This window comes from Balaenoptera ricei, chromosome 7 (assembly GCF_028023285.1).
Source record: "Balaenoptera ricei isolate mBalRic1 chromosome 7, mBalRic1.hap2, whole genome shotgun sequence".
In the NCBI taxonomy this organism is placed as follows: domain Eukaryota; kingdom Metazoa; phylum Chordata; class Mammalia; order Artiodactyla; family Balaenopteridae; genus Balaenoptera; species Balaenoptera ricei.
Window position 1 is genome coordinate 47,445,396 of NC_082645.1, and position 1,153,433 is coordinate 48,598,828.

At 40.1% G+C, this 1,153,433-nt stretch overlaps 7 protein-coding genes and 3 non-coding genes across 33 annotated transcripts in view; 4 read left to right on the plus strand and 6 right to left on the minus strand.

Annotated features, from left to right (window-relative positions):
• Window positions 1–1,465: 1,465 nt before the first annotated feature.
• On the minus strand, window positions 1,466–126,752 carry ACVR1 (activin A receptor type 1). 2 transcript variants are annotated; one of them, XM_059927917.1, is made up of 11 exons: window positions 126,169–126,751; window positions 75,721–75,903; window positions 57,844–57,917; window positions 38,418–38,681; window positions 35,818–36,029; window positions 32,175–32,274; window positions 28,471–28,617; window positions 18,929–19,204; window positions 14,497–14,694; window positions 3,893–4,023; window positions 1,466–3,136 (listed from the first exon to the last, which is right to left on the minus strand). In XM_059927917.1, exons 3-11 carry the CDS (start codon window positions 57,908–57,910, stop codon window positions 3,002–3,004), a joined length of 1,530 nt encoding a protein of 509 aa, XP_059783900.1. In that variant the 5' UTR covers window positions 57,911–57,917; window positions 75,721–75,903; window positions 126,169–126,751; the 3' UTR covers window positions 1,466–3,001. The 2 variants fall into 2 exon arrangements, with proteins under 2 accessions (XP_059783900.1, XP_059783901.1); XM_059927918.1 differs by lacking the exon at window positions 75,721–75,903 and having other exon boundaries at window positions 126,169–126,752.
• Window positions 126,753–157,286: 30,534 nt separating this feature from the next.
• On the minus strand, window positions 157,287–639,532 carry CCDC148 (coiled-coil domain containing 148). 18 transcript variants are annotated; one of them, XR_009504110.1, is made up of 21 exons: window positions 639,219–639,438; window positions 558,496–558,558; window positions 557,454–557,575; window positions 548,657–548,760; window positions 542,887–542,969; window positions 542,528–542,679; window positions 540,261–540,356; window positions 540,004–540,185; window positions 513,363–513,501; window positions 510,597–510,803; window positions 446,713–446,853; window positions 426,536–426,654; window positions 383,215–383,332; window positions 380,964–381,104; window positions 345,252–345,361; window positions 240,946–241,034; window positions 240,229–240,311; window positions 228,379–228,442; window positions 206,521–206,576; window positions 160,689–160,725; window positions 157,287–157,483 (listed from the first exon to the last, which is right to left on the minus strand). XR_009504110.1 is itself a non-coding variant. In XM_059927154.1 (17 exons), the coding sequence occupies exons 1-16, from the start codon at window positions 639,512–639,514 to the stop codon at window positions 241,320–241,322; spliced, it is 1,884 nt and encodes a 627-aa protein (XP_059783137.1). In that variant the 5' UTR covers window positions 639,515–639,526; the 3' UTR covers window positions 240,955–241,034; window positions 241,285–241,319. The 18 variants fall into 18 exon arrangements, 9 of the variants coding, with proteins under 9 accessions (XP_059783137.1, XP_059783136.1, XP_059783141.1 ...); XR_009504104.1 differs by having other exon boundaries at window positions 240,159–240,311; XR_009504105.1 differs by lacking the exons at window positions 157,287–157,483; window positions 160,689–160,725 and adding an exon at window positions 194,782–194,828 and having other exon boundaries at window positions 240,159–240,311.
• Window positions 199,174–199,276, minus strand: LOC132369446 (U6 spliceosomal RNA). The gene has a single exon (XR_009504419.1). It is a non-coding gene; the product is annotated as a U6 spliceosomal RNA (small nuclear RNA).
• Window positions 294,623–338,045, plus strand: UPP2 (uridine phosphorylase 2). The gene is made up of 7 exons (XM_059927919.1): window positions 294,623–294,690; window positions 300,077–300,194; window positions 313,726–313,884; window positions 320,835–320,949; window positions 324,141–324,350; window positions 326,490–326,636; window positions 337,894–338,045. Exons 1-7 carry the CDS (start codon window positions 294,629–294,631, stop codon window positions 338,043–338,045), a joined length of 963 nt encoding a protein of 320 aa, XP_059783902.1. The 5' UTR covers window positions 294,623–294,628.
• Window positions 509,703–509,851, minus strand: LOC132369415 (U12 minor spliceosomal RNA). Its single transcript, XR_009504391.1, has one exon. It is a non-coding gene; the product is annotated as a U12 minor spliceosomal RNA (small nuclear RNA).
• Window positions 639,533–639,880: 348 nt separating the features above from the next.
• PKP4 (plakophilin 4) lies at window positions 639,881–886,423 on the plus strand. The gene is made up of 22 exons (XM_059927920.1): window positions 639,881–640,019; window positions 717,125–717,261; window positions 771,030–771,142; window positions 800,210–800,244; window positions 821,269–821,394; window positions 821,511–821,701; window positions 830,922–831,474; window positions 836,373–836,561; window positions 838,700–838,923; window positions 846,371–846,499; window positions 847,616–847,829; window positions 862,907–863,090; window positions 867,498–867,615; window positions 869,124–869,315; window positions 869,520–869,693; window positions 872,768–872,918; window positions 876,536–876,731; window positions 878,780–878,864; window positions 878,988–879,105; window positions 881,660–881,788; window positions 883,531–883,604; window positions 885,411–886,423. The coding sequence occupies exons 2-22, from the start codon at window positions 717,130–717,132 to the stop codon at window positions 885,657–885,659; spliced, it is 3,576 nt and encodes a 1,191-aa protein (XP_059783903.1). The 5' UTR covers window positions 639,881–640,019; window positions 717,125–717,129; the 3' UTR covers window positions 885,660–886,423.
• A 108,234-nt stretch (window positions 886,424–994,657) lies between these two features.
• Window positions 994,658–1,014,829, plus strand: DAPL1 (death associated protein like 1). The gene is made up of 4 exons (XM_059927162.1): window positions 994,658–994,715; window positions 1,002,849–1,002,936; window positions 1,006,899–1,006,959; window positions 1,014,713–1,014,829. The coding sequence occupies exons 1-4, from the start codon at window positions 994,658–994,660 to the stop codon at window positions 1,014,827–1,014,829; spliced, it is 324 nt and encodes a 107-aa protein (XP_059783145.1).
• A 64,741-nt stretch (window positions 1,014,830–1,079,570) lies between these two features.
• On the minus strand, window positions 1,079,571–1,079,756 carry LOC132369413 (U2 spliceosomal RNA). Its single transcript, XR_009504390.1, has one exon. It is a non-coding gene; the product is annotated as a U2 spliceosomal RNA (small nuclear RNA).
• Window positions 1,079,757–1,107,041: 27,285 nt separating this feature from the next.
• TANC1 (tetratricopeptide repeat, ankyrin repeat and coiled-coil containing 1) overlaps window positions 1,107,042–1,153,433 on the plus strand; it is a 242,525-nt gene continuing 196,133 nt past the window's right edge. For all 6 annotated transcript variants that reach the window (XM_059927927.1, XM_059927922.1, XM_059927925.1 and 3 more), the window contains exon 1: window positions 1,107,042–1,107,172. The gene's annotated coding sequence lies outside the window, so the exon portion shown is untranslated. The remainder of the gene's footprint in view (window positions 1,107,173–1,153,433) is intronic.
• LOC132368506 (heterogeneous nuclear ribonucleoprotein R-like) lies at window positions 1,141,705–1,143,966 on the minus strand. The gene is given in 2 exon segments (XM_059927164.1): window positions 1,141,705–1,143,380; window positions 1,143,382–1,143,966. Coding segments are annotated over 2 exon segments (1,599 nt in total). The 5' UTR covers window positions 1,143,733–1,143,966; the 3' UTR covers window positions 1,141,705–1,142,132.

Here is a 1,153,433-nt window from a genome sequence, read left to right on the forward strand (position 1 = left end):
CTCCCATCAGGTTGGCTGGACCTCCACAAATTCTCCATCTCCCATGAGCGTCCACTCAGTTTTGTACTCTCCAGGTTCCCCTTTTCCTGATCATGGCAAGTGGGGGTGGGGCAGGCTCACTGACTCTCTTGTATCCACAGCCCCCTCTGAGGTCCTCTCCACCTACTTTCAGATGCAGAGGAGCATAGTAATCACCTGCTGTCCTGGTATAATGTGCAGAGGCACTTTTGTTCAGTTATGGATGTGTAATTAGTTATACACCAAAGAGCAGAGAAAAAAGGAACAACTCATGCTACCATGGTCCTGACATCATTCCAGAGAAGTCAGTGTTCTGCTTCTTGATCTAGGTGCTGCTTCCATGGGTACAACCAATGTATAAAAATTTATAAGGGACTTCCCTGGTGGTGCAGTGGTTAAGAATCTGCCTGCCAATGCAGGGGACATGGGTTCGAGCCCTGGTCCAGGAAGATCCCACATGCTGCGGAGCAACTAAGCCCGTGTGCCACAACTACTGAGCCTGCGTGCCACAACAACTACTGAAGCCTGCACGCCTAGAGCCCATGCTCTGCAACAAGAGAAGCCACCGCAATGAGAAGCCCTTGCACCGCAAGGAAGAGTAGCCCCTGCTACCCGCAACTAGAGAAAGCCCATGTGCAGCAACGAAGACCCAATGTAGCCAAAAGTAAATAAATAAATAAATTTATAAAAAAAAATTTTTATAAAAATGTATCAAGCTGTACAATTTTATATATGTATATAATACTTCAACAAACTTTAAATGCGACTCTACTCCACTTTTGGTGGGTATATAGCCAAAATAATTGAAAGGAAGGACACAGAGATATCTATACACCCAAGTTCATGGCAGCATTACTCACAATAGCCAAAAGGGGGAAGCAACCAATGTGTCCATCAACAGATGAATGGATAAACAGAATGTTGTATATACATACAGTGGAATATTATCAACTATAAAAAGGAAGTAAATTCTGATATACGCTATAACAAAGATGAACCTTGAGGACATTATGCTAAGTGAAATAAGACAGTCTCACAAAAGGACAAATATGAGTGATTCCACTCCTCTGAGGTACTTAGAGTAGACAAACTAAAATAAGGACTAGAATGATGGTTGCCAGGGATTGAAAATAGTGAGAAATGAAGAGCTATTGTTTGATAGAGTTTCAGTTTTGCAAGATGAAAAGAGTTCTGTGGATGGATGGTGGCGATGGCAGCATAACAATGTGAATGTACTTAATACCACTGAACTGTATACCTAAAAATGGTTAAGATGGTAAAATTTATGTGTATTTTACCACAATTTTTTAAAAGTTAAATGTGACTTTAATATATACCCTAATATATATTAGTGAATATATACTAATGAAGTTATTAACTTACCTCTGGTGAAAATTCCAGAAAATTCCAGAATAAGAGTAGAACCTCTACTCTTATTGAGCTACTCGAAACTCTACATTTTCAATCCCGCTGAACACCAAGAAGTGAAAAAAGCCAACAGTGGACTCTCCCAAAGCAGCAAGGTAAGATGCATAAGACCGCTTTCCTCTCACATAGGACCTTATACTAAACAAAATGCTTTAACCTCCTTCCCTCCACTTATACTCACAAATCCCTGTGAAGGAGGCAGCTCAGACAAGTCTGTTACCCTCACTTCAAGGCTGGGGAAACTGAACAAGAAAAAAAAATCACAGCCCCCCTCCCCAAAAAAAAACCCAACATCTAAATTTTCTGATACCAAATTCAAACTGGAAGGCATCCCCCTAGAACCCTCAGGCTCATTAATAGACTTTAAAAAGCAAATTCGACTTACAAGTTAATTTTGTGCTTCTATTGTTCCCACAAGAAAATGCCTTATAATATGTAGATCTTTTTTACATGTTGAAAAAATTCACTTTGACTTGAAAACATTTTATTTAATTTATACAAATAACTACTAAATACAAAAAGTAGATTAAAACAAAATAGTTATTTTTTTCTGGCAGAGTTTAAATGCACATAATGGATAATTCTGAAGAAAATGCATTTTCCCCACAGCGTTCAGGACTAAAATTCTACTGAAATCTTTGCTTCTAAATCAGTAATATATTCGGTGGTGTCACATGGGTAATGGCTAAATACGTTCTGCATATGAACTGAAAAAAAAAGTTACAGTCTACACACATAAATGTGAAGCACTTAAAATGTGAATTTAACGGATAATAAAAGAAAATGTCCATTTCAGAGTATAGTGTTAAAAACATTTCGGTAATAAAATCATAAGACCACATAAAAATAAGCTTTAACATATGCATGAAGCAGTTTTGTAAAAACTGCTACTGCACAAGTAATAAATAATTTGCAAAGTTGTGTATAAACAATTCCTAATGTTCAGCGTCATTGTAAACATCAGCACATGTGTAAAATGCAGCAAAGTCTGACATTATATTTTGTTTTGCCAAATTGAATTCCTATTATCCAAAGACAGACCAGTGGAGTACGGAGCCAATGTTTCGGCAAGTTGGGTCTTTAAAATTAAGAGTAACAGTGCAAGTAAGGAATGCAAAGAATTCCTAGTGCAATAAAGAAGAGAAGCACAGGCAATATTGCTGATTAAAAATTCACCACCTCCTTGAGTTTCCCGTGGGGAGTGTCTAGGAGACCTGTGAAGATATGCAAAGCCACTGTCTTAATGCCCAGATCTCTTTTAGGATTTCTCTGTGTTCCTCCAGTTCCCTACCTTTGCAACAGTGTCTGTCCAACATGAGTCTCTGCAGTGTGAACAGTTTGTGAAATGCCCAGTTCACAGTCATTGAGCGAGGTTAGGGTGGTTTTGGTGTCTCCCCAGCACACGGCCGGGTAAGATGTCTGTCTGCCTTGTCAAAGCAGTCATTTGGGGAGGGAGACAGATGGATTCTGTTCTGACAACCAGTCAGGCCAGCATTAGGTCCCAGCTGGACAACGACGACAATGTCAGACCTTCCTTCTTGACACCATGAAAATGTCAACAGTCAGTTTTCAATTTGTCTAGGGAATTATCAATTTTGGTCAAAGTCTTTTTGATACGCAGGGCTGTGAGTCTGGCAGATGGATTTTGATACCAGCATTCTTTCATCAGCTTGGCCAGGGAGGTTAACGTCTGAGGAGAGAAAGAACCAACACCACAGTGAAAAAGTAGCTGGGCAGATGTTATATCAACTGTTTTGCCGGGCTCTGCAGGTCTTGTGAAGTTCAAGTGATGTTATTACCATTTTCCTTACACAAATAATCAAGGCCATAGCCACTGATGAAGAAACCACTCTTGAGTTTCTTAAACTCTGCCCTTTGGACTCCTAATGCTACCAACTGACTTTATCAAGTTAGTTACACAGACCAGTGTGGACCCCTTGATGGTTTTATGGTGCTAAAAGCTATAACACTAACCCAGAGTTAAAACTGAAATATGCAAATAGGGTCATTTCTCAATGCCTTAGATTTGCTACTTACTACTTAACAGCAGCAATAAGGATTGTCAGCATTAAACAGCCTATGTTTGGAGGAGATGCAGAGATAGAAAAGAGGTTAAAAAGCATCACTCAGGTCTCTTGGTTTACATGTGAAACTGCAGTCCTAGGGCCAGTGGCATAGTAATGCGTCTCCCAATTCCTGGAGCTAATCAAGGGTAGAAAATCTTGTGAATGTTGTCATTCATTAGCAAGATCTATCAGAAATGGCTCTTTCAAGAATGAGACCATTTTGTGAACCTGCTCAACTAGGTCTAAAGCTCTTCTACATAAAATAGGGAGAGAAAGAAACAGGGCAGATCACTCAAGAACTCTACCAGCTGAAAAATCAAGAGAATGCAAATAGCAAACAGCTAAGTATAGCTCTAAAACTAAGAAAGCATTGCTCTTACCGGGTCTGAGAACCATCTGTTGGGTATGTTGGGCCTCTGTTGATCTACACAGACCACCTTCCTCATATCTTCAAAACTTGGGTCATTGGGAACCACATCATAGAACGGTGGCTTGTAATCCTCCACAATACCTACACACATGGACAAGAATTGTGTTGGGTTAGCAAAAGAGTAGAGACTCCCAGGGTTGTATTGATGGTTGTCGCAGGTTACAACGTGACAGAAAAAGTACTGATCACCTTCCTCAAACTTCAGGGTGATTCTGAACGCTACAGGTAGGTCTTAAAATAAGTGGAAAACAAAGCAATAAATAGAAGCCCTGCAGAGAACTGGAGGAACAATAATTGTTAGAAGAAAACATGACTACCTCTCATGTAATTATAACAAAACGCTCCAAGAGTGCATACAAACAGCTCTGCAGTGCCCAACAGGGCACAGGAGACAGAACAAGAGTCCCTTCAGTGATTAAAAAGGACAAAATAGGGCTTCCCTGGTGGCGCAGTGGTTGAGAGTCTGCCTGCTGGTGCAGGGGACACGGGTTCGAGCCCTGGTCTGGGAAGATCCCACATGCCGCGGAGCAACTAGGCCCGTGAGCCACAGCTACTGAGCCTGCGCGTCTGAAGCCTGTGCTCCGCAACAAGAGAGGCCGCGATGGTGAGAGGCCCGCGCACCGCGGTGAAGAGTGGCCCCCGCTTGCCGCAACTAGAGAGGGCCCGCACGCAGCAGCGAAGACCCAACACAGCCAAAAATAAATAAATAAATAAATAAAATTTTTTTTTAAAGGACAAAATACCTAAAGAAGGTACATGAATCTAGTGTTTTCGAACCATAAACTGAAATAAAAAGTTGGCCACAACTAGAGCTGGAGGCAAACAAACAATCCAAGACCATCATCAAAATACCCCTTATTTTATGATTAGGGGAAAAGGCATTGCTATAAAATAATCCCTCCAATTGGGAGGATGCAAGTAATGTAATATGAAATACTATTTCCTCACTCATTCATTCTGTATGTTCTGAGTACCCTCTGTCATTCACAGCTGTCTGTTTGATGGCTCTATTAATTCCTCTCAGATCAAAGGCACAAAATAAAATGCAGAGGACAGTTTTTTGGAAAGGCAGAAGAATGGCTGAAAAGAATGAACTTTTCCCTTACTCCCAAGCAAATGTGAAAGTGGCTAATTTCAGCTTCTGCCCCTGCATGGTTTCCAATGCCTTAGAAACCTTTTTTCCCAGCAAAATTACATCAGTTCCTTACTTTTCACAAAGAAAGTAGTTCCACAAACAGAAAAATTCAAAGCAATAATTTAGAATTAGAAAGTTGATTCTTTCCTTTATAGAAATGAGACCCAGAAAATCCCTTATTTTTTTCTCTCATCATCAAAGGCCTCAACAATGAGGACAGTGGATTCGTTTACTGCCCTCTTTCCTTCCTCCGTGTAACTTTCTTCTGTTCCTAAATACCTACCAGAGTGATTGTTGGCGCAGGTGGGACGAGGCTGTTTTAATCATTTTTAAGTTTTTCTAGCGCCTATAAGCTACCTGAAAAGCTTCAATCGCCTTTTCATTTATCAAAGAAATTAACAGTGAGAAGTTGTTCTCACAAATTCCATATAAAGACAAACCATTTATGAAAAAGATTAGTCATGATAAGGAACACCTGTTAAATACTACAGTTTTGTTAAACTACGCAGATTCAAGAGTTTATTTTAAAAATGGAATGTAGTCTAAATTTAAAAATTCTAGTTGATATTAAGACTAACTTACCCACATTGCTTGACTGTGTTTGTAATGTGAATTAGTCAATGGATTAAAACCTTTCCTGACAAATCATAAACAGTTCAGACTGGGCATAAACCACTGCTTTCAGAAGTCTTGAGATACCTCATCTCAGAGACCTTACCTACTTCTCTTGTAAGGACCCCAGGAAGCATTCAACAATATTTTAATTCTTTTCAGTACATATATTACTAGGAGACATCACATAAAATACAGCTGGACACAGACCTGCAAGATAATTTATACCTTTATAAGGGCCACATGAACTTATAAGAAACAGTAGGATTGTGCCCATCACCACCTCTCAACTTTTCTGAAGGAGAATATATTTAATAGCCTGGTTTCAGTCTTTAAAAATCTAGCATAACAGCCAGCTATTTGAAGTAATTTGCCTGGCTAGCTTGGGAATGGTTATGGGAACATCAATTTTTCTATAAATGCAAAAGAAAAAAAGCATGGCTGGATTTTAAAAACATAGGATCTGGGGATACTCAACAATAAAATTCACTATACAAAGATGAAGTTTTCCCTTGGGTTTATATTTTCCATATTTTAATCTTATTAAATACTGCCATGTTTTAACAAAAGGAATCAAGTTTAAAAAGACCATTTAATTGATCATGCCTGGAACTTAGTCATGCCTCTTTTGTCAACCATTGGTCAAACTGTTGACTGTTTCCATCTGATGTTGGTCATGCTTTCCCAGCATAAAATAAACCTGGTATTAAAGTCCAGCAGTCAGGGGCTTCCCTGGTGGCGCAGTGGTTGAGAATCCGCCTGCCAATGCAGGGGACACGGGTTCGAGCCCTGGTCTGGGAAGATCCCACATGTCGTGGAGCAACTAGGCCCGTGAGCCACAACTACTGAGCCTGCACGTCTGGAGCCCATGGTCCGCAACAAGAGAGGCCGCGATAGTGAGAGGCCCGCGCACTGCGATGAAGAGTGGCCCCCGCTTGCTGCAACAAGGGAAAAGCCCTCGCACAGAAACAAAGACCCAACATAGCCAAAAATAAATAAATTAATTAATTAATTAATAAACTCCAGCAGTCATATGGAACACCCTCTGGTCAAGGAAAGCAATTATTTCAATCAATATAAAGTATATTACATACCGACCATGTGTGGAAAACCATTCTAAATGTTGAGGATGATAAAAGTATAAGACATACTCTCAGTTTTCAAGGAACTCAAAGTCTACTGGAAGATGAGGACAAGTCCCTCTCTTTTCTCCTTAGATAATGGAAATCTTGTTTAAAAAAAAAACAAAAAACCTCAAAAATGTTTTTCACCCCTTTGTATACTTTATATCTTGAAAGGCATAGATAGATTGGAAATTCTCACTAAGTTTTACTTGCGAGTTCCTAAATTGGCTCTAAAACCATTTTGGTCCCTTAAACTGTGTGAGCCAGAGGTTGTCCTTGGCACTAGGGATATAAAAATAAAGATGTGATGTTGGTGATGAGAATAATGGGAAAGGAAGACATGAAAAAAAACTACAAAGTAGGACCAGGGAGAAGAGGTGAGGGGGGGGGGGCATGGTGCTCAGTGGGTCTCAGAGAACTAAACACCTATGTGGTTTAAGTACCCGATATAAAGCAGGTGCCATGGAAGCACAAGTAAGCTTTCTGGGAGCTAGGGCCTGGCTGAACATAGAAAGATGAGTTTTCAAGAAAGAGGAGAGGATGGGACAAGAATATGCCAAGGAGAGGGGGCAATCCAGGTTGGGGGCGGGTGATATGGGACAAAGACAAGGGGTTACAAATGATCCTCCCGTGTTGGAGAGGAGGAGGGAAATTCCCTGTAGCTGAAATCAGTGCACATGGTGGTGGGGAGGGTGAGCGGTCAAGGTCAGACTGTGAAATTACCTGTGTTGTCAAGGTAGGAAGTTACTTCCTCACTCTGCCAGAGACAAAGTGGACTCTCAGTCCTTTTACAACAGCACCCAACGAGCAACTGCCAAATCGTGAGCCAGCGAAGAGAACAGCGTGAATTCAGGAAAAGCAACTAAAAATACAGAGTACTTCGAGTGCCAAAGGAGTGGTACAAGCAACAGAGGACCCAGGAATGCAGTGCAAGAGGAGCTCTTAAACAGTGGTCAAGGAAGGCCGCACCGTGCCAGGCCTCGCTTTTCCATGGTAGGGGGTGCGACTCGAAGGGCAACAGAGAGAATCAGAGAAACTATTCATAACCTCCTCCCCACAACTTTGGGCATGTGTATCTGATTTATACAATTTTTTTTTTTCCTGGACATGTGTCTAACGGAAAGTTTTCTCTTCTCTGGGGCAAATATATATTTACCAACAATATCCCTATCATTAATTTGCTGCATGGTTCTGAGTAAACCCCTTAATTGCCAGGTCTTAGTTCCAACACCCTTAAAGTACACATCACAAAGCAAATGTGCAGATTAATAAGAACAACCTGGAAACAACCTTCAAACCCCATGAAACGCCAGAGGGGTCTTTCTAAAAATGCAAGTCTCTGGAAACAAGGCCTTCCTCATGACCCTCCCCCTCCCCAAACCAAAAGCTTTTGGCTCTCAAAGCTTTGGGGATTTCCCAGTTGCAGATAAGGGACTGTGGACTTGGCTATCATTTGAATAATCTGAAGGTGAGGCAAAGACAGATCCAGGGGATGTCAGAATCATGCAGATCACAGCCTTCCTTTCCTTCAGAAAAAGAAGCTGAGGACCACCCAGGGAAAACGTACTTGTCCAAGTTCACAGCTAACTAATGACAAACATTAACCAGAATCCAATTCTCTGTTTGTATTCTAGAATTCTTCCCAACAAGCCCCAAATGGGATAATGCATTAATCTCGTCACAACGGCCTGCTCACTTCATGTTCCGCGGTCTCTCTTCACCGCACCGCAACTTGGGTGGACACCCAGGTAACAGGCAAGGGGAGCAAGACCCCAGCATCTGCATCCCTACAGAGAGCTGCCGTTAACAATGAACTCCTCCAGGAATTATGAAGCCCTTCAGAGATTAGAACATTACGACTAAAGCCATTTTACAGAGAAGGAGAGTGGTTCATGTTTGGCTTCTGATAGGACTCTAAGTTAATACAGTTTTTCCTTCAGGGGTGGCCTGTGAGAAAATTAGATATGGTTCATGGACAAAACTTTTTTGTCTTATTAAACACCTGCATATGTATTATTAACGTTACCTTCCCTTTAATGCCATGGGATAACTGGTTTTCCCACTTCCAGTTGTGACGTTAATTTCCTTTTAAAAAGAAATGTTTGAAAAAGTTAGCTGATTTAAATGATTAAGAAAATAATGGTACAAGGGGCATTTGGATATGAAAAGAAATCATAAAGGTAGTATGTGTATGAGAGAATCTCGGGAAACACTGTTTCCAGAGAGGCATTTTTTTCCTGGTAGGAACAGGATTCAAAAAGGTGTATCAACTATTTGTGTCACTTTCCTTAACATTCCTCACAGAAGGATTTCAAACACAGTTTTCAAGCCATGGCCCACATCAAAAATGACTAATATATAAACGGATGGAGCTGCTCACAGCAGAGGGGACGACAGCCCAGGGGCTTCTGGTCGCCCTGGTGCTGCCTTGCCGCTGGAGGTTTCAGAGAACCAGTACCTCAGGCGCTCCTGGAACCAACAAGGCGCACTAGCTGGGAAGCCCTGCCTCTCCCCGGGGCAGGTACTCCTTTCAGAAACAGGAACAGAGCTGGCAGGACAGCTCTGTTCCCTGCTAGGCAAAGTGTCTGTGTGGCAGTGATGACCCCATCCTGCTATCCCCACTGCAATTCATGGGCATATGGAAGCATGCACATTATTCAAATCAAGACTAAATGCATTATCTGAAATCTGTTACAAGTAATTTCTGTTCCTGGGATTCTCAGCAATGTGGCAAAGCCAAAATAAATGGTTCACAGATTGCTTCACAGTCAGGCCCTACTAAAAATATTTATTAATGTTACAGTTGTCAGAAGAAAGGTCAAAGGGCCTAGGTCAAAGGACCTAGGAGAGATGCACAGCCATGCTCTGAGTCAAGCTTTGACAAGATGCCTTACATCTCACACACCCTCAGACCTAGAGGGAGAAGCTCCAGAAGACTTCCAAGCGTTTGCTAGCTGCAGACGTCTCATGAGAAGAAGAATGTATCATTCACTGGATGCTGGGGCTGTTTATAAGGTTGACACCACAGCTACTTGTCTTGGTGGAGACACCTGCTGTTAAAGATGTGTCAAGGAAAAGAGACCAGTAAGCAGTGAACAATACCCAGTAAAGTTGTGCTGGCCTCTGGTTATTTTGTCGTGAGGTCAGTTGACTGCCCTCCTTTGGTCTAGATCTTTAAATCAGGGACACAAAATTCCAGGAATCAGTGAGAGAAAAATCCCACCTCCATATTCCTGCCCCCAACCACTCACCTAAAGGCTCAAACGAAATAAAACAAACCTGAAAGAAATTGCTTGAATGGATATTAAAAATTTTCCCTAATATGAGTCTTCCCTTTGTTCAAACCTTAATATACACTAAGGTAGTGAACTAAGATCGTGAAACACATTGGATATTAAGTTGCTGAAGAAAATCAGAGTTGTCATGGTTTCCATATACAAGCCCATTGTGCTCAGGAACTTGAGGCACACGCCATTCCTTAACAAGCCCAAGGGCTCATTAGAAGAGGTTTTCCGAAGTATGTATGCCAAACATAAGCTTATTCTAACAAGTATTTCCTAGTCCCCACCCCATTAAGAGATGCAGCTCGGCCAGCAGGGTTTTTTCAATGAGGTACAAATGCTTTTTGACACATTTCAACACTGGGTTCCATCACAAAATGGAATAACCAAAGCCAGTCACAGTGAAACAAAAGTAGGTCCACATAGCCCTCCTGTGGGCAGCGAAGAGGAAACACGTGAAAGGTATAACAGAGGCTCATGCTGTCTGGATGATGCCACAGTCAAAGATGTGCTACAGGAGGGACAGTGAAGATCATTTTAGTTAGCTTTTAAATCCGTAAGAAGATGACCACAGTGTTAGAGCAAAACAACTCTGGCGTTTCTGCACACAGGGATCCAAACAAGGTGTGACACTGAAGGCTGAGGTTCCAGAGAGAGGACTTCTAATCTCAAGAGGGAACTGCTGCAGGATGCTTGGATGGGGCTACTAGAAGTTTTTGATCAGACCAAAGCTAAATGGCACACGTGAAGAGCTGTGATGCAACCATTTATCTGTGCAATCCACGTGTCAGTTTCTGTCCTCACACCACACTGAACCCAGGTAACCAGAAACCAGTGTGTCTGCAGAACTATACAAGGAAGAAAGGAAGAACACTGCCAGAGAAGTAGCAAAAATCTAGAAAGAAAGGCCAAGGCCTAGCTACAAGACTCAAAGGAGAAAGGGACCCCTCTTCAGCTTGGAAGAGAGAGCAAGCTTCACCTGAAGCATAAGAACACAAATCAGGAAATCCTGCTCAGATGGGCTGTGTCAGCATCCCAGGGATAGTCTTCATTTCCTGGCCTGGGTGAGACTGATATATTCCATTTTAACCTGAGATCCCAAGAGTACGGTCGCTGACCTAGCAGCACAGCATCAGCTGGGGCCCTGCTAGAAAGGGAGATCCTGGGTCCAACCCTAGACCTACTAAATCAGAAACACTTGGGGACGGTTCAGTACTCTGTGTTTCTAGGTGAGTCTGCTGCACGCTCTCTAGCTTAAGAATTAGTGATTCAAGCAAACCCCTGCCTTAGATTCATATAGAAAATTCACCCGGAAATGGTGAGAAAATGGCTTTCCTTCCGACTAATTCCAAATTCAGTGTCAAACTAAACACAAACAGTAAATTCCAAAAGACACTACTGAGAAATTTTCAGATGCGAAAATGGACTTAACTCTCATTTCCTGTACAGACACAGCAGGAAGTGTATTATTATTAGCAAAGAAATGTAAAATTCCCATGAAAATATAAAATGCGACATATTTTTATACTCGTGGTTCACTTGAGGACTGTATTACTCCAAGAGAACTATCTGGTCATCAGTTTTTATAATGGACTCAGAAACTCAAAGATGCATAATTATAATGACCTCCCTAAGATATTCATATATTTAAATGAGGTACATTTAATATGCAATAATTTCAAAAATATATATCCTTTAATGTCAGTTCTTAAAGCTAGTAAGAAAGTGAAATACGTACATCACACCCTGGGGTGAGCGGGATATTGTAAATTAGAACAACTCTTATGGAAAGCAATTTGGCAGTATGTGTGAAGCCATAAAAACATCCAAATTCTCTGACCTAATAGGTCTACTTTTTTTCAGATTAATTCCCCAAATGAAAAAGTTGTATGAACAAAGATGTCTACATGGAGGAAAGAGGATGTCTGACAACATGGAAATGGTCAAATTAATGAAATATCATGGGACCATCTAAAATAAAAACAGACTAACAGCATTTAAAAAACACAAATGAAAAAGATGATACAGAATTATATTTACACTATGATTACAACTAAGTAAAAAAATATATACATGGTTGCATAGAGAAGAAGTGGAAAGAAACATGAATATTGGAAGGTAAAGGCAAATTTCTCTTGTTTTTCCTTCTACTCATTTTTCTGTTTGGGGGTAGTAATAACAAAAATATTCACAGGTATGCAAGCAGCACTGAACACTTTCAAGTTTGAGTTTGGATAAACTGATTTCTGTGTGTGTGTGTTTGTGTGCATGTGAATATTCATGGGAGAAGGAGGACTAGAGAAAGAGAAGGGGAAATATCAAATTAGTCATTGCCAAGGGACAGTAGCTGATTTAAAATGAGACATGACATACCCTTACCTCCCCCTAAAAATCAAACCACACCACAGAAGCTCAACCCACAAAATTTTAGGAACTAGAGAACAATCTAAACCATGATGTAAGGGGGAGATCAGTAAATCAGAAAGCAACCAAAATAGTCTCTCTTCCTCTACCCTGCACGATATTTTGTCCAAAAATAATGTTAAACACAGGATAGATCAAGAAAACTATGGCTCTATTCTCCAACCGACTCCTATTAATCACAGCCGATCTTTGAAAGCCATTTGGGTTTAAGCCTGCGACACAGGGAACAAATTTGCAACATGAGTTCTTACAAAGCCCAAATCCCAAGTTTCTGCCAAGTTTGCCTTTCATCACGCAGGCTTGCCTGGCATGGCTCCAGCACCCATAGCTGGACTGGACTATCCTGGCCTTGGAATATTAACTTCCTCTTCGTCTGGGGCAAGTTCCCCACCACACAGTTTATAATGACACCAGTCCTTCTCTAAAGTGTTTAAAATAAACTAATTAGAATTTGATTTTCAACTCTAAGGCACTCAAGAATTATTAGGGAGGGGGATGGGGAAATGAAGTCGCTGTGCAATTTCAGGCAAAGTTCAGAACTTTATAAATCAGCAAAACAATCGCTCTGTTGCAAACAATTCTCAAGGCACTTGAATGGCACAAAATGCAAGTCAGTAGCTCTCAACAATTGAGAAACAGTTACCAAGAAAGTGTTCATGACTCCAACCAAAAAAAAAAAAAAAAAACAAAACCAAAACCAAACTTTAAAAGAACTGTCTGGTTACAATGCATGTATGTTTATGTTTAATTTAAAACATTGTCTGTGATACCCTTAAGAGTGTTAAAAGCAAACACACTCTGCTGTTAGGGAGGAAAAAAAGCTACCACAAAGGCTTGACAACTTAAATTATTGCACACTAAAACTATGTTACGTTACCCCAATTTCACTTCGCTCACAGAACCAGAACTTCCTACTCTCTGGCTATTATTCTTGAAAATTGTAGTTGCCCCCAAAATTTCAATCCTTACAAGAAAATATGAGTGGAAGGTGGGATGGAGCACATAGGTCAGTGACTTCATGCATTATTTCTTTAATACTTCAAATCTAGGATTCCAGTGGGTCCCAGGAGGGTAAAATATCTCCTGAAAATGAATATTAATTTAAATATATAGCATTTTCTTCTGCTTTCCTGGAACAATTTCAGACACATTCTTTGTGAAATAGGACTTCCAGTTGTGAAGGTATGAAGAGGTCGATTCGAGAGATTCTGCTATAATAACCACTTTGTGGGTAGATGGGGCATGTGCTATTTGAATGAGGACATGTAGTGCTTTCAGAATACAGTGAACTTAAAGTTCAACAATGTATCTGTGGCTGATCTGAAAGATGGAGGTGAAAGTTCACTGTAGGGAACATGGGTAAAAAATTATCGATAAGACATATGCTTCCCTAGCTGCTAAGGCAACACCATTTCATAAAGCTTATTTATAAGAGGACCAGCACGAGCCTCCTATTCAGGGCTTCCTGAATGTAAACGTCACTTACTTTGCAGGTACAGCCTGTTTCTTACAAACGAGTGAATTCTGAGTGTGCAATCTGAATCTTTTCTCAATAATCCAAACTTAAGAAGTAAAAATATCTATAATAGCAGAATTCACCCTTAGATTTCCTTGAGCCTTCTCATGATAAAACTCACTTGGGAAAAGAGCAAAGAAGGAGGAAGGGTGGGGAAAAAAGGCAGAATAAGGACGGAGGAAGGAAAAATAAAATATGGACTGATGAAAAAAAAAACAAACCAAGGAATAAGTAGTCTCTTGCAGAAATACTTTTTCCACCACGGTTTCCCCTCCTGCAGTTAAAACAGACTGCCACTACGCGCCTTCCACCTACCAGCCATAAAGCAAATATAAATGCCAACAGCTTCACAAGCATGATTCATGGAACAATGGGTACTTCAATATTCCCTTTGCCCTTTCAAAGGCAGCAGAATCAAGAGGACTCGGACAAGGACAATATTATCTGAGATCAGATACCTACCATTGCTCACCATCCGCCTGGCCACTTCCCACAAGACAAGTCCAAAGGCCCAAATATCGACTCTCTTATAAGAATCGAAACAATCCACCTGGATGGTTTCATCTAGAACTTCGGGGGCCATGTAGCGTTTGGTGCCCACACGGGGGTTGTTCCCCACGTCGAGCTGATTGGTGCTCTGGGAATGCATGACTGCCAGGCCTGAAAGGAAGAAGACAACATTGTCAATCCGCTCCCTTCCTTTCTCACAGACGGCTGCTGAAGGATTTTAAACCAAACCCAACGAACAGCGCCCTCTTGTGGCGTCCATGGTGACTGCCGCATTACACCCAGCGTCATCTCTGGAGTGCCCTTGCGGTGACGTCTGTTGAGAGCAGGAAATAGGGCTGATGCCAGAAACATTCTGAGGCTCTTAGGTTAATATATGAACCTCAGAGACAAAAAGTTTGGGGTAAATAATAAACTAATACACCAAACCAATATGAGGCCAGTGTTCGAAATCCACAGGAAAACAGACTCACTTGTTAAATGGGAGCCTCAAAGTGGCTTAACAAAGAGCAAATTAAGCTCTCAGGCTCCAGCACAGCTCCCACTAGTCTGCAAACACAAACCTCAAACCATGTGAGGCAGGGACTTTGAGGTAATGTATCATTACATAAAGGGCCGACTGCTCCGGGCCCTGCTCCGTCCCTAAAAAAGGGCCGCTCATCTGAACAGTAACGTGGACCAAACCCACAGGGCTTTCTTTCTCTGCAGCCACATGTACAGAGAACATTAAGCTGGCCCTCAATTCAAAGCACAACTATCACGTTAAATGGTTTTGAAGCACTACTTAAACCATGACTCATTTCCGAATTCCTCAGCCAATTAGAGAGACCCAGCATTCCTCACAGACCAAGGGGAATAGACAGATACATGCATGGTTTATTTGAGAATGGAATTACTTTTTGATGCATATGCAGACCAACTGAAAGTGATTCCTGTAACACTCAAAATAACGAAAATTGCCAAACTGGAGCAAGCAGACCATGTAAACCTTTGTAACCCAACGGGGATCCCTCAAGTCATCTATGGAGAATGCTTCTCTGCTTCTCCTCCCACTCCATGGCTGATGACTCCATACAAAGCAAGGGAGATAGCACGCGTGTTATCTCAGCCTTAATCATTACCAAGGATATTGGCAACGCACTTGACTAGATCAGACTGCTTCCTCTTTTCCTTACTTTTATAATCAACCCTAAGATTCTATGGCCATTATGACCATTTCACAAATCATACATGCCCCTCCACCATTTCCAGAACCAAAGAGTGAAGATAACAGAATACAAAAAAGGTGCAGTTTAAATAGAGAATAGAAATACTAGCTGTGGTGGTTTAAAAATACATCCACAAGTGTTTTGAAACTTCTCCCTTCATGAGGGGAAACTCAATTCCCCGTGCCTTGAGCGTGGGCTGGACTACCAAACAGAGTATGGCAGAAGAGTATGTGTATCTTCAAGATTAGGGCATAGCAGGCATATGGCTTCCTGTTTGCTCTCTCTGGGCTCATTCATAGTGTTATGAGGACGCTCAAGCAGCCCGTTGGACAGGACCACATGACAAGGAACTGAGGCTTCCCATCAACAGCCATGTGAGTGAGCCATCCTCGAAGTTCCTCCAGGCCCGACCAAGCCTTCAGATGCCTGCAGCCCTGACTGACGGTATGACTGTTACCCCTGTAAGATCCTGAGCCAGAACCATGGACCTGAGTTGTTCCAAGACTGCTGACCGACTGTGTGAGATAATAAATTTGTGTTATTTTAAGCTGCTAAGTTTTAGAGGTAATTTGTTTCCCAGTAATCCATAATTATTACACTAACTAAAGAGACAAACCAAGCAAATGCAATGTGCCTCAATTCTTGTTTGAAAAAACTGGAAAAATTTGAAAATGGCTATTAAATGATATTAAAGCATAATCAATAACTTTTAGGTGTGATAAACTGTGATTATGCAAGATAAGTATTTTTAGGGGATGCACTTTGAAGTATTTAGTAGTAAAGAGTTGTGATTTTGCAACTTATTTTCAAATGAATTTGCAAATATATACACTCAGACACATAAAGCAAATTTGGCAACATTTTAATAACTGTTGAATCTAGGTGTTGTGGATATGAATGACCATTGTACTACTTTTTCAATCTTTCTTTATGCTTGAATTTTTCTATGATCAAAAGTTAGGAAAATACAATACTGGTATTTTTGCTAAAATACTGGTAGTTTTGCAGTATTAATAATAGAACATAATTTCTAACCAGTGATCCTTAATAATTTCTAGGTATAAAGTAAAAAATTAATATAAATTGCGGTCTTACAGGAGCTGTCTCCTGTACTACCAATCTACTTCCCTGAATAATGACCCCTTAACACAGATTTCTGTGTGAATCCAGCTGGAAAGCTATAGGTCAAAATAAATGTAATTAAATAATTAATTAGTTGGATTTGCTAATTCCTCCCAAGTCCCATAAACCAAAACCAACAGCTGCCTCAATTTGTCCATCTTCCCTTGGCCTCAGGACTATAACAGCAGCTACCATTTGGATGACTATTTGCCAAGCATTTATAAAATTTCTGAATCTTACAAGAATTGTGTGAGGTGGGCATAATTGACTTTTTGTGACATGAATAATACATAAACACACTATTATAAAAGTTTCAAACGATAGAGACGTTCAAGGCACAGTGTCAAACACTGAAGTCCCCCTTGCTAAGCCCCCCACCCTTGCCCTGAGTGTAAGCAGGTCAGCACTTAGGGCAGGTAAATAGATAGATAGATGAAAAACCCTGTACAAAAATACTGGATCAGGGACTTCCCTGGTGGCGCAGTGGTTAAGAATCTGCCTGCCAATGCAGGGGACATGGGTTCGAGCCCTGGTCTGGGAAGATCCCACATGCCGTGGAGCAACTAAGCCCATGCGCCACAACTACTGAGCCTGCGCTCTAGAGCCCGCGAGCCACAACTACTGAGCCCGCATGCCACAGCTACTGAAGCCCGCACGCCTAGAGCCCGTGCTCTGCAACAAGAGAAGCCACCACAATGAGAAGCCCGCACACCGCAACAAAGAGTAGCCCCCACTCGCCACAACTAGAGAAAGCCCGCGTGCAGCAACGAAGACCCAATGCAGCCAAACATAAATAAGTTTATTAAAAAAAAAAAATACTGGGTCAATAATTGCGAAACTCAAATCACCTTAGCTCCATAAGCCATGGCACAGCCATAAAAGTCTTCTACACCACAACAAAAACGTTAGGGTCATGCCTCCTTATACTTGGAAAACACTGTAAAATAATTTCTCAACATGAACACAAGGACTTTAAAGGGATAGAGAAAGAAATTTTATTTGAAAGAAATAAATTTTCCTATGTCAAATCCCTTGTGTTTAAAAACAATTTTATCATTTATGTAATTAGAGCTAACACTGCTTAAACCTTTATCAGTGTAACAATAACTATAATGATATGAAAATAAGAGCAACCATTTTTTATTCAAGGAGAGTGAGTATCCCCAGTAGTCAACCGAAATGAATAACCAAAATTACAATTCAGTTCTCATTAGCATAATTATTCAGCCAATATTCTAGGGGTCTAGGATGAATAGGCTTTATAGAGAATGCCACTATAAATGAAAATAATCTTATTTATAATGCAATTAAAGCTACATTAAAGCATCACCCTAACACCATAAGAATGAGATATGCCAGCAGGGCAAATGGTAAATTAGTTTGGGGATTTTTTTTTTTCCCTCTTTCTTTGATTGATAATTTTGCCTTGGTTACAGAAGAACAACTTTATAAACCATTTTTAAGACAAATTCATTCCATAGGTTATTTCATTGTGTACCTACTTTGTGTAAAGCTTGTGAAATCAGAATGCAACAGTACTGGTTGCCTCTCAGGGTGGGCTGGGGTAGGAACGGACTGAACCAGCACGAGGTGACTTTCTAGAGTAATGGGAAGGTCTGTATCTTGACAGCGATTTGGATTTTACAGCATTTGTCAAAAATCTGAGAGTGTATACTTAAGATCTGTGCATTTCATGTGAAATGTAAATTCTACCTGAAAAGAAAAAAAAAGTAAACAAAGAACTCCAGTGAATGATATATTGGTGTGTATGCTGAAGCCATTGGAGGGAAGGGCTCTTTTGTCTGCAATTTACTTTGAAATGTATCAAAGATTAAGATGTATTGATAAATGGAGGCTGGATATGTGACAACAGTAAAATGTTCATGGGAGAATCTAGGTGGTAAATATACAGGTGTTCACCGTGAAGCCCTTTCAATTTGCATGCTTGAAATTTTTCATAACAAAGTGTTTGGAGGGAAAAAGATGCAACCTGGCTAAACAAGGGAAGACAACAAAAAAGTTAAAACAGTAATTAAAAAATATTTTAAAAAATTTACCCAAATCTGCTATGCAACACTGTCCATTCTTCTTAACCAGGATGTTTTTGCTTTTTAAATCTCGGTGAGCAATGGCTGGTTTCCCTTGGGTCCCAAAGATCTCTATGTGTAAATGTGCGAGACCACTAGCTATGGACAGCACTATTCGCAGGCAGCTCACTGTATCCAGAGTAGTAAGCTGAAGGTAGTCATACAGCGATCCCATTTCATGATAATGTGTGATTAACCACAACTGTGTACTGGAGTGTCTTGATGTCATGTCTGAAGCAATGAAACCTGGAGAGAGCAAGAACAAAATTAACAGACATGTGAGAATTTCACATTACAGCTTAATTTACTCTACAGAAATAGTGACCCATACAGTAGAGATCACCTATAACAAAAAATAAACTTACCAACTGCCATGAAAGGAGGTTTACAGAGGCATCAACAGAGAAAAATAATGTATTTATACCTTAAGAAGACACTGCTAATGAATAGGAAATTTTCATATTCATTTCCACTGTAAATAATCCTTTGAAATTTTTTTTACATTGCATTAAGATTCAGATAGAAATAAAATCTTTGTGTTTACCCATAATGAGAGTGTTAAACCCTTTATCATGTTGACATTCCAAGCACAGATCATTCATCAACCACCCAGAAAGAACACAAAGCCTAGAACCTAGGCACCTGTGTTCTAGTCTTGATCTGCCTGTGATCTGCTTGATAACATTGGGCAACTCATTTGGGCTCTTTGGATTGTCTCTGCTATAAAATCAAGGGGTGAGTTTATATTAAATGTGACTGATTCATCGATTTAAAAAAGGAACCTATCAAATATAACAGGCACCTAGGATGCTCTTTGTCAGTCACACAGGAAAACCAAGATGATGGTGTTTGTTGGCTAGAAAAGAAGACAGAGTTAAAATGGAAAAGTTATGATATAATGTGAAAAGTCCTGTAATATATATGTGCAAAGGATAACAGGAGCCCAGAGCAGGGAATCATAATAATTCAGACTAGATGTTACAGTAGGCTTCCATCAAGAAGTGACAACTGAAGTTGTCTTGAAAAGAAGTGAGATACTGATCCTGTGATAAACTGTAAACATGAAAAAGAATATATATGTATAACCAAGTCACTTTGCTGTACAGCAGAAATTAACACAACATAGTAAATCAACTATACTTCAATAAAATTTTTTTAAAAAGTGAGATATTGAAAGATGTAGATAAAGAGGAAGAAAGAAATTTTTCTAGACATTCTGAGGGGACTTTTCAGCACACTGAAAGAACTTGCAGTCGGAGGCACTTCCTAACCTATGAAATAAATGGTGATGTGTGTGCCTGTCTTTCCTGCTACAGAGGTGCTGTCCTAGCATTACAGATCTATACCTTATAGACACCCATATGGACAGTGAAATTTGGGACTTAGAAATACAAGGGGATTTTTTTTTTTTTTTAAAGACAGATATGGCTTGAAGAATTAAATGACTTGTGAAAGTGGAAAGGAAAAGGAGAATACATAAACATGCCATACTTTATAAAGTACTTTATATAAAATTTGTATCACTTGCACACATATTTTCTCATGGAATTTTTCTCAGTAGACCAGAAAGATAAATATTATACTCATTTTACACATGATGAAGTTGCTGCTGGGAGGTGCCAAGGATCACACAGCTATTGATCACACAGCTATTAAGTTGCTACCAACTCCAAATTTGATGCCAGCTGCTGATACACCATACCTTGCATAGGAAAGTTCTGGGAACAAAGAAACGTTTCCCTATTTGATCATCATCATCATCGACAACAGAAGCAGCTAATAATCAGTGAGAATCAGCAATGTGCCAGGCACAGTTCTAAACATCCCACATGCAATCCTCCAACAACCACATGAAGGGGGTAGATTACATCACTGACATTAAGGTCAGTAACCGTCCCCAGCAATCTGGCTCCAGAACCCATACTCTTCTTACCCACCATATCATCCTGCCCTCAAACAAGCTGGCTTCTACTCGAGAAAGACAATCTGACATTTGTACCTGTGGGACATCTGTAAAGTGAACCGAGTAACACTTCCGCACCTTGATCCCCATCTCTTTCTCCCTCTTCCCCTAAGCTGGTCCCCACAGCCAGACTTAGTCTCTCACTCTTCCCTGTTATCCCACCTGCCTTTGTCTCCCCATAGCTGATTCTCGTAGAACCCTTAGCTGGCCATAATATCAAACAAAATGTGCACTTAGACATTTATTTATTCTTTCTAAAGAAAATGTTTCTGCTACAACAAGGTCCTACTGTATAGCACGGGGAATTACATTCAATATACTGAGATAAACCATAATGGAAAAGAATATAAAAAAGAAGGTCTATATGTGTATAACTGAGTCACTTTGCTGTACAGCAGAGATGGGCACAACACTGTCAATCAACTGTACTTCAGTTAAAAAAAAGTTTCCGCTTTATCACCTAAAACCACATGATATTCATCTTTTTTTTTATTTTAATTTTTTTAACATCTTTATTGGAGTATAATTGCTTCACAATGTTGTGTTAGTTTCTCCTGTATAACAAAGTGAATCAGCTGTATGTATACATATATCCCCATAGCTCCTCCCTCCCACCCTCCCTATCCCACCCCTCTAGGTGGACACAAAGCACTGAGCTGATCTCCCTGTGCTATGCGGCTGCTTCCCACTAGCTATCTGTTTTACATTTGGTAGTGTATATAAGTCCATGCCACTCTCTCACTTCGTCCCAGCTTACCCTTCCCCCTCCCTGTGTCCTCAAGTCCATTCTCTATGTCTATGTAGGTCTTTATTCCTGTCCTGCCCCTAGGTTCATCAGAACCATTTGTTTTTTAGATTCCATATATATGTTTTAGCATACGGTATTTGTTTTTCTCTTTCTGACTTACTTCACTCTGTATGAGACTCTAGGTCCATCCACCTCACTACAAATAACTCAATTTTGTTTCTTTTTATGGCTGAGTAATATTCCATTGTATATGTGCCACATCTTCTTTATCCATTCATCTGTCGATGGACACTTAGGTTGCTTCCATGTCCTGGCTATTGTAAATAGTGCTACAATGAACATTGTGGTACTAGACTCTTTTGGAATTATGGTTTTTGCAGGGTATATGCCCAGTAGTGGGATTGCTGGGTCATATGGTAGTTCTATTTTTAGTTTTTTAAGGAACCTCCATACTGTTCTCCATAGTGGCTGTATCAATTTACATTCCCACCAACAGTGCAAGAGGGTCCCCTTTTCTCCACACCCTCTCCAGCATTTATTGTTTGCAGGTTTTTTGATGCCCATTCTAACTGGTGTGAGGTGATACCTCATTGTAGTTTTGATTTGCATTTCTCTAACGATTAGTGATGTTGAGCATCCTTTCATGTGTTTGCTGGCAATCTGTATATCTTCTTGGGAGAAATGTCTATTTAGGTCTTCTGCCCATTTTTGGATTGGGTTGTTTTTTTGATATTGAGCTGCATGAGCTGCTTGTATATTTTGGAGATTAATCCTTTGTCAGTTGCTTCATTTGCAAATATTTTCTCCCATTCTGAGGGTTGTCTTTTCGTCTTGTTTATGGTTTTCTTTGCTGTGCAAAAGCTTGTTTCATTAGGTCTCATTTGTTTATTTTTGTTTTTATTTCCATTCCTCTAGGAGATGGGTCAAAAAGGATCTTGCTGTGGTTTCTGTCATAGAGTGTTCTGCCTATGTTTTCCTCTAAGAGTTTTATAGTGTCTGGCCGTACATTTAGGTCTTTAATCCATTTTGAGTTTATTTTTGTGTATGGTGTTAGGGAGTGTTCTAATTTCATTCTTTGACATGTAGCTGTCCAGTGTTCCCAGCACCACTTATCGAAGAGGCTCTCTTTTCTCCATTGTATATTCTTGCCTCCTTTATCAAAAATAAGGTGACCATATATGCGTGGGTTTATCTCTGGGCTTTCTATCCTGTTCCATTAATCTGTATTTCTGTTTTTGTGTCAGTACCACACTGTCTTGATTACTGTACCTTTGTAGTAGAGTCTGAAGTCAGGGAGCCTGATTCTTCCAGCTCCATTTTTCTTTCTCAAGATGCTTTGGCTATTCGGGGTCTTTTGTGTCTCCATACAAATTGTGAAGTTTTTTTGTTCTAGTTCTGTGAAAAATGCCAGTGGTAGTTTGATAGGGATTGCACTGAATCTGTAGATTGCTTTGGGTAGTATAGTCATTTTCACGATGTTGATTCTTCCAATCCAAGAACATGGTATATCTCTCCATCTGTTTGTACCATCTTTAATTTCTTTCATCAGTGTCTTATAGTTTTCTGCATACAGGTCTTTTGTGTCCTTAGGTAGGTTTATTCCTAGGTATTTTACTCTTTTTGTTGCAGTGGTAAATGGGAGTGTTTCCTTAATTTCTCTTTCAGATTTTTCATCATTAGTGTATGGGAATGCAAGAGATTTCTGTGCATTAATTTTGTATCCTGCTACTTCACCAAATTCATTGATTAGCTCTAGTAGTTTTCTCGTAGCATCTTTAGGATTCTCTATGTATAGTATCATGTTATCTGCAAACAGTGACAGTTTTACTTCTTCTTTTCCGATTTGGATTCCTTTTACTTCTTTTTCTTCTCTGATGGCTGTGGCTAAAACTTCCAAAACTATGTTGAATAATAGTGGTGAGAGTGGCCAACCTTGTCTTGTTCCCGATCTTAGAGGAAATGGCTTCTGTTTTTCACCATTGAGAACGATGTTGGCCATGGGTTTGTCATATATGGCCTTTACTATGTTGAGGTAGGTTCCCTTTGTGCCTACTTTCTTGAGAGTTTTTATCACAAATTGGTGTTGAATTTTATCGAAAGCTTTTTCTGCATATGTTGCGATGATCATATGTAAACCACATGATATTCATCTTTAATAACTTCCTCCAAAATGAATATCCCAAACTATAGAAGCACCACTCAAAAGAAATTAAATTACTGCTATGTATTTGCGTAGCCTTTACTGATTCCTCTGGCCAAGGGAGAGCAGCATTTGACTGAGTGATTGATTAAATAAATAAATAAATACAATTTATTCTCTCACCTTCTCTAAGTCCCCAAGTTCTTAGAGAAGGATTTTGTCTGTCCCGTCAGTTAGGCTCTAGACCTTCAAGAAAACTGACTTTTAAATAAGTAAGATTTTTTAAAAACTATTTACCACTCAAGTGTGAATTGTACAACTACATTTGCTTCAACATGCTACAGCATTTTTATGGGACTTTTGTATTTTGAGTCAAAGCACTCTACTGTTAGTGGAGACTGAACAGGTGTCCATACATTGGAAGCCTGGCCCAGCCACTGGACGTGTTCATAACACCAAGAGAACGTGATTAGGGCAAAATCCTCTTACATAACAGCCAAAGTCATCCTCCCAGGCACCTCGAAAACTAAAATAAAACCCCAAATCTTAAGTGAGGTCAGTAGTGCCCTTGTAAGCCTCTCACTGGCAGCTCTCGTGGGAACCAGGCGCTGGGCAGCTCTGATACCTGAGGAGCGAGGCCACCATGCTGGGGAGCACAGGGCCTGAGAGTGTTGGGCCCCAGAGCCAGACTACTGGGCGTCTACACGGCTCCCCATCCTGAGCTGGGTGATCCCACATGCGTCACATGAAATCGCCACCTGGGTTTCCTCGTTTATAAGATATGGATAGCACCGTCCTGTATCTCAAAGGGTTACTGTGAAAATAAAGAGTTACTGTCGGTAAAATGCTTCATATGATGCCTACCACACAGTAAGTGTTCAAGAGTAGCTGGTTACTATTAGAGTTCAAAACAGTTCTGGGTTCAATTACAGCCCCGAAGTTTGTAATTTAATATCTTTTTCAGGTAGTTTCCTTCACTTCACTTCCAATTGGTCTCACGGAGTTCTGACTGATTAAATGGTTAAGCAGTACCTTTTAAGAGTATGTGGCAGTTCTGGAGATGGAGGGTGGTGACGGTTGCACAATATGACTGTACTTAAATCTCGCTTATATGATTAAAATGGTCAACCTAATGGATATTGTACCATTTTTTTAGTGCTATAATCGCTCTTAAAAATTTATTTTATTGAAGTATAGTTGATTTACAATGAGTTAATTTCTGCTGTACAGCACAGTGATTCAGTTATACATACATATATATATATATATATATGTATATATTCTTTTTCATATTCTTTTCCATTACGGTTTATCACAGGATATTGAATATCCCTGTGCAATACAGTAGGACCTTGTTGTTTATCCATCCTCTATATATTAGTTTGCCACTGCTAATTCTGAACTCCCCATCCTTCCCTCCCCTACTCCCCTCTCCCTTGGCAACCACAAGTCTGTTCTCTATGTCTGTGAGTCTGTTTTTGTTTCATAGATAAGTTCATTTGTGTCATATTTTAGATGTAAGTGAGATCATATGTACCATAATTTTTTTTTAAAAGAGTGTAAGATGAGACTTTGGAGTGAAATTGTCATATTAACTGAAACTCCCTGGTTTCAGTCATGAGGAAAAGGATACTCAGAAACATACAACTTTGGCCCAAAGTCACAGAGTGGGCCTCTAATGATGCTGAGAGTAGAAACTGGCTTCCCAAACTCCCAGACACTGTTCCAACCACCAAACAGAGCCTCCCGTCATTCACTTATCTGCTGACTTCTACACCAGACACAGCAGAAGGAAGAGCTGAAATCCAAACTAGTCATTGGAAAGATATCATTTTGGGGGGGATAAACAATGAGGGCCCAGAATTTTATACGTGTGTGTGTGTGTAATTTAATTATGTATTTCGAGGGGGCTAGAGTTAGCAATACTCAAGGGTGGGGGAAATCATGATCTGATATTCAAAACAATCTTTTGATAGAAAAGAAAATGTCACAGAAAACAAAGTCTCTACATCCAAAAAACTGCTAAGGCAGGGAAAGAAGTTTAACCAAAAAAGGTGGTACATGTGCTCATCACTGCATATAAAAAAAACTGGGATGTATCAATGTAACTTAATTTTTAATTTTCATACTGGCATTGTAGACACTTGAGAAAGCTGTATCTTGCAGGCTTGACTTAACTTTTTTTCCTTAAAAATCTGGAATATAATCTTATAGCATTTACTGGAATAAACAGTACAAAGCATTTGAAAAAAAAAAAAAAGGTGGTACATTTCTACAAGCTGTCTCAACTAAGAGGACCGACTACACAGTAAAATTAATCCATATAGCTGTAATTATGATGAGGGTAACAAGATCTCATGAATTCACAATCTCCATGGATCATTATGTAGTAAGAAGTGGACAATGTTTTGCCTTCTGTGATCACACTAAGGGAACCTAACTTCTCTCACATGAATCATATTGCAAAGGTGACATTCAAATTTCCTGTGTGATTAAATCCAATTTAATCAATATTTACTAAGCACCTACCATGTGCAGGGAACTGTCCTCAGGACTGGGTGTGAAAGCAAAAACAACGGACATAATTCTTGTCCTGGGTGTACAGTGGAGTGGTATCACAGGTCATTTAACTCAAGAGCATGGATAAAGTGACTACTTGCATAGCACGGCAACATCTAGAGCGTTTTGCTCAATTAGCCCATAAGCCCATGAGCCCACGAGAAGAGAGGGGCTGCCTGAACATGCCCTTCCTTCAGTGAGTCTCAGACCCCACGTGCTTCTCAGAGTACGTGCACCTGCCCGTTAAGAGTACTTCTACTGTTTAAAGATAAGTACTTCTTGTACATCATGACTTTTTAACACGGCCAGTGGTTTATCTGTTACCCAACCTCAGTCTGTTCCAGTGTCAGAGGAAAAATTGGGACATTTAAAGGTAATTTTGACTGTAGATGAATTTTCACCTCACACTATGACTCTAGAATCTAAGAAGCAATTCCATGAGCTAACTACCATGTGGTTAAGAGTCAGACCATCTGGTGTGATTCTCAGCTCCATTATTTAACCTGCTGGGTGATGTTAACCTCTCTGTACCTCCGTTACCTTATCAGTTACAACCAGGAAAATAAGAATATCTGCCCTCTTACGGTCATGGTGAAGATCAAATGAGAAAATGTGCATGACACAAAGCAGTGCTTACTGCATAGTAACTTGTCATTGTTGCTGTTAACACACATGCATCTAACTACAATACAAGGCGGTGCACGATAAGAGATATACAGGAGGTAAAAAGTGCAGGAGTGCAGAAGAGCCCAAGTAAATCCCTTGGGAGGGTCTGGAGGGGAACTAAGAAGTTTTGATGAAGGAAGGAGTGGGTGGAGGGTGGAATGGGGATAGTGGGTGACCAAGAGCAACATGAATGGAGACACAGACAGCTGACTGTTCAAGGGCAATCCCAAGGAGTGACAAATATTGGAACTGGCTGCATGTGGGCATATTTGTACAGGAAGTAGCCGAGTCCTCTTGGGACCCCAAAATAGGGAGTCTGGAATGCCAGGCCCAGAAGTCACGAATGTTGCGAGCGATGTGGGAGTCATCAAAGACACTCTGAGCAGAAGTGTCTCAGCTCCCCAGTGGAAGATAACTCAGTGTGGCGAGATGGACTGGAAAGGGGAGACCCATAGCAACGATACAAGTGAGGAGGCTAGGTGATGGCGAGGGCCCCAGGGGGAAGGGAAGGGGAGAAAATGACAACAGCAACTGAGACAAGTCTGAGATGGAACATACCACCAAACTGTTGAAGCAAAGCTTTGGACAACTGTCAAACCGTGATTTGTAGACAACCTGACTCAGGCTTAATACTAAACTGGCAATACTGGAATAGAAATAAATTCTGGCAATGGCCTTCCTATAAGCCAAACCTGATCCCGTAGCCATGAAGTGGCCAACACTATCCTATAAAGAGTCCAATTCTATAGAAACTTTATAGCCACTATTCATGAAGCACTCCAGGCAGCATTCATCATATATGTATTAGTATAAATACATGTAGAAAAACTTTTCAAAAACAAAGACGTCAACGGGCTAAAGGAATGTTCTAACCCTTTATACTTCCATAGCAGTATTTCAATGGGCTCTTCACATATTTCACAAATGTTTCCAAGCTTTAGTTTCCAAATTAAAATGTATGCTAAATCCTTCTCTAAATCTGGGCTTTAAAAACGATGCCTTGCTTGAAGGAATGTGCATTTAATTACTATATCCCTGGGAGCTATGAATCTCTAGGAAATCGTCCAAAGATCTTTCTTAGTTTGATTCAAGTAATAAATATTCAAAAAGGGTAGGGTAAGCAGAACTACAGAGGAAGCCTTGAAGTGAACAATATGGGGCAAATTTTTGTTATTTAAATAACAACCTGCAGAGGAAGACTTAGCAATAACAATTTCCTTTTCATCATCCAGAGAATCTTCAAACTTAGCTTCTTTGCAGACTTACACAAGAAATTCATGTGAAAAGAAAATTAAACAGTGTACAAATGCTGATGGTCCCTATGTCACCATTTAGGAGAGACTTGCGAATTCAGACACACCAAATCTGAGAGGGCAAAGGCAGGCAATTATTTCTTCCGAGAAAAAAATTCATGAGGGGATTATTTCTGTACTTACCTAAAATATTCTCATGCCTCAGCATCACAGTGTTGTACAATTCTGTTTCCCTGAACCACGACTTCTCATCCCGGGAGGAGAAGATCTTCACAGCGACATTCTCCCCTTGCCAGCTGCCCCTCCACACCTCACCATACCTGCCTTTCCCTGTGGAAAGCAACACAGAGGTGACATTGGACAGTAGGACAGGACAGGTAGCCAGCGAACTTCACGCTAGCAACTCTTAATCCCTCCCATGGAAAAACACAACTCAGGGGTATAAATACCACTACTTTTTGCCTGTAAAGACATCCAAAAATAAGGTGGAAACTGCCCCTCCCGGCCACCCTACTGTGCTATCAAATGAAACACTCTCAGAGTCTGCATCTGTACAATGAGCTGGTAATTACAAAGTTTACATTTACATTCCTCTGTGAAAAGGTATGAAATGCATATGGTTTGTAAAAGCACATGAAAGTTAGTAAAACTTAGACAATGGTACAGATTATTAGATTTCAATGTTGATGAAAGCCAAAAAGCGTGTATGGGGCTTAACTGAGTAACTTACTTGATTCCTTCCCTTAATAAAGGATCAACATAGGCATTTTCTAAGAGTCCAAATTTGTGAATTTACATATGCATTTATATTTTTCACAAAGGAGATCATTAAGTTTGAGATATGCGTTCTGAAGGATTAACACACACACGCACACACACACACAGAACAATGCTGTGTAGGAGATCGACAGGCGGCCACTGCCATCCTTAAAGGATTTCTTGGCAGAGGATATATTTCAAAAGAGGATTTGCGAAGTCTTAAACACATAATCCCAGAACAGTCCTGATTTCTGACACTGGTCATGGGTGTTCGCTTGCAAGACAGTCCCTGTGATGCCACAAGTGGGTGACACTGAAAAGGCCACTTGGAGAAGACATTTTCAGAAAACGGTGACGAGCTGTGATCTGATCTGAGGAGTTCGTGCCCCCTCCTGCAGCCCCAGCACATCGGTCAGCTTGTCAACTACATGCTCCTGCTCCCGTTTTTCTCCTTAATGACAGGCAGGTGATCAGGGAGGTTGGGAGGACGAGGGAATTACCACGAGACTGTGGGGATCAACACGGGGTATGATCAAGGTGAAGACAGACGCGGCAGCTAGAAAACGATGCAGCAGGAGATACGAGTTGCAGGGCAGCGGGGCTTTCCACCAAGGCAAGTGGCTGCTGGGAATCCCAGCTGGTAATAAGCTGCTGCGGCACCACCTGTATATACAGGAATGCAGCTCTCTGCTGGAAAACTAAGTCGCTGAGAACCCAGACATGGAGAGAGAAAGCATGTCTGTCCAGGAGATTATGTCTGGACATAATCAAAACTGCTCAATCTAGATTCCCTTACGATAAGCAATGTCCCTACTAAATACCAGTGACTAATCCAAAAGAGCGTTAAATGAAGCCAGTAAGTGGTCTTTCATGGGCCACTGTCAAGTCACAAAAATAGTATCTAGTGCAGGATTAATTTGAATAAAGTCATAGCAATTGCCCAGCATTTGTAGTTTAAGATGAAGGCTAGTGCTAAGATCTACAAAATCGACTGCTACAAAAGGGAACGCTCATCTTTTCCTGCCTTTGGTTCCATTCTGTATCTTTATTTGCCCTTTGTCCTCATATTCTCATTAGGAAGGAGAGAAAAATATCCCAGAGCATTGTGGACATTACTATACAGTTGCCTTAAATCCTATTTTTTTTAGAGGAAACAGAGATAGATGTCAGCGTTAAGTAGACAGAATTGAAACAGAAACCTACTTAAATGGCTTTCAAAGGCTGTTAAGTTGTCAAATGCTTTTTGCAAATGCAACCTTATGCGGAAGTCCCTGAAAACAGAAGCAGAGCTGCCCAGAAGTCCTGGCCATGGAGACCCTAAAGGGGGGGTCCCTAAAGCACCTAAAATTTGGAAATTCATTGATCACCATCTGTAACAACTGATCTAGTTAGTCCAACTTCTCGTGTTTTTCAACCAAAAATGGTAACATATTATCCAAACAGTTCATTACATATATTTTTATTCAAGCCTGTACTACATGAACACTAACTAGATGCTACTGAAAGGCATGGCTCTTTAGCACTGAACCAATAAAATGCTATAATTGAACATAAACTATTTCAAAAAATGCTGAAGAATATCTATACAACCGGAAACAGTATGCATTTTTAAAGGTGCAGTATTATTTTGCCCTTTGGACTCTGGGGTCCATCTCTGAGGACCGGTCATGAGGGCTGCTGCTCTGTGAATGGTGAGTGGCCATGGGACAGGAGGATGGGGGGTAATGTCCCCCTTCACTTCTTACCCCTACCCAGGCACCCTTGTTCATAAGCAAACAGGACGTTAGCTGGTACAAGAGGACAACTCTGGCTGTAAGCAGTGAGCACGCCGGGGGCTTTTCCATTTTTAGTTTCTCTACACACAGTCCGCCGTGGAGGAGAAGCATGAAGTTGGAGTTCAGAAACAGCTGTAGTAGCTACAGACATAGAGAAAAGGCCACAGGCTCCTCCTGCTGGCCACCTGTGTGCCTGAAGGTGGCAGTCACTTTTCCTACCTCTGCCCACCACCCCCTTCCACTGCTGCATTTGGGGGTGTCCTGGTTTCCATGAAAACAGGAAGAAAAGTCAGAGGATAGCAGCCAAGTGGTGAAGGCAGCCTATGTTGGCTCGTCACCTCCCAAAAGCAAAAGATGATATGGCAAGAGCTGCAAAGCCAGCCCCCCAAAACTGGGAGAACCAGGAGAGTATGGAGATGTTTCTAATCCGTTATTGCTACTGTGGCCATCCCTGCATGCCATCTAAAGGAGAAATGAATGAAAACTGTCATGTGACTTGCAAATGCCCACCTCATAAAAGTAAAACTAATAAAAATCAGGACTTTAAAAAAGAAAAGCATTTGCACCACCTTCCTAGAGGGCAATCCGGCAATATATAAGACAAGCCATAAAAAGTCACAAATTTTGACCCAGGAACCCCAATTCCTAGAAATTTATTCTGCGTACTCAAAAGAAGCAACGTGTGCAAAACATTTGTCAAACAGTATTGTTAAAGTTATCACGCAATAGACAATTACATAATCTTTAAAATACCTGTGATGTGTACAAATACATGAATATGTGTGTGAGCTTAAAACTGAAAACAGGGACAAATTATATACACACTATGATTATATCTCTATACAAATACGTTCCAATATGGGAAAAAATGTGAGAGACCACAGAGAAATGTACACAGCTCTTGTTTAAATAAAGCAGTTATGAAGGGTAGCTTTGGTACATTTATTTCATTTTTTTTTAAGGCAGGGGAAGAGTGAGGAAGTATAAAATTGCAATAATCAAGTTGACTGTCCAAAAGCCGACTTACCTCAGATTCCCCAATGCCTATGGTCAGGAGCAGCCATGTTAGTTCATTTTCAAGCATTCCCATCATCCTGAAGGGTCTACTTAAAACTGAAATCTTTTGGCTGGGCACTCTGTATCCTGCCTAGTGGATACTAGTTCTTTGACAAGAACTTCACCAAGTTCAAGTGCTCCAACACAAGTCACAGATTAGAGGCAAACTACCCCATGGTTACCTCACATCTCCTGACGTTTAACAAGCAAGAGGCAACACGAAGCAGATTTTCCAAGGCCCATCCTACTTCTAGAACCACAGCACATAACCCGCAAAGAAAGGGAAAAAAGAATTACCAACACACTCCAGCAGTGTGATCTGACGGGCTACCGTTCTTTGTACCAGAAAAGGAAGACCAGAGCCGCTTCCCGACGTACACGAATGATCCAATAAATCCTGTGGTTCAAAACAAGGAGAAAGAGAAAGTATTGAGGAACTGCTCCCAGGTTAGAGTATGAGCGTGCACGTGGGTGTAACTTGCACGGAGGCAGCGGTCCTGGACACATGGCCTGTTCGTGTGCATGGAAAGCCCCACTGGAGGAAGAACTGGTTTTATTTCTTAGGAAAACCAGAAGCTAGCCCTTTCCCTAATATGGGATAGGTTTTCCTGAGGGATGAGTAGTCCTTTCTTGTATCCAGAGTTGTAGAAGAAAATATATAAAGAAAGAAGCTGAGTGGACAAAGTCAAAGATGTAAATTAATAAGTCCAAGATGCAGGGCTGAGCCCAAGGGGAAACAGTAGCTAGAACAGCAAGTGGAGCAAAAATCAAAGGCCTTCAAGTCCAAGAGCTGAGCAACATTGACCATATTCGGCCCTGCTCAGAATACCTATCAAAGGATGCACTTTAGTTGCCATGCCAAGGAACTCTAATAAGGAACAAACAAATTAGGAATAAGGACCAAATGACTCTAATGTTGTTTGTCTTGTAAAGACTCCAATGGCCATCTGAGTCCTCAGACTGGTACACCCAAGCAGAGAGGGCTACCTGGATGGAGGTTGCTAGGTAGGTGGGGAACAAGAGTCACAAAATTAACACCACTATGACATTTCTCTTTTTTTTGTTAACAGTTGTCTACTTTTTTAAAAAAAAAAAATTATTTTTATTGAAAGACTCTTTAAATTCTATAGTGCTTTACCATTTTCAAAAGTTTCTCACACATGATTTCATATACTGTATGTCATTCTCGATGTCAGTTACCCACAAAGCAGAGAGAAAAAATATGACTTTCATTGAAACATAAAACCATGCCCCAAATCTACTTCTAAAAATGAACACACTGCAAAAAAGATTCCCAATTAGTTCATTCATAAATTTTCCCTTCTTACTCTCAGTGCAAGCCAAGAAGCAGAAGCCTTTTTGAATCAGGAATGGATTATCTATAATAAACAATATTGTGCCCATGGTGATCGTGGGAAGGTTGCAGTAATGTTGATCTAACACTCCCCAAAGCTGTCCTTTCCCAAACATTTTAGCTGGCCTGTTACATTAATACATTGCCTTGTTTGAGTTTCATTGTCTCTTACTTACTCTGAGCACCACTGTGAAGTACTGTTGATCAGCAAAATTACCAAAATCTGAACATCTAAAGGAAGAAATTTAGAATCCTTAAAAGCCGCAAAATGGATATTCAACAAGAAACTGAATGTAGATGAAGTAGAGTTTCACACCTCACTCTTTTGCTGTTCGTTTTTCTCTTTATTCATTCAATTTTTTTGAGAGAATAATTCTGAAATTACTATAAAACTAATGTGTTGTTTTTTCATAATGTACAATCCTGGTTCTAAACCTAGTTCATAGACTTCAGGGAGGGTGGAATCGACCAACTTCAGGGAGGGTGGAATCGACCAAAGACTAACAAACATCTACTTCAACTCTTGGATCCCAAGACTTATTTTTCAGTGTAGGAGAGCTGTTTAGTAAGGTATGCATTGCTGAGTCATATAAATGAGAATATCACTTAAATAAGCAAGTATGTAGACCAATAATGACAACTTGTTTTAAACAGTGTTGTTTACTGTGTCATTATATCGTGATATACTGTCATCTAAAACGGTTGAGTTGAGAAGACTATTTTAGCATATTTGAAAGCATTCTGCTTTCAAAATTATGGAAGCCATTTAAATAATAATTTACACTAGAGATTACTATCAGTGCCCAATGTGGTTAGTTATGTTAGCAGTTCTGAGGAACAAAGTTCTGACTACTGCTAAAGTTTTGTCAAGATTCAGCCTTGTATCGTCCTTGCTCCTAACTCAATGAACTCATTTAATTTGCCTTAAAACTTGAAACAAACTTCTAAGTACACTTCTAAAGAAAAACTATATTTTTCTACTTTTTGAATGAAATGTCCTTATCTCCTCTTTTCCCAGTTTCACTGTGGCACAATTAAATAGGTAGGTAAAAGGAAGCTAAACAAGGTTCCTTCCCCTTTTTTTTCATACAAAAAAGTACACTTGACTGTGGCCCAGTGACAGGGAAGGCAGTAGGATGGGATATTCCCCAGCCTGTATCAGCCACCATCACATGTTTTAATAACTCGCCAAGGGTAGTAGTCCCGGTGTAGCACCTGAGCTACAAAGACTGGTGAGGGCAAGTCTTCTCCAGCAAAAAGCCTTAACTGCAGAACTCCCAGACACTTTTAAGTTTGTCGCCTAGCACAACAAGACTTAATACAGATGATCTTATGTGATGGCATTAAATAACACTGAATCACATTAAAAGCTACCACCTTGACCATCTTTCAATTCATCAGTCAACGACAAGGAGAGTCTCGATTTAGTACTGGCATGACTTTAACATCTTTCTAACACAAATCTTCACCTTTTTTAAGGGGGGCATCCGACTCAGCACAGTACCCCTATAGAAAGTTATTACTTTTCCTTTCGGCACTTGATGGTAACCTATTCAGTAGCATGCAATCCCTTTTCTCACTTAAAAGTTTAAAGGTGCTTTAAAATTAACACTTGACAAACAATTTTAAAAAGTGAAAAAAGGAAGACAGTCGCTTTTTAATGTGATTTCATCATTTTAAAATGTGCAAAAGAGTAACTTTAAAATATACAAATACAATGGTTCCAAACCCTCTGCTAGGGTAGCTGCTAGCCATACGTTGACACTGAGACAGTGAAATGTGGCTGATCTGAACCGATATGTGCTGTACGTATAAAATATACAGATTTTGAAAATTTAGTTTAAAAAAAAAAAGATGCAAAATATCTCATTAATAATTCTTTAATTATATGTTGAAATGATAATAATTATATATGTTAGGTTAAGTATATTCTTAAAATTAATATCACCTGTGAGGTTTTTTTAACGTTTTTTAAGATGGCTACTAGAACATTTTAAATTACAGATGTGCCGCACGTGCATCTATTGCTATTGGACAGCACTGGTTTAACCAAATGAGTGCAGTCCACAAGGGGGCGGCACAGGAGCACGAAAGATTTAATAGCTGCTTTTTTGGATGTCAGGTTTTAAAAGTCTTAAATTACAGGGTGCTGAAATAATCTAGAAGGGAAAGTGATTTTTAATATTAAGCAAAAGGTGCTTTTTTTTGAAAGCGCTTTTACTGCTTAAAAATAGAGTAACTGAGTACCATAAATTCCAAGCCCTCCCCCACCATCAAAATTATAGGCAACCGTTGTCTGTCCCTGTCCCTTTACTCCCAAAAGAAAAATAACTACCAAGAATCGACTAAAATAAATCCACTCTCTCATTTAATGTAAATGTCTGTCTAAAATAAATGTTCTCATGTAGGGGAGACTAAACTCACACAGGGGTGCCGGCATATACTTGCTTAAGACGTAAGTGACCAGCAGCATGTGTGCACTCACTGTCCCATCACCAGTTACCGGTTAGCATTTCGTGCTTGAAATAAGAAAGCATCTTCAGCCATCTTTGTTATGCTTGGGGTCCCCTGGGGCCACAAACTCACTGCTAACGTGCTGTCTCCGACATTGGTGGTGATGAGCCCTTCGATGGTGCCATACTCCACATCTCTGGGGTTGAGGCGTTCTTGGTTACGCCTTTTAAATTTTCGGAGAGCAACTCCCAGCAGGCAAGCTAGAAGGCAGACTGCAAACACTACAGACAGAATGATGAGGCCAACCTCCAAGTGGAAATTCTGTGTTCCAGGAAAGGACTTCCCTGGAGATGGGAGAGAGAAGGGTAATTGGCTGTAAGGATCATTGTTCACTTATTATTTAGCATAACCAATGCCTAACAAGTAGCTCGCTCCTGATCCTGACCACATAGTCTCATAAGTCACAAAGTGTTGAAACTAAAAGACTTCCTAATACCTGGCCAACAGCCCAGTCATTTAACCATTATTCATTTAGACACAATAGGAGTTTGAAAAAATTCCACTGAGAACCAATTTATTAATGCATCGATGTGAAAAGTGTTTTTAAAATATAAAGTACTATACAAATCTCTGATACTATCCTTATTAACCTGGATTTGATCTGTAAGGATGTTTTACCATCAAACCCTTACAGACAGACACTATGCTGTAATATTCCTATGAGAAAGTGCTATCTGAGTTAAGACCAAATTATCCAATCTGTGGTCTCTCTCTTCAATGTATCTTCGATGTCTACTGCTGAATTCTCATTGCTATTTTTACATCATGATTTCTGCCTAGGAACGTATTCATTCACCTGTTCTCTAACTCGCTTATTCAACATTCATTCACTCACTCAAAACGTTCTATCATTGATTCACTCACTCACCTAATCACTCATTCACTCTCTGGCTCAGACATTATTACATACCCTTTCAAACATTTGTGCATTCACTCGAATACTCACATGTCACTCGAGCAAATATTCACTTTGCCTGGTGAGTTAAATCAAAGTTTCTCAGTTGCATAGTGAAGGTCCATAATTAAAAGATCCCAAGGCAATAATCACCTCTGAATTTCAGACCCTTTTCTGACATCACGTCACCAAGCCCTGTTCTTCCCCACGTATGCCTTACTCTTTCCACGTCCCTGGCCTCTTCAGCCATCCAATCTCAAGCCGAACTTCCTTTATAAATTTCTTTTAACTTTCCAAATCCAAATTAATCAACAACTTGGCACATGTCACTTGTATGATAAAGTGTAAAGCTAATTATGTACAGCATTAAATTATGAATATTGTGCCTCCTTAATTAAATCAGAAATTCCTTAAGAAAATAAACTCTGTGTTACAACTCTAATCTGGCAGAGTGTTCTGCAGATTAGAAACTTTTCATACTGCAGATATAATTTTTATGTGAATGCAGACATTTCTTCATGGTCCATCCACTCTGTTAATAGCAATTTAACTCACAAGGTTTAAGAATTTATCCCATCAAGTACCCTTTTAGGTTTAACCATTAAATACTTGATCTCGCTTATAAAAACATCTCTTTTTATTAAAAAATCTCTTTTATTATTGAACCCTATTTGCTTATCAGACTTTAACCTTTTCTATATACCTTAAGGTCCTCACCATAACTTCAAAAATTATGAATTATGTAACATGATCTTGTATCAATTTTTTACATTTTTCTGTCTCCCCCCTTTCTGGCTGACATTTCTGGCCGTGGATGCTCTTAGTAGCCTCTCCTACCGTTTATTTCTTCTTTTGTGCGTGCAAAATTGATTAAGTATGTCTATTAAAAATGTAGCCTGCGCGACTGGAGCCTGTGCTCCACAACAAGAGAGGCCGCGATAGTGAGAGGCCCGCGCACCGCGATGAAGAGTGGCCCCCTCTTGCCACAACTAGAGAAAGCCCTCGCACAGAAACAAAGACCCAATACAGCCAAAAAATAAATAAATAAATAAAAGCTTTCATCATTAAAAAAAAATTATGATTTAAAAAAAAAACCTGAACTATATATTAGGAGAGTAAATTTGGCTTGGACTGAGTCTACAAAGACCAAGGTACATTCATGTTTGTAGGGACTCTGAGATAGCAATTTAGGGCTCATTTTATGAGGAAACAGTTTCAGAGGAGGACTGAAATCCATATTGACTATAATACGGAGAAGATTCCACATAAACTACAAGGTTGGTGTGAAATCTCACCCAGCTTCGAGTTTCGGTGACAGATTGCTGGGCATCAGATACAGGTTGTCTCCTTCCTCGTAAAGAAGGAAAGGTATTCCACTCAGACATCAGAGTCTTATGTTCCACTTTCCTCCCTACACGCTCAACATAGAGATGAGCATTTACGGAGCAGAACTGTTTCAGAAACTATGACATCACAGCTCCTTTCAGAAAAGGATGTCAGGAGCTGTTCACCTGCTCATGACCACCAAGAGAGATCTGGTCAGCCAAGCCATCCCCAAGGTAGACATCACCTTGCTCACTTTCCCGAAAACATCCATCCTCCTTGTAGATTCCAAAAGGCCACACCTTTCTCCTCCTCACCAGAGGGACTTCCCTTGTCACCCACTGTTGGAAGAGCAGGAGGAAAGCCTTGTGGCTACTTACATCTTTAACCCACACAGAATCAGGACAATACTAGCAAAAACCCTTGATCTAGAAATAGGAAAGTCCACGGGAACCTTTAGTGGGCAGCTGGGCCGTGATGTTCCTGTTACACCAGTCCCCTTGGCAGCACTCCACAGCTTGGCCAGGTGACGGCGGGGTCTTACAGGTCATCTTCCCCTGCTCATAGACCTGGAAGCAGCCTTTCTGGTAGACGTGGAAGCCATCGTTTATGCTCAGCGAGGAAAAGCACTGCTGGCCTTCACAGTGGTCCTCATTTCCACAGGAGAGGCCTTCACACACACACATGTAAAGTCTGGGGTTAACCTTGGGCTTCTCATCTGCAAAGGGAAGAGAGGAAGGAAAACAAAAAAATCACCGCATGGGTTTTAACCCCATTGGGGGAACGAAACAGTCTCTCCAAGACCATTACAAACACGTTAACCGAAGTCAGGTGAAGTATCACCACTGGCCATGATTTCCATATTTCTGTTATCTTGTAACTCTCAGCTGACCAACCACCAAATAATAATCGCTTCTCAAGATATGAATGTGTTTATATAAGCTGGGTACTCTTAAGAATGGTTATCATCTGTCCACAGGTTTCTGAAAATGAACTTCTCCCACTGTGGTTTTCATGGTATCTCTGGTCTGATGGGCTCTCACATCCCGATTCTTGAACCAAAATAAAATGTTTTACCAGAACATAATGCTCATCACCTTTATTTTGTGTTTTAAAAAAAGGCTCCTAAATATATGGCAGCTGTTAATACCAGCTCCCGTGAGCTCCACACGAACCTCCATCAACTACTAATACAGGATTGCTGACGTTGCTGCCGTCACCTGTCTGCTTCAGAAATACATCAGTATAGTAAGAGTTCACAAGGATGCACAGTCTATACTTACATATCCATATTATCAATATTTTCAGCTAAACGTCTAGATTAATTTTTCAGTAGTAGAACACTGAAGTTTTTACATTAATTACGAGATTAAACACTGCTCAAACATTTTCAACTGGCAGAAACAAGTTGGCACCAATTATTGAGGGTGAGGGCACAAAAAGACAAAGGGAATAAAACAATGTTTGAACAGTAAGGTAACAGGTGGGACCAAAGGAATAGCCCACACAGGTGGCGGGTCCAAGGTGCTAGATGCATCATCAGTGAATCACACCTAACCAGACCTCCTAATTGCCTCTTTCTGAAAACACTCATTTGCAGTTTCATCTTTCAAATCACTCTTTCTTTCCCCCTCCTTTGTTAGAATAATTAGTTCAGACTTGCTGGTCCCAACAGTTTCCACCAGTGGGGAAGGAAAGTGAAGACAGAATGTAAACAGCCAAGTCCTAGAGGCCACTGATGAGCTTGATGAGACCACTTTCACCAAAGCACTGTTCATATAAAGAGAGTCAGCTTTCAAAACTCCCTCCGAAGGTCTACAGCACAGACAGGCTGCCTTCTAATCCCCGAACCCTCTGTAGCAGGTCTGTGAGAGAACTGCTTCTTTCTTAAAATAACAGGTTAGATGGCTGTGCTTTCAAGAGGAGACCTTAAGGTAAGGTCTTTGAAAATGTCAAGTTCATTTACACAGATTTGTGTGGGTGTGTGTAGAGGTGTGGGTTATCTCAAAAAGAGAAAAAGCATTCTTCATCTTTCTTCTTCCCTCTTCAAAGGAGTGAAAAATAGTTCACTGCCCACTGTAATGTGGGTGCCTTGTCCCACAGAGTAAGGGCATGCAGACACACAGACACAAGCCTTCTATTTATAATTGACTTGCTAGGTCTTTTGAAAACCAAAAGGGGCTCATCCAAGAGCAAAGACATGCCCGAAAGCAGAAAATCCAAAATAGCCGCTGACAGTGTATGTATGTCACCAGACTCACCCCCGAGGATCAAGAGCCCGCAGACATTTTTAATGAGCAATAACTTTAATGAGCCAAGGGACAGTCTTTATTCCTCCCTGCCTAGAGAAATCCAAGAGAAATTGCAGCACCAATCTATTTCTATGAGGATGAGAAACATATATATCTGTTGACATAACCCAGCAAAAAGTTTACACCTGCCAAAATCAAGTTGAAAGATAATATTTCTAGGGAGTCTAGACATGCTTGCCACTCTCAAATGGCACAAAGCTGGGCTGAGAGTTGCCAACTATGCTGCCCAACAGGTGATGATCCTTTGGAGGGAAACGGATGGGTGGGGTGAGGGGCAGAGTTAGTGGTGTCATATTGGTTTGTGATCACAGCAGCGAATTAAAAAGACTATATTCAAAAACTGCGGGGGCTTCCCTGGTGGCGCAGTGGTTGAGAATCTGCCTGCCAATGCAGGGGACACGGGTTCGAGCCCTGGTCTGGGAAGATCCCACATGCCGCGGGGCAACTAGGCCCGTGAGCCACAACTACCGAGCCTGCGCGTCTGGAGCCTGTGCTCCGCAACAAGAGAGGCCGCGACGGTGAGAGGCCCGCGCACCGCGATGAAGAGTGGCCCCCACTTGCCGCAACTAGAGAAAGCCCTCGCACAGAAACGAAGACCCAACACAGCCATAAATTAATTAATTAATTAATTAATTAATTAATTAATTTTTTAAAAAACTGGGCAATAAGGCAATTTATGTAAATTTGAAACACAAACATGTATTTCAAAACCCTAAATAATTTTTAAAGGTCATTGATATCCAAAAATACATACTTAACACATTAAGGAGGTTGTACCTATTGATGCTGGGTTGGGGAGGTGGGGTTAGTGTTAGGATGAAGGGGTAAAGTGAGAATAATATAGGAGAGGAGCTGATCACAGGCTGATAATGAATTGAGGAGTACGAATCACGCCCTCGCTGCACCTACGGTCCCCCAGGAACAACAGCAAACAGTAACTGTAGACCATACAGGGTTCACTCATCACTGATCCTATGGGAATGGATGGTCCAGGGTACCAAAGAATTAATGACACTCTGTGGTTCAAATAAAAAACTGTCAATTAAAAAAAATAAAATAACAACAATAATAATTTCCCTGGTGTGCCCTCAGAGTGAACTCTGCTCTTAAAGCTCCAGCCCAAACTGAACTCTAGGTGCACAGGTGCAAGAGGCCTACTGCCTTTCCAAGGTCTCTAGCTTTTGAAAGGATGTGGGGACTGTCTGACAGATGTTTAAACTGCAGCCTAGAGGATTTTGCCAGAACTGAGCAGCCTCAAGTAAATACCATCTTTAGTAAGATTCAGCCCACTACAGGCAACTGTGCAGTGCACCCAGGCGTAATGAGGTATAGGTCTTAATCAGATCTCATCCTGTGGGTCCTAAACGAAGTCGAAAACCAAGGTTTTCGTATCTTCCCCACCACAATCAGGAAAAAGGGAAAAAGAGGAAGAAAGACAGCTCAGTAATATGTAATAATTAACTCAATCCCTGCTATGGAGGGACCATAAGCCCAGTTCAGCAGTTAGCAAACGGGAAAGTACAAAACCTTCAACAACTTCGCTTCCTATTTTGCTTTTCACCAACATTTAATCTTCTTGAATTTGTATATTCCCATATAACTGATTAGCAGAGCCCTTCGTGAATCAATTCTTTTATATACAGCCAGATATAAATGAAGACCCTAAATTCACGAGAATGACCCCATACACCCATGCACATGTCTGCACGTACGCACACACTTCAGTTAAACGCCACTTTGGCAATTTCATCCGACAGAGTGGATTAGTCGAAGAGATGCCAAAAGGATTTTCTCAGCTAGGATTACTAATTCAACAAAGCAGGTTAAAAGCAAGGTAGTAACATTTTCAGATCTTAATATCCACAAGTCTAAGGAACACGGCAGGCCCCCCAAATGCCTATGACTCACTGTTTTGGTCTTGTTAAAATTTAGGAATAACCATAGCATGTGTGGGCCTGTGATATCTTATTTGGGGTAGCCTGGTGGGTCGGGGAGGTGTGAGAATTATCACAAAGCTTTTTTAGGGCCCCAAGCAAGGGTCTGTGGACCTCTAATCTCTCAGACCAGGATATAAATACTCTACACATCAGGGAACGCCGAGGAAGGATAATCACCTTCTGTGACTGATTTTCAACAGTCCAGCCAGGAAGCACCGCATCTGATATAAAGCATTTTACACTTGCCTGTGCTAATAACTAGGAAGTGCCCTGGCAGAAGGCAGCCAGTCTACTCTACCTAATTGACACTCATTTAAATAATGCAGTAACTGAAACATCAAGCCAGAGGTGTATTCCCTGTGTGCGGAGCTCACCCACGCTGTCTGTTCTAAAGGCCCCTCCCGGCAGTACTCAGTGGCCTGGCTGGCACCCTGTGCCCTCTGCAACCCCAGAACCAGGCCCGTGTGAACACACTCGCAGCCCACCTCTGGCTGGGAGCAGCAGGGAGTCCTCGGCACCACCGGGAAGGAGCCAGGGCTGGCGCCGCAGCCAGAGGTACAGGCTCGGAATCCCAGGGGTTCACCGCAGCCAAAACTTTTAAAAGATTTTTCTTGTTCTGGGCGATACTCACGCGCTCACCATCTGGACACCCCTACTCTCACAGCCTAATCCTAAACTGGCAGAGGAAGAGGCAGAGCAAAGAGCATCGAGGACTTTTTAAGACTGTCCACAGTTTGGGATAATCTCGTGCCTCGTAGTAAACGTACCCGCATTGAAGTCTTACCCGCATTGAAGTCTTAAGTGGGACTGGAGCAATCTGGGCGCAAGCTACACACGGCTCTCCATGCTCTCCCGCCCACCTGCCCAGTCGTGCACTCCAGAATACTCTAAGGCATCTAAACTGATTATCATTCTAAATGGTGAACAAAACCCCATGTTTCCCACTAAAGTCCTTGACAGAAAAGACAAATGAGAAAATGGTCCAAGTCAACCAGCCTGTAGCCGTGATCCCAGGAGTCAGCAAAAGAAACAGGCTGAATCTCTTGTAGGCTCAACTCAAAGCAGCACAAATAATAGGCAGTTATTAGACTACTGCTATAAAAGTCCAATAGCTCAGAACTTTACAGGCTAAAAAAGGAACCCCAAACATCCCTGGACTCTTTCCAACGGCATAAACGATTCATTCATTTGAAATGACAGCTTATATTAGGCTCATAGATATGGGAGTCCTTCCATCAGCTCCTAATCCGAGAGTGCAGTGTGGCACCTCTCCAGAATCTGAAAGCATTTGAGATCTCTGGCATTAAACAAAGGCTTACGGAAGGATTTTGCAATGCCAGGTATCACTGCCAGCAAGCCTGCTCCTAAGACGGAAACACAAAGGTCTGTCCGGAATGCCTAGTGAAGGGCATTTGATGGCCTGGCAAGAAGGCAGGCTATACGCCCAGAAATAAAAGACACCCAAGTACCTAAATGCTCTCATTATAATAAAACATCCACTTAGAGGAACCAAAAATTTTTTTTTTTTTCCTGATCAGAGAAATTGATGCTTGGTAAAGCTGTAAAAGCCAAGAAGCAAATATGTTCCAGGAGTTAAGAGAGAGAATAGAGGCATTTGAATAGGATCACATACAAATTAGAATAATGACAACAAAAAATGACGGTAGGGTTTCCACGATTTTGAACTCATGACGCCTCCACTCCAGATGTGTTCTTCCTCCAGTGTTCCCCCACTGAGCTGACCAGACTCACCCCCACTCAGATGAACAAGCTTGATTCCATGACCCTAAAAAAGGAGATACAGAGAATTCCCTGACAGTCCAGTGGTTAGGACTCGATGCTCTCACTGCCGTGGCCCAGGTTCAATCCCTGGTCAGGGGAGTAAGATCCCTCAAGCTGCCAAAAAAAAAAAAAAAAAAAAGGGACACACAGTGGTCACCCCGGCCTACAAAAGCCCTGGTTGACCTGCTTTCTGCCTCTTCAGCTTCCCCTCAGATCCCCTCAGTTCTGGGAAGGGCTCCTCCTGCTTCAGGAGCTCAGGTCTGTTAGGTGTGGCATTCCCTCCACGTGGGATGCCGGCTCCCTCCCTGCCGACGCCCCCATCCACCCAGTGAGTGCCCATCTTCCCCTCAGATCTCACCTCACCCGTTACCTCCTCAGGGAAGCGTTTGTTCACGCACCCAAACGTAAAGCAGGAGCCGCCTGTCTGCGCTCACATACGTGTGTCTGCACGGCTGCTGACCGCCCGAGTCTTCCCTGCAGACTGTGAGCCCCGTGAGGGGAGGAACTGAGCCTGCTTTGCTCACGGAGCCTGTTATGCTCCCCACCGCCGCCTCAGCACTTGGCAGGAGGACAAGCCTGATGAGCGTTTGTTTCAGAATGAATTTTCTCTTCACAGACAGGATTTAGAGGTGGGAAGAGACATGATGCTGGTTTTCAGAGAAGACTGAGCCTATAAAGTCTTTAAATGTCAGCAGAGATCTTCAGGCAAGGCTTAGTCACCGAGCCAGCGTGTCTGTGCAAACCCCTTCTCCCTACAGGAGCTCGCCACAGCGTCACACCTGCTCACCTCCTCGGGCTTACAAGTGTGGAAAATTAGTACTTTCTGTGGTGTGGTAGGTTTTGTGTTTGCTTGTTTGTGCGTTGGAAGAAAGAGGTAAAATGCAAGAGTTCCAAAAACAAGGCATAATTTAATACAGCAATAGAACAGCAAGGCTTTTATGGGAGGTCCTTCCTTGGATGGCTGATTTGAGGACTTTGGGCTACTAGGATGTTACGGTGATGAGGACGACCAAAACACAACGAGCGCCTTGGCTTCAGCCAGTTTAGGGAGGTCCTGCAGGACTTGCCTGCTCAGCAGGGAAAAAGAGGCCCCTGGTCTCTGCCGCCCTTTTTCTCCTATCAGTGAAAACAATGGCATTTTCAGCAGGGAGTGAGGAAGAATGAATTACATCATTTTCCCCTTCTTGCTTTGCTGAAGGTGATAAGGATTCCTAAGTCACCCTGCATTTGAACTGCTGAAGCTGAGAGGGGGGGGGGGGGGGAAAAAAAAAAAAGAATTCCATCTGTTTATTTTGTGGCTGGGCTGACTCCTGGTCTCTGAAATAATCCCTGTAAGTTAAGCCGATTGCAGCAGCCTCACCTTCTATTTCAAAGCCAAAAACTCAGTCTGTGTTTAAATGACTAACAAGTTAAAGAGCACTGTGGGGTATGACGTAAGACGAGGCTGCTTTGTCTCTTCCATGCTTTTTATGACTAGACTCCCTGAACATAGCAAAGACGTGGCTTTAACACATGTGCCATGTCTGTGAAGCGACTCCTTCATCAGGGGGGACATAAGGACCCCTTTCTTCATTTTGTCTTCAAACTTCTCGAATCGTCGCTTCAGAGAAACAGATGATTACGAGGCCTAATGAAAAGCACCCCACCGCAGCCCACCCCACATAGTACTGACAATTCTTGCATCTGAGTGAAGCTCTACTTGTTGGGAGAGTAACAGAGAGGACCACAGACTGAAGAAGGGGAAGAAAGCTGAGGAAGTATAAACATTTCAGAGAAGTCATTCCTTGTTCAGATTCAGGAGAGCCAGTGATGTGGTACCATCTACAGCATGTCTTAGGCTAGAAGCTCCGATCACAGTGTGGGAAAAGGTGTTCCTGACTCTTTCTGGTTGTCTCCGCCTCCTCCCGGGGTATCTGGGGAGTGCACAGCTGCTCCAGCAAGGGTTTCCTACCCAGGCTCTGCACTGAAAATTCTGGCTTCACAGGACACCCTAAACGAGGGCTCTACACAGGAACGCACAGCAGAGAAGGCCCAGCTCGCACTTCTGTTTCTCCTCCACTGCCCTGCGCGACCTTTTTCTCTGGGAATCAGGGACCTCCAAGGCTGCCAACCTTTGCTCTGCTTACCCTCCGCCAGCCGCCACCACATCCCCACACCCTTTCCGGAAGCTTTCAAATCACAGAGATAAACCCTTCAAAAGATGGGCACGGCTCCAATTTGTTAACAACAGCCTTAGAATGCCAGCCTCTAGGCATCGTGGCACCCAGAGCTCAAGGCGAAAACGTCTAGAATTAGTTAAATTCAGCTAAATTCTTCCTCTCTAGCTCCCTACCCTACCCCATCCCAGAGAAGAGCGCAGAGGGAACAAGGTAATTTCTAGACTATTTTCTTTCCAGCCCAAATGAAGCCAAAGAGATCAAGATATCCAAGGGTGAAAAACTAGGGCAGAGCCCAAGCCTCTGATATTGCTGCTTCCCTATCTCCCAATTTCCCAGTCATGTCCCAAGGCCCTACCGGGTCCAGATCTCCATGAAAGGTCAAAGAAAGAAGGAATCCCATGTCTTCAGTCCCATGAATACACGCCTTGTGCATCTGTATTCCAGCCTTTATAACTTGATCTTTGTCTTGCCTATCTTCTTTACCCCATCAGTCTAATTAATATGGTTCACAAGAATTCATTAATTCCCAAATTCAACACGCTTAAGATTGGCTTCCTCATCCGAGACTAAAGATCCTACAGTCACCATAAGACAGTTGAGTGTAGGTCATTTTGAGCTTATTCTTTGTCACCCCAGAGCCCACAGAAAGGCTCCGGGTGCCTACACTCAAGGTAGAAGCAGAAAGACTTTCTTCAGAATGCTGTGAACCAGAACTGGCTTTTTAAACACACATGCCCTCCCCCCACGCCCCAGTCTCTGTGGCACAGCACACCATTCCCAGCTTCCACAATAATCTTGGACCTTGGCAGAAGAAAGGCAGCTAAATCTGAGACGTGTCACGAGGCCACTGGCTGAGGGGCAAGAAATCTAAACACAAAGCAAGGCGAGAGCAACAGGCCAGAGCTTCCACAGACTCCCTTTTGGCTCCTGTGGCTGTAGAGCACTGACGGCCTAAAGATAACCCAAGACTCTAAGAAGGGTCACTTTTAAATAGTAGCTTGAGTACCACCAGTCACTTCAGAAGTATTTCCTTCCAGAGCCTGCTTCCATCCACATCGGCGTGCCAAGCCCGCCCAACGATGGCAAGCCCGCAGCAGAGATGAAAGCCCGGAGGGACGTGGAAAGAGTCCCAAAGGGAAACAGACAGCTCCTAACATGTTGATTCTGTTCTGTGCCCACATTTGGACTGCTGAGAAAGAATGATCTAGCAAAGAGGCACCTTGTAGAGGTGATCTACTGACAGTCACTGGGGATTAGAGGGCAGGTAGAAAATCAAACAAAATAGTTTTAACTCAACGCCTCCCCTCTCCAAAACTGAGGCAGGGCACACCACGATGGCTACCGTCTAGGAGTGTTTGAGGAAAGCCTTTCCCTCCAAGAGAAAACGTATACCTCTCAGTCTGTTTGTCGGACCCCAGTTTGGCTGAGCACAGAGAACGGTATGGCGTCTTCAGCACATACTGCGCATATGCAAGCACGGTGGCCGCCGGCTAACCACAGAAGTGCCCAGTGGAACTGCTCAGAGGAGCCTGCTGCTTTTTCGTTTCCTTTTACGCCAGGGCCGAAGTTCCCAGGATCTTCCTAAGAACCCCTGAGATCCGCTCAGCCCCTCACCTATCCACCCTGGGAGCCCACACTGTCCCAAATGGCCGTCGGCCAGGGGCTGGTGTACAAGGGACAGGTGTGCAGTGGGCTATTTTCAGTTGCTATCTGCTCAGACGCGAGCTGCACATGCTCAGGAGGCAGGCAAGTTCTGGTTGCCTTTCAAACTCCGGGCAGCCAGGAGACATGCACCTTTCACAGCTGCCCGGGCAACCAGCTGCCCAGTCCTCTTCCCAGGACGGGGGCAATGAAAACAGCGCAGCCTGGCCTGCCACCATGCCAGCGAGCAAGCTGCACCTCTCATGTCACTGCCCGGGTTATTCTGAGCTGGGCTTATTGACACTCCATGGCAACACAGGAACAAAGGACCAGCTAGAGGGATCTAAATGTCTTGCAAAAGTTGCTAGGAAAGTCAGCAGCTCAGCCTTCTGTTTTCATAACGGAAATCAGTATTGGATTATTGTCGTTCGCTGCTGCTGTTTTTATTTGTGAGCTACCTGCAACAAAGGTCTTCTCTTGGAACTAAGGGTTTTGTTTTTGTTTTGTTGGCCACCATCAAGTTGCTATAGTTGGGATGCCTTTGAAAAGGCAGCATGTGGGCCTGTCTGCCCCGACCCTGCAGGAGGACTAGTTTTTCCCGTCCCTTCACCTCTAATCTTGCTGTAGCCTGCGATCCACTTCTACCACAAAATTCTTTCAAGGCACACAAAGTGCATCTAATTAATCTTTCAATAGCTCTCACTGCCCTCAGGATCGAAGACAAACGCCTCATGCACAAGGCCCTGCCAGGCTAGTAGGGCCTCAAATCTCAACCCGAATGCCTTCTGGAGGCTGCTCTGGCCATGCTGGACCACCTGGGTGGTGACCTGTATCCCCCCACTTCTCTGGGCTTGGCCCTTCCCCTGCCTAAAAAGTCCTTCTCAGTCCTTCCTTTGCTGGTCGAATGCCTGTTCATCCTCCCAAACCCTGCCTGTCCCCAGTCCCAGCCTGGTGTGCCATGAAGGCCCTTCCGGCCAACACCCCTAGTGCTGTGCTGTAACCTTTGTCTCCTCCAACTAGACTGTGACTCTTTGACAGCAAAAACCCCTTCTAGGTATGCTGACATCACCAGTGCCTACCCCGTGCGCTCATGGTAATTTATCAACTGCAAGAATGTAAGATTGTCTTATCACTGATCCTCTTTTCCCAAACTTGGAATAAATTCTTTGAAAGGATGGTGTGCTTTCTTACCCTGTCCTCAGCCCAGATCAGTTCCTGGGTCTCTTATTACCTTTTCTGTATTATGATAATTATTTATTCATTCATTTGTCAAATATTCACTGAGCACCAAATACATGCCAGGCACTGTCTTAGACACTAGAGAGAAAATACCACCACCAGGTCCTGGCCTCTCTCACCCTAGGTCTCACTTTGCATGGTTGACTGCTCACCACCACCCTGTTACTGCTAAGCATGGCTCTGCGGTAGCGGCTCTTGAGAGCTGAGGGAACCCACATACAGAAACACGGTAAAAAGGAAGAAGGCAGCTCACGATGGTGTCTGACTCTGTCTCTCTCCTGAGAAAGGCTTGATTCCTATGCATGGCCAAGAGCCTTCCTTTCAGAAGACACTCTGATTAGCAACACCATTGAATTATCAAAAGTTACCCTAACCCTTTGCAAAACTGACAGCGTGAAGCATATGAACTAGGACATAATGTTAAAGATAAACACTGTGTAACTCTGCACGGTATCCTGCAGCATTACATACATCACAGGAGCCAAAGTTTAAACTGGACTGTTGGGTTTTTTTTCCTTTCTCTGTCTATTCCTTATAGCTTTACCGAATGGGTGTGATTTTTTTTTTTTCATTTATATTGGCTTAGTGTAAATACCAGAATTCAGAAGGTAAACAAATGCAGCAAATAATAAATAAAAGAGGCTACTCCCTGCTCCAAATCACCGTTTGAATAAAAAATATAAGCAGATGGGGGCTTCCCTGGTGGCGCAGTGGTTGAGAATCTGCCTGCTAATGCAGGGGACGCGGGTTCGAGCCCTGGTCTGGGAAGATCCCACGTGCCGCGGAGCAACTAGGCCCGTGAGCCACAACTACTGAGCCTGCGTGTCTGGAGCCTGTGCTCCTCAACAAGAGAGGCCACGATAGTGAGAGGCCCGTGCACCGCGATGAAGAGTGGCCCCCGCTCGCCACAACTAGAGAAAGCCCTCGCACAGAAACGAAGACCCAACACAGCCAAAAATAAATAAATTAATTAATTAATTTAAAAATATATATATATAAGCAGAGGTTTTTGTTCTTGCTTTAAGGTGAATTTCACCACCCCCTTCCAAGAGGAATTTCTCATTCTGCCTCCTATTCCTTCTCTCCTTCCCACATGCCCCAAATATACATATCCTCAGAAAGTCCATGTTCCCCTCTAACCCATAACAAAGAATTAGATGCAGCATTACTGTGGATCTAGGAAACACCCAGCTCTGCAGAGCTCAGATTCAGCTGATTAGAATCAGGCAGCAGCTGTTCCAGTGTTATGACCATGGCTGAGAAGGCACATATGTAAACTTCCCTCTTCCTGTCAAATCACTGGCTTGCAGAGAGAGGATGGTCAGGCTACATGAAGTCGCAAAAATAAATATATAAATAAATAAATAAATTTTTAAAAGGTCTGGGCCAGCTTTGCTGGAGACTATCTGGGTTAGCTGTCAGAGCTTTCACCTGAGGGCAGCCAGGACTTCCCAGCAGCGAGCTCTTGGGAGCAGACTGGAGGTGTCTTTCTTAAACTGTGGGTTATGACCCATTTGTGGGGAGCGAAATTGATTTACTGGTTCAAGACAAGGTTTCTTTCTTTCTTTCTAAATGAAATAAAACTGAATAGAATAAAAAAGAGAAGAAGCAGGAGTACATTAGCATAGTAAGAGTAATCACTCTTTCATGAAATTTTCTTTTCAGATGCATGCGGGTCATACTCCAAAATGTTTCTAAATGTAGATGCACTGGGTCTAACTCTAAAATGTTTCTTACTGTGAGTCACAGTGAAAATTTTGAAGGCTGCCCTGCCCTGTGTCTTACACTATCTTGGAATCGACATGAGTTCTGAGTAATTATGACTATTTCATATAACCATTATCTATGGAAGCTTGCCTGAGGTCATGCTGGGCTACAGAGGGAAGTTCTGGAGGACAGTTGGTAATGTTTGGGAATTACAAATTAATTTTTAAAATTTTTTATTGAAGTATAGTTGATTTACAATGTTGTGTTAGTTTCTGGTATCCAGCAAAGTGATTCAGTTATACATACATTATATTCTTTTTCATATTCTTTTTCCATTATGGTTTATTATAGGATATTGAATATATTTCCCTGTGCTATACAGTAGGACCTTGTTGTTTATCTATTTTATATACAGTAGTTTGTATCTGCTAATCCCACACTCCTAATTTATCCCTCCCTCACCCCCTTTCCCCTTTGGTAACCGTAAGTTTGTTTTCTACGTCTTGAGTCTACAAATTAATTTTTAAATGTTTTGTTTTCCTTGGTGTTTACTTTTCAAGAGCAAAAGTAGCACACATGCCATCCCTACAAATCTCCTGCTTCACCAGTTTTTCCATAAAGAGGAGATGGCGTCCACCCTCTCCCCCTTGAGACCGATCTTTATAAAACAGAAGCTTAGAAGCTATTGCACTGCCCACTCACTGTTGACCACAAGGAAACCATTTAATGAGCTAGGGCCTTGGATTTGTTTTCCCATCCGTTCAATATTTGACTCTGATTGAATTTTTAGAGTCCTCTCCACACCCTACCACTAACTCCTCTCATATAAATGCATTGAATATGAACATTTTATAATGTTCACTGGGAAAAAAGAAATTGGATGTGGCTTTAGTTTAACTACCCACAGCTGAAACAAACATTCCCCAGAAAGGAAAAGCTGAAAGGAAGCTTTGTCACAGCTCACCTTGCATCAATAATATACTCATTCTGTTAGGTGAGAAAATGTGACAATAAAGAAGCAGTATCTTAAAAGTGTACAGCTTCACCTGATATTTACATTTTAGGTCCTCATAGTGGCCAAGAGCTCAGTACATCTCATCTCTCTCCCCAACAAATCTCTCACATGATGATGTGTCAATGAAAAAGATTTGATTCTGAACAAAAGGGATAAATTATAGTAATGAGAAATGAGAGCAACAAATTTAATACTGAGACATTTCTCTTACATTCATTCACCCCTTCACGAACTTCCTGAATTCTCAATAATGAGAAATTCAAAGAAAGGCTTATTCTATTCTTCACCCCCAGTGGCAAAGAGGGGCACCTTTGTGGACCCTAACAAAAAGTCTATTGAAGTGATCTCCTTCCTTCTCTCATTGGGTAATTGGGCTGGAAAGTCTGAGTAGTGATGGCTTTGGAAATACTAAAATCAAGTCAACCCACAAAATAATTTAGTACTTAGCAATCTTCTCTCTTCTCTAAGACAGGCCAAAATCTCTTGCAACGAAACTCTGCAAAAGTCCAGCCTTCCTTGCTGCAATAAAATCTAACTATGGCTTGCAAATTTAATAAAATGTGGGTCATCTTAGCTTTGAAATATTTTTGAAGAAGCAGTATTCCACTTTAAGTTATTTGTGTCATGGCCGTCCCTGCAAATGCTCACAGGGACAAAGGTAAAACCAAACAAGCAGGTTCTGGAACAAAAATGGACTTCTCCCGGGTGGCATAATAGCAGTATTAGAGCATGATTAGTCTTATTAATGGGAAGGAAAAGGAAGGATATACGGGTAATTAGGGCTCAAGTGCTCTTCTCTGTGAGAGCAAATAAAAATCTTCCTGCAGCTGGAGTTGTATATATAATGAACATGAAAAATGAATATTGGTATGAGAGAGAAATAAAAAACACAAACCCAGGTAAAAGGGATTCATCATTTGCTACTGGAAGCTCTCACCTCAGCCTCTCAAACGGACTGGATTGAGCTGGATTCTAGATGTACCAGATGTAATATGAATGTGGATGTAGCTAATTTAGGGTACCAAAAAATACAAAATTCTGAAGAAGACCGATAATGACTGAAACTCTTGAATACCAATCCTCAAAGTATAACACACCTTTTGTTGGCTGTATAATCTTAAGCAAGAGTTTAAACCAGTTCAAAAGCACATCCCCACTAACCTATCTCATTAGGGTAATGATGAGGATTATGGGAAATAACGAACATAAAACAGCCCAACATTGGGCACATATTAACCACTCAATAAATATTACCTATAAATCATCAAAGAGATAGTTCTAGTAAGCAGTATTTTCCAAACTTACTGGGTCTTTTTGGCCCCAGAGCATTTAGAATTCCACAGCAATTGAGAAATGTTCTAAAGTACACTCATACTAGTCAAACTCTGCCAAAAGTACTCTTTGGGACTTCTTATTTGACATGTTAACACTGTATCTAATCAATATTTAAAAGACATCTGGGAGTAATTGGGGAGACAAAGGGAAAGAAGCTTTCTGGGTTTTTGTTTGTTTTTAATAGACTAAGAGGAGTACAATACCCAACAAAATACATTAGAACAAAATCTCTATGACTTTATTTATGCACCAAGAATGCCATTAGCGCCATTGAAGCCCAATTAATAAGGTGCCATAGCTGCTCTGCAAACATGAAACCTGGGTCTGTTTCCTTTTAATCTTGGTAGTCTAGGGCTTCCCTGGTGGCGCAGTGGTTAAGAACCCATCGGCCAATGCAGGGGACACAGGTTCGAGCCCTGGTCCAGGAAGATCCCACATGCCGCGGAGCAACTAAGCCCGTGCGCCACAACTACTGAGCCTGAGCTCTAGAGCCCACGTGCCACAACTACTGAAGCCCGTGCACCTAGAGCCCGTGCTCTGCAACAAGAGAAGCCACCACAATGAGAAGCCCGCGCACCGCAAGGAAGAGTAGCCCCTGCTCGCCGCAACTAGAGAAAGCCCATGAAGACCCAACGCAGCCAAAATAATAAATAAATAAATTAAAACAAAAAAACAAACAAAAAACTTGGTAGTCTAAAGCCCTGCACTAGACAATCTATGAGGCTAATATAAAGTTTTTACTTATTTTCCCTATTATTTACCTCTTTTGGTTAAGTATTTTGTACTCGACATTTGCTTTATGACTAATGTTGAGTATATTACAATTAGTTCTCAGTGGTTTTTTAAAAAAAATTTTTTCTAGTAAATATGCAAAAACAAAGAGTCTTTTCACAGAATATGCTATTGATAGTTAACTAGGAGTTGAGTCATTGAGGGAAGACAAGACTAAGGCCACCGCTATTAAGATCAGAGTACTCTAGGTTGTAGCACTCACTGGATATTGTTTAAAAAAAAAAAAAAAAAAGCTATCACAACGAAAGGATGATGTGTTCTTTTCCATATCTGTAAACATCCTAGTGCTGGTGTTATATTCAATAGCAAAACCTTAGTGGCATCCATTTCCATTTCAGCCAGACTAACTTGTTTCATTACAGATCTTCACTCTGGCATTAAGAGGTCATTTGCTGGATCCTTTGGGCAGCTTAAGAGCTTAAAGCAGGAAAAAACAACCAATGGCTGGGTTGCTAACATTGTTCCATAAATGCCCTTTTCACCTCCTCTTTCCCCATTCTTTCTCCACTTCTTCTCTATTCATATTACATTTCCACCTCAATTTCTCTTCCACTCTTTTTTTTTTCTACCGTGCCCACACCAAGAGTCCACCAGGACAGCACAGGAAACCTGAAGGATTGTCTAACCACACAGAACTGCTACCGTACCTAGGGAAGCACACAGAATTTGGAGGGACTTCATTTCACAACATTCTTTATTTATTTATTTTTTTACTGATCATATTATGTAGCAACTAAAAAGAGGAAAAATCCTAGCAACTTGCCTATTACGTCTCCAGACATTGTCAAGTGTCCCTTGGGGGATAAAATTAACCCCTCAGATGAGAACTACTATTAACCCACCAAATATTCCCAGCCCATTTCTTCTTAGTAATTCTTTCAACCTAGGACCCAACCTCTCTTCTGGTTAAACACCTCCTACTCCTTTAAACTTGCCACGCAGGATCCTTATTTCATATCTTTTTGGCACTAATTAAAATGATTGCAATATTATTGGACTGTATCAAACAACACTGCTTAGAGAAGAATATAGACTATGGATACCTAAAGTGGTTGACGATAGCGTTTTTTAATAGAAACTTAACGTAAGCTGCTTTATATAATTGTAAATTTTCATAGTAGTAAAAAAGAACAGATAAAATTCATATTTTTTATTGTCTTCAAAGCCCAGTGTGTACTTTACACTTAAAGCATATCTCGGCTTGTATCAGCTGCACTTTGAGTGCTCAATATGTGGCTAGTGGCTCCCTGACTATAATACATGTCAATGACCATGGGAAGGAGGGAGGAACAGATCAAAAATTATACACCTAATATATAACAAAATAGATTTCTAGTATATCAAGCACTGATTTTTCCACAGTGGTGGCTACATTAACTTATATTATATGCCTCCTTGGAAACTTATCAAGTGTATAAAACTGATCACTGTACCCCCAAGAGCCTGTAAGAGGGGGATTAGTCTTACTGGCCCATCTGATCACAACAAGGCTGAGATTCACACCGTAAGCACCACTCCTCATGGAGCAACCCTTATAAAATAAAGTGCAAATTGCTCAATGCACAGTAAAATAAGAGTTTGTTTACACATCTAGAAAGATTTACACCAACATGCTAAAAGCAATTACGTGTAAGTGCAGGGAATTATAGGCAATTTTTATTTTCTTTTTCTCTTGATTATCTCTTGTGGACTCCACAGAGGCAGTGCCATCCCTAAGTAGCTTTTCGCAAATGGGGAGAAGGGAGGATAGTGAGAATGAGTTAGGCCCTAAAATGCCTGTGTGATCCCACACAACTAAGAGTTACCCTGTGCCCCTTCAGGTTCTCACTGGCCCACCCACTAAGCATTCATTTACACGAAAACCTCTGTATAATTAATTGAACCTAATACCTAACTCTTTTATACATAAAAATACAAAGTATGTCTTATACTGTCTTAATGTATACGGAATTTTCTCAAAATACAACCACTGTGTAAATCAAGGGACAAACAGTTCTCTGTTTTGTTGGGATTCTACCAAAATTTTTTTACCAAGTCAGAAAATTCAAGCACTGCAGGCAAGATCACTTGTGATAATTAAGTCACCGATACAATACACTAGTACCAATATGTTTTGTTTTCTAAGACATCAAAGATTATTATATGTATGTGTGTGTGTGTGTGTGTGTGTGTGTGTGTGTGTGTAGAGGTATATATTTTTATACAAACATTTGTTACTTCATTACATCTTCTAGTGTACTTATGCCCAACTACACTAGATTATATTACATTTGTCTATACATACTATTTTAATTATATGACATATTTAATTACATATTATTTTCAGAGAATTTTCTCTTCATTTCAGATAGCGAATTATATTGAATTTTTAAAATTCATGTTTATAAGAAAGGTATGGTGTGTATAAGTTGCACTCTAAGAAAATCAAGGGACATTATCAAATATGTATAAAAAGGGGATGTTCACATGCAAAAAAAAAGAAATCTAGACACAGACCTTATACCCTTCATAAAAATTATTCAATTAACAGATCACAGACCTAAATGTACAACACAACACTATAAAACTCCTATTAGATAACATAGGAGAAAACCTAGATTACCTCACTGAGTATGGCAATAACTTTTTAGAGGCATGATCCATGAAAAAAATAATTAATAAGTTGGACTCCATTAAAATTAAAACTTCTGCTCTGTGAAAGATAATGTCAAAAAAATGACAAGACAAACCACAGACTGGGAGAAAATATATGCAAAAGACATATCTGATAAAGGACTGTTACCCAAAATATACCAAGAACTCTGAAAACTCAACAATAAGAAAACAAACAGCCCAAATAAAAAATGGGCCAAAGACCTTAAAGACACCTCAATAAAGATATAAAGATGGCAAATAAGCACATGAAAAGATGCTCCACGTCATACATCATCAGGGAAATGCAAATTAAAACAATGAGACACCACTACATACCTATAAGGACGGCCAAAATCCAGAACACTGATAACACCACATGCTGGTGAAGATGTGGAACGCTAGGAACTCTCATGCATTGCTAGTGGGAATGCAAAACGGAACAGCCGCTTTGGAAGACAGCTTAGCAGTTTCTAACAAAACTAAACATACTCTACCATACAATCCAGCAATCACAATCCTTGGTGTTTACCCAAAGGAGTTGAAAACTTTTATCTACACAAAAACCTGCACATGGATGTTTATAGCAGCTTTATTCATAATTACCAAAACTTGGAAGCAATCAAGATGGCCTTCAGTAGGTGAATGGATAAATAAACTGTGGTACATCCAGACAATGAAACATTACTCAGCACTAAAAAGAAATGAACTATTAAGCCATGAAGAGACACGAAGGAACCTTAAATGCAAAATACTAAGTGAAAGAAGCCAATACGTAAAGGCTATATACTGTATGAATCCAACTACATGACATTCTGGAAAAGGTAAAACTATGGAGGTGGTAAAAGAATCAGTGGTCGGCAGGGGTTGCAGAGGTGGAGGGAGTGGAATAGGTGGAGCTCAGAGGACTTTTAGGGCAGTGAAATACTCTGTATGACACTATAATGATGGATACATGTCATTATACATTTGTCCAAACCCACAGGATGCACACCACCAAGAGTGAACCCTAATGTAAATTACGGACTGGGGTGATTATGATGTGTCAATGTAGGTTCATCAGTTATAACAAATGTACCACTTTGGTGGGGGGGATGTTGATAATGGGGGAGGCTATACATGTGTCGGGGCAGGGGGTATATGAGAAATCTCTGTATCTTCCTCTCAATTTTGCTGTGAACCTAAAAAACAGCTTTAAAAAAATAAAGTCTTAAAAATGGGGGGAGGGGAGGATTGCTAAGTCTGATAGGATTAAGAACAAACTAGTTTACAGTAAGCCAAACAATACACAGTATACTCATCCTACCCCAAACAGTTGTGAGCCACTTACCTTCCATACTAGGGGAAGGGAAAGCAATCATCATTAGCACAGGAAGAATCATCACTCCATCTACCATTGTACAACTGTGGAGGGAAAAAAAGAGATATCAGTAAAACAAAAAAATTTAACTGTAGGATGACAAATTAAATTAAGCATACCATCTTCAAACTGCCGTTCAAGGCCTTTCTTACAAATCCCCCTCACATATGTTGCCTTATTTCTTAGTACATTTAAACATATACCCTTTACATGGATCTAAATAAATCATCTTAAAGAGTTAATCAGATTTACCTCCTACCGGTGGCCACTCTGAGGCAACTTTCTCTGAGTCTACCCACTTACAAAGAACTCAAAAGGGACATGAAAAATTCTCAGCTATAAGGCCAGGCATTCCTAAAGGACTTTCGGTTTGAATTTTATTTTATGCCACTGAATGCAAAATTGGCACCGAGTTAAAAACTCTAAGAAGCACGAATAGACTGTTCTAACACGATGTTAAAGATTAAGTGACTGAATAATCCAAACCAAATTACTACGTTTGAGCCTTCCTTTAAAAGGATTAGAGGTGAAGCAACCTACATCATCATACAGCCCCAAAAAAGAAAAAAAATAAAACAAAACACAAAACTGTAACTTATCCCTTATCTATGGCTAAGCAATGTATTCTTACATTAACCTCAAATTTAACAAAGCATAGACACAATCAAGATATGAAGAAATCATATAAAATCTTAATATATGAAACTATAACAGAGAGAAAATAAGATACTTGATATAAATTTTAAGTTGATATTGCCCTAAAACTACACTGGTAGAAGCTCAATGTTCTGAGTCAAGGGGTTACAACAAAGAACTTTTCCATCTGAATAATTCCTATAAAATTTTGGAAATATGATGACAGTTTGGCTATAATAATTCTTTATTACAAAGAATAATTTTAAAAAATTAAACCTTGAACTAGTTGCAATTTTCTGGATGGTAAAACAAACAGAAAACGGGTAAAGTTCTTTAGTGAATAGGTTCATGTGCTATCTTACTCTTAGAGCTTCAAAGAAAAGAGCAAAAGCCCACTGCTATCTAAGCTGTTTGGAATGGACACCTTCTGACTCATCTTCTTAAAATCAGTTTTTTGGTTAGTAGTCTGAGTGTTCATTACCTGCACCTCTATTCTATCTTACCATCCCTCACTTCAATTTGTCCACAACTATATTTCAGACTAACCCTTCTCTAACAGCAAGGTGAGGGAAGGGGGTAAAGGAGAGTTTAATGGACCTTCCTTTTACATTTTTAAAAGCACATGGAACTTGAGTGACTCCCTTTCTCCTGTTGCTGTTGTTATTATTACTATTATTTCCATGTTCACATACATCTTTTCTAGAGCAAGCCCTTGTTTGATATAAATGCAAATGCCTCACTTCACCCTGGAACCCTCATAAGCAGATACTGACCCCTGCATCACCATCTCATCTCTGTGCCTTTGAACAGAAATGCACTGTTGGTTCCCTCCACCCCAGATGCCTTGAGCCTCCCCCTCCACCTCTCTCCTACCCAACTCCCTCTTCCTGTCATTCACGATCTAGCTCAAAAGGCAGATGCTTGGTGCAACACCTCTCCATCAGCAGTGATTTCAACCCCCCAGCACTGGTCTAACACCACTCCGAATCAATCATCTGTCTATGTCAATCTCCAGCACTAGCCTACTTGCCCCTAAAAGGGGTGCATGCATCCAAGGGCCACACAAGACAATGCATTAAATTATGGGATGAAAATACTAAAACTTGTATCTTATAAAAACTGATTTAATCTAACAGAGTGATAAATAACTTGATCCTTTATTTGGTCTCTGTCTCAGCCCCTTATGACAGTCTACTACAAGAGGTATCTTGCAGAAAAAGTGGGAGTTACACAATGTGAAAGAGTGGACATTGTTTGCTTATAGAATACAGCCATGTGCTATACTCTTGAGGGTTTACTGAAGTGGAATTACAGGTTGTAATGGCTAGATATAATGAAATGAGCCCTCCCCAAATTGCAAGTGTTCTAAATCCATTAAAGAAACTACAGATTGAATATGTTATTAATGAAAGTACCAGAGAAGAGTAAGAAAATGGTGAAACTGATAATGGCTACTCCTAGTGGTTCTTTGTTAATCAGTTTAAAGAAAAGCAATTAACATTCAGTTCACTGTGACATGAAGCAGGCTCACCAAATTCAGAATTTAAAAATACATTAAAAACTGATTTGCAACCAGTATCATAAACAATAAACATTATCCTGAGTAGCTTGAGATTTTCGTCAATACAATGTCATTACCGTTAGCCATACCTCAAATATTTCATCTTAAATCTTTTTAAAATTTCTATTTTATGTATGTCTGATAACACATAGTTTAACTTTATATAAAACTTATAAGCAACATACATATTGAGGGTACACACTCAAAAAACTTTTTAACTGATGGGATATATCATTAAAAGCCTTTGAAAAGTATTGAACTATATCTCAGTCTTATCTTTGAATTTCCAGTCCGTCCGTCCTTCCTTCCTTCCTTCCTTCCTTCCTTCCCTCCCTCCTTCCTTCCTTCCTTTCCTTCCTTCCTTCCTCCCTCCCTCCCTCCCTTCCCTCAACAACTATTGAGAGCCTGCTATGTACTAGAAATTAGAAACTTAGAATGATAAAGATATACAAACATGGTCCTTACTATTACAGAACTTACACAATCTATCTATGGTGGTAGTCAAATAATCATCCAAAAGACTGCACAATTAAAAACTGAATTAAGTGTTATGAAGAAACATGGTTAAATAAGACTGCTAACAAAACACTTTAAGATTTTTTGGAGGGTGGAGGAGCTTCCCTGGGTAGATTATATATAAACAGGAACCAGAAAGGTGAGTAGGAGGTACTACAAAAAGGATAAGAGTATGTGAGCTCTTGTGTGTGTGTGTGTGTGTGTGTGTGTGTGTGTGTGTGCGTGTGTGTGTGCGCATTTGTGTTGGGGTGGGGAGCACTCTGTGGTGGACACAGGAGGGCATTTAAGGAAAAAGGCACAGCTTCTCGGCTTCTACAGGGGTCCTGTGGCCAGGGGAAGCTTGGTGTTTCCTGAGGACTTAAGGCATATTTCACATGTGAAAAAAACACCAGGCTAGGACATAGAGAGCCTAGAGAGAGGAGTTATAAGGAGAGAAAACCCAAGAAGGCTGGAGAGGTAGCCCCTGGCCAGAACCTGGGTAAAACATGGTAAGCCCTAGTAAGCCCCCTACTCACCTCCCTACGTTCGCTGTTGTCAAGGCCCCTCTCCACCCCGTTCTCCCAGGCACACCAACTAGCCAGCTCCCTGCCTATCTCTGGACCTCTGTATATATGAAGTTCCCAGTGATTGAGCCCTTCTTTCAGGACCCAACCTGGCAAATTCCTATTCAACCTTCAAGCCTCAACTTAAATGTCACTTCCTTCTAGAAGCTTGCCTAAACCCTCATATGCCCTCATTACACTCTCATATACCACTTTGTTAATTTTTATTTATAGCACTTATCATAATTAATAATTACATATTCATGTTTGAGTGTGTGCTTTTGAACATATGTCTCCCTCACTAGACTGTAAACTTAATGGTAGTAAAATCTATAGTCTATTTTGTTCATCGCTACTAGAGCCAAGTAGGTGCACATTTAATACTCGTTGAATTCAAATTCTCCCTGAACTAATCGGCTCAATTTAACTTTAATTTCCAAAGAATTAGAAGTTACCCACCCCCCTACCGCCCATAACACAAAAGCACATACACACCTGCAAAGGAATAGCAGGATTAAGACATTTATCATCTCTGTTAACTTTAATCTCTAGAATCTAGTTCAGGTAATAATAAAAATCAGCAGTTAACAAGTTTCAAGCTCCGAAATCAAGAATCCTTTCACTATTTTAAAAAATAATTCTAAAAGACAATCACCATTGACAATTTTTCCTGTCACAAAGCCAACAAAAGCCCATGCCCCTGAACACCTTTTAATTGATTATTATCGTGCAAGCAAAATTAAAACAATAATTTAGGCTCCTAAATGGAAAACAGGGGGGAAAAAAGGAGTTATAAATTCAGGCTTCCAAACTAATCTGCTGTTTATAGATAGATAGCTCAAAATCTGCCAAACATCTTTGGGGAAAAAATGTCAGCAGCATTTACTGGTTGCCATTCTGTTCAGTGTCTGGAGTGTCTCTGCTGACCAGTTAATTCAGCTATTAAAAATGGTACTTTCAAAACTAAAGGGAAAAGAAATGTAGAGAGGAGAATGTTCTGGAATAAATTTCCTGATCATATTTTACATATAAAGAACATCAATATGCTGAAGTCCCAACTTGAAGCCCCAAGGATCTATTTCGAATTTTTAAATATACTAAAAAGGAAACATTGTCTTTAGAAGTAGTTTTCAACTCCCTTGCGCTCAAGTATTTTTGGCTAAGGAGTTTCAGATGTGGGCTGGCCAAAAAGATGAACGGGTAGTGGGAAAAGAGAGTGGCAATAATTCAATAGTTCAGGGATGCTTTACTCCAGTAGTTTTCAAAATTTTTGGTCTCAGAATCTCTTTATACTCTTGAAAATTATTGAGGACTCTAAGGAACTTGTCTATGTAAGTTATTTCTACCAATATTTACTCTATTAGAAATTAAAATGGAGAATGTTTTAAATACTGTATTTGTTTTGAAATAACAATAAACATATTACCCTATTTTTTCTAAATTAAAAAAAGAACTGTATTTTCCCCCACAAAAAGGTGTAATGAGGAAAGTGGCATCACTTTGCATTTTTGCAAATCTCTATAATGTTTGGCTTAGTAGAAGGCAACTGGATTCTCATATATGATTCTGCATTCAATCTGGAACGACATGTTGTATCAGCTGAAGAAAGGAGAATCCAACTTCGTACATGAAGACATATATGTGACTGGAAGAAGGACCTTGTGGAACCCCTGAGAAAGTCCTGGAAACTCCAGAGGATCTCAGACCATGCTTGGAGAAGCACTGCCTTACTCTTAAATGATCAGTCCTTCTACCATACCAGGTAACCAGATGGTACCAGATATTTCAGGCTGAGCATTGGCTCGATACCTGACAAAAATGTTACAGCTCCACAGGTTTAGAAATCTCTTTAAACTCTCTAACATCAAGGAAGTCAACAATAAGTCTAGTGGTCAAGGGAGAAGGCATTAGATATCTATTTCATGTAGGAATAATACTTTATGTGCACAACGAAATATTTTTTAAATGAGACATAAAACTGTGATCAGAAGGTACTCCAGCGTCCATCTCCTTTAGGTCCAACCAAATCCTTTTGCAATATTCTAAGGCCAAAATCCCTGACTGCAAAAACTCATAAGCTACTGCGGGTTACAGAATATTATCTGAACAGTTTGGAGTACAAATTTTTGCCCCAGTATATACCACCTCCTTTCTGTTCTTGGATAAGGCCCTCTAGCCCTGGTAACTGATCTTAATATTTCAGACACAAGGTAAAGAGCTATGCAGAAAAAGGTTAGGGACCTAGGGTCTTAACTAAGGTACCCTCTTTAAATCAGTGCCATCTTTTACAGTGTCTCAGGACTACTCACTTGGGAGATAGAACAGTCCCATGATATTGTACTCCAAACAGGCATACCACCAGGGCAAAACAGAGCTGCTTTCCAAATCCTATGGTACTTTTCAAACTCCATTTATAGATCAGACTGACATCCAGTTAGGGAGCTGGCGTTTAGCTCAATTTTTAACACATGTGGGCTTGAGACCAAGTTTGGCACTTCTTTCACTCATCACAGTTTTACAGCTGGATAAAGCCACAGATATACTGCAACACATCCCCCCAAAAATCACAAAGCATTTTGATGTCAGTCACAGAATAACCAGGAGTATAATGCACTTCTATATTCAACCTTTAGAACTCATATTAAGCAATCTAGTTGATAATGTACTATAAGAATAAAAGATATTTCTAAAACCTAAACTTATGAACAGCAAACAACTTGTTATCCGTAGGCTGAGGATGAAAGCAAAGCTGTAAGATGAACCCTGAGATTCTTTCCCATCAGAAAACTCTACAAAATGTTCATTTGTCTGGCCTGGTGGCCTAGACTCATTTGGTTTGTCCATTTGTTCAACACATAATCTACTGAGCACCTACTCGTTCAATAGGGACTTTCTTGATACTCTGCTCAATTCAACTTCTAACACTCTCCAAGTTAGAAAGAATCTTGAAAGATGGATTGTATATTCACCCATCCCTATTTTGAATGACTTTTTCACCATCCACGTGAAGTCGCTCACTCACCGTTGGTGAGGACTATCACAAGTGTTCCATGACAGTTTTTTTCTTTATGTCTCTTTTACATGGCCTATGCTATGCCTTCCATAAGAAAAAAAAATCTTTCTCTTTAATATAAAAGGTAGAGGCAAAGCAGAAAAGAAGTAGAGTGATTCTGCTTTCCCTTAGTTATCTGTCAACAGCACATCATTATTACAGTAACAGTAGTGCCACTTACTTAAGCAGCCAGGCACTGTGCTTAGGGATCCTATATATTATCTCTTTCAACCTCTCCCCAAAACACTCTGAAATAAATACTCATATTAATCCCAGTTTACAGATAAGAAAATGGGTAGGTAGAAGTACCTTGCTCAAGCACACAAAGTCAAACCCAAAGCCATGTGACCAGAGTTCAGGTCCTAATTACCAAACGCTCACAACCTTCATTAAACCAGCCAGCCATAGTTTAGCTTCCTAAACTATGGAACTAACCAGTCTTCCTTAACATTTTATCCAAGCTTCAACACGTGCGCTTTACCCATCTTGATTTTCCTCTCAGAAAACAATCTTTACTCATGGTTATTTGGGCCACCTTTCAATCATTCCCTCTTTCCATTTCTCTAAGCTCAAAATTAATTTCATACACCCTGTAACCTCAGATTATCTCCCCTGCCCCTGGGGGGAAAAAAAAAAATCTTGATGTGAAAGGAAAGACAAGCCACGTTGCTAGTACACAAGTGGTTGCTACCTCCTCCCTCCCATCCCCATTCTTCGGTTCTCTTGTGACGCATCATAAAATAAAAACAGAAATTAGCGTTAAGTCGGGCACATTTGGGGGGCAAATTAGATCCAGCAAGACAGACTCTAAACATACAATCTTGAGGGAAGGTATACTTACAACCACCACCTCCAAGGGGGACAAAAATCAGCCATTATGTGACAATAGTTATGTCTCTTCTATGCTCAACAAGCAGAGAGAGAACCCAAGGACAGCTTGCTCCAAACTACCTGGGCCTTTGGAAAGGGTGGAGAGAGACATGGGCTGTCAGTTATAGCTGCAAAGAAAGGCTAAACCAAAGCATCATACCATATAAGTTAAGTCAGGGTCTTTTCTCCAGTTCACAAATGACCTGTGAAATATTTTTAACACCCCACTCTGTCTCAACTGGCAATGTGCAAGTTGCCAGGGCTTGGTTTTATATAGACTTCACTGCTGCGGGAGGGTTTCTGGTGGGGTGTTACTTTCAGAATATTAGCATGTAATTTGATCTCTCAAGATAGATGAATACAAATAGCTTCTTGGACAAGTCCTATAGAACTGAAATCCAGCCCCTGGATCAGTTCATCCTGTAGTTAGAGGAAATAATTACAGATTATTTCAGGAAAGAAAGGGTTTTGACTGAAAGAGTTACACTACAAACATTCCAGCTGTGACAGATGGACCCAAGATTTGGTTTGGAAAGGCCAGGAAAAGAATAATATAATCTGGTTTAAAAAAAAAAAAAAAAAAAAAAAAAGGCAAGGGTAGGTACATGAGGCTTAAGTGAATGAAAATAAGTAAAAGGATAAGCTACCATGTAAGAACCAAAGAAACCCCAGTAGACTTATTTTAATTGTATACAGGACGAAACTGACTTTGCTACACCCCTACCAAATATAAAGATAATAACTTAGCTAAGCTTCTGAGATTCCAATGTTTTGATCACCCACGGCATGCCTTACTGGTATCTCAAGTCTCGGTTTTATTTTGATGCGCTTGACTACACGGAAACTGTCCCTCGTTTTCCACCTCATTCCCTCTGTATCAAATAGCCACGGCTCTCCGCTTTGTTTCAACTGATAGGACCCATCATCTCCCAGCTGTTTTGTTCTATTCTCTTAGGCAGCTCAGGGCTCCTCTCCCTCCAGTTTACAAACTGGGACTTTCTTTTTTTTTTTTTTTTAACCTACTGGTAGAAAGGAGCCTGTTATTCCCCCTACCCTCACCCCCAACTCCACTCCACCAGTGAAACTCTTAGATGAGTAACTGTGAAGTCCACCTAAAATCCCACCTCCTCCCAAAGCCCTCAGTTAGATGCCTTCTCGGCCCTCTGCTGCATTTCTCACTGCCTGCAGTTTCCCCTTTAGCCTAAGAGTGCAGACCCTACCTATCCCTCCTGTTACCAGACAAATGGTGTCTCAGGCACTGCCATCTGACACAACTGTCCCAATTCTAAGGCTAATGTGACTAACGCGTTAATAATTTGAAGGGTGGGGGGGAAATTAAATAAAAAAGACGTCAGCACCAAGGAGGTATATTTCCCTCTCTCTCTTTTTAAAAGGGGAGGCACTAGAGCAGATTTCTGTGGAGGTGAGAAAAACCACCCTTTATACGCCAGCCTGACCACAGCCCTTCTCATCCGTACCCCACACACACTCAAGCCCCTTCCTGCCTCAGACCTCCCCACGCTCACCCCATAGTGCCCTGCCATCTTCTTCACAGCACTTAACGCTGCGTGACACCTGTCACAGAGAGTGAGGTTTAAGGAATTTTTTACAGGCTGGCAAGGAAATGACTGGGGGAGAGGGCTGGTCCTCATCCTCAATGTAATACAGCTGCAACCAGGTATTGGAGATAAATTAAAAGATATCATTTGTAACCTGGATTTCAGTTTTCAAGGGTGTCATCCAAGAGAAGCAGCCAAACAAAAAGACGGCTGGCAGACTCTGGGTATACCAGACAACTCCCTGGTGGACAATATCCCATTTGGATAGGACTGCTTGGATCTCTAGTTGCAGACACCAGCTGATCTGCCCAGAGCCATCCCCAGTGACCTCTGAGACAGCTTCTGTAGCTGGAAAATACATCTCCTAGGAGTCAGGAATTGACATATTATCTCCCCCCACTCTGCCCCCCACTAGTCTCCTAACAGTTATTGACGCTATTTGGAAAGCCATGCTTCCATGCCTATTAATAACCTTCAGAAAGAACCCTGAGGAAGTGTCAAGAGAAAAATAGATCTGGCTGATGGAAGCCAAAGACTCAATCAGAGGTTACAATTAGCAATTAATAGATTTGAAGAAAAAGAAAGTTGTAACATTTTCTGTATCATACATTATCTGTTCAGGAAGCTTAAAACAAAATATTTAGCCAATGAATTCAAGGAATGCTGAGTCAAGAACACCAGTCTTCACAGAAAGAAACTCTTTTAAAGACCGCTTATCTATTTAAATAAACCAGCTACTAAGTTTATCCCCACATCAACAATTCCAGAGAATTTAGCCCGGCTGATATCATTAAACCCTTATAGTTATTTACATCGTTATAAAGTTTCTTCAGGTGACACCTTAAATAGCAACCAAATCAATCTATTCTAAAATAACTGAACAACTAATTAACATTCATCTTTAAAAAGACTTTTCTTAGTGGTCTTTCTCCTCTCCCCTCCCTCAGTTAGAATGTGATTAACGGAATTCTCTCACAACTTCACTTGAAATACGCTTTTGCCCCTGGAGCAGCTAAAGCAGAATCAGATAATTGTGGTATGACTCAACAAATGCACAGCTGTTCATTTAAATATATCCGTCAAAAGTATAAATATGATCATGAGAAAGAAAATGAGCCGTGTACACAGGGTCAGTGTACAAGTGGAACAAGTTAGCATAGAAGTAACCACAACAGAAAACAAGGAGGAGGGGAAATAAGACAGGGAGAGGCTCTGATACCACACAGAAAGAGACCAGAAAACTTTCATAACCAAAAAACCACCCACCCAAACCAAAACGCTCGGACTTCCCTGGTGGCGCGGTAGTTAAGAATCCGCCTGCCAATGCAAGGGACACGGGTTCAAGTCCTGGTCCCGGAAGATCTCACATGCCGCGGAGCAGCTAAGCCCGTGCGCCACAACTACTGAGCCCGCGTGCCACAACTACTGAAGCCTGCGTGCTTAGAGCCCGTGCTCCACAACAAGAGAAGCCACTGCAGTGAGAAGCCCGTGCACCGCCACGAAGAGTAGCCCCCGCTCGCCACAAGTAGAGAAAGCCCTCGTGCAGCAACAAAGACCAAACACAGCCAAAAACAATAAATAAATAAGATAAATTTATTTTTTAAAAAAATCAAAACGCTCAATTGACCTAAATTAGAAATTAATGGCATGTTAAAAGTAAAAATAAATGCACTCTACTAAGTGGGGAGAAAGAAACGAAATCCAGGAGACAGAAGATGCTCCCGAGTACACAGAAGTAGAAAGCCTACAGGGTAGAAATGATGAACCCAACCTGTTATGAAGAACAAAGACATGGAGGCAGAGAAAAACAGGAGGAACAGGGCACTCACCTCAGTGCTCTCCCCACAACCTTCGAAGTCAGACATTAGGAAATGCAGAAAATGCAGGGATCCCTCCAACAGTCAGTCCCAAAGCAAATAACTGGAAAGCACCACCCTGTACCAGGCAACCCCTCTTGGAGGTTCTACACGTCTAAGAGTGTCACCTGAACACAAAGAAAAGGAAACCAAAAAAGAGAAAACAGAATGTGAAGAGGAGCAGGAAGAGCGCTGAATAAGAAAAAAGGGCCAATGTCAGCCATGAAAACCCCACTCCTTCCTTCTTCCTCAGGGATGGGCCCAAAGGCCCAGTCAGAACTTGAGAAGCAGAGGTACCTCTGCAAAGACTTGAGTACCTCTCTTCCTTTAATGTGTAATTCAAAATATTAACAAATAGAAAGAACATCTAATTCATGATGACCATTTTCAAGCTTTCCCCAAACCATCAAAACTCAAGTGCTTGGCAAAAAAATAACCTACCTGGTACTGGGGTGGGGGGGGCCCTAACCTCATGCTTGGCCTGACCACTCAGCCATCATCCTGCATAAGGAACCATTCACATCCTCCACATTTACAGGCAAACCTCTCTTACATTATTATAAGCAACCACTATTTCAGCAACCACCACCTCCCTCGGCCCCAAGTCCTCCCATATCAACCCTCTTCATACCCTCGCAGAAAACTTTCTAGAAAGAGCACTCTACAAAGCTCCTTCCACATCTCCCCTCTCCATCCGGTCCATCACCAAAATGCCTCTGGCTAAGGTTCTAACTCTTTGTAACCTGACCTTATCCGTCAGATTCACAGGGGAGCTTCCTCAGAAGTCAGACTCTGAAGCCTCACCCACCAAGATTTGTATTTGATTGACCTGAGATGAGGCCTAGGAATCCCCCAGTCCCCCGGCAATTTGGGTGGTGCTGAGAATGCTGAGGGTGGCATCAACTGGTCCATTCCCTAGGGTCTTCCCTAGCTGGGATTCAGAGGCTCCATCTCTCTGCTATCTTTACTTTTATGGGTTGGATCTGCTTAGCTTCCTTGGGCGGGAGTTTCCTCTTCTGCCACTCATATCTTAAACGCTGGTTTCCCTTGAGGCCTCACATCTCAGCCCTCCCTTCTTCCCATTCAAGATGCTACCCAGCTTCAAGGCCACTGAGCCAAATGGAACCACCCGGTTAGGATTCTTTACTCATTTTCCCCTTCCCTGACTATTCCTTCCTTATCACCTTCTTTCCCTATCGTATGTCCTCATGTTTTCACTGTTTATAAAATTAATTTAAAAAAATTTTGCATAACAGGCATTTCAAGTTATGTTGAGAAAAAGGATAATAAACCCTATTTTTGACCTCCCAGTTTCAAAAATAAGCCACATCCTACCACTCAGTTCCAAAAATAAGAAATCTTATTTCCTCTATTCTGCCCATTTTCTTCCTGATGTATTTTAATGAGAATCCCACAACTCACATCATTTCACCCACAAATTCTTTAACAGATAAGGACTTTTTCTAAACATCACTATAAAGCCAACATCTCATCTAACAAAATTAAAAGTATTCCTCCTCCAAATATCATCGAAAAGCTAATCAGTGTTTAAATTTGCCCAGTTTTCAACAACATCCCCCACTCCTTCCCCTGAAAACCGTGAGGAGAATGGGGAGAGCACACAAAGAGAGAATTGTTTTTCTCGCCTTTCAGTTACCATCACTAGTGGTGCGGTGTTGGGATTGTGGCGGTGTGGAGAATACTGTGTGTAACGTGTGGAAGACAGCAAATGCCTAACTATGGCCTATTCAAATACTATTGTTCCCTACTGTTCTGGGGAAACTAAATTTTCTGCGTGGAATAAGGGAGTTAGAGATGTAATTCGGAAAAGGTTAAGTAAGAACCACATAAACTGAATTTGAATTGGAAGCAACAGTATGAACTCACTGAGTATTTTATACATACATATTTCCTCTGTCCACTAAAAAGGCCTAGAAACAATGACCTACCGAGTAGCAGTGAGCATTCCGGATACCCAGATTGTGGGGTTAAACTACTATTTCCCACTAAAAGAAAGAGAACAAGTTGAATTGAACCATGAGTATGCAATCACCAAATCCAGCCAGTTGGAAATTAGAGGTTGAATGGCTGGGTTCTTCAACAGGTAAACTGTAAGAAGAGGAAAGGGCTGGAGGGGGAACCTGAGGTTTAAGAGACTTCAAAGACGGAAAAAGATGTGCAAGACTAAACTACAGTGGCTAGATATGCACAGGCAGGTGATAAGACCATACAGAAAGGCAACGAAGCAATTACTATGGAAGTCAGGAAAGTGGTTACCTCTGGAGAGAGAGAGGGACCATGACAGGCACGGAACATGCCAAGGGGCTCTAGGGAGGCCGCTAATATTCTCTTGACCTGTGTGGTGGTCACAAAAAATATTTACCTTATAAAAATTAACTAAGCTATGTATATTTTGTGTGATATGTGTATCTGTGTTTTACTTTATAATAAAAAGGTAAAAAGGAGAAGACTAAAGAGGAATGTGTGTTGTTCAAAAAAAGGTGCAGACTAACACAAACAAACACACACACACACACACACACACACACACACACACACACTCGGAGGAAGTAACAGTATTGCATATCATACATATATGCACAAAATTTGCCCAGGTTTGTGTTACAAATAAGTTTATATAATAACCTTCTGAAATGTCAACTATTTTTTACCTTCAGACAGGAAAACTGTTTTTTCAAGTTACAAGTTTATTAATTTTTAATAGAGAAATAGGCTTCACTTACCTAGTCATTATCAGAAATCAAGTATTAAACTAAAAAAGTAACACAGCATCTTATGATAAGTTGGTCCTTCCTCTCTCCTACTTCAATTACATAAGTTCCATGGGTCAAGGATATCGAAAGATTGGAGAGTCCAGATCAATGTTTCCCAAACACTGTGCAACATTATCACCAAATGAGAAAAATTAACACCATAAAGATGTGAAACCTCCCTCCCAAAACTTATGTAGACATTTAACACAATCCTAATAATCATACTAACAGGTTTGCTTCTTAGCGGGGAGGGAGTGGTGGCTACATATGAAAATTTTGAAGTCCATATATTTTCTTACAAACCCCACACACACACAAATACATATGAAAATTCTGTAAAATGAAACTTTAAAGTTCTGTAAAAGGGAACTTAAAATAAATATGAAAATTCAGTAAAATGGAACTACTCCTACAAAAGAGAAAAAAAAGTATTAAGCTCCAAGAGTTTAAGAAAAAGAGTGTGATCCTACTACACACACAGGCAAAGAGATCAATTAAACTAAATGGATATCCCAGAAATAGACCACAATGTACATGGGAATTTATAATACAAAGGAAATCAAAAGAGAAAATTTGGGACTATTCAGTAAAATTGGAATGACTAGCCAATGGGACAGAGACTGCTTATTTTCCACTAAAATTCCTTCTTCACTTCTTCTTGGGCACATGCTGACCAGCACGGACTGCATTCTTCACACTCCCTCACAGCCAGATGTGCCCACAAGACTACGTTCTCACCAATGGAAGCAGGAAGTGACACGTGATCGCTTGCCCTGAACTTTCTCCTTCGTCCTTCACATGGAGGGAACCCAGCTATGGTAGCAACCCAGCTATGACCATGCAGATAACTACAGTGACAATTCCTAGAGCCACAGGACAGAAGGAACCTGACTCTCAATGACCAGTGGATACGGGCAGTTCTGCTGACTTGCTTTGCTCACATTGGAACTGTTAAGTGAAGAAAAAGATCAACTCCTCTGTTCTTTGAACCATAGCATATTTCGGTCCCTTGGTTACAGCAACTCAGCCTTACCCTAATTAATAGAGCACCTAGAGAAAAATTAAGTTGGATTCATACCTAACATTCCAGATGGATCAAAGATTTAAGCCTAAAAAAAGAACCACATGACACTACAAGGAAAGATAAGTTTTTAACTCTAAGAATGGAAAAGGTCTTTTAACTGTCATACAAAGTCCTGAAGCCACAAAAAGGTTGATTATATATTTATCTCTATAAATATTTTGGGGAGGCGGTGGGAGCTGGGGTTGGGGGGGGGGGGGTGCCGCGTGGCTTCTGGGATCTCAGTTCCCCGACCAGGGATTGAACCCGGGCCCCGGCAGTGAAAGCGCCGAATCCTAACCACTGGGAATTCCCTCTATAACTAATATTTTTAAACGTCTTTTATCTACTGTCTCTTCCACTAGGATGTAAGTTCCATGGAGCAAGAACTGGGATCTATTTTCTTCACTATTGTATAACCTACTGCCTAGAATAAGTGCTTAATGAATAAGAGGCATTCAATAAATATTTGTTGAATGAATTGGTAAATTTAAGTATACAAAATTTTAAATAATCTACACTGCAAAATAATTATTTTTACACAAATGACCAAGTAAAATATCACACATCACAAGGAGAGAAGGGGGGGGTGCTAATTTGTTAATGCACAGGAGCTCCTGTGAACTGATAATAAAAAGATCAATAACCCAACAGGAAAATAGACAAAGGACACTAACATAGAGGGAACAGAACCGGAAATACAAATGGCCTTTAAACTTATGAAAAGATGCTCAATGTCAATCAAAATAAGAAAAAATGCAAATTAAAGCTCCATTAAACTGTCATTTTTCACCTATAGGTTTGGCAGAGAAGAAATTATCAGTTTGGCAATTATACTGTGATTGGCAAGGGTATGAGGAAGCAGCGTTTTCATCCATTGCTGGTGAAATCTAAAACTTTGCAAGCTCTATGAACAGAGCAATTTGGCAATATTTCTACCATAATTAAAATGTGCATATCCTTTGACCCAGCAATTCCACTATTAGAAATGGATCCTATAGATACGTTCACAAACGTGTTTAAAATGATATATGTACAAGGTTATTCCCTACAGCCTTGTTCATGATAATAAAACTGGAAATGATCTATATGGTCATCAATATAGTACTGGTTAAATAAATTCCAGCCCATCTCTAAGTGGAATGCTTTTTCATTTGGGTAAAAAAAAAAAAGAGAAATTGCAATAATCATTAGATTATTGCTGGTATATGCCTGAAATCTCTGAAAGAATATATAAGAGATTGGTAACAATTGTTGTCTCCAGGAAGGGTAACTGGGAGACAGAGGGAGAAGGGAGACTTATTCTTCACTCTTTTTGTACCTTTTAAACCTTATAAACATTGATTATATTATTACCTTCCTAGAAACAAATATTTTATAAAATAATAACAATACAAATATTCATATCGGCCCCAAATATCTAAAAACTTGTCTGGTGATTCTCGCTGTCAACCACACTAGGAAGCTATTGAGCTGAACAATTTTAACCCTGTTTCATAATTAAGAATCACAGGGTTAACAATTAACTAACACCATCATCTCTTCCTCCTCCCTCAAATAAATATACGTGCAAAATAAAGTCAGTCTCTTAATTCCATCCCTGTTATTCATTACTTTCTCTTAGAACTCATTCAACCTCATGCCACCTTAAATGGGCATGAAAATATCTCATAGTGCTCCAAGGATGGTAGCCAGAACTAACAACTATGCTAATATATTAACACAGCCTAGTGCCAAAGATGTTCCTTCCAGGCATCCAGAAGATGAAAACTTGACATAACTGACACCTTGGCAACAGCCCAAAGCTGTGCATTATCTGCCTTGGAAAATAAAAACTCACATCCTCAACGACTAAGAGTCCAAAGTCAACAGTCATGGCTTTTGTCTTTTCCCTAATGTGAAAGGTCTCCCCCCCACCATATCCCCCTTTAAATTTTAGGCTAACCCCATCACTTGAGGACTGATTGTTATCATGTTACAGCCATATAAGGAACACTAAGAAGTCATTACTTATATTGAGATTCTGCTTAAAAGGGAAAATTCTGCTTAAAAGGGAAAATATCCAAAGCATATTAAGTGAAAGGAAAAAGCAAGTTGTAAAACCAAATGTGTAGCCACGTTCCATCAATTTTTAAACATAATTAATACACATAATTTGTGTCTATGAAAAGTTTGTATGTGAAAAATTGCGTGTTCCAAATTATTAGCTGTGGGTAAAAGAGAAAAGGAAGGGAGAAAATTTTATGTTTAGACTGCTTTGTACTACTTGAAATTAAACAATCAAAAATAAACTTTTACATAAAAGAATAAAATTTTTGAAAATAATAAATTAGACTTTCCTTAAAAAAGAGAGCACTTGACAGCTACTAGAGACCTTCCCCCAAAGCTCTGAACTCTAAAGAGGCTACAGAGACCTCATGCTTCTGTCTCTATGTACAAGTTTCAAACCATATACAGGCAATCCCGACTTTTAACTCAGAGACACTCCCACAGACATTTAGCACTTCAGGCCTCCCCTCATAGAAACATCTTACACACTCTATTCTGAAGTTGGTATTTGTGTTACCCCCATAGCTTAACACAACCTTAATAGCATTTCATCCTGAGAGCGAGACTTCTTTACAGAGATTTCAAAGTACTCCAAGGAAGCATATTATGAAAATGTAGTTCTGGGAAAGGTAAAAGTATGGAGACAATAAAAAGATCAGTGGTTGCCAAGGAGTGGGTAGGGGGCAGGGATTAATAGTCGGAGCACAGGATTTTTAGGGCAGTAAAACTTTTCTGTAGGGTACTCTAATGGGGGATCCATATTACTATACATTTGTCCAAACCCACAGAATGCACAACAAGAGCAGATTTTAATGTAAACTATGGGCTCTGGGTGATAATGATGTGTTAGTGCGGATCAACTACTATAATAAATGGACCACTCTGCTGGGGAGACAGAGTCTGGGAGAGGCCGGGTGTGTGGGGGACAGGGGCGCCTATGAGAACTCTCTGTATTTTCTGCTCAGGTTTGCTGTGAACCTAAAACTGCTCTAAAACATAGCCTATTTAGAAGGAAAGAAAAAAAAAAATAAAGTGGTCCTATAAGGTGAAAAGAATGGCAGAAGCATTTTATACGTAGGGAAATGGTGGTGGTATTTGAACAACTTGGCCAGAGTTAAAAGATAATTGAGCAACTCCACCAAAAAAAGCCTACATTCAAGGTAATGCAAAAATAAAGAACCGCTGGGTTTGGTCCTATCTCTCTTATGTTGGATTTATACAAAGCAACAAAATGATCATCGTGGCTAAGAAGTGACCGTGTCAATTTGATCTCTGCCAAGGAGCATTAAAAGAGGTGATTTGTTGAAATGTCTCTACTGCTGGCCCTGGCAAGGCCACCGAGAGCTCCTAGGTAAAAAGCTGGCTTGGCTACCTTAGAGCTGGCCCCGGGGCATCTCCTCCCGCAGTCCTTCCAGCAGTGGCTCTTCCCCAGAGCTCCGCTCACTTGCTCCTGGAGCCCTGGAGGTGGGAGAGGCGCTCCCAGAGTCTCCTGGAATAATGAGAATTCTCCAGTAGCTCTTGCGCTGGCAATGTGATGTTCACAAGCGGCTCGGGGCTGTGGAGGGGAAGAAGAAAGAAAACCAGCTAAGCAGAAGAAAAGTCTGTAGTTGTGCATGTGCAGGCTAAAGGAAGTGCACACTTGACAAGCCTTTCAATTGAGACCACAAAACCAAGGCCGATTTACAACTGCAGCAAGGATGGAAAGGGCTGGAAAACAGACACGCAGTAAGTTGGGGTCATAGGTCTGTACCGATCTTAAATATTTTTCTAAGTGACACAAAACCCAGTGGAATCTGCAGTTGGTAAACTTCAAAATCAAGCTCCTTTAAAGTCCATATACCACGTACTCTAGCCATTACAAAAACAAACAAAAAAAACAAAGGCTTTGCATATATCAACTATGATATGTACCTGGGAAAAACAAAGTTCAAGCCGTCCACAAGTATAGAATGAAAGTCTCTCTCCAGACCCCCGGCTGCTCCTAGAGACACCCCATGTACCACAGTAACCAGTTTCTCGTGTATCCACCCAAAAATAACCTGGTTTGGGTCCATTTTCAACCACCACTCTCAGCTGTAGACAGATCTAGTTCAAAGACTCATAAAACAATGGTGGGGTTAGGATCACACAGCGGAAGGAAAGGGGGCTCTAGATAACTATCAAAAAAAACAAAAAGCCACCCAAGCTCCCTTTTCCTTTAGGAAGAATTTTAAAACATCAATATTTGTCAAAGGAAGAGGAAATTTTTATTAGAACCAAACTTTCCCATTCAAATAGCTGAGCAACACAAAACACTGAAAAACGTACTCCTTTTGGAAAATAGCACCTTTTTATTTTTTAACCTCAAGGGACACTTTGCCAAGAAAACTTTCATGTAAGTAAATCAAAGCAGAAAACAAATCCAAAATACAGCATTCCTCAATAATTATTTGGAAGTAAAATCACATAATTAAAAAAAAAATCACATCAACCTTGAAATTCAAGGGAAATGCTTTACAAATAATATCAAAACTTGCCTCGCTTCAGTTTAAATTGAGCCTCAGAATCAATTTGAAAAGAGAATCGAGAATGTAAAAATAAGACACTAAAATAAGACAGACAAAAATATCCCCCCGTAGAAAGGTCAACCAGAAGCTTGACATTTTCAGCAATCATTTAGTGAAGTTAAAGAGTAAAAAGCCATTTCTAGAGTGGACATCCTTAAAAACAAACTCTTCAGCTAAGCAGCATGCACAACCCTTGAGTTTCAGAGCAAACTGTGGAAATCCTGGTGTTTTCCTAGACAGGGGAATGTGGCAGATTCATGCGGAAGTTGCTTCCCCGTCTGCTGAAGACTAACTGCATTTTAGAAGGGGCGAGTGCAAAGGGGCCTTGGCGGCCACCCTGCTTAGGACCAGCCGTGTCTTCAAGTTATAGGTACTACCGGGGGAGGAGCTTTAGATAAGCAAGAAAAGAAGGAAATACTGGTGCATATTTTTCTGATTCTTTTTAAAAATCAGAGATTTTTTTTTTTAATTACAGAAGTACTTCTAATTTCCCTTCCAACTTCCCAGCTCTATCACCTTCCTGCAGAGAATTCCTTCAAGAATGTGCTCAGGTTCTCCTGCCTCGCTCAGCCTTCCCTAATGATTTTCACATTTTCCAGATCTTTCCATTCTAATTCCTCTTGTATTAATATTCTATAGGACTTAATTCTATATGACCTGGCACTTAATCCTCTTCCTTGAACTGGGCTTGTCTCAAAAAAAAAAAAAAAAAAGGCGAGGATCACATATTCTTCTTCTGCAACTCGCATACAGTTGGTGCTCAAGAGTTACTGGATAAAAATCAAGTCTTCAAATTAAGCATAGTTTAATATTTGTCTTCAAATTATCAGGCTGTCAAATAACCCATGGATTGAAGTCAAAACTGTGGTGTACTACAAGGAAGAACAAGTCAGTAAAATGACAGCAAAGGTGGAAAGCAAACTCCAAATACTTAACTCTTAAAATGTTCTGCTCAGGACCCATCTCTGCACAAATACACTCCATGCCAATAGGCAAGCGTGACAGATCCTGAAAGGTAGTTGAAAGTAGTTTTGTTCAAAACCCCAAGAGAGATTTAAAAAATAAAAACAAATAAAAAGAGGCATATGCACCAATTAAAATCAGTAAGATAAAATAAATATCTATACAGATATCCTTCAACTTACAATGCGGTTACCTCCCAATAAACCCATCGTAAGTTGAAAATGTCCTAAGTTGAAAATGCATTCACTATTTCTTACCTACCAATCATCATAGTTGAGCCCAGCCTAATTTAAACTTAACACTTACATCAGCCTACGGTTGGGCAAATTCACCTAACACAAAGCCTATTTTATAATAAAGTGTTGAATACCTCATGTACTTTACTGAATACCGTACAGAACGTGAAGAACAGAATGCCTCTAAGTGTATCGGTTGTTTACCCTCGTGCTCACGTGGCTGACTAGGAGCTGCCGCTGCCCTGCCTCACAAGAGAGGGTCGTACTGCATGTCGCGTGTCGTTGGCCCGGGAAAAGATCAAAATTCACAATTCAAAGTACACTTTCTACTGAATGCGTATCACTTTCGCACCATCTTAACACTGAAAAATTGTTAAGTCGAACCATCGTAAGTCAGAGACCACGTGCATACAGCAAACTGCAGCAACTTGTCACAAAACTTTCATTGAGCTGAGTTCTTCCAAAACCTTGGCCAATTTATTTGTTTAGCTATGGAGGTTTAATTATTGGCAACTAATCATGCCATGTGAAAATCTGACCCATAAAGGTTAGAGGCACATTCCTGTGAAGTGGTGGAGGGTGGGTGTGAGGAAGGGGGAAAGGAGAAATACAAAAAAACATTCTAACTCCAATTGCAGGCTTAACATAGTAGTACATTTTTCTTTCATCCAATTTAAGAGAACATGCATAGTTTCTTAAAAGTCGTGGTGATATGATGGGACTGATAACAGGCAAGCATAAAAGGTACTTAAAATCTAACATGTTCTTGGCAGTCAAGCGACAGGGAAATCGGGGCAAGTTTTCTCAACTTTTTAATTATAACTATATCCTTGGCTTCTAGAAACTGTGGCTTTCAAATATACAAATCCTTGCTCTTTCAAGACATCATCCCTTGTATGCTGATATATGTTAATTAGACTTATTGTGGTGATCATTTTGCAATATACACAAGTATCGAATCACTGCAATGTATACCTGAAACTAACATAATGTTATATGTCAATTATACCTCAATTAAAAAAAAAAAAAAGAGACAAAAGACATCACCTTGTACCTTCCCCGTCTATCCACCCAGCCTCATAACCCAAATAAACCATGGTGTGTGTGTCTTTGCTACAGAATTACTGTTAACTGAAATTACTTTAAGCAGCGTATGGTAGCAAGAACATGGACTTAGGAAAGAGCCAAACCCAGTTTTCCAACCTAATAAATGTGATCTTACAGAATTTAACCCGTTTGTTTCAGTTTCCTCTGCCACAAAACAAGGTTAATATCTCCCATCTTTAAGAGTTAGTAATAATGCCAATTATTATTCAGCTCTAGAACTGTGCTAAACACACAATTGCATTATCTGATTTAATCCTAACACCACAAAAATGCAGAGGAAGGTATCAGTATTCCTACTTGAAAGATAAGAAAACAGTGTTAGAGAGGTTAAGTGAAACTGTCCCAAGATCACACTTTTGAAATATGTGGTAAAACAAATCAACTCAGCTTATGCTGAGTCCAAAATCTGTGTTCTTAATTGCCTGTAAGTTAAACTGTATCTTGACTATTTGTAAGAATTGAAGTGATTTTTGTAGTAAATATCCTTAGGTCCCTTTACTGTTTTCTACCTCTTAAAATAATAGAAGTGCTAAAGCAGCATGGTAGAAAAGCATAAAGTATACCAATCCCAAACAATAACACAAATCATCCACATGATACTACAAATGTCCTCTTGTTCTGGCTCTAAAATAACAACGCTACAACCAAGCATATAAACGTCAAGAATCCTTGAAGAATAATCTACTCCAGATACTTGAATACGTGGGCAAGATAATACTGGGTATTATCTATCAGTAATTCTGAAGAAAGGCAACAAAGATATCAACCAGTTCCCAAGATTCCCAATCTCCCAGTGGGGAAAAAAAATAGGTCACACACCCTAGACAAGCTTGGGGGACACCACAGAGCTCAAAGAACAAGGAGAGCCACATAAGTTGCGGAAAGATAAATGCTGATTGAATCAGGAAGCAGAGAGGGGCACAAGGATACAGCAAATCTCCTTCTCCAGAAATTTTCAAATTCTCTGTAGACATTACGCTTTGGGATTTGGGAATGAGAAATGGGAATGTCCAGGAAGTTCCCCAGAATTCCCCAAGTTATAAGTTATTCAAAAAACACTCCCAAACACCCTTTACTCATTATTATGGATATCTAAAGGAAAGGTTAAATAAATAAGAAATAAACTTGATAGTATTTACAAAGAATTGTAGTCTATAACAAATGTTCAAATGCTAGAGAATGTCAGTGAGCATTATTGGGGAGCATTCCAATAGCAAGCCAAATCCAGCCCTCAGTCTGTTTTGGTAAATAAAAGTTTTATTGGAACACAGCCCCACTTGTTCATTTCACGTATAGTCTGTGGCTGCTTTCACACGAAACAGCAGAGTTGATAGTTGTGACAGAGTCCATATGGCTTGCAAAGCCTAAAATATTTATGATCTGGCCCTTTAGAGAAAAGGTTTGTTGATCCCTGAAATAACCTTCCTCGTAGATCCAAATGCAGGTTAACAGCACTACACAGAATCACATGTTGAAACTGCCATCTTAAAGGCTTATTTTGCTTTGGAAACGTATTTCTGGGAATACCACTCACAGGATTTGTATACAACACGCTATGCATATAAATTTATATTTATTTTATTTGCAAGGATGACTCACCAGTAGCAGCAGACAGGGCCATGAATACACATTTATAACATAGCAACAGCTACAAGCAATCATGACCAATTCTCTCCTCTGCGCTCCTATCCCGACCTGGCCCTGGGAAATGTCAATCTTATCCTTCAATTCTGTAGGCTAGCTTTCAACTTGACACCAGTGGATTCCTTTCATGTACTTATGTCTCTGTGTTGATTGTTTTAATTCTCACAGGAGAATTTCAACACTTTTTCCCATTTACCTTTTTTCTTAACTGATTTTTCTGGGGATTTGGAAAAATATAAATTTCCCAGGAAATCCTGGGAAGGAATTCTACCATGAAAGCACTGTTCTCTTCAGGTGTATATTTAGATAGATGCTGAGTAGGAATCCAACTCACCAGAAAAAGACTTGGGGAGAGGAGGCAAGCATGAGGATGAACCAAGTCTCCAGGATGTTTTAAGGAAAAGATTAAGGTCTGTCTCAGAGCCTAGAAAGAAGACCAACCAAAGTGGAGACAGGAAGAAAGCAAGATTTCCTAATGCTTTGGCCCCTGGGATGGATTTAAGGTCCAAATTTCAGAGCACCTTTCTCCTCCAGAATTTAAATTATAATTTGGCTAAGATGAGAGGCGTCTACTGTGGACCATGACAGGAGTAAGTGCAATTAAGTTCCAGACTATATTTCTGAAGATAACATGCTTACAACTTCAAACACCCTCATCCGAAGTGGTCTGGAACCCTATCAAGATCCCATTTCTCCGTCCAGCCTTTTAAAGGCTCATTTATTTGTGCCAGCAATATAAAGCATGAGGATCATAATAAAACTCAAGGGAACAAAGGCAGTGGGATAGAGTAGCAGCAAGAGGGTTCCAAACTTGAATCAGAGAGTCCTGGGCTGAATCCCAGCCCTGTCAGTCACTACACAGGTAGTCTTGGGCCAACTGAGCTGCCGTCTCTCCCAGGCAACATGGGCATCAGGACGCCCTTGCAGAGTGGCCATATGTGAAGTACACGGCATGTGGTGGGTGGCAATAGATGATAGCTATTAATAAAAATTTAATAGTAAGGAGCAGGTGTAAAGAAGAGGAAACAGTGAGGAAGACTGAGAATCACAAGGGTTGAATTAATAGGTTGAATCATATGAAACTGCCAAAATTTGACCACTTTGACTCATAAAACTAGTAATTTAAAAATAAATATTATAAAAGAAGCCTGAAAGGAGAGAACATGGAAGACTAATACCCCATACTCATTCCCCCACTGGTGGCACCTTAGAAGAAATCCAGACACCAGATGGGAAGGCTACAGACTAAAATAGAAAACACCTTCGCCAACTCCTCACCAGATAGGAGGTGTGACTTCAGGGAAGAGAAGATTCAACAGAGACAGACAGAAAGACAGAAACACACACACACACCCTCGCTCACACGTAGCCCATGTAATTCACTCGTTCTCTCTCTTCCTTCTGCATTCCTGCTCTCTCCTTTTCTTTCCTTATTTCTTTCCCCACACAAGGCCCAAAGGTGACTTTTGTTAACCATTTTGGGAAGGAAACACAGCATTTCTGGTCAGCTGATGTTACCAGCTGCACGGCAAGCCTTTCTGCAGGCCTTGTACAGCAGCTGGTAGCTCGATAAAGAAATCCAATGGATCCATCACTTTTTCCCCCTTATTTTTCTATCTTCTCTTCACACCATAGTTATTAGTTTTGTTAGTCTTGTTAACAAAGACTAAATCTTGTTAGTCTTCACCCAATTAATGGGTCTGTGGTTATTTCACAGAGTCATGTCAATTCCTGGATGAGATCTGAGTTTCAAGACACCCAACTAGCCCAATCCTAAGTAGCTCTAGTGCAGCTATATCTAAGACTCAGAATGGTTCTGAGTGAGGAATCAGAGCACCTTGAGTAGACAGGGATTAAGAACTGGCAGAGGTAAGAAAGAAGTAACTTGTCATTTCTTCCGCGCCCCCAATGCACTACTCTCTAAAGAGAATCGGACTTCACTGGTAATCAGATCGCCTTTCTCTGTTGGGTCCCAATTTCAGGTATGTAAATCCCATTCTTGCAGAACTTCCGCACTCCCCATTTCCATGAGGCATGCATGTTTTATCTGCTGTCTGGCAGTGATGTGGTAATCCTTGATGATTACCCTCAGATGTAATACCATGCAGGCTTTCATCAGTGGATGATCTCAAAGCACTGTTTACAAGAGTTTGCAGGATGCCACCCACGTGGGCCGGAACCAGATTTTCTAGTTTTCTAGTGGGGTGTTTGTTTCTCCAAAGCTCCACTCTGGGGTTCCTGGGTCTATTATACACCTTTACTAGACAGACATTAGCAAAGCTTCAACAGGGAGCTTCTTGAAAATAGGCATTCTGTATATCCAACGTCCTGCTGTATCTCCAATGCCTGGTTCAGCATCACATCAGACTTATTTAAGTATTTGTGGAATGAACGAAGCTTAAAATTACAGAAAAGCAATAAGTATTAACAGTTTCAAGCTCATAAACTTGGTAAAGAAAATGTGTAAATCACTAAATGGCTAAGTTTCTACCCTAGACTTAAATTCAAAGCAGCGCAAAATGTACCAAACTCTTATTTGACAGGAACAAGTTAATATAAGAAACATAAAAAAAAAATACAGAGAATTATAGAAAAGTTACTATTTCATAAAAGCAGTCTTCATTTTAGAATGGCAATAAGTTTTCCTAGTACATGTATTCACCAAACAACTACTACACATTAAGGTTAAGTTTTTCAGAACCATATCTACAGAAATTTCCAGAAACATTGAAGGGGGTTATTACAAAAGAGGGGCACCAAAATAAATGAAGAGAACTAATGCTTTTAAAAACCATTCTTCCAATACCCTCTTGCAAATATTTATGTCAATTACCAACCTAAATAAAATTTTCACCAGATCATTCTCCCTAATTAAGATTCAGCGAGAATTAAAAAAAAAAAAAAGGCAATCAACATTCTTTTTCTAATTGTTTGGTTTAATTTTTATTTACCCATAGGCACTTCCAAGGCTAGGCAGGAAACTGGAAACTGCTTGCCCCCTGTGTGGACAGAACAAGGTAACAAACAGAAAAAGATCCAGTAAAGTTTAAAAAAATTAAGTGAACAATATCTTGTATGGCTGTGTTTTCTTGTTGTGTGCTACGTGTGTGTACTACATATCCATAATTATGTCAGACAAGCTATGCATTTTACAAGCAGTTGCCAGACCTGCAGTGAGTTATCTGAAAAACTAACATGCAAGCTTCTTGGAGAGGAAAATAGCTTCTTATTTACTGTTTAGCTTTATAATAATTGGGTACCATCCCTTCCATACTAGACAATCAACAAATACTTGCTGACTGATGAACAATGAGATTAATTTAAAATAAGATTAAAGTCAGGAATCCAGGGGACTCTGGGTCTATCACTGACCGAGCAGCCTTGAACGTTAGGTTTCTTCAAAGCCTGCTCTATCATCTCGATAGGATTATTGCAGGGGGTCATCAGGCACAGTGGAGAAAACATTACATTAATGAGCTAGACACACCCCTGCACCATAGCTATGTGACACTGGTAAGTCACCTGTGTTCTCTGGCATCCATTTTTCCTACCTAGAAATTGAGAGTGGTGGCCCAAGTTGCTAAGTTTCCTCCTACCTAAAAGATTCTCTGTTTAGATATTTCTTTTACAATTGCTAGCAGGATTCCTCAAGAATTATGCTAACAGGAAAGGCTACCTCTTTAATTAAAGATGGTTTTCCAATCTACTCCTGTACTGAAATGCGAACCAACCCGCTCATTAAAAAATAATAACATTTTTCATTTAATTTAGCAATTTAGTTCTTAACTCACCGAGGTTTGCTTTTAATTTAATTTGCCTACCAATAATTTGTTTGCCAACTGAAGAATAACTGAGTAAGAAAATGCACAAAAGGGTGCAGAATAACCGTGGCGGGGGATGGGGATGGGGTCGGTGTCTATCACGGCCAGTCTCTCAAGGGGTATGGGAATGTGTCCAGTTCCCAAGACAAGGAATCTGGATTAACAAAACTCAAGTCAGCGTGTCTACATCACCCACCACCCAAAGCTGCTAACCTTCCTTTATGTCCTATCTCATGCAGTGGCACCACCCAGCCCTTCCCGTCTCACACCAGCAGCACTCCAACTCTTTCTCAGGGATTTCCTCTAAGTACCTGCCAACAGTGCCGACAATGGCTCTCCTGAGCGTGTGCAAATTCCTGATTTCTAGGACCTGGCCTGAGACTTCTCCCACCTCATCCAGTTACCACCCCCCAGGCACTCTGACCCTAACTGCACCTTACAGCTCCCTGAGGACGCCTCCGTCCTGTTCGCCTTCTGCCTTTGTACTTGTCCGCCTGCGATGTTTTTTCCATCTGTCAATTCCTATACTTCAGGATCAGCTCGAGAATCACCTCCCTATGGAAATCTTCTCTGAAGCCCCCAGGACCACACCCTGTCTAAGATACATGCACCCTCCTCTGTTGTTATCACAGCACCTAAAAAGTGCACTTCAATTTTTTTTTTTTTTTTTAATTTCACTGCCTAGTGAGCCTGTGAATTCCTCAAAGATAAGGAGTACTTTTTCATTTCTGAAAACATCAGGGATAGTCGTATAAACAACAGGTCCTTAATAAATGCTGATGAATGAATGGGTGAACCCTGATAATGGACTCAAAGCAGAAGAGGAATACTCTAAGGGAAATATGAACAGTAAAAATTGAGAAATAATTATGCTACTGGAAAAAGGAGGTAGGCCTACCAGAATACACGTTTAGGGTTGTCATGGCTTTTCATTCAAAGCAAAAAAACTCCCCCAGATCCTAGGTTAAAGAGACTAAGAGAGAACTAAAGTGTTTATTTCATACAAAAAGACAGTATGTAAACTAAACGTATACACTAAACCATAGCTTCCTACTGACTTACATATGAAAACAAGGAAGTATTCCCTACTCCAACAGTTTAGACCATAATCTTTTTCTAAATTACATATATACAGAAAAAGAGCTTGAGAGCTACACTCAAATACCATGCTAACACTGTAACATTACTGGAAATTAAGATGTCAATAAAATGTAAGAAGAGAAATGCTTCATCTTATAAGAATAATGTTAATTTTTTTCCGAGAAAATTATTCCCAAGGTGGTCATGTGGAGCCACATGACCTCCACACAATTCCCAAAGCTAGGCTCTCACTCACTGGCCTCCCTCCAGATGTCTTCAGTCAAGGTGCTGGGGGCCAGAGTGGGAAAAAGATGAGTTCTTCTTACCATGACAATGCTACCTTCTTAATGGTTCTCCCCACCCAACCCATTTCCCCAACCTCAACCTTTTTATACCACGTAGTGGGAAGAAAAGAATAAATACATAAATTGCTATATAATGCAGCTGAACTTAGTAAGCATAAAGAAGGTAAGAGAAAGGAGCCCATGGCCAAAGTTGAATGCTAAGGAAAAGAGAAGGAAGATACCAAGAACAGGCTTGCCTGTTATTAGCACTGGTTGCCTGGGATCACTTGAAGTTTACACATAAAATTGCTTAAGGCATGAGTCATTTCAAATCATGACTGTATTGATTCATTTAATGTGTTCAAGCAAACCTGCGATGAAGGTGACCTAGAAGTCTTGAGATTCAGATGATTATCCAATCAAAATAAGGGGGGTGGCAGACATATTTTGAAAATCAAAACCATAAATAAATGTTCAGAAAATTTTTACATAAAAAAGAATGAAATAATGCCATTGGCAGCAACATGGATGCAACTAGAGATTATCATACTAAGTGAAGTCAGAAAGACAAATACCATATGATATCACTTATATGTGGAACCTAAAATATGGCACAAATGAACCTATCTACAAAACAGAAACAGACTCACAGACATAGAGAACAGACTTGTGGTTGCCAAGAGGGAAGGGGGAGGGGGAGGGGGAGGGAGAGGGATGGATTGGGAATTTGGGGCTGGTAGATGCAAACTATTACATTTAGAATGGATAAACAACAAGGTATAGCACGCGGAACTATATTCAATGTCCTGTGATAAACCATAATGGAAAAGAATATAAAAAAGAACGTCTATATGTGTGTAACTGAGTCACTTTGCTATACAGCAGAGATTGGCACTACACTGTAAATCAACTACAGGTCAATAAAAAAAACTGAATTAAAAAAAAAAGAAAAATTTTTAAAATCCTGTTGCTTTCTCATTACAAACGGGCAGAAGAATGTGAGATTTCTTAGTTTATCAAAATTGAGCATAGATTTAAAAAACAGAAGATTGAGAATTTACTGTTCTAGAGGATTCTGTCAACAAAAACTGGTGTCAACCAGGGGGTTGGTCCAGGAACTTGGCTTCTACTCTCACTTAGTTCACAGGATGATTGGGAGCCCAAACTTCAACTTCTACTTCAATGATCTTAGCTTCAAAATCAGTCTTACATGCTGATGGTTTCTTTTGGGGAAAATGAATATGTTCTAATATTAGATAGTGTTGACAGTTGCACAACTCTGAATACTAAAAGCCACTGAATTGTACATCACAAAAGAGTGAATGTTTTGGTATATGAACTAAGTCAATAAAAATGTTATTTTAAAAAATGAGTCTTAAAGCTCTTACACCTTTTTCTATGTAACTTAGACCTTGAGTGTACGCTGTGCAGTGCCTGCTCACTGCATGGGCATACGTTGTCTCCCGAGTCATTTTGTGGAAAGAGCCAAAACACTGGAATCACACAGTTTGGGAACTGAACCTAGCTCTGTCACTTCCCAGGCTCTGGGATCTTAAGCACATTACTGTCTGAGCCCCAGTCCCCAGCTCTAAAACAAGCAGACACTACTTACCTATCAGATGAGGAGACTGTGAATCTGCAAATCACCACCAAGCTCAGACTGATGGCAACTGGCATAAAATAAAATGGGATGGGCTCTAAGAAAAGATGTATGGGGCGGGGGGTGGGGGGGGGTGGTGGCGGTGAGACAAAAGGGGAGATGCAAAAGCCGGAAGGATGTGGCAAATGCAGAGTCAGGACCAAAGCCAGCCTGCCTAGAATTAGGCCAAAGCCTTCTGGAATCTTCCTTTTGGTTCCAATGATGCTATGGGGTGGTGGTGATGTGAAGTGGAAGGGTGGGGATAGGGCTGTTTCCAGAGGAAGCGCTATTATCAAGACCACCTTATCTACGGATACTTAAATCTCAGGATTCTTACTCAAGTAATTTTATATAAGTAACCACAAAGCAGAGACATTTTCTATACTTTTCATCTCCTCACGTGTCATTAAGCATTCCGTCCACTAATGGAATTATAGCCTCTTGATTTGGGTTGCTATTAATTAGAACACATAGTTTTCCACCAGGATTCATTTTTTATGGATTAATTCTATACAATAAAACATGCCTGAAGTTGATTGTATTAGCAGTCTTTTCTTCGCAAGCCTCAAGATTCCACACCTGTGATTAACTTACATCAGCACAAGTTGAAACTTCAGCTTTTCCATCATTTGTGATATTGCAACTCTTAAGAAGCAACTTACCTGACAATTAATACAAACAATCTATATTTACCATCAATAACACAAATTCCCAACTGGGCCAGAATTTCTAATGTGAAAGTCTTTATAGTGCTTTTAATAACATCATTCTCATTTAAAATGAGCACTATTTGCCAAGCAGCAATTAAAAGAAAAAAATTATATGTATACATATATATATAGTGTGTGTATGTGTCCATGTGTATGTACACACATACACATATATATATTTTAAAAACATATATACTTTATGCCACACGTTTCTACCATTGAAAGCAATTCCAGAAGAGGTAAAAAGCTGAGCAAGTTGTCCTGTCCTCCCCGCAAGTAGAGGCTACACCACAGCCAACTAAATTCTCTCACTCCAAGTTGCTGGAGAGACCAACGGGTTAACAAAACTAGTCTTCCTCAGCCGCACTTTAAGGCGCCAGGAGATTAGTATGAAAAAAAAAAAAAAAAAAAAAAAAACATTAGCAATTGTCTCTGTTTACCATCCACACTGTCAACAATTCTGAGAAACATTCCACTGAGTTTTTTCAGGTCACTAAACCCTTGTCCATTTCATAAATATTTGTCTCCTGATTTTGCTTTTTTACTTTTTAAATCCCAGAGGGAAATGATAGTGTTCTATAAGTGTCAGAATGGCTTCGTTTCTAAAATTGGAAGGAAGAAAAGGCTAGCTTCTGTTAGTTCTAATTTTGAAAGCATTAAGTATTAGGGGAGGGACCTCTCAGATAATAACCTTTTTTTTTTTTTTTTTTACATTTTAGTTGTCTCAGGTGCATTTCTGTTGCTTCTACTAGCATTGCTGTGCGGTCAGGTTTATCTTAAGACAACACATTCTAGCATACATTCAACTGAGTCTCCTAGATTTATAGCCAAATTTAGACTGGCTTAACACAACCGGAAGGTGTCCTTCCACAGTTTTTCACATTGGACATATGAAAAGTGGGTCAGATACGTGTCTAGAAGCTATTTTATTTCAAACATAATTTTGTATGGTGAACTTTCCTACACACACACACACACACACACACACACACGCCATGCTTTAACTGCTACTTCAGAGTTGCAGTCGGACTCCTCATGCCATTAGCAAAGACAAGATCCAATATGTAAGATAATTTAGGGGAAAAAAAGGCAAATAAATATAAATATTCCATAGAAATAGGGGCCTGTCAGGTTGGGAAAAGCTTCCACAGCTTCTATATGTGAATGTATTCTCTCTCTAAAGAGAGGTAAGTGGTTCCCAACTCTTGAGGTTTATTGTACATCAAACATCAAGAATGTTAAGGAAACTTAGTATCTTATACACATCTACTATCATTTCTCAAATAACTATGACTTCATGGATATGTATATATATCCACATTTAATACATATTATATGAATATATAATAAAAATGCAACTACAACCTTTAGTGAAGCCTCTAATATTTTTTTTAAGGAAATTACCAGCCCTCCATGCCCTACCCCATTCCCAGGTGTCCTCCATCATTATCTTTTTTTCTCTCCTACACTGTGGTTAAAACCCCGAGCGGAGGCCGCACTGCCTGAGCTAGATTTCAGGCCCTGCCATTTGCTACGTTTAGCACCTTAGGCACATAACTCATTTCCTTCATCTGTAAAATTAAGATAAAAAGAATTGGACCTGCTTCACAGAGTAATAATCATAAGGGCTAAATGAATGAATATATGCAGAGCACTCAGAGCAGAACCTGATATAGGAGCACCATGAAAGGGTAAGCCATTACTATTATTGATGCTGTTCTTATTATTAGAACCAGAATCTTGACTTTTGTGGTATTCACTTCCTTGTTTTTCTCAATAGTTCTTACCTTTTAAGGACTAAAAAATAGTGTTACTCTGACTTGGCTTGTCAAGACTTTGACTTGTCTTTGAATTCCCTTCTTCTCTCACTCTGCAAGACGTTATAGAATGCATGGGAGAGGGTGGTACTGAAATGGCTCTAACGGACATCAGAACTTCTTGACCTCAAGAACAATAAGAAATGACCTGCAATACTCACAATGAACTGCAGTGTAGCTCTGCTGCAAGGCAGGACTGAAAACGAATGGTAAGTCCAAGGATCCCTCAAACTCTAAAAAGAGAGTTTATTGGTAGACTAAAGGGAAACCTTCACACTGATGATGAGTTTGCAGATTCCATCCCCCAAGGGTTATCTAGTGAGGAGAACACTAAGAGCAAGTCACCACCAACCAACCAGCCAACTGACATCTTTAATTTTAGTACACGTACTACTCAATAGGGGTGCATAGGCGAACATCTATCAAGAACACTATGGAGCCATTTATACTCAAAAATCTAAAAATGAAAACAAAAGTGTCACATCTGGAACTCACCCAAGTCCTTCAAACATATAAAATTAACACAGTGACGCCCCGACATTTAGAAAAAGACAAGTTGGCACAGTAGTGCAAGCATGACATGTTAAATAAAGGCCATTCAATATCTAGTATTAATCACTGAGGAATCATATTTCCTCAAAATGGTCTCTCTAGTTTGCCAGCTAAATAAAAACTCTACTAGGAAAGACCACACACTTTTTAAAAAAAAATGCCTATCATGAAGGCTTACCTAAAAGAACATAGTCTGCCCGTGGATCTTACTTTGCAGTCTTTAGTCACAGGAGAAGAAACCATACTTGAGATAATATGGCCACTGCCACTCGGTGTGGTCTGGAAGTGGCCTGGGAGGGAGAGGTCTACAGCCAGGAACCTTGAGACCACTCACAATCCACATGGAGTTTCCAAAAGGGGAACACAGGTGGCACCTAAAGCCATGACTTAACTGCTCTTCCCTTTACATTTTACCGAACATCTTCACTCTGCGGTCAAAGCCCTCCATTTCAGGAGGGTAACCTGGGCAAGCTTCACTCCCAGCCAAGCCACCACCAGGTATTTTTGTCAAGATTCACTTCCCCCAGGGTGCCTGGACACACGTGCCCTGCCCTGGCTTTGCCCACCAGGAAGCAACAGCCACCCTCTGCCAGCAGGACTTTGTCTTCTTCAGCTCTGAGTCCCCAGGCCCTGGCATGGTGCCTGGCACAGGCCATGCACTCAAGGAAGTGTGCTAAAAAATAACTGACTGTCTCTCCTCCTCCACGGAGCGTTCCTGGATTTAAAAGCAGTGTATACGCCTACCCTCCCCCATTCTGACAGGTCGAGATAAAGAACACCCCAGCTCCTCTTCTGGATGCCCACTGCAATACACAATAAATACCAAATCACTGGTTCTTTATAATTTGTTTCATTCCAGCTGCACCAAAGAACAGGAGCAGCCTTAAGGAAGTTAATTCCCCAAGCTTTATGTTTCTTTCACCTGTAAAATGAGGCTACAGATACCAACTTCCTAAGATATGTAAAGTCTGTGGCATAAGACTTGGCACAAAAGTAAACACCCAAATATCTGTTCCCTCACCGTCATACACCATACATTAAAAAGTCAGAGTAACTTAGATTTCAAACTCACAGGAAACAGAGACAGGACTAGGGCATCGGAACCTTTGTTGTGAATTTTCAGAGCTGCTCTCTACACCACTCACATAGCACTTCTTTCCTTCGCTTCTCTGGAGGCCCCAGGGCTTACATGGCTGTGGGATAGTAAGTGCCCAAAGTCAGGTCTCCTGCTCGCAGCCTTGCCCGGCCCAGGGTCCAAGCAGAGGGCGTGACTCAGAGAATGGGCTCAGAAAGTACACAGAGAATGAGTGTAACTAAACCAAGCCTTTGCCACTCTCCAAAATGAGATTTTTTTTTTTTTTTTTTACTTTATTTTTTTGCTAAGTTTGAGCATGGAAATACAAAGATACTTGTGGGGAAACTAGAGCATTACATCTGTGACCAAGGACTTCTCCTGGTTCTTAAGTAGAACTCTCAAACTTTAAGGATCATAACACTTAGATGCATTTTATATAAATTAACAAGTTTCTATTGTCACAAACCCAAACTAGCCCAGACAAATAGGCCTGGAAACTACCAGCCAACTTCATTCTGTGAGTAACCATTAAGTTTTAATCAGATTGCGGTTCAATTTCTGCAACAGCGAGCATTAAGGAGGGCTCCTCAAGGAAAGTGGGCAAAAGTGGGAAGAAAAGGAGGAGGGGGTGGGAGGAGGAGGAGGAGGAGGGGGGGGGGAGGGGAAGGGGGAGGAGGGGGATGAACAGAACAAAAGAACCGCCCCCAAGCCAGCCCTGTAACACAGACTCCTGACTGAACACTTCTGCCCCTCTCTGCAGCTGTTGTCTCCCGCAGTTGGCATGAAGCGCTGCCAGTCTGGGACCAGCTTCCAGTGAGGACAGCATTGTTTTATTGGCTACTTAGGCAGTGCACACACCATTAATGGAGTTTTTATCTCTCCATTTTCCTGTCAGTACAGTACCAGCCAGTCTGACTCTGTTATTATCATTAAGAAAGCTTTTTTTTTTTTCCTTCCCCACACACACTCTTTAATCCAAACAACATCTGGGAACTAACTCCAGCCTCTATCACACAAAAGGGAAACAGATTTAGAGGGAAAGGGTGGGGGGCAGTACAGTTCCAGCCACACTGAACAACAACCAAATTCCAACAGCCAAGCTTATCTGGAGACACCTATTATCACTGAAACACTGTTCACTTCAAAAGGCAAGGTGCTTTCCACCACATTGCGTTAAACCTCCTCTTGACCTGCACTATATGGAAAAAATCCCATTTTGACATGTAGCTTTTTAAATTAAAAAATATTTTTTTTTGCCTGCACCTCGAGGCTTGCAGGATCTCAGCTCCCCGACCGGGGATTGAACCCGGACCAAGGCAGTGAAAGTGTCGAGTCCTAACCACTGGACCACCAGGGAATTCCCAACATGTAGCTTTGAAAAAAAAAAAAAAAAAAGGAAAAAGAACATTTTATTGCTGCTTTCCTAGATGGGAAGTTCACTTGTGAAATAAAAGAATCACATTTAGAAGATAATTTTTTAAAGAATGAACTTTTTTTCACAAAGGAAAAAAAAATAAAGACCCTTTATGAGACATTACTAGTGAGTACATCTCTAGTGTACAAACTAATAGGAAAAAACTGGAGCCATTAAACCCAGAAAATATGTCCTCCTGTAACAGACAGCTGTCTCCTCTGTCCTTTCAGTGTGCTTTTTGCTTAGATCATGCTCCGTGAGTCGTGGAATCAATACAGGAAAATGCACAGCGCCAGCCGCACTGCAGATTCACACAACAGAGCAGGTTAAGCCCCCGCAGCTCCTCTGTCCCTTTCCTGTCCCTGGCACATGCATCCGGGGAAAATGCACACCCGCTTTCTACGTCACGCTCGAACATGCCTCATGGGGTCTCCAGTGGTGGTCCTTCCAGCATTGCTTCTACATAACCAGAACCTAAAAGTTACAGACCTAAATAGGCAGATGTCTAGCAACCCGTCATGCACCTCACCCCTACTCCTTTCTGAGTTTTCTAGAATGCACCAAGAACAGCTCTACTTAGGTTAGAAGGGATTTACTTCCCCAGACATGCTTATCGCCAAGGAGAAGACACAATCAGAACAGAACATTTAAGGGAAACCAAAATTTGAGTGTCAGCAAAGGTTAATAGTTTATTTTTAATTTATCTTTTCGTTCCATTCAGCAAAAAGAGGAGGAAATCACTAACTGTCTGAGCCGCAGGCTCCCGCTCCCTGGAAGCTTTGCCTTAGAGCCCCTGGAAGTCTGCTGTTAATGACAGTCTCAGTTACCTGATCCTCTCACAGTGGGAGACTTGAGTAAGCACTGGCCTCTCTCTGGTCTCGCCTTTCCATTGTCCCACCCTGCAGGGCCAGCTGTTTCTGACAGCCAAATTGCTGCGTGCTAAGCAGTGAATGCTGTCAGAGAAGGAATTTTCATTTCTATAATGCATAGGCCTCTGTGGACAAATTATCCAGCTTATGGTGCTGGCTGCAGGACGCTGCTCCGGGCTTGAAGCACTGCCAAAATGCAGCCTCTCCTCCCTTCTCCCCAGCTCTGAGCTGACAAGACCGTCACCCAAAATGAATGTGAATGGCCAGAGAGAAACAGGACACGTGCTTTCAGGGACAAACAAAACATATGTCAAGACGGGCTGTCCAGCTACAATCTTTGATGTAATGGCATACAGGGAAAGCTAATCGTGCTAATGTCGCACCATAGAGCTACCAAGTGTGGCATCCATTAAGACCTACTGTAATTTGATACCCTGCCGTGAGCATCCGTGGGGCATCAGCAAAATCACTGGCCCTGTGCTTCCAGGGGATGTCAGAGACTTACCTAGAAAACACACCCAGAACTTAGAAGGCGGTTAACCATCAAGTAACCATCCAGGAGATGGAAAAACAATACTCTTCCATGAGGCCCCCAATATGTGATTTATAGAAGCATTTTGTAGGAACCGTTTGCCTCCCCAGTTTCTGTCCACACCACCTCCCGCCTTCCGGCAACAACCCCTGGCTTTGGGCTGGGGATATAGCTCCTCCTATTTTGAGAGGATGGTAGGGTAGGGCGGCTAGACCGATCAGCACACTGCATTCTACTGAGGTGTGGGATGTGGCTTATGCTGGTCCAATCAGAGTGACTCTTGGGATTTTACGGGAACTGCTAGGAAAGAAAGTTTGATTTTCCCCTTACACTTGAACCTCGGAGAATATGCCATAGTCATTTTGCTACCAGGAAGGGAGAGTCTGCCTGAGAATGGAACTGACAAAGGAAGAAGAATTAGGGGGGGAAATAACAGCGTCCCAGGGACACTGCTGGAGTCCTGGGTCAACCCAGATCTAAAACCTGCCCTACCCTAGACTCCCCAGGATGGCCACCATTAGATTCTCATCTTACTAAGGCTAACCTTGGTTGTTTTCTGCCCCTTGCCAATGCAAACTAACAGATGAACCACAATGCCATCCTAAGAACACCCACGAGTGAACACAAAAGCTTATGCTATACCTTACCACATAAACAGGAAAAAATTTTGCATTTTTGGTCATTTCCTATGAGAACTTACTCTTTCACTTTTCCCTTCTAGTCCTTACACCCTAATGTGAGCTAACACATGCAAAGCATCACCTGATTTTGGACTCCTCTGCAAGGCAGGTCTAAATATCTGACCTGAATTCAAGGAGAGATGAGGAAGCTAAAATCATGATCCGCAATTTCTTTTGGTGTCATAGATCTTCACACGACCCGGCCCGTGTGGCACAGAGAAAGTGGACTCTAGTTAGTGAATGGTCGCACCAGCGCCACGTCAATGAAGCCAACTCAGGGAAAGGCCAGGAACCCCTCGTAGCCCTGACCAGAAGGGGGAGGGGAACACCAGCCAGCTCTGCCGCTAAGGGTTCAGGCCGGTCAGAGCAGCAGCACCTGCAGGCGGTAAGCCGCCCAGGTCATCCTGCGTGCCACGTCCTGCAGCCATCCGTTTTATCATTAACCACTGTCTGGCCAACAAGGGCAGGGTTCAGTTCAAGAACACCGGGAACTTTAAGGCAGGAGGCGTATCCAGAACCATGGTGGGTCCACAGCCACTCACCGTGACTATAAATATCCTCCTGGCTGCCCGCCCGACAGCAACCACAATGCCCGCTCCCTGTTGGTAAAAGAACTGCAGGCCTTTTCCCCCAAGAAATTCAGCACAAACAACCAGGTATGGCAAAAACGATGAAACGTGCATACGAGCTTACTCAATGCCCTGGCAAGCCTTGTTTCCCACCCGGCTCTTACCCATACTGGGCTTCTGATCCCCAGAGATCAAATAAAGGAGACTTTAATGCTGAAAATCATGTAAGATCTCAGCCTGGTGCTTAGAAAAAACTGTAGAACACACAGGCTCAAAGTTGTGATAGAGGGAGGGAGGGCGGGCATAAGAAGACCAACTCACTCTCAACCCCTTTTCATCGTAAGCTCATTAAGGAATTCCAGACCCTTACATTCATTCTTTTATCTGAGGATCTAAGGGGGCAGGATAGGGGTGAGGGATGAACTTGCTGTGACTCCTCACCTGGGGCAGGCAGGGGACGGGGGGAGCAGAAAGAAGCACAGAAGGCCACTAAGACGGGGAAATCATGTAAATAAATAAATGACCACATTTACCCAGCTGCTTCTCAGGGACAATAAAAAGGACCAAAATTCTCAGGACTGACTTACGCTCAATGGTTAAAGAGCCATCCAATCTCCTGAACCCAGACGTCACCCCCGTGCTTTAGGAGCAGTCATTCTAGGGAAATATTTCTTGTTACCTCCACTGCTGAAAAACAGAAACCATAACTATGATCCAGGTACTGAAGAAGATCCGGATAAGGTTTTCTGAACCATTTCCTCCCCAGCTCTGGCACACCGTTGGTGTCCCAACATGTAACTGCCCCCAGCATGGAGGGATTTCTCTTCCAAACAACTTCTTGACCCCTAGGAAAGGCCAATTTAGAAATAAACTGCATAGAGTAAAAAGGGCATTCTGAACCCTACCAAGTTCACTGCCTTTCCTCCCCGTAGCCATTCGTCTACTTGACCAACAGGTACTGAGCACCTACAAGGAGCCAGGCACGGTTTTAGGCACTGTAGGTATGACAGCAAATGTGACCAAGTTCCTACCCTCGTGCAGTTTACATTCAGGCAGAAAACTCCACGTGGAAGTTCTTTCATGCATCTAACCATGTGTCTCCTACTATAAGGCCCTAAATCCAAGAAGATTCCCTCCATTATAAGAACACATGCCCCTACATAAGGAGTACTTTAACTCATGAGCCAAATAACTCCGGCAAAAGTCTTTGACCTCTAGTCACAAAACCAATATTCAATGTCAGCTGATGGCCCAATTTACTCAATTTCTAGCACTCTGTGCCCTATCTTCCCCCCCAGCCCCAAAATTATCTGATACACTGAAGGGCTTAGAGGAAGGAATTTTAATCCAAAATATTGCCTCTGGGCAGGAAACTGTTCTAAGGCTCATCTACTATGATTTCTTTTCTTCAGTCTGGAAACCAGCAAGGCAGCAGATGAATTCAAGGTTTCCTAGTACAAAGAACAATGTATTGTAATCTCTATGATAAAGTGATACGGAATAAACTTCTCAGACCTTAACAGTCACAAAATTATTGCTAAAAATACAAATTTAATACTAATTAAACCATAGTCTAAACTCTATCTTCCCATTGAGTTTGGAGGTAGGAGCCTTAAACTAATGAGAGGTGTAGCTTTACAGAGCAAACACGATAAAAGTGTCAGCTCAGGAATACAGTCACTAAGTGTGTTTTTATTCCTGTCATTTTTCTTTCCACAAACCAGCCAAATCAATACCATACAGATTGCAATGACTGACGTATTCAATATTACACTACCCCCCCACATGCTGGACTGTTTACTAAACCCTGCGAGTTAGAATCTCACTGAGGGTAACATGGAAACATTCCTCAATACCACTAGTGTCCTGATTTTCCTTGCAAAGTAAATAATAACAGCAGCCACAATTTTCTTGGGTACCAGAGAACACTTCTCGGGTACCAGATACTGCTATGCTAGAGATCTGCATGCATATTACCACACTTAATCCTCCCAGCATGCATAACCATACAATAGGAATTATTGTCTCCATTTTGCAGATGATAAAACTGAAGCTCAGAGAGGTTAAGTAACTTCCCTAATGTCACAAAGCTGGAAAAGTGGCAGAATGAAACTGAAACCCACACTCGCCTGACACCACCAGCCATTCTTAACCATTACCTTAAAGTCTCTGCATTCCTTTCCAGCCAGGATATCATGGGAGAAGATTAACATGCACCTTATGGAGCAATCCTGCTATATAACGTCATCACTATAAGCAATGGCTACATTTCACAGACTCAAGCAGTTATATTAGGATTCATGGATATAATAAAACTCCAAATGAAGGTATCACCAGCTTGAAAATACCAAAAAGGCTGAAAATCAGTCACCTTCAAATGTTTAGTACAAAAAACATCAGAGCGCCACTTAAACTTTAATAGGGTTAGACTGCCAGCATCCATTCAAAGTAAGACTGAGACTACAGAGAAAGAAAAAAGAAGATTATTATCAGATAACCTTGAAATTAAGCCAAATGAAGAAAACCGTTGGGAAAACAGCCTAAGACCTGTGCTCACTGCTAAGCTTTAAAAAGCAGCTATGCTTACAGGGCAAGGCCAAGGAGAAATGAGCCTGTAGGGCAGATGACCCTGTTTAGGCATCTCCCTCAGGGAAAGCAAGGTTGGGGGCTGCCCTTGGCATGGCCCTCTGTTGTGTTGAGGAAGATCAAGTTCAGGTGCCTACAAGAACTGTCTTCTAGGTTTATAAAATCCACTGGAAAGGATTCCGGTGGAGATCAACACTTCCAAGAGACCAGGCAGACCCAACCAACAGAGACATATCTGCCACAATCAGCCTCAAAGCTTTCCCTGGCCGACCTCCAAACCCACTGTCCCCCACTAGGTTTGCCCTTGCATTTCTCTGTTCTGTTTCAGCTCTGCAATTCCACTATCAGCTCTGCTCTCTCCCAGCTACTCACTTAAGGTTCCTGAGGAATAAAAAGCTCCCCCAAAAAGAGTACCAGAAATTAAGAAAAAACTTGAGGTGAGAAAGAACACTTTCAAAACAGCATCCTGATAATCACTATGCCAAAATTTTTACATGCCACTGTTTATTTAAAAAAAAAAAAATCTTTATATCAGTTTCTTAAGCACCCTGCCAGCACCTAAGGGTTGCATAGCAAAAGAGCCTTCTTGCCCTCAAGCGCTTAGAGTCTGGCCATGCAAAATAAGAGAACAGAGATGAGGGGTTCCAAATTATGTAATTATGACAGTGATGTCAAGAGGGCAAAGAAAGAAACCATGACTGATGACTGAGGTGCTGGAGTGGGTTGAATGGCGCTCCCTCCCCACCCACAAGAGATACTTCCACATCCTACCTCCTAGAACCTGTGAATGTGACTTTATTTGGAAAAAGGATCTTTGCAGATATAACTAAATTAAGGATCTCGAGATGACGCTGTCCTAGATTATCCCGGTGGCCCCTAAATACAATGACAAGTGTCCCTATAGGAGACACACAAAGGAATCACAGAAAGAAGAGGGAAAGACCATGGGAAGACGGAGGCAGAGACTCGAGTAATACAGGCACAAGCCAGGAAATGCCTGCAGCCAGCAGACTCTGGAAGAGGTGAGGCAGGGCCCTCCCCCAGAGCGCTCCGAGAGGGCCTGGCCATGGCCAGGCCCGACATCTTGACTTCAGACTCTGGACCTCACAACCATGAAAGAATACATTTCTGTTGGTTTAAGCCACCATGTTTGTGGCGATCTGTTATGGAAGCCCTAGGAACATAACACAGATGGTGAGAGGAATGCTGCTGGGAAGGCCTTAAAGGGCAGGGGCAAGGGACTCCAGACAGGCAGGCAGGAGGGAGAGACCGTACAAGGAAAGAGAGACAAGCTGGGGGGTGGAGGAACAATGTGAGAGAGAGAGAGAGGGGGGAGCCTGAAATGTACTTGGATGAAATAGCAACTTGAATGCCTATCTAGGTCATATTAATTTTATTAGCTCATAGCGGAGTCACCAAAGACGTCTGAGCAAGGGAATAAAATGTACAATGTGGTGTTTTAGGAAAATTAATCTAATATTAAAAAGCAGGCTGAACTAGAAACAAATATCCAGCAGACTTTCCTTTTGCGAAGAAAGATTCCTGAAGAACAGAAACCAAGTATCCATGTTCTAATCCTCAGAATCTGAGTGCTGCCTTATATGACAAAGGAACTTCCGCAGATGTGATTAAATTAAAGCTCTTGAGATGGGGAGATTATCCCGGATTATCGGGGGGGGGGGGCGGGGGGGGCGGGGGGGGGCCGGCGGGGGTAGGATGTAATCACAAGGGTCCTTTTAAGAAGAAGGCAAAGGGAGGTTTACTGCAGAAAGAAGACAATGTGAGACAAGGGAAACAGACTGAAGGCATGTGCTTTGAATTTGCAGGAAGGAGCTACAAGCCAAAGGAAACAGATTCTCCTCTCAGTGCCTCCAGAACTATGAGGATAAATTTACGTTGTTTCAAGATATTAAAAGTGTATCATGCCTTGTCACAGTGGCAATAGCAAACAAAGCTTTATGTTCCCTCCTATGAAATTCAGATAAACCTTTCTTCCCCTGAACTCTTCCCCTTTCTTGCTTCTCTCCCCGGCTCACCTAAGCTGGTCCCATTTTATTCTTCCAAAGTTCACGTTCAGCATCCTCTGTTTTAACACTTCCTGAGTTTCTTTAGACTTCTGTGTACTTCAAAGCTCAACATTATTACCAGTATATGCCCTACAAGGGAGGTGGAGAGAACCTAGTAATTTACTTACCCATCCATCTTGTTCCAGAAGGAATTTAAGAATAAGCTGGTTCCTTCTGGGGCAATGAAAATGCTTTCTATCTTCATCCGTGTGATGCTAATATGGATGAATACAGATGAAAAAATGCATTGAGTTGTAGGTTTAGATTTGTGTATTTTACTGTATGTGTGCTATACCTCAATAAAAACATAAAAGAGAAAAAAAAAAAAAAAGCTGATTCCACCTCTTCTCCTCTTGAGGGCAGGAGAGTAAGCTTAAAGTCTCCAAATAAGAAGAGGGAAAGCAACATTTTTCACACAGAGCCACTGAGGTTTATTTTAAAAAGAGGCTGGATGGGTGAAGAAAAAGTTGAGCATAAAAGAAAGTGTATATATGGTCCCCAGAAGGGACCTACAGATTAGCCCTTAGAAAGGACATCAAAAGGAATAAGCTAAAAATATAGAAACAAAAGAAATGAACTAGAAATACCAAGCATTTAGAAAGAATTTACATAGGAGTGCCTTCCAAAAAATTTTGACCCCCAACTGTAGTAAAAAAAATGTTGCATTTCAACTCACTGCATGCATACATATATAAAACTGAAATAAAAATTTCATGAAGTACTTCTTACCATTGCAACACATGAGTTTTTATTTAAAACTTTTATTTCTAACGCTGAGTCTGACTCATTAAATTGATCCAGTAATAGACGGCAACCCAGTTTGCAAAATCAATAAGGCCCAGGTAGCAGGGGTTCAACTGTACAGGAAGATGACAACTTCAAAAGGCAACTCTCCTCTAATTTTATGGCTACAGGGGAGAAAAGTTCAAAAGTTTTACTTTACAACAGAGAGCCAATTAAAAAAAAAAAAGCTTTGAAACAATTTGTATTAAAATGAAACAACCTGGGAGTTCCCTGGTGGTCCAGTGGTTAGGATTCAGCACTTCCACTGCCGTGGCCCAGGTTCAATCCCTAGTCGAGGAACTGAGATCCCACAAGCTGCGTGGTGTGGCCAAATATAAATAAATAAATAGGGTTGATCCAGGTAAAGAAAAGGGAGGTCAGCTTTAAAAAAAAAAAAAAAAAAAAGGAAACAATCTGTATTAAAAGGAAAGTTTTTAATATCCTCATTAAAATTTTCTTCTTAACCACTGCCAAGTCCCAGCCATCAGCATACCAATTTTGAGACAATTCAATATTGAATCTTCAATTCAAGGAACCTATATGTTATGAGATATGGAAAGGTAAACAAGATATAATCCTTACCTTCAAAGAGTTTATAATCTACCAATAAAGAAAAAAAAGTGAAAAATACAGAACAATTACAAACAGTAATGTTGTGGGAACACTGAGGAAGGAGAAACTGCTTTTAGCCAGAAGATGAAATATGACAAAGGCTGTACGGAGAAAGAAATGGCATTTGAACTGGGGAGGGGGTAGAGAGTAGAGGGGGAAAGCAGTTGACATACAGAGGCATTTAGACACAAAAATGTACAGAGGAAGCTGGCAAATAAATAGTTGGCTGTGGCAGATTCAAAACACGGCCCCCAAATTCTTTGGCTCTCTTGCCATCAAGAGGTGGAATCTATGCTAGTCATTAGAGAAATGCAAATCAAAACTACAATGAGGTATCACCTCACACTGGTCAGAATGGCCATCATCAAAAAGTCTACAAATAATAAATGCCGGAGAGGGTGTGGAGAAAAGGGAACCCTCCTACACTTTTGGTGGGAATGCAAACTGGTGCAGCCACTGTGGAGTTCAGTGTGGAGGTTCCTTAAAAAACTAAAAATAGAACTACCATATGATCCAGCAATCCTACTCCTGGGCATATATCCAGAAAAGATGAAAACTCTAATTCGGTAAGATACATACACCCCAATGTTCACAGCAGCATTATTTACAATAGCCAAGACATGGAAGAAACTTAAGTGTCCACTGCCAGATGAATGAATGGATAAAGAAGATGTGGCACACACACACACACACATGCATGCACGCACAATGGAATATTACTCAGCCCTAAAAAAGAATGAAATAATGCCATTTGCAGCAACATGGATGGACCCAGAGATTATCATACGAAGTGAAGTAAGAGAAAGACAAATATCATATCACTTAAATGTGGAATCTAAAAAAATGATACAAATCAACTTACTTACAAAACAGAAACAGACTCACAGACATAGAAAACAAACTTATGGCTACCAAAGGGGAAAGTAGGGGAATGATAAATGAGAAGTTTGGGATTGACAGATACATACTACTATATATAAAATAGAGAAACAACAAGGACCTACTGTATAGCACAGGGAACTATATTCAATATCTAGTAATAACCTATAATGGAAAAGAATCTGAAAAAGAATACACACACACACACACACGCACATATATATACTGAATCACTCTGCTGTACATCTGAAACTGACACAACATTGTAAATCAACTGTACTTCCGTTTAAAAAGAAAAGAGGTGGGATCTGTGTGCCCCTCACCCCCACCCTTGAATCTGGGCTCTGTGACCGCTTGACCAACAGACTGCAGTAGAAGTGGCACCGTACCCATCTCCAGGACCAAGCCTTAAGAAACTAACAGCTTCCATTTCCTGTCTCTTGCAACACTTGCTCTTGGAACTCAGCCGCCATGCTCTAAGGAAGCTCAGAATAGCCCATGTAGAGAGACCACATGTAGGTGTTTTAGCTGACAGCCAGCATCACAAGCCAGACATGTGACTGAATGAAGCCTCCAGACGATTCCAGCCCCCAACCTTCAAGCATTCCCAGCTGAGGCCCCAGACATTGTGGAACAGAGACAAGCTGTCCTTGCTGTGCACTTTCCAAATCCCTGCTTTGCTAAACTGTGAGTAGAGTAAAATGGGTTTTGTTTTATGCCACTACATTTGAGGCGGTCTACCGTGCAGCAATAGATTGACTGGAACAGTACAGTCAAGGGTATAAGAGGACGTGGTCGAAGATAACCATGGAAAAGAGTCTGAAGGAAGATGCCACATATCTTAAAGTCAATCTAAACAGTTTAAAATTTCTTCTATATGCCTTGGTGAGCAGCTGATGGGCTGAAGGTCAAGGGAATTATATGACTGGATTAGGAAGTTATATTAGCAGCAGTTTCTCCAGCAAGCTCAGAGAAATGCTTGACATAGATATAATCTTAAGTGTAGATCTCCTAATTGTCCCCATTTTACAAATGAAGTACTTGAGAAGTGAAGATCATCTAGAATAATCTGACATCTAATTCAGTAGCAAAACCCATGGGCTCTGTCTTCAAAATATATCCTGATTCCAACCAACTTCTTCTCATAACTCCAAGCCTGGTCCAAGCCATCACTGTCTCTCACCTAGACCAGTGATTATCCAACTAAATTTCCCACCCATAATCAAAGAATAATTCTGTAAAACACCCTGTCCAGTGAGTTGGGTCCACTGATCACATGTTAAATCATGGCAATGTCAAAGTGCCCTAACAGTTTCTGAACACATAAACCCAATTTCTGTACCTATCATATAATAGATCAGATACAAATACCTCCTGGGATAAGCACTATGGACTATCGTTTCCAAATTCCCTGCAGATATCAATCTTTGGGATGTGGGAACAAGAAAATAAAATTCCTGAGAATTCTTGAAATCACAAATCATTTTAAAAATATTACCAACATTCTTCACTCTTTACTATCGTGAGTATCTTTTTAAAATTGTTTAACTAAGAATGCTTAGTAGTATTTACAAAAACTGAAGCATACAGAAAACATTCAGACACTGGATAATGACAGCAAACATTATTGTATAGTATTTGAATAACCTAGCAAGGTTAACAGCACTATGCAGAATCATATGTCAAAATAGCCAATTTAAGGACTTATTTTGCTTCCAAAACTTATTATCTCTTGGCACACTACACATAGGATTTTATTTTAAAAATACTCTACACATAAATTTATTAATGTTTATTCGCAAAATGACTCATTGTTTGCAGTTGTCGGGCCACGAACACACTATACAAGTGTAACCTGGCAATAGCAACACACAAGTCCGACTGGTTAAATCGTGACCTCTTCTCTCCGTTCTGCTCTTCCCTGGATTCCCAGAATAGTCAACCTTAACCTTCTACTCCATGTGTCAGCGTTTCCTGTTCTGGCTTTCAACTTGAAGTCAGTAGTTTCCTTAGAGCCAATAAAATCTCTATGTAGATTGTGGCTAGTGGCTGCCTCCCGGGCAATGCAAGTATCAAGAACCTTAGAGGATGGAAATTGAAAAAGAGAGAAACAAGCTATCTCAGAAAATTCCAAAACTGGGAGGAAAAGGAAAGGAAGTCAGCAAAAACCAAGTCAGAAAGGATTAAGTGATCAACAGATGCTTTGGAAAAATAAAAATGAGGGGAAAATGTCAAGGTCTACAGACATAGACCAAAGTCCCAGGCAAATTTGAGAATGGATTTCAAACACTTAGCAAGAGATAATTCCTGGGGATCTCAATACTAAGAGCAAGTCATGCAAGATGAACCTAACTTCCTTTTTCAATAAGATTCCCAAACTAGAAGTGCAAGGAAACACAGATATTAGCAAGGCAGCTGACAAAGTATCTTATGAAATATCTGTGGTCAAGATGGTCAAAAAGATAAGCAGATGTATCCATGAGTTACTGCATTCAAAGGAGGCAGAAGGGGAACTCATCTCTTCCCAACGTGATAGAAATGGAATCCAACATATTCAACAGGCTAGTGCTATGGGCGACACCTGACAAACTAGAAATTAATCAAGGTAAATTTAAGGTCCTACATATAGTAAAGGAAATAAAAGACAAGGACACAAGTAGACAAGGAGAGTGTGAGGAAAACAGCAGCATCTATGATATGAGATAGATATGATATGAGAAACTTTGAGATTTCTGTGGGTAGTCAACTCAGTAAGTAGGACAATGTGGTTCTCTGAAATACAGCAGTTTCCATGCGTACAAGCGTGGAAGTCAAAAAAAAAATTAGAGGAGAGAAAAAGCACTCAAGAATACTGCAATCAGTTCTAAATACCGATTTTTAAAGGCTTTCGACCAAACAGAAGCATGAGCAAAAGGTGGGCAGGATGGCGGTGACCACCGGAAAGCTCTGGAGAGATTTTGCTCAGATAAAAGAATATCAGGATGAACATGATAGGTCTAATCATGTAAATATAGTATTGTACTCTCTTCCTTATAGCTGAAAAAAGAAGAACTATGACCAAAGGATAAACAGACGCTGCACTTATTATAGACCAAAAAACCCAACCTTCTGATAGTCAGCGTTGTCCAAAGGTAGAATGAGTTCGTAGTACAAACTGCATCCCTCAACTTGGCAGAATTTCTGCGAAGCCTGGGGGTTCACTCAGAGGGTACGATGCAGAGCACTGCAGACCCTGGATGGTTGCATTAAATAACTCCTCCCAACCTTGTGACTCTACCACTAAGAAGAGGCAACTGAGGAAAGGGATTAACACTCTTGAGACACTCACATCTCTTCAGAAACATTTAATGAATGGGAGCAACTTGAGAAGAATACAGGGAGAGAAAGGACATTATATTTCGGAGAAGACAGCCAGGGGCTGAAGAGGGAGCAGCAGCAATGAATGTAGACTCGTTTTCTAAAATGCTTCCTCAGGAAACGGCTTATGAAAGTCATAGGGTTCAAAACATTTTGTTTAATGACAGGAAAGACGTAAGCCTATTTCTAAGCTCAAGGGGAAAAGCCAACAAAGAGGATAAATTGAAGGAGCTTGGGGGAAAAGGGCAGAGAAAAAATAAAGAGCAAGACCTTGGGAAAGGAGACTAGACCCAACCTGAAAATATCTGGCACAGAGTTAAGTGCTGGGTAACATGTTTAAGACACATCCTCACACGTACAAACAAAAGTATTTAAAATTATTCTCTTTTAAATAGTTATGCAAACACACCCAAGATTGGTACCAGTTTTACAACAAATATCAGAGTCTGCCATAGTTCCATGATCTTCTAAATGATAGAAGATCATGGAATCTTGCATGGAATTCCTAAAACCATACAAACATCAAGATTCCTTTAAAATAGTCTAAATGTCACAGTATCAAAATTAGATGAAGCGGGGGAGGACTGTCCAACAGACTTAACCCTGAGGCATTAGGTACTGATAATTGGGCTGTACCAATATGCAAAATAAAAGACAATTAAAAAAAAAAAATTCGAGGCATGAGTGGATTACTTTAATAAAAGGTAGTATGTTGAGATGTTTAAGAAAATTCTCCCATAAGACTTATCACAGAAGTGATGTTCTAACAATAATATCTCAAAACTAGATTTTTTAAGTTTAACATGAATAGTTCCACAGTCAAATATTTTTCAAAACAGACTAAGCCAAATGACTGTTACTTACTTGAATTATTGTAATATCCTTTCTGTTCCTAGTTTCACAATTACCCAAATACATAAAATAGATTGTATTAGTCTGCTCAGAATGTCATAACAAAATACCATATGCTGGCTGGTTTAGACAACAGAAATATCTTTTCTCACAATTCTGGAGGCTGGGAAGTCCAAGATCAAGGTGCTGGCCAATTCAGTTCCTGAGGAGGACTCTATTTCTGACTTGCAGATGGTTGCCTTCTTGCTGTGTCCTCATGTGGCAAAGAGACAGCAAGCTCTCTGGTATGCCTTCTTATAAGGGCACTAATCCCGTCAGGAAGGCCCCACCCTCATAATCTTATCTAACCCTACTTATCTCCCAAAGACCCCATCTTCAAATACTATCACATTGGGAGTTAGAGCTTCAACATATGAATTTGGGGGAAACACAGGCAATTCAGTCCAGAGCATAGATAGATAACATTTTTCAAGATCATCCTCAAAAACTGCTATCAGTGATTGCTCCAAAATCCAAATCTAACCAGATCCTTTCCTACCTAAAATTCCCTAATACTTAGCATAGTTTGGGAGAAGGATCTGAATTGTTCAGCACAGAATAAGGAGTCCTCACGATGTAGCCTTCACCCACTCCTCCAGCTTTATGTCATATCAATTCCCACATGTACCCTAAGCTATGGTTAAACTAAACTACCTGCCACTCCCAGCATGCACCACACTCTCCTTTTGCCTTCTACCTTTAGACTGAATGTTCCCTACACTAGAATATTCTGCCTCTACATTGCCGGGCTTAGTTGCACTTATTCTTAAAGTGTGCACTTAATAACCTCCTTGAGTCAGAACCTTCCCTACACCCTTCCCCCCAAAGCGGGTTAGGTGTTCCTCCTCTGGACTCACTGCTGGATCTTCTGCCCACCTCTGTGATAGACAGCACTTGCCAAGCTGTACTTGAACCGCTGATTCATGTGTCTCCCTTACTAAGCTGTGAATTCTCCTGAGGCCAGGAATAGCACCTTTGGTCCCTGTGTCATCAGCACAAGGCCTAACACACAGTCGGTATTCCAAAAAAAAAAAAAAATGAACAGATAAAAACATGAATCAAATAGACCATAAAAGAGTTTGAAAAAAGAAAATGAAAGAAGATGGAAGCAGTTTTTATTCCCAACACTTCACATTCGTCTCCCATAGACATATTTCTAGTTAGTTAGAAATTTGCACAAAGTTTTGGTGATTATCTCAGTCACCAGCAAAATGGAACACAACATAGAAATCACTACAGAGTCAAGGGCAAAGAGAGAGGAAGAGAATGAATAGAATAGGCAAACACAGAACACACAGCAGAGTGTTTATCTGTAAAACAAACTTTACACTCTCCCAATGTCACGGGTTAGTTTACTACCTTTTAACGTTTTTCATAAATGCCAATGAACAACTGGTGGACCCCTCACCAAATAAAACATCTCATTCAGACTTGCAGATGGCACTTTTAGGTATAAATTGATTAAAGCACCTTCCCTAGAAAAACAACTCACTTGAGCGTCCCTCATCAGAAATGCCAACTTTATATACAGGAGTCAGAGCAAAACTGTGCTTTATAAACTGTAAAGTCCACTACAAATGCCAGCGGCTGTTACTGTCTGAATTACCCTTGCAGGGTGATGGTCCTTCGGCAGGAGGGTGGCTTAATTAAGGGGAGGGAAATGACTTGATGCTCCATCTGACTCACGTTTTGCCTTTTTCTCCTCTCAAGAGAAACAAGCTGTAATGATACATTTTCCGATGACCAAACATTAACTCATCCGCTGAAATCTCCTCAATGACTAAAAAGTTCCTTGCTTCATAATAAACCAGTAGCTTGAAATTGTAGTGTAAATACAAGAAAGGGAGTCAAATTTTTATGCTTCTTCCTCAACCCACAACACCCTAAAAAATAATAAACTTTAATGTAATCCGAAGAGCAGATTTTTAGACATGACGCTACAAAAGAGATTATCCACTACTAGCCCTTAGTAGAGGTAGAAAAAAAAGTGCTCTAATATGCTTTTGTCCTGTGGCTACAATTAAGGTTGAAAAGGCCTTCGGTTTTCCCCTCTAGGACATCATCAGATTCGAATGACTCCTGTCTCGTCCTCATCTCCCCTCGGTGTGCTCTTTCAAAAGAGCCTCCACATTCGTCCAGTTGCCCCTGAGCGACTCCTTCCTGCTTTCAACTTTCACCACTCACTCAAAGCCTCTCCTCTCTTGTCCTAAAATTTGCTGATTCTATTTCTTTACTCTCTTTCATCATTCCCCTTCCCCAAATCCTAACACCGGATCTTTAATGACTCATGGAAAAGATCATTTAAAAAAAAAAAAAATTGACAGTGGTCCATTGTGATACAATAGAGAATGCGTAACACAAAATAACAGCTCCCTTAATTCAAAATAACAAGTATTTATTGAGGGCCCACTGTGTGCCCTGTAAGGGCTACCAAACAAGATCAGCTTTCAACAAAGCTGAGAGCTTTGTGAGAGGAGTTGATTCATCCCCACATCCCTCCACTCAGCTCATCAGAGTATCTCATACATAAAGGAGGGCCCCTCTGAAGTCCAGAGAGGTTTGGGCCTCTTCCACTGTGATGACTTCTGGTATTATATAAAGAAATGTCAAAACAGAGTGACAAAAACTGTGTATGTTTTAAATATTTACAAAACATGCCAGGCAATATTACTGGGCTGGTCTCAAGATAATTACACGGTCCAGTAATGAGACACAAGTCCAAAGTTGTATGATCCAGGATGCCTCCTTTCAATCCTGTTGGTATATTTCTGGGGCTCTATCATTCAAAAGTAATGTCAAGACCAATGTGAAGGCCCTTGAGAGTGGACGCTTGGACCAAGGGGCGCTCATGTCCACCACCACCTCCCAAGGTGCCTACATAGCAGTGAGTGGAAGAGCCAGTAAACAACTCAACAGTGAACATAAGGTCTCTGTCCTCAAGGAATTTACAAACTAATTGGAAAAAAAAAAAGACACACTCTCCACTCCCATCCCTCTCCAAATATAATGGAAGAAATATTGCACCAGGAGACCAGGATCCCATACTGCCTCCATCACTGACTGATCCATCACAAAGTCTTTAATCTTGGGCAAGTCCTCTTCAATACATTTAAACTTCAGGGTTTTCTTTTTCTTTTCCTGTAAAATGGAAGAATACTAATCTTGGCCCTGCCTTCTGTGCAAAGGTTATTTAGAGGCTCACATAAGATGTGGTGGTGTTTTGGTAAACTGCAAAGCCCTCCACAAATGTGAGCTACATAGGAACAAAGGTTGAATACTTAATCATGTGCTGCCTTATCATCACCATAAAAAAAACTTAATAATATTTATAAACATATAAGTTCAGAACTTGATATTGTTGTGTCCAGGGAATAATAAGAGAAGGAGGGGAGAAAAGGTTTATGGCTATGACTTGAAAGTAAAGCAGTTTCATGGGGCTCCAGAGAGTTCTGGCAATTTTTCTGTGAATATCTGAATATTCCTTGTAATCGTTACTCCTTGTTGAAATAACGTCCATGAGTAACCACAAAGATGACTACTCCCCAAACAAACCCAGACTTATTCCCTAAGGCCCCATACTATGCCAGGCTTTTTCTGCAGTTAGAACTTCTAGAGTCATTTGCTCTAGCAAGTCTCCTCCCTCTCAACCCACTCTAATCTCATTTCCTCCCTCATGCTAAACTTACACAAACAGGACTAATGCCACCCTAAATTACCAAAACAAACTGCCCTGGAGAACCCTTATCTGTTTGGGTCACAAGACTACCTGGGAGAGCCTCCCCTTCCTCCAGGTGGATGAAGAAGACACTCCCCTTGACGTCCCTCCCGCTCCCCCAATTCCCAGACTCGGCCCTTCTCCCTGCACGCACCCCGTGGACCCTGGGGCAGATCACCCTCTCAGCCCTTCTCCCCAGGCAGGTTGATCCCCACCTTGAACTTCATGCCCGGACCTGGAGAAGCTCTCAATGGTCTCCAGCCCAGCCCTTTCTCCTGAGCTATTACCACTTTTCTTCTGACAGCTCCCCCTGGACGTCCCAGAGCCGCTCAAGCAGGACTTGTCCAATTGAGCCTGTCCCCTTATAGCATTCCCTGCGCCTCCCTATTCAGTTCTGTGATGGCCGCCCACCCCCGCTGCAACCTGAGATTCTCCTCCTTCTACCTCACCACAAAGAGCAGATCAGTCAGCTCAACTCCCTCAACAGCCCTGAAATCTCTACTGTCCTCTCCAGCCACTTTTGTCACTGTTTCTTGACCAGACTGCTGTTCCCCTGTCTCCACATGAGTGTCCCCGAAGTGTGGGACATGTTCTACTGGTGGTCCCCCAACATGATGCTCCATGGTTCTTAATTTTTTTTTCTTTCCAATGGTTAATGTTTCTCCTATTACATATTAAAATAAATTCTTAAGGTGCACATCGAGACCACATTTCCACAAGTATAGTTGCTTTGAACAGACTTTCATGCACATTGGAATAACCTGGGGACCTTTAAAAATACATCCCAGACCAATTAAATCACAGCCCTGGGCAGGGGGATGGGCATCAGGTTTGGAAATTCCCACATGCTTCCAATGTGCAGACGAATTTGGGAATGACTCTATTAGAATGAGCCTGAAACAGGTATTTACGGAAAAAGGCTGTGCCCATTTAAAGAAAAATGAAGTAATTAGTCAAAGGTATGGTGAACAAATAGGAAGGGTGCCCAAGGGCACCCTTGTTTGCCCAGGGTTCTAGCACTGAAAATCCTGGGATAGCTCTCTGTCCCAGGCAAACTAGGATAGTTGGTCACGCTACTCAGATGAAGCAGCGCCTGAAGTTTGGGAATGAGTGCTAGCATTTCCCAAAACATGTTCAGCAAAATACCATCCACTCTCCCTGGGGTGTGAACAGCTGTGTGGCTATAAAGGGTTCCACTGTGGAATAAACTTGAAAGACCCCAGGGATATCCCAGGATAGATGATTCAATTAATGGTTTTCCTCAACGCCAGCTTCTCGGAACTTCCACTGAACTCTGGTCATTTACAGTGTCTGAGAAAAGGACATAGCCTGCATTTCTCAAGCTCATATGAGGACCTTTTTTGTGGAGCACTATATGATTGAGGTTTCAAGAGACTTTCTGTTAAATGTTGCCTCACTTTTACTTCCAGGCAATTCTGGGAAAAAGCGAATCTGATAATGTCACTTCCTCATTATCAAGCTCATGCTTTTTAAAAAAATAAAAAATAAAAAGGTCAAACTCTTTGGCAGTGGTCTACTTTCCCAGCTCTCCCATCTTTTCCCTTCCTGTGTTCTAATGTTTTTCAAATTTTTAGAAGCATTCAAATCACCTGGAGATAGTGCTGCAATGCTGATTCTGATTCAGTAGTACTAGGGTGGGCCTGAGACTCTGCATTTCTAGTGATGCTAACTCCCAAATGATGCCATTACTGCTGATCCAAGGACCACATTTAAGTAGCATGGCTCTGGTCACACTCAGTTCTAAAGGATGCTATCTTTCCTACAAGCCTCTGTGCCTCGAAGGCCCTTTTCCCACCTGACGCCTTCCTACTCATCCCTCAAGATGCTTGAGAACATCATTACGCTGAGAAGATGACCTTGCTGCCCTCTCAAACAGAACTGCACATTCCAACTTTATGTTTACAGCTCCATTCTGGTGCTTCACTCTGGTGTAGCTTGACTATTTTTCTGTCTCTCCCAAACTGAGCTCTCTTGACAGCCTTTCTGTCTTTATATTCCCAGTGCCTGGTACACGGTAGCTAGTCAACAAATCTATACAGAAGGAAGGAGTGGCTACACAAAAGAAATGCATGAACTTGGTCTAGGGAAGACTTTTAGAAACTGAGGTTATTATACAGAATCCAATTTTCAGCTTGGAGTTTTGTGGTTGAGGATATTCAGCAAGAGAAACAAGCAGAATTTATGCTATCATTGCACAGAGTCAAACCACAAAGGACTATCATCGCCTATTTTTTATAGGATACAAAACAATAAAATTCCCAATTTTCTCAAAGTGAAAACGAAACCCAGATAATCTTCTGATTAACATTTAACAGACTAAAATCACCAGGCACAGTGGAAAATGAAACACCATTGACCTCTAAATCTGTGTTCATCTACTTTACAGAGAATCCTTCTGACAATTCTAAGTTTAAACAAACCTTTGTGAAAAGAGTACTCAAGCAGGTTTAATGTAGTCACAGCTGTCAAAATCACGGGCAATGTATCACACTTAAGAGAGCATTTGAAAATGTGTCAATAATTATAATTAGACACTTGTACCAGATCTAATATACTTTCACTGCCCTTTAACTTCAACTGATGTGAAATTAAAACCAGTTTCTTAAAAGTCCAACTCTCAGAACATAATTTAATTCTAAAGTAGATATAAAACCTGTCACACTACTGAGATAGAGTACATTTTACTCAAGAGGAGAAAAGGCCACAGTATTGTAATACATCATTTTAGGTAAGGTGACCACCTTTAATGCTGAAAGGGTAAAATATATTATCAAGGTGACAAAAATCTTCCAATATTTACTTCACCTCTTTGTATTTAAAGATTTTCTCTTCAAAATTATGCATGACCCGCACAGCCCAGAAATAATAACTATTAACATTCCAGTTTATTTCCTACTGGTCTTTTTTTCTCTATATCCATATAGTATGTAACTACAAACGTGAATTGTACTATGGTTTATGTTTATGGAATTGTACATAATTTATGTATATGGAATTATACTGTTTTAGTGTCCTGCTTTTTCTACTTAATGTTGTTTTATATAACCTCCATGGTCATTCTATTCATTCCAAAATTTTCTTTGTGCCTACAATGGATAAGGCAGTAAACTAGGGACAGGATACACACACAGGGAGTAATAGACAGACATAGTCCCTATTCTCAATATTTACCCCACAGATATACTAACAGTATACATACATACATACACACACACACACAGAAACACAGTCTTTGTGTATACATACCTAACCTTTACAGGTTATTGTAGAACATTTAAGTCATTTCCATTTTTTTCTTTTTCGCTACTCTACAGAGACTTGAATAAATTTGTATACTTAAAGAGCTTTAGGGATTTTTTTGTTTGTTTTTTGATGAGTAACCAAGGGCTCAAAATCTTTTCCAGAAAAATTACATTTATATTAGCAGCCCAAAATTTCCAAGTCTTTCAAATGAAAAAATCCAAGCATGTTGCTTAATTTTAGAGGAACCAATTCTAAAGAAAAAATGCAGTACAGGGAATAAACATGAATTTTATATTACATTTTATTTACTTGGTTTTGAATTTTTAAATACATCTAATTTGGTAACCACCAGGAAATCCAATCATCTTATTAATCTATACCAGTTAAATACCTCAAAATATTAAATAATCCCCTATTTTCCCTTCTTCATATTATAAAATACTTTGAAAGAGCTAAAGTAGTCTGCTCTGGTCTGTTCCAAAGTCATAAATAAAATTTCACTGTTTCTTAAAGACTGTCTATCATAGGCCTATTGCTTTTTTAAAAAAGCTATTACAAAAATAAAATATTTTTCCCTACGTCTAAAAATCCATTGCCTCTATTCTTGTTCAATAATAGAAAGCTGACTATATGGGTTTCTTGGTCACTAATGCCTACTTACCACTCACCGTATTTTAAAAAAAGAAAAAAAAAAAAAAGAGAGAGAGAGAGACAACCAACCATATAAGCTCTGCTTTTAACATAAAGCACAAACCAGACCCAGTGCTTTAAAACAATCAAAGTAAAGCTGTGGTTAGCAAGGCTCCCAAAGCCTAGGGTTCTTCATAGGACTCAAACTTACACAGGGAAAAAAAAAATCATCAAGCTCCATTTACTGGAAGGACCAAAACGGAGGAAGACTGAGAAAATCAACAAATTATCAAACTTTAGAAATAGCTGAGTCTATGCCCTTCTTCACAGATGAGGAAAGAAAAGTACTACAAAGAAGAAGGTTGATAAAGTGACTTTCTTGGGCCACAAAATTGGTTTACACCAGAGGACAGACTAGTGCTTGAGTCTTATGGGTTACTTTCTCATTTCCACCATGCCATTTTGCTTCACTGACACAACCCAATATCCAATTCATGATACAACCTATACCGTAATTTCAAATGTAAATACCCTTTAATTCAGCAATTCCAATCCTAGATATTTACCCCCAGATATACAGGAGATAGACAGAAAGACAGACGGATCTACATATACATCTATATCTAAATCAATATGTAGATATAGTAGTAAATGTAAAGATAGTCACTGCAACATTGTAACACATAATGTTACCTAAAATAACAAGTGAAAGACTGGCTGAATACATTATGATACATCCACACAATGAAATACCTTTCAAAAGAATGAGGAAACTCCGTGGTAGTGATAGCAAAACATTTCCAAAATAAATTAAGTTTAAAAAGTCAGGTGTAGAATTGAAATGTGCACATTATGATACAATGTATAGGAAAAACACATTAGTATGTGTTTGTAAATGTAAAAGCTATCACTGTAAGGATACACAATTAGTTTTAATCACTGTTTTTCTCCAGGAAGGTAAAGTAGAAGGCTGGAGGACAAAAGTTACCTTTCACTGTATACCCTTCCTATACTTCAAGTCTTGCCTTGAGCACATGTAACATAACATAAATTTCGTTTCTAGAACAGAAAATATTTTAATGAATGATTTTTGATTTTGATCTTAAAAATATATGATTTTTAAGAAAAAACTTATAAGAACCCATATTAACATATATATGTAATGAAATAAAGCTATGTGTGTATTAGAAATAAAAACACCAATTTGAAAAAAAAATTTTTTAAGAGTAGGATGGCCCAAAAAGGAGACTGAAATGTCCAAGACAAAAGTCTTTATGAGAACAAAAGAAATGCCCTCCTGGAAGATTTCCATGTTCAATACCCACATCTGAAAAAGATTCACTCCACCTGTGCTTAGACTGTCCTAAAACAATAAGACCCTTAGGGATTAAAAGGGAACCAGGGGAGAAGGAGAGTAGCTGAGGTGGACCTAAACTGATTAAGTAACAATGAGTTGGAGGGAATCCTAAACAAATAAGCCAAGAGAAGGAAAAAAAAAAAAAAAAGAAAAAAAAACCTCATCTGAATTTGAAAAGGACATTCCATTCTAAACTGAACCATTCTCTGACATTTTCCCCCCATCTCAGGACTACAGCAACATTTTCTATCACCTGTGTACCAAAAAAGAAAAAAGAAAAAAAGTCATTGCTTGAATCCTTTTCACCTAAGTAAGGCTTAGCAAAATAGGCATAAACATAAGTTACAGGTGTCACTCATCAAAAAGCATATATGCCTTTGATTCTATGAGCAGATGTTCATCAGCTCCCATGTTTAAAAGCTGAAGATTGTTATTGTACTTCTTTGTTAGGATAAACATTTGGTTTATTTGCAAGACAGGGCACTTGACCCAAAAAAGTCAATAAGAGACTTTGAACTGTTTGTAGCTGGTTCATTTTATCATTCAGACCTTAGCCCACTTCTTCCCATTTCCAAAAGGCATTTCCATCCTCTTCCACAGCTCCAAGCCCTTATCTCCAGGGTTCCAGGATCATATTTGACAGGGTTCCAGTCAACTCCTCACTAGACTCAAGTAGGCCCTCTTCTAGGTCTGTGTCCCACCAGAACCTCAAGGCTAGTACCATGCCCTATCTCAAACCAGCTCCTCTTACCAACCTTCTGCTTTCTTTTAAGATCAACACCATTCTCCTACTCATCCAGGTTCCAAAAGTCAGATACGTTTGTCCACCACCCATCCCTCCCTCTCTTCACAAAAAATGATGTATTCACTCTACAGCTTCTCCAGCCCAAAACCCTAATTCTACCTACTTTCATTTCCTCTTAGGTGCTGGCCATCTACCTTCACCACTAAACTAACCATCAATCGCCAACGAAGGCTATATAACAGGGGTTTCACACTCATATGCCTATAGCGACAATGCAGTTAGCACACAGTAGTGAGGCAGGCTAGGGGTCCAAAGAAATAAAGAATAAATAGCAACTGATGCTGGGCCTCAGTATCCGGGGGAAAACAGGATGAGCCAGGACTGTGATAAACACAGCACACACGTCCCCGCAGACAGACACAATCACAATCACAGGTTTCCTGCAGGAATATGGGCCGGCTGCTGCCAGAGCTTTCAATTTTACAGGAGTAGGTGGAAATTTGGACTTTTTGTGGGAAATTTCCCCATATTTAAATGTTGGCAACGATTTAAAAAAATGTTCTGAATGCAGTATCAAACAGGACACAACTCTGAGGTGCATTCAGCCCAGGGGCCATCAGTTTTCAACCTCTGCTATAAAGCATGGTGACTTGGGGATGTATAGCCTGGGTTAAAGCTCAGACGTGGGACCTTAGACATCCTCCATCACCCCTCTGAGTCTCAGTCTCTCCTTCTGTAGAATGGGGATAATAAGATGAAGTATCTCACAGAGCTGTATGAGCCTTAAATGAGAGAATGCAAGAAGGGGCCTGATCAGGTCCTCCTTCACAGGTATTATTATCTTATTGCTGCTCTTTAAAAATCAAGTCTAAAATCTCTAGTCTGGCATTCAAAGTAAACCATAATTTGGCTCTGAATCTCCCTTTCTAAGTTTTCTTCTAAAGTGCTCTTACCTTAAGGTACTCCAATCACATCACAAAGAGCTTTTAACTTTTTTAACTTCCAGGAATTACCATATATGCTTGGCAAAAAAAAAAAAAAAAAAAAATTATAGAAAAGTGGGAGAGGGTATGCAATATAACCATTTAAACAGCACTGGCCATTCTACTCAGGACACTTTGGCCTGGAAATTAGTACAAACCCAGAGACATGAGTCTGCTGTTCCTTTGAGATGTCTCAGGTCTTAATGCCTCTCCAAGAAGCTACACCTCAAGGCACTGAGTCTGACTCTAGTGATTAAAAATATATACAACTCTGGGACTTCCCTGCTGGCACAGTGGTTAGGAGTCCGCCTGCTAATGCAGGGGACACAGGTTCAAACCTCAGTCCGGGAAGATCCCACATACCGCAGAGCAACTAAGCCCGTGTGCCACAACTACTGAGCCTGTGCTCTAAAGCAGGAGCCACAACTACTGAGCCTGCGTGCCACAACTCCTGAAGCCCGCGCACCTAGAGCCCGTGCTCCGCAACAAGAGAAGACACCGCAATGAGAAGCCCACGCACCGCAACGAAGAGTAGCCCCCCACTCACCGCAACTAGAGAAAGCCTGTGCTCAACAACGCAGCCAAAAATAAAATAAATAAATAAATAAATTTATTTTTAAAAATATATGTACAACTCTATTTTTTACAACTTGACTCAAACAAAAGCCAACTACCTTGTATTTACTTGCCCCATTCCCTGGTTTTGGAATGTTGCCTATTCCACAGCCTACACACATATAGATACCTCTCCAAATGATAACATCAAAATGGAACCTCTTTCCAAGGCCAGCCAAACAGCTACTTCCTCAAAGGTGTTGGTTGATCCTTATCCCTCTGTATCTTGTGACCAAGATACTCAGAGTTCTGCCCTTCATAGTTACATGTGTGATTCTTCAAACCCTTACTCAAGTGCACCTTAAGATCAACTTGGTTTTACTGAACTTGACAAATGCTTAATAAATGAACGACAAAGAGGGGAAAAAGAGGAAGCAGAAGCAGCAGCAAGGCAGGGAAATGTTAATGATAAAGACGATGACAACAATGATGGTCGCCGCCATGGGACTGTGCTCTTACTTACATCTCTGAATGCAAAGAGCTGTACCCTACGAACCACGTGTTGCGTTTCTGAACAATAAATGTACAGGGGTATCTTCCCCACCTCTCTCTCGTCCTTTTGGGGCACGTGACCTGCATAGGCACTCCTGCTGTCCCCATACTATGAAAAATTACCCTCCCATTCAAATACAATCTAAATAAACAGGGAGCTAAGTGGCTCCTGCCACCAGTTTAAATTAATTAGTCCCACCTTCGATGCTGACTGGGATCAAGATAATGATGCACTCTTGAAGCTGGTCCAAAACACATATTAGTCACTTTAATCTGATTTGGAGAAACAAGCAAAGACCCCTACACAGAGAGAAGAACACCAGGATTGGGGGGAGGATGGGGGAGCAGAGGGGTCTGCAGAGTGACTGAGACTCACACAAGAAGAAAAACAGAATTCTCACCCAGATTAGAAAATATTCAGTAAACAAATTAAGGCTGATTTTCACAATACCTAGAATAGCTTTTTCTAAACGGCTGCTTAGAACCCATTAGCAAGTTGTGAAATCAATTTAGTAGATAGAGACCAGAAGTTTTTGTAACAAAAACTGAATAGAAATTAGAAAGCACTGCAATAGTGTTTTGTAAAATGTGTAATTCAGCTTTATCTTTAATATGCGTGCGTATGTGTGTATGTGCGCTCAGTCATGATGTAAAATCAACTGCTGAGAGTCAAAAATGTTTTTAAAACACTGAAATAGAACGTTTGTGTTTATATAATCTCTGGGGACTAAGATTTTCCATTTTTTACTAGGCCACACTCATAAAATAGGAGAATGTTTGTTCTTGCCACCTGTTGTGCACAATAGTTCAGTTCTTCAAGTTCAAAAAAGCCTATAAAAAATATCATTGGGCACACTTTTCCCTTACCATTTTCCTATTCCCATAAGGGAAGGTAAGAGTCACTCTAGAAAACCACCTACACTTTTTCTTCCTACTGGTTGTCCCTCCATATATTTCTATCTCTTGTCAGTCCCTGACATCAAGTTACAAGTCCAAAAGCTTTGGCTCTCTCGGTGGTTATTTGCTTATAAGCACTGAACTATCACTTAAGGAGAGTGAACAAGCACATTGGATTTTCACCCAGAGTGTAACACCGCTTATCAATCACGGCAAAAGTGAAGATTCAGAACTTGGTTTAAAATAGCTCCTCAACCTATCCCCTCTCGACCAGAAATGCTTTTTCTCAAGTTCTTTTTATGGCTCATTTTTCTCAGTACCTGCTCTCCAAACTCCAAGTATCATCCCACATCTAATATCTAGCTTTGTCCGAGATCACCCCTACCTTCCTTTATCCCCTCTGCACATTTCTCTTCAAACTCAAGGTTATTTTTTAGTTCAGTCAATAATTCTTCCAAAAATGCCTAAAAAAGAAAAAGAAACAAAAACTAGAGCAATCTTATTTTCAATGGCATCCATGCTGCATGGTGGCCACAAAGGCCCATCCGGCTTTCATAGATGAGCAAGGCACCCAGCTGTCACGCATTCGAGTGGAAAAGGTCTACGTGGGACACCCACTCAAATCAGCCCTTAAAAACCTACCGAAAGAGGAGTTTACTTTGGATTCTGTCCATTTTCCCAAGAGGTCATCCACCTTCCACCTCTCACATGAGCACTGTCTACCACACTATTTTCACAGTCAACTGTTTGAGAACATATGCAACAGGAGAAAGTTAGTGTCAAGGAGTCAATTCACCAGTGTTTCAGTCCCAGCCACACACATGGTACTGCAGCAGTCCTGGCTCTGCAGGCTAGGAAAAATTAGTTGAGATATTTTTCCCCCAAAAAAGAGGTGTCAGCCCGAACTCCAAAAACAATCAAAAAAAGTAAACATATACGAAGAGAATACAATAGATGTTTATTGAGTTCACTAAGTTAAAATACCAAGCATAATAAAGGAATATCAAAAACAGTTCCTTCAACCTAGAGTGCCTTTTGTCCCTGGTTCCCAAACACATTTAAGGACTTGTGTCTGGCATCATCTTGTCTTGCGACCGCCTGACTGTCTAGAGTACTGGCTTCCTTTGCTCCTTTCACGTGCAACCATCCAATCATTCTCTCAGCAATTAAGAAACAATTTACTGATTGTGTGGTCCGGGCCAGGTATTATATTAGGTGCAAGAGATACACAAAAGATGAATACGACACAGTCCTTGCCCTCAAGGAGCCCAGCGAGAGAATTTGAAAAGTTTTAAATTGGTGAAGGGAAATGAATTGTGTAGAACTTTAAAAATGGAGGAATGAATAACTTAAAGTCCTTGCCCTCAAAGAGATCAATCAAGTCCCAGAATGAGTAGTGAAGATGACCAAACACTAAAAGAATGTCAAAAGGCAAAATCCAGGAAGCATTCTTGCTTGCAATGACCAACCATTCTGAGCCCTGAAGGATTTGACCGTCCTCAAAAGTGGGGGAAAGAGGGATAGGGCAGCCAAGGTTTAGCCTTATGATGAGAGAGCTGAACTCCTGCAAACCCATCAGGACACCTGTGCTAAATCAGACCCTCTGACCTAGCCCATCCTCCAAAAACAAACTTCACCTGCTGCATGAACCTCCACAAAATTTGGAAAGGCTAAAATGTAAAGTCACTTTCCCAGTCACAGAAATAAAGGTCAAATACCCAGAGCAAACAATGAAGCAACTCGAATGGGCAAAGTGGAATGTTGGTCAAAGACTGAAACCCAAAAATCAAACAACTGAGTAGCGGTGGCTCTGGAAAACAAAGCTCTCCTGGATCACAGAAGAGTCTTTTAGACATATAAACAAGCTCAGATTTCCAGAAACACATATAAGAGCACAAGAATATTATTCGACTGTGCAGCCGGTTTGAATATTGGGGGTGGGGGAAATATTTGTTTCAACTTCAAAAAGGAAGCTGCTGGGTCTCCTATTAGTTAATTTTGAGAGCATAAGTTCAAGTAAAACTACCTTCTATCTGAACCAACGGCAGTGACGTGCCAACCACACCAACTTGACGAAGCTCTTTCACAAGGGGTCTTTAATTTGAAGGCCCTTCCCAATAGACAAATCCTGGTTTGGAACTTCTGATTCTTAAACTAGCATGGCAAGCAAGAGCAGTCTATGGCCAAGTATTAAAAAAGAAGAGGTAAGTATTCCATTTGGTTCTTTTAAGAGCTGGAGTTGGCCACAGAAAGAAACACAAAGCTTTCACTCCAAGAGATCAAAGAAAGCATTTTGTACCAGGAAACCCAATTCAAATCCTCATTTCCAGGAATAAAGCCACAGTGCCCAATATTTGCTTGGGAAAACAAAACAGGAGACTATGTGGACTCCAATTAAAATCTCTGATGGCTTTATTTCAGAGCCTCGCCAGTTTAATGCTGTGAACATTTTAGCCAGGCACTGCTTTAACTTAAATAGCGGCTTCCCAGTCTGAATGGTCACACTTACACTGGGAAAAACCGAAAGCGTTTTAACACTTCATGACAGCATTCTTTGCCCCATCCTGAGCACTAGATATATAAGACAAGGTGATGCTGAGAAGTGCCAGCTTCAGCCCAGCCCATGTCTCCCATAACCGCCGTCAGGAGAAACCACACAACAGTCCGTGCTGTTATTCTAGTCACAGTATTGGAAATGAGAGTGGAAGCAGGAGAAAATAGGCAGGGGGCAGGGGGGACATACCTCAATCTTACTCAGGTACGACAACAATCAGCTTGCTTTAAAATTATCACCTGGGGTCTTGTCAATCAGCCAACAGTTCTTGCGTGCCTACTTCACACAGGCACCAAGCTAAGTCTACACAGTGCAGTGAAATACTCCCCAAGTAATCATTATGTTAATGGTTATGTGTTTAATTTCCTTTATCTTTTTATAAAAAAGTATGCATCGTGTATGTAGGTTATAAAGTCTAAAAATAAAATCAGCACCCATGAACACATCACTTAATCCAAAAACCAGAATATCACCCAATAGTGTATCATCTAACTACCTCCTCCACCCCACCCAGACCCCCAGGTCCCCGCAACACACACACACACACACACACACACACACACACGGAATTCATTATCCTGAACTTGGGTTTCAATCTAAGTATGAATGCATCGGGCTTCCCTGGTGGCGCAGTGGTTAAGAATCCGCCTGCCAATGCTAGGGGACACGGGTTCGAGCCCTGGTCTGGGAAGATCCCACATGCCACAGAGCAACTAAGCCCGTGCGCCACAACTACGGAGCCTGCGCTCTAGAGCCCGTGAGCCACAACTACTGAGCCCGTGAGCCACAAGTAATGAAGCCCATGCGCCTAGAGCCCGTGCTCTGCAACAAGAGAAGCCACCACAATGAGAGGCCTGCGCACCACAAGGAAGAGTAGCCCCCGCTCGCTGCAACTAGAGAAAGCCCGCGTGCAGCAACGAAGACCCAACGCAACCAAAAATTAATTAATTAATTTTTTTTTAAAAGTATGAATGCATCTTTAGGATTATTTCCTAATCATAACCAGTGAGTTAGCTTTCCAGATACAGCAGTGTTATATTGTTTCTTCTTAAAAGATGATGTCTTTAAGGGTTTTTTTTAAAGGTGAATCGTTGCTTTAAAGACAAATACTAACTAATTAATAGACTGAGACAGACTTAGCTATGGTAAACTCATGAAGACAGTGTACAAATGAATGACCTTTGGCAAACCCTGGCAAGAATGGCCGAGAACATGGGTTCCACAGTCCCACAAACTCCTGGTTCAAATCCCCCACTCCACCACTGACTAGCTCTACAGCTTAGGGCAACTTAATTTTGCCAAGCCTCAATCTCTTATTGTAAAGGAATGAAATGATAATAAAACATATGGTTGTTGTGAAAATATAATGAAAAAGTGTGTGTAAGGAGCCGAGCACAGTGCCTGGCATGTTGTATCCACTCCACCTCCTCCCCAAATCAACATGTCTGTCATTAAATTCACTCAAAACACATCAGAGGATTTTGCCACCGTCAGTAGTTTACTTCTCCCTGATTTCTAACATGTAAAAATAAATCAAGAGTCAGGGATCCAACAGCAGAGCAAGCACAGAGGAGAGTTTCCAGTCCCAGCTCCTGTTTGCCTAAAGTACACTATTTACGCATTGATTCCATCTTCACCTCATGACCTTGAATAGCAGGATCATTTTTCAAATCCATTCCTACCCCATCCCTCCCTCCCACAGAAAGCTGGACTTCTCAATCCCACCTTACCTAGAAGCCTATCACGATCATCACGGGACTAGTTCTGTGCAATCTAGGGTAAGATAGAGGCATAGTCTCTACTTACTGATTCAATCAGTTATCCGTTCTGTCGACAAATGCACAAAATTTGGTAAATCACTACTTTGAAAAAAGAACATTACAATACTAATAATGGAATTAAGTTCCTCACTTCTGAAATTAATTCGCCACATTCCTGAATATGGCATACTCCTCCATCTTTACTCTGCATCCTTAGTATCCTTTTAAATTACTTAAAGGTAACAAGAAACTTATTCGGATTCAAATGATCACTCTCTTCCAAGGTACGAAAGTTGTAAAACTACTACCTATATCAAGTTTTATTTAAAACCACCCTCTCCATTTCAAGTAAAACTTACCCATACTTCTAGAAAAGGAGAGAATGAACCCATCCTGGCCCTTGATTTTTTTTGCCATCTATCCAGAATTTACTGCAACATCATTCACCATCTTTGAGTATTTTCAGAAGGGGTGACGGTAGAAATGCGATTATCCAACACACAATGCCATCAGTCTAAGGCCTACCCATCTCAGCCTCAAAAGACTTCTGTTTTTTTTAATCCCAGGACAGAAAACAAAAACAACTGAATCACAAGAAGGGAGACTTGGTCTTAGAAGCCAGGTGATCCAAGTCCTGACCAGGCCTAAGACAACCTCCCAACCCCTGTGTCCCCATCAGTGAAATGGTGAAGATCCGTATTTCATACTCAAGCATACTGTAAAACTGGGTGGTGAGGCCAGTGTCTGAGGTCAGCACAAGTCTAGTGTCTGCTGGCTGCCCGAGCCCGGGCCCCCTGCCAGCCACCCACCTCCAGAGACAAGTGCCAGGACATACTATAGTGTTTCCATTTAAGGATCGCCACTTGGATCAGCCCAGCTCTTGAAATTTCTTACCACCACCTTTCCAGGAAGAATTTTTGGGGGGGAAAAGGGAGGTGGTGTCTATTTTTTGCCACCGCCTTTCCTTGGGCTGTCAGAGCAGTCAGCATCTGTGGGACAGGATTCTTTAAAACCACTGGGTTAGCCATGTCTAAATGCGAGGGCCTCTTTTCAAAAATATACAAAGTACGTATGAGATCAGTCCCTTTTCTCATCATCATCGAACTCCCACCTCACAAACTTCGAAAAAGAAAGAAAGCCCAATAAAATTAACAAATCCATTGTATTACTTTGCTACCTCTCTCCCAAAGCCACGTTAAGCACAACTTTTTAACCAAGACATTTCTTTTGCTACTAAGTGGAATGTTTTCTTCCCTAAGTAGCTTCTTGAAGAGTTTCTCTCCCATGCAAGGAGCGTTCAAAACTCCCGGGGAAAAGAAGGGGAGTCTGGGGAGAGTGGGAGACCTATCTGGCACAAACTGGACAGAGCTGAGGCAGTCCAGAACCCGACGGAAGTTACGGAGTCCGGCAGCCCCAGAGGCCCACATCTCTCCCCAGCGCACCCAAGGGTCTAGCCTCGTTGTTTTGGTGACCGTGTTGAAGGAAGGATTTTAAACTTGGCAAAGTACCGTGCAACATCTGTAACCACATTTGCCTTCTGGGGATCGGAAGATGAATCCCACATTCCTGGCTTTCAAGCTTTTTTGAAACTGCAGCTAGGAAGAACTGAGGGAGGGAGGGCGTTGAGCAGAGTTTATTGGCTGTCTTTCCAGCAGAAAATTCCTCTTGGAAGAGACGGATATTTTGAGGGTGGGGGTGATTCGCCCATCCCTTTACTCTCTACCAAGCTCAGCTAGGAAGGTGAGCCCCGTGGCCAGGCGGTCAGATCGATTTACAAGTCAGAGGCACGCACCCTGAAGGAGTTCACTACATGCACACACGCGCACACACACTGCAAAGCAGAGACCACCGCACTCCGCGCCTCTGCCCTCTGCCACATCCCACCGGCAGTTCAGGCCCACAGCAAGACAATTTTGTTCCGCGGCGGCTTCCCCCACCGAGAGTGAATCGGCTTGGGGGAGAAAGGAATGAAAGCGAGGGGGAGGCACCTCAGACGCCCACCCTCCCACCCCCAATTCCTGCCCCTTCTCCCGCTAGGCTCCCTCCTCCCTCGGTCCTCCCGGCTCCGGCAGGCGCGGCCGGCGACCTGCACTAACCTCTGGTCCCGCGGCGGCGGGGGGCCGAGCCGGGGGAGGCGGAGTGCGAGCCAGCCGGGCGCTGCAGGTCGGCGCGGCACGGCGCGGGGCGGGGCGGTGCAGCCGGCGAGGGAGCCCAGAACTCCGCGGGGCCGAAGGCCGGCGGCCGGCCCAGAGCGGCAGCGGCGGCGGCTGCGGCGGACGGGTGCTGCGAGCCGGTGCGGGGCGCCGGGGGCTTTCCGGCCCTGGGGCCGGCGCGGCTGGCCGAGGAGCAGCCTGGCAGCGGCGGCGGCAGCGGCAGCCACCCCGGGGAAAGAGCCGGAGGAGGGAGGGGAGGCGGGGTGAAGAGGAGGCGGAGAAGGAAGGGGAGGAGGGCGGGCGGAATAAACTTCCCGAGGCGCTGCGGCACGGGCTGGAAAGACGGCCGCGGGCGGGCCGGGTAGGGGCTGGCCCGGGGGGCGGCGGGGGTGGGGGGGTAGGACGGTCACTGAGAGTAGAAAAGTTCCCCCAGCGCCGAGGGGGAGGCTGCGGCTGCGGCGGCGGCTGCAAAGAGCAGGAGCCGGAGCGGGAGGAGCGGGAGGAGGAGGAGAAGGAAGTGGCTGCGGAGCGCTCGGCCAATGAGTGTCTGGAGCTGTGATTAACCAGGCAGCAACACATCATTTCCTCCCGGCGCGGATCCAGGGAGCCGGGAGGGAGAGGGAAGGCGGCGGGGCGGGGCCGTCCCCGCGCCCCCTGCAGGCCCCTAGCCGTGGGCGAGCCCGCCGAGCCCCGCCGAGCCTGGCCGAGCCGCCCCCGGCGCGCCCGGCGCTGTCTGGCCGGCAAGGAGGAGGCTGCGAGCGCGCCGCCCGCGGGGCTCCTCGGAGGCGGGGAGGCGGCGGGGCAGGCCCGAGCCGGGCTCCCACGGCCGGGGTGGGAGGTGGCGAGGCTGCGCAGCGGGGTGAGTGCCCAGGTAGGCGCGGGCGGGGCCGTCTGGACAGCTCCCGGGGGCGGGCGGGCCGGCGGGCCGGCGGGCCGGCGGGTGGGCGGGCTGCCTCCCGGGCTCGGGACTTCGGGCGGCGTGCGGCTGGAGTCCAGCTTGGCAGACTTAGGCTGGATTCTCGGAGAGAAGCCTCGGCATTCTCATCCAGGCCATTTCTGACCTGTCTTCGATCCCCTTCCACTTCGCTTATTTCCTCGCAAGGTCTGGGGTTATGCAAGAGCTTGCCATTTTTGCAGTCCGCCTCCTTAGTAATAAAAATATGCATTTGGGGCGTGGGGAGGGGGTTCTGCGGTAATCTAGCCCTGTCCTAGGCGCCATGAGAGCTTACAGTGGATAGGAAGGGACATTCCTCGCCACAGAGAGGCTGACAACCTCGGTCCTTAGATACACAAAACACACCAGTGTGCTAATATTATCCAGAGCATCAAAAAGGCATGTGAGGATCAAATTTTGCATGGTGCCTGCTGAGTGTAAGGAAAGCACCAAGCCATTTTCTCTGCCCTCTAGAAGTTTAGAATGCACAGTTCTATCACAAAGCCAAATAAAAGCGTGAAGCTAATAAATGGGAATACCATAAAGTATTTTTATCTCTACAGGTTCATTCATGCAGCAGGCATTTACTGGGTGACTGTCTGCAGTACTGCAAAAGGCTGCAAAGAAAATGGAAGATCTGGTCCCTGCAGGTCAGGAGTTCACAATCTAATTAGAAACACAAGGCAAATAAACATGAAATCCCTAGAAAAGAATCCCCAGGTACTATACAAGCAAGAAGATGTAGAAGGCTGGGGGCATTTTTCCATAAGGGGAAGGGCTTTGTACCTGTATGACTGGTGGGAATCAGGAGAGGAAATTACAGGTCAGTCAAGCAAGAGTGCCTGTATGTATTCTGGCTCTGTAGAACAATGTGGCAGGGACCTCAGTGTCACTTGGCTGAAGCGTCAGCCCTGCCACTTACAAACTGTGTGACCTTGGGCACATTTTTACCCTCTTTAAGAGGGAATATAGCCTGTCTCATGAGGTTTGTTGTGCGGTTCAAATGAGATTACACACATGTGGGAGCTTCTCAAACTGCTGTGTAAATATTCCTCGGTCGGGTCCATTTACAGCGTCCTCATGTTACTGACCTCTTCTTGGTAAGCTGTCTTGTAGTATCCTCTAGGCTGTAAGCTCCAAGAGGGCAGAAACCAAGTTTGGTTGTGTCCACCATGTATCATCATGCCTAGCAGAGTAGCACATGTGAGTACTCAATGAAGGTTTGCTGAGTAAGTCAATAAATGAACTAATGAATCCTGTTAAGCTTTTGACTGTTCCTTTTATCTCTAACTTCACAGTGGTGTTATTGTGTGGCTGGCTCAATGCAGAATCCTCTAACTCAACCCTCATGTAAACTAAGTTGTATTCCAGGAGACTCTCTGGGAGGATTCTGGGTACTTCTTGCAGCCTTGTAACATAGATAAATTGATAAGAGTGTGTGTGTGTGTGTGTATAAAACAGGAGGATACACAAGGATACAGCCTTTAACACAAGGCCCACCAATGCAAGGATACAGCCCAAATACAGTCCTTTGGCTTGGATACCTTAACCCAGGGTTTCTCAACCTTGGTGCTATAGACATCTTTGGTTGGATAATTTGTTGTGGGGTGCTGTCGTGTGCAGTGTAAGAGGTTTTGCAGCATCCTTGACCTCTATCCATTACATGTAAATAGGACTCCCTCCACAGTCATGACAACCAAAAACGTCTCCAGACATTGCCAAATGTCCAGGGAGGTGGGAGGAAGCAAAATCACTGCCCATTGAGAACCACGGCTCACCCCAACATCTAACCCACTGATTTAACTCTGGTGGAAAATCACACTAGTAAAGTAACTTGGAGGAAATACATCTTCTGTTTTTCTCAGATTCCCAGATCTCTTCCATCCTATGTTTCAGGGAGCAGGACTCTTGTTAATTAATTGCCTGCTGCATTGTGAATTGGCAACTCTTCTGTTTTCTGCATATCCTCCTCCTTTACGCCCAGATCAACATGTTCATTTCTAAAAGTCAACAGCTTTCAAAAACTATTAGGAAACAGAATCCTGAGCAACCTAAGAGTCCTGTACAATATTTTCCTATAAAATTGGGGAAATTTATTCCATAAAATTTTGCAGATTGTAAGTGATACAGAATATAAATTATAATTTTTAGAAATGATTTCATTTAAAATATCTAAGTAACTACAGTGAGTGATTTTCTCTCATCTTAAAGCCATTTCTTTTTGGCTCCCAGAGTGTTTTCCTTTCATAATGGTATAAAGGAACATGGCTTATTAAAACCTATAAAGCAAAATTCAGCTTAGTTATGTATATCAACTTTTACAAGCAAATTCTTTAGAAGAATATTGGTGAGATGTTTGAGAGTTGGTGTTGATGAGAATCATGATGGATTGATGTGCTGCAGTTAAATTTCTAGAGGTTTCTGGAAGAAAAATAAAGATTAATGGTTGAAGGAATGAACAAACAAATTCTGATAAGTCTGTTCATTTGATTTGGGCATGTAGAACCAAAAAAATATCCCTGCTCCCAGCAGGCAATAGTACCATGTTTACAATGCGAGCAGACATTTTTGTTCAGCAAGACAATATCATCTGTCTTATTAAATAAAGATATTTGAAGCATTGGTTTTATAGTTTTGTTCATATTTAGTTTTGGTTGTACAGTTGTGTAATGGTTACAAGCATATGGAGATTAGTTTATATCTAGCTGAGTGGTCGTTCACATTTAAGTTGAGCGTTGAAGGCTGGGTAGGCATCCAAACTGCTTAGAAAAAGCGCACAGTTTGAGGGCTGGATGTGGTTTATGGTAAAGCAATTCTCCCATTTCTGTTTTGTTAGACTGGAACTAGGACACATACTCTTAGGGGATCTCCAAGTTCTCTATGAAGTTTGTTCTTTTGCTTCAGTTACAATATTTTTAAAAGAAATTAATATCATATTAAAGTAATTAATATGATGCATATTCTGGATCATATAAACGTCTACCATACAACCATGAGTCCACTACCCTTTTTTGCTATGTACCTATAAAGAACATGAAGTTCATTTAAATGAAATTTTATAAAAATTATTTAAGGCGGGGCTTCCCTGGTGGCGCAGTGCTTGAGAGTCTGCCTGCTAATGCGGGGGACACGGGTTCGAGCCCTGGTCTGGGAAGATCCCACATGCCGCGGAGCAACTAGGCCCGTGAGCCACAATTGCTGAGCCTGCGCGTCTGGAGCCTGTGCTCCGCAACAAGAGAGGCCGCGATAGTGAGAGGCCCGCGCACCGCGATGAAGAGTGGCCCCCACTTGCCGCAACTGGAGAAAGCCCTCGCACAGAAACGAAGACCCAACACAGCCAAAAATAAATAAATAAATAAATAAATAAATCTTTAAAAAAAAACAAATTATTTAAGGCATCACTGAAGGTCCATGGAATTTTTTTTCCTTTTGAAGGTGTCCATACATTACTCAAGTGTGGGAAATACTGACCAAGCTGCATCGTAACTATTCCTGGCAAATGATGAATTAAAAGACCCTGAGATCTAGAATTTAGTCCTAATACTGAGGCCCATAAGAAACCAGTATTATGTTCCAAAGATTGAAATGACTGGCTCAGAACAGTAAGAGGTAGAAGGGAAATCATAACCTGAAAGGGTCACTAAAAATCCTATCAGGACTGGCACCCTTTTCCTCAAAAGGTAAACATTTAACCAGTTAGGACAGACACTTGTTTATCTTCCAGTTAAACTTTCCCAGGTGTATGAATGACTCGTTAATTGTTCATTTCATACAAGACTTTATTGGCCATCCACCATATTCAAAGAACTGTGGAAGCTACAGCCACTTCCCACTTGGGAAAGTTCATCCAGTGATTCCTGGCACAGCGGGTTACATGCAAACCAGTGCGCGGCTATGAGCCAACCATGTGATAAAAGAGGCATTACAAAACGATTGCAGAAAGGAAAGATTATTCATTAAACAATGTTGAGGCACTTGGACAAAATCCTATTATTGCATCTTCTCACACCATTCCTGAAAAGATTTCCAGAAGAAATAAAGAGTTAAACATATTTTTTAGATTATAAATTAACTCAAAGCAAATATAGGTAGATACCTTTGGATGAGGAAAGGACTTTTTTTGTCTGTACCACAGGGCTTGCAGGATCCCAGACCAGGAATCGAACCCAGGCCCACAGCAGTGAAAATGCCAATTCTTAACCACTGGACCGCCAGGGAATTCCCAGAAAGGACTTTCTAAATAAAAGCTATGGAAGAAATAAAAAAGATTGGTTGGCTTGACTATGTAAATTTTTTTCCTTAAAATGTCTTAGGGAACAAGCAAACAAATAAAAGGGGGTGGGGGGAGCCAAGTAGTGAAGCTACTTACAACATATACTCAAAAGGGTTAAAATCTTTAATATATTAAAAAAACTTACAAATCAACAAAATGTACCTTTTAATAGAAAGTTGGGTAGATGTCATAACAGACAAGGAAAAATAAATTTTACATATGAACATTAGGAAAAAGTTTACTCTAAAAATTGAAAGGGTAGTGCAAACAAAACTGAGATAAAATGTTTTACACAATTTGTCAGCAATTGAGCATCTTATCTGTGGGTAAGATTGACTTTTAAAGGACATTCAGTTGCTGTGGAGACTGTAAACTGGAAAGCAGTTTCTTGAAGATAATTAAATGATATGTATCAAATACCTTAAAAATATTTATACCCTGATACTTTAATCCCATTTCAGGAATTTATTCTATGAAAATAATCATCAATCACACAAAGATTTATGTAAAAGAATGACCATCATCTAATAATTTTGGAAATGCCAGCAATAAAGCATAAGTTGAAAAAATAGGATACAAAGATAATATTCCAATTCCATGACCCTTATAAACACACAAATCCCTCACACTCACATATACACAAAGATGAAAGACTAGAAGGAAATTATTTCAGATGTGTGGTAATTATCGTTGAATCATGGATAGGGTTGACTTATTTTCTTCTTTACACATGTCTGTATGTTGTAAGTTTTCTATATTACTTTCATAAGCAGAAATAATCATTATAAAAATAGAAATGCATATATTTTTAAAGGGTCTGACGATCATGGAACAAACCTAACTGGTGAGGAATGTATATGGACTTATATGTGTGAAGCGGGAGTTAGGAATTAGAGAATAGAATTCAAATTAGGCCTTTTTGTGCTCTGCTGGTAGGTCCATATCTTTCAGAAGAAAATTTCCCAGAGGCCTCAGAGCCTTGTCTCATTCTTTGCCTGCATCTCAGTCTCTTTGTGACTCATTTCCTTGCAACCTTGAGGGCTAGATGCCCATCAGCCCTGTGCTCGGTCTTGCACACATTCTGAAGCTGCCTGAGTTTCTAATTCGCTTAACTATGGTTAATTTTGCTACATTGTAGAGATGTGGATTTTTAAAAGCTACTCCCGTGGATGAATGCCCTCAGGACAACCAAATTAATTCCTTCCTCAAATTAAACAAATATATTTTGAATATAACTGTGTAGTTCTTGGTAGAATCCAGCATTACAGTGGCTTTTTGTTTTTAAGGAACATTCCTTTGCCTGACTGGTCCCTCCGAACACTGGCATCATGAAGACATTTTCATGGATAAGAAATCAAATTAATTTTCCAAGTCCTAGTGTAGCCCTACTCCACCAATATCTAAAATCCAAAGGCTTCCTTTTTGTTAACCTACTTTTGTTTAATGAAACTCCAGAGATCAGCTGCTAAGTAAGGTTAATTACATACAGCGGAGGACTAGCTATGTGACCTTAGGCAGGTAACTTCAGATTGCAGAGCCTAGCTTCTCCTTAGGTGGAAACTGAGGGGTGAATTGCGTTTCAGAGGTCTCTCAGTTTCAAAATTCCACGACTCAAGTTAGAATTACTAAGAAGCTTATTATCTGAAATTGTTGATGCTGTGTTTGACATTTTGGGGGACGAAAAGCTTAAGATTCTCTAGGAACTAACAGAAGGCCAGTGGCACTGGAGTGAAAGGAGCATATGGTGAAGTGACCAGAGAAGACTGAGGTGGCCCAGCCCATTCATGCAGGTCTCACAAGAACAGAGCCAGGGAAGTGATTAAAGGGGTTTAAGCAAAGGAGTGAGTGACAAGTTTGCTTGAAGTCATTTATCATTACACCCAAGACATCTGTACTCCTTTGTTAACAAGATTTTTCCCCTAATAATTATTTTGTTTAAAAAAAAAGATACAAAGTATGCAAATACAAAAGGATATATTGTATAACAAAAAGTAAATTCCAGAATCACCATTTTCCCAGCCACCCATCCTCTTAATGCCGGCTTCTATGTGTCCTTACAGAAACATTGTAGACATTTTAAACTATACATTGTGCACTCTTCTGTCCTTAGCTTCCTTTATTTATCACCATACCAATAATACTAGGCCCTATTGTAAATAGTCTTTGCTATTACAACGAAGTAATTACAAGTTTTACTATTATTGTTCCCCCCTTCAAGTAAACATAGATTCACAGAAGTAAGACTGGAAGGGACCAAAATCTCATCTAGTCCCAGCTCTACCTTTTACAAGGAAAAAGTTTATTGCTGAAAAGTCATGTGATTCCTCAAGGTCTCACAACTCCTTAAGGTAAGGCTGGATTCGGAACCCGGCTGTCCTAATCACCTTTAGGTCCCTTTATACTTTCTGATTAGAAAGTTATACATGCTGTAATTAAAAATGCTTTTTAAATGATATGCATTGTATGATCTGATTTTTAATTTTTAAACAGATATGTATGATGCACAGAAATGAGTTTGGAAGATATGCAATAAGATGCTGTCAGTGGTAATCTTGGCAGTGTGGGTGATCTTTATACTTTTTTGGTTTTTATAGCAAGTTTATTGAGGTTAAAGTCACATACCATACAATTAACCCATTTAACCCATTTGAGTGTACAATTCAATGGTTTTTAGTATATTCACGGAGTTTTACAGCCATCACTACAATCAATTTTAAAACATTTTCATTACCTCCAAAAGATACCCTGTACACATTAGCTCACCATATTTACACTTTTTATTCTTATTTGTATTTACTAAAAATTTTAAAGTAATTGGTACTGTTATAATAAAAATAAACAAATCTATTAGAAAGAAAATTAAAATAATGCAATATTCACTATGAAAATATAGAGGAAAAGTATTTCAAAGGAGATAAAATCACTTAATTTTACTACTTCTGATATAAATAGATATAAATTTTGGATAATTTTCTCTTGGTCTTTTCTGTGCATATTTATATATTACAAGGAAATAAGCATAGCTTTCTCCTACTTGTCTTAGTTATATTATTAGCATTTTCCCAAGTCATTAGATATTCTCTGAGAGTATGATTTTTTTGACTGATTTAAGCCTATGGATAGACCACAACCTTTTACAGCATCTCATTATTTCCTTAGGATAGGTTCCTCAAAGTAGGAATCTAGATCATATTTCCAATTGCTAAGTAATCTGAACTGCTTCCAGTAGCTTGTCCATCTCACCATACCCTTTGCTGTCTTTGTCACCACACCCTCTATTATCCTTGCCAATTTGGAAATTTAAAAACATCTATGTTTTAATTTGCATCCTCTTGATTGCTAATGAGGTTGTACCTTGCTCATAAATATATCAACTGTTTGTATTTTTCTAATTTTCTTTTCAGTTAATGCCCTTTCCCTATTATTCCATTGGAATGTTAGTGTTATTTTTATTGACAAGAGTATAAAGAGCTTTCTATTTTCCTTTCCTGCTGAGCATTGACCAGGTAGAAATTCCAATCTATAAACAACTTTTAAAGATTGACTTGGTTTCCACTTATTATTTCTCACATTTTTGCAATGGGACTGGCTGCCTTTCTTTACGGGGACTCTTTCCTATTTTACTTAAGAAATTGCTAACTTCTTTGAAGTTCCTTGCAGTTTGATAAAACAGTTCAACAATTTCATTCTAAAGCTCCCAAAATAATACTGTATTTACTACCAATAATATAAAAACTGTTTTAATAAGCTTTGATTTTCCTAAGTTGCCAGGTAACTTGTGTTCAGCCAAGTTCACCCACCCCTGTAAAAGGTAACATCAACACTGGGCCAAATATACTAGGATATATAAAATGCACTCAAGTCTCACTCCATCTTTCTTTTTGACAAACATGAGTTTTTAAGCCAATGAACAGTCTGAATTTTTGTGTGTGTGATATTAACTTTCTTTTACTGTAGTATAGTTGATTCACAATGTTGTGTTAATTAACAGTCTGAAGATTAACTATGACTCAGTTCCTCCCAGTGCTTCACCACAGAATACAAAAGGTTACCAAATAATCCTCCAGTTTCTAACACAGAGATCCAATGTGGAATGAAGAAAGCAAACGTATCATTCTTTAGCAGCTAAAGATGTTATACTGATCACAGCTAAGAAACTGAAGTTTCAACATGTGGGATGTGAAAACATTTGAATCTCTTCAGGACCTTGGAAGGGAAAAGAAATACACAAACAGCAAGGAAAAAGTATTGATGACAGCGATTATTCCTGGATAGAAAATGGCCACGTAACCCGTTTGGTGAAGAGAGAGGAAAAAGGCAATTTATTGATCTGAGTGAACACACAGCAAAGGCCATTCCATACAACCTCTCAAAGAGCTGAGATGAGCTTTCAATTTAGAAAAGCTTACTCTATTGCTGCTAAAGGTCGGGGTTCCCTGTTGACAAATCAAGCAAAGATTTGTTGACAAATCAAACGTTCATCAGAAGTTCTTCTCCTGTGAATTGTCTGCTTCTACTTGATTTTCAGTTAGTTATGTATTAGGTACCAGTAAAATGTAATAGTCAGAACACAGCCTTAATTAGATACTATTTGATTTTGAAAATCAAAACAAAAATTGCTTTATATTTTTACAGTGATCATTGTTCAGACTTTGAAATAGAATGATGGGGTTTTCTATTTTGAAAAGAATTTAGAAAAATTTAGTACAACTCCACTTTCCTTGTTCTTCTTCCTTTTTTTTTGAGGATTTCATGATGTTATGGTTACTTTTTAATGAAAACTTTCAAACATAAACATAAAAGAAAAAAAATAGAATAATGAACCCCGTATACCTATCACCAGGTCGAACAATGATCAAGATTAGGCCAGACTTGATTCATCTATTTCCCATGCCCCTTTTCACACCCCCTTTTTTTTTGGTGGGGCGAGGGGGTCTTATTTAGAAGTAAACTTCAGCCGTCATATCATTCCATTCCTACAGATTTCAGCAAGCATCTCTAAAACATATGGACATTTTCTTACCCAACCGTAATGCCACTAACATACCTAACAAAATTAATGATTACTTGGTACATCCCCAGTTCAGATTGTAAAATTAATGATTACTTGGTACATCCCCAGTTCAGATTCTAATTGCCTAGATTTTCTCAGAAAGGTCTTTCATCAAATCAGGACCCAGACAATACCTGCTTGTATCACTTAGTTGTTTGGCCTTTTATTAAGTCTCTTTTAATTTTGAGAACATTTAGTCCTCCCTCCCTACCCCAACCCCACCCATTTTTGTTCTTGGTGGTGGTGGTGGTGGTGATGTCGATGCCATTGATCTGTTGGGGAGACCAGGTCAATGGGCTCCACCTCCAGTTTACTTTTTAACTGTAGAAGAAATAGAGGCTTAAAGAACTTGAGTGAATTCCCCCAAAAGAGGTAGTTAATCAATATACAGTAGAATTCAGAGCTCCTAACCCCATGCTATCATGCCCTTTCCCATATATCATGTTGTCATGCTGTTTTACAATATCTATGATTTCAATGCTCTAGTGGTCCAGAAAATATTAGAAACATTTTAAACTTTATTTCTTCTATGTTTATTCACATTTAAAATTCCTACTATTTTCTAAAAGTTAGTCAGGATTTAGAATTTGCAGCTCGCATTTCCCCAATGCCTGGCCCACTGAAGTTGCTCTATAAATGTTACTTTCTGAAAATATACCAAAACTAATTGAAAGACTTAAGTTATCAAAAATCAAAATAAAATAAAAACTCATAGCAGATTAATAAAAAGTACTAGTGCTTGGAATTTGAAGCAAAACTATTCAAACAAAAATGCACCAAAAATTAAGATCAGGCATTAAAAACTTAGAAAACCTCAAAAACAAATTGATTTACAAAAACCCATTTTAGTTAAGCAGGGCTTGTAATTTTCTACTGGTGATACAATTAGTACATGAGATAAAATGTGATCATTGGTGGTTCATATGTTCCCAGGAAGCATGAAGGTAGAGAAAACACAAGGGAAATGAGGGCCAAAAACATATCTTCCCTCATCCCTTTCTTACAGTCTCCAGAGAAGACGGAGAGAAGAAACAAAAACTTAAATCCAATTTTAATGGCTCCAGCTTTGTCCTTTTTAATAAGTCAACCAACAAATCATTTTTTTAAAACTAGTTTTAGCTAATAAAGACTTTTATTTGCATACGCTGTATGCAATCTTCCTGAGTTCAAGAACTCTGATTAGGAATTGTTACTTTCAAACACCACAACTTCCTCACATAAAAATGAAAAATTCTTGGCCACATTTTCCCCTCAGTCCTTATAAGGCTGTTAAACCAGGGGTCACCTACCACTCTCTGGAGTTTGTTTATTTCAGTCCTTAAATATATCTGAAGCAATTTAAAAATATGTGTTACAGTGGAATAGATTCTGCATGGCTGCTGCTGAATCTGTTTTTCTTTCTTTCATTTTTTTTTTTTTTTGAGAAGGAAGGAGAAAAAACACATTGTTTTTAAAAACATGTTTTTAAAATAATTTTATACATTGCAGATTTTGTAAATGATCATGTTAATTGTTGGGAAGGGGTTCCCAACCTTGTTAATGTCCCCTTCGCATTAGGCTTTTGTTCCCCAGCTTTGAATATGTCATTTTCTCCCACAGACTGCATTTCGAGGGGTATAATTGCTGTCTCCATGTAAAAGACAACTCATGTGCATAAATTTCCACTCACTGAAACAAGACTGCCTCCCCTAATTTTAATGCAGATGTGATCCAGGGGGTAGAGTTACACTTACTTCCCCAAGCAAAATGAAACAGATTACACATTAAATATTGTCTTTGGAACCAGGTGCATAGAAACAACCAATTACCTAGACAGCTCAAGTCCTGATATGTTTACCACGTTTTTTTTTTGTTTTCTCTTTAAACAGTTGGCAGATTATTCTGAGGCTTTCATTTCTTTATAATGAAGAGAATATGCTTATTAATAAAGGCCCCTTTTGTGTGATTCACTAACAGTTGACTCACAAGAGCCTTTAAAACCACGTTTGAAAGTTTCTGAACTGAACTTGAGTTCCTGTGAAGACAAAGCCTTATTACTAAGAAGAGGAGCAGTTCTGGCTCTTCTGCTTCTGGTTCTTCTTCTTTGCTACATAATTGATATCTAAAAATAATTTAAAGGACGAAAAGCGTGTGAATTTGTGAAGAAGAGAGATGGAGGAAGGTGCTTCTGTTTGTCCTTTAGATTTTTTTTTTTTTATTGTTCATACTTAAAGGTTACAGTATCCATATTAATTTACCAGGTTTTGGTCACTGCTCATTCTACCATCTTGAATTTTTATGCATATCATTACTTCTCTAAGGTTTTTAATTAATTGAAAATGCTGATGAATTCAAGAGCTCTTTCAAGGCTGGTTTCTATTATTCCAAGAGACTTTACCACTTCCTGAAGAGGGGCTGTTTTAGATTTCCACAAAGCCATTAACCTCCCAAAGAAATGTGAAGAAGAAATAGAGCGGCATGGTAGCAAAGATGGAATTGGTCCACTAGGAAGGCTGGAGTCAGGGGGCTTTGTGGTGGGCATGCCTGACAGCGGACTGAGGGGAGGGATGGTTGGGGATAGGGAGGAAGAAGATGTTACTGGAAACTCCCGGAAAGGCTTAGTGGTAAGTGGCCTGGAGATCAACCATCTGCTGGCTGGGTGGTCCACCAGGACTAACTTGCTGAGAGTCACTCCTTAAACCGTGTATCCTCTGAGCTTCCTTTGGAAGTTAGGGGGAGCTCTAAGCACAGTAGGTGAAAACGTGCAACAGGAAAAATTCTGTATATGTGTGTATGTGACCAGGCAGCAGAAACTAAGTGTAAGCCTTATGTTTTTCTTTTTACTGAAATAATTTGAGACATTTTACAGAAGATGAAACTTACATAATGTGGGAGTAGAAAAAGAACGTGAAATTATCAAGAATACTATTAGTTACCCTCATGCATTATGGTCAAATTGGAAGTTGGTACAAGGTCTGTGAAGGGCAATTTGACATTACATTGCAAAATTACAAATGCCCACACCCTTTGACCCTGCAATTCCATTCTAGGACTATTTCCCGCACATATCCTCACCCAACTGTGAAGTGATGTATGTGCAAGGTTTTCGTTGCAGTGCTATACGTAAAAATGCAAGGTTGAAAACAACCTAAATATCTATCAATAGGATAGTGAGTCCCTAAATTATGATACATACTTATAATAAGCCACTACAAAGCTTTAAAAATAATAAGGAAGTTCTTAATGTATTGCTATGAACTGAGCTCCTCAATATAGTGGTAACTGGCGGTGGGGAGGGAGTAAAGTTCAGGAAATTGGATCATATGCTACCATTTGAGTTTAAAAAGGAGAGATATACATCTATATTGGCTAGTGTAATTGGACAAAAATTCTTGGAGATGGCAGGATGGGGGAGGATGGAAACAATAGAAAGACAGGGACAGGATAAGATGTTTCACTACTTTGAAAAGGATAAAGTTCAGAGTTCAGAAGAAAAAACTGCTAGGTCTGGAGTGAGGCAGTCCTGGTTCTGATTACTGGTTCTAGCACTTTCTGACTCTATAACCTCAGTTTCCTCATCTGTGAAATGGAGAAGATAATACCACCTGCCTCACGAGGGAGCTGAGGATATTAAATGAGGGATACATATAACCCGCAGTGCAGGAGGTACAGCGCCTGGGATATGTTCATTAAGTGCAGGTGGTCACCATTACTCTTCTCAGTAATACTACCACCGGCTTTCTCACACATAGCTGGGTATTTGGAGAAGAGGGTGGAAAATGGGTTACGGAAGTAATTTACTAAAACAGAGCATTTTCAGCTCCGAAGGAGTTTGCTGAAGGGATCAATATCATCAAAAGCATTTACAGATCACCTCTCTGATACCTGGCACGCTTCTCTGCAGAATTAACAAATAAGGACCCTTTCCTGAGTTTCATATCATGCACCTCTCTTTCCAAGTTCTGATGGAAAATGGAAAGACACTGATTGGTCTGGCTTGGGGCAAACAACAACATGTCTCAACTATGGAACTTTCTGTATTATTTCTGATTTTTTTAAAAGTGGGGTGAGAGGGAAGAGAGAGGCTATTTTCTGTACTATCTACACGACTGTAGGCAGCAGGCTGGCTGGCTTTGCCCTGGGCAGGCAGTGAAGGAAGATGGTGTTCCTTGCAGAAACATAGAAGGTGTGGCTTAAAGGCTCAACTGACCTGTGAACTTAAGAAAGCAGAGAATGAGGTTGTCAAGCAAGTGGACACAACCTTGAATTTATGTGCCCCCAATCTCCAAGAGTCCAAAGATGGACTCCAAGTGGTCTTGAAAACCGAGAAATTATATGCAGAAGTGTGTTTGTATATGGTAATACGCATTTTCAGGGGAAATCCATAACTTTACTCACATTCTCAAAGAGGGCTGATCTCAAAAGGATTAGAAGCCCCTGCTAGACTGATGATGATAGTGCGATTCATCCAACATTGGGAACCTGAGGCCCACACAATAAAGATTTTCCTAAAATAAACATAAAGGATAAAAGAACGACTGCTCTTCTATAGTTGCTTCCTAAGCCGCTAAGCTTGTACTTTTGTTTTTGTTTTACCATATTCACTTTTATTATTATTTGCTGAATATTCTTCTTTAAATTTGTTCACTTTTAAAACTTAAATGCCTAGTTTAGCCTCATCCTATGCAAAAATATCTGTGAAATCATGGGTATATTGTGCCATGTGCAGTTCTTTTCCTAGTGTATGTTAGAAGAAATTTATTACTTTTAAAATTTAATGATGTTTGTATCATTTCCAAAATCATTTATTGCATGCACAGAGGTGGGCTTACAGCACTTTAGAAAACCCTGTCTCTAAGTATTCTAAAATTCACATCACGCATTCAATTTTATAGGGGAGGAACCTGAGGCATGAGGCAATTAACCCAACTTATTAGAGATTCTAAGCAAATGGGGGAAAACTTTAAGTCAGGTGCTGGGCAATGCTGTATCTGCTAATGACTCGGCCATGCTGTCTATCTCATTGCTATGCAGACAATTTAAAGAGATTTTTAAATGCTCTCTCATTTCCCCACTACCACATAAAGAGAATCGACTAGAGGAGAACCTTGATCAATTTAATACTCTGGTAATGATCCCAGTAACTGAGGAGGGGGAGGGAGGAGCCAGTGAGTTTCTTTCTACTCAAATTCCATCTCATTTTTATTTTCTCTTAATGTTTTTTGAATCCCAAGTTCCAAAACCTGTCCCCTATTATGCAGTGCAAACGAGAACAGATGGGGAAAAGTTATGTTGGAAAGGGCTTTGGAGGGCCACAGAGAAGAGAAATATGACTACTCAATGTGTCACACACCAACTTGCAGCTGCCACCAGCCCTTCGACAAGACATGCTGCGTATGGAACCAGCCCGTGGTACTCGGAGGAGCAGGCTGACTATGGGAAGGGAGCGCAGTGAAAGAACAGTCGCTTTACTTGTGTTTCCTTGAAAATATGAATAAAGAGCATAGCAGCAGCACAGCCAACAAAGGAGAAATAAATCCAGAGGCCAGCCTGGAAAACAGCGAGCTGTACCCCCAAGTTTCCCAAATGTTGACTGAGAATCGGCTTTATCCTGCCTTTTTATATCAAAGCGATGCCTCAGCATTTTTCAAAGTCACCATTCAAGTTTTTACTCTTGTCTAGGAATTCTTCTTGCAGCAGATCATGCTAGCTCACATGCATGATGTGGCCTTTCAACAAGTATTTTTCAGTGCTCACACGGTGCTTTTGAGTTCATTAAATATCTCAAGGGCGAGGCAGCTGATCTGGTATCAATTGGCAGGTCTGCCAGGTACTAGCTGCAACACCTCAGGCAAGTCACCTTCTCTGAGCCTGGGGTCCATCATCTATAGAACAGCTAACACAACTTACTTCTGAGGGTGTTGGTATTCGAGGTAATGGAGATAAATGCCCGGCACGAGAGCACTGCTCAATAAACGGCAACTGTTATTATAGTGATTATCAGAAAACATGGAACATGTTCTCTCTCTTCTTTGAATTCAGTATAAAGATAATGAGAATATATATATATATACATATGTATATGTATATACACATATATGGCTAAGAATATCTGAGAATCTATGTTGAAAGTAATTATAAGGTTAACATGGTTTAAATTATTTGATCCAAATGGTGATTCAGGTCAAACAGACGTTACCTGTGAACAAATCTTCATGTTGTAAATACCTGTGTTATTAAGTCCTGCAGGGAATTCCTCTGCCACCGTGCCCATCTTTGTAGAGTTAGTATGCAGAGACTTTATATCACAGAACACTGTTTTCCTTCCCAGGGTAATTCATAAATTACCTAGATCAAAATCCCTATGGGGGCAGGGGGGATGTTACAGTGCAGTTTCCTGGGCCCACCTCAGACTACAGTTTCAACATCTCTAAGTTATGGAGTTCAGGGATCCCAATTTTAAATAAGAATGATGGTGATTCTTAAGTACACAGAAGTTGTAGAACCTCTTCCTAAAGCAACAGGGACAACGATCGTTCTAATTTTGAGTCATTTCCAGCTACCTTCCCTCTCCCACCACACACAGCCAGGCCCAGAATTGCAGCAAGTGCTCGTGAGACAGAGCTTTGGGTCTGGTTGTTCTAGCTTCTCTTCCCCATACCTCTGTTCTCTTGCTTTGCATAGGGTTTAGTTAAGGCTGGACCATCATCAATACTCTCTTTGTCCACAGGAGACACTCGCTCAGTTATAGTTTGTGGTAAGAGGGTGGCCATTCATTCCAGTTTGCCTGTGGCAGCCCCAGAGTGCCCAGCATAGTTATTAAAGCACTTCTTTTCATCTTTAAAAGTGCCCCAGTTTGATTGATTAATTATATTATTACCTTAGGTCTAGAGGAATTTTGACTAGCACCTGTAGGACATGAAAGAGGCCTGGCAAAATATCTTAGACATGTTATTCTCCCGTAAGAAGGATAACCCTAAATACCATCAGCAACAATGAGGAGGTGCTTTGGGCTGAACTGACATAGGAATGATCAAAGAAAATTGTTTTCTTTCAAGTTATTCTATAAATTAGCATCAAGAAAAGAAAGGCTTGGAAAAGCTAGAACTCTAGACTGGTTAATATCTCCCCTCTCAATGAAGCAGCTGAGCAAAAAATCACAGATCTTGGCACCATATAGAGTTAGATATTATCTACCTTTCTGCTTACTGGCTGTGACCCTGGGCAAGTTATTCAATCTCTCTGAACCTCACTTTAATCATGTGTGTGAAAGATAATAAGGCTACTTCAATTGTGAGGATTTCATGAAATAAGTGTATAAAGTACCTGGCACCATGATCAGGTGCTCAATAGTGGTAGTTCTGCCATTATTCTTTCCCTCATGGCCACTCCGCACTGTAATTCCACCAAAGAGACATGACTTTTAAAGTAACGAGTCCTTGCAAGAGGAGTCATGGGGTGCTGTGGAAATGGGAATAGATTCTAGGATATGAAAACTTTCTTTCTTCCTCCTTCCATCTTTCTTTCTTTCTTCCTTCCTTCCTTTCCTGACAAACTCAAAGTCACAAACTTTTTTTTTGGATGGAAAGAAAGTAAAGGGATAAAGGGATGAGTAGTGACAGAAGACTGATCAAGAAAGGCATATTTATAATCCTGGGTGAGGTGAAAACAAAGGAAGAAAGAAGGAAAGGAAGAAAGGAAGGGAGGGAGGGAGGGAAGAAAGAGGGAGGAGAGAAAGAAAGAGAAAAGACGGTGATGAGATGCAATCACTAGTCAGCCAAAACCTGACTAGAATTGGGCCTGAGAACTTCTGTAAGGGGTGCTGCTAGATTTTTGGGGGGGCGTGGGTGGGGTGGGACATAGTCCATCCTATGGAAACGATGCTACTGTTCATCTAACTGTTGCCTCTCAGCTATCCAGACTGCTGTTGGGGTGGGCGGGTGGAGAAATACTATTCTGTTAAAACTAAGAGCTTTGAAGTGGAGACAAACACAGTCTGGTAGTATTACAGAGGCATTATTCACCCTGATGACTCACTCTCTTTGGCTCCTGCACAGCAGAGAGAAGAAGTAAAATCAGTGACCTTGAAGATGTTGGCCAAGTATAGATCCAGCCTTAAGGCCTGATTTTTCAAATGATCACGTGTGTGTGTGTGTGTGTGTGTGTGTGTGTTTGTGTGTGGGGAGAGAGAGAGAGAGAGAGAGAGAGAGAGAGAAAGGGAGTGAGAGTAGGGAATACATGTTAAAGAGTAAGAATGTATCGTGAGCAATTCTAAAAAGCCAATATAAAAACTTAATATTTAAACAGCTAACACAAATAAATAACAAGTACTTACAAGGAAATAACCATTGTGTGAGTAGGTCTCAGCTCAAAGCATTGAAATGGTAGTTCAGTGTGAGAACATTTAAAATAATCTTTCTTAGCTAGGAGTTGAATATTGAATCCAGTCCCAGTCCTGGATTCAAATCTCTCTCATTTCCATTCATCATGACTCCATGAATCCAGTTTGCTGAAGGTAATGTTTTCTGTTTTCCAAGCCACACACTGCTCAATGCTCAGAGCCCTACAGACAAAATTCAAACAGATTCAGTCCCCAGGCCTTTGACAACATGCAATGGAAAGCAGAAAATAATAAAAGGATGCATCAGAACATACAGATGTGCAGGCAGCTGCACAAATGGCAAACAGAGTCATGGCATTAGACCAGATGGTCCCTGTGGGCTAGTGAAAAATTATTGACATGGAACCCAGCAATAATTTCAGGTTGATAGAGGTACGTAGTCTTGGAACTGTACATTGAATCCTCAAAGAAAAATAAAAGGAAAACCATGAAGTTATTTGAAGCTAATCCAAAAAGGGAGAACTGCAGGAGTTAAGTACTGAACAGCTAGAATAGAAAGGGTTTCAGTTACAGAGTGTGATACATGGGAAAACCAGGGCATGTAGTGGATCACAGCATTGTAAATAAACCTTGAAGAATCTCAGACTGGTCACCATGTCTGTGTAGACAAAGACAGAGCATTGGAATGAGAGGGTTATAAAAGATGGCTTAAAGGTAGACTTGAGACTACTAGCCTCATATAGCTCATTCTTGGTGTAAGTTTACCAAAGTTTACAGTTATGTTTTGGGTTATATTTGTCATTCAGTGTTTCTACTTTATATAACATTTTTACTTCTCTTGGGTGCATATAAGTTGTAGGAAGTAAGGTGCTGTTTGCTCAGAATTCATAACTGTACTTAAACAAAACACTCTTAGGGTTTCTTCTCTGCAATTAGCAGGAACCCAACTCAAAACAGCCCAATGAAAAGGGAGACTTTTTTTTTTTTTTTTTTTTCCTGCGGTGGGAGGAGGGGGGAGGACAAGGGAGACTTTATTAAGAGAAAATTCATGTTTTTCCCAGATCCCAAGAACTGAAATGTAGGTGGGTCTCAGAAACAACTGGAACTACACAAATACCATGAGTGTTCTCCATCTTCTGTCTTTGTTTTTCCATCAATCTGCTTCACTCCATCCTCTTGCTGACTGCTGACCTGCTGATGGCGCTCACCATTGAGTTGTCTCAGGAAATACAATTGCCAACACCTTTCTTTCATTTCAAAAAGCAGCAAGACTGAGCTTGAATCTCTCAGTCTAATTCCAAACTCCTGGGGAAGGACTATGATTGGCTCATTTTGGGTTAAGTACCCCCCCACCCCAAATGAAGTAACTGTGCCCAGGGAGTCACATTATATTAACTTAGCTATCATCATTACAATCTTTGTTTAGGTATAGGGATAGTCATACCTAGAAAAGAATGTTATTGTCTAGACAAATGGTATCTGTATATCAAGATGCTTTCAGCTAGAAGTAAGAGGATATTTATTATCTTACATAACAAAACAATTTGCCTGAAATTTGGTTAAGTCTGAGATTCAAGTCAATTCAATTCAACCAATATTTATTGATCATCTTTTATGTGCCAGTATTTCTTTATGTGCTGGAGATGTTTGAGTGAATACAGCAGACAAAAATCCCTGTGGTTGGTTAATTCAGGGACTCAACAACATTAACAAGTTAGCAGGGTTTTTGTTTTTTGGGTTTTTTAACTCTGCCACACCCAGCATGTCAGCTATAACAATCTCTGACAAGAGAAGTAGAACTGAGACACACAAGTTTTAGTCATTTACCTAGAGTCACACAATTACTAATGGAGGAATCATGAGCCTAAATTCTTAGCTGGTGTGTAGTGCCGCTTCTTGCCCTAGGGCTGGAGGGGTCCAACCTCCCTGATGCATACGGTTGCCTGAGACCCAAACAAAATCAGGGGTCTATGAGCCAGAAGTAGGCAGGGGATGCTTCTAGAGAGGGAACTACCATGACTTCTACAGCCTGTTGCATTGAGATTTCTTGGGACAAATGTATCTCTGGGTCTTAAAATTGACACTCCAATTATTATCCAATTATTTATTGGTTAGACGCTCTCCTAGAGGTCATGGTTAGGAGATCAGGAGAGAACCTGGGATAGCACACACAGAATCAAGGCGTCTGTAATCAAGGTTTCTATTTGCAAAGGCACTGACCAACACGGAAGGGGTGATGGCCAAGTCAACAGGCAGTTTTCCTAAAAAACAGAAGTTTGAAATGGCAGAAAGTGTGCAAAGGCTGGAATTTAGAGGCTCTGGGTACAAGTCCCCACGATGGAACAGTCAGAAAGTTCTTAAGGTATGCTGGGGCATCATTTTGGCAGAGATTGAGGAAAACTGTCTTCATTTGTCTTTAACCAAGAAAGGTGCTTCTGAGTCTCAAGTTTCCAACCTTGATTTAGGTGACTATTATTCAGGGGTGGAACCTAGGAACTTCTGGGAAAAACATAAATTTAAACAGAATTTAGATAAACTTTAATAATGTTGGAGGAAGAGAAATCATAGATAATTACTTCTATGAAATACAAACTGGAGGCATAGCATCCTATATAAAGAACAATACTAACCTTTGTATTAAGAGACAAGGAAGTCATCACAAAAGCTGATAAATACACAGGGAAGACTCAATCATATTTGCAATGTTTTATTTAATATACTGAGTAATGGGCACATGAGTGTGTGTTGTATTATTCTCTATGCCTTCTTTTATCATTTTCTGAAATATTTCATTAACAAAAATAAGTTTGGTATCATTCTGCTTGTTTGGAATCTGCTGTTTGTAATTTGTTGAGATATCATTAGTGAGGAGAGAGGTGGAGAAGAGGATTTGAGGTCTGATGCCTCCCTTCTGCAAGAAGAAAGGACAAGATCTTGGGTCCCTGATCTTAGATCATCATCGATATTCCTCATATCTTTGCAGTCATGGTGCTGCCTTCCTCTCCCCTGTCCCCTGCTCCCTTGCAATTTTTTTCCCTTTATATTTGGGAATTCAGTTGCATCCTACAATTTGCCACTGCCCCAACTGCACCAAGGAGTGGGTGTAGCAGAAATTCAATATCCACTGGTATGTGTCATTGTTCCTGAGTCAACTTTGCTTTTCAAAAACACAATATGTTATTAAACAAAATCTTTCTTCTGTTCTGAACAACAGACTAGTGGTTGGGTTTTTTTAATAGACTTAAGAAAATAGTATACATGCCTAGTCCACTCAAAGGCTAATCACCTGCCAGAGTATATTGAGAGTTGCTAGGGTGGGTTCCCCCCTACTTCCAATACCAGTTTTTGAGTCATATAATGGCAACGTTTTGCTATAAAAATGCTAACTTCTCTTCTGTTGTGCTTCTGCTGTTATTCAAAAACAGCCAAATGGATGTTATTGAAATCCGGTCCCAAAAAAGGTTGAAATTGCTCCCCAGCTGGGCCTGAGACCCCGTGTGCCAAATTTCAGCCTAAAGAGAATTCTTATATTTGAGTCACTGTGAGCAGCTGAAAATATGAGGTTTGGGGTGGAAATGCTAACGGATTCTTAACTATCATTTTGCAAACCATGTGATTATAACACAATGCAAGCCTCCTCTGGAGCAACTCTCTGGCAAAAGCAACAGAAACAAGACGTCTGGGCCCCAAAGTTCTGCCTTTCCAAGCTTCTGCCAGGCTAGCAGCAGGCGGGGAAGGCCTGACGATGACATTGCCAACATTTCCGTTCTTGCTGAGGTTAAAAGATGGGCCCCCTGGTGAATTTCTGTTAAATAACAGAAGTGTGTGCAGCTCATTCCTTTACAGTGCTCCTTGGAACACAGGTTTATGGTCACCCTTGCTTGTTCTGGAAGTGTTATCGCCAACACCACGGTGCTTGGTTCCAACCAGACACGAATTGTTTGCCACCTCTAGTCCCATTGGCTTAGTCACGCTTGCTCCCATTCCAACTTGGCAAAAATGCCTGCATGGCTTGGCCACTGGCTTCTATCATCTGGCATTTAAACGTGGGCTGAATCTCTCCCTAGTAATGTCCGGGGCCACAAAGATGCTTTAGCTCCAGGCTTCAAACACATGTTCCAGGCGATGAATGCCCAAATGTAGGTAGAGTCTCCAAAGGCTGATCCATTCATGGACGCGTCACATGATGGAGAGGCGATCAAAGCTTCTCAAGGGCAGCCCCCCAGAGTGCTATTTCCAGAAGAGTCCCTCATCACATGTCCCATAACACTCAGCTCTCTCTAGGGAATGTGAGAGAAAACTTTGCTCCCAAAGCCCAGTTAGAAGGTGGCTAATCTGCTTCTGCCCCTTACCAGCCAGTCTACTTTGGGCAAGACATTTAACCACACTGAGCCCCAGTTTCTTCACTATAGAATGGGAATAGCACCTGCCTTCTATCCAGTTGTAAGGATCAAAGAATGTGAGAGTATTTCCTAAATTGCAATGCACTGTACACATTTTTGGTAGTGTTATTATCTCCAGAATCTCATTATAATGTCAAAGTTCTAATCTGAGTTAAAACTATGTTTGAAGTCAATAGGACTGGATTGAAAAGATCTGCTCCCATTAGAAATAGCAGGCCACAGGTTCTAAGAATCAGTATTTATCAGATGCGTCATATAAGCTCAGTTCTCTGTTAGGGGCTACAGAGGATACACAGAAAGTGAAGACATAATCACTCACTTTAAGAAGAATATAATTTAGCAGGAAACATAAGATACTTGGTAAGTAGAGACAGATACTCTCGATATAGTATCAGTTCAGAAGTGGAGACGAGTGAGGAGGGCTAGAGAAGTAGGGGTGGCTTCACAGGAGATTCTATTTGTATTTATCAAGATCCCTTCTTTAGTGGATTTGATCTTCTACCCTCCACGTGGTTTTAGCAGGTTTGCCAGTCACAATACCACTGTGGGATTATAACACAATGCAAACTTCAACTGGAGCAACTCTCTGGCTACAGATGAGGGCTTAGGCCCCAGGCTTGGCTACCACAGTAGCCCGCCCTTCTAGCTGGAATGACTGAACGTGGGAATGGCACGTGATCCAAATCAGGCCAATGAAAAATCTTTCCCAAGATATTATAGTCTATAGTGGAAGATGGTATTTAAGGTGAGGGCTTCAGCCATTTTGGTGAGTTACTCAGTTTTCCTGGGTCTCTCCCACGTATACGTGTTATTAACCTTCTGTTCGATTTCTCCTGTTTCAAAAAATCAGGTGACTGAAGGACACATAGAGCAGGATAACAAGTCAGTGGGGTGCTGGAACTGGCTCACATTTAGTGGGCTCATCTCTTCCCACCTCCTCATGCACTGACATCATGCAGTAGCTTGAAGTTGGCCAGTGTGGTAATGTTTACACCACGGAAATTGGCAGATGCTTTAAATCAGGTCTTTTTTTTTTTTTTTCCTCCTTGGAGAACCTCCCTAGTAAATGCTATTAAATATTTACCAGGATACCACTGGATAACATTTTTATAAATATTAAAATATTTAAAACACAATATACCATAGTAACCATATAAAGACAAGTATTTGGTGTGATAAACACATTCAGGATAATGAATACTTCTTGAGAGGTAGGAAAGGAATGTGATTAGGGAGGGATACACAAAGGCTTCAATTGATCTTAAAATGTTTATTTCTGGAGCAGGTATGTGAGTGTTAGTTACTTTATACTCTATGCTTTGTGTGTTTTTCTGAAATATTTAGTAAATCAATGAGACATGGAAGCCAGTATTCCCATATGATACAGTTACATGGGTAAGGCGGGGGAGGCACTACACTTAGTCTCTATCCTTGCGCCATCCTACTAGCTTGGCAGCGATGGGGGGATCTGTGGCTCTCAGGTTTTGTGACTGGGTGGACCAAATGAATCTGCAGTATCTCTGGGGCTGCATGCAGGTGCCACATTTGATTTTGAGGTTTCGAAAGAAAGAAGGAGTAAATAACACAACAAAGAGGTGGGATGATCTGAGGGGAGTCTTTCAGGTGGTTAGCATGATCATTTCTGGATGACCCTTTAGCTCTTTCTAACTGACCGCTACAGGCCACGCAGCAGGCTGAGGGGTATATTTGGTTACAGGCAGCAAACAGAGTTTATATTGTTTAGGTGCCTGTTTCTAGTCAACTTGGGTCATAAAAGAACTCAGGTTCTTCTAGCAAGAGGCACGTGTAGAGAATGTTAAGCGCAGATTTACAGCAAACATAAGTCAGGAGAAGCCAGGAGGGGATGACTGTCACTGGGGGAAGATGTCTTATTGGATTTCTACTTGGATTTCTGGCATGTTTTCATTCCTAGGTGAGGTGGACTAAAGTGCCTATTTTAGTTCCATTCCCTTTGCTCTTGAAAGCAAGTTAATAACGCATTTATAGGCTGATCTGGATTCTGTACTTCACCCTGACCTCCCTCCTCTCCTTCCCATTTAGTGACACTTACAGTTTGCTAAACACACCATGCTGTTTCAGCACACACTGTTCTGCCTGGAATCCACTACCCCACCCACAGTCCTTCTCTTTCTTTAAGCTCCTCCTGTGTGAAAACTTTCCTCCCACCCCTCCACATGAGTAGAGTTTGTCTCCGCTGGCCCTGCTCTTCCTAAGATGTGCCTTCATCATTTTTTCTTTTCACACAGCATGGTAGTTACTGTTCATAGGTCCAGATCCCCTACTGTAGTATTGAGCTCCTTTGTGACAAGGATCCTGTGTTATTTAACTTTCTATCCCCAGGGCCTAGCATCATCTCTTTTACTCTATCTTTTCTCTTTAAAATGTCTGCTAACACCCATGCAGAATTCAGTTGTAGGCAAAGAAGCAAGTCAAGGGGGGTGGAATACGCCAAAGACAAGGAAATGGACGCTTGTCAGCACAAAATCCTAATTCCATCCATTTGTGGAACTTCACTTGACCTAGTGCAGTTTGTGGAAAATAAACCACCCAAGACACAAAGGCCTGAGGCACAAAGAAGGCAGGGGTGCAGGGATTATAACAAAGCTCCTAGTACCTCTCTTTCCCCATCCTCTGTGAACTTCTTCTGCTTCTTTTCTATGTCTCCTGACCTGGTCTGGAATCTCCTGAATTGTTGTCAATAGCTAACTATTTCATGTGTGTTATGCCCTGAATTCTGTTCTTAACACAACACTAGTAGGTTCCACTAATTAATTAAATTGTACTTCACAGACTTGGAGTCAGGTCGCTTGAATACAAGATGCAAATTTATGCAACATATGCAAATCACTCATGTTCTCAAATTCCATGAACAAAATCTGGTAGCCTTGAGATAAAAAAGCCCCTGCCAAGCATCATCTCTTCTAATTATTGCTTAATTCCACCCCCCACCCCACCCCCCTTTAACATTGAACTAACACTTTCAGGCTTGGCAGAAACTGGTAGACATACAATGAGAGCCAGTTATAAACACGACGTTCCTTAAGGGCAAAGACCCTGTCATCTATTTATTTTATGTTCTCCAGTGGCTCCTAATATACTATCGAGCACACATAGTCTTGCACGTTACCACCAGTCCTGACTACTAAATTAGGGATGATGCAGATAAATAAAAGCCAGGAGCCCTGTCAGCTCTGCAAGGCATGGCAGTTAAGTCTAGGAATAAGGAGATGGTGACCTGCCCTGTTGAATACATGTGGCTATAGAAATTCAAGTTAGTTAAACTTAAATAAAATGTTCAAGTTCAGTTCTCAGAATAGCCACATTTCAAGGGTCTAGTAGCTACGTGTGGCCAGTGACTTTCTTATTGGGCAGCACAGATATAGATCATTGCCATCATCACAGAAAGTTCTGTTAGACAATACTGATCAAGATCCTTGCTCCTCAAAGTGTGGTCCTCTGACCAGCAGTATGGTATTGCCTGGAAGCTTATTGGAAATGCAGAGTCTCAGGCCCTACCCCAGGTTCACTGCATCAGAATCTGCATTTAAACAAAATCCCCAATTCATTCACATGCATATTTGAGTGCAAGGCATTGGTCTACATCTAGAATAGAAATCAGGGGTTCTCACATTTTAGTGTGCATCAGAATCATCTGGAGGGCTGATTAAACACAGATTGCTGGACATCAATATGAGAGTTTCTGAATCAGTTGGTGTATTAGTTTCCTAGGGAGGCCATGATAAATTACTATAAATCAGATGGTTTAAAACAAGAGAAATGTATTCTCTTAGTTCTGGAGGCTAGAAGCCTGAAATTAGTGTTGGCAGGGCTATGCTCCCTCTGAAACCTTCCTTGGGTAGGAAAGAATCCTTCCTTGCCTCTTCCTAGCTTCCAGCGGTTTGCTGGCCATCTTTGATGATTCTCGGCTTGAAGCTGCATAGCTCCAATCCCCACCTTCATCATCACATGGCATTCTCCTCTCATGTGTCTGTGCCTCTGTGTCTGTCTCTTCTTTTAAGGACACCAGTCATATTGCATTAAGGGCCCATCCTACTCCATTATGACCTCATCTTAACTTAGCTAATTACATCTGCAATGACCCTATTTTACATTCTGATGTACTAGGGGGTTAAGACTTCAGCATATCTTTTCTGGAGGACATAATTCAAGCCATAACAGGGGGTCTAGGGTGAAACCTGATCGTGTGCATTTCTAACAACTTCCCAGGTGACGCTGATGCTGCTCCAGGGACCACACTTTGAAAACCACAGGTCTGAAATATCTACAAAGCAGAACGACACAGAACTAAAAGTTGGATTCTATTATAGAAACAACTGTGTTCAACTTCCCAAATGTGCAGAATTCCATTTTAAAGCACACTTGAAAGATTGCCATCCAGCCTGTGTGTGAATACTTCCAATGACAGGGTTCTCATTACTAGCAGAACAGCCTTCTCCACAGCTATGCCTGTGAAAATTCACACCCTTTGAACTTTCTGAATATCCGATATATCTAGATATATCTAGATATCTGATGGCAGCTGAATGTCTCAATATTGAACTCTACATTTCCTCAGTGTGACAGAGTTCTCAGAATCCTCTAGATTCTGGCTTGCTCCTGAGGGCACACTTGTTGAAGTTTTTAGGGGTGATAATCATACCTCCTACTGGTTATGAATTAATGAGAAATAGACACAGGAATCCAACAGATGAAGACCAAATGGTCAGCTTTATTTCCAGTAAATACACAGTGAGAGTAGAACCTGGACCTTGACCATAATCAGCCTTCCTACTAAGCCCCACCTAACTGAATTAATCTGACACAGTCAGATACAGAGAAGCAGGACAACAGAATCTACACTACTGGGCAGGGCTTTAAGGGTAAGAGTTACAGCTATTACCACATAAAGAAAGGTATCATCGTTAGGAGAGGACAGGTTTTCCTGAAAGCGAAGAAAGGAAAGCTACGTAGCTTCTCTTCCCCCAAACCCACCCATCCAATAAGACTTTCCTTCTCCTCTGACCAGATTTAGCATCTGTTTAGCATTCATCTCCACTATTTTCCTCCTTTCAAAGAGAACCCCAATGTTACTTACATAAGCCCTTCTCTTTCATGTTGCCTAAATGTCTCAGGAAGCTGATCCTATTCTCAACTCAAGCCAGTAAGAGTAACTCTAATCCCCTTGGCAAGTGATTGGTTCCAGAATGTAAGCTTAAGCCAATCAGTTCATGGCATTATCCTAGAGCCTGCTGTTGGACCAGGGATGGGTGCATGATACAAACTAGCTTAATTAGACTGAAGGTGAGAACTTTTATTCACTGGTTGGAAGAGAGATTTTCTAATGAGGAAGCATTCTGTCCCAGGACTGATGGTAGCCATCTTCTAAGCACAAGAGGAGACGGTCTGAAGAAAAAGCCTCTACCCAGAGGCCGGAAGAGTTCAAAGTAGAGCAGAGATATAGATCTCTGGCTGTGATTATAACATGTTTGCACTACCTTTGAATTTATTATTATTATTATGAAAGACACTAATTTCCTTATTGTTTAAGCTAGTTATGTCAGTGTTTCTGTCATCTCCAGGTAAAATATTTCTTAACAATAAAATACTCAAATGTTATTCCCACGGGTTAGAAGTTGCCTCATGGAAACCTAAAGAAATAGAATTAAGTCTCCACCTACCAATGCTCCACTTTAATTCATTAATGCTGCTCTTAAAGTTATGTGCCCTTCACTGGACAGATGACTCCAGACACTGTGCTACATCAGCTCCTAGGACCCAGCATGGTACCTGCCACAGAATACACTCTAAGCAATCATTTATTGAACATATGCAGCTGGAGACTGCATTAACATTTTTAGCAGACACATAATAGTTGTCATATTAAGTTCAGATGAAATAAAACCCCAGAACATTTTTTATATAAATTTATGTCAAAGCTGTCTGTCTCTACCCTGTATCTGCGCAGCTGCATTGTGTATGGAGTTTTTTTCGAAAAATTTTTAACCTAAATAAAAGCCTTGATATTTATTGCTATTCAAATGTTTCTAAGAGAGTCCAGTCTGGGTCACACTCAGTTGAGATGATTTTTAATTGGGGCTCCATCATTTATCATGTCAGCTACTCTTCCTATTTTGGTAACAACTTCAAAAGAAATATGCATTCCTTCTGCATCTTCATATGAATCAAATAGCAAAATGTGGACTGAAACAGCAGCAAGAAGAGAGGATGGACTCGAGGTTCCTCATTGTTTGCCAGAAGTCACCACTCTGTTTCTCTCCTTGCATTCCTAACTTAGCTGGTAAAAGAAGAATTTCTGCCCTCCCGGAAATGTCAGGACCATAATGTCTACCACTTCTAGTCCATTCCATCTACCTCCAACCACGCTTGCTGAATTTTGGAGAAGGCAATGAAAATGCCTGCCCAAGGCCTCTCTGAGTTCTTTGCAGTCTCTCTCAGTCCCTCCGCTCAGGACACATAAAATCTCTTCCTCCACCAAGCTCTGAGCTGCCCCCTAGGGGGAAGCCCGCAGTGGTCCAGCTAAGCCTATGACTGGGCAGGGATCTTTAACTGTGTGGGCGTTGGAATATTAGGAATGATTAGGGGATAGTTTGTGGGCACATAACCAGCCGTATTCTCCCATCAGTTTTACCGAAAACATAGCTGAGGGTTTTTTCTCTATCAGGTTGACATCTGCATTTATTTATCTGTTGCTTCAGAATTTATACAGGTAAGAAGAGCTTATTATTAATAAACTGTTTCCAAAGCTCAATCTTAAACAACGCTCTACGTTTGATTGTTCAACGGATTCAAATCCATCAAAATATATAGCTATTGAGGTCTTCAACCTAATCAAGATTAAAGCAGGTCTATGATATTCCCCTAATCTGACAATAGTCCACCTCAAAAGGGAAAAGACATGACTTTGGTATGACTTATTTTGAGTAAACTCATCATAATTTGAAATGATTACTTTCTTAGTTCGGGCTGCTATAACAAATTACCATAGGCTGGCTGGCTTAAACAACAGAAATTTATTCCTCGTAGTTCTAGAGGCTGGGAAGTCTAAGATTACAGTGCCAGCACGGTCAGGTTCTGGTGACAGCTCTCCTCCTGGTTTGCTATCTTCTCCTTATGACTTCATGTGGTGGGGGGAATGGGGAGGGAAGAGAGAGAGAGGAAGCTCTCTGATGTCTCTTCTTACAAGGGCATTAATCCCATCATGATGGCTGCACTGTCATGACCTAATTACCACCCAAAGGCCCCATCTCCAAATACTATCTCATTGGAGATTAGGGTTTCAACACATGAATTTGGGGGGGGGGGGCAGGGACACATTCAGTGTACAGCAATTATGATGTTCTTTTAAAAAGTTATGAATCATCTGTTGATTAGTAAAATCTAAATGAGTATTAAAACAAATCAGCCTCCAAGTTACACATTCGTAGTTGCCATGATTCCCACTTTTCCCCCTTTCTGAAAAATCAGACTCCTTCTCCCATACCTTGTCTTTTAAAGCCACTCCCATGAAGCACAATTCCTCTGAGATTTCTGTGGCTGTGGAATAGCACTTGAATTTCCTTTAGTCCCATGGAATGGAATTCTCAAGGAGACACAGACTTGGACTCATAAAACCACCAGATGAACTCCTACCAAGTCTTGTCTCTTAGGAAAATTAAAACAAACTATGGCAGTTATCACTCCGCATTTTCAACTCTCTATGAGAGACTCAGAGATCCATGGTCAGGAACGTGGTCAGGAACTTGCTACTCTGCTGAGGCACTTGGCTCTGGCTCACTCTCATAATGGTAAGTGGCGTCGGCGTGCCTAGCTAGCGACAGCCTCACCAACTGCTGCATATCCCCATCTCGTTTGTGTGTTTTGTGTTCTTACTCTTTATCCCATCACGGTGATTATAACTTCTCCATCTTATGAAAATGATGCTGAACAAAAAGCTATCACCTATTGTTGTGATGGAAGTAAAAAAGGAAAAAAAAAAAAAAGATGACATTCTTGAACTTGAAGGTCTTGAGTCAGATGCCTCATGAATGCCAGGGGCTCATGCGCTTTGTGGCATGATGATTTATGGAAATACAGATTTGTGTTGTGCTCTCTGTATTTTTCTCCTCCCTTCATTCCACAAAGGTGGTTCGGTTACTGGGTCTTTCGTTGGCTGAACCTAAAGCTGTTTCAGGATAATTTTGCTTCTTATCTTCTGTGAAAGGCTGAGCATGTTGAAGAGGTGGTACTAGGAGTTCTACAGGAAGATCAGAGAGAAGGAGAAATAGATTTCCTTAGAGAGAGAAGGGTTAGAATTTGATGGGTTCACGATGCCCCTTACCAGGAGAAGTGGCAAGACCACGAAGGGTATGGCTTCCAGCCTCATTAAATCCCAGTGCTGCGACTTTATTGAAATAGAAATATTATAAAATACATGTTTGTTGTAAAGATAATTCAAACAATCCACAAACATAGAAGTAAATATGAAAAAACCCCAGGGGGTCCCTGGCGGTCCAGTGGTTAGGACTCCACGTTTCCACTGCAGGGGGCGAGGGTTTGATCCCTGGTTGGGGAACTAAGATCCCGCATGATGCATGGCCAAAAAAAGAAAATTTCTTGAACTGAATAAAAATGAAAATACAACATATCAACTTTAAAAAATTATATGGGAAAAGTAGCAAAAAAACAAAAAATCCCACTGCAACAGAGAGTACCAGCTTTCTTTGGACCAAGTGGGGGTAAACAGAGAGAATAACAGAAAGAACCATGTGGCCTAAAAATTAGATATTTTGGTTGAGATTGCTAAGTTTCATCAGAATCTATTTTGCCTCTCCTTCCCAGGCACACGGGTCAACTCTATTTCTCTGCCAGCCCCCTCGCATCTAATAGGAGCCAAGTAACTAAGTCTGGCTAATGGAATGGGGACTGAAGTAACGTACACCGCTTTTAGGCCTGGCCCTTAAAGATGTCCTTATGATCTCTCCATTGCCACCTCCAACGCCTTTCTGGTCTGAGTGGCAGAAAGCAAAGGATTGTGAAGCCTAGACAATGACTGGAAGAGCCCATGATGGAACGGAGCCCAGATCCCTGAGTTACCGCCTAAGGAGAGCTAAATTCCTTATGCTTTTTTATCTCCACCTAAGGAGAGCTGCTCAGGATGGCTTCCTGACCAAGAAATATCCACGTTAGACTGGGTAAGAAATAAACTTCTTATGGTAAGATAGTGTGATTTGAAGTCTTTTGCCTAATGACTAGCTTTAATTACACAGCCTGATTCAGATGTCTTACCCCTCTTTCTCATGCAACACATATGCCTCCCAGATGCTTATAACTGAAGTTACAAATAATAGCTGAGATTGAATTTCTCACCGGCTCAATGGGATCCTGAAAGCTGCATTTCATTTGACTTAAAGAAAATACATTACTTAGAAACAAGACTTGACATTGTAGACTAAGAGTTTTACCTCATTTCTCCATTTGAACTCCTTTTTCTTTCTGGAAATGACATAATTGAGGAATCTGGCCTTTCTGGCCAACAAGATTCCCCATCACACACCTAACAGTAATTCTTCCCACCAAGGTAGGCATCAGCTTCCTGAACTCCCATTCCCATCCTTTTATTTTCAGCCCTTCTCAGTCCTTCCAGGGTATGGACACGAGCCTTAGAGGCTTGGGTAGCAAAGAGTTAAACCTTTCCTTCAGGTCTTTTGCTTCTTCAGTCAATTAATTAGATTGAAATTTCAACTTCAGGCTGCTCGGCTGGTCTCTAGCTAGTGCTGTCACCTAAAATACTGCCCACCACACACGGGCTTTTGACAGCAAGAGCTGCTCAAAAGCCTCTCTACGCCTCTATTCCAGGAATAATCCAAGGAAAGGGTTGATACCTGTGAAAGCTGAGTGCTGAGGTCCTCTCTGTCCACCACTTCAAAAGAATAACTACCCTCAGCCTGCCTTTATTTTGTGCTACAGCTCTTCTTTTTCAATGAAAAGTCCCTGCTCTCTATTCATTATAAAGAATAAAGAGCTTTTCAAGTGTGAGTTGCTAAACCCAGAAGGGAACAGCTATTTTTAAGAGGGTTTCAACTCTGAGCTGTTACACCAGGCCAGCCTGCCAGCACGGAGGTCTTCCAGGGAGGCCGAAGGCAATCACAGCCTCTCTTCAGGAGGGGATAATCAGGAAGGAAGCTCCTGGGGCAGAAACATTCTAGCTCTCTGGCCCACAGACAGCCTGGTGCCTTCATACCTGGCTCCTCCAGGCAAAACCTCGCAAGGGGGTCAGGGGAGTATTTTTTATTCTCACTCGTCTGAGGTTTGCCTGCTGCCTTAGGTTTCTCACATCCACTTCCTCCAAATAGGAAACAATCTGCTCGATTCTCATCCGGGAGCACAGGGAGGAGGGGGGCCGCCTTTATGTCCTCTCCTATCTTCGTCAAGCCATATGCAACTGGCAGCCACCACGCTTCTCTCTGTGGGAAGAGGATAATCAGAGCTGGATTCCGAATAAAAGGAGGAACACGCAGAGTCGCCTGCCTCCCGTCCAACAGTAGTGGAATCCTTGTGGTCTGGGCCAGGCCAGAGCTCTTCTGAAGTCAGTGTGCTTCAGGGGCGGCGCTGGGCTCTCAGATTCAGAGTTCGAGGACCTGGGTTCAAGTCTCACCTCTGGGAGCCTCCACTCCCTTAGGGTAAAATGAGGACAATACTACCATCCTCTCAGAGCTGCTGCAGAGAGGATTATCCATCCTCTTGTGGGTATGGAAAGGTTTGTCAACCCTGCCGTGGCATACGCATGTTAATCACTGCTCTGAAGGCTGGTGAGATATGCATTCTAATCTCTTTCAAGAGCAGAAAATGGTGCTGCTGGATGACAGAGGAGATATTGTGAATTTGATAGAAGCTACTAATGATTCAGTAGGATTGAGATTATGTTTTCTATCTTCCCATTCCATTAAGCCTCTCCACCAGCGAAAAGGGGCAGGGAATTGAAACTATTCCATTATTCTGGTAGCTTTTGGGAGTAAAAGACTTGAATGTATATTAAATGGCAAGAGGGAACAAAAGTGATCAACTGATTTCATACAAAGACTGCCTAAAGGAAATAGAGAAACTTATTTGATTATGATACACCTTGTACTGTAGAGGTACAGAGGTTACAGAGATATATACTTCAGTTAAAAAAAATCTTTTTAAGGAAAAATAACAGTCAGGAAAAATACAGGCAAAATAGGATGATTAGACCAAAGGGAAAAGAGTGCATATACATGGAGGTGATAAGTTTATACTGTTACAAAGATGGGACAACCAATAAGGCTCTGAGCTTCCAGGAGGCCACAGCAAAAAGGGAAATATGATGTTACCAAATTTATATCCTATATGAGGAACCCCCTACTGCTACCAATTCCTTATCCTTTTTTATCATAAGACTCATAAGCATGGATATTTATCTTCAGGAAGAGAATACTTACGGAGTTTCATTATGGTCTTCTTCGTGTATTTGATGGGCTGCCAAGTACAAAAAGGAAAGATTGCGTTGGGTAATTCCAGACCACAAAACTAGAATCAATGAGTGTAAGTTAAGGAGAACAGATTTTGGTTAAAAATAAAGAACTTTCTAACAATTAGAGTTGTCCATAAATGGAATGAGCTGTCTGGCAAAGAAGTGAGCTCCCTGTTACTGGAAGTGATCAAACAGAGGCTGGCTAACCATCTGTTAAGGATAAAAAGGATTTGTGCATAATGAGAGAATTATGCAACAACATAATACAAGATTCTTCATGACAGTTTTATTTATAATAGTAGGAAAGAAAATAGGATCAACCTACATGTCCAACAACAGGGGATTAGTTAGATTATTTATGGTACTCTCTCATGATTTATTTTTTACAGATTTTACAGATCAATAAAATAATGATGTTAGAAATGCTTATAATCTATTACTAAGTGAAAAAAACAGGCTACTAAAATAGCATATATATTGTGTTACCATTTTGTAAAGAAAATTTATGTACAGAAAAATAACTCTAAAGAGTGCATACAAGAAAACATTAATAGTGATTACCATGAGTGTTTGAATTATGGGTAATTTCCTCTGCTGGGCTTCTCAGGGTTTTCCAAGTTTTCTACTTCAAACATGTACTACTTATGTTATTAGGGAAAAAAAGTAAAAAGAAAAAAAAAAACTCCCAAAGAATCTCTTATTAGCTAGTAGTTTGAAACAGATGATCCCTATAGTTTTTCAAACCTAATATTTTATAATTTTAATTTTAAACTTAGGTTGATTTTTTTTCTTATAAAATAACTTGTCTTTTAAAAAGATTTTAATCAAATATAAACACCTCCCTACCAAAAAATATCGGCTTAAATTATGAGGTTTTGGTATAAAATCTAATGTATTTCTGATTGCTATGGCCATTTTCATCTGAACTCTCTTTTGGAAATATGTGGGATATAAATTTAAAAGTCTGCACATTAGAGTAGAAAGAGGTTAAGAATTGGAGTCAGACACTCCAGGGCCTCAGATTTTGACTCTGCTGCATACCAACTCAGTTTCTTCAATTTTAGTTTGGGATAATAACAGCTAAGATTTGTAGAAGCTTCTCTATGTGTCAGGCACTATTTAAGTGCTTTATGTGCAATGGAATCCTCAAAACAATCCTCTGAGGTGAATTCTATTCTTCTTATTTTTCAGAGGATAAAACTAAAGCACAGAAAATTTCAGTATCTTACCAAGTCAGAAAGCTAGAAAATGATGGAGTGAAAATGCAACATCAGGCAGTTCAACCTTAGAATCCATGGTGTTAACCACTACCCTTTACTGCCTTACAGAGTTGTGAAAGGATTGATTAAATTAATATACGTAAAGTACCTAGCAGAAAAGTGGGCGGTCAGTATGCTAAGTTTCTCCCTAAACTTCTCCACAGCTCTTTGGCCCCAGAAAGACTTAGTTATCTTCCCCAAGACTGCATTCAATCAACACATTGGGGGAAGTGTGGCTCTGCGGTAGGTAGTCTTACGAGTTCGCCATCAGTGGCACTCATGTCAAACTCAGGGATATTAGAAACCATACCCCACAGGACCCTATTCTGGGACTGATTCTTTAATATTTCATCAATGATTTACATGGATAGAACAGAAAATAAGCTCCTAGAGCTGACAGATGATACATGCTGTTAGCAGATGACACCCATCGTCAGTTAGGAAGGCGGGCATCCAGGACAGGATTAGAATTCCAAATGGTCTGGCAAGATGGAGAAGAGGTGGAGTCAGAGCGAATGAACGTCATTAGCAACTAGCACAGAGTAATATGTTTATTAAGAGGGAAAACATTATATACCAGCATAACAAGGGCAGTGGCTAACAATGAATGATTGTTGCTGGAAAGAGTTAATGGTTAAAGTTACTCATAAGCTGCTGGAAATGAGACAGAAAATCGAGTATGATTCTGGAAATATATGAAAAAATAAGACTAGGTTGGGGTAAATCATTTTTCCCATTATATGCCATATTTAAAAAAACTCTTTTTTCAAGTGCTCTTTTCTTTTTTCTTCAATATTGTTCTGGACATTTTAGAAAAGGTACATGAAAAGCAAAATAAAATTTTACGATTGCAAAATACAACCTGAGGGGGATAGTGAAGGAATGGAGACCTTTTCAAAGAAGAAGACAAGAATTGCTGACAATTCATGTAAGAATTCTTGACGGAGCAGCATCTATGTGTCAGTCTTTGTGCTGGGTGCTGGGAGACAAAGAAAATCAGACCTGGTTTCTGCCCTTAAGAAGCTCAGAGACAAGAGGATAATCACTTTTAAGTTTATGAAGACTGTTAATTTGCACTCTGATATTTGTGTCATTCCTGGCTAACTCCTACACCTCTCTTTCCTGTATCTCCTCTTCCTTCCCTTCTTTTCTCATTTCCTCTTCTTTTCTCTTTTCCTTCCCTTCCCTAGACTTTAGGTCTGTGATTGGAGCCCACCAGCATGCCAGGGTAGCTGGGTGTATTCAATGGAGCCCCATTTGAGACTCTGCCAGAATACCAAGCCCCTCTCTTCTTACACTTCAAGGTATTTCTATGAATTTATCTTTCACTCTCTGTGAGCTCCAATAAAACTGCAAGCAATAAAGCAAGGCTGGGAGAGAGAAAAATAGGTTCCCAGATGGTAAATAGATCGGTTTGGCTGGAGAGAATGCTAGAGTAGATATATTATGAATTTTATAATATTAAGGAATTTGAACTTTCTCTTGTTGATGACAGAAAGTCAATCAAAAGTTGTGAGAAAGGGAGTGAAAAGATCAGTTTAGGGTTTTTGGAAGAGTAACCTTATTGTGGTAGACAGAATGGGTTGTTAGTAAACATTCTGGAGGCAAGGGTCTCATCAAAAGGTGGTTATTATGCTATAAAAAATAAGGACCAGGCAATTAGGCAATTTAAAGAGTTAGAAGAGGTAGAAGACATGTGGACATGAGAGACACTGTAAAGGAAAAATCAGTACAATTTGGTGCCTAAATAAATATGAGCATCAAAGGAGAGAGGAATTGAAAACAACCCACAGGTAGTAGACAAGGGAGTCTAGGAAATGAAAACATCATTAACCAACATGGGGCACTGGGAAGGTGAAAGTGGCTTGAATGAATCATGATGGGTTCAGCACTAGACAGGTTGTCTCTGTGTTGATGGAACATATAAATAAAAGCCATATATGCAACAGGGAGCCAGGAATAGATTTCCCAGGCAATCATCCTCACAGAGGTAATAGGGTGTTTCGGACACCTCCACCTGTATATCTCACCAACACATCACACTCTACATGGCTAAAACTGAGCTTGACTGTCATTCACGAGCACAAAGCTTAATTTGCATTTCTCCTCAAGGCAAGGCATGCTTCTCAACACCCAAGCTACTAAACTCAGCCATCTCTGGCACCTTCATCTCCCACCCTTTCTGCTCCCACGAGCAACTAGTCACTCAAACAATTGATTCTAAGAGTTCAACATGTTGTGTGTCAATTCCTATTGCCATAATCAATGCTTGCATGATTTGTTCCCTTAACTATCACACAGTTTTATAACAGGTTTTCTTGCCACATAAGTCTGTATTTTTCCACTACTTACAGATTGAAATTCAGTCTTCCAGGAATGAACATACGTGACCAGCCTGATCCCTGAGAATATCTATACATACCCATCCTGAAAGCCCCACCATCTTCCTTGCCTTTCTTTAATGATGCCAGGCATTTCTATGCCTGGGGTGCCCCTATTGATGCTGTTCCATTATTCTGGAATAACTTTTTCCACTTAAGGGGAATACCTTTCAAGTTCTGAGTCACGTGCTAGTCCCATTGTGAGGGCTTCCTGACCTCCCGTTGCTTGTCTCTCTTTACTCACGTTGCTTTTTGTGAAAGCAAGAGCCTGAACCAGGAGCTGGGAGTAGACATGGGAAAAAGCAAAGGATGTCATAAAAATCTAAGCAAAGCATTGTGGGGAAGAGGGGCACAGAGAAGGGAGAAGTTAAAGATAAATGACAATCTTGGCCAGCCCTGGTTTACTGGGGAGAATTATGGTGTGGGAAAAAAAAAAAAAAAAGATTAATTTGGCTTTCAGTTTGTTTGGGTTGAGATACGAGCAATGAACCCAAATTGACCTGATAATTTTAAAAGCCTTATAGAAACAAAAAAGGGTGGTTAGGCTAGAGAAAAATATTTGGAATTTATACGCAAAGAGATAGTACTAGATACATGGGGAAGTGAGGAATGCAGGAGATCTCTAGAGAAAAGTCTGTTAGAGAGTAGGTTGGTCTGAAGACAGAGCTATAAACATGTTACCAGTTTCTAAAATGAGAGGAAGAAGTTTGACTAGCAAAAGAGCCAGACAAAGACTGGCCACTGAGGTGAAATTACATATTTCAGTTTTCCTAAAACGTAAATTTTGTCTTTAACCTTTTATGGGAAACTTTTTTTTTTTTGACCCTGCTGCACTGCTTGCGAGGATCTTAGTTCCCGGACCAGGGACTGAACCCAGGCCACACCAGTGAAAGCACCAAATCCCAACCACTAGACCACCAGGGAACTCTATGGGAAACTTTTAATTTCTGAGATGTTGTGCTTCCGATTTGAGGAAATTGCTGATTCTCTGCTCTAACTGGATCCCTTTTGATTATAAATGTTGATATTCAGTGGTATGAAAATTAGTATTCCAATCTTACACGAGGGTATCTAACTAAATATCTATAGATACTTAGATATCTATCTAATAAAACCAACAACAACCAAATATTAGGCTGTAGAATTTAAAGAGAAGTGGGTGAGTAGGGGCTGGTTTTCACATGGTCTGATAACATACTGGGGGTGGGGTAGGGGTCTAGAATAAGATGTGTTAAAATGGATTCAATTTGTCCAGATCATAGCTTTTGAAAGAACTTCTGTTTAGCACAGGGGTTCTTTGTTGCTTTTGAGGAATTTATTGAAATAAAAGTATTATAAAAATACATGTTTGTTGTAAAAATCATTCAAACAATCCACAAACATAGAAGTAAATATGAACCCCCCCCCCCGCCCCGGGGAATTCCCTGGCAGTCCAGGGGTTAGGATTCTGCACTCTCACTGCCGAGGGCCCGGGTTCGATTCCTAGTGGGGAAACTAAGATCCCACAAGTTGCATGGCCAAAAGAAAAAAAAAAAAGAAAACCCCATCACAATAAACAGTTTGACATTTGCCCTTCTAGGCTTTTCAGAATACACATACAATCATATATGCATGTACCTTTTCTATATGTAACTTGTCCAACTTCCACCATCTCATTTCCCCTAAAAATAACAAGCTATAGCAATGAACAGTTACATTAAAAAAGGTTACATCTGTATCACACACCCACACACATTATATTTCACATGCGTGATCTCCTGGATCCTCACTCTGATGTTCAGAAGTAGGCAGGGTGGGATTATTGGTGTCATTTTATAGACAATGTCATTTGTCTAAAGTCTCAAAGCTATTGTGCTGAAGAATTTGCAGGTGGACTTGGGTCCTCCATCCCAAACAACATGTTTATTTCTTACATCATGTGTTTCCCACAGGGGGATTTCCACATCCAGGTCTCCCCAGCCTCAGCCAAAGTGCCCTACAGAGTTTATCAGCTTAAAACTTGGATTAGGATATACTTTTGTACATCACCACAAAGTTGCCTAGTAGTTTTCTTGAGATGGGAAAAATGTGGCCTTGCCAGCTTGATCTGCCATGTATCTGGATCACATCTTGAAGGTGAAAACAATGGAGGGTACAATGAGAACTCTACAGGACCCCACACTGATGTCCCTATATGTAACACTGATGTCTCTGTATGCAATCCAGCTAATAAATAATGCCGGAAATGGGCGCATATACTATTGAACAATGTGCTATTTAAAAAAAGAACAAGACAAATGGCCCCAAATGGAGTCACTTAGGCTAAGCCCCACGTCACCAAACTGAGACTTAACTGAATTACAGTTTCTGCTCTAGCAGAAATGGAATTTTAAACCAATCAGGAATCTCTGATCATCACTAGTTAGGTAATCTGCTTGATAGATCCCTGCCATCCCCTAAAGAAAGTAACCTTGCGATAACCAACCCACTTTTTGCCTAATAAAAAAGGCCTGCTCCTTTCTGCCTATAAAAGTCTTTTTCATTTGGTACAGCTCCTTGGAGCTCCTTTCTATCTGCTAGATTGGATGCTGCCAGATCCAAATCAATTTTTGCTCAAATAAACTCTTAAAAATTTTAATATATCTCAGCTTACCTTTTAACAGTTTTAATGGAGAGAAATGTGGGGGAGAGATGCAAGATGTAGTGGTGGAAAGAACACTACTATATTTCATTTCTGAGAAACATATTTTTCCCCACATTTTAATACTTGGAAATAGGCATTCATCTTACAAACCCATGGGTCTTTGATTTGGTAAAGAGCAGTAAATGGAGACTTGTTAAAACTAGATTCTTGTCTAAACTGCATTTCCCCATCTTGGGCAGGTCATTTAACCTCCCAGTGTTGTGAACATGAGGTGATGTATATAATGCACAATATAGGCTATACAGGACGTGCTCTTAATGATAACTACCATTTATTGAGGGTTTACCCTATTCTAATTACTATTCTTTGCACATTGAGAGGATTTTCTCATTTAATCCTCATAGTGAACCTCTAAGGAAAGTCCTATAAATATCCCAGTTTTATAGATGAGCAAAGTGAGATTTTAAAAGTTCAAATGAATACAGCTATAGGTTAAAAACTGGTAAGTGGCAAGGCTGGGGGTTGAACAAGGTAGTACAAGGCCAGGGACTCCCCAACTAACCCCAGTACTATTGACCTACTTGTGACCTATGATTTCACATCATTGTCCTTTTATTTTCCTTCTTCCTTTTCCATTTCTCTGAAGATTTACTAGCTGATTCTGACTTATGATAAACTCAGATGTCTTCAGGATTATAAACATGGAGCTGGTGAGGGATGGCAGACGTTAGGGATGGTAAACAATATGATTCACAGCCTGTACACACACACACACACACACATACACACACACACACGCACACATACCACACCACATACCACACACCAGACTGACCTTTGGATTACCTTTTGCACAGTGGCAAAAAAATTAAACAACACATCAAATTAAACAAGCCCCAAAAGACAACAATAGCGACAACTACCTTGGACTGGCTCTTTAAAAAGTAAAATAAATTAAACTTGTTAGAAATCCTTGCGATCTCCAAAAAAATGTATTGACTTCAGCTACCAGTTTGGGAACTTCTGCTAAGTCTCAAACTAATAATATATATTCTAGGTGGATTACAATAATACCTGAAAAAACTTCAATAAAGCTAAAGGAGACAAGGAAGAGGAGAAGCTAGCCCAGAACAGATCCATAACTTCCCAGAGAGGAGGTCTCCAAAATGGCATTTTAATTAAGTACCTCCTATCAAACACTAGGTATACTTTCTTTTCTCTCATGTGTCTTTCCCGCCCATCAGTTCTATACATAGAGGGTCCCATTTTACAGATTACCCAATTAAGGCTCTAGGGAGGGAATAACTTGTCCAAGGGCTTGCAAGCCTCAGCTTTTCTAGTATACTTTGCTAGGGGGCAGAAGCGGAGGTCCTGTAAGCAGAAAGAGTAGAGGGTCCCTGGAGAAAGAGAACCAGGCAGTTTTCTTGACATAAGAGAAGTCATTTTTGGCCTAAGCCATTTTGTTTTCCAAGCCTGACCACAACGCTTGCCTTTGAACAGGTCTCAGCAATTAATGATGGGAAGGGAAGTGAGGGAACACAGGAACAAAGGAAAAGCAGTCAGGAAACAATAGTTCAGCAATAAAAGAGTCCTAGTTACTCCTCAAGGGATATACATCACAATCCGATACATATTTTTGAGTTCTGCAGGAACTAAGGCTCCCACCCAGGTGGAGGATGGTAACTACACGCTGAGACCCCAGGCTGGTCAGAACCTAAGATATGATGACGCTGACCTTTCCTGACCCTTGTGACTTCAATCAACTAAAGCCTGGATTCTGCCGACCTTTGCCCTAATTCTAAGCTGAATTCTCCTTTGTTCAAGCCCTTTATGAATATACCTAACCCTCCCCAACCCTCTTCGTGGATGTGCACGTACCCTTAGCTTAAAACTTGCCCAATTTTGCAGTTCAGGGAGACATTGCTTTGGGAAAGGTCTCCAGTGTTCTCCTTACTTGCTGCAAGAAATAAGTCCTTCCTTCTCCTGATCTTTGGCTTTGCTGTGTCTTTTGGCTCGACACCCAACAAGAGGCGAACCCTGTTTTTGGGTAACGGTATCATGAAGCCAATGATGACCCTCAGTTGTTCTTTTCAAAGCCTCAAATCTGACTGTATTCATAGTTTTGTGTTCTCTTTCTTGAAGAGAGCCCTCCAAGTTGTATAACCACTGTGCTCCCCCAAGCCCCAGATCCACACCTGTATGGGAGTTAAAAGGCTGTGATAGCAGCCAACTTGAGGAAGCCAACCTCTGATTCCAGCTCTCTCTGGAAGAGAATGCCACGGACGCCGGGATCTCTAGCCAGATCCAGGACAGTGGGGCTGTATACATCCTGCATTTCTCCTGGAGGCCTTCCCTGTCAGTTTAGTGATTAACTCTCCTATGCCGCTCACCACACAGAGATGCTTGGAGGGCAATGTTGACTATTACAGCTTTGGTTTTTCTATTAATTGTGAAGTTGTCCCTAGCCTGGAGGAAATAAGATGCCAAAAGGAAGGGGAGTGGATCCCTTCCAGACCTCTACAAGGCTCAGATTATACTAAACCAGGAGCAAAAACCCTTTTTAGCATTTGAAAGGGAAGGCAATTGTATTACTAAGCCTCACTCAACCGCCTCCAGACTTTTCTTAGCCAGAGAACAAAGGGAAAAAAGCAAACACCACTTCACACCCTTATTCACTGGAGGTTACAAGAGACCTCCCACTATACAAAAGTCCTTCCAAAGGTCAGCTTGGGAGTGTATTGAGGAGGAGGGTACTGGCCAGGGAACAAACTGTTTACCATCACTCTGAGGCGAGCTGCTTCTGTTTTCTTTTCAGCACGTGCACAGGGTACATCTGTCAGAATTGGACATTTTCATCCTGATTTGCTTGCTGGTGGCCAAATTATACTCCCTTGGCCCTCCTCAGTCTTTTTCAGATTCTTGATTCCTGTTGAACTAAGAAAGCAAGGCCACCCTGAGCCAGGACAGCTCCCTGGGGATGATTATTCATTCATATTCATCAAGTCAACAGCTACTCATTGATGTGTAACATGTATCAAGCACTGTGCTAGGCGCTGGAAGGATGTAACAATGCAAGAGCTGAGGCAGTCCCTGAGCCTTCAATTCAATGGAGGCAGACTGCTGTTACACAGTGAAACACACACACTCCATTATTTCAGTACAACTATGATAAACTTTTGAAGGAGCACAGTGTGCAAAGAGAGCTTAGCATGAGAGCGGCTGACCTCACATGGGTTGTAAGAGAGGGGGCTTCTCTGAGGAGGTGAAGGAGTAGGAGTTAGCTATGCACCACGGGAAGCTGAGATCAAGCAGGTATAGGGGAGCAGCAGGTAAAAAGTCCCTGAGGGGAAAAACAAGGCCTGGCACAGGAATTGGAAGAATACAAATGTGGCTGAAGCCCAGAGGGCAAACCAGAACTAGGCAGGAGGGGAACTTTGGTAGGGCTTTGTATTCTATAAGCTTTTGTCTTCTATCTGCAAAGCAATGGGGAGCTAGTTACGGAATTCAATGAGGGAAGTGACTTATGCAGTTCGCAGTACAGAGAGAGAATTTTAGGGGGCAAGAGATTGATGCAGGGAGACCAGATATTGTCTTGTCAAAAGTCAAGATGAGAAGTTCTCAAATTTGAATGAATTCCCTGGGGACCTTGATAAAAAGCAGATTCTGATTCAGGAGGTCTAGGGTAGGGCTTGAGATCTGCATTTACAAGGCAGGTGCCCATGCTTCTGGTCCGTACCACAAACACTGTAGCAACAGAGTTTCAGATCAAGGTGTTTGCAGTGGAGATGAAGAAAAGCAGACAAATTTGAGAGCTCTCGTGTGGGAAGTCTCAAAGAGCTCTGACTTGAGCAACCTGGTGGAAGGGGGTGGTATTCACTTAGATAGGATGCACCAGAAGAAAGAGCAAGTCTGGGTGGGAGATGAAAAGCTCAGTTTTGGACATGCTGAGTTTGATGAGTCTTAGGAATATCTAAGTAGGCTATGGTACATATGGTACATATGTAGCTCATGAATGAGGAGGAAGATACAAATTTAGGAGTTATCAATATGTAACTGGTAACTGAAGCTATGAAAAGGGATGCTCTCAGCATAGGGAGAAAGTATACAGTAGGGGTCACAAACTCAAATTTGGCCTGCTGGCCATCTGTTGGTCTTCTTGTAAGTATGTTGGGAAGAGAAAAGGTCCAAGACAAAGCAAGGATTTAACATCTGAGTGATCAGGAGAAGCCAGCAAAAAAATCTGAAGGAAAAAAAAAGGCCAGAGAGATGGAAGAAAAACCAAGTTGCTATCTAACAGTCACTGCCTTTATTTCTTGCTGACAGAACAGATTTTAGACATGGAGATGATCTGAAATCCAGGAAGGTAAACGCTCCCTGTAGCCTCAGTGGCTGAGTCATGGTTGAGCTAAACTAGACGTAATAATCTCATTCCATTTTGCCTGAAGGTTGGTCCAATAGTAGGCTCTGATCAATGAGACAAAAAAGGAAGTAGATTGGGGTGAGTGGGGATTCAAGGAAGGCGTTTTTCTTTCCTAGAAAAAGGATAAGAACAAGAACAGAGCTTCATAGTGCCATTGTTTCCCTCTTTCCTGCTCGGAACTCAGCAGTGATGTCAGCAATGTCAGCCATCCTAGGGCTGAGACGAGATAGAATAAGGGTGAAAATTCAACAGCTAAGGATGGTGAAATTAAAAAGTGTTCATCTTGCTGATGATACAGCTGAGCTGCTCTGGAACCACCTCCCTCTAATATCTTTGTTAAGTGAGATGATAAATGCCCGTATTACTTAAGCCACTGTTAGGGGGTTCTGTCACTTGCATTTCCAACTGTTATTTAGTATATATTGTATAGTGTAGTTCTGGAACTAGACAGACATAGTTCAGATAGATACAGTGCTTAACTTTGGACATTTTGTATGTTTCCTCATCTGCAAAATGGAGATAATAGTATCTATTCCAAGAACTTTCATATACTGTTGGTGGGAGTGTAAATTAGTAAAGCTATTTTGTAAAGTAATTTGGCAGGATTTACTAAAACTGAAAATACATGAAGCTTAAAGTGCAGCAATTCCACTTCTAGGTAAATCCTAGAGAGACTCTTGCACAATGCATTGAGAGATGTGTACAAGCTTATTCATTGAGGCACTTTGTACAATAGGAATTAGCAACAGTCTAGATATCCATCAGGAAAAAATTCATAGGTAAGGTATAGTATATCATTATGATAGTATACAATGGAGCAGTTTAAATAGATGAACTAGCTCTATCTATATATATCAACATGGATGGATCTCAGAAACTTAATGCTGTATAAAAAAAGCAAATTGCAGAGTGAGACGTGCCGTATGATCCATTTATATACATTTTAAAAGCAGACACTACGCTACATATTTTTGTGGATCTTTAAGTCTATGGAAAATAGATTGGAAGGACACACATTAGATACACTCAGGGATGAGGGATAAAAGAGATAAGAAAAAAGAGGGGTCATGTCTAGACAGATGATTATATCACGTCAGTAACGGAAAAGCGACTGATTGAATCAATTCAATTCTGGGCATCTGCAGCTCAACCTTAGAAACAAAACAAAACAAAACAGTATCAGTCTTCTAGGATTAAATGACATAAAACCCAGTGTCTAGCACATAGTAAGGACTTAACAAATGGTGGCCATCATCATAATTATGATGTTCACCTGTTGTGCTCTGCCTTTTTGCTTTCCATAGGCTCTTTCTAGTAATCTTAGAAAGATGGGGAGTTTGGTTGGGTACTTCTCTCTGTACCTACATTTCTGTTCTCATTTATTGGTTTGAGGGCTATAAAAGCAAAATGCTTGGTTTGGGCCAGGGCTTGCTGTGCACAGAGCCTACTCTAATGGCTTAAAAAAAAGTGCTATCAGGCATACCCAGTGGCAGCCCCAGCCCTCCAATCCCCCAAATAACGACAAAGAACATCTTACTAGTGTAACTCTTTGCATCTCGAATAAGTAGTTTATAGTAATCAGAACTAGATTGAGCAAAAGGAAAATTTATTGGTGCATGTGACAACTGGGAATTTCAAGAAAAAGAACTGGCTCAACCTTCTCAACTGAATCGGGGAATTCCTACTGCCTTGCACCTACCTACTTCTGCTATTTCCACAGCTAAAAGCCTGTTCTTGCTGTGTCCACTTCCCGGTACCAATTTTTGAGCCACTTACGCAAGCAACTGAAAGAAGGTCTGACTCACCAAGTGGAAAATAGAATTTGTTGGAAGCAGACTTTATAGTTCACCTAATTAAAGGAAATGCTGAGAGCCAGGGCTTGGGAAGAAAGGAAAGCAGGGAGCAACATGATCTTAGTAAGGAGTACATGCTGTTTCTTCAGGTCGCGCCGCGGGAACAACCCAACCCACCAATCTAGATTTCCACTGTCATTCTCCCTGAAGAAAGAGTCTGATTGGCTTAGTTTGGGTCATAGAGGGGACCCTGTGATTGACAGTCCTAGTAAGACTCCACAGAATTGAGAAGTTGTAGTCCCCCCAAAAGACAAGCTTCTTCCAAAACAAGGGTAGGGATGCTGGCCTAGCAAAAACAAGAGACTTCTACTACACAGCTAAAAGTAGTTTGCATCTTACTAGAGGGTTCCAAAGGTCACAGACAGAAAGATATGATATTATAACTTCACTATCAGCTCACCTAGGACATGGGAGTTTACCTTCACAATTCTATCTCTTCCCTCTCCCATACCTGTAAAATGAGGTTCATGACACATTCCATTCTTGTATCACCAGATGTAAGTCTCCATAAATTAATAATAACTCAGAGCTGGAAAGGGTCTCAGATCTCTTAAGGGAGTAATTCTCAACCTTGCCTTGGCTGAACAGTAAAATCACCTGGGACACTATCTAAAAATGCACACACCCAGAGATCCTGATTTAATTGGCCTGGGAAGGAGAGCTTGGGCATCAGTATTGTTTTTAAAGTTCCCCAGGTGATTCTAATGTGCAGCCGTGGTTGAGAAGCCCTGGGATAGGCTTTTAGGGATCGTTTGCCCTCATGCACTGTCCTCCTGCAGAAAGTTCCTCTCTATCTCTGAGAGGTGACTGTCAGCTTGTTTTAATGATTCCAGTGAGGGGAGTATCTTAGTTTGCTTCAGCTGCAATAATAAAATACCATAGGCCGAGTGGCTTAAACAACAGCAATTTATTTTCTCATATCTGTGGAAGCTGGAAAGTCCAAGATCAAGGTTCCGGCAGGAATCAGTTCCTGGTGACAGCTCTCTTTGCTGCATCCTCACATGGTGGAGAGAGAACAAGTTTTCTGGTATCTGTTCTTTTAAGGTCACTAATCCTATTGGATCAGGGTTCCACCTTTAAAACCTCATTTCACCTTAATTACCTCCGTGAGGGCCATATCTCCAAATACAGTCACATTGGGGGTCGGGGTTCCAACATATGAACCCTTTCTCGTATTGAACCCCAATCTGTCTCTTTCCAAATTCTTTCCACCTCTTAGTCTTAGTTCTGCAGAGAGGGTTAAGAGAAACAGGAGGCAACTAACACAATAAACAACCATTTTGCTGGGTATTTTGCATACATTTTCTCTCTCAAGCCTCGGGAGGATACTGTGAGGAAAGTATTATGCTCAATTTACAGATCAGAAGACTGATATCAGAGAGGATGAGTAATCTGCCTAAATTCATAAGGCTGATCAGTGGTAAAATGAGAATTCACACCCAGGCCTCCTTTCTGCCTCCTAAGCCCATGCTCTTTCCATGCTCATGCTGCAGAGTCATCACTTCTACACAAAACCCTCAGAGACCTGAGGGTAAAGTAGCCCGTAGGCTTGAAAGCTACGTCTGACTCCTGAGAACGTGCCGTGTCCATCCAAATGCTGCTTCTACTACTGTGGATGTCTTTGCTTTTCTTCCTCTCCCTTTCTCCCTTTTATTTCATACTTTTATTTTTTGTGTTTCATCCTAGTTTTGATTTACTTCTCTCCCACATGATCTTATTTTTCCCCAGTGTCCCTTCTGGAACTTTCATTTTGCAGACTCCAGTATAGACCAGCCATTAGTGTAAGAATCATATAGAAGTAATTCCGATTGATGAGGTGAGGTAGGGACGAAGGATCTGCATTTCAAACAAGCTCTCAGGTGATGGTGTTGCCACTGGCTGGTAGATTCCACTTTGAATGCACTGGTATAGATTTGTTTTTCAGCCTTTTTAACTAGCTGATCTGCAGAAAGGGTTTCATATACTTTTTTTACTTTCCCCTGCAGAGGGAAGATCAGCTTGTACTTCCAGTGCCTACGATTATGACGGGCATAGACAGAAAAGGCTTTGAGAAGGTAGAATTTCTAGGTCACGAGAGCAGGGAATCATGGTTTGTACACAATGTGATATTTTTTCTGCCTGCCATCCCTTCCCCCCCTTTTCTAGAAAGACACCTTTCTTTTATTTGGGAGGAGTGCTTTTATCCTACTCTGCGTGATCCTGGTGAGTCTGTCAATCATGTGGTCCCACAAATTCCACCGTGGAAATGGACACAGGAGTCAGAAGAGCAGGTCAGAATGTGTCCACCATTTACCTGGTCAGAGTGATTGGAATCTAAGTTGTTGTTCAGCACATGATCCACGAGGGGCCAGTCAGATTTTTTTTCAGAACTGCCATAAATGCTGGGAGAAAAGAGGTTTTTTTCCCTTGCTTTTGCTGGCTGTTGGGATGGTGCAGACCTGGTGATGCTGGTGGCTATCTTTGCCTTCACATGGAGAGGGAGAGAGACGCCCCGATGGCACTGCATCTAGCTTTGCTGAAGCCTGTTTCTCCCTTAGATTGCCCATTCCCGAGTCAATAAATAATTAATTTTGTTTGAGTTGAGTTTTTGCTTTCTGCATCCAGACTTAAGCTATGAAATGTGCCCACCTTGTTCAACACTGCATTCCCAATGCTTAGCCATCAATATGTGCTCACAAAATACTCACCAAATGAATGAACAGAGAGAGATCTCACTGTACAAATACTTTCCTGGGTCTCAACATTCACAAAAGTACCACAAATCTTCCAGGTAACGTCACATGGAAACTGCCTCAGAATCTGTTTTGATTCCTGGGCTGTGGCAGATTTAGGGATGAGAATAGTGGTTAAGAAACGAGACTCCGGATTGGGCAGAATTGGGTTCAGATTACGGCTTTACAACTTGCTACTAAATTTAAAGTCTCTGAGGCATGGTTTTTCCCCATCTGTAAAATGAAGGTAACATTATTTATGAAGCAATTATCACTTTGGTCTGTTCCATTCTTCCTCTTAACTCTTCTTTCATAACTGAACCAGCTCTTCTGGTAAGGTGGGCTTTGTCCCAGACAGGGGCCAATGACAGTGCCTTTGTCCCAGCAAGGTCAGATTAACTCTGCTTGGAATTCAAATTGCAAGTGAAAACGCACAGAAGTGGAAGGCAGTTTAGATAGTTATCTGAAGACAGCAGCATAGACTGAGGAAAGCACTACGGGCTGGGACTGAGTTCCTCAGAGCTGTTGTCACTTCTGTCTTTCCGAACCCTACTTGTGCAGCTCTTCTGGTTGTGAGCCAGTCCAGAGGCCTTCCGATAAATCTTTTTTCTTGGTTTACCTAGGATACAACCCAGGAGCCTTAGCAAAATCAATCTACCTCCCAAGTCAGCTTTGAGAATTAAACAAGATACACGTGAGGTAATTTGCTCAGTACTAGGGATATAATAAATGCTTAATAAATGTTAGCTACATTTTTTACTTCAACTTGACTTCTTATTTGGTGGATCCTACATGGTAAACAAATTAATCTCTGTAATTATCCAGAAGTCAGCTATATGGAGTTGCCCATGTGAGACACAGTTTGACTGTGAACTGGAGCCTATACACTAGTGTCTACTGTTATGTCTTTTTTTTTTTTTTTTTTTAAAGAAATTCACGTTCTTTTATTTATTTATTTATGACTGTGTCGAGTCTTCGTTTCTGTGTGAGGGCTTTCTCTAGTTGCGGCAAGTGGGGACCACTCTTCATCGCGGTGCGCGGGTCTCTCACCATCGCGGCCTCTCTTGTTGCGGAGCACAGGCTCCAGACGCGCAGGCTCAGTAATTGTGGCTCACGGGCCCAGTTGCTCCGTGGCATGTGGGATCTTCCCAGACCAGGGCTCGAACCCGTGTCCCCTGCATTGGCAGGCAGATTCTCAACCACTGCGCCACCAGGGAAGCCCTACTGTTATGTCTTTAGTGAGGGTGAGAATCAGATGGAGAGATTCTGATTCAATACGTCAGGGGTGGGGAGGGGGTGTTTAGAGCTCAAGTTTGAAACCACTGATTACTTTCTCTATCCGTGATGTCTTAACCCCTTCTGACTGGCAGATACATGAAACTCACATTTTCTCAGTCTGAGGCTCTAGAAGCAGATTGCTCTTCAAAAAGCTAGAGTCCCCAAAGTTGATTTCACATGTATTATGTATTTTAAATCAGTCTGTCTGTAGTAGGCTGAATAATGACCCCCATAGATGCTAGGTCCTAATCCTTGACACCTGTAAATGTTAACTTGTAAGGAAACCAGGGTTTTGCAGATGTGATTAAGTGAAGGATCTTGAGATGAGATTATCCTGGGTGGGCCCTAATTATTATCATCTGGGTGGGCCCCAAATGCCTCACGTGTCCTCATAAGAGAAAGGCAGAGAGAGATTACACCCACACACAGAGGAGAAGGCAATGTAAAGACAGAGGGGGATCAGCGTGATGCAGCCACAAGCCGAGAAATATTGACAGCCACCTGAAACCGGAAGAGTCAAGGAAAGGATTCTCCCCTAGAGCCTCCAGAGGGAGCTTGGCCCTACCAATGCCTTGATTTCTGCTTAGTGAAACTAACTTTTGATGTCTGGCCTGCAGAACTGTGAGAGAATAAATTTCTGTTGTGAGAAGCCACCAAGTTTGTGATAATTTGTTACAGCAGCTGCAGGAAACTAATACACCACCCTAAATACATTTGTCAAATGTATTGAAAATCTGTCTAACCAAAAGTTATAAGAAACAGAAACTTCATTCTATTTATATAGATTTTTTTGGCCCTTTTCTATCCTGCTAACTTGCCAAAAAGCTGAGAAGAGTTGTTAATGCACAGATTCAACCGCTCCTGTGGTATCACTCACAGACCACCCCCAGCTGAATCACCCTTCTGTAACAGGCACCCAGGTTGATCTACTTCTGATGCAGTTTCTGTGCCCCTGGATCTGAGTTGCCACTTGAAAGCCCTTAGGCCCCTTCTGAAGGAGGAATGAGAGTGTGGCTGATCACAGATAATAACCTTCTCCAGGAGCAGGAGACCGGTTCACTGCACAGTGGCCTTTACCCATACCTTCCCTCCCCTTGGGATGGGGTCAAGTGAAGTCAAATCTCTGGGGGGGAATTCAGGAACATTGCTAAAGTCTTCTTTCAGTTCTCTCCCCCAAAGGCAATGATCACTTAAATTTTTCTCATACAAATGCCTGTAAAAAATTCAGACAACACGAAAGAATATATAGTAAATAGTTCAAGTTCCTCTCTCCACATCTTCCCATTTTACTCCCTTCCATATGTTTAACCACTATTAAAAGTTTGATATTTTCCTCCAGAAATTTCTTTTTTTTTTTTTTTTTTTTTAATTAATTTATTTATTTAGTTTTGGCTTGTTGGGTCTTTGTTTCTGTGCAAGGGCTTTCTCCAGTTGTGGCAAGCGGGGGCCACTCTTCATCGCGGTGCGCGGGCCTCTCACCATCGCGGCCTCTCTTGTTGCGGAGCACAGGCTCCAGACGCGCAGGCTCAGTAGTTGTGGCTCATGGGCCCAGTTGCTCTGCGGCATGTGGGATCTTCCCAGACCAGGGCTCGAACCCGTGTTCCCTGCATTGGCAGGCAGATTCTCAACCGCTGCGCCACCAGGGAAGCCCCCAGAAATTTCTTTAAATGCTCGCAAAGTCCATTGGCATGTACATGCCTGTGTGTCCACTTGTACATGTATAGACACAGAGGCTTTTTGTTTTAAATTGATAACAATTATGGGAAAAGGTTAAATGCTCAATCAAAGCAACTCTGTTATGCTAAGATCAGGGCCATGATTAGGAAAAAAAGAAAACTACACTCGAGCTGGGGACGTGTGGGTAAATGTTATTTAAGATTTTGAACCCCAGACCTCTCTGAATCCTCCTGGCCTACAGAAGTGACCACCCCTCTCCATTAAGAGCTAGCACTCATTCTTTGTTTGAAAACCAGGAAGGAAGGCATGATAGACCTTCCTTATGATCTGCCCCCATTTCCCTTCCTGGCCACTAGGCCTATAAGTAGGATTAAGTTCCAACATAACATAGCTGGAGACATGCTGAGACTGATAAGGAAGGAAAGGGACTCTACCCAAAGGAGTTGCAAGACCTACCTAGAATGTATCTGTAGGAGCTGGGACTGGATTCCGAGGCTGCTCCACCAAGCAGCTGGAACAATACATTGGATAGGGGAGAGTTTATTGATTTGTGGGCACTCTCTCTAAATATAAGATTTAGCACCCTGTCAAGGACCTGAGGAGATGGTGTGAACTCACCATTAATACGGGTCTTAGAAGCATGGAAAAAATGATGGCTCACGCTAAATGAAGCTGAAATGCCATAATTACTATAGTAGACAGTGGAGAAAGGGATTAAAAGGTTAAGGGAAATGGGCATGTGAAGTAGGTATCTCCGTAAGGCTGGAAGAGACACCGGATGATATGTACCATGGGAAGGACTATCGTATTCATCATTGCCAAGGCCATAGGTAATGCACTGGTGAGAGGAGTACCAGCCTCATTCAGAAGTTTATAAGACAGGGTTAACAGTAGAAGAGGCCATTACAGAATTAGGCTCAATGATAGCAATGGGGACATTAGGACTCCAAAACAATAGAGAGTAGGTAGTGGCACTTAACTGCCAAAAGCAACGTGGATATAATTTTCTTAATAAGTGGCAGAGTCACAGGGTAGCCAATGGGGGCTGACATGCAGAGGGTAATGCAGATGGTTAAGAGAAGACAGTATTCCTTGGGGCAAAATAGATGGGCACCCAACAAGGGTACAATGCAGCTGGTACTGTCAGAATAAATAAAAGAAGGATGCCCACTAGACTGAGGACAATTAAATGTTATGATCGCTTGCTCAGCTCCTGGACCTGAGTTACTTTTTAGGTACAAAACCCATTGACTGAGTAGTCACTTATAGTTAGGCATCCCAATCATTCTGGAGACTGTGGGAAACAAAGGACTAAACTGATATTGATATTCAGAGGCCCAAGTATCATCACGGTCTCCCTGTTAGAATGGAGGCTTATGGAGACTTGACCAAGGTCCTGCTTACAGTGACCCTACAGGATCTGCTGATCCACCCAGCAGTCATTTTCATGATCCCCAAATGAGTATTTGGGATTGACCTATGTAGTAGTTGGTAGAGCTCCAACTTTGGGTTCTTTGCCTTTTGGGGGTAAGAACTCTCAGAGTAGGGAAGTCCAAGTAGAAGCCTCTGAAAATACTCAATCATCCCCCCACTCCCATCCAAGGACCCAAACCAACATCACAACCCCAGGGTAGGGGGATAGCAAAAATTAGTGCTATCTTTAAGGATATAAAAAAAAATGCAGGGATGGTGGACTCTATCATATATCCATTGAACTTGCCAATCTGGCTCCCAGAAGAAACCAGATGCATCTTGGAAAATGATAGTTAACTATAACTTTAAACAAATTATTCCCCTAATTGCAGTCACAGTACTAAATATGATTAATATCTTTACTAGAGCAGATTAACATGGTTTCAGGTATATATTACGTGGCCACTGGCTTGGCAAATGCATTCTTTTACATTTTGATCAAAAAATAGCATCAGGAATAGTCTGCATTTACATAGAGTGGATAATAATACAGATTTACACTTTATTCCCAAAGCTATGTTAATTCTCTGCTTTCTATAAGAATATAGTCCAAAGAGATCTGGACCAACTGGACATCCTATAGAACTTCACGTTGATCCATTACATCAATGATGTTATGCTAAGTGGGGCTAAAGAATAAGACATGGTCAGCACACTGGAGGACTTAGTAAGACATACATGCTCCATGTGAGATAAACCCTGTAAAGAATCGTATCCCTGATGCATGAGTAAAATTTTGTAGTCTTGTAGTCACGGGTGTGCCAGGGAATACCTTCCAAAGTTAAAGACAAATCATTACATATTGTACCTCCCATACAAAGAAGGAACTCCTATGCCTGATAGGTTGATCTCAGTTCTAGGGAGAGCATATTCCACACCAGAGAATAATTCTCCAGCCCACATACCAGGTGACAAGAAACGCTGCCAGCTTTGAGTAGGTCCTAGTCAAAAAGGAGCTCTGCGAGGGCTTCCCTGGTGGCGCAGTGGTTGAGAATCTGCCTGCCAATGCAGGGGACGCGGGTTCGAGCCCTGGTCTGGGAAGATCCCACATGCCGCGGAGCAACTAGGCCCGTGAGCCACAACTACTGAGCCTGCGCGTCTGGAGCCTGTGCTCCGCAACAAGAGAGGCCACGATAGTGAAGAGGCCCGCACACCGCAATGAAGAGTGGCCCCCGCTTGCCGCATCTAGAGAAAGCCCTCGCACAGAAAAGAAGACCCAACACAGCCATAAATAAATAAATAAAAAAGATTACTATAGAAAATTAGAATAATTAATGTTAATTAGGTTGATTAACAGGAAAAAAAAAAAAAGAGTTCTGCAGCAAATCCAAGCACCAGGGCAAGCAGCCCTTCTGCTTGGGCCACAAAACCCTGCAGGTCCTGTAGTATTAGCTATATCAATGGCAGGAAAAGATGCAATGTGGCAGCAGGGCTTATGGCAAGCCCCAGTGGGAAAATAACAGTGCAGACTCCTGAGATTCTGGCACGAGGAGAATTATATACTTTAAAAAAAATCCCAGCTTCTGCATGCTATTGGGCATTGATGCAGATGGAATGCCCGATCATGAGACACCAAATGGCTATGCCTCCAGAACTGCCCATTAAGAGCTGGGTTGACCTAGAGCCCTCAAGTCATAGCCAGGTTCGCTTAAGGGTCCATAAGTCAAACCACTTGAGCCCTGTAGCAGTTTGTTGGAAGATGAGCGTGAGTCCCAAGCATGAGAAGGACTAGAGAGCAAAAACAAGCTGCATAAGCATGTAGCCCAGACTCCCATGGCCTTCACCACTGTGCACCAGCACCTCTCCCTCACCTCACTCTGATCATATCGGGAATCCCTTATCACCTGCTGATGGGAGAGCAAAAACTCCAAGCTTGGTTTACAAATAGAACAGCTTAGTATGTGGGTGCTTAAAAATGGGAGCAGCTGCACTGCAGCCTCATTCTGAAGTGGCTTTGAAAGACAGTAGTGAGGGAAAATTCTGCTAATGGGCAGAGTTTTGGGTAATGCACCTGTTTATCCACTTTATGTGAAAGAGGTGGCCTGAGATTACACTATATTCAGACTCATGGGCAGGTGCCCATGAAAGACTAAGATTGAAAGAATGGAACAAAGAGGCGGATGAACATATGAGAGTGGGAACAACGTGTGAAAATCTTTGTATTGTATGTTAAAGCCCACGAGAGAGCATCAGAGAGAGCATCAACTATGGAGGAGGGTCTAAATAGCTGAATAGACAAGATTATTCCACCAGGCCTGTTACCAGCTACTTCAGTGCTAGCTCAGTGGATACATGAATATCGTGGCCATGATAAGGAGAGAGGAACGCTGTGAATGGGTCCAACAGCATGGGCTCCCACTTAGCAAGGCTGGTTTAATTGCAGCTGCCGTCAAATGCACAACGTGCCAGCAGCAGACACCAAGGCTGAGTACCTGATATAAAGCTCTTCCTCAAGACGGCCACTGGTGTCAAGATAACTACATTGAGTCTCTTCTATCCTGGAAAGGCCAGAGGCTTCTTCAAACAAGAATAAACACATATTCTGGGAATGGGTTTGCTTTTCCTGCCTACAAGTCTTCAGCCACCATAACCATCCAAGAACTTTTAGGATATTTTTTCTCTGGGGAAAAATCCTGTATAACATTGTGTCAGAGAGGGGACCCCACTTGACTGCAAAGGAGGTATGGGAGTGGGTCTATGACTACTGGATCCACTGGTCATATCACACACCATACCGCTCAGAAGCTACCTGCCTGATGGAGCACTGAAAGGACCTGCTGAGGACACAGTTAAAATGCTAGCTTAGAGGCAACCCTTCACAGGAAAAGCCATCCATCTTCCAGAAGATTGAATCAAAAAATTTATATAACACTGTATCCCTAAGTAAGATTAATACATAGGTCTAGGAATCAAGGGATGGAAGCAGGAATGATTCCAATTATCATCTCACCCAAGGACCCACTGAGGACTTTGTCCTTTCTGTCCCCACAATTCTAGACTCTGTAGGGTTAGAGTTTCTGGTTTCCAAAGGAGGCACACTTTTCCTGGGGGATCCAGCAAGTGTCCCATTGAAATATAGACTACCACCACCACCTAGGCACTTCAGGGTCCTTGTGTCCAGGGACTGGCAGACAAGGAGAGGAGTTACCATCTTGGCAGGGACCCTGCCAGGACCCTGGACCCTGATTATCAGGAGGCAGCAGAGCTGCTCTTACACTACGGGGGCAGTGATAAGTATGTATGACATCCAGATAATATTCTTGAGTGCTTCATTCTATCCCTTTGCGCAACTGTAATGATAAAGGGACACGTCAGCAACCCTGGCCTCAGGAAAGCATCGTGTCCAGGGCTCATACCCCTCAGATATGAGGTTCTGGGTAACTCCATCAGATAAGTCACCACAACCAGCAGAAGTTGTGCTGAGGTAGAAGTAATCTAGAATGGATATTAGAGGAGAAAGATGATAAGTATCAGTTATGGTCCTAAGACCAGCTCTAGTGGTAGGGGCTGTAATTTGTCCCACTGACTTTTCCCTTCTAAGTTTCTTTTGGGAAGAGAGGTACATCAGAATCCTGGAAGAACAGCTCTCCAAATCTATATGTATATACCTGAAGAAATGTACCTGAGTGGCACATAGCGTGGACTGTAATGGATATGGACATGAGCTACAAGGATCCCTCAGCTCCTTCAGAGTTAATCCCAGCTGCAGACAATTGCCTTGCTCAGGAACACATCCTGTTCAGGGTAGCCTACATCCAATGATTTGTCACGTGGTGGTACAAAAGCCTAGCCATTTGGGGTTACTGTGGGACAACTGTGATTGTCTATATTCCAGAGCACCCAGTGAGGCTATTAAGATTTTGCCAGAATTACATTGTAGTTCAACTTCTTCCTCTGCCAATCCTACTTCCTTCCCCTTCTTTCCAAGAGTGTTGATTTCTAATAGCTGATTCACATTAAACTCTATCTCAAGGTGCGCTTCTAGAGAACTCAACCTATAATATCTATAATACCACCCTTAACCCCCTGCTCTGAAAATGTGAGGAGGGTATCCATCCAGTGTGGAATGGAGAATAAGAGCTAATCAGGGTGAGGAAACCGTATATGTGGAAGAAAGAATGACAGCAGAGTTGGGAGATTTACTATACAGGAAAATTAATCAAGCAAGTAAATATTTCAAAGGTAGTGGAAGCCAGTTTTTCCCTTCCTGGAGAAGGGAAGTATAAACACAGAAAAAGACAAAATTAGAATAAACTCTTGATCTTGGGTTATTGGAGGCGTTGGTGTGAACTCTTGGTTTTTAATAGATTTAGACAGAGATAGAAATAAAAAATAGATGCATCTCTGTGTGTCCACTGAAAGGGACTGGGAACAGTGGCATACAAATAGCAAGGAGCACATTTAGCACTCACATGTGGCTTTTTTTTTTTTTAACTTTTGGGTTTATTTTATTTATTTATTTATTTATTTATGGCTGTGTTGGGTCTTTGTTTCTGTGCGAGGGCTTTCTCTAGTTGTGGCAAGTGGGGGCCACTCTTCACCGCGGTGCGTGGGCCTCTCACCATCGCGGCCTCTCCTGTTGCGGAGCACAGGCTCCAGACGCGCAGGCTCAGTAATTGTGGCTCACGGGCCTAGTTGCTCTGTGGCATGTGGGATCTTCCCAGACCAGGGCTCGAACCCATGTCCCCTGCATTGGCAGGCGGATTCTCAACCACTGCGCCACCAGGGAAGCCCCCAACATGTGGCTTTTAAATACCATTTTCCACTCAAAAAGAACTAGGATTCATTGAAGCAGTGGCTGATTCCAGGGCTGGGGCAGGAAAAGTACAGGATGATCATAAAACATCTTGTTCTAGAAAGCATGTGTTTGTTAAGAACTGTGAAGGGTCAGAGAGTTGACCCTACTTGCAAACTAACAAGTTAGCCTGCCATGGTTTCATCAATGCTCACAGAAAGTTCTTTATACCTAACAGCAAGCAGCATGAACTTCATACTTGTGCCAGTGCTCCTGACCTCCCAACCCCTGTAGGGCCTGACACAGGAGGGAGTGAGTCTGTGTCACAGCTGAGGAACCCTGAGTTTAGGGAACCTGAACTTTTATAACAGGCAGTATGCAACCTGACTGACCTTTGTGCTGGAAGGAGACGTTATTTTGATAACACTAGATGGTAAGCAAGCTGACCTCTGCTCTGGAGGAAGTTACTCTATCTACCTTCCAAGGTCTTTGCTATATAAACATCCTTGAAAAGATGATCCACAACAAAACCACAGTTAGAGTTTCTGCTCACAAGATGTACAGAAATATGAAAGACCCATGGAAGATTATCTTCCAACTATGCTCAAAGAATGATAAAGACATATCAAAAGGAGGTTTCTCAATAAGCTAAAAATAGAACTACCATATGACCCAGCAATTCCACTCCTGGGTATATATCCACAAAAAAACAAAAACACTAATTTGAAAAGATACATGCACCCCAATGTTCATAGCAGTGCTATTTACAAGAGTCAAGACATGGAAGAAACCTAAGTGTCCTTATACAGTTAAATGGATATAAAATAAATAAGTAAATAAATCTTTTTTTTTTTTTTTTTTTTTAAACTTTTTTTTTTTTTTTTTTTTTTAATTTATTTATTTTTGGCTGTGTTCGGTCTTCGTTTCTGTGCGAGGGCTTTCTCTAGTTGCGGCAAGCGGGGGCCACTCTTCATCGCGGTGCGCGGGCCTCTCACTATCGCGGCCTCTCTTGTTGCGGAGCACAGGCTCCAGACGCGCAGGCTCAGTAGTTGTGGCTCACGGGCTTAGTTGCTCCGCGGCATGTGGGATCTTCCCAGACCAGGGCTCGAACCCGCGTCCCCTGCATTGGCAGGCAGATTCTCAACCACTGCGCCACCAGGGAAGCCCATAAATCTTTTTTATATATAAAAAAGAATGAAATTTTGCCATTGGCAGCATCATGGATGGACTTGGAGGGCATTATACTAAGTGAAATAAGTCAGACAGAAAAAGACAAATACTGTACGGTATCACTTATATGTGGAATCTAAAAAATACAACAGACTAGTGAATATAACAAAAAAGAAGCAGACTCACAGATATAGAAAACAAACCAGTGCTTACCAGTGGAGAAGGGTGGGAGGGGCAAGATGGGGGTGGGGGAGTGGGAGGTACAAACTATTGGCTGTAAGATAGGCTCAAGGATGTCCTTTTTTTTTTTTTTTAAATTTATTTTTTATTTTTATTTTTGGCTGCGTTGGGTCTACGTTGCTGTGCGCGGGCTTTCTCTGGTTGCGGCGAGCGTGGGCTACTCTTTGTTGTGGTGTGCGGGCTTCTCATTGTGGTGGCTTCTCTTGTTGCGGAGCATGGGCTCTAGGGCACGCAGGCTTCAGTAGTTGTGGCACGCAGGCTCAGTAGTTGTGGCTCACGGGCTCTAGAGCGCGCGGGCTTAGTTGAGTTGTGGCTCAATAGTTGTGGTGCATGGGCTTAGTTGCTCCGTGGCATGTGGGATCTTCCCAGGCCAGGGCTCGAACCCATGTCCCATGCATTGGCAGGTGGATTCTTAACCACTGTGCCACCAGGGAAGCCCCTCAAGGATGTGTTGTACAACATGGGGAATGTAATCAATATTCTGTAGTAACTGTAAATGGAAAGTAACCTTTCAAAACTGTATAAAAAAATAAAAAATAAAGAGCAGACCAAAAAAAAAAAAAAAAAACAGGGACACAGAAACCAGCTTGAAGGGATGTTCACTGGCTAAATTAGGAAAAAATCTGAGCATGAGAATAATTTATGCACATAAAGGACTCTAATCCATTGAATAAAATAGAAAACTATGACTCCACATATGTGTAAGTAAATAGCCTCTCTTTCTCTCCCTCTTTTTCTTTACTTGCCCCTCCCTCATTCTTGTTCTGTGGGATTGAACTCCTTAATAATATAGTAGCACATAAACCTTCGCCTCAGACTCTATTTTGGGGGAAACCCATGCTATAATGATATCCATTGTCCCATTTTCCCCTGAGCTTGCTGTATTTTCATTTTGATTTGTAGTTGATCTTTATCTACTAGATATACTAGATATTAATTTCTTATAATCTTTAGACTTCCTACTTGGTCATCTATGTACTAACTTGTCCAAGGTATTCTTTGTTCAATAGAAAGCCTCAAATTAAATATAATCAAAATCATTTCCTTTTTTTGCTTTATGATTTGTGCTTCTGAAGTTTTGTATAAGCAATCCGTCCTCATACCTAAGCCACAAAGATGCTCTCTTATGTTTTACTCTATTAATTTATAGTTATACCTTTCATATTTATTCTTAAATCTATCTGGACTCCATCCTTTTTGTTGTGTCATGTAAAGATCCAGTTTTATTTGTGTGCCTATTGCCAGTTGTTCTTTAGTGTCTACTGAGTTCCCACATCAATATGTCCCTGGCACTCACTTCTGCTCCTTTTTGTCTCTGTTTGTTCTTGAACGAAACCACCATTACTGTGGCGGTGGCTCTGTACTGTGTCACATTAGCTACGCCTGAAGTACATTTCCTATAATTCTTTTTTCTGTATGGTTCTGACTTAGTGTTGGCCACGAGAGACATTTTGTGTGATATTTGAAAAGTAAAAAATGAAAGGGCAGCTTTTCTTTTTTTTTCTTTCTTTTTAATGCTCTGAAGGTCAATGGTACAGTGACATCTTGCACATGCTGTCACTCATCTGCTAGCTCACCTTGTTAAATCAACCCAGACATCAGCTCCTCCAGCTCCTGTCACATCTTCTCCAAGTTCTGCCCCAAGTGCATGGTCAACTCCATGGTGAAATGTGCTACCTTCTTCTGCTGATCACTCACAGCATTGAGATTGAAGGTGATGAGAGACAGATGTTGGTTCTCCTTTGTCCTGTGGGTCTCAGTGTGTCCTCACCGGTTCCAGTTTGTCTGCTCTCATCCACATCTAGCTTTCCTTTTCAAATACTGGTTGATCTGACCGGTAAAGACTTCAGGCTCAACACCAGATGCAGACGCAACAGCTGTATAGAGTCTTCTACCAGCTCCCATAATTGCATGGAGTCTAACACTATGATAAATCATTATTCTATACCACTAGCAGAGTTTCTGCATTTCTTTTCCATTCCTCACTCATGTAAATATCATCCTGTTCTTTATTATTATTGTTTTAAAATTATAAAGTTTTATTCTATTTTTACAAAGGCAATATAGGTATCTGAGGACATTACTTTTCCATATAAGCTTAAGAGTATAAATTTTCTCACAAAATCTAACTGGAGTTTTGATGAACTGCATTAAATTTGTTGGTTAATTGGGGGAGACACTGCATCTTTAAAATATAAAGTTTGAGAGCATGAAGTCTTTTCATGTATTAAAGTCATATCTATGCCCTTTATTAAGATTTTAAAATTTCTTCAATGGATGTCTTGTGTATTCTTGGTCAACTGGTTAATTTTAACAAAATATCTTGATTTCTTTTAAGATAATTTCTTTTTGTTGCAAAAAGGAATGGAATTATTTTTAAAATATTTTTAATTTAGTTACTGAGAGTAAAGGGAATCGATTTTTAGTACAGTCATGTTTCTGTCAACCTTGTTAAAATTCCTTATTAGTTCTGATAGTTTGCTGGTTCTGTGTTGTGAGTATGTGCGTGTGTATGTGTGTTTTAAGTAGATGATCACATCATCTACAAAAATGACAGATTTTTTTTTTTCTTCTTGGAAATCCTTTATCTCTTATCTTTTTGTTATTGTTGTTCTTTTTAGAGCTAGCTAGTACCTGCAGTACAATGTGAAAGAATAATGGTGATAGCCTGCCTTATATTATGTACCTTTGGGAACTGTTTTGTAAGACAGGTATTACTAGAGTTTCAGTGAAGTTGGCATGACTAGGGTCCAACCTGCAAGGCAGGCTCTCACCACTACTGTTTAACATAACTGTATGCTATGCTCTTTCAAGTCTCACATCTTTGAACACATTGTGTTTTCTGTCTAGAATTCCTGTTCACTTTTCTTGATTTGACAGATATGGACTCACCTTCAAGACTCAGCTGAGATGCAAATTCCCAGTTTGGACTAAATGCACATAATATCATGTACCTCTATCTTAGTACTTAGTTATTTAGGGATATGTCTTCCCTCCTAGACTGCAGCTATTTAATGTCAGGGATTTATATTACTAATCTTTGTACTCCTCATGTTAAGTCCAGTACCTGGAACAGAGTAGTTACTCATTTAATGTATTTTGAATACATATGAATTGAACTGAATCAAATAAAAGAATCAGAGTTGGTATGAAACATCTTTAAATTACCCAGCTTATCCTGGAATCAGGACCAGGGGAGGGAGGTTTAAAAAGGAAATGGTAACACAAATGTCCACCATTTAGAGAATAACTACATAAGTAATGGCACATTCATACTATGGAATACTCTGCAATAGTTTTAAAAAGAGATGACTCTATATGTACTAAGATAGAAACAAAAATCTATGAAGTATATTAAGATTTTTTAAAAAGAACATTGAGATTGAGGCTAATATATAAAATAAGTATTAGTATACCTTTATTGTAAGTCTGTGCACGTGTACACTTGTATGTGTATATGTATGCACGTGTGTGTGTTTAATTATGTGACAGACTCTGATGTTTGCCTACCCATTGGCTCTTCTACCTTCTCTTTTGCAGTAATATGTCTAATCCCAGGACAAGAATTATGATTGGTTTATCTAGAGATTTAAAGCAATCCCTATCAAATTACCCATGACATTTTTCACAGAACTAGAACAAATAATCCCCAAATTTATATGAAACCATAAAAGACCCAGAATTGCCAAAGCGATCCTGAGGAAAAAGAACAAAGCTGGAGGCAGAACCCTCTCAGACTTCAGACAATACTACAAAGCTACAGTAATCAAAACAGTGTGGTACTGGCACAAAAACAGATATATGGATCAAAGGAACAGAATAGAGAACCCAGAAATAAACCCACACACCTATGGTCAATTAATCTTTGACAAAGGAAGCAAGAATATACAAAGGAGAAAAGACAGTCTCTTCAGCAAGTGGTGTTGGTAAACTTGGACAGCTGCATGTAAATCAGTGAAGTTAGAACACTCCCTCACACCTGACACAAAATAAACCTAAAATGGCTTAAGGACTTAAATATGAGACATGACACCATAAAACTCCTAGAAGAGAACATAGGCAAAACATTCTCTGACGTAAATCATAGCAACATTTTCTTAGATTAGTCTCCCAAGGCAATAGAAATAAAAGCAAAAATAAACAAATGGGACCTAATCAAACTTATAAGCTTTTGCACAGCAAAAGAAACCATAAACGAAAGGAAAAGACAACCTACATACTGGGAGAAAATATTTGCAAATGATGCAACTGACAAGGGCTTAATTTCTGAAACATACAGACAGCTTATACAACTCAATAACAAAAAAACCAAATAACCCAATCAAAAAATGGGCAGAAGACCTAAATAGACATTTCTCCAAAGAAGACATACAGATGGCCAACAGGCACATGACAAGATGCTCAACGTTGTTAATTAATAGAGAAATGCAAATCAAAACTACAATGATGTATCATCACCCAGAGGTCAGAATGGCCACCATTAAAAAGTCTACAGGTAATAAATGCTGGAGAGGGTGTGGAGAAATAGGAAACCTCCTACATTGTTAGTGGGAATGTAAATCAGTGCAGCTACTATGGACAATGGTATGGAGGTTCCTTAAAAAACTAAAAATAGAGCTACCATATGATCCAGCAATCCCACTCCTGGGCACATATCCTGAGAAAATTCTAATTCAGAAAGACACATTCACCCCCACGTTCATAGCAGCACTGTTCACAATAGCTAAGACATGGAAACAACCTAAATGTCCATCAGCAGACGAATAGATAAAGAAGATGTGGTGTATATATACAATGGGATATTACTCAACCATAAAAAAGAATGAAATAATGCCATTTGTAGCAACATGGATGGACCTAGAGATTATCATACTAAATGAAGTCTGAAAGAGGAAGACAAATATCATATGATACCACTTATACATGGAATCTAAACTATGATACAAATGAACTTATTTACAAAACAGAAACAGACTCACAGACATAGAAAACAAACTTATGGTTACCAAAGGGGCAGGGTGGGGGGAGGGATAAATTAGGAGTTTGGGATTAACAGATACAAACTATTATATATAAAATAGATAAACAAGGTCCTACTGTATAGCACAGGGAACTATATTCAATATCCTATAATAAACCATAATGGAAAAGAATATGAAAAAGAAAAAAATATATATATATATCTGAATCACTTTGCTGTACACCAGCAACTAACACAACATTGTAAATTAACTATACTTCAATTTAAAAAAAAAGAATTATGATTGGTTTAAGCCATTATGGCAATCCCATTTCTCTCTCTCTCATTGGTCTAAGGGCATGTCACTAAGTTCTGCTCTGTTGAGAACTTTAGGAAAAGACTATCCTCTCAGATAAGAGAAAGGCATGAAAAGAAAGTCTCCTTTTGCTCACTCCTATTTCCTTCCTGTTTAGGTACTGGTCAAACCTGTTATATGAGATTTTGTGCTTGGTGTTCCAGCAGTCTCTATATGACCACAATGGGGGACTTTGTCAACATGCTGAGGATGGCCCAGAAGAAAGATTGGGAAAGCCTGGACCCCTGACTACAGCATGAGCTTTCAGAACAACTGGGGATCACCTACCTCCAGATTGCTGTCAATTGAGGAGGAATAGTCCTAATGGTTAAGTCACCATTGGTTGAGTTTTCTGTCATTTACAGCCAAAATGATCCCATTTGCTAAAGTGTCAGTATAGTTTCATAGCAATACTATTTGAGCACTCCCCTTTACATTCTTAATTACAAAATGTAAAAAATATATATTCTTTTTTTTTTTGGCTACACCATGCCCAGCATGCAGGATCTTAGTACCCTGACCAGGGATCGAACTGGTGCCCCTTGCAGTGGAAACTTGGAGTCTTAACCACGGGACCACCAGGGAGGTCCAATATATATATTCTTCTTCTTTTCCATTCTATACTTTTCTGCCTTGTATTTCACCCCTATACCCTTCACGAGTTTTTGTACTTTAGTTCTGGACTATTTTCAGAGGCAAAAGAGGAAAGAGTCCACAATGCCAAAACCCTGTTAGATTCCCAGTAGAACCAGATCCATCTCATTTCCCTTTATCCTTCACCTAAAATAGCTTTATGGGCTCCACTAATACCTGGGATATTATAATCTTCTAGTGGGTATTTATAAAGCACAAATAAGCACAGATATGAAACTATGATGAACTGGAGTCTGGGGAGTTTTAGACACTTGCCCAAGACTTAGGCTAGTCCAAGTGTCACACTGTGTTTGAAATTTCTCATCTGATTTTGCTAATTCTCTTAAACAAAATGTGTCTGGTAGAGCCAAGTGGAAAGATTCCAGTAAAAGAGGGAAGAAACCTTCATGTACCCAGTAAGAGAGATGAGGGTGAACTAGTGGGGGCTGGTGATGAAGGAACGGGGGACTGGGTGTAATTGGTTAATGACAGCATTTTAAAGCCGTGATAAGAGGTGAATATCAACTCCCCTTACTGTATTACAGAAGTCTGCCTAGAATGTCAGGGAGCTTGATCCCCACCTTGTCAATTAATATTTCTGTGACCTAGAGATTTTCCTTTTTTTTCACTCTCCTCACTTACTTAGAAAAAGAAAAGGGTCAACAGGAGGTGTTCATATGGAAGGGAGAGCCACCTTTTTAAAGTTATTAAGCTCAAAGAGGAGAGAGCTCTTCCTGAACATACATAGATATTCTTATCTTCTTCTCTATCCACCCCCCAACATTTTTTTCCCAACATATGAAACATATACTAGTGGATTAAAATTTATTTAGCCTCAGGAGTGTGAAAATTTGGATTTGCATCCTAGCTCTTAACACTCACTACTTTCTACATGACCTTAGCCAAGTCACACTTCTCCTATCATTCTGTCTCTAAGTCAGTAGGTCGTCCTTGTGTTCCCCCTTCAAAGGAAAGATGCCCCACTTCAAGAGAAGTAAAGCCAAATTCTTGGAAAGATGATTTCACACCATCTCCAGCAGGTACCAGGAATGGGGGCAGTTGGTAGAGGGGCAGGAACTTCTGTGATCTGAGTCAAACAGCCATAGGGTATAAACTCACATACTTAAAATCTACAAGCAGGAAATCCTTGCTGAGCGTCAAGTTTTCCAAACAACCAGGAGTTTTGTCTTTAGACATTTTCTTGTCATCTTACTAAGAAATACTAAATGCTACTTAACAATTTCTTAAAGATATGGAATTACCATTAAAATGAGTAATTCTTAACTCTCTCAAAGCCCAACTCCCCTTTTGATGATAGATATATTATAAGACCTGCTTATAATTCTGAGATTAAATTACTAGATTAAATTAATAATTAAATTAATATAACTTACATATAAACATAATTTCAAAAAAGAAACACAATGCCTAATTGTAATATAAAGGAGTAATAAATGCAAAGTTGTTTATAATAAAATAATATGTATTTCAATCTGAAAATGTCTAGGTGTGACTGGTAGACATAATAACACAGTCAGATGCTTGTACCTATATGTGGAATCAGTATAAATGAGAACGCTATAAATGCAGACTGATACAGGTGTGTTATAATGGAAACTCAAAAACCATATGCAGCATTGCTACTCGTAAGGTTGAATAACTTGTGGTAAATTTCTAACAAAATATTCCTAGAAAGTTTGGATCTATTAAGCATGTGCAGAAAATATTTGGTATTTGTTTGTAAAATGGAGTTAGGTTCTAAGTTCAGATAATTAAAAACTCCATTTTTACCTAAATGTATGTCTTTGTGGGTGTCGAAAAGTACGCAGGATATGGGACAATTCTCACTGCATGAGCCTGTCCCATGTATTTTAAGAAATATTGTATTCCAAGTATCAACCCATTAAATGGTAGTAGCCCCCAGTTATTGTAACACTATAGAAACCTTCCCACAAATGTTTAAAATGCTCTCAAATAATAATATAATATGTATTGACAAATTCTGCTATATGCAGTGCCTGGCACTCAGTATGTGTTTAATACATGCTTATTGATTGGATGGATGAATGAATGTATAAGTATTGTATCTCTAAAAATGACTAACTTTTGATGGCAAGTAACAGAAAACCCAACTAACTAATTGTAGTTTAGACAAATTAGGGTTTATAACATTTTTTTAACTAAGACATTTAGAGTAATACATCCAGGGTTGGTGCCACAGCTCATGATGTTGTTATTGTTTATGGTTCCTATTTTCCTTCCATTTTGCCATTCTTCGCAAATTTGTTATTTTATCACTTCATGAATTAAAAATCACGGCAGCATCTCTGGGTCTTACATCTGTATTCAAAGCAGAAAGAAGAAGGAAGGATCATTGTCAGCAGACTTCCTCTTCTATCTTATTGGCCAGAACTTACTGGCTGCAAGGGAAACTGTGATCCTCCCACTGAAAGCAATAATACTGCCATAGAACACGTAAAAAACAAATGAAGAAACAAACAAACAAAAACGTTCAAACACATCACTGAGCTGCCAAGAAAGCAAAGATTCTAAGACAAAAATTGAAGTGAACATTGAACTCCTAGGAGGTGAGGAAACACCAGGGATGGCTTCTGCCATAGGCACATGTTTCAAATTCTGGTGATATTGATATTTCATTTTTAATGGTTTCACAGGAAGTAGGGATTGGGGACAGATGATAAAGCTTAAGGCCTGCCCAATGTATGGAGTCTAATAGTAGAGCCCGATGTATGGAGTCTAATAGTAGAGCCCGATGTATGGAGTCTAATAAAATCTTGTATGTCTATACAATGAAATATTATTCAGCCATAAAAAAGAAATGTGCTGATACATGCCACAACATGGATGGACGTTGAAAACACTATGCTACATGAAAGAGGTCAGACACAAAACTCACATAATGTATGATATTATTTATATGGTATATGTCCAGAATAGGCAAATCCATACAAACAGAAATTATGAGTTGTTGTCAGGGGTTGGGTGAGGGGGAAGTGGGGAGTGACTGCCAATGGGTATAAGGTTTCTTTTTGGAGTAATGAAAATGTTCTGGAATTGGACAGAGGTGATGACTGCATAAGTACACTAAAAACCATTGAACTGTACACTTACATAGGTAGAATATGTGGTATGTGAGTTACATCTCAATCATGTTGTTATAAAAACAGAACCAAAAACAGACAAACAAAACATATGTAAAGATCACTACCATTGCCACCGTCCCAACATTACCACTGCCAGCCTCTTGGTGTACAGACTTCCAAACTCATTTCTGTGCATCATATGTACTTATTTAAAGAATAAAAACTGAGGGCTTCCCTGGTGGCACAGTGGTTGAGAATCTGCCTGCCAATGCAGGGGACACGGGATCGAGCCCTGGTCTGGGAAGATCCCACATGCCACGGAGCAACTGGGCCCGTGAGCCACAACTACTGAGCCTGCGCATCTGGAGCCTGTGCTCCGCAACAAGAGAGGCCGCGATAGTGAGAGGCCCATGCACCGCGATGAAGAGTGGCCCCCGCTTGCCGCAACTGGAGAAAGCCCTCACACAGAAACGAAGACCCAACACAGCCAAAAATAAATAAATAAATAAATAAATAAAAGAAAAAAAGAATAAAAACTGGATCATACCATTCAAAAAGTACTTTTAACTATCACACATATAACTTTAAAATTATAAAGTAATATCAGATTGGAGTGTGCTTGTCTTGTACCTGATTTTAGGGGGGAAACTTCTCATCTTTCATCATTAAGTATTATGTTAGCTGTGGGGTTTTGTTGAGTGGTTGTTGGTTGGTTGGTTTGTTAGTTTGTTTTTTATCATGAAAGGCTGTTGGATTTTGTCAAATGCTTTTTCTGCATCTATTGACATGATCATGTGGGTTTTTTCCCTTTATCCTATTAATTTGGTATATTAAGCTGATTTTCATATGTTGCACCAAGTATAAATCCCACTTGGCAATGTTATAAAATTCTTTTATATGTTTTGCTGGATTTAGTTTGTATGTATTTGGTTGAGGAGTTCTGTTTCTATATTTATAAGGATATTGGTCTGTAGTTTTCTTTTCTTGTGATGTCTTTGTCTTGCTTTGATACCAGGACACACTGTCCTCAAAAAATGAATTAGAAACTGTTCCCTCTTATTATTTGTAAAAGTTTATGAAGAATTGGTGTTAATTCTTCTTTAAATGTTTGGTAGAATTCACCAGTGAGGCCATACAGTCCTGGGCTTTTCTTTGCTGGAACTTTTTTGATTACTAACTTAAGCTATTTATTTGTTATATATCTTTTCAGATTTTTCTATTTCTTCGTTAATCAACTTTGGTAGTTTCTGTTTCTAGGAATTTATCCATTTCATCTAGATTATCTTCTTTGTTGTCTTAGTCATCTCAGGCTGCCATAAAAAATAACATAGACTGGGTAGCTTAAACAGTAGAAATATATTTTTCACAGTTCTGGAGGTTGGGAAGTCCAAGACCAAGGTGCCAGCCAATTTGATCTGGTTCCTGGTGAAAGCTCTCTTCCAAGTTGACAGACAACCACATTTTCACTATGTCCTCACATGGCCTTTCCTTGCATGCACCAGGGGTGGGAGTGGGGGAGGAGTAGAAGGGAGGGAAGGAGGGAGGGAGGGAGGGAGAGAGAGCTTTCTCTTCTTCTAAAGCCACTAGTCTCATCATGAGAGCCCCACCCTCATGACTTAGTCTATCCCTAATTACTTCCCAAAGGCCCTATCTCCAAACACCATCACACTGGGTGTTAGGACTTCAATATATGAATTTTGAGGAATACAAACATTCAGTCCATAACACCTTATAATCTTTCTGTGTATGTGAGGTTGGTAGTAATATCCCTTCTTTTATTGCTGATTTTAGTAATTTTAGTCTTTTCTTAGTCTCTTTTTTTGCTTAATTAGGCCAGCTAAAGATTTGTCAATTTTGTGATCATTTCAATGAACCAAATTCTGGTTTTGTTGACTTTATTGTTTTTCTATTCTTTACCTCACTTATTTTCACTGCAACCTATATTATTTTCTTCTTCCTGCTTGCTTTAGATTTAGTTTGCTCTTGTTTTTCACATTCCTTAAGGTGGAGTGTTAGGTTATTGATTTGCAGTCTTTCTTCTTTTAAAATATAGGCAAATACAGCTATAAATTTCCCTCTAGGCACTATTTTCATTGCATCCCATAATATTTGGTATGTTGTGTTTTCATTTTCATTCATCTCAAAGTATTTTCTAGTTTCCTTTGTTATTTCCTTTTTGACCCTCTGATTATTTATGATTGGGTTTAATTTCCATGTATTTGTGAATGTGCCAAACTTCCTTGTTATTAATTCTTAATTTCATTCCACTGTGGTTGGAGAGCACATACTTCATATGATTTCAATCTTTTTTTTTTTTTTAATTTTTTATTTATTATTTATTTATTATGTTTATTTTTGGCTGTGTCGGGTCTTCGTTTCTGTGTGAGGGCTTTCTCCAGTTGCGGCGAGTGGGGGCCACTCTTCATCGCGGTGCGCGGGCCTCTCACTATCGCGGCCTCTCTTGTTGCGGAGCAGAGGCTCCAGACGCTCAGGCTCAATAGTTGTGGCTCACGGGCCCAGCTGCTCCGCGGCATGTGGGATCTTCCCAGACCAGGGCTCGAACCCGTGTCCCCTGCATTGGCAGGCAGATCCTCAACCACTGCGCCACCAGGGAAGCCCTGATTTCAATCTTTTAAAATTTATTTATACTTGTTTTATGGCCTAACATATAGTCTATCCTGGTAAATGTTCCACGTGTGTACTTGAGAAGAATGTGTATTCTGTAGCTGTTGAATGAAGTGTTCTATAGGTCTCTGTTAATATAATTATAATGCTGTTCAAGTCTTCTATCTGCTTGATGATTTTCTGTCTAGGTGTTCTACCCATTATTGAAAGTGAGATGTAGAAATCTCCAGCTGTTATTACTGAATTGCCCATTTTCCCCTTCAATTCTGTTAGTTTTTGATTCCTGAGTTTGGGGTTGTCAGGTGTAAATATGTTTATAATTGTTTTATCTTCTTGATGGATTAACTCTGTTATTATCAAATGTTCTTTTTAGTCTGTAGTAATAATTTCTGTCCTAAAGTCTACTTTGTCTGATATTTGTATAGCCATTCTAGGTCTTTCAGTTATTGTTCACCTAGTATGTCATTTCCCGTACTTCAACTTCTTTGTGTCTCTGAATCTAAAGTGTGCCTCTTATAGGCAGCATATAGTTGGATTTTGTATTTTTAATCCATTCTGCTAATCTCTGCATTTCAATTCAATCCCTTCTCATTTAATGAAATTACTGATAAAGTCATGTTATATTTGCTATTTTCTACTTGTTTTCCATATGCCTTACGTGTTTTGGGGGGCTTCCATCCTCTATTGCTGACTACTTTTGTGTTAAAAGGATATTTTCTATTTTATTCCCCTTATTGATTCTCTTACTATATTTTTTGAGTTATTTCCTTAGAAGTTGCTATAAGGATTACAATAACTTAATTTATAAGAATCTAGTTCAGATTAATACCAATTTAATTACAATTGTATACAAAAACTTTGCTCTTACATGGCTTTATCTTCTCTCTCCCTTCATTTGTGCTGTCATTGTCATGCAAATTACACCTTTATAGATTGTGTGCCCAACAACAAAGAAAAAAAATAAAGAATGCTTTAGAAATCTGTCATTCTTGCACAGGGGCCATGCTAGTCTTCTCTGTATTGTTCCAATTTCAGTATATATGCTGTCAAATTGAGCACAACACGATGGAATATTGCCATTAAAAACTACTCTGGCCTCAGTGTAGAAAATGAATTAAAGAGGAGGCCAGGGGCTTCCCTGGTGGCGCAGTGGTTGAGAATCTGCCTGCCAATGCAGGGGACACGGGTTCGAGCCCTGGTCTGGGAAGATCCCACATGCCACGGAGCGGCTAGGCCTGTGAGCCACACCTACTGAGCCTGCGCGTCTGGAGGCTGTGCTCTGCAACAAGAGAGGCCGCGATAGTGAGAGGCCCGCGCACCGCGATGAGGAGTGGCCCCCACTTGCCGCAACTAGAGAGAAAAGCCCTCGCACAGAAACGAAGACCCAACACAGCCATAAATAAATAAATAAATTAAATTTAAAAAAAAAAAAAAAAAAAGAGGAGGCCAATCTGACGTGAGAAGCCTAGATAAAAGATGCTGAAATATATCAGGTAAAAGATGATAGTGGTCTGAACTAGAGTTCAGTACTACAGTACTGGAGAAGAGATGCAGGCAACTTAACAAATTTGAAAGATATTAAAGAGATAATATTAACTACCTTTCGTGACTTGATATAGGGTTGAGCAAAAGAAAGGAGTCAAAATGATTAATTCTCTGCATTATGTAACTGAGGGAATTATGGTGCTATTCACAGAGAGAGATTACACTGAAATTGAAGCTTTGGGAGAAAATATGATGAGCTCAATTTTGGACATTTTGAATTTGTGATTATTATAAGATACTTAAATGGAAATAGGAAATGTTCAGTGAAGATGGGATATCTAGGTTGGAACTTAAGTGAGCAACAGGGGCTATGAGTAAAGACTCGAGAATAATTAATCTGTGTATAGTAATGGAAGTCTTGAGAGTTTATTAGAATGTCCAATAAGATAAATAGAAAAATATAAAGTGATAACAGAAGAGGACCAAGGATGGAATCCTAAGGAATAATATTTTGATTGTGAGGAAAAGAAGAGGATTCTTCACAAGAAGGTGAGAGTGGCTCCAGAGGTACCAAGAAAACCAGGAGAGTGGGCTGTCATGGAAGTTGAAAGAACGAAATATTGCAATAATTGAGATGCCACATAAAATAAAAACCATATTATTTTCACTGTAATTAGCAATAAGGAAGACCATTAATAACAGTTGTATATTAAAGTTGGCTGCAAATTCTTTCCTATTCCTCCCACAAGAGGTGAAGTCTATTTCCCTCCCCTTGACTCTGGACTGAATTGTGTTTGCATTGACCAATAAAATGTGGCAGAAGTGAGATTTTTAACTTCTGAGACTGGGCAGCTTCTACTTTCACAGGCTTGAAACACCCCCCCTAAAAACCCAGCGTTCATGCTGTGGGAACCCCACATATGGAGGTGCCATGAGGAGAAGGACTCATGCTCCCAGCCAAGTGCCAACACCTCCCACCAGCCCTGTGAATGAGCCATAGTAGAGGCTCTAGTCCAGTCAAGCCTCCAGATGACCACAGCTCCAGACAACACACTGCAGGACAGAATTATCCACTTGTGCTTAGTCAATCTGCAGAGTCATGAAAGACGATAAATGGTGGCTGCTGGTTTTTTTTTTTTTTGAACAAATAGAAAATTTTCATTTTCAGTCACAAAGCCACAACAGACATAAAAATGATACAGACAACAAGTGCTACGGTCATTCAAAGAAGGCATAGAATAGATACAACAAGGATCTCCTCTATGGCACCGGGAACTATACTCAATATTTTGTAATAACTTATAAGGGAAAAGAATGTGAAAAAGGAATCACTGTGCTGTACACCTGAAAGTAACACGACATTTTAAATCAACTATACTTCAATTAAAAAACAAACAAACAGACAACAGCAACAACAAAAAACCAAAGAGGTCATAGAAGTTCTTATGAGAGTCCATAAGAGAAGCCAAATGAGGACGGGAGAGATGGCTTTTGAATCAATTCAGAGGAGAAGTCACAGAGAAACTAGTCTTTGACCTGAACTTGAGTTTCCATTAAGATTGCAGCGCAGGGATATTACAGATGAAGGTAATCACATAAACTTATTATACTCGAACTTGCAGAGGTTATGAATGTTGTTCAAGATCCCAAAGCAAGTGCACTGTGGAATCAGAATTTTAAGTGATGCCTAATGAACTAAAAACAAACAAACAATAAAACAAGCCCTTGGGCTTCCCTGGTGGTGCGGTGGTTGAGAATCTGCCTGCCAATGCAGGGGACATGGGTTCTAGCCCTGGTCTGGGAAGATCCCACATGCTGCGGAGCAACTAGGCTCGTGAGCCACAACTACTGAGCCTGTGCGTCTGGAGCTTGTGCTCCGCTACAAGAGAGGCCACGACAGTGAGAGGCCCGCGCACCGCAATAAAGAGTGGCCCCCGCTCGCCGCAACTAGAGAAAGCCCTCGCACAGAAACGAAGACCCAACACAGACAAAAATAAATAAATAAATAAATAAAAATTAAAACAAACAAAAAAAAGCCCTTCCTGTGATACCACGTTGCCTTTGAAGTCGTTTTTTTGGTGGGTTGGTAGAAACTGGTTCCAGTGTTTCTTGTAGGAATGACTACTTCTGTCCCCCCCGCGGCCTCCCACCCCCGAGTTGATCCTCAAAGTTTCCATTAGAATGGACTTGCTAAAATGCAGACATACAAGTATTCATGACGCCTGTGTCCAATCATTTCTCCTGCCATTGCCTACTTCACTTCTGGATTATATGAACAATTCACTGTCTTCAATTATGATTTTCCCTCCTCCAAGAATTCCTTTCTCCCTATGGGGCACCTGGGAAACCCACTTCATTTTTCAAAACTCAATTTACATATTATGCCTTTTGTGCAGTCTTCTTTTTAGTTTTGTGATCCTTTTTGCTACCCTTGCCCTTCTGCATGCCTGACAGTTGCACTTGCTATACTGTATTGTAATTGTATTTTTTACATATCTCTGTCTTCTCCTGCGCAACATTCCTTGGGGCCAGGGACTACTTTTTTTCATCTACTGATGTTGCCTTAGCATGTTACTTGTTGTGAAGTAGTTAGTTATAAAAATGAGATTTGAGTAAATTAAAAATTGTTATGTACATATTACTTATTATCACTTTACAGATACAACAGGAAAAAATATTAATATTGGTGCTGAAAGTTCACTTCTAGTAAATGGTGGTGGTACTTGACTCCACTTATAATATTTTTCCCACTATTTTATATCTTTCTACCTGATATCTCTTCTTTATTTCCATCTATGTTTCTTTATTACTAAACCAAGAAAAACAGGTATGAGGGTAGGGCTAGGCCATACTTGGCTGGAATAGTAAAGGAATTGTGTGGGTTTTTGGTGGGAAAATCCGGAAGCATACAGGTCTGCATCTTCCTTTGGAGGCATGTGGAGGGGTCTGCTTCTAAAGAGTTTTTTGTTTGTTTGTTTTTGTTTACCATTTTTTTAAGTTTTATTTTAGTACTCTCCATTTTTCATCTTTCCTTCTCTCCTTTTCTTCTCATCCCATCCCTCTCTGCCTGCCTCCCTCCATTCCTTCTTTCCATTCACCATCCATCTGCTGAGCATCTACTGAGTGCTTGGAACTATTACCCATACTGGGAATGCAGTGATGAACAGGACAAATAATATCTGTGCTCTTAAGGAGTTGATATTCCAGTGTGGGGCTGGTAGTCATAGACAATAAAAGAAAAATAAAGAAGAATGTATCAGGTGGCTAGCAAGTGCTGTGATCAGAGTGATAGGCTGTGACTTTGTAGTAGAATTCTTATGGCCACCATGTAAGTTGGTATTCTCATTTTATATTTGAATAAACAAAAGCATAGAGAATTTAAGAAACCCATTCATTGTTACTTAAGGAATCTAGGATTACCAGTTCAGGTCTGTTGGACTTTATAACTCATTTTTGCTCTTAACTACTGTGCTATACTATCTGTCATATGTTTACAGTGCAATCTTTTCTTAAATTTTAAAAAGTAGACCTCGGGTGGCTGCTGTTTTAAATGACTAAGTTTTTGGTCTGTCTGTTACTCAGTTGATAACCTATTTTATGACCATCCTGTAACGTCTTTAAGAGATGATGTCCTGTTGGAGCACTGCAGGTGTAAACTGCCGTGGGCTGAAGAGTGACTTGAAGGGTAGGAATTGGAGACAACTAAGTTGATTGTGAAAGAAAGAAGCTAGTTAGAGTGTTATATGTAAGACAGTCAATATCTGATAGAGGTGTTATGTTAGTTTTTTTACTATGAACAATTTAAATGGTATTTAAGAAGGTGCTAGTATAAGCAGAAAACATTGACGATACAGAAGAGAGATGAGTTCATTGATGGAGGGAAGTTCCTGAAGAGGTGGGAGAAAATGCTATTCAGGCTCCCCCAGAAAGAGTCTGATTGGTCTCATTAGGTGTGATCCAGCAGAGAGGTCCTGATGGGGGGACTCTCATATCCTGAGTCCTTGGCAGTTATCCTATGGATAGCTGCTTTTGGCTCAGGCACTAATCATCTTTCTAAATAATTATGGCTAGGGTCTTAGGTTGTATTAGTTAGGATTTGGGAGGCTGGTGCTACAGGTAACAGAAGATATGTTTCTAAGAGGCTGAAACATAAATCTGAAGTTTGAGGGGTGGTTAATTCAGAGCTCCACAGCATCATCAAGATCCCAGGTCCTTTCCATCATTCTACTCTGTCATCCTCAGACTTCTGTCTTACTCTCTTAGGGTGGCTCCTGTAATTGTCTCAAGATCAATGCTGCAGTCCAAGGGGTCATATTCAAAAGGTCATATCAAGGGACAGAAATGGGAGGTTTCTCCTTGCATGTCCCTTTCCCAGAAGTCCCACAGCAGACTTCTCTAATGGTTAGAATCTCATCATAAGCTCAGTCAATAGCAAGGGTGATTTTAGGTAGGTTGTTTAACCTTTCTGAGCTTCAGTCTTCTCATCTGTAAAATGGGTAGCATAGTACCTACCTCAAGATTATAATAAGGAATAAAAGAGAATATTCTATTAAGTGCATACACAGCGCTTGACTCACAGAGCCTCTTTTCATCTACTCTACCCTCCACACTGTGTTTAGAGTTCATTTTCTAAGAAGCAAACTTGAGGTTCTTCTCCCATTTTTAAATGGGAGACCACAATCGGCCTAAAATAAACTTGATTCATCTTCTGGTGCTGGGGACTACTTTCCTGAAAGCACTCAGAAGAGAGAAAAAAATATTTAGATGTCTGTTATAAAGGAAAAAGCATGCATGGGAAACTAACAGTATCTACTACATAGGACCACCCATGTGTAAGAAACTGATCTGGTTGCTTTGACTCTGGGGATGTGAGGATTCCTGTGTGCCGGGCAGGAACCAAGGTGTCAGAGTGTTCTGTCTCAGGTAAAGGGGAATCCAGTGCCCAGGGTGGGAATCCAGGCATAGACAGAGTACAGGTGCTGATGTATGTGTTTGGGTGGTAAAGTGGGTGAACATTCAGAGTGATTTACTCTTATCCCAACTATATCCCTCATAGAATGGCCCTGGGCTCCACCACAGCCCTGAGTCTGAGCCAGAATAATAAATCATAAAGTTCCTTGAGCTCCAAAAGAGAGTGCTAACATGAACACTGAATAGTATTTGCGTTATAATGTTACTCAGTAAAAAAATATATACCATGCATTATTTTCAAATGCAGTATGCTTTCTCCAGAAACAATTATATTTCCTTTCTAGACTCTCTTTTTGCTTATCGCAATAGACACAGTGCCATCTACCGAAAATAAAGCACCAATAACCAGGGTACCCCCAGGGATTCCCAGGAGAGCCTCCCTCTCTGTGGGCTCCCTGCCTCACCCACCTCCCAGATGGACCGGAGGGAGTAGGCGGGATCCACAGGCTGTTCTCCTGTCACAAACTGTAACGCATCTGCTCCCTGGTGCTCTCCGCGAGCAGCAAGAGTAAGACGGCCCTGCAGTGACCTAAGGAGCTTGGCCAGAGATTTAAAATGGCTGTGAAAGCTCTTTTAGGCTGTCCTTTTGCCTTCAACGGGGTGTACACTTCAACTGTCCTACATAGGCAAGGCACGTTTTTATATTAAAACGTAAAAGGATTATTGACGTGTCTTCCTTTAAGTAATTATGATGTTTCTTTCCATGTAATCGTGTAGCGATGTATTAAATTTCTTTTATCTTTCTGTGAGATTTTTAGTAGGTAGAAGAGCTAAGAGGTTAATACCAGAATCCTGGAACATTATCAAGACTGCTATGTCTCTGGGACTTGTGGATAACCTAGGTTGCTCATGAAGTTCATGTATGCCAAATTCCACAGTCTAGTTAAGTGTGTCCTCTCCAGGTCACAGTGTCTCTTGGTCTCATAAATGGAGAAACAAGAGGAAGATTGTTGCTAACATTTAGTCACCACAGTCAGCAATAAAACAGAAAACTGAAGCTCTTTAAAATATGCAGCCTCCTGCAGGATGTACTCAACTCCTGCCCTCTCCACCTCTCATTTTACCATTCTTCCTCCTGAGGAATCTTGGCTCCGTCTGGCGGGTAGCCCTTCAGGGACCATTTATAATTTAAAGCTCTGGTTTGAATTGATTCTGATCTGGCTTTTGGTAGTCAGGCCTGGCTTCCCTTCCATTTGCCTCTCCAAATCTGGCCCCATTTTCTCTAACGCATTTGCTGCTCATTCTTTCTGCTTTCTTTTTATTAGATTTTCCAAAGCAAAATTTCCCACAGTTAAGTTTGTGGTCTGGTAATTTATCATGAATATTCTTGAAATTGCCTCATTAAAAGGGGCATTTGAAGCTGAAACCTAGGCATCTGTTACCACGGTAACCAACAACAACTATTTAGAACCGCCTGCTTAAACCAAAGAGGTAAGGGTCGCTGTTGGCAGGAGAATATTGAAGGCAGGCAACAAGAGACTATTGGGGGGAGTAAAAGGCCCATAGAGCCTGATGTGGAATTCTCAACCTTGAGTCGGACAGCCTTCTATGTTGGTGCCATGCTCCTGAATTCTCTACATGTTCTTGAGCCAGTCATTCACCTGTCTGTGCCTCAAGTTATCAATTTAAAAAATGGGCAAAACATTCCCTATGTCACCAGGGTATATGAATGTCAGTGAGGCGATAAAAGTGAAACGTTTTTGTACACAGGGTGCTGCACTCATGCAGACTAAAATCCGTGCTCTGAGTCTACAGCTGTTCTCTAGAACCCCTTCTGGTTGCCATCAGTCAACCTTCTCTCTCAAAGAAAAGACAATTCCTTCAATAGAGAGTAGTGTCAAACTAACCTTATTGATTGCCTTTCCAAGCCAGGATTCTCTGGGAGTTCCATTATCCACTGGGCCTGTAAAAGTGAACACTGGCAGTTAGGCATGTCTTGAAGTGCTACAAAGATGGTTATTAAAAAAAACCGTATTTGATAAATAATGAAGGTTACAAGAAGTGCAAATTACCTTCCTTCACCTTCTTTTCTTTGTCTTTCCAGCTGCAATTTTGGATAGAATGTTAAAGAGATAATCATGAGTGGCAAGCTTTTTATTAAAAAAAAAAAGAAATGTCAAGTCCGGCAATGTACATGGGAATGGCAGGAAAGATGTATACACACAAAAGTGTGCATATACGTGGCAGTACTTTGTATGTGTCAAACTACATATTTTGTTAGTATTGCTTCCCTGGTAGAAATATAATGCATTGAATCAATAGGCTTAAACAAACATGACGAGAGAAAAACACATCTTGGTGAGCAAAGCATGAAGGGATATAGACGTGATAAAGAGGAAAATACTGCATAGCACTGACATTCTTAAGACCACAAGAGAGAGGGGTGAACTGGGGTGGAGTCTTGGTAGGAATTCTTATGGAACACAATAATCAGGATCATATGGAGGAGGGGTTGAGTTACGGATATAAGTGGATGCATTAACTCTGCCAGGTCTACAAATTCTTGGGCACTGCACCCTTTTGTCATTTCTCTTATTAGCACAACTGCCATCAGCATAAATAACTGAAGTGTTAGTGAATTTTTGATGACTCATTCATGTACCTGCATGAAGGGACTAGGTAGGCAGAGCTTATTCCTCAGGAGGTCATAAGTAGGCAGTCTGCTACCTCAAATGTTCTAAATTCCTTTCTTTTCACCAAGTGGGTAGGGAATCAAACCTTCCCAGAGATAGGCAGGGTGTGGAGGAGTTCCCAGAATGTTGAAAATAGTCGGATGTTGGAATCAGAATGGGTTCACCATCAAAGAAATGTCTTGCGTGTGTTTTGAGAAAGGATAGACAACATAATTCCTCACAAAATTGCTAGTTTTGTAGTTGCTAATGAGAAATCTCCAAAAAAATACCTTTTACTGTTTACCTTTCAGACCCTGTAAATAACGAAATGTAGTTTCAGTTCGTAGTGTCTAAGACCTATAGAGTAACATGGTTATTGCTGTTAGCTGTAAATACAGTTCTTTGTTATGGTTGCAGCTTGCTCTTCCTAAAATAAAATTCAGCATTTGCTGAATTTAAGTTTAGCTTGGCTTACTTTTCTGCCAAATAGAATATAAGTATACTGGATATAATACTGTGTTAGCTTTCTTTTCAACCCAAAATTTGAATGTTCTTATCGTTTATTATGAAACTTACACGCAAAAACAAAATGGAAAATTTTAAGAGCATAATCTTCGGCATTAGATAGACCTAGTTCAGATCTTGACTACGCCACTTACTTGATCGGTATTCCTCACTTATCTGTAAAAAACTGGATGAGAAAAATGCTTATCTCATATGGTAGTTATGAGACTGAAAGGAGCTCATAGATGTAGATTGTATTGGGGTATTTGCATAGCTTTTATAAATACCCATTCTCCTCACCCAAGTCCTGAACCAATTAAGAAATAGGCAAAGAGTAAGGCAAACAGGAGACAATATCATCAATAACGCTGACACTGGAGAGTACAGGCTTCCTGACCTGGAACACCAGAAATAGATTTACCACCTGGTCACAGTCCTAGGCAATAGGTCTCCCACTGGGCAAAGGTTTTTGCTACTAAGCTTACAGTTTCCCTGAGATCAATTGGGAGCATATGCTCCCTGTGGGGGGATTTGCTACAGAGAAAGGAAGAGGCTGGATTATAAATACCCAGTTTCTTCCAAGCTCACCAATGAGACAAATCACTCTTCCCAGGGAGGGTGAGGAGGTGGACGTATCCAGGAGGGTTACAGCTCATGGAGCTCCCTCTCATGGGAGAAAACATCAGGAGTGGACAATGAGACTTCCTTCCAACAGAATGTTTAGCACAGTGCCTGGCACAAAGAAACATTTATTATATGTGTCAGAAGATAAATTGAGATATATTAAAAATTTTAAGAGTTTATTCAAGCAAAACTCGGTTTGAATTGGGCAGCATCCAATCTAGCAGACAGAAAGGAGCTCCAAGGAGCTGTACCAAATGAAAGATTTTTATAGGCAGAAGGGAGCAGGCTTTTTTTACTAGGCAAAAAAGGAGGCTGGTTATTGCAAAGGTATTTTCCTTTAGGGGATGACAGGAGTCTATCGGGCAGATTACCTAACTAGTGATGATCAGGAGATTCCTGACTGACTGGTTTAAGGTTCCATTTCTGGGAGAGTGGAAACTGTAATTAACTCTCGGTTTGGTGACCTGGGACTTAGCATAAGTGACTCCATTTTTGGGCTTGTTGTCTTGTTAACATATGTCACCTATGTTTATTATAATTACTGACCCTTAAGGAAAAGTGAAAATGCTCACAAATTATATTTTGGACCTTGATACACGTGTGAGAGTGGTAGGTGGCAAGTCTAGAAAAGTGGATGAAACCCGAACAGCGAAGGTCTTCATTGTCTGTAATATGCATTTCCATTTTGTTTCGTAGACAATGGGTAACTAAAAATAGTTTTAAGTCGGGGAGAGACCCTCAAGGTTACATTTTAGAACTCTAACTGTAGCATGTAGGACAAAAAAAGACAGAGTGTCCACAAGCCAGGCACTATGCTATACACTTAGTATAATGTTCTCTCTTAATCGCCACAATACTCTTGAGAATGATACATAATCATTATTCCTATTTTACAGAGGAGAAAACTGAAGCTTTAAAAGTTTAAATAACTTACTCAAGACACTCAGCTTGTAAATGAAAAACCTAGAATTTGATGTCATGTCTACCTGACTCTAAGCCTCAGGACTGGCTTCATGGGCATGTGACCTGTGCATTCATACCAGGCTCTGTGCTTGGTATAGTGCTCTGCTGTCACCATCTTAAAATTCTTAGTAATTTTAGAACAAGAGGTCCCACATTTTTATTTTACATTGGGTTTCATAAATTAGGTAACCAGTCCTGCCAAGACTTCTTTCCATTACCACAGTCACCACTTTCACCAAATCTGGAGGATTCTGCACAAATAAAACTCTCCTTTTAATCAAAGAACTATGGGAAATTAACTACTGTAGGTGAAATATAAATATGTGGACAATTATATATGGATGTTTTTGCATTTCTACATACAAATATCCACAATTCAGAGCCAAATCTCCATCACCAGACAATCCTTGCTCAGATTTTCTTTGGTTCCTGGGACCTCCCCAGTGCTGTAAGTGGGAGCCAAGCCAAGAAGTGGTGAGGAAATGGTATGAGGTTTAGTGGGGGGTAAATACATTCATGTCTAAACACATGTGTCTGGTTGTATTCCAAGTCCAAGAACAAATTAATTTAGGATTATCTTTTTGATGCTTTCCATATTTCAGCTCCCATCAGTTGGCACAAATAATTAAGGGATGATGGAACACACATTGGCACAATTTCACAACATTTTTGAGGCTACAGGCCACTGAAAGGCAGGCAGCTATTATAGAAGATGGGGGAGGGTATTTTGGAAGAACATGCTATTTGAGCAGTACTGCACTGGTGCCTTGTTTTTAATCAGCTTCTTTAATCATGAATTCATAATACTCTTTGAGGTAGGTGGCTACTCTGATTCTTTTAAAAAAAAATTTTTTTTTTCATTACAGAAAAATTTTTAAATACAAAAACTCTAGAAAAATTATTCTAAGAACTTCCTGAGCATTAATAATTTTAAAAACCTTTAACAGTTTTCTTGGGCATTTCCTTTCTTTCTTTCTTTCGTCCTTACTTCCTTCCTTCCTCCCTCCCTCCCTTTCTTTCTTTCCTATGAAGACCACTGTAAAAAAACTTATTTTCTTAGGCTAAAGTGAAATATCCTATTCAAAGGACATGCATACTTTTAAGGTCCTTGATATATTGCTAAACTGCCCTACAGATTGGTTTTACCAATATATAGTCCCAGTTCAGTGTGAGAATGCCTGTTTGCATGAAGCTTTGTTTAAAGTTTGTATCTAAATCTATTTAGTACATTGAGGCTAAAAATCTATTTAAAAATCTATCTAAAAATCTATTTAGTATATTTATATCATGTGCAACTTACATATCCATCCCCACACTTCTGTTCCACTAGATGGCCCAAAATTCATTCCTTTCATTAAGCCTCTGAGTGATAAATTAGTGATATTAAGAATATCTGCATCTTTAAACTGAACTAAAGGACCAAGAGAATAATATCAACTTGACCTTTAACTTTTAACCTCAGCAGTGTGTCCTCACACCACTGTAGTAGCAGAGTGCTGCAGGCTAAAGAAGGGCCACATGCAGAGATCCTTCCCTATTGTTTTCTCATAACATTTCTTTGGAAAAGTGCCCTAAACACTAAGGGTAATTTGTCTGCCTATAACATCAGGAGGACTGCTTCTCTGTTTGATTAGTAGATCAAATAGGAGGATGAACTGGAGAACTTACTAGGGAATTAATAAAACATATTCGGGATACCACGTAATATTTTGTTTCTGGCTCTCCTATTTTTTGTTTTGCTTCCAGGTACTCGACTGCTCATTTTGGGCATCTTTGCTCATTTCTCTTATTATAAGGTAATCACTTTACAATATACAACATTGAACATGTATAAAGATCCCTCACATTTTTAGGTAGCTAAAGTTGGAGTTCAATGTTTTTTAGAACACTGTTTCTTAGTAGTAATGGAGAGAAGGCTATTAGCTATTTTAAAAATATTAGCAGGTCTTCCCTGGTGGCGCAGTGGTTGAGAATCTGCCTGCCAATGCAGGGGATACGGGTTCGAGCCCTGGTCTGGGAAGATCCCACATGCCGTGGAGCAACTGGGCCCGTGAGCCACAACTACTGAGCCTGCACGTCTGGAGCCTGTGCTCCGCAACAAAAGAGGTCGCGACAATGAGAGGCCCGCGCACCACGATGAAGAGTGGCCCCCGCTCGCCGCAACTGGAGAAAGCCCTCGCACAGAAACGAAGACCCAACACAGCCATAAATAAATAAATAAATAAAACCCAAAAGTTAAAAAAAAAAAAACAACACCCCAATTTAAAAAAATAGAAAATAAAAAATAAATTAAATAAATAAAAATATTAGCAAATTCTGGTTTCTCTAGAGATAAATTTTTGAATTCCCTTTTCAGGATCGATTGTTCCTTTACTCCTGCTTCTTAATTTTCAGATCTATGTATATTGGCTATGGGGGAGATGCCATCATGTAATGGTCTCCGATTCAAAGCATATACAGAACTCCACCTTTTCAGGCTGTTGTCTCTCAACTGCCACCATACATGAGTCTTTGGTAAGCCATTCTAGCTTTCAATAGCCTAGCCTTTTCTAAGAAATGGGTCTGCGGTAAGGCCATGTATTTCCATGAGCTTTTAGTCCATTGTTATACTTCTTTTGCTGGGGAAACCCTGTGATAATTTTCTCTGGGGCAAATGCCTTGAAAGGGGATGTCCATTCTCTGCAAAATTTACCAAAACCCTCCCCTCTTACCACTGAACCTGTGGACTGGGTCAAATCCAGCATGTTCCAGGGAATGGGTACGCATTATGATCTAGGAGAAAATAACTTACACCCCCAAGGACTTTCAAGGTCTTACTAATTATATGTATCAACAGAAACGTGGGGAACATTTGTAGTGGTGCATTTTAAGGGCATTTGTCCAAAGAAGATATAACAGTAGATTGGGTTGAACTCATTGATATAAGAGCACTTCCCTAGAGATTTTAATGTGTTAGCCTGTGCAGCTGAAGGTGACTCTAACATCTTCCTTGGTTGACTGACTAAAACTTGGACTTGGTGGTGGCCTACATTTAATGAGATGATAGGCCAGAGCTTCCTTGGCATGATGTGGAGGAGGGAACCCACAGGCTTAGGGAGATAAGACTACTAGACTGAATTTATCATGTGCAACTTACATATCCATCCCCACACTTCTGTTCCACTAGATGGCCCAAAATTCATTCCTTTCATTAAGCCTCTGATAAATTAGTGATATTAAGAATATTTGCATCTTTAAAACACTCTGTGGTTGCCCTCATTGGAAGGCCAGGTATGACTGTCAGGAATGCTGCCATTGAGACAGGCTCCCTGATTTGATTGTGATGTGCTTTGGTATGGGTTCTTCATGCTTCTTTCAGTTAGGGTTTACTGAGTTTCTTAGATCTGGATGTTTACATTTTTCAACAAATTTGGAAAAATTTCAGCCATTATTTCTTCAAATTTTTTTTTGTCCCCTATTCTCTCTCCTTTCCTTTGGGGACTATAATTACATGTATAGGAGGCTGCTTGGGCTGGTCCCACAACTCACTGATGCTCTACTGATTTTTTTTTTAGTTATTTTTCTCTCTGGGTTTTATTCTGAATAGTCTCTATTGACATGTCTTTGAATTCACTAGTGCTTTATCCTTCAGTGTCTGATCTGCACTTAATTCCATTCAGTATATTTTTCATTTTAGACTTGTATTTTTCAACTCTAGAAGTTTGATTTGGGTCATTTTCATGCCATCATCTGTTTTTTTTCCCTAACACATTTATGGCTTCCTCTACTTTTTTGAACACGTGGTTACCACGCCCTTGACTACTTAGTTCTATTATCTGTGTCATTCTGGGTTAGTTTTAATTGGTTTTTCTCCATCATATGCATTATATTTTCCTACTTCTTTGCATGCCTGGTAATTTTTGATTGGATACCAGCAAGTGTGACCTTTACATTTTTAGATGCTGCATATTCTTGTATTTCTATATGCATTCTCACGCTTTGTTCTAGGATATAGTTAATTTACTTAGAAACAGTTTGATCCTTTTAACGCTTGCGTTTAAGGTTTGTAATGCAGGACTAACAAAGTTGAGGACTGATGTTCTTCCCTACTAACCATGTAATACATTCTGAGTACTCTACGTGGTGTCCCATGTATCAGAAAGTTTTTTCATTCTGGCTTGTGGGATCACCAACTATTTCTGAATCTATGTGGGCTCTGAGGATGGTTCCACCTGCTCCATTTGAGTGTCTTTCCCCAACCTTGGGTGGTTTCCTCACACACATGTCTTGATCACTGCTCAGCTGAAGAATCTCTAAGTAAACCTCAATATATTTATAGGATATTTTTGATGATAAATAACAGAAACTCAGCTGACATTAAGTAAAAAAATATATATTTTTTGGCTCATAAGAAAAACCTAGGGATAGAAGCTACTTGACGACAGTGGATGCAGGAGGAAATGAGGTCATCTCTCCTGGGCTTGCTCTTGGCTTTCTCCATCTATCTCTTCTCGCTGGTTCTCTTTGCATAATACTGTATGATTTCTTACTGGAGATGGCTTCCTCCAAGCCTAGGGAAAGGTGGCCACAAGAAGTGGCAGCTAACATCATTATCCTTCTAGCTCTTTCCCTAAGTTCATATATCAAAACTCAAGGAAGGGGACTTCCCTGGTGGCACAGTGGTTAAGAATCCACCTGCCAATGCTGGGGACACAGGTTCGAACCCTGGTCCGGGAAGATCCCACATGCCGCGAAGCAACTAAGCCCGTGTGCCACAGCTACTGAGCCTGCTCTCTAGAGCCCGCAAGCCACAACTACTGAAGCCCATGCGCCTAGAGCCCGTGCTCCGCAACAAGAGAGGCCACCATAATGAGAAGCCCATGTGCCGCAACGAAGAGTAGCCCCCGCTCTCCACAACTAGAGAAAGCCCACGCGCAGCAACGAAGACACAACGCAGCCAAAAATAAATAAATAAATTTGTTAAAAAAAAAAAAAAAAAAAACAACTCAAGGAAGATTTACTGGTCTGTCTGGGTTACATGTTCATCACTGAACCAAATATTGCACATGGGAGGTGCACTCTGGCAAGGCCAAAGTTAGCCCTACCTAAAACATGTAAAATGAGTTCCTTGCAGAAAACAGTTTTGTTACTGGAAGATGTTGAGGGAGGGATGCTGGGTAGACAAAACAGCAATGATCAATGCACCCAGTTTTCTCACCCAGTAAAGTGGGTGAAATAATCTAAAATGTAATAATGTATTAAGAGCATAGCACAATGTCTGGCCTATGATAAAAGCACAGTAAATCTTATGTTATTATCAATAATCTGAGCTTGGTACCTCCAGGTGTCAGTAAATTTATTCACTTCTCTGCATCACTAATTTTCAATAAAGAAGTTTCTCCTTTGTCCCTCTGTGTCAAGAGTAACTTAAATTCCTACCTGTGGGGCCTCAATTTCCAGGTAGCTGGGTCCTGATCATCTCCCATTACAATTTTCCAAAATACCTGTTTCTGCCTTGCCTAAGCAGAGATCTTGTGTAAGCATCAAATTAGTAGCAGGAAACAGATGGTCCACTTGAGTTGGGTAATTTGATGAGAGTTTAATAAAGGGATTATTAACAAAGGTGTTGGCAGGTTATAGGGAAATCTCAAGGGGTAGTGCAGTAACCTGGGCTAATAGAAGGGTACTATTATTCTCCAAGGCCTGAAATGACAAAGGACAGAATGGTGACTGAAACCAGAGAAAGAAGACACCTGACAGGAGCTGGACTATTCAGCCAGTCTGTGACCCCATGGAGAGGGAGCCAGTGAATAAATACCCTGAGCTCTACCTCTTCCTGATCTCCTGTGTTTCCCACTGGGTGAATCTAACAGGAAGCCAAAGGGCACAGGAGCCTGTCATTCCAGTCCAAGGCCAGCCTGATGCCTGGGACATGGAGAAGAGTGGCAAAGAGTAGACTAGAGGAACAAATGGAAAATGTCCAGCATGCCCTAGGTCGTCTTAGTTTGGATGGTTCTCTCTGGGTGTTATGTATCACACCTATTTGACCCTATTGGTTGATTTCCCAGTCCCTTTGGACTCATCATTTTGTCTCTATTCTAAGAATAATCTATTCCTGGTCATGATCACAAAACCTATGTCTTTTCAGGATTTCCCTGGTCCTAAGGTAGGGAACACTGAACTTCTATAACCTGGAACGGGGTAAAAGACTGCTAGATACAGTCCGTATTTATGACAATGAAAGGTCGGTCACAAGTGCCTGGAAATTTGCAGTCTCATAACAGGAGGTTTTGTTTGTTAGTTGTGAACCTTGAGTACATCCTCAATCAAGCCATTTCTTGAAAGGGGCAGCTTTACTGGTGGACCGGAAAGAATTCGCATCAAGAAAGGAGAGATGTCACCTTATGTGGACTCAAGTGGGAGAGAAAACTGGGGATAGGTTTAAAGAGCTGCCTCTCAGCATCTTCCAGAGACACAAAATTTACCTCGTTTTCCAAAGTCCTTAGAGAGGAAGCCAGGGATGTGGGCAGAGGTAATAAAAAATAATGATACTAATAAAAGAGAGGGAGATGAGGTAAAAACACATTGTTGGAAAAATATATGGATAAAAATGAAGTCAAGGGAATGAGCAAAGTAACAACAAAACGGGAAGGGAGTAGTACTAAAGATAAACTTTCAACTCAGGAACCACAGGCAATCCTGCAACTACAGAGAAAGAGCAGGACTTAGCCCGGCTTTGGCTGTGGCAGATGAACCAGAGGCCAAGCAGCTGCCGATTAATGCAGTTAGAGGAAAAGGCAGGCCTGGCCCGGGTGTCTGCTCTTTATTTTGAATCTGGCATGTTGCTCTCTGAAACACCTTGGAAGCAACTCAGCCAAAGCAAGTGAGGAAAAGAGGAAGCCCAGCTGTCTGGCTGACCAAAAGCTTTGCTGAGCCATTTGAGATTGGTGGGTGATCTCAGACTGGTACCTCAAGAGATGGTCCCGGGTTGGTTTGAATATTTTGGATATATTACCTAATATTTCAAAAGAAAATTCATAACCTAAGTGCCCCCTGGCTCAAGTGCATGTTTATTTTCACAGCCTTTGTCTTTCAGAGATCAGCACTCTGTTGCTGTGTTGCTATTGTAAGGATGGAAAAAATAGAACCATTTTAATGTTGTGCTGTTTGCATTTCCCGACAGTTAAGAAGCAGCCCATTATTAGCTGGCAACACTGTTGTGACATCAGTGGTGACTTGGCTGCCTGGGATTCAGCTCATGAAATATTTTCCTCCCTGATACAATTTTTTTTTCCTTTCCTTTTTTCTTCTTCTTCTTTCACCTTTCATGCTTCATCCTCATGCAAATGACTGGCTAAATGGCCATCCATGCTTCTGGTTTTTTCAAGAATGGGCTATCAAGATGCGAACACATGTTAAGCTTGACCCAGTTTCAAAACTTTGGATCCCCAGGAGCCACTTTCTTATGGCCACCCTTGAATGGGCAAAAGGGAGCTGTCCCTGTTGTGCTGGGTTGGCTGGGTGCGTGGAGTGTCACATTCTAAGTGGAGCAGGGAGAGCCGGGCACAGAGGAAGGAGGGTCTCAGAGCTTTGTGCTGGTGGGGGTGGTGGAGCCTGGGTGGGAGGGGAAGGGGGTACAGGAGGGGCTGCTGTGGGCTGTGGGAGACTGGTGAAAGAGAAAGACATCCTTGCCAGGGATGGGGACAGTAGAAGTGACAGGCGGTTGGTTATATGCAGGGGATCAATTTAATAAGAAGTATATTGAGGGGTTTCCCAGGTGGTGCAGTGGTTAAGAATCCACCTGCCAATGCAGGGGACACGGGTTCAAGCCCTGGTCCGGGAGGATCCCACATGCCGCGGAGCAACTAAGCGCGGTCTGTGGCGATCCCACATGCCACGCCACAACTACTGAGCCTGTGCTCTAGAGCACGCATGCCACCACTACTGAAGCCCGTGCGCCTAGAGCCTGTGCTCTGCAACAGGAGAAGCCACCACAATGAGAAGCCTGCGCACCACAATGAAGAGTAGCCCCAGCTCGCTGCAACTAGAGAAAGCCCGTGTGCAGCAACAAAGACCCAACACAGTCAAAAATAAATTAAAAAAAATTTTTTTAAGTTAAGAGCTAGTAATAACCAATTAGAAAAAAAAGAAGTACACTGAGGACAATTGAAGTTAGGATTCTTATTATTTGAAAAGAGAAGTAAATATATAAAAAGAGAGAAAACTAAAACTTGATATAAGAATTGAATTATAGGTACTTCCCTGGTGGCGCAGTGGTTAAGAATCCGCCTGCCAATGCAGGGGACACGGGTTTGAGCCCTGGTCCGGGAAGATCCCACATGCCACAGAGCAACTAAGCCCATGCGCCACAACTACTGAGCCTGTGCTCTAGCGCCCACGAGCCACAGCTACTGAAGCCCACGCACCTAGAGCCCATGCTCCGCAACGAGAGAAGCCACCACAATGAGAAGCCCGCGCACCACAATGAAGAGTAGCCCCTGCTCACCACAACTAGAGAAAGCCCGCGCACAGCAACAAAGACCCAACGTAGCCAAAAATAGAAAAATAAATAATAAAAATAAAATTCATTATAAAAAAAAGAATTGAATTATAGATATTCATATGATCTCATGGTTTTTAATATATGTAGATACAGGGTAAATATATGTAAAATGTACCTGTATGAGTTTGTGTGTACTTTGCATGTTGCAACCTTTTTCTAAGTTTGGGCTTGTTTCAAAATAAAAACTAAAAAAAAGAAAAGTACCCTTTAAAATGGAGGTATTGTACTAACAACATGATATTGTTAAACAAATTAAATGAGAGGGTATAATATAGTGCCTGGCACATAGTCAGCTCTCAGTAACTATTCTTATTATTATCCCCTGGGATAAAAGCATACCATGAACATTATTCTGTATCTTGTTTTTTTTTTTCCCACTAAAATATATCTTGGAAATCTTTTCATAACAGTTCATACCTTGTTTTGTAAAGTTAATAAATCTAGCTTGTGTTCTTTATTATGTTATTCTTATAATTAGGAAAACAAAAAACAATAATTGTTGGGGGGTTAATCTGCCTTAGTATGTCATCTGCTGATGACTCATAATTTAATTAATTCTCATTGCTAATGGAAACCTCTGGTTGAACAGGCATAGTTATATTTTAATAGCAGCTCTTGAGTGGAGAGTATAAGAAAAAATATCCAAAACCACATCTGTGGACACAAAGATATTCACACTAATTTTTCCTATTTTTGTAAAGCTCGGAATCAAGTGCACTGGGTAATTAGAGCAGCTGTCAAAATTCATTCTTTCAATCATTTCTTCAGTCCGTGGACAAATCCCTATTTAAGGACTGCTGTGATCAGTCACTGTTGGATGTGCTAGGAAGGCAGCCGTGAAGTAAACAGTGCCCCTGCCCTCACGGGGCTCTCTCATTCTAGTGAGAGACCGATAAGAAACAAACACCCAGTCTTATATGATACATTAGTTGGTGATAAGTTAAACACGAGATCAGTCCCTTCCCTTCATGAAGAAAGGTAATTTGGTAATTTTTTAAAGTGTGTGCCTTATCAATCATTTAACTTTTAGTAAACTTTTGAGCCTGGGTTTCCACATATGAAGGTCCAAGAGGGAGGGGTCACATGTATACATATAGCTGATTCACTTCACTGTACAGCAGAAACTAACACAACACTGTAAAGCAATTACACTCCAATAAAAAAAATGTTTTTAATGGAGATAACAATAATTATCTTGTAAGTTTGCTGTAATCAAATACATTAAGTGCCCAGCATAAAGACAGCCCCTTAGCAGGTACTTGATAAACAGAAGCCATTATTAGGTATAAGTTGTACAATTTTGGGATCTCGAATTTGAGACTAAGAGAAAGGAGGTGGGTTTGATTTACAGGGAAGCTGTTTCCTACCCCAGGTTGGGTGTATCACCAATATGTCCCCAGACCTCAATAACCTGTTCCGACGACATCAGTCACATTTTCTTTACTGTCTTATCATACCTCCCACCCACAGGAATGGGGAGTCCATTCTTCTACTGGGTCGCCTTCCAGAAGGAATCCCAAGAAGTCTGTCATGGTCTCTTGTCACCTACCCAGCAGCCCACACTTTGAACAGTCACCTTGCACTGCCCTGTAATTGGGTCCCAGGTGACTCTTCTCAGAGGTCACAGCTCGCACTAACCTCTCCAAAGCATGCCAAGTCCAGACCTAGCCTTGCAGAATATGCTGAATCTTTGGGTCTTTATCCTGAAAGCACTGAGGAAACTGAAAAGTTTTAAGAAGGGAATGACTTGGCCTCAGTTATACTGTGAAAAGAATCCTCAGGTTGCTGTGTAGAGAATGGGGATGAAGAGTCAAGAGAAGAAGCAGGGAGAGTGGTGATGTTGCTGCTGTAACCCGGGTGGGAAATAGTGGCTGCGGGGTCCGGAGGGCCGAGAGGAAAGGGAAGCAGCACAGGTTTGAGATTTGGCTGTTTTGGAGGCAGAACTGATAGTACTGCTGATAGATTTGATGTTGGAGTGGGAAGGAGTAGGGAAGTTGCCAGCTTGAACATGTGGGTGAATTTATATGGCTGTGCCATTTATTAAAAATGGGAAAAAACCATGATGTTTAATAAAAACTTGACTAAGTGCTACAGGAATCTCAAGTTGAGTGCTTGACATTGCAGGGACCAATGGGTACTTTTGGGGCTTACAGCTGGCCTAAAACAAACCTCAGGGTCCCAGGCTAGCCCCTGGAGACTTCTGCGTGGCCAGAACCAGCTCAAACTCACCTGCAAAATGTCCTCAGTTCCATCCCTAAGCCATTAGTCCCCTTGAAGCAAAGCAGTTTCTCTCTTCTATTCTGAGGCATGTTCATTTCCATCTCAGGATGGTGAAGGATGGGAAAAATCATCCCCCACAGAGGATGGCCTCAGCTACACTGCCCAGCTAAGAGAACCAGCAAAACATCCCAGAGTACATTTTACAAAGTCTGGGCTCTCCATTTTGAAACTACAGCAAGTGGAGGACAGTCCAGGTTACAAACATTTTATGGCCAGAAAAAGTGCTCTGGAGCACAGTCCAGTTAAAAATGCCCATAATTCCCATTACAAAGCAGAACATTTCACATCTCACAAACTGTGGCATCTGTTTTCAGATGTGTGGAAACCTCACCACCTTCTCTAAGAGAGAGGTACTTGCTTCACATTTTTGCAAATAAAGGGGCCACTTACACAAATAAAAAATAAAAGTAACTTCCAAGTATCAGTTGTTTGGATAAACAAGCTAACAGTCTCCAGTCAATGCCCTACCATGTGTACCTAAGGAAGCCTTTCTATGGGATTAACTTTTCACTCTCGTTCTTATTTAATAAATGCACTTGTCAGATAGCTGGGTCTTAATCAGAACTTTTGCTTTCCAGAGCAGCTGCTACCAATGACTGTGTTCAGAAGGTATCTCTAAGAGAGGGTGGGGATGGGTGGACATCCCTAGAGGAAAGATTTAAGTGTCCAAATAAGCGTCAGCACAACTCAAGTCCTCACCATCCTGGCTCCCTTTGCCTTGCTTCCTTCTCCTCTCTGACTTCAAGGTACCCGTTTATTTCCTTCTCTGAGGCAGGCACTCAGCTCCACGTTGCCAGCTTCTCTGGCCTCAGTAGCAGTAAATAATAATAATAGCTCACAATATCTGTTAAGCCCCTTCCGTACACTGGTAGGCAACGTGGTAAGCACTTTACAGGCATCGCCTTATAACCTTGTATCAATTCCGGGAAACAGTAGTATAGATCACCGTACTCATTTTATACACAGAAAGCACCAACCATGAAATGAAGCCCTTTGCCTGACGTGACACACTTCGTGTCAGAAGTCAGGTCTTTGTGACTTCAAGGCCCAAGCTCTTTCCTCTTTGCATTCAGCCGTTTCGTGTTGCTTCTCCTTGTTTCTCCTGGCCAGTGCTTCCGGTTACCAGCCTCTCCATTCAGCTAATTTCCTCACAACAGATTGATCTTGCCCCGTTCCCCAGTGCCCTGAGGGTTCCCTGGCAACCACCAGGCCTTGAGGTTCTCAGCTAACCCGTGCTTTGCAAGTGCTCTCTGCCGCCCTCACCTGGGAAGTCTTAACACGGATTAGCTCCTTGGTCAACACACATTTGCTAAGAGTAGCGTGACTTTTCCATATACTTCTGTTTCTATGAATCAGATGCTTATGTATTACCGTTTAAATTAAAATAATAATGATAAATTGTCAAGACCAGGATCTAAGAATATACTTAAGGCCTCGAAAATGGATTAAAGAGAATGTAAATTTAACTTGTAATTGGATACATGGATCCTCAAGAAAAAGTTAATGGGAAGTAAGAATATTTCAAATTCAAAATCCTTTGAAGCTTTTCCTAGAGATGAGAAATTATAATTTTTAAAAGGACCGTATCTCTTTAACCTGCTTATACAGTAGTCCCCCCCTTATTTCCAGGGAAAACGTTTCAAGCCCCCCAGTGGATGCCTGAAACCCTGTATTTTTTCATATACATGCATACCTATGATAAAGTTTAATTTGTAAATTACACACAGTGAGAGATTAGCAACAACAACTAATAATAAAATAGAACAATTATAATAATATACTGTAATAAAAGTTAAGTGAACGTGGTCTCTCTCTCAAAATATCTTGTACAAACTTAATGCCTTTCCCAACTTAACTAAGCACTTACCATGAACTGTGGCGATATCTTTTGCAGTTTGAGGTGCAGCAGCAAAACCAGCACGAGTTTCTTTTTCCTTCTTCACAATTTCACAGAGAAGATTCCGTCTTACCACAGGTCTTAGCTACCTCAGCATACGGTATTTTCCCTTTCCTCATTAAGTTGAGGACTTTCACCTTTTCACTTAAAGGAAGCACTTTACAGCTTCCCTTTCGCATAACTTAATTGCCAGCATCACTACTCTTGCGTTTTGGGGTCATTATTAAGTAAAATAAGGGTTACTTGAACCCAAGCACTGCAATACCCTGACAGTTAATCTGATAACCGAGAGGTTGACCCAATTACCAACAGGTGATACGCAGGCAAAGGAAGAGTCAAGTCCCGGGCAGGACATCGCGAGATTTAACCACTACTCAGAACATCGCGAGATTTCATTATGCTAGTCAGGATGGCCTGCGATTTAAAACTTACTAATTGTTCACTTACGGAATTTTCCTCTTACTATTTTCAGACCACGGTTGACTTTGAGTAACTGAACGCATAGGAAGCAAAACCGCGAATAAGAGAGGACAATTGTACATACGTCTGTTTATGAAACTTTGCCAAAGTGTTTCAGGAAAGCCAGTCTAAAGTGTAAATTTACTATTTTGAGAAGATCATTACTTCTTAAGCTTATTAGAAATAAGCCAGTGCGAGATTAGTAATTATCTTTAAGAATGCTAAATTACTTGTTTGATTCTGTTGCGTGCCAGGCATACAGTAGGTGTTCAGTCAGTGTTTGATGAATTATAAAGAGTACCTAAATAGCTTTTACAAATTCCGGAGAAGTGGAAAGGAATGTTGTTTGACTTCGGTTAACACTGGAAGTTTTCCTAAACACACAGTTGTTTGAAAGCTTTACTCAAGAAAATACTGTACTAGTACAATGAAGTAGTGGGTATCCTGTTTCCCCAAAGCTAATGACTTTCTCAAGCATTTGGCCTTCTTACCATATGATTAGCACCATTATTTCTAGGCCAATCAATAGACACAGTTCCAAGATTAAGAGCAATTTGGATCATTATTCTACTTTCATCACATATTCATTATTTTCCGTTTGAATAAGACCTGTAATCAGTGTTACTTACCAATCTTTACGGTGAAACTTTAAACCACTGATTATTCCTGGCTTTGCAGGTATTAAATGCCATTTCAAATATCCTTTCAATAATTTTTTAGTAGCTAATGAAGTCCATTTTTCCAGATTTTTCAGTCCACTGAAGGCACATTGAACCCCCAAGAGTCTTTAAAAAGTATGTGTTGTTTAATTGGTGGCAGCTGTTCCTTAGAAAGTTACCTAAGTATATAAAAGTGTTTTCTTCCCTCTGTTTAACAGCTCTTTAAAAAAATCAGTTTAAGTTATCCTTGACATATATATGGAGTACATATAAAGGTCCCCTGAAGTTCTTTGATATTGAAAATTTCAAGTATTATAACTCAAACATATGCAAGAAATTATAGGACAGTATCCTGTAATTTTGGATTTAATTACTAAAAATTTAAAAATATATATTCTTTTGGTACTCTGGATAGAGTTCTTAAAGAGAAGTTATTAATTTATTGTAGTTACTTCTAAAGCATGTACATTCTGTATTACTTGAATGCAACATTTTCCTGCTCTGTCCTTGAATTCTTTCCAAAAATCATTAAGTACTGGATACATACAGTAATAGCAGACACGCTTAAATGTCACTATTAATCCAGTTTATAACCTCTAACATTTTATGGGAGAAATTTCAAAATGAAACCCTTACACAGACATCTAACGTCCAAAATAACCAGAGCCAAATATAATGATTTTACAGTTGAAGGATAGCCAAGATGCACATTTTCTGAGTGTAGTTTCACTGCGAGTCTGCACGCAGATGAAATATGGCTTTTAAGAACATAATCTTCATGGAAAAGGTCTTTCTTGTCATAGCACTGGGCTGACTTTCAAGCCAAGGTCAAAGTCCTTTCTGCAGATCTATTTTTAGGTTTCCCATTTCTCACCAGGACATTCCGGGTTTTGAGTTAGTGCGACACAGACTGAATCGTGCTGTAGAAAGAGGAGGGAAGCCTCCTCTCTGCGGTTTTCCTGCTTCTGTCCGTAGACTCCCTGCTTCGTGCATCCCAGGGGTGGGTTGGCACCATCCAGCTGGCCGCCCCCTGTGGTCACCTTGCCCCATTAAGGAGGGTGGTCTCTGAGATGGCAAAGGCATACTCGGGGCTTTCCCTCCTTTTGTCTATTTTGGATTTTCTGAGACAGTGGCAACCTTATGTTACCATTATTAATCAAGAATTGTCTAGATCTTCAAACTGTAAACCTGAAGGAAAAAGTAGTAAGGTCAAAGTGATTTAAATTAGGTCGAGATGGAAGAGACCCGGAAACGAGAGCATGCTGATAGAAAATGTCGAATGTCATTCATTCATTCATTCATTCATTTATTTATTTATTTTTATAAATTTATTAATTTAATTTATTTATTTTTTTTTATTTTTGGCTGTGTTGGGTCTTTGTTGCTGCACGCGGGCTTTCTCTAGTTGCGGCGAGCAGGGGCTACTCTTCGTTGTGGTGCACGGGCTTCTCATTGCGGTGGCTTCTCTTGTTGTGGAGCACAGGCTCTAGGTGCATGGGCTTCAGTAGTTGTGGCACGTGGGCTCAGTAATTGTGGCACACGGGCTTAGTTGCTCCGCGGCATGTGGGATCTTCCCAGACCAGGGCTCGAACCCGTGTCCCCTGCATTGGCAGGCGGATTCTTAACCACTGAGCCACCGGGAAGCCCCATTCATTTATTTTTGAAACTGAATACAGAGCACATAGAAATCTGTAGCAAAAAAATAAATCAATGCATTTCCGTTTCATATTATGGTCTTTCACTGATAGAGACAGAGGAATGAAGATGAAACCAGGAAGAAAGCCAAGCAAGCAACCTTGATGTGGGCAGAGTCTCCTAGGGGAAAATATCTAATGTAATAAGCATGTATTTTTTTTTCTAAAAAGGAATCACTTGGTTTTTAAAAGGAGTATTTTCTAAATTTGTTATAAGCAGTGCTTTGATTTTATAAAAAGTTTAGAAGCATATGCATCCATAAAATATTTTTTCCTTAGTTTTTAGTGAGGAAAGATTTAAATATTCGGTTCTGGAAGTTGGAGGATATTGCATCGTCTCCTCGCACCCCATAAAATTTTACTTTCATTGTGTAGCAGCCCCATCTGGTGGTTATTTGTAAACTTTCCACTAAAGATACGTTGCATTTTCACAGTTATGGGCATAAGTGGGATCCTCTCTTTTAATTTTCGCTGTAGGCTGGATGAAGTTAAGCAGGAAAGAAGAAAGAGCATGCATCAATTCAGTTTAAAAGGTCACAGGCTGGAGAGGGGAATGCATGGAAGGGATTCACTAAATGCGGGTTGAATTAATGATGGGTGAAGGGAGAGTTGTGTTAAAAGCTGAGAGGGAGTGCGATAAGGTCCCTCATTAACCTGCAAAAGCATTTGCCCTTGTGCCTGTCTGCTTCACTAGACTGGGGAGGCTTTCTTATCCATCTCTGTATCCTTACCTCTTAACACAGAGCTTTGCAATGCCAAGCCCCTGCCCTGGGGAGAACTCTCATTTCATGTGGCTGAAACACAACTGGAACTAGCATCCTAAGAACAGGAAGGTAACCAAACAGCCGGAGGGACAGAAGAAGTGGTCAACTCAGGGGGAGCTGAAGCAAGGATTTGAATGCCAGCAGAACTCGTTTTCCATCCGGTGTGTCTGAGTATTCTTGCTTGTTGCCTCATTTTCTCCTCTGCTTCTTAACTGGCTCTTTGCTGCTTCCAGGCTCACATCGTCACAGCTCTCTAACTGCTGGCAACAGGCACTCAATAATACTCGTTTTTTTTCCTGAGAAGGAGACGGGTGCTTACCTGTTGGTCTCCTAGGCACCTTTGTATTTGGACAAAAAAAGCTTTAAGCAGCAGCCAAGGGAGCTGTGAAGGACAAGCAGCAAAGGAGCACACGCTCGGGAAGGAAAGTTTTGTACCGCTTGTTTGTATGGAAGGCAAGCCCAGGGTTTTTCTGGTTTTTTGTTAATAAATTTATTTTATTTATTTACTTTTGGCTGCGTTGGGTCTTCGTTGCTGCACATGGGCTTTCTCTAGTTGTGGCGAGCGGGGCTACTCTCCGTTGCGGTGTGTGGGCTTCTCATTGCGGGGGCTTCTCTTGTTGCAGAGCACGGGCTCTAGAGCGCAGGCTCAGTAGTTGTGGCGCACGAGCTTAGTTGCTACGCGGCACGTGGGATCTTCCCGGACTAGGGCTCAAACCCGTGTCCCCTGCATTGGCAGGCGGATTCTTAACCACTGCGCCACCAGGGAAGCCCAAGCCCAGGGGTTTTATTTTATGTTGTTTACGTAGGAAAGTCACAGACGGGGGCTTCCCTAGAGACTGTCTTCTGTAACCACTGTGTGTTCCCAACAGTTCCCAGAGCTGTCTCTTACTCCCACAGCTGGCAGAAGTGTGCTTCTGCAGGGTCCCTGATGCAGAAGAACTGAGCTATTTCGGAATGCACAGCCCACCTACTGTTAAGTAATGTTCTGTCTCTGATGCAGGCTTTCCACAGCAGAAAATGTGCTGTGCACTTGGTTGCAGCCTCTACTACGCATCTGCTCGTCAAGGCTGAACCGCAGCTCTGAGATCCAGCTCTGAACCAGCAAGTGGTCTCAGAAGACTGCCAGCATTAAGAGGCAGACTACGGCTGGAGACGGGTTGGGGTGACAGCTAGTCTACTAGGAGGGTCTGGTGGAATCAATTAGGAAAGTTAAGCAGGGGAGCCCATCAGCGGACGACTGTCTCTCCTAGAACCCCATCTAGCAATCTTCCCCAGAGTTATTCAAGCAGTGGTGGGCCCTGGAGCAGGAGCTTTGCTGCAGTATTAAGCTGGAAGGTAGTAAAGTTTAGTTATAGGCTTCCCAGAATCCAAGCTAAAGCCACAGTTTCCTGAACAGTTTTCCAACAGCACTCCATCTCCTATTAAAAGTACAGTTAGGGCTTCCCTGGTGGCGCAGTGGTTGAGAGTCTGCCTGCCAATGCAGGGGACACGGGTTCGAGCCCTGGTCTGGGAAGATCCCACATGCCGCGGAGCAACTAGGCCCGTGAGCCACAATTACTGAGCCTGCGCATCTGGAGCCTGTGCTCCGCAACAAGAGAGGCCGCGATAGTGAGAGGCCTGCGCACCGCGATGAAGAGTGGCCCCCGCTTGCCACAACTGGAGAAAGCCCTCGCACAGAAACGAAGACCCAACACAGCCATAAAAAAAAAAAAAAAAAAAAAAGTACAGTTAATCTGGACCTTTTTTTCCCTTTAATGTCAGAAAAGAAATGTGTTTCTGATAATAAATACTCCCTTTGCTGCACAGCTAAATTTCATCAGGACTGTGGTTGGCAAATTGCTGCCGCATAGTATAAAACTAAGCAATGAAACATAAGACATGTGCCTTGTATAATTTGCTACAGGTGGATACAGCTATTCTCTATTATCAAAGCACAGAAGCAACCCCCCAAGCAGGACCAGATCAAATTCTATCTCACCTTCCACCTCGACACAACAAAACAACCAAACCATTGAGTTTCCTAGGGAAATTTGGTTTCCAGGTAACTGCTGGGTCACAAATTCTTTTGAAAATTATGCTTATATTCCAAAAGAATCCTTGGGTCATGTGGTGATAGAGTATCTTGGAATGCTTAGCCAAGTTGATTTGTAGGAGGCAGAAAACCTGGTCTAGCAACAGTATGGATAATAAAATTACCCACATTGCTATCCCGTAGGGAATCTTTGGAGCATCGTTTAATTTATCTTGATTATGGTCATTAAAAAAAACTAACAATTTTTTTTCAAATGAGAGATCCCTTTTTAAAAATGTCAATTGAGAAAAGATTTTATCAGTCCTTTCCATTAAAACCCTCTCTTAGTGTCCCTGCAATTTACTGAGTACCTTGTAGGGATCTCTTAAGGCTCCAGCTGTGCAGAAGTTGATGGGAGATCTATGTAAGCAAAAAATATTCTTGTGAACTAGATAGTGCTGTGGAGTTCTACACTGTTTGTGTATTTCTGTCACTTCGTTTTTTAAAACTGAGTTCGATAAACAAATGCTACAGGCCTAGGTCTCGATTACCCAGCCTATCCCCTCTTCCTGTGGAATTTGAACTTGAGATTAGCTCAGGCAACGTTGATGATTGCTAACCTTCATCTCTAACCCTGGAGCGAGAGCAAGGATTTCTCAATAATTAAGTGTTGAGATGGTCCCCTTCCCTCCTCACCTCACAAGCTCAATCAGGTGGTCGATGTCTCAGGCGTAAGTCCAATCCTCTTCAATTTTTCACTCTGCACAGAAAAGGAGAGCCAAGGAGGAGTGACTAGACTTTGTAACTGCTCATTACGGGGACATTCATTACACTTTTTCATATGCAATATGTTAATAGGCTGAAATATCATGGCAGAGGGTCCATAACTAACCTACCATAATAAATAAGAGTGACGGCAATGGTACCAGTATACTCTACGACATAATGTGCTGCTGGCAAAGTGTGACATTTTGAATAAACTTTATTCTTGAGGTATTTAAAAAACATAAAGGCAGTAATGAAATATGGAGCACAACATCAGTTGACACAGCAATTCCTGCCTCCCAAGACCCTGCTAAATAACCAGAGTTTAAATCTTCATCTCGAAATATACAGCTCTTCTATGATTTTAAGTGAGTTGTAAAACTTTTATGGAGTATGCCCTAACTTTATTTTAAAAATATTCTCCACTTTTATAGTAAAGGTGACCCAGAAGTACCTTGTGAATTATAGAATAACATATTTAAGCTATTAAATTCACCTCTCTAGACAATACATAAGCCTTCTTGGTACTCACATCTCTCCTGGATGGAAGGAGGAACACAGAAGAATCTAGAATGGACCATTTACCCAAAACATACTGATTTTAACTCCAGAAGTGACTGAATTGTACTTCAAATGGGCAAACTTAAATTTTCTGCCACCAAGTTGAAACAAGGATTCAAAAGCTAACACCACTTATTATAGAAACTTCGAGAAAGTCAAATATTTGTATACCTAAGTGTTGAAACTATGAAAAGTTCATACCCCCAACACCTGGTTTAGAGTTGTTGTTTTTGGACATACAAAAGCTGATTTAGGCCTGTGGGATGAGTTTGTTCCCACATAAGGAGAACTAATTTTAAGTCCAAAAACTAATTAAGATACTTAAGTGAGGACTTCCCTGGTGGCGCAGTGGTTAAGAATCCGCCTGCCAATGCAGTGGAAACGGGTTCGATCCCTGGTCCGGGAAGATCCCACATGCTGCGGAGCAACTAAGCCCGTGTGCCACAACTACTGAGCCTGCACTCTAGAGCCCGCGAGCCACAACTACTGAGCCCGTGTGCCTAGAGCCCGTGCTCCGCAACAAGAGAAGCCACCACAATGAGAAGCCCACGCACCGCAATGGAGAGTAGCTCCCGCTCGCCGCAACTAGAGAAAGCCCGTGCGCAGCAACAAAGGCCCAAAGCAGCCAAAAATGATTAATTAGTTAATTAATTTTAAAAAAAGGGATACTCAAATGCTTTTTATTTATTGCCAGTCTCATCACTGAGTTGTGGTTCTCCAATTATATCAAGCTCCTGTACATTTCTTAGTGAAGCACAATTTATTTTCTACCTTTGTTTCTTCTTTTTAAGCTTACATTCTTTGAAAATAGTTGTAGTCTACTAAATATACCTATATTTATATAAAGTACATACACATACAGTATGGCCTTCAGCTTAACACAATATGTGTAATCTTGTTTGGATATAATGGCGATAGTGTTTTAAAAATGAGAAAGTGATTCATCTATTTATTTCTTCTCTTTCCCACTGAAGTCACCTACGATAACTATACTGTGTCATAACCAATGCAAGGTATTTAGTAAACAGTTTCGTTTATGTGGTGCTATATGAAGCATTATCCAAAGGACACTAGTCTAAGTCACTGACTGAAAGTTCTGTGAACTCTCATGAAAAATCTACTCCCAAAAACATTTAGTAAGAACGCAACTGTTTACTGAATTCAGGGGTCTTGTTAAGACTTATACCCTCTGGGGACTTCCCTGGTGGTCCACTGACTAAGACTCCGCGCTCCCAATTCAGGGGGCCCAGGTTCAATCCCGGGTCAGGGGACTAGATCCCGCATGCCGCAACTAAAAGATCCCATGTGCCACAACTAAGACCTGGCACAGCCAAATAAAATAAATAAACAAATATTGAAAAAAAGACTAATACCCTCTGTTTCAGTATTTATAGAGGGCAAGGCACGTGGCACTGTCTTTTTTTCTCAGTAGGACTCTGTGAGCATTAGCTTCCTTTCTATCTGTACTCAGTTGCTCCTCCCTTCTCTTTTCTCTCTTAACTCCCAGCCTCAGTTTCTTGTTAAGGGAAGAAGTCAAGGGGGGATGCAGCCAGATGAGTTTAGTGGCTGGAAGGCTGGAAGGTTTGGGTCTGGTTATTTTCCGTGTGGCTTCGGGGGAAGTGCATTGCTTAGTCTCTCTGGCTGAAAAGCAGGTGGGCAGTGCAGACAGTTGCCCTTTATTTCAGGTAATGTTAGGTGAACAGGAAGTCTGTATTAGGTACAGTTTTAGTGGGAGGAAAAAAGGAAATCCTTTCCATTTTGTCAATAGACTCTTCCATTCCCATCATACTCACCAGAGGAGTAGGGGATAGAAGAAAATCAGAGAAGAGTGGCAAAGAGAAGGAAGAGGCAAGCAGGTGGGATTTACAAGGTGGCGGGGGAGGGCGAAAGAGGAAGAGAGGAGCAAGTGGAGAGGCGCCAGGATCCGGCGCTGGGAGGGAGCTGGGGGCTGGCAGCCCCGCAGGTGGGGCAGGAGGTAAGCCGCCGTTTGAGGGGACTGTAGGGGGGGATGCTCACAGGCCTCCCTCCGTGGCCACTTTAGGCCTCACCCCATCGTTCACAGGACTGCTCTAAGGTCTTCTGCCACAATTTGAAAATAGTCAAACCATCATTTTCCTTTAAAAAATTATTGAAAAAACTCTTCGACGATGGCCTGTGCCAGATATTTCTCAACAATTTTAAATCCTCCCAAGTGGAAGGAAATCAAATCCTTTAAGACACATACACACAGAAATTCTGTCTTACAAACAAAATTCATACTTTATTTTACAAATATCCCTGTAGTGTAATTATTTTAAAAAACATTTCGAAGGGCTAGCATTAAGGAGCTTTTTGGAGTGATGACTCTGTATCCTGAAGGTGGTTACACAAATCTATACATACATTAAAATTCATAGAGCTATATACCCAAAAAACTCAATTTCACTGTATTATAATTTTTTAAAATAAAATAAAATACATTTTACTGCAATAAGAAAAAAAAAGCCTAACTCCCTTGTAAGATCCAAGGTGTCTCTCCCCTCCTCCCCCGTAATTAGCATAAAGGCTAAGGTGGCTGTTTGGAAGAAAATAGATTTACTTGAAAGGTCCAGACTCTATTAAAACATTCATGCTCTCAGTTAAACAATACTTGTTAAACACTTGCTGTGGAATTCCCCAAAAGTCACTTTCCTTGAGGAACTGGTGTTTTGTTTTTCCTTCAGGGTGTTCAGACAGACTCAAATCCAGGAGGTCTGTGCTCTTCTTCTGACACTGCATCTCACTCTCCTTGAACTTCAGTGGTCCTCCTTTGCAAAGTGGGGGTCATTCCTTTTCTTTCCTCAGATGGGTTGGTATGAGGATCCCCTCAGGTGAGGTCCGGGGAGAGAGCTGTGTAAACCACCCCTGTGGATGACAAGTGTGGATATTATTGGGACCAGCTCTGTGTTCCCTCAAGTCCAAAGACTGGACGGCAGGCTCGAGGTGGCATCTCTGCTCCTTTGATGAAAAGGAGAAGCAGAAACGGAGTTGGTCTTCTCTGAGTTCCCCAGGAGACTGTAAGTGTTGACACTCCCAAGCAAGCTCTAAACAGCCCCACTGCTGACACCCTGATATCCCAGGAAGAAGGGAGGACGCAGCAGGGAGTGACGTCCAGAGAGCTAGGGAAGCCCAGTGCACCAGGGATGAGAAGGACTCCTGGCACAGGGCTGAAGTTTGGACGGCACGCGCCAGAACTGTCTGTTTGCAATTGGCAACCTGGTGCCCCACCAAAGTTCCATGGTGTTGAGTGTAACCCTTGTGGGCAGAGATCATTGGGGCAGCATAAGTAAGTGGGACAGCCTAGTATAAGAATTCCAAGATCCTCTTGGTTCATTTCTCTTCTTCCAACATTTGAAAAAGACATGATTACAGGGAGATATTTCACGACTCTTGAAAAAGCCTCAGTGCAGTGGAAAATGGAAACATATGCGCAGCCTCAGAGCAAGTAAAGAATGACATGAACAGTGGCCACTGATATAGGTAAAGGGGGCAGATGCTATTTGGTTATAGACTTGGGGTTCTTAACATTTATTGGGCCCCGTTGGAAGCCAGGTGAAGCCTCTGGATCCCATCTCAGGATGATGTTTTTTAATGAAATAAAATATGTAAGATTACAAAGGAAATTAATTATATCAAAATACAGGAATCCCATAGATCTAGGTTAAGAACTATTGTCCCTGTGCAGCAATAAGGGCCTCGTAGTGCCAAATATTTTGATTTTCTTAAAGAAGCCAAGTTCCAAATTTGTAAATGAAGCTTTCTGATTTTTGTGTCAACATTTTTTTTTTTTTTTAAGCACTGAGCCAGTCTACCTAAGCACATGTCTGCTGGTCACCACTTTGAAACCTTCTTATAATATTAGAGATTGTAGGAGACTTTTTGTAAACAAGAAAGGGTGAAGATCCCATATGATTCAACAGATAAGACTGGGGACAGTGTCTTGACCAAACCAGGGACAGGCTAACAAATGGCCATTTGTCCAATGGAAGAGGATAAAACATGGTGGAGAGGATGTATGTATCCTATGTGCTTGGATTCAAGTTCATAGCAAGGTCAGTAATTATTTTCTTTCTTTTGTGACTTTAATTTTAGCATCTCAACTTTCCACTGTGATCTCCCACTGAGATATTTAGATAGATTTTTTTTTAAAAGTTTGGCTTTGGGATTTAAGGTTTTTAATTTGCTTTTATCATTTCTTTCTACTAACTCTTAGTAGAAATGGATTTTTCACCCCAATGGAAAAGAGGGGAGAGCTGGTGTCATGCTATCAGCATAGAAAGGTAATACATGGGTAGAAACCAAAGGAAAAACAAGGGTAAGGTCTCTTTCAGTAAAAATGTCTTACAATAATAATCTCTAGAAAGGATTTTTACCTGTTCTGAACATAATTGAAATAAGGTAAGATCAGATCATTATCATTTCTTATAATTAGAAAATATATTGATCTCCAAAGAGTCATGGGATCCTTATACACTTACTTACAAAAAGATTCCCATATTCCAATAAATGGAAGCCACACCATAAGCCAGGAAGTTATTTTTTTCACATGGAGTCAGTGAAGTATAAAGGAATGACCTTTCCTAGATCAGTGGCTTCTAAATTTTTTTGACCATCACGTGAATAGAAGTATATTTTGCATCATGATATATATAGGATATATATATTTATATATGGTATTATATATATATATATATATATATATATATTCACATATTTATAAAGACAAAAGTTCCATGAAGCAGTACTTGCTCATAAAGACAAAAGTTCCATGAAAACAGTTTGCTCTTACTAAGAGATGTGTTTTCTAACTTTATTCTACTCTATTTCATTTTAAAATTTTGGTCTAAATCCACTAAACTTATGTCACAACCCTCTAATGGCCTGTGACTTGCACTTTGACAAACAGTGTTATGATGTCACCATGTTTCTTCAACCCTAGGCACAGTCCCCGACTCTCAGCTTCTCGCCAGAAACTGCAGGGCCCATCAAGTCTGGACCAGGTCCTTCTTTCTTCAACCAGGCTTGTTTGAAGAATAGGTGTGGAGGTTCCGTACTATAACCAGCCTCTATCCCCTTAATTCTTTAATTTCTCTTCTCACTCATTTTTTCATTCCTAGTTTCACTTATTCAATGAAATATTTATCAATATTCACTGTGTGGCAGACACAGGTCTTACATCCAGGGCTATGGGCATATAAACAGATGATGTCATGTGTTAAGAACTGAGCCAGGTATGCCCAGGTAGCAATGGAGTCACAGAGGAGTGGCACCTGGTGGCAGTGAGCTTGAAAGACTAAGAAGGTTGGGCCGGATGAAGCCTCTGACTAGACAGTCTCTTGCAGGGATCTGGTTGCCCTGCAAAATAGGCTCTTGGGTAGGAGGTGGGTCCACGGATCAGAGGCCTAGGGCTGGGGTGGGCATGTGAAGGGAGTCTGTGATGACAGGGTGAGCTGAAGTCTTTGGACAGTAGTGGCGGGGAGGGGAGAGGAAGTGATGAAGTCATGGGGTTGTGGGGCAATCTGAAGGGCTCTGGGCCCAGTGCTCAGTTTTTCTCCCACAGAGAGGTGACATTGCAAACGTGTGCTGTTTTCATGTTGACAGAAGATCTTGTCTTTGGTTGTGACACTTCCTAAGAATTAATTCCTTCAAACAGCAAAGACTTAATCCTGAGCTTGGAATGAATATAGGGCTCCTAAGACCACTCCTCAGGAAGAGTCTTCCACTGAAAGCTCAAAATTACGAGATCACAGACTGCTAGAGCTGGGAAGAAAATCAGTAATGGTCATGCACGTGCTCTCATTTTACAGAACAGGACAACCTGCCCAAGTCCACACGAGTGGTCAGTGGGAGTCGTCAGTGGGAGAGTCGTCCCGGAAGCTGGTGTCCTGCCTCCGGCACCGACCAGGGTGCAGCCCGGTGATTGCAGGACAAGGAGCTTCTGGAGGGGTGGGGAGCCTCTCCTTGGTCTTGCTGAGGTTTGCTGCTTCCTACGCTGGCCAGAGGGTGGCGCCCTCCACAAGTGGGCCACCCTTTCCGTAGGTGATGGCTTCTCAGAGGGTTCAGCTGAAGTCAGCGGGCCACTGCAGTCTCTAGGGGACTCTCCTTTGTTCAAGCGGGAGACATTCGGGTTGGCAGGAGCTTCTGAAACTCACCGCATTGGTCCCTTGAGCTCTCTCCTGCTCCGGGTCCCCTCCCTCCCAGTGTCTGGGGAGACTCCTTAGGGCCAAACCCATGTAGTTTTTCAGTCCTCTAATTTCTTCCTTTGGTAGACTAAAATTCAGAGTTGTTAGAAATTTAATGTGCAGAAAAATCACCTAAGGAGTTTTTAAAAAATGCAAGTCCCAGAACCCATCCCTAGACGTTGCAATTCTCAGGTCTTAGGATAGGGGAGCCCTGAAACCTGGCTTTTTAATATCATCCTCAAAGATGCTGATACATGTATCCAGAGCACATAGGGTTTGAGTAAAATAAAGACCTCGGCTCCCAGGAAGTTGTTTCCTCTCTTGACCAAAACAAGGTTTAGGGACTCAAAAGGCTTCCTTCAGCTAACCCACTGAAGCCACTTAGAATAGTCTCCTTTCCCCGAACTGCCAGGAAATCTCCACAAATTGACCTGCGAAGGAGCAGGATTGGGATGTGAATTGTATGGGAAAAGATCATATTAGGAGTCCTTTAATTTAATTAGCAGTAGAAAAACCAGTAGAAGTCTAAGTGGCAGATTCCACGGTGGCCACAAGGTGGCGATCTTCTGCATCTATTTGAAATGGTCCGCCCGTTATCATCCTGTTTTAGCTTATTTTCAATATTAAATACATCATTAATTTTAAAAGTGTGTATTACTTTAAAAGGATGCAAGGAAAAATGGTTTAACAGGCGAGCCTTCAAACTCGCATTTCAGTCAAATACTGACATACTCTAGATGGAGGAATTTAGTGAGATTTCCACATCAGACCCCAGAAAAAAGATAAAAATCTGCTTGAGAAAAGGCTGTGGTCTTTGCAAAATGAAAAATGTCACTCAGAGAAAGTGTCTTGAAAGCTTTCCGAGAAGTTGGTGTTTTGGAGAACTAGCAGATGCAATTTGGTCATTAAAAAATAAAAAAACATCATCTGGTAAAAATTTCCTTTTTATTGGTTTGTAGTCAGGATCAGAAAATGAAAGAGAGGGAGAGGGAGAGAGAGAGAGGATGGAAGGAAGGAAGGGAGGGAGGGAGGAAGGAAGGGAGGGAGAAAGAAAGAAGAAAAAGGCTCTGGATAAACATAATACCAGGGCTGTCCTGAACCGAAAATAAGAGCCAAGCTGTAGCGTGGCTAGTGTGCACCTGAGCCTTTCTCCCAGCCATTCCACTCAGCTCCCCAGGAGAGGCAGTGGCATGTGAGGAAGCCAGTGGGCTGAGAGCAGAGAGAAGAGGCCTTGAGGGTCACCACAGCACAACTTCAAGCTGAGCAGCACAGCCTTGGACCACTGGAAGGCCAAGCCATTGTCAAGGTCACTGGGGTCCTGGGACCTCAGGGACAGAGAGGCCAGTGGTTGGGCATACAGTGAGGTCAAGGCACCATTCCACAGGGACAGGCTGCAAAAGACAGCAAAGAACTCAGGCCAGCAGAGCGTGCAGGGAACAGTGTCGCTGGTTACTTAGTGGTCTTTGGGCCGTATAGGTACACATCTGTATACAGTGCAGGGAGCAGCCGCTGGCCAGAGCCTGACACTGAGAATGTCCCTGACACATTTCAATGTAGGAACAATGTGTCTAAGGAGGTTACTGGGGGGAGGGGGGTGTAGAGGGGAAAAAAAATCACATCCTTACTTTCTAAGCGCACAGGGGAAAGTTGGCTTCACATCCTACCCTCACTTTTCCTTGTTTCTCCCATTGTGCCCTTGGTCAGGAAGTGGTAGGAGGAAGAAAACTCTTTCAAAGAGAAAGAGGTGAGGAGGCCATTGTCTTAGACGTTTGGAGAGTGCAGGAGAGAAAAGAAATCTTTCTCTTTTCTCTTATCCTCACAGCCTGGGGCCAGGGCAAAGCCTCAAGGTCCTGGTTGTTTTGAGGGACAGCTGTCCTTTGGTTCGGGGGAAATCAGACAAGAGCTCTGGCAGAGAGGATAGAGGTTCTCTACACAGAGCAAGTGTGTCCCCAGGATTGAAGCCCATGAGAACTTTTTCTGTGCTGCTAGGCAGCGGGAGGAGACGCTTACATGGCTGAGGAGAGGGGATACCTAAGAGACACCCCTCTGGCAAGACCCTCTTCCATTACATTATCCATGGATCCAGGGAGATGGGCTGCTCAAAGCTAGGCACAGAGAAAGAGCTCAGATCTTGCCAGCTTTCGTGAGACTGCTGGGCCACGTTTAAAGTAAAATACAGTAGGTGATATAAAGACAAGCGGTTTATTTAGTGGCCCCTTAAATTAAAACTATCCCACACCCAGTATGATAAATGCCTTATCTTTGGGGTACATGTCTCACTGACCTGGACTGATTTATTACACTCAGGCAGTCAACTCAGAGGCAGGAATGGAGAAACAGAGGAGGTTAGTTAGGTTTTTGTTTTTTGTTTTTAACATTAATTTATTTATTTATTTTTATTTTGGCTGCGGTGGGTCTTCGTTGCTGTGCGCGGGCTTTCTCTAGTTGCAGCGAGCAGGGGCTACTCTTCTTTGCGGTGCACGGGCTTCTCATTGCAGTGGCTTCTCTTGTTGCGGAGCACGGGCTCTAGGCACGTGGCTTCAGTAGTTGCAGTACGCAGGCTCAGCAGTTGCAGAACGCAGGTTCTAGGGCGTGCAAGCTTCATCAGTTGTGGCGTGCAGGCTCAGTAGCTGTGGCACGCGGGCTTAGTTGCTCCGCGGCGTGTGAGATCTTCCCGGACCGGGGATCGAACCCGTGTCCCCTGCATTGGCAGGCGGATTCTTAACCACTGCGTCACCAGGGAAGTCACGAGGAGGTTAGTTTTAAGTAGCAAATTTTGGGTCTTTGTTGGTTTTTACCTTGCATGGTAGACTTCATGTTTGAAGATGGAGTTTCTGATCCATAAGGTAGCGGGGGTGGGGGGGCGGGTGCGGTGCTCACAGTGATTTTCTGATGAGTGGGAGTGGATTTGCACTGATTTGTCCACATTCTCCCCTTTAGTCTCTGCATACCGTCAGCATTGTACAGGCAGTAGCCCAACCGAAAGAAATCGAGGAAAGCTCGCAGGCTTGCACAGGGGCTGGAATTCTGATGTGAGCCTCACGGGCCCAGAGCTCTCAGCAGCTGCCCTGCCTTCTTCTACACCCCTCATTACACACGACACACTCACACGCAAGATAGTGAGTTAGAAATGAAAGTTTCCTTAAATGAGACATCTTTGTAAGTATGAATGGTCAAACCATAAAATAAGAAATAAAGACAATTTCCCTCCAGCTACTTAGAAATGTTAAACTAAATATTTAGTTTAATAATAAACGAAACGCACTATTCTCAGATCGAAGCAGCCCTTCTTAATTAATTGTAGTCAGATTTTTTAAAAAAGAATTATTCAAAAAAAATAATGTTTCCTTTGGAAGCAGACGCTGTGTTGACTGTCAAATTACCAGAATCTTAGACATTTTAATATCACTTTAGATAATTAGCTGCACTGCTTCAATTTCCAGCTGCCGTGCCTTCGGTTCCGTCTGGCAGCCATGCAGCTATTAGTCTCACAGGAAGCTTGCTGAACGGCCAGTATGCTGGATGCCTTGGCAAGGCCACAGAATTACAATGTAGAGCAATATACGCTCCTTGTTATAAGTAGAGTAACTGTATCATTTATTGTCCAAGCTGGGACACTTTTGAGACTAAAAGGAGGCACTAGTAATAATTACTCCAGGAAAACATATAAATTGGATCCTCCTTACTTTTAGGCAAGGTTTCCTCTTCAAAGCTATTTCACAGAAAGGAGGGAGATGCAGATATAAATATAGATATTATTCAAATTCTCATGAAGTTTTTCATATTCCAGGTCAAGATCCTTTTTATTTTAATGATAAAATATAATTAAAAAAAAATCCTGAAACAATTCAATCACTGCTAGTTTTGCATTTTTATAGAGGTCAGCTAATGGAAAGGAACTCCTTTTAAAAGGAGGCATAGCTATTTGACGCAGATTTAGTAATTATTCCTGGGGGTAGTCCTCAAAGTTTTAGTTGTTGAATTTTGCAAGCATTTAAAAAAGCAGAAAGGTAAGTGGTTGTGCTGTCAACCTATAGGATGAATGGAAGCTCCTATTGTTATGAAAGCTTATGGTTTGAAAGACATTTTTCAGCAACATCATCAGACGTGATTTTTCAAAGTGTTGTCTGTCAAACAATGAAGCATGAAGACATGTACTCTGGAAAACTTAGTAAAAGATAAAAAGAAAAAAATTGGCCATTGTGTTGAAGGAGATAATGAAGATGGAACATATAGGTGGAGATTGAATATGAGCAAATGACTTATATTCCAATGACTGAATATGAAAAAATTCTAAATTAAGCATTATTTTATCTAATGCATGATTTTTAATATCAATATATAATTTAATTAACAAATTAAATATTATGAGTAGACACTTGGATATTTCATCCATATCCCTAAAAGTTGATACATTTAAATTGGCCAAAAACTTTCCTTTGGCTTTTTTTTTATAAGGAATCATTCTGTATTTCGGGTCAGCTAATATCCAGGCATATGTTGTAATCACCATATGGGTTTCTGTTCTGTGTAGTTTTGGAGTGACAGGCTCCTGGGATTAAGCCTGGGAGAATGAGGGGTCCCCATGGCTTCCTGTCTGGGCAGAAAACGTTATCAGGACTCCAGGTGAAAGAGCAGGCCATTAGCCTGTGAGCTATGTCTTCTTTATCCTAAGCCCAGCTGCTGTCTTTCAAAATACCACCATGCATGGGGTAAGAGATGATGAAGATGAGCAGATTCTAAAGATCAGTAGGTGACTACCAGGGTCTCTGCACCCAAAAGTCTCTCAGGGCTACACTGAACGCCCAGGAGCACTTCCTTTCCATCACACATCTCTAAGCAGCCTCAGTCACAGATCCAAGCTCTAACCCAGTTTGGGGTTAAGGTGGCCTGGGGTACTTTTATCCAAAGCCAGCCACTGGGTGGATCTGGAGAGAAGAATGTACCGACCTGGTCTATTCCAGCCTCTTGGGAGCTTAACGTCTAGTTGCAGGAGGAGAAGGCATGCTCCTGTACTAACCAGCTCTGCAGCTTTAGGCAAGTCCCTTAAACTTGCTGAGGGAGTTAGAAGAGTCTCCTTCCAGAGCTGATTATTCCTTTTCTCTATGAAAATAAAAGTAAAAAGACAGTGAAAATGTAACATAAATGATACAGAAAATAAACACCTCAGAAGTAAAAAGAAACAAAGGTCAGTGTGGCTGAAATGATTAGGAAAATCGTCTGATTTCTTAGACTTTCCTGAAAAAAGGAAATTAGGCTTCCCTCCTCCATTAGCTGTAGACTTTTGGTTTTATAGATTTTGGAGTAGGAAGTAAACCAAAGGTCAGAGGAGGAAAATCCATTTACTTAAGGCCATAGAGATACACAAAAGGCCCTTAAGAACCAAAGAAAATCATCCGGTCTCCCAAGCCCTAAAGTAAGATATCACTTAGTATGTTGAGCATCTTGTGGAAAAGGAAATCATGTGTTCCTGGCGGCCATGCTCTTAAATTTGATGACTGTTCTCCCAAATTGGCTCCTTAAAGGAACCAGGGAGACTGTGACGTGCCAGAAGCAGGCCTAGGGATGGGTGAAGAGTGCAGGAACGGGGACCCGGGGATGTGGGAGCACCTCCACGACCACTGAGGCTACTTGGCTGACGCAGCTGTTTTCTAACAAGGATCTGAAGAGTCAGCCAGTGCCGGGTTGGGAGGTTTATAGCTTTGACGCCCTTCATTCTCCAACTTGCTCTACTTACCTTTTGAGTTGGCCCATTTATAGCTGGAGAACCAGTTACATAATCTTCTTTGTAGAACTCACACGAACCACAATGATGCCATCAGAAAGCTATGAGATAAAATTGAGAAAATGGATTCCACGTCTGCCGCAATCCAGGTGGTTCTAATTCCTACACTTTTGGTTTTCTTTAAAACTGGAATCCCTTGGTTGGGTAGAATATTTGCTTTCTTTCTTTAAAAAGCATCTCCCTCTTGTTTTAAGCAAAGATCATTGGAATCCAGTCATGATCATTATCATCACGATAATCATCAAAACACCTCCCTTGTGTGCCTCCCCCTCTGTACTTTGTGCTCATTACCCAGAATGCATAGCGTCAACAGCTGGATATTGCCGTCAGTTCTGGGCAGCACATTTCATGAGGGATATTGGAAACCAGGAAGTTCCCAGGAGAGAGCTGCCAGGACGATGCAGGATCTGGAAACTACAATAAATGAAGAACAGGCAAAATTACTGCAGCTCTCTGGTCTGGAGAAGAGAATCCAAATTTAAATATTGAGAGCTCGCAACTGCCCATAACGCAGAATTGGGACCAGATATGGCCCATTTTGGCTTTGTGTAAAGAAGAACCTAATAAAACTTAGAGCTATTGGGTATTGGAATGGCCTGGGACGAAGTCGCGAGCATCCTGCCACCAGATATGTTCATGGAGAGACAGGTGAGCATCTTTCAGGGATGCTGTATCAGGGAATTCTCCCAGGGTAACTTGCAGTGAAAGGCTCTGTGTTTGAAGTACCGATACAGAAAGACATACAACAGAAAACCCACTGTCTTCCACAAGAAAGGACACCTAAGTAAATACATAAGTAACAATGTACATGAAACAGACGAGGGTGTGGGTGGGGAGCGAAAGAATAGATGCAGAAGGCTTCATTAGGACATGGGATGTGGGGTGCGTGCTGAAACGTGACCCGGACTCAGGTAAGCGATGAGGGAGATTCCAGGGGTGCAGCTGGGGCTACAGGAACGAGACCGAGAACCAACGATTGTGCCAGCACAATGAGTCCGCCTAGGATAGAGAGGAGGGTTTGTGAGGAGAGGACTCCTTGAGGATATTAGAGACCACTATGAAGACCAGATCCTGGGAACTCTTGAGCTACAGGTCGTTGGAATAAATCCTCTGCCGGTCCTTGGATTGCTAAATAGCAATGCCTTTCACATCTGACAGGCAGTGCTGGCCTCTTTGTGCTGTACCTCAGGGAGGCCAAATGCTAGGGTAGACAGCAAGTAATATCATGGCATTTTTCTGACCTCTTTCATCACTGGAGGATCTAGCCCTGACAGGCTTTTAAGGGAAATAGTACATTCCTTTGGCATTTGCCAGTACGAGCCTACCCACCCCTAAACCCTCAAAGCCCACTGTATAATTACCCCCAGGAGGCCAGAGGTCACTTAGAACAACAAGTGTAGGCAACACCCAGCTATTAGAAGTCAAATTTCAGAGCTCTCCCTAAATTCTGGCCTGAAGAATTTTGGAGATGGGACGGGGCCCCTTTGAGGTTGGTATTTCCTGCGTGTGGTTTGTGAGGTTGGCCTGGGCAGGCTGTGTGCCTGGCAGGAGGGTGTAGCTCCCCTCTCAGGGAGGCCCCCCCTCCTCAGCACTGGCTGCAGGCCTGCTCCAGGCCTCCCTGCCTCCTCGGGGGCACCTACTCAGCTGTTCTCTCTCTTTCTGCACTGAGCTGGCATCTTGGGAGGGAAGCCCAGATGAGACTCAGGGGTAGATGAGACTACCCCAGATGGGAGGGGTGGTTCAGACAGGGAGTGCTGAAAGGCAGCTTTTCCAGAAGGGACCTTCCAGTGACCCTGTGAGCGGCCAGCAGCCAGCTAGCACTTCTCCCATATCCTGAGAGAAGGGGAAGAAGCTGGGAAGTGGGCAGTCCAATAGATGGTCTCCTTTTGGGGTGATTCCTTGGCCGAGATGGCAGTAATAACTGCTCTGCTCGGTACAGGAGCTGCCTGCAGACAGCTGCCCAACTTGGGCTCATCTGAGGGGTCCCAGAAGCCCCGCGTTAGCCTACACTGAGGTTTAAAATGCTACCATTAGGACGGAGGTACTGGCTTTCAGCATAAATCTCACCCTGAGGTTCTCTTTAAAAATGCAATTTCACCAAGATGGAATAAATTAGTCTACTGGCTCATTCCTCCCTGACAGGAGGAGTGCACTGCCCTGAAAGCATCAGGGGTTGCAGCAGGCGGCCAGAGACAACGAAATGCTTTGAACTGAGAGAGCAGATAGTACCGAGGGCCACATTTACTTCCTTCAGCATTTGTCCTGGCCCAACACAGACCCAGTCAACCAGCATCACCTGGCTCTGGAAACCCAGAGCCCAGGATAAGGCTCTATGCCCTGAAACTGATGCTTCTGAACCCAGCTTTATGTTCGGTCTCTCCAGGAGGAATAAACACGGGAATCCAGAGTTTGACCATGATCACCAATTCCAGCCCTCCAAACTTGCCCAACTCTGCCTTGCATTCGTTTTCACCATCCCAGCCTTTGTCTCTGAAGTTGGCTGGAGAGTCTCAAGTCTGTTCTCTGTGGGGAGGGGCCCCGTTTTCACTGAGCAGACACAGCAGTCCGCAGGGCGTGGCAAGTTCTCCATTCCTATCCCAGTCCAGAAACCAGTGTCCTGGGACCATCACACATAGAGCACAGGCTTCGGCTCAGATGTTTTCCAGAGAGAGGGAAACTGTCCAGCAGATGTCAGTAAGTTCTAAGATGTTGCAGGGAGCCTGGTTTGACAGTCAAGTGCTCTCTTTTCCAAACCAGCTTATCACTCAGAGACCTCAGAGGGGATGTGGCTAACAGAGGGCCTTTAGTAGGGCAGCTCCCGAAGACGAGAGCAAGGACGGGAAATAGCAGTCCACGTCCTCGCAGAGAAGAACCGAGATTTGTCGTGTGTCTGAGGATTCCAGGAAGCCTGTGATATAGAGCCCAGGCTGAGAAATGCCTGGTGATTGACGAGGTGGATATTGGGAGGCTCCAGACAGCAGTTCATTCTGCCTGTTTCACTGCCATAGGGTAAAGTCCAGTTCTGGCCTCACCTAGGGGCAACCTGTTCAAACTAGCCCTAGGTTTCTCATTCAATTTGAATGAGGCCTTAACTGAGCTAACTGCGAAGAGCCCAGGCACGGTCGGTCCAGCCTAGCGGACTCCATTCTACACTAAAGTGACCCTCCACCCCCATAAAGTTGTGCAAATTGGAAGCCCTAGAGCCACTATAGCTTGGATTGGGGCCCAGTTTCTGGCTTGACATCAGACCAGGCTCTAGAAGGGGTGAGGCAGAGGTGTGAAAAAGAGCTCTATACCTCACTGCGTCCTCTTTGTTGTATCAGCATTTATTGAAAGACTGCTATTTTCAAGTGCAGTGCTAGAAACTATGGAGGATACACAGAGCTATAATATGGGGTGCCTGAGTTTAAGGGGCTCAGGATCTTGCAGTGGGCTCTGGTATTCACAGTTGTTGATCAGAATGCTCTCCCGTCCCTGGTGCGCCGGTTCCAATCAGAGGAACTCTTCCCCCATTTTATAGGATCTTAATAGGGTTATCAATCAAGCTCCACACCCTACTACCACAGAGGTGGGATTGTGACCTAGGCTGGCTAATCAGACTACACTGGTATCCCTACATTCTCTGTTTCTTACAGCCAAAGGAGTGAAACCAATCCATAGACAGATGATATCTGATCTGCCAAACTATAAAAACCCGGCATGAAATTCCCCAGGGAGGAGACTGATTCAGAGGTGTTCTTATTTTATATGGGATGCACTTGTTTAAATACACAAGCGTTGAAACTCATTTTCCTCTGATTAGCACCTATTATCCTTACAAGCTACTTGGATAGGGAATGTCTAGAAAGTTGATTTTCACAATAAACCTAGATTAATGTGTTCTGAAGAACAAAGATTGTGTCCAATAGTTGGCCGAGAGTTTCCAAGCACTTGGAGTTGCTGCTGCTGACATGGGAGTTGCTTAGGCAGTAGAAGGATACACTGTCATTAGAGAAGGGCTGGGGAAAGTGCTTGCTGAGCTTCTTAAGACATTCTCCAAGATTCATAGTGTTACACATTCTGTTATTAAAGTTATATTTTGTGTTTTGCAGTTTTCTTTTCCAGAGTCGAACCTAAAGTGTTTTCACTTGAGTCTGAAGAGCAGGGGGAGGAAATACTCAGCCCATTCACTGCTGCTGTACCCCCATGTGCTAAGCAGAGACATCACATGTTCCTGCTGGGTCCAGGGGTGGTCTTATAATTGACTTCAGTACAAAGCTCTCGGCCTTGGCATTCATTACTAATACATCAGTGTTGGCCTACTGTATGCCATGTGAGATGAAAGCTATTTTCCAGCATAAACTATAACCAGTGGTGCAGGTTTATGTAAAGACCCTGAGCAGGAATTTTGCTAGCTCTTGTCTGTTCGTATGTTCTTATCTGTTCGCAAGGCTTAGAGAAGCACACAACTCCAAAATCAATCAACTATGGATTGTGACACTGATGCTGTGAATATAAATGTTTATGGAAATGCAAATGAGGGTAAGACCAGTTACTTCTAAGTACTCCACAGGTCAGTTTCCTGTCCCTGCGGGCAGAAGATAAGTATTCATGGAATGAATGAAAGAGTGGTGATCCGTTGAAAGGGGTGCAGTGAAAATTTCACACTTCCAAATGTGTTTTGCTTCACACTGACAGCTCCCAGACAGACAGTCAAGGAGACTCAAGGTCATCTCTACATTCTTTAAAAAAAAGTGACCCATCACCAGCAAAACACTGGCTCAGTCCAAAGCCTGCATTGGACTGGGAAAGTTTTCTATCTTCAAGCTCCCTGGAATCTCAGATTCATTCTCATCGCAGAGGGCCAACCCTCTGATGACTTGACATAGAGGATGGAAATGTAACAATCCCTATAAAAGGGATATATTCATTTCTTAGAACAATTATAATAAAGTATCACAAACCGAGTAGCTTAAAACAACAGAAATTTATTCTCTCACAGAATGAAGAGAAGGCTAGAGGTCCAAAATCAAGGTGTCAGCAGGGTTGGTTCCTTCTGAGGGCCCTGGGAGAGAATCTGTTCACTACCTCTCCCCTAGCTTCTAGTGACTTTCAGGGATTGACAGCTGGCAATCTCTCCAACCTCTGCTTCCATCTTCACATGTTCTGTCTGTGTCTGTCTTCATACTGCCGTCTTTTTATAAGGATACCAGTAATGTTGGATTAGGGGCCCACCCTACTCCAGTGTGACCTTATCTTAATTAATTACATCTGCAATTATCCTATTTCCAAATAAGGTCACATTCGCTGGTACTGGGGTTAGGACTTTGACATATTTTTTTCTGGGGGTGTGGGAACACAATCCAATCCATAATAGGGGATGAGAAATGATCAGACTCTATCAAATAATTAATGTTGCCAAAGCATGTAAGGTTGTGTATTTAGGATAAGTGGATACTAAAATAGTCGATTTCAAAGAACTAGATTGATTGCCCCATTTTGGTTGCACTAATAATGAGAACAGGGCTTCCCTGGTGGCACAGTGGTTAAGAATCTGCCTGCCAATGCAGGGGACACAGGTTTGAGCCCTGGTCCGGAAGATCCCAAATGCCGCGGAGCAACTAAGCCTGGGTGCCATGACTACTGAGCCCACGTGCCACAACTACTGAAGCCTGTGTGCCTAGAGCCTGTGCTCCGCAACAAGAGAAGCCACCGCAATGAGAAGCCCACACACCGTTCGCCGCAACTAGAGAAAACCCGCACACAGCAACGAAGACCCAACGCAGCCATAAATAAATAAATAAATAAATAAATAAATAAATGAATGAATTTATAAAAAAAAAATAATGAGGACAACCAAAGTGATGATACTTTTTGTCATGCACTTGCTAGTGTGTTTGTAATTTTTCACTGGGCAGATGCTGGAATGATATATTTTGTATTATGTAGCAACTCTAGACAGACAGCTAATATTTTTTCCAGTTCAGTTATTCATAGCTCAGCACTGTAGAAAGAAGTCATTTCATTCCTTTTACTGCAGAGAAAGGAAGGAGTTTGTGTTACTCTTTGCCGTTGAGCTGGAACAGCCTGTGGCTAATGCCTATTTGCAAAACCACATTGGGAGAGAATTTTTACTCTCTCTGCTTTCTGACCTCCCCACAGACATCGCTGTCAAGTGTGGGCATTAAAAACTCTTCTTGAGGCTTTCTATATAGATGCTAAGGGAAGAAGAGCGGGCTGCAGGTGCCCAACACTTGGAGTAGATTTAACTTTATCCCTGTGGACCAGGTCACCAAGACTAATGTTATGCAGAGTTTATACCATAGGTTCTACTGGGGCATCCATAATTTTCCCCAGGGAGGAAATGCCTTTTCTTGAGAGCTGCAGGGTTCTGCATACTGCACTGAGAAGATCTAATCCATTTTGGCTGGTTGCACTGAGATACTCTGTGTTCTCAATTAAGTCAATTATCTGAGTAATCTTCATAATTAACGGTAGAAGACTTGAGCTGTCAGGACCGGCTAGAGCAAAAATATTTGGGTGTGTGTGGGTTAAGCCACAGTTGTTCTGTGGGTGTCTGAGGCTGGGGCAGGGAAGGGGGCTGATTGCATGCTGTGGCCAACTTTCTCAATTAGCAATGGGCTCTAACTAGATGGCAGAGAGCGTTTTCGCCTAGAGGTCAGGAGACAGTGTTCCCGCTCAATCCCTGGCACTAGCAAGCTGCGTCACATTGAGCAAGATTCTTCACCTCAGAAAGACTTATCTTTACTTCCGCAAAATGAAGGAGTAAAGCCAGATGGCTTTTGTTAGTATATTTACAAAGCAAACACTGAATATCAGGCACTGATATTACTTACTAATGTAGTAAACATTATTTCATTTAATCCCCATAACCAAACTTTTATGAAAAACGAGGCACAGAGGGGATAAGTAACTTACCCAAGGTCACACAGCTAGTACTTTTCAAAGACCCGTTAGTTCTAAGCTACCTCCTGACTGTGATTCTAATGGCCATTGCTGAGAGTCAAGTGGAAATCTCTGTGTCCCAATTAAGGCTTAAGTTAATTTAGATTCTCGCTAGGCAAAGTCCATGGATTAACAGCATGGGTATCACCTGCAATCTTTTTGGAAATTTGCAATCTCAGATCCCACTTCAAATTTATTAATCAGGACCGGCATTTTTAACTAGATGCGTATTAAATATTGAGAGGCACTGATCTCAGGCTGACCGTAGGTCAGTCAAATTGGAAGCACTGCAAGGAATTTCTGTTTTCTGTCACCTCTGGTAAGGTCTGAAAGCCCTAGACTGAGGTGCCAGCAGAGGGGTGCCTTCTTTCCTGAAGTTAGTTCTAAGCCATTTGTCCAGTGCAAGAATTTGTGTTTCATCTTTTAATTTCTTACCCCAGTCATTTGCTCCTGACTCTGCTCCATTTCCAAAAGGAAGCGTCCAGTAGCCAGAAGAGATCTTTGTGGGTTGACCACAGAGGGGAGGCCATTATGAACGGATTAATGTATGTGCAGGATGAAATTCTCCAATGTCCTTATGCAGGCAGGAGAAATTGCTGTTCTAATGCTCCCGCTGGCTCCCCTCATTTATATAACAATGTCTCTACACAAAAGCTTTCTATGGAAAGATAATTGGATTTCTAACTCTATTTGTTCAAAACTCACTTAACATTATAATGGCCCTAGTTATATTGTTTGTATCAACTCATCAATAGTACAGTACCAATTTCTGAATAAATATCTAGATTTTTGTACCTACATCTAGTGTTACCAAAGCAGGAAGGGAAAAAGAAGCCAGAAATAGAAATCCATTGATAAAAACAGATACCACATATACCTTGCTGCACTAGGCTTAAATGTGTTGGGTAAATTTAGTTTTTCAACATCTCAGTGCTATTTTTAATCTTACCTAGGTATGTATTTGCTTAGTGTTTAATCACTGTAGTACTTCTGGTAAATGGGTCACTGAAGAAAAATATAGTCTGGTGTATTCATGACTGAAATGCCCATTTAACTCAATCTAAAATGAATTAAACATATACTTTAATCTAACAGTGATTATCCCTCCCTAGCAATGGAGATTGCCACAGGTCCTTGTTTCCTGAATACTCTAGAGGTTTCTGTTTGACATTTTTAGGGCAAAATTAGAGAGAAAGAGAGAGAGAGAATTTCTAAGGCTTTTTGTGCTTCCATTATGTATGGTGGAGATTTCTTTTTCACCTTTTCCACTTTTACAGATATATAACAATGTTTTTTCCCATGTTTTTCCTTCTCTGCTCTTTCCCCTGGACAAGGAAGAAGCTACCACTTAATATCTGAAACAAAGAGCCGGATGTATTATTCACTAAGTAAGGGAGGGCTCTGCTTGTAAGACACAAACTCTGAAGAAAGCAGATGACTGCTCTTAAATAGGGTTTGGGGACGCACCAAGCTCAGAGATTGGTGGTCTTTCAGAAGTGGGCGTGGTCAGGGATCGGCTGACCTGCTGCCATGGAAAGAGCAGCCACTGAAGTGGGACTGCTGCTGACTGGCTGACTATCAGAAGCATGGTTACCAATTCAAGGTTGTTAATGGATTGGCAAGGGTTTAAACCTGAATTTGGTCGTTACTTGTTATTATGATCAAAGGGCAGTCAGTCTTTCTTTCTTGAATTTAGAGTATTGGCACTTCTTATGTTCACCTCCCCCTGGCCACCCCTGCCATCTCAGGCAGCCTCTGCACTCATCGTGCGTGGTGTGAAATATTAGGGAATATAATCTTCATGAGTCCCTTGAATCTTAAAGTGCCTATACCTTGGCACTCTACCCCAGGGTAAAATAGGAAATATTGATACATGGCCCCTGTGTGGGCGAATCCCCCTTCCAGAGGCAGCTTTGTTCAAAGCTCATGCCATTCTTTGCCCAGGAACCCAGATTTGGCCTCAGGCTGCATTCTAGCAGTGATAACCATCAGCAATAAACTCATCAGTAGTAAAGTACCAATATCTGACTTGGAAGAAGCTTATTTGCCATCTCTGCTCTCAAAGCATTCCAGTCAAATTTCATTATCCTGTGCCCCATTCTTTCAGGCTTCTCCTTGCTGATAAACCAGGCGAAGAAAGAGCGTTCCCGGCAATATAATGTATTGACTATTTCACAATGCAAGGTTGTCCCATAACTGTTAAGGGAAAAGACCCTGATCTTTTCCCTTCCACAGTGTACTCTGTGGAATAGACCTATTCCTGAAAGGAGAAGCAGTAGTGTGTCAGTTAACAACACAAACACAGGGATTCTAATTCTAGCTGGTGTGATTTACCAGCTGTATGACGTTGGGCAGTTTACTTAAACTCCCTGAGTCTCGACTGCCCCATTTGTAAAATGATAAAGGCATAAAGCACAGTACTTGTCTCACAGGATTACTGTAAGGATTAAATGAGAGGAACATATAAGACATTTAGGATGGTACCTGGTAGATACGAAGTGTTCAAAATGTTGGTTATATCATGATTTGCTATTTTTTTTCTGTAAAAAAATCTGATGATACAGTAGGATAAGGCCTGATCTAGGAGTCAGAAGGCCTGGGTTCAAATATGACTAATATTCCTAGCCATGTGGCCCAGGGTTAAACTTCTTAGAGACGTAATTTCCTCATTTACATAATAAGAATACTTGCATTGACTACATAATTGAATCTAATATTTACTAACTTTGTGTTGCTATTTAAATCACCTTCCCAGGGCTTCAATTTTCTTACCTGTAAAATGGTGCTAATAGCTGCTCAGTCTAAGAGATAGGGTGGCTGTGAGTATTAAATAAAATAATATAGATGAAATTATAAAGAACCACAGGTGTCCTCATTACTTAAGGGTAATTGATATTTAATAATTGGTATTTTAAAAATTAAAGGAGAAATCACTTAAAACAAGATCCAGAATTTCACCATACATGGCATTTTTTAATGTATTGATTGAATTTTGTTGTTAGACATGAAACAAAACAAGTTAGTATCTATCTTATATTTACCAGAATCTTGTATTATAATTGTAATTATTTGCTAATTTTTAGAATCAGAAAATGAATCAAGTGTTGATTTTTTGGCTTAACGTGGCTGACAAATTTTTTTAATTAAAAATAAAATTTTCTTCCAGTTTTATTGAGATATAATCAAACATACAGCACCGTATAAGCTTAAGGTGTACAGAATAATGATTTGACTTATATAAATCATGAAATGATTACCACAATAAGTTTAGTGAATATCCATCATCTTATTTAGATACAAAATAAAAGAAAAAGAAAAAAAAATTTTTTCCTTGTGATGAAAGCTCTTAGGATTTACTCTCTTAACTTTCAATATACAACATACAGCAGTGTTAATTATATTTATCCTGTTGTACATTACATCCCTAGTACTTATTTATGTTATAACTAAAGTTTGTACCGTTTTGCTACCTTCATCTAATTCCCCTTCCCCTTACCCCGCACCTCTGGGAATCACAAAACTGCTCTCTTTGTCTGTGAGTATTTTGATTTTTGAAGCATAATTGACCTACAACACTATGTTAGTTCCTGGTGCACAACATAGTGACTCACTATTTCTATACATTACAAAACGATCACTACAATAGGTCTAGTTACCATCTGTCCACCATGGAAAGTTATTACAATATTATTGACTATATTCTCCATGCTGTACATTTCATCCTGTGACTTATTTATTTTGTGACTGGAAGCTTGTACCTCTTAATTTCCCTCACCCATTTCTTTCATTCCCCCACTTCCTTTCTCTCTGGCAATCACCTGTTTGTTCTCTGCATCTATGACTCTGTTTCTGTTTTGTTATGTTTGTTCATTTGTTTTGCTTTTTTAGATTCCATACATAAGTGAAAATATATGATATTTGTCTTTCTCTGACTTATTTCACTTAGCATAATACCCTCTACGTCCATCTATGTTGTTGCAAATGACAAGACTTCATTCTTTTTTATGGCTGAGTAGTATTCCATTGTCTATATATACCACATCTTCTTTATCCATTCATCTATTGATGGTCACTTAGGTTGCTGCCATATCTTGGCTATAATGCTGCAATGAACATGTGGGTGCATATACCTTTTTGAATTAGTGTTTTTGTTTTGTTTTCTTAGAAAAAATACTCAGAAGTGGAATTGCTGGATAATATGGTAGTTTTATTTTTAATTTTTTGAGGAACCTCTATACTATTTTCCATAGTGGCTGCATTAATTTACATTCCCAGCAAAGTGCATGAGGATTCCCTTTTCTCCATATCCTCACCAACACTTACTTTTTTCTTTTTGATGACAGCCATTCTGACAGGTGTGAGGTGATATCTCATTGTTGTTTCAATTAGTGTTTCACTAATGATTAGTGATGTTGAGCATCTTTTCATGTGCCCATTGCCATCTGTATGTCTTCAAAAAAATGTCTGTTCAGGTTCTCTGCCCATTTTTAAATCAGGTTGTTTGTTTTTCTGATATTGAATTGTATGAGTTCTTTGTATATTTTGGATATTAACCCCTTATCAGATACATTGTTTGCAAATATTTTCTCCCATTCAGTAGGTTGCCTTTTCGGTTTGTTGATAGTTTCCTTCGCTGTATAAAAAGCTTTTTAGTTTGATGTAGTCCCATTTGCTTATTTTTGCTTTTGTTTCCCTTGCCTGAGGAGACAGATTCAAAAAACATTGCTAAGACCGATGTCAAAGAGTGTACTGCATACATTTTCCTATAGAAGTTTTACAGTTTCAGGTCTTACATTTAAGTTGTTAATACATTTTGAGTTTATTTTTGTATATGGTGTGAGAAAGTTTGACAAAATTTTAAGGGCCACTTCACTTCACATTTGACTTTTGCTACACAGTTACTGAACAGGTCTTTTTTTTTTTTTTTTTTTGCAAAAATATTAAAGGACTTCACTTATTCTCCCAAGGGTCTTTTAATTCTCTGATATTTAAATCACTCTTTTATGAAGCTCAAACTGTGTCCTCAACCAAGTCAGATGAAAGCCTGCATCTTTTGCAGAATATGCAATTTCACTTTGTTGCAGTCAATTTGCATTTGATTTGCATTGTACTATTGACCACATGGGAGTGTCCAACAAAGATCTTGCTGCCTTGTTTGAGGGTCGACACCAACATAATAGGAGGTTATTAAGTGGGAACTAATTACAAAAGTGGTCAGTTGATTAGTGAATCTTTTTCTGTCCTGAGAATTTTTGCTTCCCCACCTAATCTTGGGACAGCATAGATGTAGGTAATGAGCTCCCCTACTCCCATTAAAACTGTATATGATCCAATTCCCAAGAATTTGATTGGGATCAAATTTTTAAGAACCAGATTGTGTTTCAAATGCCCTTGGATGGGAGACACTATTTTGATGTTTCTCAAGTAAAATGAAAAACCTACCTAATCGCTGACTTAATCTTACTTTCATATATCTGGATTTCCAGGAATCAGATTTTCTTAGAGCAGGGTACATCCACTTTTCTTCGGTGAGTTGGGGCCAGTGATGTCGTCTCACTTTTCTCTCTGCAGGCAAGGGACCAGGTCCAAGACCATTTTGCAATAGGCACAGGGAGAGCAGGCATAGAAATAAGTCCCCTACTTGCAGGGAGAGAGTGAATTCTTACGGGAAACACCTCTCCCTTTCCGTGCTGCCTTGACGAATATGGGCCTGTGGAGTTCTTTCTTTCCCATCCTCTGCAGGCCAGAAGAGCTGATGATTAAAGACATAAGCAGGCCAGGAAAGAACAACCTCCTCTTTCCCTGAGCACCTCCCACAACCTGTAACAGCCCCTGACATGTCTGGAAGGGGAAGTGTCTGATGTTTGTCATGATCACAAAAGCCACTCTTCCCCCACCTTGAACCAAACTCCACTTTCCTATCCTGTGGGATTAGCAGTGAATACGGCTGAGATCAAACAGGATTTCATGGTGCTTTTGTTAGATTTCCTAAACAGGCAGCTGTGGGCAGAAATTTAAACAAACAACAGGCCTTTTAAGGGGATCCTGAAATACTCTTGTCATCCTTGACCTTGTCGCTCGTTCCCACAGCCCGACCTTAGTATCACAAGAAGCTTGTGCTCTGAGGTACTGGGGAGACCCTTCTGAGTGTGCTTTGTTCTCCTCTTCCTCCCAAGGAGGACAGCAGGTGGGAAGGGGAAGGAGAGAGAGGCCAGGGCCTCTGAAGAGACTGCTGTGCTGGATGGAGAGGAAGGGAGACGCCATACTGTTGGGAGGAGGCCTTCTGAGGAAATGAGCGCTTTCCTCCCCTGCCCCACCCCAAGTCCTCTCACGACAACGTGGCCGCTGCAGAACCTCCTGCCCGGTCTAGGCTTGCAGAAGCGCCCACACCCCGTCCACAAGGACCCAAACCAAATGCTGACTTTCTCAGAGCCTCACTTCGCTGCGTCTTAAGGCAGTCCCAAATGCTTGTAGCTTCTTATTTAGGAGAGGGAAGAGAAACCCTCTGGGGAAAATCCCCTTTGAAACACTAAGCTCTAATGTTTAAAATCTGTTAGCAAACCACACACTTCTCCACTCTCGCTGGGGCAGCTGTTTTCTCTCCAAATAAATCCCATGGCTGCTGAGTATTTTAATGAGAGATCTTTGGGGTCGCCTTTAAACTCTGCTCTAAAAGCCCAGCCCCAGGGGGACTGGCCTGAGACCACCTCCTGCAGGCTACAATCCTGTTTATAAAATCCTTTGGGACTGGTGTGTCTGGAAGGTGGATTTAGGAACATTGGGTCACGCTGGCACTGCAAAAGGGCGTCAGGTGGTGGCCAGCGTCCTGGGATGTCAGAAGTCATGCCTGGCAGATGGGCAGAGAGAATTGGAGTCTCCATGGGGGCATCAGATGCCGCCTACCTTTGGTGGTTGCCACCTTAGCCATGCAGGGGGTCCCAGAGCATTCATGGAAACAAAGGGGAGAGATGCAGTGCATAAATACAGCAGAGTCTGAGGACACCTTGAATGGAAAGGTTGTGTTGCTCTATGTCTGAAAAATGATGATTCTATGGGAGAGGCCAGTAATGGGGAGATAAGAAGTATAATTCAAGGGTCTACTACGTGCTTGCTTAGGAAGACCCAGAGAGCACAGAAGTCGTGATCCTGCCCATAGAGGTGCTAGTAGTCTAGTTGGGGAGATACGATGAAGACACTTGAAGTTAGAAGGAGTAATTCTTTGGGAGTAAAATGCCATATTAACTGAAAGTTTAGCCTCTGGCATTTGATTTCTTTGCACGAATTGTGTCTCCAACAATTTACCAGCTCTATAAGCTTGGGAAAGCTTCTGAATTGCCGGGAGGCCCAGTTTCCTCACCTTCAAACGTGCGTATCATTGTACCCACCTCATAGGGTTGGTGTGGAGATTAAATGAGCTATGCCTGTGAAGCACTTAGCCCGTAAAAGGTACTCAATAAATATTAGCTATTGATATTATGTGTTATTCAAAGGGGGAATGTAATAAAGCTCTAAAGTAGTGTGGCATGGCCCAGAGTAACTAACAATTCCGAGAAATGGAAAATAAGTTGCATTTGGCATAGGCTTGGAAAAACAGGTTGGAATTAAATTATCAGTGGAGAGGGGCAAAAATCATTTCAAAGTGTGCAAAAATAAAAAAAGTGAGAGAAGGCACAGACAGCAATGTTTCTATTCCTGAGCCAGTTTGCACATCGGCCTGCCTAGAGCAGGGGAATGGTGAGCATGGAGGGGATGTGGATTAGTTTACAAGAGCGGAGCCTGAAAACTGGACTGAGGCAAATCCAAGTCGACGTGATAGGGAGGAGGGAGAATTCGAACGTGTAAGTTTCTGAACAGGAGAGGATGTGGTGAAGGTGGAGATTCAGGTAGACTATAGGGGCAAGAATTTCAGGATAAGGGAGTAGAGAAACTGTAGTCAGGCCAGCCAGCTAGGGCGACATGGTGGTGATCTGGGAATGTGACAACTGGGATCTAGGGTAAGGTGGAGGGATGGACTAGAAAGATTTTACCAGGAAACGTGAAATAAGACTTGGTGACCCTCACGTGCACAATGTATACATTGTGGAATATGAAAGCCTTAACCGAAAGCTTTTGTTCTTTCAGATATTTTCGTTCTAAGGAACAGAAATGCACTCAAGTTAAATCAAGTAATTAAAGATTTGTACAGAAGCAAGGGGACTCAGGAAAAGCTCAACAAACAAACGAACAAAAGGAGTCCTCAAGGAGACAGTAACTGGAGAGAGTCTTCTATAACCCAAATGGCTCTAGTAAGATGACTGTGGGTTTCATTTTACTGCTCTACCAATAACAGACTTAATTTTTCTCTATGTGTTGCATCTCAGTTTTCTCCCTTCTGACCAACTCCCTCACCCTTTATAAATATATTTCCTATTCTCTATAGTGCAATAGGGACACTATTGCAAAATATTAAACTAATATGTTTTACCTTCCCCCTTAAGTCATATTCTTTTTTTTTTGGCTGTGTTGGGTCTTCATTGCTGCGCGTGGGCTTTCTCTAGTTGTGGCGAGCAGTGCGCAGGCTTCTCATTGCAGTGGCTTCTCGTGTTGCGGAGCACGGGCTCTAGGCGCTTGGGCTTCAGTAGTTGTGGCTCGCTGGCTCCACAGCGCAGGCTCAGTAGTTGTGGCGCACGGGCTTAGTTGCTCCACGGTATGTGGGATCTTCCCGGACCAGGGCTCGAACCCATATCCCCAGAATTGGCAGGCAAATTCTTAACCACTGTGCCACCAGGGAAGTCCCAAGTCATATTCTTTGTACCTTTCCACCTCTGACACTTGCTCAGCCATAAAATCCCTTGTCCTGTGAGAAAGTAACAGGTTTGAAAACCAGTCTTCGATGAAAGAGAGGACTTTCTAAATCCCTTTAGAATTTTGGGAACTAACCTGGATGGATGAGATCATAGAATTCCTCCCAGTGAATGGAGATGACACCTTTTTCCATCTAACCTAGCTAAGTCCCAAGGCTTGACTAGTAATGGTGGGAGGATAGTATGATGCAGGTGAAGTGATGGAAAACTCCACCCTTTTTAGCCTGAAGGATGGTGGGAGAAAGAAGGAGGCAGAGCTGGAGGAAAGGAGACATCAGACACCTATTTTTCTCTTCTTCTTATCTCCTCCTGCCACCTCAAGGTTGAAGGTCAAGGGCAGTGGGTAGCATTAGGAACATCTAGATAACCTTGGGTACTTAAATAACATGAAGATTCTGCTGCACTTCACACCTGGAACTCCGGAAGGCAATGATTCCCATGTTGCCCTCTGCAGCTCTCTGTGACAGCCTCATCAAAGTAAACCTAGAGGTGCTGTGTGGTAGAAAAGATGAACTGATGTTCATCATCAGTTTCTGATGTTTTACTCTTTTTGGCTTGCCTTGGTGCTCCAGTGATGTGGATTCAACGTGGAGGAAACTGAGTGTTTGGGGAGCTCTGTTTCTTAGCAAGAGTGTTTTGATGCAGCAGCAGATGAATAGGAGAGAGTCATAGCCCTTTAGCTTCAACAAGAGCAGAGTGAGGCCACAAGAGCCAACAAGGGCCACCAGCCACGGTCCACATTGCAAGAGACAAGATCACAAGTGATGCCACCTGCCAATGGCTGTTGTGAGTGCCAGCAGGGCCAGTTGTGACCAGGTGTTCAAGGGTGATGGCTGTGGAGACTAGAGGAGACAGAGGATATTGAATGGCTTTAGGCTTCTTTCCATTCAGAATCACAAGGTCACTTAAGCCCCACTCGCCACATAGACCCAGGCACCATATTGAAATAGAGAAGGAAAGCAATAAAATTCTAAAAAATTGAGTAATACAAAAGAAATAACAAAATTATTACCTCAAGCTGAGAACTAAAGTATTTTGTTTTATTTTGCTTTGTTCCTTTTGTTACCCAGTGTATGGGGGTTCATGAAGAAGATTAAAGGAATCAGAAATCAAATGAAGAAGCTATATTTTCTCTGCACAGTGGGATTGTAGTGTAAATGAATTTATAAACCTACCATGAGAGCAAATGCTTGCTCATAGTTGGCACTCCCTCAAAACACCTCACTTGAAAATGGTCCATCGTGACTTCCCAGCCAACTCCTCAATCGCTCTCTAAATCATTACCTACAATTTCATTTCCCACTGCTATGTGTCTGATTTGCACACAGTGTGTTAGTTCAGGGACTCTGCAGTCAGTGAATCTGCTGGGCCTAGATCGTCTTTTTGAGCCAGGTTGTGAGGATTGGGATCTGACCTCTGGGTTAGGAAATAGGAGACAGAGCCATACACAGGGGAAGTTCCAGGAAAGTGTCTGAGGTAGATAAATTAATAGAACAGCCAGTTCTTTACTCTTCCACCTATGATTAAAGTCATGACCAAAGTAAAACTGGGAAAAGTGCCCTGTAAAGGTATAAAAATGTTGAATCTTGACAACATGTTCTTTCCTCTGAGTCTCTCCAGTAGACTTACATAACTGTGACTGAGTTTCTCCACTACCATAAATAAGCTTGAGGAGTTCTGTAAATTTCACCTCCTTTTCAGGGATCCATCAATTCTTTCTTATGCAGCATTTCATTTACATATTCTAGTTACTCTGACATTACAGTTAATAAAATGTTGGCATTATATGTTATAGTGGAATATGATTTTTCATAGAATCCAAATATATTGAGACAGAAACTAAAATCACAGTACACACTATCCTCATTTTAAGATTCAAAAGAGAGTTCCGCATTTTGCAGTCTCTCTGGGTTGTAATTATGAAAATCAGTTATCATTTTCTTTATGTGTGCATCTGAGAGAGTTATGGTTAATAGTCTAAGTCAGTTTATAATTCTATCTCACGTTGCATTTATTCCAAGTTCCATTCCATCCAAAAGCAACTTCGAGGTGTCCTGTGGTGTATCTCCTACCTCATAAACATCTTTGTCAGGAACTCTACATGTTCACCCAGCATGGGTGTTGAGGTTCATTTAAGGGAAACCAATCATAAAGCCCATGCCAGGTGATCCACACTGTTAACATGAGTGTGGGACTGCTGAGTCAATGCGAAAGCCACATGATGACCTGAGGGGTGTTTGGAAATGTAGGTGGCTGCTGGTTTACTCATTCGTCGAACAACAGCATAAGTTGAAACCTGCCCTTTTTTCAAATTTGTATGTCAGTGGCAAGAAGAACATGCTGATATGAGGATTTGGTAGCTGACATCAGCTTTAAACCTGGGTGTTAGTGTCTACTCAGAGAGATCACATGGGTTTGCCCAAGGCCAAACCAAGAGGCCAACAGAAATGGGAAAGCACAGAAAAGTTTCTTTTTTTCTAATTCAGTGCCACTCCTTAGTGTCACATGTGAAAACAACATTCACTTCAATATCAGCTGTAATTGTTGAAAAATAAATTGAGAGAGGCACATTATACATGAGTGTACCTTCGATTATATTTGCAGGCAGGGGACAGGTCATCATCCTTATCCCATCCCCCCATGGCTCATCCGTCAGTACATTTTTATTCAACCAGTATTTCGTGAACATTTACTATATGCCAGACTCTTTGAAATTGCTGGGGCACAAATCTGCTCAGCTAGCTTTTCTCCCAACTCAGCCCTGATGTATGAGGATATTTGCTTGTTTTGCTGGATTTTTACTCTTAGCACAGCTCAAAATCTGAAGAGAGAAGAGGTATGTAGGGTGAAGAGTCTTGAGCAGCGTTCAGTGGTGGGTGGGTGAAAGGGTAGGGGCCTTTGAGAATCCACAGCTGGCTGTTCCACCAGAGATGGATGAAATGGTGGGATTGCTGGGCCTCTCCCCCCAAGCACCTAATCGAGTACACTAACCATTACTGGATGTGAAACGAGAAAGAACACAGGTTTTTGCAAGAACTCTTCTCATATTTTGTGCTGTGTGTGGTTGAAAGGGATACTTGGACAAGACAAGTGGGCTGGGGCAGTGGGAGACTGCCCACTCGGGGGGCTTTCATAACAAGGAACGTTAAAGCGTATTTTTGTTTTGCTGCTCCTCCGTGTGGTCGTAGCCAGGGCTGAACTGAACTGCTCAGGAAAGCAAATGAAACGGAAGGCTCCCCACATACCCTCCCTCTCAGTTTCTCCTGATGTGGCACATAGTCTCTCCTCTAAGTCAAACAAATATTTAAAGAAGATTGGTTTAAAAATTGCAAATTATTAGCTATCCAAGATTCCCGCTTCCATGTCTAACCATATTCTTCTTGTTTCTCTTGGACCTAGCATTTGAGTAGCTTGAAAAGGAGGAAATCAGAAAGCCATATGAGGACCTGAGGGGTGTCTGGAAATAGAGGTGAAGACCCACCCAATTTCTACCTGTGCCCCTCTTGCTGCTAAACAGAGCAGGCTCTTGAAAGATGTGATGGGGGTGATTGTGTCCTTGGCCATCTCTCCTTTTCCACTGCAACATCTCCCCTCCTCCAGGGCTGAGCCCTGACAATTTAGGTCTCCCCAGTGTGGTTCCAGACATTCTGCTTGCCCAGCCCCATCACAATTTAATTATTATGTGTCTGACCCCCTTAGGGTCCCACTAGGTGACTTTTACCAAAGTACCATATTCTAAAATAATGGTTGGCTATGGACCCATGTCTAACTTCTTCCCCATAGAAAGACAGAGATTAAAAGCAAAGGATGAGAAATAGATAGTTATTCTGAAGGCATGCAGCTGTCACAGTAGGCTCTGGGACAGATGGAGAGTGATTTGGGGGCTTGTGCATCTGACAGTGGCACCCTCAAAATCACAGCACGTGGTGGTGGGGGGATAAAAGCCTCCCCTTTCATGCCACAATACTTCTCTCTTCTTTTAGCCTCATCAGTTAAGTTCCAAGTTGTTTTCAGGTGCAGTGCAAACCAGAGGACGTCAGGTCTTGTTAAGTGTTCTTTCCCGCATTTTCCTTTTTAAATTTCCTCATCTGTTTGTGGCCCAGCATTTCATAGCAGAGAATATTTTTTCAGCCTCTTTCATTTGAGGGGGTGATACATTAGTGAGTCTTTTTCCTACTGTGAAAGATAGGTGCATGGAAATCGTAGTCCGGGAGAACAGGCTGTAGCCATCAGACTTTCACATACTCTGTGGGAAGCAGGAGCCTTGGCACTTTTAACTGCCTCCTGAACTTGGGCTCTAAGACAGTTTCAAAGGTCTAAATCTGCAGTAGAATAATTGTCAGCTTTCATCTGAAATTCTAAAATGAACTGGGGAATATTACCTGCAGAGAAGAAGTTTTTAAATGTTTTCCCTTTGTTTCTTATGATCATACATTAGAATTTGAACATATTTGTTTAAGGCTTACACCCTGTTGACAGTTTTACCTTGGAAGAGACTTGAGCAGAATGGCTCTTAGGTGATATTCTTTATTTGGACCAACAAGCCCCATCACAACTTGAAATAAAAATCTCTTTGGCTCCAGGGTTCTTCTTTCACAGTGGTGATTTGTTTTTTATTTCTAATAGTCAATCTCCTTGATTTCCTCAATTTTGTTTTTCTTTTGTTTTTTCCTGAGTGGAGAAGTGCAAATATTAAGAATAATAGGCAACAATGGAGAGTGGAGGGGTTTATGTTTTGTTCCTGACACAGAAATTTAGCAGAGGAGAGTTTGGCTAAAGAGATTCATAAGAAATAAATAAGCACCTTAATGGGCTAAGGCTTTCCATGAGTGTATTCCAGAACAGACCATCTCCTGGAGACAGGTAACATATTATTTTCTTTATTTTGCATTTTTAAGAACCTGTGAGAGCCGTTAGCAACTATCTGCTAAAAGCATACAGGCAGAGACTCTAAGTGAAGACTGAGAAGTAAACAGTTTGGCTCCAACTTGTTCACATGGATTACTTGGCTTAGTTTCTTTTCTGTTTTTCTTTTCATGCACTACTTTATCCTGTCCTTGTTCCCTGATAAGGTAAGAGATGAAAAACTGCATTAACTCCAAGTGTAAAATTCCAGCCTCTAAAAGAGACCTTAGAATAAGAAGGATCTGGCATTTACTGAGTGAACAAAGGGAACAAAAATTCTATGATTCAAGGAATTTTTGAAAATGAGTTTTTATTTTCTGCAATCAAATGTGAATATGGAATTTGAAACAGGATGACACTCAGAAGCAGATGATATAGCTGGTTGTGAGCTGTTCAAATTCACCGAGGGACACTCTAAGGAATATATGTATGGAACTTCCTTCATTTCATAATAACTGAATTTGTTTATTTTAATTTTTTCCTATGAAGTTTATAAACCAGGGGAAGATTTTGTATACTTCATGATTAAATCAACTTTAATGATCATTTAAATTCCTCAGTCAGATGCTGAGAAAGGAAGGGGTTCGGGGGGACAAAATCCTACAGCACTGTGCTGAGGGCATATGGAGGAATATCTGTTTTCCAGAATCCAGACATCAGAAGGGATAATTAAAAAGAATTAACAAATTTTACTTGGATAGAAGACAACAGTTACTAGCTTGTACCAAGCACTGTGCTATTCACATACATCATTCCGCTGAGTCTTCACAAAACCCAGCTAGTAGGATACTACTATTCCCATTTCATGGGGGTGAAATATAGGTATTTTGAAATGTAGGTAATTTTCCTAGCTGTCCTGGCACACACATCTTCTAACAGCAAATCATGTGCTCTTTTTTCCTAACCCAAAAGGCCTTCCAAGTAAATGCTCTCCACTCCATGATGGATAATTCATCTTCCAGCTGTAAAAACACAGGGGGCTTGTTAACCCCCTTAACCTGGGGTTAAGGTTGCCAGATTTAGCAAATAAAAATGTAGAACACCCTGTATATGTCCCAAATATTGTATGGGACACACTCATACTAAGAGATTATTCATTGTTTATCTGAAATTCAAATTTAACTGCTGTCCTGTATTTTATCTGGCAATCCTAGGTAGGGGACTATGGGCACCTGCTGAAAAGGAGGAACCTGAAGGAAAAAGCAGGTAAGAAATTGGAACTCAACAATGAGTCTAGGGTCCAATAAACAGTGAGGGATCTTCCTAAGGAAAAAAAAGCTGCACCTTACTAACTTAATTTTCACATGAAGCTGCAGGAGAAAGTGTAATGGTAGAGATACCAGGATGTGTGTGATGGCAGAGATACCAGGATGTGTGTAAACTGGGAAGAAGTACACTTGTGGTAAATGTTCAATAAACAGTGACCACATTGAGTTACTATCATCTGGAAAGGACTCGTGTACTGTTAGATCCCTAATGGCTAACGCCCTGGACACCAAGAGTAGCCACTCATAATTCAGGTCCTGAGTGACTGAATTCAAAGCACACACTTTGGAGTGATATTGACTACCAGGTATTAACTCTGTCACTTTGATCAGGTTACATATTGTCTTTGAGCTTCAATGCCTATATTTGCATAATAGAGTTTATATTACTCTGAGAACTATTTTACTCAATTAATGGCAGAAGTGGCTTATGTTCTTCCTTCTCCTTCTCCTCCTACTCCTCCTCATCATAATCTAGAGTAGGAATTGGTAAACATTTTTTGTAAAGTCCCAAATAGCAAATATTTTAGGTTTGATGGGCCATAATGGCTCTGTCACAGCTACTCAATTCTGCCATTCTAGTGAGAAAGTAGCCACAAACAACATACAGAAATGGCTGTGTTCAATAACACTTCATTTACAAAAAGAGGTATTGGATTGGATTTGGCCTGAGGGCTGTAGTATGCCGATCCCTGATTTAAAGCAGGGCTCCCCAATCTCTTCCCAAATCTCATCATCACGGGGAAAGGATGGGGAAAGAAGGAAAGGGGTACTGCTGGACCTGGTGAATTAGCAGGAATTTATCTCTGACAGGGTACCAGTTGTATGTGGTGAATAGCAAACCGCTTCTTTTTTAATAGCCTTTCTATTTTTAGAGCAATTTAAGTTCACAGCAAAATTGAGAGGAAGGTGCAGAGATCTCTCGTATCCCCCCCGCCCTCACGCATGCACAGCCTCCCCATCACCAGCATTCCCAACCAGGGTGGTACGTTTGTTACAACTGATGAATCTATATTGACACATCCTCATCACCCAAAGTCCATAGTTTACCTTATGATTCACTCTTGTTGTACATTCTATGAGTTTGGATATATATGTATATGTCATGGTATAATGACATGTATCCACCATTACAGTATCACAGAGTATTTTCACTGCCCGAAAAATCCTCTGTGCTCCAGTTATTTATCTTGCTCCCCTCCAACCCTTGGCAACCACTGATCTTTTTATTGTCTGCATAGTTTTTCCTTTTCCAGAATGTCACATCGTTGGAATCATACAGTATGTTGCCTTTTCAGATTGGCTGCTTTCTCTTAGTAATATGCTTTTAAGGTTCCTCCGTGTCTTTTCACGGCTTGACAGCTCATTTCTTTTTAGCACTGAATAATATTCCATTGTCTGAATGTACCAGTTTACTTATCCATTCACCCACTGAAGGACATCCTTGTTGCTTCTAAGTTTTGGCAATTGTGAATAAAGCTGCTATAAACATCTCTGTGCAGGTTTTTTTTTTTTAATTTATTTTTAATTTATTTATTTTTGGCTGCGTTGGGTCTTCATTGCTGCACGCAGGCTTTCTCTAGTTGCGGTGAGCGGGGGCTACTCCTTGTTGTGGTGCGTGGGCTTCTCACTGCGGTGGCTTCTCTTGTTGCGGAGCACGGGCTTTAGGGTGCAGGCGCTTCAGTAGTTATGGCACGCGGGCTCAGTAGTTGTGGATCGCGGGCTCTAGAGTGCAGGCTCAGTAGTTGTAGCGCAGGGGCTTAGTTGCTCCGTGGCTTGTGGGATCTTCCCGGCCCAGGGCTCGAACCCGTGTCCCCTGCATTGGCAGGTGGATTCTTAACCACTGCGCCACCAGGGAAGTCCCTGTGTGCGGGTTTTTGAATGGACAGAAGTTTTCAACTTCTTTGGGTAAATACCAAGTAGCATGATTGCTGGATTGTATGGTAAGAACATGTTTTATAAGAAACTGCCAAACTGTCTTACAAAGTGCTTGTGCCATTTTGCATTCCCACCAACAATGAAGGAGAGTTCCTGTTGTTCCACATCCTTGCCGGAATTTGGCGGTGTCTGTATTCTGCATTTTGGCCATTCTAATAGGAGTGAACTGGTATCTCATTGTTTTAATTTCCATTTCCCTGATGACATATGATGCGGAACATCTTTTCATATGCTTATTTGCCATCTGTATATGTTCTTTGGTAAGGTGCCTGTTAAGGTCTTTGGTCCATTTCTTAATCAGTTGCTTAATTTCTTAATGTTGAGTTTTAAGGGTTCTTTGTATATTTTGGATAACAGCCCTTTATCAGATGTGTCTTTTGCAAATATTTTCTCTCAGTGCACCTGCCTTTTGAGAAGCCCTGATCAGAATGAGTAAGAAAGATATAGACTCTCTATCAAAATCCCAAGGGCAAGAGTTGACTTTTATGCACTTTTATAATAAAATCTAACATATACTGGGTGCTTATTGTGTGTTGACCACTGTGATAAGCATTTTATATACATTATCTCATTCAGTGCAGTCCAGACTCTCAAAGAACAGGTACTATTACTATCCTCACTTTGCACATGGGGAAACTGGGGTTTGGGAAGACTCACATGATCACACAGATATCCAGAATTTAAATTCAAGCAGTCTGACCCCAGCGTCTGGACGCTTGACTCCTATACCTATACCGTATTGCAGTGCCAGTGCTATTAAATACAAGACAGTTCCCTCAAAACAAAGGAAGAGAGAAGCCAGGTTTTCATGTGCTGAGGACAGAATGTTGGAAGGCACTGAGGCATGAAATAACATGGTGCCTTTCAGAAGTGGTGAGGAGTTTGGCATAGCTGGTCTTATTCTAGGCTTCTCAGTTCTCTGTCTCAATGAGTGACATCCATCCAGTTGGTCAACCCAGCAATCTAGAAGTCATCCTCAACTTTTTTCTTTTCCTTAGCTTCATGACCAAATTATCAAATCCCATTAATTTCACCTTCTATATCTTTCAAGTCTATCTATGCCTCCCCATCTCCTCTACCTCTACCACCACCCTGGTCTGTGCTGCCATCAGCCTCCACCTGGGTCTCTGCAGTAGCTGTCTAACTAGGATACTAGATCCACCCCATCCCTGCCAATCCATTCTCCTCACTGCAGCCAGAGTGATCTTTCAAAAATACAAATCTGATGATGATGTCATGTCTTCCTCCCCACAAACTCTTAATATCTCTAATAGTTTACCATCACTATCAGGGAAAGACAAAACCCTTGACTTGGTTTCAAGGTCCTGTGGGGTCTGGCCCCCCTGTTTCTCTTTCTAGCACCTTCCCACAATACTCATCCTCCCTCACTCGGCTCCAGAAACACTGGTAATTGTTCAGTCCCTCGTACTTCACACGTTCCCTCCTACCACCCTCTACGGGGGATCTCTACCCCCTCATTATTATATATATTTTTAAATTTTATTTATTTTTGGCTGTGTTGGGTCTTTGTTGCTGTACGTGGGCTTTCTCTAGTTGTGGTGAGCGGGAGCTACTCTTCGTTGTCGTGAGTGTGCTTCTCATTGCGGTGGCTTCTCTTGTTGTGGCACACGGGCCCTAGAGCAAGCGGGCTTTGGTAGTTGCGGTGTGTGGGCTCAGTAGTTGTGGCACATGGGCTTAGTTGCTCCACGGCATGTGGGATCTTCCCGGACCAGGGATCGAACCCGTGTCCCCTGCATTGGCAGGTGGACTCTTAACCGCTGCACCATCAGGGAAGTCCCTACCCCCTCGTTCTTTGCCTAGTTAATACACATTCTTCAAATCTCAGCTCAGATTTTACACCCTCAAAGCTGTCTTCCTTGACTTCCATGACTAAGTGATATCCCTCTAAAAATGCTCTCATAAACTATGAATTTCTATTTTACAGAACCTACAGAAGCTGTGATTTTAAGTTAAAATGGGTATTTAATGACTATATATCTATTAAGTCAAAGGAGAGCAGTGAGTTCAGGCATAACCAACTCCAGAGGCTCTAATAATGTCCCAGGACCTCTCCTCTGCTGTCCCCTATGTTGGCTTCTTTCTCTGGCAAGCTCTCTGCCCATGTCAAAGTTTACATTGTCCTCACAATTAATGATCCCAGTTTAAAAGCTCACAGGGCAATGTGACATTTATTTGTGTGATTATGTTTGTGGTATCTGTCTTCTTCCCTGGATGGCAAGGGCACCCCATGTTCCTGGCACATGTCCTGGCACAGAATGAAGGGGTGGATGGATAACTAGGCCTCAAATGGGGATGGGGAGAGAAGAAGAAGGAGATAAGACTAATGCAGGAGCATGATGCCTTTAAGATAGCTTTCTGTGGGGCCATCTCTGATTCTTTAAAATTAGAAAGCAGTTGATACAAACAACATAGAAGCAGATGATTTCAAAACCAAAGTTTGGAGGAATTAAGAGGACTTATTTCAACAATTGCTGAAATATGAAAAGGATTTTTTAAAGTTATACTTTATTTTTAGAGTTTTACACTGCCATTATATGACATTATTCAACATTTTCCATTGTTGAATAATTGAGAAGATAGTACAGAGAACCTATATATCCATACTCAGTTTCTCCTTCTTATAATAGTATGGTATATTGGTTAGAATTAATGAACCAATATCAATACATTAACTAATAATTAACAGTTTATTCAGACTTAGTTTTTACCTACTGTCTTTTTTTTTTCTGTTGCAGGATACTGTATTAGTTCCACAAGGCTGCCATGAGAAAATTCCACAAACTGGGTGGCTTGAAATAGCAGAAATTTATTGTCTCACAGTTCTGGAGGCTAGAAGTCTGAAATCAAGGTGTCAGCAGGGCCATGCTCCCTCTAAAACCTGAAGAGGGATTCTTCCCTGTCCCTTCCTGACTTCTAGTGGTTTTCTGGCAATTTTGATGTTCCTTGACTTGCAACTGCATACTCCAACCCTTGCCTTTGTCATCAAGTGGCCTTCTCCTGTGTCTCTCTCTTCATATGGCCATCTTCTTATATGGATGCCAGTAGTATTGGATTAGGGACATACCCTACTCCAGTATGTGCTTATCTTAACTAATTACATTGCAATGACCCTATTTCCAAATATGGTCACATTCTAAGATACTGGGGATTAGGACTTCAACATATCTTTTTTTGGGGGGACACAATTCAATCCATAACAGATTTCATCCAAGATACCACATTATGTTTAGTCGTTGAGTCTCCTTAGGCTCCTCTTGGCCGTGACAGTTTCTTCAACTTTCCTTGGTTTCAATGACCTTGAGAGTTTTGATGAATACTGGTCAGGTATTTTGTAAGATGCCTCACTGTTGAAATGTGTCTGATGTTTTGCTCAAGATAAGACCAGAATAATGTGTTACTCATAGTAGAAAATCCACAGAGGTAAAGAGATATTGTCATCACATAATCTCCAGGGTGCATACTATCAACACGATTTATCACTGTTGATGTTCACCTTGATCACCTGGCTGAGGTCGTGTTTAGCAGGTTTCTCCCCTGGAAAGTTGCTCTTTTTTCCCCTTTCCATACTGTACATTTTGGAAGGAAGGCACTAAGCACAGCCCCTAAGGAGTGGGGAGTTATGCTCCTGCTCCTTTAGTGTGGAGTATAGACATAAATTATTTGAAATTTATCTGCATGGGAGATTTGTCTCTTCTTGCCATTTATTAATTTATTCAATCATTTATTTATATCAGTATGAACTCATGGATATTTATTTTCTAATTTGTATCATAATTCAATACTACTTTATTTTGTTTCTCAAATTGCTTCAGCTTTGCCATTGGGAACTCTTTTAGTTGACTCCTGTGTCCCTTTGACATAATCCGATCGAAAATTTTTAAGCACTTCCTTATTTTCTGTCACTACAAGATAAGATGTGCCAGGCTCATTTTGTATATTTCTGCCCCAGTATCAGTCAATTCTCCAAGGAGCCCTGGTTCCTTTTATCAGAGAATGGTATTAGAAACCAATATTTGGGCAACAAAAAGGGTTTTGGATAAGGGAAATGAATGAAAGCTGAGAGGGAGAAGAGAGTTGTAGGCACAAAACCCATGAAAAAGGGAGGAAGGTAATTGCCCAGGCTAAGCAAAGAGTTCCTGATTAGAGTTCAGAGAGGTTAAGGAGGAGAGAGATGAGTAGAGGGACATAAGTGAAGAGGACAAGGACAGAGGGTCCTAAAGTCAACCAAGAGGCATCGAAGCAAATGACCTTGTTATTAGCTGAGCTGCTGATTATCAGTCATTGAGGAGATCTTCCATAATAGATTAAAGATAGCAATGTTCCATTCCTGTCCCACCCCAAAAAACAACTACCCACTTGGTTGTAACTTCAGGGTCTTGTAGACCCCTTCAAAAAGCCAAACAAGATGGGAAAATGCATAGTAAGGAATCTCTGCACTTACAGACTTTGTTTCCTACCTCTAGCCATTTAGTGAACTTGACCATCAGCAAACCCAGCTGGTACTCTCAGCCACCTTCATATTGGACATGAATGCCTACCAGCCTTTCGCTTATGAGGCTATTTGAAATGATGGTTAGGATAACTGGCTACTTATCCATTGTCATTGAACTGGACCATTGAACTTTTTGAGCCTCTCCTGAGTGTTGTCCCATGTGAAGTCACATTTTAACATAAGCCATATATTGCATCTGGATGGCAAGGCAAGACCAACCTTCAACACTTTGCTGGCACAAAGATAGGTTTTAGTGGCTGATGTTGGCTATGTTGGGCCAAAGGGCAAAAGTAAATGAACCGTGTCCTAGGAAGGCTGTACACAGAGAACAGATTTTTTTAGTTCAAAGGTTGTCTATTTACCAGGTATGTAACTTTAGGTGTGTTTTTAATATCCCCAGGATTCAATAGCTACAAAATGGAAGTAGTAAAATCTACTTCCAAAGATTATTGTGGGGATAAATTAGAGAATATATTTGTAATGTCCTGAGAACAGTGTCTGGCACACAGAGCTCTGGAGAGTGAGCACCCAGCTTTCTATACTCTCCTCCTCATTATGGTCTCCTTTTTCTCTCTCACCCTTTTCCTCTCTTCAAGCACTAAAGCCTTTGTCTCATACCCTAGTAGTTCATGGCTCCTAAATTCGGCCTTCTTTCCAGGCCTCTCATCCCTCAATTGCCCCAAGCCATAATAGCTTCTTTCTCTTCACCACTCATCAAAACTCCCATTTCCTGAAAATCTGATCTTAGCCAGATGTTAAGAAAAAGCATTTTGCTGAGTTGATTAAAGTCCATCATAAAGTATAAATAGCTTATAGGCATTACAATGTTAATTAATACATTATTAATACATTAATACATGTTACTTTGTTCAAGCACATCTGTGGGGTGTATGAGTGTGTGTGTGTGTGTGTGTGTGTGTGTGTGTGTGTGTATGTGGACTCTCCCCATAATCTGTGTCCAGCCTGAGGCTGTAGAGCATGGTGATTAGGAGGACAGGCTCTGGAACTCGTCTGTGGAGTTTCATATCCAGACTCAGTCTCATATTAGCTATGGGACCTTATGTAAGTTCCTTAGGCTTTCCACATATTAGTGTCTTTATCTCTACGTAGGTCTAATAAGGTTGCTGTAGGGTGAAATGAGATGGTTCATATAATACACTTTGAAGAGTGCCTCGTGGAAATAAACTACCCAGTAAATATTAGCTATCATGATAGCTGATAACCAAGGCAGTCATTTCCACATCCTACCTCTGCTTTGAACCTCAGAAAAGGTGAGACTCAATTTGATACTTCTTCCTCAAAAGTTTCCTACTGATGAGAAGAGCATCTCCTTTGGTTTTGTACATAACCAGAGAGCAAAATTCCAAGAACTCAGCATCCAAGCATAAAGTAATTTCAAGGTTTGTGCTATGGACTGAATTGAGTCCCTCTGCCAAGTTCATATGTTGAAGCTATAATCTCCAGTGTGATGGTGTTTGGACATGGAGCCTTTGGGGGTAATTAGGTTTAGATGAGGTTATAAGCATGGGACCTCATGATGTAAGTGCCCTTATAAGAGGAGACACCAGAGAGCTCTCTTTCTCTCTGTGTATTTCTCTCTGCCATGTGAGGACACAGCAAGAATGTGGCCATCTGCAACCAGGAAGAGGGTCCTCATCAGGAACTGACCATGCTGGTACCCTGATCTCAGACTTCTAGCCTCCAGAACTGTGAGGAAATAAATGTCTGTTGTTTAAGCCACCTGGCGTTTGGTATTTTGTTATGGCCACCCAAGCAGACTAATACAGTATGAATGATAAGATGATCCCACAACCAACCAAATATAAAATGTCAGAACTTTTCAGTGAACTGATAGAAACTTACTAATAAAGCTAAGACTTTACTCATTAACATGTGATCTGGTTCACCATGTTAATTATAATCACAGGCTACAACCCCAGCCAAATGTCTTTTAGATGAATCATAAATTGTTATCTGAGCTGGATAAGAACTTAGGAATCATTTGATTCACATTCTCGTGTGGCAGATGAGGTCACTGAGGCCTAGAATGGTTAAGAGGTTCAGCAGAAGCTGCACAGCTGGAGCCCAGGTTCTCTCCCTCTGAGGCCCGTGTTCTCTTCACACAATGCCTCAGTGCAGATCATCAGTCACAAGGAGGCCCTGGAGGGGCTGTAGAGATGAATTAGCTCAAACCAGAGCTCCTAGAAAGAGTGCAAAGATTTTCTTTCCTAAGTTTCATGTGCATGTGGGAAAATATTGTGTAGCAGTATTAACCTTTTATTTACTCTGACTCAGAGATGCAAAGAAATTATGGCTTATCTGTTTTCTAGAATTGATCTAAAGTTCCTCCTGAGTTTCACCCTATCCCCTCAGTGTAGACTGAGGTGGTGGGTTTGGGACAGTTGGTGATGACATTTACATTTGCCAACAAACAGCATCACTGTCTGTTCCACTTAGACAGTCTCTTTTACATCATTTGGCTTATTTGAGGTTGGTCTTGTGGGTTTCTTCCCTCTCTCCCTGCTCCTTCTCAAGATGGCCTTGACTCTGTTTGTGCAAGTGTGTGTGCTGTTCTTCAATGCTAAGTCTGGCCCTTGGTAGGATGGGTCTGCTAAATTGCACCTGGACCTGCATTGTTTTGGGTGCAAAATCAGGTAATTTAGTCCTATCCTGGGACTCCACTAGTCCAATTCTTTCAGTGGCTGCTGTCCCTACACTGAAGCATGTGGGAACTTCCAGATCTTCTAGGCCAGAAGATCCAGCCCTTAGGCAAAAGTCTGTTTTTTGAAAATAAAGTTTTATTGGAACATGGCCATGCCTGCTTATTTACACATGGACTATGGCTGCTTTCATGCTACAAATACAGTACTGAGTAGTTGTGAAGGGAACTGGTCCTCAACTCCAAAAATATTTACTATCTGGCTCTTTAGAGAAAAAGTTTGTTGCTCACTGCTCCAGACCACTGCTGTCCAATAGAACTTTCTGCTATGATGGAAGTGTTTCTTATTTGCCTTTCAATACAGTAGCCATCAGTCACATACTGTTATTGAGCACTGGAAATGTGGCTAATGTGACTAAGGAACCAAATTTAAAATTTCATTTAATGTCAATAACTTTAGAATTTATTACACATTTATAACAACAACATCATACTCAACAGTAAAAAGCTGAAAGCATTCCCTCTAAGATCAGGAAAAAGACAAGGATGTCCACTCTCACCACTTTTATTCAGCATAGTTTTGGAAGTCCTAGCGATAGCAGTCAGAGAAGAAAAACAAAAGCAATCCAAATTGGAAAGGAAGAAGTAAAACTCTCATTGTTTGTAGATGACATGATACTCTACATAGAAAATCCCAAAGACACCACCAGAAAACTATTAGAGCTCATCAATGAATTTGGTAAAGTTGTAGGATAAAAAATTAATATGGAGAAATGTGTTGCATTACTGTACACTAACAATGAAATATCAGAAAGAGAAATTAAGGAAACAATCTCATTTACCATCGCATCAAAAAGAAAAAAATACCTAGGAATAAACCTACTTAAGGAGGCAAAAGTCCTGTACTCCAAAAACTATAAGATGCTGATGAAACTAATTGAAGACGACACAAACAGATGGAAAGATATACCGTGTTCTTGGATTGGAAGAATCAATATTGTTAAAATGGCCATACTACCCAGGGCAATCTATAGATTCAATGCAATCTCTTTCAAATTACCAATAGCATTTTTCACAGGATGGGAAAAAATGTTTTTAAATGTGTATGGAAACACAAAAACCCCAAATAGCCAAAACAATCTTGAGAATGAAGAACAGAGCTGGAGAAATCATTCTCCCTGACTTCAGACTATACTACAGAGCTACAGTAATCAAAACAGTATAGTACCCGCACAAAAAACAGACACATAGACCAATGGAACAGGATAGAAAGCCCAGAAATAAACCCACATACTTATGGTCAATTAATCTGTGACAAAGGAGGAAAGAATATACAATGGAGAAAAGCAATCTCTTCAATAAGTGGTGCTGGGAAAACTAGACAGCAACATGTAAAAGAATGAAATTAGAACATTCTCTAACACGATGCACAAAAATAAACTCCAAATGGATTAAAGGCCTAAATGTAAGACCAGATACTGTAAAACTAGAGGAAAACTTAGGCAGAACACTCTTTGACATAAATCGCAGGAAATTTTTTTTGGATCTGTCTCCCAGAGTAATGGAAACATAAGCAAAATTAAACAAGTTGTACCTAATTAAACTTAAAAGCCTTTGCACAGCAAGGGAAACCATAAACAAAATGAAAAGACAACCTACAGACTGGAGAAAATATTTGCAAACTATGAGACAGACAAGGAATTAATTTCCAAAACATACGAACAGCTTATATAGCTCAATATCAAAAAAAAAAAACAAAAAACCAAACGACCCAATCAAAAAATGGGCAGACTTCCCTGGTGGCACAGTGGTTAAGAATCCGCCTGCCAATGCAGGGGACATGGGTTCTAGCCCTGGTCCGGGAAGATCCCACATGCTGTGGAGCAACTAAGCCCGTGTGCCACAACTACTGAGCCTGCACTCTAGACCCTGCAAGCCACAACTACTGAAGCCCATGCACTCTAGGGCCCATGCTCCACAACAAGAGAAGCCACCGCAATGAGAAGCCCGCGCACCGCAACGAAGAGTAGCCTCCGCTCGCCGCAACTAGAGAAAGCCCGCATGCAGCAACGAAGACCCAACACAGCCAAAAATAAATAAATAAATAAATTTATTTTAAAAAAATGGGCAGAAGATCTAAATAGACACTTCTCCAATGAAGACATAGACGGCCAAAAAGCACATGAAAAGATGCTCAACATCGCTAATTATTAGAGAAATTCAAGTCAAAACTACAATGAGGTATCACCTCACACCAGTCAGAATGGCCATCATCAAAATGTCTACAAATAATAAATGCTGGAGTGGGTGTGGAGAAAAAGGAACCCTCCTGCACTGTTGGTGGGAATGTAAACTGGTGCAGCCACTATGGAGAAAATTATAGAGATTCCTTGAAAAACTAAAAATAGAGCTACCATATGATCCAGCAATCCCATTCCTGGGTACATATCCAGAAACAATTAAAACTCTAATTTGAAAAGATACATGCACCCTAGTTTCATAGCAGCATTATTTACAATAGCCAAGACATGGAAACAATCCAAGTGCCTATCAACAAACAATTTGCTTAAAAAGATGTGGTATATATATATATGTATATATATATACACACACACACACACACACACACACACACACAATGGAACATTACTCAGCTGTAAAAAAGAATGAAATAATGCCATTTTTAGGTACATGGATGGACCTAGAAATTATCCTACTGAGTGAAGTAAGTCAGACAGAGAAAGACAAATATCATATGATATGGCTTATATGTGGAATCCAAAAAATGATACAAATGAACTTATTTACAAAACAGTAGTAGACTCAGATGTAGAAAACAAATTTATGGTTACCAAGGGGGAAGGAGGGGAAAGGATAAATTGGAAGTTTGGGATTAACAGATATACACTCATATACATAAAATAGATAAAAACAAGGACCTACTGTGTAGCACAGGGAACTATATTCAATATCTTATAATAACCTATAATGAAAAAGAATCTGAAAAAATATATATATATATAAAACTGAATCACTTTGCTACACACCTGAAACATTGTAAATCAACTATACTTCAATTTAAAAAAAGATAAATAAGTTAGGAAAAAAATTTAATTAAGTAGCCTTATACGTCTAGTGGCTACCACATTGGACAGTGCAGCTGTAGACACCCTGAACAGGTCTCTGGGAGCCAACAATTCTGCCTCAGGATCTTCTCTCGCCCCTTCCCTCGGCTTCCACAGTCTCACTCTGGGGACATGGGTTCACATTCAAGGTTTTCAACTAGGGGTATGGAACTTTCCTCAGGAGGGAAGAGGAATGTGCTATTAGTCCCTAACGTTCCAGACTCTTCCATATCTATCAGATGTTTACTATCCAGCACCACCCACCAGTGTCCCAGGTTTTGACCCAGGGATAGGCTGTGAAGAGTAAACTCTGGAATATTTTTCTTCCGTAGTCCACTGGGTCGGGAAGGGCGGTGTTCCCTCTTTTCATGTGCGGCTGGGATTCCCTTACGAGATGCTATATCCTCCTCCTCCCTGAGATCACATCCATTCTTTTTCCTTTCCAGGACTATCAGATGGATGAGGTACAGAGACAGAAAACAGCTTAACCATAAGAGAGGGTCATCATGCTGGCATTCCAAAACATGTCCTTCATAGGACTGCTGCATTAACTTGATTTATGTAAGATTAGAAGTTTGACTATGCTCAGATTCAACACGCATTTGTTGAGTACCTGAAGTTTCAAGCCCTCAACCCACTGCTAGAAAGGACCCACTCTGCTTCTCTCCCTTTTCTTTCCCTCTCCCCAAGCTGATAAATACAGTTCCCAATCGTCCCTTTGAATCTGCTTCAGTAGCTTTAGAGGAAATACTTGCAATATAAGCATGGTCTTTTCTTGAATAATTGACATTTTTCTCATCCATTACCTTTATATAGCACTTATACCTGATACAGCAGTTACCGCCTGTCAAACTTCATGCTTATCTGATTAACTAATTTCCTGTCTCTGCCTTCAGAATATAGGCTACATGAGAGCAGAAATTCTCTGGTTCACTGCTGTATTCTTAGTATACAGAATTGCTCCTGACAGAAGGTAGGTACTCAAATATTTTTGAATGAATAAAAACATGTAGATTATACCTCATAGGATGATCTTGATGTTTAAAAACAAAATACCTTTCACACCAGGGGCGAAGATGGAGCAGGCCAAAGGAGAGGAAGGTTATAGAGAATCCCTCTTCACTGCCTTGGTGGGGATAGTGAGGGGCAAAAGTTGTAAAAGAATGTGGAATCCCACTTGCATCATGCATTAAAAACCCACAACTTTGAGAAGTTAAATGATGACCCATTGCTGGCAGAGAAGATATTCACATGCCTTGTTTCCCAAATTCCAAGTGTCCACCCATTCTTTACTTGATTATAACTACTATAACCGAGATTAATTTCTGAAACTCATTTATTTACCTAAAATTTCGATAGTTGGCAACTTCTGGAGGTGTCCTTATTTTTTTAATAAAACAATTAGATTATGGAGATTAAGTTTTTGTTTGAAATTAACTGGAATCTTTTCTTAATTATGTTTTGCCTTAACATCTTTATGCTGCAATGTATTTTAAATTAGCCTTCTTCATTAGAAAATAAAAGGCTACTGGCAAATAAAATTTCTGAAGATTTATTTCAAATGAAATAATGTATAGACATATATATCATAAACCATGAAGTATTCTGCATTAGTAAGCCTTTGCTACTATCATCTTTATCAGCAATCCTGAAAAAAAAATTGCAATAAAGTTTTCTTTCTCACTTTGCTAAGAGTGTGAAATTATGTAAGATTTGGAAATCACATAACATTTAGTTACTTAATGAAAATAGCATAGATTTCCCATTCTGGTGAAGTGACACGAATCTCTACAACCTCATCAGAGGAAAAGCCATGGCTGTGGAAATGCAGGAAGGGTTAAAGGGGGAAATTAATGAAATTGTTTTTGTAATAGTGATTACAGATTGTGAAGTGCTGATTTGGTTTTAAGAGATTTTGAGTGGTTTTCTACATGAGGGCAAACTTAATATCAGTGTAGTTAACCCAAGGAGAAACAAGTCTTTATAAGCTCGCCAAAGAGCATTACCTGAACACACTTCTTCCAACAATCTCCTGATTTTATGTAAATGAACAAAGTCTGCACAACACAAACAGCCCAAATCCAGTACAAATGTTTGAGACAAATCCACATTTAAGTTAGGTTTATTTCTTGCCCTTGACAAACATCTCCCCATTCCCTCTTCCCCCCAGTCCCTGGCAATCACCGTTCTACTCTCTGCTTCTATGAGTTTGACTATTTTAGATTCCACATATATGTGAGATGGTGTAGTATTCGTCTTCTGTGCATGGCTTATTTTACTTAATGTCTTAAAGGTTCATCCATGTGGACACAAATGGCAGGATTTCTTTCTTTTTGAAGACTGAATAATATTCCATTGTATGTGTATACCACATTTTCTTCATCTGTTACTGGGCATTTAGATTGTTTCCATATCTTGACTATTGTGAATAATGTTACAAAGAGCATGAGAGTGCAGATAGATATCCCTTCCATATCTCTTCCAGATCCTGGTTTTATTTCCTTTGGATATATACCCAGAATTCCACCAATATTACAAGAAAAAGAAGAAAAGCCTTTTCCAATATTTTCATGCTTACCTGCCATTTTTTCTGCTCTCCAATGATGAGCGTGCCTCTAGCAGAGAAAGACTGAATGAGTAGAAATGAGTCAGTCATTGCGAGAGGGGTGCACTTCATGCTGCCTGGTTCATTGTTCCTTCGCAGAATCATCGTGGATAAATGGAAAGTTAACTGCATCCAGAGAAATGTATCACAGGAATCACTTACTTGTCTGTCAGGCACGGAGGCATCCAGGACGATCACAATCTGTGCTTGATGTCTGACTCTCTGGGGCAGAGCCTTGCTAAGATATAACACAGCCACATAAACATGCCTGGCCTTAGCTCTCCTGGAGTCCTTCTTTCTGAGTCTTCTTATTTGACTAAGAGATTTGGGTTCCATGAACCACACATCATTTTACATTTCCTTATTTGTATGTTCCATAATTTTTTAAAAAAGAGTGTGTTAAGATAATAAGATAATAAATGGTATAAAGATAATAATTGCCATTCTTTATTATGTGTTAATGAACCAGGTATTTAATATATATTTTCTCATTTTATCTTCCCATTTTATCTTAGTTGCCCCGTGGCATGTGGGATCTTAGTTCCCTGACCAGGGATTGAACCCGCGTCCCCTGCATTGGGAGGCGGATTCTTTACCACTGGACCACCAGAGAAGTCCCCAGTAATTACTATTATTTCACTTTACAGGAAACAAAAAAATCAAACTAAAGTTTGGAGAGATTGTGAGCTTGCCCAACAGTACATGGGTCCATTTGGCTTAAAAGGAATGATCTTTTCAGTATACCATATTGCCTCTGTAGGTGCAATTTTTTAGTCTACCATTTTGAAACAAAACAGCATCCATATACTGTCATAGAATTGTGCTTACTGTTTCCTTCTGCTTCCAGAGCCAAGAGTATGGCTTTTCTCTGAATACAGTGACTTTCCATTTATCCACACACTGATTATACTCAAGGACAATGCATCATTTGGTATATTGTTGGTCTATTTTTATAAATCTTGATGCTCTCTTTTCTTCAAGCTTATTAAAGCCATAGTTCTCTTTCCTAGCTAGCTCAACTCAAGTCAAAACTTGCCAAACTTTGCAAATGTTTTTTTCTACTTTGAAACAGAACTGTGACACTTTTACCAAAATCCCAGCCTCCGCATTTTGTTCACTATGACCTCATTGGTGTGGGAATGAAGAAGTGATTAAGGCAAAGAAATAGAGGATTAGAATCAGGAGGAACATCCCTGGTACTTGTCCCCCAGTCCCTTCCTTCACCCTAAGAAAGGAGAAAGATCAGGCTCTGCCTAGAAGAGAGGGGAGATGCCCAGTAACCCAGGTTATTTGTTAGAAAACCACACATTGTGGCATTTAAAAAGTATTCATTTAAACGCATTTTTTAAAAAAATTTTCAAATAAAATTTACTATTAAAAATGTGGTGTGCCATGCCTGTGTCCTATTGTAAAGATTGATTTGCTGTGTTGTTACAACTCAAATGAGTTAGAGAATAGGAATCAAGTGTTACCAGGAAAATAAAGGAATAGACATATTCTCATAAAGTAAATCACAGAATATAACAGAGTTACGAGAGATGCTGATACTGGAAAAACATTACCATAAGTCCAAAACCTGCTTATGTCAATTCTTTATTACTTAAAAGAGACAGAGGCTATTTTGAGTGCTTAACAAAAATCAAGGCTATTAAAAAAAAAAACCCAAAAAACAAAAACCAACTTTTGTCCTGAGCCATATTCTTTGATTTGTTTTTGAATATTTGAATTTTATTTTTCTATACAGCAGGTTCTTATTAGTTACCTATTTCATACAAATTAGTGTATATATGTCAATCCCAATCTCCCAATTCATCCCACCACCACCCCTCCCCCCCGCCACTTTCCCCCCTCGGTATCCATACGTTTGTTCTCTACATCTGTGTCTCTATTTCTGCCCTGCAAACCAGTTCATCTGTACCATTTTTCTAGGTTCCACATATATGCGTTAATATACGATATTTGTTTTTCTCTTTCTGACTTACTTCACTCTGTATGACAGTCTCTAGATCCATCCACGTCTCTACAAATGACCCAATTTCATTCCTTTTTATGGCTGAGTAATATTCCATTGTATATATGTACCACATCTTCTTTATCTATTCATCTGTCGATGGGCATTTAGGTTGCTTCCATGATCTGGCTATTGTAAATAGTGCTGCAATGAACTTTGGGGTGCATGTGTCTTTTTGAATTATGGTTTTCTCTGGGTATATGCCCAGTAGTGGGGTTGCTGGGTCATATGGTAATTCTATTTTTAGTTTTTTAAGGAACCTCCAAATTGTTCTCCATAGTGGCTGTATCAATTTACATTCCCACAACCAGCATTTGTTGTTTGTAGATTTTCTGATGATGCCCATTCTAACTGGTGTGAGGTGATACCTCATTGTAGTTTTGATTTGCATTTCTCTAATAATTAGTGATGTTGAGCAGCTTTTCATGTGCTTCTTGGCCACCTGTATGTCTTCTTTGGAGAAATGTCTCTTTAGGTCTTCTGCCTGTTTTTGGATTGGGTGTTTGTTTTTTTAATATTGAGCTGCATGAGTGGTTTATATATTTTGGAGATTAATCCTTTGTCCGTTGATTCATTTGCAAATATTTTCTCCCATTCTGAGGGTTGTCTTTTCATCTTGTTTGTAGTTTCCTTCGCTTTGCAAAAGCTTTTAAGTTTCATTAGGTCCCATTTGTTTATTTTTGTTTTTATTTCCACTACTCTAGGAGGTGGATCAAAACAGATCTTGCTGTGATTTATGTCAAACAGTGTTCTTCTTATGTTTTCCTCTAAGAGTTTTAGAGTGTCCAGTCTTACATTTAGGTCTTTAATCCATTTGGAGTTTATTTTTGTGTATGGTGTTAGGGAGTGTTCTAATTTCATTCTTTTACATGTAGCTGTCCAGTTTTCCCAGCACCACTTATTGAAGAGACTGTCTTTTCTCCATTGTATATCCTTGCCTCCTTTGTCATAGATTAGTTGACCATAGGTGCGTAGGTTTATCTCTGGGCTTTCTATCCTGTTCCATTGCTCTATATTTCTGTTTTTGTGCCAGTACCATATTGTCTTGATTATTGTAGCTTTGTAGTATAGTCTGAAGTCAGGGAGTCTGACTCCTCCAGCTCCATTTTTTTCCCTCAGGATTGCCTTGGCTATTCGGGGTCTTTTGTGTCTCCATACAAATTTTAAGATTTTTTGTTCTAGTTCTGTAAAAAATGCCACTGGTAATTTGATAGGGATTGCATTGAATCTGTAGACTGCTTTGGGTAGTACAGCCATTTTCACAATATTGATTCTTCCGATCCAAGAACATGGTATATCTCTCCATCTGTTTGTATCGTCTTTAATTTCTTTCATCAGGGTCTTATAGTTTTCTTCATACAGGTCTTTTGTTTCCCTAGGTAGGTTTATTCCTAGGTATTCTATTCTTTTTGCTGCCATGGTAAATGGAGTGTTTCCTTAATTTCTCTTTCAGATTTTTCATCATTAGTATATAGGAATGCAAGAGGTTTCTGTGCATTAATTTTGTATCCTGCAACTTTACCAAATTCATTGATTAGCTCTAGTAGTTTTCTGGTGGCATCTTTAGCACTCTCTATGTATAGTATCATGTCATCTGCAAAGAGTGACAGTTTTACTTCTTCTTTTCCAATTTGTATTCCTTTTAATTCTTTTTCTTCTCTGATTGCCGTGGCTAGGACTTCCAAACCTATGTTGAATAATAGTGGTGAGAGTGGACATCCTTGTCTTGTTCCTGATCTTAGAGAAAATGCTTTCAGTTTTTCACCATTGAGAATGATGTTTGCTGTGGGTTTGTCATATACGGCCTTTATTATGTTGAGGTAGGTTCCCTCTATGCCCACTTTCTGGAGAGGTTTTATCATAAATGGGTGTTGAATTTTGTCAAAAGTTTTTTCTGCATCTATTGAGATGATCATATGGTTTTTATTCTTCAGTTTGTTAACTGAGCCATATTCTTTGTAATGAACCATGTTTTTCTTTTGCCTGAGTGCTGGGTCAGTTCAAAAAAATTCTTTAATTTTTACAGTCAATTGTCTGTGCTCACTAAACAAAGCATGTGCAAGCAACATGGAGAACTGAGCGACATGGACATTTCTCCTAAAGTAAATAAAAAGGAATACTGTGTAAAAGTCAACATTGGGTGAACTTTAAGGAACAAAGCTAATCCTGAATTTCAGAAATGAAGAGTGTCAGCTCACGAGCTGATGTCATCGTGGCCCAGTGAGGATCTGCCTTGGAGTAGACCCTCATGCCAAGGTGCTGGGGTTTTACGGGACACACACACATATGGTCCTGACCCATAGGAGGCGGAACTTGGACCTGAAACTCTTGCATTAGGCTGGGACCTTGGCAATTCTGTACCTCCAGTGAAAGAGGATTAAAGGTTCAGATGACCAGTCTTGAAACGCAAAGGAAGTTTGTCTCTGTCAGCAGATGTGAATAGAAAAAGTTTCTAGTGAGAAACTGAAACAAAGTATGATGTGTGGTCATAGAATAACAATTTATGCTAGGCACCTGGTGCTGAAATCCTCAGGACATGAAATTAATGTAAATCTGGTCCTGGACTGGGGATACACTTGGAGCTCCCAGCAGAAGCAAATACAAGACCACTGCCTTGGAACACTTTCCTCAATCAATCTATACTGAACACACATAGAAAAAACAAATATGGGCTCAAAAGTTAAAATTATAGATAAAATGAGGAAACAATCCCTTATGAGAGAAATCAGTGGACACAACAAACAGAAAGATAAGCACCCCAAGAACTTGAGATAATTTAACAGTCTGAAAGAAGTTATGAAATGGTTATGTTTAAAATGATTAAGTAGACAAAAGACAGAATAGAAACATATAGAAGCAATAGGAATTACAAAGAATAGACAAATTTGAAAAAGTAACAATTAGAATATCTACAAGTGAAAAACATTCATTGAAAAGAACCCCAGTGGGTGGTGTGTCAGTTATCTATTGCCAGACTAATGCTATTGCCCTGGACTTGAGAGGTGTGCAACAACAGGCATTTGTTCCTTACATTCCTGGGGTCAGCCGGGGCTAGGTGACTCTGCTGCCCTTGGCTGGGCTTGCTCACTTATGCGGGGGGGTGGTCAGCTGGCTACTGGCTGATCTAAGCTGGCTTCAGTTGGGGTGACAGGGGTGACCGGGCTCCGTTTTACATGCTTCTCATCCTCCAGCAGACTAGTGAGCATGTTCTTATGACAATGATAGGACGAGGGCACAAACAACTGACACGCTGTCACTTCTGCCTCGTTTTCTTGATCAAAACAGTGAAACGATTAAGCCCAGAGTCAAGAGTGGGGACAGGCACCCCCATTCATGGTGAGAGGGCATTACATTGCATAGGTATGTGGAATAGGGTATGGATACAGGGAGGTGTGAAGAATTTAAGATGTTACTGCAATAGATTGCAGATGAATGAAAGAGCAGGTTAAACACACCTAAAAAGAGAATGAGTGAAGAAGAAAAACTTGAGAAAATTTCTCAGTATGTAGCAGAGAAGCAAAGAAATAGAATAATATGAAAAAGTTAAGACATTAGGAGGACAGACTGACGTGGCCTGGCATATATCTAACAGGAGTGCCAGAGAAGACAATATATCCGAGGAAGAAATAGTGGGAATTTTCCTGAGTTTATAACAGACCTATTTTCTCATAATTTGGAAGCACGACGAGCCCTGAGAAGAACTTTATTTTTTTAAAACTCATGCCTAAATGCAAACTTGAGAATATGAAGAGAAAATTTCAAAGCCGCAAGGAAGAATAGACAGATTACTTACTCTAATAAATCAGTAAATGAAAGCAAACTCTTCATCAGCAACAACGGGTACCATAAGACAATGAACTAATATCCTGTGGGGACTGAGGGAAAATAACCATCAATCTGGAATTCTATACCATACTAAAAAATCACTACAAAATGACGGCAAAATAAAGGCATTTTTCAGACAAAAGCCCATGCTGAAGAACTATTACATAATGTGCTTTAGAAAGAAAGAAATTAAACACAGAAGGAAGGAGTAAGATCTGAGAAGCAACAGTGATCAAAGACATTGGCAGACGTGGATAATGGAAATTATTATTAACTGAAAATACCACAATAGCATAATAAAGACTAATGGGGGTGGGGGTACCTGAAAACAGGGTAGATTAAGTTGCTTCACATGGAAAACGTGAAGTAATAGCTAGAGTTAAAGAATTCCAAGTTTCTTGTGTTATTCGGGAGAAGAGTCGAGGCATTAATTAACCATAAATTTTGTTAATTCAAGCATGTTTGTTAAAATGTAAGGGTAACTATTAGAAGAACAGAAATAGTATATATAACCTCAAAATCAACAGAGGGAAATGGAGTCTACAGAGAACCTAATCATTCTATAGAAGGCAGGAAAGAAGTGAAAAGAAGTGCTCTCTATCTCTATCTCTCTATATAATTAGAAACACAAAATAAAATAGAAGAAATGAATAAAAATACATCAGTAATCAAAATATTTGTAAATGTATTTAACTCAAAAAATGCTTAACCTTCCTAATAATCAGGGAAATGTAAAATAAAGCAAAGAGATACCATTTTATGACCATCACACTGTCAAAAGAATTAAACAGCTAATAACACCAGATTTATTGCCAAGGATATGGGAAAATAAGGCATGTTATACACTGTTGGCACACGTATAACTTGGTACCTTGTAAGGCAGTGTAATAATATCTAGTAAAATTGAATACGTGCAAATATATGTCCAGACGTTAGAGAAACTCTCATTGCATACACAAGGAGATATATATATATATATATAAGGATGCTCACTGGGAAAAACTGGAAGCAACCTAAAAATGTACGGTATAAGGCAACCTATAAAAAGGAAACTGCAAAGAATATATATGGTATTCTCCTGTCTCTCTCTCTCTCGCCATATATATATATATATATATACCTTAAAGTATGTATTTATAAGTACATTATAACTACATGAGCAGGTTATATGTATATACCTTAAATCTGCCCATGCCATACGTGTATAGTATATATATATATACATATATACACTTATAAGTAGAAGTATTAAATGTGCCCTAGGAAGATATCCATCAACCTCAGGGTAGTGGTTACCTCTGGGAAGAAAGCAAAAGTAATCCAAGGAGAAAGAAGGTGGAGAGGGTTTTAATGGATTCTTTAAAAAAAAAAATTTTGTATTAAATATGGCAAAATGTTAGCAATTGTAAAATGTGTGTGGCAACTTCACAGTCATCTGTTACAACTGCACATTTCTATATGTTTGAAATATTTCATAATTTAAAATGTAAAGAATACTAACATAAAATATTCAGAGAAGCACCAACAATCATCACAGCAGAGAATGAAATACAAAGCCAAGGTGAAGTGTTCAAAGGAATCACACTTTTGGAAAGTCATGACATTCCTAAGGTGAGGCATTAACAGAAATGTAACTGTAATCATGATTATGTACTCAAGACTTCCTACTTCTTTAGCAAAAGAATTAATGTTTAACTCAATGTATTGCACCTAGTAGTGTTAGCAGAGCACCAGAAAACACGCCGTTCTCTGTGCCTCAGCTAAACCCAAATTAGAATCAGGCAGCTTTGACATTTCATGACTTTCTGGGCCTAGAATTCACCACCTCCATGAAGTATTAGCATTATTTTCCCATCTGAGCCCTTTTGGGCTGCAGCAGTAATAACCTTGGTTTTTTGTGAGAGGTTAGAACTGAACCTTCCTTGTGTTCCAAGGAAAATAGCTCCCCTCTCATGTTGTGAGGTTTGTCAGACTCACAGAGCTTCCTTCCAAGTGCGAGTCTGATTTAAAATATTCTTCACGTTCCACTTGGGGCACTTTCATCTGGTGCTGAGAAACAAACATGGGCTTTAATCTCCAAGGTCCAAAGTCATTAGAATGATTAGGAATCTCTCAGCTCTGTGCCTTTTAATTCCCTTTTCAGGGACAGCTCAGGAGCAGACAGAACTTGCTGCAGGCAGGGTGTTGAACTGGACTCAGCTTTGGGGGTAAAACCGTGGGAAGTAGTAAGCCTGAGATGAGCTAAACTGTAAATTAAAGTGTGTTTGAGGCACATTTTAAAGGTCAACTTAAATTTTGGCCGTGAGATGAGTTTTAAAATCTGCATTAGGACTGGGCTACCATTTTACTGGGGCTATTTCACTTCAGCGCTTTCCACAGAGTACACACCAGCTATGGCTTAGCTATGCCCTCCTTTCTCGGAAATGCATGAAATCAACAACCCTTCTGACCAGCAGGGTAAGGTATTGCAGAGATGCTCTTCACATCCCAGTCCTACATCACCTTTAAGATGCATATCAAATTCCCTTCTCTTGTTGATGCCATTCTCCTTGGACTCTTGTCTTCTTTAAAGGACACCAAAATTTTAAAACAGTGGTGAAATAGAAAGAGTTCTCACAACTCTGTAGTTGGGCAGACCTAGGTGTGAATTCCAGTCTCAGGTTACTTATTGTAGGATCTTAGGCACCTCATTTAACCTCTTTGGGCTTCAACTGCCTCATCTGAAAATTGGGAAAATAATAAGACCCATTTCAGAGGCTTGTTGTGAGGACTGAATGAGATAGTCCAGAGTCTGGCCTGGCATAATGCTGAATTAATCACTATTGTTACAGACATTCTGCTTCTTATTCTTTGCATTATTTTTCCTTGTCCTTCAGATTTCCATTCTGAGTCAAGAGTGATTATTTTGAACTTAGAGAAAGCATTTTAATTTTATTCCTGTCTGCTATTGATTCAAAATATCATGCTTCATTTCCAATAAAAGAGCTTTTCTTGAATTTTGTTTGGTATTCTGTCTCACGTTTCCTTTTCTCTAACACCATTAAGAACAGAAACATTCTAAAAATTGAAGTCAAGTATATTCAGAAGTCAAGTGGTTTCAGTCTTAAGTGCCTCTGTTGATCAAGCACTTGGGGTTCTGCTCACCTTTGCTGGCTTCTCAGAGTGGCTATTAAATCACTGAGGCACTGGTGTTGGTTTTAAGATCAGCCATTGGGGAACAGGAAATGTAAGCTTTCATCACACTGTGGGAGTTGTATTCCCAGTAAGAAAGGCCACTGAAGCAGGCAGGGCAGTTGTAAGTTAAGTCCTTTCCATTTGAAGGACTTGCCAGAAGAATGAGCCTGAGAACAAGGACCATTCTTTTATGTCTTTTATGCAATTTCAGGCATGAACAAACATAGTAGGTACTTGATAGTCACTTGCTGAGTGATAAGTATAATGCCGCCCATGGGGAGTCACCTCAAGACAGACTGTCATGGACTAATTGTATCTCCCCACATTCATATGTTGAAATACTAAACTCCAAGGTGATATTAGGAGGTAACTAGGTCACAAGGGTGGAGCCCTCGTGAATGGGCTTAGTGCCTTTATAAAAGAGACCCCAGAGAGCTCCCTGCCCCTCTTCCACCATGCAAGGACACAGAGAGAAGACTATGGCCTATGAACCAGGAAGCAGTCTGCAGGTGCCTTGACCTTGGACTTCCCAGCATGTAGAACCGTGAGAAATAAATGTTAGTTTTTATTAGCCTGCCAGTCTGTGGCATTTTGTTGTAGCACCCCAAACAGACTAAGAAACAGACACTATCTAGGATGGTTGACAACAGTCAAGTCCTCCCCATCCCCCAGAAAGCCCTAAAAATAAATGTCCATGCAACGTGAACTATGTTCTTCTATTTATTATTTTCAGTCATTGCCTAAAGAAAAATTCCTGGCTATATATACTTTAAATATTAGAAAATATAATTCTGGAAGGAAAAATAGATCAATGAAATTTTGTAAATCAAGAGATGTTATTTTCCTAGAGATAATTCCAACTTTATAAAGATTCCAGATGTCAGTGCTCTGTGGGTCCTGGAAAATACATCACTGTTTTGTATTTGTAGTCTCATGCACAATTACTGAACTTTGAAAACATAACCACAGTAACTCTAGCATCCCCTGGGACTGAAAACAGGAAGCTGCAGTCCTGTGTGGGGGCTGGGGGAACAGTCTCCGCATGGTTCAGCCTCCACCAAGCAGCCTTCCAGCAGCCCTGCTCATGGCAAAGGCTTCATCTGCTGCCCCTCTGTGTGGCCCTGCCTGGAAGAGTCTCAGATAGACCGAGTACAGCGTTTTAACAGAATTGTGGAGGGACAAGCACTCCAAAAAAGAACAACACAAACATCGGTGTTCCTGGTATTTGCGCTAGGAAGTCAATTCTTATTGCTTAAAATCGTAATGGAGATAGTACTTTTGAAACATATTATTAAGCTCTTTTTTCCTTTTGTGTACATGGCCATTTTCATAGTCCATTTTCCTACCTATCTGCCAGGGGATGGGAGTTGGAGTAGGGAATTCTGTTTTGTTTTGTTTTGTTTCATTTTTTAAATTGAAGTATAGTAGATTTACAATGTGTTAGTTTCTAGCATACAGCAAAGTGATTCAGTTATATACACATATATATGAATATATATTATTTTTCAGATTCTTTTCCATTATAGTTTATTACAAATATTGAATATAGTTCCCTGTGCTATACAGTAGGACCTTGTTGTTTATCTATGGAGTAGGGAATTCTGATGCTTTGAATAGGAATTTTGAGTCCCTAGTCAGGCAATGTGAAAAAAAATAAGGATTTGAAAAATGTTTATGTTTCTATTAACATACTGAAAACTAGGTCTGCTAATCTTGAACACGGAGATTGCTAGAAGTCAGGGGCAATTCAGTATACAAGGGTATTTCACATCAGACAGGGAGAAAAGGTCCGAAGAAGACCTTACCTTCTAGTTATGAGAATGAGCGGATAGGAGAAGTGGGGCAAGAAGGTCAGACAAGGGTCCTTGGTCACCATCCACCTTGGGGATGAAATTCAAGGGAGAGAGTACTATATAAATATCCAACTAAGCACAGGTCAGCCTGAGAACATCGGAGCCAGAGGCCTGCATCCTTTGATGTTGCCTAGGGGAGGTTGCAAGTCTCTAGGAGAAGTTCCACATTCAGCCTGGGCCCACATCCACCACGGGGTGAGGGAATTAGTGCAGCCATGGTGGAGAGAGAAGAATCGGGAGAGACAGCCAGAGACAACACCAGTGGCTCCCCAAGCCTAGGTCTGGCAGGCAGGGGCCTGAAAGTTCTTGAGTGCTCTCTCGAGGGATGTAGAGATTCTTGGATGCTAGTGGGCTGTCAGAGGCCAGGGGCCTGAACAGAGAGGCCACAAGGGAAGGGGGCTTTGGGGTTGGACACAAATAGTAGGCCACAGACATCAGAGATGACTGCATGATATTCCATTAGCACGAGACGGGATTGGCTGCATCTCAGTGGCCTCATTCAGGGACTCAGAGACCAACCCAAGTAGCCACAGATTCCTCACAAGGACACAGTGGAGAGTGCCTGACCTGCCAAAGGACAAGGAACTGAGCTCATGGCTCTGGGAGCCCTTCTCTTCCTCACTGCCAAGAAATCAAGTAAGTCCCTCCCACCCACTCCATTCAGTAGGCGTCATTTCACATAGGAGCAGTGGACAGGGGCAGGAAATTGAAAAGACAGAGCATGCCTCTCAAACAGAACAGGTCATATAAATGAGACGATTTAACCAAAGATGTGAAGACGCTGTTGACTGGCAAGTTTAAAATCACTACCTTCTCCCCCAACTTCTAGGACAGTGGGCACCGTGAGAAAGACTGGATGGCTAATAGAAAATAAGGTACATTTTCTTTGCATATATGTGTGAAAATATCAAGCGGCAACACATCTACACTATAAAGGAAACAGTTGTGTAGTTTTTTTTTTTTTTTTAATTATTTATTTATTTATTTATTCATTTATTTATTTTTGGCTGTGTTTCTGTGCGAGGGCTTTCTCTAGTTGCGGCGAGCGGGGGCCACTCTTCATTGCGGTGCACGGGCCTCTCACCATCGCGACATCTCTTGTTGCAGAGCACAGGCTCCAGACGCGCAGGCTCAGCAGTTGTGGCTCACGGGCCCAGCCGCTCCGCGGCATGTGGGATCCTCCCAGACCAGGGCTCGAACCCGTGTCCCCTGCACCGGCAGGCAGACTCTCAACCACTGCGCCACCAGGGAAGCCCAGTTGTGTAGTTTTTAATACCTCCTTTCTTCCAAAAAGATTTGAGGCAATTACAATCTACGTATTAGAAAGTAAACACTTAAGGAAAGAGCCAAAGATTCAATAAGTTTTAGTTATTAGGCATAAAGAATAGACTGAGCCAGATACACTTAATACATGTGTTACAACCTATAGAAAGGTAGTATGAGACAGGTGATAACTTGCATCTTCTCCATTCATGGAATGTCAATCTGTTTGTGGAAGAAATCACAGAAGCCAGAACTATCCTAGTCACACCGGTATCTCCAGCACTTCCTAGACTTCTTGGAGCATAGTGTATACTTAGTAAATATTCGCTGAATGAATAAAAGAAAAACAAAAGTGCTTAGCATCTGAATGGATAACAAGTCATTTTTGAGCTCTTTCAAGCCACCGATGGTGCTATATGGGCCAAATGGTGGAGTTGGGGGTCTGCTGTGGCAGAGGTAGGGACTCTTTGTTACCCCATCCCCACCCTGACAGACCTGCACAGAAAGAGCGAAAAAAGAAGGGAGTGGATGTGGGGACTTTGCTGTGCATTCTCACCCCTATCTCCACCAGGCTGTGAGGTTGGTGCTGGGGGGTGTGTGTGTGTGTGTGTGTGTGTGTGTGTGTGTGTGTGATTGTTTCTTGGGCGAGGGTGCTTGCTGCAGCCTCAGGTGGATGGATGTAATCTTCAGGGGGTACCTCATGGAGAGGCTCCCTAAGAGCAGAGATTCTGGGCCACAGCAGAAGGGACTGTCTGGGAGGAAGGAACAGGGCACCACAGCATGGCCTCTGGGAGGCAGGCCCAGCCTGGTGGGTCCAGGGGTCCTTTGGTCTAAAATTAGACTTTATATACATATACCCATAATTCACTGATTACACTGAAAGAAAGGGAAGAACATAAGGTACTTTTAAACTGTGTTCCATTAAACTTATAGTGTGTGATGTGATGAATTAAGAAATGTTTTAATAGCCCTGCAATATCTTGTGAATAGCACAATTTGACTGTTATTTATTAAAAGAGTTAAGATGTGAGTTCATTCAATGTCAACATTTAAAATATATTACAATTACTGTAAGTCTGTTTTGGCCTTTCTCTATTTTTCAAAATACCAGAATCTCAAAAACTGAAAGGCACCAAAGGCCCTGTCTGAGATGTTCTGGTGCAAATACACAGAAGTAAAGCCACACAGTGTTACTAATAGTTCTCTCAATGTGATGCTTTTTCTGTCACTTCTGTGCATTTTGCACACTGTTCCATGGGTAGGGAGCACAGGCTTCTCATCTTCACCCCACCTCCACCTTCAGCAATATTTTTGGGGACCTCATCTTTCTTCAAGACTCAGCCTAGGCATCACATCCTCCTAGAAACACGCCCCTCACCCCCCTTCCTGAAGCCTGGATTCAGGGCCTCTCCTCTGAGTTCTCAAAGCACTCGTCATATTTACCACCCATCTCTCTTCCCCACTAGAGTGTAAATTCCTTTAGGGAAGACACCATCCATTTCATCCTCTTTGTATTCTCAGAATTTGGCTCAGTGGGGACTTCCCTGGTGGCACAGTGGTTAAGAATCTGCCTGCCAATGTAGGGGACACGGGTTAGAGCTCTGGTCTGGGAAGATCCCACATGCCACAGAGCAACTAAGCCCATGCACCACAACTACTGAGCCCGTGCTCTAGAGCCCGCGAGCCACAACTACTGAAGCCCGCGCACCTAGAGCCCGTGTTCCGCAACAAGAAGCCACCGCAATGAGAAGCCCACACACCGCAACAAAAAGTAGCCCCCGCTCGCCGCAACAAAGACCTGACACAGCCAAAAATAAATAAATAAATAAATAAACAAACAAATTTATTAAAAAAAAAAAAAAGAATTTGGCTCAGTGTCTGATACTCAGTAGATACCCAGGCTTTACAGCAAGGTTCTAAGAGCCCCAAATTCCTAGTTATGTCCCTCCCCAGTGTGATAGGAGCACTGTTTTAGGGGGAGGGTATGGTCCTAAGTCTACATGAGTAAATAGCACAGATTCAGCAGAAAATGTGTCAACTGGGGAGAGATCCAAATGCTACCCAGTTGCACGCCAGGACTCTGATTTCTTTTCTCCAACATTAGAGGTTCAGGGGCAAAATTAAAGCAGAGAGAAAATTTTCATGAGAGCGAGAATAAGAAATTGCTGGCACTATGGAGGACGACAGTGGGAAGTGAAATGTTTTGTCCCAGGCCAGACACTGTGGAGCATGGATCTGGTGGAACTGATGCAGCCTCTGCTAATCTCAAAGCTGTGCTGAGTCATGGGCTCTTCCTGGCACGTGGCCTTTGTTCACAAAACGCCCAGTGATGGCGTGAGTTTGCCTTGTGCATGCTTTCTAAAAATGAAAACTTTTCCCATTCTGTTCAGTGACTAGCCTTTTGCAATATGGATAATTAAAAAAAATTATCGAGGAACAATCTATCATAAGAGTAGGACTGAGTCTTAAAAAGACTGAAAACTAGGGAAAAGAAGACTACTCAGAAAACATGAATTAATACTCTGCTTTCATAGATTGTACAAGACTATTCTGCATTTCACCCAGATGATGACCACTTACATAATGTCCCGGGGAGCTGTTATATGGGGTCCATAAATCCTTGCTGGCATTACCTGGCACTGTCAGTGATGAAGATCATTGGCTGACAGACACAGAAAACAAACTTACGGTTATCCCAGCAGAGAGGGGGTGGGAAAGGATAAATTAGGAGTTTGGGATTAGCGGATACAAACTACTGTATATGAAATAGACAACAAAGTCCTACTGTATAGCACAAGGAACCTTGTAATAAACCATAACCCAAGAGAATATGAGAAAGAATATAAATATATACATATATATGTGTAACTGAATCGCTTTACTGTACATCAGAAACTAACACAACATTGTATATCAACTATACTTCAATTAAGAAAAAAAAGATCATTGGCTGACAGAATTTGTATTGGAAACCAACACGTTAATTAGTCTAATTAATTTGCTGGAGTAATTAATTATCTAGCACTTATCTAATTAGCTAACATTTTCACCTGTCAGAGCCAGAGGTAAATGCCAGACTGGAATTGGGCAGGGGTCGTCCTCGTTATACCCAACAATAAATTGAGAGATAGAGCATGGAATACCAAATACAAGTGGGAAGGCGCCCGCAGTGGTAAGTGGGCATGCGGAGTCTGAAAACTCTCAGTGGGCGTTGGGAAAGAGCAGCAGGTACACCGCTCTGAGGTGGGTCATGAGGTCAGAGAAAATATGTATTATTATAAACTACAAACAGGAACTACCATCCCAAGTTACAAGCAACACACATGTGCAGGCTTATTTTGCCTCAAAGTTGTCATTACCTTCACCAAGATCAGTTTCCTTGGAGATTTTTGGATGCCTAGGGCAAAGTGACAAATGTCCATTTGGGGGTGGCAGTGGCAAGATTTAGGCTGCTACACTGGTTCCCTACTTACTCTCTTTCCTTTTCAATCTGTAAACTTTGCTAGCTGACCAAGATGGACCAAAGGAGGCCAGCATGGAATTCGAGGGGTTTGTCTACAACGACTATCACCAGGAAGAGGAGTATTTCTTAAGATGGAGATCCCTAGTAAGATGTGGGCATTTGATTCTTCACTGTTACACACATTCTGACAGAGAAATCCATGCACATTATGAAATGCCTTGTATCTGCTGCTGTTTGGGCATTTATGGACATTTTAAGCTCTGATGTGCTTGAAAGTCATGAGACTAATATTCCTAATGCTCTCACCAGCATAGAACTTCAGCTGATTGCCATCGGAGCTGAGCCAAAAGGGAAACAGGATAAAGTTCCTCTAAAGTCTTTTAGATTTTCTGTCCCCAGAAGTATAAAGTGAGAAGCAGCAGCAAACATAGTAAATTCATGGATTTCTTAACAGAGATACCCTGTTTTCTGAAAATACTAGTCTGTATTTTGTTATTCTACCTGGGTTGACTTCGGACAGCTGCTTCATTGGATTTTACAGGCAGCCTCGGGTTTAGCTAAATAAAGAGGTCCTGGGAAACAGGCTTTGTTTAATTATCAGAACTTCTGTGTGAATTTGAATGGGCAAAGTTCAGATGAAGGGGTGTTCTGAGGTCCTGACTTTGTGTGTTTTTCTCACTTGTGATCACAAAGAATGAAAACAAGTTGATGAGAGGTAGGATGAGGTGAGAAAATGAAATATTTGGGAACTGAAAGTTCTCACGTGTACTGGACACATTCTGAGACAACTTGGTGGATTTGTTATGGAAATCAATGGAGGACTTGCAACCATATACAGTTGTCTAAAAGTAAATAAGTCTGTGTGCTACCCCAGACCCATGCTGGACCAAGGTCAGATGTAAGGGAAAGGTGTTCTGGTCAACAGTTAACAAGCCAACCAACCTATCCTATTAAAGAGGTAGGATGCCACACCTTCAAAGGGAACCTATCTTCTTGGGGAAGTGTTGCTCCAAGAGCTGGGCTGTAGTTTAAAAGGCCATGTCAGGGAGAATATTTTTGAATTAATGAGGGAGTTTAGAATGCTAAGGGAAAAGTTCCATTAGCAATTTCAGAAGAAAACAAGTTTTAAGGGAGAGTGGCATTCTAAATTGTCATTCTACCATAATTTGATCCATAATTTAATAGTAAATCACAATATTTTTCTTTCCTGATATCAACTTAAGAGTGACTATCCTCATAATACAAAGTATGACTTCGAGTTTTCCTGCTTCCAATACATCCATGAGATCTGAGAGGAATACATATGTTGGGTGAGTAATTTTGATCTTTTATTGGTTTTGATGAGATGGGAGGTTCTTTGGATTTTATATTAAATATTCAGAAGGTGGATTTCTACAGTTATGTAAGTTTCTTAAGTTTAGAGATCATATAGTTGGAACACAGTTCAGAATACAAAACGAAATAAAAACAATGCCAATTTTCTTCTCAATGGCATTTTCATTTCTCAGTTCTTGGAAGGGGTTAGCTCATCTAAGAAAGTGGGGCAATATGTCAATCACATCTCAATTAAAGAAAAAAGAAAGTGGGGCAAAACAAGTCACAAAAAACATGCAAATGTTGAACCAACATGCATGAATGAACGAATTCACAGTTCAGCCTGGAATTCAGCCTGGAGTTCAGTCTTTAATCCCAGGACTGTGGGCTGTATCTGAGAAATAATTAAAGGGGCCTCCCAGTGTCTAAGGGAGATTTAACCGTGTTGCAGCTTATTATGAAGTGATTTCACGTGCTTTGTGATGGACTTTACATAGAATGCACTTCTAAAATACCGTGTAGGTTATTCATCTCAGGGGTAGACATAAATCTGCCAAAGCTGTCTGCAAATTTAGCTCCAATTCCTGCCCCAGGTTCACAGAACATAATAGTGCATTAATCTTCATGAGGCTTAAGGAAGTTTTGCAAGTTCCCTCTAAATGTCTGGCTTAAAGGCTCCATCAGGACAGCATTTCAGAAAATGCTCCACTTACCCATCCCAAACAGAGGTAGCCTCCCACTGTGTTCATTTCTTCAGGGAAGCCAAGGAGAGGGAAAAGGAAACATTATGAAGATGAAGGTAATGGTAAAATGGAAAGACTTCTCACCCAGCACTTTACTTTGGTTACCAATATTTAATACTGACCATGCTATGTACCATGTCATAGTTTGCTAAAAGACTTTATTCCCAACTGCATCTTTGGCTTATGTTTTTGGGAAAAAATGTAAAACAAGATAGAGGAGAAAACAGTAAATGCAAGTCTATTTAATAAAAATTATTTATCTTGGAAAGATTGAAGTATTGCAATTGTCTGATTCATACTGGGTTAAATTTGGCATGATACCCCAAATTGGTCCTTCCTTTGGTCACTGATAGAGTGATCATCTTAGAAGTGCTTCTTTTTTTTTTTCTTAACAAATTGGGGGGGGGGTTTGTTTTTTTTTAAACTTTTGCGTTTTATTTATTTATTTATTTATCTATGGCTGTGTTGGGTCTTCGTTTCTGTGCGAGGGCTTCCTCCAGTTGCGGCAAGCGGGGGCCACTCTTCATCGCAGTGCGCGGGCCTTTCATTATCGCGGCCTCTCCCGCTGCGGAGCACAGGCTCCAGACGCACAGGCTCAGTAGTTGTGGCTCACGGGCCCAGTTGCTCCGCGGCATGTGGGACCCTCCCAGACCAGGGCTCGAACCCGTGTTCCCTGCATTGGCAGGCAGATTCTCAACCACTGCGCCACCAGGGAAGCCCTAGAAGTGCTTCTTGATGAGCCTAATGGAATAAAAATCTTCTACAGACATCTCCCTGCCCCAATTTTTGGACCAAGAGATCATTAGACATTGGGACAGACATCAAAGAAAACTAAAGAATGAATTAAGAGTATTATAATTAACACAAGAGAATATAATTAATGGTTATCCCAGTCTGAGAATTTCTTCTTGAAGATAGGAGAGGTGGAGTGGATCAGTGATTTAAAAAATACAAAGTCCCAGATCTCCTTGACCAACTGAATCAGAACTTCTAGGAGTTGGGCCCAGGTATCCGTACTTTTTAAAGCACCACGGGTGACTCTGATATGTAGAGTTTGACTCACTGGAGTAGATGAATGACACTCTTTCATAGAGTGATGATTCACAGATTCAGCTGGGAATCCAAAGGAAAGATCTCCAGATAGTGAAAGCAGTTTTGGCAGAGTAAAACAGAAAGCATAACAGAAACTGGAAGATAAAGTGTACGGCAGTGTTTCTCAGACTTTAATGTGCATGGGAATCACGTAACAGTCAAAATTCAGATTGTAATTGAGTATGTCTAGGGTAGGGACTGAGATTTTGCATTTCTAACAAGCTGTCCAGGCGATGCTGCTGACGCTCCTGGTTCATTGACCACACTTTGTCTAGCAAGGGACAGTGGGTAAATATCTTCTTGCCCCTCAGCAAGAGAAGAAAGAAGGTGTCCTTCTGCTCTGAGGCTTTGAGGCTTTTTCTGATGTAGGAAAGTGCACTAACATCATGGAATGCTTTCTTTTTGAAACCAGCTATGATCCACTAACTAATTAAGAATCTGTTATCCTAAATGTTTTTGAACTTAATAGTATTCCTGTTCTACTTCCTGAACAGTTAATTCAACACATAAAATTTTTTAAGATTTAGGAATGAAAAAAGATACATGAGACAGCTTGCATGAGGGAATTCAAAATCTTTCTGGGAAGGCAGAAAATTAACATATGAAATGCCAAATAAATGCTTTAGGAGCACAGTGGGGGGAATTCATACTGACCAGAGAGGAAAGATACTTGGAAAAGCCTTCACAGAGGGGGTGATATTTGAATTTGACCTTGAAGAATGAGTAGGATACTAATAGGTGAAAAACTGAGGGCAAGGAGAAGGATGTTTCAGGAACAAAGGCCTAAAGCAGGGGTTCTTAACTTCGGCTGCACATCAGATCATCCAGGAAGATTTAAAAAATAATTTCAGAGTCTAAATTAATTGGGGCCTGAGCAACAGTGTTTTCTTCAAAACCCCCTGGTGATCTTAATGCACAATCAGGTTGAGGACCACTGGAGATACAGAAACATACAAGGTTTTTGTTAAGATGTTTTAAGGTATTTGGAGGGAAATGGGAGGACCGCAGAGCAGAGAAGTTCCAGATGGTTCTTGGTAAAGATGGCTGGATCCACTGTGGTGCGAGGCAGTGTTCATGCAGGAGGGGAAAGGGCAGGAGGGCTGGCAGCCACGGCATCACCAGAATGGATGATATGGCCAGGGTGTGTTGGGACGTCACACCCAAGATGAGTGGGAGCGAACAGGTAACCACTGAACTGCGCTGGGTAATGGAGTGATGGGCTGACATCAAGAATGGCTTTAAGACAAATACCATATGATACCACTTATATGTGGAATCTAAAATATGACACAAATGAACGTATCTATGAAACAGAAACAGACTCACAGACATAAAGAACAGATTTGTGGTTGCCAATGGGGAGAGGGGATGGGGGAGGGATGGATTATGAGTTTGGGATTAGCAGATGCAAACTAGTATGTATAGAATGGATAAACAACAAGGTCCTACTGTACAGCACAGGGAACTATATTCAGGATCCTGGGATAAACCATAATGGAAAAGAATATGAAAAAGAATATATGTATATGTATAACTGAATCACCTTGCTGTACAGCAGAAATTAACACAACACTGTAAATCAACTATACTACAACAAAATGAATTTTTAAAAAAAGCATGGCTTTAAGGCCTCCTAGTTGTAGTCCTTTCTTTCTGGTAAGCTTGTCTTTCCATTGGCTTCTTAGTAATATCTCCACATTCTCTTCTGGGCATCTGGTGGAAGAAGGCTGCTGGAAAATAGAGTTTCTACATTGAAGTGTCCTCTTTCTTACCTTACCTTCTGTTTTTAAGTCTTACTTTCCTTATTACAATAATTTTGTACTCTTATGGTTTCACATGATTACTAAAATTAGGTCTTTCACTTTATCACTTCCCCTTTCTCCAAGCTCTTTAGTCTCACTTCTTTTCCTTCACGCTTTTTCTTGAGCATTTCTTTTTTATAAGCTCTAAATCCTGTTTCTCTAGAACTCTGTGCCTGTTTATTCTTCCTTTTCCCCTATTATACCTACATTCAGTCTCTCCAGGATCCTACTCAGCTTTCTGTTTTGACCCCATCATCCTGCTTCACTTACTTCTCATTTAGATCTTCTAATGAAAAAAGATCATTTCATAGTATGTTAACAAAGAACCTCTTATTGGTCAGCAGGCTAATGTTGTTTAAAATGTCAGTGGCTTCTTGCTCAATCCAAAACAGGCTGATCGGGGCTTCCCTGGTGGCGCAGTGGTTGAGAGTCTGCCTGCCAATGCAGGGGACACGGGTTCGAGCTCTGGTCTGGGAAGATCCCACATGCCGCGGAGCAACTGGGCCCGTGAGCCACAACTACTGAGCCTGCGCGTCTGGAGCCTGTGCTCCGCAACAAGAGAGGCCGCGATGGTGAGAGGCCCGCGCACCGCAATGAAGAGTGGTCCCTGCTTGCCACAACTAGAGAAAGCCCTCGCACAGAAACGAAGACCCAACACGGCCAAAAATAAATAAATTAAAAAATAATAATAATAAATGTGCAGTGAAAAAAAACAACAACAACAAAAAAACAGGCTGATGGAGTAAAGGACTGGTGTCTACTCTGCACATCCATTGAGAGAGAGAGGAAGAGAAACAAATTTGAGGGAGACACTGGTTTTTTTAGGAGCCAGGCCTAGAAGTAGACACATCACTCCCACCCACATTCCAATGGCCAGAACTCAGTCATATGACCTCACTTTACTGCAAGAGAAGCTGGGAATGTGGTCTAGCAATGTGCCCAGGAAGAAAAAGAATTGGGGTTTGATGAACACATTGCATTCTTTGCCACACCCTATTTTTTCATGTCAGTCTCTCTAAAGCTAGTACCTGTCAGGTCCTCCATGTTGGGAGGTGTAAGAATAAGAGTTAGTTATTCTATGTTCACTGTACATCAGCTGTGTTACAAACATTATCTCCTTCAGGCCTTAGGCAATCTTGCAAAGCAGTTATTATTTTCACTATACCAATCTTACAGATGAGGAAGCCAAAGAACAAAGATAAAATAATATACCCAAGGTTGCACAATTAGTATATATATGGTTGAACTGGCAGGGGAATCTAGGCAGTCTGATTCCAGAGCCCAGTAGCTTATGTTACACGGCCTCTCTTTCGAAGAAAGAAAATAGCCACCAGGGCTGGACAGAATTGGGTAGAAATGACTGTTCTGTAATCTACTGGTTGTATAATCTTACACAAGTTTATCAACTTCTGTAAGCCTTGGCTTCTTATGAATTATTAGTATTACTTACCTAATAGAATGGTCATGGGATTAAATGAGGTAATGTATTTATTATATGCAGTTTTCATGACATTGTAGAATTTTCATGCTTAATGCTATGCCTGGTACATAGTAAGTGCAAAACAAATATTAGCTATTTTTATTCATTATTATACCACACTGCTTCCTTACAAATCAATTAATCCTAAATGAAGGTTTTTGTCCGATATTTGGGCTAGTGGTCATCATAGGTGTAGACTGATATTTCCCTTTTGTGTCGTATCCCTCCAAATTCCTTTACATCTTCTTTGTATTATTTTTTTCAGAAAAGGTTTTGTTCATGTTAAAAATCCTTACCTGGACTCTATGGATGAAGATGTTCTCTATCACTTGGATTTAGGAACAAAAACACACAACCTACCAGAAATGTTTGGGGATGTAAAGGTAAAAGTATTTCTAACTTTAGGAAAAACAATTGAGTTTCCTCTGGTGATATTTCTCCTTATTTTCCTAACATAAACTTTACACCTTTGGCTAGAGAAATGTCAGAGGTTCCAATAGGAACAAAAGCTGTGCTCGTTCTCTGAAACAATTTAGAATGTGTCCATCATGAACAGTCATTTCCACCTTAACAAGATATAAAGGTTCCCAAACTATATCTAATGCAAACATGGTTATTTGACTCTTCTGGTCCCTAGAGATAAATACAATTTTATTGACAATACTGCTGGGTGTTCAGAATTCATTATGATTCAGTTCACTGTTTAACATCTTCATTTATAGATGAACCTCACTAATTCTTATTTTATCAAATCATAAAATAACTCAACAAAACTAACAATACTATCTTATACCACTTCTTGAAAACAACCATTATTCAATATTTCATATTATTAAGATTTTTGTTATTTCAAAATAAAATATTATGAAATAATTGTTTCTGGAACGCTACTAGGAAAATTTTATGTCAGTATTATTTATCTTAATATATATTTAATTATAAAAATGGCTCATGTTCATTATTTAAATTTGGAAAAATATAAATAAGAACAAAGATTTTAATTTTTTAAATTAAATTTATTTTAATACAGCAAGTTCTTATTAGTTACGTATTTTATATATATTAGTGTATATATGTCAATCTCAATCTCCCAATTCATCCCACCACCACCATTCCCCCTCCACCCCGACCCCAGCTGTCCCCCCTTAGTGTCCATACGTTTGTTCTCTACATCTGTGTCTCTATTTCTGCCTTGCAAACTGGTTCATCTGTACCATTTTTCTAGATTCTACATATATGCGTTAATACACGGTATTTGTTTTTCTCTTTCTGACTTACTTCACTCTGTATGACAGTCTCTAGATCCATCCACATCTCTACAAATGACCCAATTTCGTTCCTTTTTATGGCTGAGTAATATTCCATTGTACATATGTACCACATCTTCTTTATCCATTCGTCTGTCAATGGGCATTTAGGTTGCTTCCATGACCTGACTATTGTAAATAGTGCTGCAATGAACATTGGGGTGCATGTGTCTTTTTGAATTATGGTTTTCTCTGGGTATATGCCCAGTAGTGGGATTGCTGGGTCATATGGTAATTCTAGTTTTTAGTTTTTTAAGGAACCTCCATACTGTTCCCCATAGTGGCTGTATCAATTTACATTCCCACCAACAGTGCAAGAGGGTTCCCTTTTCTCCACACCCTCTCCAGCATTTGTTGTTTGTAGATTTTCTGATGATGCCCATTCTAACTGGTGTAAGGTATACCTCATTGCAGTTTTGATTTGCATTTCTCTAATAATTAGTGATGTTGAGCAGATTTTCATGTGCCTCTTGGCCATCTGCATGTCTTCTTTGGAGAAATGTCTCTTTAGGTCTTCTGCCCATTTGTGGATTGGGTTGTTTGTTTTTTTTAATATTGAGCTGCATGAGCTGTTTATATATTTTGGAGATTAATCCTTTGTTGATTTGTCAGCAAATATTTTCTCCCATTCTGAGGATTGTCTTTTCATCTTGTTTATGGTTTCCTTTGCTGTGCAAAAGCTTTTAAGTTTCATTAGGTCCCATTTGTTTATTTTTGTTTTTATTTCCATTACTCTAGGAGGTGGATCAAAACAGATCCTGCTGTGATTTATGTCAAAGAATGTTCTTCCTATGTTTTCCTCTAAGAGTTTTACAGTGTCCAGTCTTACATTTAGGTCTTTCATCCATTTTGAGTTTGTTTATTTATTTATTTATTTATTTATTTTAACATCTTTAAGTATAATTGCTTTACAATGGTGTGTTAGTTTCTGCTTTAAAACAAAGTGAATCAGTTATACATATACATATGTTCCCATATCTCTTCCCTCTTGCATCTCCCTCCCTCCCACCCTCCCTATGCCACCCCTCTAGGTGGTCACAAAGCACCGAGCTGATCTCCCTGTGCTATGCGGCTGCTTCCCACTAGCTATCTATTTTACATTTGGTAGTGTATATATGTCCATGACACTCTCTCACCCTGTCACATCTCACCCCTCCCCCTCCCCATATCCTCAAGTCCATTCTTTAGTAGGTCTGTGTCTTTATTCCCATCTTGCCACTAGGTTCTTCATGGCCTTTTTTTTTTTTCCCCTTAGATTCCATATATATGTGTTAGCATACTGTATTTGTTTTTCTCTTTCTGACTTACTTCACTCTGTATGACAGACTCTAACTCCATCCACCTCATTACAAATACCTCCATTTCATTTCTTTTTATGGCTGAGTAATATTCCATTATATATATGTGCAACATCTTCTTTATCCATTCATCCGATGATGGACACTTTGGTTGCTTCCATGTCCTGGCTATTGTAAATAGAGCTGCAATGAACATTTTGGTACATGACTCTTTTTGAATTATGGTTTTCTCAGGGTATATGCCCAATAGTGGGATTGCTGGGTCGTATGGTAGTTCTATTTTTAGTTTTTTAAGGAACCTCCATACAGTTCTCCATAGTGGCTGTATCAATTTACATTCCCACCAACAGGGCAAGAAGGTTCCCTTTTCTCCATAACCTCTCCAGCATTTATTGTTTGTAGATTTTTTGATGATGGCCATTCTGACCGGTGTGAGATGATACCTCATTGTAGTTTTGATTTGCATTTCTCTAATGATTAAGGATGTTGAGCATTCTTTCATGTGTCTGTTGGCCATCTGTATATCTTCTTTGGAGAAATGCCTGTTTAGGTCTTCTGCCCATTTTTGGATTGGGTTGTTTGTTTTTTTGTTATTGAGCTGCATGAGCTGCTTGTAAATCTTGGAGATTAATCCTTTGTCAGTTGCTTCATTTGCAAATATTTTCTCCCATTCTGAGGGTTGTCTTTTGGTCTTGTTTATGGTTTCCTTTGCTGTGCAAAAGCTTTTAAGTTTCATTAGGTCCCATTTGTTTATTTTTGTTTTTATTTCCATTTCTCTAGGAGCTGGGTCAAAAAGGATCTTACTGCGATTTATGTCATAGAGTGTTCTGCCTATGTTTTCCTCTAAGAGTTTTACAGTGTCCAGTCTTACATTTAGGTCTTTCATCCATTTTGAGTTTATTTTTGTGTACGGTGTTAGAGAGTGTTCTAATTTCATTCTTTTACATGTACTTGTCCAATTTTCCCAGCACCACTTATTGAAGAGACTGTCTTTTCTCCACTGTATATCCTTGCCTCCTTTGTCATAGATTAGTTGACCATAGGTGCATGGGTTTATCTCTGGGCTTTCTATCCTGTTCCATTGATCTATATTTCTGTTTTTGTGCCAGCACCATATTGTCTTGATTATTGAAGGTTTGTAGTATAGTCTGAAGTCAGGGAGTCTGATTCCTCCAGCTCCGTTTTTTTACCTCAAGATTACTTTGGCTATTTGGGGTCTTTTGTGTCTCCATACAGACTTTAAGATTTTTGGTCCTAGTTCTGTAAAAAATGCCACTGGTAATTTGATAGGGATTCCACTGAATCTGTAGATTGCTTTGGGTAGTAGAGTCATTTTCACAATATTGATTCTTCCAATCCAAGAACATGGTATATCTCTCTGTTTGTATCATCTTTAATTTCTTTCATCAGTGTCTTATAGTTTCCTGCATACAGGTCTTTTGTTTCCCTAGGTAGGTTTATTCCTAGGTATTTTATTCTTTTTGTTGCAATGGTGAATGGGATTGTTTCCTTAATTTCTCTGTCTGATCTTTCGTTGTCAGTGTACAGGAATGCAAGAGATTTCTGTGCATTAATTTTTATTTATTTATTTATTTGGCTGCTATGGGGTCTTCGTTGCTTTGCACGAGGTTTCTCTAGCTGCGGCGAGCGGGGGCTACTCTTTGCTGCGGTGCATGGTCTTATTGTGGTGGCTTCTCTTGTTGAAGAGCACGGGCTCAAGGCGCGTGGGCTTCACTAGTTGTGGCATGCGGGCTCAGTAGTTGTGGCTTGCAGGCTCTAGAGCGCATGCTCAGTATTTGTGGCACACGGGCTTAATTGCTCTGCGGCATGTGGGATCTCCCTGGACCAGGGCTCGAACTCATGTCCCCTGCATTGGCAGGCAGATTCTTAACCACTGCGCCACCAGGGAAGTCCCTCTGTGCATTAATTTTGTATCCTGCAACTTTACCAAATTCATTGATTAGCTCTAGTAGTTTTCTGGCGGCATCCTTAGGATTATCTATGTACAGTATCATGTCATCTGTAAACAGTGACAGTTTTACTTCTTTTCCAATTTGTATTCCTTTTATTTCTTTTTCTTCTCTGATTGCCAAGGCTAAGACTTCCAAACCTATGCTGAATAACAGTGGCGAGAGTGGACATCCTTGTCTTGTTCCTGATCTTAGAGGAAATGCTTTCAGTTTTTCACCATTGAGAATGATGTTTGCTGTGGGTTTGTCATATATGGCCTTTATTGTGTTGAGGTAGGTTCCCTCTATGCTCACTTTCTGGAGAGTTTTTATCAATAAATTGGTGTTGAATGTTGTCAAAAGCTTTTTCTGCATCTACTGAGATGATCATATGGTTTTTATTCTCCAATTTGTTAATATGGTGTATCACAGTGATTGATTTTTTTGTATATTGAAGAATCCTTGCAACCCTAGGATAAATCCCACTTGATCATGGTGTATGATCCTTTTAATGTGTTGTTGGATTCTGTTTGCTAGTATTTTGTTGAGGATTTTTGCATCTATATTCATCAGTGATATTGGTCTGTAACTTTCTTTTTTTGTAGTATATTTGTCTGGTTTTGGAATCAGGGTGATGGTGGCCTCCTAGAATGAGTTTGGGAGTGTTCCTTCCTCTGCAATTTTTTGGAAGAGCTTGAGAAGGATGGGTGTTAGCTCTTCTCTAAATGCTTGATAGAATTCACCTGTGAAGTCATCTGGTCCTGGACTTTTGTTTGTTGGAAGATTTTTCATCACAGTTTCAATTTCATTACTTGTGATTGGTTTGTTCATATTTTCTGTTTCTTCCTGGTTCAGTCTTGAAAGGTTATACCTTTCTAAGAATTTGTCCATTTCTTCCAGGTTATCCATTTTATTGGCATAGAGTTGCTTGTAGTAGTCTCTTATGATGCTTTGTATTTCTGTGGTGTCCGTTGTAACTTCTCCTTTTTCATTGCTAACTTTATTGATTTAAGTCATCTCCCTATTTTTCTTGATGAGTCTAGCTAAAGGTTTATCAATTTTGTTTATCTTCTCAAAGAACCAGCTTTTAGTTTTATTGATCTTTGCTATTGTTTTCTTTGTTTCTATTTCATTTAATTCTGCTCTGACCTTTATGATTTCTTTCCATCTACTAACTTTGGGTTTTGTTTGTTCTTCTTTCTCTAGTTCCTTTAGGTGTAAGGTTAGATTATTTATTTGCGATTTTTCTTGTTTCTTGAGGTAGGATTGTATTGCTATAAACTTCCCTCTTAGGACTGCTTTTGCTGCACCCCATAGGTTTTGGGTCACCATGTTTTCATTGTCACTTGTCTCTAGGTATTTTTTGATTTCCTCTTTGATTTCTTCAGTGATCTCTTGGTTATTTAGTAACATATTGTTTAGCTTCCATGTGCTTGTGTTTTTTACGTTTCTTTCCCTGTAATTTATTTCTAATCTCATAGTGTTGTGGTCAGAAAAGATGCTTGATATGATTTCAGTTTTCTTAAATTTCCTGAGGCTTGATTTGTGACCCAAGATGTGATCTGTCCTCGAGAATGTTCCGTGTGCACTTGAGAAGAAAGTGTAATCTGCTGTTTTTGGATGGAATGTCCAATAATCATCAATTAAATCAATCTGGTCTTTTGTGTCTTTTAAAGCTTCTGTTTCCTTATTAATTTTCTTTCTTTTTAACATCTTTATTGTAGTATAATTGCTTCACAATGTTGTGTTAGTTTCTGCTGTATAACAAAGTGAATCAGCTATACGTACACATATATCCCCATATCCCCTCCTTCTTGTGTCTCCCTCCCACCCTCCTTATCCCACCCTTCTAGGTGGTCACAAAGCATTGAGCTGATCTCCCTGTGCTATGTGGCTGCTTCCCACTAGCTATCTATTTTACATTTGGTAGTGTATATATGTCAATGCCACTCTCTCACTTCGTCCCCGCATACCCTTCCCCCTCCCCGTGTCCTCAAGTCCATGCTTATTAATTTTCTGTCTGCATAATATGTCCACTGGTGTAAGTGAGGTGTTAAAGTGCCCCACTATTATTGTGTTACTGTTGATTTCCTCTTTTATAGCTGCTAGCATTTGCCTTATGTATTGAGGTGCTCCTATGTTGGGTGCATATATATTTATAATTGTTATATCTTCTTCTTGGATTGATCCCTTGATCATTATGTAGTGTCCTTCCTTGGCTCTTGTGACATTCTTTATTTTAAAGTCTACTTTATCTGATATGAGTATTGCTACTCCAGCTTTCTTTTGATTTCCATTTGCATGGAGTATCTTTTTCCATCCCCTCACTTTCAGTCTGTATGTGTCCTTAGGTCTCAAGTGGTCGTCTGTAGACAGCATATATATGGGTCTTGTTTTTGTATCCATTCAGCGAGCCTGTGTCTTTTGGTTGGAGCATTTAATCCATTCACATTTAAGGTAATTATCGATACGTATGTTCCTATTACCATTTTCTTAATTGTTTTGTGTTTGTTTTTGTAGGTACTTTTCTTGTCTTGTGTTTCCCACTTAGAGAAGTTCCTTTAGCATTTGTTGCACAGCTGGTTCAGTGGTGCTGAATTCTCTTAGCTTTTGTTTGTCTGTAAAGCTTTTGATTTCTCTGTCGAATCTGAATGAGATCCTTGCTGGGTAGAGTAATCTTGGTTGTAGGCTCTCTCCTTTCATCACTTTAAATATATCGTGCCACTCCCTTCTGGCTTGTAGAATTTATTCTGAGAAATCAGCTGTTAATCTTATGGGAGTTCCTTTATATGTTATTTGTCATTTTTCCCTTGTTGCTTTTAATAATTTTTCTTTGTCTTTAATTTTTGTCAATTTGATTACTATATGTCTTGGCATGTTTCTCCTTGGATTTATCCTGCCTGGGACTCTCTGTACTTCCTGGACTTGCGTGGCTATTTCCTTTCCCATGTTAGGGAAGTTTTCGACTATAATCTCTTCAAACATTTTCTTGGGTCCTTTCTCTCTCTCTTCTCCTTCTGCGACCCCTATAATGTGAATGTTGGTGTGTTTAATGTTGTCCCATTGGTCTCTTAGGCTGTCTTCATTTCTTTTCATTCTTTTTTCTTTATTCTGTTCTGCAGCAGTGAATTCCACCACTCTGTCTTCCAGGTCACTTCTCAGTTATTCTGCTCTTGATTCCTTCTAGTGTATTTTTCATTTCAGTTATTGTATTGTTCATCTGTGTTTGTTTGTTCTTTAATTCTTCTAGGTCTTTGTTAAACATTTCTTGCATCTTCTCGATCTTTGCCTCCATTCTTTTTCCAAGGTCCTGGATCATCTTCACTATCATTATTCTGAATTCTTTTTCTGGAAGGTTGCCTATCTTCACTTAATTTAATTGTTTTTCTGGGGTTTTATCATTTTCCTTCATCTGACACATAGTCCTCTGCCTTTTCATTTTGTCTATCATTCTGTGAATGTGGTTTTCGTTCCACAGGCTGCAGGATTGTAGTTCTTCTTGCTTCTGCTGTCTGTCCTCTGGTGGATGAGGCTATCTAAGAGGCCTGTGCAAGCTTCCTGATGGGAGGCACTGGTGGTGGGCAGAGCTGGGTGTTGCTCTGGTGGGCAGTGTTCAGTACAACTTTAATCTGCTTGTCTGCTGATGGGTGGGGCTGAGTTCCCTCCCTGTTGGTTGTTTGGCCTGAAGCAGCCCAGCACTGGAGGCTATAGGATGTTTGGTGGGGCTAATGGTGGACTCCGGGAGGGCTTAGGCCAAGGAGTACTTCCCAGAACTTCTGCTGCCAGTGTCCTTGTCCCCACGGTGAGCCACAGCCACCCCCCACCTCTGCAGGAGACCCTCCAACACTAGCAGGTAGGTCTGGTTCAGTCTCCTATGGGGTCACTGTTCCTTCCCTCTGGGTCTTGATGTGCACACTACTTTGTGTGTGCCCTCTAAGAGTGGAGTCTCTATTTCACCCAGTCCTGTCAAAGTCCTACAGTCAAATCCCACTAGCCTTCAAAGTCTGATTTTCTGGGAATTCCTCCTTCCGTTGCTGGACCCCCAGGTTGGGAAGCCTGACGTGGGGCTCAGAACCTTCACTCCAGTGGGTGGACTTCTGTGGTATAATTGTTCTCTAGTTTGTGAGTCACCCACCTAGTGGTTATGAGATTTGATTTTATTGTGATTGCACCCCTCCTGCCATCTCACTGAGGCTTCTCCTTTGTCTTTGGATGTGGGGTATCTCTTTTGGTGAGTTCCAGTGTCTCCCTGTCGAAGATTGTTCAGCAGTTAGTTGTGATTCCAGTGCTCTTGCAAGAGGGAGTGAGCACATGTCCTTCTACTCTGCCATCTTGAACCAATCTAGAACAATGATTTTTAAAAACACATCTTAAAAAACCCCTACCAGCTAAACAAAGATGCCATCAACCTATTTTCTTTTCTTTCAGTTCTTTTTAACAAATAGATTTTTAAATAGTTGGAATTACATAACTTTACAGTCTGTGTTTTTCACTTAACTTTATGTCATTAACATTTCCCCATATTATAATGTTCTCTTTGAAACACATGGTTTATGGATGCCAAGTGCCTGTGCCATACATTACATAGTCTACTACTGACTTTAATGTTGAAGTATTTTCTATCATAAACAGCACTCAAATGGATATTTTTGTACCTATAATTTTTTCACATTTAAGTCTATTAAGATGATTTACAGAAATGGTCAAATGGAATGAACTTTAAAATGTTTTTTTGTTTTCTAAAAGGCCTACACCTAATCACAGTCCCACCACTAGAGAATTGTGCAGTTTTCATCTGACTTTTATTCACTCCTTTAGCAATTACAAGAACAAAAATAAAAGCTCTCAGATCCACTATCTCAAATCTTCACATTCCCTCTTTTAGGTGGGTGTAGCAGATATTCATTTCCTCCATAAAACAAGGAAATTGAATTCAGAGTGGTCAAAGGTGGTTAACAAATTACACTATATAGTGGCAGAGCTAGGACTTGGACCAAATTCTTCTAAGTCCAATTTCCAGGGTTCTTGCCCACTGCACTAGCTGGGCTTTTTGAGTCATTGTAACTGAGAATAGTCCGTTAATTGACAGGGGGCATTGAAGAAAGGGGAGGAAGAGGAGGAGGAGGTTAGCTAGACAAAGAAGGAGGAGGAGGAGAAGGAAGGAAGGGTGGCGGGGCAGGGGAGGAGAAGAAATAAATCTATGATATTCATTAACAGTAGGGGCTACATTGCTCCCTCCCCCTCCCATCTCTCCTAGGGCACAGGTGTGATGGTGCGGGCTGATTGGATGTGACCCGCCCATTTCCCTACTCCTCTGCAGTCAGCGGCTCTTTGCTCTTTCATGGCCTCCCTCAATCTTTTGCTTCATCTTTTCAGTGGAACCTCTTTTCCTACTGCTGTTTCTGATGTTTATGCTCCAAGAGTAAATTGATCAAGGCTGTCTTTGATACTCATTAATTGGACTTTATCTGAATTCAAATGTTAGGTTTGAGGTTCATGCCTCACAATGACTTTTCCAGGACCCTTACATAAGGATAATTCTGATTAATTAAATGATCTATCATAATTAATAAACTAACATGAACATCTAATTAATAACTAAAAAGACTGATGTTTTTGAGATAGAAAGTGATCTATTATTTACATATCTAGGTATCTGTCTCTCTACCTGACTAGATTTTTATCAGCACTTATTCTCATACTTTGTCATAACCACTATCCAACCTTATAAGCTCATAATCCACCTGGCTGTGGACCATTTCAATAGATTCTCTTTTGGATAAAAAGACATGCTCTGGTTTAGAACCCATTTTTTTCTACCAGAGAACCACTCTATTGATTGGGCCATTTTGATGCACAGGAGGCAAAAGTGTGTGTGTGTGGTGGTGGGGGTGTAGATTGGTGAGCAGGTAACGTAGTTCCAAATGATCAGAACTGGCTGTTTAACCTATTCTTTAGAGGCAACAGGTAAAGTCTGACATATTTATAGATGCTCTTCTCAGAAACTTGTCTCCTTCCAGTTACATTCTTATCTTTGAATAAGAACATGCTAGGTTCAATTTCTCGACTCCCTTAAATACCAGGGCAGCAATTCTAGCTAACAAGAGAGGACATAATCCATCAGTACCTGAAAACTCAGCCTTGTCTTCACAGAGATGATAATCATTATTAATAGCACTATCTTCAAAGAAAAGGAGAACTCTGGGTGTGCAAAATTTTAAATCTTAAAGATTCTGACAACCATTCCTATTTTATTCATTTTCTTACTTACTATACTTAAAAGGTTTTGTTAGTTGCTACTTCAAAATATCAATGGCTTAACACAATGTAAGTTTGTTTCTCACTCACACTGAGTACCAAGTGGGTGTTCCTGGTCAATCAGTGGCTTTCCTCCAATTGGTGATTAGGGACCCAAGCTCCTTCTATCTTGTTGCTCTGTCACCTTCAAGGAGTGCCTTGCAAAGTTTCCCTGGGTGTCAGCACCCATTCAGCAGACAAACAGAAGACAATCTATAGGATCACCAATGGGAGATTTCTATGGGCTAGAACTGGAAGTGACACTCATCATTTCTGTTCACATTCTAGCAGCTGGAACTCAGGCATATGGCCTCATCTAACTGAAGAGAAAGCTGGGAAGTTGAGTTTAGTAGTGTGCCCAGAAAGAAGGGGGAACAGTTTTGGTAAACAGCTAATGTCTTTTGTCATATAGACTTGAATCAATCAATCAGTTGAAAAATATAGTGGACTATCTTTAGAAGTTATCTACTCAAATTCAACCTCCAAATATATCTTTTATAAAATCAGTAACTGGTACCCTCCAATCTCTCCCTAGAAATTTCAAGTAACATGGAAAAGCATTATCTTATAACACTATGTAATATGTATTTTAAGTCTCTATACTCCTTTATTAACAGACAAAATACATATACTGCAGTAGGACCAGATAAATACAACATGGCAAAGCTAAGTCTTTCAAGACACTAGGCATATTTGAAAGTGAGTTCATTCTGGCAGTCTTTAGGCAAAGTCCTTAACATAGTTTTGTAATGCTTCAGACTCCTTCCCAAGACATTTCTATCTTCTTTGACAAAACCAGGACAAATGATCATTTTTTGGGGGGGACATAAATCACAGAAAGTGTCACTTAAAGTCATTGTTGGTTGGTGGTCTTCAGCCATATTTTCCTCCTCGTCAAAGCAGCCAGACTGAAAATTGTGTCCAGAGGTGATATTTAGTAAGTCTGATTTAGAAGTAAGTCTTCAAGAACAAAAACGCTTTTGTCTACACTTATCATCTTTATGTCTCCAGAAACATTCAGAAATTCCTGCTGATTACAGCAATATCTACAGTTCAAAGAAGAATTCAAACCACAAGCTCTTCCAACATCTGTTTTGGTTTTATGGTCAATCTGAATAGTTGTAATTTACATTTACTGGCACCACACACTGAGGTTATTTTCAAACTACTGTATTTTGTAGAAAGGAAACAACAACAACAAAAATGACCTCCTTGTACTTGGATCTTGAGCCAAGTCTTAACTATCCATATGAACAGAGGGGAAAATTTCACGAATAATCAATACTAATTTAAAAACTTACCTTAGACCATGGTCTTATCCTCTTTGCTACTCAGCCTTGATGGCTAACTTTCATTGCAGTTCATTACCAACTTTAGGCCCCAACAGAGAAACTCATAAGAAAGACACAGAAAAGATAATAATGAGGGTAGAAGAGAGGCAGAGGGCCTGGATAAAAGGATAATTACATCCCACAATCGAGAATGAGGGTGGCACAGGAATTTTTGCTAAATGGAAATAAAATGCATCATGTAATGAGACCACCCAATACTCACAGTAAATTGTGAATCGGGCACCTAATTCTACAACCTCAGTTAGTTATTTCCTTAGGCAGATACTCTTTATCCCTGTGAGGGGCCTCACTGGCAATCCTTCTGAAGCTCTGCCTAACGCTGCCCACATCAGTCAGGCACTACCAGCTGCCTTTTCCTTACTGGATTTGAACTAGCTTCATTTGCACTAAATTCCACAAATACAGAAACAAATAAGCAAGCTCAAAAGCAGGGCCAGGAAATTGCTCTATGATATGAAAAATGGAAGTTGCCATTTGTTGACCACTCAGAAAGTGCCTGGCTTTGTCCCCCATCATGTTCAATCCCATCTTATCCTCACAAAAACCCTCTGAAGGATACTACTTTTTTTTTTGTTGTTGTTGTTGTTGTTTGTCTGTTTCTATTTTGGAGATGATAATCTGAGGCATGTAGAGATTACATGTATAACACTGAACAAACTACTTAATCAGAGACACGGTTGGGGTGTAAAGCCAGGTTTCTCTAACCTCAAAGGTTAGTCCTTTAACCACTGTGTTGCCTTATCTCTCTGACTCGGAGCCTCTTCAGACTCTGTGCACCTCACTGCTCAGCTCAGATTCCAGAATGACTTTGCACCTGGCACCTTTCTGTAGGCTGTGCTTCCTCGGGTCTCTGACATCTGCTGCCACTCCTCCTCCTCACTGCTGAGCCCTGGTCCCCACCAGTGTGGCTGCTCATCCACGCTGCTCTTAGGCCATGCCCATCCTCTCTCTGACATCCACCTCTCCCATCCCTGGGACTGATGTACCCCTAAGAGGCTATTGCACAAGCAACCACCAGACAATTTTATTACCATATTTTATTAGATTTGACACTCTTGACCGCAATCCATATTGTAATTTCAGAGATGTTAAAATGTGAATAAGACAAAAATAAAACCAAATTGTTGGAAATGAAGAAATACCGTAGTGAGATTTCTAGTCTACAATGATAAGGCTTGTTCCATGAAAATGTCTTCTGAATGAGAAGTTGGAAAGTCTTGATGTGCTTTCTTTAAAGCTTTAAATTAACGTAGTATATTTTATAATAAAAACGTATGATTGGGAATGTGGAATCAGAAAACACATCTAAACTTGTAGTTCTCATGTTACTTATTTCCATGTCCTCAGAATTGACACATTAAGCCTATAGCCCACTAATGCCCAACAATAAGCTGCCTATATCTGCTTAAGATGCTTCTTGATGTTCACCATGACAAAAACACCAGGAAACACCCACCTGAACAAAATCAACACTTACTTTGATTTTGTGATTATCTTTTTCATTACTAATTATGTGCATAAACTATGTTTCTGGTTGCCTTATTTACCGGTTAATGATGCCAATTAGTTAACTCATGAACATAACCCATAACATCTACATATACCCTTAAGAATATAATTGAAAAATAAAATAAAAACATTAAAGTTGAAAGCTGACCCTTGCTTTTTATCTCAGTTACTAAGGCAGGTGATTGTTTATTTTTATTAACAGTTTGTCTGCGTTGGTGGAAGCCCTAACAGAATGAAAGCATTTGCACTCTTTATGCACAAGGAGCTCAGATTGGAAGACAGTGAAGAGGACGTCAAGGACATCTGCGCCGGGACTGACAGATATTGTATGTACAAAATTGGTCCCGTGCTCTCTATCAGTGTAAGTACTCAATGGCTGCACGTCACGTAGTCATCACAAGCTAGCAAAAGAAAGTGGGAACTTCCAAATACAGGAGTTCTTTTTCCCCTCCTGCTTTGTATTTTCACACAATAAATTAAGTGTCCAGGTGTGACATTCATAGTTGGAAAAAGTCCTAGGGGCAGAAAATAACATTCAGTGCTACTTTGGTTTGCTTTATTAGTTACCACTTAGCTATGCAAGTTAGGGGAAAAAAACCCTCAAAGCACACTTCCTCTCTTTAGTTTGTAACTGATTAATAAGCCACCAGAAATTTTTTCTCCTCTATCCTTTATCCAGCTTTGGGAATGTTGGGCTTTTAGTACACAGGGGCCAATTTTCAGGATTACCCAAGTGGTGCCATTTAACACTGTAATATGCTCACTGAAAAGCTGCTAATACATTTCCATGGAGCTCTTGCAAACTGCTCTCCTGTATTTAGAATATGTTAACAGCTCTGGACACACAGTGTCCTGAGACAATATGAAAGTGGAATGACTTGCAATTTTAGGGAACACAGAGACCCTTTCCCTCTTGGACTCAGGACAGCATACCCTTAGCAGAGTGTATATGCATGTGCACCCAGCTTGCCTTCCAAGTGGGTCTCTCTGCCACAGGGCTGTATTCTGAAACGATAGCTCTGAGTCTGTACATATCTGGACACTGCAGCTCTCATAAGGGGCACAGCTAAGCATGCCAGGTGACAAGGGAAGAATCCACTACAGAGATGTGATAATTCTAAGGAGCTGGATTATATGTGACTCCCGCACTGGGGAATAACTACTATCTATCAATTGCTCTATGGTACGTGGAGATGGAAGGATGGATGATCATGGCTGGAAGCCTAGACTGAAGAAGGGAAAATTAAGAAACACCAGTGGGACAGCCAAGTTGGTCTCCCCTCTGGGACAAAATACATGAAACCTGCTTTGGGCTCACATGGGAGAATCCATTCGTTCATTCATTCATTCAACAATTACAGAAAAGCTACATTAGAAAGAAACTGAGTAACCCCTGATCTTGGCACATTTTGTCCTGCTAACTTTTGTTTGACTTTTAGACTACAACTCTTTGTCCTTTTTTTGCACAATGGGTAGGGACAGAAAAGTAAAATTTATAAAAATGTGAAACTATCATAAACAAGTAGTAAAACTTCAGAGTAAGATATAAAAACAGCAGTAGACTGATCCTGCTGTCCATCAGGGAAAAAGAACTGAAATATGCATCATGTCCAGAGGGGTCAGACAATTAGAAATGAACCTCACTAGGCAGAAAGAGGATTTCCAGTTGAGACCGCTTCTTTGAAAATTCTTCCTTTCCAGCAGCTGCTGAGGTGTGTGTGTGTGTGTGTGTGTGTGTGTGTGTGTGTGTGTGTGTGTGAGAGAGAGAGAGAGAGAAAGAAAGATAGAGAGTCTAGCAGAAACATACAAGCCCATTTGTCATTTTATCACCATGCCACATATTAAGTGATAATCATAAACCTATCAAATATCTGATTTAGGAGGAACCTAATAGATTAAATAATGGTTCATTTTCTTAATATACAATTGAGGAAATGAGATTTAGAGAGTTTACTCATTAGTGGTAGAGTCCAGTCTTGTTAATCTTGGACATACATTTTTTTTTTTTGATTAAGTAATGTTTTTAATTTTGATCAACTTAAAAAATACAGAAAAATGCAAATAAGGAACTGTAGCCATATTCAGAATTAGTGATATACATGTTTCCAACTTTTGTGTATGTATCTACCCATCTATCTGATTTCTTTCTTTCTTTCTCTCTTTCTTTCTCTCTTCCTTTCTTCCTTCCTTTCTTCCTTTCTTTCCTTTCTTTTTTTCTTCTTTTCTTTCTTTCTTTCTTTCTTTTTATTTCTTTCTTTTTTCTTTCTTTCCTCTTTTTCTTTCCATCTATCATCGATACGTGTATGCATGTATGTGTGTATGTATGTATCTCTCTAAAGTTTCCTTCAAATTTCCTCTATTCTTCAAATAGTCTGCTATAACAGCTGTTTTGTGTGTATTTCATGTATCAATTCAGATTTTTTTTCTAATGTTTTGGTATTATTTTGTCAATGGGTGATAGAATATACATTTTATTTGTTTCTTTTTGTTGATATTGTAGTTGCTTTTATTTAACTGATTAATTGCTGTCTTTATTGGGGGGGGTTATCATTTTTACTTATTTTTTTTTCCTTCAGCATTGTTCTTTTTTTTTGAATTTTATTATTTTTTTTAAACAGCAGGTTCTTATTAATTACCTATTTTATGCATATTAGTGTATATTTGTCAATCCCAATCTCCCAATTCATCCCACCACCACCCCCACCCTCGGCCGCTTTCCCCCCTTGGTGTCCATACGTTTGTTCTCTACATCTGTGTCTCTATTTCTGCCTTGCAAACCGGTTCATCTGTACCATTTTTCTAGATTCCAAATAAATGCATTAATATACAATAGTTGATTTTCTCTTTCTGACTTACTTCACTTTGTATGACAGTCTCTAGATCCATCCACGTCTCTACAAATGACCCAATTTCATTCCTTTTTATGGCTGAGTAATATCCCATTGTATATACGTACCACATCTTCTTTATCCATTTGTCTGTCGATGGGCATTTAGGTTGCTTCTATGACCTGGCTATTGTAAATAGTGCTGCAATGAACATTGGGGTGCATGTGTCTTTTTGAATTATGGTTTTCTCTGGGTATATGCCCAGTAGTGGGATTGCTGGGTCATATGGTAATTCTAGTTTTAGTTTTTTAAGGAACCTCCATCCTGTTCTCCATAGTGGCTGCATCAATTTACATTCCCATCAACAGTGCAAGAGGGTTCCCTTTTCTCCACACCCTCTCCAGCATTTGTTGTTTGTAGATTTTCTGATGATGCCCATTCTAACTGGTGTAAGGTATACCTCATTGCAGTTTTGATTTGCATTTCTCTAATAATTAGTGATGTTGAGCAGATTTTCATGTGCCTCTTGGCCATCTGCATGTCTTCTTTGGAGAAATGTCTCTTTAGATCTTCTGCCCATTTTTGGATTCGGTTGTTTGTTTTTTTAATATTGAGTTGCATGAGCTGTTTATATATTTTGGAGATTAATCCTTTGTCTGTTGATTCGTTTGCAAATATTTTCTCCCATTCTGAGGGTTGTCTTTTCGTCTTGTTTATAGTTTCCTTTGCTTTGCAAAAGCTTTTAAGTTTCATTAGGGCTCATTTGTTTTTGTTTTTATTTCCATTACTCTAGGAGGTGGGTCAAAAAAGATCTTGCTGTGGTTTATGTCCAAGAGTGTTCTTCCTATGTTTTCCACTAAGAGGTTTACGGTGTCTGGTCTTACATTTAGGTCTTTAATCCATTTGGAGTTTATTTTTGTGTATGGTGTTAGGGAGTGTTCTAATTTCATTCTTTTACATGTAGCTGTCCAGTTTTCCCAGCACCACTTATTGAAGAGACTGTCTTTTCTCCATTGTATATCCTTGCCTCCTTTGTCATTGATTAGTTGACCATAGGTGTGTGGGTTTATCTCTGTGCTTTCTATCCTGTTCCATTGATCTATATTTCTGTTTTTGTGCCAGTACCATACTGTCTTGATTACTGAAGCTTTGTAGTATAGTCTGAAGTCAGGGAGTCTGATTCCTCCAGCTCCGTTTTTTTACCTCAAGATTGCTTTGGCTATTAGGGGTCTTTTGTGTCTCCATATAAATTTTAAGATTTTTTGTTCTAGTTCTGTAAAAAGTGCCATTGGTAATTTGATAGGGATTGCATTGAATCTGTAGATTGCTTTGGGTAGTAGAGTCATTTTTACAATATTGATTCTTCCAATCCAGGAACACGGTATATCTCTTCATCTGTTTGTGTCATCTTTGGTTTCTTTCATCAGTGTCTTACAGTTTTCTGAGTACAGGTCTTTTACCTCCTTAGGTAGGTTTATTTCTAGGTATTTTATTCTTTTTGTTGCAATGGTGAATGGGATTGTTACCTTAATTTCTCTGTCTGATCTTTTGTTTTTATTGTATAGGAATGCAAGAGATTTCTTGCATTAATTTTGTATCCTGCAACTTTACCAAATTCATTGATTAGCTCTAGTAGTTTTCTGGTGGCATCCTTAGGATTATCTATGTACAGTATCATGTCATCTGCAAACAGTGACAGTTTTACTTCTTCTTTTCCAATTGGTATTCCTTTTATTTCTTTTTCTTCTCTGATTGCCATGGCTAGAACTTCCAAAACTACGTTGAATAATAGTGGCAAGAGTGGACAGCCTTGTCTTGTTCCTGATTTTAGAGGAAATGGTTTCCATTTTTCACCATTGAGAATGATGTTTGCTGTGGGTTTGTCATATATGGCCTTTATTGTGTTGAGGTAGGTTCCCTCTATGCTCACTTTCTGGAGAGTTTTTATCAATAAATTGGTGTTGAATGTTGTCAAAAGCTTTTTCTGCATCTACTGAGATGATCATATGGTTTTTATTCTCCAATTTGTTAATATGGTGTATCACATTGATTGATTTTTTGTATATTGAAGAATCCTTGCAACCCTGGGATAAATCCCACTTGATCATGGTGTATGATCCTTTTAATGTGTTGTTGGATTCTGTTTGCTAGTATTTTGTTGAGGATTTTTGCATCTATATTCATCAGTGATATTGGTCTGTAACTTTCTTTTTTTGTAGTATCTTTGTCTGGTTTTGGAATCAGGGTGATGGTGGCCTCGTAGAATGAGTTTGGGAGTGTTCCTTCCTCTGCAATTTTTTGGAAGAGTTTGAGAAGGATGGGTGTTAGCTCTTCTCTAAATGTTTGATAGAATTCACCTGTGAAGTCATCTGGTCCTGGACTTTTGTTTGTTGGAAGATTTTTCATCACAGTTTCAATTTCATTACTTGTGATTGGTTTGTTCATATTTTCTGTTTCTTCCTGGTTCAGTCTTGGAAGGTTATACCTTTCTAAGTATTTGTCCATTTCTTCCAGGTTGTCCATTTTATTGGCATAGAGTTGCTTGTAGTAGTCTCTTACGATGCTTTGTATTTCTATGGTGTCCGTTGTAACTTCTCCTTTTTCATTGCTAACTTTATTGATTTAAGTCATCTCCCTATTTTTCTTGATGAGTCTAGCTAAAGGTTTATCAATTTTGTTTATCTTCTCAAAGAACCAGCTTTTAGTTTTATTGATCTTTGCTATTGTTTTCTTTGTTTCTATTTCATTTCTTTCTGCTCTGACATTTATGATTTCTTTCCATCTACTAACTTTGGGTTTTGTTTGTTCTTCTTTCTCTAGTTCCTTTAGGTGTAAGGTTAGATTATTTATTTGCGATTTTTCTTGGTTCTTGAGTAGGACTGTAATGCTATAAACTTCCCTCTTAGGACTGCCTTTGCTGCACCCCATAGGTTTTGGGTTATCGTGTTTTCATTGTCACTTGTCTCTAGGTATTTTTTGATTCCCTCTTTGATTTCTTCAGTGATCTCTTGGTTATTTAGTAACGTATTGTTTAGCTTCCATGTGCTTGTGTTTTTTACATTTCTTTCCCTGTAATTTATTTCTAATCTCATAGTGTTGTGGTCGGAAAAGATGCTTGATGTGATTTCAGTTTTCTTAAATTTCCCGAGGCTTGATTTGTGACCCAAGATGTGATCTATCCTGGAGAATGTTACCTGTGCACTTGAGAAGGAAGTGTAATCTGCTGTTTTCAGATGGAATGTCCTATAAATATCAATTAAATCTATCTGGTCTATTGTGTCATTTAAATCTGTGTTGCCTTATTAATTTTCTGTCTGGATGATATGTCGATTGGTGTAAGTGAGGTGTTAAAGTCTCCCAGTATTATTGTGTTACTGAATCTTGGACATACAACTAATACAGGTTTGACTGATAGCCTCTAGGAGACTTACAATACATTTGGAAGTCAGAACATGTTCCATGGCAACCAAAAATGGGAAACCCAGAGGTTCAAAGTTTCCATAGTTTAATATTTTTGATGGTGAGAAGGGAACTCAGGTGAAAATATTGTGGTCATGGCTGTAATGGTTTTCTAGATTTGTTAATGAAGAATTAGTGTAAGCCATCACCTAACTGCCAAGATGCCCCTGGTGCTTTTCTGCACACAAAGTCTTTGTGCCCAAGAGTAGAATACTGAAGACCACATTTGACTCTCTCGTGTTATATTAGGAAGGAAATATACACCAATTCTAAACTTAGCTCCAGCTACTACAAATTCCATCATGGAGGATCTTTCTGGAGCATTATTAGAACATACTGTAACCACGAGGAGCGGCCAAATCCTCTAACCTGTGTTGACCCTTATTCTGTGACATTGATTCTACTCTTCCAAATGCCGAGGAAGACCAGAGTTGCAGTCATGATCTATATACTGAATGTGTATCCATTAAATACTCCAAATTGTTAGGTGTAGATGTAACCCACATCTCTACCCTTGTGCCTTTCAGAGCTCATACAGAATTATCAACAAATGAACAAGGACACATGCGAGCAATGAAATGGATTTACTCTTTCATTTAGTATAGTAGAAAAGGACTAAATACATGGTAGCCAAATCTATATTTCCTCAAAATCAAGTCAATCTTGCAAAGAGCTCTGTTTCAAAACTCACTGTGAAGAGCCCAGTGGGGAGCTGAGAAATGGCACTGCCCTGACACACCAGTACACCACGCCATCCCCACCTTCTGCTCTTGACAATGAGGGCTGAACTCAGTTTAACTGACAGGGAGATGCCTCTCTTTGATCATCACAGATGGACCCATCTATCAGCATGTCATGTGGGCGTCAGTTAGAGCTGCCTTACGTTTTCCTCAGCTATGGCAAAGTCATAATGATTACGTAAATTTACCTGAGGGCTGTTAACTTGTAATGAAGGAAGTAAATATGTCCTGTGTGTGTTATCAGTCTGCAAGATGTATAATGACTTTCCCTTTTCTCTCCACAGCATGGCATGGGCATCCCCTCCATTTCTATTATGCTTCATGAACTCATTAAATTACTGTACCATGCCCGGTGCTGTGACGTGACCATTATCAGAATTGGTACATCAGGGGGAATAGGTGAGATGGATTGATTTATATAGTATTACATCCAAGTGGTTGTTCCATACAGGGTAAGCTGTTGGTGTGGTAACACACCAACGTACTCAGAGACCAGAAGAAACCCAGATGGGCTAAAAAGTGTCAGGAGGCTGGGCTTGAGGCAATTGAGAAATTTAAATTTAAAGAAAATTAAAAGAATTTAAAGAAATACATGTGTATATAATCTTTCTCTTTTTCCCTGCATGGAAACCTGGCGTGAGACATTCCGCTGCCCACTGCCCAGATGGACTTAGGTGTTCTTAAGGGGAAGAGTGGAAGATTGCTAGGAAATATGTTTTGAGGATAAGAGTAAGTTTTGAGGGTTCGAATAGATTTTGAAGCTTAGGAATTTTATAAGTGACAGAAATAAGTGCTTTCAAGTAAAAAAAATAAATCACTAAGACTTGCCTTGTTTATCAGCTAAGTAAGCAGACATCAATAGCTCTTAGGAAAACATTGCTTTTAGCTCATGTCAGTGACTACCCTTTTCTTGGCTGGGTCTTTTCCTCATCAACACAGCAGAAGAGATCAGGCCAGGCTTTTAGGGCAGAGTTGGGTGATGCTTCCTAAGGTTTTCTCAGAGCCTCCTCTCCTCCCTTCTTCCTTGGCTGGTCAGGCAGCTAGTCAGGAGCCTTGTTTATACATCCACCCTGGGCTGAGGTAAAGTTCTGTGGAGACCTTCTTCTTTTTCAACCTCTTCTTCAGGAGCAGGTCTTGCAAGGGGATGATTCTACTATGTCACCAAATGCAAATACAGACAGGGCATTGTAACTGGAAAGGTTTGGTTGACAGAGTGACAGGACTGAATGGGAATTATAAAAAAAAAAAAGGCTGAGACTTTGGTCTTAGAATTACACAGATGGCTGAGTCATGCTTCACTAGAAACAAACATGTTCAAAAATATCATTCCCTTTCCACAGCTGTGGTACAGGAATAAAGTCCAGCCAAGGCCCTCATAGATGGATTAAAGAAGGACATCTATGGATGTCCACCCAGAAAGAGAAGGAGAATGTTAGCAATCATTATTAGATCAGGCATCATTCTGGACTGTTGTTTATCCAATGTTATCCCAAATAAACAATAGTAGGGAATGATGCATTTGGGGATGAAATGGCTAACACTGTTATTAAGATTGCACATAATTCTTGAGTTGTGGGATACAAGGATCTATCTGCATAGCCCATGCCCATGCAATGTACCATCCTGACTGCTGTGGTTGCCCCTTGATATTAACAAGTGTCCAGTGTGGGCAAACCAACCTGCTGACCATCCAGCTCATGGTCATGGATTCTAGGTCTTTTGTTTGATGGTAACATGATACATACAGCCCATGTAGCACAATGAAGGTCTATGAATTGTGGGAAATTAAAGCAATGTGCTGTTGTGGATTATCTATCATTTTGAAGTTCTGTTCTCATTAAGAACTCTTAGCTTATCAATAAGATGTGTTTGTTTCGTCTTAAAAACATTGATTTGGAGATGAAGGATGTGTAGTTTGTTGGTTTTTTTTTTTTTTTTTTTTTTTTTTTTTTTTTTTGCTGATGTTACCACTCTTTAGATGAGCCAACAAAACTTCATGATGATGAGGTACTCGAATAAATAGTGTCTTGGCCTTTAAGAGACTTTAACTGGGATATAAATGCTCTAATGCATCTAAATATTAGGATGTCATGTGAATAACTTCATTTTTGATTTCCACATTTTCAACTTCCTTCTCAGTCACTTTCCTGTTTTTAGGACACTGTGAGTAATTCAAGAAGATACTTGTTTGATTTCTTTAAAAAGTATCTGACTCACCGAGGCTCTATCATCAGAGCCTACCTTGGGTCTCTAGCTGGATCTTCTAAATTAACCCCATGTTGATCCACATTGGAATTTATTAAGAACCCAGAAGGATATGGCTATGTGCTATGGTAGGGGTTGGTAAATTTTTTCTATACAAGGTCAGACAGTAAATATTTTAGGCTTTGCAGGCCATATGGTTTCTGTTGCAACTTCTCAAATCTGCCATTAGAGTGTGGAAGCAATCATAGAAAATATGCAAATGAGTGAATGTGGCTGTGTTCCAATAAAGCTCTATTTACAAAGATGGGCTGGACCTGGCCCATGGATTGTAGTTTGCAGATCTCTGTCTATGGCATCTCTATGGAAACATTCACTCATTCAACAAATTTTTATTGAATACCTATAATGTGATAGGCATAATGCTACTGGGGAGACAACAGTGGACAGACACTGCTCTTGCCTTCATAGAGCCTATGTTTTATCAGGGCAATAGACAAATAAATGAGTAATTACAAAAAATGTGATGAATGTTAGGACAGAGAGAGTCTAGAGCCCTATCAAAATATATCCCCTCAACCAGGCTCTAAACAGGAATCAGAACAGGTCAAAAACTAGGTCAAAAGCTGGGCCTGGGAAAATTGAATGTAATGTATCTGTGTTGCCTTTTAATTTTTCTCCCTCTGTGGATTCAGATCTTTTGAAGGAAGTGACTTAAGCTGACACCGGAAGAATGAGTTGAAGTTGGTCTGATGAAAGTGTGTGGGGGAGGATGAGGGAACACACCAGGCCAGGGGAATAACAGTTGGCAGAAAATGGTTTCTCAAGTCCCTGAGACTTGAGTTCCTGAGTCCCAGGAGCAAACCAGACTTTGTAGCAACGGAAGGTCAGCCAAGAGGCCTAATTTACATGGGATGGGAGAGGGGAGGAGGGAATGGATGTGATGAGAATCAAAAGGAAGAGAGGACAGAAACGCAAAGAAATTATAGTAATCAAGGAGTTGCAGAGAAGATTAAATATCAAGTAGTCACATCACTTTATGAAAACTACTTTCTGGCAGGCTCACTGAGTTTATTCCTGACCTACTTTATTCAAATTTGAACCTGAAGGCCAGTACTAATTTGCATGTCCAAGAGTCATGTCTGTCTTGAAATTTAAACCCCATCACATTGTAAATGTGAATCTGGAAAGAAAGCAAATGTAAATGCCTGTTCGGAATGTTATTATTTAATTGCATTTGGAAAAGAAAATAATTTAAAAGATGAAAATGGGGAGAATCATTAGCAATTAGCATTAATTAATGTTGGCAGAAGAGATTACATACTATGTGTCAAAAGTAAACCTAAGTGACATTCTTCTGTAACCACCTATTTATTCCCACACTGCAGGGATTGCACCGGGGTCTGTTGTAATAACAGATAGAGCCGTAGACTCCTTTTTTAAGCCCCGGTTTGAACAGGTAATCTTGGATAATGTTGTCACCAGAAGTACTGAACTTGACAAAGAACTGGCTGAGGAACTATTCAACTGTAGCAAAGAAATTCCCGACTTCCCAACCCTCATTGGACATACGATGTGTACCTATGATTTTTATGAAGGTGAGAAGAATTTATAAACTGTGAAAGCAGCAGAAAATTGCCAGCAATACTCTGTTATTCAAACCCACAATTTATATTAAAAACTCCAGTTTAGAAATTCATAGTTGGGGATTAAAAAAGGAACTGAAACAGCCTTTTCAACTTACTAAAGCATAGGAATGTAAGGACATAATAAGCGGTGGAGACACACACATAATGAATTTATTTTGAGAGTGGGTTTAATCCTCCTAGAACAAATTGGATACTCAAATGCAATTTGTGATGTTAGCAAAATCTTATCTCTGTTGATGCCTTCTATTTAAATTGGAAAAGGGGGATATGCTTCTATGTTTCTTCCATTTTGAGGTACAGTCACCTGTACCTTGGAAGGGATCTGGTACCCAGGAAAGAGTGGGAACCATGAAATGGGAAGAGATATTTGGGGGAGGAAATCCCAAAGGGATGGGGTAGTCTCAGAGCAGTTCTTTTATCTCTTGGCCATGAGTAACATGTCCCCAAATCAAGTTTAGGAACAAAATTGATGGTGACTCCCAAGTAGCAGCTCTTGCCACAAGCGGGGAGGGGCCAGGGGAAAATGCCCTACAGGACAGACCTTGCTCATTCCACAAGAAAGAATCTAACCAGGGTTGGTACCATTCCTTGGAGGGCATTCTCGAAATCTTGCAGTGTAGCTGTTTGAGTATGTTCATCAAACTACATATTACCTCATTTTTAATTATTTTTCTTTTCTTTTCCCTTTGGATCAAACTTAAACTATTATATTGAATTCTAAACAGTTATATATGGAGATATATTATCTATAAACATTACTTCAGGTTAGTAAAGGTGTTGTCACCACATGTGTGTTATAAAATAGGGGCCACTTTGGGTCTGATAGGGTTGAGACTTTGTCTCAGGCCACTGGCCCCTTCATGGGGAGGGTCACCAACAGGTTTAAGCCAGAACTTGCAAATGGTACCCACTGGAGTCAATGTTTTCTTTGGGCTGCATGGTATTTTTTAGAATATGAATTATTTTGCCAACATTTATAATTTCTGGAGATTTCATATGAAAATCCAGATTTTTGGCTTCTTGAAATAACATAAAATTAAAAATATAAAATAATTTATTCATGGCAGCCCTGGCAAGCCTCGGCCCACATCTGGGGCTACATTCACTGAAGGTGAGGTGAGGCTGCTCCCTTCCAACAGGCAGACCTCGTTGACATTACCTGCTTAACTTGTGGGACATCTGAGTTTGAATCGGCTAAAATAGCACTGCATTAGAGCTGTTGGCAGGCAGCCCTAAGAAGGAAGGCACAAGGAGAAGCAGACAGCAAGGATGGAAATAGCATGAAAGATAGAGGAAAGGGAAAAAAGAGGATTTTGCAATATGGATGGTGACAGAGTCTACTGGCCTCCCTACTTCCAGAGGATGCCCTTGGGGGTGGGGCGCGGTGAAGCCTGTTCCCAGCGCAGCCACGGTGGAGGAGGAGTAACAGCATCAGGCTTTTCTCCACCTCCTTCTGGCCCCACTGGTTGGTACAGATGGAATTCAAGTGCTAAGTAAACACCGAGAGCAGCCTAGAAGGGAAAATGTGATCGCAAAAGAATGGCGTGCAGCCTGAGGTGTGTGGCAGGGGAAAGGTGGACAAATCGACCATCTGTGTATGGCTACCATGGTCATGATGCACAGATGGAGCTGCAATGTCCAAACCACCACCCTGATCCTCAAGTAGCTTAGGATCATCACTGGGGCTTGGAGCCTTTTCTTCTTCCCCAGCACCTGTGCCTGGGCCAGCCGCCAGTCGCAGGTGCAACCTGAGATTTTCCTCAAAGGGCAGATCTTCCGGAGACCCTCCAGGTCCTGCTGTCTCTCGGCAGAGTGCTGGCTGCTGCGGCCATTCAATGGTCACTTGCCCCAGAGCTGGGGGAGTTCAGTGCCATGGAGATTCCTCTCTGTGTGAGACTCTTGAGCTGGGCACAGCCTTGCCCCAGGTCCTTTGATAGGATGGTTCAGATGGCCAGATTTATCCTACCTGGGGTGCAGGCCCATGAGTTAGAGTCAGACACAGAGCACTTGGGCTGACAGCAAGCCTCTTAGTGATGCCACAGCCACTGTGGGACATCAAGTCGCTAAACATTCTCCATTCTCTTTCAGGCCAGGGTCGACTAGATGGAGCGCTGTGCTCCTTTTCCAGAGAAAAAGGGTTAGATTACTTGAAAAGAGCATATAATGCCGGCATCAGGAATATCGAAATGGAATCTACGGTGTTTGCGGCCATGTGTAGACTTTGTGGTCTAAAAGGTAAGACTTTCATGAATGCCTGAGGGTCAAATTCTCCTCTTTCATGAAGTTATTTTCACTCTTCAGGAGAAGAAAAAGGAATCCAGCTATATATTACTTTGGGTTGAATGCACGGTTATCTCATAATATCTTGTGAGTGGGCAGGACATTATTTCTGTTATGCAAATGAGGAAACCAAGCCTCAAGGGTCAAAAGTAAGTTGCCCAAGGTCACCAGCGAGTGGGTTACATAGCCAAGACTTGATAGATTGTTCTGCTTTCTTTGTCCTGGAAGCGGATGCTGTTTTCTACTACAATTGAATTTACTGAGACATGACACAAATAAAATATTCCTAAAATAGTCCATCAAAGGACAAAACATCAGTGGAGTAGTGTGTTTTTAAAGTTAATTTACATGCATTTTTGCTTTTCCCAACTTTTTTATTTTGAAAAAAATTCAATAATACAGAAAAATTGAAAGAATAGTGTGTATGTGTATGTATATATGTGTGTGTGTGTATATATATATATATATATATATATATATATACACACACACACACACATATAGACAAACACACCTATTTGCTTTTTTCTCCTGAATCATTGTATATAAATTATAAATATTATGCGACTTAACTCTTGTAACTTAGCATCATTTCCTAAGAATAAGGATGTCCTCCTAATGACCACAATACAATTATCAAACCAAAAAAAAAAAAAATTTTAAGTCAAAATCATTTCATAACATAATTTAACATCCATTCCATATTTAAATTTTCTGATTTTCCTAAAAATATCTTTAAAGATTATTTTAATCTAATATTGAATTAACTTCTTACACTGTATTGCTTAGTCATTGTATCTCTATACTTTTACATCTAGAATAGTTTCCCTACTTTTATTTTTTCCCCAGTACAGTGGAATTTTTGAAAAGTTCAGGCAGTTATCTTGTAGAACATCCATGTTCTAGATTTGTCTGTACTCGTCATCGTGGGATTTCACTTTATTTCCTGTAAAGCAGAAGTAAAGTCTAGTGGCTTGATTAGATTCAGCTATGTGGCAAGAACACTTCATAGTAATGTAAACTTTCCATTGCACCACATCAGGGAAAGGTAATGTGAAGATATTCCACTGTTAGTAATTTCGAGTTGGATCACTTGGCTCAAGGGGTAACTGCCCATCTCCCTCCACTGAAAAATTAATGTTTTCTCTCTGTAAGTAGCAAGTAACTTCTGGGATGATAATCTGGCACTGTGTGAATGAATATCCTGTAACCCAATCGTCTTTTTCCAGTGATTTTAGCATGGAATACAAATGATGATTTTCTAATTCCATCATTCCTCCTACGTTTGTTAGCATTCTTTTAAGAAGAGCCTTTCTTTCTCATGCTCTTCTCTCTCTTTTTTCTTTTTGGTGGCAGGGAGTCGTTATTGTTTGGTGGATTTTGTTCAAAGCAGTGTGTTACAAGTAGTTTCTGTCATTATTCTTTTTGATACTCAAATTATCCCAAATGTGGCCAGGAAGAGCCCCTTCTAGTACACTCTTTTGTCCTTTTGACATAATTCTCTTAACTCTTGAGAATTTTCTTGCTTTCAGGCACAACGGGATTCTTAGGTACCACTTACACGTTCCTTGCCTCAGGTCTGGGATCAGCCATTTCTCCAAGAATCTCTGCTTCCTTTGGGTGGAGAGTGGCATTAAGAAACCAAATATGGGTGTGGCGTGCATTTTTATTTTTGGTGAAATTATTCCAATAGAACCATTAATCTCTGACCAACACCAAGAAAACCTATTGAAGTAAAACATAATTTTCACAAGGACTAATCAATATAACTATTCTTTGTGATTTTAAATTATTTTCATAGTCATTCTCTAGATTAAAAAAATTCAAGTTTTACTGATGGAAGAGGTAAACCTGCAAAGTTAATTAAATATTCTTTATTAAATTGGCTATGAAAGCCTCAGACCTAAAGCAAAATAGCACCATCTAAAATATTATTTTTGAGTGGGAAGCAGTCCCCAAATATGAACAATGATGTCTAAGAAAATGTTGGAGCAACTTTTTTTAGAATTCATAGTTTTGTTTTTCATACAGCAATTATCTTTTTTTTTTTTTTTTCAGAAAAGAGCCCATAAAATATGTCATCTATCAAACGTGTTTTATAGTGTACCTACTGAGTGCATAGCAAAATACAAGAAGCTTGTTTTTTAAATCAGATCTTTGGCTGATAAGATTTGTCTCAATCATTATCTTCCTAAAGAAAGAAGGACTTCTGTGCATCAGCCAGTGGCCTGAGCACCCAAGCAGTAGGGACACAGCAGAGGATGACGCAGACAGAATCTCTGCCCTTGCGAAGTCTAGGGGGTAGACAAACAACAACAGAGAGCAATCTATAATAATATGGTAATATGTTAGATGCCGAGGAGCATGATGGTGAGAAATAAGGCAGGGAAAGGGCACAGGGACAACCAAGGTAAGGAGGAAAGCCATATATTAAAATAGGGAAGGGTGCACAGAGAAGGTGCCATTTAGGAAAATGCCACGTGGGTGTCTGGGCAAAAGCAGTCCAGGAAATGCAAATCTAAGGCTACCAGGCAGGAGCATTCAGAGTGTGCCGGAGAAACAGGGAGACCAGTGTGCCTGGAGGGGAGTGACAGCAGTGGAGAGGGTAGGAGATGGAGGGAGTATGGACTGTGTGGTCCCTATGAGAACTGTGACTTTTACTCTGAGAGATATGAGAAGTCATTGCTTTGAATAGAGAGGTGACGGGATCTGGCTTGCATTTGAACAGGAGCACACTGGCTGCTGATCTGGGAAGAGCCTACTGGGGTTGAGGGCAGAAGCAGGGAGAGAAGTAAGAGGGCTGATACAGTAGTCTAGGGAGAGATGATAGACCAGTACAACAACAGTGGAGGAGGTGAGAAGTAGTCATATGCTAGATACGTCTTGAAGGCAAATCCAACAAGATTTGTTGACAATTTGATGTGAATTTGGAGAGAAACGCGAGTGAAAAACGACTTCCAGGTTTTTGGCCTGAACAGCTGGAAGGATGGAGTTATCACAATTGGGATAGAAAAAATTGGGTGAGGATTTGGCGGTACCGTAGTAGACATCAAATGAGGCTAAGTGAGCAGGTGGATTTATGAATCTGGAGTTTAGGTGAGAAATTTGGACTGGGGAAGTAAAATTGGAAGTTGACAGCATATAGATGGCATTTAAAGCCATGTAACAAATGAGATGACAAAGTGCCTGAGTGTAGAAATGGATGAAAAAGTCAGGGGAGGTGAGGGAGATCCAGCAGAAACTAAGGAAGCGTCGTCAGTGCAATTGGCAGTATACCTGGAGAGTCTAGTGTCCCAGCCCCAAAGAAGAAATCCTCAAAGAAGTAAAGAATTACAGCCTGATAATGCCTTATTGGATCACAAGTGGAACTTTAATTCTAATACTTGTCCTTATTGTCAATCAATTTTAATATACAAAACTACAAACAAAATGTATGCGGTAACATTTCTAAAAGCACATTTTAGAAAGGAGTTATAGGTCACAGGAAGAGATTAATTGTAGAACCACTACTCTCATCTCAGAATGAATGTACACACAAATCCCTGTAACATATGAGTAAAGGATGCAAGTGCATCCTTGTCCTCTTTAGAAGGCCATCGTTAATACCTCCTTTCAGGGAAACAATAGCATCTGCTTTTCTCTCCACAAGTTAGTGGGAGTGGGAGCCCCAGCGGCGGGCAGCTTGCCCTTTCCTGAGCAGCAGCCTAACCAGCACATGACCTGCAGGAACACCTGGATTCAAATATTTCTGCTCCAGGAAATGTTTCCTTACAATTCTTTCTTATGGAAACAGCAAGCGGTCACTTGAGTCATGGCTCCACCTGACATGCAGATGGAGGAAAATTTGGTAACCAGTTTAGTCAAACATAAAATGCTACGTCACGAACTGCTGCCCTGATGTAAGTTTAGTGATGACCATCAGTTCTTTCTTAAGAGGCAGCCAGAGAGAGTTCTAGGCTTGTGAACCCCGGACCCGAGTCTTTCTCTCTTTGAGGGTGTTGCCAAAACCTCAGCGATGTTATTCTGTTATGAGGGATTTTTTTGTCCTTGCCACGAACCCTTGTGACCTTGCCTTCTCCGCCAGCTGCAGGTACCTTCCTGGACTCTGTCCGCTCTAGCTTGCTGTAGTTCCTGCCCCATGCTGCGTTTTCCTTTTTCTGCTGCTATTGGAGCTGTTGGTAGCTGATTTCAACCTGCCAATAGCTCTCTTCCAGGACACTGCTGCAGCCTTTCCATTGAGCAGACCCCTTCTAGGCTGCCAACATTCACACTAAAGGTTGTATCTGTAACTCTGTAATTCTGTAGTTCTTGGGAGTATTTCTGTCCAAATTTCTTCATGGTGACAGGGACTCTTTATCTACCTCAGACACAACCGTTTCCAAAGGTGCACTCCTGGTACAGGAAGATCAACACCTGGAAGATCAACCACCAAGGACACAGACCAAAACCCCATGCATATGATGCTACCATGTTCCTATCTTTCATCCCCACTTCATTATATCCTTCCGCAAAAGCAGTGAAGCTTGGAAAAGCTCTGTATGAGGTAGAAAAGCTTGCTTTGGGGAAGGGCTGAGAGAAACTTCACAAGCAGCTGTTTTAACATACTTTTTAGGGAGGTTATATACCAATGGTAAGCGACACTGGAAAATGTGTTTCATCTGGCACCGAAAGCTCAGGGCTCCCAGGCCTAGTACCCCTCCCCCTCAATCCCTCTCCCACTGTCAGCAATGGCCCTTTCCACCCAGTCTCTCCAGACAGCCTTCTCTAATGGTCTTTTTATGTCCCTTTAATACTACCAGATGACTAGATAACCAATCTGACTTCATACTAAGGCAATGATGGCTAATAAATAACAACTTTTTATTTAAACAAGAGTCTTCTAGAGGCTCATTGTCCTAACTCAGAGGAGTCAGTCATTGACTTTGGACCAGTGCAAAAACAGATCTTTCTGCATTCACCTGGGACCACATGGATTACCACTTCTTATCTTTATGATTAATATAAGATCTCACCATAAGTCTCACTTCATCAGAGAAGTTTTGCATGACTACCTAAACTAAACTCACTCACATTCATTCTACTTACTCACTCATTCACTCATTCCACTTCATTTCTCTGCGTCACATTTACCACTATACCAGACAACATTTCTGTTTTCTTTATATATTAACTTACATATTATTTTACATGTATTAATGCATGGAGGTATGTATTTAGCATCTTTCTCCATTACAGTATAAGTAGCATGAGAACAGGGACCTTGTTTGTCATTTTTTTTTGCTATATCTCTAGCACTTAGAATAATATCTGCCGTATGGGCATTCAATAAATATTTACTAAATGAATGAACAAATGAGTGAACAGAATGACCACTCAACCCCTACTGACCGTGGAAGATGGCTATAACAAATTCAACTGGTTCCTTCATTACCCAGCTACATTTATGGCTTGGAATTTTCTAAAGGACTTCGGAGTGCCACATAATTGTCCAACTAGGAAGAGGCAAAGCCTTAAAGTTAAGCCTCCCTTTGCTGTAAGTTTCATACAATACTTCTGCTATAGCTGTAGCCCTTGGATCTCCTGGTATTTGATAGGTGGACAAACTGCTTGAAATGGGGCCACGGACACCCCTAAGTCACTACTGTTATCCTGATCTCATTATCCTGAAAAATAATAGTGGGAATCCGTTGTTACTTTAACAAAGATTTGGGTGAGGGAAACAGTGGCCATCACAAAATTATTCTACCTTGAAAGGCTGAACCTTCAGAACAAGGTAAACCCACTGTACAATGCTGTATGAATGCATTCATCTATGGTTTTATAATATGCATACATCTGTCCCTCTCGTAAAGCAAAATCTACTTTAATTAAACCCCTAACATTCTGATTAAAGATGTTAATCCTTTTGCACTGTGAACTTGTGATAAGTACGTTCAATTTTTATCCATCTTTAAAAGACAGTGCCCGCTGCCTTTTGACACATGCTTGCTTGCATGGCAATATATGAAACATAATATTTATCCAAGATTAGTTTCACTTAAAGCTTTGTCTTTAGTTGTTGGCAGCACTCACAGTGGGTTTTCTTTAGGGTAATGGAAGAATTCAGTGTTATTTCTTTTGACAGATACTGGGAACTTTGGGAATGTATTCAGTCTTTATAATATTACAGCTCAGTGAAAGGGAGCAGAATCTGGCTTTAATTCCATTTTATATTCTTCTGTTGGTCCTAGAAATGAAGGCTATTGGGCTCTGGGAACTGCAGGATGATCACTGATAAAGTCAAAAAGATATTACAACAAGGATTAAAGATTATAGTCAGTCTGGAGCTGGACCGTTTCTTAACTCAAAAATCAGGAAAATTGGGGTTTTGAAATATTATTACACAAAGGCAAAAGGCAACCCATTGCAGCTCTTCACCCTCACAGTACCTCCTGAGAGATACTGTGGCTCAGAGAGGTTACATAACTTTCCCAGGTTCTCGCAGTAAATAAGAAGTAGCTGGACTGGAACTGGAACCGAGCTCTGTCTGACTTGAGGTCCCTTTGCACCATGCCCTGCTGAGTCTTCCCAGCAGCCTCCCGTGGATGCACAAGGTTCAGATCTCTATTCAGAGGAACCAACCAACCAACCAACCAAACAAACAAACAAACCTGCAGGTTTTTCTATTTTAAAAGTTAGCTGTGCTACTTTAGAAAGAAAGCAAACCCCCTAAGGACTAACCACATACCAAGATGGTTAGTGTTGGAATCAAATAAAGCATTACATTGATACTTATTCAGTAGTATGCACAGTTATTATTTTACCAAGAAAATAAGTCAGTGTGTCTGGGAAATCAGGCATAAATGGTAAGTAATTTATTTATTATGCTTATAAAGACAGGATTTAAAAAAATTGTTTCTTCTTGCTTTGCTGGCTTTTACATATTTTAAATCAAGGTCAGTGTCTAGAGTTTTGTTTGATTCATTTTAATTCTACTCTCCTGTCCTCTATCCTACTTCTGCCTTCCTGTACCAACACACTCACATGTTAGAGAATGATCTGGGGCCACAGATTCAACTTTTTGTGTGTTGGCACTACCTGTGACCCGCCTCTTCCCACCTGTGACCCCAGTGGGGCTCCCTGGATTCTCCCTGTTGGAGCCTCCGCCCCTAGCACAGCAGGCACATCCTCTGCCCATCCTGACACATCTCTGGTTGGAGGTCCAGTATCCAGCAGAAGAGCAAGTCCCCAAGTTTGCAGCTGGACCTCCTGGAGATGACAGCATGGTCCTCATACCAAGATAATGTGAGGCACAGAAGCTGAGCAAGACCTTTGAGGTCCAACTTGCTCTTTTCTCAGAGAATGAAATAAGACCCAGAGAGTAAAAAGTGACCTAAGGAAAGACAGCTAGATCAAAACGAAGATGGACTAGCCCTATTATCTCCTGCCTCCTCACCCCCATTCCCGGCACTATTCCATAGGTATAAAAGAGTATCATATTTATCTAATGACAGATTACTTATACTTTCTCCTTTTTCTAAAAGGCATTAGCAGCAGCTTTCAATAAAAGATGAATGTATAAATAATTTAAGCAAAGGTAAAGAGAATAAGAGGCATGTATTTAAGGGAGTGGATGGGGAGTTCTCAATATCAAAGAGCTACCTGGTAGGGCAATACTAAATCTAAATACTTAGATTTAGTTCTGAGTTTCCTAGAGGCCAAGTTGAAAATGGAAACACTTTGAGTTACACAGCTCTCATTATCTTATAAAGAAAGCATTTAACGTTTGTCATAAAAACGTTATCCAAATGTTAAACTTAAGTGAAATTATCAGCTATATTACATCGACAGTGTCTTTAGTAACACTTTTATAAAAGATATGGGACAATTTTTGATAGAGTTAATGCTAAATCTTGGTTCTTTGGGAACCTAAAGTACTAGGGTGCAGGTATGAACATTTGCTTTAATTTGATTTAATTCAGGATAGAGTTTAAAGTCCTTAAAGCAATAGCTGTCAAATATCAATGTGCAAATAATTTAACTGAGTTTTTTAAAAAAAAATACAGATTAACTGCCCTTTCTTATTCCTCACTCCTTTTTCTGTATGTCTGTGATAAAGCCTAAAAATCTGCATTATTAACAAGCTCTGGTTCTGATGCAAGTGGCCAGTGGAGCACATTTTCAGAAATGCCAGTCTAGATGAACAACTTGTTCCTATGCTCCTTAGCTTTGATCAGATCCTTTGAATATAAATTTTCTCCACTTGGTTTTTGATTAGCAGTCAACAACCTGAGATAGACGTCTCAGAGGAGACAGAGGAAGTGCAAACGTTCTGGGTTGTTGAGGTTTCTGTGTTTTATATACCAGGCACCTGGGGAATAAAGATGGGTCTGCCTAAAAAGCTCAAACCTTGAGAAGTGAAGGGCTCCCTGTAAAGGGCCAGGAAGAGGTGGGAGAGGAGCAGTCCTAAGGGCCAGGCTGGAAACTCCAAAGCCAACCTTTGCTGCTTTGCCATTTTCTGAGACCCAGCCCTGTTTGGTTCTGCTGTGCACAGGGAGTTTCTGCCCCACATTGCTGCCTTTGCCTACAATTCATGGGAAAACCTTCCTGGAACTCCATTCTGAATCACAGAGGTGGGGCTAAAGCAGGGATCCATGGGGGACCATAGATTTCTAATAATTCAGGGTGGGCTTCAGGAGCCCTGAAACCCTTGAAATTATATACAATATTTTGTGTGTATGTGCATATGTGTATTTTCGTGAAAAGAGGTTGCAGTTAACAACTTTCATCAGATTTGCAAAGGGACTAAAAACAATCAAAGAGTTAGAATCACTGGGAGTTCCTGGTGTGGCCGAGGGTACATTGAGCTTCACGTTAACACTGGTGTGTTCCCATCCCATTGCAGCCTGAGGTCAGTTAGCTGACAACCTCCTTGGTGACAGCTAGGTCACTGAATGCCTCTCTGCAGGAGCCATCCTCTCTGCCCAACCTGAGGATTATGGTAGCAAAGCTGTCAGGCTTAACTTTGACAAATTGTTTTGGGTAAATTAGTCCCTTTTAATTGCTTGTGGAAATAGTAATTTTAGACGACAAGATTATTACAGGCTGCTTGTTAATGGGTCCTCCAGCATCAAGAAAACACCACTGAGATCGCGATGACCTGTTCTTGTCCCTCTTTGGCCTTACCCTTGAAATAGCCGGAGAAGACGTTAAGTAAAGTCAGCTCTCCCTCCTTGACAAGTACAGAGCACGTGTTTCCTTTTATCCTTCTGCCAAGTGAAGGATTAGAGAAGGACTTTCATCTTTTCCCTGCTACCACCAGCTCATGTCAGCCGTCACAGACTTGCTGATCATTAACTTGAAAAGCCGAGGAAGTTTCTAGCTCTTCCATTTTCTTGTTTACCTGTTGGGCCAACTTGCTTTACAACTGAATGAGTTTTGAATAAACAGGGTCCTAGGTGATGAAATACTTGACTCAGCTCAAGTTGGATATTTTCAATTGCTTTTCAGTTCACTGAACAGGAGGGTCAGTTTGACTGATCGGTCAGGGCAGGTCTGCCTTATGGTTCGCCATGTGCAGAGGAGGAGGGATGGGAGGTAGAGGAGTCTTCTCAGCAGTTTATGAAGCTGGGAATTGATTGGCTATTTACTAGCTGTGTCTTACTGGGCCATCTGACCTCCTTAAGCCCTCATTTCATCATTTGTCCAAAGGGGATAAAAATAATAGCTAGCTCACGGCACAGCTATGAGGTCTAAATGGTATCATAAATACCCAGCATGTAGCAAGAGCTAAACCAAACAAAAAAGATAGCACCTATTATAATTACAGTCTATTTCTCCTTCTCAAATCCGGAAGTCTGAGATAGTGCAGAAGTCAAAGAAATAAATATCACACTCACACCCAACTTTATCTTCATGACCTCAAAGCTTGTGACTGTAGCTACATCTAATCCCAGATCCACTGAAATCCTTTTTAAAATGATGCAGATGAAGATAGAGATTGTGACACTGCTATCAATTCAAAGTGGTTGTCACTGATTTTAATGTGTATAACCACATTCCTTGAAATCAAAGATTTCATGTGAAACTGATAATAAAGAATTTGTAGGGGACCCAATGTCTCTCTCTTGTTCTTGCTGGAACAAACCAAAGACGTCGCTTTTATGGTGTGTTTTCAAAAATGAGAATTTCATTTTTTTTAAAAGAAAGATGTTTGCTCTTTCCCCCTAGTTTTGTAACTATCACAAGATTTTGTCCTCATTCTTTAGAAACTAAATGCTAATAAATGTGCTCCTTCATGGAGCTGATTCTTAAGCATATCATTTATGCATATGATTTCATTTTTTTCCTCAGATTTCAAAAGAGTCAGTACTTGCCTTTATTGCTATTTCTCGAGGTTAGTGGTCATACCTCTTCTCTATTTACTTCCCTCTCCAGTAGGCAAACTCAAACACTGCACCAAGGAGTAAAATGTCATCTCAGGAAACAAATGGCTAGCTCTCTAGTTATATCCTGAAGTAAGAAAAGCCTGTTTGACGTAGAGAATGGACTTGAGGACACGGGGAGTGGGAAGGGTAAGCTGGGACGAAGTGAGAGAGTGGCATTGACATATATACACTACCAAATGTAATATAGATAGCTATTGGGAAGCAGCCACATAGCACAGGGAGATCAGCTCGGTGCTTTGTGACCACCTAGAGGGGTGGGATAGGGAGGGTAGGAGGGAGACGCAGAGGGAGGAGATATGGGGATATATGTATATGTATAGCTGATTCACTTTGTTATAAAGCAGAAACTAACACACCATTGTAAAGCAGTTATACTCCAATAAAGATGTTTTAAAAAAAAAAAAGAAAAGAAAAGCCTGCTCTAAGAATTGGAAATGGGATAGAAAGCTGGAGGTTTGTGTATCTTGGATGGCAAAGATCCCTCCTTGTTCTTATCTTGAACACAAACCTTTTCTAAGCCTTAATGTAGCCAATTATAGGGGAAAGGAGAAGGGAGAGTGCTGAAAATTATTTCAATTAACTTATTTAGGTGGAGTGTTTGGTGGGAGTCCACAGAAATATGAATTATAATTCATATGGAAGTCTGGAAGGTTCAGTGGATTGCATTTATGTAACAGGGAAAACAACACAAAGTACATGTGCTAGGGACACGGGGGTGTCTGGTTAATGTTTCTACGCAAAAGATAAACCCATTTGTTTGGTAATGGTCTTATTTGCTCTTCTAGCTGCTGTGGTCTGTGTGACACTTCTCAACAGACTTGAATGTGACCAGATCAGCTCTCCCCATGATGTTCTGGTGGAGTACCAAAAACGGCCTCAGCTCCTAATCTCCAGATTCATCAAACGGCGGCTTGGACTTCGTGACCTGACATCATAGCTGGGAAGCCCAATCCTTCCCTGAAAGTTTGTAGTTCCAGTCATAATGTTGAAGTCATATATTATTTGTGGCATTTTTATATAGTTCTCATCCACATGCTAAAATCATAATTGAATGATTTTATACAATCCTTTCTCTTAGAAAAAGAATTTATTGTAGAAGAGTTTAATAACTTACATTAAATTAAATTCAAATTTCATTTTAGAATGAGTTAGCTAAGTCAGTCTAATAATTAAAACTGTAAAACTCCTGTACTGTGACATTTGGAGTTTCATATGCAGCATTAATTAGGTTCACATCAAAATAGATCAAACACTTGTGATAGAAAGCCCAGAGATAAACCCATGCACCTATGGTCAACTGATCTATGACAAAGGAGGCAAGGATATACAATGGAGAAAAGACAGTCTCTTCAATAAGTGGTGCTGGGAAAACTGGACAGCTACATGTAAAAGAATGAAATTAGAATACTCCCTAACACCATACACAAAAATAAACTCAAAATGGATTAGAGACCTAAATGTAAGACCGGACACTATAAAACTCTTAGAGGAAAACATAGGAAGAACACTCTTTGACATAAATCACAGCAAGATCTTTTTTGATCCACCTCCTAGAGAAATGGAAATAAAAACAAAAATAAGCAAATGGGACCTAATGAAACTGCAAAGCTTTTGCACAGCAAAGGAAACCATAAACAAGACGAAAAGACAACCCTCAGAATGGGAGAAAATATTTGCAAAGGAATCAACGGACAAAGGATTAATCTCCAAAATATATAAATAGCTCATTCAGCTCAATATTAAAGAAACAAACAACCCAATCCAAAAATGGGCAGAAGACCTAAACAGACATTTCTCCAAAGAAGACATACAGACGGCCACGAAGCACATGAAAAGATGCTCAACATCACTAATTATTAAAGAAATGCAAATCAAAACTCAATGAGGTATCACCTCACACCAGTTAGAATGGGCATCATCAGAAAATCTACAAACAACAAATGCTGGAGAGGGTGTGGAGAAAAGGGAACCCTCTTGCACTGTTGGTGGGAATGTAAATTGATACAGCCACTATGGAGAACAATTTGGAGGTTCCTTAAAAAACTAAAAATAGAATTACCATATGACCCAGCAATCCCACTACTGGGCATATACCCAGAGAAAACCATAATTCAAAAAGACACATGCACCCCAATGTTCATTGCAGCACTATTTACAATAGCCAGGTCATGGAAGCATCCTAAATGCCCATCGACAGACGAATGGATAAAGAAGATGTGGTACATATATACAATGGAATATTACTCAGCCATAAAAAGGAAAGAAATTGAGTCATTTGTAGAGACGTGGATGGATCTAGAGACTGTCATACAGAGTGAAGTAAGTCAGAAAGAGAAAAACAAATATCGTATATTAACGCATGTATGTGGAACCTAGAAAAATGGTACAAATGAACCGGGTTGCAGGACAGAAGTTGAGACACAGATGTAGAGAACAAACGTATGGACACCAAGGGGGGAAAACTGCAGTGGGGTGGGGATGGTTGTGTGCTGAATTGGGCGATTGGGATAGACATGTATACAGTGATGTGTATAAAACTGATGACTGATTAATATAAAATAAATAAATAAATAAAAGTTAAAAAAAAAAAAAGATCCCACAAGCTGGGCTTCCCTGGTGGTGCAGTGGTTAAGAATCCGCCTGCCAATGCAGGGGACAATAAAAAAAAAAAAAAAAAAAAAAGAATTTATTGTAGAAGAGTTTAATAACTTACATTAAATTAAATTCAAATTTCATTTTAGAATGAGTTAGCTAAGTCAGTCTAATAATTAAAACTGTAAAACTCCTGTACTGTGACATTTGGAGTTTCATATGCAGCATTAATTAGGTTCACATCAAAATAGATCAACCACTTGTGGATACAGTTACCCGTCACTCTGTTTCTGAAACTAATCCAGAAATTCATGTTAGAACATTGTCAGGCACTTCTAGATGTTGGACAAGTGACAGAAATTGATCATGCATATTCAAAATATTTACAGAAAAAAAGTGTAATGTAGGTCTATATGAAAAAGCTACACTTAGGGAAATGTGACCATACTTCTTTTTTTTCCCCTGCAGGATTTCAGTGCACCATGTAATAGGGTCAGAGGCTTAGTTTTGCCCATGTTTGTGATTTTATCACAAAAAGTAACAACTCTAGATCACACATTGATTTTCAAATGAAAACCCTTGGAAATGCAAAGAAAGATCTTAATTTTTCTTCAGAAATCACAAATGATTAAATCACCTTCTAGCAATTTTTTTTCTTTTAAGGAAATGCATTTTGAAGAGGCTGTATTTTTTAAATTTCATTTCAATATTAACCTCACAGGCTGAGGAATTAACAACAAGTGAATTTAGACCTGAGTTCAAGATGTTAAAGTCATCCTTTTGTGTGACTTTGAAGCAGGTCTTGCCTGCACCCAACCTGTACCCCTATTCAGTTTGACCCTCTGGCAGGCATGGTGTCACTTAGGGGATACACCTTGCTCTGTATGAGTTGATGCCTCCTGGGGGGGGTTCTTCTAAGGCTGATACACTTAAGAGTTGGGAAGCATGGATGGCGGAAGGGTGGAGGAGAGCTTACAATCTTGAATAGCATGTAACGTTGTGTACATATATTTATATTGTTGTGGCTCAAATAAAATTTAATTCCAACCATGAGAGAGATTTCTTTTGTCTCTTTGTAATCAATGACAATAAACAATCTCCCGAGAGGAGCATCAGTTCGGGAACTTTTTTGGCAATAGATATGCTTGGAGTGCAATTTTTAAAGTATCCCAGTAATTCACCATCAAATACCAGCATCAGAACTAAAAGTTAGGTAGAATAACACTGCGGTCATTAGTGCGGTTTTCACTGTGTTTCATATATATTTTTAGACCAAGTGGAAACTACTTCAGACTGTTCTCCGTAAGCCTTCAATATGAACTTTTATTTACCTGTTCCTGGAAAACCTTATTTTCCTTTTTATTGAGAGAAGAGGAGGTTATGTGAGAGAGAGAGAGAAGAAAGAAATAATCGCAGTCAGTCCTCCCCTCAGCTCCTGCAGAAGGGTGTGTGTATGCGCACGCACCTGCCAGCAACCTGGGACACCTCTTTGACGAATCTGCCTTCCTCATTCCCACATCCAAACAACTGCCAAGTCCTATGAGTTGATTCTCCTAGATAGCTCTCCAACCTGTCCACCAGGGGACAGCCCTCCTGCTCCTCAAGCCAGCTTCCTCCCAGCCCCACCCACAGCCTCCCACAACGCCCTCTGCAGCCTCCTTAAATTACTCATCACCGCTTGCAATTATGTCATGATTTGTGTCTCTACAGAATTAATGTGCCTAGGCTATAAGGCTCATGAGGACAAAGACTGCATTTGCTTTATTTACTGCTGTACCCCAAGCACCCAAACAGCGCCTGTCTCATTCTAGGTGCTCAGTAAATGTTTGTTAAGTGAAGAATGAATCCGCTTCATACATTTCCTTCATAAACTCTCACTAAAATGCCTCTAGTCTTTGCGAGACTTATCCTTTCCTTATTCAGTCCGTTGTCATCTCAGCTCTCCTTGGCTGTCCCTCCCATGACATCTCACTTTACGGGGTGGAAAGTCCTCTGTACCATCAGTGTAGAGTTGTGGTGATGTCTAGAACTTCTTGCTTTCTCCTATAGCACATGGCTTTCCCCTCTGTCAAAACCAAACCCTAGATTCACCTCCTTCAGGAAGGTCTCCAAGTTTAATTCCCCTCAGTTCATCACATCTAGTTCCCTTAGAACTAGGGTTGCACTAGGAAGATATCAATGTGTCCTCGTTTGTAGGCTATGCTGAGAACACTTGTCCTTTTTCATGAACTTGGATAATGGCTGCCCAGCTTGTCTTCATTTGGGAGGCTCATGTCTCCCTTCAACTGCCCTCTTTCTACCTTTTGACTGCCATGGAGTGTTGTCCGATGCAGGCATTCAGCCACTACTCACCTATGCCTGCGCTAAGTCTGGGAACCAGCTCTTCACCTCACCTCTAACCCCACCTTCTCCACTCATTCAGTCTCGCCCTCCTAGAAATCTATTCAAGAAACAGATAGGCTTGCAAAAACTCTTCTGGTGATTTCTATGTATGGGTGTTGCATGTATTTTTGGTATGTTTTTTCTTTGTTCATTCATTCATTATAAATCCATATCTCTCCCTCTTCCCCAAAAGAATCAGAGACAGTTTACAAGGATAAATAAAAGCACATCAAGATAGTACAAATTAGACCTAAGTGGGAAAGAAAAAGGAAAAGGGAAGGGAAGGGGCATCATTGGCACAAAGCCTGAAGCTAATACCAAGATGCGTCGCATACAGTTCATGCACTGGCAGACAGGAGGCGCTGAATTGGCTCTGGGCTGCCTAGCAGCTGCTTCATAAAGAGAAAAATTTTACAGCATCTCTAAGACAAAATGTGAACTAATCATCAGGAGAAGAACAACTAGTTGTGATTCCAAGAGGCCAGAGTGTAGTGTAGTGTAGTGGTGAGTGTGGGGCGTGGGGTGGGGGAGGGGTGTGTGTGTCAGTGCATTTACTACAGGTGGCTCTCAACACTGCTGCACGTTAGGGTCAGCAGGGAAGCCTTCAAAAAACCACCATTTGGGGCCCCACCACAGACCAGCTAAATGAGAATCTCTGGAAGTGGGACTGGGAATCCCTATTTAAAAAATTTCCCCTGGTGATGTGCAGCCTGGGTCAAAAGGCACTGATTTAAAAGAATGAATAGTCTGGGAATCTGGCAGGCACTCCTCCAGCTGAACTTCTAGAATTCTTTCAATGGTGCCTCCACTGGACTAGTTATATAAAGGTCAAGCTCTTTTACTTGACTCTTACTCCTCAACAAGAACAGTATCTTTTTTCTCTGAGGTATAGTTGACAGCTAAAATGTATATATTTTCAAGTGTACAATATGATGACTTGATAATATATACACATTGTGAAATGATTACCACAATCAAGTTAATTAACACATCCATCACCTCACATAGTTACCTTTTATGCAATAGCCAAGCTATGGAAACAACATAAGTGTCTGTTGATTGATGAATGGATAAAGAAAATGTGTTATATATATGTGTGCGTTATATATGTGTATGTATGTGTATATATATATATATATATACATACACACAATGCATTGTATCTATCTATATATAGATAGATACATACATACAATGGAATATTATTTATCCATAAAAAAGAAGGAAATCCTGCCATTTGTGACAACATGGATGAAACTGGAGGGCATTATAACAAGTAAAATAAACCAAACAAAGACAAATACTGTATGGTATTACTTATATGTGGAATCCAAAAAAAAAGTCAGATTCATAGAAACAGAGAGTAGAATGGTGGTTACCAAGGCCTGGGGGCAGGGAATGGGGAGATGTTGGTCTAAGTGGTCAAACGGTACAAATTTCTAGTTATAAGATGATAAGTTTTGAGGATCTGATATACAGTACGGTGACTATAGTTTAACTCTGTGCTGTTCACTTGAAATTTGCTAAAAGTAGATTTTTAGCATTCTCACCAAAAAGAGGAACAATATCTTAACCATTTTATATCCCCAGCAATGTGCACAGTGCCTGACACAGAGTAAAAGTGAATTAATTATACATATTAATATATTTATATATATTGTTATGGATTAAATTTTTGTGTTCCCCTCACCAAGTTCATATGTTGAAGCTCTAACCCTCAGTGTGGCTATATTTGGAGATGGGGTCTATAAGGAATTAGGTTAAATGAGGTCACAGGATGGGGCCCTGATCTGATAGAATTAGTGTCCTTATCAGAAGGGAAACCGGAGAGCTCACTCTCTTTCTCTCTCTGTACACATGTACTGAGAAAAGTCCATGTGAGGATGCAGTGAGAAGGTTGTCATCTGCAAACCAGGAAGAGAGCTCTCAACCGTTATGGAATCAGCTGGAATCTTGGTCTGGGGCTTGTAGCTTCCAGAACTGTGAGAAAATAAATTTCTGTTGTTTAAGCCACTCAGTCATTGGTATTTTGTTATGGTACCCACAGCTAAGACATATATCATATATATGAATTACACACGTGTGTGTGTGTGTGTGTGTACATATATAAACAAAACCCAAAAAACAAACAAAACCACAATCAATCAACCAATTAAAGCAAATACATAGCTGACTACCTGTCAAGTTAACTTTGCCCAAATGTGATCCCTTGACCAACCTTTCCGAGTAACATGTGTATATCATTCAGTGTAATTTGCTACGTGAGATCATTAACAGCCAGACCAGTTCCTCTGCTCCATGTTTCACTCCCAAACACACTAGACAATTGACACACAACACAATCTTAGTAAAACACAATCTTTGGTCCAAAATACACGCAATAACTTCTCCTGGTTTATTTTTATCCAGTTATAGAATGTTATTTAGTGCTTTGCACCCTGTAAGTACTTAACAAGGATTACAAACTATCAACTTCAGAAATACAACAAAGTGAGTTTAAATTTTATATCCTTCTTTTAAAAACATAGTTCTTAACATTTGGGATTCATTTTGGAGACCGTTGATAAAAATCTATGGACTTGCTCAGCAGAAAAATGCACATTCACACGTATACCCCTGAGTTTGCATATAATTTCATGGGTTTGCACACTTTCCTTGGGCTGAGTCATGGCAGGATACCTGTGTCCCCTACCACAGGCCACAGTCCCTCTGGGTGGCCCTAGTCATACTGCTGTCCTCTAGGTTCTGGTTATTGCTCCCTTCAAGCCCCCTCACATCAGGGCTGGTAACAGCTGTTCCAGCTACACCACCCTTTGTTGTTCCCTAAATCCTGCCCACCCCTTTGTGGATAGTCCTTTCAGGAAATTCTCTCAGTTCCCCAGTTTAATTGTGCCATCTGGTTCCTGCTGGGATCCATTAATACAGCCTCCAAAATACATCTGGGGACCCAAAACCATTCGGAAAAATGTAAGAAGCTAAAGTCATTCTATATGCAGATCTTTCAATTATAATTCTTTTACTGCAAAACAGAAGTTAGTATTTTTCTTCTTAACTGCTAGAGCACTTTAAAAAAAGATATAACCCTCTATTCAAGAATGTATGCTTGTATTTAAAATTCTCCTGGAACTCTCCAGGACTTGCAGCTTGAAAAACATGGTGTTCAACTTACACTTTCTTGGCTGGCTGATGGGCATCCCATGTATGATAGAATTGAAAGCTTGAGTAAAAGACAGATAAATGGTCTCCATTGCTTGCCTCCAAGCTACATGTTCCATCACCCTGTCATGGAAGGAAATTAAAATTGTCTGACATACTGAGTTTCATAAAGCCACACCATTCCTCTCCAGGATCCTGTGTGCCTCTAGATGTCTATACCATAAGTAGATTTTTTGAGGATTTGATCTACAACCTTCATCTCAGGATTAGAGCTTAAGTAAATGCAATCCTTAGTTATTAGGGTCTCTCTTTGTCCTTTTTAAAAAATAAAGAAACTCTATAAACATTTCTTTCCTCAGTCCTCCTGGACTTTCTCTATCTCTTAAGAATTCTAAAATACTGGCCAGTGGGGGTCTACCATCCAATGTCTCCTAAGATGAAGAACTAAAAATACTGATAATTTGCAACCTGCTTCATTATTTACTCCTCAAGGGTTTTCCTCATTTCTTATTTGCTTTTTCACTCCTCCTAAATAGGTGTTGCTCAGTCTGGAATCAACTTAACATTTATTTTTCTAAAAACTGAGCATAGCAATTTTAACTTGAGAATAAAAGCCCACCATTAAATCACCTTTTCCCCTGAAACCTTAAATATGATTTGAACATTATTTTTATAAGTATAACATAGTTTAAAAAATCATCAGGCAAACAATCTAGAAACCAGTATCATCTAGTTTGTACAGGATTAGTCAAAAATTACCCTCCAAAAGGTAGTAATTTAAGATTGTGTCTATTTATTTTCTAAATTTCTTAGAAAATCTGTTATTCTCTATAGTAACTTAATCATTAACATTGTGAAGCACTGGGGACATTTCAGAATTACAGAAATCATCTGAGTAGTCTGATTTTGCTCTCTCCTCTGTTAAAAAAGGAAGTACAAATCCTTAAAAAACTGGATTCTTCTTTTCACTTCCATATCACTTTATTTCTTCATCTGAGTTTAAGGTCCTTTGCATTTGCATTTCCTCCCAACATTGTAACCAACAGAAACCAATGATGGGGCAAACAAAATGTTACCCATGTCCCACTTACTCTGGGTAAATAATCAGCAGTGGACACCAATCTACTAGCCAGATCTGCCTCCTACACTGCCTGGTCCTACCTTCTCCTTCCTTCCCCTTGGTCTCCAGAGGTCACACCTATTCTAGAACTGGTTCCATTATTGATTCAAGGTTGCAGTGCCATGGACATGCTCTAAGTTAACATGTAAATGATAGAACAAATATATTGATAAAGGACCTACTTTGCACAAGTCACAGTGCTAGGTGTTGTGGGAAAGCAAGACACAGTCACCTCCTTTAGACAATTCACAGCCTACTAAGTTTAAGGCACTAAGGCAAATGTGTGGATAACTACAATTCAAGGATAATCTGATAGACCTGAAAAGAGAGGTGGAAATAAAAGTGTTCTAAGGACTTACCAGGGGAAATGATTGTATGGAGATGGAAAAATTTGAAAGGGTTCCTTGGACAAGGTGGATATTTGAGATGAATTTTATTTAAGGGCCATAATTTTGAAAGAAACTCTAAAGCGGGTGTTGCCATCAAAGGAAAAAGCATGAAATAAGACAAAGGAGGACAATGCAGGACATATGTAAGAATAGTAAAGACTCCTGTTTTGCTGGATCTGGAAAGGTGGTTTGGGGTTCTATTGTGTGAGGCCCTAAAAGTCAGAGTAAGGAGTTTGGACCTTATTCCCAGGCAAAGGGAAGTGGCTGAAACACATAGAGCAGGACTGACTGGCAGTCTGAAGGGGTAAGAGGAAGGAGGAGGAGTAAGGCTGAGATAATTACTGGTAACAAAAAACTGTACCTGGTGTAGGTGACCAGGACGTGGCTAGCTCCCTCTCACAGTATTCGAACATTGGGGGAAGGGCAGAGATGGAGTAAAGATAAGCTGGGGCTGTCAAAGACATTGCTTTCTTGTTAGACTAGGCAGCTCCCCTACTGTGAAGGTCAGCGCCTTCAAATTTTCACCTAATAAGTTAAACGCTTACATATTTCAGAATAAAAATTCCCTTCTCATGTGAAGATAATGTGCTTCCAAAGTCTTTCTTTTGTTAAAAGGCTAAGGAAAGTTCAAACATGACAGAGCCAGAGCAGTAGCTGTGGGAGAGAGTGGCATTTAAAGGGCTGATGAGTGAGAGATGTCAGCAGTGATCTCAGTATCTATTTAGATAAAACTCCTTATGGCTTTGTGGCTAATAAAGAATCTTCTTTCCCCCAGAGGATATATGTAAAGGCTCGACTCACAGATGTAGAGAATAAACTGGTGGTTGGGGGGGAGGTGCAATATAAGGGTGGGGCAATGGGAGGTACAAACTGTTAAGTATAAAATAGGCTCAAGGATGTATTGTACAACACAGGAAATATAGCCAGTGTTTTTTAATAACTGTAAATGGAAAGTAACCTTTAAAAATTATATAAAAATTAAAAAAAAATTTTAGAGTAAACCAAACAAAAATAAATAAATAAAACTTAAAAATAAAAATAAAGGCTCAATGAAATCCTGTCACATGCTACAACATGAATGAAACTTGCAGACATTATGCTAAGTAAAATAAGGCAGACACAAAAGGACAATTGTTGTATCTAGATAGTCAAATTCAAAGAGAAAGAAGTGGTTATGAGGGGCTGAGGGAAAGAGGAAGGGAGAGTTATTGTTTAATGGGTACAGAGTTTCAGTTTGGGATGGATAGTGGTGATGGTTACAAAATCATGTGAATGTATCTAATGCCACTGATTTGTACACTCAAAAGAAGGTTAAAATGGTAAATGTTATGATAGCTATATTTTACTACAATAAAAAGTAAAAGCTCAATGAAGTCTGTATTGTGGTTTTTATAATACCAAATTCTAATTTACTAATTTTTGGAAAGAAAGTTCATGCGATATGGCCTGATGGAATCACGCCTGCTGGTTGGCAATCTACACGGGCTTCTGGGACTCTCTAGGATTGAAATATACTACCAGGGAAGGAAAGAAACTGGTATGAAGTGGCGGAAGATAATAAGATGAAAAATGAAATGTTGAGAAGGAAGGGGACTAGTAAGGAAGGAAGACAGTTGTGAAATAATGTTGTGAGAAGAAAGAAGTCTACTGGGGGTTCTGCAAGATGGAGAGCTAACATATCCCAAAGCACTGGAAACATCTGCAAATGCTGCGTAAAACATTTCTGGAAGAGAATCAAAAGATGCTAACAGGAAGGAAGAAACTTAAAGCCAGAGTAGTGACCTGATAGCCTGGAGCCTTGGAATTAAAGTTTATGTAGACACATTTTGGGTGAGGTGTTGGGACTAAGATTCAAGAGAAAAAAATCTGCCCACCTGCAGAGGAGACCCTAGTAAATCTTGTCTGCCTCTGTCTAGGCAACCTGTGGGGGGAAACATGTAATTCCCTGAGAGATACAAAATCCATGCTTGATCCTTATTCAGTGTTGGAGTTTAAATTTACATTGCATTCCAGGAAACCCCATTTCAAAATATAAACAGAAAATTAGGTTATGAATAGAGATGTCCCTGGCACTCCTGGCATAAGTAAAAGCAAAACCACATGGTACAACAGACACAGACAGGTGGCAGGGGATTTCCACAAAATATTCAGCCTCAGTGAATATGAGGCTCATGATAAAAAGTCACAGAATAAGTATGTGACAATTTTTGTGTGAGGCACAGTAAATGGTCATAAAATACAGGAAGATTATATTCAAGAATTTGAGTTATTAGATGGGATATAGAAAGTGACTACCAAAGAGAATATCTTTAAAATTATTAAAACTGTAACAGAAGTAATTGAAACACAGAAATGAGAAATGGAAAAAGTCAAGACTGCTTTGAATGATGTTGATGATGATAATAATAATAGCACAGCACTGACCACTTTTCTAGATGCTTTGCAAGGGAATTTCCTGACAGACCAGTGGTTAGGACTCCTGGCTTTCACTGCCAAGGACGCAGGTTTGATCCCTGGTCGGGGAACTAAAATCCCGCAGGCCGCGGGGCACGGTCAAAAATATAAACAAATTTTAAAAATAAATAAATAAAATAAATTCCAATTTTAATTTTAAAATGTTTTGCAAATACTAATTCATTTAATCCTCAAACAACACTGTTATATTGTGTTATGAGGTATTATTATTTTACCAGTTTATAGATGAGAAAACTGGAGCACAGAGAGATTAAGTAACTTGCTCCAGGTCACAAGTCTAATAAGAAACAGAGCTGAAGTTTGCACAAAAACATTCTCTATCCAAATGTCTTAGTCCATTTGGGCTGCTATAACAAAAACTGAGTGGTTTATAAACAACAGAAATTTATTTCTCTCAGTCTGGAGGCTGGAAAGACCAAATTCAGTGCCAGCAGATTCAGTGTCTGGTGAGAAGCCATTTCCTGGTTCATAAATGGCCATCTTCTCGTTGTAACCTCACATGGCAAAAGGGACAAGGGAACTATCTGGGGTCTCTTTTACAAGGGCATTAACCTCATTCATTTGGGCTATACCTTCATGACCTAATCACCTCCCAGAAGCCCCATCTCCCAATACCATCACATTGGGGGTTAGGATTTCAACATATGAATTTGGGGAATACAACTTTCAGTCTATAGCACCAGAGTATATGGTCTGAACCACTACACTAAACCAAGAACCAAATTTTACTTCCAAATAAAATGTAAAATTTCAAAACATTTCAAAATTGGAAATTACAAAATTGAAAAAATTGGTAATTTTTAGGAAAGTTCAGTGGATGAGTTAAATAGCAGATTAGGCACAGCTGAAAAAAGAATTAGTGAACTTTAAAATAGAACTGAAAAAAAACTGAGAACACAGCACAGAAATAGAGATGGAAAATATAAAAGTAAGAGTAAGAAGCATAAAATAAGAGAATAAAATGAGAAGATCTAATAAATTTCTAAAAGAAGTTCTAGAAAGAAAGAGTAGACAGAACAATAAAGAGACAATATTCAAAAACATAATGATTAAGAAATCTCCAGAATCGGTAAAAGACATAAATATTCGAGAAGCACAACATAAATAAAGGCAAATCACACATGGGAGTATTGTAGTAAAGTTATCTAAGAAAACTGAGAGAAAATGTTAAAAGTAAACAAAAAAAGGAAAGGGAGGGGTTCTCTACAAATGAACAATTTGTTTGATAACACATATCTCAATAGCAGCCATAGAATCTGAAAGATCCTAGATTATCTAGGAGATTATATCTTTAGAGTCATGAAGAAAAATATTGTCAACTCAGAATTTTACACCCAGGTAGAATATTATTCAGGCATGAACAATGAAATAAAAACTTTTTAAAAAACAAAGGTGGAGAGTATTCCCTACGCTTAGGTACTTGCTGAAAGAACAACTAATTGAATGGTGAGCAATGAAATTGGTAAAAACTGACTGAAAAATCAATTTGGGAGATTAAAACCCAGAACTAGATAAAATTAAAATGGAAAACTGAAGTGTGATCAGTGGAGGGTCCTACAGGCCCACCATCACTGGGAGGAGAGTAGAGGTTGGAATGACACTAGACTTTATTAAGTTACTTGTGCATATTTAAAATATAAGGGCTACTGTCCACAGAACAGTAGTTAAATGTTGAATTTCCAAACAACTGAAGGGGAAACGATAGAATAAAGGAAAACTTGATTAATGTTGTAGAAGGAAGAAAGAGGAAGAACAAGAAAGATTAGAAATAGCATGATAAATAGAAAATAGAATATAGAGTGACTAAAATAAATTTAAAGGTACCAGTAATCATAGTGAATGTAAACTAATTTAACTCATCAGTTAAAAGGCAGAGACTATCAGATTGAAAAGTAAAACAAAATCCAGCTATATCCTATTTATGGGAGACCTTCTAAAACATAATACCGAAGACTGACATTAAAGCGATAGAAAAAGACATACCAGACTTCTGTTTCCAACAGGATGGAGAACTAGGTTTTACAAAACTCCCTCTACCACCCTGAAACACCCAGATCTGGATAAATCACACAAAGACACTTTAAAACATCTTATTAAGCTCACAAGAAATAAGGGGAAATCCTTAAGAGAGAAAACACAAAGAGTAAGACCATATCCCAGAAGCAGATGAACACACAATACAGAAAGTGGTGCTTCTCTGGGTCAGGGGTCAGTCTGGGAGCCAAAATCGCCTCTCCCGTTTTTGTCAAGTCTTATTGGAACCCAGCCAGGCCCAGTGTTTACATACCGTCTCTGGCTCCTTTTGCACTACAACAGCAGAACTGAGCAGTTTCGATAGACATCATATGACTGGCAACGGTGAAAATACTTACTATCTAGCCCTTTAAAGAAAAGTTTGCTGACCTCTGTTCCAGGGGCCCAGAGTGAGGAGGCATGGAGTCAGGTGCAGAAACCAAAGCCCAGGCCTTTAGTCTGTGCACAGTGAAGGAGGTGAAATGGAGACTCCCCACAAATAGGACACTTGAAACCACTTCACTCTCTGTAAAAGAACGGGTTGAGAGAAAATCTGACTCTTTGCAAAGGGCACGGATGAGGAGATCTGGCAGCCTGCGGCCCTGCTGTAGCTGGGGTTACTCTGAGTTTGGCGCCCATGGCCTGAACTCACGCTGCCTCCCAGGCCCACCACAAAAGCAGACTGCCAGCTCAGAGGTCCACTTCCAAGGGCATTTCTCAGCACCTACCACCTGTGCTCTAAATGAGGTGTTAGCAGCATTTCCTCTCTGCTGTTTCTGGGTTGTTTTTTTTTTTTTTTTTAATTTTTATTTATTATTTATTTATTATGTTTATTTTTGGCTGTGTTGGGTCTTCGTTTCTGTGTGAGGGCTTTCTCCAGTTGCGGCGAGTGGAGGCCACTCCTCATCGCGGTGGGCGGGCCTGTCACTATCGCGGCCTCTCTTGTTGCGGAGCAGAGGCTCCAGACGCTCAGGCTCAGTAGTTGTGGCTCACGGGCCCAGTTGCTCCGCGGCATGTGGGATCCTCCCAGACCAGGGCTCGAACCCGTGTCCCCTGCACTGGCAGGCAGACCCTCAACCACTGCGCCACCAGGGAAGCCCTCTGGGGGTTTTTTCATTCACTGTGGTAGTCTCCTGGGTGGTCCCAGTTAATTCCCCAGGTAACATTTATTGTTGATGGTAGTGTTCTGGTTACAAAGTTGCATGGGTTTGGAGTGGTTTGTCCCTAACCCCAGCTTGCTTGCTTGCTTTCTGCTACTTTTAATGCACAATATTACAGCATGCAGGTTTTTTTTTTTTTTAATATACATACATCACTGTTCTTTTCTGAAGACTTAAATACAGTAGAAACAACTAAATGTAGATGCTTAAAATTGAAATATTAAGTTTCATTTTGTAATGTGTTTGGATTTATTTTTTAGCAGAATGATAACACTAAGAACTATTTCTTTTTTCTTCTAAATCTACATTTAGACTACCCTATGCCTGAACATTGTCCTTGTTCCTGAGTGCTCTGTGTGTTCTTGCCTAGGTATTTGCTTATAGGAGATTTGGGGCAGTGACTGAACCATGACCAGAAGGTATGGGGTTGGACCAGTGTTCACAGCATGCTGGAGAAGAGATTGGAAAGTAATAGGTCGGGTTTGGTGCAGTGAATTCTTGGTGTACCCAACACAGTGTTGTTCAATAATGAATACTTCATTGAAGAAGGCACTGAGTGCTAGCTTCTGATGGGTACTTTGTGAGCACTTGGGGCAAGTCAACCCCATTGGGAAGGGATGGATTTTTCATTTTTCTCTGCATCACCTCCCCACAGCCCTCTTTCCTTACCCCCATCAGTAGTCCTGGAAAGACTCTAAAGGGGTGGAATAGTTTCATCCCTTGGGGACTGAGATTGTTGGAGGCTGGCCTCTAGGTGGAGGAGGCACATGGGTTCCCTCCTGGATGTAGGCTGGCTGGTCACTATCACATCATGGCACACAATGCCAAGGAGAATGGTGGCTGGTGGGAGACCTGTGGAAGAGTTGGTCTCTGATCACAACTAGTATATTCATTCCTTATTTCTCTGATCATAATCCCCTTTTAGCCTCCAAGCCTTCAATAAGTCTTGTGAATTGCTACAGGCTATTAGTGTGTGGAATTAAGGAAATTCTCTGTTTCCATGCTTGGAGCAAAGCTTGAAGGAAGAACAGCAACTGCCTAAGTGAAGCCAGATATGAGATGGCAAAAGATGATCTGCTGAGCAGTGGACCTGTGGATGTAGCCACAGGGCTGTCTACAATGACGAGCTTCAACCAGGACGCATTTGTGTAACATGCAGGCATTTCCGAAAACGTGTAGAAGAGAAACAGGTAAAAATACTGGATGGTGGTTATGGCAAAACCATTTATATATAAAAAAGAAGTGAGGCCTTATTTTTAGACTCACTAGCTGGGACTACAGTATTTGGTGCATGAATAGATCTTGGGAAAGAAAGTTCTATGGAATAGACCTTGGAAACGATGGCTTAAGGGAATAGCCCTCCTGGAGGATTCACATTTTCATAAGTGCTTCAACTACTGGAAGGAACTTAGCATCTATTCCAGATAATGGGGGCTCCTAGGGGACTTTTTCGGCACTTCTTAAATCACACCATTATGATACATTTGAGTTCATACCCAGGTAAAAATCCAAAGAAGAGTCCCCATGCCTGACTTGTGACTATGTCCCATCATTTCCTATAGATTCTCAGCATAGTTCTAGATATTTGTGACATCAGAGGATGGATGGCCAGACTGGCAAATCCTGAGACTAGGAGGCAGTAGAGTTCAGGGCTCAGAAGCCAGGTTACCTGGTTTTAAATCTAGGTTCTTATGAGCTGTGTAATATTGGGCAAGGTAAGTCACCTTCCTATGCCTTAGTTTCCCAATTACACAACACAGCTAAAAATAGTGCATATCTCACAGAGTTGTTGTTGCAGATCGAATTATTTCATACATGCAAAGCACCTATAACATACCCCTGGTATGCAGTTAGTGCTCAATAATTCTTGACTGATATATGGAAGTCAAGATGGCAGTGTGGGAAGATGCAGAGTTAGTCTTTCCCCACAACTAGGGCACGTGCCGGCCACTGGTGAGGGACTCTGACACCCAAGGAGATGGGAGGAACCCCAAAGTGAACCAGTAGGATGCAGGGGGACTAAGGGGGGGAAGAGAAGTGGAGGCCAGACAGGATCGGTGCCCCTGAGGCCAGGGAGATCAGGAGAGGCAGGCGGGAGGGACCCTCCGGGAAGAGCAGGAGAGGAGCGGAGGGCGATCGCCTGGCCCACTCGGGCCAGGGAGCCAGCTGAGCTCCCAGGCTGGTAACCCCCTCCAAAGCCCCATCCAGGCTGTGTGGGTTCTTGAGGGCATAGGAGGGAGGCTGGGGAGGATCAGGAGAGGCAGGTGGGAGGGGCCCTCCCAGACCGGAGGAGCAGGAGAGGAGAGGAGGGCATTTGCCCTGCCTACTTGAGCCCAGGAAGCCTGCTGGGCTCCCAGGTGAGGTCCCCTGCCCTCTGAGACCAGGGGTGGGGGGCATGCCTGGGCCCCTTCTGTTCCTTGAGCCTAAGTCCCACCCCCACAGCCCCCAGGGCCTTTTCCAGCCCTGTGGGTCCTGAGCATTGTCCCCACCCACCACCCAAACCTCGCCCTTGCTTAGGGCCCACTCTCCACAACCAAGGTCTTTCCTCCCTCCTTTTTTTTTCCTTTTCCCTCCTCCTCTTTTTTACTACTGTGGTACTGACATACCTTCCAGTTGTTGATTCATCTATATTTTTATTTTTATATTCTTCCTAACAAATCTGTTAGTTTCCTAGTCAAATTTTATTTTTTCCTTTATTTATTTATTTTTTTGCCACCTCAGGCAGCTTGCGGGATCTTGGATCATGAGCCCGGGGGCAGGCCGAAGCTCCTGCAGTGGGAGCTCCGAGTCCGAACCTCTGGACTAACAAAGAACCTCAGATCCCAGGGAATATTCATCAGAGTGAGGTCTCACGGAGTTCCTCATCTCAGCACCAAGACCCAGCTCTACTCAATAGCTACAAACCCCAGTGCTGGAAGCCTCAGGCCAAAGAACCAGTAAGACAGGAACACAATCCCACTCATTAAAAAAAAAAAAAAAAAAAAAATGAGATGGCAAAAAAATATGTCACAGATGAAGGAGCAAGGTAAAAACCTACAAGACTAAATAAATGAAGAGGAAATAGGCAATCTACCTGAAAAAGAATTCAGAGTAATTATAGTAAAGATAGTAATGATAGTAAAATGATAGTAAAGATAGTAAAGATCCAGAATCTCGGAAATAGGATGGAGGCAGTGATTGAGAAAATACAAGAAATGTTTAACAAAGATCTAGAAGAACTAAAGAACAAACAAACAGAGATGAACAATAAAATAACTGAAATGAAAAATACACTAGAAGGAATCAGTAACAGGATAACTGCGGCAGAAGAAGGAATAAGTGAGCTGGAAGACAAAATGGTGGAAATAACTGCCGAGGAGCAGAATAAAGAGAAAAGAATGAAAAGAATTGAAGACAATCTCAGAAACCTCTGGGAAAACACTAAACGCACCAACATTCGAATTATAGGGGTCCCAGAAGAAGAAGAGAAAAAGAAAGGGTCTGAGAAAATATTTGAAGAGATTATAGTTGAAAACTTCCCTAACATGGGAAAAGAAATAGTCACCCAAGTCCAGGAAGCACAGAGTCCCATACAGGATAAATCCTAGGAAAAACACACCAAGACACATATTAATCAAACTAACAAAAATTAAATTCAAAGAAAAAATATTAAAAGCAGCAAGGGAAAAACAAAAAATAACATACAACGGAATCCGCATAAGGTCATCAGCTGATTTTTCAGTGGAAACTCTGCAGGCAAGAAGGGAGTGGCGGGACTTCCCTGGTGGCGCAATGGTTGAGAATCCGCCTGCCAATGCAGGGGACATGGGTTTGAGCCGTGGTACAGGAAGATCCCACGTGCCGTGGAGCAGCTAGGCCCGTGCGCCACAACTGCTGAGCCTGCACTCTAGAGCCCGCGAGCCACAAATACTGAAGTCCACGCACCTAGAGTCCATGCTCTGCATTAAGAGAAGCCACCACAATGAGAAGCCCGCGCACTGGAATGAAGAGGAGACCCCGCTCGTGGCAACTAGAGAAAGCCCGCGTGCAGCAATGAAGACCCAACACAGCCAAAAATAATAAATTAAAAAAAATAATAAATTAAAAAGAAGAAGGGAGTGGCAGGATATACTTAAACTGATGAAAGAGAAAAACCTACAACCAAGATTACTCTACCCAGTAAGGATCTCATTCAGATACGATGAAGTCAAAAGCTTTTCAGACAAGCAGAAGCTAAGAGAATTCAGCACCACCAAACCAGCTTTACTATAAATGCTAAAGAAAGTTCTTTAAGCAGGAAACACAAGAGAAGAAAAATACCCACAAAAACAAACCCAAAACAATTAAGAAAATGGTAATAGGAACATACATATCGATAATTACCTTAAATGTAAATGGATTAAATGCCCCAACCAAAAGAAACAGACTGGCTGAATAGATACAAAAACAAGACCGATATATACGCTGTCCACAAGAGACCCACTTCAGACCTAGGGACACATACAGACTGAAAGTGAAGGGATGGAAAAAGATATTCAATGCAAATGGAAATCAAAAGAAAGCTGGAGTAGCAATACTTGTATCAGATAAAATAGACTTTAAAATAAAGACTGTTACAGGAGATAAGGAGGGACACTACATAATGATCAAAGGATCAATCCAAGAAGAAGATATAACAATTATAGATGTTTATGCACCTAACATAGGAGCAACTCAATACATAAGGCAAATGCTAACAACCATGAAAGGAGAAATTGACAGTAACACAATACTAGTAGGGGACTTTAACAACCTACTTACACCAGTGGACAGATCATCCCAACAGAAAATAAATAAGGAAACACAAGCTTTAAATGACACAACAGACCAGAAAGATCTCACTGATATTTATAGAACATTCCACCCAAAAGTAGCAGAACACACTTTCTTCTCAAGTGCACATGGAACATTCTCCAGGATAGATCACAAATCAAGCCTCGGAAAATTTAAGAAAACTAAAATCACATCAAGCATCTTTTCTGACCACAACGCTATGAGATTGGAAATCAGTTACAGGAAAAAAACTGTAAAAAACACAAATACATGAAGGCTAAACAGTGCACTACTAAATAACCAAGAGATCACTGAAGAAATCAAAGAAGAAATTAAAAAAATACATAGAAACAAATGACAATGAAAACATGACAACCCAAAACCTATGGGACACAGCAAAGGCAGTTCTAAGAGGGAAGTTTATAGCAATACAGTCAAACCTCAAGAAACAAGAAAAATTGCAACTAAACAATCTAACCCTACACTTAAACAACTAGAGAAAGAAGAACAAAGAAAACCCAAGGTCAGTAGAAGGAAAGAAATCATAAAGATGAGAGCAGAAATAAATGAAATAGAAATGAAGAAAACAATAGCAAAGATCAATAAAATTAAAAGCTAGTTCTTTGAGGAGATAAAGAAAATTGATAAATCCTTAGCCAGACTCATCAAGAAAAAAAGGGAGAGGATGCAAATCAATAAAATTAGAAATGGAAAAGGAGAAATCACAACTGACATTGCAGAAATACAATGGATTATGAGAGACTACTACAAACAGCTGTATGCCAATAAAATGGACAACCACGAAGAAATGGAAAAATTACTGGAAAGGTACAACTTTCCAAGACTGAACCAGGAAGAATTAGAAAATATAAACAGATCTATCACAAGTAATGAAATGGAAACCGTAATTTAAAATCTTCCATCAAACAAAAGTCCAGGACCAGATGGCTTCACAGGCGAATTCCATCAAACATTTAGAGAAGAGCTAACACCGAAAATTCTCAAACTCTTCCAAAAAATTGCAGAGGGAGAAACACTCCCAAACTCATTCTATGAAGCTGCCATCACCTTGGTACCAAAACCAGAAAAAGATATCACCAAAAAAGAAAATTATAGACCAATATCACTGATGAACATAGATGCAAAAATCCTGAACAAACTATTAGCAAACAGAATCCAACAGCACATTAAAAGGATCATACACCATGATTAAGTGGGATTTATCACAGGGATGCAAGGATTCTTCAATACATGCAAATCAATCAATGTGATACACCACATTAACAAATTAAGGAATAAAAACCATATGATCATCTCAATAGATGCAGAGAAAGCTTTTGACAAAATTCAACACCCATTTATGATAAAAACTCTCCAGAAAATGGGCACAGAGGGAACCTACCTCAACATAATAAAGGCCATATATGACAAACTCACAGCAAGCATCATACTCAATGGTGAAAAACTGAAAGCATTTCCACTAAGATCAGGAACAAGACAAGGATGTCCCCTCTCATCACTCTTATTCAACATAGTTTTGGAAGTCCTAGCCACAGCACTCAGAGAAGAAAAAGAAATAAAAGGAATACACATTGGAGAAGAAGAAATAAAACTGTCACTATTTGCCAATGACATGATACCATACATAGAAAATCCTAAAGATGTCAGCAGAAAACTACTAGAACTAATCAATGAATGTGGTAAGTTTGCAGGATACAAAATTAATGCACAGAAATCTCTGGCATTCCTATACCAACAATGAAAAATCAGAAAGAGAAATTAAGGAAACACTCCCATTTACCATTGCAACAAATAGAATAAAATACCTAGGAATAAACCTGCCTAAGGAGACGAAAGACTTGTACTCAGAAAACTACAAAACACTGATGAAAGAAACCAAAGATGACATAAACAGATGGAGAAATATACCATGTTCTTGGATTGAAAGAATCAGTATTGTGAAAATGACTCTACTACCAGAGAAATCTACAGATTCAATTCAATCCCTATCAAACTACCAATGGCATTCTTCACAGAATTAGAACAAAAAATTTTACAATTCGTATGGAAACACAAAAGACCCCAAATAGCCAAAGCAATCTTGAGAAAGAAAAATGGAGTTGGAGGAATCAGGGTCCCTGTCTTCAAACTATACCACAAAGCTACAGTAATCAAGACAGTATGGTACTGGCACAAAAACAGAAATATAGATCAATGGAACAGGATAGAAAGCACAGAGACAAACCCACACACATATGGTCACCTTATCTTTGATAAAGGACACAAGAATATACAATGGAGAAAAGACAGCCTCTTGAATAAGTGGTGCTGGGAAAACTGGACAGCTACATGTAAAAGAATGAAATTAGAACACTTCCTAACTCCACACACAAAAATAAACTCAAAATGGATTAAAGACCTAAATGTAAGGCCAGACACTATCAAATGCTTAGAGGAAAACATAGGAAAATCACTCTATGACATAAATCACAGCAAGATCCTTTTTGACCCACCTCCTAGAGAAATGGAAATAAAAACAAAAATAAACAAATGGGACTTAATGAAACGTAAAAGCTTTTACACAGCAAAGGAAAACATAAACAAGACAAAAAGACAACCCTCAGAATGGGAGAAAATATTTGCAAATGAAGCAACTGACAAAGGATTAATCTCCAAAATTTACAAGCAGCTCATACGGCTCAATATCAAAAAAACAAACAAACCAATCCAAAAATGGGCAGAAGACCTAAATAGACATTTCTCCAAAGAAGATATACAGATTGCCAACAAACACATGAAAGAACGCTCAACATCATTAATCATTAGAGAAATGCAAATCAAAACTACAATGAGATATTATCTCACACCAGTCAGAATGGCCATTAACAAAAAATCTACAAACAATAGGTGCTGGAGAGAGGGTGTGGAGAAAATGGAACCCTCTTGTACTGTTGGTGGGAATGTAAATTGATACAGCCACTATGGAGAACAGTATGGAGGTTTCTTAAAAAACTAAAAATAGAACTACCATATGACCCAGCAATCCCACTACTGGGCATATACCCTGAGAAAACCATAATTCAAAAAGGGTCATGTACCACAATGTTCATTGCAGCACTATTTACAATAGCCAGGACATGGAAGCAACCTAAGTGTCCATCGACAGATGAATGGATAAAGAAGATGTGGCACATATATACAATGGAATATTACTCAGCCATAAAAAGGAACGAAATTGGGTCATTTGTAGAGACGTGGCTGGATCTAGAGACTGTCATACAGAGTGAAGTAAGTCAGAAAGAGAAAAACAAATACTGTATGCTAACACATATATATGGAATCTTAAAAAAAAAAAAAGGTCATGAAGATCCTAGGGGCAGGACGGGAATAAAGACGCAGACCTACTAGAGAATGAACTTGAGGACACCGGGAGGGGGAAGGGTAAGCTGGGACTAAGTAAAAGAGTGGCAGGGACATATATATACTACCAAAGGTAAAACCAGTAGCTAGTGGGAAGCAGCCGCATAGCACAGGGAGATCAGCTTGGTGCTTTGTGACCACCTAGAGGGGTGGGATGGGGAGAGTGGGAGGGAGGGAGACGCAAGAGGGAAGAGATATGGGGATATATGTATATGTGTATAACTGATTCACTTTGTTATAAAGCAGAAACTAACACACCACTGTAAAGCAATTATACTCCAATAAAGATGTTAAAAAAAAAAAAAAGACAGTATGGTACTGGCACAATAACAGAAATATAGATCAACAGTACAAGATAGAATGCCCAGAGGTAAACCCACGCACATATGGGCACCTAATTTCCGACAAAGGAGGCAAGAACATACAATGGAGAAAAGACAGCCTCTTCAATAAGTGATGCTGGGGAAACTAGACAATGTAAAATAGTTGGCTGGTGGGAAGCAACAGCTAGCACAGGGAAATCAGCTCAGTGCTTTGCGATGACCTAGAAGGGTGGGATAGGGAAGATGGGAGGGAGGTTCAAGAGGGAGGGGATATGGGGACGTGTGTACGCATATGGCTGATTCGCTTTGTTGTGCAACAGAGACTAGCACAGTATTGTGAAGTAATTATACTCCAATAAAGATCTATTAAAAAAATTAGTATCTATAATCTTCCTATATTGTAATTTCTTCATATGTAAATATCTCAGCAGTGCAGCTAAACTGTGAATTCCATGAAAGCAGAGATGATATCCTGTGTTCCACTGCATATTCCAACACGGAAGCTCTCAGTTTGGGTTAAAGATGATACTGAGCTATACAGATGATAATGTTCCCAAGTTTAAGCCTGTCTCTTCCATGAACAATGAGCTTATTTGGAAAAGAAATATCATCAGTTGCCAGAGGTTTACTGTGAAGACGTTTGTGTGCTGTCAGGAGGCATGGTCAGTGGATGTAGATCAGCTGTAGAGCACAGACCGTGTCTTGTGTTCCTCCTTTTCCCTTCCCTCTGGCTCCAGCCAAGTGGGCAGAAAGGTGAAAAGGAAAACTTGGATTCAGCTGTGAGAGTCACAGGTGTGTTCTGTGGGTGACTTGTGTGAACCACCCACTCTCAGCATGTTTAACCCTGAGCAGAAAAGAAGACCAGGGATCCCCAGCTCACGTGGGATTGTGGTCAACATGACACCTGGAAATACCACCCACTGAATGACAATAAGGGTTGTGTGCAACCATCATATCCCCTTATTATGCTTTCTTCCTGAGCTAACCCACCCATCTAATGCCAAGTTCTAGAACCAATCCTTTTACAGCAACCTGAACTTTGAAAATTTTTCTAGTCCACCACACTCTGTACACTTAGGCAAGTTTTGCTTAAATTACTCCCAATTGTGACATAATTTAAAATTCCATACCTTCATTATATAGATTCCCTCACTAAAGAAAACTTGGGCCAGTTAGACAAATAGATGAAGGAAAAAAAAAGTCACCCAGAGTTCTACTACCCCAAAACAACAATTGTTAATATCTAGCCTATTTCTCATTTATTTGCCGGTACGTGTATATATATAACTAGGATTGAGATGTATAGTTACAGGGGTTTTTTTTTTAGGATTTTTTTGTTGCTGTTGAAGTACAGTTGTTGTACAGTGTTGTGTTGATATCTGCTGTACAGTAAGGTGACAGTTATACATTAAAAAAAAATTGTTGACTACTATTGGGTTGGTCAAAAAGTTTGTTCAGGTTTTTCTGTAAGATGTTACAAAAACCTAAACGAACTTTTTGGCCAACCCAACTACTATTAGAAGTTCAGGCAAAGGACTGGATATAGTCAAGGATCTCTTGTTTGAAGGTTTTGATTCAGATATCTGCTTCTACACAACAAACTTACTGTCTTTCTCATAATTCTGGGGGTTAACTGGCCTTAGATGGGTGGTTTTCTGCTGGTCTCACCGGGGGTCTCTCATATGGTTGTAGTCATATGGCAGCTGGGGCTGGAGTCATTTGGAGGCTTGACTGTAGTGGAATGTTCCAAATAACTTCTTCCCTCCTGCATCTGGTGCTTTAGTGTTCCACCACATAGCACGTCTCTTTACAGAGCTCCTCATCCTCCAGGGCTCTCCATGTGGCCTATCTTTCATCAGGGTAGCCAGACTTCTCACAAGGCAACTGGTTTCTGAGAACACAGAAGCAGAAGATGCCAAGCCTTTTCTAATGGTTAGGCCAGAACTGGCACAGCCATCACTTCTGTCCGTTATAGTATAGAAGTCACAATGCCACCCAGATTCAATGTGGAGGGAAGGAACTACAGAAGGGCCTGACAACTGGGAAGCCTGGCTCACTGGGTGTGGTCTTTGGTGCCAGCTAGCATAGTTGGCATGTGGAAATGAGTATGGAGAGTATGGCACATTCAAAATGAAGGACAGATAAGGTGGAAGAACCAATAACTGAAGTGAACAGAGAGTAAGAGAGATTCAAGCTGGGATGGGACAGGGCATAACTCCAGGCAGCTGGTTAGTAACAGGAGATGTGTGAAGGCAGGGATCACAGCAGCGGCAGGTTTTGGTCAGAGAACACCACCTCTAGGTCCTAGAGTACTACAGGCAGAAAAACCATCACCAAGGAAGCACAGGGAAGTAGCCACAGACAAGATGACAGGTGCAACAGACCAGGCCCTGGGTGCTGGAGCGACACGCGGGCCACAGAAGCAGCCTCAAGGGCTTGATGCGGAGTGAGGGGGGCTTCCTTGTCACCTGTGCTTGGGATCAGGATTGATCACAGATTCTGCAAGAGCAGTAAGTGTACTGTTTGAGATTCAGAAATACCTGGTTTGGACAAGAGGAAAAGAAAATCTAGAGCCAGCCCAGTTATCACACCTTGGCGCTCAGGAGTGTTATGCATATTTTAATTTGCATATCTACTTGCTCAAGGCTTCCTCTGTTCCCCTACCCATCTAAAGGAACTTTGCAAGAGGGAAAGGAATTAATGAATTCAGAGCTGAGTTTTTCTCCTGAAGTGACAAGAATCACAGACTCCACTGATGCCCACTTTCACATCATCTCACACCTGATTTATTCTAACTAATCATAAAGAGTTCCCCCAATCTTAGTCTTCTTTCTGCTTCCATCCAGCGTGTACCCTGCTCTCATATTAACCTTCCAAAAGCACTGTCTTTGTTTCTGTATCCAATAAAGCACGAACTATTTATACTGTCAACATGGTAAAGTTCAAACACCTTAGGCTGTTATTCAAGGGCCCATAAGCCTGTGTCAGAGAAGGATGGGCTTAGGTTGGAGGATGACAGAAGTGAAACTCGCAGATACCAATAGTTACCAATTTCTAGCTTTATCAAGCCTCAGTGGGTACACAAACAGCACAAAGGAAATATCCGAATGGTGCATCATTTCCTTTGTCATGGGGACAGACCAAGGAGGGGACGATGGTCAGCAGCCTGCAGGAGTGAAAGTTCTGCCAGGTCTGAACAAAAGGACTCACAGAAATTTATTTTCTTCCCTACTGGAAGGGTCCCAATATCAACTTCTGCTACCTTGTAAAGCCACTCAACAAACCATGACACTTTGAATAATTATCCATGCCTAATGTTTGAGTTCTGGGTCTCAATATTCTGGTTGCATAATATTCTACAATCGTTTGTTCTGTGCCTGCACCACAGGTTATACAGTTTCCTTTATCTACATGTGTGTAGAGGACTAGGAGATTTTCCATTTCCCCTCAGAGGTTTTCTGAGGGTGGTCTTGGTCATGGTCTCCACAGAAGTCCTCTGCAATGGCGTCCCAATCTCATGTTTTAACTTATATGCTAGGCCATAAGTCTACTGTAAAACTCTTTCTCCTCCTTGACACAGTCCTTTGGACCCATCCAACCCCGTCTACCTTTTCTGTTCCTTTCACTTCTTAGCTCTTTCTTATCTCTGTGCATAAGGTGGAAAAGGAGAGTAGAGAACGAATGGAGAAGACATAAGTTGTTACAATGTCCCAAGAAGCTGAGGAGTTGGACCACAGACATTAGGGAAGCAAGTGGGATAAGACGTGTCTTGCTCTGTAGTTCTCTCATATCTACTGCCTTTTACTTGTATTTTTTCCTAAATATGTGAGATGTTTTATCTCCCCAGTCAAATTCTGAGCATGCTTTAGGAAGACAAGGGGTTTTGAACTTTGTCTTTCTACCATGTATATTTATCCTATCTAGAGAAGCTATAGATAACTATTTCTTGGTTGAGTATCCCATATAAAGGCAAAATCATATAGTTCAATCCATCCAGTCACTGAGTCAACAAGCATTTATTGACTGACCCCTATTCACCTTGAAGCCCCGCTAGATGTTGCCCATCACAGTGAATGGTTTATGCAGGTTCTAGAACTCCTACATTCCCCAGCATCTGATACACAGCACCCTATAAAATAATCCAGCTTTGAAAACCATTATTATAAAAGTAATACAGGCTCATGGTAAACATTAAAACAGTGTAAAAGCGTATAAAGAAAAAAGTAAAACTTTCCTGGTCACCACTCCATCAAAATTTTCTATTCCAATTACTCAAAAGCAACAGTTGCTGATAGTTTCTTATATATCCTTAGAGAAATGTGCATTATTCTTTTTACATTAATGAGATCATTCTATATGTATTTTTCTGTTGTTGCTCCCCATGCCTCACCTATATATCTTGGTTCTCTTTTCATATTAGTCCATGTAACTCTCCTTGCTTTTTTTTTGTAACAGCTTTACTGAGATATAATCCACACACCATATAATCCACCCATTTAAGGTGTATAATTCAATGGTTTTTAGAATATTCATAGATTTGTGTAACCATCACCACAATCCTCATTCTTTTTAATGGTTGCAGAGACTCTGTTTTCTCTTAAGCCATAATTTCAGTAAATATTTGTTGAATTGAATTAAGCCATAGATTTGGACAGCGAAAGTAGGGTAAAAAAGCAGATTGTCTAGAAACATAAAAATAAAGAAGCTCTGAGGCTTCTGCTGGTCGTTTAAGTCAATTTTAAGTAACAATGTTATATTGATATGAAACATGGATGAGAAAATATTTTCTTCACATTATCTGGATCTTTTCTTTCCAGATAATAGAGTCACAATCTACATGGACATAACTTCAGGTTGCATTGTGCTGGATTTTCTTTAGCAAGTGAATTATTTTTACTTCCAAGTAAAGTTTTATTTCATTTTAGTAAGTTTAAAAATAAATATTACCTTTAATAATCTTCCCAAACTAAGCTTATAATATGTCAAGAGTAACAGGACAATTTTTTTTGCAGCATTTCTTTTAAATATATGTGAAGGTAATTATTTCAGATTAATACAATATTTATAAAATGTAAGGAAATGCAAGCAAATTGTTTTTGAGATTGTTTATAAATATTAGGAGTTTTAAGCATATGTGGTGCTAAGTAATATTGACATGTCCGGGAAAACGTGCAAAGTAGAAGGAAAATAATGCAACTACTCTTTCCCCACAATTACATTCCCACATATAAAATAAAAAGTTCTCTAAGGGACAAAAAAGAATTAAAAAAAAGGTATTTGGTAATATTAGTAAGGCCTACCTTGACATTAGAAACATGTATTTAAATAATTTAAATAAACAAACCTGAGTCAGGTTAAGCAGTAGAAAAATAGACTCAAATACTATGGAAGGTAGCAAAGAACAAGAACACAGTCACTTGTTAGAATAAAAAAAGAATTACTGTAGGGGTTGGAAAACATCTTCCTAGAGATTTTTAAAATATGAACAGGACAGATTTGATGCCACACTCCTCCCTAATGATTGAGACTTGATTCCATAAGGGGTCATGGAGTTTGTGAATTCTATTATTATAATCCAGTCCCACACTGAGTCTCAAAGTGAAATACTCAGTGTTTCAAAATGTTCAATGTTTAAGTTCCTGAAAAGTTTCCCACTCAGGACCTCTCCAGCACTCGTCAGTAATCTATCAAGTGTTCATCCTCAAATGTATCAGCCAACATACAACCATTTTTCCAAAACAACTCGATCAGATGTCAGAAACAGTAGAATTCTCAGACCTTTTTTTTCTCCTTAGATCAAACTTCATCATTTCTGGGATTTGACAGATCTTTAAAAGTCTGTATCTTAGATTTTCCTCATAACTTCTCTAGGTAAAGTCTTGGTCTTAAAAGGTCTCCAATTTTCCCAGGTTTCCTTAAAAATGTCTTTTACCTTCAGAATGACAATATTTTACCTCTGTGTCCTACACTTAAAATCTAGCATAGCTAAGGAGATGATGAAGCTGTGTTAATGGGGGCAAAATAAAACCCAAGAAAATGCAGTCCCCATAAAGAATAACTAAATATATGCCAGATGTAGGAAGCCTCACCCTCTTCATGATTTTTAAAAATAAAAATACTACATAGGACTTTGGGTATGGGAAAATGGGCTAAACTTTTTAAGAAGAAAGTAATTTTCAGTAGGCCCTTTCATAGAGTAGAAAACAATGCTGTGGAAAACAGCAGTCAGCAACTAATGTGACATTCAAAAAAAAAAAAACTAAAAACACCATGTAAATGTTCTTTTTATCCTACTTTTTGCAGAAAGAGAAAATGATAATTGGGAGGACAGACTACTGAGACGGAGGGATTATCTACAAAGGGCATGAGACTGAAAAAAGAGGAAAATTTGTGGTTGGTACATTAGAGGAACTGAAAAAAGAACAGTGTATCAGTGCATCCATAGTAGCAAACAGCAAAACCCACTTAAGCTAGTTGAAATAGGAAAGCAATTTATTAAAGGGTGTTAGGTAGTTCCTAGAATTTCTGGGAGGGCCAGAGAAGATGCTCAACCCTCACTAGGAGACTGCTTCCCTGAAGACCCACTGCAGCTCTGCTAGTCCCATGCACCTTTGCTTGCATCACCTATCCTGAGAGCGAGATAATAAAAGTATGGTAATAGATGTTGACTAGACTTATTGTGGTGATCATTTCATAACATATACAAATATTAAAACACGTTGTACACCTGAAATTAATTTAATGTTATATGTCAATTATACCTCAATTTTAAAAAGAAGGAGGAGGGAGAAGAAGAGGAGGAGGAGATGATGATGATGACGATGACACGCTGGCAGAGCTAGCTGGAAAAAATATGACATGCAGGCATACCTCGGAGATATTGTGGGCTTGGTTCCAGACCACCACAATAAAGCACCTATTGTAATAAAGCAAGTCACACGAAATTTTTGGTTTCCCAGTGTATATAAAAGTTATACTATACTGTAGTAGTCTATTATGCGTGCAAGAGCATTATGTTCAAAACATGTTTGTACCTTAATTAGAAAATATTTCATTGCTAAAACATGTTAACCATCATCTGAGCCTTCAGCGAGTTGTAATATTTTTGCGGTGGAGGGTCTTGCTTCGATGTTGATGGCTGATGACTGAGCAGGGTGGTGGCTGCTTGAAGGTTGGGGTGACTGTGGCAATTTCTTAAAATAGGACAACAATGACGTTTGCTGTATCACTGAACTCTTCCTTTCACAAAGGATTTCTCTGTAGCCTGCAATGATGTTTGATAGCATTTTACTCACAGTACAACTTCTTTCAAAGTGGTAGTCAATCTGCTCAAACCCTGCTGCTGCTTCATTAACTAAGTTTATGTAATATTCTAAATCCTTTGTCGTCATTTCAACAATCTTCATAGCATCTTTACCAGTAGTAGATTCAATCTCAAGAAACCACTTTCTGTGCTCATCCATAACAAGCAACTCTCCATCTGTTAGTTTTATCAGCGATTCAGATACATCTTCAGGCACCACTTCTAATTCTAGTCTTCTTGCAATTTCCACCACATCTGCAGTTACTTACTCCACTGAAGTCTTAAACCCCTAAAAGTCATCAATGTAGGTTGGAATCAACTTCTTCCAAACTCCTACTCCTACTCCTTCCCATGAATCACAAATGTTCTTCATGGCATCTAGAATGGTGAATCCTTTCCAGAAGATTTTCAATTTACTTTGTCCAGATCCATCAGAGGAATCACTATCTATGGCAGCTATAGCCTTACAAAATCCATGAGTTGCAAAATGGATGTTGTGTTAGCAGGCATGAAAACAACATGAATCTCATCGTACATCTGCATCAGAGCTCTTAAGTGCCCAGGGACATTGTCAATGAGCAGAAATATTTTGAAAGGAATCATTTTTTTTCTGAGAAGTCTCAGTAGTGGGCTTAAATATTCAGTAAACCATGTTGTAAACAGGTGTGCTGTTGTCCAGGCTTTGTTGCTCCATTTATAGAGTACAGACAGAGTAGACTGAGCATAACCCAAGGGTCCTAGAATTTTCAAAATGGTAAATGAGCACTGGCTTCAACTTAAAGTCACCAGCAGCATTAGCCCCTAACGAGAGTCAGCCAGGTATTGACTTGTCCTCTCTAGCTATGAAAGTCTTAGAAGGCATATTCTTCTAATAGAAGGCTGTTTCACCTACACTGAAAATCTCTTATTTAGTGTAGCCACTGAAACTGTGTCCCATAGAATTAACAGAAGCTGATAACTATAGAAATTCTTGAACTTGTCTTACAGAAGAACAGATAAGGTATCACCTTGTTAAAACCCCTTTGCTTTTAAACTGTCTTCATTGATTGAGTTCACTTTAGTATTTTTTTCTTTCTTTCTCTTTTCCTCGCTTAAGCTGCATACCTTCCTAACTTCATACAGCCCAGTTGTTTTATAGGAACTTGAAGTCAGCTCCTGCCCAGTGTGAGCTGGCTGGGGACTGGATGGAACTATGACCCTAAAACTGGGCCTGCTCAGATGTCCAGTGAATACTCTTTTGATGTCAGAGGGCTGGAAAATGCCACCCTCAGATCATGCTGTGTCTCCATCTTGAATATGCAGAATCATGTAGCCCAGATGCACCTGCACAGAACACTGATTACCTCTACCATTTTCCCTACCTCTAATCACCTTTCCCTATGCCTGAGACCACCCTGCTTATCCCATAAATATACCAACCCCCTCAGGGGGATCTGAGACTTGTTCTCCTATCTCCTCACTTGGCTGCCTTGTGAATAAACTCTTTCTCGTCTGTAAACCTCAGTGTCTCAGCGTTTGTCTTGCCGCACGTCTGGCAAATGGACCCAGTTTGGTAACACCACCTTTATTAATTATCTTAGCTAGATCTCCTGGAAAACTTGCTGTGGTTTTTACATCAGCACTTGCTTCACCTTGTACTTTTATGTTACAGAGAGGGCTTCTTTCCTTAAACCTCATGAACCAAACTCTGCTAGCTTCAAACTTTTCTTCTGCAGCTTCTCACCTCTCTCAGCCTTCACAGAGTCAATGGATGTTTTGGATTAGGCTTTGGCTTAAGGGAATGTTGTGGCTGGTTTGATCTTCTATCCAGACCACTCAAACTTTCTCCATAACAGCAATAAGCTGTTTCACTTTCTTATCATTCATGTGTTCACTGGAGTAGCACTTTGAATTTCCTTCAAGAACCTTTCCTTTGTGTTCACAACTTGGCTAACTGTTTGGCACAAGGCGCCTAGGTTTCAGCCTACCTTGGCTTTTCAACATGCCTTCCTCACTAAGCTTGATCACTTCTAGTTTTTAATTTAAAGTGAGAGATATGTGACTCTTCTTTCACTTGAACATTTAGAGGCTAAGGGTTATTAACTGGCCTAATTTCAATATTGTTGTGTCACCTGGAATAGGGATGCCCAAGGAGAGGAAGACAGATGGGGAAACAGCAAGTCGGTGGAGCAGTCAGAACACACACAATGTTTATCAATTAAGTTTGCCATGTTATATGAGCATGGTGCCAACACAATTACAACAGTAATATCAAAGATCACTGATCACAGATCACCGTAACAAATATAATAATAAAAAAATTTTGAAATATTATGAGGATTACCAAGATGTGAAACAGAGACACGAAGTAAGCAAATGTTGTAAAAATCACGCCCGATGCAGGGTTGCCACAAACCTGCAACTTGTAAAAAACACAGTATCTGTGAAGCACTATAAAGCAAAGCACAATAAAATGAGGTATGCCTGTAGTTAAAATAAATAAATAAAAGCTATGCAACTATTACACCCCAAGCTGAAAGCTTCCATTACCACCAGAAATTGGATTCTTGCTTTCTTACATAGCTCTCTTAGCAATGAAGTTCCAAATGGGTGCATTTCATTGCCAAATAATATAACATGAGAGGCTGGGGAAACTGAGTATCTAGCTTCTACTCTGGAAGATGAATGCATAATGTGGGGTATTCCCCAACTGTGAGAATGGTGTGGCAAGGAAGCCAAAAATCATGGCAAATATCCAACATGGGCACTATGGTTCCAGTGTTGGAACTAGAAAGGCAATAAGTCTTGACAGATTAGGTATTACAAGTGAGAGGGGGCGCATAGCATCATGAATGACAACCAGATTTCAGGTTTGCATAATGTGGTGGATGGTGGTACCATTACTTTGATGGGGTGGGCTAGAGGGAGGAACATGTTTAGTGCAAGAAAGGATCAAGAGTTCAGTTTGAAGGGATTCTGGGAAGATACCAGCAGAGGTGGCACAGTTTTTGAATCTCTTCAAATTATCCTATAAAAAGAAACAAAAATAAATAGGACAACAATGCCAAAAACCATGGGGATAATCTTCAATAGTAGGTGACAAGGTATTGCCATACACTGCAAAATATGAATGGGTAAGGAGTAAACCACTGAGAGTTATAAGACTTGAATGTACCATCTTTGCAGGACAGAAGAAATCAAGGGTATCAGATGGACCTGAGAAACCTAAAAGAGCCAAGAAGTATTTACTGGAAACTTCAGTTGAAACTGAGAGTTTTGCACTCCCTAATAATAAATGAGTACAGGAGTTTGCAGTAAAGTCTGAAGGAGCCAGAGAAATCTGGGTCCCATGAATTCCCAGACTAACAAGTCAAAACTTACTTCTAGGACAAAGCCTCAGAATAATGAGAAAACTTCTGCAAAGAGAATCCAAATTGAGCAGCACAGGAACAACAGAGTCAAAGGAAATAGCAGGTCCAGATAAAAGTAAGGGAAGATGTATCTCCAGAAAATAAGCTGCCAATTTTTTTGAACATTGCAGAAATACAACAAAAGAAAAAATTCTAGAACTGTGAAGTTAGAACTATCTTAGTCACAACCACTTCTGAAAGTTAAGAAAAACCTGATTTCAAGTATAAATGAGCGAAGAAAAAGTTCAGATCTGAACATTAACAGGAAGAAACAGATTAAGAAGCAGAATAACATCCCTACAGATAAGGAATGAACACCAGAAAAACATCAGAAGTAGATTAAAATTACAATCTAAAAATTAACAAAATATAAAAATAATACAAGATATGAAAGAACATTAATCAGAATTAGGAAAACTCAGAAATTAGGTGATATATTCTCAGGAGAAAATTATAAACAAAAGAAAAACATTTCAGAAATGAGGTTAACTAGAAGGAACAACAACAACAAAAAAGGCCAAAAGATTTGAATGGACATTTCTCCAAACAAGACACACAAATGGCCAATAAGCACATAAAAAAAAAATGCTCAACATCACTATCATTAAGTAAATGTGAATCTAAACCACAATGAGATACCAATTCATATCCATTAGGATGGCTGTTAAAAACAAATCAAAAACGAAATAACAAGTGCTAGAGAGCTGTAGAGGATGTGGAGGTATTGGAATCCTTGTGCATCACTGTTGGGAATGTAAAGAGAAACAGCTGCTGTGGAAACAATTTGACCACTCCTCAAGAAATTAAACATAGAATTACCATATCATCCGTGGTTCTACTTCTGGATATACACTCAAAAGAACTGTTGGCAGGGGTGTGAACAAATATTTGTGCACCAATGTTCATAGAAGCCTTATTCATGATAGTCAAAAGATGGAAACACACCAAATGTTCACTGAGACACGAACAAAACCTGGTTTAAACAAAGTGGTATATAGGGTCTTCCCTGGTGGCATAGTGGTTAAGAGTCTGCCTGCCAATGCAGGGGACACAGGTTCGAGCCCTGGTCCAGGAGGATCCCACATGCCGCAGAGCAGCTAGGCCCATGCACCACAACTACTGAGCCTGTGCTCTAGAGCCTGCAAGCCACAACTACTGAGCCCACAAGCCACAACTACTGAAGCCCACGTGCCTAGAGCCCGTGCTCTGCAACAAGAAGCCACCGCAATGAGAAGCAAATGCACCGCAATGAAGAGTAGCCCCCGCTCACCACAACTAGAGAAAGCCCGGGCACAGCAATGAAGGCCCAATGCAGTCAAAAATAAAATAAATAAATGATTTTAAAAATTAAATTAAATTTAAAAATTTAAAAAGTGGTATGTAAATACAGTGGAATATTATTCAGCCTTAAAAAGGAACGAAATTCTATATAAAAAGATTTTCAAAATCTGGGAAAAATAAAGAGATCAAAGGGATTCAAGAGAAAGTGACAAATAAAGACTACAAGCAAAGAAGATCCAACATAGCAAAATACTATAACAGAGGTCCTTGGGGAAAAAATTAAAAGGGAGCATAATACTAATAATTATAATTTAAAAAATATCCTGAAATGAAATTAAATTTATATTGTGAAAGGGAATACCATGACTGGGTATACTGACCCAGAATGGCCAACATCAAGATCAAGTCCATAAAACTACTATATGATTAGAAAAAAAAAAATATCCTTGGTACAATCAGGCAAAAGATCAAGTGATCATCAGGGAAATTAAAATCGGATTATATACCAGCCTTTTGACATTTTATGCTAAGAAAAGTAAATGTAAATAAAGTATCTGATACTCAGGCAAAACGGACTTTCAACTATAAAGACCTCTGACAAACTGTTATCAACATTCAAGAATTCAGAAAATATTGTCTCCATGAGTAATTTCTGAAGATTTTTCTAGAAAACAGACAACCAAAATGAGAAGAAAGACACTGATATAAAGATTGGTGGCAATCAGTAAATACATATTTACTTATAGAACTAAGATTAAATTAGAGCTAAAAGAGAGAGACTATAATATTTACATAATCTTTGACAATATAAAGTACAACTATAACAAAAGGAAAAAGAATAGAAAGTGCATAGAATTTTTTATTGTTCTTGTTTTTATCATACTGGTACTTTATTCTAAGACTGTTTGTTGTGCGTAAAATGTGAGATAATGTAAATGAGTAATATACTCTAATTCTAACATTTTCACTGAGGAATGTGAGCAGCCTCTAGGAGCTGGAAAAGGCAAAGAAACAGATTTTCCACTAGAGTCTCCAGATGGGAATGCAGCCCTATTGACATCTTGATTTTAGCCCAGTGAGACCCAAATAAGACTTCCAACCTTCAGAACATTAATAAATTTGTATTGTTCAAACCACTAAGTTTGTGGTAATTTGTTACAACAGTGATATAAAGTTAATACAAATTCCAAGCAAGAACCATACAGCAAAGCCCAGTCAACCCACGAAACCATGAAAGATAGTAAAAAAAAAAAAAAAAAAAGTAGTTTTGAACCACTAAGTTTTGTTAAAAAGCAATAGATAACTGGAATAGCAAGGAAGTTATCAAGTCTATTAAGTTGTCTTTAAAGAACCCATGAGCCAAACTGAAAAGACTTCCTTTGGGCAAGGAGGAGATAATTTGAGCAGCAATAAGGATAATACTTCAACAGATTGAAACATCAAATTCCTTTAAATCTATGACTTCATAAAGATACAACAAAACTGATCACCTTTGGATGATATTAGAAAGCCAACTCATTATTTTCAAACCTCATAAGTTAATGGGGAAAAAAAAGGCTCAAACACTTAGCTTACATTTCTTATCTTCTCTACCAAATAGAGAAGAGGGAAATTTTTCTTTATATAAGGTTTCCACTAATAAAGGAAGAAGGAGTGATTGAATTACAGAATTTCTAGCATGTAATCTATAATTAATTAATGGCTCTAGGCATTAAGAATTAGTAATAGCTAAAATTTCAAAAAAAAATGCTCAGATGACAGAACACAACAGGAAAATTAAGTGGTCTTGGAAAAAAAAAAAAAAAAAAGAACCTGAATCTAATATAGCTTCTAAGTTCAACTGCCAATTTATAGCACACACAAAGAACAGAGGACAGAGGAACATATTAAACTACACCAGGAGGACACCATCAAAAAATCCAACATAGGAAATTCTACATGTAAATATATTTGTTTTTTCAAAACAAATACATTTCAAGGGAAAAAACAAGGATGGAGGGGGAGGTCTATAGATTAAAAGACACTCAGACATAATTTTATAACTAAAACTAAAATATAGTGTTTAAGGATCTTCCCTTGGGCGATTCAACAGTAAAGAAAGAGACAGCTAGAAGATCTAATCCCAGAACTCTCCATCACTTAGAGATCAATGGAGATGGAGGAGACGTCTGCCAGGAAGATTGAGGAGTGACTAAAGAAGCAGGAGTAAAGCAGAAGAACATGTTCCAAGATGGGGTGGTTGTCAACAGAGTTAAAGGCTGCCATGAAGTCAGTAAGATGAAGACTGAAAATGGTCATCAAATTTGTCAGTATGGAGTTCACTGGTGCCCTTGCTAAGAGCAGTGTCAGTGGAGGGTGAGGGCAAAGCTAGCTCAGAACGAGTGACCGTAACTAGAAAGTGAGAAGACACCAAATATCTAGAGGCAACATTTTCAAGACGTTCACTTAAGAAGAGCAGAGAAATAGCCTGGTAGCTAGTGGAAAATGTGGGGTTAATGGAAATCGATTTTTTAAGTGAAATTTATTCGAGCGTATATGTATGCTGAAGGAGAACTTGAAGATATAGGCGAGAAACAGGGTAACCAAACAAGAGAAATTCTTGTGGAACTGAGAGGGGATGAAACCCAAATCACACATGGATTTCAGATTTATTTTATTTTGTGTCATTTAAAAAATCCTGGTCAGGACTCACTAGATTGATTGAATGACCCACAGTTGGACAAACAACTGATCTAGGGCATATTATTTTACCTTCCTGAATCTATTTCCTTATCTGTAAAATGCAGATGACAATCTCATAAGGTTATTATGAAGGTCAAGTAAGACATTATATGTAAAGTACATATATGGTACTGAGCACACAGTTTGTGCTCAATGAATGGTAACTATTATTAATACTATTTTTAAAAACAAAGAAAATTAATAAGGTCTGAGTCTGGGCATAGCCAGCATCTAGGCTGCTGCCCAAACCTCAACTAATATTTTCATCATAACCACAAGTATCAACTCCATGGTTCTCAAAATAGTGACATTACCTCCTGCTGTGTATCACCAGCTACTTGTATTTGTGTGATTGTTTAGAAATAGTAAAAAATTATGCTTGAGTTTTATTTGAAACACTTCCTTTCTATAAAATCATCTAGATATTTAATAGACAACATGGAAATTTTGATAGCATTCTGAATTTTAAAACGTTCCTTCCAAACAACCATACAAGTACATTTTTCCAAACCAAAACAGATACCCTTATGCTTGAAATGCTATTTCTAATTTCTAATTTATTCTTACAGGCTAATTTGCAAAATGAAGTTGTTTGGATGATTGGTTTGCAGTAAACATGGTATACCAAATTGGCTTCTAAATTTAGAGAAAGGTTGAGTCTCCTCTTATAATAATCGAGAAATAATAGAAGTATTAATGATAATGAAACTTCCATAATTGAAAAACTCAAATTCTGAAATAACAAGCAGAAATGAACATTAGTAGGTAGTAGCAACATAAACTGTAATTCTTGCAAATGGTTATTTTGAGCTCTTTTTATGGCATAATGCAACCTCCAAAATTCAATTTACTAAATGATAATACATGTTCCATATGTGTCATAATTAAGTTCCATAGTCTTTGGAGAATTTAGTACTATTAAACATAACAAAGATATTGGAAATAGTGCATAAAAGTCTAAGAATCATAAAAGAAAAAGTTGTTTTTAACAGGTGCTATGATTTCTATGTCTGATATTTGAAAAAATTTTAGGAAGTAGTATTAATTGTTATCCATATAAATGTATTCAAAGAAAAATATTATTTATGTATAACAGGATTTGAGGATGAACTCTAGATTTTGAATACAGTAGACTCTGTATCCTTTCTTGGAGGTTTCTGAGGACCGATTTTTGGTAATATCTCCTTGGCATAAAATGTTTTATGAAGTCCAGCTTCTCGAAGTGCTAACTCAAAACGAAGTCTAGGGTCAGAAATGATCTGTAGAAATAAAATGATTTAAATAAATAGCATTTCATTGAAGTAAATTTTATCATTTAGTTCTGTATTTCCCCAAGCCGTGTAATTTGTTTTTGCTGGATAGATGACTAGATGACAGTAAATTCTGTGTATACAGTGACTATATTCTGGTTATTCTTACTGAAAATATCCAAACCTTTTTGACATTATCACTTTCCAGTATATCAGTGGTTTCCAACATAAGATGTACAGAATATTGTATACTAGATTAGTCAAAATAAAACATTAAAATTATTAAAAGATGGGATAAAAGAAGCTTACTTTCAGTATGATCATTGATTTGTTATTTATTGTTAGCTGGAATTATAAAATATAAACAACCATTGATTAAAATAAACCACAATCTTGTACATCTGTCTTTAAACAGACATTTTAATTTCTCTATCATTTGGAAATATGTAAATTAAGTTCAAACACATGGCCACTACTTGAAAAACAAAATCAATAGAACTTTTCTTCCAAGGCCGGATTTTATTTCAAGCAGAACTAGAAAATGCTTCCATCAATCTGACTCTAAGGGGTATAGACATATGAGTAGTTCAATTTCCCTTTTCATTTATAGCTGATTGGACATTATTCCTCCTTCTGTGAATATTAATGTCAACAGACACTGTTTGCAATGATAAGAAGGTGGCCACGTATGGATTTCAGCTAATGAAACATTTTACATGAACTTGAAGTCCCCCTAGAGGATGGGATAATAAGCCGTTGAAAGCAACCCCTCCTTCAAGGAGCTCTTACACTAACAGAGGTAAAAAAATGTACACAGATAACTACAGTCCGTGGCAACATGTGACAGATGCTCCAAGAGTAGTAGAATACGGAGAGACATCTCCTGGTGCCAATGAGACTAGGATGGTCTCAGGTAAGGAGGACCACTTGAGCTAATTTTAAAGTTCAACTTACTCTTCTATAAAGCTGGGGATGGGGCTGGGGGAGGAAGAGAGATCAAGAAAGAAAGGCACAATCAAACTCAGAGACGAAATAGGTTAAGTTGGGATCGGGGTAATTTGGGTAGAGTACTTGGTACCACTGGGGAACACTGAAAAAGGACATTTCTAAGACTGGGACTTGAATTTTAAAGGCTTGAAGGCTATGCCAAGGAGTCTGGGGAGCTACTGAGGTTGTGTTTCTGTTTTCAGCATGGAACTAATATAATCATTGCTGTTGCATAAGAAGATGCATCTGATTACAAGTTCAGGATAAATTAAGGTGGCAGAGAAAGAAGAGATGGAGGCAGGGAGAGTGCTTAAGAGTCTACTACAATTGTCTAGACATGAAATAATAAATGTCTAAAATTGGCTGGTAGCAAGGAAGAGAGAACTGTCCAAAACACTATGAAGGGAAGAATCAATAGAACTTGGCAACTGATCAATACAGGGACTAGGGGCAACAGTGCATATAAGTCAGGAATAACACTGAGATTTGTGTCTGAAAAGCAACGTATTTGAGGCTTAAACCTAGGTTTCTCCTCTTTTGCTCCACAAGAGTCTCCCTGGTCACTCTCATCCACTTTGAAGGATTCATGCTCACCTGTGTGCTGTTGACGTCCTCATTATCTCCAGGATTCACCTTTTTTCCCCCTAGCTCCAGAACTGTGAGTTTTAAAATGTTTTCATAATTCTGTTTTTTTCAATATGTATCAAGTGAAATGAAGATCTCCCTCACATACTGACCTCCATTTCCCCAATTCTCCTACCCAGAGAAAGCCCATCAGTTTCTTGTAAGTGTGTATTAGACATCTTCAACCTAAACCTGATATGAACAAAACAAATGCTCTCTCCCTAAGTCTGCTTTTCCTTCTGAATTCTTATATGGTTAATGGCAGCACCACCTAATGATTATAATTTACTGAATTACTACTAGGTGCCAGACAATATTCTAGGCAGTTGACATTTATTATACTAATCCTCACAAGAACCTTACAAATTATTGTTTTACAGATGAAGTAAACAAGACATAAAGATGTTAATAGCTTACACAAGTTCACACAGCCAGTAAATAGTGGATGTGGACTTCAATCCAAAATGCAGGCTCTTCTCAATATCACTCACTGCCTAGTTTAGAATCACCCTCACTTTCATTATCCTCCTCCTCTTCTCAGCCAGAGCCATCCATGCCCCTGCCAGGCCACCCTCCCCCCACTCCACGCCACTTCTATGAGGGCTCCACCATCTTAAAAGGACCTGACTCCACCTCCACCAATTTTCCATTCAGGACACACTGCTATAACATAAAACTGATTATATAATTCACCTGCTTCAAAGTCTCACCTCTGCTCACAGGATAAAGGTCAAAAGTCTTAGCAAGTAAGATCGACTATACTTTTCACAGTCTGACCAGAATTTATGTTTCCAGTCTCATCCCCCAGCACCCACCCTTACCACGTACCTTACACTGAACACATACCGGTAAGGGCCTCTTTTTACCCTATTCTGCTTGGTGAAGCACTTATTTCCTCAGCCCAAGTACCTGAAAGCTTTTCAGCTTCTGACTTCAATTCTTTGTAAGCCCAGCTGCCCTCCCCGCTTTGGCTTCTGGAGATACCCGTGCATTTTCTAATTAATCCCTCTCCCTACACCCACCCCTCCCCCCAGTCCAGTTTTGCTGCTGTTTGTTTTTAACTTAAATTATCTGGAGTGAATTCTGTTACTGCTGCCAAAATTCCTCAACTAAGATGGAGCTTAGTTTCCCCTTTTCCATTTCTCTGACTTCCCATTCAGGGTTGCCCGTTCATTCCCTTCCTCTTGCCGCTGCAGCCCTTAGCCGGAGGTGATATCACCCTAGTGGAGTTATTCCCATGCATGCTACTTTCCTTCCCAACCCAACTCCCCTGCTCACTTCCTCCACACAGGACAAGTTTATCTTGCTCAGGATGCAGCCCTGGCACCAGGCTCAGTGCCAGATACAGTATATGTTCCATAAATATTTGCCCAATTAATATGTGAATTGTTCATCTTTTTATTCCCTAGCAAAGTATGCAGCGCATAAAAGAGGCACACTCGATTTATTTGTCAGTGAGTGAATGGATGAAGTTTCCTGTTTTTTAAATAATTAAATAATAAGCATTTAGCTTTTCTTAGATTTGTAAAGTTAACAACTACTTTCTCCCTTAACTTCAGTGATATCCATTCATTCATATGTCCTGGCTCCTTCTCTTCCATCCATCCATCTAAAAAAAACTTTTAAAAATCCTTTCTCAGTTATAGAAACAGATTAAAATGATTCAGAAGTTCCTAGAAACAGTTAAATAACCTCTTAATACCTTTTCCCACAGCAAATGTTTCATCATTAGCTCTGATACATTATCTTCTGTTCATTTTAATTTCAGAAAGCTTCCCTCTGCTTTGTCTTATCAGTATCATTAGTTGTTTCTTTAATAGGATTTATGTTATGCATATAAAAAATTCTGAATATGATAAATATTTAAACAAAATACAGTATTAACACAACTTTAAAATTCTATAAAATTACTTTTTAGATTAAAATAATTTTCAATGACAGATAACATTTTCACATAAAGTGTTTTGTTCTATGGTCACCTATCAACTATTTTATGTTAAGAATTGTTGGGCTTCCCTGGTAGCGCAGTGGTTGAGAATCTGCCTGCTAATGCAGGGGACACGGGTTCGGGCCCTGGTCTGGAAGATCCCACATGCCGCGGAGCAGCTAGGCCCGTGAGCCACAACTACTGAGCCTGTGCGTCTGGAGCCTGTGCTCCGCAACGGGAGAGGCCGCGACAGTGAGAGGCCCGCGCACTGCGATGAAGAGTGGCCCCCGCTTGCCACAACTAGAGAAAGCCCTTGCACAGAAACGAAGACCCAACATAGCAATCAATCAATCAATCAATCAATAAATCTTTAAAAAAAAAAAAAAGAATTGTTCAGTAATTATGTGCTCTCATTTAGAAATAAAAATTATGCTAATATGGATGGTATTTAAATGTAAATATTGAAAATAATTTGCAACCCAAAACACACACTTCTACAATTCTTATCATCATCATGGCTTTTGCATCAGTCGTGCTAATTTCCATAATTACCTGCTGTTCATTGTATGTATTCAATGTGAAGAGTGGCTTTTGAAGAATAAATTCTTCTTCGATTCCAATACCCATCCTCGCTTTTGATGCCATTGTGTCTGACATCATTCTAACAGGATCAAACTGAGTGACAATAGCAACCTAAAAGAAGAAAAAGCATGGCTACTTGGAACAAGATACAAGCACAATGCTTCTGGGCAACATTATTAATGTTAATGTCCATTAAAGTTAAGAAATTTTATTAAAGATTACATAATTACAGTTATGATTAAATTTAGATAAAAATTTCTTTTTGATCCAAAGTCAAGGGAAATTTTATATAGAAAACCCACATATTCAACGACCTTGAAAGTAACCAAAAGTAGAAAACATTAATTTTTAACCACTAGCAATCTACGGCCATGGTAACAACCCCATGAAGCTTTCTAGAAAGTTTAATCTGATTAAGCTGAATGTAGAGCATGTCATATATGGGTAAAGTCATGTGTGTTGTTGGCATTACTGAGCAAGACGGGTGAGTTTTCATTGTACCAGGCAACTAGATTTCCAGGGACTGTTAAAAACCATTGTTTCCCCTTCCACTGAAAAACTGCAGAGTCATTTCAACCCGAATGCCCTTGTCCTTTATGATAATCGAAATTGTTCAAACCTGTATCCTAATGAAAAGAAGCCACTAATTTTGTAAATTATATGCACCATTAATAACACCTGCCTGTTAATTCCTAAAATCAAGAATTAGCATTAAGAAAATGGCATTTTTAATGCCATTTAGAAATTGTAATGACATAACTGGGGGTTGAACATACTTTAATTATTATAGGTTTCCTAGCCAAAATGTCTTTTACTGTAGTTCTAAACACTGATTACAGATAACGGGCACAGATATTTCCTCTTTCAAAGGGCTCACAGATGGAAAGAATCCTAATCATATGGACTCTGTAGTTATCAAAATTATATTTTGAACAAGAATGTGTTTAGTAAGAGTGACATTAAGTTTTGTCTCCCAAAGGCCATGGTATATCATTATTTGCTAATGACTGAATAATTTAAATTTTGTTGAATCTAAGATGACCAGGACTTAAATTCAAAGTATAGGAATATATTTCTATAATCTATTTTATAAAAGATGATATAACAGTTGTATGCATTTACACTTCCTCTATACTAAATATTTCATTTAATTAGACTTCCTTGGTTTGAATCCAGTTTGACATTTACTAGCTATGTGACTTTGGGGAACCTCTGGGCCTCCTCAGTTTTCTATGAAGTCGGAATAATAATAATTCCTACATCATAGGGTTGTGGTAGAGATTAAATGAGGTAAAACCTAAAAGCATTTAGAAGAGGGCTTTATACTTACTAAATATTCAAAAAATGTGAATGCACATTACTACAAACTTATGAAGTAGGTACTAGTATTATGATTCCCATTTTTCAGAGGAAGAAATGAAGCTCAGGGAGGTTAAAAGACCTAAGTTTCCTCTGCCAGTAAGTAGTGAACCAGGCTGTACCAGTTTTGAAGGACACCAGAGGCCAAGTTCTTCCCCAAGATTCTATACTGCCTTCACTGACAGAGAAGGGAAACCTGACAGTCATTTACTATCAGCTGGGAAATGGTGTCAATGAAGACTTTAGAGCTTGTGAGTTGAGCGAATCACTTTCAGGTTAAAAACTTTGAAAAATTACCAAGTAAAACTATTTTATCACATTTCCCAAGGTCTTAAATTCTTGCTCTTGCTGACTACTACCTTCAGAACTTTTGCCTACTTTTACGAGCCAAAGCAATGGGAGACTTTTATTTCTCCACAAAAACAGTATTTTTTAAAAGTGGTTTTTAACCTGTTTGTTGACTGTGGGATGTTTCCAAACAGAGGTTCCTACCCTAGGGAGGATTATCTTGCTCAATCTCCACCACGTTTTTTTGAGGAGAATAAAATCCTTCGGCTAGATGCAGAGTTTCACTGCTGTACATGGATACTATTCAGCTTATAAACTAGAGGTAATATGGATGCATTTAAATCTTGGGAGAGCTATTTTAAAGGTGCTGATAAAATTCTTTTAATATACTAAGAAACTGGAAATGGTTCAACATAAATCTAATTGCTCCCAGCAATGAACACCAGTGTCCCAATTTGGGGAAGTTACATTTTATATAGCAGATGTCATGAACTAAGCCCTAGTAATAATGTCATTAAGAGCACTTAGAAACATTTTTTTAAACCACCCATGAAATTTTCCAAATTAAAAACACCTGTTTCCTTAGGGCTTCTATTCGCTTCTCTCTCTCTGCTTCTTCAAGTGCTTCTTGAAGGGTCACTTCTTTTTTCTCCATCAAACGCTTTTCCAATAATTCTTGTCTGTATTTAACCCTTTAAAAATAATGCACAGGAAAGTTAGGAAAACATCATGATAATGGAGATTACGTGGATAGGCGCATAGGGACAGAAGGCATCTCAGAAGTGACATCACTGTCATACTGTTTTTACTTGCTTTTGGTTGATTTCTCATATCAAAACAATAAAGGATGCTTGTATAAAATACAATTTACAATAATTCTAATAACAATCATAGAACTGCAGGTCATGGGGCAGGAAAACATGGGGTAAAATCCAATCTATCTCTTCATTAAAATCTTTGTATGAACTGTCAGCTGCCACAGCTGCATCTAATCCAACCCAACAGATGACAGCTTCACTCTCATTTCAGCCATCTTCTGGTAAGTTCTAACACAATTTGAGATGTTAAAAAGGCTATATTACTGATTAAATATACATAATTTTAGAAACACTGGTAAATAAAATACTAGAATAATATGCCCAAAGTATCTCAATTACTAGACTTTAAACCAAACTCTATATTGTTATTCATAACTATGTGTGTGTGTGTGTGTGTGTGTGTGTGTGTGTGTGTGTTAAGAAACTTTGAAAATTGCACTTTGACTGTAGATGGCAGCAAAAACATGACTTTCCCTTAGCATTCTGTTTCCATCCCCCTTAACAGCAGATATTAAAACAGGGCATATTTAAATACCTGTTTTAATACTCCCAGGTTCATTTGGGTCTCCTCAGCTGCCTTTTCAGGCAGCCTCCCTAACCATCTTCTTGCTCAAGCTATTCTTCTACTGAATTGTAGAGATAAGATTTGTCTTTTCAAAAACAGTAGGCATCTGGGTTCTCGAGGGTGTAGGTGGCCGTTGCCTCTGTCTTCCATCATTAACGGTTTAGATTTAACTTCCTCTATGGCATCAGTCACAAATGTGCTTTACCCTTAGCGTGCACACCTGCATTTTCCATGGATATCCCTTCGCTAGACCCTTTTTTATTCTGAATCCCGACATTTACTGAGGTGTTCACTAGGCACCAAGTCTTGTGCTAAGGGCTTTACCTCTTTTAGCTCAATTAGACTTCACATGTTGGGGTACCACTATTGATCCCATGTTAGGGTATCACTATTGATCCCATTTTAAAGATAAAGAAATGGAGGCAGAGACAAGTGACGTAAATTGTCCAAGCTCTCACACCCAGTAAATGGCAGAGCCTGAGGTCAAACCCAGGCAGACTGGCCCCAGGGCCCATGCGTACTCCTCACCCTCTCACCCCCATGCAACTAACCACTACGCTCTTCTCTCTTCTCCTCCCGACAGCTCCACTCACCTCACTGACTTATGAACACCTACTGTGTGCCAAACCCTGTGCTAGATATTGAAAGCACACTGAGAAAACGACTGTTCTTAAACAGTTTGTGGTTTAACAGAGACAAAGACAAGCCCAAGAACTAAACAAGGTATACAGTGTCTTCAGAGAGGTATAAATAAGGTCCACTGAGAATTCAGAGGAAGGTGCGATGACTACTTGCTGGGCTGTGAGAGAGACTGGTGAGCTTCAGCAAGAGCTCTTTAGAGGAGGCAGCGTCTGAGCTGGGTCTGGAGGACTAGAATTTGCAGAGGTCAGGAGACACGGCGGCCGAGGTGGGGCAGAACAGGAGCCGGGATGGGGGTGAGTCCAGGGAGGCACTCGCACTCAGGGTCCTGCACGTGCGGCGCTGGCATCCAAGAGTGGGCGACTTCTTCAGTTTTGCACCCCCGGGGGCCTCACATGCCCCACCTCGTCACAGCCCTGAGCAGGAAAGGGTTCACGGTGGCTAGAACAGAACAAGTGGATGAGCAATGACAGAGAGGCCCAGAAAAGCACCAGGGGCTGAACCTGGTAGTTACATGGTCCCCTCAATGATTTGCTCCTGGGGAGGAAAACTCTTTAAAATCAGGTTGCTCCTGAGGCTGGCACTGAAGAAGGTGCTCTGAGAAAGGAGAGAAGGGAAGCAGGCAGCAGATGCTTTTCGAGGACAAAACCCAGAATGGGGTTTGGAAGGAAGATCCTAGGCTCCCTTGATGGCTGTGGCTGTTCTCCACCATCATCTCCCATTTCAGGAGTCAGTACAGTCAGCTACATGGATTAAAGGATCTGCAGACCAGATTGCTCCCCTTCTTTGCCGCCTCTCTGTCATGGAAAGCTCTATTTCTCTTTCCCTCCATTTTCACTAAGGCATGACACAACCTCCCTAATGAGGTTCTACTCAGTTTAAGCACTGAGTACAAGCTAAGTGAACTACTGTGAAGGTTCAATTAAAAGACACCCTGGGATTTGACAATTACCATATGTTAATTCTCAGAACTTTTGAAAAGTTTCTCTTCCTCGGGATGTATAGGTTGCTTTGTCTGCAGCAAAGTTTTGGCTGCTTTGTGGGAAAGTAACAGTTGTTTTATTTAGAGGAGCTTGACTAGTGAGGAAGAGGTTGCAGAGTGAGGCATTTGAGGCTGTGTGGTAAAGAAAGCTGGCTCATGCTTTACTTTGAGGCTCACTCATTTCTTCAACAAAAATTTGAGCACCTCTCTGCATCAATCACTGTGCTAAGCACTGGTGATACGATTTCAACACAGGAGACACACTCCTGTCCTCATAGAAGTGACCATATAATGCCGATACAAAGACCCAGGCAATTATGACACAGGGGGACTGTTGCTCTGATGGGACAATGGGGCAGAGGTCATGGGAGAGGTACCTTTGCCAGACTTGGGGCATTCAGGGAAGCAACCAACAGGAAGTGGTCTGAATTTCAGATCTAAAAAGGGAGCAGGAATTCTCCAGATGGGGAGAGAATAGAAAGAATGTTCTAGGTAGAAAAAAAGAAATGGCAATATGAAGGCCCAGAAGGTGGGAGAGCACGGTACTTTTAAAGAACTGAAAAATATTTGGAATGACCAAAAATGAAAAAGGTAAGGTGAGGAGTGCCAAGAGCTGAGGCTGGGGAGGCAAGAGAGGCCAGACTGCGGGGGCTCTGCAAGCGTGAGGGCTTTGATCAGGGCAATGGGATCAGAAAACTCTCTCCTATAATATGGAGGATGGACTGCAAGGAAGCAAGACCAGAGAGAATTATCCAGATGCAAGTTGATGGTTTCCTGAATTAGGGCAGGGGGAGGGGTGCTGGGAGGAGTTAGGGAGAAGACATGGATTTAAAATTTATGTAGAAAATAGAATAAGTAGGACTCGTTAGTGTTTTTTATGGGAAGAGGGGAGAGGAGGTTAAGGTTTCTATCTTGCATGATGAACAATGGCATCCCTCACTAAAACTGGGGACTTAGAGAAACCGGGAAGGGAAGGAATTAGGTTCAGTTTAGACACAGATCTGCCGTCATAAGATCTGGACAGGGATCGTTATCAATGGCATGGGATTGAGTCCGAGGGACAGATGGCACCAGTCAGGAAGAGACTGTAGAGTAAGAAGAGAGGGAGGCCTTGCATTGGTTCCCAAGGAAACAACTTTTTTTCCTTCTTTTCTATATATATTTTCAGTATTTATAAATTTATATCATTCATTCATTCGTTGGCTGGGTGCCCACTCTGTGCCAAGCACTGTTCTAGGGTGGGTGATCCATGCTGATTAAAACAAAAAAACCTGCTCTCACAGAGTTTCAATTCTAGACATATATATTTATTCATCTATTTAGAAGTTTAATTTCTTTTCAAAAGGCAGGGGATATTATCAGTTTAATTTCCCCACTCTGCTACAACCCAAGGAAGCAACTTTTAAGAAAGGGGCAGAAGAGGAGGAAACTAGGAGAATGAGGAGAAATGGTGGCAAAGAAGCGAAGGAAGATGGGAACAGCAATGTCACATGCTACAAATCAGTTATAATCTAAGATAATCATTGGATTAAATAACAGGGAGCCATTGGCGACCTCGGCATTAGAGAGGTGGCCGAAGAATTAGCGGGAGATAAGGAAGTAAGAGGGAGCAGAGACAACCCCTTCAGTAAGACTGATGCCAACGGGGAGGAGAGAGGCAGGGCAGTGCTGGTGGAAGCTGATCACAGTTGCATTGGCTCCAAAGTGATGATCAAGATGACTCAGACTACCATGAAGATTAGCCAAGGGAAGATTTCAGGAAACAGACACACTCAAATTCTTCATTCTTAGAGATGTTATCGTTTAAACTCAAATAATAATTCACTGTAAAGGGGGAAGCTCTTGGTATATCTTTCTTTTCCCAGTCTGGATAGAAAAATGTCTTTGCCTAAAGAGAAGTGATGCAGAAAAACTCCTGGGAGAAAGCCAAATACTCACATATTCACGGGGAAAGAAAATAGCAACACAGTAAAGTCAATCATTTGGAAAATTTTCCACATAAATACCTTCAGCCATTTGAGGTAGCAGCTTTTCTCCAAATTAAACTGTTCTATGAAAGTCAATGTCAGGAAGTGGCAAAACTCAATAGTCTTTAAGCTCTGCACTGAATTCCCTAACAGGAATCCTAGGTTCTTCTCTCAGTCTGCTTTATGCTCCTTGAGTTGACGAAGGTTGAGAGTGCGGCAGAGGAGGCCTTTTCCACTCCTCTTGGGGGAGGAGAAGCATCATATTGTTCAAAAGCAACAGCTGCTGCAGAATCAGGCACAGCATTAACAATAATCTGAAAAGGATTTTGTTTAAGCCTCTGGACCTGAGTGTAGTTGAAGGGACAAGAAGCTTTCATGTAGAAATGGAGAATTTATGTATAATTTTGGATAATTTTTATGTGTGTATTGCACTCTAAGAGATGAGTATACAAATGCAAATGGTTTGGAAACACCACGAATTTCAGTAACAGCCTCCCTTTGCTTTAGTGAAACTTCAGTAAGAACTGGGCAAAATATTAAGTACAAAATCTTGACCTCCCTCCTATCTGGAGACACAGGTAACTTCAGTCTAAAAGGAAGCTACAGCAAACAAGAGGGGAAAAAAGACTTCAGAATAATTGCTGATAGTGGGAGGTTCTACAGTTTTTGTTTTTTTTAAAACTTAAGCAGTAAATAAAACAGCATTAACAACACATCTTAATTCGATTACTCTAACCAGTATGGAACTCCCATCAAAAATGTTTCAGGGAAGTAATTTGCCCTACTGAATTAGAGGCAGTTTCTAAACAAATCTGCTACTTCATTTTTAGGTGATGTGGCTTACTCAACATTGAACAAGAAATCTTTAACAGGCACATGCTGGAGGTGCTATTGCCACAGGGGTTTGAGCAGCAGCAGGGTGGTGAACCTGCTTCTGCCTGCTGGGAAATCCAGTTTCGGCTTAAACCCCACTCAGAAAGTTGTTTTGCCCACCAAGCAAAGAGAACCCCTCCGTGAGCTCTAGGGAACTCCAACAGGGAAGAGTGCGCAGATCAAAACATAGGCAGGCCAGGTGGCAGCACCTGTCCAAAGGTGGAGGCCTGGGGGAAAGGAGGTGGAGAAGCCAGCCCAGAGAAAAGAAGGGAGATAACATAACCAGTGCCGGTATCGCGCCTCTAACGATCCGGGTGATGAGACTCGACTCAGTGGGTGTTCTGGCTAAGGGCATAAGCAGAGACCAGTTCCTGCAAATGTAATGTGAACCCTGATACAAAGCAGTGACATCCTGGTACAGATCAGCATGGGACAAGAACAAAGAGGATTCACAGAGAACCCGCAGAACCACAAGGAGATGAACTCACGCCAACCCCAGAAAAAGATACTATTCTTCTAGCTCAGAGTGCTTACTGGTTCCTTTGTGCGGTGTAAAGGCAAGTTCCTATTGGAACTCCAGTCTTTAATTGATTAATTCAATTAGTCAACAGAGTTACTTGAGCACTTACTATGTGCCAAGCACTGCCCCAGGTGCTCAGGATAACAATAGTGAAAAATAAAAACCAGACAAGATCCCCCCTCTTAAATCTTACATTATTTGTGGTTTATTCTATATAAGCATGCTTAAATTAACATGCTAGTAAAATACATAAAATTGTTTTAATAAATTATTTTTGAATTTATCACAAAGTCCTAAATTAAAGAGCTCCTTCTTATATTGCTCTAAAGCGACAGTTCTCAACTGTGACTATCATTGGAATTATCGGAACTTAGAAAAAGTTCTGATGCCAGGGCCCCACACCACTCTAATTACATCACAATCTGGTTCGGGGGCTCCAGCATTGGTATTTTGTTAAAAGTTCCCCAGGTGATTCTAATGAGCAGTCTGGTCTGAGTGCAGCACCACCTGGCCCCTTGGGTCCCTAATTTGCACTAATGTCAGGATCACCTGGAGGGCTTGTTGAAGCGCAGATTGCTTGACTGCCTCCAGAGTTTCTGATCCAGAAGTAGTGAGGCGGGGTCTGAAAATCTGCATTTCTAAGAAGTTTCCAGGTGATGCTGGTTCTGCTGGTCTGGGGACCACACTTTGAGAACTACAGCAAAGATAAATATTTTGATTAGAGGGACTCTACCTGCCTACTGTTATCAAGACAAAACCAGATACAAATTACTACCCAGATAGGGCTTCTTATTTATGGTTGCATGTGCTAAACAGTTATATGCCTCAGGATTGACCCACACTAGAAGTTCCTGCTTTCATGCTACTGACGTTCAAGAGCAGAATCTTTAATTTGTGTCATATTTTAGATTCCACATATAAGTGATATCATATTCCACTGTCTATATATACCACATGTTCTTTATCTATGAAACAGAAACAGACTCACAGACATAGAGAACAGGCTTGTGGTTTCCAAGCAGGCGTGAGGATGGCAGAGGGTTGGATTGGGAGTTTGGGATTAGCAGATGCAAACTATTATATAGAGAATGAATAAAAAACAAGGTCCTAGTGTATAGCACAGGGAACTATATTCAATGTCCTGTGATAAACCGTAATGGAAAAGATATGAAAAAGAATGTTTATGTATATGTATGACTGAATCACTTTGGTGTACACCAGAAACTAACACAACGTTGTAAATTAAGGGTACTTCAATTTAAAGAGAAAAAAAAAGAGCAGAATCTTTCAACCCCATCCCACCCCCATGACTCTAACACACATGGATGACAGGTTCCCTCAGTGGCAGTGGTCTGCCCCGGCTTGGGTCAGTGTCAGTGATGGGTAGTTGCAACAATGGCTGTTACTGAACCTCTTTCTTTCCCTCCAATGGACAAAACACTGGTGTATCCTGATGACAGTTGAAAATCTCAGACTCCTGGTGATATTTAAAGGGTCTGTTCAGTAAAATCAAAGAAGGAAGAAACAACTTGAAAGCACTTCAGCTATGAGCCACTTCCCTTTGGAATAGTTCTTGCAACTCCAGGGGGGTAAATATTTTTCATGCTGGAAGTGAAAACCCATAAATAAGAGTCATGTACATTTTCCTGTTGGTTGTAATCAGTTCCAACCTAGCCACCTGAGTTCACTTGAGTTAGAAATGCAGAGATATAAACAGTTGTGAAACAAGGACTTAAACCTGGGAATCCAGACTATAGGACAAGATGTGCGGAGAGGGTTACTGAAAGAATGTTGCAAATATATTAGCCCTTGCCTCAAGTTAGTGCAGAAAGACATCTCTGCCACGTTTATCCTCCTCTTTTCGAACTACTCCTAACCCTTTCCATCTAGTTTTCAGTAATCCTTTTATATCCTCACATAGCCTCAAAAATTTCCTAGAATACTCCTTTCCAACAGCATTTCAAGTAGGGTACAAGAAATAAAAGATGCATTGTCTATCGGGAATTAAAAGCAATAATAAAAGCCTGTCTTCTTTTTTTTTAATCACCATGCATCAGCAACTCTAAACAAAGTTAGTGATAAAAACTCCCTCCACTGGAGCATGCAGCCCCATCTCACTGACTCTCGGCTGCTCCTTTCAAATGTTTCCCTTAACTGAAAACCAGTGCTTCCCAGGTGATCCTACTTCCATTGTTACCCTTTTACAATGAATGGTAAGGGAAGAAGGCTAGCATTTTCCTGGCTCTCCAACAATTCCAGAAAAGTTTTATCCATTGACTTGGGTTAGACCATCCTCTCTCTAATAGGGTTCTTGGGATCAACTACTGGCTTCCCAGGTCACTGCCCGACATTTCCTGAGGGTTATTCAAAACTCCACTCTTACAGTTCCTTGATTCCCCAGCAGCATTTGCTTCTCCCCTGCTTCAACAGCCCACTCCTTAGACCAAACTTGGAGCTTGGCATCACCTATTGAAACTGTGGGTAATCATTATCAAATCCATTTCACCTGCCTTCACTAATCAAGGTCATTTTAAGACTTGCATGTTCTCCAAGCTGCACGGAGCCTATACAATAAGATGTTTACCTGAGTTGTTTTCCGGGAACTAGGAGTCAGGTGTGTCTAGCTCGAGTTGAGCTGGTTAAGACTGGATAGGACCACCAACCCTCCAACTGAGCATGCACGAGTGTCCGCTAGGTGACCTTTTGATGTCAGAGAGCTGAAAACTCCACCCTCAGATCGTGCTAAGCATCTCCATTTTTGAACATGCAAAGGCCTGTAGCTTAGTTACACGTGAGCAGAACGATGATTGCTGCACCTTTTTCCAACCAACTTTCCCCATGCTCCCTACACCTCAGACCATCCTGCTGCTTATTCTTTATCCCACAAATACCTGGAGCCCCTTGCCTCTGGGGAGGGGGCTCTGAGACTTGTTCTCCTGTCTCCTTACTTGGCTGCTTAGCTAATAAACGCTCTCTTTGCTGCACACCTCTGGCTTCTCAGCGTTTTGCCTTGCTGCCTGTCAGGCAAAACGAACCTGGTCTGAGAACACCATTTCCCCGCCAAAATTTTACACTGAGGGATTCTGTTCTGACTCCAATCTCTAGGGTCACCACATATACTGATGAAGGCTGCATGCTGCATAACTCTAGGAATGGACTGCCTTCCAACCTCCCATCCTTTTTATGTTCACTCATTTAACCTTACTCAACCTGCTACTACTTTAGCCTATCAGGCTCTCCATTTCTCAACAATATTTATGAACTATGAACTTTGTGCCAGGAACTGGGCTAGGTCTTTCCCTCATGTAGTTTACTGTCATTCTACCTCTTCCTTTTCTCCCAGGCTATGAGGCACAATCAGATTTTACTTAATTCTCTCTCCAGCTTTGGATCGATGGGCCTATCTCTTCAAAGGTATTATCATTAATATTCTTTTATTGTCTTCTTTTCTTTCCACATCTGCTCTGACAATTTCCAACCCTCATTCTTCATTGAATTTATTATATATTTGTGAGGTTTGAACCTTACCTAGACATTTAACACTCCTCCAGAATGATTTTATTTACCCCAGCTGCTTGATAGTCTCCCTCTTAGCAGAGAACCTCACCTCCTACTTTACTGAAAAGAAAAGGCCATAAGCATTCACTTTCCCTACCATGCTTTGTTCACTTCCAATCTTGTCAGGACTCATCTTTATTCATCCTTTCCTCCTTAAACCTGGGCTCTTAACCCCATAAACCTAGTCGTCTCTAGGTCCTTGCTCCAGAAGTGAATCTTTTCCTTTCCTATTTCTTCAGTCTTTCTCCCCTCCATGGTTCCTTTTCTTCTGCATACAAACTTCTTCAAATGGGGAAAATACATATCTTTCAACTCTCTCTTTTCAGCTACCATCCTCTTTTTCCCTTCCCGGCAAAATTTCTTAAATGGAGTAGCCATACTTTGTCTCTAATTCTTTGCGTCTGATTTAGTCCAAAACCCCCTGCAGTCTGGCCTCTGACCTTTCCACTCTGTGGAAACTGCTCTCCCCAATGTCTCCAAATTGTGAACTCAGAGCCTTCTTTTAAAGCTCCTCTGACTTGACTTAACAATGCCTGGTACTGATGACCACCTCCTTCATGAATGCACATCCTATTTCTGACTGCTTTTCCTCATGTTTTACTGGCTCCTCCTCATCTGTCCACCCAAGTTTCCAACACAAATCCTCTTTTTAAATCCACAATTTAAAAACATTGTCTGGGAAATATGACTTCAGCTACAATCAAGGCATGAATAGCTGCAGCCTCCAACTCCTTCAAAGCCCCAAATCCTTTGATCTTTTATTTTTTCTCGATGTAATTTCAGGATTGACTTCAGTTAAGTCCCTCAAATTTAACTATATTACAGTGATAGTTAAATGCAGAGCTTCTGCCTTAATGGGCATTTGAGCTTGGTATAGTGTTGACATCCTTTTGTGAAAACTTAGGAACAAACCTAATGACACACGGCTAAGTAGAAGTCTGGAATTTCTCCCCAGATCCTCTTAGAAATGAACCACCGTGGCACCATGGGTACCATGGACAGGGCCAAGATTCTGCCTAGCCAATTATTTTGGGTTCGCTCTAATCCAAAGGCTGAGACTTATGTTTCCAATGTTTAATACCTTATAACATGGCTGCAACAATTTTAGCCTGAAATATTTATAGTACAGTTAGTCACTTCAGCTACTTAAAAATCATAGAATGTATAACTTTGAGCAATACAACTTCTTGGAACCAAGAAATTTTTTATGTGCTTAAACAACTGACTGGGCACACAACATTTGGGATTACTAGCTATAAACCATTTTATAAATAGGAGATATCTTCCAAAAATAATGACTTTAATATTAGAAGAGTTGATTTTTTTAATCCCTGCTTTCTGATAGTAATTGTATAGGGCTACTGCCTATTATGGCCAAATTAGATTTTAATAATTAGACCACACTGTGGTAAACACCTGTTGTTTTTTTAGCCTCTAGCATCAACCTAGTAACACCAATCCCCTTCAAACTGACTCACCTCATTCCACGTAGGTCTGTTGAAGCCTGTAATCAAGAATCCCCCCACCTTTCCTCGTATTAGGGGTTTACATGTGACCAGATATGGTTATAGTAGTATATTACAAATAGGACCACAGTGATTGGCCCTCAGTGAGCACGTGAATTCAGCTGAGCCAATTGGAATCTTTCCCTGGGGATTTATATATGGATATTGAAGAAGAAAAGTTTTCTCTTCTCTCTGAAGTTACTAACCTTGAATCATGTGATTAACCCTGGAGCTGCCTGTAGCCATGCCTCCCTCTCCTTCTGCCCCCCCAAGCCCAGACACATGAGGAAGTCCGTTTCAATGCGCAAACAGGTACAAAGTAAATAAGTAGAGAGTGAGAGGAACCTGAAGATGCCATCTGAGTCCCTGAGGCAAGACCCACTTCTGGATTTCCATTCACGTGAATCAATCCATTCTCTTTTCTGCCTAAGCTAGTTTGAGTTAGGTTTCTCTCAGTTGCTTCTGAGGAATCCTGACTAATAAACATATCTTCTATTTATAAGGGAACACTTACCTTTTTTACCCTCTCTAACAGGGGAGCACATACAGAGCTGTTCCAAGTAGTAATCAGTTCATTTCCCAAAACTTACCTTTTTTACCCTCTCTAACAGGGGAGCACATACAGAGCTGTTCCAAGTAGTAATCAGTTCATTTCCCAAACTGATGGCCCATGGAATGTTAAGATCCCACAGGATGTTAACATGTGTGCCATCAAAAATGTGTTGGATGTTCCAGTAAGTTTGAGGAAAACTAAGATAAAGTGAAATAAGTTTCTTTATAGTAGGATCTCTAAAAATATTTATTATGATACAGCGGTATGCATCTCCAAAAGGAGGACTTAGTGTGCTAATTTCCCCAAATTATCTCATAATAGAAACTTTTTCCATAGAACCCGGTTTGGGAAATGTTACTTGCCTTTCCATGAACAAGCAGAGATATTCAAGTAAATGAACCAATGGGCATAAACACAAATACACTTATTGGTTTGTATTATAGTTATTTGTTTTCATGTTGCTCCTGTTAGACTGCATTTCCTGAGTATACTGGCTATGTCTTAACTGCCTTTGTATCCCCGAGAACTAGAATAGGGCCTAAAACAAAAGGTATGCACCAATACATGAAAGACAGAATGAATGATGAATGAATTTCTAAAGCTATGGAAAGCACCCAATTGAACTTCCTAAGTAGAAGGTAAATGACAGGATATGGGAGTTGATAAAATAAAAAGTTAAGAATAAATTGAATACACACTTCTCCATTAAGCCTGTCAAATTAGTCAGTGGGTATTCCTTTGTAAGGTATTTAATCATTTAAGGAGTGAAGAGAAGTTGAATTACTGGAAAACAAATCAGGTGTCCAGTTTCTTTGGACAATCAGGAACCATTGATGCTAAAAGGCAAACTCAAATGACATCCATGGAGCAGACTTGCTGGTACTGTGATTTCGGAGGGGCAGCACAGGGACGAATCATCACATGTTGGCTTGCAGGAATTATTTATTATGAACTGAAATTTAAAAGGCTACCCAGGCAAATCTGCATTTATTTGCCTAATTGCTTCCTTACATTCATTTATTCAATGTATTCATATTAAATGCCACATACATGAATGTATAAAAATCATATTCTGCAAAACATAGGAAAAGCCCAGAGCAGCTGGAAACACCTATCAAGTAGACAAGAGCAGAGCCTATATCTGGATTTTTGAGCCTGTATCTGGAGCTTGCCATTTGCCATCATATGAGTTCACTAAGAAAAGACATCTGTCATTCAACACTAATTGGGTAGTTTGCACAGTGACTCTTGAACTCACAAATGGTTTACAATAGATAAAAAATGGTTTATGGTAGTTTAACATCACAATTTATATGTATTGCATTTTAAAAATCTTTAAGATGCTACATAATCATTTTATCCGCTGTATAAAAAGGGAACTTATGTTGGTTTATCTCACAATATTAGAAGCTATCTTTAAATTCTTCCCACTTAGGTTTGTAAAGAAAAAGAAATGATTTAAAGGTAAGAAAAAGATAAGCATGGGTGATTAGCTTTATTGGAGATTTTTTTATTCCCTCTGAAGGATTCTTAGAAGATACATACAATTTCTGACAACCCTAATTTCAATTAAGAGTGTTTTCAGAATCACAAATACTGAAAGAGGCATTGCATTAGTGTGGAACTTTGAAAAGTCACACTAATAAAATATACCACTGTGTTATCGAATCATAATATTTCAGTCTGGTTTTATCTCTTTTTAACTTCTGATTTTAATTGGTCCTCGTTCTTCCAGGGATAGACACCTGTATCGTTATGATGGAACTGGTTTTTCTTCTTCAGAAGTCGTGATGGGATGGCATTGAGACAACGAAAGAAACCAGTCCTCTCCCTCAAACAAATGATTTAATTAAATAAGATTAATAAAACTTGCCTTCTCTAATACTGGTTGAAAATTCCCCATACATTCTCTTTCTTCCTTCCCAGGTCTCTCAGAACTTCTGTAGACAGCAAACATCAAAAAGACCAAAGATTTTTATAGTGATTCAGCCACCCACGGCAATGAAGTAAACCCTGATTTTCTTTCAGCCTAGGAAAAGATCAGCAAAGAGGCTTCACAAATAGCCTCTTCAACATTTGAGGTTAAAAAAAAAAAAAAAATCAGTGTAGCAGAAAGGTTACTTTCAAAAATATCTTTGGGTGGGTTTGTTTCCTTTCTTTTTGCCTTTTTTTTTTTTTTAATCCACACCACTCTTCTAATCCACACCCACCCCCCATACAAACATTATAAAATATTTTCTTTACCAAAATTTTTTGGTTACGCATTTAAAGTATATTTTTTAAAAAACAAATGATAAAATATATTTCGTTTTGGATGTGACATTTCTAGCGCCTCTTTTCCTTTGCTCAGTCCCTCAAATGGTGATTTATTCCTGCTGCAGCTGGAGTTTCCCCCTTCAAGTTTCAACTAGCTTCTCAGGTGACTTCCTGCCAAGGCTCGCCTCTCTTAGCAGTCTCCTTTCTCTCAGAGTTCAGCCTCCCTATGTGAGCTCTGGAATCTTTGTTCCTTATTCCTTTAGAGACAGACACCTCCACAAAGCAGCGCCCCCTACAGTCCTGCCAAGTGAACACTGGCATTTGGATCTGGGAGCACAGGGCCGGTCCCTAGGGCACCTTCAAGAGCTTTGTTCCCTACACTGAAGTTTTTCAGGTGAGAGGTCAAAGCTTATGTTCTAGAAAGGCTATTACTTGAGGCCAAGAGAGAGAGATGTGTGGTTTTCTCCAGAGCCCAAGCAGATAAACAAAGTTGAAAATAGCATTATTGACTAAACTGATAGGGAACCAACTTTATTGGAAAAGATAAAATAATAAACTGGACAGAGATTTACAAATAATACCTAGGTTCCTGACTCTTAGGACCTCTTTTAAAGGAGACCTATAATTTCAACAGCATTATTTAGGTACGGGCAGAAATAAATCTCCAGAAGCCCTGTATTTTCCTTTCCTACATTAAATTAAAGATGTCCACACCCGTATTCCATGGGACTTCTCTTTGGAAGCCTTTCAAAGGAAATGGAGAAATTCCTAGAGGAGGGTCATGGGCCAAAGAAGTACAATAAAGCAGGCTTACAAAAAACGCACAATTCGTACAATTTAACAGTATATCAGAATTGCAATTGAATCCCAAACTTGGCGAGCAGCTGGGAAAAGGGTGGAGAGGCTGAAGAGAAGTAGGGCAGTTTCCTAAGTAAGTTGGTGGTGTAAACACAATAGATAATTAACTTTTATGAAACTGTATTTTAATAAACGTTGCAATGGCCCAGTGTTGGCCCATCTAGACACAGCTAACAAGGACACCGAGAGGTGGTTGTGTCTCGTGCGTTCAAATTTTGCACAGAGAACAAAGCAACAGCGTGAGAGGTTCCTTAGGAAGAAGAGTTCCCTCCCATCACAAGAACTTCACAGTAATTGAGCTCAGAAAACTGGCTGACCTGGTCTTCCCAAGGGGACTAATCATAACCCCCAAACAGTGAACCCGCAGGAAAATCCACTTAGTCCATGTTAAAATGACAAAAGGCGTGTGCATCTTGCTCCTCAAAGGTAGATTATTTACTCTAACCCAAGCTACTGGGCAATCCAATGGCCTGGATAGCAAAAAGAAGGCTATTTTATTTCCTCTAAAAGCTATAAGCTGAGTGTCTACACAATTCTAATGTCTTAGAGATACAGCCAACCTTGTCACATATATGAAAGGCAACTCACATTTTTCTCTCCAAGTGACTCTAAATTTTAATCTTTATTGTTCTCTCCCAGATGTCACAACTCCTCTCTGCCAGATTCCCCATTATTTCAAAAGACAAGAATATTCCCTGAGGCCTCCTTTTGAATATATATCTTTCTGAGGCCATGTCTCTGGTTTCCCTGAAGGCTGTCACATCAATAAATCTATCTTCTGCCTGGATCCTTGGTTTTGAAAATAATTTTACCACCTTGGCCAGGCACAGCCAACATTTCTCTCTTACACGTATTCTTCGGTTCAAGTAGAAAGACTTGCTTGGGCTGTTCTATTTCTATGCATAAAAATGTTCACATGCAGAATTTGGCATAATTACAGATGGAGACAAGCCTTTCTGCAAAGAGGCCAATTGCTACATATGGACCACAGGAAGACCCAACCTGAGCCTGGTCCAACATAAAATCATTCATGTCCATTGCACGGACGCCTGGGAAGGTGTGGTTTGTGGGACAATACTCTGACAGATCATAAGGATTAACTTGCACCAAAAGCTCCCAGTATTGAAAAAAAAAAAAAAAGCATCAAAAAGCTTTGCTCTTTTGGAAACATTTAAAGGTTTCAAGCCCACACACACTCAGATAGTACTGATAATCCTCTCTGTTTGTGGGATTTGGTAGAGCTACAAAGAATGAAGAGCCACAATATTTTGACAAAGTGATATATTCTTCTCTTTAGGTGTATTTGATGGAAACTTTTAGACTTTCCTCCTTCGGTTAATACAATGTAATAAATACAACAACGTTTGAGTATATGAAGACTTTATAGGAACACAATAGATAAATATACACACTTCTCTGGTATATATAAAGTGCCGATATTTTTAAAAATCACCGTTTGTATAAAACTTTACACTTTTCAAGTTTCTCTCACATACATTATCAGGACAGATTCTGTATAAAAAATAACTTATTATTCAACTAATATCTAAAGAGCATTACTCCACTTCTCCTGATTATATGAGAGAGGGTGTCAGCATTTTTTAATTTAATTAGGATTTATACCCTACCTGTTTCCAAACAAGATTTGAAATGATATATAATATTAAACCCATGGAAAAACAGCCACATTACAACTCAAAGATATTTTACAGAACCAAGTAAAAGGAGTAGATGTTTCTAAGCAACTGCAACAAATTGTCACAGCTGGGCCATGAACTTGCTTCTCACAGTAGTCAGCATTTGCTCACCAGGTGGGAATGCTGAAACTCTGGGCCTGCGTAACAGTATGTTACCAGACCTGTCTCACCAGCAGGGTCCCTGGATTAATTATACTACTGCACTTCTCAGAAAGTGGTTGGTAAACCAACTGCACTGGACTCTTTAACAGTGCTTATTTTTAAAATGTTGCTTTCCTGGACCTGACCTAGGATCGCTGGTTGTAGGATTCCGGGATCTATATTTTCACATACCCATCAGGTGATGTTTTTGCTCTTGAAAGTTTGGAAACCCTGCTTTGCTGGGATCGGTGCTTGCTGCACAGGAACTATAGAAAACCCAGCATCAAGAAGGTAGAAAATTGTTCGAGTGATCAGTCCCTTGCATACTGCTTTATGCCTTCCTGTTTCTGCCTGTGCTTATCCTACTTTCAAATGTTTTGCCCATTGCCCACTTGATGTTTTACTTTGAATGGCCCCGTGTGCTTGGCCTCTTCTGACTGTAATGTTATTCTCCTTCCAGCATCCCATCCCCTTCCTGCTCATCAGCTTTTTTAAAAATTCCTGCCACAGATTCCTGATATTTGTGTATGTTCCAACACCTGCTGGTTACTCCTAAACTCACTTTGATAGTTCCGCACAGGCTACTACACTCTCTGTTTGTCTCACTTGGGATCAGATTACTCCATTGCCCTTCATGGGAACCTGGGAGACACCCCCTCTCCAGCTTCTGGCCATCGATGCCCAGATATAGCCCTAAGTAGGAGAAATGATCTGATCTCTGCTCTTTAATGTTATTTCCAGTTCATAGGCTTTATTTGATTATTCTCTATATTTGAGGCACATATATTATGCTTTTCCCACTCTCCAAATGCTCTTAGACACAGTCTACCGCCCCTGTCATTTTCTGCTTTCCTCAATACAATCATTGGCTTATACTATTGTCTTCTACACTTGATGTGCCTCCTACGTCTGACAATTTCATATGAAGGCACACCCAACGTCTTGACTTCAAAGTTTATGGTCCTAATTTCTACACTATAATTATCAGTCCTCCAGTCATACACCTGGGAATCAATTCATCAACCTGTAACACTCACTTATCCCCAAGATTTTTCTCTCATCCTCTTGTGATTTTTTGCCTTTTCTCTTAAAATTTAGGATAATACTCTGCACCGCTCCCTCCCCTGTTTTAGGACTGTAAAACTCTTGTCAAAAATACTTTCTCCATCTTTGAGAACTATCCTTTGTCCCTAGCTCAGAGCCTCTTTTTCTGGTCATAGACCACCCAGGAAACCATTTTTAAAAGATCATATACAGTATATCCTGAGAATTTTTTTCTGTTTAACTTTGCTTCCAAAGCTGCCAGTATTAATAGGAAGATCAGGTGGAAACACTACCTCCACACCCAGCTTCTTCGGTCTTCTACTTAAGACACCCAAGTTTCTGGACACCTTCCACTTTTCTTCAAACTCACCATCCAAGCCAGAACAAGTGCAGAGTGCCTGGTGGGTGCATGAGATTAGAACCTCGCTTCTGAATTGCGGGAGAGTTTACAGGGGAGGCAGCTCAGCTGATAGGGCCCGGCAGGTCTGTTCACAGGCAATTCCATATCAGTCGGTAGGGAGTCACAGTGATCGCTTCATGGGACTTAGTCATATGATTTCTTTCCTCTGCGGGGGTGCCTAAGAACCTTAGTCAAGTGCTAGAGCTGCCTCACACCAGCTGGAGAGCCGACCGCTAAACTTTCAGGACCTTTGCAAGCTAGTTGTTAAACACAGCCATTAATAAGCATTAAATTACATAAAGTTAAAATGAAATAGACTGTATTTAAAAACTAAGGTAAAAATACTCAAAACTCATCATTGTCTAATTACTATTATCTAGGCTCTTGGGGTTATTTACAGCTATTGTATCTATATGGTAGAAATATAATGGTGTGTAATGGCATATTTCTTCCCAACTCTGTTCAGTGACATCACGTTGGTCATTTGAAATAAGCCATGGGGGAGGATCTATACCCCAGAAATCCTCAAACACTACAAATCAGGGCTTACCCCCATCTTCTCCTCCCACCCCCAGCCAGTTGTTAAATATTTACCAGTACATTATTGCTGTGAACCCACTTAGTATTAAGATGAAAAAACACAAAAGTACGGTACGGTCATGTGAAATTCCCTATTTGACAATTCCCTCCAATCTGCTTTCCTTTCAACATGGTCTAACACCTCCCAAATCAAGGCCTTTGGAATAAGAATCTATACCAAATAACTCACCTGAATAATGTTCAGTCTGAGTTGTTACTTTATTTATTGGCTTTCCTCTCTAAGATGAAGTCAGTAATTCCTTTAAAGAGATTTTATATCTAAAGTTTCTGTACTCAAAATCCCCTTTTACTCACATTGTCTCTTAGACCCTACCCTGATGTGTGTTTGCATCAGTGTTTGTGTTCTGTGTTTGTGTTTGTGTGTGCATATCTGTGTGTACTATATAACAGCTGTATGGTTATTTCTGATTGGCTAACTTTAACTTAAAATAACTACAATTTAAGCCCAGCTCTGTATCTACTAAAACAGTAGAAAGGGAGATCATTAAATGTCTTAGAATCAATACTTGAATTCTTAGGAGGGAATTCAGGAGGAGGTCAGCAAACGTTATTAAAGGATCAGGAAACTGACTCAGGAAAATCTAAAGAAAGTAAGACTCCTTATATGGCAATGATAAGGCTAATGGGAAACTGAAAGTGATCCTGGAGACTGATTGGGAATTTTATACAGAGGTGTCATTGTTCTCTGTTTCCACTCAGGATAAGTCAAGAGGGATTCAACTTACAGCACTTTATAGAGAGAACTTTACAAGAATTCAGTAAGAGAAAATTATCTTAAGGTTTTTTTTCTCCTAAAGTTGTTTTTAATCAGCCATTTTAATCAATGATCCCACAGAAGCTTAAATTAAAGGTAGAGAGTCTTATTACTAAAAAGTTACCCCAAAAGGCACTCAATGGAAGGTGGGATGTCTGGATTTTCCCCACAAGTAGATATGGACTTTAGCTTTCTAAATATTCTTCAAAGTTCTAAGCTCAATTGAAGGTCATATTTACTAAGGCTAACCCAAATAGATAGGCATGTATAATTAAGGGATAAGGATATAAATACCTAAGACATGTAATACCGAATCAGACCAAAGAAACATTATATCTGAATCTCGGTTTCTGATCATGTCAATGAGGTCCTTTTGTGGGAAGGCATGTGAGGGGCTCAAATAAACAACTTCCCTTAATAATCCACTAGGTCCATTTGTATGTCTAATTCCATTTTGAACTCACTCATGTATTTATATGTGCAACCTCCTAGGGTAATTACTTCCTTAGTTTTTACTACCACTCTCATGGTAGATATAGTTTCTATGTAAGGTTCTTCTAGTATCCTGGAATTTGTTGAATCTCTATGCATGCATTAAAATCCTTTTGGAAATAGAAAGTATATAAACCACTAAATGTATTCACTAATTGTTTAATGCAATTCATTATAATTAATCAAGTAATTAAAACAGAGTTTACCCTACTTAAATCCCACAAGATTTAAGACTTCCAAGGATTCCCATAATTTGGCCTCTACTTATCCCATATCTTCTCTCACCACAAACTTTCCCCAACCCACCGCAAATTGTATGCTTCAACTATTCTAAATTATTTTTAGTTCCTTAAACTGCCATAGAAATTTGGCAGTTGACATTTCCCATTTCTGGAAGATGTTTTCTTTCCACCATGAAGACTTCCTGACTTCCCTCTGCTACCCTCTACCTGGTGGTTTAGGTGCTGCTCCCAAATGTTTCCATAGTACAGCTGCTTGCCCTCATGAAGAATGTTTGAATTCCCCATTAGACTGTCAGGTCCTTGAAAACAGAGACTGTGTCTTCTTTGTTCACTACTCTATGCCAAGACAGTAGGCATTCAATAATAATTATTAAATTTATAAAGTAGCTCAGTGGGTTTCAAATAACATCACCACTGTGTTTGTACCACTGTGTTTGCATCCTGGCTCAGTCCATCAACTCTGGCCCTCTATAATCACGGCCCAACTTCATGGCCCTTATATTTGTCATTTTCTGAATCACACTAGGAATCATGCAGTCCCCCAAATGCAAATTTACAACAATCTTATACATGTGCCAGTTCATGCTTTTGCATTCTTTCCCAGTGGTACCTTGGATTTCACTGGACTTTTTGGCTGATATCTTCAAGCAAATACATGTAGTGGCCTCAAGATCTCTTTTATAGGTTGTAAAGAATCATTTAGAACTATCATCCTATAAGCATGGTTTGTAGGATAGAAGCAGCAGAAATGGTGAACTGAGTTTCAGTTTATCTTGCATGATTTTGTATGTTACTGGCAGCACAAACTTTCGCCCTTTGTTAAGCAGAACTGAAAAGCCACTGTAAAGTTCAAGAACATCTCCTCCTCCAAGGAACAAAAGCAGGAGGAACTTTCATCGTGATGAGGGAAATCAAACAAAACTTGATTTTCAAACAGCTTTGTCCTCACAAAGGTGACTTCTTAAGGGAGGAAACCAAAACTAGAGTGGAAAAATAGAGGCAGGGACAATCAGACTGGTAAAGATTAGTCCAACATAAAGAAGTCTGCTGCAAAGTTGTGTGTAGGCTTTATGAGAATAGAAGAGGGTCATGGCAGCGAGGTACGAATTTTTTAAAAAATATCTTGGTCTGTAAGAGGTCTTACTTGACTTCATTAGCTTGCTCGAAGGTATATGATACTTTAAGCTTGGAAAATAACTTTCTTGTAAATGGTTTCAATAAAGAGATATGTTGATATTAAGACCAGTTTTCAGTTTATATGTTATTTTAAATTAGTTTCTATAACAGATCCTAGGTGCTTCTAGATGACATTTTCTGAAATAAATCAAGATTTTTAACTCCAAGTTCTTTCTGTCTTATAGGAAAATTGCAGGTGAATAAGGATGATCATTTTATTACAATTATTAGTAAAAGTATAGTTATTCACTTAAATTATTATTCAGAACAAATTTTTTCATTTGGGAATAAAAGGGTCAAATGATATAAACCTCCAGCTTGTGACTGATGACAATTAAAGACTGGTGATTAAAGCATAGACATTTTCTTCTCTGCCTTTCCCTCTCTTTATAAACTTGCTTTCTTAATGATTTTAATCAAAAGTTCAGAGAAAAATAGTTTTGATTTTATGTCATGAGGCTTTGAAAAGCAGCCCAAGAGAGTTGAGAACTCTCAAACTAATCATTCTGGTAGTGATTGCAAATCATTCTGATGGAGGGAGAAGGATAATTGAAAGATTCTGCACATTGGTCCAAACAATTATTTGCACAAGACGGGGATGGGGAGACAGGGTTTAGTGGCACCATGTATAAAGAAGATGGACTTTATCTAGGTTCACACACTGAGACTGATTTTTATGTCTCACTAGTTTATTTTAGTCTGAACAATCCCATCACTTTTTTCTCCCAGGACACTGACTTTTTCGAAGCATTTAAAGAAGCTGTTTTGTAGAATGTCCCTCGTTTTCGGATTTGTCTGATTATTTCCTCTTGGTATCTAATAATCTCCTTTTATTCCTCTTCCCCTTGAATTTCCTGTAAGTTAGGTCTCAAACAGGGGTCAACAAACCACAACTCAGAGGCTAAATCCAATCCCTTGCTTATTTTTGTAAATAAAGTTTTATTGGCACACAGCCACACCCATTTTTTTACATAGTGTCTATGGCTCCTTTCCGCTATAAGTACAGGGTCGAGTAGTTGTGACAGAGACCATGTGGCCCACAAAAACTAAAATAATTACAATCTGTCTCCTTCTAAAAAATGTCAATTCTTAGACTAGAAAATTGGTTGGATTGAAGTAAAATACCTTTGGCACAAAGGTGATGTATTTCCTATTCATCAATGCCAGGCTACTCAACTATCAGTGATGCTAAATTAATACCCTTGATGAAGCTGGTGATAGCCAGATCTCCTCATTGTATGTAAAGGTACATATTTTCCCTCTTTTCATTTAGTAAGTAATTCATGGAGTGATATTTTGGCTCTGTGTAAATATCCTATTACTCAAAAAACTTCCATCCAAAGGCTTTCCTATTCATTGATGATCTCTGCCTGAAATAATTATTATATTAGGGATTGAAAAAGGTCATTTTCCAAATCTATCATTTCTTCAACATTTATCGGGTGGCACAATAAAACTGCCTAAGTGCACCTTATAAAGTCGAATCAGCTATTTTTTTCTCCAATTAGCCCTGGTTCCTTTAGGTGAACATGGTATTTAGAAATCGATATCTAAATTGATTTAGATACTAGACTGTATGATTTAGTACGTAGAGTGTATGACCTATAGGCCTGAAATCGTTTTATTATCTGGCCCTTGACAGAAGAAGTTTACTGATCCCATCTAGTGGGATGACAGAAGGGAAGGGCACCACATATTTAAATGGTAGTAGGTATGCTCACTGCTACTGAAGTGTCATTGTTTCTAATGATGCGTTCAGTGACGCTCTCCAGAGGAAGAAACGTTTATTTTGAAAAGAAAAAAATCACATGTCCTCACTGATATTTTAATTTTATATTTAATATTATAGTCTCTCAAACACGTATTTAATATAGGTATCTTTTCTTGTACACCGAGTCTTAGTCCGGTTAACATTAAAATATTCACTTGTATGTTTTATCCTACCACAAATATAAAATATTTCAAGCTCACAGTACCAATGTTACCACTAATATTAAACCCACTGAATGAAGTTTAGGACTTCTTTCTAGCACTTTTTCACTTAGAATACATCCAAATAAGGATGTACAGAGCACTATTTTCAAAAGTCACTTGAAATAATTTTTTCTTCATGTGGTTATATTATTTTAGTTGGGGAGGCTATAAAAATTCTTATGACAGGGAAATTTGAATATGGACTGGATGCTAGATGATATTATGGAATTATTGTTCATTTTCTTAGATATCATAATTGTCCTTTTTCTTAGCAATTTCATGCCAAAGTACTTAATGGTGAGGTGTCATGATGTCTGCAACTTTCTTTTAAATAGTATGGCAAAACACAGCATGTGTGTGTGTGTGTATGTGTGTGTGTGTGTGTGTGTGTTGAGAGAGCAAGATTACAAATGATAGAGCAAATAGGGCACAGTACTAAAAATCCACAAATCTAGGTAGAATTTTTTTGTACTGTTCTTGCAACTCTTCTTTAAGCTTAAAATTTTATTGAAGTTAAAAGTTAAAGAAATAGGTGGAGAAAAAAGAGAAGGATGATTAGTCCAATATGGATTTTAAAAAGTGATTCATATACACATGCATAAATACTTTGCCACCTTGGGCAAAATTAACTGATGTGTTTATCTTGGGGAAGAAGCTTTTAATTCTGCTCTGCTTTGGCAGGAGGATCAGACCATACCTAGAGCTCCAAGTGCTTTACTGTCAAAGGGAACAGACAAAAAAGGAATGCAATGAGAGGAGAGAATGGTGCATTAGGTTGGATAAATGTCAAGATTTCTTAGCTTTCCTTCATTCCAGTTAGGTCATTCTGGAGGCTATTTAAGGCTAGAACTCAAGTGTATAAAAAATTTTTGCTTTTTTAAGCAACAGCATTAATGCCTCTCACTTTCACCATCCCGTTAGACCTGGGGTTAGCAAACTTCTTCTGTAAAGATCCAGATAAATGCTTTAGGCCTGTGGGCCATACAGTCATTGTATGTATCACATTGTCATTGTCACACTGGGCCATAGAGTTTCTGTGTGTGTTCTGTATGTGTTACACCATAGGTGTCACTATGGCGTACGAAAGCAGTCATAGACAAATGAATGGACATGGTTGTGTTCCAATAAAACTTTGCTTATGGACACAGAAATTTAAATTTCATATAGTTTCCAGACAACATGATTTCTTCTTTTTTTTTTCAACCACTTAAAAATGTAAAAAAAAAAAAAACTTCTTAGCTTGTAAGCAATGTGAAAAATAGACAGACGGCTAGGTATGGCTAAACCCAGAGAAGAAAGGGAAAACTTACAATTGTACCTTTGTGTTGGTTGCCTTTTAGCTGCCCCACTTGGCTTTGATGAAGGAAAGGGGCTCCTTTAGATGGTATGACAGGTCAAAGCAGTTCTGTGCTCTCTCTTTTTTTTTTTTTTGTCTGTGCTGTGAGGCTTGCAAGATCTTAGTTCCCCGACTGAGGATTGAGCCCAGGCCCTCTGCATTGGAAGCACAGAGTCCTAACCACTGGACCACCAGGGAATTCCCAGCTCTGTGCTCTTACGTCATTGAGCAGACCACAGGAGTCTCTTCCCAGAGCTTCAAGATTAAAGAAGGCCATGAACTGCTCTAAGTAGGAAGACTCATTTCAAGTTTGTAATCAGTGTAGTTGGGAAGAGTCATAATGTAGGTAATCATAACTAGAATCGTGATCTATCAGCCCAGGTTCCACCTGGAACTAGAGAGAAGTGTCTCCCTCGCTTCCTCTGCAAGGGAAGCCACCCCTACTGTCTTTGCACTCTAGGGCCTTTGCCTTGACAGATCCATGTCATGTTAATACTTCTGTGCAATCAAATTAGTTTGCTTCTAGATATGAATGTGTCTTATTTAAACAAATGTATATTAGATACTGATACAGGCAACTTCCTAAGTAATAACCTTTATTTACAATAATTTATATCCTTTGATAATACTTCCGTAGTGACCCTGAACTATGATATGTGTTGAATCATGATGGTGCGCTCCTTTGGCCAGCGAGGGTTTTCCCCTAAGCCTTCCTCCACTATAAATGACAAATGAGTTGAAAGCACACCCCTTCCAAAAACAGCTTATAAAAGAAAGGACTTACAGGGATGAGAATGGATATGTGGGAAGAGAAATACATAACCATCCTTAATGTTTAAATGGTTGTCAAGGAAAAGAAGGTTCAGACTTGTTCCATATGGTCTCAAGCAATAGCAGGAGGATTAATGTATGGAAGCCAGTGAGACAGATCCGGGATTACTACCAAAAATAAATAAATAAAAAGAGGAAAAGAAAAAAATAATCCAATATCTGTCCGAAGATGAAATGGACTGCCCTGGAAGATAGGAAGTTTAGTATCAAGAAGTACGTACACACATGCCTAGGATATATGACCACTTAGTGGAGAGGTAGTAGAAGAGATCTAAAAATTAAAATCATTGAACTATATTACTTTTAAGATACATGACCTTTAAAACTTAGGCTTGACAATTTTGAGATGGCATTCTTTTCTTTGTTAAGGAAAAAAAGACAAATATAAGCAATGAAAAGAGTGAAGCCATTCCTTATTTCTCTAGTTTAACCACAACAAAGGTAAGTGTGGCTCATTCATCTACAATGAAACCAGGCCCAACCATTTGCCTAGTAGTGTATAGTTTACTCTAGTTATATTCATTCTTACACTTAATGAATATTTATTGAAATTGAGTTCCCCCCAATGTGCCAAATATGAGGGTATGGTGGTGAAGACAGACACAGATTTCACTCTCATAAGACTAACAATTTGCTAGAAAAAATTAAAAATTTAACAAATAATTACAATTAAAACATGGGTGTTGAGATTTTACAGATATAGGCCACAGTGATGGTCTTTAAACATGATCACAAATTCATTTATACTCTTCCTTTTGACAGTTTGGGTCCCCAAATTCCCTAAATTCCCTTGATGGGCCCATGTGATTTCCAAGGCTAGGTCATGAAAGGTCATGAGGCTTCTGCCTTGTTTGATGTAAGATGAGCTTCTGGAGCCCTGAGGTACCATGCAGGAAGTTCAGCTCCCCTAAGCCCACTGTGCTTTGAAGAAGTTAAGCCTCATGGAGAAACCATGCAGAGCTCCAGTTGACAATTCCCAGCTATTCCTAACTTTCTAGTTATCCCAGTCCAAATGAAAGAAGTCACCAGATTATTCCAGCCCCACTCATTCAAGTCACTCCCATCCATTCACACCTTCCCAGCTGAGACTCCAGACATCATGAAGCAGAGACAAGCCATCCTCTCTGGGCCCTGTCCAAATTCCTGAGCCAATGGATCCATATGTATAATAATAATAATAATAATAATAATAATAATAATAATAATAATAATATTGTTGTTGTTTTATGCCAATAAGTTATGGGGTGGTTTGTAAGGCAGCAATAGTTTATTTTTTTTTTAATTTATCTATTTATTTATTTATTTAATTTTATTTTTGGCTGCGTTGGGTCTTTGTTGCTGCACGCGGGCTTTCTCTAGTTGCAGCGAGCAGGGGCTACTCTTCATTGTGGCGCATGGGCTTCTCATTGCAGTGGCTTCTCTTGTTGCAGAGCATGGGCTCTAGGTGCACGGGCTTCCGTAGTTGTGGCTCGCGGGCTCTAGGGCACAGGCTCAATAGTTGTGGCACACGGGCTTAGTTGCTCCACGGCATGTGGGATCTTCCCGGAGCAGGGCTCGAACCCGTGTCCCCTGCACTGGCAGGTGGATTCTTAACCACTGCGCCACCAGGGAAGCCCAGCAATAGTTTATTGCAACAGGCACCATGAGAATATATATCAAGACCTACCCTGTCTAAGGACCAGAAAAGACCTCTCTGAGGAAGTCACATTTGAGCATGAAGAGACATGAGGCAGAAGTAGGAGTTAGCCACAAGAATGTTCTCAGTAGAAGAAACAGTCTGTCTGAAGAGCCAGTGGAGGCAAGAAAAACCCTGAGGCCCTGCAGGAACTTACAGAGTGTGGTAGTCTGGAGAGAAGTGGGTTGGGCAAGAGTCCAGTGGGAGATAAGAGATGAAACAGAGTCTGACCATGGCTCATTTCGTAAGCAACATTAAGGATTCTGAACTTTATCCGAAGTGTGAAGACAAACCCCTGAAGGGTTTTCAGTATCAGAATGTTGTGACTGGATGTGTCTGCATAGCAGGCAAGGCTGATGTAGGGAGAAGCTGTAGTCCTAATTCAAGTGAGAGATGATAGTAGGCTGATCAGGATGGCAAAGAGGCTCAATATTGAACAGGTGAATTCATGGGATTTACCAAGCCCTTGGCTGGGAGAGGTGGCGGCGGGGAGTGAGAGAAGGAGGAGTCCCCTGGGCTTCTGACTGGGCAGTAGGGTGAGCGGGGTGAGTCATTTACGAAAAGGAAACACTGGAAGAAGAACAGGTGGAAGGGGTGATGAGTAGCTCCATCTGGAGCATGGAGAATTTGAAGCACCAGTGAGACATCCATGTGGCAAAGCCAGGAGACAGCTGGCTAAACATGACAGATAAGGAGGAGGGTATGGAGAGGAACTAACATTACCGAGTGTATTTTGATATGAGTGCTTTATAGATGTCATTCCTTTAATTCTGCTAACAACCGTGTGGGAGTGTTCAGAGAGGTAAGTAACTTTCCAAAGGTCACAGATACAGGAAGTGGTAATGTAGGGATTTCAGTATAGACCCTCTTACTCCATGTTCAAAGTGAAAGACACATGGTACTCTTTCCCACTTAAAAAAAAAATCACAATGTTGGGCAATACTCTTTGGATTTTGAAGGCAGCCAAGTCAGCATTTGGGAATGCCTCACCATTCAGTTTAGTGGGTGACCTGAAAAGCTAGCAGTTTTGAACAGTGGCCAGAGCAAGATAAAACTGTCCAGCTGGTCTAAGCCACAGTGCAGACAGCAATGCCACTTGGCCCTATGACACTGTGGATTCACTGGTGTACTGGTGTATTCTGGATGACCAGAATGTTCTGCAGAGCCTGCCAAAAACTTTTATAGGTTTTTGTATCAAAGAAACCCTCAGGATTCAGTGGCACGCTCATGATTTCTTTGCAAGTTATGCTTTTTCTTTTGAGAAATAGCTCTTGGCTTACTATTGGACCCTGGTAATTATTATGATAACTATTGTCGGTCAAGCAGGTACAATCTAATAGGCACTGTAGTAAGTGCTTCTATGTTTTAACTTATTTATTCCTCTCAACAACCAGGTATTATTTTTTATCTCTGTTTTATAGGTATCAATTGCACTTTTGACTTTAAGACACCAGATGACAATGAGACTAGCTACTCATAATAACCTGGGTATTATCTGAGCCCCCTGGCCATAAAGCTGGGAGTGGTTTGCAGCACAGACTAATGAAACAAAAGTGCATTAGGCTTGAGCATGACCTGAAGACACAAGTAATTTGCCCAAACAGGCGGCTTTCTCTCCTTCCAACTGACATCCTTCCCTCAACCCACAACTATGGCCTGTGGGACATTCTCAATGACGAACTGACTGGGGGAGAAAAAAAAAGGAACCAGACACAAGTAGACCGCTTTGGTGGATAGCCCTGCTCTGAGGTGTCCTGCGAGGTGGTAAAGAAGGGAAATTTTCATTTGAGTATAATTTTAAGAGGAACATCTCAATGTCCACTTTACCTGAGCTAAAGGATTAGTGACTGCCACATATTAGAGACTCAATAGATACTTTTTGAGTCAATGAATAAATGATGAATTAATAACATTTTGTGAAAAAAAAATAACATTTTGTGGAAAATAGTTCATGGTTGGGCCAGCTGGTTAGGGACATGGAAGGAATATGATTGGAGGATTTGTGACAGGAAGACTCAGACAGATTATATGGGTGGATCTGATGGAGTTGGGTAGAAATAACTTATGGAGGTGATTTAAAAGAATTAGGTGGAAGAGATGATGTGCTATGTGTGTGTGTATCGATCTTCTTCTCCAGAAGCCTGGTACTTGCTCAATGGGCTCATGATAAAATGCCCCCAGTGGTGCAAACAGAAACTACATGTTGCTCAACTACATGGATTTGCCCTTATGAAGACTGATCTGGCTACTGCCACTCTGAGCCCTTGACAGGGTATATAACACACCCGGGGAATTAGCTGGTGTTAGCTGGTACATTATATCACACCTGTTCTATCATGGGAAAGGCAGAAAAACAATTTGGATTTTCTCTCCTTATACAACATGTTTGCACCATCTGTGCACTCAGTATCCCACAGGATGTTGCTTCATCCTAAGGAACTCCCTTCACTCTGTAAGATGTAAGACAACAGGCTGCAGCCCATATGCTGCCATCCTTATAAAACAGAGGAATGGCCTATTGATGACTCAGATACATCATGAGCTGGGGACTAATATTTTGTGAGTTTGGGTGCTATTTTATAGGAGGTGGTTTTGCTCTGAAGTAGTGACCAATATATGGTGCTATTTCTCAGCATGGCCAGTATATGAACATAGGTGGACCAAAAAGTACAAGTGGGAATGGTGCTTTTCACTACAAACCCTAAAGACCCATTTGCAAAATTTCTGATTCCCACTCCTGAGATTCTAGGCTCTGTTCATTTTAGCTTCTAATACTTCCACCAGGATGACAACAACAGTAACATTGAATTAGGAGCTGATGTAAGTATTTGCTTTAGGGGGTTTATAATAACAGTAAGTAAACAGGTAGAAAAGGAGGTTACAGTGCTTGCTGGAAAAAGTGACCTATCAAAGAGAAGTAGGACTGATATTATTTAATAGAGGCAGGGAGAAGTAGAGGGAATCCAAGGAATTCCCAGGATACTTTCTGGTATCACGTGGCCAGTGGTAAAAGTCACCCTATACAAGCCAGAATAGGTTGACCCACTAGGTAAAGAATCTCACACAACCAAGATGCTGGCTAAAAGGAAAGGACACATGTAATGCATAATAGAGAAGAAAAATTATAAATTTGAATTGTGATCTTAACCATTTACCAAAGGAAGGCGTTCATCCTTGATCTGCCATATACACACACACACATACATATCTATATACATACAATGTGTATAAATATATGTGTGTATATATATATTTATTTAAACTAATTTTCTGTCTGCTTCCTTCACCTCTCTTTTCCTTACAATTTTACATGAGATATGTTTATTGGTAGTAAACTTTAAAATTTAGTTCACAGGTCATGGAATATCAAGATGGATCATTACAGACTAGAGAATGATAGGGCAAAAAGATATCACCTGTAGATATTAAATTTAGGGCTGGATGTTATAATAAATGAGACTTTGAGTTGATTCCCTTTAGGAATGAGGTAAGCATGTTTTGGGTTGTAAAAGGTAAAATTACACAATGTTAGGTAGAAGGGAACTTTTGGGTAGTTTAAGTATAGAAAGAAGGGTAGGTGATTTTGTTGATTTTGTTGATGTTGATTTTGCCAGTTAAAGTTATGACTGTAAGAGACATTTTTTTTTTCTCAGCTTCTGCGCCCCCTTCCTCTTTTGACGAAATCCCCACTGTAAGCTGATGCCAGATACTTGCTTTCCCAGCCTCCTCTGCAGCTAGAGCATGAGCATCTGACCTGAGCTCAGCCCATCACAAGCTTCACTTAGAAGCCAGTGATGCAAAGAAGCAAGGCCCGTGGAGATTCTGTTAAGGCCATGGTTAGTGGCAGTCTGGCAGGAATCTGAACAGAGGCACGTTGCTAACAGTGACGTCCACAGTCCAGAGACAGCAGAGGAGGAGGTGCAAGCAGGGCATCTAATGGTCAGTGGTTGGACTCACTGGGATGATTCTGTAGAGGGAGTTGGGTTACTGTCTTGACTCTTTCTAATCTTCCCAGCCTCTGTTATTCCCAGCCATTTTCTGAGCTGGTTCTGTAGGTAATTCTGTAAGCTACCCAAATATCTTTCAACAAAATCTTTCTACTGCAAAGTTCAACTAGAAATGATTTCTGCTGTTTGCAAACTAGAACCCTGGTTAATACAAGAGGGCTGGACTAGATGCTTTCCAAGATTCCTCCCAACTCTAAAATTATATGACTCTATAGAACTCATATTAAAATATATAAAGTAAGAAAACAACCCTGATTGTAAACATGCTCCTTTCACTAACTAAATAATTAGTTTAATATCACCTGATAGCTCTGTGTGTGTGTACACATATATAATTTTTTGCAGGAGTAGTTCCAAACAAAGATAAACATCAAGTGCTTAAATCTATATTGTATCTGCCACAATGGTGGCATTTCGTGTAAGTTGCCATTACATTCCTCCCACTCCATGGCTTTATACTTCCATCATAGCTGCTAAATTTCTGCCTACCTAGCCCTGCAGCTTTATAAAATCTTCCTAAAGTTTATGCCTAAAAGTTATTTAATTACCTGAAAGTGCTTAGTAAAACTCCCTAGCTAAGGGGATGGTGATAAAGACATCAATAACATACAAAGTGGTTGCCCCACTTTACTCAGTATTTACTCCAAATACTGTGTGGGGCGTTGGAGGACACAGCATCCCTTTGCTGCAGAAGAGGAACAGCAAATCATCTACCACTACGTATTAGTATAAATGCTGAATGGGAGAAAGGTAATGCAGTTTCAAAACATCCCAATGCCCAAAGAGAAACTTTCAAATATCTGTGGACCAAGATAAAAGTGTGTGTTCCTGGGGAAGAGAATATGAGATAACTTAATCTTGAAAATACCATAGAACATAGCTCTTCTATTTGGACTTATAGCATCTGTGATCATTTCATTGACATATACATATGAAAAAAAATAATGGTGGGCACTAAAGGGATGCAGTAATGCTCATTTTGTATTAAAAATGTATTATAAAGGGTTTCTGAATATTGCTTGCCCTCTACCAAACACATACCTGCTGACATTTCATTTTATGTCCTAAACAAGTAACTGCAACAGACAGATCAACTTGGCATATAATAGAAATCCAGTAGCTTTTTTTTTTAATGAGCAAAGAGTTCTAAAATCAAAAATCAAGGTTGTAAACATTAAAGTAAAAGCAGTCCAAACTACTATACAAAAGGCACTCTCCAATTGCCTGTGGTTTGGAAAGGGCCACAGACCTGAAGCTGGACTTGTGTAACTCAGGAGATAAATCGCTGTCCGAGACCTTTAGAATGACAACCGGCTGAGCCATCCCTGCCCAGCTGGTGCTCCGTCTGCCCATGGCACAAGTTTGTTTATTCATTTTCACATTAAAATGACACTACATATTATGCTTTGTCCATAAATTTCTTAGCCTCCCTCTGTTGATCATGCTGCTCAGCTAAGATCCATTCAAGGAGTACTATGATTATGTCCAAATGATCTGTGTATCAATGCCCCAGTATGTGAAAACATAGACACACATATACACACATGCCATAGTCAGTTATATTACGCTGATGAGCAGCTTCTACATGTTATTATTGTTTTTCTTTAGACAAAATTACCTCTGTGGGTTATAAGACAGCATGTTGGCTAACAGTGGGGTCTCTTGCAGCCTTTTAAACGAATGTTAATTTGTGAAACTTTTATGATATCATTTAAAGAACAGAACAGCAGTCTTTCTAGGAACTATGTTTGCTTAGTGCCTCACAGTGACCCTTGGTCGACATCATTCAGCACAACCACTTGGAATGGGGATTTGGTTGGCAGAGATTTAATGAACAAGAACGTTCCCACTAATTCGGGGGAATCTCATGCTGAGAAGCAAAAACATAACAAATGTTTGTAAAGTTTCTGTTGAAGTCACTTTACTGAACATGTTCTTTCAAAATCTCAAAGATTAGACTGTGGACCCACTTTAAATGTACTAATGTCTTCTAATATAACATGCTGAATTTTGCATATTGTTAAGAAAAGATGAAAATACAGAGAAACATCTGGTTTTACTACTTAGAAAATGCAATAACTGACAATTCTCTGCTGTTGGCAAGCACCCAAAAACACACACTAGATTAAGAAAGCCAATTTAGTGTTAGGAAGGCAGCTGGCTCTAGTTTCTTCCTTCCAAACGGTCACCTCCATCTTCAACATCAAATCTTTGTTTTACAAGATAGGAAAACGCCTTTCGGAAACAATAACTAAAAACTAGTGTTTGTTACTGCTAAACAGGTTTGTGGCCTTTCGGCTGGAACTACCATTTTCCAGTAATTCGCCAAAATGACTAACACAAAGGGAAAGAGGAGGGGCACTCGCTACGCGTTCTCTAGGCCTTTTAGAAAACATGGAGTTGTTCCTTTGGTCACATACGCGAGAATCTGTACCCTTTTCAGGTAACAGAAATAGCAGTCTTCAAAATAGACATAAGAGCATACACTTTTGCTTGGCTTTTTACCACAATGTTTATACCTGGTATTATCTAATTTCGCTGATTCTTCACTCAGAGCCCTTTTCTGGTCTTCCTGCTTCCTTGTCATTTGATCTCCTGATGGCTTTCCCCAGAGCCTTCTTTTCCCACCCACTGATGGAAGCTAAACTTTCTCTCTTCTTTTACATACAGTATTTCTTTCTTTCTTTCTTTCCAGCAGGACTCTGAATGCACAGCCTTCCTCCTGGGGCCTGTTGGGGCCAATGGCACAGCCCTAGTAACTGCGGCGCGTAGTTCTGTAAGCTGTGATGGTTCTGTGATGTTTATGTTTCTTTTGTTTTTGAGTAATTTTACACATACTTGTATTGTCTCCCAAAACTTTCTTTACCAAGTATTCTTTATGTTAGATACACACAGGGAGGAGTAGAAAGTAAGGACATATAATGGTCATATCTCATTTTTTGTCTTTCCTTAACATCATTGTTTCCCATTACTATTGAAATTTGCAGAGTAAACGAGCAGAAATTAGATCACCCTTCCATGCATGGGCTCCCCTAGTCATTAGGACATTTTGTAAATCCTTGTTCAAATGTTCAGTCTCTAACTTTTCTGCAGTTCAGCTCTCTTGCAGCTAACATATACCTTCCTTTTTCTGTATTTGCCAATTATTGTTTCTATAAGGATGGATATAAGTGTGGCCTTCCATAAATAGCCTGCCTTTTCCATTTACCTCCTTTGTAATAATTTTAGCGTATTAAAAATGTTTTAAACTATATGCTCTAGAAGGTAATTTTAAAGATTTCTAAAAGCAAATTAACTTGGCTAAGGAGTTCTTCTGGATATCATTTTATAACCAGAAAACTGAAGCTGGGCACAGCCAACAAATAGAAGGTACAGGCTCTAAGCACTTCATTGGTCAATGCTAATGTAACACAAGAACAGGATTTCCATTCTTTGCTACAGTAGAATCACCTGGGAAGCATTCGAAAGTCCTGATGGTCCAGGTCAGGCCCCAGACCAATTAAATCAGAATCCCTGGCAATGGGATTTCTGCCGCAACAGTTTTTGAAAATCCTCAGGAGATTCTGAAGTGCTGCAACATTTGAGAACCAGTGTACCAGAGTTCTTTCCATACTTTCTGAAGTATGGGCCTCAAATCATCTATTGGATTCTTGAGAAGATTCCACTTCTTGTAGAAGTGCTCCTAATTTCTCTTTGCCCAATGCTATACCCTCGCTGAAATTGTTCAGGGAAGTCATGTAGGTGAAACTTTATATTCATGGGGGAGTTTATCAATTCTAAGAATCCTCTGTAAGGAAAAAGCTTGCATTTCTCTCCAAGCAGGGGTGTGTGTGTGTGTGTATGTGTGTGTGGTGTGTGGTGTGCATGTGTGCGTGTGTGTGTGTGTGTGTGTGTGTGTGTGTGTGTGTGTTTGAATGCAAATGTGTTTGCTTTTTTTTTTCTTTACAGTCCAGGTTTTTTATTTTCTTTACACCCATCATGCCATGAATTCCTCGGGAATGGGCTCCAACAGTTCAGGCTCCTTTCCATTGGTTCTCACGAAGTGTGCTTCTCTGGGTGGAGGCAGGCTGGCACTTCAGTTAAACCCAAGTACCTTTCTCTTTGGCTTCCTTCTTTTTCTGATCATTTTCCTTCACATGTTTCAGGAAGTTATCTTGGCTCTTAGAGTGCTTAATATGCTCAATAGGCACATTAATTCTCTTGGCAAGAATCTTGCCCTTGTTTGTTTACAATGATATCAACAGCATGCTGGGCAACATTGTAGATTCTTCCAGGTTTGCCATGGTAACATTTGTGGGGCATTCCTTTTTAAACAGTGCCCATTCCCTTGATATCTACAATATCACTGTTCTTGTAGAGCAATCTCTACAAATCTCTTGTATTTGGATTCATATATTCACTTCTATACATTTCCCATTACTTCCTACTTTTCCCACCAATTTGAAGCCCACAGCCAAACAATCAATGAAAATAGAAAAGTATGTTTTATTTATTATTTTTTAAACTACTGTGGGTTTTTTCTTACTACCAGAAATTTATGCTCATTGTGGAAATTTTGGAAAATGCAGGAATATAAAGAAGAAAATCAAAACTGTCCTTCATTTCGTTACCTGGAAACAAAAATCTGTTATCGTAGGTTTATGTTTCTTTCTAGACTTTTTCTTGATATAGATATTAAAGCGACAACATTTTGAAAATATTAACCTCATCTATTTTATTTCTCCTGGATATCATGTTTCCCTTTGGCCATTCCACTAGTGTGGAAGGAGAAGTAGGTGAAGTTCTCAGATACCAGCTTCATCACTTTCTACCCCTTAGTGAATCAACTGTAACTATTAGACTGTAACTGTAACCCTAACTGTAACTATTAGGGGTTTATTAGAAACACTGAGATAGCTATGGGAGAGTCCAAGAACATGGGGCTAGTTTCCCACTTTCCTGGTAAAAAATGTCCCCCAGGGAAGCCCTGCGTTTAGCATGGCATCCTGTCCAGCATGACGTAGGAAGGGGAGGTGTTTAGAGATTACATGAGAGAACATTTGTTTCCCATGGTTTGTGCAAGGTCTTGCTGGAAGTATAAGCCATGTGCTGGGAAAACCAGGGCTGGCAAGACCTGAGGAGGGGACCTCAGGACCAGAGGCAATGGTAGGGTGTGTAGTCAGCAGCAGCATATATATTAACCAGCATCCTAAGGCTCAGTGGATCCAGTTATGTTACCAGCAGATTACCTGAGGACCAAGGCCTATTCCCAAAGACAAGCAATACCAAGGACAAACTGGTAAGGGCAGTGAAGACCTTGAAAGATACAAGATGATGAGAAAAGCAGGGTTCAAAATTTATATAAAATATGATATCAATTCTATAAGGGAGTCAGAATCTGCAGGTAGATCAGTCACTCAACCCCCCATCGCTAGGAGGCCACTAAGCTTTATTGTGCACCTCCACTGGCCAATACGGATCCACTAACCACATGAGGTTATTCTGCACTTGAGGTGTAACTAGTTCAAACTGAAATGTGCTGAAAGTGTAAAATGTACAGTAAATTTCAAAGATTTAGTATGAAAATAAGAATGTAAAATGTGTCATTAATAATTTTTATGTTGACAGCATACTGAAATAATAATGTTTCTGGATAGATCAGGTCAAATAAAATGTATCATTAAAATCAATTACACATGCTACTTTTTACATCTTTAAATGTAGATACCAGAAAATTTTAAATTACATATGTGATTCACATAATATTTTTATTGGATAGCACTGCCTTGTACCCTGGGGAGGTGGAGGGATGAGGTGAAATTGTGGAGGGTAATGAGGACCCTGAGGGGCATCAGAACTTGCAGGCTGACTAGCCATCCCACCCTTCTACTGGGGGAGGTTGTCTGACCTCCAGCAGAGTTTCTACCTTACCCCCCAAAGAGACAGAGATAATCTGAAATGAGACCATTTAGAAATGAAAGAGCCTGAGATACTTTTAATTTTAAAAGTTTCCATTTTTCTTCACTACCCTACAGGAAGGGGACTCATAAAAAAGTTGAAATCAGTTACTATTCTTCATATATTTGGGATAATGTGAGTGAATATTTATTTGACCTTTGTACAAATTAAAGTCTTTTATAAAATCATACTTTACATAAATTTTAAAACTTCCTTTTTTTAACCATTCTGCATATATTAATATTAATCTTTTACCAACAAGAAAGGAAACTATATTGCCTTGGCAAAACAGACTTAAAAAGTAATGCTGAAGTGGAATATTATTCATCAGTAAAAAGGAAAAAAACGAACGATACATGCTAGCATATGGATGAACCTCAAAAACATTATGCTAAGGGAAAGAACTCAGATGCATTACATTTATATAAAATGTCTAGAAAAGGCAAATCTACTGAGTAAGAAATAGATCAGTGGTCATTTGGGGCTGGGAGTGGGATTGGGACTTAATGCAAATAGGTATGAAAATCTTTTGGGGGTGAGGTAAATGATTTAAAACTGGACTATTGTGATGGTCGTACAATTATATAAATGTACTTTATATAAGTGTAAATCACTTAATTGTACATTTAAAAGAGGGGAATTTGTGATATATGAGTTATTCTTCAATAAAGAGTTTTTTAATACATTAAAAGTAGCAGTGTTGGTAGCTTCCCATAAATCACGCCGAATTTTTGCATATTTTTATGAAAAGACAGAAAATAGAAAAGTAGAAGAAACTGAAATCTACCATCAACCTTGTCTTTGGCAAGCACCCCAATATCTACCAATTTATTGTTAGGACATCAAAAATGAAACGTAAACTATTTAGAAATTAAATAATAAAAACATATTTCAAGCCTTGTAGAAAGTGGCCAAAGATATACAGATAATAAAAACCTATAGCCAATTGAATTTATTAGAAAATAAAAGAGATCGAAAACAAAATAACTAAAAGCTTTCAACCCAAGAGGACAGAAAAAGCTCAATAATATTCAGAATCATGTTTCTTCCTCTGTCTTCCCTCAAACACCATCCCTAGTGAAATGAATCACCATATTTTACCTAATCTAAATACTTTATAAGCATCTGTCACCTCTGCATTCCCACTGCCACTTCTTAGTTCAGACACTTTTCTCACATAGCGACTAAAGAAAATTTATAATCGGCTTCTTGGTCACTCATTTCTACTTATTCCAAAATAATTTCCAGGCCTTCACCAGAGGGGTGGGGGGGGGGGAACTATGAAATCTTCTAAAGAACCTAAGAGAAGACTTGAACTGGAGAGCTACTCTGGAAGGATGATCCTAGATTAGAGATTAAATTTGGCATATATGTCAGCTCTCCTTAACAAAATTTCAAAATCTGTTGATTTTTTGCATTGAAATTTGATATAATAACTAATATATTTTTGAAAAGAACAATGAGTGAACCCTTGTACTATCAGATAGCAAAACAGAATAATTAAAACGGCATGGTACTGATGTAGAAATATAAATATAGATCAGTTTTTATTTAATCTAATCAAGAGCCCATATTAATATAAAAGCACAGTTAGAAGTATAATATATAATAAAGGGTGGCATTTCAAATCAGTGCAGAAGGATGAATCATTAAATACTTGGTGTCGTGATACCTGTCTATCAGTTTAGACCAAAATATGAAAGTCAGACATTTTGCTCCAATCTTTCATGAAAAGAAATCCCAGATGGCTTAACTTTAGAAGAAACATGGATAATATATAATATTTTTAAAGAATTAGGTAGGTCTATTTGCAGGGATACCCATTCTGAAGTTTGTGCTTTGCAGATGTGATACTCAACCAGGAGTAAAAAGGGGGTATGATGTCCAGCTTTGCCTCTGCTTGTCAAGCTGTGTGCCATGGTTCAGAAGGGGCGTCTTGTCTTTTCCTAATTTGTCTACTTCCTGTAGGGGATCTATGTACTTTGCCCCTGGAAAGGGGCACCTTTTCTAATTGGCACAAAAGCCTTATATGCTAGCAGCAAACAATAAATAGTAGTTAATAATGAACAGGTAATTTGTACATACATAAGTCGGTTTTTTGTTTGTTTGTTTTTACACAAATGGTTGCTATAAACTGATGGTGTTCCTCCAAAATTCATATGTTGAAGTCCTAAACCCTGATGTAATGGTATTTGGAGATGAGTCCTTTGGGAAATAATTAGGTTTAGATGAGGTAATGAGGGTGGGGCCCTCATGATGGTATTAGTGCTCTATAAGAAGAGACACCAGAGAGCTTGCTGTCTCTCTTCCCACCTTCTAGGTATAAAGTAAGAAGGCAGCTGTCTACAAGCTAGGAAGAGAGTTCTTACCAGAAACAGACCATACTGGTACCTTGATCTTGGGGCTTCTAGCCTACAGAACTGTGAGAAAATAAATCTCTGTTGTTTAAACCACCAGTCTATGGTATTTTGTTATGGCAACTGGAGCGAATACAATAGTATTATATTGTAAAATGTATTGGGTCTTTGTTGTTGTTCTTAAACACATTTTTTATGTAGGTGTATATAGATAGTTTGTATGTATATGTATTAAACAACTGATAACAGAGAGAACTTCTAGAGGAGAGATTGCATGAGGCTAGTGATCAAGGGGCACTGTTTCCTTAACCTTAACATTTTATTTTTATTTAGTTGGCTATGCCACATGGCTTGAGAGATCTTAGTTCCCTGACCAGGGATTGAACCTGGGCCACAGCAGTGAAAGCGCTGAGTCCTAGCCCCTTGGCCACCAGGGAATTCCCAACATTTTATTTTTTATGAGTGTCCTTATTCTTACATGTTTTATTTAAAATATTTTAAATACTTAAATATTTTGAAAACAAATTATGTTAGACGGTGTCTCATGTTTTAAAAAGTCAGTTGATACTAATCATTATATTTAATGAATATTCACTATGTTCCTGCTGTCAGTGTTTTCTATTTAACGTCTCACTTACTCCTTGTAACAATCCTATGACGTAGATACTATTTATGTCTTCATTTTACAGATGAAGAAACTGAAGCACAGAAAAGTGAAATAACTTACCCAAAGGTCACACAGCTATAAAGGATAGAGCCAGGATTCTAATGTTCACAACCTGATTCTAGAGTCTTCTGTCTCAACCTCTTTGGCATATTGAGAAAGGAAAATAGGGCATTAGGAGGCTCGTGGAAATTTTGGCAAAAACAATTTTTAAAAAGTGATGAGGGTTGGGACTTCCCTGGTGGCGCAGTGGTTAAGAATCTGCCTCCCAATGCAGGGGACATGGGTTCGAGCCCTGGTCCAGGAAGATCCCACATGCCGCGGAGCAACTAAGCCCGTGCACCACAACTACTGAGCCTGCGGTCTAGGGCTCATAAGCCACAACTACTGAGCCCACGTGCCACAGCTACTGAAGCCTGTGCGCCTAGAGCCCGTGCTCCACAACAAGAGAAGCCACCGCAATGAGAAGCCCACACACCGCAATGAAGAGTAGCCCCCGCTCGCCACAACTAAAGAAAGCCTGCAACGAAGACCCAACACAGCCAAAAATTAATTAATTAATTAATTAACCTTCTAAAAAAAGTGATGAGGGCAAAAGACAGCTTGTAATGGATTGAGATGGGAAATCTAATTAATAAATAAAAGGAATTGCTATATCTCTTTATTATGTTGAACTTCATAAGACTGCCAATACTTAACCATTTGTTGACCCACAAAAATAGAATTTCCTTATGATTCAACCTGATGTATGTGCTAAGTTACGAGTATTGTTTTCAAGACACTTAATCTTAGAATTAGAAAATAGAAAAAGGAGATAACAGAACTTTTCAAACCCTCAAGGCTATGTGTATGTGTGTTTTTAACAGATCTGGAAATTGCTTCAAGCCTTCTTATTCTGACATGAGAAAAATGTGCCTACAGCTAAAATATCAAACATGAGATTTGTGAATTGTATTTCAGTAGTAGAAAAAAACGTTTTAACCAATCAACCACATTTCTTAGCAATGGTTACAAATAAACACAACTTCTGGTTCTTGTCAGAAGCAAAAGCTATCAGCATTTTTGCATGTTAAATTACCATCTCTCTAAATCACAAAATGAGGACTGTCCTTTTATCTACAATATCATCCAAAATTTTCTGAGAATTATTTTCTGATATATTATCTGGATATTTTAATGGTCTTCCTCACTGATTTCCCACTGGCATGCAAGCGTTGAATTCATAATTATCTGAATCTACATTTCATATGAGTTGAATACACAGATCATAAACCCTTAAAAGTTGATAGCTCACTTAGCCCTCAAAAGTTATCCACTTCAATTTTACAAAGGACAAAACAGAGCCTCGTAGAGGCTGAGTCAGCTTGATAACTACTGGGACAAGAAACACACAAATGAAATGACTCTGTAATCAAAGAAACTTCCTGGCTATGAGGGCAGATTTTACTAGAAGCATGTCTCCTAGATGCTGGGACTTCACATCTGTTCCTTTTTACCTACCCCTTTAATTCCTGTGTCTCTCTTTTGTTTCCCCAGCGTAGTTTCAGACTATCCAACCAGCCTTTTGACCCCCACATTTGCCTTGCCTTTAGTATTTAGCTGCTTGTTTCTGTCTGACCCATGGCCTGGCCTGCCTTCTGGTATCCTCCTATATCTTGGTTTGTGCTTGTTTAACTGATTTCTCACTGGTTGTTTCATCTCTTAGCCTTGAGCCCTAGCTTTGCTATATTCTTGGCTTTCTTCATAATAGATTAAACTCAATTATAAATCCTGAGATACCTGGAAAATCATGTGAATTTTATCCAGAAAGTTGTTGGGAACTGCATGGCATCTTTGTGGAACCACAGATTCACTCTGCAAGCTTGGTCACTGGAGTTTGACATAATTCCCATGGGTCACAAAGGAAGCTTCCTAGATATAAGTGAATCTTGTTGTGTAAAATAGTTATGTCATCCTAAGTTACGATAAGTCTAAATGCAATTTTCATTAGTTTAGTAGACTTCATTTTTTAGAGCAGTTTTAGGTTCACAGCAAAATTGAGCAGAAAGTATAAAGAGTTCCGTGCAATTTTTTTTACACTGACGAACCGTAAAGAAAACTTGTTGTGATTTATGTTATGAAATGTAAGATCTATTTTTAATTTATCTTTTGTGAAAATCTACTCAGGAGCTAGCTGAACTAGATAACTATGCCAGTTACCACTTTATTGTCTCTCAGCTCCAAATCTCCCTTCATTGTCTGCTCTATGAAAATAGAGATGGACCCTGTAACTATTTCTTCTCTGCAGCTGGTACAATGCTTAGCCATGTCAGAAAAGGGTACAGGAGGGATGCTGAAGAAGGAAGGGGCTTCCCTTCCTAGTTCCAGTGTTTACTCCTTCTTGTTCCTGCTTCGTGGCTACCAGCAGTATGTGTGGGGGACACCCAGTGGTGTTTGTGGAGTTCAGTTGCACCCCGTGGCCAGTTTCCCATCAAATTTCAGAGGTACTCCCATGGTCAGGTTCCCACTGAGTCTTGCAGGCATAAGCATCGCAACACTTGACTGCCAGGTTCGGTCTCCTGCACGCAGGTAGGGTGTTGCCTGCTTGCCCCGTGACTAGGAACAGGTTCTGGATGAGCCCATCCAAGAACCTCTCCACCATGCAGTGGGCCACAACCACACTTTCTACAATGAGGTCTGAATCCCAACCACGGAGAGGGGGGGCCCCACCTCCAAATTTGTTCCTTCCATGAGAACCCTCCTTCAGCCCTGGGGCATTCTTTAAAGTTCTTTATCCCTTTATATAACAGAGATTTTTTTTGTTAGAATTAATAATTCTTTATCTTAAACTTTCCCTATCCTAATTACCATGTTGTCTCTGTCTCCTCACTGACCCTGATTGATGTAGTAACCTTGAGAAAAACAATTTTAATTTTTCAGTGCACTCATTCATAAAATGAGGAAACTGGATTAGTTGATCTCAAATGTCCTTTCCAGCTCTAAAATTGCGTTATTCTAGAGAATTCAGGTTTTTCCTATACCGTTGGGTACATCTTAAGTATACCAGAATGAATACCACAGAGCACAGAATAATTGCGTACTGTCTTCCTCAGCCTCAGTTGTAGTAAATGACTTTTTATCTGAATAATGGTTTCCTCCTTCTGGGTCAAAATATTAAGTCACAGCAGCAGCCAGTATTATTTCACACACACAGTGGGCAATCAAATACTATGAAATCCTCTGTGAGGATTTTAACTAGGAAGCTCTCTAAGGAACAAAATGGAAAACTAGAGATTCATGTATGAATATGAGAGTTTAAAATACATTATAAGTATCATTTTATTCATTTATGAACATAAATATTGTAAGGACACATTAAGTATAGAAAAATGCTCCCTCTGATGTTATTTATCCTAACACATTACGGAAAACTCTATTCACCTAACACATTACAGAAGAATTCCATTACCACGCAATTTAAATTTTTTCTTTTACCTTTCTCTGTCTTTTACTGACTGTTCAGCCATTAATTTCTTCAGTTCATCCAGACGATGAAGATCTCTCATTTCCATTTCTTGCCATTTCTGCTCTTTTTTAGCCCAGTATTTTCTTATCTATTGCATAAATATCACATAAAATTTAAATTAACAACAGGTATGTTAAAAACAAGGAACAAAGTTATAACAACATTATCCATTGTTTCATATAGCAAATATTGAATTTAAATGACCCTTCATCTTTTTTATCTCTTAGATCTGCCTACAGTGTATTGGCAACAGAAAAAATAAGTTAAAACACAAAAATACATGTCCGGAGAAACTGCATGTTTTAACAGTTTCTGAAGTGGAAATGTAACTTGTGCTGAGACCTAAGGTTTTAATCTATGGCTAAAATAATCGGCTTTCAGGGAACCACAATAAAAGCATGTTATTGTCTCTAAAGTATATGATCTACCTGTTACTCAAGAATATTTTTATCCTCTTATGGTAATGTAGTCTTTAACAAATATAGCATTATACCTATTTTTACTTTAAAAGCATGAGTTTATTTATGCTAATGGACAGCAGGATGTTGAAAGCTTTATGCTTCTGGGGAAGTGGCAGGAGATAGGTGGGAGGAAGGAGGAAAAGAAAAAATTAGCAGGGTTGTGATAAATAGTAGTTCTGACTCATGTGGTAACATGAAGGACAGATTTATCAGGCTCAAAAAGGTGAAAGCATTGTTCTCACTAGGCATGTTTTACTTCCTTTTTCTGGGAACGGAGGCAGAATGAGAAAACCTGAAGCACACATAAGCTATTTTTAGAGGGCTAAAACAATTATTCCCCTAGTGATGGGGCAGTTGAAGTTTATGTTTAATTGACAGAGGACCATTCAACCGCTCTGGGCTGCCACGTTGTGTCTGGGTCAAGAGACTGGATTCTTGCTGGTAAAAAACAGTACCTTAATGGTGAATGGCAGTGAGTGACTACCAGCAGAGGGGCTTTGGTAGAGTATGGGTTAGCCTCATCCCCAAGCTGGCATTTTCTCTTTTGAGAAATGAATATGAAAAGCCAAGTGGTTTCCAGACTTGCCCAGCAACATGGGCTCTGACACCTGGGAGAACCAAAAGAGGCATCCCAGTACCATGGCCACAGCCATAGCAACTCTGCGGCAGGGCTTGCAACACAAGCAGTCACACCAGTGGCATCCATTCAATGCTTAATGAGTTACTGATGGCTCCAAGGTAAAGTGATTCTACTCCACAGATGATGGAGATCGGAATCTAGGGAGAACAGAGATGAAGCTAGAAAGGTAGCACACCAAGATGGAAAGTGAAAGAAAGGGTAGGAAAGGGAGAAAAAGGAAACACTGACTGATATTTCAGAGTCCTAACTGATAAATGCCAAGGCATTCTATTAGTGCCAGATATGGAAATGTTAACAACCATTATATTATCTCCCTCTGGGTTTGTAAGTGATCTTTATTTTACTCTTTGTATGTTTCTGTGTTACCTTATTTTGGGCAATGAATATATATTTCTTGCATAATCAGAGGGAAAAAGAAGATACTTCACAAGAACAGATATTGGATTAAAGGGCATTTTTCTCTGGGTTCTGACAGACCAACAATGTTGCTTACTCCCGGCACTGACCTTGGAGGGAAGTCAGTGGTCCTTCTGCTGACAGTCCCTTGACAACAAGCATACCAACCCCAGGTTGCCGGTGTCCTCAGATCACTGACACCATCTGGTGCAGTGTCCTGTGCAGGCCCTAGAAGTATATTACACCTGAGGCTTCTTGGCATCTCAGGACCAATTATTTCCATCCTTGACTCTGGTATCCTCAGCCATTGCTGTAGCAAGAGAATCAATCTCTCTCTCTCCCTCTCTTTCCCTCTCTTTATGGTTTTGACTGAAATTCTCCTGAGTGAAGGATGCTTTTCTTCTGATGTCCCATGTACCAGGAGGCTGCGGAATGATTCGGGCATTTTCTTCCTTGTTAATGGCTACTTTGAGACCCTGATGCTGTCCCTCTCATGTACAATGCCTTCTTCCTTTGATGTTTACAACATCTGGCTATATCACCCTCTACGTGTCCTTATCACTGGCATGTGTGGATTTCCAGATCATTCTCAAACATTCATTGAGAATTCAGATACGTGAGTCACAGCCACACAGGACTTGCTGTCCAGAACAACTCCTTCTACCTTCCTATGCAACTCCAGTCTGAAGCCCCTCTGACCTGCCAACTCAGAGTCCCATGACTTCCTCTATTCCAGTGAGCTACCTCCTCCTCCGGGATTCTGCCATTATGGAGAACAGCTCCAATTCCAAAAGCTTCAATTATAGCCATCGAACTTATGACCAGAACCTACAAGCCCTTCCCCATCATCTTTTGTGTTCCAGTCGTATAATTTTATTCCTCTAGTACAGCCCTCACTACAGGCTTTGCTAATTAGTATCCTTGCTCCTCTCTCCCACTAGACTGTAGAAACTGTGATTGATTATCCTGGGATTTCCAACAGCAACTGTACCAAATTGATGGTTTCAGCTGAATCTTTATTGACAATCAGCATTCCTTCTATGAATTCCTGGCCAGTGCCTCTCGATTGCTCACGGTGGTATTTCAAAACCCATTCACTAAATTAAACTCCATACCTGCCTCTATTTCTTCGGTTTTATCAGAGGAAACGCAGACCCTAAAAGATTCCTTCCTTCATGTCCTGCTCCTCAGAGGAAGTGCTGTCCTTTCTTCTTTCCAAGGCAACCCTCACCTGGGCTCCAGAACCTATACCCCAATTCCATCTCCATAACCTTACTCCATCACCTACCCTTCTTTCCCCTGTAACTTCAACCTCTTGGTCTTTGCTGCTCCCTTCTCCTCACATGAAAATCTACACAAATCTCACCCATTAACAAAAATTTTAAAGGACTTTCTTTAGACCCCCAAGACTGTAGCACCACACCCTGCATTGTTCCCTTTCAGTCAATGATATCTATTCTTCTCCAATTTCACATCTCTTATTTTAGTCCTCACCCATGACATTCCTACCTCTGCCTCCACCCCAATTCACTACTCTTGCCAGTGACTTCCCAACGATCAAAGCAAATTCAATCCTTATTTTATGTAATGTCTCTGTATTTGATTCTACAAACCCTTATTTACAGTCTTAAGAAACTACTGACTTTGGCATTCATTCGTTCAAAAAATACTTATTGAGCATCTGCTTTAAGCCAGATACTGTGCTATGTACTTGGGATATGGTGCTTAAAGAAAAATTAGGCCTTTGCCTCATGGAGCTGGGAGTTTCAGAAAGAGAGAAAATAAACAAGTAAATGAATGAAAAGAATATTACATGTTCAATTCTAAGAAGGAAATAAGTATGGTGATGATTTAGAAAAATCTGTGTAGAACCATTAGAAGGCGTATTTTTAAATGACATTTGGATTAAAATTTGAAAGATGAGAGTGAGACAACCATGGAAAGAGATGAGGGAGATCACTGCCCGAAATGCGAGCTTTAGGTGCAACAGTATTGAGTGGGAATGACCTTGCATATGTTCAGAACTGGGAAGAAAACAGCACAGGTGGAGCAGGTAGTGTGAGTTAAGACTGGAGGTAAGTTTGGCAAGCTGGATGGGGGCTAGGTGATTAGGCAAAGATTTAGTTCTAGAAACAAAACAAAAAAAGATATTGAAGAGTTTAAAGCAAAGAGTGATATAATGTGACTTAGATTTTTAAAATATAGCTTGGGTTATATTGAGTGAAGAATGGATAGTAGAGGAGCAAAGGAGAAACAGAGACCAAAGAGAATATGGCAAAAATGATCACTGGGATCCAGGAAATTAATTATTCAGATCTGAGATGTGCTTTTGAGTGGAGTCAGAGTGCTCATTTAAGGATTAGACACGGCGGTTGAAGCTAAAAGGAATCAAGGATAATTCCTAGGTTTTTGCTAGAGCAACTGGTTGGATGATGGTACCAATAACTGAGATGGGAAATTGGAAGAATAATAGGTTTGGAAAAGAAAGTCAGGAGGCTCAGTATTAAACATTAAACAAGTGATGTGACTGTAAGACACTTAAGTAGAGATTCCAAATAAACATCTGGAGGTACAGATGGGCGGCTCAATGGAGAATTCAGGACTGGACTAAATTAAGGAGATATCTACTTAAAATGCTACAAATGCTATTTGATGCTACAAGACTGGAAAAGATCTATAGAGTGTGAACATAAATAGAAAAGGTGATCATGCACTTTCATGTTTATCTGCCTTTTGCAGTTTTCTCAACCAGCATAACTTCATTTTCCTCCTCCACCTGTTAATTTTACTCTACCATTAAGACCAGAACAAATGCCACCTCCTTGAATCTTCCTCTGAACCCTCTAGGGAAAATGTTAGTAGGACTTCCCTGGTGGTCCAGTGGTTATGAATCCACCTTCCAGAGAGAGAGTGGTATGGACATATATACGCTACCAAATGTAAAATAGATAGCTAGTGGGAAGCAGCCACATAGCACAGGGAGATCAGCTTGGTGCTTTGTGTCCACCTAGACAGGTGGGATGGGGGGGTGGGAGGGAGAAGCAAGAGGGAGGGGATATGGGGATATATGTATATATGTATATGTATAGCTGATTCACTTTGTTATACAGTAGAAACTAACACACCATTGTAAAACAATTATACTCCAATAAAGATGTTAAAAAAAACCTAATATTAAAAAATAATAAATAAATAAATAAATAAATAAAATCCGCCTTCCAATGCAGGGGATGCGGGTTCGATCCCTGGTCGGGGAACTAAGATCCCACATGCTGCAGGGCAACTAAGCCCTTGCGCCAGAACTAGAGAGCCCACATGCCACAGTGAAGAGCCCGCGCCCCACATCGAAAGATCCTGCATGCCACAACAAAAGATCCTACGTGCCGCAACTAAGACCTGACACAGCCAAATAAATAAATAAATAGTAAAAAAAAAAAAAAGAGAGAGAGAGAGCTCCTAGCTCCAATTCCATCTTTTCATTACAAATAAAAATAATAATAATAATAGCAAAAATATTTTGAAAAAAAAAAAAGAAAATGTTCACTCAATCCTTGGCACACCAGTGATCCTTAATTAAGATTTATTACCCTCCCTTCTTTGTTCTGTCTTGTATTCCTTGATTCTTTTTCAGAAGGGTCTAACACTGGATTGTTACTGATATATTTGGGCATTTACTACATGCCTGGCATGCTCTTCCCTGCCTTGTTACCTGCTAAATCCCTCCTGTCCATCATTTAAGACTCAATTGTAGCATTGCTTTCTCAGCCTTCCTCCTTTCCCCTCTCCTCCAGACATAATTAGGTGTACCTTCTAAGGCACTATTTATGTATCCTTAGCATAACACTTTCCATATTGATCTGCATTATTCATCTTTGTATCCCTAGTATGTTGTATTGTAAATAACACATAGTAGGGCTTAAGTGATCATCATTAGGTGAGTGGGAGCACTTTCTGGTCTCTGGTCTGAGAATAACAAAGTTATGGATGGGAACCAGGCCAGCAGTTTTATTTGCAGGATGGTAAAGTCTGAACAAAACATTTCCCTAAGGACAGTTCCATTCACCTTCCATCAATTAATAAGAGCAGGAAGTGTGTGTCATGAAACATTGGCTTTGCAAGGTTCAAACTAAAGTTAAGGTTAAGAGTATTTAACTAGGCTTTTGGAACATTTGTTGAGACACAGATTTTAAACACACTGCTGTTTAGATTTTTTGAGTGATCCTTATAACTTTCCAACGATAGAGGAACCAGAAAGTTAGGGCACAGGGTAAGAGGTGAATTTAAAGCTTGTCTCTTCTAGACTTGCAGATAAGGTTTCTAGAAAAAGCTTACTTTTCTGAAAACCAAAATGGGCCCTCATTATCCCCCATCTCCTCTTGTTATCTCTGATTTGTACTGGATAGTCCTCTTTCGTAGTCCCACATTTTGTTCATTTTGGTAGAGTTAAGCCAATAAAAGTATAAACAAACTGAAGAAACTATTCTCTGTATAGATTTATGAGCCAAAGTAATGCTGTGCTATCTTTTCAGAGGGTTTAAGATCATTTTTATATCCCACCTTACTTTTGTAATCTTCCAAACAATTTGTCTCCAGTTAAAAACTCCACTAGTAAACATGACATTTATGGTATTAAGAGTATATCAGAGTTTAATTTTAAAAAACTTGGACTAATATTACATAACCATTCAATTATTTTCATTCCTTCAGTCCAAAAATTATAATTGCATGGAAGAAGAATTTCTTGTTTACACATAGAAACCAGAAAGTTAGGACTAAAGCATTAGAGTAGGAAGACAGTTTGGTCTCTGATTTCAAGCAGTCTTCTGTACCTTGCTCCTAGGTCATTATTCCAAAGGCTCTAATGACTTATTCAGGAGGATGTCATAATTCTTAACCAGATATGCAAAATACATGAAATATGAAGTACAGAATATCCAGTTGCCTTCCTCATAAACCACTGAGGTGGAGCGATTTTTATCCCATTCTCTAGATTCTCATTTACTTAGCTAATTCCTCGCATCTCACACCTTTTCTACTTTTGGCCCGGAATATGCACCCACAGAAAAAGTGTTGTTGCTCCTCATGAAAACACAGCAGGCCTCTTCATTAAAAAGAGTCATTCTTTTACTTTAAATTTTCCCCACGTGTTTCATGTAGATGAGCTTGTATCACATAAAGTCACCACCAACCACCAACCGAAGTCTGACTCTTATTTCTATGCGATCTATTTGACAATCACCTGTATTTTGCCAAGTAAATTTTCACACACTTGTGTGAACTTCTGAAAGGTAAGGAACATGCCTTATACTGTAATATTTATTTGTATCCAGTATATTGCACCTTGCAGATGAGAGGTTCAAGATAAACTACTCCAGTGGAAAAGAATATGGAAAGGCAACACTGCACACAGTACTTTTCTTATATCAATTCATATAAATCCAAAACTATTAATAAAGTATCCAGATAGAAAATAATGACAGACCACAGACATCAGTGAACCAATTCATTTAGTCATGTGGGGTGCAGAGGTACATTTAATCCCAAAAGAGCACAAGGGTGTGGTACTTCTCTAAGTCAAATTGTCCATGGAAGCCAGATTCAAGGTTTTTTGGGCTAAAGGTGGACACTTGGTCACTTCCATCCTCAGAACCTTTCAGCCAACATTATGTCTTCTATACTTCGTGGTATAGAGATCTCTGTGGGCTTCAATCCAGGATACGCTGAAGCTTCTGAGCAAAAAATTTGGCTCCAAAATAATTATTTTGCAGGGCATTCTTTATGCAAAGATGGGAAAACTCTCTACATGGGTAAGAAATCAAAGCTAGTTCTTTGGTTTTTAAAAATAGGAAGTCAGTTTTTACACCATCCTGTCTGGTTATTTGAATTTAATGGATCTCCTTTCAGACCATTTGTATTTCAGCTACTTACTTTCATTGTCCTAAACTTGAACTTTTTTGCCACCAATCTCTAATCTGATAAACGAGCACATCTACCTACAGTAAGAGGGTAAATTGTTATACTCTTTCTGAAGAATAAATAGGGAAATAACTAGCAAAAGCCTTCGGAATTAAGAAATAAAGTTTAAGAATTAATATGCAGGGCTTCCCTGGTGGCGCAGTGGTTGAGAATCTGTCTGCCAATGCAGGGGACACGGGTTCGAGTCCTGGTCTGGGAAGATCCCACATGCCGCGGAGCAACTAGGCCCGTGAGCCACAACTACTGAGCCTGCGCGTCTGGAGCCTGTGCTCCGCAACAAGAGAGGCCGCGATAGTGAGAGGCCCGTGCACTGCGATGAAGAGTGGCCCCCGCTTGCCACAACTAGAGAAAGCCCTCACACAGAAACGAAGACCCAACACAGCCAAAAATAAATAAATAAATTTAAAAAAATAAAAAAGAACCACCTTAACAACTAATGCTTCCATAAAAAAAATACACAATTGGAGAGATTTAAAAAAAAAAAAAAAGAATTAATATGCAAAGATTTATATATAGGTATGTTCATTACAGCCTTAAAAGGGTAAAAAAATTGGAAATAATATAACACCACCAAATAAGAAATTGGTTAAATGCAATTATTCACATAATGAAACACTATGCAAACACCAAAAATTAAGTGGTAGGAATACAGAGGAAAATATGCAAGATATATTGATAGATGAAAAAAATCAGGTTAAAAATAATATATGCAGTATTATCTAGTTAAATTAAAATCTTTGTGTATATAGAAGAAAGAATATATGAACATTGTTATTAATCTTTTGCTAGTGGTTTAGGATTTTGGGTGATATTTATTGTATTTTGTGTGCTTGACTGTATTTTCCAAACTATTTACAATGGACAGAAAAGACTTTATAATTACAAAAGGATGTTTTAAAAGTCTGGCCAAAAGAATCAAAATTTAGAAGGAATATCTAAGGGACATGACTGTTATTCATTCTGGAAGTTTTAAAACTCTATTCCCATATCAAATTAAATGACAAAAATACTGTATATCCTTGTATATAACATTTTCACTTTTTATCACCTTGCATGCAGCATTACTTTCACTTTCTATAGAAAAGTTTCACAGAACTATGATTTAATTTTATGCCATAGGCCTTATAAAGGTTAACACAATATCATATAAGGGTTGATTTAGACTCAGTAAAACTTCTATTGAAAATGCTTTCTTCTGGGTGGTTTGCCTCCCTCCCCCTGCCAGCTCCTGATGTGCTAGATGTTGTCTATTATTAGCAAATAAGAGCTGAATGCTTCCTTTTAACTTTAACCATGTTCAATTACAGCACCCCTTTTTAGTCTTGGTTTGCTGACATAACTATATTCCCATCCTCTTAGTTTTCTGTCTCTTATTCTCTTACTAATTTTCTATTTTAATGATTCCTAATAGGAAACAGATGGCACACTCAAAATTAGGTTAAATCCAGAAGAATGTAATAAGGGGACAATGACAAAGAAGGTTAGAATGCAGGGCAATCACAAGGGATCATGTAGTAGCCATGCTGCTTTACCCAGAGCCAGAGAAGGCTGCGTGGGGAGGGCCACCTGACAGGGGCTGAGACCTTTGGTGGAGGACACAGCTAGTCAACACAACTCTGCAGGGCCAGGAGCTGGCGGAGCAGCTCTCCCAACCTCACTCTCCTCCCTCATCCTCATCTGTAGTGTTCCACTTTGACTGAACCCAAACAGAAGCCAGAGGGCAAGGGAGCCTTCTATAGGACAACTCCCTGGGACACAAAGCAGGATGGAGAGTAGATATGCCCCAACGGGTAGATATCTACCACAATAACGTTACTGCCTTTATTATAAATTGTTTGGAAGTAGGTGATGTCTATATATGTAAGTAAATAACATGAATCTTTTAGGTGATTTCACTTTGGTCACTTATGTGAGCATTTTTTTCCATAGCAGAGCTGCCTACTCGAATTGGCAATAGCTATTTTCTGCCGTGATGTAGTCTTATGTCCTTAGAGCATGATGAGCCAAGAAAGTATTCTGGGGTAAACACATTAGTTACCTCCCTCTTAATTGAAATGCCAGGTGGATTTAAAAATAACTGTTATGTCTTCTTTAGGAGTAAGGTCTATTTTCAGTCTGGGCATTGAAGTATTACATAATGATCGTGTCATATGTTGATATTGCTAAAATGAATTTGTCTGTAATCTTGTTTAATTTCTCTCTTTTCACTATTCATTAAAAAGGGAGTATATATACTGAGGATGTTGTATTTCAAAGCCTGAAGTGTCAGGGAGAGTGAAAAGTGAAAAGTAATCAAACCTCAGACTCAGTCAATCATGACTTCTTAGAGCTGAGGTGATTTTAGCAATCATTTAATTCAAACACCTCATTTTACAATTGGGGAGGGAAAATCCTGCAGAGCCTACACAGCTTGCCCAAGGTCATCCACCTTGTTAGGGCCTCCTAGTTTGGCATATTTTCCTCTATATCTCAACATCAAAGTACAGTTGTATTCTGCTCATTCATTAAATTCACTCACTCAAACAATATTTATTGAGTGCCTTGTGTCAGGCACTGGAGATAAAACAATGAAGAAAATGGACAAATCCCCCCTTTTTACAGGGCTTACATTCTAGAAGAGAAAGAGAAGACGGTCAATAAATAAATAAAGAGATGTCAGAGGAATGATAAATGCCAAGAAAAAAATAAAGTAGGGTAAATGGACAGAGTGACAAGGAAGGAGGATGCTATTTTAAGTGTGGTAGTCAAGGACAGACATTCTCTTTGATGACATTTGAGCGGGACCCTGAATGGAGTGAGAGAGTGAGTTATACAGACATCTGGGGGAGGACTCTTCCAGGCAGAAGGAACAGCCAGTGCAAAAGGCTAAGGGGACATGTGCTAGGGTGTTCGAGGAGGAAGAAGTAGGCTGTGATGGCTGGAGCAGGAGGAGTGATGGGGGAAGTGGCAGGATATGAGTCCAAGAGATATTGAGCGTAATGCGGGGAATGACATAATCTGACATGCCTTTTAAAAGCATCACTCTGCCTGTTGTGTGGGAAATCGATGGAGGGGGAGGGAGGGAAGGGAAAGGGAGGAGGCAGAGAAATGAATTAGAAGAGTAAGAGGTTTATAATAGTTCTGATTTGGAAGGCAGAGCCTTCTATTCATGACAATAGGTAAGGGTGTGAGTATAGGGTGTGAGGGGGGAAAACAGAGTCAAAATATCAAGGCTTTTGGCCTGAGCACTGGGAGAATAGGATTCCATTTGTTGAGAAAAGGAATATCGGGGAAAGAGTGGGTTTGGAGAGAAAAACGAGATTACATTTGGGTCAAATTAGATTTGAGGCAGTGGGATGTGTGAGTTTGCAGTTCAAGAAAGAAATCTAGACCAAAGATATTAATTGGTAATTTGAGTCAGCATATAAATGGCATATGAAGTATATTGGATTGGTTGAGATCTCCTAGAAAGTACACATACTTAGAGCACCGAGGCCCCAGGGAACTCCAAGACTTAGAATGATGAGGAGGATCCATCCAAGTTTATGGAGAAAGAGAACCCAGTGAGATAAAAGAACAGAAGATGGCTTCCTAGAAGCTAAATATCAAGTTTTCCAAAGAGGAGGCAGTGATCACTTCCATCTTAACAGTTCAAGTAAAGTGAGGACTAAGAACAGACCCCTGGAATTAGCAATATGGAGATCACTGATGACCTTGACAAGTACAGCTTTGCTGGAGTCGAGGGACAAAATGGCTCAAGAGACAATGGGTGGGATGAAGCGAGGACAGTGTGTAGAGGCTACAGGATGGTGAGATTTTCTTAACGGGGGAGGCATGAGGTCAAGGGAGAGTGTGTTTCTAAATACAAGTGAGAATGGTATATTTATAGGTTAATAGGAAAGATCTAGAATAAAAGGGGGAAGTGGTGGTGGGAGAGAGATTTGGATGACCTTGAGTAGGAGAGAGGGAATAGGATTCTGTGCATAAGTGAAGGGGCTGGCCACAGACAGGAGTACAGATACTTAATGCATTGTGAAAGGAGGGAAGGTGGGGAGTGGGTACAGATTCTGATAGGTTGGTAGATGCAATGTTGGAAGCCTGTGGAAATTTTCTTCTTGTGAAATAAGATATTGAGAGGCAAAAAAAAAAAAAAAAAAAAAAATCACAATCAAAATCGTTACTATTTTCTTCAGTCAACTTAACAAAAGAGCAACACCAAGGAGGCAATGAAGCTGTTTTGTTTTTTTTTTAACCTGCTTATACTTGACACTTCAGCTGTGATCAAACCATAATGGTCTGGCTTCTTGTAAAGTGTTTGGCTATAGTGGTTCATTAACCCAAGGAGAGAAATCCTGAGAGAATATTAATAAGACAGACTGCGTGTACCTGTAAAACATGAAAGAAATACTCCTAGTAAGCAGACTATTAAAGAGATTTTCAATTATCAATTACCTATCAATTTAACAGTTCTGAGTACACTAGGACAGGATCAAAGCCATGAAAATTACCCTAAAGCAAATAGTTTGAAACCAAGTTTTCTCAAAATTGATTAATCACAAAATTAATAGCAAACAGCAATCACAGTGATGGGCAGCACAGCACAGTGTTTAAAATCATGAACGATGGAGTTAGACCTCCTGGGTTCAAATCCTAATTGCACTGCTTAATGGCTATGTGACTTTGGGGAAATTATATTCCCTCTATGTGTCTCTGTTTCCTCATTTATAAAATGAAGATCATATTAGTACCCACCCCTTAGGGTTATTAAGAAGATTAAATGAACATAGAACAGTGCCTTGCACATAGCAAGCATTGTATAGGTGTCTGTTAATTAAATCATATCACTGTGAATAATCAAGACCTAGCCAGAAAATGCAGCCAAAAATTGACACCTGGAGTTAATTTTTAAGACTTTTAAAACTGCCTACTGGGAAATCTTTTACAGAAAAACAAATACATCTGTCTCTTTATTATCTAGGGTATTTTTTTCCCTCCATCTGACTTTTTCTTAAAATTGTGTCCTGACAAAGAGTAGGAAGATTCCATAATTTCCACTTTTAAAAAAGAAGTTCTAATGGAAATCTTCACTTTTAAAAGACATGGAAACCAGAAAAGTGAGCCTCTTGGATTACCATCCTACTTTTCTGTCACCTATTGACTCATATACTGAGAGCTGACCCTACATTTAGACTCATATTAGAAGGTCATAATCAGTTAATAAGCTATGTTAATGTTCATTTCTAAATTTTAATGACAAAATAAGGAACATTATGAATATCTTTAAATTATATGATCCTTGATTTATTTTCTTTTCTCCCATACCGCATTCATTTCTTTACTCATACAATATCATTCAGAGGACTGGTTAAATATTCAGAAGATAAAGTCTGAACCCCCAGTTTATTTTGGAGTCATTTCTACATAAAATACACGTTAACTATCTTTTCTTTTTGACCATTGTACTATCCTGATAGTTAATTTACCTACTAGGTTTTATGGCGCCAATATTTTGGGTATTTCATCAGATTTTCAAATAAAAGGACCAAAAATTAAAAGAAAAACACACGCTCAAACTTTGACTGCAAGATCACATTTCTAGGAGTTAGTAATTGAGAGCACCACAAAACAGAGGGTGGGAAGTAGTTCAACAGATTGGTCCTCAGCCAGATGGGGCTACTTCAGCTCTAGTTGCAGGTGGTCTCTTTGCAGAGATGTTTGCAGTGAGAGATCCGGGTGGGTGGATTTTAGAGCAGAGGTCAAACTGGCGTTCAGAGAGGTTCAAAGACATGTTTTTAGGGTCGAAAGAGTCTATGAGAGTTTTTATATTCCATATTCTCCATTTTATAAAAATGTAAAAAAGTGTTGTAAACCAATTTGAGATCATCTGAATGTCACTGCATGACTGAGTGCTGCCACAGTGTTTTCTGTTTGTGTTCACAATTCAGTTGGTCCCCAGTGGTATATTACATAAACTGACAGTATATCTTAAGTCATTTTAGTCTAAGTGGGATCCAGTTAGACCAATCAGTCTTTCTCTCTCCCTCTCCCTCCCTCCGCTCCCCAGAACATTTGGTTCCCCAAGAACCAAATGGGCCTTTGTGGATTTTATGGGATTCACCTTGTTAGAAAAAAGCCAATAAACACAGGTCTTTTTGAGATGAACCCTTCTCTCTCTTGGCCTCCTGCTGATGTGGCTGAGAGAAATTGCCCTTAAACTTCTCTGAGGCTCTCTAGTTTGAGAATATCTATGAGAAACACCCCTTATCTCTTGGAAGGGTTGCTTATATGAATGGATACACTGACCTTTTAATCTTTTCGAGGCTATAACAAAGGGTTGTACATTCACACTTTCAGTCTCTTCCCTATGCCATGCTGTTGGAAATAAACTCTTAACTCTAGAGTCTTTTGCCATTAGGATAGATGGTGAGTTTCCCAAAGCATCAAGTCCTGGTTCCTTTTAGTTTAACAGTTCTTCCCTCAATTTATCTCTCTCTTTTTCACTATAAGTAGCAAAAAAAAAAAAAAAAAAAAAAAAAAACCCCAAAAAACAAAACCAGGTGGCATCTTCAACACCTTGGAAATCTTCTTAGCTCATTACATATGAAGTTCATTATTTAGGAAGGTTTTCCATCTAACTGCAGGACAGAATTCCCTAGGCTTTATGCCACTGCATAACAGTGATCCTCCTTTCTCCTGTTTCCAATAATATGTTCATCGCTTCCTTCTGAACCCTTATCAGCCACATCTTAGACATCCATATTTCTACTAACAGTCTGTTCAAGGAATTCTAGTCTTTTTTCTATCATGCTCCTCAAAATTCTTCCAACTTCTCTCCACTTCCCAACTCCAAAAACACTTTCACATTTTTATGTATTTGTTACAGTGGCATTTCACGTCCAGATACCAAAATCTGTATTGATTTTTTAAATTGCTGTGTAACAAACTACCACAAATTTAGCAACTTAAAGCAATACTCACTTATTAGCTCAGAATCCTATAAGTCAGAGGTTCAGCAAGGCATGGCTGGGCTCTCAGCTCATGACATCACAAGACTAAAATCAAGGTGTTGCCAAAACTGATTTCTCATCTGGAAGCTTTAGAGAAAAATTTGCTTCCAAGCTCATTCTTTTTTTCTTTTTCTTTTTTTGTCAAAATTCAGTTTGTTACAATTATAGGACTATAGGTTACAGGGTCCTATTTCCTTTCTGGCTGTCAGCTAGGGCCACTCTTATCTCCTAGGGGCCACCCACATTCCTTGCCATGTGATCTCCTCCATCTCCAAGCCAACACTGGTGGGTCAAGTCCCTTTTATACTTTAAATCTCTGGCTACCCATCCTGTGACCAGCCAGAGAAACCTCTCTGCTTTTAAAGGGCTCATGTGACTACGTCAAGTCCACCCAAATAATCTCCCTTTCTCAACGTTGTCTGTGCCATATAATATAACCTAATTAGGTATTTACAGTCCTGGCAATTATACAGGTATGTATCCCAGGACGGCAGAAAGTCTCGGGGCCCATCTTAGAAGCCTGTCTGTCATGGGGCTATTCATTGGCCCCCTTTAAGTCCCAACAATCCTGAAGAAGCAGAGTTTAAAACCTGGGAATTTTTTTTTATCATTCTCTGTGTCCACCTTTTTTTCTACTCTTGGCTCTTTAGATCAGTATATTATTAGACTGATAAACACTGGAGAAGAGATTTCATAATATCATGATGAATTACTCTCATAAGAACCGATAAATCCCCACATCGAGAGAATGGCTTTGATGTGAATGTACTCTGGATTCCCTCCTAAGCACAGAGTTTCTTGAATCTTCTGAGAAGTAGTACTGTTCCACCCCTTCCGCCTGCATTCTGATTAAGATAGCCTACCTTCTTTTGTTTTAGATTCTTTCCTCTCTTCCCTGGTTATCTGTCAGATGAATATAATTCTGAGTGTCTGCCAGGTCACCTGAGGACAAGGGGAAGCACCCAAGTGCCAAGGTTCTACTGAAGACTGGGTCTATTGGTATTTACCGGTGCAATGTCACTTGAGGCTCCCCAGAAACATCTCTGAGGTAAGGATGAAGGTCACATGGCTGGTGGAGTTATTATGACTTTTCTGACTATGTTCCCCACCCCTCAGTTGTGCAATATGAGTGGTTTCAATGCTGGATTCAGAGTTGGTGACAATTGGGAGGGAACTGTGACACGATAAATCAAGGAAGGGATATGTCTCCTTTTTCTGTGAGCCTTGCTTAAAATCTCCATTTTGGGAGCAAGGCTGAAAATATCCTCGCCTTGGATCCCATAGAATGCCAAGCATCATGCAGCAACAAAACCTCCTAAAATGCTGTGATGCAGAGCAATTTTTTTGTTATTCAAGCCATCCAAAGAGCCACATATAGTAAAAGGGTGGTTCTGGGACCAATGTTACATATCAGGCATTTTGAGGTTCATCTAGCATGGTAATCTTGTTTCTTACAATAGCTCCTAGGGATAGTTTATGGAAAGGCATCATCTCTTGCTTTTACCATGACAATTGCAAAAGTGGAGAGATGCTTCTGAAATATTACCATTGTCACCTAACAGCTTATGAATCAAAACTTTCCTTGAGTCTTGAGATAAAACTATGAAAACTGTGAATATTATGTTCAACTAGAGTTTTAAAGCACAAAAGAAAAAAGTGATCTAATAAATGTGCATTTGCAAGGAGCTGGGCACCTACTAGGATAAACTTTGCCATTGGATACAAATTATGTTATTCCCGCAAAAAGAAAATATTATTTCCTAAAAGACAAATTACTGGGAAGAAGAATTAGGATAAAGCTGATCTCTTGTTCAGAAATCCTAATGTGGGGTTTTACACATGGCATAGTTTCTCTACCTCTGTTGCTGCTCTCTTACGAGAAGAGACAGGCAAGTGAAACAGTAGATGGGGAGAGACAGAACACCAGGTAATAAAGCAACCAGTCTCAAGTCAGGGGGAGGCTGCCTGTAGGGGGTTTTCTGCCAAGCTTCTATTAAGCACTGAAGAACTAAAATTTGTCTCCAACACGTAAAACAGTTAAAACAAAGGGAATCTAGATTTGCAGTTAGTATATATAAAGGTAGTCAGAACTTTGGTCAGTATGTCTGAGTTGACATAGAAATCTTTTTTCCCACTTTAGACACAGAAATTCTGGACAAACTATACCACAACTACACACACACACCCAGTGCCCCAGTGCTGAAAATAAAGATGGAACTCAAAGTCAGAGTAGTGAGAAGGAGCCAAAGCCAAGTGACTCTTGGGGAGAACTGGACCTGAGATACGTCTGAGGAGCTGGTGGCCAGGCCTTCAGTGTTAGTTGTGGGACCTGTGCACATGGGTGCAGGAACCAAGCTACCTACGAAGAGCAAGAAGTCATGTAGGACTTGTTCATACACACAAGGGAAACTAGCTACACCGTGACCACTCCCCAGGAGAGTGACAAAGGAGCTAACTTTCTGCTTGGGACCAGAGGAAGAAAAGGGTCAAGTGCAGAACCCAAGTGCTGTGCATGAGTGCTAGCTAAGTCAACACCCACTCCCAGCTCACAGCATGGGTCCCAAGTCTCAAAGTTAATATACAAACTGGTCCTGGGCCAGTAAAATGCATAGGGCCCTTAGGAGAGGCAAACATAAAAGCTCTCTGTAGAGATGTTCTCACTACCAGGTCATAGTTCATAAAGGAAAGCACAATTCACAAAGAAAAAGTTTAAGAACTTTGATTATTTGATCATTTGAAATTTCTGTGGAACTACAGACACTGAGGCAAATTTAAAGGTAAATGACCAATGAAAGAAAATATTTGCAACTCAGGTAACTGATAAAAAGAAATAATATTCAGAATTTATAAAGAACATCTATAGATTAAATAAAGAAAAAATAGACAATGGACAAGAAGCATGAATAAGCAATTCAGAGAGGAAGAAAACTGCCCAATAAACATGAGATTTCCAATCTCACACGTGACCAGGAGAATCCAATTTAAAACACTGAGATACTGTTCCCATTTAGCATATTGGCAAAAGTCAAAAAGAATAGTTTTAATGTCTTATAAAGTCAAAAAAAAAAGTCTTATAAAGTTGAAAACATACAAATCCTGCAACATAGTGATTCCCACCCCAGGTACACCCTAGAGAAAGCTGTGCATACATGCCCTGGTCTATATGTATGAAGCGGCTGCTGCAGCACACTTTCAAGAACAGAACTTAAGAAACTTAAATGTCATCCACTAAAAGAAGGGATAAATGGTATCCTAGTTCTACAGTGGAACACTATATAGCCATTAAAAGAATAAACTAGCTCTCTGTGTATTAACATGGCTATATCTCAAAATGTAAGGGTAAATGAAGAAGTACATGTTGCAGAATAATAGTGTGATAATATTCATGAGAGAAGTAAGAGAAATGAAATACATATTAAAATATGTTAAAAGCAGTAGATAGCCTGAAAGATAGCAATAAAATTCATGATGGAGATTGCCTTTGGTGTGGTAAGAAGGCAAATGGTACTGAGTTAAGTCCTCAAAAGAAGACTTCAACTTTATCTATAAAATAAAATAAAATAAACCTGAAACAGAATGAAAAATGTCAACAGTTTCAATGCTAGGTGATGAGTACTAATGTATTTATTACATCAATCTCTGTATTTTAAACTTTTTTTCTAAATGTAAGAAATAATTTTTAAAAGAAAATAAATAAAATAAAATATATGCCTGGGGCCCATACACTTTCAAGAGATTGACCATGAATTTGGCTTAGAGCTTAATTATTCCTTCCATCACTGTTTGTTTTGTTGTTGTTGTTTTGGTGTCAGGCCAAATTTCAAGCCAAATGTCAATAGCTTATCTGCGAGCCAATGAAGGCCTCTCTCTCATCTTTCAAAACACCTTTCTCTCATTTCCAGAAATCTAAGAGACTGAGGAGAAAACAGCAAGCAGTCTGTCTATCCATTCCTGTGTAACCATGCCAATTCCCCAACTCAAATTTAATTTAACAATGAAATGCACTTACTTCAATTCTCAATACTTGAGTTACTAATTTGTGTATTCTTTCACTGTCTTTGTAAGTTCCCAGAAAGCGGAACTGTATCTAAATCTCTTTATATGGCACTTAAAATGACACTACATGCAAAGAAATGCTTAAAAATATGTTAGACTTTTCATGATTATACTAATTCATAGAGAGGAAGGGCTATGAAAGGGGCCCAGGTAGATGACAAATCTCTAAGGATATGTAGTTTCATAACAGTTAATAATTGTTAAGTTTTCCCACAGAGATGTGTATAGTTCACCTATGTTATTTGAAATATGATTGATATTTATGAGTTTCTCTCTTGATGGGGACTTGATGAAACCACCCAACTTCCTTAGAAATTAGACTGTAAATTACGTCTTCTTTGCAGCTTACTTTGTCAAAAATCATATAACTTCTCTACGTGTTGTTTTTTACACATGCTGACTCTACACCAATTTGCTGATACACAAAACAAGCAATAATAATGGCAACTGAAGTATAAAATGCAGAAATCTGACTTTTAGCTAAAAAACCATAGTGCCTTTTTTTCCCCTTATGTTTAATTTTAAAGGAAAAACTTCTAGACAAGAGCTTCATAAACCTGGTTGACCATGTAAAGTATCAATTGTGTTCACAAAAAGCAAAAATTTACTCATCAAGGACCATGAATTAGTCATTCTTAGCACTTTAAGCAACTCCAAAAGAAAACATTTTACATATCATGCAGATCAAGCCAATACAGGTGTACAAGTTAATGGAAGTTCCTTTCATTATGTTATGGAGTTGATCATAAATTGCCTTTTGTGAATCATTTCCACAGAAGTCATAAAATCTTAAAGAAAAATATTTTTTACTGTAAATTCTATCACTTTTGTGGTGTGGAAAAACAAAATATCTAAACAAATATCCCATATATTTTTAAAAAATCTCCTCTGAATATGTTTTACTTTCCACAGGTTGTCAGAAATCATTTTAAAGCTGTTAATATGTGTTTTGGGGAATTCCCTGGCGGTCCACTGGTTAGGACTCCGGGCTTCCACTGCAGAGGGCATGGGTTCAACCCCTGGTTGGGGAACTAAGATCCCGCAAGCTGCATGGCACAGCCAAAAAAAAAAAATTAAAAATTAAAAAAAATAAGTGTTTTGATTAATATTTTGAAGATTGGGAAACAAATGTTCGTTCAAAAGTAGGATGATGAATTTGTATCAATATGAAAAACCAAACAATCTAACACATAATAAACCAAGAAGTAAATTCTTTAAAGGGCCTTTTGGTATTCTATGAATTGTACTGACCCCAGTATAATGTATTTTCCCAATAAGGACATCTTCTGATAGTCATTTGCTGTACTGCAGTCAACCAAAATGGTATCCCAGTACCTCTGGTTTTGCCATGTTCCTACTTAGTACACGATTTAACAACAATCACAAACCCTATCTTTTCTGTATCTGCAGCATCTCTTCTAATCACATGTACCTGTGCTTGTGAAGGTCAATAAAGTGGGTTCTCCTCCATGTCCTTGAAGCTCAAATATATTTAAGCAAGACTCCACTAGAACCTTATGAATCTTTCTAAGAACTGCTTATGAGGATTCCATGCCAAACACCAAGGTCAATCAAATCTCAATCAGGCAATTAAACATTCATTCACACATTCACAGCAACAGTATAAATACTTTTTTTTTCTTCTCTTTTCTTTGTAACAATTCCTTCTTCTTCCACAGTTTCTCTTTCTCCTCTTCCTTTTCTCTTCTTCTGGCAGAAATTTCCATTTCCACTCTTGCTACCTCTTCCTGGTGGGCTCGCCACTGAAGAACCTGAAATAGAAATTCATTCCAATAACTATACACACTCAAGTGATTTCACCGATCACAAGGAGACTAGGTTCTGAATCAAGCAGATGTCAAAGATTTTCCAAGTACACATTAAAATTCTGTGTGCACATGAGTGTGTGATGTATGCGTAAGATGTGTGTGTGTGTTAGTATGAAAAGGAGAAAGCAACTTTCAAATCACCTCATTCAGAGATTCTTCACTTGGATTCATGGAATGAAATCCTAAAGAGTCTGTGAACTGACTTCAAAGGATCTGTGAATTCTCATAAGTATTATGTAAAAGTTTTGTGTTTTTGCACAGCTGTGATTTTCTGGAACAATAGTTCCAGTTTCTGGTCAACAGTTTTCAAATGGTCCTAATATCCTAAAACTTTTAAGAATTACTGATATATTTCATCCTGATTTTTGTAAGTGAATAAAATGAGCCTGAATGAAGATGAAAAAAATGTTAAGACATTTAAAAGAACTTTCTGGGTACTGACAGGTGTTATTGGTAGAAGTATAATTGGCACAGCACTTCTAGAGGACACCGGGCAATATGTAAATACATATCACAATAGAAAACATGCATAATCTTTGACCCACAACCCCACTTTGGGGAAGTTATTCAAAGAAGACAATCAACTGGACAAGTGCACAAAAATGTACCCATGAGGAATATTCACTGCAGTTCTGCTTAAACAGAAAAACTGGAAAGAGTCTAAGTGTCTGGCAACAAGAGATAGCTTAAATTAATTATGGTATCGTCATACAATGACTGCCATTGAAAAAGGATCTATATTTCCATATTCATCAACATAGAAAATATCCACAACATATTATTAGATGCAAAAAAGCAGGTGCAAAACCACAGTTATAGTATGATCTCATTAATATAAATTATCATCTATGTATCTACACATAGAAAGAGATTTGGAAGGAGGTTTACCAAAACAATAATATTGGTTATCTCTGAATAGTAGCATTTCATGGAATTTAAAAAATTTATTCTTAAGCCTTTCTATGCCAAGTGACATTTTTACAATAAACATGTATTATCTTTGTAAGCAGTAAACCAATGAAACTAACAAAATAAAAACAAACACATGTTCCATGTACACACGTAGCTAACGAAGCAGAGAGGAGGGAGATGGAGAGGTATGCAGAAATTTTTTTTGGAAAAGGAAGAAACTAGCATTCTCAGTTTAATACCTCTTTGCCTTACATATTTGATATAAGCATGACTCATTATGGTAATATATAAAGTGAAAAGTGAATAAATAAAATATCATAGAAATATGATGAGCTAAAATGACTAAATAGTTAAGCTCTTTTTGCACTTTCATTATTCAAAGTTTATTTTCTAAAAATATATTTTGCTCTATTTATCAAAATAACCAAGGAAATTCAGACCCTTGATTTTCAAGCACACTTAGGTTTCCCCATCTACTGCTTATCTTGGCCGTATTTATCTTCTTGTTTTGAACCCTGTTCCTACAATAAGATCATCTATGCCTTCTGTCCTGACCTCCTACTTCCCAACTATTCCTTTCTGTACCCACCTTCCATCTGCAACATGCTATATCAAAATGAAGTGTCCTGTCAAGTGTTGCCAGGGATCACTCTCCTGAATACCTAAAGGATAGTTTTCGGTCCCTCTTTCCTTAACCTCACGGTTGGTACTTAACCCTGTCAACCATCTCTTCATGTTTAAAACTCTTTCCTTCGTCGGCTATAACACTGTTCTCCCCTCCACCAATGAATACTACCTTCTTGTCTTCTTCCTGCTTCCTGTGTCTACCCTATACCCCCAACTGTATTGCTATCCTTTCTCAACCTCAGCCTCTCTCTGTTCGTTATCTGATGTGCTCATCCTCTCCTATGAGTTAACCTATCACTTCTGTTGGTCTGACTCTAAAATGTACAATATCAACTCTGTATTTCTGTCTGCAATCCCATCCTAACAAATGCTTAAAGACTTTGCTGTATGTATGTGCACCCAAAACACAACATTTCCAAAATTAAACTCAACTTCTTTAACTTTGCCATAACTTCACACCAAGCCCTGTGCATCTGCCTCTTCTTTCAAACAATCTTGTTTGTTCTGTGAAACCACAAGTATCTCTGTAGTTTCCATTTTTATTACTATGTACATCTATCAACATGACTAATTCTTTACATTTTACCTCTTACTTGAACAATCTTATATTTCTTAAGCTCAGATGAGCTTTTATTTATAACAAATCAACTTCTAGACTATTGAATTTCCCTAAGCCACTTTGTTGTAATTTCCTAGTCCACCCAAAGTCTATGTGCCAAATGTATTTAGAACAATACCAGAAAGCTCATGGGGTGATGTCAATTTCTTCAAATATGACCTAAATAATTTAGCTTTCTCACTTCCAACCAATGCCCTACTTTAACCTAGCTAATGTGTAATCTCTAGGTAGGATTTTTCCTGTGCCTTTCCTTATACCACCATTCTTGTTCTTAGCCTCATGGCGTGACCCAAACTATTCCCCCACCTGAAATGCCCTCTGTTCCCCCCTATTTCATAAAGCGCTTCTTGGTCCAGCACGTATCTCACATTTTCCATGAAACATTCTCCAACCCACACTCATCTCTCTTTTATTTCACTTACCATATAACTGTTCTCTAATCATTTTGAGCATAATGTTTCTATTTTCATTTAGAGCAGAGTCCGTGATATATATGTATTTTGTTTTCCCCTTATACTGTCTAGCAGAGTGCTAGCACATCATAGGTGCTCAATTAGTACCTATTTAATTTACCAAAATAACATTTTAAAATGGAACCAAATAAATAAAAAAGAAATGATAGCATGAGAATATACCATATTGCAACACATAATGAAATAATGGATCCTCGTTCATGATCATCAATTGCTACTAAAAACTTCATTTTGACAGCTGATAGGAAACGTTATAATGGATGGATCAGGCTGACAACTGTTGAAAACGCTGAATAATCTTAACATCACAGAGAAACAAGCAGTCATTTTGGCATCCTGGTATAAGTATACAACATTCTCCTGAACCATTCTTGCCAAAATATGAAAATGAATATGATCAAATCTCTAGACCTATCTATCAGTTTACAGAAAATTCAGTCAATGGAAAAACACATTAAAGAACACTATGGGAATACAATCGGCAAAACTGAAATTTGAAAAACTTTCAAGGATTTAACAAATTACAAGGAAAAAAGAAGGAAGGGAAAATATGAGTTAAAAGAGATTTAAGAAACATTATCAGCCAAATGCAATATGTGGACAATATTTGGTTTCTGATTTGAATAAACCAAATGTAAAAAAAATTTTGAAACAATTAGAGATATTTCAATATTGACTAGTTAGTTGATACTACTATGGAAATTGTTAAAGTTTTTAGGTATGATCATAGTACGGTTATTTTTTTTTTTTTTTTTTTTTTTCTGTTTTCTTTTTTATTGTGGTAAAATATACATAACATAAAAATTTACCATTTTAACAGTCAACTGTACAATTTCAGTGACGTTAAGTATATTCATATTTTTGTGCAACCATCACCACTATCCATTTCCAGAATTTGTTCATCATTTGAAATAGAAACTCTGTACCCATTAAACAATAACTCCCCATTCATTTCAACCCGAAGGCCTCTCGTAACCTTTCTTGTAGCACAGGTCTAGTACTAACAAACTCTCTCAGCTTTCATTTGACTGAGAATGTCTTAATTACTCCCTCATTTTTGAAGGACAGTTTTGCAGATATGGAATTCTTGTTTGACAGTTTTCTTCTTTCAACACTTTAAATAGATCAATTTTGCTGCCTTCTGGTCTGAAAGGTTTCTGCTGAGAAATCCAGAGATAGTCGTACTGAGGATCCCTTGTGGGTGATGAGTCACACCACCATCAATTATTTCCCTAATCCCAAGTTCCTTTCTTCTACTCTCCATATTCAAACCAAGTCTTCTAGATTTATCTCTTTCATATTTCTTTTTTTTTTTTTTTTTTTTTTTTTTCACACACACACACACTGTATTTTATTTTTACAAGAGATAAATCGACTGACACCAAGCATTGTACATGGATGACCACAACAAAAGCAACAATGATTGCAATTACCAAACATGAAACACACTCATACTATGTCATAGTATTGACATTCAGTCCAGTAATCCTCCACTGTAACAGCTCCTTTACTTTGCAGTGAAAATTGATTTGTATATTCTTTGCCTCTGAGTCCTTGTGGAATTTTTTTTTTTTTTTTTTTAAATTCAGACAGAAAGTCACAAAAATTATACTCATCCTCATCAGTTCACTCAGTCCCATGTAATTAATTTTTTTTTTTCATCTTGATCTTTTGTTAGCACTTTTATGAGTTCATCAGTTTTTCATTAGAGTTCTGAAAATGCTTATTCATTCAGTTCAGCAGTACAGTCCGTTACCAGAAACCTGTACTTGTCAGAGTCTTTTCCATGTATTTCTTGAAGATGAAAAATTTTGAAACAATTAGAGATATTTCAATATTGACTAGTTAGTTGATACTACTATGGAAATTGTTAAAGTTTTTAGGTATGATCATAGTACGGTTATTTTTTTTAAAGAGTCTTTAATTTTAGAGATATATACTGAAATACACATGAAATGATATGATATTTGGGGATTTGCTAACTATTATCCAGTGGGCATGGGAGAGTATGTAAGGGTATTTGATTGATAAGCTGATAATTGCTGAAGTTGAGTGATGATAGATTTTGTATGTTTTTACATTTTTCCATATTAAAATTTTTGTAAAAAAACAAAATAAACCATAAAATATAATGTATTTCCAAAGAGATTTGTATAATAAAACACTGTAGTCTCAAGGTTCTCAGACAATGAGACCAGAGATGCAGTGAACTAATGTAAAGAAAAATAGCATACATTCATCCTTTCCGAGTACTGAGACTACTTCTATAAATTTCAGTAGAAAGAGGTTTGTGTTTTGGAACTAGTCTTGTCACCTTTTGACTTAAGACTAATTTATGGGAATTATCATTGAATGACCTTTGCACATGTGATGTCATATGATTTATGAAGCCAAATATAAGCAAATACTTATAACTGGTCAAGATTTCTGTTTCCAAAGGTAAGTATAGCAAGAAAATAACCAGACCAATAAAACTCAGGTAACCCAGTTTATCCACCAATTTACCCAATTGCCCTCCTTGTCATTTGCAAGTCTAAATGATGTTTCTCCTGTTCTCCAGAAAAGATAAGATTATGGTAGTTTTTTAAATGGGCCACACACCATAAATCATGAAACAAATGCAAGTTTAGCAGCCACGAAAGAACATTACCACAGTGGCAGTCAGGAGCGCATTATAAGGAAAGCATTATTTAGATTACTAACTACAGGACATTTTCCCAGTTCTTTAGTTAATACAGTCTTTGAATGAAACCTTAACCTAACAGAGAACAAATGAAGTTTAAAATATGTTCATCTGTTGCAAATAATAAATTAAAATATGTTCATCTGTTGCAAATAATAAATTAAGGATTTAAAATGAAAATGGTTAGTAGTATTATATGTATCCCTTGCTCTTAATGTAAAAGTTAAATGGTTCAAGGGAAATTAATTAACGTACATATTTTCAGGGTGAATAAAGTACTAGAAAAACACAAAATGAAGCCCATGAAAACTTCAAAGGCAATAGTGGAAATTAACATCAAGGCAACAATATTGACACAATTTTACATCAAAATTGAAAGCTTTGAAAATAACTCTAAGTGGTGATGCAGTATAAAGGAAATGAGTATTGAACTGCTGGTCAGAATACCAGCTTTTTTGTCTTCTCTCTGCCACTAACCGACAACAGTGTTACTTGGAGCAAATGGCTAACCTAGTTTTCTCGCATGTTAAAGGGGAGGACTGGATCAGGTGAGTGCCATACTTCCTTTATGTCCTAATATTCTGATTCTATTTTATATTTTCCTTATATAGAGAGACCACAATATGGCATGCTCCGCAATTGTCTTCTTCAAGCAAAATGAATTGCAATGAGGAATGTCAGTGTTTTATAAGGCTGTTAAATAATAACAGACAATTAAACATTAATTGTGAATTCTACCTGTCATTATTTATGGACGATTGTATCATGTGTGTTGTTTTATATGGGAAAAGTACCATTGACCAGTGCCTGTAACTGATGATTATAAAATATTAAAAACTGCCATATATGAGGGCTTATTGTGTGCCGGGTCTATGCTTTATAAAGGCATTAAGCACATGGCGTGAAGTAATCCTTGAAACAAGCAAGCTATCTTCTTCATGCTTCATCTGGCTAACTTCTCCTTATCCTACTCAACCCTAAGCTTAGTCATCATTTGCTCCAGGAAGCCTTCCCTAACTTACCATGTCCAGGTTAGCTGCCTCTTCCCTACTTTCCTACTTCCCTACTTCCCTAGCAACTTGCCCCTCTCCGGTATTACAGCACACATCAGCATGGAACCATTTGGATTTGCCTATATCTCACACCTGGCTACAAACTTCTTAAGGACAGGGACCAGATTTGTTTTATTCATGGGCTCTCTCCGGAGCCTTGCATGGCATCTGGTACTTAGTAAGGGTTCAAGAAATACTTGTTGGTAAATGCATGGAAAAGGCTCTGAGACTATGCCTGTGAGTTAGATTGACAGTATTTCCCTTTCTCCCCACTGGATTGGTCTTTGGAAAGAAAGGTACCCTCCCCAGACATGCTACCATTTTCTGACTCTTCCACCCTGTGATGACGGATCCTTGCTTTCCTGGTCATAGCTGTTTCCAGGATTCCCAAGCTCTACCTCTGATTGCCTCAGGGAAAATATCCAGAAAACCTTGTCAGGATTTTCAACAATGAATTCCTATTTCTAGCAATGTTAGAGGACGTGTCCAAAAAAGTGTCAAGCAAGTCCTTTTCTGTCTTCTCCTTAAATGTTTCTATAAGCTTCTAAATTCAGTTCAGCTGAATAAACTTCAAATTTTCATTTTATTAAATCTTCAAAAGTGTGATAGTTCCATTAAATTTTCCACATGTCCCACCATTTTTCAATATTACTTAACTAAGCTTTTTTATCTTATGTGTTCCATTTATGTTTAAACTCCACTCATGAAATACAGTACCTGTGATTTTGCATATATTATTAAAGCTTTCTATACTCTTCTTAGCATTTTTGCTTAGCAGAAAGATTTGGCTTTTCCTCTTGGTTTCACAATTGTCCTTTGGTTTCTTGGGTGACTTCATACGTGCATTTTTTATCACCTCTCTTTGATAACTACTTTCCATTTTCTGTGACTTTTTATCAGTCGTTTACAGAATCTCAATGATTATGCACTATTATCTTGACTGTTTCATGTCCTTTTCTTTTCAAATAAAATCTTGCAAAGTTTCATTTAATTGGGTCCCAGACGGTCTTAACCTTAGTGTAAAACAAGACTTGCAGAGGAAGAAACAAACTAAATGTTAATAAGTGGAAAACTATCAACATATATTTTTTCCTAAGGGACAAAAGTTACAAACCTATCAGTCTATTTTATTTACGAAGCTGACAAAGCCAGATTGTATAATGGAGACAGAAAATGGGGCTAACAGTCAGGAAATCACTTGCCTGCTGGCTATGAGATCTAGGGAAACCATTTCCCATTTCTGGGCCTCAAATCCTCTTTGAAAAAGGAAAACTAAATCGGTTTTTCAAACAAAGGGTTACAACACATTAGTGGATAATGAAATAAATTTTATGGATGGGAACTAGCATTTCTTTATGGAAGAAAATATCAAAGAGCATCTCATGTCATTACAGTAATGCTGTTTCAAGAAATTTTAATTTCCATTATGTGTATGTATCTGTGTGTGTGTTGTGTATTCATTTGTGATGTAAAATACATTTCTCACTGTAGGTCACAGTGAAAGAAGCTTGAAAAACACAGCAGGATGTTCTCTATAATCGCTTCCAATGCTGAGATTCTATGGCTCTCTGATATAAAGACCAAAGCTACTGTGTTGCCATCATTAAGCCACAGTCCTTATTCCTTCTATAATACAATCAACCCAGAAGCATGATGAGAGAACCCAGGTTTTGAAGTCAGAAACCTTGAGTCCTATTACCCCTGTGACTTATTAATGGTATTCCCTTGGGTACATTGTTTAACCACCTGTAACTTCTGAATAATGTAAAATGGGATAACAATGACACACACCTTACAGGATTGCTGTGCAAATACCATCAATTTGCACAAGCCAGAAACTCAGGAATCATCCTGACACTGTCTGTCCCTGACACTCCACATATAATCCATTACCAAGTCCTGTAGACTGTGCATCCGACTATCACTTGGACCCACATTCGATTCTATCTTCAGGGCTCCCATCCTAGTGCTACCCGGATATATCCTGCATCCACTCTGGTTTCATTCCCTGCCCACACCCCTATCTCACTTACTACACTTTCAATGGTTTTTAGCACTCTTGGGGTGAAGTCTGAACTCCAAACTATGGACAACAAGACCTCTAGGGTTTGGCCCTGCCTATGTCTGCAGCCCCAACTCCTAACCTCACACCAATCACAGACTCACCCTCTTGCTCCAGGAGCCCTGGCCATCATCCAGCCCCTAAACAAGCCACATTTCCTCCAGCTACGTGGATGTTGAACATGCCATTTCCTTTGCTTGGAATGCTCCTCCCCTCCTCTTTGCCTCATCCACACATTTTCCTAATCAATACTTAGTCCCAGATTTCAGCTCCATTGTCTGTCAGGGAAGCCTTACCCACCCACCCTATAGGAGATAAAGCCCTCTAGCTGCATGCTCCCATAACATTGTTTACTTTTTCTTCAATGTACTTATCACAGTTTGAAATCAGACATTCAGTCCTGTGATTACATTACCAGTGTCTGTTACCCCACTAGACTCTGATCTCCATGAAGAAGGGACCATATCTGATTGGCTCACCATGGTATCTCCAGTGCCTTACACACCACCTGACACCTAATAGATGCTCAACAAATATGTCTGAATGGGTGAATAAATGAGATAAAAAAGCATAAATGCTACACAAATGTTTACTATATTCCTGGATTGCTGCAATTGCTTTCTAGCTGACTTTCCTGACTTCAGTGTCATTTTGATTCAACCCATTCAGTAGATATTTGTCTATTGGATTTTCACATATTTTTGCTCCCTTACACATGATTCTAATAGCAGTGGCTTTGCATTTGCCACCATTTCAAGTGGCTCCTATGGCCATTTATTTATTTGGACATCACCTTATTCAAAGGAGGACTCAATCTTTTAAGGCATATGTGAACTTGACCTCACGCATATGTCTTTATTTCCTATTATTCCCCAGAGCAAATAGGCCAGACCTTCCTCTTCCTCCTCTGTCTCTTCCTCTCTTCCCTACTGCTACACACCCATGTTTATCTCTGTCACTGGCCTTTACCCAAGAAGCCCTCACTCCTGCTCATCTGTCCTTCAAGGTCATTCAGGGCCCCTTCCTAATGACTTCTCCACCATTTGTCAATCCAATCTCTGATATGCATCCTTGATAGTGTCTAAAAACAGATGACATCCAAGCACTCTTTAACTACTTTGCTTTATCTTCATTCCACTTATCACTATATAAAATTATATTATTACCCTAAGATTTCTCAACAAAAGGATAATTTTTTTCTTTCTCTTGTATCCATATGAGATGCTGGACAGCTAAACCTATTGTGGTCATCATTTCCAATAAATGTAAATCAAACCATCGTGCTGCACACCTTAAACTTATACAGTGAGGTATGTCAATTATTTCTCAATAAAACTGGAAAATATTATATTATTGATCAGTTGATTTATTTTCTTATCATTGTTTCTCACTATACTTTAAACTCCATGACAGCAGAGACTTGGCCTTTTTTACTTTCTAACCCCACTCCTGGAACAGTGCCTCACCCAAAGTAGGTGCTTAATGAATATTTCTTGGTTGAATGAGTAAGAATGGCTCTCATCAAAAAGATAAGAATTAATGAGTGTTGGAGAGGACGTGGAGAAAAGGGAACCCTTGTACACTGTTGGCGGGAATGTAAATTGGTGCAGCCACTACGGAAAACAGTATGGAGGTTCCCAAAAGATTAAAAATAGAACTTTCATACAATCCAGCAATTCCACTTCTGGGTATTTACCCAAAGGAAATGAAATCACTATCTTGAAAAGATATCTATACCCCCAACTTTATTGCAGCATTATTTAAAATAGCTGAGACATGGAAACAACCCAAGTGTCCATTGACAGATGAATGGATAAAGAAAATGTGGTACACAAATACAATGGAATATTATTCAGCCATAAAAAAGAAGGAAACCCTGCCATTTCCAACAACACAGATAGACCTTGAGGGCATTATGCTAAGTGAAATAAGTCAGACAGAGAAAGACAAATACTGTATGATCTCACTTACATGTGGAATCTAAAACAAAAAACAAACCAAAAAATAAACTTTTAGATACAGAGAACAGATTGGTGGTTGCCAGAGACAGTGGCAGGGGGTGGGGAGTGTCAAAATGGGTGAAGGGGGTCAAAAGGTACAAAATTCCAGTTATAAGATAAGTCCTAGGGATATAATGTACAGCATAGTGACTATAGTTAACAATACTGTATTGTATATTTGAAAACTGCTGAGAGGGTAAATCTTAAGAGTTCTCATCACAAGAGAAAAAAATAGTAATTACATGTGGTGGTGAATGTTACCTAAACTTATTGTGATAATCATTTCATGCAATATATACATATTTCAAATCACTATACTGTATGCCTAAAATTAACACAAAATTATATCAATTATATCTCAGATTTTAAAAAAGAAAAAAAAAGGTTTTGTTAATTAGCCATTTCACATACATATCCCAGTTCCCAACTAGATTATATGCTTCTTATATTCTGAGGTCAAAGTTTAGACAATTTTTGTAATCTACAAAATCACCTACAATGCTAAATTCATAGAAGGTACTCTGTAAAGGTCAGTATTAAAGATATCTGTGATCTAACAAACATCTTGCAAGAAAGTTGAGACAACTTTCTGCTGAGCCCTAAATTTAATTTCAGTATCAGGGATTTTCCACAAAGCCACCAACCCCAGATATGACTACACTTTTGATTCTGCAATTTGAGCTTTCTTATCTTGGGCTATGGTTAAAAATAAAATACAAATAAAATATTTAGCACATTTGCCTAACAAGGCATTTGCCTAATTAATGCAAGTGAAATAGATTACAGAAAGGAGGATGACTTATCTAGAATCCTTTCCTATAATTAGGATGGTATGCTGTCTATAGGGAGAAAGAGGGAGATATGTATTATATAATGTAAATAAGTATTAGTAAACTATTTTTAAATTCACAGGTTTATACTAGCATAACCATACACCTCAAAGCTCTGATATTTTTCCCTTAGAGTTATTATTTTAATGAATAAAAACCTCAAGAGAAATGCTCATAGATCAGTAACCACTGGAATAGACTTTTTTTTATGAGAATAAGATAATTTTGGAGCTATGAAGTGGAGACCACTGCTGAGAACAAAAATTAAGGAAAGTGATTATAGAGTGTGATAAAAAGTGATTACAGTTTATGGATTTCCTAACTCATAGGACCCAAATAGGAAGCCATCAATGAGAATACTTTTCTTACTTATCAACACAGTTCTTTCTAGATACAGCACAGAATCAACAACAGATAATTTAAAGAACTTGGCAATACTTTTAATCTCTTCACACAAACTCATTACATCTTACTTATAAAGGGGGGCCAAGAAGAGAAGTGGAGATCACAAGAAGATTAACTGGGAATAATCATAAAGTGACTTCCATTATCATCAGCAAACCCCCCCTTCACTTAGTGTGTTATTCAGCAATAAATATTTCAAACTAGATATAGTGCATATTGATTTATGCGTATTGCCTGAATGCCTTCCTGCAGAAAGAACAGTCAGAACATATCAGAAAAAATAAGCAATATCTTCTTAGGGGAAAAATAAAAGCAATAGGAAAAAAGGGAGGAGGGGAAGATAAAAGGTAAGATAAAAAATTAAGGAACCATTATATGCATGCAAAGGGGGCTCACCCAGATGATCCCCCAAAATGTCAACGGAAGTTACAGACATCAATTCCCTGAGCATGCACAAGATGATAAATCCTGTCACCTTGAACTTTTTCCAAATAGATACTAAGAAAGAGGCAGGATGCTATACTGATATTACAATATGTTCGTGGAGATGGGAAATCTTATTCTTTTCCATAAAGTCTTGGTAAACCTCTGAAATGAATGTTCTGAGCAGATAAAAAACTAGAACAATCTGCATTATTTTGAATTCATTTGTTTTATGTTCAAGATTGAACCAGTTTTGCTTCTAAATGACAACTCCACTGCAGCTCATTTATACGTTCCTCCAATTTCCCCAACCTTCTAATTACTTATTCTGTATACATTTCTTGAAGGAATAGCTATGACCCCTTATAAAAAATTATATACTATTCAGCCAAGGAGACAACTCTGTCCTAATCCATAAAAACATATTAAACAGAAGATATAAAGCATGATGGTGTGAATCTAACTGCTACTTATGCCAGGAGATTTAGAAATTTGGTCTTTTAAGTCTATGTTCTATTGCAAGTTTCCTGCGTATAGATATTTACTCCCAGCTAGAAAAAAGATCCTATCTGTCATTACAGAGCTAATGTAACTGACCAATAATTCTATACATCATTATGTGCAAACGTCTTGGGGATTATTTAGATTTAAAACTGTTTTGCCAGGGCTTCCGTGGTGGCGCAGTGGTTGAGAATCTGCCTGCCAATGCAGGGGACACGGGTTCGAGCCCTGGTCTGGGAAGATCCCACATGCCGCAGAGCAACTAGGCCCGTGAGCCACAACTACTGAGCCTGCGCGTCTGGAGCCTGTGCTCCGCAACAAGAGAGGCCGTGACAGTGAGAGGCCCGCGCACTGCGATGAAGAGTGGCCCCCACTCGCCGCAACTAGAGAAAGCCCTCGCACAGAAACGAAGACCCTACACAGCCAAAAATAAATAAATAAATAAATAAATTAAAAAAAAAAACAAAACTGTTTTGCCTTTTCATGGGAGTCAGATGAGTTATGGCATTCCAGGTTTCTCATGTGTGATTCCTTTGTCATGCACATTCCATGGATCACATAGGGAGAGGCTCTAATCCTTGAATAATATTGCCATTAGCACTTAAATTGAGACATATTCTTTGAAATTAATAAGAAAAGGTCTCTATAATTGAATAAAAGAATATTTAAGAGTTAATAAGATGTCAGAATTAATAACACTGATTATACATCTTCATGTGCTAGCTGGACCCACCTCTGGTGTTCCCAGGCTTTCCTTTTTGGTTCTTTCCTTTTCACTCAGCCCATTGGGCCTCCAGTACCATGAATGTGGTCACAACTCCCAATTCCATGGCTCTAGATCCACATTTCCAACTGCCTACTGGGTAACCCACAGCCCTCTAAAAGCAACACATTCAAAGACAAAATCACTATCCTTCCTTCAGAACCTGTATTCCCTATCCAGGTTGATGGCATCATAGATCATCACCCCGTTGCCCAAGCCAAGAGCCACTCTAGACTCCTTTCTCTCCAATACCCTTCCCATTCTGTCACTAAATCCTCCTTAATACGTCTAGACTCCTTTATGACACCTCCAGCCCCAAAGCTACTAAGTTCAGTTAAACTTTCATCATCCTTTCCTAGACTTAGAGAATTAGTCCTAACTGGACTCCCCACTTTCAGATTTATCCCATGTCAATCCATCTTCCACATCATGCCTGAAAAATCCTTTTATAATGAAAAATCTGATATTACTTCACTGCCTCAAGCCTTTCAATGGCTCCCCATTGTCTCCAGCAGAGGCATAAGTTCAAATATCTGTTGGGGCCAGGCAAATATCAAAAGCAAGGAAAGGGGGCTGGGTGTAAGACACCCAAGTGGTAGTAGGAACTGGACCCAGATGGACAGGCACATGCTCCACCTAAATGCACCTAAGGAAGGCAGTTGCTTTTGACTCTCACCAGTTGTTGCCACATAGAAATGCAGGGCCCAGGTAACCAGATATTCCAATTTTTCAGGAGAATCTGGAAGTCTGGATTTGTATGCACATTTTCTAATATTTTAATGTTGAAAATATATCCACATTTTTAAAAACAAATATATGAAGCCCCAATTTCATATTTAGGCTATCAGTTTTCAACTTCTCATCTACCAGATAGAATTCAAACTCTTAGCATGACATATCATCTCCCCCATTATCTATCAAAGAATATTCTTTCTTCACCCTCCCTGTACCCAAACCATACTACTTGCACCTATAACAAACTACAAGCAATTCTTCAAACATGCCATGCTGTTTTAGTTCCCCATGCCTTTGAATAGTCTTTCCTACTTCTGAAATACCCTGATCCCCGACCCAACTCTTGTTTTAGTAGGAAATTGTTATTCACTTTTCCAGTCTTAGCTCAAGCATCTCTTTCTCTGTAAAGCCTTCCTGGATCCAGTCACGATAAGACAATTATCTTTGGTGTCACCACCACCTCTAGGACATAACGATATGACTCACCAGTCCTACTGGTATGCATCCAAGTGAATTAATAGAATTATTATAAAATTAATCTCACTAAATTGAAATCATTTATTTTAAAGTTACCTCCTCTATCAGCCAAGGGACCTCTTTTAGGGCAAAGACTTATTTCAGCTTTTTACATCTATTCTCAACCCACAGCTTATTTAGTAAATACATAATAGTATTAGAACTAAATAGGAGATAAGAGACTTGTGCCATTTTCCCCAGTTGATAACAAAGTATTAATAATAGGAAAACAAGATCTTCACTGATGTCTGAAAGAACTAAATTTTGCTTTCAAATAAGTAGAACAGCTTCAGCTTTAACTGAAAAATACTTTAACCTGCCTCTTCTCCTAGGCTGGTCAGTCCTTCACTCGTTATGCAGTGGCTTCAGGCCTGTTTACTGTCTCTTGACCCTGTAAGTTTTGCCTTTTCCAGTTTTATATAAAAGGGATTATACAGCAGTAGTCTTTGGGCTTGGCTTCTTTCACTTAGCATAACGCACCTGAGATTCACCCATGTTGTTGCACGTATATAAGTTGATTCCTTTGGGTCGTTGGGAAATATTCTGTTGCGTGGATGCACCACAGATTGTTTATCCACCCACTAGTTTTAGGACATTTGGGTTGTTTCCAGTTTTTGGCGATTACAATTAAGCTGTTCATAAACATTTGCTGAAGGTTTTTGTATAAACGTAAGTTTTCATTTCATTCGGATACATACCCAGTAGGATTGCTGAGTCATATGGTTAAGCGTAAGTTTAACTTTATAAGAAATTGTCAAACTATTTTTCCAAAGTGGCTGTACCATCCTGCAGTTCCATCAGTAATGTATGAGAGTTCCAGTTGCTTCACATTCTCACTGGAACTTGATATTGTCAGATTTCTGGATAGTCAGTTTTTAGGGGGGAGTAGGAGTGGTTGAAGCCATTCTAACAGAAGTGTAGCAGTTTATCATTGTGGTTTCAGTTTGCCTGACCTCTTCTAAATCATTTTTTCTTCACTCTTCTTTATTAGTTGCTATATCAGACATCTCTCTGTCCCACCTCATACCCTCTTGGCCAACCTTTTGACTGCAGCTGTTGTTGTGGCAACCAGCTGTTCACAGGTGGGACCTGAAAGCAACTCAACCTCACCTCACTTCCACGATGTATCTCACACTTTCTGCCCCATGGCTTCTCTGTCCCCACCCCACATGTGAAATATGTGTAAAAACCTTCTCGTTCTGATGCATGTGTAAACCTAGAAATGCGAGAAAGTTTACACTCTAATGGACAACTCTTGACGAATGGTGAATTGAAGCTGGTGAATACATACTCCTCCCCTTGGAAGGATAGTTCCATTCCTTGGAAGAATAGTTCTAAGACATTTTCTCTATGGTGCCTCACAGGATTCCTCAGTAGAAATGAACACAGACTAACATTATGTTGCCCACAGTGGTGATCAGCAAAATAATATATCCTAGACATGGCTTTCCCTCCTTTCTTGTTTGACTCTTTCAAAGCCCCTACTTTTCTTCCTTGAGGTCACTTTCCAAAATAAATTACCTGCACACAAGCCCTTATCTTGGTTCCTGCCTTAGGTGGTATACAGGCTAAGTCACCTTTGGAAAGTATCTCAGCTCAAAGGGGAAGTCAATAACAGAACAAAGCAGAACTTATGCTGCTACTCTCCATAAGGGACACAACACATTTTTTTTTCCTCTTTGGTGAGTACTATATTTAGGCATGTCTTCTAGCATGAGATATAAGACTGCAAAGTTATATGACTAAACTGTTGGATTTTTTTTCTTTTAGATTTTTTTTTTAATTTATTTATTTAATTTATTTATTTTTGGCTGTGTTGGATCTTCGTTTCTGTGCAAGGGCTTTCTCCAGTTGCGGCAAGCGGGGGCCACTCTTCATTGCGGTGTGCGGGTCTCTCACTATCGCGGCCTCTCTTGTTGCCGAGCACAGGCTCCAGACGCGCAGGCTCAGTAGTTGTGGCTCACGGGACCAGCTGCTCCGCGGCATGTGGGATCTTCCCAGACCAGGGCTCAAACCCGTGTCCCCTGCATTGGCAGGCGCATTCTCAACCACTGCACCACCAGGGAAGCCCTGTTGGATTTTTAATACTTAAATGTCTCTTCAATTAGAACCTTAAGATAGTATTTTAAATTTATTGAAAACAATAAAATATTAATGTCAACTTGTTAAACATTAATACTTATTTTCATTTTTTAAATATTTTTTCTATTTTTAAAAATTAATTAATTTATTTTTGGCTGCGTTGGGTCTTCGTTGCTGCACGCAGGCTTTCTCTAGTTGCAGCAAGCAGGGGCTGCTCTTCGTTGCTGTGCGCGGGTTTCTCATTGCAGTGGCTTCTCTTGTTGCAGAGCACGGGCTCTAGGTGCACGGGCTTGAGTAGTTGTGGCACGCGGGCTTCAGTAGTTGTGGCACACGGGCTCAGTAGTTGTGGCTCCAAGCTCTAGAGCGCAGGCTCAGTAGTTGTGGCGCATGGGCTTAGTTACTCTGTGGCATGTGGGATCTTCCCATGCCAGGGCTCGAACCCATGTCCCCTACAATGGCAGGCGGATTCTTAACCACTGTGCCACCAGGGAAGTCCCTAAACATTAATATTTAACTTTTATTCTTCACTAAAGTAATTTGTAAATTTGCATTGTCTTATTTTACTTGCACATTTTGTGACAGAGCCTCATTGGAGTGATATGGAAAACTACTGAGGTGGCTTGCCTAGGTGTAGTCTCTTACTCGAGGGAGATTTACTGTGTACAAGGGTTCACACCAGGTCTGGAGAGAGGACATGAGTGACAGTGACTCTTGTGTCATTTAGAACAGAAGCAAATAACAAAGGAAAGGATTACTTTATTTTATATGAGGAACAGAGTCCTTGATCCTGAAAACTCTAGGCTACTAAAGCTATACTCAAGTGTCTCCAATAAAGCTTACCTCTAAGAAATGTCCATAGAGGGAACTATTAATAGGTAAACTTGGGATCTTGTAAAGGTTTGTATTATTATTATCGTGTTTGACAACAGATATCACTTTTCTGGTTGTGCATACAACAGTAGCTTTTGTTAGCAAGCAGAAAAAATCTAGTCTATTCAGAAGGATAGATTTCTCAATTTTCTTGACGACAATACAAGTATAACTCAACTCTCTGGCACAAGTTATTCTGGCACATATACATTACATATATGTGTTGATTACATATATGGGCACTCTTTGTGTGGGGTTCTTTTTTCTATTGTGGAAGCACCCTTAGTATTTTCATAAAAGGTAAAAGCTGACATGTTGGTAGACAGAAGCCACATGTGTGTACTCTTAGAGGATAATCCTGGATTTCATTCACAGTTTATATGGTTCATAGATGAACGGTAGAGAAAAAGTTCCTGGGAAAAATGAGCAATTCAGGTTGGACGTGATTTCAGATTAAAATGTTTAAGAGAAAATTATACAAATAACTGCTTAGTGTTTACAATAATCAAGCATTGTAAACATTTACAACATCCTGCCTTTGTGAAACAGATCTATCCTGTTTCAGCATAATCATCATCACCTTCACTTTCACCAACTAACAGAATTAATGATGCAGATTTTTAAAGTTAATAAGCTATTCTGAGGGTTTTATGTGTACTCTTCTAAATCTTTTAGATAATAATTCACCAGTATACGAGTAGCTTGCAATACATCTATTTTCTTATACTGAAATCAGATAAAATGTTGTCTGCTGACTATTTTCATTTAGGGGTATAACTATCATTTAAACAACATGCCTTAAAACCAAACATAGTGATTTTGTCACAGAAGTAAATTGTTCGTCTTGCCTTCTGAGATGGCCCGCACTCTGTCTGTGGAGTGTGTTTCTCCCGTGGCCCCTCTCACTTTCCAAGACGTCCCCATGCCCTGGGGCCGCTCTCGCCTTTTGAGACAGACCTTATTCTGTCTATGGAATGTATATCTCTCTAAATAAACCCACTTCTTACCTAAAAAAAAAAAAGTAAATTGTTCTTTTCGTTTCTCTATTCCCCTAAACACTCCAGGTTAGAAAGCTCAGGCATCTTACATCCTCTTTGACTCCCTATAGTAAATTAACTTCCATTAATTCATCCTTTGTTTTATTTGATTCTTCTTCTCCATTCCCTCTCCTCCTATCCAGATTCAAAAGGCTAGGCTGATGCTCAGCTTGTTACTAGCAGGGTCAATTATCAGTGAGTTCTGAGGAGACATGAACATTACCTGACAATCTTAAATATAGCATTCCGAAAGGTTTTCATAAGATTTATAGGGGAAATTTCTGGGGAAAGTACAAAGAGCTATAGCTCCACTTGAGACTTACGAATGATCTTGGAACAATCACAGGGACAAGCAGAGCATGTGCTAGAGATGGAGACAAATATATGGGTCCTAAATGCAAGTTGGTCTCCTTGATGGAGGAGAAGGCTTTGGTAATTCGTTTCTACACCTCTGGTTTATAGAAGGTGAAGTATAGTTTTTGGATGAATGGAATAAACTATCCTTAAACGAAATTCAAAAAGAAAAAGAGTACAACTACTGCCCATTCTTTGGCAATTCTTATCTTTGACATAGATAAGAAAAAAGAGAAACTCTGTAATGCCTCAACTATACATCAGGCATGAAACTCCCCAGGCAAGGCGGACTCACACCTTCTGATGAAGCTGCAGAAGCCCTGCCCCAGAGAGTACAACACGTAGTGCTTGTGCCAGGATGGATGTGCCGTACTTACTGCAGAGGATGGGGCAGCTGAGTGCAAGTTCCATTTGGGAAATTAACCTTCCTGGAGTATCCAGTCAAGGTTCAAGGAGAGCTTGCCTAGAATCGTGCACACCACCCCCTCACCGCCCCCCCCCCCCACACACACACTTTTTCTCTTTCACTGGGAAAGAATGAAACAATAAAATCCAAAATGTATCTCTTGGACCTTAAAAACTTGTAATCAGAAATTGAAGCCTTGGAGACACAAAAGGTAGATTCATTTTTTCTTCTAATTAAAGGTCATGACTTTGGAAGAGGCTGGAGAACATGAGAAGTAAATAGCTGGCTCCGAAAAAAGTATTAAGAAGATTTGCTTTCTGCACTGTAAGTTATGACTCTAGATTGGCAAACTCCTAGACGAGCATTTTATAAAGATCAGGAAGAAAATTTTGGCCAGAGTCATACAGATCTGACATAGAAGATGCCAACCTAAAAGCAAATGAAGATGGGTAAAAAAAGCGTACATGATGGTGACAACAGGCATGGTATATAGAGACCAACAATGAAGGAGGTATTTGATGATTATCAGTAATAATTAACAATATAGCCCCAATGTCCCCATACCTCTTCAACCTGTGACTACAAATGAAGTCACATTAGCATTTGTGCCTGACTCCTCAGCCCACTGTAAAGTGTCCCCAAGTGTTTCTGGGGATTAACAGAGCATGTATCAACAACTACATGTCTGATGGGCATTTGCTTCTCTCTTAGACCTCGGGGGAGGATCTGCCATCTCTACTTTGCATCCACTAAGTCTTCAGCTCTTACAGAGGCTCTTCTTAACTGTCACCACTGGTGCTGGCAAAGCTACCAAACTCTAGAGGTGCTAACCAGTCCTGCATTGCCTCTAGTCTTTAGTGCCACAGTGATTCTGGGTTCCTTACAGGAATGAGTCATGCTCATCACTACCTATTTCAAAGGACTCAGATGCAGTACCATCCCTCCATCATTACCTCTCATGCGTTTGTCTCAGGCATCTGAATACGTGAATAGATACATGGCATAAAATTAGAGGATCTATTTAGGCTCATCAGGATCTACCTTGCTCCACTACCTCCTGAAAAATATTACAAGTCCCTTGGAGAGGATTCCAACCTCAGTCACTGGCTCTTTCTCAGAGAAGGAAATAGTGTTTTCTCTGCAGTTCCCTGGACCTTGCTCTGGGCTCAGACCCCAAGGTTGCAGCCTTCCATGGCTAAGTTCCAGGAGAGCAGTTAGTCCAATATACAGATGACCCCATGCTAGGATTTATGAAGTCTTACACGGGACGTCTTATCCCTGGATGTCACTAGCCTCTGGATACAAATGAAGTCTAGGCTCTGACTATTCCACTTGTGATCCATGGACCAGCAGCATAGGCATCACCTGGGAGCTCATTAGAAAAGCACAGGCTCAGACTCTACCCCAGAGTGAGCAGCTTCAGGAGATCTCCAGGTGATTCATGTTTATATTAAAGTAAGAAAAGATAATATTATAAACTATATCACCAAATTTTGCCATTTTAGAAAATTACATCACTGACAGCAATACTGTTAAAGGATTTGAGTTGTGAATACACACATCCATATGCATCTGCATCTGCAGCCCTCACAGTCACTGTGATTCTACTCACGGGTGTAAGCATCTGATCACTGTGTCTTCTGGTGGTGTTACACCCAAACATGTACACATTGAAATACATATTATTTTATACAAAATTATTTTATTTCACTTCCCTTTTACATTATTGTTAGGATACTATATTGATTTTATTTTCAAGGTGTGTGTGCATGTTGATTGTATTTTATATGGATTTCATTTTGGGAGAGTAAATGAGATATTACAGAATATTTGTTGCAAATAGGAGGCACTGGGACTAAGGACAATGACAACCACTGCCAAGGGTCACAGGAAGCCTTTCATGGATTTTAAGCAGAGGAGTAACATGGTCAGATGTTTTGTTTCAGCTAGATTAATCTGGAGGCTGTTTGGAAAACAGATTTAGGGTCATATGGCTGGTGTTAGAGGAATCAATGCGGGACACCGTGACTACAGTCCAGGTGAGTGTCAGGAGTGGCCACAGACTAGAAGAAAAACTGGACAGAAAGGATTCTCAGAAGCAAGGATGAGAGGATTTCAGGAAGAAAGGGGCAAGTCAACAGATTCAAATGTACTTATCGGAATTATGTAAATTAGTAGCTAGGTGGCCATAAAAAATGCATGCACAGCTGGGAACAAACAAAGCCAATTAACTTTGCCTTGGTATAAGTGTTGGAAGGAAATGAACATGGAAAAGAAGAAAGAGCAAGAAATGTTTTATTGGTTTTCTCTGGGCAGCATTTCCCCTTTTATTCCTATGTGCCTGCAAATGATCCTGTAGTTTTAGGAAATGGCTTTGCTAAGAAACTGCAGAATGAATTCTAGTCCTAAATCAAATGCCAAATACGTCACTTCTGGCAGGCCAATTTTCTGTGACTCAATGTTCTTATCCGTGGCTTAGGGATAATAATTTGTCCTCTCTCAGAAGACAGCTTTGGTGACAGAAAAATATATGTCAAAATACTTTGAAAATTAAGGAAGATAACTAAATTATGATTGTTTTATTGTTAGATTTAGACAATATAATAGGTTTCCATTCAGAGCATCTGTATGCACAAGTGGGAGCCACACCATTCACTTCTAGGTAGTAATTAGGTTTTTCCTTCTCAAAAAAGAAAGAAAGAACTTTCTGATATTAACACTTCTCTATGGCTTCATACTAGGGAATTTATGTGAACAAAGGGGCCTAATAATTCTTTGACTTTTGAAGTCTCTTTTTTTCTCAAATCCCTGTCAATCTAGTTTTATAATCAAAGTATATTCTTTGGAGCCCTCTGACGACAGCTGGAAGTCAGAGTTACTGTTCGTTATATTTACTCAAAGTATTTTGTAAAAGATTCTTGGTGAGGAAATTTTAAACTGAAAAAAATCTCTGGAGAAATGATTATTACTCTAGGAAAGTGTAAGTAGTCATGATGACTCTGAGCATAGTATGGTGAGCATTTTGCTGGCAACGGAAGTTCCAGACAGAATCACCCACCTACACCATCAGCAGTACTTGTCAGTACCGAAAAAAGTTTAGAGCCTGAGCATCTATTCACTTCAGAATTAAAGAACTGCCATTATACATATAGATTCTTTGACAGGCTCTCTTTTTATAGAAATAAATGTCTAATTTCTCTTTTTCAAAAAGTAAATTGACTTAGTTAAATAAAAGGATGAACATGTTAAATTGCGATATTTAGTTATAAATTATTTATCTGACTTTCAGCTCTCCAAAAGTCTTATCAGGCCAGGATGAGGCACTAGAAATTTACTGAGTTTGTGTTCAAAACAGCCACATTCTGCCATTGAGCCAACATTAAGACTGAACACAAAGTTTTATATTAGGTGAGCTGAAACCCCATTCAGACACACAAAACGGCATTTCCATTATCACTCAAGAAGACTTCTCTCAGCTGTATGAAATACTGTGAGAGATTGGTTCAAGATGGCAGAGTAGAAAGATGTGAGCTCACTCCCTCTTGCGAGAGCACCGGAATCACAACTAACTGCTGAACAAAAGTCGACAGGACGACGCTGGAACTCACCAAAAAAGATACCCCACATCCAAAGACAAAGGAGAAGCCACAATGAGACGGCAGGAGGGGCGCAATCACAATAAAATCAAATCTCATAACTGCTGGGTGGGTAACTCACAAACTGGAGAACAATTATACCACAGAAGCCCAGCCACTGCAGTGAAGGTTCTAAGCCCCACATCAGGCTTCACAACCTGGGGGTCCAGACACATGAGGAAGAATTCCCAGAGAATCAGACTTTGAAGGCTAGTGGGATTTGATTGTAGGCCTTCGACAGGACTGGGGGAAACAGAGACTTCACTCTTGGAGGGCACACACAAAGTAGTGTGTGCATCAGCACCCAGGGGGAAGGAGCAATGACCCCATAGCAGACTGAACCAGACCCACCTGCTGGTGTTGGAGGGTCTCCTGCAGAGGCAGGGGGTGGCTGTGGCTCACAGCAGGGATGGAAATGCTGGCAGCGGAAGTTCTGGGAAGTGCTCCTTGGCATGAGCCTTCCCAGAGTCCACCATTAGCCCCACCAAAGAGCCTGTAGCCTTCAGTGCTGGGTCACTTCAGGCCAAACACCCAACAGGGAAGGAACTCAGCCCCACCCAACAACAGACAAGTGGATTAAAGTTTTCCTGAGCTCTGCCCACCAGAGCAACACCCAGCTCTACCCACCACCAGTCCCTCTGATCAAGAAGCTTGCACAAGCCTCTTAGATAGCCACATCCACCAGAGGTCAGACAGCAGAAGCAAGATAAACTACAATCCTGCAGCCTGTGGAATGAAAACCACATTCACAGATAGACAAAATGAAAAGGCAGAGGACTATGTACCAGATGAAAGAACAAGATAAAACCCCAGAAAAACAACTAAATGAAGTGGAGATAGGCAACCTTCCAGAAAAAGAATTCAGAATAATGATAGTGAAGATGATCCAGGACCTCAGAAAAAGAATGGAAGCAAAGATCAAGAAGATGCAAGAAATGTTTAACAAAGACCTAGAAGACTTAAAGAACAAACACCTACAAGAATGAAAGAACAAACAAGCAGAGATGAATAATACAATAACTGAAATGAAAAATACACTAGAAGGAATCAATAGCAGAATAACTGACGCAGAAGAATGGAGAAGTTACCCAGAAGACAGAATGGTGGAATTCACGGCCATGGAAAGAATAAAGAAAAAAGAATGAAAAGAAATGAAGACAGCCTAAGAGACCTCTGGGACAACATTAAACGCACCAACATTTGCATTATAGGGGTCCCAGAAGGAGAAGAGAGAGAGAAAGGACCCAAGAAAATATTTGAACAGATTATAGTCGAAAACTTCCTTAACATGGGAAACGAAATAGACACCCAAGTCCAGGAAGCCCAGAGAGTCCCAGGCAGGATAAACCAAAGAAGAAACACACTGAGACACATAGTAATCAAACTGACAAAAATTAAACATGAAGAAAAATTATTAAAAGCAACAAGGGAAAAAAGACAACATAAAAGGGAACTATCATAAGATTAACACCTGATTTCTCAGCAGAAACTCTACAAGCCTGAAGGGAGTAGCACAATATATTTAAAGTAATGAAAGGAAAGGACCTACAACCAAGATTACTCTACCCGGCAAGGATCTCATTCAGATTCAACAGAGAAATCAAAAGCTTTACAGACAAGCAAAAGCTAAGAGAATTCAGCACCACCAAACCAGCTCTACAACAAATGCTAAAGGAACTTCTCTAAGTGGGAAACACAAGAGAAGAAAAGGACCTACAAAAACAAACCCAACACAATTAAGAAAACGGTAATAGGAACATACATATCGATAATTACCTTGAATGTAAATGGATTAAATGCCCCACCAAAAGAAACAGACTGGCTGAATGGATACAAAAACAAGACCCATATATATGCTGTCTACAAGAGACCCACTTCAGACCTAGGGACACATACAGACTGAAAGTGAGGGGATGGAAAAAGATATTCCATGCAAATAGAAGTCAAAAGAAAGCTGGAGTAGCAATAGTCATATCTGAAAAAATAGACTTTAAAATAAAGAATGTTACAAGAGGCAAAGAAAGACACTACATAATGATCAAGGGATCAATCCAAAAAGAAGATATAACAATTATATATGCACACAACATAGAAGCACCCCAATACATAAGGCAAATGTTTACAGCTATAAAAGAGGAAATAGACAGTAACACAATAATAGTGGGGGATTTTAACACCTCACATACACCAATGGACAGATCATCCAGACAGAAAATTCATAAGGAAACACAAGCTTTAAATGACACAATAGACCAGATAAATGTAATTGATATTTATAGGACATTCCATCCAAAAACAGCAGATTACACTTTCTTCTCAAGTGCACATGGAACATTCTCCAGGACAGATCACATCTTGGGTCACAAATCAAGCCTCGGAAAATGTAAGAAAATTGAAATCATATGAAGCATGTTTTCTGACCACAACACTATGAGAGTAGAAATGAATTACAGAAAAAACCCCATAAAAACCCACAAACACAGGGAGGCTAAACAATACGTTATTAAATAACCAAGAGATCACTGAAGAAATCAAAGAAGAAATGAAATACTACCTAGAGACAAATGACAATGAAAACACGACGATCCAAAACCTATGGGATACAGCAAGGCAGTTCTAAGAGGGAAGTTTATAGCAATACAATCCTACCTCAAGAAACAAGAAAAATCGCAAATATACAATCTAAATTTACACTTGAAGCAACAAGAGAAAGAAGAACAAACGAAACCCAGAATTAGAACAAATGAATCCCAGAAGGAAAGAAATCATAAAGATCAGAGCAGAAATAAATGAAATAGAAACAAAGAAAACAACAGCAAAGATCAATAAAACTAAAAGCTGGTTCTTTGAGAAGATAAACAAAACTGATAAACCTTTAGCCGGACTCATCAAGAAAAAGAGGGAGGACTTCCCTGGTGGTGCAGTGGTTAAGAATCCACCTGCCAATGCAGGGGACATGGATTTGAGCCCTGGTCCGGGAAGATCCCACATGACGCGCAGCAATGAAGCCCATGTGCCACAACTACTGAGCCAGCACTCTAGAGCTCACAAGCCACAACTACTGAGCACGTGTTCCACACCTACTGAAGCCCGCATGCCTAGAGCCTGTACTTCTCAACAAGAGAAGCCACCGCAATGAGAAGCCCGCGCACCGCAATGAAGAGTAGCCCCCACTCGCTGCAACTAGAGAGAGCCCATGCTCAGCAACAAAGATCAAATGCAGCGAAAAATAAATAAATGAATAAATAAATTTATAAAAAGAAAAAGAGGGAGAGGACTCAAATTAATAAAATTAGAAATGAAAAAGGAGAAGTTTCGATGGACACCACAGAAATACAAAGCATCCAAAGAGACTACTACAAGCAACTCTATGCCAATAAAATGGACAACCTGGAAGAAATGGACAAACTCTTAGAAAGGTGTAACATTCCAACACTGAACTAGGAAGAAATAGAAAATATGAACAGACCAATCACAAGTAATGAAATTGAAACTGTGATAAAAAATCTTCCAACAAAGAGAACTCCAGGGAAAGATGGCTTCACAGGTGAATTCTATCAAACATTTAGAGAAGAGTTAACACCCATCCTTCTCAAACTCTACCAAAACATTGCAGAGGAAGGAACACTCCCAAACTCATTCTATGAGGCCACCATCACCCTGATTCCAAAACCAGACAAAGCTACTACAAAAAAAGAAAATTACAGACCAATATCACTGATGAATATAGATGAAAAAACCTCAACAAAATACTAGCAAACAGAATCCAACAATACATTAAAAGGATCATACACCATGATCAAGTGGGATTTATCCCAGGGATGCAAGGATTCTTGAATATATGCAAATCAATCAATGTGATACACCATATTAACAAATTGAAGAATAAAAACCATATGATCATCTCAATAGATGCAGAAAAAGCTTCTGACAACATTCAGCACCGATTAATGATAAAAACTCTCCAGAAAGTGGGCATAAAGGGAACCTATCTCAACATAATAAAGGCCATACGTGACAAACCCACAGCAAGCATCATTCTCAATGGTGAAAAACTGAAAGTATTTCCTGTAAGATCAGGAACAAGACAAGGATGTCCCCTCTTGCCAGTATTATTCAACATAGTTTTGGAAGTCTTAGCCACGGCAATGAGAGAAGAAAAAGAAATAAAAGGAATACAAATTGGAAAGGAAGAAGTAAAATTGTCACTGCAGGTGACATGATACCATACATAGATAATCTTAAAGATGCCACCAGAAAACTACTAGAGCTAATCAATGAATTTAGTAAAGCTGCAGGATACAAAATTAATGCACAGAAATCTCTGGCATTCATATACACTAACAACAAAATATCAGAAAGAGAAATTAAGGAAACACTCCCATTCACCACTGCAACAAAAAGAATAAAATCCCTAGGAATAAACCTACCTAAGGAGGTAAAAGACGTGTACTCAGAAAACTATAAGACACTGATGAAAGAAATCAAAGATGACACAAACGGATGGAGAGATATACCATGTTCTTGGATTGTAAGAATCAATATTGTGAAAATGACTATACTACCCAGAGCCATATACAGATTCAGTTCAATCCCTATCAAACTACCAATGGCATTTTTCATAGAACTAGAACAAAAAATTTCACACTTTTTACGGAAACACAAAAGACCCCGAATAGCCAAAGCAATCCTGAGGGAAAAAAACGGAGCTGAAGGAATCAAGACTCCCTGACTTCAGACTATACTACAAAGCTTCAGTAATCAAGACAATATGGCACAAAAACAGAAATATAGATCAATGGAACAGGATAGAAAGCACAGAGATAAACCCATGCACCTACGGGCAACTAATCAATGACAAAGGAGGCAAGGATATACAATGGAGAAAAGACAGTCTCTTCAATAAGTGGTGCTGGGAAAACTGGACAGCTACATGTAAAAGAATGAAATTAGAACACTCCCTAACACCATACAAAAAAATAAACTCCAAATGGATTAAAGACCTAAATGTAAGACTGGATACTATAAAACTCTTAGAGGAAAACATAGGAAGAACACTCTTTGACATAAATCACAGCAAGATCTCTTTTGATCCACCTCCTAGAGTAATGGAAATAAAAACAAAAATAAACAAATGGAACCTAATGAAACTTAAAAGCTTTTGCACAGCAAAGGAAACCATAAACAAGACGAAAAGACATGAATCACGGACAAAGGATTAATCTCCAAAATATATAAATAGGTCATGCAGCTCAATATTTAAAAAACAAACAACCCAATCCAAAAATGGGCAGAAGACCTAAATAGACATTTCTCTAAAGAAGACATGCAGATGGCCAAGAGGCACATGAAAAGCTGCTCAACATCACTAATTATTAGAGAAATGCAAATCAAAACTACAATGAGGTATCACCTCACACCAGTCAAAATGGCTATCAACAGAAAATCTACAAACAACAAATGCTGGAGAGGGTGTGGAGAAAAGGGAACCCTCTTGCACTGTTGGTGGGAATGTAAATGGATCCAGCCACTATGGAGAACAGTATGGAGGTTCCTTAAAAAACTAAAAATAGAATTACCATATAATCCAGCAATCCCACTACTGGGCATACACCCAGAGAAAACCATAATGCAAAAAGACACATGCACCCCAATGTTCACTGCAGCACTATTTACAATAGCCAGGTCATATAAGCAATGTAAATGCCCATCGACAGATAAATGGATAAAGAAGATGTGGTACATGTATACCATGGAATATTACTCAGCTATAAAAAGGAATGAAACTGGGTCATTTGTAGAGATGTGGATGGACTTAGAGACTGTCATACAGAGTGAAGTAAGTCAGAAAGAGAAAAACAAACATCGTATATTAACGCATATATGTGGAATCTAGAAAAATGGTACAGATGAACCGGTTTGCAAGGCAGATATAGAGACACAGCTGTAGAGAACAAACGTATGGACACCAAGGTGATTGACATGTATGCACTAATATTTATAAAATAGATAATAAGAACCTGCTGTATAAAAAATAAATAAAATAAAATTTAAAATAAATAAAATAAAATAAAAAGTAATTTCAAATAAAATCAATGTATTTGAAAAAATAAATAAAATTGAAGAAAAAAAAAAAAGAAATATTGTGAATATGTGTAGGCATCCAAAATGGTCATTTATACACAGATAATCATGGTGCTGGAGCAGACTTTGAAAAAGCCTCTTAGGTCAGACTAAGCCCTATTATTTTAAATGTCGCACATTTTTCCTAGAATATGTATGCTTTGTTAATATGACAAATGGAAAAAGTATGATGCTTCATGCTAATTATCAGCCTATAAATACCAATTTCAAACTGAACAGCTAACACTAGAAATTCACTAAAGATGGAAATTAACTGCAGAGATACTAGAATTGCATTTTACACGTGAATATTAGAATTTTAGAGCTGGAGGTAATTTAGTCCAACTCTTGTTTTTAACAGACAGAGAAATAGAGGCCTGGGGATATTAAGTGATTTGTCCACGTCCACACAGATAGTGCCAGGACAGAAACTAGAATTCAAGAAATTCTCTTAAAAAATAAAAATTGGAGTAATTACAACAGATTATGGTTTGAAAGTTAATATTGCAAATGTGTTAAGAATATATCATTATTGAAGGATATGCCCAGGGCTACTGCATGTAATTGTGCAGGGTGAATGCAGAACACATCTCAAGGGGGTGGTGCCATTTCAGAGATTAAAGGTGGGTAGTACACAACCTAAACGACTATTCACAGCAGGGTTGACTATTTCATTCAAAAAGTACTTTTGAGAATTTGGGGAGCTACTCTAAGGCAACCTACATTTCTTTGAGGTAATGATGATTCTTCTTGATACCTCAGAGTTCACACCTACTAAGAAATATTCCAAATTAGGCTAACAATGTTTTATAATCAAGGAAACTAATGATTGACCTAAATATATCATTACCATTCCTCTCTCTGACTGACAAATAAGGAAAATGATAACTAACATTTATGAAACATTATTAAATGCCAGGGACTATGCCATGTGATTTACACACGTGGCCTCATTGAATACTCACTACAGCACAGCAAGTTAGGTCTTTTATTTCTCTATTTTATAAATAAGGAAACAGAGGCTTGGAGGGGTTAAGTTAACGTCTTCAAGGTTAACGAGCTCATAAGCAATCTAGATAAGACATAAACCAAGACAATTTGAGTAAGTCCCTCTAGTGTCATCCACTACATCAGTGTTTGACAAACTTCAGTCACTAGTGTCCCCTCATAACTGGATCTGCAGATAATCTGTGGATATTAATACTTTTCTTTAAATTGACTCACTTTTAAAAATATTAAATTTATTTGAAAATAAAACAAAAAAATGATAGATTACGTATTTCAGATTAAACTTTCTACTGAACTTAAAGAAAACTAGCCAAAAATTTTAAAAATAATAAGAACTTCTATTTTTTAATACATTTATTTATTTATTTTTGGCTGCACTGGGTTCTTTTTTTTTTTTTTTTAAACATCTTTATTGAAGTATAATTGCTTCACAACGGTGCGTTGGTTTCTGCTTTATAACAAAGTGAATCAGCTACACATATACACACTGCATTGGGTTCTTGTTGCTGCACGTGGGCTTTTTCTAGTTGCAGCGAGCGGGGGCTACTCTTTGTTGCAGTGTGCGGGCTTCTCTTGTTGAGGAGCACGGGCTCTAGGCATCCAGGCTTCAGTAGTTGTGTCACACGGGCTCAGTAGTTGTGGCTTGTGGGCTCTAGAGCACAGGCTCAGTAGTTGTGATGCACGGGCTTAGTTGCTCCACAGCATGTGGGATCTTCCTGGACCAGGGCTCGAACCCGTGTCCCCTGCATTGGCAGAAGATTCTTAACCACTGCGCCAACCAGGGAAGTCCTGATAATAACTACTTAAAGTGCTGAGAAATGATAATAACTTTTTAAAAAATAAATCTTACTGCAGTATAATTGCTTCACAATACTGTTAGTTTCTGTTGCACAACAAAGCAAATCAACCATATGCATACACATGTCCCCATATCCCGTCCCTCTTGAGCCTCCCTCCCATCCTCTCTATCCCACCCTTCTAGGTTATCACGAAGCACCGAGCCAATCTCCCTGTGCTATGATGCTGCTTCCCACCAGCCAACTATTTTACATTCCACAGTGTATATATGTCGATTCTACTCTCACTTTGCCCCAGCTTCCCCCTCCCACCCCATCATGTCCCCAGGTTCATTTTCTATGTGTACCTCTTTAATCCTGCCCTGCAGCTAGGTTCATCAGTGTCATTTTCTTTTTTTTTTTTTTTTAGATTCCATATATACACATTAGCATACGGTATTTGTTTTTCTCTTTCTGACTTACTTCATTCTGTATGACAGACTCTAGGTCCATCCACCTCACTACAAAGAACTCAATTTTTTTTTCTTGAATTTTTGAATTTTACTTTATTTATTTTTTTATATGGCAGGTTCTTATTAGTTATCCATTGTATACATATTAGTGTATATATGTCAATCCCAATCTCCCAAATCATCACACCACCAACCCCTCCCCCCCCACCATTTTCCCCCCTTGGTGTCCATACATTTGTTCTCTATATCTGTGTCTCAATTTCTGCCCTACAAACCGGTTCATCTGTACCATTATTCTAGGTTCCACATATATGCATTAACATACGATATTTGTTTTTCCCTTTCTGACTTACTTCACTCTGTTTGACCGCCTCTAGACTCATCCACGTCTCTACAAATGACCCAATTTCATTCCTTTTTATGGCGGAGTAATATTCCATTGTATATATGTACCACATCTCCTTTATGCATTTGTCTGTCAGTGGGCATTTAGGTTGGTTCCATGTCCTGGCTACTGTAAATAGTGCTGCAGTGAACAATGTGGTACATGTATCTTTTCAAATTATGGTTTTCTCAGGGTATATGCCCAGTAGTGGGATTGCTGGGTCATATGGTAGTTCTATTTTTAGTTTTTTAAGGAACCTCCATACTGTTTTCCTTAGTGGTTGTATCAATTTACATTCCCACCAACAGTGCAGGAGGGTTCCCTTTTCACCACTCCCTTTCTAGCATTTATTGTTTCTAGATTTTTTGATAATGGCCATTCTCACAGCTGTGAGGTGATATCTCATTGTAGTTTTGATTTGCATTTCTCTAATGATTAGTGATGTTGAGCAGCTTTTCATGTGCCTCTTGGCCATCTCTATGTCTTCCTTGGTGTAATGTCTATTTAGGTCTTCCACGCATTTTTTTTACTGGATTGTTTTTTTGATATTGAGCTCCATGTGCTGTTTGTATATTTGGGAGATTAATCCTATGTCTGTTCTTTCATTTGCAAATATTTTCTCCCATTCTGAGGGTTGTTTGTCTTGTTTATGGTTTCCTTTGCTTTGCAAAAGCTTTTAAGTTTAAGTAAGTCCCATTTGTTTATTTTTGTTTTTATTTCCATTACTCTAGAAGGTGGGTCAAAAAAAATCTTGCTGTGGTTTATGTCACAGAGTGTTTTTCCTATGTTTTCCTCTAAGAGTTTTATAGTGTCTGGTCTTACATTTAAGTCTTTAATCCACCTGGAGTTTATTTTTGTGTATGGTGTTAGGGAGTGTTCTAATTTCATTCTTTTACATGTAGCTGTCCAGTTTTCCCAGCACCACTTACTGAAGAGGCTGTCTTTTCTCCACTGTATGTTCTTGCCCCCATTGCCGTAAATTAGGTGCCCATATGTGCATGGGTTTACCTCTGGGCACTCTATCCTGTACCATTGATCTATATTTCTGTTTTTGTGCCAGTACCGTACTGTCTTGATTACTGTAGCTTTGTGGTATAGTTTGAAGTCAGGGAGCTTGATTCCTTCATGTCCGTTTTTCTTTCTCAAGATTGCTTTGGCTATTCGGGGTCTTCTGTGTTTCCATATGAATTGTAAAATCTTTTTGTTCTAATTCTGTGAAGAATGCCATTGGTAGTTTGATAGGGATTGCATTGAATCTGTTGATTGCTTTGGGTAGTATAGTCATTTTCACATTGTTGATTCTTTCAATCCAAGAAAATGGTATATCTCTCCATCTGTTTTGGTCTATCTTTGATTTCTTTCATCAGTGTCTTATAGTTTTCTGAGTACAAGTCTTTCGACACCTTAGGCAGGTTTATTCCTAGGTATTTTATTCTTTTTTCTTGCAATGGTAAATTGCAGTGTTTCCTTAATTTCTGTTTCTGACTTTTTGTTGTTGGTGTATAGTGTATATGAATGCCAGAGATTTCTGTGCATTAATTTTGTATCCTGCAACCTTACCACATTCATTGATTAGTTCTAGCAGTTTTCTGGCAGTATCTTTAGGATTTTCTATGTATAATATCATGTCATCACCAAACAGTGACAAGTTTACTTCTTCTTTTCCAATTTGTACTCCTTTTATTTCTTTTTCTTCTCTGAGTGCTGTGGCTAGGACTTCCAAAACTATGTTGAATAAGAGTGGCGAGAGGGGACATCCTTGTCTTCTTCCTGATCTTAGTGGAAATGCTTTCAGTTTTTCACCATTAAGAATGATGCTTGCTGTGGATTTGTCATATATGGCCTTTATTATGTTGACGTAGGTTCCCTCTATGCCCACTTTCTGGAGAGTTTTTAATCATAAATGGGTGTTGAGTGTTGTCAAAAGCTTTTTCTGCATGTATTGAGATGATCATATGGTTTTTATTCCTTAATTTGTTAATGTGGCATATCACGTTGATTGACTTGCATATACTGAAGAATCCTTGCATTCCTGGGATAAATCCCACTTGATCATGGTGTATGATCCTCTTAATGTGTTGTTGGATTCTGTTTGCTAGTATTTTGTTCAGAATTTTTGCATCTATGTTCAACAGTGATATTGGTCTATAATTTTCTTTTTGTGTGATATCTTTTTCTTGTTTTGGTATCATGGTGATGGTGGCTTTTAGAATGAATTTGGAAGCATTTCTCCCTCTGCAATTTTTTGGGAGAGTTTGAGAAGGATGGGGGTGTTTGCTCTTCTCTGTTTGATAGAATTCACCTGTGAGGCCATCTGGTCCTGGACTTTTGGTTGTTGGAAGATTTTTAATTATGGTTTCAATTTCATTACTTGTGATAGGTCTGTTTATATTTTCTAATTCTTCCTGGTTCAGTCTTGGAAAATTGTACCTTTCCAAGAATTTCTGCATTTCTTTGTGGTTATCCATTTTATTGGCATATAGTTGTTTGTGGTAGTCTCTTATAAACCTTTGTATTTCTGCATTGTCAGTCGTGATTCTCCTTTTTCATTTCTAATTTTATTGATTTGCATCCTCTCCCTTTTTTTCTTGATGAGTCTGGCTACGGGTTTATCAATTTTATCTTCTCAAAGAACCAGCTTTTAGTTTTATTGATTTTTGCTATTGTTTTCTTTGTTTCTATTTCATTTATTTCTGCTCTGATGTTTATGTTTCTTTCTTTCTACTGACTTTTGGTTTTCTTTGTTCTTCTTTCTCTAGTTGCTTTAAGTGTAGAGTGAGATTGTTTGAGATTGTTCTTGTTTCTTGAGATGAGATTGTATTGCTATAAACTTCCCTCTTAGAACTGCTTTTGCTGTATCCCATTGGTTTTGGGTCGTCGTGTTTCCATTGTCATTTGTTTCTATGTATTTTTTAATTTCTTCTTTGATTTCTTCAGTGATCTCTTGGTTATTTAGAAGTACACTGTTTAGTCTCCATGTATTTATGTTTTTTTAAGTTTTTTTCCTGTAACTGATTTCCAATCTCATACCGTTGTGGTCAGAAAAGGTGCTTGATACAATTTCAATTTTCTTAAATTATCTGAGGCTTTATTTGTGACCCAAGATGTGATCTATCCTGGAGAATGTTCCATGTGCACTTGAGAAGAAAGTGTATTCTGCCACTTTTGGGTGGAATGTTCTATAAATATCAGTTAGATATATCTGGTCTATTGTGTCATTTAAAGCTTGTGTTTCCTTATTTATTTTCTGTTTGGATGATCTGTCTCTTGGTGTAAGTGGGGTGTTAAATTCCCCTACTATTATTGTGTTACTGTCGATTTCTCCTTTCATGGTTGTTAGCAGTTGCCTTATGTATTGAGGTGCTCCTATGTTGGGTGCATATATATTTATAATTGTTATATCTTCTTCTTGGATTGATCCTTTGATCATTATGTAGTGTCCTTCCTTGTTTCTTCTAACATTCTTTATTTTAAAGTCTATTTTATCTGATATGAGTATTGCTACTCCAGCTTTCTTTTGATTTCCAGTTGCATGGAATATCTTTTTCCATCCCCCTCACTTTCAGTCTGTATGTGTCCCTAGGTCTGAAGTGGGTTTCTTGTAGACAGCATATATATGGGTCTTGTTTTTGTATTCATTCAGCCAGTCTGTTTCTTTTGGTGGGGCTTTTAATGTTTTACATTCAAGGTTATTATCAATATGTATGTTCCTATTACCATTTTCTTAATTGTTTTGGGTTTGTTTTTGTGGGTCTTTTTCTTCTCTTGTGTTTCCTGCTTAAAGAAGTTTCTTTAGCATTTGTTGTAATGCTAGTGTGGTGGTGCTGAATTCTCTTAGCTTTTGCTTGTCTGAAAAGCTTTTGACTCCTCCATCAAATCTGAATGAGATCCTTGCTGGGTAGAGTAATTTTTGTTGTAGGTTTTTCTCTTTACTCACTTAAATATATCCCGCCACTCCCTCCTGGCCTGCAGAGTTTCTGCTGAAAAATCAGCTGATAATCTTATGGGGATTCCTTTATATGTTATTTTTTGTTTTTCCCTTGCTGCTTTTAATATTTTTTCTTTGAATTTAATTTTGATAGTTTGATTAATATGTGTCTTGGTGTATTTTTCCTAGGGTTTATCCTGTATAGGACTCTCTGTGCTTCCTGGACTTGGGTGACTATTTCCTTTCCTATGTTAGGGAAGTTTTCAACTATAATCTCTTCACATATTTTCTCAGACCCTTTCTTTTTCTCTTCTTCTTCTGGGACCCCTATAATTCGAATGTTGGTGCAGTTAGTGTTGTCCCAGAGGTCTCTGAGATTGTCTTCAATTTTTTTCATTCTTTTTTCTCTATTCTGCTCCTCAGCAGTTATTTCCCCCATTTTGTCTTCCAGCTCACTTATTCCTTCTTCTGCCTCAATTATTCTGTTATTCATTCCTTCTAGTGTATTTTTCATTTCAGTTACTGTGTTGTTCATCTCTGTTTGTTTGTTCTTTAGTTCTTCTAGATCTTTGTTAAACATTTCTTGTATTTTTTTCAGTCCGTGCGTCCATTCTGTTTCCAAGATTCTGGATCATCTTTACTATCATTACTCTGAATTCTTTTTCAGGTAGATTGTCTATTTCCTCTTCATTTATTTGGTCTTGTAGGTTTTTACCTTGTTCCTCCATCTGCGACATATTTTTTTGCCATCTCATTTTTTTTTTTTCTTTTATGAGTGGGATAGTGTTCCTGTCTTACTGGCTGTTTGGCCTGAGGCTTCCAACACTGGGGTTTGTACGCTATTGTGTAGAGCTGGGTCTTGGTGCTGAGATGAGGAACTCCGTGAGACCTCACTCTAATGGATATTCCCTGGGGTCTGGGTTTCTCTGTTAGTCCAGCGGTTCAGACTTGGAGCTCCCACCACAGAAGCTTCCACCTGACCCTGGACTCGTGAACTAAGATCCTGCAAGCCACCGGTTCACTTTGGGGTTCCTCCTGTCTCCTTGGGCATCAGAGTCCCCCACCAGTGGCTGGCAGGCACCCTAGTTGTCAATAATAACTTCTTAAAGAGCTAAGAAAACTTTTTAAAGATCAAAAGAAATTAGTGGATGAAGTGAGGATTTCCTTTGGGGAATTTGGAAAGCTACTCAAAATCAATTCATTTTTGAAAAACTGAGAGGTAAGCATTTTGGGGGCATTCACCAACCGGGGGAGGGGGGAAGAGCAAAACTTTGAAAAGATAATGGAGGAAACATGGATTTTGAAGGGCTGTACCAGTGGAAGCCTGCTTTGGTCCTGCAGGCACTTGACTAGAAGCAGCTATAGATTCTTAGGGCTGGAGGAACAGAGAATGGAGCCTAGCATTCACCAAGAGTGGAGATCTGAGTGAAACATCCTCTGTTAAGGGCTGGGATCCTGGATAATTTGAGTGACTCAAAAATCTTCAAGCCTCAGTCCTGGGCTTTGAATGCTTTCAGGTATATGGTAGAAGGATGCAGCAAGTTTTCTAGAAGTGAATAATATCACTTAGGCATCAAATTATTTCTATCAGCATTTTAAATTCAATATCTAGTAAATATCCAGCTGAGGGAGGAAGAGCAGTGCTTTGGAAAGATCATAGAGTAAACATGGGTTTTGAAGGGCTACAGCAGTGGGACACTGCTTGAGCAAGGACTGGCAAAATCAAAAGGCATTTGAAATTCTGCAAAAATCATCAGAAGCAGACTGTGAGTTACTATGTTTATAAGGATAAAAGCTGAGCTTAAAATTTTAAGCCCTTTGAATTTATCTATGAACATCTATGAGCTATTAACATCGACATTTCAGATTTCGAAAAAGGAGCAAATAGAAATCCTAGAACTGAAAACCAGAATAACCCAACAAGAATTCAGTGGTGGATGTAATTGCAGATTTGTAATAGCCAAAAAAAACTGATAACCCAGAAGATAGGTCAGAAGAAACTATCCAGAATAAAAACAGAATATAAAATAGAAGGGATATATAGGCAAGAAGGCAACAATAGAAACAGAAAAAGCATTTAATAATAATAATATATTTATATGTACCTATATGTGCATATACATACACATACATACATACTACATTTCTAGCGAACTAGGAATAGTGGAGAACTTCCTTAATCTGAAAGCTTTCTCTATGAGATCAGGAACAAGACAAAGGATGGCCCTTATCAACACTTCTATTCAACAGTGTATTAGAGATCCTAGCCAGTGCAGTAAGGCAAGAAAAATAAACACAAGGTATAAGCAATGAAAAAGAAGCAGCAGAATTGTCATCTGTAAATAATACTATTTTATACATAGACAACCTAACATAGCATAAAGATAATTTATTGGAATTAATAACACTTAATATATTAATATTAGAATACTATTGTTATTTATAGTTAATATAAATTATACTGTTATGTTCTAGCAATAAATATTAGATATAATATTTTTAAAGATACCATTTTCAATAGCATCAAAAACACCAAGTACCTAGAAATAAATCTAGTAAAATATATATAGGATCTCTGCAAAGAAACTATACAACTTTATAAAAGAAATTAAAATTAAAGAAGACCTAAGTAATTTAAAACATACACCATGTTCCTTATTTTGTAAAGATCTCCATTAATGCCAAATTTATCTATATATTCATTCCAATCTTAAACAACCCTCAACAGGATATTTTTTCGACTATGGCAAACTTTTAAAATGTATATGGCAGTGCAAAGGTCCAAGAATTACTAAGACATTTATGAAGAAGAAGAACAAGGTAGGAAGGATTACTCTATCATGAATCAACACTTATTTATAAAGCAATAGTAACTAAGGCAGCATATTATTGGCCCATGCATTTCACACAGACAGATGAAACAGAATAGAGTGTACAGCAACAGATCCATACATTTACAGACACTTGGCTTATGACACAGATGGAACTGAAAACAGTGGAAAAGAACAGACCTTATAATAAAAGGTGTTGGAATAACTGAATATCCTTATGGTAAAAAATAAAATTGAGCCTTTAATTCATGCTATTAAAAAAAATCCAGGTGGATCATAGACCTAAGTATCAGAGGTAAAATAATAAAAGCTTTAGAAGGTTAAAAGGAAAATATATTGTATTTATGACTTTAGTAGGAAAGGATTTCTTACACAAAATACAAACACACTAACCATAAAAGGAAAGACTGATAAATTCATTATTTAAAAACTTAAAACTTTTATAAATAATGAAAAGGTACTTCTAAGAGAGTAAAAATGATACCTACAGAGTGGGAAAACATACCTGAAACTCATCTAACCCACAGTGAACTTATATCCAATATATTTAATGAACAAGTACAAATTGATAAGAAAAAGAAAGACAACCCAATAGAAAAAAAAAAAAAAAGGACAAATAATCTGAACAGGCAATTTCACAAAGAAGAAATTCAATAGCCAATAAACGTGTTAAAAGGCCCTCAGCCTCATTAGAAATCAAAGAACTGCAAATGAAAACTACCACAAAATACCACTTCACATCCACCAGATTGGCTAAAATAAAAACATATGAGAATACAAGCATTAGCAAGGATGTGGAACAATGGGAACTTGTATACACAGTTGGTGTAACTAACATAGTTGGTGTAACACAACCCCTTTGGGGAAAAGTACGGTTATATCTTGCCAAGTTGTAAATACACATACTCTATGACCCAGCAATCCACTCTTAGTTGTAGATCCTACAGAATTGTGGTACCAGGGAACATTTGTGAAAATGTTCATAACAACATTGTTCCTAAAAACTCTAGTATGCGGATAACCCAAATGTTCATCAATAGCAAAATAAATAAATAAATTGTGATATACTACAGTCACACACAATACAATAATATACTATTTGATTCCATTCACAAAAGTTCAAACACAGGCAAAACTAACTTGTATTGCTCTGGGATGCATATCGAATAATAAAACCATGGAAATGATTATGGTAAAAATTTGGTTATATAATTCTGAAGATGAGGGGTTGTGGCTACAGCAAGTAGAGCCTGAGGGGGAAACTGTGGGAAGAGACTGAAAGAAAGGAGCTGAGGAAAGAACATGGGTGGGGACTGGGGTGAGGTTGAAGTCTCGGGGAGGAGGGGGCAAAGAAGGATTACATGCCAGGGGGTGGACCTGAGGGGACGTGTGAGATGCAGGTATGGAGGTTGAGGTGAGTCACTGGAGAAAGGGAGCCGAGGCCTGGCAGCAGCTGAGGAGGGGATGAGCTGGTGGCACCTAAACAAGCTGGGGAAGAAAGGAGGCTGGCAGCTGGGAAGAACTGGGCACAGGGCATGCTCTGCCAGGCAGTACAGGCTGTCATTATATATTAGCATTCAGTACATTATCTCTAGCCTGGCCAACAGCAAAAGCCTCCAAATGGGTCTGCCAGCTTCTTCCCTTGCCCCTTTAATCTATTCTCAAAACAATAGTCAGAGGGATTCTGTTCAACTGTTTAAGTCAGATCATGTCATTCCTTGCTCACTCCAACCACACTATTCTAATTTCTGTTCTCAAATGCAATAGGCAGGACCTTTGCACTTGCTGTTCCTTTGCCTAAATTTACCTGTTACCTTTCCTCTAGATACATAGCTTGCTCTCTCATCTTGAAATAGGGAAGAACCTTTGAATTCTATTACAAGTTAATCACTAAAGGGATGTTGCCTATTAGCTTAAATTGTACATAATGGCCCATCTCTGGGAACCCTGCCTCCCAGCTAACAAGCATTAAGCTAAAATACCTTTGCTTAGCTCACACAAAACATCCTGACCAGACCCACCGGTGAACGACTGCAGGGAGGAAGAAATTAACACATCCCCTCCGGAGGCTGATGGGAACGAGGAAGTGTTTGACTTTACTCCCTCCCCTTTTAGTATAAAAGGAGCCTGAATTCTATCTCAGGCAAGATGGTTCTTTGGGACACTAGTGCACTATCTCCTTGGTCTGCTGGCTTTCTGAATAAAGTCACTATTCCTTGCCCCAACAAATGGTCTCTCGATTTACTGGTCTGTTGTGCGGATTGGTAAAAACCTCTTGGACTCGTTAAAAATCTCTTTCAAGTTTTTACTCAATTGTCACCTTCTCCTTAAGGCTTCCAGAGATAGTCTATCTAAATTTTTAACTACTTCTCATCCTGCCTTTTTATCCTTTTCTTTCCTGAGTATTTTTCTCACTAGTACCTATCACTCTCTTGCACTATATATTTCACTTATTTATCTTGTTAGTCATCCTAACTTCCATTAGAATAAAAGCACCATAAGGGGTGGGATTTAGGGGTCTTTTTCATGTTTGACTCCCAAGTACTTAGAAAAATGTCAGTATATACTCAGCACTCACTAAATATTTATTGAATGAATGAATGAACATAATGAATGAATGAACCCATCCATCCAATAATGAAAGCTAGAAACCTGGGTACCTTTGGCTCTTTCTTCTCCCTCACCCAGTTCTGTCTCTTTAACTTTCTAAATATCCCTCTACCCCTTCCTCTCCATCTCTATCACTATCAGTCCAGTTCAGACCACTGTTATCTTTCACCCAGACTATGGCAATAGATGTCTAACTTCTCTCCCTTCCTCTAGCCCTGTCCCCATAAAATCCATCTTCCCCTGCGATCAGACTGATCTTCTTAAAATATGTCGGTTTACTACTAAAACCCTTCGATGGCTCTTCATCACACACACTGACTAAAACTCCAGCTCCTTGATGTGGCATGCAAGGTCCTGCAAGGTCTAGCTCACACCTTCCCCTCTCGCCTCCCCTCATTACTCCCTGACCCACAATGTATGAAGAGGAAACATCAAACTGCTTTTGTTCCCTGACACGTTGTTTCTGATCTGTGGGAGACTGGCTCATACATCCCACGTCTGGAATGTTTTCCCACTTCTCATTTGACCAAGCTGACAAATACCATCCTTTAGGATTTAATTCAAATCGTTGCCTCTCCCAGTGCTCACTACTGCTGCTGCCTCTATGTACCCTCCTCTGTGTTCCCATAGTTTTCACACACATCTCTCCTGTGGCACTTACCATACTCCATAATAACTATATGTCTCTTCTACTAGAATCTGAGATCCTTGAGGGCATCTTATTCATCTCTGTATGCCTAGTGCCTATCGCAGTGCCTGGCACGAGACAGGTGCTCAAAAAATCTTTGGTGACTGAGTAAAAGAATGAGTTATGCTATATATAAAGAAAAATAATTTTTATAATAATCACTAAATAAATTAGAAACATGCAACTTGTGTCACTTTCAAATACTCAGGCATTGAACATACGTCTTTTACAAATTCCATCTTTTGTGACAGCAAAAAAAACAGGCACAGAGCCCAGAAGAATCACATTTAACATGTCTCTTATGGTTCTTTCATGCCCTGAAATTTGATTCTCTTTATTATAAATGCCTCAGGCACCAAGAGATCATTTTTCTCATTTTTTGTTCAACTTTATCCCTTCACTAGTCTGCCTCTCTCACCCACAATAAAGAACTTCCAGCAAGCAACCATAATCAAATGTAATATTCATTATAATGAGACAGTATAAGAGAAATTCAATACACCTTATTTTAGACATTTATAAAATGGGGATTTTCTCAGGTAGTCTACAGTGAAAATACTCTAATGGGAATTCACTGGGTTAGAATCGGCCTGGTAACAAGTGTTAAGTGGTCATTGTATTCAGAGCAGTAATGCTTCACTAGGTAGAAATGTACATAAATACCACATATATCAATAATTAATATATTTAATTTCTCTATTATCACCCAGAGAGTTCTGTGAAAATACATGGCACATCAAAAAGATGACCTCATCTGTCCATTTCTAACCTGTCAATCCTAAACTTGAAATTCTTTGATAAAAGATTTCCTGGGTTATCTGGAGCTAAGAGCAAGGAATCAGGACTAGAGTTTTTCTACCCAATTATCCTCTCATTCACTGCCTAAGTTTTCCCCAGTCAAACAAAGCCAAGGTGAAAGGGCAAACTACAAAAAGCAAATCTGCCCTCTGAGTTTCTAGTTGGAGAAAAGTATATATAGAAACCAGAATGAGCTCTGGTGTGATGAAAACTATGGGGATGGCCTCAAACAGACTTAGATGAGTTAACACCATGAATTTATTTTAAAATGCAAACTTTCTTAAACCATGAGGAACATCAAAGCCATATGTGAACAATTTGAAATACAAGTAGATTATTAGAGAACATAAATGAGTACACAAGATTCTTCCTATAGCACTTTTTAAAAAAAGAAATAAATTTCATACAAATACAACTTATTCAATGGTATATGAAGACAATACTGGTGTTTACTGAGTATCTATTATGGATTATAACTGGTGTTAGGCATTATGATACAAAGATGAATAAAAACAGACCCTTCTCTTCATATGTTTAGAGTCTGGCAATAGACATATAAACAAACACTTACCTCAGATGTAATAAATGTAATATGGGAGGTAAGCACCGTGAGAACAATGTGGGGAGGGGCAAAAGAGCACATTTACCTATTGCGTTATATGTAAAAATCAGATCTCTAGAGAAAGTCACACTGTGAATATGTTATATATAACGTAAAAGGAGCCAATACACCTTATACTTCTCTACAGACCAGGTTATGCCATATGAAAGTGCTGATATTTAGCCATTTCTGATACACAGAAACAGTAATTTGACATGTTTTAACCTATGAGTTTCAAAGAAAAGTTTCACTTATTTATTCAACATATATTTGGTCATCATGCAGCAAGTGCAGGTAGAAGAGGAACGGAGAGGAGGAAGAGTAGCCGCACCAACGGGGACTAAGGGAAGCTAAGGACTATGGCTACCATTTAACCAAATCGTTTTGGCCCTGAAATTTCCCCTAAAGAGTGCCATAGACTCAGCCCTCCAAGAGAGCTGTGCAGCTCAAAGGTCCTTGTTTGTTCTTATAGAAAACAGGCCATAGAGACCCTCTGTAAGAATGCCTGAAGCAGAGGTAGAGTCTTAGGGAGGCAGGGACCCCCAAATCCCATGCTGGTAACTCACAGCCATAGTCTGCTAATTGTCCCTCTTATTTATTCTCCACTTCTTTCATAGTAATGACCTCTTAATTTTGGCTGGATATCAACCACCTAAAATAGACTACACTGTTCAGCATGCTGCCAGGTATGGCAGGTATGAGAAAGTGCTAGTTCATGGGAGGCTAAGTGGACCAGACTGTGCAATTTCTGGAAAATAAACTTGAAGGGCAGTCATGAAGCCTTCTCATTCCCTTCTTCTGGCTGACTGGGGAAGTCCCTCCTTTCCCAGTTCCTATAGTTTTGTCTTTGCAAGAAGACCCTACGAATGAAATCATATAGTATGTAGCCTTTTGTGTCTAGTATTTTTCACTTAGGATAATACCTTTGAGATTTGTCCGTGTTGTTGTACGTGCCAGTAATTTGTTACTTTTTTTGCTAAGTAATAATCCATTGTATGGAAGTATCATAGTTTGCTCATTCTTTCCCCGGTTGAGGGCATTTGGGTTTCTTCCAGTTTTAGCAATTACAAATAAAGTTGCTATACATGTTCACTTACAGGTTTTTGTGTGAACATAAGTTTTCATTTTAATGAGCAAACATCTAGAATTGGATTGTTGCTTCATGTGGTATGTGTGTGTTTATTAATATAAGAAATTGCAGTTCTTGATGGGAGGAACCAAGATGGCGGAGTAGAAGGATGTGCTCTCACTCCCTCTTGTGAGAACACCAGAATCACAACTAGCTGCTGGACAATCATCGACAGGAAGACACTGGAACTCACCAAAGAAGATACCCCACATCCAAAGACAAGGGAGAAGCCACAATGAGATGGTAGGAGGGGCGCAATCACAATAAAATCAAATCCCATAACTGGTGGGTGGGTGACTCACAGACTGGAGAACACTTATACCACAGAAGTCCACCCAATGGAGTGAAGGTTCTGAGCCCCAAATCAGGCTTCCCAACCTGGGGGTCCAGCAACGGGAGGAGGAATTCCTAGAGAATCAGACTTTGAAGCCTAGTGGGAATTGACTGCAGGACTTCGACAGGACTGTAGGAAAAAGAGACTCCACTCTTGGAGGGCACACACAAAGTAATGTGCGCATCGGGACCCAGGGGAAGGAGCAGTGACCCCAAGGGACACTGAACCAGACCTACCTGCCGGTGTTGGAGGATCTCCTGCAGAGGTGGGGGGGGGGGCTGTGGCTCACCATGGGGACAAGGACACTGGCAGCAGAAGTTCTGGGAAGTACTCCTTGGCGTGAGCCCTCCCAGAGTCTGTCATTAGCCCCATCAAAGAGTGCAGGTAGGCTCCAGTGTTGGGTTGCCTCAGGCCAAACAACCAAGAGGGAGGAAACCCAGCCCCACCCATCAACAGTCAAGTGGACTAAAGTTTTACTGAGCTCTGCCCACCAGAGCAACAGTCAGCTCTACCAACCACCAGTTCCTCCCATCAAGCCTCTTAGATAGCCTCATCCACCAGAGGGCAGACAGCAGAAGCAAGAAGAACTACAGTCCTGCAGCCTGTGGAACAAAAACCACATTCACAGAAAGATAGACAAGATGAAAAGGCAGAGGGCTATGTACCAGATGAAGGAACAAGATAAAACCCCAGAAAAACAACTAAATGAAGTGGAGATAGGCAACCTTCCAGAAAAAGAATTCAGAATAATGAGAGTGAAGATGATCCAGGATCTCGAAAAAGAATGGAGGCAAAGATCAAGAAGATGCAAGAAATGTTTAACAAAGACCTAGAAGACTTAAAGAACAAACAAACAAGAGATGAACAATACAATAACTGAAATGAAAAATACACTAGAAGGAATCAATAGCAGAATAACTGAGGCAGAAGAACGGATAAGTGACCTGGAAGACAGAATGGTGGAATTCACTGCTGTGGAACAGAATAAAGAAAAAAGAATGAAAAGAAATGAAGACAGCCTAAGAGACCTCTGGGACAACATTAAATGCAACAACATTCTCATTATAGGGGTCCCAGAAGGAGAAGAGAGAGAGAAAGGACCCGAGAAAATATTTGTAGAGATTATAGTCGAAAACTTCCCTAACATGGGAAAGGAAATAGCCACCCAAGTCCAGGAAGCACAGCGAGTCCCATACAGGATAAACCCAAGGAGAAACACGCCGAGACACATAGCAATCAAATTGGAAAAATTAAAGACAAAGAAAAATTATTGAAAGCAGCAAGGGAAAAATGAAAAACAACATACAAGGGACCTCCCATAAGGTTAACAGCTGATTTCTCAGCAGAAACTCTACAAGCCAGAAGGGGTGGCATGATATACTTAAAGTGATGAAAGGGAAGAAACTACAACAAAGATTACTCTACCCAGCAAGGATCTCATTCAGATTCGATGGAGACATCAAAAGCTTTACAGACAAGCAAAAGCTAAGAGAATTTGGCACCACCAAACCAGCTCTACAACAAATGCTAAAGGAACTTCTCTAAGTGGGAAACACAAGAGAAGAAAAGGACCTACAAAAACAAACCCAAAACAATTAAGAAAATGGTCATAGGGGCTTCCCTGGTGGCGCAGTGGTTGGGAATCTGCCTGCCAATGCAGGGGACACGGGTTCGAGCCCTGGTCTGGGAGGATCCCACATGCCGCGGAGCGGCTGGGCCCGTGAGCCACAACTACTGAGCCTGCGCGTCTGGAGCCTGTGCTCTGCAACAAGAGAGGCCGCGACGGTGAGAGGCCCGCGCACCGCGATGAAGAGTGGCCCCCGCTTGCCACAACTAGGGAAAGCCCTTGCACAGAAACGAAGACCCAACACAGCCATAAATAAATAAATAAATACTTTAAAAAAAAAAAAAGAAAAAAAAAAGAAAATGGTCATAGGAACATACATATTGATAATTACCTTAAATGTGAATGGATTAAATGCTCCAACCAAAAGACACAGGCTTGCTGAATGGATACGAAAACAAGACCCATATATATGCTGTCTACAAGAGACCCACTTCAGACCTAGGGACACATACAGACTAAAAGTGAGGGGATGGAAAAAGATATTCCATGCAAATGGAAATCAAAAGAAAGCTGGAGTAGCTATACCCATATCAGATAAAATAGACTTTAAAATAAAGAATGTTGCAAGAGACAAGGAAGGAAACTACATAATGATCAAGGGATCAATCCAAGAAGAAGATATAACAATTATAAATATACATGCACCCAATATAGGAGCACCTCAATACATAAGGCATATGCTAACAGCTATAAAAGACGAAATCGACAGTAACACAATAATAGTGGGGGACTTTAACACCTCACTTACACCAATGGACAGATCATCCAAAATGAAAATAAATAAGGAAACAGAAGCTTTAAATGACACAATAGACCAGATAGATTTAATTGATATTTATAGGACATTCCATCCAAAAACAGCAGATTACACTTTCTTCACAAGTGCGCACAGAACATTCTCCAGGATAGATCACATCTTGGGCCACAAATCAAGCCTCAGTAAATTTAAGAAAATTGAAATCATATCAAGCACCTTTTCTGACCACAACGCTATGAGATTAGAAATGAATTACAGGGAAAAAAACGTAAAAATCACAAACACATGGAGACTAAACAATACGTTACTGAATAACCAAGAGATCGCTGAAGAAATCAAAGAGGAAATCAAAAAATACCTACAGACAAATGACAATGAAAACACGGTGATCCAAAACCTATGGGATGCAGCAAAAGCAGTTCTAGGAGGGAAGTTTATAGCTATACAAGCCTACCTCAAGAAACAAGAACAATCTCAAGTAAACAATCTAACCTTACACCTAAAGGAACTAGAGATGAAGAGCAAACAAAACCCAAAGTTAGTAGAAGGAAAGAAATCATAAAGATCAGAGCAGAAATAAATGAAATAGAAACAAGGAAAACAATAGCAAAGATCAGTAAAACTAAAAGCTGGTTCTTTGAGAAGATAAACAAAATTGATAAACCATTAACCAGACACATCAAGAAAAATAGGGAGAGGACTCAAATCAATAAAATTAGAAACGAAAAAGGAGTTAAAACAGACACTGCAGAAATACAAAGCATCCTAAGAGACTAATACAAGCAATGCTATGCCAATAAAATGGACAACCTGGAAGAAATGGACAAATTCTTAGAACGGTATAACCTTCCAAGACTGAACCAGGAAGAAACAGAAAATATGAACAGGCCAATCACAATTAATGAAATTGAAACTGTGATTAAAAATCTTCCAACAAACAAAAGTTCAGGACCAGATAGGTTCACAGGTGAATTCTATCAAACATTTAGAGAAGAGCTAACACCCATCCTTCTCAAACTCTTCCAAAAAATCGCAGAGGAAGGAACACTCCCAAACTCATTCTATAAGGCCACCATCACCCTGATACCAAAACCAGACAAAGATACTACAAAAAAAGAAAATTACACACCAATATCACTGATGAATATAAATGCAAAAATCCTCAACAAAATACTAGCAAACAGAATCCAACAACACATTAAAAGGATCATACACCACGATCAAGTGGGATTTATCCCACGGATGCAAGGATTCTTCAATATATGCAAATCAATCAATGTGATAAACCATATTAACAAATTGAAGAATAAAAACCATATGATCATCTCAATAGATGCAGAAAAGCTTTTGACAAAATTCAACATCCATTTATGATAAAAACTCTCCAGAAAGTGGGCATAGAGGGAACCTACCTCAACACAATAAAGGCCATATACGACAAACCCACAGCAAACATCATTCTCAATGGTGAAAAACTGAAAGCATTTCCTCTAAGATCAGGAACGAGACAAGGATGTCCACTCTCATCACTATTATTCAACATAGTTTTGGAAGTCCTAGCCACGGCAATCAGAGAAGAAAAAGAAATAAAAGGAATACAAAGTGGAGAAGAAGAAGTAAAACTGCCACTGTTTGCTGATGACATGATACTATACATAGAGAATCCTAAAAATGCCACCAGAAAACTACTAGAGCTAATCAATGAATTTGTTAAAGTTGCAGGATACAAAATTAATGCACAGAAATCTCTTGCATTCCTATACACTAATGATGAAAAATCTGAAAGAGAAATTAGGGAAACACTCTTATTTACCATTGCAACAAAAAGAATAAAATACTTAGGAATAAACCTACCTAGGGAGACAAAAGACCTGTATGCAGAAAACTATAAGACACTGATGAAAGAAATTAAAGATGATACCAACAGATGGAGAGATATACCATGTTCTTGGATTGGAAGAATCAATATTGTGAAAATGACTATACTACCCAAAGCAATCTGCAGATTCAATGCAATCCCTATCAAATTACCAGTGGCATTTTTTACGGAACTAGAACAAATCATCTTAAAATTTGTATGGAGACACAAAAGACCCTGAATAGCCAAAGCAGTCTTGAGGGAAAAAAACGGAGCTGGAGGAATCAGACTCCCTGACTTCAGACTATACTACAAAGCTTCAGTAATCAAGACAATATGGTACTGGCACAAAAACAGAAATATAGATCAATGGAACAAGATAGAAAGCCCAGAGATAAACCCACGCACCTATGGTCAAGTAATCTATGACAAAGGAGGCAAAGATATACAATGGAGAAAAGACAGCCTCTTCAATAAGTGGTGCTGGGAAAACTGGACAGCTACACGTAAAAGAATGAAATTAGAACACTCCCTAACACCATAGACAAAAATTAACTCAAAATGGATTCGAGACCTAAATGTAAGACTGGACACTATAAAACTCTTAGAGGAAAACATAGGAAGAACACTCTTTGACATAAATCACAGCAAGATCTTTTTTGATCCACCTCCTAGAGTAATGGAAATAAAAACAAAAATAAACAAATGGGACCTAATGAAACTTAAAAACTTTTGCACAGCAATGGAAACCATAAACAATACGAAAAGACAACCCTCAGAATGGGAGAAAATATTTGCAAAGGAATCAACGGACAAAGGATTAATCTCCAAAATATATAAACAGCTCATGCAGCTCAATATTAAAAAAACAAACAACCCAATCCAAAAATGGGCAGAAGACCTAAATAGACATTTCTCCAAAGAAGACATACAGATGGCCAAGAAGCACATGAAAAGATGCTCAACATCACTAATTATTAGAGAAATGCAAATCAAAACTACAATGAGGTATCACCTCACACCAGTTAGAATGGGCATCATCAGAAAATCTACAAACAACAAATGCTGGAGAGAGTGTGGAGAAAAGGGAACCCTCTTGCACTGTTGGTGGGAATGTAAATTGATACAGCCACTGTGGAGAACAATTTGGAGGTTCCTTAAAAAACTAAAAATAGAATTACCATATGACCCAGCAATCCCACTACTGGGTATATACCCAGAGAAAACCATAATTCAAAAAGATACATGCACCCCAATGTTCATTGCAGCACTATTTACAATAGCCAGGTCATGGAAGCAGCCTAAATGCCCATCGACAGATGAATGGATAAAGAAGATGTGGTACATATATACAATGGGATATTACTCAGCCATAAAAAGTAACTAAATTGAGTCATTTGTTGAGATGTGGATGGATCTAGAGACTGTCATACAGAGTGAAGTAAGTCATAAAGAGAAAAACAAATATTGTATATCAATGCATGTATGTGGAACCTAGAAAAATTGTACAGATGAACCGGTTTGCAGGGCAGAAGTTGAGACAGAGATGTACAGAACAAACGTATGGACACCAAGGGGGGAAAACCGCGGTGGGGTGGGGATGGTGGTGTGCTGAACTGGGCGATTGGGATTGACATGTATACACTGATGTGTATAAAATTGATGACTAATAAGAACCTGCTGTATAAACAAACAAACAAAAAACAACTAATACTAAAATTTCTTTGGGTTATTTGTATGGAAATATGTTAATATAAATGTTTCAGACATTACATGAAATTTCTAAAAATCTTATATGTTCTGGTATAATGTTATAAGTCATAATTCTAGTTATTACTTTAAAATGTATATCTCAGAAATAACGAAATTTCCTTGTCAATTGCATTATTATGAACTTTCATCAAATCTTTAACCATGGTCATTTTAAGTCTTTTGTCATTTACAGACAGTTCTGGGTGTACTCTGATGCTTTTGCAAAAATGTTCCTATAAAAGGGTTTCATCTTCAAGCAATCATGGAAAACACTCTGACAAGTACAGGTTTCTGGTAACTGACTATACTGCTGAACTGAATGAATAAGCATTTTCAGAACTCTAATGGAAAGCTGATGAATTCATAAAAGTGCTCAAGTGATCAAGATAAAAAAAATTAATTACATGGGACTGAGTGAAGTGATGAGGATGATTATAATTTTTATGACTTTCTGTTTGAATAAAAAAAAAAAAAGAACAACAACAACAAAAAAAGAGTAGGAAATCTTGCCTCTCTGTAATATATATCGTGAAAGGTCTGGATCAATACTTATAAAAAATTCTGTATTTAGAAACCTATTCAAAATAGGTCTTCTTGGGCTTCTTAGAAGTGTCAATAAACTCATTTGATGCACTTCCAAAAAAAAGAAATTGCAACAATGTTTTGCAAAGTGACTATCAGTTTGCAGTCCCACCAGGAATGTATGAGAATTCAAGTTGTTCCACATTTTTGGCAATATTTGGTATGGTCAGATTTTTTATTTTAGACTGTCTAATAGGTATATACTTATATCCCATGATGGTTTTAATTTGCTTTTCTCTAATGACTAATAATATTGAGCATATTTTCATGTCTTATTTGCCATATAACTTGTTTTGTGATTGTTCAAATATCTTACTCCTTTTTAATTGAGTTGTTTGTTTACTTATCATTAAGTAAACAAAACACTTTGTAAATCCTGATAATTCTTTATAAATTTAAATACAAGTCCTTCATCAGATATGTGATTTGCAAATATCTTCTCCTACTGGGAGGCCTGCCTTTTCATTGTCTTCACAGTATCTTTCTATGAGCAGGAATTCTTAATTTTGAGAAAGTCCAAATGGTCGTTTTTTTTTTTCTTTTAGGGGTAGCGTTTTCGGTGTCGTGTTTAAGAAATCTTTACCCAACCCAAGGTCGTAAATATTTTCTCCTATGTTGTCTTTCCCCGTGTTTTGTAGTTTTCAGTTTTACACTTAGGTCAGTGATCCATTTTGAGTTAATTTTTGTATAGGTCACAAGGTATGTATAAAGATTCATTTATTTTTGCATCTGAATATTCAATGGTTCCCACACCATTTGTACATAAAACTACCTTTTCTCCACAAAATTGACTTTGTATCTTTGTTTTAAATCAATTGACCAGGGCTTCCCTGGTGGCGCAGTGGTTGAGAATCTGCCTGCCAATGCAGGGGACATGGGTTCGAGCCCTGGTCTGGGAAGATCCCACATGCCATGGAGCAGCTGGGCCCGTGAGCCACAATTACTGAGCCTGCGCGTCTGGAGCCTGTGCTCTGCAACAAGAGAGGCCGCGATAGTGAAAGGCCTGCGCACCGCGATGAAGAGTGGCCCCCGCTTGCCACAACTAGAGAAAGCCCTCGCACAGAAACGAAGACCCAACACAGCCATAAATAAATAAATAAATAAATAGATAGATAGATAGATAGATAGAAAAAGGTGCCAAATGTCCCTTCATAGAAAAAGAAAAAAAAAAAAATCAATTGACCATGGATGTGTGGGCCTATTTCTGGATTCTCTATTCTGTTAATTGAGGCACACATTTTTTTTAGTAGATATGTATTCATTTTTAATAAAAATTTTTTAAATTACTGGCTTTCCAACTCCAAGTTGTGGCTTCCTCTCTTAAACTACCCAGTCCTTGAAATTATGATTTCCTGAAGTTATACTGAACAAAGTCACTGTAAAATACAAATATCCCATACAATATATGTCACATGAAGTATCCTCATTTGCAAGACATCTTGTGAATTGTTATGACTTGCCACTGAAATATAAGGCTCTTGTTGCAAAGAACATTAAAAAGTACAGTCTCTTTTAGACTTTATAAATAGACCCCAATGCTGACAAATATGTTTTTTAAAACTAAGACATTTTAAGAGTAGGGCTACTTTGAATATATTACTTGGAACAAATAGATTCAAGTCCCTAAGCCCTGTGCAATTTCAATTAGCTACCTGCCAAGAGCCACAGATAGCATAATATAGCTGTATAGAGAAAATGCCATCTGCCTCTGTGAGCAAAAATCACTCTAGTATCAATGCATATGATTCCTCAAAGCTCTCTTGATTCCGCTGATACTATATCTAAGGTTAACCACAGAGAACTTCTCTGTGAATGTCTCCAACTGCAGAGACTACAGGGCCCCTGGGCCCATCCAGCACTGCATGAGATTCATCGATAACACTGATTGTGCGGATGGTGCATGGCACAGTTAACCACACCAAGATATTCATGAACAAATGCTCTAAATTGGCAGAAACCACTGAATCCTTGCCAGTTCCTGTGGTAAACTAAATATCCAAGTTTTTCTAATTGCATTTTTTTTCTTTTTTGATCCAGGAAGCATATAATGTGAGGATCATTAATTCCCAAGAAGAAACTTGCATTACCTCTCATCTCAAACACCCCTGAGATGATGCTAGAAATAGAAATAGAAGTAAATAACACTACGGACATTGAAAGATTGTTATAATGTGGTAAAAGCAACCTTTCCCCTGCATCTAGTCCTTCAGGCCATGTGACTGATGGGTAAGTTTTTTGTGGTTACCTCTCCCTTTGAGGTGATCCTATATAGGGTCCCGTGTGCCTAGAGCATCAATTCCAGCTTGACCAGGTGAGTGATGGGCCATTATTGGTTCCAACTCCTGCTCATCTTAACCTGCAGTCAGCACACAGGCAAGTTAGAATAGCACAGCAAGACCCAGACATCATCTGTGTCAATTTATTAGTTGTGCAAAAGAGAATCCAGCCTAGTTAGTTTAAGAAGGAAAGAATTAAAGGCTTTAGAAAATTCACAGTCTTTGGAAGGGTCTGAGAAGCAAGCTCTAGACTAAGCTTCCAGGAATAACATCTAGAACCACACATCACAGAGCTGGTCTGGCAAAGGTCATACTGGCTCTGGCACAATCAGGAAGTTGCTGCCATCACCACTGACCCCAGAACATGCTGTATTTGCTTGGGATCACACCAGCAAGATGGCTCTCCATGCCATATCTGTCTCTTCATATAACTGTGTTTCTCTTTACCTTTCATTTCAGTAGTTTCATTATTATGTACTTCGGAATACTTTTCTTTGTATTTATCCATCTTAGGAGTTTGCTGAGTTTCTTGAAAATATAGATTAATGTCATTCATCAAATTTGGTAAGACTTGTATGTTATTTCTTCAATACTGTCTCTATCTCATTCTCTCTCTCCGCTTTCTGGGACTTCAATTATCTGTATATTAAACCTTTTTACTATGTTCCATATCTCTCTTATGTTCTCTATTCTGCATTTCATTTTATTATTTTTCTCTTTATGTACTTCATTTTGAAGATCTTCTATTGATCTACAAGTTCATTAATTCTGCCTTCTCATAATGTCTAGTCTGCTCTTAAGGCTCATCCAATGAGCTCTTAAATTCAGGTATATTTTACATTTCTAGAATGTCCATTTGATTCATTTTTATATATTCTAATTCTCTACTGAAACACTCCATATTTTCATCCATTTTTTCATCTTTTCTTCCATTTTCTTTAACACATTAGTCATAATTATTTTGTAGTTCTTACCTTTCAACTGCAATACCTAGTTCATTTCTGAGACTGTTTTATTCCTTTATAATCAGTCACTTTTTCCTGTCTCTTTGAATGTTTGGTCATTTTTATCTGGGGCTGAACATTGTGAAGGATATATCCTAGAGGCTCTAAGTTATATTATTTTTCTCTAAACAGTGTTGAGTCTTTAGTCTGGAAGGTAGTTAAATTGCCACAAAATCTCCTGGATTGCGTTGATGATTTATTTTTACTTTTTTTATGGTAGGTCTGTTTCAGTTTTGTCTGTAATCCTCGAGTGTAGCCCATACCCTTAAGGCATGACCTTCCTGGAGTTTCACCTGAACATCTAGAGTGTTCACCAGGATTTCTCCACATGAGCTGGGCTAGGACTCAAATATCTACACCTCCCCAAAACTGTGTGACCTCTGAAATTTCTATTCAGTTCTCAGCCTTCTGGTAGTTTTTCTCTCTTGGCCTTTTGGCATCTCATTCTCTGCATTCAGAGCTTATAATTTGGCAAAGGACCCATGAGATATTTTTGTAGGCATTTTGGAGGCTCTTTATCTTCTGTACCTTCATCTCTGGTACCCTATCCTCCAAATCTCAGGTGCCTTTGTAGCCCAAACTCCAATATCTGCTTCCTTCACCTATCAAGATTGTAATTTTCTGCTTGGGTTATTTCTCTCTCCACCTTACATTAAAACATGATGTCAGGGGAATTTCCTGGCATTCCAGTGGTTAGGACTCCACGCTTTCACTGCCGAGGGCCCAGGTTCAATCCCTGATTGGGGAACTAAGATCCTGAAAGCCGTGTAGCATGGGCAAAAAAAAGAAAAAAGAAAAAACACAGGATGTCAGGAAGAAATCCAGAGCAAATATAGGGCTCACCTTCAAAGTTTTATTTCAAGGATCTTATCCAGGCACTGGCTGTCCAATGCCTGCAAACATTTTTTAAAATAATATTTCGTTCATGTTTTATAGTTGTTTATCGGTTATTCATTATCACTGGAATTGGAACTCAAAAACTATATTTTAAATTAAAGTACCATACACCATCCGATTTGTAAAACCTAAGTCTAGGTCTGTTCTCCAGCAGCAAAGGAGGCTGAAATCTGTGGAGAAGGGAAATTATGGGAGGAGTTGATGCCATGAGAAATGATCAAAGTGTGGAAATGGTGTTCAAATGCTATTTATTCAAAAAGGTATCTTCTACCCCATCATTATCTGACTTCCCTAACTACTATGGCTTCTTGGTTAGGTCATTCATGAGCTAGAGATGGGGGAAAAGGGTACAAAAACAAGATGAGGTCGAGAAGAAAACTAAGTGCCTGGTAACATGATTCATGCCCAAAATATACCTCAGTTTTATAGATTATCAGGTTTTCTTTTTAAAGCCACATGTGACTCTGCAGCATATTCAGTGTTGACAATTAAGACTTGTACTTCATTTCTTAATGACTTTGCATATCCATATACTTGTTTCTACAGCAAGATTCCTTCATAAATAAGGTAGAAAGAAGGTAGTGAAAATAGTACTATCTCAAGGGGTTATTAAGAAGAAGAGAAAGAAATGCCTAAGCCTTATTACATACTTCAACAAAAGTTACTCAGCACCAAGTGTGTTCCAATCACTGAAAAATCTGATGCGGGGGAGGTGTTGGAGGGGTAGAGGAGTTGGAGGGGGTGTATGTTATACCAAGATGAATAAGATGGGGTTCCTGCTTGCAGTTGTATAGGGGACATAGATTTTTCAGTGTGAGAGGTCCACTAGGATCAGGAAGGAAGAGCATTGACTGGATTAGGTAATATGGAGGTCACTGGTCACTTTGGAGAGAGGAGAGGATTTTGGTGGAGTGGAGAGATCACAAGCCCTGGAGAAAAATATAATCTAGATTATTCTTTCAAAAGGTTGATTTCAAATGAAAGTGTAGAGAATAGGGACTGCCCAGGACCTAGAGGATGACTGAGAGGAATACCCCACAGAGTAAAAATAAAGAAAAAATAAGGAAAGGGGATAATCAGTAGAACCCAATTTCTAAACTGGTTAGATGGGTCAGAGTCCCAAACATCAGAGGGAAGGACTGGATGTGATTGTGTAGAAGACATCACATTCTGCATCGGGAGGAAAGCAGGGGACTAGCAGGAGACAGACACAGGGCGGGCGAGGCAGGAATTAAGGGTTGATTTCATACCTCCATGACTTCATTTTATTGATAAAGTAGGAAGTGGGTTGTCTCCTGGGAGTCTGGTGGGGAGGGTGTATGGTGTTAGGTAAGAGTCTTGTAAGGACCAGTGATCCTTTGAAACAGTGATAAGGGGAATAGGAAGAACTGGTGAAAAAAGGACAAGACTAAGGATTCCCATGTGGACATTTCATTGAGAGTCCGGATAAGATGACTTTTCCTTAGTAGTACTTGGCTACCCAGTATGGACACAGAGAAAGTCAACTGTGAGACAGATCTGGCAATGAGGCTCCCCAGCCATTCCGTAGACAGATGAGGATGTTAAGGAATCAAGTGCACAGCTAACAGAGTGGTCTAGGCTAGTGCCAGGACGGTCTGGGGCTGGTAGTCTAGGAAAATTTAGGGTTTAGAGCAGGTTTTGTGGGAGCAGGAGAATAAGAGCTCTACTTTCCCACTTTCATCTCAGCCCTCTTGTGAGAGGCCTAAAAGCCTCTACTTGCTTCAGCAGCAGTTACTGATGGAAAACCAAAATAAAACAGAGACAGAGAACTCATTATTTCAAAATTCCTTTAACTCTTTTCTTAAAGACACAAATCGTCTAAATCATCCCCCACAAGCCCTTTTAAATTCCAAGACTAAGAACAAAATTATGGTTAAATGTTTAACTAATGTTTATTATAGCTAGCATGTTCATTTTAGAAAGGTCAAATTTATGATACAATGAAGTAATATTTTTCTGTGAGTCTATTTTATAGCACATTGGGGCCCACAGTATAATAAATGTCTTCTATTATTTTGTAAGATTCTTGTATGCAAAGCTGTGTAGGGCAGTGATAATACGGAATTTCAAATCAAATGAGCTGGCGTGAACCTTAAGGCGGGTCACTTTATCTTTCAGGACTTCACCTTTCAGACTTGTAAAATGAAGACTAGGGATAAATCTCCAAGTTTCTTCCCAGGTTAAAAAAAAAAAAAGCATAATTTAATATTTTTAATTACTACCAAATTGATAGAGTTACCCCTTTTCTTTTATGATATATTTTTGGTCCGGGCTATAATTTACTGAGCCTCAGTCCTTGATCAGGAACACAAACTCCAACGATAACACTGTCTCTATGGAAAATAGAATCCATTTTACCACAATTCACTTTATGTTCCAATTTCTCCACTCTCTGCCCACATTTACTCTTTGGAGGCTGCAACTCCAAAAGTTCAGAGATAGTTGTTCACCATATTGTGACCATGTGTCTCTGAGGAGACTCCATATTATGTTGCCTCCACTGACCCCAGCCCCTGATTTCATGGGTGAGTGCTCTACAGCACCCCTTGCACATCATAACTTGGATTTGTCATTGAGGGTAATATCAGAAAATGCCTATAAAGCATCTATTCGAATGCCTGAGATGTTGGGGGCTCTCCACAGAATACGCCTGATACATTGAGCAGCATGATGTATGGGAAATAATCAAAACACTGCCTTATTTCTGTCCCCCATTCAGATGTTTCTCCTGTCACTAGATGAAAACTAAACAGAACCCATGGCTCACTCTTGGGTTACAGAGGGTCCCACAGTCACTTTAAGTCACAAAATACAGTCTTGATTCAAAACTAAATTGTCTAGTTCTAAGAGATTAAGCAACTCTTCCCTCTTTATTCAGAAGGTAACATTTCCTTTCATTCCCTACATGCTTAGACCATCAGAGTCCAGGAGTGGAAGGGAAAAGGGGAGGAGAGGTAAAGGGGAGAAGCAGAGTTCTCATTGGACTGGTGACTGACGCTATCCCCAGTAAACCCGGCAGGTGCTTAATGCTGACTCTTGCCCTCCTATCAGTTTTCTTGTCTGGACTGTTCCTGGAAAATTCCCCATACACATTTTCCTTTAGCTAATTCTCTTCCACCTTCAGGTTCCCATTTATTGCTATTCCACCTCACTGTTTTGGGTGGATCCCAAACCTCTGGCAGGAGCTTTGTTGGGCAGAAAAATCTCAGACCTTTGAAAATGACCCCACGCCACTAGCCAATGATTTCTTAAATAGAGCACATAAAAGACTGATAAATAGTATTTCATTAGGACCTTCCAGAAAGCAGGAAAATGTTGCTCCGACTTTAACCACAAGGAAAAGCTGAATAGCCTACAACATCAAAACTTTTCTTGAACCCATCGGAGAAGAGGTCATGGGGCAATAAACTAGCCTGAGATTTAAAGAAAGGTAGATGTCTTCAGGAAGAGAGGCAATGTGAGAACTGGCTTACTTGAGGCAGAGCCCCTGGGAAAGACAAGGCCATTCTAGAAGGGATAAGAAGATTGCACGTAAAACTCTGTGATGATCCCATAGTTACACTTTAACAATTTGCTGCTGTGGCAGAGTGTTAGCTTCTGTATAGAACCCATGGAAGCTACAGACGTAAGGGGAATTTACACCCCTTCACAGGCTTTTCTCTACAAACCTCACAGAATGCTCCTAAGAAAGATGGAGGTCAGGGTAGGCAAGCAGAGGAAGTCCCTTATGGGTGTGCAAATCAACGAGAGAGGAACAAAACCCAACTGAACAAAAGGCGCTGTGGGTGGGGAGGTATGCAGAGCAGCAAACCCACCAGGGCACAAGCGTAGACGCTTTACAGCTGGGGAAAGGGAACAACGAAATCCTCCTCTCCTGGGGAAGAAGCAGCAAGCTCTCTCCCTCACAGGAACAAGAAAGACCCGAGGCGAGTTTGGAGTTCTTCTGCCCTGGGGAGGAGGGCACAGCTACTGAGTAGGTCCTGGCCCCAAGACCCAGGGACATAGGTCCTGCCTGAGACTGAGGCTGAACCAAGAAAGCAGAATGCCTCTTCGCCAGCCGGGCTAGCAAGTGGCTAGTAAGAACCTACTGCAGCGGAAGGTGCAAGAGGAGCAAGTCTCTCTCTTGGGCTCAGGTTCACAGGGAAAGCCTGAAGCCTACTCCCACCATAAGCAAAGTACCACTAATTGCCAAAAACTGAAGACAACTGGTGAATGGATAAACTGTGATAAACCCATATCATGGAATACTACACAGCAATAAAAACGACCAAACTATTGACATACACAATAAAGCGGCTGGATTTCAAAGGCATTGTGCTAAGCGAAAAAAGCCAGACTCAAAAGAGCGCATACTATAATGGTTACATTTATATGACATCCTAGAATAGGCAAACTATAGGGACAGAGATCAGTAGTTGCCAAAGGCTGAAGGTGGGTGAGGTGCTGACTACAAAGAGGCATGAAGGATGGCTGACAGTGATGGAACAGTTCTACATCCTGACTGCCGGGGAGGTTACGTGTCAGGCATTTGTCAAAACTCAGAACTGTACACTAAAAAGGGTGATTTGTACAGTATATAACTTATACCCCAAAGACATTTAAAATTTAAAAAGACAGAATTTCATTAAAATTAAGAAGGTTTGTTCATCAAAAAACAATGTTAAGAGTGTGAAGAGACAAGTTACAGATAGGGAGAAAAAAACAGAACCTGCATACAGAATATATAAAGAACATACAAATGAGTAAGAAAAAAAGGCAGACGATGGAATAGAAAAATGGGCAAAGGACCTAAGTGGTCATTTCACAAAAGAGAATATTCAAATGGCCAATATGCATAAGAAAAGCTGCTCAATATCTTTATTCTAAATGCAAATGAAAATTATGAGGTGCCACTACACATTCATCAGATTAGCTGAAATGAAAGATTGGCAACATCAATGTTGGTGAGGATGTGGAGCAACTGAAAGTGGCTGCAAATTTATATAACCACTTTGGAAAACTATTTGGCAGTATTTACTAAAGTGAAACACACATGAGCCTTATGATGCAGCGATTCCACTCCTAGGTACTTATCCAAGAGATATAAGGGCCTATGTCCACCATAAGACATGTTCAAGAATGTTCATAGCACCATTATTATAACAGCAAAAACCTGAAAGCAACTCAAATTCCCATCAATAGGAGAACATACAAATAAATTGTGGTACATGTATATATATATATATATATATATATATATATATATATATATATATATATATATATATATATATATATATATATGTAGGAAGTACTACCGAGCTATAAAGAAGAACAAATAATTGCAACATGCAACAAGGACGAAACTCACAGATATGATGAGTAAAAGAAGTATAAAAGAGTATATACTGTATGATTCGATTCATATGAAATTCACCAATAAGCAAAACTAACCTATGGTGATAAATTCAGAATAGTGGTCATGGATGGGGCCAGTATATACCAAGAAAAGGCATGAGAGAGCCTTCTGAGCATTTCTATACCTTGACCCTGATGGTATTTCTATGGGCAGCATATATTTGTAAAACTTTATTCAATAGCACACTTAGGTTCTGTGTGCTCTACTGCATGTATGTTTACCTCAAGGTAATACAATGAAAAGAAAATATCACCTACAGCATAGTTTAAGGACTAATGATAATGTGTGAAAAATGAGTATAAACAGACTAGGAGTATATAAGGACTTGTCGTGGCCCCTGACCACCCCCCCTTTTTTTTTTTAGAGTCACTGAGTGTTCCTAATAAGTCACAGATGGAGAAGAAACACACATTAGCTCTGTAGCCCATGGTAGATAGGGCTTGATGCAGCTTCTATTACTTTTAGGTCCTAAGCTTATGCAATGTCAAAAGAAATATATTTTTGTTTAAAAAAATGCAGGCTTTGTAATATAGTCTGAAGTCAGGGAGCCTGATTCCTCCAGCTCCATTTTTCGTTCTCAAGATTGCTTTGGCTATTCGGGGTCTTTTGTGTCTCCATACAAATTGTGAAATTTTTTGTTCTAGTTCTGTGAAAAATGCCAGTGGTAGTTTGATAGGGATTGCACTGAATCTGTAGATTGCTTTGGGTAGTACAGTCATTTTCACAATGCTGATTCTTCCAATCCAGTGGCACATATATACAATGAAATATTACTCAGCCATAAAAAGAAATGAAATGGAGGTATTTGTAATGAGGTGGATGGAGTTAGAGTCTGTCATACAGAGTGAAGTAAGTCAGAAAGAGAAAAACAAATACAGTATGCTAACACATATATACGGAATCTAAGGAAAAAAAAAAAAAGTCATGAAGAACCTAGTGGCAAGACGGGAATAAAGACACAGACCTACTAGAGAATGGACTTGAGGATATGGGGAGGGGGAGGGGTGAGATGTGACAGGGTGAGAGAGTGTCATGGACATATATACACTACCAAATGTAAAATAGATAGCTAGTGGGAAGCAGCCGCATAGCACAGGGAGATCAGCTTGGTGCTTTGTGACCACCTAGAGGGGTGGTATAGGGAGGGTGGGAGGGAGGGAGATGCAAGAGGGAAGAGATATGGGAACATATGTATATGTATAACTGATTCACTTTGTTATAAAGCAGAAACTAACACACCATTGTAAAGCAATTATACTCCAATAAAGATGTTTAAAAAAAAAACAAACAAGCAAACAAAAATGCAGGCACTTTCCTGGTGGTGCCGTGGTTAAGACTCTGTGCTCCCAATGCAGGGGGCCCGGGTTCAATCCCTGGTCAGGGAACTAGATCCCACACGCATGCCGCAACTAAGGAGCCCGCCTGCCGCAACTAAGGCCTGGCAAACCAAATAAATAAATATTAAAAAAAAAAAAAGAATGCAGAGCAGGCATTTTTCCTCTAATGTTTTAAAATAGAGACATTTGTTTCTATATGCTATTAACTGCTATAATATAACATCTACCAGCTTATTTTTTCTATCAAGAGAATATAATTTCTTGTTGCACCATCATCATCCTACCATGTCATTTATCAGTAAATTAAGATTTGGGCACTGTATGTATGCTGTACCTCAATACAACTGTGTGTGTGCGTGTGCCGCATGCATCTTTATTTCTCAACCACAAACAAGCAGTTGGCATTATACTGCAGTTACAGAACTACTAAGTTTCAGAGAGCTGGCTAAAGTTACCAACTCCAGGTTCAACAGTTTCATGGGTAATAATATTGTTGGCAATTTTGTGAGGTCCGACCAGTCCCCTGCTCGGGGAATTAGTTAGCTCCCGGGTCCTGTCTCAGCTTCTCCAGTTTGTATGGTTCAGACCATTCTACTCTTTAAGTATAAGGGGGATTGCCAAATCACAACTCCCAGGCATCCTGCAAAGTAAGCAGGTCACCTTAGGGGCAACCTTTACCCACTCAAAAATTCACCTCACATTAGCAGTAAGGATTTGGCACCACCCCGAATCATTATTTTCCTTACTCATAAGTTTAAGGCAGGATACAATTCATGTTTGGTGGCCCTTCCAACGCTCCTAGAGAGGCCATATCTACATGGGGCCTCCAGGACTCATGCACCCGTGACCAGACACAGCAGCCACTCTTGTTTTCAGTTCTGCCGCTAACGTAATTCCTCTATATTTCCCTGCGAGCGTCAGACACCAGTGCTCAAGCCTCCAACTACAGGGGTTACCCACTCAACTCTCCAAGCCATGCTGGAGGCCCCTTGCTGGGTCTGAGCAGGAGGAAAACCCTGTCTGCTCCCCCTCTCACTCTGCTGAGTGCTCACACACAGCCCATCAAGCTCTCCTCAATGTATCTCTTCACAAATCCTCCCTCCTCTTCATAACTTGACCCTTTTTTTAAAAAACATCTTTAATGTGAATGAGAGGTCCATGAGTCTGAAGCAGCGTCAGACATTTACTTTATAATTACATTCTGCATTTTCATCCAGCACCTCACTCTGACGTACAGCATTTGTGGTTGGTATCGGAAATCGTCAAACAAAACTTCAATACTCACCTCCTGTTATAGTAACTTCCGGTTGAACCGTATGAAATTGTTGATTGTTCACAATTTTTGATCTAAAAGAATTTCAATTTCATATGGTTCGAACTAACAATTGTATTCAAAATAGGCTTTTTAGAGAAACGGGACTTTAGGTTGGAATTGAACAAAAGGGAAAAGTGAATTCTTAAGCGAATACCCAGGCAAATACTGAAGCACCTTCTGCAAAGCGTCTCACCTTGGCTTGCAGATCAGCACACACCTCCTGTTGCTTTTTCCTGTCCTTAACCAATATGTTTTCCATTTCATGAGTTGCACAGGCCTCGGCCACTGTCAGCACAGCCTTCTGTATAAAGTCTCTCCTATTCTTACTCCAACTTGATATCAGGATCCTTCGCTGCTCCTTAGCAAAGCGATATTGGTCACAATATTTTTCATGTTCAACCTGAAAAGATAACAGGTAGTAAACGCTTATTATGAAACTGAGCCTACGCTTTATGTCATTGTTACAAAAGTGAATAAAATGAATTATAACCAATGATTTTGAAAAATGAGGGACAAACATCTTAATAGTAAATACAACAACCAGGACCAAGTACCAGTCCCAGAGTTCTGAGCCCATGGCTAACTGGTGACTGAGGACCAGTCATTAAATGTTTTTAAGTTTTATACAGGATGGAGTCAGGCCAGACAGCCCTAAAACAACTTCTACCCCTATATAGCAATGAATCTATGAGCAGAAAATATGATTTCCCCTACATATAATTTCAAAAATACTCCATCTTTAAATCAGCTTTGCCGTATTAACAATGACTCCAGGTGCTTCAGTTAGACATATGCTAATAAACATTAAAAATTGCCACAATAATCCTGAAAACTCAGTTTGCCCTTGATTACTGAAACAATCAGATGTTCGGACATCTAAACTGGAAGTATTTATAGCAATGACAGTAGCCCTTCCCATCCCACGCTCCTGAGGGACATGATATTCTTACATAGGTACCAATAGTTCCTGCTGCCAGTGAATCCCAACCCTGGGAGATTTGAGTCTTGAGGGAAAGAACAGGACGGGAGATAGCCTGAGTAGTTCGAAAAATCTCTGTAGGTGATTCTGAAATACTCCTTATATAAAGGTGTGTCTCCTGCAATTGAGAGTCAGTGATCTAAATAATTCTTTATTTTGCCAGTATAGACCACATCTCTGAATTTGATACATTACTTAACCCCTAAGTGATGTGAGAAAAGAAGCTAGCGAGCAGGATAAGGTTGGTCCTACCTAAAAAAAATAATTTAGGTATGGTTAATTAAGTACATAATGAAACGGGCTATGGCTTCACTTAAACCAAATATCAGCTCCTAAAATCTGTTTGGTAAACTTCTTAGCTTTATTCCCCTAAGCCAAGAATATGCTTAAAACTTGGCAAACATTAAGAAAGGAAGTATACACCATGCAGAAATGCATACTAATTATCCCGATGTAAGAAGTAAATGCAAAAATCTTTATCATATTAATAGTAGGCAAATATAAAAATCTACACAGTTAAAAATGACAGCTGGTCACAGAAGCAAACAGAATCTATAGGGAATAAAAAGAAAGATCTAATTTAGTAAATTAAGAGTTTTGTAAAATCCAGAATGAATTATTATATAACATGTTTTTTACACAACAAGAATTTGCTATAAAATAAAGGTCAGAATTAAAACAAATAATTGGGTGGGAGTTGGTGGGTGGGAAAGGATAAGAGAGGTTGGTCATACTAGTTGTGTGGCCTTTGCTTCAGTTTCTTCACCTGAAAAGTAAGGATAACTACAGTACTTCTCTCACCCACTGTTATGTGCATCACAGGAGTTTACACATGACTGACATAGGATAAATTCTATACACATGTTAGTATTGTTACTTGCTTGATTTAAAACAATTACAAAAACGCAGAGTATGTGATAATATTTTATAGCATGGCCTATTTAAAAGGTAACAGTCAGACTTCCCTGGTGGTGCAGTGGTTGGGAATCTGCCTGCCAATGCAGGCGACATGGGTTCAAGCCCTGGTCCGGGAAGATTCCACATGCCGTGGAGCAGCTGAGCCCGTGTGCCACAACTGCTGAGCCTGCACTCTGGAGCCCACGAGCCACAACTAGTGAGCCCACGTGCCATAACTATTGAAGCCTGCGTGCCTAGAGCCTGTGCTCCGCAACAAGAGAGGCCACTGCAATGAGAAGCCCGTGCGCCACAACGAAGAGTAGCCCCAGCTCGACGCAACTGGAGGAAAGCCTGTGTGCAGCAATGAAGACCCAATGTAGTCAAAAATAAATAAATAAATAAATTTATTAAAAAAAAGGTAAGAGTCTATGCATGTTTGTTTACATATATGTTTTAAAGTGAGTTACTATGAAATTCACTGGTGACATGGTAACTTCTGTTTCCTTGTCTATGTGATCTTGTCCACTAAAGAATGTAACCATAACTTCCCAGGGAAATTTCAGCCAGGACTCTGAGTTATGAATTTGGGGCATTTGTGTTTAGACCCGTCTAGAGGGATCAAGTGGAGTTGTGGTGGGGATGGTGTAGGTAGGCACCAGCTCCCAAGGCAAGTGTTGGCTTCCCCACGACTAGAAGGACTGAGGTGTGGTAGGCTGTGTGAATGTAGGAGCATGCACCCCACTTTCAGGCAAGACTCAGAGATGGCAGAACCTCTGAGATGGGCAGGTGAATGTACAGACACCTGGAGGTCAACACTAGCAGAGCAACCCAGGGGACCATGGTGAAGCTCTCTGTGGCAGGTAAGCCACAGAAGAGTGAATGTGGCCAGAGGGATCTCCCATCTTTTTATGTACCACACTGACCTGAAAAATGGTAGACTTTCAAACTATAACCCTATTATTTTCTAGAGTGTAGAAAAAAAAATCATTTTAGAGCACCATTTAAAGTATATATATATTTTGCTCAATAGTTATCAACCACTAAAACAATTTAACTTGCCAGCATATAGGGTCCAGCACTCACCAAATCATGCCTCGATTTGTGAGGAAAATGTCTTTGTAACATGTCCAGATACAGAGTCCTTCTGCCACTGAGATCCCCAGGATACTGATCCACAAGAGCCTGGTAAAACCAGTGGTCTTCATCACTTAATTGGAAGTTTCTGGAAGAAATAAAAATGTCACAACACTTTAAGCAATCATGGAGTTTGAGGGACCTCAAACTGTTTAAGCTGTTAGTGAATGATAATGATTACATTAAATAAAGACTTTAAAAAAAATACATTAGCCAAATTAAATGTCTCCTATAGAAAAAGTTCTAAATTATAACACAATGGGTTCTTTCAATCCTTTATTTGGTCTTGTCATGAGTTCCACGCATAATTTGAAGAAGTTTAACAATGAGACATAATATTTTAAAAATATTTATTCTATCTTGCCTATAACAATATTTTAAAAATTATGACCAATGAATGAAATAATAAATTATTAACTCTACAGATTAAAAAGGAATTTTGCTAATTCAACAAATTTCCTGTTTCTAGACTGGAGGAAAACACAAATGTAGAGAGTCAAATAAACAATACACAAAGGAAACTAAGGCCTGAGGAAGGCACATATTAAGGTTGACTTTAAAAGTAAGTCTAGGGACTTCCCTTGTGGCACAGTGGTTAAGAGTCCGCCTGCCAATGCAGGGGACACGGGTTCGAGCCCTGGTCCAGGAAGATCCCACATGCCGCGGAGCAACTAAGCCCACGCACCACCACTACTGAGCCTGCGCTCTAGAGCCCGTGAGCCACAACTACTGAGCCCGTGCACCACAACTACTGAAGCCGTGCACCTAGAGCCTGTGCTCCGCGACAAGAGAAGCCACCACAATGAGAAGCCTGTGCACCACAAGGAAGAGTAGCCCCCGCCTCACCACAACTAGAGAAAAGCCCACTAGCAGCAACAAAGACAACGCAGTCAAAAAAAAAAAAGTAAGTCTAAAATTATCTTTTATTTTACCCTCTCAGCTTCTTGCTTTGTGGAGGTAAGACTAGATATTGGTAGTAAAAAGATAACCAGTGGCATTAAATTTCAGATCACTAAAGAAATCATTTGTAACAGGATCCCTTCAAGTCACCTTCCCAATAGCATATCCACCATGCTCCAAAATACCTTTTTTAGTTCAGAACTTCCCTAGGTACTGGCCTGGTTTGTGCTCCATAGAAAGTATTAGCAAAGCCCTATGCAAAGTAAAAAGGTTACAATATCAGCTTGAACTCTAGACTGAATTAATGTTTCTTTATTATTCTGAGTTTATTTGCATATCATCATTCCTGTTTAGTAAGTTGGAATAATCAAATACAGATGTAATCAGAGGGAATATTATTAGCAACAAATATTTCTTTGATCCAAAATGGAGACTTGCTATTGTTTATTTCTATCATTGGCCTTCTACTTTAAAGTTAATTGTGCAATTTAAAGAATTTTTACAGTATGTCCTCTATGCCCTTGAAAAATATTTGACAATTTAAAACAATAAAAACCTCTTTAAATCAGTGATACTAATGGGAATTCTACCATCCTCATCCAACTTACCCAGTTTCTGTAAAGTATTTCATGATACTGATAAGTAGCAAGAAAGAAACAAAATTATTTTTCAAAGAAGATAACCTTCTCTAGCAGCTCTATAATAGGAAGAAAAAGTGGGTTGGAAGTGTTCCATTAGGAAGAAGCAAACTCTACATTTCTTCTGTATGACATAATAATATATTGCAGAGAAAGAATTTGAGATTTCATTCATTGAACACATTGAGTGTTTGGGTTCTCTCTGAATCAGTTAAGCCAAAGGCTTCTGCAAATAAAGCATCTCAAATAGGAGTATTAAGCCTGGAGAAAGGCTTGCCTGAGTGGTTTTGGCATTTAAAACACCCTCAAGTCTTCAGGGACAGTATCCCAGGTCCTCTCTCAAGGAACTCATTTCATTCATGATAACATAAATGCATTTTAATAGCAGAGTTAGCCACATTTCTACACGGCAAGCAATCAGAAAAAGGAATAGACCCAGAGTCCATGTCCTCATTAATGCTTTTAAACTGTTTCTGTAATAAAAGGGACTTGAATACAGTGTGAATTTCCATCTTTATTTGATTACAAGGATAGACGTGTAGGGGTGTATGTGCTGGGGAGGAGGAAGTGACAGAATCTAGGTCCAATAAGCTCTCTGTTCTTTTAAAGTGTCATTTATCTATATAAAGGATGCTGTTGGTGCCAGGCTAGATCACCTTGATGAGCTAGAATTCCTATCTTCAAAATGCTGGTAATTCACAGATGTACCTTCCTCCTCTGAAGAACTGTCCTGGGCCAAATGGGAAGTGCCTCACCCAGGAGGCTATTCTCCCACCACCTTTGAGAGCCAACCCCAAGCAACGACTGGCTGACATGGGGGTACAGAAGGCCAGCCCACTTGCCTCAAGATGAGACCAACTCTGTGATGCCATTCGTGCTCCAGAGTTTCACTGTGGGAGCAAACTGTAACCTGTTTCCACTGAGATCTTCTGCCACAGACATCTTCCCCTCCTCCATCCTGCTTCCCTTACCATCCTTCTCCTGAGAGCACTGCCCAACAAATCACATGTTCTTACAATCCCTGTCTCAGATTTGCTTTTACAGAACTGACCTAAGATAATCTATGAGCAACCTTACCCATAACTGTCAAAAATTATTTAAATCCTTTGGCAAATGGAGAGGTACTTCTAAGCTAATTGTTTTGATGATCTCTCATACTGAATTGTGGTGTAAGATTGTGGCTATCCTCAAAGAGAAAGTGCAAATAGCAAACATTTACAAAAATGGTTTTTAAATAAAAGCACACATTAAGCAGTGTGCATTGCTATAAATAAATATAGCAGCAGAATTTGTGGCACTCAGTACATTTTTATACATTGCATGAATGTATTAATTAGGTGCCATTTTAGTGACAACATTAAAACCACTTAAACATATGAAGATAATATAACATTAAAACTAGATATTTCAAACCAAGTATGCTATGAACAATGATCACATCCGTTTTGCTCCTATTGATTTTGGAAACCTCACATCTCAACAGCTTTTTCCAATTACCACAATTACACAAATTGTAAGTCATTTTTCTAGTAGATGTAGGATAAAAATGAAAAACATGTTTATAAGAAATGATAGGGGGCTTCCCTGGTGGCGCAGTGGTTGGGAGTCTGCCTGCCGGTGCGGGGGGCACGGGTTAGAGCCCTGGTCTGGGAGGATCCCACGTGCCGCGGAGCGGCTGGGCCCGTGAGCCACAGTTGCTGAGCCTGCGCGTCTGGAGCCTGTGCCCCGCGGCGCGAGAGGCCGCGGCGATGAGCGGCCCGCGCGCCGCGATGAGGAGTGGCCCCCGCTTGCCGCGGCTGGAGAGGGCCCTCGCGCGGAGGCGAGGACCCAACACAGCCAGAAATAGATAAATAAATAAATTAATTAATTTAAAAAAAAAAGTTAATTAGTTAACTTAGGTCATGGTGAAAAGGGGGAACATTTAAAAAAAAAAAAAAAACAGAAATGATAGCGCTTCTATGGTGGCACAGTGGTTGAGAATCTGCCTGCCAATGCAGGGGACACAGGTTCAAGCCCTGGTCCGGGAAGATCCCACATGCCAAGGAGCAACTAAGCCCATGCGCCACAACTACTGAGCCTGCGCTCTAGAGCCCACGAGCCACAACTACTGAGCCCACGTGCCACAACTACCGAGGCCTGTGCGCCTAGAAGGCAGTGCTCCTCAACAAGAGAAGCCACTGCAATGAGAAGCCCGCGCACCACAACAAAGAGTAGCCACTGCTCACCATAACTAGAGAGAAGCCTGTGCACAACAATGAAGACCCAATGCAGTCAAAAATAAAAATAAATAAAATTATATTTTAAAAAACTTAAAAAAAAGAAATGATAATATAAATACTCACAATATTATTATTTTAGAGTACTTATAGCAATTTCCAGAGCTGCTGGCTTAAATTTTGAAGCAAATACTCATATCACCAACACTATTGGCAGAGTCATGCATCTCCATTAGGATGCTGTCTGTGAGGGAGAAAACTCCCACCACTATATATATATACTGAGTCTTCTGGGTAGTAAAAATCTAAGATGAATATTCAAACATGATAGCCTCTTTACAATAACAAAGTAGCCATTTCTTACTTAGCATTTAAAATAAAATCAAATTTAACATCTGAATTTCTAAATTCAAATCTGGACATTTATCTTTTCTAACCTTAATCTTTTCATTGTAGAAAAAAAATCTATATAAAATAGCAAATTATCCTAAAATTTTGTACATTAAAAAAATATCTTCAGACAAAAGATCTTTGGTAGGTCTCTGCAATTTCCATTTTTCTGTCCAACCAAATTTTCTAATTTAAAATGTTTCAGGAAATTTCAGCCTGCAGGAGGGTGAGGTATTTATTGCTCAGTCCTTACCCTCCATCCCCCACTGCCAATTGAGGTCCACCAATATCATTTCATCGTGATTTCCCAGGATATGAGACAAAACAGGTAACTCAGAAAAGGAGGACAACAGGGTTGTGAGAATTCAACGAGACCAAGGCCAACTGTCTCCCTAATTCTACCTGTTTGAATTGTTACAAAAATCCTAGCCTGACTCACAATCAACTTAACTACCAGTTTTCTTCATAATTGTGTTAAACCACTTTCCCAGGGTTCTGGTTCCGTGACATCAAAAGACATTTAGCGGCGTGGGGGCAGCCAGCGATGGCAAACAGGCCACGTAGGGCAACAGGTACCTTAACAGCAGGGACAAGTCTATGAGACTAAACACTGTGTATTCAAACTGGCTGAAGTTGTCTTATATTTTCTCAGAGTGAAGGGGGCTTTCCAGCAAAATGGTAATTAGGGCCTCCTGACGCTAGCCGATGCAGTTACCAGCATCTGATGACTGCCTTGACTGGCAAATGGCCATAGTGAATTTGGACTGAAGAAAAGCTCTTGTCTCTTCAAGTGTAATGCTGTCAGGGGAGTGAGCCACTGGTGGAATAACGTGGATAATAGATGGCTCTGACACAATCTGCTTGTTTGGCAGCATTGGGTCTGACCCTCTAGAAAATACAACTTGACACCACTTTTCAAAGTTGTCTTTCCAAATCAGACCCATGCAAACACTGAATCTAATCAGCCTGGTTCCTGAAACTGTCTCCCCAGCTACTCACCACCCCACCCCAGGCCTATTGTCCAAACACAAATCTTTGATTTTCAGCCTGGTTAACAGAGGGCCCTCTGGCCGCAGACTCATTTCTGACCAACAGAATCGGCTCCTTAGATGTTGTTTGGGTATGTACATTGTCTTCCAGGAGATCCATTCCCATTTAGCAGTCCTCACTCTCCTGGCTCCCCAGGCTCTGCCCAGTTTACCTACTCAGGTGGGAGTTGACAGCCAGAATAAAGTGGGCTCTTAGGAGTATGCTCAAAATCCACTGAATTGAAGAATCAACAACAACAAAAGTGGTCCAGAAGGTAAAGCCAGAACTTGCACCAGCATCCAAAGCCGCCTTCTTCTGAGGGGTGACAGGAAAGTGAAAATATGACCCTCCAGAATTTCTTATAGGAGAGTTTAGGAATGAGAATCTGGTCAGAAGAAGAGGCTAAGTGATTTATTTGGAAGCTGCAATTGTTATTTTCATAACAAGCACTCTGTATCTGTTTTTTGTATCTGTTTTTACTTAGATACTGTTTAAAAGTAGTTTGCATGGAAAGCTGAATTTTTTACTTAGAATGTGTATTTTTTGGAGGTGGAGTAGCTGGGATGGTGGCAATACACCTAAACAATCTTTTGTGCCTACATCCATCCACCACTAGTTTTAAGAGGCAGTATAATTCCTAGTGGAAGTTTAGAAATAATATGATCAAGATAAAACAGCTTGTTAAAAGTAAAATGTAATGGCTCAGCCATCCCATATGCTAGGTTTTAAATAATTATATTCATCACAAGAACTGTAAGGAAAAGGTAATTGTAGCAGACTTTGCCTCTACTCTTGCTCCTGCTCACCATAATCCTGATTTTATTCAAGATTTACCTTCCTGCATAGGCCCCCCCCCACTTCAGGGAAAGTGAGCCCCATTCCAGCCCCCAGAGGGCATCTTGACTTATCTTAAGCCATTCACAAACATCTGTTCTCAAGCTTTCCATTCCTCTTCCCAGTGTTTGATATAATCATGGACAAAAGGCCCAAAAGGCCATCGAAATGGGAGAAGTCTTCTGGGGGCAAAGGTTTCCTAGCTCTTAAAACAAGTCACAAGGAAGAAAAGGTCCCTTTCTGCTTCTGAGTATGGCAGTGTGGAACTGCTCTAGTTGTCTGGCAGAAAGTCATCTATCTACCTGCAGGAAGGCAGGGCAAGAGAATGCAGAAAACTAGGCCTTGCTGTGCTTGGACTTCTCTACCTCTGTGCTTCGAATGAAACAAGAAATCGCTTTATTATTTATGTTACTTTGACTCGGGTTGGGTATTCTCTTACTTTCAGCTAAAGATATCCTATTTGACAGTTGAATGGAAGAAAAATGACTTTTTAAAATGTAGCATCCTAATATTGCTTTGGAAGGAAAGTACTATGAAGGATGTAGAGATTCAAGAGATGCAGATCCAATGTGGCCAGCGACCAACATCTACAGTGACACTCCTGAGCTGACTGGGAACAGAGAAGTGTTTAACACCAAAGGCCATTTTTAAGACAAAAAAAACCCAAACAAAACCAGCTCAAACTCAAACGAACAGGATCGGTAAAGACAAGATCATCCACAAACACATTATTTGCTCTAATTTTTTTAAAAAATCCTATTGAGCCAAATCTGCTTCCATGTACCATTTTATTCTTCACTTTTGGGGAGCAAGAATATTTTTAGGTGCAATAAAGTTGAAGTGAATAAAGTTACTTTATATGAATATTATTACTCAATTTTCCAGGTTCAAAAGCAAGAATAATAGAACTGGCTTACTTCTTTGGGATGCGATGAGGAAAAATTTAATTAACGATTATGAGGGCTTCTGAAATTTTAATTGCCACATAAAAACACTTATAATATCACCTCAAACCAACTACCAGTAATCATTAAGAAACTGTAAGACTGGAATAGAAGAATGATGGTTCTTTTTCTCAGTTTGTTATTTCTTAGACATTAACAATGTTCAACTTTATGTTTTTTTATAGGCACTAGTGTTGGAAATAAACACATGCCTGTGAGTGTGGTGATTATAATTTCCTACATTACTGGTTCTCCATAGTCTCAGTTTTAATGATACAGTTTCCTCAAAGGATTATATTTACCAACAGTTGGACTTCAAGGTATAAGGAGTAGGAAAAACTTTTTATTAATTATTTATTTGATATATAAAGTAGGCATTATAATTTCTCTCATGTAAAAATTTGACAATCCTGTCTATAGAAATTTTAATCTTGTTTTTGCTTATAGTTATACAGATTTTATTATTTAAATAACAAATTCTATTTGTATCATCCAGGTTTAAAAATAACATATATCAATTGTGCTGGACACAAATCTGTCAAGCTGCTATGTTTCCATTTTCTCCAATCTGATTTACTCAAGATTAATTTGATTTCATACCCAGCAAAAAACAAAAACCTCTCATAAATAACTCTCACTCCATCCTGTAAAACCCTGATTTTTCAGTCTCCTGAAGTATTAAAAATGTATACTTATGCAACATTACACTGTATAGTTTCTATTTGAGGCAATTATATCAAGAAGGCAGTTGTGGGCTGCAGTGATACTAACAATAAAGCCTGCTGAACTAGAAATTTATGGCCACTATTCTTAGATATACTTTTCACAAAGACATTTAAACAAACATAACATATCAGTAAATACACAGACTGAGTTATTAATTAAGCAAAAGCAAAAATCTAAGACTAGTTTTTGGGATATCCTGCAGAAATTGGACCCATTTTTTTTTCCTTGATAAAATGTATTCCACCGTAGTCAAGAGAATTTAAAATATACTTCATTCCCACAACAAACCCAGAGTAGGTTGAACAATCACCAAATGTGGCTTTTAGTTCATGATCATAAAGTAATTAAGTATTTTCAATGATGTATTTATTTTAAGAGAAAGATATGAAATACACATGACAAAAAAATAAAATCACAGTCTGCAATTATATATTCTTCTATACAAAGAAGAAATACAAATTCCCAGGTAAGGTTGGACAATCCATGTTGGAATATGCCAAGAGAAAATGGGAGTTGCAGTGACCAAGGACATTGCTTGAGGGAGTCATGTAACCAGTGTGACTAAGTGAACACATTAGTGTTCAAATAATTATGCTCCTGTTTCTGAGCACTTCTCCCCTTATTAACCACCCTTGACATACAATCAGCCCAGACCAGAAATGTAGAACCTCAGACTGGACATGACCAGGCCCTGAATCTTTCCAAAAGTTCTGAGAATACATTCTCAGAGAAAAATGCCACCTGCTAATTAAAGTGTTTTAACTTCCTGTAACTTCATCAAGTAAGCAAATGTCAATGGTTTATTATGCTCCTTTCCCTCTCCTTCTTCTATCTTGTATTCACCAAGCAAAAGTCATATATGTAAGCATATGTTTAGTCAAATATTTTTTAAAGAAAATCATGTGAGACATAGAAAACAAACTTATGGTTACCAAAGGGGAAGGTGGGGAGAGGGATAAATTAGGACTATGGGATTAACAGATACACACTACTATATATAAAATAGACAATCAACAAGGATTTACTATACAGCACAGGGAACTATATTTGATATCTTGTGATAACTTAAAATGGAAAAGAATCAAAAAAGAATATAGATATATGCATATATATGGATAACTGAATCACTTTGCTATATACCTGAAACTAACACAGTATTGTACATCAACTATACTTCAATTTAAAAAAAAAGAAAAGAAAGAAAATCATGTGAAGCCACTCACTGTCTCCTGAATGCTGGCTTCTGATGCTGGTTTTTATCTATTTCATCTTTTACCTTTTAGCCAATTCTGTTGGCAAAACTGACATAAGTACAGTGTTAGAGCTATGCTATATAAATACTGAAAAAGAGAGAGAAAGAGAATATGAACAAGGCACTAGTGATATTCACACATGATAGCCATAGCCAATACCTTGACCAACAACTCCAAAAGATGAACCAAATGATAGCCTGTTGGTGAAAGTATAAATTGTTTCTACTTTCCTGGAAGGCAATATGGCAATACTCTCAAAAGCCTTAGAATTTTTCATGCCTTTTGGCCAGCAACTCCATTTCTAGGAATTCATCTAAAAGGATTAACCATGGGATTACTCAAAGTATGGTGACAAGGTTTTTTATTCCAAGGTTTTAAAACAAATATCAAAATATATAATACATACATATTTGTCCAAAACCAGGAAATGGGTTAAATTTGTGTGGATGAATTATAACAATGTATCATAATACCATGCATATAATAACAAATATGCTGTAAAGAATATTTAACACAGTGACTTAAAACATAGAAAAAGGTTAGTAAACATTTATAGAAAAAATGAATAATATTGGAGCCGGTTCACAAACTGGAAAAACAATGGATAGTGTAGAGTATTTTTTCATTTTTATGAACAATATACATAAACCTGAAATGTACAAAATGTTACCAGAGGATATCTCTGGTGTTAGAAACTTAGATAAACTTTTAGTTTCTTCTCTTTGCTTGCCTCAACTTTTAAAAAATTTTCTCTAATAAATGTAATTTATTTTCTCTAATAAATGTATTTATTAATTTATTAATAACAAACTTTTTCTCTTTTTCTCTCTCTATTAAGAGAAAATACAATAAGGAAAAGTCCATAAGCTACTGACTAGTTATTTTGAAAGTTACTAATAATTAGGTAAATTGAAAGAATTTAGTTGAAAAAATATAAAAGTTTTGGGTGTTAGCAATGCATACACAGAGGGAAAAAATTGTTAAAAATCATTGGGGATTTTAGAGAGGGCAGACAGCAGAAGCAAGAAGAACTACAGTCCTGCAGCCTGTGGAACAAAAACCACATTCACAGAAAGATACACAAGATGAAAGGCAGAGGGCAATGTACCAGATGAAGGAACAAGATAAAACCCCCAAAAACAACTAAATGAAGAGGAGATAGGGAACGTTCCAGAAAAAGAATTCAGAATAATGATAGTGAAGATGATCCAGGACCTCAGAAAAAGTATGGAGACAAAGATCGAGAAGATGCAAGAAATGTTTAACAAAGACCTAGAAGAATTAAAGAACAAAGAAAAAGAGATGAAAAATACGATAACTAAAATGAAAAATAGACTAGAAGGAATCAATAGCAGAATAACTGAGGCAGAACGGATAAGTGACCCGGAAGACAGAATGGTGGAATTCACTGCTGCAGAACAGAATAAAGACAAAAGAATGAAAAGAAATGAAGACAGCCTAAGAGACCTCTGGGACAACATTAAATGGAACAATATTTGCATTATAGGGGTCCCAGAAGGAGAAGAGAGAGAGAAAGGGCCCAAGAAAATATCTGAAGAGATTATAGTCGAAAACGTCCCTAACACGGGAAAGGAAATAGCCACCCAAGTCCAGGAAGCACAGAGAGTCCCATACAGGATAAACCCAAGAAGAAACACGTTGAGACACATAGTAATAAAACTGGCAAAAATTAAATACAAAGAAAAATTATTGAAAGCAGCAAGGGAAAAACGACAAATAACATAAAAGGGAACTCCCATAACGTTAAAGCTGATTTCTCAGCAGAAACTCTACAAGCCTGAAGGGAGTGGCATGACATATTTAAAGTGATGAAAGGGAAGAAACTACAACCAGGATTACTCTAACCAGCAAGGATCTCATTCAGATTCGATGGAGACATCAAAAGCTTTACAGACAAGCAAAAGCTAAGAGAATTCAGCACCACCAAACCAGCTCTACAACAAACGTTAAAGGAACTTCTCTAAGTAGGAAACACAAGAGAAGAAAAGGACCTACAAAAACAAACCCAAAACAATTAAGAGAATGGTAATAGGAACATATATATCGATAATTACCTTAAACGTGAATGGATTAAATGCTCCAACCAAAAGACACAGGCTTGCTGAATGGATACAAAAACAAGACCCATCTATATGCTGTCTACAAGAGACCCACTTCAGACCTAGGGACACATACAGACTGAAAGTGAGGGGATGGAAAAAGATATTCCATGCAAGTGGAAATCAAAAGAAAGCTGGAGTAGCAATACTCATATCAGAAAAAATAGACTTTAAAGAATGTTACGAGAAACAAGGACAGACACTACATAATGATCAAGGGATCAATCCAAGCAGAAGATATAACAATTATAAATATATATGCACCCAACATAGGAGCACCTCAATACATAAGGCAAATGCTAACAGCTATAAAAGAGGAAATCGACAGTAACACAATAATAGCGGGGGAATTTTAACATCTCACTTACACCAATGGACAGATCATCCAAACAGAAAATTAATAAGGAAACATAAGCTTTAAATGACACAAAAGACCAGAGAGATTTAATTGATATTTATAGGAAATTCCATCCCCAAACAGCAGATTACACTTTCTTCTCAAGTGTGCACGGAACATTCTCCAGGATAGATCACATCTTGGGTCACAAATCAAGCCTCAGTAAACTTAAGAAATTGAAATCATATGAAGCATTTTTTCTGACCACAACACTATGAGATTAGAAATAAATTACAGGGAAAAAAACGTAAAAAACACAAACACATAGAGGTTAAACAATACGTTACTAAATAACCAAGAGAACACTGAAGAAATCAAAGAGGAAATCAAAAAATACCTAGAGACAAATGACAATGAAAACATGATGATCCAAAACCTATGGGATGCAGCAAAAGCAGTTCTAAGAGGGAAGTTTATAGCAATACAAGCCTACCTCAAGAAACAAGAAAAATCTCAAATAAATAATCTAACCTTACACCTAAAGGAACTACAGAAAGAAAAACAAACAAAACGCAAAGTTAATAGAAGGAAAGAAATCATAAAGATCAGAGCAGAAATAAATGAAATAGAAACAAAGAAAACAACAGCAAAGATCAATACAACTAAAAGCTGGTTCTTTGAGAAGATAAACAAAATTGATAAACCACTAGCCAGACTCATCAAGAAAAAGAGGGAGAGGACTCAAATCAATAAAATTAGACATGAAAAAGGAGAAGTTAAAACAGACACCACAGAAATACAAAGCATTCTAAGAGACTACTATAAGCAACATTATGCCAATAAAATGGACAACTTGGAAGAAATGGACAAATTCTTAGAAAGGTGTAACCTTCCAAAACTGCACCAGGAAGAAATAGAAAATATGAACAGACCAATCATAAGTAATGAAATTGAAACTGTGATTAAAAATCTTCCAACAAACTAAAGTTCAGGACCAGATAGGTTCACAGGTGAATTCTATCAAACATTTAGAGAAGAGCTAACACCCATCCTCATCAAACTTTTCCAAAACATTGCAGAGGAAGGAACACTCCCAAACTCATTCTATGAGGCCACCATCACCCTGATACCACAACCAGACAAAGACACTACAAAAAAAGAAAATTACAGACCAATATCACTGATGAATATAGATGCAAAAATCCTCAACAAAATACTAGCAAACAGAATCCAACAACACATTAAAAGGATCATACACCATGATCAAGTGGAATTTATGCCAGTGATACAAGCATTCTTCAATATACGCAAATCAATCAATGTGTTACACCATATTAACAAATTGAAGAAGAAAAACCATATGATCAACTCAATAGATGCAGAAAAAGCTTTTGACAAAATTCAACACCCATTTATGATAAAAATTCTCCAGAAAGTGGGCATAGAGGGAACCTACATCAACGTAATAAAGGCCATATACGACAAACCCACAGCAAACATCATTCTCAATGGTGAAAAATTGAAAGCATTTCCTCTAAGATCAGGAACAAAACAAGGATGTCCACTCCCGCCACTATTATTCAACATAGTTTTGGAAGTCCTAGCCATGGCAATCAGAGAAGAAAAAGAAATAAAAGGAATACAAATTGGAAAAGAAGAAGTAAAACTTTCACTGTTTGCAGATGACATGATACTATACATAGAGTATCCTAAAGGTGCCACCAGAAAACTACTAGAGCTAATGAATGAATTTGGTAAAGTTGCAGGGTACAAAATTAATGCACAGAAAGTTCTTGCATTCTTATGCACTAATGATGAAAAATCTGAAAAAGAAATTAAGGAAACACTCCCATTTACCACTGCAACAAAAAACCTAGGAATAAACCTACCTAGAGAGAAAAAAGACCTGTATGCAGAAAACTATAAGACACTGATGAAATAAATTAAAGATGATACCAACAGATGGAGAGATATACCATGTTCCTGGATTGGAAGAATCAATATTGTGAAAATGACTATACTACTGAAAGCAATCTACAGATTCAATGCAATCCCTATCAAATTAGCAATGGCATTTTTTACAGAACTAGAACAAAAAATCTTAAAATTTGTATGGAGACACAAAAGACCCCGAATAGCCAAAGCAGTCTTGAGGGAAAATAACGGAGCTGGAGGAATCAGACTCCCTGACTTCAGACTATACTACAAAGCTACAGTAATCAAGACAATATGGTACTGGCAAAAAAACAGAAATATAGATCAATGGAACAGGTTAGAAAGCCCAGAGGTAAACCCACGCACCTATGGTCAACTAATCTATGACAAAGGAGGCAAGGATATACAATGGAGAAAAGACAGTCTCTTCAATAAGTGGTGCTGGGAAAACTGGACAGCTACATGTAAAAGAATGAAATTAGAACACTCCCTAATACCATACACAAAAATAAACTCAAAATGGATTCGAGACCTAAATGTTAGACTGGACACTATAAAACTCTTAGAGGAAAACATAGGAAGAACACTCTTTGACATAAATCACAGCAAGATCTTTTTTGATCCACCTCCTAGAGTAATGGAAATAAAAACAAAAATAAACAAATGGGACCTAATGAAACTTCAAAGCTTTTGCACAGCAAAGGAAACTACAAACAAGACAAAAAGACAACCCTCAGAATGGGAGAAAATATTTGCAAATGAATCAACGGACAAAGGATTAATCTCTAAAATATATAAACAGCTCATGCAGCTCAATATTAAAAAAACAAAACAACCCAATCAAAAAAGGGGCAGAAGACCTAAATAGGTATTTCTCCAAAGAAGACATACAGATGGCCAAGAAGCACATGAAAAGATGCTCAACATCACTAATTATTAGAGAAATGCAAATCAAAACTACAATGAGGTATCACCTCACACCAGTCAAAATGGCCATCATCAGAAAATCTACAAACAACAAATGCTGGAGAGGGTGTGGAGAAAAGGGAACCCTCTTGCACTGTTGGTGGGAATGTAAATTGATCCAGCCACTATGGAGAACAGTATGGAGGTTCCTTAAAAAACTAAAAATAGAATTACCATATGACCCAGCAATCCCACTACTGGGCATATACCCAGAGAAAACCGTAATTCAAAAAGACACATGCACCCGAATGTTCACTGCAGCACTATTTACAATAGCCAGGTCATGGAAGAAACCTAAATGCCCATCAACAGACGAATGGATAAAGAAGTTGTGGTACATATATACAATGGGATATTACTCAGCCATAAAAAGGAACGAAATTAAAAAAAAAAAAAAAAAAAAAAAAAGGGAACGAAATTGAGTCATTTGGTGAGACGTGGAGGGATCTAGAGACTGTCATACAGAGTGAAGTAAGTCAGAAAGAGAAAAACAAATATCGTATATTAACGCATGTATGTGGAATCTAGAAAAATGGTACAGATGAGCCGGTTTGCAGGGCAGAAGTTGAGACACAGATGTGGAGGACAGACATATGGACACCAAGGGGGGAAAACTGCGGTGGGGTGGGGATGGTGGTGTGCTGAACTGGGCAATTGGGATTGACATGTATACACTGATGTGTATAAAATTGATGACTAATAAGAACCTGCAGTATAAAAAAACAAACAAAACAACTAATACTAAACTTTCATTGGGTTATTTGTATGGAAATATGTTAATATAAATGTTTCAGACATTACATGAAATTTCTAAAAATCTTATATGTTCTGGTATAATGTTGTAAGTCATAATCCTAGTTATTACTTTAAAATGTATATCTCAGAAATAACTAATTTTCTTGTCAACTGCATTATTATGAACTTTCATCAAATCTTTAACCGTGGTCATTTTTAAGTCTTTTGTCATTTACAGACAGTTCTGGGTGTACTATGATGCTTTTGCAAATATGTTCCTATAAAAGGGTTTCATCTTCAAGAAATTCATGGAAAAGACTCTGACAAGTACAGGTTTCTGGTAACTGACTGTACTGCTAAACTGAATGAATAAGCATTTTCAGAACTCTAATGAAAAACTGATGAACTCATCAAAGTGCTAACAAAAGATCAAGATGAAAAAAAAATTAATTACATGGGACTGAGTGAACTGATGAGGATGAGTATAATTTTTGTGACTTTGTTTGAATTAAAAAAAAAAATCCCACAAGGACTCAGAGGCAAAGAATATACAAATCAATTTTCACTGCAAAGTAAAGGAGCTGTTACAGTGGAGGATTACTGGACTGAATGTCAATATTATGACATAGTATGAGTGTGTTTCATGTTTGGTAATTGCAATCATTGTTGCTTTTGTTGTGGTCAGCCATGTACAATGCTTGGTGTCAGTCTATTTATCTCTTGTAAAAATAAAATACAGTGTGTGTGTGTGAAAAAAAAAAAAAAAAAGGGGGCAGAAGACCTAAATAGATATTTCTCCAAAGAAGACATACAGATGGCCAAGAAGCACATGAAAAGCTGCTCAACATCACTAATTATTAGAGAAATGCAAATCAAAACTACAATGAGGTATCACCTCACACCAGTTAGAATGGGCATCATCAGAAAATCTACAAACAACAAATGCTGGAGAGGGTGTGGAGAAAAGGAAACCCTCTTGCACTGCTGGTGGGAATGTAAACTGATACAGCCACTATGGAGAACAGTATGGAGGTTCCTTAAAAAACTAAAAACTAGAATTACCATATGACCCAGCAATCCCACTACTGGGCATATACCCAGAGAAAACCATAATTCAAAAAGAGACATGCACCCTAATGTTCATTGCAGCACTATTTACAATAGCCAGGTCATGGAAGCAACCTAAATGCCCATCGACAGACGAATGGATAAAGAAGTCGTGGTACATATATACAATGGAATATTACTCACCCATGAAAAGGAATGAAATTGAATCATTTGTAGAGACGCAGATGAATCTAGAGATGGTCATACAGAGTGAAGTAAGTCAGAAAGGGAAAAACAAACATTGTATATTAACACATATATGTGGAACCTAGAAAAATGGTACAGATGAACTGGTTTGTAGGGCAGAAACTGAGACACAGATTTAGAGAACAAATGTATGGACACCAAGTGGGGAAAGTGGCAGCGGGGGGGTGGTGGTGTGATGAATTGGGAGATTGGGATTGACATATATACACTAATATGTATACAATGGATAACTAATAAGAACCTGCTGTATAAAAAAATAAAATAAAATTCAAAAAAAAATCATTGTGGATTTTAAATAGCATTCAAGATTTAGATCTCATAATTATTATTAGAATAATTATATAATTATAATTAGAATAATGATTATGAATCAACATTATAAAATTTAATAACCTATCAAACAATAAAGTAGAAATTACTTGTTATCATTCTATAGCTTTTGCCACATATTGGCTTCAGATCTGACATAGCTGAATGGAGCATCAGTTATGTCTCATTCATATGATTAATTCATCCAAATGTTAGAAAATTAAAGCCACAATCTCATCTGAGTCTAAAACAAGCAATTAAACTGTCTTCATGTTACTAATGAAATACAGCCCAAATAGAATCTAAATAGCTTCACAAACATACTGAATAAATAAACAGGTTCAATTGCAGCCAATTCTTAAAAAAATGTTTTAGTAAAAGACAATATCCTTTAAAGCTCTGTTGTCCAAGATAGAAGCCACTAGACACAAGTGGCTATTCGGCACTTAAAATGTGGCCAGTCCCAATTCAGGTGTGCTGTGGTGTGAAGTGCAAACCAGATTTCAAAGACTTTGTATGAGAAAAGAATGTAATATATCTCATTAATAATTAAATACTGATTTACATTGAAATTATATGTTGGCACTATTAAGTTAAAATATACTACCATAATACATTTTATCTTTTAAAATATTTTAATATGGTTACATAAAAATTTTAAATTATGAATGTGGCTCACATTCTACTTCTATTAAATAGCACTGCTCTAGTAGTCAACCCAATTTACCAACATCCTGGTGCATATACATGCTTGAAGTAGTGTGGTGTGAGGGACAAGCTTTCTATTCAGATGAGCAGAAGAAACTCATTCCTGCTCAGCTATCTACTAGTTCAGAAACTTTGGGAAAATTGCTCATCTACAGCTACAGCTGTAAAACAAATCTGTAAAATAGAGCTTTTGAAATGGGGTGTATTGAGGATTAAAATTACATGTACTTGTCATGTCATGTAATAGGCACTCAATAAATATCAATGGTTCTGTCTTCCCTCTTTATCTTAGATTTTTAAAAATCTGTATTTTTGCTTTATAAAATAGAAACAGTATGTATGCCAAAATTATTTATAATGTTACTACCTGGGGACAGCTATTGTTGTTGTTTATTTGGGTGGATAACCTCTCAGTCTTTTTCTTCTGTGGCTAAATGGATGTAACACTTTCAGAGGCAAAGGGAAAAAATAAAAAAGAACCCATGTTATGCAAGCTATTTTGTGGCCTGATTTTTAATTGCACAGCAAATTATTGCAACTACCTGTGTCATTAAAATTCTTTAATATAATTATTAATGACTGTGGCTTTCCATTGTGTGGATATATCATAATTGATGAAGCTATTTGTTGGCTATTTAGTCATTTTGAAGATTTTGCTATCACTTAAGAAAGAAAAACAATATTGAACACCCTTGAAGCCAACTATTTTTTCACTTCTATGATTATTTCCTTTAAGATTATTTCTAAAGAGACAAAGAGAATTTACACTTATAAAGATATTTGATGACATATTGCCAGATTGTCTTCCAAAAGTGTTTATTCACTAGTAATGTATAAAAATGCCCATTTCTTCCATATTTTTAAACTTGGATAAATTTCTTTTGTGTTTTGGCCTTCCCTGGTGGCGCAGTGGTTAAGAATCTGCCTGCCAATGCAAGGGACACGGGTTCGAGCCCTGGCCCGGGAAGATCCCACATGCCGCGGAGCAACTAAGCCCGTGCGCCACAACTACTGAGCCTGCACTCTAGAGCCCGCAAGCCACAACTACTGAGCCCATGTGCCACAACTACTGAAGCCTGCGTGCCTAGAGCCCATGCTCCACAACAGGAGAAGCCATGACAATGACAAGCCCACGCACCGCAACAAAGAGTAGCCCCCGCTCACCGCAAGTAGAGAAAGCCCATGCACAGCAATTAAGACCCAACACAGCCAAAAGTAAATAAATAAATAAATAAGAGAGATTCTTAAAAACTTCTTTTGTGTTTTACCATTTTATAGGTAAAAATCTGAGTATTTTAAAATTTTTCATTGCTTTGATGAGTAGAGAGGTTTTCATAAATTTCTCTGTCATTTGTATTTAGAATTACCATCCAGAGTTTCATGGACTGCCACGAGGTTATCAATTCACCTCCCAGCATCTGACCATAGAATCTTGCATCCCCACCCGTTACTGTAGTAGATGAACCATTCGTGCTTATTCCTCCACTTGTGCACTAAATCTTGTTACTGGATTATTCTCATCAGCATCAAACATACTAATATTTGTCCCATTTTAGGCAAAACAAAAGACAAAACAACAACAACATAAAAGTCTGGCCTTACTTTCTTGCTCTCCTTTGCAAAATAACTTCACAAAAGAGTTATCTATGCCCATTGCCTTCAACTGTTTCCTCTCATTCACTTGAATCCAACCCAGTTGGGCATTTGTTCCCACTTCTTCAACGAAAATGGTCACCAAAGACCTCCATGTGGAGCCAGCAGTCAACCATCAGTCCTATTTTATCTGACCTAGCAACATTTACTCAGTGGATCGCCCCTCCTCTTCACAGTGCTGCCCACTCCCTCTTCCCTTGCCTTCTGGGACAGCACACTTTTGGTTTTCTTTGTATCTCACAGACCTTCCCTCAGTGTCCTTTGTTGGTTACCCTTCTTCTTGCTGACAATGTAATGCCAGAAGACCCAAGTGAAACAGGAGGAAAGGGGGCAGGGCACAACCTTTAAAAGAATGACATAGCCTTTGAGGATATGACATATACTGGTTAGAACCAACTAGGTCCAAGATGTTGGAAGATTCGACTCCCGGTAGACCTTGAGCCTCATTATACACACATTGTAATGGATTACCATATGCTAAATGACACACCCACAGGAACGATGACAGTTCTGAGGCTGACCATAAAAGGCCAAAAAGTGGGTGGTGGCCCAATTCCTGGAAATCCCTGCCCCTTCCCCAAAATAGTTGTAATAATCCTCCCACTTATTAGCCTATGAAATTACCCAGCCTGTAAAAACTAACCACCCCATATTCTGGGGCTGCTCTCAGCTTCTGAGACTGACAGCATTCTGTCTATGGAATGTGTAGCTCTCTAAATAAATTCACTTCTTACCTATCACTTTGCCTCTCCCTGAATTCCTCCTGCACTGAGACATAAAGAACCTGAGCTTCATTAAGTCCTGAGACCAGGTGTGCAATCTCGATTGAAAGACCATGGGTTTGAGTCCCAGCCCTTGGATTCATGTCCCAATCCGAGTTTTGGCTGAGTGAAAGTCTCAGCCCGAGTGTTCAAGTCCCAGTCAGAGTTCTGGCTGTGTGCAAATCCGATCTGAGTTGTACAGTTTCACAGGGAACTAGTCTTTGATCCTCTCCTTTGTCCCTTCACACTCTTTTGGTGATCACATCCAATTTCACGCTGGTGACTCACAAACATGTATCTCTAGCTCAGATTTCTCTCCTGAACTCCAAACTCATATAACTGACTGCCTTCATAAAGTCTGTACTTGGACATCTGACAGCATCAAACTCAACATGTCCAAACCTGAATGCCTGATTTCCCCCTCTGCTTTGCTTACAATCTTCCCCAACTCAGTTGATGGTAACTTCATTCTTCCAGTTGCTCAACCATAAAATTTTGGACTATTCTGTTGCTTTCTTCTCACATACCTTATTTTAAGTCTGTCAGCAGATGCTGTTGGCTCTACCTTTAAAATGTGTCCAGAAGCTGACTATTTCACACCATCTCCACTTCCTGATGCAGGCCACCCTTATATCTCACCTGGGTTTAACAACTTTCTAAGGGTTCAGTCTTTTCTTGGCCCTCCTTTCCTCCATCTTAAACACAACAACTGCCAAAGTGATTCTGCTAAAACATAAGTTAGGTCTAGTTAGCACACTTCCTCACACTTCTGCTTCCAGTAGCTTCCCATATCACTCAGAGTAAAATCAGAAGGCTCTACATGTCCCACCCTCACCCTAACTTCTTTTTTTTTTTTAATTTTTTTTTATTTATTTATTTTTGGCTGTGTTAGGTCTTTGTTTCTGTGCGAGGGCTTTCTCTAGTTGCGGTGAGCGGGGGCCACTCTTCATCGCGGTGCGCGGGCCTCTCACTGTCGCGGCCTCTCCCGTTGCGGAGCACAGGCTCCAGACGCGCAGGCTCAGTAGTTGTGGCTCACGGGCTTAGTTGCTCCGCGGCATGTGGGATCTTCCCAGACCAGGGCTCGAACGCGTGTCCCCTGCATTGGCAGGCAGATTCTTAACCACTGTGCCACCAGGGAAGCCCACCCTTACTTCTTTGACCATACCTTCTACTCCTCTCCCCATCCACCACTCTATTCCTGCCACACAAGCCTCTTGCCAGAAACACGCCCACCTCAGTAAACACTGGCTAGAACACTCATACCGCAAATTTCTGCATGGCTAGCCCTCTCACCCCCTTCATGACTTTCCTTCAATGTCGCTTCCTCAACCAGGACTATCCCCAAACTTCTATTCAAATTTGCAAACTGTTGGGACTTCCCTGGCAGTCCAGTGGTTAAGACTTCACCTTCCAATGCGGGGAGTGCAGGTTCCATCCCTGGTCGGGGAGCTAAGATCCCACAGGCCTGGCGGCCAAAACACCAAAACATAAAACAGAAGCGGTATTGTAACAAATTCAGTAGGGACTTTAAAAATGGTCCACGTGCAAAAAGAATCAAAAAAACACTGCAGTCTGTCCCCTCCCCCACAATCCCAGCAACTTGTCTTTTCCTCTAATCTCTATTGTTCCATAGCACTTATCACCTTCTAATATACTACCATGGATAATTTACTTACGTATGGTGTTTATAGTTTGTTGTGTGTCTCCAACCTGCCTCATGAGTACAGGGGTTTTTGTCTATTTTATGCCAGTAATTGCTCAACAAATATTTGTGGAAAATATGAACGATAAGTCACTTTTTCCTCTCTTTTGTCCCTTTTCTCTTCTGGCTGTTCAAGAATCAATTAATTTTGCAAAGTGTTTTTATATGTTAGAGATTTTAATTTTTTGTGCCTGATATTTGGCAACGTTTCCTATTTGTCATTTGTTTTTTACCCTTATTATTTTTTTCCTTAAAAATTCCTTGTTTTTAGAATAGACAGTATATTCACAGGCTTCAAAATTCAAAAGGTATAATAAAGGCGGGGGGTTACAATAAAAATTCTCCCTCACATTCCCCCCCACCCAGGCATCTAGCTCCCATTCCCAAAGGCAACAAATGTTATCAATTTTTGCATATTTTTTCAAACACATAAAAGCAAATATATATCTGTATGTGTGTATGTGTTTTACTTTTTCCTGTTTCACACAATGTGTACTGTACATTGTATATAAGGCTTGCTTATTAACCTTATACCACACCTTAACCCTGACCCTTGGAAAGTGTTCCATATCAGTGAATGCTAAGTATTTACTTTTTTTTTTTTTTTTTGGCCACACTGTGTGGCTTGCACGACCTTAGTTTCCTGACCAGGGATTGAACCCAGGCCCCCGGCAGTGAAAGTGTGGAGCCCTAACCACTGCACTGCCAGGGAATTCCCTACGTTTTTTTTTTTTAAATCTGGAAAATAATACACTGTATGGTAGTACAATAATCTACAAAACTAGTTCCTATTGACATTAAGATCGTTTCCTCAGTCTTTAGCTACTACAATGAATAACAAAAAATAAATGACTGTATATTCAAGTATACAGTTGACCTTTTGACAACATGGAAGAAGGGTAGGGAGGGGAGGGTTAGGGGCACTGACCCTCAGCACAGTCGAAAATCTGGGGACTATTAACTTTACCAATCCTTCTCAGTTTTCCCTCCCTTTGGTGGGACAGGATGGCTGGAGTTGGGTATTTCCGTCCCCCACTTGGAAGGCTGGCGCTGCTGGACTTGTGTATTTTCCGCCCCCAGGTAGGTTAGGTTCTGATAAAACTTTGGCAGTTTAGGCTCCAATAAAATAGTTTCTCCTGAGGGCAGCCTTTGTTAAGAAGAACAGAATGCTCTGGAGTATTTCCAAACGGTTCATTTTCCCCTCCCCCGTCAGAGGCATGAGGGGATTTTTCTCAAGATATTCACTGTGGGTACCTGGTAGAACTTCTTAAGGTAAAACTCACAAAAGTGTGCTGACACCCCCCTTAACTAAGGCCCCCTAGAGTTTTTAACTCTCAAAGTTGTCCACAACTCAGCTTCAAGCAATTCATCAATTACAGTCCAGGTGTTCCTACCCCAACATTGGTTCCTGTGAAGGTTTCTGCTAAACAAGTTTCTTCTCAGGTAATTTCTGATTCTCTGTATCACCTGTGTCTCCAACTCTGAGGGCAGTGGTTTGCCCTGTGACCTAACTTCTCTGAGGTAGTTAAGAAGGGTTGTCGATTTTCCAGTTTGTTCAACTTTCTACCCTCATTAGAGCAGAGTGGCAAATTCTAAGCTCCTTACTTGCTGGACAGAAAACTGGAAGTCCCTTTGATTCTTTAAAGATTTAATACTTGCCTGAGGAAACATCCTGTTATATTTTATTAAATGTTTATGTCATTGCATTTATTTAATTTTTTTCTTTATGATTTTCACTGCAGGTAACATGTTTTTAAAAGGCCTTCCCCACTCCAAGATTATTTAATAACTTCTTTTTATTTTTATCTAATTCTTTTATGATTATTTTCTTCTTCACATTTTAATGCACCTGAAGTTTATCGAGTCATATGGAATAAGAGATCTAACCTAATTTTCTAATTCCCTGTTATTTAGTGCTGTCATATAAATAATCCCTCACAGTATAAAAATTTTACCTTTACAATAAATTAAATTATTACAGATATTTTCTGTTTTCTGTATTTCTATTTTGTTCCATTGATCTGCTACAGACATATGAACTTCCTAATTTATTTTGATATTAAAATATATATTTATATTTGGCTGTGCAAGTTTTACCACTCCCCCACCCTAGTTATTCTTCATTTTGAAGAAGTTATTCTTCACTTTGGGTGATTTCACAAGCTTAATCTTCCTAATAAATTTTGCAATAATGTTGAACAATTCTTCAATTGCAATTGTACTAAATTGACAGATTAATTTCATGAGTCATGGATATTTTGAAATCAAATCAACTATTATATAAAATTAGGAATTTTATACTCAAACTGGTTTAAGACATTAATATGGACTAATTGCCCTTGAAAGTTCAGCAGTGAGGTTGGCTTCCCATGCAGATCAAACAGGGTACCAGACCAGTTTCCCCATGATTGTCTGGGCCCTCTCCTCTCCTTGTGTGCTGTTGTCCTTCATTCACAAGATGGCTGCCATCAGCAACCACAGCCGTGTACTTTCCTGGTAGATCCACAGGGAAGAAAATGCACTACTCCTCACAAGTATCTAAGAAAAGTTCTGAGCTTTACCTAGATTTGGATCACCCTGAGCTAATTGTTGTGACCGGGGGGAATGAAGTTATGGACTGGTGCACACTCCCAATCAGGGTCTACCTTTGGATCTGGGGTTGGAGTCATTCCAACCCAAACTGGCAAGCTGCTACAAAATAGGAGGAATTAAAATAAATATTGGGGATTAACCATGATGTCCACTGCCTTTAGCCCAATGAAAATTTCTCATAATTTAAAAATGGCCCCTAGATCTTTCAGCCTTCTTATGTTGTAGCAGTAGGCATCTGTTTAAAATATGCACACACTCACTTGTGCAGGTGTACACATATATGTATACAATCTATGTGAATTCTCACAAGGCCTAATAACTAGAACCAAAAGGGGAAATGGCCTTATCAAAATAATGGCAGAGGGCTTCCCTGGTGGCGCAGTGGTTAAGAATCTGCCTGCCAACGCAGGGGACACGGGTTCGAGCCCTGGTCTGGGAAGATCCCACATGCCGTGGAGCAACTAAGCCCATGTGCCACAACTACTGAGCCTGCGCGTCTGGAGCCTGTGCTCCGCAACGGGAGAGGCCGCGACAGTGAGAGGCCCGCGCACCGCGATGAAGAGTGGAGCCCGCTCGCCGCAACTGGAGAAAGCCCTCGCACAGAAACAAAGACCCAACACAGCCAAAAATAAATAAATAAATAAATAAATAAATTTATTTAAAAAAAAATGGCAGATACTGGCAAATGAGAGTCCAGTAAATATTACAATTGAATATATAATTCACTGCGCTAGTTAGAACAGTGCATTTACATGCCTTACTCCCCACCAGCCACAGATTTCTGATGCCCACCACCTCTGTATTTATTCAAAACAGCCCATTTAGGGACTTCACTGGTGGCGCAGTGGTTAAGAATCCGCCTGCCAATGCAGGGCACACAGGTTCAATCCCTGGTCCGGGAAGATCCCACATGTTGTGGAGCAACTAAGCCTGTGCACCACAACTACTGAGCCTGTGCTCTACAGCCGGTGAGCCACAACTACTGAGCCTGTGCTCTAGAGCCCGCGAGTCACAACTACTGAGCCCACATGCCGCAATTGCTGAAGCCCATGCACCTAGAGCCCATGCTCCGCAACAAGAGAAGCCACCACAATGAGAAGCCCACGCACCGCAACGAAGAGTAGCCACCACTCGCCACAACTACAGAAAGCCCACATGCAGCAACGAAGACCCAATGCAGTCAAAAAATAAATTAATTGTTAAAAAAAAGAAATATAAGAAATACTAATACTTGTCACATTCATCTTCTTTCATTTCAAAGGAAGAGCCTTTTACTTCTATTGCTAATTTACTATACATGTGTCCCTTCAATAGTTTTCCTTTCTTTTCAGGTATATATTCTTTGGGGATATTTTTGAGGTCAATATAATAAAAAGCATATTTTCCTACAAAATGTTTCCCAGAAACTTCATATACAGAACACTACATGAAGTAGGCTATTGATCTGACCCAGGGTGGCATTTCTGGGTTTGTTCATTAAATGAATTTTAATATAGAATTTACACTAGAGAAGATGGCCCTGCCGACACTGAATTTTAAGTCACTTAACATTATAATTGTCATTCAGAAGAGGATTGTCATTCTCAGGATACAATCGAAAGTGCATTTTCTTATTGCTATTTGCAGCAACAAGGATGGGACCTAGAGAATACCATACTAAGTGAATTAAGTCAGACAGAGAAAGACAAATATTATATACTATCACTTATATGTGTAATCTAAAAAATAATGCAAATGAATCTATATACAAAAAAGAAACAGACTCACAGACATAGAAAACAAAGTTATGGTTACCAAAGGGGAAAGGGAGGGACAGGGAGGGAAAAATTAGGAGTTTGGGATTAACTCATATAAACTACTACACATAAAAATAGATAAGCAACAAGGATTTACAGTACAGCACAGAGAACTATATTCAATATCTTGTAACAACCTATTATGGAAAATAATCTGAAAAAAAATATATATATATAACTGAGTTACTTTGCTGTACACCTGAAAATAACACAATATTGTAAATCAACTTCTTTTTAACTTCAATTAAAAAAAAGTGCATTTTCTAAAAAAAATTTATAAAACATACTTTGTGTTCACTATAGGGCAAAATCACAGTAGATTACAAGTAACATAATTCCATGGGTATATTTTCCATTGTAACCAATTTTTAGTACTGATTTGTAAATTTCCATTGAAGAGCTTCACATCTTGAAATAAAAATTCATAGTTATCAAAAATTCATGTTTGAAAACTATTTCTTACCTGTGTAGTAAAGAGATAAATAAGAGGGATATTTTCATCAAGTTTCAACCTCATAAAAATCTTTAAAACCATTATTTCAAGGAAATTACTTTGGAGAAAGAAAAAAAAAAAAACCTCTCTATTCAACAAATAGTAAATCTAAACATTTATTGATAGCCTGTATTCCAATTACAAAGTATCTATGAAAACAGTAAATAGGAAGTATAGTGACCCCTAAAAATTTAAAAATTTGGTGGCAAAAATCTAGATAATTCAAGTAGTTTTATTACCTGTATATATCTTTTAACTGCATATCAAAATCTTGAAGTTTCTTTTGATATTTCTCTGTAAAGTTACAGAATTCATTAAGGATTGAAGACTTCAGGTCAGGGTATGGACATTCCAAAGTTTCTAATTCCACGGGCATTTCACTAAGCAGGTTACTTCTTTCTTCTGAAGAATGATCAAGTGTCTGAAAAAAAATTGTATGATTATTTTATTTAATGTAAATGACAAATTGATAAATTACTACCTATATCGCACTTACTTTCAAACTCCAGTCTGAAAGATAATTTTCTATTTTCTGTTGCTCTAGCCTAAGTCTTTCATAGACGGCCTTCAATTGTTTCTTCACGAAGTCAACCTACAGGACATTTAGAACAAGTGGAATGCAAATTATTGATTTATCCAATATTTATATTTAAAGTCACAGGAATTTTTCTCAAAAGCCATTAAATGATGACAAATTAGATAAGGGAAAGTCCCTTTGAGGACCCATGGAAGAGGGTTCAAGAGATGCCATAGCCAAGCAGTGCCCATCAGACAAAGGAGCCTTAAAGGAGCTTCTAGACACATAATCCAAAAATGGGCTCAGTCATAGCCACTCTGCACTCACATTTGGATTTTGTCTGTGATAAAGCAGAAAGCTTTCCAGATCGCCTCTGCTTTAATCACCCCCTCCTTTCCTTGCATCCTTGCCTCTAATCCCCAGTTGGGCATGGATTTTTAATGTTTATTTTTAATTATTCTTTATGAAAGCAATATGACAATACTACAGAATAACTGAAAAATAAAGTAAGAAAAATCACCTAAAAGCCTACATCTAGGGCAACTATGAGAATGGAACTTATGCTCTAGTCAGGGAAGATAGTCTTAAACTCATAAAAAGTAAGTAAGAAAATATCAGGAGGAGGTAAGTGAGGTAAAAACTGGCTGAGGTAATAGGCAGTGACTGCATTTTCTCTCATGCAGGTGGTCAGGACAGGCCTCTCAGAGGAGAGGACCTTTAAGCTAAGACCTAAAAGACAAAAAGCGCCATGAGTAGGACAGAAGAAACAGCCAGTGCAAAGGCCTCGAGACAGGAAGGAGTCTGGCTTATGTGAGGAATAGGAAGAAGGCCAGCGTCGGTGGGACAAGGTCTAGTAGGAAAAAGAGGGTGTCACGTAGGAGGTGAGACTAAAGGAAGCGGACAGGGAGACGTACAGGGAGTGTTACCGTGTGCTCGACGTACAGCGAGGCCAAACAATACCAAAATGTCAGAGTTTGGCGCAAAGAAAGGTTTACCGCAGGGCCATGCCAGGAGACGGGTGGCTCGTGCCTTAAAAAAACCCAAACTCCCTGAAAGCTTTCAGCAAAGCCCTGTTACAGGAAAGGAGAGAGAGGGGCGTGGTTAGTTGTTGCAAACTTCTCGGTGTCGGATCCTTTGTTCTTGAGGTCAGGTCTCGGTCAGGTCATGATGTTCCTGTAAACCTCCACCGAAACAAAATGTTATTCTCTGTTCTACAAGAAAGGGCAAGGTCCCAAGGCTAAACTTTCGCCCTCCGAGGTCCAGGCCCAGGCTCAGAGGAGAGGGTCCCTGCGCGGCCAGTTACCAGACCCAGGAACGTTGGTCCACCGTCCAGTCTGGGTCCTCCAGCCAGTGCCCAGGCCCGGCTGAGGAGGCAGATGTCAGCGGGCAGTGCCCTCAAGGCCGGGTCCCCAGACCCTGCCCAACCGACATCACTGAGGGAACAAGACGCCCAGGACCCAGCTGGCCCTCAGGTCGCCCCAACAGGGCCGGGACCCACACACTGCGACCACGGAGACCGCTGCCGCCATTAGGTCTCAGAGGTGGGAATGCAGGAGAGGTTTGCGGCTGCTTCGAGGCCTGGGCCCGGCCAGTGGGCAGCCGTGGCAGGGGCTCTGGAGCTCCGCAGGCGACAGCTGTCCCAGGGCCCCACCCCCCGCCCAGCTCACCGCTGGCTCAAGGCCAATGGGCCTGGAGGGTCCGGGGGAGAAGGCTGCGATCCGCCTCCCACCACATTCTCTGCCGTGAGGACCACCGTAAAGCTGACTGGTGTCGGAGCGGGACCTCCAACCGCAGCGCTAAGGGTCACTCGCTCGTGGTCACGTGCTAACGGTTTTGCGCTAACGATCTCTCGATAACAGTCAGTGCTAACGGCTACGCACCCGCCCCGCCCCTATCGCAGGGGGAATTGTGGGCCGGTAGGAGCCCTGAAGGGATTTACGGGGGGTGGGTGTGTGGGGGGGACGACGGACGACTTGATCCCCTCCCCTATGATAGGATTTCAGAATACACTGGAAGGAGGGGCAAGAATGAAAGCGGGTAGGCCAGTTACGAGGTCATCGAAACATTCTAGGTGAGAAATTAGCGTGTTTGGACAGATTCAGGGATATGTTTAAGATACCGAGTAGATAGAATTTGCTATACCTTCTATTTATATACATAAGACGTACATGTTTCTTATCTCCAACTCTTCCAATTGGGATAAAAATAAAATATTACATTATCAAAAGTAAAGGAAATATACTGACCTCTTCCAGTACTTTCACAGAGTTAGATTCACTGTGCGAGTGTGAATGCTGTGAAATGTGATGCTGTCTGTATTTTAGATCTGCTCTCAATTGCTGAATAGGATTTATTACATTTTTAAGGTATGTGCACCATTGTTCTGATAACTCTTGTTCTATGGTGAAACAAAATTAAATCAAAGCAACACATTATTATTTTAAGTTTCTTCAAGAACAGGTCATTAGATGCAGATTATTTTTGGATTCCTTTAGAAAAAAGCAAACAGCAATATTAAAAGAACATGAAGTGTGTGGCCCACTTTCATCTTCAAAACAAAGCTCCCCTTTAAATGTGGAACCAAAAAAAAAAAAAAAAAACCTACCGAAATTCATAAGGTCAGAAAGACATTCTTTTCCAATGTTCTCTTCATTGAGTAAGGATTTTATTTCAGATTCCATTTTACATCTGAAATAGACATTATCTCAATCAATTATTTTACAATCATAAACATATATATAGGTTTAAAAAATAACTAACAGTAGAAACACTCAATCTAATGTGGTTTTATTCACCTGTTCACTAATTCAGACCACATACTAAATTCCTAACATGGATTAGGTACTTGCCAGGACACTGAGATAGACAGAAGCGTAGGTGAATACTCCAGGAGAAGTAACAGCGTGAGCAAGGCAAGGACGGGGTACATTCTGACACTATTTCGGGTGGAGAGAGCTCCGGGCATTGGGAAGCTGCTGAGGGATATTAAGCTGACCATGCCAGCTCAGATCTGTGAAGGAGGGTGAACAATAAAAGTGGAAGATGAAGAGGAGGGGATCAGGCAAACCTGGATCAACAAGGAGGTTATTTAAAAAGTTCAGAGATGAGGAGGTCCTGACCTAGGGAAATGGGAGTAAAAGTATATATTTTTATACACCAAAAACATAATAAATCTCAATAATCTTTTACTATATTATTTAAATATAGTCATTTTAGAGTAAAACTATAACCAGCTCTAAATGCACATCTAAAAATATTGCAGTCTATCCCTTATTTATGGCAGGTTTAATAAAATCATAAAAAGAGTTTTGATTTATTATGACTGTTAAGATACAATATTTTAAATAGTATAAAATAAGAAAATAGCAACAATTACAACACTTTAATACGATGATTATTTTTATTTTTGCATATAAGTTTCTAACCCTTGTCTACATGCATGAATATTTTAACTAGTTGTAATTATGGCATATTTACCATTTTATATTCGGGTTTTTTTTTTTTTTTTTACTTACTTTAAGATATTTCTAAATAATTTTCATAATTATCATCTATTTTAGTGGCTGCATAGTATTTTATATTATATATATGCCATCATCTTCTAAGCCAATTCACAAATGTGGGACAGGGTTTTGTTTATATATATAAAGGAGGGGTCCTATTGTAGATGACACTTACTGTCTATTTTTCTAGCATGTGGTCTTAGGCAAAGGTATTTTTTTAAATTTTATATATTTTATTTTTGGCTGCGTTGGGTCTTCATTGCTGTGCGCAGGCTTTCTCTAGTTGTGGCGAGCGGGGGCTACTCTTCGTTGTGGTGCGCAGACTTCTCGTTGTGGTGGCTTCTCTTGTTGCAGAGAAGGGGCTCTAGGCGCACGGGCTTCAGTAGTTGTGGCACATAGGCTCAGTAGTTGTAGCTCTCGGGCTGTAGAGCGCAGGCTCCGTAGTTGTGGCGCATGGGCTTAGTTGCTCCGTGGCATGTGGGATCTTCCCAGACCAGGGCTCAAACCCGTGTCCCCTGCATTGGCAGGCAGATTCTCAACCACTGCACCACCAGGGAAGTCCCAGTCAAAGGTATTTTTAAGATTACACTTGAAAGTGTTATATGGAGAATAAGTGCATAATAGTGGAGTAAACCCACAAGTTATTTCATAATGGATTTTTTTAAACAAAAATATAGCACTTTAAACCATTTAGCTCAGCCCTCTTATATTTTCAGCATCTAGAATGCCTTAGCAGAACATAAAAACCAACAGGAGAAGTGGCTTTGTTCATACAGGAGATCAACCTGCTACTGTGCATATAATAATTCTAGTAAGCTCCATCCTGGCGTTGTAGATTAACAACCCTGAACCATCAGACAAGACCAGACTATTTCTCTAATTGTCCTAATTGCCTAACAAAATCCAGGAGCAAGTACTACAAGACTCTGGGACTAGCTTGTGATGCAGGCTAACGTTCCCAAATTGTGTCCTATAAAACAGAAACATCAATAAGATGCTAGGAAAAACTGGGAAATGGTGAACTAAACAAATCAGACAAGTTTCCATAGTGCAGGATTTCTCAGAAACTTGATTATGCTAAAGTGCATAGAGGTTCTCCAAAAAGGGGATGAAATATGAAGTATTTTCCTAATTTTTAGGATGATGAAATTCATTATTCTCCATGGAGTATCTTGAAGAATATTTCTGTTTTGTAGAACATGATTTAGGAAATATAGATTAAAAACTGCGATGCACTCAAGAGCATTAAAATGGTAACTCCGGGGAGGAAAACCCTGCCTGTTCACCACTGACATGTAGACTCAGTCCCAGGTGTTCACCAAGTCGGAACTCTGCAGCACAGACAACTGTCTCCACATCTGAATAGGGGACAAATGTAAGGCAACGTTCCATATCCAGATCTGCAAACTTAAGTACCTCCTACTGTTAATTGGCCTGTCCTCTGGTACCACTGAATCTGATGATACTACAAAAATTCTCCTGAGATTTTGTGTGACTGTTTGCCTAGAGGATATATTAATCTACTTCCTAGATATGCCCAGTTGCAATGCAACCACCTGCCTGGTGAGGACATTTTTGAACTCTCATGACTCTATTTTCGTACAGGTCCTTGTCCTCCCAGGATGCTGCCAAAGTTCTAGGTGTAGTACAATCAGTCTCCTCAGAACATCAAAAATTACCCAGAGCTTCCTGGGATTTCTAGGGTACACTTAGTTACCAATTCCGGCAGAACAAGGAAAACATGGGGCACTGGAGACTGGTAGAATCAAAAGCCATTTATGCAAACAATAAGCAAAGGGGCATGGATTGTGAAAGGCAGAGTAAGAGAGGATGTTAAAGTTCCTTAGTGGAACTAACAGCCAGGAGATCAGCAGAAAATTAGGGCACCAGAGCAGGCTGAAGGCCAGAGCTCTATCCCTCCAATAAGGAAGGAACTCAGCAGTTCAGACAGCTTGGTACCTCAGATAGCTATTTGATCTGCTTCTCTCTCTTTTTTAAGAGTCCGTCCCAATCTATGTACCACAGAGGGCAGAGAGGGAAATCTCACAACTGTTGGCTAAGGAATGAACTCAGAGAGAATTCTCAGATGGCCTGAGTCACACAGTTATGAATACTGGCCTCAATTTCATCTTTAAAGACACTTTTCCAGACAATATTTAATTGTTGTTGGTAAAGCTCCATGATATATCCTGTATAAAGGTGATACTTTTAAAGTAATGCTTTAAAACTAAAATTGTAAGAGACCACATATATTTCTAACAGAAACTACAGTAAAAGTAGTAAGGCTTACAAATAAATCCCTCAAACTTTATTAGTCAAAAGTTCTTATTAAAATAATAATTGCAATTCTTTACCACATGGCCAATATAAATAACTTCCTCTTTAATTTCTAAACCAGTCACTCTGAAACAAGGAAGAAAGTGTTCCTGGCAAAGTGTATCAAGGTCTTCAAGGGGTATAGTTTGGAAAGCATAGTAAATAGTAAATATAATTTTATAAATTTAACTATTAAATTCTATAAATTTAAATATAAAATGTAATTTTATATTTTGAAATTTTAATTGTCTAGTTTTCTTACGACAGATTTTAAAGAATTAAGGTTTGGCAAATCTTTTTTTTTTTTTCTAGTAAGCCTAGACCATTTAGATCTCAGGTGATGTGAATGGAACCCTATGGAAAAAAGAAAAAGCTGCTCAGCTCCAAGGTCAGCGAGCACAGGAGTTAAAGGCAAGTGATTCAATACCACCTCCACAAAAACTAGCTGGTTTACCTAATGCAAATAATTTTAATCCTCTGAACCTCAAGGTTCTCATCTGTAAAATGAGGATAACAATGATACCTACTCCGTAGGGTCACTGTAAGGATTAAATGAAACAAAGCATGTAAAGTACTTAACATACGATGGCATACACTAAGTTACCCAGCCAAAGTCAGATGTCATTGGAGGCCCTTACCTGCTGGGGACCTGAGATTCGCAGATGGGAGTCTCTTATGGTGATGCATAAGAATATTTTACTTTCCATCTTTTATTAAAAGGGAATGTAGATTTTAAAGATTGAGAGACACTGATAGAATTTAAACTCCTGATTTTCTGGTGGTCCCTAAATTCTCGAACTTTCTAGCCATTTTTTGAACTTTCCTCCTATCACTAATAGTTTTTAATTTCACTGAATACACATTGTAATTAGCCTACATTCTAGAATAACACAGAAAGTTATCTTGGAATTCTTCTTTTTTGTCCAATTTTCAGCCCTTACAAGTTTCAAGACATAACGTTACTACTTGAATATTCCTCATTTCCATCGCCTTTGTGTCATTCCAGGTCAGCCAAAAGAATTACTTTCCATAATGAAATCTATGTGCCTCCTTTATCTTGCTCAAGAACAAGGTATATACACAGTAAGAAGGGTGTGGAACAGCCAAGATAAAAAACTTTCTCCAGCATCCTTACATTTGAGCCTGCATCAGTGAGCACAATAATTAAAACTTCCTAATGGCTTTTGTTTTTATCATATTTCAATTATGCAAATCTAAAAAAAAAATTTCCAATGGGCTCAAAAGTTCTCTCTGTAAAAGGTGACATTTTGAGGTATAAAATGGGCCTGATTTGTTTCTATAGTGGAAGTATGAATGACAAAGTCTATATAATTTTGTTTTTCTCTGTTTTAAGTTATGTAATGATGTAAAACTATTTCCAATCATGAGTCTTTTATGTCACATTTAGGAATTACTTGCCAGAATAGGAAACTCCTATCAATATGAAAAGCACCCATGTCAAAAGTGCAGTTAGGGCTTCCCTGGTGGTGCAGTGGTTAAGAATCTGCCTGCCAATGCAGGGGACACGGGTTCGAACCCTGGTCTGGGAAGATCCCACATGCCGCAGAGCAACTGGGCCCGTGAGCCACAACTACTGAGCCGCGCGTCTGGAGCCTGTGCTCCGCAACAAGAGAGGCCACGATAGTGAGAGGCCCGTGCACTGCGATGAAGAGTGGCCCCCGCTTGCCACAACTAGAGAAAGCCCTCGCCAGAAACGAAGACCCAACACAGCCATAAATAAATAAAATTAAAAAAAAAAAGTGAAGTTAATGGTATTTGGAAATGTAGCTTAGAATGAGACCACAAAATTATCTATTTTTATATAAAATATATGCTTACAAGCATATATTTTAAAAAGCATACTTTATAAGTACCATCATCATTAAATTAATATATATGCCTTAAAAGGAGGGGAAACACATCTGCCTTCACTTTCTGGTTGACCTTTGAAAAACAATTTATTTCTCAAAGATTACATTTAAGATCAAGTATAAAATCATTATCTTGTTTTAATTCATCTTGAAGTGACTGTTGGAAATAATAGTAAAAGTCGAAAATCCAAATTGAACAAGTTAGTCATGATGCCGTTACATTTAGAAATCACTCAACTTGAATCCCTTAGTTCATTCATTTATTTAATCTGTCTCTTTCTATGTATCCTACGTAAAGATGAATATGATGGGATGCTTGTCCTTGAGAAGTTTATCACTTCATAAGAAGACAAATATGTAAACAAAACATTATAGTCCGAAGTACTAAGTATAATATAAATAAATACATGTATGAATAGGAGTGCAGAAGAGTAAGTGATTAGCAGACATAAAAGATTATCTTTCTTTTTTTCCTAAGGAAAGGAAAAGCCATATTAATATATTCATTGGATTCCAAATTAAACTGAGGAAATGAAAGGATTTTAATTTAACTCACATTCAACTGTAACTTTAAATTTTGATTATAATAGTTTAATTAATATGGAAATTTACAAAACATCTACCTAGGTAAGTGCAACTCAGTAATTCCTGCGTGTTCTTAATTGAGATTTCCCTCAGTTCTTACCTGACTTCATTTAGCCTTTGGTGTTCTTGCCACCACACTTGCTTATGTTGCTTTATTAGTGTCTGCTCTTTAGATATCTTTGAAGTCTGCACTGCTTTTCTGATCTAGATTTAAAGGAACAAAAGAGGAGCAATTTCCATGTCTTTTAAGTGTTTTTCACAATAAAAATGTTTAATCTGTAATTTCTAAGTTAAATACTTATTCTTTTTCAATCCTATTCGTGCATTTTCTAACATTAGCACCTTTCTAAAGAAAGGTGAAGTAATTCTATTTTCCATACAGACAATAAATAACACCTTAATTCATCTAGCCCCAGAAAATCTGCAGACTATTCCATATATTTTCTTGCCTTTTTACACATCTTCCCCGCCAGGCATCACAGGCATCATTATTCCCATGTTACAGTTGAGGACAGTGAAGTTCAGAGAGGTTAAAAGACTTGGTCAAGACCATCAAACTCATAAACATCAGAATCACATAGAACCTCAGCGTTCAGATTGGTTTTATGTGATCCTTCAGCACTGGATGGGAAAAGGTCATTGGATAAGTTATTAGGAGGCCTGGCTTTAGTCTCAGCTTCAGTATCTACTAGAAATGTGACCTTGAACTGTATATACAATTTTAATCTTTCAACTCCATGACTTTGTAAATAAAATTTTAAATTAAAACTTAAATTTTAAATTTCAGGCAAATCTTTATTTGAAGGTACCAAACAAGGAAACAGTGAAAAATCAGGTAGCACTGAAACCCAAATTTTCAACTAAATTTAAATTCTTCCCGAATTTTATGACTTTTAAAAAATGCTTTTGGGTTTGTGTTGATAAAATATGTCAGGCCTGGGTCTGTTTGCCTTAAGATCCATTCTTGGCCATCTTCCTCGTCTGCTCCACATCAGAGAGCAGCCTGCGTTTCTCAGACACCCCTAGCAACTGCCTTCCAGCTGGGTTCAGCCAAAGGGAGACATTGGTAGTGGGAGATTGGAGGGAGGGAGGGAGGAAGGGAGAAGCCAAAGCATTACTCACTTCTCCTGCCTTCTTTCTCCCAGAGGGGTCTCCACAAGCATCTGCATCTTCTCCATTGCTCCAACATTTCTTGACATTTCTACTATGGTTCTAACTATCTCTGGGTAACCTCAGCCTATGGGATGTACTACAACCTTGCTTTTTCTAAATGTCCCTCCAACCCAGGCAAAGCAATGACTCACTTCTGTTCTAATCCCTGTGTCGGTTCACAGTCCTCTGGCTTCTCAGCTCTATCACCTGTGTAACCGTTTCCTGCATTAAAGACCCCTCTATTCTAAATCCTTAAGTGGTTAGACTCTGACTGACATGTACATGCTGAACTTGTGTATTTCATATTAATACTTTTAAACATCTATAAAAGTGTTAATCTGAAATCAGAAACTTGATGAAATATGCATATTTTATATTTTCCCTGTTACTAGAATACTTAGTACCCTGAAAGGCTTAACAGATCAATACTGAAGATATAAAAACTTCAGAAGAGAAGTTCTAAAAGGACTCTATAATGCATGCTATTTCTAACTGTCATTCACTGATTACCGTAACCTTGAGTTTATCTTTCCACTGTTCTGGTTACTGATTCAAAATTAGGGGTATAAGAAAACAAAATAACCCAATCATTACTTAAAAAAACAAAAAGTCAAAGTCAAATCTTTTCTTAAGAGTGCTGCAATTATGAAATTTAGGAGAAAAGTACATTTAAATCAGAACAGGAGGGACATCCCTGGTGGTGCAGTGGTTAAGAATCCACCTGCCATTGCAGGGGACATGGGTTCAATCCCTGGTCTGGGAAGATCCCACATGACGTGGAGCAACTAAGCCCCTGGGCCACAACTCCTGTGGCTTGCGCTCTAGAGCCTGCAAGCCACAACTACTGAGCCCGCATGACACAACTACTGAAGCCCGCGTGCCTAGAGTCCGTGCTCTGCAACAAGAGAAGCCACCACAGTGAGAAGCACGTGTACTGCAACGAAGAGTAGCCCAGGCTCGCCACAACTAGAGAAAGCCCGCACACAGCAAGGAACACCCAATGAACCCAAAAGTAAATAAATAAAATAAATTTATAAAATAAATAAATAAATAAGTCAGAACAGGACACTGCAGGAAAACATACAGCCATCTCTCTATTTCACAGAAAAAATAAAAGTACATATGTAGTGTTTCTAAAATCAGACACTCTGTGTTTGCTTAAGAATGCCTAAAACTCATTCCAACTATTTACCATCTATAGTCTCTGAAGTTTGTTGCAGCAGGCACAACTTTTAAAATTAGATTTCTTTGACATATTTGGTCCATATTGTACAAAAAAATTAAAACACATTTGTGAAAGATGTAGACACATTTTTATAATTTAAAAAAAAATCAATGCTGCTGCCTTTGGGCCCAGGGAAACACCAATTAAGCAGACTATAATGTGAAAATAAAGCTACAGTTTTTCACTAGACACTTACAATATTTTGCAGAACATTCTGATTTTTTTGTAAATTCACTCATTGACTCTACTTCTATCTTTGGCCAAAATTTTTTTTAAAAATAAAGTTTTTAAACAAACAAGAAGAGTTAAAATTGTATCTTTTTCAATAGAGTACTTTCTAGGTGATTCCAATTCATTTTGCTGAGCAATAAGCCATTTGAAATCAATATTTTAGGTGGATGATGATTTATGCAGAATGCTGATGAATTAAAAATTACAAAAGTAATACATTAGAAAGTAGTTTATTGTGATGAGCCAAGATCATAAAACCCTAAATAGGTACCCTGAAATACCATGAAAGCCCTTTGGGCCAGATGATCCATCTTTAGATATAAACAACAGTAATTAGTGGACAATTTAAGTGTTGGTTACATGTACCTATGTCAAAATTCATTGAGATGTACACTTTAGATTTGTGTACTTCACTATATGTGAGTTATAACTCAATACAGAACTGAAGAAATAAAAGTTTTTAAAAAACTATACTAAGATGCAATTCCTCATCTATCAGGTTGGCAAAAACTCAAATATTTAACAAAACACTATGTGAGGCTATGGGAAAACATGTTCTCTCTCTTATGTTGCTAGTGGGAATACAAAATGATGCAACCCCCCGTAGAAGGGAATTTGGAGTATCATATGGATTTATCCTTTGACCTAGCAATCTTACCTATAGAATCTATCTGAAAACTGTATTGGCCAAAGTATAAAAAGATAGGTGAACAAAGCTATTCACTGCAGCACTACTTATAATAGAAAAAGACAAGCGCAGAGATTCTGTCAATAAGTGTTCTTACCAAAATAAATTGAACTTGAATCTGATCAAGTCTCCAGATATAACTACCAATTACCAGAAATACAAGAGATAGGAAAATATGTTTAATGACACCACCAGGATGTAATCAGCAAAATCCAGACTGTAAGAAACTATAAAGGATAAATACTACAATTTCTTCAAAAAATAAATTATAAGAATACAAGAGAATGGGGCTTCCCTGGTGGCACAGTGGTTAAGAATCCGCCTGCCAATACAGGGGACATGGGTTCGAGCCCTGGTCCGGGAAGATCCCACATGATGCGGAGCAACTAAGTCCCTGCACCACAACTACTGAGCCTGCGCTCTAGAGCCCGCGAACCACAACTACTGAAGCCCGCGCGCCTAAAGCCTGTGCTCTGCAACAAGAGAAGCCACTGCAATGAGAAGCCCATGCACCGCAACAAAGAGTAGCCCCCGCTCGCCACAACTAGAGAAAGTCCGCGCACAGCAACGAAGACCCAACGCAGCCAAAAATAAATAAAATAAAATAAAATAAATTTATATAAAAAAAAGGACACAAGAGGATGGAGGAGGAAACCTAAAAAAATAAAAATCAATTGTAATATATGGATATTATTTAGATACTAATTTGAATAAACTTTAAGAAAAAAATTTGGAGACAATCAGGGAAATTTAACACTGATTATTTGAAATTATTAAGAAATCATGAACATTTTAATAGTAATGGTATTGTAGGGTTTGGGGTTTTATAGCCCTAATCTTTTAGAGATGCATGCTGAAATATTTATGGTGAATATTATGATGTCTGAGATTTCAAAATAATCTGGTGCAGAGGGAAGCCATAGGTGGGAGTACAGAGGAAATAACGGCCAAGAGTTGTTCATAGTTGAAGCTTGATAATGTTATGTGTAGATTAATGATACCATTCACTCTAATTGTGCATATTCTTGCAATTTTCCATAATATAGTGTTTTAAAAAAAGAATTAGTAGATGGATTACTTGAGTTGGACAAGAAGAAATATTCATTCTTGCTAAGCAAAGAAATTCAAATAAAAATAATTGTAGGGCTTCCCTGGTGGCGCAGTGGTTGAGAATCTGCCTGCCAATGCAGGGGACACGGGTTCGAGCCCTGGTCTGGGAAGATCCCACATGCCGCAGAGCAACTGGGCCCGTGAGCCACAACTACTGAGCCTGAGCATCTGGAGCCTCTGCTCCGCAACAAGAGAGGCCGCGATAGTGAGAGGCCTGCGCACCGCGATGAAGAGTGGCCCCCACTCGCCGCAACTGGAGAAAGCCCTCACACAGAAACGAAGACCCAACACAGCCAAAAATAAACATAATAAATAAATAATAAATAAAAATTAAAAAAAAATTGTAAAGATCCCTTTTGTACTTAAACTGGGAATGAACAGTTAACATATAATGTACCAAAAATTGGTCTCAATTTTCAGCCCACATCTACTATTTGGCTTCAGGTTCAGTCTCAGCCTTTGAAAGACTAGATTATTCAATGTGCACATCAGTGTCTTATCTGGCATCCCAGAATTTGTGCATGATCAATAACACAGCAATTATATAGGTCATTATCACATTTAATCAGTATAACAATACCAGCAAAACGAATCAGGCAAGACTTCCTAATTTATTGTTAATTAAAAATACTTACTGTTAATTTCTTTTCAAATATAGCTAAGCATTCTAGATGTAACTTGAAGCAAAAATCTTCTTACGTGCTTTTAAAAAAATTAATTAATTAATTAATTTTGGGCCTCGTTGTGTCTTCGTTGCTGCACGTGGGCTTTTTCTAGTTGCAGCAAGCGGAGGCTACTCTTCGTTGCAGTGCAGGCGTCTCATTGCGGTGGCTTCTCTAGTTGTGTAGCACGGGCTCTAGGCACGTGGGCTTCAGCAGTTGTGGCACGCGGGCTCAGTAGCTGTGGCGCACGAGCTTATTTGCTCTGTGGCATGTGGGATCTTCCCAGACCAGGGATCGAACCCGTCTCCCCTGCATTGGCAGGCAGGTTCTTAACCACTGCGCAACGAGGGAAGTCCTTCTTATGTGCTTTAAATGTTAACATTCTATCATTCAGCTTGAGTATGTTTACATTTATTATTGCCACAGTAAAGTGCCGTGGTAATTAATAAAGATTGTTAAAGCTGTTAATTTCATGTGCAAAAAAGAGCATATTTAATTGGTAAAAAAAATTGGGAATTGACTGATAATTAATACAAATACTAAGAGAGAATGTGTTAACTATGTAACATTAAGAATAAAATATTATTCTTCAGTCAACACATATTTCATAAAATGTTGAACAATAATATAAGAAAGGATAACAGAGACAATATTATCATAATTCCAGTTGGTGTAGGCTGTTTGATATATTAGCATTCATAACATTAAACAAAATAAATTTTAAGAATTGTATTTAATTTTCAGTTATCTAATTCCATTTAAGCCATGTGTCTTTCAAGAAAAAGCCCTATTTGGGAATTGTTCACATCTTACAAGAATAAATTAAAAGCCAAATGTCAAGTTGATATCTCTAAATTAAATGAGAAGGGAAGAGTCCAAAAATCATGAAAATGACATTCCCAATAAATCTTCCTTAAACTAGATATAATAAAAAATGAAGATTGTACAAAGGAAAGAAGACTGAAAATGATGAGGTATCCAGGACACATTTTGTTCTCACTGACCAAATTCAAAACAATGGATATTACAAAAATGCTTTAAAAGGACAATTATTTATTATTATGAATCTATGGAGACTAAAAATGGAAGCAAAAAGCTTGTCAAAATGATTGCTACAGACTGTGAACCATTTTCAGTAGTTGATGGCAAGAGATTTTTTGAGATTTGCCAAGCTATGAAGCCCAGGTACCAAGTTATTTCTAGAAAATATATAACTAAGAAGCTTCTTCATGAATGATATTCTGTGAACAAAAAGGTTATTGATGTTATTTAAAATGTCAGTTGAGAGTGATCATCCACTTAACCTCATAAATGTATAACACAGTGACCAGAGAAGCAATATAGTTAGCTGACAGTGCTAAGAAATTATTGTCCCTGAACTTAATGTCAAACTCAAAAAACCACATTAATAATTTAAAATTTTAAATATGTTTATTCTTTGATAGAAATCCTATCATCAAAGAGAAATTCACTTTGACCAAATATTGATTTTAACATTCAACGATTCCCCATTCATCCAAAATGTGCATCTGGATAGAAGAATAGCTGGATGGACAGACGGACAGACAGATGGATGAACAGATATATAGATAATATTTGGAATATATATATGAACATATATGTACAGTCAACCTTGAACAACACAGGTTTGAACTGCATGGGTCCACTTATACGTGCATTTTTTTCACTAAATACTACAGTATCACACAATCCGCAGCTGGTTAAATCTGAGGATGTAAAGCCATAGATATAGAGCAACCTTGGATTCAGAGGGCTGACTAGGAGGGCTAACTATAAATTATACACAGATTTTCTTCCAGTAGACGGTCAGCCCCCCTAACCCTCACATTGCTCAAGAGTCAACTGTACACATTCCAATACTGAAAAGGGTGTAGACAAAATGTTTGTAGTGGCATCTTTACTACAACAGTACTTTGGGAGAAAACTAAAAAACATTCATACTTTTTGGCCCAGACATCCCAATCACGGGAATTTATCCACATAAAGTGTCCATGCATGAAGATATTTATGGAAACATGATTTCCAATATCACAAACTTGGATACAACCTAAATATCCAAAAATTGGAATGTGATAAGGTATGCATCTTTTTCTATTTGGAGTACTCATCACTCCTGTTTTTGTTTGGCTAATTCTTATTGTCCTTGAGATTCCAATTCCAATGTCACTTCCTTAGAAAAGCCTTCCCACCCAATTAGGATCAAGTCCTGTTATTATACACCAGACAGCCTTTTTTATTGGAGTTTATACTTAATATAATTTTATTTCAGGGCTTATTTGATAAACACTGGCTTCTCTCCTCCCTCTCTCCTGCAAATAGTATACCCCATGAGGGTAGGTGTTATATGTTGTCCACCATTATATATTCAAGGTACATAATATGTATTTATTATATGTATCAATACATATGTGTATAGATGGTGTATATACAACGGATCAGCACAGAAGTCAGAAATATGAAAATAGTTTTATTAGGATGATAGTTATGTAAGTGATTTTGCCAAAAAATTTCTTTGAATAACATTAAATTATTTTAAAGCTATATCTGAAACAAACAAATAATGCCCTACTTTTTAAGTGGTCTCCTTAGTTTGAGGGGACATAGCTCATGAATATATGGTAATTTCCCCAGAATAGGGTATCAAATGTGCCTTGAAATCATGAGAGTTGCCTTTTTAAAAAAATATTAACAATAAAAAGCTATGTAAAACTAATATAACACAAAAATATTAAATACACATGAAAGCTTGTAAATTGCTTAATATGTTGCTTTGCTAAACCAGATTTTTTAATGCAACCAAGCAATGAAAATGCTGTTTATAATGTACTCTATTATTTGCATAAGAGGGAAACATACTGCCTGAATAATCCTAAACCCATCCATGGTCCTAAAATACTGTGCACAATCACTTGCACATAAACCTCTTTCAAATCTAGTCCAGGCTCACCTCTTCTTAGATCAGGGCAAAAAGGGAATTCGAGAAAAGAGAGGCACCTGGGGGCATACTTTGTATGGTGTTGCAGAAGGAGCTTTAAATTAGATGATAATCCATGGCTAGCACTTACTAGCAATTTTTATTTTTTTTAGATTATGTTAGAAATTGTTGAAAATTAATGAGATAGCTATCTTTCTAAAATTAAAGGTGAATTCAGGCCTCATGGGGTTGTTAAGAACATTAAATGAGTAATGCATGTAGACTACATAGCACAGTGTCTGAGAGCATTCAATAAATGTTGCTATTCACAGGGCTTCCCTGGTGGCGCAGTGGTTAAGAATCCGCCTGCCAGTGCGGGGGACACGGGTTTGTGCCCTGGTCCAAGAAGATCCCACATGCTGTGGAGCAACTAAGCCAGTGCACCACAACTACTGAGCCTACACTCTAGATCCCACAAGTCACAACTACTGAGCCCGCAAGCCACAACTACTGAGCCTCTGTGCTGCAACTACTGAAGCCCGTGCGCCTAGAGCCTGTGCTCCACAACAAGAGAAGCCACCGCAATGAGAAGCCCACACACCGCAACGAAGAGTAGCCCCCGCTGGCCACAAATAAAGTGCACATGCAGCAACGAAGACCCAACACAGCCAAAAAAATAAATAAAGAAATAAAATAAAGAAATAGGAAAAAAAAAATGTTGCTATTCACTATTACCAATAGTTGGGAGATTCTAAAAACTATTTAGAATGTTATTTATTTTCACATTTCATTGTAACTACCATTTTACTTCCTAGCAATTCAATTTTCCAAAACTAGAAAACACACACACACACACACACACACACACACACACACACACACACAACTTCTAACCTTTAGCTCCGTAGAGGCAGAAGCTAATTTTTTTGCTTCGGTTAATGCATGCAATTGTTGATAGTCTACTGGTTTATACTTGGTGCTTCTCATTTCACTTTTCATATGAAATACCAGATTATCTGTTTTTCATCAAAAACAGAAAATGACAAAGAAATAGTATTATGTTATAGGAAGTCAAAATAGAGTTATGGCAACATGTTGACTGCAGGTCTTATTTTTAAAGATTTTTAAGCAAATATGAGAAGTAATATATTGCAATATTTGTAGTATATTTGAACCTCAATTTCTGGAAATTTTAAAAATATTGCCACTATATTCCTTGCATAAAATTACTTCTAAAAGGGCATAAAAGGAATACTTCCATTTAAGTTAGTATACTGAGAATTTTAGAAAATTATATTGTCAAGATACAAAGTGTGACCATTCTTTTCATTTAAAATGTGTTAGTCATCAACTGTGAATATTTAAGTATCACATTCTTATGAATCAAATTAAGTAAATAGAATTTTTAAAGTCATAGCTGCATTTTTAACTTAGAAAAATTGATTTCAATTAAATACAAAAAAAGGTTGAAACTGAAACCCAAAAAATTTAATAGGCCAGATAAGATTAAAATGATACAAAATGTTTGGGCAGGCATTCTCCATCCAAGCATATAAAATGTCCTAGTTTAGTTTGATACTAACTATTTTGATAAAGTGAAACATAGGTAGAGGATACTCTAAGGCCAAGTAGCGTGAAGTATAAAAATTTGGGTAATTCAAGCATCATTGCCTCAATGATGTGAAAAATTCACCTGTGAGATGTAAGGCAATTAAGTATATCATGGATCACATGACTGCAAGAAGCTTCCAAACGATTTAAGGACAAGCACAGGAAAGAATGGTTGGCCTGACTATTGTAAGGGAACTGGAGAAATCTTCAATGTGACCAAAAAATGAACCTTCCATTATTAAACTTTTGAAAATCAACATTCCAATTTTATATCACCCAAAATCCACCATAAATCATAAAACAGGCTTAGAAGTAGAAAAAATACCTGAGGTATCATTTTTCTGAACTGTCATGAATGGTCGGTCTCTTTTATACATGTTTTCCATATCTGTCAAGGAAACAAAAGAGAGCTAATAACATTTTACAATGTAATTTAAAAAACTGTTTTAAAGATATGTTCATTGTAGTGATTTTTGAAATAAGGTCCAGGACCGGATGCCATAACTCCATGTATTTTATTAAAATTTGTTTCTCTTTGCTCCTAGAAGCCTCCTTCCATTAGTTTTTTCTCCTTGTGCTTTTCTGATCTTGGTTTCTCCAACCAATCTCTTATCTCTTATTTACCCTCTCTTGGATTGTCCCAGTGACTGGTAAATATTTTGTGATTAAAAAATTGTGTATGTTTTATCTTGAGTTCTCGAGAGGAAAGAAATACCTAAATTAAAGAATAAAGCAGCTAGCCAAATTACTTACTACTCCTCTTCAGCAATACAGTACTTGTGGTGGACATGGGGATGTGCCATCCACTTCTAGAAAGCACTTGATGCTTACCTGTCACCAGCTTCAGGGTTGGACTCAGCTGCAGAGAACAGCCTCACCCAAAGGCACACCATTCCTGGGGTAGCCTATACCCAATGAGAGAGTGAGGCAAGGATGTAAAGACCCAGCAGTTTGGGCTTAATGCAGGTCACTCTGGTGGGCAATATTTGCTCCAGAGCTCCCTTCGGGGTTGACCCACACTTTGTTGGACCTGCATTGAAACTGACTTTTTCATTTGCCCAATCTTGCTTCTCCCTTCTTCCTTTCACAGGTATGGATCCCTGATAAATATCTAGCACCCCAAACTGCCTCAGCATCTCCTTCCTAAGAACCCAACCTGCAGCAGCACCAAACTGAACTGACATCTTTTTATGGCACCCCCAGGGCAAGATACTAGTCAAGTGGTTCTTTAAATAACAGTACACATTTTTCATACATTTTTGTTCCATATCTGCTAGGTTGAACTGATCGTGTCTAGTGGCCTTTGCAGTAACCTAAATCTTCTTAAATGGAAGAAAAAGTCGCACAAGTCCATGATTTTCAGAAACTCTGCCAAGTTACCAAGAATCATGGAGATTGCTCACCAGCTTTAGGAATATAGGGATAAACCTCAGTGTGTAATTTCTATAGGGTCTCTGTCAAGGAATTCTTGTTTTAACCCTTTGATAATATTGACAATCCTCATACCATCTGCTTTCTACTCATACCCATATCCTATGCATTAAGATTCTTTTTCATTCTGGAAGATTTTGCACATCTAATCTGTCCACCTGCACTGCCTCAAGCCCCCATCACCTCCGGCCTGGATGACAGAGGCATTCTACTTTGTACCCTTACAGTGCATTCTCCACACAGCAGCCCAAGTAACCTCTTAAAAACTCTAATCTGACCTTGTTGAATCCCTTCAGTGGTACCCATACCCTTTAAGATAGTATCCAAACTTCTTTAAATGGCCTATAAGGCCCTGGGTGATCTTGCCTTTGATCATCTCTCTACCCTCATCTCATTCACACATTCCAACCACACTGGTGTTTCTATTTCTCAAACATACCAAGTTCATTCTGCTTCAAGGCCTTCCCACTTGCAGTTCCCTCTGGCATTTAAGGTGAGGGCTTTGGTCATTTTGGCGACTTACTCAGTTTTCCTGGGTCTCGCCCATGTATACAAGCTATTAAACTTTTGTGTGATTTTCCCCTGTTAATCTGTCTCATGTCAATTTAATTCTTAGAACAACCAGAAGAACCTAGAACGGTAGAGGAAAATTCTTCTTCCCCAACACTATATGGTACAAACTTAACTATGACCTTGAAGAAATAAAATTTCTGAGGGCAAGACAAAAAAAATTTAAACAAAATTTTCATCTGCCTGCTTGGGCCTCTTCCCTCCCCTTTAGAGTGTATTGTGCGTCTGCATTAACCAGACCTCCTCAGGAGATCACCTTTCTCCTTAATCTTTTAATGGGTTATGATGACCCACTATTAGCTTTGTAAGCACAGATCTGGATTGTGTAATCTGTCATTTGACTTATAACTCTTTGTCTCAGAAACTTATATAACTGTGCTTTGACCTCTAACCGGTGGAACAGCTCTCAGAGATTTCTGAAAGACTGTCTCCAGGTAATAATCTTCAGGATGGCTCAAATAAAGTTGTCTATTTATTTCTAGATTGACGAATTTTTTAAACATATTTATTGGAGTATAATTGCTTTACAATGGTGTGTTAGTTTCGGCTTTATAACAAAGTGAATCAGCTATACATATACATATATCCCCATATCTCCTCCCTCTTGCGTCTCCTTCCCACCTTCCCTATCTCACCCCTCTAGGTGGTCACAAAGCACCGAGCTGATCTCCCTGTGCTATGCGGCTGCTTCCCACTAGCTATCAATTTTATATTTCATAGTGTATATACGTCCAAACCACTCTCTCACTTCGTCCCAGCTTACCCTTCCACCTCCCCGAGTCGCCAAGTCCATTCTCTACGTTTGCGTCTTTATTCCTGTCCTGCCCCTAGGTTCCTCAAAACCATTTTTTTTTTATTCCATATATATGTGTTAGTATATGGTATTTGGTTTTCTCTTTCTGACTTACTTCACTCTGTATGACAGACTCTAGGTCCATCCACTTCACTACAAATAACTCAATTTCGTTTCCTTTTATGGCTGAGTAATATTTAATTGTATATATGTGCCACATCTTCTTTATCCATTCATCTGTCAATGGACACTTAGGTTGCTTCCATGTCCTGGCTATTGTAAATAGAGCTGCAATGAACATTGTGGTACATGACTCTTTTTGAAGTATACTTTTCTCAGGGTATATGCCCAGTAGTGGGATTGCTGGGTCATATGTTAGTTCTATTTTTATTTTCTTAAGGAACCTCCATACTGTTCTCCATAGTGGCTGTATCAATTTACACTCCCACCAACAGTGCAAGAGGGTTCCCTTTTCTCCACACCCTCTCCGGCATTTATTGTTTGTAGATTTTCTGATGATGGCCATTCTCAATGGTGTGAGGTGATACCTCATTGTACTTTTGATTTGCATTTCTCTAATGATTAAGGATGTTGAGCATCCTTTCATGTGTTTGTTGGCAATCTGTATATCTTCTTTGGAGAAATGTCTATTTAGATCTTCTGCTCATTTTTGGATTGCATTGTTTGTTTTTTTGATATTGAGCTGCATGACCTGCTTGTATATTTTGGAGATTAATCCTTGGTCAGTTGCTTCATTTGCAAATATATTCTCCCATTCTGAGGGCTGTCTTTTCCTCTTGTTTATGGTTTCCTTCGCTGTGCAAAACCTTCTAAGTTTCATTAGGTCACACTTGTTTATTTTTGCTTTTATTTCCATTTCTCTAGGAGGTGGATCAAAAAGGATCTTGCTGTGATTTATGTCATAGAGTGTTCTGCCTATGTTTTCCTCTAAGAGTTTTATAGTGTCTGGCCTTACATTTAGGTCATTAATCCATTTTGAGTTTATTTTTGTGTATGGTGTCAGGGAGTGTTCTAATTTCATTCTTTTACATGTAGCTGTCCAGTTTTCCCAGCACCACTTATTGAAGAGGCTGTCTTTTCTCCATTGTATATTCTTGCCTCCTTTATCAAAATTAAGGTGACCATATGTGAGTGGGTTTATCTCTGGGCTTCCTATCCTATTCCACTGATCCATATTTCTGTTTTTGTGCCAGCACCATACTGTCTTGATTACTGTAGCTTTGTAGTATAGTCTGAAGTCCAGGAGCCTGATTCCTCCAGCTCCATTTTTGTTTCTCAAGATTGCTTTGGCTATTCGGGGTCTTTTGCGTTTCCATACAAATTGTAAAGTTTTTTGTTCTAGTTCTATGAAAAATGCCATTGGTAGTTTGATAGGGATTGCACTGAATCTGTAGATTGCTTTGGGTAGTATAGTTATTTTCACAGTGTTCATTCTTCCAAACCAAGAGCATGGTACATCTCTCCATCTGTTTGAATCATCTTTAATTTCTTTCATCAGTGTCTTATAGTTTTCTGCATACAGGTCTTTTGTCTCCTTAGGTAGGTTTAGTCCTAGGTATTTTATTCTTTTTGTTGCAGTGGTAAATGGGAGTGTTTCCTTAATTTCTCTTTCAGATTTTTCATCATTAGTGTATAGGAATGCAAGAGATTTCTATGCATTAATTTTGGATCCTGCAACTTTACCAAATTCATTGATTAGCTCTAGTAATTTTCTGGTAGCATCTTTAGGATTCTCTATGTATAGTATCATGTCATCTGCAAACAATGACAGCTTTACTTCTTCTTTTCCAATTTGGATTCCTTTTATTTCTTTTTCTTCTCTGATTGCTGTGACTAAAGCTCCCAAAACTATGTTGAATAATAGTGGTGAGAGTGGACAACCTTGTCTTGTTCCTGATCTTAGAGTAAATGCTTTCAGTTGTTCACCATTGAGAACAGTGTTGGCTGTGGGTTTGTCATATATGGCCTTTATTATGTTGAGGTAAGTTCCCTCTATGCCTACTTTCTGCAGGGTTTTTATCATAAATGGGTGTTGAATTTTGTCAAAAGCTTTTTCTGCAACTATTGAGATTATCGTATGGTTTTTATCCTTCAATTTGTTAATATGGTGTATCACATTGACTGACTTGAGTATATTGAAGAATCCTTGCATTCCTGGGATACACACCACTTGATCATGATGTGTGATCCTTTTAATGTGCTGTTGGACTGTTTGTTAGCATTTTGTTGAGGACTTTTGCATCTATGTTCATCAGTGATATTGGCCTGTAGTTTTCTTTCTTTGTGACATCTTTGTCTGGTTTTGGTATCAGGGTGATGGTGGCCTCGTAGAATGAGTTGGGGAGTGTTCCTCCCTCTGCTATATTTTGGAAGAGTTTGAGAAGGATAAGTGTTAGCTCTTCTCTAAATGTTTGATAGAATTCTCCTGTGAAGCCATCTGGTCCTGGGCTTTGTTTGTTGGAAGATTTTTAATCACAGTCTAAGTTTCAGTGCTTGTGATTGGTTTGTTTATATTTTCTATTTCTTCCTGGTTCAGTCTCAGAAGGTTGTGCTTTTCTAAGAATTTGTCCATTTCTTCCAGGTTGTCCATTTCATTCGCATATAGTTGCTTGTAGTAATCGCTCATGATCCTTTGTATTTCTGCAGTGTCAGTTGTTACTTCTCCTTTTTCATTTCTAATTCTATTGATTTGAGTCTTCTCCCTTTTTTTTTTGATGAGTCTGGCTAATGGTTTATCAATTTTCTTTATCTTCTCAAAGAAGCAGCTTTTAGTTTTATTGATCTTTGCTATTGTGTCCTTCATTTCTTTTTCATTTATTTCTGATCTGATCTTTATGATTTATTTCATTCTGCTAACTTTGGGGTTTGTTTGTTTTTTTTGGTTCTTCTTTCCCTAATTGCTTTAGGTGTAAGGTTAGGTTCTTTATTTGAGATGTTTCTTTTTTCTTGAGGTAGGACTGTATTGCTATAAAATTCCCTCTTAGAACTGCTTTTGCTGCATCCCATAGGTTTTGGGTCGTCGTGTTTTCATTGTCATTTGTTTCTAGGTATTTTTTGATTTCTTCAGTGATCATTTCGTTATTAAGTAGTGTATTGTTTAGCCTCCATGTGTGTGTATTTTTTACAGATCTTTTCCTGTAATTGATATCTAGTCTCATAGCATTGTGGTCGGAAAAGATACTTGATACGATTTCAATTTTCTTAAATTTACAAAGGCTTGATTTGTGACCCACGATATGACCTATACTGGAGAATATTCCATGAGCACTTGAGAAGAAAGTGTACTCTGCTGTTTTCCAATGGGATGTCCTATAAATATCAATTAAGTCCATCTTGTTTAATGTATCATTTAAAGCTTGTGTTTCCTTATTTATTTTCATTTTGGATGATCTGTCCATTGGTGAAAGTGGGGTGTTAAAGTCCCCTACTATGATTGTGTTACTGTTGATTTCCCCTTTTATGGCTGTTAGCATTTGCCTTATATATTGAGGTGCTCCTATGTTGGGTACATAAATATTTACAATTGTTATATCTTCTTCTTGGATTGATCCCTTGATCATTATGTAGTGTCCTTCTTTGTCTCTTGCAATAGTCTTTATTTTAAAGTCTATCTTGTCTGATATGAGAATTGCTACTCCAGCTTTCTTTTGATTTCCATTTACATGGAATATCTTTTTCCATCCCCTCACTTTCAGTCTGTATGTGTCCCTAGGTCTGAAGTGGGTTGCTTATAGACAGCATCTATACGGGTCTTGTTTTTGTATCCATTCAGTTGGTCTATGTCTTTTGTTTGGAGCATTTAATCCATTTACATTTAAGGTAATTATAGATATGTATGTTCCTATTACCATTTTCTTAATTGTTTTGGGTTTTTGTAGGTCTTTTCCTTCTCTTGTGTTTCCTGCCTAGAGAAGTTCCTTTAGCATTTGTTGTAGAGCTGGTTTGGTGGTGAATTCTCTTAGCTTTTGCTTGTCTGTAAAGGTTTTAATTTCTCCATCAAATCTGAATGAGATCCTTGCTGGGTAATCTTGGTTGTAGGTTTTTCCCTTTCATCACTTTAAATATGTCCTGCCACTCCCTTCTGGCTTGCAAAGTTTCTGCTGAAATATCAGCTGTTAATCTTACGGGAATTACCTTGTATGTTATTTGTTGTTTTTCCCTTGCTGCTTTTAATATTTTTCCTTTGTATTTAATTGTTGATAGTTTGATTAATATGTGTCTTGGCGTGCTTCTCCTTGGATTTATCCTGTATGGGACTCTCTGCGCTTCCTGGACTTGATGGACTATTTCCTTTCCCATATTAGGGAAGTTTTCAACTATAATCTCTTCAAATATTTTCTCAGTCCCTTTCTTTTTCTCTTCTTCTTCTGGGACCCCTATAATTCGAATGTTGGTGCATTTAATGTTGTCCCAGAGGTCTCCAAGACTGTCCTCAATTGTTTTCATTTTTTTTTCTTTATTCTGCTCTGCAGGAGTTATTTCCACTATTTTATTTTCCTGGTCACTTATCCGTTCTTCTGCCTCAGTTATTCTGCTACTGATTCCTTCTAGAGAATTTTTAATTTAATTTTGTTGTTCATCATTGTTTGTTTGCTCTTTAGTTCTTCTAGGTCCTTGTTAAACATTTCTTGTATTTTCTCCATTCTATTTCCAAGATTTTGGATTATTTTACTATCATTACTCTGAATTCTTTTTCAGGTAGACTGCTTATTTCCTCTTCATTTATTTGGTCTGGTGGGTTTTTACCTTGCTCTTTCATCTGCTGTGTGTTTCTCTGTCTTCTCATTTTGCTTAACTTACTGTGTTTAGGGTCTACTTTTAGCAGGCTGCAGGTTTGTAGTTCCCGTTGTTTTTGGTGTCTGCCCCCAGTGACTAAGGTTGGTTCAGTGGGTTGTGTATGCTTCCTGATGGAGGGGACTAGTGCCTGTGTTCTGGTGGATGAGGCTGGATCTTGTCTTTCTGGTGGGCAGGACCGTGTCTGATGGTGTGTTTTGGGGTGTCTGTGACCTTATTATCATTTTGGGTAGCCTCTCTGCTAATGGGTGGGGTTGTGTTCCTGTCTTGCTAGTTGTTTGGCATGGGATGTCCAGCACTAGAGCTTGCTGGTCATTGAGTGGAGCTGGGTCTTAGCGTTGAGATAGAGATCTTGGGAGAGCTTTCACTGTTTGATATTACGTGGAGCCAGGAGGTCTCTGGTGGACCAATGTCCTGAACTCGGCTCTCCCACCTCAGAGGCACAGGCCTGACACCCAGCCAGAGCACCAACATACTGTCAGCCACATGGCTCAGAAGAAAAGGGAGAATAAAAGAAAGAAAGAAAGAAAAAACTTAAAAAGAAATAAAGTTATTAAAATAAAAAATAAGAAAATTATTTAAAATAAAATAAATTAAAAATAAAAAAAAGAAAGAAGAGAGAAGCCAAAACAAAAAACAAATGCACCAATGATAACAAGGGCTAAAAACTATACTAAAAAACAAACAAACGAAAAAAAACGGACAGACAGAACGCTAGGATAAATGGCAAAAGCAAAGCTATACAGACAAAATCACCCAAGGAAGCATACACATACACACTCACAAAAAGAGAAAAAGGAAAAAAATATATACATTTATATATATAAAAAAAAGGGAAGAGAGCAACTAAATCAATAAAAAATCTACCAATGATAATAAACTCTAAATACTAGACTAAGATAAACATAAAAGCAGAAACCAGTCAGTCACATACAGCAAACCCCAAGTCTACAGTTGCTCCCAAAGTCCACCACCTCAATTTTGGGATGATTGGTTGTCTATTCAAGTATTCCACAGATGCAGGGTACATCAAGTTGATTGTGGAGATTTAATCCGCTGCTCCTGAGGCTGCTGGGAGAGATTTCCCTTTCTCTTCTTTTTTCACACAGCTCCTTGGGTTCAGCTTTGGATTGGCTCTGCCTCTGCGTGTAGGTCGCCTGAGGGTGTCTATTCCTGCCCAGGCAGGATGGGGTTAAAGTCACAGCTGATTAGTGGGCTTTGGCTCACTCAGGCCAGGGGGAGGGAGGGGTATGGAATGCGGGGCGATCCTGTGACGACAGAGGCCGGCATGACATTGCATCAGGCTGAGGTGCACCATGTGTTCTCCCGGGGAAGTTGTCCCTGGATCACGGGACCCTGGCAGTGGCAGGCTGCACAGGCTCCCAGGAGGGGAGGTGTGGATAGTGACCTGTGCTTGCACACAGGCTTCTTGGTCACTGCAGCAGCACCCTTAGTATCTCATGCCCGTCTCTGGTGTCCTCGCTGATAGCTGCGGCTCACGCCCGTCTCTGGAGTTCGTTTAGGTGGCGCTCTGAATCCCCTCTCCTCGCACACCTTGAAACAAAGAGGCAAGAAAAAGTCTCTTGCCTCTTAGGCAGTTCCAGACTTTTCCCCAGACTCCCTCCTGGCTAGCTGTGGCGCACTAGCCCCCTTCAGGCTGTGTTCATGCAGCCAACCCCAGTCCTCTCCCTGGGATCTGACCTCCAAAGCCCGAGCCTCAGCTCCCAGCCCCTACCCATCCCGGGGGACGAGCAGACAAGCCTCTCAGGCTGGTGAGTGCTGGTTGGCACCAGTCGTCTGTGTGGGAATCTCTCTGCTTTGCCCTCTGCACCCTTGTTGCTGCGCTCTCCTCCGTGGCTCTGAAGCTTCCCCCCACCCCCCCTCCACCCCCCATCTCTGCCAGTGAAGGAGCTTCCTAGTGTGTGGAAACCTTTCCTCCTTCACAGCTCCATCCCAGAGATGCAGGTCCTGTCCCTATTCTTTTGTCTCTGTTTTTCCTTTCTTCTTTTGCCCTACCCAGGTACGTGGGGAGTTTCTTTCCTTTTGGGAGGTCTGAGGTCTTCTGCCAGCATTCAGTAGGTGTTCTGTAGGAGTTGTTCCACATGTAGATGTATTTCTGATGTATTTGTGGGGAGGAAGGTGATCTCCACGTCTTACTCCTCCGCCATCTTGAAGGTCTCCTGACAACTTGTTACGGAGTCTAAGCTCACTCTCCTCGCTGCATGACAGGCCAATAAATCGGGAGACAAGGTGTTGAGGCAAGGAATATGATGTTATATCTAGATTGACTATTAATTAATTTTTTCATTGACATATGCATGGTGTAGTTGGCAGGGTATCAGAAAAAAATGCCAGAGGACACTTGGAGTCTATGCCGAATGAAGACTTGATACCAACATGGATCCACTGAGCCCCACCAGCTTCTCAGTACTCCTCAGGTGTTCCAGTGAGTACCCCTGATATCCAGATCTCATTGCTTTTAAATGATGATTATAAAAATTGTATTTCAGCTGTTTTTACGAAAGACTTGGAGTCTTAGGTGGTACTGTTGCATTTCCGAGCAGACACCTAGGGTGATCTGGGTAGGAGGCCCAGGAAAGCACGGGTGGCTGGGTTTGTTAAATTTGGCTTAAATTGAAAAAAAAAAAAAAAGGTTGACATTTGATCTGAACAAAATATTGTTAGTGAAATGAGAGACTGAATTATTCATCTCCAAAGAACAAGGCACATTTGCTCCTTCCAGCCACAAGGTGTTCTCAGGTGATTGAGAACTAGCAGAAATGTCTGAAGATTAATCCTCATGATGTACAGTGGTCTTACAGAGGAGCCCCACTCTAACTATTAAGTAAATACTGCTCTTCCAGGGACACATGAGACAAAGAATGGTCATCAGTGCTCTGAGGACCTACAGCAGTTTTAGACTGTTGGAGGTAGAAGCAGAGACACATAAAATGAATAGATGCAAGGGCAACTCCTTGGAGAGCTAGACTCAGAAGAAGCACACATTCAATCCACCACACTGTCCTCAGAAAGTCGTTCAGATGATAGCTCATATCTAAATTAGGCTCCCCATATTACTCAGCCATAAAAAGAAACGAAATTGAGTTATTTGTAGTGAGGTGGATGGACCTAGAGTCTGTCATACAGAGTGAAGTCAGAAAGAGAAAACCAAATACTGTATGCTAACATATATATGGAATCTAAAAAGAAAATGTTTCTGAAGAACCTAGGGGCAGGACAGGAATAAAGACACAGATGTAGAGAATGGACTTGTGGGCATGGGGAGGGGGAAAGGTAACCTGGGACGAAGTGAGAGAGTGGCATGGACATATATACACTACCAAATGTAAAATAGATAGCTAGTGGATAGCAGCCGCATAGCACAGGGAGATCAGCTTGGTGGTTTGTGACAACCTAGAGGGGTGGGATAGGGAGAGGGGGAGGGAGACACAAGAGGGAGGGGATATGGGGATATATGTATATGTATAGCTGATTCACTGTGTTATACAGCAGAAACTAACACACCATTGTAAAGCAATTATACTCCAATAAAGACGTTACAAAGAAAAAAAAAAAAAGAACTGTAACAGAACTTTGGCTCCTACATATCCAGAAAGTGTGTCTTAGAAAAAAATAAAAATGAATGTACTCAGGATGCCTTGCTTATAAAAAAAATAAATACATAAAAATAAAATAAATAACTTAGGCTCCCAAATTGATCATGGGAAATTGTTCCTCAAAGGTGAAGTAGCTCCCTTGAGGACAGCTACCTGTGGGGATTCCAGCTGGGTTTATGCATGCTTGTAAGTACTTATTAATACTTAGTTGGGAATTAAAGTGAAATGGAGCAAGACCCTATGGGGCCTTCCCATGACAGAATACCCCCCTCCCCCATGTCCTCTACCTGCCTCTTGTCTGCAGAAAACTGTAGCCAAAGAATAAATTTAATCAGACAAATGAGAAAATGCAGAAGCAAAGGAAAGCAATGAAACAGGACAAAATAATAATAGCTTAGTCATTAAACAAAGTCAAGGACATTTGACATCCTCTTCAAGGGCTATAGATAATATTCTGAGCCATATCCTTTGAGCTGTTTTGTAGATACTGAAACCCCCACCCAGTGGAAGAATTTAACTACATGATGACCAGACATAAGCCATGACATAAGCGGCCTCAATTGTGAGAACTGGCCTCAAGGAAATGGGAACAAATTGATCCTGTGACTGAAGATTAACTGTAATTAAAACAATCAAGATGATACTGATCAGACCACTGCATGACTAATTTCAAGATGACTGTCGGAGCTGACTGTGCTGTTCTGCGTGTAGCCCCTTCCCTCTACCTATACACCCCTGAAACTCACCTTTAAAAGCTCTTGCCCACTAATCAACAGTGGGGAGCTGGTCTTTGGACATAAGTCTGCCTTCTCCCCCAGTTGCTGACCTCCTGAATAAAGCAAACTTTCCTTTTTACCAATATTTGCCTCTCAAGTATTGGCTTCAAGGGGCGAGCAGCCAGACCTGAGTTCAGTAACAAAAGGAAATCCCTCCCTGAAATGGCCAAGATGGGGTTCTTTTGGCACTCCAAAAGTGATTTTTGGATACAGAGTTAGAGAAAGCCAGCAGAAGGTAAGTTCTTACCATGGCAGTCTCCTGGATCTCTGCCTGCAGGGTCTACTATAAACAAGAGAGGTAAGAGTTTTCTTCATTTCTAAAGTTAGATTATCAGGAGAACATATTTGTAGAGCTAGATGCTTGGATCTTCTGAATTGGAAAAACTTCTAAACTGTTAAAATTTTAGAAAGCTATTGAAACTGTGCAACTCAGATTGGGACTCAAACTCAGCCAAAACCCAGATTGGGACTTGAACCCATGGTCTTTTAATTGAGATCACACACCTGGTCTCAGGACTTAATGAAGCTCAGGTTCTTGATGTCTCATCACAGAAGGAATTCAGTGAGAGACAAAGTGATAGGTAAGAAGTGGCTTTATTTAGAGAGAAAAACACTCTACAGAGTGTGGGCCATCTCAGAAGGTGAGAGGCCCTGAAGTATGGCTTGGTTAGTTTTTATGGGCTGGGTAATTTCATAGGCTAATGAGGAGGAGGATTATTTCAACTATTTTGGAGAAGGGGTGGAGATTTCTAGGAATTGGGCCACTGCCCACTTTTTGATCTTTGATGGTCACCTGGGAACTGTCATGGCACTGGTGGGTCTGTGACTTAGCTTATGCTAATGTATTACAATGAGCATATAATGAGGCTCAAGGTCCACTGGAAGTCAAATCTTCTGCCATATTGGACCTAGTTGGTTCTAACCAGTTTTTGTCATGTCCTATGGCTATGTCATTCTTTTAAAAGTTGTGCCCTTCCTCCTTCTCTCCTGTTTCACTATAATCTTAAAATATTGTACCTATTTAAATTGATATACAGAAGTCCCAAAAGGCTTCAAAATGTGAAAATAGCCTCATTGAAGGATTTGTTGTAGCAGGCTAATGAAAGATTAAAGATATAAAATATACCTAAAAGAAAACAAAAATTAAGACCGATGTAACTACTGCTCCCCTCTATTCTCCTTTACTTGAGTGCTCATTCTAGTAATCCTCTGGATTGCCATTCCTCTCTGAAGAGACTATTAAATGGTTACCTTTAGAAACAGGACCACCTGAGGCTATAGGTGAGCCTCTTCAGACCATACTGAGACCATACTGAGGGCCATAAAGAATTTCTTAAACCCAGGGCGGATCCTCAAAATTTTTGTAAATGGATTATTGAGATGGGAGGCCACTGGTCTAACTAAACTGACCATAGCTGATATTCAGATCTTGTTAGAATTTTTTTTTTGTTTTGGCCTTCTCCCCTATGCTAAATAAAGGAAAGAAAAACATTCCAACCTAAGTGAATGTGTCTATCAGTCCTTTGATATCATTGAGGTGGCCACCCAATTCTTTGAGGAATTAAAACTAAGTGTCCTGGTTTTACAAATCTAAAGAGCTGTGGATCCAGAGACAATTCAAAGCGCACCAATCTTTTTACCACTCCCCAAACCTTCCCTATTTATCTTAAGAGGCTTTTAAGTAAAAAATTCTGGCCTTAAGAGAACAAAGTCTTCCTAGGAGGAACTTGCATTAATCCTCCTATGCCTTTGAGATGTAAATGTTCTACCTGGTCTTCTCCAGGAACTCTTATCTAGGCCATCTTTTAAAAATGCAAATTTCAGGAAGGTAACTCTTATTAAAAACAAAAGGGCAATAGGTAATTCAGAACTTGAATTGTTAAGGACAAATACAAATCTTAAGTGTCTTCTCTATAAATATTCATAAAAAGGGTTTAGCCATTTAAACAGGTGACCTTGATTTGTTCCATCTGCCAGAAACTCAATTTGAATCCAACTTCTTTTGTAACTGATGGTTTTTGTATTATTGTATCTGATTCATGGCTGAAATTTTGGAATGGAAACTATGGGGTCACTGTGTCTATTTGTGTGTTTGTATGTATCTATATATGTGTGTTACAGATGTGTGGTATTGCCAAAATTAATTTGTAAAAGAGCTCTATTTAATTGGCTTAAAAGGAATTAAGCACTTATATAAATACTTAGAAATAAAAAAGAAACTAACCCAAATGAATTTCAGGATCACATGATCTAGGATTACATTTTAATAAATGAAAACAACTTTAAGTTTGTTGGCTTAATTAATACAGACATGTTTTTAGAGTCATCAACATTAAATATAATACTTTCATTGTGCCTAGGTTTACTAGAAATCAAATAAGATCTTATTTCTGTTACAAAATTTGTCAACAAGAAAAATAACTAGATATGATGAAACTTTTAAGTAAATTAAATGTAAATGAGATAAGAGTTTTTAGGTGAATTCTTTAGGAATAATTATGCTTTGGACTGTCTACGTAAAATAAGTTATTCCAGATTTTCGATAACTTGAAACTGCTAAATTAAGTTACGTGATGTGATCATTGGATATCCAGGTCATTTCTAAATAAGATACTGGAACATTAATTACTAAAGAAATCTAATTTTACCTATGTTTGTCTTATTAGAGAAAAACTAAAAATGTTTGGGTTCATTGGACACATCTTGTACCCCCCTGAGGAAAGAAATTAGGTTATAGAATATGTTCATAAGTTTGTCAATCAGGAAATGCTGGTATGACCAACAGTTTATAATTACTTGCTTCTTAGTTTTCACTAGAAACTAAGGTTTTAAGGTTAAGAATTCTAATTAAAATGTATAATTAAAACTATTAAAAATTAATAAGGAAAACATCTTTGTATGCAAGGAAAAAGAAAGTATAAGGAATGGAAATGTGTTTTGTTAAGGGAAAAGAAAGTAATTTTGTCCTAAAGCTGGTTATTTCTAAATGGGAAAGAAAACAAGGGACAAATTTATATGGATATAGAAAGTTGTAGAAGATTTGTGAGGGAAAAAAATGAATCTTAGAAAGGAATTCTATGTGTGGTCAGTACTGACTGAGATTGGAACAAATTTAACTGAGTAAATGAATCTTAATATTAAGGGTAAAGTGGTGCAAAACCTGAATTTGGTTTTCTCTCTGTTAAGAGGACAAAGTTTTCTTAGAATATTAATCTGCTTTTGATAACCAATTGTAAAGTTTCTTTACCTTTTAAGTAATCTGTTATAACTTTCTGTATTTGCTTTTGAAATCTTTTATTGTCACTTTGGTTAAGTGAATACATACTGTTCCACAGTGACATATGATCCTATTTGACCAAGTGTTTTAAAATCTTTTTGATATTTTTGAAAAACTTCCCAAAGATCAAATTCTAATTGAATTTTGTTGGACTACTAGCTAACTTTGAGGTTTTCTAAAGGGCCCCTGAAGCATCCTGGAGAGAGAAATATTAAACTAATCAGGCTTCTTTGGTAAGTTAAATTATATGGGAAGCACTGTCAAATGAGCGGTAATAAACCTTCTTAGGTTATATTGTATGGGTAATTGTCATTAATATAAACATTCTAGAAATTATATAAAATTCTAGAAGTTGAATATGTCCAAGCAAATCAGTCACAATTCTAGTAATTATCTTAAAATGTGTGCCACAGCAGTAGCCAAATTTCTTTGTCAGCTGTATTGTAATCAGATCCTTAACCATGCCTTTTTAAGTCTTTTGTCATTTATAGACAGTTATTATTTCACTCCAATGCTTTTGCAAAAAATGCTTCATCTTCAAGAAGATTCATAGAAAGTACTTTTTTCATATCATACCACTGAACTTGGTAAGAAATTAAAGAGTTCTAATGGAAAACCTGATGACTTCATAAAACTGTTAACAGAAGATTAAGATCAAGGATTAGTCACATAAGACTCAGCAAACTGATGAATATGGTTATAATTTTTTTGGTTTTTTGTCTGAAATATTACTGGTTTTTAATCTGTGTTTTCCAGACATAAGGAAACCCTTTTCCTCAAGCTAATTATGACTTATAGTAGTTTGGTAAATTATACCTTTTTAAGTAGAATTGAAACATTTATCTTTTCTCTCTACCTGATTCCTCCAGAAATTGGAAACCTTAGGTTCCCAGAAGCTTTATCAGGTGAATAAGGAAGGCTGCCTCCTGGCAGGTACAAGAACCTCGAGATATTTGGGGGACCTCGAGAAGAGAGGAATTCACCCAAATTTATAGATATTGCAGGCAGAATCTGATGGCATGCCCTAGGTGTGGCTTTCCTGGCCTTGAACAGCTTTTTAAAAGTTCAATTTGATTGTTTAAATGTAGCATGACTTTATTTATTATACTTCATCTTTTTCCAAAATGTGTTGTCTTTGTTATGTTTAGATTTCTGTAACTAATGAAAAAGTAAAGTAGATAATCTGATTAAAAGTGAGTATTTGCAAAGATTATAAAAAAAAAAGTTCAATTTGAGATTCTTTATAAAAAGTTCCAGCACAGCCAACTTAAAAGAGACTCTATGATCAGTTACAATTATGTAAATAATCAGGCCAAGTTTATTGAAACCAGACTTATTTCACAAATAAATTCGGCTATATTTGGTAGAAATGAGAGTAATTTTAGAGAGAAAAAATTAAGTTTCAGTGGACATTAAGTTCCAGTGTTGTTGTCTTTGAGGTTTTTGGGTTTTTTTTTTTTTTTTTTTTGGTATTTACTGCCTAAGACTCACCTTTTAGATGGCTCCTTGTCCCTGCCTTACACTATTGTAAAGTTTGTTTCTGAAGCTTATCACAGTAATCTATCTTTGGATGAAGGTCAGATGCCCCATGACCTGCAACCAGAAGATCATGCATACTGGAAAAGACATCAAATTAAGGACTTTTTACCGCCACTTTGGAAGGGATCATATCAGGTTTCCTCTCCTGAAAGAACAGCAACTTCTGTTTCTGACAAATGACTTTGACTAAGACCAGCACTACCAGGCCAGGGCAAGAAGAAGACAACATCTGAAGTAGACAGCTGATACAAGATGCCAGACCAGGCTATATACTAATTGCTTTGAGAATGCTCACACTTTCCTTTATGAACCAAATGTATTTATTCCTTGGGCTCAATCATTTGCAAGTTTCAAAAACCAATCCAATTGCTGGGTTTGTAGCCAGTCTCCTACATCCAGTACTCTTAGGCTACCTTGGTGGATTTTTCCTCTCAAAGGCTCTAACTGGATGGCCCTTAGAAATTTTATTTTAGAAGAAAGAAACTCTAGTACTGGGCAAGCCAATATCACTAAGTGGGACCCTCTTACCTGGCCAGTTAATGACACCTGTTCTGAACCTGGCCCTAAATATTCCTTTTCACTAGATGTTAAATACTTCTTATGGAACTCAGTGGATTTATGGAACAAGTTTATGGCATTTGACTCTCCCCAGGTTGGTTAGGAAGATGTACACTTGGTTTCCCTTGGACTCGAGGTCACCTACAAGTAGCCCTGGAAACAACCCCTTCCAATCTGCCTTTAATGTGAGCACACTGGGTGCTCACATTAAAGTTTTTTAATGGTGTGACCATTTGGCTGCTATATTCATTCTTTCACTTGGAATAGAAGATATTATTAATCATATAGAGGCTTTAACAAAATTTATGTAGCTGCTTCGAATAATAGTAATCAAGCCAATAGTTTGCTCAATTCGGAAGTCTCCATGAGGAGAAAAGTGGTCCTACAGAATTCAATGCATAGCCCTCAAGAGTCTAACTGCTTCCCAGGGGGGAAACTTGCACTATAATACATACTAAATGTTGGGTTTTTATACAAGAAGTGTCTTCTGATGTAACTCATCTTATGACACATATGAAGAATCAAATTTCTGCTCTGAATGATCAGTTTAAGGGAAATACTAGGAAAATGGTTTGGTTTAGGAGGATCTTGGCTTAAACCGTTACTAATGACATTGTTACTCCTATTGGCAATTTTCATTACACTTTGTGTAACTAAGCCATTTCCATTTTATGCTTACTTGTGAGAAATTCAAAGTGGCAACTTCAGCCCATAGTTAAAATGCTTTTGGTTTACTAATGGCTACTTGAACAGAATTTTCCATGTTAAATAATTTAAGAACATTTAGTTTTAGAAATTATTTCCATGTTCACATTATGTGACATTTTTGAAATTGCTTGAGTGTTATCAAAATGTTAAGCCTCTTAGATCTACCCATTTACTGAAAATATTTTAAAATAACATATTTTTATGAGAAATTTCCTACTCTGTAGGAAGAACATTTTAATATATAATGATAGCTTTGTGGTAGCTAGAGAGCTGAAAAAACATTTTAATATAAAGTTAATTTTAACAGATATGATAGAGAATCTAAACTTAAAAAAATTCACAACCTCAACTAGTTGAGTCCTAATTAGGACTTCTCTAGAGATGAGAAAAAAAATAACAAAGAGATCATTTATGTAACAAGGCAATCTTTTTACACTGCTAAAATTTGTATTCTTCTCTTTCCTAAGAAAATCTCTTTTAATACACCAAGGAAGAAAATGTCAGTTGTACTTAGGCTTAAAATTGTGCAACATATGGATAGTTTGTTAATTCTAAACTGCTTAATTGTGTAGATTAGCCAATTATCCCATGAGGGTAAGTTTTCAAAGATGCTGGGGATTCTGCCAGGCCAAACAGTGTGAGAACAATACCAATCTGAAGAAATATCTTGTACGTAGCATCAAATTATAACCTTCTTCAAATGAAAGATCTCATGACATTTTAAGCATTAGTTAAAATACTATTGCCAATGTCTAGCTTAAGCAGTATTTTTCCAACCTGCCATATTCTCTTTTAAATTCTAAGCAGAATGGCACATATTACTTTCATTATGAAACATTATGCATTGTATCAATAGTTAGTATAAAGTAAAATTATTTTCCTGGAGAAACAAATGGAACCAAAAGATAAACTATGAGAGCTAATTAAAAAATGGCTACATAAAGCACTCAGTTACATAATAAATATCTCATAATCAATTCAAACATAATGGGAAAAGATTTCATTCAAAAGAGCAACCAAAACAAAACAAATTATCTAGGCACAAACTGTACAAGAAGTTTGTAGGACTTGTACTCCAAAAAACCACAACAATGTAGTACAGGAGATAAAGCTTGAATAGAGAGAAACAATTCTAATTCTGTGTACCAAATATTTAATAGTGGCAATTTTGGGGTAGTAGGATTTGATTTTGATTTCTTCTTTTTGCTTGAGCACAGTTTCTAAATTTTTCTCTTTTTAACAGGAGAAGAAAAACACATTTTAAAAAATACTAAGCAGGGGCAACTAGTTATTTCACTATATATGGGGGGCAATGCTACTGCAGTTTTCATATTTTACCAGTAAAAAGAGAAACAATTTCATGACAACAAGAATCCTTTAAAATGTGAACTTGTATACAGGAGTATATTTTTCCGCTCTAATACTGAATTGAATTATTTCTTACCAATCTTTTTTTTTTATTAAAAGACAGGATATATTAAGTACATTTGTAGAATTTTATAGAACTTGAAAAAGTTAGCATTAAAGTATTTACAAGGTCATTTTTTAATTCTCTATGGGGAATAAATAAATATATTAAACTATTTTTTCAATTATAAAAGTACTGGTTAAATAATATCAAACTGTATAGAAAACTATAAGGTAAAAATTAAAATTTCCAGCACTTGTATTTAGCCCTGGTAGTCATTTTTAATGTTTTCTTTTATATTCTTTGAAAGATTTTTTTATGCATATAAAAGTGCATATCCAATCTTCATACAAATGCAATCACGATATATGTACAGTTCTACAAGTTGCTTTTCTTTCTTTTTTTTTTCATTTTTATTTTTTCTTTTTGGCTGTGCCTCATGGCTTGTGGGATCTTAGTTCCCCGACCAGGGATTGAACCCGGTCCCTTGGCAGTGAAAGTGCGGAGTCCTAACCACTGGACCACCAGGGAATTCCTACAAGTTGCTTTTCATTTAATAACCTGATTATCTTTCTATATCATGTTATTTGTGTGTCCATGTTTATATATACTTATCTTTAATGGCTGCTATATGAATATATATATGACATATATGTTATCATCATCACTATTAATATATATATTATTTAACCAGTACAAGAATCTAAGGAAGAAAATTCCAAAAAAATTCTTCCCTTTCACTGCAAAACAAAATCCATAATCAGAAAAAGAAAATCTATAAAATCCCTGCCCTTTTCATAATTCTTATAAAGTTGCTTATGAAGCAAATTCTACATATAGTCAACCTTTATGAATTTTGCTATTTTTATGTCTGTAATAGCTCAAAAAGGAGAGCTTAAATCAACCTCATTATGAAAAGGATTCAAATACAAATCTACACTTACCCTGTATGCTTTTCCAGGAAAAGTATGGGGAGCAGAGTCAAGCAGAAAGAAAAGAATTAAGCAAGGCAAGGAATCTAGAAGTTTCTGAGGGACTTCACAATTCCACAGAGAGTGTAGGTAACTTCAGTGGAGTCACTCATGCCCTCACTCCTGCTACATCCTTAAAGTATTTCGATCATTTTAAAAGCCGGGAGAAAATGCATACGTACCTAGTTTAAAGCAGTACATAGTTTAAAAAACGGGGTGGGGGAGGCGATTTCCAGACATTGAGGTGGGGGATTAGATGAATTCACACAGCTCACATTGATAGTCTCAGAAATCTGACCAGAAGCCATGACTGGAAGTTTCAAGTTTTGGCAAAACAACTGGGGAAATTAAGTAATTATTTATGAAGAAATACTATTTTGTCCATAATTTTCTCCCATAAAAGATAAAATTGATCATCTGTTATGAAGACTCACCACCTGTCCTGCTTACTTGACTTGCCATTTTGGACCTGCTTAAACTGAAGACTTCGTTACCTTTCTTCCGACACAATTTGGGAATCCACTTTCTTATCCTGCATACCTAGACTTGAAGTAAGAGGCTTGTCTGCTTCCTCCTGGCCCTTTTACTCCTAACCTCTTCATCAGTAGAGTGGTATCATATAATTCACTCCCTGAAAATCATTTGTATAGATTTTTGCAATATCCTTTTATCTGTTCTCCTAGCCCCAGCTACCATCACGGAAGTGTCTGAATGAGTGATGCCTCAAAAACCCAAGGATTTCTGATCTACCAAATGGTTTCCCATTGCTTTCCAGAAAAAAGGTTCCAACTCTGCATAGTTGACAAGAACCTTTTAAATCCAGCTCTTGCCTGTTTAGCCCCTTCCTTAGCCATTACCCCATATGCACTCTATACTCCAGCATTCCCAAACCATTTGCAGGTCCCTGAACAAACAATACTTGTGGTAGGTAGAACAACGGCTCCCCAAAGATTGTCACATCCTAATCCCAAAACCTGTGAATACGTTATGTTATTTGGCAAAGGAGAATTAAGGTTGCAGCTAATCAGCTGATTTTATCTATGGAGAGTACCTGGAGTTACCCAGGAGGGCCCAATGTAATCACAAGGCTTCCTTATAAGAGGAAGGCAGGAGAGTCATAGAGAAGAAGATGTGATGACAGAAGCAGAGGTCAGAGAGAAGATTTGAAGATGCTACCCTGCTGGCTTTGAAGTAGGAGGAATGGGGCCATGACCCAAGGAATGCAGGCATCTCTAGAAGCTGGAAAAGGCAAGGAAATATATTCCTCCATAGAGCCACCAGAAGGTACACAGACCTGTTGAAACCTTGATTTCAACCCAATGAGACCTATTACGGGCATCTGGCCTGTGGAATTGTAAGACAACAAATATTTGTTGTTTAAGCCACTAATTTGTTATTTGCGATTTGTCATTTAGCAGTGGTAAACTGACAATGCTCTTTCACCCTTCCCTGCTTATGCTTGGAATGCCTTTCCCAACCCTTGCTTCTTTGGCCAATGCCTACTCATTTTTCAGTCGCATTTTAAGTATCCCTCTGGAGCTTCTCCTAATCCAGATGATGACGATTTTCCTCTCTTGTGCTACTATTGTACTTTGTGTACCTCCCTACTGATGCATTTATTCATTTCTTCAATGTGTATTGAACATCTATCATATACTAGACTAAGGGATATAGATTTATTCAGGCTCTGCAGAGAGACCTGCCCTGGTCATCTCCTCTGAAGTAGCCCCCTCTACCCTCAATCACTGTTTATCCCCTCAATCTAATTCTCTTCCTTCATAGCACTTCTGACTATATGGCATTATACTATGTATTTATTAGTTTGTTTATTTACCTATTGCTCACTTCTGCAACTAGGATGTATGCTCCATGAAAGCAAGGCCTTTGGCTGATCATCTCAGTTTCTCCAAAGTGCCTAACATAGTGCCTGACATATTAGACACTCAATACACATTTGCTGAAAAAGCATCAAGGGATTGATTGTATTACAGATTACATTTCAGTCTCTAAAGCTTGGTAGTATTAGAGACAGACACATAGTTTTCACCTCCTCTTCTCCTATTTTTAAAATCTAAGCTCACCTGTATGAGATAAAAATTATTATAAAAGACAAACTCCAAATGAAAATGGGCAGAGGAGGGAGGTGTATGTCAAGAAGGAAGGAAGGAGAAACACTCCCATGTTACCCTGGTCAGTTTCAGCACTGACCGTAAATTCACATTTACTACAGTTGAAGGTGCCCCTTGACCAGCTATTCAGCTGCCAATCACAGCACACAACCTCCCCGCCACATGCAGAAACCTGGGCAATGTCTCTATTTATTAGTAACTGAAGGATGTCTATGCCATTTTACTTTTCCAAGACCTTGAGGCTAAGACGGACATTCTTTGTTCTTCACAGATTACCTGGTCTTTCTCACCTCCAACATATATTGAGTGAAAAAAGCAAGTTGCACTAGGATACATACCATATATCATTACATAAACATGCACAGACCCAAAAGAATGCTATGCATCTTTCTTTCTCTCTCTCTCTCTCTCTCCTTCTCTTTCCAAAGGAAAAAAGTCTACAGGTTATACAAACAGACCAAACTGAAGAGGATACTGCAACTGGAGGTTTGTTTCAAAAGGGACTTTAACTTTATCTGTAATGAAATCTTGGCTTTTTTACAAAGAGAACATATATATGTATATTTGTATAATTAAGAGTAATAAATATTACCCCAAAAGGTCTTATCCCTAAATAATTATATTACCTATTGTAGAATTAATACAATTATATTCGAGTTTATAAATGATTATTCAGTGGGTTCTGCTAGTGAGAGCCCCATAGCCTGATTACCAATCATACACATCTTTGAGCCTGCCGAACTTGGACTACTTCTGGAGCACCTTGAACCTACCAAGTTGCAACAACCCTATGAAGCCCAGTCTGAAACACCCAGTTAACTTTAATTTTGAATATAATTAAATAATTTTTGTACAAATTTGTTGTGCCTTGTACAAGAAATTTCTTCTGACATCTTCCTTAACAAAATGAAACACAGTACTTTTTCTCTTGATTAATGGCCACAAATGCATTGCTCTTTGATCTGATTACAAGCTTGCTCATTAAAAGAAAAGTGCCAATGTCAAGGCCACAAGCAAGGTTACAGGTTTCAACAATTAAATGGAATTTTGATGTGCTTTTCACTATTACTGCTGAGGAAATGTTATCATCTGATGTTTAAAACTGTGGCAGACACAGCTGGTTGCCACTAGCCATTCTCCCTGTTTTCCTTCCTAATAGAACCCAGTTTTGTTCAAACATTTGCATTCCTTGATACCCCTGAGGATCCAAGTGACCATGTGACACAGTTCCAGTCAATGAGATATAAGCCGAGGTCTGCTGGGAATTTGGGGACAAGATTTGCCTTTTTATATGGGCACTGCCCCTTCTCCCCTGTCCTTCCTCCTTTATTCCTGCCTGAAATGTGGATGTGAAACTAGGTATGGTAGGACATTTCTGATTACCTAGTGAGTATTAGGATGAAAGATATACACTAACTATTGGGACTTCATTGGTGGCACAGTGGTTAGGAATCCACCTGTCAATGCAGGGGACACAGGTCTGAGCCCTGGTCCAGGATAATACCACAGGCTGTGGAGCAGCTGCGCCGTGTGCCACAGCTGCTGAGCCTACGCTCTAGAGCCCGCAGGCCACAACTGCTGAGTCTGTGTGCCACAACTACTGAAGCTCACGAGACTAGAGCCCATGGTCCGCAATGGGGGAAGCCACCACAGTGAGAAGCCCACACATCGCAACAAGGAGTGGCCCCCACTCGTTGCAACTAGAGGGAGCCCGTGCACAGCAACGAACACCCAACACAGCCAAAAATAAATAAATAAATAAATTAATTTTTTAAAAATTACATGAAAAAAAATAAATAGATAGTTTAAAAAAAAAGATATATACTAACTATTGCAGAGAATAAAGCCAAAGGGAGCCTGGGACCCTGATGACATCAAGTATCTGCTGTACCAGCTGAGAACTACTTCTCTCTGGACTTGTTGCTGTGAGACAAATAAATCTGGAGTTCCCTAGTGGCGCAGTGGTTAAGAATCTGCTTGCCAGTGCAAGGGACACGGGTTCAAGCCCTGGTCTGGGAAGATCTCACATGCCGCGGAGCAACTAAGCTCGCATGCCACAACTACTGAGCCTGTGCTCTAGAGTCCTCGAGCCACAACTACTGAGCCTGTGTGCCACAACTACTGAGCCTGTGTGCCACAACTACTGAAGCCCCCGTGCCTAGAGCCCATGCTCCACAGTAAGAGAAGCCACTGCAATGAGAAGCCCACGCACCACAATGAAGAGTAGCCCCCGCTCACTGCAACTAGAGAAAGCCAGCTCACGGCAACAAAGACCCAATGCAGCCAAAAATAAATAAATAAATAAATTTATATATATATAAAAAGAATAAATCCCCAAGCTTCTGCCATCAGGTTCTATAACTTTCAGCCAAACAAAATTCCCAGATGATACAGGCAGGGATGACACGAAGCACCCAGTTGACTTTGATGCCTCTCCATATAAAGCAGTATAAAAATTCTTCTAGAAAAGTACCCATCAATACAGGCACAGGATAAAATACTAAAAAATATTGCTGTCATTGCTCTTCAATAGTAGCATGAAAAACTACAGCTAACAAAATTTACTATTTTAAAACTCCAGTAGAGTTTCACTTGTAGTTTCAACATAGTTGAATGAGACTATAGGTAAAAAGATGTGTAGGTGGTTCTGGAAGGGAAAAGATAAAAATCCTCAGAAACTTAATTCCACTATCAAAAAGTAAACAGAGAAATGTATCTGTGGGTTTTCAATACTCCAGAAAAAATCATTTTTGCACAAAGAATCAAATATGCGAGGAATTTTCCTTTTAAATGCTACACAAAAGTGTTGGGGTTTTGTTAGTTTTTAAAGAAAAATAGCAATCTACCACTCTTTAACAACAAAGACTCTAAAATTCTGTTAAATGACAGTGCCAGGAACATGGCCACACTAATACATTTTGAATGAGTGAAATAATAATAGGTAAGAAATATTAAATCACTTTTCTGTTATTGCTAAAGAAAAGACCTCTAGGCTAAGATGTGAAGACACAAAGAGAAAGATTAAAGGAGTTAAGATGAAGTATAGAGGGAGTGAGGAAGAAGAAAATCTGAGGGAAGAAAATTGTGTTTACTTCCTATTTCCTCTCTCTACTTCTCTCAAATTTGGGTCAAAAAAACAAAACAAAACAAAAAACATCCTCACTCCCTAGAAAGTTTAGATCAGCTGCACTGAAGTGGTTACAAGTTTTATCACAGGGGAGATAGGGCAGGTAATTTTGAACCATCAAAGGTGGGCCCTAAGGCAGGTCTGAGTTGGCTTTCCAATGATGGGAGGCACCTAACTCAGGCTGAGGAGCCTACTGTGAAGAAGAGGGAGGGAACTTCTGATGTGGGAAGAGGGGCTGACTGGGGAGGATGTAATGAAAGATGTCAAACAGCCTTTTCCTGTTTCAATTTTTGTTTCAACCTAGTCCTTCACACAGAAAAGGAAAGGGAAATTCTCTATCCTTTGTTTGTGATCTCTCTCCACAGGGATCCATATTCTCTGAACAATAAGTTGAAATTCCTTATATGAAAAAATCTCAAAAATATCCTACAAAAGCTGGGGAGGTAAAAAAATAAGCAAATAAATAAATAAATAAAAATAAAAATTAAAAATGTTTCTTTCCCTCAGAGAAAGAGGGAAGGAAGAGTTAGTTCTCTTTACTGCCTGTGGGGTCAGAGGTGGGAGGTGGTGAGAGGAGCAAATGATTGTGTGACACAAGGACAAACAGTAAGAATTTGTCTGTATGGGATTTCCCCCTTGACTCTAAAAGTACTATCAAAATACGTTGGTTCAAAATATAATGATCAGTAATATATAGTCATAAAATATAATAAATAGTCATAACATATGACTACTGTCTATCAGTGACAATCAAAGACATGTAGACACACAAGATATCCATGCAATAGGTTTTAAAGAGCCCTAAAGAAAACACTATATTAGACCTTCAAAATAGTTTTGTTTAAAATATAATTGAAATCAAACTGCACATCTTCAAAACTAAGGTATATCTTAACTCCAGAGTAGTGTTGGGCTTTGAAGTAAGGCTACAGAAGACTAAATTCCAACTCCACCACTTCCACACTGTGCGACTCTCAGCAAATTATTTAAACAGTGAAAAAGACATAATATTGTAAAGATATCAACTCCTCCAAATTGATTTATAAAATCCCAATTGAAATCCTAGATTTTTTGTGTGCATATGAAACTGGTAAGCTGATTTAATAACGTGTATAGAAATGCAAAAAACAAAGAATAGCCAAGGGAATCTTGAAGAAGAGAACAAAGCTGAACAAAGCTGGAGGATTTAGAGCACCATATAATAAGATCTGTTATGAAGTTATAGTAATTAAGACAGTGTGTTATTGGAACAAGGATGGATAAATAGGGCAATGAACAGTATAGAAAGTCAAGAAACAGATCCATACATATATGGTCACCTGACTTATGGCAGAGGTGAGTCACACTGCTGTGCAGCGTGCAAAAAGGAGTCTTCAATAAATGGTCCTGGGTCAATTGGTTGTCCATATGGAAAAAATGAATCTTGACCCTCTACCTCCCAACATTCACACAAATCAATTCCAGATGTGTTAAAGATCTAAATGCAAAAGATAAAAAATGAGGCTTTTAGAAGAACACATAGCAGAACATACTTATGACCCAGGAGTTGGCAAAGATTTCTTAAACAGTTCAACAAAAAATGTTAATCATAACTGGAAAATGTATTAAGTTGGAAAATGCTAAAATCAAGAACTTCTGTTCGAGACAGCAGAAGCAAGGAGAAATACAACCCTACAGCCTGTGGAACGAAAGCCACATTCACAGAAAGATAGACAAAATGAAAAGGCAGAGGACTATGTACCACATGAAAGAACAAGATAAAACACCAGAAAAACAACTAAATGAAGTGGAGATAAGCAACCTTCCAGAAAAAGAATTCAAAATAATGAGATTGAAGACTATACAGGACCTCAGAAAAAGAATGGAGGCAAAGATTGAGAAGATGCAAGAAATGTTTGACAAAGACCTAGAAGAATTAAAGAACAAACACCTAGAAGAATGAAAGAACGAACAGAGATGAACAATACAATAACTGAAATGAAAAAATACACTAGAAGGAATCAATAGCAGAATAACTGAGGCAGAAGAACAGATAAGTGACCTGGAAGACAGAATGGTGGAATTCACTGCTGCGGAACAGAATAAAGAAAAAAGAATGAAAAGAAATGAAGACAGCCTAAGAGACCTCTGAGACAACATTAAACACACCAACATTTGCATTATAGAGTTCCCACACAGAGAAAAGGGAGAGAAAGGACCCGAGAAAATATTTGAAGAGATTACAGTCAAAATAGCCACCCAAGTCCACGAAGTGCAGAGAGTCCAAGGCAGGATAAACCTAAGGAGAAACACGTTGAGATACATAGTAATCAAACTGACAAAAAGTAAAGACAAAGAAAAATTATTAAAAGCAACAAGGGAAAAACGACAAATAAAATACAAGGGAACTCCCATAAGGATAACAGCTGATTTCTCAGCAGAAACTTTACAAGCCAGAAGGGAGTGGCACGATATATTTAAAGTGATGAAAGGGAAGAACCTACAACAAAGATTACTCTACCTGGCAGGGATCTCATTCAGGTTCAATGGAGAAATCAAAAGCTTTACAGACAAGCAAAAGCTAAGAGAATTCAGCACCACCAAACCAGCTCTACAACAAATGCTAAAGGAACTTCTCTAAGTGAGAAACACAAGAGAAGAAAAGGACCTACAAAAACAAACCCAAAACAATTAAGAAAATGGTCATAGGAACATACATATCGATAATTACCTTAAATGTGAATGGATTAAGTGCTCCAACCAAAAAACACACGCTCGCTGAATGGATACAAAAACAAGACCCATATATATGCTGTCTACAAGAGACCCACTTCAGACCTAGGGACACATATAGACTGAAAATGAGGGGATGGAAAAAGATATTGCATGCAAATGGAAATCAAGAGAAAGCTGGAGTAGCAATATTCATATCAGATAAAATAGACATTAAAATAAACAAGAGACAAGAAACAAGAGACAAGGAAGGACACTACATAATGATCAAGGGATCAATCCAAGAAGACATAACAATTATAAATATATATGCACCCAACATAGGAGCACCTCAATACATAAGGCAAATGCTAACAACTATAAAAGAGGAAATTGATGGTAACACAATAATAGTGGGGGACTTTACACCTCACTTACACCAATGGACAGATCATCTACACAGAAAATTAATAAGGAAACACAAGCTTTAAAAGACACAATAGACCAGATAGATTTAATTGATATTTATAGGACATTCCATTGGAAAACAGCAGAGTACACTTTTTTCTCATGGGCACATGGAATATTCTCCAGCATAGACCACATCTTGGGTCACAAATCAAGCCTCGGTAAACTTAAGAAAATTGAAATCATATCAAGCATCTTTTCTGACCACAACACTATGAGATTAGAAATAAATTACAGGGGAAAAAACGTAAAAATCACAAACACATGGAGGCTAAACAATACGTTACTAAATAACCAAGAGATCACTGAGGAAATCAGAAAATACCTAGAGACAAATGACAATGAAAACATGAAGATCCAAAACCTATGGGGTGCAGCAAAAGCAGTTCTAAGAGGGAAGTTTACAGCAATACAATCCTACCTCAAGAAACAAGAAAAATTGAAAATAAACAATCTAACCTTACACCAAAAGGAACTACAGAAAGAAGAATAAACAAAATGCAAAGTTAGTAGAAGGAAAGAAATCATAAAGATCAGAGCAGAAATAAATGAAATAGAAACAAAGAAAACAATAGCAAAGATCAATAAAACTAAAAGCCTTTAGCCAGACTCATCAAGAAAAAGAGGGAGAAGACTCAAATCAATAAAATTAGACATGAAAAAGGAGAAGTTACAACAGACACCACAGAAATACAAAGCATCCTAAGAGACTACTACAAGCAACTCTATGCCAATAAAATGGACAACCTGGAAGAAATAGACAAATTCTTAGAAAGGTGTAAACTTCCAAGACTGAACCAGGAAGAAATAGAAAATATGAACAGACTAATCATGAGTAATGAAATTGAAACTGTGATGAAAAATCTTCCAACAAAAAAAAAAAAATTAAAAAAAAGAAAAAAAAAAAAAAGAAAAATCTTCCAACAAAGAAAAGTCCAGGACCAGATGGCTTCACAGGTGAATTCTATCAAACATTTAGAGAAGAGCTAACACCCATGCTTCTCAAACCCTTCCAAAAAATTGCAGAGGGAGGAACCCTCCCAATCTCATTCTATGATGCCATCACCACCCTGATACCAAAACCAGATAAAGATACTACAAAAAAAGAAAATTACAGACCAGTATCACTGATGAACATAGATGCAAAAATCCTCAACAGAATTCTAGCAAACAGAACCCAACAACACATTAAAAGGATCATACACCATGATCAAGTGGGATTTATCCCAAGAATGCAAGGATTCTTCAATATATGCACATCAATCAATGTGATACACCATATTAACAAATTGAAGAATAAAAAGCCTATGATCATCTAAATACATGCAGAAAAAGCTTTTGACAACATTCAACATCCATTTATGATAAATACTCTCCAGAAAGTGGGCACAGAGGGAAACTACCTCAACATAATAAAGGCCATATATGACAAACCCATGGCAAACATCATTCTCAATGGTGAAAACCTGAAAGCATTTCCTCTAAGATCAGGAACAAGACAAGGATGTCTACTCTAGCCACTATTTATTCAACATAGTTTTGGAAGTCCTAGCCACAGCAATCAGAGAGGAAAAAGAAATAAAAGGAATACAGATTGGAAAAGAAGAAGTAAAACAGCCACTGTTTGCAGATGACATGATACTCTACATAGATAATCCCCAAGATGCCACCAGAAAACTACTAGAGCTAATCAATGAATTTAGTAAAGTTGCAGGATACAAAATTAATGCACAGAAATCTCTTGCATTCCTATACACTAACAACGAAAGATCAGACAGAGAAATTAAGGAAACACTCCCATTCACCACTGCAACAAAAAGAACAAAATCCCTAGGAATAAACCTACCGAAGTAGGTAAAAGACCTGTACTCAGAAAACTATAAGACACTGATGAAAGAAATCAAAGATGACACAAACAGATGGAGAGATATACCATGTTCTTGGATTGGAAGAATCAATTTTGTGAAAATGACTATACTACGCAAAGCAATCTACAGATTCAATGAAATCCCTATCAAATTACCAATGGAATTTTTTACAGAACTATAACAAAAAATCTTAAAATTTGTATGGAGACACAAAAGACCCCAAATAGCCAAAGCAATCTTGAGGGAAAAAAACGGAGCTGGAGGAATCAGACTCCGTGTCTTCAGAGTATACTACAAAGCTATAGGAATCAAGACAATATGGTATTGGCACAAAAACAGAAATATAGATCAATGGAACAGGATAGAAAGCCCAGAGATAAACTCATGCACTTACGGTCGACTAATTGATGACAAAGGAGGCAGGATATACAATGGAGAAAAGACAGTCTCTTCAATAAGTGGTGCTGGGAAAACTGGACAGCTACGTGTAAGAGAATGAAATTAGAACACTCCCTAACACCATACACAAAAATAAACTGAAAATGGATTAAAGACCTAAGTGTAAGACCAGACAGTATAAAACTCATAGTGGAAAACATAGGAAGAACATTCTTTCACATAAATCACAGCAAAATCTTTTTGACCCACCTCCTAGAGTAATGGAAATAAAAACAAAAATAAACAAATGGAGCCTAATGAAACTTAAAAGCTTTTGCATAGCAAAGGAAACTATAAACAAGATGAAAAGACAACCCTCAGAATGGGACAAGATATTTGCAAACGAATCAACAGACAAAGGATTAATCTCCAAAATATATAAACAGCTCATGCAGCTCAATATTAAAAAAACAAACAACCCAATCCAAAAATGGGCAGAACACCTAAATAGACATTTCTCCAAAGAAGATATGCAAATGGCCAAGAGGCACATGAAAAGCTGCTCAACATCACTAATTATTAGAGAAATGAAAATCAAAACTACAATGAGGTATCACCTCACACCAGTCAGAATGTCCATCATCAGAAAATCTACAAACAACAAATGCTGGAGAGGGTGTGGAGAAAAGGGAACCCTCTTGCACTGTTGGTGGGAATATAAATTGATACAGCACTATGGAGAACAGTGTGGAGGTTCCTTAAAAAACTAAAAATAGAACTACCATATGACCCGGCAATCCCACTACTGGGCATATACCCAGAGAAAACCATAATTCAAAAAGACACATGCACCCCAGTGTTCATTGCAGCACTATTTACAATAGCCAGGTCATGGAAGCAACCTAAATGCCCATCGACAGACGAATGGATAAAGAAGCTGTGGTACATATATACAATGGGATATTACTCAGCCATAAAAAGGAATGAAATTGGGTCATTTGTAGAGACGTGGTTGGACCTAGGGACTGTCATACAGAGTGAAGTCAGTCAGAACGAGAAAAACAAATATCGTATATTAACGCATATGTGGAATCTAGAAAAATGGTACAGATGAACCGGTTTGCAGGGCAGAAATTGAGACAGAGATGTAGAGAACAAACGTATGGACACCAAGGGGGGAAAGTAGTGGGGGGTAGTGGTGGTGCGATGAATTGGGAGATTGGGATTGACATATATACACTAATATATATAAAAGAGAACTAATAAGAACCTGCTATATGAAAAAAAAAAAAAACTTCTGTTCATCCAAATATACCACTCAGGGAGTTAAAAGGCAACCCAAAGAGTAGGAAAATATATTTGCAATACATATATTCAACGAAGATTTGTATCCAGAATATATATATATATATATATATATATATATATATATATATATATATATATATATTAAAACACACAGAAATTAATAAGCAAAAGGGAGACAACACAATAGAAACTGGGGCAGAAGACCTGAATAGACATTCCACCAAAAAAATAAAAAAATAACCAAAAGGCCAATAAATATTTTTAAAGGGTTCAACTTTATTCATTAGAAAAATTCCATTTAAAGCCAAATTGCAGCACCTTTATAAACACACTAGGGTGGCTAAAATGAAAAAGACAGAAAATACCAAATGTTGGTAAGAAGATGGAGCAACCAGAGCATTCATACACTGCTGGTAGGAGTGTAAATCGGTTCAGCTGCTTTAGAAATCTGTTCAGTTATATGACACAGCCAATCTACTCCTACATATACCCAACAGAAATGTGCATATATTTTCACGGGAAGGTACGTTGAAGAATGTTCATAGCAGCACTATTCTTCATAGCCCCAAATTAGAAACTACCTAAATGTCTATTAGTGGTTGAATAAATAAATCGTAGCCCTTCTGTCTGGAACAGTCTTTCCTTGGTTTTCACAATCTTGACACTTTAGAAGATTACAGGCCAGTTATTTTGTCAAATGCCCCTCAGTTTGTGTTTGTCTGATTATCTTCATGATTAGACCCAGGTTATGCATGTTTAGCAGGAATATTACAGAAGTGATTTGTGTTCTTTTCATTGCATTCTATCACCTGATGTCCATGTGTCCATTACTGATGATGTTCACTTTGAACACTTAATTAAGGTAGCATCTGCCAAGTCTGTCCCCTATAGAGTTACTTTTTTTTCCCCCCACATGCAATTAATAAGTATTTTGTGGAGAGTTACTTTGAAATGCTATAAATACCTCACTCCTCATTAAACATTTAATTTATGTATCTATTAATTTGTCTATACTATCTATATAGATTCATTTTATTCAGTGGGTTGCCATCTGTTACTCTATTTATTTTGATACTCAGATTATCCCCACTTTAACCAGTGGAAACCTCTTCAAGCTGGCTTCTATGTCCTACTTTAAAAAAAAAAATTTATTAGCTCAAAGTTCTGTAGGTCGGAAGTCTGTATGTCATGGCTGGGTTCTTTGCTCAGGGTGTGACAAGGCTGAAATCAACACATCAACCAGGCTAAGTTTTTCTAAAGAGGCTTTGGAGAAAATCCACTTGCAAGGTCATTCTTATTGTTGGCTGAATTCATATATGCGCAGCTATAGGAGTGGTCCCCATTTCTTTACTTCTCGTCAGCCAGGAGCCACTCTCAGAAACGAAACATTGCTTGCTCTCCTTGCCATGGGACACCCTCCATTTTCAAGACCACTAGGGATAATCACTCTCATGTTAAATCCCTCTCATGCTTAGAATCTCTTTGACTTCCTCTGTCTCTGACCTGTAAACTCAGATTTAAAGGGCTGCTATCGTAAGGTCAACTAATCTGCGGCCTTAATTACCTCTGCAAAATCCCTCTTGCCACATAAAGTAACATAATCGCAGGAGTACTATCTCCTGATATTCACACTCCCAGGTACCACACAAGGTACTTACACTAGGGGGCTGGGAGTCTTATGGGCCATCTTAGAATTCTTCCTACACATATGTAAAGTGCTAGAACAGTGCCTGGTACCTTATAAACACTATACTGTACATGTATTAGCTATTATTATTATTATTATCTGACAAATTCACAGAAATTTTAAAAATAGCAAGACCCAGTAATAATGAGAGTGTAGTGAAATGACACTTCAATGCACCATCAAAGAAATAAAAATTTCTAAAAGCTTCTGGAGATCAATTTGGCAATGTGTATTGAAAGCCTAGTATTTCTACTTCTAGGAGTTCATCCTAAGGACATAATCAGAGGTATACACAGAGATATATGAAAGAAGATATTAATTATAGTATGTTTATAATAATAAATACTTAAACAGAAACCAAAATCTCCTTTTAGGGGTTTGGTTAACTAATAATGCATAGCTATTCAATGGAATACTCTGTATCCCTAAAAACAAAAACAATAAACAAACAAAAATACATGGTATAAAGAACATTAATGAGAAGAGGACATACTCATGTTACAAGTGAAAGGATTAAAAGTTACAAAATTGCCCATGTAGCCATATCCAGTTTTCACACAAACACCAAATGGATTCCTGCTTTTCTTTCTCTCTCTTGAACTCTGTTATAGTTAAGCTTCTATGGCATGGCAAGATAGATCTTAGCCTCCTTACCTTGCTGTAGGTCAAAAAAGGTTTCCGGCAACTCCTTTGGGAACCCCAGCATCCTTCCTAGAGTGTGAGGTGGCCTTTTGGCAAGAGAGGGTCACGTAAAAAGGGAGAAAACGTTCCCTGACACCACCTGTTTAGCTGTGCCATTCACCAAAACAAGGGCATCCTGAAAAGGGAGACTTTGCATCACCTCTCTGTGGCCTTTCATTCCTAACGCATAGCCCCCTCCTTTATACTAATTTGGTTAAATTACACTCTCATCTAAGATTTTAGACTAAGAGTTTTGTTTGGTTTTAGCTATAATGAGAGGCATCCCGAGGTAAAAAATATGTATTAATTGAGGAGGGAGGTGACAGAAGTTAACAATTATTGAGAGAGCATCTATAGTGCACTTTATAACACTATAAAATAGTTACTATTAGTTCCATTTTACAGGTGAGAAAACTGATGTTCAGAGGGGTTAAATAACATGTTCAAGGATGCACATTTAGGAAGTAGTAAAAATAGGTTTTGAAGCAACTGGCTTTACCCTTTTCACCACACCAGTGATTCCTGGTGATTTCTGAGAGCTTACATATTTTTTAAACGCCGCAAGAAATCTTAATGATTAGCCTAACTTATGACCTACTGCAGTGCACATGACTGCTTCCTTATAAGTGAAGGCAAATTAGCTATAAGCTCTGTGATTACAGAGCAGATTAATTTTTTTCTCCTAAGCTTTTTTCAGTTCCAGCCCCTCAGACTTTAACTTTCAAATTAAAGATGTGATTTTAACAGGGGGATCCAGATATCACCACAAGTTCAGGTTGAAACAGTTTTTCCCATTGCTCTCTCAACCCAAAGAGAGACACTCCAAACTCTGTAGTCTTTGGAACTAGCATCTTTCCATAGATCCAAAAACCCAGGATAGTTTCTTGTATCTCTTGCTATTCTCTGACACAATTCTTGATAAAAGTCAATGCCTAGGCCCCAAAAGTCACCAATTGTTCATTTTTTCTTCAAGGACTTTCCCCCCTATCCTCCCCAGACTCCTTCCCACATATTCTACTTTCCCTCTAGTTCTCAGGACTCTTCAACCTACATTCACTTTCATCACCTTTAAGAAATAGACGCAAATCCATCTCAAGCTCTAACAACCTGGCCACTCGCATTCTAGTTTTAGTCAGTCTATCTCTGGCCAGTCAACTCAAGTCCATTATTACATCAGGATACAACATGTGTCCTTGCAGAGAACAAAAAGTATATAAAAATACACATATGGTTGAGAGTTCTGTGTCCTTTTGAAGTCATTTTTGAGCACTTCCTTCTCTTCTGGAATAACATATTTTGCCAGTCTCGTCTTGTGCTTTGCTTGTCACAGTTCTGGAATCAGCTATTTTCCCAAGGAGCTCTGATCCCTTGGAGGATGGTATTTAGAAGTCACGATCTGGACACTAGATGTGCTCGTGGCTATTGAGATGTCACTGCTTTTTGACCCTCTCTATGCGCAAAGCTAGGAGATACACACACACACACACACACACACACACACACACACCCCTATGTTTATTTCTAGCTCTATTTCTCTTTTAAAAATAGATAAAGAGAAAGCGCCATGCACACTGATACCTCCAACTGCAGTACAACAGTATAAAGTTCATTCTCATTTTTTCCCTTTCTCTATTTGTAACTCCTTATTCAAACAGTGAGAAACCCAGCTCCCACTACCCTTTATACCTTTTATTTGATCAACTCCCTGTATATAACCAATCCCCCACCTTTAATGCCACCCCTCCTCTACCCAAATGCCTTCTTCAGCCCACTTGTGTTCCCACAACCCACAGAAGGTGCTCCCCTACCACCATATAAGTTCCAGCGTTCCACGGCAGACTATAGACTTCCAAACACTCCTTTCTCACTCTGATTCCCCATGCTGCCCTCTGTCCCAGGGCATGGACATGCCTCCCCCTCCAGTTGAGTTTCTATATCTCATGTCAGGCTGTCCCTCCCCATATATTCACACTCTCCTCACCCTGCTTGGGCTCTGGCACACTATACTGCGTCACCCCCAGTCATAGGTGCTTCCCCCACCACTTCATTTGAGTTCTGACACCCACATCAGGCTACCCCTCCACATGAACACAGCTGTTATCCTGGTTGGTCTCTGACATAAGTGCAGGTCAGGTCTCCCAAATGGATCCTCTCTTTTCTTTCTTGGACTCCAGTACCATGCTCTGGACCACCACATTTCCCTCTCCCTCCCCGTGGAGAAGGCAGCCTTGTTCTGCCCCATCTAATGACTTTAGGACTGATTATTCAGGAAGGGGAGAGAAAGAAGAGAAAATTGGGTAGAGGATACATTGTCTTCTTCCTAAATAGATAACGTACCTCAACAGAAATTCTCCAGTTTGTTGCTGTTATGATTGAACAGTTTTCCATTGACAACTTTCAAAATATTTGATATATAAATTAATTTCTTCTATAAGTAATCATACTCTTAAAATGGGGACCAGCCAACATTTCCTGAAGTCTTTTCATTCTAAGAAACTGAAATCTATGTCCATTAAATTAATGAAAGTAATTACTTTTTAATGACCATAAATATGGGTAAACAATGATAAAAAAAGGGAACAGTACCCATTACCTCTATCAGGGAAGAAAAATATCAAACCACTCAAGAGCGTGAGCTCTGGAGCTAGAATATTAGGTTTAAAACCCAGTTCTGGGGCCTTTGGTAAGTTCCTTAGAGTTTCTGTGCCTCAGTTTTCTTATCTGTAAAATGAAGATAATAGTGGTACTTCTTAGAGTCATGAGGATTATGGCAGATAATGTGCAAAAATTTCTTAGAAGAGCATCTAACATCAAAAATATCACCAAAAATATTAGTTATTGGACTCCCCTGGTGGTGGAGTGGTTAAGAATCCACCTGCCAATGCAGGGGACAGGGGTTCGAGCCCTCGTCTGGGAAGATCCTACATGCCGCGGAGCAACTAAGCACGTGCACCACAACTCCCGAGCCTGCGCTCTAGAGCCCACGAGCCACAACTACTGAGCCTGTGTGCCACAACTACTGAAGCCCACGTGCCTAGGGCCTGTGCTCCTCTACAAGAGAAGCCACTGCAATGAGAAGCCTGTGCACCGCAACGAAGAGTAGCCCCCGCTCACTGCAACTAGAGAAAGCCCATGCACAGCAACGAAGACCCAACACAACCAAAAATAAATTTTAAAATATATATATATATTAGTTATTAATGTTATTATAAGGTACTCACAGATGCCTGAAACTGTGTCCATAGACTGTGATTCTTAGACTCTGATTTGAGAAACAATATATTAAAATGTAGACTCTGTCACTGAGGTGATCACTTGGCACTAATGTCATCATAAATCCATGAAAACCAAAATAGGCACCAAAATTGTAGGAATGAATTTAAGCCTATATGTTTATATTCTTCCTTAAAGATTGTGTTTGAAATAAAAACATAAAATATTTACATTCTCATAGAGAACTTACAAATCTCCTAGCATATGTTGGTGGTCTCCAGTATGAGAATCACTCCTTATAACATAATAATATATTTTCATTCTCTCTACAACTTGAGGTAATATAAACAAAGACTAAATAGTCTTTGTCTTTAGTTGATTTTAGTTTAAATAAGCAGGACTTCTTTCAATTATTCTAAATAAGAATAACCTAGAACAAAAAAGAAAGAAAAGAAAGTTTATGCATGATAGAATTCATGCTCATCAACTGCAGATCATGAGATTATGATAGTTAATTGAGTGGATCCTAGATCAACCCCAGTTTTCAACCGACATTCTCTTAAGGGCTACATCACTATTCTTTCAAAAGCCCTTATCCACATCTTCATAAACTAATTAAAGTAAAACTTCACTTTTCTTCATTTTTAAATTATTTCACCATAGAGCTAAGTGAAGAATGCTCTGTAGGGCCACTACCTTAACTGTTTAGATCCATCCTGCTCTCTGACTTAATTAGTAATTATTTTCTCAATGTTTAACATGTATTTCCAGGGTAAGTTTCTCACATTTTCTAAATGCAGCACAAAAGTTTAAGTAGAATAGGGAAGATGAAATGTCCTGCTCTAAAAATGGGCTATTACGTCCTTTGGTCATAGTGAAATAATGTCATTGTCAAATCTGACTCAGGTGAAGGTTCTGCTGTGGCTGGTGGAGAAGGAGCCTTAATTGACTATCCAGAAACAGAAAGGAAGGACTGCATTGATTATTCATGCTTCTATATATATATGTACCTTTTTACTAATCAAGGTCATTTCTTAGCACTTGTTTCACAGAAAATTCTAGTTGTCTGATGATTTAAGGTGTCCCACTTTATTAAGAAAAAGTTATTTTAAGAACTTCTATCCTATTTACATGCTGCTCGGGACTACAGTAGATATAAAATAACTGCCTTTTGTCCTTAAGTGAAAACCTTCTAAAAGCACCAGAAAGATTTAATACAGCTATGCTTTACGTCATCTTGAAATTTATGCATTACATGCCTCAATTCCTTTCAGACAGAATTTGCAAGGGGACTCCCTAGGCGAAGAGTCTTCACTCAAGACAAGAGGATAGAAAGACTAAAAGGCATATCAAGCACAGGGAACAGGAAATCTAAGGGCCAAATATGCCTGGAGGAGAGTTAAGAAGGGGGAAAGACTGGGCAGGGAGAACCAAGCTCAGGATGAGGGAAACGATGCTGAAGAAAAGCAGATGAGACTAAAACCAGGAGTTTAAGAAAAGTGTGGTGGGATTGCAAATTAATTGCTTAGAGCAAAAAAATTTTCAAACCGTTTTCAATGGACAAACTCTTTCATAAACAAAATTCCTTCTCTAAGATTTTAAACTTAAGGCCAAAGAAAGCTTGAAGTCAGTCTTTATCCAGTGACTAAAGTTCCTAGATATAAGGCTTAATGGCTGTCATAAACCATGTGTCCCACTAAAAGAAACTGGCCTGCAGTGAGCATGCGTGAAGCCCACCTGCTGAGAGATGGAGGTGGTGAATTTTTCTGAAGCCAAGGTTGAGGCCTGCCCTTTCCTCAGCTTCATTTGTTCCACCTTTGTTGGTATTCCTGAAACAGTAATTTTTAATTTGACTTAAGCTAGATTGCATTGTAGCTAAGAATCCTGAAAAATACACTCAAGCAATGTAAAGGTTTGGCAGAAAGTCATTTACTGTTTGCAGAACCTCAGCATCTCCACAAAGCACCACTGTTCCCCAGATCAGAAACTGAAAGCCACTGCCCTAAGTAATAGCTGTTGAGACTTGCCTTTATGAGCAGACAGAGGTATAATATGTGGCTAGGGCCAGAGATGAACTCACATGTACTTCATTCATCCACTCGACACATATTTATTGGACTCCTATTATGTGCTAGGCACTGTACTAGACACCAGGGCTCTAACAGTGGATGAAAGAGACGTGGTCCCTGCGTTCGTGGTGCTTACTATCCGGTGGCCTGGTGTGCTCATGGGCAGTGAATTACAGAAGGCCAGCTCTCCCTGTTATTGATGGTTGCTACTCTTTCATAATAATGCAATGAAAAATATTAGTGCTTCAAATGAATACTGTATATTTATCATGAACATTTAATTACACATCAATATCATTTGTGAAATGCCTACATCACTAGTCCTAAGACATATTAGGTCAGCTTATCTCTACCATAAAATCTGAGAGAGCATTTCATCAAGATGACATAGATGAATTAAACATTTGCTACCAAAGTAATGAGGCTTTATTTTGTATTACTAGTGATTGAAATTGTTTTGCTCCTTTAAAGTACTGGGGAAATGACATCTTTCTTTACTTCTGAAAACACAAGCTAACTGCTAGTCCATACTGCTTTCCTTAGCACTTAATATTATTATTTATGAATATAAATGACTACAGGATCCCTCTATTAGGAATCCATAATTTCCAAGGTTAACCCATCCTTAAATAGTAAAACAACTGAGTCCTAAAGTGAGATTTGTTGCTGCAGTATGATGACATGAATCTGAAAGACTTTTGCTACTACGTTGAAGGACAAGGCCTGGGCTTGCAGGGTTACGTAAGTAAAGTTGTAATCATTTACAAGAAAATACCTGTGGGGCTGTGACCACACTAGAGGTCAGGAATTCAGGTGAGCATTTCAAGGTTCCACAATTTCCACAGTAACAGAGGTGCAAGTGGAAGGTGTGCAAGAACAAGACCTGGATGAGGATCTGAGCAAGGGGGTGCAGTTTCAGGGTGAAATCATAAGGAGAATAATCCCCAGTTCTTCCCTTGAATGGGCAGACTCTCTTTCTCCATCAGACAGGAAGTGATGACCTCACCAGACATATTCACATTGCAAGATCATCATTTCACCACATGTACTTAGACATAAATCCACTTCTAGCATCTGAGTCAAGATGATTCTTTCATCCTGGTTCCTCCCCACTAGTTTGAGGCTGTACTGGGTACAAGCTTAAAATAGAAAAAAAAAAAAAAAGACTTGGGTTTCTCTGCAGAGCATTCCCCTCCTGTACTGGTTCTTCCACTGATTTATCCACTCACTCGGTATTTACTGAGCATATACTATATTCCAGTTACTGTGCTTGGTGCTGGAGATACTGGAGCTACAAAGATGAAGATGACACAGTTTCTATCCTCCAACAGTGTTAAGCATTCAGTGTCATGGCAGTGGTCTCTAAACTTTTGTATAACATACTCCTAATAAATGATTCAGTATGTTCTGTCAATCATGGATATTTACCATTTGTAACTTATTATAATTATTATAGATTTCCATTATTGTATTCCTTTCATCTAATATCTCAGGGCAAAACAAACCCTTAGGGGACTTCCCTGGTGGCGCAGTGGTTAAGAATCCGCCTGTCAGTGCAAGGGACATGGGTTCAAGCCCTGGTCCAGGAAGATCCCACATGCCGCGGAGCAACTAAGCCCGTGCGCCACAACTACCGAGCCTGCGCTCTAGAGCCCGCGAGCCACAACTACTGAAGCCCACGCGCCTAGAGCCCGTGCTCCCCAGCAAGAGAAGCCACCGCAGTGAGAAGCCCACGCATCGCAACAAAGAGTAGCCCCCGCTCGCCGCAACTAGAGAGGGCCTGCGCGCAGCAACGAAGACCCAACGCAGCCAATATATTAATTAATTAATTAATTAATTAATTATTTTTAAAAACCCTTAAGGTAATGTTCCTAGATAGCAATAGTTGATGTAAGTCTACATTTTACGTGATCTTAATAATTTTAAATCTTCTGTAAGATGCAATGTTTGCTATTGTGATTGTTTTTACCTACAATGGGTCTGACGGCAGGGCCACCGCATATTATTACACATAAGCACGTGTCATCTGCTGCTGAGGAAGTGCTCACAGGGGTACAGAGGAGTCAGCTCTGGCTTTTTCTTGTCGTTTGTTGTGTCTACATTACAATTATCATCTAGAATCCAGAGACCCTTGTAGAAATACATTTAAGGCTATTGTCCATTTCATGCAGGTTAGCTTTGGTTAAGAAAAATGTTAACATAATCTGTAAATCCTCTTAAAACCAGAAAAAAAGTAATTACAAGATTTCATAATATGCTGAATATGAGCAAATACATGAGAGCAAACTTGGTATAATGGGGGACTGAATGAAGGTACCAGGGTAGTTCTGTTCATTAAAGATTAGAAAAGCTTACTTTACTTCCTTAGATTTGAAATAAACATAAGTAGAATATCTAACATAGCCTTCTTGTACCTTCCTGTAGAGGACTGACCTGTACTTCGTTTGGAAGAACAGTGGTCTGCAGAGTGAAACAAAGGTCCTGCCATCTGCGGTATCGGAGCACAAAGGGCAGACAGCCTCACTCTACTTGAGGTGGAAAGCTAAAGGTGGAGGAAGGCAGCGCAGGTGATATGCCCGGTGAGTTTTATAGTACGGCGGTTTCATTACGTACAGAGAGAGAGAAGGCCTTCGAAGACACAGCTGTTTAAGTCAGTGGGGCACAAAAGCAGAACGTGTTTGGAGGAGCACAGGCAAGCAATTCAGGGTGTTTACAGGTTAGGGAGCCAAGTGGGCAGGCTTAGCTACAGAGACATAATAGATGAAAAGAGGATTGACAGAAATCCACTGGTGCTGAGAACACTGATGGCTTCAATTTAGAAAAGGGCAGCCAAAATGAAAGAGATGAGCTGAGGAAAGAGTCGATCACAGAAGTGGATAGGCTTTTAAAGAGAAATCATTGAGGAACATGTCATATTAAAAGACACTGCTGAAAAGCAGCTTTCTTGGTAACGAAATAAATGGCTCTTAATGCTAAGAATATCACAGAGAGTGGAGCAGTTACCCATAAAAGCTTTTCCCAGAACCAGATATCTGTGGGTTACACGAATGGAATAATTACATAACACATTTGATTTTAAAGGATACGATGACCATTTTGCCTTTAATGGCCAAAGACCTTTCTGAAGTCCTAGCCTCTGACATTCCTCTTTGTAGCCTTCTTACTCTTCAGTACCTCTAAGAAACTCTGGAGACTGACCAGTGAGAGAGGTGTAGGTTCAAACAGCTGAGTCCATATGATTGAACCTTATCCCACTTAACAATCACTGCCCACTAGTTTTGAGTTTATTTGTGCAAAGTAAAGCCTAGCTATTCTACATTAATACATGCATACACTCAAACATGACTCTTCTTACAGGAAATCATCATGCTGTACACCTTCAATATCTTACAATTTTACTTTGAATTATGCCTCAATAAAGCTGGAAAAACCTACTACTCTTCTATTCCTGGAAAAATCCAAACTTTTACAGAAAGACAATATACTATGGTTAAGGCAAAGCAACAATTATCATTGATAAAATCATTAGGGAATTGAGTCGAGGATCGCAAGTTGCCTCTGAACCACAATGAAAGAATAAAATTTTTTCATAACTGGTTTCCGAAATGAAAGAAAAGGGGAAGAGAGTAGAAGTATTCTGGGATTGCCAAGAAGTCGTGAGAAGAAGGATTCATGTTGCACAGAAGCATGAGTAAATTCTACAAGGGTTGGCACACTAAACATTAAGGGGATGTTTTGGGCAGAGTTGTCTAATAAATAACAGTCAGTACTAAGGCTTAGCAGATGTCAGGGAACTCTTAGCATGGAATCTCCCTGAATTCTTCCAACTCTTCTCACTTTCGCTTGCAGAAGGGAAAAAAAAAATCTGGGAGAAACCCACACTCTTGGGGCTTCAGGAGTGGGGACAGGGAGAGAAAGACCAAAGAAGACTTTGAGAGTCACCCCTTCGGCTGCCGCTTTCCATGCACCCTATGCCCTTAGTAGGGTCTCTCTCCTTGAGGTAATTCCAGATTTTACCTCACAAAAGCAGTAAAACTTGCCCACCTTGTTCTTACCAGACCCCGACAACTAACAATTCTTTCACTCATTCTGCTCCAATAACAAAACTCTGTTATACGTTCTCCTTCTAAAGTGAGTTATCTTATTATAAAAAATTCAAACAATACATAAAAAGTCCATCATAATCCTGTGCCTTGGAAGCAGCCTTTTTGTGATTATTTCTTCAACTTTGTTTTCTCCATTATTCATCGGGTCTGTTCCTTAATCTGAACCAAAATATATATATATATATATTTTTTTTAAAGATTATATTTTTATTTTAGAAGTATAAAAGATGTTCAGAATCTATTTAAAGCAAAAACGCTGCATTCTTGTAGTATAAATGTAATAGGATAAAAAGCAACGAGCAATAATACAGCCTTGTCTATTTGAAGGGATAGCTCCTGGTAAAAAAGTAAAGTAGCTCACAAACTTGTGTGTCCACTGTCCTGCTTCTGATGCAGCCAGAAGCCTGCCTGTGACCTGAGGGACCTAATGGGGGGCCAGGTTCCACAATCTAGTTATTCTACCTAAATGGTGGCCCATACTTCAGAATGGCCCCTTCTTCCTTGCTGTCCTAGAAAAATTCCCATGATCTCAGCTAGTTATTGGAAGGATGTAATCTGATTCACTTCAGGTTAACATATGAATGACGAAAAGATTGCTTAAGCAGGGACCTTCCCAGGAGTATGCTTGTTAACACAAAAACAACTCCGAAGGCTAGAATTTCAGGCTGCATGATAAAGTGAAATGGGAGAATTTCCAGTAGTGTGCAGAGATCATTTTGATTCGAGGAAGTATCCCCCAGTGAAAGCGAAAATCACAACACCATGGAAAGTCTGTCCCCAGCTACTTGAGTTCTAGCATAATGCTAATTTTGTTGCAGTACTGCACTGTAAAGGCAGGAGAGCCAGGAGGAAGATCAAGGGTTTTGGAATAATGTACCTGTGGATTCAAACCCACCCCGCCCCTCACTAGAGGAATGCCTTTGGCCAGATGTTGTTGTGTTGTTGTCATTCAACCTCTCAGAGGGCTTTCCTCACCTGTTAAGCAGGGTTGCTATGAAAATTTAAATCAATAAAATAGTACATATAAAGTGCATGACACACAGTAGGTACTCAATAATAGAAGTTATTGCTTATTTCTTTCAGGCTTTATGCCACATTTAATAAATTGGGATTTTCCCAGTCTTCTGTTAGGCAACAGTTGATGGAGTGAAAGGATGGTCTTACTACTAGCCAATGGGGACCAATATGCCTCCTTTCATATTGTGTCATTACTCATTGAAATGGTTAGAATGTTCTACATTTTTCCCAAGAGAGGTTACAAACCAGGTGAAATTTGGTCCCCAGACATAAATACTTTAATCTTCACAGTGTTAAGTTTATTTTTTAAACTTGAATTAGCTATCAGCATTTAATAATCAGAAATACGACATAAAATCCCTGTTTCTATCATCTTTTAAGGAATTTGTATTTCAACCTAAGCAACCATTGATAGATAAAGAAGATGTGGTATATATAAACAATGGAATATTACTTAGCCACAAAAAAGAATGAAATAATGCCATTTGCAGCAACATGGATGGACCTAGAAATTATCCTACTAAGTGAAGTAAGTCAGAAAAAGACAAATACTATATGATATCACGTATATATGGAATCTAAAAACTAGTACAAATGAACTTATTTACAAAACAGAAACAAACTCACAGTCATAGAAAACAAACTTATGGTTTCCAAAGGTGGGGGGAGGGATAAATTGGGAGTTGGGATTTGCAGATGCACACTACCATATATAAAACAGGTAATCAACAAGGATTTACTGTATAGCACAGGGAACTACATTCACTATATTGTAATAAACTACAATGGAAAAGAATCAAAAAAAAAGAATATAGATATATATGTGTAACCAAATCATTTTGCTATACACCTGAAATTAACACAATAGTGTAAATCAACTACAATTCAATTAAAAAACAAATTCATGCTTCAAAAGCGTACTCCCTCACAAGAACAACTACTGGAGAAAGTCACAGCTCGCTTTTTTAGCTAGGACACATGTTCTCCAGGAAGCCACAGCTGTCACCATGCCTTAGAGTTCCCCGACACAGAGGAAGAACATCAGTTACCATTTACCATCCAGCTTGCACTCTTGCCTTGCTAACTCTGGGCTCTCTCTACTACTTTTCACTTCTGGCCTGGCTCCTATGGGCATTTGAGTTAGTGACCTCTGCCACAAGCGCGAATTAGTATATTTCACAATGTATAGCAGTATATTCCACAATATATAGCAGTATATTCAGGTTCTAAAATCAGATAACTTGGGTTTGAATACTGATTCTCCAGATTACCCGTTTTATAACCTCAGGCAAGTTACTTTACCTCTCAGAGTCTCAGTTTCTTCAACCCTACAAGAAAAATAGTAACTGATTCATCTCCCAGGGTTGTTGTGAGGGTTAAACGATGTAATGCATATTAAGAACTTTTCATCATACCTGGTTAGGGGCAATAAACATTAACTACTACAAAGAAGGAGATGATGATGACTGCTGATGCTGATGCTATTATCACTATGACTACTCTAAGTAGTATTACCACAGTTACCTACTACTGTAGGTAATTTCATTTGGAAAGCCCTAAGGAACATGGAGCCTTTCAAAAGTGGGAAAGAACAGTTTCTATCTGCGGCTGCCCAGGAGCACAATGAGATCGGCTACAGAGTGAAGCGAAACAGCTTCCCATCTCAAAGGCAGTGAGACCACGACAAGCCAGACTTCCACTCCAGTCCAGGGAAAGAAGGCAAGACTCTGTCCCAAAACCCCAATAGGAAATATGTTTCAGATAAGCCAACCCAGCCAACAAAACCAGAGTGGGAAGAAGATAGGATCTCTAAAGACTTGAAGCTAGAAAACTTCACAGGGGCAAGAGAGGTACCCTTAAGTTAGTACTCACCCAGGGAAGACAAGGGAGTGAGGTATTGGGCAGAGCAAGGGGGAGAGGGCGGGAATGCAGGCAGGTGGCTGTCAAGAGGAAATGGAGTATAAACTATGGCCAGAGCAGACAAGCCCCGACCTCTGCTAGAGGACCCAAGACAAGACCAGAAGGTAAGGGAGATCACATGATGGCACACAATCTGAAATTACTTTTCCTTAGGGCTTCCATAAAGCAGAGGAAAACAACTGGGTTGTGCACTGAATATACTTAACAGCCCCAAGGTGGGAGGTTCATCATCAACACAACGACCAGCATCCATCTTTTACAAAGTACTTTCCTGTTTATCATTTGATCCCAGACTAGCTGTACAAAATGGAATTCTCCTATTTTACAGATCAATAGAGATGAAGAGATTAAACCATTGCTTAAAGGCACAAATCTAGTAAATGGTGAAGCTTGCTAGAGCTTAATTCTTCTGAAACCCATTACTTTGCACTGCTCACTGCACCGTCTTCAGAAACTACCTTTTGTTCACCGTGTGGTTTCCAAGTTTGTTTTTACCTTTAAATTTTTCTTGCTTTAAGGAAGTTTTTTTTTATTGTTTGTTTCTTATTTTTAATGCAGATATGGTTTGGTTGAATACAGAAGACAAAGGTCAAGGAAAAGATACGTCAAAGTCTGGAATGGCATAGCTAAATAAATTAATTTCCTTGGTCAGGCATGGGGTCACCAATAGTTCCAGCTACAGACTAGAGTAACCCAATCTCCTCACCACCACCCCAACCCCCAGACCACTAGAGTCGGGGATTATGATGTGGTAACATTTTCATGGAGGATTTATAGTAACTTCATCCAAAATATCTTCATCATCCCAATGGATAGATTACTCTTGTATTATTCTGGTGGAGATGAAGGATTACTGTCAAGAAGAGACTTTTAAAAGTTGTAGAAAAATGTAACTCAAAGGAATATTCTCTGCCAGGATTTGGAACTTGCCTGTTTAGATAGCATAATTTTGCCAAGAACTCTCCAGTTAATACTACGCTTTCAACACTGATTAGAAAGTAAAATGTACTATCTCACACTAGAGTAATATCTTTTTTCAGGTCATGTGATTCTGCTTTAAGAGATTTTTCCAGACCCGAGAATAGAACAGGTCTCTAAGGCTCCCAGTCCAGTGAACTAAACAATGTGGCTTCTTCATTTTTAAATGGTCTGTTTTGAAATGAACAAATCTTAACATTTCATCAAGCTAAGAAAAGAAACAAAAGGAAAGAAATAGTCTCTTTGGGAAGGAAAAAGCTGAGATAGGTTTGAAGATGCAGAAGCTGAAGTTACCTGTAAGGCTGCCCAAACTAAACTGAATCAATTGATTCAATTTTTTTAACCAGACAAAACCCACCACAAATCTTTTTTCTTTTCTTCTGACCGAGAGTCTGTGTTTCGAAGTTACACAGACAAAAATCCCTGTCAAACCCAATGATACGTAAGAGAGTCACAGGGGATGTTGATATTTCTTAAGAAAGATTTTAAAGAATCTAGTGTGTAAGTTTGTAAGACTGGGCTTTCAAACAAGATGTGCGTGGACAGACACACACACAGACACAGACACACATGAATGCACACACCACACATACGTACACCTTCTCTCCAGAAGGCACAAAGGTACTCATTTCAACCAATGGGGTAAAGCACATGCGACACATATAAAATATCTATTATATCACCCATTAAAGTATTTTTAGAGCTACTGACCTTTATGTGAACTAAACAATAAGACTGTTCACAAACCTGACAGAGAGCAGCTTTTCCAAAGTGAAACAGTGAACCACGTCCCTAATGCATCCATCAAACTAAACAATTAAAATGGCATCTAGCACAAAATTTAAAACGCCATGTAACATAACACTGTCAAGATTATTGGTCCTGTCTCAATAAAAAAATTCATGGTTCTGCTTTGTCATTTATTTAAAAAAAATAAAAAGAACTAAGTTATTTATTTATCAGATGAATGGACTGAATACATTTCAGGTAATCAAAAGAAACTCAGTGGTCCCCAGGTCCTCAAGTTGCTGTCAAACTAACTTGGGCGCGGGTGGCTACAAACTGGTCCTAATAACAGTTTTAGTAACAAACAGTCGTGTTAGATCCAACAGGCCTGAATTCAAGTCTTAGTTCCTCAGTTACTAGCTGTATGACCATGGGTAAATTACTTAACCTCTTAGCTTCTACTGTCTTTTGTAATATAAGTATTATAACACTAGTTGCCTAATGAAAGCTAGGCTATATTCAGTTATAAATGAAATCATATATGTAAAGAGTTTAGCATAGTGTCTGGTATAGAGCAAATGTTCCAAAAAGCTAGCTGTTATTATCGATGAGAAATCTCATAGAGGGACCACATGATTTCTTATCCAATCCAAGATACTTTTGAGGTTGAAAGGGAGCTCTATTAGCAATAGGGTGGCAGGGATGGAAGGACAATCTAATCACTGTCTGTGGAGCACAGTCTAGTAGCATGGAATCCTGGGGACTAGGAGCAAGACTTTAGTGAAAAGCAACATGAAACACAAACTGTATTAGCAAGTGAGCATGCCAAGCGACCCCTGAGTGGAAATATGAGCAGTGAGGAAGAACTCAAGTTAACTGAAAATTTCTAGTTTTGAAATCAATTAGTTGATGATAGGATCACACCAGAAACAAGTGTTAATATCAAGACTGTTTGAGCATTCTGAATTTAAACAGGTCAAGCTCTTTTGCAACAACACTTTACATCAGACTTTGAAGTCAAGAGTTTTTAAAATTTGCATTTATCATAAAACAGCCTTAACCATTTCTTAGATCTGTATACACTTTTCCATGTGGTGTTTTCAGCATAGCTTTTATGCTAGAAACTAAACTAATTTTAAAGTTATAGAAGAAATAGCACAGCAGTTATCTAAATCATCAAACCATCAAACTCAAGCATTGTGCTTCCAGAAAATTAGCCAATCCATCTTGAGACCTGTAAGAGTGCAATCAATGAATGTTTATTTAAAATCATCTTGTTAATTGTTTTTAACTGGAGTATAGTTGATTTACAATGTTGTGTTAGTTTCAGGTGTACAGCAAAGTGAATCAGTTATACTATATATATAGCCACTCTTTTTTAGATTCTTTTCTCACATAGGCCATTACAGAGTATTGGGTAGAGTTCCCTGTGCAGTACAGTAGGTCCTTGTTGGTTATCTATTTTTATATATAGTAGTGTGTACTTCTTGTTAATTTTGATAACTTTATAGAGACCTTGTGAATGCATCTGTAGACGATTTCATTAATCCTCTTTGCAGTGAAGAGGTAAGTTACCAACCGACAAATGAGTCAGTAGCAAGACTTAAAAGGGCATTATGGGGAGAATTTAAACATTTTTCCTGGTTTTGAAAGAAAGGGGAAAAACCAAAAATGCATCTTTGTGTTTTCTCGTATTTTCATTAAGAAACATGGAAAAGATTAACGAGAAATTACAAATAATAGTAACATATATGAACATGGTGACTTCTGAAACTACTTCTGCGATTATTTGTGAACACATGAAAATTATAACTAGTTTTTGGGTGTGAGAACAACCTGGCTGAAACATCTGCCTCTCTATTGATTGCCAGAGTGGTCCTCTGTGATGTGGCTGGCGGGACAGGCACCTCCTTCCTCCTTGATCTCAATGTACATCTCCCCCAAACCTGCCCGCTCTGTGACCTTGCTGCCCAGATTCACATTTATTTGGATAGTTTGAATCCTACAAAAAAATTACAGTATTGTAGAGGCATAGATTTTACACAGATCCGAGGGTTCTCATCCTTTCTACTGCCCAAGGCCTAAGCAGAAATTCCACTCTTTGTAACAGGGTGAACACATAGGGTTGGGCAGGGAGTTCACTGCACAAGCGGGTCTGGCCATGGAGAGAAATGGGGCTGAAATCTCAGCTGCGCTCTGCTTACTAAGGCACATGCCCTGGTGTGGGGCTGCATCTGCCTGTTTCTAATTCACACAAGTGTCCTGTGGGCTAGTGTGAGCCCCAAGCCACAATTTGGGTAGACAGGTAAGAGACCGGCCCTCTTGTATTCTCTGATATTCTTCCCCTCACAGTGAGGCATAAAACACGACAATATACATTTCCAGGAACTCATTTTTAAGTACATGCTCTTGACGTTACAGCCAGGTAGGCAGATTACATTTCCAGTGCAATCAACGAGCCCAGTTTTGTCTAGATTAATACAAGTCTGGTTTCTTTCCTGAACTTCTCCCTCTTTCTGTCTCTGATTTCCTCTCTGTCTCACTTCTCTCTCTCTCCCTTCTTCTTCCCTCTCTTTCCCACTCAATATTTCTCTCTCTCTCCCTTCTTCTTCCCTCTCTTTCCCACTCAATATTTCTCTCTCTCTCCCCACCGCCTCGACCTCATCCCTAAAACCTTGAAGAAAACAAGGTTCTTTCTGCCTGAGCTTTCGATACAATGCTCACATTTGGATTGAAACTGTTCCCTCCGAAGCCATCTGCCACCCAAGCTGTTTGCATCCTTCACTGAATTCCCATTTCTAAAACCAGGGAGGAACCAAGGGCCTGTGCTGCCAGCTTCCTCTGAACTCACCCCTTTGACTGCAGTCTGCCCTCTGTTTTTCATTGCTGGCTTCTGGTCCCCTCAGCTCCTTCTCCAGGCACCTTCCTCCTTCCATCAAACTTCTATCAGGAGTCACAGTCTCAAGGCAACTGTCCCTCTATTATTCCACCAACAAACTGTCAACTTCCTTTCCATAAATAGCATCCCCCAAGATGTATCAAAATCCATGAGTTTTGCTTTTTCTTTTTTTTTAAAGGACATATTAAGCAAAAGAAGTACAGTGACAATATATGTCCCATTTAACTGGAAAGAGAGATACATACAGTCAGGATACTGACACAGTTATTAAATTTTTGGTTGTATAGCATCTGATAGAAAAAAATATGAAGGGTAAAGACACTACACATAGAGCAAAATTAAAAACAAAGGGGCTTCTCTTGTTTGCTGGGACATTGCTAACTTCCCAGGCCTTGCCAGCCCACTAGCCAGCATGGAACCCCACCACCAGCCCTCAATTGCAGAGCTATTTCAAACTGATCATGTCTCCTGGGAACCATTACAAAACCCTTTGTGTGACCATGATCATTGTCTGAGGGAGGCTCCTGCTTCCATGTTTGTGACTGGAGTCTCAACCAGCTCAGAATTTTTGAATATTGATATCAGTAAAAAATGAGATCCAACTTCCCTGCTCCTTTGGATACTGGAATTTTTACTGCTGGGACCATTTCAGCTCATAGGAGGCTAGTTCTTAGTTTGAGTTTGTCCTGTGGCTCCAGAACAATTTGTCCCTGTGTTCTTGCCTTGTACCACAAGCAGACAGGCAGATGAGATCACATTCAAGCTGCTTCAAGCTAAGGTCATCCTGGAATGTAATAGCCTTTTGCATCCCTCTATTCTTATTTCAGCCACCCCTTCTGTCCACAAGAACTTGCTATCCATGCTGCTCTCAGAGACTGAGTGTCTTCCAGTGTACACTAATGTTATTGCCCTATTGACTAGAGTTTTCCCCTTGGACCAGTCACCTGCCTCTGTTTCATCCCCTCAGGACCATGGTCTCTACATCTACCTCTTGGATTGATCAGGGAAATTGGACAATAAATATTTAATACATACTGAAAATTTTGTAGGTCTCATGTATTGTATTGAAACACCCCCAAGATAAATAAAAGCATCCCCAGAAGTTAAAAAAAAAAACAACAAACAAAAAACAAAGGGGCTCCAACTGAAGAATATTTCTTAAACTGGTCCATGGTTGGAGTCCATTATTATATGTCAGGGTAAGTTGAAACCTTGTAATTATATGCAAAAATTTTTTGTGTTAACTTTCCTGGGGAGAGATTACACAGATTTCATCAACTTCTCAGGGGGAATCTCTGACCCAAATAAGCTTAAAATACTAAAGGAGAGTCAGTGACTGAAATATCAAAAGAACCTCACTAATTGATAAATTATCTAATATTTAACTTTTTAAAGTACAAATATTAAATTCTATGTATTAATATTAAAATGATCTCATCATTGGTGGGAGTATATTATAGGACCAGGTAAGTTTTTCAAGCTTACTCAAATCGTTTCATATATGATCAAGAAAATGTGAAGGTATTTTTTAAAGTAGCATTTCCTAAAACTTCTCTGATGATGGGAATCACTTGGGGTATTTATATTAAAAAGAAAAAAAAAAAGAGTCCTGGGCCCCACCCCACAAATACTGAATGGGAACTTAGGGAGGTCTAGGCACTTTTTTATTACTTTTTATTTAAGATTTTATTTTTTTAGAGCAGTATTAGGTTCACAGCAAACTTTAGAGAAAAGCACAGAGATTTCCCATGTACCCCCTGTGCCACACATGCACACCTGTTATCAACATCCTCCACCAGAGTGGTACACTCATTACTATTGATGAACCTACATTTGATACATCAGTATCACCCAAAGTCCACAGTTACATTAAGGTTCACTCTTGGTGTTGGACATTCTATGGCTTTGGACAAATGTATAATGACACGTATCCACCATAGTATCAGACAGAGTAGTTTCACTGCCCCTCAAATCCTCTGTGCTCCGCCTGTTCATCCTTTCCCCCGGAACTTTTTTTAAACAAGTGTCACAGGTGATTCCTATCAATAAGAAGCATTTTATGAAAAATTTCCAAAATTGTTATTAATTAATATCCTTGTTCATCACAGAAAAATGAATGGACTAACAGAAGGAAAGCCAGAAACCCATGCCCTGATTTTTAAAAAGTATCAATTCTTAAAATTAGATTCCTTTCTTTGTGAAATTTTGAATGCAAGTGATTAATAAACTATAATAGTTTAGAACATTTTGATCTTTATAGCAATACAAGTATTAAAATTAATTTTGTAATACATCTGTAACCAGATACATACAAAGGTTTTTCTACTCAAACAATTTTTCCAAACCAGGTATTACAATACACCTACTGCAAATATTTGGAGAGCTTCATGCATGTGAGTCTAGGAATTTGATGAATGATCATGCCTAAAGTATTAAGAAATTATTCAAGGAATCTTAGCATAAAAAGCAAAATGTTAAAAGAAGCAGCAGGGGGTCAAGTATTCTCTCTCAAACATATGATTCCATTAAACTAATAATTTTTTTCACAAAAGGAATGTTTTTCTAATGTATTACACATCACACCAGGGAGATTATTTATAATGGTCACTCTAATGGGCTAGCCCAGCTAGTTTACTCTCCAGTGCTAACTTTAATAAAAACATACTAGGAGGAAATTTCTTTTTAATTTTAAGTATTTAATTTTTTAAATTAATGTAATCAATTCAATTCCACAAATATTTGTTTAGTATCTACTATAAGCCTGGTTCTAGGCTAGCTACTGAGGATAAAGTGATGAGTAAAGCACAATTCCTACCCTCAAGAAGTCATCCTGTTTTAGATTAAAAAACAATTTTTTTTCCTGATTTTTAAAATTTTGGGTCAACTAAATCAAGGGTTGGCAAACTTTCCTGTAAGAAGTCAGATAGTAGATATTTTATCCTTTGCATACCATACAGTCTCTGTTGTAACTATTCAATTCCATTGTGTAGCATAAAATCAGCCATAGACAATATTTAATCTAAAAAGCATGGTTACAATAAAGCATTATTTATACAAACAGTCTGCTAGCCAGATTTGGTCCTTGGGCTAGTATGCCAACCACTGGACTAAATAATTTGTGAATGCTCATTTAACTTTTCAAATGCTCATTTAACCTTATATCATATCTGCTTTATTAAAAATGTTTAGACCAGGAATAATGAAAAGTGGGTATACTAAGGAGATAGGGAGTTAAAGAATTACAGAAAAAATAGGCTGAGAGAAATTAAGGAAGTTATTAAAGGAGGAAAGGCAGCATCACCCAAACAGAAAGTGATTCAAGAGCAGTCAAGCTCTCCTAAGCAAGTTTGAAAACTTTTAAAATATTTGTGCAATAACAGCAGTAATAATATTATACTATAGAATAATCCACTTCCATTCAAAATCAACTTTATAAGTCTAACTTGCTTTAAAAAGCAGATGTTTTCAACTATACTTCAATAATAATATTTTAAAAAGCAGATGTGTTAAAGAATTGGGCATAAAATTGAAAATGTAATGAAAAAATATTTTTTTCAATTAAAAAAACAAATAGGCAAAAGAAAAAAAAATTAATATCTCCTCAAATACTACCAACCCAGAGACACTGCTTTTTCACTGAATAATTTTCAAATGTGTTAGAAGAGCTGACTCTTCAAAGGGTCCTCCTGCAGCTTGAAGGATCAGAGATTCATCCAATCATTCATGCCCTACGTTCACATTTTCGATGGCTATAGTGCTCAGTGTGCAAAAGCCTGTCACCACGGGGATATTACGTGCCAGGCACAGTGCGAGGAGCTTTCTGGAAGTCATCTCACTGAATCCTCCCCACAATCCAAGGATGCAGGCACTATTAATTATTCTGTCCATGTTAGAAATGAGGAATCTGAGGCACAGACAGGGGAAGTAATTTACCTATGGTCAAGCAGCTAATCAGTGGCAGAATCACAGTATGAACCCAGGAATTCTGTCTCCATTATCCATGCTCTGAATCTTTAGTGCTTCCCCTGAGGAAAAATAAGTACGTACACACCCTATCATGTAACCCTCCCATCAGCATTCTGACACTACTTGTTTTCATTGTGATAAATATAAATATGAAAAATATGAATGTCTCTGCTACTCATGAAGAAATAATGGAAACAATGTCACAATTTTCAATGGTTTGGTGAATGACTCCTGTTTATTGACTTTTGGCAATAAATTGGTATTAATACTTTGGTTCCTGAGGGCTACAACCCAACGACTTATGTGTCAGAACCAAACATGTTGTAAATATGATGAAAGCCACAGATACTTTCCCCAAAGGAATGCACATAAGTATAGTGCGATGGCCCTGTAAGTGCACTGCTCATATCTCCTTCCAGAGAACTCCTGCCAGGAGCAGAGTTGATGCACAGCCCCAGCTACTGTACCCCTGGATCTAAAGACAGTGTTCACAGCAAAACCTCACTTCCCCTGGGGTTGCTTGGAACCAATAACTGAGCATGGCAGGGATACTAGTGCCAGTGCCTTTCTGCCTGACATAGGATGCTTCCAACAAGCAACTTGTCCTTGGGACTCCCCATCAGCCTGGCTGATCTTTCTTGGAACTGTACTGCAGTTTGAGATGTTCTACCCAATCCTTCCTTCCCTTTTTCCCCTCACAGATGTCAGACCTGCATTGTGGTTTCATTGCCACCTATTCCTGCTCCCTCTCCTTTATCTCTCACAGGGATTTCCCCATATTTGAGCTTGTCTAATCCTGTCTTGATGTCTGGTTCTTGGAGGACCCAAAATACATTCACAAGCATGTTAAATGTTGTGCACCTTTCAGAGGGTTTGCAGAAAGAACCTCAAAGCCCATTTGTGGAGCCCTTGGAGTGTAAGAATACCAGGTTAAGAACCTATGCACATGGTACAGTGAAAGTGAAATGAAAGATACTAAGTCATCATCTGTATTATTCTGCTTTTATAGTTATACGAATCTGACCAATGATTTAAAAAAAAATGTACAATCCAAATCAATTAAATATAACTAAATGCTGGTAATAATAAGTTATAGTAATTTATTATTTTTTTAAAAACCTAATGGAAAACAGGAAAGCCACAGAAATGCCATAAATTTAAAAAATTGTTTTAATGTTCTTTTTAAAACAATTGTTCTTTTTAGAAGTGTTCTTTTCTTGGAAAAAACACTGGACTCTGCAATACTGAAGCTTGAGCTCAAATCCTAGCCTGCCCAGGCTTGCTGAGTTACCCGCTACAAGTCACTTAACTTTTCTGGGCTAAAACTGCCTTATCTCTAAGATGAAGGGGTTGGACTAGCTTATTTTAAGGAACCTTTAAATTCTTAAAATTTTATGATAATATATGTTTCTTTCTGTGGCATAAGTAATAAATAGTGCCAGGGTGATAAAGTTAATTCTAAGGCGAATGTAATAATATCAATAATGTTACTTCAGAAGAATCTGATGGTAACTTTAAGTTTATTTGAAATCCTTAATATCTGACCCCTGCCTCCTTTTCCAGATTTATACACTATGCTCCAGCAACACCTTCCTGGTACCTCCCAAGGTCATTCCTGCCTCTAGGTCTGGTTTGGAAAGTAGTTCTTACAGCTTTTCAAATGGCTGGCTCCTTATAGTTGAGGTCTTGATTCAAAGGTCACCTCCACCAAAAGACCTTACGTATTCATCCTGTCCAAATTAAAGCTCCTGTCCCTACCATCTTCAACCCTCTTTATCCGAATATCCTGTATATTTACTCATCAGCAGTTATCACTATTTCATTGTTTGGTTGTCCATTTCTCCCCACTAGAATAGAATCTCTATGGGGCAAGCATTTCATCTGTCTTGTGTATAACTGTATCCCCTAGAATGATGCCTGGCATGGAGGAAGCACTCAATAAATGCTTTTTACATGAACAAATGAGCTAGCAAATGAATAGATGCACCCTAAGAGAAAACATATTAACTTTTAGAAGAGTGAGTTATAAAAATTATTTCTTATTCATTTTTTTTTCAGAGTTATACAGAAGCAGAACATAAACTTGGTTCTGTATGTTGTTTTTCACAATTTGAGACAATAATAACCCAAATGTAAGCCAGAAGTAGCACTGGTTTTAGCTCTGGGCTGGGTTTTTCTATGGAAGGTCAATAGAATTGTATGCTGATCAATACCAAGATCATGTTCTAACTAACTGAGCAAAAAGGCTTAAATTACTTAGCTTTTAATACTGGGAAACAAGCAAGTATCAAAATAATTCTATTGATTTCCAAAGAACTGAAAATCACAAGCCCTAATAATAAAGTCATGAAATAGCTCCATGGAAATTTAATTACTGTAGAAAGGTGACATTAAGAATGAGTCATAGAAGTTTAAAGAAACCATTTAACTGAATTTGATGCCATAAAGTCCAAGGAACAGACAAATTTGAAGTCAACTCTCAATTTTCCATGGTAGACTCAGGAATTGTATCAGAGAGGATAAAGCATTTGGAACTTCATGAATCCTGGATCCGGCACTACTAACTATGGCTTTGAGCAATTCACTTAATTTCTCTGGGTCTCAATTTTTAATTTGCAAAACAGGATCAGTAATACATGTTTTTCATTATTACTAATACTTATTTTGAAAATTCACCATACTCTAAAGCACTAAACATGGGATTCAGCACATAGGAGATAATAAACGGCAGCTAAGTTGGAGAATTAAGATGTATTGGCAATGTAAGGCTATGGTGCTTGGGAGTATGTGTGTGAGATGGGAGAGAGGTCAGAACTACCTCCACAAGCCCATTTCCCTCTCTAGAAACTGGATATGATCACTTTCTTTGTAAAATACACAATCTGTACGGTTGAAAACTGACTGAAATATTTTGAAAGTAGGCCATTTTTCCCCTGGAAAGAAAATGGCAAACAGCATCTAGGAGGTAAATTTTTTCACTATATTAAAACAAAATTTGCCTTCATAATGAAAGTTAATATGAAATTAAATTCTTCTATGCTATTTTTTTCGTGGGGAGGGGGGCATGCCAAGTGGTTTGCGGGATCTCAGTTCCCCAACCAGGGATCAAACCCAGGCCATGGCAGTGAAAACCCAGAATACCAATCACTAGGCCACCAGGGAACTCCCTATGCTATTATTTTCAATGAAATATGAACTAATTTTTAAAAGGCTATAAATAAACTATCATTCCGAATACATGAAATGATGCACATTAGGCAATAATTCATAAAGTGGTCAATAAATTTTCGTTTAGGATGTATCATGCTCATGATTCTATAAAAATAAAAAGGCAATCACTAACTCAATCATTCATTTGCTCAACAAATATTTTTGTAGTACCTAGGGCTGAAGACATGAAGCTTATTTCCCCTGGGAACAAACTGGCTGTGACATAATTAGTTTTATACAATTATATGCAAAGTTCATGTTTAAAGAGAAAAAAAGGCTTTCTTGAAGAGGTGACATGAGCCGAAATCTATAAATAAGGATTAACCTGGAGAAGGGTATGATTTGAAGGTGGGAAAGGGCATTCCAAACAGAGTTAATTGCATTTGCTGAGGTTCTACAGCAAGAAGGAAGCTAACATCTTATAAGAGCTGAAAGAAAGCCAGTGTGGCTGGAGAACATAGTGAGGGGTATTGTGGTGTCAGAAAAAGAGAGGTAGGCAAGGTCCAAAACATGTAGAGCCTTTGAGACTTTGTTTAGGATTAGGGTCTTTATCTTAAAATCAATGAGAATCCACTGAGGAGATTTAAGAAAGCAGGTGACATGCTTTGATCTTCATTTTGGAAGATCACTTTAGCCTGAGGTATTGAGAACAGATTGGGGTGGAAAATTAGAAGGGATATATAGAAGTCAGTTAAGAGACTGTTTTAGTAGGTCAGATGAGAGGTGATATTTAGCTTGGGCTAATTCAGTGGCAGTAGTGATAAATGGATGGAGTCCAAAAATTTTAAGAGGTAAAACTGACAGGACTTGCTGATGGAGAGAATACATAGAGAGGCGTAGTTAGGGATGGCACAGGAACAAGAGACAGGAAAATGTCCAAGACTCTCCCTGGTTTTTGACCAGCAAAACTGGATAGGGTGAAGGTATAATTCACTGAAGTATGAAACACTGGAAGAGGGCCAGGTTTGGAGTCTGGTGTCTGGGCAGGTGAGAAGATCACAATTTTATTAACTTGACTTTGAGTTGCCTCAGAGACCTCCAAGAAGGCAGAAGGGTCTAGAGTATGTAAGAGAGGTCTAGGCTGGGGAGAGAGGGTTGAAGGTCCTTGGTGACCTTTAATGTTTTAGGTGAGATTTCCCAGAGAGAGAAATAAAAAGAAAAAGGGATTTAAACTAAGCCTTGAAAAATTCCAAGATATAATGCCCAGGTAGAGGATGATGAACCTGAAAATGAGTATTAAAAGAATGGCAAGAGAAGAAGGAGGAAAATCAGATTAGCATGTATTCCAGAAACCAGTGGAAGAGAATCTTTTAAGAAAGAAGGAGACAAGAATATCCAACACATAAGCACATACACACACAGAATATAAACTAACACTGTCTTTATTCAAAGATAGCACACTGTGTCCATGGAAAATACTAAGGGATCACTAAGAAAATTTTTAAAGTTACTGAAACTAATATGAGAGTTTAGCACGGTCACAGGATATAAGGACAATATATCATATTCATTTGTATTTCTACATGTTGGCAATGAACATCTGGAAAAAGAAATAAGAAACACCATTTACAATAGCATCAAAACTATAAAATCCTTAGGAATCATAACAATATACATTAAGATCTCTACATTAAAGACTGCAAATTTTCCCAAGAGACATTACAGATCTAAGTAAAAGGAGAGATACACCATGTTCATGGGTCAATAACTTGATGTTGTTGTCAGTTCTCCCCAGAGTAATATAAAGAGTCAGTGCCATCCCAATCAACTTCCCAGTTGTTTTTTTAAAATAGAAATTGACAAGCTGCCTTTAAAATTTATCCAGAGAGGCAAAAGACTTACAATAGCCAAAATACTTTTGAAAAAAAAAACAAAGTTGAAGAACTTATACTATCAAATCTCTAGACTTACTATAAAAGGTATAATTATCAAGACAATGTAGTATTGGTAAAAGGATAGACATATAATGAATGAAACAGAAGAGAGTCCAGAAAAAGAACCCACGAATATGGTCAATTGATTTTTTTTTAAATTGTGGATAAACATACACAACATAAAATGTACCATTTTAACCATTGTGGTATTAAGTACATTCACATTGTTGTGCAACTATTACCACCATCCATCACCAAATTTTCATCTTCCCAAACTGTAACACTGTCCCCATTAAACACCAATTCCCCATTGTCCTCTGTCTCCAACCTTTAGAAACCACCATTCTACTTCCTGTCTCTATAAATTTGACTACTCTAGGTTCTTTATATAGGTGGAATTTATCCTTTTGTGACTGGCTTATTTCACTTAGCATGTCTTTAAGCTTCATCCATGCTGTATCAGAATTTCCTTCTAAATAATAAATCATTGTGTATATACCATATTTTGCTTATTTATTCACCAATGAACACTCCGGTTGCTTCTATCTTTGGCTATTGTGAATAATGCTTCTGTGAACATGTGTATACAAATATGTTTAACTCCCTGCTTTCAACTCTTTGGTATATATACCTAGCTGTGGAATTGCTGGATCATATGGTAATTCTATATGTAATTTTTTTAGAAACTAATGTACTGTTTTCTACAGCAGCTGCATTACTTTACATTCCCACATGCAGTGCACAAGGATTTCGATTTCTCCATGTCCTTGTCAACACTTGCTATTTTCTAGTGTGTTTGTTTTTTTGTTTTGCTTTGTTTTGAATAATAGCCATCCTCTTGGATGTGAAGTGATATCTCACTGTGGTTTTATGTTCAGCTGATTTTGACAAATGTATGCTGATAATTCAGTGAGGAAAGACTGATCTTTTTAATAAACTGTGCAGGATGTCTATTAAAAAAAATGAAAGTCAAACCTTGCCTCATACAATATACAAAAATTAACAAGTAAAATCATAGATTCAATGAAATTCCTATCAAAATACCAATGGCATTTTTCACAAAACTAGAACAAATAATGTTAAAATTTGTATGGAATCACAAAAGACCCCAAATAGCCAAAACAATCTTGAGAACAAAGAACAGAGCTGGAGGAATCAGGCTCCCTGACTTCAGACTATACTACAAAGCTACAGTAAACAAAACAGTATGGTACTGGCACAAAAACAGACACAAAGATCAATGGAACAGGATAGAAGGCCCAGAAATAAACCCACGCACTTATGGTCAATTAAGCTACAACAAAGGAGGCAAGAACATACACTGGAGAAAAAGTCTCTTCAATAAGTGGTGCTGGGAAAACTGACAGCTACGTGTAAAAGAATGAAATTAGAACATTCTCTAACACCATACACAAAAATAAACTAAAAATGGATTAAAGACCTAAATGTAAGACTAGATACTATAAAACTCCTAGAGGAAAACATAGGCAGAACAGTCTTTGACATAAATCACAGCAATATCTTCCTTGGATCCTTCTCTTAGAGTAATGGAAATAAAAGCAAAAATAAACAAATGGGACCTCATTAAACTTAAAAGTTTTTGCACAGCAAAGGAAACCATCAACAGAAAGAAAAGACAATCTACTGAATGGGATAAAACATTTGCAAATGATATGACCAATAAGAGATTAATATCCAACATATATAAACAGCTCATACAACTGAACAACAAAAAAAAACCAAAGAACCCCCAACAAGGAACTACTGTATAGCACAGGGAACTCTGCTCAATATTCCATAATAACCTAAATGGGAAAAGAATTTGAAAAAGAATAGATACATGTATAACTGAATCACTTAGTTGTACACATGAAACTAACACAACATTGTTAATCAACTATGCTCCAATATAAAATAAAAATTTTTTAATTAAATAATTGATTAAAAAAACCCCAAAGAACCCAATTTAAAAAATGGGCAGAAGAACTGAATAGACATTTTTCCAAAGAGGATCTACAGATGGCCAATAGGCACATGAAAAGATGCTCAAAATTGCTAATTATTAGGAAAGGTAAATCAAAAACATAATGAGATATCACCTTACACCTATCAGAATGGCCATCATCAAAAAGAACACAAATAACAAATGTTGGCAAGGATGTGGAGAAAAGGGAACCCTTGTACACTGTTGGTGGGAGTGTAAATTGGTGCAGTCACTGTGGAAAACATTATGGAGGTTTCTCAAAAAACTAAAAATAGAACTACCATATGACCCAGCAATTCCACTCCCAGGTATATAGCTGAAAAAAACCCCCACTAATTCAAAAAGATACATGCACCCTAATGTTCATAGCAACATTATTTACAATCGCCAAGATATGGAAGCAACCTAGATCTTCATCAACAGATAAGTGGATAAAACAGATGTGGTGTATATATACACAATGGAATACTACTCAGCCATAAAAAAGAATGAAATTTTGTCATTTGCAGCAACATGGATGGACTTGGAGGGCATTATGCTAAGTAAAATAAGTCAGACAGAGAAAGACAAATACTGTATGATAGCACTTATGTGTAAAATCTAAAAAATACAACAAGCTAGTGAATATAACAGAAAAGAAACAGACATATATAGAGAACAAACTAGTGGTTACCCGTGGGGAGGGGGGAGGAGCAATATAGAAGTGGAGGAGTGGGAGATACAAACTATTGGTGTAAGATAGGCTCAAGGATGTATCATACAACATGGGGAATATTGTCAATATTTTGTAATAACTGTAAACGGAAAGTAACCTTTAAAAATTGTATAAAAATAGTAAAAAATAGCAATAAATAGCAAAATAAATAAATAAAACTTCTAGAAGAAAACATTGGAGAAGAATCTTCATCACTCTGGAGTAGGCAAAGATTTCTCAGATAAGATAGTAAGGCACAAACTATAAAAGAAAAAATTGACACAGTGAACTTAATCAAAATTAAAAATTTTCCTCTTCAAAAGACATCTTCAGAAACTTAAATTGCAAACAAAACATTAGGAGAAAATATCTGTGATATATATATCTGACAAAGAACTTGTATTCACAATACATAAAGAACTTATATATCAATAGTAAGACAAACAACCCAATTTAAAAAGGCAAATTAGGGACTTCCCTGGTGGCACAGTGGTTAAGAATCCACCTGCTCTGGGAAGATCCCACATGCCGTGGAGCAACTAAGCCCGTGCACCACAACTACTGAGCCTGTGCTCTAGAGCCCGTGAGCCACAATTACTGAGCCCATGAGCCACAACTACGGAAGCCTGCGTGCCTAGAGCGCGTGCTCTGCAACAAGAGAAGCCACCGCAATGAGAAGCCCGCGCACCACAATGAAGTAGCCCCCACTCTCCGCAACTAGAGAAAGCCGGCACGCAGCAGTGAAGACCCAACACAGCCAAAAACAAATAAATAAATAGTAAAAAAATAAAAATAAAAAGGCAAATTATTTTAACAGATGTTTTATAAAAGATATACACATGCCCAATAAGCACAGGAAAAAATGTTCAGCATCTTTAGTTATCAGGGAAATGCAAATTTAAACCACTTCACACACATTAGAATGGCTAAAATTCAACATACAGTTGACCCTTGAACAATGCAGGGGTCAGGGACACCAACCCTCTGCATAGCTGAAAACCTGTGTGTAACTTAGAGTTGACCCTCCAAGGTCCCCATCTGTGGATTCAACCAATTGCAGATAGTATAGTACTGCAGTAGTATATACAGTTGAAAAAAATCCACACATAAGTGGATCCTTGCAGTTCAAACCCTTGCTCTTCAGTGTCAACTGTATTGACAATACCAAGTGCTGACAAGAATGTGGAGCAACTGGAACTTCATACATTGCTGTTGGGGGTGTAAACTGGTATAGCTACTTTGGAAAACTGGCAGTTTCTTAAACAGCTAAACATAAGACTAACATAGGGCCCAGCAAGTCCAAGAGAAACAAAACACGATTCCACAAAGACTTGTACACAAATGTTCATTGCAGCTTACTTGTAATAACCAAAAACTGAAACAACTCAAATGTTCATCAGCAGGTAGATGAATAAACAATTTGTAGTATATACATAAAAAAAAATAATACTCAGCAAAAAAAGGGAATAAACTAAAGATACACACAGTATGGCTTAATCTCAAATCACTCTGCTGATGAAGGAAGTCAGACACAAAAGACTACCTGTTGTATGATGCCATTTATGTGAAATAATTCTAATCTAAAATGACAAAAAGCAGATCAATGCTTGCCTTGGAAGGGGCAGTGAGGGAAATTTTTGAAGGGATGGAAATGATTCTGTTGGTGCTTAGATGAGTGATTGATTTGTCAATACTCATCAAACTATGCTTGAAATAGGTACACTTTGCTTTATGTAAACTATACCACAATAAAGTTGATTTTAAAGTAATACACCTCATTTCTATCCTAATGTTCAATATTAAAAGATAGAGAAAATGTGAAACAGGAAAAATGATAAAGATTCATCAGGAAACTGGATAATTTGGAAATTAGAAACTCAATTCTAAGTCTTTCACGAATATATTGTTTATAATGATGGACTCCAGAAGCAGAAAGCCAGGTTTCAAATCCTAGCTCTGACACTTAGTAGCTGAGTAATCCTGGACAAGTTAAGTAACTTATCTGTGCCATAATTTACTATAAAGTGAGGATAATAATAATATACCTACCTCATATCATTCTTATAGAGACTAAATGAAATTATATGAAGTGCTTACAACTGTGTCAGGCACACAGTAATTGCTATGTAAATGTTAGCTATTATTGCGCAAATTAAAACAACCACAAACTTATTCCAGGCTGCTCATATCTGAGTTGTTTTTATCTGATGGCTGTTCAACAGTCTATTAAAAAGTAAATCCAACACACTTTACAATGAAAATCACCCCCTACATGCTATATAGACAGACAGACCAATGATTTCATGGCAAGAGAGCCTGAAACAGAATCTGAAGTATTATTATAATCCAGAGGTGAGTGGATTAGCATAGTCTCAAGTTTGGACAAACTAGGACGATTTTCAACATCTTTTCTGTGGGTCTTTGTAAAAATTAAATTTTCATTTCTAAAGCTGTCAATTTACCAAAGTGAACTATGAAGATCTAAATGCATAATACGTAAGAAGCAAAATTAAGAGATTCTCAGAACTAATTATATTAACCATAACATTTCTAAAGTAAGTGTCACACCAAAAAATCTAGAATAAATCAGAAATATCTAATTAAAACGTTGCAAAATAAGCTCAGATTTAATTGCCTCATATATCCTGAGAGGTTTATTGATTTCTTTCTTTTTTCAATGTAATTGTAGCTTCTTTTTATTAGTAGGAGTGATAATATGATTTTTTATTGTGGTAAAAGATATATAACATAAAATTTACCATTTTTCCAGGTTTGTTGAGATATAATTGACATATAACATTTTATTTGTTTCAGGTATAGAGCATGAAGGTTTGATATACGTATAGATGGTGAAATTATTACCACAATATAAGTTAACATCTATCACCTCATATAGTTACAAATTCTGTGTGTGCATGTGTGTTAACTTTCAAGATCTACCCTCTAAGCAACTTTCAAATATACAGTATGTTGTTTTAAACTTTAGTCACCATGCTGTATGTTACATCCCCAGTACTTATTTACCTTATAGCTGGAAGTCTGTACCTTTTGAACACCTTCATCCATTTTGACCACTCCCACTTACCCCTTCCTCTGGCAACTGACCAATCTGTCCTCTATATCTATGAGTTTGGGTTTTTTTTAGAGTCCACATATAAGTGATATCATACAGTATTTGTCTTTCTCTGTCTGACTTATTTCACTTAGCAAAATCATGAATGGCAAAATTTCCTTCTTTTTTATGGATGAATAAAATTTCATACTGTATACATATACCATATCTTCTTTATCTGTTCATCCATCGATGGACACTTAGGTTGTTTCCATGTCTTTTCTATTGTAAATACTGTTGCAATGAAATTGGCGAGTGTAGATATTTTTTCAAGATAGAGATTTCATTTCTTCAGATATATACCTAGAAGTGGAATTGCTGGATCATATGGTAGTTCTGTATTTAGTTTCTTGAGGAATCTCCATACTATTCTTCATAGTGGCTGCACCAATTTACATTCTCACCAGTAGTGTACAAGAGTTCTTGTTTTTTTCCCCACATCCTGCCAGCACTTGTTATCTCGTCTTTTTGATGATGGCCATTCTAATAGGTGTGAGGAGATAGCTTGCTGTAGTTTTTATTTGCATTTTCCTGATGATTAGTGATGTTGAGCATCTTTTCATGTACCTTTTAGTCATTTGTATGTCTTCTTTGGAAAACTGTCTATTCAGTTCCTCTGCCCATTTTTTAATCAGGTCATTTGTTTTTTGTTGTTGTTATTTGTTATATATCAATTTCTTACATATACATGCAATTTTCTCTTATGTTAGTATTTGAAATAAAAATATGCTTAAGATGTTTTTATTAAAAAGCAAATTCTTTGCTATGTGACATCCTATGTCTTAGGAATTTTAATTCCTTCTTTTGTTGATATATTTCTTTTTGAGGTTCAAACACAATATCTATGATCTGAAAAAGTATATGTTCTAAGTAACTTTTTGCAAATACTGTTTAGTATCATGTTTTCTCTCCATCCTAGAAGACGGTGAGGAAGAGTAAAATATTCATTGATTTATACAGATTCAATCTCTCCCATGTTCACTGGTTATGTGCAATATTATAATTTTCTAAATACTATAGAATTTTGGCTTCTTACCAGTCAAAATCTTTACTTGTGTTTTTATTTTTATGTGAAATATTTGTTATGCTTGTTCTACAGAATATTAGATACAATGTGACTCCTTAATCAAAATGAATAAGCATCCCCTTTAAAAAAAATCATAGGGTTAAATATTGAGGTAGAAAATATACTTTGTACCCAAATTAGAATCTTGTTAGATTTGGCTGCCTTTTCCTTATTAAAAGAACTGTTATACATTAAAAACCTGCTTTGATGAAGAATAGGAGAAAAACCATTATCAAAAACAAAGACTTGTTAAAGGTAGTATTGAAAATAAATAATTGGCTTTTGTTCATGAATAGCTAAATCTGTTTTGCGGTTTGAAAGAGCTAAGAACAGATTGCTTCTCTTAGATTGTTAGCAAAGAAATGTTGTCATCAATTAACATTCTTTGCTAAGAACTGGTTTTTCCAGTGCTTTTTCTCAAATGGAGTATTATATAAATAGGCCTGCCCAAAAGACAATTCCTGGGCTTTTTTCTTTGATGTCTTAGAGTAAAATAATTATGGCATGCAGTTCTGAATTACGGAAGAAAACAAAAAAAATCACATTTCAAACAGATAATTTACTTGAAGAAAAAGTTGCCATAGGTAGCCATTCCTGCAAATTAAATGAAAGGTACATCACCCACAAATCATGCCAGTCTTCCTCTTCATCATGCTTTTGCCTAACATTTACATCCCAGGAGGACGGAAGTAGGGAATAAAGAGTTGTTGCAAAAGGCCCAGAACTGTAAGAACACACCATTCCACTCTCCCACGTACATTCCCCTGCCTCAGCTTTACCTTTTCTCTTCCACCCTGTGCTGAAGTGATTACCATTTTATGAGGGTCTATGTAGTGGGGTGCAATAATCACTAACATTTATGTAGCAATTTCTCCTAGCCAGGCACTATCCTAGGAGCTTTATCTATTTTGATTCATTTAATCCTCACAATAATGTTTCGGAGTGGGAGACTAAGCTCAAAGGTCATACAGCTGCTGCGTGGCAGAGACCAGATGCACGCCCAGGCAGTGTGGTTCTAGAGCCCATGGACCTAACTGCCTTCTGTATTCTACTCTCTCTCAGGAATGGAGACAACGCATAGGTGGTGGTGCTCCTCAACACACAGAGAAGTGGACTTCTGTCATTTTTTTTTTTTTTAGTAAATAGCTCCTCCCCTGTTAGGGTAAGAGTAAGGTCCTACAGGGAAAGAAAGGAAGACAAGATAGAAGCGGGAGTTAAGGGAAGAGGTAGATCCTGAACAAGGAAAAAGAAAGAAGTCTATTCAAAATACTAGTTTATGGAAACATGAAAACAAAGAGGGTGGTGGTAATAGACTTAAGGGCTAAGGCAAAGTGAGAAACATTTGTGGCAAACTTCTTTCAAAAGAAAACAAAGCCAAGATTTAGAATGAGATCATGCAGTATGTCATTTTACACATGAATTAACGTTAAGCTCGGAAAAGATTTTAGTCTGATACATTTTACAGATCAGTAAACACAGGGACAGAGAGATTAAATGCTTTGTCCAAGACTTGAAGAAGCAGGTAGCATAGGCAAGGCTAGAGCCCAACCATATCTCCTAACTTTGAGCTCAGTGCCGTTCCACCAACTATATCAAACACAATTTGTCAGCTTTCAAAATACAGATGTGATGGTCAATAGGTTTTGACTCAGTTTCAAGAACATAAAAAATAGCTACAGTGTATACATATTGGAGATTAACTATAAAGTCCCTGAAGTTATATTCTCAATAGACAAATAATATTGTGGGAGAGCAGTATAGTCATTTATAAATGCAAGAAAGAGTACTCTTGATATAAATGCATATTTTTCCCCTAATATTCTTTCCCCATAAACATTTTAAAATTGACTTTTTTAGTTTTGGAAAATGAGTCACACACAAATAGTATACAGCAAACACAGTAAAATATCTAAATCGTATTCATTTCTTATTAGAGAGACTGAATTCAGAAGGAGTCTTAAGCTAGTTGTACAGCCAGTTTTTATGCTGGTTTGTAATCTCAAAGGTTCTTTCAGCTCTAAAATTCTATAATTTAGAAAACTGGCAATTGAAATAAACAGTAGGTTTAAATACTAAATTTAAGTGTATTTGACCAATGAAATTATGATATACCACCTAACATAAGCTTGTAAAGAAAATTGTTTACAGTGGCTTCAACAAACGGAGATTTGTTAGAAGTTCATAAAATGCTAATGATTATGCTACCTATGGTATTTCAGACTATGTTAATTAATAAAGAAATTTTTACCTAATATTAACAAATAGAAGGAAGGATGAAAAAAGAAAAATTGACATAAAGTAGAAATAAAGAGGCCTTTTCTGAGGTAAACTCTCAGATGTCAAAGACCCTTGTGTTTATGGTCAGCTATAGGTACAGCAGCGTGCTCATACTAAAAATTCAGAAGTTTGCATATTTTACATTTTTTTAAGTTTAAAAAAGGTGAGAATGGAGAAGTATATTAAGAATGGAGAAGTACATTGTCTCATTTTCATAGATGAGGGGCAGAGGCAGTGAAAAAGTGACATTTCCAGTGCTAAATAGTAGATCACTGAAAGCCTAGGATTTTGAAATCAGGTTTTCTATTGATCATAAAAATGCATTAATTCTGTATAGGTGGAATTTTTTTCTTTTCTCAAATTCTCTACAGCAATTTCCTTTGCTTTCTTTCCATTGTGTTGTTATTTATGTCTCACTTTCAAGCCATTTGGATGTGTCAAAAGAATAATACTTGTCTCTGTACCACTCAAGACGTCACTGACCTCTCCCGGGTTGGATGACAATAATGATCAGCATCTCTAATGATGTTAGAGATTTAAATGTGATTTACTGGAGACAAATGATCTGAGCGATCTTTAAGACAAAACATCAAAAGTTTAGATTTGAATGTCGTCTTCCAAAGACTTATTTCTACTACCTGGGGTAGACAGGAGAGAAAAACTAAAAAAACAAAAGCAAACAAACCAAAACAGGAAGGAAAGAATGTACACTTTAAAGATATTCTACTAAAACTAAGGTCCCTAAACATTCTCCAACACACTCTCTATTAATAAGCATTTTTTTGCAAATACATATAAAATTATTGTTATAAATTCTTTAAGTATAATATTGTACTAATATTATGTAAATTGTAAAACACAAATACAGAGAAATCCATAAATACAAAAAAGGTATATAGTATTGATAATTTTAGTAGATTTTAGTGAGAGTTATGTGATTGAAAATGTATTACCTTGAAAATCTTGGTTTAATACCGGATCATAGAGGGTTCAAAATCTAAGGTCAGTTTATTCCCATACTTAGCTATAAGGACTATAATAGTTAAAATAGATATCACAATGAGATACAGAAGAAGTGCAAAATTGGCTTCATGTACTCAATTATGATACTCAAATTTCAATTTCATCCACTAATTATACAAAGGTTGTAGCTTAGTATTTTTCTCTAGTAATTTTCTGACTTCCCTGATATCAATCAGTTTTCCTTGCAAAGTTTTTTTCTTTTTTCTTTTTTTTTTTTTCCTTTAACGTTTAACAAATGGGGCCTAAATCCACTGAAATGCATTTGGAAGATTTTCAATCATGTTAGAAAATTGTTTCCAAATTTACTAAGCGCTCATATATGAGAGTTTTAAGATGATGTGCTTAGCCATTTTTAAATGTTTTCATTTGTAATAGCTTTATTTAGATCTAACTGACATTCCATAAAGATATATCCATTATAAGTGTGCAGTGCAATTATTTTTAGTACATGTATAGTTGTAGGGCTTCCCTGGTGGCACAGTGGTTAAGAATCCACCTGCCAATGCAGGGGACGTGCGTTCGAGCCCTGGTCCAGGAAGATCCCACATGCCACGGAGCAACTAAGCCGGTGCGCCACAGCTACTGAGCCTGCACTCTAGAGCCCACGAGCCACAACTACTGAGCCCACATGCCACAACTACTGAAGCCCGTGCTCCTAGAGGCTGTGCTCCGCAACAAGAGAAGCAATGAGAAGCCCATGCACCACAACGAAGAGTAGCCACTGCTCACTGCAACTGGAGAAAGCCTGCACGCAGCAACAAAGACCCAACACAGCCAAAAATAAATTTAAAAAGTAAATAAATTTTTCAAAAATGTATAGTTGTACAACCATCACCAGCATTTAGTTCTAGAACATTTCAATCACCTGAAAAAGTTCTGTCATAACCACTTGCATTCAATCTTCCCATCCCAGCAGAAGGTAATCACTGATCTGCTTTCTGTCTCTATTTTCGTTTTTTGGAAGTGTGGTCTTTTGTGGCTGGATTTTTTCCTCTTAGCATAATATACTGGAGGTTTATCCATATTTTAACATGTATCAGTAGTTCATTATTTTTATTGTTAAATAGTATTCCATTGCACAGCATTTTATCTAATCATTATTTGATGGACATTTGAATTATTTCAGTTTTTCCCTATTACAAATACTACTGTAATAATTCATGTAAAAAGTCTTTGGACATATGTTTTTATTTCTCTTGAGGAGATTTCTAGAAGTAGAATTGCTGGATCATATGGTAAGTGTATATTTTAAAGAAACTGTCAAACAGTTTTCCAACGTGGGTATAGCAACCAGCAATTTATGACAGTTACAGTTTTTCCACATCCTTGTAATCACCTGGTATTGTCAATCTTCTGCCTTATACTTATTCTAGTAGTTGTATAGTGGTATTGTATTGCAGTTTTAATGTGCATTTCCCTAATGATGTTGACTATCCTTTCATTTGATTATTAACCATTTGTATAACTTTTTGGTGAAATATCTATTCAAATATTTTGCCCATTTTAAAAATTGATTTGTTTGCCTTTTTTTTTAAAGAACTTATTTATTTATTTATTTATTTTTGGCTGCGTTGGGTCTTTGTTGCTGTGCATGGGCTTTCTCTCTAGTTGCGGCAAGCAGGGTCTACTCTTCATTGTGGTGCACGGGCTCTAGGCGCACGGGCTTCAGCAGTTGTGGCGCATGGGCTGAGTTGCTCCGTGACATGTGGGATCATCCTGGACCAGGGCTCAAACCCGTGTCTCCTGCATTGGCAGGCATATTCTTAACAACTTTGCCACCAGGGAAGCCCTGTTTGCCTTATTTTTGATGTTTAGAAGTTCTTTATATATTCTGACACAAGCCCTTTATCAGATTCTGCTTTTCAAATATTTTTCCCCGTCTGTGGCTTGTCTTTTCATTTTCTTACTGATGTCTCTTGAAGAACAAAACAATTTTCTATAAAGTCCAATTTATCAATTTCTTCTTTTATGGATCATGATATAATGTCATATCTAAGGAATCTTTGCCTAAAGCATGGTCACAGAGATTTTGTACTACGTCTTCTTCCGGAAGTCTTATAATTTTAGTTCTTAGGTCTATGATGCATATTTAATTTTTTTTTTCCTGTATGGTATAAATTAAGAGTATAAGTTCATTATTTTGCACATGAATGTCGAATTATCCTAGCAGCATTTCTTGAGAAGACATCCCTTTCCCCATTGAACTACCTTGGCATCTTTGTTGAAAATTAATTGACCATCAATGTAAGGGCTTATTTCTGTACCTTTTATTCTATTTCATTGATCTAAACAGCTATCATTATGCCAATATTATATTCTATTATTGTAACTTTATAGTAACTTTTGAAACTGGATGTTATAATTCCTACTTTGTTGTTGTTTTGATGTTCTTGTTCCTATGTTTGTCCATTTGAAGACTGGCTTGTAATTTCTACAAAAAGTGTTTGCTGGGATTTTAATAGGGATCACACTGAATCAATAGTCAGAGGTTTTATATTTCTTTTCTAAAATTTATTCCTAAGTATTACACTCTTTTTCATGTTATCATAAATGGAATTGTTTTCTTAAATTCATTTTCAATTTGCTATTTCTTAGCATATAAAAATTCAACTGATTTTTGTATGTTGGTCTTATATCTTGTGACCTTGCTAAATTTATTATCACTTCTAGTATTACTCTTTTTTTGTATATTCTTTAGATTTTCATGCATAGATCATGTCATCTGTGAATAAAGAGAGCTTTAATTTTTCCTTTCCAACCTATATGCTTTTAATTTATTTTTCTTTCCTTATTACAATGGCTAAAACCTCCAGTGAAATGTTAAAGAGATGAGAGTGGTCATCATTTTATTCTCAGTCTTAGGGGGAAATCATTCAGCCTTCACCATATATGTGATGTTAGCTGTAGGCTTTTCATAAATGCACTTTGTCACTTTGAAGAAGTTCCCTTCTATTGCTAGTTTTTTAGCATTTTCATCATGAATGGGTATTAGATCTTGTCAATTGCTTTTTCTCCATCTATTTTCATCTTCATTTTTTTCTTATTTTAAAAAATCTCTATTAAACTACAGAAAAATATGGCAGTTCTTGACTTCTGTTTCCTGACAAGAGGATGTACTAGCAGGTCCTGTTTACCTGATGCCCCAGCTCAACCCCAGAGGTGCACAGAAGCTGTAACCAACTGTGACGACAGTTAGCTGACCTATTGTGTAAAGAAAACAGTGGCCCAGAGATGGAAGGGGCTGGCTGCCATGGTCAGAGAACAGGATAGGGGGAGAGCTCTTGCTCTTCTCTCCCCATCACTCTGGCCAGCTTATTGCCACCTCTATGAAGCAGACAAAGAGCTCTTTAGTTAAGAAAAATAATGAGGTCATATTTTCCCTGAATTTATTTTAGAAGAACTTCAAATCTAATATTTTAAACAGCATTTTAATGTGGTGATCGTTTGATGTTCCAGGGTTGGCACTGAGTCAAGATCTGCTTTTCAAATGGAGAATGTTGACTTGCCAGGTGCCCTGCATCTCTCTGACTGCCTTCTTTTGCTTTGGGCTTCACTCAAAGGTGGTGGACATATGGGTTCTGTCAGTAATTAGCATACTTCCAATATAGGTTCATTTATGAGGACTGTCACCTTCACTTTTGACAGTTTTGCTAGATAAAGAAAACTTGATTGACATGCTTTTTTTCTTTCAGCACCTTGAATATGTCTTTCCACTACCCTCTGGTTTCCCTTGTTTCTGATAAGAAGTCAGCTGTTAATTTTATTGTGGTTCCCTTATAAATGATGAACTGTTATTCTATTTTTGCTTCAAAACTTTCTCATCTTTGTCTTTCAGCAGTCTATGATGTACCCCCACTAGTGGGTCTCCTTATGTTTACTCTACTCAGGATTTACTGTGTTTCTTGGATCTATAGATTAAAATTTTTGTAAAATTTGGGAAGTTTTAGGCCATTGTTTCTTCAAATATTTTTTTTTTTTTAAAGAAATTCACATTCTTTTATTTATTTATTTATGACTGTGTTGAGTCTTCGTCTCTGTGTGAGGGCTTTCTCCAGTTGCGGCAAGTGGGGACCACTCTTCATCGCGGTGCGCGGGCCTCTCACTGTCACGGCCTCTCTTGTTGCGGAGCACAGGCTCCAGACGCGCAGGCTCAGCAATTGTGGCTCACGGGCCCAGCTGCTCCGCGGCACGTGGGATCTTCCCAGACCAGGGCTCAAACCCGTGTCCCCTGCACTGGCAGGCAGACTCCCAACCACTGCGCCACCAGGGAAGCCCCCAAATATTTTTTTATACATCCTTCTAGACTTCCTTTCCTTCTTTTACTCACAGCTGTCCCACAAGTTTCTGAGGCTCAGTTCATTTTTTCTCAATATTTTAAAATTTGTTTTTCATACTGGATAGTTTCTGTTGGTCTAGAATTTCCATTTAGTTCCTTTTTTAAAAAAATAATCTCTATTTCTCTATTGAGAGTCCCCATTCGTTGTCGTTTTTCCTTTAAGTTTTTATACATATTTATAGTAGATGTTTTGGATTACCTGTCTACCAAAATCAACAAGTGAGCTCACTCAGCATGTTTATTGGCTACTTATTTTTCTGGAATTTGGATCACAGTTTTCTGTTTTTTTAGATGTCTCATAATTTTTTGTTGAAAACTAGATATTTTACATAAAACACTGTAAAAATTTTGGATGGAGTCTGGTTTTCCTCCTGAGATGTTTTATTAAAACAATAACTACTGGAACTTCAGAATCTGTTTTCCCTGAGTTGTGGGGCTACTAGTGTCTCTGATAAATTTTCCTATCTTATTTTTATTTTTTAGCCTGGTTCCTAAAAAATTAGTATAAATGTTCCTAAAAAATAGTATAAATTATAATATAAATTCTAATATTTTCTACCCATACCAGTGGTGTGGTAAAATGACTCTACCCTGAAAAAGGAATCATGCTGCTCCTCTTCTCAAAGTTCTTCTCTTGCTCCCAACTTCAAAGGAGGAAAACTGAGAGTTAAGGAATATAAGGCTTTGTGGGAAATGGGGAGGAATAGACACCACACTAAGTAAAGCTCTTTTACCTAAATTAGGTTGGCAATACTTGGAACTAGACAGATCATTCATTTTCTATTCTAACAAAGAATAGAAATTTAGAAATTTTTAGACTGTTGCTCTTCATAGTCCAATATGATGGTCATAATATGTGTTTTGTTTTGTTGTAAATATTTGCATAATATTTTAGTGAAACCTGTTGATTGTAAAGAACGAAGACTCACTAAAGGCAAAACAGGAAAAGAATGGGTTAGGGGTGATTGTAAGTAACAAATCTCTCAAAGCGATATCTGCACTCCCATGTATATTGCATCATTGTTCTCAATAGCCAAGATATGGAAACATCCTAAATGTCCATCAAGCAGATGAATGGATAAAAAAGATGTTGTATATATACACAATGGAATATTATTCAACCATGAAACAGGACAGCCTGCAATTTGCAACAACATGGATGGACCTTGAGCACATTACGCTAAGTGAGCACATTATGCTAAGTGAGATAACTCAGACAGAGAGAGACAAGTACTGTATGATATTACTTATATGTGGGATCTAAAAAAGTCAAACTTCGGGACTTCCCTGGCGGTCCAGTGGTTAAGACCCCGCGCTTCCAATGCAGGGGGTATGAGTTCGCTCCCTCGTTGGGGAATTAAGATCCCACATGCCGTGTGGCACGGCCAAAAATAAATAAAATAAAAATAAATTAAAAAGTCAAACTTCTAAAAATCAGGGTAAAATGCTGGTTATGAGGGGATGAGGGTAGGGAAATATGATTGATGTTAAAGGCTACAAACTTGCAATGAGTGGCAAATTAACCATAGAGATCTAATACACAGCATAATGAATATAGACAATAGTGTAATATAATTATGTAATGTGATAAATATCACTACAATGGCAATCATATTGCAATATATAAATGTATCAAAGTAACACACTGTATATCTTAAATTAACACAATGTTATATGTCAAGTATATTTAATTTTTTAAAAATATCAAGGAACAATAAAAAAATGAATTATATTCTGTCTTCATGGGGAGAATAAAACCCCAGAAAACATTAGGACCAAGGCAGCTGTTCTCTCTGGCTCACTTGGTCTCGCAATTCCAGATTTCCAGGGGAAAAAAAATCTGATTGGTATTAGTATAGGTTATGGGTCAACGGTCAGCCAATGGATTGGCTACATTTGTATCGGGTCCCCACCAGGGCTGATTCCATGGCCAGATGCAAGGTCATGAGGCATGCAGGACTGCTTACTTCAAAGGCTATGCATATAGGTACTTGAAAACATGTCTATTATACTTACCAGATGTTTGATGCCTTTCTGATTTTATGAAGTTGTTAAATTTGCATGATTCTATGGTGTTCCAAAAGACAGAGCAACCTGGATGCTTTAGATGGAAAAAATGTAGGCAACCCTTACTTAAACTGCTTCACAAAGCTGAGTTTCAACTGCTTTCCCCAATATACAGAATTTTATAGCCTTAGCTCTGACTATAATAACTTCAAGCCAAAGCACTTGCAGCCAGTTGTTTTCACACAGGTCCCCTCCCTCATAGAGGAGTAGAGATAGGTCCTGGTAGAGATGAGATCTGAGACCTTTCTCTCTTAGGAGGTTACATGGCAGAAACCTCTACTCTGTTCTGCCATACATTACCTCACTTTTCCACAATGAAACTCTAGTCCATCTTTTTCTAATTACCTCTCAACATTACTGATTCTAATTTTTCATTGTTGGAAGTCAAATTCTTCCAGAGACTACAAGGATTCATGACTGTTGGCTTTTCTTAGTGTGGGAGGCACTTCAGTAGTCCAAGGCACTATGGAGGCTAAGGTCATGACCATGACATGTATCTGATCCTTTAGGAGAGAAGGCTCATACACTATATAACTATACCACGGGGTAGAGAGTTTTAAGTGCCGCAATAACACACTAAATCATAAATCATCCTCTCCAGAGGGGGATAAGATCAGGAAATTTTCAGAAAAGGCTTTACAGGTTTAATGGTTTATTTGGCTGGGCCTCTAAAGGCAGGGGAGGATTTGCCTATTCAGAGAATGTGCTGGAGGTGGGATACAGCCAATTCTGCAATCCTGAGCAGAATTATTATTAAGCTCTAGCATCCTCTCCCAGGACAAGTTTATTCCACTGCTCTCCTTCCCTCATTTGCCACCTGCCTCTTTTAACATTCCTTTTAAAAACAAACAACACCTCCCCCTGCCCCAGCAGTGTGTTTGTGGAGTTCTTATCTTCACTGCTCCCACCTCCTCCATAGGCATCCAAGAATGAGAAAAGAGTGTTCCTGCTTCTTTCTTTTCCTTGCTGCCTCTGCTATTCTTTGTCAGAAATTCACTACTAGTCATTATGCACTAATGTGAAAATAACAAACATTGGAAAGTTACAAAGTTTTCATAATCATGAAAGGTTCAGGTTGACTTCTTTCTGAGATAGTAATTTAAAAGTTCCCGTGGATTTCTGCTGTTTACTTTTGTTCTTGAGGATGCCCCACAGTCAGCTGAGCAGAGGCCCTGCTTCCTATCTCAATTTCCCAGCAGTTAGATCCACCAAGGTAGTGTGGCTAGCAGGTGAAATGCTTCCCCTTCACATGTAAATAATTTGCATTTCTATGGACCCTCGGGGTGGGAGACAATGGTTTCTACCCTTCACTGGAAATCTGGAATTGAGGCATTGCAATTTGCAAGTAAAGGGCACTTTTGTAGAGGAGAACTTTATTGGCAAAAAGAGTTAGGGTTTTGAGGGCAAACAGCACAATCTTCAGAAGAACATTGGGAGTGAAAAACAGAAGCTGCAAGAAATTCCTTTCAAATTGTTTCTTGGTGAAAAGAAAAGCCTATAGATGGATATGGAGGGAGAAGGATAGTGGTGTTACCAAAGATCAGATATTTGTAAGGTGTAGGAAAAAGATTCTGGAAGAGAGGATGTAACACATGATCTAAGAGAGCAATTATAATCAATGGAGGAAAATTCTGGGGTGGGAGGATGGCCAATGTTTAGGAGCACAAGTGGAGTGTGAGCTTGGAACGGAAGACTGTCACCCTTCTCAGCCAGGACTGAAGGAAGTGATGAAGTGTGAAAATTGAGACTGAGATTTAGGAAAGTTAAGTTGAGAAACCTCGTGGTGGATGCCTCAGTCAAGTAGGAGGCAAGATCACTTCCAGAGCTGGAAGAAGACCACGTAGAGTGGAGGCCTGAGGAGAGCAGAAATAGGACAGATTTGGGAGAAGTGCCCTGAATAATGTCCTTGGATCAGTATCCTGGATAATCACCCTCCTGATGAGGAAAGGAATTTAGAGAATCAATGAAGACCCAGCCAAGTCTGGATAGCATAAACTTTTAGTGGAACAAAGTGATTTCTTTATCCAGCAATGCTTGGTTGTACAGGAGCAAGTTCAAAAGAAACCTTTCACTGAAGCATGAGAATGACCAATAATAATAATAATGTTGATTGACAACATTTTAAGGGACATTTTTCATGGTGGATTTTAGTAACATTTTAATCATTACAAACATGAAATACACAATATCAAAATACTCATCAAACATGTGATCTGAGAAAAATGCAAAAAGAAAAGATTACTGGAGTAAAAAAAATCAGTTCTTGTTTTCTTCTTTCTTTGCTAGCCTAAGGCAAGGAAAAAGGAAATATCAATGTTTTCCTTCCCACTCGACACATCTTCCATGATTATAAAAATAAAAAAAAAAAACCAAGTCATTGGTATATTGTGAGTACATTAAATATGAGTCTTATTTATAAAAATGTGCATTTTTTTCTATTCTCCTATAAACAAACACCAAAAAGAAAGCAAAAGGAAGAAATTGAAAGCATGATGAGCTAATTTCCATGATGGCAAGGCAAGAGACAGCACTCCAAGGTTTTTCCAATTCTGATTTCTTCCCAGTTCTGGAAATATTTAGGGGGAACACTCATGTTCAGCTGTTTTGTTCCACAGTCCCACCCTGCATAGGATTATCAACGATGTTCAATTTTACTACAAATTGTGAAAGATGTTTTCCTTTTCTTTTTCTTTTTGAAAGATGTTTTTCTAATCAAGGTACCAGGTTAACAATTCTTATCTATTTTTGTAATTTTCATTTATGGTAAGATAAAAACCAAAAGCAAAGCATGTTATCCAACTTAAAATTCAGGACAGTAGTTAGACATATGTAGCTTGCACACATATTAATCTGTTTCTCTCAACAAAATATTTGTAATTTCCAAAATCCTATCAGCATTTTCACACAATATGGTCCCTCCAACTTGAAGGGCAATAACATAAACACAGTCTTCTTTCTAAAGAAATTAGTATAAAAATGGCAAAATCACCAAAAAGAAGGAACATAAGAATATCAATGATTATATCATAGGCAATATGCTTAAAAGCCTAATATGTTCATGAAGTCCTACTTTAATAGCTAGTATCTAAATATGAAACTTATTTACAAAAAAAATTGGTATTGACAAACTAGAACAAAGTGACTTTAAATGAAAGCAAAGCACTTGTAATTAAAGTTCAAGATTTTTTGTGATTCCATGTCTCAGTTAATTTCTTTATCAAATTTAGAGATAAACTGGAAAATACCTAGAAAACAAAATCCATCAACTGTAATCTATTTCCTTTACTCTCTTGTGAAATCATCAAAAGACATGCAGGATCAACTCTATCACCTGTGTCTTTCCCAACCCTGTAAACTCTTAGGAGAAAGACCATGTACCTGTCAAGCTAATAGTGCAGAATGCACACACAGATGGGTGTTTAATAAATATCCTTCAATGGAGAGATTAGAGGTTTTCTCTGGGAAGCGGGGAACACATTATCTCATGCATTGACTCAATGACATCCATCATACAATACGTCAGCCTGTTTCCTCATCAAAATATCATCCAAAGGAAATCATCTTTGAGTCTCCTTTAAGTCTTTAGACCCCAGATTTTGAGGCAAGATCCACCCCAGGGAAGGGGGAGTGGTTGGGAAGAACAAGTAGAATTCATGTGGATCAGTGACGTCAGGAAGAAGCAATGATTTAAAGGATGGGGTGCAAACTCACCTGGAGAAGCAGAAGCTGCACACATGTCAAAGGTCAAAGGGCAGAGCCTGAGGGACTCCCCAGTCGCAGGAAAAGTGAAACGCCCACTCCCAGGCTCTCAAGGATTCGTATAGGGGCTCAGCTGTCCCTGCCTTTGACGCGACGGACAAACCCTACCATGCACAGCTGCTGTTGCCAGGAAGGCAAAGCGAAAGCTGCCCCAATTTCAGAGCCAGCACTCGGGAATCCCCCGGTAGTTCTTTCCCCCTCCCCCTCCCGCGCCCAAAGCCAGAGATACCTTCATCCTTACTCCTCATCGTTTCCAGGCCCTCTAGCTCTTAACAGCATCGGTCTCTATGGCGACCTGAAACCTCAGTTCCCATTGGTCAGTTCAATATGAGGGCCGGGCCAATGGGGAGGGCCAGCCTTTTCCTTCCGACCAATGGGATTGGCAGGGAGCAGGTCCGGAGACGGCGGCGTGCTGACGTTCCCGGGAGCCTGGGGCTGGCTGGGCAGGCGGGCTGGCGGCTGGGCGGGCGGCGGCGGCCTCTGGGCAGTAGAGGGGGCTCCGGGGCTGAGTCCGCGTCGACGCCGGCCGCGGAGGCGGCACCATGGGCAAGGGGTAGAGGGGCAAGTTGGCCACCGCCGCCGTCGGGGGTGGTGGGCGAGCCGCTTTGGGGCAGGGGGCGGGAGGGGGAGGGAGGGGCGGGCAGCCGCTCGGCCGCGGCACTTTTTTAATTTTTTCGGGTGCCGCAGCGGCGACCCCTCGGCGCCGATGTTCCTGATCCCCGGAGCGACGACGGCTGCTGCCTAACCTGGAAAGTAAGTGTGCGGGCTCGCGGGAGAGCGCGGAGACTTCTGCCCACGAGACCCCCGGCCCTCGCCCCGTCGCGCCGGAGCCAAGACCTGCCTGCGAGGGGCGCGGGGCAGGGAGGGAGGGAGACGGGGACGGGCGCCTCCCTCCCGTTACTCCGTCCCCACCGCCTCGCGGCCGCCTCGGCTTTCCTGCCCCGCCTCGTGTTTCTGCCCGCACTCGCCTGCCTGCTCCCCTCCCCCCGGCAGGCGCACAAGTTTCACCCTCCATTTGCTTTTCCCTGCGATTATTCTCCCCCGGTATCCCCTACATTCCGCGCACGACCCCTCCCCACGTTGGCCTTCTTGGATCTAGGGCCCCCAGCCCCAAACTTGAGCGCCACGCCGAGCCCTCCTGGACGTCTGCCCGGAGGCTTCCCAGCTCCTGCCCGCCTGGCACGCTGCTCCGCGCCCCCAACACCCCTGGGCGCCCGCCTTCTCCAGCCCTCGGGGCTGTCCGTCCCTCTCTCCAGCCCCAACTCCCGCTTCTTGGCCCCCTCCCCTTCCTCCCACGTCCCTTCTGCCTGTACGGTCTTGTGTTTGCCCTCTGAGCCCCGCGCTCCTTGCCGGTCCTGCCCACCGCCCAGTCCAGTGCGCCCCTCTCCCCTCACCGCCTATCCTCACGCTCCACCCCTCCCGGTTCTCCAGCCCCAAGCTTCCCTGGCTGCCCTCTTGCGCTGCCGCTTCCTTCTCTCCCTGCCAGGAGTTGAAGAGGAGCTGCGGCACCCTCCCACCCGCCCCCCCTCCGGCGGAACGAGTGTCCCTGCCCGCCGCTGGGGCTGCTCAGGCCTCTCTCCTTTTCCCCCCCGGGAAGCGAGGGGGTGAGCGGCTGGGCCGAGATTTGGCTGCGTGTTGGCTGAGTGCGACAGCGAGCTCGGGCAGTAGAGGCGCCGCGGCGGCCGTGGCCGCGCGGGGCGCAGCAATAAGCAGGTGTGTGTGTCCGGGGGGAACGTGCACCGCGGGCTCCTCGGCTGGCGACAGATTGTGCAGGAATGCGAGGAATGCACCAGGGGCATAGTCCACACGACCCGCCGTGGCAGAACTAGCGCCTTCCCGGTCCAGCTCTCGCCGAGCAGCCAGAGGTCACCGGAGCATCTTCGGAGCTGGTGAGCCTCGCTCCACTCCTCTCCTCCCCTTGCTTTTCTCCATGCGGCAGAGAGGGCGGCGGAGAGGAAGCCCGGCAGGTCGGGCTTCAGCTAGCCTTTCTTCTGGGATTTTGGTGCATTGGTCTCTAGGACCGTGAATTTCGGGCCGATGGCGGTGTAGCCAAGGTTATAGATAATTGCACGAGGTTCTTGGCAAGTTTGGTTTGCAGGGTTTGAATAGTGCCTGACTTTTACGAGGGTTTTTTGAAAACCTGCAGGAAAGGGTGCCGAAGGTTCTTAGAGTAAAAAGCTTGCAGCCGACGTAATTTTAGTTCTATCAAAAAATGTCTGTTAATGCTCATGGACGGGGATGTACTTCAAGAAAGAACTTGAATGCATCAGTTTGCTGTCATAAAAATTGTAATTTTTTCCTTGCATACTGGGCTGTGTTTGGACCTCTTATAATACCTAATGAATAGAAACAGAGAAGCAGTGTTTGGTCAGCGATGGGACAGATAGGACTGTCTGGCACAGTTCAGTTCAGGGCGTGTCAGTTACCATTGGAAGTAACATGGGTACTACAAGATCGTGTATATATATTTCAAGATGTAATGTATTAGTTGAGGTCACAGTTCTTTCTTTTTTTGTTCCCAAGTTTGACCGAAAAATAAAAATACAGCTCTGCAACTTTTAAAGAATGGTAATTATGTGTAAAATCCAAAATGATTAGTATACAGTTTCAATCAAATTTTATTTTCCTTAATGCAGAAAAGCAAATTTTTGACAGAAGTTCCTTTTCTAGAATTGGGCTTAGATTCTCTTATTTTAAAAGGTAAAGTAGAAGACTGCTTCTCTTTTTAAATGTAGTGTATTACTGTAGAAAGTATCCTCATTTCTGGTACCTGTGAAACAGTTACGGAAAATGGTAACATGAAAATAAGAACAATTGATGTCCAAAATAAGTGTTTCTGGATTTGGAAAAGCATGCTATGTGTGCTTTTATTTGACACAATTTTCTTTGGAGGTTGAATTTACTATAAGCCTCTCCACACTTGGCTATTTTGTATCAGATTCAGGAAAATAATAAGTTGATTGTCCAGCTGTCTTCTAACACTACTGTGTAGGGATCAAGGGCATTGAAAAGTATAAGATGAGAGCCTTTTATTTAGTTAAGGACCCAATGGAAAGGAAAAATAGACAAGAAAAAAACTTTGTGCTGGGTAAGGTTGTGTCTTTTGGCTGCTACATTGTTTTTCAGGTATGTTCATAATTAGTGGACCTTCTAATTTAGAGATTTAGCTCTAAATTAGAGTTAGTAACACTGTGTAGGATATTGGGAAGTGTTTGGAGATGCCAACAGGAAACTTATGTAACACAGTCCTCACAGCAGAGTTTAACACGTGCATATTTGATTTGACGTGAAGATTAGAAAGTAAAAGCACATTGAGTTTCTCTGCCACATTAGAAGTCAAAATAGCCCGTTCAGGTATATAGAGAATGTGTGTGTGTGTGTGTGTGAGTGTGTGTGATTGGCTGTACAAATAGTTTTACATGCTTCAAGTAAAGGTAGGCTTTCAGTTAGAAATATATTCTATTTGTTATAGATATTTGAAGGGAGGAAGTTTTGAAACTGGTGATCATTCACAGTAAAATGACATAAACTGTTTTGATCAGAGTGCGTTCCCTCCCCAACCTCACTATTACATAAGAGAAGGTAGCTGCATTTCGTGTCTTATGTATGATGTAGAAGATTCTAACTTAGGGGACGAAACGTCCAGTTATCTGAATTCTTACCGGTACTGTTTTTGGAGGGAGATAGAGGAGCCACGGTGGTGCTGAAAAGCATGAGAGAAGGTAAGCAGAAAGTAGGAGCAGCTGGCGTTCATCCAGGGGGGAAAAAAAGGGCTGTTGCTGCATTTACAGGCTGAATAAACCAAATCTAATTATGTGAGTAGTTCTGACACAATTTGAATTTGAGGAAACTACTACCAAACTGAGTTCAATAAAAACTTTAGCAATTTATGACCTTGAGTATCTGGATTGTCTATATTAAGTAAGAATTGCAATTTTCTTTGTTTTCTATACAAATCGGGAAAGTAATTTTAATTTAAAACTTTAAAATTTATTTAATTTTTAAAATCCAATTATTGCCAGTTTTCAAACTGAGTTATTTCCTTGCTGTTGACCAGGAGTTGATTTAAATAGAGAATTTTCATACCCTGGATGATGCCGATCATTTAAGTCCAGTGCCTCACCTTACTACTTTGAAATATTAAGGTATTTTGAGAATGCTCCATAAGCTAATTTTTTTTTTCTGTTCCAGTCAAGAGGTATGCCCATAATTTGGTTCATTTAAAAATGGACATTATTCCTTTGTTTTTAACTGGAAGATGAAGTAGAGGTTATTCTAGGGTTCTCCTAGGGCTTAATCATTCATGGAATTATATGTCACTTTGGGAAGTTGCCTTCACACCTTCAGTGTACTGGGAGATAATTACGTTCTCAATGTGTTAAATGGTTTTATAGTGCTTTTCCTGCACTGAAGGGGGAAGAAGAATCTAATTCATAACACCAATAGACTGGATATGTTAGGAATATTAAGTAACTATTTCATGCCCAAAATGTAACTACAAATAGCTGCAAACAGAGAAAGACAGAGACAGACAAAGTAAAACTGGATGTAAGGCTTTGTATACTTCCAGTTAGTGATGATAACAGTTAGCAAGTCAGTTTGATGCCCAGCAGTGAAAAATAACAGACTTCTTCTAGGGTAAGGGCATCAGGCCCTAAGTCACAAACAGCAGTAATTCACGTGCTTACTGGTTTCAGTTGAGAAGTTGTACAGCATTCAAAAGTTGCTCCCACTGTCACTTCAGTAATTCAGTGGAATTATCTTCATCTTTTGAAGGCTATGTTACCATAATTAAATTGGGAATATTACATAATGGTGCTCTTCAATTAAACTTAGAATGCTATAGACATTCCATTTGTTATTGGTCTGAGGTTTTTTTAAAATTATAATTTAGATTTATTTGATAAATTTATTTATTAAAATAAATTTGATATACCAATATATTTGATATACCAATAAATGTTGGCTACATTGCTGATCATTTCATTATTCATAGTCTTGATAATATTATAGTTTATTATGACTCATATATAGTGATTCATTGCAGGTGATAAAATGTCATTAGAGATTGCACTGTACATTTTTAATACTATAAAATACATAAATTAAAATATGGAAGTGTCTGGATTATTTTAAGTCATATCATTGTGAAGCATTTTTCATGAACCGAATAATGCCTGATGATTGGTTAGATGCCAATCCCTGTAGGCTGATATACAATATAGCCCTCCCAAAGTCCAGAACTCACAAATAAAGGATGGGGAGGGAGAGGGTCAGGGGAACCAGTAACCCTTTTCTCATCAACAGCCAAGGCATGTTTAACTTCTATAGTGATTGTCTTATTCAGTATGAATTTAGTGAGTTACAAACATCCAGGGGTGTTTATTCTGCTCTTCCCTAATCTGGATCCCTGTGTCGTCCCTGCCCGCTCCAACACACACGTACCACCACCACTACCAATGCATCTGTCTGCTTGGAGAGGTAGAAAAAGCCCCCTTTCAGGGACCACTTACATAGAATATAGAAGTTGGTGCCTAGTGTTCCAGGTTGAATTTAGAGCAGATGTGCGTTTTTGTCATAAAAATGATTATATTTTTATGAAAGTTATGTAAAATGTGAGGTTTAAGAGGGGCTATCCGAGTACCATGCAGGCTTTGGGGGCCTGGCCCGGAACTTGGAATATAATTTTTCATGGACACCCACAGCCCATTTACAAATAGACTTTTAAAACAGTGGGTAGGTGGTATCTGAAATTCTGGTCCACTGTAAGCTCTCTCTAACTGCAAACATGAGAAGGAGGTGAAAAGCACCCTAAGCCAGAAATTAGGAGATCTGCCATTAAACCTTATGACCTCCACAAACCATTTCATATTTGGGTTACAGCTTCCTACTTTTAAAAGTGCAGGGTTTGGATTGCATTGATCTAAGATATATTTCAACTCAAGGTTCCCAAAGTTCTCAGGGTTTTTTTGGTTTTTGTTTTAAGAAAAAAGTTTTCATAAGCATTGCTGTATATAATCATTCCTATTTTCCCTTCTACCCCAAATCATAACAACAGGAAGTTGGGGTTCTCTTTTGGGACTTTTGAATCTCCTTCATGTTCATCTTAAATAGCTTTTTTTTCTTTAACAGTATAATTTTGGGAAGTGAGGGGAAGGGAATAAACCATATAATGTTTTTAAGGTCTCTGTCTACCCCCACCCCAGTTCAAGGTGAACCAAGGTACTTTAGGCCAGGGAAAGTCTTTGGGATTTTACCTTCACACAGAGCGAAGCCCATGAGAAGTGTCGTGATAAGGCAGTGAGGTGTTGTAGTTAGCAGCCAGTGTATCATTGTTCAATTCTGCCTCTTCTGTTTGCTAGGTGTGTAACTTGGTAAATTATCTAATCTCTCTGGATCTCATTTTGCTCGTCTGTAAAACAGAATAACAAAACTATCCACCTCATATTGTTGTTGTGAGGACTAAATGAGTTAATACATGTAAAGCACTTACAACAGGGCCTGGCTTAGGGCCAGCTCTGAATACATTTAAGTCGTTTTTATTCTTACATTGTGGTATTTAATGATGCTTTCTGTAGCATCTACTATATGCCAGGCAAATTACTGGCTTGTTTTCTGTGATCTTAGTCAATGTGATTATGAATCTAAATAGGATCTTGCGGGGAAGAAATAAACTACTGAAGAAAAATTATTATGAGCTTGATAGTTTGCAAGAGATTGCTTTTAATGAAGAGAATCCAGCAAAATAAACCAACTAAGGGCCTTTTTAAAATAGGGAAGTTAGACCTTGTTCGGCAGGCAGTACTTAGAGGCATGTAAACACCACTAATGTGTAGGAGGTTGGGTAAACACATCTTAATAAACTGTTACGTTTAAAAGGTAAAGACTGATAGTATTATACACTTGCAAAATGTAAAACATACCTTTTAAATGTGTATGCAACTATTGCATTTGTAATTCTAAGTGGTAGTCATTTTATAAAATGTCTTTGCTAGTGAACATGTGAAGAAAGTGTTAGTGTTAACCAATTATGGACTAAGATGCATGTTGTAAATAAACTCTTTAAGCTGCCTTTTCTCTCTGAAATTCACACTTGAAATTGTTAGGAAACTACCAAAGCAAGAAAAACTAGAAGAAAAGTTTGGAAAATACTTGATGTAAACCAGAAGACAGTGGTTTAATAGATACAGTCTCTAGTCCTAGACCTGGCCGTATTACAAAGCTGGTGTGTGTGCCATGAGCAAGCCATTTAACTCCTCTTGGCTCTGGTTTTCTCATCTTATGAAATGAAGGTGTTGGACCAGATGCTCTCTAGAGTCCTTGTAGTACTTATATTTCACTTCTCCTAGCACAGCCAGCCTTCTCATTCTGTTGTATTTTTTCCTCAGCAAGAATGTACTGTCTTCTCAAGAATTTATTACAATTTACCCTCTGGGGTAAGGGGAGAAAATTGAAGTTATACATATGAAACGCTCAGCTTCTAAAAATATAAATGTTGCAGCCAGACAAACATTTGTCCCCATAATGGCTGAGTTAGTGGCTATCTTCTTGGACTCATTTGTTAACAAACCAGTCTACTGTGCACATTTGAGGTTTAAGCCCTTGTTGAGGCTAAATTTTCCAGAAGTTGGATAGAAATGGAAGGGAAGTTAATTTAGGTGGTGGTTAGATGGGACTGGTCTTGTTAAAATGAGAAAGGTCCACTTACCATTTGCTTTGGTTCGATTTCCCCTAAAAGGTTTGATTTGTTCTCAAAGAAATTAAGCAACTGAGACAGAGTTGTTCCTCTGGAAAAACTGTTGCTTTTCCATAAACAGAACTCATTGATCTATATCTCATTATAGAATATAGGTCGTTTCATTTAACTCTGGCTTTTTAGTGCATGGCCAACCAACCAGTGTTCAGAAATTGCAGCGTATTTCAGCAGGATGATATTTTACTTAGATTTGTGCTCTTGTGTCTGTTTTTTTGTTTTTAAGCAATTAAAAAATCCAGCAAAGAGATTTTCTCCTAGATCCTTCTCTCCCGCACAAAGGGGGAAAAATTCCTATAGAACTTACATATGTATACCTCCATATACAGTAATTTAAAAATATTGAGACTGACTGTTTCCCTTTGCTAATACAATAAGTACATTATTTTCAGAAAGGAGAATCAATTATACTACTAATATATGCAATATTGATTGAATTCTCAGTATGATCAAAATAAACACTTGAACAGGCTCTTAAGTTTCTATACCTTCAAGAGAATTGTAAACACTCAAAGTGGAAACCAGTAATAACCACGTTGCAGTGAGGTTCATCATATTGTCTGGCACCTGCAACCTGGATTGAATGGGGAACAAGGACTAATCTAGTTAGAATAACTTCTTAGTCCTAAGTACCACCGGGGATCCAAGTGAGGGGACTGAACACAATTAGCACTTCAGATATTTGCTGGAGTCCTACTGTGTGTGAAGAATTGTGTTCTGTTTTATATACCACTTATTTAAAAAGATACATGATTCATTTTGGTTCCATTTAGTCATCATTCATTTGTCCCCTGCTCTGTATGAGACTCAGTGCTAGGCCTCATGGCCAAAAGATGAGTTTCCCTAGGGAGTTTTATAGTCTATGTTGAATTCAGTATTCAGAGTCTCCATCTTTGAGGAAGCTGTGATTAATTTTACCATTTAGTTGGTAAAGATAATACACATGAACTGGAAAAAATTGTTCTAGAAAACTTTGGTATATAAATAAACATGCAAAATTGTTCTGTAAGTATTAAGGATGAGCTGTAAAATGACTTTGTATTCACTAGGTTTTAGCTAAACCTACTTTTTAGGTGTGTTATGTGATACGTTACCAGAATCTAGATAGACAGCTGCGTTAACCACTGTCAGTGGCTTTCTTTGGAAAAAGCCTGCATTTGAAAAAGTGCTCCCTACCAGTAATAAGGTAGTGATTTTAGAAAAGGCTTTAATCATGAACTTGATTATTTGGTTTATATTTCTTGAAGTACTTTACCTCATAGCCTATGTAAAATAATTGATCACAATGAAAATGCATTATTTATGAAGAACCATAATTTATGCCTGAAGACCTGCCATTTTAAGTAAGTTCTTTTTTTCGTTTTCATGTAGCACTACTTTGGTTTATTGTGTTTTTGTGCTTTTCTTTATTCTTTATACAATTTATATGCCTTATAAGTCCAAACTTATTATCTATTATCGAAAATACTCCCTTTTGTTGTTATGAATAAACAGAAGAATGTTTTGAAAATCTCTTGAGACATCTGCTAGAATAAATGGTCTCATTGAATCTTACCTTGAACCTCAGACTGATGCACTGACGGGAATTTTCCACTTATTGTCAATTTGTCAATGACTGAATAAGCAGCAAAGTCAGTTTTTAAAAAGCACTGAAAGAAGAATCAGAAAACCCAATTGGACTTTCACAAGAACTGCTGTTATTTTGAGACCTGCAATAAACAACTCAGCTGTTAAATGTCTAACTCAGACTGTCCACACATGAAAAATATGTGTCAGTCCGAAATCTTTGGACAATATACTGGCAGGTGTCAATCTTCCAAAATATTGTTTCTGAGTTACTTGATCAGAACTTTGAATGCAATTTTCCATAGAAACAACATAAATCCATAAATCCATCATCCTAAGATGTAACTGGAGTATAGCAGTTCCAAGTTCCTATGGTCCTTCTACTTCCCTGAGCTACTTAAGAGCAGGGACTTTGTCTTTTTGCATGCCTTAATCTTGACCTCCAGTCTTTCTGGATACCTTAACTGAATGAATGAGTTTTTAGTTCCGATCTTGGCATACCTTCACCTTCTACTCTAGGATAAACCTCTCCCTGCCTAATACCATCCCTCTTTCCTTTTGTAAACTACTTTTGTAAACCGTTTGGTCTTAGACGCTCAAAACTATTTATTGTACATGTTTCAATGGAAAAACTGCATTCTGCCTTATTTAAACAATTACCTGTGTAATACAGTTTGGTAGATAAATAATTATGTCAAATTCCTTGCTGAAAACATTAATTAGAAAATCTTAAACAGACTGATTCATATTCATTATTGCCTGGATTATAACTATGGTGAGATGAGTTTACATAGTACGCTCTTTCTCAGAGTATTAATCTGTAGCTATGAAGCACCAAGACAAGCTTGATCAGGTTTTGGCCATATAACATTGACCAAACTTACTGTGTCCTTGCCTTTTGTGAATTAGTAATATCTTTGTTATATTCAGCTGATGAATTGAGGTAAAAAGTAGATGCATTTTTAAGCACATGAAGTCTTTCAAAGGAAAAAGTTACTAAAATAATACAAGCATAATTAGCACTATAAAATTACATAAACATTAATAGTCATAAAACAGGAAATTTCACAGCTTGTTTTTGATGTAGTGGGTGCAGCAAACCTTTGTTTGGTTTTAACAGTGTAGTTAGAAACACTCAAACATTTTGGTGGTTCCTCCCCCAACCTCACGTAATCACTGTGATAAAATTTGAGTAAATTATAATTTTAAAAAATTAAACTTTTAATTGTGAGATGATGATGAACTCACAGTTCATAACTCACAGAACATGCAGTTATAAGAAATAATACACACATCCTGTGTACCCATTACCCATTTTCCCCCAATGGTGACAGCTTGCGGAACTATAGAACAGTATCGCAGTCTGGATATTGACATCGATGCCATCAAGATACAGAACATTTCCATCACTCCAAGGGTCCTCGTGTGGCCCTTTTGCAGTCACACTTCCACTTCTCTTCCATCCTCACCCCCTCCTTAATCTCTAGCAACCACTAATTGTCCTCTTTCTATACATTATAGAAATATAATTTACTTATATAATTTCATCATTTCAAGAATGTTACATGAATGAAATCATACAGTATGTAACTTGAGAGTTTTTTGTATCTGTCTCCTCAGCATAATTTTTTAGAAATTCATGCAAGTTGTTACACGTATCAATGTTCTCTACTGTTTTATTGCTGTGTAGTACTCCATAATAAGAATGTACCACAGCTTGTTTAACCATTCACACTTTGAGGGACATCTGAATTTATTTTCAATTTACAGAGCTACTAGACATATCTGTATACAGGTTTTTATGTTACAAGTTTATATTTCTCTGAGGGAAATAAATGTCCAGGAATGCAATTACTGGATTAAATTATAATTTTTAAAGCTTCCTTTCTATAATTATACACTGAATTACATGTGACCTCGGTAATTTAAAAGTTAGATTTATAGTTTTGGTAAATTACAAAAACGTTGTGAAACCGAGTCTTTTATCTTTTATTACCGAGTATTTTACAAATACTGCCTCCTATTAGTTTACCTTATTTTTAGCAGAATCTCATCATTGATTTTATTTTGTTTCATTTTTTTATTGATTTATAGGTGATGGACAGTGTTATATAAGTTACAGGTGTACAATATAGTGATTCACAATTTTTAAAGATTATACTCCATTTACAGGTATTAAAAAATATTGGCTACATTCCCGTGTTGTACAATACATCTTTGTAGCTTATTTTATACCGAATAGTTTGTATCTCTTAATCCCCTACCCCTATATTGCCCCTCCCACATTCCCTCTCCCTGTTGGATACAGAGAACTAGTTTGTCCTCTACATCTGTGAGTCTGCTTCTTTTTTGTTATATTCACTAGTTTGTTGCATTTTTTTAGATTCCATATATAAGTGATATCATTGTCTTTCTCTGACTTATTTCACTTAGCATAATGCCCTCTAAGTTCATCCATGTTGGTGCAAATGGCAAAATTTTATTCTTTTTTATGGCTGAGTAGTATTCCACTGTATATATATACCACAACTTTAAAAAAAAATTTTTTTTTGTTTATTTTTGGCTGTGTTGGGTCTTGTTTGCTGCGCATGGGCTCTCTCTAGTTGCAGCGAGCGGGGGCTACTCTTCATTGCGGTGCGCGGGCTTCTCATTGCGGTGGCTTCTCTTGTTGTGGAGCACGGGCTCTAGGCGCACGGGCTTCAGTAGTTGAGGCTCGCAGGCTCAGTAATTGTGGCTCACGGGCTCTAAAGCACAGGCTCAGTAGTTGTGGCGCACAGGCTTAGTTGCTCCACGGCATGTGGGATCTTCCTGGGCCAGGACTCGAGCCAGTGTCCCCCACATTGGCAGGCGGATTCCCAACCACTGCGCCACCAGGGAAGCCCCCCACATCTTCTTTATCCATTTATTTACTGATGGGCACTTAGGTTGCTTCCATATCTTGGCAATTGTAAATAATGCTATGAACATTAGTCTCATCATTGATTTTAAATGGAATTCATGAAGTTACTTTGTAGCTTGACTTCAGGGTTTGTTTGTTTGTTTCTGTTATATTTTGTTTTGTTTTAGACAGGAGGTATATTTAATTTCCAATAACAATTCTGTATTTTAAAATGTAATTGTTAATGTTAGTTTTTTCAGAACTTCACCTATATATGATGTAAACAATTGTAGTAATATTCTTTTAAAACAAAAGTTTATTTTGTACCATGCTCACAGGCGAACTAGGGATTTAAAATGAAGACAGTATCCTTGTATGTGATTGGAATCAATCCAGTTGTCAGGTGGAAGCCAACAAGCATACCTGGAACTTTTAAAGGCAAGGAGTCTGCTTTCTTTCCTAGAAGAGAAGATGTTTTCTAAAGCACAGTTTTCTCATCCCTCCTCCCCCCCACCAAGTTTTCCCCTTGCTTTTTGCATGATTATTGGGTACAATTTCTGCCAGAGAAAAATGTTGAAATTGTGTCTGGTCTAAGTAAAATTATTGCAATTGATAATTTGATTTGTTTTTATACCCTTTTTACCTTGAATGTCTAATATGTTTCTTTTCATGGTTAAAATGCTATCAGATCATTTAATTAGTTTTATATCTTGTTCTGTATTGTTTATATTTAGTCTAAGATTTTTATCAATGTTTTTTAACGTTCACAGTCTTCTGAAATCATAGCTGAGGAAGACAAGTGATGACTACAATTAGTCCTAAAACATAACTTATACAGTAACACTCTTCTTCAACACTGTGCTTTTAAGGATTTGATCCTTTCTCTATATTTGAATGATACAACCTCAGCACCTTTTAATTTCGTAGAAGTATGATCTTCCCAACAAATTGTAGATTTCCCAAAGGCTTTCTGTAGGTAGCTAGTATGCCCTTCTCTGCCTGGTGAGCCCATGGTTTTTTCCCTTCAAGGTCTAACTTGATGACCCCTCCTTGGTGAAGCCTCCTTTGCCCTTCTCTGCAGATTTAAACCTTCCCACCTGTGCTTCTTAGCACTTTGCATGTAACTCTGCTACAAATATGTGTCACACAGTGTTCAAGTTATTTCTCTGTCTGTGTTCCTGGCTGTATTGTGAGCACTGTCCAGGTTAGAACTGTGTCACAGCCGTCATTGTAACGCTCACCTAGCAATGTGCCTGACATACATATTAAGCACCAGATGCCTGCTTTGGGTAAATGAATAATGAAATACTTTGTTTATAACCTTAGTCATCCCTCTCCACTCTAACCTTTAGTGAGTCCCCATTTTTCACCCTGCAGGATCGCTTTAGACTCCAGCCTGCCTACCAATAAACGCCCTTCACAATCAAACCTTAATTACTCTCCTTCCTGAACCTTCTGCATCAGCAAAACCAGTTTCTACTCACTGTTTCCTGACTCCCTGTGCTGTCTGTTTCAATCCTCACAGTCCTCCAAGACCTGGTTCAAATCCTTCCTCGTGTGTGTGACCTCAGACCACTGGCTGATGGTCATCTCTCCTTCTCCAAATGTCTCTTTTCTCTGGCTTTTAATGATAAATTCCCCATGGTGGTTTTTCTGTTGTTGTGTTAGACTGTTAACATCTACTGATTAACTTTTCTCTTGTCTCTTTCCTCCAAGTTGATCGTAGCTCTCAAGGCAGGGCCCTTGTCTTGTATGTTTGCTATCTACCAAGTGACACATTTCAAGTAGAGCTCATTCAGGAAGTAGAGGCTGTGCCTGCTGGTGATGTTGGTGGGTAGGACCAACCTCTAAGGAATGCTGAGATGTATACGAAAGATAGTCTCTCGTGTCCTTCTTTCATTAATAGTTATTTGCGAAGCGCCTAGTATGTGCCAGTTTTTGGTATATGCCATTTAGATGTTTTGGAGACCTCAGTTGTCAAATAAGCTACATCAAAATGAAGTTTTGATGGTTTGTTCTTAAAGACCCCTTTGCCAAATAAGCTGTATTAAGTGGGGTTTTGCTTCTCTAAGTTGTTGTCTCTTATTTTTATATAGTACTGTCCCATGTTGAAAAGAGTGAACACTGCGACTGAGAAAACAAAGAAAATTTTATCTCTTGAACTTTTTTTTTTTTTAAACAGTGAAAAGTTATATGTTTTTGAAGCTGCAGAGTTGTGATGTCCAATCTAGTAGCTACTGACCACATGGACTATTTAAATTTTTAAATTAAAAATTCAGTTTCTTGTCCTCACTAGCCCATTTTAAGTGCTGAATAGCCACATAGGACAAGTGGCTATAGTAATAGGCAGATACAAAACGTTTCTGTCATTGCAGAAAATTCTGTTGCAGCTGGTATAGAGAGTAGCTGGGACCAATTATAAAAAAAATAACAAAACTGTAAATGTTTTTTGGTTAACACAGCAATATGATATAGCTTTAGTTTCCTAAGCATTTCTATTAATATCTATTTAATCCTTCTAATAACTCTGTAAAACTAGGTGATATACTATACTGCCTTCATTTCACTAGCAAGGAAATTATAAGAGAGTCACAGTAATAAAAAAAGTATCAAAATAAACTGTAAGTTCAGTTTGTGGTTCAGTTCTTCATACTGAAATAAGATAGTTGTTATTTAGTAGTTAGTTAATATTTGGTTAATGTATTATGGAAAGCATTTGATGTACAAGAATGTGTGATCTTATTTTTTTCATCACTTAAAATCTCATCAAAGGGACTTCCCTGGTGGCACTGTGGTTAAGAATCCGCCTGCCAATGCAGGGGACGTGGGTTCGAGCCCTGGTCCGGGAAGATCCCACATGCCGCGGAGCAACTAAGCCCGTGCGCCACAACTACTGAGCCTGCGCTCTAGAGCCCGTGAGCCACAACTAGTGAAGCCCGCGTGCCACAGCTACTGAAGCCCGTGCGCCTAGAGCCTGTGCTCCACAACAAGAGAAGCCACCGCAATGAGAAGCCCGCGCACCGCAACGAAGAGTAGCCCCCGCTCGCCGCAACTAGAGAAAACCCGCACACAGCAACAAAGACCCAATGCAGCCAAAAATAAATAAATTAAATAAATAAAATTTTTAAAAAAAGAAAGGACCATGCTCACAAGTGTATTAAAAAAAAAATCTCATCAAGTTAAAAAAAACTTGGGCTTATCTTTTGAAATTTTCAGTAGAATTCAGAGAATTCTAGTCAAGAACCATTTATTATAGAGCCCCAGTGCTCGGTATGGGAAGGAGTACGGAAATGATTTGGGAAAGGCCTAGTCCCTACATTCAGGACGTTCACTCTTAGAAGTGTTGTTACAGTAGCAGGTGAGCCTCAGAGATGCCAGAAATGTCCTTACTGACTGCAGAGAGGCTCGATTGTCTTCATCTGTGTGGCACCTTCAAGTCTGCCAGAGTCTTTTCCTCTCCCGCGTTCCGCCCGCAGGCTGAGACACGTCAGGGCAGCAAAGGTATAAAACAGAGTGCTTGTCCTCAAGAAGCTTATGTTAAAACTTGTCCATGATTCTGTGGGTAAGAGAAAGAAAATGGTTGCTCTGAACATCTTTGATTTGTAGTTTTGCTTCGAAAATTAAATTTAAAAACTGCCTGGAACACATAGAAGTGTGGGTATGCAAAGTAAGTTAAACAACATACGAAATGGAATTAATTTAGTATGCAGAGTATCACCTTGCTTCATAATTGAAGGAAAGCCAAAGCAGAGCCCTCTCCCTTCCCTTATTTTTTCTTTTAATGCCGATCTAAGACACAGAAATTTCATCTGATTTTTAAATTTCCATAAAGTAGCTTCAGAGCAGAAAAAAAGAAAAGAAAAATCCTGACATACAATTTCAGTTACTTTAAATAAATATATCTTGGCATTTCATGTTTTTAATATTTAAGATATAACAAATCTATGCTGTATCCTATGGTCTCATTTTTTACTGCTTTTAAGAAGCTTAGGAGATTGACCCTCCTGATAGGGAAAGTATAGGCTGTAACTAGTGTGCAGGCCCCTTCTCTGTGACTCAGTTTGCTTGTAAAGACATTAAAACTGATAGAGTTGGTCTGAAGATAATTTTTCATTCACTTTTATTGGATTCATTTAAATTTTCAGTTCTGCGCTGAGCTTCTTAAAGCTTTTTGGAGGAGAGAAAGAGCTGGGGAAGAATACATTTTTACTCTATATCTTTTAGAAACCATGTGATAAGATTTATTTAAGTTTGGGCTAGCTGTAGAACGAGACTGAATAATTTAAGCATGTTTAATTTTTCAATCATCAAAAATGTTTAAATGCCTCTGTTAAGTTTAATGTGGTATCTGAAATGGAATTACTTTTCAACGACTAGCGCTTCGTTTCTTTGAAATAATGCTTAGTTCAATAAATGGCAATTAATAGAAGAAGGAAATTGTCCTGATTTTGTAACTATGAATAAGATTGGAGAAATAGTAAAACAGGCGTTCATTGATACTTAGTTGGAAGCTACTGCTTATGGCAGACCCACTAGGAGAAGAGAGGAATCTTACTTCCAGTATGTCTTCTCTCATATGTGTGATGAGCTTCTGTTACTGCAGTGATTTGCACAGTTTGAAATAAAGCACAGTTTTTCGTGTCAGCACTTGAAGGCTTTTTTTCCTTTTTCACAATGAGCAAAACGTTAGACATTTCATTGTGAATAGCTCTCGTGATCCAGAAAATTCGAGCAGACAATTTAATTGTTCTTGACTGTAAAAATTAAATCTGATACTAAACTTAATCCAGAATCTGTTCATGTAGGCTTTCCCCCCTTATTTCAAACAGAAGTTAAACTTGCATGTCTAAGCAACTACATTGATGTAACATTCAGAAGAAAATTCATGCCAAGTGATTTATAACCCATCCTCCTTACTCCCTGGTCATTATTGATCCTATTCTTTGACTTTCCTGGCCCCATCCGTAATCAGGCTCATGTCTCCATCTTTAAAACGTTTCTTCCACCAAAGCCCCCTTTTGGGCCATGGTTTTCTCTCCTTCCCCTCCAAATCCCTGAGCGATTCCTCTACCCCGGGTGGCTCCATGGTGCTTGTTGAGAAGAGGCTTAGGTTGGTGGCCTGGCTGAAGGAGGGACCAGGGTCTGGAAGCTGTGTTTATAACAAGCATGCTGTACTTGAGTTAAGCTGTTCATAGAATAGGATGCCTACGCTATACTGACAAATTCCCAGCTACAGTGGGCTTTCACCAGTGTCCTAAGGAACACAGGGTTTTTTGCCCTTCCCTCAGCAGTTTAAGGCCCTGTTTTCTCTAGCAGAGATAGGAGAGAAGGATCCAGGTGGTATTTCGTGCCTCTCCCAAGGCAGTTGCTGTTCTCCTCCCCAGGCCTGCACCCTAGTGGGAGGCGGTCTCCGGACTCTGGCCAGGCTTTTATGTCGGCACCTGGGGAGGTCCACGTAGAAGAACCTGAGTGTGGGTTCACCTCCTGTCTGTGGTCCTGCAGAGTTCTGTATTCTCTTGCTTGCCCACATTTAGCCTTTACCAGTTTACTAGCTCATTTCTTCTTGCCGGCATTCGGCAGCATTGCCCCAGGTAAGCAGGTCCATCTCCTTGGAGGTGCCTCTCTTTCCTTAACTTCAGGTTAGTTGGTTATACTGAGGTTTCAGCTCTCTGAGTTGAAGAAAATTGTGAGTTGGCAGACTGCGTGGTGTTTTCGTGGCTGTCATCAGGGTGAAATCTCTGCTGTTTCTTTGTTCTCCTGGAGGAAATGTTACATACGTTTACAGCCCCTTTGAAGAAGCTAATCTTTCCACTTCCAGTGTCAAGAACCCCTGGCCCCAGTTTTTAAATCTTTTTAGTAGAGCTTTTTTATTTTTCAGTAACCTGTCTATGTGCTGTCTCGCCACTAGATTGTGGACTAACAGTCATAAAACTGTGCCTGGCACAGAGTGGGCGCTCAGTAAGTGTAGACATTGTAGTTTGCATTTTAATCTAAATAAGGGCACCTTTCTTCTTATACTTAATGGTGGCAGCATATTCTGTCTGTGCCCTGCCCGCATGCCATGGCACTCACCATCAAGTCATTGTCTTCTGACCTGACAGCTTCCTACTGCAAACCCCTGGGACTTCCAGCCTGAAGGCTCTGCTGCCAATGTTGGGTCAGGTCAGAAATGCCAGGAGGTTATCTTCCCTAGGAGTAGCCCCCAACCATCAACTAACAGGAGCTGGACCAGTAGCCCAGCTTCTTGGCCCCTTAGTTGAGACATCCCTGAGGCCTGTCCTCTGCAGGCTCCTGAGGTCCCCAGCAGACGGGAGATCCATTTGCTCAGAGCAGTGACCTGCTCACTAATGTACCCCGTAGTCACTTTCTTCCGTACCTTACTTGTCCACCTCCCAAGTCAATTACTTGCACGCCAATCCTTGTCTTGGGTCTGATTCTGGGGAATTCCAACTCAATATAGTTACAATTCACATAGATATTCAGACATTTGAAGTTCTGTGTATTAGGAACAATCAACAAAATCAAGGAGATTTGACTTTTTTTTTTTTTTTTTTTTGAGAGGAGTTACAACTTTCAACAGATTTTCAAATGGTTCTTTGCTTCTCCCCTCCAAAGAGAGAGGATAATTGCAATAAAGGTAAAGAAACATCTTTTTTTTTTTTTTTTCCTTTAGCTTAAGACTTTAGAGCAGTTTTTTCCCTTTCAGAGGACTGGTACAGTGAATCTTTTTAGATGCAATCAGGAAATCACTGGAACATTATAGGTACACATATGGGCATATCTCAACCCCGGATTTTAAAGATAGGATTTCAGGTTTAACTTTATCATCCACATGCACTGCAAAAATGTATTGTAGTGTCAACATTTTACCATCCCTTTCCTCACTTTGAATAGGGAGCTCATCCTCTGAAGGTTTAACTGAATTAAAATAGTATCAGTTTTGGATTAGAGAACTGCTATTTTAAATATAGGAAAATTCACTTTTAAAATCGTTTTTTTTTTTTCTAATTATAAATGTGATCCACACTGTTATAGAAAAATCTTTAAATTCAGAAAACCACAAAAGAAGGAAGTGAAACCCACCTATATTTACCTGGATCCAGAGGTGATCACTGTAGGTATTTTGTTATAAACCGTCAAATTCCTTTTTAAATGTATGACTGTGTTAAAGTTAAGCCACAGATATGATGGCCACACTTTGAGGAGAACACTGCTGACAAGGTTAATGTTTATGGAATCACAATATGCAGCCCCTTCCTTTTACAGGAGAAGAACCTGAGATCTGGAGAGGTGGTGACTCAGGTTCATGTACATTCCTGGATCAGGAGATGTAGGTGCTTCCTCAGGGGTTGTGTCTGTGGGTATCTGCAGCCTGGTCATCCTTTGTGGGAATAGCCTTTGCAGTCTGGGCCTCCCAGAATCCCATTGAGTCCTTCCCTTGATGGATGCCAGATTGTTCTCTGTAGGCCACATCTCTGCTTTACTTCTTAAGGTAATCAGTTTGCTGCTGCAGTGGTTCCCTCTACTTGGGTTACTCTGGAAGAGTTACTTGGGAGACTTGACTTCAGGTTGGGTGGCAGGAAACAATGGCGCATATGCAGCATCTTTGGAATTTGTGTTACTGATATCATTTTGGTCATCCAGTCTCCAAGGCAGGTCTAAATTTGAAGCTGAAAAACAGTGAGACCTAAGTTATGACCTGAAGCCTAAACCGAAACCATGTTAATATCCCCAAATTATTAGCCAGGTTTGTTGAAAAGATATGTTGATCTTACTGAGAGCTAACATCCCTTTCTGTCACCTCATGGATTAATTTTGTGTTTGATTTTAGGTTTTAGGTTGTGTTAGTTCTTTTTTATCTTTGTATAGTAATTGCTGCTTTATGCTTTAAAATTTTAGGAAGTGCTAAAAAAAACACCTCACCACACACAAGTGTTATGGAATCCAGATATAGCCCTAGATTTGACATTCAAATGTCTTCAAAAAAATGGAATCAGACTGTTCTGCATATTCAAAATGTACCTTTTTCTAAAAAGTAAATACAAGATACTTTTCCTGAATGACTCAAATGTTCAGTGTGAGATGAATCAAGTCGCTTGTCCCTGAATCATTCATTCTCACCGTGTCACCAAGACATTCACATGTCCCCCTCTATCTATTCTTGGACTTATTATCTTGATGAAATGGCCTAACCCAGGAAAATCTTTCTGCTTCATGTTAAATAGCTGGCCTTAGTACTTGAAGCTTTGGTCTAGTGGTGCATTGGGATGTTGACAAGTAAATATGAGAAGCTAAACTAAAGATACTATTGAACAAAATCTTAGGCCCCAAGAGAAATTGGTGAGGTGGCAGTGAGTGATATGTGAAAGAAATTTGCATCAGGATTTGTCTTCTATCGATGTAGTTCAGTTTTCTTGTTGCTTCAAGTATCATGTCTTATGGTCATTTTATTTAAATCTAAGAAACTCAGAGGGGGCGGGGAAGCCCTATCCATGCTACCGAGCTAGTCAATTTAAAAATAATCTCTTAAGGGCAACAGTCAAACCCTGCCATGATAGTGTTAGTGGGATACAAAAAATTCAGTCCTATGAAATGTGGAGGTGAGTCATGGCAAGATTAATGAAGTCACCAAAGTAGATCTGCCTACCAAGCTAACCAGCCACAAATTCCAGGAGTTTGGCTGCCAGTACGTTTGGTTATATATAAATTTTTGTATGTGAATTCACATTATCCAAATTTGTGTAGCTGTGAGGCACTTTTTGCTGTAATTTGTTCAGTACATAAAGTCTTTGCTTCATTGGTATCAGACTTGTTCCTATCCTGAATTTGTTGGTGACCAGAAACAAATTCAGGATAGGAACCAGTTTGTATCCATTAGTCATTATATCAAAGTAAAGCAGTGAAACCATCATCAGTAATTACAGAAATCTTAAGTGCTGGTTAGGTATCTCTGACTTAGGAACACTGGAGATGGCCAGATCTTTAGGTCTGGAGTCTGAACCTGACCTCTTAGTTTGGCCAGAAGGTACTTCCAACCCTTAGATGTCTACATGCCCAGTGCTGTGCAGACACACACAGGAGCTCAGTGCATTCCACAAGCCTTTAATCCACAGTCCGCCTCCATTATGTGTGCCAAGGAGAGGAAGAAAACTTGTTGATGGCCCAACTGTTTCAAGGCCACAGGAAACTTTCTCAAAACTGCAAGTCCAGTGGGATTGCATCGCAGCATCCTGGGCAAGGTACCATGTCTCTCATAAGCTAATTTAGATGAGAATTCAGGACTTTAATCCCCCTCCCTCCCCCACACACAAAAATTTAAAAACAGGAAATGATCTAGGCCAACTAACCTGGCGGTGTGCTTTTTGCAAATAAGGAATCGGGAGAAAACCTTGCTAAAGTGAATGAACTACTTCACTGCAGCAGAAGTATCAGCTCCTGCGCTGTTGAAGTATTAATTATGGCCTGATTTCTCTGAAAGCCAAGCAGCAAGGAACAGACCCTGTGAAGAGAAGTGAGATACCAGGGTTCCCTGGAATTCTATCATATTGATCAACTGGGATTAGGCTGAGGTTCAATTTCCTGGTAACAATTCCTTATTAAAAAAATGGCTAAAGCCCCATGCCAGCTAAGCTGTAGGGACCAGCTTCTGAGGTATGCAGATAATAAGTTGCTAACTGTTATAATGCCTCATATATGTAACCGATAAGCCGGGAACAAAGTTTATAGTCTTAGCTCTTGCGTTCTAGAGAGAAACTTCTGGTTCAGGCTAAAAACATTTTCAGTGTTCTAAAATAGACTGGCAAAGGTTAGAGATCTTAAATTTGCAGTTTTCTTTCTGAAAGGGTGTGGTTTGAAATTTAACCTCATGTTAGCTACAAGATGTGAGGTTGTTGAATAAGGAGGAATTTTAGCTTTATTCCAGATTATAAAGACATAATCACTACTTAGGTTATTATTTTTTAATTAGGGAAGCATTCAATAAATTTACTTCTGTGCCTTAAAAGTAATCACATTATGCTTTGTATGCTTTGTTTCTCCCATTCAGTGAGTTAGAATATTGTAAGATAAGATGCTCACAAGCAGATGACTTGCTATGAGTTTGATTTTCAAAGTTTAATAAACACTTTGGACTATGCCGACAGTATATGTGGTCTTTAAATTCTTTGTACTGAAAGACACACATTTTAAAAGTGTTGTAGTAGGTATAATTAAAATAAATGGAATCGTTAGTAAGCATGTGTCATCTGTCGTCTGTCCACCTCGGCAGTATCTCATTTTTTTCCTATTAAATAGCTTGATAAATATTTTTGACTGAATCACCTAAGTTATTAGTAATGGCTTAAACCTGAAGCAACATGGTGAAGTACAAACAAAATATTAATTAGCTACATAATATTTTGGTAGTTGTTCAAAAACATAATTTGAAGTGTGATGGGTGAAAGGGGTCAAAAGATACAAATTTCCTGTGGCACATATATACAGTGCAATTACTCAGCCATAAAAAGAAACGAAATTGAGTTATTTGTAGTGAGGTGGATGGACCTAGAGTCTGTCATACAGAGTGAAGTCAGTCAGAAAGAGAAAAACAAATACCGTATGCTAACACATATATATGGAATCTAAAAAAAAAAAAAAAAAGGTTATGAAGAACCTAGGGGCAGGACAGGAATAAAGACGCAGATGCAGAGAATGGACTTGAGGACACGGGGAGGGAGAAGGGTAAGCTGGGACGAAGTGAGAGAGTGGCATGGACATATACACACTACCAAATGTAAAATAGATAGCTAGTGGGAAGCAGCCGCATAGCACAGGGAGATCAGCTCGGTGCTTTGTGACCCCCTAGAGGGATGGGATAGGGAGGGTGGGAGGGAGACGCAAGAGGGAGGAGATATGGGAATATATGTATATGTATAACTGATTCACTTTGTTATAAAGCAGAAACTAACACACCATTGTAAAGCAATTATACTCCAATAAAGATGTTTTAAAAAAAAAAAGATACAAATTTCCAGTTATAAAATAAATAACTCCTGAGGATGTAATGTAAAGCATGGTGACTATTTCACTGTTACATATTTGAAAGTTGCTAAAAGAGTAGAACTTAAAAGTTCTCATCACAAGAAAAGAAGTTTTATAACTGGAGTGACAGATGTTTACTAGACTTACTTACTGTGGTGATCATTTCACAATATGTACAAATATTGAATCATTGTGTTGTATACCTGAAACTAATATAATGTTATATGTCAATTATACCTCAATAAAAAGAAAAACATAATTTGAACTTTTGGGGTAAATAGAAACTGGTGATCACTAATGCTAATGAGACTTTTTTTAAGGTTTTTATGGAATATTGCAAATACAGAAAAGTACAGAGACTAGTGTAATGAACACCCATTATGATGAACACTGTTGTTCAGATTTGAGAAATCTTGTTTTGCCAAATTTGCTTAGGGTTTCTGAAGTTGGTGTTTATCCTTTTCATTTTATAAAATGATAATATGTATCATTTTTATATATATATAATATATATGTATATATATAGGCTTTTAGATGCTGAAAATCTTTGTTATGGTTGTATGATTTCTTGACACTTTTCCCCCAGTATATTAGAGTTAGTAAATTCCACCCCCGAAGTACTTTGATGGAAGGGACTTGCTCCCATTTCTTTTCTAGGCAGGGCTGCCAAGCCAGGATCCTTCAGGAGGTTTTTCTTATTTTTCTTTTTCTGTTAATAGGAGTTACTTAAGCGATATTATTTTTTTTCAGCCTTTCAGCTCTTCAACAATTTAGATGTTAAATAGTAGCTAACTTTTAAATGTAGCATAAATTTAAATTTTTCTTTTTCTTGGTATTTTCCTGTTTAAGTTTCCATAGGCAGTTTGACATTTTTGTACTTAAAATGAGAATTTTGATATATTTATCAATCATGAAAAGAATTCAACTAATAGCAACTGTTTTAAGGGAAGAAAACTTCATTAACTTATAACAGGTGGTAATCCTACTCTCTGTCATTGTTGACAGCTGAATAAGAGTTCATAAGTATTAATTACTCTTTGATTTATTATTTAGTCTCTGACTTACTGTATGACCCAGACAAACAGTTCTTTTCCAAGTCATGAAATGGAAATGTATTTCTGAAGCATTTATGATTTCTTTTGGATTTATGCAAATTTTGTACTTCCCTCTCCTTGTCTTTTTTTTTTTAATTGAAACAGTTGATTTACAATATTAATTTCAGGTGTATGTAGTGATTCAGTATTTACAGATTATATTCCATTTAATATTTTTAAAATAAATTTATTTATTTTATTTATTTTTATATTTGTAAAATAAAAATACAACATAAAGACCCAACCTGTGTTGGGTCTTCGTTGCTGCACGCAGGCTTTCTGTAGTTGCAGTGAGCAGGGGCTACTCTTCGTTGCGGTGCATGAGCTCCTCATTGTGGTGGCTTCTCTTGTTGTGGAGCACGGGCTCTAGGCATGCGGGCTTCAGTAGTTGCAGCACTCAGGCTCAGTAGTTGTGGCTTGCGGGCTCTAGAGTGCAGGGTCAGTAGTTGTGGCGCACGGGCTTAGTTGCTCCGTGGCATGTGGGATCTTCCTGGACCAGGGCTTGAACCCGTGTCCCCTGCATTGGCAGGTGGATTCTTAACCACTGTGCCACCAGGGAAGCCCCCATTTAATGTTATTACAAAATAATGGCTATATTTTCCTGTGCTGTATAATATATCCCTGTTGCTTATTTATTTTATGCATAGTAGTTTGTATCTCTTAATCCCATACCCCTATCTTACCCCTCGCCCCCCTCCCTGCTGATGACCACTAGTTTTTCTTTTTTTTAAATTATTAACACCTTTAATTTTTATTTATTTATTTATTTATTGGCTGTGTTGGGTCTTCGTTTCTGTGCGAGGGCTTCCTCTAGTTGCAGCAAGCGGGGGCCACTCTTCATCGCGGTGCACGGGCCCCTCACCATCGTGGCCTCTCCCACTGCGGAGCACAGGCTCCAGACGCGCAGGCTCAGCAGTTGTGGCTCACAGGCCCAGTTGCCCGGCGGCACGTGGGATCTTCCCAGACCAGGGCTCGAACCCGTGTCCCCTGCATTAGCAGGCAGATTCTCAACCACTGCGCCACCAGGGAAGCCCCCCACTAGTTTGTTTTCTGTATCTGTGAGTCTGTTTCTGTTTTGTTATATACATTTGTTTTATTTTTTATATTCCACATGTAAGTAATATAGAGTATTTGTCTTTCTCTGTCTGACTTATTTCACTAAGCATAATACCCTCTAGGTCTATCCACATTGTTGCAAATGGCAAAACTTCATTTTTTATGGTTGAGTAATATTCCAGTGTGTGTGTGTGTGTGTGTGTGTGTGTGTGTGTGTGTGCGCGCGTACGTACACATACATACATATACTGCATCTTCTTTATCCATTCATCGGTTGATGGACACTTGGGTTGCTTCTTTACTTGCCTTATTCTTTACCCTACTTTCTCTTTGTATCTTCAGGGAGAGAAATTTCAGCTCATTTCTCATGTTTACTTGATTTAATGTTGAAATCCAGGGTCTGCCCATAACTTGGCTTCTCAGTTTTGTTTCAGCTCTAAGCGTCAACCAGGGCTGCCCATGTGGCTTCAGTCTTCATCTTTCAGATCCCTCCTTTGTCAGCTCAGGAGAATGTCAGAAAGAGGAATTCTGTCTTCTCAAACTTTAGCTCAGAAGTGCTATTGCTTCACAGAGAGAGCCAAATAGACTTCTATATCTCTATGTCCTTTTTAAGTAACTAGCAACTTTTAAAATTTGCCTCCTATACAGAATTTTTGTTTGCAAATACCTATTCTTACACAAAACCACCTAATAAAATGGCTAGTATTTCTTTAGAGAGAGAGGAAAAAAAAGCACCCCATGATGTTTAAAGAAAAATTATATGAACAGGAAATTAACAAAATTTTTAAACCGAATATTGAAGTGCTTTTAAAAATTGAGATATAATTCACGTAACAATTCAGTGGCTTTTAGTACATTTACAGAGTTGGGCAATTATCATCACTATCTAATTCCAAAACATTTTCACCCCCAAAATAAACCCCATACCTGTTAATTAGTCATTCCCCATTTCCTCCCCCCACCCCCATCTCCGGGAACCACTTGTTTACTTACTCTATGGATTTGCCAGTTCTGGACATTTCATATAAATAGAATCATACAATGTGTGAACTTTTGTGTCAAGCCGCTTAGCATAGTATTTTCAAGATTCATCCATATTGTAGCACAAATCAGTATTTCATTCCTTTTTATGACTGAATAATATTGTATTGTTTGGACAGACTACCTTTTGCTTATCCTTTATCAGCTGATGGAATCTGGGTTTTCATTTTTTGGCTATTAAGAAAATGCTGCTGTGAACATTCATGTGTGTTTTTATGTAAACATATGTTTTCAGTTCTTCTCGGTATATACCTAGGAGTGGAATTGCTGGTGCCTATGATAACTCTCTGTTTAACTTTCTGAGTTACTGTCAGGCTGTGTCCAAAACAGCTGCACTGTTTTACTTTCCCACCAGCAGTATGTGGGGGTTCCAGTCCTCTACATTCTCACCAACACTTGGTATTGTCTGTCTTTAATTACAGGCTTTCCTAATGGGTATACAGTGATAACTCATTGTAGTTTTGATGTATATTTCCCTAATGACTGATGACGTTGGAGCATATTTTCATGTGCTTATTGGCTATTTGTATGTCTTTGGGAAAATGTCTATTCACTTCCTTGCCTATTTTTAGATTGGCTTATTTCAAGTGCTTTTATTACAAGTATGTGATTACTTTTGGGGAGAGGAAATTTTGTAGGAATGAATGATAATGTATGGGTAAAATACACGGAGAATTGACTATCACATAACACATGAAAAGCAAAACTGGTTATACTAATTAACATTACTTACCCATACGTATTATTGAAATGGTGCCAAATTAGTTTATAGCTTTAGTGTCAGATTTTAAAACATGGTCGTGAATGTTAGTGATATTTTACTATATTCTACTTAGAGCAATATCGATAAAGTTTGTAGATTTGTTAAATGGGGTCTGTCATGCCTTAATTATCTATCTGTGCTGTCTAATATATATCCACGAGCCATGTTTAGCTGTGTTTAAATTTAAATTAATTAAAATTAAAACCTCAGTTCCTCAGTCACACTGGCTGCGCTTCAAGTGCTTGATAGCTGCACATGGCTAGTGGCTGCCACACAGGACAACACAAGTATACATTTCCATCATCACCGGCAGTTCAATTGGGTGGTGATGGTCTAGAATTATTTTATTGTTTTCCTCAAGTGCCAGATCTTTAAAAAGAAAAAATAAAGTGCCATTTGATTAGGTTGCTTCAGTACTTACATGACTGACCATTGCTCTGAGATAAAGACTGAAAGCCTGACTATGATCTACGAGGCCTTGCGTGACCTGCCTTCCTCTCTAAGCAGAAGTTCCAAACTGGCAGCCTGGCCTGCACACGAGTCCAAATTTCCAGCTTCTCTTAAAATAATAGTCATTGTTTACTGAGTGCTTATTATATGGAGGAACTATCCTGAGCATTTTATGTGAATTAATTCATTTAATTCTCACAAAAACCCAACGGAGCCAGGGATTAATAGCTCTATTTTACAGAAGAGAACATGGAAACACAAAACAGTGAAGTATGTCATCTAGAGATACGCAGCTAGGAAGTGACAGAGCTGGAATTTCAGTCCATGGCAATTAATCTAGACCCCATGCTCATAACCACTCTCTGTGCTGCCTGAGATAGGCTCTCAGTGTAACCCATAACACTGTTGTTCAGAATTTCACACTCATTTGTAGGATTGTTTGATTGAAGTCTCTCCCCCCCACAAGCGAGTTCTAAGTTCCACGAAGGCACTGTAAATCCTATGAGGGAGGATCTGTGTCCTTTCCCCCTTTTTCATTGTGTTTTTAGAGCTCTTTATAAGCATCTGACATGCACTAGGTGGTTGGTGTATATTTGTTGAAAGAATAAATGAAAGTGGTCTGACATGACTCATCTCTGAGCTTGAACATGAGATCAGAACCTTTTAGAAGCAAAGATATTTAATCCTTTAGTTCATTATCATTTGTAAAATTGGGGAATGATACTGAAATTTCTATAAAGCAAGTTGGATTCTAATATAAAAAATGTGTAACTTCATAATGGTTAGAGATTTGTTTTTGTAGTTTTGTTTTGATCACGAGTATGAGAATAAGTATTAATTAGCTTATGTTCAGTAACAGCCATCCATTATGTCAATAATTAAAATACATTGGCATATGCAATCTAATTAAGGTTATGTTTATAGTAACTTGTTATTTTAATTTATTTAAAACTTTTAAACAGCATTCATATTTTATTACCAAAAGAATACCTATTCTGATTTGGGCCACATTGAATTTTTTATTTCTAATTAAATCTATGTAATCATTAAGAGTGGAGTTCAAACTAAAAGCATTACAAAAATGGAATTTGATAAGGAGAATTGTGTTTTTGGCATTTAATTTATAATCATAGTAAAATTATTTTGAAGATACTTGGCAGCTCAGTTTCTAAATTTTTACTTTTGTGATAGGTTATAATTTAACTAGTTTCTTCCTGTTTGAATATGTTTGATATGATATAAAAAGAGATTTTTATTATATTAAGTTGTATGAAGTATGGAGACAATATTAATTGTGTCATAAAAAAGTAGAATGTTTTTTCCTTTGAGGTTATTAAAGTAACCTTTAATAAGGTGAAGTCAAGAAATTTAAACAAAATATGACTGAACACTTTCCATTACATCTAATGGATTTTTTTGAGAGCTAATTGTTTAGTGGCAGTGTAGGACTGAGTTTTAGGTGAGACTAAAGACTTAAAGCACAAAGTTTTGAATGACTGTGAGATCCCTAAGACCTACAGATCTCATCCAGCTGTTTGAGCAGTGCTGCAGCTTACTAAGAGCTGTGGGTTTCAAGTATAGGGTGGGGTTTAGAACAAAGTGGCCCATATTCCAAATCCAGCTCTTCTCAACTAAATCATAAGGCAGAGAATTGATTAAATAAAGCATAATAAATTAATAACTGCTACATGGCAAACAATTTGGGAAGTAGTCTTGAAAGATGCACCTTTTAGCAACATGCCATCATCATGAAGTATAGAATAACGGTGATTGAAAGCCATTCTATTTGCTTGGGATGGTCCCTCTTGAATGTGGAAAGCTCGAGGCTGGATCATAGACAATGCATGGGTCCAGTGACAGTCCTTGTAGGTTGAGTAAGGTTATTTGGGCACTGGTCGTTTCAGTCATAGCTGTGCATGCAAAGAATGGTTATTGTCAGAATGACGGTAACATTTTAAACACAAAGAAAAGTATCTTCCATGTAACTTGTATATAACTTCATAGTCATATACCTGTTTCCAGCCCTGTGATACATGCCTTAGGAAATGTTACATCCACCTCCTTATATATGGTATAACTGTAAACAAGGGTGGGACAGAGAACACAGAGAAGTGGCTGGAACATGGAGTTTATCACACAGTGTGGTTCAACCTGTAGTAGTGATTACAGCACGAGCCTGTGAGCTTTGTGTAATAGTTAAAAACAGTTGCAAGTGACATAGTGGAGCCTTAAGGCCATAAATGGGACATTTTAAACTGGCACAAAGCCTTTTTAAAAGTGCCCTTGTGGGGGCTTCCCTGGTGGCACAGTGGTTAAGAATCCACCTGCCAATGCAGGGGGCACGGGTTCGAGCCCTAGTCCAGGAAGATCCCACGTGCCGCGGAGCAGCTAAGCCCATGCGCCACAACTACTGAGCCTGTGCTCTAGAGCCTGTGAGCCACAATTACTGAGCCTGTGCTCTAGAGCCCGTGAGCCACAATTACTGAGCCTGCGAGCCACAACTACTGAAGCCCATGCACCTAGAGCCCGTGCTCCACAACAAGAGAAGCCACCGCAATGAGAAGCCCGTGCACCGCAACGCAGAGTAGCTCCCACTCGCCGCAACTAAAAGAAACCCCGTGCGCAGCAACGAGGACCCAACGCAGCCAAAATAAAATAAATAAATAAATAATTTTATTTTTTAAAAAAGATGCCACTATTAAAAAAGTGCATTTGTGTGAACCGTACAATGGTTCTGTATATTTTCTTATTTACCAGTTGTCTTCACCATCATCTTTGTAAGTATACAATATTATCATCGTATATGTTTTACACACCAGGAAATGGACTGAAAGATTATCTGTGACTTGCCTAGGATCTTGAAGCTAGTAAGTAGTAGAATGGTAATACAAAGCTTAGTTTTCTGATGTAAAAAGAAAAGGCCTCTGTTTGACCATGCTGCTGTTGTGAGTTAAATGTGAGTGATGTCCTATGTAGAAAGCACTTATGGGTTTAGAGTTTTGTTTTGTTCAGGTATAATGTTTATATAATTGTTCAAGTTAAATTTTGATAGATTTGTGCTAAAAGAATTTGAGTGTTGGAATAGTTGCTGCAGATACTGTTCCACACTTTTTTTTCTTTATACGTTTTGATTGCTGAGTAAGGACATTGCACTGTCCCACTGCCAGGCACAATCCTGGCTCATAGGGACTCAGTGATGTCAAATGAATGAATGAAAAACAAAGATTTGGCCAGTGTTTGTGTCTTGTAAATCTGGTGACGAAATATAATGTGCATGATAAATTAAGTAGAAAACTCCTGAGATGTGCCTAAATCATAAATGAAAATGTTGATTTGTTTCTTCAGTTAGGGAATTATTCACTTCTGAATTCGTTCCACAGGATCAGATCATCTTCTAGGTAGACCTTCCACATTTTTCAGTTTCTTCCCTCTATACCCACAAATTTATCACTGCTACCCACTAAATCATTCCTAACTATTTTACAGTAGATTTCTGTATACATGCGCTACAAATCAAATTTCACATTCTCATGAAACCAGATTATAAAAATATTTTTGAGGGAGAGATGTAAGATGCAGATAGGGTATAAACTTAAAAAACATATAAAAGCTTAATTTAACAAATATTTGTTTACCCTGCGATGTGCTTGGGGCATCCTCTTCTTTAGCACTCACTAGCACATGTTATCCTGTCTAGAATTCCTTCACCTTCTCAGCACTTCCTTCATCTTCTTCAGAGACGACTCTTCACTTGGTCTTCCTCTGACAACTGAGGCTTCTCCAGAGGTGGTGCCTTGCTGAATTCACATATGTACCATGTGCGCTTTCCTTATTTTATTTTCTTTTTCTCTGTACCACTTAGCATTGTCCCACCAATGTGAGGAAGCATCCACAAAGAAGAAGGGATCACCCCTGACCCTGTCTTGACCCTGTTGGATCCTCCCTGTCTCACTGATATCCAGGTATCCAATATATGGTAGGATATGGTAGACAGCTTTTAAGATAGCCTCCTGTGATCCCTCCTTCCTGGAATTCATACCTTTCTCTTGAGCAGGGTCTAAATTTATTATTCACTTCTAATAAATTCAATATTCCTTAGGAGGATGGAATGTCACTTCCAAGAAAAGCAGTGTTGTCAATATCGTGATCCTTGACAGCTTTGTGCTGAAAGAACTTAGAATTTGCTTCTGAGTCAGGAAAAGGACAAGGCCTGTTTAAAAAGAGCTGTCCAAAAGGTATCTGGAAACAGATAAGAACAGGAGAGCCAGGCACTGTCTTTCAAAAGAAGACTTGTCTCCACTTCTGTTGACTACCTTAGCAGTCTTGGAGAAGGCATTACATCTCTCTGAGCCATTATTTTCTCATCTCTACAATGGCTGGAGTTGAACCTTAGGATTTTGCTAAATCTCTTCAGTTCACATTCTCTACATCCAGATATCTAATATTTTGCTTTTTGATAAGGATGTTTAATTTACAACAAAAACAAAAAAATCTCATCCAGGTAGAGTGAAGTTAATTTTTTCCTTCAGAAACCTTATGTCATAGGTATGAAATTTATATACCATCTTAACTCTTCTGATGTTATTTCACTGGATATTAGCATATCTGGGTGTCTCTTTTTTGAGTTACTGTTTACAGTAACTTCCTAGAGTTATACTTTTTATAGTTGTGAATTCAATTTTTTTTTTAATAGGTTAAACCATTGCAATTAGGGTAAATTCGAAATTCCTTCCCTTGGCCCGAAGTCTGCTTTCCTTTTTATTTATTTATTAATTTATTTGTTTCTTTGTTTGTTTTGGGTTTTTTTTTTTTGGCTGTGTTGGGTCTTCGTTGCTGTGCGTGGGTTTTCTTCAGTTGTGGCGAGCAGGCGCTACTCTTCATTGCGGTGCGCGGGCTTCTCATTGTCGTGGCTTCTCTTGTTGTGGAGCACAGGCTCTAGGCGCACAGGCTTCAGTAGTTGTGGCACGCGAGCTCAGTAGTTGTGGCTCGTGGGCTCTAGAGCGCAGGCTCAGTAGTTGTGGCACATGGGCTTAGTTGCTCCGTGGCATGTGGGATCTTCCTGGACCAGGGCTCGAACCCACGTCCCCTGCATTGGCAGGTGGATCCTTAACCACTGCACCACCAGGGAAGCCCCTGTGAAGGCAATTTTAATGCGGTCACACTATCTTAATCTTTTTGAGTTTGCTCCTGACAAGTGAAAAAGGTTTCTGAAGCTAAAAATTACTTGCTGGGGAAAATGATATGTGTCCCTTTCTGTACACTACATGTATTGTATTTTGTTCCTCCTGTGGAGTTGGCGTGGCATGCCTGAAAACCATCTCTGTGCTCTAAAATGTTCCTGGTATCTAATAATGACACTTGAAATACTGATGCAGGTTCTCCTGCCCCTTTGGCTGCCTGCCTTAGCTGGACGCAGGCAGATGGTTTTTTGCCATGAGCTCTCTTTTCTGAGCCCCTTCCCACTCAGATCTCCAAGGTTTATTAACCCGTTCTTTTCAGTGTCAGGGTATCAGAAACTAAATTCTACTCACTACATTTAAGCCCATGTGGTTTACAAAATTTTCTTGCCTTTGGGAATAATCAGTGGAAATAATTTATAAAGCAATGTTTATCAAATAAGACAAAAGTAGATATGGTAAAAATATAATTATGTCCAGCAAAACTTTAACAAGGTATAGTAGGAAGACATTAAGGTGAGGGGAGTCTGGATTCCTCAGGTTTGGCTCACATGCTGATGAGCTCTGAATCCCTTGTCGGGGCTCTCTCCCAACCCCCAGCCCCGCCTTCTTTGAGAAACCACCTAACAATAGGAATCATTTTTCTTCAGCTGTCAGTCATTATTAAGGATTAACAATTAGGAGACATCTCAAATTGTGTTTTTAAATTGATGCATTAGAAATGCTAGATCAAACAGCTGGATTTACTTAAAATATTTTCCGTCAATTTAAGGGTGTGCAAATCATTAGTACCAGATGGCATCTACCTAGGATTTTTGAAGGGTGAAATTGGGATACTTGTAGCCAGAATGTGTGAATTTAGCTTATGAACAGTCATTGGGCCAGCAGGTTGGTATCACTGTGCACATAGTGATGCAAGGGGACTTAGGGCATTAGCTCTCCACCTTTCTTTCATGCTAGGCTTCTGGTACCTATGTGGTAACAGACCTGGTTACCAAATCAAAAAAAATTAAAAAGCTTTGGAGGGAAAGCAAATATGGTATCTGCAGGCAAATAACGTTTACTAGAATGTTTTGAGGGGGTTAAAACATACATAAGTAAAGTATATGTATTTTTGTATACTTTCAAAAAAAATAACAAATTTCCACTTTAAAAAAAATTTATTTATTTATTTTTGGCTTCGTTGGGTTTTCGTTGCTGCGCGTGGGCTTTCTCTAGTTGTGGCGAGCCCCCGCTACTCTTCTTTGTGGTGCATGGGCTTCTTATTGCGGTGGCTTCTCGTTGCAGAGCATGGGCTCTAGGTGCACGGGCTTCAGTAGTTGTGGCACGCGGGCTCAGTAGTTGTGGCTTGCCGGCTCTAGAGCGCAGGCTCAGTAGTTGTGGCTCATGGGCCTAGTTGCTTCGCGGCATGTGGGAATCTTCCCAGACCAGGGCTCGAACCCGTGTCCTCTGGATTGGCAGGTGGATTCTTAACCACTGCACCACCAGGGAAGCCCCCAAAATTCCACTTATAATGGCTGTTTTTAAAAATTGCTGTTGGGCTTTACCTGGTGATAATAGCTATTTTGTCAATAGGGAGTTGAAGTTTGAAAGTGGGAAATAGTAAGTTGGAATAAGGAGGTATTTTTCTGGAGGAAGAAATGCAAATAGCAGTGCTCCTCTGGAGTCAGTGTAGGGGATGGTTTTAAACATCCATCTAATCTGTCTTCAGGAGGGCGTGAGTGTCTAGGTTTCCAGTAGTGAGCACTCTAGAAGACTGACGAAACTGCCTTCATTTGTTCTTCTCACTTCTATTTGTTCTCCCCACTTTGCTCACATTGCTAATCTTTATTTTGTACAAAGTTTCTGGTTGGACTTTAGTGAGGGTTGAGTTATTCATACATGTCGGTTGGTGGCACTTTGTCATCATTGGTCTGGGCCAAGCCAGTGTTTTATTTATTGATTCTTTGTTATCACCATCCCCTACATATTCTCCCCCCCCCCATTACCGTGGGCACTAGTCTAATGTGGTTAGTGCATTTCTTTTTGTTTGTGTGTGCTCTTGTATAATGTATATTTTATATTATGTAAACTGTTACATAAACGGTATTATTCTCCTTCAGTTAATGTTTTCGCTCAGCAGTTTATTTTAAAGATTTGTCTCTGGTCCTGTGTGAATATTACCTTGTTGATTCTGACTGTAGTTGAGTATTTTATGATGTACATTCATCCAGTTTTACTTCTCTACTCCTGTGATGGGGATTCAGATTGCTTCAACCTCCCCATCATCACAAAGTGGGCTGCATGTCCCTCGGGACCTGTGTGACAATTTCTTTGGGAGCTATGTCTAGGATTACAATTGCTGGGTCATAGACTGGTGAGTGCATTTAATTTGCATAAGTCATACCTGATGGTCTCTTGAATGCCTGCCTCCATCTGTATATCCCCACACCCCACCAACACTTGGCATGGTATGGCTTTCTGATTTTTGCCAGGGTATCAGGTATAAAATATCTCACTCTTAGTTTGCATTTCTCTGACTATGTGTGAACTTCATCATCCCTTCATCTGCTTGTTATTTGGGGGGTGGTATTGTCTTCTGTAAACTTTCTGTGTATAGCTTTTGCCCATTTTTCTGTTGGGATTCCCATCTTTTGTTGATTTGAGGGACATTCTCATATTCTGGATATTAGTCCATTATTGGGGCATTGCAAAAATCTTCTGATCTCTCATTCTCATCTGCCTGTTAATTTTATCCATGGAAAAGACACTCTTAAATGTGCTTTCAAAAAATTTTTTTTTCTTACTTGTGGCTTGTAGGTTTAAGTCCTTCCCTACTAGGTTTCAAAGATGTTCTCCGACATTTTCTTCTTTTAACTTTATAGTTTACCTTTTACAATTTGGCTTTCTTCCATCTGGAGTTCACATCGTGTCCCACTGCCCTGATTAAAAGTCTTCAAGGGACCTAAGTTATCTACAGAGTGAAGCCAGAGCACTCAGAGGGCATATGAAGCCTCTCATGGTCTGTCGCACACATTTCTTCTCATTTGGATGTGTCTGCACTGTTTCCATGCCTTGGCTATTGTAAATAGTGCTGCTATGAACATTAGGGTGCATGTATCTTCTCGAGTTTTCTCTGGATATGTGCCCAGGAGTGGGATTGTTGAATCATATGGCAACTCTATTTTTAGTTTTTTAAGGAACCTCCATACTGGTTTCCATAGCAGCTGTACCAATTTACATTCCCACGAACAGTGTAGGAGGGTTCCCTTTTCTCCACACCCTCTCCAGCATTTATTATTTGTAGACTTTTTAACGATGGCCATTCTGCCCGGTGTGAGGTGGTACCTCACTGTAGTTTTGATTTGCGTTTCTCTAACAGTTAGTGATGTTGAGGATCTTTTCATGTGCTTATTGGCCATCAGTATGCCTTCTTTGGAGAAATGTCTATTTAGGTCTTCTGCCCATTTTTCAATTGGGTTGTTTGTTTTTTTTGTTGCTGAGTTTTATGAGCTGTTTGTATATTTTGGAAATTAAGCCCTTGTTGGTCACATTTTTTGCAAATATTTTCTCCCATTACATAGGTTCTCTTTTCATTTTGTTTATGGTTTCCTTTGCTGTGCGAAAGCCTGTAAGTTTGATTAGGTCCCATTTATTTATTTTTGCTTTTATTTCTATTGCCTTGAGAGACTGACCTATGAAAACATTGGTACGAAAAATTAAATCACCGTTAATTGTTTGCATTATTTTGACTCACCATTATTGATTCACCAAGGAGCCAAGTAGTCTTTTGTCTTTCTTTTTGTATTTGTCCTCCAGTGGAAACACTTGCCTCATTTTTCCATTTTCTTAATTTTGTTCTGATCTATGGCTGAATCTTCCCATACCCTCCTTCAGCCTCTTAGTGCCATTTTCCATGTGGTGGTCAGTCTAGCAGATAATAATTGTGTTTCATTGTTTTCTTTTGACCCACCCTGTTGGGGCCAGCCCTTCTGTCTTCCTGCTCCAGACTGGGCTTGTTGCTCTCCAGGGCTGCTTCACGATGTCATTGCACCTGAGTAACCCTCATTGAGGGACTGAAGGAATCCCTGACACTCCGGCATGCTGGGAGATAAATTCACTGATACGATGACATTAGCAAACATGGGCATTTGAGAAGGTCTCAGAAAGCCTCTAGTCCCTATAGGTGTCAAGCACTTGCTGCTGACAATGAGCATGGTTCAGCCTAGCCTTCCGATCTGTGTATGCCTGCACATTTGTTGACACACTTCTTGATGTCTCAGGATGCTAGTCTAGCTCTGACCATTAGTTTCCTCTCTTTCCCACTTCCCCTCTCCCCACCGTGTGTACATCCCTTCTCTCAATCTTCTTTCATTCTCCTGTGTGATAATTGATTGCACTGCTAACATTTTCTTGGTCTTTTGGGAAGCAAGGAATGGAATCCAGGGGTGCAAGATTCATTTAAAATGAGGTTGACATTTTCAGACTTCAGGAAGTAGGCAGACTCTTACTATTATAAAAGTTGGATCATTTTCTTTTTGAAATTTAGGAACTTTAAGTGATTCACTGATGAAGAGGGAAAAGCTGTTTGCGCTTAGCATATTTCTCATTACACCACTCAAGATCCTCATCTGTTACACTACTTTAAGCATTTTGCTCTGTTTTCAGCACTCTGGGTCAAGAGGTTATATGTTTTCATTGTGCGCATTGTGAAAATCATTTCACCGCAGCTCTAAAATTGTTTTGTTTTAATTTTAGAATGGGAAATGAGTTCTGTTTAAAACAAAAAAGACTTCTTAGTAGCAAAAAAATGTGACCTTTATACAGTCTTACCTGAAGTTTATTTGAAATATCAACTGTGCCAAAAATATGCTGTGAACTAGGAAGTTATTTGCAATAGTGTGAATAAGTAACTTAAAATATACCTTAGTTATTTGAAGGTAGATGAGCAAATTATGAACCTGATATGTCTGAAGTGATGATTAATAACATTAAGGATGATTTCTTTTGGAATAAAATGTTTGAACGACACAATCACAGATAGTAAAAACACTTTAAAATATGGTAGATTGCTTTCATTATTCGATTTTTTTATTTAGATTTTTTAATATGAAAATTTCTGAACGAACTGCAAAGACTTTTGAGGTATGAAATACTCTCATTGCAGATAAAATACATTTAATGTTTCTTTTAATTTGTAAGTAAACAGTTATGATTTTGTAAAACCAGCTAAAAGTTTTAGTTTTGCAATTTGCTTGTCCTTTATATTTGAGCAAATATTTTAACTGCTTTGAGCCTATTTCTTTATCGATGAAGTCAAGGTAATTCCTACCTCTAGGGTTTTTGTTTGTTTGTTTAAATTCAGTGAGATGAAATAAATGGCCATTCTATTTTTTTTTAAGTTTTGCCTTTTTAGTAATAAAAGAAAACTATTAAAACAATATGGTGGGGCTTCCCTGGTGGCGCAGTGGTTGAGAATCTGCCTGCTAATGCAGGGGACACGGGTTCGAGCCCTGGTCTGGGAAGATCCCACGTGCCACGGAGCAGCTGGGCCCGTGGGCCACAACTACTGAGCCTGCGCGTCTGGAGCCTGTGCCCCGCAGCGGGAGGGGCCGCGACGGTGAGAGGCCCGCGCACCGCGATGAAGAGCGGTCCCCGCACCGCGATGAAGAGTGGCCCCCGCTTGCCGCAACTAGAGAAAGCCCTCGCACGAACCGAAGACCCAACACAGCCAAAAATAAATAATAAAATAAATAAATAAAGTAGCTATAAAAAATTTAAAAAAAAAAAAAACAATATGGTACCAATTGTTGAGACTGACAAGGATTGGAAAGAATGATAGAACCTCGTACTGACGAGGGTCAGTGACACCAGCTCACACTGCCACAATTCTTCTAAAGAGGAAGTTGGCACTAGGCATCAACAGCCTTCAAAAATCCAGAAAGTACATTTGGTCCACAACGTCTAATGTACTGTAAGGCAGTTATCACTCAAGTGGACAAAGACTGTTTTCTGCTGAGTTATGTAGAATATTAAAAACTATACATCGAAATATTAAGCTAAGGGGGAGAGGAGGTGGGGAAGGGATGGAGTGGGAGTTTGGGGTTAGCAGATGCAAACTGTTATATATAGGATGGATGAACAACAAGATCCTACTGTATAGCACAGGGAACTCTATTCAGTATCCTGTGATAAACCATAATGGAAAAGAATATAAAAATGTATATATATGTATAACTGAATCACTTTGCTGTACAGCAGAAATTAATACAACATTGTAAATCAACTATACTTCAGTAAAAAGCATAAGAATAAGAATATAAATATTAAGCAGATACATCATACAATAGACTTCTGTGTAGCCAATAAAAATACCCACGTGTTTAAAAAAAAAAGGAGAGGTGTACATACATATTTTTAACCTTTGTTTCAGTAAATGGATACCAGTTTAATCATATCTTTTTAAATTGACTACAGTGATATGCGAACTTTTTCTGTTCTCTGTTTGGCTACATTTGTGTTTATACATTTTGAGTGTCCCTCCTTCTTCCTTGGCTCTTTGCCTAGTTTATAGCTCCAAGTTCCCTTCCGTTTTGCCTGCTTTTCCTACTCCTCTTTAGTTTCTTTGCCTTTGCTTGCCCAGTGCTAGGTATAAATCACGTAAGAAAATTAATACTGATTGAGGAGAAGTTATCTTTTTAAAAAAAATAATCATCTTCCAATTCTTTAAAGTGTGACTGTAGAAAATGGTCTGCCGTTTTTTCTGGAAACATATAGGGTGGTGGTTAAGAGTTTAGGGGTCGATTAGACCTTGGCTTGAATCCAGACTGTGTCACCTGCTCGGTGTGTGACCTTATGCAAGTTAACTTCTTTGGCTTCTGTATTCTCAACAGTGAAACAGGGATAATGTGTAACTCAATTTTGCCTTGAAGATTAAATGATATAATGTTTGTAAAGTGCTCAGAGCTGACTCATAAGAAGTATTCAATAGATGATTGCATCAAGTTTTCAAAGATGAAATGGAGGCCAGACATCTTATTTCAAATACTGTGTCAACGTTTAAAATGCCAGTAAACATTGCCTACTCAGTGTATAGTCAAAAACCAAACAAGTCAACAAGACAGAAGTATGGGGTAGAACTCAAAGTTTTATCTCATGTTCTAGAAGTATTGTAAACTTTGATATGGAATGTGGCAGAAAGAGAATGAGGAAAGGATTATGGGGAAGAGGGAAAAAACAAGTCTCAGCTCCTGACTAAATAAAAAGATAAATGATGAACGGACGACTACCTTGAGGCAATGTGAGGATGGGCAGAAAAGGGGAGGGGATTCTAAACTGTGCATCTTTTCACACATTTTTAAATGAATATGAATATAAAGGTGATTTGAAAAGGACGAAAAAACCTATCCAGATATAAAAACATTTTTATAGTCTTTATCACTACATTCTCATGATAAACTCTGTATTTTGGTACTTTGTCTCAGAACTTTATTATTTTGTTAGTTTATATGTTTGTTGTTATTTTGTTTGTTTGTTTGTTAGTTGTTTTATATAGTGTTCCCAAAATGTTAATTGTTTTGTGAAAAGTCATTTTGTTTTGGGGCTTCATTTTTGTTTACGGCATTTCTTCAGTGGTGCAAATCATTGGGAATCCAGTTTATTATGCAGATATTGGCTATATAGCCATCTTCCCCAAGATACTTCTAATATCTGGGGATTCTGCAGTGTTGAATCTCAGAGGTAAGTTGGTAGGGTAGACAGTCTGAGGCCCTTCCAGAACTTGTTCCTCTCTGCCTTGCTCTCATATACACTCCTTATCCTTTTGTTCAGAGACATGCTGTTGCCCTGTACCAGCAGCGAGAAGGTTGTGTTTTTTTTCCTACAAAAGTGGGAGATTTGGGGGAGATCCAAGTGCTCTGCCTCTTCTGACCAGACATGGCTTTCTCAGGCACAGCTGGTGACAGTGACATCACAGCCTGTGACCACAAAAGAGAGCAGAGTTCCCCACCTCACCTAGTGATTGAGCCCCTGGGGCTAGTGCATCAGCTCAGCGCTCCTGAATCCAAAATAAGTGTGGCTGATTGTGCAGTAAGAGCAGTAAAACACCCCACGTGAAAGAGGCTGCCGTGGGGTTGCCTTCAGGGGTCTAGAATAGCAGTTACTTGAGATTCCTTGCATGTTTGAGCTGTTTACTATGGTGGCTAAGAAGGACAGCTTGTGAAACCTAATTTTAAATGCGTAAGACTAAATGACCCATCGGGCTCTTGTTTAATTAAAAAATGGACCCCTTTGACATCAGCACTGTAGATGTGAACATTGCCTAAGGGTGTACAACCGCCAACCCAGTGGGCAGTGTTCCAGTGGGCACCCCCCCCGGACCCGGAGCAGGTCCCACAGCCTTCCTGGACCCCTCTGTCTGTGAAGCATGCCAGTGACCCACCTTGCTCAGTTTCCTGGCTTGTTCTTAGAAGTTAGTTCCTTGTGACCCCACTGTCTCTAGCCCTAGAGAAACTGTACCACCACTGAGTTTTGGCCGAATAATGTTTAACAGGTGTCTGCGTTTAAGTTAGAATAGTAGAGGTCAATGTTCTGATATTCCTAAAGGATGATTGGCCGTGTGTCCACTGGCCTGGAAAAGAATTTGTAGTTGTGTGGGTAGCCAAGCAGAGTACCACTGACCCCTACTACAGTTTGAAAGCTAGGTGGCCTGACTTCATGACAGTGTGTTCTAAATCACGCCATTGTCTTAGTACTTATTCTTCATCTGCTTGGTTAAAAATGAGGTCAATTATTTCTGGAAAAAAATGGGTAACACTTGCACCAAGTAAAAAAATACCCTTGCCCATAGATTAGTCTCAGGCTTCCTGAATAAAATGAAGGATATTGGAACACAGAGAGTATAGAGACTCGAGGCTTAGAGAGTAGGATGCATGAATTGATCAAAGTCTCACCTCCCCAGACCTGAATTTGCAATTTCTGATTCTATTATTAGCACAGTAACGTGTATCAGAAAGTGAGATGGTAGATGGTATTCTACCAGATATGTTAGAAAGTTCTAATTATTATACTGATGCTAGAGAAAGCAGTCAAGGAAGTCATCTTCAGTAGTAAGTTGTTGGCACGTTTATGGACAGTATATAAGGTAATTTGGCATGTTTTATATTCATGGAAAATCAGGGCAGACTTATCTTGCACGTTTGTTTCCTAATTGCTCTATTTTTAGCACCCCCATCATTTCTCTTTCTACTGGAACACTCGAACGTAGTGCAGTGCATGCACCCATGGCGCAGTAGCAAATGTGAAGGCCCCAGTCAGCTCAGTTGCTTCTGTAGAGAAAGCAGTCCTTCCGATAACTGCCAGTAATGACGACTTTATTGATGATACCAGTCAAGGTCTGTTATAAAGCATGGAGAAGTTTTTGTTTTGCCTTACAAATATGTTTTTGTTCATTGGTAAACATGCATAACAGCAAAAAGTAAAGATAATCTATCCTTATTAAAACCCAGATTCTATAAAGAAAAAGCACAACAACGTTTATAGATGTTTTGTTTCCCCGAGCCACAGAAAATGCAGTCCTTATTTGACTTAGTTACAATGCTTTGGGAAAATATAAGCCTGCAGATGGTAATGGCCTCCATTTTTTTCCACAGAGGTACCTCCAAGTCAGAGTCTAGGCTTACTTCATCCCGGGGTCCGTGACAGCGTGTATGCAATTGAGCCAGCTCTCCCGCGTTGTTTGCCCAGGGCCCCTCTGGACTGTGGAGCTGCTCTTGTAGAGTTGCCCACTTTGGGGCTTGAGCCTGGACTGAGTAAAAGCAGTCGGTAGCTGATGGAGTTGTGGTTCCAGGTTAGGTCCTTGCTGTTTTTCTGCTGGCCTCTTCTCCATCAGAGCAACCCACCAGGTCTGCAAACCCCATATGTCCAAACTGACCTCCTATCCTGGGCTCTTCCTCTCATTTTCCCTAGTTTCATTCATGGTACCAGACATCAAACCATAGCTCATCTTTGATTTCGCTCCTTCCTCTGCCCCCATGTCCAGTCAGTTATCAAGTCTTATTGACTTATTTGTTTGATGACTTATTTCTGTAGTATTTCGCAAACCTATAGTCTCAGCTCAATGCCTACTTCCATTTTTCCTCCTACCTGAACTGTTGGGGTAGCTCCCAACAAGGCCTCCTGTCACCTCTTCTTTCCAGTCCGCCTCACATGGTACTAAAGTGGTCTTCCTGAAACATGAAGGTGATGGCATCATTTTCCTGCTCAGGTATTTCCACTGGAGCCCTAATGCCTACCATGCAGATGAGGCCTCATCTGCAAGACCAACCATCTTTGCATTTCCCAGGATTCACCACTGTCCCCTTCAGGCACACTGTCATTCAGCCGAACCAGAAGGGTCATGCGCTCTGTACACAGCCTACAGTATGTTGCCCCCATTCTTTCTCATGATGCTCTTCACTCTGCCTCACATCTTCTTCACATTTTTTATTCACTGTCCAAGGGCTTTACACCCTGCAAGGTCCTGCTCAAGTATTTCTTCCATGAAGATGTTCCTGACTCTAGCACCCTCCTTCTCCTTGAATGCATGCACATGTACACACCATTTCCCACTTTATTTGTACTGCTTTTATTTTAATTACCTCAGATACTTTTTAATGATGTGTTTATAGCCGTATGTCCCATCGTTTACTTCTGAACTAATTTCTTTGAAGTCAGAGTTAGCTTCTGATTCACCATTCCATTCTCCATGATACTGGGCATGGTGTCCCACACATAAATCAATAAATGGATCCAGAGATCTTGATTTTTAAGATTCCCACTTAATCTGTGTTTTGTCCTCTATAACGTGCCTTTGATATTTGGTAATATTTATAATATTGTATAGAAAGTAATGTTGAGAAAACCTTGGCCAGTGATAATAAAAGTTAACATTCCTTTGTGTGTTAATCAGTTTATGAGGATTTTGTGGTAACATTTAATTATGTTCTATTAATAAGCAGGGAAAGATAGCCTTCTTATCATAGAAACAGAATGGAGACACACTTAACCTTTTTGTGCTTTGCAGTATAAATCTATAAATCAATCTGATAAGATAGGTTATATGCATTTTTTATATTTCTAACAGTCCATGGGAGTTTGTGTGTTGAAGAAGTTGTAAGGGTTGACGACCATAAGAAATGATTTCCATTCTTCTGTTAATTAGAAAAGGATTCCTATGAGAGAGAACATTTTAGACTCTAATATTAGAGAGAAAGAAATTCAGAGAGATGTAGGTATCTGGGAGAGGGCATGGACTAGTGAAAAGGCATATATATTCTGGGCTACGATGACAGTTAGGGCCAATCTAGTTATTCTGGTTAGCAGCTGTGTTCTGGGCAGAGTGGATACCAGAGGGTTGTGACAGGTCCCAAATCTGAATGCCCAGCCTCCCTGCTTTGATTCTGTTGCTTGAGGCTGCCCTTAGCTAGGAGCCATCTTGTAGAGCTATTGCTTTGTCTGAGACCTCAGAAACCTAGGAAAATTTAGCATGGCTGCTAGACCTGAGCACAAGAGGGGTTTTAGATTGAACTTTGCAGGGACAACAATGGTCCTGGCTCAGCAGTGCTCTGCGAACGCTGTGCTCCCTGGGGCACGCTTCCCTCCTCTGCTGCCTCCTGGGCTGTGGCCTCAAGTAGGCTGTTTGACTTCTGACATGTGTTACCAAAAAGGCTATCATTACCAATGATAACCTCTCACTTAATAAAATATAGTAACAGCAACCGCAAAAAAAATCCCAGCATTTATCATTGCCTTGCAACTCTGCCTTTTTGGCCTTTCTGGGTATCCACTGATGTCGCCTAAAGGAACCATTTTATTTCTAATTGCTACATGCCAGGTTGTTTTATGTGCTTCTGTTTCTCAGCATTCCACAGAGGCCACATTACTCAAAGCTGTGCTTTAGAGCATCTTCAGATTTCTCCCTCCCTGCCCTGCACAGCTTCCCTGCTTGAGGTTCTCATGTAGCAGCTGCTTGCTCACCCTGCTGATATCCATCCCCAGCACACATCCAGCCAACAGAGCTAAATTGGAGTGAGCACGGCTTCCGTGCCGGTGAACTGGCTACGCTCCAGGACTTTGCCACTCCTGTCTTACCATCTGATGCTAAGCGTTTTGTTGAAAAGACAGATTTAAACACTCCAGTGAGGGCAGAACCCCATTTCATAGCTCTGTGAAAGGTGTGTGATTATCATTTCAGTCTCTAAAGTGTGTTGGTTTTGATTCATTTTCATACTGTTTTCTCAGCAGTATCACCATGCATTGTTTACTACGTAAGGTTTTCTTGCCTAAAGCAGGTTGTAACCCTGATCTTCCCATGTGCTTTTTAGTCCATAGTATCTTTAAGACTACAGGATCACTTGTAATCACTCAGAGGCTCTCCCAAATATGTACTCCAGGAGCGTGGTTGTTGGCATTGGGCAGCTTCTGGACAATAGCATTTGTAAAGTGCGTTGGATTATGCGTACAGTCTCATTCAGGTCTTCTGAGGGCTGAAAGCACTTGGTGAAGTAAAATAGAGTAAGATGGAAGCCATCATATGACTTTGCTTTATTGCATTCATGACCATCTGTATGGATTTAAAAGACTATGCTCATGAAACCTCAGGATCTCAGTGAGTACGTAAGAGCAATCATATTTTAGGAACTGGGATAATCCAGGTTGGCTGGTGATGTAAACTTAGCAGATATCTTGATGATAGTTCCTGGAAGTAAGGTCATGTTAGTGACCTTGAGTTTCATTAGAATCCAGATTCCTGCCTTTGTAGCGTTGGGTCCATAGGAACTCTGGTTCTAGTCTCTTCTGAGATTGATATCTTCCTATTCCTATTGTAGGGCTCCCAAAAAGTCTTTCAGAGAAGCTAGATCCCTCATTCCCAAACAAGTGCCCTGGGATGGAAAGTTTCAATCATCTCTCAAGTCCCTTTGAGTTTTAAAATTCCATGACACGATGCTTCACCTTCAGTTCCTGCCACTGCTCTTTCTCTGACTTCTTACGTATCTCCAAGTCCCATCTGGTCTGAAGTTGAAGTGTCTTCCTGTCACCCCTCACCTTCCATGTGGATCACCACTGTCGCTTCCAGCTGAACTCCTGCCACCACTGGACTTCTCTGCGGTCCTTCAGCCCAGCTAGTCCCATGTCAAACATAAAACGTTTCCAAGGTACTGCTGTCCTTTAGAGAACTATCCAAATGCACTTGGTGCAGCGGAAGACAAAGGTAGTTCACAAAGGTAACTCATATGCTGATGGTGATACAGAATTTTTTTTAAAATTAATTAATTAATTTATTTATTTTTGGCTGTGTTGGGTCTTCGTTTCTGTGTGAGGGCTTTCTCTAGTTGTGGCGAGCGGGGGTCACTCTTCATCGCGGTGTGCGGGCCTCTCAGTGTTGTGGCCTCTCTTGTTGCGGAGCACAAGCTCCAGACGCGCAGGCTCAGTAGTTGTGGCTCATGGGCCCAGTTGCTCCACGGCATGTGGGATCTTCCCAGACCAGGGCTCGAACCCGTGTTCCCTGCATTGGCAGGCAGACTCTCAACCACTGCGCCACCAGGGAAGCCCGTGATACAGAATTTTTACGTGTGGTACAGCCTCTGCAGTGGGTTAGAGATGGGTTTTGTAAGAATAAAAATTCGACATTCATAAAAGCAAAGAATAGTAAGCTCTTCCTGTTTTAAAATAAACTTTTGGCACAAATCCTTGAGACTTTCTGCTCTGTGGTCTTACATTTGTACATTTAAGAATGCTGTGTGAATTCTTGGTAAGAAGTGCTAAAGGCTTGAGGCCTATCTTATACCTCTCTTAGCATTGCTGGCCACATCTGTTTTGCATAAGTCCAGTTAGAACCTCCCCTCGTAGGAATTCTTCGGCCTAATTAAAACTTTGAGCCATAGCACATGCGAAGGAATTGGAAGAGCTCCTGGAAGCAACATTTGTCAGATGATATAAGCAATATCCAAGTTGTTAGCTGTACTTGCTATGCTTCTGATATTTCTTAGATGCGTGTCTACTCATGTAGAAGATATGTCAACGGGAATTTCAGTGATGCTTTATCTTTAATTTGTTTCATATTTAGTTTAATCAGTAGCTGACTAACACTTTGGCGTAGATTCTCTTGATTCTCCTTTTACCTCTAATTTCCTCCTTCTCCAAGAATTCAAAAATATTGTGATCTTATAAACAGATATTTCAATGGCTGACTAAGGGAACTTGCCATTAAAACAAAATCCCATTAAGTAATATTATAAAGGAAAGAATATTTTTATAAAGTGGAACTATAGTCTCATATAAAAATTAATATTCATATAAGTTTTTTTCATAAGGAAAATATTGACTTTATTTGCTTTTATCTGGGAGCTCCTCAGTATGGAAATGTTTGTTTAAAACCTCCCATCCTTTTGTCAGTGGATTAGGAATAGGGATTGGCTTTACAGATACACAGTTTAAATTCATGAGACAGTCCTTGTTTTTAATATGCATATAGCTGAGTCAGGATAAGGGAGGAAACTGTATTGATGCTCTACCTAAATTTCAGAATACCACTTACAGGCGTCAACAAATTACAGTTTATGTTGTTAAACAGTCTTATTTGAGATGTATTGCTTTATTTTTCAATTAAACGTGGTTTTCTCCTAAAAAAAAAAAATTAATATTTTATCAAATCATATTTTCTTAGTGGGGGTATACTTGTAATTTTTAAAGTTATGCCTTGGAAAATTAAGATCTTACATATCTCATTGAAATTTTATGTTGAAATTTTGAACATTCCACATATTTTAAACACCTCCTATTTTTTTTTAATCAGAAATTTCAGCAGCTGGGCAAAGTTGGTAACCATTCATTTACTTAGAACTATTTTTAATTCCAAGCCCAGTAAATGAAATATTTTTGAGTTTTTTGACATGCTGAAAGTACGGCATTATTCCTATAGTTAAGAAGAAATTATGACCTTTAACATTTTTACTATAAACTTTTCTCTAAGTATAAACCCAAACTGTGTCTTCATCTTTGTGTACGCAATTATGAACGCACTCTCTTTCATTCTGTCACCTCTGATTTGTTGTTTTGGGGGTTCTCAGCCTTTAGTGTGTATCGGGACCACCCAGAGGGCTTGTTAAAAACAGATTTCTGCGCCTTACTCCCAGAGTCTGATTCACCAGGTATGGGATGTTGCTGGTTCTGGTGCACCATGGTTTCAGCACTACTGCTTAGGAAGTCTAGTAAGTAGTGATCTGTTGTGATTTTCAAATATGAGTTTGAGGTACAAGAGAACAAAGGAAAGATAAGAACGGTTTGCCAGCGTTTTTATGGTTCCCAAAGTTATACGTAAGATGCTTTTTAGCCATATCCCTTTCTTGTGGTTCTCAGGATATTGCATTTTACTTATTTTGATTTAAATGTATATAGTGCTGACAGTGTGACTGGTATTTCTTGGGAAATGACCAAATGTGCATTTGCTAGTTTTCATTAATAATTTGAGAGACGGTGAATGGAGTATTGCAATGACTTCTGTACTATTAACTTCGTATCAGTACTAGGAACTCAATATAAATAAGTTTCTATAAAGCATATGCCCAGTGCCAGGTTTCTATAAAGGGGACATCCAGTAAATGATGAAATGAGCAAATGAATGTATAGCAGTTCATCTTCCCCCGGCATCATGGAGTTACTCCTTGAAAACAGCTGATCCAACTTTGACTATCTGAGAGTTATCTGGTTTATCAACTTTGCCGTTTTTACCACCTTTGCTTCTCATACTTGTGTTCCTGAGGGATGGTTATCTCACTGATAATTTAGCCCTTCTACTATCAAAAGCGGGAAGCAAGTTAAACATGAAATTAAGCCTTCACTTTTCTCTTACTTGTTAGTAATAATTACTGGAATAGGTAGTATTAACTTTTTTAAAAAGTTCCTTTGGGCATGGTTTGGGTTCACTATTCAAGCTGGACTTTTGATCTTCTAATTATATATTTTAAAAAAACTTTATTAGCTAATCTGGAATGTAAGTGTATAGCAAGTTAGATATTATTTTTATACGCTTCTTCCAAATTCATGGGAATTTCCAATCCTGTGTCATTACATTCAAACCAGGTTTATTGTTATAGTTCTTAAAATGTTGAATTCCATGGAATATCTATGTAATGTTAACATTTTCCAGTTACTTCAGTGCAATTTCAGTGATGTTTTAGCTTTGTTTTGATGGCTCTCCTGTTAATTATGACAGATGGAGTCACTGTAGATTGTCAAACTACCTGCTCATATCAGTGTTGGCCAAAGTGCTTCTTCCATACGAGAAAATGAACAGAAGAGCCTAATAGTGTTTTCAGGTGGAAAGTAAGAGAAATTTCCGTTCCTGTCCTGGTTTTGATGCCATCATTTCATGGACTGTAATTTATAAAACATTTCTCTACTGCTTCTGCTTGCTTCATGAGGATATCGTAAGAGTGAATTAGAAAACTGTTATGATCCTGATAAGAAAGGTACTCCATAAACTCTACAGGTTTGGGAAGATGATGGACTCAGCTGTGGGCATGCAGAGTTTTTGAGTGTCTGGAAGGACACCCTGTTGATGGCCAGGAAACATGAAAATTAAAACTGAGCTCAGGGCTCCAGATCCTATTTTTAGTGGTTAGCCTAGAAGGGGTCACCAAAGCGTTAAGATTTTACCTCCCCCAGCCCCCTTCCCCCCAGATAGATCTTGTTTGGAAAACCAAACACCTTAGGGACTCCTGGAGCTTAGGAGGAATCAGGAATCAGGAAACTGAGTCCTAGTCATACGAGCAGGGCTTCACTGAGGGCAAGGTTCTTCCTGCTGCCTGCTGCTGCTTTTGATAAACTAGTGAACGAAGTCGCTACTATACTCATGCAGCTTATATTTGAGACGAAGGGGAATGAGATCAGGTGGTGTTGAGTGTTACGATGAAAAATAGCAGGGTGGGTGAGGAAAGGAGAGAGGGCCATGGGATGACTGGGAGCGGGTTGGTAAGGTCAGGCTCAAGGTCAAGAAGGTCGCAGATGGGGACTTCCATGGTGGCGCAGTGGTTAAGAATCTGCCTGCCAATGCAGGGAACACGGGTTCGAGCCCTGGTCTGGGAAGATCCCACATGCTGCGGAGCAACTAAGCCCGTGCGCCACAACTACTGAGCCCGCGCGCACCTAGAGCCTGGGCTCCGCAACAAGAGAAGCCACCACAATGAGAAGCCCGCACGCTACAATGAAGAGTAGCCCCCCTCACCGCAACTGGAGAAAGCCTGCACACGGCAACAAAGACCCAACGCAGCCAAAAATAAATAAATAAAATTAAAAAAATACATACTGTACAACAGAAAAATATGTGGATCATTAAAAAAACAAAAAAAGGTCACAGATGAAGTTACTCAGCACTATGAGGTAAAGGACCAAGATTTGGAACCGGGGGCATGCCAGGGCCTGGACCACCAGGTACAGGGGCACTTAGAGGAAGGGGCAGGGTACCGTGGTCCCTGAAGAGCAGGCACAAGGCAAGGGGCCCTGGAATGGGCTGTGGCCCACCTCTGCCAGCCTTGGCTCTGGTGCTGAAGATCTCTCTGATACTCAGAGGGCAAGTCCTTCAGCTGCAAGTTTGAGCAGTCTTCATTCTGAAACATTAAAACATTTGGAAAATAGTACATCTGAACTTTTTCCCTCAAAGCTGTACTGTGAAATTTGAATTTTAAAAAGATCGTGTAGTATTTTTGCGTTGGATGGTAACAAACTCACGTTTCTTCTAGGACTGTATTGCTTTACTTGCTCGCAACAGTTGAAAGAACCTGCCTTGAGAACCAGCAAACCCATTAGCAAGATTGGGCAAGTGTGTCCCTGCTCTGAGCCTCCAGGCATCTCTGAAGTACGAGCCTTGATGTTAAATGACCTTCCTCAGGGAGCTTCCCTTCTCCTTCCAGGAGGGGAAGAAGGTCCCGGAGGAGTAGCTCCTACTTTTCTTTTTTTCTTTCTTTTTTAAGTATTGGTATTACTCCCAAGTTTATTTAGGAAAAAAAGTTAAAAGAATAGGAATTTGGAAAACCGCTCAGCTAGATGAGCGTCAAGGTCCTTCCCGTATCCAGAGCTACTATTTTTATTAGTCCTCAAGTATATGTTGCTTCCACGTAATTTAGCCACAGAAATGTTTAGATTTGTGTTGGTGACCTCGGATGTTTCTGACAGAAGTGCTTCTTGACTAATCATGTATCTGGTACAAGAGCATCCTTAGGGATAAGGGTTTTTACTATGTTTAATACTCCTTGTTTTGTGATTACTTTTGAAATCTGATCAAGAATTGACAAAATTATCTCTTCAAAATTTATACTTATGTCTATTTATTTTTAACCTTTTAGTAAAGCTTTATGAATTAAAATATTCCAAAACTCTGAAGAGAATAGGAAAGGGTTAGAGTGGAATTTTTCCCTATGCTCTCTGACTAAAATGCATATATGAAATGTTGCCAGGAAGCTCCTATAGATGTAATTTCATCTTGTGTACTTTTATTTTATTTTTTAAAAAATATTTATTTATCTATTTGGTTGCGCCGGGTATTAGTTCCAGCATGCGGGATCTTTAGTTGCGGCATGCGGACTCTTAGTTGCGGCATATGAGATCTAGTTCCCTGACCAGGGTTCGAACCTGGGCCCCCTGCATTGGGAGCACGGAGTCTTAGCCACTGGACCACCAGGGAAGTCCCTCACCTTATGTACTTTCAGAAGGGATGGAGCAGCCAACTGCTAGTTAAAATATTTTATTTTTGACTAGGGAAGAAAAATCAGATGTGGTTAGGTTAATAAGAGAACTGCTAAGTGTTTTCTAAAAGTACCATGTTTAGTTTATGGTCATTCTTCATGACTGCACTCACTTTTAGAGGACATAGTCTTGTGGGGTGCTGCCACTACTTTGTCTCTCATGAATAACAGTGAGGAATTATAGAAAGTCAGGGGTGGGAAACGGCCGAGGGATTCCTCTGGTCAACCTAAAGCCTGTTCCATCCAGACATAGACTATTTTGTTCTTTCCTTTGCTTTGAAGGCCAAGGTGGCATGCCCATCACTTGGGTGTTTTCATATTCTGTACATTTATCATGATACATATGTTTTGCAGTGGTGCAGATGTATTGATCCATAAATGATTGATATCACATGCTGAATCAGAATACATGAATTCAAGTCTAGAGAGAGACCTGTGTGTTTCTCAGTGTTTCTGTGTGACTGACCACTGTGATGTATGAGAATGAGTTTATGCTGTTAATGGAGTGGCTTTGTTGTGATGTAATTTCAGGAGCTGCTCATGGCAGCTGTGAGTCGAAAGTAAATTGAAAGCCAGCTGGTTTAGGTAACACAGTGGTGAAGATCAACAGGGTACTGTGAAACCAGGACTCGGTTATGGCAACGTGAGACTCCCAACTAACTCTCAGATGTGTTTCATCTGACATTTCCCCAGCTCTGTCCCTTGCTGAACTGGCTCCATTTGAAAACTTTACTTTCTTAGGGGAATGAATTGCAGGTCTTGTAATGGGAACAGACGGCTTCTTGGTTAGTTTAGTATTTTTCAGTTCTTTTGGATCATGAGATTATTGAAGTTAACATTGATGGCTTGCTCAAACTTCTTTTGTCTCTCTCACAAGTAGCAAAAGAGAAGAGAAAATACATTCTATTACGCAATTGATAAGAAAGTGATGTTTGGGACCGTGGGGTCCAGAGAATGTTGTGAATGTAGACTGCTACCAGGAAGAGCTCTCGAAACCTTTGTTGCCAATTGAATGTGGGTAATGTGAACCCAGTGCCCTCCAGGGTGAGCGTTGGTCCACAATTGAAATATTCCCAGATCCATCCCCAGGAGTAGACTTCCTCCATCTCTGCTCATTGTGGTTCCACCACAGGGTGGCTGTTGCCTTCCTCCTTTAATAGGTGCATCCAATTTTCCCCACTCAGAGAACATTTTATCCTTTAGGCATTGTGTATAAGACATTGAAGATAGAAAGGAAGATGCCAGTGAGGGAAAGTTAGGAACCACTTTGTGTCCTAGGCAATTCTTCATTCCCACTGACAGTTCTTCCATGTGTTTTGTAGTAGTTTATAATTGATATATAGGTAGGGAATTGATACTGAGAGATCCAGCTGCTCTCAGAGTAGGAGTGTAGTGACTCAGAAAGAGAAGAGAATTGTTGAGCTGTAAAATGAGCAGATTGTCATTTCAGTATCTTTTTCTGTCCCATCAAAGTGCCAGTTTGCTCCATCTTCACCAGACATTTTAAATTAAGTGTCTTATTTATCATGGTGCCTCTGATGTTCAAAATTATATATGTTACTGTAATTCTTAAGAGTTGTGAGGGTACATACTTCCATGTGGACAGATGGTACTTTTGACACAGTCTTTATAATCCCAGTAGGCTGATTGGGCATCAAAATTTTATATTCACACTATTACCTTAATTGTAGAGAGATTCTGGGGGTGGCTTTGGAAAGTCATCTGACATGTGTTCTCTTTCTTTGCACTGCCAGAGTTCTAAATATTTATTAATCATCACTTATTTATACTCTGTAATGTGATACTTTATTGGTGAATGTTCCACCTTTCAGAGGGCATTAGGTAGGTTTTCTGCAGTATGTAAGAGACATATGAGCATTTCCCTGTCAACCTATCAGTGAACTTCGAATCATAGTTTATGATCTTCAGATTAATAAAGGCAAGTCTCCCCCACCAAATTAAAATGATAAGAAAATGCATCTAGGGCACAATATTTTAAACTCAAAATTTGTACTTATTTTTTGAGATCTGGTATGTCACACTAATTTAGATTCTGATAGATTATGAATTTGTAATCAATTCATTTTGATAAAGTTATCTTTGTACTCTGAATAATGAAGTATCAAGCAAAAAAAGAAAAGTAAAAAATGTTTGACATGTATATAAACATAGTTAATCTTTGAGGTATTTTACCACACTGTTTTAGAATCACGAAATGCTGCTTTTGATCTGTTCATTAAATCACAGCACAGATATCTATATTTTTATTAGCAGCAGTAAAAAACATGTCTTTAAAGTATGGAATAATTCAGTCCCTTTATTTTCCTGCCCATTTAATTGGAACAGGTGATGTTTCAGTATATTGAAACATAATCAAGACTTTGATAACAGCTTTCTAGATTATTGCAGGAATCATAGCTCTGATTTATAGGGTCTCATTAAAAATACACTTTATTTACTAGATCTGCAACGGAGAATTTAGAAATACTAGTGTGACCACATTGCGACATAGGTTGTGTTATCTCCTGCTAATGGAATGTAGCTTCCTTGACTCATAGCTATTTTCCTAAGTTCTTTCCTCAAGAAAGTCAAACCCTCACCTAAAAAGAAACAAGTTACCTAAGTAGGAAGATTGAAAATGAAGTCTGACTGTTTCTGACATTTTTAGTGCCAACTACTGAACAAAGGACTTTTTTAGGGAAGCAGTGTATTCAGTGGTTCTTTGAATATGAGCCATCTAATATATTAAGCAGTTTTCAGCAAGTACAGCAGTAGAGTGCCAGTTTCTGTTTTCAACTCCTCACATAGTGAAACCTGTTCTGTTAGCAGGCATTGTATGAAATACCCCAGCACATGTGCTAGACACCAAAGAAAAGACAGACGTCTAAGACAAGGGTCCTGGTTTCAATAGACTTAAGTCTAAATAGGTGAGGGAACATTTGTAGAGCAGATACAAGTGAGTGAAAATGAGCATTGTGTGCTGGTGGTGTTAAGACTTTAACTAGATTAGAGTAGAGGGCTGAGTCATTAAAAAAAAAAAAAAAAAGGCATTTCCAGAGCACACCGAGAAATGCCTTCATAAGGAGAGGCACATACACAGTCTGTGTGTGCAGAAGGAAGAAACAGTTTGGTGAAGCAGAAGGCAGTGAGCTTGGTTTTACGCTTGCTTGTGGAGTTCGAAATGACAGGAGGTGGAGTGGCTACGCTCTGGAAGCAGCACAAAGTCCAGGGCTGGAGCTCTGGGGCGGGGAGGAGGGGCTGGCTCTACTCACCCAGCCTCAGGCAGCAGATCGCAGGCCTGGAAATCGCACCATAATGAGAGGCTGCGTTGAGGGAGCCACTGCTTGCTTGCAAGGATGCCCACGGTTTGGGGACAAGCAGATGCAGTGGGGCTTCTTCCAGATTTGCACCTCACTCTAGCCTCTGATTTCTGTGGTGATCTGTACTGCTCTAACTACCCGCACCGTCCGCCATTCTTCATCCTTCAAAGGCCTGCTCAACTCCTCTTGTTCCAGAAGACCACAGTGGTCAGGGAAGACCTCTGTGAGCCCGAGTGGGTTGAGGGAGGAGAAGAATGCAGGCGAGAGGGAACACGCAAGTGTGTATAAAGACCAGCTTAGAGTCCTCTACTGTGATACCAGTCTTCACAGAACCTTTTCTCAAATCCTTGAGGTCGACGGTTTTTATTTTCCATGCATATTGTATTACGTTGATCAAAAGTGTGGTTTTGGGTTAATTTGAGACACAATGAGTTTTATTTGAATGCTGAAACTTATCAGTACTTCGAAACAAACAAATGTTCTACCCTTTGGAGGAGGAGAATTTGCTGAAACTTAGAAAATTTTAATGTGTTATTTATCTGATGAATAACATTTGCTTGGTGAACTCTATTACCAGACTGAATTTCCTTCTGGAAAGCAGTAACAAATTTTATTTGAGAGAGAGACACAGACAGACAGACACACTGAGACCAGTTAGGAAGACATTTTCAGAGTGCAACATTTTCTGTTTTCCAATTTGTTCTTTGTTCAAGCTTTCATAAAGAAAACGTTTATTTACCTTCCCTCTGTGACATGCCATTTAAATTTTGCACGTGAAATAAGAGCATATGTGAACACAAGCTAGTCATAATAGATACCCACTCTGAATCCGTCCCATTGGGTGTTTAATAAAAAATCCTGACTAAAGCATATTTAGTCATAAAAATGGGCAGTAGTAAAGCTAGTAGAAATGGTATGGTATGAATTGTATCTTATTTTTTTTTTAATGTTATAACATTTTAAACATTTAAAGTTTTTCTGGTTGCTTATTGCAAATTTGAAGACAGTTCTGTATTATTATATATTCATCTGTAGGCATTTGTGCTCCCGGGTGACCAGACTAGAAATACACGAATACTGTGAATTTTAACAAGGACAGGCTTTTATTTTAAAATGTACAAAATAAAATCGCCTAGGTGCTTTCTGGATGTCACATGTGGAACACAGAACCATGCTTTCCTGGTTCTTGGTCTTGAAGTTGTTTGCACTTCAGATGATTAAATGCACTGTTGTTTGTTTTTGTTTTTTTAACTGAAGTACAGTTGATTTACAGTGTAGTGCCAATCTCTGCTGTGCAGCAAAGTGACTCAGTTATACACATATAGACATTCTTTTTTATATTCTTTTCCATTATGATTTATCACAGGATATTGAATACAGTTCCCTGTAAATGCACTGGTTTTTGAAAGCAAAATTTAAAACAGATTTTAAAGATAAATGATAACCCAGAATTAAGGCATGGTTCTGCAGAAGTTGATTTAAACCAGTTAGTGTTGAAAGAGTTGACTTTCATTGCCATGCATATGGTGGCCACGCAGTGCAGGGGCACAGCGGATGCATGGCCGTGGTAGAGACTGTGCACGGGGCATGTAAAACCTTCACGGGCAGCTCTGTGAGTATGTAGCTGTTTTCATCCTGTTCTGGAGTGACTAAGGGACATATGTTCCTCATGGTGACTGACCTTTGCGTTTTTGTGGGTTTTGTGTTAACCCTTTCTTACATTTCTGAATTGGAGTGAGCCACTCCTCAGCTAGATTGTTTTCTGGGGAGAACAACGAGGGGTGGAGGCCAGGCCTCCCCACACCCCATCCTGAGCTTTGAGGTCCCCACAGTCCTGACCTGAGCCTGTGCTCAGTTCTGCACTTCTGGGAACCAGGACTAATCTATAAACCAGACCACTCATTTATTAATTTATGAATTCGTAACTGCCAACGTGTCCGTGGTTGCTGAGAGGGCGTCTCCCTTCTGGCATCTGGGTAACTGTTGCAGTGGTGAACCGAGAATCCCGTCAAAGGCGAGGAGAGTTTCAAGAGAGATTTCATTTCAGGACCATCTCTGTCCCTTATAGTGAAAGATCTTATAGAGACGATCTTTCTAGTAATCTCACTTATTTGACTTCCCCAGACAGTGCCCGCATCTAGGTTTTCCCCTTCTGTGCTTCACACTCACAACTGTCCCCTTCTCTGATTCTGATGGTAATTACACGTAATGGAGCAGAAGTCACATTTTGATTCTGGTCTGGATGTTGTCGTCTTTTCCTGATTATAGTTTTTATAAAGTTCTTGAGGGGAATGCATTTACTGGTTCTTAGTTTATTTCCCCTCACAGCCAGTCTTATCCTTATTTTATTAAATTTTCTAAATTCTGTCTCCTGGGAGCAGCCCTCTTTTCTTTCTCTCTCCCTATTGTATTTGGATGCTCCCTGTGAGGATATGGAAGCAAAGAGGGTAGTGATGCTTGGGGACTTCTCGTAATTTCTTTAAACAGACCACTCGAACAATGAAGGACAGGTTTCCCAGGATTATATTCATCCTTGTATCCCCAGGAACTTGGCACATGGGGGACAGAAGAATAATTGTTTCCTGTTACAGGTTTTGCGTGGTGTGTTCTTTTTGAAGTCTTCTTAAATGTTGTTGCTCTTTTCCCCACAGTTGCTTTCTGGCTCCTCACTGGGCTTTCCAGATGTTTTCCCGCTGCTCTAAGCTGACACCATCTAGTGTTTACCCTTTCCTACTCTTCCTTAACCGTGTTATCTAACTCCAGGTCACATTACTGCCTTCCCTGGGGCACTGGTATCTAATTCAGTTGGACTCTTTGCCTCAACTTTCACCATCATCTTAAGCAATTTAAAAGACCTGGTAGACGACCCATGCTTTGCCTGCCTTCATAGTTCCTTCATCTTCTCATCTCCAGAGTTTTCTCTCTCCTCCTCCTCACCACCCTAATTTTAGACTGTTGGCATTCTCTGAACACAACACATTGTGATGTGTTATACCTCTGTCTTTGTAGTAACTCTCATCTTGCCTGATGTCCCTCTTCCTATGGCACGTTTTATGATCTTTACTGTTGCATTTATCACACTATTTTTATTCCTTTCTTTCCTATTAGACCGTGAGCTCCTTCAGCATCTCGATAGTTCTGAAACCTAACACCGCCTGGCACCTATTATAGATGTTTTTTTGATAGAAGTGCAGGTGTATTGTTGTTCTTTCCTTCACTTTGTTTCATTCTTCCACTGAACAAACGCTATTGAACACGTACTGTGTTTCAGGCACTTGGATTGGTGCTGAGAATACAGTGGTGATTCAGATGAAAACAGTCCCTGCTCTCACTGAATCTAGAGTGTATGGTTAGGGGATACAGAACAGTGGATAGGAAATTCAGTATAGTCCACTGCATGCTCCATCTGTGATCAACAAAATGCTAGAAGCTTTGTAGTTTTTTCTTGTGCTTTCTTCACATAGCTGTTTGGAGATGTTAAGTGTGAAAATGTGTCTGTCTGTCTTCTTGAAAACAAAATACAGTATTAAGCGTACAGAATTTAAACTGATTAAAGGAGACTGAAAGTTAACCATCATTTCTCTGATTTTAACTTGCTGAAAACAGGGACAAAAAGAAAGGATTGTTATTACAGTTGTTAATCTACCATACTTCCAGTTTTGATGCCTTTTTAAATCTAGAATTTTCCCTTTTACTCTAAAGAGCTACTAAAAAAATTGGAATCATTACATGCACTATTGCTTAAATCGGTATTATTAAAAATGACTTTAAGCATGTATAAGATCAATGTTTTTGATGATACTCCAGTTCACAACTGTCAGCTTCTCTCTATCACCTGTGCTTTCAGTAAAGTGCCTTCTAGATTAACATCTGTCTTAAACTGGACATGTTTTAGGCTAATTGTTATATATCCCAAATGGGGAGTTGATCTTCCCAACCAAAATAACAGTGTGTGCCATACACCAGGTCTATTTCCACATGACTGTTCACAAGACAAGTATGAAAAATAGAATTAAAACTCGCACCTGGCCTGGAGCAGACTGGGTTCTTTTTCTGGAAAACCATTTATTCTTTCATTTAGAAATGAAGTTTTCCAAGAAATTGGTACCCAACTTACAGCCAAAACACAATTCCGTGCTTAATTTTGTTGGCAGGAATCTTTACTGAAGAGAACTTAAAATTTTCTGTACCATTTTCTTAAAAGTACTTAATTAATGTTTTTCTTTTAATAGACTGACATCACTGGAAAAGCTAAGAGAGCCAAATTTTAATTGTGAAGGTTGGGACAGTACCCTAACTTTATTTACTCATTAGTAATAATTATTATTATATTGTGGGATTTCCCAAAGCATGTTCCTCAGAATGTTAATAGGTGACCTCAAAATGATTGAGGGTCAGATAAGTGTAAGATACTGAGTTAGATGAGATTAAACAGGTTCATCTACTTTTAAGATTTCTCAGTCTTTAAATGCTCTGCACCACTGCTTCTCAACCTTGAAGGTGTATACAAAACACTGGTGATCTTATTCACATGAAGACTGTTTCAGTAGGTCTGGGATAGGGCCTGAAATTTTGCATTTCTTATAAGCTCTAAAGTGCTGCCAGTGTAGCTGCCCCACAGGTCTCACATTAAATAACAAAGGTTTTTTGGAATCTTCAAGAGAAAGCACGCTCTGTAGCATTTCCCACACTTACTAACCATAGAAACATTGTTTTTGACATATTAGAAGTAGTCCATGGAGCATATTTTGAGAATTTGAAATTTTAAATTGAATCTTTCAAATTACAAATGAATTTGTAATTTAAATAGAAGTCGAATGCAATGCTTCTGAGACGTCTGATACAGAACTTGTAGGTTATTTTCAGCTAGACAGCCTAGTGTAAATCCCGAGACACTGAGAAATCATTTAGCTAGTCCATGTAAAAAGAAAAATCACTTATCATGAACTAAATAGGCAGACTCTGCATAAGATAACAGGTTGTTACTAGACTGTATACTTTTTTTTTAACAGACCTTATAAATGTTATTAAATGCCCAAGTCCTTAATTAAACAACTTTACTTTGTTTTTATTGCCTCTAGTAATTCACTTATAAATTACCATTTTTCTAAATCCCCATATGTGCTGTGCTAGTGGTTTTATTAGTCTTTAATCTTTAACACTAGCATTTGATATGAAAAACTAATGATAAAAGTAAATCTTTTATTTAAACAGCTTGAGATTTGGTATGGCTTGCCATGCCCTTAATTGCATATGATATAAAACAAGAGTCTAGGGAGGTTTTTGAGAAATCTATTGAACCTAGAGCAAATTTTTACATATAAAAGCTTAATAAAATTAATTAATACTTAATAATTAATAATAATTAATAATAATAATTAATAATTATAGGTGGACTTTTTTCCCCACCTGGGTCCTGCTGCTGCACCTGGTATAGTGTCCTCATTTATACATATCTACTGAAACCCTGCTTTGAGCACCTGCTTCCTGTATTTGAGCTCTTAGTGCCCCATTTATCTCGAGATGTGTATTTTATTATAGTTCTTTATTTACCTTGTCTTTCCTTTTAGACTGTAAATTGGCTTGGAGATCAGGGTCTGATTCATCTTTATATTTTCAGTTACACCTAGTTTATAGTGTGGTACATAGTAAGTGGAAGATCAATAATGCATTAAATAAACTATATCTTTAGAAGATAATTCAGCATGTAAATTTTAATTTTTTAATCTTATAACATTTAAAAATAATGTAAGTTAAATTTTTTCCCTTTATCCTCATTTTTTGTCTTCATGGTTGTATCAGTTAGTTTTACTTATTCATCATATAACAAGTCATCTGAAATCTCAGTGACTCAAACAACGATTTTTAAATTTCTCACAATTCTAGGTTGATTAGGAGGTTCTGCTGATCTTGCCTGGGTTCACTCAGGTGGCTACAGACAGCTGGTGACTTGGTCAGGGCAGGACTTTCTAACATGGCCTGTCTTACATATTCCAAGGTCTTAGCTGCTATGGCTGGGATCGCTGGGTCTGTGTTTCCGTAGCATCTCTTTTTTGTTTTGTTTTAACATCTTTATTGGAGTATAATTGCTTTACAATGTTGTAGTTTCTGCTGTATAACAAAGTGAATCAGCTATATATATACATATATCCCATATCCCCTCCCTCTTGCATCTCCCTCTCACCCTCCCTACCTCACCCCTCTACATGGTCACAAAGCACCGAGCTGAACTCCCTGTGCTGTGCAGCTGCTTCCCACTAGCTAGCTATTTTACATTTGGTAGTGTATATATGTCCATGCCACTCTCTCACTTCGTCCCAGCTTACCCTTCCCCCTCCCCGCATCCTCAAGTCCATTCTCTGCGTCTGTGTCTTTATTCCTGTCCTTCCCCTAGGTTCATTGGAACCATTTTTTTTTTCTTTTTTTAGATTCCATATATATGTGTTACCATATGGTATTTGTTTTTCTCTTTCTGACTTACATGACTATATGACATACTCTAGGTCCATCCATCTCACTACAAATAACTCAATTTCATTTCCTTTTATGGCCAAGTAGTATTCCATTGTATATATGTGCCATATCTTCTTTATCCATTCATCTGTCGATGGACACTTAGGTTGTTTCTGTGTCCTGGCTATTGTAAATAGTGCTGCAATGAACATTGTGGTACATGTCTTATTCTGAATTACGGTATTCTCAGGGTATATGCCCAGTAGTGGGGTTGCTGGGTTGTATGTTAGTTCTATTTTTAGTTTTTTAAGGAACCTCCATACTGTTCCCCATAGTGGCTGTACCAATTTACATTCCCACCAACAGTGCAAGAGGGTTCCCTTTTCTCCACACCCTCTCCAGCATTTATTGTTTGTAGATTTTTTGGTGATGGCCATTCTGACCAGTGTGAGGTGATACCTCACTGTAGTTTTGATTTTCATTTCTCTAATGATTAGTGATGTTGAGCATCCTTTCATGTGTTTGTTGGCAACCAGTCTATCTTCTTTGGAGAAATGTCTATTACGGTCTTCGGCCCAGTTTTTGATTGGGTTGTTTGTTTTTTTGATATTGAGCTGCATGAGCTGCTTGTATATTTTGGAGAGTAATCCTTTCTCAGTTGCTTCATTTACAAATATCTTCTGCCATTCTGAGGGTTGTATTTTTGTCTGGTTTATGGTTTCCTTTGCTGTGCAAAAGCTTTTAAATTTCATTAGGTCCCATTTCTTTATTTTTGTTTTTATTTCCGTCTCTCTAAGAGGTGGGTCAAAAAGGATTTTGCTGTGATTTATGTCATAGAGTGTTCTGCCTATGTTTTCCTCTAAGAGTTTTATAGTGTCTGGCCTTATGTTTAGGTCTTTAGTCCATTTTGAGTTTATTTTTGTGTATGGTGTTAGGAAGTGTTCTAATTTCATTCTTTTACGTGTAGCTGTCCAGTGTTCCTGGTACCACTTGTTGAACAGGCTGTCTTTTCTCCATTATATATTCTGGCGTCCTTTATCAAAGATAAGGTGACCATATGTGCTTGGGTTTATCTCTGGGCACTCTATCCTGTTCCATTGATCTATATTTCTGTTTTTGTGCCAGTACCATACTGTCTTGATTACTGTAGCTTTCTAGTATAGTCTAAAGTCAGGGAGTCTGATTCTTCCAGCTCCGCTTTTGCTTCTCAAGATTGCTTTGGCTATTAGGGGTCTTTTGTGTTTCCATACAAATTGTAAAATTTTTTGTTCCGTTTCTGTGAAAAATGCCATTGGTAGTTTGATAGGGATTGCACTGAATCTGTAGATTGCTTTGGGTAGTATAGTCATTTTCACAATATTGATTCTTCCAATCCAAGAACATGGTATATCTCTCCATCTGTTTGTGTCATCTTTGATTTCTTTCATCAGTATCTTATAGTTTTCTGAATACAGGTCTTTTACCTTCTTCGGTAGGTTTATTCCTAGATATTTTATTCTTTTTGTTGCAGTGGTGAATGGGATTGTTTCCTTAATTTCTCTTTCTGATCTTTCATTGTTAGTGCATAGGAATGCAAGAGATTTCTGTGCATTAATTTTGTATCCTGCAAGTTTACCACATTCATCGATTAGCTCTAGTAGTTTTCTGGTAATATCTTTAGGATTCTTTCTGTATATTATCATGTCATCTGCAAACAGTGACAGTTTTACTTCTTTTCCGATTTGGATTCCTTTTATTTCTTTTTCTTCTCTGATTGCTGTGGCTAAAACTTCCAAAATTATGTTGAATAATAGCGGTGAGAGTGGGCAAACTTGTCTTGTTCCTGATTTTAGAGGAAATGGTTTCCATTTTTCACCACTGAGAATGATGTTGGCTGTGGGTTTGTCATATATGACCTTTATTATGTTGAGGTAAGTTCCCTCTATGCCTACTTTCTGGAGGGTTTTTATCATAAATCGGTGTTGAATATTGTCAAAAGCTTTTTCTGCATCTATTGAGATGATCATATGGTTTTTATCCTTCAGTTTGTTAATATGGTGTATCATATTGATTGATTTGTATATATTGAAGAATCCTTGAGTTCCTGGGTTAAACCCCACTTGACCATGGTGTATGATCCTTTTAATGTGTTGTTGAATTCTGTTTGCTAGTATGTTGTTGAGAACTTCTGCATCTATGTTCATCAGTAATATTGGTCTGTAGTTTTCTTTTTTTGTTACATCTTTGTCTGGTTTTGGTATCAGGGTGATGGTGACCTCATAGAATGAGTTTGGGAGTGTTCTTCCCTCTGCTATATTTTGGAAGAGTTGAGAAGACAGGTGTTAGCTCTTCTCTAAATGTTTGATAGAATTCACCTGTGAAGCCATCCGCTCCTGGGCTTTTGTTTGTTGGAAGATTTTTAATCACAGTTTCAATTTCAGTGCTTGTGATTGGTCTGTTTATATTTTCTGTTTCTTCCTGGTTCAGTCTCAGAAGGTTGTGCTTTTCTAAGAATTTGTCCATTTCTTCCAGGTTGTCCATTTTATTGGCATATAGTTGCTTGTAGTAATCTCTCATGATCCTTTGTGTTTCTGCAGTGTCAGTTATTCTCCTTTTTCTTTTCCAGTTCTATTGATTTGAGTCTCCTCCCTTTTTTTCTTGATGAGTCTGGCTAATGTTTTATCAATTTTGTTTATCTTCTCAAAGAAGCAGCTTTTAGTTTTATTGATCCTTGCTATCGTTTCCGTGATTTCTTTTTCATTCATTTTTGATCTGATCTTTATGATTTCTTTCCTTCTGCTAACTTTGGGGTTTTTTTGTTCTTCTTTCTCTGATTGCTTTAGGTGTAAGGTTAAGTTGTTTATTTGAGATTTATCTTGTTTCTTGAGGTAGGATTGTATTGCTGTAAACTTCCCTCTTAGAACTGCTTTTGCTGCATCCCATAGGTTTTGGGTCTTCATGTTTTCATTGTCATTTGTTTCCAGGTATTTTTTTATTTCCTCTTTGATTTCTTCAGTGATCTCTTGGTTATTTAGTAGCATATTGTTTAGCTTCCATATGTTTGTATTTTTTACAGTTTTTTTCCTGTAATTGATATGGAGTCTCATAGCACTCTGGTCAGAAAAGATACTTGATTCAATTTCAATTTTCTTAAGTTTACCGAGGCTTGATTTGTGACCCAAGATATGATCTATCCTGGAGAATGTTCCGTGAGCACTTGAGAAGAAAGTGTATTCTGTTGTTTTTGGATGGAATGTCCTATAAATATCAATTAAGTCTATCTGGTCCTGTGTGTCTTTTAAAGCTTGTGTTTCCTTATTTATGTTCATTTTGGATGATCAGTCCATTGGTGAAAGTGGGGTGTTAACGTCCCCTACTATGATTGTGTTACTGTCGATTTCCTCTTTTATAGCTGTTCGCAGTTGCCTTATGTATTGAGGTGCTCCTATGTTGGGTGCATATATATTTATAATTGTTATATCTTCTTCTTGGAATGATCCCTTGATCATTATGTAGTGTCCTTCTTCGTCTCTTGTAATAGTCTTTATTTTAAAGTCTATTTTATCTGATATGAGTATTGCTACTCCAGCTTTCTTTTGCTTTCCATTTGCGTGCAGTATCTTTTTTCCATCCCCTCACTTTCAGTCTGTATGTGTTCCTAGGTCTGAAGTGGGTCTCTTGTAGACAGCATCTATACGGGTCTTGTTTTTGTATCCATTCAGCCAGTCTATGTCTTTTGGTTGGAGCATTTAATCCATTTACATTTAAGGTAATTATCAATATGTATGTTCCTATTACCATTTTCTTAATTGTTTTGGATTTGTTATTGTAGGTCTTTTCCTTCTCTTGTGTTTCCTGCCTGGAGAGGTTCCTTTAGCATGTGTTGTAAAGCTGGTTTGGTGGTGCTGAATTCTCTTAGCTTTTGCTTGTCTGTAAAGGTTTTAATTTCTCCATCAAATCTGAATGAGATCCTTGCTGGGTAATCTTGGTTGTAGGTTTTTCCCTTTCATCACTTTAAATATGTCCTGCCACTCCCTTCTGGCTTGCTGAGTTTCTGCTGAAGGATCAGCTGTTACCCTTATGGGGATTCCCTTGTATGTTATTTGTTGCTTTTCCCTTGCTGCTTTTAATATTTTTTCTTTGTATTTAATTTTTGATTAATATGTGTCTTGACATGTTTCTCCTCGGATTTATCCTGTATGGGACTCTCTGCTTTTCCTGGACTTGATTGACTATTTCTTTTCCCATGTTAGGGAAGTTTTCAACTCTAATCTCTTCAAATATTTTCTCAGACCCTTTTTTTCTTCTTGTGGGATTCCTGTAATTTGAATGTTGATGCGTTTAATGTTGTCCCAGAGGTCTCTGAGACAGTCCTCAATTCTTTTCATTCTTTTTTCTTTATTCGGCTCTGTGGCAGTTATTTCCACTATTTTGTCTTCCAGGTTATTTATCCGTTCTTCTGCCTCAGTTATTTTGCTATTGATTCCTTCTAGAGTATTTTTAATTTCATTTATTTTGTTGTTCATCATTGTTTGTTTGCTCTGTAGTTCTTCTAGGTCCTTGTTAAACGTTACTTGTATTTTCTCCATTCTGTCTCCAAGATTTTGGATCATCTTTACTGTCCTTACTCTGAATTCTTTTTCAGGTAGACTGCCTGTTTCCTCTTCATTTGTTTGGTCTGGTGCGTTTTTACCTTGCTCCTTTATCTGCTGTGTGTTTCTCTGTCTTCTCATTTTGCTTAAGTTACTGTGTTTGGGGTCTCCTTTTTGCAGACGGCAGGTTGATAGTTCCTGTTATTTTTGGTTATCGTTATTATTTTCTGCCCCCAGTGGGTGAGGTTGGTTCAGTGGCTTGTGTAGGCTTCCTGGTAGAGGGGACTGGTGCCTGTGTTCTGGTGGGTCAGGCTGTATCTTGTCCTTCTGGTGGGCAGGGCTGCATCTGGTGGTGTGTTGTGGAGTGTCTGTGAACTTAGTATGACTTAGGCAGCCTCTCTGCTAATGGGTTGGGTTGTGTTCCTGTTTTGCTAGTTGTTTGGCATGGGGCATCCAGCACTGGACCTTGCTGGCCATTGGGTGGAGCTGGGTCTTAGTGTTGAGATGAAGATCTCTGGGAGAGCTCTTGCTAATTGATATTATGTGGGGCCAGGAGGTTTCTGGTGATCCAGTGTCCTGGACTCAGCCCTCCCACGTCAGCGGCTCAGGCCCGGCACCTGGCTGGAGTACCAAGACCCTGCCAACCACCCAGCTCAGAAGAAAAGGAAGAAAGAAAAAAAAATGGTAAAAGCAAACCTATACAGACAAAATCACCCAAAGAAGCATACACATACACATTCACAAAAAGAAAAAAGAAAAAAATATATATGTATATATTTAAAAACAAAATTGGAAGAGAGCAACCAAACCAATAAACAAATCCACCAATGATAATAAACACTAAATACTAAACTAAGATAAACTTAAAACCAGAAACAAATTAGACGCAGAAAGCAAACCCCAAGTCTACAGTTGCTCCCAAAGTCCACTGCTTCAATTTTGGGAACATTTGTTGTCTATTCAGTTATTCTTCAAATGCAGCGTTTATCAAGTTGATTGTGGGGTTTTAATCTGCTCCTGAAGCTTCACAGAGAAATTTTCCTTTCTCTTCTTTGTTCTCACAGCTCCTAGAGTTCAGCTTTGGTTTTTGTCCCGCCTCTGCGTGTAGGCAGCGCTCAGGAGTCTGTTCCCTGCCCAGATAGGAGGGGGTTAAAGCAGCAGCTGATTAGGGCTCTCTTGCTCACTCAGGCTGGGGAGAGGGAGGGTACGGTAGTCATAATTGGAATGCGGGGCGAGCCTTAGGCAGCAGAGGCCAGCTTGACGTTGCAACAGCCTGAGGCATGCCGTGTGTTCTCCCCGGGAAGTTGTCCCTGGATCATGGGACCCTGGCAGTGGCGTGATGCACAGGCTCCCAGGGATGTATGGATAGTGACCTGCGCTTGCACACAGGATTCTTGGTGGTAGCGGCCACAGCGTTAGTGGCTCATGCCCGTCTCTGGGCTGATAGCCGCGGCTCGTGCCCCTCTCTGGAGCTTGTATAAGCGGTGCTCTGCCTTCTGTGGGCACACTGGGAAGGAATCCCCTTTCCTCGCGCACCCTGAAACAAAGGTCTCTTGCCTCCCTGGCAGTTCCAGACTTTTTATCAGACTCCCACATGGCTATCTGTGGCGCACTATCCCCCTTCAGGCTGTGTTCACGCAGCCAACCCCAGTCCTCTCCCTGGGATCTGACCTCCGAAGCCCGAGCCTCAGCTCCCAGCCCCCACCTGTCCTGGCGGGTGAGCAGACAAGCCTCTCAGGCTGGTGAGTGCTGGTCGGCACTGATCCTCTGTGCAGGAATCTCTCCACTTTGCCCTCCGCACCCCTGTTGCTGCGCTCTCCTCCTTGGCTCCGAAGCTTCCCCCCCCGCCCACCCACCCTCATCTCTGCCAGTGAAGGGGCTTCCTAGTGTGTGGAAAGTTTTCCTCCTTCACAGCTCCCTCCCAGAGGTGTGGGTCCTGTCCCTATTCTTTTGTCTCTGTTTTTTTCTTTTTTCTTTTGCCCTACCCATGTACGTGGGGATTTTCTTGCTTTTTGGGAAGTCTCAGGTCTTCTGCCAGCGTTCAGTAGGTGTTCTGTAGGAGTTGTTCCCCATGTAGATGTTATTTTTGATGTATTTATGGGGAGGAAGGTGATCTCCACGTCTTAACTCCTCTGCCATCTTGAAGGTCTCCCGTAGCATATTTTAATCCCGAGCTCTTTCATGGCATAGTGATCTCAAGGTTCCCAAAGAAGCTGCAAGTCCTTTTTAAGGTTTAGCCTCAGATGTTGTACAAAATCACTTCGGCCACATTCTGAGTCATAAGAGGCCATCCCCACATTCAAGGGGCGGGCAGTGGGCTCTGCCGCTTCCTGAGAGGAGCAGCAAAGGGATAGTCCTCTGGAGTTCCTCTGTATGCCCTTCATCCCAGTAAGTTAAATAAGAACATTAGTACAGTTTTAGGGGGGGTTTTTTGTTTGTTTAATTAAGTAATTAATTTATTCATTTTTGGCTGCATTGGGTCTTTTTTGCTGTGTGTGGGCTTTCTCTAATTGCGGCAAGCAGGGTCTACTCTTCATTGCGGTGCACGGGCTTCTCGTTGTGGTGGCTTCTTGTTGCGGAGTGCGGGCTTCAGTAGTTGTGGCTCACAGGCTCTAGAGCATAGGCTCAGTAGTTGTGGTGCACAGGATTAGTTGCTCCATGACATGTGGAATCTTCCCAGACCCGGGCTCGAACCCGTGTTGCTTGCATTGGCAGGCAGATTCTTAACCACTCTGCCACCAGGGAAGTCCCAGTTTTACTTTCTTCAGCTCCCCACACCTCTCCTGCTGATATCATGGGGAGTTTCTTTAGGTTTAATCTTCAATGTCCTGAATTATCTGCTTAACACTTGTTTCTCGTGTACTAACCCTTCCCTGATCATATTTATTATTTGGTTGCAGAACTTCCTTTAAAGAGTATTGAAGCCACATTTTCTTGGGTCCTGGTATGTCCTAAAATGCCTTTCTTTTCTTCATATTTGAATAATAATTTTTGGTCAGTACTTAGAAGTTATTACTGTATCCACTGTAGTTGATAAGAGGTCTGATGCCAAACTGATTCTCATTCCTTTGTAAGCAGTTTATTTTTCCTCCATGGTAACATTTACAGTCTTGTCTTTATCCTTGGAATGTAGAAATTTCAATGCATTGGTTCTAGATGTAGTCTGTTTCATTCATTTTATTCACTTATTGGCCCATTTAAATATTAGGTTTCACCTCTGAGAAATTTTCATTTCTTACTTCTTTTAGTATTTATTCTCCTTTTTTCTCTCTTCCTAGTACTGTTGGTAAATAAACGTAACTTCTGGATCTAGTCTCTGGTCTCCCAAACTGTTCTTTTATCTTTTTCATCTCTTTCTTTCTCTCTCTCTCTCTCTTTTTTTTGGGTGGGGGGATGGGGAGTGGGGCGCTCAGATAGAATTATTTACATCACTCTTATGAAATCCTCTTTTTACAAAAATTCATTTTGCTATTCATTTCATTGATTGAGATTTTTGTTTTTATCCTGTGTCTTCTTTTCAAGGTCTCTGGCTGTTTCTCTTTTCACATGCACAGTACAGTTTTCAATTTTAACACTAAGGATGTTAGTCTACCTATTCCACTTTACTTTTTCTGTTTAGGGAATCTGTCCCTTCTGGGTATCAGTGCTGACTGAGGCCCTGCTCTGTCTGGATCCCTCCTTCTTTGCCTGTGGCAACTGCTTGAGCACGTCCAGGGCAGGGGCCGACTGACCACCTAGTGGCATTGTCTCTCTCCCTTTGATCATCTGATCACGGCCCAGGCCTAAAAGCCTCAAGTTCTGGGGTCCACTGACTCTGAGCTCCCTCACCAACTGCTCCAGCCTCTCAAGCAGGCTTTTTTTTCTTTTGCGTTTTGGTTTCTTATGGTTATTTTGCCATAGGTCTGCAGCCATTATTTTTCTAGTATGTCGGCACACCAATGGCATTTTTTGAATCTCTAGACTGGCTAATTTTCTTATCTTAAAAAAGAGAAAATGCCTTTTCCGTTATTTCATGGTGTCGTGAGTTGGAAAAGAGCGGAAATGTATGGTCATCGGAAATGTATGGTCTCCATCCAGTCATCCCCCTTCAGAGTTAATTATGTTCTTATCCTATTGGTTATCCCCATCCTATCTCTTTTACACCCTTTAACATGCCAGACATCTATATGCTACAAAGGATCCCAAATCCTAAAAAAACTGAACCTGTGTTATTTTCCAAAAAGATCTCCTCCTTTGCTCCCCATAAGAAATGTTTTTTGGAAACGTTGAAAATACCAGAGTGCCATCTGTGTTTATGCAACATAGAATTTTTAGTTTTTATTAACAGTTTTGCAGGATTTACCTGTCATGACAGGGACCATGTCAGCACTCCAGCTGACTCGAAGGAGCGTCGCTCACACCGCACACAGTGCGAGAGGCCGCCTCGAGGTGTGAGCTGTGCTATTATTAACCATGCGTTTCATTTTCAGAAAGTATTGTTGAATAGTATACAGGGTTGAGGGCATTCTATTTTGTAATGTGAGCCCCCTTTTATTGAAATGAATTCCAGACATTTATGAACCATGAAATTGTATTTAGTGTAGCTTTATAACCAGAAATAATTCAGTTCTCTTAAAAATGGATAATCTTTAGTATTTAAGCTATTAAACACTACTGTATTCTGTTTCTAAATACGCTAAATTATTCTGTTTATAAATTATATGTAATAAAAATTTATCATATGCTCGTTCCACTATATTAATATTTTTCCTTTTTCACAAAAAAATAACTGGGAGAGTGAATAAAAAAAATATATATATATATATAATTATAAAAATTCAAAAGATACACATCCGTTAATTACTGCCCACACCAGGCCAGCACCCCAAAAGTTCTTCATGCATCCTTGTGAGATCACAGCCTCTTCTTTCCCCAAAGAGGTAACCATTCCTCTGGCTTTGGTGATAACCATTTCCTTGGTACCAATGCATGCATCCCTAATAAACATAGTTTTATCTTGCCTATTTTTTAAACTTTACATAAGCAGAATTCTACCGTTTGTTTCTTTTGTGACTTGCTTCTTTTATTCAACATTATGCTTGTGAGAGTCACTCTTGTTACACAGCTGTCGTTCATTTGTTTTATTGCTGTAGGTGAAATACATTACATGAGTATACCACAATGTATTTATTCATTCCACTGTTAATTGTCATTTGGGTTATTTTGCAATTCATGGCTTTCACGAAGAGTGCTGCCATGACCGTACTTATATGTCTCTCCAGGTGTTTGTGTGCAAAAGTATCTCTATATAATCAGGAATGGAATTACTGGGCTGTGTAATACATGTTATCAGCAGCTCAACTAGATAAATGCCAAAATGCGTTCCAAGGTTATGGTTCCCATTTACACACGTCAGTAGCCTGTGATTTTTACCATTGTTCCACATCTTTGCCAAAATTTGATATTGATAAAATGTATTGCCATTTTGGTGGTTTTGTGTTGATGTCTCATTGTAGTATGAATTTGCGCTTCTCTAATTACTAAAGAGGTTGAGCAAGTCACTATTGGCCATCTAGATGTTCTCTTTTCTGAAAGACCTATTCATCCCTTTTGCTTATTTTTGTGTCAGGTTGTCATGCATTGATCTTTTGATTGTAATAATAAATCCATAAGTCAAAATAATTAACCACTATATCTAATCCATTCTCTCAAATTACTCTGCTGTTTGGCATATAGCTCCCTTCTAAATAAATTCTTGTCAGGAAATTGAAATTTTTTGGATGAACTGTTTGATTAGAAGTTCAGTATGTAACTATCTCTAGGCTTCCTAAACAGTTGCAGATTTTTGTAATGCTTCTTATTTCCAAGATATTTTTAAACTATAACTGTGAAAAGTATCTAGTATTCCTTTTAGAATTCTAGAATAGACTCCATATGGTACTGAAGGTGTTTTACTTTTGAGGCATATTTCTAATTCCTAGTACTTCATTCTTTTCTTCTGTAATATCTGTTCCAGTTTCATTATAAGTAAAGCAAAGAAACTTATCTTTGCTACATATGATACTCAGTAATTTTTAAAAATTTTTACTCATAATGTTTTGTTCATCTAATGCTTATTTAACAAACTTTTATTCTATATTATTAATATATTGCTTTGAATCAAATTTAAATATTTGTGCTTATTTTCTGTCCTTTATTAGTCTTAATTTGTTCTTAGACATCTTTATTTTATCCTACCAATTTTGAAATGGTTGTTATCAATCATCATAACATTTTCTGAGTGTTCAAAATGAAGTCATGAGATGTGTGTTATACTCCAGATTACTAATGCAACAGAGTGGGAAAAAAATACATAGTCTAATTTATTTCACTGGATAAGACAAAATAAAGTATACTTATTATACTTTGACCAAAAATTATCTGTAAGGAGAGTAAAATGAGTAAATAGAGGAAAATCCAGTATCTAGTTGATCTTCTATCTCAGAAATTTAGTGAAGATGATTTTGTGGATTAGTGTTATCTGTGGTAAAAGGGATTGTAGTTATTGAGTCTTAGGTTATACCTATATATTACATCCACAGCCTGCAAAGAAAGCCTTAGATAATCACACTAGAATGTATGTGGCCTGCATCCTTGAGCAGAAAAATTTCTTGTTAATTTGTAAGAGTTCACTGTAAGACACACACACACAATATTATGCTAACAGTTTCACACAAAAGCTTATTTGTGTTCAATAAATGTAGCAGTGAAAACACATAACCGTTCATAGTCAGCTTTCCAAAAAGGGTTTCACAAGGTTCAAAAGAATGCCGTCCAATAGAATGATAAAAATAGAGACCTGAGCAAAGAGGAAATTTAGTAATGAGAGGCTGGGATAGAATGAGAACACAGTTGTAAGAGTTGGTCACAGACTCCTCTGAGCTTTTTGTGTAGCTGAACAGAAACAGGCAGCACTAAGATTTCCAGTGCCCATCATTCCCTCAGGAAAACACAGCATCCTGGCCTTCAGGTGCCTTTTTTGCACAGAGGTGTGTTATGGTAGATGACATTCTGAAAACCCCTGAGGAGCATTCAACATCCATTCATTCGTCATATCCTAGTGTCAGCCTCAAGATTCAGAGAACTTTGTTTCCCGATTCTAACACTCACCCAGTGCAGGATGCCTTCTGTACCATCCCTGCTACTTGATCATCTGCACTGTGATTAAAGACCTCTTGCGATGGGGAATGTACCACCTTTGGGGTTAACAGTTTTTGAAATTTTGGACATTTGACTCTTCACTCCAAAAGGAAAGACCTCATGAGCTTGCCCTCATGGCTCCAATCTTTAGTTTTATAATATAATATTAATATATAAATATAATAAAATATAGCTATTAGCCAAATTTGCTTCAGAGTATAAAGACAGTATTAATTTAGGTTAATACAAGTTTGTTACAAAACCATTAGTTTTTGGTCTAGCTTTTGGGACCAAAAAGTCTAAACCTGGGAAGTCTAACTTTACTTGTACTTGGCAGTCCTGAAGAGGTTTGTAGACCTTTTGCTTGTCTGCGTGGTCCTTGTCTTCTTCAGGTCACACTTTCTCTTCCTGTTTCATCAGCTGTTCCTCCTGTGTTCTCGGCTAAGCTTTGAGCTCATAAGGAGCGGGAGCTGTAATTCATTTTGTCCTTGTTCTTGCGCCTGAAATCCGTCCTCATCCTTTCATCCTCTCTTGAATGGATACACTTGTGTTCATTCCTGTTAATGTGCACCCCATAACTGGACATGTCCCAAGGCACCTAAAGAAAAGGTGTACGCTCACTTGTCCCCTTTTTCTTATCACCTTAAATGCTGATATCCATACAGCATAGCATCACCTTGGCTTTGCGGCAGCCTCGATTCCCTCATGGTTCACTCATTCTGCTCTTGAATCTGAAGTGCCTAAATCTCCTCCCCTGTGTGCTGCTGAGCTAAACTAAATACACAACCCTACGTTGATCCCTGGTGTTTTTATCTCATTAGAGGCAGCTCATCACTGCAGTGTAGCAGTGGTTTTTGTATTTGAATTTCATCACCTGGTAAATACAGTATTCTTACTCATTGAAGAATTTGAACATGCCTTGTATATTATTATTTACATTATGGCTAAAGTTTTTGGTTAGGGCTGGGCCAAGATCAGAGCTCTCTGGCATTACATTAGAAACCTCTGTAGGTTGATATATTTTGTTCAGCTATTTACAGATTGTCAGAGTCAGCAGTTGACCTTGTGCCAGCCCCATTTCTATGCTGATTATAATACCATAGGGGACTTCTAACACCATACATGCCTCAGCAGAGTCTAGACACACTGCATTTCCACGGTTACAGTGCCAAAGAGAAATTAGACCAGCTTAACATGACTTTTCTTTGGCGTGCCCCTTTTTGGTTCTCACAAATCATCTCTTGGATAAAATCCTTGTAAGAATCTCACCCAGGATCTATGTCTAGCTCTCTAGTTTGTAACGTGAAGAGAGTCTACTTTCTTCTTTCCAAAAACAGCAATGGCATTTTCCTGCTTCCAGTTTTCTGGCACCTCTTCCATTCTCTGTGATTCTCCAAAGAGCCAAAATGGTTCAGCAACTTATTTGTAAGTTTTCTTAGGTCCCTAAAATGTAATTGCCCAACTCAGGCAAATTGAGATCATTGAGGGAAGCGCAAGGCCTAATTTCCCACCCTCTCTTTGCTATATAAGTACCTATTGCTTTTTTTTTTCTTTGCTAATGGAGAGAGGTAATAATATTCTGTGACTTTAGTCTTAGCTTGATTCCTTCAACTCCTCAAACTGTTATGAGAACTACAAGTAAGTGAGCAGAATACTTTAATAGGTGTATAGCTTGTCAGTATTATGGCATCCCTCCTCTGTCCCATGTTGGTAATGGTATTTGGGGACTGTTCCAGAGATGAGGTGTAGAGAAGTGTCTCATCCTCAGTTATGCCTGGGTACCCTGGTCATCATTCTGTATCCCATAGGTGTGATTGTCTGCAATGTCTCCTAGGCTTTGAGGAATCTGAGAATAAAAACATCATACCTACCTATGAAAGTCTCCTCTCTTGCTAAATAGTAGTTTCTTGTACAAATTTATAACCTCTTCACCACCTCTTCCTATCAACTTCAGCATTGTTATTTCACCACTTGTATCTTGCTATACTTTGCCTTGATCTGATTCATATTTTGCTGCCTCAGCTAGATGATGAGCCACTAATGGTCAGTGACCTTGCTTTATGCCTGTATTCCCTTATCACCCTGCATATTACATGGGCAAAGTGGTATTCAGAAAATGCTCATCTGATGTCATAGATCTGGAGAGTCATCAAAAAATAAATAGTATGAAATTAAGTATGGTATACTCACAGTGATGTAATATAATTACAAAAATATAATTCAGTATCTTTCTTTAAACAGTAAGGATGCTCCTATTTTTAGTACAGAATAATTACTTCCCCAGTGATGTTTCTATTTCTCTCTTTTTCAAATTCTCTTTGTTCACTGAAATTTTGCTTCTCTTTTTCTTACACATTGGTTATTTCATGGTATGATATTCTTGATATTTTAAATTTTTGTTTCTTGGCATTATTTGTTTCACTGTTGCACAGTAACATTTTTGTTCTTTGCAACCACCTGCTTATTTTAAGGTGTGTAGTTTTTCAATGGCATAGAGTGCTTTCATATCTTTACTAGCCTTAAATGCAAAGCTAGGATCTTTAAGTGGGGCATTTTTTTCTTCATAGACCTTAAATCTTGTACATAATGAACACTGGCTAAATACAGTTATTTTATCCAGTTGATGATATTTTAAGTGTACTATTTTATATCTCAACACAACATACGTACTAAAAAATAAAGATTGCCATAAAAATCATTCCATGGTGTTGTATGAAGAGTTAGTAAGCTATTTTTGTAAGTGAGGAAAGGGTGGCTAATGTTCAAGGCACTTGGGTTTTGATCCTGGAGCCACTTACTCCAAGTCTGAAGGTCCTCCCCTCACTTGTCCTTGAGGAGACTCTCCTCCTTACAGATGAGGCTGCACCCCAGCCTTGGGCCCCACAGAAATAAGCGATAAAGAATTTACCTGCTAGACAGTAGTTAAGAATCTGCCTGCAGTGTAGGGGACACGGGTTCGAGCCCTGGTCTGGGAAGATCCCACATGCCGCAGAGCAAATAAGCCCATGCGCCACAACTGCTGAGCCTGCGCTCTAGAACCCGCGAGCCACAACTACTGAGCCCATGTGCCAAAACTACTGAAGCCTACGTGCCTGGAGCCTGTGCTCTGCAACAAGAGAAGCCACCACAATGAGAAGCCCGCGCACCGCAATGAAGAGTATCCCCCGCTCGCCGCAACTAGAGAAAGCCCGCGCGCAGCAACAAAGACCCAACGCAGCCAAAAATAAATAAATTAAAAAAAAAAAAAAGAATTTACCTGCTAGAGCTGGCATGAGAACTCCTCATGGAGAGTCCCATTGGGGGAAAATGCTCAAACTCATCAGACCCATTGTCTATTTCTGCCTATTAATATTGTAGGAATAAAGCAACCACTGGTGGCAACCTAGAACCTAACCCCATCTTCACTAATGTGGAAGTCAGGAGACTAAAGAATGAGATGGAGGCTCAGGTGATATGTTCATCTTCCCCTGTCTTATAGGTTATGAGTTTGGAAATAAACAGCAAGCTGATACTGACATTTGAGGGAATGGGGAAAAAATCCCCAGATCATCCTACAGAAATGAACATTGTGGAAGTTGATAAGAAATCAAAATACAACAGTAGAGTCATTTTTAGGAGAAAGCTAAAAGAAGAATGTCAGAAACAGCATTTATGGTCTCAAATGTCCATATACAAGTACACAGGGTAATGCATTGAACAAATAAGGTCTCATGAGCATCATAGCACTTGGTCAGATTTGCCTAATGACTGTAATGAGACATGGAAGAGACAGTCAGTCCTTCATTCATGTATTCAAGTATTTGGAAAACATTGAGTATCTATTATATATGCCAGGCACTAGGCTAGTCTCATGGTATGGTAGACTCTACTCTTGAGGAAACAGGCAGAGAGACTGACAGGTAAACAAGTTATTAAAATATTTACAACATTTTAGGTTACACCTTTTCCACATCTTTTGCAAATTTGTACAAAGTCCATATCAGATCAATAAGTTTCCCGGCAAACATACCACTCTCAGTATGTGTTTATCTTAGGAGAGGCACCTCATCTCCTGCCAAGAACCCATTCTTTTGTCACAAGCTATGGTCCTGAAAAATAAATTCTCTTTCAACACCAGCTCCATAGCCATTGTCATCTTTGCATAATCAGATTCCTCTAAGGAAACCAAGCTAGCTATAATACTCCACCAATGTTATCTTTATTGCTGGTTATTAATGCCTTGCATTTCTTTTAAATACAGCAGAATTTTGCTTATTTTCAAGCCTTTCATAAGTTTTAACCCCTTTTTCTTCTGTTGAATAAGCCTCTTCTATAATCATAAAGCATTTGCACGTTCATAGATGTCTTCCTGTGCGTATACTTCTCTGAAAACTGACCCGTATAGCAATCTAGAGTGTTATTACTTTGTTCGTGATAAGAAAATCCTATTTACTTAATGGTTAACTGTTTAGAAAATTCAGTGATTTTATAGCATCTAACAGCCTTAGTGTCCTCAGTATATTTTTGAGTCCTCTTCCCTAACCCTTTTCACATCATTTTTTACTATGATGTTGTTTAAGTATTTTCTCAGTGTTTATTATTATCATTCTTATTCTGTTGTTATTTTTTAGTATTTGGTAGTACTAGCTATACTTTGGCCCTAGATATTGCCTTTTAGAAATCAGATAGCCGTATGGTGTTGTGATCATGGTGTGTAGAATCTGTAGTAGTTCCTAGGAACCATCTGCAAATGCTCAGCCCCTGCCTGTTCCTGCCCAGGAGCGGAGGAGAAAGTGTTAACCCTTTGCCTGCTTGATTGCAGGAGGAATGCCAGCTCCTGAGCAGGCCTCATTGGTGGAGGAGGGGCAACTACAGACCCGCCAGGAAGCTGCCCCCACTGGCCCAGGCATGGAACCCGAGACCACAGCCACCACTATTCTAGCTTCCGTGAAGGAGCAGGTACATCCTCTGATTTTAGACTTTGCAATTAATTATTTCTTCAATGCCTTTAAAAATTAATCTTTGGATGTGTTTTCAATTTGTCTAACGTCCTTGACGGCTTCACGTTTTCTAATTATAAGGTGTTTACATCCCTGAATACATTGGGATGACTGGCAGGTAGAGCCGCTCCAGGTGCCAGTCAGAATCGGAACATGCAGGATACTTGTGCGTCTGCAAGTAAGGACAATATCGGTGGTCATCGGTGTCTCTTGTCTCGCTCACCTTGCAGAGTGTGTGCATGCACGCCAAGCTTCATAAAGCGTGTTTCACATCACTGACTTTTCTGTCAGGACTCTGGCAACTTGAGGCCTGTGATATCCTTAGATCTGTTGAACGTTTTAACATAGGTATTACATAGGGTTGTCTTGGTGATTTTTGGATAAAAGGCTCTATTTGTTGTGTTTGTCTGAATCAGAGTATACTCATTTTGTGAGCTAATGTTCTAAAACTTGTCACACTGTGCCAGTTTGCTTAAATGTCCTGTTTATGTTGATTTTTTTAAAGGCACTTAATACTATTTATCCTTCAAACCCAAGTAGCCTTCTAAATTAGATTTTTATCTGGTGGGCTTAGAGAAATTGGGATTACTGGTTTTAATTGTTTAAGATTTAAAAGCTTAGTAAGGTGAGTGTAAATGTAAAGCTCCAGGGAGACTTTTCTGCCCCCTCCCTCGAAAAACAAGCAAGCAGACAAAAAGTATATGCCCTCCATGAGGGTTATTTTGTTGGAGATAATCTAATAGTAAAATCCTCTTTTAAAATCTTATGATTAAGTGACTGGTCTTTTTTTCTCAAGAGATACAAGCTAGATGTTGAATGTAGGCTGGAATTATTTTTTGAAAAATCAGTATCAGCAGCTCAAATGACTAATGATGACAAAGAATGAAGGCGTGTTGAAAACTTCATTATTTTGCTGTTTGCTGTAACTTAAAGCTGAGTGTGTGTATGAAAGATTGCTCTAGAACTAGGAGATGTGTTTGCCATTAGAGCTGTACTTTCAAGAAAAAAATGATTTCACAACTTACCCTAGTAGCAATATGTCAAAATATTTTTTCATTCCTCACAGAAATTTGAAGTTTTTAAACATTTCACAAACTAGGACTTTGAGAAGACACAAGAAATTAGTCAGTATTGTTTCTGTTTTCCACTAAACTATAGATTATCTAAGCTTCTGTCACCTTTAGGGAGGAAAAAAGGACTCTTTCTTCATAGTTGTTGAGATTTGACCCAAGGATCTATAAAATGAAAAGGCTCTGATTTATTCACGGCTCTTAGCTTATACTGTGTTTTGGTGAAACATGATGGTAAATTTATCAAAATGCCCAGAACTAACTTAAAACCAGAAACTGTGTTCAGTAGGCATAGCAACAGGAACTTTTGTGTTTGTACCTTGAAACCAGATAACCCTGCATGTTGAAGAAAATTGGAAACCTATCATGATTTTTGCCCTGTAATTCCTTGACGGCCTCAGATGACTTCAAAATTTTATCTTTTGGCAAAGAATAGTATTCTGAATGGATGTTTTGTGGGAGAAAGCAAAAGGGGTTCTGGTTTCTTGAGGTAACCAAAAAAAAAATACAGATATTTGTTATTTGTTAGAATTATCATATGTCTCCCACTTTATTTAGTTAGTGGGAAGAGATACTCTTCTATTCTTGTTCTAAGAATTTGAGTCCATTAATATACATTTACAGTTTTCATTCTTAATTTCTTTTAAGATTGTCAGTGTTCATTACTCAGTACTTTAATCATTCAACCCAAGACACCATATCTATCTCTTGTTCCAAGATGTTTGCCTGATTTTAAATAGCTAACTCTAGTTCCCATAGGATTTTTGTGGTACCAGGCAAGATACTCTAATTTCTCCATAGTAAAAATTTCTTAGACTTCCCTGAAATATGTCACTCACTTGTGTCTGTCAAATGAGACAGAGCACAGAAAAGTTAGCTAGGAATAAGAAAGTTAATTACTATTACCTTATATATTTGATTTTAAAATAGTAGTCATCATGTCAGTTCTTAGTTGCATTAGACTCAAATGGAATAGTTAATTTTAGATTATGTCCTTGGTCATGTTTTATATCAAAAGAGCAATATTCTTGGGTGGGATGTATAATTATAGGAGAAAAAAAAAAGGGTGCCTCATTTTCATAGCCATGAGGTGATAGGATCAGCTCCGCTGATCTCAAAGAACAGACCTTGTTTGGTGGCAGCCATCTCTCAGGAAGGATGTTTCGTTCGGGTGCAGAGACCCCTTTAGCGCAAGGGGGGAAATGGCTGGGTTCCCATCATGGCTCTACTACTTATTGTGTGATCTTGGGAAAATTATTAACCTCTCTCTGCCTCAGTTTCTCATCTATAAAATGAGGATAATAATAGTTATTGAAAACATTAAATTAACCTGTGCAAAATTTTTATACTGCCTGGCACTTAGTAAATGCTCATAGTAAAGGCTAATATTACTGTTATCATCTCTGCATAAGAAGAAAATGCCCTCCTTAAGAGAAGCTGGTGGTTCTCCTTTTAAATATGTATCTATAGGGATTGAGTGACACTTCTTTCAGGACACTGATATGAAGACAGAAACTTTCTGCATATTGAGCCATGTTTACGTTGTGACAGTATTTACTTCTGCATGGCATTAAACTTTCCAAAATTCACCGTACTGGTCTCACCAGTTAAAACAGCTTTATGTATTTATTATAAGAAATGGAGCATGTGAAAATAAATTTTATTAACATGCTGATGTAGTACAGCCCCCAAACATAATGTCAAGACCCTTGGTTAAAGAAGTGGAAAGTAATATATTTCAACATGCAGCTGAATTTTGAGAGGAGGGGGTCTGTGTTCTTCTTGTAAATTACACCCAAGCCACTGAAATACCCGCCGGGTAATTCATGGTAAGTAGTAGGGAAGGGAAGCGACCAGTAGGAGTCTTGTTAACAAATCATTAGTCTGTTAATATCTGAAATTGGATTTAGGATGTCATAGGAACAATGAAATCTTCCTCTACTGGGCCACACTTTCCCTAGGATCCTCCCGTGCCAGAAGCTGTTCCTTATTTCTTGACAAAATGCTGAGATTCACATTCTCTCTCTTTTATGAAGCGATGACCTTTCACATTGATGTCAGTCACATAGATGCATATATGTGCAGTTATAGAAAAAGTCCTTGCTCTTTTGCAGATAGAAAGAAGGAACCTACTTCTGTTCAAGTGCTACCTACCTCTTTCATGAAGCCATGTTCACCCCAGCCTGAAGTCACCTCTCTCCTGATCTTCTTTAGCACTTTATACCACTGCTGTGACTCTTATCATATGCTCCTTTGGATGATACAATAAAAACCTACCTAAGGATAGAGCTGTGTTTTATATGTTGCTTCACACACGTTACAGGCCACTCCTCGCCTGGGCCCTTGAATATACTAGAGCTGCAATAAATGAGTGTTCAAGGAAGGAGTAGATAAATAATGCTGACTATCAGATCACTTTGTCACCAACTGGCTGTTTTGTGAGGATAATGGAATCTGTCGCCACATTCATAGAAACATTACTAAGCAAGAGAATCTCACAGACAGCACTTAGAAAACTAGTTACCCAGCTGTACATTCTTGTCTTTAAGACAATTTGAATTGCACTATATCCGTATTGATTTAGAAATTAAATCTGATCTCTGCATGGAGCAAAAATAAAAATTTTATTTCATATGGATGGTCAAGTAATGGCATAGATGTTTTGTAAATATGAAATAAATTTATGTTCCATCTTCCATCTGTCTAACTTAGTTGAAAATTAAGTGTAGGGAAGGAAAGGATGTGGTTTATCTTGGTGATGTCACAAAATATCCACCAGCATCATGTATACCAGGTAATCACAAAAGAAATGCCGTTCAGTTAAGGATCATGCTTTAAGAGAAATAAAAAGCCCATGGGAATAACAAAGTAATGTGATCCTTGGACTGGAATGTAAAATTACAGGAAGTATGTTGAACTTAAGCTACCGGTTGGTTGTTGGCTGTAATCAGGATCATCATTTGGCAGTTTCTACTGTTCAACTCAACTCCTAATGAAAATCCAGGAGTCCAAGATGAATATAGATGTTGGAAACACATTTTTTTGTATCCTGATAGTTTTCAGGCTAACTTGAGAATGATCTAGTGCCTAGCTTAACATCTTGTAAAAGAAATATGGCCAAATGCGGTGCCCTCAGAGAGCCTTGCCTCCTCCTGTGAAAACCTTAGACTAAAGTGATTGATTCGTCCTTGAAATGGACAGCACGCCTTTGGATACAGAGGAATTGGAATTTGATAAGACATTGACTCATCCAGAAATTCGCTGCCACCCCCTGCAACTTAGATGTGTCAGCATGCTAACTTCACAGGCTCAAGGAAGCAGTGAGCCAAGGGCCACGAGCAGGCTATTACTATCAATTGGGGAAGTATATAGTAGTCTTATAATTAATAGAATGTCATCCTGGATTGTAGAAACACTCTAAAAGACCATGTGGCTAATCCTGGATAGGGTTAAATACTTTTCATAGCTCTATAAAGGTGCAAGTTGATTTGCATTCTATAAAATCACACATGTAATATTTATTACACTCTTTCATCTTCTGTTGTAAAGTTTCTTGAATAATTGAGACCCCTATTTGAACTTGGCCTTATACTCCCTAGGTGCTCTAACTTCCATTGTTCTCCCACAAACCACACCCTCTTATTTTTGGTTTATGATTTAAGAAGTTTGGAATCCAGATTTAAGATTGAGGCCAATCCAGAGAGCATGAAATGGTAAGCAAAGAATAGATTTGGTAAAACATGCTAATTTTACTCCTACTCTGGTGAAGTCCTAAATTAGATACTGTGTGTAGTTCTTTTGTTACCTTTGATGAGTGAAAATTGCAATGTTCTTCACTTGTGAGGCTTTCAAAGAGAATACCACCTCTCAAGATAATATCTGACTTTGTGAAAATTACAATTCTACCTTCAGTGTGTCCATATTAATTTAAGTGATATTTAAATATCACAGAGTGAAATGAGAGTCATTAGAGATCCTTAATTTTTGAAGATAAAAAAGGAAATTTGGAGCCCAACTGTGTCCTACTGATATTACTTCATTTTTACATGGATATGTTAGCTTCAGTAATTACACACCCTTTCCTGTATGGCAGAATGCCCAGAACTGAACAAATTCCAGTACAATTATTTACTTTATTTCTCTGAAACCGAAACAACTCAACTGTTGTACACCTGCCTTTGCAACTTCCTTTTATTTGGCCCCTAAGTTTATTTACAATGAAATAGTTCTCCCTGACACACCTCAACCACATGCAGAAGACAGAATTTTTACTTCAGCTGTAAACAAGCATAGTTTGTAGCTTAGCTAAAAGCACTGTACTGTAAGTACAATTCCTGAAACTTCACGTTTTTCCTTTTAGTAACTTAGTAATTTTTCCTCTTGGTAACTGAATTATCCTGGCAATTGTAATTATTGTGTAATGCATAGGGAAGTCTTCTGTGCCTGAACTGCGTCATCAAACACAAGGTAAGATTGGATCTTTTCTTAGTGACTTCTGTGGGATCATCAAATTTTACAGCTTTACCTCTTTAATATTATGGAAATCATATTCAAAATGAGGTCAAGTGGTAGAGGTCTTGTGACTGTCTTTGACCTGGATTCAAGAATTCTTAACACTGATGCTTGGTTCTCAAGAGATCAGTCCTTTTAAGTTGCATGTGACATGGTCAAAATTTAACGTTTCTCTTCCATGTGTTAATGATGTGTAGCGTGTCCCCTACTTCAAGTATCTCTGTGGTTAAACAATACAAAAGAGTATAGCCAACAGATTTATTCAGTATTTGAGTGTACAAAAAAAAAAATTGTCCTTAGATTGCCAAGTTAGCTAACAACAAGCGTATACACTTTTACATCTGCTCATGTTTTCCAGTAGTCTGATGAATGATCAACTGGACCTGTGAGCACAGTTCCCAGGCTTACCTATCCCAGGCATACATTTTGAATAACTGAGTTTCTGTTCTATTTGATTCCATTGGAGACATCTTTTTAGGTGTATTGACACTATAGGTGGTTTGTTTTATTTTACTTTGTTTTTCTTGAAGAGCTCTTAAATTCCAGGAATTTGAACAGATTCTGTCTGGCTCTTCACATATAGCTGAATTACACTTGCAGACGTGGAATGCATAGTAGGTGCCCCCGAAGTATTTATTGGGTAAATGAACTGAGAATGTAAAAATGCTTACTATCCCACTGTAGTTGTTTTACACTTGCTTTTAACTAGATGAAAAATATTGATTGAAAGCCTACTGTGAGCAAAGACTGCCCAGGAAAGAGGCGGGAGGGATGGTAAGGAGACCTATAAAGATGGTCTGTTTCATGCAGTTTCTACCCACAGAAGAATGCAGTCACAAACCTTATTGTATATTTTTATGTGTGGTAATTGGCACATAATGAATATTCATTAATTGGAACCACAAAATCCAGGAATATATGTACTTTTGCCCCCTATTTTAGTTAAGCAGCCTATAGATATGTATTGTATTATGTCAGTTTTATGTAAATTTGTTAATTTAGGCATTATTAACTTTAATTTTTACCACTGAATTAGCTTTACCTTTGGTTAACATTTGAAAGCAATAGAATATTTTTCCTTTATTAACACTTAAAGTCAACCCCGACTTTGCATGTTTAAAACAATAATTTCCTTTTCAGTTGAATAACTCAGTTCACAATTCCTGTTCAGAGTTAAATTATGAATATATGGAATAATTTTTCCCCTGTACGTGCAAACTATATGCTACTAAATGTGAAATGAGTGACTGCTGAGTTGATGAGATTAAATGGGTGACAGGATTATTCAGCATTGAATTCTCTATGCTGCATGATTGTTTTTCTTTTTAGAGTCACTTCTGGAGACAAAAATACTTCAGAAACATACTTTTTCTCTCAGGAATAACCCTAAAGTTACTCCATAGCTATAGTGAAACAGCCTGTCTTCATGTTTATGTTCTCAATTTCTAAATTGCCGTTTTTGTTACTTTTGCAGAAAGGGATCCATACGGTCTTACTGCATCTGTTTTTATTCTATGTGTGTATTCTTTCCAGTGATCGGATCTACTTGTACCTCAGCAAAGTGATTTAGGTTTTGATTATTTCATTTTAGTCATTCCTAAGAAAAATTATTTAAAATGTAAAGTTCTTTTCAAGTAATGGAAAGATAAATCTATGTCTTAGCTTATAGAATCTTAAGAGTTTTTATGTGCTGAAACCTTAATAATATAGGGATTGAAAATAATAGAAACACTCTGCAAGCAAATTGAAAGAACACATTATTGAAACATGAAGATAAATGCATGTTATAAAGTTAAATTCTATATAAATCATATTTCAGATATGAAAATGGCTATCATAAATTGAAAGGTAATTTTCTTAGAATTGAAATCTCTTGGCTCTTGAAAGAAAATTTAATTTTCCTTTAAAAATTGGAGACCTAGTCATTTCAAATTTGTATTTTAATTTGTAGACCTTTACATATGAAAATTCCTATAAAGCAGCACGACATCAGAAAAGTATTCATCATGTGGTATTATCTACTGTAATAGGCATATGTCTGATTTATAAGTTTTCCTAAAATCATTCCTAAAGCTTAAATCAAGATAAAAGTCCTCAGCCACTGCATATGGCCTTCTAATAAGCTATTCTGGGGGAATCAATTCTTACTATTTCCTCTATATTTAGCATCTCTGCATCTGTTATTCTTTACAAATTGCATCAAAAGTTGAGATAAACCATCATTTCTCCCCTTTGCAAAATATTTTCATAAATTGTTTTACTAATAAAAGAGTAAACCTGTCTTGCCCAAGTCCAGAATAAATTGGCACCTCCTTTTTTCACTCATGACCTTAGCTACCTCATATGTTTCTTGCTTAAAAGCAACAGTTGTTGGAAGAGGGCAAGCTTACTGGAGCTTTTCTCTTGCACCCATTTTCTCATTTGTTTCTTAATAAGGTGAATATTGTTTTTTTTCTGTAATGTAAACAGTGAACAGCAGGATCTTGATTTTTCTTTTAGTTAGCAAAGTATAATGAAAAAGTGAATTCTTATTATTTTGTGGAAAAATATCATAGTAATTGCTGCTGTTGGCATTATTCTCAGCAGATTGATTAGAAGATTTGATGGTCTGTAGGTAAGAATATGAAATTTATATTTGTATAGCTGTGGATACTGAACAGAATGCTCTTTCACTTAGTTTATTTGATCTGCACTATAGAATAGGGAAAACATTTTATTCATGCAAAATATTTTATGCATGCAAAACTTGTATTTGGTTGAATTTCTTTTTTAAATTTTGTAACCCTTGATAAAACTTCTTTTGAGTTCCCATTAAAAACCCTGAAGACACTCACCCTATTGTCAGAGTTGAAGAGGAGTTCTACTATAAGGACAATCGAACAGGATTGAGAAGACTGGTCAGTGGATTATCTATGCTAGGTCTTCCATTATAAGGACAAAGACCCTACATTGCTTTTATTGGGCTTGCCAGCTTTTTGATACAACCAGATTGCTGTCTCTTCTCTCTCTACCACCACCCCCACCACTACTACTACCAGAAGCAAATGAAAAATTTTAGAAAAGATTTTAATTAAAACCTTGAATTATGCAGATAGTTATTATTATTACCCCCATTTACAAATGGGAAAATGGAAACTCAGGAAAAGTTGAGTAAGTTGCCCACACTTACACAATTAATAAATAGGGCATCTGGTATTCATATCCAGGCAGTTACAGTCTAGAGATGCATACTAAACAGTTAAAATCTACAGTGGAGTCAATAGAGAAAACTGGATACAGAAGAAAATCGAATCACTGATGTTGATAAGATTATTTGAGAAGTTATCTTGGAATATGGAGGAAAAGAACAAAAAGGATATGATAGATGTCACTAGACATGGAGACCGTAGAGGATAAATCTAACATAAGCATTGTGGATGTTCCTGAGAAATATTTTAGAATAACTGGAGCAGAAGCAATACTTAAATATAATTTTAAAACAGATTTTCTAAGCATAAAATAAAGTCCTGAGTATACAGATTTGAAGGGGTCAGCATATTACAGGCATCACCTATGGAAAAGAGACCTGTCTAGGAATAACTTTGACAAAATTTTGTATTTACAAAGATAAAGGGGGAAAAAGACTCTACAAGAATGCAGATAAAACAAATAGTTTATCTGCAAAAGATAAAATCAGACTGACATATAGCTATAGCTTGGTGTAGAGCATTGTATTTAGAGTATTGAGGGGAAAAAAATGCTTATAGTCCAAGAGGTTTATACCCAGCTAAATTGTCTTCCATGTGTGAAGAATGAAAAAGATACCCTCAGACATTCAACTCATGTTGAATGTGTTGAACTCATGAAATGTGTTCACTCTTGTACCCTGGTACCCTTCACTAGTTGAAGATGTGTTCCCTTCAGAGAATAATCAAATTTAAGACTCAAGAATGAGAAATTTATGGTATAAAGTAACTAGTGCATCATCTCTTACTCAATTAAGGTTCCAAACCAGGAATCAAGGGTTATTATGTGCTATCAGTTAGATTTTGCAGTTCTTCTCCAGTGCTTTCCTGCTTCTCATGGTCCCCAATCTATATACTCCTTCAGGTAGTTCAGATGGATATGTTACTCTGGTGACTGTCCCTATTAGCCATTGGTACTATTTTGATTCACTCCTGATAACAGTAGGTAAACTGCTTACATATTTTAGATACTCCACAGGGAGAATGCCCAGTCAATTTACGGTATCATTTAGACATTTAGTGGCGTTTTTCATTGTCCCAGCGCTTAAAATGTTTTGCCACCTATAAATTATATTGAATGTTTTGAGTCATGGTTTGTTGGCTTATTGGATCTGCACAGACAAAAAGAAAAAGAAAAAAAAAAGAAATCTTCAGTTTGAGCTGGGAACAAATTCCTATACATGTTTTTATCTTTGTTGGATCTATGTGTGCTTTAATTGTGTTTAAAACATCAGTGTTGGTAATATCATCTTAGTTATGTTAAGATATATATTCACTTAGAAAAGTCTTGTAAGGAAATTCCCAAAGGTATTCTGGACTATGAAGAATAGAACTGTTTCCTTAGCACAGGACAAGGTAAGCAACAGGAGTTTAGTAGGTACCTATCAAATGAGTGAATAAAGTGAATGCAATCTGTGCAGAGTAATTAGAAATGAGAAAGGAAAAACAGGGAAGGGAGGTATTTGACATTAACAGACAGTTGACAAAAGAAGGGATATAAATAACTAAGGTACATATGAAATAATATTTTTAGCTCACTAGTAATTGCAGAAATACATATTAAAATAATGAGACTATATCTGCCTTTCATATTGGCAACAGTTAAAGATTAAAACGGTGTGAGCATAGTGAAGTTAGGGATTTCATGCAGTATCGGTGAGAGTAAATTGGCACAACCATTTTGGAAACCACTTTGGTCCAATAATTCCAATTCTAGGTGTCCAGTCTAAGGAAATAGTAAATGTTAACACAAAAATATTAGTCATAGTGATGTTTATAACATCTAAAAATTGGCAACAACTTGATTGTCCAATACAAGTAGAATGATTGCGTAACAGTAGTACACAAATATGATGGGCTTTACACAGCTTAAAAATCACACTTCTAAAGAATTTTTAATGACAGGAAAACTTAACAATACAAAGGAAAAAATAAGGCATCTAACCATATATGTACAAATTTGCTATAGAAATAAATGCATATTTGTGTGTGTGTGTATACACACATACACACACACACACAAATGCATGTGCACTCATTAATAAAAACAAGAGACGCTCCTAAATGTTGAATAAGTATCTTCAGGCTTTCTCCCTTGTATTTTGCAAATTTCCTTACAAAAATCATGTAATGCTTAATAAAAATTCTAAAGCCATAAAATAATGTGACTGAGGTTTTTGGAGTTTTCAAAAAGATAATAATAAAAGGTTACCGTAGACTAAGGTTGACACAGAAGGAAAGGAAAGAAGTAAGTGTATATAAGTTACAAGATGTGGAAAATTTGTCAGATGACTCATGGTTGAAATGGAAAATTTATCATGGCTGTGATGGCAGTCTTCAGATAGGGTATCATGGCACAGTGGTTAAGAGTAGGAGCTCCCATGCCTACCCCTGGCTATGCCGTGTGACTTTGAGCAGGTGACTTCAGATGGAGGCTTCTGTGTCTTCATTTGTAAAATGAGGATAATGGTTCCAATCTTACTAAAATAGTGAGTACTCAGTAAAGGTTCACTGCAGTTGTTATCTCTGAGATGATACGTAGAAAGCTTGTGGAAGCATTATGTTCTAGCCCGGGGCCACTTAGGAAGGACCTGCATCCAAACTGAAGAATACTCAAAGGCAAGGGCCGAGGCTGAGACCTGGCCCACTGAAGGGGTTCCATCCAGAGGACCAGGCAGAGGTTATATGCCTTATTAGGGCCCTTATGGCGTAATGCCGACGAAGCTGATGGGAGGAGCCAACATCTGTCTGGACCCGTGGAGATATGGTTGTGTCATCTTAACAGTGATTCTGCAAATCCAACTCTTTGCAGATATCTTTACATAGTATATTCAGAAGTCTAGTTAAGAGATTGCTCAGATATATCTTTACCAGTTGCCTTGGAGGGCTTTTCTACAAAGTATCATTAAGTAAGAAAAGGAAGATGCAGAGAAGTGTACCAAACACCCATTTTTTTGGATTGCCCCACTGCAGGATATAAACTCCAAGGATGCTTTCCACTATATTCCAGAGCTTAGAGTAGTGTCTGGTACTAATCAGCTCTCAGTACTTGTTGAAAATATATTTGTTGAAAATGTTTGTGTATTCATGGAAAATAAGTAGGGAACAAAACACAAACATACTGGTGCACATCAAACTCACATTCATTACCTAGGGATGGTGAGGGAGGAAGTAAGAAGCCCCTTCCCCCAAAAACAGAGTAGGAGGGGGATATAGATCCAAAGTAAAAAAAAATAAAGTTTCCTCATGACACGTGTATGAAAGTTTATAGCTGACCACTTTTTCCCTTCCATTAGAAAAATCAATTCTGCCCAAAAGTGATAGTCATAAGAGATTTGTTCAAAAATGGATGTTTGTTTCTAAAGTGAAACGGTGGTCCTCGCATCTTAACCAGGACCACACCACACTTGGGCTTCCTTTGCTTGTGCAGACATCCGCCTCTCCAACCCCACAGCCTAGTAACAGCAGACTGACTACTTCTCAAAATGATGTCACTCTTTTGGGGGTGGGAAGCGAAGCATCTGTACTGACATGATTATATTTTCCAGCTTTTAAGTGCTTCCAGCAATATTTCATATTTCATTGAAAATGTAGCTTTAGCGAGTCATGTCTAAGCCTGAAGAAACACTGGTGCTTTTACAAAGAAGTTGAGAGTTTGTCACTGCTGTGATGGCGCATACCTCTAATCCATTCTTGCCTTCCATAACCTGGATGCAATCCAAACCCAGTTGTATCCACTCTGACTGATTTATTTGAACTGGCAGAGCTTACGTCGGTAGACTCTAAATGTTCCCTTATGATGTATTCCTACACAGAAGAAAGTAAATGTAGTAACTAGGACTGTCTTATTTTATGACTAGAACTATGCAAAATATATGGAGCCATTTCCAATACAATACTTGTATCTGGAAAATAACATCCCAGCTTCAAAATCCTTTATCCCAGGCTGACTAGAAATGCACAACAAAATAGACTAGATTGACCACAAAATATCGCAAAGTACAAGATCCCGTTTGTATTCTGTGACTGTTTTAGCTAGCATTTTGACCGCCCGGAATAGGTTTTTAAACATCTTGAGAAAATCATGTTCCCAAGTACAGGTTTTGATTCCCGTAGCAGATTAGTACTGGCAAGTTGGAAGGTCAAGCACCCTTACAGCTCAGAAAAATGTCAAATGGCCACCTGAGAGCCAGGTGGGGAAGGGCGTCAACCAGGAGAACTGAGCCAAAGAAGCCCAGCTCTCTCCCTTTCCCGTCAGCTGGATGGTCCGGAGGGCGCTGCTGGGCGGGCCAGTCATGGTCAGCCCTTCAGCCAGGGCATCCTCACAGCCAGCCAGCCAGCCAGCCCCTGGGACCCTCTAGAAGAGGCACACAGAGCCCTGGGGGGGCTACAGTTTGTCCTGAGGACATCACTGTACCATAGTGAATATTTTTAAATGTTAGGCTTGTTACTATTTATGGTAATAATCTGATAATCCTACCTCATCAGTGAACTCTTACAGAGTTTCACTGTACTCTTGTAAAGAATTCAGTAGTTTCTGGGTAGAATGGGAAGAATGTAGGCATTGATGTCAAGCCGACCTGGGTTCAAATCCAGACTCCCACAAAGAGCGTCATGCTATTGGGCAAGCCCCTCAACCTCTCATAGCCTGTTTCCTCTGTAAAATTGCAACAATGCCCAGTTTGTAGGTTATAGGTCATATATTTTAAAATGCTAATAAAGTGCTTGGTACTTAATAGGTGGTCAAGCCCCTATTTAGAAGCAGAGCTGTCTCAGGTGTTTCACGAATATTGAAGTTTTCTGTCTTTGGGGTTTTAGTGATAAAACTGGCATTCAGATCTAATTGCCCCTGAAATGGCCATAGCAAAATGAAGCCACCCACCAGTGTTGAGTGTTGTTTACTCTATTGCTCTTTGTTTCCTGCAGAGCATTAAGTTTATTTTTCATCTTCATCTACCAGAAATCTTTAATTCCCAATCTTTCAGTTTTGTTCGGTGAGTTGAGAAAATCCCACACCCACCTCCTTTTTCTTGTTAAAGCCTGCCTTAGGACTCTTCCTTACCTGAAATGCATTTGGACATTCTGCAGTCCAAAATAATGTAGTATGATTATTCTGAAAGAGCTCTCTGCTGGATCCGAGAAGCCATTAATTGTTTTGAGAATATGAGCCATGGCGGCTTGAAGCGACAGATTCTGACTCAGTGCAGAATGACGTGCTGAAGCAACCTGGTGTGCTTCAGATCCCGCAGCCGTCACGGCGGGGTGGGCAGTGCTCTGTTTTGAACCCCAACCCCTTAAAGGAGATTTTCAAACCATCATATTGCAAACAATCCACTCATTTCCTTAAATAAGTTCATGAAAAGGAATTATTTCTTGAACAATTTTAATATTTTCAATTTTAAATATTAGGCCCCAAGTGGTCCGTAATATATATTGTATTAAGTAAGCCCTTATTTATCTGTAAGACATGTCTAGAATTCCTATCAAACAGATGTCAGAGATGAGACTCTAATAGGAAATAGCAATTCCTGACTTGCTTTTCTTACTTGGTGCTAAGAAACAGTGCTCTGATGCTGTGGCAGTTAATGAGTATCTGTATCAGGCACAAATTATTGGCAGTTCTTAGTTATTGTTCACATTTATTGAGTACCAGTGTGCATGACACTGACTCACATACTTTGTATGTGTCACCTCATGTAATCCTCACAGCAGTTCTAAAAGTCTGTCGCTATTATTATCCCCATTTTACAGATGAAGCAGCTGAGGCTTAGAGAGTTTGTGAAACTTAAGTCTACCAGAGTGTAGACACCGTCGTCCATAGCAGAAGCCCTTGTTCCTAGAATGGGGCCTGCTGCATAATAGACACTCAACTGATACATGTTGGATGACTGAACTTCCTCAAGTTCACACATCTGATCAGAATCCAGGGATTGACAAAGGATTTAATTCCAGGGGACTCTCAGACGCCAAAGCCTCTAGCTTAAACTTATGTCATTTTTCCTGCCCCTCCCCTCCTTCAATCGGCCCTGTATTAGACAGTTTCAGAGAAACAGAGGACAAGATTCCCGCCCTCTAGATGCATAATCCAATGAAGATGCTTACAACCCAGTAAAGATGTTCAGAATATGCTTGCTAAGCTTCAAAATAGGAGTTGAGGCAACTAGGCACTAAAACACTCAGCTCTGCCATAAATATGTGTTAATTGGGCTTCAGGTTTAGCCACTGTAAACAATGAGACATCAAAATATCATGGCTTAAACAAGATAGAAATATATTTCTCTCTCATGAAACGTTCCAGAGAGTAGTGGTCCAGAGCTGCCAAGGCAGTGTTGCTGCATAGTTGCTGTGTCTGGGTGTCAGGCAGCTCCCAGTTCTCATTAGGTCCTGCCAGGAGGGAGGGAGGGATGGAGAGCCAGGGGAACAGATGGATTCCTTTTTGGAGGGCGTGGTCTAAAGAGGCTTGTTCCTCGTATGCATTGAACTGCGTGAACTGGGTCGTTTGGCCACAGTGAGCTGCCCCAAAGGCTGGAAATGCAGGCTCCAGCTGAACAGCGATGGGTTCGGATAAAATGATTATCAACAAACAGCAGTTTCTGCCACAGTCTACTTGGGAAGCGTGTGGGTGCCCTGGCACCTGGGCCTCGTTACTCCTCTGCCGTCTTTTCTACCTGCCTTACTCTACCCTCCTTTTGATTAGTGCTAGGCTGGGCTGAGCTGTAGTGGATATTCATGGTGGTCCAGAAAGGAACAGTATCAGAATCACTATACTGATTTTTATATTCTCTGTTTAACATTTGTAAATAAGAAGTGCTGTGGAGGATAGACCAAAATTTTATTTCCTTGGGTTCCTTTTTTTAGAATTTATTTTATTGGCATATAGTTGATTTACAATGTTGTGTTAATTTCTGCCGTGCAGCAAAGTGATTCGTATACATATATATATATATGTACATTCTTTTTCATATTCTTTTCCATTATGGTTTATCAGAGGATATTGAATATAGTTCCCTGTGCTATGTATACTAGTGTATATCTGCTAATCTCAAACTCCCAGTCCATCCTTCCCCCACCTCCCCTCCCCCCTTGGCAACCACAAGCCTGTTCTCTTATGTCTGTGAGTCTGTTTCTGTTTTGTAAATAAGTTCATTTATATCATGTTTCTGAATTCCACACATAAGTGATATCATATGGTATTTGTCTTTCTCTTTCTGACTTACTTCGCTTAATGGGATAATCTCTAGGTCCATCCACGTTGCTGCAGATGGCATTATTTCATTCTTTTTCATGGCTAAGTAGTATTCCATTGTATATATGTACCACATCTTCTTTATCCATTCATCTGTCAGTAGGCATTTAGGTTGTTTCCATGTCTTGGCTATTGTGAATAGTGCTGCTATGAATATAGGGGTGCATGTGTCTTTCTGAAATATAGTTTTGTTCAGATATATGCCCAGAAGTGGGATTGCTGGATATGTGGGAACTCTAGTTTTGTGAGGAACCTCCATACTGTTCTCCATAGTGGCTGCACCAATTTACATTCCCACACAGTCTATGAGGGTTCCCTTTTCTCCACACTTTCTCTAGCATTTGTTATTTGTAGATTTATTTTAATGATGGCCATTCTGACCTGTGTGAGGTGATACCTCGTAGTTTTGATTTGCATTTCTCTAATAATTAGCAATGATGAGCATCTTTTCATGTGTCTGTTGGCCATCTGTATGTCCTTGGAGAAATGTCTATTTAGGTCTTCTGCCCATTTTTCGATTGAGTTGTTTTGCTGTTGAGTTTGATTTCCTTGCATTCTCAGTAAGTTTCTATCTTTAAATGCTTTTTTAAGTTTGTTTCCCCTTTAAGCCTAAATATGCCAATTTTTGAAACCCTGTTAATATTGCTTAAATTTTTAAAAATCTTCATTGAACTTTTCATGCTATTGCCATCTTGTAAAAGAGTAATAGAAATTGCCAAATATGCCTAGTATGAGTAATTAATGTTGCTATGAGATCCTAAATGTTGCATTTCTATTTCTTTACTTCTCTGTTTCTGCATTTGGAAAAATTATACTACCCCAGGGTCTTAAATTTAAATGTATTTTTATAATGTCATCAGGTTTCTCTCCAGAGTTATAGTTGTCAGCATTTTCCCCCTATTACCTGAAAGCTTCTTCCCCTGCAGTTTATAATTGGAAATGAGTAAATTTCAAAGTGTAATCGCAACGAAAACATTCCTTTTTTAGGGAAACAAAAGAAGTTTTCTAATTCAAACATTTTGATCCATAAGAGTAAGAAACTTTTCATTCTCAGTACCTAGAACAATGCCCAGCATGTAAGTACGGTACTCAAATACTTGTTGACTAAATCATATTTAACTTTTTAAATTAAAAAAATTTCCCATTTTTAATCTGTATGCTTAGATTAAAAAACTGCAAAATTACATACTTAAAGTGTTTTGACTATAGCAACTACCCCCCAAATACCCAATGTATTCACATACAGCACATGCACACACACACACGTATGCACACCTGTGTGCATGTATACACATGCATTTGTTTGGAGGTCAGGCCACTGGCAACTTCAGCCCTTTGAAACATACTAAAAATTACCATGAAAATGGCTTTAGGCCCTCACCCTCAACCTTATTCCCTCTAGTTTACAACATATAATTTGGTCGTCACTGTATTTTTGTAGAATATGTTTTGGATGTACAAATTTAGCCAAGGAGTTGCAGGGCAGGGAGGTGAGGAGAGGGACCAGAGGGCAGGAAAGAGAAAGGATGGAGATCAAAATTCCAAGAGGAACTGTGACAGCACCAGGTGACATTCCTACATCAGGGAAGGAGACAGGACAGCTGATGGGCAGGCTCCAGGGATTAGTGATGCCTCCATATGTTTGTGGTTATGCATGTTTCGTTAGTAAGATTATTATCAATTATTTAGAAAAGTATGTGTGTTCCATACATTCTATTTAACAAGTCAGGAGAAAGCATGATACCTTAGGAGTATTTGAAATCAGAAAATAAATTGGCATTTGAAGGAGCAGCTTTGGATATCCAGAAATTTTAATCCTGTGAAACAGCTCTTTACTCAAAGATGACGGAGAAATGAAAAATTATTAAATGGTATAAAGAATCCATGTAACCAGGTTTAGAAAGGAATGCGTTAAAAGGTTGTAACTAGGGAGAATAGCACTGAGGGACTAGACTAGTTCTACCCATCCTAGTTATCCTTACCAGAGAGGCCAAGTAGAGTTTTGTTGACAGGATAATAGCGTTTACTGAGCACTTGGACCAGGCGCCGTGCAGGTGATGGCAGTGTGTGTATTGATTAAATTCCCCATCGCTCTGTGATTTAGGAATTAACACAGATTCTCTCTTTTGAAATGCGAGGACCTGAGGTGTAAGTGGGTTAAGTTGCTCTGTGTGTGGTTCACACAATTCATAACCAATTAGCAGGAATCTTACCCTCACCCCATTCTGCCGCCAGTGACAGAGCTTGTGCCCTTGCCAGGCTTCAGGAGAGCCATGCTTAGTTGAAGCAAAACTACTGCCTAGTTTGTGGCTCTAAGCCTGCCACGTGAGACGGTGTTTCCAAGCCTCAGTCTGTGTGCTGGATAATGGGGGTAAAAGTAATCAGTTGACTCCCTACCGCATAAAAGCATTGTGAGACTCATGAGAATAAAAGCACTTAGAAATCCTCTACTTTGTAAAAATTGTTATAAGACGTTGTTATGATATTCTTATAATCAGCAAAATAAGAATATAGTTATTTCCATTTAGGAAGTATTATGTATTGATAACATTGTGCACTAAGAAATAAGGGTTAGAGTAATTTAGGCCTCAAATATTTTCAAGTTAAGAAATCTTTATTTTGTTCTCCCTGCCATAAATATCTTACTCTACACCCCACCTCACTCCCCCGACCCCTCACCCCCCAGCTTAGTGGGAGAAGTCCTGGTTATATCGTGTTCCTTTCAGTCCGATGGTATGTAAACTGCATAAGGGGACAGTGATAGTAATGAAGAATTTGTTTTCTTTGGTGACTCCTTTTGCGCTGAGTATTGAATGCGGTCTGAATGGAACGTGCCACCAGAAGCCAGAAGGTCCTTCGGTCATCCATCCAACTCTGTCTACACACGTTCGTTATCCATATATAACCGGCTGTTGGATAAGTTCACATGCATTATCTGTCCAGACTTTAGGAGAGCACAAAGCCATGTCAGGAGAGAGCCCTCTTCACCTGCAGGTGCAAACTGGGAGTGGTAACCATGAAGTGACATTTAAGGAAGGTGGAGTTCAATGAGTGAACCTTCACTGTCTCCTCTTCCTCTAACTCCCCACCCGCTGCCTTCTACCAAATCTGCCAGATCTGCCTTCTACCAGATACCTTCTACAGACCTGGTTCCATCCTTTCCACATGCACCATGCCAGAGACCCAACACTTGTAGTCTTGAGTCCTAAGCATGGCAGAGAGCAGGCCTAACTTCCACATTTAGTTGGGAGCTACTGGGCACAAGACAGTTGAGCATTACTTCTGATTAGCTTGCTTACCTCAGGAGGAAGCCTCTCTTTGCTTCCCCTTTTGGGGGCGTGGCTTCCTCACCTGGCGCCTAGGCCGCCTCTTTCTTTCTCTGTCTACTCTCATGTTAACAGCTGTTTCCTTTTCCTGCTTTCTCAGCTTTGTCCTTTTTGCTCTTCCTACAAGCCTACCAGCAGCACTGTCTCCTGTTGTTTTTGTTCAAAGAAAGTGAGGTGGAGAAGAGTTTTAAAAATTTGAGGTATGGGTAAGTCTGTTCTTTTAAGTTGTAGATTGCTGGAGGGCAAGTGCCCTTGTTGTACATTGCAGAGCATTAATAAAATCTCATGAACTTAATGCTTTTTATAGTAACAAAGCACAACCGTAATGGGATTTAAGCAGATGCAGAAGTTAGGATTTTCCTAATAATACCTGCATTCAGTTCATAATCTTCACACTTACTTAAACTTGCTTCCAGTAGTTATTTGGCATATCCATGAACAGTCATAGCTATTCATTTATGTGTGTGTATGTGTGTGTGTGTGTGTTATGTGTATATCTGTATATTTACCACCTAGTGTCATGCTTGTTTCAAACCTGGTACCATAGAATTTCCTATCTGTAAGCTATTGATAAAACTTCACAAGTGCATTGTATGATTTAATTAATGTTCATAAAAATTCTTTGAAGGTAAGATCTCTACATTTAGCATTTATGCCAAGAATTATGATTGCTTTCTTCATGTAATTCCCAGGACTCAGTTTCTCCTGCATATAGTTTCTCTCATGATCAATCAAAAAAGGTTTATATGTAATACCTTTGAGAGTATTTCAAAATTAGAAGCTTTTTTTTTGGTTGAGGTAGTTACTGGATTATTCTTGCTGGTTTTAATCTTGAAAAAAATGAACTGTAAACTCAGATTAACTTGATTATCTCTTCAATCATTTACTCCTGAAATACCTTTTGACATTTGGATTCTACCCATCAAACTCTGCATTAGGCTGTCAGATTATTTTTTAAATGTATGCTGAATTTGTAGTACTATTCTAGGATTTATCTGAACTGAGTTTTGTTGAAGTAGAGAATTCTATGTGATATACTCAAAATAATATTAAATAAAATGAATAAGAAAAAGATTTCAAATGTCAATCTTTTTAGATTCCTTGGCCCAAAGAACTTAGTGAAGTTCTTTCCCCAATTTATTTTTTCATATAGTTTTGGGTTTCTTTTGGTTGTTGTTCAAACATCATTTTTCTTCAGATTTTTGCTTCACTTTCCTTGAAAGATTATGAAAACCATTTTTATTACTGCATTCAGAGAAATCTACAAACAGAAGATGCTTAAGTGAAGACGGTTAGATGGCAAAAACAAAAGGCACTGCATATTTAAAACCTGATGCTTTTTGGAATGTTCCTTTTCTAAGTAGTCACAAGATATTTGGGAGTTCAGTTGACCTCAGTATAAAGGGAACAAAGTGAAATTTTTGTTGGGAAAATAGTAGCATAGGGCATGAGCCAAAAAATGTAAGCGGTTGGCAGCACAAGTAAGGTGTCAAATTCAACCTAATTTCACTTTTGAGAAAAAGATTCCCTCTCAGACAGTTCAGCTTGGTGGATAGAAGATAAGCATTAAAAAAAAACCAAAAAAAAAAAACCAAAAAAAAACCCAGCCGGGAGAGCATTGAGGCACAGATTATGAATAAAAATCAGTGGGGTATGACTTATGGATTGAGAGAAAAATAGGCATGGAGCATATGTGCAAATGGCTGAAATATCGAAGTTCAGGCAGGGAAAGGTAAGAGATGAGTTGGAATCACACAGCACAAGGCTAGAGTAAGTCAAAGCCTTTTTTTTTTTAATGTTCATTCTGTCGCTGGACGCTGGGTGATTTTAGAAAAGACACTTGACTTCTCAGCATTTCAACTTCCCTACTGACAAGGTAGCCAGGGATGGTATGCTCACTGTTCAGAGAATGGCCTTTGGGGTCTGACCAGTCTGGCTTGAACTTTGAACTCATTTTTAATGTAAGTGTTAAGTCAGCATAGTAACTTATCTATGGCAAGTATGTTTCAAGAATTTGATCAAGAGAACTGCTTGCAAAATGCAAATTTGTATTTTGCATATTTTAAAGAGGAAAAGCAGACTAATAGCGGAAAGAAGAACCTGAAATATTAACACAACTAAATTTTAAATAGTACATATAACATTACACTTACACCAAAACCAACAGATATTACATGATAAGAAAACTCTAAACCACTGTCTGTCCCTCATGAATATAAATATAAAAATCTACTATAAAATATTACCAAGACCAAACCAACAATATATAAAAATTTAACTCATCATGACCAAGTATGGTTTATCCCAAGAATGCAAGGTTGGCTTAGCATTTGAAAATTAAGCAATTGTAATTCACCATATTAATAGAAAAAAGAGGAAGCCCACATCATTATCTCAGTGGATAAAGAAAAAGCATTTGATAAAAAGCCAATGCCCATTTATGATGAAGTCTCTCAGCAGACTTGGATAAAGGACATTTATGAAGAACCTAAAGCTAGTATTATATTTAATGATGGAAGACTGAATACATTCCCGCTAAGGTTTTAACCAGTACAGTAAGGCAAGGAAAAGAAATAAAGGGCACAAAAATTGGAAAGGAAAATGAAAACTATCCTTTTACACAGAGGACATGATTTTATATGTAGAAAACTCTAGAGCAGGAGTCAGCAAACTACGGCCAGATTTGGTCTGTCACCTATTTTTGTATGAACTGTGACTGTGACCTAAGATGGTTTTTACATTTTTTTGCCTGTTCGAGTGTAAGATGGATAAAACTATGTTAGAAAACAGTTTGACAATTTCTTACAAAGTTAATCATACACTTACCTCACCATCCAACAGTTCTCCTGGGTATAACCCAGGAATGAATGAAATAAATACGGCCACACAAAAACTTGTATACAAATGTTTATAGCACCATTTGTGGGTATTTACAGTACCCCCAAATTAAACAGCTTAATCGTCTGTCAGTAGGTAGGTGAATAAACAAATCACATTCATACTGCCAAACAAGAAAAAAGAAACCACTGATACACACAGCAATATGGATAAATCTCAAAAATATGCTAAGTTAAAGAAGCCAGACACAGAAGAGTTCATACTACACTATTCCATTTACATAAAATTTTAGAACAGGCAGAATTCACCTACAACAACAGAAAGCAAACCCATGGTTGCCAAGGAGTAGGGGGAGGGGCAGTACTGAAAAGGAGTTAAGGCAATTTTGGGAGGGTAACAAATAATCCTAAATCTGATTGGAGTTTGTAGTTCATTGTTGTGTATGTTTAGGAAAACCCAGCAAACTCTGCATCTTTAAAATGAGTATTATTGTATGTAAGTTATGTCTCAAAGGTGACTTTAAAATAAAAAATATTACGTGTTTTTAAAAATCCTAATGTGGCTTGGCTTAAACTGGATTGTGAGCTTCAGCAGAGCACAAGCTCTTTGGTAGAGAATTTTTTAATCTCCTGCATTTAACTCGGTACTAGGCGCCCAATAAATACTTTTGAGCAAATACCTCGAGTAAAAGATAGAAACGGGGTGACCTAGTAGGCTGGGAGTAGAAGAACAAACCTCTCTGCAGTTCAGCCAGTGAGGCTCAAGGGCCAGAGTTCCAGTCTGTGCCGAGGCTGGGTGAAGCTGTTGTATATAAAGTTTTCGTTTTACATTTGTTCATCCTAACATTTATTTTTCTACTGTAGAGGAATGTGTGCAGTAAATCTGCCACGGCTGGAATTATAGATAAAGTCTTTGGGAGGGCAGACAGGGATTCAGACGATTAACTGTCTGTGGAGTACTTTATACAGTATATAGGAAACGATTTCACTGAAATAATGTAAGGAGCCTGTGTTGGTAGTTCTAATAAAATCAAGCCTGACTCACCTATTTGAGGACCAGGATTATGGAAATAACATCTTATACTTCAGGAGTATTTTAAGATTGAAACAGTTATATTCATATTTACATACCAAGAAACAGAATTGGATGGGTAAGTAAAACTTTAACCCTGTGGAAAAAATTTAATATTTGTATCTGGCTTCTCTGTGTTAACACTGAAGAAATCGCTTTAGGTTATACAACTCCCTAAATGTTAAGTTTCCAGTATTACCAGAGGGCACTTTTACAGAGGAGGATCATGTTTTATTTCACATCTGAAAAATGAACTTGAGTCAGTGTTCTGCTTTTTAATCCCTTAAAATGTTATTGCAGTATATTTCAGAGTTTGGGGAAGTTCTTAGTGGCCTTGCGGCTTCGTCCCTGTCAGGGAGGAGTGATTTGGTTGAATATGCACCCCGCGTGCCCACCCCCGCCCCGGATTTTGGCTTCTTCCCCTACCCTTTGCTGTTCAGCACTCTGGGAACTGCGGGGCCTACAAGTAGTTAGGTGCAGTCACCCCTCTGAAGTCCATCCATATTTCATCCCTGTTTCTTTTAACCCTAATAACTCATTGGCTCATCTTTGCCTTATCATGAAGCATTTGGTTTTTTGGCTTGTTTGGATCAAGAGATGTGTTTAATCCAGGGGGTGCACTGTTGTATTCTTACTTACATTGTGTTCTTGTAACTGGACATAGATGTATCCTTGAAGAGGGAAGAAAATTGACCCCTACCTATGGAATGTTTGCAATTAGTTGGTACTTAATTGATACACACCAGACCTGGTATTTTGGCAGATGGGACTACTTCCTTCTGGTAGAGGGTCTTATGGGGTTGGTTCAGCCTTCCTCTGGCAGCCTTACTCTCAGGTAGTTTTAAAAAAAAAAAAAACAGATGAGGACTTCTTGGGGTGTAGTTGGTAGACTACCTTCCTCAGAATCATCCGTTATGTCTGCTTGTGAAAAATTAATCCTGAAATAGAATTAGGAGAGAAAAAACCTACATTTGGCAATCGCCATAGTAATAATTGTTTAGGGCACGAATCACCAATGGCTGCTAAAACTAGTGGATAAGGATGATGAGAAACAGGATATTTATATAATCTATTTACATAGTCTCAAAGTATCTCCCTACAAGATGTTATTAATTACAGAAGGAAAACAAGTGGCTTTACGGTGGGAAAACCTGATACACACCACCTAAATCAAGTGTTCTAAGTTAAAATTAACAATAATGGGACAAATCAGTATGATGTGCCTTTTCCCACTTTCCCCTCCCCCTCAGTTTAACATGCATAGATGAATTTGAGTAAGCTAAAATTTAGGCATAATTTCCTTCCCTCTGGTCCTTTCTGTGCATAAAATATCCTAACCAGTATCTCTGGACCATGATTTCCAAAATGGAGCAAAAGCTTTGGTTGCCTTTCAGACTATACTATATGCCATAATATATCAGCAGTTTTTGACTGGTGTATTTCTGTACCTTGACAACATACAGATCCCTTTGATCTTACCTAGCTAGGTCATTTGCCTAGCCGTTTGCCTCTCTGTACAAATATCTGTTTTAAAGTTTTGAACAGTATGACTTTTTTGGTTCCTAGATGGGGTTCTTATAAAGAACACAGACCTTCCAAAAATATTCATACAGACCTACATAGGATTTGTTAGGGCTAATTGGCATCTACCAGTGCATTGCTGTATGACCTCCATGTCTCCTGGGGTATATTAGTCACCACCAACACTTGATCCATTTCCTTGATGAACTTACTCTGCAGATATCAGTGCTTTCAGTGGTCTGGTGCTCAGTGTGATTCTGCAGTCACCGTTTGTAAGGTCACCGTTTCTAGAAGAGCGAAGGCTCCCCTCCATGGGTTGCCTTGCGTGTAAGATGTTGACAAATCACCAGAGACTATGTCAACCACCTTTTACCTTCTTATGAGAACATGTTTTATCCTCCTATTAAAGTTCATTTTAAATAGACAAATTTGGAATTGAAAACAGGCAACTTTTTTCTCATTTATAATTTATTAATAAACGGAGGGAGAAGGAAGAGATCGATTTAACTTCAGAGCCCAGAATTTTAATCTTTCATGTTGACTAGTTTGGAAAGGGTCATTAATATTCCAATGCCTGTATTTTGCATTTACTAACAAAATTTTAAATTAAAATTTTTTTATTACAATGATTTTATTGACAATATAGTGGCTTAGTTTGATAAATATTATTTTCTCTCAATCATTGCTTTAAAAATCGTATGGACTTTTAGAAATGAAAACGTCTAAGTTGTGTAAAATATTTACAATTATGCCTAATATGTATGGTTGTGGTTTTAAAAAGGGTTCTCAAATGATTCAACCTAATGTAAATGGCATTTTACCTCAGAGCAATGTGGCTAATGGTAATAGCATTGTCCCAACGTCTTAAAGGAGAAAACACCAGAAGGGTCAGGCACACACTCTCCTGAGGCCCCTTACTGTGGCTCTGCTCCAAACAAAGTTACATTTATAGATATCTCAGGGAAAAAAAATTATTCTACTGCCAATGACAAGTTAAATCGGACAGTCTGTTAATGTGAAGAAATGTTGCCTGAAACATAGACATCTACTTGCAATGTACATCAAGGTGGATTAGTGAGTGAACCTATAGCATTATTGCCAGAATTATAAGAAAGGTACCTGTGAATGAAATTATCATAACATAATGAAAAGAAACTATGGCGATGTGTGTTAATGTTTTTAAGGCAAGTTTATTGAGGCATAATTTACATACAATAAAATGTACCCTTTTAGTGAGCAGTTCTATGAGTTTTGCAAATGAATACAGTCAAGATTTAGAACATTGGGACTTCCCTGGTGGCTCAGTGGTTAAGAATCCGCCTGCCAATGCAAGGGACACGGGTTCGATCCCTGGTCCGGAAAGATCCCACATGCCATGGAGCAACTAAGCCCGCGTGCCACAGCTACTGAAGCCCACGTGCCTAGAGCCCGTGCTCCGCAACAAGAGAAGTCACCGCAATGAGAAGCCTGCGCACCGCAACCAAGAGTGGCCCCCGTTCGCCGCCAACTGGAGAAAGCCCAGGCGCAGCAATGAAGACCCAACTCAGCCAAAAATAAATAAATTAAAAAAAAAAAAAAAAGATTTAGAACATTTCCATCATCCCAGAAAACGTTGTGTGAAAGGTTTTTCAAAAGGTGGCTGTGAGTCGTCTCTGGACAAACAACCGTGTGACACAGCAAGCACTTTGCCGCTGAGACTGTGACTCCATGGTGGGGTGATCCCCGGTGCTCCTCTTTGGCTGCACTGTCTGCTAGGGTGGCAGCTTGATATCTCTTCAACATAAGATCTTTCCAATTTGACAAACCCGTAGAGTCCACCTGCTTCTCGGTCCCAATGGAGAATCCCTGGAGCTCTGTGTTCTGGTGAAAAACAGTGTTCGCAGCCGCTCTCATTGCTAAAATTCTATAGCTGTGGATTTTAAAGTTTATGCAAGAGTGGACATTTATGTTTTGTTTTTTTTTTTTGTTTTATTTTGTATTTATTTGGTTGTGCAGGTCTTAGTTGCGGCAGGCTTGCTCCTTAGTTGCAGCCCTCCGGCTTCTTAGTTGCGGCACGTGGGCTCTTTAGTTGCGGCATGTGGCATCTAGTTCCCTGACCAGGGATCAAACCCGGGCCCCCTGCATTGGGGGTACGGAGTCTTAACCACTGTGCCACCAGGGAAATCCCGACATACATGTTTTAAGTATTCAACATTTATCGTTACTTTGTTAGTTTAGGTTTAGGTTTGCAAAATTAGTACTTTAAGAGAAAATTTTAAAACTTCTGGAAAATGAATGAGGTACCGTACCAGGAGTGCACAGTCTAGGTAGCCTAGCCTTTTAAAGATGTCAATGACAGAGAAAACAGATTAGGTTGCTGTGCTGCTTATTTATGTTTTTTTATGTCAAAAATACAACTATATATTCAAAATGACTTGCACGAATCAATTTTTTTTTTCAGAATAACATTTTGCAAATACACTTACTTAATTGTCATTATTTATTCTTTTCACTGTTAAGTACTAATGGTCATCCTCTAACGTAATTCTGGTTTGCCTGATAATGCTTAAAAGGAAAAGAACAATTTCCTTTCTTAGCGTTAAAATTCCCACCAGGCCTGTGGTCTTTGGGTTAACTTTACCAAAGCAATTAAAGCTATTACAAGGACACAGTTTTTATTTGGCCAGATAGAGAACCCCAAACTGTTTGTTTCTAGGTTAGAGAAAATGCATTAATTTGTTTAGCACTACTAGTGTTTCTCTAAATCTTCCCTTTACTGTAACAGCAAATGCAAGTGGGTGAGCCAATTTCTTGGCTGTGAAGCCGCTCGCAGGGTAATTGATCAAATTGGCAGGGACTTAGCTTGCCTGCTGCTCGACTAAAACCATCTCAGCCAGGGTTCTCCCATCTGGTATTTGATCACCCTTGGCCCTTCTTTATCCCAAAGAATACAAGTATAAACTGAATATAACTAAGTTTTAAAAGAGAGATGTCAGCCACTTATTTACCCTAGCTCCTAAGGAAAAAAAAGTATTTTCCTAAAGAGTAGTTTCCTAAAATATAGGCATATCTGTTCCTAAAATCTTTTGACTTTGTGCAGAAATTTTTTTTTTAGTCTTTGCAACTATTTATATTTGCTAATTTACCAGTGCTTACTCTGCTTAGCTGTACTATCAACCTCATTTTTAAATTATGTTTGCAAAGTTAATTACACTTATCTGTAAATGGAAAAATCAGAATAAGTATTTCATATTAACATAATAGCTTTAGAAAAGTAATTTTGCAGCCTTTTATTGCAATGTTAAGTAACAAATGGTCACTTTGAAAGAGCCAAATTCGATTTCAGTGCTTTTTTTTAATAAACATAATAGACTTGTAGTAATATGCCATGCTTCTGTATTGTGATTGTGGTAGGCAGAATAATGCTCCTCTCTCCAAAGATACGAGGTCCTAATACCTGGAGCTTGTAAATGTTACTTTATTTGAAAGAGGTCTTTATGGGTGTAATTAAATTAAGGGCCTTGAATGTGGGAGATAATACTGGATTATCCAGGTCAGCTCTAAATGCCTTCACAAATGTCCATAGAAGAGAAGCAGAGGGAGATTTGACACATGTTCAGAAGAGAAGGCAGGGTGAAGGTGGAGACAGAAATAGCAGTGTTGGGGCCACAAGCCTAGGTAAGCCAGCAACCACCAGAAGCTGTAAGAGGCAAAGAACAGATTCTTTCCTTCAACCTCTGGGATGAATATATCTCAGCTTACAACCTTGATTTTAGTCAAATGAAGCTAATTTCAAATTTCTAGACTCCAGAACTAGGAGAGTATAAATTTCTGTTGTTCTAAGAAACACTAGGTTTATGGTGATTTGTTATAGCAGGCATAGGACACTAATACAGGTTTTGATACCAGGAGGTGGGATGCTGATGTAACAAATACCTAAAATGTGGAAGTGGCTTTGGAATTGGATAACAGGTAATGGCTGGAAGAATTTTGAGGCACATGATAGAAAAAGCCCAGATTGCCTTAAGGTGACTGTTGGTGGAAATATAGACGTTAAAGGTGCTCCCAGTGAGAGCTCAGAGGAAATGACGAATATATAACTGAAAACTAGAGGAAAATTGATCCTTGTTAAATAGAGGGAGAAAACGTAGATGAATTGTCTCCCACAGTTGTGTCAAAAGCATGTAAGTGATGGACTTGGTATTTAGCTGAAGAGATTTCCAAGCAAAGTGTTGAAGATGTGGCCTGGTTTCTTCTTGCTGCTCATAAAATGCAAGAGGAAAGACATAAATTGAGGGAAGGACTCTCAAGCAAAAGCAAACCACAACTTGAGGATTTGGAAAATTCTCAGCCTATCCAGATCACAAAAGACAGTAAGATTAGAAGATTCACTGTTAGGTAAGTGTGCTCTGGAAAGAATGCCAGGGGTGTAGGTGGACAGTCTTTAGTACTGAAGGGATTAGATGTGTGACTCATGGGTCCCATCAGCCATCTCAGCAGAATACTGGAATGGAGATAGGATCATCCAGGAAAGATCTGTGGAGGACCCTCTTTTTTAATGGCATGAATATACAGGAGACCTACAAGGTTTTTGAGAATATTATATCAGCAGCGACAATGCCAGTTTGACTGAAAGGGACAGAGACAGGGTGAAACATAAGAAAGCTGTTGGACTTCCAAAATTGCATAGTCAGAAAACAGGCTTATAAAACTACTCAGGTGCAAATATGTGCTACCCTTCAAGAAAAAGGAAAAATTACACCAAGGGTAGAGCCTCAAGCCACAGAATATTATTCCCAGGCCTTGAAACCTTGTCCCCACTGGATTTTGAAATTACTTGGGCTGGGTGGCTCCTTTTCCTTCCATTTTTCTCCCTTTTGAAATAGGGATGTCATAAGTGAATTGTCTCCCACAGTTGTGTGGAAAGCATGTAAGCAGTGAACTCGGATATTTAGCTGAAAAGATTTCCAAGCAAAGTGCTGTCATATAGGAATATTAAGAGTAGGGTTTTCTTTTGGCTCTAGAGGCCAGTAATTTGCAGACATTACCTGATCACACTGTGGATCAGGCCCCCACTAACTGCCAGGTTGTGCCTGGGCGCTGGGCCTAAGATCTGTCACCCCAAGGGACAGGTGACTGACAACTCACCCCCTGAGGCCTAAGACCCTCCACAACCTAGAGGACCCACCATACCTGCACCTGAAGCTCAGTGGGATCGCTCTGCTCAGCTGTCTACACCCCTTTCCCTCTGACAATCCACAGGTTTTTGCACTACTTCCTGAGACCCAAGTACTCAATCTCTCACACCTCACATTGCCTTCCTTTCGTCACCAGAAGTCCATGCCTGTCTGGTTATCCTGTTAGCTGCCGATTTCCCATCCCCATCCTTCTGTCTGTCCTCTTGTCCAGTCTAACCCCATTCTCCCCATGCTGCCTCCCCAACCCTTCTCCCACGTCCTCTGGAACTCCTGCTCTGTGGTCAGCCACTAACCCCACATCCTCAGCCTTCTCATCTTTATCTTTCCTTCCCCGCTTCTCTCCTTAATAGCAGTCTGGTTGTCCCCTGAGGGGACCCCACATTCAGTGAAACCCACTCTAGGGGTATCTGGTTATTCTCTTAATCTCTGGGTTTCTTGAGCTCGGGAAAGAGTCTTTATTCTCCTTGCTCCCCGGTCATTCACATTTGCACTCCCTGCACTAGGCCTGCTCCTTTGAGACTCCCTTGCCTGGCTGCGTCACCGTCACCCCCTCCTTCTCCTCAGTGCTGTCATTTGACCACCTTCTGGTTACTCAGCCTCGTTCACTGCAGACCCGACTCCCAGTTCCCGGCCACTCCTCCAGCTCCTCCACCATGAGTCTCTAGGTGACCTCAGCATCCACCCGGACAGCCCATCCAGTCTCTGGCAGAGCAGTTCCTTGGCTTCCTCATGTGGAGTGACCTTTTCCTTTAAACATTGTATTCTTAGACCAAAAAACCCTGTCCTTTAGCTCACTTCCTTTGTACTGGCCCCAAAATAATTCTTCATCTTTATTAAAAACTATTTGTTGGTCTTGCCACTTTCTCTATACCTTGAGCAACCCCACCATTGATATACTAAATTCACATGGTCTGAGAATAGGGCAGGTAGGACTCCCCACGGAGAAATCAGAATGCCGTATCTAGAAGGCAGGTAAAAAGATGCTAGGTGGCACAGGCAACAGGTGTCCATTATATAATGCTTGCAACACTGCGTATTTCCAGTGTATTGGGTTGGCCAAAAAGTTCGTTCGGTTTTAAGTAAAAGACACTTTTCATTTTCACCAAGAACTTTATTGAACAATATATTTATTAACCGAATGAACTTTTTGGCCAACCCAATATTATGATTACTATTTGCTTGCTTGAAATAAATAGTCCTGAATATTCTAATTGTATTAATAGATTCTAAGGAATTTGTCTCATAAAAGCCATGCCTAGTCAATTAAATATAAATACATGTTTATTTAGTGAAAGGATAACTTCTAATTGTGCTCTAGGTAGTTCAGGGAGTTCCCCAGTCTTCTAAGAGGAAGGCCAAATACGACATCATCAAAAATGAAAGAAAGGAAACAAGGGACCAATCTTATGTAAACTTTAAGTGCTTATAAAGTAATTAAGGTTTGAGATTGTTCAGTCAGTTCTTTCTTCTCTGGAGCTTGTTGCTGTATTTGTAATTGTGAGCCATCTGTCCTCCTGCCCAGTAGGCTTCTGGGACACCACCTTTCCCTTACAGCAGGTAAATGTTAAGGACATGTAAACTGATTTTAATAATAGAGCAGAATGTAATTAGAAAGGCAGATCTGCTATAGAAACATTGTACCATGCATTACAAAACTAAATGTAAAGATTAGAGCCACACCACTGGGTGTTTCTAGTAGCATAAATAACAGATACGGTTGTGTAAAAATGACTTCATGAACAGTCCTCTGTCCTTTGTTTTGAATGCTTGTGAAATGTTTTACTCTGTCTCCAGCACCCTTTACAGCCAAAATGTGGGAAGAGTTGGTTAAATGTATTGTATTTAAACGTAAAGATGGATGGCGATGATTTGAATTTGCTTTGAGTTGATTTTCTGATGCTTGTGATGGATTTTGCTCATGCTATCTGTATTCTCACCTGCTCTTACTTTTGGTCATGAGATAATTTGTAGGATGGCTGCCATTTTGTGATAATCCACAGACGTAAACTACTTTTTTTCTCAGTAACCTGTTTTTTGTTATTAGTATACTGTCCCAGCTGAGCAACAGGCCAAGTCTAAGTATAATCTACTATGAGACTGAGGTGGTTTTAACCTCAAGGTTTCTTTTTCTATGGTTATTTTGGCCACTGTTTATTTAACTCAAGGTACAGTACTTTAATACTCCTGATCAAATTCTAAGGGCAGTATTCTGTCAAAATCACAATGGAGAATTAAATAAATATTTATGAACCAGAATAAGGATTAAATAGTTACCTGTGATAAAGGGTAGTAATGCCTTATTTATCACATTACTACGCTGTGACATTGGCAAGTTCTGAAATAGTTTAAAAATATCTCTCTTGTTTTCTAAAATAGAAGGGAAATGGGCTACATACAATTAAACACATCTCAATGTGAACCTAAGTGTGAAAAATATCTTTACACAGGGTAGTTTATTTTTTAAAGTTCTTCAATACACTAATGGCATACAATTTAGTTTAACAGCTCGGTGTGTTATAATCAAGAGTGTGAATAGGCAATCAAATACTTCTGTGAAATTCTGCTTCCCAGAGAATTCATGGCGGGCCTGTTGCTATGGTACAGTCTCACCTGGGACTTGTTTAGCTTCTTTCTCAATCAGATATATTGACAATAATGAGCTTAGAAACAGAAATCTGCATAGAAAATTCAGACTGGAGAAATCCAGATAGATAAATGAAGCAATATAGCACTTCTTTTCCGACTTGCACTTACAAGTTCTTGTTTGTGATCCCAAGAGTTTTAAGATCCACTGAAGACATTGCTCTCTCTCTGTAAAGTGAGCTGGACATCACAGAAGGCCCTGTTTATCAGATGGGAAACCATAGAGAAGATATCTCTAAATAGCTGCAAACTAGATTCCCTTCATCCACAGCTGCTTCCCTGGAATTTGAGACCACTACGGTACTACTTAACAGTGCCATCTTGTTTAGATAATGCCAAAGAAAGACTGATGAGTCACAGTTATTAAATTGAAGGAGGTGATCACATCAGAGTACAATAACAAGCCAGGCAGCGAGACCTCTGATGGATTCCTTAGGCTTGTGTTTTTTTGGTTTTTTGTTTTGTTTTGTTTTTTAACAGTTATTTGCAACGCTACTCTGGGGTTGACCTTTTTTTTTTTTTTTTAATTAATTAATTTTTGGCTGTGTTGGGTCTTCGTTTCTGTGAGAGGGCTTTCTCTAGTTGTGGCGAGCGGGGGCCACTCTTCATCGCGGTGCGCGGGCCTCTCACTGTCGCGGCCTCTCTTGTTGCGGAGCACAGGCTCCAGACGCGCAGACTCAGTAGTTGTGGCTCACGGGCCTAGTTGCTCTGCGTCATGTGGGATCTTCCCAGACCAGGGCTCGAACCCGTGTCCCCTGCATTGGCAGGCAGATTCTCAACCACTGCGCCACCAGGGAAGCCCAATTTGTGTTGTTTTTAAGAGGTTGTTATCTCCCTCTCTTCACCTGGAAATCAATTTCATTGCTACACTCTGTAGGTCACGGTGTGAGGCTGAAAGACAGTGATAGAGACCACCAACTCTGGAGTCACACCTCTTAGCTTCATCTCCCTGCTCTGCCATCTGCCAGGCGTGTGACCTTAGACACTCACGATCTGCATCTCAAAAATGAGGGTAATGATACGTACGTCGTGGGGTGGTTATAAAAATTAAATAAGAGATACTTAGCACGTAGGAGTCATTCATTGGTTATTGGTTGTACTCATCATGTACGATATGCATGGAAAGCATTAGTACAGTATCTGGCTCATAGTAAGCACCTAATAAATAATAGCTAGTAATACTAGTATCATTATAATTCCTTAAGTGAATCTCTGCTAGAGTCTTATTAGATTATAAGAGAATGGTTAAAATTTGGTGTATTCAATCATAAAACAATTGTACTCATATGAGTGAAAATGGGTGGAGAGCCAGAAACCACCCAAGCCATTCTATATACTGTCCTGGAGTACAAGGGTGCCGGGCTAGAGTCATCAGCCCAGCAGCCTTTACAATGAACGTGTCATTGTTCTTAAATTAAACCCAGCTAAGTATGTGCTGTTCTAAAACTCTGTGCTGTTCAAACCAGCTTACTGTGTGCTGTGAGAAAATGCTAAGGTTGGCCAAATTATGTATTTTTACCTACCATCTGATATTCTTGACTTTCATTACACAATACTGTTAAAATGTTTTATTTTAATTATAAACACATTAGTTTATTTTAAAAGATAAGTGTCACAGATGTGTACTTAAAGTGATCATTTAGGTTTAGTTTCAAGGAGAGTAGTAAGAGAGAGCCATAGCCTGCCACGTGGTGGTATTTCCACGCCCTTTCATTCACTCTGCTGATGGACTCAGAAGGTCTCCTCTGGCAGACTGAGTTATCTTTCCTTCCCAAAGGGACCAGCCTTCTCATTCTTACTCACACATGCATGCAGCAGGCATGGTCCCAGGCACTGAGGCTGGTGCACCTCTGAGGCAGGTGTAGACCAGTGGACTAGCCTCTGCTTACCTGAGCCTCGGGCCTGGACAGGCACGCGGACTGAACCTGACGCTCTGCCGACCACCTGCACCAAGCATTTGGCTCAGAGGCACCATCCTCTAGGCACATCAACTTCTGCTTTTAGGAGAGAAGACAGTTACAGAGTTCAGCTCCATCTTTTTCATGTCTATTAACTGTAGGTATGAGTTGTTGGCATGACAATTACTGATCAGAACATCTTCAAAAAACAAGAGGAAAAAGCTGTTTTTCAGTATTTTCATAAAATAGACACAAGGAAGGAAATTTTTTTTTTTCTTGGCCACGCTGCTTGGCTTGCAGTCTCCCAGTTCCCTGACCAGGGACCGAACGTGAGGCTGTGGCAGTGAAAGCTCTGAGTCCCAACCACTGGACTGCCAGGGAATTCCCAGGAAGGATTTTTTTTTTAATTGAGGTGTAATTGACATATAATTTTATATTAGTTTCAGATGTACAACATAATGATTCAATATATGTATATATTGTGAAATGATCACCATAGGTCTAGTGTTAAGGAATTTCTTAATAGAGTAAGATGATGGGAAATATTGAATAAAGATTTTGGGTTGCATTGAATCAGTATCTGAGTATTAAATAGCAACTTAACATATTTACCCACCAATCCCCGTATTGTTCATTGGCATTCGTCATGCTGCCTATAGAAATCATACATTTTAATTTTGTGACGGTCCCTAAATTTGGTAAAATTACTTGTTTTGAAAGTTAATAAATAGAAAATAGAGCACATGATACTAGCAAGAAGCAACCGCTCTTTTCTTAGTTGTTTGTCATGAGTGGTGTTTCAGCCACCACTTTCTTCTTGGGATATATAAAATTGGATCCTCTTTATGTGAGGTTTAAGAAGAGAAAACAAAAAATGACAAAGCAGAGCTATTGAGAACAGAATATGATCAGAAGGTGAAAGAAGTAAATTATTAACTGAATGGTATAATAGCATTGTACAATACAAAGAGCTAAGTAAAAATGGAATCCAAGGCATCTCCTTATAGTCCAGATTACTTTATTTTTTTCTCCACTTAGGAATTGAAAATACTGTATATCCCCAAATTTTTGGCAAGAACATGGTGCTTTTTTCAAATGTATATTTGTTACTATATAATGCCCAACTCTCTAAAAACAGCTTTATGGTATATGCAGCATTTAACAATTCCTCTGTGATGTGGGTGTTATCCCCATTTTACAGACAGTTAAACTGGGGCTTATAGATGTTAAAGTGACATTTCAGTATTATTTAGCTAGTAAGTGACAGAGCCTAGAATCAGATCCAGGTTGGAGTGCAAGTCTTAGAATCCTTGCATCTTTGTTGTAATCTACCTCTAACCACATGCTTCTAAAGAGACTTACAAGTTTTTGAGCTCTAGGACCTGGGTAAGCAAAACTCTGGCCCACAATCCAAATCTGGCCCCCGCCTGTTTTTTTGTAGCCTGCAAGCTAAATGTTTTTGGGTTTTTTTTTTTACCTTTTTTAATGGTTTAAAAATAATTAGAAGAAGGTGATTTCATGACACCTGAAAATTAGATGAATTTCAAATTTCAGTGTTCATAAACAAAATCTTATAAGTTTGCTTAAATTTGAAACAAAATTTTGGATTTTTAAAAAAATATATAGAAGCAATCCAGGTATTATCCACTGATGGATGAATATATAAACAATTGTGGTATATACAAACAATGGAACATTATTCAGCCTTAAAAAGGAAAGAAATTCAGACACAAGCTACAGCATTGATGAAGCTTGAAAACATTATGCTAAGTGACAAAAACCAGTCACCAATGACAAATATTGTATGATCCCACTTATACAAGCTACCTAGAATAGTTAAATTCATAGAGACAGAAAATAAAATGGTGGTTGCCACAGGCTGGGTGGAGGGAGGAATTGGGAATTATTGAGTATGGTGTTTCAATTTAGGAAGATGAAAAAGTTCCGGAGATGGATGGTGGTGATGGTTGCATGACAGTGTGAATGTACTTAATGCCACTAAGTTATACACTTAAAAATAGTTAAAATGGTAAATTTTGTGTTATGTATATTTTACCCTAACATGATTTCAAATTGAAAGTTAAGTGTACGTCCTCTTCCAGAATTTATTTCCAAAAGGTATGTTGATATATAGAATTTGTAAGAAAGATTATGTGGATTTGATTTTTATGGTTACACTGAGCATAAGTTGTTCCTTCCTTCCCTACTTGTTAGAAGTTTTTGGAAGAAAATTCATTAAAACTATAGAACTAGCTGAGAAGCACCTTTCTAAAGATACCAATTCTTTATTAAAGAGTCCTGCAGAGTTTTAAGAGAACTATATACGTAGAATTCATTATTAATCAGTTCATTATACAACATTTATTTTCACGTAAAGTATTTATTACTGCTATCATGTATTTCATTCCCTTTATGAAAACTAATTCTTAAAACATGCTCTTTTTAAATAGGTCAGAATTGGAGCTTTTAACTAGTAGTAAAAATTAGGTTCTTAGTGTGTTTTTTTTTTTCTTAGTGTGGTTTTAAATGAAAAAACAATTCTTATTCTATTGTATTTGTAAAAATTAGTAACAAATGAATACCCAAGTTAAAAAAAATTAAATATTCACCTAAAAAGTATGAAATAAAAAGTAAACTACCCTACAAATGTCCAGTCCATTTTCCCAGTGGTTAAAACTTTACCTGGTTAAGTTTCTTGAGTATACATCAAGAAAAAAAGGTTTTCTGCTTACTCCAGCATCTGTATTTTTTAAAAAAACAACTGCATAGCTTTATTTTCCTGCGTAATCTTTCTTATAGATTATTCCACACCAGCACATGTGGGTTTACTTCAGCCTTTTCTAGCAATTGCATGGAGTCCCATCTTATAGAGGTATGTAATATATTTAACCAGTCCCTCGTTGATGGATGTTAGCTTGTTTCTAGTTTTATTTAATTGGTCGGTTTTGTGTACCTTTCCAAGTATATCCAAAGTCTCAGCATTAGAACTAATGGGCCAGGGCTTCCCTGGTGGCGCACTGGTTAAGAATCCGCCTGCCAGTGCAGGGGACATGGGTTCGAGCCCTGGTCCCGGAAGATCCCACATGCCGTGGAGCAGCTAAGCCCGTGTGCCACAATTACTGAGCCTGTGCTCTAGAGCCCTCGAGCCACAACTACTGAGCCAGCATGCCACAACTACTGAAACCCGCGCACCTAGAGCCCATGCTGTGCAACAAGAGAAGCCACCACAATGAGAAGCCCGCGCACTGCAACGAAGAGTAGCCCCCGCTCGCCGCAACTAGAGAAAGCCCATGCGCAGCAACGAAGACCCAACACAGCCAAAAATTAAAAAAAAAAAAAAAATGCACTGAATGATTAAAAAAAAAAAAAAAAGAACTGATGGACCAATAGGTCGGTACACTTTTTTTTTTTTTTTTTAGGTATTATTAAATTGCCCCCACAAGAGTTTGCACCAATATACATCCCCATGGCACCTTTTCTCCATGCCTTTACCAGTGCCAAGAACTTGTAAATCCACGTGCTGTTGCTCATTGTTTGAATGGGTCATTAGAATATTATTGAACCCTTCAGAGTACTTTAATAACTTCAAAAAGGTAAAATCATCTATTCTCCTCTCAATCAGAATACCATTTTCCAGGAATTAGATTGTTTCCTAAGCAGGATCTGTCCTGGTACTATTTAAACAGTATTTTTTTTAGCCCTTTTATTCTTTTATTCTTAGTTTTTGGGGTTAGATTTTAATTAAGGAATTCATATGCTAGCTACAAGTGAAACAATACAAAGAAGATAATAAAAGAAGATTACATTTATCTTCTTTTATTTATTTATTTAAATAATGTCTTGACCCCTTTTTCATTCCCACCCTCCTGAGGCAACCAGTCTTCCTGATCTGCTATATTCCTGTCATAGTTTTCTCCATGCTCAAACTAACCCATATAGAGGTTTTTTATTTTATTATTTTGCTGTGTTTTACTCAGCTCTTCAACTGGCTTTTTCACTTAATTGCATGTAATGGTCCTTCTGAGGCAACAGATAAAGGTCCAGCTCATTCTTTTTAACAACCACATATATAGTAGTTATTACATGTAGTGTGGAGATTCCATAGTTTGTTAAAATATTGCCATATAGATAGATTCTTAAATTGTTTCTAACAATGCTGCAATTAATATTTTATGTATACAGTTGATTTTATTTCTCCAGAGTATATATCCAAAAGTGGAATTGCAAGCTCATGGGGAATATATACTTTTAATTTTAAAAGAGGTTACCAGATTATAATAGCAAATCACACTAACATGAACAATACGTGTCTGTGCTCTTTTCTCCAAGTGTTCCTCCCCATCCCTGGATGGGACACTTTGAAAATATTTGCCAACATGATGAAAACCAGCATCTTGTTATTTGATTTTCTTTCTCCTTATGAATGAAATTGAACATTTTTTCTGATATTTTAATTAGCATTTACATTTCATCTTAGATGGATTGCTTGTTGATACTCTTCCTATTTTTACTATGTGTAAATTTGTTTATATGAGATTTTAAATGTGTGTTATATGTTAGGTGTTAAAAATATTTCTCTCTTGCTCTCTTTTTTTGGACATTTGACTTTGCATGAGCTTTTGGAGTATGAAGTTTTATTTTTATGAAGTTAAATATGCTTGTTTTATCCCTTATGATTTGGAGGTTTCTTGTCTTCTTTAAGGAGGTCTCTATCATCCCAAGTTTATAAAAATATTCTCCTAACCCTTCTACTCTGTTGGTGGGAATGTAAGTTGGTACAGCCATTATGGAAAACTGTATGGAGGTTCCTTAGAAAATTAAAAATAGAATTACCGTATGATCCAGCAAGCAATCCCACGCCTGGGCATATCCAGACAAAACTCTAATTCAAAAAGATACATGCACCCCTGTTCATAGCAGCACTGTTCACAATAGCCAAGACATGGAAACAACCTAAGTGTCCGTCAACAGATGAATGGACAAAGAAGATGTGGTACATATATACAATGGAATACTACTCAGCTGTAAAAAAGAATGAAGTAATTCTTATAATGAAATAATTGCAGCAACATGTGTGCAACTAGAGATTATCATACTAAGTGAAGTCAGAAAGAGAAAGACAAATACCATATGATATCACTTATATGTGAAATCTAAAATATGACATAAATGAACCTATCTATGAAACACAGACTCACGGACATAGAGAACTGACTTGTGGTTTCCAAGGGAGAGGGAGGAGGGAGAGGGATGGATTGGGAGTTTGGGGTTAGTAGATGCAAACTATTACATTTAGGATGGATAAACAACAAGGTCCTACTGTATAGCGTGGAGAACTATATTCAGTATCCTCTGATAAACCATAATGGAAAAGAATATTTTAAAAAAGAATGTGTATATATATGTATAACTGTATAATTGAATCACTTTGCTGTACAACAGAAATTATCACAACATTGTAAATCAACTATACTTCAGTTTGTTTAAAAAAAGATACTGAAAAAAAATATTCTCCTAGGTCATCTTTTTTTTTTTTTTTTGGCTGTGTTGGGCCTTCGTTTCTGTGCGAGGGCTTTCTCTAGTTGCAGCGAGCGGGGACCACTCTTCATCGCGGTGCGCGGGCCTCTCACTGTCGAGACCTCTCTTGTTGCGGAGCACAGGCTCCAGACGCGCAGGCTCAGTAATTGTGGATCACGGGCCCAGTTGCTCCGCGGCATATGGAATCTTCCCAGACCAGGGCTTGAACCCGTGTCCCCTGCATTGGCAGGCAGATTCTCAACCACTGCACCACCAGGGAAGCCCAGGTCATCTTTTTATATAGTGGGTTTTTTCCCCTACATTTGTTATAGAACGTGTGTGTGTGGGGGGGGGGGGGTTTGAGGTGGTAATCTAGCTTTGTTTTCCCTAATTATACCAGCAGTTCTTTTTCCATTGAATGAAATTCTACCTTTGTCGTAATTACTAAGTTCCAGTATATACTAGCATCTGGCTCTTTAATTCTTATTACATTCCAGGGCTTTATTTGACTTGGGAAAAAATGTTTTGAAGCAATAAAGTCAATACAGTTCTAAATAAAACCTTCAGGAATAGAAAATGAGACAACCTTATTTTTTTCAGCTTCCTGTAACAGAAAGAGCAAGAATTTAGAGTTCCATTCCCAGCGCTCCACTTCCTAATTATGTGACCTTGAGCAAGTCATTTATTTTGCCTCTCCCACGCTATGATTGTTCAACTCAATAGTGGCCTGCACTTTTGTAAGGATTAGAGAAAAAAATATGTAGAGTGCCTGACCCACAGCTGGCCTCCATTCAGTGGTACCTAGTATTACCACTAGTGTTAGGACTTAACAAAAAATAAAGTAAGACATTTGATATCAAATTATGTCTGCTCCAAACATAAGCAGATGTGTCATTTCATGAGTATATATGATGTGCAAGAGAAAAAGAATTCTAAATATGGTAATTCAAAGATTCTTTCAGGCAAGTAAATTAGTATGACCAAGAAAAATAATGTAATGAAGTCTTGCACCTTTTTCTAAGAACTTTTTTCTTTTTTCTTTTTCTTTGTTTTCTACTGAGAGCCATACAGACCTAACACAAGTAAAAAGTAACCTTATTTAACTTGTCCACTTTTTTAGCTAAGTAAGGAAAATACAGCTATTGGGAACAACAAATTTTAAAATTAAAACAAATTTTAATTGCTTTTCTGTTTAGCTCACCTGTAGAAGAGCTGGATGTTAGGGGAGAAAGCAGGAGAGTCAGAGAAAAACAGAGGACACTGAGTATGGAAACACTTGTGGACCTGAAAATAAGGATGGTCGTGAGTCTGGATGCAGACACATTGATGTGCCCCAGTTCTGTCCTAAGGCTTTAATGTTTCCTGTAGGTTAGAGATGTCCTGTGGTTATCAATAATACATTGATTTTTCTTAACCTTATTTCTCAAGAACCCCAGGACAATTTCTGGAGGTTTAGAAACAAATGATGTTAGTGAAGCCATACAGGTAAAATGTAAAAATCAAAAAGTTAAAAAGGCAAAACAATTGAATACCGCTTATACCTCTTGGGCTGGGTAACAAGACTTTTCAGGGAAACATTTAACTGACTAGGGCACAGCTCATAAATGTATGTTCTTATTCTAGTTACCTCCTCGCTTCCCCACACTTTAGTCTTAAAATATCTGCAAAGGAGAAAGAACAGCTGTAGAAGTAAGCCTAGTAATTTAAAAAGTATAACCGTTAAGACAAGCGCTACCTGCACTAGACAGTATTTGTTTTCTTTCCCCATTACACTTCATTAAGTTACTAACCAAACCTTAAATTAATCATTTTGAAAATTAGCCTCTTATTCCCTAGTGCTATTTATTAGACCTACTGAAGAAAGGAAGATTAAATTTTGCCTTGTTTTTGTTTCTCTTATCCTTTTCCTATTCTTTGTTGTGTTTGCAACAACTAGTGCACAGAGAGGAAGTGGGAGGTTGGTCGTTTATTCCTCTCACTTTTCCATTTCATCAGATAATGATATATATGCATTATTATCGTCTGCACAGTCAATTAGCTCTGAAATAAACATCTAACATTAGGTGATATGCATCACTGGTCTTACTAATTTTGAAATATTTGGGTACTAGAAAACCAGGTAAATTATTAATGTTAAGTCATTATTATTTTTCATAATTTCTTAATGAATTTTTTTAAAACATCTAATCAAATATTCAAGACATTACATTTTAAGGGAAATCTCCTTTGTGTTTTTGACGTTAATTCTACCAAATACCTGCCTTGTTGGAAAATGACAGCAGGCGTTGTCATTGACAACTGCAACTGACACTGATACCAGGCATCCATTTTTCATGTTGTAGCTCTTTTACTGAATATTTGTTTGACTACTAGTAAACATAAATTAGTAAAACCTCAACTAACAGAAGACTTACCTAGCATTTATATTTACACACACATATATTCATACACACACACATTCTACTTTTAGGAGAGAAGGTAAATGGAAATAAAAGAAGGCATTTCTAGTTTAATAATTTAAAGTGTCAGTGGACTGGTGGACAGCTTTTCAAAAATGTCATGCCAAGGCTGGGGAACTCCTGATTTTCTGAGAGGCAGGGTGTGACGCCTGAGAGATCAGGGAATTTGGCAGATGGAAACAGGTTATAAGCAAGTGAGGGGAGGGGAAGCAGTGGCATGGAGTAAGTCATAGTAACAGTATTAAGCTACTGTGCCACTGAAATTATGCATGTTATTTTTCAAAAAAAGAACCTATTTGCCCATGTCACTATGAATAATATGAAATCCCTGATAGAGCTGATTTATTGAAAGAGCAGTCAACAAAATTTAGGGAAACACAGGTTCTAGTTACAGCTCTGCCTTCATATCTCTCTGTGACTTTAAAGGTAGAAAATCCTTTTGTACCACTGATTTTTCTAATTTCCCTTACCTACGTCGTAGGCATGTGATTATTATTACATTTGAAATGCTTTAAGAGCCTCATAAAGGATCAACCATAATATATTATGCCTGTCATTATATAAAAATACTTAGGAATCAATCAATTTAAAAATGTATGTGATCGATTATAACATACTAAATAAAGTGTACTATGTAAAATTCACCCAGAATGAATTAACAGGATTTTCTTGTCATGGTCTTGTAAGAAGCTAGATGGAGGAAATATAGATTTCACTGTTCTTTAAGGAGAATTCAGCTTAGTAAATGGAGCACATGTAATGGCTAAGTGCTTTACGCAAGGGCTGGATAAAGGACTCTAGGCACACGGGAGGGTGATATTTCAGGTGGATGGAGCAAGGTGAGAAAGAGCTCTGAGTGGTAAGTATAGGCAATTATGAATAGTTCTGTCCAGGCGCATGAAGGGGAGTGGCAGGAGACTGAAAAAAAGGTATTTGGGGCAGACTGCAGAGGGTCTTAAAATAAGGCTGTGATAACCGTACTACAGGTTGGGTGTGAAGGGCATGGTGTACAGTGGTGTGTAAACACCATGGGGTTAGGAGTCAGACTGATGCGATTCAAATTTTGGCTTTGGATGACTTCAGTCAAGTCAGCCGTCTGTGAATGAGGGTAACCTTCAATACCTTGCAGTCTGACTAAGAAGTTAACGACATAATGCATGTTAAAGCTTAGCAGAGAGCCTGGAGTCCAGGAAACACTCAGGAAAGGATAGAGATTATTGATGAGTAGTATTATACCCTCAACAGATTTATCTGGAAGAAATGTGAAAAGCAGAGTCAAGGCCCCTCACAACCACGGTGGGGAGAAGGCTTAGTGCAGGGTTATTACAGTAGTCTAAAGTTAATGTCAGTCCGAATTAGGGTAGTAGTGGTGGGAATGGCAAGGAAGGGAATGGATTAAGTAGTGGTAGAGAGGTTGAGTGACAGGATTTGGGAAACCATTTAACGTGTGAGAAATGGGGAATAAGAGAAAGGGGAAAATGATGAAAACAGGGGCTTCCCTGGTGGCGCAGTGGTTGAGAATCTGCCTGCCAATGCAGGGGACACGGGTTCGAGCCCTGGTCTGGGAAGATCCCACATGCCGCGGAGCAACTAGGCCCGTGAACCACAATTACTGAGCCTGCGCGTCTGGAGCCTGTGCTCCGCAACAAGAGAGGCCGCGATAGTGAGAGGCCCGCGCACCGCGATGAAGAGTGGCCCCCACTTGCCGCAACTAGAGAAAGCCCTCGCACAGAAACGAAGACCCAACACAGCCATAAATAAATAAATAAATAAATAAGTAAAAATTGTATAACTTTAAAAAAAAAACCAGATTTATTTAAAAAAAAAAAAAGATGAAAACACTTGCATTTTGAGTCTGAGTAAAAGGGGAATGGTGGTTCCATTTGGTTAGTGATTCTGGAACTTTTGTGTGCATGAGAATCTCCTGGAGGTCCTGTTCAAGCACCAATGGCTGGACCTGACCCCTTCTGGTTCTAAGAAGTTTCCAGGTGATACTGATGCTGCTGGTTCAGGGCCCGTACTTTGAGGACCACTGCAGTGGAGAAAGAAAAAACACAGGAGGCAGGGAGTGGTATGGCTAGATGGGAGCCATGCTCATCCTTCAAGTAGAGATGCTTAGTTCACTACCATCAAAATGCTTGGTTCACTACCATTGAAAACATCAGTCTGAATCTGATTAGAGATAGTAGATTTGGACATCACTGGTGTACACAGGCCCATGCAATGGTCAGAGATTGCCAGGTAAGAGATTAAAGAGCCAGTGAGCTACTGGTGGGTAGACAAGTTTTTATAAAGCCATCAGTGATGCTGTAGGAAAGGCTTGAGCTTTTACCTGTTTGCCTCAGCCTTCTCCTCTGTATGTGGCTCTAAGCAAAGCTTTCATTAGTGTGTTTTAATGTAAACATCTCTTCATTTTGATTTCCTAATAAAGGAACTTTGGTGACAGTTACAGATAAGAGCCTGAGGTTTAGAATGTAAATTTAGAGCATCTGGTAAGCTTTGCCATTCTCTCTGCTTCATTAAAACTGAAGGATAGATATCAAAGCTAAAACCTGGTATAATTCTGTGTGATTTGATAGTAGGATAAAACAATAAAGATCTGAATGTTGATCATCTCCTATTTGAATGTTAACTAGTATAACAAAAAATCAGATTGGTGGTTGTGTCTCATGTTTTTCTGTTATCTTAAGATCCAAATGTAAAAAGCTGTGGGTTTAGATTAGAGCAACTAATCCAGCAGAAGCATCCTAACTAATCATTCCCTTCCTGTCTTCAGAGTGGTGTGAGGTCAGGAGTTTCCATTTGAAGGATAACCCTTTGTGGTGACCGGCCCTTTGTAAATATTATGCCTTGACCAAAGTAATTAAAATTTTGTTTTCCAACGTGTAAGGTATACTTTTAATGTAGAATACAGGATAGTACCCCTTAGTCCAACCATCCCAAAATACAATAAAAATGAGCTGAATTTTTATTTTTATTTATTTATTTATTTATTTTGGCTTGTGGGATCTTAGTTCCCCAACTGAGGATTGAACCCGTGCCCTCAGCAGTGAGAGCTCAGAGTCCTAACCACTGGACCACCAGGGAATTCCCTGAGCTGAATTTTTAGTGTTGACTAAGTTGTGTTCTGCAAGACAATACTGTTTCTTGAGATGTTAATAGTTATTATTTGAAAAAGAAAAAGTGTGGTTAGTTTCAATAAATCAAAGAATTGCCAGGTTATACAAAGGTAAGCTGATATCCTACTGGTGGATGTCTGAAAACTTTTAATATGCTAGTGTCACTGTGAACCTCCAAGCTTTGGAATCTTCTGGGCAGCATTTTTCAAACCTGCTTGAAGGTTTAAACCCCTATGGGACAGTGGGACACTGGTATCTGAGAACACAGTTTGATTGAGAAAGGCAATGTTTCTTCTTAACAGAAGGATCTGGTCAGTACAAAGGAGTTAAACATCATATACTTAGCATTTTTATAATTAATTATATATGGTTTTTAGTGACTACCAAGTAGACTTAATAAAGACTTGTCAATTATTAAGTAAACTGTGATAGAAGGTCAGGACATTTGATCACCTCTGCACTAGTGGATGGTTATTAAGGTTGAGAGTTCAGGGACCCTTTGAAAATATGACTGCTTTGGTTTTGGTAGCAGCCTAGATTAGGGAATGGAATCTGGGATGCTTTGAGGATTTCTTACTAGCTCTTAAATATTCATTTTTGAAGTAGTTCTCTAGGCCTGACTCAAGAGCATCAAATATGTGATCATGACCATAATTTACTCATCTTTTTAACATGCAAAAGTGAAAAAAAAATGCTATAGTATATCCTGATATAGGACATATACTGTGAAATTCTCTGCACCTTAAAAATCTAACATATTATTATTCAGTGATGATTGATCTTTTAGTGATATAAAACTCTTTCACCATACTAAATTAGAAAGGTAAATTATTTATTATTGGAAGATTTTTAAGCAACAGTGATTGAAATAAAAATTATTTCTTACTTAAGCACTGATTGTATCAAATAATGACCTTGTCAGTTTACTTCTTTCAGTCTAACCAGTACTCAGTACTCTCCTGCTGAGGTGTATAGACATGGAAAGGTATGTTGACCCCTGGTGTGCTGTACACGTACTGTGATGTGAATGGGTTTTTAATACACGGATGAACATCTTTAAAAATTACGTATTTTAATTTATATTAAGAAAATTATATAAAAGCATTAGAAGCCAGGATTTCAATGATTTAATGCTAGGATGATACTGTCTTGTCTTAAAAAGGAGTCAATTTAAAGAGAAATATTTACTAAAAGGTAGTATAGGTCAAATGGGAAGGAAACAGAGATTGAGGAGTCCTGAGATCAAGAAGATGTTTTCTGATGAGAAGATTTAAACATTAAACTGAGAGGAAATACTGATGATTCGGGAAAGAGAAGCAAGATCCTGGAAGAGGCAAGAGGGCATGGAGAGTCTGGCCTTAGACAGGAAGGGGACACTCCCTCTACCAAGCCTGGAAGAGGACTGAGGATTAACACAAATGTGGGGACAGGAAGTTGAGGGTGTCATCGCTAATGGCCTCATAGGAATGCCTACTGCTGTTTCTTAATTGTCATCGTCATAGTGGTAGTAACTGTTGTAGCCATTCCTGAATTAGTGAATCAAATAGATGCTAGTGATACAAGTGGGCAACTGTAGTTGGATGGCATGACCCCCAATGAGCTTTTGCACAAGTTTGGAAGAATAATTGTTTCTAACATCTAAGGAAAGAGAGAACACAGCGTACTAATGTAAGAATGTAAGTGGACGAGACTTCCCTGGTGGTCCAGTGGTAAAGAATCCACCTTCCAATGCAGGGGACGCGAGTTTGATCCCTGGTCAGTAAACTAAGACCCCACGTGCCGCAGGGCAGCTAAGCCCACGTGCCACAACTACTGAGCTCACACGCCTCAACTAGAGAGCCCGTGTGCCGCAGACTACAGAGCCCACGCGCTCTGGAGCCCGCGCGCCACAACTACAGAACCCACATGCCCTGGAGCCATGTGCCACAACTAGAGAAGAGAAAACCCACACACCACAACTAGAGAGAAGTCCAAGCACCGCAACAAAGAGACCGTGCCTCAATGAAAGATCCCGCGTGTCCCAATGAAGATCCCTCATGCTGCAACTAAGACCTGATGCAGCCCCCAAAATAAATAAATAAATAAATAAATAAATAATAAATTTTTCTTAAAAAAAGAATGTAAGTGGGAATATGATTACAGATTCTACTGACAGGAGGACAGTGAGGAATATTATATACAACTTCATGCTAATAAGTAGAGATAGTGAAGAGCCAGGGGAAGGCCAGGTTCCTTCTCTGGAGCACCTCAGCTGTGATGTGTGAAGAATGCATAGTCTTCACCAGAGAGAGGTCAGAAGAAGCAGTATTTTCAGGAAAGAACTACATTTCAATTAAAGTCTGTAGGTGGAGAGTCTTCTTAGTAACCCTGAGATGGAGAATATTCTGAGTAAAAGATGAAGAGTTTATAAACAGAGAATTTGCAAACTGGAATTGAGGCTTCCATAGGGCACAGTTGGAAAGGGTCAGGAGATATGTCACGACTGGCCATCAGTGAGGATTTAATGAAGGTGAGAGGGGCTAGGAGGCCACAAGAGGGTGAAGTATGCCCTGTTTTTAGTGCCAGCACCAGAGTCCTTGAAGCTGAGGTCTGGGATGGAGCGCTTTCCTGCTTATTGAAGGGGACGGGAGCAGAAGGACCTAATGCTGAAAGCTTCCTGGGCTTCTGGAAGCCAGTGGCAGGAGACATGACTAGGTATGCAGTATTATTTCTGTTTAAAAGTAACACTGAATCACCAATTTAAGGTCTCATTTAGGACTGAGGTACCTGGAGTTTAGGTAACGGTAGAGTTTTCACTCCAAATGAGCAACAGGAACAGGTGGGTGTGAAGAAGACCCAACAAGAAGTCTCAGAAATGGAAAATGTTGTCATTGGAAAAAAGTGAATAATAGTTGAGATAAACCCTTCACAAGGCAAACAGAGAAACAGTGAATTGAAAGAAATACTGAGAAATTCTCAGAGAAATTAAGAGAAAATAGGAAAAAGCTGTGGAGACTCCCATTTCTGGCATATTCAATACCCTAACCAGTCTCCCCACTGAAAGAAACTAAATATGTATACTGAATAAAGTATTTAAATTGTCTTTTTAAAAGCAAGGCTGAGCTGCCAAGGAAGTAAAGTGCTCACAGAAACAAAAACCAAAATGAAAGTGGGACTCCTAAGCTAAGTAAGCAGTAAACCTGGCTTCCACCTTGAAAGTATGTGTCAAACCTAGGTGATCTTGAGCATGCCATTCGATGTCAAATGCCATGTGCCCTTTGAGGGCTGCCCAAGATGGGGAGTCTAATGGGATATCCCTTGCCCAAACATAAAACTTTACAGAGCTACAGCATTAGTACAAGGGTGTTGAGAAACCTGTCCCCCAGAAGAGGACAAGCTTGGGTGCTGGTAGTAGGGGGAAAGTATCCCCCTGAGAGTTTATGATACCTGTGAGAGAGGTTACCTAAATGGCCAATAAGCATATGAAAAGATGTTGGTTAGCAAGGAAATACAAAATAAAATAAATGCAAGGTAGCACCCCATGCCTATCAGATTACAAAGAAAGAAAGGAAGGGAGGGAGGGAAGGAAGGAGAGAGGGAGGGAGGGAAGGAGGGAAGGGAGGGAGGGAGGAAGGAAGGAGGGAAGGAAGGAAGGAAGGAAATTTAAGCCCCAAAATGCAAATCGGTATCAGTGAAAATGTACAGAAACTGGAGCTCTCATACACTGCTGACTGGAATGTAAATTGGTACAACTACTCTGGAAGGTAATTTGATAATCGTTGTCACGTAAACTTGAAGATATGCATAGCCTTCAACCCAACAATTCCACGTCTACGTCTCTACTGGAGAGGTCTGGCTCATGTGCACAAGATGATTTATACAGCGATGCTTATTTTGCAGTATGCTTATAATTGCACAAAATTGGAAACAACCCAAGGGCTCATCATTATGAGAACATATAAATATATTGTGCTGTAGTCATACAATAGAATACTGTTGAGCAATGGAAATAAATGAACTAGATCTATGTGTACTGTAACTGATAAATCTCAAAATCATAATAAAACCAATCTGCAGAGCACTGGGTAGTATACCATTGATATAAATTGTATGACTATGCAAAACAATACTATATATTATTTATGGATCTGTATATATGGAGTAGTAAGAATATAAAATATTCATGTGAATATTAAACACCAAATTCAAGATAATGGTTTCTTCTGGAGAGGGAAGAAGAGAGAGAGAGAAGATCCAGGAAGAAGAAACCAGGGGATTCCATTGTATCTGTAATATTTTATTTCTCAGAAACCCTGAAGCAAATGTCGCAAAATAGTAAGATTTGCTAGAGCTGGATCAGGTTTGCCAAAGCTCATTGTATTATTGTGTAGACTTTTTCAGTACATTTAAAGCATCTCACGGTATTGAAAAATTAGGAGTGAGAGAAAACTTCTATCATTGTATAAAAGGAATCCAAAAACAATACTGTCCCAGGTTGGGTTCTCACTGAAGTGGAGTTGTGCATGCATGTTTATTATAGGTCAGCACTTGCGGAGGTGAGGGCAAGGAAATGCAGGCTTGGGCAGGGGAGAAGTCCAAATACCATACCGGGCAGTCCAGCCCGTGGAAAGCTCTGAAGCAAATCTGGACCCGGCTTTTATATTCTCATCTCAATCGGTGGCTGCGTGCAGCCTGCCCAGAAGGGTACAACTTCCTTGGTCAAGGAGATTCTCTGCAGCTGAGGCCCCACTGAAGGCACTGACCACTGGGGTACTGAGTCCTTCCTTGGGCCTCCTTGGGCCATGCATTTCTGTCTACCATATAAGATCATGCAAGTGAATCTTTGTTTCCTTCTATTCCCTTGACTCTCAGAGAATATTTATCAATATACTTACCCGAGAGAGATGAGGTAAATATAAACAAAAGCTTCCAAACGCATGTGAACTGACTCCACTTTTATAGCATGTTAGTAGGCGTGGCTTTCTTTCTAAGCTTGATTATGGTCTTGTTCGACAGAATTTAAGAGGAAATTGTCATGTACTAATCACTGGCAAATGCTTTTAACATTATTTCCTTGCTCTTCTCAAAGGACCCCCCTATAATTTAGATGCCCAGTTTTGGATGCTGCAGTAAAGATCAGCCTTCACACACTATGTTTAGAGGATAAAATATTAAAATTTAAAATTTTTAGATGATATCACAGCATAATCATCTTAATCAGTGTATTTTGGAAATCATTAGATGTGTTTTTATATGACTGTGTAATACTGTCTTCCTTGTCAGTCAGTCTAAGAAACCAGTAGAGACAGAATTGTCAAATATTTATATCCTACTCATTCATCTTGGTGCCAGTCACATGTGGGAGTTTTATTTATATTCTGTAGAAGTAGTATTAATAATTTTATAACAAAGCATACATATATTTTACTTGTAAATATCCACAGGTATTAGATAACCTTTACAGATTCCATGCTTTACAGCTTCCTGAGAGTCTGCTTTGGGGGCTTTAATGATGTCATACTTGTGAGAAGTGTGGGCAAATAATGGGTAAAATGGTTTTGATAAAAGTAGCCAGTGATGTTCAATATTATGGGTCCCACAGCCAGGAGGGATACAGTGTAGACTTTACTCAGTTCACATGAGTGTTAAAGGAATTACCCAACTTCTAAAAAAATGTAGCTGCATCGTGGGTACAGAGGCTCTTCTAGCAACTTGACAACTGTAAATGGTTTCTAGCGGTCTGTCAGTCAGAGTTTCTAGTTGCAAGAAAAAGAGACTGACATGGCTAATTATGCAGGGGAAAAAAGGTGCTTATTAGGTGGTTATTAGTGAATTCCCGCATTTGTTGCCAGGACTGGAGAACAAACCTTGAGACTAAACTCCCAGGGACAGTGTCCAAATCAAGTAAACACTGCCACTGCCACCAAGTATAAACATAGTTTGTGTGGAGGTCATTTCCACGTTAGAAACTTGACCTTGAGTCCTACTGCAGGGAGTATAGCAAGAATGTGAAAGAAAGAGAGAAAACGAGCTTCATATATTTTCTGATGTCAGCGTCTTGGTTTCAGCATCCAAGTCACAGTCTGGCATCTTCTCGGCAGAGCCAAAGTCGTCTGTCTCTGCTTCTAAAGGAAGGAATTATGGGCCATTAAGTTCCAACCTGTGCCTTCAAGCAGGAAATTTCCCAACTATTTCCTTGAAAGGATGCTCAAAAGGCCATAGGCAGCTACAAATATGATTTTAAAAATCCACTAAAATATATATTTTTTCTATGAATGGAAATTTTTTTAGTGTTCTAATTTGAAACATGCCTCAATCCTACCCTGGTAACTTTTGGCTATCCCCAAATGAAGAAAACCCTCCAGCCCTGTTCAGTAGCCACTGAACTGAGAACACAAATGTTATGTGATGGCTTAGGGAATATTTTGAGATTCACAGATGGTCCTTTCCTGGCCCAGCTTGATCCAAGCAGCCAGTCTTCCAGGAAAAGATGTGTATAATAAGACAACTGAGTAAAATAATTGAAAGAATGGAAGCATATCACAAAAACTGTGATGCTGTTTAAGGACAAAGAAAGACTAAGTGTGAAGTAAACATAATACTATTTGTCCTTAAAATCAATGATCTTAGCCTGGTACTGAATGTTGTGCAATTATTATCTATCTGGTCTTTTGTTGCCGAACATTTATCAAAAGCCTGTGGTCTAGGAATTGTTAAGTAGATGTAGGCAGTGTCCCACTTACCCATTATGATCCTATTGTACGGCATTATTGGGCCAACTATTATTCATTCAGGCACTGCCCTATACGCCCACACCAACTGGGCTCATTAGAAAAGGACTCTCAATACCAGAAAGCGATAAGGAGTTCACGGACTGTTTCTTAAGAATTATTCTAGGAATAGTTTGTAGAATTTGCACGGCCAATGCTGTCAAGTAACTGCACATTTGCCTGATTCCACAGGGAGTTAATACACTTTTCAATTAAATTGTTTATTTTTGTTTGCATGGCAAATACACATTGTCATAAATAATATTATGTTGTCAGTAATATTATTATAAACAAAACTAAGGTAGTTTTATTTCTGATTAGCTCCTAGACTTAGGGTTCATCTGTCTGGTATTTTGAACCAGGGGTCAGTGTCCAGTTAAACCACTTACAGTTCAGCATTTGCTTTGAGTAGACTTGTAAGGAGTTAATATGGCACAAGGGAGCTTGAGGTGTTATTGGAGATGTTATTTGTGGCTTAAAGCCTTTAGAGTATACTTGATTTGATTTATAGATATTTTATGGCATGGCCTGCTTTCTATTTATTAAAATCCTGTCAAGGTAACAATGAGATAAGTACAAATAATGTTAAAACATTTCTCGTAGAATAGAATACTGGCCTTCATGATGCATCATAGAATGTAGAATATAATTTCTTGAGACAATCTTTCTTTCCACCTTTTTAATACAATTTTAAATTCTATATTATGGCCCAGACTTTTTCATTATTTTTTTCTCTTGTCCCTTCATGCAGTGACACATGAATGCACTTGTGACAATAGGAAAAAATGTGTATTATAGATAAATATAGCAAGGCTTTTTTGTGGGATTGTAATGATTTTTTTTCTTAACAATGGGAAGGCTTTGTATCAAATATGGTCAAGTGATTCTCATCACAGGAATTTACTTCTTTTTTTTTTAATGCTGTGCTAACATTCAGTATGAGGGATGGAAGAATTGGCTGTTGAGGATGAAGAGCCTATATTGGTTGGTGTGCCTCTAATGTAGGCACATCGAGTGAGGACTCTGCAAACCTTACTTTAATACATCACTGGAGCAAAAGTACTGTTTGAAGACCTTTTTAGAACCACCACCACCAACAACAAAAAAGGCCAAATAAAGGTCTACATGTTTTCAGTTTCAAACGAAGACACATATTCTAGTGCCTTTAAGTTTGTAAAAGCTACAAATTAGTAGGTTGTTTAGGCCCACAGTTCTATTCAAAACCCTAATCTTGTAAGGCCACACTGTAGTGTTACATTACGGGCATGTTCCTGTGTTTCCTGTGACGTACATGAATTCATGTATCTGCCTAAGCAAACCTGGTGCCTTATATGCCTTCTATTTCCTTGAATCACAGGAGCTTCAGTTTCAGCGACTAACCCGAGAACTGGAGGTGGAAAGGCAGATTGTTGCCAGTCAGCTAGAAAGATGTAGGCTTGGAGCAGAATCACCAAGCATCGCCAGCACCAGGTACAGGGCCGATGGCTCTATTTTCTTACACGCCTTCAAGTCACACCTTATTAAGTTGTTCTAGATGCAGCAAATGATGCTTTTAGTGTTGTCACTGTTAACTGGCCTTCATGAAATTGATATCAAAAATGTCAGTTTATTCTAATTTTGAGAAACTTCTTGTAATATTGATTATCCTTCAATCCTGTGCTTGAAGTGTTTTATACAGCACTGGTATGCCTCTCTAGCAAAAGCTACTATGCTACCTTTAGAAATTTGATTTCTTATATGTAGACAAAGTTAATGAATGTTTTCAACAATTAATTGCTAATTATTTGGCAAAGCTAATTGGCTTTGAAAACCTGATATTGATTTTTTTTAACTGAGAAATATTTCTAAGTGATAACATTTATCTAGCTTTGAAAAATGCATTCAATTTACTTGGAGTTTTCTAGAACTCTGAAAAAGTACTATACGAAATAATTACTATATGAAATAATTGTGTATTCAAATATAGTAAATGCGAAGTAAGTCAGAAAGAGAAAAACAAATATCGTATATTAACGCATATATGTGGAATCTAGAAAAATGGTATAGATGATCTTATTTGCAAAGCAGAAATAGAGACACAGATGTAGAGAACAAATGTATAGATACCAAGGGGGGGAAGGAGGGTGGGACGAATTGGGAGATTGGGATTGACGTATATACACTACTATGTATGAAATAGATAACTAATGAGAACATACTGTATAGCACAGGGAACTCTACTTAGTGCACTGTGGTGACCTAAATGGGAGGGAAATCCAAAAAAGAGGGTATATATGTATATGTATGTATAGCTGATACATTTTGCTGTACGGTAGAAACTAACACAACATTGTAAAGCAACTATATACCAATAAAAATTAATTTAAAAAAATATATAGTCAATGCAAAACCAGTATATTACTGGAAAAATACACATTTAATCACAAGTATTTTATATTTAAATAGCCTCTTATGCTATTTAAAATATCATTAGAATAAAAATTACTGCCACAACTCCAAATGGTGAAATCACTGCTTACACAATCTGTGGGTTTCTTTCTTAGTATTTACATATTCCAATAAAGCCTACCATAAAATACTTCTGTTGCTTGCATTTTGAAGCTTAGTTTGCTTAATCCTAAGTAGGTACGTGCCCATAGTAACTTGTCTTTCAGTTGTTTCTAACATCGTAATTGTTGTATTTCTCAGTATCTTCTATTATTCATAGCCAAAAAATCCTTCTTGGTGAATACAATGCTGTCTGTAGTTTGTCTTTCCCAGCTGATTGCTATTAATTTAAAATTATTAGGCAGATAAAATTGTCATGAATTTTTTAATCTTTGACCCTTAACAGTTATGCACATTAGTATGTTTAGTACGGCATAAAGCATGCAAATAAGATCAAGAAAACTTTCAAAACACAGATATCAAATTATGTGATCATTTTTAAGACATCCAGGCATTTTTTTATAGGAAGAGAAATTATAAGCAAGGTGTAAAATTACCAATCAAAAATTTCTACCTCTAGCTTTGTACTCCTCAATTAGATAATTTATCAAGAAAGTTAAAATTGTCAAAACAAAAATTTGTTTTAATTTTACCCAGTTTTTTTAAAGGATATCTGTATGTTTAGCACCAAAAAGAGCAGTTCACAAGCTAAATAATGTGGTGTTATATATTTCCAGATTTTTTCAAATATAATTTTACACTATTAGAAAAATTAAATCAGTATTTAAAGAATTCAGTTAAGGCATTTATTCTGCCAATTTTGCCAATTAAACAAACATAGAACTTTTCTCGGTAAACTCCTAGAGATACTTGATATGTCAATAATACAAGTCAATACCTAGAGGAAATGGCAAAGGAGAAAGGAAAATCCCCAGGTACTAGAAATAGAGAACCAAAAGCCAGAGCCACAAGCATTTGAGCTGCCAGTGCAGGAGGCCTGGGCACTGTCAAGCCCCCAACAAAGCACTGGAGTCTTAGGTTTAATACCCCTGCAGGGACCAAAGAGTGAGGCCTTATGTGCTCATGGTGGTAGACTTGAACTTGGGAACACTGCATTAAGCCATGACCCTCAAAAGCTGCACCCTTGGACAACCCCAGGCTTGCACGGCATGTGGGTCTGGAGCCCAAATGTAACTGTACGCATTGTTCAGGAATCCCCAGCTGAGAAACTGACATCACCAAAGATGAGCTCACAATCAGATAATAAAAAACTCAAGTCAAAAAAACTCAAGGATGAGTAAGAATCAGCAAGCAGGAGAGCAGGATTTAAAACTTTAAGAACTTGATATCATTGGAGAAAGTCTGACAGGTATGCACAGGAAGACAGGTACAAAGATGCTTATTGTAACATTATTTGCAAAAGTAAAAAATTTGAATCAGGATAGAAATGGGAAGTAAACTGTAGATAAGTAAACTCAAGAGCCATTAAAATGAAATAACTACATGTATCAATGTGAACATCTTTGCAGAACAGACTTTCGAGTGAAAACTACAAGTTGCAAAACAATAGGTATAGGTTATCTTTACGAATATTTTAAAATATACATAATTCTGAATTTAAATAGTGTTTGATTTTGTTTACGAATCAGTGCATCTCTAGTAGAAGTATAAAAAATATTTCGGGATGACACCACTTTAAGATAGTGGTACCTCTAAGAACAAAGGGGAGGAGGAAGCTATCAGGAATTCGGCTTTAGCCAAATCTGTAACATTTTATTTAAGACTGCCATGTGGAACAAACATAACAAAAAATATTAATATTGATATCTGTTCAACAAGGGGGTTGTTGATATATGCATGGCTGTTAGATTATTTTCTGTAGTAAATGTTTTAAAATATTAAATAATTTTAGGGTTATATAGTTTGAATTAGCTAATTCCATAGGTTCGTTAAAAATCTGTTAGTAAAATACATATTGTGAGTAATACTTATTGTCAGTGATTTGGGGCTTTGTGTCTGGATCTCAGTGCCCAGCTTGGCACCTGGCATGGCACTGAGGCTCAGTCAGACAATGTCGGGTGAGTGAGTGGGTCCTGCAGAAATGGAAACCGGGCTGACCAGAGAAAGAGGGAAAGTATGCGCAGAAGTGTGTATGATCTCGCACTGCGGTACTGGAGTTCCAAGAGGCTTGGTAGTTTCTAGGATGTGTACTAAAAGGACCTAGTGGCTTATGAGGTTGGAAGAGTAAAGCTGGCATTTGACTGTGGAGAACCGGGAACCAGGTGATGATGAGTGTCACCTTCATTAGGTCTGTAAAGGAGACAGGTTGAAACACATTGCTGTAGTGGGAAGCAGTTGTCCTGAGAGTGTAGGGTGTAGGTCAGAAAGAAGAGAGTCCAGGCAGCAAGACAGGAATCTATTATGGAATCTTAACGGTTGTGAGTAAGGTGGGTTTCTTTATTCAGTGAACTCTGGTTGGAATGATAATTGATCCACTTTGATTGCCCTACTCCCGTCTCCTGTTGGATTCTCATGTATTCTTGATGCCCCCAGCTAAGTGCTAACCCGTTCATACAGCCTTTCCCACAGTTCTCCAGGAAAGTCATCTCTCTTCATCCAAACTCTCATAACTGTTCCTCCGTGCCTGTATTAGCCTCCTATGAGGTGCTAAAGCTCACCGCAGCCCTGGCACAGTGCCTGGGGCTCAGCAGGCAGGCACCCTGCTAAGTGTTCATTGAATAAATAATGAAACTTAAGCCCAGTGTGATTTAAGTTCCTCAGGAAACGATGCTTTACCATTAGGTCACCGACTTGGCATTCACCCTTTCTCATATCTGCCTTCTTCACACGTTTCAGTGTGCTTTTCGGTGGACCTTAAGAAGAACTCTGCTCTGTGACCACCAGGTTTACACACTGGCAAGAACCCATTAGAAAACAGTGTTAGTGAAGGGAGCAGAGGTTTTTATTGTGTCACTTGAGGGATCCCCCTTGTGCCTGTCAGTCCCCACCATCAGTCTCAGAACCAGAATCTAAAGATACAGAAAATAGCTCTCAGACCCCAGCCCTCTTTCCCATCAGCCATTTCTGATTTGCTGAAGGAAAATTATAAGTGCCATCAGTGCTTCCAGCCAGGAAACTTCCTTTGGATTCAGGTCCTTCTTACATGGGAGTAAGTTTAGTCAGCAAGATGGGGGATTTGAAAACTGGTTATCTTTCATATTGTTTGATTTAGATCCTGTGTCACAGTTGGTAAGGTGATCTGTAAGATTTTATTTTTCCCAGTCCAGATATGATCTCAAAGGGTAAAGAAAAGCATACTTTGATTTACTTTTTCAGTTGTCCAAAGTTCTTCCCATGTTGGCCTCACCCTGTGAAGAAGGAGTAGACGGTGGCATGAGGTCCTATTTAATTAATGACTCTAATATTGTACTAAATAATATACTGTAGAGCCCTCTCCCGAATGGCTCTAAAGCCCAGCAATTTGGTTTCCTCACACTTGCAGTACCAAAGATAAATTTTAACCCTGCCATGACATGTTCCCATTTTACAGTACGGAAACTGGGCCTCTGCATGTATTTATTTAGGAAGTGTCCTAAAAAGTGAGCTGCATAGCTGCCTTTGGCAGTTCACTTGCAATATACCTTGCTGAGAACGTTAAAAAAAATCATAATGATTAAAATGATTGCTAGGTTTTCTTTTTTTAACATCTTTATTGGAGTATAATTGCTTTACAATGGTGTGTTAGTTTCTGCTTTATAACAAAGTGAATCAGCTGTACATATACATATATCCCCATATCTCCTCCCTCTTGCGTCTCCCTCCCACCCTCCCTATCCCACCTCTCTAGGTGGTCACAAAGCACTGAGCTGATCTCCCTGTGCTATGTGACTGCTTCCCACTAGCTATCTATTTTACATTTGGTAGTATATATAAGTCCATGCCACTCTCTCACTTCGTCCCAGCTTACCCTTCCCCCTCCCCGTGTCCTCAAGTCCATTTTCTACTTCTGTGTCTTTATTCCTGTCCTGCCCCTAGGTTCTTCAGAACCATTTTTTTTCTTTTTAGATTCCATATATATGTGTTAGCATACGGTATTTGTTTTCCTCTTTCTGACTTACTTCACTCTGTATTACAGACTCTAGGTCCATCCACCTCACTGCAAATAACTCAATTTCGTTTCTTTTTATGGCTGAGTAATATTCCCTTGTATATATGTGCCACATCTTCTTTTATCCATTCATCTGTTGATGGACACTTAGGTTGCTTCCATGTCCTGGCTATTGTAAATAGTGCTGCAGTGAACACTGTGGTACATGACTCTTTTTGAATTGTGGTTTTCTCAGGGTATATGCCCAGTAGTGGGATTGCTGGGTCATATGGTAGTTCTATTTTTAGTTTTATAAGGAACCTCCATACTGTTCTCCATAGGGGCTGTATCAATTTACATTCCCACCAACAGTGCAAGAGGGTTCCCTTTTCTCCACACCCTCTCCAGCATTTATTGTCTGTAGATATTTTGATGATGGCCATTCTGACTGGTGTGAAGTGATACTTCATTGTACTTTTGATTTGCATTTCTCTAATGATTCGTGATGTTGAGCATCCTTTCATGTGTTTGTTGGCAATCTGTATATCTTCTTTGGAGAAATGTCTATTTAGGTCTTCTGCCTATTTTTGGATTGGGTTGTTTGTTTTTTTGATATTGAGCTGCATGAGCTGCTTGTAAATTTTGGAGATTAATCCTTTGTCAGTCGCTTCATTAGCAAATATTTTCTCCCATTTTGAGGGTTGTCTTTTCGTCTTGTTTATGGTTTCTTTTGCTGTGCAAAAGCTTTTAAATTTCATTAGGTCCCATTTGTTTATTTTTGTTTTTATTTCCCTTTCTCTAGGAGGTGGGTCAAAAAGGATCTTGCTGTGATGTATGTCATAGAGTGTTCTGCCTATGTTTTCGTCCAAGAGTTTGATAGTGTCTGGCCTTACATTTAGGTCTTTAATCCATTTTGAGTTTATTTTTGTGTATGGTGTTAGGGAGTGTTCTAATTTCATTCTTTTACATGTAGCTGTCCAGTTTTCCCAACACCACTTATTGGAGAGGCTATATTTTCGCCATTGTATGTTCTTTTTTTTTTTAAAGTCTTTTATATTTATTTATTTATTTATTTTTATTTATGGCTGTGTTGGGTCTTCGTTTCTGTGTGAGGGCTTTCTCTAGTTGTGGCAACTGGGGGCCACTCTTCATCGCGGTGCGCCTCTCACTATCGCAGCCTCTCTTGTTGCGGAGCACAGGCTCCAGACGCGCAGGCTCAGTAATTGTGGCTCACGGGCCCAGTTGCTCCGCGTCATGTGGGATCTTCCCAGACCAGGGCTCGAACCCGTGTCCCCTGCATTGGCAGGCAGATTCTCAACCACCGTGCCACCAGGGAAGCCCCCCATTGTATATTCTTGACTTCTTTATCAAAAATTAAAATGATTGCTAGGTTTTCTATTAATGACTCTTTGGAAGTAGTAGTCTTCTAAACAAAGTAGCAATTAAAAACCCCATTTCTAGTATGATTTTTATTTGGTTTATTTACTGCAAAAAAGCATTAATAACACAAGTAATAACACCAGCAATATCAATATATAATGATCCTTAATCTGGAATTGATGGTGCTTGTACCCAAAGATGATATATCAGACCACAAATAATCACTGCAAATTGAGAAACCCTAAAGTGAAGCTATGGGATTAGTTAATAGAGAAGCTACAGACTTTCTGCCTTTGTACCAAGTACACTATAGTTACCTGTGCATTTAATAGTCATCTATTTTAATATTTCACCTGATTAAAGATAGGCTATAGAAATAGTCAATAAATTATCTTTTCTGTATTTATACTGAGTATAGTATAGATATTTATATATTTAATTTTTTACCTCATTTAAAGTGGGCCTTGGGATCAGTTAAAAGAGAAAATACCGATTGTCTGCATTTGTTTTGAGTGTACTATAGTTATTTATGTATTCAGTATTTCACCTCATAGAAAGTAGGGTGTGGAATCAGTTTATTGAAAAGTTACTGCATTTGTACTGAGTACACTATAGTTATCTATGTACTATTTAATATTTTACCTCTCCACATGTATTTGGAACATTTTTAGAAAACACAAAAGCCAACAATGGAATGAGGGAATTGGGGCAAAGATAAAATAAAGACTAGAAAAATAAGATGAAGCCAAGGTTAAAATAGTATACAAAAGATATGTTGTTAATATTCCATGCATTGGCTAAAAGTAGAGAGCCACTTTGGCTCTGAGTGTCCTGGTAACCAGGCTAAAGAAAAAAACACTAATGAATTACATGATTCAAAGTGTCTGGAAGATAAAAACAAACCAGGTTGCTCGGGAGCATTTACTGTCCCTGGGGCTGAGACTTGAGTGGTTTCTCTTGTGAGTTGCTGTTGAGAGCACTGCATGATGAGGCAAACGGCGTCCTCGGTAGTTTCTAAATTATAAAATCAGACTCATAGCGGTTCTTTCTTTTGTTGTTAAATACAATATAAATGGATGGAAAAGCAGCTTAGCTAAAAGCAGTTCTCCAGGAGGCCAATTCTGTTGCTCCAGTTTGGCTGGAAGATGATAGTTAGCATATGTAGATGGATGGATCAATTTCGGGTTCTCCAAGCAAGCAGCCTGCCATGATGACTTCTGTCTGCAGAGCTTTTTAGAGTCATGGGTGGCAATGGGTACCAAGATGTGAGAGGTCCTGTGTTGCAGGTCACCGTGCAGGTGCACGTTGTGCATGCCTTAGCAAGAGAAATGGTCCTCAGGGGATGCAGAGGTATGTACAGCGCATCTCAGGAGAATCTCATAGCACAGGCACCTCAGAGGAAAATAATGCCCTTTAAACCTCTTGCCCCCCATGGGCTAAGCAACAACCTTCAAATCCAAATTTTGATGAATGTAGGATTTATTCTTTTTCTCTTTGCAGTATCATCAATGGAGTGTTTCTCTCACCTTAGCCTGCTTTAGACTTCACTGGATGGGGTGACAGCAAGGGGACTTCCCCTGCCTACCTACACTCCCAAGGGCACAGAAGGGGACAAGTGTGACCAAAGCAGCATTCTAACTTTTTGACTGACTGGAGTTACGTAATGCTCATTTTAGCCAATTTGTAAAGTTCAAGAAAGTATAAAGAGAAAAATCGTAATTCTACCATTCAGAGATAACCACTTTATTTTTATGTCCAGTTTATTGAAGTGTAATTTACTTACAGTAAAATTCACCCTTTGTAGCATACAGTTTTATGATTTTTGGCAGTTTGGCATGTAGTTGTATAACCACCATCATGATTGAAATGTAGAACATTTCCATTAACCCGAAAAAAGAGGCAACCACTTTTTAAAGTTTGCCACATTTCATTCTCTTCAAAAAAAATTTAAGTGTGAGATAATTCCCTCCGGCCAACTTTTTATCTTGTTCCTAAAGTCCCACTTTGATATGCCAGTTCTAACTTTGAATGGCTCCCACCTGTCTGAGGAATTCTCAAGGAGAAAAGTAGCTTGGAGATGCACCCAAGGGATGCTAATTTAGCGGTGATTAGAGATCACTACAGCCTTCCCATGGCAAGCTGCACTCGGTGGGTGCAGGGGACTTGGCCAGGGGAACTACTGCAAGGCACATTCAGTCTTCGAGTGTACAAGACATGGCCTGTGTTGCGTGTTTCATCCAGGCAGAGACATTACACTAGTGGTTCAGCTTGGGTAACAGAAACTGTGGAAGGAGAAGAAAATATAGTTCAAATTGAAAAGTCAGTAAATATAAATATGATCATCTCAGAATTCAAGAAATTGGGTAACAAAACTGTGGAAGGAGAAGAAAATATAGCTCAAATTGAAAAGTCAGTAAATATAAATACGATCACCTCAGAGTTCAAGAAATTATTTCTGAAATTTTATAGTACAGAATTTCAAAACTATTTCTGATAACAGACTTAGAATCTTACCATTGCCCAGAAACAGAAACTTCACTTCTCATTTACTTCTAGGTAAGTTGTAGGTGGTAAAGGAGAAAGTTTATTTCTTTGGGACACAGAAATTGGTTCCACATATTTTATCTTGTAAGTGAATCATAGCTTGTCTGCTCCTTAAGATGAAGCACTAAATTTTCATTTATATTGAAGTCAAAAAGAGATACTTAAAAGATGGACCTTTTATTAATTGTAGAAAACACTAATGACAACTTTTGGAATTGAAGCTTAGTTTTAAATTTTTGTTTTGATGTTTTGCACATTGTTTTAAAATTTGTTTATGCCATTTGGAAGCAGTTGGCCCCTTCACATTGTCTGTCCTTTAGCTGACTGCCATTGGTGTTAGGCAGTTACTCTAGACCCTGAGAAAAATCCTGTCCATATCTATCAACTGAATGAGGGGGGAAATGGGTGGCAATATTAAAATTAAATAACTTCACACTCTTCCTAAGATTATCTCTCCCTTTTCAGTTAGTTTAAAGCTCTACTAAAATAGAATTCTTTATGGTTTCAAAAAAGTCATACAATCTTGACAAATAGTCTTCTTATTGCCACTTAAGAAAAGAACTCTGTTATTTTTTAATGAAAAGATTTGATTCCCTACTACCATTCAGACTTTTTTTTTTTTTTTTTTTTTTTTTTTTACACTTTATAGGATCATCTGCTAGTGCCCGTCAGGCTTCCATTGATACTATTAAAAATTCTAAAAATGCCGTAGGGCTGACAATAGCCGAAAAGCCTTTTTCATGGGTCAGGTCTTTTCTTCAGCAAATATTTTTAAATCATTGTGAAATAAACTTTCTCAAATTAAACAATCTTTAAAAATGAAGCGTCTTGGGCTTCCCTGGTGGCGCAGTGGTTGAGAATCTGCCTGCCAATGTAGGAGACACGGGTTCGAGCCCTGGTCTGGGAAGATCCCACATGCCGCGGAGCAACTAGGCCCGTGAGCCACAATTACTGAGCCTTCGCATCTGGAGCCTGTGCTCCGCAACAAGAGAGACCACGATAGTGAGAGGCCCGCGCACCGCGATGAGGAGTGGCCCCCACTTGCCGCAACTGGAGAAAGCCCTCGCACAGAAACAAAGACCCAACACAGCCAAAAATATAAAAATAAATAAATAAAAAAATTTAAAAAAAAAAATGAAGAGTCTTTGTAAAAATTGAATGTTTGTGTTTTGACATCTTATTACTTATTTAATGTACTGCTTCAGGAAGATGCTTGATAAAGTTCTGTCCCTTTGACCTTCAGTGCTCTCACTGGCCAAAACCCGAGTTTTTTAAATAATAGTTTTATTGAGATGTATTTCATATATCATAAACTTCATACTTTTAAAGGATATGATTCAGTATTTTTTAGTATATTCATAGAGCTATGCAATCATCACCACTATCTAATTTTAGAACATTTCCACCATCCCCAAAAGAAACCCTCTACCCATTAGCACTCCTTCCCCATTTTTCCTTCCCACCCCAGCCCCTGAGAACCAGTTATCTATTTTCTGTCCCTATGGGCTTGCCTCTTCTGGACATTACCTATATAGGGCATCATATAATATATAGCCTTTTGTGACTGGCTTCTTTCACTTAGCATGATAATTTCAAGGTTCATCCATGTTATAACATGTATCAATTCTTCATCCTTTTTTATTTCCAAATAATATTCCAGTGTATGGATATACCACATTTTGTTTATTCTTTTATCACCTAATGGGCATTTGTGTTGTTTCCACTTTTTGGTAATTGAGAATAATGCTACTATGTCTCAGGTTTTAAGAGGGGAAAATCCCAAGGGTTTTGCTCCAGGCATTCTTAGTTTGGGGCTGGGGAGAGGCACTGAGAGTAGCAAGGATTCCCCTTAGCCTCTCTATCCATCTTCCTACTCCCTCACAGGGGCTCGCCTTCTTTTCTTTCTCCTTTGCTCTCTGTTATGGTAAATCCTTGTATATTGCTGAGCTAGCTGAGTTAGTTTTAAGTGCATAGTAGGTAAGCTATTTGGGAGTCCTCTGATGTTTATCAGAATATAGTTCATCAGGTTTCCTTTCTTAGTATTGTATTTGGTCACTAGTGACTCTTAATAGTCAAACAAATAAAAGCTCTTTATGTTCATTTGTAATTCAGACTAAATGAAGAATAAACTATTTGATATTTGAATGTAATTATCAGGAACCCTCTTTGGGATCTCTACAGTGAATATTTATTAAATGGATCCTCTTCTGAGCAAATTTAGTGACACTGAATGTTTATGATGCAACTCTCCTGTGTTAACACAGTAAAGAGTAACACATCTGAAAGATACAAATGAGTCTGTGGCTGACCTGCATCTCTCCAGAAGTCGTTTTCTGGAGCAGTTTGCTCAAGCACAGTTCTTCCAAAAAGCATTTTAATTGCTACTGCACATTGCCATTGTGATCACAAGCCTGTTTCATCTGGGACATACAAGTCCAAGTGGCAACTATCTCTACACATTTGAATTAAACTTACATAAACTAAGTCTTATGTAGGGCATGAGCCCAAGGTAATTCAACCAGTATTCCATTAAGGTAACCTGTTTTAACCTAAGAATGTGACCATGTTGAATTTGAATTTTAAGCCAAGTAGTTTTCATAAATATTAGACTCTTTTATGGACCTAGAACATTATACAACAAAATGTCTTAATCATAGTGAATAAATATTTCAAAATGAATTACCTGTTTCTTAAACTGAGCATTTTAAAATGTTAAGTTGGAGATATGGTTAGAAGGAACCACAAAAAGAGATCAAGTTTATAGTTCAAAGTCTATAGCATCAAAGTTTCAGATTAAGACTATTTTAATACATTTGGTTAAATATGGAGGCAGCCCAGCTGTATGAATTTTCCTAATTAATGAAGAGGATAATACTTTTTAAAATTCAGAAGCCCATGCATCTAAAATATATGTACCATGCCATTATTTAATTATTTATTAAAGAACTGTTTTAATTTAAATAACATTATTTCATTTTCTGTAATTTTTCATAGTTTGCATTCTATAATTACTATTCCTAAAATATGTAACAGTGATGAATTATTGAATCAATACAAGAATTATATTACTAGTCTCCACTCTTAGTCATTAGGTTTTTTTTAACGATGTGTATATTTTGATAAATTATAAGGTAATTTAAATAGGCCACATAGTATATATCAGGATGCTTTTTGGAAAAATTTACCTTTACTGCTTTATAGGAATTAATAATTACTTTAATCCTACATTTTCTTATTACTTATTTTGTACTTTTTAATCTATCTTGAGAAATGTGAAAAATACTAAAAAGTACAGAGAATGATATAACAAAAATTTAAGTACATCCCAGAATTGAAAAGCATTGATAATTCATCATTTTGGCTTTTTTATATAAAAATATATTAAACATAAAATTCAAGACCTCTTTGCCCCATTCTCCCTTCCCAATAGGCATTAACTAGTATATAGTCTTACTTTGTGTACTTTTATATAATATACATACATCATTAACATCCTTGGGCCATGTTTTGTGTGTTTTTTTAACATACACAAATGGTATAATCTATGTGTCATTATGCATCTTGATTTCTCTACTCAGTGTTTGAGATCTATTCATATTGATGTGTGTAGATCTAGTTTATTTTTTAACTGCTGTTATATATTTATGTCGTAGAATATTAAACTGTTTGTCCATTCCCCTATTGAAGAACATTTAAGTTCCACTTTAAAGTATTTTAAGTAATGCAGCAGTGAACATTTGGAGACTTATCTCCTGGTTTACATGTGTGAGGTTCTAGAAGAGGTATCATTAGAAGTAGAATACTTCGGGCATAATGAATGCATGTTTTCAATTTTTCTAGATCTTGCTGAACTGCTTTCTCAGGTACCTCAACAATTGCACCCTCTCAAGCAGTGTGTGAAAAAGTTCCAGGTTCTCTCTCTTTCTCTCTCTCTCTTTTCTTTTTTGGCCAACATTTAATATTAGGCAGGATCTTTAAATTTTACCAATCTAATGTTATCTCATTTTACTTTGCATTTTCTTGATGACTAGTCGGGTTAAGTATCTTTTCATATCCTTATGATCCATTTGCATTTCCTCTTCTAGTCATATCCTTTGCCCATTTTTCTAATGAGTAATTTGGTTTTTTTATTTATTTTTGGTTCTATCATTAGTTTTATCAAGCTGAAATAACTCTGGGATATATCAATACATCTAAAATAGTACAGGCCTTGGTACATCACAACACAAAGTATACCATATTAATCTATTTTTAGAATATAAATCTTTAGTATTATGACAAATATGTAGGAGAAACAACCCTCTATATGTGATATATAATAATGGATCTCAAATTCTCCAAATCTGCCCAAACAGATGATACTAACATTCCTTTCTCTTTCTATGTCCACATTTCCTTTAGTGACTGCATCTGTTTTCTTCTGCAAAGGTTTATGATGTCTTCTCTAAATTCACTCAATAAATAGTTATGCCTTTGCTTTACTGTAGAGATACAAAGAAACAGCCTGGAATTTCCAGTCTAGTAGAAGGGAACATTGTGTGTAATTTAGCCATATGACAAAGTACCTTGGTAGCAGCATAAAATATATGTCTATATTTTATTATTTTTATTTTTGAAGAGCACTGTGTTGATCAGATTACATTGTCCTGGCTCTATCCAGGGAGGCCTTGCTTTGGTGTCTTTGATTCTCATATCCTTAGGTGAAAATACTTCTTTGTAATTATATTAGAGGGAAGAGAACAATAGCCATTGAGCACCTATTATATAATAAACATTTGTGCTAGTCAATGTTTTATACCCATTATCTGCTTATTGTTCAAGGGTTTCCACAAAGTTTGTTTTTTAGTTTGCTTTGGTTTTTATTATTATTGTATACCTGATTTTAACATTAAGATGATATTTTCTCCTAAAAATAGTTTTATTCTATTGGTTTTCCACTGGGGTGTCAAGAATTCGTTTGAGAAAACTTGGGCAACCCACTTACCTCCACTCCACCGCTCCAGATAGACACAGTCTATATCAAAACCGCTTGCTATACAAAGACAAGTACAAAACCCCTAGCCCCCAGCCCCATCTCCACTGCCACTATTTTGTCTCTCCTTCGTAGAAACTTTGGAGTGGCTTCTATTTTCTGTTTTTGGTTGATCACAGACATATTACAAGAAGTCATGTAGGTATTAATTCAGAGATTCTAGAAAACAATCTTGAAAAACATTGCCACTAATGTACTCTCTGCAGTTCATTATTTGGGATGGGGGGGGCAGTTTGCCATTCCTTCATCTAATTCCTTTACTCTCCATGAAATAAAGGAAGGTTGGTGTTAAGTTCCCATTCTCATTACCATTTGGCAGGTTAAGGACACAGAGGGGAAAGACTGATGTGTGTGATGAGATGTTTCCTCAGCCCTTCAGAGATCTACTACTGTATACGCTCTAAGCCAGTGATGCATAGAAAAGGAAATTGGAAATGTGATTATCCACCTAAAAGTGAGAGCCATCCATTAGTGCATTTTTAGCCGTTAATCAGCTTGCCATAAAAATGAACATGGCATGTCTGCCAAGGGCGGGGAAAAACAACTGACAAGTTTGCCAGACTTTGTAGTGACTAAATTGTTATTATAGCTGTCCTCCCTTAGAGGCTTCACAATCTATTTAATAACGAATCAATCTAATCTGTTTTTTGCATAGATTTTTCTGCCCTGCTGTTGTGTTACTCCCCAGTTAAATAGGGAGAAAACCACTCTAAAACTGAAGAGGAAGAATGCCTGTAGGCTACAGATTATCATAGCTTAAAAATCTTATATTAAACAATTACACATTTTAACCACTGTCAGATAGTTTAGATACAACATTTGGTTTGCATTATTGGACTGCTTATAAGCCAAGGAGGAATGTCTTTAGGGTATACATGTTTATTTCTTCTAGCCTTTTTTGTATTGGAAAAGAACAAATAACAGCCAGTTATTCTAGGATCCTGTGATCTGTTGTTTCTGCTTTAGAACATGCCAATTAAAGGTTGATCTACCCCCAGCTTTAGTTACATTATCAATAATGAGGCTATTTGAGCCACAGAGAAAATTCAAGCAAAATTATCAATGATCATCTAAGAACTGGTGCTTAGGAAGTACAAAATACAGGTTTATATCTATTTCCCGAGCAGCATTAGCAAAATAATTTTCAGTAAAGACTTATTTGTAAATAGTAAGTGAAACAGTATTGTTTTCCTTATGAACATAAATACAAAGGTAGAAACTACTATTGACCAGAGTAGTACATTAAAACAAAGTCTAGAAATTAAAATCTTGGGTGAGTTTTTTTTGCAACCACTGACAAAACAATGTATTTACATCAATGATCATCAATGGCTGCTAAAATCTTTAGCTGAAAAAATGATGAGAAACTTTACAATAAATGGATCAGGCTGACAGCACCTGAACTCACTGATCTAAGATAGATGTTCTACAAAACAAAAGATAGTCAGAAGTTTTGGCCTTCTGAAATGATGCAATGGGGAGTGCATATCATCACCTAGGATGCATTCTTGCCTCCAAATTGCTCAACCACCTAGATATAAGTACCAATTCATAGGAAATCAGAGACAGAGGAACGGGTTAAATGACACTTTGCTGATGCGTTAGTTAGATCCAGTCTATCGGGAATTTTGCAAGGCAACTGAAATCGTTTCAAACAGGGAAAAAATGATGTAAGAGGGAGGGTGAGACTGCATGAAAAGAAATTTTTAGACACATAGCAGCCAAATACAATGTGTAGACATTGTTTTGGTCTTGATTCAAGCAACTGTTTTTAAAAATTCAAACAGGAACTTTGAATACTGACTAGATATTTGTTGATATGAAGAATTTTACTGGTAATTTTTTTAGGTGTGATAATGTTATCACATTATAGGTTATAATCTTTTAAAAGTCTCTATATTTAGAGATACATCTAAAGTAATAAGATGCCTGAGACTTGGTTCAAAATAATCTAGTAATGCACAGAAAATAGTGGGTAAAAGTATAGATGAAGTAAGTGTTGACCACATGCTCCCTTTTATTTGTTGAAGCTGGGTGATAAATCCATAGGGGGTTCATTATACTGTTTTCTTTTATATATCAGTGAGTGTGTGTTTTAAATGCTGTATAACAAAAAGTTTAAATATTAAGTGATCCAGCTCTTAATTTTCTGACTGAAATTATGGTTAAAACTTTTTTTTTTCATTTTTATAAAGTTAGGAAGGTCATATTTTTAAAAATCTGAGTGGTAGATGTTTTCTTCAGTAGTTTAAATGAAGAATATTTATTTAAGTTAAATTAGATTATGAATGTACACAGTATGCTCCATATACTTTGTAATGCCTTTTCCATCAATAATGTTGGCTCACTGTGGCAATGAATGAGAGAGGGAGCAAAGAGGGGAAAGAAGGATAAAGCAGACCAACCACTTGTGTCATGTTGCGAACCATTGTTCCTCTTTTCATTCATATTTCTTAAAAGAAGAATGCTGGGTATTAAAGCTAGGAATTTAACAGTCTTGTCCAGCCACTTGTCCATTTGCCGTGGAGAGTGCCTGAGCGGTGTTTATGGCTCACACATTATATATCAAGAATTCTGTTTGAAGAGACTTTACTTTCCACTGTCATTGTTGTCATTCCTTCTCATTCATTCTAACAGGCCTTTTTCCGTTTCATTCCCCTATTCAGTAGTTTGGAAACCCTGCATAATTATGTGTGGGGGGATAATAGAGAAGAGAAGGAAACAGGGTGGGAAAGGGGATGTGGGACAAATTAGGGATCCATGAGAGCTTTCAGGGGAGATTTAAAGCATTCTAGAAGCACTTTGCTAGGTTCGTTAAGTCTTACTACCTAGAAGCCTAGCATATGCTCCACCAAATGTTGACTGTATCCTTATGTATCCATTCTTCTTCCTGGACAGTCATTGATGATGCGGGGTCTGTACTCTACCCCACGTGTGAATTCATTCCTCCTTCAGCACTAAAACAGCTATTTATGGTGCTTGTCCATGAATCAAGAGCTGAAAATGCTATTACAGGGAGAAGCATTATTTTCTCAAAAAGCAAAGCAGAACTTTAAGAAATATATCATGTTCTTCCTTTTCACACTCATAATGAAAAGTTTCCTCAGAAATTACAGAAACTTGACTGTTTATAAAAATTTTTTAATAAAATCTTCTGGGTAATCAATGGACAGAAAGTGAATATCATTCTTTAGACACACACCAAATTTGATAATGTCTTTACATGAGTATCAAAGAATCGTATATGAATATATCATTTGCTTTTGAATGCCTAAACAGGATAAATGATCAGAGCAGTCGGTACACGTTTAATAAAACATTTAATTTTATGGTATCTTAAAGTTGCTTTTAAGTGAATTTTTATATAGGCTTTTTAAAGCATTTTACATCCTAAATAATATTCACAATGATATTGTACGCATCATAAACAGAACTATTTATAATGAGGAATTTTAAGGGTTTAGGATGTCAGCCAGTGTACCTCTTACTACAGATCTCTAAAGCTTAGTCCCATGTTAACTCTGTGCTCCATCTCCTGTAAAGCAAGTAGAAAAACAGGACCCTCGCGCTGCTTCTTACCAGTGCCAGTTTTATTTAAAAATGTAAGATTTGAATTGTTTTACATATTTCTAAAAGGAGTATATTTGTGTGTGCTCTTTCTTTTTTTTTTTTTTTCTTAAATTTTAAGAAATGTTTTCCTTTTCTGTTTCTTTGCCTTTGGAAGAATTTGAAAGAACAGAAATGAGGGAGACAGTAGCATTTTGTAGACCTCAACACAAATAATTCACAGTAGCCCATCTATTCTGAGGCTTGACCCTTTGCCTAAATAGCATCCTAAGTTATGGCAGAATACTTAGGAAAGAGAGTTTGGTTTTGTATTTAGTCATTTTACTATTTTCCTCTCAGTTGCTTTCACTCTTTCAAATGTCCACTGAAATGTTAGAAAACCCTTCTATTCTGATTTCTACTTTTACTGGTTGGAATACCTGTTGTGGGATGGGTTTAAACAGAAGTCATGCTTCCTGTATAATTTATGGAGATACCAGAGGGAACTGTTTGTCTCATTTTTGTCTTGTACGACATTCTTTTTGATCTTCCCCTTCCCATGTGGTCCTCTGGATCTTTTATTCATAGATTCAAAGCAGTAACACAAAATGCTTTTGTCAAAGAATATTTAACATCTTCTAAAATGTGTGTTCACCTCTAGTCCCTGTGAAAGTTACTTGAATTGTTTAAAGGGCTAATCTGATATTTCCTGTTCCTTTAATGTTTTTGCTGTGCATCAAGTACATAACTTTCTCTTTCAGAGACTGGCTGTAATATTATTTATTTTTACCTTACCTTTTCCTGGAATCCATTTTAGACAGATGTTACAAAGGTCCGAAAATATGGTAAAGTGGCACGAGGGAGGAGTGGAATGAAGAATTGAGTAAACAAGGGTGAGAACAAAATAGAGCCAGTCATGAGACCAAAAATGTTCACCACAATGTTCAGTTATACATTTTACTCTAAACTTGCTAGCAGCTAGTGGAAAACCAAGATTGCACTTTTATACCACCCTTTGCTGTTCCTCATTATTTTTTAAAGACTGAAATTGTAAAAGCATATTCTGAGAGTGTGGCCAGTTTTTTCAGGTGAAGTGTCACTGCGCAAGGAGTATGTGGGTCAGGCTGTAAGCCTTTGACCTTTCCCGTGTTCCATGAAGCCTCAGGCCTGCCTTCCTGCAGCCGTCTTGCTTGCTCCTTCTGTTGGTCACCCAGATGATTGTGACAAGTGAGTGCAGGTGGACGGGCACATATCCATCACCATGCATGGAAGGGAACTCAGGGCTCATGTCCTGTTGCTGATGGCTCAGGAGCAGCTGCATTCTACGTGAAGGACATCATTTTTAATTCAAGTACCTTTTCTTTAACCTCAGTGTCACCTTCAGACATATAAATAATTATGAAAAGAGAGCCTTTGCCCTGTCTCATTTTTTATGCCTTGCTCAGTTCAAATTACAGGCATATACCATTTTCAGGGGCAATTTAAAACCGTAACACACAAAAATAATAATAAACTACAATTATGGGCATGTTGTCATGGTTTCACTTTTCCTGACTGCTGGTATCAAGTGGTCCTTTGGCAGGAAGAAGGAAATCAGTCTCCATCCAATAGAAAATTTTCTAGAGTCTGAGAGCACAATAAAGAGGACACAGAAAGAAGCCTCAGTCCTGAAAAATCATAAATTTGGACTAAGAGCTTTTGGTTTTGTTTTTGTTGAGATTGATTATGAATAGACAATAAGTAAATTTGGAAGAGGCTCCCAAAAATGTAGTAAAATACTAAGAAGGATTGCTTTCTAAGTATTACTGCTAAAATATCCTTATTATCTAAATGCTAGTGATTTGTCAAACTAGGGTCCTCAGAGCCCCTTAGGAAAAATAACGTGGTGGGTAGGGATAGCCGTCTGCCTCCCAGCTCCCCTCCTCTGCTTCAGCCAGGCAGAGCCGTTCACCTTCATCGTCTGTGGTACATATTGGCCTTCCCGTCTTTGACTTACTGAAATAGCCTAGTGGAAGAATAGCTATCCACAGCTGTCTCAGGAAGAATAAGCATAATGTATTTAATTTTGTCTAATTGCTCTAGTTCTGGCAGTAAGACAGAGTACGTCTCTGTTTAATGTAAAGGATTTATTTCTTAGTTAATTTTCTTTTTTTAAAGATAGATTTTATTCATTTTTTTTAATTTTTGTTTATTTATTTTTGACTGCATTTATTTATTTTTGGGTCTTCATTGCTGCACACGGCTTTCTCTAGTTGCACCGAGCAGGGCTACTCTTCGTTGTGGTGCACGGGCTTCTCCTTGTGGTGGCTTCTCTTGTTGCGGAGCACGGGCTCTAGGTGCGCGGCCTCAGTAGTTGTGGCATGCGGGCTCAGTAGTTGTGGCTCGCGGGGCCTAGAGCGCAGGCTCAGTAGTTGGGGCACACGGGCTTAGTTGCTCCGCGGCATGTGGGATCTTCCCGGACCGGAGCTCGAACCCGTGTCCCCTGCATTGGCAGGTGGATTCTTAACCACTGCGCCACCAGGGAAGCCCTTAGTTAATTCTTATCTAACTAAAAGGGAGAGATGAGGTCCTTGTTTCCCAAACATAAGAAAAACAAAACTGTTAAAACCTATCAGTTTCCTATTGTTAGGTGGTATGAGTTCTTGGAACATCAGAAGATGGCTCATGGCACTGGAGAGCCCTTGATTCCATCTTAGGCTTCTAGACCCCACTTCTCACCATGCTAATTATGAGTATAAAATGAACTCAGGAACATTCTTGCCAAGGTCAAGATGAGGAGAAATTTGACCTGCTTACATGGTGAATGCTTTAAAACCTGGGACTTTCACAGGCATTATCTTCAAAAAGTGCCCTTCTCAAGCATAGATTCAAGAGCACTCAAGAAAGCTAAACCACAGAATGAGCTTTACCCAGATAAGAACTCACAAAAAACTAACGGAATATTTTACAAATGCATTAACAGAAACTGGGTAAAGTTTAAAATGTACTAATTAAAAGGAAAGTCAAAGCAATACTAGATAGAAATTTTAAAAGACTTAAAAGTGTGGTACGATGTTATCGCCGTATCATAATTTAAGATTTAATTATAGTTAATGAAGATAGAGAAATTTAAGTATTGGATAGAATGGGTTACTCCATGAAGGGAATTTATTTTAAATTTTATCTGGTAGCACTCCAAATAGAGACCAAAAGTTGAGAATCATTAGTAGTTATTTTGCCAGATTCTGGCTGAGAAAATCCTAGGTGCATAATAGGAAATCTGGAGTGACCTGTGGACTATGAAGCCTAGCTTTCATACCTAAGAAGATTCTGAAGCGGTTCATTAAAAAGTAATCTGTAATGCCTAGAGGATAGCTGGGTAGTAAGTAATTTCAATATGAATTAAACGCCTAAAATAAAAACCCAAACAAACCAACTTTTTCTCTTTTAACTGAGAAATGGACCTTGGAATCAAGTGAAAGTTGGACTTATAAATATTAGAGCAATGGATTACAAAGGCAGTTATAAAAAACCAATAATGAGCTGCCAGAATTTTTTTCATAATGGATTTAGAATCCAGAACATTTGCTAATGGAATAACTTCAGTTAGTAATGAATTGGTGGAGAAGGAGAAAAATGCATTTTGGAATTTATTCCAGCTACTGAGATTTCATCTGTAAGCATGTGGTAGTTCTTAAATTCAAGAGTTAACGTGTGCAGAAGAAATACAGAACTTGTTTTTAATTGAAGTATAGTTGGTGTATAATATTATATAAGTTACAGGTGTATAATGTACTGATTCGCAATTTTTAAAGGTTATATACTCCATTTACAGTCATTATTAAATACTGGCTATATTTCCTGTGTTGTACAATATATCCTCTTAGCTTATTTATTTCATACATAATGGTTTGTACCTCTTTATCCCCTGCCCCTATCTTGCCCCTCCCCTCATCCCTCTCCCCCCTGGTACCCACTGGTTTGTTGTCTATATCTACGAGTTTGTTTCTGTTCTGTTATATTCACTAGTTTGTTGTATTTTTTAGATTCCTCATATAAATGCTATCATACAGTGTTTGCTTTCTCTGTCTGACTCATTTCACTTAGCATAATACCCTCCAAGTCCATCCATGTTGCTGAAAATGGCAAAATTTCATTCTTTTTTATGGCTGAGTAGTATTCCATTGTATATATGTATATATACACCACATCTTCTTTATCCAGTGTTGATGGACACTTAGGTTGCTTCCATATCTTGGTAATTGTAAAGAATGCTGCTGTGAACATTGGGGGTGCATGTATCTTTTCAAATTAGTGTTTTTTGTTTTTTTGGATATATACCCAGGAGTAAATTTCTTTGTCATATGGTAGTTCTATTTTTAGTTTTTTTGAGAAACCTCCACACTGTTTTCCACAGTGACTGCACCAATTTACATTCCCACCAACAGTGTACAGGGTTCATTTTTCTCCACATCCTCACCAACATTTGTTGTTTGTGTTCTTTTTGATGATAGCCATTCTGAAATGTGTGAGGTGACATATTATTGTGGTTTTAATTTGCATTTCTCCGATGATTAATGATGTCAAGCATTTTTTCACGTGCCTGTAGGCCATCTGAATGTCCAGAAATACAGAACCTTTGTGTGGAACTCAACATTTATGGTCAGAGCTCAAAATAGTAAAACTAATAGGAAAGTCAAGAGCAAAAAGTCAGGCCAGCAATGTACACATACAGTTTTGAAAATATTTATAGTAAGATTAATGAACATATGATCAATGAGAGTTCATCTATTAATTACCTCTGTTCAGTAAAGGAAGATCACCTAAGGGTCATTTTAGAAAAAATATTGTGAAAGAATATGTTGTAATAGTGAAATACATAGATTATGTAATGCTGCGAAATTGGGGTGGTTTAAACAACCATTTGAAGAGGTTGTCGTAATACAGAGGGGAGACATGACATGTCAGGTTTATCTGCACATGTGGACTATTATATTGATGGTCTCCCAAACTGGCTGATTTCTAGCACTTTATAGTTTTTGATCTGTGGGAACTGAAGCAAATTCTTGAATATAACAATACATTTCACATTGCTACATACCTCTTCCCTCGGAGGCTTCATGTTCAGATTCCTACCTGGGTAGTCCTAATACCGATTCACCTCATTTTCACAGGTAAGTAGAAGGAGAGCTGGGTCTTGTGTTTATTTTTATTTATTTATTTTTTTTATTATTTATTTATTTATTTATTTATTTTTGGCTGTGTTGGGTCTTCGTTTCTGTGCGAGGGCTTTCTCTAGTTGCAGCGAGCGGGGGCCACTCTTAATCGCGGTGCGCGGGCCTCTCACTGTGGCGGCCCCTCTTGTTGTGGAGCACAAGCTCCAGATGCGCGGGCTCAGTAGTTGTGGCTCACAGGGCTAGTTGCTCCGCAGCATGTGGGATCTTCCCAGACCAGGGCTCGAACCCGTGTCCCCTGCATTGGCAGGCAGATTCTCAACCACTGCGCCACCAGAAGCCCGGTCTTGTTTTTATTTTAAAAGACAAATGTTTCACACTTCGGGTTGTTATAGATATGTGAATGCTTCTTCAATCATAACACTGCTGGACTCATCAGAGTACTCTCTTACAGGTTTCTGCCTTTAAGATCAGCCTTTCAAAAGTCTCTTGACACCTTGCCTTTGAGGGGCATGTGATCCAGTGGGGGAGTCACATGCGTACTGTAATGAGTAATTACAAGACAATTGTGAGCATGCAGAAGGCAAAGGCTTTGCCTCTTGTCACCATTATACCCCAGCCTCTAACAATGTCTGGCACTCAGTAGATGATCAATAAATATTTGTTGGATTGATTCCTATAATATTTACAATAGACATCTTTTCTATAAGATGTAGAAAGAGCCAAAATCTCCTTTGTAGAATGATGGAAACAATTTCTAAAATAACGTAGGATTAGCCTTAATAAAGAGCAACCCAAAAAGTTAAGGTCAGCTATCATTTATTTAGCATCCTATTCAATGCTGGTCGGATGCAGATAGAATTAAGACACCATCTTTACCCTCAAGAGAGCCATAGTCTGGTAGTGGAAACAGGTAAACAAATCCTGCAATTACAATCGTATGAAAAACAAAACTCGAGATACATTAATGGGTACATTCTTGATGTAAAGGAAGAAGTGATCAACTTTCATCAAGCTAATTCTCGAAGGATGATTAGTGCTCACCAGAGAGGACGCTGTGGAGGGTGTGTGGTCTAGACAGTGGTACACACCCATGCTCTATTCATAAATCAAATAGTTTCTAGAATATTCATTCCAGTAATTCCTGTCCTTTAATGCCAAGTGAAATTGAATTTGTTTTTTTGGCTGTGCTTAATTTTTTGAACTACTAATAGGGGTTCACATTATTATGGCTGTGTGTGTACACATATGTGTGTGTATAAAATTTCTTAACACAGTGACTTTTTTAAATAAAACAGTGAAATAACTCGGATTCTGTCCCAATTCAGTGTATCTTATAGGAGAATAATGACAGTAGCCTGCACTTTACTAGTGATAGAAAGAGCCCCATGTAGACCAGGGAGAAGGTGAGGGAAATGACATGGTAAAGTTACTGTGTAGCTCCATCAAATTCTCCACTCCCCCGTCCCCTCCTGTTTACCTACTGCTGTCCACTTAAGCTCACATCTGACACAGTAGGAAATCAGGAGGAAATTGAGTAGTGACAATTTAGACCATTTTCCAAAGATATTCCTGTTATTAAGTGATACAAAGTGAAGGTAAACTTAAGAGTGTTCCATTTCATGGGTGTATGGCATATATATTGTTACACTGTACCACATATACCATTCTGGAATTTGTGTAATTCTGAGTTTCCAGACTGTGTTCCTACATATTCTACCCCCAAAATAGCATTGGAAGCGTGGAGCAGCCTGGTATGTGAGGAAACTGCAAGTAATTAGAAGTGCCTAGAATGTAGGTTTGTGTGGGAAAGGGCAAACGGGAAGGAACCAGGTGGTGGAGGGCCTTCTGTGCCATACGAAGATGTTTGAATCTCTGCCATACTAACTAAGATGTTTGAAATTTATCCTGTAAGGATCTGTTGTGCGTTAGCATCAGGAGAATTTCAGGTTTGAATGTTTTCAGATTTGAAAAATCACTGTAGCAGCAGCCTGGAAGAGAGCCTGAAAGGATGAGAAATCAAAGCCAAGCAGACAAGTTAGGAAAGAGACTGAAAGAATGATCTAGCCAAAAGACGATGAGAGGATGAAGGCCTGAACTGTGTCCTTGGTCGTAGGGATGAATTCAGAGGCTGTATGTTTTGAGTGAGCGCCATGTGCCAGGTACTGTCGTAGGTTCTGGAGGTGTATCTGTGAACAAGGCAGACTTCCCTGCCCTCGTGGAGCTTACATGCTAGTGAGGCGGGCAGGGTAGGGGAGACAATAAAATGACTCCATGTTCTTCAGTGTGAGTGACTAGGTGGTGATGATTAAATGGGAGTTCGTTTGGGGGGAAAAAGGGTTTCAATGTGTTGAGTACAAAATGTATTATATCCAGTGTGCACTTGGAAATACAGGTAAAGAGTTAAGGAGTGAGGTTTCAGCTCTTTTCAGAGGGCCTGTTTGCATTTGTTTTCAGTCATAAAACATCAGTCAGAACTTTCAGCTACAAACGGTAGAATCCTCTCTGGCTTGTGTAAGCAGGAAAGGAACTTATCAGAAGCTGTTAAGTGTCAACTTTCAGAACCTCCAGGAAGCCCAGAGAGCCAGATTCTGAGTCGGGGTATCCAGGGCCAGTGCCCCCGCTACTCTCCCCGCGGTGCCACCGCCTCCCCTCACGTGCCTCCTTCTAGACCCTCGGTCACTGGCCGGCTCTCTGGCTGCAGAGGAGTGTGAGAAGGCTAGTTTTCTCACACGTAGCATGGGATGTCAAGATGAGGGAGGTTTGGGTTTCAAAGTCAGCCATAAATATTCAGCAAAGGTAATTTTGCCTCCATTTATGTCTATGAATGAAAAAATATATAATTTCTTAAGTGTACAGAATTTTATAGTGATTTATTGCATTTTCTCATGTAATACTGTGATGAAGACATGGTGTCTTCTCCTTAAAACAAAACTAAGATTTTTTTCACATTAAAATGAATTGCCTTGATTTATTAATCTGCTAATGAACTTGCTTCTAACTGCTGTTCACTATCTAACCAAACAGTCCCAGACTTATAAATGGATTTCATTCTAGAAGGTTGTTGATAATTAAGTTATTAGAAATTGTGAATACATCTTCCCAGTGAAACAGAGTTATTGTGGATGATCCCATTCTTGTATTTTAAAATGTTTCACATTCCAGTGGAAGATCCTAGAACATAAACTGCTTGGCATCTTCAGATGAGAGGTGAAAGGGAATGGGATGGAGTCATTCATGGCCACAGTGCCTGTAGACACGTTGTAGACATTCAGTAAAAGTTGGGGAAGTGTTTCTAGGAATAGATGGCTGGAAGGCGAGAGGAAAGAAGGAATATGCCTGTGTCTAATGTGGAGCTGCCTCTCATTTTATTGTTCCAATAAAAGTGACTTAAAACATTCAGTGACTTAAAACAGCATTTCAAAACTGCACATATTTACTGCGTGATCCCTGAATCCCAGAGTGGTGAACAATTTGGGAATCATATAAAGTAAGTGGTTCAGAAAGAAATAGACTGTTCTGAATAACATATAATGACCAGCTATCATACAGAATTGTGGAATTAGTTTGAAGGTAAATGGGCTGAATATATAGTCTTCAAAATGGAACTTTTTGCTTATTTTTAATCCTCAATATTAACTTACTTTCCTAGTGATCTTTATTGTTTGTCTAGAATAGAGCAGGGAAAAATAATTTTAACGGAGGCTTCCCCTTGCCTTCACCTAGGAATACCTTATTGTATTTTGATGACCAAAGGCCTTTTCAGCAGCAAAAATGCTGTTTGCCTGATTGTTATGCAATGAGGCTGCTGGAATTTCCTACCTGGAGTGGGAGAGAATAATTTGACCTGTTCGAACAAAGTAGTAAGTAATAATTTACATACACCTGATCTTTCAGAACAATGAAGATCCCGGTATTACTTTTTCACAATTTGTGTTACAGCAGCAATATATATTAAGCGTCTTCTACGTGCCAGGCAGTATGCTGGGTACTTGACCTAAAGAGACGCGCAAAACAGCCGCAACCCTTGCCCAATTTGAGCAGTTAAGATGAATTATATTCTATGATCTATAACTTCAAGAATAAAAATCTTGTAAAGATATTTCATTAAAGTTTATGTAAATTTCAATCAGAAGATAACAGACTTTATCACTCCCAAGAAACTTGAGGTATATTAAACAATTCTGGATGGCAGTTTGATTTACCATGTATTTTAATATTGACAAAAAATATGAACATGTTAATAGGAACACAGTTGGGTAATAGCAACCTCAGTGATTAGAAAACTAATTTAGATAATAGAATTAAATAATAAAAACATATTCAAGAGAAATTGAAATTCAATCTAGGAAACCACTTTTGAAGTCATAAGAATGTGATGACCTATCTTCAGGAACAAGACAGAAGTGCCTTTATTGATACTTGACCAAATTTTCATCTTTATTTCTTCCCCATCAGTCCCTTTTGAAATCAGTTAGGAGTGCATGAGGTACGGGAACATGACCGGAGTGCTGAAGATTGGCATTAAGTGACTCCATTCACTGAGAGCATGCCCCCCTGCTTGCAGCTAGCTCAAGGTCCTGGAATGTGAGCTGCTCCGCCTGTGGTGACAAAAAGGCAAATCACAGACAAAATTGAAGTTCAGGGAATTCTTACTGAATCTAGAGGTTTTAACCAGCAAGAGTTTCATTAGCCACTTAATGACTTGGGGGGAATATCAAGCAACAAACAAGGACTTAAAATCTTACACCTACAGCACTGAAAGGATGTCCCTTTCTTTAAGTTACAGAGTTTCCTTAAGCCCAAAGTCACATACCTTTTCCATAAACTTAATAAATACTTCCAAAATACTTCAATATGTGTTTGTTTCTGATTTCCAGAAAAAAAGTACAAATGTTTAAAAAGGAAAAAACTCCTTTTAGTTGTACCCCACAGAAATAACTGCTAGCACTTTGGTTTTTGTTTTTCTAGACTTCTTCCCAGGCATATTGTGTGTGTGTGTGTGTGTGTGTGTGTGTGTGTGTGTGTGTGTGTGTGTTTAACGCAAAAATGGGATCACAAGCTCTTCTACTGTATAGCACAGTGGTGAGAAGCCCTGACCTGGAAATCAAACCATCCTGGGTTTGAATCCCAGCTCTCCCAGTTACTAGTGTAAGACTTTGGCCAGTTTTTTTATCTGTAAAGATAATAATGTACCTATTCATTAGGTTGTTGTGAATAATATAAAGGAGATAATATATGTGAGGTACTTACTCTGACATTTAATAAATGCCTAATAATCCAGCCTCTTGTACCTTTGTTCTACCACACCGTCCCCTAAGCACCATGCTTTCCCGTACTGAGTATTTTAAGCGGGGGGTGGGGGACCAGGGAGGCACAGATATGTTTTTATGCACACATTTTTACAATTTGTACTCTATAAACCAAGAAAAATATACAATTAAAATTTTCTCCTAGCTTGTAAAACCTTATATTTTGATATAAAGTTTTAGGATATTTAAATTTTATAAGGCAACATTCAGTTCAAAATGACCCCGTTAACTTATGTGTCTATTATAGCATCTAGGGCTTCTTTTGAAAATAAGTAAATTGAATGAACTTCTTAACAACCTTTTTGGTTCTTTTTAATGTATATGTTGTACAGTATAATATATATGTTATTTTAATTTATATGTAGGTTTTTTTTTTTCAATAAATTTATTTATTTATTTTTGGCTGTGTTGGGTCTTCGTTTCTGTGCGAGGGCTTTCTCCACTTGCGGCGAGCGGGGGCCACTCTTCATCGCGGTGCACGGGCCTCTCACTATCGCGGCCTCTCCCGTTGCGGAGCACAGGCTCCAGATGCGCAGGCTCAGTAGTTGTGGCTCACGGGCCCAGTTGCTCCACGGCATGTGGGATCTTCCCAGACCAGGGTTCGAACCCGTGTCCCCTGCATTGGCAGGCAGATTCTTAACCACTGCACCACCAGGGAAGCCCTATATGTAGTTTTCATATTAGTTATTCCACACAAAGCAGTGTAGTACTTCATATAAGTACTATGAAGGTCACAGTTAGTTGTGCTATTGTATTTGTCTTATCCAAGGAGAATCATACTTTTTGTGTCATTTTGTAAGTCGTTTTACAACTTTATAAGTCATTTTATAACTTGCCTTAATTTCCAAGAAATACAGTTTTGTCCCAAATTGATGTGGAGGGTTAAATACTGTCTAAAAATTAACTTAGAACAGTCATTTTAAATTTTGTTTGAGGTTTTTATACTTTTATATAATTAAATGTGAAAATTAAATGTCTATATGCAAAACAGATCCAAAGTTAAATTTTATGACAAAGGAAGTAAATGTTCCATTTTTTTTCCTTCTTTTTCTCTAGCTCAACTGAGAAGTCATTTCCGTGGAGATCAACAGGTATGAGTTTTTAATCATATAAAATATCTTCCTTTAATTTTGCACAGACAAAGCCTGCTCTCTTAAATTACTACCTCTTGGTGAAATCAGCCAAGCAAAGCCTTTAATAGTGACAATATTGAGCTGCTTTGCTTTGAAGTAGTACTTTCTTAATATGCTTAATTTTTTTTAACATACTTGAATAGATTTACATATGCCAGCTGTAAAGAAGTTAAAGCATTGGGCATCAAAACATTTTTAATATCAATTCAATATCTGAATTTTTTATCATAAAGAAATTCAGGGATGCCCTCCCAAAGGTTGTTGTATAATCTGGGTAAGTTCCCTATCAGTTATATAAGTCAAGGTCTTTCCTTTTACAGTGTTTCTCATACTCAAGAGAAGAGTTGCCTGAAATGTTCATTTTCCTTATGTATCCAGACGTAGGCCACCTGATAGCTTCTAAAATAGTCTGGAAGATTCTAACATAGTCTCTTTATCTCTTCTTTTTACCCTAAATTCACCTCATATCAAGGATGAATTGCACTGAGGAGAGTGCCTGCCGCTTTCACAGGTGTTTGATATCTTCACACTCAGTCTTCACTCATTAAACGCTTACTGAGTAGCCACATCATGAACCAAGTACTATACATGTCGTTGGTCAGACAGTGTTGGGCTCCACACACACGCGCCCCTCACCTCCCTCCCCTCTCGTAATGTAAAGGACAATGCCAGCAATGTGTAAATGCTAGAATAGGCCTTGATATCTAAATACTTCGGCAGTTTTTAAACAAGGTTTGAATTGAGTAAAACTTAAATCACCAAATGCCTGGTATCTGAGTTTACCTGAACCTGGCACCAGGATTCTGGTGTTATTTATAGTGGATACAAGGCAATTTGCCGTTTTATAAAGAAGCTATTCCCAAGAAATGTAGTATTTTACTCAAACCATAGATTAGGAAGAGACATGTGAAAGGCTACTTAACAAGAAGCAGTTTAATACAAGGAAAGACATGGCATGAAATAAGACGTGGTTAACTACCAAGTAAGTATTATGTGGGAAACATTGTCATTAAATGGACAGCCCACTTTTGAGATAGCTTTGCAGAGAGGATGAGCCTGGAGCCTGGGGCTTGACCAGCAACCCGGCTGTGGAGAGAGCACTGTCATTGGGCAGCAGAAGAGATGACAGAAATGTCTCGTGGGAACATTTAAAACTAGTTTGAGAGATGATAAGATGTGCAAAGGCTAGACAGCCACACTGGGCCAAATTATAGAGATCTGTAAATACCAGGGACTTTGAACTTCCTGCACGTCATTGGGAGCCACTGGAAATCGTCTGAGCAAAAAGTCACCTGATTTAAACATTCCTCAGGAGAAATAGCAGTGCTATGAACTGTTAAAAGGAGAGTTGAAAAATTCGGTTTAAAGAAAAATACACAGTGCATTTGCTACTTGGCTATGGCAAGCACGTACCATTTAATGTAAAATTCTCCTGTAAGTTCATGTTTAATACTGCATCATTAATTTATTCTGAAAATATTTCTTGAGAGTCTAGTTGGCTAGCACATAGTTGTCAATGTTTAAAACAAATATCCTTGCCTTCTTAAGTGTTTCAGGTCTAGTGGAGATATATAACTCTATACACTTAAAATTGGGGGCGACGGGGGTGGATTCTGTGAAGGAAAACTACAAGTGTATATACCATGTTTACCCATAGCTCTATTTTTGGACACTTAGGTTGTTTCTAACTTTTCATCGTAATAAATAACATTATGGTAAACATCCCTATGTATAAAATTATATCTGCAGCTTTGATTTACCTTAGGCTAGATTTTTAGGAAGAAAACTATTCAAACTATATGAACATTTTTAAGGCTCTTTAAATGTATTACCAAGTTACCTTCCTTAAAAGATTGCATTCATTCTCCCTCCCTTTAGGTATATGAGGCCAGTCCTCTCATACTCCCTCATGAGTGTCATCATTTATATCTCTATCTACAAAATGTTTCGATATCCCGCCGTTGCCCTTTTCTCTTGGAGGGCTAGTGTTTGATAGGTGAGAGTTCTTTGTAGCCCAAGGAGAATAGCTGTGTCAGTCAGGGCCCAACCACCCAAAGGAGTGGTCATTCCTGGAAGCTGCTGCCATGTCTAAGACTGCAGGGACAAGGGGCTGGGTGGCTTTGCCACCAAACTGGAGCAGTGGTGGGAGGTGGAGCCCGGGGAGTTTTCCAGCATTAGCTGGAACCATGAAGGAGATTCAGCCATGCCAGCAGTGCTGCCTGAAGTAGAGCTGGAGAAACATCCTGACTGAACTGAGCTGGAGGGGGCAGTTGTGGATTTTTTAACTGCCAAAAGCCAGGCAGGCACAGTGTGTAATTGCATTGATTTACATATGGAGAGAATGCGCTTGTGAAGACGCACGATGGAGAGGGAACATCTGGGCCCTTGGCATCCTTTCTACCTCTCCTCCCCTCCAGTGCATTTACTCAGCTTCAGTCATTTGACCACCATCTTCATGATTTACTAATGCATAAAATATAGATAGATCGATAAAATATTATAAATAAAATATTATATATATATTTCATTTAATATATAAATATTATATATTCATATATTTTTTATTATATGCCAGATAGCTCCCCAGATACTTTAGTGTTAGGGAAGTACAACTCTAGTAATTCATCTGTCCTCACCACAGCGGCATTCATAATTCACAACCGATAACTATACTTCATCCCTTACTTTGGTCAGAGTATACTGCTGCCCAAACTCATATTCCAACCTGGGAGTTTTACTTACCCTTTTTCCTTTTGCAGGGAGGGGGAAATATATTAACTTTCAAACACAGCCAACACAACTGATATTTATTCTACTCTCTATTATTTTAATTACATTAATGTTTCTTGTGTGTTTTCTTAAATTTGCCTACTTTTCAGCCATACTTAAGGTATTTAGATTGTAACCATGGCAATAAGCTCTAATGATAAGGGTAGAAAATTGAAATTTAATTGTATGAATAAAAGAGAAAAATCTGATTTGTTTCATATTCCTTTTTCTGAGCAGTTAGAGATGCCCTTTAGCAGTTTGATTGTAAGTAAACGGGATGAAATGACAGTTTTGCTGCTACTTTTCCTGTAAAGTTTAACTGTTATCTTCTCTTTACCAGTTTGCAAGCAGAGACACTGAATGTAATATGAAAATAATCTTGTTTTTAGAATTCGGCAGTCCCACCCAGAATGAGGTAGGGGTGGCTTAAATATAAAAAAATACTTAAAAGGTCTTTGGTCTATTTTGTCTTTGGCTAGGTCTTGACAAAAGAAACATCTTTATTCAATTATCTTGGTTTCCTAAATAAGAAAGGATTATTTGAAAGGATTTAGGATTGAAGGTCTGTTATTGTTCCTCATTTTTCTTTAATATTTTGAAGATTTACTTGAAGACAATTTCTCTACCTTGTGTGTGTGTGTGTGTGTGTGTGTGTGTGTGTGTGTTTGTGTGGTTTATTACAAATTTGGCTTGAAAATCTTTTTAGCCATAAGGTGAATTGTTAGCAAGGCAATAGTTTGATCACTACCTGGGAGAGATCCCTGCCTGCTCAGGAGTTTTCAGTAATATTCCATTGAAATTCCAGAAATTGAGACCAACTGCTGAATTTGTTTTTAAATAGCTAACTTACTGGAGAGTCATTTTCTAAGGATAAGCTCAAGATGCCCTAGGCAGAAAAGATTTCCATTTATGATTCAATTCAGGAGAATCAGCTTACTTGTGTTTTCTGGTTGGTTGATTGGTTGGTTGGTTGATTTTTGATTTTTAACTTGTACCAAGGATCGCAGGCTGTTGCAAAGCAGAAAACCAAGGCCTTGGACACTCAAAGAGATAACCTCCCCAAGTGTGGGGAAGAATCATCCATTCTACAAAACATTTTTATTTTCCTAGACTGATTGGGAAGGAATCTTAAGGAGAAGCTCCCCTGGACATAATAAAGTTGTTTTAAGCACGTATGCTTTATTGTTTTCTTGCCTTTCTGTTGCCATCTCTCTTCATTATTCTGTATTTTCTAGCTTACCAGCATTACATGTCTGCTCTCTAAAAACATAAATGGACCTCCTCTTGTCTTTTATGAAGAGGAGTTTATTATTTTCTGCTGTGGCTTTGTTTTTTCCTTAGCCTTGCATTTCTTATGACCTTGGATTTTGTGGGTGTCTTTATGTATACTCTGCTGAAAAAGAGGGAAGAGGGAATGTTGTCTTAGGGTTCCTGTTTCCTCTTTTGTTAGTGTGCCATTTTTCCACTATTCATGTCTTCATATCTCTTACCGATGTATGTATTTGTACAGTCTCTTACGTTCCACCAAAATTTGAGGTAGCTTTTAAGAATCCATATAATAAAATAGAAAAATAAACTCCAGAATCACAGAAAATATGTTAGAATAATAGGTAAAGACCTGAAGACAGTGAGAATGCAAATTTATGCACAAGTAATTATACTTCTTCATGATGGAAAATATTATATTATGGAGGATGTCTTTTAAAGAAAAAAACCTTGGACTTACCTCTTGAAAAAGCACACCAATTCAGTCATAAAAATAACCAAACACCATGTTCCCTACCTACCAGAAAGAAGCTGTTGAAGCCATAAATTGGGTCCTTTTGTCAAAGTGATCATGGGTTGTTACTTAAATCCTCCAGCCACATCCTGTAAATTTGTGAATATTATGAATTTGTGAATTTTGTCACAGATCACAATTTCACAGTTTTTCTGTTTCAGGGGAAAAATTACTAGAGTCTAGGCAGTTGCCAGTTTGGGTACTTGTGTGTAAAATGAGGGGAGGGGAGCGGCATCAGCCTGAGAATCTACCCCTCCCCTCCTCTTCCCTGCAGATTAGGACAAGGAGCAGCCTCCAGAGCTGGTGTGCTGTCTGTCCCCACAGTAGGAAGTTATATCATACATATTCATAAATAGAATATTAAATTAGCAATCATGTATAAAGGACTATTATTTTACTGCAGATTTTGAATGTTATGATTTATTAGGACTATAAATTGTATAAATGACAAAATTTTATTTCTGCTTCTCTTCCAAATACCAAGAGGAATATGAATTTCTGTTAATATTGGCCTTGGAGTCCCAAGTTTTTCCTCCCTTATTTTTTCAGGCCTTTTTTAGTAACACAGTCATTATAGTCTTCTTACCACAATTGCAGTGCTGTAGCTTCCTAATCACCGCTTTTTCATGTTTTGTTACAAAAGTAAGGCATGCTTTTTTGTGTGTGTGTTTTTTGTTTATTTGTTTGTTTATTTTGGCACGCTTCTTATTTAATATAAATTGTCTAGAAGAATTTGGAGTAAAAGGTAAAAATTTCCTTCATTGCCACGTCTACCCATACCATGGCCATTTCTCCACATACCTACACACACACACACACACACACAGAAAATCTGAGGGGTGTGTGTGTGTGTGTGTGTGTGTAAGTAAATATCCACACATTTGCATTTGTTTTGTTTTTAATACAATGAGGATATGTTATACATTGTTCTATGACTTAATTTTTTTTCCTTAACAACATAGTAAAACTATGCATGTGTTTCTGTGTCAATTTATAAAGATCTGCCTCCTTTTTAATAGCTATCTATTGTTTAGAAAATTTATGTAACCAGTCCATTATTAGTGAACATTTTGTTTTTTCCAATTTTGCACTTTGACAAGCAGTGGTAAAATTTTTCGCTGCACATCTGAGTGTCTCTGTTGATTACATTTTTAAGGGGAACTGCCTGGGCAAGGGTGTATACATTTTTATTTTGGCAAATAGTGTCAAATTGCCCACCGAAAATACTTAACAGTATGTGGCAGGGGAGGAGATTTTTTCCTCTACCCTCTTAGGTTAAGTAACTGGGGCCTGTGAATTTAACTGACAATAGACAGATTAATAATAATTTTTCAAAAACCCTAAGTAATCATATGCATATGAGAGCTCACAAAAGAAATAGCTCCCTAGGGACTTCCCTGGTGGTCCAGTGGTGAAGAATCCGCCTTCCAATGCAAGGGACACCAGTTCAATCCCTGGTCAGGGAACTAAGATCACACATGCTGTGGGGCAACTAAGCCCACGTGCCACAACTACTGAGCTCGCACACCTCAACTAGGAGCCTGCGTACCGCAAACTACAGAGCCCACATGCTCTGGAACCCGTGCCACAACTAGAGTGAGGAAATCTTCATGCCACAACTAGAGAGAAGCCCGCACGCAGCAATGAAGAGCCCACACGCCGCAACGAAAGATCCCACGTGTCTCAACGAAGATCAGCATGCTGCAACTAAGACCCAGTGCAGCCAAATAAATAAATAAATATTTTAAAAGTTTTAAAATTTAAAAATTAAAAAAAAAAGAAGTAGCTCCCTAAATGACTAGGGTTGGGGGTTTATATACCTAATTTAGGGGAGAGGAAGCAGGCAGAAGAGGCTTCTGTGGGAAGAACAAGTGGATTTCTAGGGTAACAAACAGGAGATAAGACAGTTTGTGATGATGTTTGTTTACACAGGTGCAAGTGGTCGCTCCGATTTTTTTTTTTTTTTTTTCATTCCATAAAACTCCCCCAGAAGGGATCCATGGCAACCTCACTCCCAGGACTTTTCTGCTTTTAGTGAAGTAAGGGAAGCTCCAAAAAGACTTCTTTCTGCATCTGTTGAATCTCACATATCTTTAATTTAGAATAATCTTCATGCCAGCTCTCAGGGTCCAAATAGGTCCCCACAAACATATATTCCTACCTATACCAAGTGTCATGCCTATCATGCTTCCCATGCTACCAGAGGGTAGTAACATACGAAGTGTAAATCCTCATGAGTATTTAAAATTTTAATAAGTTATTAGGCTTTTTAAAAAAATTGCTTCAAATTTCCCTGTATCATAAACTCTATCTACAGATTAAATAGAGTAAAATCATTTACAGAAATAATTATTAAATATTCATTAAATCAGAACATTGCATGGAGACTTCAGCATACCACTGACCATTCTATTATTTGATTCATTCTTATGGAAATTGGAGATAAGCCTGATCTTGGAATTTAATAAATTTGTCATGATACCTATCAGCTTTGGTTTCTTCTCTTTTCGTATCTGGCTCAAAATGATCAGATACATTTTTCTGTCAACAAAAATGCAACAATGACTACCAAAACAAGCAAAAAACACTATCACTATTGGAGGTGATTTGGGTACCAACACCTCACTCCAGAGGTGCCCAAACTTTGCTGCACATTAAAATTGCCTGTGGAGCTGTTAAAATATTATTCCCAGGCCTCCCGATACACAATTAAATCCAAAAGTCTGGGGCCCAAACCAGAAATCAAGTCTTTAAAGCTCCCCAGTTGATTCCGCTCTGCAGTTTGAGAACCACTGCCTTACTCATAATTAAATCAACTTAGTTACTAGTAATTAAAGAGAAGAATTAAAATTTTATCCCGCTTGTCCTGTACAGATTTTATTTCAGGATCACCAAATAACCCTAGTCATTGCTGGCTATCTAAAGATTTCTAAAATATGCCAAAGAATTCCTGCTGATAAATGTAGAAAGAACAATAAAATTAGAAAAAAACCACCAATTTACAGACCCTAATGAAATCACTCGTTCAAGCAAAGATTGTCAGTGTATGCAGAAACCTCTATATTCTCAATCCTAGCTGCACATTGGAATCACCTTGGGAGTTTTTAAAAATCCTGATATTCATACCACAACTTGGGCTGATTGAATTGGAATCTCTGGGCATGGGACTCAGTTAGCAGTAGTTTCTAAATTCTACGCCCTCCACTTCCACGCCAGGCAACCAAGTTGTGCAGTGTGCAACCAAGGTTGAGAATCCTTGCATTAGTAGAAAGGAAGATGGTGAACTTGAAAATACAAAGATGAGGCTGCCACCACTTGAATTGGCTAATTGATCTGAGCAAATGTAAAAGTTCTGATGTGACGTCACGTGAAGTACACGGCACTGTTCATGAAGTATTCTAACCACAAAAGTTTGACCTGAAAGCTTTTAGCTCTAAATTTCTGCTTACAAGAAAATTTGAGGTTTGAGGATGTGTAAATGCCACCATGAGAAATCCATCAAACAAATTTAGAATGTGGTGCATCCTATGAGTTTATTGCTATGGTTCCAGCAGTGAGCCAAGAAAGTGAAAATGAAGGAATGGGAAATCCTTTCTAGATGGAAAGAATTTAAGTAACAATCACAAACGCAATCAGTGAACCTTATTTCAGCCTGACTAGTACAAGCCACTGAAGAAAGACATTTCTGAGACATCAGGAAAGTTCTGAATATGAACTCATTATACGGCATTATGGAATAATTGTAGTTTTGTGAAGTCCTTATTTTATAGAGCTATAAATGGAAGTATTTAGAGTTCTGATCATCTGATATGAGAGGTCTGTTTTAAAATTCTCTAACAGAAGAAAGGAAAAAGATAAATGGATCGTAAAAGTGTGGTATAATGTTGTAATTATGAATTCTGGGGGATTGTTAATTGTACTTTTGTCTGTTTTTATATATGTTTGAAAAATTTAATTTAAAAAAATTTAAATACAAATTCTTTAAATAAAGGGTTCACAGTAGTGGGATTTAAATCGTACATCAGAGAGACGTGTTAAAGCCAGTAAGCTGTTGCCCATACTCTGAAGGCTGGTCCTAACAGAAATGAAACCAACTATGAGACAGTGACATGTGCTCCCCAGCCAGTGGGTGGTACTTAATTTGAGTTTCCACATAGGTGGGATTTTTATTAAAATTCTTATTAAGCAAAATCACCTGTAGCGTGCTGGGCATCAGCTTGGAACTCCACATTTATCACTCTGTTTGTGCCACCAAATAAGAATATTCGCATTTTGCTTTAGCCAACATGTATCTTTATGTCCTGAGCCAGTTATTCATGACGTATGAACACATCCCCCAGAAGCTTAAATATTGTTAGTACTTCATGTAAAAATCAAATATCCAGCTTTAGCCTTTAACATTTTATGTTTAATTCAAACATGTCAAGTAAATATTTAAATTTTCTCATTCTTTTAGTGATATGTGAAGAAATAATCTATTAACTAGCTAAAATAAAATAGAAATTGTAAAGTCCGAAATCTCCTTTTTTTCCATTACCACCTCCTCAACACAGAGCCCCACTTTCTTAGTTTACAGTTGTTACTTTGGGAAACAGTAAAAAGGCTACCATCTATAACTCCACATTTCATTTTTATGCCAAAGTTAGCCTGCATTTAGCTTTATCTTGATAATCTTTACCAAAATAGATAATCCAGTAGAAAAGTACAGAAAAACCTGGTTTCACAAGACCCATTCATTTCTTTTAATGGTGAATATGTATGGAATTCTTTAGAGAAGGTTTTTTTTGGTTTTTTTTTTTTAAACAGAAGAAATGTATCTCCCACTATCAAATATTTTCATTTGTATATTTGGTAACATCTTTTCCCCAAAAGGAACAAAATTTGTCTTTGGAAAAATATTTGACTGGTTTTTGAGCACTTATTTTCCATAGACTACACTTTTTACATCACAGCAAGTCCCTTATTCTTTGTTCAGCTTTACTCGTTAGGAAGTGAGAGCCCTCTGGCCTTTTATGAACACCGCCTGTTAAACTCAGACACTTTGCAGATGTGATCCATTTCTTTTCATCTTTATATTTCTAAACTTCTTGTTTTTATAGTTTTCCTTTTATAAGTATAATAGAGTATGAATTTTTTATGGTAGGTTTAATAACTGTATTTTAATTAGTACCCAGACTAAAAATACTTAATAAACACTCATCTTAATATGACTACTTGTGGAAATTCCTATTTTTTCCCCTAAAAATTAGTTTTAATTGTTTTGAATCCCTGAAGAGAATTCAGGAATTTTAAAATGTTTTTGAACAGGAGAGCTCTCTGGTGGCATACAAACCTAAACTATTTTTCAGATTTGTCATTGTAGAAATCAAATAAAGTACTTTATACCAGTTTATACAGATACGAAGTTTGCTTAAACTATGAGATTCAATTTGGGTAGATGAGCTTCTACAGTGGATTTTAAGGCAGACTAGTTGATGTTTAGAGCAAGGTTTAAAGTGAACTGGAAGGTACTTCATTAATAATGGTTTCTATTTTCCAAGGCTTTTCACACAGTGTTTTCCGTATGAGTAAAAATTTTAGGGCCATTGTCTTATTAATATTTAAGAGATAGTATAAGCATGCATAAGACCCAAAAATCTAGATATATCAAGAGAACCAGACTAGAAATAGCTTCAAGAAACATGGTCTTCTGCTCGTTCTTCTAAGTCTTTACTTCCATTAAAACCCAACTTTGAAAGAGTATCATATGTATGTAGTAGTTTGTAGTTGGGTCAACAAACTCCAAGTATCTGTAGTATTCTTAAGATATCAGTCAATATCCATCTCTGTCTTATGTGGATTAAAGAATGTTCTTATGCCTCATGCTTCCATCACCCTATTTACATTTTCACTCTGAAACAGGATTTCCCAATGTTCTCATTGCCTCCAATAATAAGGTTACCTGCTGTAGAAATGAGTCTTGTGCATCAGAGAAGCTACTGAAGAGGACAAGTCTTGGGGACCATTTTCCAGGTCCCCTTCCAGAATTTGGCTGAGAGCTTTACTTCTTAGCCATTGAAGGCACTGGAATATTTCTGCAGCAGCTCTGTGGAAAGTAGACTCCCTCCTGAGCCTACGGTGCTACGGGAAGTGAGAGTCCCAGGGCCAAACAGGAAGATGAGTCCCCATAAGACTAAATTCTCTACTCATATTTTTCACAGTGTTGCACCTGAGTGTGATAGCCTGACCTCAACTCATAGGCCAGAGTTGGAAGAAATGTGACATACCCAATTCCCTTAACTGTCAAAGAAAGTATCATCTGCCTTAACATTGTGTGCTATTACCATCCCAAGATGCCTGCCAAAACCCACACTACACTACCTTTTATGTAAGGGCAAACCCCTGAACGCTGTAGCCACTCAGGACAGGGAGAATCTAGCATAAGGTTGCAGCCTGCTGGTTTGTGAAAGACTAGTTACAGGGTTATACATACTAAAAATCTCCTTACTGATCCCTAGGTTCCTGTTTCAGTGGTGATTTTACACACAGTGTAGACCTCTGTCATTTCATATAACATAAACAGACACATAGATTAACAAAGCAGAGGCATTTTAAGTATTTCAAGTTATTTAAAGAAGGCTTAGACCTTTTACTGAGCATATTTTTATGCATACTTGGTATGTATTTGGGAGGTACATCACAGAAAAGATAAAATAATTCACTTTGTATTTCATCTTTTACTGTGAGCTTAATGGGATGGGTAATGTAACAGATTTTCATAGCCCTACAACATTACTGTCCCTTACATGCTAATATTTTTCTTAGCTGCAGCCTTCTACTTTTTCTAATTAATTGCCCTTTTTTGGGTAATATTTAGGCACTCAGACGAAATGTAGCAGGCAAGAAGGACCATGCTTCCACAAATCTCCCAGTCTTAATCACAGATGGAGATTATTTCATTCCACCTTGAAGCTTATTCAAGTTCTATATTTGTAGACATTCATTTTCTTGGAAGATGCTAATTTGATGTTTGAAAATCTCCCATAGTATATTTCTGGTGTCCCAGAAAACATGTTTGTGATTTTTTCAAAAAGATAACACATGTTCTTCAGTACACAGATTAAAGAAGTAGCATTCATATTCTGTTTGCCATTTTTACTCATAAAAATCTCTCAATTTCATGTTCTGATTGTGCTAAACAGCATGCCAACTGTTTAATTGTAGTTTACAGCATTGATCATGAAATGATGAACTCCATCCTGTAAGTCTCTGTGGGTTTCTCTGGTAAATTTGACTAGTATCTGCTTCCATTCCACAAAGCAGACATTTTTTAAATACATTTATTTGAAAGATTGCATAAATAATGCATAATTAGTAATTGTGACACACCATACTACAATAAGGTATACTTTATTCAGTAATTAGGAAATGACCCGTTTGTATATCTGAGGTATAGTAGCTGTATGTACATACATTTATGTGGGTGTATACAATTTGTGAATTACAAGTTTTCAAAGAAACAGTAAATAATAGCAAAAACTATCTTGAAAACAATTTAATTTCCTTTTAGTGATTCAGAAGAGTTTTCAGTATCTTTTTGTCTTTGCAGGTATACATTATCATTGGACTCTACTATAGAAGTAGAAAAATGACTGAAGACCTTATTCATAGTATAGAATTTGGTTGTTTTACAGTTCCTATTAAATCAACCTCTTTAACCAACTTTGTAAAACTGTAACTTTTATATTTACTGAAATATAAAGCACAAAATAGGTACCCTGTACTCTAAACCCAGTTATTTAGATCTTCAAATTAGATTTTGGGTACATGGGGATTTAATATTTTAGTGTTCTCGTTAACATCTCTGTGTCCTTTTCTATATTCTGTTTTCTGAGGCATTGCATTTAAAACTATAAGAAACACAGGCTTCTCTGAGGGTCCAGTGGTTAAGACTCTGCTTCCACTGCAGGGGCACGGGTTCAGGGAGCTGAGATCCTGCGTGCCACACGGTGCAGCCAAAAAGTAAATAAATAAAAAATAAAAATATAAGAAACAGATACTAACATTTAGAGGGTAGATGATCATATTACTTGGGGGTAATTTTGTTGATTTTGTTTGTGTTTGCATTTTTTGAGATTCTAATTCTGTTAAGTTTTACTGTTAGGGTGACCAGTATGGAATAATGTATCTTACAATTTGTACTTGATCTGTGTAAGATTATTTATTTATTTATTTATTTATTTTATTAAAGCATAGCTGGTATACAATATTGTATTAGTTTTGGGTGTATGACATTGTGATTTGACATTTATATACATTAAAAATTGATCATCATAAGTCTGGTAACCATCTGTCACTGTACAGAGTTATTGGGATATTGTTGATTTTATTCTCTTTTTCTTTTTAATACATCTTTGTTGGAGTATAATTGCTTCACAATACTGTGTTAGTTTCTGTTGTACAACAAAGTGAATCAGCCATATGCATACACATGTCCCCATATCCCCTCCCTCTTGAGCCTCCCTCCCACCCTCCCTATCCCACCCCTCTAGGTGGTCACAAAGCACCGAGCTGATCTCCCTGTGCTATGCAGCTGCTTCCCACTAGCTATCTATTTTACATTTGGTAGTGTATATATATCCATGCCACTCTCTCACTTCGCCCCAGCTTCCCCCTCCCCCGCCCCGTGTCCTCAAGGCCATCCTCCACATCTGCGTCTGTATTCCTGCCCTGCCCCTAGGTTCATCTGTTCTGTACATTATGTCCCCATGACTTATTTATTTTATAACTGGAAGTCTGTACCTCTTAAGCCCCTTCACCATTTTTGCCAACCATCCCCCCACACCCATCCCTTGACAGCTAATTTCTTTCCCTGTGTCTATGAGTCTGTTTCTGTTTTGGTTTTTAGCGTCCACATATAAATGAAATCATATGGTATTTGTCATTGTCTGACTTACTTCACTTAGCACGATACCCTCTAGGTCTGTCCATGTTGTGGCAAATGGCAAAATTTCATTCTTTTTTATGGCTGAGTAATATTCACACAAGGGAATACCACATCTTTAGCCATTCATCCATTGATGGACACTTAGGCTGCTTCCGTATTTGGCTATTGTAAGTGATGGTGCAGTGAACATATGAGTGCATATATCTTCTCAAATTATTGCTTCTATTATCTTCAGATAAATATCCAGAAGTGAAATTGCTGGATCATATGGTAGTTCTATTTTTAATATTTTGAGGAGCCTCCATACTCTTTTCCATCATGGCTGCACCAATTTACAATCCCACTAACAGTACCCAAGGGTTTTCTTTTCTCCACATCATCACCAACACTTGATTTTTGTCTTTTTGATAATAACCATTCTGACAGGTGTGAGGTGATAGCGCATTGTGGTTTTGATTTATATTTCCGTATGATTAGTGATGTTGAGCATCTTTTCATGTGTCTGTTGATCATCTGTATGTCTTCCTTATAAAAATGTCTATTCAAGTGGGAGGGAGGGAGACGCAAGAGGGAAGAGATATAGGGACATATGTATATGTGTAACTGATTCACTTTGTTATAAAGCAGAAACTAACACACCATTGTAAAGCAATTATACTCCAATAAAGATGTTAAAAAAAAAATGTCTATTCAAGTCCTCTGCCCATTTTTTAATTGAATTATTTGTTGTTTTTTGGTTTTTTTGATGTTAATTTGTATGAGTTCTTTATGATTTTGAATATTAACCCCTTAACCTATATATCATTTGCAAATATCTTCTCCCAGTCAGTGGGGTGCCTTTTCGTTTTGTTGGTGTACAAAAGCTGTTTAGTTTGAGGTAGTCTCGTTTGTTTATTTTTGCTTTTGTTGTCCTTGCCTGGGGAGACAGATCCAAAAAAATATTGCTAAGACTGTTGTCAAAGAGTGTACTGCCTATGTCTTGTTCTAGGGTTTTATGGTTTCAGATCTTATATTTGAGTCGTTAATCCATTTTGATTTTATTTTTGTATGTGTTGTAAAAAAAAAAAAAAAAGTGACCCAGTTTCATTCTTTTGCATGTAGTTGTCCAGTTTTCCTAACACCATTTATTGAAGTGACTGCCTTTCCCCATTGCATATTCTTGACTTCTTTGTAGTAAATTAATTGACCATATAAGCATGGGGTTTTTTGGATTAGTTTGAGAAGGATAGGTCTTAACTTTTCTTTTTGTTTGTTTGTTTGGTAGAATTCACCTGTGAAGCCAGTCTGGGCCTGGGCTTTTGTCTGTTGGGAGTTTTTTGATTACTGATTTAATTTCATTACTAGCAATCAGTCTGCTCAGATTTTCTGTTTCTTCCTGATTCAGTCTTGAAAGATTTTGTGTTTCTAGGAATTTATCCATTTATCCATTTATCCATAGGTTGGCTGATTTGTTGGCGTATAATTGTTTGGAGTAATCTCTTAAAGTCCTCTGTGGTGTCAGTTGTAACTTCTCCTGTTTCATTTTTGATTTTATTTATTTGAGTCCCCTCTCTGTTTTTCTTGATGAGTGTAGCCAAAGGTTTATCAATTTTGTTTATCTTTTCAGAGAACCAGCTTTTAGTTTCATTGATCTTTTCTATTGTTTTTTTAGTCTCTATTTTAGTTATTTCTGCTCCAATCTTTATTACTTCCTTCCTTCTGCTAACTTTGGGCTTTGTTCTTTTTCCACTTCCTTTAGGTGCAAGGTTAGATTATTTATTTCAGAATTTTCTTGTTTCCTGAGGTAGTCCTGTATCACTATAAACTTCCCTCTTAAAACTGATTTTGCTTAGTCCCATAGATTTTGAAATATTGTGTTTCCACTTTGTTTGTCTCAAAGTATTTTTTTATTTCTTCTTTGATTCCTTCATTGACCCATTGGTTGTTTAGTTGCATGTTGTTTAGCCTTCAGGTGTTTGTGGTTTTGTCAGTTTTCTTCTTGTTACTGATTTCTAGTTTCATACTATTATGGTCAGAAAAGATGCTTGTTTAAAGTCAGTGTTCCCTTATTGACTGTCTGGTTGATCTGTCCATTGACGTAAGTGGGGTGTTAAAGACCCTATTATCATATTGCTGTCAGTGTTTCCCTTTATCTATTTAGGTGCTCCTGTGTTGGGTGCATAGCTGTTTACAAGTTATGTCCTTTTGTTGGATTGATCCCTTTATCATTATGTAATGCCCTTCTTTGTCTCTTGTTACAGTCTGTATTTTAAATTTTATTTTGCCTGATAGAAGTATTGCTACCCCAGCTTTCTTTTAATTTCTGTTTGCATGGAACATCTTTTTCCATCCCTTCACTTGTGTGTTTGGATCTGAAGTGAGTCTCTTGTAGGCAGCATATATATGGGTCTTGTTTTTTAATCCATTCTGCCACCCTATGTCTTTTGATTGGAACATGTTGTCCATTTCCATTAAAAGTAATTATTGGCAGGTACATACTTATGGCCATTTTGTTAATTGTTTTCTGGCTGTTTTTGTAGTTCTTCTCTGTCCCTTCCTTCTTCTCTTGTTCTCTTCCCTTGTGATTTGATGGCTTTCTTTAGTGTAATGTTTATATTTCTTTCTCTTTATTTTTTGTGTATCTGTTACAGGTTTTTGGTTTGTGGTTCCCATGAGTTTTATATATAACAGCCTATGAATATAGCAGTCTATTTTAAGCTGATGGTCACTTAAGTTTGTGCACTTTCTAAAAGCACTACTTTTTTTACTCCCTTCCTTAAACATTTTATGTTTTTGAGGTCATATTTTTATTTTGTGTATCACTTAACTCATTATTTTAGATATAGATGATTTTACTACTTTTGTCCTTTAACCTTCATACTGACTTTTTACGTGGTTGGTCCACTACTTTTACTATATGTTTCCCTTTACCAGTGCTATTTTTTTCTTTCATCATTTTGTTCATTTGTTTGTTTGTTTCTAGTTATAGCCTTTTCTTTTCCATTTAAAAAAGTCCTTTTAACATTTTTTTAAGACCAGTTTAGTGATGATGACCTTCTTTAGCTTTTACTTGTTTGGAAAACTCTTTATCTCACAATTCTGAATGATAATCTTGCTGGGTAGGGTATTCTTGGTCGTAAGTTTTCCCTTTCATTACTTTGACTATATCATGCCACTCCTTTATGGCCTGTAAAGTTTCTGCTGAAAAATCAGCCAATTGCCTTATGGCATATTAACCCTTGTATGTGACTTTTTGTTTTTCTCTCTTTATCTTTAACTATTGCCATTTAATTATGTCTTGGTGTGGATCTCTTTGAGTTCATCTTATTTGGGACTTTGTGCTTCCTGCACCTGGATATCTGTTTTCTTCACCAGGTTAGGGAAGTTTCAGCCATTATTTCTCCAGATAGATTTTCTGTCCTTTTCTCTCTCTCTTCTCCTTCTACAGACCCTGTAATGTGAATGTTGGATAGTTGATGTTGTTGCAGTAGTCCCTTAAACTATCCTCATTTTTAAAATTCTTTTTCCTTTTTGCTTTTCTTATTCAGTGATTTTCACCATCCTGTCTTCCATATCATTGATATGTTCTTCTGCATCCTCTAATCTGCTGTTGATTTCCTCTAGTGTGTTTTTTACTTCAATTATTTTATTCTTCAATTCTGATTAGTTCTTTTTTATATTTTCTCTCTCTTTTTTGAAGTTCTCCCTGAGTTCATTCTAGTTTGGTGAGCATCTTTATGACCATTATTTTGAACTCTACCTGGTAAATTGTTCATCTCCATTTTGTGTAGTTCTTTTTCTGAGTTTTTGTCTTGTTTTTTTCATTTGGAAGCTATTCCTTTGTCTCCTCATTTTGTCTAACTCTCTGTGTTTGTTTCTATGCATTAGGCATATCATCTATGTCTCCTGGTCCTGAAAAGGTGGTCTTATATAGAAAGTCCCCTGTGAGGTCCAGTATCACAATTCCTCCTGGTCACAAGAGCCAGGATATCCAGGGCTACCCCTGTGTGTGCCCTCTTGTTGTGGTTAGACCACTATTGCTACAGGCACTCTGGTAGGCTGGGCTCACCTCTTGGTCCAGCCAGCTGATAGGTTTTTCCTCAACTGCTGCAGGCACACTGATGTGTGGGGCTGGTCCCCAGCTCAACTGGCTGCAAGACCAGCCAGAACTGTTGCAGACATGCTGTTATGCTGAGCTAGCTCCCTGGAGTGGGAGCCACTTTGGAGGGGTGCCAGTGCTGGCTGGGGCTACCCAGTGGCTGGGGCAGAGTGAGAACCACTTTAAAGGGGCCCACTGGGGCAGGTGGGTTGGGCAGGGCTGGTCCTCAGGAACACCTGGGGAAGGTGCACAGTGTTAGTTAGGTTGAAAAAAGAGAAACAGAAATGGTGGCTGCCAGCAACAGGTCAGCCAGGGGGAAGGAAAGTGAAAAGAAAAAAAATGGCATCGGACAGTGTTTCCATTCCCAGAGAAAGTTCCACCAGATACCTGCCGTGTGGCACATACCTCCAAATTAGTCAGTGAATCTCCTTCTCATATGACCTTGATGCTTTTCAAGCTGTTGCTTCTGCCCTAGTACCTGGAACAGGTGAGTTTGTGTGTGAGCTCTTTATGGGCAGAGTCTTGGTTTCCCACAGCCCTCTGGCTCTTCCAAACTTAAGCCTTGCTGGTTTTCAAAGATAGACGTTATGGGGGCTTGTCTTCCTTGTGCAGGTCCCCTGGCCTGGGGAGCGTGACGTGGGACTTGTGTCCCTCACTCCTCAGGGGTCCTCCACGGTTGTAATCTCTCTCCCATTTGTGGGTTGCTGCACTAAGTGTGTGCGTTCTGACTAGACCGTGTATCTTCCCCTCCTACCCATCTCAATGTGGACTTTTCTTTATATCCTCAGTTGTAGAAAATCTGTTCTGCTAGTCTTCAGGTCATTCTCAGACATGGTTGTTCTATCCGTAGTTGCAGTTTTGTGTATCCATAGGAGGAAGTGAGCTCAGTATCCTCCTACTCTGCCATCTTGATCCCGTCAAGATTATTTTAAATAGCTTCTCTTAGAAAAGAGTGTAAATGAGCACAATTGCTTGTCACCTGGTTTGTGAGAAAATGTTCCATTGGATAAAGAGACAAAATTGCTGAAGTACAGATTTTTAGCGTGTCTCTTTTTCTTTTCTTATTTAAATAATATCTCCTAATGGTTAAAAAGAGAGAGACATACACAGAAGTCTAATGGTTTTGGTTTCCATGGTGATAATTTTTCAGATTCTGACACTGCATGCCACCTAGTGTTTCCAAGCCGAGAGCTTTGATGTAATGGTATCTCAGGTTTTATCTTGTACTAAAGCTGAAGCTAGGAACGTCTTTTTCTTTTTAAAAGTGGCACATTTTTCCATTATGCCAATTCTTGAAACTGCCAGATTGGTACTTCCATGTCTATAGTTTGTTGCCATTTCCTATGTGATTTTCCAGTGTTCCATTCCTGGATGAAATAAAGGTGGATTACTACCTAGCTCTGATTTCAGGTCCTCTCTTGTTTAGCTTCTCTGAGGCATTCCATTCCCTGTAAAACTCTTATAACCTAGCAAACTATGTATTTTACTTAGTCCCTAATAAAACTCCTTCAAGAATTGCTGTGTAAGAATGTTTAGACTTGTGGAAAGACAGAAGACTTACAAATGAAGCAGATTACTCTCCAGTATTATCAGCCTGATAGAGACTTAGATCATGTTTCAGTGTGTACCAGGGAATCCACATACGATCTGAAATCTGTACTGAAATTCCAAACTTAAGAATTCAGAACTGTCACAGAGCTCTGCTACCTAGAAGTGTAATGTCAAATGATAAACCTAGAGACAGGTTCATCAAAAACCTATATTAAGAATGTCAGCAAATCTTTCTGGAGGCTAGGAAACAAAACATTGGATTGAATCTGACATCAAGTTAAAGGTTTAGAATGTGGCATCCCAGTTCTCCTGTAAACCCTATATTCACTTTCCAAACTAGCTTGATCAGCAATGCCTAAAAGTTTTACTTTGCTTTTCATAGACAAACCTTATTGAACACAATAAAGTAAAGTCCACAGCACAATGCCAGGCATGAATCAGTACTCAATAAAGAGAAGCTGCTATTCTTACTGGGAATTTGTTCATTCAGTAAATATTTACTGAGCACCTACTGAGTGCTATGCACCTATCCTAGGCACTGAGGATACAACAGTAAACAAAGCAGACAAAAGTCCCTGCCTGCTTTGAGCTTACAGTCTAGTGGAGAGAGATGGTGATAAGTGCTATAAAGAAAGGGCAAACTGGCCTCCTGTGGTAAGTGGATACTGCTTAGATATTACTTCCTTTAGGAAATTTTTCCTAAGCTCCTTTCCCCCAGATAGTAACACAAACATGTGCATGCACGTGACACACTCAATCTTTTCTCAGCTGCATTCTTAGAGCCTGGCATATAGTAGGGCCTTAATAAATAGTTAAAGAAAGAAAGTCAGAAAGGAAAGACTAATTTCAATCCTTAGGATTGTGTGTTAAACTCAGAATGTGATGCAGATTCAATTTAAATCTGTAAAGTGAGAGTGAAGTGGCATTCCTGAAAAAAAATGTTTGTTAGCAACATGAGGGTTAAACTTGAGGAAAGAAAGACTTGTCATGAAGATAATCAGAATATGGGCAAATATATTTTGAAGAACCTAGAGGAAAGAGAACATATTTGATTAGAATTGGGAAAAGGCAGTATAAGCTACACCACCTAAATTTACAGCGTAAAAAAGAGGTTGGAATAGGGAAGAAGATAAATTGTTTTGTTTTGTTTTTTAAGTTCAAGATGGCAAAATGATACAGATGAAAATAAAACAAGATAATGGGCGAGACAGATTTGAGTAAAGAAAACAGTAATGACGTTAGATTTGTCTATATTCATTTGGTAAAGGCTAAAAGAATAAAATAAGCAAATGGATAAGAAATTAAAATTTCCATTGTTGGCAATTCTGAAAACTCTGCGCAGAGTTCCTTTGATTTTAGATGATATGAAATATGACATAAAAAGCTAGCCCTACCTTCAGAGGTTTCATCACCAAGCTCAATAATGTGAACATCATGCAAGTTTTGATTTCAATAGTTTGAGATATAGAGGATCTTTTTTTACATAGTCACCCTTCTCATTCCATCTGTTAACCCTCTTGGAGGAACTCACCCTGAGAGGTGAGTTTTCCAAGGGGTAACAAGGTCAGTTTTCAGATTTTAATTTAATGTAGTATGTAAGTTAATTTGTGGCTGGTAATCAGGATAAAAAACATTCATGACATTTAGCAAAATATATTAATAAACTGAGTAAATGGAACACTTTCATATAGAAAAGAGTCAAAATGACTGTGCAATTTAAGGTGAAAGTAGTCTTGTATTAACTTGTATGAAGTCTTGAGTTAATAGTCTTGTATTAAGATTATAAGACTTTACTGACAAATATCTGAACCCTTTTTTTAGCAAGTTTTTGTGTATTATTTTCATTGAGTTTAGCTGATTAAACTTATCTTCTTCCAGATGTGCCAAATACTGGTGTAAACAAACCTAGAGCTTCTGACGCTGTCCATCCCAATAACTATCTCATCAGGACAGAGCCAGAACAAGGAACCCTCTACTCACCAGAACAGACATCTCTCCATGAAAGTGAGGGTCTGTTGTATTATCTTTTAAGTATTAGATTTGCTTTTAATATTTCCATTTTGAAAATGAGCATCAGAAGGGTAAAATTAAGATACATTCTGCTGCTTTCATTCCTTCAGGATCATTGGGTAACTCAAGAAGTTCAACACAAATGAATTCTTATTCCGACAGTGGATACCAGGAAGCAGGGAGTTTCCACAACAGCCAGAACTTGAGTAAGGCAGATAATAGGCCACAACATTCATTCATAGGATCAGCTAATAACCACCTGGTGAGGAATTCAAGAGCTGAAGGACAAACGCTGGTTCAGGTAAGCCAAATACATCTCCATCCCTTTTTTAAAAATGGACTCATTTTACACTATGAGTCCATGATGTGAATTGAAATTTTAGGCTTGAAATCTAAAAATGCATTAGTTCCTATTAATGAATTCTGATAAATTCTAGACATTGGAGAGTAATTTTTCTGTAAGCAGCAAGTTTGGCATGAGGGGAGTAGTCCGCGGAGAGTGTGAGAGGATTGGGTGGAATGTTCTAGTCCCTGAGGGGTTATGAGTTCCTAAAAATACTAGAGCTAAAATATGCTGTAAAGAGTTCTAGAGGACAAAGCACTATTCCCACACCTGCACAAAATGGGACTGGCCCATTCTAACCAAAGTTTTTGCCTTCATCATTGGAATTGTTCTCTGAAAACGTATTTTTTTGCTTTGCTAGAATATAGATATTCCTGCCTATAGAGAGCTACTGTATAGAAGCATAACTATTCTGTTAAGGTTTTCTTACTTGATAGTCAAAAATAATAATGCATATGTATTTATAAAAACTCCTTAACTTCTCACTCACTGCCACTTTATTCACCTCAGTCCACCAGCATATGCCAGAATTAATAAAAGTAATAGGAGTCCCGAGTGGCAATAACTAGTGAGGATCTCTCTGTCCGAGTACCCCCGTGATTTCTCTGGAGCTGAAAAATGGCAAGATGATCAAAGAAGTCAGGCGAACCCTGAGCTTCTCTTAATGCAATACAGGAAGCCCTGAAGGTACACACAGCAGTGGGCCAACATTTGCAATGCCAAAGGAGAAACACAAAACGACTTTGGCTCAACAATTTAAGGGAAACTTTTAAGTATTAAGAAACATTTCTGTATTAAAACAAACACAAATATGGTACATGAATTTTTAAGGTAAGACAGGAAACCTTGTGCCCATAGCAAACTACTTCCAGCTGCAGACCCCTCTCCCCCAGCTCCATCCTTCAGATGATACATTTACTCCTGTGCTGTTAGGGATGCTCTCATGAAACACCCTGGGAAACTTTGGACTAAATGCTTACAGGAGTTCATCTGCTTAGGTGAATTTCTATGTTGGCAGGTCTAAAGTCACACTTACGAATAATTAATTACACAGATTGTCTATTTTGCCCCTATGGCCATGATACCTTTTTAATTAATTAATTTTTTTTTTTTAACTTACAGTAAGTTAATTTTGTTCCTGGAGATTGCAAGACAGTCTTTAAAACTGAACTTGCATGTATTCTGGGGAACACAATTTCTAGGTATCTGGGCCAAGCGTCATCCCATTTTGATAGTAAATAGCTTATATGTGGGATTTTGAAAATTATCTTTAGCACTATTAGTAAACCCCAAGTACAGATTTTAATGTTCCAACTGCCTACTAATTTTTTTGTTTTGTTTTGTTTTGTTTTTTCTTTTTTAACATCTTTTTTTGAGTATAATTGCTTTACGATGGTGTGTTAGTTTCTGCTGTATAACAAAGTGAATCAGCTATATATATACACATATCCCCTCCCTCTTGCATCTCCCTCCCACCCTCCTCATCCCACCCCTCTAGGTGGTCACAAAGCACCGAGCTGATCTCCCTGTGCTATGCGGCTGCTTCCCATTAGCTATCTGTTTTACATTTCGTAGTGTATATATGTCAATGCTACTCTCTCACTTCATCCCAGCTTACCCTTCCCCCTCCCCGTGTCCTCAAGTCCATTCTCTACTTCTGTGTCTTTATTCCTGTCCTGCCCCTAGGTTCATCGGAACCTTTTTTTTTTTTTTTTTAGATTCCATGTATATGTGTTAGCATATGGTATTTGTTTTTCTCTTTCTGACTTACTTCACTCTCTATGACAGACTCTAGGTCCATCCATCTCACTACAAATAACACAATTTCATTTCTTTATATGGATGAGTAATATTCCCTTGTATATATGTGCCACATCTTCTTTATCCATTCATCTGTTGATGGACACTTAGGTTGCTTCCATGTCCTGGCTATTGTAAATAGTGCTGCAGTGAACATTGTGGTACATGTCTCTTTCTGAATTATGGTTTTCTCAGGGCACATGCCCAGTAGTGGGATTGCTGGTATATGGTATGGTATGGTAGTTCTGTTTTTAGTTTTTTAAGGAACCTCCATACTGTTCTCCATAGTGGCTGTATCAATTTATATTCCCACCAACAGTGCAAGAGGGTTCCCTTTTCTCCACACCCTCTCCAGCATTTATTGTCTGTAGATATTTTGATGATGGCCATTCTGACCGATGTGAGGTGATACTTCATTGTAGTTTTGATTTGCATTTCTCTAATGATTAGTGATGTTGAGCATCCTTTCATGTGTTTGTTGGCAATCTATATATCTTCTTTGGAGAAATGTCTGTGTAGGTCTTCTGCCCATTTTTGGATTGGGTTGTTTGTTTTTTTGATATTGAGCTGCATGAGCTGCTTGTATATTTTGGTGGTTAATCCTTTGTCAGTTGCTTCATTTGCAAATATTTTCTCCCATTCTGAGGGTTGTCTTTTTGTCTTGTTTATGGTTTCCTTTGCTGTGCAAAAGCTGTGAAGTTTCATTAGGTCCCATTTGTTTATTTTTGTTTTTATTTCCATTTCTCTAGGAGGTGGGTCAAAAAGGATCTTGCTGTGACTTATGTCAAAGAGTCTACTGCTTATGTTTTCCTTTAAGAGTTTTATAATGTCTGGCCTTACATTTAGGTCTTTAATCCATTTTGAGTTTATTTTTGTATATGATGTTAAGGAGGGTGCTAATTACATTCTTTTACATGTAGCTGTCCAGTTTTCCCAGCACCACTTATTGAAGAGGCTGTCTTTTCTCCATTTTATATTCTTGCCTCCTTCATCAAAGATAAGGTGACCATATGTGCATGGGTTTATCTCTGGGCTTTCTATCCTGTTCCATTGATCTGTACTTCTGTTTTGGGCCAGTACCATATTGTCTTGATTACTGTTGCTTTGTAGTATAGACTGAAGTCAGGGAGCCTGATTCCTTCAGCTCCGTTTTTCTTTCTCAAGAGTGCTTTGGCTATTCGGGGTCTTTTGTGTTTCCATACAAATTGTGAAATTTTTTGTTCTAGTTCCGTGAAAAATGCCATTGGTAGTTTGATAGGGATTGCATTGAATCTGTAGATTGCTTTGGGTAGTATAGTCATTTTCACAATGTTGATTCTTCCAATCCAAGAACATGGTATATCTCTCCATCTGTTTGTATCATCCTTAATTTCTTTCATCAGTGTCTTATAGTTTTCTGCATACAGAAAACTTTTGCATTCCTTGTGGGCCTCAGTTAGGTGTCCACAGTTCTCTTCTCCTTTCTCAATGATGCACGCATCATGTACCTTCTTGGTCTCCAGGCAGGAACAGCAGGGCTTCAGATGCTTCTTCTCCTGGGACTCAGATGGGGCAGGGCTTGCAGCCGCCAGACCCGGCATTTTTCACGCCAAAAGCAGCAACTAGCACAGACACCCTAACCTCTCCAGCCTCCACAAACGCCGCCGATTAGCCCGCAATCTTTTGTCTCCTTAGGTAGGTTTATTTCTAGGTGTATTATTCTTTTCATTGCAGTGGTAAATGGGAGTGTTTCCTTAATTTCACTTTCAGATTTTTCATCATTCGTGTATAGGAATGCAAGAGATTTCTGTGCATTAATTTTGTATCCTGCTACTTTACCTCATTCATTGATTAGCTCTAGTAGTTTTCTGGTAGCATCTTTAGGATTCTGTATGTATAGTATCATGTCATCTGCAAACAGTGACGGCTTTACTTTTTCTTTTCTGATTTGGATTCCTTTTATTTTTTTCTTCTCTGATTGCTGTGGCTAAAACTTCCAAAACTATGTTGAATAATACAGGTGAGAGTGGCATCCTTGTCTTATTCCTGATTTTAGAGGAAATGGTTTCAGTTTTTCACCATTGAGGACGATGTTGGCTGTGGGTTTGTCATATATGGCCTTTATTTGTTGAGGTAAGTTCCCTCTATGCCTACTTTCTGGAGAGTTTTTATCATAAATGGGTGTTGAATTTTGTCGAAAGCTTTTTCGGCATCTCTTGAGATTATCATATGATTTTTAAAATCCTGCAGTTTGTTAATATGGTGTATCACATTGATTGATTTGCATATATTGAAGAATCCTTGCATTCCTGGGATAAACCCCACTTGATCATGGTGTATGATCCTTTTAATGTGCTGTTGGATTCTGTTTGTTAGTATTTTTGTTGAGGATTTTTGTATCTATGTTCATCAGTGATATTGGTCTGTAGTTTTCTTTTTTTGTGACGTCTTTGTCTGGTTTTGGTATCAGGGTAATGATGGCCTTGTAGAATGAGTTTGGGAGTATTCCTCCCTCTGCTATATTTTGGAAGAGTTTGAGAAGGATAGGTGTTAGCTCTTCTCTAAATGTTTGATAGAATTCACCTGTGAAGCCATCTGGTCTTGGGCTTTTGTTTGTTGGACGATTTTTAATCACAGTTTCAATTTCAGTGCTTGTGATTGGTCTGTTTATATTTTCTATTTCTTCCTGGTTCAGCCTCAGAAGGTTGTGCTTTTCTAAGAATTTGTCCATTTCTTCCAGGTTGTCCATTTTATTGGCACATAGTTGCTTGTAGTAATCTCTCATGATCCTTTGTATTTCTGCAGTGTCAGTTGTCACTTCTCCTTTTTCATTTCTAATTCTGTTGATTTGAGTCTTCTCCCTTTCTTTCTTGATGAGTCTGGCTTATGGTTTATCAATTTTGTTTATCTTCTCAAAGAACAAACTTTTAGTTTTATTGATCTTTGCTATTTTTTCCTTCATTTCTTTTTCATCTATTTCTGATCTGATCTTTATGATTTCTTTCATTATGCTAACTTTGGGGGTGTTTCTGTTCTTCTTTCTCTAATTGCTTTAGGTGTAAGGTTAGGTTGTTTACTTGAGATTTTTCTTGTTTCTTGAGGTAGGACTGTATCGCTATAAACTTCCCTCTTAGGATTCCATTTGCTTCATCCCATAGGTTTTGGGTTGTCGTGTTTTCATTGTCATTTGTCTCTAGCTATCTTTTGATTTCCTCTTTGATTTCTTCAGTGATCTCTTGGTTATTTAGTAGCATAGCGTTTAGCCTCCATGTGTTTGTATTTTTTACAGTTTTTTTCCTGTAAGTGATATCTAGTCTCATAGCATTGTGGTCAGAAAAGATACTTAATATGATTTCAATTTTCTTAAATTTACCAAGGCTTGATTTGTGACCCAAGATATGATCTATCCTGGAGAATGTGCCATGAGCACTTGAGAGGAAAGTGTATTCTATTGTTTTTGGACAGAATGTCCTATAAATATCAATTAAGTCCATCTTGTTTAATGTGTCATTTAAAGCTTGTGTTTCCTTATTTAATAATTTCATTTTGGATGCTCTGTCCATTGGTGAAAGTGGGGTGTTAAAGTCCCCTACTATTATTGTGTTTCTGTCACTTTCCCCTTTTATGGCTGTTAGCAGTTGCCCTATGTATTGAGGTGCTCCTATTTTGGGTGCATAAATATTTACAATTGTTATATCTTCTTCTTGGATTGATCCCTTGATCATTATATAGTGTCTTTCTTTGTCTCTTGTAATAATCTTTATTATAAAGTCTATTTTGTCTGATATGAGAATTGCTACTCCAGCTTTCTTTTGATTTCCATTTGCATGGAATATCTTTTTCCATCCCCTCACTTTCAGTCTGTATGTGTCTCTAGGTCTGAAGTGGGTCTCTTGTAGACAGCATCTATACGGGTCTTGTTTTTGTATCCATTCAGCCAGTCTATGTCTTTTGTTTGGAGCATTTAATCCATTTACATTTAAGGTAATTATCGATATGTTGCTATTACCATTTTTTAATTGTTTTGGGTTTGCTGTTGTAGGTCTTTTCCTTCTCTTGTGTTTCCTGCCTAGAGAAGCTCCTCTAGCATTTGTTGTAAAGCTGGTTTGGTGGTGCTGAATTGTCTTAGCTTTTGCTTGTTTGTATAGTTTTTAATTTCTCCATCAAATCTGAATGAGTTTGTTGCTGGGTAGAGTAATCTTGGTTGTAGGTTTTTCCCTTTCATCCCTTTAAATATGTCCTGCCACTCCCTTCTGGCTTGCAGAGCTTCTGCTGAAAGATCAGCTGTTAATCTTATGGGGATTCCTTTGTATGTTATTTGTTGCTTTTCCCCTGCTGCTTTTAATATTTTTTCTTTGCATTTAATTTTTGATAGTTTGATTATTATGTGTCTCGGCGTGTTTCTCCTTGGATTTATCCTGTGTGGGACTCCCTGCACTTCCTGGACTTGATTGACTATTTCCTTTCCCATGTTAGGGAAGTTTTCAACTATAATCTCTTCAAATATTTTCTCAGACCCTTTCTTTTTCTCTTCTTCTTCTGAGACCCCTATAATTCGAATGTTGGTGCATTTAATGTTGTCCCAGAGGTCTCTGAGACTGTCCTCAATTCTTTTCATTGTTTTTTCTTTATTCTGCTCTGCAGTAGTTATTTCCACTATTGTTATCTTCCAGGTCACTTATCCATTCTTCTGCCTCAGTTATTCTGCTATCGATTCCTTCTAGAGAATTTTTAATTTCATTTATTGTGTTGTTCATCATTGTTTGTTTGCTCTTTAGTTCTTCTAGGTCCTTGTTAAACGTTTCTTGTATTTTCTCCATTCTGTTTCCAAGATTTTGGATCATCTTTACTATCATTACTCTGAATTCGTTTTCAGGTAGACTGCCTATTTTCTCCTCATTTGTTTGGTCTGTTTGGTTTTTACCTTACTTATTCGTCTCCTGCATATTTCTCTGTCTTCTCATTTTACTTAACTTACTGTGTTTGGGGTCACCTTTTCGCTGGCTGCAGGTTCGTAGTTCCCGTTGTTTTTGGTGTCTGCCCCCAGTAGGTGAGGTTGGTTCAGTGGCTTGTGTAGGCTTCCTGGTGGAGGGGACTTGTGCCTGTGTTCTGGTGGATGAGGCTGGATCTTGTCTTTCTAGTGGGCAGGCTGCGTCCTGTGGTGTGTTTTGGGGTGTCTGTGACCTTAGTATGATTTTAGGAAGCCTCTCTGCTAATGGGTGGGGTTGTGTTCCTGTCTTGCTAGTTGTTTGGCATGGAGCATCCAGCACTGGAGCTTGCTCTCCGTTGGGTGGAGCTGGGTCCTAGCATTGAGACAGTGATCTCTGGCAGAGCTCTTGCCGATTGATATTATGTGGGCCGGGAGGTCTCTGGTGGTCCAGTGTCCTGAACTTGGCTCTCCCACCGCAGAGGCTCAGGCCTGACACCAGGCCGGAGCACCAAGACCCTGTCAGCCACACGGCTCAGAAGAAAAGGGAGAGATAAAGAAAGAAAAATAATAATTAATTAAATAAAATAATAGAAAATAATTCAAATTAAAAAAATAAAATGTAATTTGAAAAAAACAAAGATAGCAACCAAACCAGTAAACGAATCCACCAATGATAACAAGCACTAAAAACTATACTAAGATAAACGTAAAAATCAGAAACAAGTCAGTAGCAGACAGCAAACCCCAAGTCTACAGTTGCACCCAAAGTCCACCACCTCAATTTTGGGTTGACTCATTGTCTCTTCAGGTATTCCACAGGTGCAGGGTACCTCAAGTTGACTGTGGGGATTTTATCCACTGCTCCTGAGGCTGCACGGAGAAATTTCCCTTTCTCCTCTTTGTTCGCACAGCTCCTGGGTTTCAGCTTTGGTTTTGGCCCCATCTCTGCATGTAGGTCACCCTCTGGCTTCTGTCCCCGCCCAGACAGGACGGGGTTAAAGCAGCGGCTGATTAGGGGACTCTGGCTCACTCATGCGGGGGGATGGAGAGGTACGGTAGTTATAATTGGAATGTAGGGCCAGCCTGCGTTGGCAGAGGCCGGCATGACTTTGTGACAGCCTGAGGCGCACTGTGTGTTCTCCTGCCTACTAATTTTTAAACTCCCTCTTTCTTGCCTTATTGTTTATTTGCAGTCCCCTTCCCTCCCCAGATCTTCTCCTTTCCATGGCTATTGCCTTCCCAGAATTGTTGAGTTTGAGCACCCAAGTGGTCTCAGAGCATGTGTTTCAGCCAGCCAACTGCTTATGACACGTGGAGACAAGACATATTTCTTCTTATGGCGTCTAAGAGTATACAAAGTCCGTGACTCATCCCTTTTTCTTCCTTTATTGCCCCAACTAAAAGTGAAAGGGGGTTGATGACAACTGTACTCTAGTAGTCACTAAGGAGATACAGAAAAAGCTTGGTCCTGAACTTATAACCCAGTGCCCCAGTCCAGCCACCATTTTTCTTCATTGTTGTCCTGCATCAAGAAAGGGATCTGAGACTCAGTGTTTGCAGAAGTCTGTGGATTCATAGAAGGACTAGCCATGGCAGAAATGTTCTTCATTTCCCAGTCTGGTCATTTGCAGCTGGCCAGAACTCAGCAGAGATTTTGAGCATTCCTCCTGCTGGAACAGATTAAGGGTACCTTTATTTGCATCTCTTTTGATTCACCAGCTTAAGACAAGAGCTTATAAATCAAAGGAGGTAGAAAGAAATGGCTGAAATCACTAGCAGCCACACTTAAGCTAAAAGAAAAGATAGATTTGGCTAAAGCACTAATGCAGCACTCACAGAGGAGAGCTGAGAGTGCAGGCCCTATCCAAACGTTCAATTATTCCACTTTGAAAGAACCTTCCTTTTGTTCATGGGGCCAACCCATAAAGACAGTTATAAAGGCAGTTATAGATACTGCTCTAGCTTTATCTAGATTAACATATTGAAAAAGTTTTGTTTTGTTTTGTTTTGTTTGTTTTGTTTTTGTTTTACACCAATGAGTTACCTTAGCCAAACTTTGACTCGCAGGGTACAAAATAAGTACACTGCTCCAGTGACCCTTCACACTTGCAATACAGCATATTATGTGTTGTGGAAAATGTGTAGGCAGAGGGTAAAAATAATGTAAAGAGAAAAGAAAAAAGAATATTAAATGTCTTTAGATCTCTCCTTACTGGTTGGTTTTAGTATTCTGAAGGGGAAAGTTGGAGATTAAACCACCACCAAAAAAAAAAAAAAAAAAAGTAGAACAAGAAAAACAATAAGGAAAAATTAAGATCCAGCTCTACAGCAAAAAAAGGAAAAGAAACTTAGGTGCTTAAAAGAAATAGTGAATTCACATTCTATAGTGAGCTATGTACATTTTTTTCTGTAATGACAATGGACACACAACCCTGGATAAACCATTCTCTTTTCTCCCCCTTTCATCAGCCATCAGTAGCCAATCGGGCCATGAGAAGAGTTAGTTCAGTTCCATCTAGAGCACAGTCTCCTTCTTATGTTATCAGCACAGGCGTGTCTCCTTCAAGGGGGTCACTGAGAACTTCTCTTGGTAGTGGATTCGGCTCTCCATCAGTGACTGACTCCCGACCACTGAACCCCAGTGCATACTCCTCCACCACATTACCTGCTCAGCGGGCAGCCTCTCCGTACTCTGCACAGAGACCCGCCTCCCCATCAGCTGTACGTCGGATTGGGTCGGTCACCTCCCGGCAGACCTCCAATCCCAACGGACCAACCCCTCAGTACCAAACGACCACCAGAGTGGGGTCCCCACTGACCCTGACGGATGCACAGACTCGAGTAGCTTCCCCATCCCAAGGCCAGGTGGGGTCATTATCCCCCAAACGCTCAGGGATGACCGCCGTACCACAGCATCTGGGACCTTCACTGCAAAGGACTGTTCATGACATGGAACAATTCGGACAGCAGCAGTATGACATTTACGAGAGGATGGTTCCACCTCGGCCAGACAGCCTGACAGGTGAGTACAAGGTGACAGCCCTACACAAAGCCCAGCGGGAAAGTCTTCCATGTAACCGTTGCTGAAACAGAGCATGTAACGTGGAAAAGGCTTATATTTTTATCTTAAAATTCATACTGCAGACTTCAGGCTGACTTGTCTTTCAGGCTCTATAACTTTTAATGCATCAAATTATACACATTTATATCACCAGACCTCTTTTGCAATTAATACATTTCCCCCATCCCTCACAATATTAGGATATAAGAGGTACTTTTTTGCCTTTTAGAAGAATTGGTTGGAATTCTAAACTGTTTGTTGAGGTTTTTCACAGTGAAATAATTTTCACTAGCTAGGCCTACCCATACTCAAAACCCTAAAATATGTTGAAAGGTGGTATCGGAATGTCTGCTCAAATTTTTTTTTTTAAAGAAATGCCCTAATAGTGTAGACTAGAATATGGATTTCCTCACTTACTGCCTTGATCTGTAGCATCCTGATGGGAAGTGCACAAATTTCTTATGAATTACCTTCAAATGCCACTTGTGTTAAATCAGAAAGGCACCAACCAGGTCACTGGTAGTCCAACTGTTTCCTTCAGGGTTTTTTCATGGCGGGTATCCTACATGATGTATAGACTTGTTCTTTTGATTAAAATGAATTCATCTTTAACTAGTGTTCTAAATTATATTTTAAAAGTAACATGTACATAATGGTAAAAAAAAAAATTCAAACTATGCAGGGAAATGTGAACTGAGAAGTGAAAGTCTCAGCCTTCTCTTTACCCTCACCCAGTCCCACTCACCAGTTTATGTATCTTCCAGAATGTTTGATTACATATATGAGTATATACATTACATACAAATGTGCACACATCGTGTTTCTTTTTTTTTTTTTTTAATGCTGTTGGAATTCTATTATATATATCTTCTATACCTTGTTCATTTTTAAACATGTCTGAGAGTTCTACTTCATTCTCTCAAGGGATGCCTAGGACCCTATTTTATAGATGTATTATAATTTAATCACTTTGCTGTTAATGGACATTTAGGTTTTCTAATTTTTAGCTGTTAGAGACAATGATGCAATATATATTATTCTTCCTGCATATTTGCACATAGGTACTAAGATAACTATGGGATCCATTTCTTGAAGTAGAATTGCTGGATCAAAATATGTGTGTATATTTTCTTAATGAAATACTGTCAAATTGCCCCCAGGAAGGTTTTATAGATTTCTATTTACACCAGTAGTTTGAGCGCGTGTTCCCTACACCTTCACTAGCACTGCATGTTGTCAAAGAGTTTCATCTTTGCCAGTCTGGCAATTAAAAAGCTGTACCTCATTGTTTTAAGTGGCCTGTGTTGAGTAATGACTGAGGTTGATGATTTCATATGTTTATCAGCCATTTTATTGCTTTTCTGCAAACCGTGAGTTCAGGTCTTTTGTCTATTTTTTAAATTTGTAAATGCTTTTTATACTTGAAATAAATTAACCCCTTGTAATATACTTCTCAAGTATTTTTCTCATTTTGTAATTTGTCTTTTGACTTTGTTTTTGGTATTTCTTATTTACAGAAGTTTTTAATATTTTGTGAAGTAAAATTAATATCCTTTCCTTATGGCTTCTGGGAAAGGTAAAGCCTTTTTGAAATTTTCTAATTGAAGAATCTTGCACAAAGAATTAATATTGAACTTGATTTTGAGCTCAAGGAAATTCCTAGTGGAGAAACTGCCTCTTTTTCATTCAGCCGTTAGAGGGGTGTCCTTGCCTTAGATATTTTCTGACATGCCTCTGAAAAGTATGCAGCAAAGTGAGGTGGAATCATTTACGACATTCCGCCTCTGAAGGAAACCTTAAGAGATAAATAGTTCTGAGGATTTCTGTGCCCCAGCCCCGCCCCGTGTATGTGAACAACAGCTGTGCAGAAATCTATGTTTGCAGTAGAGTGAAGAGGAAGCCCAGGAAAGAAAGTGAGCACATAAAGGACTGTCTCCATGTTTAACCCTAGAGGGCTGATCTCCTTTGGTTTAAAAAAACCTGCTTCTCTGACAATGCAGGTGAAGTTAGACTTTATGTTTCAGGGGGAAAAAATTATACGTAGCCCATTATGGGTTTTTTTCCCCTAGAATATGACAGTCTTCAAAAGAAGCAAAGGGTTTCTTAAAATGTTCTAGGGACGCTTTGGTTTCAATCATCTAGCTACCTGCCCAATTAGTCTGAATGTGGATCCTAATTTGTAAATTCCTCTCTTTTTTTTCTTATTTTAGAAAGTGATGTGCTTCTCATTATATTTACTATGCTTCTGATTTCAAAGGCTTAATAACCTGCTAATTGATAAGCCTAAAGCAATATTTTATAATAGATTCAGACACTTGGATATTTGGTAATCATAATTTAAATGATGTATATAAATTACTTCCTACAACAGAAAAATATGTCTGCCTGAAAATATTCATTTCAGTATAATCATAGCATATCAAGACAAGTTTTGAGAATAAGAAGAATTCATATTTGGAAGATAAATTTATGTTTGTTTTCACTGACTTAAAATATAAAGGTTTTAAATCACAAGGAATATATCATTGAAGTAGGTAAACTAGTATGTATTTGTGGAATTGCAACATATTACTTGTCTTCCAGTTTAAAAGATACTAAGTTATAATAGCCTTTCTGCACAGTCATTTTACTTAATCTACAGGGGCTATGTAATTTTATAATTTTTTTAAATGTTAATCTATAGTAGTGTGTGTTTTTGTTTTAATGCATGAGTAGGTAAACAAAAATATTTACCATCATAATGTTATTCACAAAGATTTCTAATATCAAGAAATTGCTATTTCACTATAATTCTTAAGATTTTATTTCCCGTTATAGTCTATCACATACAGTCATTTCATCTCACTAATAATCCTGTAACAGGAGGCTGTTTACTGGATCCTTTTTATAGTTCTAAGTGGTAACAAACTCATTTGGTTACCTTTCTTGTGAAATCATAGTAAATGTTTATGAAAGTTTTCATATTATATGGATTCCAGTGAAGACTCCAGCTAGATCCTGGCACAGTGAGAATATCACATTCTGAACGGGGCAGAATGCTTTGGTCTCTTTTCACATCACTCTGGTGGTGAGCCGAGGCGGCTTAGCCAACTCTAGGAGCATGCAGGGCTCAGCTCGCCTCTGCCCAAGTGTTTGTGATCCTCAGAGTCTCACAGTAAATCAAGGGCTCTACTGAATATTAAAATAATGCCTCATACTGATAAGATTTCCAAGAACTAGGTGCATTTTCCTGCCCACTTTATGTCACCATTAACAAAATCAATGCCTGCAACTTTTGTTCAAGATACTCATGGGCTCTATAAAGAAATGGAGTTTATACTGTGCTAAGAATGAGAAATCTGCCAGTGAATAAAAAGCTGAAATCCTCAGATGAGAACTTTACAACAGCAATCATAATATGGTCTTTAGAGTTACATGGGCTTCCATGAACCCCTGGTGAGCTAACCTCCCTCCTTAACCTTATGTCTGTGGAGGGCTCTGTCCAGTTCAAGGTTTCTCACACCATGTCTCATTGATCCTTGAGAAATAGCTTTGTCCAGTGCAATGACAGATCATGGAGGGGGCTTCCTCTCAGCCCTACCAGGAAGTAGCTCTCTGAAGGGGATGAATTACATTTCCTTTTTGGCTCTGTTTCCTCAATTTTAAAATGGAAGGATTTGGCTGAATGAGCTCCCAATTATAAGATTGTATAAACCTGTGATCTTCATTTTAGCAAGTGAGGAGTCAGTAGCCAAAACCCACATTTGTTCATTTAATTTCTTCCCATGTCACATTGCTGTCCGGGGTTGGTAATAATCATTCATTTTAGAAGCTTTTATGTATTAACTTTCTTGCCACTCCTCACTAAGCAACATGTAATTATCACTCACATTCAGGCCCATTCACTTTTAGTTGTGATATGATTAACTGAGCTAACAAGATGTGAGCGATTGTATCTTTTGGCAATTAGTTACTGTGTTGATTATTTGCAGTCTTTTTAAGAGCGAATATATGCTGACTGACTTCAGATATGTTTGTGCTTTTCCTTGCTCGTATTTGGAATGTAACCTTAGTTGGTATTCTTACCAAGTGACAAATTTTACTTACTAATGAATGATGACAAATCACATATTTCTGAACATCATAATGTAGAATTTACTAATTCACTTTTTTAAAGAAAATAACATGTTTGGGTTTGAAATTTGCATTAATTATTAATAATTTGGATGAGAGTATTTGAAATGACTTAATACACTAACTTTGTACTTTTCCTTTACATTAGAAAGAAGGTAAACAAGAATCTGGTATTTGGATTCCTGGAAAAACACTTGTTTTGGTTTTTTGTTTTGGTTTTTTAATTGTGATAACAAATAATAAAATAATACTTTATAAATCTTATTAGTTCGCTGATGATATTTTAAACTTTGTAACGTAAAATTTCGCCTTTTTCTATAAAAACCATGGATGAATGAATTGAGACAAAGTTCAGAACAGTTCTTGAACATCAGCCTATTTCTAAGCGCTATTATGTAGGTGTCGTCTTAAGTGTTGTGATTTAAAGCGGTGTGGGACATGACGGCGCTCTCTTTTTGGTCACCATCATAAAATAGCTTACAGTTGGGGGATGAATTTCAGAGTATCAAACCATTTAATAATTTCTTATATTTTTTTTAGAAAATTTACTTTTATCCTGCTGCCAGAGGAGAAAGTTTTATTTTTAGAATGTACATAGTATCCCGTTCAGATCGGTCATCCCTCTTTTGTGAAACTCACTAGGTTTGGTGTTTAGACTCAGCATTTGGTCCTGTTGTTTAGGAGTTATACTTGTAACCTCACCACAGTGTTCAAGTTTTTTAATGATGTAATTTTCCTGCCTGTAGGCTTACGGAGTTCCTATGCTAGTCAGCACAGCCAGCTTGGACAAGACCTTCGTTCAGCTGTGTCTCCCGACTTGCACATCACTCCTATCTATGAGGGGAGGACCTATTACAGCCCAGTTTACCGCAGCCCAAACCACGGAACCGTGGAGCTCCAAGGATCGCAGACAGCACTGTACCGCACAGGTTCGGGTGCGCATCAGCTCTGTTCAGCTGCTTTCCCAGTATCACCAGCCCAAGAGTAGAGGATTTTATTGAGATGGATTTCCTGTTAGAATGAATTCATATTGCCCATTTGGTTGTCAGATAAGCAGCTGTGAAAGCAAATCAATAAACAGTAAAACAGAAGTTCATTTAGTACCTATTTATAGGTGATATATTTTTCCCTTAGTTCAATCTGATCAATGAACACAGTGATTATACTTTAATTCACAAATAAGTTTGTTGAGCTATAAATCCGACTCCTCAGGTTGGAAGCATATCAGATATAGAAAGGAAAGCCTTTTTTGGAATATTTCTTTGTAATTTTTGTTTCCTAGAACACGTATTTAGAGAAAATCCCTACGTGAGCTATTGGCTTATCTTTGATTTAGCATGTATGTAGCCCAAGTGTGTTTGGTATTACTCTTTTTTCGTTACTGAATCTCTTCTGAATTCTTATGTGATAGAACGTGAAATAAATATTCCTTATGATAGACTCAATCTAGGACAGAATGCAATGATGGCAGTTATAAAAATAGGGAGCGGGAATTCCCTGGTGGTCCAGTGGTTAGAACTCTGTGCTTCCACTGCAGGGGGCCCAGGTTTGAGCCATGGTTGGGGAACTAAGATCCCACATAACCACGTGGCACAGCCAAAAAATAATAATAGTAATTTTAAAAATAAGAAGAAAAATAAGCAGCTAGTGCATCACACCCTTGCACCCCCAGACTCACATTTGTGCCACACTGTAGCGGCTAATAGAGCAGAAGCTAGAGCCTGTGGCCATGTGAGCTGCCGGATGGTGCTACGGGTGTGGCTTATAAAGTCCCAAGAGGCCGCTTAAAAAAAAAAAAAAGAGTTAGTACAGATTTATTAACGTGCCCATAAATGAATTCCAGGTAGCAATGATAATGCCTTAAAGGCACACAGCTCTAGGAGCCATACCTCACAGAACACCATGAGGGAGAAGACTGTATTTGAATTGGTTCTTTGCCAAAAACTGACAATTTGGTCCACTGTGGTATTTTTCTTCTGATAGAATGTACCAATTTTTTTTCTTTTTTTTTTTTTTTTAAAGTATTTGTTTATTTATTTATTTATGGCTGTGTTGGGTCTTCGTTTCTGTGCGAGGGCTTTCTCTAGTTGCGGCGAGCGGGGGCCACTCATCATCGCGGTGCGCGGGCCTCTCACTATCGCGGCCTCTCTTGTTGCAGAGCACAGGCTCCAGATGCGCAGGCGCGGTAATTGTGGCTCACGGGCTTAGCTGCTCCGCGGCTTGTGGGATCTTCCCAGACCAGGGCTCGAACCCGTGTCCCCTGCATTGGCAGGCAGATTCTCAACCACTGCGCCACCAGGGAAGCCCAGAATGTACCAATTTTTAATAGATGTTAGTGAAGAAATATTTCACTCATTATGTTCTGTAAATTGAAGAATTTCTTTATTAGGATTAAGAAGTAAATAGTGTTAAAATATGTTAATTGCAGGAAGAATATGAACACAATCATTGGCGAGATACCTACTGCAATAATTTGGAAAGAAAGGTTAAATACAACGTACAGTACTTTATACATAGCATCATGCAATAATTTTAGGGAGTAGCTTTAGAAGAATTTGGTATATCAGTCTTCTTTCCTGTGAAGTATATTTTCCAATGTTATCAAAATACACAAGTCTATAGATAAAATATATATCAAAATACGTAACCTGTATTCACTAGGTGTCCAAAGTTTGACGGTTTCAGTTATCTATAAGTTTGAATATCTTACTTGTCTTTTATTGCTAAAATGTAGTTGTGAATTTTTGTTATTTATTTCTAAGATTAGTTTAATTATTTAACTTTCAGTTCTGTTACTAAATCTTAAACATATTAAGACCTACTGTGTAAGCAGATTTATAGTTTCATTTTTGCTCTTTCCTGCTAATAAAATTGACATAAATATTGTTTGTGTTATGTTAAAAACTTCAGTGCCTTTGTTAGCACTAATGAGCTAGATTGGTAATATCTAAAAGTAAGCAATTTATATAATTGTTAAAAACTTAACCCTTCTTAAAACTAAAACTATTTTGACTTTGAAAAATATCACTTTGTAGAGAACATACTAATCTTTTTTAAAATGCTGACTTTCTAGTAGGTGTTGGAAATCTGCAAAGGACGTCCAGCCAACGAAGTACCCTTACATACCAAAGAAATAATTATGCTCTGAACACAACAGCTACCTATGCGGAGCCCTACAGGCCAATACAATACCGAGTGCAAGAGTGCAATTATAACAGGCTTCAGCACATAGCACCAGCTGATGATGGCACCACGAGATCCCCATCAATAGACAGCATTCAGAAAGATCCCAGGCAAGTACTGGTTATGAGTCTCCAGAATGCCACCATATCTCAGGAGTCAACTAGTTCCTTCATTCTGACTTTTTTCAAGTTGCCGTGTCTGTTATAATATCAGTAACTCCTTATCTCTAATATTTCCAGTTGTTTTCCAACACTGTAGGTCATTGAGGTTAATTTCACTTTAGAGATAGATTCCTTCTTTCAGTGCTTTAATAATAAGTTAGAGAATGCACAGGCCTGTGTGAATATCTGCAGCATCCACAATTGAAATACTTCATCAAGGCAACTACCTGGGATAGCCTCTTAGTCTGAATTACACAAAAGATTTTAAAGGATCATTTATGCCTCTTCCTTTATCTTGGCTGACTTCTTAAATGATGGCTTCAGAAAATGCATATGGTTGTTTTAAACTGGGGAAGACCAGTGTCATGTACATTTTGAATCAGATTGGTCAACGCCGTGCTGTGCTTTTATTAACTAGGTCCTTTGAAAAGCTTTCTGCCATTTAAGGGAAAATAGTTTACAAGAAATTCTCACATCTCATAAGCAAAAAATATTTGGCAAATAATAGATGTTTCCTGCTTTTAATTTTATTTGGCCATGTAGAAAACATGTTTTATTAAGATGAGTCATTTAGTAACTTGATTGATTTTGAAAAACTAGCCTCATCTCTTTAATGAAAGTCATTTAAAATATTCAGGAAATAAAGATATTTAGAAACTAAAAGAGAATTTTAGCTTCTGAAAGAGTGAAATTATTTCTAAATTTTAAGCAGCTTGAGTGTTACTTTAAGGCATATATTAGCAAGATTTCATTCACTCTTTGCCCACAAATAGTTGTTTCACTGAAAGATTGTTATAATTATCAATTCATTTATAGCAGCCTGCCAGCTTACTCTAATGAATTAAAAGCATGAGTGAGATTTGGTTATTAAAACAGAATAACCTAAGGTACTTTTGAGTTGAATGGGAAGCCTTCACTAAAGGCTTCACTGCTTCACTAAAACCACTCCACCTATATTCACTCTTTTGCCTAAAATATTTTACAGTGTATGCATACATTTGGTTCTGCTATTCCTATTTGCCACCCTTCTGTTATTTTAAGGATTTTTAAAAATAATTTGTCTAATAGCACCTCCAATATAATTAAATCAAAAATTTTTTACATGATTTTGTTTTTTGTTCTTTTCTTTTTTTAATTTATTTGTTTATTTGTTTACTTATTTATTTTTGGCTGCGTTGGGTCTTCATTGCTGCACACGGGCTTTTTCTAGTTGCAGCGAGCGGGGGCTACTCTTCTTTGCGGTGCACAGGCTTCTGATTGCAGTGGCTTCTCTTGTTGCGGAGTGTGGGCTCAGTAGTTGTGGCTCACAGGCTTTAGAGTACAGGCTCAGTAGTTGTGGCACATGGGCTTAGTTGCTCTGCGGCATGTGGAATCTTTTTGAAGTCCTCACAAGAACAACAGACTAGGGCACCCTACTAGATACAGAAATTCTCAAAAGGGTTTTGAATTGTGCATAATTTAGACCATACCTTGGCTGAATCTGCAGAGAAAAGAATAGCTACCCAGAAAAGCAGTGAAATATGAGAAGAGCTTTGAGTTTAGTATGCATTCCTGAAGACTTCAGTTTTGACCTCTGATATGAGCTGATTCATTATAAACAAGGATTTCGTGTCTGATAATATACTTCAGTTATTCATAGTATGATAATTTCATAGTCTAATGCATAAAACTGTTATGGCTAGCTTTGATTGTGTGAAACTTTACTGATAATGCATTTTGTAAGATGAATAAATGATTATCTTATTATAATAGGTGCATTTATTTATTTGAAACTGGAATCCAAGTGAGTTTAAAGTTTGAATAGTCAAACCATGAAATAAAAACTCATGATAATTATTACTTAATTTTTAGTTTTAATAATAGCAAATTTTACTATTTTTATTCACTTCTAAACTTATTTCCTCTGTCATTAATGCTACGTTATATTTAACCTGAAAATTACCCTATAAGACTTAAGAAGTTGTTGTTTTATACATAAAAGGAAATGTATGAGTTTTTTTTTAATAATTGTCTAGATTGGAAGCAAAATTTATTAATAGTACAAATAATTCATCTGAAAGGAGTAACAAAGTACTTGTTATGGAAAGTGACAGTGACTGAAAGAATGACAGCATTCATGGTGTTCTTTTTGAGGAGGGCTTCAGCTGTGACATTCAACAGAATAATTCCATTTACCATCTCCTTGACCTTTATGTTGTTGTCAAATATTTTACTTCTACATACATTATAAAACCCATAATATAGTGTTGTTATTTTTACTGTAAATAGTCAGTTGTCTTTTAAAGAAATTAAGCTAAGTTAAAAAGATGGTCTTTATATTCACCTGCATACTTATTTGTAAATAGTTCTCTTCATGTCTTCCTATAAATTCTAGTTCCCGTCTCCACTCATTTCCCTTCAGCCTGAAGAATTTTCTTTAGCCTTTCTTGTGTTGCATGTCTGCTGGCAACACATTCTCTCAGCTTTAATTTGTCTGAAAGTGTTTTTATTTACTCGTTTTTATAGGATACTTTTGCTAGATATAAAATTCAGGCTTAACAGGGTTTTTTTTTTTTTCAGTCCTTTAAAGGATGTTGTTCCTTGTCTTCAGACATCCATTGTTTCTGATGAGAAGTCAGCCAACATTTGTACTATTCTTCTCATTATGCAATGTATCTTCTCTCTGGCTGCCTTTCAGACTTTTCTTATTATTGTTGACCTTCAGCAGTTTTACTCTAACAAGCCTAGGCATAGTTTTCTTTACATTTAACCTGCTTGGGATTCACTGAGATTCTTTAAATTTAGTTGATGATTTTACCAAAATTGGGACATATTCAACCATTATTTCTGTAAATATTTTTTCTGGCCCAAAATTCACTCTCCTCTCCTGGGATAACTTGACATCATCTCACAGGTTACTGAAGTTCTGTTCTTTTTTTTTTTTAATCTTTTTTCTCTGTATCCTTCATATTGGATTTTTTTTTTTTTAATTAATCTGTCTTCAGATTTGCTGTGTTTTTCTTCTGTGGTCTCCAGTCAGTTGTTAAGCCTGTCCAGTGGATTTTTTTTCTGACACTTTAATTTGGCTTTTTTGTAGTTTTCATGTCTCTGATGACATTCCCCATCGATTCACTCCTTACATACATCTTTTGCTTTACGTCTTTGAGCACATTTATAAAAACCATTTTTAAAGTCCTCTGATCATTCCAACATCTAAGTTTTCTCTGGGTCTGTTTCTATTTGTTTGTTTACATCTTTGAGAGTCACATTTTTCTGTTTCTTCTTATGCCTTAACAGTTTTAAATTATATGCTGATTGTTGTGGATAATACATTGTAGGGACTCTGTAGTATGTTGTCTCCTCTTAGGATTCTAAGTTTCGTTGTGGAAAATAACTAAATTACTGACAAGTGCTTTTGATCCTGTCACAATTGGTTCTGTTCTTTGCTAGGACAGGTCTATTTTAAATTTATTTTACTCGTAGAACATGGCCCTGACTCTGTGGAATGGTTCTTACCTCTAAACATGGCCTTTGTGGAGACTAAATGCTGAGGTGATTGGTGAGGTCTGCACTATGACTGGGCTGGAAGTCCAACAACTCCTGGTTCCGTTCTCATTCCAGCAGCAGCTATTCTCCACCAGACCTGTACATGTACATGCAAGGCACACGTACAGCCCAGTGCTCAACTAACGACTTGTGCGTAATCCTTGCACAGACTTGTTAAATCTCCTCTGCATAGCTCTCTCCTCTCCAGTATCCTGCCCTGCAAATTTTAACCTCTTTAGCATCTCCAAATTCCAGTCTTTCCCCCTCAGTTCACTTAGACCATCATACCCATTTGGACTTGCTTCCTGTGCCATGATCCAAAAAGTGCCCTCAGGCAGAAAGCCAAGTGAGTGTGGGGTTCCCAGGGTGATGCCCCCGCCCGTTCAAGGATTACATTCTTGTGTTACTTGTTGTCTAGGGCCTGAAAACAGTTTCCTCACACATTTAGTCCAGTTTAATGGTTGTTTATGGTAGGAAGGCAAAGTCCAGTACTGGTTACTACTCTATCATGGCTAAAAACCATGATAGTCTGGGCTTAGGTTTTTTTTGTTTGTTTGTTTGTTTGTTTGTTTTAATTAATTAATTTATTTATTTATTTATTTTTGGCTGTGTTGGGTCTTCGTTTCTGTGCAAGGGCTTTCTCCCGTTGTGGAGAGCGGGGGCCACTCTTCATCGCGGGGCGCGGACCTCTCACTGTCGTGGCCTCTCTTGTTGAGGAACACAGGCTCCAGACGCGCAGGCTCAGTAGTTGTGGCTCACGGGCTTAGTTGCTCCGCGGCATGTGGGATCTTCCCAGACCAGGGCTCGAACCCGTGTCCCCTGCATTGGCAGGCAGATTCTTAACCACTGCGCCACCAGGGAAGCCCTGGGCTTAGGTTTTAATGAAGCAAATCTTGGCAAGCATTGATGCCATCCAGCCAGCCCATGAATTGATAGAAGTCTTTCTAGGGTAAATTTCTGCTGAAAATCAAGGTTGGAGTTGGTGTCAACTGAGCCTAACTGCCCATCTCCAGTGGGAGCCCACCCTTTGTGTTGTCTGGCTCAGGAGGCACCCAAGGATGCTAGGAAACCTTGACCATCCCTGTGCCATTTAAAGAGAACAGAAATGTGTATTTGTAATGACTGAGTCATCAAGGAAAGATTAAATCACACTCCTTGCACTCTGTTAATTACCTTACAGATTTATACATAATAGACTTTAGATAGATTTTCATCAGAAATAGTTAACATAGTATAGTTCATTTTTCAGGGATGATGAATATTAGTAAAACATCTTTCATAATGCAAAGTACGTAAACTACTTTAATATACATCACCACAATTTAGTCATCATAGCCAGCCTAAGAAGAAGTTAGACATGATAGTTTTATTGTTCCTAATTTACAGATGGGGAAACTGAAGTTCTATGTAAATGGTTTTCAAAATCACATCACAATTGAAGGACCTGGGACTTAAACATAGGCAATCTAACTCCAAATTCTGTGCTTTTTCTGCTGCATTATCCTGCCTCTCGGCATTTATGGTTTTCTTAATGCCTGTTAATGACATCATCATCATCCAGTCTGTTCCCCAAGCCGGAAATCTCCATCTCACCCTTGATTTCAGTTTTCAGTAGATCATCTGGTTGCCGTGCAAAGAATAGATGGGGGAGGGGGTGATATTTGAAGCAGAGAGAACATGTAAGTGGCGTGTAGAGGGTCCAGCCAAGATAGAAAGAGTGGATGGATTTGGTTTATATTAAATATTTTGGAGATAGTCAACAGAGTTTGCTGATAGATTGGATGAGAAAGATAAGGGAAAGAGAAAAATCAAGGATGGTCCTATTTTGAGCAAATGTGGGGATAGTGGATAGTCTCCTTGCCACCAGTCTTTTTTGATTCTAGTATATTCTCTACTTAGCCACCAGAGTTATCTTCCTTATAAATGTGACCTTGTTGCATTCTCTCACTCTTCTGCTTTAAGACCTCCACCAGCTTTCTGTTCCTTGTGCGTGGTGATAACGTATTAGGCCACTAACCTCCACCTCTTAATTACTATTCCCGGGTTCCTCGTCTATCTATATCTGATGTTATTTGATAGTGCCTACCTCATGGGGCAACAGTCAAGGTAAGTGAGATAATATCTATAAAGCTCTTGACAGAATACCTGACACAGATAAGCTCAGTAAGTAATAATTCATGTTATTGCTATTAAGACTAAACTTTTTTAGTTTGGCATACAAGCCCCTATACATAAAATCATGTCTTATTCAATGTTTGTATCTCCAGCACCTGTTCTGGCACCTGTAGCATAGTAAGAATGCACTAATGTGTGATATGAATGTGTGTGTGCAGGTATGGAATGACCTGACCCTCTGTAGTGGATGAACCAATTCATACTGGAGCCTTCCCAGAGAGGCTGTGGACCTTTAAAAACTGGGCCATAGAAGTATCACTGGGTCATTAATTTAAAGATTTTTTTCTTTTAATAAATTTATTTTATTTATTTATTTTTGGCTGCGTTGGGTCTTCGTTGCTGCACGCGGGCTTTCTCTAGCTGTGGCGAGCGGGGGCTACTCTTCATTGCAGTGTGCAGGCTTCTCATTGCGATGGCTTCTCTTGTTGCAGAGCACGGGCTCTAGGTGCGCGGGCTTCAGTAGTTGTGGCTCGCGGGCTTAGTTGCTCCGCGGCATGTGGGATCTTCCCGGACCAGGGATGGAACCCATGTCCCCTGCGTTGGCAGGCAGATTCTTAACCACTGCACCACCAGGGAAGCCCCTAAAGATTTTTTTTTTAGTTTCTTCAGGATTAATTCATTTTTGATTAACAGTTTACTCCATCCTGTTATCAAAGTTTGCAGATTTGTTGCTTTGTGAACCATTTGTAAGAAGCTGGTCTTTATGTAACATAAGCATAAAATCACATTTAACAAGGATTCCAAACAGTGAGCCAATCAAGTTACATCAGAAAATCTGACAATGTGATGTTACCTGAAAAAAACATAGTATAAAAGTATGTATGTATATTTAATATGATTGTATACTTATTGTACAAGAAGTGGGATAGCACGGGGGTGAGGGCACAGACTCTGAAGGCAGATGCCTGGGTTCAAATGTTGCTCTGTTGTTGACTAGCTGGATGACACTAGGCAAGTCACTTAGCCCTTCTGCTTCAACCTCCAAATCTACAAGGTCAATTTAAGGATAGATGAACTAATATACATAAAATGCCTAGAATAGTGCCTGGCATGGAATAGTATGTGCTATTTAGTAATAATCCAATTCTTTGAAAAAAATTCTGTACACACACATGTGCACACTTGCCTGCATATGTTGAAAAAAAGACCAGTGGGAAATGTCAACAGTTGTTTTCTCTGGATATAGGGTTACTGCAAAAACATTTTTTATCATGTTTTCTGTTTCTTATAATCAAGAGCAACCATATATATTAAATTTCTTAAAAATCATCAGGCACACAGTATTTCCACTGGCTCTTCCTCCTCCCTCCTCAGGCGTGACTTCTCACCTAGCTGAAGTGCACTTGTTTACCTGAGCCTCACACCTGCAAATTTCTTACATAGGTAGAAAGGCGTAAAATTAGAATCAGGAGGAGGAAAACAAGAATGGAAAAGTTACCCATATTAAGAACCTCTTTGTTACCCTCAATCTTTCTCTGCGTCTGTGCATCATGATTTCTTTAAGATCATAAGCATCTGTGATATGTTCATCAGTGCATAAAAATTATTTACATACATACATATATATATATATTTCTTTTAGGATTTTTGTAACTTCCCATTGTCTCCGCTGAGCTCTCTTCTCTGACAAATGTTTTGTTCAGTGTATCGGTAGAACATGGGCCTTCCTTTCTGAAGCCACGTTTTTCTCATGCAGGGAGTTTGCCTGGCGTGATCCCGAGTTGCCTGAAGTCATTCACATGCTGCAGCACCAGTTCCCGTCAGTTCAGGCAAACGCAGCAGCCTACCTGCAACACCTGTGCTTTGGCGACAACAAAGTGAAGATGGAGGTACAGGACCAGTGCCTGGGATGCCGGAGTTGGCGGGGTGGGGAATGGGGGAGGGCCGAGCAGTGCCTTTCCGTTTAGCAGCTGCATGCTTGTGTGCTTAAGAAATGACCAGATGCAATCTAGAGGCCCTTTTCAAGGGATGTTCTGATACCAGTTACTTTTACTTGTCAGCTATGCATTTCAATATTTCTTGGGAAAATCTGGGATGAGATTATTTCTTGAAGTATATTTAGCATTTTCAAATCATGTGTCCACTCATTAGCTTATTTATAAAACATGAAACAAAATCAATTTAACCTGCATTTTTAAAGTATTTTCTATAAATCTATTAGATACAAATCATAGTATGTACTTGTGAACTCATGTATTTTAAGAGATTCTTGTCAGAATCAGTGCCAACACACAATTAAGTAAAGGATTTATAACCATTACTAATACTGAACATATATGAATATTTTATTTCAGATTTTAAGCTTTTGGGGCTTTTACAGAAACATAGTGAGTCATTGATATTGGCTAGATTTAACATTTTAGACCTTTTTTCCTCCTGCAATGTCATACAGAACTTCAGTGTTTTTCACCCCTTAAAATTTAGAACAACACACCGTTACAGACTAAAGGTAAATGCAGTAAATAAAGCCCAAAAATATTCACATAAGATATTAATGAAGTGACATATGGAAGAAATTTTAGGGAGAGTCACCTAGAGAAACAATTCTAGAAAGCAAATGACTTCAGTCAAAAATCTCTTCCTGTGTTGTCATCGACCCTGCATACAGCTTTGTTGTGCTTGTGTATGTGTGCATTTCACTTGGAAGTGACAGCATAATCCCTGTGTACGTTCGGAGGGTTGGCGTATGACCATGCTACCTGCATGTGGCCGTTAATCCACCTAAGTCTTCCTTCCCTTCTTTAAGCCATGAACCCGTGAAAAGAGCTTCATCTTAGAGAGTGTCCTTAAAATTTATAGAACGTGTATTTTTTTAGAATAAAAAATAATCATTTATAATGATCTGGAGTTGTATGTTTTCCGTGATCTTTCCATAACAGACTTTTGTTTGATCTCTGATTGACCACATGTCACTTAGGCCCGGTACCTAATATTTTTCATTCTAGGTGTGTAGGTTAGGGGGAGTCAAGCATCTGGTTGACCTTTTGGACCACAGAGTTTTGGAAGTTCAGAAGAATGCTTGTGGTGCCCTCCGAAACCTTGTTTTTGGCAAGTCTACAGATGAAAATAAAATCGCGATGAAGAATGTTGGTGGGATACCTGCCTTGTTGCGACTGTTGAGAAAATCTATTGATGCAGAAGTAAGGGAGCTGGTCACAGGTGGGTAAAGAATGTGATCATGTCTTGGAGGAGATGTTGAAAACCATCTAGATTCTGCCCATGTATGGTGGCATCGTGAAGGACTTGGAGGTTCTAGGTTGGAGGTGACAATACAGTGCTCACAACTGTGACAAAGGCTGTGTGTAAGTTAATCTAATGATTCAGAAGGTACTTGCAGTGCTGCAGTCATCTCGACTAGTATCATTTATTGTACTTGTTAGTGCATAAGTATCAGCTAACAGATGTCTTGTCACAGAGGGCTGAATACGTCATTTTTCATTACATATTCTATAGTAATTACTTGTTTTAAATAGACTGGCTCTCCTTCATTATGAAAATAGACTGTACTTAATGGGTTAGCTACCTTCCACTTCAGTTCAGCCTGTGTCTGAAAGCCTCTTAGTATCTCAGATGCTTCTCTAGGTACTGGAGATGTAAAGATGAATAAAACTCAGTCCCTGCCCTCAAGTAGCACTTCGATTCCAGAGGAACACAAGTGATTTTCTGTGAATGTCAGTGAAACGTGCAAGTGCTGGACTCCGTTGAGGTTGCATTGGGAGCATGGCAGATGGGTAGGGAAGTTCTCTGGTCAGTGTGAAACCAAAGCTGGCCTAAAGGTTGAGGAGGCATTGGCTGGGTATACAGGGGAAATATTTCCAGTCGCAAGCAGAGGCTCGGAGACAGCATGGGTTATAGGGGCGGAGCTGCCAGCAGGAGGGGGGATGCTGAAAGGAGACAAGACCAGAGAGAAACACAGGCCTGGTTTGGGGAACTTGTGTCCCACATGCAGTGGGAGTGATTACAGGGCATGGCGTGGCTAGTTTGGGCTTTTATATGCATTCTTCCAGCAGGCAGTAGGGGTGGGGGATTGATTTGAAGTAGATGAGCCTGGCACCTGGGAGGCCTATGAGGAGGTCAGTAGTCTAGAGATAATAGCTTGAACTGTATCAGTGGTAGAAAGAAGGGGTGGGCAGTGGAGAAGAGGAAACAATGAGAAATATTTCATGGCCAGGCCACGATGGTCCAACGTGGGGAGTGAGAGTCCCAGAGGAACTGAGTGATGCTTTGTCTTGAGGTCAAGCTGAAAGAACAATTCTGCAGGAGGGCGATTAATGACAGCACTGTTTATAACAGAGTATTAGGGGGAAATACTGAGTATTTATTGGTAGGAAAACGGTTAAATAAATGGCAGTACATTCACACAGTGAAACCACATAGAAGGGCTAAAATAAGTGCATTAGAGCTATCTGTAGCAACATAGATAAATCTCTAGAAGCATTGTTAGAATGATACAGCATGACACTATGGTATAAGTTTTAAAATATGCAGGTTGAGGCTGTATTTATTTTTTGATATAGGCACATGCAGTAAAGGTAAAATTTTTCATTAGAATGATAAAAGACAGATTCAAGGTAGTGGTTACCTCTACAGGGTGCGGGTAGAGAAAAAGGCATTGAGGAGTATAATCCGGCTCCACTTCTTTAAAAGGAAAGAGAAATCTGAAACAAAGAAGACAAAATGTTAATACAGTTGATCCTTGAACGACCTGGGGGTTGGGGGCCCTGACCCTCTGTGCAGTCTAAAATCTGCATATAACTTATGGTCAGCCCTCTGTATATGTAGTTCCTCCGTATCCACGATTCCACATCTTTGGATTTAACCAGCCACCAATTGTGCAATACTGCAGTTTTTACTATTGAAAAAAATCTACATATAAGTGGACCTGTGCAGTTCAAACCCATATTGTTCAAAAGTCAACTCTATTTAACAGAGCTAGGGGTGGTGGACATCTGGGTGTTTGTTTTATATTTGCTATGCTGTTTTTCATGCTTGAAATAGTTAATTTAAAATGTTTTAACAACATTTTTTCCAAGTGAATCCCATTCTCCACTAGCTTCCACTATGAAATCAGAGCTTTAGGTTCTGTCAGCTGTTATTCAGTAACACTTAGGAATGTAGCAAACCATCTTGAATCTAATATTTAGTTAAGGGGAATCAACTTTCTCACAAGATATTAATGTTCAAAATAAGTACCCTGTACTTCGAATAAGGTATGAAAATTACGTACTAAAAGTAGAATGCACTTTATATATAATCTTAAACTCCAGAATGGACTGCCTGCCCTAATGTAATTTGAATATTAATGCTTTAACACATCTCAATTACATATTGATTTATTAGTAAATCAGTTTAGCTCCCTCTTTATAAAATGCTTTTGAAGCATCAAACCCTCTCACACCAAAAAATAAATTATTTACATTTACATACTATGTATTGTGTGTATGAAATGAAAATTAGAAGAAGCTAAATAGAATTAAGAAAAAAAAAATTACAGACATATCCATTCTAGAAGTTAGCACAGTCACTGTGATTACACCCAAAAATTTGTCCTAAGCTCCCTGTTAGGAAGACAGTGTTATTTGCAGTGTATGAGTGCTTTCTTTCCTCGTTTGATGTTTCTTTCCCATCATTTTGAACTCTTCTGTGAACGTTCAAGTAATTTCTCCCAGTAACACACCTGTGCAGCCAGCAAGACTGCAGAATGATGTGTGCGGGCTCCCCGAGGGATCGGCAGTGATCCAGGGTCGACCTGACCTTGGAAGCACAGCTTCTACTAGATTTGGTTCTCTTTTGAGTAACTAGGCAGATTTATCATGACTTGGTCCTTACATCCTTGATGTGCAGCTTTTTTCTCTTTTTCTGTCATAATTTCCCACGGGAGGAAGAAGTCTTGGCTGCATTTTTATTTCTGAGGTTTTATCCTTGGGAGAAACTCTAACAGTGTCTTTCATGAACTGAGCTCAAGGAATTTGTATGATGTAGTGATAAACAAGAAGTAAAGTACATGAAAGTTGGGTGATTTTTTTTTTTTCAGTTTAGAATAAATCAAATTTATTTGAAGTAGAGCCAGACTTTACTATTAAGGGCTTTTATGTACTAATTTACCTGGTGCGTACTCTGGATGTGAGTGCTAATTTAGATGTTTTACTACATATATCCTCATTTCTGTTTGGGAACAGTACTAAGTTGCTGAGAACACAAAAGTTTTAAGACTTGGACCTTGACCTTGAAAGAGGATATGAGTTTTCATAATTCAAAAAGCTATTTCCCTAATAGATTGTATCAGTTCCAATATAAAACTAGCAACAACCTCTGATATTTCTTTTTTGGAAACAGCTGCCAGTAGCTTTTAGGCTTTTTTTAGAAGTATTTTTTGGCCATACTTATAGGTTAGGGAATATTAAGAATGTTTTATAACTCTGTACTTTTACCTGTAACAGTTTATACTGATACGTGGACGGATTGCTTATGAAATGTTTTCTTCAAAAGTAGTCTTTGCTTTGGAATGGCAGTAGTGTGTATAAACAATTCACTGAAATGACAATATATAAAGGAGTTGGACCAGAGGACTTCAGAAGTGAGTTTCCAGTTTCAAAATGCTAAATGTCAGCCCAAGTTTGATTTGTATATAAACACTATCTACCTAATATGAAACTACCAAGTCATAATATAAATCGAGCATAGTTGCTTGGGGTTGTGTGTGTATTACATGTATACATGTATTTGTAGGTTCAGATTTATGGAGACAAGAAAAATTATTTATTCACATTTCTCAGTTCCAGAATTTAGTGGTACCAGCTTTAACTGATGATCAGTAATGTTTTAAGAGCAACTAATCCCTGATGTATTTTAAAGAATGACAAAATCAAGAGAACCTTGAGCTCTTTCATTAACTATCCCTGAAGTCAAATACTCATAAGCTGTCTCTAAATCACAGAATCACAAGGTTGGAGGGGACCTCCAAATTCATTTTGTCCAATCAGCCGTCCAACGCATGGAGCCCCTGTATGGCTTCCACACAAAGTAGCTGCCCACCATGTGCTTGAACCCACAGGGATAGGGAGCTCATATCCCTAACCCACAGGGATAGGGAGCTTGTTGTCCAGAAAGCAACAAGAAGACATTAAGTATGACTTGAGAGGCAAGGAAGATAACCCCTCAGGACCTCATTTTGCCTAAGAGTAGCCCTACAAGAGAAGACCAGTTAACCCCAAATCCAGCCTTCCAGACCTTTCCTAACCAGGAAAGCATGTCCCCGTCTGAACCATTTTCATTAAAACATGTCTGCTCCAAACATGGGTAGCAGGGTGCTATGTGACTGCATCACCCACCATTCTCTATCAGCTGCCCACCTCCTAGAAGATACCCTTCCAAATTTAATGTTCTTCCAGTGTCTCCACAAAATACTCTGGCCCTGGCCAACCTTGCACGATGCTTGGCCTTTGTAGCTATGGCCTAAGAGTTCTTCACTGTAAACTATAGTCAACTTAGGGTCATGAAATGTTAAAGCACAATGAACCACTGTGTTCAAAATATTGTGTTATTTGAAGAAATTACTATCACCTTGAAACTAGGTATTCTATTGTCCTTAATATTAAGTAATTCAACCTCGTTATTAATTCAAAGCCTTTTCTTCCAGTTCCCTTTGTTTCAGTTTGGCATTTTTAACGCACTTCAATGCAGAAGTTTTAGCTATTCTTTTAAAAAGATGTCTTGCCTTTGCTTTAAATGTAATAACTGCCCAGGGCCTGCATTTTTGGCCACATCTTAATTTGCAGGGGGAGAAAGGAAAAATACTTTTGGCCCAGTGTATTTTCCCAGGACACTGTGGCTGTCATTGTTAATTAAAATAGTTCTCTAGTATGTGACATGATTCTTGTGTTTTCTTCATTGTGTTGAAGATGTTCCAGGTTGGAACCTAATGAGCTTTTCTTCCAGTAATTGCTGATATGTGTAGGTGCTTAGGCTGAGGTTTTTATTACAAAGGTACTTTTTACCTTTATTGTGCTTAAACCTGAAAGCTGGATGAAGTATCGTTGTTCCCCAGCTGGGTTATAAAATTCATGTCTGCTAGGCCACAAACTATGGGTGGAAAGTGGGAACATCTTGTCACTAGAAGAGATATGTTGAACTCATTTGTTCAAGATAATTAAATATGTTTCTAAGCTAGGATATATGAGTTTCAAGTTATTGAGCATCCTGAAAGCATCATTTTTTAAAACTATATAAATTGATAAAATATATATAATTGATATTGCATAGAATCTGGAGGCCTACCTTTTAATGCACCAGATGTCCCAAAATTATCATGCTTCTCTTACCCCATTAACACTGGTGTTAAGTACCAAAAAGTAGCCTTTGAATAATAATGGACTTTGTTTAAATGACTGCTATATTCACATTCCTTCCAATTTAGCAAGAGATGATTATTCATCCATATGGCTAAGTAAAATATTTCCACACTGTTTATTTTAAAATGTTTGGATGCCAGCAACGGATTCCAGACGCTATGAAGAAAGTGAAATTAGGCATATTCCCTTCCTGATCATTAGCTCCATATTTCTAATTAGACAGTAAATTAATAAGAAAATGATAGTTGTGCACCAAGGAAGGGTACATGGGCCAGGCTCAAGTTTAGCAAAGAAGAGGACATCCTATAAAGAGCCAGAGCCTAATGGACATGCATTCAGCCTTTTGGATGATTATGTGCCATTACAGAATGAAATGATGACTAAACATGTCCCCTTGGCCTAACTAATGTGCCTTCAAAACAGTCGTTTATTCCCTGGTACAGAGAGGAGTTGGCCTATTACTTTCTGTCCTGCTTTCTGTGGGCCCCTAGAGCTGTCAGGAGTCTCATGGGTAGTTTTCAGAAATCCAGCAACATCGCCTCCCAATCCCGAGCCCAAGTCAGTAAGATCCTTACCACTTGACCCTCTTTATAAAATAATAGCAAGAGGAACGTGCACTCTCCTATTTACTGAACATTTCAAACCTTAAAAATTAGTAATGAGAAATAAAATGACAAAAGTTTCATTGGTAACAAAACAAAAATAGTTTAATAAATGCAACAACTCTCAATTCGGAGTCACAGAACTTTGATCTGGAAAGACCTCTAAAGAAATCTTCTATTCTGCCCCCTGTAGTACAAGATGAGAAACTGGGATACAGAGAGATTGCGTCCAGAGGTTGGGTTTCTGACATGCAGGCTGGAGCTCTTCCTTCCCTGCCTCTGCCCACCCTGGCCCATCCCCAAAATCTGGGGGAGGGTGCAGATGCCCATTTTCACATGTCATTTCCCTTATTCTCTCAAATTACCACCAAAAAGGGAAAAGGAAAAAAAAATCCCATACTATCTCAGTTACTCTCTGAATTTCACCCAGGTATATAAATATTTTTGAACTTGGTCCCTAGCACAGCCGCATCAAACTAATCATCAGGTATAATCCTAAAGCTTCAGGTTGCTTAGAAAACACGTGAACTGTGATTTTAGTCTTGTGAGTATTTCAAGATTTACAGTCTTGAGTATGAAAAGATTTGACCTTGGAAGTGGAATATGACATTCTCTTTTGTGTGCGGGCTTCTGAATGCCGAGCAAGATAAGGCAGTCAAGTGGGGAGACTCAGAGATTCCTGTAGAATTCAGGTGGTCAGCCAGTGGTCAGGGTGGGGGTCTCTCAGCACAAGACAGGCCCCGTAATGACACTCCCTCAGTAAACTGGACAGCACGTCAGTATGAGAAGGATGAGAGCACGTGATGAAGTTCTCAAAAAGAGGTGCCCAAGAGACCCCACCCAGGTCCCTCGGGTACTTTGCAGTTTCTGAGTCTGTCTGATTTCCCGTGGCTTAGGACTGGAGGCACTTTCGTCTCTAAGCTTCTTCTGCTCGGACCAGATGACAAGGTGGAAGGAAGCCTTAGTGCCATTACAAATGAATAAGCACATTCCTGGAACACATAAAAGTCAGCTGTGGAACCTACAGCTGTGGGACTTCTTCCCGGGGAAATCTCTGTGGTAGTGTAAATAAATCCTCTGTCGGAGCATGAAACGACCTGAAGGGCACCCAGGGTGGCCAGGTCAGTGCTCCCACTGCCATCTCTGCATCAGAGCGATTCGCTCAGGGGGCTTTCCCTTCATGTGGCCTGTTCGCTTTCACAAACTGCCCCCTAACAGAAAGAATCATCCTTTATGTGCCTTACGGGCAATTCTTAGTCAGCAGTTCTGAATTTTAAACTGATTGATTTTCAGAGGAAATGCCTTTCCAGGGTACATAGGACTGTATGCCTCCATGATGTCACTAATCCTCTCAGCCTACCCCTGAAGTTGGGAAATTACCTAGGTAAGAAAGAATATGGTGAAATGCAAAGTGGCTCTGTAAATGGGGCTTTAGAAATCGATAGATCTTTTCAAAGACGCTGTGATCCACCTTTGTACCTGAAAAATCACAGAAACAAAGGCTTATGTTCTTTAAAGACTAGAAATATAAAGATCTATCATTCAGGTCCTTCGGCTGGGGACAAATTTAAGCAGCAGGAGAAGTCCCCTTCAGAGTGAATACGTAGGCTGGGGCCACACCGTGTGCAGCGTCTGCGGCTAGCTCAAGTCTTCGGTTCCACACAGCCCCCTCCTGGCAGCTTCCTTCTCTCAGATCACCTGAGCCCTCACTCACTGCGGTGGGAACCCGAGGTCCGGACCACCATGACCGCAGCTGGGCCTGACTTTGCCTTCCCAAGCCCACCAGGCTGGCCGGGCCAGGCCTCCCTGCAGGACCCCAGCTCTCGGGGCAGCTTCACCGCCCACCACCTAGGATGCCAGCTGTGCCAACCAGCAAGGAGTGTAGCAAAGCCTAGCCTGGCAGCAGGGGTACAGGAAGAAGGAAGCCAGGAGCCGGGCCTGTAAGCCAGCTCCAGGACTGCACGTTCAGGTGCTCTGCGGGTCACTGTACACGTTTTCAGGAACCTCTACTGAGATGGTCTCATCTTGGGAACCCTGGAAACGATTATCCACCACCAGGACTTGTTTTCCTGGGAATTTATCCAGAGAAAGGCATTTCTATAACTGAAGACAGTACTTTTGTCCCACTCTCATAATAACTGCTTTCCCATTATTTCAATTCTGTTTCAGTTTCGTAATTTATTCACAGCATTCCAGTCCTGATGGAAAGTTTGAGTCATTTACCTGAAGCCACAAAAATGGCAGACACTTCTCACACTACTTTTTTCCCGCTACCCCCTTGATTTCCTCATTTCTGTTATCTGTACCATATTCTCACACAGGAGGTGAACTGCTGACTCATCTTTGACGTCACCCTCAGCACACATCAGGCTCCAGATTCTCATCACAAGCACTCACTCTCCCTTCCTCTGTGCTTTCCCATCCCCTCTGCACTCCTTCACGTCCTCATCACATGCTCCCTGGCCTACTGTCCTGGGACACAGGCTTCGCCCCTCCTGGTCCATCCGCTTCACTGTCCCCTCCTTGAATAATGCCTGTCTCCCTGCAGTGTGTCCTTCCCCAGCTGCCGGTCCAAATCTGCAGCCCCTATCCTCCCTGGCCTCTGCCCTTCACACGCCAGCTCGAATGCAGTGGTCTCCAGTTCCACACCAAGGCAGAGGTTTGCCTGCTAAGAAAAACATCCAGGGAGATAGAGGCAGCATGGTGTCAGGAGTGAGTGTGGGCTCCAGAGTCAGATCCACTTGTTTCCTTCCAGCTCTGTGAGCCCCGGCAAATCTCCTCACCCGGTACCAGCTGCCCGGTGAGAAACACAGTACCTGCCGCTTGGCGTTTCTGTGGAGCTGGCCTTATTGCTCTTCCTGCTGGTGGGTGCTTTGTCTGAGCGGCCTGGTGCTGCAACTATTTGTGGCAAGGCCTCCTGGGGGCAAAGGGCTCACGTACTTGTACCCCTTAGACTCTGGCATGAAAACGTCCCTACCAGCACTTTCCAGTAGAAGTGTAAATGCAGGGCACGTGTCATTCTGAACTTCCTAGTAGCCACATTAAAAAGGAAAAAGAAAAATGTGTTTATTTTAATAGTGTAGTTTGTTTAACCCAATAGTTCCAAAATATCACTTCAACTTGTAAGCAATATAAAAACAATGAGGTGTTTTACATTCATTTTTTTCATACCAGGTCTTCATAATCCAGTGGGTGTTTTACATTTACAGCACATCTCAGTTTGGACCAGCCACATTGCACGTACTCGATAGCCACATGCAGCCTGTGGCTGTTGTATTAGACGCTGCATGTCTAGGCTGTGCTTGGGTATAAGTAACATGTGTCTAAAAGGCATGAGGTACAGAGCTTTAATGCCAGAAGGGGGCAGGGATGCAGGTGACCGTGTTGTGACAGGATATAGTAGCGATAGCATCTTGTCATTACTCTGCCCAACTGGAAGTCGCAGAGGTTTATAAAAACCCTACTGGGGTTAGGGAAGAGCTTCGGAGCAGCTGCAGACAGAAGAAATGGAGATGTGTTGTTGCTAGATCCTGGGTGTTTCAGCCAGAGACCATCTCGGGAATCACGATGGAGGCATGTGCTGGGAGCAGACAGGGGCCCTGGGTTCACAGGCCCATATTCCTGCCTTGTTATCCACAGACTATGGGTTTACGAGAAGCACACGTGCTTGGACGCGTATATGCAATCTGCAGCCTTGATGTTTTATATTTTCACTTTTAGTCTAATATTTCTACCCCTGCAAGAATGCTTGCAGGGTGGGTATACACGACACCAGCCTGTTCCAAGCAGCCCATGGATGCAGAATAGCTGGGAGGGGATGAACATGTATACCAGGCAGTTCTGACCCCCAGAGAGCTGAAGCATGATAGTGATTTATCACGATGCTTGCTCTGTGCAGGGAATGATGTGGCCAAGACCTTGTTGTCTCTTCTCTGATTTAGTACTCTTCGCACCCCTAAGGCTTGGGTGCCTCGTGGACATCTCATGAAAGAGCATGTCTGAAACAAGAATGTCAGGAACAGACACTGGGCATGAGGCCAACTCATGAAAGAAAATGCAGGGGCATGTCCAGTGGTGATATTTGAAGTGCACTAGCACTTTTTTGGCTGTTTTATTTTTCTTTTTTGCAATGCCCATGAACCCTTGTGTTGTGCAGTTTTGGGAGGAGGGGTTGTTTGTTCGGGTATTTTTTTGATAATTAGGAAGCAGCAAAAATTGAATACTATATAAAAATTAATGGGTTTAGATTTCTTTCATATCAGAAAAAGAAAGAAAAACAGTTGCATAGGCTGTTATGTATTTATGCTACGAGAGAAATAACATTTTCAGAATGTTGTTTGGTTGGTTTTCTAATGTCCTTTAAGAAATGCATTTTTCAAATGGTGCTATTATTTTAATTAACCAAGTAAAAATCAGTTTCTAATTTAACTATGAAATTATCATTTGGTTGTAAGAATAGCTATAATGCTAGTTTTAAACGTGCACTCTTTCAAAATTCTGTGGCCTAGGATTTATGTGAATGGTATTTTAATTACTTTATTCATTCTTTGTGGGGAAAATGAACTTTCATCTCTTATGGCAGTTTCTCATTGTGGTTACTGGTTACTCATAATTATGTGTACTTTCTCCTGTGGTAGAGAATAAGCAGCGTTTTCTACAGTAGTATGCAGGAAATGCCCTAATATTTTCAAAATGAGTTTGTTTATATATATTCTTAGTTCTCACAACAAATAGCTAATTGCTTTAAATAAAAACCTCAAGTTTCCTAAACTGAATTATAGTTTATTTTTAACTTTCTTTTAAGGAGCCAAGAGACAGTGGAGAGTGCTGCTAAATATTTTTGAAAATAATTTTGCACTAGGACGTCGGAGCTGGAGGTGTATCATGCTGATGGAGAATGCTAATATTTCTGTATTTCTCATCAGTCTCGCTACATGTGGGAGCTGGTGTATTTTCCATTCGTTACTTACTGTTCTAGGAACATTCTCCCTGACCCATTAAATGAAGCCCTAGACAGAGTAAGTGGAGAGAACATTGTTTTATTACTGCTCTAGTGAGGCAAGTGCACACAGGTATTATCAGTTGGTCTTAAGAATGGTGCTTTTTACTTTGAGTAGAAAAGCCAAATTAATCATTCCGTAGCTAAGACTTTTAAGTTTAAGTGAACCTTCTTCAGTCAATGTTGGTTGATCAGAACTGGTTGTTTTGGCTTTCCATAACCTTTATTTTTGAAAAAGAAAGTGGGGAGGAAAAACCAAAGTCTTGGAACTTGCTTTGATGTTCAAAATGGCGAGTTAAATCCATACCAAATGTAGTTTTTTGTGTTACATAGCAAAGTACAGGATTAGAGGGATAATGTAACTCTTAATGCGGGATCAGAAAGCTGCCTTTGTGTGGATGCCACAGACTTAGCAAAAATAGAATCTTTCATTTCTTCTGATCAAGAATAATTTTGAACATTTTTTGAAGTTGCAGGAGAGGTAGCTTTAATTTCTATAGCAGACTGATTTAATGAGTCATCTGAGTTGACCGAAAGATAACCTAGTCAGCTGGCCTACAAGTCTACTGAAGGATTACGTATTTTTAAATAATTTAACATTTTATAATTGGGCAACACTGGTCCTTTCTTTTTGCAGTCTAAGGGATGGGGATTCAGGCATTTTGGTGTAACTTAACTTCTGGTTCTGGGAGATGAAGCAGCAACGTAATTCTCCTAGCCCCACAGCTAGGGTGGTAGTTTCAGCAACCATCCGTTTTGGTCTTCGTGTGAAAAGCAGGCAAAACTATGCTGGCAAATTCCCTTACAGATCCAGACCACTGTTCTGACCCTCTCCATGTAGTTACAGACCTTAAGGGACACTCTCAGGACACTCAGTTTTAAGAAAAGGTGTGAAAGGGAGGGAATACATACTTAGGTGCTAAATCTGACAGGCAAAAGATAAAAGGGAAATCTAAAAGCAAATACAGGCTATTAAATTGGATCCATCAACATATATTTCTGAGCACCTATTATGTCCCCTGCATATGTGTAACCAGACATATAACAGAATGGATAATAGAGTGTTTCTTACTCATTATACTTGCCTAATGAAATTTAATATTAAATTTAGAAAAAGAAATGCTCATCATCCTGTAAAAAGTCAACATGTAGAATTTCAAGCCTACCAAATAATTAAATGGGAAGTGAATTCATTTTGTGCATCTTGACTCTTTAAGGTATTATGTGTAAAGCACACAGTGCCTGGCACGGAGTAAAACCATAGTAAATGGCCAAGTTACTATTGTGTATGTTGATTTACAAACGTTTCTGCTGTCCAATCCCCTGTAGATGTAATGGCTAATAGTAAACTGTAGAATGACATATAACTCCACTGGTCATTCTAAATGCCTGGCAAGGAAAAGAAAGAGCCAGACAAAATCCTTGTTCCAGCACAGAAAGTCAGGCGAATCCGCAAACCTGGGAACTCTCCTCTTGCCAGAGTAGATCTTAGAAGTAGCCAGGAGCGGAGGCAGGAACCATGAAAAACAAGCTTCTCTGCCAGCAGTTGGAGAACTTCTAGGCATCAGCTCCAAGATCCAACGTGCTAAGTAAGAACCACCCCTCTTCTTAGTCGTGTTTTCACCTGAAGTGTGTGACTCAGCACTGTTTAATTTTCCGTAGAGATGTATCTAATTTTATACCTATAACCTACAGTATGATAGACTTTACTTTCCATAAACCTTGCCTTAAATTAACGTTACTGGAATGCATTTATTCTGTGAAGTAGAACGTAGCTTATTGGAAAATGGAGCTCTCCCCCATGTGTAGAATTTCGTGGAGTGAGGACTTTGAAATGCTTTCACAGAGAGAAGAACTGCTCCGGTGGCCTTCAGAATCACATGTTATAAAATTGTCATCAGGAGAGGTTAGGAAATGACCCTTCCCCACCACTGGCCTCTGGACCACATGCTGCCCCTCTGGCTGACTCAGGCCCCGGGCAGGCCCCTTCAGAGCCCTGGGTGGGGTGAGGTTGGCCTCGTTGGCAGAAAATATTAAAGCCCTATTCGTGGCGGCTGCTATCATCCATGCTTCTGTGCCTCAACCCACTCTCCTTCTGTCTTCTCTCCCCTCACCTATCATTTGGGTCAGAACCAATCTCCAGAGACTCGTTTTTCATCCTTAGAGCCCAAGGTCTCTTCTGTGGTCATCCGTCCTCGGATACTTTTCCCCTAATACAGTGCTTTTCAAATGTCTTTTAGACACAAAACCCTTTTTTCAAACAGAAACGTACAGTGAAGCCCAGTATTGAGAACAGATAAGGATGGAGCTGCTCCCGGTGAACTGGGATGGGATCTGGAGCCCTGCCTCCAGTTCTCTCCCCACTTCCCGCGTGGCTGCCCCTAAGAGCCCAGCGGAACCCCCAGAGTCCAGGGAGCCCGGTTTAAACCCACTCACATAGATGCAGCCAGTTGTGTCAGAATCCACAGAGAAGTAGCTCAGCTTGTGGAGTTTCAGTTCACTTCATAAGCACCTGCAGTGTGTGCTGCCCTCTCACCAGGACCATCAGCCACGGGATAGTTATGGAAACGAAGGTCTGTCGTGGTGGACAGAACAAGCCTTCAGAGGCAAAGCAGGGTCCTTCCTTTTCCCGATGCTAAACTGTCCAAATCCCCCTCAAGTCCGAGCCTGACTAGATGGGTCACCGCTGAGGCTGAGGTCCTGAAAAGCTGTGCTTATGGTGGGCTGTCCCACCCCAAAGGGTAGGAGCAGAGAAAGGATGAAAGTCTTGGGGGAGCAAGGGAAGCCCAATCAGCAAGGCCAGAAGTCAAAGCCAAGTGAAAGAGGAGTCAGAACCCAGGGTGATTCCCAGGACAGAGCCCAAGCATCTGCCTGTCATCGACCATCCCTCCACGGTGTGAGTGGGTCAGGGCAGATGTGCGGGGAATGGATGGTCCTCTTGGTTCACAGAGTATTGTTTTACTCTCTTCAGTTCTAGCCCTTTGCTTGAACCCCTCCTCCCTCCATAAAGAAAGAAAGCTCCTGTCAGCTCTCTCCCGCCTCCCTCCTTCGTAAGGGGCCCTGCGATTTTAGGCCCCGAGAAGGCTGCGCAGGCAGTTTACAGGCTAGCTCCTTGGTCACCAGCGCCAGAGCAGCAGTTTTCAGTCTTGTCTCTGGCCCAACACTCTAGATCAGTCATGTTCACAAGCCTCACGTGCTTCCATGGGCATGGGCAGGTTTTGCCAACTCCTTCCCCTCCACAGGCCTCGAGCGTTTTTGTGTATTGATAGTTCTAAAATCACTGTACTGACTGATGAAACTTGCCAAGGATACATCAGGAGTGTAGGGCTCTGAAGATCCAGCTGTACCATCTCTCCTCCACCCCATCCCCTCTTACTTAGGAAAATGCATCAATGTGAAAATGACATTAGAGTAGGTATAATCTTGAATTTGCTCTAATTTCTAAAAGAGTAACTATTAGGAAATATGTGCTTTATAACAATAATTTAACCCTCTTATGGTTGACACAGAAATGAGGACCCTCTAATATGCTTATAATTCAAATAACACTCTAATAAGCTACATTTAAGGTCTGGTGTCCTAGCAATATTGATACAAATTACAATATTGGGAGCTTTTAATTTATTGTTCGTCTCCCCTGTATCCAAAAAGGAATGGTAGTAACTTGCACATGCTGATAAAACTCTTAACGTGGAAATAGAAATGTTTAAACCTTATCTAAATAAGGGAGATAAGACAAATGTAACCACCCTTTGTGCAAGTTACTGCAAGCATAATATTTAAGCATGAGCTTCCCGGTAGCAAAAGTAAGAAAAGGAAGTGTGATGAAGAGAAAATGTCCTTCTTTTGAGAAAGAGAAGTTCTTTTCAAGTACTAAATTTTAAAAATGGTTTGTCACACACAACACTGAATGTAAGGGATGATACAATGAACCACATTTTTATAACCATCACAGATGCATCATATTTATGGCCCTTGATTGGATTGTGCCCCTCCCCCTCACAGAGTAACTCTAATTTGCTTTGCAAAACCATAGTCATCTTGCCTGATAGATACATAGGCTCCAAAACTTAAGATAAGGACAACTTGGTAATATACTGCCAGAAGCTTACATATGTTCAGTCAACATTTATTAGAGGTCCATCCCCAGCCTGGCTGTAAATTCAGGCCATAGATTAGGTTTGGAACAGACTGAATTCCCATCAATTAAAGCTAATATGTTTATTTCATTACTAAAACTGCAGGATTTCTAATTGATTTGATATTTAAAATCTCATTCTTTAGGAGTTCTTTGGAATTTATCCTCATGTGATGCCGTAAAGATGACAATCATCCGAGATGCTCTCTCAACCCTGACAAACACTGTGATCGTTCCACATTCTGGATGGAATAACTCTTCTTTTGATGACGATCATAAAATTAAATTTCAGACTTCACTCGTTCTGCGTAATACGACAGGTTGCCTGAGGTAAATTTTTATTTCTTCTTTACGATTAAGTCTGTGATTAAATAATATGTGTCATAGCTAAGTTGATTTCAGGAAGATTTAATATTTCATTTTTATTAATATCTCTCTAAGTTTCCAAGTTTTTTTAAAAATTTAGACCACTGGGCTTTGTTATCCTATGAAGGAAACATTGTGAGCACAGAGCAGTGGCTTGAGAGACAGTATCTTATAAATGACTCTTCTATAGATCAGTCAAAAAAGCCCTTTCAGGCCGAAATTACTGTCAAAATTCCAGTGTTTTCCACTTGAACAGCATTTTTCTGGTTATCACATTCTGATTGCTAATGTGTTGGCAGCCTGGTTTTTGTTTAAATTCAAAATGTGGAAGTACAAACTTCAAGTTATAAAATAAGTCATGGGGATGTAATGTACAGCAAGGTGACTGTAGTCACTAATATTGTGTTGTAAAGTTGAAAGAGGCTAAGAAAGTAAATCTTAAAAGTGCTCATCACAAGAAAAAAACACTTGGTAACTTTGTATGGTGACAGACGGTAACTAGACTTATTGTGGTGATCATTTCACAATATATACAAATGTCAAATTATTGTTTTATACACCTGAAACTAGCATAATGTCTGTTAATTAGACTTCAGTCTTTTTAAATGTAATGGTTAAAACTTTTTTGCTTTTAAATGGGTGCAGAAAGGTGTGGTTTAAGCAATCATTGGGTTTGAGTTTTATAAATAATGAAAATGAGCCCAAATACTCTTTTCAGTCATTATCTTTAGCATTTAAAATCCATAAAGCCTCCTTTGACTGTACACGGTACTGCTCACTATTTGCCATTAACTCTCATCAGCTCAATTTCCAACCAGTTTCCCAGGCTTACTGGGAACTTGAAACAGAAACCTTGGGGCAGAGTGGCCTGGTGACAACAAGAGTGGGCTCTGGCTTCAGACAGACTGACTTCCTGTCCCGTCCTGAGCCTCAGTTTCCTCATCTTTACAACAGGGGTAATAATAACATCTCAGAGTTGTGAAGACTCAGTTTGTATAAAATGCTTCGTGTAGTGTCTAACACACAGTGAGCGCTATTTACCATTTAAGCTAAGATGTCTGAGCATCTCTACACCAGAGCTTGAGGTGGGGGGAGGGGGAGGGAGGGGCCTGGGCTTCTGCTCTGAAGCCTTCCGCTATTGTGATGGGTAACTGGGGCAGGGGAGCGGGCGACAAGAGTCAGGCTCCTAGAAGACAGGCCAGTTCCCTGACTCAGATTCCTGCATCACAGAGCAGGTCACATGGCCTCTACTGCTGATCTGTGGGGCAGCGTCTCATCTCCCTGTACCTGGCTCGGGGGAGGCCGTGAGCCCTCAGCTAGCCTGCCAGGCTTCAGGGCTCCTCTCTCCACCCTTCCTCCGCCCAAGGACAGGACGCATGCTCAGGTTCCCCCAGTGGTTCAGGGCTGTTAACAGTTGGTGAATGCCTTCTGTGTAAATTCGGTGATGGACAAAACAGAGTACGTCGCGGCTCGGATAGAACCAAGTTCTATTGATGAAGACAGGTAAATAAATAAACAATAAAATAACAACAGATGCCATTTAAAAAATAGGGTGATGTAAGAGTTACTAGTTGGTTACTTTGATGGTCAGGCGGTGGTCTCTCATAGGAGGTGAAGTTTAAGTCTACTCGGAAATACCACGAGGGGCTGCTCGTGAGGGTGGGGGAGGGGGAGGAGAGGAGGACACACTCGAGACAAAGGGAACAGGGAGTGTAAAGGCTCTGGGGCAGGAAGGGGCTTGAGGCTGGAGCTTAATGGGCAAGGTGCAGAGTGAAACCAGTTACGTCGGATTTTTTTAGATCAGAGCAAGGAGTGCACTACGTGCCAAGTGTCATGGGGAACCATCAGAGGGTCTACTCACAAAAGTAGGGATGGATTCTGGCTGTGATGGGGGCAGCAGTGGGGGCAGGAAGGCAGATGAGGAGGGTGACAAAGGCCAGGCACCAGAGAGAGGTTGGCAGAGCGGAGTGTGTTGTGGAGGGAGAGGCTGACGAGGTTTGCTCATGGACTGAATATGAGGGGCGAGGAAAAGGGAGGAAGTAAGGACAGCGCCTAGATCTTTGGCTGGATCAGCTGGGAGCACGGAAGTGCTGCTGATGAGGTCAGGCAGAGGGGCGGAGGAAGGGTGGAGAGAGGAGCCCTGAGGGTTTTGGCTGGCCCACTCTGAGATGTCTAATTAGCTATCCATGTGGGTAAATGTAACGTCTGGACAAGCGAGTCTGGAGTTCTAGAGAGGGGTTGGGCTAAAGATAAAAACTGGGGAGTCACGGGTCCATAGGTTGTATTAAATCCAAGGAGCCGAAGGAGGCCGCCCAGGAGAGCACAAAGATAAAGATAAGAAGCGACCAAAGTAGCCCTGGGCACTCCAGAGGGACCCGCAGGCAGAAGAGGCTGAGAAGGGAAGACAGCAAGATGAGAGGAAAACCAGAGGGATACCGGATCCCCGTTAGAGGAACAGAAGAGGTTAGCTGTTGAGAGCTACTGAGAGGTAACCCTGGATAAGAACAGTAGAGGGACTTTAGATATGCAATGCTCATAATTAATTTATATTTTCTACTTTTATTTTCTCTTAAACCACTGTAGCAGGAAGCCTCTAAGATGGACGCAAAAACTCTTGCCTGCTAGTGTTACGCCCACGTGTATTCCCCTTTCATTGAGTGAAATCCTTCAAATAAAGAGTAATTCTGAAGTTATAGATGCCACTTCTGAGATTATGTTACAAAGAGGCTGGCCTGTGTCTTGCTCACTCTCTCTCTTGTTGCCTCATTCTGAGCGAAAGCTAGCTGCCATGTTGTGAGCTTTCCCAGGTAGAAACCCCCATGGCAGGAACTGACGTCTGGCAAACAGTGAGAAGGTGAGGACTGCCATAGTCACGTGAATGGACTTGAAAGTGGATTCTCTGAGGACTGGGAACAGCCACTTGTGTGAACTTGGAAGTAGATCCTTCCAAAGTTGAGCCTTCAGATAACTATAACCCCAGATAACAGCTTGATTATAGCCTTATGGGAGACTCCAACCCAGAGGCACCCAGCTAAGAAGCACCTGAATGCTGGACCCAGAGAAACGATATTACAACAAGTATTTATTTTTTGAGCTGTTAAATATTGGGGTAATTTGTTATACAGCAATATATAACTAATATAATCATGAATTAAAGAATGTATTCTAATATCTCAAATAAGTGGGGCAGATGAATTTATATGATTTCTAATTTTATTTAATTTTAGTTAGGGAATATATTTTGTGTAATATTGATTGAAGATTCTTTTACGTTCTAGTAGCTGGTCAGTATTGATATAGGATTGATAATATTTAATATGGAATTGAAGATAATAAGTGTTTTCTCTTTGTATGGGACAGATATGCAGCTTATTTTTTTGTTTATTCCCATGGCTGATATTCAGCTGATTCAGACTTTGTACTTCAAACTGATTGTTATAGTCTAACATCTCTTCTACTTTGTTGACACCTTCACATGATTCATCAGTGCCTTTGTTACTTTGGCTATTAAATATTTTTTAGTAACAAACAAAAAGAACAGTAGAGGGATCATGGGTGATAGTATCTCTGGCCTCAGAAAAACAAAGGTGAAAAGAAAAGTCATTCCCGATCCCCCTTACCTAGTCTAAGTTTTGCAAAATCTCAGAGTTAGCCTAGAACCCTTGTTAATGGCACATAAAATAGAGCCTTATAATTTGGTATCGATTCACGAAGTTGAACTGATAGCACAAATTTCCATATGGCTGAGACCTAAAACAATTTTCAGGGTTTTTAATAATTAAAAAGATGAGAAAAATTGTGGCATGAGCAAGTGTTCCTATTTAACTTGAAATGTTTATACAAGAAATATGTTTCCTCTGTTTGTTCAGGAAGCATTTATGACCACCTACTACATGCAAAACATTTTAATAGGTGCAGGGACTGCAAAGACCTTACGACCTAACAAGGGGGTAAAGGATGTCTAAAAACAGCCACCGTGCGTGGCTAGCAAACATCCTTTTACGTGGTGGGCACTTCCTAACTGCTTCATATGTAGCAGCCCATCTCTTCCTTACAGCAACCTTACGAGGCAGTTACTGTTATTCCCCCTTTCTTACGTATGAGGAAACTGAAGATAAGCCCCAAAATAATTATTTTAGGAGGTTAGAAGGTGGCCTGTCACAAGAGAGATACAAAGTTCAAGCGCCCCTGCTCCCTTCTATTTGTGTGGCTAATGGGGGGCTGGCTATTATTGTGAGCTCCCTCGAGATTAAAATGCAGGCTCCAAATGCCTCTTCGGACCAGATCTACGTGCTGCCGTGTCACCCATTCTCAGATCATTAAGGTAAGGCTCCGCAGCTAACGAGCTCCCCCGTGTCTCTGCCTGTCTAGGAATCTCAGCTCCGCGGGGGAGGAAGCGCGGAAGCAGATGCGATCCTGTGAGGGGCTGGTGGACTCTCTGTTGTACGTGATCCATACGTGTGTGAGCACATCCGACTACGACAGCAAGGTCAGTGCCCGCCTGGCCGAGAACGCCGCGGTGGCAGAGGACAGCAGCTGCCGACCGCCGCTGTCCGCGTGCCATTGACTCTCTCTGGAATTCTTGACCCTCTCCTCCTTGTTAGGCTGTGCTCCAGATCCAAGGGAGACAGTCTCAAAGTAAATAAATAAAGGGAGACTGTCTCTAAAAATTACAAGTTAACAGGGACATGAGAACCTAAGAAAATAGCCTTAGAACCATGAAAACTGAGTGACTCCATGTGGCGAAGGATCTGCCAGGGTCCAGACCTTCTCTGTGGTTTCTCCTGGGCTCATCGTCAAGGTGATTGCCCCGCTGCTCTTTCCTCCAGTTCCGTATCCCCTGCCGCTACAGTCAAATCCATCTGGATCTAAGTATCTACTGAATAAAAGTTCCTGGTCCAGGCACTGGAATCCCCCCAACCCCTCTGCCCTTCTTGCCTCGGTACCAACTCTGGATGCCCCTTTCTACATGCGGGTTGCAGTCTTTCACCCACTCCCTCTGTTGCCAGCATGTCCCCCTTATCCTCCCCTCCTATTTCCTCCATCCCGGCCCTCTCACAAGGAATTCTGCTTATCATTTTTCAGCTGTGATGCCATCCAGGGTCTGCCCCAGCATCAGGGGCCGGGGAAGGTGGGGAGAAACAGGAAGCAGGGACTAAAAGTGTCAGGAGTCCCAAGGCAGGCCGGGCACTTGTTGTTCAGGATGGGCTGGACGAAGAAGGGCCACCAACAGGCCTGGGGTCGTAAACAGGGGTCTAAGAGGGAAAAGAAGAATGAGTGGTAGGATTGGGAGGGAGCTAGAGGAGAAACTCAGAGGGACAGCCAAGTTTTTATTTGAGCTTCAACTGAACCAAAAGATCTGCGGATGAAATTGAGAGGAATAAGCAAGTTAGAAGGAGAGCTCACTAGGCAAAACTGAACTTGGTTTTAGACACACTTAGTTGAAGCGAGTTGGCCTCCCAATTAGAGGTGTGATACAGACTTTGAGGAACAGAAGACCATGTGCAGAAGGCAAAACATCAGCAGAGATCGTGGAACTTTCCACAGAGGGAGGGGGGAGGTGGGAGATGGAAGGAGACGACAGAGATGGCACTTGCGGGGTGGGGCTGTGCCCGAGGTGGAGGCTGGTAGCACCCGCTGTCACGATGAGGATTCCCAGTGGCGGGGGCGGGGAGGTCTGGTAACTTGGGCGCATCTCTGCCACTGCGGCAGCCCTGAAGCAGAACCCTGGGCATTTCCTTCTCCGGAGTCTCGCACATTTCACTCAGCAGGCAGTCAGATCGTCAGCTGCACTGCGGATGGCTCTGCACTCTGTCACTGGGTGTCCTGCCAACAGTCTGGAATCACCGTTCTGACCTTAGACTGTTGCACTTCCCATAAAGTGAAAAGCAGTTCTTTCATGTTCTACATTTCTTTACTATCACTGGTGCTCAGTGCAGAAACACTTTGCACTAATGTGCCACGGTGGTTTTAATCCTACACTGTGTTGGGTTTCAGACCGTGGAGAACTGCGTGTGCACGCTGAGGAACCTGTCGTATCGGCTGGAGCTGGAGGTGCCCCAGGCCCGGCCGCTGGGGCTGAACGAATTGGATGACCTACTCGGAAAAGAGTCTCCCAGCAAAGACTCGGAGCCAAGCTGCTGGGGGAAGAAGAAGAAGAAGAAAAAGAGAACACCACAAGAGGATCAAGTTAGCATTTTACTTGACATGAAACTCTAAAGTTTCGTTTCCTCTGGGAGTGAGAAATCACATATTTGGCAAGAAAAAATTTTTTTCTCATGATGCAGTTTTTCTGCTTAGCTCTAGCTGAGTCTAGCAGAAAGGAACGTTTTCAGGTGTTGGATACTGTGTTCACATGTTTGCTTCCACTAATGCGTGCTCTTTGTCTTTCAGTGGGATGGAGTTGGTCCTATCCCAGGACTGTCGAAGTCCCCCAAAGGGGTTGAGATGCTGTGGCATCCGTCAGTGGTAAAACCATATCTGACTCTTCTAGCAGAAAGTTCCAACCCGGCCACCTTGGAAGGCTCTGCTGGATCTCTCCAGAACCTCTCTGCTGGAAACTGGAAGGTAGGATGTCTTCTATCTGTGGCACACTTCTTGCAGTCGGATCAGCAATGATTATGGAAAGGGACACGGTTTATAGAGTTTGGTAAAGGGGGGGGAGGAAAACAGCTGGGAGGCAGCAGTCGGCTCTGGGGATCCAAGGATGAATATGACGTAGCCCTTCCCCAGGAGAAGCTGAAGGCTGGCGAGAAAAACAGACACATGGAGACAGTACAGTGTAGACCCCATGGGATACGGGTGCAGCGGGGTCTTGGAAGAGGATATCTAACCCAGCCTGGCAGGTGAGGGAAAGGCAAGGAAAGAGGGGAGCCAGAACGTAGGGAAGGGTTCCTGGAAGGGTGGTGCTGCCCAAATGGAACCTTTAAGAATGAGCAGAATTAAGCCAGCAGAGTCGAGGTCGGGGTGTAGAGGGAACCATCCAGATAAAAGGACAACAGGGGAAGGGCCTCACAGTGAGGATGCCGTGGGTGGAGGCTACAGGCCGGTTGCCGGGACGTGGCGGGTGGGACGAGGAGTGCCCCCGTGGAGCTGGGCCTCGTGACCAGGCCTGACGGCCAAGCTTCAGGAGCTGGGACCCGACCTTCAGACCAGAGGGGCCACTGAAAGGGTTTAAGCAGACCAACGACACAGACAGGCTGATGTGGACACTGTTGGATCCCGTCTGCAGCAGCGCAGAAGGCGAATTTGAAGTAGAGGACAGTCGAGGCTGGGATTCAGTAGGGGAGTCTGGTGAGAGATGCCGAGGGCCTGAATTAGAGGTGAGGCTGGGCCGCCATTCCTCTCTCAGACACTTATGGAACATACACATGGCAAAGTTTCCACCTGCACTAATACGTGTGTGACTTCTTTAGGAAAACTGAAGGTGATTTCTACTGTTACCACTATAAGCAAGTTCTCAAAACTTTTTAAATGACATCTAAGAACTTCCCAGACAATCCTTATTTGAAACATTTCAACCTCTAGAAATTTCCTAACAAGTATATTTTAGTAGAATTACTATAATGCTTGTTTTTGACTACTTCCTCCATCACCCCCTCCCCAAATGAAAATTGGCCATCGTTTTTTCCGTGAGAGTGAAAAGCATTGCTAGGCCTAGGTAAGGTTTGTTTCATGAGGCCAGCTGCTGTAATGAATATATACAGATAATTACGGCCTAGTGCTAAGACACCGTGGCTGTGTTGTTATTGTTCTTGATATGTGTGTAACTGAGTCACTTTGCTGTACAGCAGAGGTTGGCACAGCACTGGAAATCAACTATAGATCAATAAAAGTGAATAAATAAATAAATTTAAAAAAAATTAAAAGTGCTAATAGCTTAGCATCTAAGTGCTGGCTCTGGAGCCAGACCCCTTGGCTTTGAATCCTCCCCCACCCCCCTTACTAGCTGGGGGCCTCAGATCTCTCTGTCCTCAGTTTCATCATCTGTAAAATGGAAATAATACCTACTTCATTTGGTGGTTTTAAGGATTAAATGAGATAATAAATGTGGAGGACCTAGGAGAGGGCCTAGCACATAAGTATCAAAAATATTTATGTTGGTGACTCAGTGTTCACCTCCAGCTTCTTATGACCTGAGAATCATTTGATGATAATAAGAAAAAAGACAATAATTAAAATAGATACGATTTGAGTTGTAGAATTTTATTTTCTGGGATCTTTAGTGAATAAACGTTAAATGGCAAGGTCGTTTAAAATATAAACATTATATGGAAGTGATTTCAAAAGTGTCTAAAATAGTAAATCAGAGTATTGGCCCTCATTAAGAAAACAAGATAATCATGGCCACAGATGTGATCAAGTCAGAAGCTATCTGGGAGTGGTGATGGCTGTAGTGCTCTGGAAGGGAGGCGCCCAGGGCTGGGCTGAGCCAGTTGGTCTCCAAGCGAGACAGGTGTTGGTTCTGTCCTTGCAGGTTTCAGAGAGAGAAGTTGCCAAAGCTGCCCAAGTCCCTTACCTGATAGCAAGTCATGTATTCTATTTCCCTTGCGGTTATCATTTGATTTGGAAAATAGGAGTATTGATTTCATCCGAAGAAAGCTAATAGGATCTTTGAAATGCATCTTTTCCTTTTATTTGTGTTATTAGAATAATCTATTCTGTTGGTATTAAGGAAACTGAGTAGTCAGTCACATATTTTCATGTTCAAGATAATACAAAGGGCTGGCAGATCTGTGTCCTCGTGTCTTGACCACAGCAGGAAAGTATTAGATGTTTTATGAGCAACATTTTTCAATTATCCTAAATTTTGAAAGACAATTTGCATTGGTAAAAATGTCAGTGAAAACTCAAAACAAGATTAAAGACCCATTTTCAGATGTTACTTTTTTTGTTTATTTGTTTCCTTGATGACTTAGTGTTCATTCCCAATTCATACGGTGCCCAAACTGACTCACCGTACAGACTTGCCTCTTAATCACAAAAGAAGTTCTTGACTGTGGATTAAAAAAAAATAGCAGCAGCAGCTAACTAATCTTGAATGGTAAAGCATTTTGCGCACAAAGATACTTACTTTTTCACCAGTGTGTATGAATTACAATGCTCAGTGTTCCTGGAGAATTCCTTTTCTTCTGAGACAAGGGATTTTTTTCCAAGCCATTTCCTTGAAAGGTTACTAAACTGTAAATATTGTTGCAGAGAATACAGGGGAGAAATGACTTGATGGAAACAGGTTCTCCTTTAATGTGCACTGACCAGTTACCCTCTCTGCCATCCTATTTATAGCCTCTGGACCTGGCCTGGGGCCAACTGCAGAGAAGACAGGCCATCCGTCCTTAATCATGTTTATGTAGCTGAAGTAGAAAGTAATCACTGCCTTCTCTTTTCTACCCAAAAATATCTGCCAGATGGTGGCTTGAGGTTTTCAGGCTTTGGGATTTCTTTTTTAAATCAGTCATCCTAGCTTATCTTTCTCCCAAACTGGTTTTCTCTTGACTGGCATCACAGATTTAATCTCCAGTTGGAAAGAAAACATTTAATCTATTAGTTTATCTTTTGGAAACATCTTTTTTTTAGGCAACAGTAACATCTGAGAGTTGAACTCTGTTTTATATTACTTATTACCTTGTTTTATTTCCTAGTTTGCAGCGTACATCCGAGCAGCCGTCCGCAAAGAAAAAGGGCTCCCCATCCTTGTAGAACTTCTGAGAATGGATAATGATAGAGTTGTTTCTTCTGTGGCGACTGCCTTGAGGAATATGGCCCTAGATGTTCGCAACAAGGAGCTCATAGGTATGTTCTGGTGACCAGGTGAGCTATAAAGAGAGAAACAACAACGTTTATAAAACTCTTCTTTTGATTTATAAAAATATGACATTTAAAATGATTAGCAACTCAGTCCTAGTCCCTGGTGTCTTCGCATATTTGGTACCCGTGTGTGTCTGTCCTTTCTGACCATTCCTTTTCAGCAAGAGGCAGGCTCATTAATTAAACACTGGATCACGAAGGTAAATTTTCAGAAGAGCTAGCAATTTCAGTCATACATTATAAAACTGCTTGGTAGATTTGGTGTATCTATTTCCCCAGAGAGTCATTTCTTGAAGAACAAAAAAGGTTTAATTCTCCCTTTTCTGATTTTTGAGACATATCTGCTAATTCTCCAATACTACCGTGTTCTAAATTAAAAAAAAGAAATCACATGAATGTTTTCTAGCTTTTCCCTCTCACATCTGTGTAAATGCTCACCTTAAAACAGAGGCACTGTTCCAAGGCCTGACCCCAGGGCAGGGTCAGGATGAGGATAAGGCAAGTGAGGCACATAGGGTGCAAAATTTTAGGAGGCATTCACCCTTGGATCCATCCAGATGTCGGGTTGGCGCTTGCATGAACTTGAGAATGAGTGCCTCTTCAAAGCTGTGCACCCACGGCAGCTTTAGCTTGCTTGCCTCCAGGGCATGGCCACATCCCAAGCAGAGTGTGGGGAGAAGAAGAGATCAGAGACCCTCCAGTGGACCTCAGGTTAAGCCCTGGATGTGCTGCTCACTGGCTGTGTAACCTGGAGTGCCCTGTATGCAGCCCATGTGGGCTCCATTCCTTCATCTAAATTGAAAACTCTTCCTTGGTTCCCATCTCTGAAAGGGAGCTGCCCGTGCCTGCTCTCCTCACCGTGGGCTTGCTGTCAAAATGCTCCTTGTAAACCTCCCAGCTCCATGCCAGTCCTACAGCTGATGACAGGTCAGGGGAGAAGGAGGGAAAATTTGACAAGATCTTATGTGGATTAGTGAATATATATTGAACTCATATTAAAATACACCTGCCATGATAGAGCAAGACAAAGATGGAGAGAGAAAAGGAGCAAGGACAGCAATGTTTACCTCAGAGGGTGGCTGTGAGGAGTCACCATGGCCCCTCACACAGTGCCTGGTAGACATGCTATTTTAACTTATTGCCTGGATTAACCTGCTCTTAAAACACTGTTTCTTTGGGCCAAATTGTACCCCCTGGAGAGGAAAGGAGCCTCTTCCATGCCCTGTTCATAGTCTGGCTCATGCCTGATTCCAATAGATGTGTTATAGCTCCAAATCCCACATTTCCCTGAGAGAAATCCTTTAGGTCCCTAAAGATTTTTTTTTTTTTTTTAATTTATTTTTGGCTGTGTTGGGTCTTCATTTCTGTGCGAGGGCTTTCTCTAGTTGCGGCAAGCGGGGGCCACTCTTCATCGCGGTGCATGGGCCTCTCACTGTCGCGGCCTCTTGTTGCGGAGCACAGGCTCCAGATGCACAGGCTCAGTAGTTGTGGCTCACGGGCCTAGTTGCTCCGCAGCATGTGGGATCTTCCCAGACCAGGGCTCGAACCCGTGTCCCCTGCATTGGCAGGCAGACTCTCAACCACTGTGCCACCAGGGAAGCCCCCTAAAGATATTTTTTAAGTTATTTCTGTTACATCTATATTATTTGAATTTCTTATAAGAGGCCCGTATAGTTTGGGAGTTCTCAATGCTAAAAAACAGTGTTGGCCACACACACCTTGTGGCCTATCACTCCATAAATGGGAGGAGAGAGATGGGAGAGCAGAGGGTTCACAGCCAGCTCCATGAGTGCGCAGACCTTGGGGAAGAACAAATGTATATTCAGGGGACTGGCCTTCTCTCGGGGCATCCCTGTGTTTTCTGTGAATGTCCTCACCTCCTTTTAAACATTCACGCGTGTTTTCTCTCTCCACTGATAAGCATTATTTTACCCAGCTGGAGTACTCTTGAGCTGTTTCAGGAGTCACTTTTTCTTGTTTCCCCATGAGGATCCCTTCCTTCCTGTGTGGTCTGAGCCCCTCCCATATTCAGTATTTGACTCTGATTTACCCAGCACTTCTGTTCCTAAGACCCATGCCCTTCCCTGACCTCTTCACTCTCTCCTCACATCCATCACCAGCACTAGCCATGGACTTTCCCTCCAGAGCCGTTTTTCACGAGGAGACAAAGTTTTGTCAGTTCACAAAAGTTGCTGCATACTCAGCTGAGTCTGACCAAGCCAGCTGTCTGGGCTGCAGGCTCTGAAGGAACCGCTAGGGTCACTCACAGACTGAGTGACTGGCCTTCTCCCAAGCCTCCAGAGTACAATTTAAAATTGTGCCGTAGCAAAATGACGAATTACATGTCGTGGACCTTTTGGTCATTCGTGAGTATTCAGAATCACCAGTGCTAACTTATCATCTGTTCTTAAAAACCACATTTATCTTCTGGCTTTTACAGTGTCATCACTGCTTTTCCACTCTTCCTAACAATGTTCTCTGTGAGTATGCCCGAGTCTTCCCTTTGACGTGCTGTAAATTATGCAGCGTGTACTCAGGCCCTGTCTTCTCCTGCTTACCATTGTATATAAATAGGTCTTCAATAAAAACCCCATTTAGCATCCACTCAGTTATTAGCATAGGGAGAAAAGCTAAGAAAATATTTACTTGAGCTTTAGTTAATTTCTTTTGTCTGCAGTGCAGTTATTCCAGTTTGTCAGTCAGTAATTGAAATGGAAAAAGCTTGAGATAATCTCTTTTTGGAGAAGAGTAAGGGAAATTGAGGATCTGTACGGAAATGCCTCAGTAGCGAAGGGACACCCCAGCCTTGTCCTATCGGGAACTTTATTATTGCATTACTCCTGGGACGTAACATACCCATAATCTTCATACCAGAATTATACTTCTATCTTCTTTAAAAGAAACGAGCATGTTATTACTGATGTCAGACCAACTGATATAAACCCTCAACTTGATAAAAATGTGGAATGAATTGGGAGATTGGGATTGACATATATATACCAATATGTATAAAATAGATAACTAATAAGAACCTGCTGTATAAAAAAATAAGATAAAATTCAAAAATTTTGAAAAAAAAAATGTGTAACTGTACCCAGTTCACATGTTGAGATCTAGAAAGATTTCATGAAAAGTATTGTTTGGCAACCTTACTTGGTCCAGCTTAAAACTTATTCAAAGAAAAGTTTTTAAAAGCTTTAAGAGGAAGTTGTAATTCCTATATGATGCATAGGAATTGAATGGAGAATAAAATTTACTATCATAATTCCTTTATTCTTGCTGTTAATGAAAATAGTGGAACTAAAGCAACTTGATTGTTATACCCAGCTTTATACCCTGATTTACATTTTCTTTCAGCAATTTGCAGTAAGGTTTTATAAACCAATCACTTCCTCGAGTGGCACGGCCAGAGATGTTAACCTGCCCCTTACAGTTAAAATGTTTGTCATTTCCTTCTTTACCATGGATTTTTTCTTTCCTGTTATTGTCTCTTTTGAGGTTTTGTTTTCAAGAGACTGCACAGTCACAACCTTTCAATGACAACAATAACAAAAACCGGGTCCCTTCCAAAAGTGGAATGAGCTCTCTTTTGCCTCGGGCAGGTAAATACGCCATGCGAGACCTGGTCAACCGGCTCCCGGGTGGCGCCAGCCCCAGCGTGCTGTCGGATGAGACTGTGGCAGCCATCTGCTGCGCCCTGCATGAGGTCACCAGCAAGAACATGGAGAACGCCAAGGCCCTGGCTGACTCGGGGGGCATAGAAAAGCTGGTGAACATAACCAAGGGCAGAGGAGACAGGCAAGTCTGCTGCAAGGAGACGCCAGCGCCAGGCCCTCATTCCTTGTGACAAGGGCCTTGGTTGAGGATACATTGCTTATTGGGAAGGATTTATTTCTGCACTTCTCACGTGCCAGTAAGCTAAGCAGTTTCCAGCAGTTAAAACCTGTTTTGCTGGGAGAGGTATTTGTGGTCATGTGGCCCCTTTTCTGCTCTTTAGTTTCTTGGAGCATCCCTCACCCCTACCATCGTTCCTGTCCCTAAAGCCACATTTGGCCGTTCTGACTCCTGGAAGAATCAGACATTTCATGAGGAGGAAAACCTGGGGCCCCATCGCCCTTGGACCTCTGGCTCTGCTCCAGGCTCCAGGGCCTGTTCTGTGAAAACATCTTAAATCCTCAGTTCTGGGATTATTTCCTCCCAGAAGGTCCTAAAATCACCACGTGCAGCAGAGCCAGAGCCTCCTGTATGGCCTCAGGATGTGCCCTGGGCTTGGATCATACCTCGCTTGTGGGTGACACCCAAGTGATGAAGCAGCAGAAGTAGGGATTAGAGGATTGGTGGCAAAAATTGAAGGTTTCTTGTCACGGAGCTATAGCGGTGACTGTGAATTTGCCTTAGCATCAGATCAGAGACTCCTTCAAGGAAGCGGGAAGTGTAGGGCTGCTTGTCCCATTCTCGATACAACAGGACAGTCGCCTCCCCGATCAGTAGTAAAATGGCCCGCCCGTCTCCCCACTCTCCTCCTGCACGCGGCAGTGGCTTCCCCGGGGTTATTTACGACCCCCTCTGGCATCTGACGGCCCCCGGAGCGGGCGCCTTGTCTTTTCATTCACTGCTGCATCCTCGGTATCTAGAACAAAGACTGGCCCATACTAGTAAACATTTATTAATTGGCTGAGTGTCAGTACTAGAATTCACACTATGTATACTTTTGAAGAATAATGTAGCAAATCATATTCTCACCCCGCAGAAACCACAGCTACCAACATTATTCATATTTCCTTTCAGCCCTTTTTTCTTAGGTATCTTTTTTTATCTCATTAGTAATAAGTGCACACATACTCATTTTTATTTCAAAGGAAACGAAACATTACAGATAAAGCTAAGGCCCTGTTCCACTAACTCCCCCTCCCGCTCCCTTCCCCTCTCCTGTAAGAGTAACCGAAATAACATTTAGTGCTCTTAAAATTTTGTGAGATAGCCTTTATCCGTGAAAGGCATAAGAACAGGCTGGAGAAATGCTGAACCAGTGCCAAAATCTTTGTATATTGAAAAAAAAAAAAGTCTAATTTTTTTTTTTTTTCAAAACAAGAGATTCAGAAAACCTGGATCAAATCAAGTTGTCTTGTGAACATACACTTACTTTCCTTTTGATTCACTCACCAAGCATCTATCTCTTGCCCACCTGCCACGTGCTACAGCAGTGAGCAGTTCACACCTGCCCGCAGGTAGCTTACATTCCATGGGTGGAACAGACAAGGTACCAGTGGAATGAGCAGCGCCTGCGGATGGTGCTGAGTGAAGGGCAAATAATAAAATCGGGGACAGTGATAGGGCATGCCCGGGTGAGGAGGGGGTGTCACAATTTCAGACACACTGGTCAGGAAGGCCTCAGGGAGAGGGGAGGTAATAACTGACCTTATTTTCCAAATCAAACACTAGAGCACACAGACACATCTGTTTACAAAGAGGTACAAATGACAAGAAAGCAGTGAACGTGTTTTATATGAAGGCCTAATGATGGGGGGGGTAACTTAAGTTAACTTGTGAGGGTCCTCAGACACTTGAGATGTGTGGTCATGGTCAGAAGTCGTGGGCTCCTCCCGACCACAGCTTCTGACCACAGAGCCAAGTGCCTGTGAGCCTCTCTTTGGTCCTTGTCACCTCTGGCCAGCCCTGAACTTGACTGACTCCCAGGTACACCTGATTCCTTGGTGGTGGTTTCTAGCAGCAGCCTCCTTGCCCCCTGGCCCTTGGAGTGATGGCCTCTTGGCCATTGCTTTGCTGCCAGAGTCTTTTCAAGTGGAGCCGCCCACATTCATTAACATCCCCACTCTCTCCCCTAGATCATCTCTGAAAGTGGTGAAGGCAGCAGCCCAGGTCTTGAATACGTTATGGCAATATCGGGACCTTCGGAGCATTTATAAAAAGGTAACTTACAAGAATAGCTCTGTCATAATTAGCATTCATCAGAGCTCACGGTCGTAATCATTTATTGTAATGAAATGTCATTATCCACTTTGAGAGGTTTCTTTTTCTCTTTTAACTCCACAGGATGGGTGGAATCAGAACCATTTTATTACACCTGTGTCAACATTAGAGCGAGACCGATTCAAATCACATCCTTCGTTGTCTACCACCAACCAACAGATGTCACCTGTCATTCAGTCAGGTCAGTGGGTAAACTCCCCTTCTTGGTGAGAGCATTTGTGTGACAGAACATTGTTTCCCATCCGGAGACTGAACGTACGCTGATTAAGCCTGTCACCTCCAAACACTGAGGAAAGGAGAGTTTGCTCTTCAGGCTGAAAGCCTTCTTTGGGAATTACATGCCATTGTATACAGCAGACCCACTCTCCTCCTTCCGCTTTAAAAGTTTATGTAAGTTTACACCAACTATGGCGCATAAAATTATCCCGGGGCCCTCAATAGCATCTGTTCCCCCTAAGATTCTGCTTCACTAGGTTTGCAAAGGGGCCTGGGAACCTGCACTTAATAAGCTGGCCCGGTGATGCGGATACAGGAGAGTGGAGGAACACACTTTGAGAACCACTAGGTTGTGCCTGAAAATGGCTGCCCTTGCCTGCCTGCAGGCCATAAATCTGAAATCTCTTCAAAGTGATTTTTTCGTTTTCTTGGTGAAAACTCTTAGAAAGAATCCTTTAGACACGAGCTTTAGGCCCACAGCCTGGGAGAGCCATGATCTCCACCTGTGCCTTACTCCTCACCAGTTAAAGCTTCATCCCCTGGCTGCATTCCAGACCCCCAGCACCCATGGCTAAGGGGAACAGGCCCTGCAGGTGGCTTTACAGGAATTCCCTTTGATTTGTAAGTTGGGAATCTTGACAACCACACTACCTACATATTGGTGGTGTTTAATTTGGTAGAAAGAATGTATTGAGGCTCAGACTAGGTTTTGGGGGGGGGGGTTGTTTTTTTTGTTTTGGTTTTTTGCGTGTAAGAACAGAATATTATTACCAAGTCGATTCAGTCCTGTAAATTTAATTCTTAACTAAATGAAACAGGAAAAGTAATAAATATCTTTTTTTATTTGGCTTTAAATCTCCCATTCTGACATATAAATATTACCTGTTGTATTCAGCGGTGCTCCTGCTGGCAGTCTTATTTCTCATGTGGACAAACGTGACCGAAAAGACTAATAGATGACTGCTGGTTCTTGTCACATAATTGGATGTCTCCACTTGTACCAGGAATTTTTAAAAGTTATCTCTGCCTACTGCATATGGTGTATATTTATGTCTTAGTTTTTAAATTATGAGTTGTTTTCTTCAAAGAGACCTCTGCTTGGTTTTTGACATGTCTTGCTGGGTTCCCAGGTGTAGCCTGAGGCTGTCTTGCTTTATAAAAATGCTCAGGATTCTTTAGAGACTCAGGAAGAGGGGTGCCCGGGGAAGCAAGAGAGTTTGCTGTTTAACAAAAGGCATGTGTACAGGCAAAAGAATAATTTCAGACAAATCAGGACACAGTCACTAAGCAATGAACTTGTTTTGAGGACCTCTTAAATATACACACTGGACAGTGCTGAACGGGCCCCGTCCAAGTTCCTAGGTCCCTCTCTGGATTCCACTTGAAGGTAGGATCTGATTCACACTTGTTTCTCCATTTATTCTGAGGACTGATCATCCATCCCTCAGCACTAGCACGGTATCTGCTTATGGGCACATCTCATATCTTGCTGATGTGATTATGGGAGGCGGGCAGCGATGGCCTCTGTCCTCCTACCTTGTAGAAAGTAGGCAGGATGAGAAGCACATAGACGCTGCCCATGCATGCTCACGGTGTGTCAGTGAAGTGACTTTCTAGGGAAAATATTTTGATGTCAGTCTTCCTCTGAAAGCATCAATGCACACAAAACCACTGGTAGCAGGGCCTGGGGCCTGCCGCTTTGAAGTGGATCCAATGAATAAGTGACCACTCTTAATTACAAGATGCTTCAGTGCAAGCAAGATTTTTTTTTAATGAGAAAAAGAAGATGTTTTCCTTCTGTGCAAAAATGTCCCAACAGGACACCCATGGGTAGACATGTTATTATGAAATGTTTGGCTCCAGCTGGGATAAAAAAGCTGGGCCTCTGTGAGGCTGGGCTTCTCAGCACCATGAGCTTGATGAGCAGGGCTTACTGAGTTTATAAATTTCCCTGACAGCTGATCACCATAAAAAGAATTATAAATTTTATGGGCTGGGCACTCTTATTCAAACACATTTAGAGATGCAGATATTTTTGAAATCATCAGAAATCAAAACATGCCATAAAACATCTACTTACTGAAGAGCTATACATAACGGATAATAGATGGGTGTGTTACAAGTAAGCGAACTGAGATCATAAAGCAGCAAATGTAACTCTTGCATGCCTGGGAAGTTACCATCACTCAGTTTCAAAGGCCCGGGCAGGTGGTTGAGACCCACCGTGGTCAGTGGGGAAACCGCATGATCCCTGCACCACGTGCGGTGGCTCTCTAGCAAGCTTGGGGGTTGACAGCGCTGATCATCACGGTGGCCGGCCTGCAGGTCACCTTCCAGAGACCCAGGGCTGGCTGCCCTACAACTCACAGCACCTCTAAGAGCTGACTTGAGTGCCAGCCACGTGCACTTCTAATTACTGACCTTTGTTTTTCCAGAGAGGACTTGCTAGAGACACTGACAGTCTGATTTCTCTTTCTTCTCTCTCTCTCTCTCCCTCCTCCTCTTGCCTCTCCCTTCAGTCGGCAGTACCTCTTCCTCACCAGCACTGTTAGGAATCAGAGAGCCTCGCTCTGAATACGATAGGACCCAGCCACCTATGCAGTATTACAGTAGCCAAGGGGATGCCACACATAGAGGCCTGTACCCTGGTAAGACGCCAGTCGGGTGTGTGATAGAGTATCTCGAAAAGCCGCGTGTCCCCAGGCACTTGGCCGGTGGCCTGGGAGGTAACCTCTGCCTGTATTGAGATGGTCCCCCAGCAGCAAACCATGGTCCAGTCTCTCTATCTCCTGCTTCAGGGCCTTTTCCACTTGTTTTAAGTAAAACAAGTGAGGGTAGTGGTCTGGTGACCCGCAGATAAAATGAGCACTGTATCCAAACGCGAAAGCATTTCCGACTCCCCTGCAACGCAGGCCCTTTGTCCTGCCCCCTCCCCACTCCCCTGTGTGTTCCAGAACCCTGAGCTCTGTGACACTTGGCAGGCCCACATCTCCTGGACTGACTCATAAATTCAAACCTGCGGATGGAGATTAATTCCATCTACATTTTTGTGGAAAAGAGTTTGAATGAATAACAAAATACATAACGGGATTCTCCTCAGAGTGATTATTTTTTAAGAATAACAAAAATGATGTTGCCTAGTATTAATATTTTTATGTCCTATTCAGAAAGCCCTGCATATAATTTACTTAAAGAAGGCCAACCTGAAGGGTTACCAAGGTTTCCTATTGTCTCCATTCTCAACTATGTTGCAAATTAGAACTACTCTAGAGGTTTCAAACAAGGCAGTGTGAGCTACCAAAAAAGGGGGGGGGGGGAGACCCTCCTTTCTCAACAACAACAAAAAAAACTGTTTCTTAAAAAGAAAGAAAAACTGGTGGCAATTTAACAACTGCTGGGGGAGCAGTCTCAGTTGTGCTGTTGTCTTTAAAATTGTGATTTCACAGGACTGTTTACTAATCAACTATTGTTACTATGGCAATTAATAGCTCAGAAAATTGCAGATGCTACATTTCAAACACGGAGCTCTTTGCAGAGGAAATGCACATACCAACTGAAGTGCATTGTTGCTTCAGGTTTGCGGCAGCCTGCTTTATTTTAAAGATCGCCTCCTTAGCATGCGCGCCCTTCTGTATCTTCTTTGCTTGCTTCAATAAACTAATTTGCCTCAAATATGTTTCATTTTCCTCATTAAAAAAAAAAAAAATAAAAATCTTTGCTAGCCTTAACAATACTAGAACGGTAACCAGTGACATCATTAGGAGTCTACTATGGACTCATGAAGACAGCTATCTGATTACCAGGTTCTTTTGGTTTTGAAACATACTTAAATATGGTGGACACAAGAATGTGCCCCCAGGTGGCCAGCCTGTTAGAGCACACCTGTGCCTGCTCCTTCCAGGACCTGGGATTTTGAATCAACGCTGTTCTGAGGGCATGGAGCTTGTTCTACTGTGTTTCCCTACCCACCCACCCCCCCATCTGACGCAGTGCTCTAGCTCAGAGCCCTGGAAAAGCCGTGTTCCTTGGCTCAGGGAGCAAGTCTGCTCTTCAGAGCCAGCCAGGGAAATCTTCACAGGTGGGAAGAGCTCCCCACCGTGCCCAGAGCTTGAGAAGGAACCCTTTTTGGAGGAGCTATGCATTGGCATTGCTTTTTGGTGAAACACGCAGCCTCTTTTTGCCGTATTCATTAGCCCCTAAGAACCCTGGGTAAGCAGCAAGCAGGCTTGATCCAGGGCACCCAGGCTGCCGACTGGTCCGGGGCTGTGCTGGCACCGGGGAAGGCAGGGCCCGTCGGGGACGCCACCAGCCCTAGAGCAGGGAGTCCACACAACCTAATGGACCAGAGTGATGAGCGCTAGTTTTAATTTCGTAAAATATTTTCTTACAGGCTCCAGCAAACCTTCACCAATTTACATCAGTTCCTATTCCTCACCAGCAAGAGAACAAAATAGACGGCTACAGGTGAATTTGCAATATCATTTTTACAGAAGGCCGATTAGCAGGGATCAACACAGTAAGGGGTCCGCGCCGGTTGACTTACCTGAGCTGGGCCCACCCGGCAGGGGCCGAGGAGCTTTCCCGGGGGATCTCTGCTCCTCGGAAGCTCATCCGTGGTTTAAGCAAATCGCTTCCACAATAGCCTTATGTCCTTGCATATCCGAATTGGTGCCACCATGCCACTGATGGGAACCAGCTGAGAAGTCTTTAACTCCTGTTCTTTGCCCAATGATTTCTTTTTCCCACTCTTTTTTTTTTTTTTTTTTTCCTGTTAATCTCTAAAATCTCTTCCATCCTGTGGGTGGGGAAAGGTTGGTAAGCACACTTCATTCTCTCTTCTCATTGTTCTTTTTTGTACATACACCTCTTTCTCCATCTTCATGACTCCCTCCCATCCAAGCCTCCGTGGTTTGAAAACACCCGAGTCCACAGCCAGCTCTCTATTAGTTTCAGAGGTCAGAGTGGACCCAGCCCTGCAGGGGTGAATTCCACTCTCCACCACAATGGGGACTAGTGATTGGAACATTCAATCTCTGCATTCATGAGGGGCCTGAAGTTCACTTTGGTCCTTCCTGATGCCATGTCCACGCGGGCCATCTGATCTATCCTCTTACCTTCCATTAACACATGAGCAACTGGGGGTTCCCCAAACAAGCCTGTATCCTGCTCTGCAGAAAAGGATGCTCTTAGACCTCCCTTCACATCATCTTTTCTCTGTAGATGGAAGAAGAAGAACCTCTCAAGTTACTCATAATCTTCTTTAGCCAGGAGAAATAGCCTCAGAATCGTAACTCTAATTAAAAAGCAAGTTTAGCTCTGAAATCCTTATAATATTAGAATGCATTTAGTTCCAGAACCTGGTGTTGATACCTATGTGATAAATATGTTACATCTTACTAAGAGGGGGATTTGGGCATGATCAGGGGGAAAGACAGACATTAGAACCATTACAGTTTTTCTCCAAACATATTTGAAGAAATTAACGTGAGGTCAGAGATAAGACAACACAAAAGAAAATGAGGGCAGGGGTGGATACCCACCTGTGTTTCACCTTGCTTCCTTACAGATGGAGTTATTATTAGCCCCAGCTTGGGGAAGTCTTTTCCTTTAGAATTGTATTTGCTCACATTATCTCTTCTAATTTTGCTACTCTCCTGCCCGGAGATTGCCTTATTCCTTTAGAAGCACAGCAGGGTTTCCAAAGTGTGACTCTTCACCAAACTACATATTTCTTTTTTTTTTTTTTTTGTAAACACCTTTACATATTTCTTTTAAAACTGAGGGATGGACTCAATCTTCATCTCTGAGGTAAATGTTTTAAAAGATGGTTGTGCAATTACACAACAATCCAAAGCCCAAAACTCCAACCTTTAACTAAGTACATGATGTGTTAATGGTTCCCCTGTGTCAAAGCAAAAATCAAGTCTATCCTTTCACTGGGCACGCCCAGGTCACAGGCTCCTCCACAGCAGAGCACGGAACTCGGCCTCTAGTAAGGAGGGAGGTATCTTGGGTTCTCCCAAGGCGCTGACTTCTAGAGGCCATAGGAAAGGACTTGAGCAAACTGCCGGCCCGCCTGTAAACACAGTGTAAAATCCTTACGGTCCACTAGTGAACATACAGTATGCACCAGAAACAACTTTCAACCATACATTCACAAACACTGAATCTTGCTTTAAAAATATGAAGCAGGAAGCCCACGTTAATTTTCCCTAAACATGTACTTCCAAAAATTGCCTTGATTTATTTGCTTTTTCATTTTGTCAACAGCATCAACAGCTGTATTATAGTCAAGATGACTCCAACAGAAAGAACTTTGATGCATACAGATTGTATTTGCAGTCTCCTCATAGCTATGAAGATCCTTATTTTGATGACCGAGTTCACTTTCCAGCTTCTTCTGATTATTCAACACAGTATGGACTGAAATCGACCACAAATTATGTAGACTTTTATTCCACTAAACGACCTTCTTACAGAGCGGAACAGTACCCAGGGTCCCCAGACTCGTGGGTGTAGCATCATGATGCTTGGGAGAGGAACTCTTTCTTTCTAACCTTGTTTGGATTGAGATGAGAAGTCCGTCTTGCTGATTTGCTGATGAAATGTGAAAGTGACATGGAAGGAATGAGTGAAGAGAATTTTTTTTTTCTTTTTTGAGGAATTATCAGGGAAGTGAGGCAACCTTTGGGAGGGAGGACTTTCTAAGCTCTACTTAGGCATTAGATCTAATTACTTGTAGATTCTATAGTCTGGTGAAGGTGTGGGCGATGTGATGAGAGGTTTGAGAAATGGGTGAAATGAGATGGGGGAAGTGTAGGTCAAATCAAATTAAAGATGATTTTTTTAATGTGAATAAGTTATGTTCTGATAGTTTGTACAGAAAAAAAAATAATAATAAAATGGATGCCCTTCATGTTTTATTGCTATTACTAAATGTCAAGATTGTATGCTATTGTGTCTTGTAAATTTCTTTTGTTGGTGTAAATATGGAAATGCCACATTGGTAAAGTGCCATCATTTGTAACGCAGTGTGTCATTTGAAAAGAGATTTGAAGAAACTGACAGCTTAAAAAACAAACGGGAAACCCAAGGAATTGTTAGCAGTTAAAAACAAACTACAACATCCTTTGTTTGCAAAATGAATAGTGTACCTTTGAAGCACAAAGTCCAGTCTGGTATAGCAGCGCCATGCCCATTCCCTGCCTCTTTCATAGGACACTTCACTGCCATTTTCTATGCACATGAAAGAAAAATAAATGTGGAAATTTCATCCTTGGAAATTTGTTCCCTGTTCTTTTTTTTTTCTGTGTATGACACGGAAAAGCAGATTAATAAATGCGAATCTCATTGCATGTAAGAAACAGCTTAAATATATTGAACTATTTTGGACTTTTCCTAGTTCTGTACAGTTAATACACTTTGTGAGATGGATTATACCAAAGAATGAAGCTGTGAACTTTCCTCCTCTTAACCTATCTTAGTGTTTTTATTTCTTGGGTTCTGTTTTGAATTTAATGCCCATTACCGTTTTATCATGTTTTTTTTCCAGACTGCTGTATATTTAACACCAATTTTCACCGAAGAGAAATTACATCTGGCAGCCTGGCCCTAACTAAATTGACAGACTCCTTTTGGCATCATTTTAAGAACTCCATAACTACATAAGAACAGTGGTCGGGCATTTATTGGTTGGCACCAATGTAATAAACCAAAACAAATTCTAAATTATTTTGCTGAGTGATTCCATGAGACAGAATAATTCCTGGCTTAGAGACAGGGTGGGGAGGCCCCAACCTGCATGGCAGGCAGGGGTCTTAATGCCAAACTGCATCACTTCTGAGCTTTTCTCCATCCTTGGAGACAACAAGGGCATCAGCCCCGGGAGGCCCAAAGTCTGAGGCCTACCCCAGTCGGGGGTTTCCACGCTGCATGTTACATGGGAAACAACCCATATGGCAAGTCAAACCCAGAGGTGTTGACTCAGCTCAGTGTATCCTGCATATGTGACACAAACCCTAGACGAAAACGTGTGTGCTTATATTTGTGAGTACACAGAAAGAGTCCCAAGGGAAAAGTGCTTTCCCTTGCTGAGTGGACTGCGGCCCAAGGTTAGGCTCCAAAGTGAAATGGAAATACAAGTATAAGCAGGAAGATTCCTGAAGTCTGCCAGTGGGGAGCCTTCCTGACATGCAGGCTTTCCGAAATGACACTTGAGCCAGTTCCCACAATCAGACTGCGCAGCTAGCTGCCTCCGTGCCCTGGAAACAGCCCTCTTTAGACGGCAGAGGCTGCCAGATTTCCCCCAAGGAGCTGGCATCAGGACTTTGGAGATGTCTGGTATCCGTTTGAGTTTTGAATCACTGACTTCCCTGAACCTGATTTTTGTGCATCTGGGTTAAAGGCCCTCCCCCAGGGAGTCAGGAATACAAGGGAATCTGCAGCTGGCCTGAGCTAATTGACAGTGACTGTTGCTTTTAGTGACCTCATTAGCCTTTGGGGTAACTTAGTGGACCCAGGTTCCCCATCTGACAGAGCATTTCAAAAACTGACCCAAATTTAGACTGCAAAGAACTCACTTGGGCCTCCAGCCAGACCTTGTAATGGGGCCAGAAAGAAGCCTGTGGGTGAGGACTGGGCAGAAGATCAGACGCCCTCTCAGGCTCCTCCCTTATAACCAGAGAAAAGAACCTGCAGACGGAGCCTGAAAGACACAAAACTGCATGATGGATCGGAGAGCTGAGCCCACTCCCCCTCCAAGGCATAGGAATGAAACTCTACTAAAACAAAGTTGACTTTCTGTTGCTGCCTGGAAATGTCACCCAGTAGAATGCAGAATTCAGCTCTCGTGAAGAGGGCTGCACTTCCACTCAGCCAGGATCGGCGTACTTCCACCCAATCCTGGAGAGTCAAGGCTGAACTGAGCCAATGTTGGTCAGCTAGACCAGGTTCCACCCTGACCGCACATCAGAACCACCTGGGCAGCTTTCATAGATAGGAGGGTCCCACCCTGACCAGTGGAAACCCCAGGAGGTGGGGTCCAGGCATCAGTGTTCTTGAGAAGCTCCCTGGCTGATGGCAATGTGCAGTCAAGGTGAGAGGCCACTTGGCCTGCATGCCATTCCTTCCCCTCGCCACCTTCCTGCCCTGTGACCTGAAAGTTTAGTGGTTGGAGTTTGGAGTGTGAAGTTTGCCTGGAAGAGAGTGATAAAGATTTGGAGTATTAAAATTGAGATCTTAAATTTAGAATGTCAGAAGTGAGGTTTTTCTTCTTGGCCAGAGTATATGTCTTTTGCCCATGCATACTTTTTAAAAAGTTATGAAAGCCCAAGGGTGTTTCATGGGTGTCAGAAATGATGACTTCAGACTTCCCTGGTGGTGCAGTGGTTAAGAATCCACCTGCCCATGCAGGGGACATGGGTTCGATCCCTGGTCTGGGAAGATCCCACATGCCGTGGAGCAGCTAAGCCCACAAGCCACAACTACTGAGCCCTCACACCACAACTCCTGAAGCCTGCGTGCCTAGAGCCCGTGCTCCACAACAAGAGAGGCCACCACAATGAGAAGCCCACGCACCGCAACAAAGAGCAGCCCCCACTCTCCGCAACTAGAGAAAGCCCACGCGCAACAACAAAGACCCAACGCAGCCAAAAATAAATAAATAAATAAGTAAGTAAGTAAGTAAGTAAGTATTTTTTTTAAAAAGAAGAAATGATGACCTCACATAACACTTCCAGTCATCAATCCCTGGCCAGTGTTTGGTTGTCCAACATGATTGCTGATTCTTGCAGTGAAATACCACTAGTTCACTTTATCTAGCACTAACGATGTGCTACTAGTATCACAGACATCATTTAACCCTCACAGCAAATGTATGAAACCTGTACTAATAGCCCATTTTATGGATCCTGAAGCAAACTTGGAGAGTAACTTGCTAAAGGTGACACAATGAGTGGCAAAGGCAAGGTTAGTTAGCACCACAGTCTACCTTAACTACAATGCCAGTGTTTTTAAAATTCAGTAATTTGAGTTTTCAACTGAACTATTATCCTGAAAAATTTTCATCAGTCTTAAATTTGCCAAAGGGAACTTTATCACAAAGGATAAAGGAAAAACTATCATCACTTGCCATAAATAAAAGGCAACCATAAAACGTTTGAGGGGCTGAATTTATCCACACAAAAAAAAGTCAACCATAAAAATGAACATTTAACTATTAAACATACAAATATCCATGTACCACCAAAATTAATTGTCTACAACCACTGGTGTTACATGAACCTCATTTTTGGAAATGTGGGTCCTGATTATTCTGATATATATGATGATTTAGACTGGGCTGAGAACTCCCCTTAAAGGAACCTTGTCTATGAACACAGGCCTGTTAAAATCTGCCACTGGGCAACCCTCTCATTTTGGAGCCTCAGTAATACCTCTGGAGGAACATGTATCTAAATCCACTGGATGGTGGTTTGATTTCCATGATCAAACCAGATTATAAGGAAAAAATATTTGCAGATTTGGCCATTGCTGCTCACTTAGATTTTTAAAAACTTTTTATAACAGCATTATTCATAATAGCCAAAAACTGGAAACAGCCCAAGTCTCCAATAGGAGAATAGATAAATAAATTGGAGTACACTCATGTAATGGAATACTAGTCAGCAATAAAAAAGAATGAACCACAGATACTCATAACATGGGTGAATCTCAGAAACATGCTCAAAAGAAACCAGACACACAAGAGTATACATACTGAAAGATTCTATTTTAAAAAGAGGCAAAAATCAACTATGTTGATAGAAATCAGATCCATTGTTGCCTATTGAGGTACCAATACCTAAAGGGGTATTGACTAGACCACCTTAGGAGATGATGGAAAGTCTCTGTATCTTGCTTGGGGTGGCTCTTACACAGATGTATACATTTAGCAAAACTCATCAAAATGTAGACATAAGATCTTACATTTCATCACATGTAAAATTTATTCCAATAAAGAAAATTAACACTTAAAAAATCACGAAAGAAATGAGTGATGACATTGTCTGAGACTTAGTTTTATAACCTAGAATCAAGTTATTCTTACTAGTCTCCCGAATTGAGAAAACTCCAATTTATAAATTTCAAACCTTATAAAACATCTACTTACAGTGGTTCTCACACAAAAGATTTTAGCACAAAATTCTTTGTAGTTATATACACCAGTCTGCTTAAAAGCTGACAGCTTACTAAAGTTAAACAGAATTCCAGAAAATTGATATTTGAAAAGCACTGTATGGGAGAGTCGTTTTGAATGAGCTATCGCTGGACAGATTTATGTGTGTGTTGACAAGAAAGTAAGTTGAGAAGTAAAACTCAGGCTCATGTTTAAACATGTTGCCAAGAGAGAGAAGCGTGTCACCCCTTTTATCTAATGATCCAAAGAGATGTGTAAACAAACACCTCACCCACCTCGGTGCTACCCAAGCTGAGGGGAAGGAGTGTGGGAAAGGAGCCCTTTCAGCAAACTACCAGAGAGGTATTAGCACAAAAACAAACAGGTCAGTGAAATCAGAGGTAGAGCAGCTAATGGGATTTTTTTTTAACTCTACAAATGCAGGGTGGATTGAATTCAGAGGATCTTGCTATAGGTCAAGGAAATCCTTGCAGGAGAGGAAGCAAACAGTCTTAATTAGTGTGCAACTGGCGAGGGGGTTGAAGAACAAAGGATGCAAAGCATGTTGGGGGATTCCATAGGGAGCTTCCATTCTGATAGAGAGCTGCCCTCTTCTGACCTATCCAGGGGCTGGACTGGGCCTCAGAGACCATGTGCAGCCATGAGCTGCCATCCTTACAGTAAAACTTCTCAGCTGGTGCTTGTCCATTCTGCCCCGCTCTAGGAGATCCTGACTTTTGACTCCGGCCTTACTCACCCTTATGATAGCAGTTTGCTCTTATTCATCGGTGTGGTGGCTTGACTGGGCTCACTGTCTTTATGAATGCACTTATTCAGAACAGTCTTTCAAGGCTGCAGACACAAAAAGGAAATTATTAGCAACCAAATTATGACTTGAATTGTATCTGTTTTAGTGCTTTTCCCTGTTTTTTATGTCAGCAGCTTCACTGGAAGCAGCTGGCATGTCCCCTAAGTGGCTATTTGTGCCCACTGCTATTGCCTAATTCTAACTTGAAATCACCAAAAAGCATTTTGTGCTATCATAATCATTTGCATGAGCTATAACCAGCTCTTTCATTATAAAAGCCCCATCCAAAGGTTGGGGGAATTTTGATAAAGACTTCATGACACAATGGGCTATTTCACCCTCCATTCATACCCCAGTGATTCCAGAGCTGACCAATGCATTATCTTGTAAAATAAACACAGCTTCTGCTGGGTCAGAGGTGTAATTCTGAGATCAGTGGGAAAATATCCGATTCTTCCTTTAGAAAGCTCCTATAACTGTTCATTTGCTTCCCCAAAGGCAACACCCCTGAAATTTGCCTTTATTTGCTGGTGATGGGATATAATGTGTTTGGCTCCAATGCCTTGATGAGCTGCCATCCACTGAGTACTAATGTAATAAAATGACTTCAGAGAGGATGATGCCCTTCCAGGGTCTCTCTTCAGGGTTCTGCAGAGTCAGTTGCTGTCCCATCCCAATCCTAAGGAACTCTCTTTTCCTCTCCGGTGTGAGAATGAGTACAGGTGTGCCCAGCTTCCTGGGGCACTAGAGGAAAGGATTCAATCTAGATGGTCTCCAGGTTGGAGATGACCATAATAGGAGGGGATCTGGCAGCCATTACTGAAATGGTTGTGCAATGAGGAATGCATTTCAAGCCTTTACAGACTATTTTGTGAAGGCAAACCAGAAAGCACATTCTGTAGCTGAAGGATTAAAATATTTACATATCCACTAACATCACTGCAATCATGGCTGGCCTCAGTGACCAGAAATCTCCTTTTTGTCTCTAAACTGTGATCTAAAGATAATGGTGTGTTCACTTTGCAATAATCAGTTTGCAAATAATTAGGTGCTCCTTTTCTCACTTTTACTGTTTGTATCCTACTTTTGAATTGCTTCTTTGATAATTAACACTTCTGTGGAGAAAAGCTATCAGAGGAAAGGTGAGGTGATACTGAAACTCATCCCGCCTGTCACTATATAACATCTTAATTAGAGAAAAGCTGGCCTAACACCACCTGGAACTATTAATAATATTATCCTCTGAGGCCACATCACTGGTTGGTGGTAGTGACATATCATCACTGAGGAATTATATTTGGCTGATAATAACAAAATCCCCCAAAGTCGTGGCTTCAACAAGATGAGTTATAGAAGGTCTTGGATTTTTTTCTCCCTCACATACGGAAATTAACAAAGAAAGGCATACCAGTGCTAGTATGGTGGTTCTACAATGTCCTCAGGGACCCAGGCTCCACCCTAATCTCTGGGTATGGCCCTCATCCTCATGGCTTCCCAGCTGGCTGCTGGAACTCCAGGGATCACATCCTCATTCTTCAACAAAGAGAGGCCCTCACTCCTCAACTCAATTGGCGGGGAACGTGGAACCGCCAATTGAGTTAGCCTCTTAAAAGAGCTTTTCTAGACTCCATCCCATACATCTCACTGGAAGAGTAGTTTAACCTGGACTCATTGCTGCCTCTGCTCATGTAGGGGTTCTGTTAGAAAGGAAAATGAGGGTATGGATAAGGATCTATAGGTCTCTGCCCAAGATATAGATGAAGTTATGAGGTGATCTCTACATTTCTATTACAGTACTTGGGTTCCTATGAATGTAGGCTCCAAGCCAGAGACCTGTGTTGTATTAATTCTGTGCTTGGGCAGAAGCTAGTACCCAGCCCTCACTAGACATGAAAGATAAAGCTGGATAAAATTTCTCAAGCTCAGGTTGTCCTAGAAGCAAGACTCCCCAGTAGGTCAGTTTCAGTTTACTGCCGCATCTCGCAGCTTAGATGTTAACCACAGAAAGCCAGGTACCATCAGTAATCTATGGTCAGAAACCCTGCCCTATGGTGGCTTCTGATCTCTGAGGGGCAGAGCCATAGGTGTCCTCAGAAGAGCTTCAGAAGTCGAGTCTGGCCCCTCTACCCACTGCATCAAAAGCAGCCCCCTCTGAGCCCGTCAGAACAGACAGCGGCCATCAAGTCAGCTGTCAAGGTAAACCTCATAGAGTAAGAGGAACTCAACTTCAGGTTAATTAACTTCAGGTTAATTCTAAGCAAAGGCATCAGGAAATAAATGAGAATGGCATGGGGCTAAGGAGAAAACCAGCTGAACCCAAGGACAGGGAGAAGGGCAAGTGGAAAAGGCAGAAAGAAGCAGCAAAAGAGTTTCTCTCACTGGTTTGGGTGAGAACAAACCTCCAAATAATAACCCTTTGCTGAGTGTTTACTAGGATATTGAATGTCAAGGGCTGCGCTAAGTGCTTTACGCACATGAGCCCATTTAATCTTCAAAACAGTCCTAAAACAATGTACAAGAGAAGACTGTGCTCAAAAATGGAGCATGAGTAGCTCAAGGTGATATCAATCAGAGGTCTGTTGGATTCCAGACCCCCATCAGTCCTTCTGGGTCTCCCCGATGAAGCAGAAGAGCTTCACACAATCTAAGTTTATGCTAAAGCAAGCCCATGAGACAACCCCTCTCCCAGCCAGGAATCCCCCTCCAGCCCCCTACTAGCTTCTCCGCCAAATTAGGCTCAAAGAATGCAAACTAGTTCTAATGTTTGCCTTAGCAAAGATAGCTAGGAAAATACTTTACTGGCTCAAGTCAAAGTAGATGTTTTTAAAACTACAGAAAACTATAAAGTTGCCTGTCCACAAACTATGCTCTGAGTTTTGGCAGATCTGCTGCAAAAGACCTCAAGGAGTAAAGCAAACCCAAGAGAGCACCTTACCAGCTCCGCCAGCCCACCGCCACCAGCCCAGCCTGCAGGAGCAACTCAGCTGGGAACGTCTGAAGCCTGGGCAGGAGGAGGGGGCAGGGGGCCGGGCAGTGCAGCCTGGGAAAGGGGCTGGTGGCCTCCGAGCCTGAGAAGGCCCAGCCCCTACCCTAGCTTTTGTGAGGAAAGAGCATACCCGGACGGCTGATTCACAGTCCTGCAAGTCTCAAAAGGGAACCACGGGCATTCTGGAAGATGCTAACAGAAACCTTTTATCTTTCTCTCGGCTCTTTACTCACTCTGTACACCTCGCTCCTCTTCAAGGGCAGAGGAGGGACCATCTGATGCGCCTAGGAAAATCCAAGGTGAGCTCAGGGCGCTCAGCGGCCCGGGTGGACGCCAGAGCATCCAACCTCCCTGTGAGGTGGGTGGCACCGCCCCCCTCGCCCCCGAAGTCCTGGCTGGGTGAGTTCTGTTCACCCGGGTAGCTATGGAAGCCTGCTTTTCACTCTGGTTCAGGCTATAGGTCCTAAATCCACTTCCCAAATGAGAACGCTGACCCGCGTTTGCATATACACTATACACCTGGGCGTGCCCTTCCCTGGCTCTGACCACAAGAGAGGAGAGGAGAGGAGAGCGTCCTGATCGCACAGGGACCGAACTGAATCCCGACACGTAAACCAGAAACCCCCCTCCCCGGGAAAAGATAAGAAGAGGGTTTGTCTTGGGTGCTGGGGAACAGACACCGTACCCCGAGGGCGGGAGCCCGCCTTGCTAACCCGGGCAGCACCCCAAACCCTGGGAAAACAGCTGTCCTTTTGGAGAACACGGCCGAACCTGAGGTTGAAACTGGATTTCCCACCTCTCCCCTCGCATCCCCACGTAGAATTTAAGACAGTCAAGTCCATGGTGCAGGTCTGAGCTGACCTACCCACCCCAGTCAGAGGCTGAAGGGAGGCTAGAGAAGCAGGAGTGGAGGGCATCCCGGTGAGGACGTCCCGGCCCAGCCCTGTGTTTCCGCTGCGGTGCAGAACACCGGGGAGGGCCGTCCCCCTAGCCTGGTGCCCCCGGCCCCGGGGCGCCACGTTCATGCTGTGTCTCAGGCACTGAGTAAAGCCCTTTGCCTGGATTGTCTCACTGGGAGGTTGTGAGGAAAGGGTCACTGCAACCCCATTTTACAGATGAGGAAGCCCAGTCTAGGGAGGTTAAGAGACTCACCCCAAGTGACAGTGGCAGAGCGTCTGCCTCCAGAGCCACTTCCCTAAAGGAACGTCAGGCTTTCACCTATCGGATGAGTAGCTGCCCCTCTGCTGGGAGAGCAGGGAAGCAGGGGCAGGACCTCTCCCAGCAGCCATGGCCCTCTCATCCTTTGTGGGCCAGGTGGAAACTCCGTTCTCCCTTCCTGTTCTGTGACTGGATGGGTAAGGCGAGCCAGCCCTGCCCTCCCTTCCCACCTCTCACTGTGTCACTCTACCCCCCTGGGGGGCTCTGCTCTCCCATCCCCAGTATCCCGTGTTCCCCACTAGCTCTAGAAAGCCTCCCTTTCTGCTTCTCCCCGCAGGCCTGCCCTGGGCTTCCAATCACCTCTCTATCCAACCTGATGCAGTGAATGTTTTCCAGCCCATGCCACCCACAACCAGACCCTGCACGCCCGGAGTGAGCGTGCAGCCAGCCCTAACTTCCCTCACGGGAGCAAGAGGATTTCAGGATACTAAGCAGCTCTCAGCACTCGAGAGACCACTTCATCCTTTTGCTGAGTAAAGGAGTTTCCCATGTTCCTTGGAAGATCAGTTCCACAGGTTGTCCCTAGGAAGAGGTATATGCTCAGGTAAGTCTGGAAAAGGGAGCGTAATATCTCTCATGTAGAGATTCACAATACCTTTAGTGCTCATTTTGGGGGCTCTGAGAAAACTTGCAGTAAATCCTGGATTCAGAAGTCCAGTATTTTTCAAATTTATTTGACCCAAGAACATTTTGTTTTGAGGAGTGGGCACCTTTTTTAGAAAACAGTGTTCAGTGGAACACACTTTGTGCAATATGAGAGTAGATAAAAGTTATTTTTCCTCAATCGTAGTGATCTCAGGGGCTGCAAGGGGCTGCAGCTTGAAGGGGGATCTTAGTTCCCTGACTAGGAATCAAATCCAGGCCTCAGTGGTGAAAGTGCCGAATGCCAGCCACTAGAGCACGAGGGCCAGCAGGCTTGAAACAGAACCTCAGTCCTCATCTTCTCTGAAGAAAGAATTCAGCAAAGAGACAAAAGGTAGTGAAGCAGGTAAAGCATTTATTAGAAGAGAAGTACATGCAGAAAGACGCACGGGTGGGCTCAGAGAGACAGTCGCACTTTTGAGGTGACTTAAATTGCTTATATGGGGGCAGTTTTCCGGGTTCCCTCTTGCCAATCATCTTGCTTCGTCTTGCATCATGCCTGTATTTGCTCTGACTCAGGGCCCTTCCTGATGTGCACATGCGTCTTTTAGCCAAGGTGGATTCCAGCATGAGGGGCTCTGGGAGGTTGGCAGGACGTATTATGGGCTAGTGCCCCTTCCCTTTTTTGACCCCTGAGGAACCTTTTTGCACATGTGTAGTCAGGGAGGTCTCCTTGAGCTCAAGAACGAAAAATGTGGTCATCTTATCTTTCTACTCAAGCAGAGCTCATCTCCTCTCTGCTCCTGCCTTTATCTTTTCCTTTAAGTGCCAGCAGGAGACAAGCTCCAGCTGTTCAGCCCGGAGCCCATCTACCTCCTACCTCAATAGGTGAAGGTTCTTTTTTCCTTACATCGTCTATACTTTTGTAATTAAAACATATCTTCATAGACTGTAAGCTCCCCTTAAATTCATGATAGCCTAGATGTGAACCCATTTAATTATTCTGTGGAGATAGGGAGTAGGCATATAACGTAGATCTGAACCCATTTAATTATTCTGTGGAGATAGGGAGTAGACATATAACGTGGCCCAGAGGCACTGATGCTAAGTGATGTAGGCGTGTTCTGTACCCTCAATAACATCAGTAGCTCTCAAACTTTTTGGTCTCAAGACCCCTTTATATTCTTAAAAAGTATGGAGAACCCCAAGGAACTTTCGTTTATGTGGGTTATATCTATTGATATTTATGATATTAGAAATTAAAATTCAGAAATGTATAAAATATTTTAATACTTCATTAAAAAATAAACCCATTACATTCTAACATAAATTACACATTTTAGAAAAAATAACTATCATTCTCCAGAACAAGAACAAAAAAATCAGAAGAATGGCACTGTTTTTCATTTTTGCAAATCTTTTTTTTTTTCCCTTTTCTTTTTTGGCTGCACCACATGGCTTGTAGGATCTTAGTTCCCCAGCCAGGGATTGAACCCAGGCCACCACATGAAAGCATCTAGTCCTAACCGCTGGACCACCAGGGAATTCCCTCAAATCTCTTTAATGTCTGGCTTTTTTTTAAATTAATTTTTATTGGAGTATAGTTGATTTACAATGTTGTGTTAGTTTCTGCTGTACAGCAAAGTGAATCAGTTATACATATATTCACTCTTTTTTAGATTCTTTTCCCATATAGGTCATTACGGAGTATTAAGTAGAGTTCCCTGTGCTATACAGTAGGTTCTTATTAGTTATCTATTTTATATATAGTAGTGTGTATATGTCAATCCCAATCTCCCAATTTATCCCTCCCGCTCAGTAACCATAAGTTTGTTTTCTACATCTGTGACTCTATTTCTGTTTTGTAAATAGGTTCACTTGTACCTTTTTTTTTTTTTTTTTAGATTCCACGTATAAGCAATATCATATGATATTTGTCTTTCTTGGTCTTCACTCAGTATGACAATCTCTAGGTCCATCCATGTTGCTGCAAATGGCATTATTTTGTTCTTTTTTATGACTGAGTAATATTCCATTGTATATATGTACCACATCTTCTTTATCCATTCATTCGTTGATGGACATTTATGCTGCTTCCATGTCCTGGCTACTGTAAATAGTGCTGCAGTGAACATGGGAGTGCATGTATCTTTAATGTCTGGCTTAACAGAAGACAGCTGTATTTTACCTGCTTCTACATTCAATCTGTTCTGACATCACACATCATATGGTCTTCATAACGTGCCACTGTACACTGGTGAGAGAATATGGGTGAAAAGGGAAAATGACATATTAGTACTATGCAGGTAATAGTTTAGACCTTGTGGACGCCCTGAAAGGGTCTCTAGGACCCCAGGTTCCCTGGACCACACTTGGAGAGCTGCTGCTTCAGGTGATCAGCCCAGTTCCTTCTCACTCTGCACATACCTGAAAGGAGTAGGGGGATGGATACATCTCCCTGCTCCTGAGATGAGCACATCCATGACCAAGGCATCCACCTCTCAGGGGGCCCTGGGGCTCTGGGCTGGCTGATACTCCTTCCTCTCCCCTACCCACCACTTTCCACCAGCATCACTTTTTACCAGGAGCCCAGTAGAGGGAGGGTCATTTTGCATGTTCTTGACACAGGGGTTTTTTAAGACTTTTGATGTATAGAACTTCATTAAAACCATAAGGGCCCCAAGGTAGCCATTGTCCAAACACAGATATTGCCTTCATTTGTAAGCCACCCAATTCCTGCAAGAATGGAGTTAAGCTTTATCTATAATCCATGCCCTGTTCTCCTGCAGGGTTTGAGTAGGTCTATGATATAAGTGAGCCAAGAAGAGCTTTTATTCTTCTTCACACATGGGAGGAGGGTGAAACAGCGTTTCATCTTGGCCCTGGGAGATTTGAAGCCCAGACACAAAAGAGAACAGAGGGAAAGACACCAGCTTTGGTAGATTTGAGCATAAAGACCACATGCTGCACCCATGCGGAGCCCTTCCCTTGCGCCAGCCCCTTAAGACTGAGTGACAGATGGCTCTAGATGAACAGGACCTGGGTGCATCCTTGTTCTGTAGAATCCCCAGGTGAACAATCAGAAACAGCTAACAGTTTTTCTGCCGTGGACCCAAAGGAGAGGAAATGAAACCTTGAGGATCCTGCTTGGTACCAGGGCAGTAGCTACACACCTGTTCCCTCTACACAAACCTGTGTTTAGGAGACTCAGGTTAAAAGTTCTGATTTTGGAGTTGGGTGGGTAGAACATAGTCCCAGCTCACCCACTCACTGGCAGGATGACCTCAAGCAAAGCCCAAGTCTCCGTTTTATCATCTGTAAAATGGGTTATTGTAGGATTTGCTGAGATAGTGCATGTAACCACTTAGCACAGTGTCTGGCCTACAAAAAAGTACTCAATAAATGCTAGCCATTATTTTATACTCTAGCTTACCTTCTAACATGATTAGAGGCATGAAAGTGCAGGCCCACCCTTAACATTTGCAGAGCACAGGGAAATACGTACCATGTAAATATGTAAATATAGAGAGAGATTTAAAAGATATAAATCTGTTAATACTGTTATATAAAATGTTTCATATATTTATCTCAAGTATTTCTTCATAACAAAATTTTTAAAGCATGCCTAAAGGTATGGTTTTTATATGACTAAAAGTCTGCAAGATATCAAATATGATGGAATTTAATTATTATTGCACATATCTGGGGACCAGTATTATTTGTATGAATAATAAATACAAACATAATTCATTATTATAAATATTTTTTCACAAAATATGTTCTTGCCTTCACCTTTGGCAAAGGTCTTGTCGTTGGGTTTTCCTCATTTACCATATGTATTAGCTTCCTAGGGCTGCGTAACAAAATAACCACAAACTGGGTGGCTTAAAACAACAGAAATTTATTCTCTCTGTTCAAGAGGCTAGAAGTCCTAAATTAAGGTGTTAGCAGGGCCATGCTCCCTCCAAAGGCTCTAGGGGAGGATCCTTTCTTGTCTCTTCCAGCTTTTCATGGCCCTGGGTGTTTCCTGCCTTGTGGCAACAGAACTCAATCTCTGTCTCCATCTTCACATTGCCTTCTTCCTAGTGTGTCTCTTTGTGTTCTGTCCTCTTCTTATAAGGACCTCAGTCACTGGATTTAGGACAAACCCTAAATCCAGGATGATTTTTATCTCCAGATCCTTAACTAATTACATCTGCAAAAACCCCATTTACAAATAAGATCACATTTTGAGATGTGAATTTGAGGTGTGTTCAACCCAGTATATCCTAGAAAGGAGTGACTTTTTAGCTGAGAGTAGTGGCAGATGATGTTTTAGAAAACAAAAAACCATGGGTATCCATCCTTACTTCCTAAATACCTAAGCTGCAGCTGCAGAGAAGTGAAAATAAAGCAGGTGAATCTGGCAATACCCAGCCATCTATTATCAATTTTAGACACTAAAAAGGTAGGTTCATCCTCTTCTGTGTGTTCCTCCTGCTCAAAGCCTTGCTTTTTTTCCCTTACATAAAAATGAGCAGAAAATAGCACAGAAAAAAATGAACTCCATAGGAACTGTATGGAGTCCATGGCTTTGGTGGCAGTTTTAAAGCATGGCCACAGGGGCTTCCCTGGTGGCACAGTGGTTAAGAATCTGCCTGCCAATGCAGGGGACACAGGTTCAAGCCCTGGTCCGGGAAGATCCCACATGCCACGGAGCAACTAGGCCCGTGCGCCACAACTACTGAGCCCATGTGCCACAACTACTGAAGCCTGCACGCCTAGAGCCTGTGCTCCGCAACAAGAGAAGCCACCGCAATGAGAAGCCCACGCACTGCAATGAAAAGTAGCCCCTGCTCACCGCAACTAGAGAAAGCCTGCACACAGCAACAAAGACCCAACACAGCCAAAAATAAAAAAACAAACTAATTAATTAATTAATTTTTTAAAAAAGCATGGCCACAAATTCTTTGGCATTCCTCCCATTGAAAGGTCCTTGTCTTAGTCCTTTTGGGCTGCTATAACAAAATACCATAGACTGGGTGACTTATAAACAAAATAAATATATTTCTTACAGTTCTAGCTGAGAAGTCCAAGATCAAGGCACCAGCAGATTTGGTGACTGATGATGGCCCATTTCCTGGTTCGTAGATAGCCATTTTTTTGCTGTGTCCTCACATGGCAGAAGGGGCAAGGGAGTTCTCTGGGGTCACTTTTCTAAGTACACTAATCCCATTCATGAGAGCCCTGCCCTCATAACCTAATCACCTCCCAAAGGCCCCATCTCCAAATACCAGCATATTGGAGATTAAGTTTCAACATATGAACTTGAGGGGACACAGACATTCAGTCTGTAGCAGTCCCCTTCCCTGGAATCTGGGTGAGCTTGTATCAGTTTTGTCCAATAGAGTAGGTAAAAACTTAAGCAACACAGCTAGTGAAGCCTGACCTGGGAGCCAGTCCAGTCTGAATCTATGTCTCTTGCTCCTAGCCTCTACGCTTTCTTCCTTGGAGCAGAGCATATCTGAAGTGGTTACCTACACATTCTTCAGGCAAATTAAGTTTTCTGGAAGTTTGTGTTCTTGAGAAAATTAAATTAGAGCACTGTTGAAAAGGGTACAGCATCTTAGGAAGGATTAATTGAATCAAAACATCCCTGGGGATGTTTTGTCCCAAGATGGCACAACCAGTGTTCATTTGGCTCCTTTGTGTAGATGTTTTCTTTTAAGCTCACAGCAAATATTCTTGACAATGAGAGACCTTGCAAGGGGAGGGGTCCTGTTTTCCAAGTATAAGCCCTGGGGTTTTCTCCTCATATCCCTTAAGAACAGTTTGTCCAAAATGAAAACAGAAGTAACTTGTTTATCATGTAACTTGTAGAGAGATGAGGAAAGAACTTTATATTAATTTATTTAAGACAACCCTTTAGACTTTCAGTTTTTGGTCTAGCATGTAAGGCACTTGGAAGTCGCCACTCCATCCTAACAGCAAGTAAAATGCTGAAAATCAACAACTCTTCTTAGATCCACCAGGGAAATGAGGTCACAGAGAAAACCACTGCCCCAGGAGTTGGAGAAACAAAGAGGCAGATACAGAGAATCACAACTTACCAGAGCAGAAACCTCTGTGGGAACAAGTGCTGGGGTAGGAAAACCTAAACTGTAATTAACAAATTGGTGGAGGCTCAATAATTCATCAGTCTCAACTCTGAGAGTTAAAAACTCCATGGGGCCCCAGTCTTGGGTGGGGGGGGAGGGCACACTTTTGTGAGTTCTACCTCCAGAGGCCTACCAGGTTCTCACAGGGAAGATGGGAGAAAAATCCCCTCATGCTTCCAGCAAGAGGAGGGGAAAGATAATCATTCTGAAATAAAACTAGAGCATTCTCTTCTTCTTAAGAAGGCCTGCCCTCAAGAGAAACTATCTTACCAGAACCTTACCTATTGCGGTTTTAACAGAGCCTAACAGAGCTTGGGGGAAGGGAAATACCCAATTCCACCCCCCAGAACTTCCTGTCCCACCTAAGGTGCGGGGAGGGGTGGCAAGGAGCACAAGCTCGATAAAAGTCTGAGATCTAATCATAGGATTATAGAATACTTCCTCTCCCTGTATACCTTACCACTACAACACTACAGGCCATGTACCTCAGTTCCTCGTACCCAGTATATCATGTCTAGCTTTCAACCAAAAATTACAAGGCATACTACAAGGCAAAAAATACAATCTGAAGAGACAGTAAGTATTAGAACCAGACTCAGATGTGGCAGGAACGTTGTTTCTATCAAGCGTTGAGAGAGGGGAATTAAGGTCTCCAGCTATAATTGTGGATTTATCTATTTCTCCTTCCTATTCTATTTGGTTTTACTTCACATATTTTGCAACTCTCTTGTTGGCTGGATATACCTTGAGCACTGCTAAATTGTTTTCTTGGTGAACTGACCCTTTTATCATGATAGGAAGTCTCTGGTATTTTCCTTTGCTCTGATGTCTACTTTATCTAATATTAATATAGCCACTCCTGCTTTCCTTTGGTTAATGTTTCTATGATATATCCTTTTCTATCCTTTTTTTTTTTTTTTTACCATTTTTAAGTGTGCACTTCAGTGGCATTAAGACTATTTGCAGTGTTGTACAATCATCACCACTACCCATATCCAGAACTTTTTCATGTTCCAAAACTAAAACTCCATACCCATTAAACCAGCTTCCCATTTTTCTATCCCCACCAGCCCCTGGAAACCACCATTCTATGAATTTGACTATGGTGGGTACCTCATGTGACTGTGAAATAAACCAGTCACATTTTTTTGTGACTGGCTTATTTCACTTAGCATAATGTCTTCACAATTCACCCATATCTTAGCAAGTGTCAGAATTTCCTTATTTTTTAAGGCTAAATAATATTGTCAGTGTATACTACATTTTGTTTATCCATTCATCCATTGATGAACACTTGGGTTGCTTCCACCTTTTGGCTATTGTGAATAATGCTGCTATAAACATGGATGTACAAATATTTGTTCAAATCTCCACTTTCATTTCCTTTAGATCTATGCCCAGAAGCAGTAATAGTAATTCTATGTTAAATTTTTTGAGGAACCACCTTACTGTTTTCCATGTGGCTGCACCATTTTACATTCCTATCAGCAATGCACAAGAGTTCCAATTTTTTCTACATCCTCGCCAATGCTTATTATTTTCTGTTTTATTTTTTAAATAATTGCCATACTAATGGTGTGAAGTGGTTTTATCCTTTAACTTTTAACTTGCCTATATCATTATACTGTAGTTGAAGTTTCTTATAGACAGCATACAGTTAGGTCATGTTTTTTGATCCACTGTGCCAATCCCTTTTAATTGGTGTTTTTAGACCATTTATAGTTAAAGTAATTATTAACATCTTAAGGCTTAAGTCTACTGTTTAATTTTTGTTTTATATTTGTTCTCTCTGTTTTTAATTTCTCTTTTTTCTTTTTCCTGCCTCCCATTAGGTTACTTGAATGTTTTTCAGAATTCTATTTGGGTTTATCTATAATTTTTTAGTGTATCTTTTTGTGTAGCTTTTTGGTGGTTACTCTAGGCATTATATTATGTATACATAATTTATTACAGTTTACTGGTGGTATCATTTTGTCAGTTTGAGTGAAGTACAGAAAGCTTACCTCCCTTTATATCCCTTTACCCTCCTCTATTTATAACTGCCTTAAATATTTCCTCTGCATACATTTAGAACCACATTAGTCAGTGTTGTAATTTTTGCTCCAACCATCAAACATAATTTAGAAAATTTAAGAGGAGAAGTAAAGTATACAGTAATTACCCATGTTTTTGCTTACCATGTTCTTTGTTCCTTTCTGATATTCTAAAGTTCCTTCTTTCTTCATTTCCTTTCTGTTTAGAGAATTTCCTTTAGCTATTCTTTTAGGATAGGCCTGCTTGTAACAAATTCTGCTGATTTTCGTTCATCTCAGAATATCTTGACTTCCTCTCATTTCTGAAGAATATTTTCACTGCCTATAGGATGCTGACCATTCTTTTCTTTTAGCACTGTAAAATTATTATGCTAACTCCTTCTTGTCCCCACGGTTTCTGAAGAGAAATCTACTGTCATTCAAACTAGTTTCCCCCTATAAGTATGGTGTTGCTTTTCTCTGGTTGCTTTCAAGATATTTTATGTCTTTAGTTTTTAGAAATTTAATTATTATGTGTCTTGATGTAGATATATTTGAGTTTATCCTAACTGGATTTTACTCAGCTTCTAGAATCTGTAGCTTTATATCTCTTGCTAAATTTTGGAAGTTATCAGTGATTATTTCTTCAAATACTTTTTCACTCCTTCCCTCTTTCTCTTTCTTTCTGGACCTCCAGTGATACAAATGTTAGATCTTTTTGTTATAGTGCCACAGGTACCTGTAGCTCTGTCTATTTGTTTGTTTCAGTCTGTTTTCTATCAGTTGTTCAGGTTGGGTAATCTCTATTGTTCAGTCTTCTAGCTCACTGATTGTTTCCTTTGTCCCCTCTGTTCTGCTGTTGAACCCATCCACTGAGGTTTTTTATTTTGGTTATTGTGTTTTTCAGTTCTGAAATTCCATTTGGTTCTTCTTTATATGATCTATAGTGTTGCTGATATTTTTCTATTTCTTTGCTGAGGCTTTCTATTTTTTCATTTGTTTCAAATATGTTCATAATGTTGAAGCATTAAATCACATTAGATAATTACAACATTTCTGTCATTTCATTGTTGGCATCTATCAACTGTCTTTGCATTCTATTTGAGATGTTCTTGGTTTTTGGTATGATGAATGACTTCCGATTGAAATGTGAACATGTTCATATTATTTTCTGTCTTAGCTGTCTTTCTTTGACATTGCTCAAGCAAGGGAAGGGTTATGCTGCCTCGTTATTGCCATGTGGAGGTGGAATTCTAAGTTCCCTACTCAGGCTCCACTGACACATAGGGGTGAGGGGGCTCCTTGTCACTGCTGGGTGGTAGTTCTGGCTCCCCAACGCGGTCTCCACTGACACCATTGTGGAGATGGCCTTGTTACCACAGGGCCATGCTAAACATCCTGATTCTCCATTAGATCTCCTGGGACACCAAAAGCCTTACGTGGCCTTTGCTAGTAAAGGGGAGGCAGGGACCACAGTATTTCCTGCAGTGTCTGGCTGGAATGAAGTTGTTATTGTCTAAAAGCTTTCTCTCTGGTTAGAAGGCCCCTTTCCTGGTCCTTTGGCAAGAGAGAACAGGCTTTTGTGGGAACTTTATTTTGTCTGTGCTTGTTGCTGTTTCCAGGTTCTTTTTTCTTAACTATTTTTTAAATTGAAGTATAGTTGTTGTACAATATTACATAAGTTACAGGTGTGCGATTTAGTGATTCACAATTTTTAAAGGTTGTACTCCATTTATAGTCATTATAAAATATTGACTATATTCTCTGTGTTGTACAGTATATTCTTGTAGTTTATTTTATATGTAATAGTTTGTACCTCTTAATCCCCTACCCCTGTCTTGCCCCTCCCCCTTCCCTCTCCCCACTGGTAACCACTAGTTTGTCCTCTATCATCTGTGAATCTGTTTCTTTTTTGTTATATTCACTAGTTTGTTGTATTTTTTAGATTCCACATATAAATGATATCATACAGTATTTGTCTTTCTCTGACTCATTTCACTTAGCATGATACCCTCCAAGTCCACCCATGTTGTTGCAAATGGCAAAATTTTATTCTTTTTTATGTCTGAGTAATATTCCATTGAACGTTTATACCACACCTTCTTTATCCATTCATCTGTTGATGGACACTTAGGTTGCTTCCATATCTCGGCAATTGTAAATAATGCTGCAATGAACATTGGGGTACATGTATCTTTTCAAATTAGTGTTTTTGTTTTATTTCGGAGTAGAATTGCTGGGTCATATGGTAGTTCTATTTTTAGTTTTTTGACAAACCTCCATACTGTTTTCCACAGTGGCTGCACTAATTTACATTCCCACCAACAGTGTACGAGGGTTCCCTTTTCTCTGTTTCCAGCTTCTTTAGCTTCAAACCTTGATATATGAGGCAAGAAGAAAACCCAGAGAACTCATCATTGTGTCATTCCTGGGGTTGAGTTCCCTAGTCAGGCTGCCTTCTTTTCTCCACCTTTCAAAATTTTCTATGTTTTTTTATATGTAATGTCCAGTGGTTTCCAGTGTTGATTAGCAGGAGGAATAGGGAAAATTATGTCTGCTCCACCCAGAAACAGAAGTCTGAGAGAATGGTGTTTAGCAGTGGATTTCTTTTTTTGAATCTGATATCAAGAACAGCGTAATCTTGTTTAGTCTAAAGTCAATAAGAACAATAGATACTTTGTATAGCCAAAGGCATACGAATGGACATTGGCATTTACCACCCTGTTCTGAGATACATTAACAGTTATGCCATGAGAAAAATATTTCTCTGAGATCAAAAATATCTAGGAAAGGCTGCATTTTATGTCCCTCCCTTTGGGACTCTCAATGCAATTAGCATATTAAAAGCTCTGAGAACATCTGCAGTGAAGAATGTGCTTAATTTTTTAATCCAGTGTTTCCCAAATTAACGTGAGCATGAAACATATTTTCCCAGAATATCTGATCATATCCTGTAATAGTGTCCACTTTGGAAATGTTGAGCCACACACGTATTCCAGGGAGTTATCTCAGGACTCAGGCTCTGCAAGGGAGGGGGACTGGTACCTCACCATGTGAGCTGTCCTCCCAGGTCTCCGGAAGGGTGGACACTCTGTCTTGACGGAACATGCACAGTAGAGAGGTGGAGGGAACACAGTCATCTTTCGCCTTTTCCCAACTCTAGTAACCTGTGCTTTTACTTTGTTTTAGTTACTGATTTATTGTTATCGCTACACTACCTCTATAAGGTAAGAGGGGAAAGTATTACTATTTCCATTTTGCAAATGATGAACAGAGGCCCAAAGAAATGTGTGTTCCTAGAAGATCCAAATCTGGATCTGTAGCCTTTGGATTACAAAGGCTGTTCACAGTTACTGAGTCCCTGCAGTTCCTGACTGGGGCCCTGTCCTGCCAGACACGGGTGCAGTCTGGCCTCCCGGGCCTGCCTGCCGGCACCGTGTGACCTGAGTCTTAGCTGGGCCCCCCCAGCAGAAGCACACCCACGGGGCTTCTGGAACTTCACTCCCTGCTCCACACAGGGCTCTGCCAGGATGGCCTTCGTGCTTTCCAGAAACCTTTGTTCCGCGGAAAATAAGTGCTGTTTTCCAGAACAAAAACTCTGGGGAGGTGAGGGGAAGCTAGAATCCTAAATACAGGATGAGGATCAGAATTGCTCCCTGACCCTCACGTCCTCTTCAGCCACCACAGCCCACCGTGCAACTCGAGAGAGGAAGTGGCCGGGACTTCAGAAAGCAGATTTACTGAGAAGAAATGTTCCCAGTAAACATAACACATCTAAGTGGCATGCCCCCTCCCCGCTCCCAGAACCACACAATAGTGACTTGTCTGCCATATGCTGCCTTCAGGGAATCAGGAGGAGGAAACGGCCACTCTCTTAGTTTAAGGAGCTTCAGCATGAGGGCAAAAATCACTGAATAAAGTGAGACGCTGGATGATGCTGTAAAAACTAAAATTTGTCCCAGAAGAGAGCCCCTGTCTGAAGGCCTTGATGTCTATCTTCCTTTCTGGGGATGTCCTAGCCACCCTTTCCCCAGCAAATGGTCAGAGAGGAGAGCAGTTCTTCAGTGGGGAAAAGATGAGAGAGAACAAGGGATTTTGTGGTTGACACCCCTTGTCTGACTGGCCTCACCAGAGAATGGAATTTAGTGTTGCCTACAATTAGTTCTTCCTTCCTACTTAGCAACTCTTCTTGCTACTAAGAACATTACCTGAGGCATTAAATTCTGAAAGAGCTTCCCCACTGGCCAGGCCTGGCTGCTGCAGTGGTTACAGGAGTCCTGTAAGTCACTGATGACTGCTGTTAAAATCCAGCTATAACCTGCAAGGGAAAAAATAGGGTCAGACGTTCACTTGTGCGCTTGGATTAGCTTCTCCAGCTTGACCAGATAGGTTCAAGGAATCAGATGTGGACACAAGGCAGATCTGATTGCGAGGGAGGTCAGAAAAACATGGAGCATGTCCAAATGATGGGCCCAAGAAGGACCTAAAAAAGTCACTGTAATCAGCCTGGTGCCGGCATGAGAGCCTCTGCACTTGAGGCAGGCCCAGAGATGGTGAGAGGAAGGGAGGAATGTACTTCATTTATTTTCCTTTTATTGAAATAGATTTGACATATAACATTGTGTACATTTAAGGTGTACAACATGTTGATTTGATACATTTATACATCGTAATATGATTGCCATGGTAGCTATCACATTACATAATTATCATTTCTTTATTGTGGTGGGAATAATTAAAATCTAGTCTCTGAGCAAGTTTGATGATTATAATACAGTGTTGTCTATATTCACTATACTGTGCATTAGAGCTCCAGGACTTAATCTACTAGTTACAACTTTGTACATTTAAACAACATCTCTCCTATTTCCATCCCCTCACCCCAGCTCCTGGTAACCATCATTTTACTCAGTTTTTATGAGTTTGGCTTTTTTTAGATTCCACATATAAGTAATATCATAGAGTATTTGTCTGTCTGACTTATACCTGTTAGAAAGGCTGCCATCAACAAGACAAGATACCAACTGTTGGTGAGGGTGTGGAGAAAAGGGAACCCTTACACACTGTTGATGGGAACGTAAATTGGTGCAGTCACTATGGAAAACAGTATGGAGGTTCCTCAAAAAGTTAAAAATAGAACTACCATGTGATCCAGCAATGCCACTTTTTGGGTATATATTTGAAGGAAATGAAAACAGGATCTCAAAGAGAGATCTGTGCTCCCATGTTTATTGCAGCATTATTCACAATAGCCAAGATAGGGAAACAGCCTAAGGGTCCATCAATGGATAAATGGATACAGAAGATGTGGTGTATATATATAATAGAATATTATTCAGTCATGAGAAAGAAGGAAATCCTGCCATTGGCCATGCACAGATGGACCTTGAGGCTATTATGCTAAGTGAGGAATGTAGAAAGTCAGGTGAAGGAGCAAGCAAACCTACCTCAGCCACGCCTCCACCCTCAGGTGGCGCATAAATACTGTCCTGTGGGAGGACCTGAGAGGAAGTGACAAGGACAGTCAGGACAGCCAGATTTTCCTCCAGATTCTGTCATCTCCAGCTCACTGTGCGGCCTGGGACAGTTGCTTCACCTTCAAGACAATTTCCTCCTTGGGCTAGATCATCTCTAAGGTCACTTTCAGAGCTAACATTCCGTGATTAAAAAAAATTATGAGGCATTTTTTATTTTCTTTCCCCAGATTTGCATTTTTATTACATATTCATCTCAACCGAACTTTATAATGGAAAAAGCAAAGGACACCACCCACCTCCCCAGCCCTGCTTCCCCCAGGTCGTTGCCCCTGGAATTTCATTTCTACACAATGAAAGCAGAGAGTTTAAGACCATGGGCTTCTGAACCACATGGCCTGGTTCAAATCCATCCCCTTTTCCTTCCCAGTTCTGGGGCCTTGAACACAGTTGTCCTCTTCTGCTTTTGTCCTGATCTGCAAAACTAGGAAATGAGAGTATGTATGTTACTATGAATTGACACATATAAACACAGCAATGCCTGGTACCTAGCGTTCCATACCTGTTAGCTGTTTTCCCCACAGCAGACCTCCGCCTATAATAAGGGAACAATAGATAGAGCAGACCTGGGTGCTACCTGTAAGGAGCTCACAGTCTAAAGTCAGTCCAGGCATCTGTCAGGACCCACGCTGTGTCTGTTCCATGCCCCTCTGTGTGGACATTCTCGACAGAAGGAAATGCTGGTTAGAGCAGAAAGTGGGTAAGGAGCTGCCCAGGACAGGCATGTCCCACACCATGACATCACAGTACCAATCCCTTCAGCCAAATGAGTCTGAAACAGGAGGGAAGGGGACAGGGCACAACCTTTAAAAGAATGACATAGCCCAAGGACATGACATAAACTGATTAGAACCAAATAGGTGCAAGATGGCAGATGAGTCGACTTCTACTAGACCTTGACCTTGAGCCTCAGTATACGCTCATTGTAACACATCAGCAAGCTAAATGACACACCCACAGGTGCCATGACAGTTCCAAGGCCAAACATAAAGGTCAAAAAGTGGGCGGTGGCCCAATTCCTGGAAATCCCCACCCTTTCCCCAAAACAGCTGGAATATTCCTCCGGCTCATTAGCGTATGAAATTACCCAACCCTATAAAAACTGACAACCCCATACCCTGATGCCACTGTCGCCTTCTGAGATGGCCTAGACTCTGTGGAGTGTGTTTCTGTCTAAATAAATCTACTTCTTACCTATCACTTTGTCTCTCACTGAATTCCTTCTGTGATGAGACATCAAGAACCTGGTATGATCTCAGTTAAAAGATCATGGGTTCAAGTCCCAATCTGAGTTGCACAGTTCCAAGTCCTCGGAAGAAAGCTGGACAATCCATCTAAAAACAAGCATCTGGAAACAGCATTGCCAAGAAAGCAACAGAGGGAAAACCTGAATTTCCTATTAATAGTGATGTGTTTTTTAAAAATCCATTCCATGCCAAAATTCCCATTCAGGCGTTGCCTGGCACTGAATACTCTGCCCCAGAGAAAGGCAGAAATGCTTCTTGACACAGATCTAACAAACAAAACGCCTCCTGTACCCCTGCCTCCCCGGGTTATGCCCTGCCTTCTTCAGCCTCCACCCAAAAATGAGGTGAAGATATTTCCAGGCTCTCCAGCAGGCTCCTGACCCAGATGCATGCTATCTGGCTTCTCCAGCTCGTTATCACCACATCTCACCCCTGAACTGATTTAGTGGCCTGTGATCTCAGGCTCCCAGTCCTTGTCCTTAGCCAGGCCCCGCTGAGGCTTTCCCTCCTACCCTGAGTGCCAGCTGCCCCTTCCTCTGATTCTTTAAGACTTATACAGGTTATAAAGGGACATCAGGAGCTGGCAGGAAAAGCACGGGCTTTGGAGTCAGGACTTAACTTCCATAGGTCTCAGTATCCTATTCTCTAAAATGGGCTAATAATAGTGTCAGCCCCCATAGGCTTGCAGCAAAGACTAAGTGAGATGAGAATGTAGATAAAATGCTTAGCATCATGCCTGGCATATAGACGATGTTCAATAAAAATTAATCTACTTGTCACTTCCTATTACAATTATACGTTTGTCAGCCTATCTGCCCCACTAGACTACAAGCTCCTCAAGGGTAAGAACAATGTCTTAGCTGTACCGTCATTGTATCTCTCACTCTCTGTGGCTCCAGACTGCAGAAAGTGGTGGTATATAGCAGATACCCAGGGTATTGGTTATCTATTGCCATAATAATGCTACATAGTGAACCAAAATTAAAACAATCATTGTTTAGCTCATGATTCAGCAGTTAGTCTGTTTAAGCCAGGCTCAGCTGGGTGGTTCTTCTGCTATGGGCTGGGCTCAGCTGCAAGTCATGAAGGCTCTGACCTGAGGATGGGGGAGGGCTGGGGTGGGTAAGGGAGGGTGGCGGCTATGTCTCTCGTCAAGAAGCAGCTGAGCCTGGGCCTGTTCACATGGCAGCTGGCAGGGTCCTCAGAGTGGAAGAGTGAAAAGCCTCTTGAGGACCAGACTGGAAACTTCCATTGTCACTTCCACCACATTCTAATAGCCAAAGCAAGTCACAAGTCCAGCTCAGGTTCAAAGGATAGCAAAATAGACACCATCATTCCATCTCTTAATGGGAAGAGTGGCAAAGTTACACTTTAAAGGGCATGGATTCAGAGAAAAGTGGGCAGTTATCGCTATTTTTGCAATTTGCCACACCCAGTTTTTTGAATGAATGAGGTTAGTTAGGGAGAGAAAAATGAACCAAAAAGGCAATAAGAAGAAAGGTCCAATTTAAGTCATGGGCAAGGACACTTAAATTCTAGGTTGTTCAATACAAGCAAGATGGAAATTGACCTCTCAAACCATTAAGTAGTTGACGTTCTCTAAGGTACAGTAAAGAGAACATGTGCCAATTGGGGGATAAATCAAGCTACTCCTCTCCCAGTGTCTTGGAAAGGCACATGAGCCTTGATTTATCGAGGACACTCAGCCTCCTGACAGCAGTATAATTACAGGCTCCAGCGTCATTAATCAGCAACCGCTGATGATCAAGGGAGACTATAAACCACTAACTCTCTCTGTTCCAAAATTGATTTGACTTAAAAACAATTATTTAAATTCCAAATACTTGAGAATTTAGCTTAGGAGAAAGAAAGGAAAATATTGAAAGGAGAAGTTTGTGTTTTTTATTAATCTCCACCTCTGGAACATCTTTTATTAGCCTTTCAAAACTTGGATAAACCTTCTGTTTTACACGTGCACACACACAAAACTTCCATCAGAGAGACTCTCACCAACACCAAATAAAATGGATTAGGAAAGTCCCCATTCCACCTACTGCAGGAAGTCTGTCATCTCCTAATATATCTGTGAATTTCCAAGGGCAGTGGCTCACGTTGGTTTTGTCATTCCTTGCTACCAGCTTCTTCCTCACTGTCACTCCAATTCCTGCAGCACCCACCTCTCTCCTTTCTTAAGATGTCCTGGAATGGTGCAAAACCCTTGTCTTCTTTTCCTGCAAAGTGCTTTGCAGACAGCCTCACGTAGACAGATTTTACTGAAGATTTTGTGGCTAAAGGGGGATATTTACAGCACCGAGCAGAAAATAAATTCAGTGTTAGGCAGACATCACCATCCCTAATTTTGATCACCTCTACTTATCAGTGGGGCTTTTTCTCCAGCTCTGTCTTCTGCATGCTCCAGCCTTGTGCCATGTCACTGTGCTCTGTGTTCTCTCAGAGCTCCTTCTAGACCACTGTGCCATGTCCTGCTGGTCTGGTCTTCTAGCTTCTCATCTCCTCCTCCTTCTTCCAGATGCCAACAAAATTTTAACAGTTCTTGATTCCAAGAGCTGTTTAGCCTTCTTTTGTTTCACCCTTACTCATCCAGCTCAGGCCCATGGACCTCTTTTCTCAGTACTTGGGAGGCTCCTATAGTTGTTTCCCAAACAAAAGTGCAGTTCTATTTAAGAACAATTCTTCCTCCCAGACCAACAAGGAAAAATTGCTCTCACCTTCTAAAATAACAGGTGCTTTCTGACATCTGTCCACTCTATCTGCCATGTGATTTGAAAGCTCAGAGAGCTGTGTCTCACCTCCATGCCTGACACCTCCACCAGATAGGTCATTCCTTCAGGTTAAGAGATTATATCCAGAAGACACATATAATCAACTTTGTATTTGGAAGAAGCAGCTCATGAAGCTAGAAGTTCTCAAACTTTATATGAAAATCTTCTGGTGCATAGGTTAAAAATACAGCTTCCCTAGTCCTATCTGGTCAGAGTCTGATTCTGAGGTAGAACCTAGGAATCTGAATTTTAAAAAGTGTCCCACTTCCACCTCTCCCTCAGGTGATTCTGAGGTGGGGAATCAGTTAACCACACCTTTAGAAACACTGCTTTTCTGTTTGACCTATGGAGAGGAAAGTGGGGACGCCAAGGATCAAATTACCACCTGTATGAGTTCCCTATGGCTGCTGTAACAAATTACCACTACATTAATTTGCAGCATTATTCACAATAGTCAAAAGGTGAAAACAACCCAGTGTCCATCGCTGGATGAATGGATAAACAAAATGTGATATAGACATACAATGAAATATTAGCCTTAAAAAGGAAGGGAATTCTGACCCATGCTATGACAATGGATGAACCTTGAAGACACTATACTAAGTAAAATGAGCCAGACACACAAGGATAAATATCATATGATTCCACTTATATGAGGGAAATTCATAGAGTCAGAAAGTAGAAAAGTGTTTTCTAGGGGTTGTGGGAAAGGGGGAGGAGGAATTATTGTTTGATTGGTATGGGGTTTCCATTTAGAATGATAAAGTCTGGAGATGGATAGAGGTGATGGTTGCACAACAAAGCAAATGTACTTAATGCCAGAGAAGTGTACACTTAAAAGTGGTTAAAGTAATAAATGTTATGTATATTTTAACAGAGTTTTAAGCTAAAAAAACCAAAACCCAGGTATTTATTCTTTCACAAATCTGGAGGCCAGACGCTGAAAATCAGTATCACTGGGCCACAGTCTCTCCAGAGGCTCTGGGGAGGGTCTCTTCCATTGGTTCTTCCAGCTGCTGGTGGCTGCCAGCACTCTTGGCTTGTGGCCACATCACTTCTGCCTCCGCCCTCATCTTCACGTTACCTTCTTCTCTATTTTCTCTGTGTGAGATCTCCCTCGTCCTCTCTCTTATAAAGACTCTCGTGATTATATTTAGGGCCCACTCAGATGATCTCCCCATCTCCAAGTCCTTAACTTAATCACATCTGTAAAGTCCTTTTTTTACCACACAAAATAACACTCACAGGTTCCAGATCAGGATGTGGATATCTTTGGGAGCCTTTTTCTGCCTGCTACACAGTCTGTCAGGGTTCCCAGGAATGGGGCCAGGATGGGAAGATGGCAAGAGGGGAAGGGGTCCAGAGCTGGGATTTTGACCTCAGGGAGAGCAGGTCCAGGGGAAGGATGGGCATCTTGGGTAGACAAGGGCACCACTCTGTAGTTTCCTGGTGTCTGGATGCAGTCCCAACACAGCAGGAGGGGCCAGCTCAAGATGGATCCACCTGTCAGGGAAGGGTGGCCAGGATGCAGCCAGGGGCCAAGTCACTGCCTAGCCTCACAGATCCTCCGTGGTTGGTGGGTACCTAGGTGCTCCCAGTGTCACATGCTCTGGAGTTGAAAGGGAAGCAAAAAGTGACCACAACCTCCCTCATGCCCACCTTGGACCCCAATGAGAGCATCCCAGATCTCAAGGAAGGACCAAGAGCCGCGCTTAGCACCTGCTGTGTGCCAGGAATAGAGCCAGGCTCTCTCCATGCTTATTCTCATCTAATCTCTACTTCCGCCTTAGGAAGGAGGTGTATCAGGCCCCCTTTACAGGTGAGGCACCTGCAGCTTAGAGAGGTGAAGTGATTTGCTTACAGCTACACAGCAGATCTGAGTCCCATCAAGGTGAAGGGCTTGAATTCAAGTTGGGTTCACATCCTGGCCCAGTACTTACTGCCCACGGGGCCTTGGACACAACCTGTCTGCACCTGCTCCCTGACCTCTAACCCCGCGGGCACTGCTGCAGGAAGCATCTACCTCGTGGGGTCAATTGTGATGCATATGAACAGAGTGCTGAGCATGGTGTTTGGCACCAAAATGCCCGGATAACCAAGATTAACATTCCCACCTGGCCCAGGTGCAGGGAGCAGGGCCCGCCCCAGCCTGAGCTCCTCCCTCCCCTGCCCGAGGGCGCGAGGCAGACCTGCATCCCGCTGAGCTGGCCTGGGTCGGAGGGGGGTCTCTGTACAGGCAGTGCCTGGGTTTGCAGCCGCTGGACTCTTCTGGTCCCCGCCCTTCTGCCTCCCCAGCGAGCCCATCACCGACCCTCAGCAAAGCAGAGGGCAGGGAAGCCTCAAGATAATCCCGTTTGTTCCCCACCACCGCCGCCGACATGGGTCTCAATGGGCGTCAGCAAGCCCATCCTCACCCCCAGTGCCAGCTGCAACTGCAAGGCTGACGGCCAGACTGGGAAAAGCAGGGGGTGACCCCATCCCCTGCCCTGGGCCTTCTGGGGGTTTTGCCTGCACAAGAACCTCTTTCAGAACCACGAGTACAGTTGCAGGACAGGCCTGTGATTGTACGAGCTGTTTTAAAGAGTTTTAGTAAACACAACTGGCCCAACAGAAGCCTGACTAACATTGACTCTGGAGGTCACCAAGCCCGGGCGCCCACAGGGAAATCACAGAGGCTCCGCCTGAGCCTCCCCAGGCGCCCAAGGCCTGGCGGGGGTCAGCGGGGCGGTGGGGAACGGCTCCCACCGGCCATGTTCTGGGCATACCTCACGCTCCCTCGGAAAGGAGCGAGTCTGCCCTTAACTGAGCACCGCTGTATGTGAAGCCCCATCCTCTGCATCATAGGAGAGGGGCTGGTGCTCTCGAAAAGGCCCAGGCTCTGCGCAAGGCCTCAGTGAGTTTTTCCCAAATGAACCTCCTGCCCTCAGTTCCAGACCTACCTGCTCCGACCTGGTATCTCTAGTTCCTGCTCCGAATCCCCGTAGCGGGCCTCTGCCCCCGCCTCCCAGAGAGGGTGGTGTGACAAATCCCCCCATGCAGCTCACTCTGCGCCTTGCTGGTTCACTGTCAAGCGCGGTCCTGTTTGCCATGGCCTTTGCCCAAGTGGAAACAGCCAGTGACACTGGCTCCAGGGCTCACACCTGGCCTCAGGCAGCGTGCCTTCTCTTTGCCTTGAAATCTGACACCTCAGAGCTCCTCTTTTAACTTGAAAAGTGCTGCAGGCAAAGCAACATGACCCAAATGGATACTGGGTGTGCTTATCTATATATGCATTTTTGGGGGGGAGGGATGGTTGGCTGTGCTGCATGGCACGTGAGATCTTAGTTCCCGGACCGGGGATTGAGCCCATACCCCCTGCAGTGGAAGCGCGGAGTCCTAACCACTGGACCGCCAGGGAGTTCCTGGGTGTGCTTATCTGTGTCATCAGTAACAACAGCAAACAAAGCACTTCTGACACAGGAGGAAATTTCCTTTGTTTTTTTGTTTTTAATTTATTTTATTTATTTACTTTTGGCTGTTGGGTCTTCCTTGCTGCGTGTGGGCTTTCTCTAGTTGCAGCGACAGCAGGGGCTACTCTTCATTGCGGTGGGCGGGCTTCTCATTGCCGTGGCGTCTCTTGTTGCAGAGCACGGGCTCTAGGTGCGCAGGCTTCAGTAGTTGTGGCACGAGAGCTCAGTAGTTGTGGCTCATGGGCTTAGTTGCTCTGCGGCATGTGGCATCTTCCCAGAGCAGGGCTCAAACCCGTGTCCCCTGCATGGGCAGGCGGATTCTTAACCACTGAGCAACCAGCGGAGTCCCATAAGCAGGTCAATTTTTGTAGGTGCTTAATAGTATTTATACAAACAAGATCCTATATAACTGCCTCTCCCGATGCCCATCCCAGAGCTCTTCCCACCAGACCAAGAAGCTCACTGCTCAAGCAGAGCCTGAAGTTGCTGAAGAAACGTTGATTTCTTACCTATCTATGTTTCTACCCTTCTGGCTTGGCCTGTGTGAATGAGAAAGGGAACTGAGGCTTTAGCTAATTTTTAAAGTCCATCTAGCTCCATAACGAGCAGCAGGTCCTACACTGGGGACGGGTAGGTCAGCCATCAGTCCTCAAGGCAACTCACAGGTGGACCTGTTACTCTGGACCTCAGTTTCTCCAATTATAAAAATTAAGATAGAAGATGGAGAACAGATTTACCTAATGCAGGTTGATTTTCAGGAGCCCCCAACTTGCACAAGCACTTTTCAAGGCTTATAAGTAGTATATGTATAATTTGCATTCCTTTTCTTTTAAAGGTCCCCAAATTACATACATCTAAAACTCGATAAAACCTAATCTAACCCTAGATGGTGTCACGTAGCTAATTCAGAGGCACTAAAGCTTCACAACATTTTGAAGAAAGAACCCAAGCTCCTTGAGAGAAAGACTGGAAACCATACAATCTTATCTCTGGCTTTTACCAACTCCTTTTTTTTCCCCCCACCACTAAAATGTGAGTAATGTTGGTATCAGTAGCAAGCTAACATTAGATATTCATAAACATGATTCTATTTGAAAAGCCACAGAGCTTTGGGTTACAATGGTGTCTCTTATTAATGAGGAGATGAGGAGCTTCCACGGTGAAAAATAAAACTAAGTTCATACAAAATTCAGCTTGGCTAATTTGACTCGAAGGTTGTGAAGCTGGAGGAAGCCAGGAAGAGAAGAAAAATGAGGTAGGAAAGGCTATGAAGCAGAGAAAGATTGAGAGACGGGCCTAAGGACAAGAAAAAGCCATCTCCTTAGCACGGGGCCCCCTTTGGGGGAGGTACAGGATGTTAGGGGAGCACAAAGAGGGTATCTAATCCAGATTTTGGGAGTCAGGGGAGACTTCTCCAGGGGAATGAGGAACTCTCTGAGACCTGCAAGATGAGCAGACACCCATCAGAAGGAATGAGAAGCATGTTTTAGGCGGAACAAAGAGGGAAACAGTTGAGCGTTTCTGAAGCAATGTGGCCCCAGTCTATGCTGGGTTGTGGGAGGAGGGTGGAGGAGGCTTGGCTTAAACAGGGCTGGATCACAGAGGCTTTGAAAGGCTTAATAAGGTGGACTTTACCTTAAAGGTAATGAGATTGACTTTATGAGACCACCCAGATGGTGTGGGGAGTGGACTAGAGAGAAGCAAGGGGATAAGGAGGCCAGTTAGGAGGCCGTGGCAAAGATGATAGTGGCCTCAAGGGAAGGAAGTTGCAACCTTGGGATGGAGAGATTTGTATGGATTCAAAAAATATTAAGAGGCACAAAGGATATACCTTGATAATTGGTTAGAAATGAAGCGTGAAGTGTCCAAGTGGCCAGGGATGACCTCAGGTATGTCTGGCTTGAGCAGTTGGGCAGCCAGGTGGTAGAGCCATTTGGAAAGGCAGTGACTCCAGAAGGAGCATGTTTAGTGCTTCTGAACTGAATCACCCATTAGGATAAAAGGAGGCTTCAGCATTCACAGCAGAAGGCCAGGCTGAAAGACCCAGGAAAGACTGACTTACGAAAGTTATGGAGGCCAGGACAGAGGTGGAAAAGGCAAGAGGTTAAGTCCGAGTGAAAAGATGTTCAGGTGAGAAAAGAAGGCTACAAAACCATGCGTACAGTAAAATACATACATGCAAAATATATATTGACCCAAAGGAAAGACACTGGCAGTATTTTCATGAATAGCTTAGCAGTAGTGAGATTACTGGTGATTTGTATTTCCTTCTCCTTGCCTGACGGTATTTGCAAAGCTAAGGATTGTACAACAAATGTATGTTTTTTTGTAATAAAAACAAATGTTATTTTTGAAAAGTGGCTAAAAGAGGGATGATTATTAAAGGGCTTTTAACTTAAAGAGCTTAATTGGAAAGGGTAGCAACAACGGAGCTACTGGACAGCTGAAGGAGATGAGTAAAGTGATTTACCACCTCACAAACATGGTTGCATATTGAGATCACCTGCAAAATGGAAAAAAATACTGATCCTGGATCCCAACTCCAGAGATTCTGGTTTAATTGGCAGGCAGTGTGGCCTGAGCCCTGGAGATACTTTTTAATGCTCCCAGGTGACTCTAATGTCACAAAGATGGAGAACCACTCATGTAATTAATGAGAAGTAAGAGGGTTCACTTCAGAGTGGCATTCTGAGTTAATCAGAGAAGAGTAAGAATCTCCAGGACAAAGTTATTGTAGTGAGGCCAGGAGGCGAGCGAAAGGTTAGCAATGAGATGGCGCACGCTGAGCTGGGCATGGGCCAGTCACACAGGATGCTTTTTAAATGATAGAAGTGAAGTGAGCTTAATGCAATCTTTTTTTTTTTTTTTTTTTTTTAAAAAGGAGCTCTAAGAAACTGCAAGAAATGGGGGTATTTTACATGGAAAGAAATTCTGTAGTTTCAGAGGCCTCAGTGCAGTCAAGAACAGGTGGGGAGGCTGGTACCATGTTAAAGGCAAGGGGCTTGGGCAGCCTAAGGGGCTGTTTAGTAAAAGGCAGCGTCAGGACAGCAACTCAGCTGAAAGCCTTCAAATCCACGGAAGGCAGAGTATGGATTATTCATGAACACTGAGGAATGATTGCAGCGCTGCGTGTTGCAACGCCGGCGCACGCACGCGGCAGAGCTGTGCTTCCGGAGACACCGGCTCGGCAGGGCTGCGGTGATGCTTCTTTTGAATTCTGGTCCCACCATTGAGGATCCCCCATTCTTCTTGGGTGAGTTATTTCATTTCTCTGACTTCGCTCTCTTCACTTGTGAGAAAGAGGATAATAATACCTGTTTGACAGGTTTCTCAGAATTAAATACAATAACATTGTGAAAGCAGCGAATAGGTTTTTTAAATGTTTTCTGTTGGCCGGTGTTTGAAATAGGAACAGGAGGTACGATAGCTGTTAGAGGCAGCCTGGACCCATGTCTTTCTGCCTCATTGCCATCTCTCACTTGGTATTTTCTCCATTCTTATTTAACTTTCTAAATTCTAAAGTATGGTGGCTAAGGCAGACAAACTCTTGTTTTTCTTAGTAGCAGATTAAAACCGTGGAGTTGGTGGACCTAAAAAAAAAGTAAAACTTAAAAAGCAGAATTAACAAACTCAAAACTTTATTTTCTACTTAAAACTATCTTTGTTAGGAGGCATCTGAGTGAAACAATGATTATTGAAATTTAAACTCTAAGAGAAAAGGCAATTGTGGTAAAGTGTGTGGGACTTTCACTTATATTTCATGAAATCTGAGATGGCTTTGCTTGTAAGATACACCATATAGTGTATTATGAAGGAAAAAGGATGTTCCTTATTAACTATGACCAAATGCTTTCCTTCCTCATAATTTTTTTCCTTATTGAAAGAGCCCTTTGAGGTTAATTTAAATATCTATTGTTATCACGTATCACTCTTACATGCATCTAAGAAGGAAAACAGTGGAAAAGTTGGTTAAGGTGTTTTGCGAAACTTGTTCACATTCACTCTAACTCTTCGGCATCACTTTTCAGTCATTGATGCGTGTATTTTTCCAAACAGTAACGTCCTCTGGGCTTTCAAGTGAATTGGTGATATGCTCTCTCATAATATCCCACATCTTCTAAGCCACTGACATCTTTTTGCAAGCTTTCTTGCCTAGCATGTGATAGATAATCTTTCTGTGCGTATCTCTGTAACTAAACATAACTCAGCTTTATCCACCTGTGGATATTTTTCCTTAAGTCGTATAAGGCTATGCTTCTCAAACTTTCACGTTCATACAAGTCACCTGGGGATCTTGTCAAAAGCAGATGTAAAGTAGGTCTGAGATAGGCCTGAGATTCTGCAGTTTTCACACAGCCCCAGGTGAGGCCAACACGGTTGGTACCACAGTTTGAGAAGCAAAGCTACAAAGCGATTGGTTCAATTGGTTGCTTCTTTGCAAGAAAACGAGGAAGTATGGTTCTTCCTCCAGTAAATATTTGCTTCGCTAATATCAAATTTATGCCCTGCTGCTCTGTTTTCATGGCCTTGTGTGTACACAACCGTTTTTCGTTTCAATACCAAATTATAGTATAATCTCCTGGAAATTACTTAAATGACAGTGAAACTCAACATGTGCAGCGCCGGCAGTGCACAAAATGCATTGGCGTGATGGTGGAGTAAAGAGCGAGGAACAAGTTAGTGTGTGGACAGCCACTGCTGCACTCCCAAGCCAACTGTAAGCTGCACTCCGATGTCAAAGATGCTAAAAAGTGCAACAGTGTGCAGCTTCAGCTCAAGGAACTATGGAGAATCTGTTGCGGACCTCTGTGCTATCTTAACCTCTACTCTTTGCAGCTTTTTTCTACTTAAGAAAATGCTGAAATCAGCCTTAGGAAGCATGAGAGATAACAGTAATAACCCCAGCGTGTTTCTCAGCATCTCTGTTTTTTTTTAACATTTTGGCTTCACCTACGTGAACGGTACACAAGGATGTTGTTGAAGGTGTGAGCGTTGGTGATTTGTGTGTTTCACAACTGACTTCTCAGTGGTCAAAATTACCTTAGCGCTTGTAGAAAATGTCTGAGTTCCCCCAACCTACTGAAGCAGCATCTTTGGGAGAGGATCCTGGGAAACTCTTCCACCAAGTCCCCTGGGAAAGCCTAACTCAGCTCAAGTTTGAGAACCATTGGTTTAGTGTCTTCACACCTTCTGCAGGATTTAGTCTGTCCATCTCCAGGTAGGGGAACCTACCGTGTACCAAACACTGCCAAGTGTTAAAGGGAACACTACACCCGTCAGAAATCTGACACAGTGTTTCTCCCCGGCCTCACGGAGCTTATGCTCCAAGTAGGTTGAGAGAGAGAAGACTGTGTCATGGCCATTCAGAAGGGGGTGGAAGAGAGGAAGGAGGAGGTTGCTTCTGATACATACGATTGGAAAAGTCTTTATGGAGAGGTGGGAAATTTGCTAGTCTTGAAAGGCAGAGTGAAATGTGGATAGTACGCCAGAGGAAAAGGGCTCTTCTGGCAGGTGGTACAGCATAAGCAAAGGCAAGGAGGCAGAGAGCCAACCAGGTGTTCTAAGAAGATGGTTCATGTCACGGAATCATAAAGTGCACACTTGACAGGAGCAAGACGATGCCCCGGGAGAGCCTGCTCTCTTGTATCTTGCCTCTCCATCTAGAGTTTTTAAATTTATTTCCTTTTCTTCTTTTTCCTTCTCCTCTTCCATTCTAGTCTCTTTTTAAGTTGAGAGAGGAGACCCAGAGCCTTTGATTTTTCATCAGTACCTTGAGCCACACCCCTCTTCCCTCATCGCTGGCTTCCCCTGCCACTCAATTTGCTTCCTCACAGACTCCTGTGTCTCACCCCCTCTGCTGTCAGCTGGCTCGTGAGGAGAAATGCAAGCATAATGCAATATTAATCTGAGCAAAACACAACTAGAGAGGAAATTTTGCTGCTCTGTTGCAAATAGCATACGGCACCTCCCAAAAGCCAAAAGGAATGATTTTTTAATCATCTGCTGTTCAGGATTATCTACGCTCCCTTTCCTCGGTGTGGATAACTGAGAGTTGGCTGTATTTGGATTTCAAAGCAGTTTGGACTTTACTGAAATCCAAGGTTCCCAGTTTGTACTGCACCCCCAGTGGGCATTCATGCCTGTAATTAAAGTGATGTGCAAAGGGAGGGCCACAGAAGTACCTCTGATGTGAGTGGTTACCGGAGAAGGACAGCTGGCGTACTTTATGTTGTGCACGTGAGACTAGAATGATAGTAGCTGCCTTCCTTCAGGAGAGATGGCCTTTGTGCTCTGGGTCTGGGGTGCTGTAAGCTCTAAACCTTTCAATCTGCGCTCCAAAAAGTCTTTGGTCAACTTAACACCTTTTTAAGGTGAGACTTCACTATGGTGCCCGTGGGGTTTCACGGTGATACAAGCAGAGATGTTAGAGATGATTTGTTTTAAGGTGGGCAAAAACTGGCCAACACATCCACACACATATATATTCTGGGAGAGGAAATTTTGAGGGAAGGAGAATGCTGAATACAGCATGGTTAGAAAAATACGTCTGTTCCCTGCGCGTGTGTGTAGTGTGTGCAAGGAGGAAAGATGGGCAGCTTCTTCTAGAACACACGGAGCTCGGGAGCCAGAGCTGCGTTGCTTCAAACACAGTTTTCACTGGGTGCAGGGGAGCAGGGGGCGGGGTGGGTGGAGGGGAGGAGATGTAAGCCAGCCCTTCACCTGGACATGTTTGCCACCTAGAGAGGAAGAGAGGAAAATCTTAGATGAAAACATAGGAACACACACAAGAAGCGCTGGAGGATGTCCTCCGCAGCCGCAGAGGCTCCACACCGCGCTGGAGGGCGGCCCGGGAGCCGGGTGGTCGCCGCCTGGGCAGGTGGCTGCGTGCCTTGGAGGGGCTGGGCGGAATGACAGGAGAGGAGGGCTGGAGCAGGACTGCACCCCTTTCTGGTGGCCACCTTCAGAGGAAGCATCGGCTGAAGCCTCCTGGGCGCTCTCAGTGATTTCTCCACGCCGTGCCCCTCCTTGTTGGCAAGGGCGCTCTCCTGGTTGCCAGGGGCCGTGAGGAGCATTATCCTGAAGCCCACTGACTGTGTCAGCCCGCAGGGGCAGCCCACGTCCCTGTTTAAGGTCAGAAGCAGGACATGGGTGTGCGTGTGGGGGACTCCATCCCTTCTTTGCTGAAGTTAGAATAGGGAGTCAGGACCCCAGGTACCCCTGACTCCCCACCTCCCCGAAATTACACCACTGCAGCCTCTTCTCGCCCCTCCCCCCGGCCACACCCTCACCACGGGCACCCCTGCTCCAGTGCAGCACTCGTTTTGTTTTGCTGGCCGGCACCAGCTGGCCCACAAGAAAGAAGGTCCTTGATCAGTCAGGACGGCCGGCACGGGTCCTGTGGCCGGTACCCCCTCCCTCTCACTCCTTAGTCTCCTCTCTCTGATCCTCTGCCTCAGCCAGAGGCACTGCCCTTCTTGCCTGGCTCATCTGGGAAGAGGTTAGGTCAAAACTCCCTGCACTCCTGTGGAGCTCGCTACGGAATACGTGTGCCCCCGTGTCCCTCCCCTCAGCACCACACAGACGTGGAGCCCGCAGCCCTGCACGGACGGACGGCTCCCCACCGAAATGAGGGTGGGCTCTGGGTGAGGACAGAAAGCCATCCAAGGCGTCCCTTCCCTGCGCTCCTCGGAGAGGACAGCCAGGTCATTCTCACGATTAAACACAGGAACCACTCCCATTGGCTCTGCGACAGCTTCTCCTGACCATCGTGGTTGCTGATTAAAGAGAAGCTGGATTATTTTTCTTAGAAGTAAATTAAAACCACAGAGAGAGAGAGAGAGAGGAGAGAAAGGGCCTTCCACTGCAGTGCCTTTGGTGAGAGCCACAGACTGCTCAACCTGTCTCCACCCTCGTGACATCTGGCTCTCCCTCCGTCACCCAGGATACACCCCAGAGGACGCAGGCTACCGCACAGTAGGTGTGCATATCTGGGGGGTGCAGCTGCTCTGGGCCTCCCCTCACTGAGCATATAGCAGTTCCCCCTGAGGGTCAGGCACCGTGCTGGGTCCTGAGTGCAAAGCAAGTTGTTCTCAGGCTCCCTCTCCCGCAGGGAGACTGGCCAGCACACTCTGAGCATCTAGGGGAGGATCTCAGACAGTCCTTCCTCCCAAGCTGTTCCATCCTGCAAAGCTGCCTGTGCACGTTGCTTTATAGACTGCAGAGCTGCGGCTCTGCCTCAAAAGCTAACGTGTGTCCCTCTGGCTCAGAAGCAATGACCTGTCCACTGGCAGCTTTCCCAGCAGGAATAGAGAGAGCCTGTACTTCAAATACAGTTTCCTCTAAAAAATATAATAAAAATAAGGCACTACCCTGGTGTTTCCCATCTGTGTGCCTGCCTTTTATGGCCTGGACTTTTGACTCTCGTTAGAATTGCTGGCGAGGAGCTGGTGACTGAGCATAGGAGTGGCTCCAGGTTTCCGGCATGGGGGGCCTTGGGGGTAGCTTTGTGGTCGGTGGTGGGGTCCTTGTGTAGTGAGCTCACTGGTTATTTGGGGGATGCTGATGGAGACTGCAGGAGGATTAAACCCTCTCCCATAGACCCCACCAGTCCTTAGCAACATCCCAAATTGAGCCTTTGTTCCATGAATGAAGCCAACACTGGGAATCAGAGCTGCGGCCCAGTTCCAGCTCTGATTAGCTGGAGGGGGACTTTGTACAAGACTTGGGATTCTCATCTGTAAATAGACTGGGGTTGGACCACATCGTCTGTAAAATCCCTTGCAGTGATTCTAGGCCTTGGAGGAAGGAAATGAGATTAGAGATACAGTCTCAAACCCAGAAAAAGCTGATGATGGTGAAAATATATCTCTGAAGGAAAAATGCACGAGACTACAAATGGTGGAAGTAATGGAAAGTTCTTGCTTTTTGCCCCCCAGCATCTATCACTACAACTTCTGACAACAGCACCTAATTTCCATTTGGGAAAGTTGCGAGGATCTTCCAGGGATGGAACCCGTAACTTAAAATATATCCTGAGTCTAGCCACTTCTCCCCAGCTCTACCCCACTTTGTCCGAGCCACTGTGGTCTGTGCCTGCTTCCCACAGCCCTCTCCACACAAGAGCAATGGGAGCTTTTGTTGTTGTTGTTACTGTTGTATATATGTCTTTCATTATTTTTTAATTTTTAAAACTCAGATATAATTGACATATAACACTATATACTTTTAAGGCGTATGTGTTGGTTTGATACATTGATATATTGTACTATGATTACTGCAGTAGACTTACTAACACTTTGTCCTGTCACATAATTATCATTTCTTTTTGTGTGTTGACAATAGTTAAGATTTAGTCTCTAAGCAACTTTGAAGTTTATAATACAGTATTATTGACCATAATCACTAGGTTGTATATTCGATCTCCAGAACTTATTTATCTACTAGTTATAAGTTTATACCCTTAAACTGCAACTCCCCAATTTCTCCACCCCCAGCCCCTGGTAACCACCATTCTACTCTCCGTTTTCACAAGTTCAGTTTTTTTAGGTTTCACATATAAGTGAGATCATACAGTTTTTGTCTTTCTCTGTCTGACTTAGTTCACTTAGCATAAAGCATTCAAGGTCTATCCTTGTTGTCACAAATGTCAGGATTTCCTTCTTTTTCTTGGCTGAATAATATTCCATTGTACATATACACCACATTTTCTTTATCCATTCATCTATTGGTGGACACAGGTTGTTTCTATAACTTAGCTATTGTGAATAATGCTGCAATAAACAAGGGAGGGCAGATACCCCTTCTAGACACTGATTTCAGTGCCTTCAGATATACACCCAGGTGTGGGATCGCTGGATCATATGTTCAATTTTTTAATTTTTTGAGGGACCGCCATACTGTTTTCTGTAATGGCTGCACCAATTTACATTCCCACCAATAGTTTATAAGGGTTCCCTTTTCTCCACATCCTCACCAAGGTTTGTTATCTCTTATCTTTGATAAAAGCCATCCTAACAGTTGTGAGCTGATATCTCATTGTGGATTTGATGTGCATTTCACTGATGATTAGTGACGTTGAGCAACTTTTCATGTGCAAGTTGGCCGTTTGTACATGGAGATCTTTTTCAAACATAACTCATGTCATGTCTTTCCTTTGAAATGCCTCCAGTCTCTCCACCATGGTCAGAATAAAATTCCATCTCCTTCCCTTGGCTGGGCTGGCATCTCGTGGCTCCTTCTCCACTTCCTCTCCCCTGGCTGTCTGCTCGGTTCACACTGCTTGGGCCACACTGGCCTTCATGGCTCTTCCTTAAAAAGCCTGGTTTGTTCTGCCTCAGAGCCTTTGCACTTGTTCCCTCTGCCCAGGTCTTTACATGGCCTCTATTCTCCTTTCATTCAGGCCTCTACTCAAATGCTACCTCCTAAGAGGGGCCTTCCCTGACCATCTCATCTAAAACAGCACTCCACCCCCACCCCACCACTTCATTCTCTACCTTCTTAATCTGCTTTGGTTGTTGGGGGTTTTTTTCAATAGCTCTTGTCATTTCTTAATTTTGTATCATTTTACACGATGTACTTGCTTGTTTTCTTTCCTACTAGTAAGTAAGCCCCAAAAGGGTGGGGATCTGATCTGTCTTGTCCCTACTGTGTCCCCAGAATATAAATAGTGCCTGGCACATAGCTGGTGCTCAGGAGACACTAGGTGAGTGAGTGAGGTCAATCTATGCATTCAGTGTCCTGGCCACACTGCTTGGTTCAGGGCAGGCACATGACTTAACCAGGTCCAGGCAGATTGAATCCCTGGACTTTGTCAGAATGGCGAGCTGCGCGTGCACATTTTCCTTTGCTGCCCTACGTGTTGTAATGGTGTGAGGCTGAGGCCAGAGCTGCCAGATGGATCCAGAACCACTGGCCAACGCAGGAGAAAGCAAGACCAAGGGGCAAAACCTGGTGGCATCCTTAGGACCTTGAATGAAGCCATGCCTGAAGCTGTAACTTTTCAACCAACATGAGCCAATACATTTCTTAAGCAAAGTAGCACTGCTTCCCCACATCTCCCAGAGGATAGAATAAGACTCAGGTGAAAAAAAGTTGAGTGACTTAGCCAAGGTCACATGGTCAGATTCAGGCTCCATTTCAGCTCTTCTGACCACAGTGCCATGCTTGGTATGCTTCTCTGCATGGCCTCAAAGGGCCCTGCTCTGGGAAAGGCAGCTGTCTTGCTGACATGACAGAGCCTGATAGGCGTGGGGTCATCTTAGCCTCAAGGCAGAGCAACCTGCTGTTTGTCTTCTGTTTATATGGGGCTTTTCTTCAAAGCACCCCACCTGCTTCTGCAAATAAGTATTGCAAATATTCTCTACAGCAAGGCTAGAGGAGACAGGTCAGGTCAAACAACGGCAGCAGATGTTCTCCAGCCTTAGAAACCAATGAGTGTCCAGCTGACAGAGGCCGGATTAACGGTGCAGACCTGTGATTTGGCTAGTGAAGTGATGGGGTACCTCACAGGTGTCTAATCCACATTGTCCATCGCCCCCCCCCCCCCCAGCAGAGTGTGAGATGTGCGATTCCTTATGTTTTAAAGAGCGGCCCTCTCCCGTGAGAGCCGCTGAGGACGGCTTGGCTGGGCTGTCCTACAGGCCCGGCCTGCCTGCCCGCCCCAGGATGAGCTTCATTTCTGGAAGCCGGACTCACACTGTGTGAATCCTGAGCCCACCCTCTACAGGCTTGAGGTCTTTCCAACAGCTTCTGGCTGACAGCCCAGGGGCTGTTTTCAGGAGGGAGCCTGCAGGGAAGCGTCTCAGCCACACGTTCTCACGTATGGTCCAGGCTGCCAAAGAGCACCCAGTGAGCTGTGCCCTGGAGGCGGCGCCCAGGCTCCCCTGCCGACCCTCAGGCTCTTTGTGAGGGACGGGACCCCATTCATCCTTGGGAGTTGTCTCCATTCAGCTCATCAGGAACCTCCCCTGGATCTGGGATAATGACCTGCTGTGGCTCCCACTTTGCCTCTCAGCTAGCCTATTGGGTTCCTTCCTAGTATCAGCCTGCTCTGCCACTTGGACGAGGACACACCTCAAGCCTGATACTCAAAGATCCCCCCACCTGGGTGTTGACACCCATTTAGGCATATGGCCCTACACAAGGGGGGCTGGGAAACTACCCAGCATGGAGTTCGAATTCAGCTAGTAAAGATGGGAGAGTGATTTTGAATTCCTCGGGCAGTTCTCAGCAAACTAGAGTCTGGACAGGAAAATGCCCATTTTTGTCTGCCTTTGGACAGAACCTACTAGGCCTATACTAAATGACCATCTGGCTTCAGATGCCTAAGGTTGGATAATTCCCACAAATGCGTGTTCTTCCAGCAGGGAGGTGCATCCGAATCAGTTAGGGGATCCTGGGCTCTGCCTGCGGACATTTGAGTTCAGTGATCTGGGACAGAATCACTACACACGTTTCCCTACCCCGACACCCCAAAGCCTTGAACTCCATAGACAGAAAGGGAAGTTCTGCAGATACAAGGAAACTTGAGAGGTGATCTCAGCTGACAGGGAAGACGGCCTCATCTGACAGCAGACCATCAGCTAATGGCTTTCAGCTAAAGAGCACCAGGTGTCACATGCTGCAGAGCCGAATGGAGCAAGTAGCCAGCACTTTTCCCCACCTTCCTCATTCTCTCCTTCACTGCAACTGACAGGAATCTCCTCATAATTTGCCTCTAGGACAGCCAAGCTCTTACCACCTGGGGGACAAAGACAACCGCTGCTGTCCATCAGGGGTAACCCATGCCCAGGCCGTGGAGGCAGTCTCCACTCACCGGGCAATTTGTGCTTGGCTCCCCCATAGCCGGGACCTCGGTGGGAGGCTGGCAAGTGGCAACCACCCCAAGCCAGTGGGGCTCTGCCCTCCGAAAGGGATGCCACTCTCAGTCCCAACGGGCACAGGGGCAGGGTGGATGTCTTTGGGGGAAAACCTGGCCATAGTTCAGCAGGAAGCAAGCCGTGCATTTGTTCATGGCGAGGATTACATTTCACCCTTAGTTAGCCGGCTCCAAGCAAGCAGCGGTAACCTCTGCTCTAGAAGGTTGCATAGGGTAGGCTTTCTCCGCGGCTGGACCGGGATGTGTGTGGCCATAATGCTGTTTCTACCGTCAACGGTAAAAGCTGGCACGTTCTAGGTACTGTTCTAAACACATCGTGTTATTAACTGCCTAATCCCCATTATGATGTCTTCAGGCAGGTACTACAATTATCCCACTTTGTAGATAACTGGGGCACAGAGAGTTTGAGTAACTTGTCTGAGATCACACGGCAAGTGAGTGGAGGAGCTGGAAAGAGAACCCAGGTGTTCTGCCCCCAGAGTTCTCCATAGCTTGGGTATGAAGACAGGGTACCAGGTGGGTCTGCAATTCTGTCAGGTCAATGTTCAGGGACCCATCGGATCAGAGGGAAGTGGTGGCAAAGGCACCATCTGCCTAGCAGGATGGTTAGAGTTGATGTAGTCTGGGCACTGGGAGTCAAGGCTTTTATGATTCATGTCAGATATATGTGATTGGCTGGCATAAAAGCACCATCAGAGTGTTCTAGCCAGGCGTGGCTGGTGAGGCAGAGGGGAAGCACCAGATACCAGCCATAGACGCCTGAAGGGCTGGGCTAACTCAAGCTTCTGCTTTCCCCAGACACAAGTTCCAATATCAGGAAAGAGAAACCGGAACCAAGCTCCAAAGAGCCGGCTTCAGATCCTGTCCAAGGCAGCTGTCATGGTCCTAGAAGGCCTTTGGCTCCCTCCCTCCTCTCCCTTAGCCAGGCGCCCACCTGCAGGGGGCCCTTCTCTGTGCCAGGCTTTGGAGGCACAGAATAGAACCAAACAGCGCCTGCCTCATATGACTGTAGCTGGCATTGCCTCTGTGTAATTCATAAGCATGCTCTGCATTGAAGAAAAGGCCACCTGCCCTCTCTTCCTGTGTGTCTGCCCAGGAGATCCCTCCGCTGCAGACCTTCGGGAGGGGAATCCACTGAGTGCCTTGTTGAGGAGTCACCGCTCCTGCACAGGGAGGGGGCTAGCGGGAGACACTGAACGGTTCTGCTGGAGCCAAAGAGCAGAGGCTTGTGAGTAGAGCAGAGAGGGCAGGAGGCAGAGCTGCAAGTGTCCAGAGAGCGCGGGCAGCAGCTTCCTGCGTGGCTGTGGGGCGGTTGGTCGGCACGCCGCCTGGCCAGTGGGCGCTGCAGAGTGGATGTGGGAGAACAGGGACGTCTTGCGAACCAGGGCAAGAAGGAGCTGAGATGGAAACAGGTGGCCTTGGCCAAGTGAATCAGGAATCCAGAACTCAGGGACAGAACTCCCAGGAAGAGCTATGTCCTGGGCTCACAGAGCCGTAGCCCCTATCACTTGTGGCTGGAACTGCTAATCTGCATGGGACCTGGTCCTCTGAGGCAAACAGACACCTGAACTGGCATTTATTGAGGAGGAGAAGGAGGAGAGAAAAACGGAAGGCAACATTTCTGAGGCCCAGTCCCAGATGGAGGCTTAAAGGAGAGTCCCCAGTCTCAGTACAATTTACACAGTGAGAGTGTACCTGCAACCAGCTGAGCATTTTCTCTCTTCTCTCTCACACTCCTCACAAACACACTTACTACAGACACACTCCACCACCAACACACCCCACCACAGACACCTACTGCACACCCACCGCCCCCACTTACCCAACCACGTGTGCGTGCACCGCGCATGCACACACACACACACACACCCCACCCCCGCAGGGTTCAGGCTATGACCCCAGCTTGGAGCTTCATCCTTGGGGCTATGTTCTGGAACCTTATCATGGGAATTTTAGAACTGCAGTGACTAAATCCCCTAGGATGAAGTCCAGTGAGACCTTCTTATTCTAAATTCTGTTCTCCAGTGAATGCTGGCACAGTGAGTTTCCAGCTGACAAGCAGAACCACAAAGCCAGACCATATCTCAGATGATCACTCAGGGCCTAAGGGAACAGACGGGACACCACCCAAATCTCTTCCAGTAATCACAGTTGCCTTTTAGTAATCCTTTCCGGAAGGGACATATGGCTCAATCTCAATTCCAGAGTCAGTCAGTTTTTCTTAGGTAGAAATGGTGCATGATTATCCTGGTTTGGAACCAGACTCATAATCTGCCCCGCATTATTTATTTACCATTACTTAGAGCATCACTTTTTGTTGGAATCTCTTCATTTTAGATTCATTACAATTCCTCTTTCAGATTCTCTCCCCCATTCACAGCAGAGTTGCTTTCGAGTGGGAGACCATGAGGCTGCTGGGGGTGTATTTGTAGGGTGGAAATCTCTACTGGGGGGTGGGGCAGGCATTTAGGGTGTTTGTGCAGAGGAAACGAAAAACACAACAATCCGGTGGTACCGGTCCAGCAGTCACAGGAAGCTGCACAAGCTGGAGGTCTCTGTGGCCAGAAGATTCCATCCTGTACCCCGCTCACCTTTTATCTGTGGTTTTTGCGGGTGCAGGAACCCCGTCCTTGGGATGGTCCTTGTTCTCCCGAACACTTACCTCCTGGATCCCTGAGTTGGTGTTGTGCAAACCTTGGAGGCCCTTGGATTTGTCAGTCTCTCCATTCAGGTCCTCTGTTCAATCTTCAGAGTCCTGAGGTGAGGAAGAAAAGGGCTGCAGTAGCTTTGGAGGGCAGACCAACCTCACCAAAGTGCATGGTCTGACAAGTCCCTGTTGAGACTGTTGGGGACAGGTGTCACCGTGCTTGGGGCCAAGTTTCCCCAGAGCCTCAGAGTCTCAGCAATTAATGCAAAACCCCCCCTGGGAAAAATCTGCCCATGCAAGTTCCACCCAAAATTGTTCAAAGAAGTAAGCCTAATGGCAGACAAGTGTAAATCTGGACACCAGGGTTCTTCTCAAGCTAGGAAGTTATTTAAAGTCATAGGTCTTCCTACATCTTGCACATTTTGCATTCTATTCTATATTTGTTTGTTTAATATAAAAATATTTTAATTATTCACAAGCTAAATTATAACTTTCCCCCATAAGTCTTCAAATTAAATGAACTCTCTAGGAAAATGCCTGCTCTTTATTTGTATTCCTTGCAGTAGGACTTAATTCATTAAGAGTGGGCCTCTTCTATCCCTTACTACTGTAATTGGAATAATAATACAACTTTCACTACCCATTATTGGTAGTGGAATTCTGGATAGGATATTGTGCTAAGTGTTCTCTATGTATTCCCTTTTCCCCACTTTTTAAAAATTGAGATATGATTCCCAAACCATAAATTTCAACATCTTAAAGTATATAATTCCGTGGGTTTTAGTATATTGACAAGGTTGTGCAACCATCTTCACAATCTAACTTTAGAATATTTTCATCCCCCCAAAAAGAAATGCTCTGAGCATCACCTTGTGCCCTTTAGCAATCGCTCCCCATTCCCCCCTTCCTCAGCCCCTGGCAACCCCTAATCTACTTTGTCTCTATGGATACTTGCATTCTTTCAGATCATCCTAAACAACAACTTTGAAGGATGAGAAAACTAAGCCTCTGAGAAGTTCGGTAACTTGACCAAGCCCCATATGTAGTAAGTGACTGAGTCAGGTTTTAAACCCAGGTCTGTCTGACTCCAGCACGTCTGCTCACAGACACTCCCCTCACTCCCTCCGCTCTGTCTACCACTGCTCTCATTCCATCCAGGTGCCCTAGTTCAACCTGAACACATCCAAGGGACTTTGTTTATCCCACTTCCATAGGGCCAGGTGCCCTGCTGCCACATAGCAGGTGCTTTCTACCCCACACCTTCTGGGGATCAAGCCAGCACCTATTTGCATACCTTTGGGATGAGGTTTATCCCTCACTCACTGGGTTCCACCTACAGGGAAGGGCTCATGTTGAAAGTAGAGACCTCGGCTAAGAATAAGGATGGGACCAGATGCATGAAGCTAGAGAGTGAGGAAGTGCCAAGAGGGAAAGCAGGAGGACCAAGAATCCACCTCATGTCTCTGGGGATAATCCATCCTGTTCAGAATCATCCCAGTGGCTTGTCACACACTTAGGACATGGTTGTTAGCCCCTGGTCTTTTATTTGGAGAAAAGTCAAGCCAGCATGGTTCTTTCACAATCAGTAAATGTTTCCAGGACAGCAAACTCAAGGAGAGTAGGGATGAGGGGGGAAAACTTGCAACTTTAGATGTCTAACAACTTGGTCATTAGGCCTAATCATCAAAAGGAACAATTTTTTCAGGTCATTGGCTCTCGATGTGCACCGCCCCTTCTGCCAGAGCACAGACAAAATTCTCGATGGCAGCATGGTTTAAGTTAGGGCCCCTGTTTAGTGCAACAGCAGGCACGCCTCAGATGCTAATCCCACATGTTACAAGGCATCTTTATGAGTGGGTACCTTCTGCCTCTCGCAAGGCCCCTCCTCCAGCGCTATTGCCAAGGGGAGCAGGGAAAAATGATGCCTTTCAGCTGTGACCTTTCTGCTAGAAAATCTCTCAGTTGATCAGTTCCCAATATGTTTAATGTGATATTTGCAGGGAGAATGGCCTTCATTAAATGGTAAGGTCAAATGCACCATTGGAGGAGGGAACCAAGAAACACCATGAGAAAAGGGAATCACTGCCCCCCCCCCCAGGGTGTTGAATGAATCCAGAAATATTGAAAAAGGTCTGTAGGGCAATGCCTACAGCTTTCCAACATCGAAGGCTGCTGAGTCAAGCTCCAAGTGTTCACCAGCAAGCTCCCCATATACTCACTTGATAAATAAAAGCAAAGGGTAAAGTGACTGCCTGGCCGCCTCAGAGCTCACTTTGCTGTGCTCTGGGAGGAGCCAAGGTATTTAATTTAATTCAGCTGATGCGAAAGGCATACACTTCAGCAGTTCTGTTTACAGGCTTCCCACCCATTCTAGGAAAAAAAAAAAAAAAAAAAAAGAGCCAGGATCCCAAAGTGTTTCCTAAGGGCCCTCAGAAAGATCAATACATAGAAAAGACCACAAAGCGTAGCTGCCGGGGAGTTTTTAAAGTCTGCCTGTGGTTTTCATGTGCCTACAAAACCCAGACAATCAGAAAAAGCTCAGGTAAAATCCAAGGTAAAATATTTTTCTTATGGCCCTAAAGATGTCATTTCTTGGTTATTTTGTCAGTTTCTCCCTGAGATCCTTTGAAATGTAGACACGGTTCATGTAAGGAAGAAACAGTATGATAAAAACAAGAGAGCATGTGTTTTGGCATCAAGAAATCTATATTTGTGTCCTGGCTCTCCGTTTTACTAGCTAGCAGACTGGGCAAGTTATTAAAGTTCTGTTAGCCCGAGTTTCATTATCCGCAGAACGGGGTTATCAACTGAGGTCCTTGGGCTGCAAGTCACAGAAAGTTTAACTCTTAATGCTCAAACAATGGAGGGACTGAATGGCTGACATGACTGAGGACCAGAGGACCAGCAGCTGCTCAGTCTGGGCCTGTTTCCTTTGTCTGTATCTGGGCTCACTGCCCCACCACATGTCAGCAATACAGAAACGGCCGTAGCAGTTACAGGCCTTATATGCACACACAAGTTCAGCAGAAAGAGATTCCTCCAGCAACTCTCCCTTAGAAGAAACCAAATTTCTTCCCCAGAAGCACTTCACTAACTTCCTCTTGTTTCCTATTAGCCCAGAGAAGTCACATGCCATTTCTTAACTAACTGCTGCGGCAGCAAGGATGCCATACTCTGATTGGCTGAGAGCTGAGTTCCTCAGCCTATCAGTGGCAAATGATTCCTCTTGGACCAAACAGACCCACTTCTGGAGCTAGAGCTGGAGCTGGGAGTGGGATCTGTTTCCTGGGAAGGCCGAGGGATGGATGGCTGATGCTTAGGTAGGCATCAATTACCCAATTCACAGAAGACTGTGAGAATTAAATGAGATGTGTGAAAGTACTTAGCCCAGCCTCTGGCAGAGAGTGAATCTCAGTGAGAGAGAGTTTCTCAAGGTGGAAGGTACGGAAGAATATCATAGATGAAGTGAAACCAGAAATGAATCATTCACATATCTGGAGGCTACAGGTTAGAGAACATGTTTCTAAATTGCTTGAAATTCTATTCCGGTAACTATCCAGCACCTACAACCTCCCAAACACAAACATTTAGCGTGTTAGCATGAAGACCATCCTCAGGGTGCTTCTAAACTCTGGAGTAGGAATTAGAAGACCATTCCCTGGCTGAAAGACACAGCATGCCTGAGCCTTCATTTCCTCCCATTAATTTGCTCTTAGTTAATCGCCATTGTTGTAAGTGGTCTCACATTGTTTCCATAGGCACCCCAAACAGTACTGTTTAATAGAACTTTCTGAAATGATGGAAACGGTTTTGGTGCTGTCCGGTATAGTAGCCACTGGCCACATGTGACTATCGAGCACTTGAAATGTGGCTAGTATGACTTAGGAGTTGAATTTTCAATTTTCTTTACTTTTCATTTAAATATAAATAGCCACATGGGGCTAGTGGCTACCATAATGGATAGTGCAGCCCTAGACTGGAGCTTCCTGAATGCTGAGGCAGAAGTTTCTGCTTCCTCCGTGTCTCACCCCAGCCTTGAGTCAAGCCCTTGGAGGGCCCTCCATCAGTGCGTCTGACCGATTGACTAAGTGATGCCACTTTGCACCGAATCACGTATAGACCTGAGCCCACACAGCTGTGTAAGAGAGAGGAGAAAGATGGGATTAACTTGGGCACAAGAGTGATGTGCTGCTTGCTCCATTCTCTGCAGCAATGGATTGCTTTATTATCTAGGTCATTATCAAGTCTGTTCCTGACTGGGTTTGCAAGTGTGCCTATTAATTGTTTGTGTAAATAAGAATGGCCCTGGATGGTGAGAGGAGCTGCCCCCTCCTCATCTTCCTGGCGCCTGGCCCTGCCTTCCGAGTTGATGGCCTTTGTCCTGGTCTCCTGCTCACTTGAGCACTTGCAGAGTTGATACAGGCTTGCAAAGGGGAGGAGAAAAACCCACTTCAGGGGCTGAGCAGACTGAATACATTCTCTCTTGACAGCTGAGAGAATCACCACTTCTACCATTGTGTTCTGGAAACACCGCTGCTGATACTGTCTCAAGAGTCACAGTAGCCCTGGTGAACGGTGCCCTTTCTGGGGAGCTGAACGTCTCCATGGGCACACTTTACCTCTGTCTCCTCCATGAAAAGGCCACCGCGGATGGCTCAGGTAGATGCAGTGCCTCCCCCACTATTGTCATCAAGATGATGAAAGCCCTGCCATCTTTGCATTGGATCCAGAAGGGTTTAGATGTGGGAGTTGTTTTTCAGCTGCAGTGGGGAGTAGCTTGTTTGTAAGAGCTCCCCTGCTTCTGAACTGAACCTTGAAGCTCAATTTGCAGATGAAACTGCCTCTTCTCAGGGTATTTATTAAGGTGTGTGCACCACCTAGAGGCTGCTGTGTGAAATTCAGACAGTTCAGCCACCAACCTGTCATCTTTCTCTTTTTTCCATGTCAAACAAAAGACCTCAGAAAACCTGTCTTTGCTGAGTAAATTCCATTTTCCTCCTACCTCCTCAATGCTGGCTCTCTGTGATCCCGAACTCTCCTCTCACGGAGCTCTGGGCCTAAGGGAGGCCTGGAAGTCTTCCCAGGACTTTCCAGCTTCTATCAAAAGAAAAGAACTTTCCAGGCTGTCTTGAGACTTAAGAAAGATGCTTAAGAAAGGCGAAAGGAGCCTTCCTGCTTATGTCCCAGACCTACACAAGCCCTCTGAGCCGCACTCGGGCTGGGTTCCTATGCATGGGCCTCAATCACCCAGGACTGAAGGTCCAGGGCCTCTTATCCCCTCTCCTGGGACCACACAACATGGATTAGGAGCTGTCCCCAGGGATGGACACTACATTAGGGGAACCGATATCAAATATTTTATTGGTATTTACTGCTATTTATTTTGTTTTATTGTGGCAAGGTATACATAACGTAAAATTTACCATTTTAACTATTTTTAAGTGTACAGTTCGGGGCCATTAAGTACATGCCCAACACTGTGCAACCATCACCACGGTCCATCTCCAGAGCTTTTTTGTCATTCCCAACCAAAAAGCTCCACACTCGCTACACAATAAATCCCTATTCCTCCCTCCCGCCAGCCCCTGGTTACCTTGATTCTACTTTCTGTCTCTATGAATTTGCCTCGTCTAGATACCTTATGTAAGTGGAATCATACAATTCTTGTCGTTCTGTGTCTGGCTTAGTCAAATATTTTTAGCTGTGGCTGTTTTTACTTGGGCTATAGAGACCTGACTTTTCTGTTTTCTCTGGAGGAGAGACGGGAAAGAAGTCAGCAAAATGAACTTAAACCTTGCCCTTGAGCTCCCGCCAGCCGTGCCTGTGCTCTCCGGCTGGGTGTGCCTCTGAAAACTGCTGTGGCGTGGAGGAAAGGAGGAGCCACAGCTCAAATCTCTCAAAACAAACAAGGAAGTGTCCATTGTTTAGGGGCTCAGGCGAATCAGGTCTCTGCTGGCATTTCCTGGCCAGGGTTTACAGGGATCCTGAGAAGGCAGGCATTGTGAAATCGGACGGGAGGGGCTGCCACTGCAGAGCCTGTGGAGAGCTAGAGGGTCTGACCCTGGAGGTTTGGGGCCAGACAGGCCAGAGGCAGCTCTGAGTGTCTGAACTTGTTGGTGGAGTGGTTTTGGGGTTTGTGGGTCTGGAGGTAGCCTGAGGAATCCAGGGGGTTGGGGTCTACACTTCTTTCTTCCTCATTCTATGGAGAATTGATTGTGTACTTTACAGTCACCGTGTTGCACTCACCAAAAGGACCCTCTGGTAGAAATGGCTATTATTATGTGTGTAGGTTTCAGCTCTTTTTATATTATGGAACTGTAATTCTGAAAATGCCATTTCCCAGGGAGAAGGGGTTTGGAGCACCAGCGTGAGTCATTGTACGGGTCACAACTAACATGTACACAGCATTTAAATGGCTTACAAAGCACCTTTCACTGACATGATCTCATTTTTCATCCCAGAGAATAAGAGGAGGTAAATGGCACCAGGAAAGGGTGTGTCATTTATTGGTGTCAGTTAAATGGTGATCATCTCAGATCTGCCCATGGGCCTCAACCCTGAGATATCTCCTTGGCTGCAAAGAGGGACTCAGTAGGAGGTTCCTCCAGGAGCAAGGAAACTTGACCTCTAGGCCAAGGTCTTTTAGTTGATACGTGGAAAATGTTGAGTTGAACAGTAACTTATTTCTTTGCAGGACTTCTCAGAGCTTGTAACATGTTAGTGTGCATTGTGATTCGCCAAGGGGGGCTAGAGCATGTAATGTTTCTCACACATATTTTACAGTGGAAAAGTGTTTGAGACTGACGTTCCTCAGGATACCGTTTGGGAAGTACCGACTAAACAGGGTGGGTCCCCTGGCAGAGACCACCAAAAAGTGGAACCAAAGAGCTTTGCAGAGAGGCAAAGGAAGCTGGAGATCTAAGCAGAATGGTCTGAAGCCCAGAGAAGGAGAGCACATGGCAAGGGGCTCACTCCTGGAGTGAGGATAGAGCAAGTCTGAAGGCAGAATGTCCAGCTGCAGAACTTCCCGCAGTAGTCGGGCTCATCTGAGTGTGGTCAGTGCAGCATCTGCCCTTCCATCTCTACCAGGCTGACAGCAGTGGGATCAGGAAGAGCCCCCATCCCTTCAGGTTCATGGGGAGTCCCTCAAACTGGTCAAACCCTCTCACACAGGAATTCAAGGACACCTCAAGTCATTTAGTCCTGTGGGGATCACACTTGAGAGGAGTCATCAACACAGGCTTGGAAACCCCTCAATCATGTTTTCTGGATGACACGTTCATTCGAATGGGGTTTAATTTTTATTGTGGATAAGCATAAAAGTTGTAGAAATTTTGCTTTCCCAGCCTCTTAAATCAGAGTCACGGTAATAGCTGCCGTTTTGGAGGGCTTTCACTGCACCATGCACTGTCCTGAGCGTTCTATGTCAACGGTTTTACCTGACTCGCACGACAAACCTTTGGGAGAGGTTTTATTACTTTCTTCATTTTACAGATGAGGAAACTGTGTCTTAGAAATGTTAGGTGTCTTGTTGTTGATCACACAGCCAGTAGGTGATGGAGCTTAACCTAAGTAACCTTGGAGGCTCCAAGCTTAACCATGAAAATTTACTGCCCCATTACATGTAGAAAAGATTACTAGTTGCCCCACCTGCCCATTCATTCTCCCCATCTAACTTTCCAGAAGGGTCTGTTTTATTCCAAAAAGCCAAGACTGTATTTCCCGACCTCCCTTTCAGCCTGTTCACTGAGTTGTGAGCAGAAGTCATTGGGCGTAGCTTCTGGGAAGGCTACTTAAAAGGCTACCGGGCTAAGACACACCCTGTTGACCTTTTCTTGATTCCACCTACCTAAAATTTGGAGATGGTGGTAAGAGTTTCAGCAGCCATCTTGGACCATGAGGTGTCCTTGAGGATAGACATCCCCTTGCTAAGGATGACAAAGCAGGAAGGTAGCAGTCCCTGCCAATCATGGAATCAACACACCCACTATGGACTACATACCATCAGAGATAAATTAGTCTTTATTGTATTTAAGCCACTGTTATTTGGACTTTCTTTCAGTTCTGTGAAATGTAGCATATCCTAACAGATTCACCAAGCCATATTTCAAATTGCGCTTCCTGGTCTGAATTTCTAACTGCCTGCCCATCAATGAATAATCTCCATTAAGCCCTGTTTCCTTTCCACACTGCATGCCCCAGGGAAGCATGTTCCCTCCTTGTCTGACTCAAGTCCTAAGTCCCAGGGACCTTTTCCACACCCGCCCGGCCACTCCCTTTCTTCTTTTTTTTTTTTTTAATTTAATTTTATTTTATTTTATACAGCAGGTTCTTATTACAGCCTCTCCCTTTCTAAATCCAGCAGTTAATACCCTACCCACACATCTGGCCCTGCATCCTTTTCAGCACCATTCAAAATAGTATTAGGAACGTTTTATACCAATGACTGTTTGAGGAGGAGCATGGTTTAGTGTAAAAAGCACTGACCTGGTAGAAAAATAAGGGGGTGACTCTCCCCTTTGCAAGCAGCAAGGTTGTAAGGGGAGAACTGGTAAGTGATCACTTCCTCCACATGAGCCTGAGACCCCCTGACTCGGCCAGTAATGACTTTTCCGTTTTATGGGAAGCAGATGGGATTTTAATGGGCTGTGACTGTTGTCTGTTTTCTTTAAGCCACATACACGGTGATCTCTGTGCCCCTTCCAGGCAATAGGATAGGTAGTCACAAAAGGGAAGGTGATGTTTGCAAGTTCCTACTTAAACCCTTTGCTTTAGAAATCATGCTGCTTTGCTTTCTTATTCCCCCCAAATAAGAGGAGACCCCAGCCCTCTGTTTTCTAGATGAATCAAGAGAGTTGTGATTGGGTAGTACCACAGTGCCCCCCCCTTTTTTTTTACCCTGAAGAAAACAAACAAAAAATGGATCGTTTCTTGATACAATAAATATTAGGATACTCTTAGCAGGGGAAAAACAGGGTAGAGTTTGGACAGAGCAGTGGAGAGGGCTCCTGGGATGGCTGGCAAAATTCTACCCTCCAACTCATTGTGAGTTGGAAGTACTCTCATTGTGAGAGTTTTCACTCTATAGTAATTTATGAAGCTATACATTTGCTTTATGCCACTTTCTGTATTTGTTATATTTAACATAAAAGGTTTAAAAAAGGGGGGAGGGGAGAGAGATCACATCTTCCCATTAGAACTGTCTCCTAGTCACGTTCATTTGTAAATAGCGGCAGGATTCTTTAAACCCGCCCCGCCCACTGCCGAGGAAGCAATGCAGGCTCCGGAAAATGGAAGAAGCCCATTTCTGCAGAGAGAGGTGTGACAATAATAATTGTCCAGCTAATTACGGTTGAAAGAGTATTATATATTTTTTCTTTTCGAATCCTTAGCATGACACCATAAGACATACTTTTAAAAAAATATATTTTATTTTATATTGGAGTATAGTTGATTTACAGTGTTGTGTTGGTTTCAGGTATACAGCAAAGCGATTCGGTTTTACATGTACATATATCCATTCTTTTTCAGATTCTTTTCCCATATAGGTTATTACAGAATATTGAGTGGAGGTCTTTGTTGATTATCTATTATATATATATATATATATATATATATATATATATATATATATATATATACACACACACATACATACACATACATAGTAGTGTGTATATGTTAATCCCAAACTCCTAATTTATCCCTCCTTACCATGTTTCCACTTTAGTAACTATAAGTTTGTTTTCAAAGTCTGTGAGTGTGTTTGTTTTGTAAATAAGTTCATTTGTATCAGTTTTTTAAGATTCCACATATAAGTGATATCATACGATTTTTGTCTTTCTCTGTCTGACTTCATTTAGTATGATAATCTCTAGGTCCATCCATGTTGCTGCAAATGACATTATTTCATTCTTTTTTATGGCTGAGTAATATTCCATTGTACATATGTACCACATCTTCTTTATCCAGTCCTCTGTCAGTGGACACTTAGGTTGTTTCCATGTCCTAGCTATTGTAAATAGAGCTGCAATGAACATTTTGGTACATGACTCTTTCTGAATTATGGTTTTCTCAGGGTATACGCCCAGTAGTGGGATTGCTGGGTCGTATGGTAGTTCTATTTTTAGTTTTTTAAGGAACCTCCATACTGTTCTCCATAGTGGCTGTATTAATTTACATTCCCACCAACAGTGCAAGAGGGTTCCCTTTTCCCCACACCCTCTCCAGCATTTGTTGTTTTTAGATTTTTGATGATGGCCATTCTGACCTGTGTGAGGCGATACCTCATTGTAGTTTGTTTTGTTTTGTTTTGTTTGCAAATCAAAAGACATACTTTTTTTTAATACCCATCTTACAGAGGAGGAATCTGAGGCACCGAGAGGCTGAGTAACTTGTAGTTAGGAAGGGCCTGGGTCGGAACTCAAATGCAGACAGTCTGGGTTTCCCTTACCACCCATTTGACCGGGGGATGGGGAGGTGGAGGTGGGGTAAAATCATTGTGGCTACTCTCTCTCTCCGGGTGTCTCGCATTTCCATTTTACTGAAATGAGAATAAAGCACGGTGTTGCCAGAGAGAGAAGACGCTTCTAGTTTTGGCACAGCTAGCATGAGCCAGTTTGGCTGTGCCGACAAGGAGGCCCAAGCTCCCGCTCCCTTCTCGGTGTGCCATGCTCTTGTGACCAACCGTCCCAGTGTGCCCAGGTCTGAGAGATGTCCTCACACACAGGACTTCCGGTGCTAAAATTGGGAACCCTGGGAGAGTTGCTCACCCTAAATGGGCCCCTGCATCAGAGGGATGCAGGAACAGTCTCCCCAGAACAAAGCTCAGGCGACAGCTGGGACACTATGATGCATCCGTGAGCCACAAACCTCCATCAGAGAGTGCACACCAAGCAAGGAGGAGTTCTGGCCGCTCGGAGCCTGACTAGGGGGCTGCCTGGGATTGAGTCAGCTTCCTAATGCGGAAGGCTGAATTAATCCTGACACCTAGAGAAGAAAGAAATTCGATGGTAGTGTAGGAATGGTTTGAATGAGAGCGAAATTTACATTTCTTTATATTGGGCCATAAATCCCTCTTGGACTTCTCATAAGTCTAGACCGTGTTTAATTCTGTCAGTCACCCTGAGCCGGCACCGTGATCTTAGCAGACAAGGATTTGTGCGTGCTGCTATAATCCCTTGCCGGGGAACATAGCTCAGGGCATCCACAAATGTCACAGTCGCCTCTGCAGCTGTTAAGTGATGGGCTCGTTGTCAGGGGGGATGTGATTCAGCAGAGGCCACACGACTTGCCACCAGCATCCTTTTCCTCTGGTCATGTAATGGATAGGAGAGGCAGACGTGGAATTGTAGAGTTGCAGGGGTGGAAGGGACGTGGGAGGAGATGTGCAGCCGGGGCCTTTGGGGGAGGGGCGGTGCTGCAGTGGGTAGTGGGGGCTGGTGGGGGAGCAAGGACATTAAAAATGATCACCCTGTGGCTTACTTTCATGCATATTCCTCACTATATTGCCTTTAATATTCATTCAACAATATTTGTTAAGCATCTGCTGAGTATTTAGGCATTGGGGATCAGCAATGGTTATCACAGATGACGTTCATGTCCTCCTGGCCTTATATTCTGGTGGGGGAGCCAACCTTCTGGAGGAGCTTATTTTCTCGTGCCTGGGTCTCACAGTCTTGCTGCCTTTGATGCCTGTTCATTGTAGATTTTATACATAGAATGTCAGCATGTTACCTTCAAGGATCTGTTGCAAAGGTACCATTGTTTGAAGAACATGCTTGGGAAGAGGGACTGGTACAGCCGCTCCCCACTTCTCCCATGAACATCTCTAATCCAATCCTAGGAACGCCAAGGACAACCGTACAGGTTGTGCACTGCACAATGCCATAGGGCACCATACACTTAGAGTACAACAGGTCTGCCTTGACCCGTACAACCTTAGGTGGTACTCCTGCCCAGCAGCATCTACCTAATGCAGAAACCTTATCACTTCATCCTGCCAAGGGATGAGGCCTTTGAATTCATCCCTAAAGATGAGTTTACCCTACTTGACTTCTAGTTCTGAAATCTTGACCTGTCTTTGTTCCTTCTAAAATGCAAATTGATCTTATTACTCTATTCAAACCCCTTTAAGTCAGTGGCTTTCAAACTTCAGTGAAATGTGTCTTACATTACGACCCAGTGCACATATACATGCATATGTACACACATACATACAACTAAAACCTTCCCCCCGCCAGCTACTAACACTGTGTTCTCTTTCCTATTGAGGAAAGTACAGTGGTTGAGAGTAGCCAGTCTCTGGGTTTGCATCTCAGTTCCTCACTTACTAGCTGTGTTAACAAAGCATCACACACTGGGTGGCTTAAAATAGTGGCCATTTATTCTATTACAGCTCTGGAGGCTAGAAGTCCCAAATCCAGGTGTCGGCAGGGTAGGCTCCTCCTGAGAGCTGTGAGGGAGAATCTGTTCATGCCTCCCTCCTAGCTTCCGGTGCCAGCCAGCCATCCTTGGCATCCTCGGCTTATAGCTGCATCACTCTGCTCTCCGCCTCCATCTTTACATGGTGTTCTCCCTGCGTCCCTGTCTTCACATGGCCGTCTTCTTATAAGGATATCAGCTGTGTTGGATTAGGGACCACCCTACTCCAGTATGACCTCATCTTAACTAATGACATCTACAACACCTTATTTCCAAATAAGGATCCATTCTGAGGTAGTGAGGGTTAGCAAATCTGTTTTGAGGGGGACACAATTCAACCCCTAACAGGCCTTAGGCAAGTGCTTCAGTTTCCTCATCTGCAAAATGGAGATAACGGTGGATCAATGAGTTAATAGTGAATACATAAAACTCTCAGAAATGTGCCATGACTGACTGTAGTAATTACTATTTACAAATTTGCCATTATTTTATTTTTATATGCTGGTTATGAACCACTGTATTGATTTCACAACCACATTTTAAAGATCATTGCTCTAAATGTACCTGACCCATGGCAGTCAGAATAGAATTCCAACTCCCCCACGTGGTTTCCGTGGTCTTTGTGATGGGCCCCTGCTAACCACCCAACGGGATCTATCTGGGTCTCCTGTTCCAGGGTGAACTTCTCTCAGTTACCTGAATGTCATAATCACTCTTGCTCCCGGGGCTTGCATGCAAGCTCTCATTCTATTCCTACCCCTAATCATCTGGAAAACTCCTACTTTATCTCTCAAAGAGCACCTCCTCCAGGAAGTCTTCCCTGACCACCAAATATGGGTCACTGCCCTACAGTTCTCCCTGCATAGCACCTACACACTATACTGTTAATGCCAGTTTACTTGTCTGTAACCTCCCCTACAAGCTCCCCAGGAATGGCATCTGTCTTAAAAACTACTGTATGCTCAATACCAACTACAGTGCCCAGAAAATACTCTTGGTTGCCTACCAATAGCCATTTCTTCCCTTCTGTCTTTACTAATTGATTTTGTTCTGGTATCAACAACTCTGGAAGACTAAGGGACATCTTAGGGTGAATAATGACTGGTCCATTCCATTCACAGAAACCCATTCATCTCACCAGGAACTGATTTAGGGAGGGGTGAAGTGACCTGCTTCTGGTCCATGAGACAGGACGGAAGGTCAGCTGGGGCAACTTCTGGAAAACAGTTCCAGGAGAATTCTGAAGAGTCTTGTGAGAGGAAAGAGCCCAGGCCTGCCCCCAGGTGAGTGGAGTGGCAGTCGTCCTGAAGCCATGGTGGGAGAGGCACCGGGACAGAGGCGAACTGGCTGAGGATGGCGGAGTCAAAGTAGGGAAGGAATTGAGTCCCTGATAATTTTGCTAAGACTCCACAGTCACCCGCCCTAGAACTGCCCTGCCTGCGGACTGCTTGTTATGAGATAATACCTTTTCCTTACTGTTTACTGCCATTTAGGTGAGGTTTTCTGTCACTTGCAGCTGAAAGCAGCATAACTGATACAGGTACTCAGGAAATGTTCTTGAATGAATGTGTTTATAAGCTAAACATGCTAAAGAGGGAGAAGAGAGGAGAGAACTAGAACGTTCACTGTCTAGAGCCAGGTAGGAGAGGACTTGCACGCACGTTACTTTATTTACTCTTCACAGCAAACTGGTAACCACAGTAGTTTTCCCTCATATTAGAGATGAGGAAACTGAAGCTCAGAGAAATTGTATACCCTACCCAAGGTCACAGAGTTGGTAAGCACTGGAACTGGGAAACATTTCCCTACTGTTTTATGAGGACTTAGTTCAACATCCAAGCTGAGAGTTCTCATCGATAGTACAGGGTTTTTTTTAATTCCTTTTTCCTTCTTCTTTCATTTCCACTTACCGTTGAATTTTTGCCTGCTAGTTTAGAAGTTAAGCGATCTAATTTTGATCTTATCCAGGTCACTTCTGACTTTTGACCCACACTCATGTTTATTTACCCCAATTAACTTCTCCATCCCATCACTATATCTGTGTTCCCCTCCAGAGTAGGGTGTATCACCCCTCCTCTGAAAGCAGGGCCCAAGGGACCTGATCCAAGGACAATCCTAACTTCTCTGCTACCTCACATCAAGTTCCTATTGGAGTTTCTCCAGGGCTGCCAGCAGCCCACACTAGTTTGCCAGCTTGGCAGGAAGCCTGGGGATAGGAAATGAATCCCATGTAGATCTAATTCCAAAACACATTATTTGCACTATACTATGAGGCCTGTGTAGACACACGTAGCCTACAGGTATATTCTACTAGTAATCTTAGAAACAACAAAACTCATTCGTTCAGCTTTCTGCAGCCCTTTTCTTCTCCCCGGGGTGGGACTAAGCAACAGGCACAGAGAGCGCAGTCTTTCCTTTACCCGCCAGAATGTCTGCTTCTCGAAGCCAACATTTCACAGATGAATGCCATAGAAAATGCCTTAGCTGCATCCAGGGAATTTCAAGTGCTTTCCTCCTGTTTCTGAGGGAAAACAAACAAACAGAAACTGTCCTTTCTGCAGAGAAGCCCCAGGAATTGGCTGTATGGAGGGCCTTATGAGCTGGCAATCATGTGCCCTCTAGCGGTCATCTGGAGGAAGTCCCACCCATTGGTCGTTCCTGCCGAAAATCTGCAGGGAGTGTGGGATTCAAACACACAGAATGCCTCAGAACACTTTAATAATAAACTTTAATGGTGGAAAGCCACTTGCTTTAGAGTTTTACTTAAAATACCAAGTACAGGTCACGGGTGTTAAAAGGGATATCCAAGCTGTCCACAAATCCCCGGCAGGTTTCACTGAAGTTGCCCTGGAACTGGCCTCCCAGCCCTGAGCCCCTAAAGCTTGGATGGGTTCCCGAAGCAAGGGTGCTGAGCTGGAGGAAATCCACTTGCCAGAATTCCTCCCGGGAAGGGAAGGCTGTTTCTGATGGGAAAATATTTGATAAGAAGCGGAGACCTGAGTGGACAGAATGGTTCTGGCTAGACCCCGGGGGAGGATCTCTTTGTTTGTGGTTGCTTTGTTTTTATTGCAGCCTAAGAAAGGGAAGAAGAAAAGGACAAATGAAAAAGTGGGAAAGCCAGGTGAGGGAAGGCTGCCCACCCCTCCACGTGTGAGCCCTCCCAGGGCTGGGCCCACTACAACCCTACCAAGCCTTCAGAGGAGTCTCTAAGGCCCGCTAATGAGTCAGGGGGTCCCTTGGGGCATCTCAAAAGGGGAGCTGAACTCTGCATCGGAGTCAGTGCAAAAGTGAAAATAGCACGTGGGCACAGGAGTGGGCTGGCCTGGAGAAGCACAAGGAAGCAAGCCCCATGAGCTCACAGGTATCAGGGGAAGGGACTGGACCATAATTATCCAAGTTTAACCAGATTTAAACTTGGATAATTAAGTCATGGGGGGAGGGGAACCCTAGTGGGTAAAGTTGCACAGGCATAAACTTGGTTAAAGCAGATGTTCGGGCTTGGGTGTTCAGAGACAACTACCCACCTAAATAGCAACTCCAGCCTGAATGCCAAAATTCACATCATAATAGCAACAACAAGATACCTTGGGGCTTCCCTAGGGGCACAGTGGTTGAGAATCTGCCTGCCAATGCAGGGGACACGGGTTCGAGCCCTGGTCTGGGAAGATCCCACATGCCGCGGAGCAACTGGGCCCATGAGCCACAACTACTGAGCCTGCGCGTCTGGAGCCTGTGCTCCGCAACAAGAGAGGCCGCGATAGTGAGAGGCCTGCGCACCGCGATGAAGAGTGGCCCCCGCTTGCCACAACTAGGGAAAGCCCTCGCACAGAAACGAAGACCCAACACAGCCATAAATTAATTAATTAATTAATTAATTAATTTAAAAAAAAAAGATACCTTGATGATGGTCCATCTCAACTCAGAAATGACAAATGTGACATTAGGGTTCAAGAACAGAGCCTGTGATCTCAGAATGATGTAATAAGCTGCTGAAAAGCCTTCAGATTTAGTTATTTAAATTTCCCAAGGTAGGGGGCGGGGTGTGTGACAGAGAAGATAGACCCAGATGGGCACCCCAGATCCAGAGACTTGTCTGTTGGAACATGACAAATGAGCAGCAGATCTAGGACTCAAACCCAGGTCTTTAATTGCAAATCCCACATTCTTCTCCTAGCCTACCTTGCCTCTCCCATACAGAAAGCCCATTTTTATTGTTGTTGGTTTTTTTTTTTATGGTGAAATAACTTCAGTTGAGAAAAGCTCAATAGTCAAATCCTTCTCTCTGATGTAATCTACTACCTTTCTATTGGCACTAGAAAAATCAGTGTTATAACAGCCCTAAAACTGCCAACACGTCTGAAAAATATTTAGCTCTTCGTCCAAGGATGGGAACCAACTGACCAAATAAAGCCAAAACGAAGTACCTGTAACTGCTCTTCCCCACGTCTTTCATGTGTGCCTGGAAACAAATTTTATATTCCTTTCCATGGAGATTTCTTTCTCTAAAATAATCCAGGTATGTGGCTTCTTAACACGCATCACCTTACACACGGACACATTGAGAACAGGGTGGGATCTTATTTATCTTTGCCTTCCCAGGGCCTAGCATCTTTTTGACACCTTTTGGTGAATGGAACGTGGACAAATGCTCTGAAGTGGGCAGCAGGAGGAAGTATGCAGAATTTTACAGCAAGAGACAAGGAGTGAAAAGAAAGGGCTAAGTCACACAGGGGCACACCTTCACCTTGTCAATAGTGAGAGCATTGCACGCCAGAGTCACAGTTTCCCCGGAAGGCTTACATTTATTGTATGATGATTCACGCAGATGCCTGCAAGAGCTCTTTTCATCCTCCGGACTGACTTGTGCAGGCACGATAAAGCGAAGACAGTTTGGAGTCATTTTCTTTGTTTCTCCAGTAAAAGAGGTGGATTTACACAGCCTCTCTTCTCCAAAGAGCTCAGCATGCTTGCCCATCTGGTGTCTCGTTTGTCTTCCTTTGAAGACTTCCTGTGACGTCAATAAAGTGTTTAGCCCAGGGCAGGTGAGAGAGTATGTAGGCTTATTCCTGCTCACCACTGGGGGGGAGCCTGTGACCCTCCAGTCACACATTCAGGCAGCAGACACCTATGGCCCACCTGAGTGGCCAGAACCGCTCTGCAGGTACTAAGGGATCTCTGTCCACAAGCAACCGCAGCCTGCCAAGTCTAACAATGGAGAGAGACACGCGAACACAGAATTACAGTATAGAATTACAATATAGTGTGATTAAGGGCAGTGCTGCAGGAACGGATCAGGTATGGGTACGGAGAGTCTGGAGTGGGCATAAAAGGAAAGGGGTTATTGAAGAGTTTAAAAAGTAGACCTTCAGCATAAATCATAGTAAGCGAAATAACTGGAAAGATGGTATTCAATTCTTTCTAATTAGTTAATTAAATCAGACTTTCCACTCTCCAAAATGACTGCCTTATATGTTTTCTATGCTCGATTGGCAATTTTGGCTGAGAGGACTAAACAATGCTTTGCTTAATAATCACAAAGTAAATAGAAAAAAACTTCCCTGCAAGAAAAGTAAAACTTCAAATAGCAAGTGTTAATGAGGATGTGGAGAAGTTGGAACCCTTGTGCATTGCTGGTTTGAATGCAAAATGGTTCAGCTGTTGTGGAAAAGTTTGGCAGTTCCTCAAGAAGTTAAACATAGAATTACCATATGACCCAGTAAATCCACTCTTAGACATATATACAAAAGAACTGAACGCCAGTACTCAAACAAATCCCTGTACATGCATGTTCATAGCAGAACTATTCACATGGCAGCACCATCCATATTAGTGGAAACAACCCAAACGTCCATCAACGGATGAAAAGATAAACAAATTCTGGTACATCCATCTGGTGAAATATTACTCAGCCATAAAAAGGACCGAAGTGCGTTAGCACTATGTACTTTCTACTACAACTTAGGTGAGCCTGGAAAACATTACGCTGAGTGAAAGAAGCCAGACACAAAAGGTCACATCTTGTGTGATTCCATTCATATGAAATATCCAAGATATGCAAATCCATAGAGACAGAATGCAGATTGGTGATTGCCAGGGGCTGGGAGAGTGTTGAAAGGGGAGTTTAATGAGGATAAAGTTTTATTTTGGAATGCTGGGAATGTTTTGGAACTAGATGGAGATGGTGGTTGCATAACATTGTGAATGTACAAGATGCCATGAAATTGTTCACTCCAGAGTGGTTCATTTTGTGTTATATGAATTTCAACCTTAATTTTTTTTTTTTAAGTAAAGCTTGAGCCAAGAGGTGACTGGGAACAGGAGGACAGCAGGATCTTGACAAATGGCTGGGAGGAGGACATTTGAGTCAAAGAATCATGTGTAAGAGAGAAGCAGCACAGAACAGAGGGCATGGGTGGTGTGTCTGGGTGGTAGAAGCAGACCTGTGTGCTGGGTGGGAGTCCCAGGGGGAGGTAGGCTTAGAGAGAGCTCTACTCAGGAGTAGAAAATTAGACGGCACATAGTTCACAGCTATATTTGCATTAAGTCCCTGTGTCCTGTCACAGGCGTTTCCAAATGCTTAGATAAATGACTGAGGAGGGTAGGAGTTGGTGGGACCTGGGCGGGGGGTAGGGTACCCCAGTACTACACAGAGAAGACCAGTCCTCACCTGAGACCAGGACAAGATTTTTCTCAGAAACTCTCAGCTCTAGGTCTGTCTCAAACCACTACTGGAACAAATGAGGGATGGAGGCCCCGGACTTGGAATCCATAGGGCAGGGCCGCAGCCATCTTCGCTGGGGAACGTTCTCAGACCTTTAAGTTACAATCCAGGGCAGAGGTTCTTAAGCTTTACTGTGCCACGGACCTCCGGGTGCTTCTTCGTTAACAGAAACTGTGCAATAACATAATCCAGTGACGTTTCTAATAATTACACTGTAGTGATAAGTACCAGTGATAAACCTAGATATCCGCAACATCTGTAATGTGATACAAAAATATCCATGATTGCTCCTGCTAAAAAAGTCATGGGATTTACTGACTGTGGTGCGGTTTGTTGTCTCTATTCATGACAGAAGCAGATGCTGAATTTCAGTGAGAGGCTGATAAAAATAAAGGTGTGTTTCACGGATCCCAGCTTAAGACCCCTGTATTACAACCCGGAAGGGAGGTTGTGGAGCGACAGCTAAAACTCTCCTCCCTCAAACGGGTTGGTTATCACTGGTGTCTGACAAAAAGAATTGAGGCATTGTGCACGGCTGGGTTGGTTGACCCAATGGAGCTATTGGGTCTCATCGAGGCTGGACAGCAGGCAAGGGGAGATGTGATGAGCTGAAGGAGGGAGGGGTGGGGAGGAGGGTGCTGGGGAGGGAGAGATTTCAAAGTGCATGGTCCGTGGGAGGGAGACATCCAGGCGGCCCTTAGGTTTCTCACCTGCTTCTGTGTCTGGGCGCTCGATGGTATCTGCAGTTTCCTCCGTGTAGAACTGGTCCAGCCAGTTCCACTCAATGAGGTTTGTGTACCACCAACTGAGAAGGGTTTAGTAATGACATCTTTGCTCACGTAGCTCTGTGTGTGTGTGTGTGTGTGTGTGTGTGTGTGTGTGTGTGTGTTTAGGGGTGGGACATATATAGGAAAAAGTCCCCAGAAATTGCTCTTATCAGGCAAATGGTAGAAGAGGGAGAAACCCAGCTCAGTGCAGTGTGCCTCTCATTCTACCCTAACAACCAAAATGCAAGCCTGCCGCCTGGTTTAAAGACCCTCATTCTCTTGTAGTGGCTTCATGGGGCATCTAGAAGGAATGGCTAATAAATGTGTGCCTTACACTCCGTCCTGGCCCCCTGCCCCTCCCAGGATTACTGCAGCTGCCTCCTCAGAACACCCCCAAACCCCTGTTCTCCCCCTGCTTTGTACTCTCCGCCTAAATGTCATCACTTTTCAACTTGCCTCCAAAGCCCAACGTGACCTGGGTCCAAGGACCTCCCTCTAGCAGCCTCATCCTTAGTCATTCCCACCACCCTCGCTGGACCACCCAGCAGCTCTGGGCCACCAGGCTCTCGTTTTCCCGGATGGGCCAGGCTCTCTTGCCTCCAGACCCTTCTCTACTGCTCTGGCCCCTCTCAGGTCTGTCTCCACCAGCAGGTGAAGATGGGAACTGTGTCTCATTGATATGAGTTTAGCCTCAGCGCCAGGAGAGAGTCGGTGCATATTTGTTGAATGAATTAACATTTGAGTGACAAATTAACACTCACTAAATACAACAGAATGTAGCTGTTTGGGTCTTGTATTAGTCTGCTTGGGCTGCCATAAGAAAATACCACACATCTGGTGACTTCAACACACAGACACTTATTTTCTCACAGCTCTGGAGGCTGGAAGTCCAAGATCAAGGTGTGGACAGGTTTAGTTTCTCCTGAGGCCTCTTTCCTTGGCTTGCAGATGGCCATCTTCTTGCTGTGTCCTCACCTGCCTTTTCTCTGTGTGCACATCCCTGATACCTCTCCCTCTTCTCCTAGAGACACCAGTCCTATCAGATTAGGGCTCACCTCATTTTAACCTAATTACCTCTTTAGAGACCTTATCTCCAAATACAGTCACATTGTGAAGTACTGAGGGTTGGAACTTCGATATATGAATTTGGGGGGAGGGTGGGCATAATTCATCCCGTAACAAGTCTGGAGCAGTTTATTGAGCAGGGTAGATTGCCCTGTGGCAATATAATGCATTTGCACCCCTCTTCTGCCCCTACTCCCTATGCTGTCATCTAAATATCATAATAAATATAAAGCCCAGAAAACCGAGACTGAGAATCTTGGGCCCAGCCCTTGTCTTTCCAGGGCAGTAGCTTCCTTAGCAGACTTCTCCCTAGCGGGGCTGGAGCCATCGGGGTACTTAGAGAACCTTGCACAATCACACTTTCTCAAAATCGAAGAAAGGCTCTTAGAAAACTTTCAAATCAATTTGAAAATAACTGAACAGGTACTAACCACCAAACTAGAGATGCATTTTGTCTTCATATTCACTGGAGACCTACTCAGAATGCAAAACCCAGAAGACCTTGGGAGAATCAACCACAGCGTTTGGTCCTTCCAGATGCCCAGGGCGCGGGCTTCTCGGCTCCGCTGGGTCTTGCTGCCCTGCAGCTCTAGGCCCTCCTCTGACTGGCTTCTTTGGCGCTGCTGGCCAGGCAGGCAGTGCTGGTGCTGCAGAAAACATTCAGCTTGAAGTTTTGTTATGGACTGAATCATGGCCCCTCAAATTCATGTGTTGAAGCCCTAACCCCCAATGCGGCTATATTTGGAGATAGGTCCTTTAAGGAGGTAATTACGGTTAAATGAGGTCATGAGGGTGGGGCTCTAATCCAATAGCAGTGGTGTCCTTATAAAAAGAGGAAAAGACACCAGCGCTCGCTCTCCACGCATGCACAGAGGAACGGCCGTGTGAGGACACAGCAAGAAGGAGCCATCTACAGGCCAGGAAGAGAGTCTTCACCAGGAACCAAACTTGGACTTCAAAACTGTGAGAAAGGGCTTCCCTGGTGGCGCAGTGGTTGAGAATCTGCCTGCCAATGCAGGGGACACGGGTTCAAGCCCTGGTCTGGGAGGATTCCGCATGCCGCGGAGCAACTAGGCCCGTGAGCCACAATTACTGAGCCTGCGCGTCTGGAGCCTGTGCTCCGCAACGGGAGGGGCCGCGATGGTGAGAGGCCCGCGCACCGCGATGAAGAGTGGTCCCCACTTGCCGCAACTAGAGAAAGCCCTCGCACAGAAACGAAGACTCAACACAGTCATAAATAAATAAAAAGAACGTGAATTTCTAAAAAAAAAAAAAAAAAACTGTGAGAAAATAAATTTCTGTAGTTTAAGTCACCCAGGTTGTGGCATTTTTTATGGCAGCCCAAGCAGACTAGTATAATCTTATAAAACATCAAGAATCCCAGGTCCCACCCCAGACCTGGTGACTGAGAACCTGCATTTTAACAGGTTCATTCATGAGCACATTGCAATTTGAGAAGCACTGTCCTGGAGCACCTACTGTCTTAAAACTCTATTCTGCTTTAGATACAATAAAATGGGCCACTCAGGAACCTCAGCTATGCTGACAGCTAACAGATAAACAAATTGGATGAAATGTTTTTTATGACAGAAACACGCAACTGGCGTGGACGTCTGATGCTTTTGTCTGTCCAGCACTCCTTTTTCTATTGGAAAACTAGCCCATTCCCTGTGGCTCCCACAGTGCTTGTCATTCACAGAGCGCCATCAGCCACCTGTCCACAGGTATGGACACCTGACCCAGGGTTGGCCAAGCCTGGTACCTCATGTGCCTGTCCACTATGATTTGTCAATGCATATGACCAAACAGGTCCAAGCAGACTCCCTTGAGATTTGATATGTGGATGCTGAGAGAGAGAATGTCTTTCTCTTTTGGATCATAAACTGTAAGGACATAGGCTTAGAGCTGCCAGACCTCAGGAAAAAAAAGAGACCAACTTGCAAAGAAAACCAGAGATGAGATGGTTAAGAGAGACCCCTGACAGCATCGTTTGGACCCCCCTCCTAAGTCCAGCTGCACCCTTGGAGTTACCAGTTCTATAAGCCAATGTGTGCTTGCGCTCGGTAGAGATGGATTTCTGGTACATGCAACCAGTAGATTCAGGTATTAGGCACAGTTCCCCTCACAGACCCTGATTGCTATAAAGCAATATTGAGTCCAGAGGTTGGCCAATCTAGTACCCACACATTTTAACGTTACACGCCAGGCATGAAGTGGTGGGCTGGGGATACCGACGTGAAGAAGGCGCAGCCTCTGCCTTCAAGTTGCTGACAGTCTGGATGGGGGCTAGCGGAGATTGAGAGATGTGCGCGAGTCATGCATTAAAGGTGCTAAGTGCTGTCGTGGACTATGGGCAAAGTTTCGGGTGAATATAGGGGAGGAAGGTAGAAACCTCACAAGAGAACCAACAACAAGCTAAGGCTTCACAAAGGAGTTAGCATTTGAGCAGAACCTCAAAAAGCAGGCATGTCCCAGGAGTTTGATATGGAGAATGAGGAATTCGCATGTGTAAAAACAAGGATCTGTGAAACACTTGTGGGTCCCCTGGGACTTGCTCACAGAGGGTGTGGTTGGGGAGGAAGGCAGACGATGAGAGTTGAGACTGCGGAGACAGGTTCAATGATGTTGTGAAAAGACCGTGTCCAGCCATGGAATCGGATCTAATCCTTAGGCAACAAGGAGCTAATGTGGGTTTTTGAGCAGAGAAGAGTTGTGAGCAGATTTGTAAATCAGTAAGATCCCTCTACAGGTTAAATGGGATCATTAAACTATGAACCCCTGGATGGCAGAAATGTCTCCAGTACATGGTAGTAGTTAATAAAAATTTATTGACTCAGGAGACAATGACAGACTCAATGGAGGCAGTGGCACTAGAAAAAAGGGAACAATTTTTTTTTTTAAATTTTATTTATTTATTTATTTATTTATGGCTGTGTTGGGTCTTCGTTTCTGTGTGAGGGCTTTCTCTAGTTGCGGCAAGTGGGGGCCACTCCTCATCGCGGTGCGCAGGCCTCTCACTATCGCGGCCCCTCCCGTTGCGGAGAACAGGCTCCAGACACGCAGGCTCAGCAATTGTGGCTCACGGGCTTAGTCGCTCCGCGGCATGTGGGATCTTCCCAGACCAGGACTCGAACCCGTGTGCCCTGCATTGGCAGGCAGATTCTCAACCACTGCGTCACCAGGGAAGCCCTTAAAGTAATTTCTTTTTTTTTTTAAATCTATTTATGGCTGTGTTGGGTCTTCGTTTCTGTGTGAGGGCTTTCTCTAGTTGCAGCAAGTGGGGGCCACTCTTCATCGCGGTGCGCTGGCCTCTCACTATCGCAGCCTCTCTTGTTGCGGAGCACAGGCTCCAGATGCGCAGGCTCAGTAGTTGTGGCTCACGGGCCCAGCCGCTCCACGGCATGTGGGATCTTCCCAGACCAGGGCTCGAACCCGTGTCCCCTGCATTGGCAGGCGGATTCTCAACCACTGCGCCACCAGGGAAGCCCTAAAAAAAAAGGGGAACAATTTTGAAAGACATTTTTGAGTTAGAATCAATAGAACTTATCAACAATTAGGGAGGAAAAAAAGGAAAGAATTAAGAATGATGGTGAATCCGGGGTGCAGACGCCTGTCAAGCTCAGGCGGAGTCCCTGATAAAAAATCTGAAAGAGAAATTAAGGAAACACTCCCATTTACCATTGCAACAAAAAGAATAAAATACCTAGGAATAAACCTACCTAAGGAGACAAAAGATCTGTATGCAGAAAACTGTAAGACACTGATGAAAGAAATTAAAGACAATACAAGCAGATGGAGAGATATACCATGTTCTTGGATTGGAAGAATCAACATTGTGAAAATGACTCTACTACCCAAAGCAATCTACAGATTCAATGCAATCCCTATCAAACTACCAATGGCGTTTTTTTTCAGAACTAGAACAAAAAAATTCACAATTTGTATGGAAACACAAAAGACCCCGAATAGCCAAAGCAATCTTGAGAAAGAAAAACAGAGCTAGAGGAATCAGGCTCCCTGGTTTCAGACTATACTACAAAGCTACAGTAATCAAGACAGTATGGTACTGGCACAAAAACAGAAATAGAGACCAATGGAACAGGATAGAAAGCCCAGAGATAAACCCACGTACATATGGTTACCTTTGATAAAGGAGGCAAGAATATACAATGCAGAAAAGACAGCCTCTTCAATAAGTGGTGCTGGGAAAACTGGACAGCTACATGTAAAAGAATGAAATTAGAACACTCCTTAATACCATATACAAAAATAAACTCAAAATGGATTAAAGACCTAAATGTAAGGCCAGACATTATAAAACTCTTAGAGGAAAACATAGGCAGAACACTCTATGACATAAATCACAGCCAGATCCTTTTTGACCCATCTCCTAGAGAAATGTAAATAAAAACAAAAATAAAGAAATGGGACTTCAGGAAACTTAAAAGCTTTTGCACAACAAAGGAAACCATAAACAAGAAGGAAAGACTACCCTCAGAATGGGAGAAAATATTTGCAAATGAAACAAGTGACAAAGGATTAATCTCCAAAATATACAAGCAACAGATGCAGCTCAATATCAAATAAACAACCCAATCCAAAAATGGGCAGAAGACCTACATAGACATTTCTCCAAAGAAGATATACAGATTGCCAACAAACACATGAAAGGATGCTCAACATCACTAATCATTAGAGAAATGCAAATCAAAACTACAGTGAGGTATCACCTCACACCAGTCAGAATGGCCATCATCAAAATATCTACAGACAATAAGTACTGGAGAGGGTGTGGAGAAAAGGGAACCCTCTTGCACTGTTGGTGGGAATGTAAATTGATACAGCCACTGTGGAGAACAGTATGAAAGTTCCTTAAAAGACTAAAAATAGAGCTACCATATGACCCAGCAATCCCACTACTGGGCATATACCCTGAGAAAACCATAATTCCAAAAGAGTCATGTACCGCAACATTCATTGCAGCTGTATTTACATTAGCCAGGACATGGAAGCAACCTAAGTGTCCATCAACAGATGAATGGGTAAAGAAGATGTGGCACATATATACAATGGAATATTACTCAGCCATATAAAGAAATGAAACTGAGTTATTTGTAGTGAGGTGGATGGACCTAGAGACTGTCATACAGAGTGAAGTAAGTCAGAAAGAGAGAAATACCGTATGCTAACACATATATATGGAATCTAAAAAAAAAAAAAATTGTTCTGAAGAACCTAGGGGTAGGATAGGAATAAAGATACAGATATAGAGAAAGGACTTGAGGACATGGGGAGGGGGAAGGGTAAGCTGGGACGAAGTGAGAGAGTAGCATGGACATATATGCACTACCAAATGTAAAATAGATAGCTAGTGGGAAGAAGCTGTGTAGCACAGGGAGATCAGCTCAGTGCTTTGTGACCACCTAGAGGGACTGGATAGGGAGGGTGGGAGGGAGATGCAAGAGGGAGGGGATATGGGGATATATGTATACTTATAGCTGATTCACTTTGTTATACAGCAGAAACTAACACAACATTGTAAAGCAATTATACTCCAATAAAGATGTTAAAAAAAAAAAAGAATTAAGAATGATTTAAGCGATTTCTCTCTAGGGTGACCAGAGAGGTGGAAATAAGAAATTCGTACAGGTTTTCAGGTGAAGATATTGGCTTCACTTTGAACAAATTAGATGTGGGCCTGGGAATCCAGTGTGCACTTTTTGGAAGGAAGTTGGTCTAACAGACCAGGAGCTCACGAAAGTGGTCAGGACAAAAGATGGGAGGGCCTGGAAGTCATCATCACAAAGATGCAGTTCAGAAGAGAGGGTGTTAGTCGAGAGAATTAGCCTCTGAAATGCCAGAAATTGTTCAAATTATGATCCTCCAAAAGAATGTGTCATACTGAAGAACAGCAACGTTCCCCTAGTCCCCATACCCCCAAACAACAGTGGCAAGTGCCTGTACACTACCCGGAGGATAAAATGAGGAAGACTCCAGAAATTTGACTCCCTTGGCACGTCTGGGTCATAAACAAACCAACCATAAGTTTCTGGAGATCCTGGCTGGCAGCCGATGTTGGACCATTTATGAGAAATAGCACCAGCCTCCACTGGACCAGACAACGTTTGAAGTCCTCCTGCCTACCCTTGGATAACCACGGAGCCCGGAGGCCGTCTGGTCTTCTAATTTTCCTGCCAAACTGGCCACACACTCACTCTCCCTCACCAGAAGTTCCTGCCTGCACCTCCACGGGCACTTGGTAAGATGCCATGGTCCTTGTTGGGGGCACACACAGGAGCGCAGGGGGCAGGCGGCCGCGGGAGCCACCAGCCCAGGGCCGGTTGTACCAGTGATTCTCAGCTCAGGTTGAGCTGAGGTTCAGAACCTGATTTGAATATGAACCTATCAGAAAGTAGATAACTTATTGTTATATCCTTTTCCTTTAAAAAAATGAATTGACATCGAAGGATATCTCTGCTATAAAGCAGCTTGTATCGCTGTATTATAGTATGACCTGAGTTTTTTTTTTTAAGGATGTATAAATGTGTGTGTGTGTGTGTGTATAGAATATACCTGAAAGAATATACACCCAACACTGGAAGCTAGAATGAGGAAGAGGGAGTGCAGCACTTCTACTTTTTACCCTTCCATATAGTTTGCTTTTTTCAAAAAAATTCATTTTCAAATAAAACTTTTTTCAAAAAGCATTGAACATTTAAATCAATCGTAGGAGGACAGCCCAATGTTTAATAGACTTCCAAGGCCTGTGCGCGAGCGTGCATCACTGAACATCGTGGTTTCATGGCGATGCTCTTAGCCAAGTTAGTACAAGTTTCAGACTGAAGGAGAGGCGGCCTCCTGTCCCTAGAACCCCTCCCTGTCAGTCTCCCTTCATCTCGCCCAGGTCAGGTAAGAACTTGCCTGGAGAATGTTTGTAGGAGAAGGGAGTTACCATGATGGTAAATGTAGGGGTCACTGGCTGCAAGGACTCTCGTGAAGTAAGACCAGGCACTGGATTACTTAGTGCAAGTTCATGGGGAATTTGACGCTCTTTGCCCAGCCTAAACCAGGTTTATTATCCCCAGTCTAAGCTAACATGAAATTCATAATCAGGTCAGTGATCAAGGCTAATCAAGGCTGGCTTGTCCATGGCTTGAAGGCAGGTGGATGCATGTTCTGGGCTGACTTTTTTCCCTTGGCTGGAGCCAGATTCCTGACTGGTTGAGGTATTTTCCCTGCCAGCCTGGGGAAAGGCCATTTGGAGTATAAATCCTGAGAGCCTCCTCAGAAAAATTAGAAGAAACCATGAGGAATCAGGACTAACTAGCTCAGAAAACACTTCATAAGGGCAGAGATTTTTAAAAATTCTCATTTGGAGAATTTAAGAAATTAAGTAAAATTAAAGAAACATAAAAATCAACTTGGAAAACAATATACAGCCATACCTCAGAGATATTGTAGGTTTGGTTCCAGACCACCGCAATAAAGCAAATGTTGCAATAAAACAAGTCACACGATTTTTTTGGTTTCCCAGTGTGTATAAAAGTTATATTTATACTATACTGTAGTCTATTAAGTACGCAATAGCATTATGTCAAAAAAACATGTACATACCTTAATTTAAATATACAAAGCAAAGAAACAATTACAATAGTAACATCAAAGATCACTGATCTCAGATCACCATGACAAATATAATAATAATGAAGAAGTTTGAAATATTGCAAGAATTAGCAAAATGTGACACAGAGACACAAAGTGAGCAATCACTGCTGGAAAAATGGTACCGATATAGACTTGCTCAAGGTGGGGTTGCCACAAAGCTTCCATTTGTAAAAAACACAATATATATTTGCGAAGCACAGTAAATTGAGGTATGCCTATATGCTCTATTAATTTTTGATGCTCTTTAAATATTAGGAAATTGAAAATGTCAACATCAATGATAGGCAGCACAAATAGGAAAGGGGCTTCCTTTACATCCTATGACATCACCAATAGCCCTGATGCAAGAGCCCTACCTGCCCGAGGCAGGGGGAGATTGTTAGGAAGAAAGCCTGAGAAGCTTCCTCCCTGCCCACTCACTTCGCCATCACCTCCACCCTCTACCGCCCCCATCAAAGGGCTTGCCTGACTACTCCCACCACTGCCAACTACAGTGTCCTCTTTCTCCACTTTCTTTCTCCCTCTCCCTCTTTTTACTATTTTATCTTTGTCTGTATATTTGCTTAAAATCAGCAAATTTCTATGCCAGGTTCAGGTAACCGAAGGGCTTTCTGAACAGTTTATGTTGTTAGGCCCAAGGACTGCTGCAAACGCAGTCTGGAGTGAAGTGAAAATATCTTTGTAAAGAGAGGTTAGAAATTCTAATCCAGTGAGTTAAGCTACTTCTTTCTCTGGGAACAGGGATGAGTTATATCTGGCCACAAAGCCACCATTCAAAGGTATAACCAAGAGAAGAGGAAGCAGATCACCAAAAACCAAGATCAACCATGAGATATACCATGTTACAGTACAGCGACCACAATTCAAACCACCTGCACTCAAAGGTAAACTTACAAAATCTTTGTAAGGTACATGCACTGTCCAAAATGAGATTACTGCCATTGGTAACCTGGCAGATATTCTAACCCATGTTGCACTTGAGACACATCAAAAGAGACTTTTTATGAGGATGTGGAGAAATTAGAACCCTTGTGCATTGCTGGTGGGAATGTGAAATGATGTACCCACTGTGGAAACCGTAGGTGATTCCTCAAAAAATTAAACACAGAATTACCATATGGCCCAACAATTCCACTTCTGGGTTTATACCCCAAAGAAGTAAAAGTAGGACTCAGATATTTGTACACCTATGTTTACAGCAGCATTATTCACAATAACCAAAAGGCAGAGACAACCCAAGTTGTCAATTGGATACACAAAATGTGTTATGTACACACAATGGAGTATTAATCAGCTTAAGAAGAAAGGAAATTCTGACACATGCTACAACATGCATGAACCTTCAGGACATTATGCTAAGTAAAATAAGCCAGTCACAAAAGGATAAATATTGTATGATTCCACTTATATGAGGTCACTAAAGTAGTCAAATTTATACTGGCAGAAAGCAGAAGGGGGGTTGCCAGAGCCTGGGGGAGGGAGGGAATGGGGAGTTAGTGTTTAATGAGTACAGAGTTTTAGTCTGAGAAGATGAAAAAGTTCTGGAGGTGAATGGTGGTGACAGTTGCACAACAATGCAAATATACTTAATGCAGATGAACCCTATGCTTAAAAACAACTAAAATGATAAATTTTTAATTTTAATTATTATAATAAAATAATCATTATTTACAATAATTTTAAAAAGACTGTTCTTAGGCCACAGAGAGTAGCATTAAGTCCAAGACATGTTGACCCATGTTCAAGTAGATCCATTTCCTCTTCCGGAACTTGGCTAACGTTTCTGGTTATGATATCACAAGTTGTTAACTTTTCCCTGATGGTGTCACCTGGTCATGATTTTCCATTTTGAGCCTTACGCTCCCCTTCTCTCAGCAGCTGGTCCCTCTGCCACATCCAGCACGCACAACACCTTCTGCGTAGCTCTCCCAGGCATGGCCATCTTTGGCTGACCTCATCCCTCCAGGTTTTAACCCTACAGGTCCGTCCTGACTTCTAGTTTTACCAGCACTCACTATTATCGTCATCTAAAACTCCTCAAGTGTGCCAACATGCTCTATACGGAGCAAATAAAAGACCTATTTCCTCATCCTGGCAGGTAGCATTCTAAGGGTGACAATGAGCTTAAGAGGGTGGAAATTATTTCTCATGTTGTGTTTTTAAAATTCTTAGTGGAAGGAGTCTGGCCCATATAGCTTTAGAAATATAGCCTAGAGATGTTAATTTCTCATGTTTTTATATCTTCTCTCTCCTCTTCACTTTATTTTGTCCCTCCCTGTGCCCACAAAGAAACAAACAACACAACTCATCTCCGGTAGCGTATGAATTTTCACTCCCTTCTCTGAAATACTGGAGTCTCTGGAATCTCAACTTCTTCCCTAAGCAGACTTATCAGAAAGTTCTTTTCAAATAAGTACTCACTCAGAATATATTTTGGTAAATAAAAACTACAAATTTACATCCAGTTATAAATATGTATGTATCATCTTACATTTGTATAGTGTTTTGGAGTTGGCCACGTACTTTAACAAGCATGATCTGATTTGATCTTGCCAAGAATGCTGGGAGGTAGACAGGATTGCCAAGCCTCCATGTTATAAAAGAGGAAACTGAGGCCCAGAGCGGTTGCGTGTGACCCAGAGTTAGAGGTAACCAATCAAGAAAACCAAGATTCATTCCAAGTCTGCTTCTTTTTCTACTACCCTTTGTTGTCAAAGCAATTAGCCAAACACCATCAGCAGTCACCACTTTGGCTTCCTACTGTGTGTGGGATCTGGAGCTGACCCTAGAGTACTAAAACTTAGTCCCTGCCCTCAATGGATAGTTCAGTGAGAAAGGCAGAATTTAGTCAATAAGAAGTGGCATAATCCAATCACCAAATATACCCTACAGGCAGTAAATGCAACAGGCAAAGTGTCCTACACCTTCTAGCACATGAGCAGGCAGGACCTACGTGGTATAGTACTGACACCCTGGCAGGACCTGTGAAAGGAGTTTGGGAAATCCAAGACCCTCTAGAAAAGGATGAGCTCCTACGAGTGGTCTGAAACCCTTCCAGGCACTGACTGAGTTGGTCTCAGCCAATTGTTTTGTCTGGCATGGCTGTACCTGGGCCTTTTCCACCCTTTTCCATGGTAGACCCCAACAATGACTCACCTCCTTTTTGTGGCAAATCTTGCCACAAGCTCAGGTGTGCTGACAAACCTGGCCTAGAGCTGCAGATGTCCTTACTGTCAATCTGCCCTCCAGGTCATACATCCATCCATAATTGCTCCTCCTCCTCTGGAACCACTGCTCAGTCTCTCCTGGAATATTGGCGCCCTACCTGTCCCTGTAATGTAAGAGAGCAAACTCCTTGGACAAAGTCTAATCAAAGACTACTTCAGCCAACAAGCATCTATTTAGCACCTAAGAGATGCAAAACATTTATGACCTTGAGTTTGAGCAATCAGTAACCATCAATCATGTTAATAATTAACCAGACATTGATGTCTATGATTTACCCTGCATGTAGGTGGAGTAGGTGGCCAGTGGAAATTGCCAAAGACTCGCCCAAATTCGCTTTCTGTCAGACTGCCTAATTTGGAACTTGCAGGGAAATCTGGGAAGCCTGACACACCTAATTGCTACTACTAAAGAGGCTCTTGATGATTCTTTCTGGACCCATTAACAGTATCGTGATATTAGCTGAAAGAAGGTCTCAGAGGGACACCAGAAGGGTATATTTTATGGGAGCAGAGAAAATGGAAAGCCTGAAGCATAAAGCGTTGGCTAATAACGACTGGCCTAAGACTGTTGGTGGGAATGTAAATTGATCCAGCCACTACGGAGAACAGTGTGGAGGTTCCTTAAAGAACTAAAAATAGTATTACCATATGACCCAGCAATCCCACTACTGGGCATATACCCTGAGAAAACCATAATTCCAAAAGAGTCATGTACCACAATGTTCATTGCAGCTCTATTTACAATAGCCAGGACATGGAAGCAACCTAAGTGTCCATCAACAGATGAATGGATAAAGAAGATGTGGCCCATATATACAATGGAATATTACTCAGCCATAAAAGGAAATGAAACTGAGTTATTTGTAGTGAGGTGGATGGACCTAGAGACTGTCATACAGAGTGAAGTAAGTCAGAAAGAGAAAAACAAATACCATATGCTAACACATATATGTGGAATCTTAAAAAAAAAAAAATGGTTCTGAAGAACCTAGGGTCAGGACAGGAATAAAGACACAGACGTAGAGAATGGACTTGAGGACATGTGGAGGGGGAAGGATAAGCTGGGACAAAGTGAGAGAGTGGCATGGACACATACACACTACCAAATGTAAAATAGATAGCTAGTGGGAAGCAGCCGCATAGCACAGGGAGATCAGCTCAGTGCTTTGTGACCCCCTAGAGGGGTGGGATAGGGAGGATGGGAGGGAGGGAGATGCAAGAGGGTGGAGATATGGGGATATATGTATACATATAGCTGATTCACTTTGTTATACAGCAGAAACTAACACGCCATTGTAAAGCAATTATATTCCAATGAAGATGTTAAAAAAAAAAAAGACTGGCCTAAGGAATAAACAACACTGAGTGGCCTTGGACAACCAAGGTTTAATGAGGACACCAAGCATCTGGGGGAGGGCTATCTACAAGGCACAAGGGGGTAGAAGAAGAGGCACCAGAGAGGGAGTGGCCTCCTCCATGGTTTGGCCCTGGGCCAGCCCTGAGCATAACTAATGGAAGCATGTGGAAAAAGGGACACTGCCTCTCAGTGCCTCCCAGCCTAGCCTTTGCCTGGGAGAGAACAGATGGTGCCAAGGCTGAAATGCTTCAGTGTGCTCTCCCACATTGTGCAGATTCCCAAGACTGGAGAGGCATCTTCTTTGGAGGCTCTCAACCTAATATTTCTCTGAGGCAGCTACTCTGTCAAGAAGACAACACTGTCAGACTTTGAGATGCCACAGCCCCTTGGAATCTTCTGAGTAGAATGGGATCCTGCTCTAGTTTTCCAGTCCATCCAATTCACTAGCCAAATTATTGTGTGTAAAATATGAAGTCTGTGGCCAGTCTTCCTTTGGTGGTCTGCCATGTTGTTAATGTGCCCAAAAAAAGCTGAGATTAAAGCTTAATGGAGCTGAGGGAAATACTCTGTAATGAGCATTAATAAGCACCAAGTGTGAAACTATTAGTGGGCTTGTTACTGGGATAAATCACCTTATTAAATGGCATGGGATACTTTGTGGTCCACAGAGTCCAGCCCTCTGTTCTTGATACTCTATCAAACCCAGGAAAGCATTCAGTGTTTCAACCAGTTCTCCTGGACATTCTTCCCTGTAGCTACTGGAAACCAAAACTGTATCTATAGTGGGAATTTTAAGGACTGAATTTTATAGCTGTTCCACACTTAAAGTGTAAACATAGTGTGATATTTTATAACTGGTTAATTTCCCATGACTTTCTTTTTTTCGTACTTGTAAATATATGAACCAGTCAACTGTGGACTCATTTATGTTATAATTTAATGTTAGAATTTCAATAATTTTCTTGAAATGTACAAACCATGATTTCCCCTTTTGGCCGTTTTAGTGGGGATGTGTGCTGTGTGAACTTGGTTTAGCTGGAACTACATTTCCCAGAATCCCCTTATGGTTCTGAAATAGAGTTGGCCAAAAGAGGAATTTGTGTAAGGTTTAGAAGGCAGGAGAAAACATGGCCATTATTCTCCAAGGTGACAGGCACAGAGGTGCGGTCAAGTTCCAGATTTTCCTCATTCTCTCCTGCTCTGGATCCAGCTCTTCCCAACCGACAGCGCTACTGACCAACTGCCCCCCAGACCCCCCTTCCTGAAGCTTGGCTGCAGACTTTCAGAAGCAATAGTTATGCAGAAATCACACCTTTCACCAGGTCTCCTTCATGATCCTGCTCTGGCAACTGGATGTATCTGGTTTTCCAGATAGATTCCCCTGCAAGTTCCACTCTGTTCACCACACTAGCCCTTCAGGGGACAGATTAATGACTTTTCTCTGGTCCTCGAACTCCTCCTTTCAGGCCCTCACTTCCCCAGCATCTCCCACCATTGTATAATGAGTCGCTACCGCCTTAATATACCTAGTAGTTGTGCTTCCCTGATTAAGCCCTGACTTGAGTCCCTTGCCTCACCATGTTAGAGTCAGTCAACCAGCCAAAGAGATTTTGCACAGAGTTAAGTGTTGCCTCCACACTCATTCCTGCAGAAAGGTGTTCACAGCTAAACTCAATATCCATTAATAATTCTCAGCAGAAGTCAACATGAATTATATAAAGTGACATTCCATGTAAATCCTCTTTCTTATGATGTAAAATGAAGACCTGGCCTTCAAAGGAGCTAAGAAGTTAGCAGTTTAAACTTGTCCTTTGTGGATTCCTAAGATAGTGCTAGGGTGAGCATCAGCTTTCTGCAAATCTTGAGGCCCCGATTTTACCAGCTAGTTCACGACAGTGCACAAAGGAAAAGGAAAAAGGAATTGGAGGCCGTGGGTTTTATGCTGTTTAAACGGCAAGCCTCCCATCTTTAGTCTTGAGCTGGGTACGGCAACAACATAGTAATCATAAATATTTTTCCACCTTCTGAAAGTATATTACACAAGAGGTCTCCCAAGCACTAAGACTTCCTTTATTATTCAGATATTTCACCCTCTTACATACCCGCAAGGGTCTCATTTCAGTCTCTGCCAAAGGCAGCCTCTCTTGATTATCTTGTAAATTCCTCCGTGTGTTGCAGACAATTCTTATCTGTCTCATTGCTTTCTCTGCACTTTCTTAGGTGCCCAAGAGACCACCCAAGCTCCCAATCCTTCATCTGCTGTGACTTGAGAATATTCTGCCATGTGATATTGGGACAAGAGGACCCACACACAGCATCACATACATTGCCAGAATGTCACACACACACACAGAGGAAAATGGTATTTAAGAAAACGTGGTAGGTCACCAGAGAGGCATCTGCCCATGGTAGAGAGATGTATGCAGTTCAGTGGGCAAGTTAAGGAGCTAGAATAAAAATGATACCAAACAACAAGTAACAGGAAACCTGGGAGAGCTGGCTTCTATCTAGTCCTGACTCTATGCTAACTTGCTGTGCAGCTGTAGGCAAATCACACACATCTGTTGGGGCAGAAAGTGCTAATTTTGCCCCTTTAGAATGTCCACAGTTTATCTGAGCACATGACAGCCGGGAACAGAGACTCAATTTTCCAGCCTTCTTTGCAGCTAGATGTAGCCAGAGGACCAAGTTCTGACCAATGGGATGTAAGAGGAACAATTACATGGAAGTTTCCAGAAATTTCCTTAAGAGAAAACTGAGACTTGTGCCCTTGGCTTTTTCACCCCCTCCTTCCACCCTATATCTTCGGATGTGGAAATGTTAGAATTCTATCTTGGAACATGATGACATGAGACATACTCTAGTGACTGTGAAGCCACAAGGGAGAAGTCGCCTGGGTTGCCAATGACTGGAGAGCCTCCATATCAGACTTTCATGTGATAAAAATATTAATTTCTATGCTGTTTAACCTACTGTTTTTCAGATCTCTGTTACAGTTAGAGCTAATCTCAACAAATGTATATGTTATTATTTTTTCAACTGTATTTAGATGCTCTTAAAATTAATAAGATAAATATCCAACTGAAAGTGCATTAGCAATATTTTTGATAGTATGTATTTTTTAATCAGTAGAAGCAACTGCTGTTGCAGTTTTTCTAGAGACTTTTGATGTTAAAAAAATCTTTATTCTCAAAAATATTGGGATACTTTGCTCTGGAAGTTGGGAAGGAGCAGGAGTAGAAGAAAAGTCACACTGAAACTGCTAGGTGACGTTTCGGGGGCTCCAAGGAGCTCCAGTTGTTTATGTCTCAGCACAGAAAGAATTCAGCAAGAGGCAAAGTGATAGATACGAAGCGATTTACTAGAATAGGATGCTTGTGAGGCCTACAAGTGGGCGGGCAAGAGGGTGCTGAGCCCCGAGAACTTAGTGGGCTACAGTTTTATAATCAAAGGAAAAGTGGGGAGGGGAAAGAGACCACCTTTTTCCTCATTCTTGAGTGGATGTGGCGCTTCTGTCATCAGCTCCTCCTCCGGGTTGGGTGGAGGAGTTTTCTTGTTCCCACATAGTCAAGCCAGGACTGTCATGGCACTATGGAAAAATTACTTCAGGTCTTAGTAAAATGAAGGTCTTTCACTTTGAAATGTCACCTTTCCATAAATTATGGTTTTCTATGTGTGTGGAGAGCGTGTCCTGGAGGTCATTAGCTTACTGAGCTCAATGGGCAAGATGCGGGTCTCATGCTGCCATTGTTTTATTGTTTGGGGGCATGTCTCATGTTTCTGTTGCACGGTTTTGTTGCTAAGCAAGCCTGCTTGGTTTTGTGGTTAAGCAAACCTGCTTTTTTTTTTTTTGAGTGATCATTAACTTATAGGGGTCTCCCATACTTTTTTCTTTACTTACAATCCCCTAGTGAGATTAACTATTTAATAGTTAATCCTAGTGGGATTAACTATTTAGGGACCTACTTTGTCCTTTTATCTGTCCCTATCAACATGAGCTGACTTTTTCCAACCTCGCAAATCTACCTGGTTAACCTACTTGGCATAATTCGGGAAAGAAAAGTAAAAGCAAGTGGAGGGAAACAGCGTGTGGCTTCCCCAGATCTCGGTAGGGTAATCATCAATATTGCTGGGATTTGTCCCCAGGTGTCCCAAGCTGTTTGCTTCGCTGGGCCTCTTTACCATGTTTCTCTAGGACTCATGGTGTGAGCTATGCAAGTCTTCAGTGATGCGAGGATCTTTGTTTCACTTGTCCCTTTCCTTGCCATCCTCTGTCACTCCATGTCTGCACTTGAGCTAGAATCCTGACAGAGCTCCCTGCTCAAATTTTCTCTAGAATTCTAACCTTTGCTGTCTTCCCCTCTGCTGTTCCTCATGTCATCAGTTTCATTCTCCCAGAGTTATAATCTCCTTCTCTCCCTACCTCTCCTGCCTCTCTGCTAAGACGTGAAATGAGCACATTTTTGTTAGAAAAGAACACCCACTGGTCTGCCATCCCTCCATCCAGGTGTATTAATTACACCTTGATACCATGTCAACTTGGAGGCAGAACGCAGACCCTTCACTGATTATCACAGGAACATCATTATTCCAAGCACTTTGACTTTGTTTTTCTGGTCTTTACTGAAGCTTTGTGGGTCACAGAGAGAGGTCAAATCAAGCAGCACATTAGATATTTTTCATCTCCAGTAGCATTGTCATTGGCGTTTTCTCTCCAAGGTTTCCCCATGCAGCTCCCACCCCTCTGGCTTCTCCCTCCTTGATTCTCCCTCCCTACTTCCTACTCCTTTTTCTGTGAAAAGCATTTGAGCCCATTTTTCACAGCCTGTCTCTGCAGACTCAGATGCCCCAAGGTGCTTAAACAAATACCTGTAAATTGACAGAAATCCTCTTTGGAAGACAGTTTACCCATTTCCTCTTGTCACCTGGACCTCACCTTGGGGCCTCACCTTTCTCTCAAGCTTACCAGGAGTATTTCTTCCAAACAAATATAATGCCCTTCTCAAGGGGAAATCTACCAGCAGCTAAGAGAATAAAATGTGCTTTTGCCCTATGGATTTCCATGGAACCACTAATCTAACCTTGGTATATCCTCAATTATCAATTCATTTTATATTTTGTTAATTTCATAGGCTCATTGAAAAGAATGCAGTTCTTTCCCTTTTGCTTTATTTTTTCTTTTTTTTTTTTTAAAAGGACGGATGGTGAGCATGTCCCATATTTTTTTTTTTTTTAATTTTAGCAATTTCATGTATCTTTATTTATTTTATTTATTTATGGCTGTGTTGGGTCTTCGTTTCTGTGTGAGGGCTTTCTCTAGTTGTGGCAAGCGGGGGCCACTCTTCATCGCGGTGCGCGGGCCTCTCACTATCGCGGCCTCTCTTGTTGCGGAGCACAGGCTCCAGACGCGCAGGCTCAGTAATTGTGGCTCACGGGCCTAGTTGCTCCGCGGCATGTGGGATCTTCCCAAACCAGGACTCGAACCCGTGTCTCCTGCATTGGCAGGCAGATTCTCAACCACTGCGCCACCAGGGAAGCCCTATTTTTTCTTAAAATTACTCTTACTCTTCGTGGTGAGCATGGCCTGCAAGAGTTCTGCATATGCACTTAAAGTCAGGCACACATTATCCTTCTAGAAGTGTACTTCCTCTTAGGTTTAAATATTTGCTAAAGAATATTCATAAAGAAACTAAATGGACATTTAGCAGAATGGACAATGCTGACTTTATCTTAGCAAATTCAAAATAGGATCAAGTGAGTCTGACCCTTAGCTCTGGGCCTTAAACTACACATATAATTTCCAGCAGATGGATTCCCCTCTATAGCATAAGGAAAAAGCATAATTCCTTAGTAGGGCCTATGCCCATTTCATTTGCCAAGGACAGTCCTGGCATAATTATAAATAGAAGCCCTTTTCATTCTCAGAAATGTCCTATTTTGGACAGTAATCCATATGGTCCACCTGGGCGAGGCACCCACAATCTGGAGCCCAAAGCAGTGTCTGCCCGAAGTAGAGGTGGTATCTATAGGGCTGTAGGGCTCGAGAATGTGGGTTCTGGGACTTCCCTGGTGGTCCAGTGGTAAAGAATCCGCCTTCCAATGCAGGGGACAGTGGTTCAATCCCTGGTCAGGGAACTAAGATCCCACATGCCGCGGGGGCAACTAAGCCCGCACGCCACAACTACCGAGCTCGTGCACCTCAATGAGAGAGCCCGCGTGCTGCAAACTACAGAGCCCACACACCCTGGAGCCTGTGCGCAACAACTAGAGAGAGAAAACCTGCAGGCCACAGCTAGAGAGAAGCCTGCGCGCCGCAACAAAAGATCCCGCATGCCTCAACGAAGACCCCACGTGCGGCAACTAAGACCTGGCACGGCTGGAAGGAAGGAAGGGAGGGAGGGAGGAAGGAAGGAAGGAAGGAAGGAAGGAAAATAAATATTTTTCTAAAAAAAAGAATGTGGGTTCTGGGGTCCAACTGTTTGGAACAAGTTCTGGCTTCCCCACCAGAGTGCCCAAATCAGTTAGGGTTCTTCGCTAAGAGTGCAGAAACTGATGCTGGCTGATTTAGGCAGAAAATGAATTTATTAGGATCGGGGGTGGCTCATCCAACATTGCCAGGAAAGCTGGTCAACCATGCTGAGGAGCTAGGCCTCTGGGGCAAGATCCAAAATCACAGTGCAGAAGTGGTTTGGTGGTGGAAGCTACCGCTGTGCCCTTGTGCCTCCCCTCGCCTCCCAACTGGCAGCACTGCAAACGCCAGGACGCGACCCTGCTGCAGCCAGCACTGCCCTGAGAGGGCTCTCCACGACTCTGCTTCTTTAGGTGGCAGGGCAGTCACACAGTGGAGCTCCAGGTCACCCCTTCTTCAGGTCATTTGCACACATCTCTTGAATATTTACTTTTACTTTGCTTCTGTGGAGTCTCATCTACGTTGGAGCTCCTGGGTCTCTGATTTTACCATCTGGGATTATTCTATTCCAATATTTGTAAGAACATTTAAGTTAATGAGCACAAAACAGGCTGTTCCATAAAGCTATAAACCATCACTATAGATAAAGAAGAAAAGGGTAATGTAAAAATCCTCTATTTAATCTAGAAATATTAGAGAGTTGTGCTCAGACTTTATTTAGAAAAAGCAGTACATACTGACAAAAAAATCACTAATCTACCCCTAAATCTATCCCCACAGTAGACTCTGATATACCTTGGTTTTTTATGGCTCGTATTGAGCAGTTTTTCACAGACACTGTCCAGCTCCTCAGGAAAATGCACAACCTGGGATTTACACGTTAGCCACTGACCTTGCTAAATCAGTAGGTCATTATCTCCGAGTCCTGTGACTTTGAGCTCTTTGGAGAGGTCATGGGCAGGGAAACACTCTCCAGTCCCATTCAGATTTACCCTACTGAAATAGGCAAAGATGCCCAGGCAGATGAATCTATGGGAAGGCAGAGCACAGAGTCAGCATTAAATGCAGAGGCAGATGCTGTTCACGCTGGTCTCTCCAAAGCTGGCATTCCTGTCCCCAGTGAGCAACCGAAATACTGTCCCTGCTTGCCAAACTCCAGAATTAGAGAGCTGAGCCCGGGCTACTGTTGTGCAGTGCATTTAATGGACAATGACGAGATTTGAAGGTGAATCAGACATGCTCAGCCCTCAGTCATGCTCTTGGAAGAGGATGTGCTCATTGTGGTAGATGGAATTTTCTGTTTTAATTACAAACCACTAGTGAACTATGTTTGAAACTTCTCAAATAATGAGTCCAGATCTCAATTTTCATTCCACAATTGGATGCTGTGAGAAAATAGGGTAATCATTGTTTCTTCCAGATTTTCATATGCTGAGCCTCTGAGGCACTTGTGAAACCAGTACGAAAGGGAAGGCAGGAAGCAAGGCTGAGACACCTATCTGGATCCTAATTCATCTGAGACATAGTATAGGCTCGTTATGCTTCCTTCCTCTGAAGCTTGACATTTTACAGAAAATAAACGATGACAGTGAGGCTATTTCTGCTAAAAGAAAGGCTACGCCCTTTTTAAAAATCAAAACAGACAACACAGTTTATACATGAATATGAGTACAGAATGACTGAATTGGAAAAAAAAATCTATGTTCAGTATAGTGAATGTCCATGAATAAATCAGAAGTTGACCTCATGGGACTTCAGCTAGCTTGTAGAGCAACTTGTGCAAATTAGAAAAAGGCAGCCCCTTTTGGGGGCTGAAACCTTGGGGAACATGTCTGTGCACTGAGGCAAAAGAAGGCATGCCCCAGGGTGCATGGCATGGTGAGGGTCATCCCGAGGCCTGAGCCTCAGGTCAGTTTGTTGATGGGCTCTTCTGGTCCTACACTAAAAGCAGAGTGTAGAGGTATAAAGGCAATGGGACTGTAATGGGTTGAATTATGCCTTCCCCAAAAGATGTAGATAGTCTAACCCACACTACCTATGAACATGACCTTATTTGAAAGCTGGGTCTTTACCAAATATCAAGTTAATGTGCAGTCATTAGGGTGGGCTTTTATCCAGTATGACTGTATCCTTATTAAAAGGGGAAACTTGGACACAGAGATAGAAGCACAGAGAGAAGCCAATGTGAAGATACAGGGAAAAGAAGGTCATCTACAAGCCAAGAACATCCTAGGCCACCAACAGCTAGGAGAGGGGCCTGGAGCAGGTCATTCTCTTCCACCTTCAGAGAGACAGAGCGTGGCCCTTCTGGCAGCTTCACTTTGGACTTCTGGCCATCGGAATGGTGAGATGATAAATCTCTGCTGTTAAGCCACCAAGTTTGTGGCACTTCGTTACAGCAGTCTTAGGAACTCCTACAGGGACCAACAGTAGGGCTGCAGCAGAAAACAAAGCCTCCAAGCGTGTCCTGGACCAGGAGGCCTGGATTCAACAGAGGCCACAACTTGCCCAAAGTTGACTCCAGGGCCGTGGAAACCATGTAGCTGAAGCCAAAAGTGAGCCTCAGGAAGGGTTGTAGAACTGCAAACCTACAGGGGAGAACGGAGGCCAGCTCTGGAGGGAAAAGCAGGTTGCATGAAAGCCTGGTCAGAGTCATGTGGCTGCCACTCTAGGCCTGCGGGGAGAACTTCCAGCAGACGCCGCCCCTACGGCACAGGAATGAGACAAAAGTGCCAGATCTCAGACCTACGGAATAAAGGGGACAAGGCCTAAAGACAGGGCTTGGGGGTTCACATTCAGAGCCAAGAGATTTAAGCCATTCAGAAATGAAGAAAGAAGTTCCTGACCACAGTCAAAGCAATTGGGCCGAAAGAAAACAGGAACAATGACTTCTTCAAAAATAAAAATGTGTTTATGATATGTTGATTTTACCTCCATAAAAAATAAGATACAGGACTTCCCTGGTGGCGCACTGGTTAAGAATCCGCCTGCCTATGCAAGGGACATGGGTTCGAGCCCTGGTCTGGGGTGATCCCACATGCTGCGGAGCAACTAAGCCTGTGCACCACACTACTGAGCCTGCACTCTAGAGCCCGCGAGCCACAACTACTGAAGCCCATGCACCTAGAGCCCGTGCTCCGCAACAAGAGAAGCCACTGCAATGAGAAGCCCGCGCACCGCAACAAAGAGTAGCCCCCGTGCGCAACAACTAGAAAAAGCCCGCAAGCAGCAATGAAGACCCAACACAGCCAAAAATAAATAAATTAATTAATTAAAAAAAAAATAAACAAGATACAAAATTAAAATGTGTGTTATTCATTATTGGTGGGTCTATTTTCCTTACTATGAACAGAAACCAACAGAACACTTGAGGTTGTTGAAGGATATTCAGGTCTGGCCAGAGAGGGATACCCCATGTCTGTATGATTACATCACACCAAGACCGTAATTGGCTCTTTTAGGCAGCATTGCTGAATGTTTTATATTTCCTACAGATAAACATCAAGCCATAAATCGCATGTTTGATCCAAGGGAAATACCAAAGCAGTTGCCAGTTCAGAAAAGATAGTTTGATGGCCTAGGAGGGAATTGACTGAGTCTCATGTTACATTTGCAAAACATCCAGAACTGAATTGAGCCTGCAAGTGAAAGACAAGCCAGTGTTTCAGAACAAAAATAGAATAATGCATGAACTCTACCCACTCTTGATCACATCTGAGTAGAGGCAGAGGCACTGGGTTTTCCTTTCTGTCATTCTTGTCTTACCCACACATAAATGAACTAGCTAAGTGAGGTATAATCGCAGTGTCCCAAATGGATCCATTTTCCTAGAGTTTCAAATCATCTCATAATCACATTCAGTTTAAATAAGCTTTCCTCGTAACCCATAAAAGGGATGTTACACTCCTCCTCCACACAAAATATGAACATTATCCACATCTCCAAGTGAGCAAAAGACTGCCCAGATGTTTGTTATTCTGAATCCTCCAATTCGAAGAAAACCTGGGGATCATTTTTCTTCTAAAGAAAACTGTCTCCAACTCTTAGAGGAAAGGACCACAAATATATCACATATTAGCAACAAAAATATCTATAAAATCTTTGGAAATACAAATAACAATGGGAATGCTATTTTTCAGCTTACTGTTTGCCTTAGCAGCTGAGATCAACGCATGTGGATGTGGCATTTACTTTACATTATATGACAGCAGTGGAACGCTTCCATATGACGCCAAGCAAATAATCTCTGAAGAATGTTACCTGGAACTTAATTTTATTATCTGCTGGAGAGATTTAAGGGAGGAGGTCAAAGGTCATTTGTTAAATAACATTAGATATTGTTTCACCGGATTAAAAAGAGCTTTACAGGGAGTTCCCTGGTGGCCTAGTGGTTAGGATTCTGGGCTTTCATTGCTATAGCCCGGGTTCAGTCCCTGGTCGGGGGACTAAGATCCCACAAGCCACCCAGCATGACCACAAAAAAAAAAAAAAAAAAAAAGCCTTACAAAATGTGCAACAACTATATAAGGTCACTGAATCATCCAGTTGGAGAACATTTTAGTCAGTAGCTAGACTCAACCACGAATCAGTCTAATCTTAGTGATAAAAATGATCAAAAATACTTAATTGAGCATTTAAAAATCTGCTATGTTCTATTGTGTGAAAACACTGAGAGGAAGATACACACATGCAAACCATACACACAACCCAACCAATGATTGCACTAGACTCATTCTATCTACTAATAGGAATTAACGGTAATAAAGTGGCAACTGTCACTCGCTCTTGAGGGTCTATTATGTCCTGGGTGGGATGCTTGGGCCTTACCTGCACCATTTCCTTTGTCCTCACAACTTTTTGAAGCAGATGCTATGATCTCCGTTTTACAGAAAAGAAAACCCAGGCACAGGGAAGTACTCGCCAAACATCTTACTGTCAAGAACTAGGAAAGGTTTGAAATTTTACCCTACTTGCCAGCTAATGACTTAGTCTGCCCCATTTTCATGCATGCTGGCAGAAGACACGAAACTTCTGGGTCAGAGACAAAGGACTTTATTTTCCTGGCATAGCAGACAGCAGGAGCTTCCTATACACATCAATTTCCTACTTCACTAGAGTGACCAGCCATCCCAGTTTGCCCAGGACTGTTCCAGTTTTAGCATTGAAAGTCCTGGGCAAATGAGAACTGTTGGTCACTCTAGTTCCCCTTGTGCCCCAAGTCCAACGAAGGGACTGGGGAGTAGCCGGGGTGTGATGACTGACAGCTGAGGAACCCCAGGCTTAGGAAACCCCCAATCGTACAAGGAGACTGTTAGTAAACTTGCCCAACTTTTGCCCTGAGAGTGACATTATTTTTATTGTCATGGATAGCAAACAAATCTGCCCAGTGCTCCAGAGGGAGACACTATATCTTCTAAGACTGTTCTTATACAAACATCCTTGAAAAGATTATCTGATACAAAAGCTGTAACAAGTGAAGAAGTGTGAGAGACTCATAGAGAACTATCTCCCAACACCTATAGCTAATAAGTGAGGGAGGCAGTATTCAAATTCAAATTCTTCAGCTGTCAAAACCCATGTGCTATCCTGCCTCTTAAATTATTATGCTCAGATTTACAGAGTTAAGGTCAAAAGAGGGTGAGCTTTTCTTTCAGTTGAAGCTTTGATCTCTTAGTTATGATGTCGGAAACTCAGCCTTTGTGCACTGGTGCTGAATTGAATGAATCTCAGAGACAGAGTTTTGGGTGAAGTAGAAAAGAATAGCTTTATTGCTCTGTCAGGCAAAGGGGAAGGCAGTGAGCTCATGCCCTCAAAAACTGTGTGTCCCAACCTGGGGGGATTTGGTGAGGAGTTTTATAGAAATGGTTCAAGGGCGGGATTGCTGATAAGGATCAGGGTGTGTGTTCAGGGCCTGCACTCCTTTAATCTGGTCTCAGGTGGTCTCCTGATGAGGTTCTCTGGTTCTCAAGGTTGTCAAACTGTGACCTTCTCTGGAATGAAGAACGCTTTGTCAAGTAGTTAACCTCATCAAGTAGTTCCATTTGTTGGGGGTTTTAGTTCTGTAGAAGAGCTCAAAGATATTGTTATGTGTATCCCTTGAGGCAGAACCAGGACCCTGCCCCAAGGCTGCACTGTTGTTTCCTGACTGCTCCTCCCTTGTCTCTGCACCCCCTCCCTTCCCTGATGAGCAACTGTTTGAACCTGCCCTTTGGAACTCAGGGAAGGTCATGGATGCTGAAGCCTATTTCCTACAAACAAGAACTGGGGACACAGAAAGGCTTCCATGCACAGGAGCCCCACGGGGTCCTGCTCGGTTTCAGTTATATCAAAAAAAAAAAAAAATACATGGTATTTTCAATCTTGAGTGAACCTACGGAAAAAAAGTTTGGAGGTATTGCAGAAATGATACTGTAATCCAAAATAAAATTAAATGAGTTGGTTAAGCTACTTGACTTCTAAGGGCTCTTCCTGCCCCCAGAGTCTATGATTCTCCTTCACGTTATTACTACTTGCTGTTTTCTTTCCTTTTGTTGTGATGAATCCCTTACATGAAATTATATTCTTCTGCCTCATTTTGAATCCAGGCAGAATTTCAGCAACAAAGCTGGGATGTATGTTCTGATACCAGAATAATTAAAAAACAAGTTCCATTAGAAAAAGAAAAGCAAATAAGATTATAACATAGGAGCTCACTTTTTTTAAAATAAATTTTCATTAATTGTACAATGGTAACCACAGCACCAAATAGGTGTGAATTTTTTTAGGCAGACAGAGTTTAAAGTATATTTTTTCTCTAATATTCAGATCAAATTTCCTTTTTCTTTTTTTAACCCAAGGAGCTAGCAGGGGAGGATATTACGGTATGTTTTAAAAGGTTATTTTGATTTCCTTTCTGGGTAGAGCTGGTTCTTCTCTCTATTGCCATCTAAAGATCAAAGAAAGATGAAAAACAGGTAAGCAAACAGAGAACAAAAGACCTGTGATAAGAGAGTTTCTATATTGCCTGAGTGATAGTTTGCACAAAAGTTAAGCAAAGTATGAAAAAGTTGATAGAGACAACTCATCCTTCTAAGAGGTAGCTGGTGATTAAGGTGCCTTCAGGACATGATCATGCCACACAGAAACCACATGGATTAGCTTGTAGGGACAATTATGGTCCCCATTCTGGGACCTCAAGTCTGCTTGGGGACTGTAAAGATTAGCAGTCAGGATCCAGAGGTATTTTCAGTGACAGGAAATCACATACTCTCCCAGAAGATGCCTTCAGGAGCCAGACCATCCATCCAAATGCATGAAGCAGAAGCAACACCTTAGGGAATGGTGTAGCCTTTGGCAGACTAGAGAGCATTTGTGCCACCTGAAAATGTTCAAATTCAATTTTAACAAAACTGCCCATATAGGGGATTCCCTGGCGGTCCAGTGGTTAGGACTCTGCACTTTCACTGCCGGGGGCCCAGGCTCAGTTCCTGGTCTGGGAACTGAGATCCTGCAAGCTGTGCGGTGGCGCAGCCGAAAAATAAATAAATAAATGATAAAATTTTTTTTAAAAAACTGCCCATATAGTCTCTGAGTTATTCTGGACAGTCAGAGGGCCAAACTGCAGCCCTGCCTCCTAGCCTAACTAGGCACAATTTGCTGGAATTTTAGCAGCAATGAGAAAATGCCCATAAAAAGCTTTGGTCCATACATTTGATGAAATCAAAATATGACTTGCTTATCAAATGCAGTCTGGCTGATGAAATCTTTCAGAACATGGAGTCCATGAGATAGAAAACAATGAAAGGGGTGCTTAGAATGGGGTTGGTTTTCTCTCCAAATGAAGCAGAATCTGGCATACTAGGAAAGAAATCAGAATGCCTTTAGACTGTGCAAGAACATTTAATAAAATTTGTTTTCACTAGGCTTATTTTTAAAAGAAATACTCTTTTGAGACCTCAGGCCTCTGTTTTTTTTTTTTAAATTAATTTATTTTATTTCATTTTTTTAAATTTTTGGCTGTGTTGGGTCTTCGTTTCTGTGCGAGGGCTTTCTCTAGTTGCGGCAAGCGGGGGCCACTCTTCATTGCGGTGCGTGGGCCTCTCACTATTGTGGCCTCTCTTGTTGCGGAGCACAGGCTCCAGACGCGCAGGCTCAGTAATTGTGGCTCACGGGCCCAGTTGCTCCGGGGCATGTGGGATCTTCCCAGACCAGGGCTCGAACCCGTGTCCCCTGCATTGGCAGGCAGATTCTCAACCACTGCGCCACCAGGGAAGCCCGCCTCTGTTTTCTACTCCCCAACACAAGCATGAAGATGCCCCTGCTTGGGAAGCACACGTACACAGCCTTATTGATATTGCCACTGCTAAACTGAATGGGGGTCAGCAAAGGATATTGCCGCTTTTCTGAAGCATTTCCTGCTGGCTTAAAAACACAGAATGCTGGTGTTTAAGTAGGACCCAGTTACCTCCATGGCTTTTCTACTGAAACCAGCTCCCCTCCCCTTGCTGACGCCAACACTTCACCACAAAACTGCCATTTTATATAAGATATTCTTTGCATCTTCTTTTTTACTTTCTTCCCTCTCTTCTGCCCAATTTTTGACATATCCATTCTTCACCCACTACCTTGGTTATTCTCTGACCTTTTCCACAGTTCACAGGCTTAGGATTCTTTTCTTGTCATTTCTATTTTCATGGAATACATACTGGTCACAGAGGAGAACCCTTATAATTGCCATTTATTGCAGTTGTTTGTCATATTGTCTTCCAAGTGCATCAGTAAGATTTTTTGGTGACCTTGGATTGGTGGCCCTCCCTTTCTGAAGTGGAATTCTAGAAGTTGGAGCAACCAACTTTTCTGCTGACTATTACTAGTACCACACAATTAAGATCAGAACACTTCTCATCATCGTCCTTCCTGGTATAGCAGTCCCCCCTTATCTGTGGCGGATACATTTCAAGATCCCCAGTGGACACCTGGAACCAAGGATAGTACTGATGCTGAAAACTCGGCCTCTGTGCACCAGCGCCAAATCAAATCTCAGAGACAGAGTTTTGGGTGAAGTAGAAAAGAATAGCTTTATTGCTTTGCCAGGCAAAGGGGGACACAGTGGGCTCGTGCCTCTCAAAACTGTGTAAGAATTCAGTGAGGAGTTTTATAGCAGTGGTTCAAGGGGGGGGGGGGTTGCTGATAAGGATCAGGGTGTATGCAGGGCCTGCATTCCTTTAATCTGGCCTCAGGTGGGCTCCTGATGAGCTTCTCAAGGTTATCAAACTGTGATCTTCTCTGGAATAAAGAATGCTAGCATCTTCCATTTGTTGGGGGTTTAAATCTGTAAAGAGCTCAGAGATATTGTTATGTGTATCCCTTGAGGCAGAACCAGGACACTGCCCAAAGGCTGTGCTGTTGTTTCTTGGCTGTTCCTCCCTTGTCTGCATTCCCTCCACTCCCTGATTAGCAACTGTTTGAAAGGCTTCCCTGCCTAGGAGCCCCACAGTGTCCTGCTGGGTTTCAGTACTGAACCTTCCATGTACTGTTATTTTCCTATACACACATACCTATGATAAAGTTTAATTTATAAATTGGGCACAGCAAGAGATTAACAGCAACAATAATAAAATAGAACAATTATAACAATATACTGTAATATAAATTATGTGAATGTGGTCTGTCTCAAAATATCTTATTGTACTATACTCATCCTTCTTATGATGATGTGAGATGATAAAGTACCTATGTGATGAAATGAAGTGAGGTGAATGACGTAGGCGCTGTGACATAGCATTAGGCTGCTAATGACCTGCTGAGCACACATCAGGAGGAAGATCATCTGCTTCTGATGATCCTGGATCATCGAGCAGTGACACTGTCAATGGTTGGAGATCCTGTGTGGAATAGAGCAGGACATCGTGAGATTTCATCACATCACTCTATGAATTGTTTATTTCTGGAATTTTCCATTTAATATTTTCAGACCATGGTTGACTGCAGGTAACTGAAACCACAGATGGGGGGATGACTGTATTCTTAGCATCAATAACATAAGTTTATTTTGTGCCAACCACATGCCATGAGATCTGAATAACAGATTCCACTCTCCTAATCCCCATCCCACCCTCTTCCAACCACACGCAAAGATAAAAATGCTGATGTTGCAAGTTAGCCTGTGTTAAAATTCATCCAGGGGCTGAAGAGACCCAGAATCCAGAGTCACGATTCTTGTCCTAACTGTTCTGCATCTTAAAATCCATGACTTTGTATTTCTCACACTTACATGCAGACACAGATTTCAAATAGCATATACCCCAAGCAAAGCGAAGAAAATGAAGGGTCTGTTTTTTTAAATCTCTGTTTTGTTGTGGTCATCTAAGAAAAAAGGAATTGTTTTATCATTACCTACCCTGAAAAGGTATTTTATTCAGAAATCAGATTATTGGGTGATATAACACACTAAATTTATTAATGATATACTATAAAAATTTTAGTTTATACATGCGTGTCTTATTTTTTTAATCTCCAACCAAAGTTGTTAAAGAGCAGATGATTTTTGGAAAGCAGGTATTCTCTCACAACTTCTCTTCAGGCACAGTTGACATCAAAATTCTATAAGACCTGTCAGTGTCTTCAGATTTTCATCAATTTTTCAATTTCAAAAGCACATCAATCACCACATACGCCCACAGCACAATATCCAAGAGAGAACAGAGCACATGTGCCTCCTTTCCAAGCCTGCCCACACCCCAACCCACACAAACACACATCTTTTACTGAAGGCAGATTACTGCAGTTTCTTTCATACCCACAAGGAAGGGACAGCCCAAAGCAGGGGCATCTGTGGAAACCTTTCAAAGAAGACACTTTGCTTATAGTTTCATCAGTTTGTCATGTTTCATAAAAGGATTACCATAAGATATGTTTAGAAAAGTCATTTTTTATGGTTAAAATGGAATTAACTAATAGGATTAAGAGAATTGTAAAAAACCATTCATAAAATAAGATTATTCACAGTTGTGTTCCTATTACTTTATTTTTTTAATTTTTATTTTATATTGGAGCATGGTTGATTAACAATGTTGTGATAGTTTCAGGTGTATTGAAAGTGATTCAGTTATACATATACATCTATCTATTCTTTTCCCATTTAGGTTATTACAGAATATTGAGCAGCGTTCCCTGTGCTTTACAGTAGGTCCTTGTTAGTTATCTATTTTAAATGTAGCAGTGTGTATCTGCTAATCCAAAATTTCCAATTTATCCCTTCCCCTAACTTTCCCCCTTGGTAACTGTAAGTTTGTTTTCTATGTCTGTGAATCTGCTTCTGTTTTGTAAATAAGTTCATTTGTATCATTTTTTTAGATTCCACATATAAGCAATATCATATGATATTTGTCTTTCTCTGTCTGCCTTACTTCACTTAGTATGATAATCTCTAGGTCCACCCATGTTGCTGCAAATGGCATTATTTCATTCTTTTTAATGGCTGAGTAATATTCCATTGTATATATATATAATACCACATCTTCTTTATCCATTCATCTGTCGATAGGCATTTAGGTTGCTTCCATGTCTTGGCTATTGTAAATAGTGCTGCAATGAACACTGGGGTGCATGTATCCGTTCAAACCATGTTTTCTCCAAATATATGCCCAGGAGTGGGATTGCTGGATCATATGGTAGCTCTATTTTTAGTTTTTTAAGGAACCTCCATACTGTTCTCCATAGTGGCTGTACAGATTTACATTCCACCAACAAGGTAGGAGGGTTCCCTTTTCTGCACACCCTCTCCAGCATTTACTATTTGTAGGTTTTTTGATGATGGCGATTCTGACTGGTGTGAGGCGGTACCTCATTGTAGTTTTGATTTGCATTTCTCTAATTATTAGGGATGTTGAGCATCTTTTCATGTGCCTCTTAGCCATCTGTATGTCTTCTTTGGAGAAACGTCTATTTAGGTCTTCTGCCCATTTTTTTTTTCCTTAAGCACAAAGATGTAATTTTATTCTTGCAATAATATGAATACTGTTCAACATGTAGGGTTTTTTCCTCCCTTTTTAACTTGAATTTCATTCTGAACATCTAATATTGACAAGCATCAAGCTATTTTAATCAGGTTACTTTTTACGTTTATAAAAGTGGTACAAATGTCTCTGAATACTGCTCCAGAGATACTGACCCACACTTAGCACTTATCTAATATCAGTCTCTTAAAAGTTCCAAAGATCTTAATAACATGTCTGCTCTGTACAACAAGGCAAACAACTACCCGACTCCTCTTTAGGTTCATATCACATAACGAGGCAAGACAGATGGAATAACATTCCTGGCGCTCTAGGGAAAGCACAATACAGGAACAGGGTAAGAGGGTTTCTGGGTCCCTGCCACTGTTTCACGTGCCTCTTTCATCTTCTGTCTTCCTTCCCAGGCACGACAGGGCTCCTTTGATGGAAGCCAAGATGGCTGCCATCCCTTCTGCCCATTTTTTGATTGAGTTGTTTTTTGGATATTGAGCTGCCTGAGCTGTTTGTAAATTTTTGAGATTAATCCCTTGTGCGTCTCATCATTTGCAAATATTTTCTCCCATATTGTGGTTGTCTTTTCATTTTGTTTACAGTTTCCTTTGCTGTACAAAAGCTTTTGAGTTTAATTAGGTCCCATTAGTTTATTTTTGTTTTTATTTCCATTACTCTAGGAGATGGCTTGGAAAAGATCTTGCTGCTATTTATGTCAAAGAATGTTTGGCCTAAGTTTTCCTCTAAAAGTTTTATAGTACCCAGTCTTACATTTAGGTCTTTAATCCATTTTGAGTTTATTTTTATGTATGGTGTTAAAGAATGTTCTAATTTCATTTTTTTACATGTAGCTTTTCAGTTTTCCCAGCACCATTTATTGAAGAGACTCTTTCCTCCATTGTATATTCTTGCTTCCTCTGTCATAGATTAATTGACCATAGGTGTGTGGGCTTATTTCTGGGCTTTCTATCCTGTTCCATTGATCTACATTTCAGTTTTTGTGCCAGTACCATACTATTTTGATGACTGTAGCTTTGTAGTATAGTCTGAAGTCAGGGAGCCTGATTCCTCCAGCTCCATTTTTCTTTCTCAAGATTGATTTGACTATTTGGGGCCTTTTGTGTCTCCATACTCTATTACTTTATTTGAATAATAAAGAATTATCTCTTACCCAAGATGACCACAAAGTTGATATTCACTTAATCTAAACGTGTAAGTACTTAGAAACAGATATTATAGAATGGCTTTGAGAAAAGTAATTTTCCATTGAGAAACCATATGGGTTAATTGTCTTTGAAGAAACACAATTTTAAAAGTAGCATAAAACAGAGAAATTTGATTGCCTTTAAACAAGTACTTCTTGAGGACCTACAGGTTGGTTCAAATCTAGGATACAATGAAATTTCATTCATCAACCCACAGAGCATTATGAATGGGGAGAGTGGGATGATTGAAGGAACATCTCATGGACTGATGGGATCACGGAAGGCTGGGGGTCAACCAAATCAGGGGGCTGTAGAGAGAAAGGAAAGTGAAAGCTCAGAGGCAAGGAAGACAGGGTAAGCAATAGGCAGTTAGAAACTGAAAGCCACTGTGATCACAGCTGAGACCTCAGGCATCAAGTCTTCCTGGGAAGACATCTTCCAAGCCCCCTAACCTTTTACTAACATTTTAGAGGTAGCTGGCAGAAGCATTTTTAAAAGTGAGAGGTAATAAGCAAGACGAAGACATTTTTGTTCCAAGTCAAATGAAAAGGAAAAGAAGGTATAAAAATGCCTGAAACCCAAATACATTTCGTTCGACACAGTGAGCCAGCCTATAGGTCCCACAAATACCTGAATGTAGAACTAAATGGAACTTGGACCAGAAGAACACAGTTTTGTTCTGAGCCTTTCACCATGTTAAACATGAAAGCTCCCCACGACTCGTATTCTCTCCTCCCAAAATGAAAGTGTGGGTTTCTCCTTTGGCATTTCATTTTCTATAGAGACACAAGTTTTGTTTTCAGGATCTAATACAGTTCTTTAAAAGCAGAATGTCAGCGAAAGTGACACCAACCTCAACATGGCACAGAGAGAGACAACCAGACTTCACGTGCCTCTTGACATGATTCAGGAGGAAGTGCATGATAACCCTCGTGAAGTATACTTGCCAAAATAATAATAATAATAATAAACCTGTATCAGATCAAGCCTCTAGATCTAAACACCAATTTGCAGGAAAACATGTTAAACAGCAAAATGCAAATCCAACAAAATCCAGAATGTGGCACGTTCTGCAGGACTACAGACCCGGCTTCTTCAACAAATAAGTGCAAGAAAAAAGTCAAGGGAGGGGAACCTGTAGATTTAAAAAGGACTTAACTGACACACATCAACCAAATGCAATGTGTGTAGTGGTTTGAGCAAACCATCTATAGGAAAAAATTTACGAGAGAATCAGGCAGATTTGAACACTGACTAAATATCTGATGAAATTAAAGAATGACTATTGATTTTGTTTAGGAGACCTAATAGTAATATTTTAAAATAATAGAAATCATTATGTTGAAATTATATAACACCAGGGATTTTTGCATCTAAATAGTCCAAGGGGCAGGGGAATTTGTGTGTGTGTGTGGGAGGGTGGGCATGGGGGGAGGTTACAGTTGAAATAAGATTGGCCATATGTTGATGATTGCTGAAGCTGGGTAATGGGTGCCTGGTCATTTGTTGTGCTAGTCTCTCTTTTTCTATATATGTTTGAAAATATCAGTTATAAAAAGGTTTTATTTAATGACTAAAAATAATTTTCTCTAGAGGAGACTTTTGACATATACATCAATAATGTATATGTATTTTCTAATTTACACAAGAAAATTATCAAAGTGTTGCTTGCTATACTCATAACAGCATGTAAAAGTTTCTAAAAAGCAATAAGAAAAATGACCAAAATATCAACAAACCAATAGAAGAATCAGCATAATTTATGAATAAACAAGTCACAACATAGAAAATACCAGTCAGTCTTAAACATTAAAAGATGTTCAGCCTCACTCATACTAAGAGAAATGCAGATTAAAAAAAAATCAAATACTATATTTCACCTCTCAACCTGACAGAGATCAAAAGTGGGCCTATTGGCAAGACCGTGGGAGAAAAGGCACTCATATATTTCTGGTGGGAATTGCCCTCCAACTTTTATGGAAGGCAATTTGGCAATATCAATATTACAAATGCATGTACCTTTTGATACAGCAAGCTACTTCCAGGAATTTATCTTACAGATAAACTGGCAAACACAGGCAAAGTTGCATTTGTACAAGATTATTCACTGTAACATTATTTGGAATAATAATGGTTAGAAGCAACTTAAATCTTCATCAGAAAGGTACCAGTTAAATAAATTCTGATTCATCCAAAAAGTGGAAGGCTATAAAAGTCACTAAATAATAGCAGAGATTTTATGTCTAATTAGGGAACTATCTTCAAGATATACTGCAAGTGAAAAATGTTAGGTACACAGTATATGTACATATTGCCATATGTGTTATAGAAAGAAATATATATATATTTATATATATATAATTTTTTTCTAAATGTATAAAATGCCTTAGGAAAACTGATAACCTTGGTTGCTCTCAGAGACCTGGGGGGGGGACAGGGATAGGGGACGAAGGGCATATAGATTCACTATATACCCTTTTGTATCTTTTGAGTTTTGAATTGTAGGGATGTGTTACTTGTTCAATAAGTAAAAGTGTAAAAGTCTTTGGAGATGTTAAGTTAGATGACTAATTTGTAGGAGACCTAAGACAGGACTTTGTCAATAAAGAGACACACAATAAATATTTACTTGAATGGGTGGTTTTTTTCTGAACAGTAGGATGGGACTTACAGAGCAGAGGGGGCCATCACATGACTGAAGGGTCTCAGAATTCATGTGAAGGGATTCCCAGGCTCAGAAATCCATTCCCGGGCTTCCCTGGTGGTGCAGTGGTTGAGAATCTGCCTGCCAATGCAGGGGACACGGGTTCGAGCCCTGGTCTGGGAGGATCCCACATGCCGCGGAACAGCTGGGCCCGTGAGCCACAATTACTGAACCTGCGTGTCTGGAGCCTGTGCTCTGCAACAAGAGAGGCCGCAATAGTGAGAGGCCTGCACACCGTGATGAAGAGTGGCCCCCGCTTGCCGCAACTGGAGAAGGCCCTTGCACAGAAATGAAGACCCAACACAGCCATAAAAATAAATAAATTAATTAATTAATTAAAAAAAAAAAAAGAAATCCACTCCCTACCCTGTGTGGCATGAAGAGAAGGCCCCCATAGGCAAGTATGTCTCAGCCCTTTAAGCCAAAGGACCAAGTGAACATTTTCTCCATAAACTCACCCCCATTCCCCACTTCCCACCTAGAGCACATTTAATGAGGAAACAGCAGGAAAATACTAAATGAAATCAAAAGAGAAAACAAAGCACTAAAACTAATCCAGACTAAAGAAAAAAATTACAGCAATGTCTATGAATTTCCAGCTCTAGTTTTCCCTCTAACAGGAAAGGCAGGGACGGCCTTGGGCAGGAGGGGAGGGATGCCATCAGCAGAGCAGATACAGTCAAACACTGGCCCACAAAAGCCTGGTGGCTGGCAACCCCACAAGGCATCTCTTTCCCATGGCCAGTCTGGCCACAGTTAGAACTTCTTTCAGAATCTTTGGTACCTGGAAATCTCTAACATATGGAAGGACCACTCATCCCTGTGATGTATAATCTATTACTAGCATCTGCTGCTCAGAGAGTAATGCTGCTCTTGGGCTGTTTGCTTACCCCAGTGTGTGATACAGATTCCCAGTAGGACTTTTCAGATGCTTGATGGTCATGTCAAGCACCTGGACAATAATAAAGATTAGGCCACCAGTGGATCAGTAGCAGCTTCCAATCATTTCTCTGCCATTTAATAATATTTAACAACTAATTTGCCTCTCTTTATCTCTTTTTATGGCCTTTTCCCACCTATAAAATGGGCTAACTACATTTTTACCTTTTTGGAGTTGGGGAAGTTTGGGGGTTGCAGAAATAGGTGTTTTCACTTATCTACTCAAGTGTGCTTCTATAAACAAGTCACTATTTTTTTTTAAATTATTCCGTATTTCCGCAGATTTTTTTTTTTTTAACTTTGGGTTTATTTATTTATTTTTTTATTTATTTATGGCTGTGTTGGGTCTTCGTTTCTGTGCAAGGGCTTTCTCTAGTTGCGTCAAGTGGGGGCCACTCTTCATCGCGGTGCGCAGGCCTCTCACTATCGCAGCCTCTCTTGTTGCGGAGCACAAGCTCCAGACGCGCAGGCTCAGCAATTGTGGCTCACGGGCCCAGTTGCTCCGCGGCATGTGGGATCCTCCCAGACCAGGGCCCGAACCCGTGTCCCCTGCACTGACAGGCAGACTCTCAACCACTGCGCCACCAGGGAAGCCCCAACAAGTCACTATTATCGTCTTCTAATGAAGACTATCTGCCTCTTTGCTCTAACACTACCACTAAAACTTCAAGGCCCAAGGCAAGAGAAAGTATACTCTTCACTGTTTACCTCATTATCAAGGTCGACTCACTTCAGATCTATGCCTCTATACCATCCTGCACACAGAGCCAAGACTTGTTTTGTTGCTGGGGAAATCCCCCATCTGCAAAGGTGTGTGTCTGTGTGACAATTCAGAAGAAAGATCCCTACATACATCTCAATTATTCATGGATTCTTTGTTTCGGATCTGACAAGTAGAGAGAGAAAACAGAGCAAGTTTACCGCTAAAGAATACCAGGAATTAAAAATGTGCCTGGAGGAGAGGAAAAGCCCAGTGTTTTGGAGAGAGAGGGGAGAGGAAGGCATGCTACTTCTTAAAAACAGACAAAGGGGGGCTTCCCTCGTGGCGCAGTGGTTGAGAGTCTGCCTGCCAATGCAGGGGACACGGGTTCGAGCCCTGGTCTGGGAGGATCCCACATGCCGCGGAACAGCTGGGCCCGTGAGCCACAACTACTGAGCCTGCGCGTCTGGAGCCTGTGCTCCGCAACAAGAGAGGCCGCGATAGTGAGAGGCCTGCGCACCGCGATGAAGAGTGGCCCCCGCTTGCCGCAACTAGAGAAAGCCCTCGCACAGAAACGAAGACCCAACACAGCCATAAATAAATAAATAAATAAAAATTAAAAACAAAAAACAAAAAACAGACAAAGGAAGCTGGTGAGCCCAGGCAGGCACTGGAAGCCCAGAGACATCTTTCAAAACAGGGGACAGGGCCTCTTGCAGGGGGCTTCCCTCTAAAACACCCTCTCACGTGAAAGTCACCAGCCTCCTGGTTAGCTTTCTTGCTAATCATGCCTGGGGATTAGATGCAGTATGTAACTAATATTAAAAGAAGAAGAAGTAAAATACAAACATGAGATACAGACTACAAAGCTGCAAGTGCTTGAAGAAGATAAAATAATGGCTCCCCACACACAAATTAAAAGAAGAAAGTACTATACGACGAAGGTGTTGTATAATCTTAAAATATTATTAATGTCTTTAGTGTTATATTGTCCTTTCATTTCAAAAAGACAGAAAGCTCTCTGGCAACCTCAGCATCCTGAGAAGCCATTTTACTAGGCTTTTAGCGTTACGAAGCATAATCCCAAATACTTTGGTCCTAGCATGAACTACTCTCTCCCTGCAGTTAACTAGACTAATGCCTCTCTTAAAATGAGGTTTACAAGCCCATTTAAAGGGTAATAACATATTGCTTTCCTTGGATGAGACTTTCATCCTAATGGAGGCTCTAGTATATCCCCAAAGTAAATAATCCGACTCACCTCACTGTGTGCAAAACAGGGCTGGACTTTCAGTGACTAATATAAGACAGAGCAAGGAAGCCCCACCCCCCGAGAGGGCTACCCCATGGGGTACACATGCACCAAGGGAGTCAGGATTGGGACTCTGGGCCTCCTATTCCTGTGGAAGCAGATGGTGGCAGAGTGGGGAGGAACGTGCTAGAAGGGGCCACCCAGGAGGAAAACCATGGTGGCCTCATTTTTCCTTCTTCCCCTCCTCTACGGATGTTTCTACAGTAAAACAGTTGTTTGTCTCATTAGAGGTCATGCTGTCTTTTATATATCCTCATTTATAGTCATGTTATTAACTTATACATATTTTCCATGGTGGGGTAAAAGGAGCAACAAAAGTTAGCCTACTACCTATTACTCCATGAGGCTCATGTTCAATGTGTAGGGTTGAGAGGAGAATCGAGGATGCCTTGTGGATTCTAATCAATTCTTCTGTTTCCTCGGTTATTTCTCTTTCACCACCACCTCCTGAACACCATCACTCCCGTCACCTTAGATCAGAGTTTTCCTACTTGGGCTTCAAGAGCACAACCTCTAAGAGTTGTTATTCAGAGCTGTGCAAACAAAGGTTTCATAATGAAAACAACTCTGAAAATGTTGCCTACTAACTCCCCCTATGGAGGTTCACAACATGTGTCTACTCTTGAAGGCTTTGCATATGAATGAGGTGAAAAGGAAAGTTATTTGATATGACATTATGGTTCAGTAAAGCAGCATGTGCTCAGAAGAAGTCTTCCTTGCTTGGGCATGCATTATGTTCTAGCCCCATCACTTGGGCTGTCCTCAGTACAGACTCTCCTAAGAGGTGGTTGCCCTTTGATGTCCTCCTTGCCATCTGCAACCTGTAGAAGCAGAGGGTAATCAGTGAGATCTGGGCAACAGTCACATGTCTAGCTTTTATGCTACAGCCATTCTAAACAGTAGCCACAAGCCACATGTAGCTATTTATATTTAAATTATTTTAATTAAAATTAAAAATTCAGCTCCTCAGTTGCATCAGCCACATTTCATGTGCTCACATCACATGTGGCTTGTGGCTACCCTTTTGGTCAGAACAGATACAGAAATTTCTACTGAACCTTGCTGCTCTAATCCTTGTCAATCATCAAAGCAATCCTCTTAGTCTTCTTCTCACCTCACCTTCTACATCCCCCATGAGACTGTGAGATTCTCTGAAAACAAGGAAGGGGTTGTGTTACCTCTGAAACCCGGCTCCTAGTCCAGGGCACTGCAGGGAAGGCCACTCACAAAATATTTGCCTATGACATGGATGATCCCTTCTCTTTGCTCCCATAACATGTACCTACCTTGGTCAATGCTATAGCATACTTTTCCCCCCCCAAAAAATTGTATTGGTTTTTACTGATTTTAAAAACAATACAGAAAAACTGAGAAAAGATAGTAAAAATCAACAGGTAATAGTCTCACCTACAGACAACCACTCAACATTTTGGAGTATTCTCTTTCATTTATTTAACAAATAGATATTTTTATTTACTGAGGTATAATTTGCATGCAGTAAAATTCACCATCATCGTGTGATGTATGTATGATGCATGATGAATGTAACCACCACTACAATCAAGATACAGAACATTTCTATCAACCCCCAAAAGTCCCCTCCTGCTTCTTTATGATGAAACCTCTCTCCTCACCCCCTCCTCTGGCAGTCACTGGTCTGATTTCTGTTCTGTAATTTTGACTTTTCAAGAATGTCATACACATAGACTTGAATAAGTGGCTTTTTTAGTCTCCTTTCATTTAGCACAATGCTTCTGAGATTCACCCATGTTGTTGCAAATATCTGTTCATTTCTTTTTATTGCTGAGTAGTATTCTATTCTATGGATATACCACCGTTTATGCATTTTACAGTTTTCTAACTCTGGGCAATTATAGAATAGAGCTGTTATAAACATTTGCACACAGGTTTTTGTTTTTTTTTTTTAAACTTTGGGTTTATTTATTTATTTTTGGCTGTGTTGGGTCTTCGTTTCTGTGTGAGGGCTTTCTCCAGTTGCGGCAAGTGAGGGCCACTCTTCATCACGGTGTGCGGGCCTCTCATTATTGCGGCCTCTCTTGTTGCGGAGCACAGGCTCCAGACGCGCAGGCTCAGTAATTGTGGCTCATGGGCCTAGTCGCTCCGCGGCATGTGGGATCTTCCCAGACCAGGGCTCGAACCCGTGTCCCCTGCATTGGCAGGCAGATTCTCAACCACTGTGCCACCAGGGAAGCCCTGCACACAGGTTTTTATGTGTACATATGTTTTCATTTCTTAGGAAACTTCCTAGGAATTAGATTGTTAGTCATTAGTAAGTATATGTTTAACTTCATACGAAATACCAGACTTCCAAAGTGACTTTACCAATTTACATTCCCATCAGCTATGTATGAGAGTTCTAGTTGCTCTGCATCTTCACCAGCGTGTTGTATTTTCCAATTTTTTTAGTTGAGCCATTCTAATATTAATACATATGTGGTGTAGCTCATTGTGGTTTAATTTGCATTTCCCTAATAGTTAATGATGTTGAGCAACTTTTTATGTGCTTACACGTTGTCAATATCTCTATTTGTGGAGTTTCTGTTTAAATCTTTTTCCCATTTTTAAATTGGGTTGTTCTCTTTGTATTGAGTCGTAAGAGTTCTTTATATATTCTAGATGCCAGTACTTGTCAGAAATATGTTCTACCAATATTTTCTCCCAGTTTGGGGCTGGTCTTCATTTCCTTAACAATGTCTTTTGAAGAGTGGAAGTTTTTAATTGTGTTGAAGAACAAAGAGACATTTCTAAGCACCTGCCTTTTGCTGAACTTTGATAGCACTGGAGATACAATAATGCCTAAGCTTACATTTGTACTTTTTCTCTTTAACAAAGCAGGCATCTCTTGGTTTATAGCCTGCTTTTTCACTGTCTTATCATGAATATTTTTCACATCATTAAATATTATTCAAAAACACAATTTGTAATGTGTACATAGTACTCTCATGGCTATATCTTAATTTATTTAAGTATCCCTCTCTATTTGGGGGTGTCTATGTGGATTCCAATCAATACTGAAAAGAAAATAAAAGAGAGAGAGAAATATATGATTACCATCCCTTGCAGAAATCTCTGTGCACATCCCCAATTTTACTTTCTTAGTATAGATGCTTAAAATTGCAAAGACTAAGACAAAGGCATCACACTTTGTTTTATAATTGCCTCCTCAGAAAAACAACTGATGTCTTGAAGCAAAGATCTTGTCTTGCCCTCGTTGTCATGCGAGTGTATGACAAAACCTGTCACATTGTAGGTGCACCATACAAACTCGATGGATAAATAGTTGGAGAGAAAAAGAATTCCACTGAGCTTGATCCTTTCCCCTTCCTCCTGTGAAAGAAAGAGTCCCCTTAGCTGGCTACCTTGACTTCTCTTGATGAAGGGAATAAGAAGAAAGTTTTCTTCTAAGAGGAAACTTGCCCCCAAAATGTAGGTTCCCAGAAAAGCTAGATGACAAGCCCTGTTGCTGCTCAGCAAAGCCCTTAAGGGACCCCGCCCCCAGCCCATATAAAGCCAGGGTGCAGTGGGGCAGCTGCACTCAGCCTCCAGAGCGCCGGCACTGGCCCTGGCCCTGGCACGCGCTATGGCAAGTGAAATGCAAGTCCAGCTCTCCGCGTTGAAAGGGGGGCATCCTCCTGCAGGTAGGCTGCCCACCTGCCCTCTGTCCTGCAGACAGCAAGACCCCTCGGCTGCTGCTGCCCCTCCTTTCACGCAGCACCTTCCACAGAGGTGCCCCAGCAGAGCAGAGGCTCTCAACCTCCCCTTGTTCCTTTAACTTCCTCCAACCTGAGTCCCTCCTATCTTTGATCCTTTTAGGCTTCTGTGTAAAAATCACCTGGGGATTTGTCAGGCCCTGTTGAATTAAAACCTAATTCTATATGGGAGTATAAGGGATTGGGCACTGGTGGAAAGGAGCAGGTGGTGAGCTTGGACCTTCCCTCCCTGGCTGTAGGTTAGCAGTGACCCATTCACACCTGGAAGGTAATTTACTGCCATGGAAACATTCCTCCCTGGAGGTCCCAGCTTTCGGACTCAGTCTCCCGAAGGTGCCTGTACATCATCCGACTTCACACCCAGCCAATCCGGCTTCCACACAGCAGAGAGGAACCCAATTTTTCTCTCCCTTCTCAGGCTTTGGGGTTGGGCAGTGTGATCAGTAATGTCTTTTGTCTGTCACCAAGCTGAGGAGCACTTTTTAATAAGGACACTAGCATGGGAGGGGCTGACTGGAAAAGTAGCTATCAAGGCATTTTGCAAAGCATCCACAGTTCTTTTCTTTTTGTAAAAAAGGTATGCTATTTATATCAACTCCCTGGAATATGGAAATTAGTTTTATTGTACTTAACCGTATGTTCATATAGATTGGCTGAGGCATGCAGGCCTATTTTTAGCTGATTTGATGTTCTTTTAACTGCCTTTCTTCTTTTTTCCTTAAGAAATATCTCAACAACTTGACCTCTTTGTTCTTGCCTTTCTCCATTAACAAAATTTATTTATTGGTATCATTCTTTGGCTCCTCTAAGCCAAGGTTATTTCAGTCATCTTTGCTGCAGAGGATGATGGCAGGTATAAACTTCACAAAGCATCAAAAACTGACACAAGGTTCAGTGGCTTTCTGGTGAGCAGCCCAGCCAAAGTCAGAATTTTTACTACTAATTCTGAGTTTCCATTTCTCAGCACCCTGTCCCGGTCTCCTGTGGCAGACTCCTGACTTTTTATGTTTGTAATTGGATTTAGGAATATTTAACATTATCTATATTTAAAGTTAATGATGCTAATTAATGATCAAGAACCATCGATGCAAATTATTAGAAGTTTCTACACAAGGACAAAAGAAAACGCCATTCTCTTCCCGCCACTTCCACCCCAATCCTTCATAAAACAGTTCAGCTAACACTTTATTTGCTAAATGACGTTTATACACAAAGATCACAGAGATAAACTTAACCAAGTGAAAGTTTGAATGAAACCACCAGGAACTTTCTGTCTCCACCACTAATGATTGCTAATTACTCTGTGTACATAGCACACCATGACGCCATCAAGCATGTCACAATGCCTCTGGCATGACAGTTAATTATTATGAACTGTGACACTACAGATAAGAGGTTTGGGATAATTAGAATGGAGATGAAGGAAGACTTTTGCCTCCCCACTGAGAACAAGGGAGCAAAGAAGCCTCATCCTTCAGATTGTCTCGCTATATATTTTAAGTCTGAACCAGATAGCTACTGTACAAAATTTTATTTATAGAACAAAAATAATTCATTGCCAGAATTCCATTAAATTTCACCTGATTTTTATAGGCAATAGACAGGTCCCTGAAAGTAGGACACAGACATGATGAAAGGTCTGTGAAAGGTCTGACATGGTCTTTGGAATCAGACAGTCCTGGATTTAAACCCTGCTTCCCTTCCACATCTCTGAGCCTCAGTTTTCTCACCTCTAAAGCAGGTGGTAATAAATAACATTGATATTGTAAGGTTGTTATGACTATGAGAGGAGATAACCTATGCAAGGTACCCAGCACATGAATGTTAATCCCTGTAAAATGCAGGCCTAGTAAAACACATAGCCATCAAAAGAAATGATTCTCCTCAATTGCAAGACCTCCTGATGTGTACGGGCTGCATTCGGCACTACTGCAGTCATCAGGGCAGAAGAAAATTGCAATGGGAAAGGTACATGTGCCTGCTCCATCATGGTTAAAAGTGAAACAACTCCAGAGTCAGCCAGCAGCTGTAACTCTTTCCCACCTACACAGGGGGTGCTTAGTGGTTTTTCTTTATGTATATTAATATAATATATTGTACCTCTGTGAATCCTGGTTATAAATCTATGCTGTAAAACAAGACTACATTAAACATGAGGCGGCCTGGGCTCTAGGAAGCTTAGCTTTTCTGCTAAGGATTTTCTGCTGTTTTGCTTTGCCTCGCTCTCAGTTTTATAAGAACTCCATTACCTGAACAGCGAAAAATGTGTGAGTAGAAGGTAATCCAAGGAAACCAAGTACATATGTGATGAACCAGAAAAAGCAGCAGTTCATGAGTTTTTGTGTATTCCTTGCACTTTAATTTGTTTTAAGGCAAATGAGTCAGAGCCATCAAAGGGGTCACCACTGAACCCCCAGAGAGAATCCATTTTCTGGCTCATTAAAGAGAGACGGAAGTTTGGGGAGTGTATCCCCAAGGGTGAAACTAATGCAGAAAATGGGGAGGAAACCATAGCTGCAGAAGGGCTAGTATGGTTTTTTAAAAAGCAAACACCAGAAGCTTAATTCTCTCAACTCCAGTCTGCTCATGTCAACTTCTGGGAGTTGATCTGTGAGGTTCAACAGAGAGGTTGCGAGACCCACTACCCCACAGGTCACAGGGACAGGGGTTTGATGACAAGAACAGCTGCTATTCACTCAATCCTGTGTGACTGGCACTGCACAGAGCCTTCTAGACACAGCACCAGTACTGCAGACTGATGATGTACCCTCATCCTTGTTTCACAGAGGAGCAAACTGAAAGTCAGCAAGGTTGAGGGACGTGCCCAATGCCACATAGCTGGTGAGAAGGGGCAGAGACGTGACAGTAAAGTGGGGCCATGTCAAGCCCTCTCCCTCTGAAGCCCTCTCTCCTTGCTTTTCCTGATGAGAGTCTTTTGTCTTGACTGACGGTTTAGAATACGCCAAAAACTCAACGGTGAATGCAAAGTAAGCGTTTTGCAAACATCTAACCTTTTAATTAAATTCAAATGAGCGTTCTAGGTCACAAGGCAGAGTTTGCCCAAACCTTTGTGGTGGTCAGCTTTTTCACACACGTTCTCCACTGATTAATGAAGGAAAGAAGCTCAATTTTTCTTTCAGGCTTATCTTTCTTTATCTTGACTACCCTCTACCAAACACTGTGCAAAATGCCTGGAAACTCTGAACTGGAAAATTAGTATATAGCATTCTAAACTCAAGGGTCAACTTTCGAAAAGTTATAAACTACAAATGCCTCCACAAAATTATAACTCTTACTCAGAGATAGGAAAGCAAAGTTTCATTTTCCCCACATCAATGTAGATTTTCTAACAAAACTATCCAAAACATCTCTCTCTTACGTTGTTAAATCTCTAGTTCATTTTGCTTATTGAAAGGACCTAAACGTGGAATTATGTAAGTGATTACAAATTTTTTAAAATAAATTTATTTATTTATTTTTAGCTGCTTTGGGTCTTTGTTACTGCACGTGGACTTTCTCTAGTTGCGGCGAGCGGGGGCTACGCTTCTTTGTGGTGCGTGGGCTTCTTATTGCGGTGGCTTCTCGTTGCAGAGCATGGGCTCTAGGCATACGGACTTCAGTAGTTGTGGCATGTGGGCTCCACAGTTGTGGCTCGCGAGCTCTAGAGTGCAGGCTCAGTAGTTGTGGCGCACGGGCTTAGTTGGTCCGAAGCATGTGGATCTTCCCGGACCAGGGCTCAAGCCCATGTCCCCTGCACTGGCAGGCAGATTCTTAACCACTGGGCCACCAGGGAAGTCCTTTACATTCTCTTTAAATTTCTTTTGGGATTTGTTTCTCTGAGTACACTATATTCTTTCAAAAGGGAGGGACATGATAAATTTTCTTTTGTAGGTAGATGGGAAGAGTTAGAATTACAGTAAAGACCTTACAATAAAAATGATCTAGTTCAACTTCTACCAAATTCCCCAAAATCCTTCTAAAATATTCATGGCAGATATACTTCTTTTCTTTACTTTAACACACTAAGGGACCAGAGATATACTATTGTACTATGCAATCTTCTTCACTTTGATTAACACAGTTACATGTAGCCAGACTCTGCCTTTCTGGAACTTTCATTCTTTGCTTTCCATTCTCTCCTCTGGAAAAACATAAATATAAATAATAATAACTACCAATTATTAAGTGCCTACCATGTACCAGCTTCTTATGTCACCTCTATTCCCTAGGACAGCCTGAACAATCAGTATTATTCCCTTTTGAGGGATGCAGAAGCTGAGCCTCAGAGGAGTTTATCTTGCCCAAGGTCACAGAGCACAGGAGGGGGTAGAGCTCTCTGACCCTAGATAACATTTCCTTACCAGTAAATCATTCCTCCTCCACAAGACAGCCCCTAAACTCCTTGAAGATGGCACCATAAGCTTCCCTTGAGTCTTTGCTTCCTCAGAAACGATCTTTCCAGTTTTCCCAGTTCCTTGTCTGACAGGGCTCCTTCTCCACTCTGGTTGCTCTCATTTGGACATTCTCTAAATTGTCTGTGCTCTTTCCAATGAGTGGCACAGAGCTCAACATTTCAAAGGTCTTCTCACTTTTAACTATTGCTTATTTTAACTATAACAAGTGTGCTTCTATAGTTGGCTATAATAACCAGTGGAAGAAAACATGCAAAAACAAAAGCATCAGAGAAAACAAAAGGAACACTAATAAGAAAATAATTATAGCACTCCATGTTTTAAAAGCATTTGTCATAAGGAGGATGAAAGATACTGCTGGCAGAGATACTAAAGGCTCAAGCTCTAGGTTTAGAGCTATTGTGATTTGATTCCTCTTGGTAGAAGAGGCTATGGACCACACCACTCCTCATACAGTGGCACACCCTTCTCAAGCAGTCTTCCAGAAAAAGCCACCCCTTGGTTTATTTCATCTCTGTATTCCAGGGCTATTCAGAAGGTGTTTCCACATTATTTCATTTCTGTTGCTGATTATTTTGTATGCCTTTTTTTCATGTGTGTGTGTGTGTGTATGTGTGTGTGTGAATTTAAAGCAGACCATGTATGAAAATAGGATTTTTTTCCTGGACTGTATCTAATATTACAGAATTCTAGTGAGACACCTTTATAATCAATAAAAAAAAACTCGGTGATTCAAAATGACCAAGTGGAGCTTATTCCATGAACACAAGAATGGTTTGATAGTAAAATATTCATTAATATATATTTATAAAATTTTTATCTATTAATATAATTAACCTCATTAAGGTGAAAAACCATATTATATACATGATAATAAAAAGGCATTTGATAAAATTCAACATGTTTTTGTAATTTTTTAAGCCCAATGAAACAGTAATAGAAAGATATTTCCTTAATATGAAGAAAGAAATATATTTGAATATACATTATATATATATTGTAAATATGTGTGTGTGTATATCCAACTAAGTATACATCATACTTAATGGGAAAACACTAAAAGCAATCCATTAAAAATTAGGATGACAAAGATGTCCATCATCACCACTATTTAATGTTATTCTAGAGAAAGTAATATTATAATTATTTGCAGATTATATAAATTTTTTTTACCTGGAAAACCTAAGGGAGTCAACAAAAATATTATAAATAGTAAGAGAATTCAATAAGATCTGGGTATAAAATCAATGATATTAATATAAGAACAACAATCTGTGAAAGCTATAATGGAAGAATAGACCCTCTCTACAACTGCAACAGCAGCAAAAAAGAGAAAATACTTAGGGAATAAACCTAACAATAAATGTGTAAGATTTATGTGAACAAGTTACTGAAGGACCCAAAAGAAAATGTAGAAAATGGAAAAGCATACCATGTTCTTGAATAGAGAGCAACCAGGAATATAAAGATACGAATTTTCCCTTAAAAAAAAAAAATCTATAAATCTAAAGCAAGACCATTAAAAAACTACCAGCAGGATTTTTTGGAGGGAATTGACAAACTGATTCAAAAGTTCATATGGAAAAATAAATAAGAATAGCTAATAAAATTCTGCAAAGAAAATGTAGCAAAGAAGGACTATCAAAATTAAAATATGTTAGGGACTTCCCTGGTGGTCCAGTGGTTAAGACTCCACACTTACACTGCAGGGGGCACGGGTTCGATCCCTGGTCAGGGAACTAAGATCCCACATGATGTGTGGTGCGGCCAAAAAAAAATTTTTTTTAAATATGTTATAAAGGTACAATCATTAAAATAAAGTTGTAATGGCATATAAACAGAGAGATTAATGGAACAGAAGTCCAACAGGACAAATGGACCAAAAATGTGAACAGTTTATAAAAGAAAATACAACTGGCTTCTGAAACACAGAAATAAGCTCAACTTTTAATAAAATATAAGAAAGACAAATTACTTTTCTTTTTCTTATTGGTTGATAAAGCCAAACATTTTCTAATTCTCACTGTTGCTTGAGATATAGTGAAACAATCACTGTCATTGTAGCTGGTGAGATTGTAAACTGGTGCAACCACTGTGAGGGGTGACTTGGCAAGATTTAGTAAAATTTCAAATGCACATACTCTTAAGAATTAACAAGATCATTTCTAGGAATTTATCCCATGGATATATTTGCACTTGTGCAGAATTATGTATATGCAAAGGATATTCATTGTAGCATTGTTTGTGATAACAATGGATTAGAAACATCTAAAATGTCCAACGGTTGGAAATTGGTTAAGTAAACACAGAATGTTCATATAATGAAAATTTAAAGCAGATGTTAAAAAGAAAGACATTCTCTCTATAGATATATATCGATAGGGAACTTACTCCAAAGTACATGACTGAATGAAAAGTATAAACAAACAAGATGTAGAACAACGTATGCTGCCATTTAAAAAAATGTATAGGTATGTGTATAGAATGTCTATCAATGAATACATAGGAACTTGTTAACGTTAGCAGTATCTAGGGAGATGAACTGTAGGCCTAAAAATAATGGTAGAAGGGAGACTGCAGACCTTTCCATGATTTTTGAATTGTGTGCCTTATGCATGTACTATTACATAATCAAAAAAATTAATTAAATAATAATTTTAAAAGAAAAATGATGAAGTCAATTCACGAGGGCATTGAGAAATAGGTTTTCCTATTTTTCACTTTATTGGAGCCAGTTTTAGAAAATTGCCAATCTGACATTTCCATAAAAAGAATTAACAGGTTCAAACAAATCAATGTCCATTTAGCTTTTTCTCATTTGAGCTTGTCAGATTTCAGATGTGCAAATTTCCTGGGAACAGAAAAAAGTATTTGCTTTGACTTGCAATCTGAAATGGGCTGCTCCTTTTCAAAAGTTGATTTCATCTGACATTGTTAAACACTTGAATTGCTGTTAGGTCATCTGTAGCCTAATTAACACTAATTGATCTCTTGAATGGCAGGATTATTAATGCAGTTTAATTACTCATTAGAACATCTGAGCTCCTCCAACATCTGAGGTTTGGGGTCTGGGATGGAAGGTGGGCATCTGGTGGGATCAGAAGCATCTCTCTTGAATTAAATGCCTGTTATCACCACATGCCCTGACTTTTGGCTCATTCTCCAATCTAGCTTTTGAAAGCTTTGGTTGAAAAAAAATTTTTGCAAGCCTTGCACTTTAATCTTGCGGGAAAACAGAAGGGTCACATTGTAATTGTCGGTTGCTGTCATGAAGAATGTAATTGATTTGATAATAAAAAAAAATGTTTTTCAGTAAAATGCCTAAGGGAATAAATTGTTATCTCCTCCCCAAATCGAAGATGTAATAAACACCTCTGCCTTTTTTAGCCTCAGGTCCCCCTCTCCGAACACAGACAAGCAAAAACCTTAGCCCTTCTCTCCTTCCCACCTTGTTTGCCCAAAATATTTTTTTCTTCTGTTATACTAGTTCAGGGTACCTTTTGATTATGTTGTTTTAGATTAAAGTTTAGCTCTTCAAAAAGTTCTGAAATTCTTCAAATCTACAATAAATTCATACCTTGAATAACAAAGCAAACTGTCTCTTGCTGCCCTAAATATGACTCCCTTGTTGATGCTTATTTGTTTATAGTAAAAGCTGGAGGAAAGCGAATCTCCAAAAAACAAGAAATTGGCGTCCTGGAGAGACACACCAAGAAAATGGGATTAGAGAAAACAAGGTAGGGGACTGCTTAATTTCTTTTCCTTCTTCATCTTGATTTTTAAGTGACGCTACTGCCAGAAGTCAGAGGCTTCGCTGGATGTTAGGACAAACCAAGGCTCCCTAGGCACTTACTAACCAGAGTTAGAGGCAGCTGGCATGGTGGGGTGGGGTAGGGGTGGGGTCAGCATGGGAGAGGGGGTTAACTACCCTCTGGAGGACTCTCTCTGCCCATCCTTCTCTTCTCTCCAGCCAGCCCAATTGCCTCCTGCTTAAAAAGCATGGTCCTGAATGCATCCAAACAGGACTCACGTCCCTGTATCTTATTTTCACCTTAACCTTTAAAGTACTGTCCCTAAGCTGGCCCTGTGTTTGTAATAAGCTTTCTGCTGAAGCAAATCTGAATTAAAAATAAATGTGCTTTTTAGTTTTTTTTTTTTTAATTCCTCACTCAGTTATTTAAAAAATAATGGCCACTGTATTTGGCACATCTGGAAGGAATTTGGATACGGAGGTTGTTTTCTCCCTGCTCCTTCCGCAGTAACCTTGACACACTGCACTTTTCTCAGAGCTAAGCAGAGAGCCGAGGGCTGGATCTCATGTACAAATGGCCCAGCCCCTCTATGCCTTGGGTAAGAAAAATAATGCCTTCAAAAAGAAGTGAACATGTGAAACTAGCTCCTCCAAGTAGAGGCGCTTCAGAGCCTATTTCAGGATGGTTTCCATAGGTGAGCTCATGAGTGATTCAAGAGTGAATTAGAGGATGCTCAGATACGTCCTTAAGAGTTAAAATGGTAACAGTCTCAGAAAGAAAGTGTGGAGGGAAATAGGCTATGGAATTTCTCGGGGTTTTTTTGTGGGTTTTTTCTTTCTGTATAAAATTACCTTTTAGATCACTTTAAAAGTTTTCTTCTCAATTTCTGGGAGGGAAAATTTTTGAGGATTTTTCTACTTTAACATGAAATACTCTAGGCTTCCCTGGTGGCGCAGTGGTTAAGAATCCGCCTGCCAATGCAGGTGACATGGGTTCGAGCCCTGGTCTGGGAAGATCCCACATGCCGCGGAGCAACTAAGCCCGTGTGCCACAACTACTGAGCCTGCACTCTAGAGCCCACGAGCCACAACTACTGAAGCCCGCGTACCTAGAACCCACGAGCCACAACTACTGAAGCCCGTGCGCCACAACTACTGAAGCCTGTGTGCCTAGAGCCTGTGCTCCGCAACAAGAGAAGCCACCGCAATGAGAAGCCTGCGCACCACAATGAAGAGTAACCCCTGCTCGCCGCAACTAGAGAAAAGCCGGCACGCAGCAACGAAGACCCAACGAAGACCCAACGCAGCCAAAAATAAGATAAGTAATAATAATAAAAAGATAATAAAATAAAAATATAAGAATTAAATTTTTAAAAAATGAAATACTCTATCCAAAATATATAAAGAACGCATACAATTCAGTAGCAGGAAAGCAAACAAGCCAGTTTAAAACTGGGCAGAAGATTTGAATAGACATTTTTCCAAAGAAGATATACAGATAGCCAACAGGTACATGAAAAGGTGCTCAACATTATTAATCATCAGGGAAATGCAAATCAAAACTACAATGAAATATCACCTTACATCTGTCAGAATGGCTATTAACAAAAAGTCAAGAAATACCAAGCTGTGGCAAGGACGTGGGAAAAAGGGAACCTCTGTGCACTGATAGCTTGTAATACACATTGGTGCAGCCACTGTGGAAAGCAGTATGGAGTTTCCTCAAAACATTACAACTACAACTACCATGTGATCCAGCAATTCCAATTCTGAGTATTTGTCTGAAGAAAATGAAACCCTAACTTGAAAAGATACATGCACCTCCACATTTATTGCAGCATTATTACAGTAGCCAAGACATGGAAGCAACCCAGGTGTCCATCAATGGATGAATGGATAAAAAAATGTGATACACACGCACACACACACACACATACACACACACAGAGGAATACTGTTCAGCCATAAAAAAGAAGGACATCCTGCCACTTGTAACAACGTGGATGGACACTGAGGGCATTATACTAAGTGAAATAAGTCAGACAGAGAAAGACAGTGCCATATGATCTCTCTTGTATGTGGAATCTAAGAAGAAAAATAAACAGGACAACAACAGCAAAAACTCGAGCTCATAGGTGCAGAGAGCAGATTCGTGGTTGCCAAAGCTGAAGGGAAAGGGGATTGGTGTCTGGGGTAGACAATGGGTGAAAGAGATCAAGAGGCACAAACTTAGAGTTATAAAATAATTAAGCCCTGGGGATGAAATTATATATAGCATGATGACTATAGTTAATGATACCATATTGTATATTTGTAAGTTGCTAAGAGGGTACACCTTAGAACTTCTCATTACAAGAAAAAACATTTAACTATGTATGGTGAGGGGTGTTAACTAGACTTATTGGGTGCTCATTTTGCAGTATATACAAATATCAAATCATTATGTTGTACACCTGAAACTAATGTAATATTATATGTCAGCTATACCTCAATTTTTAAAAATTTGCCCCTTTGGCATTAAGCTTTTGTTTCTTCTGAATCAGAAAATAACTATCGCATAATTAAAGCAAAGCTATAAGTCCTCAAGGGTGGGAGTCACATATTATTTATCTCCTGACCCAGCATCTAGGACAGTTCCTAGAATAGAGAAAGCACTCTGTAAATGACGTCACACTGTCATTGAATTGCCAGCTGGTTAACTTCGAAAACCTATCCCGCTACTAAAACCTGACTCAAATGTAAGCCCTGTTTAGTGTGACACTGGTAAACATGCCTGGGCCAGGGGCTCAGGAGCGAGAGTCATAGCTTGGAAATGACCTAGTTGGCAACCATGGACAAGTCATCCGTTTCTTTGCACCTCAGCAAAAGGGACTTACTGTTAATTCTAACATCAGGTGAACACTGCAGGAAGAGGAGCTGCCTAGAGAGTCATAAAGTGCTGATTGGAACCCTCTTAAAAAAATTCAATTGTTTTCTAATAGTCATTAAAAGATGGGAATTGGACCACTACAGAACTTAAAACAGCAGAAAAATAGCTCTCTTGTCCTGTTTACCAGGGATAGATATAGGTACGTGGAAGCTGAATCTTATAGAACTGGAGGACCATTTTAAGGAAAAATAATACAAAATTACAAATATGAAATGGCTAGCGCCCCTCCCAGGGCCTTGAAAGGAGACTGTGCAGTGAGAGGCCCTGAAGCTTCCCTAGCTCCCCCATGAGTCACCTCTGCTCTTTCTATCTGCTTCGTGAGTGTTTGCATGGATAGGATTTCCTCCTTTTTGTGGACAAACACTTCCTTATATCTTCTAGGAGAATAGCTTTTGAAAAATATAGCGTAGAAAATAAATTTCTAAGCATCATCAATCTGTGTCCATACCCCAATAACTTCTACTAACCAACACAAACCATCCAGAAAAAAGTATGCCAAGCGCAGAGTTCCCGTCAAGATATTGCACTGTAAGCTCAGCCCTGATTGAAACTCTCCTAGCAAATAACTTGGCCTGAGAAAAGAAGCCAGACACAAAAGAGCACCTGCCGTATGGTACATTTTATGATATACAAATAAAGTCAAAACTAATATATGGGGCTGTAAGTCAGGGTAGTGATTATCCTTAGGGGCAACTGGTTTGACTAGTGTTACAAGTCTGTGAATGTTCACCAGCCTATACGTTGATAATACGTGCACCTTTCTGCATGTATGCTGTACTTTGATGAAAAGTTTAAAAATATTAATTATAATAAGTTGGCCTGCAAAGCTTGTTGTAGTACATGGGCACACAGGGTAGGATTTTTTTTTTTTTTTTTTTTTTTTTGTCTTGTCTTCCAGAAGTAGCCAAGAAGCAGAATGAAAGCTAAAAGGCCAAGTAGAAAACCCTCTGTAAAAATGGTTTAGCCTCTTTAGTGGGAAAGTTTCCATTTCTATGTGAAGTTTCTTTTCATCTTCACAGTGCAATTGCAAATGCTGCCAAAATACAGACGATGGATGCCCTGAACGATAGTCTGGAGAAGGTGAGCCATGGGTGAGGTGCGTCACGTGATGCTCCCAGCCAGTATTCACCCAGCCGCCCCGCCGGTCAGGCCGCATGGGTGAATGAGCTGATGGCCACTGGGGTGTTTTCCAACTCAGAGGTTTGATGTGCTTGTGAAAGAATCTGCTCTCAGTTCAAGGAACACAAAGTGGTTTTGATGAGAAAAGCTGATGCTCCCAAATTCCTAGTGTCTATTTAATAAATCATTTCAAAAATAAGATAGTAAATTAAGCAAGACTCATGATGCCAAATTGGCAGAACCTGACATTGCCATCCCAAATATTTATTGGAAACGTTGGCCTGTTGTTATAAAAAAGGCAGCCTGTGTATTGGGAATTCAGCCCTTTTTGAACTTCCTCCCCACCACTCACTCCCAACAGGAAATGTTTGATTTGAGGCCAGGGTGGGTGGTGGAGGGTTGCCCATTTGGGGGCTGGAGGAAGCCTGGGCATTGGCTGGCTTTATCTAGTGAAGTCTATTTATGAAGGTGGTTGACCATTGCTATTTTTATTTCCGTATCTTGAATTCTTTCTAAGTAGCTCAGGAAACTCAGAAAATTCTTCCCACGTAGACAGTAGTTTAGTTTTGGATTCAATCGTTTGTTTTTAAATGTTGTAAGTGAGCTGAGTGAGGGTCCTTATTCTACTTCTAGGGGGCGGGTGCATTGAATTCAGGCATTGAAGGACCACTCTTTCTGCTGCCCCCATATTTATTGAAGAGACAGGACTGGGCCGGTGTCCTTTGCAGAAGGAAGACTTGCTGTTATTACCAAAATCAGGGGTCTGAAAATGATTAGAGTAGAAACTGTGTGGCTAGACTTCTGAGACCCCTGTTTGGCAATGGCTTCCCCACTTGCTACCTCTAAGGTCTAGAGCAAGTTACTGATCCCGTGCCTCTGATTCATCATTTGTAAAATGAAGATAAGGAAGAGGATGTATATACTTCAGATGGCTGTTGAGTGGAATCAATGAGGTTCACACACAGGAAGTTCTTAGAACAGTGCCCCACACAGAGTAACCTGCCTGCACTCTCTGCTCTAATTAGTAACATCTGTTTTATGGCAATGAAAAGAAAAGGTGTGTCTGAAGCCCATGAGGCAACTAGTATCAGGCAAGATCTTAATGATAGACGAAAGCTACAGAGCCTTCTCACGTAGGGGGGCTCGGTTCTCCCATCAGATAGATCGGAAGGGGGGCGGTCATAAGTGACTCTTTGCCTTCCTGACTTTAGAAGAAGGGCAGGGACGGATGATGACCTGCCACGCACATTCTCCAGCCCCTGCCCACTAAACGCTTCTTCCTCAGGGGCAATAGTATGTCCACAGTAAGTAGAGCTAAGTGGAATAGATATATTCCTCTAGAATATATGTTAACCCAAAATAAAATGTTTAAAGAGAGTGGTCAGTAAAGGTTGATTATGCTGTACTTTAGGTATGATGCCAGAGCCTTTAATGTTTTTTATAGACAGGTGTGCATATGTCTATGACATAAAGGGTTCTTTCCCTTTCAGTTAAAAATATCACTTCTGAATTTCAAAGATAAACAGAAGAATCAGATAACAACAACAATAAGTTGTATTTAGAAATCATAACAAAATATTGAGTTGGTGTGCTGTTACAAATATTTTTAACAGCAATTATATCTATTTTTAAAAAAAAAAAGCCCCTTTAACACTTAGCTCCATGTCTACTGGCGTAGGTCTGTGGCTAAGACTGCATAGATTACTGGTTAGAACAGGTTCTGGCATTCTGGCATCAGATATCAGGTGCCTGGGTCCTATGCTGACTCTGTCACTTGCTAGCTGTGTGTCTTTGGGCAGGTTTCTTCACTTCTCTGTGCTTCTGTTTCCTCACCTGTAAATGAGAATGTGGTTTATAGTATCCACTTCACGAAGATGTTGTGAGAATAAAATGAAGGTATAGAACATGTGCAAAGGACTCAGCACAGAGCCAGATACAGTTAGCCCGCAGTAAGTGTTAGCTTCTATTCCCAGGGAGATATCCTACAGGGCGTCACTTGGAATCCAGGCAAAGGATAAGAGACCAGCAATAAAATCAAGTCCCAAGATTACCATAAGTCACTGTCTTGAATTTGGAAGTTGGTGGGATCCACATGGTCCCTTACAGCTAAGAAAAATCTTCCCTGAATCCATAACTCAACCTGAAACATAATAGAATTTCATAATAAAAAAGGTCAACCTGGGGTGGAAAGACCAATGCCTTTTAAGAAATAGACCTGCTGAGATCAGTGGTTGCCAGAGAGTGGGAGGAGGGGTTGACCACAAAGTGACGGGAAGGTATTTTGGGGGGTGATGGAACGGTTCTATATCTTGACTGAGGTGGTGGTCACAGATGGTATGCACTTGTGAAACCCATAGAACTAAACACTAAAGAGGGTATCTATTTTACTGTAGATAAATTATACCTTAATTTTTTAATGAAAAGAAATGCATAACTAGCAGCAACGAAGACCCAATGCAGCCATAAATAAATAAATAAATAAATTTAATTTTAAAAAAAGAAATGTATAACTATACAGCCTAATATAAAAAAATAAGACATATAAAATATAGAGATATATGGCTTCCCTGGTGGCGCAGTGGTTAAGAATCCACCTGCCAATGCAGGGGACACGGGTTCGAGCCCTGGCCCGGGAAGATCCCACCTGCCACGGAGCAACTAAGCCCATGTGCCACAGCTACTGAGCCTGCTCTCTAGAGCCCGCGAGCCACAACTACTGAGCCCGCGTGCCACAGCTACTGAAGCCTGCGCGCTCTAGGGCCCGTGCTCCACAACAAGAGAAGCCACAGCAATGAGAAGCCCACGCACAACAAGGAAGAGTAGCCCCTGCTCTCCACAACTAGAGAAAGCCCGTGCGCAGCAGCGAAGACCCAGCACAGCCAAAAATAAATAAAATAAATTTATTAAAAAAATAGAGAGATATAGATATCTGATGATAAATTTTCATCTGCATTACAATGATTTTCCCAACAATATATATTGTCATGAAGATCTAACAATATACAACTGGCCAGAAGAAATATAGTAGCAGAAATGAGGGTCATAGCCTCTGCATTTATTAACATTCCTTCATGCCCTCAGCTAGAATTATGTCTAGTTCCTAGAACCCATGTTAATTCTCATACCAGTTTAAGAACTTAGAGTCCAAAACAGTGAGAGTTCTAGCCCTATTCATAGGAGCTCAGCAACCATTCAATCATGGCAGGAAATTTCTATCCATATGCTATTCATGTCTGGATACCCTACTTTAAAGCCAACCTAGGGTTTAAGATTTGGGAGATTGGAAAACAATTCCCAAGAGGCGGGAATTGTACAAATCTAAGTGGGAAGCAGCCTAAAATTTTCCCTGCCACTCTTTCCCCCACTCATCTCCACACAGACTTCACTCCCCACTACCTTTCTAGGTAGGTAAGACCCTCCCTTCTTCTCTAGTCAGTCTTTCCCACCTCTTCCAGCCCTAAATACTGAGAGAATTCATGTTGCCCACTGACAGGCCGCATAACATGTTTATTCCTGCAGAAGAGGGGTTGTGTAACCCCAAAGCCCTCTAAGAGAAAAATCTGGGAGACCTGGTCTTAGACCAAGTTCCATCTACTCCTTAGAGTCACGTAGCTCCCCTGAGATCTATGATTGCTCGTTTACTTAATTATTTTAAGGCAAGGAATGAGAGAGAATGATACTGCCAAATATATTCATTCTCCGGATAGTTACAGAAGTTAAGTTTGGCAATAGTTGTGAAGCTTCTCCCAACATAAAAGTATCCAGTTAAACCATTAGTAATGGGGTTGGGTTATAGTGCGGATGGGGGTGGAATGTTGAAGCCTAGTTAAATTGGGGCCACTTTTCAAGCTGCCAGCTATGTCACCAGGGCCAAAGTTAGTGAGATGTATGTGAAATGGGATCCTGGGGGAAAGGAAACTATCAAAGGCATCTGCAAATCTAAAAAGGTTTCTCTTGTTCTGTGTAGGATGATCCTTGAATTTCATTGACTCAAGCTGAATGTTTTGTTTTAAGCACTTTGCTTAACGGGGTGTGGAAATCTAAGTGCCAACATTCAAGTTGGAAGTTAACACCCTGGAAAGATGAAGAGCTGCCAGTCTGCTAATACCACCTGACTTCAGGCTCTAAAACAAAACCTGCCACCGACTTTTTAATTTCCAGAATTTCTTTCATAGCTCTAATCATAAAGACTTTTACCATACTTCTTTGACTTTTTCTCTGAAATGAAAAATGTAGTCTCTGAGGTCACAACTTCCCAAGATGAAGGTAAATTCTCAATGTGGAAGTTTCTATTGATCTGCTTTTCAAGTTCAATATTTTGCCCCTTATGGGATGGAGTCACAGCCAGGAAGAATCCTTACACATATCCTTCTTTCTCTTGTGGGGTTAACCTAGATTCTTTTACCCTAATGAGTCAGGCAAACACCTTTCATTCTACAAACCCTATCATTTTACAAAGATTAATGATGAAAAATCCAAAGTGTCCCCAAAGTTAAGATGTCAGACTAAAGCACAGGTTGTAGGTTAGAAAGCTATTCCTACTTATTTCTAGTCTGGACTTGAATATAAAATGTTCCTATCTCCATTGGTATAAAATCTACAGCAAAGAATCAGGGCATTTAATGATTGACTATTATTTACAGTTCCATCATCTGAAGGTAGACCCTTTATAGACTCTCCACCCACAACCCCCAAGTCTTTCTATATTAGGATGCTCCTGATTGAGGGGGTGGGGTATTTGAGAAAGAGAACTTGACTCTCTGGTTGTATTTTCACCTGTCCCTATAAAGCCCTTACCCTCCGCAACTTGTACATTTGTAATTTAATAATTATGGGCAGTTTATCTAAGGCTGTTATCCTTGCTGGAATTGTTTCCACTATTTTCTCAATCCTGTTGATTTTTTTCCCCCTAAATTTTGCCAGACCAGTTCACAGATGGCCAACAGCCCTTAGGGGCAGTCTCCCATTCATTCTGATCTGTGGCATTCCTCTTTTGAGAAGCAGTTGAGCAGAGCTTTTACAACCTCAGTTAAATGCCTTAGTTGAAAGGTAGCCCCTAACCCTTGTGCATTCCTGGTGAGAATGTAAAATGGTGTAGCCACTATAGAAAACAATATGGCAGTTCCTCAAAAAATTAAATATTGAATTACTGTATGATCTAACAATTTTGCTTCTGAATATATAGCCAAAAGAATTAAAAGCAGAAATTTGAAGAGATATTTGTGCAACAGTATTCATAGCAACATTATTCGCAATAGTTAAAAGATGGAAGCCACCCAAGTGTCCATTAACATATGAATGGATAAACAAAATGTGGTCTATATACATGCAATGGAATATTATTCAACCTTAAAAAGGAAGGAAATTCTGACACATACTGCAACATGGATAAATCTTGAAGACATTATGTTAAATGAAATCAGCCAGACACAAAAGGACAAGTATTGCATGCTTTCACATTTATGAGATACATGAAGTAGTCAAATTCATGGAGAGAGTAGGTAGAATGGTGGTTACCAAAGGCTGGCAGAGGAGGTAATGAGGAATTATTCTTTAATGGGTACAGAGTTTCAGTTTGGTATGATGAAAAAGTTCTGGAGGTGGATGGTAGTGATGGTTATACAACAATGTAAGTGTATGTATTGCTGCTAACCTGTGTATTTAAAAATTGTTGAAATGGTGAATTTTATGTTATATGTATTTTATCGCAATTTTTTAAATGATCAAAAAATGTAGCCCCTGAATTGTGGAGATAACCCTGGAAATGATCAAATAATGAGTTAGTGCCAAATTAAGCAATAAGTGTGTCCTCACACACCATTTTCCTCTCCTCTTTCCTCTCCCACCTCCACCCATCATCACTCTGACACCTTAAGAGCAACAATCAACATTGTGGTTTTCTCTCTTCTTTCTCAACTTGTCATCTTGCCCCATCCATCTCACCTTGGCTAATTGCCCAGATTTCTGTTATATCAGAATTATTTGTTCATTTCCTTTCTCACCCCCCTTTACCTTACATTTGACTTTAAGTAACTTGCCAAGTAGGTCTTCCTACCTGTAATCTCTTGAATGTGATTTAGAGCTAATCTGAAATAATTCATCTGTTTTAGTTGACACTAAAGACACCTAGTCTGGAAGAAAACTACTGAAGTCAATGACCTCTTAAGTTTCCTTCTGGTTCTAACGTTAAAAGAAAAACAAAACAAAACACTCTGCCTTTACCACACTATAAAATGCATGTCATGTGGCCCAATGATAACTGATCTGACAAAAAAATAAATCAGCAGCTCTTTTGTTAGATTGAAAAGTAATACTTATAACCAATACCTCAATTATGTTTCTTCCTTTCTACTAGAATGCCAGCATAGACCGTCCTTGGGTTTAATTATTACATAACTTTTACCTTCTCATTGTAAAAGAAAACTTTTAGAGAAACAAAGGCAAAGTAAAGAAAAAGACTAGGAATTGCCCATAATTCTACCCCTCAGAGATAATCATTGTTAACACTTCAGTGTATATTCTTCCAGTATGTTTAATTTTTTTAAGACCAAGAAGAAAGAACTTTCTGAAGCCAAGTTTCACATGAAAGGGAATGCTGTGTGCTCAGAGCTCAGGGACATTTGAGAAGTGATGTAAGGCACATATATTTTCCCTGGCTTAGAAGAGCCCAAACAAACCATAAACAGTGTGATGTTTGGGGTCATGAACAGTTTATCTCTCCTTTTATTTGAGTGTCAAGGCAAGGGCATCTAAGTTCAATAGTGATAAATTAAATTCCTAGTGAGCTCTGAGGCATCCCTTCCTTGCTGGCTAGGGAAGGTGTTCTTAGGTACCTTTATATTGAATCTGTGGGCTTGAAAACCAAGAACTGGAATGGAACCAAAAGGCCTCTGGGTCCAAATTCTCCTCCTAGGAAAACTATGCCTGATAGACTTGCAACATTGGACATCCTTTCCATCTTAAGCTGTCCTTAATGTAAATTACATAAGGTCTCTTTGTTCCATATGAAATTCCTCTTATTGTCAAAGTCTCAGTCTGTGTTAATTTAAATCTGTTTAAGCTCATTTCCTCATAGATGTCTTCTGCAGAGATGACTAGTGAGAACTTTTGTTACCTGAAGCTAATAAGGCATTCCTCAGCCTTCTCTTTACCAGACTGTTTAGTTTGAACCTTATAAAATGGCCAATTTCACATACGTCAACCTAAAAAACCCCTAACTCATCGTAACTTCTTTCAGAGGTTCTTTATTTCTGATCTTCTGACATCTGAGGCGTTCTTCCTCCCCACCCCAGGACCTTCTTCAATGTCCCCATAGCCTTCTTAGCATATAGTGTTCCCTATATGCATAGTAGTGCCAGAATAATTTCTAATATTGGAGGACTGATGAAGATATTTCTACCTTTAAAAATGTCACTTCAAAACATATATATATATATATATATATATATACATATATATATATATATATATATAATTTATATAATATATTTTATAATTTTAAAAAATCAGAAACACACTAATGAGGGAAAACCCAGGTTAACAAGTATATCCGTGGATACAGAGCTAGAGGTGGTATGGAAAAAAGAGATACTATCAAAGAAGTAAACAAAACTGTGAAATGCCTCTGACCAGCTGTTTTTTTTCTTACTACTTTAATACTTTATGACCAAAAAGATCCAATATGCTCATTTTTTTCTTTCCTCCTCACCTTTAGCTCAGCCATAAATTTCCAGCAATAATGCACATGGCACATCAAAAACCCAGACCTGCTCTGGAGAAGGTCACTCCACTGAAAAGGATCTACATTATTCAGCAGCCTCAAAAATGTTAAGCTGGGATGTAAAACACAGCCGTCTAGCCAACTGCCTCTAATATCTGAGAGCTTAGCAAAAAGGACCAACTTTCCACAGGTCTAGTGCACTTTCTTGGTAAATAAAATAGCTTTTATATCTTCTCTTCTGACTTTAGGTAATAAAGCATCCAAAATTGCAAATCCGGTTCATTCCTGGGCCTCATTTTGGTCCTAGTCAGGATCCCATTGATGTTTATGTGTGTAATTTTGTTGAATAAGTGGAGAATCTAGAATACTGGACTATCCACTCCACCTCCCTGGATAAGCTCTTTTCTCCTTGATGCAGACCGAGTGGTTCCACCCACAGTGAGTTCTCCTTGAAGACAAAGGTTAGAAAGCAGTACACTGAGCCTTGCAAAGGCCAACATTCTATGCAAACGTAAGGAGTGATTCTTCTCAGTGTGTTTGTATAACATGATCAAGTTTTCACTTGAGGTGAAATGTCTTTTCCAGTTTCGCACATAAATACATAGTTTGTTTTGAAGGTTTGGTGAGGGAAAATGAAAGTATTAGATTTATTGCAGACATATTCTCTTCTGCAAAGCAATCAAGGTCGGAAAGTAGAATTCTAGTTTCAAGGGGAGATTTGCTCAGGGCCTCCCACAAAGTTGATGTCTAGAACTGAGGGGCCCTGATGGTACAGGACATTGTGGTTGGGGTATAGAAGTTGGTTTTAACTGGAGGTGGAGGTGAGAGGGAAACCTGCTCTAGCTCTTCTACCCTCTGACAACACACACACACACACACACACACACACACACACACACTACATATGCTCACAGGTGAATAGCCAAGAGCATCCTCAGGTGACAGTAGGGGACAACCACATTTTTTTCCCACAGAAGTAAGCGGCCACTCATAGTTCCACCATTCTGCACCTCTAACTAATAATGCTATCCAACAGTCAGCATTTCTCTCTACCCAAGGAAGGGGTCAGCACTCCAGCCCATCACTTTACAGGTTGACAGCCCTTGGAGTATGACCTGATGCCAAGACTGTCTCTGATTCCTGGAAATCCAAAGACACCTGGCGAAGGCCCAGTGGTCATGACGTTGCACCTCACCTCCTCTCCTGCATTGTTTAGCTCTTTTTCAGGATTAAGAGAACTGTTTGAGACAATATCAAGCTTCAGTCAGCGCCCCCATGAATCAATAAGGCAGTTAGTCCTGACCACCCCACGCTGGCTTAGCTCAGTTCTCAGTCCTCTGGGACTATTGTCAGAAATATTCCAAAAAGGTAAATGTTGCAAGGCAAATAAATGCACAGAAGTTCAAGGTGAGCCATCGCTTCCCAGGGGACAGTAGCCAAGTCTAAGCCAGATGGTGGGTACTGGGTATAACACTGGACTGTGATAAGGTAACTGGGGTTCCACTTCGGACCCTTACTAGATCATAAACCTCAAGCAAGCCACTCAACCTTTCTGATCCTTGTCATACAAGCACAAGAACATCTGACCCCTCAGTTGAACCCTCGGAGTGGCATAATGGGCAGAAGACAAAATGGACACAGGGATTTGTAATAAGCCATTTAAAGGGTATTGAGAGCAAGGTGATACCAGGATGATTGTCCTAGAAGCTACCAGAACTGTAGTAGTTGCAGAGAACTATGAGAGATGATATAAGCTGAACCTAGAATAGGAAAGCTGAAGATTTGGGCTAGATGACAGCAGGGAGGAAACTGGGGAGGGTGATAAGACACATGGGAAGCAAAGGTGGCAGCACTGCTACGTTTGCCTTTCCAGAGGGTGATGTGAGGGCCAACCACCCCAAGGAAGTGCAAAGAGAAAAGGACGACATTCTCTCTGTCCTGAGACAGAAGGTGAATTGCAGGGCAAGAGAGGCTGCTCAAAAGGACACTAGACAGCGAGGACCGACCCGCACATTAACCTAGGCCCACAACTGCAGTCACTTGAATCACCGAATCATAGGAAGAAGTTTGATGTGAACTCCAGATCTGACAGGAAACTGGAATTATCTTGGAGACTGTCTTGGAATGACTGGAAATATCTTGAAGAAGAACCAGGCTGAGAAGAGAAATTTGTGGTGATAGGGCTGTGCATGTAGAAAGCCACAGGGGCTGTTCCCTCTCCCTCCTGGGGAATGCAGCCCTGCACCAATGGGCTGTGACCCCACGCAGTTAGAAGCCCCTACATGTGGTCACAGACCCAGCAAAAGCCAGGACGATGGGGGAGGGGGCGTCCGTCAGTGAAGGGCTGGGGATTTACTGGCAGGTAATTTAGCTCATTCCTCCTCAGTTCAACAGGCTGTATCCTACGCACTACCAAGATGAGTAAGACACTACTAGCCCTTGCCCACCAGGAGCTCTTAGGCCAAAGGGAAGTTGGCAAGCCAACAAACCCATATGGAAAGTTTAGAAATGGCTCAGTGGGGGGCAAGGGATGTGCTGGGGATGAGGTCATGTACAGGAAAAAATAATGTGCTGGCTGTGGAGATCAATGACTCCCATGCAGATCTTTAATAAACAGACTTTAATTGGGCTTTTTATTATGGAAATTTCAAACTTACAAAAACGTTGAGTGAATATCATACTGAACCATCAGGTACCCATCACAGAACTTCAACAATGCAGCCAATCTTGTTTATCTATAACAGCCCCCCCTCCACCTCCCACTGCCACTTTTTCTCCCTCTTCCCTCTTTTCTTCTGGATTATTTTAGAGCAAATCCCAAACCTTAAATAATTTCATCTAGAAATACTTCAGTATGTTACCCCAAGAGATAAGTGCTCATGAGTGCATGAGTGTGCGCTCACACTCTCTTTCTCCCTCTCTGTCTCTGTCTCTGTCTCTGTCTCTGTCTCTAAATTGAATTTTACAAATATTGTGGAGCAAAAGGGAGTATTTATGTAAACCATCCAAGAATCCTTCACCATAAAAAGGAGACTGGCTAGCCACAAGAGCCAGAAACCAGAAACAAAACAAACCCAAAAAACAACAGAGAGAGAGAGCAAGAGAGAGAATGCTGAGACAGTAACAGCCACAGAAATGACTGCCGTGGAATTTGAGAAAACAGTGAGAAGTGGAACTTCTGGAGGGAAAGTAGAAAATTAAGATGACTTTCAGGTGGAAAGAAAGAAAAAGATAAACATGCAGTTGTCGGGGGTTAACAAGAGGTACAGGAAGGAAACACTAGGGAAATTAGTTCTTGTTGAGGAAAAGGATAAAGAGAACACTTAAAAATAGCTAGTTCTGAGGTCACTCAGATTAAAAAAAAGCAGGGTAAGATAGGAATAAAGGAGGGTAAATTAATGGCAGTAGAAATTAAAGTCGATTTATTCAACAAACATCGATCAAGTTCCTCCTGTGCAATAGGCTTTCTTTAGTTGGAACCCAAGTCCAAGGAGGCTATGGCATTTGTACATATTATGTTTTAAAATGAATGTCTAGGGCTTCCCTGGTGGCGCAGTGGTTAAGAATCTGCCCACTAATGCAGGGGACACAGGTTCAAGCTCTGGTCCAGGAAGATCCCACATGCCATGGAGCAACCAAGCCCGTGTGCCACAACTACTGAGCCTGCACTCTAGAGCCCACGAGCCACAACTACTGAGCCCACGGGCCACAACTACTGAAGCTGGCACACCTAGAGCCCATGCTCCGCAACAAGAGAAGCCACCACAATGAGAAGTCTGCACACCGCAACGAAGAGCAGCCCCCGCTCGGGGCAACTAGAGAAAGCCCGCGCACAGCAACGAGGACACAACACAGCCAAAAATTAATTAATTAAGTAATTAGTTAGTTAAAAAAATAAAATGAATATCTAGATGTCAGCAGGAACTACCACTCCTTTCAAGTAAGATTAGCTCAGATGCCCATCCTGCCTCTACTGGATGTTCAAAGTCCTCCCCATGGTATCTGTGAGCTTCTAGGGGGTTACATTGTCATGGTCACTTCTGATTTCCAATAGATTTGTTCATTACTTGCTGCCCCCATATCCTACCACCCTGCTCTGGGCTTGGGACTTAGCCCTTTTCCATGATAAGCCTTACCAAAGATTTGGCATAGATTTACATCACAGGAACCAGACAGCTTCCAATAGAGTATTAAATAGCCCCACTCACTTCTCACTCTCCCGCAACCTGGATTTTGTTCACCGCTCATTGCACCCTTGACAGTCTCCTATTCCTCACACCACCTTCCTGGATGCTTTCATCTCTCCCACTCTCCCTTTCCTCACTCTTCTCCTCTCCCCCTCCTCCTGATTTCTATTCCATCCCAAATCAGCAATTAGTATTTCTGTAGTTGTCTCGACTCCTGAAAAACTACGTCCTTAGGGAGTCACCTTACCCCCAAATCATCTCCCTGCCTCCAGCAAGTCTGACATCAACTCTCAGGAGGTCAACATTTTCATCCAAATACAATAAAATGGATGAATGATCAATCAATTAATTAGTTAATTAGAAAAAGCAAAGTGACAGAGAACCTGAGCCAAGAAAAATGAAACGCCAAAGGAAAGAGAGGAAAACTTGCAAAGGAAACATTGGAAGACTAAAAGAAAACACACACACACACATACACACACACACACACACACACATACATGACTAAGGTAAGCAGAGCTTTAACTGAATGAGTACAGTATTTCATGAAATCCTCACAACAATCGAGAGATGGTAGCTATCATCCCATTTTATAGATGAGAAAAATAAGTCTCCTGGAAGTTAAGAGAGTCCCCAAGGTTTTATAGCTTGTTAAGTGGTGGAACTTCTTTGGGAATCTTGTAATCTCAAATCTAGCGCTGTCTCCATTACCCCATAAGAACACAGGCTGGAGCTAAAGCTTAGAAATCTCCACAAAGAGAGGATCTGAATGTAACTTGGGCTTAAGAAATAGAGCTGAATTTGAAGAGAGAAATCAGTGTATGAAAGGACTGCTTTGGGACTAATCAAGTTCCTCAATGGGAGAAGAGCCACCTAAGTTCAGATTTCCAGATTTTTGTTTAAAAGTTTGGAAAGGTCATGGAAGTCAACCAGGTTGGGAGAAAAGATACAATTTTTAGATCTGAACCCTCAAAAGAAAGAATGAAAGCTAAGAAAGGAAAATGTGCACAGAATGCCTCTCCTGTGTGCAGAAAAGGCATGAGGCTGGGGGAGATGTCAAGTGCATCTTGGGAAAGGAGCTGGGGCAGTGGATAAACAAAAGGTGACCCCTTCAGTGAGGTATTTGCTATCAGCCCATAAGAGGTAGATACAGAGATGTGAATGTCTTCTATAAGAGCTTTCCAAATCAATCTGAATAATTGCAAAAGTGTATTTGGATGACCTGTATGCCCACTTTATCAGCAGGTGTTAAGCAAGACCTCAGGCACAAGTTTGCACTGGTGTTTTCAAGCTCAGTCTCACTGGGGTCAATCATATCACTACTATAATTATCAGAGACCTATGAGAAAAGAAAAAAAAAAAGGAAGCCTTACCACATAAATGTTCGTCGTGAACAAAAGTTTTAGGATAGTTTGAAAAGAAAAGAATGTGAGAGAATTGATTCTTCATAGGCTTGCTAAAGTCAGGAAACTACCCAGAACCATATCTGTATTAAAACAGCATTTTATCATAAATAAAATAATTTAGATCAATACTGTAGGTCAAGAGAATTTTTCTTTTTTTAAAAAAAGGGTCCATCAATTACTCAAGTTTAAAACTACTAGATTGGAGAGAGGGAGATTTATTTAGCTGTCCATGCTAGCTAGCCATCTGAATATAGTAGAATTGAGAGTATCACAAGCAAAAATGCTAGAGGTCATAAAATGTGAAGTGAAAGATTTTATCACTTCTATTCATGCAATGATTGAGGTTGAAACTAATCTCTTAAAACATAGGGAATTGGATAGAGAGGTGAAGAACCGAAGTAGTGCTCCCCTTTAAAGATTTCAGAAAAGTGAAACATTTTTTAATGACATAAAGAGAGCTCTCCAAAGAAATACAGCCAAAGGTTTTCAAGAGTAAAATAGATATTGTCACAAAGGCATTTAAGGGAGAGCACAGACAGCTAAAATCAAGGTAAAGACACTGGGGCAGGAACAGTGAAATCAAAGAACAGATAAAACAGAATGGAGACGATGAGAGCAGAAAAAGGTCACAGAACAAAACTACTCCCTCTGAAAGCTAAAGAAGAGAGAGGATTGTTGCAAGATTAAAATGGGCAGAATAAGGCACCAAAGGAGAGTCTAGAGATAATGGAAGGGTTTAACCAAACTCATCAAGTGTAAGGAAAGATTGAGCGATGAGCTTGGCTGTGGGCTGATGAAGAAACAAGCCATCTGACAGAGGACATCATGGGTCAAGTGGTTCTAAGGGAGCTGGATTTTGAAGCAAGGACACACTTCTGGGTCTGGCCGACATGCTGCTCAGTTCTTCCAAGCTTTTAAAAACCTAGCCAACCTCACTTTTCCACAGCATACACTTGAGAGGAAGGTGAAGTGACCTGTACAGTGAAACAAGGAGCCAGTGATCATTTAAAAAGGAAAGAGGGCAGATGTTGGGAACTAGACACCACTATCTTTATAAGGACAGAATAGGGAACATGGACTTCCCTGGTGGCACAGTGGTTAAGAATATGCCTGCCAATGCAGGGGACATGGGTTTGATCCCTGGTCTGGGAAGAGCCCACATGCCGTGGAGCAACTAAGCCCATGTGCCACAACTACTGAGCCTGCGCTCTAGAGCCCACGAGCCATGATTACTGAGCTTGCATGGCACAACTACTGAAGCCCGCACGCCTAGAGCCTGTGCTCTGCAACAAGAGAAGCCACCGCAATGAGAAGCCCGCGCACTGCAATGAAGGGTAACCCCTGCTCACCACAACTAGAGAAAGCCCACACACAGCAACGAAGACCCAACACAGCCAAAAATAAATAAATAAATAATAAATAAATTTAAAAAAAAAAGAATAGGGGGCTTTTGTAGGAAATTTTCCATTGCATAGCAGAATGCTCAACAAAGTAAAAAAAAATTTTCAGCCATTATTTCTACAAATAAAATTTATGCCCCTCTCTCTCTTCTCCTTCTGGGAGCCCTATAATGCAAATGTTAGTCTGTTTGATGTTGTCCCATATGGTCCTTAAGCTATCTTCAATTTTTTTAATTCTTTTTTTTAAAATAAATAAATTTATTTATTTATTTTTGGCTGCGTTGGGTCTTCGTTGCTGTGCACAGGCCTTCTCTAGTTGTGGCGAGTGGGGGCTACTCTTCATTGCGATGCATAGGTTTCTCATTGTGGTGGCTTCTCTTTTTTTTTTACCCATTCTTTTTTTTTTTTTTTTAACACTTTTATTATTTATTTATTTGTTTTTTATTATTTTTTTTTGGCTGTGTTGGGTCTTCGTTTCTGTGCGAGGGCTTTCTCCAGTTGTGGCAAGTGGGGTCCTCTCTTCATCGCGGTGCGCGGGCCTCTCACTATCGCGGCCTCTCTTTTTGCGGAGCACAGGCTCCAGTCGCGCAGGCTCAGTAGTTGTGGCTCACGGGCCTAGTTGCTCCGCAGCATGTGGGATCTTCCCAGACCAGGGCTCGAACCCGTGTCCCCTGCATTGGCAGGCAGATTCTCAACCACTGCGCCACCAGGGAAGCCCCATGTGGTGGCTTCTCTTGTTGCAGAGCATGGGCTGTAGGCATGCCAGCTTCAGTAGTTGTGGCATGCAGGATCAGTAGTCGTGGCTCGTGGGCTCTAGAGCACAGGCTCAGTAGTTGTGGCGCACGGGCTTAGTTGCTCCGTGGCATGTGAGATCTACCCGGACCAGGTCTTGAACCCGTGTCCCCTGCATTGGCAGGCAGATTCTTAACCACTGTGCCACCAGAGAAGTCCCTAAATTCTTTTTTCTATTTGCTACTCTGATTGGGTGAGTTCCATGCCTTGTCTTCAAGTTCACTGATTCGTTCTTCTTCATCTAATCTGCTTTTGAACCCCTCTAGTGTATTTTTCAGTTCTATTATTGTCTTCTCCAGCTCTGTGACTTCAGTTGGTACTTTCTTATGTTTTCCATCTCTTTGTTCCATCACTGTGTTCTTTCATTCTTCTTCCCAGTTCAGTGAGCAATTTTATGACCATTACTTTGAACTCTTTATCAGATAAATGACATCTGTTTCATTAAGGGTTTTTTTCTGAGGTTTTATCTTGTTCTTTCGTTTGGGAAATATTCTTCTGTTTCTTCATTTTGCTTGACTCTCTGTTTTGGTTTCTATGCAGTAGATAAAAAAAACACCTCTTCCAGTCTTGAAGGAGTGGCCTCCTGTAGGAGATGAATATTGTCATTCACCCCTCCCCTAGCTCATAGTTGTCTCTCAGACTTTGGTAATTATTTAAGCAGCCTGTTATATTTTCAGTAGCTCCCAGTAATTGAGGATGTGCCAAGACTTCAGTGTTCAAAAGTGGAGGCTCTCAGCACCTAGATTCAGGCTGATTGAAAGTCAGACTTTCAGCGAGCAGCTTTTAAAAGTATACAAAATATACAATCCTGTAGTACCACAAGCATAAGCCCTGCTGGCCACCACAGCCAGGCAATCTGGAGGTATCCTCTGGGCAGCAGTCACGAATATAGGGGCTCCAGACAAGTATATAAGTTCTTCTCTGGGAGATACCAGCAAGCTGGAGTAAGGCCAAGATCACATCTACAGCCTACATTCCTTGAGAGCAGCTCTGTAGGCTACTAGATGTGTGCCCAACACAAGGCCTGCCCCTCAGGCCAGAGCTCCAGCACAGGCAAAGAGGCCTCCTTCACAGAAGGATCGTGGGGAGTCCCCCAGTCTGCTGTCTGTACAGTATCCTGCGGGTGGCAGCCTGCCAAGAATCATCACTCCAATTCCTGCAGGACCCAGGAACGCAAGCCCCTCTGGCCACCAGAGCCAGGCAATCAAGGGGCATTCCCTGGGCAATTGCCACAAAACCTAGGGCAACAGACATAAAAACCAGGGTGCCAGATACATGCAAATCTCCCCTTTAGGGAAGGAACACTGGTGCTTTGAAGCATGACAGAGGGAGAGTGCAAAGATAACGCCTTCCTCTAAGGTCTCTGGAAAGGATTAGAGTCAACCCCTAGATGCATGTTTAGTTAGAAGCCTGACCCTCAGGCCACAGCTATTATAATTAGCTAACAGGTATCCTTCACAGGAAGACCAAGCTCCTGGGTCTGGGTCTGTGTCCATGAAGACATGAGAGTACCTAGTATAGGCAGGGAAATGGCAAACAACTCAGTGCCACTAGAATTCAAGGCAGGGAATAGCAGAAGATGTGGCTGGAAAGGGGAGGCTCTTGTATGGTCTGCCAAGGAGCTGGGACTTGACTCTGGGCGGTTGTTAAAGGAAGGAGCTTTGGCATGTTTGCCTTTTAGAAGGCTCATCTTTCTCTTGACTTTGATGTGGAGGATGGTTTGGAGGAGGGGATCAATCCATAGGCAGAGAGACATAAGGATGGAGAGGAGGAAGCATATTTGAAAAAGGTTTGGACAACAAACTCTGTAGGGTTGGATGGTTATTGGTTGTGGGTGGGAGGAGGCCAGGAAGACCCATGGGTTCTCAGTTGCGTGACTCAGGGAATGGTGGTTCCATTAAATGAAACAGGGAAACAGAAGGAGGAGGGAGACGGTGATGAGTTCTTTTTGGGTCACATTTAATTGAAGATAGCAGGCAGATGACTATGACTGATGATCAGAGGAGACTTCTGATGTTAGAGCTATAGATTTGGGCATTGTATTAGGGTCCCGAGGCTGCTGTAACAACTTACCACAAAGCTAATGGCTTAAAACCATACAACTTTTTTCTCTTACAGTTTTAGCGGTCAGAGGTCTAAAATCAGTCTGGCTGGGCTAAAGTCAAGGTGTCAGCTGGGCTGGTTCCTTCTGGCAGCTGTAGGAGAGAATCCTTTCCTTGCCTTTTCCTGCTTCTAGAGGCCACCTACATTTCTTGGCTGGTGGCCCCTCCTCCATCTTCAAAGCCACCAGTGTAGCATCTTGCTTCAATGTGTGTGGCATCACATTGGTTTCTTCTGCTATAGTTAAGTCTCCCTCTGCCTCCCTTTTATAAGGATACTTGTGATTACACTGGGTCCACACAGATAATCCAGGATAATCTTTGCATCACAAGATCCTTAACTTAATCACATCCGCAAAGTCCCTTTTGCCAAAAAAGGCAACATTCACAGGTTCCAAAGGTTAGAACCTGGATATATTGGGGGACCATTATTCAGCCTACTATATGTGTTGTTGGCATTAAGTTCATGAGAGTATGTACAATCAATGGGATGGATGTGTATGGAGAGAAGAACATTAGATCAAGAAGAGAGCACTGGGAACATCAAAGTTAAAGGAGTGAATGTTGGAAGAAGGAGCCCAGAGGAGATGGAGAAGGAAGTCTGACCAAGAAGGGCAGTACCAGGAAAGAGCTAGTGTCAGGGAGACGGAGAGCCTAGAGTAATAGGGAGGAGGGAGTAGTCAAGAGCTGCAGGTGAAGCTGGATAAACCATCTGGAGGTCCCTGGGTATCTTCTCCATCAATGGAGTTCAGGGATAGAAAACAGATGGCAGTGGATAGCAGTAATGGGCAATAAGGAAAGGTGGGGACGAAGTGAGAGAGTAGCACTGACATATACACACTACTAAATGTGAAATAGATAGCTGGTGGGAAGCAGCTGCATAGCACAGGGAGATAGCTCGGTGCTTTGTGACCATCTAGAGGGGTGGGATAGGGAGGGTAGGAGGGAGATGCAAGAGGGAAGGGATATGGGGATATGTGTATACATATAGCTAACTTACTTTGTTATAAAGCAGAAACGAACACACCATTGTAAAGCAATTATATTCCAATAAAGACGTTAAAAAAAAGAGAGAGAGAGAAGGAAAAACTGATAGCAGCTAGAAAGCAGTGCAGACTCAGTGCAAGTTATTTTGTTTTACTCTGCTTTGTTTCTAAAAAGATGTGAGTCTGGAGTATGCTTGTGAGCTGAACAGAAAGAGCCCAAAGATGGGAGAGGCTAAATATTTGTGCAAGAGTGGGAATTCCTGATAGCATGAGGCCCCAAAAAAGGCTGAAGGATATGAACTCCAAGAGCACAGATAAACAAAATTTGAAATAGGCCTATCCTTTGAGCCAGCTTCTAGGAATTTATCTTACAAAAAAATCTTATGAAAATGCTCACATAGGAGGAAAAACTGTACAAGATTCTTCAAAGGCAGAAGATGCGCAAGAGTGTTCAAGGCAACATTGCTTTTAACAGGGAAAACTGGAAACAACTTACTTGTCTATCAGCAAAGGATTAGTTAAGCTCTGGAGTTGAGAATAGCTTTAAAATCTTAGAGTGGAAAGGTTTCCCTGTGTATGATATGCTTTACAGACATCATAAAGAAAGGTATTACAGAATAGATAATAAAATATACAGTTTCTGTAGACCCCATAATCAAGTAGATACTTGAAAAAAAACATTTCTAGTCTACCTAATATATAAAGAATTCCTTCAAATGCATTTTAAATGACAGCCTAACAGGAAAATGGTCAAAAGCTATAAACTAGCATTTCAGAGAAAAAAATCAAATAGCTAATAAATATATATTTTTTGTAATCAATGTCATTAGAGATGAGAGATATGCAATGAGATACCATCATTTTGTCTATAAGATCAACAAAAATTAGAAAGATTGTTATCTGTTGTTGGTAAGTTTATGGAGAAAAGGACATTCTCAAACAGGGTTGATGGAATTTAAATATATACAAGTTTTATAGAGAAATTTGGTAGTATTTATCAAAATATTTAATGTACCTGACTTTTAACTTAGCAATTCCACTTCTAAGAATCTATCTTATAGAAATACTCTATACATACACAAGAAATTATGAACAAATATGTGTTTTACTGGTTCATACATTTGTTTGTTTTGTTTTTTTGTTTTCTTTTGTTTTTTGGTTCATACATTTTTATTTGCCTGGAATGGTGAAAATTTGGACATGACCTGAATGTCCAATACAAGAAGAGCAGCTAAATACACTCTGTAACACGTGTATAATGGAATACTGGGCAGCTATTCAAAAGAAAGAATTAGATCTAGATGTAGTAAATTATATGGAAGTAGGTTTATAATATTTAAGTAAACAAGCAAAAAAAAATAGCTTAATTCCAGGTATAGCATGATCCCATTTTTGGAAATAAAAACTATTTCTGTGTACTAGACAAAATAAGGACTTGATAATACACATATTAACACGGATGAATCTCAGATGTATTATGCTAAATGAAAGAAGCCACACTCAAAAAGTCGCACATTGTGTATTCTGTTTATATGACACAAATATAAATATATTTGCTCTGGAAAAAGCAAAAGCAAAATTATAGGAACAGAAAACAGATCAATGGTTGAGAGGGCTGTGCGTTGGAAAGAAGGTCATTATAAAGGGGCATGAGGGAAGTTTTTCTGGGGTGGTGGAAATGTTCCATATCTCGACTATGGTGATGGTTCCACAACCATATGCGTTTGTACATTTGTAGGCTACAAAAGGTGAATTTTACTGTATGTGAATTATACTCTGTTAAATCTGACTTTTTTAAAAGTTCATAAAGATTCCCAGCAAGTTGTTAATAATAGTTACCCCTTGGAGAATGGGACTGGGGAATATGGGAAGGGAAGCATCTTTAACTTTTTATACTCTGTATAATTTGGATTATTTTTAGTAAGCATACACTACTTTTGGAATTTTGGAAAGGGTTTGAATAAGCATGGCATACGCAAACAATGGAACACCATACAGCTATTAGAAGCAGATTTACATGTACTGACACATAAAGGCATTCACAAGCACTGTTAAGTAGAAAAACACAAATTACACAAAAATATACAATCATAGTTTTGGAAAAATATAATAAAATTTTGTGTATACATATATGTTTAGGTATATATGAGGATGTGTATGTCTGTGCGTGTGTGCGCATGTGCACAAACCAGGATTTCGTCCAAATATTTAACAGTAATTTAACAGTATTTACTTTTGAGGAGTAGTATCATTGTGGGTTTGTGGAGGGGACTACTTTTATTTTTAACTTTGGCTGAATGGTTATGAGGGTATATCATTTCTATAATTATAAAAAGCATTATGTTTTTAAAATAACATAACTGAAGAGGTTGCTTTGTCTAAAAGGAGAACCATCCATTCTCTGAGAGTGGAAGCAAGATATGGACAGTTATAGAAAACTTTATAGGTTGGACAGCAGATAGAAGAGTCAGTAGCTTTGGTCTCAGTTTTGTCAGTAAAATAGGTTATCTGATGAGAGTGCTGTGGAACAAATGTTGGGGAGGGTAACGAGTTTAAGGAAAATGCAAAGATCTGGAATAAGTTTTAAGAGGTATGATGAGGAAGGACATTGAAGGTAAATGAAAACGATTGTCAAGGATGGAGGTTACAAATGCCCTTAGGGGCTGGGCCATAAGGTGAGTGTGGTAGGGGCCAAGAGGGGCTTCAGCAAACTGGGGCAGTCAGGATTATCCAAAATGGGTCCTGGTGACTGTCACAGCCCAGTGTCACCGAGACCCCAAGAGAAGGCAGAAATATAACTTTTTAGATGAAGTCATCCAATCGAAAATATTGGCAACTAGTTACATGCTGCTTCAAATGCTGTCCAGGCCAAACAAAACCTGACAGCCCATGGCAGGGGGTGTTTGTATGTGCATGTGTGTGTTTTGTTGTTGTTTTTCCCGGACTTTTTGTAGCTGAACATCTTTTTTTCGTTGTTTTTTTATACTTTTTAAAAAAAATTTATTTATTTATTATTTATTTTTATTTTTGGCTGCGTGGGTGTTCGTTTCTGTGTGAGGGCTTTCTCTAGTTGCGGTAAGTGGGGACCACTCTTCATCGCGGTGCGTGGGCCTCTCACTGTTGCGGCCTCTCTTGTTGCGGAGCACAGGCTCCAGACGCGCAGGCTCAGTAGTTGTGGCTCACGGGCCTAGTTGCTCCGCAGCATGTGGGATCTTCCCAGACCAGGGCTCGAACCTGTGTCCCCTGCGTTGGCAGGAGGATTCTTAACCACTGCGCCACCAGGGAAGTCCCTCTTTATACTTTTTGAATTACATCTAGGACAAGGGCACCGTAGTTTTTTCAGCGCCTAGGTCATCTAATCTGGCCCTGATTTTCAGGTGAGTAACTGCGATCCCATCTGGATGAGCTAAGAAACAAAACGTGCTGACAAGAAGACAATAAAAGGCTCAAGGGTTCAGGGTCTCCATGGGGTCAGTGCCCTGGCACGGCAGGAGGAAGGCTGTAAGGAAGGTTGTGGTCAGAGCCCCTTGAGGGCAGGCTCTAGGCTGTGGCCATGGAGGTAGGTGACTAAGAGGAGCTGGAAAAGGGAACGAGGTTACTGAAAAAATCACCAGGATAAAAAGGGTTGTAGGATAGGGAAGAGGACCATGAGTCAGGGGCCAGTCTCAGGGAAAGCCAGAGAGCGTCCCAACGCTGAGCGGATGCCAGATGCAGTCGGTTCAGTGACTATAGCCTGTCAGCCACACGTTTCTATAACTGGACCTTCATCTAATGCAGCCCCATAGGCAAGTTACATTGAATAGTGGGTTTACACGGAATACTGATATAATTACACATTGATTAATAACATTGATTATGTTTCTCACATTTGTCAGATTTTAGCAAAGTTAGGATCTGCATATGCAATAGTAACTCTTTATACTGCTTACTTTGTTTCCTATTAAACACATATAAACTTCTCCTTCCCAATTTTTCAGTTGACAAAGGAAATATATTCTGAAAATTTTGTTTTTAAGCAGTTAAAGTTGGACCCCAGCTGCCAGGGGAGACTGCTCTGTGCATTTTTACTTGACATTCAAAATGAGGTTGCAGAGAAAACATTTTATTCAACATAAATGCTGCTTTTTTTTTTTTTTTTTTCTCTGAAGTCTCCAGAGAAAAATTACTACCCAGGAATGGTTTTTTTTTTAACTTGTTTTCATTTTCCCTGTGCCAGACAAAGTATTCCTGAGAGAAAACAGACCTTTTCAAGGAATCCAGACTCAGTGCCACGATATCCAATTCTGAGTGAATTAACATTTTTTTCCCACCGATATGAGTAGAAAACAGACTATAAGAGAACCTGTTGACTCCTCGTTAATCTTTAGTTCTACAACAGCATTAGGCTGTCATTTCTCCTTAACGATTTAAGTATCTGATACTAAGCTTTCTTGTCAAATAAACGAAAAGTCTGGCTTTATTCTGTCTTGAGGTTTGTAGCTAAATATTCATCTCTGGTCTGAAGAAAGAAGGGGAAATCCAGTTGGTCGTAGTAGAATGAATTTCTGCACACATCCTCAGAAACTATGCAAGATGGTGACACGATTACTGCCATCTTAAATGCTCAGGTCTGCCGAGTAAGGGAGGTTCTTTTTGTCTTCCCAACAATGTTCACTTACTTTTCTTTAATTTTTATTTTACTTTGCTAATCAAGACTTCTGTAAGATCTGAGGCTGCATTGGATCTAATTTAGGAATTTGTGGGGTTCAGGGAGTCCTTTGAAAATGAAAGCAAACAGTTTATATCCTTGATGTGATGGAGTAAGTGCTCAATTACCCATGTAGATAGAGAGGGAATATTTAGGAAAATATAATATAATATATGATATAAAAATCCTTTTTATTTAATGTGAACTCTTGTCCAGATATATCACACAGCACCGTGACTGCAAATTGCTCACAGGGTCTGGAGGGAGATATTACCAGACTTGCCTCCCTGTCTCCTTGCAATATTCAAAACTGGTAGAGAGGGGTCTTTCGTGGTATGGAAACTCTTCAGGAAAAATTCTGAGAACTATTAGGGTCTCCTGAGTAGGAAGGTTTCTGTTAAACTGGGTGCATTATTTTCCTATTGATGCTATAACAAATTACCACAGACATGGTGGCTTTGAAAAAACACAGATTACTGTCTTAAGTCCTGGAGGTCAGATGTCCGAAATCCGTCTCATGAGTCAAATCAAGAGGTCGACAGGGCTGTGTTCCTTTCTGGAGGCTCTAGAAGAAATTCCGTTTTCTCACCTTTTCCAGCTTTTAGAGGTCACTTGCATCCTCCACCTTCAAAACGTATCACTCCAACTTCTGCTTCTGTCATCACGTCTCCTTTTTCTGACTTTGATCCTCTTGCTTCCCTCTTATAAGAACCCAATACGTTGGGACCACCTGGATAATCCAGGGTAATCGTCACATCTCTGAAATCTTAAGTCAATCGCATCAGCACAGTCTCTTTTGCCTTATAAGGTAACATGCTCACGGGTTTCAGGGATTAGGCTGAGGACGTGTCGTTCAGCCTGCCACACCAGCAAGGCCCGTGTCTCCTCAAACCTGGGACTGAGCCTGGTCTTCGGTCACCGCTGCAGACTGAACCTGGGCCAGGGCTCTGTAACACCCCACGGCCAGTGCACCTTCCGCTAGATCCTTCCCCAACTGCACAACCCGCTTCTGCTCCAATTCATCCGAGAGCGGCCAGGGCATAGTTGAACAGCCATGGAGAAGAGCTCTTCGGTCAGCGCAAAAAACCCACAAAAGCATTTCAACCTAAACGAAACAGATATGGTGAATGAGCATGAATGATGATATAATCAAAATGTACTTTTATTTTTTCTTCCACAGTTTTTTCAAGATTTGTTCAGGGAAGGGCTGATCCTGCCTCCATGAATGTGTCTCAATGAGGGCGCTGTTAGCATTTCAAGCGGGACAATTTTTGGAATATTTAGCATTCCAGGTCTTTGCCCTCTAAATGCCAGTAGCACCCTCCCCACTAAGCATTATAACAATCAAAACACAGTCCTGCAAACTTCCTCCTGATCCTTAGGGAGGTGGGATTAGCAGAAAACGCAGGCAGGCCCCTGACTCATCTGTTCCCTCTCAGGGCCTCAGGGAGCAATTGTTTAATGTTCCCTTTAGGTCACGCAGTCTCTATACAGCAATTAGGATGCCTGATCAATACAAAAATTAAAATTCTGGTGGATTTAGGGCTCTGCTGGAGAAATCTGCTATGGGGTCAACTTCCCCCTTATCCCCCTCAGGGCCCCAGTTTGCTAACTCGAGTGGGGAAGGATCGGGGAAAGGGGGTCAGAGAGGTTCCCAAGTTTCTTGCTGATGGCTTGATCACAGCTGACTTTTCCTTTTGTGGGTTTTTCGGAGAGTCCCATCACTGGGAATTTCTGGTACAACTCTCAGGAAGTATGGAATGCATTCCATTCTCAAGGCAATTCCCCCTCCATCCCTGCCATGGCACCCTCCCCCAGCCCACCACCCCCCAGGGTTCACCTCCCTCTGGGGTAAAGTGTCATGAGTCAGGGAGCTGCTTCTCCATTTCTGCAAATGATGATCATGATGGGGCCTCCACTTGGAATGTCACATCTATGGCATCTTTGTACCTAATCGACACTTCCATTGTAACATTCTATTGTGAGAAGGAATTAAGAGAATTATTTCAAAACAAATCAATAGAGCTGATTCTTCAATGACTAGAGAACCTCTGGGTCTCTGAGTTTTCACAACATTGTGAAGTACATACAATTCATTTTTATAATCCAATAACTTTTCAAGCTGAATGTTGACGATAATACTTAAAATGCTGCTTGTCTGGAAGACTGTTTAGGAAGTTTTTTTTTCTTCCCATTAAAATGCTGTTTTTCTCTTTTCCACTCAATCTTAAAGCTCTTATTCCTGCTGCTTTATATTCCAGACCCTTCAAAATGGAGGTTTTGGACCCACAGAAAACTTCTCATTGTTGTTCTTTTTTTTTTTTTACTTTAAGGAATATCTGGAACACAGAGGAGTGACTGACTCAAATATGATGAAAATATAATGACCTGTTTCACAGTAACAACTAGTGCATGTAGCACTTCCCAGCTTACAAAGTGTCATTATGTAGGTTTTCTCCTTTGATCCTTATGAGGCAAGGATGAGGCAGGTCCCAGCCCAGGCAGAAAAGAAAGGAGAACTAACATTTAGTGAGTACTGTTATGTACTAGGTGGTTTTTTTATACATTTATCATCTCATTTAGTGTCCTTAGTGAACATAGAGGATAGGTATTATCATCGTCCCCAGGAAACCGATGCTCAGAAAGATTGTTACCCAAAGTCACACAGCCAGTACGTTTGCCTTTTTGCTGTACCATATATTTAATCTTCTCTCCTTTTTTTTTTTAATTAATTTATTTATTTTTGGCTGTGTTGGCTCTTCATTGCTGCACACAGGCTTTCTCTAGTTGCTGCGAGCGGGGGCTACTCTTCATTGCGGTGCATGGGTTTCTCATTGCGGTGGCTTCTCTTGTTGTGGAGCACGGGATCTAGGCACACGGGCTTCAGTAGTTGTGGCATGCAGGCTCAGTAGTTGCGGCTCACGGGCTCTAGAGCGCAGGCTCAGTTGCTCTGCAGCATGTGGGATCTTCCCGGACCAGGGCTCGAACCCGTGTCCCCTGCATTGGCAGACAGATTCTTAACCACTGCGCCACCAGGGAAGCCCCTAATCTTCTCTCTTGAATTAGAACTTGATCAGTTACCCATAAAATGCTTTCATATTCACCCTAAACGGGAAAAAAGAAAAGGTCTGGGTGTTTTTGTCTGTCTGTTTTACTGGATTCTAATGCCAGCAGAAAGCCAGATGGCCAGAAAGAGTAGACTTTTATGGTTCCCAATTTTGACATTTAAGAGTGAATGAAAAGGAACATGAGTTTGAGGAAATGGCAGTACAAGGCATTGCACTTTGTAAAACGATTACTTTGAGACCAATCAAGCCAAGATAAACACTGAATCATTTCAAGCGAGACAAACCCAATCCCGTCTCTACATTGCGCATTAGGAGCCCAGAGCACAAAGCTCACAGGACTGGTAGTAGAGGGTTACATTCTGGAGCACCCTGGAAACATTTCCAGGACCTTCTTTGCCCTTTGTCAACTGTACATTAAACAGCTTCCTCAGCCCATGGGAGGCTTTCTTTCACAGACCTCCTGCTGGGCAGGGCCTTCCACCCACTCTTTCGCTCTTTACCTATCATTTGGGGAAAGCCCCGTTCTCTCCCTCTGTTGCAGAGTTCTGTTCTGCTCTGAGTACTCAGGCTTTCCTGAGCCCTTTGGTCCCTGAAGTTTAATAGCTCGTGCTGACTCCTCTATCCAGTATAGCACTTCATAACGTGTGGTGTTCCTTGCTGTTATGTGCGTTCCATTATTACTACAATCAAGCCTTTATAAATCATTGAGTTGTGGGAAAGAACTGTGTAATGCAAGTTCAGATGATGATGTTTTACTGGACACAGGAGATTCTTGAAAAAAAAAACCAAAGAGCATAAATATTTAGCAGCAGTAATGTGGCTACCTATACAGTAGCACCCTACATGGGAGAGTCTGGCTAGCACTGTGAAGAGGACCCTATCTAAGAGGATGAAGTGGTTATTATATGTAAATAATGCGGGAGAATTAAGAAAAGGACAAGGCAAGCCTCAAAACTGAATGGCTCCCCAGAAGGAAACCTCTCTTCTCTGAACTCTATAACCTCACTTCAGAGCAATATTATGGTGCCAGTAATTCTATGGCTGGTCAGTACGAGCATAATGAACTTCTTGCTTTTAGAACAATTGATGGTGGAGTAGAGCACCCGGGATCAAGGTAAGAACTCATCCGTGGCTATTTTGCATCAAAGTGGTTAAAACAGATGGTGGGTTTACAAAAGCAGGTCTGCACTGTCCAGGGATGGAGTTCACTACTGCCCAAGTGAGGCTCTTTCAGATTGTCAGGGAAAAAGGCTCAGATGTCCTGCCTTCAGTGATAGGTTTTTGGTTTGGGTTTTTTTTTTTTTTAAACTCATAACAGTCTCTTTATTGATAACTCTCTTGAATCTAAACCTACTTCCCATACAATCTTTTGATGCTCACAACTTCCAATGTTGTTCTGTATTCTCCTATTTTAGATTTTGCTTCTTAACTTTATTATTTTATTGTATTTTTTATTAGGTAACTTTGATGTGTAGAACATTATATTTCTATTTCTGTCTTCCCTACAGCGTGCTCATCACCAAAAATTTATTTTCCATCCATCACCATACAGCTGATCCCTTTTACCCATTTTACCCTCCCTCCCATCCCTTTCCCTTCCCCCTAACCACTACTCTGTTCTCTGTAATGATGGGGCTTTGTGATTAAAACAAAAGAGTAAAGACCCAAAGGCTGGTGTGTAGCTAGAACCTCAGGCTCTGAAGTGAGGCTAATTCAAATACAGGCTCTCTCATCCGTGAACTGTCTGTAAATTATTTAACCTCCCTCAGCATTCATTTTGTCATCTGTTAAATGGGAAGATGAATATCTAACTTAAAAAAGTTAATTAAATAAAACAACTGGTAAAGCACTTAATACTGTGGCTGGTTCAGTGTGAGCTCTTTCATCAAAAAAAAAACATCATTAGGGACTTCCCTGGTGGCACAGTGGTTAAGAATCCACCTGCCAATGCAGGGGGACACGGGTCCGAGCCCTGGTCTGGGAAGATCCCACATGCCGCGGAGCAACTAAGCCCGTGCGCCACAACTACTGAGCCTGCACTCTAGAGCCCGCGAGCCACAACTACCAAAACCCACGTGCCACAACTACTGCAGCCCGCGTGCTTAGAGCCTGTGCTCCGGAAAAAAGAGAAACCACCACTCCCGCAACTAGAGAAAGCCCGTGCACAGCAACGAAGACCCAACGCAGCCAAAAAATAAATAAATAAAATTTTAAAAGTAAAAAAACATCATTAGGAAAATGAATAGGCAAGCTACAGATTGGAAAAATACATAGAGTGTATTTATCTGAAAAAGTATTCATATCCAGAATATACACAGAACTGCTAAAAGTCAAAAACAGATGAACCACTCAGCTGTTTTTTTTTTTTAATGGGTAAAAGACTTGGACAGACACTTCACAAAAGAAGAAATACAAATGGACATTAACACATGCAGAGGTACTCAACATCATTAATCCTCAGGGAAATTCATATTAAAGCTACAGTGAGACACCGTTTCCACCCAATAGAATGACTAAAATGAAAAAGACTGATGACACTAAATGTTGACAGTGATACAGAGCAACTAGAATTCTCATCTATGGCTGTTAAGAGTGTAAAATGGTACAATCACTTTCGGAAACAGACTCGCAGTTTCTCATAAATGTAAGTATGCATTAATCTTATGACCCAGAAATTCCATTCTGTTGTATTTACCCAAGAAAATTAAAACATAAATCCACCAAAAGATTTGAACATGAATGTTTGTAGCAGCCTTATCCTCAATGACCTCAAACTGGAACCAAGCCAAATGCTCATCAACAGGAGAAAAAATAAACTTTAGCACATTCCTACCGTGGAATTCTACCTAGCCACGAAAAGAAACCAACTGTTGATACTTGCAACCACATGGATTACTCTCCAAATGAGTGAAAGAAGCTGGACACAAGAAAGACATTGTGTATGAAGCATAAGAATGGGCACATTGGGCTTCCCTGGTGGCGCAGTGGTTAAGAATCTGCCTGCCAATGCAGGGGACACGGGTTCGAGCCCTGGTCTGGGAAGATCCCACATGCCACGGAGCAACTAAGCCCGTGAGCCACAACTACTGAGCCTGCACGTCTGGAGCCTGTGCTCCGCAATGGGAGAGGCCGCGACAGTGAGAGGCCCGCGCACCACGATGAAGAGTGGCCCCCACTCACCACAACTAGAGAAAGCTCTCGCACAGAAACGAAGACCCAACACAGCCAAAAATAAATAAATAAATAAATAAATTTATTTAAAAAAAAGAGAATGGGCGCATTAGTCTATAGTGCTCTTGTGCAAGAAGAATTGACTGGAAAGGGGCACAAGAGAACTTTCTAGGGTCATGACAATGTTCCATCAAGTTTTGCGTGGTGGTGACATGGGTGTATACAATTTTCAGAATTCACAGAACAGAACATTTAAGATCTGTGGATATTATTGTGTGAAATTGTATATCTGAAAAAGATAAATGAATGTTACTTATTGCTTTATCGTTATTCCAACAAACCATCTCACCAGCAACACCGCAGGCCTCTTGGAGAACTGAACACGATTCACAGCTGTCCAGGATGCTCCAGCTGCTCGACGACTCCAGCATTTTATGGTCCATCCAAACTGAGCATCTGTTGTTGCCTGGTGCCTCTGCACTCTCCTGACTCGGATCCTCTCTCAAGTCTCCAGCCGTTTCCACTGCTACCTCTGTCTTTACTTCTCTTGGCTTCTGATTTTCCCACTTCCCTCTCTTTTCGCCAGAATGAGGAAGATTGGAGGAGTGAGTTAGCATTCTATTTGGCACCCCAATTGGCCTGATTTCTCATGTCTGGCCACCTCAGAAGCCTCTGCTCTCCTTACATAAAACATATAGAGTTGCCTTTGTCAGAACCCTATTTCTTTCCTTTTTCCAGTTTTCTTGAGATACACTTGACATAGAACACTGTGCAAGTTTAAGGTGTACAGCACAATGACTAGATTTACATATACTGTGGAACGATGACCACAATCAGTTTAATTCACATTCATCATCTCATATAGATACAAAAAGAAAAAGAAAGAAAATGGTGTTTTTCCTTGTGATGAGAACTCTTAGATTCACTCTCTTAACAACATTCAAATATACCATATGGCAGTGCTAACTGTAGTCACCGTGTTGTACATCACATCCCCAGTACTCATCTACCTTATAACTGGAAGGTATAAGGTAGGTAAGTACCACCTTATAACTGGAAGGTATAAGGTAGATAAGTACCACCTTATAACTGGAAGGTATAAGGTAGATAAGTACCACCTTTTGACCACCTTCATTCAATTCCCCATCCCCTGCCTCTGGTAACCACAAATCTGATCTCCTTTTCTATGAGTTTTGAGAGGGATTTATTGTTATGTTTTTGTAATTCTACATATAAATGTTTTTACCCTTAAACAACATCTCATCAATTCCTCCATCCCCAGCCCCTGGTAACCACCATTCTACTCTCTATTTTTACAAGTTCATTTTTTTTAGATTCCACATATAAGTTAGATCATTTGTTTTTCTCTGTCTGACTTATTTCACTTAGCGTAACGCCCTCAGGGTTCATCCATGTTGCTGCAAATGGCAGGATTTCCTTCCTTTATGGCTGAATAATATTCCACTGTGTGTGTGTGTGTGTGTGTGTGTGTGTGTGTGTATATATATATATATATATATATATATATATATACCACAACTTCTTTATCCACTCATCTGTTGGTGGCCACTTAGGTTGTTCCCATGTCTTAGCTATTGTAAATAAAGCTGCTATGAACATGGGAGTGAAGATAGATATCTCTTTGACATAGTGTTTTTATTTGTCAGAAACTTATTTCTGGTCCAATCTGTATGGCCAGGTTAGCTGGGTCTCGTGACACACTTCACACACACACAACTTGGGTGGAAGGCAGGAACTCAAGAGACTGTGGATGGTGGGCGCTTGGAGGTCCCTGAGCCAGTCACTGTAATGACCACGTTCTACCACACGCAGTTTCGCTGGGGCCCCCAGGTTATAAGTCTCTGGCTCTAGTTTTGGAGCACATATCACTACAGCAGGAAGGATCCAAATGCATGTGTTTTATACCCATAAGACTGCTCTAAGACTTGGTCATCTTACTGACAAGGTCACAACGTTATCACAATATATAGTTAAATACATGCTTGATGTCAACTGTTAAGTCCCCAAAGACCACCAGAATAAACCTGTTGATAAACATCACCTTTTAGGGTGGGATGTTTTTAGGTTTTTTTGGACATGAGCTGTGTGATTTTTCAGGCGACTCTTGCAAAGTGAGGAACTGTTCGGAATTAGGCAGCATTTATGAAACAATAGCTGTGCATTCATGGGCTCAGCGAGGCAAGGGTCTTGAGGGGCATCTTTATGAGCAAGTTGTTATTCTTGATTGGGAAGATATTTAGTTGGTTCATACTCTTATCTTCTAGGAGTAACAGTTTCTTGGAACAAGCAACTAACTTATTTCTGCTTGACCCAGCATCAGTTAACCCAGAGACAGAGAACTCTGATTTTCAATTCTCACTGGTTGACTTGTCAAATTTTAAAGCAATTTCTCACATATTCTACTTTAATCTCCTGCCTTCAGATCCATCAATCACAAAACAAAGTTTTAGTGTAAGTTGTAGCTGCTGGAGACCTTGGGCCATGAGAGCAGGTTGTGATGGGGGGGCTATTGTTTCTGAAATTCCTGTGTGAGAGTAGGATGTTTTTACATTCTATTCACTGTTTTCATTCTATTAAGTTTATGATCCAGTGCACTCCTTGATTTCCTCATTTGGAAAATAGGGATAAAAAACATACTTACCCCATGGAATTGTTGTGAGAATTAAAAGAGTTACGTAAATATGAAGAGCTTGAAAATGATCATCATGATCTCCTCTTTTTTCCAGCCCTGACCCCGCAGCCATCTGTTATGCCACGAACGTATCCTGGCAAGTCCTTCTCCGGCACTTGCCCCAGGTCTCCTGCCCCTCACCTCTCACCCTCAGTAACCAGGTGCACCAGGATGGCCATAATAATTATTTAAAATATTGAGAAACTTCCATTCTAGTGTACACGTGCCTCCTTCCCCACCACCTCTCCCTTGGGACACTTAATTTTCCCTGTCAAGCAGCTGAAGGGTAAGCGCTTTTACTGGGCTTCCAGAAAGGGCTCCAGACCCTGCTCAGCCCAGCTCTCTCTCTACTCCCTGCCTCTGCTCCTGGTTTCAGCCCATACACCCTTTTGTTCCTTCCTCTCCCAATATTAATAATGTGCAGCTTTTCAAAAAATGTTGCTACAGGCCATAGGGCTATATTCAGATGTACACAGTTATAAGGAAAGAATCTCGTTAAGTGAATCACTTGAGTTTAATTCCATTTAGGAATCATTCACCAGAGCCAGTATTTTGCTGAGCTGGGGGCTCCCAAACAAGGGACCATTCTCACATGCTCAGCTAGAAAGTGTCCTCAAGGCAAGAGGGAAGAGATATGGGGATATATGTATAGCTGATTCACTTTGTTACAAAGCAGAAACTAACACACCATTGTAAAGCAATTATACTCCAATAAAGATGTTAAAAAATTTTTTTAAAAAGTGTCCTCAGCTAGTAAGACTAATGCTACACGAACCCAAAGGCTGAGGGCCCAATAGGTCATCTCGGCCTCTGGGGTTCAGCCGACTCCCTGGCCCTCTGCCTGTTCCTACAGCAGTTGGCGGCAACCTTAGGGCTGGCTCTGATATGTTCTGGTATCCAGCCACTACCAGATTAAAGCATTTCTCTTCCACGGGCAGTCTTCTTTGCTTTGCACCCGAATGCCTGGTCCCTCCTGCTTTTCTCAGGATTAGAGGCTGTTGGTTTCCCTGGAAGGGCTAAAGGGACATTCCTTGTTTACCTGCTTACTACTCAAGTCCTGTACTGCATATGGAAGCCACAGACATCACATCGTACGCACATGCAGACCCTTCCCCACACATGCAGACCCTTACTTCCCCGAGGCAGGAGTGGGGGTGGGGGACATTCACCACAGGCCTCCCTTGTTCTGAGCCGTCCCCACTGTTTCACATGTCAGTGGCAGGAGTTCTGCTCCCTCACGAGTAGGGGGAGGCCCAGCCTGTGTGTGAAGGAACAGATGGCTGCAAGGGGGCGGGGGCCCAGCCACTCTCCACGCCCTGCCTGGCTTGTCCTGGCAAGTTCACTGACTAGCACAGCCTGGCTATGGCACCAGCCACCTCCGCTCTATCCCACTGCCTTTTGTCCTGCGCTGAAGCCAGCATCCTCCTCTTCAGCAAAGGGTCCTGTCACACTCTGCTCCACAGCCTTTGTTGATTTGGTAGGCTCCAGGATAAATGCCGACTTCTTAGTTCTGCCTATTCTCCACTAATCACAGAGTGCTCCTGTCACATGAGCCTCCCGTCGTTCCTAAAGTTATTATAGCTGCAGCCACTCTCTAGACTCTGCCCCAGGCAATTTCTTCCTCCCAGAATTCCTAGAACCTTCTTTCACATTCATCCCACCAGCCAAACTCCTATTCACCCTTCAATACCCACTCTAATATCCCTTACTCTGGAAAGCTTTCCCAAAGGCATCTGTGGAAAGATAGCTGTTGCCCCTTCAGAGTTCTCTTAGCACTGGATTCATACATCTAATACCACATATTTCAGGTTTTATTATAAGTTATCTGTTTACATCTCTCTCCCCCACTAGGCTGTAAGATCCTCAGATACAGAATCCCTGTCATAAGTTGATGTTCAATATATTTAATGAATAAATTATGAAAAGTCTAATTCACACTATGTACTTACAGTTTCTTCTTAAGCTTTAAGAGGCTTCTCAATACTATCAGTATCCTTGTGCCTCCCCTTTTTCCCTCCCCATTTACTGCTTCTTGGGGCTTAGGGGTTATAGGAAAAGGGAAATTATGATGACTGTGAAGTGGGACACCCCTGTCTCTGGAAACTTCTCCCTGCTCTTTTCTGATGCTTCCCCACTCCCCTTGAGAACTCTCTCCCTCTCCAGATGCCCAGAGGGAGAGCAAAACTAAACCCCGTTAGTGTGCAGCTGTGAGCGAGTCATTTAACATTCTAGACAGCAGGTCCTCATCTGAGAAATGGGAGGTTTGAACAGGTGATGTCTAAGATTATCTGTAGTTCTGACAATCTATAAGTCATAAAGGAAGTAACTGGGATTCTAGGCATTCCCAACTAATGGGACGATTTGTTCTGTGCAGAGGGCCTTTCCAGTGTCCTGTATAACATCCATCTGTGCGTTTATCTGTGAATGAGGCCAACTCTGGTGACGTCTTTCTATCCTAGCATATCACCACCCACCACTTCGGATTCAAAACTGCCTCCTGAGTTGCCAGCTGGGCCCCTTGGGAGCCTTCATTTTTGGCTTATTCACATTGATATGACAGCATTTTCAGCTACTGCAGCCTGTATAGTCCAAACTCTCCATATCAAATACTTCTTGTGTTTTCCCATCTCCCAAAGTTTCAAAAAGCCACAACTCACACCATGGACTATTTGCAGAGCCTCTCAGAAGTGTGGAAGCCAGGGCCCTTGCATTTTGCAGAGCTCTTAGTCAGGGATTCTTTGAACGACACAAGGGTAGCACATTGCACAACTCTAGAGGGGGGCACCTTTCGTGCAGAGATCCTTGTGGACTTGTACCTGCATGAGAATCACTTTCTGGCAGATGGCAGCAAGGTGTCTGAGGAAAAGGTGCTATTTCTTTGTCGCACAAAGGTGCTTTGGAGGTTTGCTACCCATTTTTTTTTTAAAGGAAGCTATGCCAAAATAGCGTTATGCAAATTGTAGTAGATCATCAGTGTTTCCAAGTCACAAAATAGTATTTTTTAAATTATGCTAAAATATAAAATGTGCCTTCATAACCATTTTTAAGTGTTAAATTCAGTAGTCATTTAAGTTCAGTAGTGTTGAATGCAGTCACACTGTTGTACCACCAATGCCCAGAACTCTTTTCATCTTGCAAAACTAAAATTCTCTACCTATTTAGCAACAATCCCCACTAGTACCTCCCCCAGCCCCTGGCAACCACCATTCTACTTCCCGTCCCTATGAGCTTGACTACTCTAGGAGCCTCATATAAGTGGAATCATACAGCATTTGTCTTTTCGTGACTGACCTATTTCACTTAGTATAACGTCCCCAGGGTTCCTCCGTGTTGTAGCATGTGACAGGATTTCCTTCCTTTTTAAGGCTGGGTAATATGTCCTTGTATGTGTCTACCAGATTTTGTTTATCCATTTATACGTTGGCAGATGCTTGGGTTGCCTCCACCTTTTGACTACCGTGAATAATGCTGGTATGAACATAAGTGTACAAATTAATATTTTTAACACACCAAAAGTGTTACGTGATAAGTAACTCACTTGGGCCTTTGAGAGCACCTCTGGGATTACTCATATAAACCTCATTTCCTTTTGTGGGTATGAGGCCAAGATGCTACTGCTCCCACCCCACATACTGCAGGGGCTTTTTATATAATCCCTCTAGCAGGCCTCCCTAGCGTAACTGGCAACCAGAACAGAACATTTTTAACACCACTCTTCTAAACAACAAAATTATTTTCGGAAATAATTATGAAATAAAATAAATAATAGTGATAGCCAGAAAAGAAATGCAGACAGTATTCATTTTACTTTATTGAACTTTGCATATGTTGAGAAATGAAATCATCTACAGCCCCGCAGTTTACTATCTGCATTAACACAACTTTACTCTTGTTAATTTACCAGAAGATTCTTGATCAGGAAGGTCAAGTTGAATTTCCTGAAAAATTAATTTATCCAAGCAACAGACCATCAATTTGCCCTTAGTGGGTGTCTTAGTTTGGGCTGCTGTAAAAAAATACTGTAGACTGGGTGGCTGAAACAGAAGACTGTTTTCTCCCAGTTCTGGAGGATGGGAAGTCCAAGACCAAGGTGCTGACAGATTTAGGTTCTCAGTGAGGGCCCTCTTCCTGGCTTGTAGACACCCACTTTCTCGCTGTGCACTCATGTGGCCTTTCCTCAGTGCGTGCGCACGAGAAAGAGAAAATTCTGGTGTCTCTTCCTCTCCTTATAAGGACGCTGATCCCATTATGGGGGCTCTACTCTCATGACCTCATTTAAACCAAATTACAGCCCCCAAACCCCACCTCCTAATACCATCACATTGGGGATTAGGACGTTAACATATGAATTTTGGGAGGACACACTCGGTCCATAACACTGGGTAAATAGCTACTGAGCTACTTCTCAAAGCAATAGTTAACTCAACTGTACTTAGCAATTGATTGTTTAGTTTTTGAAGACTCACTTCAAAATCCTAAATTATACTAAATTATATTAAAATTATTATATCATGAACTTTGCCCAATCCCAATCAAGCCTGACACTGAAAGACCCACCTTAAACCAGACTCCGATACCTTATAAATATCCCATGTCTGACCTCCCTCTTCGGAGACACTGTGAAGACTTTGTCAAGGTAGTGACCTCCACAGGCATCAGCAGTCATCAATATAATGAAGTCAGTAAAAAAATTTTAATAAAAAACAAAATAAATATCACAGGACACAAAAGAAAACATGTAATGGATTTTTGAAAAGGGAGCTAAAACTTATACCTACATTTGGTGTGTTGCAGAAATGAATAGCATTAGTTTCTATTTTTGAGCCTTCACGTCTGCAAATTTGTCAATGATTGTCAAAATCAACCTTCTTCACATGTTTAATAGACAGCATAGCTGTCTCCACTTATGTTAAACAAAGAACCCTTTTAATTATTTTAATTTTGATGGTCCTCTTTCAAATGAAGCAATACATATACAAAGAGTTAGCAAAAGACTTAACCATAGGATGAGATTGGCAGAGATTATAGCAATGCTATTTCACAACAAATCCCAGAGATCGCAATATTGTCTATGTTTTTGTTTCCTCAGGATGAATAGTTGCAGTTTTCAAATATCTCTGCAGTCCCCCCCACAAAAAAAATTCCCTAAAATATCTTCATCAAAAAATTCATCATAAATTTCTACTGTATTTGGTTTAAAACTTCCTAAATTTTTGTTTTACAGAAATCAGAGAAAGTGGCTGAGTGATAGTTAATATTGATTGTATTTAATATTTTATACCCTTCTTGGTGAAAATGATTGAAGCATTCAAACATAGTCTTCTTGATTACTTCTGGCAGTGTAAGACCAGCATCTTTTGCTGCTTCTCCTGACATTCTTCTTCGAAATGTCCATTTTCCTTATGCTTTGTTTTTGCAGAGTTAATAGTATTCTCCACATTTTCTATGTGCCAGTCTTCAATGAACAATTCTAAAGCTTAGCATTTCACTGTACGTTGTCCTAGGTTGATTATGGCTGTTTGCAAATATGTTTGTATGGTTACAGGGAATGACAGAATGAAAGTTACTCAAATTCTGTTAGTCTTTATAATCACTGTGTTATCACTGATTCTTTCAAATCTGTAGTTTAGACTCAGAAATATGTGGTTCAACTAAGCGCAAACTGAGGTCTAATGATTCCAGTTTATCATGAACTTACTCCTGAAAAAAAAATGCTTATAGTTGAGCCTGCATGTGTCACAGGCCAACTGTATTAACCAGAAGTTCTCCAAATTACCTTCTATGTCACAGAACACAATGTTCATGAAAGGATAAGTAACACAAATGTGTTAATTAGAAACATATTAAATGTTAATGTGTTAGTGTGTTATTAAAACTAAGCAGAAACCATAGTTGTTTAGAATTTAGACCAGCAAAAAAATTTTCAGGGAGAATTATTTTATCGTTGTCATTGTTTAGAATTGCCCACTGATGGAGATAATAAAAAGCAGACACTTTTTAGGTTGGTTTTATTGTTGTTTTTAAATTCCCTTTAGACAATGCACCTCATTACTTCAAGAGAAAGATTGTTCCCACTGCCCTCCCATCTGTAGGCCAGCACCTCCTAAAGTCAGCCAGGGATGGAGATTGGGGGACGAGAGACTTAAGTAAGACTGTGGTGTACTCATGTAGCAGGACTTCTTCCTCCTAAACAGAACACCAGGGAAGGGGTCCCTATGCCCAATTCAGGAGAATATGCTGATTAATCTAAGATTTTGTGTTTATTCTGTTCCCCTTGTCTGTGATTGGTTTAGGCATGGGTATTTGTTGAAATTATAGCCAAAGAGGCTTGGAGGGAAGTCTGCTGTGAGGCTTTCAAATCCATCAGTGTACCCCACGCATTGTCTATAGCTAAGACTTACACATAAATTATAAATAAATCACACACATGTATATGTATATATGTATGTATGTGAATGTATATGTGTGTGTGTATATATGTGTACATTGGAAACAAGATGGTGCATATACACACACATGTATATGTATATATCTTGTTTGCAATGTTTATGTATAGTCTTAACATTAATAAAATATACCCACATAAAAGAGGTACTGAATTCATAGTAGCTTTTTGTCTTTATGTATCCCCCGGCCACCCACCCCCACAGTCAAAAGATACTAAAAGTACAAATACTATCAATCCAGGTTCAGGACTTAGTCCTCTTAACAGACAACATTCTGTCTCTTTGTCATCAAATAGCCACATCATCAGAATTTTCTATTAACCACTAGAGGGTAGTATAAACCAACAAAAAGTTCAACCACACAGCCTGCTGCAGAATAGCCCTGAGACTACCTAAGCAGGGATCAACAGCCATTTCATTAGAATAACTGATTTAGGCAAAACAATTCAGGTCCCATTTTTTTAACAATCCAAAATGAAAATACTTTTACTAATTCCCGTAAGAAATACGTATATTCTAAGCAGTTAGACAAACTTAGACACTAAGTGCTCAGTCTAGGGTTGCAGTGACTGGTTTTAAATCTGACCTCCACCCTTAATAGCAACGTGACCTCAGGAAAGCTTTTTTTTACCTCTTTATTTCCTTATCTGTAAAATGATAGTAATAATGAGGTTAGAACAGTGCCTGCCTGGTGCACAGTGTTAGCTCTTATTGGGTGTTAAGCTCTCAGGCTCTGGAGTTGCACCGCCTGGATTCAAATACCCGCTCTACCAAGCTAAATAAATAACTTGCTAACTTTGGGCAAATTATTTTTCTTAACCTCAGTGTCCTTATCTGTATAATGGGCTAATAACAAGAAACCCCAGGAAAACTGCTTGAGGACTAAATGCACATCTGCACTTAGTACAATGCCTGGCGTATAGTAAAATGTAATATATGCTTATTGTTAGTATTACTTTTAATATTCTTTTTATGATTACTAACAATATTATTGTTAGACTTGTAATGAAAAATTTGGTACTGGTCTTTGTTCATATTTGAGAAATAGCATCACGGAGAACATTTCCTGATTCTTGCTGAAGTTAGGCACGCTCCTGACCACAGACTACTTCATCACTGTTCTAAAGCTTTGCCTCTACCAGAAAACCAAATGGAAAATTGTGCAATTAAGTGGAGAATTTGATCTTTGTCAACAGTGTGGATAGTGTGTGCCCTTTAAAACCTGCTTTCTTTTCGGAAGGAGATATTTTCTTTGTATCATTCAAAAACTTTGAGTTTCTGTACAAGGTGTCAGCCCTTGAATATTTCTGGAGAAATTTTACAGATCAAAGTGAGCATCTGCTTTTTCCCTAAGCTGGTGTCTGCTGGGGGTCTTTGCTGTCATTGAACAAGGGTGACTCAGCATTGGCAGCCCAGCTTATTTACATCCTTCTATCTCCATGGAGAAACTTGTCTTTTAAAAAATCATACATCAAAATGATACAAATACATCATCAGTCATTTTAAGTATTTTATTATATCTGCCAGAAGAATTTGGACTGTTGCTTAGCATATAGTCTCTCTCTTTTTTTTTTTTTTTTTTTTTTTTTTTGGCCACAGCATGCAGCATGTGGGATCTTGGTTCCCTGACTAGGGATCGAACCCACATCCCCTGCACTGGAAGCGCAGAGTCTTAACCACTGGACCGCCAGGGAAGTCCCAGCATATAGTCTCTTTTAGTAATCAAAAAAAAAGGAAGAAAAGAAAGCAACAAAAATGAATTGATTTCATGAGCTTACCAATAGTATTAGAAGATTTATAGTTTGTCAAAATGAACCAAGAAGGCCAAACTGCTTTGGCTGGCCTATAAATCCTGAAGATGCCAGGCAATCTGGTCAGTGTAGGGCAGTGAATTGGCTTCCCTGTCAGTTCTGCTCAGTCTCAGTTCTGAACTTCCTGTTTCACTGAACACCATCACTGGTCAAATCAACCGCGTTATGGACAGCACTCCAGGGTGATATCTTGGAAGGACAGAGAAAATGGCTGGGTTGGACTATTCTAAGCCCTGGATCACTTCCAGAAGACAACTTCCTCATGCGAGCCAAGTTAAAAGTTCAGAAGACTTGCCCCAAAAGTCAGAACTTATGTAGCCGGACAACTGGTGTTCCAGCATAATCATGTCTGCCCTTTCAGTGTAAAAACTAAAGCACTTTGTAAAACCTGAAAACAGTTTAAGACATTAACAAGATAGACGACTCCCCTCCCCTCCCCCCAAAAAGGAATTTTCATGCACTGCAGAAACCATTCAGAGGCAAAACATCACATCCTACTGAATATAATAGGGTCTTGCATCCCCCTCTTATTTGAACACAACTCTCATTGACTTAAAAGTGACATTTCCAAACGGGCTGCAAGAATGGTTTGTCCTCTAGACAAAGCAGGCTGCATTTGTTCTGGTAGAATGGCTTCTCTTCTTTGTCTCCGGATAATTTGATACAGCATTCATTCATTCAAGTGTGACTCTCATTTGAAAATTTTCTCAATGAGACCATTTAAAAAATATTTTTTAATCTGGAGCTTTCATGACTTACTCTAAGGCTTCTTTCAGCCTTTAGCCTTGTCCCTGTTAGCTTAATAGAACTGGCAAACATTGATCTTTTGAAATAAAATTTTTCACAGTAAATTTCAAATTAAAACTGATCATTTTCCCCTAAAACTTCGTTTGGGCTACGTATGTACAGGTTGTGTCTATAATTTTAGGGCTAGGGATTTTCTAATTGCTTCAAGAATTTTTTTTTCCCTGGGTAAAATGACAGGCTATCAGCCTTCAAACTTGGAAGGGAAGGGAAATCTATTAAATGACATCTAGTGAATTCCACATGCCTGCGGCTATTTTAAGAGGAGTAACAAATCTCTGCAAGTTTAAAAATCTAGAGCTGCGGGTAATATTGTTTTCTCTCCTGGGAAATGTGCCCCACGGGGGGCCAGTCCCCTTTCTACCCACCTTCTCCAGTCTCCTGCACTTCCTGGCCCTTTAGGTCAGAATTCCCATAAATTTCAGGGCCTGCCATTTTCTCAGGGCAGAGGTGAGATCGGGGAAGAGGAGACGCCAAAATCACATCTTCATTAACTCAAACAAAGCAGCCTTGCAGGGTTTACATTTTAAGCCTATGAATCTTCTTCATGATGGTTCCCATGTCTCTTGAAATAAACAATGTGGAAAGAAAAATATTATGGTCTCTATTTGCGGCATTTTGTTCTGAAAATAACTGTGCGGGTGAGATGACCTAGTGGCACATGCCTGAGGAAAGCTCTCTGACCTCACTTTTACAATCGCCTCTTTCTAATCAACAACCAGCCCACCAGTTACTGCAATACCTGTGTGCACATAAGAAAGCCAAAATTAGAAGGTCTCTTTAACACTAAAGGTAAGCTGCGAGTTAAATTTAGAACTAACCAGAAGGCAGTCTGGTTAGTGGTTGTGCTTTGCATTCAACTTCTGTTTTTAGCCTGTGACTAGGGTTTAAATGAATAATCAGTATTTAAAGTCAGTGTGGGCCTTTAAGACATAAATAACAGAGACCATCAATGAGATTGTTAAATATCAAAGAGGTTACTACTACTTCCTAAATTTCCCCTTGAGTGAGAAGTGAGTGATCAAATTCAGAAACACTTCATTTGGTAAAACTAAATGCGGTCCTTCTCCCCGCTAATCTCCCCGAGAGTTTGCTGTTCGCTAGAGCAAATTAACTGAGGGCAAATGATGATCAAAAGAAAAACTCATGAAGAGCCAACGCCATAAATTGCTGGTGAGACTGAAACACAGATCAGAAAAAAAATCTTTCTTTAGTCAGAGATCAGAAGCAAAAGGCACAGATATAATCACGAGATAGCTGCTATAAATAGAGAGAAAACAGCAAGCAGGGTTAAGTCACAATCATGGGAGGACTTTGTGGTTCTCAGCAGCTCCTCACAGCCCTCTTCCTGTACCTTTCCCGGCAGGTAGAGCTCCCAGTTTGTAGCCTCACCCCCTCTCCATTCCTCTAAACACCCTACACCCACACACACAACACCCACATAAACACCACCTCACACAACACAACATCCCACATCCACACAATACCTATACCCGCACATAACACCTCCACACACAACATCACACACACAAACACAACACTACACACAACCCCCCACATACACACACCTACACCCACACACAACACCCCCTCAGACCTAACACTACCACACACACACCACCTCACACACACACATAAACAACACCCCATACAACACCCCACGTACACACAACACCTATACCTGCACAGAACACCTCTACACACATCACACACACAAACACAACACTACACACACGCATACTGCCCTCCCTATACACACACCACCCCCCCACACATATATCACCCACACCCACACACACACCATCCTACACCCACACATCTCACACACACCAATTTTCTTTTTTTATAAATAGGGTTTACACAAGCCCCTCGAGTTTAGTTGAAATGAACAGAGGAAGTTTACGTAGGCGTTAAGGAAGTCTGTGCTTTAAGAAATAGTAATCTGAAAATCACTTCTGGAATATATCTCACAGAGAGAACTGCTCGCAAAGGACCTGTGTACAAGGTTATTAATTGTCATGTTGTTTATGCAGAAATAATTGGAAACAACTCAGTGCCCCTCAATAGGGAACTGTCTAAATAAGCTGCTCCTCATCCCCACAATAGAACCACGTGACTGTAAAAAAATTCTGTCTGAGAATGCTCTCCAGGATATATTGGTGCTGAACAGTGTATATATTATGTTATTTCTAGTGTAAGAATGGAGAGGACATAGGAATATGTATTTATATTTACAGAAAGAAGCTCTGGAAGGAAACACAAATTAATGAAAGTATTCTCTAACAGGTTAATGGGGAGAGAGTTGGGCATTTCTTGATGAATGATTTTTTAAATCACTTTTGGTGATTTTCAACCATGTGAATGTTTTACCTATTCAGAATTTTTTATTTAGAACAATGATAATAAAACTCAGTAATAAAACAACCCAATTTTTTTTAATGGGCAACAAATTTGAACACTTCACCAAAGAAAAAATATGGATAGTAACTAAGCACATAAAAAGATGCTCAACGTCATTAGAGAAACGCAAATTAAAGCCAGAAGGGCTCAAATAAAAACCCCAATAATACCAAGTGCTGAGGGGAATGTGGAGCAACTGGAATTCATACACTGCTGGTGGGAACGCAAAATGGTACGGCCACTTTGGAAGACAGGGCATCGGTTTCCTATAATGTTTAATATACATTTACCGTATTATCCAGTAATCCAACTCCTACATATTTAACCAAGAGAAGTGGATACCTATGAACTCCCCCACCACCCCCAAAAATCCAACAAACCTGTATGCAAATGTTTATAATAGCTTCTATTATAGTCACCAAAAACTGGAAACAATGCAAATGTCTACCAACTGATGGATAGCTAAAGAGTTATGTTGCTGGAATACCACTTAGCAATAAAAAGGAATGAACTACTGACACAAGCAACAACATGAATAAATTTCAAATGCATTCCGTTAAGTGAAGGAAACCAGACTCAAAAGGCTACATAGTGTACGGTTCCATTTATGTGACACTGTGAAAAAGGTAATGGTATAGAGACAGAAAACAGATCAGTGGCCAGGAGCTGTAGGTGGAGAAAGGTTTGCCTACAAAGGCGCTCTAGGGAACTTTTGGAAGCATAGAATTGTTCTATATCTTGATTATGGTGGGAGGTAACACAACAGAGTGTGTTTGTTAAAATTCATAGAATTATTGGGAATTCCCTGGCAATCCAGTGGTTAGGACTCCAAGCTTCCACTGCAGGGGGCATGGGTTTGATCCCTGGTCGGGAAACTAAGGTCCCACAAGGTGCACAGCATGGTCAAAAAAAAAAAAAAAAAAAAGAAGTCATAGAATTATATACCTTAAAGGGATGAATTTTACTTTATGTAAATTATACCTCAACCAACCTGACCTTTTTTAAAAAAACTATAATAATGTGGTCAAACTTCTGATTTGGAAAGGTCACTCTGTGTTGCTACATGGTAGAAAGACTGGAGAGAGCAAGAGTAAAAACCGGTTTGCAGGTGTGACAGTGGTTCCATCAGACGTCTCTCCTGATAGCCAGGACCAGGTGGGGATGCTGAAGATGGGGAGAAGTGGGTCCATCAGAGACATATTTTGGAGTGAGAATTGGGAAGACTTGCTAATGGACAGGACATGGGTCAGGAGAGACCTACAGTTGTCAAAGGGCATTTCAAAGATTTAAAATTTCCTATGTGCCTTAGTCTGTTCAGGCTGCTATACCAAAAATACCACCAACAGGCTGGCTTAAACAACAACCATTTATTTCTCAATTCTGAAGCTGGGAAGTCCAAGATCAAGGTACCAGAAGATTGGATGTCTCATGAGGGTCTGCTTCCTTGTTCTTAGATAGCTGTCCTCTTGCTGTGTCCTCAAGTGGGAGAAGGAGCAAGGGATCTCTCTGGGGTCTCTTTTATAAGGGCACTAATCCCATTCAGGAGGGCTCCATCCTCATGGCCTAATCACCTCACTTCCCAAAGGCCACACTTCCAAATGCCATCGCATTGGGGATTAGGTTTCAACATAGGAATTGCAGGAACACAAAAACATGCCGTCTGTAGCGTTATGCCATTTGAGGCAGGCATAGAGCAAAGACTATCAAACAGTTCTATTCCTAATTCTACTATGAATTACCTATAGAACCTCCTGCAGCATCTCTAAGTGCATGCTAAGGACTGGAATAATAATAATATAAAATCTGGAGAACATGAGACCGAGAATCCTAGAAATTAAAAAACAAAGAACTAATCCAGTCAGGGTCTTCTCAGGTAAGAAGGGCTACTTTTAGAGAAGATGCTTCCCACTCCTGAAGGGCAATAGCAAAAAGATGAAACTCCATTACTTGTGTTTTCTGGTCAACATAAAATGGCCCAACAAGGAAAGGAGGAAAAACAACTGGCTGAAATGTACTCCATTTATTAATTAATAAACAATCATTATAATTTATTTGTTTGGTTTTTTTTTTAATCTGTAAAGTTCATTTCCAGTGCTTGCACATGTATTTTCTGTGGCTGATTGTGGACTGACAAGTGATTGCCCATTAGCCTAGCGTGGATATTCCTGGCTGTACCACTAACATGCTGAACGCAATTTGGATCTAACAGTCTAGAGCAGGGCAGTTGCCTTTGGTCACCTCAGTTCAGAGTCATTTGGTTAAAGTAGCTAAACCAGATCATAGAATGTCAGGTGAAGTTCAACAGGATATCCTTTCAGGTTTGTGCTAGTGAAATCCCTTTATGATGAAGGTGAAAACAATAAAGAATTGCAATAGAGCCCAAAACTACTATGTAAAACCTCTTATTTTATCCTACATATATACATATACACATACACATTCACAAATATATTGTGATTATAAAAATAACACACAAAGGCTGTAAAACATTTTAGAAAATCCTCCCCAATTCTACTTCCCAGATATCCACTGTTAGTTTTTTATTATATGTTCCTCTAGATTGTTTTCTATAGAACTACGTGTTTAAGAGAATTGCTTATACAAAGATAATTTAAAGAAATTCAAACCAAGATATACAGATTGGATATTAATACTTCTACCCTGATTAGAAGGAGGAAATTATATGAGAGGATATATCTAAATATCTCAAAAGGATATGTCTAAATAATTCATTAACTTTTAAAGTATTAATCTAGGGCTATTCCCTTCAACGGTTACTGTGAGAATGTGATAGAAGGTGTATATAAAAAGAGTAAAATAAAATTACAGAATTATCTGATTCTATATAAAGATTCTTAGCAACAATATTTCACAAAGAGTTAATACATTTAATTTATGATAGTAACAGGGTTAAGAACACGCTACCCCCAAATGTGGTACCTTGGCATACTGAATATTTTAAGCTGAAGGACTTTGAGAAATGGCAGGTGTAGGAAGGAGTCTCTGCTCTTCCTTTCTCCCTGGAAGCAGGTCAAAAGACCCTCAAGTGAGAAGTGCTCTCCCTCTACCCAGAGAAAAGTAGGGACACTGAGAGGAATCCAAACAAACAGGCTTCCTCGCTAAGCTGTCCTCAGTTCAGTACTCTCAGCTCATGCCCTTTTGTCCTATCACATTTTTCTGTGACTTTCCATTCTTCATCAAACCTAGTATAAAAACATTCAGGTTTAACTGTTTCTTGGGGTCTTCATTTCCTTCTTGTGTCACATAAAACTTATATTGAATAAATTTGAATGCTTTCTCTTGTTAACCTCTGCCTTTTGTTGCAGAGCCCCAACCAAGAACCTAGAAAGGGTAGAAGGAAAAAAAATTTTTTCATCCCTTATAATAGAAAATATTTTACTCTGATAGAAATACTTTCTAAATAATATAATAAAGTACAAGCCCTAATGCATTTAGCCATTTGAATTAGGTATTTGAATTAAGGAAAAATAGTGATTAATAACTAGAGGTAATTAACAAGATATTAATTAACAAGGTATTAACAAGATATCTTGTTTGTCTAGACCCAGCCTATTCCAAAAAGATTAAGAAAACCTTTAAGACGAATGTTTTATATCACCTTATATACAATTTCTTTAGGTCATAAAAATATTTTTGGCAATCAAAAAATACCCAGAAAAGGTTTGAAAGGTCAACTACTACTTACAAAATTTAAAATAACAAACAAACAGCAACAAAACAGTACTCAGCCCCAGTAGTACAATAGATTCCCCAAAGGCAGAGGCAACTTCTAATCCAGTTAGCTGCTTCTCCTCTTATATTTAACTCCGTATTTTTACTAATAACTTTATGCAATTTTAGACATTATCTACTCACTTCTTACTATGGAAGATAAGGACTTACTATCCTTTCACCACCCCTACACACATATAAACTTCTCCCTCCCTATGTATTTTTATTTTTTTATTTTTGGCTGCGTTGGGTCTTTGCTGTGCTCAGGCTTTCTCTAGTTGCAGCAAGCGGGGGCTACTCTTCCTTGCGGTGCATGGGCTTCTCATTGCAGTGGCTTCTCTTGTTGCAGAGCACCAGCTCTAGGCATGTGGGCTTCAGTAGTTGTGGCACATGGTCTCAGTAGTTGTGGCTCGCAGGCTTAGTTGCTCCACAGCATGTGGGATCTTCCCGGACCAGGGCTTGAACACGTGTCCCCTGCATTGGCGGGCAGATCCTTAACCACTGCGCCTCCAAGGAAGTCCCTCCCTATGTATTTTAATTGCAATTTTTTTATTAAATGAATAGTTTTTATAATATAATGATAATGCAAATATTGCTCATGAGTAGGCAATACTTTGTTTACATTTCTTTTCTTATGCATTTTTTGTTTTTCCTGGAATTAAATATTGCATACTTATTCATTTTGTTTTGTTTTATGCATTTGTGTTAGTGGAGATACAGATATAAAATACTTTTCTTATACTTCTCCAATTCTCTTTCCAGCAACATGGTCAAGCACCTTAAGTATTCTAATAGTTATTCTTCATTTTTTTTTTTTTTTAATAGAGACATCTCTCCTGGATCCTTCCATCCTTCAGTTTCTGCCTGAACTGGTTTGTCTCTAGAACCGGTTTGTAACCTTAGGACATTTCTTCATCACCCTTCTAGAAATTCAACTTGCCTCTTTCCTTGTTGGAATCCTTGTTTTCTCAATCAGATCTTCCCTTTTCTTGGTTTATTCCCTTCTTTTGGTAACACACATGCTCCAGAAGCTTCTTGGAAAAAGAGATACAAAGAAAGCAAAGTTTTTGAGATTTGCCTGCTTGAAAACATCTTTTTTTTTTTTCTACCTTCATATTTTTATAGTTTGAGCAGAGAATCAGGTTGGAAATATTTTCTCACAGAATTTTGGAGACATTGCTGCATTAGCTTTTAGCTACTGGTGTTGCTGAGGGTCTAATGCCATTCTATTTCCTTGTGACCTTTCTTTTCCTTTCTGGAAGCTTTTAGATTCTTATAATCCCTGATGATGGAGGATTTTACAGTGATGTGCCTTGGTATGGATCGTTTTCATTTCTCATTCTCATTTGGACCTGTTGCATGCTTTATTCTGGGATATGTTCCTGCATCGTGTCTGTGATGGTTAATTTTATGTGTCAGCTTGACTGGGCCACAAGGTGCCCAGATCGTTGGTTAAACATTATTCTGGGTGTGCCTATGAGTGTTTCTAGATGAGATTAACATTTGAATCAGTGAGTAAAGCAAATTGCCCTCCAATGTGGGTAAGCCTCATTCAATTTATTGAAACCCTGAATAGAAAAAAAAAAAGGCTGAGTAAGAGAGAATTCGCTCTCTCTGCCTGACTGTCTTCCATATGGGAGATCAGTCTTCCCCCGCCTTTGGACTAGGCTCGAACTGGAAATAGACCATTGACTTTGCTGGGTCTTCAGCTTGCTGATTGCAGATCTGGAGACTTATTGGCCTCCATAATCAAGTAAGCCGATTCCTTATAATAAATATATTAAATTTATATAAATATAAATATATACACCATTAGTTTTGTTCCTCTGGAGAACCCAGACTAATATAATAGCTGACAATTTCTGCTTCCTTCTTTTGTTTTCTTTCTGAAATCCCTATTAATCAGATATTGAACCTCTTGAACTGCACTACTTTTCTTTCCTTTTCTAGTTTTTTGTTCTACTTTTCAGGGATTCTTCAACTTTGTCTTTTAAACCTTCTATTGAATTTTTTACTTAAATCAACATATTTTTAATTTCTAAAGCTTTTTCTTGTTAATTATTCCATTGTCTCATCATTCTGTTTTTGTCTCAAGGATGTAATATCATCACTTACCTTTCAGAGGATATTAGTCATTTGTTTGAAGTTTCCTTCTGTTCCTTGTACTGTCTTTGATTCTTCTGAGTTCCTTTTATCTGTCGTTTTTTTTCCTGTTTTTTTTCATGTCAGAGGCTTTCCTCAAAAAGTCTGCCAGTTCATATTAAATGTGAGGTGCTAAAAGGCTGATTGGAAGCTCTAGGAATATGAATGGGGTTTGTTGAATGGTGAGTTTCACTGTAGGGTAATCAAGTGGAACACGGACATTTTACTGGACAACGCTAAATGTCAATAGGTCTTTCTTCTTGGAAATTCTCCAAGGAAAAATTATCCAGTCTGCTGACTGAGGCATGTAAGCTTCCCTGCCAGCATTCTGGGGGCTGAAAAGGGAAGAAGGCCTGGGTGTCACTGTGCAGTGTGTAGCCTTTCACTCAATCCCACTGTTTTCTGTCTGGTGCCTTATCCCCTTCAGTTGTGCCTGTCATCATCCCTGAGTTCACCGTCTCTTCAACATCATCTCTCCATGGACCAAACCTCCCATTTCCTGCTGAGGTTGGGGGTGTAATCACTGGACATCATGGGGTGGGGTAGAAGTTCAAGGGGGTCTACTTGCTCCTTATGCAAACTCTCAGCTAATTTTCCTATGTTCATCTCACATCTTGCCCCTCCTGAAAGTACATGGTGTCTCTAATTTCTGAGTCTCTCAGGTGTTCTGGGCCATGAATCAGTTTGCTTCTCATTGGAAACTACCTCTGCAGAAGCATAAGCTTCAGTTTTCCCTATTCTGGTAACTCAGTTACCACTTATTCTCCACTTTTAACCTTCCAAAGTTTTGTCGATCTCTCTAATCCTCTATGGTGCTCTCTCTTGTCTATTGGCCCTGTATTATCTCTGTATGTCTTTACTGTCATTTGGGTGAGGTTTTAGGAGAAAGCATAGATGAACACAAAACACATGTTGTGATAGATACACAAGAATCCTTTACAATATATTAAGTATAGAGAACAAAATGTGAAAGCATCATTCTCCCAAGCCCTCCATTCTCCCAAGGCAGTCCCTGTCTGTGATTTGGTACACACACACTCCCCAGGCTATTCTTGGTGATTACAGATATACAGACTATTTGATTCTATATTTTTTTGTTCTGGTCTTGGTTTTGTCACTTAACAAAATGTCTTGGAGCTATTTCCATATTAATACCTATAGACATATCTCATTCATTTTAATAACTATATCATATTCAATAGTATAAATTTATCATAAGTTATTTAACCATTTAACCACTCTCTTTTTTAAACTTTATACACATACACAGACATATATATACACATATATAACTTCTTGAAAAGTAAGTAAATTAGGTGACTAGAATTGCATAAATATCAAATAATCACATATATGTAAAGGAGAGATCAAAAGGACAATGTTATATACCTAGAAATCTTCACTGTTATGTCTAATAGTGGATGAATAGAACCATCTCCAATGCCTCCACAATCTGAGATATTAGGATTCACCTCCAGCTAAAGATGCACCATAGTTCAACATAGAGAATCCTAAAGATGCCACCAGAAAACTACTAGAGCTAATCAATGAATTTGGTAGAGTTTCAGGATACAAAATTAATGCACAGAAATCTCTTGTGTTCCTATACACTAATGATGAAAAATCTGAAAGTGAAATTAAGAAAACACTCCCATTTACTGTTGCAACAAAAAGAATAAAATATCTAGGAATAAACCTACCTACGGAGACAAAAGACCTGTATGCAGAAAATTATAAGACACTGATGAAAGAAATTAAAGATGATACAAATAGATGGAGAGATATACCATGTTCTTGGATTGGAAGAATCAACATTGTGAAATGACTCTACTACCCAAAGCAATCTACAGATTCATTGCCATCCCTATCAAGCTACCAATGGCATTTTTCACAGAACTAGAACAAAAAAATCTCACAATTTGTATGGAAACACAAAAGACCCCGAATAGCCAAAGCAATCTTGAGAAACAAAAACGGAGCTGGAGGAATCAAGCTCCCTGACTTCAGACTATACTACAAAGCTACAGTAATCAAGACAGTATGGTACTGGCACAAAAACAGAAATATAGATCAATGGAACAGGATAGAAAGCCCAGAGATAAACCCACACACATATGGTCACCTTATCTTTGATAAAGGAGGCAAGAATATACAGTGGAGAAAAGACAGCCTCTTCAGTAAGTGGTGCTGGGAAAACTGGACAGCTACATGTTAAAGAATGAAATTAGAACACTCCCTAACACCATACACAAAAATAAACTCAAAATGGATTAAAGACCTAAATGTAAGGCCAGACTCTATAAAACTCTTAGAGGAAAACATAGGCAGAACACTCCATGACATAAATCATAACAAGATCCTTTTTGACCCACCTCCTAGAGAAATGGAAATAAAAACACAAACAAATGGGACCTAATGAAACTTCAAATCTTTTGCACAGCAAAGGAAACCATAAACAAGACCAAAAGACAGCCCTCAGAATGGGAGAAAATATTTGCAAATGAAGCAAGTGACAAAGGATTAATCTCCAAAATATACAAGCAGCAGATGCAGCTCCATATCAAAAACACAAACAACCCAATCCAAAAATGGGCAGACTACCTACATAGACATTTCTCCAAAGAAGATATACAGATTGCCAACAAACACATGAAAGAATGCTCAACGTCATTAATCATTAGAGAAATGCAAATCAGAACTACAATGAGATATCATCTCACACTGGTCAGAATGGCCACCATCAAAAAAATCTACAAACAATAAATGCTGGAGAGGGTGTGGAGAAAAGAGAACCCTCTTTCCCTCTTGCTGGGAATGTAAATTGATACAGCCACTATGGAGAACAGTATGGAGGTTCCTTACAAAACTAAAATAGAACTACCTTATGACCCAGCAATCCCACTACTGGGCATATACCCTGAGAAAACCATAATTCCAAAAGAGTCATGTACCACAATGTTCACTGCAGCTCTATTTACAATAGCCAGGACATGAAAGCAACCTAAGTGTCCATCGACAGATGAATGGATAAAGAAGATGTGGCACATATATACAATGGAATATTACTCAGCCATAAAAAGAAACAAAATTGAGTTATTTGTAGTGAGGTGGATGGACCTAGAGTCTGTCATACAGAGTGAAGTAAGTCAGAAAGAGAAAAACAAATACTGTATGCTAACACATATACATGGAATCTAAGAGAAAATAAAAAGGTCATGAAGAACCTAGGGGCAAGACGGGAATAAAGATGCAGACCTACTAGAGAATGGACTTGAGGATATGGGGAGGGGGAAGGGTAAGCTGGGACAAAGTGAGAGAGTGGCATGGACATATATACACTACCAAATGTAAAATAGATAGCTAGTGGGAAGCAGCCGCATAGCACAGGGAGATCAGCTCAGTGCTTTGTGACCACCTAGAGGGCTGGGATAGGGAGGGTGGGAGGGAGGGAGATGCAAGAGGGAAGAGGTATGGGGATATATGTATATGTATAACTGATTCACTTTGTTATAAAGCAGAAACTAACACACCATTGTAAAACAATTATACTCCAATAAAGATGTTAGAAAATAAAAAATAAAAAAATAAAGATGCACCATAATTAAGCTAAAGCATTCTTGAAGCTATGCAAGCCCATAGACATAAAGCTATGTTAATCAATAACTCTATGGGGGACTTCCTCGGAGGCACAGTGGTTAAGAATCTGCCTGCCAATGCAGGGGACGCAGGTTCAAGCACTGGTCCGGGAAGATCTCACATGCCGCGGAGCAACTAAGCCCGTGCACCACAACTACAGAGCCCGTGTGCTCCGCAACAAGAGAAGCCACCGCAGTAAGAAGCCCGCGCACTGCAACTAAGAGTAGCCGCCGCTCGCCGCAACTAGAGAAAGCCCGCGTGCAGCAACGAAGACCCAGTGCAGCCAAAAAGAAATACAGTTATTTTAAAAAATAATAATACCTTTATGGTTCAATTTACAATTTACCTTTTTGCAAAATATGTGATGTATTCTCCACTAATCAGAACCACGTTGTGTCAATCAGAGTCCTCCTGCCTGACAGGAAACAGACGGCACTTTCAAGTGGGGAACTGAGGCAAATTTAATGAAGGGACCATTTTCAGTGGTGTGAGGTTAAGAGAAAACAGAAAGGGATGGTGAGCATTCTGAGGCCTGCAACACAGAGAACCATGACTCCCTTTAGGCCCCAGGATCAGGGAAGAGAGCAGTTACTGGGCCCAGAGTGTATCTCTAGTTGTCAGAGAGGGCACCTGCAGGAGCCGTGGCTTGACAGAGGGACACAGCCAACCTTCCGCAACCAGAAAGGGAGGAGCTGGAGGAAAACACCTGACCTCACTCTTCATCTTGTATTTTTGTTTGCTGAGTCTGGCACCCCCAGGTGAGGAGAAGAGTAGAGTCAATCTGGAGGGACAAATGGAAAATACTTCTCTTATATGAAGAAGGTACATCAGTGTCCTACTTTGCTCATTATTAGCCATGTCTGTGGACCTCAGGGCAAAGCCATTCACCAAGAACCACAGACGATGTATTTATCCAATCATAGTAATGAATTAATTAAGTCTGCTCTGAAAATTGCCCACACATTGGCTTATAATTCCAATTACGTAGAAAAGAGACTACATATAGGAGAGTAAATAAAAATGAAAAAGTAAACTTTGGAGGGAAAACCATCCCCTACCTGCCCCCTCCCATTAGTGTTTAGTTTCTTTATTATTCCAGCCTAGAGGCCTGCAAATAACATATGCCATAAGTACTGAATGGAATGTCTCTGTCCAGGCTCTAGGAGAAGAATTCCATCACGGCTAGAGGTTAAGCTCACCAGAGAATGCAAGAGGGATAACTTGAGCAAAGGATGGAAAACATCCTTACATTTATAATAAATATTAACCCATGACAGAAACAAGATACAAAAAAGAATATGGATGGGGTCCATGAAAAAGCAGGGTCTCCCACAAATCAATATGGTTAAATAGTATTCTGGTAATTCCAAATCAGTGATCTTCTTTAAGAATAAAGTTTATTTTAATTTATAAGCAAATAGAAAAAAATTGGAGATGGAGTGTTTGCAGTTCTTCTTACCTTAAATAACTGATTAGTTGGGAAAACAGAGCCCAGAGGAAACACTGAGATTTCATAGGTCTGAAAATTACTTTTCCCCTAAAACAGTTTTTTAACTTAAAAGTGAGTTTGCACTGTGGAACCATTTCCATAGTTCATCTATTTGCTACCAAAACATGACATTTTTTTAGCGGTTCAACATGTCTCACTCTTTATTATAAAATTTGTATTTCTAAAAAGTACTGAAGAGGAAAAATGATTAAGGTTCTGCCTTTGGCTCAACAGCTGTAAAAGAGTTTGAACTCATTTAAATGATGGGCTACCTTTTTTCAGCTTGATGCCTGAGCAAGTCCAAGATTCTGATTTCCAAATAGTAACCTTCACAGCACAAACAATACCTGGGATGGAACACTTTTTAACATACTCTCTATGGGACAACATTTTTTTTCAGTAATAATTATGAAATGAAAAGAAGAAAAACAGTTTTTTAAAAAAGTGAAAAAAAAAGAAAAAGAAAAAAAAAGTGAAATTTTTTCAACTTTCTAAAAATAATCATGTCAGTAAAAAACAAATATTGCAGTACAAAAGAAGGATTGAATTAATTGTTTAATTACCTTAAAGTGGGTTTTTTTTTTAAAGGAGGGGGAACACATAAAGAAAGACTTCCAAAAAATGTAACTCCACAAGATGTGACTATAAGGGGATGACACAAGCGTTTTTGCAGTAATGGAATAATTCCGTATCTTGATTGCAGTGATAGTTACACAAAACTACATATGTGATAACATTGTATAGAACTGTGCAGGCACCCACAAATGAGTGCATGTAAAACTGATGGATGTGGAATGGTTGTGGACTGGACCAAGGTCAATCTCCTGGTTTTGATATTGCACTGTAGTTATGTAAGATGTCAGCATTGGGGTAACTGGGTGAAGGGTACCAGGATCTCTCTGTACTATTTTTGCAACTTTCTGTGAATCTATAATTATCACCCCCCCAAAAGAAATATTTTAAAGGTTACGTACCGTGTGATTCCATTTATTTGATATATTTTTTAAAATAATTTATTTGATTTTTTTAAAATAAATTTATTCATTTTAGGCTGTGCTGGGTCTTTGTTGCTGCTGTGCTTTCTCTAGTTGCAGCGAGCAGGGGCTACTCTTTGTTGTGGTGTGTGATCTTCTCATTGTGGTGGCTTCTCCTCTTGCGGAGCACGGGCTCTAAGTGCGCGGGCTTCAGTAGTTGCAGCACGTGAGCTCACTAGTTGTGGTGCATGGGCTTAGTTGCTCCACGGCATGTGGGATCTTCCCAGACCAGGGCTCGAACCCATGTCCCCTGCATTGGCAGGTGGATTCTCAACCACTGCACCTCCAGGGAAGCCCCTATTTGATATTCTTGAAAAGACAAAAGTATAGCAACAGAGAACAGATCATTGGTTGCCAGGGGCAGGGGAAGGATGTGACTACAAAGGAGTAGCTCAGAGAGATTTGGGGGGTGATGGGACACTTCCGTATCCTGATTGTGGTTGTGGTTAAGTGAATCTATACATGTGTTAAAACTCATAGAACTGTATACCAAGAAAATGTCAATTTTACTGTATACTAATTATTTTTAAAACTTGTCATTATCTTTTTAAAAAATATATTTATTTATTTATTTTGGCTGTGTTGGGTCTTTGTTGCTGCACACGGGCTTTCTCTAGTTGTGGCAAGCGGGGGCTACTCTTCGTTACAGTCTGTGGGCTTCTCATTGCGGTGGCTTCTCTTGTTGCGGAGCACAGGCTCTAGGCGCACGGGCTTCAGTAGTTGTGGCGCACAGGCTCTAGAGCACAGGCCCAGTAGTTGTGGCGCACAGGCTTAGTTGCTCCGCGGCATGTGGGATCTTCCCAGACCAGGGCTCAAACACATGTCCCCTGCATTGGCAGGCGGATTCTTAACCACTGCACCACCAGGGAAGCCCAAACTTGTCATTATCTTAAATATTCTTTGAAAACTGTTGAAAGCTTTGGAATCAGTTAGACTTTCATTTAAATTTTGGGCTAGGGAACTCCCTGGCAGTCCAGTGGTTAGCACTCTACTCTCTTACTGCCAAGGGCCTGGGTTCCCTCACTGGTCAGGGAACTAAGATCCCGCAAGCCATGAGACAGGGCCAAAAAAAAAAAGTTAGGTCTCAGTTATCCTATCTATAAAATAGTAATAACAATATCCATCTAATGATAAAGTATGTAAAGGTCTTAGCACATTGCCTAGCACTGAGTAAATAGCATCACTTATTTTAATTATTATTATTATTTTTTTATTTTGAGAATTCAGTCTGTAAGGAAATTCAGAATAAGGAAAAGGGCTTCCTGGATGTCTCTAATGGAAAACTGCATTGTCTAGAGCATACCCTTTGCTTTGTCGGATTCTAGCCTTTTGCTGACTTTGAGCTATTTCATAACTCTGAATTTGTAGATATTTGATAGCAGTGCAAAATAATTTTTATCGAGTGTCATACAAATAAATTCTGTGGTGGAATTATGGCATGGTGGTTTAAACTGACTACCCCACATCCCTCAACTGCACTGCTCCACATCCTAGTGAAAATTCCAGTTTTGTGTCCCTTTGTAAATCCATTTCAACATTTCTTTATTCCATAGAAAATTGTGGTTCTTTTGACTTCTCCTTTGAACCAGTTATAATGTAATTCCAGTTTCTTCATTGAATAATGAGTAAGTAAAATCTTTAACATGTGTTCATTTTACATCTGCATGAGAGTCATGATTTTACCTTTTGGGGGAAATCTACCCTTTAACAATTTTATAGCTGGAAAATGCTCAGAGGCAATGGGAAATTGTAATAAAAGCACTAAGCACAGCATCTTAGATGCTAAGTCATTTTGGCTATTTTGAATTATCTGGAATTTTAGTGTCTTTTAAATAAATAATCCTGATAATCAAATAAAGTTTTTGTTACCCTTGTTAATAGTGCTTTGAACAGAGTAAGTCCTTAATTAAGATTTGCTAAAGGAATCAACTGAATTGTTATTTTATCTGAGATTGCTCAATCAGATGGAAAAACAGACTTTAACTTTTGTCTTCAGGGGCTGAGGCAAAGATTCCCAATGCTCTTCATTACTTATTTATAGTTGTTTCAAATTTTATCAGTTTAGAGGGGCTAGATTGTAACGAATAGCTCCCAAACCTCAGTGGCTTAACATAAAAAAAGTTAATTTCTCACTGTTCATTGCAGTGAGGGAGGGTCATTTAATCATTGTCACACAAGGACCCAGGCTGCGGAGGATCTATGTTAACATTTACTACTACAACCACTGCAGCAGCGGGATGGGAATCTGAGGCATCACATGCGGGTTTTTAAAGTTTTCCCTGAGAAATGATACATGTCACCTCTCAAGTTCCTTTGGCCAAAGCAAATCGCACGGTCTCACCTTACTTCTAAAGGGGCAGGGAAGTACAGCCCCTACCATGTGCCAGGAGGAAAAAAAGACCAAAACAGCAGTAATGAATCCCACATCAATACACTCAGAGACAAAATGAACACAGAAGGATGGGGTGCCCAGCAAGAGACTTCTAATAATTGTTAATATAAACTGTGGGGATGTTAGAAATTTACTCGACACCTTCCCCCTGCACGAAAACGTTCCCCTGCCAGTGCCCCACAAGAAATCATTCTTTGCAATATCTTTTGTTGTTGTTAGAGTTTACAGAAAAGGAAGAAAACTTTCCTTTTTATTATCACCACCAGAAAATCACTGAAGTCCCTGGTAGAGGTGAAGAGAGCCTGGGGGCACTAATCTAAGAAAAGGAATAGTCTGAAAGTCTAAGGGAAAACTGAATGCTTAGAGAGAATCAAAATGAAATTTCAAGTGAAGAAACAAAGGAGTGAAAAAAAAGGGTTCTTATTGGATAAAAGTAGATTTTTTTTAATAGATCTTTATTGGAGTATAATTGCTTCACAATACTGTGTTAGTTTCTGTTGCACAAATCAGCCATATGCATACACATGTCCGCATATCCCCTCCCTCTTGAGCCTCCCTCCCATCCTCCCTATCCCACCCCTCTAGGTCATCACAAAGCACAGCCAATCTCCCTGTGCTATGCTGCTGCTTCCCACCAGCCAGATGGATGGGTCTGATAAAGTGTTTACCTGATAATCCACCATGGGGGTGGCTGCAGAGCTCTGGTTGATTTTTGTGTACTCTTTGGTGAAGACAGAATGATTATGCCCTGGCACAATTTTAAAACAGGAAGAATGAAGGTTTTAAATCACTGTTTTATTGAAGGAAAAACTTAGCCTGCACCAGAGGACTCAAAAAACCCAGGAAGTGAAGTGTAGCCAACGACCCGCCGGAGGCAAGGAGGGGGTTGGTTCTGTACCTGGATCCAGACCAAGTCTGTTTCAAGTTTATTTGACTGAGAATTTCACTTTGAAAAGAGTACTTCACTGGAACCTTTGGGAGCTGTCAAACTCTGCCCCAGGGGAGAAGATTAACAGCTCTGTGGACCAGCAGGGAGAAGCCTAGTAAATCAGAGGCCCCTTGTCTGTGGGTCTGTGGTTTACAGGTGGCAACATAACAGGCTGTGCCTCTCCACGGGCGCCTCAGGGACTTCACAGTTTGTGGGTCAGAACTTACCATGTGGATGGAAGGGAGCATCTGAATCTGTTCTCCCAACTGCTGATTGAAAAATGGGCTTGAATGAGCCTACAAAAGAAAAGTTTCCTTGAATTATCTATCTTCTGGAAGGATTCCCCAGGAAGCTGGTAACAGTGGTAGCCTCTGAGGAGGGAACCAGCCCTTTTGTGTCTCACGAGGGGGCGGTCAAGTGTAGCGGTTAAGAGCGTGACCCTGGAAGCTTTGGTCTGTCCTTTAGTGGCTGTGTGGGTTTTCAACCTTAAATGGTCTTGGCTGTAAAATGGGGATTATAATAAGGATTAAATGAGTTAATTATTCGGAAAGTGGAACAATGAACATAGTGCTATACAACTATTGGCTTTTCTTATCCCATGTATTTGCATATATTTACCTATTGAAAACAAATTTTTTTAATTTTATGTTTTTATTGAAGTATAGTTGATTTACAGTGTTGTGCCATGAAAAAATTTTATTTTATGTTTTTATAAAGCATTAGAAATATTTCTATAGCGCAAATAATTGTCTCCTAATCTGTTTTCTGGGATTTTATTTTTATAAATGAAATTTTCTTACAATTACACACAACTATAGTGCCCCTTCCTCCCTCTATCTCCCTTCTTTGCATTTCTTTTCCATGATTCTGTCCTGCACACAGCTGTGTGGCGACCTGGAAGTGTGAGGGGTCATTTCCATCAGTGGTCCCCAGAGCCCAGTTCTCTGGTGATCACCTGATTGCTCCCCAGAGAGCTTATCAATAGCAGAGGAAATGAAATAATATTTACTACCCCTCATGCAGTCCCCAAAGAGGGGATGATGCTCTCTTCCTCCGTTTTATTTTGCAATTAGGAAAGGCAAGGGAATGCCTTCTCAAATCAATGCTTAAGGGCATGGATTTTCAGCGAGAATTACCACCCTCCAGTTTTTATTCTTTAAAAATTTCAAATATACAAAAAGGTAGAGAGAATAGTATAATGAACCCTTGTAATATCCAGCACCCAGATTTAACAATGTTAACTCTGCCATATTTGCTCCTTTTTTCTCTTAGTTGTTTTAAACAAAATTATAGAGCATGACTTTTTTCCCTCTTTTGTAAATACAGCTTTATTGAGATGTAAGTCACATGCCATACAATTCACCCAAAGTGCACAATTCAATGTATTTTACTATATTCACAGATATGTGCGACCCATCACCACAATCAATTTAAGAACATTTTCATCATCCCAAAAGGAAATCTTGAATCCTTAAGCCGTTAATCCCACTTCCTTCCACATGCCCAGCCCTAGGCAACCACTAATCTACCTTCCATCTTTTTAAATACATTTGCCTATTCTAGACATTATATGTAAGAGGAATCATACAATATGTAGCCTTTTGTGACTGGCTTCTTTCATTTAGCGTAATATTTTCAAGGTTCATCCATGTTGTGGCACTAGTCAATACTTTATGTCTGAATAATATCCCATCATGTAGATATTCCATATTTTATTTATCCATTCATTAGTTGATAGACATTTAAGTTGTTCCCATTTTTTGACTATTATGAGTAAGGCTGCTATGAACATCGGTCTACAAGTAACCTGATATTTTACCCCTAATTTTTTTATATTCATATCTAAGCGATAAGGACATTTTCCCACATAGCCACAATGTCATCCAAATTAGCAATCCTCTAATAACCCAATCAAGGTACAAATTTCTTGGGACTTCCCTGGCGGTCCAGTGGTTAAGACTCCATGCTTCCAATACAGGGGGCACAATTCAGGTTGGGGTTTCATCTTTCCCCAGGTGGTATCCAAGTTCCTGGGGGCTTACAGAGTGTGGATGTGTACAGAGGGGTGGGTCTTGGGTGCCTGGACAGCCATCTCTCCATGGCATTCACTGAAGCATTCCCATGGCCCTCTGTCCACTCAGTCCATGCAGATCAGCACTAGATCCGATTCCCCTCAGCCTGAATCTGTTTCCACATCAGGTCCGACTGCTCGCCGCTCAAAAATCAATACCCGAGAGGAAAATGTTGGTAGAGAGGAAAGATGCTTCTAATCAGAACACTGACAATCTGGGGAGATGGTGGACTCAGGGTCCCCCAAAAACCACCTCTGAAGATTCTGCTCAGCCATGAAAGTCTTTCAGGGGAAAAAAGGAAGTAATCTCAGTTAATCATTGAGATAGGGGGTCAGAGTCGTCACCATCTTCCACTGTGTGCAGGCTTGTCCACTTCTTGTGAGTTTTCTTTAGATGCTATCTTGTTCACACAGTTTGTTCTTGAGATTACTGAAGGGGAATCTAGGGATGAGATCTGGTCATCTGTTAATTATTTATTCTTCATTTCTACTTCTTTGATCTGCAGAAAGAACCAACAGGTTAGGCAAGGTATTGTGTGATCAAAAGATCTGAAAGGTGTGCTAGGGCCAGAGATGAGTAGATCATGGGGGTGCCTGGTTTAAGGTTAGTGACAAGACAAAAGGGGCTTCCCGCAGAGAACTTTTTCCTGCAAAGAGCTCTTTCCTGCCAAAAGCTGCTTACCAAACAAGATCTCCTTAGGTCACCTGGCTCTTTGGTCCTTGTCTATGATATTCTTGAGCACACAGGAAACATTTTATGTCTCCAGTTCTCAGCTGTGGGATTAGGCAGTCCATGGGGCCATTTTCGGTCTGGTTGTCCAGACCCGCCCATGCTGTCTAGCATGGTCTCCAGCCACAGGTGGCTGCTGAACTTTTTCTTTTTTTTAATTGGAATCACACATTTCTATTCATAGATTATTTTAAAGCAGAGCAAATATCACAAGATGCATTTGAGCCTGATGGTTCTTCTCTGAAAATCATTATTATACATTTGCATTTCCTTAAGTACTGATTCCTTTTCTTTTTTTTAATTAATTTTTTTATTGGAGTATAGTTGATTTACAATGTTGTGTTAGTTTCTGCTGTACAGCAAAGTGAGTCAGTTATACATATACATATATCCACTCTTTTTTAGATTCTTTTCCCATATAGGTCATTACAGAGTATTGAATAGAGTTCCCTGTGCTATTCAGTAGGTTCTTATTAGTTATGTATTCTATATATAGTAGTGTGTATATGTCAATCCCAATCTCCCAATTTATCCCTCCTCCCCCGCCCCCCCACTTATCCCCTGGTAACAAGTTTGTTTTTACATCTGTGACTCAACTTCTGTTTTGTAAATAGGTTCATTTGTACCATTTCTTTAGATTCCACATATAAGTGATATCATATGATATTTGTCTTTCTCTGTCTGACACTTAATTGAAATATGGCTAATCCAAACTGGGGTGTGTTGTGACTATAAAATACACACTAGATTTCAAAAACTTAGTACAGAAAAATGCAAAACATCTCATTAATAATTTCTCTATTACACGTTGAAATGATAATATTTGGATACACTGGGTTAAATAAAATATTTAAAATTAATTTCTTCTTACTCTCTTTAATGTGGCTAATTATCAGGACACTCAAAATTACATACGTAGCTCAAATTATATTTCTGTCGGACAGTGTGCTGGTCCAGTTTTTCCATGTGGCCATTTCTCCCCTACTATGCCACTTCCTCTTCTCTGCCACGAGGCAGGGGGATTCTGGTGTTCTACCTACTCCACAAACTCTATTCTGGAATGGGGTTCAGCAGGGTGGGAGATAGCGCCCAGGCCCCTTTCTCAGGAGCACTCGCCGGTATCTTACTTGTTTCCTTTTCCTCAACTTTCCTTTCTCCTCCCAATTAGACCATATTTAGTCAGGGAGGAGGTAGTACAGCTTATCAGCCTGTCTTCCAAAACTGTTGTTTATACCCCACCTGAGTATTTGAAAGTCAAAAGCCAAGAATTCGACTCTGGTTCTACTGTGTTATTCTTACCTGGAGGCAATCTGGGCATGAAACACTCTCACTACTGCCGGAGTGGGGGAGTCATTACAGAGAAGCAGGAAATACTGGAAATTAAAACTGCATTAGTTACTCTAGCAAAGCATTACCCATCATTTCTAGGAACATGTGTTGCGCAGTGATTCTGTCAAATGCCATGCTAGGATTTGGGAATACTGGGATGAAGGAGACCTAGGCCCTACTGTCAAAGAGGACAGGCCTAGTGGGTGATTCAAGTATATAATCCTTAGTTGCAGTGAAATTGTAGAGGCGCTGACGCTGAAGTATCTGTTCAGGACACAGTGGGGCACAAGAAAAGGGCTGACTGGCCAATTCTGCTGCAGGGTGGGGGTAGAGCACCCAGTAAATGCAAGTCAAAGCACTATGGGAATCAAACAGTTTGTTATGGACTCTTCAGGCCTCAGGAAAGTCACTTTCTGAGGCTTGGTTTCCTCATCTGAGAATAATATGGATGATTTTGACCATTTCCTCTGTCTTAACTCACTGTTGTGAAGGAGAAATATTCATTAAATAAATATACCAAAATCTTAGCATGGCTTGGCATTGGGTGGGGGGATAATGGGTGACTATTATTTTGTACTTAATATTCTGTATTACCCAACTTTGTATAATAAACAAGTATTACTTTTATAATCTGTTTAAAAAAGAACAATTTTATTTTAAATTTTGCCTTTGCTGCCAAACTTTTTGAACTAATGGTCTATACTGGCTCCCTGCACTTCCTCCCCATCCACTGAATCCAACCATTGTAATCTGGCTTCCACCCCCTCATCAAAACGTCTCCAGTGGCCTCCCACTTGCCAAGGCCAATGACCTCTTTTCAACCCTTGTCCAACTTGACTTCTCCACAGCATTAACACAGCTCCTTAACCTTTCTGAAAATCATTGTTTAAATTATAGAAAGAATGGACCTGTACTACAAAAAACAAAACAAACTATCATCTACAGTGTCACCACCATAATATAACCAAGGTCATTTTGGTATATTTCCTGCTACTCTTTTTACTTAAGTATTTTTTTACATCATTATGGCATGAATGTAAATCCATTTTTCAATTTACCACCTCTTGCTTGAAACTCTCCTTATTTCCACAAAACAACTGTTTCCTGGGTTTTCAATAATTTACTCATCTCTTAAACTTGTACACTGATGCACTACTTTGCATAAAATTTTCTACAGTGCTTCTTAAAGTGCAGGTCCCTGGACCCCACTCTACCCCCTCACAAATATTCTATTTCATTAGGATTGGTTTGGACCCAAGAGCCTATGTTTCTTTTTTTAGTTTTTTAAGGAACCTCCATACTGTTCTCCATAGTGGCTGTATCAATTTACATTCCCACCAACAGTGCAAGAGGGTTCCCTTTTCTCCACACCCTCTCCAGCATTTATTGTTTGTAGATCTTTTGATGATGGCCATTCTGACCGGTGTGAGGTGATACCTCACTGTAGTTTTGATTTGCATTTCTCTAATAGTTAGTGATGTTGAGCATCTTCTCATGTGCCTCTTGGCCATCTGTATGTCTTCTTTGGTGAAATGTCTATTTAGGTCTTCTGCCCATTTTTTAATTGAGTTGTTTGTTTTTTTGATATTCAGCTCCCTGAGCTGTTTGTATATTTTGGAGGTTAATTCTTTGTCCGCTGCTTCATTTGCAAATATTTTCTCCCCTTCTGAGGGTTGTCTTCTCGTCTTGTTTATGGTTTTCTTCGCTGTGCAAAAGATTTTAAGTTTCATTAAGTCCCATTTGTTTATTTTTGGTTTTATTTTCATTACTCTAGGAGGCAGGTCAAAAAAGATCTTGCTGTGGTTTGTGTCAAAGAGTGTTTTTCCTATGTTTTCCTCTAAGAGTTTTATAGTGTCCAGTCTTACATTTAGGTCTTTAATCCATTTTGAGTTTATTTTTGTGTATGGTGTTAGGGAGTGTTCTAATTTCATTCTTTTACATGTAGCTGTCCAGTTTTCCCAGCACCACTTATTGAAGAGGCTGTCTTTTCTCCCTTGTATGTTCTTACCTCCTTTGTCATAAATTAGGTGACCATATGTGTGTGGGTTTATCTCTGGGCTTTCTATCCTGTACCGTTGATCTATATTTCTGTTTTTGTGTGAGTACCATACTGTCTTGATTACTGTAGCTTTGTAGTATAGTCTGAAATCAGGGAGTCTGATTCCTCCAGCTCTGTTTTTCTTTTTCAAGATTGCTTTGGCTATTCAGGGTCTTTTGTGTTTCCACACAAATTGTAAAATTTCTGTTCTGATTCTGTGAAGAATGCCACTGGTAGTTAAGACCCAGCAATCCCACTACTGGGCATATACCCTGAGAAAACCATAATTCAAAAGGACACATGTTCCCCAGTGTTCATTGCAGCACTATTTACAATAGCCAGAGCATGGAAACAACCTAAATGTCCAATGATAGATGAATGGATAAAGAAGATGTGGTACATATATACAAAGGAATATTACTCAGCCATAAAAAGGAGTGAAATTGGGTCATTTGTAAAGATGTGGATGGACCTAGAGTCTGTCATACAGAGTGAAGTTAGCCAGAAAGAGAAAAATGGTACAGATGAACCTGTTTGTAGGAAAGGAATAGAGACACAGATGTAGAGAACGGACATGTGGACACAGGGGGGGGAAGGGGAGGGTGGGACGAATTGGGAGATTAGGTTTGACATAAATACACTACCATGTGTAAAATAGCTAGTGGGAACCTGCTGTATAGCACAGGGAGCTCAGCTTGGTGCTTTGTGACCACCTAGGTGGATGGGATGGGGGGTGGGGGGGGAGGGAGGTCCAAGAGGGAAGGGATATATGTATATATATAGCTGATTCACTTCATTGTACAGCAGAAACTAACACAACATTGTAAAGCAATTATACTCCAATTTAAAAAAACCAAAACACAAAAACCAAGAGCCTGTGTTTCCTGCTTTCTATAGCAAGTGGTCCAGAGATCCTACTGAGAAACACTGCTGCAGACTCACCCCTCCACAGTAACCAGCTAACCAACCAACTGAAGACCAAAAGCAACTATGGAAACGCAAACCAGTGCTTCCTAATCATCAGATTCTCTAGGGGTTGGGTTTGAGTATCTGTCTATTTTTCAAGCCCTTCCTGTGATTCTAATGAGCCATGGCCTTAACTACAACTACGTTATTCTATTTGCATTTCCCACTCTCAGGTCTCATATCCTTTGCCTGCACTGTTCCCTTGGCCTGGATTTCCATTCCTCCTCACATTCATCCTTGAAGCCCAGCTCAAATGTGGCCTCCTCTGAAAACTTCACAGAGGCTTCTTTTCTATCTCCTCTGTCTTTCTTTCCCACTCACAAATTAGAGTTAGTCCTTTAAATGTCTCTGACTTTAGACTGGGCAACGAGCCACTTGAGAGCAAGTATAGTGGATGTATTAGTTATCTATTCCTGAGTAACAAATTTCCTCAGAACTTAATGGTTTAAAACAACAGTAAACATTTATTATCTCACAGATCTCATAACATCTGCAGTTTAGGAATTCAGAAGCAGCTTAGCTGGGTAGTTCAGGCTTGATTCTCTCATGAAGTTGCAGTCAAGGTGTAGGCCAGGGCTGTAGTCATCTGAAGGTTTGACTAGGGCTGGAAAATCCACATTCCAGATGGCACACTTAAGTGGCTAGCAAGTTGGTACCAGCTGTTGACAGAGGGCCTCTGTTACTCTTCATGTGGATCTCCTCGTAGGGCTGCTTGGGCATCCTCACAACATGGTGGCTGGCTTCCTTCACGGCAGGTATTCTAAGAGAGAGCAAGATAAAGTCTACAATGTATTTTATGACCTAACCGTGAAGGTCACACACCATCACTTCTGTAGGATTCTGTTGGTCACACAGGTCAACCATGATACAATGTAGAAGATTATGCAAGGATATCAAAATACCAGGAAGTGAGGATCATTTGGGGTCATCTTTTTTTTTTTTTTTTTTTTTTAATTTATTTATTTCTATTTATGGCTGTGTTGGGTCTTCGTTTCTGTGCGAGGGCTTTCTCCAGTTGTGGCAGGCGGGGGCCACTCTTCATCGCGGTGCGCGGGCCTCTCACTATCGCGGCCTCTCTTGTTGCGGAGCACAGGCTCCAGACGCGCAGGCGCGGTAATTGTGGCTCACGGGCCCAGCCGCTCTGCGGCACGTGGGATCTTCCCAGGCCAGGGCTCGAACCTGTGTCCCCTGCATTGGCAGGCAGACTCTCAACCACTGCGCCACCAGGGAAGCCCCATTTGGGGTCATCTTTGAGGCTGGCTACCACAGAGAATATCTATTATTTTTGTCTACCAGTCACCCTTTGCTCTGTGTGGGAAACACATTTCATATTATACAACCAGGTTGAAGCTTCCTCATCTGAGGGGGAAGCATATAACCTAAGCCTGGCCAATTTGAATATTCCATTCCTCTGGTCAGAGTGGTCAGTTAAACAGGCACGTGATCAACTAGAGATAATCAGAATCTTTCTGAATTTTGATATATGGATTCTGAGGGAGAGAGGGTCTCTGTTCTGCTATTTTGAGCTCTAAGAATGATCTTAGAAGATCATTCTTAAGAAGCTGGAGCTTCTTTTTTTTTTAATTATTAATTAATTAATTAATTTTTTTTGGCTGTGTTGGGTCTTCGTTTCTGTGCGAGGGCTTCCTCTAGTTGCGGCGAGCGGGGGCCACTCTTCATCGCGGTGCGCGGGCCTCTCACTGTTGCGGCCTCTCTTGTTGCGGAGCACAGGCTCCAGACGCGCAGGCTCAGTAGCTGTGGCTCACGGGCCCAGTTGCTCCGCGGCCTGTGGGATCTTCCCAGACCAGGGCTCGAACCCGTGTCCCCTGCATTGGCAGGTGGATTCTCAACCACTGCGGCACCAGGGAAGCCTCGAAGCTGGAGCTTCTTAAGGCCATTTGTTCAGGTCATATTGGAGGAAGCTATCTTTAGTAAGAGAAAATGAGGTCAGCACACAAAGAGAGGCAAAGACGAGTAGAGATGAATAGAGAAAAAGGAGTCCTGATGAAATCATTTGAGCTCCCTTGATCTAGCCATGCCTGAATTTACACACAGACTTTTCAGTTACATGAGTCAATAAATCTCCTTTTTTGTTTAAGCTAGTTTAAGTTGGATTCCTATCACCTGCAATCAAAACAACTCCAACGGATCAGCACGGTCCCTATCTTATGCCTCTTGAGTTTTCAGCATTGGGTTCCAAGTACTCAAGTTGGATGAATACATTAATTAATTATTATATTTTTACATAAAAGTAATCTGATACATGCAAACGTTGGGAATGTTTTAAAAAAGAATTGGCAACTTACCAAGTAAGTAACAGTTATGAGAACACTAAAAATTCTAGAACCTTTAAAAATTTGGTGATCTGGCAGCCCACAGAGCCATTATGTTAGTCTGGTGCTCAGTTTCCTAGAGTTCTGTGTGATGTGGTTGAATGAGTGACTGAGCAGCATCCTGAGAACATGCAGAGCAAGGCTGAGGAAAGGAGGACTGTGGGAGATGCACACCAGGTTGCCTCGGTGACAGGGAAATGGAAGAAGGCCCTAAATGCACCTCGCAACACTCGGGTAACATTTGGTAAAATTACAGAGTGGGAATTAGAATGAGTAAATCAGCCAAGGACATCCACAGGATGCTGGCTATGGGTGGTGGGTTTCTGGTCTCTCTAAGAACCATGCCCAGAGAGGAACTTGCAAAAGCAAGATGCAAGATCAGATTTACACCTGCAGGTAAAGAGTTCACCAAATGACTGTGCTAGTAATCAGATTATCCCAACTCTTGCCCTGGTTGAGGGACTACAAGGAACAGAGAAAAATATGGCTTCATGAAGGAATGTTTTGCTGTGACTTAGATGTGTGAGCAGTTGTTCTGGTATAGGATGATATAGGGAGACATAAAAGGAAGGAAGCCAAATACGGGAAAGAGAAGCAAATTGTCGCCTGCCTGCCTTTCTTGTCAAAGTCTTCTAATACTCAGCAGCTTTGTTGCGTCTAGAAAAACTGTTATACACATCATCAACCAAGTGACAGGTCTTTATTTTTAATTCATCACCGAAGCCCTGCTGCCCAAATGATGCCTGATAGAAAAATCTCTTGTTGGTGAGGGCCTTTTCTCAAGCCAAGGAAAACCTCAGAATTCCTTAGTTTTCCCCCGGGGCTCTTAAAGCAAGTCCAGTTTTCTTTAATTCTATAAACTCCTGTGGCTCCTGGTCACTTACTGACTGCTATTTTTCAGACAGCAAACTAGTGTCTATAACAATAAGAGCCTGGATTCAGACTGCCTGGGTTCAAATCACAGCTTCCCCACTCACTTTGTCTGTATCATCTAGGACAAGTCATACTTTGTGCCCCAGTTTCCTTGCCAGTAAAATGGGGTTAATAATGTGATAATAGTATCTCTTTATAGAGTTATGACAAGTATTAAATTAATATATATATGTAGAGAGAGTTTAGAACAGTGCCTGACACATAGTAAGCCGTTTTTAATTTTTTGATATTATTATTATTATATAGACAAAAACACATTTCTGTGAAACTTCCTCAAATCTTTGTCATTGTACATAGACTTTTTTTTCCTATTGGTCCTCTTTTTTTTTTTCATTAAATACATCTCATGAGAACTATTTGTGGATCAAATGTTGTCAACTGGCTTAAGCCAGTTTGGTGGCACACAATCGTCGGTGTCCTTGTGGAACCTTTGACAATTTGTCCCCTTAGAGCCTGGAGTTCCATGAACTTGTAGCTCCTGACCAGAACCCGTCAGGAAAACTTGAACTGGACACCACAGTGTTGTAGAGCAGGATCCAGCCACGCGTCTCATCGGATCAGGTGACAGAATCCTGCACTAAGTGGCAGGCACAGGACTAAACAAACACCCGGGCCTAGAGCACTGTTCTGGGCTCACCCAAAACTTATGCCCCATTCATTTAAGGGTAAGATGCCTGTGCAGTGCACATGCCTCAATAACCATCCATGTCACCAATAAATTATTAAGTTATTTCCAGCATCTCTTATTGCTAAAGAATAAATTCTCTAGTGTAGGTTCAGAAACAGATAGTCAAAGGAGGTGCAGTAGCCACTGTTCCAAGTCCAAGGTCCTGATTATGGCCCTTCAGTGCTGACAGACCACCCCCTAGAGTGTATATTCCCCATTAGAGCACTTTAAAGTGTTCATTAATAGCTCCTAGGGTTTAATAGAATATTAAAACTATTTCTTTAAAGCACACACATAGGGACTTCCCTGGTGGCACAGTGGTTAAGAATTCACCTGCCAATGTAGGGGACACAGGTTCAAGCCCTGGTCCGGGAAGATCCCACATGCCGCGGAGCAACTAAGCCCGGGCACCACAACTACTGAGCCTGCGCTCTAGAGTCCGCGAGCCGCAACTACTGAGCCCATGTGCCGCCACTACTGAGCCTGCACTCTAGAGCCCACGAGCTGCAACTACTGAGCCCGCACGCCACAACTTCTGAAGCCCACGCACTCTAGAGGCCGTGTGCCACAACTACTGAGCCCACACACTGCAACTACTGAAGCTCTTGCACTCTATGGCCCATGGGCTACACCTTCTGAGTCCGCACGCTGCAACTACTGAAGCCCGGGTGCCCAGAGCCCACGCACCGCAATGAAGAGGAGCCCCCATTTGCCACAATTAGAGAAAGCCTGTGTGCAGCAACGAAGACCCAGCACAGCCAAAAGTAAATAAATAAATAAAATTTTTAAAAAATGACATCAGCTGGCAAAATGCTCTCTTTGCAAGGTACCTTCACAGCTCTTGACTTTATAATCTCCGAAAAATGTGTTTTCAGCTGCGTGGGTGGGTTGGAAGTGATTCTACATGTGACTCAGCCACCAGCTAGACCTCCTTAATTACAAGATTATCAGTGGGAAACAGTTTTCAAAGAAACAGATTTTTGATGAAGCAAGTGGAATTTCAGAATTTAAATATCAGTGTATTGACACGGAAGATCTTTGCAACTTTTGCTGTCTACAGAAAACAACTTTGGTTTACAGTACAAAAGCCATGCAGCCAAAATGGTAGGACAGAGTTCACTGACATGTTTATTTAGGGCACACCTCACCCCTTTGCTTTTGACATTGAACCAAAAGTAGGTCACAGTAGGCAAAATATTAAAAGAAAATATAGATATTTACTTTTAGTGTCCTTGATGGTACATACGTTTGGCACTAGTTAACTGTACAGAGGGCAGCAGGAGGGCACAGATCCTTTCTGCAGGTTAAGGGAAAGAAGGCAGAAGGAAGGAAAGATTAAGAAGGGCAATTGCCGAAGACAAGCTTTGTCTAGTTTGAAGTGGATGGTGTATCACTAAAAACCTGAACCAAAGTTTTTTGGTTTGGTTTCGTTTTTTGTTGTTATGTTGTTAGGGGAAATGAAGGAATCCTGTGATTCTTTTTTTTGGCCACTTTAGGTCCTTGTTGCTGCGCGCAGGCTTTCTCTAGCTGCAGTGAGCGGGGGCTACTCTTCGCTGCGGTGCTTGGGCTCTAGATGTCCGGGCTTCAGTAGTTGTGGCACGCAGACTCAGTAGTTGTGGCTCTCGGACTTGGTTGCTCCACTGCATGTGGGATCTTCCCGGACCAGGGCTCGAACCCGCATCCCCTGCATCTGCAGGCAGATTCCCAACCACTGTGCCACCAGGGAAGTCCAGAACCCTATGATTATTAAGGCGTAGCAATTCATTGGGGTGTAAACATGAAGCTGTTTAACTGCTCCCTGCCTCCTCTGGTAAAATCCCCCCTTTACTCTGGGCAGTGAACTCCCTTATCTTTATGATAAACTCCATCTAATTCCATAACTTCCCAGTCTTATCTCTAATGCTCAGCCCTATTCATATTCAAACTTCAATCTCACAAACAAAGCAATACAAAACTTCAATGTCAACCTAGTGGGAGAGGGGATGGGAGATATGTCTGCTCTCACACCCCCGTCTTCACCCCTTTCCCAGACAGAAGCACCCTCGGTTTGGAGGGTGAAATGAGAATCTCCTCCCTTGGCTCCTTTGGACAGGGGGCAGTAGGTGCTACCACTGAGGTTGCTGCTGCTTCTCTAACGCCAGCAGATTTTCTTCCCCCTCTAGAGCTGCCTGTGTTGGCTCTCCCTAAGTCACATGTCCCGGCCCACAGTCTCCTGACAGAGGGTCTGGCTCAGGCTCAGCCTCTTCTCTCCCTCAGCCCAAGTGGTCCTCTTGTCTAACATTCTCTTGGATGTGAAACTGGCAAGATGGCTCAAGCTCAGCTACTTTGTCTACTCCACTTACAGGAAATCCTATCCTTGCAGTACAAATGGTGGAAATGTAGTCTGGAGCCTCTTTAAGAGTGAATTAGGGAAAAAAAAAGGGAATTAGAGCACTTTGTAGGAGGCAAGGGGAACAATAGAAAACAATCTGTCACTAACTCAAAAGACAGGCACCATCCCTGGAAGTAATGCAATTCCAAGCTGAGGCATGGAGCCGATTAATTAAGCTACCAATCCATCTCCTAACTCCAAACATTAATGCCCAGTGCACAGATAAAGAATACATCAGGTGCTTTAATTGGTAAGACAGATACTACGTTTGATTTTAGCTAATAGACAGAGAAGAGATAACAGTTCTACTTAAGCCACACCCATTCCCTTTCACACTTGTGGTGGAAGCTGATACCTTCAGAGCCCCCCACCCCTCTCCAGTGCACCAAATCTTACGTTGATATTGCTCTAGCTTGATACAATGCTCCTGAAGAAACATCTTCCTCACTGAAAATCAGTTTTGATGTCTTGTTCCTGAGACCTTCTCCAAACACCTCCCTTATTTACTTACTCACTAAACTTAATTGATCAACTCCATCTTCTCAGCTCCCATATTTTCTGTACACCTTGGGGAGTCAAGGGACAACTCTGGGACTCAAGTTGATAGACTGTCTTTTTTTTACTTTTTATTATGAGAATTTCTAAGCATTAACAAAAGTAGAAAGAATAGTATGACAAACTGGCATGTTCTCAACACCCAGCTCAACAATTAACAACTCATGACTAAGCTATACCCCAACCTACCTTCCCTTCCACCTGGACCATGTGTCTAAAATAAAAGAACTCTTTTTGTTGTTTTAAAAATAACTGCAGGGGTTTCCCTGGTGGTCCAGTGGTTAAGAATCCGCCTTCCAATGCAGGGGACGAGGGTTCGATCCCTGGTCAGGGAACTAAGATCTCACATGCCACGGGGCAACTAAGCCCACGTGCTGCAACTACTGAGCCCGGGCGCTCTGGAGCCCATGCGCTCTAACTAGAGAGAAGCCCGTGCGCCACAACTAGAGAGAAGCCCGCGCACCACAACAAAGAGCCTGCAGGCCGCAACAAAAGATCCCGTGTGCCACAACTGAGACCCGACACAGCCAAAAATAAATAAATAAATAAATAAATAAAGGTCTAAATCTTAAAACTTAAAAAACTGCAGTACTGTCAACACACCTAAAAAATAAATAGCAATTCTTAATTATCATTAAATATCTAGTCCATTTTCAGATTTCTACAGTGGTCTCATAAATTGGAATCCTAACCAGGTTTATCTTTTGTATTTGATTAAAACATTTATTGCATGAATCAGATTATACTAGGTTATGCTGTGGTAGCAAATAGCTCCAAAATCACAGTGGCTTATGACAACTTGGGTTTCTTTCCTGCTCACGTGAATTTCCACTGTGAGTCAGCTCTGCATCCTCTTCACTCTTGGCCATGGGCTGAAGAAACAGTCCCTATTTGGGATACACCCACTTCCTGGCAGATGGAAATGATGAATGGTTGAAACACAATGACTTTTAAAACTTCTGCTCAAAAGTTACAACCATCACATCTGCTCACATTTCATTGGTCAAAGAGTGTCACATGGCCAAAGCCAATGTCAGAGGAGAGAAGGGAAGAATAAGTCTCCCACAGGAGAGGACAGCAAATACTGGGAGTAATACAATCTATCATACCTTGTAAGTCCCTTTTAATTTATGGGTTCCCTTTCTCAACTTTTTTTTTTTTTTTTCCAATTTACTAGCTGAAGGAGTTGGGTCATTTATGCTGTAGAATTTCCTATATTCTGGATTTTGCTAATTGCATCCCTGTGCACATTTATTCAACATGTTGCTTTGTCACCTCTACTTCTTCTAAACCTGTGTTTAAATATAGAGGCATTATCAGATGCAGGTTCAAATTTTGGCCAAGTATATTTTCTAGGTGATCATGTGTGTTATGTTAATTATCTCTTGCATAACAAATCATCCCAAAATTTGGTGGCTTAAAACAACAATAATCATGTATTATCTCATGGTTTCTGTAGATCAGGGATTCAGAGAGGGCACAGGGGGATAGCTTGTCTCTACTTTATGATTTCTGGGGTCTAGCTGGAAAATTCAAAGGCTGGAGGACTAAAATCCTCTGAAGGCTTGACTGAGGCAGAAGTTTGTTCAAGGTGGCTCACTCACTTGGTTAGCAAGTTGGCGTTGGTAAATTGGTCTTTCCTCTGTGGGCCTGTCTACAGGGCTGCTTGAGCATCCTCACAACGTGGTGGCTGACTTCCCCCAGAGTGATTGATCCAAAAGACCAAACACTGAAGCAGCATTGCCTTCTATGACCTAACTTATGAATTGATACACTGACACTTCCATTGGTCACAAAATCGGCCCTTATTCACTGTGGAATGTCTACACAAAGGCATGAATACCAAGAGAGAAGGTTCACTGGGGGCCATCTTGGAGGCTGGCTACTATACGTATCAAGTAGTTTTTGATGTGAAAATAATAATTAGGAACAATCTATATCATGTTATGTGAGACAATGGTTTCTAGCATTTGGGATGTCATGATCCAGTAGGATTTCAGGCGGGAAATAGGGCCTAAATGGAACTATTAGATCTTTATTTTACCATGTAAAGCCACTTAGAAAGTAATCTGTTAATTCTACCATTATCATTTTTATCATTTTTTTTTTAAAAAAGGCCTTTTTCATACAGAAGTAGATTATCTCAGAATGAAGAATGATCATTTTAGATGTGAAGCATAGAGAACTCTCCTAAACTGCTGGTGGGAATGTACATTGGGAATCCACTTGGAAAACATTCTATAGTCCAGTTGAGAATTCACATACTCTGTCACCCAACAATTCCACTCTTAGCTATACACCCTAAAGAAATGTATACATACACACCCATAATCATGTATAAGAATGTTTACGGCAGCATGTGGAACCTAGAAAAATGGTACAGATGAACCAGTTTGCAGGGCAGAAATAGAGACACAGATGTAGAGAACAAATGTATGGACACCAAGGGGGGAAAGTGGTGGGGGGGTAGGGGGGGGTGGTGTGATGAATTGGGAGATTGGGATTGACATATATACACTAATATGTATAAAATGGATAACTAGGGCTTCCCTGGTGGCGCAGTGGTTGAGAATCTGCCTGTCAATGCAGGGTACACGGGTTCGAGCCCTGGTCTGGGAAGATCCCACATGCCGTGGAGCGGCTGGGCCCGTGAGCCACAATTACTGAGCCTGCACGTCTGGAGCCTGTGCTCCGCAACAGGAGAGACTGCGATAGTGAGAGGCCTGCGCACCGCGATGAAGAGTGGCCCCTGCTTGCCACAGCTGGAGAAAGCCCTCGCACAGAAATGAGGACCCAACACAGCCATAAATAAATAAATAAATAAATAAAAATTTTAAAAAAATGGATAACTAATAATAACCTGCTGTATAAAAAAATAAATAAAATTAAATTAAAAAATTAAAAAAAAAGAATGTTTACAGCAGCTTGTTAATAATAGTCCTGAATTGGAAGCAAACCAAATGCCCATCAACAGTAGCATAGATATACAAATTGATGTATATTCACGCTGTATGATTCCATTTATATATATTCCCCAAACAAGCCATACTGAAGTATAATGCTTTGGGATGCAAGCATAAATTTTTTTCAAAAAAAAAAAGACCAAGATTATGATTATTATAAAGGTCAAGCCATGGTTACCTTTTGGGGGAGGGAGGGTTTTCTGATTTTGAAGAGACACAGGTGGAGAGGGCTGGGGTGTTGGCAATGTTTTATTTATTGACCTGAGTGATAGTTGCACAGATATTGCTTTGATAACTCTTTAAGTGGCACATTTAATGTTTTTTCTGTCTGTGTCTATATTTTACCATAAAAAGGGAGTTTTAAGAAGGAAAATAATAGTCTCTTTAATTAAAAATTTTAACTTTAGGGGAAACCTAAAAAAAAAAAAAAAGACCATCTGTTCTTTCTCGGCTCCATCATCCCCCTCCCACCCCTTTTTCCATACGGGGTGTTGGCGGGATCTCTGCTAGTTTCAGCACTGACAGCTTCACACGAGACACTTTCACATGTCCCTGACTCGGTGGAGCAGGAATGGATGTGGTTACACACACACACACACACACACACACACTTACACGTGAAGCTTCCCTCCCGGTGCTTCAAGAAGAGGAAGTACCTTCTCTTCCCTGGTTGGTGAGAAGAGGGAATAACCTCTCCTCAAGGACTCTGCAGCCCCCCACACCTCCTGCCAAAAGTCCCCCACTTGTTCCCAGGCGGTCTGGGCAGGAATGACAGCAGACTTGACGGCTCTTCTGATGGGCACCGTCAGCTCACCCTGCCAGCAGCCCCAGTGCCTGGCAGTGCCCCAGACTAAGGCTGAATGGTGCTTCATGCTATGGTTCTCAGCAGTGGGCCTGAATAGATCATTTTAGTACTGGGCACTTTACAGCATCTTGTTACAGCACTGTTGATGGAGCATCTAGTATATGACAGGGATTTTGCTAGTTGTTTCACTTCATGCAGTGCTTTACAATTTACAATATTTTATTTCATGCTCATAACAATCCTATGTAACAGGTGGAAGATATCTAATTATTTCCGCTTTTCATATGGGTCATTGAGTCTCTAAGGTTTGAGTGTCTTAGGTAAAACCACTCTAAAGGGCTAGTCATACCTCTGAATACTTGCCATACCCACAGCTTCATGGTAGAAAAGTAGCCCTGGGTGGTTCCTCAGACAGGGTTTGTTTAATGCTATCTCCTGACCCATCTCCCACCCCCAGTCCACAGCCGATTTTGCCAGAAGTGGTTGCTTGATTCAAGGACAGCCAAGCTATAGGGCCGAGATATATGGGATGGCCTGGAGAAACAGATCTGCCCAAACAGGAATAATGGTGATAAGGTAGATAATTAGATTATCTCAGAAACATTTCGTGAGAAATACAAATTAGGTGTTGGAAAAGCTACAAGACACCAGAGATGAGAAAATTCTGCACAGATACCACAGGCAGTAGGAATCAGTAAACAGAGATTATGAGTAAGAGTAATATAACTGTGCATAGAAAGGACACTTTTGAAGGGCAGTTTGATAGTACCTATCAAAATAGTAAAAGCAGAAATGTTTTGATACAGCAATTCCATTTATAAGAATATATCGTGCAGAAATACTTAAATAAGCAGGCAAGGTTTTATGTACCAGGATGTGTACTGCAATATTATTCATAGTAACAAAAAACTGTAGACAACCCAAATGTACATCTTTGGGGAAATGATTAAATAAATTATGTTATTAGTATCTAATGAAATGCTATGCAGCTATTAAAAAGAATGAGCTATGTGTTACAAGGAGAAATGATATCCTTAACATATTATGTAATGAATAAAAATTTGTAAAATAATATTCATAGCATTTTCTAAGAATTTTATAAACAACTATAAATATATGTAAAACATGTATATGTAATAGATATACATTCACATGTACCTCATATATATATTTGTATGTGCATAGAAAAATGTCTAAAACGTTATATAACAATATATTAACAGTGATTATCCTTTAAAGAATAGGAGCACTATGGTAGTTCTAAAGTATGTCTACAAGTACTTCAGTACTCCTGTCTCCAAAAGGTGAGGACCAATTTCCCTCCCCTTGAGTGTGGCCTGGATTTGGTGTGTGTCTGTGTGTGATTCCTGAGATTAGGTCATACAAGACTTTCAGCCTCCTCCTTGCCATCTTTTGGATCACTCACCCTGGGCATAACTAACTTCCACCTTGTGAAAACACCCAGCAGCCCTGTGGTAAGGTCCACGTGGTAAAGAACTGAGGCCTCCTGCCAACAACCAGCACTAACTTGCCAGGTGTGTGGGTGGATCCCACCTTGTTAGCGGATCTTGCAGCCCCAGTCAAGCCTTCAGATGACTGCAATCCCTGCTGGCGCCATGACTGCAATTTGCGAAAGACTCTGAGCTGAGAACCACCCAGCTAAGCCACTTTAGATTACTGACCCACAGAAGCTGTGTGAGATAATAAATATTTATTGTTTTAGGCCGTTACATTTTGGGGATAATTTTTTATGCAGCAACAGACAACTAATAATATTTTATGCAGCAACAGACAACTAAAATGAAGAGAAGAAGGGTAACGGAGAACAATTTACTGTAAAAATTTTACTCTAAATTTTTTTTATATTCCTCTTCATTGTTTACATTTTTATGATTAGCATTTATGATTTTTAAATTAAAAAACTTTAAGTCGAAAAGGGCAATCTTTATGGAAAAGTACTAGCTCACATTGGCTAGGCCTAGAAAGAATAATATATATTTCAAAAAGCATGTAAGAAACTCAATGACTAGTACTGGTGACTGCACATATAAACAGGCCAAAAATATAAAAATATCTCCTCTCAGTGATATAAAACATAAAACTTTGCCAGTCTTCGATCATTATGTTTTTCTAACTAAATATTATCCAGTCATCCCTGACTTGCAAAGGAGAAAACCACAGAAGGGCATTTCTCTCTGTTGTACAAATATTTATGTTTGTGTTAACAAAGGACAAAGGACCCCTTTCTGATTTTTTTTCTTAGAGAACCAGTACTTATATTGGCAGCTTTGATTAATGGTAATGCCACTAGTTAAGACACCAGTTAAAGAAGTTAAGTAAGTATTTAACATCTGCTTCTTTCTCATCAACTCCACAGCCTTCCTCTGGGTTGTACCCATTAGAACTTCAGTTTTTGTCTTCTGTTCACATCATTTTTTATCTCTGCAGTCCTTGGACAAACCCAGAAAGTCAGTCTAACCAGGTTGCAAAGTCAGAACTTCCTAAAAAAATACCATTGACTTAACAACGTCCCCTGTTCATAGTTACATTTAATTCCCTTTGAGCTAATGGCACCAGGGAACTGATGTCTGAATCCTGGAGCAAACATTCTCAACATTTTTTCCTCTCCATTTAAAAACATTCCTGGGACTTCCCTGGCGGTCCAGTGGTTGGGACTTCGCCTTCCAATGCAGGGGGTGCGGGTTCGATCCCTGGTCGGGGAGCTAGGATCCCACATGCCTCACAGCCAAAAGCCAAAACATAAAACAGAAGCAATATTGTAACAAATTCAATAAAGACTTTAAAAATGGTCCACATCAAAAAAAAAAAAATTTTAAAAAAATAAAATAAAATAAAATAAAAACACTCCTTAGCCCTTACAAAAGTTAAGGGCCCTAGAGTTTTTTATGTGAGTATTGTATGTGCTGTTATATGGATTTTATCCATGTACCAGATTTTTTAAAAGTAAATATTAATCTTGCCTGTTATATAAACTAAACATCTGTAATTTTCCATATGTAATGATACCATCAAGGGAGGAAGGAGTGTAAGAGAAGAAGGGGAAAAGTCATCAAAAAGAGAATGTTAGGCTAAGACAAAGGAATCTAGCTAGACCTAGACCGTCTGCCTCTGGAAAGTTAAACTGTTCAACTAGAATTACATCATCAAAGTTGGGGTGTTCAGGGCCATTCCAGTCACGGCCATTTCGGTTAACCACCCACGTAGTATAAAAACTGCTCTCAACCTGTTCTTATTCATTTTTAGTATCCAGGCTTAATTAGTGTTCAGACAGGAACTTGACAACTATTTGAGTCATTTAAAATATGTTAGTAAAATAATTGTCCCAACATCCTCCCCTAGTCCCCTTTGCTAACACAACCAAAGCATCCACTGTAACATTCCCCAAAGAGAGTCCAGATCTATACTGTTATGACTATGAAAAGCAGGTCTTTCGTATACTGACTGTTTTATGGTCTCATTTGGATTGTGGCGGGCAAATGAGAGTGAGATAAAGTCCAAACAAACTGGCTTTCAAATTCCCATGTTCGTGTGGATTTATTTGGTCCTTTGATGTGTTTTCTGTTTCTCTGTTGGAATGTTTCAAATATGCACTTAAGTCACCCATAGAAAAGGCTGTTAATGTAAATGGACGTGTGTTTAGAATGGGCTGTCATCTTAACCTTCCCAGAGATGCAAAACCCATAAAACACAAGGGGTCAATTGGAATTACCTCTTCTGTTTCTTCTTTTAAATATGAGAGTTTGCAGAGTTCAGGTTGCCCTTTCTTTCTTGTCTCTCTGTTTATTCAGGTGACTTAAATTTTGGCTGTTATAAGGCGGGGTTGACCCTCAACTGTAGGACATTCCTCTTAAAATTGAGTTTTGACTTCCATGCCTTACTGATTATTTTAAGAGTATGATTCTGAGTCTTTGATACTCTATCTTCATAGTGATTTCCATTAAAAAGAAAACATAGTAATATAGGAGTGTATAATCTGCAGTATTTGATCTCTTACTGTAAATGCTCTTTTCAAATTAAAAAAAAACATTTTGTCATAAAAGTGTTATAAAAGTAATACTAAAGAAACATTGAGAGGCGGGGGTGGGGAGGGGTGTGGGGATCATCTGTAATCTATAACACACACACAAGTGTTGCCAAAATAGACCTAATCAGAGGTGAGGTGGGGCATTGACCCATGCAAGCACTCCAGGTTGGTATATTGAAGCTGGCGAGAACTGGCAGCCCAGCAGCTCTAGAACCAATGGTGTTGTAAAAACGTAAGGACTGCCTTTTACATGTAATATAACATCACAAGCATTTTTAGGTACAGTCTTCACAAGAGGAGGAATTATATGGCTTCAAGTTTAGAATTTTTGTTTTTTAGTGTGTACTTAGAGAAATCAAAATCTAGCTATGTCATATCCACATCTTCAACTTTGGTTGAATACTTAAGGTCTTACCATTAGCAATGGAGTAGAAATGAGTCACAGTGAAAAAACCATTTTAGAAGCTTAAAGGATCATTCTCTCCTTACTGAAAATGACATCCCTCGTAGAAGCAGTTCTATGGTACACAACCGTGCTTTGCCTGAGACTTCTAGATAGAATCCGTATCGCAGGCATGCTTGAGTACCTACTTCAAGTCAAAATGTGAATCCCTGTCAGCATTCGTATATTCAGAGCAATAATATTGATACATACATAATGCTTTTAATGAACTTCCCAAAATTGTAAATAATCTTATGGATTAAGGGTGAGAATTATGGAACAGCCAAGAGAGCTCTTTAAAAAAAATGGGGCTTCACCCTGGGTAATACGAGGCATTCTGAAGGGATCACTTGAAGGTTTTTGAGGAAAAGAAATAGCATGATGCTGCCTCTCAATTTGATGGCACTGATTCACTTGGCCTCCTTAGTATCTCCTTTTCCACAATCTCATTTTAGTCATTTTTTGTTTCTGTTCTGGTGGGTTCAATTTCAGATCCTTGGTTAGGTTAGTTTGTTTGGTCCCCGCGTGATACTAATGAGGCCACAGAAATATGGACCATTTGGCTTTATGGAGAAAAGTATTTCTTAACAATAAACCCTTCTCTCCATTCCCTACCCCCCTATTCCACTCGAACCCTCAAGGTTGTGAGGTTGTGAGCAGCTGAACATGTTATACTAGGAGGCTTGGGGAAATAATAGAAAAAGCACAGATTCTGGAATCAGGTGAAACTGAAATCAAATCTACATATTAGATGGGACTCTTGGACAAATTACTTGACCTGTGTAAGCCTCAGATTTCTCATCTGAAAATTAAAGTTAATATCAAAATTTGTTATGAGAATTAGATAACACAAGTGCTGTGACACACAGCTGGTATATAACAGGCATTCAGTGATGCTATCTCTCTAATGTCAGTGCAATTTGCCAACTCTTTCTGGTGCTCCCCTTCTGAGTACATGGTAGGATTGCCCTTCAAGGTCCACTTTTGGTTGCCTGGGGCCATGGGACTGGTTCTAGCTATTGAGTTGTGAGCAAAAGCGATACATATTTGAAACTGCCAGTACAAGGTTCTTTCCTTTGATGTGATGACTGGCAACATTCAAGGTGGTGGTTTCTCTCAGCTTGGGTTCAATGACTGTAATGAGAAGAGTGTCCTGCTGACCCATGAAGGCTGAAGAGAATGAACAAGGAACAAATTTTGATATCTTCAGCCACTGAGATTTTAATATTGTGACTGTAGCATAACCCAACCTATCCTGTTGCTTTCCTCTACTTGAACAAGAAAGTATAAAAATGGAGAAAAGAGGACCGCAATTTAATTAGTGGATTGAGGAGACATCTGATAGGTTCTTTGATTTCACCCTGGTCAATATGGTGAAGTTATATTTCCAGACAGAAGCTAGAAATAGCTTTTCTGATGTTGGGAGTGAATCCATATTTCAGTCCAAATAGAGGAGCTTGAAGAAGCAGAGATATGAGGGCAAGCTATTTATGGTGTCATATACTAACCCTTCGGAAAGTCTTGACAAATCTCCTAGGGCTTTTAAGTAAATTTCAGATTTACTCTTGGATGAATCAACAACATTCTCTTCTCCTTACCCCCACCACCAGTCTTACTTAGAAAGCATTAAAATGTTCTTGAGTCGCAAAGAAACTAATCTACTATATTCATAAATGAAAATAAAGCAAGCATCTCTTGGAAATGAACATTTCTTTCCACCAAACAAAATAAACGTTCATCAAAATATTGCAATGTCCTGGAAAAGAAGAAGTAAAACTGTCACTGTTTGCAGATGACATGATACTATACATAGAGAATCCTAAAGATATCACCAGAAAACTACTCAAGCTAATCAGTGAATTTGGTAAAGTTACAGGATATAAAATTAATGCAAAGAAATCTCTTGCATTCCTATACACTAATGATGAAAAATCTGAAAGAGAAATTAAGGAAAAACTCCCATTTACCATTGCAACAAAAAGAATAAAATACCTAGGAATAAACCTACCTAGGGAGACAAAAGACCTGTATGTAGAAAACTATAAAACACTGATGAAAGAAATTAAAGATGATACAAACAGATGGAGAGATATACCATGTTCTTGGATTGGAAGAATCAATATTGTGAAAATGATTATACTACCCAAAGCAATCTACAGATTCAATGCAATCCCTATCAAATTACCAATGGCATTTTTTTTTTTTTTACAGAACTAGAACCAAAAAATCTTAAAATTTGTATGGAGACACAAAAGACCCCAAATAGCCAAAGCCGTCTTGAGGGAAAAAAACGGAGCTGGAGGAATCAGACTCCCTGACTTCAGACTATACTAGAAAGCTACAGTAATCAAGACAACATGGTACTGGCACAAAAACAGAAATATAGATCAATGGAACAGGATAGAAAGCCCAGAGATACACCCATGCACCTATGGTCAACTAATCTATGACAAAGGAGGCAAAGATATACAATGGAGAAAAGACAGTCTCTTCAATAAGTGGTGCTGGGAAAACTGGACAGCTACATGTAAAAGAATGATATTAGAACACTCCCTAACACCATACACAAAAATAAATTCAAAATGGATTAGAGACCTAAATGTAAGACTGGACACTATAAAGGAAAACATAGGAAGAACACTCTTTGACATAAATCACAGCAAGATCTTTTTGGATCCACCTCCTAGCATAATGGAAATAAAAACAAAAATAAACAAATGGGACCTAATGAAACTTCAAAGCTTTTGCAAAGCAAAGGAAACTACAAACAAGACAGAAAGACAACCCTCAGAATGGGAGAAAATATTTGCAAACGAATCAACGGACAAAGGATTAATCTCCAAAATATATAAACAGCTCATGCAGCTCAATATTAAAGAAACAAACAACCCAATCCAAAAATGGGCAGAAGACCTAAATAGACATTTCTCCAAAGAAGACATACAGATGGCCAAGAAGCACATGAAAAGATGCTCAACATCACTAATTATTAGAGAAATGCAAATCAAAACTACAATGAGGTATCACCTCACACCAGTTAGAATGGGCATCATCAGAAAATCTACAAACAACAAATACTAGAGAGGGTGTGGAGAAAAGGGAACCCTCTTGCATTGTTGGTGGGAATGTAAATTGATACAGTCACTATGGAGAACAGTATGGAGGTTCCTTAAAAAACTAAAAATAGAATTACCATATGACCCAGCAATCCCACTACTGGGCATATAACCAGAGAAAACCATAATTCAAAAAGACACATGCACCCCAGTGTTCATTGCAGCACTCTTTACAATAGCCAGGTCATGGAAGCAACCTAAATGCCCATCGACAGGCGAATGGATAAAGAAGATGTGGTACATATATACAATGGAATATTACTCAGCCATAAAAAGGAATGAAATTGGGTCATTTGTAGAGATGTGGATGAATCTAGAGACTGTCATACAGAGTGAAGTAAGTCAGAAAGAGTAAAACAAATATCGTATATTAACGCATATGTGTGGAACCTAGAAAAATGGTACAGATGAACCGGTTTGCAGGGCAGAAATTGAGACACAGATGTAGAGAACAAACATATAGACACCAAGGGGGGAAAGTGGTGGGAGTGTGGTGGTGGTGGTGGGATGAAGTGGGAGATTGGGATTGATATATATGCACTAATATGTATAAAATGGATAACTAATAAGAACCTGCTATATAAAAAAGTATGTAAAATAAAATTTAAAAATTAAAAAAAGGACTTCCCTGGGGGCTTCCCTGGTGGCGCAGTGGTTGAGAGTCTGCCTGCCAATGGAGGGGACACGGGTTCGAGCCCTGGTCTGGGAAGATCCCGCATGCCGCAGAGCAGCTGGGCCCGTGAGCCACAGCTACTGAGCCTGCACGTCTGGAGCCTGTGCTCCGCAACAAGAGAGGCCGCGATAGTGAAGAGGCCCGCGCACCGCGATGATGAGTGGCCCCCGCTTGCTGCAACTGGAGAAAGCCCTCACACAGAAACGAAGACCCAACACAGCCAAAAATAAATATAAAAATAAATAAATAAATAAGACCCGGTGCAACCAAATAAATAAATAAATATTAAAAAAAAAAAAAAAAAGGACTTCCCTGGTGGCACAGTGGTTAAGAATCCGCCTGCCAATGCAGGGGGACATGGGTTCGAGCCCTGGTCCGGGATGATCCCACATGCCACGGAGCAGTTAAGCCTGTGTGCCACAGCTACGGAGCCTGCACTCTAGAGCCCGCGAGCCAAAACTACTGAGCCCGTGTGCTGCAACTACTGAAGCCCGCACGCCTAGAGCCCTTGCTCCGCAACAAGAGAAGCCACCGCAGTGAGAAGCCTGTGCACCGCAAGGAACAGTAGCTCCTGCTCGCCGCAACTAGAGAAAGCCCGCACACAGCAACAAAGACCCAACTCAGCCAAAAATAAATAAATAAATAAATTTATTTAAAAAAAAAAGAGATTAACCAAGACGGAAAAAAAAAAATTTCAATGTCCTATTCCCTTCCTCCTCATAAGTTTTCTAGATTTATCAGTAAAATCATCTCCACAGAGGACTAGCTGAATACAACCTAGCAGCAATTTAAAAAACAACAGTACAATGTCAAATTCTAATTTAACAAATGTTATTACAGCCAGTGTCTCTGAATAATGAGAATGTTTTCCTAGCCGTAGTTGACAAGGGATAACTTTATGCACTATTTACCATAACTAAATTCCAGAGCAATAATTGTGAAACTCTCTTAGTGCTCATCGCCATGACAGGTGACTTATAATCATGACGCTTTACAGAAAAATGAAAAGTAACCTTTATTAAGGTATTACTATCGGCAGGCAGTATGCTGAGTGCTTAGGTCAGGGTAGCACTCAGCTGCATATAACAGAAACCCGACCCCAATGGCTTAGCCAAATGAAGTTCATTTTTCTCATCTAACAAGAAGTTAGGAAGTAGGTAGCCCACTCCTGGTACAGCAGCTTGAGAAAGTCATCAAGAACTCAGGTTCCTCTTAGCTTCCTGATCTGCCATTCTTAGCACATAGTTTTTGTTCTCTTAGTTCCAAGATGGCAGCTTTTCTTCCAGGTGTCCCCATTCTATACAGAAAGAAAAAGGAAGGGCAAAGAGCAAAATACACATGCCAACTAGCGCTGTCCCTTTTTTTTTTTTTAAATCAGAAACTGTCTCTTTCTTGGAAGCCCCTCCCTGTAGAACAGAATCAGATGGTCGCCATAGCTGTAAGAGAGACTGTGGACAGAGTATTTTTAGCTGGGCACATTGCCACCTCAAACAAAATTGTGTTTCTGCTAATAAAAAAGAAAAGTAGAATGGATCTTGGGTAGAAAACTAGCAATATCCTCCATTAGGCCTTAAGGGCATTATCCCTGATCTTTGCAGCAAAACTATGAAGCAGCTACTGCTATTTCCTGTTATTTTCCCTATTTTATACATTAGGAAACTGAGGCATGGAGGCTGAGATAACTTACCTAGGGTCACACAGATGGTAGGTGGAGAAACTGGAACAGGAATCTAGACACCGTTTGGAAGATGATTCTCAAGTCATCACAAAAGGCAAAAATGACAGGCTGATCGAGTTGGGCGCTTGGTTCTCCTGGAAGGCCTCTAACTGCTTAATCAACCACACAGAGCGCCAACCCAGGGGATGGCTAAGGTCTCTTGGCAATCTGCCAGCAGGTCCCTGCAGGAGGCAGTTATGCTGTCATACTTTCCCTGCTGTAACCACATACTCTCAGACTCCCAGTTGTCACGAGGCAGCTGTGACAAGCATCTGTATGAGCCTGTTAATGAGGCAGAGTTCATGAGTGCAAAGTACTTGGCATATCAAGGTTCTGAGAAGCAACATGGGCTTGGGGAGGGGTGAATCAAAGGTGTGGCCTTTCTGCCCTCTGGGTTTAGGGAGTTTTGTTTCAGGCAGGGTATAAGGCACTTCAGGCTGTGCAGGTGATCCGGCAACGGCAGGGGAGAACAGGCCATTTTGAAGCAATAAATATTTACAAAAATCCGAATAGTCATTAACAGGCTAATGGGTTTTTTGTTTGTTTGTTTTGGTTTTTGTTGTTTTGTTTTTTACCCACCCTGTTATCTTTATTCATTGCTTTAGTTAACTTTAGCAGTTCCTGGCCTGTAGTAAAATACATAAAGTATAGCAACAAGAAGAAAGGCTCAGCTCAGGGCAGGAGACCAGAGGCGCTGGGAGAGAGCCAGTCTTCTCAGGTTGTAAAATAAAATCTCTAGACCAATTGGACACTGGCCTCGGGCCATGGCAGTGACTAATGCCAGAGTTGTAAAAAGTGCTATGGTGGGAATGGTTAGCCAGGTTGTATTGTGTGTGTGTGTGTGTGTGTGTGTGTGTGTGTGTGTGTGTGTTGTTGGTTTTTTTCTTCAAAGCAGCTTAACATGAAACACATAATTTTCATTTGGTTTGGAATCTAAATATACAATTAAAGACTCGCTTACTTTTCTTTTATAATTAAGAATTTAAGCAACTTTATAGAAGAAAATAAGCCTAAGAAACATTAAGCTCTAAACTAGTTCCATTACTTCGTCTCCCCTGATCTTTGTTTATATGCTTTTGTATATTTTTACACAATTGTAATTATTATAGTACACATACAGTTCTAAGTTCTACTTTTTTCCCTTAAATTTATTTCATGTGAACATTTTCACACTTATTTGAAATACATGGGTATTTTTTTTTTTAAACTTTAGAGTATTTTATTAAATCCATTTACCACAGTTTGCTTAATCATCTCCCTACTGTTGAGTATATGGGCTGTTTTCGTGGTTTTGCTATTATAAATGATGCCACTTTCAACATCTTGGTACAAATTTTTAATTTCTTTTTTGCCTTTAAGTTATTTCTTTCAGTTATGTTCCCCTAAGTGGCACTGTTTAGTCAATGAGTATGAAGAGTTCTTATCTCTAGCTGTGCTCTGACTCACAGTGTTATCAGCAATGTAGAAATACACTTGCTTTTCCAAATCACTGGATCTGCTGACTATTTACCTGCTGTCTCTGAGCTCTACATCAGCCCTCCTATAATCTGCTTTGAAATGTTGGGGTTAAGAGCCTGGAAACTGCATTTCCCAGGCTTCATTTCTAGCTGGCTTCCTGTTAAGTTCTGCCAATAGAAGGTGCCAGCAGAGAATTAGAAGGCATTAGAGGAAAAGAGGGGAGAAGTCATAAGTCTCTTTCTTTCTGTTTCTGGCAGTATCTCTAGAAGTGACTTCATCTCTGGCTGCCCTGTCCCTGGTGTTCCCAGCATCCCATTTAGCGCTCCCAGTGACGCAGTAAGAAGTGCAGTCCTGTGCTATTATAGTGCTGCCCCCTCCTCTTCGTTTTCCCACTTGCTTTCTGTCTTTCTGTCCTTCTAATCTCAGGGTTACCTACCTCTCCCTTTTTGACATTTCAGCTCTCCCAGCAATATTGTTTCCTAGATGAAATGCCCTCTCTTTGAAATACCTAGCTTGGTTTCTGTTTTCCTGACTGGACCCTGATTTATAAGCTGAGTTTTATAATTCAAATATATATGTTATTAAGGTAGTGTGTGTTTGATGGCTTCCCAAAGCCTTAAAAAATATTTATTTATTTATTTGGCTGCTCTAGGTCTTAGTTGTGGCACACGGCATCTTCGTTGCAATAGGCGGGATGTCTAGTTGCGGCATGCGGGATCTTTAGCTGCAGCATGCAGGATCTAGCTCCCTGACCAGGGATTGAACCCGGGGCCCCCGCATTGGGAGTGCGGAGTCTTAACTGCTGGACCGCCAGGGAAGTCCCCTTTTTTTGCATTTAAAAAAAAATTACTAATGGGAATGGATTTCACCCATTTGTCATTAACCTAATTGCTCTGCATGTCTTTAACTACAATGATACAAATTTCTAGATGACTACATATATGTGCATTCATTTAATACAATAAATTACTTGTATTAAACAGAAAAAATAAAAATAAGCATTTCATTAGCAAATATAATTGATTTAAAAATTTAAATCTAGTCTTAGGATCTTTATACAATTTGGTTAGCTTATTTTTCTGTTTTAACAAATATTGTAGTAGGTTGAGGGGCGGCCCTCCAAAAAGATATGTCCAGGTCCAAATGCTTGGAACTTGTGAATGTCACCTTATTGGGAAAAAGGGTCTCTGTGGATATGATTAAATTAAGGATATTGGGATTAGATCATCCTGGATTATCTAGGTAGGGGCCCTAAATCCAATGACAAGAGTTTCTATGAAAGAAAGGCTGAGAGAGATTTGAGACAGATGAGGAGAAGACCCAGACGCAGAGGAGAAGGCCATGCAGAGGTGAGGGCAGAGGCTGAAGTTATGCAGCCACAGCCAAGAAATGCTTGGGGCCATCAAAAGCTGGAAGAGGTAAGTGAGCATTCTTTCCCAGAGCGTTGGGAGGGAGCAGAGAGCACTGTCCTGCTGACACCTTGACTTTAAACTTCTGGCCTCCAGAACTGTGAGAAAATAAATTTCTGTTGTTTGAAGCCCCCAGGTTTGTGGTAATTCGTGGCAGCAGCCACAGGGCACTAATGCAAATATTATACAATTTCAGTATTTATTGTTAACTATCTTTATTCCATTTGTAGTATTCAAAGAATTTATACATTAAAAGGGAAAAAGGTTGAATAAATATTGCCATTAGATAATTGGGTTTCAGATGCTTCTTTACTTGTATCCATCCCTTATTTAGTATTTGTTCCCACCTTTTTTAGGTGAGACTTATTTCAAGTTGTTCTTGTTCTTTTCTTTTCTGTTCCATTTTGCTGATGACTCTAAATAAACCTTATAATTAGGCCTCTGTGTCATTTGTGTTCAAGGAAAAAAGAAACCTATTAGCTTCTTGAGTCAAGACTCTTACAATTAAGTTATCTTTGCCTATGTTTTATCTTGCCAATACTTCTGTTTTCATTTTCAATCCATCTATTATCCTTTTCTCTTCCCTTTGTTTTTTTTTTTTCTTGTTATATCTGTGATTCCCAAATTGTGGTAAAAAAAAAACATATAACTTGTTTTTTAATCACCAAAACTCCCCTTGATTATTTCCCCCCATATAGTTCATAATCTGGAGGATTTTTACCTGTAATCCATATTTGCCAATTGTGGTAGATATTTGTTTGTTTGCTTCTCCCTAATCTGATATTCTTTGGGGAACTTACCCTTTCCTGGCGTTGCCCACATGCTTCGAGGCAAACTAACCACCGCCTGTTCTAACACCAGAGATATCACACCAGAGATAGGCCACGACTGACTCAGGCCAGTCAGTACATCCCTGCCCCTGTCCACTGTCACTGATTTAGAAGCGGACACTGGACCTCAGACGGTCCGATAAAGGTGACGTTCAGGACTCCTGCTTATAATGTTGGGACAAGAATGTGCGTTCTCTCCTCCTAGATGCAAACAGGGAAACACAGTCCAGTTGCAGTTGGCAGCCACGTTCCACTGCCAAGGGGGAATTGGCTTTAAGGTGAAGGATGGAGGTCACATGGTACATAGCTGAGCAGAGGGTGGAAAGAAAATCAACCTCTGATGACCTTGTTGAATTGCCGGATCATCCAGTTCTGAAGCTTACTCTACCTGTGGCCTTGCCACTTAAGTGAGCCAGTACCACACTATTATTGGTTAAGCCCTTTTAAGCTTAGTTTTCTCTGATGGCCTTAACTGGTACATCAAGAATAATCAGTGGACTTCCCTGGTGGCGCAGTGGTTAAGAATCCGCCTGCCAATGCAGGGGACATGGGTTCGAGCGCTGGTCCGGGAAGATCCTACATGCTGCGGAGCAACTAAGCCCGTGTGCCACAACTACTGAGCCTGTGCTCTAGAGCCCGCGAGCCACAACTACTAAGCCCACGTGCCACAACTACTGAAGCCCATGCGCCTAGAGCCCGTGCTCCGCAACAAGAGAAGCCACCGCAATGAGAAGCCCGTGCACTGCAACGGAGAGTAGCCCCTGCTCACCGCAACTAGAGAAAGCCCACGCGCATCAATGAAGACCCGATGCAGCCAAAAATAAATAAATAAATAAATACAATTTAAATAAATAAGTAAATAACAAATCTTTAAAAAAAAAAAAGAATAATCAGTCACTTTTATTAAGACGTGTAAAATTTGAATTTTTGATCAATAACTATAATACCTGTAACTATTTATTGAATATCTACTCTGTGCCATTACACTGAAAAGTGAATACAGTCATTGTCATTAAAGTATAATTCGTATGTCAGCTGCAGAGGGAGGGAGAATGGCACAGAAGGACACACAGAAGCAACACATGACTGTAAACAACCTTCAGTTTAGTAATAGGCATTCTATCATTATTATAATGTCCTTTAGCCTCTCCGTTGAAGGGAACTTCTCAGGGTAGTGGGGAGGGGTGGTTAGTCATACACATTGCTTTGCACCTTTTGCTATCTTGCAGTTTCCTCTTACCTCCTCTCCTCAGAAGCAAAAACAGGTTCTTCTTCTTGTCACACTCAGAGCTGTCTAGCCCTTGTCTGTAATGCCTTGCCTCTCAACTTACACTGAGGTCCAAAGTTCTTACCTCTTGACCCAATAAATGTTTTCCCAGTAAATACCTTTTAAAGGTGAATTCTGATGCCAGTTATTAAGAAAACAGTTTCACCTTGGGTTACAAAGAGGTTAAATCACTTTGTCAAGAAGGGGGAACTGGGCTGTGAATGCAGGTCTGCCTGTCTCTGAAGCCCAAGGCCTTTTTATTACACCATGGCCACTCTCAACAAGAGCAATAAAGGTTGCTGTGTGACTTCTGAGTTTGGGTTAGAAAAGGCCACGCACCTTCCACAGATGCTCTTGGGAACTTGTGCTGTGAGCCCTCAGCTACCATGTAAGAGGTCTGGCTATGCTGGGGCCACCATGTGGAGAAACCACGTGGAGACAGATAGAGAGATGTCTAAGGAGCCCCAGCTCTTCTGGGTCTTCTTAGTCCAGGTTCCAGACCCCACCAGGGCCACATTCTGACTGCAACCTGAGTGAGAACTGCCTAGCTGAGCCCAGGCAAACCCTAGATCGCTATTATACAAAGACACTGAGTTTGGGATGGTTTAGTACACAGCAATAGATAACTGGGAAAAAATGCACAACTTATATTCATTCAATCACGCAACATATTCCTTGTCCTTATGGAGCTCGCATTCTAGTTGGGAAAAGCTGTCAGATTCACTATGACCAGACTTTAAACAGCTCTGCCATTTGGTCATCAACATTATTGTACAGATCACTCTTCTCAAGGGCCTCTGGATGGTATTTTTTTTTTTTTTTTGGATGGTATGTTTTAATCAACATGTTGAGACTGTCTTTGCTTTTGATACGTTTGTCATTCTGAGTGATGATACACAGGACCTTTTGTTTAATGACAGTTTTTTTCTATTATTATTTTGGTTTTCATCTTCCTGAGTATTTTTTTTTTTTTTTGCCATCTGATTTTTTTAAATTAAACTTTTTGTCTTGGGATCGCTTTTTACAACACATGCAGTTGTAAGAACTAATATAGAGCTTTCCTGTCCCCTTTACCCAGTTTATCCCAAATAGTAATATCTTGCAAAACTATAGAATAGTACCACAAGGATATTGACATCAACATGGTCAAGAAACAGCAACATTTTCATCACTCCAAGGATCTCTTCTGTTGTCCTTTTATAGCCACTCTGCCCTCCCTCCACCTGGCACCAGCACTGACTCCTCGCAACCAATAATAATCTGTCCTCCATTTCTATGATTTTATCATTTCAAGAATGTGGATCACACAGTATGTAACCTTTTAGAATTGGCTTTTTTTCATTCAGCATAATGCCCTGAAGATTCATCCAAGTTGTGTGCACCAATAGTTCATTCCATTTTATTGCTGAGTAAGTATTCCATGGCATGGATGAACCAGTTTGTTTGACCATCTGTCTGTTGCCAGATGTCTGGGTTGTTTCTACTTTTTGGCTATTACAAATAAAGTTGCTATGAACATTTGTGTATAGGTTTTCGTGTGAACACAAGTCTTCATTTCACTGGGATAAATGTCCAGGAGTGTAATTGCTGGGTCATATAGTAGTTGCATATTTAGGGTTTTTTCTTGTTTGCTTTTTTTTTTTTTTAAAGTAACTGCTCAATCGTTTCCCAGAGTGGCTGTATTATTTTATATTTCCGCCAGCGATGTATGAGTGATCCAGTTTCTCCAAATGCCACCTGATTTTGAATAAGTTAAATATAGCTTCCCAGGTAAATATTAGGACAGTTTTTTTTTTTTTTTTTTTAATTGCAAGTACCAATTCTTTGTTAACAAAATTTAGGCCTCTAGCATTCTGCTTGGCTCTTGGGGACAGAGTGAGGGTGTGGAGAATTAGAAAGAAGATGAAGAGCCTAAGAGGACGTCATCTAGTTTTAACCCCCAGTGATTGCTGTCTTCTTTTGGGTTCCTGATGTCTTGTTTTAACCTGTTTCTATTGTAATTGTATCAGTAATCTCTTTCCCTTCAGGTGGTCTTTTCAAAGGCACAGAAAACCTTGAAGAATGAGAGGCAATAGATTAGCTGTGAAAGCTAGAAGAGCTTTGAATTCACCGAAAGGTAACAGGGCTTTAGCTACAGCTCACTAGGTAGTCAAATCAATCTTTACTAAGTAGCTGGTTTTTAGAACAAATGCTCTAGGTAAGGGGTGACTTCTCTAATGAAGCCCAGTGATAATTACATCATGCCCTATTTTCTCTTAGGCAGACATGATTCCTGTTAAAGCTATTGAAACATTTAGACATGACACACCCAAAAGATCTAGAGTGCAAAAGTGTAGATTTAAACATTTCTGCCCCAACTTTAAAGATTTTTAATAGACTATTTTAGATAGAACTTCTAATTATTGTATTAAATCGCAAGACTAGTTTAAAAAATAGTTTTCTAAATGGAGGAATCTTGCTGTATGAACATTTTGGCTTGGAAGTTATCTCTGTCTATCCTACATTGCCCTTTAGTAGAGAAACCTCTCTCTGTTCTAGGAAATTGATTATCATCATCATCAATAGAATCAATATTCCTCATCCATTTCTGGGTTAGGATTTTTGATCATCAAAGGGGAAACAGCAAACTGATTTTTAAACAAAACCGAACTTTCCGGTTAGGCTAGACTCTCCATATTTATGCCTCCTGTTCACCGCCCTTTAAACCAAATCTTGTGGTAGGTGCTAGTGTCTGATTTATATTTCTTCAAATAAATATGCAACTGCAAAGGAGTTTTGAGTAGTGCTTGGTGTTACAAAAAATGTTTATACGGGTTGAAGCTCATAATCTCCTTAGTGTATCAGTACTATTTCACAGAATTGAAAGGATGATTATTAGTTATTAATAATGTAAATAAGATGGTAGTGGCACTTGGAAAGAATCTCAGCAAGAATTTTTAAAGAAGAAACATTTCCTTTTAATCAGTATATTGTGTAATTAAGAATTTCCATATGTTGATTTGCATAAAGTGAGGTCCACCTGTATTGTATACATACTACAATTTTTCTTCCTTATCACTAACACAGAAGAATAATGAAAATGGCCCCTGACTACTACTGTTTGAGAAAAGAACTGCCAATTTACCCCCAGATGAGTCTCTGAGGGCTTGATTGGAGTTATTATCTACTTCTGAATCAACGTTAAGGCACTCTTCCTCTCACATTTGGCAAATGAGGGCCCTCTGGGCTGCCCTGATCAAGTCTCTAGGTTGTTATCCCAATCAAAGTGGTCCCAGATAATGGGGAGGGAAAACATAGCTTATTGTTTATTAAATAAAAATTAGCTTTTGTAGAGCATTTTCTAATTTATTAAGTGCTTTTCACCTTATTTCATTTAATCTTCCCAACAAATCTGTGAGGCAGAGATTCCATGCTACCCTCCTTATTTCATAGTTGAGGGATCGGAGGCTCAAAAAAACTAAGTGAATTGCCAGGAATCACAAACAATAACTGCCAAAGTCAGAACTGGAGTCTAGATATTATGACTGTAATGTCCGGAATTTTATATAACTTGCTGAGAAGAAGGAAGGCACCCCTCACAAGGTGGGGAATAGTAAAATGCATTTGTTATACTCAAACTTAACAACACATTTCTCCTTTCTTTTTAAGCCATCTTAACCAGACTCAACAACGTTTATTGGAGGGATTATTACCTGATTGCATTACCTTACCCTTCCTGAACACGGGAAATTTCTATTTCCCCCAACAGACCATTTCACTATCAGAATATTGGACTAAATCTATATTTAAAATGTTAGAGGCATGCCATCTTAAACCAGATTCTCCCAGGATTTTAGTTACTCCTATATTCCAATAAGGAAATGTGAACCCCTGAATCTATCTCCCTACTTTCTTCCCTCAGTGGATTCCTTATCAGTTTAAATAATTCACGGCCTAGCCCCTATTGGATGAGCTTCTACAATATTGGCAGGCCATGTGCTAGACCTGCAGAGGGGTTTGTATGTCCAGTTAGACAACTCTTTTAATTTAACTGCCTGAATAACTGTGCACAAGTATGGCTTTTGATATCCCTGGATGGATGTCTGCCATGAGCCCACATCTGACCATGCGTTGCTATATGTGTGTGACCATGGATCGTCACACGCACAGGAACTGTGTAAGGGTATGTAATTTCTTTGTTTTTCCCAACTGATTTCTAAATATAACCCAACTTATTTCATTATTCCCCAGGTTTTAAAAAATTCGTTTCCTCCCCAAAACGTTAAAAGGGAAAGGAGGAATGAATGGATCAAAGCAGAATGAATTCTGTAAACATTAAAAAACACTCCAAAGTAGGCAAAAAGTTTTTGTGGGCTGAATTATTTTGAGCCTGGATTGCCTACCTTGCCTTAATTTTTTTGAAGTCCTGTCTCAGTTTTTGCATTTAATTACTATACTGTTTTATTTTTTATTTTTTTAACATCTTTACTGGAGTATAATTGCTTTACAATGGTGTGTTAGTTTCTGCTTTATAACAAAGTGAATCAGCTATACATATACATATATCCCCATATCTCGTCCCTCTTGCATCTCCCTCCCACCCTCCCTATCCCACCCCTCTGGGTGGTCACAAAGCACTGAGCTGATCTCCCTGTGCTATGCGGCTGCTTCCCACTAGCTATCTATTTTACATTTGGTAGTGTATATAAGTCCATGCCACTCTCTCACTTCGTCCCAACTTACCCTTCCTCCTCCCCGTGTCCTCAAGTCCATTCTCTGTCTGCATCTTTATTCCTGTCCTGCTCCTAGGATCTTCAGAACCATTTTTTTTCCTTTAGATTCCATATATATGTGTTAGCATACGGTATTGGTTTTTCTCTTTCTGACTTACTTCACTCTGTATGACAGTCTCTAGGTCCATCCACCTCACTACAAATAACTCAATTTCATTTCTTTTTATGGCTGAGTAGTATTCCATTGTATATATGTGCCACATCTTCTTTATCCATTCATGGACACTTAGGTTGCTTCCATGTCCTGGCTATTGTAAATACAGCTGCAGTGAATATTGTGGCACATGACTCTTTTTGAATTATGGTTTTCTCAGGGTATATGCCCAGTAGTGGGATTGCTGGGTTGTATGGTAGTTCTATTTTTAGTTTTTTAAGGAAACTCCATCCTGTTCTCCATAGTGGCTGTATCAATTTACATTCCCACCAACAGTGCAAGAGGGTTCCCTTTCCTCCACACCCTCTCCAGCATTTGTTGTTTGTAGATTTTCTGATGATGCCCATTCTAGCTGGTGTGAGGTGATACCTCATTGTAGTTTTGATTTGCATTTCTCCAATGACTAGTGATGTTGAGCATTCTTTCATGTGTTTGTTGGCAGTCTGTACTATACTGTTTTAAACATTTCGCTTCTCACTATGTCTTCTATACTACACATACCATAATAAACACTGGCTATGATCCTAACTTAGTCTTGCTTTAAAATAGAAGTACTTAAGAATCTGAGCAAGGGAAAATAGCGTACTAACACTCACAAGGCACATTCTTTTCTCACGCCTTCCTCAGCCTATTGCCCCGGGTAATAAATTGTAGGGTAAAATAGCCAGTTTATTTGCTGTTTTCTTTCACTCTGCTGAGAAAAGCTACACTGCTGGCAAACTGACAGAAAATTTAAAAATAGAATCCAGTATATTGTATGTATGCTTGGTGAACGTGTTCAACATATAACATTCATGTAATCTATATTTCTTTTAATTTTTTTTGACTGGAATTAACAGAAATGTAATGAGTGAGCTTTTTAAACTGGATAGGGTGAGCAGAAATACTGTAAGAAAAGCAAGAGGTGATTCTTGCCCTCCCCTCCCCCTAAAACTCAAACAAGCCCTCACCTAACAACTAACCAAAAACATCTTTTATTTTTTTAAGGGAAAAGCAGATTTTTAAAAAGCATTAAAATTAATTTTTTGAACCTGTGTTCCACTAATACTACACTTATTTAGCTGCTTACAAAATGTTCATAAATTTTTCTTGCAGACTTGCTCTTAATGGATCTCCCTTTTTTTTCCTCACCCATGAATTTTTATTACTCTGTGTTTTTGGCCTTGTTTTCTATAAAATGTACCATTTTCACTCACAGCTTAAGACAGCTTTGATGTTCTTAGTATGACATACTGTATGTAATGTTAGCTGTTTAAAGGTGGAGATCAGACTGTGCATAATAACATAGGTAGTTTGGATTATATAAACACTACAGGAAGAAGGGGAGACAGGGCCCTTCTGTGTACAAATTTCAGATTGCTAGCTGTATGCCTGTTTAGAATGTTAAACACTCCTAACTAGGCAGTGATGAAGTTACTTCTTTAATGACTGTGACTTCTGAAGCTATAAAGACAAAAAATTTTCAACTAGAAATAATTTAAAGATGATGCCGGTAATTAGCATATTTACTTTATGTGATTTTCTACTTGCTACTTAGGGAGCTTTGAGGATAGAGGGGAAAAAATGAATTTCATTGTCTTCAAAGCCCAATTTAACAGAGCAATTTCATCAAAAACTTGGAGAATATAGCTTAGAAGATCCAAAGGCAGAAGAACGTGATACAAATTGTAAATTTCATCCATTTATACATTTCACCTATTATAACGAAGTCGAAGTCGGAGGCAGGGAACTGTACCAGTCTACTTCCCTAGGATTGTTTCTTTTATATCTTAATATTTAAGATTAGTTAGACTAGCGTAGAGTTTTTTTTTTTTTTTTCTGTAATTTGTGTCATCCTTTTATTACTGAGGTTGCTGTCCTGCTTTTTCATCTGTTGTTGAAAGATTGGTAACTTTTGTGCATTTCAAGAGAAATTAAAACATATTACCATATTTTTCAGCAATGGGACATTTCAGAGTGAAGAAATAAGTCAACAGCTCTTCTGATTTAGTCAGTTTATATTTTATTTTAAATATTCATATCCTGCTTTGTTTCAGGAAGACTTCAAGCCTGCTGATATGTTTACTGCTCAAATATCAGCACAGTAATAATCAGGCCTTTGAAACTGTGGGTGAAAAATCCAGCAAATTTCAGTCATCTTTTATTTATGTAAAGAGATTGTGTGGCATTTTACTTCCTGTCCCTTTTCACAGGAACTTTAAATATGGACGCTCCTCTCACCGGGTATCTTTATGTGGGGAAGCTCTGCGTGAGGTTGAAGTTTTTATGTGGGGACTTGTTTAAAACACAGTTGTCTTTAAAGGCGGATTTGCCACAGCAAGGTTAGGGGTTGCCAATAAATCCATTTATAGCAACTTCTGTATTGCCTTCTCTAGACACAACTTTGGGGTGACCCGTGCATGATTCCCGCGGGCCACACAAGGCAGCAACATCCTAGTTGATCCCTCCGTGAACAAGGCTGGTCTAAAAGGCTTCGGGTGTGGAGTAGGCTGCGCCCCCCAGCCTGAATTGCCTGCCTGGGAACCCAGGATTCCCGAATCCATAGGCCCTACCCCGGCTTTTGCTCTGCTGGGTGATAACAAAACATTTTGGGAACTCGGGAATTTAATTTACTGCTACCGACCGAAACAATAATAGCATCTTTGTGTTTCTCCTACCTCCATACCTCCCTCCTCCCGCCGATACAAGCATGACGTTGGCCCTCCAAGGATGTAGCACAGACAACACAGGGCCAGCCCCGAGCGGCTGGAGGAGGCTGTTGGGACCCGGCCCCGGGGACGCTCGAGGCAATCACTGGTCCCCAAACCTCCCTAATTCGCGTTCGGGAAAGAAAAAGACACAGCAGGCGAGGTGCCCTTTACACCTTACATCTGCCTTAGCTCATTCTTGCCCCAGAAAGTGAGTGTGTGTGTAGTTAAGTGAGGCAGAGAAAATTCAAGAAAGCCACACAAGTCACCCTAAAGCATCCACCAAAACTTCATCTTGGTTAATTGCTCCCATATGTCCTCCTCGGCTGTTTTCAAAATGCAGCAAGGAGGGGAGGCCAGGCCACTTCACTGATTTTTTTAGAGGTTGAAAAAAAGATGGACTATCGCCCATCTTGGGTCCAATCCTGCAGGGACCCAAGCGCAGCCTCGAGGGACTAGCCCCCAAGGGGGAAGCTGGGGACCCCGCAGAAAGTTCGCGCGCCGGGCCCCAGTAAGTCCCGGGAGCCGCCGCAAGCCTGGGCTGGGAGGGGCACGGGAGGCGCGGCCCGGGCGGGCGCGCGAGAGGAAGGTGCCTTCGGGAACACGCGCAAGGGCGGGGATTCGCGCTGCCAATGAGGCCCCGGTGTGGGCCGTGCGAGGCGGGGGGACGGGCCGGAGCGCAGCCTTAGCTGTGGCAGCTGCGGGAGCAGCGGCCGCCTTGGGAGCTGGCGGAGAGGCAGCCGCGGAGCGCAGAGCTGGCCGCGCCCCGAGGCCCGGCCCTAGCGGTGGGGAACCGCACCGAGGAGCTGGAAACTTTCCCGGTAGGTAACTCCCGCCGCCCTGGCGCCGCCGCCGGCCTCCGCGCGTCCCGGGCAGCGCCAGCTGCTGCGGTGCAGAGCGGAGCAGGGGTCTCGGGAGGAGGAGAGGGTGATGGGAGAGTGGAAAGGCATGTGGGAAAGTTTCTGGAGCCTCCCTGCCCCCCCTTCGCTGGGCACACCCGGGAGCTTTCCGGGGATAGGCACGAACATGTTGGGCGCCTCGGGCCTCGGTCCTGGCGGCTCTGGAGAATCGGTGACTTCCCTTCGCCTCAGCTCCGCGCCAGACCGAGCCGGCCCCGGGCGGAGCTGGGGTTCGGGGTTGCCGGGAACGCGCGGCGGCACGCTGGAGTTTCTGGACCACCTCCGCCCGGCGCGTCTCCGCGCCCCCTTTCCCGCCTCCTCTGTTGCCTTCGGGCTTGGCAAGGGCCTGGGCTGCGCCTGGTACCTGGGGTTGGGGGAGGCGAGGAAGAAGCGCGCCTGGCACCGCGGGGTCCAGGGCGCCCCCGGAGGGTAGGTGAGCGTGGGTCGCGAAGTTGACGGGTGAACTTAGGCCTCGGAGGGAGTCATATTGCCCCACTCTGGGCTGAAAGTATTGCTTCGCTTCCAAGAACACTGCGATGAGTATATCCACGTTCTTTTTTGGGGGGTGGGGGAGGTGAGCTAGGATTAGACTTTGAGGGAGAGTGAGAATTGTTTCAAGATTGTGTATCACCCCCCGTTCTTGGAGACTGAAGAGTGCTCACTTCTTTGGGGGGGACTTATGTCAGGGCGCACGTTCTTCCTGCCGGACTTTGGGGTGCGGGCGCGCAGCGCTGTGGGTGTGACGGGCTCCCCGCTTTGGCGCGGCAGCTTTCCGGAACGGCTGGCGAGGAAGGAAGCCCCAAGGCATTGTGTGCCGAGTTTGCAGACAGAAATGTCTCTGGACCGGCGTTCTCAAAACTTACTTCACTTATTGTGTAAGGCTCCGGGAGGAAATGCGGCGGTGGCCAGGTAGAAATACGGCGCCGCGGCCAGGGCTTCGGAGGACGCCGGGCTCGGCGACAGTCTACCCCTCCCAACCCCCTCCAGCCCACTGTTGGCAGCCCCAGATCCCTGTGTCTCGAGGGATGGGACTCGTCTCGGTAGCGCTGTTCCCTGCTTGAGTCAACTCCGGGAGGTTAGGAGGGCACCTTCATCTTGAACTTGACCCTAGGAGCATCGCCGTCTGGGCGGTTTACAAGGTAAAAGGAAGCTGAATCTTCCCGTGGGATGGGCCTCGAACTCTGGCATGGAAAGGAAGTGACTGGTTAAAAATCTTTGAGGAATGGCCTTAGGACTGCTGAGGTCATTAACTCCAAATGCCAGACCATCAGACTGCAGAAGTTAATGTGTTTGGAGGGGGATGGGGATAGGAGAGGAAAGGAGAAACCTGGTGAGTTGGTACAGAGAGTTGGTATTTCTACGTAGTGGAAATGAAGGGAGTCTGCATCTCTGCTTTCACCAGATCCGCTACTCTCTCTCTCTCTCTCCCTTTTTTTTTTTTCTTTCCTTCCTGGGTCATCGTTATTCCTGCCAGCCTGGCACTCCTGGGATGGGGGAGGGGAAGGAGAAGAAAGCAGTTGGGAAGCTTCCCTGGCCAGCTTGGAGGTATTTAAGATCTGCTACTAGGAAGATTCCAGGATTTTAACAGCTGCTTTTTGATTGCTGGGAATGAAAGAATTTATGAGCCACCGAGAGATGTTCATTATAGTGGTAGTCTGAATGTTTTACTCATCTAAGCTACTGAAGATCTCACAAGGGACGTCCCCTGGAGTATGCCAGTTTTTGCAAAATTTGTGTCAGCCAGAATGCTTGGTGGGTGTCAGTCAGAACTCATCGTAAATATATCCTGGCGGTATTAAGATGAAAAGTATGTGGGAGTGAAGGAAATATGGTATCTGACATCCTTCAGGACTTCCTCTTAGGGTTGCTCCTGTTACCTGCCAAGTGAATTCGGTCCAGGCTTCCGGATTGTTGTGATTTGACAATAAGAGATGGGAAATAGTGTCATCGATTTTAGTGGAGGCAGGAAAGTCCAGAAATAAATTTAAGGTCAGTTTTCATGACCCTGTCTTTCAGCTGTGATACCACAAACTTAACTTTTACTGGGACTTGGGAGCCATGGTTTTCCTGCTTTTTTGGTTTAACCACCAGAATGTCTAAATTATCATAATTTATGTCCATCGTGGAACTAAAACATAACTGATTCATAGTCAGCCTTTTTCTGCTTCCCATAACAGCCTGTAGAAAAGAACATTTCGTCTCTTTAACCACACACAATTTATTTGGTGCCATAGTGGGTTTTTGATAGTGGGTGATTGAGGGCACAAATCTAAAGACAATGGAATTTTCTCCATTAAATTGTTCATTTTTAGGCTACACCCCCCTCTGAGTTGCTGATTAATTCTTTATCTCCCAGGAACATTCAAATCAGTATCCCTGGGCTGCTAGAACTGTAATCCATATTATAATGATGCCTGCCAGCATTGCTGGAGGTTCATGTTATGTCGATGTTTCCATTAGACATTTCTAACCCAATTGTAAAGGTTTTTGTCTGGGTTGGGTTACAAGTAGGCTGTGAGTCTCGTAGTCAGAGAGATGGCTTTATTTTTTATCCTTCTGATGAAAAGTTTCTTTAACTTGTAAGTTACAGGAGTAAAGTTTACAAAAGCAAAATAAAGCAGAAGAAATATATGTATTGCTGGGGAGAGATTTGTTTTAGTTCCTAGGATAGCTTTGTTTTGAACCATCCTTTAAAATGCATATTTCAATGGTGGAAAAACTAGAACCTTTTCCCAACCTCCCACCAGTTTACAAATGTTGTCTGTTTACTAGGCTCTTAAACCTTTCTGGGCCTTAGTTTTCTCATTGTTGTTGTCCCTGTAATGGGATTACCTTTCAAGCGTAAAGTTCTGTGACTATCCAATAGTTTGAGAAATGTAGGCATTCTGGAGCCAGTGCTGTAATATTAGAATAGTACTTTGGGGTTTGTAAAGGGCTTTACTTACATATTTTATCCTTAAATCCTCAGTTAAGTAAACTGAGGTGGGACAAGTTAGATCAGTTTGCTTGATATCATCTATAAACGGTGGAGGTGAACTTGAACCTAGGTCTTCTGATTCTCCCTATTCCCACCCCCATATCTCTCTTTATTCATGGAGTCACAAGTGAATTGGCTAAAACTTGACAAACAGACTAATGTTAATATGTGGCATTTCATTTATGAGTTATTCGGGTTTCAGAACCCCAGGGTTAACATCTATGCTTTGATGTCAGAGATTAAGAACAGTTCAGTAATAATGGTAATAAAACTTTCTTCCCAAGAGAGTTTCAGAAATTCACATACCTCAAACTAATAATTTGTTTATTTTCAACTTCTTTTTTATTAAGTAGGCTTCAGGGTCTAGTGCGATTTATAATCCGGACTAGTAACCCAGACAGCATTCTTAAGGAAATCACTTCTCAAATCCGTACATCTTTTTAAAAATAAGTAATGAACATATCATTTGCCTTTCTTCTTGGTATCTCTCAGCTGAATTACAAAGCCTGGATAAATGTCCCATTTTTGGTGACATCCTTCTTGGGCTCTTTCTACTGATGTCTGGGTAAGTCTGATTTTGCAGCACTTTCTGTGCTAAATAAATTCTTCCCTTATGCTATTGGCTTAACGGTAAAGAAGTAGTAGGCTGCAGGTGACCCATTTTCACTGTGACTCTAAATGTTTGTACTGTGTCCTGCTTGCCTATTTAAGAGCGCTGAGTGCAACTTGACACTCATCTGGAAGCTGGTATGGATTTTCTTTAAAAGGTTCTAAAATAAAATTATGTGCTAAGCTATAGGCTCTTTTATGTCTGAGCAACCTGTTCATCTTCAGCTCTTTAAACTTATTCTCAGAAGACCATCTTTTTAAAATATTAAGCAATGGGGTTTAAGCCTCAGGAAGAGGATGCATCAATGAGTTCTGATTGTCTGACTATAAAATAAAAAGGCTGCCATTTTCAGGTGTGCGTGGAGAGACAGTGTTATGAAGCAGTATTTGCTAATGAAGTTGGGAGACTTGGTTATCAGTGTAACAGAAGGGGACAAGAGCAGCAAAGCAGAAGAATGGCTTCTGGTTTTTTATTATGAGGAGAATGGATTTTGTAGGTTCGTGGAGGACTTTTGATAATGTAGGCTATCGGGAGACGTTATCTTGTGCAGTGTCGAAGGGGTTCTGGTTTGGGTTGGCTGTGTTACTGATGAGGGATGCCTTTCTAGGGTAGATGTTGTCTTTAGGGGCTCCTGCAGGTGTGTGTGATCAAGGAGAATATTCTGGAAAGAAGAGTCATATAGGTAGGAATGTCAAGGACAAGAAAAGTGTTGCAGAGGGATGGCATAGTCCTTGAATTTTAGCACAGATTTTGCCACTACCATGCGGGAATTTATTAGTAAAAATCTTCCATTTGCAACTATATAGATGTGAACCCAGGATGTTCAGCCGTACAGCCCGGAACCACGGTGACTCACTACTCACCACCCTCCCTGCCACACCCAGAACAGAGGCTTATTACCTCTGTGAGTTGGGGTCGGAGTTGGGGAAGTCTCTAAGAAACACTTGGCTGTGACCTTTCCATGCATATATGCTCATGCAAAAATGGGATCTTCTATTACGTGTGCTTTTGAAGAAATATGTAAAAGATTCGACACACAAGGGTGCATGTAATGTATCTGCACAGTTTAGAGTACAGTATATACTTAAGTGATGTGTTTTTTCTCCTGTCATATCAGTACATTCTTCTTTGGCACTGTTTTAATGGCTGTTTAGTAAATCCATTACATACATTACTATAATTTATTTTAACCAGCCCATTTTGACATTTAGGTGTTTTGGAAAGAAATATCTCTCAGGCTATCAGAGCCCTTTGGTTCAGATGTGATTTACTCATCATTAAATCACAGGGCCCAATAAAAAATAAATTAAAAAATCATAGGGCCCAGCACACAGGGGTACCTGGCTGCTGGTACCTTGAAAACCTCTCATCATCAAGAAACTGACTCTTTGTTCTTAGTTCCAATTTGAGAAAACCCTGGAGAGAACCCAGATTGGCCTGATGCCAGCCAAAGGAGAGTTACGGTTGGCAGTCCCCATTAGACCCACAAGATGGGACTGTGGGGAGACAAAGTATCCCACAAAGAAGGGGGTTATTATTAATGGAAGAGAGAGGGAGCTGGATAAACAAAAAGAGCTCGCTGTCTAATGCAGGGTATGTTTCCAAAAGTGGTATTGATGGTCATAACAACATACCAATATGCCAAAGAATGTGAACATTTTTAATGCTCCTGTGATATATACCCTATAGTCTTGAGAGTAGTAGACTTTTCCACACTCTGTGGGGATTTGAATTGCTGTGTGCACAGGCACTTGTGTAACAGGATATTGAATTACTGCAAAAAACTCGGAAGTTGGTCATTATTCCCATGTAACCCATTATACTCCCCTCTGTCTGCCATGCTTTATACTAAATTACTTGGGATTAGTAACATCAATTCTTAATGTTTATTGAGTGCTTGCTGACTCTGAGCTAGATGATTGAATTTTAAAAATTCTGTGGAAATGAAACAGCATTGTTCTTTCTTCACCCACTGTCCTACATACGTAGAGTGCTGTGGCAGGGATAGTTTCTTGCCCATACCTCAGCATTCCCCATCCTGGTCCTCCCTTCCTTCTTGTGGCTTAAACCAACAACCCTTTATTTGCTTGGGATTCAGAAATTGGAGCTGGGTTCAGCAGGGTGGCTTTTCTGCCTGGGTCTGGGCTCACTCATGCTCTGGTGGTTACATGATTCATAGCAGGGGCCCATTGCTGTAAGAATTTATTACCACATTGCTTGATAACATAATCCTGCTTTTGATTAGTTTTCCATTGCCCATGTGTTGCAGGGTAAGTTGGGTGTACCTCCGGTCCCAGGGGGTGCATCTTGATTAAGCCAAGTCAACTTTAGTAATACCATACCTGTTGCTAGTGACTGGTTAATGAGTAAGTGTGTGACCAACTATTGGGTCCCACCATATTGAGAACCTAAGATTGTCAGCACAATAAAACAGGTTGACACTCTGAAAATCACAGAGTACAAAGACGGAAGGGGCCTAAGACCACAGGGACTTTTTTTAGCTGCTGAATTAACCAACCCTAAAACCACTGTGACTCAGAACTTCTTATGTGGGAAAATTTTTTTAATTATTGTTCGAGGCAGTGATCTCCAAAGTGGAGTGTGCCAGACCATCCAATATGGTAAGAAAGAAAATACTAAAAGTTTATCTAGAAAAAAAATTAGCTTTATTAATATTTAATAGATGAGTTGACACTGGTTGGTATATCTGAAAGTCTTCTTGTCACTTAGGTTATAGAAGGTCGCCTGAGGGAAGAGGAGGCATTTTACAACCTAGTGGAATTGACAGTGGTACCCTCATTCTTATTCTTTTTTTAAAATTTTATTTATTTATTTATTTATTTATGGCTGTGTTGGGTCTTCGTTTCTGTGCGAGGGCTTTCTCTAGTTGCGGCAAGTGGGGGCCACTCTTCATCGCGGTGCGCGGGCCTCTCACTATTGCGGCCTCTCTTGTTGCGGAGCACAGGCTCCAGACGCGCAGGCTCAGCAATTGTGGCTCACGGGCCTAGTTGCTCCGCGGCATGTGGGATCTTCCCAGACCAGGGCTTGAACCTGTATCCCCTGCATTGGCAGGCAGATTCTCAACCACTGCGCCACCAGGGAAGCCTCTCATTCTTATTCTTGTCTTTGGTGAACTCTATCCATGTAAATGGATTTATGGGTTATATTATCTAGTTTTAAGTAAACTGACTCCAACAAAATAGGCAAGTGGTTTAAAAAGATTCTTGCAAAGAAAGTTGAATGGTAATGATGTAAATCTACAGGAATAAGAACATGTCTTATTTGAGATTAGAAAATGCCTTTTAAATCAAATTTAATGAGTTGGCACCAAAATTGTGTATGGATGTGTATTAATAAATGCAAATAAACCTAAGAATACTGTTTGGATCATTCTCATCCTTTAAAGAGTTTTTGATGGATGTTTTATAATGTACACACTGTATTAGTATACACATGTAATTCATAACTAGTGTTTTAATTATGTATAAATTATTGGGGTACATGTTTAATATTTTTACTGTTAGGGCTGCATGATCAAAAGGTTTTGAGATCCCAGTTTAAGTCACTTATTGTCCCTTATTGTCACGTAGTTTTTGTTACTTGCAGCTGAAAGCACCGTAGCTAATGCAAGGACAGATAAGAGCCCTGGCTGTTCCCCTTTTATTCATAGGTTTCAAGATTCTCTATGGTCTGATTTGTAACTTTCTTTACCACACCCACTTGTCCTCCATGTGTCTCTGCCACTGAGACTGTAACTGTCCTACTTCCTTTCAGTTTTGCCTCTGAGGAGGCTGTCCTCCCCTCCCCCCACCACTGAAATTTTCATTGTCCTTCAAGGCCCTAGCTTAAGTAAATATTGCTTTCTCATTCACATTTTTCTGATTTCCCCCTTCTGCCTGTAAATGGTTCCTTCTATTTAATCCCCCCAGCACATTGCTTGTACATTGATTGTAATGTTTTTCTCTTTTTGTCTTTTATTAAAAAGTCGTTTGCCTGCTTGCTTTGCCTATGGGTTGTAGGCCTCTTGATGGTTGGGGTCCTGGCTTGCCTTAGTCATTTTTTAAAATTGCTTGTTTCCCCTTCTGGGAGAAAGTGAGGCAGGCAGACAGCCCGCAGTTGTTAAACACTGCTCTATGCTATTTACCATGGGGAGGGTCTCTCTCCCCCAGCCCTTGACAGCCTTAGGAGGTAGAGAGCGCCATGTACGTGTGAGGGATCTGAGAGCAAGGAGCACACATGGCCAAGACAGGAAGATCCAGGATCCAAACCACGGTCACTTTATTCCAAAGCAGTTTTGTCTGCCCTCATATGTGTTGCCTGCAGTTACACATTGTCCTTCTTTTATGTGGGAACACTGGCATGGGTGAAAATGGAAAGCTCCATGGGATGATGCTACAAAAAATACTACTGGACCATTCTAGGCAGGTGTAGTGAGTTCAAAGGAGAGTCTACCCTCCTTGTGGAATAATAGGAAAGGCCTGGAGGATGATATATATGAAGATCCAAATGCCTGTGGACAGTTAGCTGTCTGCAAGTACCCCCAAGCAAAATCATGTGTGATAGTCCCTGTGGTAGGGTCTGGCCTGAGCATCCCCAGTGAGAGCCGGGAGGTGAGGGACATTACACTGCTCAGCTGAATCAAATTATTTATGCCGCCATTCTCTCCATGGTAAGGATAATTGAGGGTTGACAGGTTGTCAGCTTTCAAGTTGAGCCATGTTAGATATATGTTATGATGGAAAACAGGCGTCTTTCCAGGGTTTTGAGGGTCAGATGACGGAATGTATATGAAAGGGTTTTGAATGTTGTAAATTACCTCCTAGATGCCAGGGAGACATCAAATTTGATTCTTTTCTTGTAGTAGTGACTTCTAGCTTAGATTTCTTTGTTAGCCATTTTTGTGTTCTTTTAAGTGAATTTCCAAAGGATTTTTTAAAAGTATTGGGGAAGAGGACACAGTTTTTCTCAAATGAACTACAGATAATTCAAAGCTTGCTGTAAAACTTTTAGCCGTGGAGTAAGTAGAATTTGTGGTAAGGTGAATTCGTCTTGGGATTTAGTTGTTCAAGTACCCATAGGATCCGTTTATAAGAATGGGACCACTTCTGGTGCATAAAGATGGAAATCTGGGGGTCTTTGAGGTAAGTTATTAGGAACCCTAAGTACCACCTGAAGGACTGTGAAAGAGTTTTGATTTGAGGTTATGTTTTGTTCTGTTTTGTGTTTTTATTCTGTGAAGCCAGTTAACTTATTTTGAGGAGTCTCTGGAGAGGGTTTGGGGAGGGACCCTTTGAAATATCTCAAGATACTTTTGGAAGTGAAAACTAGGTGTGGTTTGAAACTTAAGGATTTGAAATCTATTCCATTGTAGATTTCCAAGAAAGTGGATGTGAATAAGTAAAATTTAAGTCCATTTGAGGGAAATTTTCCAGTGGCAATTTCATATTACAGAAGGAGTATGACATAAATTAAAGCATGTTAACTTAAAGAGTAAATATAATAATTTATAGACTCAAAAGACAGAAAAGGTGAGCGGCTCCTAAGCTGCAAATAGATGCAGTTGTGAATATTTGATTATTCAGGATTCTTGAAGCTTGCACGTGACTTAAGAGAACCTTACCTCAGGGTGGTTTATCTAGATAAGGCAGCAGTTCCCAAAGTGGGTTCCACAGAAGTGGACTCTCAGGAAATTAATAGACATTATGCAGGGAAGCAAGGTTTTATGTTCAAATAAGCAGGAAGATCTGGGTTAACAAAAGTAAAACAGGTGTTTTTGTTTTTAACTGCAGGACTTTTGAGCATCCTTATTTCTAATGTTCATTCTCAATCTCCTTGAAGGGAAATAGAGGAGTTAGTATTTCCCAAGTGCATTGAATTGTATAAGCTGTTTTTGCAAAGCATCTTTTAGCGAAAAGACAACGTTGGATTAATTTGCCGAAATATTTTAAAGCAAATCCCAGGCATCATATAATATCACCTGACAAATTTTAGTATGCATTTCTAACTAGGGACTTAAGGACAAAAATCACCACCTCATTATCACTTTTAATAAAATTAACAGTAATTTCTTACTGTTATCTAATTGTCCTCCAAATGTCATTTGTCACCATTTCTGGTTTTTGGAACCAGGATTCAGTCAAGGGTTACATATTGCACTGTGGGTTGTTGCTTTTGTCCCTGTAGTTTTTTTAAATATAGAAAAATGCTATCTTACGACCTCCTCCCTCCCTCTGCTGGCTTTCAGCAGAGAACTTGTAGGATGTACCATATCTGAATTTGTTTCCTTGTGTTGGTGTTTACCTTGTTCGTTTGTGCTCTGTATTTTCTGTAAACTAGAGGCTTTCCTTTAATCTAAAGGTACGTTTAGATTCAGGTTAAATATTTTCGCAAGAATAGGTCCTAGACTGTGCTTTTTTCTCCTTATGATTTGGGAGCAGGCAATTTAATTTAGCAATTCATAAGTCGCTTTCTTTAAAATATAAAGAAGTAATGGGGGCTTCCCTGGTGACGCGGTGGATAAGAATCCACCTGCCAATGCAGGGAACACGGGTTCACGCCCTGGTCTGGGAAGATCCCACATGCTGCGGAGCAACTAAGCCTGTGCGCCACAACTACTGAGCCTGCGCTCTAGAGCCCACGAGCCACAACTACTGAGCCCACGTGCCACAACTACTCAAGCCCGTGCGCCTAGAGCCCCTGCTCCGCAACAAGAGAAGCCACAGCAATGAGAGGCCCGTGCAACGCAATGAAGAGTAGCCCCCGCTCGCAGCAACTAGAGAAAGCCCACGCGCAGCAACAAAGGCCCAAAGCAGCCAAAAATAAATAAAATAAAATAAATAAATTTATAAAAAAAAAAGAAGTAATGGCTTAGAGTTTGTTTGGAAATTTATTAGTATATCGTGGGGGAGGGGTGCAAGTTCAATTTATTCCAGTTGTTGTTGGAAACACCATGGTATTCGGAATAGTTGGCCTGGTTAAATGGGTATAAGTTCTCAGTATATCTTAAGACTATGAACCATGTGACTCTTGGGTAAAATGGCTTGAGTGTTAAACATTTCTAGTGGTAGAATTTTATTCAGAATGACAAGTTACCTGAGTTATAATGGTAAAACACTGTTCTATAAAGATTTATTTCTAAATACATTAATTTAGGAATATGCATTAATTCTACCTCTATTCGATAAATTTTAACAGACTATTTTTCTGATAAATGCTTATGCTGATTTGAAGTACAGCCGTAAATCTAAATACACCCTCAGGGTGATAATTTTATATGTACATTGTCTTGGAAACCCAGACATGTAAATAAAAGTTCGTATCATAACTGACTTTGCTAACTTAATTTGATATTTAAGTTTTTTCCCTTGATATCTTTCCAAGTGCCTGTTGTATGTCTGGGAAAAATCAAACTTAAAGGCGTTTTGTATGTCTTAATGAAGAATAGCATGGTATATATAGAGAAGCTTTGATGGACGGAAGCTATCATTGGCAGTTCCCAGCATATTATTATGTTTACTGCTTAGTGGGCAGGGATACTATTTTATACATTACAACTTGCCTGTAGTGAATAATAAGGTGCCTTGGACAGAGTAGTGCTTTGTACCTATAGTAGTACACTAAAAATATACACATATACACTGCTTTTTTCTCCTCCTTTTTTAAAAATACAAATATATAGGAGATAGTGAAAAAAGCATGATCTTTGAAGCCAGATGAACCATGGGTAGTTTACTGGACCTCTGTCGCTTTGTCTGTAAAATGGGATAGTAATTCCTGTTTCATAGGGTTCGTGCCAAGACTAAAGGTGAGAACCTACACAAAATATTTTAGCTGGCCAAAAAGTTCGTTCGGGTTTTGTGTAACATCTGACTTACATAGCTATACATAGCAGTGTGCTTGGCTCATAGGTGCCCAAAACAGGTCCTTTACTCCCTTCTCCTCTTAACCCTATTTTTATTTTTTAAAATTTTATTCATTTATTTATTTATGGCTGCATTGGGTCTTCGTCGCTGTGCGCGGGCTTTCTCTAGTTGTGGCGAGCGGGGGCTACTATTCGTTGCGGTGCGCGGCCTTCTCATTGCGGTGGCTTCTCTCCTTGCGGAGCAGGGGCTCTAGGCGTGCCGGCTTAAGTAGCTGTGGCTCGCGGGCTTTAGAGCACAGGCTCAGTAGTTGTGGCACACGGGCTTAGTTGGTCCGCGGCATGTGGGATCTTCCCGGACCAGGGCTTGAATCCGTGTGCCCTGCATTGGCAGGCGAATTCTTAACCACTGCGCCACCAGGGAAGCTCCTTAACCCTATTTTTAAATTCAGCTTTCCGGATCAGTAATTGAATGGAAGTTTCGGTTTGTTCTGAGGGTTTTAAAAATTGCTAACTTTAAGGTACTTGTTACAGAAGTCCAGATAAGAGCTTGATTTCAAGATAACCTTTATGCATAATTTCTCAGTTGCTTCTATTAAAACAATTAGACGTTTATATGAAATGTTTTGAACAAACAAGTGGGACATTTTTAGATGGTAATACATAGAGGAGAAGGAACCAGAAAATAAAGTGGGTATTTTATTATTGCCATGAGGATATTGCTAACAAACCTTCTGGTTTTAATGAAAAGTCAGTATTTAAAAAGTCCATTTATTTACTAAGCCTGTGAGAACATGAGATGCTCCGCAGACTTATGTAGAGTTTTGCTGGAGTGCATTTTACAATAAGAAACTTTATTTTGTTTAGATGGAGTAAGTCTGTAGTGCCACACTCAAGTCCTACGTGTGGTTTATTTATGAACAGGGCCACCGCCCACGTGGAGCGCAGTCTTTCCTGCAGAGGAGAGGCATTGGTGCTTCCCTGAAGGGCCCCGGATCCTCACGAGGGGGGAGGACTCTCTTTACTGGCTTGTGTCCTATTAAAGACTCATGGAAAGCGAGAATGAATACATCCTACGTTTTGAACAGCAGAAGTCAAGGAACAGCTTGGAGGTTGTTTAAATAGGCATTTATGGGTGAAGCAAGATACGTTTTCTTCTATCCGGTGTTTCTAAATCTTGGGGCATTTGGCTTTGTGAATGGCTTGTGGAAGAAGAGGTCTCACGAAGACAAGGGCGCACGCTGCTCCCTGACCTGGTAGTACCTGTTCTCTGAGAACGACCTTGATTCCCTAAGGCCACTCAAGTTCAGCTGCACTGGAGCTTTTTTACACTTTTTTTTTTCCTGCCGTGAAGTAACAGTTTGTTTATCCCTTCCTTTCTGAAATGTTTTGTTTAAGCAAGAAGGACTCCTTAAATTGTCCAGCTCCACATACCAAAAGTCAAGCCAGGAGGAATCAAAGAGCGTGATTGCCCCTCCCATCATGGAAACAGTGATGAGATACCATTTTTAGAGGGATAGTGATTGAATTCTAAGCTGATGGGATTTATAGGCATTTGACCTTGACAGGGCTTTTTTTTTTGCTTTCTTCATTAAGAGCAGTCTTAGCTAGCTCAGAGAATATAATATCCTTAAGAGTTTTAGAAGTAAAAAGTTACCATGAAGGTGTTAACTGTTTGACAAATTAGAAACTGTTTTCACTTGTCAAAGGGTGGCGGAAGTCTTGCATTAATTTTTCCAACAAATATTTCTTGAGGGCTGTCATTGTGCCCTTCTGAGTTTGAAGCCCAGCTCTGTGTCAGTCTGAGGAGACAAGTGCACGCAGAGTACAAATGTTAGAGAGACACGTGCGCAGCGGGAGCCAAGAGGAGGAAGGGGAGGAGGAGTTGGGGCTGGGGAAGGCTTCAGGGAGGAGGTGAAGAATGCCGAGCACGTTGCCAGGTGGGGAAGAGAGTGAGGGGCTTTCTATGAAGGGAGCCTGCTGAGCAGAGGCTGGGAGGCATGAAAATACAAGTCATGTTTGGGGTGTTGTTACCAGAACAGATGGTGCCTGGCATTTGGGTACAGTGGCAGGGAGGGGAGAGCCAGATTGCAAAAGGCCTTGCTTGCCAGGCAAAGAAGTATGGACTTGATCCTGTAAAGCCAGCGATAGCTGTCAAAGGTTTTAAAGCAGGGAGATGATGAAATCAGAGCCGCGTGTTGGAGAAAAGCTTGGGTGGCAGCAGTGTGGAGGAGAGGCTGGCGTGGGGACAGATGGGTGGCAGGGCTCTCTGTTATGAGGCTTTAGAAGTAGGTCAGGTGAAACATGATGTTCGAGGCCTGAGTTAGCGGGAGGAAGAGTATGAAAGTCAGTTGAATACCTTTTAACGTGGATTTAGGGTGCATTAGCTCATATAACATTCGCAAAAACTTCTCAGAGTGCTGTTGTCGTCATCCTCGTTTTGCAGACAAGGAAACGGGCTCAGCCAGGATTTGAACTCAGGTTGCCAGTCCTCTGTCACCATGCTTTTAGAACAGGGATGAGAACACAGAACGTGTGCATGGGGAGATGATTTTTGCGGTGGAGTGGAAGCTGCTTCCAGAACAGAAAAGGAATACTTGGCAGCTGACTGAAGGTAGAGAGCAAGGCTGCTTCCAGGCTGGGGAGCAAGCTGGGGACAATGAATGATACCGGGAACCGAGAACTCTCTCGGGACCGGAGGGGCAGGTTCAGGGCTCCTCTGGGATACCCAGCTGGAAACGCCCAGTGGGCAGTAGGAAATTTGGTTCTGGAAGCAGCATCCCCGCCTCCCTGTAGAAACTCCTTCACGTCCTCTGGGTGGGCTTGGAGTAGAACTTCTGCGGGTGGAGATGGGTAACAGCTCCTACTCCTGTAGCCCCTAGTTCCAAGCAGTATTGTGCTGCTTCCAAGCAGTATTGTGCTGCACATAGGAATCACCTGGGGCACTTACTCTGAATGCGCATTTCCAGGCCTGCCCGCAGGTGGTATTTCAGTAGGTCTGGAGTGGGGTTTGGCAACTACATTTGTATCAAGACCTTGGGGTGAGTGAGGAAGGGTGCAACAGGATCATACTTTTGAGAATGTTTGGCTGTGAATGGTCTAGGCTGTCTTTTTTTTTTTTTTTTTTAAATAGATGATTCTGTTTTTTTTTTAACTTTTTTTTTGGGGGGGGTTTATTTATTTATTTAATTTATTTATTTATGGCTGTGTTGGGTCTTCGTTTCTGTGCAAGGGCTTTCTCTAGTTGCGGCAAGTGGGGGCCACTCTTCATCGCGGCCTCTCTTGTTGCGGAGCACAGGCTCCAGACGCGCAGGCTCAGTAATTGTGGCTCACGGGCCTAGTTGCTCCGCGGCATGTGGGATCTTCCCAGACCAGGGCTCGAACCCGTGTCCCCTGCATTGGCAGGCAGATTCTCAACCACTGTGCCACCGGGGAAGCCCCGGTCTTTTAATTTTAATGTCTTTTAATTTTACTTCTGTCACAGAGCTTTTGAGAGCTCCTTAAACAGCATGATGCTGATCTCTGGTGAAAAGCAACACCTAGGAAAATTGCTTGTTTTTAGGAACTTATGTACATTCATATTTAATTCTGCTAAGGATGCTTTTTAGTTATTTGGATTAATACTCAAAAGTAGCAAGCCCTCAAAATTAGGTTTGTTTTTGCCTTTTAAGTGGACCTTTGGCAAGAAATTTCTAGTGAAATTAGTTTCTGAGTATTTTTCTTGCTCTTGAAAAATAGGTTGGAGGATGGAACCTGGGATGTAGAGAGTGAGGAATAATACCATGGGGTTCTTGGTTTGCCTGGGTGTGGCCTAGGTTGTCACAGACGAAAAAGTCACTGAATGGGGATCTGATGTACAGCATGGCGACTATAATTAACAGTACTATATTATAGATTTGAAAGTTGTCAAGAAAGTAGATTTTAAATGTTATCACCACACACAGACGCAAGTGGTAATTATGTGAGGGGATGGAGGTATGAACTAACCTTAATGTGGTAATCATTTTGCAATACTATATATGTGCGTCAAATCATCATGTTGTATGCCTTAAACTTACATACATATCAATGATATCTCAATAAAGCTGGAAAAAAAAAGTCACTGAAAGGGACTCAACTCTTTGAAATCTGGGTTTTAAACCCAATCAACCTGCTGGTTATTACACTGTTTGCTTGTTATTAGTCCTGACCCCAGCCTGGATCCCTCTCTCCTTCTCTGTCAGTTGGGTCTTTTTTTTTTTTTTTCCTATTGAGATAGAATTGACATGTAACATTATATTAGTTTGAGGTGTGCAACATAATGATCCAGCATTTGTAGACGCTGTGAAATGATCACCACAGTAAGTCTAGTTAACATGCATCACCACACATAGCTACGGTTTTTTTTCGCTTGTAAGGAGAACTTTTAAGATCTATTCTCTTGACAACTTTCAAATATATAATACAGTATCATTAACTATAGTCACCATGCTGTACATTATATCCCCAGGACTTATTTCATAACTACGAGTTTTACCTTTTGGCCACCTTCACTGACTTCCCCCCTTTCCCTCCCCCCAGAGCCCCTCCACCCCCTACCCCTGTCTTATCATTTTTTTGGTATATGAGACTTTGAAGCCAGACAGACTGGGTTCAAGTCCCAGCTCAGCCCCTTAACATCAGTGTGACCCTGGGCGGATTACCTAGCCTCCCTGAGCTTGTTTTCTGTGACTTTGGAATGCTGGTACTTTTGAAGGTTGTTTTGGGAATTGAGTGACATGGGTCCAAACACCTGGACCTAAACCCAGCCATACTCCCTAACCGTGGGAGGGAGGGTGAGGAGTGGAGATGTGCTTCAGTCAGCACACGGCAAGTGCCTACTCACTACAATGGGCAGTATATTCAGGGCTGACTGCACAGTGCGTTACTTTACAGCCCTTACCTACCTTATTCCACCTTTCCTCCAGAGTCAGGAGGCATTCTTGTTTGGGTGTAGCTGATGATAGGCGAGAAAGGGTTTTTGGTTTTTGTTTTCAGCCTGTGTGTCTTTTTTGCTGGTGTCTGGTTACCCTTGGGATAAGTTTTGCTTCTTTGTCTCCCCTAGTGAACAGGGTTTGGGTTCATTGACTGCTGCTGATTGGTTCATATTTCTCCTGTGTGGGAGGGGAGGAGCTGCCTCCTCTGGTTTTCCCACCTTTGCTAAATGCCGTTTACTACTTCCTGTGTTAATTAGGGGGCTTCTCAGTTGCCTTTCCTTAGTCCCCATCCTGGTGGAGGGAACGGGAGGGGGTCCACTTGCACTCTGGTTGATTTCTTCAGTCACTGGATAGATGCCAGTGAGCCCTTAACTTTGTGCCAGTTCTGTGGTAAGTGCTTATTCTTAAATTACCTACTTTCATTTTCTTTTCTTTCTTTTTTTTTTTTAATTAATTAATTAATTAATTTATTTATTTATTTATTTATGGCTGTGTTGGGTCTGTTTCTGTGCAAGGTCATTTTCTTAAAGACCTTAAGAGGAAGTAGGTATCCTTACGCTGCCCAGTTTGGAGGGTCCGCATCCGGCCCCAGGTCTCATAGCAGGTTAACAGGACCCTGGTACCTACTCCTGCAGTGCTGCCCTTCTGTCCCACCTCTTGCCCATGATAAGTGTAGCTATCTGTCAGTGCAGAACCAGTCAACTTTTAAATCCTTTAGGAGTGCTCGTGCAAAGGTCAGTTTTAGTAAGTGGTCTGGAGACTTAGATGGTGCAGTGTTGGGGAGTGGGGAGAAATTTGGGACAAACTAGCAGTGCTCACAGGGAGAGCAAGCTGGTGGAATTAAGTGGGGATATTGCAGTTGCTTAAGTCTGCTTGTTCTCATTTTGAATGGCTCCTGAAAGACTCAGCCTGGGTGTGCTTAGTGCATATTTGTGGATTCTATAGACAAGATTTACTTGTTCATAACCCTTTTGTTGTTTTGCCATTTTAGTCCTACATTATAGATTGCTTTTGGCTGACTTCTTTTGGAGGGGGGAACCACAGTGCCCTTAGATTATCCACAATGTTAATTAACATTTCCTACCCTTAGGGACTGCTCATTTGACCTCTTCACTTAACTTCCAGCATCCAAACATGTAGAAGAAGAGCATAATGGAGAGATCAGTGATTCTGGAGTAAAGCAGACTTTGTTTCAAATTTCAGTTCTCCATTAATGCCCTTGGACAAATTTCTTAACTTCAGGGCCCTCAGTTTCTTCATCTGTAAAATGGGGATCATTGTACCCAGTGAGAAATAATGTTCGTACAGTACATCTTGGTAGGGCTTGGTACCTACCAAGCCCTCTTACCAAGGTAAGAGGTGTTCAGAAGTTTCCTTATTCATTTCAGCTTGATTCAACGGGTATTAAATACAGTTAGTGTGCTAGACTTTGTACTAAACTCCAGCAGTTACAGAGATCAGTAAGAGGTGGTTTCTGTCCTGGGGAGCTTAAATTCTAGTGGTCAGGGCTGATGCATATACATTCATCGTGAGGCGGTTAGGTGCCAAGACCCAGGCTAAGGCAGGAACCGAGCACAGGAGCATTTCCTCTGCCTTGAGGGCTGGGAAATCCTTTCCTTCCTGAAGGAGGTTATGCCCAAGCCGTGACTTAAAGGACTGAGTAAGAATTAACCAAGCAAAGGAATGTGGGGTGGGTTGCAGCCAAAGCAACAGCATAAGCAATGGATGGACGGAGTAAGTATCTGGGAGAAGTGTATGCAGCCTGGGTTTGGCTGGAAGCAGGAAGTACAGGGAAAGGAGCCCCGAGAGCCTGGTGTCTGTGAAGGTGCTGGTGGGCCTGGTATGCTGGCTGAAGGGCTTAAAAGACATAAAATTTGCTAGAATGGGGAATCCAATGTAAGGGAAAAGAATTATGTAAATAGTGGTTGCTAGTTTTGTCAGACATTTTCATAGTGTAGAGTCTGATAAATTCTGGTGTGCCCATACAGTAAAGTGATCTGCAGATGTTAAAAGAATGAGGTAGGTTTATTTGTGCTCTTAAGGAAAAACTTACAAGAATATTACTAAATGAAAAAAAAATGCATTGGGCATCTTTGGAAGTGTATATGTATTAATAAGCGACTACTTATTGCCTGTGGGAGGGAGCTGGGGGGCTGGGATAGACGACAGTCTTGCATTTTACTGCAGACCCTCTTGTACTGTTTGGCCATTTTCACACATGCACGCATTTCTTTAAAAAAAAGAAAATACTGTAAAGAAATGACTGATGCTGTACATTATCAGGTGAGCTGGAAACCAAGTGGCAGAGTGTAAAAATAACTTGTGTTAGTGCACTGTAATGCCATTATGTGGAATGTTAGATTATTTCATGCTCTGACAGTAATACCATTCATGGGGGGTTTTAGAGCGTCCCGCTTTCACATACATTATTTCAGTCAGAATTAATCACTTCCATCTGTGCTCTCCTAGCAATTAAAATATTTTAAGAATTATAAATGTTAAATGATGCTCTGTAAAGTTTGGGAAAGGGGAGAAAAGAATATTATTTGTTTAATGCAACATCCATGACTTTATTCCCTTGCTTTCTTTGCATATGCCTTTGTAAAAAATATAATTGTAACTAAAATATACATTTACTTAGAGGCTTTTCTGTTCAATGTGACTTCATGCGTTTTCCCAGGTGTTGTGTCATTGTTCTCCTTGCCTTTTTGGATGGCTGCTATTTTGTGGTACACCGTGACTCATTTACCCATGGCCCCTTGAATCACTCACGCTCCTGTGTGCTCTCCTAGCTGTGCTGGTTTTCTGGGTTGATGTTCATCTTTCCTAGACCCTTGGAGCTGGGGTGGCCTCTTGTCACCAGTGCAGGGCATAGGGAAAGTGCTATTTTTGAAGGAATGGAGGTTCCTTTTGGGCTTTGCAGCAGCATTTTGAGATAGAGGTGGTAGATACGGGTAGTTTACAGCCAAGGAAAGAGACTCGGTAAGCAGTCTTCCCAGAGTCACACAGCAGCTACCTGTAAGTGGCTGAATTCAACCTTGAATTCAGTTCTCCTAACCCCAGCCCAGCAGTCTTTCTACTGATCATGAAATCAGAATTTTCAGCAGGTTTTGCTGGGGGAAGAGATGGTTGGGTTCCATTGAGAGTAAGTGAGTGAACAGGTTTTTGACCTTTGCAAGAAATTTAATTGCTCTACTGTGTGTTCTGGTGATGGGTGAACTGGGTTCAAACCCCAGTAGCATCTTTGACACAGTGTATGGCCTTGGGCAAGTTACTTAACATATCTGGGCATTAGTTTCCCTTCAGTTAGACTGCTGGATGGGGGACCTACCTCCACAGGGTTATCCTAATACACATAAACCTTTTAAGATGGCACCTGGCACAGGGTAGGAGCTCACTAAATGCTAATAGAACTTTTTTTCCTGATGGTTTGATGAAAAAGAATAATACCATTGTTGGTAAGGGTGATGGGGAAATGAGTATTGTCATACAGTGTTGGTAGAATAAATGGGGACATCTCTTCTGGAGGGTAACCTGTCAGTGTGCTAATTTAAAGCATGACAACTCTTTGACCCAGAAATTCCAGCACCGGAAATTTATACTAAGGAAATAATTGTACAAACACGTAAAGTTATATAGATTTTCATTGCAGTACTGCTTAATAGCAAAAAATAAGTGGGAAAACCAAATGTTTACCTCAGAAGGAGCTTGGTGAAAACTTGGTCACCCATACAATGGAATAACGAGCCCTTTTGTACATGGTGAGGGGGGAGCTGAGTGGAGTGGTGTGGAAAGATGTCTTCTGTCTACTGTTAAGTTGAAAAATAGACCACAGAATAGTATGTATGCTGTAATCACATTTATGCTTTTTTTTTTTCCCTTCAAAGTAAGTATTATGTAACTGTTTGACACATTTAAGGGTCTACTATGTACAGGTTCTAAGCTGGGCCCCTTTATATGTGTTTATGTACATAGAAAACAAGTGTGGAAGATCTTTGGATGGTAGCGTTGACAGTTTTCCTTGGTTAAAAAATTACTTTATACCATATTTTTCATTATTTGTTACTTTTACAATCTGTATTTAAAAAAAATCTTCAAAAAAATAAGAACATCAGCATTTCCTTTCTCTCCACTTCCAAATTTCAACCCTTAAGCTTTCTTGTTAATTAAAAAAATTAATTACTAAAGTTTTATTCTGGTTTGCCTAAAGAGAAGACATTGTCTTTTGTCCTGAATTGCTTTTACTCTGTAACAAATAGCATTTGAGTGCTTCCTGTGTGAATGAATATGCTAAGGTTTGGCAGTGATACTCCAAACATCTACAGTGTGTATTTGACAGTGTCACTCCAAAGCATTTAAAGAGAGCTTAAGAAATTAAATCATTTTAATATGGAAAACTTTTCAGGTGGTTTGGGCAAAGTAACTCTGGTATACCTGACATACTTGGTTTTAACCTTCTAGGGGGATTTCTATCTCAGGACAACAGAGATTAAACTATCAATGGGTCCTAACCTTTTATATTTCATATTTCATGGTTTATAGATCACAGAATAAAACTTTTGTTTTGCAATTAATGGTAGAAGGAGAACCTCTTTTTGTGGGGAGGGGAGAGTAAGTGAAAGGAGAGAAGAAGTGATATAGAGAGGAAGAGGATAATATATTTTAGAATACAAACTAGATTAGTCCTCATTGAGAATGAAAAAGATCAATCTTGATGTTCATGTCTCAATTTGAGATCTTCATATTGCAAAAAAGTTGAGTTTTTAATATTTTAGACATGCCATCATTTAAAAAAAATTTACAACTTGTAATCAAGTTGATTTCTTTGTGGGCTTTGTAATATTGATATTATTTTGCTAAATCATAAGTGGTTAACTTTATTGCATTGGGGCTTGAAAATATGCTTTAGATTTTTAAATTGAATTCTTGGCATCATATATGAATTATATTGTAAAATAACTATTTTGAGAAAAAACTGATCAGATATCTCTTTTTTGTAAACGAGTGATACTAAAGGTATGTTTAAGTCTGCTTTTGAGGTTTGTTGAAACACATGACACCACTTAAAGTGAAAGATGACAGGCTTGGAGCTGGATGGAGCTGAGTGTGAATTGAAGTTTTGCCATTTCCAAACTGAGTGGCCATTTACAAGACTAATCCTTGCCTTGCTGGTTGTGAAGACTAAGAGATAACTTGTGTAAAACATCTGCTGCCTTGTCTAGTTAAATGTTAACCAAATACTTGTTCCTCCTGAGCGCTTAGAATTGAGATGCGGATTCTCTGGGTGTGTGGCCCTGCGTTTGTAGAAGGTTGTCCTATAGCTCTTTCTGTGTTTACACCTGTGTGTGATCTGGTCCTGGAGGTGGCTGGCAGGTGGGCACAGTGTTGTGCCTTGGAAAGTTATAACAAGCTGAAAGTTAGTCATTGTCGCCATTGAACTTTTCAGTGTAATGGATGGTTACCATGTGTTTATTTGTGTTGTTCTATTTTAAAAAGCACTTTTGGGCTTCCTGGTGGTGCAGTGGTTAAGAATCTGCCTGCCAATGCAGGGGACACGGGTTCGAGCCTTGGTCTGGGAAGATCCCACATGCTGCAGAGCAACTAAGCCCGTGCGCCACAACTACTGAGCCTGCGAGCCACAACTACTGAGCCCGCATGCCACAACTAGAGAAAGCCCACGTGCAGCAATGAAGACCCAACGCAGCCAAAAATAAATAAATAAAAGCACTTTTTATAGGGATAGAGTGTAAATTCCACTGTAAAAATGTTAATCTTTGAAAACCCAGAGCTAGGCCCCTGCTATCAGCCACTTGAGTGTTATCCAATCTGCTATAGGCTAACCAGATCCTGTTAGGTAATCCTGCCTCACTCCCTGCAAGCCCTTTGCCAAGAGGGCGGGAAACTTTAAACGGAAGCTCCCGCTGTGGCTGTCATTTCTTAAGGTCTTCCTTGGGTATGGAATGGGATGAGAAAACTTCCAGGTGGGTGGGTAGACTTATTAATACCTGTCCCCATTCACACTGCCTCCTTCCTTCCCCCATTTAGATCTTTCCTGTCCTTGAAGGCTCTGTCTAAGCCCCACATTTCTCAGGATGCTTCCCAGACAGCTCTCCATTCCACTGTTGTACTTCTGTCTGTAGTGGACGTATTAGCACAGGCACCACTGTCCTCACCTTCTTTATGTTAGTCTCAGGTTATAGGTGACCTGAGGGCATCCACCAACCGTGCTTTTTGCTCCCTTTTCTTTGGTCCTTACCCGATATGGAGCTCCAGTAGATAACTCCTGATTTTGTTTCTCCTCTTTGTCTGGTCCAATGCCTTATGTCTTGGAAGAATCCTCTGTAAAGTTTCCCATGTAGCAAACAATCTTCTCTCCTTTAATTTTAATTAAAAAAGAAGACAGAAAGGAACTTAAAAAAATAATTTTTTGGTATGTCCTTCCTTCAGTGTTTTTTCTTTGCACAGATGTACATGTATATGATAGATGTGTTAAACGATATGCTGTCCTTTTTATTGCATGGTTTGCCATTTTTAGATACACATAAGGTACATATTATCTCATATTAGTATGTATTTAACAAGTGATTTCTAATGATTGCATGTAATTCATATTCCAGCCTATAGGTATAATATAATTTTATATTTTACAATATAGTATAATTTAAAACTATTTACTTATTATTGAATTTTAAATAACACTGCAATGAACATTCTTCCTCTACAGTTTTATTCTCTAGCAGTTAAACTGTTACAGTCAATTTAGCATAGTAGTTTTAAAAAATATATTCGTAGAATCTGTTCATTTTATTAGTATTTGAGTAATCACTGTGGTTCAGGATTATTATAGGTGTTGTGGGATACACTCAGATATAAGTACTAAAGTACTAAGGATAAAATAAAACATGTATACCAATAGAAAGTGATGTCCAGTATTTAAATAGACTATTTATTTAGATTGGCACTAAGGAACTTATGCAGACAACCTGTGTCCGTCAGTGGATGATGGATATTAAAAATGTGATATATATACACAATAGAATAATATTCAGCCTTAAAAAACGAAGGAAATTCTGTTATTTGCGAGAACACGGGCAAACCTGGAGGGCATTATGCTAAGTGAAATAAGCTAGATAGAGGAAAACACTGCATGGTATCACTGATATGTAGAATCATTAAAAAAAAGAAAAAAAGGTTGAGCTTGTAGAATGAGACAAGAAAAGTGGTTGGTGGAGACGAAGGAAATAGAGTTTGGTAGAAGGGTACAGACTTTCAGTTATAAGATGAATAAGGTCTGAGGATCCAGTGGCAACTATAGTTGACAACACTGTATTGTATAATTGAAATTTGCTAAGAGAGCAGAACTTACATGTTCTCACCAAAAAAAAAAGTAAATATGTGAGAGGATAGGTGTGTTAATTAACTTGGGTGGGGGAGACTCCTTTCACAATGTATATGTACATCAAAACATGACCTTGTGTGCTGTAACTATCTTACATAATTTTGTCAATTATACCTCAATAAAGCAGGAAAAGAAAAAGAACTTTAGGTAAGAAATGTATACAAATTAAAAACAAAAAACTGGAGGGTGTGTGGGTGTGTGTCCCAGGGTGAATGCAGACTTTGGCAAAAGAATCTCCCTGTATTACAATTGTATGGCATAACCTCACTGAAGGGGGCGAGGACAAAAAGGCATAACCCTAAGTAACTTTGGAAAATGGTGTTTTGACTAGACACTGTAAGGCTAAAGACAAAACAAACTGTATATCAACAATGTACTCTAGTTGGTAAGGTGGTTTCTCATGGGAGTACAGGTTAACAATTCTGAAACGTATTCAGGGGTCAAACAAATAAATAAATGGATAGTGGAAGGTGGAGCCAGATTTCCCACCGTTGGAGAGAGAATTTACAGGTAAGCAAGGGCAGAAGGCTGCCGGGTACCATGCAGTACTGGATGAGAGTTGGAGACATCACTGTGAACTCAGTATGAACCTATGTTTAGCTTCATGTAGATAGGTGAGTGTGCATACGTGGGTCAGTATACATACATGTATTTTCTAGATCTGTTCACTGAGAGGGCTTGGAAACAATGACACCCCAGTAGCCACGGTACACCCAGGTCTTGGTTTCTAAATACCATTCTTCAATAAAAGTAATCAGGACTTCTTGGAGAAATGGATAATTATAGGTCTGGAGCATCTTGTATTACCAGAAAATAAGGAAATGCTCAAAAAACAAAGGCTGGGGCATGCCAAAGGACATAGGAGCCAACCTCAAAGAGCTCCTAATAGCCAAAGCTGGCACAACTTGAGCAACAAAATAAATAGAGCGGTACTGCATTGTAACCCAAAGATTAAAGTAAATATACATAAGCTGTGTAGGGAAAAGAGGTGTCCTCATTATAGAAGAATTCCAAATGGTTTATTTAGATACTTACCCCTTCAGGAGCGGGGGCTTCATTTCCCCCAGCTCTTGAGTGTGGGCTGAATTTAGTGACTTGCTTTTAAGGAATAAATATTATAGAAAGAATGAAAAGGGAAATTTACAGTCGAGAAAACTCATAAACACTACCTTAACCAAATAATCAAGGTTGATATCACCAGTGGTCATGCTGAGAGCATGCACCCTTAATATGATGTGATGAGAAAGACAACTTACCTCCATGGTTCCCGCTTCAGAACCCATCACCCCAGTCTAACTGTGAGAAAAAAACATCAGACAAATCCGAATCGAGGGATATAATACACAGTACCTGCCCAGTATTCTTCAAAACCATCAAGGTTATGAAAAACAAGGGAAGACTGAGAAAGTGTGACAGACCAGAGGAGACTAGGGAGATAGGATGAGTAATTTGCAAAGTGGGATCCTGGATATGGATCCTGGAATGGAAAGAGGACATTAGTGGGAAAGCTGGTGAAACACAAATGAAGTCTGGAATTCAGTTAATTTTTTAGAAAGGCACTAAAAACATTTCCCTCCAACATTTAATTAAGAAAATACTCAAACGCCAAAGAGACGTTGAAAGAAATGTATAGTGAACGTACCCACCACCTAGATTCTACAATTAGGATTTTGTGGTCTTTGCTGTATTACATACCTACCTATCGACCCACCTTATTCTTACAAGTATTTCAGAGTAAGCTGTAACGATCAGTACATGTAACCCCCCTCTTCCACAACAACAACAAAAACCCAAAACCTGTTTAAAATGTAATTTTTGCCAAGGTTGTGGTCTGTCGCCTACCAGGCACTCACAGTTAACATTATGTCTGTGGTTGTGCTCTGTGGAGAACAGAGGCGGATGAAAAGTTGGGAGGTTATAGGTTACGTATGCACTTTCAGAGGAGATCACGGATGTGTGTGATTCGGGGACCATGCTTGACTGAAGTAGACCTGTGCTAGCGGGCACTGGGGTGTTGGAGGGCGGTCTGTGAGCATCCAGGAATAGCAGCTGGTTTCCTGCCACGTGTTTTCAATACCTCAAGTGGTGTTAACCAATGTGGGAAGCTTTCAGGGGCTGGAAGGAATGGCACGTCTGGACTGGGACAGTTGTATAACTCCTGAGCATTTATGTGGGGATAGCCCAAGGCCGCCCTCCCCATGCCATTCTCCCCTCCCCTCTCGTCCCTGGGAAAATAAATAGAGCGGGAAGAGAGAGGCTTTCGCTCTGGATGGGGGTAGGAGGACTGATCATCTCATCAATCAGGAGAGTGTGTAATTATGCGGAAAGGACAGAAATCACTCCCTGAAAACCACAGACTTGGGGATTTGCCCAGAAGAGAACCTTACAGCTGCTAACAGTAACCCTATTCAGCTTGGGTGCATAATGATTTTAAAACTAATCAGGAACCAAGGCCAGAGCTGGGGACAAACACAAATATCTTGTTGACAGAGCAAACGTCTAGATTTTGTCGGATAGGAAGTTGCTGAGGAAGGTCAGAGTGATGTAATGGTGTGCGCCAAGCTTTCATCCTGAAACAGATGGGCCCCTGAGGTACCATCTGCAGTGCCCCAGGGCCGTTTGAAATCACTTCCTATAAATTAAATCGTCGTAAGTTAGTATCAAGAAATTAGTATGGAAGCCATACCTGAAGTGAAACTAGACAAAGGAAGGAAATTTCCACTGGAGTTACTTGCTTCCTCTTCCTTCCTTGCCCTACAATAGACCCAAGACTTATCATTTTGGTCAACTCTCTTGTTTAGTACTTGAATCTCATTGCCTCTCCCAAATAGCCGTCCAAAGTAAACTTCCCTTTCCCTTCTTAAGCACAGACAACTGTACTTATCCCTACCTAAGCCAGTGTCAGCTGGATATTTTTCATAAACTGTCTTGCTATTTTAGGTTTTCTCTTTTGGTTGAGGAGGAAGTAGTGTTTTGTTTCTGGTTCTTTCCTTCATCAAAGGAATATTTGTTCCGGGCAGGCAGGGGGAAGGGACGCTTCTCAGTCTAGATCAGAGGAAGAAAATATATGGCATCATATGTAAGTGACTGATCACAAATCTTAATTGGTGATGTTTCTAATAAAACATTTAATAAAACACTTCAGAGCAGAAAGCAGGATCTGTTGCCCTTATCCTTTGATTTATTCAGCAGTTATTGCTACCCCTATGTGCCAGGCACTGAGAATGTGCAGTGGACCATGTACCTCTGTCTCAGGGAGAGACAGAGTCAGAAGAAATGGCAATGTGAAGTTTGTTGAGGTGTGTGTGGAATATTACAGGAGTCGGAGGAGTGTGGGGAGACTTCTTGGAGGAGGTGATTTTTGAGCAGCATCTTAAGGGAGTAGCGAGGTGAGGTGGCGGTTGGGTGGAGGGGACACAAGCTGAGGTGTGGAAGGTAAACAGTGGGGAACAAAGTAGGTAAGTGTGAGGTAGGTGGAGCGCGGGAGGGTGTTTGTAGCAGAGGCCGGTGGAAAGGTTGATTGGGAATAGGAGTGAAGAGGAAAGGCCAGGGGAGGTGCATGTGGATACATTGGTGGGTAAAGAACAGGGGCAGGAAATTGGGGTGTTAGCATAGCAAGCCTGCTTTTTTGGGTTTCTGGGTGAAGTGGGAGGAAAGCTAGAGCAGGGTTGAGGAGAATGGTGATCAAAGTTTGAGATAGTTGTTTGGGGAATGGGAGGGGCTTTTTTAGGATACCGGGAGCCTTTTTGGGTAGAGATATTCAAGTGTAGTGGCGTGTCTCCATGCGAGGTGCCACTTCTCTTTGGGGACTTTTAGGCCTAGGGCATAGGTGTGGAGAAGCTGAGTAGTGGTGTGGACCCCCATTGATGTGGCCAGAGAAGAGGGGTGCAGAGCATCGAGGGGGCTGGCGAGGGGGGTGGGTCAGAAGATCACCCTCAATGAAGAAAGAGGCACACCCAGGGACATTGGAGAGCAAGTACCCTGGGGATGAGGGGGTGTGAGAGCTGGAGGGACAGAAGGTTGTGGTCACCAGCAAGAGCAGTGAATTGTACCCTCTGACTCTTAAGTTGTGGCCCTGGGAATGGCGTGGACTCTAGTCCACTAGAGTCCAAGGATCAGAGGCTCAAGTGCAGTGATGGTGATAGTAGCTGCTGTCACGTCCTAATGCTGTGTGCTAGGTACTGCTCTCAGTGCTGTGAACTGTTAATTCAACAACTTCATGGACTTCCCCAGTGGCGCAGTGGTTAAGAATCCGCCTGCCAATGCAGGGGACACGGGTTCGAGCCCTGGTCCGGGAAGATCCCACATGCCGCGGAGCAACTAAGCCCGTGCGCCACAACTACTGAGCCTGCGCTCTAGAGCCCACAAGCCACAACTACTGAGCCCACACGCCACCACTACTGAAGCCCACGTGCCTAGAGCCCGTGCTCTGCAACAAGAGAAGCCACCACAATGAGAAGCCCACGCACCACAACGAAGAGTAGCCCCTCCCTGCTCGCCGCAACTAGAGAAAGCCCACACGCAGCAACAAAGACCCAATGCAGCCAAAAATAAATAAATAATTTAAAATTAATTTAAAATAAATTAAAAAAAAAAAAAAACAACTTCATGATGAAGTATTATTATTCCCATTAATAGGTGAGGCAACTAAGCCCAGAGAGGTTAAGGTGTGACTCAATGTCACACAGTTAATAATTGATGGATTCCAATCCAGGTTGTAAAAGTACCTCCTCCACCCCCCAACCCATCTGCTCTCATTCATTCCTTTGGGAGCTGACTGGTGGCTGAAGAGATGATTGTGAACTGAGCCCCTCCCCTTTTGCCTGGTGAACGAGGAGAAGTTACCAAAAATAGGTAGGTGACAGCTGAGAATTGGGGTGGAGGGTGGTATGACTGTGAGTCGTGAGTGCCTCAAAGGAGGATGAATTTTTTACATGGGATTGGAAGAGAAGCCCTCCACCAGCACCTCCCAGTAGAGAGAGGCCCTGTCCAAGGCGGGGAAGGGGGGATGCGGAGTGAGTGTTTAATGGATACAGAGTTTTAGTTTGGGAAGCTGAGAAAGTTCTGCAGATGGATGGTGGTGAAGGTTGCACAACAGTGTGAATGTACTTAGTGCCACTGAAGTGTACACTTAAAAATGGCTAAAATGGTAAAGTTCATGTTGTGTTTATTTTACCACCATGAAAAATAAAAAGGTGCGGGGGGGGAGAAAATGATTTATGATTTATTTATGATTTATGATTTTCCTGGTACAAAACGGGCACTTATTTCATATTTGAAAGTGTGCGGGGATTTTGCTAAATGCTTTATGTGTATGTTTCATTTAATCCTCACTTTCCGAGATAGGTAAACCCTGCTGTACTGATGATGAATCTCAGGTTTGAAGACATTAAACATCTCCCATCCGGAAAATGGCAGAGGCTGGGCACTGCCAGATCACCTGACTCTAAAACCCTTGCCAGTAATCCCTAGGGAATTTAACCATGGAAAGAAGGTTCCAGAGACTGGGTGGAGAGGGAGAGGGAAGGGGTTGTAGGTAGAGGGAGGACTGGAATAGGGAAAATGCTGGATGAGGAAAGGAGGTGGGGGATGGGAGAGAGGACCATGGGGATGAGAGGTCGGATGCAGGGATGCAAAGACTTGCATGTCCAGATCAGGCATGAGCTGTGATGGAACTGATGGGAAGTCCAGGTAACCCTGACCTGGTCTCAGGAGGGGGTTGGGGGCTGCAGAGAAGCATAAGGGCCCAGTGTCGGGGGAGGTACCTGCCATCTATAGACAGTCTTGTAGGCAGCAGGCTCTTCCCAGATTGGGACCTGCGGTGGGAGGAGCTGGAGATACGGACAGTACAGAGTTGGGGCTCAGCCCGTACACCCGTTCTCATCCCCTACCTCCCTCCATTCCTCCCTTCCTCCCCTCCATTCCTCCCTTCCTCCCTCCCTCCCACCCTCCCTTCCTTCCTTCCTTCCTTCCTTCCTTCCTTCCTTCCTTCCTATTGCCTGTTGAGTCTAAGTCTGCAACCTGATGTTGAATTTCAGTGCATGAACTTGGGGAGGAGGAGGCTGCGGGGGTGAGGAAGATTGGCTGTGTTTCTGATGCTGACAGAGCAAATACCAAGGGTGAGGTCAAATCATGGCCAACTACCTGGCCGACCAGCAAACTGCAAAGATTGTGCTGCAGATTTTTTTTCTTTTTAACAGAATAGGGTGAAACATATATATTAAGAAATAGATTTTACCTGGCTCCTCAGGAAGTGTTTGAGGTTGTAACCTAAACAGCTAAGGCGCATCCTGTCTTCACTGGTGGCCGGTGGCATTTGTGACCTTCACCCCGACCCCGCCCCGGGTGGAGATGCGGGGCCTGACTCAGATATTTGGATTTAGCCAGGTGTTTGCGAAGTGATCTAAGCTGTTTATAAGGGAAGTGCTCTCCTGAGAGTTCCTGTTATCATTTTACTTCATGTGTTTACTTTGGATTCAGCAGAATTCATTTATTCTCCTGCTGGTGGTTTTAGATTCTGTGCTGAAAGACAGGCTGCTTTCTGTGCATGGTGACCGTGGCAAGCATGGCCTGTGATTATATAATAATTTTGAATAAGTAAAGAGATGTTCTCATGGCAGGTCTTGTAAGGGCAGCCTGGAAGCTGACATCATGAGGGATTAAGTTGCACTGCAGTGAAAATTTGCAGCTGTCAGAGGTGCAGCAGCACATCAGCTATAACCTCCAGGTGTAAATAGACCTTCATCAGCATCATTGAAAAGTTCTGGGAGGACCCAAAGCACAGCGGGATGCTGTCCATCAAAAGTCCTTTGCAGAATCTTGTTCCTGGCAGTGATATGTTTTATCCCCAGTAGCTGGCTGGATCTATAGCACTTTACAACAATTCTTTTCAAGGAAAGGTAGAGTTTATATGCTTGCTGGTACCAAATTCTGATGAATTATTTTACTTTTCTGCCCTTTTTCTCTTGCTAAGAAACATTTGGGGGCTAGGTAAAATAAGGCAAATGGGAATTTATTTTAACATGAAAGTAGGACTAAGATAATGATAACTAAGGTGATCCTTAGTTTTGAGAAATAATGATGACTGACATGATGTGCAGTTATCTTCTGGGCCAGGTGCCATCTGGATATTACCTAATCGGCTTCTTGAGAACATGATCTTGTCTTTTGTTCACAGACGTATCCCCCAGCCCAGAACGGTGTCTGGCACAGAGTAGACACTGCAATGAATGAACTCAATGCAGATAAGGATTCTGCATCACAGGGTAGTTAAGTTGCCTGCCCAAGGCCACACCATTAATAACTGGGATTCCTTGACAATAGGTAGATGAAGAAATTGAAAGGCACAGAGAATAATGATTGGTCTTCAGAACTCTTTCACTGAAAATATTATTTACTATGGTTTTAGAGGTGTCTTGAGTTTTCCAAAAGAAAATTTCTCTATCTATTAAAATATACTAATTTTTATAATTAATTTTATTAAAAATAAATGACATAATTTTATAATTATAATATTATGAGGATTAAATGAGAAAGAAGTTAGAACAGTGCCTGTACTTTGTAAAGCGCCATATGTGTGAAAATTTGCCTTGGGTGTCATTTATCTTTTAAAGGATGTTTGATCATTTACTTGGTTTTAATTTTGAAGTAAAGATAAAATTTTTCTTTAACTATGGAGACTGTCTTTAAGAGTACACCTGAATGAGAAAATATAATTCAGAGATATAATAGGAAAGCCAAGAGTGAGGTCTGATTTTAGTAATGAGAATATTGTTACCATCTAAATACTACATGAGGGGCTTCCCTGGTGGCACAGTGGTTAAGAATCCGCCTGCCAATGCAGGAGACACGGGTTCTAGCCCTGGTCAGGGAAGATCCCACATGCCGCAGAGCAGCTAAGTCCGTGAGCCACAACTACTGAAGCCCATGCACCTAGAGCCCATGCTCTGCAACAAGAGAAGCCACCACAGTGAGAAGCCCGCGCACCACAATGAAGAGTAGCCCCCTCTTGCCGCAACTAGAGAAAGACTGAGTGCAGCAACAAAGACCCAATGCAGCCAAAAATAAATAAATAAAATAAATTTTTAAAAATAAATAAATACTACATGAATACACAATATTTTCTTAGCCAAACAACTAGAATACAGCATTTTAGTAGGAATTGTCCTTAGAGCACCAAGAAGTGTATTATAAGAAAGTGTTACTCTTTAGCGCAATAGCCTAAACTTTTTTTTTTTTTTTGGCTGCGTTGGGTCTTTGTTGCTGCATGCGGGCTTTCTCTAGTTGCGGTGAGCAGGGGCTACTTTTTGTTATGGTGCGCGGGCTTCTCATTGTGGTGGCCTCTCTTGTTGCGGAGCATGGGCTCTAGGCTCACGGGCTTCAGTAGTTGTGGCACGCGGTCTTGGTAGTTGTGGCTTGCGGGCTCTAGAGCACAGGCCACAGTAGTTGTGGCGCACGGGCTTAGTTGCTCCACGGCATGTGGGATATTCCTGGACCAGGGCTCAAACCCGTGTCCCCTGCATTGGCAGGCGGATTCTTAACCACTGCGCCACCAGGGAAGCCCAGCCTAAACATTTTTGACCTAGCAGTTCTATCAGTAAAATACTTTCTGCTCATATCTGCAACATCTGTATATTTATGAATTATAATATTATTAAATCCACAAAAATAGAAATAAAAGAATGAGACAAGTAAACATGATTAGGCATTCTAATACCTTTTTTCTATATCCAAGAGATCATCTTGCACCTTCTACTTTTGGTCTGGTTTAGAAAGACTGAAAGTCATCTAGAAGAGAAAGCACATAGCTTTTTTTGAAAGAGGGCTTGCTAGATTTTTGGAGTGGTAGGTGGATGAGATATTGACAGAGAGGTACACTGTCAGGCAGATTGTGTGTAGGATGTTTTGGGGGGTAAACCAGAAAGCTATCCCTGGCCATCTGCTAGAAATGTTGGTGAGGTGGTCACAAACCAAACTCCTAAGGATTAAAGTATCCCCATTAGATTGGTCACATCACTTCCCCATAATGGATTATGCTGGGCACGCTGGACTAGAGGAAAAAATATAGTTCATACACAAGGTTTGCAAAATTGCTTTTAAATTTGAAAGGTATTTCAGCTCTTTGAAGGGAACAGACTTGAATGGAGCGGTAAGGAAGGCAAGTTAATTATTTAGAAGTGAGAAAGTAGAAATAATGTTACTGAACACAAGTTCCTGTGCCCGAGGCACAGTGAGGCCAAACAAACCAAAACATCAGAGTTTGGAGCAGAGAAGGGTTTACTGTAGGGCTGAGCAAGGAGCACAGATGGCTCACACTCAAAACCCCAGAACCCCTAGATGGTTTTTGAGGAAAAGTTTTTATAGGCAAAATTTGGGGTGAGGGTTGCACTGTTGTTTCTTGACTCCTCCGCCTTTGTTTCTGCATCCCCTCCCTTCCCTGATCAGCAGCTGTTTAAATCTGCCCCTTGGAACTCAGGGAAAGTCAAGGAGGCTGAATGAAGCCTATTTCCTGCAAACAAGAAACTGGGGACGTGGAAAGGATTTGTACCAGGGAGGGCCCCGCAGGGTCCTGCTCCATTTCAGTAAGATGAAGTCATTGGATTTGACCTTGGCAGGAGGGATGGGTGGATAGAGAGGTAGTGAGGAGGGGACTGATCACCACACAGTCCCCAGGAGAGACCTGTGTGGAGACTGCCTTAGTCTTTGGAAGGGCAGGAGCAGAGCATAGAGTTGGGGCCCTTTTTGTCATTATTGTGGAATATTTCAGGTAAATTAGTCTTAGTTTCCTCACACATTAACACTTTCTAAGATTGTCAAATACTTCACCTGTTTCTGGACTTAAAAGATTGTGTGAAGGGAGAGTATCAAGTTAACAAACTGTTGCTTGCTTACCTGGGGGAGGGTGCTGTAATATGGCTCCAAGGTAGAGCTCATCAGCCTGGCACCTCAGACCAACAGGTGGTGATGAATATGAATTTAATAGGATGGTGGTTGGGGTGGACTGGTCATCTGTGATTTTCTGTTGATCTCTGGGACTGGGTTTAACTACTATGATATTTTACACAGATTTAGAATTCAAAATTACTGGTTTTTTTTTTTTTTTTAAATATTTTATTTATTTATTTATTTATGGCTGTGTTGGGTCTTCGTTTCTGTGCGAGGGCTTTCTCCAGTTGCGGCAAGTGGGGGCCATTCTTCATCGCGGTGCGCGGGCCTCTCACTATCGCGGCCTCTCTTGTTGCTGAGCACAGGCTCCGGACGCGCAGGCTCAGTAATTGTGGCTCACGGGCCCAGCTGCTCCGCGGCATGTTGGATCCTCCCAGACCAGGGCGCGAACCCGTGTCCCCTGCATTGGCAGGCAGACTCTCAACCACTGCGCCACCAGGGAAGCCCTACTGGTTTTTTTTGTTTTTGTTTTTGTTTTGAATAAATTTTTGAGTTTTATTGAAATCTTACATGAACAAGCAATTGGAAATACAATCACATCAAAGAACAAATTGTCACGGCTTTGACGTTTAAGCCAAACAAATTTTGTAGGGCAGATTTCAAAAAGGTGTGAAGTTACAACAATTTAAAAACACAGTTGACCTACTTCTAGGAATGCAAAACATACAATCATAGGTTATTTTCAATGCAAGAAAACTTAAATTTGTTTGCTTTAATTTCTTAAAACTACTAAGACAAAGCACTAGCTTGTATTTTTATTTACAGCATACTCCATACTGCTAGGTAATCTATCCCAAATCCAAAAAATGAAGCTGTCCAAAACCAAAGGTTCTGCAAAATCATGATTTAACAGTGTGCTCAGCTTGTTTTGAAGCTACAATGAAGCCTGAAAGGATAAAAGCATTGTAACTCCCAGAATAAGGGAACTCTGCAAGCCCAATAATGTCCAAGAGCATTTATGAAAAGAGGAAAAAATAAAAAGACTTGAGTATATACACAATAGTGATTTCTTCAGCCCAATACAAATGGCAGCAAATTGCTACTTAAAGATGAAACAGATAAGCCAATTTTTTTTTTGAAGGATGTAGATCTAGAGCCAATCTTATCTTGCCAGTATCATTTTCAAGCCCTCACTTGTCTATTTCCACTGTTGCCCATAAGTATCCTGATGAAATTCCTGGTTGTCATTATTGTAACCATAGTTACCAGAATAGTCACCACCTTGCTGAAGCGGCTGTTGAGCGATGGGCTGGGAACCCCAGTTCTGTTGGTTGTTGGTCTGACGGCACTTGGAATCAGGTTGGTTGTACCCATCTGCCTTTCTCTTGCCTCCTACATTGCCCCCACGGTTGCCCCGAGATCCACGGGAACCACGGCCTCTCTGCTGTTGTGCAGGACCCCCTCTGCCACCCCTAGAGCCTCTTGGTGGTCCCAAAGGTGCCCCCCTTTGTGAATAGCCAGCTCTACCTCTTGGAGGTGGTGCTCCGCGCCCCCTTGGTGGTGGTGGAGCACCTCGCCCTCCCCTTCCTCCTCCTCTTCCTCTTACTGCATAGCCATCATCATAGCCGTAGTAGGGATCTTCATAGCCTCCACGATAGTCGTGATAATCATAACCATAGCAATCATCATAGTGATCTTCATAGCCATAGTAATCTGGAGGGTAGCCATATCCACCTCTCCCCCCACCACGACCCCGACCTCTAATTGGAGGTGGCATACGAGGAGGAGGGTGATACTAATAATCTTCATACGCAGTGCTTCTGGAGGCCTGTCTAGCAGCTTGGCGCTCTTTCCTTTTCTTGTCTGGTGGCTTGGCTAAGACTATTTCAATTTCTTCCCCTTCTATTTCTTTGCCATTCATTTCATCCGTGGCCTTAACAGTGGCTCTTCTGTCTTCGAAATGAACAAATGCATAATCTTTCAACATCTTCACTCTTTCAAGTTTTCCGAATTCAGAAAACGACTTTTCCAATATTTCTTCTGTCACTGTAGTAGCCAAGTTTCTCACAAATAAAACTTTCACCTTAGCCATGACTTCTGGATCTGGTTCTCCCACAGGGTCAGCCCATTCAGCTGTAACTGCATTTCCCCATATTTTTACTTTTCCACTCATCAGCCGGTGTCTGGCTTGTGCTGCTGACTTGTGACCCTCATACTCAAGGAAGCAGAACCCCCGATTCTTCTTTTTGTCATCGGGTTGATGATAGAGAATAACGTCCACCAAACCCTCTGTGACTTTACTGAATTCTTCCAGAGTGTTTTCTTTAGTCTTATTCTTCGGAATTGATCCAACAAAAAGCCTGTTGTTTGCCACAGAAATGCACACTCCAAGGTGTTTACCAGGGCGAATTTCATAGCTGTCACACAGTTTAACAGCTTCCTGTGCAAGCTTCCTTTTCACAGAAGGTGATAAATGCATCCCCTCTGTTCTGACCAGACAGTGGATCCATCATAAGACGTAGATCCCAAATGGGACCAGCCTTTTCAAAAAGGGGCACCAACTCATCCTCATATAAATCTCTTGGTATTTTACCTACAAAGACTTCTGTTCCAATTCCAGGTTGCATGCCAGAGTACACACCGTCTGGTGGAGGACCACCATACTTCCTCTGTCCTGTGGTTACATCCAGGGTATAACCAGTCCTCTCAAGCAAGGCCTTGATCTTTGCTTCATCGGGTCCCTTTGTAGACTCTTGCACCTTGCTCCCCTGTTTCTCCCTTTGCCTGTAGGTCTTCATAACTCCACATAAAAATGCACTTTTGTTCTGAACATGTGATAAGTCACTTTCCTTGAACTGCTGTAGTACAGACAGAGCTCCTTCTTCATTAAATTCCCTGAGAGCATCAATGGCTCTTTCATCAAGATCGACATAAGCTACCAATCCGGGGCAGAGCTGGGGCCGGCGGCCGGGCCCGTGAGAATCAGCACGAGGCGCTTTGAAAACGACTAGAAATGGCGCGAGCGCCACCCCCTCCCCACCCAAAACTACTGTTTTTTGAAGAACTAAAAGCAGACTGGAGAAGTACCTGATGGGTTGCCCAAAGCTTCATTTTCATTTGAGAATGTGCAAAACTGTGTACTTAGTACTGAATGGAAAGTGGAATTTGAAAGCCTTTCAACAGTGATGCAATTTATTGATTACCCACAAGTAAAATACTTGAGTGCTATTCGAGTATTTTCAGCGGAAGCATTTCACGAGAGAGAAAAAGGCCTCTTCTGGAAATAGGTGGGCCAGATGTTAAAGAACCAGAGGAAAAAAGCAAATATGGGCCCTTGGTGGGTACCTTCCATTCATTCCCTTAGGAACTTCCTTGAAAGATGGGATAGATAGAGGGACCTAGTCTTTGGCAGCATTCAGCTCTGGAGAAGTTTTCTTAAATGGTAGTTATAATATCATTCAGAAAACACGGTAAATATTCCTGTCCTTAATTTTATATAAAAAAAGGCTTAGTCACTCGCATAAATTATTGGTTGATGTGTTTGTGGCTTAGATGGAGAATTTGAGAAACTGTGATAATAGGCAAATACTTAGAAATGACAGAAATAGATTCAGAAACTGATAAAATAAGGATTTTGGGTTGCTGGGAGCCATTGAGAAAAGTGACCTCACTCAAAGAGGGAATCGAGGAAGAGTTAGGCTGATTCCAGAAACATGACTCATTAGGGGAATGCAGCCGTGCCCTTCCCTGCCCTTCCCTGCTCTTTCAATGAAAAGGCGTGGGAGCGTCCGGTGGTGGGCCTGGCCTAAGGGCAGGCATGCCCATAAACCCTGTGAGTCTTCCTCTCCGTCCTTTGTACAGTAAAGGAAGATCCAGTACTAACACGTGGCTCTGGTGTACAGATTGTAATCCACCAAATCCTATTTCAAGAGTGTGGGAAGGGAATAACATTCAGAAATAAGTGTTTAGAGAAATGAATGAAAAGCTTTAGATTTTTTTTCTCTGAGTGACCTTCGGGTCGAAATTTCCTCATCTAAAAGTAAAAGAAAGGTTTATTGGAATAATCTCCTAAAGCCCCTTCTGGTTCTCAATGAGTGTGTCCGTTTTGAAGAGATGAGCCTGGGAGATGACATTTATTTAACACTACCTACTATGTACATTCCAGGTGCTTTATGTACAAGTTCCTTTAATCCTCATTATTTCGGTCACTCTATAAATTATACCCACAAGGTAGGGATATCACTATTCCCGTTTTATAAATGAGTGTGAGTAATATGGGTAAGTTCACTCAGCTACCTCTAATCACTGGCTGAGCTGGAAAACAGCGAGAAATGGTCATAATAATAGTAACAGTGATTCGTTGTCAGTTTTGAATGAAATGGAAAAAAGTCAGCGTTTTGGGTTTTAGAGTTGTTCTTTTGTCTCACAGTTTACTAGAAGTAAAATAAATTTTTAAAGAGAGTAAGATCTCAAAGTCTATCCCTTAAACAGGAACACTTATTCTTTGTATTGTTGGGATTTGAGGGAGGGGCGCTAAATGACACCCCACTTTTTCCTGTCAATCTGAGTTCTGAACGAGCTCTCATAGAGACAGGAGAAAGACAACATCAGGAATTCAAATTGTACCTTTTTTTTTTTTTTTTTTTTAACTGATGGAACTAATATTGGAGAGTGTGTCTTAAATATATGTCAACAGTAGGCTTCCTAACCTGAGCCCACAGTAGTCAGGCTTGTCTGGCTGTTCACGTGGTGCTGGACCATCAGGGTTTCCCCACGCAGAGGCCTGTCCCCATAGAGCCAGGATGTTTAAGAAGACTTAGATGTGTGCCTCCAGAGAGTAGCTTGGCATCCAGGAAGAAGAAGATGGGAGGGGTTGCGTCCCCATCCCCAGTTTCTGTTCCCAGACTTCAAGGATGAGATATTTCACTAGGCCTTCTAGGAAGAGGTGCGTGTAGGGCCAGGTTGGTAAGCTAGAAAGACGCCTGCTCTCCACCTAAAAGGAGCCAGGAACCAGGCACACACCCCCCTTCCCTGAGCCCCACCCCCCAGTAATGAACGCCGTTCTGTTTCCCAAGGCCAACAACATTCTGGATAAGTTTTTTTCTACTTGAGATGCTGGCTTTTGTGAAAGTGAAATTGGATTTAAAAACAAAACAAAAACCCCCAGACCATATTGTTGCTGAGGCCAATGCTGCTGCTGTTTGCATTTTAGTAGATGTCAAAGTAAAACATTCTGGCTTATATTATTCACTCGATGTTCTAAGAAAGTCACTGTAACTGATTGTGCTAATAGTAATGTCTTTTCAGAAGCTGAATTCAAACACGTGCCTTTGGAACTTTAAAATACCTTGGTACTTATCGGCTTTTTTTTTTTTTTTTTTTTTTTTTTTTGGAGATGGTGAATAGCTCGAAAACTTCAGGTAAACAAAAACTGCCCCTTTCCATATGGCTGTTGAAGTCCCTGCCGTGCCAGAGACCCAGTGTTAAAGTTGCTCTCTCCCCTCCCATGCTATTTTTTCCTAAGAGGAATGGAAGATGTTCAGACTGAAAATTATTGTGGGCAAAACTGGCTTGTCATTTTCTAAAGTAACATTTTTATTCAACAAGTAAAACAAATTTGCCCAACTAAATTATTCATAGGGATTACAAAACTTGTCATTTAGAGTGGATGTTGGGATATTCAGGTCATTTAGAAGGCTGTGGTTAAAAATAAAATGACCTAAATATATAGCTCTACTTTTTTTTTTTTTTTTAAGGGAAGTTTAAGCTTTTAATTTTTTTTGACATTGGTCCTAATTCTGTTTCTGTTGGGAATGTAACTAGCTACTCGTTCAGTGTTCTAAATAAAGACAATTCCTTCTTCTCTTCTTGTTGGTTGTTTCTCATAGTATAATATATGGCTGTTTTTTAGTCAAGTTGTGTAAGTTCTGGATCCTTTTTGATGCATGAGGATGTACATGTGAGTGACAGAGAAACTGGAGAAATGGCAAGCAAATGACTCCTCCAAGGAAAATTGAAGAGAGTTCGTTAACTGTTCTGATCACTCCTTTTGCACTTGAAAAGAAGGAGCATTTGCAGTGTGAACTTGTCCCAATCTGCTTTGGGGCAGTAACTGGAGCATAAAATGTTGAAAATCAATTATGTATTTAGGGAGGTAAAACAGGCTGACATATTGAAGGCATATTATGTTCTGTTTGGTGGACAAAAGCGGGGCAGTGACGTCATATTCCTGCAGTAAAATTGTGTCCCAAGGGGGTGAGACACAGAGGATAACACATCTTTATGTATCCAGACTTCACAGAATATGAGAGTATTTATGCTGTATTTGCCATTTGTCCTGGGAAAAAATCCTGTCTTAAAACTGACTCTGCTTTTTTGGTGGTGAGCTGATAAGTATAGAATTTGCTTTTTAAAAAATACATTCTTGGCCCTGATTTATAGTGGTGTGGTCAATTTGCAACGCACTGTACATTCCTATGCCAATTAGGAGAGGGTAGAAAGAGTTTTAGATTTCTTCTGTAACCCACTGTGCCTTAGAGTGCTGACTACTACATAGCCATTTGTAGATTTGCAGGATATTTGCATGGGTGTTGTCTTATGTTCACTTGATAGGAAAGGTCCCTGAGGACTGGGTTGTGTTGAATCAGAGGCCGTATGTGTTGGTAAATAGTTGTATTAGTCGGCTGAGGCTGCCGTAACAAAGTCCCACAAACTAGGTGGCTTAAACAACAGAAATTTATTGTCTCAGAGTTCTGGAGGTTGGAAGTCCAAGATCAAGGTGTTGGCTCGGTGCATGTGACCACCTAGAGGGGTGGTATAGGGAGGGTGAGAGGGAGACGCAAGAGGGAGGAGATATGGGGATATATGTATATGTATAGCTGATTCACTTTGTTATACAGCAGAAACTAACACACCATTGTAAAGCAATGATACTCCAATAAAGATGTTTAAAAAAAAAAAAAAAAAAAGATCAAGGTGTTGGCAGGGTTGGTTCCTTCTGAAACCTGAGAAGGAAGGATGTGTATTAGGCTCCCCTCCTTGGCTTATAACTGTCTTCACATCATCTTCTCTCTATACATCGTCTGTCTCTGTTTCCAAATTTCCCCTTTTTATAAGGACACTAGTCATATTGGATTAGGGCCCCCCAAGGGTCTCCTTTAACTTGATTATTTCTGTATAAAGACCCTGTCTTCAAATACAGTCACATTCACTTAACTGGGAGTTAAATCTTCAGCAAGAATTTCGGGGGGGACACAACTCAGCGCATAACAGCAGCAGATCTGGGGTCATACTCTCTTTTTGTCTTCTAATTCAACAACTCTCCCAGCCCTGTTTAATACAGATTTGTTATTTGGCATATATGCAGCTTGGACAGAGAAGGCCACGTTTTCTACTCACAAAAATACCAACTCCTCTGCTCACAGTTTCCTGCTATGCTGGCTAGTAAATTGAAGCCATTTCTTATATGGAGACAGTTTTGTTTGAGGCTGTTTTTTAGTGAGTTTTTAAAACATTTATCTTCTCCGCCTTTGATCCCTGGAGTATAAAAATACTTGTCATTTGATGCACACATTGGCTTTAAAGAGATATAAAATGTGCACTTTGCCTATGATCTTTTCCCTTTTTGTCTTTCTGGAATACTTTTTTTGGTCTTAGCAGGGGAAAATGATCATCAGTGTTTGAGGGTTTATATATAGGACATATAGTCACCTGGGTTGGTCTCTTAACTCTCAGGCAGCAGTGGAAATCATGGTACCAGGTAGTTCTCCCATCCCAAGTTTGGGTTGGTACTCAAAATGTAATATTTAAAAGATAAAATATATTCTATCACTTTGATTATTCAGTAGTATTTAGAGGGATCTTTCCTGCCAAACAACATTGCTGCCAAAAAGGCATCAGTTTAGTTAAGAAATTTCAAAGTACAGTGCAGTTTCTTCTTAGAAGGAGCTAAGTGCAGTTTGTCTGACTCAAGATTGTAAACTCATGGGGGGTGGCCCTGTAAATGTTAGGAAATAAATATTTGCAGTGGTTCTGAGTTGGAAGACTGCAAATATATACTGGATATAATGTGTGTGTGTGTTTCTCAGGTTAAATGCAGTTTTCAGAGTTTTAAATTTGCTTATATTTTACGTATTTTTTTTAAAAAATGAAGGACCGATACCACAGAAAGCAGCCACATATAGAAATTAAAAAATAAGACCCTGATTGAAATAGTTTGGGGCATTCTCTTGTGCTTGTTGATTTACAGCCTGGCAAGACTCTTGTGTGTGAGCGTTTTGAATGCTACTGTAGAACAGGCATGGAGATTAAAACGTCTTGTCACTGTTACGCGGCATCCCACAGTTCAAAGGCAGCCAGTTACGTAGTACTTGGCAGGAAGCTGCCCATTTTGTATATTTTTTGAGAGAAAAGAGAGAATGAGGTGTCTGTGTGGAGCATTTTATAATGAAGGAAGAACAGCCCGACTGCTGTAGACAGGTATTAAAAGGCTATCCCACTGGCCTCATAACTGTATCTGCTACAGATGCATCCCCATGAGGCCTCCAGATTGAGAAGAAAGCCCACGGTTGTGCTGCACAGCTGTTAAAATAGTTAATACAGTTCTTCCTAAACCATTATGGGAAATGCAGTAGTTGGCTTTTGAGAACATGAACTTGTAGCATATTGGGGGTCTTTGGGATCATTAACAACTTGATTCTAGCAAACAGCAGCAGGTGAAATTATGTCGGCTCTGTCATTCATTGTTTAAAAATTGTTTTAAAGTATACATAACAAAAGTTACATTTTAACCATTTTTTTTTTAAAACTGTTCTTAAATTTATTTATTTATTTACTTATTTATTTTTGGCTGTGTTGGGTCTTCGTTTCTGTGCGAGGGCTTTCTCTAGTTGTGGCAGGCGGGGGCCCCTCTTCATCGCGGTGCGCGGGCCTCTCACTGTTGTGGCCTCTCTTGCTGTGGAGCACAAGCTCCAGACGCGCAGGCTCAGTAGTTGTGGCTCACGGGCCCAGTTGCTCCACGGCATGTGGGATCTTCCCAGACCAGGGCTTGAACCCGCATCCCCTGCATTGGCAGGCAGACTCTCAACCACTGCGCCACCAGGGAAGCCCCATTTTAACCATTTTTAAGTGTATAGTTCAGTGACATTAAGTACATTCCAACTGTTGCAGTCATCACCCATCTGTCCCCAGTACTTTTTCATCTTCCCCAAGAGAAACTCTATACCCATAAGATACTAACTGCCCATCCTCCACTCCCTCCTGCCCCTCCAACCTCTATTCTACTTTCTGTCTCTGTGCCTTTGCCTCTTCTAAGTATCTCATGTGCGTGAAATCATAATATTTGTCCTTTGTGAGCAGTGGGTCTCATAATGCTTAAGCTGTATCTGAACAGCTTTCACCATATGCCATTTTCTTTTTGATCATAAAATAATTTACTAGGTAACCTTGGACTATTAAAGCTCTAGGACAGAAGTTTGAAACTGACATGCCTTCAGGGGCCAGAGAGTAGTAACATCTAATATTTATAGAGCAGTTGCTGTGTATGAGGCGCTTTGCAGGTAACAACACATTTCCCCTCACACCAGCCTTATGAGGTAAATACTGTTAATACCCAGGTTTGCAGATGGGAAGCTAAGAGATGAATTACTTGCCTAAGATAATGACGTGGCTGGTATGTGGCAGAGTGGAGGTGCCAGCTCGGTCATCTCTGCTCCAGAGCTCTTGAGCTCTCCTTGATTATACGCAGGTGGAGGGAGCAAAGGAAAATGGGATCCTGAGCCAGCGAGGGAGTGAGCTGAGGGGGAGGGCTGAGCCTCAGCCCCAGTGGTGGGGTTAATTAAGGGAGTAGTGGAGGTCGAGGGGCTGCACTGCTCCCGTGGGGTGTCGCAGAGTAGGAATGCGGGCTCAATACTGCTGGCACTCCCAAACTTCCAAGAGAAGCTAGACCATTATTTAGGGATGACCTCTGGATTTCTGAGTGTTTTGCAACCTAACTCAAGTAGAAACTCCAACAAAGCGTGTGGGCCAGACAGAATATCTGTGGCACACTAGTGTGAGACCTTTTTTTCTGGAAGCCTTGTACTTATCCAGACCCTTCAACAGTTTGTACCCCTAGGACACTCATCACTTGCCATTGTTTGGACCCAGAGGCAGGGTCTCGCTGATCTTTGCTTCCCCAGCTGCAACGTTGATACAGCAGTTTTGAGTTAATGTGTGCTGAGCCAGTGAGTCTTGACCACGCTCATGATTTCCTCCTGCGTGCTGCCAAGAGTTCACCGAAAGTCTAATTCAAAACAAAACAAAGCCAGTTGATTTTGAGAGGCTCATATCCTCTCATGTAGAGCTTCATAATTTATTGTTTCATTGGGGGCTCCTTTGATTTAACAATGCTGATTAAAATAGGACTTTAAAGTGTGTGTTTTTTTTTCCTTTAGAAAATCCCACCAAAGATACTCAAATATATGCTGTGTACAACACATACAAACCTGAACCGCCTTATTTTATTCACAGCCGCCAGCATTTGAGACATGGGTACGGCGTGCTTGCCACTGTGTTAAGGATTTTACATGCCTTATTTTGTTAAATTCGGAGTTAATTAATCAAGAGTTTGTGGACTTAGATTGAATTTTAGTATCGGAAGGGCTTGAACACATCTAATTCAATTTGCTGACTTTGCATACGAAGCTGGTCAGGGCGAGCAAATTTAAGAGACTGGTTCAAGGTCATCCATCTGTTGTATGGTATAGCCAGAAGCCTTTGGACATACACATCTGTTGAGTGGTACAGACATAACCCTCTCGGATATACATATCTGTTGTGTGGTGTAGCCAGTGTCGCCCCCCTGCCCGAAATACAGTCCAATAGTCTTTTTTCTAGACACCATAGTGCTTCTACTTTTATCTCTCTACCAACTGTGGGAAACACAGGGCTTATTAAGTTAAAGTGTAATAATTTGTTACCACTCATATAAACAGCTTCTGAACTATGGATCATTACCAGGGGATTTGAAGTTGTTTGCTAGTACAGGTGTGGTTTTACATCATCTATTGTGCCTTTGTGAAATGCCTGTAGCCTGGAGTTACATGAAGCTAAGAAAAGAGACTCAAGTCCTTACCTCATTAGCCCAGGACCCCAAACTAAAAGAGCTGATCATCTTACAGATAATACCATAATTGACAATGTAAGGCGAATGGTTAACTTAAAACAGGTTATTTACAAATGAATGATGCAGTAATCATCATATTCATCTAATATTTGACCCTTTGCCCACACTTTGGTAGTTGCCAGTGGTTTTTGAATCCATGTTTTCAGTCAGAGGGCAGGGTTTGGGCCCTTCTCTCATTCAATTGAAACTAATTAAGGCTTTTCTTTTTAAAAGTTGTTTTCCCATTGACAGAAGCAATCTATATTCTGGTACAAATTTCTTTAAAAGTACAGAAAAGTAATTTTACCATTCAGAAATTTACTTCAGACATTAAAATAAAATAGTTTTATTTAAATTGAACAGAATATAACTGAAATTAAAACTGAAGGACTTGCTGAACTTAAGATGAATTTTTTTCAAATTTAATGTCCCCCCACACACACCTGAAGAAGATTGCTCTAAAGTTAAAAAAAATATGAAAAATACTGGCAAGCTAGCACAAGAATCCAGATTACTGTGACTTCAGATTTCCTATCTTTTCTACTTTACCATATTGTCCACGTATTAGAAAAGGATAAACAACACAGAGTGGCATATAATTAAGGGCTAGAGTGTGAGATATAGGCCATAAGTCAAGTTAAGGGCTGGAGAGGGGACTTGGAAACTCCTATTTAAAAAATTAGGGACTTCCCTGGCAGTCCAGAGGTTAAGACTTCGCCTTCCAATGGAGGGGATGCAGGTTCGGTCCCTGGTCGGGGAGCTAAGATCCCACATGCCTCACGGCCAAAAAACCAAAACATAAAACAGAAACAATATTGTAACAAACTCAATAAAGACTTAAAAAAAAAAAAAAAAAAAGGTCCACATCAAAAAAATCTTAAAAAAAATTAAGAAAACTAAAGACAGCCGAAAATTTTTCCTAGAGAGATCAATATCTTTTTCATCATTTCAAAATTGTACAAGAAAAATGTTCTGCTACTTAAAAATAGGTTGGAGGGAGTTCCCTGGTGGTCTAGTGGTTAGGATTTGGCGCTTTCACTGCCCTGACCTTGGCTCAATCCCTGGTCGGGGAACCGAGATGATTTGAAAGCCCTGGATATACATTATTTGGTTGCTCAGACAGCCTTTTGAGGTGTTTGTACTTTGATCATTGAAGTCTGATCATTTTAACTCAGACTGACCCTGATAGAGGGCTGTGCCTTATAACTTTTTATATTGTACTTATTTGTCAATAGCAAGGCCTTTTCCAGGATGCAAAAAACACTCAAATTTGGAAGGCTAGATTATAAATGGCTTAGGGTACTCTGACCAGTTCCTTTGGTTTTGCTTTGATTTTTAGCCCTCTGTGTTTAGTTC

Coding starts and splice junctions, on each gene's coding strand:
- CCDC148 (XM_059927153.1), bottom strand. CDS start 639,243: ATGTGTGCAGCTTCTGCTTCTCCAG. Junction 542,970..548,656: donor CAAAGGCTAAATGAAGTCAG/GTAAGAACTGAG, acceptor TGTCTATTTCAG/ATGTAAAATGGAATCTGAAA. Junction 381,105..383,214: donor TAGAAGCCCTAAGGAAACAG/GTGTTTTTAATT, acceptor TTCTTCTTTTAG/GTTGCTATTGTCACTCAGTT.
- UPP2 (XM_059927919.1), top strand. CDS start 294,629: ATGACTTCGAGTTTTCCTGCTTCCAATACATCCATGAGATCTGAGAGG. Junction 300,195..313,725: donor AAATGTTTGGGGATGTAAAG/GTAAAAGTATTT, acceptor TTTTATTAACAG/TTTGTCTGCGTTGGTGGAAG. Junction 320,950..324,140: donor TGGTACATCAGGGGGAATAG/GTGAGATGGATT, acceptor CCCACACTGCAG/GGATTGCACCGGGGTCTGTT.
- PKP4 (XM_059927920.1), top strand. CDS start 717,130: ATGCCAGCTCCTGAGCAGGCCTCATTGGTGGAGGAGGGGCAACTACAG. Junction 879,106..881,659: donor GTCACCTGTCATTCAGTCAG/GTCAGTGGGTAA, acceptor CTCTCCCTTCAG/TCGGCAGTACCTCTTCCTCA. Junction 881,789..883,530: donor ACATAGAGGCCTGTACCCTG/GTAAGACGCCAG, acceptor ATTTTCTTACAG/GCTCCAGCAAACCTTCACCA.
- DAPL1 (XM_059927162.1), top strand. CDS start 994,658: ATGGCAAGTGAAATGCAAGTCCAGCTCTCCGCGTTGAAAGGGGGGCAT. Junction 994,716..1,002,848: donor AGGGGGGCATCCTCCTGCAG/GTAGGCTGCCCA, acceptor ATTTGTTTATAG/TAAAAGCTGGAGGAAAGCGA. Junction 1,006,960..1,014,712: donor TGAACGATAGTCTGGAGAAG/GTGAGCCATGGG, acceptor CCTCACCTTTAG/CTCAGCCATAAATTTCCAGC.
- ACVR1 (XM_059927918.1), bottom strand. CDS start 57,910: ATGGTAGATGGAGTGATGATTCTTCCTGTGCTAATGATGATTGCTTTC. Junction 28,618..32,174: donor CACACTGCTGGAGTGTGTTG/GTAATTCTTTTT, acceptor TGCTTTCCACAG/GGAAAGGCAGGTATGGTGAG. Junction 4,024..14,496: donor CAGGCGGATGGTGAGCAATG/GTAGGTATCTGA, acceptor CCATGTGTGTAG/GTATTGTGGAGGATTACAAG.